General features: G+C 41.7%; 13 protein-coding genes, 5 long non-coding RNA genes, 1 other non-coding gene and 1 pseudogene across 53 annotated transcripts; 10 read left to right on the forward strand and 10 right to left on the reverse strand.

Annotated features, from left to right (window-relative positions):
* Positions 1–1257: 1257 nt before the first annotated feature.
* Positions 1258–58954, reverse strand: MOCOS (molybdenum cofactor sulfurase). Of its 3 annotated transcripts, none has more exons than XM_036095766.2 (15): positions 58631–58954; positions 52527–52616; positions 49490–49556; positions 47716–48357; positions 45450–45526; positions 42882–43081; positions 39586–39702; positions 38214–38672; positions 32265–32427; positions 27164–27242; positions 25900–26021; positions 20292–20397; positions 17405–17546; positions 12200–12304; positions 1258–1506 (listed from the first exon to the last, which is right to left on the reverse strand). In XM_036095766.2, exons 1-15 carry the CDS (start codon positions 58770–58772, stop codon positions 1438–1440), a joined length of 2580 nt encoding a protein of 859 aa, XP_035951659.1. In that variant the 5' UTR covers positions 58773–58954; the 3' UTR covers positions 1258–1437. The 3 variants fall into 3 exon arrangements, with proteins under 3 accessions (XP_035951659.1, XP_035951658.1, XP_035951657.1); XM_036095765.2 differs by lacking the exon at positions 1258–1506 and adding an exon at positions 9681–9872 and having other exon boundaries at positions 17405–17543; XM_036095764.2 differs by lacking the exon at positions 1258–1506 and adding an exon at positions 9681–9872.
* A 29-nt stretch (positions 58955–58983) lies between these two features.
* Positions 58984–67183, forward strand: LOC144379852 (uncharacterized). Its single transcript, XR_013443328.1, has 2 exons — positions 58984–59632; positions 66877–67183. It is a non-coding gene; the product is annotated as an uncharacterized LOC144379852 (long non-coding RNA).
* Positions 67184–70113: 2930 nt separating this feature from the next.
* ELP2 (elongator acetyltransferase complex subunit 2) lies at positions 70114–118915 on the reverse strand. Of its 2 annotated transcripts, XM_078060420.1 has the most exons (22): positions 118606–118915; positions 116406–116484; positions 112741–112811; positions 108698–108854; positions 108349–108426; positions 106091–106155; positions 105244–105310; positions 104626–104766; positions 103198–103293; positions 101837–101937; positions 101505–101636; positions 97835–97984; positions 95765–95953; positions 94564–94633; positions 93556–93651; positions 93352–93409; positions 92662–92734; positions 78447–78639; positions 76946–77067; positions 75366–75499; positions 74713–74826; positions 70114–70344 (listed from the first exon to the last, which is right to left on the reverse strand). In XM_078060420.1, exons 1-22 carry the CDS (start codon positions 118741–118743, stop codon positions 70188–70190), a joined length of 2481 nt encoding a protein of 826 aa, XP_077916546.1. In that variant the 5' UTR covers positions 118744–118915; the 3' UTR covers positions 70114–70187. The 2 variants fall into 2 exon arrangements, with proteins under 2 accessions (XP_077916546.1, XP_077916547.1); XM_078060421.1 differs by lacking the exon at positions 103198–103293.
* A 337-nt stretch (positions 118916–119252) lies between these two features.
* On the forward strand, positions 119253–138638 carry SLC39A6 (solute carrier family 39 member 6). The gene is made up of 10 exons (XM_036089376.2): positions 119253–119614; positions 121464–122198; positions 123684–123867; positions 124880–125049; positions 126288–126506; positions 130997–131102; positions 133372–133749; positions 134971–135051; positions 136146–136336; positions 137432–138638. The coding sequence occupies exons 2-10, from the start codon at positions 121473–121475 to the stop codon at positions 137582–137584; spliced, it is 2208 nt and encodes a 735-aa protein (XP_035945269.1). The 5' UTR covers positions 119253–119614; positions 121464–121472; the 3' UTR covers positions 137585–138638.
* Positions 138639–155855: 17217 nt separating this feature from the next.
* Positions 155856–161928, reverse strand: LOC144379776 (uncharacterized). Its single transcript, XR_013443154.1, has 3 exons — positions 161767–161928; positions 157452–157626; positions 155856–157066 (listed from the first exon to the last, which is right to left on the reverse strand). It is a non-coding gene; the product is annotated as an uncharacterized LOC144379776 (long non-coding RNA).
* A 293-nt stretch (positions 161929–162221) lies between these two features.
* On the forward strand, positions 162222–233295 carry RPRD1A (regulation of nuclear pre-mRNA domain containing 1A). Of its 5 annotated transcripts, XR_013443330.1 has the most exons (9): positions 162222–162528; positions 188446–188575; positions 191915–192021; positions 192101–192201; positions 195163–195289; positions 195400–195575; positions 229740–229937; positions 232459–232529; positions 233129–233295. XR_013443330.1 is itself a non-coding variant. In XM_036089365.2 (8 exons), the coding sequence occupies exons 1-7, from the start codon at positions 162378–162380 to the stop codon at positions 229887–229889; spliced, it is 942 nt and encodes a 313-aa protein (XP_035945258.1). In that variant the 5' UTR covers positions 162222–162377; the 3' UTR covers positions 229890–229937; positions 232459–233295. The 5 variants fall into 5 exon arrangements, 3 of the variants coding, with proteins under 3 accessions (XP_035945258.1, XP_035945257.1, XP_035945259.1); XR_013443329.1 differs by having other exon boundaries at positions 229740–232529; XM_036089365.2 differs by having other exon boundaries at positions 232459–233295.
* A 14682-nt stretch (positions 233296–247977) lies between these two features.
* On the reverse strand, positions 247978–253765 carry RMP24 (ribonuclease MRP subunit p24). 2 transcript variants are annotated; one of them, XM_036089367.2, is made up of 5 exons: positions 253501–253741; positions 253395–253417; positions 251227–251426; positions 250081–250277; positions 247978–248179 (listed from the first exon to the last, which is right to left on the reverse strand). In XM_036089367.2, exons 1-5 carry the CDS (start codon positions 253575–253577, stop codon positions 248026–248028), a joined length of 651 nt encoding a protein of 216 aa, XP_035945260.1. In that variant the 5' UTR covers positions 253578–253741; the 3' UTR covers positions 247978–248025. The 2 variants fall into 2 exon arrangements, with proteins under 2 accessions (XP_035945260.1, XP_035945261.1); XM_036089368.2 differs by lacking the exon at positions 250081–250277 and having other exon boundaries at positions 253501–253765.
* Positions 253766–256541: 2776 nt separating this feature from the next.
* Positions 256542–256650, forward strand: LOC118533893 (U6 spliceosomal RNA; annotated as a pseudogene).
* A 13914-nt stretch (positions 256651–270564) lies between these two features.
* On the forward strand, positions 270565–778747 carry LOC118533873 (zinc finger and SCAN domain-containing protein 30). Of its 12 annotated transcripts, none has more exons than XM_078060431.1 (7): positions 270565–270595; positions 759854–760014; positions 765290–765355; positions 767724–767833; positions 772880–773390; positions 773672–773810; positions 776010–778747. In XM_078060431.1, the coding sequence occupies exons 5-7, from the start codon at positions 772983–772985 to the stop codon at positions 776939–776941; spliced, it is 1479 nt and encodes a 492-aa protein (XP_077916557.1). In that variant the 5' UTR covers positions 270565–270595; positions 759854–760014; positions 765290–765355; positions 767724–767833; positions 772880–772982; the 3' UTR covers positions 776942–778747. The 12 variants fall into 12 exon arrangements, with proteins under 12 accessions (XP_077916557.1, XP_077916554.1, XP_077916555.1 ...); XM_036089346.2 differs by lacking the exon at positions 270565–270595 and adding an exon at positions 757193–757356; XM_036089345.2 differs by lacking the exon at positions 270565–270595 and adding an exon at positions 759588–759763.
* Positions 298155–380797, forward strand: LOC118533885 (uncharacterized). The gene is made up of 5 exons (XR_013443331.1): positions 298155–298391; positions 376770–376877; positions 377364–377586; positions 379643–379852; positions 380418–380797. It is a non-coding gene; the product is annotated as an uncharacterized LOC118533885 (long non-coding RNA).
* On the forward strand, positions 301678–303025 carry LOC118533887 (uncharacterized). Its single transcript, XR_004916416.2, has 2 exons — positions 301678–302569; positions 302888–303025. It is a non-coding gene; the product is annotated as an uncharacterized LOC118533887 (long non-coding RNA).
* Positions 421971–546700, reverse strand: GALNT1 (polypeptide N-acetylgalactosaminyltransferase 1). 4 transcript variants are annotated; one of them, XM_078060424.1, is made up of 13 exons: positions 545730–545879; positions 500385–500439; positions 488492–488732; positions 477498–477672; positions 453586–453752; positions 447785–447992; positions 441937–442107; positions 439705–439822; positions 437844–438024; positions 436615–436754; positions 430164–430262; positions 429554–429688; positions 421971–423936 (listed from the first exon to the last, which is right to left on the reverse strand). In XM_078060424.1, the coding sequence occupies exons 3-13, from the start codon at positions 488628–488630 to the stop codon at positions 423790–423792; spliced, it is 1680 nt and encodes a 559-aa protein (XP_077916550.1). In that variant the 5' UTR covers positions 488631–488732; positions 500385–500439; positions 545730–545879; the 3' UTR covers positions 421971–423789. The 4 variants fall into 4 exon arrangements, with proteins under 4 accessions (XP_077916550.1, XP_077916551.1, XP_077916553.1 ...); XM_078060425.1 differs by lacking the exon at positions 545730–545879 and adding an exon at positions 504232–504250; XM_078060427.1 differs by lacking the exons at positions 500385–500439; positions 545730–545879 and adding an exon at positions 546522–546700.
* On the reverse strand, positions 550045–696308 carry LOC118533882 (uncharacterized). 2 transcript variants are annotated; one of them, XR_004916409.2, is made up of 8 exons: positions 696177–696308; positions 692500–692611; positions 626724–626877; positions 619685–619776; positions 572759–572890; positions 570111–570243; positions 551097–551192; positions 550045–551007 (listed from the first exon to the last, which is right to left on the reverse strand). It is a non-coding gene; the product is annotated as an uncharacterized LOC118533882 (long non-coding RNA). The 2 variants fall into 2 exon arrangements; XR_013443337.1 differs by lacking the exons at positions 570111–570243; positions 572759–572890.
* On the forward strand, positions 605427–622297 carry INO80C (INO80 complex subunit C). Of its 5 annotated transcripts, none has more exons than XR_013443335.1 (6): positions 605427–605673; positions 615329–615439; positions 616478–616589; positions 616972–617130; positions 617494–617561; positions 621943–622013. XR_013443335.1 is itself a non-coding variant. In XM_036089370.2 (6 exons), exons 1-6 carry the CDS (start codon positions 605518–605520, stop codon positions 621954–621956), a joined length of 558 nt encoding a protein of 185 aa, XP_035945263.2. In that variant the 5' UTR covers positions 605428–605517; the 3' UTR covers positions 621957–622297. The 5 variants fall into 5 exon arrangements, 2 of the variants coding, with proteins under 2 accessions (XP_035945263.2, XP_035945262.1); XR_004916408.2 differs by having other exon boundaries at positions 605428–605673; positions 617046–617130; positions 621943–622083; XR_013443336.1 differs by lacking the exon at positions 621943–622013 and adding an exon at positions 620726–620806 and having other exon boundaries at positions 605428–605673; positions 617046–617130.
* On the reverse strand, positions 663885–663988 carry LOC118533892 (U6 spliceosomal RNA). The gene has a single exon (XR_004916418.1). It is a non-coding gene; the product is annotated as a U6 spliceosomal RNA (small nuclear RNA).
* On the forward strand, positions 695911–706953 carry ZNF396 (zinc finger protein 396). The gene is made up of 5 exons (XM_036089363.2): positions 695911–695989; positions 696779–696880; positions 698750–699171; positions 699663–699804; positions 704357–706953. Exons 3-5 carry the CDS (start codon positions 698755–698757, stop codon positions 704809–704811), a joined length of 1014 nt encoding a protein of 337 aa, XP_035945256.1. The 5' UTR covers positions 695911–695989; positions 696779–696880; positions 698750–698754; the 3' UTR covers positions 704812–706953.
* On the forward strand, positions 722592–740878 carry ZNF24 (zinc finger protein 24). 4 transcript variants are annotated; one of them, XM_078060436.1, is made up of 4 exons: positions 722592–722711; positions 724846–725348; positions 725600–725747; positions 739348–740878. In XM_078060436.1, the coding sequence occupies exons 2-4, from the start codon at positions 724929–724931 to the stop codon at positions 739353–739355; spliced, it is 576 nt and encodes a 191-aa protein (XP_077916562.1). In that variant the 5' UTR covers positions 722592–722711; positions 724846–724928; the 3' UTR covers positions 739356–740878. The 4 variants fall into 4 exon arrangements, with proteins under 4 accessions (XP_077916562.1, XP_035945252.1, XP_035945253.1 ...); XM_036089359.2 differs by lacking the exon at positions 739348–740878 and adding an exon at positions 728254–733741; XM_036089360.2 differs by lacking the exon at positions 739348–740878 and adding an exon at positions 728254–733741 and having other exon boundaries at positions 722603–722717.
* On the reverse strand, positions 743154–757157 carry LOC144379853 (uncharacterized). Of its 2 annotated transcripts, XM_078060422.1 has the most exons (3): positions 757032–757157; positions 756151–756381; positions 743154–746147 (listed from the first exon to the last, which is right to left on the reverse strand). In XM_078060422.1, exons 2-3 carry the CDS (start codon positions 756329–756331, stop codon positions 744136–744138), a joined length of 2193 nt encoding a protein of 730 aa, XP_077916548.1. In that variant the 5' UTR covers positions 756332–756381; positions 757032–757157; the 3' UTR covers positions 743154–744135. The 2 variants fall into 2 exon arrangements, with proteins under 2 accessions (XP_077916548.1, XP_077916549.1); XM_078060423.1 differs by lacking the exon at positions 757032–757157 and having other exon boundaries at positions 743154–746184; positions 756151–756316.
* Positions 778748–780248: 1501 nt separating the features above from the next.
* On the reverse strand, positions 780249–788313 carry LOC118533871 (zinc finger protein 397). Its single transcript, XM_036089339.2, has 4 exons — positions 788220–788313; positions 785845–786341; positions 785457–785580; positions 780249–783924 (listed from the first exon to the last, which is right to left on the reverse strand). Exons 2-4 carry the CDS (start codon positions 786259–786261, stop codon positions 782873–782875), a joined length of 1593 nt encoding a protein of 530 aa, XP_035945232.1. The 5' UTR covers positions 786262–786341; positions 788220–788313; the 3' UTR covers positions 780249–782872.
* Positions 788314–889448: 101135 nt separating this feature from the next.
* Positions 889449–1042329, reverse strand: MAPRE2 (microtubule associated protein RP/EB family member 2). 4 transcript variants are annotated; one of them, XM_078060434.1, is made up of 8 exons: positions 1042255–1042329; positions 1016532–1016593; positions 953846–953973; positions 927081–927226; positions 924023–924236; positions 899783–899922; positions 895126–895284; positions 889449–890878 (listed from the first exon to the last, which is right to left on the reverse strand). In XM_078060434.1, exons 3-8 carry the CDS (start codon positions 953964–953966, stop codon positions 890804–890806), a joined length of 855 nt encoding a protein of 284 aa, XP_077916560.1. In that variant the 5' UTR covers positions 953967–953973; positions 1016532–1016593; positions 1042255–1042329; the 3' UTR covers positions 889449–890803. The 4 variants fall into 4 exon arrangements, with proteins under 4 accessions (XP_077916560.1, XP_077916559.1, XP_077916561.1 ...); XM_078060433.1 differs by lacking the exon at positions 1042255–1042329 and adding an exon at positions 1040768–1040856; XM_078060435.1 differs by lacking the exon at positions 1042255–1042329.
* Positions 1042330–1106646: the final 64317 nt, after the last annotated feature.

The following is a 1106646-nucleotide window of genomic DNA, read 5'->3' on the forward strand; positions in this document are numbered from 1 at the left end:
TGTTGATCTGAGACTACCACATGAAGAAGCCAGGTCTAGCCTCAGAAAAGTGGTAAGAAAACTACTACTGAAGACTGGGAATATGGTTAGCAGTGTTATGTAGCAGTGAAACAATTGGCAAAATGTCTACCCAACTGCCTACAGTAATTTGGGAGATAAAAAATGTACCTAATGAACTAGGAGTCTTAGCTAAGGAGAGCTCTAGACATCATGTCAAAAGTGTCTGTTATGTGCTTCTAACTGTATATAGTAAGATATTCTGTTTGCAAGCAGAATTGAGAGGAAATAGAGAGGGCCTAAGACTTGCTGGGTTGTAAAATAAAATAATCTCTCACCCCCAGGGTACCCACCTAGTAACTGACTTTGGTAAAGATCAATTTTAAAATGTGGCTGTAAGACCGTTGGTTAAGATCTCAGAGAGATTTAAGGCAGTGCCTAGTAGATACTCTCATTTAAGCAAGGGGGCTTCTAAGAATCCTAAGGGTGTTATTCCATAGCAGCCTGACAGACCCAAATGAGAAAGAATTATGGATATAGTGTTTGGAACACAGAGTAAACCCTAATAAGATTCATAGAAAATCCACAAAGTGTTTAAGATAGCTGTGTTGATGAAATCACAGCAAATCTGGACTAAAAGGGAAATAAATTATTCAAAATAAAAAGAAAGCTCTGTGGAACTCCAACCTGCAGTGGGTAAGAAACAGGCTAAGAAAGCTATTCAGCTGTAAACATGGAGCCATTGTGTTTTGTTTGTTGGGTTTTTGTTTTGTTTGGGAAAGTAAGGATCTATCAGAAGGTGGAGCTAAGAACCTTGGAGTACAGCGAACTTGGGAACTATCTCAGGGAGCCCAACTGCGCCCTACTCCCCTAGAGCAAGAGGAACTGGCAGCATGCCCCTGTCTGGAGTTCAGAATTGCCATGGGTCAGTGACAGCTGTGTGTCTTTCTTTTTGAATGAGAGTGTCTATTCTGTCCCAGTCTCACTGTTGTAGATTAGGTGTTTTAAGGGACAGAAAACTTGTCTGTTTAGGTCACAGGTCTCTGGATCACAGATGTGGTATCTGAGGAGCTACCCATGCCTCATCTGCATGCCTATTCAAATAGCAGTTTCCTCCTCACCTTTCCAGCCACTGCCCCGGCCCAGTTCCCAAAACCAATACCACACATTTTGGGGGTTTCATTATGATAGCACTTCACTCCTTGGTACCGATTTCTCTTTTATTTAATCTTTGTTTCATAACAAACCACCCCCAAAAAGTAGTAGCTTAAAAGAGTAACTATTTTATTTGTTCTCGATTGCAATTTGGGCTGGGCTCAGCTGGGGTCACTCAGGCAGTTGCACTCATCTGGAAGCTTGACTGGGGCTGGTTGGACTAAAATAGCCTCTGTCTGAATCTGGTAATATGCGCTGGCCATCAGCTGGTCGGTCTAAGGGACTTCAGACGAGATGGTTCTTCTCTCCTCCATGTGGCTTCTCATCCAGTAAAGTAGACCTGGCTTCTTCCCCCTGGCCGTGACAGCATAGCATTCTAAGAGTTCAAGAGCAAAAGCCGCAGGGTCTCTTGAGCCTTAGACTCAGAGTTTATGCTGTGTCACTTACGAACACCAACATATAAGAAAGTGTTGTGGTCAACTTTGCAACAATCTGACACACATGATATATAATTCTAGATTGAAAATTATTTTCACTCAGAATTTTGAGGCATTGCTTCATTGTTGCCATTGAGAAAATGATCAATTTAGTATACATAACCTTTTCTTTTCCTTCTCTCTGGGATATTTGGAACCTTCTCACTATTCCCAATACACTGAAATTTCATAATGAGGCACCCCAGTATGAGTTCATTATATTGACATTCCCTTGGTATTTTCCACCTAGAAATGCTGTTTTTTGTTTTGTGGGAATGTTCTTGTTTCATGTTTTTGATCACTTTTTCTCCACAGTTTTCTCTGCTCTTTCTGGAACTCCTATTATTTGGATGTTGGACCACCAAATGGATCCTCTAATTTTCTCAACTTTTCCACCCTGTTAATCTCTGATTATTTTGCAACCTGTTAATCTCTGATTATTTTATTCCACATTTTGAGGGATTTCCTCAACTATATGTTCTTTCTCTTTCACTGAACTTTTAATTACAGCATTCATGTTTTTAATTTTCAGGAAATCTTTCTTGTTCTCTAATTTTCCCTTTTACAAGTATCTTATTCTTGTCTCCAGGATTTCCCTGATACTATTCATTACATTTTCTTTAAAGTTTTAATTTCATTGCACTGTTTATATGTTCTTTGAGGTGTTTTTTTTTTCTTCTTACTTTCAGTCTTTTTCTTTTATAACAGAGGTCATTCTAAAATTCTTGTGATCCTCACTTGCTCATTCATATTAAAAACTGTCTAGGTAGAGAAGAGACACTTTGCCTAGTAGGCTTCACTAGAGACCAAGCTGGTAGGCAAATGGCTTTTTCCTTGAGTATCTTTGGGCCTTCTCTGGGGTAGTTAACTGTATCCAGAAAAGTTCTTACCAGTACTGCCCTTAGCCCAGAGCAAGAGGAGCCCCTGCCTTAGGCTCCATGCTTTAGAGGGCCTCACTCTGCCCACCCCTCCCCAAAGGGCAAGGAGCCCATAGCACCAAAAGTCCATGCCCACCTGGCTCTTCTTTCTCTAGATTGTTTTCCAGGCACCTGGGATCACAGAATCCCCTGCCCAAATGACCCTGAACATATTTCCAAGGCCTGTGTGTGCTTTTTCCTTCGAGGTGCCCCAAGGCCTGAGAAGAGGTTAAGGAATGGCTGTTTAGAGTGGAGCATCGGCAGAGTTTAGCTGCACGGGATCAGGTGTCCACACATCTGGGGTTCGTGGCTCAGGGCTGAGAAGAAAACGGGTATAGGCTATGGCTGGCAACCAGGGGCTGGGCCAGCTCTCCTCACGTCCTCCTATTCCTGTGCAGAGTGCCAAGGAGTCAGAATACTAAATTCAGGGGCGCCTGGGTGGCTCAGTTGGTTAGGCTTCTGACTCTTGATTTTGGCTCAGGTCATGATCCCAGGGTCCTGGGATCGAGCCCCACATCGGGCTCCCTGCTCAGTGGGAAGCCTGCTTCTCCCTCCCCCACTCCCCCTGCTTGTGTTCCCTCTCTCGCTGTGTCTCTCTCTGTCAAAAAATAATAATACTAAATTCACATCTGTCCTTCTCAGTTGTTATAAAGGTATATTTGTCAGAGTTGGTAGAACATATCTTACTTAACATTTTGTTTGACTTATGAATTAAATATTTAGACATATGGTCTATGGACCCCCATTTGAACTTCGCCCAAGGTTCTATATATGTTGTAAATGGACCTGCATCTTTCTGCCTCCTCACCTCACTTTCTGGGGTGAGTTGGGGAAAGGGTGGTGTCACTTGTTCACTCTGCAGAGTCCCTTATTCTCCCCACTTCCCATTGCTGGACACACTGCTACTTTCTCTAAATCCTGAAGCTCCTCTGGCTCATTTTCTTCAAACGATTCCTGCTGCCTCCTTGGAACTAACAAGTTGCCATAAGCACAAGGGGCTACACCAAGGAAGAAATGGAGTATATTTTTCATGTGATACACCTGGGAGCCCAAGACTCAGGAAGCTGCAAAGGCTGGGCCAGCCTGCTATTGAAACACTACAGTTATAAATTGGTACAATTTTACTGGAAAATGTTATGACTATACCCAGCAATATCTTCATAGCTATTGTCCTGGAATCCCACTCAGGTTCCTAGAGAATAATTTAGCAGAAGCAAAAATAAATAAATAAGAAAATACATAAATAGCCATGTTTAGAAGCAGAGTATATTGCAGTCTTGCTTATAAAATTAAAAACTAGAAACATATCTTTCAATAGGGCTATATTTTAATTACTTATAACACATAAATGCAACTACACATCCATTTAACATTACGAAGACCATTTTGAAGTACGCCAAATGTTTAGAGTAAAACACAGAATGCAAAAAGTGTGCATTGACTTCAGCCACTGGGAAGCAATTGTGTAGGGGTAGAAGGGTCCTGAGTGTCCAATTTCCAATCCTTCTCCATAAACTGACTTCATCTTTTCTGCTTAAAAAGCTTTAACTAGTTATCTAGTTAGCTTTAAAAAGCCACAACAAACAAAAACCAAAAACCTCTATTTTACCAGACTGTGGATAAACATGACATAGTATTTCCTTGTCCCTCAATAGGAGATGACAGTAATACTTTTTGATTACTACACATGTGTCTTAGCCCGTTCAGGCTGCTATAACAAAATATCCCAGACCGGGTGGCAGATAAACAACAGAAATTTATTTCTTATAGTTCCGTAGGCTCGAAGTCAAAGATCAAGGTGCTGGCAGATTTGGTGTCTGGTGAGATCTTACTCCCTGGTTCATGATGGCCAAGTTCTCACTGTGTCCTCACCTGGCAGAAGGGGAGAGGAAGCTCTCTGAGGTCTCTTTTATAAGGGCACTAGTCCTGTTCATGAGGGCCCTGCTCTCATGCCTCCAAAAGGCCTCCCTTCCTAATGCCATCACACTGGGGGGTAAGCGTCAACACATGAATTTTGAGGGACACAAAAATATTCAGTCTATAGCAATAAACTTCCGGCAACAGTGAGCTTGGACCCCCACGTGGGAAGGAAATCCCAGGTCCTGGTCCCAACCGGAGTAGGCAGTGTCCAGGGCGAGTCACTATCTCAGAGTGATGATGACACAGTTAGGTTCCAGCCACAGGTGGGAGAGAAAAAAACCAGGACAGGTCTTCACGTGGCTGTTTATTTTAGAAAGTGAATAAACGGTGGTTTATTCTGTAAACTGCAAAAAGCAGGAACAATGTAGCCCTTGAGAGTTTGAGTGGTGCTCAGTTGCAGGGGGAAAGGAAAGCTGCAAGCAAACCAGGCAAAGGAGGATTGCTAGCAAAAGTCACAAAGCCTAAGCCTCTCACTTGCACAGCTGCCTTCCAAAGCCTTTTCCTTTCACATGCAAGTTAACATCCCTTTTTGTACCTAATTTTTATTTTACATTCTTTTCTTAAAGATGATTTTTAAACTGTGCAACAGTTTCACGCACACAAAACCTAGATCTGCTGTCGAGCCCAGTTTCTTGAGAGAGGGAGACAGCCAGACGGGCAGGCAGGTAGACAGAGCCAAAGACGGAGACAGAGATCTACTGGACAGAACGGCCAACCTCTTCTCCAGCCTTGGGGTGCCTCTAAGGAGAAAGCACACACAGGCCTTGGAAATATGTTCAGGGTCATTTGGGCAGGGGATTCTGTGATCCCAGGTGCCTGGAGAACAATCTAGAGAAAGAAGAATTTAGTGGTTTTTTGTTTTTTTTTTTGACAGGGTTTAGAGAAAGTAGCAGTGTGTCCAGCAATGGGAAGTGGGGAGAGTCAAAGTATTCAAAAGCATACTTTTTTTGAAAAATCCTAAGAAAATAGGAGACTCCAAAAGAATGGTTGATACCATGCCAGTGGAAAATTCATGTGACCCGGATGCCTGGGGGGCTCAGGTATTAAGCATCTGACTCTTGGTTTTGGCTCAGGTCATGATCTCAGGGTCATGGGATTGAGCCCCATAGGGCTCCATGCTCAGCGCAAGGGTCTGCTTGAGATTCTTTCCCCCTCCCTCTGCTCCTCCCCCAAGCCTCCCCCTCTTGTGTGTGCTCCCTCTTTAAAATAAATTTAAAAATAAAATCTTTTTTAAAAAAATTAATATGGCCAAGAAGTAATTCAGGAACAAACTTTTAAAGGATTCCAACATCAATAATGAAAAGTTTCTCAGAGCTTCCACTAAGGAAGCCAGGCCAGAGAAGTGCGCTAATGTTTGCCCTCCTTTGGGACTTGCCCACCCAATCTGAACTAGTTTTCAGCTTTCTTTACATAACAAAGTCTGCAATTACCGAATGTTGCCACTAGGTGGTAGACGTGGCTTACTTGGCATAATTATTTTGAGGCATTGTGCTAAACACAAATGTTTCGTTTAATTCTCAGTTCTCTAAAGTAAGTTTTGTGCTGTTCCTCACGTTTCAGATGAGGCTTAGATCTGTTCAATAGCTTGCTCATATAGAATGAGGTTTGCTATGACTTTAATTTGGGGGTTTGCAAGATGAGATATGTAGAAGTTAATTTTGTCAGCACAAAACAGGTGAATTGGAAAAGGACAGGCTAGAAAGTGCCTGCCAGCTTTCTTTCTGCTTCCCATTGTGCCCTGAACTCCCCCTGCAGCGCGAAGAGCCTTGGCCTTTCTCAGAGATGTCAGGTGCCCAGACCTCTGCCTGCCTGCTGAAGGTTTTACCCACTGCCAGGCTCCCCAGCAGGCCCCTTGCTCAGAACACTCGAGGGCCCACTAGCATGCAGTTCTAGTGGTGGGTCTCTGCGTGCACTGGGTCCCCGCAGCCTGTGTTCCCCTCGGCCACTCCTGCCTCCCCCCTGGATAAAGGACAGCTGAGAAAGATGGCGCACCCTTGGTCCAGCTGGAAGTTTGGGGCGTGTTCCAAAATGGTCTTTTCATCTCTTCCCTTGCCAAAGGCCCTGGAGGCCAGGGATATTTGTGAGTGGGAGTGGACATGGCTTTCTGTCACAGAGGAGATGGCCCAGTTCTGATGAGGTTTGCAGAGCATTCCCTTCCACCCTGCCCCCCTCGCCAGGCCAGTCCCCCCACTCCCAGATGTGCCTCTGACTCTTGGACCTCCATCAAAGCACCATGTCTGCTGATCCTCTGATATGAACTGCCAAGCTCACTGAGTATAGAACTGTGGCTTTTCCTTTGCTCATGATCACCATCCGGAGCAAGGGGAGGTACACAGTGGCCACCACAGATCAGCAGTGGTACTTTTTTTTTTTTAAATAATGTTTTTACTTGTATCAAATGCAAAGCAATTTGTTTAATATACAATATGGCCTTCCTAGCTTTACACCCCAAGAAGCTAGAAAAGAGCCAAAAAGCCCAAAGTTAGCAGAAGGAAGGAAATAAAACTAGAACAGAAATAAATGAAATAGAAATTAGAGAAACTGGGGCGCCTGGGTGGCTCAGTGGTTAAGCATCTGCCTTCAGCTCAGGTCATGATCCTGGGGTCCTGGGATCGAGCCCGAACCCAGGGTAGTGTTCCCTGCTGAGCAGGGAGTCTGCCTCTCCCTCTCCCTCTGCCCTTCACCCTCCGCTCATGCTCTCTCTAGTTCTCTCTCTCTCTCAAATAAAATCTTCAAAAACAAAAAGAAAATAGAGAAACACCAGAAAAATCAACAAAACTAAGAGTTGGGTTTTTAAAAAGGATAAACAAAATTGACAAACCCTTCGCTAGACTAGGGGGAAAAAAGAGGACTCAACTACAATCAGAAGGAAAGAAGAGCCATTACAACTAATGGCACAGAAATCAAAGGGGTCATAAGAGACTGCTCTGAACAATTATACTCCAACAAAATGGATAGCCTTGAAGACGTGGATAAATTCCTAGAAACATAGACCTTAATGAGAGTAAATCACGAAGAAATACAAAATCTGGACAGACCTGTAACAAATATACATATTTAATCAGTCATCAAAAAACTTCCCAACAGAGAAAAGCCCAGGACCATATGGCTTCACTGGTAAATCCTACAAGCATTTAAAAGAAGAATTAAAGCCGATCCTTGGCAAACTGCTCCCAAAAAATGAAGAAGAGGGGGCACTTCCAAACTCATTTTATAGATGCCAGCATTACCCTTACCCAAGATAGACAAAGACACCACAAGAAAACTATAGGACAATATCCCTAATGAATATAGATGGAAAACACCTCAACAAAAAACTGGCAAAATGAATCCATTAGCACATCAAAAGGATCATGCACCATGATCAAGTGGGATTTATCCCTCGAGTGCAAGCATGGTTCAACATACAAAAATCTGTTAATGCGATATATTAACAGAATAAAGGCTAAAAATCATATGATTATCTAAATAGATGCGTTAAAAGCATTTAACAAAATGCAACACCTTTTCATGATAAAAACTCTCAACAAACTAGGAATAGAAGGAACATATCTCAACATGGTAAAGGCCATGTATGAAAAGCCCACAGCTAAAATCATGCTCAATGGTGAAAAACTGAAAATTTTTCCTCCAAGTTCGGGAGCAAAGCAAGAATGCCCACTCTTGCCACTTCTATTCAACACAGTCCTAGAAGGCCTATCCAGAGCAATTAGGCAATAAATAGATATAAAAGACACCCAAATTGGAAAGGCAGAAGTAAAATTATCCCTGTTTAGAGATGACATGAAATTATATACAGAAAACCCTAAAGATTCCATTAATAATCTGTTAGAATAAATGAATCTAGTAAAGTTGCAGGATACAAAGTCAACATACAAAAATCAGCTGCTTTTCTATGCACTGAAAATAAATTATCTGAAAAGGAAGTAAGGAAAACAATTCCACCTACAATAGCACCAAAAAAGAATAAAATACTTGGGGGGGGGCGGCGCCTGGGTGGCTCAGTCAGTTAAGCATCTGCCGCTCAGGTCATGATCTCACCCTTGTCGAGTTCCCTGCTCAGGAGGGAGTCTGCTTCTCCCTCTCTCCCTCCCCCCTGCTCGTGCACTCTCTCTCTCTCTCTCAAATAAATAAATAAAATCCTTGAAGAAGAAGAGGAAGAGGAAAAAGAAGAAGAGCAGCACCTAGAGATTCTTCCTAAAGACAAAATAACCATGTGGGAAAATGGCAAAACAGAGGTTCAGCATTCCCACAGAGCCTCATTAAAGACCTCACAGAATTACTTCCAGTTATGGAAAGAGCTAAGTCACCGGGATAAAAGGTACAGCATAGGGAAAACAGTCAATGACACTGTAATAGCGTTGTGCGGTGACAGATGGGAGCTGCACGTGAGCACGGCGTAACATACAGAGTTGTTGACTCACTATGTTGTACGCCTGAAACTAACACTGTGTGTCAGCTACACTTAAATTAAAAAAAAAAAAAAGGTAGTGATAGAAAAAGGAGAGAGAATTATAATAGAAAAAAAAAGAAAAAAAAAAACCTCACCTGGGGCGCCTGAGTGGCTCAGTCGGTTAAGCAACTGACTTCAGCTCATGTCATGAACTCGGGGTCCTGAGGTGGAGCCCCCTGTCTGGCAGGGAGTCTGTTTCTCCCTCTCCCTCTGCCCCTCCCCGGGCTCATTCTCTCTCTCTCTTGCAAATAAATAAAAATCTTAAAAAAAAAGAAAAAAAGAAAGAAAGAAAAACCCTCATCAAATTAAAGTTATCCTACTCCGAACACCTAGGGGAACGTTGCTGGGTATGTCACAGCTCTTTTTTTTTTTTTTTTAAGATTTTATTTATTTGACAGAGAGAGACACAGCAAGAGAGGGAACACGAGCAGGGGGAGTGGGAGAGGGAGAAGCAGGCTTCCCACCGAGCAGGGAGCCCGATGCGGGACTCGATCCCAGGACCCTGGGATCATGACCTGAGCCGAAGGCAGACGCTTAACGACTGAGCCACCCAGGTGCCCCACGTCACAGCTCTTGAGCTGCATTTGTCTCATGGAAACACAGAGGCCTCAGAACTGGCCTCCTGAGCTCCGCAGTGCATGCGGGGAGACCAGGAGTTAGAGGAAGCCAACAAGAGCTCCCTCTACCTTCAAGAGAACTCTCCTTGTTCAAAAGATGGAGTTCTACTGAGCCATGTGACGATCTGAATAAAAGCAGACAGAGTTGTAAAAGAGGAATTTTAATTTATGCTGAGAAAACATTTTAGGAGGTAACATCCTGATGTTAGTCAGAAGCAGGTAAATCATGGCGCTCTGCATTTTCTTTCAACACAGGGAGCACCTGAGATCCTACAGACAGGAAACGTGGGGAAGATAAGTCCAGAGACGTATGCATCAGGTACACTCCAAAGTTCACCTGTGAACAGGACAGCAGCAACAAGCTAGATTATTTTAGCAGTTGACATAATTTTGTAAATAAGAATGTTCAACTAAAATCAAGTCAAATCTTTAAAGACACATCTTAGAATGTAGCAGAAAACGGGAATCCCACTTTCAGACACCAAAGATTTTCATTTAAAATGTCCCTTCCCAGGGCGCCTGGGTGGCTCAGTCAGTTAAGCGTCTGCCTTTCACTCAGGTCATGATCCCAGGGTCCTGGGATCGAGCCCCGCATCGGGCTCCCTGCTCAGCGGGGAGCCTGCTCCTCCTTCTCCCACTCCCCCTGCTTGTGCTCTCTCCCTCTCTGTGTCAAATAAATAAATAAAATCTTTAAAAATAATAATAAAATAAAATGTCCTTTCTCAGGGTGCCTGGGTGGCTCAGTCGGTTAAACGTCCAACTCTTGATTTCAGCTCAGGTCATGATGGTGAGATCAAGCTCTGTGCAGGGCTCCACGCTGAGTGTGGACCCTGCTTGGGATTCTCTCTCTCCCTCTCCTTCTGCCCCTCCCAATATCCCCCCCCCCCCGCCACTTTCGCAGGAACCCGCACACATGCTCTCTCTCTCTCTTAAAGATAAACAAATACACAAACACACACATACATACTATCCTTTCCCGACAGTCTCCCCACGCCTGTTAATGGCTGGACCCATTCTCTTTTCTCCTTCCTGTGTACCCTGAGCTTCCGGTAGTAGGGCCTACATCCTGCTCTCTGCTTCTGACCACGGCCAGGCCAATTTCTGCCCTGTTCTCTGATGTAAAACTATTTTGTGAAAATAATAGCAAAATCCTGCATTTCTTTGATGTGATTTTTTTTTTTTTTTAATGTGGTGTAGGTCACGTTCTCCAAACTCTCTAGAATAAAGATGGAAAGTCCAAAATAGGGTTGTGTGAGTCTACTCAAAGTTTGCCATCAATGCAAGTGAGCCAGTAAGAACCCTTTGGGAGCATGCGATGTGCTCCCAGACTGGCCACTGCTGTGATAACATCAGTGGACGCCCCCGTGTTCCAGGCCCCAGGCCAGGGGCGGAGGCCAAATTAATTCCTGAAGACTTGTGCACAGGTGGGTGAAGCGTACACAGGAACTCTCTGTACTCTCTTTACAATTTATCTGTAAATCTAAAATTATTCCAAAGATTATTTAAAAAAAAAAAATGTGTGCACATGAGAATTACAGTGATTCTAAGAAGTACTATTTCCGGGGCACCTGGGTGGCTCAGTCGTTAAGCGTCTGCCTTCGGCTCAGGTCATGATCCCAGGATCCTGGGATCGAGCCCCGCATCGGGCTCCCTGCTCCGCGGGAAGCCTGCTTCTCCCTCTCCCACTCCCCTCTGCTTGTGTTCCCTCTCTCGCTATCAATCTCTCTGTCAAATAAATAAATAAAATCTTTAAAAAAAAAAAAGTACTATTTCCTTGCATGCCCCATAGTATTTGTGCCCACCCATCCCCTCCCTGGGCACCCTGCATGGTGCAGGCTCAAGGTCCCCACGCCCCCCAGGGCCTCCGCTGAGCAGACAGACATGCCGGTCAAACACTCGCGTGCAGACCATATCCATCCCGTATCTGTAGGGAGACTGTGGCAATTCCATACTGTGAAACAAACCCCGGTTTTGGAGAGACACAGAAAACAATGCAGAACATTTTACCATGAGTTAGCCTTCTAATTTATTACTGGAGAGAGATTAGATATTTACGTTATTTCAGTTAATGTTCAAGAAATGCTCCATGCAGCCTGGCTGCTTACCTGGCTTCCTAGAATTCTTGGCAAAAAAAAACCCAGAAAGTACTAGCCTGGACATAGATCCTCCTAAAGAATCAGTCTGTTAGAAGTTCAGTTTCCATCATCTGGCATCCACGAAAACGACATTTGGTCATATGAACCCTCAAGAAGATGACTTACAGGCTTCTGAGAATGAAATTTACTGAATCTGTCTATGCAGCTACTCTACTCACCAGGGGACATTTTACTCTCATGAGACATCCGTGGTGAAGAAAATAATGTTCAAGACAATAAATTTACTTTGCTTATTTACTCATTTCTTATTTATACCTCTTATCTCTTCACTGAAATTTGAGAGTACCAAAAATACATATAATAAGACCCCAAAAAGTAAGGAAATGGAGGGAAAGGAAAAATAAGATGGCTCCGTGGATGAGGTCAGAACCTTAATGGTAGCCCCTCAGCCGTAGAATGTCTCCCTACTTCTAAAACGTACTCAGCACTATTACTCAGAACTACAGTTCTGGTCTGGATAATGAGCCAGGATCTTAAAAGTGGTGTCATAGTTTGCAGTCATGCTTACCTTTCTCTCGCGACTCTCAGAAAGCTTTTGGAAAACATTTTGGTTTCGCTGCCCGGTTTGCTGGTCAATGCAAATCATCTGGCATCTGTGACAAGGCCCTGAAACCTGGCAGGTGAGAAAGGAAAAGACAGCGTTGTCATGAACGTGACCGGACCCTCCTGCTGGGCAGGGAGGAAGCTGGGTCCGGGAGGATTGGTTGTAAGAGGCGGTCCCCAACCCCACTAACACGGGATGCTCAGTACTCTAACTTCAAGGAGCCAGAACGTGGCACCTCCTCACACGGTCCTGGGGAATCATCCATATTTGCTCATCAGCTGAAAGACGGCTGCTTCAGGGCTTCGTAGAGAAAGAAAAGAGTGGTTGTGGATCTCAGATGGTTATCTCGGGTTTCTTCTTGGATCCTCCCAGGAAGAAAAGAACTAACTGATTGGAGGGTAAACTGGGAGAAAATAAACACCCATGGCCTCAGCACTGAGTCATCATCGGTAAGAACCTTACTGTGTCCATGTCCTTTGACCCAGAAACTTCACTACTAGGAATTTCACCTGAGAAAAGAACCACAACTGGGGCACCTGGGTGGTGCAGTGAGTTAAGCATCCGACTCTTGGTTTCAGCTCAGGTCGTGATCTCAGGGTTGTGAGATCGAGCCCCGTGTGGGGCTCCATGCTCAGCTCCGAGTCTGCTTGAAACTGTCTCCCTCTCCCTCTGCCCCTCCTGCTCATGTGTGTGCTCTCTCTCAAATAAATAAATAAATTTATTTATTTGAGAGAGAGCGAGAGAGAGCATGAAAAGAGTGAGAGGCAGATGGAGAGGGAGAAGCAGACTTCCCTGCCAAGCAGGGAGCCCGACGTGGGGCTTGATCCCAGGACCCTGGGACCATGACCCAAGCCAAATGCAGACACTTAACCGACTGAGCTACTAAGGTGCCCCTAAATAAATCTTAGAGAAGAGAAGAGAAGGGAAGGGAAGGGAAGGGAAGGGAAGGGAAGGGAAGGGAAGGGAAGGGAAGGGAAAGAAGAGAAGAGAAGAGAAGAGAAGAGAAGAGAAGAGAAGAGAAGAGAAGAGAAGAGAAGAGAAGAGAAGAGAAGAGAAGAACCACAAGTACAAACACAGATTCATGTACAAGGATCTTTCTCACATTATTTGTAGTGGGGGAAATCTGGAAGTATCATAAACATCAAACAGTAGAGAAGAATGGCCACACTCCATTTATATATCATGCAGGTATTAAAATTAATCTATAAAGGGCTTTAAATAAAAGGGGTAATATTTATGTTTATAATTGAAATAAGCAGGAAACAAAATTACATGTGTATTCTTATGTATGTATATATGCATACACAGCATCTTAAGAGGGGTCATACCATGTGGTAGAACTTCTATTCTGGTAGGTCTGCCATGAGCGTGAATTGCTTTATAGTGAGAAAATCTCCCATAAATGTTAACACAAAAAAAGAAAGTATGCACTCAGCAGTGACAAGATGCTTCTTTTTTTGCGCATATAAAAAGGGCACAGGTGCTCCTCTGCTCACTCATGGGCAAACACAAAGTATGCACTGAAACCAGGAACAACTAAATGTGGATGTGTCTTGACCTGTTCGTATCACTCTCCTTCTGGCTGGCGGCCACTAAAGGGGAAATATAACCTCACTGTGGTACCAAAGTCAAGTTGCGCAGGCCTCCAGAAGCAGCTGGAGTGTGCTGTACGGGGCTCTGCTCAGCACTGGCCTCGATCCCAGGCAGACCTACCACCTCTCGAAGCCTCATTTCGTCATCCAGCCCCTTAGCTTGATTGGGTGAGGATTCCAGATACTATTTCTAGGATGCAAAGCCCAGACCTGGCACTGAGTCATGCTCAAAAGTGGAAGCTATCATGATTATACACGAGAATCCCCCAGATGGAACAAGACTTCCACAAGATCAGAACACTAAGCCCTCCAGGATCAAGTACAGAACATTCTACCTTCTCTGCCTAGAACATTATGATTCCCAGGCCGGGCTCCCTCTGAGCCTGAAGGGCCATGACCCTCAGAAGAGATGTCCCACAGAAGGGATGTCCCACCAGCCCCAGACCCGGGGGCCCCAGCTGCCATCCAACAGATAACACTTCAAGTAAAAATCCTGTCATTTTGGTGAAAAGACTCTCTTAAAACAGTTTCTCAAGCTGGCAGAAAGAAAGATATTTTCCAGGCACTTTTTTCAAACACCAAGACAAAGAAATCAATTTTCTTAAAACATTGTCATTTTTAAGTTTTTTCTAGTACTCTTATTCATTGGGATTTTTAAAAATTGTTTACAAGCATACATGTTCTTTAAAAAATAACTCAAACGATACAAAAGCTTTAAGAATTAAAAGAGGGGAGCCTGGGTGGCTCAGGGCATGATCTCAGGGTCCTGGGATCAAGCCCCGCATCGGGTTCCTTGCTCAGGGGGGAGCCTACTTCTCCCTCTCCCTCTGCTGCTCCCCCTGCTTGTGCTCTCTTTCAAATAAATAAATAAAATCTTAAAAAGAAAAAATAATTAAGAGAGAAAGCGCTCAGCAGGTGCCTCCCTCTCCGTCTTCAGAGGCAAGCGGGGCTAAGAGGCTGTAGGAGGCTCGGGACTGAAGCTCGCAGCAGGACACGATGAGCCATGCGCCTGTGCAGGACACTCCCTGGGTTCTCGGAGGCCACTGTGCTTCCTCCCGGTGGGCATTACTCCACAACACATATTGGATGCCCTTCCATGTCCATACTCAGAGACCACCCCATCCTTGGGCTTTGCAGTGTTCACGATGGCCTGGCATTCCTGGGGGCTGATGTTCTTCCCTGTTCTACGAAGCCATATAAACAGTTTCTAATTCTTTGCTGTTATCAATGATTTTGTAATAAAGGTCTTAATCCACATAACCCTCTTCGCCATTTAACATTTTTTAGCGTCGATCTCTGTAAAGGAGATTCTAAAGGCAACAGGTGTCAAAGTTTTTATGACTTGATGATTCCCAGTGAAAAAATCACTTTCCAAAAGAGATGTGCTGAATCTTTTTGCATTGCAACAGCCTCAGCCTGAGTACTGGCCTCAGCAAACGTCTTTGAAGCAGTTCGTTTTTGAAAGGCACAGTACTGACTACGGTTTATACTTCTTAGTGCCTGCACAGGACTACACTGTATGAATATAGCATAATTTATTGAACCAATCTCCCTTTTGTGGATATGTAGGATGTCCTCCAAGTTTTCATATTTATAAAAGCCCTACAGTAAGTTTTTTTAAAAAAGATTTTTATTTACTTGAGAGAGAGAGCACTAGCGGGGGGAGAGGGACAGAGGGAGAAAGAGAAGCAGACACCGCTGAGCAGAGAGCCCGACACGGGGCTCGATCCCAGGACCCCAGGACCATGACCTGGGCCAAAGGCAGACGTTGAACCAACTGAACCTTCCAGGCGTCCCGATAAGTTAAGTCTGTAATATAGCTCTGCACACTTGTGTGACTGTATTTTACGGAATAGATTTCTACCAGTGAAAGTATTGGGCCAAAGGGAAGGCATATTTTCACTTTTATTAGTGAATGTTTATTAAGAACAGTGACCTAAAGAAAGCAAAGCATCTCAGAAAAGTTTCTCAGAGACTCTTTCCTGTATTTATGCCCCCGGGTCCCTGAAGAGCTGCAGGTGCTAATGTTGCCAGGACTCATTCTGACTGTGACAATAAGCTAGTTCAAGTTCTTTCGCTTTCCTCTTTTCTCCCTTTAGTTCTCCCTCCTTCTCTGCGTTTATCAAACAACATAGATCAATGTCTGTTCGGTATCAGGCAGGATACGTCAGAGCAAGTGTTTTAAAGACATGGCAGGGACAGAGCAACAGGAAATAAGGAGGAGAAGAAGAGGTGAGGAGGCAGGGATGAGGGGGGCGGCGGGAAGGCTGGTGCCAGAGAGAGGTCTGTGGGAGTGAATGTCACAGAGAGAAGAGATTGCTTTCTTTAAGGGGAAGCAGCTGTCCGGATAAGAGGAAGTTTGGGGAGTTAAATGGATAAAAGAAATTCTTTAGGACTTTTTTGTGCCATGCAATTTAACTGCCCTCCAAAACTCAAACCTGTGACATTCTTCAATAAAGATTTCAATTCTTGTTGACTGCTTTTCTGGATATTACAGTGGTGCTCCTTCCAAGTGCAGAGCTGGGACACAAGGAAGCCCATTATAGTCAGTTATACCATCGATTAATAACACTACTCTCAAAATAGTTTCATCCCCCACTAAAGCACTGGGCACGTTCTGTGCAGATGACCCATCCTTCCCTTCCTAGCTATTCCTTAGCTTTCCTGTCTATTCATTCTCTCAACAGTTACTGAGCACTGACTCCGGACCAGGACTGTTCTGGACCCTAGAGGGACGGCAGGAACAAAACACACTTGGGCCCCACCCTGTGTGCTCTGAAGGCATAAGCAGGTGCTCTGCAGAGTCGGACCTTTCCAAGGAGGTGACATCGGAGTGGAGGCCCTGCAGTGGCCGCAGGAAGAGCATGCCAGGCAGAAGGGACAGCAGGGGCAGAGGCGCCGAGACAGGAAGCTTGGCATGTTTAGGGGATGGAGAGAAGGGTGGGATGGCAGGCAGGGGGAGGGCTGGTGAGCTCCCAGAGGCGGTCAGAGGCCTCAGGGCTCAGGGGCCCTGATGGGCTCCAATGAAGAATGCCGGTTTTAGCCTAAGACTTCCTCCCATCGTTCAGGCCTACCACATGATTTGGGGAGCTCAGAGGCTGGGGAGAGAGGGCAGCCTGGGGCTTTGCCTCTGATGACAAGCTCCTCTACAAGGGCCAGGGAGGCCAGAAGGCAGAGCAAGCAAAGAAGGTGGAGTGGCCATGGGCACCGAGGGACCGCTAGGCATCTGGGTCCTCCTCCACAAGCACCAGGAAAGTCCACTGGGTTCCAACAGGATGAAGTTCTCACAGACACAGCATTCTAAGGAAACAGTTTAAGCCTAAACATAATGATGAGGTGGAGGTGCACTAAGCCCGCGAGCACTGCCCCGTGGGAAACGGACTGCTCGTGGCGAATAAGCGATGGGTCCTTCCAGAGGGAGTCCCAGACTGCAGATGTCACAAACCCTCCTGCTGAGGTTTTGCGAGGCAGAGTCAAAGACAGAGAGGGATTCCCGCCTGCCACCCTCCTGGCCTCAAATAGAGGCCAGTTTCCATTTGCAACCCTTGAGGAAGGAACTGAACTTCCCCCAACTCACCTGGAAACGCAAGGAACCAACTGAAATCCCATCCCACTTCTCTTCTTCAAAAGCCCTTGTTCCATTGGTAATAATATTGGCACGGAACCGTGAGATGAGGTCTTTCATTGGGAACAATTCTTCCTTTCCATGCTCATCACTGCTTAAGACATACCAAAAAGGGGGGAAGTGGGGAGGGGTGGATAATGGCACCATTGTAATTGTTCAACATTTCTAGCACTCGATGCCTGACTTCACCAACTGTCCTCTGGTCAGAGACCTAGATGATTAGAACAAGCTTCTACCACGAGTGGAAGGCCAGCAGACACCCAGCTGTTAAACAGACCTCGATGGTGTCCCCTGGGAGATAGTCCCACCTCCTAGAAGCGGAGCAAAGGGTGAGCAGATCTTAGCTGGAGATGAATGACTCTGGAAACCAAGTGAACGGGGGTCAAGTGAACCAACTTCTACAAAAATACCAGTTCTACAAGGTGAGTCCAGATGAGGCATTTAAGGAGCATCAACAGGCTTACTTACCAAGGACCTAAAATGTTTCAAGAGCTCATACTCTTTTTGGATATTAGGACATCATAAAGCACCAATGAGTACATATGGGAGATTTTAGTATTTATTTCCCACAGAGGACAGACTGATGATTACCAGAGGCGGGGGTCGGAGCAGGCAAAATGGGTGAAGGGAGTCGAAAGGTACAAGCTTCCAGTTATAAAACACATACGTCACGGGGATGTAATGTACAGCATGATGGCTGTGGTTATTAACACTGTACTGCATATTTGAAAGTTGCTAAGAGAAAATCTTAAAAGCTCTCATCACAAGAAAAATAATTGTTAACTATGTATGGCGACAGATGTTAACCAAACTTATCGTGGTGATCGTTTCTCAATGTATACAAATATTGAATCATTATATTGTACATCTGAAACTAATATTTTATGTCATTTATATCTCAGTAAAAACAAATTTGCTTCCTAACTTCCAACCTGTTTGCAGTTTTAACTAACATATACCATTTTTATAATTCTTGTTTACGATTTTTGTTTACTGCCATGAGGCCTTATAAAATGACTCTCTGCACCTCCATCCACCCCCGTCCCCAAGGGAAAAAGCACTGAAATAAAGCGTCTGAAAACTTAAACAAAAGAACCCACTGTATGATCCCATTATACAGGGTTCAAGAACAGGTGAAACTATGTATGGTGAACGAAGCCAGGATAGTGGTGACCGTTCGGTAGGGCTGACTAAGAGGGGAAGGTTTCTGGTTTACTAGAAATGTTCTCTACTTGATCTGGGGGGTGGTTACATGGGCATATACATCTGTAAAAATTCACTGAGCTTTGGACTTATGATTTTTGTGCTTTGTTGTGCTTCAACAAGAAAAAATGTTTAAGTTGGCGGGGGGAGATTCTTAAGTATGATTGGAATTTTCCCTGGAAATAGACCTGTAAGGCTCTGGTGGAGGCTAAGGCTATATCCCCATCCCCTTCCAAGCAGGGAATGGTGTGTGAAAAGCCAGGAGCAGGGAGAACCATGTCTAGCTTTGCCACTAAGTGCAACTCCCATGACCGACAAGAATGACAATTTCCTCATCTGAAATGCGAGCTGGCACTTCCCAGTCCTAAAATCCTTTGATTCCGGATTACCTTCCAGGTTACAAACCCTTCTTTTGTGCTGTGTAAAAAGAAAAATTTTATGTTCAAAAGCTATCGTGGTCAGCATATGCATTATTGAGTCCATCAAATTTGAAAATAGAACAGAGACACACCAACCAGAGCCCCCAGCGACCCTTCCGGGTGCTAGGCCCAGGCTGGTCCTCTTACCTGTCCCACCTACTCCCTGCTCCCCAGCCCTGCATTCAACCAGCTGGTAGGAAATATGGTCCCCTCCTGGTAGGAACCAGGACTGCAGCAAGCCTGTCTCCACCTCCTAGTTTTGCACACCACGAATCCCAGACGACCTCTGCCCTACTCTCTCCAGGGCTCTGGGGACCTGAGGAGGAGTGTCACGGTGCCTGGACAGCTCAGTGAACACCCAGGGACCCTGCAGCTGCATCAAACTTATGTACCAAGGAGGGCGAGCTGGGCCATGGCCAGGGAACTCTGTTGCGTGGTTTTGCCAATGACTATAAACAGGAGTTACTACAAACAGTCCATCTTTGTCATTTTTATTAAGCTATATTTGTAGATGTTTGTGAGTATGCACACATACTCATACCCAGGACCACATGGCATGTGAAAGTCACAGGATCCCGGGCTCATGGTGACAGGCGCGTGCACCCCCTCCTGGCCTGTGGACTAGGGATGAGTAGCCGGTCCCAGCTCTCATGTAAAAACGGGGTGACTTTTTTTGCCCTAATGGTCTGATTACCTTTGTACTTCAATTTCCTCTAAAGAACAATGAAGGGGTTGAGCGAATCCTTTCTAAAGCTGACCCGCTAATACGTCAGGGCCCTTAGAAAACACTGGGTGGGAGGAGGCGGGCAGCGGTGCCAGTTCTGTCTGATGATACAAACAAATAATATCTGTAGCTACAACTCTAAAAGCCTTCATAACCACTCTTCTTTTCACTCAAAATTGACTGTGGAAGTAGGGCAAGGCTCCTAGGGGACAGGGGGTGGTGGAAGGGTGGGCAACAAAATTGGGTCAAGTTCAATTCAATTAAAGCAAACGTTAAAAATAGAATGATTAAAAAATGAGACTTGGGGTTGACTGAGCATCATGAAGGCATCAAGAGAGACGTGGGAACTGGACCTAAGGGCTTTGTAACTTCCCAGAGCCTCAGTCTCTCATCTGGACTCCATGACTCCCCGGTCCACTCCACGGACTCCGTGGCTCACCGCCAGAGTCACGTGGTTGCACCTGTCTGCTATTCCCAAGGCGAAGGCTCTTACCTGGCATTTAACTGCTGCTGCAGCTCCAAAACACTGCATCTGGTTATCAGCAGATACTGTGCTTCATTCACCAGAGAAAGGGTGGCTGTTGTACCCACAGACTGATCTGAAAGTGATGGAGTATTTTATTTTATTTTTTTTTATTTTACTTTTTTATTTTTTAAAGATTTTATTTATTTATTTGACAGAGAGAGACACAGCGAGAGAGGGAACACAAGCAGAGGGAGTAGGAGAGGGAGAAGCAGGCTTCCCTGAGGAGCAGGGAGCCTGATGCGGGGCTCGATCCCAGGACCCTGGGATCATGATCTGAGCCGAAGGCAGACGCTTAACGACTGAGCCACCCAGGCGCCCCGTGATGGAGTATTTTAAACAATCTAAGTATCCAGCAGTGGATGAATGGACAAAGAAGATGTGACAAACACATATACATATATATATGTATACATTCAGCCCTGAAAAAGAATGAAATCTTGGGGCGCTTGGGTGGCACAGTTGGTTAAGTGTCTGACTCTTGGTTTTGGCTCAGGTCATGATCTCAGTGTCGTGAGATGGAGCCCTGCATCTCTCTGCTAGAGATTCTCTCTCTCCCCCTCTGCTCCTCCCCCTGCATGCACTCTCTCTCTCTCTCTAAAATGAATGAATAAATAAAATAAATGAAATCTTGCCATTTGTGACAACATGGATGGACGCTGAGGGCATTATGCTAAATGAAATAAGTCAGACAGGGACGCCACAGGAGCTCACCTGTATGTGGAATCTGAAACAAACAAAAAACAAAACAAAAAACAAGCTCATAGATACAGAGAACAGATTGGTTGTTAACAGGCAGGGAGTGGGGGTAGGCAAGATGGGTTAAGAGAGTCAAAACATATAAGCTTCTAGTTATAAAATAAATACATCATAGGGATATAATGTACACCATGGTGACTGTAGGTAATAACACTATACTGCATATTTGAAAGTTGCTAAGAGAGTAAATCTTAAAAGTTCTCATCACAAGAAAAAAATGTGTAACTACATACAGTGACAGATGTTAACCAGACTTATTGTGGTGATTGTTTCTCAATATATACAAATATCAAGTCATTATGTTGTACATCTGAAACTAATATAATGTTATATGTCACTTACACTTCAATAAAAAGTTTAAATAAATTTAAAAAGAAGAGTTGCTTTCTCAGAATGCAAATGAATCATGCTTCCATTAGCTTGCATTTTTAAAAAGAAGAGACTATTTCTACAAGGGAAAAATGGTGTCCTGGAAACAATAAAAATGTTGTAAGCATGGCCCAAATCTCTCAGACACAGAAAGAAAAAGAGCTCCTAGAATACTCTGTTAATAATCTGGAAAAAAAAAATAATAATAAAATGGTGAAGTGAAATTAGTCCAGCAAAAAAGACCTGGAGACAACATTTAGAGGAGAGATGGGAGGGAGGTGGAGATGGGGGACTTCCCCAAAACAGTCGAAAGAGGGGCCTCGGGTCGTGAGATGGAGCCGGCTCTCAGCACGGAGTCAGCTTGAGATTCTCTCTCTCCCTCCGCCCCTCCCCCCAACCCAGGCACTCACTCGCTCTCTCAAATAAATAAATCTTTAAAAAAGAAAGAAAGGATACAAGTTTTAAAACTACTGGAAGGAAAACAAATTAAAAACTCATAAAAGAAAGCATCAAGTGTGCCCAGAACCGCTAGCAGCTTCTGTCAACCAGACAGACAGTTGTTGGCTGGCCGTCACTGTCTTTAACGAGATGTTGAGAAAAAAGGTCTGCTGGGCCAAGGCCAAGTTAGCTGTCTCCAAACCAAGTTCGTGGAACCCAGAGTACACAAGAATGGGTACTTTTAAGGGAAACTTTTACATCGACATGGATGGGACTGGAGGAGATTATGCTAAGTGAAATAAGTCAAGCAGAGAAAGTCAATTATCATATGGTTTCACTTATTTGTGGAACATAAGGAATAGCATGGAGGACATTAGGAGAAGGAAGGGAAAAATGAAGGGGGGGAATCGGAGGGGGAGATGAACCATGAGAGATGATGGACTCTGAAAAACAAACTGAGGGTTTTAGAGGGGAGGGGGAGAGGGATGGGTTAGCCAGGTGATGGGTATTAAAGAGGGCACGTACTGCATGGAGCACTGGGTGTTATACGCAATGAATCGTGGATCACCACATCAAAAACTAATGATGTATTGTATGGTGACTAACATAACATAATAAAATTAAATTAAATTTAAAAAAAGAAAGGTAATAAAATAAGAAATTTTATGCCAATAAATAAATAAATAAAAGAATGAAAAAAAGAGAGAGAGAATTGCTTTCCAGACCCTCTACTTCCATAGGTCCTCTTTGCTAAAATGGCTGCGTCAGGGAAGGGAGCTGGAATCCCAGCCCCCTCCACAAAGGCCCTTCTCGAACTTCACAGAGAAAGGCTCACTCACCTCTCCTAAGGCACATTGCCACTGGGGACTAAACCTCTCCAGGGTGGAAAACAAAAGCTCCATTCAAAGCCCTGGGGTCTGTGCTGAGAAAATAAAAGCCTCTAAAGCAGAGTGAGTGAATGAGCCTCCTGCAGGTCAGATGGGTTCCCATTCCTCGCTCTACACAGAACTGCCCAACCTAATTAAGTGGCCAAGAGACAGATGATTCGAGTCACCATAATGTGAGATCCCTGTGCTTTAATCATGTGCCTCAGAAGGAAGGTTTGAGTGACAGTGCGTTCACCAAATTCCTTTCATCCCCAGCTTTTTATTTGACTTAAATAAGGTTTTCCAGAGAAGAATCAGTGCTGAGCACAAGCTTTTCTGGCCACAGGTGACAGTCATTCAGGGACATGGGAATAAATGGTGGGGGGAGGGGGGAGGATCGCCCAGGCATCTCATTAAGAGATTCATTTTCAACAATGTTTTCCCTTTATGTTTATTAACTATTTTTCAAAATTTATAATACCTGTGTTGCTTTGATAAACTGTGTACTATTAAAGACTCAACCTAGAAAATATCTCCTAACACGTAGACTCTTATGATCACAGTAAACTTGAAAAATGTGTATACATTTCAATTTATATATAATTGTAGTTTCAGATAACTATGATAGAGTGATCAAGGAAAGAGTTTCTTTTTTTTTTTAAGATTTTATTTATTTATTTAACAGAGAGAGCAAGAGCGCACAAGCAGTGGGAGTGGGAGAGGGAGAAGCAGACTTCCCGCCCAGCAGGGAGCCCAATGAGGGGCTCAATCCCAGGACCCTGAGATCATGACCTGAGCCGAAGGCAGACACTTAACCATCTAAGCCACCCAGGTGCGCCAAGGAAAGATTTTCAAGCATGAAATATATAACACTAAAATAAAATGCTGTCAAGGAAGTGCAATGGAAATATAAGTTGAAGAGGAAAAAGAAAGAAATAAAATTTCTGATGATTAAAAGGCAGTTTGCCCATACATATATATATATTTTTTTTTTTTTTAATGAATACCCTTGAGAATCAAACCACTAAATATTGAGATTCCACTGGCCACTTTAGATGACAACCTAAAAATGTACAAGGAGGTAGTGTAACTCTAAAAAAGCTCCTCTCGGGTGTACCAACCTAAAAATGTTCAAAGACCAGTGGCCTAGCCCATCAGAGACCTCTCTACCATAAACGGCATCTGTGCGGTTTAATATTCTCAAGCTGACACTCCCCGGCACTGTACCATGCAGGGCCCAGACTTCCCCCGGCACCTCCCTTTGCCTCACCCAGGCCCCCATCTCCCACCAGGACAGCCGCTGCCACCTCCAGCCTCGCCCCCTGCCCTGTGCCCCCCACCTCCCTCTGTGACGCAGCCTCCACACGGCACCAAGAGTGTCTTTCTAACACATGTGGCATCACAAAACTCCTCAGCTTAGAGTTCTTCAGTGAGTGCCCCCAACCACAAGATGGTACTCACTGCCTCCTCAGCCAGACATTCATCTCTTCTCCCCAGCTCTGCCCCAGGGCGCCCCTACCCATATTCAACCCTTCCTAAGCCCTGCTCTGGGCCCATGAAATGCCAAGCGCTGCCATTCTGCTCCCGACTAACCTTCCTGCCTCTCTCTGCCCAGAAAACTCCTATCTTACGTTAAGATGCAGCTCCAAAATTACCTCCTCCCTGAAGCCCTCTGTGACTCACTCCAGGTGATGGATGCCACCCCCACACCCATGCCCTTTGCCCTTTATTGTGACCTTTATGTTGGCGTCAGTGTCTACTGATAAGCCATTGTCTCTAAACTTAGATCTCGAAGGACCACAACCATTGCTTCAAAATCTTAGCCAGCCTCCTGAAGACCCAGCTGAGCCCCAGGTAGACAGGAGGCGCTAGGAATGATCAGAGCTAATTCTATCAGCTCATTTCTATGGTGGCCCAGGTCTTGTCGAGCCCCACTCCTTGCATGTCCCTACTCATAGAATTGCCCATTTCTCTCTCCCCTTTCATCATGTCTCTAAGCTCACCCATGCCCAAACTCCACCAGTTCATCTCCTCAATTAGCTGAGCACATATTTATTCCCCTTCTCCATCACACAGCAACTCAAATTATTGAACAGATTCTGACATGACAAACTGCCAACACTTCTAAAAGTGCAAGTAGATTATTACATCCTTTGAATCCTCTCTCTACCATACATTTTCAGGGATTCATAGGTTCACCTGTGCAGGTGATCCCTCCATCCAGTCACTGGTCCCCATACTGTCAAAATGCTACTCTCGGATTTATAAGCCAGTCTCTCTGGGAGCTAATCACTAAGCCAGGTCATCCCTACACAGATCAATAATGTGGCAATGACTCATTCATCCATTCATTCACCTAGTATTTATTGAGCAACTATTATGTGCCCAGTGCTGTTCTGAGCACCGGGGATGCAGCACTGAACAAAGCATACAAAAATCCCTGTCCTCTCAGAGCTTACAATCTATCACAATCCCATAAACAGAATAACTGAGTAAAATGCATGGCCTCTCGGATGGGAAAAGTACCACACAGAAGAATAAAACAGGGAATGAACTGAAGAGGTTCTGCTTCTAAGGAGAGCTGTCAAGCAAGGCTTCCCTGAGAGGGTGACGCGTGAGCAGACACCCAAAACTGATCTCTTCTTCCCATGTGGTACTGTTAACTTTCAGGTACTTTCTTCTCTGCTGTCTCACTTCAGCTAACAACAGCTCTGGCAGGAAAAACTCTGAGCACTTTTACAAGTCGAAGGAGTTGAGGTCTACACCAGCCGAGGCACCACGAGGCTCAAGGTCTGCCAAGCTCTCACAGCCATGTGGCAGAGCCGAGACTGGAACCTGGGTTGTCTTGTTCCCGCATACAATCTGAGGACATGGCAAGTTACCGCTGTTTTTATGTAACCCAGTGAAACTGTGCTCTGAAACAGGGAGGACTGAGACCGAGTGCTTGTCCGAGGCGGGGCGGCTGGCTGGAAGCCCACCTCCACCTCCTCGGCGTCATTCTGGAGACCACACGTGGGTCCTGCAGACCACCCTGCTTTCTGCACATGAGCAAGTCGCCCTGTAAATCCATTCCATGGGCTGATTTGGGTGTACGCCAGGGTAAACCCAAGTTCCTGTCCCCTAAGAACCAACCCCAAATGTGATACCTTTGCCCCGTCTCTTTGCACTTCTTTGAAAGTCTGAACTTTGTTTTATCAGTTGACATGGACGGCCAAAAAACCTTGACAACCAGCTCGAAATTTTTTCTCCACAATTATAAGTATTGACCCTGAGGGAGAGAAAAAAAGGAGGGGAGTGAATGTTATTTAGTATTCCTTTAAATAATAATCTAAATAGCAAAAAACTTAGATTGCAAAATAATACAATGTAATAAATATAATGTAATATGATATTGCGTCCCAGGGAGAGAAGCCTACAGTGAAAACGTGCTCAGGAAGCTGCGGGGAGATGGCCAATGCAGGGGAGACCTGAGGGCTGGGGCTTGTGCAAAGCTTTCAGATCAGATAGAAAGCTTTGGAAGTTCATCTTGAAAATCCTTGTTTATATTATTTTTTGCCACTAATACCACAGAGCTTAGAATTTGAGAGCTTCCAGAGCGGTACTTTGCTTTAAGAAGCCCTTGAACCCAGACTTATGTTCAGGATTTTTACTATGGGCCTGACTAATATTTTCCCTCATGGCCAGACCACATGGAATAATGGGTTTGGTTTGTGAAAAGAACGCTATGCCTTCAAGTTACCAATAGAAGTACATTTATTGATCCAGCTCTTTTTTAACTCTGCAATCTTAGAGACTTTTTGAATATAATTTAAAGCATTTAAATTTTTAAAAAATTGTTCTAAAATCTACACATCACCAGAATTTATAATGCAAAATTGCTAATAACCTATATTGGGATTACAAGAGAGAATGGAAAACCTGTCATACCCTTAATTTTTACTGGATCAAATAGCTGCCTGTGTCTGGAAAGGGAAGTGTAGAATGAAACCTCATTTAGTTGCACTTTCTCTCCAATGCTTTGAGAGATTGAATGGAAGTCCATTCTCATCAATCGGAGCACTTATGGTTCTGAGTAGAAGATGCCTAACTACCTCTTTATGAGCCAGAAAATAGCATTTCTCTCAAATGCAGCTAAATGAAATGTAGAACCAGGAATGAGCCTCATAAAAAAAACAGCAGGTATCCCTAAATGGCTACATTTCTCTCTATGCTGGCATCCTGAGGAAGGAACATGTTTGGTAGGTTTGAAGAACAGCGGGGGGCAGTGTGACCAGAGTGGAGTTCATGAGGGGTAAGGAGCAGCTGACTGGATGGCGGGGGCAGCGGAGGCCCGATCTACGGGGCATTGCTCTCTTCCCCCTCTGCGCCACCTGCAGACGGACCTGAGATTTTCACCTGCCGCACTCTCACCTGTCCGCACAGACCTTGCTTTGGCAAATCTGAGCCTGTTCACCGTCTTCCTCAAGAGGCACCTCTATAGGCTCCATCCCTAATGAACAAAGGTTAGAGACAGATTTATCACCAGGCAAAAAGAACAACTATTTAAATGGAAGTCCATTATCATGAAATATACAAGAATTGTAATGACCCCGGAAATTGGTTGGATCAAATAATTGGCCAGATCTTCGAAATCTCTTTATAACACAGAGATTCTCTTTTGCATGCTCATGACCACCAACAGTATGAACATCAAAGAGCCCTCTCAAAGAAGGCTGCACTTGAGCAGTCACACCCCCAGTAGCTGGAACACTATAAATCCCTAAAAAGATTTCTCTACCTCTGAACAACTCCACATCCCAAGGTCATTGTTTTCTAAGCTGCCTTAAGTCCTTTAGAAATAGGCAGGCATGAAGGCTCATTCTGTAAAAATATCTGCGTAGAGTGTTAATTCTCAATAGCCCCTGGGAGGCAGCATCAAATTGGACTCCTGTGCTTATCATCATTATCTAGATAGATAGATAGATTGATTGATAGATAGATAGATAGGAATAAAACTGTTACTATGTCAGTGGGGTTGGGAAACTTTTTTTTCTTTAACTGTTATGCATAACATTAGTATGAAGGAGTATATAGCATATGTATGTAACAGTTTAAAGAAGAATAGTTAACGCTCATGTACCCATTACCCAGCTAAAGTGCTATTTTTCTTTAAATAAAATCAGAGTGAAATAACGTGGATGAAACAAGAGGAAACTGATCCAATGCCATGAAGGAGTGAAAGACCTTAGGTAACGGCTGGAACTGCTGAGGCAGTCTGCCACTCTGCAGTCCTTGTCCTCTATGAGTCCTTAAGAGGCCAGGGAAAGGCATGAAGCCAAGACACCTGAGTTGACTGTGTGGTGGCCCCTACTCTGTGGACACGAGAAGCAGGAGATCCTCCTGTGTGACCCACCTGTGCCCTCCGGCCCTCTCAGCACTGCTGCCAGTCACGCTGCTCACCTGCATGACCCAACCTGTGCCTCAGGCAAGCGCATGTCCTGCACACCTACATCCCTGCCCATCCCAGTCCTTCTTCAGCACACAGAGCATAACAAATGGGCATATCACCAGCTTTGGGTCATGCCTGCTGCTTACGCCCTGCCCATCACCACGGGGCTTTCACCACGACAAAGACAGAGATGCAACAACTTGAGTACTAAGTATTCCATGAACTGTGTTCCCTGCTCCTCTGCACCTTACACATGCACAGCCAGTTCCATACTCTTGTCCCTGTGTGGGGAAAGCCAGAAGAACTAATCCAGAATGTTCCCAAAGTTTGGAGAAGGAATGTGCTGTGCTGAGTAATCATAGACTGCCCTGTCAAAAGGGTGTGCATGGGGCGCCTGGGTGGCTCAGTCGTTAAGCGTCTGCCTTCGGCTCAGGTCATGATCCAGGGTCCTGGGATCGAGCCCCACATCGGGCTCCCTGCTCAGTGGAGAGCCTGCTTCTCCCTCTCCCACTCCCCCTGCTTGTGTTCCGTCTTTCTCTGTCAAATAAATTTTTTAAAAAAAGGGTGTGCATGGAAGAACGGCACAGTGCCAGGTATGCACCCACAGGGGAGAGCAGTAAAATGAGCTTAGAACACTGGTTATGAGGAAGTAACCAGAGCAGGGAGGACAGCATGTGGACAAGGGCACTCCCTGGGCAGCCAGTGGGGGGCCTGTACTCAGCCTCTTTCTCTCCTTACACAAGGCTCTAAATAAATCACTCAGGATCTTTGGTCTTCAGTGGCCTTCTGAAGGTCGTTGCAGGCCTCTGGTTAAGGCAACAAAATCTGGGATCTATGCATGAATTGAATTCAAGGGCCCCCAACAAAGTTCATGGGAAGTGAGTTCTTTCCATATGTACTAAGCCCTGTGCTCAGCTCAGAGATACAGAGAAATAAAAGAGCCTGACCTCTGGACTCAAAATGCCTAAAACCTTTGGGAGTGACAAGTCACATGCATGAAACCATTATAATGTCTTGTTTTATTGTTTATTATTCAATTTGTATTGTCATGCATTGCCAAAGGATGCCCTTACCCCACCCACAATGTGGGAGTCCCCTGCAAGTAGGCAGAATATCTGATCCATGGTGGGAGGGGACATCACACCACCTCACAAAATGCTGCTAATTTGGAGCGGAAGTTATTAGATATTTGTTTTCTTTCTCTCTCCCATTCTTTACATTCTGAGATAAACCCTACATAATCATGATACATATTTTTATGCTTCAGAGAATAGAAAGAAAGAGAAGCAATCTACTCAATTCTTTTTGTATGTTAATATCCTGGATACCTGAACTTAAATAAGAAAAGCACAGAAAAAGAAGGTGATGTATCAATCTCACTAATATATAGGTACAAAAATACTAAACAAAATATTAGCAAACCAAATCCATCAATGTATCAAAAAGTCATTGCCAAGTAGTGTTTCCCCCCAAGGTCCAAGGACAATTTAGTACTAAACAATCTACTACTATAAGACATCACACTAATAGACTATAGGAAAAAAATATGATAACCAAGAGATGCATAAAAAGCATTCAATAAGCATTGACTATTAGTCATCATTTGACTAAATAAGAAAAGAACTGTTTCAGCTTGGTAAAACAAATCTATCAAAAACCTACAGTAAGTGTCATTCTTATTTTTGAAACTTTAAAAGCATTCTATTCAGATCAGTAATAAAGAAGGATATCTTCCATCACTGCTTCACCATTATACAAGCAGGCTAAGACAATGCAGTAAGATAAGAAAAAGAAAGAAGAGTAATAAAAATTAGAAAGAAAGAAATGAAGCTATTATTATAAGATGATATGCCTATTCACACAGAATATGTGAGAAAATCTTCAGATCAACTAATAAAACTAACAGGAATTCAGAAAAAGTATAGGGGAAAACATTAATATACAAAAATCAATAGCATTTCTGTGTTCATTAATAACCAATTAAAATATTTAATAGAAAAAAGATAGTATTGGGGTGCCTGGGTGGCTCAGTAGGTTAAGCGTCTGCCTTCAGCTCATCCTGGGATGGAGCCCCGTGTCAGGCTCCCTGCTCAGTGGGGAGCCTGCTTCTTCCTCTCTCCCCTGCTCGTGCTCTATCTCTCGCTATCTCTCTCTCTCTCTCTCTCAAAAAAACAAATAAAATCTTTAAAAAAGAAAAAAGATAGTATTAAAAATATTCCAATAAACTATTACATAGTGGGGCACCTGGGCAGTTCAGTCGGTTAAGTGTCTGACTCTTGATTTTGGCTCAGGTCATGATCTCAGAGTTGTGAAATTGAGCCCCACGTCAGGCTCCGCACTGCTCTCTCTCTCTCTTTCTCCCTCTCAAAAATAAATTCATTCATTAATTTAAAAAAACTATTACATAGAAAAAAAGTGTAAAAGTTTCTGGAAAATATTAAAATTTGGAGCAATTGAAGAAGTCTTAAATGAGAGAGACACTATTATAAATAAAAGATTCAACATATGACATAAATTCTTTTGAAATTAATATATGATATTACAATCAAAATATGATTACAAATATATGACTACAAAATATGTGATTTTACAATCAAAATTCTAACAGGACACACCAATAAAAATACACAGATTGTCAAAGTAGATAAAAAAGCACGAGCCAACTCTATGCTGGATACAGGAAACTCACTTTAAATATTGTGATACAGGCAGACAGATTAAAAGTAAAATGGAGCCATCAAGAAGGTAAAAAGACAACCTACACAATGAGAGAAAATATTTGAAAATCATTGATCTGAAATGGGACTTGTATACAGAATACAGAAAGGACTCTTACAACTCAATAATTCAAAAATAAATAAGCAAAGAATTTGAATAGATATTTTTCTGAAGAAGATATACAGATGACCAATAAACCCAAGAAAAGATAGTCAACATCATTGGTCATTAAGGAAATATGAATCAAAGCCGCAGAGGTACTACTACACACCCACTACAATGACTACTGAAAAACAACAACAAAATAACAGGTGTTGAGGACGTGGAGAAATGAGAACCGCCGTGCATTGCTGGTGAGAATGTAAAATGGTGTTGCAGCCACCTTGGAAATGCTGAACATACAGTTCCAACATGACCCAGCAATTCTACTCCTAGGGTACATACCTAAGAGAATGGAAAACATATGGCCACATAAAACTTGTACACAAAAACTTGTACTTGTACACAAATGTTCACAGCAGCATGATTTCTAATAGCCAAAAAGTGGAAACAATCTAAATATCCATCAACTACTAAATAGATTTTTCAAAATGATATATCCATGCAATGGAATATTATCCAACACTATAGATGACCCTTGAAAACGTGGTGCTAAGCGAAAGAAGCCAGTCACATACCACGTGATTCCATTTACACAAAACATCCAGAATAGGCAAATCCATAGAAACAGAAATTCAATTAGTGGTTGCCAGGGGTCAGGGATGAGGCTGGCAATGGGGAGTGACTACTAATGGCTACGAAGTTTCTCTTTTATGGAGATGAAAATGTTCTGAAGTTGCTAGTGGTGATGGTTGCACAACCTCGTGAACATACAAAAACACTACTGACCTGTGCACTTCCCACTAGCTACATTTCGTGTGCTCAATAGCCACATGTAACCAGTGGCTACCAATGTGGACAATATAGATATTACACATTTCCATCAACACATAAAGTTCCATTGGACGGAGCTGATCTATACTTTTATATATGTTAGATAGTTCATAACAAAAAATCAACAAGGAAGAATTAAAGCTTGAGCATGTATTATGACAAGTGACTGAAATAAAGGGAACGTAAGTGAAAAGACATAATTTTAAATTTTATACTTCTTTATTTTCTGAGTGATTTGTCAGATCTTTACCTCGCTCCTGAGATTTCTCAAAACACAAGGAGCAAGAACTTTGTGTGGTCTCTTAGACAACATTTGACTTACTTTAGGATTATTTTAATATTTGGTAGAGGAAAACCTATTATTTTACCTTCATCGGAGTATAAAAGCTACTCTTGACAGTTGATTTGTGAAAATGAACCCAGTTTTCACACCTTTCGCTTTGATGAGCATGATCTTCTGCTGCAGGTCAATGAAGGGCTGGATCAGGCAGAGCCGGGGCTCCTGCTTCTGACTCAGACACACACCATTGTGGTTCACAACCATCCAGCTCCGGTCATACAGCAGCCCTTGCTTTCCTAGGGGCCACTTGGTCACCTAAACAAAAAGGTAAGTGTGTTTTAGGACAGAGCTCCTCAAAAATGGTCTCCACATTATTGCACTGTGGCTGCACAAATACAGACAGACTTAATGAATGCAGCACACACTCTTGAAGGAGGAAATGAAGAAAGAAAAGAAAGTAAAGCCAAGTAGACAATGCAAAGGAGACCATGTGAGCACTAGATTCTTTCCATTCACCCTCCAGAGCCACTTCCTACCCTTCTCCTCTTCAACCTGTCTTTTAAAGGGGTAATGTGTGTGCATGGAGCAGCACTCAGAGAAAACAAGGGTGTGCATGGAAAGTAAGTCTCCACTCCACCCCACCTCAAAGCTCCCCTCCCCACAGATTTCCATCACTCTCACTTTTTCTCTATCCTTCCACAGTGGTGAATGCTGCATAGGCCTACCCCCTTACTATAGACATATTTCTCGCACAAATTGTGGCTATCCTGGCCTGGTCACTGGAGAAATGGCTGATTCTAGGGCTGGGTCAGGAGCATCTGGTGGTGGTAGAAAAGTAAGGAAATACTCAAAAAACCAAATGATGGGAGTATGTCAAAGGGATGCAAGAGTCAGCTGAAAGCATGCCTGCTGGCCAAAACTGGAACAATTTGAGCAAAAATAAGAATAATGATGTAGTACTGTATTATAACCCAACATATAAAATACATATTCAGGAGTCAATACTGAAATAAATACCTGATTGAATAAATAATAAATAAATACCCAAATATATAAATAAGAAAAGTTAAATCTCCCATACAGAAGAACCTCAAATAATTGATGTAGATGCTCCCCCTCAAGAAAGAGGAGTATAACTCCCCACCCTTTACATGTAGGCTATACTTATTCACTTGCTTCCAAAGAGTTCAGTACAGAAAGGGGGTGGAGGAGAAACTTTATAGTGAAGAAACCTGATAAACACTCTCTCAACCAGAGATCAGGGTTAATTAACATCAATAGTGAGAAGTCACGTTGACAGTATGTACTATGATACGATATGATATGAAACAATACAATATGATATATGATATGATGAGAATAGTACTTTGCCTCTGTGGTCCTCCTCCCAAAAAAACCCGTAACCCCGTGAGAAAGACATCAGACAAACCCAAATTGAGGGACATGCTAAAAAATACCTGACCAGTACTCCTCAAACTGTCAAGGTCATCAAGAACAAAGAAAGTCTGAGAAACCGGTACAGCCCACAGAAGCCTAAGGAGACATGACCGCTAAATATAATATGACATCTGGGATGAGATCCTAGAACAGAAAAAGGGCATTAGAGAAAAACTAATGACATTTCAATGCCAGGTCTTCACAGGACTTTTGTCCACAGCTTAGTTGCTAACAGCACTGCAGGCAACAGCCCATGTCCAGTAGCCCCATCAGTGAGGGCTCTTCTGGAACCAGCTCTCCACTGAAGAAAAGCATAGGCAAAGGCGAAAAAAATACTTTTGAAATAGTTAAGAGACAATCATTCTCCAACTGTGAAGGAATCCATTTCATCCAATTGTTTTCCTCTGAGCACTCAATTCAGCTACCCAAAAGAACCTGAAAACTTCAACAGTGGGTGATGAAGAGTGGGAAGCAATTTTTAATCAAGGGGCATTTTGGGGTGGGTCTTCCAGTGAGGGACCTCAGGGAAGACTGAGGCACCACGGAAAGTAAAGGAGGGGAGTTACAGGGCACAGGGGGAGGGCACAGAACTCAAGGAGGAAGAAAGTCAAGGTAAGCTTCACCTCAAGCAGGGCGAGCCCTGTATTCAGGAAGTGGAAATGTCATGTAATGGGGGGTGCGGGCACTGTGGAGACTGACAGACCTGGGTTTAAATCCCACCTCAACCGTTATTAGCTTTGAACAACTTCCTAACCTTCCTGAGTCTTGGCTTTGTCACATGTAGGATGGACATTATTATCATTTCCTATAGTATTGGCTAAAAGCTAAAATGAAATATAAAATGTAAAGCAACTAAAATATATCAGATGATCCATAGGTGTTAATCTCTTTACCTCTCCCTTCAATTTTTCTCATGTATCCAATAGTCTCCCCCAGACTATAGCTGCTTCTGTTGGTCCAACACTCAAGCTCTGCAATATTATGGTCTATATGCCTTTACGGGTAAGCCCAGAAACCACCATTATTTCTTATTTATTTATCTATTATTAAATACTATTTCTATAGGAAAGCCCAGAAACCACCATCATTATTTCTTATTTATCTATTATTAAATATTATTTCTATAGGAAAGCCCAGAAACCACCATCATTATTTCTATAGGAAAATATGTTTTGAATTACAAATAACTTCTTAGAAGACAATGTGTTACTGGGAGACGATCTTCATGTCTCTTGTTTCTGTGTGTCTGTTGTCACGAGCAGAAGTACTAACTGCCCTTTCGTTCCAGACTACCTTTCTGAGTATGTTTGTATAGAGAATACAAGTAAATACAGTGAATACAAGCCTCTGGGTAGAAGAACAGGTTTGCTCACAGTCCAGTATTATAATGTCTTCCTCTGAGCAACGGCTCGGCACGTTTGCTCACATCCTATTATGAGTACAGTTCCCTGAGGGAGGGGTTCCTCAGCCATGTGCACACCATCCGCCTGGGCCCCTCTGTAACCCCTCTTGGGACTTGGGGGGCATAGGGAAGCAACACAAACATGAAGCTCATGCTGCCTGCTGTTCTGTGAGTAATAAAGCCCTTTGTCTCTGACCCAGGAGTCTCATGTTTTCTGCCAGCATCGAGAACACTGTGGCAGGCTAGCTGGTTAGCTTACAAGGAGGGCAAACCTCAGACTCTTCACAGTTCTTCACCTATTTGTGGAAATAGGTCTATAATTTTCTATCTTTTATTTTGTCATCTAAAAATGTAATGTGCTGGCTTCCCCTTTTCTCCTTTCTTCTTCCTGAGGGAGGGGGGCACTGGCATGTGTGGGGCTGAGCCTTCAGCTGCTGCAGCGGGGGTTTGGTTACAGAAGGAGGAGTTGAGCAAATAAGTATCTGGTGAAAGTATAGAAGCCAGGTTTCTGACAGGAGTTACAAGTATGGAGAGGGGCATAGATAGAATAAACAATGTGGTATTGGATTGAAAGTGGAGGTGTTAGTGGGAAATCGGGAGCATGGCTAGCTGGTAGAGATAGATGATAGATCGATAGTTAATAGATAGATAGATATAAAAATACAGATATGTATATGCACACATGTATGCAGAGTATCCCAAAAGTCTTAACACGTACATATATGTGGTGGACAGAATAATGGTCCTCCTAAACATGTCCACATCCTAATCCCTGGAATTAGGCAAAAGGGACTTGTAGGTGCGATTAAAGTTGAGGACCCTACAATGGGGAGATCTTCCCGGGTTATCCAGGTGGGCCCAATCTAATCAGATGAGTCCTGTTAAAAGTTTATGATAATCTGTCACAACAGCAAATATTTTTAAGCTCTGTACACTCAGAGGGCATAGGAGCAAGGTCAAGGATCAGACTTGGCAACCAAGTATTAGTTTCTCAAGGTCATTCTCTGATGTAAGAAGTGAAGTGCCTTTGATGAAATGACCCATCCCATTTCTCAGGCAGGGGACATACAGAATGAGCCTAGAACACATTATTGCACCAGAAAGTAAGGAAATGCTCAAGGAATAACAGGGACATATCAAAAGGACACAGGATCTGACTTGAAGGAGCGCCCGGTGGCCAAGTCTGCAGCAGTTTAAGCATCAAAATAAATACTGATAAAGATGGGTTGCAACCTTTAGAGCAAAATCAGCATCCATGAGTCCGTGAAGATACAAAAAGAGAGAGAGAAGAATTAATGACTAAATAAACATGGAAGAAGGAAAGCTCTATCCTACAATAGAATAGCAACTAATAAATCTAAAAAGAATGATGGAATTTCTTAAATTACCATTTTGCAATCATCATTCCAATCATTGATTTAGGCAAAAGTCATCAATAGATGCTAAATCTAGTGAATAAAAGTTTGACAAGGAACAGGATATTTACATATCCTCAAAATATCTCTCCACGAAATACTGATTAATTACTTATTAATGAATTTGACAGTAGAGAAACCTGGCAGACCCCATCTTAAGCAAATGATGATCGTTAATGTCACCAGCATTGGGACAAATGAACAGTGTGTGTCTCCTTCTGGGGTGCACTGAGAAAGCATAGTATCACTCTTAAGGAATTCCTGCCAAAACGACAGAAATCATAAGGAAACCTCAGATAATACCCTCACTTTGGGGGTTAGGAGGTCTTTGGAAGGTGAGTAGATCATGAGGGTGGAGCTGTCATGCATGTGATTAAAGATCTTAGAAAAGAGGCCCCAGAGAGCTCCCTCACCCCTTCGCCGGGTGAGGACACAGTGAGAAGACACTGTCTGTGAACCAGGAAGTGAACCCTCACTGGACATCGAATCTGCCAGCACCTTGATCTTGGACTTGCAGCCTCCAGAACCATGAGAAATAAATTTTTGTTGTTTATAAGCCACACAGTTGATGGCACTTTGCTATGGCAGCCGGAATGGACTAAGACATCCATCTGCCAGAATTCTATCTTCATGTCTTTGTGGGCCCTTATCACCAGTGTGATTCTATTCACTCGAGTGGTGCTTGGTCTTGTGTCTGTCCCTTCTGAGATACTGCACTCTCTAAGGGAAGGAACATTTTCCATTTTGCTCATCAGTGTATACCAGGTGTTGGCCCAAGGCCTGGCAGATAGCAGGTCCTTGGTATGCAGTTTTTGAATGAGAAGATGGATAGAAGACCTTTAGCAAACCTTACTGAGTCTCAGTGTCCTCATCTGTAAAATGGGATGCTAATTCCTCCCTGGGGTATCTGTGCTATGTGGCTATCCTATGGAACATGACCAGTCTGTGAAAAATACGAGTCCTGACACACACGGGAAACATGGACTTCTCACCTTCCTCCATTAGGAAGTGAAAGTGAACTTGCTTGTTACGGTCTCAGCCTGGAGGACAGGCTCCCATAGGACCACCCTGAAAGGCAGGCCACAAACAGCCCTGACCATGGTATGTCTGACCCGGAACCAAAGAGCCTGTTATTCCAGAGGCTCAGGAGTCTGGGACCTTTGCCTGGGACTTGGGACACACACAGGTCATAGAATGATAGCTTCAGTTTGGCCACCGCAGGGCTGTCAGGGCCGGGTGGCCAGCCAAGGTGGGCGCCCCATCCTCCCAGCTCAGGTAACCACCAGGCCGGCACATTCCAAGACATAACACAGCTCATATCCACAGGGAGGGCTGAGCAGAACAAGTCACATAAAAGCATTGACCCAAGGAGTCAGCAGACCCGGATTCAAATCTTTCCTCTCTCATCAATTACTGGGCAAAGTGCTTAACCTCAATAGCCCTCAGGCTATCTATAAAATGGGGATGATACTCCCATGCACCTCATATTGTTGTTTTAAAGATGGACTGAAACAAAGCATGTAAAATGCTTCAGCAGGGAACCAGCACATGCATTCAGTGAAAATTATATCTATAATTATTAAGAGTAAGTAGGTGTTCACCATTCAGAAACAGGATCATTTCCGGCATACCTCCAAGCGGAGCCATGTTCAAAAGTCAGCCCAAACCAAGAAAGGCAGAATGAGAACGACCCTTCATATGTCACGATACTCCAAATATGATTTTGATTTTCTGCATGCTTTGCTTTACCCTCTGTCCTTTTTTCTTCACTTTATCAAAAAAAAAGTCATGAAGTAAACAACAACAACAACAAAAAGCAGTCTGTGTGCCACCTTTAAAACCCTTACCTCAAATGCAGCACAGGATTTGATCGGGTAGAGGTAAAGGTTGGTGATGACATGTGGCCCAAGGCCCCCCTCCAGGACTCCTACAGCTTTCTCTGAAGGGGTCTGCTGGGTCCCGGTGGCCATCAGTGGAGGTGAGTGCGAACCCCCTGCATCCACAGTGCTGGGCAAGTCATTGCAAACCCTAGAGGCTGTGGGGGCCTCTTCCTGAGGTGAGGAACTACATCTGTCCGTGGTGGCCGGCACGGCGTCCTGAGCCTCGCTCTCTGACGGGGCTCCAGCCTCCCCAGCGGTGGTCTGAGGGAGGGGCTGTCCATCAGACCGGTGCAGTTGCATTGCTATGATGAACCTGAGAAAGGCCTGGGCATCCTCAAGTGTAGACATATATCCAAAGGAAATCCTCACAGACCCTGTAGGCTGCCCATCTATGAGGTCCACATTGTCTCCACAGACATGACCGGCCTAGGATAAAAGGGAAATAAGTCAGCCAGAGGGACTCATTCTGCATGGATAAACTGGAAATCGTTTTGGAGAAGAAACTTAACCCAGGACAAGAAACCGCAACAGTAACACGCACTGTGTGCCTGAACCATGCTCTCCTAAGCATAAGGACTCCCTTGTGAATCTCGCTTTGCTCAGGTGTAAATTGGGCTCAATACCAATCTCAATGGATCATTAAAAAGTTTAGAAGAAATACTGCATGGAAGGTATTTACCCAGAGCCGCACACCATGCCAACCCACAGACACGTCAAAAGACAGACCAAAGTTTCAGAAGCGTGATGGGTCAGCTTCTTGGTCTCCCCTGGGCTGAGGCAGGAAAAACACCTGCTGGTCGCTCCCTTGAGCCTCTCTCAGAACCAAAGGGAGGACTGCATCCCTGAGAGCTGCCCTTTGACAAGGCAAGACAGAGATGCTCCCTCTGTGAACGACCAGCCAAGGCCACTACAAAAGCCAAAGCAGGCTGGGTGCTCCTGCTGGGAGGTGCGGAAAGAAAGGCGAGGCATCCCCCATCCTCTCCAAGCGGGGCCGCCCAGTATTGGTCACGCAGGCTGGGTGCTCCTGCTGGGAGGTGCGGAAAGAAAGGCGAGGGGTCCCCCATCCTCTCCAAGCGGGGCCGCCTGGTATCGGTCGCTGCTCAGGGCACCTACCTGCCCCAGTGCTGAACCCAGGCCAGTCACCTAAAGAGTTGGGGTCACAACACTCCGCAGGATCAAATATTCTATCTAAAGCTGCATTTGTTTCTGTAGCAGGCCTTCCTCTCTCTTTTTAAGTAAAATCCAGTTCATGGTTGGTTGGGATCTCTGACCCCAGACACGAGACCAGCCTCCAGGGTGGTTGGAGAGGCCACCGTGGGAGATGACCAGCATTACCAACCTGAAGATGCTGCTTGACCATCTCGTCGCTTATCCCCAGGTGCCTCTGGCAGGCCCCTGTGTTGCAGAAGCAGCCAGTTCGCAAGTGGATGTTGTAAAGACTGGCCATTTTATCCACCTGTGGGTTCAATGTGACATGAAACCGGTGTTAAAGGATGTCACTACACAGTCAGCATGTGCTTCCAGCAGCTGTAACAGCAATGGCGCCTCCTACAGTGGTGAGACGAGGGCTGCCTCCCCTGGACTGTCAGAGTGAGAAGAAGCCATTCTCTGGGTTGAACCGAGGGGCCTCAGGAAAGCAACTCTGCTCCGTTAGCCTGGGCAAATAGTTCAGTGACGTGGAGACCTGCTAATGAAATTCAGGCATTCCCTGGTGCTCAGAGCTGAGACCTGGCAGCATCACTGGGTCAGGCCAACCCCATCTCCAGAGTCAGGTGGCCTCCTTTCAACGGGTAGCTGCTCGGGAGGCTCCCTCACTGCCCCACCCCAACCCCTGCCAACTGGAAACTGAAGTCTCCTGTGCCCACCCCCACACCCCACATTCACAGTGTGTTACCACTGCTGCGAAACAAGCCACCAAACTTGGTGGAACAAAGTAATAACCATTTTTTTGTGCTCACAGCTACAGTAGGTCAGGAATTTGGAAAGAGCGCAGAGGAGATGCTTGACTCTTTTCCATGATTTCCCGAGTCTCAGCAGAGAAGACGCCAAGGCTGGGAGTGACGTGGTGTCTGGGAGTTGGAATCATCTGGAGACTCACGTGTGTGTGTGTGTGTGTGTGTGTGTGTGTGTGTGTGTGTGTGTGTGTGTGTGTGTGTGTGTGTGTGTGTGTGTCTGGCCTCCCAGCCAGGAGGGCTCAAAACAGGACTGCCACCAGAGGGCCTGTGCTTGGCCTCTCCACACGGCTGGCTTCCTCAGAGCATGGCAGCCTCAGTGTAGACCTTCTTACATGGTAACTTGGGGCCCAGAAGTGGACGTCCCAAGGAATAATGCTGATGTGGCTGCCACGCAGCGTCCCTTCTGTGGCATTCTCCTGGTTATGAGCGAGTCACAAACCCACCAAGATTCAAGAAGAGAGAAGGCCCCCACCTACAAGAGGCTGTTTGGGCCACACTTAACCCTTTCTCCTAATTTCCCATCATGAGGCGGTACCCCCTCACTTTGGGCCCCGTGGGATCCCGGCCCGTGCCTGACCAGGTGAAGGATTTGGTTTCAGCAGCAGGATGAGCACAACATCTGGGGACATCGAGAAAGCAGCCTGACCAGAGTGCAGCATGGGAGCCTCCCCACCCAGGTGCCTTCATGCTCAGCGTTTACTGAGCACTTGCTTCCTACTGGGCCCCGTGCTCAGGCATTCAATAGCATATCTCATTCAGTCCTCAGAGCAACACTATCAGCAGGGTACTTTGTCATCCCCATTTCATGGACACTTGGAGTGTTTACACTAACTTGCCCAAGCTCACAGAGCCAACAAAAGGCAGTCAGAATCTGAGCCCCCATGCTTAACCACTGAGTAGAGTGACTTCCACAGAGGGAAGAATGGAATTAGGAGGCATGATATCAAAAACAAGAACCCCAAAGCTTCTTACGGAAAGCTAACTTTGAAAAGAATCACAGATTCTTTTGAAATCTCCTGAAAAGAGAGCCCAACCCAGCCATGAAACCATCTGATCTTTCTGAAGGCCACAAATATCCCTGTGGAATTCCCACACAGGGAAGGAGCCCGGGGAAACCAGGCTGGATTTCCAGGCCTCAGCCATAGAATCCACTGGTCCCTCATGTGACCAGCCGCTTCCACAGACACACAGACGGAGACTTGTCCTGGGTCCGGCCTTGTGGAATAAGAGACCTAGTGCAGTCAGCAGGACACCTAGACAGGTGTCTCCCCCTGCCCCCACCACAGGGCTCTTCTCTTCGAGGTTTCTCTGGCCAAATGAGGCGTTCCCTCCCTGCTCTGCCTGACACAGCATACTTCACGGTCACCTGTCTGTCGTCCTCCACACCGCGCAGGAAATACAAACTTATTTAGGTCCAAGAATGAGACTTACTTTACCAGTCACCCAGAATAGTGTATTTAAGAAGGCAAAACGTTTCCTCCTGATGCATTTTCCACCATCCTCCAAAAGCATTTAAAATCGCATGCTTCCTTGTGGCATCGGCCAGCCAGTGACTTACTGAGCGGGGGTCTGCACAGTAAACCTACCCAAGAGACAACCTGTGGTTGTAAAATGTCCCCTCCCAGATACCAGTAAGAATCGACATGTCCCCAGAAGCATAGTTCTCAACTTTGTTCCTCAGATAGTTTATGGCTATTGAGAAGAGGGGGTGGATATGCTTCCTTGAAAAATGGATTTTGTTTGAGAAATTCTGCATTTAACAAAGGTGAATGGGGATTATGGCTTTCAAGGGAAGATGAGCACTTTCTTCCAAACTTATCTGACCATTGAAACTGCTCCTCACAGAGCTGCTCTAGGAACCCATGCTCTGGGACGGGCCTCGGGCTCCCCATCCCTGCCAGCCCGTGACACCCCATCTGGGGACCATCTACCACCATGTCTGAGTGCTTCCTATGACTCTGGACATTTTAATGGACTGAACAGTGACCAGCTTACTCAGCTATGGCAAGGACCCCAGCAGTTCCCAACCTCCACTATTTGCCCCGTTTTCATGGGAAAATAGATGCAAGGGGCACTTTTGCACAAACTATTTTATAACCAAACTACTAAATCCTTTGAACTCATAATATGCATGAACTATGGCAGAAATAAGGGCTTTTGTGATACTTGTCATTAAGAAGGAGTTCTGAATTCCAAGCCACACGCAAATACATGGTGGTAACAGGCCCACGTTTTGGGTGATGCCGTGATCCGGTCACTGGGGCCGTCATGCTGAATAGACATGAAACGACCTGAGAAGTACTATTCTGTCTTACACCGCTTTTCTGTCTACACTCTTTTAGGGTGCCTTCCCTTGCTGGCAAGCTGTCAGCTGTCCCCTTCCACTGCGATCAACATTCTGCTTCCCTCTCCTTGCACTCAAAATTGACCATTTCTGGCTGAAAAAGGAGGGCTGGTAAACTAAACAGCCACGCCAGTTAGAACGGCGTGGAAACAAGAGTACGGAGCCTCTAAGGAAGGGCCGGGATCCCTGCACCCACGCCCGGGCTGCCCTTCACACACAGCTGCCGCAAGCACCCCGGGACCCGCACCACACATTTCAGGGCTCCAGAAGGCGGCAGAGTGCCAGAGGACCGCGTTTCTGCTGTGAATGAGGGTGCGAGGTGGCGAGGAGACCCACCTGGGAATAACCAATGATGTTCCCACTGGGGTCGAGCACGTTAAAATTGATGACCGGACCCTGCACCTCCGGGCTGCTGAATTCAGAGTCGCTGTAAATCCGCACCACAGGGGCTCCACTGGGGTACCGGAGGGCAGACAGGGCAGTGTAGGTGTACTGAGCCAAGGTGAAGGTGTGCTGCTTTATATTCTCCATTCCACCTCAAAAACGATTGTGAAACGTCAGAGAGAAACATGAACTTCACCTGTAATTCACTCACTCATTTTACTTATTTATTTATTTATTTATTTGAGAGTGAGAGAGCACAAGTAGGGGGAGAGGCAGAGGGAGAGGGAGAAGCAGACTCCCTGCTAAGCAGGGAGCCAGACACGGGGCTCGATCCCATGACCCTGAGATCATGACCCGAGCCAAAGGCAGACGCTTCACCGACTGAGCCACCCAGGCGCCCCTCACTCACTCATTTTTAAGAAAAACAAGATCATTCTAACCACCAAGCTGGAGCTCAGGTTAATGGTTGTAAATACTGGTAGATAGCGTGTGGTACTGTCCGTGTGGTTAATGTGTAGATGTGGGGCCCTCACTGTTGCTGTTCTGTGGAATCGTCAAAGGAATTCTTGTCATCCTTCACTTTTCTCTTTTTAATTTAGACCCTTGGGTTACAGATGGCAAAAATGCACAATTTTATTTTTATTAGTATTTTTTAAATTTTTTAAAATTTATTTTTAAGTAATCTCTACACCCAATGCAGGGCTTGAACTCATAACCCCAAGATCCAGTCACACACTCCACCAACTGACCCAGCCAGGTCACAATTTTATCTTTAAATGTATCTTTTTTTTTTTTGCTGTTTCTTTTAATGTTTAAATCATTAAACACTCTTCACATCAATTAAGGATACGTGTTACAACATGGATGAACCTTGAAAACATCATGTGAAAGAAGCCAGACACAAAAGGACAAATATTGTGTCTTCTATAAGTGCCTAGAATAGGCAAATTCATAGAGACAGAAAGGAGAATGGAGAATACTCGGGCTGGGGGAAGGGGCAAAGGGGAGTTACTGTCGAATAGGTACGGTTTCAGTTTGGGATGATGCAGAAGTCCTAGAGATGGTCAGTGCTGGATGGCTGCATAACAAGGTAAACGTACTTAATGCCACTGAAACGTACACTTAAATTGGCTAAAATGGTGCATTTTATGTTACAGATAGTTCACATTTTTTTCCAAAGGAGCAAATAAGTAGGAATAATCAGGGTTTGCTTTATTGGGGAACTGATATGGTCAGTCTGCTTTCAGTTCAGAGGTGCCCCGGCCCCCGTCAGACCTGTAGCTTGCGGTGTGGGTATCTATTAATATCTTCCCTTGGAAAAGTGTTCATCGCTCAGTGTTTGTCTTTATTATCTCCTCTTGTCCTGGATGATGTCCACTCACCTCCCTGTATTACCATCAGGGCTACCCACCCCTCCCCTCCCAAGAATCCTTTCTGCCTCCAGTATCAGGGTCAGGTTGAGAACCTGAAGGGTCTCATTATTGTGACCAGAGAGAAAGGAAGGACTACCTAATCATTAAGCCACATCCCTGGTTCACCACAACTCCATTTCCATATGGATGGTACAAACAGTACCACCCAGTTCTAGAAGCTCAGCCTCTGGAGGAGTGCCCAGGAGCACAACAGGATGGTGGCTGCCTGGCTCATGAGTCAGAGGCTCTTCTAGTCGTGTATACCTTTGTGTCAAGCTCCACATGATGGGAAGTGACATCTGTTGGCGTGTCAGCCTACAGTGAATGTCTCCCCCCTGCCTACACACCCCACTTACCAGGAAAGAAAACATGCATTATTGCAAAGGTCAACAGGAGAGACAGTGGTTGGGGCTCAGGGTTAGGCATTTTTTTTTAAGATTTTATTTATTTATTTGACAGAGAGAGAGACAAGCAAGAGAGGGAACACAAGCAGGGGGAGTGGGAGAGGGAGAAGCAGGCATCCTGCGGAGCAGGGAGCCCGATGCGGGGCTCGACCCCAGGGCCCCAGGATCATGACCTGAGCCGAAGGCAGAGGCTTCACCGACTGAGCCCCACCAGGCGCGCCAGGGTTAGGCATTGTTATGGTCTAGGCTGAAATCCCTGCCCTCTCAATTACTAGGTCCCTGACCCTGGGGAAGGCATTTAACCTGAGTATTAGCTCCTCATGGGCAAAGTGGGCTCAACATACAGCTCCCCCGTGTGACAGGAGGGAGGACCCAGCAAGGGAACGGCGGAATGAGGTCTCCGGATCTGTAACCATTCCCAGTCCAGGGACTATGAAGCTACTCATCTCCAATTTATAATATCTCTTACTCATTAAAATGTTCTTTTAACTGGCAAAACAACAACAACAACAACAACAACAACAACAAAGGCACCTCAGTCTCTTGCTCTTGCCTCAGAAGTCATTCTGAAGTTCTTGAGAATAAGCTTCAACTTCATCCAGGGTTCAGCAGCCAAGTGCCAGCCACTCACACAGACCCATGTCCTTACCTAAACCGTGCCCATTCCGGGAGCAAATCTGACACGGAGGAAAGGGTCCACTGACCTGTGAGGCGCTCTAGGGCATCAAATCCATGTTTTAGTGCTATCACATCAAGGAACGAGATGGTGCCATCTTCAAACCTGTAACAGTGTTGAGGGAAACAAGGTCAAGCCGTGGCCAACTTCTCTGTGTGCATTCTGTGGAGTGTAACAAGGTTCTGATTTTAGGCTTAGCCATAATCTCTGAATACCTTCTTTCTGCTGCCTTATAAACCACTGCTCGTTCTCCCCGTCAGGACAGAGGGCTTCGCACACCAAGACCCATGGGGCCACCTCTGGCCCTGACTTGCTCGGCAGCTTTCTTGGGAGAGGATGGCCACAGGGGTAAAGGGAGCTAAAAGACAGTCACCACCTTGAGAAATGCTATCCTGCCCCCATGAAGATTTTGACAAAACCTCAAGTGCTTCGGGCCCTTGAAATGCTGCCCTTGACCCCAAGAGAACACCACTGACAGGGCATCAGTTAAGCATGATCAATGTACTACATGTCAGTGATCCCAAACTCTATGGAACCACACATCATCTTGGAAACACTATCGTTCCAAACTCTATGGAACCCAAGTATCATCTTTTAAACAGCTGAGTTCACAGTTTCAGAGGGAAATGGCGTCCCAGGGAGAGACTGCAGCAAACACCCTGAGGAGGCCGAGGCAGGCACACTTCCCGAACGGTAAGAACATCAGTGCGGCCGGGAGTGAGTGTGCATGAGCTGGGAATGAGTTGGGAATGAGCTGGCAAGGTGGAGAGTGGTAGGAGATAAAGTCAGAGAACATCTACCTTGGGGAGATACCTTGTGTCTGAAGAGCTCTGAGCAGAGAGCAGGGACAGGATGGGACCCAGGCTTTGTCAAGCAGAGTCAGTCTTCAGACTACTGCAGGAGAGGGGGGAAGCTCGGTAACAGGAGGTTTCAGGGAGCATGGGGATGAAGGATGGTGACAAACGGCAGCCTCTGTGGGCCAGGCTGTGAGTTATCAAAGCAAGTTGAAGCTTTCAGTGGAAATATTATGCTTCATATTTTAATATGAAGCTTTAAGAATTAAAAGAGGGGCGCCTGGATGGCTCAGGTCATGATCTCAGTGTCCTCGGATCGAGCCCCTCATCGGGCTCCCTGCTCAACAGGAAGTCTGCTTCTCCCTCTCCCTCTGCTGTTACCCACCCCCGCACCCCACCCCGCTTGTGCTCTCTGTCTCTCTCTGTCAAATAAATAAATAAAATCATAAAAAAAATAAAAATAAAGAAGATTCTGTTTCTTTAAAAAAAAAAAAGAAAGAAAAACATGAGGTGCAGAGACCAAGTCACACGTCCATGTCCCCACAGCTAGTGTGCGGTAAAGCCAGGATTCCCCCGCCAGCAACCCAGCTCTGGGGCCTACACACTTGACCACTGACTGACTCTACTGCTGGGGACACGGCCCTATCTGCAGAACCCTGAGTCTGCCCCCGGATCTGTGGGGGATCTGACCCGCCTTCCCATCCAGGCCCGGGCCTTCTGATGCACCAGCAGGGTGACTAGCTCCCTGGCCCAATCCCATGGTGTTCCCCGATGTTGGCCCCAGCAGAACTCTGGGTCAACTGTCATTTTCACCCTCTCCCGCCTTCGACCTTACGGGCCCAGCCATCACCCCCTGGGAGAGCTCCTGGCTCCCCACGCCGCCTGCCCTGTAGCCTGAGGAAGAAACAGAAACCCACAAAGCCGGCTGAGGCCTATGCCATTTGCCGGCCAGTAGCTGCCTGCCCTCAAAGTCGCTTTGTCACTCACAGGGCTTACACACGCGGCTGTTAACAGCGCCCCACACGTCTGGTGGCTTCTGAATTAACGGAATCTTCTTGCCCACCAGCTGCCAGGCTGAGTGGACTCCGCAGCTGAATCACCAGCTGGGCCGTCCGTTCGCTAACTTGTTCCAAATGATGCCATCTTTTAAAGGACTGCTTGAATAAACTGCTGCACCTCTTGTCTGTGCTCTGGGAAAAGGCCTGGTGGCCCACCCTCCTTCCTCTCCTGAGAGCCCTTCACCTCTCCTGCCTGCAGCCCTCGTCCTCTCGTAGCTGTGGAGAAGCCCACAAATGGGGGCCCAGTTCACTGAGCCGCCTAGGGCACGCCCCAGCCAGCCTCCGCCTCCCAGATCTGAGCCCGGCCGCCAGCCTCCATCCCTGCCTCCGACTCCAAGCCCCCTGACCCCAGTGGCCAGTCTGGTCCCTTGCACAACCCTGTAGGTGACACAGGCCAGCCCCCTTGCTGAACTCCAGCCAGCCACTGCCCCGGTGAGGTTACCTTTCAGCCACCGAGCGTCTCGGGATATAGAAGTCTTCTCCTGCAAGGTACGCCGCGGCTGTGCCCCCTCCAAAGTAGGTTTTCCTCAGCAGAGGAGCCACACGATTATTCACCAGCAGAGCGCCCAGGCCGGTAGGGAATCCAAAGATCTTATAGAAGGAGAGGGGGACAAAGTCGGCCTGGTGAACCGACAGGTCCAAAGGGGAGGTGCTCACGTAGGAGGCTGCATCGAGCAGCACGAACCACTTCCCAGGCACGCTCACAGGGCACCTCCGCCCGGCCTTGACCTCTCGTATCCAGGACAGGGGGTATCGGGTTCCGGAAAAGTTACTCTGCGCGGGGTAACAAAACAGATGCGGAAGCTGGCAGTCGGGGTCACGGGCGGCCGCGCCCTGTGTCTCCACCGACCACATGTCCTCTGGCCTGACCGGGACGGAGGTGACGTTCATGGCCATGGTGACCTTCCTCATGCCCACCACGGAGGTGTGGCTGTCGGTGAGGTAACAGAAGCGGCTCCCACTGCTCTCCGGGCCCGGGGACACCCACGGGAAGGCCTCTGCCACCAGCTTAAGAGCAGCCGTGCTCCCTGCCGTGAAAATCACGCTGTAGTCCTCTGGGGAGGTGTGGAAGTGCGCCAGAATCCTGGAAGAAGCACAGCGTCATGCCAACTCCATGGTCTCCCTGGGTCCACATGCTCGGAGGCAGCTGTATCTCTACTACTTAGGACCTCTCTCTCTGCCTTCGTATTTAGGAAAAAACCCAGATCAGCTTTGCCACAATGGCCAAGTGAGGGCAGGTGCAGAGCAAGCTGCACGAGGAAATGACAAACAGGTTCTAATTGGCAAAAGCAGCTTCACCTCCCATGTCCCCACCCTCGATAGAGAAGATAAAAATCTACAGGGCACCTGGGTGGCGCAGTCGGTCGAGGCTCCAAGCCTCTGACTCTTGATTTCTGCTCAGGTCATGATCTCAGGGTCGTGAGATCGAGCCCAGCGTTGGGCTCCATGCTCAGCGGGGAATCTGTTTGGGATTCTCTCTCTCCCTCTTCCCCTCCTGCCCTGTGCTCTCGCACTCTGTCTCTCTCTTTCTCAGATAAATAAATGTTTTAAAAAAAGATAAAAATCCACAACAACCTTTCTCAATCCTAGAAAACACTCTCTCCTTGGTCTGCTCTCTGGCTCTATCACAGCGAGGCTTAAGTCACCAACTTGTTTCATGGTGCCTTTAATATTGGCAGCCCAGCATCCCTTGCAAATTGGAAATAACTTGAAATTATATCAACTCAAGTAACTTTAAGCACCACTTGGAAATTACTTACTAAAAACCAATTATTACATGTGGAAAAATATAAAGAGCTGTTTCAGGTGCACATATTAGTAAAAAGGTTGGGGAGGGAGGATGAACGGTGCCTAATGAAACATTAGAGGAAAGCCTAAAGGAAACGTTTTTCCTCTCTCTGAAAATGAGACTTAGGAAACTGGGTCCCTCCTGGTCACTCTGGCCCCCAGGCACTCTGGCGTCAGCCCCAAGCCCCATACAACAGCTGTGCACGCCTCTGGGCCGCCCGCCTGTGCTTCGGGGCTGCCCCGCTCCTACCTACTCACTCTCACCTGCCCGCCCTCTGGCCCTGATGGTTGTCACTGGGCACGTGACCATTTAGCTGAACGTGATCGTCCTCAAACCAACTCAGAACCTTGGTGGGATGTGGCGGGTGGTAGGAAAGAAGCCCATCGTCCCGGGAGCGCCCATGCAGACTGGCACCTGTGCCACTCACCTGTAGCGTACGCGCTCCACGGTATCGTGGGTGAGCCCGCTGCTGATACTCTGGCTGTGAGGATTACCTGGCAGGTTACAGAGACAAAGCCATCAAGTCACGACTTCGGTTTCTGCTCGTGTGTTCCTCTAAAACCCTCTCCAGTTTCTCAAAGAGTTAAGCACACAACTACTATATGACCCAGCAATACCACTCCTATATCCTAAAGGGAAATGAAAACACATGTCCACACAAAGATTCATGCACAGAAGTGTTTGTAGGCAGGTTTATTGGTAAAGCCAAATTCTGGGAACAACATGAATATCCATCAGCTGATGAACAGAGAGACAAGATGCCATATACCCACACAATGGGAAAATATTCACAACAGAAAAGAACAATCTACTGGCTATGTCATGAACGACCCGCAAAAACATGCTAAGAGGTCACATATTGTTTGATTCCATTTATATGAAATGTCCAGTAAAGGCAATGGTGTAGAAAGGGATTCAGAAAGTAGTGGATTAGTGGTTGCCTGGGACTGAGGGGGCAACAGGGATTAACTATAAATAGGCTTCAGAGATCTTATTGGGGGAATGAAAATGTTCTAAATGATTTATAGTGATAGCACCACTTGGTAACGTTACCAAAATCACTAAATTGTACATTTGAAATAGATGAATTTTATGATTTCTAAAATATAACTCAATTTTTCTAAACAATTTTTTAAAAAAATAAACCATTCCCTGTTGAACGAGGTGGGATCCAGGAAGAACATTCTGGAGCTGTAAGTCGGCTCACAGGCAACCAGGCCAATGTAAGAACCTTTTCTGCAAGTTCCCTGACAGGGGATTCTGATAATTCCAGGGAACCAAGTACACAACCTCAGGAGGCCGCCCTCTCCCCTAACCATGAGACAGAGCCATGAACGCCACTTAATCTAAATCCCCATCTGTTGCCCTGTGTTCACACCCCTGCAACTGGCATCATTCCTGCAGAAACACATCTAATTCCTCCAAAATGTGAAGGGGGCCATCACATCTCTCCTTACTAACGTCTCTCCTAATTTCACTTGTCAATTTCTAGTTTTTCTCCCCTCCTTGGATCCCCCCTGAGTGTATCCCATAGTATCATTACCTCCCTCAAAACACGGCCCCCAGACGGGGACACAGACCTCTCAAGGGGCGAGGCGTGCAGGGATCAGGCACAAGTATTTCTCGGGAGCAGGACCACAGGCGCGGGACCGGAGGTGCGCGTTAACGCAGTAGTGACCCTTTTTGTTTTAGGGTTTGTTCGTTTCTTTTCTCATACCATGCCATCTGGTCACACTGGATTTCTGGCCACTGAAGCTACCAGTGTTCCTTTTCCATATGCACGAGTAACCAGTGGGACTCGGTACTTACCCTTACTGACTCTCAGTGCCCTGGTTTTTAGCTCCACAACATTAGCACCACCTACAGTCTAGATGCTGTCACCTCTCAAAGTTCCCACAGTTATGATCTTGAAAGGTTCAAGACTTGTGGATCTCTTTGCAAATCACGGATTAAGATCAAAATGAAGTCCCTCACTGGCATCTCCCCTAGAAACTATTCCCCAGATTTAAAGATCTGCTGGCTGCCCAGGATCTTAGTGTGGCACGACAGAATTGCCCTGAACTGAGGGGGTCTGGTGCGGGCTAAGGGCTGGTGCTCTGGAGCCCAATGCGTGGAGATGCAGTTCCCCCAGCTTGGGTGCCTCCTGAGTGCGTGGCCATGGGTTAGCCACCTACTCTGTCTGGGGCCCGGTTTCCTCACCTGTGAGACAGGACAGAACCTATACCTTAGCTTGTCTGAGAGCAGCACCTGTTCCCTCGTTTGCGGGGAGAACGGAGGGGAGGGTGGAGCTCAAGCGTCTGGAGCAGTCCCTGAGGTGAGTGAGTGCTCAGGACACCGGGGCACTCACCGCTCTCATCCCTGCTGCATCTGCCTTTAGTTCAGGCTCCCTTTCCAGGCTGACCTCCTCATCACACGCTGCCGTGACTGCCCATGCTTTCTAGAATAAACATCGAACTCCGCAGGGCACGTACAATGCCCCTCCCTTCCTCTCCACTCAGACCTCCTCCACTCTCCGCCCCTTCTGTGCTCCGGGGCTACTTCCTGGAACCACTAAGGGTCTTGGTTCATGCTAGCACCTCTGTCTGGAATGCCCTTCTCCTCCTCTTTCCCGCGTGACTCCCTGCTCATCCTCCAGGACTCACCCCCCTCCCAAGGCAGCTTCTCCTGACACTCACACTGCCAATGCTGTGTCTCTGCAGCCACACCCCCCATGGGATCAGGGGCCTTTGGTTCATAGCCCTTCACAGGGCTGGTCATTTACATTTATTGGGAGCTCACTTGATTAAGGTCCTGTGTTGACTAGATCACAGCCCATGAAGGCAGGGACTGTGCTTCCTCTGTTTTCAAGATAGCACCGTGCTCCCCATAGCAAAGTGGCTCAACAGACATTTATGGAGTGGAAGAATGGGGGCGTCTGGGTGGCACAGTCGGTTAAGTGTCCGACTCTTGGTTTCAGCTCAGGTCCTGATCTCTCAGGGTCGTGAGATCTGGCCCCACATCGGGCTCTGCACTCAGTGCAGAGTCTGCTTGAGGTTCTCTCTCTCCCTCTCCCTCTGCCCCTCCCCCCTGCTTATGCTCTCTCTCAAATAAATAAATAAATCTTAAAAAAAAAAAATGCATGAATGTCCTTCCCACCACCCCACCCTCTGCACTGTACTATCCCACAGGGTCATCCTGCCATAAACATAGCACCTTTGTACCTCTGTGCCCTTCTGACACTGACCCCTCCTTCTGGAAGTAAACTGTGTGTCCCTGAGCTAATTTTTCCTATCCTGGCAGCGCTTGTGTTACAGGGACTGACCCGAGGGCTTGCTGAACCCCCTCTCCCATGGGGCCCATTCAGCTCTGTGTGCTCAGCACAGTCCTGGTCTATTAATCTGACATTTGGTAAGCAGAGATATGTCAGCTGAGTGTAGTTGGCTCCTATCAAGTACAAAAATCAGTTTTGGTGTGTTGTTCTTTACCATAAACATTTTCCATGAGATCATTAGTGAAGCTCGTGAGCTGACTCTGGGGGAACAGTGTGGCTCCTGCATGGTCAAGGTAGACAGTTCCTGAAAAAAAAACAGAATAAAGCTGTGGTTATTTTTCAGATGTGTTCCACTCATTTCACCTAGAGCTTGAGCAGGGGGCACCACCAGGCTCCTGACTTCTCCCAGCCTCTTGATAGGAGCTCCTTAATCCAAGTGGAGGCATGAGCAATGAAAGGTTGCACTTTCCATCTTGAATGACCTTTAGAGCCCGAGCAAGCCTTCCTGATTAGCCAGCTCTTTTGTGACCCTGGAACAACATCCCACACAGAGGAGGAACCCAACAGACATTTGTGATTCACGACAGTAAAGCAATTTCACATTATGACTCACTTCCTTCCTGGGATTTCTTTGCCGCTTCCCTGGCAGCCGAACCCTGATTCTGATTTCCCAGTGAATTCTATATCCCTCAACCCTAGGACAGCTCCGAGAGCTTCGGACACTACTAGGATTGTAAATGATCTTTCTAGCCTCTCTCATCAACAGAGACAGACAAATTCAGATGAGAATGAGATACCAAGGTTTTCCCATCAGACGGTGGAGACCAGAAGGTTGGGTGACTCACCGTGTGGGTGAGGGTGCTGGAAAACAGGCCCACTGGTACATGGCTGGTAGGGGGCTACAATGATACAACTTTTTTATGGGCAGCAATTTAGCAATATCGGTCACACTTTAAAAAGCAAACCCGTGGGGCACCTGGGTGGCACAGTTGGTTAAACATCCGACTCTTGGTTTCGGCTCAGGTAATGAGCTCAGGGTCATGGGATCGAGCCCCACATTGGGCTCCAAAATCAGCAGGGAGTCTGCTTAGGATTCTCTCTCTCCCTCTTCCATGGTTCCTCCCCCGTGTTCTCTCTCTCTCTCTCAAATAAATAAATAAATCTTTAAAAAGTAAAATAAAATAAAATAAAATAAAATGCAAACCCTCTTTGACCTAGCAATCCCTCTTCTAGGAATTCATTTATAAATACCCATGGTTTGTGAAATGGCCTGCATGTGAGGACATTTAGTGCATCATTGTCTGCAATAGCAGGAGATTGGAAATGACTTAAATATCCATGAACATGTGTTTAAAATAAAGAATTCTTGTACCTCCATGTAGTACTTTATAAGGACTGACATGGAGCAAACTCTGAGATACACTTCTGAGAACATACAATGTGAATAGATTCATTCCTTCTTTCATTCACTTAAATTTTTGTTTGTTTTGTGCAGAATGGATTTTTTTGTTTCTTTTTTAACAGCTTTTTGAGATATAATTCTCATATCATAAAATTCACCCTTTTAGTGGTATTTTTAGCAGATTCACAAAATTGTGCAACCATCACCACTGTCTAATTTTACAACATTTTCATTCATCCCAAAAAGAGAGCCCATACCCATTACCAATCACTCCCCAACCATCCAGCCCCAGTCCCTGGCAACCACTAATCAATCTACTTTCTGTCTCCACAGATTTGCCGATTCTGGGCATATCATATAAATGGAATCATACACTACATGGCCTTTTGTGTCTGACTTCTTTCACTTAGCATAGTATTTTTCAGGTGCATCCATATTTTCATGTCGTTCCTTTTTATGACTGAATAGCATTCCATTGTGTGGATGCACCACATTTTGTTTATCCATTCATCCAATGATAAACGTGGGTTGTTTCCATTTTTTGTCTATTATAAGTGATGCTGCCATGACTACTTATGTGCAAGTTTTTGTGGGGACATCTGTTTTCTCCCATTCGGCAGGTTGTCCTTTCTTGGTGGTGTCCATTGAAGCATAAAAGTTTTTAATTTTGATCAAGTCCAATTTGTCTATTTCTATTGTTACTATTGCTTGTAATTTTAGTGTCATAAGAAACCATTGCCTAATCGAAGGTCCTGGTGATTATTGCTTATGCTTTCTTCTAAGAGTTTTATATTTTTAGCTCTTATATTTAGGACTTTGATCCATTTTCAGTTAATTTTTGAATACAGTGTGAGGTAGGGGTCCAGTTTCATAAATCTTTTGCGTGTGGATACCAGCTGCCCCAACACTATTTGTTGGAGACTATTCTTTCCTCTATTGAATAGTCTTGGCCTTCTGTTAAAAAGCAATTGATCATAGACATATGTGTTTATTTCTAGATTTACAATTTTACTCCATTGTTCTATGCATCTGTTCTCATACCAATACAATGCTGTCTTGATTACTGTTACTTTATATAAATTTTACTTACGTTACTTTTATGGGAAATGTGAGTCCTTCAACTTGCTTCTTTTCCAAGGTTGCTTTGGCTATTCTGGGTCCCTTCCATTTCTATGAATTTTAGGATCAATTTGTCAGTTGCTGCAAAAAGGTACCTGGGATTTTGATTGTAATGACATTCAATCTGTAGGTCAGTTTGGGGAGTATTGCCATCTTTGCAATATTTAGTTTTCAAATTCACGAATACAGGATGTCTTTCTATTGATTTAGGTCTTCCTTTATGTCTTTCAATGACATTTTGTAGTTTTCGCTGTTTAAGTCTCGTACCTCCTTTGATAAATTTATTCCTATGTATTTTATTCTTTCTGATGCTTTCCTGTATTTCATTTGCATAGCTTTTCTTACTAGTGTATAGAAATCAGGTTGATGTTTGTATATTGAGCTTGTATCCTGTAACCTTGCTGAACTTGTTTTTTAGTTCTACCAGTTTTATATGTGGATTCTTTAAGGATTTTCTTTTTGTAAGATTGTGTTATCCACAAATAGAGATGGTTCACTTCTTCCTTTCCAATCTGGGCAACTTTTATTTCATTTTCTTGCCTAATTGTCCTGGTTAGAACCTCTAGTGCAATGCTGAATGGAAGTGGTGAGACCAGATATCCTTGTCTGCTTCCTGATCTTACGGGCAAAGCGGTCACTCTTTCACCAGTAAGTATGATATTAGCTGTGGGGTTTTTTGTAGATAGCCTTTACCAGGTCAATTAAGTTTCCTTTTATTTCCTAGCTTCTTATATTTTTACATTATTGAGTATTTACTGTGTGCCCGGCACTGTTCTAAGTAGCGGAGACATAAGAGTAGACAAAAGAGAAGCTAGTATGAGAGTGATAGAGAAAGACCATAAACAAAGAAATGTAAACTATGTCAGGTAACAGATGTTATGGCTCAACTGTGTAATTAAAAAAAAAAAAACTGTACACACTCATATAAATACAGACAACAACTCAAAAGGCACACAGGACCCAAGGGGCAGGAGCTGACTCGGGGGCAGCCACCATGGCTGTGGCTGGAGTAAGAGGGGTCTCCCTAGCCATTCCCTACCCTCCCTTGGCACATTTTGAGTGCTGTGTAAATGTACTACCTAGTCCAAAAAGTTAGTTCCTGGGGAACACCATATGCCTTGGCCACGGTCTTCTGCAGGGCCAGGAAGGCTTTTGGGAGAAGCCTGCTTTGGCCTTTGGTCCAGTAATTTTGCAAATCCAGGCAGCCATGTTAGATTAGCTAGAGATGTGATCTTGGGAGGAGTCAGTTAGCATCGTGGTTAACAGCGCGGAATCCCAGTCAACCAACTTGATTGAATCCTGCTCTACCACTAGCCATTCTGGGTCCCTGTTCCTTCATCTGCAGATGGGATGGGGGTTAAAAGAGTTGGTAAACAGAGCCCAGTTTAGTGCTTGGCACACAGTAACACTTCATGAGATTTGGCTATTATTAGAAGAATCAGGCAAATGATCCCCAAACCCACTGGCATTGGGTCTTCAAGAAGGAAATTCCAGGGTCTCTTCTAGATCATGCTTCTTCAGTTCTCAGTTCCACATAGGGTGAGTGGCCATCCACTGGCACCCTGAGGCTTCAAGAACCATTTGAACCACATCTGAAAATTCAATAGGCTCCCTTCACCAAGACAAGGGAATTCCCATCCCATTGGTTGGGCAAAATATTTCAGCATTTGAAGATTAAGCATGTAATTATCTAGAGCTACCCCTTAACCAGATAAACTCTCAAACCCGCACAAAAACTATGAGGGGAAGGAGGAAGGGGAAAGGAAGAGGAGGTGAAAGTTATGTTATTTTGTTTTGTTTGTTTTTCCCTGCCCCATGAGAGAGAAAAAAGTGGATATGTTCCAAGATTCCCAGCTGTGGGACGGGTGGATTTAATCCACAAAATGTCTATTTGAAGTCTTAATGTAGAGGAAATGCTAGGAACTTGCACTAGATAGATAGAGAGATAGACAGACAGACAGACAGAATACAATACAGTAGATGTTAAAGGGGCTCTGAAGGCCAGCCTCAGATCCTGGCTATCACATTTAAATTTTCCATTTAAGGGAAAAGGTGCTGCCCTCTGAGGGACACACGTGAAACAAGTAGGGGCCCAGAACATACCTCTACTTTCCCAGGGGAGTGTTGAGGGGAGAGGTCAGCCAGTGATGGGTGTGAGGGACCAGAGCTGGAGGATTAGGGGATTAAGCAGGTGTGGTGCAGAAATAATTATGGACTGCATGCTAACAGCCTCTGAGATTTGCTTCAAAAGAATGGGGAGCCTCCTTCCCTCCCTCCACACCTGTGGGTGTTCATTGTACCAGCCTACTTCTCGGGTGGAAATTTCCGAAATAATACCTGTCAGGGACGGCGGGCAGAATCGGGGGGGTGAGGTGCTCCTCCACGTGAATGTGCCACTGGGAAGAATGGGGAGGTAGTAGAGAGGCCCCAGAAGGTCCCCTGTCTCCCTCCTGAGATTCCCTACTGAAGTACAGACAGGAGACACACAGAGAGGAGGCCACAGCCCTGCGAGCCGCCAAAGGGACAAAACGGTCACTACCCCAAACACGAGGGAATGACCCAGAAGAGCTGAAATCAGCTACCTGATTAATGAACCGTGAGATCGCTATTGCTGTTTTGCCACAAGCTGGGGCGCAGTCACAGTTGTTCATCTCGACACAGTAAGTACCCCTCAAATCCCGGTGCCTGCTGCCGCCACCATGCCCACTTACCTTCTGTCCCTCCCTGCTCCACCCGCAGGCCGTTCTAAGGCTCCAGAAGACCCTCACATGAGGTCCGTGGCAAAAGAGTGAGACCCCACCGGTGTGGGAGCCCTCCTGCCCTGCAGCAATGGCTGGGCAAGGCCACGGGGCCAGGTGGAGCTCGATTTAAAATTTATTTATTTTTAAAGATTTTATTTATTTATTTGACAGAGAGAGAGAGAGACAGAACAAGCAAGGGGAGCGGCAGGCAGAGGGAGAAGCAGGCTCTCCTCAGAGAGCCCGATGCGGGGCTCGATCCCCTGACACTGAGATCATGACCTGAGCCGAAGGTAGACGCTTACCGACTGAGCCACCCAGGCGCCCTTCGATTTAAAATTAACCAGCCTGTTCTGCCTTGCGGAAATCAAAAGGACGTTGTGATCCCGGTCTTCGTGTCCAATTTACAGGCTCGTCCTGTACTTAAAGCTCACACTGCACGGTTTGCTAATGCGAGTGCCCCAGCGAGCTAGAGTTCGGAGGCATTGTTCTGACTGTACGAGGGAGAAAAATGAGGCTTCGAAAATAAAAGATGCTGCGAGCTCAGCCTCCAGACGCTGTACCTCTCGGTCCCAGCCGCGCGCGCCCCCCGAGGCGCGGTCCCAACCCGGCGCACGGGCCAGCCACGCACTGCACCCGTCCGCAGGCGAGCACCTGAACAGTCAGGGGCTCCGGACATTCCTGCATTCTGCAACCGTGGCTCCAGTCGGACCTTTAAGCCGGGGGTCTCGTGGCAACCGAGAGCAAAAGGAATCCCTAAGCCAGACCCGCGGACGGCGAGGACAGGTGAGTAAGGAGTAGGTTGGCGCTGCACGACGGGAAAGTCTAAGGAGCTAGAGGAGCAAGAAATCTTGGGCTGCAGGTGGGACCTCAGGGAGCCGGGTCCACGAAGCGGACGCGCGGACACGTCCGTTCAGGTCTTTCGATCCAAAATGTATCCCAAATAAGGTGAGCTGCTCCCACCTAGCGCCACAGCTCCTTCCACGTCAGTTCCAGAACACAAGCGCCCCCGCCACGTCCTCCCTGCCCACCCCACACAGGTGGCCCGGACGGCCTCACCTGCCAGGCGGCTGAATTCCCGCTGGCGCAGCTCCCGCAGGCTGCCCGGGCCATAGCCATAGGCGAGCGGCTGCTTGCTCGACTCCCGGAACCTCGCGAAGGCCAGCAGCTCGGCACCCCGGGGCGCCGCCCCGCCGGCCATGACCCAGGGCCGCCCGCCGCGCCGTCCAGGCCGCCGGGCCGGGGGGAAATGCCGAGGCCGGCGGGCGGCGACTCCGCCCCCGCCGCACCTCCCGGTCCTCCAAGGGCACCTGGTCCGCGGCCGAGGGCGGCGCCTCTCCGGGCGGCCCCGCTTGCCAGCCGCGCTGACTCACGGAGTTTCACTTCTTTGCGGCCCTTTGCCTGGGGGCGGGGCAAGGAAATGCCCGTTTTCGTGATCTTTTTAAACTTCCCAGTGGAGCCCACGGAGATGCCGCCAAAGACCCGTGGAACACGAAGCTCTCGTTTATCCATGGTCCCACGAAGAGGCTGGTGGCAGAAGTAACGCCCTGCTTTTTCCTGCGAGGCATCCTGAAACTTGGCGATCCTCCCCGCCCGGCTCTCCCTGTCCCCAGCCCCGCACAGCACCCAGGACTCTCTGTCGGCGGCGGGATGCTTGTGGGCGTGGCGTTGGCCGGGAGACTTCTTGCTGCTCCCCACTGGGGTGTGTGCTCGGCGTGTCTGAAAATGCGGCTGAGCAAAGTGTGGAAGAGGAAAAAGATTGGGGATCCGTGAGGTTGGTTAAAACGGTCTCCGTGGCTGCGCACCGTCGAAACGGTAGCGCGGATGCGACTCCTACGCCTTGGGCCTGCAACCTGGGTGCCGGAGTCAGAGCGGCTCTGTCCTGGGGCACCGGTGCCTCAGTACTGCGCGGCAGGCCAAGGCCGGGTGTCGGAAGCGCGGACCGGGCGCGGGAGCGAGTGGACAGGTGCACAACGCGGGGCTCAGGTACGAGGCAGGGAGAACTCAGCTGCGATCCCAGGGTCGGGGCCTGCTTCGGAGGATGGAGTGAAAGATGACCAGGTAATGGAGGCCCAGGCGAGGTGCCTGGTGTGGAACCAAGTTAGGGGGCTTAGGGTAGAACCTAGTGTGGAGGGGGACAAAGTGCCGGGAGCCAGGTGAAGTGCCTCAGATGTGGGCCCAGTGGGGCGACCGACCCAAGGGGGGGTGGACCACTGGCTTTAGAAGCATACCGTGGTGGGAGGAGGTGGGAGGAGGTGGGAAGGGCGCCCATGCCACAAGCTCACCCCCTGCGCCGCAGCCAAGCCTGCTGTAGCCCAGTGCGGGTGCTTCAGGCCCTCGGGATGCGTGATGATGTCCAGGCAGATCCCTGGGTCCAGACTCTGCCTGTATAAAAAGCATCCCGAGGGCTGCAGCTTGGCCCAGCTTGAGAGCCACCAGAGGGCCAGGCAGTGTTGCCCCTCCTGGCCCAGCCCCCCAATACCAGGTTGCAGTGGGGCGGGGCGCAGGGGGGGTCTATAACGCCCTGGCCAGAGGTTCCCCATCCTGGGGCTGCAGCTGTAAGAGCCAGTTCCCTGGGTGCCCCATGCTCAGGTGGTCTCTGCCTGCAGGCAGGTCCGGCTCATCCTCCTCACTGCCAGATTTCCAGGTCCTTACTGGACAAGCATTCATACTTGTTCTGGAAGGAAGGAATGTATTCATGAATGAATGCCTGAATTTGCTCATTGGCATCACTGACCACCCCCATCCTCTCCTGCATACCTTCTGCCTACACTTGGAGCTAGAACCTTGGGCACTGGTGACATCTTGACCCCTCTCCACTGCACTCTCTCCTGAAATGTGACTTTTGGCAACCATAACAAGAGCAGGTATGCCCTGGGCACCTGTTCACTGTTACCTGTATTCATTCTTCCACAGTTAAATAAGCAGATCTATAGGGTGGCTCTTACAGGCGGAGAAGCTAAGTCACAGAGACGTAGAGTAACTCCCTCAAGAGCACACAGCTAGAAGGTAGACAAGTCAGCTCCTGTGAAATCAACTTCCAGGTCGGTCCTCAGGGCCTCTGTGGTCCTCAGGGCCTCAGTTTCCCCATGTCTAAGTTGGGAGAGGGCTGAGAGTTGGTCCTCCCAGAGACTGTCCAGTGTGTATGCCACTCACCCCTCCTTCAGTGCTCTTCTTCCCAGGGATGATCTCCTCCAGGCGAGGTTTTCAGGCATTAACTTGCAGGAATCGCCTGGAAGTCTATTAAATACAGATTCCAATTCTTTAAGTTTGGGTTGGGGCCTGAGGTTCTGTGTTTCCATCAAGCCTGGGTGATGCTGTTACTCACTCAGGTCCTTGAACTACACCCTGAGGAATGAAAGCCTTCATTATTTCCCTAGGAATGTAAGGAGTATGTACCTCTCCTCAAGATGTTCTGTGGCCAAGTAATAAATCCCAGCTCCACCAGGGTGCTGCTTTGGGACAAGCTTGCCCATTGAATCATCTGAATGGGCCAGCTCAGTGCAGATCTCTTTTTTTTTTTAATTTTTTATTTTTAATCGTGTATAGTATACATAAAATTTGCCGATTTAGCCATTTTTTTTTAAGATTTTATTTATTCATCAGAGAGAGAGCACAAGCAGGGAGAGAGGCAGAGGGAAAGGGAGAAGCAGACTCCCCACCCAGCTGGGAGCCTGACATGGAGCTCGATCCCAGGACCCTGGGATCATGACCTGAGCCGAAGGCAGACGCTTAACCATCTGAGCCACCCAGGGACCCCTGACTTAGCCATTTTTAAGTGTACAGTTCAGTAGTGTTAAGTATATTCACATTGTGTACAACCAATCTCCAGAACTCTTCCCCTCTTGCAAAACTGGAACTTCCTGTCTTACAAAACTGAAACTGTTTCTGTCCACAAAACAACAACTCCCCACCCCACCCCACCCAGCAACCACCATTCTATTTTCTGTCTCTATAAATCTGGCTATATTCGTGGAATCATACAGTATTTGTCTTTTTGTGACTGACTTATTTCACTTAGCATAATGTCCTCAAGATTCACCCATGTTGTACATGTGTCAGGATTTCCTCCCTTTTTAAGATGGAATATTCCATTGTGTGAATACACCACATTTTATGTATCCATTCATCCACTGATGGACACTTGGCTATTGTGAATAGTGCTATGAACATGGGTGTGCAAATACCTCTTTTGAGACTCTACTTTCAGTTCTTTTGGATATTTAACCAGAAGTGGGATTGCTGATCATGGGGTGGTTCTATTTTTAATTTTCAAGGAACTGCCATACCGCTTTCCATTAGCAGCTGCACCATTTTTCATTCCAAAAGAGCACAAGGGTTCCAATTTCTCCTCATTCTCACCAATACTTATTTTGGTGTTTTTGGTTTTTTTTATAGTAGTCATTCCACTGGGTGTGAAGTGACATCTCATGGTGGTTTTAATGTGCACTTCCCTAATGATTAGTGATGTTGAGCATCTTTTCCTGTGCTTTTTGGACATTTGTATGTCTTCTTTGGAGAAATGTCTATTCAAGTCCTTTGCCCATTTTCTCAAATCAGTTGCTTTTTGGTTTTTTGTTTTTAATTGTTGAATTGTAGGAGTTCTTTATATATTCTGAATATTAACCCTTATCAGGTAATTTAGCAATGTTTTCTTCCATTCTATAGATGGCCTTTTCACTTTAATTGTATCCTTTTATGTACAGTGCAGAACTCTTGAAGATCATTAAAAATCACTGAACTACCATTCAGTCAAGAAATATCTTTGGGGTGCCTGGGTGGCTCAGTCGGTTAAGCGTCTGCCTTCGGCTCAGGTCATGATCCCAGGGTCCTGGGATCAAGCCCCGCATTGAGCTCCCTGCTCAGGAGAGAGCCTGCTTCTCCCTCTCCCTCTGCTGCTTTCCCTGCTTATGCTCTCTCTGTCAAATATATAAATCTTAAAATATATATATATATCTTTAAGTTCCTGGCTCTGCCCAGGGCACCACATGCTCAGGAGGATGGGAAGAAGGATTATGCTTACAGAGCCATGTAGGGAAATGAACATCCAGCCACAAGACCATGTGGCCCGAGTGCCCCACCACTGCTCCAGGATGCAGGTGTAGAATTGCAGGGGAAAGGAGCAGAGCTACTTCCAACTAGGGAGTTCAGGGAAGGCACCCTGAAGGAGCAAGCCTTTGACCTGAGCCAGAGCAATGAGCCTATGAAGAAGGGAGAGGGAGTAGTAGGGGACGCCCAGAGGCTCAGCCTCTAATTGACACCCTCAAGTTTATTTCGCCAAGATCCCCAGGCCTCTCCTGCCAGAAAGACTGTCAGAAATCAGACTGCGCATTCTTACCCTGCCTAATGCAGAACCTCCTGCCTCCATCAGTGAAATGTCTTACACAGGTTCATCACTCAGTGGGCTCCTGGGCCCTGTGCTGGGGGCCTGCCACTGCCTTGTCTGTGGCCTGTGGCCTTGGAGGAGCCTGAGCCAGGCCATGCAGAGGTCCCAAGAAGCTAGCTTCTGCACCCAACGTTTAGAGCTTCGTAGGGAAACAGCTCTTCAGCTCCTACTTACAGCCCTCTCTCACCTTGGGACCATGAAAAATATGTACCTACAGGCCAGATTGGGCAGACATGAGAGACAGCCCTGATTTTGCACTTAAAATCTCTCCCCCTGGGTGAGGCTTTGTCCCTGGTCCAGCCTACTGAGCTTGGATGAGATCTCCCCCAAACCCCTTGCTCCCATATTAACAGACTTCTATAGGACCCTACCTCCAGGGTCCTCTGGCAATGGACTCCATTGGCAAAAAATCTCCACTATACAGAAGGCATTCATTCACGTATTCTTCAGTCACTCAGCAAAAGTTCGATGGGTACCTGTCAGAATTGAAGTCTGTAGTGGTTGAAGAAGGCAAGGTTGATTTGGGGGTAGGTTTTGGAAGGTTGTAAGTCAGGCTAAGGGACTGGAATTTCATTCTGAAAATTTTTGAGCACAAAAGTGCTCCGAAGAGGTGATTTAGGTAGCTCTAATGGCCACGACCAGGCTGGATGGGGTGCTGAGAACTGGGGGTAGGAGACCAGCTACAACCTCCTGCGACCTCCAGGCTTGAGTCACTGAAGAGGAAAGTGGGCGCTGGCAGGGGCATCCCCCAGTGCTCACTGGTGAGCTGCTCCCTGCGAGCAACGTGCTCGGGCCTGGGAAGCCAGCAGGCAGTAAGACAGCCCGTGTGCCTGAGAGGCCCCCAGTGAAGGAGCTCGGCCAGCAGCTAGATCATCCCCTCCACCCTGCACAGTGCTGGAGATGGGGGCTGCCCTAGGAGGTTGAGGCTGTAAGGGAGAAAGCCTCCCCAACCCGGGACTCTAAAAGTCCTGAAGAGAAGGTGAGGTAGGGAGGGCAGCATTCCATGCGCAAATCAGAAAATTACAGAAGCACGACCTTCAGTGAGGCTGGGGCACCGGCTGTGGTTGTGCGGGGATAAGGGGTGGGGACAGGGAGTGACGAAAGGGAGGGGGCCCAACTCTGCAACCAGGAGGGACAGGAAGATACCAGGGAATCCCTATAGGAGAGTGGCTGTGTCAAAGGTGGGCCTGACATCCCAGCAACACTGAGGAGAGGCATGCAGGGAGGCTGGCCAGAAGTCCTGGCAAGGAGCAATGAGGGCCCAGATGGTACGGAAGTGATGGAATTCACTTGGGGACTGAGGGCGGACTGGCTCGGGTGACTCGGCACTGTCGGGAGTGGGTGCCTTGGTGGATGCAGGGCGGGGGCTCGGACAAACGCAGACAGGCCGGGTCAGGACATCTAAGTGGAGATTGGGGCTCAGGGCTCAGGAAGGACAGTGTCAGGGGTTGGAGACACAACTCATGGGAGAGGCTTGTGGAAAGGTCACTCCCTAGGCTCTGAAGTGTTCAGGGAGAGGCGGAGCCCCGGGCAGAGCAACATGTACGCGGTACCTGCCTCCGTGCCACTGACTGGTGGGAAGGTACAGGCGGAGAGGTGGGGGGCCAGCCAGAGGAGAGCACCTTGGGGTACTGGGGCTGACGGGCCGGTCAGGACAAGGGCCAATCCGATCAGTGAATGTGCTGGCTAGGTGGTGGTGCGGTGACCTTAGAGACAGTTTGGTTCGCTTGGTGGGGATGGAAGCTCCATTATAATGGTCAACTTTTTTTGTTTTAGATTTTATTTATTAGAGAGAGAGAGAGAGAACGAGCAGGGGGAGCATCAGGGGGGAGGCAGGCTCCCCACTGAGCAGGGAGCCCAACATGGGGCTCGATCCCAGGACCCTGGGATCATGACCTGAGCTGAAGGCAGACGCTTAACCGACTGAGCCACCCAGGCACCCCTATAACGGTCAAGTCTTAAACAGTGAGGAAGGGTAGAGGTTTTCCTACTGGCTAACCCCCGAGGCCTCTTGATCCTGGAGGTATTTGGGGACTGAAATTACGAGGGATCCAATTTCCTGCCAAGTAGTTGGGATGAAGGGAGGGTGTTCCAGAGGCTAAATTTGGTTTGGATGGTGAATTTATTACTTCCTGCTAGAGTGAAAAGCATCCTTCTGTAACAATGAGAACCTGCTAGCCGACACTCTGAAACCTGAGAAATGAGAAGAGAGTCTGCAGAGGAGAGAGACAGCATCGGAGCAGGTTTCTCTCCAGAGCCTGCCAGAGTAGAAGTTCTGGGAGAAACAACTTGAAAGCAGTGGAAAGGAGATCAGAAACCCCAGGAAGCTCCCTCCCCTACAGGGACAGGAGAGCTTTTCTGTGAATAGAAGCTAAAAGGGCAGTTTGGAATCATGAACAAGGCTCCATTATATCTAAACCCATAACGTTCAAAACAACAAAACCCCACCGGCCAGTACTAGGCAGACCACAGGAGTGACAGGGTGGGTGGACCCAGACGGCTTACTTTCCTGAGGCTCTTTTCCTGGGGTCTCAGCTTCTCCCTGTGTTCATTCAGGGGCAGGTCCGCTGGGCAAGCCCCTCCACCCCCGCCTTGGTCCCTTCTGCGTTGACACCTTCCCTCCTGCTCTTTGGCCCCTACCCCTTTATGCCACCAAGACAGGGAGAGGATCTGACACCAGTTATTCTATTTACTGACTAGTGGGTTACACTGAATCCTTCCTCCACCAGCCAGCCATCTGTGTTGTCAAATTTACTCATCCTTAAATGCAGCAAATATTTGACAATACACCACTAGACACACACGCTGTGCTAGATGCTGTGGAGAGCTAGAAAACCAATCTGATGCCCCATGTTTAGGCTTTAGTAGGCTTGTACAGTGGGAGTTCGTTGGTTGCCTACCCAGCACCCACTGCCCCTCTGACTTTGCTTTGGAAAACCACCCCACATAGAGCAGCCATGCGGTCCTAATGGGACGACCTGCCTCTAACTCCAGAGTAATCCATGGCTCTTGCCACATCAGATGGGCAGGCCTAAGCCACTCAGTGTGTGGGTCCCTCCCCCCACCGCCCATTGTGATTAGTTCAGGATGTTTGGGTCAGAGTAAAGCTAGGGACTTAATGTTTAATTTATTCCCTTTGATATGAGCAAGGAAATCTATAACTTCAACAGCTGCTTTCATCCATGGGGGAGGGCAGCCTTGGAAAAAAGCTGACCCCTGGAGAGGTCAGCTGAGAGTAGAGAAAGGGTCACAGTGCCTTGATGAAACCTTACGTGAATTCTGTCCTACCACTGGATTGTTTTCAGTTATGTGAGCTAGTAATTCCCTGTATCATTTTGAGGCAAACTTTCTTACCACAGAAAGAATCTAACTGACATAATGTAAGATAGATGTAAATAAAAGATAGGAAATGAGAAATGTGATTAAAAATGATAATACTGTGGAATTTAGAGAAAGGAAAGAATACTTGAAACAAGGGGATTAATAAAGGCTCTATGGAGGTGAGCTTTATTTAACCCTAACAGTTGGTGTCTTATTATATATATCCAGACCCTGAGCTAGCATTTTTCATATGCTAGCTCATTTAGTCCTCAAAACAACCCTACAAGGTAGTTGCTTTTTACAAAATGAGACTTTTCTTCCAGAATAAAGCACCTCAATTCCCAGCTGAACATGTGGCCCCTACAATAAAAAATTTTATTTCCTTGGGACACCTGGGTGGCTAAGTCGGTTAAGCGGCTGCCTTTGGCTCAGGGCGTGATCCCGGGGTCCTGGGATCGAGTCCCACATCGGACTCCTTGCTCAGTGGGGAGCCTGCTTCTCCCTCTGTCTGCTCTGCCTGCTGCTTCGCTCCCCCTGCTTGTACTCTCTCTGACAAATAAATAAAATCTTTAAAAAAAATTTTTTTTTTATTTCCTAGTTTCTCTTGCAGTATGGCCACAAGACTAAATTCTGGCCACAGAGATTAAGCAGAACTGTGTGGACTCCCAAGAAGTTTCCTTAAAGCTAGGGACAAGCCTTTCCTTTCTGTTGGGTGGAATGCAAAGATCATGGCAGGAGGCCAAGCAGCCATCCTGGATGGTGAGGAAGCCACACACTGAGGATTGCAGCCAACAAAGAAAAGGAGCCCAGGTCCCTGTTCATGTTGAGAAGTCTCCCTGCCCGTCCTGGTCTGCTTTCCTTGATTTCTTCTTTTTTTTTTTTTTTTTTTTTTTTTGAGAGAGCGAGAGAGAGAGAGCAAGGAGGGGCAGAGGGACGGGAAGAATCTTAAGCAGGCTCCACGCCCAGCGTGGAGCCCAACATGGGGCTTGATCTCACAACCCTGAGACCATGACCTGAGTGGAAATCAAAAGTCGGACACTTAACCGACTGGGCCACCCAGGCGCCCCTACCTCAATTCCTTTTGAGAGAAAACTTCTACCTTGAACAAGCCAGAGAGAAAACTTCTACCTTGAACAAGCCAGAAAGAACATTTGCCGTCTCCCCACACACAGCTGAATGGCAGTCAGGCTGATGCACTAGTGTTATCTCCACGTAGAGACGAGGGGAAACGCTTCCCCACACTTCCTGCCAGCGTGAGCTGGGGTCAAACATGCTTCGGATTTCTCAAGTCCAGGTTCCAACCCCCAACACCCCCAGGGGCCTTGAGAAACACACAGGGGTTTGTACAAAAGTAGTTCACAGAAGGCCTGGCATTCCTTAAACCACCCAGGATTTTCTGTGGTGGCCAGAACTTCTCATTTAAAAGAGAGAATGAGTCTGTCCTTGCACTTTATTCCTGAATTTGCAGTCTCCCTCCAATTCCCACAGTCCCCCTTTGGAATCCATAACCAACTCTGCTTCCCCTGAGGCTACTGGGAAGTGATCTGGCTCCGTGCTGTACAAGGTAAAAATGTACTCCGAACAATCCAATTACCTCTCCCCGCGTCTAGGAAGGTTGTACACGTCAGAAGACAGCAACTGCTTAGGCTGGCGCTCGGCATCAACCTGAGCTCTGATGCTGTGAATCAGGCAGAGAAGTGAGAGGTCGGGGAAGGGGGCAGGGCAGGGCAGGGCCTCAAATACTCCTCCACTCCCCTGGAGCAAAGTTCTAAGAGGTCCTTTTTGCTCCAGGTATGATGAACAATGTGGTTCATAGTACGATATGGCTCAAAGGGTACTCTTTTAGTAGATTAAGAGGCGTGTAAAAGTACAGTGTATGCGCATGAATTACAATGCAGACTGCCTCACTGTACAGCAAGTCCTCTGAATGCTTACTGAACTCAATACCCAGGTGGTTACCGAGGAAGATGCTTCAGGACAACTTATGAAAACTGTCTGATACAAACCCAACTGAAAAAACAATAACCACGAATTCAGTCTCTCGGAGACTAGGCTATTTTCAGGGAACCTCAGGGGGTTGAGCTCTGTGCATGAAAATGTTCTAAAACACCAAGTTAGTTCAATGAATCTGCTCTGGAATCCCCCATGCATGGGATCCAAACGAATCCCTGTGTGCCAATGGGGGTGAAGACTTAGATCCTTTAGCTGAAAAGCAAGGAGACCGTACTTCAGGGCGTCCTGGTTTCTGAGGTTGAGCACTCCGATCCTCACTGCTTCAGTGTACGCGTGCACACATGTGCCTGAGGGCATAAGACAAGTTTATACAGACTCAACAGTCTAGAACTGCACAGTCCAAATACGGATGGCCACGAGTGACATGTGGCTACTGAGCCCCTGAGATGTGGCTAGTCCAAACTGAGATGGGCTCTAAGTATAAAATACATTTCTTATTGTACAAGGACTTTATACAAAAAAAGTAATACCTCAACTATCTTTTATGTTGTGAAACGATACTATTTTGGATATACTGGGTTAAAAGACGTCACTAAAATAAATTTCATCTGTTTGTTTTTATTATGTAGCTACCAGAAAATTTTAAATTACTTATGTAGCTCAAATTATATTTCTATATTTCTAGAAATACTGGATAGTGCTGGTCTAGAAATCTCGATTTAGACAAAATATCACAACCCCTGTGGAAGCAAAATGTCACATTAGGTCATGGCAAACTCCAACCAAGAAAATCCTCACCTCCCCCCCTTTCAGCATATTTATTACGCACAGTATTCATTCCATTGCCAATTTCTCAGATGACTCTGGGTCAGGGAAAGCTTCCACTCTCATGCCAGTTTTCCCCCGAGCTTAACCTCCCTCCACCCAACTCCCAAAGCTCCCAACTCTCGTGGCCCACGTCCCAAACTTCTGGCACAGACAATATTCTGCTTCTAGCATCTTCTTTCCTTTGCTCCCACTACACACTCACCCTCAGGGGCATCCTTTCTCTCATGACTCATGTATGTGACTTCACATCAACTCATGATTCAGACACAACTCTCCTTTTCAGCGCCTACATCCATCAGGGTAAATGTCAGGATAGTCTGCTTTCAGTCAAATTGTGAAAGAAGAATCTACGTACTTCTAAAGAATACAAGAAAGAACTAACTGCAGTTCAAATTCACAACTGCCTGCCAAATTCCTAGAATGGTGGGTGTGTACTGGAAGAAAGGGCAAGACCACACAAAGTGTAGTCTGTTTATTTACAAAACTGTTAAAATCAAAATTGAGTAATCTGGGTTTTCTCTCTTTTTATTTTCTATGTCCTCTCTTTGAAGAGGGTAATAAATAATGAAATGTCCCAAAGAAGGGCATATGAAAAGAAAAGGCCCAAAATAACACAAAATTAGGTAAACTCATGCAAAAAGAAAGAATAAACAGAGGTTCAGACACCAGGGTGGCTCAGTTGGTTAAGCGTCTGCCTTCGGCTCAGGTCATGATCCCAGGATCCTGGGATTGAGTCCTGCATCAGGCTCCCTGCTCAGCGGGGAGCCTACTTCTCCCTCTGCCTGCGGCTCCCCCGCTTGTGCTCTCTCTGACAAATAAATAAAATCTTTAAAAAAAAAAAAAAAAAGAGAGGTTTTTTGTTTTTGTTTTTTTTTTCTCGAAGAGGTTCTTAATCTGGGGCACATGGATGCAGGTCTGAATCCCTGAAACTGTGGGCCAGGTTCTGAGGGTGTGTGCACATGTACATCTGTGAGGAAAGAGTCTGCAGCTTTCATCAGATTTCAAAGGGTCTCTGACCCAGTAAGTTCTAATGAAACTCGATGAAATTACAAGGTAAAGAAAGTCATCTATTTACAGGATAAATATCTTAAGACACCAATGACGACACGCCCACAGTTATTAAGCCCATCACAATGCACATCTGTTAACTTTGTATATCTTCACAGTGTGATCTTCACCACAACTTGCGAAGTGTAACCATTCGGCGCCTTCTGCTTCATTCTGTTCAGTTTTTCCATTACAATTCTTCCAGCATAATTTTTTGATAGCAAGTGTATGACTTTGGCTAAAACAAAGATAGAGAAATCATGAAAGGAATGTACACTAGGACTACAAAATATTTTACCTATGTATTAATTTAATTACCCTGCCCCTGCTATTAATGTTAACATGAATGGAAGTCAAAACCTGAAAATCAAACTGTATAGGTTTTACAGAAAACAGTATCAGACCTACAAGTACAGAGAACAAACTGATGGCTGCCGGAGCGGAGTAGGGTGAAGGGTTGGGCAGAGCGGATGAGAGGGAGATTCAGGCTTCCAGAAGTGGAACGGGTAAGTCATGGGAATGAAAGGCACAGCATGAGGAACACAGCCAATGACACTGTGATAGTGACACACCAGGGAGAGATGGCAGCTACACTTGGGGTGAATGTAGCATAACGTGTAAACTCGTCAAATCACTAAGCTGTACATCTGAAACCAATGTAATACTGTATTATCAACCATACTCATAAAAATAAAATTGTAAAAAGTACAGGTTTTTAGAATACCATCACTAATACTTTGGCAATTTTATTCTAAACTTGAAAACATCTTACTCTATTTACTTAAAACTGTCAGACTAAATATCTTACTCACTGACAAAGGATACCACCAGAAAGAGCAAGAAAAAGACAATGAATTCCTGCCAAATTTTGTTTTAATGATCAGTGGAATTCATGAAATGGCTATTAAAGTCAGATGACATTACTAAATGTGTTTCTTTTTAAAGAATTCTAACTTGCAACATATTCAAAATTATTTTACTCTTTTGACATCCCTGTGACACAGAGAGACTCTTAAGTTTTTACTGTTCGGTAAGGAAAGATAATGAAAGATTTAATAAACTGCCCAATGAAACAATCTTGGTTTCCAAGATTGCTGCATGACCTTGGGCAAGATGCTCTTATTAATGCCCCTTCAACCCCATGACAGGCCTAGAATGCTACCAAACATAATTAATAAATCCCTATGAAAATATAATACCCTCTAAAAATTTAACCTGCAAATTAAACCTCCAAACCGAAGAGGAATAAGGTTAAAAACTTAAGTAGGTTTTAAGGCAGTAAACCCTGAAAACAGCATCAGAGCACAGTATAATCTGAAATTATACTTTCAGATTCTGAGGATGAAAGGGAGGAATGAAATATAACCTTGAGGTAATGAAACACATTTTAAAAATCAGCATACCAGAACCTATGCAACCACACAACTGTGAGCCCTTGCAGGTGGTCATTTTGGAGGTTACACACACTTCAACAATGCTATTGTACATTAGTGTTTCCTGAAATTCTTCTCAAGGCAATGCTTCCATACTGTGCAGGCTGTGACTTGAACAGTATCTCAACTGATAGTGCATCTTTCGTGAGTTTGATTACTGAAGGCAGTCAAGAGTCATCAGGAGATGAGCTTAACAAATGAAATCAATGCTGAACTTAAAAAAAAAGTGATGAAGTGAGTACAATTAAAAAAGGTCAAGGTATTTAATTGGCTTTCTTGCATCACCAGTAAGCTAGTTCTGAACACGATTCCTAAAGAGAAGTTCCAAAAATATCTTAAATGACACCAACATGACTAGAATCTCGTTTGTTATTGATAATATTGAAGATCTCTCATTTCATGAGAGGAATGGTTTGAAGTAGTGACATTACTGAAAGAAGTATATATAGTACAGCTGACCCAATATGGGTTGGAACTGCATGGGTCCACTTACACATGGATTTTTTTCAATACATACACTATAGTACCATAAATGTAATTTCTCTCATGATTTGTTATTTTCTTTTCTCTAGCTTACTTTATTCTAAGATTATAGTACCAAATACATATACAAACTATGGGTTAATCCACTGCTTATGCTATCACTAAGGCTTCCAACCAGTCAACAGTAGGCTATTAGTAATTAAGCTTTTGTAGAGTCAAAAGGTATACACCGCTAACCCCACGTTGTTCAAGACCAATTATATATTGCTTCCCAGGGGAGCCACTTTGAGGAACAGTACTTATTTTGCTATATAAGCTTTAAGATGGTGGGTTTCATTTTTGGGGGTAATACTCCCTTTAAATCTAGCATGTTAATCACGTTTAGAAGACAGGGAGTTTAAGGGGAGCCAACCTAAAAGGCAGTGTTTGCTTGTATTACCTTTGCATCTCATTATTAGCAAAAACTTTCATTTGAAAGGTACCTGAAATTTGGTAACTCCAAATAATCCAAATAATACAATGCGGTTAAGTCAGGAATTAGTTCTTACAAATCTAACACCATCACAATGACTAAAAAAAAAATCTTAACATAAAAAATACAAATTCTGTACTTGTCCCGTTCTCATGCTTTCTAAGGGGCTTCCTGGCAGTATCCCACATTCAGGATCTGCGGAGGAGAGTGAGCACCATGGGCAGGGCAAGGTTAAAGGAAGGTGAAAAGAAGGGAGGGGAGCCCAGGAAGAGAGAACATTTCGAATGCCTGGAATATGGAATTTTCACTGGAATACTTCCCTCTTCAGTAAGCAACAGCATGAACTATTTCAATTGCTAAACCCACCATCAGAGGTGGGAGAGAAGCCAAAAGGGCAGCAGGAAAAAGGTTAATTTTAACCAATACAATTATTATAAGCACTAACATACTTTGCCAATAAGGAGACAAACTCCCCTGGATGAAATATCTTGTAAAACACATGTGCTCACAGGTCTCTCTCCACCAAGCTCATCACTTTCATCATGATACTGTCATTTGGAATTGTATTTGACATTCTATTTTGAACAGTTCAGATATATGAAGGTTGAAGAATCAAAAAAAAATGTAACAGAATGAGGTTAGTGATTTTTTGATAATTTGGACATTTTTAAGGAATAGTTTGGGTTAAAAATTAGATTAAAAAAAGATCCTGCTATCTAAGCAGGTGGGGTTGGGGAGAGGGTTGTAAATTACAGGTGCTCTAAGCCAGCTCTGGAGGCAAGAGCCCAGGCCTGAGGCATGAGGCTCAGGGAGCACTTACTGTGCGTGAAAGCAGGCATGTGACTTTGAGGGGCACCTGACAGTTTGCTCCGCCATGGGATCTGAGCTGAAGTGTTCAAACACAAGATGAGGCTACCAAAACACAATCTATAATGTTTCAAAAAATCACCAATATTTTTAATCCAATTTTATTACAAATCTACTGTAGTCACTTTCTAGATGACATCACTATGAACATCACTTTCATCTCAAATGTGTTGTCTATAAAGATATTATGCAAACAAGCAATCTGTTTAAGCAAACTTTTAAAAATCAAGTGCAATATAGTAACAAACATCAATCTCAAGAGACTACCACAGTACCACTTAGTGGTAAGCACCATGAATAGAGATTTATGTCCCTCTCCGTGTAAATATGACATAAATTTGCCACTAAAGACAAATACTACATGATCTCACATAGAGAATCTTTAAAAATTAAAAACAAAAATCCATAGGAAAAGAGATCAGATTTATGGTTACCAGGTGCAGAAGGTAGGGTGAGAGGGAGTCAGAGGAAGGTGGTCAAAAGGTACAAACTCCCAGATATAAAACAAGCACTAGACACGTAACCTAGACATGGTAACGACAGCTGACACTGCTGGATGATGTACAGGGAAGCTGTTAAGAGAGCAGATCCTAAGAGTTCTCATTACAAAGAGAGACTTTTTTCCTTTATTCTCTTTTTCTTTCCCTTTTTATTGTATCTGTATGACTAAATGGATGTAAACTGAACATACTGCGGTAACATTTCATAACGTATGTAAATCCTGCTATACGCCGTAAACTTACAGTCACCTATATGGCTTACTTCTCAATAAAACTGGAAAAAAACTGCCACTAAAACCTTGATGCTTGGGGCGCCTGGGTGGCTCAGTCGTGAAGTGTCTGCCTTCGGCTCAGGTCATGATCCCAGGGTCCTGGGATTGAGCCCCATATCGGGCTCCCTGCTCTGCGGCAAGCCTGCTTCTCCCTCTCCCACTCCCCCTGCTTGTGTTCCCTCTCTCGCTGTGTCCCTCTCTGTCAAATAAATAAATAAAATCTTTAAAAAACAAAACAACAACAACAAAAAAACCTCAATGCTTTGGGAGCCTGAGTGGCTCAGTCGGTTAAGTGGCCAACTCTTGATTTCGGCTCAGGTCAAAAATCTCAGAGTCCTGGAATCCAGCCGTGTCCGGCTCCCCTGCTCCGCAGAGAGTCCACTCCCTTTCCCTCTGCCCCCTCCCCCTGCTCGTGCATGCTCTCTCTCAAATAAATAAATCTTTAAAACAAGATCTACAAAAGAGCAATTTATTTTTTAAAAATTAATTAAGACTCGATGCTTTATAACAAATACAATTATAATTTGTATAATTATAACAAAATCTAATCTGATAAAAGTAAAAATAGTAAGAAAATACCTTTGACTTGTTTCTACACAGTGGGTCCAGTCATTTATTTCTGGAACTTGATCAGTCTTTTTCCAGGTGTATAAACAAACCTTTCCACACTCTAATCCTACTGCAACAACGTATCTGTTTTTAAGGTAGGAGGGGAAGACAGTGATCAATTAGCATGAATTTCTGTTATCTGTCTTCACTCTAACGGAGTTCTACCATGTTCCCAACTGTCCGTGGCTTACAGAAGGCTCTGGTTCAAAGTGCCAGCCCAGGAGAGAGTGCACTGCTCCCACCCCGCTCTCATGGAGCTGCCTCTCCATCAAGGGTGCACAGAGTTTTTCCTCTGTCCTTTGCTGGCAAAGTGCACAAGCCAGTGTTTCCCTGGCAGGCTGCAGGGGCCCTCATTCTACTGCAGACATTTGTTACCGAGAAAGCACCACAGTTCCAAATTTGGTGAAACAAGAACCTTTGAGCCACACTCCCAATCCCCATTTTCCCACTCTGCATATCATCGAGTTCTATCAATTTAACAATTCTTATAAGAAACTAAGCATTATGAAAAAAATAGCAACTCAGAAGCTAAGATCAACCACGAGTGAAAATATGAGAGGGCTACATATTAAGAAATCAGGTGTTCACAAAAATGTAAAACAAAGCCCCACTCGGACACTGACCGTTGGGAAAGGCTGAGCAGCGGGCAGACGCCAACGGCTGTCACTGCTCCACCCACGTCCAGGACCGAGGAGCAGGGCCCGATGCTGTGTTCCATGGAGTCATCACTGGAGTCGCACTCGCCCCACGCAACCACCTGACAGAGATGGATCAGACTCTAAAGCTTTCTCTCCGCAGGGCTTCCAGCAATGCATCCGAGTATCGATGGCGCAGATAATGCACACTATTCACTCTAGCGTTTAAAAAACGCCTCACTTATGTTTGCAGATGATGTTCCAGGATTTCAGAGTATTTCAGGCATCACAGAGAAGCCACGGTGTAGCAGACACAAGTCTGTGAGACCTCAGTTACCTAAGTGTGCTGGTCCAAACACGGACTGTCCCTGCCCAGAGACCAGGGATTGTCTAGCACGCTCAGGAAACCAGTTCTACTCCAGGGAGAGTCTATCAGTCACATCATCACAAGAGGCTCGTACACATCTCCAAGAAGTTACCACACAATGCATGGGGACCAATCAATCCCTGGCTCTTCCTCTATACCAACTGCTCAGGGAAACAACTGAGCAGTCAGGAGCACTTAACCTTGATGATACCCTGCATAAGAAATGACGCTTCCCTGGAAGTGTTAGGAGTTAGTTGGAAAGTTAGGCAGTCAGGGCCAGGGTCCCCAACAAGAAAATATGGAGTCAGGACAGCTAAAATAAAATAGCACTGACATTCTGGTTTTGCAGTCTTTGCAGAAATGACTTCTACAAAACATCCTACAATAAGACAATTAACCACAAAAGCATTTGTCAATGTCACGGGCAAGGGGCAGTTAAGACCTAAGCCCCCAGATGTCAGCAAAAAAAGGACCATGAGCATGTGGACATTAACCTAATAGGTAGACAGATACATGATCAAAGCCCTGATTGGCACAACTCAGCACACCCTGACCGCTTAAAAAAGTTCCGCAAAAGCAGAACTCATAAAAACCCCTAAACTTAGAAACTCCAAGGGCAACCCATTCCTAGGGGCGCCTGGGTGGCTCAGTCGTTAAGCGTCTGCCTTCAGCTCAGGTCATGATCCCAGGGTCCTGGGATCCAGCCCCGCATCGGGCTCCCTGCTCGGCGGGAAGCCTGCTTCTCCCTCTCCCGCTCCCCCTGCTTGTGTTCCCTCTCTCGCTGTGTCTCTCTCTGTCAAATAAATAAATAAAATCTATTGTAGAGAAAAATTTTAATTCATAAAAGTATGAAAAAGAAAAGAAGCCAACTGTTTTCCTCCTTACACGCCTCCACCCCCTCCTGCTCTCCTAGTTGGTTAGTCTTCAACCATTTCATTCACTACTTTCTTTCCCACTGGGGCCATCTGATAAATACCATGTGTCTGAAAGGTTTTCTTTTCATATTTGATATTTCAGAGAAACGTATTTATAGAATTTAACAAGAAAAGCCTTTTTATGCATGCATAAGAAAAAACACAGAAGAGAATACACAGATTGATTTTTTAATTGTATCAGAAAGTCAGGATTATGTGTTTTCTATCCAAACACACCTGTATTATTATTTTACATTTGAAATAATACTAAGTTAAAAAAAAATTACCTTTTTGTCCCGACTCCCAGTGAAGAAATATTTGCTATCGGGACTCCAATCACAAGACCAAATAATTCTACTGTGCACAGCAGTTACCTTGTTGGTGAAGGCGAAGAGGCTGAAAACTGGGTCTGAAAGAAACACCATATACACTACTCACAAGGCAGACAGAGCTGTTTTTATCTGGTAGAAATCTATGCTTATGTGCCATATACATCACACCCTTTAGCAATCAATTTATACATGTGGACTTTTGCAACAGACTAGGTTGCTGGCCCTCACCAGAAGGCTATGGACATACAGGTACTTTTCCAGTAGGGAATGCTTTTATGTTACTAGTCACTCTTCAGTGACTGGTGACAAACATCTTCCAGGCACTTAACTAAAAATTCAACTTTATGCCCATGAAAGAAGCCTGAGCAATTTAACTTTACTCAGGAAGTAGCCAGATTTACACACATGGAAAAAAGATTAATGTACTCTTAAATAATGAAAAAACCCCCAAATGAATGAAAACCTTAAAAAACCATTTTCCCTTGTAAGATTTAAGTGTAAGGTAACTTCTAGCCCTCATATGGACTACAGCTAAAAAATAAAATTACTTATGAAGAGGGAAGAGGAATGTATCTATTAATCTATAATCCATAAAGATATAATAGATTATGGAGGTCTCATTAGTATCCCAGTAACTTTTTAAAAAGTGAAGGTTGCATGTTAGGAAATCAGTAGTTGCAAAAGAAATCAGTCTGTTCTAACATGTACTGTTTAATATGTGTCAGTCTCTAAAATACAAGAAAACTAAGAGACTAGGAATACCACAAGATCAAACTGCATGCAAGTTATACCAATGGAATGATTATAACAGAATTAAACAACATGAAGATATTTTAAACACTCTCTAGATTTTACCCAAAGAAATGGGGGGAATAGAAACAGGCCATGCTCCAACAACACAAAGGTTCCACCCCTCTTTTGTTTTTAATTTATGCCAGGCTCAGAGGAGAATGCAGGTGGGTGTTAATATCCTGCCCTGAGGTCACGGTATTCACAGATGGATGCCTAAAATGTCCTTCCTCATTATCAAAGTGACAGGGGTTAAGCAAGAAAAAGGTAAAGATAATGGTCCTAATAAGTTTCATAATTTAACTGTATCTTCATTATTCCTGTCCCATAAAACCCTAGCTCAGAATATGGCACCTATTCAAGTTTTATGTTGGCATTCTGTAACAATCCACAAAATCTATATTTTTTAGATTTTTATGTTTCTTTTAACTGAGATGCCATCCTGACTATATAATCACAAGGAAGTTAACTCAAAGATCACTGCATTTAAATCTTACAAGGAAAGTTGAGTCTTCCTCAGAACACAACTTTGAAAGACTTCACAACAGTGAGACTCTGGCCTTCACCCTGTTATCACTTCTAGTCCTCTTCACCTAGTAGCTCCACAAGGTATATAAAATGGACATAAGTATTTCACTAATAACCTTCCAATTAGAAGCTGTTTTACCTAACTCAGGCGAGATTGTGTCCTGCCTTTTCCACAGTGACCAGGTTCGATCTCTGGAAACAGCTAGTAAGAACTTGTCGTTAGGTGAGAAGGCCATCTGCGTGACAGTCAAACTGTGAAAAACTAAATTCTGCACCTGTTTCCAAGATGTAGTGTTCCAAAGAATGATGGCTGCATGCTCTTTCTTAGCTGCCTGGAGGACAGAGATGAAACAGGCAATTTAAGTAGAAATAAACTGGAAAAAAAAAACTCACATTTTTTTAAAATAACATTGTTTCTATGGGTATATTTTATGTATCTGTATAAACGGGGAAAAATTTCTGAGGAGATACATACTACAAGCAGGTGTAATTTCCGGGAAGAGGAAGACTGGGATAAGACTAGGTGACTCATCAGAGACGGACACTGTCATCACAGTGTTTCAATGTTTTACAAGAATACGTTTGTCTATTAATTTGTAATTAAGAGTTTAGAGACTTTCATTTCTGATCAATATGATGGAGTAACAGGGACCAGACTGACTCTCTGTATGAAATAGCTAAAAAACCAAACATAATATCTGAAAATAATGGCACCCCAAAATATGAGGTATCTGGCAACAAAAAACACTGATCTCTGAGAGACAAAATGAATTTGAGTGGAAAAAAAAAGAAAAAGAACCTCACTAAACTCTGACAACTTCAAGCAGCCAAAGAGGTGTAACTCAAGCCCCCAAAAAGGATGAAAAGAAAAATACTTAAAAAGATAATGGCCAAAAAATTTCCAAATTTGATAAAAACAGTAAACATACAGATCCAAGAAGTTCAGTAAAACCGAAGCACAGCAAACATGAAGGAAATTATATAGACAATAATCAAATTGTTTAAAACCAGCAATAAACAAAATTGCAGTGGGAGGGGAAAAAACCCATCACCAAAAAAACAAAAAAATTATAGTAGACTCCCATCAGAAAAAATGCAAATAAAAAAAAATGGAGCTACATCTTTAATGTACTCAGAGGAAAATGAACAATTTCTTACCCACTATAAAAATCATTCGAAAATTAGGGAGAGATAGAGTCTGTCAGACAGGCAGAAGCCCAAAAAATTCATGATCAGCAGAAGTGCATTACTAGGAATGTTAAAGAATATCTTTTAGGCAAATGAAAATGGTATCTGCTGGAAAATTTATTTAAATCTCTTCAAAAGGTAACTGCTCAAAGGAAAAATGACAAGATCTTGTTGGATTTCTATGAAAAAGTAAAGTGTCCAACACTACCACAGAGTAGGGGGAAACAAAAGTATGCTTCTGTGAAGTTCTTAAATCATACATGAAATAGTGCAACATTACTTGGAGGCAGACTGTGGCAAATTATAGATGTATAGTATAAAATGAAAGACAACCAATAAAATAACACAGTGGTTATATCTACTAACCAAACAAAAGAAATAAAATGGACTCATAAAAAGCAATCGATCAATCCAAAATAAGTAAAATGAAACAAAGAAAGGATGGATGAAATAGAAAACAAATAGCAAGATGAAAGATTTAATCCAAGCATACTAATTATTATGTTAAATGTAAACAATCTAATAAATGCCCCTTTATGTTAAAATGGAAGATTATCAAGATAAGTGAAAAAGCAAGACCCAATTATGCTAAGCAAAATAAGTCAATCAGAGAAAGACAATTATCATATGACTTCACTAATATGTGGAATTTGAGAAAGAAGACAGAGGATCATAGGAGAAGGGAGGGAAAAATGAAACAAGACAAAACCAGAGAGGGAGACAAACCATAAGACATTCTTAATCTCAGGAAACAAACTGAGGGTTGCTGGAGTGGAAGGGGGTGGGAGGGATGGGGTGGCTGGGTGATGGACACTGGGGAGGGTATGTGCTATGGTGAGCGCTGTGAATTGCGTAAGACTGATGAATCACAGAACTGTACCCCTGAAACAAATAATACATTGTATGTTAATTTAAAAAAAAAAACTTAAAAAAATTAATTAAAAAAAAAAAAGCAAGACCCAACTGTCTGCTGCCTTTAAGAAACCCACTTGAAAATAAAAGGAAACAAATAGCATAAGGGTACAAGGATGGAAAAAGATACATATTTCAAGCACTTCTCTAAAGAAAGCTGGAGTAGCTATATTAGCATTGGACAATGTAGATCTGAGAGCACAACATACTGCCAGAAATAAAGAGGAATTCCATAATGATAAATTAGTCAATCAAGAGAACATAACAAATCATAAAGGTTTTAACAGCAGAGCTTCAAAATACATAAAGTAAAAACTGACTGAAATACAAAGATTAAAAGATAAGCCCACAGTTATAGTCAGAGATTTCAAAATGCTACTCTCAATAAAACTGAAAGGATAAAGAAGACATGAACACCATCAACCAATCTGACGTAATTCATATTTTCAGAACACTCCACCCAACAGAAACAGAATCCACATTCTTTTCAAGTGAACATGGAAATTTACCAAGATTAAATTTCAAAGGACTCAAATCATACTATGTTCTCTGACCACAATGAAATTAAATTAGAAATCAACAACAGAGGGGCGCGTGGGTGGCTCAGTCATTGTCTGCCTTAGGCTCGGGTAATGGTCCCGGGGTCCTGGGATCGAGCCCCGCATCCGGCTCCCTGCTCAGCGGGAGGCCTGCTTCTCCCTCTCCCACTCCCCCTGCTTGTGTTCCCTCTCTCGCTGTTTCTCTGTCAAAAATAAATACAATCTTAAAAAAAAAAAGAAAGAAATCAGTAACAAAGATATTTGGAAAACAGTATCTGGAAACTAAATAATAACTTATAGGTAAAAGACAAAATCAAAGGTAAATTAAACAATATTTTCAGTTAAGTGAAAATGAATAGAATGTACCAAAATTTACAGAATGCCTCAAAAATAATACTTAGAAATTTATAGCACTCAACACCTATATTAGAAAGATCTGAAATCAATGGTCTTGGATTTAACCTTATTAAACTAGAAACAGAAAAGGAAATGGAATCTAAGAAAAAAATAAATGGGTGCCTGGGTGGCTCAGTCAGTTAAGCGTCTGCCTTCAGCTTGGGTCATGATCCCAGGGTCCCTGGATCAAGTCCCATAATATAGGGCTCCCTGCTCAGTGGGAGTCTGCTTCTCCGTCTCCCTCTGCCCCTCCCCCTGTTCCTGCTCTCTCTCTCTCAAATAAAATCTTTAAAAAAAAAAAAAAAAAAAACAGCAAAAATCAATGAAATAGAAACAAGAACTCAGTAGCAGAGGAAAATCAACAAAATCAAAAAGTTGGTTATTTGAAAATATTAAAGAAATTTATTATTTTCCTGATTATCAGAATGCTTCCCTCACCAAAACAAAAAATGCCGGGGCAGGGGGTGCGGTATGAGAAAGAAGACACAAATTGCTGACAGCAGCTTTAAGAAAGGTGACATCACCAGAGATTCTACTGATATTAAAAGGATCATAAGAGGGGCGCCTGAGTGGCTCAGTCGGTTAAGTGTCTGCCTTCGGCTCAGGTCATTATCTCAAGAGTCCTGAGATAAGCCCCACATCGGACTCTCCAGGGACCTTGCTTCTCCCTCTGCCTGTCCCTTTGCCTGCTTGTACGCACTCTCTGTCAAATAAATAAAAATAAAAGGATCATAATAGAGTATTATAAATAACTTCATGTCAACAAATTTGACAACTCAGGTAAAAGGGACAAATTTTCTGAAAGATACAAACTACTAAGGTTCACTCAAGAAAAACTGGGTAACCTATACAATCCTGTATCTATTAAAGACATTATATTTGTAGTTAAAAACCCTCCCACGAAGAAAACTCTAGGATCAGTTTGCTTACTGGGGATTTCTCTCAAACATTTAAAAAAGAAATAATACAAATCCTACACAAACTCTTCCAGAAAATTGCAGAAGACGAAAATATTTCTAAGAGGCTAGCATTACTCTGAAACCAAAACCAGATGAAGCTATTATAAGGAAAGAAAACTATACTACAATATCATCATATATTATATATTAAAGTTTTGAACAAAATTTTAGAAAAATGAGTCCGATAGTACATAAAATGATAATGTATCACAAATAGGTGGGGTTTGGTTCCAAGAATGCAAAGTTGGTTTATTATTTTAAAAGTCAGTGTAATTCATCATATTAATAAACTAAAAAGGGAAAACTGTATGATCATGTCAGTAAATGAAGAAAAATATATTTACAAAATCTATCATCCATTCCTGATAAAAAACTTTCTGCAAACTAGAAATTGTAGGCAACTGATAAAGAATCACAAAAAATCTACAGCAAACATCACCAGTAATGGACAAAGAAGGAATATTCCTGAGGTGAGGAATAAAGCCAAGGATTTCTGCTATTACCACTTCTATCCAACATTAAGACATCCATATGGGAAAGGAAGAATAAAACTTCCTTTATTCATATGCAACATAAGCCTCTATCTGGAAAATGCTACAGTATCTATAATAAAGCTAACAAGAACTAATATAAGTTTAGGAGGCTCCCAGGATATAAGATCAATATACAAAAAGTAACTGTACTTCCATATGTAAGCAATGAACAGATATAAAATATACGAAATAAGGGTAAATTTGACAAAATTGTTTAAGACCTGACACTGAACACTACAAAAGATTCCTAATAATATTAAGATGTTAACACTGGGGGAAACTGAGTGAGAAATATTCTATGTACTATCTCTGCAACATTTTGTTAAATCTACCATCATTCTAAAATAAAATGTTTACTTAAAACAAAAAATCATTCCTAAGAAATTAAAGACCTAAATAAATGAAAGACATACTGAGTTTGTGTGTAAAAAGACCTATTATTGTTAAAATCCTCCCCAAATTGATCTATAGAATCAGTGCAATGCCCATCAAAAAATTCTAGTAGGTATTCTTGTAGAAACTGTCAAGCTGATTCTAAAATTTATATGGAAAAGTAAAGAACCTAGACTAGCCAAAATAACTTTGAAAAGTAAGAAGAGAGTTGGTTCCTGATTTCAAGACATATTACAAAAAGCTACAGCTATTAGGAGAATGTGGTATTGGCATCAACATAAGAAAAAAAGATGAATGGAAGAAAATAAAAGTCGAGAAATAGACGCACACATATATGGACAGCTGATTTTTGGCAAAGGTACAAAAGGCAGTCGGTAAAGGGATAGTCTTTTCAACATATAATGGAACAACTGAATACCACATGTGAGAAAACCAACTTTAACCTATATTCCAAATGCAAGAATTAATTAAAGATGTGTCATAGGTCTAAACATAAACCTTAAAATCTATAAAACTCCTAGAAAAAAATGTAGCAAATCTTTGTGATCTTGAGTTAGGCAAAGATTTCTTAGATATTACACAAAAAGCACAACCCAATACAGAAAAAAAATTGGTAAATTAGGCTTCACCAAAACATACAACTTCTGCTCTTTGAAAAACACTGTTAAGAAAATGAAGACAAGTCACTGGGAATAATTACTAAATAGCATTTATCTGATAGTTGTATCCAATGTATATGAAGAACTTTTCCAAATTCAGTAGTAAGAAAACAATGCAATAAAGAAATCGGCAAAAGACTTGAAGATACTTCATCAAAGAAGAGATACAGATGGAAAATTAACACATGAAAATATGCTCGACATCATTGGTCATTAGGAAAATGAAAATTACAACCACAATGAGATGTTACACACCAAATAGAATGGTTAAAAAGACTGACCATAACGTACAAAGTGTTGATGAGGGTATGGAGCAATGGGAACTCCCACTGCTAGTGGGGCTATAAAATGGTATAACCATTTTGGAAAATAGCTTGGCAGTTTCATAAAACTTTAAATATACATCTAGGGGCACCTAGGTGGCTCAGTCGGTTAAGCATCTCTTTTTATTTTTAACTTTATTATGTTATGTTAGTCACCATACAATACCTCGTTAGTTTTTGATGTGGTGATCCACAATCCATTGTTTTCGTATAACACCCAGTGCTCCATGCAGTACGTGCCCTCCTTAATATCCATCATCGGGCTAACTCATCCCCCCTCCCACCTCCCCTCTAAAACCCTGTTTGTTTCTCAGAGTTCACAGTCTCTCATGGTTCATCTCTCCCTACGATTTCCCCCCCTTCATTTTTCCCTTCCTTCTCCTAATGTCCTCCATGCTATTCCTTATGTTCCACAAATAAGTGAAACCATATGATAATTGACTTTCTCTGCTTGACTTATTTCACTTAGCATAATCTCCTCCGGTCCCATCCATGTTGATGTAAAAGTTGGGTATTCATTCTTTCTGATGGCTGAGTAATATTCCATTGTATATATGGACCACATCTTCTTTATCCATTCATCTGTTGAAGGGCATCTCGGCTCTTTCCAGTTTGGCTATTGCGGACATTGCCGCTATGAACATTGGGGTGCATATGGCCCTTCTTTTCATTATATCTGTGTCTTTGGGGTAAATACCCAGGAGTGCAATTGCTGGGTCATAGGGTAGCTCTATTTTTAATTTTTTGAGGAACCTCCACACTGTTTTCCAAAGTGGCTGTACCAACTTGCATTCCCACCAACAGTGTAAGAGGGTTCCCCTTTCTCCACAACCTCTCCAACATTTGTTTCTTTCCCTGTCCATTTTGGCCATTCTAACTGCTGTAAGGTGGTAACTCAATGTGATTTTGATTTGAATTTCCCTGATGGCTAACGATGATGAACATTTTTTCATGTGTCTGTTAGCCATTTGTACGTCTTCTTCAGAGAAGGGTCTCTTCATGTCTCCTGCCCATTTTTTGACTTATTTGTTTTTTGGATGTTGAGTTTGAGAAATTCTTTATATATCTTGGATACCAGCCCTTTATCTGTAGTGTCATTTGCAAATATCTTCTGCCATTCTGTGGGTTGCCTCTTTGTTTTGTTGACTGTTTCCTTTGCTGTGCAGAAACTTTTTATCTTGATGAAATCCCAAAAGTTCATTTTTGCTTTTGTTTCACTAGCTTTTGGAGATGTATCTTGAAAGAAGTCATTGTGGCCGATGTCAGAGAGGTTACTGCCTATGTTCTCCTCTAGGATTTTGATGGATTCCTGTCTCACATTGAGGTCTTTCATCCACTTTGAGTTTATCTTTGTGTATGGTGTTAGAGAATGGTCGAGTTTCATTCTTCTGCATGTGGCTGTCCAATTTTCCCAGCACCATTTATTGAAGAGACTGTCTTTTTTCCATTGCGTATTTTTTCCTGCTTTGTCGAAATTATTTGACCATAGAGTTGAGAGCCCATATGGGGGTTCTCTATTCTGTTCCATTGGTCTATATGTCTGTTTTTGTGCCAGTACCATGCTGTCTTGGCGATCACAGCTTTGTAATATAGCTTGAAATCGGCCAACGTGATGTCCCCAGCTTTGTTTTTCTTTTTCAACATTTCCTTGGCGATTCGGGGTCTTTTCTGATTCCATACAAATTTTAGGATTGTTTATTCCAGCACTTTGAAAAATGTCATTGGAATTTTGATCGGGATGGCGTTGAAGGTATAGATTGCTCTGGGTAGCATAGATATTTTAACAATGTTTATTCTTCTGATCCATGAGCATGGAATGTTGTTCCATCTTTTTGTGCCTTCTTCAATTTCTTTCATGAGTGTTCTGTAGTTCCTAGAGTATAGATCCTTTACCTCTTTGGTTAGGTTTATTCCGAAGTATCTTATGGTTTTTGGTGCTATTGTAAATGGAATCGTTTCTCTAATTTCTCTTTCTACAGTTGCATTGTTAGTGTATAAGAAAGCAACTGATTTCTGTGCATTGATTTTGTATCCTGCCACATTACTGAATTGCTGTATGAGTTCTAGTAATTTGGGGGTGGAGTCTTTTGGGTTTTCCATATAAAGTATCATGTCATCTGCGAAAAGAGTTTGACTTCTTCTTTGCCAATTTGAATACCTTTTATTTCTTTTTGTTGTCTGATTGCTGTTGCTAGGACTTCTAGTAATATGTTGAACAATAGTGGCGAGAGTGGGCATCCTTGACGTGTTCCTGATCTTAAGGGAAAGGCTCTCAGCTTTTCCCCATTGAGGATGATATTCGCTGTGGGTTTTTCATAGATGGATTTTATGAACTTGAGGAATGTTCCCTCTATCCCTATACTCTGAAGAGTTTTAATTAGGAAAGGATGCTGTATTTTGTCAAATGCTTTTTCTGCATCAATTGAGAGGACCATACGGTTCTTCTCCCTCCTCTTATTAATGTGTCCTATCATGTTGATTGATTTGTAAATGTTGAACCACCCTTGCATCCCGGGGATAAATCCCACTTGGTCATGGAGGATGATCCTTTTAATGTATTGTTGGATCCTATTAGCTAGGATTTCGTTAAGGATTTTGGAATCCATATTCATCAGGGATCTCGGTCTGAAATTCTCCTTTTTGATGGGGTTTTTGCCTGGTAAGGGGATTAAGGTAATGCTGGCCTCATAGAATCAGTTTGGAAGTTTTCCTTCTGTTTCTATTTTTTGAAACAGCTTCAGTAGAATAGATATTATTTCTTCTTTGAATGTTTGGTAGAATTCCCCAGGGAATCCATCAGGCCCTGGACTCTTGTTTTTTGGGAGGTTTTTGATCACTGCTTCAATCTTGTTACTGGGCATTGGCCTATTCAGGTTGTCAATTTCTTCCTGTTTCAGTCATGGCAGCTTACAGGTTTCCAGGAAGGCATCCATTTCATCCAGATTGCTCAGTTTATTGGCATATAGTTGTTGATAATAATTTCTAATAATTGTTTCATTTCCTTGGTGTTAGTCGTGATCTCTCCCCTTTCATTCATAATTTTATTAATTTGGGTCCTTTCTCTTTTCTTTTGGGTAAGTCTGGCCAGTGGTTTATCGATCTTATTAATTCTTTCAAAGAACCAGCTTCTAGTTTTGTTGATCTGATCTACTGTGTTTCTGGTTTCTAATTCATTCTGCTCTAATCTTTATTTCTCTTCTAATGTGTGGCTTAGGCATCGTTTGTTGCTTTTTCTCTAGTTCTTTAAGGTGTAGAGTTATTAGTGAATTCGGGATTTTTCTATTTTTTTGAGTGAGGCTTGGATGGCTATGTATTTCCCCCTTAGGACCGCCTTTGCAGTATCCCATTGGTTTTGGACCGATGTGTTTTCGTTCTCATTGGTTTGCATGAATTGTTTAAGTTCTTCTTTGACTTCCTGGTTGACCCTAACATTCTTGAGCAGAGTGGTCTTTAGCTTCCAAGTGTTTGAATTTCTTCCAAATTTTTTCTTGTGACTGAGTTCCAGGTTTAAAACGTTGTGGTCTGAGAATATGCAGTGAATAATCTCAGTCTTTTGGTATCGGTTGAGACCTGATTTGTGACCCAGTATGTGGTCTATTCTGGAGAAAGTTCCATGTGCGCTTGAGAAGAATGAGTATTCTGTTGTTTTAGGGTGGAATGTTCTGTATATATCTATGAGGTCCATCTGGTCCAGTGAGTCATTCAAAGCTCCTGTCTCTTTGTTGATCTTCTGCTTAGATGATCTATTACTGAGAGTGGAGTATTGAGGTCTACAATTAATGTATTGTTATCAATATGACCCTTTATTTTGGTTAACAATTGGCTTATGTAGATGGCTGCTCCCATGTTGGGGGCATAGATATTTACAATTGTTAGATCTTCTTGTTGGATAGACCCTTTAAGAATGATAATAGTGTCCTTCTGTGTCTCTAACTACAGACTTTAGTTTAAAATCTAATTTGTCTGATATAAGAATTGCTACCCCAGCTTTCTTTTGAGGTCCGCTGGCATGGAATATGGATCTCCATCCCTTCACTTTCAGTCTGGATGTATCTTTAGGTTCAAAATGAGTCTCCTGTAGACAGCATATGGATGGGTCCTGTCTTCTTATCCAATCTGCAACCCTGTGCCATTTTATGGGAGCATTTAGGCTGTTCACATTGACAGTGATTATTGAAAAGATATGAACTGTCATCATGTTGCCTGTGAAGACGTTGTTTTTATAGACTATCCCTGTAAATTTCTGTTGTATATCACTCTTGGGGTCTTTCTCCTTTTATAGAACCCCCCTTAATATTTCTTGCAGGGCTGGCTTAGTGGTCACATATTCTTTCAGTTTCTGCCAGTCTTGGAGCTCTGCATCTCTCCATCCATTCTAAAGGACAGCCTTGCCAGATAAAAGTATTCTTGGCTGCATGTTCTTCTCGTTTAGTACCCTGAATATGTCTTGCCAGGCCTTTCTGGCTTGCCAGGTCTCTGTGGATAGGTCTGACGTTATTCTGAAGTTCCTCCCTCTGTACGTAAGGAATCTCTTCCCCCAAATGCCCTTAAGATGGTTTCCTTGGTTCTAAGATTTGTGAGTTTTAATATTACATGCCGGGGTGGTTGGCCTGTTTTCCTTGATCTTGGGAGGGGTCCTCTCTGCCTCTAGGACACGAATGTTTGTTTCATTCCCCAGATTAGGAAAGTTCTCAGCTATGATTTGCTCAACTACATCTTCTAGTCCTCTCTCTCTCTCCACTCCCTCTGGTATTCCAATAATTCTGACATTGGAACGCTTCATGGTATCACTTATTTCTCTGATTCTATTTTCATGGATTCTGAGTTGTTTTTCCCTGGCCTCCTCTTTTCCCTTTTTATCTATTAAATTGTCTTCCAGATCACTAATTCGCTTTTCTGCCTCACTTACCCTAGCTGTTAGATTATCTAGATTAGATTGGATCTCATTGATAGCACTTTTAAGTTCTGCCAATTCAGCTTTCATTTCTGCCCTCAGAGACTCTATGTTGCCATTAATTGATTTCTCCATTCTAGCTGTTGTCTTCACAATTGCTAACCTGAATTCCACCTCCAACATCTTGGTTATATCTGCATCCATTTGTAAATCTGCGGCATAAGTCATAATCTCGGAGTCTTTCCTATTTTGGGGGTTCCTCCTCCTAGTCATTCTGTTGAGGGGCGGTTGAGGGAATGTATAGAGTCAATTATTGACCAGAACCCAAGTAAGATGCACCTGTTTTCTAGGGACCTTAGGGTTGCTGGTCTCTTGTTCTCCCAGCCTGTCTTCTGGGGGAGGGGCCTGCCACGCTGGTACTCAGGCAACCCTGTTTGGGCACAGTTGCCCTTCCCCCTTGTGGTGGGGTATGGGCTCAGTGGGAACCATTTTTGGGGGGCTTTTGTTCTCTGGCGGCTTTCCCTGGTGGCTTTCCGCGTCTCTTCCAAGAGTCAGAGCAGAAGAGACCGTTTCCAACCCTCTGCCTCAGAGCAGAGAGATCACAGTCTGTTCTTCAGTGAGCTCTCCAGGCCACACTGTCTCCGTTTCTGTCTGTGCTGCTATAAACTGCAGCGTCCTGGGTTGTGCGCCCCTCCGCAGTGCTCCCAGTCCTGCCTCCAGGTCGGGGCACGTCTCTGCCCTTTGTACTTCTAAAACCGCCAGCCACTCCCAGTTCGCACACGTGACCCCGCTGCTCCAGTTTCTGTCTGGGGAGCTGCCCTAAAGTCCTTGCCCCACCGCTACCGGTCTGCGAGTCTGCCCGTCCCCAGCGCAGGAGGCTATCGCTCACTGGCGGTGTAGGATCCCCACGGCCAGGCACCTTCCCACTGCCGTTTATCCTCCGATATCTGCCCGCGGAATCACAGCTCCCCACTTGGTACCTCGAAACCAACCGCCTGTGATATTGTTTGTAGAGATCCAGATCTTCTTACATCTCAGGCTGATTTCATAGGTGCTCAGAGTGGTCTGGTAGATATCCAGCTCAATTCTGGGGACCAGTTGGAATAGGGCCCCCTACTCCTCTGCCATCTTTTCCCCCTTCCTCCAAGCATCTGACTCTTGATTTCAGCTCAGGTCATGCCCTCAGGGTCTTGGGATCAAGCCCCACACTGGGCTCGGTGTTCAGTGCAGAGTGCACTTGTCCCTCTCCCTCTCCTCCTCGCCCTGCTTGTGCTGGCTACCCCCACCCTAAAATAAATAAACAATTTTTTTTAATAAATAAACATACATCTAGCAATTGTACTCAGAGGTATTTATTCAACAGAAATGAAAGCATGTATCTGTATGTAGACTTGTATACAAATATTCACAACTGCTTTATAGGTTAAAGCCAAACACTGGAAACAATTCAAATGTCCATTAGTAACTGAATATATCAGGGGCACCTGGGTGACTCCGTGGGTTAAACATGTGCCTTCGGTTCAGGTCATGATCTCAGGGTCTTGGGGACGAGCCCCACTTTGGACTCCCTACTCAGCAAGGAGTTTGCTTCTCCCTCTGGCCCTCCCCCAGCTTGTGTGCTCTCTCTCAAATAAATAAAATCTTAAAAAAATATATAAATGAACAGATCAACAAACTGTAATATATCTATAAAAGGGAAAACTCTTCAGCAATAAAAAAGAATAAACTGCTCATATATGCAACAACATGGGTGAATCTCAAATTCTTGTACTGAACAAAAGAAGGCGGACAAAAAAGAAAAAAAAAAGCATACTGTATGATTCCATCTATATAAATTTTAGAAGACGCCAAGTACTCTATCATGACAGAAAGCAGATTAGTGGTTTCCTAGGGATGGGACAGGACAGGGTAAGAAGGGACAGGAAAGAGGACTTACCAAGGGGCAGAGGAAATTTCTGGGGTTGATGGCTATGTTCATTATCTTAATTATAGTTGTGATTTCACAGGTATAAACAAACATGTTAAAACTTATCAAACTGTTCACCTTCAACATGCAACTTATAGTACGCTAACAACTTTAAATAAAGTTGTTAAAAACGTTAGTTTTGGGCACCTGGGTGGCTCAGTCGGTTAAGCGTCTACCTTCAGCTCAGGTCATGATCCCAGGGTCCTGGGATCAAGCCCCACGTAGGGCTCCTGCTAGGCAAAGAGTCTGCTTTCTCCCTCTCCCTCTGCCACTCCCCTTGCTTATTCTCGCTCTCTCTCTCAAATAAATAAATCTTAAAAAAAAAAAATGTTAGTTTCAAAGGAAGACACATCCAATCATTTGCCTTACCAATCAAAACCAAATGTGTGGCTGGCATCCTCCATTCAAGAAACCCGGCTACCTTCAGGTAAACCTTCAGATTTAAACTTTCCAAGCCACACCTCTTTTCTACTGTTTATTAAAATATAAAATACACAGAAAAAGTATACAAGTAACAATAAGAAAGTTGCACACACTTGGTACAAGCAAGCCCACTTGAAAAGGAAAAATAACCAATTATATGACTGACAGTTCCCAAAGCTAAAAACAAATTAGCTGCTCAGGAGAAGCATGGCTATTCCTGCTACTAAGCTCCATTTTTTCCACAGGCCCCTGTAACAAAAGGAAGTAGTCTCAGTACCATCCTCACAGAGGGGACAACAAGCAAAGGACATGAGGCAGGAGGGGCACAGCAATATTTCTTATGATGCCTCTCAATACAGGTAGTGGCAAGAAGCCACAGTAAAAGCAGAGACAGAGGGGACCCAACCAGATAGGCAGCTCGAGTCATCAGCTTAAAACGAGTAAATAAATTTTAGAAAATGTAGAGAAATATGTGGGTCTCAGACCTTTCAGACAATCCTCCATATATATTCACTCCACAGAATATGGATAAACACTGAATTCTGAGTTTGAGATCATTCCCCCAAGCAAAAGCTTGAAGAGCACTATTCCGCATGCTAGTAAGCCAGCCTCCACCCTGCCTCACCGTGGCACGGGCTGAGGGACTCCATTCACTCTGGTCAGTACCACATCTGTTCCTGGACAAACTGTCCGATGGAACGGAGCGCGCTCTGGGTTTCACCTTCTCATTCCCCTTGTCTTCAGGACTCCCAATTATTTCAATTTATCGCATTTTGAGGTCATTTTAAAATACCTGATTAAATAAATCAACTCAAACCAAGTATTTAAGAACAAAAGGATATGGCTGAAACAGATTTAAAATCCAACTGCAGGTTTTTTTTTTTTTAATTTTATCTATTTTTAAGTAAGCTCTACACCCAACATGGGGCTTGAACTCACAATCCTGAGATCAAGAGTCACATGCTCTACTGACTGAGCCAGCCAGGCGCCCCTCAGTTGCAGGCTTTTGAAGGGATAGAAGGGAAACGAGACTAAGAAAGCAAGATTCAGAAAAAAGCAGGCCCCAGTGGCCTTTCACGGAGTGTTCCGTCTCCATCACCACAACTTTTAAGAGTCTGACGACTCAAATAACATGTGAACAAATAGAATAAAAAAGTAAAATTCCCTACCTTACATGCTGAGGCAAGCAGGGCCTTTGAATTGCTACAAGCAACACAAAATATTTCATAACCATGTCCATATCTAAAATTTAAAAAGAAAAAAAAATGCATGACCCCTATATTAGTATAGGCACCTATTCTCAGGCTGCAGTTTTAAAATGTGAAAAGAACATCAATCTCTCTAACATACAATTCTTTTAGGGACATTACATTTCTGTCTAGGCATACATTTAGGGAAAAAAAAGAGACTGGGGAAAATGCCAGCTTCCTAAAAGTAATACAACTTATTCAAACAATTAGATTAAAATATGAGTTTTCACCCCCAGCCACCCAGTACAACAAACAATAAATCCAGAAAAGGTTTTGATGGAGAACCACAAAAGGGAAAAAAACAAAAACAACAGAATAATAAATCTTAGAAGTCCTTTTGAAAAAGTAAAAGAAATATAATGTTATGTCTCTACTTTAAATATGAAGACCAATAAACAAATCCAGTAATACATAGTAATACAGAGTAATATAAAAATCTATGTGAAGTTTTTCTTACCCCTTAGGAAGGCCACTAAAGATTTTTAGATGGGAAGGAACAATGTAGGTAAAAGGAAAGCAAAGGAGAAAATCAAATTGTGGTGAGAAAAAAAAAAAATCACAAGCTATGACAGAATCAGATCAAAGAGCTTAACTTTAAGTTTAACTTACAGTTTTTGAACTTCAGGCCATAAAGTATTCTGCAGAAGATGATCCTCAGTGGGAGGTTCTACAATAAATGTATAGCATTGCAATTATTTTTTCTATTTTCATGCAAATAAGTGAATTCCATAGCACTTATTTAGGTCAAGAGTAACAGGTACGATACTATGTGTACTAATGACTCTGTTAAACCACCTTTTTACCATTTCTTACCTGTAAGGATGGAGGGGTGAAAGGCCACTGGTTGATACTCAAAACTAGTACTAGTTAACAGTTCCTCTTCATCAGAAGGCTGAGAAGCTGTATCTCCTAGTTTAAAAGAAACACATCAACATCATCAATCAGTCCTCATATGTATATGTCCTATGCACATCCCAATATTAAGACCATCAGAAAGCAGTGGCACCTCAAACTACTGATTGTACTTCAAAGACACATCAACGTGATTCCAAAGCCAAGGCTATTTCCGCTACTCCAGTATTTACCAAATGTGCTCCTTGAAGCACCAGTCAATTCCATAAAGATTCCTTCCTTTTTCTTTGACCTAATGTTTCCCAAACTTAAAACAATCAGACAAATTCTTCAGGCTAGCCATATTCGCATGTGTGGTGGCAGTGCTCCATGAAACACACTCTGTGAAAGCTGCACCAATTTCAGGGTCTGCGTATGGACAGAGTACTTAGCATGAAATGTCTGATGGAGAATGCAGATGCATGTATTGTGATTTAAAAAAAAAAAATTGGAGGCATTTAGGTGGCACAGTCGATTAAGCGGCCGACTCTTGGTATTGACTTGGGCTGTAGGGATCGAGCCGTACTTGGGGCTCTGCACTCAGCAAGGAGTCTGCTTGAGATTCTCTCCTTCTCCCTCTGCCCCTCCCCCCTTCTCTAAAATAAATACATAAATCTTAAAAAAATTATTTTATTTATTTATTTGACAAAGAGAGACAGCGAGAGGGGGAACACAAGCAGGGGGAGTGAGAGAGGGAGAAGCAGGCTTCCCGCTGAGCAGGAAGCCCGATGCGGGGCTCGATCCCAGGACCCTGGGACCATGACCTGAGCTGAAGGCAGACGCTTAACGACTGAGCCACCCAGGAGCCCCAACCTTAAAAAAATTATTTAAAAAAATCAGTAATGAACATGAGGTACATGTTATCCAAGTGTGTAACTAGGTCTTAAAAACCACTATGGGTTCAAAACTTTTGGACGCTTAAAGCCTTACCCTGAAAGACAGCTTTATTTGATAACCCCAAAGCAGGGACAGTAGCTCCTTCTGGAAGATCACTGTCTTGCTGGAATAAAAAGTATGATACATGTTTTAAACACTAAAAGTTACTATTACCTCAGGCACACAAAAATATCATGCTCATAAATGCAGAGGAACAATTTAAAGACCACATTGTGTGGATATCTGCCTACACTTCCATTTTCTTTTAAACCAACAGATGGAATGCTAAGCAATCACTCTGCAAAGACAGGCTGCAGTTAACCCCCAACCCTCTACACCCAATCCATAAAGTCGGCTATCTTCTCATCCACGAGCTTGTCAAACCCTAACAGCTCTATGAGTTTCAAAGTCTGACAAAGAGAGCACTCATCTGGTTTCTAGCAAAAAGTGGGCTGAAAATGGCATGCCCAGGGCTCTACTTCCAAGAGTCTCCCAAGCACATGCCTAATGATGCCCATGCAAACACCACTGTTTCCTAAAAAGGCACACAGTATTTTCATTAAACATATTTAAATAACTCAATATTTAAAAAAATTTTTACAGAGTGCCATTTGAAGTGCCAGTAATCTGCTTATACCCTGCAATTTATACCAATCAAATTATCTTTAGCCACCAAATAAATCATTGGTCTCATCCAGTAATTCCAAGTACTTCAGTTCCACTGCTCCCTACCTCTAACCTACAGCTACATGGAAATCTCCTTGAAAATATGACCTATCTAGGGGTGCCTTAGTGGCTCAGGTAGCTAAATGTCTGCCTTCCGGCTCAGGTCATGATCCCAGGGTCCTGGGATCGACCCCCACATCAGCTCTCTGCTCAGCAGGTAGCATGCTTCTCCCTCTCCCTGCCGCTCCCATTTGTGTGTTCTCTCTCTAATAAATAAATGAAATCTTAAAAAAAAAAATGACCTATTATATATTGTTTTACTGTAGGCACCTAACACAGTGATGATACATGATATTCCTGCCTTGATTTAACATTGCTATTCTTTACAGTGTCTTAGGCTACTGTTTAAAAAAATTTCTGGTTTTAACATTTAAATTATTGCACGTCACAATGTGCACAAAAGTTTGTCAAACCAATAACAACATGATTTGACTTCCTTTTACCCATGAGCTCCGTTTACAGGCCTAAGCAAAAAAAATTTTTTAAATGAAGTACATGGATTTAGTTGAAACATTAGAGGAATACTCACATTACAAAGCACAAGATCCAGCGATTGGCCCGTAATGGCACAAAAATTTTCCACAAAATTCCGAGGTGCAGAAAATACTCGAAGAACTTTTTCATCTGCTCCAGATACAAACTGAAACCGACTAATCATTGCCAAACATTTCAGGTCATATCCATGTATCTGAGGCCTGGCAATTTCATGCCAAGTCACCTGGGTATTAAAATAGGATAAACAAAAAATGATCATACATTTCAAAAACCAAATTCTTTTCAACAAGCAAAATATCAGATGCAAAATCATTTATTATGCCATGGAAATATGACCACAGAGCATATTCATCTGTGTTGTGTTTAGTGATAATTCAATCCTTTTTGTTACTGAGTAGTATTCCCTTGTACAGCTATATATAGAGACATGTATATATACACATATACATAAGCTTGTTGATCCATTCACGTACTGATAGACATTTAGATTATTTCCACTTTTTGTCTTTTTCTGAAAAAGCAGTTGTGAACATTTCTGTACAAGTCTTTGCACAGACGTGGGCTTCTATTTTTCTTGGGTAAATACTACCTGTAAGTAAAATGGCTGCATGATATCAAAGATGCATATTTAAATTTTTAAGAAACTGCCGAACTATTTCCCAAAGAGGTTATACATTTCACAATCCCACCAGCAGGGTACAAGAGTGCCAGTGGCCTGCCCCTTCATCAACACTTGGTACACTCTTTTACTTTAGTCATTTTGATAGGTGTGTAATGGTATCTCACTGTAGCTTTACTTTGCATTTCCCTAATGACTAGTGGGGTTGAGAATCTTTTCCTGTCCTTATTTCCTTGTATCTTCTTTGGAGAAGTATCTGTTCAAATCTTTTGCCCATTTTTTTACAGGATTGTTTGTTTTCCTATTACTCAGTTCTGAGATGTTCTTTATATACTCTGGATATCAATCCCTTACTAGAGATGTGCTTGGTAAATACTTTCTCCCAGTTTGTGACCTGTCTTCTCATTTTCCTGACGGTGTCTTTCAAAAAGCAGAAATTTTACATTTTGGTGAAGTCCAATTTATCCATTTTTTTTTAATGAATGACTAATAAACAACAGCTGAGCTGTACAGGTAATAAATCACAAAGGGCCAAAGAAATGCACTGCAAATCATGTGCTTTGTTTTTTAATGGACTCCAGTGTTGCTCCCAATGTCCTCAACTCCATAATTTGAATCTACCACTGCTACTGAAGTAGTGGCAGATTTCACTCATTTTCAAGGACTGACCCACAGTCAGTTCCAAGAATTTTTGTCAGAAATTAAAGCTGAGTACACAGGCTTTCTCTACCACATAGCACAGTTCAATGGCTTGCCAGTGGTAAAGTTCGGTTGTAATTTTTTGGGCTCAGGTCCAAGACTGAAAAGTTTATTGCCCTCAATCACTATTACCTAATACTACATGACTTTAGAAATTTGCTTTTACTGCAGACTTGACAGTGTTTCCTAATGAATTAAACCTAAAATTACAAGGGATAAGTGAAATTTTATGTAGAACGCAAGTAAATACACTTTGAAAACAACTAACACTTAAATTGTCTGAACTGTAAAGAGTATATGTATGTCTAAGTTTTTAAGAAAATACCGAACCGGGGGCGCCTGGGTGGCTCAGGCGTTAAGCGTCTGCCTTCGGCTCAGGTTGTGGTCCCAGGGTCCTGGGATCGAGCCCCGCATCGGGCTCCCTGCTTCTCCCTCTCCCACTCCCCCTGCTTGTGTTCCCTCTCTCGCTGTTTCTGTCTGTCAAATAAATAAATAAAATCTTTAAAAAAAAAAAGAAAATACCGAACCGTTTTCCTAACTGCTGTATCATTTTGCACTCCTACCGGCAACATATGAAAGCCCGGCCGCTCAGCATCCTTAGCTCCGCTCCTTACTGTCAGTACTTCTTACTTCGGCCACTCTACAGTGTGCAGAGGCACCGTGTCATTGTTTTCACTTGCATTTTCATAGTGGTTAACAATGTTGCCCCACTTTTCACATGCTAAAGGATGTTTTTTAAAAAAAAGTACTTTAAAAAAATGTCAGTCAAGTAGGAAGACATTGTACCTGTAATTGGTCTTTTCTCTTCCACGGAGCAAAAAGTCGAGTTGTCTGGTCAGTACCAACAGTGATGATAAACTCTCCTTCTGGATCCCACATTAGGTCTTGGACACCATCAAAGTGTCCTGAAATAACAATCTCTGGAGTCCACTCTCTCTGCAATGAAAGTACTCATTACACATCAAAATAATCAGAGATGATTACTACTCAGAATTAAGTCTAATCATGATAATGCCTTCCGCCCTCAGGGCTAATGATGGAAAAGACTGATGCCCCCATCCCCCCAGCAAGGTAAAAAGCTAAAAAAAACAAAAAACAAAAAAAAACAAGATGGGATCTTAAAATAATAGGATCCTAAAATAAAAGGATAGGTTTTCCAATCAAGCATATTAGAACTTAAACATTCAAATATGTGTTGCGTCCTTTAAAGCAGTAACCCTGGGAAATTCCCCTCTGTTCAGCATTTACTGAATGCCTCCTAGAAGCCAAACACTATTTAACTCTTCTCTGCCTCAAAGAACTATTCTGTAAAAGAGTTACCAAGCTTATACGGTTGTTACGAGAATTGAATGAATTTTTATTTGTAAAGCACCCAGAACAATGCCATACTAGGCATTATGTATTTTTCTGTTAAACTACATAATAAAGAGTATTATGTAAAATGAGTCAGTAGATTCTAAGTATGTGCCTGATTGGTTTTTTTTTTTTTAAAGATTCATTTATTTTAGGGAGACAGAGAGGGAAAGAGAGTGCACCAGCGGGAGGGGCAAAGGGAGAGGGAGAAAGAATCTCAAGCAGACTCTACTCAGCACAGAGCCCAACGCGGGGCTTGATCTCACACCCTGATATCACAACCTGAGCCGAAACCAAGAGTCGGATGCTTCACCAATTGCGCCACCCAGGAGTCCTGATGGCTTTCTTTATCAAGTAAAAGGAGCTACAGGTATAGAGAACAGAGGATGAATCAAACCTAGCGTACCCACAACCTGAGGAAGCTTGTACCAGCAAGCATGCGAACAAAGAGACGATGAAATATAGAAAATGTCATGTGTCTCATCTACAAGCATCTTTTGAACAACCTAAGTAGTGGTAAAACAATCTTTAGAGTAAAAGTAAATTTGTATAAATAGCTAAAAGGTCACTCAAAGCCAAGTATGATGAATACAGTCAGTGATTAAACTAAGCTATATTATTTTCTAGTCAAAAAAATTAAAAGGTTGTGACTAAGAAGTGCTAATTTCTTCTGTGACATAAAAATTGATTCTGAAGTTAGCACTAATGGGAGTTCCCAAAAAGTTCTGAACAAAGAGCAGCACTTTTGGACTCTCAGTACAGTTTTCCACTGTAACAGTCCTAACATACAGTATTTGTTTTTAAAAGCAGCCCTAATTGTAACAAATGTGCCACTCTGGTGTGGGAGGCTGTGCATGTGTGGGGGCAGAGGGTAAATGGGACCTCTCTGTACTTTCTGCTCAATTTTTTTGTGACCCTAAAACTTCTTTAAAAAAATAAAATGTATAAAGTCACCTTAAATACCTGGTAAGCAGCTATTATAAATCTGAAGCCAAATTATAAGCACAAATAAAGTTCCTTGAATTCTATCTTCTGGTTTGAGTTTCTTTTTACTCATCTGATGCTTTTTTTCTATGAAGGCTCTCAAACACTAAAGCTAAAATATGGCTCAAAGGCACTCCGAGTTAAGAACAAAATTTATCCTAAAACATATCTTATCTAAAAGTTCCTTAGGGGCACCTGAGTGGCTCAGTCAGTTAAGCATCCCCCAACTCTTGATTTTGGTTCAGGTCATGATCTCAGGTCGTGGGACTGAGTCCCCACATCGGGTTTCATGCTCAGCAAGAAGTCTGCTGGGATTTTCTCCCTCTGCCCCTCCCCCACCCACATGCGCATACTCTCTCAAATTAAAAAATCTTAAAAAAAAAAAAAAAGTGCCTTAGCTGATGATTCCCTGGCTCATTTCATAGTAGAAATAATCCTTTTGTTTCTTGGTATGTTTGTACAGTTGACACACAATGTTACATTAGTTTCAGGTGTACAACAGTGATTCAACGTATCTATACATTATGCTATGCTCCCACCAGTGTAGTTACCACCTGTCCCCATAAACACTATTACAATACCATTGACTATATTCCTTATGCTGTATCTTTTCTTCCCACGACTTATTCATTCCGTAACTGGAAGTCTGTACCTCCCACTCCCCTTCAGCTACTTGGCCCAACCCTACATCCTCTTTCCTCTCCGGAAACCATCAGTTTGTTCTCTGTATGTATAGGTCTGATTCCATACTAATAGAAACAATCTTGAAGGTCAACACCAAATGGAAAATATAAGGGAAAAAGTAAATCATTCCATGCATTGAGAAGTCAAATCCTTATATATAACATAACTATTACAAAGCCCACCAACTAAAGGTTATGCAAAGCCGTGAATTTTTATTTTATACATGAAGCCATGAGATGCACATTCAGAATCTATTGACTCACATTTCACTCAATGCTCTTATTTCTTTCATTTATTTACTTGATTTAAAATATATGAATATACTATCCCATATGTACCAGGCCCAGTTTTTCATACCGTACAAATATGAACTCACTGAAGCGTCACAGAAACCCTTTGAGTAGGCGCTATTTCTATCCACATTTCACAGAGGAGGAACCTGAGACAGAGGTTAGGCAATGTCCTCGAGGTCACAGAGCTAGAAAATGCTGGGGCCAGGGTCTGAACCAGACGGCCTCACTCCAAGGCCTATGCTCTTAGCTGCTGTTCCTGCAATTTCATTTCCCCAAACCCAAAGAAACAGATCAAAAGCAAATTAGAAAGTAAGAGATGGAATAATGTTGAGAGGCAGCTACATGACTAGAGGAAGATAAGAGATTAACAACTACAAAAGAAGATGTAGAAGAACCCAGTATTTAGAGGACCATTTAAAATTACACTTATAAACAGCCCTGAGAGCATTAATATATTCCCTCACAAAATAACAGGTAGTCCTACTGCCCTTTTGTCAGTCATTCATCAGTAATTACCTATGGAGTACCCAACTGTCCAAGGAAAGACCAAATTACGTTATCTCCTTTAAGAAGACAGGGAAAGTAAACATTTTAGGAAACACTCCCATCAAAAAAATTTATAGAACTTAAAGGCAGAGCTTAAAATTTATACAGCTTAAAGTTCACTTATGTAGAAAGTTTACCTATGTGCAAATTTCAAAACCTCAACAATGCTGGACAAATGAATACTTTTAATCTAAGAAAAGCGTAAGTTTCTTACTCAGTATAACTACAGTATAATGTCTATAGTAAGAAGTGATGTCATTTGAACTTAAACACCTCTACTATGTTTCTGCAGAGTATTATAAGTATGTAACATAGTTTACCTAGGTGTCATTTCACTCTGATTACAAATGCTTTATTTATTTATTTTTCTAAAGATTTTATTTATTTATTTGACAGAGAGAGAGAGAGAGAGTACAAGTAGGCAGAGAGGCAGGCAGAGAGGCAGGCAGAGGGAGAGGGAGAAGCAGGCTCTCTGACGAGCAGAAAGCCCAATGTGGGGCCCGATGGGATCATGACCCGAGCCGAAGGCAGACGCTTAACCGACTGAGCCACCCAGGCGCCCCTACAAATGCTTTATTTAAAAACGCTTCTCTTACCGGGTTCGCCGCCTTCTGTTTCCAAAGATGCAATGCTCCATGGAAAGCATGAGCGATGATCATGGAACCATCTTCATTGAACTGGCAATCATAAAATCCCAGAGTATTTCCACCTACTTCACCTACTCGAACCTATGCAATAAAAGAAAATAATTTATAATCAATATTCCATGCTTTTCACAGTAGAAATCAGAGAGTCCATAGATTGTTACATTCCCTCTTATTTAGCATACATAAAGAGTTAACAGCTGCAGCTCCAGGAATATAAACCTGGGGGTTAAATATTGTTTATCAAACCCAATTTTCTGTTCCTTAAATATTCACATTTTTACCTGTTCTAGCCAAACTCCTGACTCTTCATCTGGAGCCCAGAGAATCATGGTTTTATCCATTGAGGCAGACAACAATCGCATCGGCTGCTGAAGAACACCATCTAAAGAATAAAAGCTAATGCCTTAAAGTGACCAACAAGCATTATGTTTTTAGATTGTACTAGAAAAACATGACATGGGTACCGCAAGAACATTCACTTGCAGCATTACAATAGCAAAATTTTTGGAAATACCACAGAGGTCTACCATTAGAAGACTAGATGAATGAGTTGTGGTATATTTAGACAATGGAATATTATTCTTCAATAAAAATAAATTAGAGCTACATGAATCAACATGGATACATCTCCAAAACATGTTAACTAAAAAGGCAAGTTGTAAGAGAATACATATTGATATCAAGTTTTAACAGCTGTAAAGCAATACTGTTTGTGGCTACATAAAGATGTAGCAGAAGTATAAAAAACACTCATGGGAATGACATGCAGTAAATTCAGTCCTGTAGTTGCCCTAAGGGAAGAATGGAGGGGAAAGAGTTCAGGAAAGAATACATAGAGGTCCCTCAATGCCAGTAATATCTTTTTTCTTTTTTAACTGCAACAAATATGGCATAATATCAATAATAGATGAATACTGATTACCTGAGTATTCATTATTGATATTTTCTATTCTTGCCCTGCGGAAGGGGCTAGAGGAAGAATGTGAGGTTTGTGCCTTGTTCAGCTCTATATTGCAGCACCAGCTTCAGCATGCAACCATCACTCCATAAATGAAGATTGAAGGCAAAAGAAAGAGGAAGAAAGTCTTGTTTTTTCATAAATGTTGTATCCCAGTATTACACCAACTTTCCATTTGCAGGGGGTAAAGGTTCCAGTGAAATTGAAGTTGGCTTAAAAGTCAATTTCTCTTAAATCCCATAATGATTAGATGAAACATTTTAAAGAGAGTTAAAAGGGGTGTGGTGGTTTCAGCATCACAGCATCAGTCACACTTTTCCCACTCAGGAGTGTAAGTTTCAATGGAATTGAGTGTCCAGCAGAACATGTCCAGCAGAATATGTCCAGCAGCTGCAGTATTATACTTTGCCAACTTAAAAATGTCTTATATTTGAAATTTTTATTTATATTTTTTAACTTTTTTTTAAGATTTTAAGTAATCTCTACACTCAACATGGGGCCCAAATTTACAACCCTGAGATCAAGAGTTGCATGCTCTACTGACTAAGCCAGCCAGATGTCCCTATTTGAGATTTTTAATCAAAAAAACCCTCCACTTCATTTGGTCAGCTATAATTATCACGTATAATTCTATACGTGAGATTTAAGTGAAATGAGGGATATGTGTATGTTTTTTTTTCCTACCTTTGTAGAATGAAGGCTGCCAATGAACTGCATTTACCCAGTTTTCATGACCAGCCAGCACAGTCTCCAGAGTAACTGCAAATGCTATTTTAATACCTATAACAAAAACAATGACATTTTCTTTTCTCAAAGCTCTTCTAAAAAGAATTTTCATAACCAAGTTGTACAATTACATACCCCCTTTCAAAAATCAGAACATGATTTAGATTTAACAAAAAAGAGCATTCAACAAAAAAATAAATTCCATTAATTTTATCCATTGTTCAAAATTATGGAGAAAAAAGTCCTAAAGATATATAAATTTTTCTCTCAATTTTTCTCTATCTAATCATAAACACATACTAAGGAATATGTTCGATTTTAAAAGTTTTCTGGAACAGCTACTGTTATATTCCAATTAAAAAGCAAAGCCAGACATGTCAGGCTCCTTGAAGCCTCCTATCCGCACTCATTATCAACATGCAATAGCCTAAATACCATTTTTTAAAAAAACAAGATAAATGTGGAAATAGGGGCGCCTGGGTGGCTCAGTCGTTAAGCATCTGCCTTCGGCTCAGGTCATGATCCCAAAGTCCTGGGATCGAGCCCCGCATCAGACTCCCTGCTCCACAGGAGGCCTGCTTCTCCCTCTCCCACTCCCCCTGCTTGTGTTCCCTCTCTCGCTGTGTCTCTCTCTGTCAAATAAATAAAATCTTTAAAAAAAAAAATGTAGAAATAGAGGAGATTAAATCAGTATCATAACCTTTCAAATAAAATAATAAAAATGTCACAAAAATTTCGTATTTGGGAATAACTAGCTACTCATAACATGCTGGTTAAAGATTTCCTGGTTCTCCCTATAAAACTATGTTACCAAAATCTCAACTCTAGTCGGCTTTAAAACCAATTAAAGTAATAAGAAAGAAGAGTATTCCTACGTGAACAATGCTCACTGAGGGCTAACTTTATAATTTAGATGAACACTCAAAAGTATTTCCTTCAAATACAACATTCCAGCAGGATCTACCATGCAGAGGTACTGTTCTGATTCCAGACAGTAAGAAAATCAGAATTACATATACCACTCAAGTGTAGTGCTTTGGTTTGTCTCTTATTCAGTAAAGGTATGGATAATTCTCTTTATTCCTTTAGATCTTCCTATGCTAAAACTGCAAATTTGGCATCATTTTATAAATTAATTTACTGAGAAAACATTAGACATTTTCAGTAATTTTTAAAAATCTTACTAATATGGTTAGAAAAAAATAAGTTTCATATATGAAAAATAACTTATCCTCAAATATAACCTTTATAAAAAAAATGCATAGTATCAGTTTCAGGTAGGCAACAGATACTTCTGAAAAACTAACCTTCACATAGGTGTACAGTGAAACAGATAAATGAATGAACTAGGAAGCTGCTACATCAAATATTTTCATTATTACTCACTTTCTTTTTCTATTGTAAAAGTATTTTCCTTCAGTTTTATATTATCATCGTCTTGAGTTTCTAAAGATGTTGATTTTATATATAGCCTCCATATTCGTATCAGGCAATCTTGTGAACAGCTTGCTAGGAAAAGATCTCTACCTAATAAAACAAAAAATGTTATTATTTTTTAAACATTATATTCTTAAATTTAGGTATAGGACTTTCTCCTCTACAATATGCTGATCTCTAGATTTCCTGGAAAAATGAGACTTTGTTTCCCTACCCTTCATTCATTTGACCTATATTCTTTCTTAGTAACACTGGCAAATATACATACAATGCTAATAAATGGTTACAATGTGCAGCATTCTTATACACAGTCCACAAAATTCTACAAAGAATTCAAGAATGTCTTCATGTGTAATAGCTAGTGTCCTCTTTAAAACATCAACTAGTTTCATCCTCTACCACCCCAATTAATAGTTAACAAAGGGGTAAGAATTCTCTTTTCTAATAGAAACAATAGAAAAATGTTACATACAAAGAAAACATTAAATGAACACATAAGAGGCTGCTTTCCTGGAAGTTCCACACACTTGCCCCATCATATGTACTTCAGCAAGATTTCATACTGACCAAAGGTTGCCCATTCCACGCCTCTTATCCAATCCTCGTGTCCACAGAGCAAAAGCACTTTCTGAAACTAGTAAGATAACAAAAATCACCGGGCTTGATGTAAGAATTTAATATTTTCATGTATATCAGCGATTTCATTTGGGGTTACAGGCAGTCCTAATACACTGTTTTTTGTTTGGTTTTAAATTGGGAACACTCTGGTCAGACATAAGATAGAGCTCTCATTTGGGAATAAAAATCTTATAATCATCTAACTCATGTGAGTAGGTAATATAGTATCTATAGACAAATACTCTAAATGTTTACAGGATAAAAATGACATGTGCTGTTCTATAGAGAAAAGTTGGGTGGTTGGACATTCACAACCATTTTAAACTTTCTTATAGAATGCAAAGAAACAAGCATCTCTATTATTAAATAAATAAACCTAAAGTTAAACTACATCTTTTCTGGAACGTCCCTCCTGTAATTTAACCACTCAACGTGTAGGTAAAGCTCAGAAGGACAAATAAACACTACCAGGGGAATTTCACCATAGATATACTTTATTTAAAATCTACAAAAAAAAAAAAAAAAAATCCACTACCACAACATTCCTCCTGTCCTTCCCCCATCCAACGACCTGTTTCCCACCTAACAACTCTGGACCAGGTGGCCAAGACAGCACTTACTTGGTGTTCAAACAAAGTGGAAAACTGTCTAAGAGAGGATGTCAAAAAAGATTCTCCTATTGGACTATTTTGGTTTAGATCAGAATATTGCTTAAAATTCTACCATCTGGAAATAGTATTATGATATGTAATTAAGCAGAACATAATTCTAGTATCTTAATGAAATCATTAATTACCTGGTCATCTCTTTGAACGAATAAGTGAATTTTGCAATCATCATCGCCACATGCTAATATTGGTACTAGAAGGATAAAAGAGGCCTTACTGTAAATATTCTATCACATGTTATGATTATCACCAATGCTGGATTCTAAGCACTGGGTAAAGAACCCAGGCTTCTACTTTCCACACCCTGAACAAATACATTCAAAGTGCTCAATAAATGTCTATAGGAATAAAATGAACACTCTAAAATGTTCTATTAAATGGTTACTTAGCAAAGAATGACTGAGAGTCCTTCCCTCCATCCTGTGTCATTTATGATAGAAGTAGTGGTGAAAAGAACAACATAAAAAACATTTCACCAAGTCAACCAGAAGATTAATCCAAAAAGTTGTTAACCCAACTGAGTAAGAAAATATAAGAGCTATGAGCCCAGCATCATGGCTACTGCACAAAGATTTAAGGGTATGTTTGTCACTTCAAGCATCTTACATTTTGTTTGAGAATTCAACAGTAAAACCAAATTCATGAAGCCAGTAGAGAACAAAGTAAAAGGGCATGTAATTATTGCATAATTGAAAGTTGCTAAGACAGTAGATCTTAAAAGTTCCCATCACAAGGAAAAAAAATTCTGTTAACTACATATGCTCAGGGACATTAATCAGACTTACTGTGGTGATCATTTCTCAATATATACAAATATCAAATCATGATGTTGTACACTTAAAACTAATATGTCACTTATACATCAATTTGTAAAAAAAAAAAAAAAAGGTCATTAAATACATAGTTAAAACGCTATGAAAGATGAGGCTATAAAAAATTCACATTACCAAAGGACAGCAGATAAAATAAGGACTCTTTTTCTAAGTAAATGTAAACATAAGTGTGTTTTTCAAAGATTTCCTCACTTTAAATCAAGTAAAAAATAAAACTCCAGTCACTTGGCCTCAATGTGGATGGGAAGAAACTAAATTCTCTGTTATAAAGCCAGGATGTGGGGCGCCTGGGTGGCTCAGTCGTTAAGCATCTGCCTTCGGCTCAGGTCATGATCCCGGGGTCCTGGGATCAAGTCCCGCATCGGGCTCCCTGCTCAGCAGGAAGCCTGCTTCTCCCTCTCCCATTCCCCCTGCTTGTGTTCCCTATCTCGCTATCTCTCTCTCTGTCAAATAAATAAATAAAATCTTTAAAAAAATTTTTAAAAATTTAAAAAAAATAAATAAATAAAGCCAGGATGTACGAGTTCCTCCTACTGGGGAGCCCTCACACAAAGTGGGAACATTACATGAAACGGTGGAGTCGCAGTTCCTGCTGTGGAGGGCATCGGAGGCTAGGGGCTTGCAGGCCTGCCTCTCTCCTCCAGGAATGTCCTCCAGGCAACTGAGGTGGCAGAGATGGACCAACTCCCACTGGCCATCAACTTTGTGGAAGATAATTAAAGGTATAGACAGGTGGGTTTCATAGCAAAGGGGAAAACTTTCTGTTGGGAAATTTTAAGTGGTCTTGGGCAAATGGTTATTATGCAGGATGTGAACAGGCTCTCATCCTCACAGAAATGTTCATAGGGGACATCTTCAGTATTTTTTCAACTTATCCTAGACCTTCACCTTCAAAGGGTTAATTTTCCCAAATTAGATCTACAGATGTTGATAATATATTTGATAAATAGCAGTATCAATCCCAAGTACATATTAAGTCACTTAAATTTTCAACAGCTATCAAAATTCTTAACACTTTCCCTTAATTTTTTTTTTTTAAAGATTTTATTTATTTTTATTTGACACAGAGAGAGAGAGAGTGAGAGAGAGAGCACAAGCAGGGGGAGAGGCAGGCAGAGGCAGAGGGAGAAGCAGGCTGCCTGCTGAGCAAGGAGCCCGATGCGGGGCTCGATCCCAGGACCCTGGGATCATGACCTGAGCCGAAGGCAGCCGCTTAACTGACTGAGCCACCCAGGCACCCCAACACTTTCCCTTAATTTTATGTTCTATACAAAAATCATTTGAATACTGAAAACAAAAAGTACACTTCTGGTGAGCATAGCATAAGGTACAGAGTAGTAGAATCACTATGTTGTACACCCTAAACTATTGTCTAATGTAACATTTTGTCAACCATACTTCAATTTTTTTAAAAAGCGTATTATCCATGTTTCAACTTGTTTCATGAAAACATTTAGATACGAAATTAAGACCTAATGTTTCTTTTAGGTTCTGGTTATATGGAGATATAAAAATATATTGCTGTTTTAATGTATACTTAGCAAGATACTCACCATCAGTATTAGGCAAATAAGATAAGCAGAGAGCCAGAGTGAATCCATTTTCAAAGTTCAAGGTCTGAAGGCACGTTACTAAGAAGTAATAAAAAACACCATGAACAACTAACTCTGAGCTTATCCACCCAGAAAGGCTGGGCAGCATCATCACAGCCCTGGGTGCAGGAGGGGATGAAAGAGGTGAATCCTGAGCCCCCAATGACCATGTGAATTTAAATTATCAACCTTTAACATTACAGAGAACAAAATGACTTAAAACACTGAAAAAAAAAATGGTTATGTATGTTCTCCTGTCACTCATTTGACAATTACTATTTCATATGGATTATAATGTCTCTAAACCTACCTTCTGAACCCTTTTTAGACCAGATTCGAACGGTAGAATCAGAAGCTGCAGAAACTATCAGTGTATGTAATTCAACATCCGATGCCCTCCTCTGGTAAAGAGCATGTACTGCATAAACAGGTCCTTCATGGCCTTGGAGATGGACTGCTTTTAAAAGCTACATCAGAAAGAGTTGACAAAAACATGGTGATAAAAAAGGAATTAACCGTTCATCTTTATCTAACTAAAATCACAGAATTAAAGGTACAGTTAAAATGCCTGACCCAGAATACATCCTTTCAAGTTGAAGAGAATGTAAACTTCAGAGAAGTTCGTCTGAACACAGTAAGGACACATGAACGTGAACAGCCTTTGACACAGCAATTTCCCATTTAAGAATCTACTCTGAGATGCTAACCGCACTAGTGTAACAATAAAAGGCAAATGCAGGGGCGCCTGGGTGGCTCAGTCGTTAAGCGTCTGCCTTCGGCTCAGGTCATGATCCCAGGGTCCTGGGATCGAGCCCCGCATCGGGCTCTCTGCTCGGCGGGAAGCCTGCTTCTCCCTCTCCCACTCCCCCTGCTTGTGTTCCCTCTCTTGCTGTCTCTCTCTCTGTCAAATAAATAAATAACACCTTTTTAAAAAAATAAAAAATAAAAAATAAAAATAAAAGGCAAATGCAAAAAGACATTCATCACACACTCTTTATAACAGTGAAAAATTGCAATTAACCTAAAATTCCTAATATGAAACTGATTAAATTATTGTAGACATACACTGTACCCAATAAAAAGATAACATAGAAAGACAACCACAACACTGACATTTTTGAAGACTACAGCCAGCTTTGTGGAATGTTCCTTCTTTTGGATTAGTGTGATATTTCCTCATGATTAGATTCTGGATATACATTTTAACATCATTACTATCTGCATGCATCATGTCAGGAAGCACATGATATCACTCAGTCCCAATTTTAGTGATGTTAACCTTGGTATCCTAGTAGAGGTAGTGTCTGCCAAGTTTTTTCACTGTGAAGTTAATTTTTTTTGGTGATACTATGTGCGACTATACATTGGAATTGGGTAAATATTCTATTCTCTATCAAACTTTTACCAAGTACTTTTAGCATACACGCATGATACTTGCCTGAATCAGGTACAGTTAGAGAATGAAAAAAATGGCAAACAGAACTAGGAAATCCCACTTGTTTACCAAGTCTACCTGCCTGCCATGCAAAATTATTCACTATGGTATCATTTCTGCTATTTTAGGTATACTTTTTGGAGTTCGAAATGTGTGAGATTCCACCATGTCCTTTGAGAAGTGTCTTCTATGATTTGCTGTCTACTGAAATAGAGGGGCCCCTTAAATGCCTGCTCAGTTGTTTTCACAATTAAGCAAAACTCTGCCACTCAAGATGATTAATAGTTATGTATTAGGATCTGTACACTAACTTCCTGTAATCATTGACCTTTGGCTTCTTTGAAAAATCATTTTTAAAAACTCAAATACAGTATAACCATTCATCTTTATCTAACTAAAATCACAGAATTAAAGGTACAGTTATGTATAATCAGACACACAAAATAGAGAGCTAGAACAACGTTCATTAGGATGTTAACTCTGTTTTGTACTTAATTTTCCTTCTGTACACTTTTCTGTATTTAAACTTTTTTCACATGAGTCTCTATCATTACTCCCTAAAAGATTAAATCTATTTAAAGTACTCACTTTACATTTTTAAGCAGGGTGATATATCAACCATCAGAGAATTTTAAAAACTCAAACAAAAGAAACCTCTCAAGTTCACCAGCTTGTTAAAAAACAATGCTCAAGGGGCGCCTGGGTGGCTCAGTTGGTTAACCGGCTGCCTTCAGCTCAGGTCATGATCCCAGGTCCTGGGATCGAGCCCTGCATCGGGCTCCCTGCTCGGCGGAGAGCCTGCTTCTCCCTCTCCCTCTGTCTGCCGCTCTGCCTACTTATGCTCTCTATCTCTGTTAAATAAATAAATAAAAAATCTTAAAAAAAAAAAATGCTCGATCGTCAGAGGCTCAAACCTCTCATTATACCAGCTTAGAATTATTTCCTTTTATCAGAAGTGTGTGTTGAGCTCCTGTGTACATGGGAATGCATATGGAAAGGAACCCGTAAGCCTCTAAGGTTTCCATGTGTGGACCCTTCCCCTAAATCCTCTTATTCCCTTCATCCCCTTTTACGCCTTTTACCCTCCTGCTGTCCTCCTCTCTGTCTGGCTTCACATTTTCTTCTGGCCTCTAAGTTTGCTGTCTGCCTTCAGATACTTGCTCAGTCTTCCCTACTGACAGAAGCATGAGGCAACACTGAGGAAAGAGTTTTGCAAGTATCACCTCAAAATCTCAAAAATGAGTGCTCAAATCATTCTCTGGATTTCTCTGCCAAGATCGGTCCAAACACGACTTAAGTTTGTTACACTCCTCTTTGCTCTTATTCAAGTCTAGGTACTTCCAAAATCCCCACCTCCACATCCGCCCTCTTTCTGAGGACAAGTCTGGACGTCTGGCCAGCAATTCAAATGACATGTCTATAAGTAAATTCCACATATTCCTTCCTACTTCCCTATTTTTCTTTGTAGAAGCACCTTTCTCTCAGAGCCTGAAAACAGAATCCCACTATTTTTAATTACTCACTCCCCTAACACCAGCTCCCATTCCTTTGATAACTAGTCAATGTCAAAATCATCTTCCCTTCAAAAACACACCCCACACTGCTTTCTTCATATTTTTTCCTACTCTAATTTGGCACACTGCTGTCAGATTAATCTTCTTTTGACACTCATATTCTTCTGCTTAGAAATTACCAATGACTTCCAAATGCCTGCTAATAAAGAACAAACTCTTAAAGCTGATATTCACATTGCCACACAATCTTCTCCTATTGTATGTACTTAGTATTACTGCCTACAATGAATTACCTAGGAACATTTCCAAAACTATGGTGTTCAGAGTTATAAGGAATGCTAAGCGATTTAAAAGGGAAAAAAAAAAAAATTCAAACTTGAAAGAAATTTGGAAAATGCTAGTTAAATGAAGATACTCAACGTTCGTCCATGTCAGAACTCTGCAGGGATTTCACTACACTCATGGTGCACTGGGACTCTCTAAAGAAGGTATAGGATATATACCTTAGATATATACACCAAAGTTATTTCCCAACCTTGATTGCCCATAGATTCCTTTTTTCACATAACTTCTTGAAAGATGAGTAATTCTCTGAACAAACTTTAGAAAACCCTGCCCTAAAGACATCTTAGGCTTCGGTTAAGACTGGATACTGCTGAGCAGGTGGTCTCCTTTACCACCTGACCTTTTTTATTCATGCCATTTTTTCTACCAGGAATTCTCACCCCTTAAATTCCTCCCAAGGAAACCATCCCACACTTTAAGACCCAACTCAAAGGCCACCTCTTAAAACTCTACTGAACTCACAGCACCATGGTTGTCGTACAGCAAGTCAGAGCACGCATCTACGGAGCTACCCTTGTACTTTAGCTATTCAACTACATTTTGCCATCAAAACCATGTACATGAATCATAAACAAGATTCTGCCTCCTCTTCATCTTCTGCATGACAGATGTTCAAATGTCTAACACGCTTTTAATCTTCGCTTACAACTAGAAACAACCTAGTGTCCATCAGTAGAGATCCATCCATAGTCAGCAGTGCATATTATAACATTATTTAGAATTATGTAAATCTATACCCACGTGGTAACAGCTGTCCTATGAACACGGGCATTGTTAATTTTTGCTATCACTGAAAAGAGAACAAATGGCCCCTGTAAGTGCAGTTTGAAAACTATTCCAAAGAGATGGGAAATTCACAGAAATGAATGACAGCATATGAATATGAGAACAAATATTAGAGGAAAGGGTACAGGGCATGTGAAGTACAGAACATACAGGATCTGGATTACTGATAAGAATGAAGCAACTTCATAAAAGAACACAGCTGATATGAAGAAAAGAGCTGAAAATAAAAGCAGATATAAGTTATTTCTTATAACTATAAACATGTCTACCCACCTGATTATTCTCTATTTCCCAGTGAATCACTTGATTATCAGATCCTCCAGAAACTAATTCGGTAGAAGAAGCTGGAAAAAATTTTATTTCCATAAATATTTTTATTTTTTCCCAGCTATTTTGAGAACTTTCAAAGCTATAGAAAAGATATAAGAAAACTCATATACCCCTTACCTAGACTCACCAACTGTTAACATTTTGCCACATTTGCTTAACATCTCACTTTCTCTATATATGTATATGCAGAGACCTCTTTGTTTATGGCAAACCATTTAAAAATAAGTTGCAGATATCAGGACCTCTGACTGTTAAAACACTTTTTCATGTATCTTCTAAGAATTGGAACATTCCCCAACATTACCACAATACGATTATTGTATTCAACAATTTTAATTGTTGACACAGCATCATTAATGTAACATACAGTCCATATTAAAATTGCCCCAAATTGTCCCAGTAATGTCTTTTATGCCTTTTTAAAATTCTGAATCTAAGGACCACACATCGCATATTTAGTTGTCATATCTTTTTAGTCTCCTTTAACCTAGAATAGTTTCCCAGTCCCCCTTTTTTGTGACAACGAGAGTCCCAGACAATTGTTTTGCAGAATGTTCCTAATCTGGATATATCTGGTTGTTTCCTCATGTAAGATTCAGGCTAAACACTTTTGGCAGGAATAACATATATGAGATATTACAGTCAGCTGCTGTTACCAAGTATACAACATATTTTTAAAATAAGACAAATAGGGGCGCCTGGGTGGCTCAGTTGGTTAAGCGACTGCCTTCGGCTCAGGTCATGATCCTGGAGTCCCGGGATCGAGTCCCGCATCAGGCTCCCTGCTCAGCAGGGAGTCTGCTTCTCCCTCTGACTCTCCTCCCTCTCATGCTCTCTGTCTCTCATTCTCTCTCTCTCAAATAAATAAATAAAATCTTTAAAAAAATAAATAAATAAATAAATAAAATAAAATAAGACAAATATTTCAAAGTAGTTTTTTTTAACCATTTACAACTTCTTGTTGATAACAAAAGGATTAACAACCAAAAGGGGGGTGAAAATAATCAAATATCATTTTGGTTTGGATTTTCCACTTGTTTGTTTCTTCTGGCCTATGTGCTAGATACTTAGGGGAAGTGGTGGGGAATTGTCTAAAGGACATTGGACTTGTAGTCAGAAGTCCCAGGTTCATGTCCTAACCCTAGTGCCAGCCAGCTGCGATACTGGGCTTTAATTTCTTCATACATCACAGAAATTAAGCCATTTAACTACATAACTTTGGAAATTACTATAAGGAACATAAAAGTAATGTGTTAAATTTTAAATATATGAAATAGGGGCGCCTGGGTGGCTCAGTTGGTTAAGCGACTGCCTTCGGCTCAGGTCATGATCCTGGAGTCCCAGGATCGAGTCCCGCATCGGGCTCCCTGCTCGGCAGGGAGTCTGCTTCTCTCTCTGACCCTCCCCCCTCTCATGCTCTCTCTCTCTCTCATTCTCTCTCTCAAATAAATAAACAAAATCTTTAAAAAAAAAATAAATAGGGCGCCTGGGTGGCTCAGTTGGTTAAGCGACTGCCTTCAGCTCAGGTCGTGATCCTGGAGTCCCGGGATCAAGTCCCACATCGGGCTCCCTGCTCAGCAGGGGGTCTGCTTCTCCCTCTGACCCTCTTCCCTCTCGTGCTCTCTGTCTCTCATTCTCTCTCAAATAAATAAATAAAAAATCTTTTAAAAATAAATAAATAAATAAATAATAAATAAATAAAAATATGAAATAGTATTTTTTTTTAATCTTTTTAAGTAGGCTCCACACCCAACATGGGGCTTGAACTCATGATCCTGAGATCAAGTCACATACTCTACTGACTGAGCCAGCCTGGCATCCCTGAAAATATGAAATGGTATTATTAAAATGTTACGTTCACTGATACCTGGGTTAAGAAAAAACATCTTAATTATCTGGTGATAGAGCCCTAATCTTAGAGGAAACCAAACATAATAGTTATAGATTACAGTGAAACACAAGCAATTCATTTTATGTAACCTCACTTTTAAAGGGAAGATAAAATATACTAGCCCAAATTAATATTTTATAATAAATCCCTATACAGAAATTCAAGTAGTCTTTGATGTCACTTGGTGGCAATTAATATAATTACAATTGTGCTTTAATATCTGCACCAACAGCCACTCTTTCTACTATTTAAAGATTTTTACTGACCTAACATGACTAATCCTGCATTATGAAATGAAATAAGTAGCTTATTAAACTTTTTTTTAATGTCACAGATAAAGTCATGGCAAAGTCTTACTCGTTCAGAAAATTTTGCATTTGCGCATGGCTCAGAAGGCTCTCAATAAATGTTTATGGAAAGGAAAATAAAATTAATTCAGAGTCCATAAGAATACCACAGTAAGTATATATAAGACATTTGAGGAAATTCCACAGGATTTCAGAAGCACTATCTAAAAGCAATATGTTAATTAAAAGTTCCTGAATCAGAGAATCTTAGCGATAAAAGAGACCTGGAGATAATCTAGTCCAGTAATCCTCAATTTTTTTGGTATCACGATTCCTTTACACTCTTAAAATTTTTTGAGAACCCCAAAAGCTTTTGTTTATATGGACTATATGTACCAATATCAACCACATTAGAAGTTAAACCAGAAATTTGAAAAATACTTTTTTATTAGTTTACTTAAAAATGATGACGAACCCCATCACGTTAACATAAATAACATTTGTGGGGGGCTGGGGGGGGAAATCCCTATATTTTCCAAAACAAAAAATTAATGAGAAGAGAGGCACTGTTTTACATTTCTGCCCATCTCTTTAACATCTGACTTTATTAGAATACAATTGGATTTTCGGGGCGCCTGGGTGGCTCAGTCGTTAAGCGTCTGCCTTCGGCTCAGGTCATGATCCCAGGGTCCTGGGATCGAGCCCCACATCGGGCTCCTGCTCCGCGGGAAGCCTGCTTCTCCCTCTCCTACTCCCCCTGCTTGTGTTCCCTCTCTCACTATGTCTCTCTCTGTCAAATAAATAAATAAAATCTTTAAAAAAAAAAAAAGAATACAACTGGATTTTCATATCTGCTTCTGTACTGAATCTGTTGCAGTATGCCACTGTGTACTTGAGACAGAATGAGAATGAAAACTATGAATAATTTCTTGTATTATTCTGAAAATAATTTTGACCTCACAGGTGTTGTGAACCTCTAAGGTCACCTGACCAAGTTCAAGCATTTACTTTTCAGGTGTTACTAAGGTGTAAACTGGGGTGAACAGAGATGTAACGTCCTGCCTAAAAACGCAATAGCTTGTCTGTGGCAGAAATAGATCTCAAGCCAAATCCTCTGAATCCCAGCCTGCACCCCAGCACAGGCCCTGCTTACAGGCTTTCAGTCAAAAACTGTGGACAATGGAGAGGGTCTAGCCAGAGTCAGGGGCTGTCTCTACCCTCATCCTAGGCACTGCTATGTTATCCATGGTTTAGTTCTATGAAGTACAGGTCAGATATTTCACTGGGCATACTGTTTTTCTTCTGTTTTCCAACTGCATAATATCAAATAAGCTAATGTTAAATTAACACAAGTGATAAAAGAAAAATGACTAATAATACTTTATCAGAAAACAACTGAGATCAGCTTTAACAACTAGATTAATACTTACAACCGTCTTGTTTACAAATCCACTGTACGCAATTGACTCGAGCAGTGTGACCATTCAGGTTGGTAATAACAACTCTTTTCTTTACAGAAGAAAACACCAGTTAGTAAATTATAATTTATCCTACAGAGAAATTAATAAATTAATAAAAGTCAGATATCAGTGGTTTTGATGCTAATAAAGTTCAGGATTACTTCAAACCAAATCACCTCTCTTAATTCATAAACTTTAAACCATCCATTCACTCTAATGTGTGTCTGCATTTTCCACCACTCCACATTTCCTATGTCCTGTGCTCTCAGCACACTGAGCTCTCCGATCTTCATCTGCTGGCTCCTACTAATCGCCTCCATCCTTCTCTACTGGAGAGCCTGTCTTGACAACCCAGGCTAGACAAGGTAACTCTTCCTTGTCTGCCCACAGGTCTCAGGGCCTACTTCCACCATGTTTACACCAATCTGAGGGCTTTATTGAGCAAAAATTCCTCAATAGAGGAATTTACGATTACTGGATTCAAATTCATGACTCAACTTTGCATACCATGGCTGATCAGGTGTTGGGTCCTTCAACCTTAATGATACAGTTACCAGGCCACAACCACTTCCTCCCTCAAATAGCAGATCCTTTCAGGTCGTATAGCCAACTCCCAGCAGCTTCTTAGACTGTTGCTTTCAGCAAAATCCCTCCACACTTGGGCTTTCTTTACTTCCCACACTGGTGAGGATATTAACTCTCTGACTACAGTGTCTGCCTCTTCAGAGCCCCTTTCTCTACCGCCAATAGCACCAACTTCCTATTTGCTTATATGCCAACTGAAATTCTCATGACGAGAAAAAAGTATGCAAAGTAAATGTGAAAAAACTAGTATATTTCACACATAAGTTATTTGAAGTTGTGGAACAACTTATCGTATTTCCCTGTCTCTCTCACTAGATTAAGAACTGCTTGATGGTCAAGAATTATTACCCTTTATCTCTGTGTCATCACCACCCAGTCCAGGGCTAGCCCATAGAGGGTCCTCAAAAATTTGGTGAATGAGTAGCACTCCAAAACTTTATTTTAGCATCTGACATGCTCTTATTCCTATATTTAATTAAGTGCCCAAACAGCAAATATTTAACAAAACAAAGTACTTATTAGGCCCAATATACTTTTCTGGTAAGCTAAAATCCCCTAACATGACCACCAAGTTATCATTAGAAGTAAAAATGTAATGGAAGACACAGGCACAAATACATTAAATGGCTGTAGAAAGATGGGCTTCTACAGCTGAGTCGGCCCTTGGCTGACTGACTCGGTAAAGTTTACAGTTGGTTTCGTGCTTTCGTGCTTTCTCTTGCCAGTTAAGAATGCACTTGTAAACAGAGATGGCACGCAAGCTCAAGACACGGAAAATGAGTACAACTATTTCATATATAAACTTGAATGTGAAAAGGTTATAAAAATAATGGGATTTTTAATCAAACTAATAAAGCAGTACAAGAAATACAGATAGCTATTTCCTGCACTGCATTTTCATTTCTAGCACTTCGTTTTTTTTATACTGAGACTCTTTTTGAGAAGCAACACTAATTGTATCGTCCAAAATTAGACAATGAGAACGGAGTCATAACAACTCTGGGAAGAATGCAAAAACTAGGCACTTGAAAAGTTAGGTAGGTAACGCACCAAGAGAATAATCAACTGGCTGGGTGAAGTTCAGGGAATGTGTTAAGTCCTGCTTTATAACTACTGCTTAGGATCCCTAATCCCTTTGACCTTTACCCCAACAGCGCCTTCAATGTCTATTCCCAAAGCCAAAATAAAAGTGATATTTCTTTGAAACTCAATACAAGCTTATTAAATAAGTCTGAAGGAAAATACAAAAATGAGCACCTGTGATTATGGCTTTCATCCATACCTAAATTGCAAATCCTTTAAAACCCAAACTAGTTAACAGTATGACAGTTCCCACGGAAGGCTTCAGAAAAGGTCTTTCAGGTGGGGTTACGTGGGGCTAACAGGCCACTGGCAGGACCTGGTGATCCCAGGCTGTCGCGGCGTGCGAGAGGACGAGGAGTGAGTCCCGCGCGCCCATGGGAGACTCCTCGCCCACACAGCCTTCCCGCCGCTCCGCAAGAGCGTCTACAGTCCGCCCCGAGCGCACGCAGAGGATTCGAACCCCCGGAGAACATGGAAACGGGCGTCCGGCCACTTCTCCTACCTGAGGGTCATAGAGCACCACGGAACAGGACGTGCCGAAGGCCAAAAGTCCTCCGGGCCCGGAGCTCCAGCTCAGAGCGCCCCGCACCCGGTTTGGGCAGCAAAACACGTGAGTTATCTCCAGCACCGGCGCATCCATGCTGCTGGCTGGGCCGCGGCCGAGACCTGGGCGCGCACTTCCGCCCTCGGAGCGGAACTACTCGCGCGGTCGCCTCTCCCGCTGGCGTTATCCGCACCGCGTTTCAGAGGCGGCCGAGGGCGGGGCGGAGGCGGGTACGCCCCCGCCTCGCCAGGCCCGCCCCCTCTCCTGCCGCGAGTGGTCCTCAGTGTCTGAGCGCAGCTACCAGCTCTCTTCTGGGCCGTGGCCCAGCGCAGAAGCACAGCCTCCGTCCCAGGAACGAAGGCCCTACTGGAGTGGCTCAGCACCTTCCACAAAGACCCGGGGCTCGTGTGCTTGTCAGGAACGTCCCGCTGCCCCTTATGGCCAGGGTCCCAGTAGCAGATGGGGCTGGCCGGGGGGCCTGGAGAGCGAGTCTCCGGCCTCAGAGAGGCGCAGGTCCGCGGAGGGGCTCCTAGAAAGGGCCCCCACCTAGCTGGTGTCGGCGCTCACAGCCCACTCTGACCGCGCCTCTGCCCCTCCCGCTCCTGCGAGCCCCGTGGCGCCGGTGAACAGGCGGACACGCGGATCCGCCTGACCGGGACGGGGTTCCGGGTCGCACTGCGCATGCCCTGAAGTCATGGCCGGCGGAGGCGGTGGTTCGCGGCGGCGCGCTGCGCGCGGCGGTAATTAGTAATTGTCCTCCTGCTCCCGGGAGGCGAGGCGCGTGGGGCGCGGCTTCCCGGTGGCTGCGCGGCGGTACCCCGGCCCGAGGGGCAGCCGGGCAGATGAGACCGCCGCTTCTCCGTGCCCTGTAGAGGTTTCTCAGAGAGAAGCACGGACCGGTTCCGAACCCTCCGGACCGCCCGCGGGGAGCTGAACCGGCGCGCGGGGACGGCGAGGCCGCGGAGAGGTGAGTCCCGCAGGTCCGGAAGGGGACAGCGGAGAGGGGGAGGCTCGCGGGCCGTGGAGGCCGGACTTTCCCAGTTTCGGGTGCATAGTTGGGCTTCGGGGTGCAGCGAAGGACTTTAGAAGGAAACGGTCTGTCCTGTTCATCTCATATTCGAAGAAGGTACTGTCGTGTTTAAAAATAAAAAGCTTTTGGAAGCAGTTTTGTGTCCTCTTTTCCCATTTTCTCCACTCGCCCCTTTTTTCCAGGCCCTTGTCCTTCGGCTTTCTTTTTTCTTGTACACATGCTGGTTTGCAGGGAAGATCCGCCGGCCGGTCCGCGAACGCCTTAAGCATCCTCCCTGGAGAAAGGCATGGAGCTGCCCACTGAGCCATCCGTCTGTGCGTGTCCCCACCCACCCCGCTCCTTGCCTCTCTCTCCTGCGAATGATTTCTTAATCTTTCTCTTTTGCGTATTAACTGAATTCCCAAAACTTCAGGCTCTGACGATTCTTCTTTCAGGAGTCTAGCCGTATGGTAGTTACATACTTCCATTTTCCACTGCAACAAATGACAGTTATGGAGCACCTGCACAGACATTCGTTCATATGGTTTCTTCAGTCATCCGTCAAGTTATGTATCATTACCAGCTTTTCCTGGTGCAGGAAACAGCTGAAAGTGGTAGAACTAGGTTGCCCCTCCTTGCTCTCTAGCTCCGGAACCCGACCCCTAGATTCTTTGGCTGATGGCAGATGAATTTGGTCACAATCACCATCCATCAGTGGTGGTGGACGTCTGCTGGGTCCTGAGATATCAATCCATCTGCTTCTCTGGACTATACCTTCTCTTCTTTAACTGAGTTCTGCTTTTCAAGGCTCAACTTGATTTATATATATAAAATGGTCTCTTTATTTTTATTTTTTACTTTTTTAAAGATTTTATTTTTAAGTAATCTCTTATGGAGCTCAAACCTACAACCGCTTGTTCAAGAGCCGCAAGCTCCACTGACTGAGCCAGCCAGGCGCCCCAAGGCTCAACTTCATTCTTCTCTTTGGAGTGTAGGCCTTTGGTTCCAAATACTATTGTGTGGATGAGTGATGATAGTCTGTGATAAAATTTTCACTGTTTTATAGCCACATAAGAACGATACATTTTTTTATGAAGTTTAATTTACTTGAAGAGGTGTTATTTTGCAGGCATTCAAGAGAATGAGATCAATCTATATGTACCAACACAGAAAGGTGTCATTTGTTGAGTAAGAAAAAGGACACATCTATTTGAGTATGCATAGAAACTATCCTAAGGGATAATACAAGAAACTGGCAAAACTAGGTACCTTTGAGGAGTGGGATTGGGGGAAAGAAGCCTTAAGTTGATTTGTATATATTTTAAAAAAGGTTTAAATGTGAATTATCCTGAGATTGCCATTTCTAGTTTTTTTTGTGTTAAAAGATTATTCTGTAAAATGATGATGATGGTGGGGGTAGTTGGGTTTTGTTTCAAATCATTGTTCTTACCTGGTGATCCCTTTTGAGGGTCCACAGAAGCAGTAATAAGTTGCCAAGTATGTCTGTGACCACATGAATCTCCAGTTTCTGAATTACTATTGCTTTTGCAGTGCTAATTATGGTCTCAGCACACAATTGTTCTCCAGTTGTTTCAAGTGTTTTAGCAATACAAGGGTAGAGCCTAGGATTCTTCATATTTTCTTTATGTAGTTCTTTATATTTTCACAGTGTGTAGCACTAAACCAGTCACACTAAATGATGCTCTGTAAACCTTGATTATTTGATAGCAATTTTCAGCATGAGATTTCTTAAGTTTTAAATTGTTTTAAAAGTGAAGGCAAGAATTTTTTTTTCTGTCTTCTCTAGGAAGGTGCAATGGCGAGGAATTTATCTGTAATCTTGATTCTGACCTTCACCCTGTCAGTCACAAATCCCCTTCATGAACTAGAACCGGCAACTGCTTTCGCTCAGACCACTGAGAAAATTATTACGAATTGGGAATCTGGCATTAACGTTGACTTGGCAGTTGCCACACGGCGACATCATCTACAGCAGCTTTTCCATCGCTATGGAGAAAATAATTCCTTGTCAGTTGAAGGGTTCAGAAAATTGCTTCAGAATATAGGCATAGATAAGGTTAAAAAAATCCATATACACCATGACCACGACCATCACTCTGACCATGATCACCACTCTCACCGTAATCGTGCTGCTTCCAGTAAAAATAATCGGAAAGCTCTTTGCCCAGACCATGAGTCTGATAGTTCGGGTAAAGATCCCAGAAACAGCCAGGGGAAAGGATCTCACCGATCAGAACGTGCCAATGGTAGAAGGAATGTTTTAATCAAGGATGGTGTTACTGCTAGTGAAGTGACCTCAGCTGTGTATAATGCTGTCTCTGAAGGAACTCACTTTCTAGAGACAATAGACACTCCAAAACCTGGAAGATTTTTCCCCAAAGACGTGAGCAGTTCCACTCCACCCAGTATCACAGAAAAAAGCCGGGTGAGCCGGCTGGCCAGTAGGAAAACAAATGAATCTGTGAGTGAGCCCAGAAAAGGCTTTATGTATTCCAGAAACCCAAATGAAAATACTCAGGAGGTAAGATGAATGTTTTTCATTATGCCTGCTTGTTTGTCCTGTCATTGCCATTCTATCTCTAGTTGCAAGGAGTATGAAGTAAAAATAAAATGATGTTATTGAAAAGGGAATTTCTACTTTCTCATCCAGGCACTTGGCCCAAAGGCCCTTGTCCCTACTGTGTTGTAAACATTAATGATAGAAAACTTGGGGGATAATTTTTTTGGTAAGAATGGTGCTGGCAGCTAAAACTATTTTCTAATATGGAATTTAAAATGAGTATGGAAAGCAGTAATCAAGGATATTTTTGGATAAAGTTTTAGAAGGTAAATATTGTTAATGAAAAGTAGAAAATGGGAGGTCGAAAAAGCAGGAGTTAGAATCCATGTTTTAGGGAAAGGTGTGGCTGAAGGCACAAAAGAAGGCATGGAGAACAATAGTGTTACCTTCTTGAAGGAGGGCTCTCAGTGACTTGGGGAGTGCTGAAACTGGAGCGGCTACCAAGAACCATGTGCTGGACAATTGAAAAGTCTGGGAAGTGAGGTTCTGAAGTCACATGTCTTCCTAGTCTAGACTTCCAGACTGTACGCAGTTCTTCTTGGCTGAGAGATGCCAAGAGCAAGAAATTAGTTAGTATGCATTAATAAGCAAAACTTAAAGAGTACTTCGTTCAAGTCATCCTATGACTGTACCAATTCCAGAATAATCCTAATGGTCATTCCCATAGCGACACCGGTAATAAAGTTCGGCCTGAGTCGTATTGGCCAAGAACTATGGGAATTTAAAGTAACTTCACAGAAGATGAGAAGCAGGTGCTACTGCCAATTTTTTTTGTGTGAGAAGGGGAGGTTAGATTACCTACAGGGGATTCTTTTCAAACTAAGCTTGTCATCTAATTAAGCTGTTGAAACAGCTGCCTGCTGGTACAAGTTTGTTTTATTAACCAGCCTTGCCCTCCGCAAGAGTAATTTACATAATTTAATATTCTCTCGTTGTAGAGCTTTTGCCAGGTGTATAGACAGAACTGAGCTAAGTTTTGCAAGTACAGTCATTGCTGGAAGAGTGACGTGTCTTGGGCTTGTTTAGGCCACGTAGGGTAGCGTTAGTACTAAAGCAACATATTTCTCAATCTCTAATGAACTCCATCTCAAAATTAAAGCTCATTTCCTTAATAGGTTTATACAATGAGTTAACAGGCTTGTGAATGTCCATTTATCCTCAAGGTTATTCCACTCGGGGCTTTTTCTCTAGATGACTAGTGATTTACCTACTTCTCCCAAGAAGAAGGAAGCAGAAGAGGTGGGATATCCCCATTGTGACATAGTATCTCCAGGGAGCTTGAGACAAGTTCCAAAGTACTCAAGACAAAAGTTGGTTTTAATGCATTAACTTGAAAAAATAAAGAAGGAGCTTCAGTATGGAAAGGGTGTTGTATCATCAGACAACTTTTTTGGATTATCTAACGGGAATGCTTTTTGGTGATTTTCACTGTTTTGTTTCCTGCAGTGTTTCAATGCGTCAAAGTTGCTTACATCTCATGGCATGGGCATCCAGGTTCTGCTGAATGCAACGGAGTTCAACTATCTCTGCCCAGCCATCATCAATCAAATTGACGCTAGATCATGTCTAATTCATACAACGAGTGAAAAGAAAGCTGAAATCCCTCCAAAGACCTATTCTTTACAAATAGGTAGAGTTGCCTTTCTTACATAAAAATAATTTCAAGTAGATACATTTATGTTGTACTTTTCCTTATATTTACATCAACCTATTCATTTTTCAGCGTAGTTCCAAATATCTTTTTTTTTTTTTAAGATTTTATTTATTTATTGACAGAGAGAAAGAGAGCACAAGTAGGCAGAATGGCAGGCAGAGGGAGAGGGAGAAGCAGGCTCTCCGCTGAGCAGGGAGCCCAATGCGGGGCTCGATCCCAGCACCCTGGGATCATGACCTGAGCCAAAGGCAGCCGCTTAACCAACTGAGCCACCCAGGCACCCCCCACATATCTTAATTGTTCTCTGCCTTGAATGTGAAGAAAGGAGGTTGGTTAGCCTTGCCTTAAGAAAAATAATAAATAAAAAAAATAAAACATTATAACTGAGGTCATCCAGCAGGAAATCAGGGCCATTTGAAATTTGGGCTTTTTATGTTGTCACACTGTTTCAGAAGGTCAGAGTTAATATCTGCTATATCGGGGCCTAATTCTGGTTCTTATTAATAAATGAAACCAAGATCAGTTCTGCCATAGTGTAGAGCTGCGTTGCTCAAAAACTATGGTAAATAAATAATTGCTTTGTTTACTGAAGAAATCATTGAATTCCTGGTTTCTTTCATTCTTTCCTTTTTTTTTTTTTTCCTTTTTTCTCTTTTTTTTAACTCCTCTCTTTCCTAATTTAGCTGTATATGGGAGTCTAAAAGCTCAGTTCCCAAATGATCTAGAATTCATTGTTGGTAACCATTTTCTCCCTTCCACCCCCATCTGAAGTACTTTTCACCAGACTTCTGCTCTTTCCCAGGAGGGTTCAGTCAGATTATTCATTTGTAACAGCAAATGGTTATTGCCCTATTTCCACAGTCCTCTTCCACTGAGTTAGTATTTCTTTAGCTTAAGAAAGGCAACTTGCTTTTACAAGTTGCTTTTTGCTACTCTTTTAAAGTTTATCGATTGTATAATTTTTCCTTTCCTGTGTTTTATTTGACAGCCTGGGTTGGTGGCTTTATAGCCATTTCCATCATCAGTTTTCTGTCTTTGCTCGGCGTTATCTTAGTGCCTCTCATGAATCGGGTGTTTTTCAAATTTCTCCTAAGTTTCCTTGTGGCACTGGCCGTTGGGACATTAAGTGGCGATGCTTTTTTACACCTCCTTCCACATGTAAGTACAGTCATTTGTCCTATCAGTATATTTTATTATTCAACAGTGAAAAAATTAATATATTTTTGGTTTGTACTAGAATTCTTTGTATTGATATACATAAAAGGTTAGAAATTTGGTTTAGAAGAGTTGATTTTAAAATATATTTGGTGACTGAAAGCTGCATTTTTGTACTAGATCTTAATATATGTTCGTGGTTTGTTTTTTGCTTTTCTCTTTAAGGGAATTTACTAAATACCAACTAATTTAACTTTTTGGGCCCAGTTAATGAAGGAGACAGCTTCTGCTCAGATATTATTACTGTGACAGATTGCAACAATGTGAATTATCTGCTTACATTAATGTAATTGCCGCAGAAATAGAAACTGATTCTCTATGTACTCAAGAAATGAGTTTCCTTTAGAGTTGAATTTATGTGTGTAATTAGAGATCCATACTCGCTGACACAAGTAAATTCTTAAATAAGTTGAGTAAAGTTTATTTAATAGCTCTGTTAAAAACTTAAGGTATTTGGATCGCATCTTTTAAGTTTCCCTTAAAGGCTTACAGGTCAGTGGGAAAAAGAAATCATTCCCAGAGCTCTCTACATAGTGCAAAACTGTTTTGCTGTGCTGCGCTCCCTCGGCCCCAGATGGCAGATGTTCAGGAATACTCGCTGCAGCACGCAGCCTGTGTGTAGGGTGTATCCTGGGACCACCCCCATCTCACCGCTCTTGCTGTGCTCCACACTGGGTTCCCTGACATGCCCTCACGTTAATGCCTGTGGCAGACTGCTGGGGCAGTGCACCTGATCTCGGGTACCTGCCAGGGCCCATGACACACACTAGGCTTCTTGTAAGCGCAGTGACAGGACTAGTATGGGCTTTTTCTGCCTGGAGTATAAACAGTAAACCCTGTGTGCCTGTTGAGTCTGGGAGTTCCCTGTCTTTTGTGGCCCTGGTAACTTGTCAAACATTGAAAATACCCGCTACCTGTATGAGAGTCGTTAGAGAAGGTATCTGTCATCACGCTAAACCAATGTACACCGTTAAGTGCCTTAGGACATTATACATTAAGCTGTAGATCGCTAGCAGCCTGTGGGTCATTTTAATGTATTAAACTTCCCCCCTTAGCTCTGACATATCCCGTTAATTGCCTAATTCTGAATGGTTTCATATTTGACCTTATTATCTTAGCCAATTTTTCTGACATGTGTGAAACTAATGAATTCATAAAATACATAACTGTTTTTCCTGTAGTCTCATGCAAGTCACCACCATAGTCACAGCCATGAAGAATCCACAATGGAAATGAAGAGAGGGCCACTTTTCAGTCATCTGTCTTCTCAAAACATAGAAGAAAGTACCTATTTTGATTCCACATGGAAGGGTCTGACAGCTCTGGGTGGCTTGTATTTCATGTTTCTTGTTGAACATGTACTCACATTGATCAAGCAATTTAAAGATAAGAAGAAAAAGGTAAGAAAAAGTACTGGGTATTTACTATGCATCAGACATTTATGTGAGTAGTATTCTAACTAGACTGTTAGCTGAGCTTGTCCAACGGGTATGATCTTCATTTGAGAGGGTTTCAGTACCCTGAGGTAATTTTTGTTTCCAGAGGCATTCATGGAAAGCTGTTCTCCATCTCGATAACCCTGGAGTTCTCTATTTTCAGTATTCCCTCCAAACTCCCAAGAGGGTAAGAATGGTGAAGGATGAACATTTGTGTAAAACCAAACAAGGCACAAACAAAGCCTTGAAGGTCCAAAGCATCATGATTACGGCCTTGATGGTGGTGATGGTTTCTTGGATATATATACCCAAATTCATTGATTTATATACATTAAATGTGTACACCTTTTTCATTGTCAGTCATACCTCAGTAAAGTGTTGTGGTTTTTTGTTTGTGTGGGGTTTTTTGCTCTGTTTTTTGTTTTTTCTTAAATAGGCTCCATCCCTATCATGGAGCCCAACGTGGGACTTGAACTCACGACCCGAAATTTAGACCTGAGCTGAGATCAAGAGTTGGACACTTAACCAACTGAGCCACCCAGGCGCTCTGTGTGTTTTGTTTTGTTTTGTTTTGTTTTTTAAAGAAGCATTATGGATACACTGTTGGTATTTATTGGTAGTTATGATTAACTGTTGTGATTCACTTTAATTATTCATCCAGTAGCTGAATATTCTGTTGTGTTTCAGGGGGTTTGTGACTTTCACAGTTTTGTCCTTTGCAAATTGCTGCCAGAAAATAGTATGAAGCCAATAGTATGAAGTATAGGCTCTTTATTTCTGGTAAAAACACCCCATGAGTCGCCTGGGGTTATCTGGCACCTCTTAAACTGATGTGACCAGGCAAGTCAGTCAAAAGATTGTCCTAATGGGAACTCTTAAAGAGGACATGTACACATCTTAGACATCTTAATTTAACTTAAAACATTTGTACATTCATATTCTGGTCATTTGATGTTGACCAAGATTTTCTTTGAGTCAGAGCTCTGTATGATCTTTTTTTTTTTTGTAGCCAGGCTACTTCATCTGCAGTCTCCAATTTTGGTTTCTCTCAAGTTGAGCAAGAGGTTACACACTTGGAAAGCTATTCAAGAGTAGAATCTAGGCTTTGTAAATTTTATGCAGTGGTTGCTTTACATAACTTGATAGTCTTTTTTTTTTTTAACAACTTGCCTTTGAATCTTTCAAAAGCATTCAGCTTAAGTTTTCATAGAAGTAACTATTCTCACCATCATTTCACAGTCTGAGTTATGTGTAATTAAATTGTGCAATTACAATAACAAGCCTAACTGGCATGAAGATGTTTGAAAACAAATGTAGTTGATTCTTGCTGAGCACAGAGCTCACTGTGGGAAACAAGTGTGTGTGTGAACAGGAGAGTTGCCTCCTCCTCCATCCTGTGAAGATTTGCCCTTAGAGATTTGACCTTCACTAAGACCTCAAGTTACAAATTGTGAACCTTCTCTTTACTGGACCTAAAGTTAGAGGAAAGAAGTGAAATGAGAATAGCTTATTCTTAATCCAGAGAGTCCTCTTCCATGTTCCCATCATCCCAGGTGCTTCACTTGGACTGATTGGAGAGTTATCCTACTTGTTTACATTCCCTGGAATTCTTTCCATAAAAAAAAAATAATCTTTTATTAGTTCTCTTTTGGTGGGGGTGAGGTTTGGAGGTTTGTTTGTTTTACTGTGGCTCTAGTTCACATGCCATCATTTCTTTGGCATGCTAATTTCAACTCAGTTTTCAAATTTTACCTATAGATAGCTTTTCTTTAATCTGGTACTCTTTAACATGGGACTCTTAAGAAGTAGGCTGTCTATGATTTAATACAGAACAATTTTTAACTCAGTTATGAAATTAACCTTCTGTCATGACCAATGTTTTTAAAGGCAGCAGTAATATTACAGTATATTACATGTTTTACTATGACTTATAGTCAAAGAAGTTTGATGATCTCTTTTCTAAAATAGTTTATACTGGAATAAAAGTTCTTAAGAGCTAGGACCTCTGCTACATCTCCAATGCCTAGAATAGCATCTGGCACATGATAGTTAACAAACATTTGTTGAACGTATAAGAAACATTAAATGGCAAGTAAGCATAATTTCTACACAGACTTCCCACAGGAGTTTTGTAAATGTTACTTGTTCTCTTCCTTTTTAGAATATATTGAGTTTATCTTTTATTAAAGGTGTCCAGATCTTAGCATTACTCATTTAACAGTTTTAAATTACATTTGTTCTCTCAAAACAAAACAGAAACTCTTCATTATATGGTGAGTTTTGAGAACTTTCTCAGCCTTAAGGATTTTCCTTAAGATATCAATTCTGCATCCCTGGGAGATTCCATATATCATACCATATATGTCAATCTGAAATCTATATTCAAATTAGGGTCACATCTCATACTTGATATAGATAGTTGGACCTTTATAATAAGTTCAGCCTCAAAACCTTTTTTCTACCAGTGAAGGTTATTGCTCACACTAAGAACATGCAAGTCATCTATGACATCACCCTTATCCTCATATCCAAGCTAGTTTTAGTGAATATATCTAGAGCCTTTCCATTTTCTCTCCCTCTTCCTTGCTATCATTCTAGTCTAAGCCATGTTTATCTCCCACCTGGGTGAGAGCAGCCACTTCCTAACTGGCCTGTCTGCAGTATTTTATTGTTTTCTTCTCCCAATCCAGAGCAGAGCAAAGTGATTTGTTTCAGTGGAAATCTGATGAAGTTGTACACCACCATTCAAAATCCTTCCTTCAGTGACTTCTCGATACTAGTAGGACAAAGTCCACACTTTTAACTTGGTTTGCATTGGCAGGGTCTCCTTCCACCACCCAGCCTCTAGCCCCCTCTGTCTCTGACCTACTAAGCCCCAACCACTTGCACTCCTTTCATTTCTGGGATGGAGTTGGCCCCTTCCTGTTTTAGGGCCCTCCCACATGCTGTTCTCCCTACCTGGAATCCACCTCTCCACCCCTATTCCCAGCCCACCCTTCCCCCACAAACTCCTGCTTATCTTTAGGTCTTGGTGTAAGGATCACCTTCTCAAGGAAGCCTGCCCTGGGACTTAGTTAGATCTTGTTATACACTCTCATAGCACTATGTGGTTTTCCTTTGTAAAACATATCAAAAATTGCCATCAATGAACTGTTTAATCATTATATCTGTAAAGCCTCCCTCCCTGTGGGTGATAAACTCCATGAAAACGGAGACCATGTGTATCTTTACGTTGTATTGCCAGAACTCAGCGTAGAGAACATTATAGGTCCCCAGTACTTATAGAGTGAAAGAATTGGTTAAGCTATGAGTTCTAGGTCGTTGCCCAATAAGAAAGAAAGCGTTAACTGATGTGACATAAAATATCCTGAATTCATTTATTGTCACAAATATTGAAGTACTTTCTCTGTTGAAGGCACTAAGCTAGGGGTAGGTATAAAGATGTGTCTGTGTGCTTGCCTTTAAGAACTCTAGATTTAATCTAAGAACATACGGATATTTTACATGTTATCAGAGCTAGAATGAAATCTCGGGTCCGGTGGTGATTGTTTAAGTCATATTCAAAAGTACTGCAAATAAAAAATCTATTATTTGTGTGACAATTTTCATCATTTTGAGTATTCTCTTCTACGTAAGAAAAGTAAGTAAGGCATTACTTCTACGTAAGTAAGTAATGTTTGATTTACATAAATCATACACAGGCACCAGTGTTCAAATGGTGATCTTTATGTTTGGGCTCAGAGACAAGGACAATAGCTCAAGCATGGTATTGAGGTAGTTGAAAACCTACTGATAAATTCGAGGCTAACTAACAGAGATATGTTTAAAAAGAGAAAGCTTGTTAATGGTGTTTTATTATAGGAAAAGTATTTTGGTTTTAATAGCAAACTCCTAATCAGTGTCACAGTATAGTTTTAGGTATGGGAAGTATGGGGTTTCGGTGTCCAAAAGAGGGATGGAGAAAACCAAGCAGCTGGTTAGCAGATCACTAAATGCTGGAGAATATGTCTCCAGTTGGTTCTAAATTGATAACCTGAAGCAGAGTTCAATTTTAATATGTGTATGAATCATCCAGGCATCTAGTTAAAATCCCTATGCTGATTCATTAGATCTGGGGTGTGGCCCAAGATTGTTCATTTCTAACAGGTTCCCAGAGCACACTTAAAGTAGATGACCTAGGGGACACTGAGAAAGATGAATATGTGATTTTGCAACATTTCATATTACTGAAGCCTTGATGCTTCACATTCCTGAGCAGTTGTTATGCCTAAAACACACGACTAGGTGCTGTGTAAGTTAACCACAGGCCCTGCCTGCCCTTGGAGGAATTTTATCCCAATAAAGGTCCTTTACTCTGTTGTCTTTCTCTGAGTCTTTTGCTTAACTGTTTGTTTATAATTGTACACATAAGCACATCAATGGTTTTAAAGTGTTGCTTTCCCTTGCCATTTTAGAATCAGAAAAAACCTGAAACTGATGATGATGTGGAGATTAAGAAGCAGCTGTCCAAGTATGAATCTCAACTTTCAACAAATGAGGAGAAAGTAGACGCAGATGATCGTAAGTCTTAACAAATCTGAGGGCTGGGGGGAGTTTATTATTCTGTGATTTGCAGGCAGTTTGGACTATCTGAGAGAGGGGGGACCATGTCCCTTTTTTTATTTTTAATTTTTTTAGTTTTGAAATATTTAATGCCTTTTTAATTGCCAGTGAGTAAGTTGTTTATATTATATTTACATTTTTTTCTAATTTTTTATTTTGAAGGAATTCAGAATACAGAAAAGTTTCAAGAGTAGTACAAAGAGGGGTACCTGGGTAGCTCAGATGTTTAAGCATCTGCTCTCAGCTCAGGTCATGATCCCAGGGTCCTGGGATCGAGCCCCACATCAGGCTCCCTGCTCGGCAGGAAGTCTGCTTCTCCCTCTCCCTCTACTGCTCCCCCTGCTTGTGTTCTCCCTCTCTCTCTCTCTGTCAAATAAATAAAATCTTAAAAAAAAAAAAGGAGTAAAACAAAGAATTTGTGTATCTTTCATACAACCCCCAGTTATTTTACTTACCCTTATCATTCTGTTTCTCTCTGAGTACACATACACACACTTTTTTGCTAAACCATTTGAAAGTAAGTTACAGATGAGATGTCTCTGTATCCCTAAATATTCAGTATATGTTTCCTAAGAAAAAAGACACTGTCTTATATAACCATGGTTCAGTTATTGAAATCAGGAAATTAATGCTGATACCATGTCATTATCTAGTCTCTAGACCTCACTCATGTTTTTCCAGTTGTCTTAATGATTCCTTTATATTTTCCCTCCAGCAAAAGAAAAAATTGGTCCAGAGCATAGCCCAGGATCAAATTGCCCCTCATTTGGGCTGTTTCTAATCTTTTTTTAGGACTAGATTGATCATTTGGGGCAGAAGTACCACAATGTGGTATTGTATCCTCTACAGTGACGTCGTGTGCCACCTGACGTGATGCTCCGCTGTAAAGTTACTATTTTTCCTGCAGCTTGACTATTAGCTTGGCATTTCTTATTGGACAGATTGAGTTAAGATTAAAATTTTAAATCAAACTCCTCACCATGACCTTCATGATCCGACCCTGCCCTCCACTCTCTCCCACTGTTCATTGTGTCCAGTCTCACTGGCCTTCTTTTCATTCTGTGAGCACACCAGGTTTATCCCCGAGCCTTGCATGTCTCTGCTTGGAAGCCTCCTATCAGATCTTCACACAGATTCCTGCTCCCATCATTTGGGCTCAGAGGCCTTCCCTGATCACCCAAAGACAAAGGTCTCCCAGTTACTGTCCTTCTTGTTACCCTTTTCTGGTTTTCCCCATGCTTTCCAGTACCTCACATGACCTTATTTACACTTGTGTTTCCTTATTACATGTGGCTGTCGCCCCACAAGAACATAACTTGCTTGAATTCAAGTTAGAGACTTTGTCATGCTCCCAGGGTACCTGGCCAGAGTAAGTGCTCACGAGATAGTTCCCAGCTAACCAGGGAGAAAAACTGCCTAGTTGCTACTGCCTACCTGTACGCTTTCCTGCCCACCTTTTGTTTTTATCCTGCTTTTTTCTCTAAAAAGTAAGTAAAATGTTCTTGCTCTTCTTGTGTCTATTCTTTCTTCAACCTTTCTAATGGAGTCCGGTGAAATACTTAACAGTGAGAGGGAACGGCTGCCCTGGGACTGGACCACAGTGTCGGGAATGTGCCCGAGAAAAGTGTGATCCGTGCACAGGACAAAGGGAAAAACAAAACTTTATTGTTGCAATTTACTTTTCTTTGCACAAGTAGATAATAAATTGTCCTTGGTGATCGCTGTATTTCAAATGCTTGTTTTTCCTTGAACTTTACCCTCAAAAAAGAAGTTGGACAACAGGATTATGCGTGTTTTTTGTTTTCAGTATTTTTCTTAAATGTTTTTCTAAAGTAAGCATGTGCTGCTTTTATAATCGGGGAAAAGTTATCTTTTAAAATGTAAGGAGGCAGATATTACACTGCATGTTAGCTAAATGGAACTTAAAAACTTGAAAAAGAAAAAAATGTAAGAAGGCAGAAGAAATCAAGGGAGACTGTGGGGGCTAACCTTATTGGAGGTTAAAGTTTAAAATCCATTCTTAATATGTGAGACCATTTAATTTCTAAAATTCATTAAAACCTGCTGATGTTTTGCATCAGCAATATTCTGTTTAGTTCTCTATGTGAGAGATTTGCCATGCTCTAAGATCTCTTTTGACTTTGTCAGTGGGAATGTTTGAAATGTATCCAAGCACATTAACAAAGCCTTCTGACTTTGACCCAGTGTCCTTTATGTTTACACCTAGGACCTGAAGGCTATTTACGAACAGACTCCCAGGAGCCCTCCCACTTTGATTCTCAACAGCCAGCAATCTTGGAAGAAGAAGAGGTTATGATAGCTCATGCTCATCCACAAGAAGTCTATAATGAATATGTCCCCCGAGGGTGCAAGAATAAATGCCATTCACATTTTCATGATACGCTTGGCCAGTCAGACGATCTCATTCACCACCATCATGACTACCATCATATTCTGCATCACCACCACCACCAAAACCACCACCCGCACAGTCACAGTCAGCGCTACTCTCGGGAGGAGCTGAAGGACGCGGGCATCGCCACGTTGGCCTGGATGGTGATCATGGGCGACGGCCTGCACAATTTCAGCGATGGCCTTGCAATTGGTACACATCTACGTGTTTGCTTCTTGTTGGCTGACTCTGAAAATGTCACGTTAAACCACCAGTCCCCTCTTAACGAAGAATAGGGTGATTTTGATAAAGCTAATAACTTCTAAGGTTATCAAAATGTTATTTCTTCCGTAGCTACCTTGACAATGAAGTACTTAATGAATGTTACATAAGATTAAGTGCTACAAACTGCCTACCCCATTACCTAAGTGGTAACTCTCAAAAGTTGTTTTAATTTGTAGAGTCTTAAAATCAAACTCTAACGTGTATGGAGCGTGTGTTTTTGTGGGGTTTTTTTTGTTTTTACATTAGAGTTCCCTTATCTGCCGTATAAACAATACTAAGGTACAAGACACTTTTTTTCATCATCTTTTATACTGAAGGAATCTTGGCATATCTGATAAGTTCAGTTACCAAAAAATTTAGAGAGTTTTTGCTATTAAATTGTTCTGTCACGATCGAGAGATAACAGAATACTTACAATTTATAGTAACTTGGTGCTGGAAGGAGCAGTGGAAATAATTACAGGTAAGGCAGCGGAGGCCTGGCAAGGCGAACCACTTGCCCAAGGAGGCAGTGTTGTTTTATAATCAGGCGGAGAAGAGCCCAGGCCTTGGCTCCCTGGAAGCCTGGTGCGCTTCCTCCTCTATGTACTGTGCACGGCAGAAGCAACAAAGGAGGACATGCACATGCTCAGTCACGCTTTATAAGCGATCCGTCGTATACAGTGTTAGCTTTTAAAATGGGGGGAGGTATTTGTCTTGGACTTTCCTTATTAGACAGTGAAAGAATGAATGTAAACAAATCTAATTACTTAGTGAATTCTTCTGAGGCCAGTGAAACATACGTTTTTGTATTCTTGGAATGCTGTATTTTCTTCTAAACCTTTTAAATCAGTTTATTTTTTACATAAATGTTTTATGTGATAACAATTACTTCTCAGGTCTGTGATAAGATCCTCTAATCACTCTGAAACATAGTGGAACTTTCCCTTCCCGGTTGTACCTGCTTATGCTCCACTGGGAAATTTAAACCTGATTGAATGTAATCTAAAATTACTTGTAAAGATTCAGAGTGCAGCTGGGAAAGTTCTGTTAATTCATGACCAGGGTATAGTTTACTTCTTTTACCTCATTTTGTATGCTGATAAGATTTTTTTTTAAAAGCGCCCACAAAATAATGTAGCCAAACTTTCTCTGATTGATTTTTACCCAGGCGCTGCTTTTACTGAAGGTTTGTCGAGTGGTTTAAGTACTTCTGTTGCTGTGTTTTGTCACGAGTTGCCTCATGAATTAGGTAAGAGAACCACATAAACAGTATTTTCCAGGGGGATGAAGTATCCTAGTGTCACTGGCATTTGCTATTGATAGTTCCAGCAAGCTTCCTCATAACTTTCCTGCCTTCTACTAACCTAGCTACCTTTCTTTTCTGGCTGAGTATAAGTTTGTTTCCAGCCAGAACTCTGACCCTGTGAGTATGATTACACAATTGCCTCTGTGGGATTGCCAGGGAGATACCTGGGCCGCCTCTCTTGTCCTCTTATCCTACCAAATGCCTTCTTATACCAGCATACTGGTGACATCAGTGATCATTATCTTCATACCTACAATATGAATAAGACCACGGGATTCAAAGAAATCATCTTCCATTAACAGAAAGAAATTGGCAAAGAGACTCTCATTGGAGCTAAAGAAAAGGGAAGTTGATGAATTGTGTTTTGAATATTTTTCTCCTCTGTCACCAGGATTTAAAACCTTCCTAGAGTTGTTCTGAATCCCAGTTCATGTCCTTGTTTTTCTTCTTATAGATTGATATTTGCAACATACCTGTGATGCCATTTTCAATTTTGTTCCTTGGCATGTGTTCTGCCATTCAAAAGGCCTCCCATCTGCCTGCTGGGTGCTTATAATCCTCAGCATCTGGTTTATGTTCCACATTCTAGATCCTTCATATTCCATGATGCCTCCCTTAGCTATTCCCATCTTAATTTCTCTTTTTATCCTTTTATAACTAGAACCTTAGACTCTTTAGCTCTTAATTATAAATTGCCTTTATCATTTGATGATCATTTTATGTGTGTTCTCCACCCTCTTCTTTGTGCCCAATTACAAGCTTGTTGAAGACCGTGCAAGAGCACAAATTTAAGTTCATGGCATTTATCATTCACTGACAGAGTGGAAGCCTTAAGAAAAACTTTGGATAAAAAACACCTTAATTTATAGAGCTGTTAGGGTGATTTACACTAACATTGTTACCCCTGGAAATTCTTTGCTGCTTTCTTTTTCCTTCAAAAAAATAAGAGAATTTCCTAAATTGAGAAGTTTCTTAGGTATATGTCTGAAAAGTGATTTCTTTCATTACTTTGTCCACTTTTTTGTTTTCTGTTAAAGGTGACTTTGCTGTTTTATTAAAAGCTGGCATGACTGTTAAGCAGGCTGTTCTTTATAATGCTTTGTCAGCCATGCTGGCTTATCTTGGAATGGCAACGGGAATCTTCATTGGTCATTATGCTGAAAATGTTTCTATGTGGATATTTGCACTTACTGCTGGCTTATTCATGTATGTTGCTCTGGTTGATATGGTAAGTTTTTAAGAAGTCAAATTATAGTGTTGACTGACAATAAAATAAAATGTTCAGTGAAACCTCTTAAAAAAAAAAAAAAAGATTTATTTATTTGAGAGAGAGAATCCCAGGGTGGGGGGAGGAGCAGGAGAGAGAGAATCTCAAACAGATTCCGAGCTGAGTGCTGAGCCAACACGGGGCTCGATCCCAGGACCCTGAGAACACAACCTTAGCCAAAACCAAGAGTCGGATGCTTAACCGACTGAGCCATCCCCAGGCACCCCCATGAAACCTCATTTTTAAAAAGGCTTTAGTTTAGGGGGTGCCTGGCTGGCTCAGTCAGTAGAGCATGTGACTATTGATCTCACAACCCCACGTTGGGCATAAAGCTTACTTTTTAAATAAATAAATTAATTAATTAATTTAATTAAATATTAAAAAGGCTTTAGAGTAATAAGTGAGTCTTTACTTGATAAGGTAGTATAGAAAATACAGGTTCTTTAGAGTTTATCTTTTTGGATTGTTGATCACAAGCACACCTTATCCTGCCTAATTACAGATACACAGAAATATCTACCCCTTTCTGATGTGTCTTTTTGAGAGTAGACGCTCAGTAATCAGGCATTCAACTGTGTATAGATTTGTTGGAAACCCAGCACAAGCCACATGTTGTTGGCATACTGTGTGTACTTCAGAATGCTCATAATATCCTTATTAATGGACAAAGGAGTTACTTATTTTTGTCACCAAAGTCCGCATTAACAATCCCAACCAGTCTGATTGCTAAAATTTTCTTTTATATGTGAATTTCCATATCTCCGAACTTAGGTAAGCCACATGTTATGTTCGGTTCAGCAACAGTAACTAAAGCAGAGTAATCAGTATAGCTCTTCATTTCATAGTGGAGCAAACCGAATAATCATTGTGAATTAAACTGCTGGGAAATGCTGTGTGACATTATTAGCTAGAGTCAGTGTGTATATGGTCCTGTTTTAAGGAGTTGGCTCAGTATATCCAGCTACATATAAAGCTAATATTACTGCCCTGTAAATTATTCTAAAAACTAATCTGTGGTTTTGAAAACTTAAACATTGCTCTTGTTTTTCCTTTAAGGTACCTGAGATGCTGCACAATGATGCTAGTGACCATGGATGTAGCCGCTGGGGATATTTCTTTTTACAGAATGCTGGGATACTTTTGGGTTTTGGAATTATGTTGCTTATTTCCATATTTGAACATAAAATTGTGTTTCGTATAAATTTCTAATTAGGGCGTAAATGCTAGAATAGCTTAAAAAAGTATTGCTGTCTGTAGTGATGAATAGGTCATAGGGAGATGAGAGTTCATATGCTGTGATATGCAGCCTTTACGGTTAGTGGATTTTGTGATTTTTTTTTTTATTGAATATTTCCATTTGTTATGCTTACAAGGTCAGTTATGGTGGTAACACAAAGGTACATTTTAATATTTAAGTTATTCTATTTTGGGAATATGAGCTATAGGTGCAGTTTACCAATTTTACCAGTTTATTGTATAAACAAGAGATTTGGCATGACATATTCTGTATATTTGAGGAAAAATGTCTTTAATGCTTTTTCTAGAACTAATTTAACACAGTAAGCCCCATGCTGGATGCCAGGCCTCTGAAGAACTGTTGGCATTTAGGAGTAGGGATACACACAAAGCCTGAGATACCAATAAAGCTCATACTGAAGTTTAGCTAAGAAATAAAGAGAAAAAAAGAAGAATCTGTAAGAATTAAGGCACAGATTTCTTACCAAAAAAAAGTCACAAAACTGGTTACAAAATAGAAGAAAAAATTTAAATTAAAAAGGCAGTATTAGTATAGAGTACATTCATAAAACATTTTTGTCAGAGTAAAACCACAGTGAGCACTTTTTACTAATTTAGTTGTACATTTAACTTTGTATAATAGAGAAGTCTAAGTATATTTAATGAATTCAAGCAATATATAGCTTAACCAAGAAATTGGAATGTTAAAATATTTGTGTGGAGTTTTACCAGATGAGTATGAGTAAGTCTATGTATGGCCGGAAAACTTGGGTGTTGAATGTTCTGGTTATCTGGTTTACCAAATGTCAGCATATTAGAGCTTTGAGATAGGCAAGGACATGAAAACCATACTGAGTAAAATTTGGCTCCTTGGATTCAGAAAATACTTTGGTATCTTTCAGTGCTTCAGTGTAGTCGTTATGAGCAATTATCATTTTTATATGTAGTACTTCAGACATACTAGGGCTGTCTGTGGCATTCTCTAGATGTTGCTTTTCTACAAAATAAATTCCCCATGTCAGCTTGATATCATATCCGATTTTCGTTTTTTTTTTTTACATAATTATTTAAGCATATAGCTCACTAGTTTTAAGTATATTCACATTGTTGTGCAGTGGGTCTCCAGAGCTTTTTCATCTTGCAGAACTGGATCTCTATACCCATTAAACAATGACTCCTCATTTCCTCCTCCCACAGCCCCTTGTAACCACCACTCTACTTTCTGTCTCTGAATTTGAGATGTCTGATTTTCTTGAGTACCATCCAGATTATAGTATACTTATCAATTCACTTATATTATTGGGTGGCCTTACTCAGTTTTAAATTCTTTACCACAAAGACACTTCAAAAAATATTAATCCACAGTTTGTTCCAAGCTGCCCCTAATTGTTCTTTAATAACAACCAGAGCCTTAAAACTTGAGAAGAAGCATTGATACCCTATATTCTAAAGAGAATTTAAAAAACAAAATAAAATGGACAAGACCCTAGACCCCACTGAGGGCCTACTGAGAGTCAACTGGACCAGCATTTCTATTCCCCAAGCCAAGTGAAAGGGATGGATATGGGTAACAAGAGAATGACTTGGATTGAGGGTGCCTCAAAGGATGACCTGACGCATCTCCTCCAGATGAAGAATTACTCTGCTTCAGAATTCTGCCCACAGACCTACCTTACTGCTGCTAGATCAGTGCAAGATGAGGAAGCTCTGGAAGAGCTGAAATGTTCCTTGAGTTTGGGGAGCACAGACTTGCCTTTTCACAGATTCTGAAGGTGGAAGATGTGCTGGACCAACCCACAAAACACAATGAACTGGAAAGATAGTTCCCACTCCAGGTTGAACTCCGTAGTGGACACATGGAAGATTTAAGTAGTTAGTTTATGTGGCTTCATATAGGGGGAGACTGGAGATTAGGAGAAAGTGCAGGAGCTGTAGAATATGAACCAAAAGCTGATCTCTAAGGGGAAAGAAAAAAGACTGATAGAAAAAATGCACAACTAACAACTTGAAAGAAAAAGGCCTATAGATAGAGGGACGCCTGGGTGGCTCAGTCAGTTAGGCGTCTGCCTTGGGCTCAGGTAATGATCCCAGAGTTCTGGGATGGAGACCCACGTCGGGCTCCCTGCTCGGTGGGGAATCTGCTTCCCCCACTTCCCCCCTCTGCCCTGCCCTCTCCCCCTGCTCGTGCTCTTTCTCAAATAAATAAAATCTTAAAAAGACCTACAGATAGAGTAGATTATGTATACTTGAGAACTTTATGGATTAATATTCTGAAAAATATATTTACTAAGAAAAAATAGAAAGTCAATTACTGTTAAAATAATCACATCAAAATTCTTCCATTCTCTTCCCAAACAAGGCACTGTTTGCTGTGTTTTACCAAAACTTCAAGCAGCACATAAATACCTAGCTTATTTAAATAGTTTCTGGGATTAGAAAAAAAGAATGTTCGTCATGTTAATTGAGGGTAGTGTAATCTTGAAACAAAACCATGCTGGGAAAGGCAATCTACCTCAGACCCTAAGACTCCCTATACATTCTTGCTAGCTATGTCAACAATGGAGGGCCCTGACCACTCTTTGCTCAGGCCATTTATTAGTGAACAACCTTGAAGGATGAGGTCTGTGACAAATATCAGGCCTTGTGTAAGAGGCGAATTCCCCAAGCTCAGCTGCTGCACAAATTCACAGCATGTGTAGCATCCACCTGAGACCTTTCACTTTGCTACCGTGGGATTAGGGTCCAGAGGTACTATGCAAATGCTTCTCATGCTCCTTGCTATAGCGTGAGCAATCAAGTCCATGTCCCAGGAGTCTCATGTCTACAGCCATTATCCATGAAACATAACAGGCTAACTTGCAGCTTCTAAATTGGGTAAAATTTCAGACCCTCCCAAAAACTTCACAGGATCATGTGGGAAAAGCAGAAGTGAATACAGATAGAAGAATCCTAAATAGCAAGTCAAACTCAGTATATAATATAATCAGGTAAGGCGATCCTAGGAATGCAAGCATGGTTTACCAGAAAACCGATTTCTATAATATACCACGTTAGCAGATTAAAGAGAAAAAACTTAAAGTCATGACTGAATCAAAAATTGAATAATTTGGGAATAAAGGAAAACATTTTAGCATATTAAAAGTACAACAAACTTTAGGGGCGCCTGGGTGGCTCAGTCGTTAAGCGTCTGCCTCCAGCTCAGGTCATGATCCCAGGGTTCTGGGATCGAGCCTCGCGTCGGGCTCCTGCTCAGCGGGAAGCCTGCTTCTCCCTCTCCCACTCCCTCTGCTTGTGTTCCCTCTCTCGCCGTGTCTCTCTCTGTCAAATAAATAAAATCTTTAAAAAAACAAAAAAAATTAAAAATAAAGTACAACTTTAGAATTCAGGAAGTCCTTTAAAAACTTATCTCCTTTGTGGTATCCCCACCCTATGAAGTCAAGGGCTTAAGAGAGCAGGAGAGGAGGGGAGGGGAGATGTGCAGAGAGGGAGGAACTAATGTAGTCCAGAAAGAGAGAAACTACATGTAGAACTTGAACTTCCCATATAAAGTGTGATGAAAATTAAAGGAGGTAGCAAATTACAATTTCATAGCCATCATCATAAGCACTATGTTACTGATAACTAGGTTTTTTCCTTTTAAGAAAGATTGTGGTAAAATATACATAACATAAAATGTACTATTTTAACCATTTTTAAAGGTACCATTCAGTGGCATTACATATGTTCGTACATTGTACAACCATCACCACCATCTGTCTTCAGAACTCTTTCATCGTCCCATACTGAATGTCTGTACTTTTTAAATGATAGTTCTCCATTCTCCCTCCAGCCCCTAGTACCAACTGGTCCAACTTTTTGTCTCTATGTATCTGACTATTCTAGGTATACCATATAAGTGAAATCATACAATTTGTCCTTTTGAGTCTAGCTTATTTCACTGAGTATGTCTTTAAGTTTCATTCATGTTGTAGCATGTGCCAGAATTTCCTTCCTTTATTTTAAGGCTATTACTTCATTGCATGTATATACCACATTTCATTAATTCATTTATCCATTCAATGGACATTTGAGTCGTTTCCACCTTTTGGCTGTTGCAAGTACATTGCTAGGAACAGGGGTACAAATATCTTTTTTCCTACTCTCAATTCTTTGGGAGTATATACCCAGAAGTGGAATTGCTTGATTGCGTGGGAATTCTAGGTTTAATTTTCTGAGGAATTGCTGTAACACTTTCCACAGCAACTGCACAATTTCACTATTCCAACTATCAAGGTACAAGAGTTCCACTTTCTCCACATCCTCACCAACGTTTGTCTTCTGTTTTGTTTGTTAGTTGTTGCTAATAGCCATCCTCATGGCTGTGAAGTGGTGTCTCACTGTGGTTTTGACTTGCACTTCTTCACTGACTAATCATGAGCATCTTTTCGTGGCTTTTGGCCATTTGTTTATCTTCTTTGGAGAATTGTCTGTTCAAGTTCTTTGCCCCTGTTTTAATCGGGTTGTTTGGTTTTTGTTCTTGTTGAGTTGTAGATATTGGATATTGACCTCTTATCAGATATGTAATTTCCAAATACTTTCCCCCATCCTATGAGTTTTTTACTCTTAATATTGTCCTACAATGCACAAAAATTTTCAATTTTAAGTCCAATTTGTCTATTTTTTCTTTTGTTGTCTGTACCTTTGGTGTCATATCTAGGAAATCATTGCCAAATCCAGTGTCACAAGGCTTTTCCTCTGTGCTTTCTTCTGAGAGTTTTATAGTTTTAGCTTTTATTTCTTTGATCCAGTTAATTTTTGTATATGGCATTAGGTAAGGGCACAACTTCATTCTTTCATTCTTTTGAATGTGGATGGATATCCAGTTTTGCTAGCACCGTTTGTTGAAAAGAGTGTCCTTTCCCCATTGAATAATCTTGAACCTTGTTGAAAATCATTTGACCATATACACAAGGGTTTGTGTCTGGGCTCTATTCCATTGGTCTATCCGTCTGTCTTTATGCAGTACCACACTGTTTTGACTACTGTAACTTTCTGGCTATATTTATTTGAATCTATTACTGAAGTTTCTATTCTGTCTTGATTACTGAGGGGTTTTTTTAAGTTTATTTATTTATGTAATCTCTACACCCAACGTGGGGCTTGAACGCACAAAATCAAGAGTCTTTTTCTCTTCTGACTGAACCAGAGACAGGCACCCCTGAATTTTTATAAGTTTGAAATTAGCAAGTCTTGAAATAATGAGATCTCCAATTTTGCTTACTCTTTTCAAAAATATTTAGGATTAAAAAAATGTTTAGGATATTCTAGTCCTTATTTTTCCATAAAGATTTTAGAATCACTTTATCAATATCCAAAAATGCTGTGCTTGGATTTTGATTAGGATCAGGTTAAAACTATAGATAAATTTAGGAAGAATTGACAGCTTAATATTGAGTCTTCTAATCAATGAACAGCAGTATTTATTTATCCACTTATTTAAGTCCTTAATATTTTCTTTCATCAGTGCATAGTGTTTAGCATGCATAATCCTCCACATGTTTTGTTAGATTTATACCTAAGTATTTCACATTTTTGGTGCCATTATAAATCATTCTGTTTTTTTATTTTAATTTCCAATTTATTTCCCAATATACAGAAATGAAATTGATTTCTGTGTGTTAACCTTATATCCTGCAACCTTGCTAAACTCATTTATTCTAAGAGGGCTTTTTTAAGATTTTTTTATTTTTCAGTAATCTCCACACCCAACATAGGGCTCAAACTCACAATCCTGAGACCAAGAGTTGCATGCTCCACCAACAAAGCCAGCCAGGCACCCCTATTCTAAGAAATCTTTGTAGATAGTTTGGGATTTTCTATATAGTAATGTCACCTATGAGAAGAGCTCATTTTATTCCTTTCTAATCTGTATGCCTTATATTTCTTTTCCTTTTATTATTACACTGGCTAGGACTTCCTGTATGGTGTTGAATAGAGTGGTGAAAATGGACATCGTTGCTTTGTTCTGATCTTAGTGGGAGAAGCATTCAGTATTTTACCATTAGATATAGTGTTAGTTGTAATTTTTTGTAGATTCCCTTTATCAGTTTGAGGAAATCCCTTCTAGTGTGCTAAGAATTTTTATGAATGAATGTTGAATTTTGTCAAATGCTTTTTTGGTATCAATTGATATGATCATGTGGTTTTAATATGGTAGATTACATTAATTAATTTTAAATGGTGAACCAGCCTTGCATCCTTAAAATAAATCTCATTGTACATGATATGTTATCTTTTTTGTGCATTGCTAGATTCAATGTGCAAATATTTTATTGAGTATTTTTGTTTCTGTATTTGTTCATGATAGATATTGGTCTATAGTTTTCTTGCACTGTCCTTGTCTGGTGTTAGAATAATGCTGGCTGCATAAAATGAGTAGGAAAGTGTTTTCTCCTCTTTTATTTTCTGGAAGTGATTGTTTTAGAAATGGTATTGGTATTTATCCTTAAATATTTGTTAGAATTCACTGCTGAAATAATCTGAGCCTGGAGTTTTTAATGTCTGTATTCAATTTCTTTAATAGATATAAGAATATTCAGATTATATATTTCATCTTGAGTGAGTTTTGGTACTTTGTGTCTTTCAAGGAATTAGTCCATTTCATCTAAGTTGCAAAATTTATAGGCATAGAGTTGTTCATAGTATTTGCTTATCCTCCTAATAACAGCAGTAGGTTATGTAGTAATACCATTTCTACTATTGGTAATGTGTCTTTTTTCTCCTTTTTTCTTGATCAGTCTGACTAAAGGTTTATCAATCTTAGTGATTTTCACAAAGAATACACTTTTTTGTTTCATTGAGTCCCTATTTATCTTTTCAATTGCATTAATTTCTGTACTTATTTTTATAAGTTTTGGGTTTATTTTGTTCTTTGTTTCCTAATTTATTTAAGTAGAAGCTTAGATTATTGATTTGAAATCTTCTCATCTTCATCTAATCCTACAACTTGCCCTCTAAATACTGCTCTAGCTGCATCCTACAAATTTTAATATGTTGCATTTTCATTTTCAGTTCAAAATAAAAGGATAAAAGAAAACTATATTCACAAAAATTCGGCAACTTAGAACAAATATTTGAACCAATTCCTCAAAAACCACAAATTACCAAAATTCACCCAAGATGAATAAGCAACCTATATAATACCATAACTATTAAAGATATTGAATTTGTAGTTAAAATCTTCTGAAGACAAATTTTTCAGGCTGAGATCACTTCATTGGTGAATTCTCCCAAATATTTAAAGAAGAATAATACCAACAGTAAATTATCTCTCTTAGAAAATAGGAGGGAGGGGCACTTGGGTGGCTCAGTCGTTGAGCGTCTGCCTTCGGTTCAGGTCATGATCCCAGGGTTCTGGGATCGAGCCCCGCATCGGGCTCCCTGCTCAGCGGGAGGCCTGCTTCTCCCTCTCCCACTCCCCCAGCTTGTGCTGCCTCTCTCGCTGTGTCTCTCTCTGTCAAATAAATAAATACAATCTTTAAAAAAAAAAAAAGAAAAGAAAATAGGAGGGAGCACTTGCCAACTCATTTTATAAGGCCAACATTACTGTTATCAAAACCAGACAAGAATAGTACAAGAAAACTATAAGAAAAAAAACATGATCATATCAATTGATACAGAAAAGATATTTGACAAAGGTTAACAAACAGTTACGATTAAGAAAAAGCAATAAAGCAAATTATAGATCATACCATACTTATTAATAAAGGAAAAAAATGCTTTCCCCCTAAAATTGGGTATTAGGCAAGGTGTCCACTCTCACCACCCATTTTCAACATCTTACTGGAAATCCTAGTCAGTACAATAAGGCAAGACAAAATAATTAAAATGCATATGGATTGGAAAAGATAAAATTGTTCCTAAGCACAGATGACATGATCCCAAGGAATCTACAAAAATACTTCCTGAACTAATAAGCAATTTCAGTAAGGTTACAGTACACAATGTCAACAACAAAAGTCACTCATATCTCTATTTTTGGCAATGAACAATTGGAAACTGAAATTTAAAAATAAAATTCAATTTAAAATAGCTCCTCTCAAAATGCAACTCTTAGTTATAAATCTAACAAAACATGCTGAAAACTACAAAATGCTGATAAAAAAGAAAACTAAGTGAAAGACACCATGTTCATTGATTGGAAAGTTCAACATAGAAATAATTTCCATTTCAGTCAAAATTCCAACAGGATCTTTTCAGGTAGACAAGCTGATTCTAAAACTTATATAGAAAGGCAAAGGAACTAGAATAACCAAAGAATTTTGAAAAAGAATAAAGTTGATGGAATTATACCAACTGACTTTACAACTTACTATAAACCTACTATAATCAAGACTCTGGTATTGGCCAAGGGATAAACACATAAATTAATGGAATAGAAAGAAGAGTCCAGAAATAGACCCACACAAAGATGGCCATTTATTTTTTAGAAAGGTGAAAAGACCATTCAATGGAAAATTCAGTAGTCTTTCCAACAAATGGTTTAGGAACAATTGAACATTTGGGGCAAGAAAATAAACATCTACCTAAACCTCACAACTTGTACAAAAATTTACCACAAATGGGTCATAGATAAAAATCTATGAAACTTTTAGAAGAAAATCTTCATGTCCTGAGGTTAGGCAATGTTCTTAGACATGACACCGAAGCACAATCTATAAAAGAATAAAGTGACAATTTGAGCTTCATCAAAATTGAAAAATTTTGTTTATGAGAATGCAAAAGAGAAACAGACTGGGAAAAAAATATTTGCAAATCACTTCTATCTAGAATATGTAAAGAACTCTCATAACACTAAGAAAAAAAATTTTTTTGAAAGTGGATAGAAGACTTGAACAGATATTTCACCAAAGAGGATGTGTGGTGGCAAATAAGGACATGAAAAGATGTTCAACATCATTAATCATTAGGAAAATACAAATTAAAACCATGATAAGTAAAAACCTGTAAAAGAGAAAATAGACTAACAATAGATAAAATGAACAAACCAAAAGCTGTTTCTTTGTGAAGATCAATAAAATTGATAAGCTCCCTAGCCAGACTGATCAAGGAAAAGAGATGACATAAATTTCCGATGTATAAATGAAAGAGAGGATAGATCCTATGGGTGTCAAAAAGGTAAGAATGTTATGAGCAAAATTATGGCAATAATTTAGATAATCTACATGAAATAAGGAAATGGTATAGAATAGTGGTTCTCCAATGGTGATGTGTCGTCACATATGTTGCTATTAGTTAAGAAGCTTTGCACAAGTGACATGTTTCCAATGATGGTTAAAATAATCTATGAGTAACTTTTCAAAAATAAATTGGGATGGATTCACAGTCAATCCTATAACATTATGAAATTACATTTAGTAATTTATGTACATACAGCACTGGGAAGGATGGGAAGCCGTAGTCTATCTTACTCATGTAACTGCTACTACTTGGGAGAGTGTCCCACACGTGAACATCCTTCTGTCATGGATGGTGGCAATATTTGAATATCTCCCAACTATGGAGGTATCATACACAAATTAGTAAATCATGTCAGGGATAGAACCGACTTTTGAAATGTTGTTGGTTGTTTTGGAGGAAGGTCTTACTGAGTTTTGAAAGGAGTAGCATATTTCTAATGGCAAAGCTTAAGGGTTCTTTTTTTATTATTATTATTATGTTACGTTAATCACCATACATTACATCATTAGTTTTTGATGTAGCGTTCCATGATTCATTGTTTGCATATAACACTCAGTGCTCCATGCAGAACGTGCCCTGCGCTCTTTAATATCCATCACCAGGCTAACCCATCCCCCCACACCCCTCCCCTCCAGAACCCTCAGTTTGTTTTTCAGAGTCCATAGTCTCTCATGGTTCGTCTCCCCCTCCAATTCCCCCCCCTTCATTCTTCCCCTCCTGCTATCTTCTTCTTCTTCTTCTTTTTTTTAACATATAATGTATTATTTGTTTCAGAGGTACAGGTCTGTGATTCAAAAAGTCTTACACAATTCACAGCGCTCACCACAGCACATACCCTCCCCAATGTCTATCACCCAGCAATCCCATCCCTCCCACCCCCCACCACTCCAGCAACCCTCAGTTTGTTTCCTGAGATTAAGAATTCCTCATATCAGTGAGATCATATGATACATGTCTTTTTCTGATTGACTTATTTCACTCAGCTTAATAACCTCCAGTTATATCTAGAAAAAAACTAGAAATAAAACCATAAATGCTGTATACTTAGTTGAAAGAAAGAAAATTGACTAAAAAACAGAAGTACATTGAGAGAAAGAAAAATTATTTCTTTTTTTTTTTAAGATTTTATTTATTTATTTGACAGAGACACAGCGAGAGAGGGAACACAAGCAGGGGGAGTGGGAGAGGGAGAAGCAGGCTTCCCGCTGAGCAGGGAGCCCGATGTGGGGCTCGATCCCAGGGCCCTGGGATCATGACCTGAGCCAAAGGCAGACGCTTAATGACTGAGCCACCCAGGTGCCCCAAGAAAAATTATTTCTTGTCAAAATATTCCCTTTGAAGATGCATGGCACACAACTTTTAAAAATGATTTAAAAACAAGCCATAATGAGAGGGGCACCTGGGTGGCTCAGTTGGTTGGGCATCTGATTTTGGCTCAGATCATGATCCCAGTCGGGCTCTGCACTCATCGGGGAGTCTGTTTCTCGTTCTGCCCCTACCCCTCCCCCGCTCATGCTCTATCTCTCTCTCTCTCTCAAATAAATAAATAAAATCTTAAAAAAAAAAAAAAAGCCATGATAAGATATCACTACTCATCTACTAGAATGGCTAAAACAAAAAATACTGGTGGGTTACCTGGCTGGCTCAGTCAATGGAGCATGTGACTCTTGATCGCAGGGCTGTGAATTTGAGCCCCACGTGTGGCATAGAGTTTACTTAAAATTTTATTTTATTCTTTTCTTAAAGATTTTATTTATTTGATGGGGGCCGGGGGGAGGGAGAGAGAGAGAACAAGCAGGGGGAGAGGGAGAAGCAGGCTTCCCGCGGAGCAGGGAGCCCCATGCGGGACTCAATCCCAGGACCCTGGGATCATGACCTGAGCCGAAGGCAGACGCTTAACGGACTGAGCCACCCCGACGCCCTAGTTTATTTAAAATTTTTAAAAATATTTTTAAAAAATACCGGCTCTCAAGTAAATAAAATATTTTTTAAAAATACTGGCAATAACAATTACTGGCAAAGATACAGAACAACTGGATCTTTGTACATCCATGTTCCTAGCAGCATTATTCACAGTGTCAAAATGTGGAAGCAACCCTCCTATATCAATGAATGAATGGATCAGTAGAATGTGGTATACACACACAATGGAATATTATTGCTGCTGGGTTATGCAAAATGGTACGGTCACCATGGAAAACCCTTTAGCAATTGCTTTGAAAGTAAACATGCACCTACGTTATGACCCAGCAATCCCTCTCCTGTGTATTTATCTTAGAGTAATTGAAACTTACATTTCACAAAAAGCTGTATAGCAGTTCTATTCATAACTGCAAGAAACTGAAAACCACCCTAATGTCCCTCAAGAGTTGAATGAATAAACAATACTGTGGTGTTCAATGCAATACTACTCAGTATTAAAAAGAATGAACAATTGATACAGGCAACCACTTCCATGACTATGAAAGGCATTATGCTAAGCAGAAAAAGAAAGATACAGAAGGTTACATATTGGATGTTACCATTTACATGACATTCTAGAAAAGGTAGTAAGATAAGGAGAAGAGATCAGAAGTTTCCCAAAGTTAGTGTTGGAGGGAGGATGGGACTCTGAGGTCGTAGCACAGAGTTTTTTGAAGGGACAGAACTGGTCTATAGTGTGATTCTTGTGGTAGTTATGCAAAACTATATATGTATTAAAATTCATAGAATTCTGAAATTTTTAAAAGTAAACTTTCCTGTATGCTAAACATTTTTTTGTAAAGATTTTATTTTTAAGTAATCTCTACACCCACGGTGGGGCTCGAGCCTACAACTCCGAGATCAAGAGTTGCACGCTCCACCGACTGAGCCACCCAGGTGCCCCCCAATTTTTTTTTCCAAAACAAGGAGGAGGTAGACTTGTCTCTCTTGATTTAGTTATACAATTTAAAATATCAAGTTATTTATTTACACAAGGTTGCAGATGTACACTTACGGATTTTGGAAGTACATACAGTAAAGTGGGAATTTTAGTATTCTTTATAAATTTCTCTATTTGAATTTAACTTTCTTTACCATGTCTTTTTTTAAGTTGTGGTAAAATATACATAACATAAATTGTACCACTTCAACCATTGTTATGTGGACGGTTCAGTGGCATTAAATACATTCCCACTGTTGTGCAGTCATCACCACTATCTGTCTCCAGAACTTTTTCATCATCCCAAACTGAATGTCTGTACTCACTAAACAGTAATTCCCCAGTCCCCCTCCCTGCAGCCCCTGGTAACCACTGTCCTACTTTCTGTCTCTACGTAGTTAACTATTTTAGATATACCATATGAAGGGAAATCATGTAATATTGGTCCTCTTGAGTCTGGCTTATTTCACTTAGTATAGTGTCTTTAAGGTTCATCCGTGTTGCAGAGTATGTCAGAATTCCCTTCCTTTTTAAGGCTGAATAATATTCCATTGTGTGTGTATACCACATTCTACTGATCCATTCATTCATTGATATAAGAGGGTTGCTTCCACATTTTGACACTGTGAATAATGCTGCTAGGAACATGGGTGTACAAATAACTGTTTGGGTCTCTGCCTCACTTCTTTTCACATATACCCAGAAGTGGAATTTTTGAATCATATCATTAGATGTTCAATATTTTGAAGAGCTGTCATACCTTTTTCTGCAACAACAGCACCATTTTAAATCCCCACTGCCATGGGTTTTTTTTTTTTTTAAGCCAAGAGTAAAGATATTTGCACTTGGGCAGAATTATGTAATTAAATAAATTATTTCTTATGTTTGGTTTAAATGTAAAATTTTATGATTCTGTTACACCTAATTTAATGGTAAGATTTGTGAACTGATTTATAAAATTAAGCATCATTTGTAAAGTTGTCTCTGGGAGAAAATACCTTCATAGATGCCCTATGTTGGCTTAAAAAGTTGTTTATATTATACGTGGGGATGCCAATACTGGGAATATCTAGAATGTATTTAAATCAGTGCAGTAAGCCCTGTTTAATGGAACCAGTCTGCCACCTTGTGGAATGTTAATGAAACTTACATTTTACAAATTGCGAGGACGACTATAATTTAGAAATGATGCTACCTATATTCAACTACTGGGTTTTTTTCCCCTGTGTCATTTGAAAGAACCAGTTTTATTTAACATATCTGTGCAAGATCTATGTGAAAATAACTTAAAATGCTGCTAATGGACACAAATATTTGAATAAACTTAAAGGAGGAAAGCACACACACGACATGAGTTGTGGGGTCACAGGAAAAGATTCAAATCATTCTTCATCATATAAAAAATTATATATTGCAAAATTTCTCACTCATGAGAAAAAATACAACTCAAAAATATAATTGTCTACAACATGATGAACCATAATGAAAACATTATGCAAACTGAAATGAGCCAGACACAAAAGGACACATATCCTTTTTTTTACTGTATGGTGTTACCATAAAAAAATAAGCTCTCTACTTCCACTTTATCATAGCTGAAAACACTTGGCAAATGGGAAGGGGTTATGAAGTAAAAATGATAGCATTTATCAAAGTCTGTTATAGGCTTATACATAATTCTCTGAATCCTTATGACAAGTCTGCAATATAGACCTGCTGAGTTACAAGTCACAGATGAAGAAGATGAAGTTCGGTTAAATTCATTGGTTTGATGAAAGTCTCAGTGCTACTTAATGCCACAGACTTAAACTCCTATTAGTCTCTAAAGCTGAAGAATTTGGGAGTTTCAGGATGGGCACCCCTATCTTAAAAGAGATTTCCCAATCTGATATCCAATGTGTTTTTTCTCCATTTCCTTTGAAACATGTGATTCCATTATTAGAGATGAGGCACACATCCTGAGCTCCATGAAGTTGGCTGGTTGTGGACTTTTTTTTTCTTCAGTTCAGTGGATGTACATGGTGCTGGATAGGGAGGAATGAAATAGCAAGGTAATTGCCTGCCAAACAGGCTGAGCTTGCTGGGCTGCACCATAAAATGCCAGGCTTTGAACAAAGGAGAACCAGCCTAGTATTTTAGGACTTGCCTAGAACATACTCTAATAGTTCTAGAGAAACATTGCCAAACAAGCATGTTCATAAATGTCAGACCAATGTAGCGATGGATCTGAAAACCATTCGTTCAACAAATATTTATTGAGCTCTTGCTATGACCAGATGATGTTCAACACAGTATTTTGTTAATTAGAAAAACAGATGAAAATCCCCACCCTAATAAAACTTTTATTCTAGTAAGAATAGACAGACAATAAGATAAATAGGCAATGTATATATAGTGTATTAGAAAGTGATATTTTGGGGCACCTGGCTGGCTCATTCAGTGGAGCATGTGACTCTTGATCTCAGGGTCGTGAGTTCAGGCCCCATGTTGGGTGTAGAGCTTACTTTATTTTTTTTTTTTTTAATTCTTTTTTTTTTTTTTTAAGATTTTGTTTATTTATTTGACAGAGAGAGACACAGCGAGAGAGGGAACACAAGCAGGGAGAGTGGGAGAGGGAGAAGCAGGCTTCCCGCTGGGCAGGGAGCCTGATGCGGGGCTTGATCCCAGGACCCTGGGATCATGACCTGAGCCGAAGGCAGACGCTTAACCGACTGAGCCACCCAGGTGCCCCTAGAGCTTACTTTAAAAAAAAAAAAAAGTGATATTTTACCCCCCAAAAAAGGGTGGGATAATGGAATCAGATATTCTCATGAAAAGAAAAGTCCCCAGGAAGATATTGCTAATCTAAGAGTCAATTCTCATCCTCATCTTGGTCTATTAGCAACATTTGACATTTGATCATTCCCTCTTTCAAATGCATTATTCAGGGTTTCTAGGATTCCACACTACCAGTTTCCTACTCTCTCAATGGCTATTCCTTTGGATATATTTAGCTTATTTCTTCTCCATTTCCCAACTTCTAAATACTGGTGTGCCCTGAGTTCGGTCTTCACCTTCTCTCACTGGGTTATAACAAGTGCGTGGTCTCCCTGCTTGCCCCCACCCCTCACCCAGCCTCTCCTCAACAACAGCAGGTAGAGTGGGGTGGTTTTTTCTTTTTTTTTTTTCATTAAAACGTAAGTAAGATCGTGTCATTTTTCTGCTCAACATTTTCCAGCAATTTTCCATCTCGGAGTAAAAGCCGAAGTCCCTGCAATGGTCTACAAGGCGCTGTATGCTCGTTCTTCCCTCCTTGGACCTCGGCTTACTCTCTGCCTCCTATTACGCTGCTCTCTGATCACTGCCTCCAGCCACAGGAGTTCTTGCTGTTTTTTGAGCCACACCAGGCACGCTCCTGTCCTAGGGCCTCTATATTTGCTATTCCCTCTGCTGGGAACACTCTGAGATAGCTGCCTGACTCATTCATGCTTCCTTTCCTTCAGATCTCAAAATATCATCTTATTAAGGCTTTCCCTGGCTGAGCAATTTAAAAATTCTAACATAAATAAATAAATAAACAATACAAATTTATATTTATATTTATTTAAATTTATTATTTATTGTGATATCTTTGTGTTTATTTGAATAATTAATGTATTAATTAATTAGTTAATTAATTAAAATTCTAACACACACTACCACCACCACCCCCAACCAATTACTTTTGCTCATGGCACTTACCCCAGCATGCCGTGTATTTACACTTACATACATGGTTCATTCTTTACCTCCATGTGAGCTCTATGAGGGGCAGAGGTTTTTCGTCTGTTTCATTCATTGCTGTATTCCCAATGCCTGGCTCATATTAGGTGTTCCGTCTGTCAATGTTCTGCAGTCAAAGACCAGGAGGAACACGCCAGTAGTTCAAGTTAGGTTTTTGGCTGTTGCAATGAGGGAGATTGTACACTAGGGGGAACCATGGAGCGGTTCAGTTAAGGGATGTTAAGAAGGACTTAACACATTCAGATTTTTATTAGGTGATTTTGGGGGATGGTTTCAAGGAAGTGAGGCTCTTCTCTTGTTCAAGTATGTGTACTTTTGAATGATTTAATGAATGAATATAATGGTGGTCTTCATATACCTGAAGGGCTGTCATTTGAAACTGACTGAAATTAGGCTCATTTTAAAAGATTTCAGAGGGCAGAGTTGGGACAATACATAAAGTAACAGAGTGAGCAAGGTTTCACTCACCATAAGAATTTTAACAAAATGAGCCCCTCTGCAGGAAGATGAATCCCAATAATTTGACTTCTCGACAGAGGCTGGAGGAATAATGGATTAGGATATTGTAGAAGTAACTAAGGCACTGAACAGAAGCCTGGACCTAATGGCCTCAGATTTTTGTGAGGTTCTGTGAAGATCTGCCAGAGCTCATGTGGCCTCGCAGCTTTCTTCCTATGACATTCCCAGGAAGAATCCAACACTGGCAGGGCGCCTGGGTGACACGGTCGGTTAAGTGTCTGAGTCTTGGTTTCGGCTTAGGTCATGATCTCAGTGTAGTGAGATTGAGCCCTGGTGATGGGCTCCGCGCTCAATGCACAGTCTGCTTGAAATTCTCTCTCTCCCTCTCCTTCTACCTCCCCCTCCACTCTCTCTCTCTCTCTAATATAAATAAATAAATCTTAAAAAAAAAAAAAGAATCAGACCCTGGCTACCCTAAGATGAAAAAGAAGCTCTCTATGTTCTTTAGGATTTCACAGTTTAGAAGTGAAGACATATATGAAAACAAACATAGGCAATGTAGTTCTTAAGGGCAGTTCTGAAGAAGTTGTTCTCACTGGGGGCAAAGTTGCCCCCATGGGACTTTTGGCCATGTATGGAAACATTTTTGGTTGTCACAAAGGGGAGGGGGTGCTACTTGTATCTAGAAGGAGAGGCCATGGATGCTGCTAAGCATCCTATAATGTACAGGACAGCCCCCACATCAAAAGATTATCTGTCTCAAAATATCCATAGTGCCAGCGTTGAGAAACCCTGTTGTAGAGGGAGGGGCAAAGAGTCATAGACACACAGGAGGGGGAATGGGTCTTGCTAGCTCTAGGAGACATGGAGAAAGGCTTTACAGAGGAGATAATATCTGAGCTGGGTTTTGAGGGAAGAATAGGAATTCCTTGGTAAAGAAATAAGTTATTTTAGAGGAACAGTCTAAAATATTTATTGATATATTATTATATCAATAAATATATTTATATATATTATTATGAAATAATCTAATGTCTGGAATTTGCTGCAAAATAATTCAGTGTATGTGTGGTGGGGGAAGGGTATGAGAAAGGGTAGAAGTTTGGCCAGGAGTTCATAATTGTTGAAACTGTTGATGGGTACATGGAGGTTCATTATATTTCTCTCTTAATTTTTGCATATTCCTGAAATTTTGTATAATAAAAATTCAAATCAAGTTTTTTTCTTTTCTTATGGTAAAATATACATTATATAAAATTCACCATTTTAAAAAATATTTTATTTATTTATTTAGAGAGAGAGTGCTTGTACAAGGGGGGGGTGCAGAGGGAGAGAGAGAATCTCAAGCTGACTCTGCACTGAGCATGGAGCCAGACTCAGGGGTAGGGGGCTCAATCCCATGACCCTGGGATCATGACCTGAGCCAAAATCAAGAGTCAGATGCTTAACTGACTGAGCCACCCAGGCGCCCCATAAAATTTACCATTTTAACCATTTCTTAGGGTATAATTCAGTGGCGTCATGTATATTTACAATATTATGCAACTATCACCACTATTTCCTGAGCTTTTTAATCATCCCAAACAGAAATTCTGTACCCATTAGACAGTAACTCCCCATTCCTTCCTCTGCCCAGCCCCTGGTAACTTCTATTCTTTTTGTCTCTATGGATTTGCCTACTCTAGGTGCCTACTATAAGTGGAATCAGACAGTATTTGTCCTTTTGCATCTGGCTTATTTCACTTAGCATAGGGTTTCCAAAGTTCACCTGTGTTGTAACATGTATCAGGATTTAATTTCTTTTTATTGGTGAACAATATCCCATTGTATGTATATACTGCCTTTTGTTTGTACATTCACCTGTTGATTCAATTTTTAAAAGGAAGTTCTTTATTGGGGAAAAGGCAGGCAGTTGCAGGAAGGATATTGTTTGCATGTTTAAATGGATAGTGGAAAATGGAATTGCATAGGGTTTGGGAAATAAATTTGGCACTGCTAGAGGCTCAAGAACATAGGGAAGCTGTGAGCAATGGAGCTTCTGGGAATAGTGGACTCAGTTAATCTGAACTTTGTACACGTACTAAGGATATGATCTTTTTCTTATTGGCAAGGGAAACCAGTGGAGGTCCTTCTCTGGCCCCAATCAAATATATTTCTTCTTTTTCTCGATCCATGCTTGTGGTCAAAAACTCAACCCATACTGAAATATACACATTGTAAAGAAGAAATTACCTGTTTTCTTACCCATAGAGCTAACCATTAATTCACAGTTTGATGTATATCCTATATTAGAGCTCACCAGCTGAAAGACCATAAGAACTACCTGAAGTTAAAGTTGGGGGGAGGGGGGTTGGTAACTTTTTCTTTTTCCTTTTTTTTTTTTTTAAAGTAATCTCTACACCCAACATGGGGCTCACGCTCAGGACCCCGAGATCAAGAGTGGTGTGCTCTCCCAACTAAGCCAGCCAGACACCCGCTAAATTTAGGTTTATTTAATTTGCTGCAGCAAGAAAGAACACTCATCAGAGAAACTGTGGGTGTGTCTTTAGGAAAGAATTGGGAAGGGCTTATTAGAAGGTTTGAGCTTGTGTTGGCTGATTCTGTGGTGGTTTTAGGGAAAGTGGGGGTGCTGTCAGGAAGCAGGGGCAATTTGGTGAGTGGGTAGATCTTTGGTAATTTTTATCTACAATACCAAAGGATTAAGGTGGGGTTAGAGCTATCAGTGGTAAAGGACCTGTAATCAGTTATGTTCGTTATAAGAGGAAGATGTTAGCAATTTCTGTGGTTTCAAAGTGGCCTCCACTCTGCTTTGTTCCACTAAAGTTACAGAATGGCTTTGTCTGATTATTATTTATATCCTGTGAGGGTAGCTGATGATTGGTTAGGAACACTACAGCCTAGCTATCCACTTGCAGGGTTATCTTTTTCCTTTCTCACTTCCCCATTTTAGCAGGGGGCAGATGAAGTCAGCCTGCAGGATATATTGTTCTCTGAAGTTCAGATCCATTGTCAAGATTCCATTCATTGGAAGGTTGTTTGGAGAACATCATCTGTTGTTGAACCCAAGTCAGTATTTCACGTTCCTTTTGTTGGAAGATGAGCTGTTGAATCATCTGAAGAGACAATGACTGTATGGCAGTATTTACACGTACAAGAAAATCAGCCAAAGTACCTGATCTCCTAATTTATTTGTTTCCTGGAATAGTTTAGTAATACTAAAGATTTCAGAGAAGTCTGTAGGGATCTAAGTATAGTAGACGCTGAACAAGGCGGGGCTTAAGGGTGCCAAACTCCCTGCACAGTCAAAAATCCACGTATAACTTTTGACTCCCCCAAAACTTAACTACTAATAGCTTACTATTGACTGAGCTTAACCAACAACATAAACATTTGATTAACACATATTTTGTATGTTATATGTATTATATATTGTATTCTTACAATAAAGTAAGCTAGAGAAAAGAAAATGTTATTACAAAAATCATAAGGAAGGGTCACCTGGGTGGTGCAGTCGGTTAAGTATCTGCCTTTGGCTCAGGTCATGATCCCAGAGTCCTGGGATCAAGCCCCACGGCTCCTTGCTCAGCGGAGAGCCTGCTTCTCCCTCTCCCTCTGCCTGCAGCTCCCCCTGCTTGTGCGCGCTCTCTCTCTCTGTTAAATGAATAAATAAAATCTTAAAAAAAAAAAAAGAAAATTGTAAGGAAGAGAAAATACATTTACAGTACTGTACTGTAAAAAATCCAAGCATAAGTGGACCGATGCAGTTCAAACCCATGTTGCTAAAGGGTCAGCCGTACATTTTTCTTTCTTTTTTTTTATTAACATAAAATGTATTATTTGTTTCAGGGGTACATTTTTCTTTTAAGATAGTACATATTGCACCTTGAGAGTCTAATATATCTGGAGCTGCTCTATTTTGATCATTGCCTATCCAAGTTTATGAACTTTTGAGAGGGGTTCTAAGACTTTAGTAGCTTACCATTACTTTTGCTGCTATTTCCTTACCTTACCATGTAAGATCCCCTCCCCCCCAACACACACACACACTTTTTGGTGGAGACAGGATTGTCCCTTCCTAGTATGACATGAAAGGGATTATAGACTTTTGAATATTTTGCCTGTTGTGGTGTAAGCTTGTTAGTGGGGCACCTGGCCGGCTTAGTCAGTAGAGCATGCTATTCTTGATCTTGGGGTCGTGAGTTCAAGCCCCATGTTGGGGGTAGAGATTACTTAAAAAAAAAAAAAAAAAAAAAAAGAATGTTAGTAATTGAAGCTAATTAACCAGGAAATCAACTGAATTTTTACAAGGAAAGACACTGGTGGGAACTCAAAGGTGGCCTTTGAGGTGGCCCTCAAAGGAAAGTGGATACAAACATAGCAGCTGGTTTTATTATATGTTTTAGCTAAATCATAAAAAATCACACTAGGTATTAGACTCAATACCAATGACTAGAGATGAAAAGAACTGGGGTGCCTGGGTGGCTCAGTCAGTTAAGTGTCCAATTCTTGATTTCAGTTCAGGTCATGATCTCAGGGTCATGAGATCCAGCCATGCATCAGGCTCTTTGCTGGCCATGGAGCCTCCTTAAGACTCTCTCTCTCCCTCTGCCTCTCCTCCCGTTCGTTTGTGTAATAATTGCCATATTAACAATGCAAGCCTTTCAATCCATGAACAAGGTATATCTATCCACTTATTTAGGTCTTCTTCGATTTCTTTCAATAATATTTTGTAGTTTTCAGTATATACTTGAAAATCTCCTTGGTTACATTTATTCCAAAGTATTTTATTATTTTTCATATTATTGTAAATGGGGTTGTTTTACTAATTTCATTTTCAAATTGTTCATTGCTAGTACGTAGAACTACAACTGATTTTTGTGTATTTATCTGGTATCCTGTTATTTTGCTGAATTAATTTATTAGCTCTAGTGCTTTTGTGAATTCCTTAGGATTTCTTTTTTGAGGATTTTTTAATGTATAAGATCATGTCTTCTGCAAATAGAGATAATTTTACCTCCTCCTTTCCAATTTGGATACCTTGTATTTCTTTTTATTACCTAATTTCTATGGCTAGAACTTCCAGTATAATGTTGAATAGAAGTGGCAAAAATATATATGCTTGTCTTGTTCCTGATCTTAGGAGGAAAGCTTTCAGTTTTAAATCATTGAATATAATGTTAGCTATGGGCCTTCCCATACACTTTTTTTAAAAAAATATTTTATTTATTTATTTGACAGAGAGAGCACAAGCAGGGGGAGTGGCAGGCAGAGGGACAAGGAGAAGCAGGCTTTCTGCCGAACAGGGAGCCCAATGTGGGGCTCGATCCCAGGACCCTGGGATCATGACCTGAGCTGAAGGCAGACACTTAACCAACCGAGCCACCCAGGCACCTTCCCATACACTTAATATGTTCAAAAAGTTTCCTTTTATTCCTACTTTGGTGAGTGGTGTTTTTTTTTATCATGAAATGGTGCTGGATTTTTTTTCATCATTTGAAATGATCATGTGTTTTTTCCTTCATTCTATTAATATGGCATATAATATTGATTGAATTTTGTGTTTGAACCACCCTTGCATTCTTGAGATAAATCCCACTTGGTCATGATGCATAATCCTCTTAATAGGATGCTGGATTGGGTTTGCTAGTATTTTGCTCAGGATTTTTGCATCCATATTCATAAACAATATTGGCCTATAGTCTCTTCTTGCAATAGGCTTTTTTTAAGTTGAAGGAGCACATCTCTTTGTTACTTAGTGGTTATTCCAGGAAAGCCAAAGATAGTTATGGAAAAAATGCATTATTCTGAATTTGAGACCTGTATTTGGAAAGACAAAATCAAGAAGTATAGTCAGAGGCTATTATGAAAATAAATCATAATTATCTAAGGGCAAGGGTGCCAGGGTGGCTCAGTGGGTTAAGCATCTACCTTCGACTCCAGCCATGATCTCAGGGTTCTGGGATTGAGTCCTGCCTTGGGCTCCCTGCTCAGCAGGGAGTCTGCTTCTCCCTCTCCCTCTACCCCTCCCCCTGGCTCATGCAATCTCTCTCTCTCTTTCTCAAATAAACAAATAAAATCTTTTTAAAAAATTATCTAAGGGCATATGCAGTTACAACCAATATTTTGAAAACACAGCAATAATTAACAATGTCAATAAATATAGATCTAACCGTTCCATGTGGAAAGCTGTGTTACACACAAGTACAGAATACTGTGTAAGTCCATAGCAGGAGCAGACAAATCAGACTGAGAACTAAAACAAACAGAAGCGTTGGTGCTTTGGCTGAGTCACTGAGAGCAAAATCTAGCTGGGGAGAGAATATATAAACTATATAATTATAAATAACACAGATTAGTAGTGTAAGGCATTCAAATCAGTAAATGATACAGGAAGAAACTTTTTACATACATTGGACTGGTTGGGAAAGAAAAGAAGGTGGAATTTATGGTGGTCTTTAAATTTCAGGTAGAATTGAGGTAGAGAAGAAGGGTGTGTGAAGAACTGGAATCTTAGGTGAAATTTAGCAATTTTGGTGGCTGCAGGGTTCACGGAAGGGAATAGTGTTGAAGATACATTGAGGTCTCAGAAGACAGATAAGTTAAACTCTAAGTTCAGGCTAAAAACTAGACTAAACAGTTTGGAAAAACAAAAGGATGTACAATAGGGAAAGAAGCATGAAGAGATAGGAATAGATATTGGAGTGAAAGGAAGAGAGAGGAGAGTTATTTCACCTCTTGAGATATCCTCTGAACCTCATAGTAACATTAAAAATTGGAATGATAAACTATAATTATAATCAAACAAAAAAACATATTTGCTGCCTACTTGGTGCAAAGTTCTTGAACAGTGCTTCTCAAAAGGTAAGAATTCCTGTGGTTTTTTATTTATCTTTCTTGAAGTTTATATTAATATTTGGAATGTGACAGTATCTACCTTTCTGCTTCCTTAGTGAACTCATAGTACTATGTTAAAATGTATGGATTTGTCATACATCATAAGTCATTTGTCACATGTCAAAATGTTGGATTTTTTTTAAAGATCATTTATTTATTTATTTATTAGAAAGAGAGAGAGAGAGAGGGAGCAGAATGGGGGGGTGGGGGGTGGGGCAGAGGGAGAAGCCGCCTCCCCAGCAAGCAGAGAGCCCTAGGCGGGGCTTGATCCCAGCACAGGATCATGACCTGAGCCAAAGGCAGACGCTTAACCAGATGAGCCAGGCACCCAAAATGCTGGATTAATTAGGAGATTTCTGAAATTAATTTTTAATTATATAAGAAATACATGAACCCATTCTTGTAAAAAATAAAAACAATATAAACACAGGTTAAGGGCTCCAATTCTGATCCTGTCTTTTGACACCACTATTAAAGTAGTGTGTATTCTTCCAAACTTTTTGCCATGCCATTTACATACTTATGAATTCATATACAATATATACTTTTATTTTTTTAAAGATTTTATTTATTTATTTAGAGAGAGAAAGAGAGAGCATGAGCAGGGGGAGGGGGAGAGGCAGAGGGAGAGGGAGAAAAAGAATCCCAAGCCGACTCCTCACTAAGCAGGGAGCCCAGTGGGGTGGCTCGATCCCACAACCCTGAGATCAGGACCTGAGCCGAAATTAAAAGTCTGAGGCTCAACCGACTGAGCCACCCAGGTGCCCCACAATATATACTTCCATAAAACGAATGTTATACTGTATTTTTCACTCTGAAACTTAAAAAAACCCTCCAATCCACCACTGGATTTATTAATCTTTTAAACTGCTACATATATTCTATAATATGCAGTATCACAATTAATCTTGCCATTTACCTTCTGTGAATGTCCCAACTCTTAGGGTTAGTGAGCCAGACCGAACAGCTAGCATACAGCTTCTTGTGCAAACATGCTGCTGCTTCCCTAGCACTGATGGCAATTAGCCAAATTGCAGGGTCATAGGGAAGGTGCAATTTTAAATGTAATATATCACGCCAAATAGTCTTCCAAATTGGCTGTACCAATTTACACGCCAATGTAGAGATTTTTTTTTTTTAGCCAGTGTAGAGATTTTTAATCACTCCTTTTTCAGCAGATAGTTTTACCCTAGAAGGCGTCCAGGCTGGGCAAACCGCACCCCTCCCCTGGCCAAAACCCCGGCGGCACGCCCCCGTGTGCCTCCCGTGCGCCAGTTTCGGCCCCGTCCTTTCGCTCCGAGGTCCTGCCGCTTGGCCTCGCCTCTTCCGAGGGCGGGGCGTGGATGGGCCCTGACGTCACTGCCGGCCAGACGCCATCTTGCTGGTTTGCGGCCGGTCTTGGATGTGGCGGCAGCGGTGGTGAAGGCGTGGGGAAGGGTGGGGTGAGGGGGCGAGGCCGCGGCGCGGGCGGCTAAACTCTCCTCCCCTTAGCCCCACCGCGTGGGACGGCGTGAACGCGGTATCGGAGGGATGTCAGCCTTCTCTGAGGCGGCGCTGGAGAAGAAGCTGTCGGAGTTGAGCAACTCGCAGCAGAGCGTGCAGACCTTGTCCCTGTGGCTCATCCACCACCGCAAGCACTCGCGGCCCATCGTCACCGTGTGGGAGCGGGAGCTGCGTAAAGGTGAGTCGCCCCGCCACCCGGCCTGTTCCCTGGTGCCGCCGGGCCCCCCTCCCTGCCAGCCCCATTCCCCCAGCGACCCCAGCTCCTTGCTGCCCGGCACCGCCCTGCCCGGCGCCCCCGGCTCCCTGGCGTCGGTGGTCCACGGGCTAGGAGGAGCGGCATCCACCGCGCTTCCCGCAGAATCTGCGCTTAGTAGGTATTATTGCATAGGGAATGAAGGATTAAAAACAACAACAAAAACAAAAATAAAAAACCCTTCCGATTTAACACAGAGGCAGTAGTCAGGGGCTCAGGACTCTGTCCCTGATTAGGGCCAGGAATTCAGGCAGTCAGGTATTTTTTTACATTCTGTAGATCATAATGGAGGATAGGGGTGGAAAAGGGAAGTGGAAAGGAAAAAAAAAAAAGATTGGTGTGGGCATGGGAGTTAATTCCATCATTTCTATAATACATCAACTCAATCTTGTAAAATTAATAGCGGAATCAGAGTTTTGGAATTGGGGAATCTAAAATTGCATCCATGCATGGTGCAGTGGAAGAACCCTGAATTTGTAGATTTTAGAGGACTAGGATTCGGCGAATTTATTAATGTCTGGATTGCAGTTGCCTCACCTCAAAATGAAGTTCGATTGAGTGATCTAAAGTCCTTTCTTGCTGAGTGATTATATGCTTCTAGGGCAGCGTGCTTGTTTTGCAAAACATTAGCGCTGCTGTAAATGAAGTTAACTTTTAAGAGCAGTATGTGCTCTCACTAAAATATTCAGAATCATTTCACTTCTGCAGAGCAACTGTATCTGTCAGAACTGATTGTATGTTAGTGTGACTAAAAATAAAAAAAATTTCATTTGCTTGGAGTCTGGGTTTGCACCTTAATTCTTCAATTCATTGGGGAGAGAGAATGGGCACTTGTAGTTATTGTTTCAGACATCCTGATGTATCGATATGATGGTTATTTATTAAGGGTTTTAACAACTGTTATTAATCAAAATAGATGCTTGTTTACTGACCCATATGAAATCTCTATGATGTATTAATATGAGAGCTAAAATGTGGCGTTGGCTATAGGGAATGGAGAGCTGTGCTGGTGTATTTGCTTGTGGTTAATCTTAGGAGAAATTGACTTAGAGTCCTGTTTTTCAGTTCATGTATAAAGTGTATGTGTATTGGCACTCAAGGAGGAATTCATCTTCTGTGAGTGGTCAGAAAGGTTTGAGAAACCTAGGTATAAAGGTCTGGAAAATAGCTGTGAACTTTGAAGAGGCAGAAATTGTCTTTGCTCCTCCTCTACTTTACTAGATTTCGAAATAAGCAAAAGGCTTATACTTTGGGGTGGAGGGAATTTTAGAAACACATAGAATCAATAAAGGATTGGTACCCAGACTATCTTAAGCACTACTACAAATCAATAGAAAAATAGCAATGCTGTTAAAGGTATTTCACATGAGAGAAAACCTGAAAGGCCAATAAATGATACTTAATAATCAGGAAAAAATAAACCAATGAGGTACCACTTTATACCCTTCAGTTTGCAAAAGTAAAAAAGTATGACAATACCAAGAATCAGTGAGGGTGAGGAGAAAAATGGAACACTCTTACTTAGTGACCTCTAATGAAGTTGAAGGTACATAGTCTTTGACCTAGCAGTTCTCCTTCTAGGAATGTATCCTAGAAACTAGTACCTGTGCTCAAGAAATTATATTTATTGCACCTTCTTAGCAACAAAATTAGAAACCGTTTAAACATCTCATTAGTTGGGAGTATGGACAAATATATTGTAATATTCATAGAATATAATACTGACCAACAGTTGTCATGAAACAACATGACTGAATTAAAAAACAACAAACAAGCAAAATGTTGAGCTAAGAAAGCAAGGTGCCATTTGGTAAAGTTTGAAAACAGGCAAAAACAATATTCTATTTTCACAGATACCTGTAGTTACAGTTAAAATATGCATAGTGATGATTAACATCATATTGCAAGATAGTGGTTACCATAAGGGAGAGAGGAAGTGAAAATGGATCTGTGTTATCTTATATTTCATACATTTTTGAAAAATTTGATACACGTGGGAAAATGATAAGATGTGCTATTTACTGGGTTTGGGGATATTTCCATACATTTAAGTGCTTCATAATTAGAAAAAATTAAAGGCATATAAATAGATGTTTTAGGAGGAGCGTGGTGTTGGGTGATGATGGTGATGGTGGAAGTAGTGGTGGTTATGATCATGCTGCTGCTGCTGCAGTTTTGTTTGGTCTTTGATTATCTGCCAAAAGTTTCTTTTCCTTGACATAACTGTACCTTTGTAGGGCACAGTCTTTGTGTCCCCCCATCCCCACCTCTGCAGTTTTGCTCCTCAACTTTAGGATCCTGTGTTACCTGTAGCATAATGATAATGAGAATAATTTACTGAATATCAGGGATTGTTTTAGCCATCTTATGTGATATCATGAATCCTCACATTATCTCTGCAAAATAAGTGTTTATAAAACAAATTGATCAAACTTGAAATAAGGAAGTAGATGAATAAAATCAGTTGAACATTTTATATTAAGCTTGGTATTCTTTAGTTTCTTGAAATGTTTAAAGAAGACAAAAATGTGACACTAGTAGGAAAAATTAGTGTTCGAAATATAAGAATGAGTAGGTAAAATGATAATGTCACACATGGTAACCATTCAGTTTTGAAGATTTCTTTCTTGTTCTGCCTTCCTTGTTTTTGCCTCCTTTAAAGAAAGAGAATTTCTGGAGTGGGGATAAGAAAAAGAGAATTTCTGTTTAGAGGGATATACCCCAAGGCCTTTATGAAGACTAAAGTAGCTATAATTTCCCTGAGAAATGCAATAGAGTGTAACCAAAAACGTGAGGATTTTGTTGTTTTGTAACAGCTTTAAAAAAAAAATTTTTTTTTTTTAAGATTTTATTTATTTGAGAGAGAGAGAGAGAGAGATCAGGAGCAGGGGGGAAAGGGTAGAGGGAGAAGCAGACTCCCGCTGAGCAGGGAGCCCTATGTGGGCCTCGATCCCAGGACCCTGGGATCATGACCTGACCTGAAGGCAGATGCTTAACCAGCTGCGCCACCTAGGCACCCTGTAACAGCTTTATTGAGATATAATTAACATATCACACAATCCACTTATTTAAAGTATACAGTTCATTGGTTTTTAGTGTTGTGAGTCTGCCACCACAATTTTAGAATGTTTTCATCACCCAAAAAGAAACTGCCTTTTAGCCATCATCCCACAACCCCATCCACCTTCCCCAGCCCTAGACAACCATTAATTTACTTTGTCTCTATAGATTTGCCTATTCTTAGCATTTCATTAAATGGAAGCATGCAGTATGACATCTTTTGTGATTGACTTCCTTTGGTTAGCATGTTTTCCAGGCTCATCCATGTTGTAGCATTTATCAGTACTTCATTCCTTTTTTTTTTTTTTTTTTTTTTAAGATTTATTTATTTTAGAGAGAGAGTGTGGTTGGGAGGGTCAGAGGGAGAGAGAGAGAGACAGTCTTAAGCAGACTCCCAGCTGAGTGTGGAGCCCGATACCGGGCTGGATCTCATGACCTTGAGATCACAACCTGAGCCAAGACCAGGAATCTGACGCTTACCAGACTGTGCTACTCAGGCGCCCCAGTACTTCATTCCTTTTTATGGCCAAACAATAATCCATTATATGAATTTTTTTATTCATCAGTTGATAGACATTTGGGTTGTTTCCATGTTTTGCTATTATGAATAGTAGTGCTATGAACATTTGTGTACAAGTTTTTGTGTGGCTGTGTTTTCATATTTTTTGGAAATATACCTATGGGTAGAATTGCTAGGTCATATAGGAACTCTGTGTTTAACCTTTTGAAGAACTGCCAGACTGTTTTCCACAGTGACTATCATACATTCCTACGAGCAGTGTATGAGGATCCAATTTTTCTACATCTCTGCCAAGACTTGTATTATCTGTCTTTTAGATTATAGCCACCCTATTGGGTATAAATTGGTGTATGATTGTGAATTTTATTTGCATTTCCCTGTTAGCTAAGAATGTTGAGCACATTTTCATGTGCTTATTGGCCATTTGTATGTTGTCTTTGGAGAAATGTATGTTCAGATCCCCCCCCCTTTTTTTTTATTTTTTTTATTTTTTTAAAGATTTTTTATTTATTTATTTGAGAGAGAGAGAATGAGAGAGAGCAAGCACATGAGGGGGGGAGGGTCAGAGGGAGAAGCAGACTCCCTGCCGAGCAGAGAGCCCGATGCGGGACTCGATCCAGGGACTCCAGGATCATGACCTGAGCCGAAGGCAGTCGCTTAACCAACTGAGCCACCCAGGCGCCCCCCCCCCCTTTTTTAAAGTAGGCTCCACACCCAGCCTGAAGCCCAGTGCAGAGCTTGAACTCACCATCCTGACATCAAGACCTGAGCTGGGATCAAGAGTTGGACACTTAACCGACTTAGCTACCTGGGCGCCCTGATCCTTACCCATTTTCAAATTGGGTTGTCTTTTTATTAATTGAGTTATAAGTGTTCTTTATTCTGGATATGAGTCCCTTATCAGATCCATAACTTGCAAATGTTTTCTCTCATTCAGTGGTTGTTTCTTCACTCTCTTACCTACTGTCTTTTGAATGCAGTTATTTTAATCTCTGACTCAAGTTTGGGGCTGAATTATAAAACTATTAACATACATCACTTATTAAGTTATATTTTACATTCATTGCTATGGAAATAATGACCATGAACATACCAGAATTTACAAAACAACACTGATATTTGGGCTCTTTTCTACACACAAACACAACAAAATTGGGCTCAGTTGGTTAAGCGTTTGACTCTTGGTTTTGGCTGAGGTCATGATCTTGCCATCATGGGATAGAACCCCACATTGGGCTCTGCCCTCAGTGCCGAGTCTGCTTCAGCTTCTCTCTCCCTCTTTTTTTTTTTTAAGATTTTATTTATTTATTTGACAGAGGGAGAGAAAGCACAAGGAGGCAGAGCAGCAGGCAGAGGGAGAGGGAGAAGCAGGCTCTCCACTGAGGAGGGAGCCAGACGTGGGGCTCGATCCCAGGCCCTGGGATCATGACCTGAGCTGAAGGCAGCTGCTTAACCAACTGAGCCACCCAGGCGCCCCTTCTCTCTCCCTCTTATTCTTGCTTACTCACTCACTCTCTTTCTAAAAATAAATAAAATCTTTTTTTTTTAAGATTTTATTTATTTGACAGGGAGACAGCACACAAACAGGGGGAGCAGCAGAGGGAGAGGGAGAAGTAGGCTCCCCGCTGAGCAGGGAGCCCGATGCGGGGCTCCATCCCAGGACCCTGGGATCATGACCTGAGCTCAAGGCAGCCACTTAATGGACTGAGCCACCCAGGTGCACCAAAACAAAAACATTTATTTTTTATTTATTTTTATTTATTTATTTGAGAGAGAGGATGAGAGAGAGAGAGCGCACATGAGAGGGGGGAGGGTCAGAGGGAGAAACAGACTTCCCACCGAGCAGGGAGCCTGATGCAGGACTCGATCCTGGGATTCCAGGATCATGACCCGAGCTGAAGGCAGCCGCCCAACCAACTGAGCCACCCAGGCGCCCCCCAAAATGAAAACATTTAAAGTATTTACTTAATAATTACTTATTTTAAAACTACAGTGCTAAATTGATTTCATGTTAATATAAAGTAACATAATGAAAGATAACTATTTCCTAAAAATATTAGGGAAAGGAGTGACTTACATTTTTGCAAATTTTCATGTCTGTCTTAATTGAAGCCAGCTAGATTCTCATGTCTGCCTTTGCATTTAGTCTTGCTGTATTTTATATCACACGACTTCTGGAATACACCACTCTACACCTGTGAGAGAACTAGAATGAAAAAGGCAAATAGTGTAAAAAAATAAAAGGCAAATCATGTCTTGGTATTATTGTGAAAATAGTTCTGACTTCATGGACTCTATGAAAATGTCTGGAGGACCCCCAGGGATCCACAAACCAGACACTGAGAACTAGACCATTTCCTCTAAATTGGTAGTTAGATCAAACGTCTAGGGGCGCCTGAGTGGCTCAGTTGGTTAAGCGTCTGCCTTCGGCTCAGGTCATGATTCCAGCGTCCTGGGATCAAGCCCCGCTTCCCGCTCAGTGGGGAGCCTGCTTCTCCCTCTCCCTCTGCCTACCTGTCTGCCTACCTGTGATCTCCCTATCTCTCTCTGTCAGATAGATAGATAGATGATAGATAGATAGATAGATAGATAGATAGATAGATAGATAGATAGAAAGAAGGAAAGAAGGAAAGAAAAAATAGAAAGAAAGAAAAGAAAAGAAAGAGAGAGTCTGGGATACATTGCATTACCTAAAGCAGACATTGCTTTGCCTTAAGCAGACATATTCTCTCCAAGATATTAATTCCTGTCCTACTCAATGTGAACTTTAACTTAATTTATGAAATTTCCCTTTGTCTTGTAATTTTTTTAGGTTCTCTTTCCTATGACATAAGCTTTTAAAAAAAATTGTTCATGGGCACCTGGGTGGCTCAGATGGTTAAGCGTCTGCCTTCGTCTCAGGTCATGATCCCAGGGTCCTGGGATTGAGTCCCACATCCGGCTCCCTGCTCAGCAGAGAGCCTGCTTCTCCCTCTCCCTCTGCACCTCCCCCTGCTCATGCTCTCTCTCTCTCTGTCTCAAATGAATTAAAAAAAAAAAAATTGTTCATGTGATATTTTTGCTGTCACAAAATTTTAAGCAAATTACCCTTAAATTTCTTTCTTTCTTTTTTTTTTTTTAATATTTATTCATGAGAGACAGAGAGGCAGAGGGAGAGGCAGGCTCCCCGAGGAGCAGGGAGCCTGATGCGGGACTCTGGGATCATCACCTGAGTTGAAGGCAGACGCTTAACCGCCTGAGCCACCCAGGAGCCCTACCCTTAAATTTCTAATAAAAATAAAAGTGTGCTTCTAGATTAAACAAACATAGTATGATAATCCATAATTTTAAAGGTGTGTTTTGGATAAAATGAATTTTTGAGTTGAAATGTATCAGTAAGTTAATTCTATTGGTTTCCTTTTTCCTCAAATACTTATTAAGGGATCTCCTTAATAAGTTGCTAGACCAAGGATGATTCAGCAGATAAGAGACACATAGCTGTCTTCATGGAACTTACATACCAGTCAGGGAAATGGACTGTACTAAATTAGTACCTGAACAGTGATACAAAGAAGAAATATAACTGGGAAGCTAGTCTAATTTAGGCAACCAGGGAAAGCTTCTTTGATTTGAGATTTAAGATATGAATAGAATTTGCCAGGAGTTTACAAAATATATAGACAATTTTTACTGTTGCTTTAGTCATTTAAATGTGGGTTTATGTAGAACAAATGTTACTTGACATTGTAACTATAACATTTCAATTCATGATTCCTTTTTGGAACTAGGCAGGATAATAAACATTTTAGATAAATTTTTAATGTTCTATGTCTACAAAGAACTTTAAGTGATTTAAGATATTTTAAATCTTTTTGTTTGTAAAATGCATTAAAAGGATTATAATGATTATTTAGTCACCTTGCTGTGATCTAGGTTTTTTGGGCATTTTTTGTTCTGTAGCATAACTTGACTGCTATCAGGCACCTATTAGTCTTACTCTTCTTTTTATAGCTTTTCCCTAGTCCCTTCTCTAATAACTGAGAAATTAAGTAAAAACTTTACTGCACTTATGTTAATTGCTTGGACTTCCCAGGTATATTAAAAAATACACAGCTGTATCTTAGTAATAAATGCCCATAAAGTAAAATTCAAAAGGGAAAAAAGTTATAAAGAGAGTAAGACTCCTTCCCATTATTCTTCCCTACCTTACCTACACATTTTCCCCACCTAGAATCAATTTGTTAATTTTTATATTCTTCCAGAATTTTCTATGTATAGTCATATATATGTTATAATTTCATTTCTCTTGCTTGGACAGATAGTAGAGTATTATATAGACTAACATATAGACTTCTCTGTGCTTTACTTTTTTCCCTTTTGATATATCTTTCAGATTGTTACGTATTTGTGTATATGGTGTTGCCTCATTTAAAAAAATTACAGCAATGGGGTTGCCTGGGTGGCTCTGTTGGTTATGTGTCCGACTCTTGATTTCATTTCAGGTCATAATATCAGGGTCAGAGTTGAGCCCTGCATGGCTCCACACTCTGTTTGAGGGTTCTCCCCCCACCATCTCTCAAATAAATAAATCTTTTTTTAAAAATTACTGCATGTATTCTGTTTTATGGGTGCACCAAAATTTATATAACCATTACTTTATTGATGAACATTTACAATGGATCTTTTAATCTTAAAATTTATAAATATTAATTTATGTTACTAAGTATTCTAGTTTTTTTTCTTAGTCGTTTCAGCTGACTTAAGAGACCATGATAGAAGTGATAGGCATTAGTGTATCACACCATTTTTTAAGTTCATTTTTATCCCCACATATTTGAAATGTCTCTTTTATCATAAATTAAGTTTCTATCTGTATTTGGTATATTTCTAGACTGTCATTCTGTTTCATTGGTGTGTCTGTTTATGTACCACTATCACATTCTTTGGTATGTTTTCATATCTGGTAGGACATCTCCCCACCCCCATCCTTTCTGCCCTGCTCCCTGCAAGTTGGTCTTCCCCCCCACCCCAGTTTTCCTGTGTATTCTTATAAGTTGTATGCCCATCAACAGACTTATAATTATTGTTTTATGCATTTGTCTTTTAAATCATGTAGGAAACAAAGAGTTACAAACCAAAACATAAGTTAATACTGGTTTTTATATTTACTTATGTAGTTACCTTTATTGATGATCTTTCTATGGCTTCTAGTTATTATCTAATGTCCTTTCATTTCAGCCTGCAGGAGTCCCTTTAGGATTTCTTGTAGGACAGGTCTACTAGTGACAAACTCCCTCAGCTTTTATTTAGCTTAAAATGTCTTAATTTCTTCAGTATTGAAGGACAGTTTTGCCAGGTTTCTTGCAGTTTTTTGTTTTGTTTTGTTTTAATATGGCATACCACTTCCTTTTGGCCTCTATAGTTTTTGATCAGAAGTTGGCTTTCAGTCTTATTGAGCTTTCTTTGTGCATGACAGTGAGTCGTTTCTTGCTGCTTTCAAAATTCTTTGTCTTCTGAAAGTTTTTTTATAATATGTCTCAGTGTGGGTCTCTTTGAGTTTATCCTAACTAGAGTTCATTGAGATGCTTGGATTTGTAGATTGATGTCTTTCCTAGATTTGGGGGCATTTTTGGCCATTGTTTCCTCAGATATTCTTTATGCACCTTCCTCTCTTCTGGGATTCCTATAATGTTTATGTTTGTTGTATTGGTGGTGTGCCACAGAGTCCTTTTCTTTATTCTTTTTCTTTCTGCTCTCCAGACTCCATTTCAGTGGTCTTATTTTTAAATTTGCTGAGTCTTCCAACTCTGACATAGTCTGTGGTGTCACCTCCCAAGTACTTTATATGGCTATTTTTATAGCACTTACTGTACAGTATTTTAATGGTTCTGTGTTGAGTTTCTTTCTACCGGAGGACTGAGCCTATTCCTTTGTTGCCTCAGAATCTAGCACAAGGTAGATACTCAGTAAATATGTGTTGAATGAGTTAATGAATGAATGTTGGAAAGTATGTAGCATCTGAGACTTTTAGAGCTGGAAGGAGTATTGCAGAATGTTTTGGTGTTTCTTTTAAAGACAGTGCCTGATTTAGGAACTTCTGACATCTTAAGGCAAATAATGAATTCCAGTTACAGACATTTCCCTTATTGAGAAAGACTTGGAAAATTTCTAGCTTTTTCAGTCTGTCATATTGTTCTGTTCTTCCTATATTTATCAATTCTTAGAGTAGTGTTCTTAAAGTATAGCTGGTGGATCACCAAGATTCTTTTAGGGAGTGTATGAGTCCACAGGGTAAAAATTATTTTCATAATACTTCTAAAACATTTTTCCCCTTTTAACTGTTGACATATGCTGTGATAGTGTAAAAGCCGATGTGAGTGAAAACTGGTAGTACCTAAATATTAATCAAGGCAGTTCCTAAATATTAATCAAGACCACTCTGTACTAAAATTCATTGTGTTTGTCACACCACATTCACAACTAAAAATATATCACATTCCTGACTGCTAATCAAAGCAGTTCACATTACTAATTTGTTATATCTTGATCCTTGAGTGCATATCTGTGTGTGTGTGTGCGTGCGTGTGTGTGTTCACAGTGCACCTTTCTTCATTGTGGTAAAGTATATGTAACATAAAATTTAACATTTTAACCTTTTTTCTTTGTCTTTTTTGTGGTAAGCTATACGTAATATAAATTTACCATTTTAATCATTTTTAAAATGTGCAGTTCAGTGGCATTATGTACTTTCACATTATTTTGCAACTGGGATCACCATCCATCTCCAGACCTCTTTTCATTTTCCCAAACTGAAACTCCATATCCATTAAAAAATAACTCCCCATTCTCTCCTCTCCTGGCCCCTGGCAACCACCCTTCTACCCTCTATGAATTTGACTACTGTAGGTACTTCATATAAGTGAAATAATGTAATTTATTGTGTGTGTGTGTGTGTGTGTGTATGTGTGTGTGTGTGTGACTGGCTTATTTAACTTCGTATGTCTGCAAGGTTCATTCATGTAGCATATGCCAAAATTTCTTATCTTTTTAAAGCTGAATAATATTCCATTTTATATATATACCGCATTTTATTTATTCATCTGTTGATGACATCTGTTGCTTCTGCCTTATGGCTATTGTGTATAATGGTGTTATGAACATGGTTGTGCAAATATCTGTTTGAATAGCTTCTTTATTTCTTTTTAATATGTATCCAGAAGTGGAATTGCTGGGTCATACAATAATTCTATGTTTAATTGTTTGAGGAACCACTATACTGTTTTCCGCAGCAACTGCACCATTTTACATTCCCACTTGCAGTGTACCATGGTTCCAGTTTCTTTTCCTTTTTTTTTTTTAAAGATTTTATTTATTTATTTGTCAGAGAGAGAGAGAGAGAGAGCACAAGCAGGGGAAGCCACAGGCAGAGGGAGAGACAGACTCCCTGCTGAGCAAGGAACCCAGTGCAGGACTTGATTCCAGGACCCCGGGATCATGACCTGAGCCGGAGGCAGACACTTAACGACTGAGCTACTCAGGCGCTCCTGCTTGGGGTTTTAATTTGTATTTCCATAATGACTAGTGATGATTCTGTGTGTGAGGGTTTATTTCTGGGCTATTTTGTTCCTTTGATCTATTTGCCTGTATTTATGCCTGTACAATACTATTCCAGTTAGTGTAGCTTTCTAGTAAGTTTTGCAGTCAGGATGTACAAGTCTTCCAACTTTAATTTCTTTTCTAAGATTCTTTTGGCCATTTGATATCACTTGAGAATCTATATGAGTTTTAGGATGGGTTTTTTTATTTCTGCAAAAATGCCGTGGAGAGTTTAATAGGGTTTCCATTTAATCTGTAGGTCACTTTGAGAGGTATTATCTTATCAGTAGTAAGTCTTCCAACCCGTGGACATGGGATCTATTTGAATTTATTTATGTCTTCTTTCATTTCCTTCAGCAGTGTTTTGTAGTTTTCAGTGTACAAGTCTTAACACCTCCTTGGTTAAATTATTTCTAAGTTACTGTTTTTATCTGATTTATAAATGGAATTGTCTTTAGTTTCCTTTTTGGGTTGTTTATTATAATTAATAGAAACTGAATTTTGAGTGCTGATTTTGATGCTGCAACTTTGCTAAATAGGTTTGTTTTTTGTGGAATCTTTAAGGTTTTCTACAAGTAAAATCATGTCATCTGTGAATAGATTTTTGGAAAACTTGCATGTGTCACCTTGAGCCCAACAACTTCCCAATATTTTTAAACACTTTTCCAGTGAAATCAATAAGGATATATACACATGTGACTTTTGATACTGCCTAATGAAATGTTTCAATAGTTGGAATGTCTGTATAACTGTGAACCAGTATTTTTCAGAAGACCAATGCATGATGTTACAAAATTATGCATGAGTAAAAGATCCATTCAAAGAGCCTGGTAGACAAGGATTTTAATGTCACAGTTTTTAAAGTTGATTGATATGTTTTAGGATTCCGTATTGCAATTTAGCATCTTTTTAAAAAATAGAATTTATTGGGTTTTGTTGTAGTTTCAAAAAGAATATCCACAATTATCTGTGATAGTTATTAAAATACTTGCACTGACTATATCAGGGTGAAGCCTGCTTTTTTTCATTGCTTCCACTGAAACAACATTATCATGGCTTATTTAATAGAGAGCAGATATGAAAATCCAGCTCTGTTCTGTTGAGCTGAAGATTTGCAAAAATGTAAAACACGACTCTTCATTTTTAAGTTTTGGAAATACTTTTTTTTTTTTAAAGATTTTATTTATTTGACAGAGAGAGAGAGACAAGCAGAGAGGGAACACAAGCAGGGGAGTGGGAGAGGGAGAAGCAGGCTTCCCGCAGAGCAGGGAGCCCGAAGAAGGGCTCGATCCCAGGACCCTGGGATCATGACCTGAGCCAAAGGCAGACGCTTAACGACTGAACCACCCAGGCGCCCCTGGAAGTACATTTTTTAAACGTTATGTTAACATCTAATTTTTATTACTACTTTAAAATGAACTAATACATATTTTAAAGTTCTTCTGTTTTAACTTTTAATAAGGTAAGCATTGGTAAATGTAAGCTATGTGAGTAAAATCTCTCTTGTGTTCTCAATAATTTGTAAGAGTATGAAGGGGTCCTGAGAGCAGAAAGTTTGAAAACTGCTCTCAGATTAGTGGAGACCATGAATGTTTTACATTAGTTTTATTTATAATCTTGCCTAATTTAACATAATGTTTTAATTTTTAAAGTTTTAGCTTTCAGATCCTTTTGGGGTGAAATCAAAGAAATTGCTATTAATGTCTGTAAATAAGTATGTAAATACCATATGAAGTTTCTTCCAGTTACCTTCTTATGGGCAGTGCTTGTGTAGTGATTCTTTAGCCCTGAAACTAGAGGTATTAATGTGAAATTATAAAGAATACTGTATATTTTTAGATAATTGTAGATTCACATTCATTTGTAAGAAATAATACATCCTGTTTAGCCTTTGCCAGCTTTCCCCAGTGGTAACATCATGCAGAACTAGTTTTTGTAATTTCCAAAAAAATAGATATTGAATAAAAAGCCCAGCACAGTTGTGATACTGACATTATTATAGTCAAGATAAAGAACATTTCCATCACCACAGGCAATTTTTTTGTTACCCTTTTATTGCTATATTCACTTCACTCCCAGCACACCCCCTACTTATCCTCGGTTTATCCAATTTTCTATTTTGAATTATGCTTTTTTTACAAAAAGATTATTTGAAAGAGAGAGAAAGTGTGCATGCATATGAGCCGGGGGGTGGGAGGTCAGAGGGAGAGGGAGAGAAACAGACTCCCTGCTAAGTGTGGAGCCCAGTGCTGGGCTCTATCCCATGACCCCGAGGTCACTACCTGAGCCGAAATCAAGAGTCTGGCACTTAACTGACTGAATTCCCAGGTGCCCCTGCATTATGCTTTTGATGTCATTTAAGAACCTTGCTTAACCCTGGATTTTGTGGGGTTTTTTTTCCCCTATGTTTTGTTCTAAAATGTTTATATAATTTGCCTAAGTCCATGATATGTTTCGAGTCAATTTTTGTATAAGGTATGAAATTTAGGTCAAGGTTTGGTTTTTGCATGTAGATGTTCAGAATCTCCAGCACTTTGTTCAAAGGCTGTCTTTCTTTCATTGAATTGCTTTTGCACTTTTGTTTAAATTTTTTTTTTTTAAGATTTTATTTATTTATTTGACAGAGAGAGACACAGCAAGAGAGGGAACATAAGCAGGGGGAGTGGGAGAGGGAGAAGCAGTCCTCCTGCCGAGCAGGGAGCCCGATGTGGGGCTCGATCCCAGAGTCCTGGGATCGTGACCTGAGCCGAAGGCAGACGCCTAATGACAAGCCACCCAGGCGCCCCTGCACTTTTGTTTAAATTGACTTGGACTTCTTTGTGTGACTCTATTTCTGGGTTCTCTATTCTGTTGATCCATGTGTCTTTCCTTCCACCAATGAATACCATACATAGTCTTTTTTTTTTTTTTTTAGATTTTATTTATTTATTTGACAGAGAGAGAGAGGGAGAGAGCACAAGCAAGGGGAGCAGCAGAGGGAGAGGGAGAAGCATGCTCCTGCTGAGCAGGGAGCCTGATGTGGGGCTCAATCCCAGGATCCTGAGATCATGACCGGAGCCGAAGGTAGATGCTTAACCAACTGAGCCACCCAGGCACCCCACCATACATAGTCTTGATTACTGCAACTGTGTATCTTGAAATTGAATAAACTGGTTCCTTTTATATTTTTTAAAATTGTTTTAGCTATTCTAGTTCCTTTGCTCTTCTATACAGACTTTAGAATAATCTCGTCTATATTAATAAAAGTTATTTGATGGGATTTTGATAAGGGTTCTTTAATGCTATATGTCAGTTTAGGGAGAATTGACATCTTTATTACTTTGAGTCTTCCAGTCCGTAAACATGGCACATCTTTCCATTTCCTTAGATCTTCTTTGATGTTTATAATCAACATTATGTAGTCCTATATGTGTTTTGTTTTTGCACTTGAGCAGTTTAGCTATTTTGAGCAATTTAAAATGGTATTGTATTTTTAATTTCACTGTCCACATGCTCATTGCTTATATATTCAAATACAAGTGATTTGTAAGTATTTATCTTGTTTTCTGTGACCTTGCTAAACATACTTATTAGTTGTAGGAGTTTTTTGGTAGGTTTCCTTGGGATTTTTCTGTGAAGACAGTCATGTCATCTGCAAATGGGTACACTTTTATTTCTTCATCTTTGACCTTTGTGTTTTTCTTTTTCTTACCTTATTGAACTTGCTGGCATTTCAAGCACTGTGTTGAATAAGAATGACGAGAGTGGACATCCTTGTCTTTTTCCTTATTGGGAAAGCAGTCAGTCTTTCACCGTTAGAATGTTAGCTGTAGTTTTATTTTTAGATTCTGTATGAAGTTGAGGAAGTTCGTCTCTCTTCCTGGTTTTTGAGAGATTTTAAAATAAAATGTCTGAATTTTGTCAAATTCTTTTTTGCATCAGTTGATCATGTGATTTTTCTCTTTAGCCTCTTAATATGCTGTATTATTGATCAGTTTTCAGATCTTGAGCCGGATGTACCTCCCTACCATAAACCCCACTTGTTTGTGATTGTGAATTCTTTTTACATATTGCTGAATTCTATTTGCTAATATTTTGTTAAGGATATTTACATCTGTATGTATGAGGACTTTTGCTCCACTTTGTGTGTGTTTGTGCATCTTATTTTGAAATTAGAGTAGCAGGGCGCCTGGGTGGCTCAGATGGTTAAGCGTCTGCCTTCGGCTCAGGTCATGATCCCAGGGTCCTAGGATCGAGTCCTGCATCGGGCTCCCTGCTAGGCGGGGAGCCTGCTTCTCCCTCTGCCTCTGCCTCTCTCTCTCTCTCTCTCTCTGACTCTCATGAATAAATAAATAAAACATTAAAAAAAAAAAAAAAAAAAAGAAATTAGAGTAGCACTGACTTCATAAGGTGAATTGGGGTGTGTTCCCCTATTTCCTGGAAGAACTTGTGTAGAATTTTTTTAAATTCTTTAAATGTTTGGTAGAATTATTTGGCAGAAACCATCTGGATCTGGAGATTTCTTTTTTGGGAACTTAAAAATTACATATTCAATTTTCTTAAATGTCACAGGACTATTTAGATTTTCTGTATCATACATTGGGTGAGTTGCTGCAGTTTGTATTTTTTTGAGGCAGTGTAGTCCATTTCACCTAAGTTGTCAAATTTATGTGTCCGGGGTTGTTCATTGTATGCTCTTTGTGTCCTTATTGTCCTTTTGATGTCTATACTGATATTTTTGATACTGAAAATATGTGTTTTCCCTTTTTTCCCTTGTCATTCTTGGTAGAAGTTCGTCAGTTCTATCTATATTTTCAAAGAAACAGCTCTTTGATGCTCAACATTACTAATCATTAGGAAAATGCAAATCAAAACCACAATGAGGTATCGCCTTCCACCTGTTAGGATGGCCATCATCAAAAAGATAAGAGGTAACAAATGCTGGAGAGGATGTAGAGGAAAGGGAACTCTTGTTGGTGGGATTATAAACTGATACAATTACTATGGAAAACAGTGTAGAGGATCCTCAAAAAATTAAAAATAGAGCTCACATATGATACAACAGTTCCACGTCTGGGATGTATCCAAAAGAAATGAAAATGCTAACTTGAGAAGGTATCTGCACCCCCATGTTAATATCAGTATTATTTACAGTCTCCAGGACATGGAAACTACCTAAGTATTCATTCTCAGATGAATGGGTAAAGAAATTACTGTACATATACACACTGGAATATTATTCAGCCATAAAAAATGAGGAAATGCTGTCATTTGTGACATGGGTGGACTGGAGGGCATTATACTAAGTGAAATAAGTCAGAGAAAGACAAGTACTGTATGATCTTATTTATATGCCAAATCTTAAAAAAAAAAAAAAAAAGCCCTAGAAGCAGAAACTCAGCAAAAAGACATCAAACGTGTGGTTACCAGAGGAGGGAGGGGGGTTTGGAAGAAGGGGTCAAAAGGTACAAACTTCCGTTTACAAGGTAAATAGGTACTAGGGCTGTAATGTACAACATGGTGACTAGTTTATCTTGCTATATTATATAAACGAAAGTCGTTAAGAGTAAATCCTAAGAGTTCTCATCATAAGGAGAAAAAAACTTTTTTTGCGTCTGTATGAGATGATGGATGTTAAACTTATTGCAGTAAGCATTTCAAAGTGTATGTAAGTCAGACCATTATGCTGCACACCTTAAACTTGATGTACAATGATGTATGTCAATTAAATCTCAGTAAAACTTGGGGAGAAAACAGCTTTTGTTTCACTGATTTTTTTTTTCCTCTACTTTTGTTTTAGTTTCATTAACTTCTGCTTTTATTATTTCCTCTTTCTGTTTTCTTTGGTTAATTTTGCTCTTATTCTAGGTTTTTGAGGTGGGAGTTTAGATTATTGATTTGGGACTTGTTCATCTTTTCTATTATATGCATTTAGTGCTGAAAGTTTCTCATCCCTGCTTCAGTTTTATTCCACAAATTTTGATAGGTTGTATTTTCAGTATATTTGCGTATGCTAGTTGAAGCATTCTTATGATGGCTGCCTTAAAATTTTTGTAAGAGAATTCTGATATCTCTGTCTCTGCAGTGTCAGCATCTATTTATAGTCTTTTTTCATTCAGTTTGAGATCCCTTTGGTTCTTGGTATAATGAGTGATATTTGCTTAATCCATATTTTGTGTGAGTGTTATGTTTGAGAATCTGGACTTTATTTAATACTGTTTTATCTGGATTTCTCTGATACTACCCCATCAGGGAAGGGAGGTACTCTTTGTTACTGTTGAGTGCAAATGGGAGTTTGGCAGACATCACAAAGTGGGGGTTAGGAATATGGTCTTAGGACCGCTGGGCCATTGTGGAAGTCCTAGCTCTCCACTAGGCCTTCTGTGACACCATCCCAGGGGGCAGTGCCTTCTTACTGCTGGGTGGGAATGGAAGTCCAGGCTTCCCTACCTTTGCCTTCTCTGACACCACTCTTGAGAGGTGTTGGGCTCCACATCACAGCCTGGCTTCTCATTTAGCCTTTGTTTAGTGTGGGTGTGGGTGGGGTACAGTTTTTTGTGCTGTTTTATCTTTTTTTTTTTTTCCCTGTGGTATTTGGCTGGAGTAGATTGGTTATTGTCTAAAAGTTTTCTATCTTTCTAGGTTTCCCTTTTCCTGGTCATTTGGCTAGAATGGAAAGGTTTGTGTTGGAACTTTTTATGTCGGCACCTGTTAGGATTTCTGGGTTGCTGACTTTTTCAACTCCCAATCTAAGATAAAGGCAAAAAGAAAACTCCAAGAACTCACCTTGTACTATTCTTTGGGTCCCAAGGTCCCTAGCCTGTCTGCCTTTGCTTCTTTTCTTATGTTTGTTTTATTTATAATGCCCAGGATTTGTAGTTGTACTTCGCAGGAGAAATAGGTAAAACGACATCTCCATCTTCCTGGAAACACAAGTTCCCTACAAACTGGTCTTTATATTGGAACTGGGACACATCATTTGGAACTCTGAGACTAGTATTTTTACTAGGGTTTTCTTGTCTTAGATATTATAAGATACTTTCTGATTTGCATGTTGTATTAGTATTTTAACAAACTTATTTTAATATAACTATGCTAAACACTTTTAGTTTTTATTGCTTTAAAATACACACTTGTTATAAAATTTAAAACAGCACAGTAATATGTTAAATTCCTAAGTAAAAATTCATTGCAAAAAGGCCAGTTATTCCCAGATTAATTTGTAAATTCAGGGCAGTCCAAAAGAAATTTGTTCTTTTACAGGAAATTTAAAGCTAAATCTAGAGGTCATTGGGAAAAGTAAATGTGGAGGAAGAGCAAGGCAATTTTTAATTTTTGTCTTGTAAATTTTGACAATTTTTTTAAAAGATTTTTATTTGACAGAGAGAGAGAACAAGCAAGGGTAGTGGCAGGGAGAGGGAGAGGGAGAAGTAGGCTCCCCGCTGAGCAGGGAGCCCAGTGTGGGGCTCCATCCCAGGACCCTGAGATCATGACCTGAGCCAAAGGCAGACGCTTAACCAACTGAGCCACCCAGGTGCCCCTATAGTCATTCTTTTTGATGCTCTTTTGCCAGTGGCAGCCTCTTAGAGGGTCACTCGTGTCCTTTGGATACAACCCCTGTAATTTTTAAAGAGCTTTCTTGCTTTCTATCATGACAAGTTATGCCAGGTTATGCCAGGCTCATTTTATACATTTCCTGCTTTTATTGGCAAAATGTGTAGGGACCACAGTATGGGTCCTGGGATTGCTGATTGATTTTAGTGCATTTCTTTGAATGCATTTTATTACTTTAATAATTATTTCATTGGTAAATGGAGATAATAACTTACCTTGTAGGGTTGTTTTGAAGATTAAATTAGATACACAATAAACTTTCAGAGCAGTGCCTAGTTATAAGAAAATAGTATGTATTTTTTTAATTCAAGTATAATTAGCATATAGTATTATTAGTTTTGGGTGTACAGTATAATTCAGCAATTCTACACAATTCTCAGTGCTCATTGTGGTAAGTGTACTTTTAAACCTCTTTATCTATTTCACCTACCCTCCCACCCACCTCTCCCCAGCAATCATCAGTTTGTTCTCTGTATTTAAGAGTCTGATTTTGTCTCTTTTTTCCCTTTATTTTGTTTCTTAAATTCCATATGAGTGAAATTATATGGTATTTGTCTTTGACTGACTAATTTAGGATTATACCCACTAGGTCCATCTGTGTTGTTGCAAATGGCAAGATTTATTCTTCTTTATGGCTGATTAATACTCCACAGTATATCCATCTTTATCCATCAGTGGACACTTGGGTTGCTCCCATATCTTGGCAATTATTTTTTTATTTTTTAAAGATTTTATTTATTTATTTGACAGAGACACAGCGAGAGAGGGAACACAAGCAAGGGGAATGGGAGAGGAAGGAGAAGCAGGTTTCCTGCGGAGCAGGGAGCCTGATGCAGGGCTTGATCCCAGGACCCTAGGATCATGACCTGAGCCGAAGGCAGATGCTTAACAACTGACTGAGCCACCCAGGTGCCCTGGCAATTATTTTTTTAAAAGATTTATGTATTTATTTATTTAGAGAGAGCGTGTGAGAGAGTGGGGGGAGGGGTAGAAGTAGAGGGAGAAAAATCTCAAGCAGTCTCCCCACTGAGCATGGACATGGGGCTCGATTTCATAACCCTGAGAGAATGACCTGAGCTGAAATCAAGAGTTGGATGCTCAACCTACTGAGCAACCCAGGTGCCCCCATATCTTGGCTATTGTAAATAATGCTGCAATAAACATAGGGGTGCATATATCTTTTCGAATGAGTGCTTTCGTTTTCTTTGGGTAAATACCCAGTAGTGGAATTACTAAATCATATCGTAATTCTATTTTTTATTTTTTGAGGGACCTCCATACTCTTTTCTACAGTGGCTGTGGAAATTCCACAATACTATTTTAAAAATACTATTCTTAAAAGAGCAAAAAAGTTTTAGTCTCAGTCCCACTCTAGAAGTATAATGTGAACAAACCGTATGATGTGTATTCTTCCAGAACTCTTCCAGTTGAGACACTTTACAGTGTCTTCTATAGTGGGCTGATGGTCCAGGATGAAGTTTGTTCTTTTCAAGATTTAAAAAATTCATTTGTGGGGCGCTTGGGTGGCTCTCATTATAAATGTCTGCCTTCGGCTCAGGTCATGATCCCAAGGTCCTGGGATCGAGTCCCACATCGGGCTCCCTGCTCAGCAGGGAGCCTGCTTCTCCCTCTCCCACTCCCCCTGCTTGTGTTCCCTCTCTCTCGCTGTGTCTCTCTCTGTCAAATAAATAAAATCTTTAAAAAAATTAAAATAAAAAATAAAAAATTCATTTGTTGTATATACTAAAATCAAAATTTTTTGAAATTATTTCAGGAACTTGAATTGACTTTGACCTATTAGACTGGGGAAGATGTCCATTTGCTTGGGTCTAGGTGGAGTTTTTTTTTTTCCCAAATATTGAAATAAGAGAGATCATGTACCTATAGGACAAAGTCAAATTGGAGCATCAAGTGAGCACTACTCAGAAGCCCTCTTCAGCATGTAGGCCCAAGTTATTTATTTAATATATAATTCATGTGTTTTCCCTTTATTTTATTTTTTTTAAAGATTTATCTATTTTAGAGAGAGAGTGCATGGGGGCAGGCCAGAAAGAGAGGGGGAGAAAGAATCCCAAACGGACTCCCTGCTGAGCTGGGAGCCTGATGTGGGGTTCAGTCCCCATGACCCTGAGACTGGGACCTGAGCCAAAATCAAGTCAGAACACTTAACCCACTGAGCCACCCAGGTGCCCCATGTGTTTTCCCTTTATTACTTAAATCTTTGTTGGCAACTCTTGACACACACCCCTCCCCGTATTATTTATTGATCTTCCCATGAAGTAGGTCTGTCTACTGTGTGTTTGTGTGAATATGTGTAACTTAACACTATGTCTGAGATACATGTCTGAGATATCTTTCCATATCAGTATATAAATTTCTCTTTTTTTTTGAGGGGTGGGAGGGGCAGAGGCAGAGGGAGAGAGAATCTCAAGCAGACTCCACACTGAGCGCAGAGCCTGACTCGGGGCTCGATCCCATGACCCGGAGATCATGACCTGAGCCAAAATCAAGTCGGACATTTAACTGACTGAGCCACCCAGGTGCCCCTCTGTCTCATTTTTGAACAGCTGTAGAGTATTGGATTGTATGGATATACTATGATTTATCTAGTGATATCTTGTTACCATGAGTATCCTTAGTGATTTCTTTGTGCAGTTATGATAATATATCCATAGGGTAAATTCCTGGACATGAAATTTGCAGGGTCAAGGGATTTGTGCATTTACATTTTTCATGGGTGTTGCTAAATTAATTTTCTAAGAGGTTTCACTAATATATATATTAACCACCAATGTCTGAAGGTATCTAAAGGTGATAATCCCACCATATTTTTGCCAACTTTAGTGTCCGATTTTCATCTCCATCACTCTGATAGGAAAATGATAATTGGTTTTAATTGCTTAATATTTGTGTTTCTTTCATCTTTCCATTCACACTAGCCCATTTTTCTATAGATTATTGATTTGTGAGAACTCTAGGATGGAGGAGGAGAAAAAATACTTGAATTCAGTACTTCGAAAATAAGATTAGCTAGATCTGTAAGAAAGTTTGTCTTTCATAATCTGAATTTGAAGTTGAGGTTTCTGAGAGCAGTGTAATTTTACATTTTTCCCCCTTCAGCTATGCTGGGTGAGGTTAAAACCAGAAGCCAACTTAGTAGAACAAATAATTAAAGGGAAAGTTTTAGGCTAAAAAAATTACTGATTTAGTAAATAACTAAGCAAATTGTGAATCAACTACTGGGCTTGATGCCATAGATGGGTAGATGAGAGTGACAGTTGTTGCTTTCGATGGAGCTTAGTTTAGTTGGGAAGCATTAGATTAAATAAAAGTAATTATAGTTGGAATAAGTGCTCCATAGGAAAGTATGGGGTGCTATGAGAGCCCATCAGCGTTGCCTAACCTGTGTACTGGGTGGTGAAGGAAAACCAGAGGAACCTGTTTAACTGAGGTCTAAAGGATGGGTAGGAGTTGGGGAAGTTAGAGGAGTAGTTGTATTGGGCATGAAGAGAGTATTATAGAGGGCAGAGACAGACATTTGTGGGCCTTTGGTTTCTATTAAGGATTTACAATGTTCCCTGGAGAACAGTAGAAAATCTTTGAAGGATTTTAAAGCAAGGGATGGGCTGCCAAAAGTCTGAGGCATTGTGGCAGTGGTACAGGAATACACTGGCTTTATCCACCTCATTTTTCACCCACCTCAGCTATTATGAAGCAGCCAGCTGTATTTGACTGAACTCTTGGTCCTGTCTGGGACAGATAGAATCTATTCATGAGTCACCTGTGGATTACGCACTTTCTGTGGCAAAGAGAGTTAAAGCAGTTTCTGCTCAACCGGCTGAGCTACCTAGGTGCCCCAATGCTCTCACTTTCTGATTATGATTAAGTAAAATTAGATTCTGAACTGATCATGAATTGGTGAAACTAGGTGGCATTTATGTAGTCCTTTGATTGGCAAAGTTTGTTTCATATTGTTTATGTAAGAGCCCAGGCTCTTCTTTTTGAACCTTGTAGTTGATACTTCTTTTATTTGAATTGTGAATTGTTATGTAACTGTCTCTTACTTATGTGATGAACTGAATTTGTATTGCCCTTTGGGGGATATGCTCAACATTTTAGGTAATACTATGTCCTCATATATTATCCAGCCAGGTTTTATTATTATTTATTATTTTTGATTTACCTGATACAAGGTCCAAGGAAAAGGGGCTATACTTAATACCCGCAGTAGCTTAAAATTTTTAGTTCAGAGAGGTGAGATATAAGAAAATGGTTCCTTACAATGTAAATATTGACTGGTCCTTATTTGCTTATACTTTATTAGCACAAAAATAGCAGTATACACATACAGATACACTTGGATATAATATTATATTTATGATTGCTTCCAGTGTTGGTGTGATACATTAGTGGAGAGTAGGAATAAAGAGAACTCACATTTTTAGTGATGTGACCTGTCATGTGCCAGTCTATATAGAGCTTGAAAATTCTTGATTGAACAGGAAAGGTTATTTTTGGTCAATGCCCGGCATGGTCCCTGGCACATAGCAAACATTAAATAAATGCTATTTAAATTGAATGGAAGATTTAGAAAATAGCCAGTTTTACAAGGAACCCTGTGACAATAGAAATAAAGGAAGAGATTAGGTCAGACCCAGTTTTAAGCGTTATATTTTATTCCCAACAGAGTTTTTTCTTTAAGGAATTATGAAATGGTTTGTTTGCTCTGTTAATTTTGTATGCTTTAATAACAATTTATGGCTCTGTTATTATCAAATTATCAAAATTCATTTGAAAATCATTTTTGTGATTTTCTTCTGGAATTGCTTGTTGTAATTAGTTCCATTAGTTTATTTTTGCTCTACATGAAGGTACACATAGTTTTAAATGGAAGTAAGTTTTTTTACTGAGAATTTGGAGAAGGATATACGTTATAGCGGTTTCTAAGTATTTCTCATATTTTAGCTTGGGTTCCACAAGGGGAAGAAAATGAAAATAATGTGTTGATATTTGGACCTCATACCAAATCCATGCTGTAGTTTTGGTTTGTTTTTTAGAATATGCTGGGAAATACATTTTGATATCTTGTAAATTTTTGCTTTAATGTACATTGTAGAAACCATTCTGAATTATTTTTAAGAGCTGGTAGCCCATGGATGAATGAACCTAGAGGATATTACGCTAAGTGAAACTAGCCAGTCACACACACAAAAAAATACTATATGGTTCTGCTTATATGAAATACCTAGAATAGTTAAATTCATAGAAACAGAAAGTAAATGGTGATTGCCAGGCGCTGGAGGGAGAAAGGCACAGAGAGTTATTGTTTAATAGGTATGAGTTTCAGTTTTAGAAGATGAAAAGAATTCTGGAAATGGATGGTGATGATGGTTGCGTAATAGTGTGAATGTATTCAATACCAATAAACTAACACTTAGAAATGGTTAAAATGGTAAATTCTGTTATGTACCACACAAATTAAAAAGTGTATTTTACCATATCTATAAATCCATGGGCTTGGATTAATTAATTAATATTAACCTTTTCTTTGGGTGGGATTTTCTTTGGGCAGGGATAGGTAAAAAAGAGACAGGTTTGAATATTGGGAAAGTTGCCATTATAATCATCTTCATGGGAAAGGGTCCTGGTATCTTAACCAGTTATACTGAATGGTTTATCTAACCAGACAAGAGCCAAAAGAATCAGAAGTTGGTCTTTGTTATTGCCATCTCTTCCATATCTTTATTCTATTCCAGGACTTTCAAAAGCATAGTGGTGAGCCACATCTTTTTAGACAGGCAAATGAGACTATGCAGTGGATGGCACAGATTTATAAAGTCTGGTCGTCTCTGACTCAGTATTTTAGTTTCTTGTAAGCAGGTTGTGTGTCACTAGTTTTTTCTCAAGAAAGACATGAACTCAGAAGTGGCTTTTAATGTGTTGAATGATTAAACTGAATACTCAAATCTAGAGGGCCCAAAGTAGCCTGCCTGTTTTTGTCTTAAATCCACTAAGCTGGCACACATATATGGTGCACTGGATTATCAGTCTTGACCATAAGTTTCCTGTGCCATTGAATGTGGATGCCACAGAGTACAGTGTTTCTGAATATAACTGTACTACTTTGAATAATTCATATTTAATTCTAGTAAAATTATATTATGAAAATAGTCAATATAAAAGATTATGTTCAACCTACTAAATTTTACTTGTATGTATGACTCTTGAGTTGTACTTAATACTGTACCACTTAACATTGTAATTAGTAAAAATGTATTCTGGCCCACAATTGTTGAAATCTTTTCCGTTCTTTTAGAAGAATGACTACACCCACTGAATATTATGAGAAGAGACATCTTTTTGTCTAGATGAATTCAGCTATTTAAGGCCATGTAATCCAAAGTGGGTGAAAATCTAAACTGCCCATTTGGTCTCCCTAACATTTACTCTGTCAGCTTGGGAAATATTTATTTCATAAGCAAAAAGTACATAATTAATTGAAGTGAGGTCTCTTTCAACATACTTTACATTTCGTACTCTTGTTTTACAATAACTTAATGATAACTTTAAAATCAATGTGGGTATTAAAACAGTCATAAATTCAAGCTTTAAGGTACCATCTTAACATGACCAGTTACCATCTTATTTTAAATAAGCTGTATTTCATGTAGTGTTTAATAGTTTTAACAAAATTTAGTACAGATTGAGTCACAGAGATGCATTTTTGTAGACCTGAGGATTTTGGTGTATAAAACTACTAATTTGGGAATAGTGATAAGACTAGTAATCAAAGGTAAGTAGTTTGGGCAACTTAGTAAAAGTGCAAGGAAACTAATTATTGACTAGTTCCTCCTCCTGAGTCCTTTTTTTCCTCACATGCTGCATCTCCAGAAACTATAGAAACCTAGAGAGTTAAAGAATAGTGACTTGATAAGTTCGGTAGTAGAATGAGAAGCTAGAGTTGAACATGATACATAAAGGTTAGTAGGTTTGTTGTAGTTCTCAAACTGCTTGAGTCATATATTGAGAAAGTTTGTCCAAGTTAAATGAGGATATTTTAAGTAGATTTTTAATTTTTTTTTTTTATTTTTCAGCCAAACCAAACAGGAAGCTTACTTTTCTCTACCTAGCCAATGATGTCATTCAGAACAGCAAAAGGAAGGGACCGGAGTTTACAAAAGATTTTGCACCAGTTATAGTGGAGGCTTTTAAACACGTTTCAAGGTATGGTAATTGAGTACTAGGTAATCTCTTAAATATGCATAATATGTCCTTTTGTTAAAATTTGCCGTAAGCCATTCAAACAAAAAACAGGGAATTTATTTCTTTGAAATTTTCATTTGAAAAGACTTAACTATAAATGGCATTTGTAAATGTGTTAAATACTTTGTGTGAATGGAAATTTTTGAACTGTTGCAATGGTGGGTATTTGGAGTACTTGAATTAACAGTTTTCCTTTAAGAGACCAAAAGCAACTGCCATTTTGGAATGAACTTCATTAAGAATAAATGAAGATATTGAATTGAAAATTTGTGTGCTTATAAAGTTATTTTTCCAACTAATATTTCTGGATAAACGTCATACCTTTTCCTTTCATATTGCTTATAATTTTAAGGTTTTTTTAGTGTTTGGGTACATATTATAACATTTTAAAATGCTTTGGAAGTATAGAATATTTATTTAGAATAATTATAAGCCTGTTGAAAAATTTTGCTACAGAAAAATTCTGAGGGTAAAGGTCAGGGCTTTAGCTTATGCCCCTTTTAAATGCTTATTTCCAACATATGTGAATATTTGGTAGATTACTGGGTAAACATTATTGGGGTAGACTACTAAATCAGTCTAAATTATAGAATCCAGGGGTAAATGAAGATCTGTGTTGAATGATTTAAGGATGAGAATATACTCCAGGCATGCCCTGCAACTTTAGTCATAGTGGATGCATTTTTCAAAAATTACAGTGCTGTATGTTACTTTCTTAAATGTATATTATTTATCTTTCCTTTTAGATATTGTCTTTTACCATCTTTTCAGATGTTGGCATTACTTAAGAGTTCAGTCCTAAGCCCTCTTTCTGTGGTCATATTCTTCACTTGACCTCTGGGCGATTTTATACATTGCATGTATTTATTTATTATCCACACCCTAATAACTCACAATCTTACACTCCAGTCCAGATGTGTTTTCTTTGTTTTAGACCTGTGTGTCCTGTTGCCTAATGAATTTCTAGTTGTATGCCTCCATACATCTCAAACGTACTAAGTCATGTTGAACTCATATTATGTCCTTGCTCCTGTCAGACTTGTTCCTCCTCTAGGTTTCACTCTCTCAGTAGATCCAACTCTATCTATCCAGATGCCCATATGAGAAATTAGGTGTCAGCTTTAACTTTCTCTGATACTGTGATATATAGTATATCACATTCTCCTCTCTCTTTCACTCCCTTTATCCCATGTAGTATATATAGTTCCCACAGTTCTTTAGATTTCTTTCCATTCCAGTTTCCATAATGTCATTTCTTTTTTTTTTTTAAGATTTTATTTATTTTTTTAGAGAGAGAGCGCACACGAAAGCATGAGCGGGGGTTGGGGGGAAGGAGGGACAGAAGGAGAGGGAGAAGCAGACTCCCAACTGAGCAGGGAGCCCAAGGCGCAGCTCTATCCCAGGACCCCAAGATATGACCTGAGCTAATGGCAGACACTTAACTGACTGAGCCACCCAGGTGCCCCCATAATGTCATTTTCTATATAATTGCAGGAGCCTCCAGTATTGTTTAATCCACTTACAAAACTAGCCACAGTGCAGAGCTGATCATAATGCTCCCTTGCCTTTGAGTTGTTCTCATTTGTCCCAGAGATTAAGTCTAAAGTCCTGAGCAAGACTTAAGGTGTTGCTTCATGGCCCTGTCCACATTTTCAGACTCCTGTCTCACATTTCTTCCACACACACAATTTATAGTCCAAGTTTAAGCTAACTGAACTCACTCTTTTAGTTCTTTCTACCTTAAGTTTTTTAAATATGTTGCCTCTTCTGAGAAATTCAATAAAGTATTTATTGACTGCCTTCTAAGTGCTGGGCCCTAAGGATACTTTAGCGAACAGGATAAAGTTCTGTCCTAGTGGAGCTTGCATTTCAGTGGATGACAAAGGTAAAAACTAGATGTGCAGGTGAATATATACTATGCTAGTAGGTAAGTATTGTGAAGAAATAAATTAAGGAAAGAACTAGAGGGTAGGAGAGCTTTACATCATGAGATAAAGAATGACTATTTTGGGGAGGTGGCATTTGAACAGAGACTGAAGGAAAAGATGAAATGAGCCACTTGAGCATTCTAGGAGAGGATTCTATGTAGAGGGAATACTTGCCAGAAATAGACAGCTGTGTGCTGGGCATGTTTGAGGATCAGCAAGGAGATTTGTATGGGAGAAGGTGTTTTGTTTTTTTTTAAAGATTTTATTTATTTATTTGACAGAGACCAGCGAGAGAGGGAACACAAGCAGGGGAAGTGGGCTCCCTGGGAGCCCAGTGTGGGGCACAATCCCAGGACCCTGGGACCATGACCTGAGCCAAAGGCAGACGCTTAATGACTGAGCCACTCAGGTGCCCCTGTATGGGAGAAAGTATTTAGAGAATGTAGACTGAGAAGTAGCCAGGAAGTAGAACATGTCCACCTGTGGTCCAGCATAAGGATTTTGGTTTTATTCTTGGTATGATTGATAGCTCTTAGGGGATTGAAGAGCCGTATGATTTGATTGACATTAGTAGAGCATAGTGAAGAGTAAGAGCCTAAGAGACCAATGAGAAGACTTAAGAAATCCAGGCAAGAGGTAATAGCAGCTCAGTCTACAGTGGTAGTGATGAAGGCAGTTCGGAGGTGGTTGGGAGTAGTCTGTTTGCCACTACCCTGTTATTCCAGTCATCAGATCTCAAATATCACTTCCTCAGATCCTTTTTTTAATCTCTTTTGAAGTGGGCCAGGCCTCTGCATTATGCTTGTCTTTAATAGCTTGTTCTTTTTTGTGGCCCTTATAAGCAACGGCTGCTATAAAGCTCCATTTGTATCTCCAGTGTCAAAGATAGTGCCTTGATCAATAAGTATTTGTTAAATAAATTTAAAAATCACCTATTTGAAATCTTCTTAGCCTCATATTCAGCCGCCATTCAGTTAGGGGCATCTTCTTTGTAAACCCCTAGTAGCCAGTGTGAGCACCTTTACATTTTTTTGTAATTTTTTGTTTAATAATGTGTCTAGGGGTACCTGGCTGGCTCAGTCAGTAGAGCGTGTGACTCTTGATCTCAGGATTCTAAGTCTGAACCCCATTTTGGGTGTAGAGATTACTTAAAAAAATAAAATCTTAAAAAAAATATATGTCTATAAGATTTTAAAGGAAGCAGGGAGTAAGTCTGTCTTGATCACTTCACCCCTGAACTTCTGGTCACATAGTGGTGCTCAGTAAACATTTGAACAGCTTTTTTCAGGGAATGAGTGTCTGACTGTATTGAAAATAACCATTACCTTCTTAGTAGCTCTATTAATTGTTATTATTTGTATTTTTTCTTTAGTGAAACTGATGAAAGTTGTAAGAAGCACCTTGGAAGGGTATTATCTATTTGGGAAGAAAGGTCTGTTTATGAGAATGATGTATTAGAACAACTTAAGCAAGCTCTGTGTAAGTGTGTAATCTTTTATCATGATCTCTTCGTTAAAATGTTTGCTTTCATTAAAACTTCAGTGTTCTTCCATTTCAGATGGTGATAAGAAGCCTAGGAAGCGAACTTATGAACAGATAAAAGTGGGGGATGAAAATGAAAACTGTTCCTCTTTGGGATCTCCAAGTGAACCTCCACAGGTAGAAGTTTTTCTGTGTTGAGGGAGTTTTGCTACTGTTACTTCATGTGGCCACGAAGCTTTATTAATTTTACTTAAGTTTTACTTAAGTTTTACTTCTATAAATTGATTTTTATTATAATTCTGAGTGCAAGAAAGAAGCTATGTGAATATCTCTTATTTTCTGATTAACAGATTGCTTATGTTTAATATATGTTGTATAATGTATATTAGGCAACCGTATTTTGCATAGAAAAAGAATATCTGATTGCTAAATATGAGGTCTGGTGAGATATCCACCATTTAAATAGTTTCCTTTTAAATAAATAAAACATTATGTGGTAAGACTATTTTGTTATATGATTTAAGTACACTGAAAATGCCAGTCCTAGAGATAAACACTGCCCTTTAGAGTATTTTTTCTTTTAAACATGTAAAAATGAGTGTTACAGTAACAAGCATGTATTCATACAGTTCTATGTAACTATAGAACCATATAGTTCCATGGTAAAATAAGATGGATTAGAGTCATTATCTTAATACCCCATGTCCTTCCAGGTTGGTACAGTATAGCATTCTTTAGCCATCAAATGATTCCAGAAAAACATTTTTAACTTTTAATTAATGTGGGCATTGAGTGTTAAAGCTTCCTCCTTCTATGTTTCAAACATATAGGAGGGACAGATAAAATTTAAAAGGAGAAAATGAAGACATAGCCATACTCATAAAACAAGGTAAATATCTTCGTGGGCTAGAAATGGTACAGAAGCACAATTCAGTATGTGAGCCAGAGCCTGGTTCTTGCTAAGCTTTGGTCCGGAAGTACATATGGCTTTCCAGAAATACTAGGGTAATAAGAACTCAAAGTGCTCCATGGGAGTTGGAGGACTGGACCTGAATTCACTGCATGAAACCAGAGGCTGGGTGAAACTCTTTCCCAATGAAAGGAACTTGAAAGAAAGATAAAACCAATCACTGCCTAAAACTGTTGGTGTGTTATGTCACTGTTAATACTGGGGAGGCAGAAAGAATCTCAGCTAGGTACTCAGCCAGGACCTGATCCAAACTACCTGTTCACTCATTGACAGGAGGTGCAGAAGCCCACATGATCACCAGGGACAGAAGCTTGAGGAAAAAATAATAACATAACATTTCAAATAACCAAACGCTAAGGTTTATATTTCTTTCTGTTTGGTAATAATTAAGACAAAGCACTTTGTGCTGAGAGCCTTATTATGATTCCATGAACAGTATTTTACCCAAGTTCTAGATACAGGGTCTGATCCTCTTGTGTTCTCCCTGATGAAAAGAGTAACCTCAGTTGTATATCGTAGGAGTATCTGTCTGACTCTAATCTAGTACTTAAATAAAATGCTGTTGCTTTTTATTTTATAATGACTATTTTCAGATCAGTTGTACTGCTTAATTCTCAGTGGTTCAGCTTTGTAGCTACCATTTTATTTTAGGAATGGCTAAAATTTCTCTTTGTAGGATCCAATTGAACTCATTTCATTCTCTTCTATTAGAAAGTTGTAGGCTAGTGTTGTTTTCAGACAACTTTGCTTTTTTATCTGATCCTTGACCCAGCGCTGGAAACTTAGAATTAACTCATGTGGGAATGTAAAGGCGAGATGAGAGCAGATTGTAGTTAAAGCATGCATATCAAGACCATAAAGCCAGATTACTTCTCAGAACTTCAGAAAATTTTAGAACTTTCTAAGACTAATTAAAAAATTGCTATATAAAAGTTAATTGGGGCACCATGAGAAACAAGCTTCCTGATAATCATCATTGCTCTTAAGCTCACTTTCATTTGTAAGGGGATATATCTTACATCAAAATTATTTTGTAAAATATTAGAATATTAAACACATAGTAATGAATTAAAAGCATATGTGGGGTAGTATATTTCATATTAGATTCCATTCATTCTTAATATTGTTTGATATTTACTTTGTGCTAGACCCCAGTGACAGCACTTTTTTGTAAGGGAATAGCTTAAAGAAAAACCAGTAACGATCTGTCAGTGTCATCTTTAATGTATACACAGAATTGATTATATCCTATATTTTTCAAGTGTGTGTAATTTCCTACTGTTCCAGGAACTAGTCTTAGAGATTAAAAAAAGAAAAAAAGAAGGAGGTGAGATGGAAATAGAGACCAGTAAAAAGAAAATGTATTTATTTTTCTCTGGAGTAAATTTATAGACATTATGAATTGTGAAGTTACCAGCAAAGGCTTGCTGTTCCCTCCTAATTATATCTGATATGAAAACAGTGCAAGTAAAATATTCTAATGATAAAATAATTTTTATATTGGCTAAGTGTTTATGTAAGTATTAGTCATCAGATATATGGAATTTTGTGATATTTTAATGATCTTATTAACAAACTGTAGAGTAGTTGAAGATACCATATTTAAACATATTCCAAAGCTACATTGCTCTTGTGCTTTAATTATGTCATATAGAAATACAATCGGTAAGACTCTTCTTTGTTGTAGTAGAACAATTTGTATCCCCCTACCCCAAATACGCAATTTAGTATTAAAAAAATTCTGCTCATGTATAATGATAATATAATGAATATGTCATATGTAAAACTTGTATTGTCTAGGTTGAAGTTATAGCCTGCTTTCCCTTTTGCCACTGTATGTATTTGGCATATAAATGAAGCATGTTACTTTCAGAGTCTGATAATTATTTTTACACTATCTGTCTCTACCACTGGAGTATGACTTCCTCAGGGCTGAGGGCCATGTCTTATTTTAGTTTTCAATTTATATATTTCCAAAATTGACATAGTATAGTTTCTTTTTCTTAATATTTCTTAAAAGAAATGGACTGCCTTCAAAAGTAGTTTATATTTAAAACTTCAAACAGATACATAGCCCATAAGGAGTAAGGAATATGAAATAAATTTTAAGTCTTTTGTATTTGTTTAAGCTTCATTTATTATGGTTCTAAAGTTGTATAACTTTTTAGACTCTAGATCTTGTTAGAGCATTACAAGATCTAGAGAATGCAGCCTCAGGTGATGCAGCAGTTCATCAGAGGATAGCGTCTTTGCCTGTTGAAGTCCAAGAAGTATCCCTACTAGATAAGATAACAGGTAAGAAAAGGAAAATGTGATCTGGAACTTTTTTGGAAGTCAGGGTGAGGGAATGGCATATGGCATTGTTTTTGTTGTGTAATAATGTTGTTATTCTGTGCTTTTCTTAGATAAAGAATCTGGAGAAAGGCTTTCTAAAATGGTAGAGGATGCTTGTATGTTGCTGGCAGATTACAATGGCAGATTGGCGGCTGAAATAGATGATAGGAAGCAACTCACTCGAATGTTAGCAGATTTTCTTCGTTGTCAAAAGGAAGCCCTTGCAGAGAAAGAGCATAAATTGGAAGTGCGTAACCTTTTCCTTCTTTAGTGCTTGTTTAATTTATTTCTTGGGTAGGTGTTTCAGAGTACTCTGTTTCCACACATTTTGCATTTTTTGACATAGACCTTTTTAGACAATGGCCCAGGTAAGCTACTCCTTGCAGGAATGGGTTTCTTTCTACTTGAACCAAGTCAGCAGCCTAAGTAAACTTAGAAATTTGGTATTATGAAAATTGGTTGCTTTATAAAATTATTCATGTGGAATTCCAGTAATAGTAATTCATCTGAAGAGCTTAAACTCTTATTTTCAAGAACAGATTTATGGGAAAATAGCAGTATAAAGTCTGGTGTCAGCTACAGTAAATTATGGTTGGATTTCTTGAATTCCTGTTCAGAGTACATGTATGCACTTTTAGGTATACAATCAAAAAATAAAGAGTTTTTTTGGCATAGAATTAATTGTGGGTATGCTAGTCCCCCTCTCCCTGTCCCTGTAAAGTTCATCAATTCCGTTCAAGAAGTTAGTCTTCAAGTTACTCTTTTGTTCCATCCCTGATTCTAATGTTTAACATATTCCCACCTCACTCCTGGCTTATACACAACCTTTGGTAAAAGAAAGTCATCACTCCTTTAAGTTAAGTGGTGACTGATACTGTTGATGAGTCTGGAGGTTCAGGGGTGAGAAACATTTTCCTACTTCCTTTGAGCAGAGTAGCTGTTGTCAGGGGTGGTTGGACCAGAATCTTTTTTGACTAGTTCTTGTTTAAATTGTTTATTGCTCTAGCAATTTCTTATTCTATATGTATATGTAGGAGAATTTCTAACTCGTCTGGATCCCTTTATTTAAGCAGTTCTCTGTAAATTTGTAGGTATGTTATGATACTGCCTCTACTAAGTTGCTTTTATTAGTGTCTAGTTCTTGTTTTAGCGGTCTCTGCCAAAGAGGATCGTCATTTCTACCTGTGAGACCAGCTGTTTGATCAAGAGCTCTCCCACCCCAAATTCTCAGCTTTTAATTTAGCATTACCCCTTTACAATTTGGAGCATAGTTATTGGCACCATGCTCTACCTTGGAGAGAGCACGTACAAAAGGTTTCCCAATTGTACATAGAAAGGAAAAGGTAAAAAATTTTATGAAGATACGTACGATATTTAACTTGGCTAGTTTTTGATCTTGTGATGCAACTTCAATCTTAAACATATTGTTACTTGTTTTATTGTTAGCAGAATTAAGGGTAAGTAATGTTATGCAATTTTTGTCCTTAGTCTTTTGGTATGGTTTCTTTAACTTCTATTGAGCTTCTGTTGCAGGTATTGGACATGGGCGTATCTTCTAACGATGTCATCATCATTAGCATATTCTTCCTGCTAAAAATAAATATCAAACTCCAAAGCCTGTATTGTCTCATGTTTTTGAAAACTGAAGACTGAAACTGTTATTCTACTGTATACTGCTTTTTCACTTAAGCTGGTTATTTATCACTGGTTACAAAAATAGAATTTATGTTTGAAATGTTAGGAAGTGTAGAAATCAGATGTCACCCTCCAGTTCCCTCTTTTCCCAGTTCCTTTCAGCTAGATTGCCTAGTTGATGGTTATAGGTGATGAGGCTGATGATAATAATAGCAATAACATTTACCATGTGTTAGGTACTATTGTAAGCACTTCACATCTGTCAACTCATTTAATCCTATATAGCAGGAAAAATGATCCCCATTTTACAGGTAAAGAAAACCGAGGCACAGGGAAATTAAATAACTTGCCCAAGGTCAGAAAGAGGTAGTGAGTTGTTAAGAACCCAGGAACTCTGCCTCCAAAGGGCACATTTGCTTCTAGGTTTTACTTAAAGAAATTTAAGTTCACAGCAAAAGCTAAAAACTCTCTCTCCAACTCTTTCTGCCTGCTCCCTCCTCAGAGGTAATCACTGTCTTAAAGTGTTCTAGGAACTTTTTTGATTTTCAACGTGACTGGATATTATCATATTAAAAAGAGACCACCTAAATTATGCTGAACATGTTTTTACAAGTAATAAAAATGTAGATTTCCAATAAATTAGGAAGTCATTCCACAAAACTCTTTGTAAGTTATTATTTATAACTAAGTGATTTCTTTGTCAGAAGATTATGGAAATGATTTGAGATATTTAGACATTTTTTGTATCAAGTAGGTGGCATCACTGAAGTTGAAACTGAGAGGTCAGGATTTATACTTACCATATATATAAGCTGTGATACCATCAGATAGTTTTCAGTTATCTGCATCTTTGAACATCAACTGTCATTGACCAGGTATTGATGAGTCGTTTTTTGTTTTTCTTTAAATCGAATATAAATTCAAAGTATTCATTCAGGGATTGTCTATTTCACATTTTTTAAGGAGGTTGCTATTTAAAGCATTTGTAATGAATGAAAACATGAAATTATTTTGGAAATTATGAATCATTTTTGGAACTTGTGACTAACTTTAGCAGGTTATTAAGCAGATAACTGTTAGACTATTAATCTAATTTATATTTATAAAATGCATGTCACAGATTGCTGTAGAAAATCATATTTCACCATTCAGAAGTTGACATTATTGAATAAACTCTTGTTCACCTAGTTTATTATTTTGGAAGGCATTCATGGATAGGGGACTTAAAGTAACATTTTGATTTTGATACTGTTGGGGAGGGGAAAGTATAGAGATCAGCAGTTCTTTCACATTTAATAAGATAATGTCTTTGATGCTCTGTTCAGCTGGTATAAGGAAATACGCTTTTATAAAATCCCTATTTTATGTCATAGTATCCAGATGTGTTTTAAATTCCTAGAATTCCATAGAAAATTGGAAATCACAATTTGATGGCTCTTAAGTCAAATTATAGTTCCAAGTTCTAGAAGTCAGGATGGGAAAACTGTCGGAGAGGACTGTTTATCTTTTGCAGTCCTACATCAGTATATTCAGATTTAGCTCATTTTTTAAATTGATGGCGTAGTATTCAGTGTATGAGTGTTATTTATTTATTTAAGTCTGTCCCTCTTCTCATGGTGTCAGATTGCAGCCACTGAGTTGCTTTTATTAATTTTGTGCATTTTGGTAGTGCAGCAGAGAACATCCTGGTGAGGCAGGCTTGTATAGTTGTGCAAGTATATCTGCAGGATTGACTACTTTTCTATTTGGTTCTAAGTTTGCTTGTTAATGTTTCTCTTTTCTTTTATAGATTCTGGGCTTTCTGGATATAGTTAAGATGGTGTTCTCAATTCATAACTTTAAAAATACTATGCTATTTTTCTAATAATTTTTTCCTAATAATTTTATCCATTAGGATTTTTTAATTCATGGTGTGACATAGGGTCTAATTGAAAGTGATGGTAAATGTCCTTTGTCATGTATTAATTAATGATTACTGAGTTAATGACTCAGTCTGTCTTTTATTATGTTGTGAAAAGCCGTTTCTGTTATACTTAATTCCTATATATGTATACATGGGAATGTAGTCTCTTTTTTATTCTAGTGGCCCATTTGTCTTACCCACCTTTAATTATGCAGTAGATTTTTGTTCGTATTATTTCTGGTATTGTTCATGTCTACAATTTTAACTAATAATGATCGTTGTGTATATGAATTTTTACTTCCTTTCCACTTACTTTATATGTATTTGCTTTCATACTTAATATTTCAAATGACATTTTCCTAAGTAGTTATTTCTTACTTTACTTGGCCTTCTCCCTGTTTCTGAACACATTGTTTACTTTTGTTGTCCATCCCCTCTGTCTGCTAGACAGCATTATCCAGGATTTTCAAGATTGTTACACTCATAAAACTTCGTTTTCCAGAAAGTTCAATTTTCATTTTTTAAATGCTTAAGATAAATTTTGTTTTGCCTGAGACATTTAATGATTAGAAATTCCAAATGTCTGCTCTCGCACTATAGGAAATAAGAATGTATTAAATAGCACTGAAAGTGCAGATTTCAAAATCTTCCTGAAGGTGTTACCTGCACATAGCTTTTTGATGGTTATTTATCAAATTTCAAATTTTATTAAGGGTATAGTGGTAAGGATATGGAGAACTGATTATGGAATCTTTCATCTGTAGTTCAGTTATTTCTTACGTTTTACTTTTTTTCACTGAATCATTGATTTAAATTTAGAAGTAATTTAATAAGATGGAGTTATATGGGTTTTTTTTTTTTAAAGCAGACATTACTAATTTCTTAATGGTTTCTTATTTTTTGAGATCTAAATATCATTAAGTGTAAAATTTTTATGGTTAATTTACTTTTCAAGAATCATAATCTTAGTATTTTTTATTATGCAGTTAATCTATGTTCATCAATAGGAAAAAAGCTCCTTTTTTTTTTTTTTTTTTTTTTTTTTTAAGATTTTATTTATTTGACAGACCGTGAGAGAGGGAGCACAAGCAGTGGGGGAATGGGAGAGGGAGAAGCAGGCCTCTCACTGAGCAGGGAGCCGGTTGTGGGGCTTGATCCCAGGACCCTGGGATCATGACCCAAGCCAAAGGCAGACGCTTAACAACTGAACCACCCAGGTGCCCCAGGAAAAAAGCTCCTTGAGCAAAAGGCTTAGCCCTGTGTTTTGGCTCCATGTATTTTGCATACTGTTCTTTTCATGTAATATATGTACAACTTACATCACTGTTTTCCGTTTAATGAATGGCTATATCATAATTTAACAACTCTGTGTTCTTTGACTAAGTGTTTCAGTTGTTTTGATATTATTATAAACAGTATTGCAGTGAACATCTCTTCTAGTATACTCTTGACTCATCTGTGTCTTCTTGTTTATGTATGTGATAAATTCCTAAAGATGAAATTGTTGATTCATGTTAAGGACTTGATACATGTTATCAGTCTAACTTTCAGTAAGATTGTACTAGATCATTGTCTTTGATGATTCCCAAATATTATTTATAGGTCTTCTCTTCTGGGCTATTAATTTTCTCCAAAAAAAAAAAAAAAATGCATCGCATTTGCTGGGTAGATAACATAGGCCATCTGTTTTCAGAATAGTGCCTTAGTTTTGTCTGTGATTTGGATCTTCAAATGCAAATCTTTGGCTTGGTTTCTCACTCCTGTCTTTTGGCTCTATATGATAAGAGTTTTAACAGACTGATGTAGAGATTCTCAGTTGATCTTAATTGTCAACCTTAAGGCTATTACATTTCAAGGAGCTTGGTACCTCAAAGTCCTGAGCCTCTCCAAAGTTGCTCAGGATGAATTATATCACTTTCGGTCGTTATTCCTTGTTCCACTTTTTCCATCTTCCAAAAGTTTCATGACAGCTGTGTAGTATGAGTCCCTTTTCTCCATTCCTTTCAGTTTCCACCTTTATAAATTGTTTTACTATTTTAGTGGCTTTTTGGGAGGGAGTGGAGAAAAATATGAGTTCGGTTTATTATAAAAATGGAAGACCATTGTGTCTTGTAAAATAGAACTATAGTATATGTGTTTTGTAACTTCAGCCAACTGCCCTTGTCTAAGTGGTTGTCATACATTGCCTAGATTGTTAACAACTCATCTTCCTGTTCTCTTAATGCCCTACGCAACTGCAGCCTGGTTTATCTTTTAAGAAGTCAGGGCTCATCATACCCCTGTTTAAAACTCTGCACTGCTTCCCTTTACACTTAGATCTTATTTAAAACTCCATGATAGCACTAGTCATGAGTCTCCATTTAACCTCATCTTGAACCATTTCAACAGTATCCATTTTACTCTTAAAGCAGGTGAAGCATTTCTCACATCAGATCAGGGTTTCTGCCTTGCTAACCGCTAACAGAGTAGCTGGATGCTCTCTCCACCAGATCTTTACTTAGCTGGTGCCTTTTTTCATTTAGATTTATGTTTCTGTGTTACCTCTTCAGCGTCCTTCACTGCCCTTTCATTTGGTTCCACCTGCCCTTTTCCCACCCACTGTATTACACTGTTGTTTTCTTTTTGGCTTTTTATTTATTTTTCCTTCACAGTACGTATCACTGTATATGTACTTAGTTATCATCTGTACCTGCCATTAGAATGTGAGCTCCGTGAGAGGAAGAACTTTGTTTTGTTTTTCATGTTTATTGCCATACCCTAAGCACTTGGAGTAGTACTTTTCTCCTGGTGTTTTTGTTGAATGAATAAATGATTCAAATGATGAATGAGTGAATACCAGTACAAATGTAATTTGCGAGAAGTATATAAATATTTATATTTTAAATTGGTGATTTATTTTGTAATTAAATCAGAAAAAGAATGTTGCCTTTAAAAATGATTAATGAGGTTTTTGAGGAAAATTATATCAAGCACAGTAGGTGAACTAATTTTTAAGTCATATTCGTCTAGTCCAATACCTTAAAAGTGGGCCTTGTGTTCAAGAACTGCAGCTTCTAGAACTGCGGCTGAGCATTTGAAATAAAGGAGTAAGTGGCCATTTAAAAATAAAAGTATTTTACCAGTTTGCCCTGTTTTTCCTTCAGTAGAATAACATGTTAACAATATGTTAGAAAACATGAGTAACAAATGAACAGTACTCATCAGTGAAGAAGCACTGAATGTATGAGTCACAGTGCTACCTGGTGGAAGAACCGGAGCCACAAATGGTATCAGTCTTTAAGCCAGTGTTCTTTCTTTTTACATAAAAAGAAAGGAATTTAATCTGTAATTGCCTTTTGCTTGCTCACTCATTTAAAGAATATAGCTGATAATAGTAATACCCTTCAAGAGGGGCATTGTGATTAAAGAATTTATGCTTACAAAGCAGTTAGCACTCTCCCTGAAGCCAAGTAAGTGCTCAATAACTGATAACTTCTACTACTGTTCCTGTAGCAGCTGAGAATTACTAGAAGTGAGGTGAGATTGGAAAGTAGTTAGAACCAAATTGTGGAGAGCACTGAAGGTCAGGTGGAGCTGATGGTTGTAGCAGTCCAAAGGTTGGAGAGGAATGGTGGCATTGGCAGTGTTTGCAAGCCTGGTTGAAGTTAACCGAGTGGATTACAATGGGGGAGAATTCGCTATAAGAAGACCAGATAGGATTTAATTAGAAAATTTTATATTATGGATAATGAAGGCCTGAACCATAGTTGATGATAGCAGTGAGAAAGGAATGGGCAGGTATGGGAAACCATTGAATCATAAGAATTTTATCAATTGGGTCTGAGGGTAGAGAGGTAGAAGGAATCCGTGATAAATGAAATTTTGAAAACCATGGGGCAAATGATTCTGACATTGGCTAAAAGGATATTAAATAGGGAACTGGTGGGGTGCCTGGGTGGCTCAGTCCTTAAGCGTCTGCCTTCGGCTCAGGTCATGATCCCAGGGTCCTAGGATCGAGCCCTGCATCGGGCTCCCTGCTCAGCGGGAAGCCTGCTTCTCCCTCTCCCTCTGCCGCTCCCCCTGCTTGTGTTCCCTCTCTCGCTGTGTCTCTCTCTGTCAAATAAATAAATAAAATCCTTAAAAAAAATAGGGAACTAGTTTTGGTGGGGAGGATGATTTTGGTTTTAGGAAATCAAATTAAACTTTTTCATTTTTATTTTTGTGCAGCGAAGCCTATTATTTTTTCCCAGGTTTATTGAGATAACTGACATAATGAGTGAACTATTTTAAAATTCTTTTTTTTTTTTTTTGCTTTCTTAAAAAATTGAATAGTTGGCACTAAAGTTTTTCTAACTGTAAAAGTAGTAAGTGATCCTCATAGTTTAGAAACCCTTCATAAGAACACACAGATACCATCTGTAGTCTCATTACCCTTTAAATGCAATTGACAAGATTTGGAAGATGGAATCATATAGTGCATGCTCTTTTACATACTTTTTTACACATTTATAGTAAACATTTTCTCATTATAAATATTCTAATTATCCAAAATGAAGTATTTCTTTAGCCAGCTGCCTACTGTTTAGCAGTTTTTTTTTCCAGTTTCTTGCTATTGAAAAAACACTGTTTTGAATCACCTTTTAGCTAAATCTTTGCTTATCTGTGATAATTTTTTTCATAAATTCCTAGATGTAGGGGGGAAAATAAAGGAGTGAAGTGAAGTGATTTTCATGCTCAGTCTGCTACAATTTAAGAAAACAAAATGATACCCTGTCTGGTGACAAGAGGAGGTGGAAGTGGAGATGCCTCTGTTGCATTTTACTGATGTAAATCCATAGGACACAATCTGCGTGAAGACAGTTGGTAATAAAATCAGAACCCGATTTTACATAATTATTTTTTCTGCTTTTATCCTTTTACCAGGTCATTTAAATTGCATAATGCTCTAAAAGTAGCTGGTTAGTAGGGGAAATTCTGGGAGCCATTAAAGTGATGGCATAGTTCTTGCTTTTATATTTTAAAATATTGTAAAAAACACATTACCTAAAATTGACCATCTTAAGCATTTTTAAATGGACATTTCAGTACTGTTAAATACATTCTCATTGCTGTGCAACCTATCTCCAGAACCCTTTCATCATTAATGGGTACAGACTTTCAATTGAAAGTCTGTGCCCATTAAACAACTCCCCATTCCCCACTGTCCCCAACCCTGACACCCACCATTCTTTCTGTCCCTGAATTTGACTAGGTATCCAATATAAGTGGAATCATACACTATTTGTCTTTTTGTTACTGGCTTGCTTCAGTCAGCGTCATGTACTCTTAAGTTTTATTAGTGTTGTAGCATGTACCAGAATTTCCTTTTTAAGGCTGAATAATATTCTGTGGTGTGTGTGTGTGTGTGTGTGTATACCACATTGTTTTCCAATGCATCTGTTGATGGGCACTTGGGTTGCTTCCACATTTTGGTTGTTGTGAATAATGTTGCTATGAGCATGGGTTCTTAGCAGATACTCTTTTGAGTCCTTGCTTTCAAGTCTTTTGGGTTTATACCCAGAAGTGGGATTGCTGGATCATATGGCAATCCTATTTTCAATGTTCTGAGAAATTGCTGTACCATAGCAGACCATCCATAACAGCTGCACCATTTTATGTTCTTACCAACAATGCACTGACTTCTAATGTCTTCACTTCCTCAACAACACTTGTTATTTCTGTTTTTGTTGATAGTAGCCATCCTAATTGATTGGCTATTTGTTTATCATCTTGAAGAAATGTCTGTTCATGTCCTTTGTCCATTTTAATTAGTCTGTTTGTTTTGTTGTTATAAAGGGATGATATATATATAGTCTAAGGTTGATGATAACTTGTTACCAGAAAGAGTTTTGGAGATCATGTAATCCACCAGTGCTGGATTGTGCTAGATGTTATTCTAGAACATCTCCCCCAAAATAGCCTCTGCTTGAATGTTTCTGATGTAAAGGGAGCACACTGTTTTGAGAGCAGTCTTCCATTTTCTGGAAAATTGCTAGAAACATGTACTTCTTATTTTAAAATTTTCACAAAAGTATTTACTCAAACATATATATTTATGTGTGTGTGTATCCACACACACAGATTATACATTGGGGAAAATGGAAAGTATCAGAAGTCTAGAATGGAAGATAAAAACCAGAATCTACTATTGATATTGAAAAACGCACAGTTTGAAATAAGAGCCCCTTAGTTTTCCCCTCTCTTTCCTCCTTATAGACCAGTTTTGTTTATAAGATCTTTGACCCTTTATTGATGTGTAAAGAATCATTTTTCTTATTTTTTTATTGTGTCATTACCATTTTTCATGTATTATTTGTCATTAAAAATTTTAAATGGATAGCTATTTCAGTCAACTATGTCAAAATAAAGGACAAGTATAGCAGTCATGAAGAGTGACAAAAATAGTGCAAGTCCTTGCATGTCTGAGAATGGCTTTCCTTTCTGTTCACCCATGAATGACTGCTTGGCTGAATATAGAATTCTTGGGTCACTTTTCTTTTCTTTTTCTCTTTGTCTTAGTTACTGTATTTTTCCTTTCTCTTGCACATTTAACACTTTGCCTAACATATGTAGGATATTGGTCTTTTGTTAATTTTGCTTGATATTTGGTGTTCCCTTTTATTGCGAAGATCTAAGTTGCCTTTTTTTTTTTCCGTTTCTCCTTAAATTCCTGTTATGTTGAATCTTCTGTATCTTCATGATGTTTACTTTTCTCATTATTTTTCCTCATTTTTGTAATTTTCCTTTAATATTTTCCTTGAGTTTTTTGTTGTTGCTGTTGTCTTTGTTGTATTTGTCCTTACAGTGTGCTTATCTGATGTTGGAAGTTGAGATTGTTTTCTCACGTTTTTATGGGATTCTGTTGAAAAAAGGGATTTATTATAGCTTTTAGTGGGGCAGTTCACAGATTCTACAATTCTGGGGCAAGTCAAAAGGAAATCAAAGTCACAGGAGATGATAGTGCCAAAGTTTTGTGAGTTTGCCATGTTTGCCCGCACCTGACCAGAACCTTGCCTCTGTTTTGCAAGCACACCAGCCACACCATCCAGTACCGGTTTGGTTATTGTGGTTCCTGAATCTTCATGTGGTTGGGAGTCCCGGCAAGCACAGGTTGCCTTGTGAAAGTGACCCACAGGAGAATCAGCAGTAAAAATGTCCGTAACTACTAGAATAGTCGTGCCTCCAAGAGCTTGATACCAAGAGTGTTTGGACCTATTTAATGTAAATGTAAAATACTGTTTAAGTAGTAATTTTTATAAAGCTTAATGTGGGTTTTTTTTGTTGGTTATTTTATTTATTGCAGCAATGCGTGCTTAAAGCATTTACTCTCCCTGCTTTTAGGTAACTTCCTAATCCATGGGTTTAGGAATTTTGCAATTAAATATTTAGAAGTGTATGTCTGATGCAAGTAATGGGCTCTGAGAAAGGATCTAAGGATCATTTCAGTAAACAAAGTATGTAACTATAGTAAGATCTGTAATGTGTCTATATTTTTTATTTTTTAAATAAAGAATATTTAAGTAAGGTCCAGTAAATAAAATTTTTACTATAGCATAAATAGTTTATGACATTTCTTTCTGTTGTGTATAAGCTTTACTTCTAGGCTCTGGAGTGTGCGTGTGGTTTTTTTTATGGAGTGTACATATTTTTGACAGTGGAGCATTGGCATTTTTTTGATCGTGTTAATTTTAGGACTACTTCAAACAAACCTCTTTTATTTTTTTAATATCAGCCATTCTGGGAGTTGCTCATCAGATTCTTACGTACTTAATTTTTAAAATATATGTATCTTTATTATCTTATTGAGTCAATGTTTCAGCCCATAGATTTTCTTGAAAACTTGACTTTTGTCATTTATTTTGGCTCTCTTGGCTTGCTTTCTTTTGCAGATTTCTTAAGGCTATATTCTGACTTATAGATAAGATGTTTTTATGTGTTGAAGAGATAAGGCCAGAACATAGGTCTGTCTGTGGTTAGAAATTTTTCTTAGTTGACTTTGGTCTTAGATCAGTGAACACTATGAGAAGCAGTTCAGCTTTGTGATGAAGAGTGGGAACTCGAACTGGATTATCTGAGTTTAAATTCTGGCTTTACCATTTACTAGCTCAGTGATACTAGGCAAAACATTTGACCTCTTTGTACATCAGTTTCCTTGTCTGTAAAATAGGAATAATAATTATACTTGCTTTATATGGTTATTATGGGATTTACATGGATTGGGTGTTTAAAACTGCCCGGTGTATAGTAACTACCTCAGAAAGTTCCAGCCCCACACAAGAAAACTTGGAGGTTTTCTGGCTAGCTTATGTCTGTCTTAGATCTATAGTCCTCTCAAAAAAGGAAGTTTTATATTGCTAGTTATATTCTTAGCATCTTAAGGATTGTGCCTGGATTCCTAAGTTCTTTTAAACAATATGTTTAGTCATTTTTTGAGATCCTGACTTACCTGTCTCAAGCTTACTTGTCTGTTGTTTATGGAATCTACCTCTTTAAATTAGGTACAGTATTTGCTCATGTTCACCTTTTTAGTTCTTCACGATTTCTTCAGTGATTGTCTCAGAAATCAAGTTGGTCTAAAGTTCACCCCAGTGTTCTGGAATGTAATTGATTATGTTGAGAGACTTGGATTCAAATAAAGTGTTACATTATTTCCTTGATGATTTAGATTTTCATTCTGTTCTGTAGAAAAAAAAAAAAGCAGGATAGTTGCTTTGACATTCTAATCTTGACTTCTGTTTTAAGATGTTAGAATAAATATATAAAACTTAGTACAGTCTGTCTTTATCATACAAGTAATAAAGATGTATATATAGATACCTTACATATTGTTACATATCTCTTATATAAATACAAAATAAAAAGATAGATATAATGAGAAGAGGATGAGGAGAAAAATAAGATGGAAAGCCAGATGAAATAGAGGGGTTGAGATGAAATGTATAGAGATATAGAGCTGCATGAATTGTTCAGTAGGTGGCCACTAGCCACCTGTGCTATTTAAGTTAATTAAAATTAAATAAAACATAAAATTTAAATCCTCAGCACTAGCCATATTTCAAATGCTCATTAGCCACATGTGACTTTTGGCCACTTTGTTGGATAGTGTGGATACACAGCATTTTCATTGTCACAGAAAGTTCTGTTCATAATGATTGGTCAAGATTGCTTAAAAGATAGGTATTGATACACAGAAAATGAAGAAATTATATTTACTATATATAATATATGACATAGCTCTGCTCTGATAAAAAGGAAATGATGGGTGCCTCCCAGTGGCAGTATTGTTAGAAGATAGATACTGACAGGAATCGAAGAGAGGAACCGCATCTTGGCATTTACTCTACTAAATGTGGGAGCGTTCACACAAATACTCTGTGCCCCACATGGAACACCTAGAAGCAGGAGGTTGGAACTAAGGGTACTGCAGAGTGGAAACAATCGGGAGGATCAACTCCAATTACATCTCCTTTCTTGGGCCAGATTGCAGTGGTGAGGAATCTGTGTCTGTATGGGAGCTTGGAGCAGAGGAAAAGAGCAGTGTCCCTTCTGGCTGGTGAGGCCCAGGAGTGATGGGGATCATATATATTCAAAAAACCAATCACTGCTCTAAGTCCATGTTGGATCTTGTCCACTTTACTGACAACCAAAGCAGGTTATATACAGTCTCTAGCTACATAAAAATAATAACATCACTGGAACCACAGGGCATTTTCAGAAAGACAATACATAAGATAGTTGGCACAGAGGGAAGAAATTTCCCCTAGGAAATAATAGAAAACTCAGCACAGTGATGTACTGAAAATGCCTAAACACCTGTAGATCCCAGCCCACCCGTATCCATCAGAAAAGAGTGTCTTCACAACCATGTTACGAAAAGCTCTGTACTTTTAAATTCTGATTGACAAAGATTCGAATGGTTGGGAATTCTAGGCAAGTAAAAAAACAATATAAGCAACAACATTATAGTCATAATGGCTGTAAAATGAGAGCGTAAGAGTGAAACAGTGGGACAAGTGAGCTACTTTGTGAGATTGTGGAAAAGTGAGGCTGCTGGTGAAGTTTAGACTTAGTGTTCCATCTTTGCACATAATGCATTCCTAAAAAATGTGAATAAAAATATAGGACATTTTAGCAACAAAATTATGTATTGTGAGGGACAGTGTTTTCCCCAGGCAGATTTCTTAAATTAAAAATTACTATCGTTAATATTTTTTTTAAGTTGTTTTGTTTTGTCTTTTTGAGAGCGTGAGCAGGGGATGGAGGTGCAGAGGGAGAGGAAGAGAGAATCCCAGGCAGGCTCCCTGCTCAGTGTGGAGCCCGACACAGTGCTTGATCTTACAACCCTGTGACCCTGAGTTCATGACCTGATTTGAATGCTTAACTGGCGGAGCCATCCAGGCGCCCTGTAGTTAATATTTTAAGCCCCTATATGTTATTTGAGATGTAAAATTAGTAAGGACATGGATTAATTATTAAAAAATGCAATTTTAAATAATACGTCATTCTCTTGACTAGATAGGAATAACATTTACTAGTCAGGAAGATCTAATCTTCAAGTTGAAAAGGATTTAGTTTTTAGAGCCTTGAACTAGAACTGGGATGTTGATTTTGACCATAGTTCCATCAACTTTCCTTCAATCTATAAAGCAAAAGTTGTGCAACAATTTGCCATCTTCTCTTGTCTTTTCATGAAATGCAAAGAAGCAATATCCTCCTCTTTGGATTCATGTAATTCCCTTTGCGTTTGGACCACTGGTATTTTTTTATGCTGAATCCCAATTCAGAATTAAAAAATTCTGTTCTCATTTTCCTTTAATATGGAACATACAGCCAACCAGCTGAAGTCCAGGGAGTATCTGAATGGACCTAAATATTTGCCACCTTTAGCATGTCTTTCTATCATTCTTATCACAAATATTAGTACCCACATAAGTCTCCAGACTGCTGTACAAATTGGAATGACTGTAGCATCCTTATGGGGTAGCTTTGACTTGTTTGCTATCTATAGTGTGAAACCTGAATTTGGTGTCAAAGCTGTTTAGAATTACCTGTATATTGTGTATATGCATAGTGTACATTAGGCGTACTGGTATATATACATTTCAAGCAAAATGAATTTTGTGTGAAAGTTGGGAGATGCCCTGAAAGTAATGTAGAACTGAAAATTTCACAGTACAGCTGTAAATGATGGCAGTGTTAAAGAGTTTCCTTTGACAGGATGAGGCAAGGGAACAAAAGCAAAAGAGAAAAAAGATGGACAGAAGGAAAACTGGGACAAAGAAGGAAGATAGGAACAAACAGTACAACTTTCTTTATGCCTGCCAGAATTTAGTGTTGTGTTCCCATCCAACACTTGGTATCATGTATACCAGGTGACCCTTTTTCCTCAACTCATTACCTGTCTTAGAAGTTATCATCTGGGGGCGCCTGGCTGGCTCAGTCATTTAAGTGTCTGCCTTCGGTTCAGGTCATGATCTCAGGGTCCTGGGATGGATGCCGTGATCTCAGGGTCCTGGGATGGATGCGGACTTCCTGCTCAATGGGGAGCCTGCTTTTCCCTCTTCCTCTGCACCTCTCTCCTGCTCTGCGTGCGCGCCACACGCTCTCTCTCTCTCTCTCTCTCAAAAAAAAAAAAAAAAAAAATACAGGGAGGAGTGGACCATCTGGATGGCTGGGGCTAGTGAGTTTGAGTTCTAGGTTGTCAGTTTGGGCTTTTCATGCTAGATTACACTCTGCAATCCCTTTCTGACTAATCAGCACCAGTGCCCTTCGTTAAAGCTTTGTAATGCAAAAAAAGAAAAAAATAAAACACATTTATTCAAGAAGCTCTGCTCTTGAAGCCTCTAGTAGCTTATTAGTTTTTGAATAGTCAGAATTATTCAGCCTCTTGAATGAATCTGCCAATAGTGCATAAAGGATATGTTTCCATGAATTCTTTGAGTGAAAAATTACTAGTGTCTTTGTACCTAACCTGAAACCCTACTGTTGCACTTAAACTTCACTGTAGGAGAGAGAATAATTTAAAATTGAAAATTTTATCATAAATAACTAATAGCATTTACTCTGTGCCAAGGTATTGATCCTATTTTTATTTGTAATTCTATGAAGTAGGTAACTTGTTAACATGTTTTATAACTGAGAACACTGAAGTCCAGAAATATTAATATATTACAAATTTGAAAAATCCACTAAGCTGAATACATTAAAGGCACTTAGCTCCTGATGATATATTTACAGATTTTGTTTATTTGACAGAGAGACAGCTAGAGAGGGAACACAAGCAGGGGGAGTGGGAGAGGGAGATGCAGGCTTCCCACTGAGCAGGAACCCCAATGCGGGGCTCAATCCCAGGACCCTGGGATCATGATCTGAGCCAAAGACACATGCTTAACCGACTGAGCCACCCACGTGCCCCTCCTGATGACATTTTGATATATTCCTTTTATCTTATAATAAAAATCATAGAAAATATCATTGTAAACAGTTATAAAATTTTTTTTTAAAAAACAGTTAATAGCCATACTGTATGTACAAATTTATGTTCTACTAGGATAACTTAGTCTTCAGGGAGTATAGAGTATGGACTTAGAATAATGACAGAACTTAGAGTTACAGGTTCTGGAACTTAACTATGTGAACTTGAAATTGTATAATACCAAGCCTGTTCCTTTCTCATCTTTAAAATGCAGATATCAAATCTAATGATTTGTAAGATCTGTTCAAGTTCTAAAATTGAGTGCTCTTGCCTTTTTTCCCCTATTCCTTATCTCATGCTTGGGAACTTCTAAGTATTTAAGCTTAATTCAACTTAAAAAAGCAATATGTAGAATTTAAAACTTTTTCCTTGCCTTTTTTCCCTAAAACACTCTCCCACCATAAAAACAATACATGCTTATTGTAAAAAATCTGGAAAATAGGGGCACCTGGCTGGCTCAGTAGGTAGAGCATTCAGCTCTTAATCTCAGGTTGTGAGTTAAAGCCCCACATTGGGTATGGAGCCCACTTAAAAGAAAAAAAATCTGGAAAATACTGAGAAAGAAATATAAAAAAGCACTCATGAGTTTACACCAACCATTGAAAACAATTATTAACATTTTGATATATTTTGTTCCACTTCTTTGTTTTTAAGTAGTTGCGTATATTCACTTTGATTTTTTAAAAAATGTATGTGCAACTGACTTTCTAAACTTACCATTTACAGCTGCTGACCAGCATTTATTTTTTGTTTCCTTCATTTCAGATAGGAGTGGAACTTTAAGGGGAAAAAAAAAGACCATTTATCTACATTGAGTTAAATAAGTTATACTTCTTGGACTTACTTAAAGAACTAGGTGTCTGTGACAAAATTGGGGAGAGATGTGTACCATCAAGAATATTTGTTTAATAAAAGTTATTGCCTAAGTCCAATTCCTTCAGTACACCGTTGTAATTTATTAGGGGAGTGGTATTACTGGTGACTAGGCCATCTAATTTATCCACTCCTTGCTTTTGAAGTAAGATTTGTGTTAGAAATAGAACTTAAGTCTTGATAATTTTAATATCATTGCATACATTGGATTTGTTTAAGTAAAATGTAAACCTCTCATGTAGTTCAGCCAATGAAAATTTTATGGAGAACTGTGCGTCATTCATACTAACCATCTCATAGAAAGAGTTCTGTCAGACTTTATTTTTTTTTTTTAAGATTTTATTTATTTATTTGATAGAGACATACCGAGAGAGGGAACACAAGCAGGGGGGAGAGGGAGAGGGAGAAGCAGGCTTCCCGCTGAGCAGGGAGCCTGATGTGGGGCTTGATCCCAGGACTCTGGGATCATGACCTGAGCCAAAGGCAGATGCTTAACGACTGAGCCACCGAGGTACCCCAGACTTGACTTCTTAAAGCAAGAATTCTTTGTAAAGCATCTCCTAAATCTGGTCATGTTTAGACCAATTTATGGAAAAATTTAATTGCTTCAGAGCAAAGCCTATTCTTCTTGGAACCTTTCTAAGATCCAGTTATCTGATTCCAATATGAAGTAGTATTCTTGGGAGGTTTTTAGGATTAATAAACAATACATTTTATTTTTCAACTATACATTTTAAAACAATTTACATAACAAAATGCACGGATAGTAAAGCAGCTCATTATCTGTAAACTTGGTAAGTTTGGCGTCCTATTTGATGCTAGACCTAACATTATGCCACAGTAATATGTTTTGTATTCTAATTCCTAATGAGATAGTAGTTATCATTTGACTTGTGGGAATATAACTAAGTGTGTTTAGGGATTTTTTAATTTAGAAAAAGTGTTCATGAAAATCAGAAAGATTATAGAATATCAGAACATGGACATTCTTAACCTATTTTGAGTTGCCAGCAGCTTTGAAAAATCCAGCATGCACACAGATTTGCTTACAACTTCAGTTTAGGGCCACCTCTGAGACTAATAATGGTTCACAGTTTAATGACCATTGTTCCATGACCAGTGCAAATTGAATGGGGATCTTTGGGAATCTTGCATTGCTTTCTCTGCTTAAAAACTTTCACCGTCAGTTCCTCCTAAGTTCACTGCATCAGTATGGTCAGGACTTGGCTTGGCATCACTTCATGAGAGGAAACACTAGTCATGGAGCAGGTAGCATGGTGACATAGCTGGCTTAAACAGTGTTAAGATACACTGAGTGTTCAGAATATGGCAAGTACATTCTCTTTCATTGGTTGCTGGTTCAGTCACTGATGGGTTTCTTACTCAACTCTGGATTCCACGTTAGCAAAAGGAATTAACTGCAGAGGCAGGGGCCAGGATGACAAAGGAAATAGAAACAATACCTTGGAGGACATTTGAAGGAAATGGGGATATCAAAGATCAGACTTGGGGACAGGCATAATTTATGTGCTGTCTCCACATGAAACTATCAGAAGATAGTTTGAAAACTACCAGAGGAGAGGAGTTGGGTTTAGATAAGAGGGTACAACTAGGACCAGTGGATATGTTACAGGTGACAAGACCCTTCTGCTAGTTAGAACTCACTAATGTGAAAGGACTGTTTAATAAAGAACTGAGTTTCAGCCTCTGTCATCCATATCTACAGCAAACACAGCCCATCTCCTGGCCAGATGAAGGTAAAACCTCACAATAAAGACCCATTTACCTCAGTTCCTATTACCTGATAATCATGTTCAGCTTTTGAAAAAATTACAAGGCATGCCAGAAGCCAAGAAACAGCCTGAAGAGACAAAACAGATTCATGTAGAGAACGACTTTTGGAACTATCAGACCAGGAATTTAACTGATTAATGTGTTAATAACTCTAATGGAAAAGTAGATACCATGCTAGAAATAAAAAACACAAAGGAGGAGTACCTTTGATGGACACTTCAATAGACTGGACACTGCTGAGGAAAGTATCAGTGAGCTTGATAATAGGTCAATAGAAAATTCGAAACTGAAAAGCAAAAAGAAAAGGGGAAAAATCCAACAGAACATTCGAGAATTGTGGGATAATTTGGAAAGATGCCACACACGTGCTTGGAACGCAAGGAGAACAATTGAAGCAGAAGAAATATTTGAAGACGTAATGACCAAGAGTTTTCAAAATTAATGACTGACATCAAACTACTGATCTAGGAAATTCCAAGAACAAATACTAGGCAGGATACCAAAAAAACCTACAGTCTACACTTAGGCATATCTTTTCCAAACTGCAGAAAGCCAAAGACAAAACTTTGGAAGAAACAGTAGGGGCAAGGGAGACAGGATGAGAATTACAGTGGGTTTCTCAGCAGAACCACTTGAGCAAGAAGGGAAGAGGGATGAAAAGTGTTGAAAGAAAAACCTCACCAACCTAGAATTCTATATCCAATGAAACTACTCTTCAAAAGTGAAGGATAAATAAAATAGTGAGTTTGCTGTTCGAAGTGGTGAAGAAGAGGTTGAATGACCAGGACAAGAGAAATGTTGGGTCTATTGTTTGTATTCTATATATAAACTATTAGCCCTGGGAGGTGGGTGGGATGTATTCAGCAAAAATGTATTTCAGTGATTTTGAGGAATGTTATAAATCAGATTTTGCTCTTGGAGCTTTGCTCTGAACGTGAGCATATTAAGGGTTGGAGGGATGTAGCAAAGAAACTTTTTGCTCCCAAAAAGCTCAGAATCTCTGACTTGTGATCTGAATGTTAAAACTTTGTGTAACAGTGTTTCATGAGACACCCAATTTGGTAAACACCAGATTAGCTGATTATTACTCTGAGATAGTGTGATTCTTTAGTAACTGGATAATATGTACTGAGGGAGTGAGGCTGAAAGGTCACACAGAAAATGAAAATAAAGATAGCATAATTAAGTCTACTTCCTCATTTAAATATCAGTAGAATAGAAAAATTAACTTGCTTGTTAAAGCTCACTGACTTAAATTACTGCTCCCAACTTGATAATTGTTTAATAAACAGAATTAGCTTATATGCTATTAGCTTCTGGACAACCTCTTCCCCACCAAGATCAAAACTGATAATTAACAGCAGGTTCTGCTTTCCTGGAATATTGGTCATCAGTCCTGAGTAGACTAGCTCCTTTTCTTGTGTCATTTCCCTTGTGTTTTCTCTGTGTTTTTGCTGCTTTTACTATTATTCGTCCTTTTTGTGTTTAAAAAAATTAGTGTTAAGGCCCATATGCTATTATTCATGAGAAAAGGACAACTCTCCACTACTGGGAATTCCAGAGATGTTTAAATGGCAGAATTAGACTACCTAATAAAAGTCACAATTTGATTGTAGGATTTTGTTTTACGGACAGGACTTAGTCCTGCCACTGTAGTGATCCTGTATTTGATGTAAAGTAACTTTTCAGTTGGATAACCTATTTCCTCAGAATACCTATCCCATTAATAATACCAAGATATGAAAGGGTAACATAATGGTTAAGCATGAGGATTCTGAACCCAGACTGTCTAGGTTTGAATTCCTTTTTGCTCCTTAATCTCTTGATTTTGGGAGAAGTTTCTTAATCAGTAGTTAATTGTGCTTTAGTTTCATTATATGTAATGCAGGGATAATAATGGTTTCTACCAGTGAAGATTAAATAGATCACTTAGAACAAGTGATTCTAATGGTTGGCATTTAGTAAGCACATCAAAATTTTAGTTAGGGTCACAATATGCTAGAGTGCATCTAGAAATGTATAAAGCTTATTTATAACAGTATCTACCCGTATTACAAGTTAGCATTGATTTTCCAAAACCTAGTTGATAACCAGGTGGGCATTGGGTTCCTTGCAGAGAAAATAGTCCCTGAGAAAACTGTCTTTTTTCCGCTTGTTAACAATTTAGAAGGCTAATGAACCTTTGTAACTTATTAACAGGTGGGAATTATTTATTTCAAGGATATTTTTAAAGTAAAATCTGCCTTTAGAAAACTTATTTAGGAGAATGAGAGTAAGCCTTCAAAGGATGTGAGAGGTTGTGTTAGAGGTTATTTACACTAAAGTATTTCCCACTAAATGGTAAAACTTGTGCACATAGTCAAGGAAAAATGGCTTCATCAGAGAGGAGTGTGATGTGAAAGGAAATAAAGGATTTGATAGCTGCATTTATATATTTTTTAAAATGATCAAAAGCAGGATTAGATCCCAAGCCAAATTTGGGTATTTATGGAAGACAAGTTAGAACAAACCACTGAGTATCTTTATCTGCTTTGCCCTTTCTCCTGGAGATAGCAATAGACTTGACTACTCAGTCTCAGAAAGTTCCTAACATCACGGAATTTTTTGGCCTTGTTAAAAAACAAAACCTTGTGCAATTTTTTTTTTAAGTCTTGATCAATACTTCAATTAACTTTTCCTATCCTAGCAAAGAGCCCCAACCCCAGGGTAACCAAAATGAAGTCAATTACAGTGATTCCCGAAAAGTAAGAATCAAAGCTTATAGTTATATTGAAGACAGAGGCTTAAGAAAGATGTGTATGTTAACATTTTAGGAGAGGCAAAGAACAATGAAATACACGTCAAAGAACAAAACCATTTAGGGGTCTGCAAGAGAACAAATAAAAGGAACCAAGATTGTAAAGATTGGGTTCTATAATATAAAAATTATGTCTCAATACTATTTTGAGTGAAGATAACTAACTTTTCCTTCAACACTAATTTGCTCTTTTCTAACCCAAGAATTTACTTATTTTAATTCTCAGATATTTAGTTACAATAAAGACTGGTAAGAATGATAAAACAGATAAATTTTAAATAGAACTGAATCAATCAGATTTCAGACTAAGGATACATATATTGAGATATACAGGGAGAAATTAAATTGCTTAGATATTTGCATAGCTATGCCCTCGGAAATACTTTGGAAATAAGGTGTCATGGAAATACTACACCACTATCTCCATCGTCAAGAAATACTGTAGGGGAAAGTCTTTAACCATCATCCTCAGATGTTCCCTGTTTCCTTTGCTGGGGAAAAAAAAAAAAAAAAATCCTAGCGTATCTTTTTATTGGGTGTTACCCAGTCCCACCACATTGTTCTTGAAAGGGACCATAAAGATTGGTTTTACAAATGAAAAGTGAGAGAATGACTTCTCAAAGCCCTGTTTTCAGAGCATTCTAAAACGGGCCATGCTCAGATTTGCATCCTGCAAACGCTACGCAGCTTGCTCAGTAGAATCGGGATTGGGCTTCCTGCTTGATGCATTCCTCCTGCTACAGCAGCTCTCAGAAAGTGGATAGGAGAAAGGGGCTGTACTGTGGTAGGCCTGAGGCTTGCAGTTGTTGCCCAGTTTTTAATGACCACATGTGGATGCAGTTGAAATTCTCCTAAGTCTTTCTTTTTTAAAAAGTCACTGTCAAGTATGACCCAAGAGTGGAATTATTAGTAGCATCTGCAAGAAAACAGCCATGTAAATACTTAAATTCAGAAATAGTTAAAACATTTATTTAAGGCAATTGGAATTTTAGAACAAAGGTATTTGGGTCAGCCTTAAAATGAATAAGAACTCCAAAGTTTGGAACATTTGTTTTCTTTGCTCTTAGTGCAAGATGGTTCTGGTACCATCCCAGAATGATAATCACAAATTATATAGCACTTCATAATTTGAAAACTTGTACATTAACTTATTTAATCCTTACATCCCTATAAAATAGGGATCCCTATTTTAATAGGGATCCCTATTTTATAAAGAAAACACCTGAGGCTTAGATAATCTTAGGGAGTCCTTACCTAAAATCACATAGGTAGTAAATTGAGGAGGCTTGCACCCAGATCTGACTTCATGCCCAGAAGTATTGACTAGGGACTTCATAGCCAGTGCTCTGCTGGACACAAAGTGTGTTTCACCCTAATTATGGATATGAAGACTAGGCAACAGTATAATAGTATTTAAGTTCAGAAATAACTAATAGTAGTGGCTCACAGGAAGTTAATGTGAGGCTAAAGTAGAAAAAGTTTCTGTGGCAGTGTCTGGTCTTAAGGTAGGTTTTTTAAAATGGAGAGGATAGACAATATACACTCAGTTGTAAAGAAAGGGTTTTCCAAAGGTAGTTCGTATTTCAAGCTTGCCTCTAATCCACTTTCAGTGTGCACAAGACATCACACCTAATTCATTAATGTTGAAGTACATGGTAATACAAAGTTTTCAGCCCTTGGGATGGAGACACAACGTGTGTATCTGTAAATGAAACCACATATAGTTTCAGCAAATAAAGGACAGAAATACAGGTCTTGTTAAATGAGGGAAATAGCGAAGGAGATGTAAAGTGACTCGTGAACAGTTGATGGGAGTGAGGTAAAGCTTTGGTTCCAAGTGTTACTCCTGCCACCGTGCTGCCTGAGAACATTTATTCTAGTAGTTATTTTAGTGTGTGAGTGAGATTCCAAGTAGCACAACGAAGCTGTCATTATATGGATGTTGTTTCTTAGAATGAAGCTCTTAAAAAGTGAGTTGATTTAACAGCATAGTAACTTGTGAAGAAATAAAAGGTGGCAGTTAGCTAATTGAAGTTTGGAAAATCGTGATTAAAAGTTGGGAGAGGTGGTTTGAGGAAGCCTGGGGTTCTGAAAAGCATATCTCTTGTTGTAGAGTTTTGGATATATAACACATACACTACTCAAAGTATAGCATGTACGTAATAGTTAACGGCCCTAGGGGGGCCCCTGGCTGGCTCAGTCAGTGGAGTGGGTGACTCTTGATCTTGGGGTCGTGAATTCGAACCCCACATTGGGTGTAAAAACTACTTTAAAAAAAATAGTTATGGATTTATGATGTGTCTCATTTAAAATATTGTAAATAGCTTTTGGCTAAACTGGTGGTGAAGACTGCAAAGAGAATTTGTAGAAGGAAAAGATGCAAAGTTGGTTCTCTAGTTAATTTAAATATCATTTGTTCCTAGTAGAAAAGCACTCGGGTAAATTTTTCATTTGATTTATATCCTTTTTTCAAAAATAATTTTTGGGGCTCCTGGGTGGCTCATTCAGTTGAGCAGCTGACTCTTGATTTTGGCTCCGGTCATGATCTCAGGCTTGTGAGATCAGGCTGCATCAGGCCTGGCCCTTGGCAGGCTCTGCCACTCAGTGGGGAGTCTGCTTAAGGATTCTCTCTCCCTCTGCCCTTCCCCCCACAAAATAAATTTTTTTTAAAAAGGTTGTAGCTAAACCATTAATGAAGAAAAGATCTGTATTTTCTTATGAATGTTGCATTTCTTAAGAAATATAAGTGTGTGTGAAAGGGCTTTAGCTATTCAGATGACTAGAATTGTTTTCTGTTATTTTTTTGTGTTCTCATTGTTCATCAACTTTCTAGTATATCCTATATGTGTAGTATGTGAATAGTCAATAGGATGTCAGAGCAGGATGTTGTTGAGTGATCAGGCAGTAGTGAAAGTTCAGTGTGGAAGTAATCAGGGAAAGTTCAGTTGGAGTGCTTGGGATTTAAGCTGGCACTTGCAGGATGGATAGAAATTGGATGCAGATCCTGGGCAGGTAAAAGGGGTAATTTGGACAAAGGATTCTGAAGAGAAATTTGTATCATTTAAAAAAAAAATTTTTTTTAGAAATTTGTATCATTTTTGGCTGCACAAAAATTTTGTGTACAGAGCAGGTTTAATACTACAGAATTCCTCATTATTTGTTAGTAAACTTAGTGTATTAATATGTTATTTGGAGTCTGAAATTGCAGATCATTCTACAATATTCTTAACAAATCTGCATCAGAATATGGATAATTTAATATAAATAGTATTCTACAAAACATCTTGAATAGTTTTTGATTGTATCATCTTTTTGAATGGTAATTGTTATAGCATTTGGCCAAGAATAACTAAGATCCATTAGTTTATTATTCATTAATTTTGACAAATGTTATTAAATAAAATGTGTTGTGTGACTGCCGTCAGGCATTTCTGACTTGAGCAATTTATGCTTAGTTTTCTAAATCTCAGTTTTCTCATCTGTAAAACAGGGATAGTGATACCTCTGTTGCAGGATTTTTGTGATGATTAAGATAAGAATGTATGCAAAGTGGCTTCAGTAATCTGGGAAAATGTTTAATTTTTCCATTAGATTTTTTTTAAATAAACTTTTTATTTTATTTTATTTTATTTTATTTATTTATTTTTTTTTTAAAGATTTTATTTATTTGAGGGAGAGAGAATGAGAGAGAGAGAGCACATGAGAGGGGGGAGGGTCAGAGGGAGAAGCAGACTCCCTGCGGAGCAGGGAGCCCGATGCGGGACTTGATCCCAGGACTCCAGGATCATGACCTGAGCCGAAGGCAGTCGCTTAACCAACTGAGCCACCCAGGCGCCCTAAATAAACTTTTTATTTTAGACAATTTTAAGTTCACAGAAAATCTATGAAGATAGTACATAGAGTTCCCATTATACCTCATATCCAGTTTCCCCTGTTAATCTTTTATGTTACTATGGTATGTGTGTCACAATTAGTAAGCCAATTTTTATTAGCTAAATTCCATACTTTATTCAGATCTTTCAAAGTTTTACCTAATGTCCTTTTTCTGTTCTAGGATCCCATCTGGGTTATCACATTACATTTATTTGTCATGTCTCCTTAGACTCTTGGCTGTGACACTTTTTTCGACCTTCCTTGTGTTTGATGATCTTGATGGTTTTGGGGAATATTGCTCAGGGATTTCGTGACATGTCCCTCAGTTGGGATTTGTCTGATGTTTTTCTCAAAATTAGAATGGAAGGGAGGAAGACAGGAAGACACAGAGGTCAAGTGCCATTTTCATCACATTTTATCAAGGTACTTACTATCAAATGACCTATCAGTGTTGATGTGCCCTTGATCGCCTTGCTGAGGCATTGTTTGTCAGGCTTCTCCACTGTAAAGTTAGTTGATTTTTTTCCCCTTTTTATACTCTACTCTTTGGAAATAAGTCACCATGTGCAGCCCACACTTAAGAAGTGGGAATCCGTTAAACTTTTCAAATATGAAATGCTTTAAGTGGACCTTTTTGAAATCTCAGATTATACCGATTTGTATTGAATTCTCTCATAAGAACTTGGAGAGCAGATACTGAGTTGGTTAAGGATGATTACTGAGTTCTTCAGATAATGGATGTGAATGGTATATTGTTCTTCTGAGGGTTGGATAGTCATAGTACCAAAGGAATCTGTTGGGAAAATCGGTATTTTCCTAAGAAAAAAAGTTCAAACCTTTCCACGTATAGGCCTTCCTGATTAGCTTTCACTGTTTTTTTTAGTCCTTTTTAATACTGGGAACATTTCTGCCTTCTGTCATTAGCCTACTTCTCTTTCTTGTATGTCTCTTTCCCAACCAGGAATGGGAGGGGACTTGCCATATTTTGGTGTACATTAGAATCATAAGGATGTGGTGTGCTATGATGGATAATTCAGTAAATCAGGTTCAGTATACATTTATTTTTTTCTGAAACCACGAAGAGCAAAGTTTGACAATATCTTGGCTGATGGTAGATATATAGAAGATAGAGTGGGGGAAGGGTGAAGCAAAATGGCTTAAGATGGCTCAGAAGCATTTCTGTATATGCATTCAAACAGGCCTAATGGGCTCCTGCACGTTTCATGGTTTATAGATAGATTTTTATTTGCTGCCTCTGAAGCCCAAATCTTACTTCCAGCTCAGAATGCTAGAACCACATTTCCAAGTGCCTTCTACTAGAAGTCCCAAGGATAACACACTTGACATGCTGAAAATTGAACTGTTTACTTCCGCAAAGGAGTTTCTACCCATCTTTGCTACCTCAGATAATAGCACCTCCTTCCAACCACTTATCAAGCCTAAAACCTCATCATTCTTCACATCAGAACTACAACCAGTCCTGCTGATTTTTCTTAATACAGATTCTTTTTGTCTTTTGAGTTAAGGTATTGCGTGCATACAGTGTAGTTTGTAAAGTGCGTTGCTGCTTGACGTACAGTGTAATTTGTGAAGTGCCCCTACTGCTGCTGGCTTGGTTCAGGCCCTACTCTGTCTTTCTTAGACATTTGCAGTAAACTAATTGGCTTTCTTCCTCAGGTTCATCCTCTTAAATGTGACTGTATTTGGTAATGGAATTAATTTCTTCACTTTGCACCATGCTCTGTGGTGGTAGTGAATTGGCTTGCTCATATCATGCTCTTTATCCTCCCTGCCCTTTTATCTTGCTGTTCCCATGTCCTATTATGTTCTACTCACCTCTCCTCAGTTCTGAAACCTTTCCCTGAACTCTGCAGTGTGGCAAAGTCCTCCATCCTCCAGTTCTGGTATGTCACAGAAAGTGGTTTTTGCCTCTAATGGAATACATCGTACTTTATTGTAATTACTCATTTGTTTGCATGCCGATTAAATTGTGTATTCTTCTAGGTAAGGATTATGGTTCATCTTTGTGTTCCCAGCACAGTGACTGGTACCTTCTATAGTAGATACTCAAGAAACATTTAACTGAAGTATGGAGTAGATCAGTTGAGACCTTCGAATTCAATATCAAATAGCAGAATGATGCATTATTTGAAAAATGAAAATGAAAATAATATGCAGTAAGAGCTAGAATCTCAAGTCGGAAGACTGTCAAACTGACATCTAAAATGTTGGTATGTAAATTAGTAGGTGTTATAAGTTACAGGTGATGTATAGAAAGTAGTTACTATAAGCAGTGCCTGTTTATTTTCTATGGCATTGCTTTTGTTTGACCCTTTTGACCATCACTCATGTTCATCACTGGTTTTTATATAATATCTGCATGAACAGAGTGGTCTTTCCAAGAAATCAGGTTGGAATTTGGTGGAGAGTATTTATATTATATGAGCTTGGCATTTACTGCACCTGGAATAACAGGCTCACCCTTATCCTTGAATGTTTTTCTTTTTTAAGTGAATTTCTTAGTAAAGTAGCAGAACTTGGAATCCATTTCCCATTAAAAACAATATTATTTGGGGGTGCCTTGGTGGCTCAGTCGGTTAAGCATCCGACCCTTGATTTCAGCTCAAGTCATGATCTCAGGGTCATGAGATCAAGCCCCACATCGGGCTCCGAGTTCAGCACAGAGTCTGCTTGTCTCTCTCCTTCTGCTTCTCCCCATTAGTGTGATCTCTCTTTCTCTCTCTCTCTAATAAGTAAAATCTTCTTAAAAAAAGAAACAGTACTGTTTGTGGCACTGAGGTTCTCAGACTCACAAAGCCTTTTTTTCCCTTCCTTTAATATTTTTATTGAGATGTAATTCACATGCCATGTAACAGGGTACAGGTTTGTTTTTTTTTAAGATTTTATTTTTAAGTAATCTCTACACCCGACAGGGAGCTCCAACTTAAAACCCCCAAATCAAGAGTCAGATGCTCTACTGACTGAGTCTACCAGGCACTCCTACGGTGTACAGTTTTTAAATATATTTACAGGATTTTGCAGCCATCACTACAATCTACAATTTTAGATCATTTTTATCCACCGTAAAGGAAAGCTCTTAACCATTTCCACTTCATCCCACCCCAAGCCCTAAGCTTGGCTCTATATTTGGCTCTTCTGCAGATTTCATATAAATGGAACCATACAGTATATAGTCTATTTAGCTAGCTTCTTTAACTTAGCATGTTTTCAAGGATCTTTCATGTTGTAGCATATATCAATACTTTGTTTATTTTTATGGCCAAATAATATTACATGGTAGAAATATATCATGTTTTGTTTCTCTATTCATCAACTGACGGATATTTGAGGTTTTTTCCTACTTTTTGGCTGTTATGAATTACTATGAACATTCATATTAAAATTTTTGTGTGGCCATACATTTTCATTTCTCTTGTATATTCCAAGGAGCAGAATTGCTGGGTTATATGGTAACTCTGTATGTTTTTTTTAGGAATTGCCAGACCACTTTACATTTTCACCAGCAGTGTGTGAGGGTTCTGGATTCTCCACATGTTTGTCAGCACCTGTTATAGTCTTGTCTTTTTGTTTGTTTGTTTGTTTGTTAAATATTTGAGAGAAAGAGAATGAGCGCATGTGCATGAGTGGGAGTGGGGGAGGGGCAGAGGGCGAGAGGAAAAGCATCTCCAGCAGACTCCGCACTTAGTGTGGAGCCCGATGTGCGGGCTTGATCTCAGAACCCTGAGATCATGACCTGAGCCAAAATCAAGAGTCGGATGTTTAACCAACTGAGCCACCCAGGCGCCCCTTGTCTGTCCTTTTTATTATAGCCATAATTGTAGGTGTGAAGTGGTATCTTTGTGGTTTTGATTTGCGTCAAGTTTTTCATACTGGCAGAATAAACAATACTATACATTTGCAGTAAAAGCAGTATATATCAGCTCAATATTTATTGCTAAGGGAAGGGGCTTAATTTCTTAATGGTTTTGCTCTGGGGGAATTTTTTATCTTAAATTTTAAAATTCAAGTTCTCTTTGGAGCTAGAACAGAATTAAATTCATTTAGGGAAAAAAGTTAAGTTGAAACACAAAATAAATTTTTTGAAAGCTATTTTTGCAAAATGCAGGTTTAGTTAGCAAAGAATGAGATTATGAAAGGGATTTAAAAAACCGGTATTGGCTTTACCTATTGACTGACTTATCAGGTTGAATTTCCCGATACAGTACATGTGTGCCACTGGACCCACAATTTTTGTTTTCTCTTTCATGCTTAGGGTTTTTTGGGGGGTGGGGGTGCAGTCAGTGTTGGTTTACTGATAGAATAAGGAGAGATTTGTTTTTCCCAGCTTTACTGAAGTAAAATGGACAGCTAAAATTGTATATATTTAAACTGTACAGTGTGATGATTTGACACATGTCTATTTTGTTGAAATGATCACCACAATCAGGGTAATTAACACATCCATCACGTCACATAGTTGTGTGTGTGTGGCGAGAACACTTAGGTCTCCTCTCAGCAAATGTCAAGTACACAACACGGTATTATTAAATATAGTCAACATGCTGTACATTAGATCTCCAGAGCTTATTCATCTTATAACTGAAGGCTGGTACCCTTTGACCAGCATCTCCCCATCCCCCCCTCCCATCCCAGCTTTTGGCAACCACCATTCTACTGTTTCTATTAAGTTCATCTTTTTTTTTTTTAAGATTCCACATGTAAGTGAGATTATACAATGTTCATCTTTCTCTGACTGATTTCACTTAGCATAATGTCCTCTAGGTTTATCCATTTGCAAATGCCAGAATTATCTTTTTTCTTACAGCTGAGTAATACTCCATTGTATATATGTATATACCACATCATCTTTATCCTTTCATCCGTTGACAGAAACTTAGTTGTTTCCATATCTTGGCTGCAGTGAACATGGAGTGCAGATATCTCTTTGAGATAACTGATTTTCTTTCTGAGGTCAGTGTTAGATATCTGTTCTGACACCAGGAAGTCACCTTCAGCTGTCTTCTACCCTATTTCTTTCCTGCAAATTAGTTGGCCTACAGTTTAGCTCCTATTACGAATCTTCTAATTGCTTTTCACCAGCCTCCACTGTTCTTGACAGTTCCCTTAGGCTTGAACTTCTCCTTGCTTTGTTGTTGTAACTAAAATGTGAAGAGATTAGGTTTTGTCTGTTTTATGGCCTGCTTCTTCTGTCAGGCAAAAATTTTTTGTGTTGGGGGTCTGTAACTAGGAGCAGGGACAATGGTAAACTTCTGTTTGAGTGTTACCTCTGCTGTAGATGCTGAGCTCTTAGTAAGAGGAGGAGGCAGCAGCCTGTGTTCGTCTCAGCTTTCCCTTTCTGATTAGACCATCACCTCCTGAGTCATGCGCAAGGCTTGTCAGTGCCCCAGTATTCTTGGCTTGCCACATGCAAGGTAGAGCCTCTGTTTCACCAGTGGGGGCTGAGTGAAGGGCCTCTGTGAGGCAGCCTTAGCAACAGGTAGCCGGGGATAGGATGACAAATGCTGATGCCTTGCCCTTCTCAGGAAGAAAGCACTCTGACTGGGAGCTGCCAGAGAGTGATCCTTGTGTTCTTGCAGTGGTCTGAGGGGTGTCTGCCTTGCTGAGCTGGGGGGGGGGGGGGGACATCTTGGTTTAGATACCACAGACGCCTGCCCTTCTTAATGGATTTTTCTGTAATAGATGTTTCTTCATACGTTCTTTGCCTTTAGGATCGTTTCCAGAAGCTTTAAATGGCTAGTATGGTTTTTAAAAATAGTTTTCACCAGGAAGTGGGTCAGTTGAACTCCTCACACTGTCATGCTGGAAGTGAGTCTCTAGGTCACTGGTTCCGAAAGAACGTTTTGAATCTTTAATCCCCTCTTAACTATCCGCCTACATTGCTCCATCTTATTCTCCTTTTGCCCAACTTTATTTTCTTCACTGTATTTATATCTGAAATAATATTTATATGTTTTTTATGTCTCCTTCCTCCTGAAATGTTAGCTTTGTGGAGGCAGGAGACCTCATCTGTTTTTTTTTTTTTTCAATGCTGTTTCTCCATTACTTAATAAATATATACTTGGCATATGCCAGGGACTGCTGCAATAGCATTTCTCTGAAAGTGCTGTGAGCATTCAAGGTGCTGTGATGATTTTGATTTGAGAGAAGTACTGTCGTTACTGTACATCAGAATCAAAGTAGTAATACCGCCTCTTATAAGCATTGTTGCCATAAGAAACCAACCTGGGGAATCTTGGAGCCTCTTTCTAGACCACCTAGTCAAGTAATTTAAGACTTTCAGGGCTATGACCTGGTTCACGTTATCAGGTAGTTATCAGGTTTCATCCAGTGTCTTCTTCAGGCTCACATCAGACAGCTTGCCACAGCTCCTTAAATCTTCTGGGTAGGAGATCCTGCCTGTGGTAGTAAGCAGAAAGCTTTTGACTACTACATACTTTTGTTTCTATTTGGGAAAGTATGACTTCACATGCTTATGAAAGATAGTAACTCTTCTCATGGGATTATTGAGAGGATTAAATGAGTTCATATTTTAATGCCTGGCATATAATGGACATTCAGTAAATGGCAGCTTTTGTTTATATTTGCCAATTTTTTGTTTGCAGTAGATACCAATTGGCTGAAGGCTTTTAGCTGCCAATATCATTTGAATCAAATCTTGATTGAAGAACAATTATCTGGATGCTAGAAACTAGAAATTAGGGTGAGCCGTAATGACCACTAAAGGCACATATGACATTTCTCAAACCGTTCTCTAGCAGAGAATAATTGTTTTTGAACATGTTTGAACAGCATCTGAATATATCATGCTGACCCCAGAGTGTTTTATGTATTATTTATTCAAGAATGATTCAGCTAAGAACAGTGGGACAGATGGAGATAAGTGTTTGCCCCCATACCAGTGTGTTTTAAGGAAGAAACGTGCTAAATGTGGACATGAGTAATGAGATCCTACTGAGAAGTATGCATCTAGAATGTGAAATATTCTGGTGTTAATCTTTTGTATGCCACTCAGAGCTATTATACTGAAACTTACTTGGTGTTCCAGTGTGTATCACTGGTGAAGGAGATAGGGGAAGGGGAAAATCATGCCTTGAGATTGTAGATTTCTATTAAACTCTCTTTTACTCCATGTTGATCTTCATGATAAATTAGAGATGCAGGGACATGTAGACATGGCAAGAATTAACACCTCTCTTGTGTGCCTGAGGCTGTCCTTGAACTTTCCCAGCCTTGCCTGCTTCGCCTGCTCCTGTGCCCAGTTCCCCGTGCTTCAGAATTCTCCTCTCCCCCATTCCCTTGGAGCAGTTGAGTTTTAGTAATTCTTACAAATTCCTTTCCCCACATGTGGTTATTCTTTAAAGGAGGAGGCTCAGTCATGCAAAGAAACCTCACAAGTTGATTTCATTTAGGCAGAAAAACTAAAGAAGTGGCTCACAACTCTGTATTATCATTCTTTTGGGAACTTCTACAAAATCCATGAACTCTGGACCCACTTCCAGAGATTATTCTTATTTAATTGATACGTAGTAGGACTGAAGTTCTCTTGAAAAAATCTGTTTATTCAAAAATTTCTTAGCTGATTCTGATGTACAGAGTTGAGAAACACTAAAGAAGAAGGATAGGCCTTCTACCCAAAATGAAAGCTTATCAGTCAACTTTTCTGTCTTGTTTGTGAGATCAGCCTTGGTTATTGGTTAGAGGGAGGGAGAAAGTTTCTAGTCTTTTCTAGAAGAAAGAATACCTATTTTCTAGATTCCCCCTTTCATATCCCACCTCCACTAGGTGATGGAGCATAGAAGGATCCTCTCTCTCCATGTGGAAATCTGGCTACTGCAGTTAAAAGGAGATATTCCCAGTGTAGAGAATGGGCTGTTTCCCTCTAAGCCAAATACGATCTTGATTGGTTTCCATTCTCTGGGTCTTTGGGCCACTGTTGGCAGGGTTTCCTAACCTTTTTGGGGCCGTTGGAACCCTTTAGTGGTCTGGTGAAGCTTTGGACCCCTCTCAAGTTCAGTATTTTAATGTAGAAAGTAAAATGCATAGCATTACAAAGGAAACAAATTATATATAAAATACAGTTGTTGACATAATAAAATTTGTATAATATATGCTTCTTTACTGACACATTATATAGCGTTTAGTTGGTCTAATAACTACCATAATTTCAAAGTCATGATAAATGTAAACAATATTGGGATGCCTGGGTGACTCAGTCAGTTAAGCATCTGCCTTTGGCTCAGGTCATGATCCCAGGGTCCTGGCATCAAGTCCCGCATCAGGCTCCCTGCTCAACGGGAGTCTCCTTCTCCCTCTGCCTGCCCCTCCCCCAGCTTGTTCTCTCTGTCTCTCTCTCTTTCTCTCTGGCAAATAAATAAATAAACAATATTTCAAGATAGCTTTAAAAAACTGTATTGTAGTAGTATAGCAACTTGTTTCTATTGGAGACAGACTCAAAGGTACTGATAATATTCCTGTGGTTTGTTGCCAACATTCACAATTGAAAATAATGCTAATGTTCAGTTTAGGTTTGTGAAAACAGATACGTAATTTTTCTTATCCAAGCTCAAGGATGCCTGAAAATCTTATTATGTTGAGGTTAAGTATATTAATCTGTTAGTCTTCTTTTCACAGATGTGTCACAACAGTGCCACAACACAGATGTGGGTGGCTCAGTCAGTTAAGCATCGGACTCTTGATTTCAGCTCAGGTCATGATCTCAGGGTTGTGAGATCGAGCCTCGCCCAGCATGGAGCCTGCTTAAGATTCTCTCTCTCCCTCTACCCCTCCCCCCCTCCTGCTTGTGCTCGCACTCTTTCAAAAAAAGAAAGATTGTGGTTTTTCATAATAATAGAGTTTACCAGTATATTTCCAAAGTCCCTCCTTTGATCCTAATGCTAACATTGTAATCATCCTTTTTTATTTAGCATTAACTGAGTGTAATACCAGATTTTATGCAGAGTATTAGCTAGATAGTGCTTCTCTCAACTCCAAGAATGCTAATGAAAGTGGTTTGATGTTACAGGAATACAAGCGCAAGTTAGCCAGAGTTTCCCTGGTGCGCAAAGAACTCAGGTCCCGGATCCAGAGCCTGCCAGACTTATCCCGATTGCCCAATGTCACTGGAAGCCACATGCACCTGCCCTTTGCGGGGGACATCTACAGTGAAGATTGATGACCAGTCTCTTTCCAGGGCCCAGGACTTTGCAAGAAATGGAGACAGGTTAGGTGGACAGTCCTGTAGCGTTATTTTTGTATATGGTTGAGAGAATGACTAACAAAAGAAGTGACAAGTAATTTATAGAATTGTTTAAAATGTTGGTTTGTTTACTATTTTATTGGTAAGTTAACATGACTTAGTTTAAACAAAGTGATGATCTCTGTGTATTAATAAGCTCACAAATAGTGATTATTTTCAAAAGATCTTTTTGTAAATTTTTTTGATCCAGGGCCTTGTGAGAAATTCCATGTTTCTATTTCTTCGTGTATTTTCAAATATTTTTCTTTATTTTCTTCAGTATCTAATCACTGTAAAGTATGTAATTCCTAAAGGGTGAGAACTAATCAAGAGTTGGTAGAGACTTTATTATGGTATAGTTAGGACTTGATTGTAGAAGTGACTAAATGTTCCAACTTAAGCTTCACCCTTCTCCCTGACCAAAATATCAGTTCTGTGCCTCTTTAATGCCTTTGATTCCTTATTCCCTAGAGGTCAGTAATTTAACACTAAAGGGTCAGATTAAAGCTTAGAGAACTTTTCCACAATAGTACTGTAGGGGTTCCATTCCAGCTGCCAGTGTAGAATAAAAGGAGTGTTAAATAGGGACCCCCTTGATCAAACTGTTTAGAATTATTTGAGTAGGTTAATATGAAAATGCTTTGGAAATGTTGTAAAATGTGACCTTCTACCAAGAGGACAACTTTGATTCTGAAACTGATTGCTATTTTCAAATCAGTCTCTTTTTAACATAATCGATCCCTTTAACATAAAGCCATCTAGGGGATTAAAAGAAACATAAAATAATGGTACTTTTATTATTCGCTTAGCCATTTAACTTCAAAAACAATAGTATTTTTAGCTCTAAAATCTCAACACAATATTCCTTGAATTTCGGTAAAGTAACCTGGAACATTTTTAATGTTTCCTTAAGGTTTTTGAATGACTGTATATTTGGAAATTAAGCAGTGCTACACTACAGGGTAGATCTGGCAAATGCTATATTTGTATATTTAGAATTACCAAAACAAATGTACTTTTACCTTTTATTTCTAACCCTGTGTGTTAGAGCAGTTGCATGCTCTTCTGCTTTCTTTTTAAATCACATTGTTAAGCTGTGGATTTGTACTCAATAATGACTTAGGATAAACATTATTTTCATTCATCACATATTAGACATTTTTCTTTTCCTTGTAAGCAGATTCAAACTAGATAGTCAATAAAACATCTTTAAATCCCACAAGCCAATTATGTCTCACTAGTCTGAATGGCTTCACTCTTTTGTTCTCAATATTAGAAATTATAGTTAAAATGAATTTATATGTGAAGGAGAAGGCAAGTATTTATTTTCAGTACCCAATAGTTCTGGAAGCAGTGCTTTTAACAGTTTGACCTCTCTCCAAAACATAGACACATATTAGTAGTCCCCATCCATCTATGGCTTATATTCCAAAGTCTTTTAGTCAACTTTTGGGCCTCTGGGCACATTGTCTCACAGAAACAATAGGAGTTAGGTTCCCTGTAAACACTACCACAGAAAGCTCACCTGGGAACCTAATCCACTTAACCATGAATGTACTTATTAACTTGTAATGTGGTTGACAAATTACTAATAGACCCTGACCAGCATTTGTAACATCAGTCTAACTAAGGAAATGGTGTGCAGCAGCCAGACTCACACACTGGGGTGTCTGTCTGTCTTGTGTACCTCTGTCCCTAGGTGTAGGATATGTAAGAAGACGACTCAGCATGGGGGGTGGTGGGGTAACCAATGCACAATTATAAAAACCTAGTTATACCTGTTATAAAAGTATACCATGTAAGTTAGTTTTTCTTGTTAAAGTGAAAGCAAAAACTTGTATATTAATTTATTTTCAGTGTCTTGATCTTATTTATGACCTGCTAAAGTGGTGATTTACCCATTCAAAATATATTTTTTCCATTTAAAACTAATTTATAAACTATGTACTCCTGGGAAGATTTGAATTATTAGAAGTTTGTTGAAATATTTTCACCACTTAAGACAGACTTCTGACTTAGATACTGATTTTAATGCCAGTATCTGTTCTAAATATTTATGATAAAAATGCATTATTTTTTTAAAGAGCTTGATGGGATTTGTGATAAGTGATAGTACTCAACCTGAATCCTACCCCCCCTTTGACCAATCCTCCACAAACCTTTAGCTGTTGGTTAATTCACTAACTGTAAACACAAATAATATGGTCTGGTTTAGAAGTTATCTTTTCAGCCTTATGATAGTTAACATGGTAAGCCTTAGCAGCGAACAGTCTTCCTTTCTAAAAGGTAGACTTAGATTTTCTCAAGAAATGGGGTAAGATGGGGTACTATAATACCAAATTCTAAATCATGAGCATTTTCTCCACTGTGTTGTATGTACATGAGGCAAATCATGCATCTTTGAGTGCAGTTTGGCCTGGCCCCTCAAGAGAAAAGCATGTCACCACACTTGCAGTAGGGGTACTGTGGTTTGAATGGATACCATCACTCTTTTCTCCACAAACAGTGCAGAGAGCTGTCTGGAGTGGCAATTTGAACAGATTCCCTGGCGTTCCCTCTGCTCCTTCCATCACTACAGTAAGTAAAAGAACCACCTGGGGGAACCCGGGAGTCCGAGAAAATCAGCTCTGCTCAATAGCCAAGCTCCCCCTCTAGGAAAACCAGTCCAGATGCAGCTATTTTAGGGGGTATAGCTCAGCGGTAGAGCATTTGACTGCAGATGCAGCTATTTTGGTACCTCTTCTCACATGCACTCTGAATCAGGGCTTTTCTGTAAGAATTCCTTCAGAATCAGCAAAAGCTGGGATGACCTGGTTATCTTGATTTGCAAAATTAAAAGAACAAAACTAGGTAGTCAGTTGTCACTGTAGATGAGCAGGTAGTCTATTACAGTATAGTTATTGAACTGGCTCTGAGAAATCTTTAGAAAGAAAAAACTCAAAAGTCCAAATTAATTGGGAAAGTTAGAATGCCCTTTCTGAATTTTCCATTCTAAAAATTTGTATTATATGAAATAACATAAAGCTACAAAACTGCTTTGTATTCTATTAAGAAATAGCTCCTAAAGAGTAGTCTTGTTTCATAGTTGTTGCACTATATCAAAGCTTTTTAAAGTGTAAACCCAGTTCTTCTCTGTATAGAAAGGGAGCATTGTGTTACTGAATTTCTTTATACAGAGCATTTGTTGCCGTCTGTAATTCCAGCCATCCGCACACAAGTCTGTTCTGAGGTGGCAATAGCACATGGGAAGATGAAGTTTCCCTGTTTATTTACCCCCTTTTCTTTGGCTGTATCTGATGACAATATAAGATGTTCTTAATAAAGTTTTATGTTGTTTTTGAAATGTGTAGATGATTTCTGTGAATCTGATTAATTAGATGTGGGATGGGAGGGGAGAGATTAATGGACTGAGAAGGAAGCAGAGTACTGGAAGTATTCAGTGACTTTATGGTGGAGAAACTGTTGAAGGAGACTCCTTTGGCTTGGCCAGTGGTTCCCGAACTTGAGCGAACATCAGAATCACCTGGAGGCGATTAAACTCCTGGGGGAAGGCCTGATGGTTTCGATTTTTAACAGTTTGATGCTGATGCCACTGAGTTGAGGGACCACATTTTTGACGACCACGACTCTAGATCAACTTTAAAGCCCATGATGTGTTTCACAATTTGTAATTCCAGGTAATGAGATAATAAAGTATGGGTTTTAAGCTCATTCTTCAGCAACTGCCTTACGGGGAGAGAACAAGATCCCCTCTTTTGTGACCTACCGCACAGCAGTGCCAAAGTGCTTTTGAGCGAACAGGTGCAGTTGGTAGCTTGCACTTCTGGAGCACAGACCCTCACCGCATCTTGAATCTAAAGCAGAACTGGGAGTACTAAAAATCTGTGAGAATCTCTAAGGCAGTGTTTGCCAAACTTCTTTGATAAGACTCACTTGGGACATTTTCAGAAAGGGCACCTACCTACTGAATCAGAATTTTGTGTGATTCTTATCGTCTAGAAAGTTGAGGAAATGTCTTCCTCTGACCACTGCTCCTGGTTCTCCGTTCCTCGAAGTCCTCTGGTCACTTCATCTGAATCCAGGTGCTCCCCACTCCCACCCCAGTTTTCCCCCTTTGCAGTAGCCGGTTTTATACAGTGGAGCCTATAACCAAAGATGCTCTTTAAGAAGATTTGGGATCCAGAAGCCTGCATTTTAAGCAAGGTACCCAGATGATTTTGATGCGCTTTGAGAAAGACTGCACTTTGAGAAATAGTGCCCTACAAAGCAAATTATAGTCTATACTAAACAATAGTGGTAGTTCACACGTATATGGTACTTAACTGTGCATTGGGAACTGTCCTAAGCACTTCATATATCGTTTGCAATAGATACTCTGGTTATCCACTTCTACATACTAGGAAACTAAGACACAGTGTAAATTCTTTGTGACCCTGAACAGGTCAAATGGTGAAGCTGGGATTCAGACCCAGCTGCAAGTTTGGCCCTGAGCCTGTGCTTCTTAACCACTACACAATGATGCCTGTTACACGGATACGTAGTGTAGCAGCTCCATGATTACCAAATCCACATTTTGCATCACACGTCAAGTTAATAGTGAAATTATAACATTATGCAAGTATGCAAGTTAAAAACCAGCACTACTGGAGGGGGCTTATCAAAGGATGTTACACCCAGGTTTGTTTTTATTGAGGTAAAATACATGTAACAAAAATAAAAAACACACGTAACAAGAAATATATCATTTTTTAGTGTACTCTGGCATTAAGTACATTGATGATTAACATTGTTGTGCAGCCATCACCACCATGAATCTTTAGATTTTTCATCTTCCCCAATGGAAACTTTACCCATTAAACAATAACTGCCTATTCCCCAGCCCCTTGCAAGCGCCATTCTACTTTCTGTCTCCGTGAATTTGACTTCCCTAGGTACCTCATATAAGTGGGATTAAAAATATTTGTCCTTTTGTGACTGGCTTATTTCACTTAGCATAGCGTCTTCTGGGTTCATCCATGTTGTAGCATGTGTCCTTTTTAAGACTGAATGATATTCCATTGTATGGATATGCCACATTTTTTTTATTCATTTGTCTGTTGATGGACACTTGGATTACTTCCACATTTTGTTGTGAATAATACTGCTATGAACATGGGTGTACAAATATCTGCGCAAGTTCCTGCTTTGATTTCCATTTGTTTTTCAAAGCAGTACTTATATTCACATCAACAAAGGAGAGTTAGAATGAACTATTGATAAGGATATTCTAGACAGTTGATGTCAAATCTTTTGAGATACACAGATATTATTCAACTGTATGTTTTCTCTCAAAGAGTTTACAGTCCAGTGGGAATGAAATACAGTGACAACTTTTAGAATTGCCCAAAGCTTACTTTCATTTTTAAACTAGCATATTTCTTCTAAGTTAGTGGTTCCGTAGGCCAGCAGTATTAGCCTTAGCTGAGAACTTAGCAGTGCAAATTCTTGGGCTCCAGATCTATTGAATCCGAAAAATCAGAGGATGGGTACCAGCGATATATCTTTTTAACAAGCCCTCTAGGTAATTCTGACCCAGACTCAGGTTCCAGGTTTGCTTTGTGCGTCACTGTTCCAGGCATCCAACACTTTACCTCAGAGAGATTTGTGAGAAACCGTTAGAGGGAGTGAGAGGATTTGCTCCAACAAAAGCAACTGTTAAAAAAAAAAGTGTGCTTTCTTGACAAGCCAAGAAATGCTTTTCATCTGTGTTCTTTCAAGTCTTAATGAGCCCCACTCTCTACCCTGGCAAATTCTTCCATATTTCCTTATTTCATTTCTCTGTCTAGTGCATGTCTTGCAATTCTTCAGAGGTACGTAGAGTGAAGGAGAAACTGAAATGCAGTCTGGGGTCTGGCCATCATCTACTGGATCTAAAAGACTCACTAGCCCTTGGTGTAGTTAAACCACCACAGGTTTAGCTATTTTTGCTGCTGAAATCCCTGTGATTTTATTTCCAACTGTTCAATGACATCAAAAATGGAAACTATTTTTAGTATCTTTGTGGTAAAGATAATTATCTTAATAATAATGGACTTAAAATGGAATGTGAAATGAGTTTTAGAATTATACATTTCACATTTGAATTCCATGTACCATGGAAAAGGTACAAAACAGAATATTTGAATTTAAGTGAAATTGTTATGCAGAGCCATTAGCTAATTAAGATAGTCTAGAAAAAGTCAGTTGTACTGGTATTGTTTGGTTAAATTTATCATCTTTTTAAAGCCCTGTTTCTTTGTTCAGGAAAAATTCCATTTTACTCATGGAAATACAAGCCAAATGAGAGATTTTAAGAGGTTTTAAATCATGCATTAATACAGTAGTATTTATGGTCTCCTTTTTCCAGCTCTTGATATTTAAATTAGACAATCTTGTACTTTTATGGGATCAAGTTAATAGCAGAGCGCTACTGATGGTGTTTGAATTCTTCTTAAAATCTCTTTGTGTATTAATAATAAAAATAAATGTGGGGGGGGAAAAAATCCTTGTGTAATCCAGTCATAACTGCCCTAAGGTGGGAAGTGGTGCCTTGGTTATATACTGCACCTGCAGTGTGCTTAGAGGAGGGAAATTAAACTGTTTTCATTCTTCTTTTTGAGCTGGTGTTTGAGCTATACGGGATCTCAGGTAAGCTTCATGCCCAGTTCCTTTTCCTGTCTAGCTGGTAGCACTAAATACTCTAGCCTGAACAAATGTCATTATTAGGGCTTGGCTTAACATTCTCTGCGTTTGAATTGCTAGTCTCCATGTCTTGGCTAGAATGATGAAGAAAGATCTAGTTCCTTTATCTTTGGTTTCTTGCTTTTATATCCATTGATGAACAGAACAGTTACAGTTGTGGTGAAATTTTACATCAATAGCATAAAGCTTTTTTCCAGTTGGGTGTAATTTTCCCCACCAGGAACCAATAAAAAGCTAACTGCTAGTGATTGAGCTTATTGACTGGTTAAAGCATAATTTTTTCTTACGGCATAGACTTTCTTTTTTTAAGGTTAATATCTTTCAAAGCATGTGACTTGAAAATAATATTTAAACAGAAAACCTATCTTTTTTTTAAAGATTTTATTTGAGAGAGAGAGAGAGAAAGCGAGAAACAGAGCACAAGCAGGGGGAGGAGGCAGAGGGAGAGGGAGAAGCAGGCTCCCCGCTGAGCAGGGAGCCCAATGCGGGGCTTGATCCCAGGACCCTGGGATCATGACCTGAGCCGAAGGCAAACACCCAACTGACTGAGCCACCCAGGTGCCCCAAACCTATCTTTTTTAATATAAAGTGTTTTCAGTGTGAATTTTTTAAAAGCTCTATGTTATTTAAATGAGTCTAAAAATCCTCGTAGTTATACAGTGAAACAACTGCTAATTAAAATAACCCAGAGCAGGGCGCCTGGGTGCCTTAGTCGATTAAGCGTAGGCCTTCAGTCAGTTAAGAGTCTTACTCTTGATTTCGGCTCAGGTCATGATCTCAGGGTTGTCGGATGGAGCCCTGCATTAGTCTCCACCCTCTCGGCACAGAGTCTGCTTAGATTCTCTCTCTCCCTCTCCTCTGCTCCTTCCCCTGCTCGTGCGCATGTGTGCGCTGTCTCTCTCTTAAATAAAATCTTTAAAATAATCCAGGGCAATAAGTATGCCATTTTATTATCAGATGTTACTTAGTCATATGTGAATATGAATATGTGAAATAAAATATTCACTAGATATATTTTTGGCCCCTTAATACCTTTGAATACTCTAATGAGGTTAGATACAATGAGGAGATTTACTAAGTGCCTGTTTGCTGTCATTTTACAAATTCTAAGTAGTTACTTCTATTATAAGAAGTTAGTGCCAGTAATAAGCATCATTTGGTTAAAATATTCCTGTTTCATGTTTACTTTCAACTTTGATTTGGTTTCTATTTTTGTTACATTAGTCAGTGCATCATATGGATGTGATAGCATTATGTAGGCATTTTAAAACTTCTTTACTGTGTTAGAAACCTCATTTGTTATTAAAATACAGTGTTAAGGATGTATGGACTTGTTTAATGAAATGGTAATTTGTATTTTATGTTCTCTAAGAATGCTTCTGTACAATATACTTTTGTTTCTTAAAAGATAAAACTGAATCCTGATTTCATCGATTGTTCCCAGAGGTCAGCAGTTTAAAAAAATTAGTCTTGGGGCGCCTGGGTGGCTCAGTCGTTGAGCGTCTGCCTTCGGCTCAGGTCATGATCCCAGGGTCCTGGGATCGAGCCCCGCATCGGGCTCTCTGCTCCGCGGGAAGCCTGCTTCTCCCTCTCCCACTCCCCCTGCTTGTGTTCCCTCTCTGGCTGTGTCTCTCTCTGTCAAATAAATAAAATCTTTAAAAAAAATAAAAAATTAAAATAAAAAAAATTAGTCTTACTCTCTAGAAAGATATACCATCTAAGGTAGTCAATAAGAGCCAATAAAATTTAGTTATAAACTCAAAATTTTATCATCAGGTGCTTCTGATCCTTGAAGATAGTTTATCGAAGAACTCTGCAAGTTTTCATTTTGTCTGAACCATGCCACCTTTTCTTTAGAGCAAGAATGACAAGTATATGTCATACATGCCCTTTTCCCCATAAGTTTCTCTGTCTCTTGCTTATGGCAGAGGTCTCTAATTCTGTGAAGCCTCATCAAAATCAGAGCTTTGTGCAGCCATCACCCATTGACTAGGGTTGGAACAGGAATTGAAATACATTTATTTGCTATGTGTCTAGGGGAAAAGTTGAATGTGTCTTCAGTTTTAAGAATGGTGCCACCATTCTGAACTTGAAATGTAGTAACCAGTAAGAGGAATATGTTCTCAGAGTTTGTAGTTTCCTAAGAATACCCAGTCCAGAACTCTTCCTCAGCTTTTCAAGATTTTATGGACCTAAGTTGTCAGAAGCCCAGTTAATAAATCTAAATAAATACCCCTTTTCCGTTTAATAAAGCAAATATAGTTTCTGTGGTTTTTGAATGAATGCATTAATATGCATTGTTTAATACTATACCAGAAGCTGAGATAATTGAAACATGAGAAAGATACAGCTTTGCCCTATAGAACTCAGAATCTAATGTGGGAGAGAGACACTGACTGTAATGTAAGTTCTACATGATGGTGTGAAAAAATGTTACAGAAAAGATGAATGGCATTTGAACTCATCTCTAAAGGTTGATCAACTGACCATGGATCGAAAAAATAATGAAAAAGATTTTTAAAAATATGTTCCTTACCTAATGTTTCAACAATACTGATGAATTAAATGAAAAACTAATGGGATAATATATATAAATATACTTTTTGCTCAGTGGAAATCGGAAGGCATTAATCTTACTCATGTTGAATAACATGGCTAAGTTTAGAGTACTTTTGGATAGAAAGGTTGGGTTTTCAAGAACAATGTAGTTGCCCGATTTCAAGTATATGCTGCTTGGGTCAAACAACAGAAGCGGTCTTTAAAATTGTTCCCTGTGCTCCCATCCCCCACCCCCAAGCCACAGCTGTGTATTTATTTTTCTCTGTGGCTAAAAGGCGGTAGTTTTATTCTGTTCATGTGGTATGAAATGCTGCAATGGCTAGAACATGGCTCCATGTCTGAAATCAATTATAACAATAGAGTATGGACCAGTAAAATAAAGACCCTCGCACACGAAAATGAAACATGATGGGCAAACTAACTTCTTTCGTTATACTTGTTGCCATGACTGGGACTGACTGTATTTGACAAGGGGACAGTGGGACAGACTGTCTGAACTGTAGACTAAGGGCCATGCCACTTGTTCTCACTGGTAAAAGGACTAGATTTACTCTCGGGCGGACACCACACCTACATTTGTCTGACCATGTAATTTGAGGAATGCCATTTCTGACTGTAAATATCTGAAGCAATAGCCAGAACTGCGTACTAGCTGAAGGAAAATATCTGAATTCTCCTTGGAGGAGCATCTCTCACCCAGCTTTGGCTGTGTCTCAGATTTGGACTTTATTATAAAGACTTGAAAGAGGGTTCTGTTTACAGTTTAACCTAAGGGCTGACTAGGTGGAATGTATTCTCCTGCTTTTATTGGAGTTAATAACTCCTATGTGAGCCTGAAGGCTCTCATATTAATTGAGGTTATTGAATTCCCCCAGGTAAAAAAAAAAAAATCTCAGTGTTTTTCTCTCATGAATTTAAGAACTGTAGTTTTCAGGGAAATGCTTGGAATATTAGCATATTTGGTGCATATATATATATATTTTTTTTAAGATTTTATTTATTTATTTGACAGAGAGAGATACAGCGAGAGAGGGAACACAAGCAGGGGGAGTGAGAGAGGGAGAAGCAGGCTTCCCGCTGAGCAGGGAGCCCGATGCAGGGCTCGATCCTAGGACCCTGGGATCATGACCTGAGCTGAAGGCAGACACTTAACGACTGAGCCACCCAGGCGCCCCAGGTGCATATATATTAAGACTGATGAGAAAGTTTATAAATTCTTTAGAACAGAATTGGTATGCCGGCAATATTTTAGATAAGCCATTCTCTCTAATGAGGACACTTTTCCTAGACAAGATAGTGCATCTTAGAGGTATCCTTGAAGTTCATGGGCATAGTGAAGTTCTTATTGAATTGATATGAGGAGACAACACAGCACTTAAGCAGAATCTTAGCAGAGGCGTATGCTCCCTGCAAAATCCAGAAGTCCACATTAGAGTTTTAAACAGAAGCTTGAAAAATAAAAAATAAAATAAATAAATAAATAAATAAATAATAAACAGAAGCTTGAAGGCAGCCATACTGCTACCCAACTACTCCTTTATATTCCAGTTGTCCAAAAGTCAAGTATTTGATCAACCCAAAGGCAGAAGTTTGAGTACATATTTAAAATTCAGAAACAGGGACACCTGGGTGGCTAAGTCGGTTAAGCGTCTGCCTACGGCTTGGGTCCTGGGATCAAGTCCGGCATCGGGCTCCCTGCTCAGCGGGGAGCCTGCTTCTCCCTCTCCCTCTACCTCCTCCCCCTGCTTGTGCTCGCTCTCTCTCTCTCACAAATAAATAAATTTAAAAAACTAAATCAATAAAATTCAGAAACATTGCTTGTATTGACTTGGGAATGCAACATAAAACTGATTTTAAAAAGATAAAAACTGTCACTAGGAAATAAATAAATTAGGCCTGCTTTTGGCCACAAAATTTAAAAAATTAAAAGATAATTTTAGACCTAACCTAAAAAACTTCTATTTATCTCTTCTTATTAGTCACATATAATTATATTTAAATACCAGATATCCCGCTTGGTGTTTTCCTGAGGGTATATGAAAAAAGTAGCTTGTATTATAGTTAGCTAATACAGGGAGAATTTAGATCTATATCCTGTAAATGTAATTCCAAGATACTGAAACAAAAGCCCAAACATAGATACTTAACACCACTATCTAATCTCTTACATGAGTTTTGTGTGATCTTTTCCTAAGTTCAAAATGAAACGATGAAATAAGTGATCTGAAACTAGTATGATTTAATGATAGGTCTGAAGATTTTATATTTCTAAAAGTTAAGGATTTAAAGGCATTCTTTAAATATTGTAAATTATGTGTACATTTGATGCGTGTGGGTGTGTGTAATTGCATACTAAAGTTAGTAAAATATTCTCTAAAAAGCTAATTGGTCTGAAAAGATAAATTTAAAATATTTCATATCAAAACAAAAGGGCCTAACAAGATTTAATTGAGTATAATAAAAACTGTATACTTTGAACACTTGTACTACTGCATTCTCTTTTGTCTATTAACTTTAATGACAATTGATAATTGTACCTAAGATTTAAAACTAACATTTTGGGATGCCCAATTTATAAAAGAATATGTTAATTCCAAAAGTGTTGCTACAGTTTCTGTCTTTGAGAAAAGTAAAAGGTGATTTGGAATTATTCCAGAGAAACTTGGGTATAAAAATCTTGTACTTACCAGTATGGGTTGAGCCACCTCAGGAAGACACAACTGAGGCTGGAAGGACCCCTTGTGCATAACTTTGGAGATTGAACCACTTGGGTTTTCTGCATTTCACAAAGTGAGTTCATAGAACAGGCTTCCCTTAATCTCCGGTACTTACAGGCCACCTCAAGGAATCAATTGCCAAAGTCTGTCACTTGTTAGAACACCAAACCGCCTTGAATTGAATATGAACTTAAACAATTAGACTGAAGATATATTAAGACAAGTGTTGATATCATTAAAGAAAAAAATTATTCTAACACTTGTCAAAAGGGTAAGAAAGACTTTTTATTCAGGACTTTTGTGATATGTATCAAAACTATCCCAATAGGGGAGAGAGATGGGGCTCAACTCTGAAGATGTCAAAGACAGTTTGGTATTTATAGCCAAGGAACAGAGTGAGGGGGTCAATGGGGTGGGTAATTACTAAGAGGAGACATCAAAAGTGAGGGGATTCTTGCTGAAGGCAGGCCAGGGTGATCAGATGTCAAGGGTGGGGGAATTCTTCCTAAACTGACCTAGCAAGATTCTTGCTAAATCTAGGCTAGGCAGGTGGAAGACAGAGCCCAAGGAGGACACCTAGTCAAAACTGGGGTTCAGAAAAGCCTGTGTAAAGTTTGGTCAAGAGGAGAGTCTTTGTCAATATAATTGCAACAATTTTTTTACAAATGAGTTCAAAGGACAGCCACCCTAGGGTAATGCTAGATCTTATTCTTCTGGTGGTTTTTTTTATTAGTGTTGGTATTCATATTTTATAGATCTTTTGGGATCAATTATGATAATAGGACAAATTGCTTGAGCACTTTCAGTATGCCATCTACTCTTCTGGGTATTTTTCCTGTACCATCTCCTTGAGTCCTCACGGCATCCTTATCAGGTAAGTACTATTATTATTGTCACTTTACATAGAAAGAAACAGACTCCCAGGAATTAAGAAAGCCAAAGATTATACAGTTAGTTAAATGTCATAGTCTACCGCAAAGACTACAGTCTTAACCAGCTGTACTGCCTCCCAAACAGGTCATTTTTGGTCAGAATTAAGAATTATAATTAAAGGAATAGTAGTATGGTTTATCACATTATAAAGAATACTGTCATTGGATTGAAGGGTTAGAACATTCAAGTGGACATTTGGTAATGTGAGAGGTAAATTTTAAATATGAGAACTCAGGATTTTTAAGAATTCATCTTTTCCAGATCTTACTCTGGAGGAGTCTGGTAGCAGTACCATTACTATCCGTCAGTAAAAATATCCCCAACATCCTGTCTCTGGCATCACTACTTTCTGCTTGAAACTAGCAGGGTTTCTTGGAGAGTGGAACCTTCCATGTCTTAGGCCTGAGAGAATGAAGATGGTCCTGGAACTTTCTTTGCAAGAAAGCAAGAAGGATGCTTTCAAAGTTCTCATGGGGTCGCAAGAATAAAGCCAACTTAAAAGGGGCTCTCACTGGCCAAGATATAACAATTTAATCATCCAAATAGAAAATAAAAATTGTTTGGGGTGCCCAGGTGGCTCTGTTGGTTAAGCAGCCAACTCTTGATTTAGGCTCTGGTCATGATCTCAGGGTCCTGGGACTGAGTCCCATGCCAGGCTCTGCCCTCAGTGGGGAGTCTGCTTGATGATTCTCTCTCTCCCTCTGCCTCTGTCCCTGTCTCTGCTCACGTTCTCTCTCTCTCTCTCTCTCAAATAAATCTTGAAAAGAAAAGAAAAGAAAAATTGTACTAATTAAAGCAAGTAGTCTCTGGAAAAATTGTCTCCATAATGTCTTTTAAAAGAAAAATTGGTATTTTCTTTTTTGTAAAGATTTTATTTATTTGACAGAGACACAGCGAGAGGGAACACAAGCAGGGGCAGTGGGAGAGGGAGAAGCAGGCTTCTTGCCGAGCAGGGAGCGCGATGTGGGGCTTGATCCCAGGACCCTGGGACCATGACCTGAGCCAAAGGCAGACGCTTAACGACTGAGCCACCCAGGCGCCCCAAAATTGGTATTTTCTTTCCAAATAACTAATATTATTATACAAATTTATTTTTATTCATAAAAATTCCTGTTTATATTTAATTGTAAGTTTAGTCCCAGGATAGATAGAAGCATATTGAACACTTTCTACCTGAATTATACCTGGGGTTGCAGCACCCCCAGAGTTCGGACTGACAAGTCTCTTAAGGCCTCTCTGTGAGAAGAGCTGTGTGCAGGCAGGAAGGGCACCTTACAAGTCCACCAGAGGCATCCGACCCAGGCTCGTGGTCAGAGCTTTGAGCATTTCTCTGTGGGTGTTACACTTCAATAAATGGTTTACTGAACGAAGAAAAAGTGGGGAAGGGAAGGATCCAGGAGAGGAAGAAGCTGAAGATGAAGGAAAAGGCAGGACTATTCCATTGACCTGAGTCAGAGCAGGGGTGGCATCCAGGCTAGATGGGCAGACTGGCCCATTGGGTAGGAGGAAGGCTGGCTCCTCTAGCGAGAGAAGCAAGAGAGAGAACTCAGCTTTGAAGCAGAGTGCTGTCTCAAATGTGCAATTGCATTTTGAGCCCAGTTAATTCACTGGCACTGTCCCTCTCAGGGGTGAGCCACCTGGGAATATTACTCAAGAGTTCTAAAATCTGAGTAGTGGTCACTATTAAAACTCACCATTGTGCTTTCTGCAAATAAGTCCAAGGGGCTGTGCTGAGGGAGAGAACAGTGGCCTACAGATTGTCATCAACTATGTGACACCAAAGTTCTTTGTGACACGAATGAGGCAATCATTAGATCTATGCTCTCTTGCCCCTTTCCCACCCATTCCTGATTAGGTTTTCTTCCTCAGCGTTCTGCCCACCCCGTCCCTCTCTGGATGGTGAGGGCCTCTTTTTCATCCTCATAACGGCTGCCTTTAGCGTAGGGTTGCTGCAGCCCCCAGGGTCAGTGGTGCTCTGGTCACGTGTCCCAGGCTCCATATCCCCTGACTGGACAAAGAGCCCAGAGCTAAGTGGAGCTGTTTTCAGGAAGCACCCCAGTAAGTACATCAGTGTATGAACAAGCCCTATGGCGATGGGATGGACGTCCAGGAGTTAGAGCTGTACAAATGCACGTTTGCTGCTTCTCTTTACGAGACTATCATTTTCATTTACTCCTGAGTATCTACACTGTAATCTGTTTAGGAAATGTTTCATTTTCATTTTTTAAGAACAGCTTTACTGAGATAAAATTCACGTACCACAAAATTCACCCTTTTAAAGTGTAGACTTTAGTGGTTTTTAGTATTCAGAGTTGTGTGGCCATTGCTAATTCCAGAACATTTTCATCACCCTAAAGAACTCCATACTCATTAGCAGTTATTCCCTATCCCCCCCCCCCCTCAGCCTCAGGCAGCCACTAATCTATTTCTGTGTCTTTTCCTATTCTGAGCATTCCTTATAAATTGAATCATACATTATGTGGCCTTTTGTGTCTACTTTCTTTCAATTAACATATTTTCAAGGTACATCCGTGTTCTAGCACGTATCACTAATTCACTTTTATGGCTGAATGATATTCCACTATATGGATATATCATATTTAGGTATCCATTCAGTAGTTAGGTTAACATTTGGGTTGTTTCCACTTTTTGGCTATTACAAATAATGTTGCTATGAATATTCATAAACAAGATTTTGTTTTCAGTACGGTTAGGTATATAACTAGGAGTGATACTGTGGGTCCTATGGTAATGCGATGCTCAACTTCTTGAGGAACTGGCAAATTCTTACAACATGGTTGCACAAATTTTACAATCCCAGAAGCAATGTGTCAGAGTTCCAGTTTCACCACATTCTCATCAACACTTGTTACTGTCTGTGATTTTAGCCATCCTAGTGGGTATGAAGTGGTAGCTCCTTGTTTTGATTTGCACTTCCCTAATGACTAATATTAGATGTAAGATGTTGAGCATCTTTTACGTGCTTATTGGCCATTTGTTTCTTTGGGGAATTGTCTGCTCAGACTCTTTGTCCGTGCTTTGTCTTTTTATTATTAAGTTTTTCCTACTCCTGGATATAGGCCTCTTAAGAGATACATGATTTGCAAACATTTTCTCCCACTCAGTGGGTTATCTCTTCATTTTCTTGATGCTGTCCCCATTTGAAACACACAAGTTTTTAATTTTGAAGTCCAATTTATCTATTTTTTCTTTTGTTGTTTGTGATTTTGGTGTCATAGGTAAGAAACCATTGCTTAATCCGAGGTTATGAAGACTTAGTTCTAGGTTTTCTTCTGAGTTTTATGTCCACAGTATTATTTTAGTATTCTCTTTAAAGATGCCCAAAGACCCTTCTGCCAAACAGAAAAGAAAGTAAAGAATCCATGGTATTTTTCATTTGCCACTGAGGTAATGTGAATAACTTCCTACCCAGAAGTTCTTGCTTTTACTACTTTTTATCCTTTTTCCAGTCAGGTGGCTGAAAGGACCTTAGTTCTAAATCTGGTATGTAACAAGTGGGCTAAGGAATTCAAATGTAAATGTAGTGGTTTAGGGATATTTGCAGAGCTTGTGCTCTGTGCTGGGCCACAGCAAATGAGATCATGTAGGCCTGCAAAGAGCTCACAGGCAGTTGGGGACAAAATCAGAAGCAGGAAACTACAGGGTCACCAGCACTTTGATAAAAGAGTGGCCCTTCATAATGCAGTAGGGTTGGAGTGGAGGGCAGTCTGCAAAACCATGCAGAGGCCCAAAACTGGCAAGAAAATGGTATGTCCTAAGAACTATAAAGAGCTCACTATGGGTGATAAGGGAGAGTGGTAAGCAAACAGAAGAGCAAGAAGAAAAACAGATATTCCAGTGAGAAGTTAGCCAGAAAGGTAAGGTACCATGACCAAAGTATTGTGCTAGATGCCCTGTACACAAAGGGAAGGCCCAGCTCCCTCACCTATGGCTCACAGGCTAAAGAAGTTCAGAATGATGACTCTTGCCATCCCTCTCTAATGCTGGCACTGTTAGTATTATTTCACTTCATAGAACTACAAGACCAACTCGTTAATAACCTTGGCCTTTCAGTTTGCCAAGCCCTAATGGGAGAAGTTTAAGTTTTAAATTTTTAAACAGCAGAGAGAGTTTGGAAACAGTTTATAAAGTATCTAAATTATTTAAGGAATTTTTAAAAGACAGGTTGAATACAACCCTAGCCTATCATTTTAGTGTATCTATGTTCCAGAGAAGATTTAACGTAGCTAAACTGTTCCTATGTTGTATTCTGCTCTAAATTTTAGACCTAGAAATAAGTCTTCACCAGAGCAAATAAAATGCCACTTGTGATAAAATATTACTAGGAACAATAGAAAGTTGTGAAAATGAAATCTGGGGTATCGGAATGATTTACAATTAAGAATGCTCCATATATTTACTTTTGCCTGCAAAACAGGAGTAATGTTCAGCTTTTATTTTTTAATGTTCAGCTTTTACTAATACAGTTATGCAGATGATTGTGGAAAAACAACGCATACGTGATCCTTTTTCTGAATTAGCAATAATGCAGAAGACGCCTAGAAAGGAGTGAGCAGGCCCTCTCATTAAGGTTTCAATTTCCTTATGAAAGAAAATGACATAATGCAAACTGCTCATTAAGGGAAGATAAAACAATATGACCACTCAATGTCCATAATAGCTTTGCTACTTACAAGGACCTCTCCTATATTTTTGATCCTCACAACCACCTGTGAGGTAGGCAGGTTTCAGTTATTCATTTTCATGAGGTATTCTCTCCATAAACACTGAAAAATGCCCAGAAAAGTTTGTTCGTGGACCCCAGGTTCCATGTACTTAAAGAATAAATAAATGGTTTTTTGGGGTTCTTTTTTAAGATTTTATTTATTTATTTGAGAGCGAGCAAGCAAGAGAGAGAGAGCACAAGCGTGGGGAGAGGTAGAAGCAGACTCCCCGCTGAGCAGGGAGCCCAAAATGGGGCTCCATCCTAGAACCCTGGGATCATGACCGGAGCCGAAGGCAGATGCTTATCTGACTGAGCCAACCCGGTGCCCCAGAATAAATAAAAGTTTTAAGAAAGATGTTTTTCTGACTAATTTTAGTTTCAGAAATTGCATTAAACATTTATTTTCACAGCCCATCCTTTACAAAGATAGTAAGAAATTTCTGAAGTCCACCTTTGAATTCTTCTGGGATTCACTCTGACTAAGCAACATTTTTAGTTGAGAGAAGTGTTTCTTTGTTTTGCTCACATTCTTTGAGGAGGAAGTGGGTGCTGACTGTCCAGATGTAGGTGTCCTGAAAACAAACATAAAACCACACTTAGGGATACTGGTAAGTTTAAAAAATGCTTTTCCTGCTTAGCCTAAATAATTGCTACTAGAATCCTTTTCTACTCTTGTGTATTATGGCCATAAATGAGCAGTGGCTGAACCCAGCATTCATTCCCATTTTGTTAAAAATCTCCTTACTACATAGGCTTTAGGCAACATTCAGGAGGTAACTGGGTGGTTCTGGAAGTTTCTATCACACCTGAAGAAGGTTAAAGGTAAAGTGTCATCAGGCCTGAGTTCCCTTTAAGTCTGACATCAAGATTCATGACAATTCTAAGGACTTTAAAAACCTATTTCTTCATGGCTCAAAACCACTTCCTCTCTCAAAAATGAAGAACTTCAACCCACACATGCAGGTGCCACTCCACTGTATCTCCCCACGTAGAACATGAACTCCATAGGGCAGACTTTATACTACTAATTGTATATTCCACTGCTTCTTAACAGTGCCAGGCACAGAAAAGGCCTTCTAAAAATATTCGCTGGATAAATGATTCCCCAGCTGCTATGTGTGTATTTCTGTTTCCTTCTATTTCATGCCCTCCAATTGTGTTCCACACCCACGAAACTTTATTAGGGTTTGTCAAGTCTGATCCCTCTTCTACTCCCCATCTGTATAATAAATATGAAATATCTCTCATTCCTGCATATATCTAAGCAGCAGTCTGGACTAAATGCAAGTGAATTATTTTAAATATGCCAAATTCTCTTTTACCTACATTTAATCCAATAAAGTAGAAACTTCTATGAATTCCTATCATGCCAAATATCAAAATAATTAAATCAAAATATAGAGAAAACTAGACTTGAAATTTTAGTTCTTATCCAATTTTATAAATGTCAACCCAATATAAAAAACTCAATGCAGTAAACAGATAATTCAGTCCTTGCTGAATTTTGCTGTTTATGTTCAAGAAACTACCAGACTCAGTTTCTCTTTTGGTATAAAATGTTCAAAAATTCATTTCCCAGTTTCTATGAAACTAAATTTACTATCACATTGAATGAAGTACTGTGAACTACAGTACAGTGCTCAGTCATATAGTTAACCTAGTAGCAGCTGACAAATCCCTATTCAGTGAGATTTCCACAGGAATTTCTGACAGAGGAAATACCAAGAACAAAGTAGAGCAGGAAAGTAAACTGAGTTTACTTCAGTTTTGCTAACACATAGGATGAATTAAGGCAAAGTAAGAAGGCAGACGCACTGGTGCCAGGTAGGAAGGGCTGGGAAGCCATGCGGGAACATTTGATCTACATGCTGTAGCGTGAGATGGTAAAGGCTTCTAATCAGAGCTGTGCTTTAGGGAAATTATCAGACTAGAAGAGTCTGAAACTAGAAGCAGAAAAGTACTGTAGTAGTCCCAGCAAAAGCTGAATACAGACTGAACACAGCAGGAGGACAAAAGGAGAACAGATGCAAACCCCATGGAGGAAGGACAGAGAGAAACTAGCGACTGACTGGACAAGGACCAAGGGAGTAGTTGTCTACTCTACCACCATTTCAGGTCAGACTGTCTACAAGGGCATGTTCACTGACGGAAGAAGGAACTTAGGAGGATGAACAGGTTTGAGTAGTCAGCTGTGGGGACATGTTGGGGGGATAAAGTGGATATATTTAGCAGCAGCTGGGAACAGGCAAAGGGAGAGGTTGGAAGTAGAGGAACAGAGCTGGAAGTTAGAAGCAGAGGTGAGAACAAAAGATATACGAGCATATGACATTAAAGAAAAGGGTATGAAGGGGAAAAAAAATGGGCACAAGGCCTGAACTGCGTGGCAAACTTAGGGAGTATATATTAAACAGAGGAAAGCAGAAGAAATAAGAGTTCACACCAGCAATGCAAATAGCTTAACGAATTAAGATACCTGAATATCAAGGCTGGGCTCTTGCCTTTGGAACCACACTTCTGATTTAAGTTTGCAGAACTCGGAGTCTTTCTCTCTGGTGTCTTCAGGCTGAGCTTACTCGTAGGAGTGGTAGGACTGCTCTTCAGTGCTGAGAGAAAGCTTCTACTTTTACCATGATGTTTAACTGTTCTGTTGCAAGTTTTACAAGTAGTCAACTACCGTAAAAAGAAGAAATATTGGGCCAGATTTCTCTTATAATTTAATCCAATAAATTACATGTTCATTAAATTCTTGTATGTAAGGGACTACACTAGGTACGAGCGGGTAAGACAGGCTGCCCTCAGGGAGTCTATAATCTAGCAGCAGCAATCAGACAAGATACAAATATACAATGAGAAAATCTACAATTAAAAGTTACTGGCTAAACATTTGTATTTAATTTAAAACACATTTTATTTTTATTTATTTTAAAGATTTTATTTTTAAGTAATCTGTACACCCAATGTGGGCTTGAACTCATGACCCCAAGATCAAGTCACATGCTCCACCAACTGAGCCAGCCAGGTGCCCCTAAAACACCTTTTTAAAAATAACAAAGTCTCTACTTTTTCAGTGTAAAACCATGTTTGGGGGGAATAAAGGAACTGTGACTGATACCCTTTAACATCTGGAAGAGTGTTCTTTATAACAGCAGTTGACATTTAACTTTTGTCTCAGAACTCCAAGCTGTTTTCCAATAAAACATGGCAAATTATCCCTGAAAATCTAAGTGACCCCTTCAAAACCTTAGAGATTCTATGTTCTATAAATATAGGTGTAAATCAATTTATAAAACCATCAAATGAATTCTCACACCTCTTTACTTCATTAATTCCAGAGGCTGACCTATTATGGTCGGAATTTCATAATGTATGTAATTGTCAAATCACTGTGTGTAAACTTGAAAATAACATATCAACTATACATCATCAAAAATTTTTTTAAAAATAAGTTTTACATTTGATGAAACATCAATCACTAAAAAAAAAATTTATGTATATATATTGACAATCTATGTATACTATCACATACCTCTGAGTTGTATGTAGCCTGATCCTTAATCAACCTCATTTTAAGTAAAAGAAAATTCTTGTTTATTTATACATACTGGAATTGAAATCTTACCAATACACTTTTGGAGTCTTTGTATTTTTTCACAATTTTTGCTTCTTTAAAACTGAGTGTATAATTTCTTGCCTCTCGGTTAAGAAGTTTTTGTATTTTGGGTGTCAGTTTGGACTTGGGTTTGAGGCGCACTCGAGAGTTATCCAAAACCAGCAACTGGAAACAGTATGGACATGTTCCTTCAAAAGTTATGTTATCATCTGAAATAATACAAATGAAACTCATGATTCAGCAAATCAGAAAATTTTGTTACCTCAAACAGCCAATATTCTGTGATAAAGTATACTATTTAATATGAACAGATATATATTCTCTTTAAGCAAACTCAAAATATGAGAACTTGCAAAAAAGACAAATTGGCATTAATTTATTTTGCAAAACACTGTAATTCTATCCATTCACTCCTTTTAGCAGCAGACAGGTTAAGTCCCCACTCTTTGCTATCTTACTCATTACTTGTTACTAAGTAAAAAAAGCTGTCTCACCAATTTTACAAACATATTTATCACAAATCAATAAATTACACTGTCATTTTCACAATTTTGTGATTTGTGGGCCAGGCTTTCTGCAGGTAGCTCTCAGTACAAGGTAACAGGAGAACAGACTTGCCCCAGATTGTCTATGCAATCAAGACAGCCATCTACCATGTTAGGCTGAGGAGTCATAAGTAAGGAGTAAAAGAGCTGCTATCTTTAAGTAACTCACATTCTAGGGGAGCCCTAAGCAGACAAAAATAAGACTGATGACAAATGTAACAGAATATGATTAAAATGCCCTGGAAACTATTAAACTCTGTATGGACCAGCCAGAAACACTCCGAAGAAGTGGCTTGACAAAGGTCAAATACTCCAAACATCTGTACTTGGAGATGGCATCCATTACTGGTAAAGGGCTTTCAGGTGGAAGTACAGTGAAAAAGAAAGCATAGCTATTAGGGAAAGGTGAGGGTGTGGGGGTGATGCAGCTGGAAAGGAAGGTAGGCACACCATGGATTTATTCAACAATTATTTGTTAGTGAGCACTCTGCTAAGTATACGACAACTAAGGACCATGCTTGTAACTCACTTCTGCCAAATGTTAAATTCATTCATATTTATTGAGTGACTGTCAAGTGCCAGGCACAGTTCTGGGTACAATAAGCAGAACAGTGAATAAAGGACAATTCATGCAGAGAGAAAGTAAATATAGCAACACCAAATGTGTAGCCGGGGAAGAAAAAAAGACAGGGATAAAGAGTAGCAATGAGCTGCCCTGGTCTTAGTTAAGGTAGCCAGCGAAGGCTTGTGGCGTGGCATCTGTAGAGAGCAGAAGGAAACAAGGAAGGAATCCACGCAGATATGTGAGGTAAGAGTTCCAGGCAGAGGAAGGGCAACTTCGAGGCTGTGAAAGAGCAAGGAGGCCTAACAGTGGTTGGAGTTGAGTAAGCAGGTCGGAGAGGTGATGTGGGCTTTTGATGTAGGGCCTCGTAGTCCTTTTCAAAGATTTTCACTTTTACTCTGACATGGGAAGTCATTTGAGAGTTTGTGGCAGAGAAGGAACATGATCAAGCTTAGGTTTCTCCTGCGCTCACATGGCTGCTCCACTGAGAATGGATGTAGAAGTGCATGAGCGCTGCTGGCAATAACCCAGCTGTTGACTCGGTCCAGGATGCTAAGACGAACTGGTGAGAAGCAGCTTAGGTTCAAATATGCCAAAAGGCATATTTGCTGGCCAGTGGCTTGGGGAGGAAGGCTATTAGGGAGTCACGAATGGCCCCGGGGTTTGGGGGGCTGAGTTCACTCTAAGGATGGAATTACCATTTACTGAATTGGGAAGAACTGGAGGAGGACTGTGTTGGGGGGTAAAGCTCGAGTTTTGGCCTGACAGACATTCAAAAGAAGGTGTCAAGAAGACATCTGGCTATGAGCCTAGAATGGGGCGAAGTCCTGGCTGGGGGTATAAATTTGGAAGCCATGAGACCGGATGAAAAGCCGTCACCAAGGAAGTGAGTGTAACTAGAAAAGACGTCCAGGGAATTTGGAGTTTTCACGAAACAGAAGCCACTGGGGGGTTTTATGAGAGCAGTGGGTCCGTGAGATTTCTCTTTCGCGTCATCCTGAGCGCTGCGCGGAATGCAGGGGAGCGGGGCGACGAGCGCCTGACCCACAAGCGTCGGACGTTCTCCCTACCGTGTGACGAACTGTAGGCCCAGCTGGAAAGGAGAAGGAGACCGGTGAGGGAGGAGGGAAGACCCCGCCGCCGCCGCCCGCCTCCCCTCTCCCGCCCCTCTCTTACAGGAGATAGCGGGCCTGGCCCGGGCAGCTCTCGTGCAGTTGCCGCGCCGCAGCCTCAAGGTAGTGCTTCTGCCTCATCGTTACCGCCACCCCCACGCCGATAAGACGAGCGACAAGAGGAGTCTCCGGAAGCCGGATTCGCAGGCTGCCGGACTTGGACCTCGGAATCCAAGCTCCTTCCGGAAACCGGCGCCCGCGGCTGAGGAGTTCCGGTTTCCCTCGCCGCCGGCCCCGCACGCAGGCCGACCCTCTCCCCGCCTCCGGCCCTGCCCCCTAGGCTCCGCCCCGTCCCCGCGGGCCCGAGCGGACCTGCCGCAGACCTGCGCCTGCGCGGAGCAGTGTGACCAAGCCGGGCTGGCGACGTCCGCTCGCGGCAGTTCGGCCAGCTTCTCTTTCTCGCTCCTGATAGCGTCTTCTGTGGTACCCCTGTTGTCATTTCCTCAGCCCACGTCGCCTTCTAGATTCTCCATCCGGGGTGTTGGTTGGGGCCGGGCAGGCGGTGTGCGGCCCGCAAGGAGGCCGCCGTTGGCGCGGCCGCGGGCCTGGGAGGGAAGAGCAGGGCTGTCAGTGCACGAGCCAGCTTACCTTCTTTCCCGGTTCTTCATGGAACACGGCGCAAAGTTAACAGTTCGGGGCTGCGCAAACAGCGCTGTTAGCGAGTTTGGAAGCATTTCTGTCATCCAGAAGGAAACCCCATCCCCATTTAGCAGTTGCTTCCCATTCTCCCCTCCCTCCCAGCCCCTGGCGACAACTAGTCAGCTTTCTGGCTCTATGGGCTTACTCTGGACATTTCTTGAAAATGGAATCATAGGTGTGATCTTTGTGTCTGGCTTCTTCCACTTAGTATCATGTTTTCTAGGTACAACCACCTTGTAGCTTATATCAAACTTAATTCCCTTTTATGACTGAATATTACATTGTATGCATACCAAGTATTGTTTATCCATTCATCCATGATGGACATTTGGATTGTTTCTACCTTTTGGCTGTTGTGAATATTGCTGCTAGGAACATGTCTGTTTTCTGGGGGGTTTTTTTGGATAAACACGTAGGAGTGAAAATGCTGGGTCATATGGTAATTCCATGTTTAACAAGGATTCCAGTTTCTCCACATCTGCCCAACCCTCATTTTCCACCTTTGTTTATTTTTTTAAATTTATTTTTTATTCTAACCATCCTAGTGAGTGTGACTATAGTTCTGATTTGCATTTCCTAGTGAATGAGTTGAGCATTCTTTCATGTGTTTGTTGACAACTTGTATATTTTCTTTGGAGAAATGTCTATTGAAGTCCTTTGCCCATTTTAAAATTGGGTTGTTTGCGGTTTGTTGTTGAATTGTTAGAGTTTCAAAAAATAAACTCTGGAGACTAGGCCCTTATTTAGCCTTCATTTTCAATATCCAAAAGGACTCAAATTGAGATAGGGAAACTGAAAAGGATTCCATTTTTAGAAAGACTCCATCTCTGCTGTTTTTCTGCAAGGCTCCATTTGCTCATTATATTTCACCTTGCTTCTGAATAAACCAAAGAAGCTATGTTCCCACTCCAAGGGGGAGGCAAGAAAGTTAATCATTCTTTGAGTTTTGTCCTAGGCTTCCAAATACCTGATAACATCTAAGAAGAACTGAATCTCAAACATGTTCCAGGACATTAGATTTGAACAAACCTCACCCAACACTGGCATCAATATCCCCACCTTCAATGACTTATGAAATAACACCTATTATTCACCTGTCACTCACCTTTGAATTCAACCCTACCCTGGATTCCTGAAGGAACATGTACCCTGGACCGCCTTCCAATATGAACCCCTCACCCCAAGTGATGAAGAGGCTCACTCTCCTTTCCTTTCTAAGTCTCCCAGACTCTCCATCTGCTATACTCTGTCACTTACACTATTCAATAAACTCTGCTTTCACTTCCCACTTCCTGATTGCTCTCCTGCACAAAGCCAAGGATCCTCTTAACCAAGAGGTATCCTTAGCCTCTGGGTCCTCAGACCTGGCCTGTCTACGTCAAAATGGTACAGAAGTTTGAAAAGAGAAAAATATATTTACATCTGTATAGACATATTTTAATTTTTCAAAAGAAAAGTTATTACATCTGCTCTTCTCCCCTTCCCATCCCACTTCTCTGACTGATCAGCATTTAGTAGTTGGGTATCTTCTCCTCTATGTCCACACGTAAGTAAATGGATGAGTGTGTATAAATCCCCTCTCACCACACACACACACACACACACACACACACACACACACACTAAAAAACCAAAACATACACAAAAAAAGCTAAACCAAAAATAGAAAGTCCCTTACTATATAACTTGCCTTTTTCCTTAACCACAGACCTTTCCGGGTCAGTACGTATATTTTTGCAACAGCAAAAAATCTTGTATATTCTGGTGCTTTTTATTTCTTTTGTCTGAATTCCTAAAAGAGAAATTATAGAGTGGAATGATGTGCACATTTTTATTTGCCAGCTCATCCAAAGTAGGTTGTAGCAATGTGCACTCCCAACATCAATATCTGAGAAAGCTGGGTCAGAAGATATGATGGCCACTGGGTCACCTAAATACTAGTCAGATAAAGTCTCTTTTCACATGGTCCTTGATGCTTTGCATTTTCTCCTGTGAAGAGAAATCTTCTGTTGGGTTTATCAGTTTCTAGGAGATCTTTGTGTCTTGGGAAAATTTATCCTCTTCTTGTCATATATAATGCAATACTTTCTTACCTCTTATCTTTGGCATGGTTTATAGCATTTTTGCCATATAGGACTTTGTATGTGGTCAAATGTTTTTCATTATTGGGTCTGGGTTTCCTGTATAGCTTTAAAGATTTTATTAATTTTTTTGACAGAGAGAGAGAAACCACAAGCAGGGGGAGGGGCAGAGTGAGAGGGAGAAGCAGACTCGCCACTGAGCGGGGAGCCCAATGTGGGACTCGATCCCAGGACCCTGGGATCATGACCTGACTTGAAGGCAACCACTTAACCAAGTGAGCCACCCAGGCGCCCCTCCTGGGTAGCTTTAAAAAAGCCTCATGTAGCGCTTGCTTTGGCAGCACATATACTAAAATTGGAAGGATCCAGAGCAGATTAGCATGGCCCCTGTGCCAGGATGACATGCAAATTTGTAAAGCTCTTAAAAAAAATTTAAAAAATAATAAAATAAAAAAGCCTCGTTTATGCCAAGACTAGACAACTAACTATTCATCCAAATCTTTTTCTCATACTTTTCTAGTTTAATTTCTTCCATGCACATCTTTAATCAATACGAAATGTATTTTTACTTAAGTATAGGGTAGAGATCTGACACATTTTTCTAGATGGTTAGCAAGTTATGTGGATATCTCTTAGTAGGTAAATTACTCTTTTGCTATTGGAATTGAAGTTTAAAAAAATGTAACGGACACTGAATATGTGGCAGGCACTTTTCTAAGCATCTTACTTGTAACTCATACAGTCTTCATAACCCCATGGCATAGGTGAAATGCCAGTTTATCACATAGAAGCTTTTTAACATCGCTGCATCTGTTTCTGGATTCTTCATCTGCTTCCGTAACCAATACAGCAGAAAAGAGGAGAGATGCACTGTATGTGCACGCACGCCTACTTCCCCTGCCCCCCAGCACACTTCCCTTCAGTTCTTCTCTCGCCTCATCACCACACTCCTATATCCAGATGCCTCCTCAGCATCTCTGCTTGCATTGCAACTTGTCTTCTCTGACGCAGGGCGGCCCAGACGGCACTTGTGATTTCCCCCACCAACCTGCCCAGCCACCCGGTCTTCCTCTGTCTCAGCCCCACCCAGTGCCATTGCCGCCTCCCCTTCCTACCCCTTGCAGCCAGTCTGCCCTGGGCTGCCACCTCCCCACCAGGAGCAGATCTGCTCACTTCTCTGCACACCTTGGCCATTCTTTCCTTTTGCCTGCACCCCTGCCATGGCCCCTGACATTTTCTCATCCTGCATCCTCTCTCGCCTGCTTCCTCTCTCCCAGTCCATTCTTCATGGAGCAAAGTGGCCTTCTTAAAATGTAAGTCATTTTTTGGGGATAGGGAGTATCCTTGCTCAGAGTCTCCGGGCTCCTCATTGCACCTGGAACACGATCACCTGGCTGTGTTCTGCAGGTTCCTGCATGGCTGGCTGCTGCCCCACTTCAGACCTCACCTTGTCTCACCTGCCCACCCTCACCCTGAGCCTTGCTACACTGGCCTTCTCTGTCACTCAACATGTCCTGTTCAGACCTACTGCAGGGCCTTTGCTGTTCTCTGCTTTGAGTGAGGATCCTTCCCATGGCTGCTTTTCCTCATCATTCCAAGATCACCTCAAATATCACCCCCTCAAGAGGCCTTCCTTCACTACTGGAATAAACTCTCGCCCAATACATACACCCTTGCCCATCAAGTCACTCTCTGCCATAATTGGTTTTTATTATTGTCATTGTAACCTCACTCTCTGAAATTATTATTCATTCACCATTTACCTGTTCCCCTCCTGAATGTGACCGCCTGGCAGCAGGACTTTTTGGCTGCTCTGTACATGGACCCCCAGCCCAGGGCCTGGCACAGAGCAGGGGCTCAATAAGGGTTTGCTGCAAAATCATACTGGAAGGAGAGGAAGTTGAAGGGGTCAAAAATAAAACTAGAGGGGCGCCTGGGTGGCTCAGTCGTTGAGCGTCTGCCTTTGGCTCAGGTCGTGATCTCAGGGTCCTGGGATCGAGCCCCGCATCGGGCTCCCTGCTCAGGGGGAAGCCTGCTTCTCTCTCTCCCACTCCCCCTGCTTGTGTTCCCACTCTCGCTGTGTCTCTCTCTGTTGAATAAATAAATAAAATCTTTAAAAAAAAAAAACTAGATTGACCATGAGTTAGCAATTGTTAGCAGTGAGCTTGGATGTTGAATTTTGTCAAATGCTTTTTTTTTTTCTTTTTTGAATCAATTGAGATATAGTTTTTTCCTTTATTACCTAAATATAGGGCATTATACTGATTGATCTTGTCATACCAACTCTGTATTCCTGGGATAAAATCCATTTTCTCATGATGCATTTGTGTATTGTTGGATTTGATTCATTTACATATATTTTTAAAAATTTTTTAAAGTTTTATTTATTTAAGTCATCTCTACACCCAACATGGGGCTCGAACCCATGACCTCAAGATCAAGAGTCTCATGCTCCTCTGACTGAGCCAGCCAGGCACCCCAATTCACTTATATTTTATGAATGTTTTTTGTATTTGTGTCATGTAAGGTTTAGTGTCAGAGATATGCCAGTCTCACAAAACAAGTTGAAAAGCATGCCTTTCTCCTTCGTATTCCAAAAGAGGGTTTTTAAAAAAGATTTATTTATTTACTTTCGAAAGAGAGAGAGTGTTCAAGGGAGAGGCAGAGAGAGATGGAGAGAGAGAATCCAAGCAGACTTCCTGCTGAGTTCGACCCTGAAATCATGACCTGAGCCAAAATCAAGAGTCGGACACTTAACCGACTGAGCCACCCAGGTGCCCCCTGAAAGAGTTTTTTGTAAGATTGTTATTATTTCTTCCCTAAATGTTTGATAGAATTCACTAGTGAAACCATTTTGGGCTGGGGTATTCTGGAAGGTTTTTTGATCACTAATTCAATTTCTTTAATAAATCTAAAGCTATTCTATTTCTTTTTGTGTTAGTTTCGGTAAATTGTATTCTTAAGCAATTTGTCTATGTCATCTAAACTGTCAAATTTATTGGCATAAAATTTGTAATATTCTCTATTGTCTTTTTCATGTCTGTAAGATCTGTAGTGATATCCCCTCTTTAATCTCTTATTGGGGTTCTTGTTCAGGGTAAGAATGGAGCAATCACACTCCATCCTGCCTCTCCCACTGACTGTAATCATTAAACCCAGACAGACTGCATAGTGCACCCATAGGAAGACTGAAAAGTAAATAGTAGCAGGTTGAATGAAAAGAGGACTTAAAATGCCCCTGAACTAGAGGTGAGTTTACCACTATTGTTCCTTTGATATCTGCTGGCCTGAATGCAATGCAGCCTGAAGCCCAGAAGTGGGAAGTGGGATGTGTATAGGGAGAGCTCCAAGAGAAGCCCTGGAGTTCTGGCTGAGTAGCTGGACACACCTAACCCTCAGAGAGAGGGTGTGGAATTCTCCGTTTTTTTGTTTTTTGTTTTTTTCTTCTCCCCATTTCTTGAGCCTTGGCCGCCAAGCCGTCCCTTGTTGGCCACAGCAAAGGCCACAACAGGAGCCAGCAGGAGCCGAATTCTGAGGAAGGGGAACATTCCTTTCCAGCCAACCAATCTCTCTTGCTTTTCCTCCCCCTCTCTTTCTGCATCCTACCACTTGGCCAAAAATAGGAGTAGTCACAGAGGAACACAATGATGGAGTAACTTTCTAGCCCCAGCTTTCTGGCCACAGAACCAGTACTGGAAAGTACTGGGGAGATTATGGAGAAAGAAGAGCTCTTTCTTAACTTTATAGGAAAATCCCATTAAGTTGTATGAGAACTTCCAAGCTCACTGAGCTGTGCACACATGGATCTGATCAGTTTAGCAGTGACTTTGAGAACAGAACTAACAGACCATTGATCAGGTTCCAGATGACCACTGGGTAGTACATATTTAGGACCTACCCTAATGGTTCTGCAAAAGCTTTAGAAACTGAACCTAAATTTGAACAACTCACAGAGAGCAGGTTGAACTTGTAGTATGAACCTAAGCAGGTCTATTGCCTAAAACAAAAATAAGTACATTCTCCATAGGATTTAAAAAAGACCTGGGGTCTCATTACATTATATTCAAAATTTCCAGGAGGCAATCCAAAATTACTTGTCATATGAAAAACCAAGAAAATCTCAACTCACATGGGAAAACAAACAATCAACAGACACGAACAGCAAAATTGACAGAGATGTTGGAATGATCTGACAAAGACTTCAAAGCAGCTATTGTACAATAGCCCTACCAGTCAGTCACACTCTTGAAATGAGTAGAGTTAGCAAACTTTCCCACAGAGGGCTTGGCAGTAAGTATTTGAGGCTTTGCAAGGCATGTGGTCTCTGTTGCATCTACTCAATTCTGTGAAAGAGCCACATACAGATAGCCATCCACAATATAAAAACAAATGAGTGTGGCTGTTTCCCAGTAAACCTTTATTCATGGGATTTGGCCCATAGACTACAGTTCACCAATCCCTGAACTATAGTGTTTTTTAGATATTTTATTGATTTTTCTGTCTAAATATTATCAAGAGCAGGGTCTTAAAATCTTTCACTGTGATTTTGGACTTGATTATTTCTCCCCTTAGTTCTGTTAGTTTTTTCTTAAGCTATTTTGAAGCTCTGATATTAGGTGCATAAATACTTTCATTGTTATGTTTTCTTGATGCATTGACCCCTTTATCATTTTGAAATTTCCCACTTTATCTCTAATAATGTTCTGCCTGAAAGTCTATTTTGTCAAATATTAATATAGTCACTTCTGATTCCTTTTTTAAAAACATTCTATTTATTTATTTATTTGAGAGAGAGAAAGCATGAGCAGGGGAGAGGCAGAGGGAGAAGCAGACCCCCCGCTAAACAGGAGGCCCCATGTGCAGCTTGATCTCAGGACCCTGGGATCATGACCTGAGCCGAAGGCAGACGCTTAACCAAATGAGCCACCCAGGCGCCCCAGATTTATTTTTCTTTTTCTTTCTTTCTTTCTTTCTTTCTTTCTTTCTTTCTTTCTTTCTTTCTTTCTTTCTTTCTTTCTTTCTTTCTAATTGAGGTAAAAAACACATAACATTAAATTCACCATCTTCCCCATTTTTAAGTGTCCAGTTTGGTAGTGTTATGTATCCCCACACTGTTGCGCTACAAATCTTTAGAACTGTTTCATATTGTTAAACTGAGATTCCTTACCCTTCAACACTAGTTTACCCTCCTTACTCTCCCCAGCCCTTGGAAACCACTTTCTACGTTCTATTTCTATCATTTTGACTACTTTAGATACTTCATATGAGTGGAATCATACTGATTTTGTCCTTTTGTGACTGGCTGATTTCAATTAGCATAACGTCCTTGAGGCTCATCATGTTGTAGCATGTGACAGGATTTCATTCGTTTTAAAGGCAGCATGATATTCCCTTGTGTGTATATACTAGATTTTCTTCATCCATTCACCTGTCAATGGACATTTGGGTTGCGTCCACTTCTTGGCTACTTTGAATACTGCTGCAATGGACATGGGTATGCAAAGTTCTTTTTGAGATCCTGCTTTAAATTCTTTTATTTATTTATTTTTAAAAGATTTTATTTATTTATTTGACAGAGACGGAGATAGCGAGAGCAGGAACACAAGCAGGGGGAGTGGGAGAGGGGGTAGCAGGCTCCGGGCTGAGCAGGGAGCCTGATGCGGGGCTCGATCCCAGGATGCTGGGATCATGACCTGAGCAGACGCTTAACGACTGAGCCACCCAGGCGCCCCTGCTTAAAATTCTTTTAGATAAATACCCAGGAGTGGGATCGCTGGATTGTATGGTAATTCTATTTTTAAATTTTTGAGGCACCTCCATACTGTTTTCCATAGTGGTTGTACCTTTTCATAGTCCTGCCACCAGCGCATGAGCATTCCGATTTCTGGATAATCTGGGTGGGCCCTCACCAACACTTGTTATTGCATGGCTTGCTTGTTTGTTCAGTAGTGACTATCTTCATGGATATGAGATGATATCTCACTGTGGTTTTGATTTGTGTTTCTCTTATGATTAGTGATGTTGAACATCTTTTCATGTTTGCTGGTTACTTCAGATTTTTTATTCTTCCTCTCTGCCTGGTGTAACTCTTTCTATCCTTTTACTTTCTTTTTTCTTTTTATTTATTACTATTTTTTAAATTATTTATTTATTTGAGAGAGAGAGCACATGCAAGAGCATGAGTGGGGGACAGAAGGAGAAGCAGGCTCCCCACTGAGCAGGGAGCTCAATCCCAGGACCTTGAGATCATGGCCTGAGCCAAAGTCAGACACTTAAAGACTGAGCCACCCAGGCGCCCCTGTCCTTTTACTTTCACCCTCTTCGTGTATTTGTATTCAAAGTGCATTTTATTTTTTATTTTTTTGGTATATAGCGTGCAGTTGGGTCTACCAGACTCTGGTAGGCTGCATAATGGCCCCCTGAAGTTGTCCGTGTCCTAATCACCAGAATGTGTGAATATGTTGTTGTACATGGCGAGAGGCATTTTGCACATGTGATGAAGGTTACTGACCTTAAAATGGGGAGGTTATTCTGGATAATCTGGGTGGGCCCAATTTACTCACATGATTCTTAAAAGCAGGAAACCTTTCTCAGGTGGGTCAGAGAGATGAGACAGAAAAAAAGGAGGACAGATTTGAAGCATGAAAGGGACTCAACCCAAAGTTGTGGCCTTTGGAGATGGAGGAAGGAAGCGTCAAGTCATGGAATGTGCCCGGTGGGAGCTGGGAATGATGCTCAGCTAACAGCCAGCAAGAAGGCAAGACACTCGGTCATAGATCTCAAGGAACTAAATTCTGTCAACAACCTGAGTGGGCAGAAAATGCATTCTCCGCTCCAGCCTCTGCAAAAGAACACAGGCTGTGAATACATTGACTTTGGCCTGGTGAGACCGGTACAGGACCTCTGACCTCCAGAAGTAAGATAATAAATCTGCGTTGTTTTAAGCCACTAAGCTTGTGGTAATTTGTTATGGCAGCAATGGAAAACCAATACAGCACATATTTAGGGGTTCATCCTCTGCACGGATTCCTCCCTGGATTACCCCTCTAACTTTCCAATTCTCCTACTGTCCCCTGCCAGCCAGTTAGGCTGTGGTTCTCTGCAGTAGGAGCAGCTCCTGGCTTGGGGGGCTGCCCTCGGGGGGAAAAAAGCCACCAACTCCCAAATCTCAACAATTTCTATTCATCTTTCAAGGTTGCTCTCCTATCCAGTTTCTGCCTTTGTTTGGTCATTTGCCAAGGCCTTCAAATACTGCTTTTAAATGTTTTGCTTAGTTTTTTTTTTTAAGATTTTATTTATTTATTTGACAGAGAGAGATAGTGAGAGAAGGAACACAAGCAGCAGGAGTGGGAGAGGGAGAAGCAGGCTTCCCACCGAGCAGGGAGCCCGATGCGGGGCTCGATCCCAGGACTCTGGGATCATGACCTGAGCGGAAGGCAGACGCCTAGCGACTGAGCCACCCAGGCGTCCCGCCTTTTGCTCAGCTTTTATAATCGTCATCTGCAGGAAGATTAGTCCATGGTTACCAAAAGCTGGGACCTCATTATACTCTTCTGCCTCATTATACTCTTTTACGTTTGCAATTTTCCTTGGAAATAAATTGTTAAAAATTAGTTTGTGCCATGTCTTAATTTTTCTCATTCTCATTAATCTGAAGGCTCAAACGGAGTTGCCTTGTCTTAGTATGGCACTTTAAAAAATGAATAAAAGGCAAGTTTTCTGACTTTTGATGGGAGTGGGAGGTGGAAAGGACCCCAACCTTAGCCCCCAGGAGGGAAGGAAGCTCGGTGCCGGGTTTGTCCCACCACATGCAGTTCCCCACAATCACCAGCAGGGGGAAAATTAGTTCTCTGTTTCCAACGGATCCCAGCGCCTCGCCGCTAATTCCCTAACGAAAGGAAAAGGGAAGAGCGCCGGGGAGGTCTCGGTCAGTGTTCGGAGGGAACTGGCTTCGAGGGGTGCCTGAGAACGCCAAGACCCCGCGAAAGAGGGTGTACCTATTCCCAGCAGCCGTATCTTTCGAGGCACACGGAGAAGTTGGCTGGACCTCCCTGCCGACCCCGCGGGCAGGGCTGCGGCGGCTCAGAGCCGCCTCCGGAGCGGCCGCAGCATCGCGGGCGGGACGCGAACCCAGGTGCGGCCGCGCGGCTCCGCGGCGACCAGGTGAGCCCGCGGTGACCAGGTGAGCCCGCGCCGGGGTCTGAGAGTGATCCAGGTGAGTCCGCGAGCGAGCAGGTGAGTCCGCGCCCGGCTCCGCGGCGGATCCAGGTGAGCCCGCGTCCACCACTCCAGCGTCTCGGTCGGAGTCCGGTGCTAGGACTCGAGCCGTCGGCGGGCAAAATGGGTTGAAGCGGCGAGCGCCGCGGGCTGGTGATTCAGGATCCGGGCCTGGGCACGGTTGCGGCTCCCGGGGCTAGGGTCACGAGATCTGAAAGGACCTTCCACTAAGTGGGTTCATAGTATTTTAGCCTCAAAAACAAATCATGCAAATGAGGTGATGTGTATGGGAGAGGCGACTGAGTGGTTCTTTTATTCGTGCTGAGCATTAATCATTCCCCTGAGGACCTTGGCTAAAGTGCTTCTTTTGTAACCGGTGGTACAGCCTGGGTCTGTGCCCCTGAGTTTTGAGTAACTGCGTGGGTAAATCACGAGCTGCAGACGGGAAGAAACAGCCACCACTTTAGGGGTGTTTTAAGATTGAAAGTCACTGGATGCTGAAGCAGTGAGAGATTGGAAGAGGAAAGCGAAGAACAGAAAGGTAAGAAGCAAACATACGGGAAGTAAAAGCAAAGCAAAACAAACAAAAAACCGCCTGGAAATAGCCTAGTGGATCCCATAGCTCGGTGGGGCGCGCAGGTGAGCAGCAGGAGAACTGTGTGGGTTGCCGTGGGGGGGCGAGGGGGGGAGACATGACCCTGAACAGGGAGTCAGAGGAGGTCTCTGGTGAAGAAAACGTTGGTTATCGCTGGGATTTTAAAGTTACCACGGGAGGTATAGAAACGGATGCAATATGTAGGCAACAAATTTGCACAAATTATCGAATGATAAGGTATAAACCTGTAATTGGATTAGTAGATAAATCGCAAGGTGCTGTGTTTTTCTATACCTTGATGAACATTCAAAGAGGAATCTCTAGAAAAGCATTTAGTGTAAATAGAGTTTAGGATCAAAGTGTTACAAAACAGCACAACAAATTATTATTTTAGGTCTCAATCGCCTATGGCAGCAGAACTTTATCTTTAAATGTATTTCAAGAATGTGTCCATTTGGGGCGCCTGGGAGACTTAGTCTTTAAGCGTCTGCCTTCGGCTCAGGTCATTGTCCCAGAGTCTTGGGATCGAGCCCCGCATCGAGCCCCGCATTGAGGAGGCCTGCTTCTCCCTCTCCCACTCCCCCTGCTTGTGTTCCCTCTCTCGCTGTGTCTCTCTCTGTCAAATAAATAAATAAAATCCTTAAAAAAGAGAGAAAAAGAATGTGTCCATTTGTTTTAGATAGCTAACTACTATTTAAAATAGATGAGAATATAAAATATTCCAGTACTTTGAAATATACACGAAAGTCAAATAAAACAGTTGCCAAATTCTACATGAAAATGAGTGAAATAATAAAATAGCCAAGTTCAGCTACTTTTCTTTCTTTCTTTCTTTCTTTCTTTCTTTCTTTTTTTTTTTTAAGCTATTTTTCAAAAGATAGGTATTATGCTTGGAAGCTGCCATTTCCTCTGCTCTCGTATTTGAGGGCCGAGGGGTGTTTGTCATTGCAGACTTACATCTGTGTGCCCCTCAGGCCTGTAATACCTAAATGGCCTTCCCACTTTTCAGTTTATCAGTCCTAGAGTCTTCCTAGGTACATCTTTTTTCTTTTTTTTTTTTTAATCCTATTCTTGTGTTTTAAAACTTGCCTATTTGTTTGATGTTTTAAAAAATTTGAAAGGGTAGAGAAAAGGCAGGTTACATATCCATGAATCAGAAATGAGGGGAGGGAGGATATGGTAATACTATTTGAACTTTGCATGCTATTTCTTCCTAAATGGTAAGGAGTTCAGAACAGGCATTCAGGCTTAGTTTGGGCTGAAAGATATTTAAAGTATTTTTCTTAGGCAGTGTTTATATGAGGAGTTTCTTAGCGCTTTCTCATAAGCTCCCAGGGACTGCCTCCTAGTATCTTAGAGGCAAGGTATTTGTCACTAAACTGTTACTTTAAATCTTGCATTAGTATATCTTTTTTGGCTCTTATGGAACTTAACAATCAGAATATGTACTATTAGTTATTTTTTTTAAAACAGGAAATGAGTGTGGGCTATTTGATTCCTTCTGTTAATTATTCACATTTGAGCCTGTGTCCACTGGAAAAAACAAATAACTGTTGCCTAAGTGAGATATGTATGTATGTATGTATGTATGTATGTATGTATGTATGTATTATTTTTTTAATGTGTAGACACTCTGGAAGGAGAGGCAGTCCTTGGCTGGTATAGCAGCTCCTCTGTCTCTCCTAGAACCTAATCTCCTTCTCTCTTTCTTTCTGCTGTCCTCAGTGTGTAGCTTCTATCTTCCAGGTAACCTCATGGTTGCAAGATGACTGTTCATCACACCCATATTCTAGACAGGAACACAGAGGAAAGGGAGAAGGGCAGAAGGGCACCTGGGAGCTGAGTAAGATTTAACAGCTTCCACTTATGTTTTGGGGTAGATTGCAGAGATAGCTGCCAGTAATTCTTTCTGATGTCACTTTTCCCATCAAGGAGTGGAATTTATTTCTTTTCTTCTTGAGTTGGGACTGGCCCTGTGCTTTGACCGATAGAATGCATTGGAAGGCCTTACTAGGTCTTGCTACTTCTGTTTTTGCCCTCTTGGGATCTAGCTGCCATGTAAAGAAGCTTGCCCGAGACTACTGAGTGATGAACAACCAGGTGAGGAGGGGTCTAGCCCTCTCCACCTGAGGGAGCAGGCATGTGCGTGAAGCCATCTTGGATGTGTCAGCCCCAGCTGAGCACCAGTAGGCACCACGTGGAACACAAGAACCCCCTGGGTGAGCCCTGCCGACTTACAGAATTGTCAAGGAGAATAAATCATTGCCGAATTGGGCTGAAACGTGACCAATTGGCCCCCTTTCTCCAAATACCAGGATGTCCAAGAAGTGAGGTTCATTAGTGGTGTGCTTGGCTGCACTGGACATGGTAGAAATTCGTACAACATCCCAGCAAGCCCCCTGGGATGGTTACCCATATGCTTGGCTTTGATGGCATTGGGTCACCCACCCAGGCTGTGCTCCCGGGTTCAGCTTCAGCCCTTCTTCTCTGCTCTGAAGTTTCTGCGCCTGCATCGCCTCAGGTGGCCCTGAGCCCCCTCTGGGCACACTGTGAGCTCTCAGCTCCCTGCTCCTGTCAGGCCGCCTAGCTCTTGTTCTCAGAGTGGAAGCCTGATCGGATCAGATCACTTTGCAACCGGCCCATGGCGAGGCCGTTGCTGTGCTCTGGATTCGCTGCCCATCCCTTACTTCTTATCCCTTTCCTAGTCAGCCCTGCCAGGAGAGGGACGTGGTCCTTGAGCTCTGAAGGCACTGGATCAAGTTCTGGCTACATGCCTTCCTGGCTATGGGACTTGCGCAGGCTTGATCATTTTTTGCCTCAGTTTTCTTATCTGTAAAGTGGGACTAAGGGTACCCACTTCATAGGGTTATTATTAAGATTAAGGCCAGAGTGCCTGTAAACACATGGTGTGTGGTCAGTAAATGGTGGCCATGACTATTCATGTTTTATTGTAACTTACACAGCAACTATGTGCTCCCTTTGTGGAATCCATGATCTTGAAAAGTCAGCTGTCTGTCAAGTGATACTTTCCCATAGATGTCTGTCATAAAATGAGAATTTTTTTCCCACTGAAAGGTTTAACAGCTTCTTTTAAAATACTGCAAAACTTTTTTCAAAATCATCAATTAAGAAGAACATTATCTAATAATATACTTAAAGATAATCAGAAGTCTTTGCCTATCATATACCCCTGGTTTTGCTCTGTCTGGGGTGAGTGGGGAGGTTGAAAACATGAGGTGTCCCTCCGAGTTCCGTGTTACACGGTTCCCCCCCTGCAGCTTTTGGGTGGGACTTACACTGCTCCCCTGGGACAGAGGCAACTGAAGAGGAAAACCAGGGACATCTAGGCGCTTTTGAAGACATACTTTCGATTTGTTCTAGGCTGTGCCTTAACCCAATGTACATATGAGCTTCCATGCAGGAAGAGTTTAAAAATTTTTGTAAAGTGGATTCTCTCATAATTGCTTATTTAATAGCTACGGCCAGAGATGATGCACTCTGTTGATGCATTTATTTGATTTTTTTTTTTTGTAGGTGTTTATAGTGAGGACAGGTTTGCCATTCTGTTTGTGATGCACCTTTAAAATTACTGCTTGCATTATATATTACTTCCGTAAAGACAAATCCTTCAAAGGGGACTTTTTGCCCTTCTTAGACTGTAAAGCACTATAAAAATGTAGGTATCCCTATAATTCTTTAAGCTGGACACACCCTAACTTGGTTGTGACATTTCTTTTTGTAACACTGGAGGACTATGGGGGTGCCCAATGTAGAAAATGATGATTGATTTTGTGAGCTTGAGCGTGGTGGGCTTTATAACCACTGGTCAGAGTATACACTCACATCTCAGTGCATCTGTCAATAGGAGGCAAGGAGGGGGGATGCTTTCCTAAAACAATGAGTTTTTACTTATTTATAAACTAATCTCCTCTTACAAAGTTCAGACAGGACAGGAGGGTGTGAGACGTCCCCCCTACCCTCAGAGGTAAGCAGCCACTGCTAAGAGTCTCTTATCCTTCTTATAGCAATTTTCTGTACATTAACAAACATGTACTCACATGGTTTTCTTCTATTTCAACACAAATGATGTCACACTGTATGTGTTGTTAATGTCATCTTTTCTTTACATATTTCTAGGGCTGGAATGTATTTTCACTGCAGCATCTATATTCCTTTTTATTCTTTTTAACTGCTCCAAAGCATCCCCTTAAATGGCAGGACCAAGATCAAACCAATCCCAAGTGATGATCATTTCCAAATAGGCTATATCTAAAACTAAACACTTTACTAGAATTTTTCAAAATTATTAAATCAATTTTTAATAGACTTTATTTTTTAGAGCAGTTTTAGATTTACAGCAAAACCAAGCAGAAAGTACAGAGATTTCCCATCTACCCCCTGCCTCCACACATGCCTAGCCTCCCTGCTATCAACATCCCCATCAGAGAGTGGGACATTTGTTATAAGCCATGAACCTACATTGACATATCATTATCATCAACAGTTTATAGTTTACATTAGAGTTCATCCTTGGTGTTATATGCTTTATGGGTTTGACAAGTATAATGATATGTATCCACCATTATAGTATCAGAGTAGTTTCACTGCCCTAAAAATCCTCTGTGCTCCACCTGTTCATTCCTGCTGCACCCCACCCTTGGCCATCACTGATCGTTTTACTCTCTTCATAGTTTTGCCTTTTCCAGAATGTTCTATAGCTAGAATCATGCAGTATGTCACCTTTTCAGTTTGGCTTCTTTCACTTAGTAATGTGCATATAAGTCTCCTCCAGGTCTCTTCCTGGTTTGATATCTCATTTCTCTTTTGTGCTGAATAATATTCCATTGTGGGGATATACCACAGTTTATGCATCCATTCACCTACTGAAGGACATCTTGGTTGCTTCCAAGTTTAAGCAATTATGAATAAAGCTGCTATAAACATCCCTGTGCAGATTTTTGTGTGGGCATAAGTTTTCAACTCATTTGGGAAAATACCAAGGAGTGTGATTGCTAGATCATATGGTAAGAGTATATTTAGTGTTGTAAGAAACTGCCAAACTGTCTTCCAAAGTAGCCGTATCATTTTGCATTCCCACCATCAGCGAATGAGAGTTCCTGTTGCTCTGCATCCTCACCAACATTTGGTGTTGTCAGTATTTTGGATTCTGGTCATTCTAATAAGGATGTAGCAGTGTCTCATTGTTGTTTTAATTTGCATTTCCCTAATGACATATGATGCTGAACATCTTTTCATATGCTTACTTGCCATTTTTATATCTTTTTTGGTGAGGTATCTGTTCAGATCTTTTGCTTATTTTTTTAATTAGGTTTTTAGTTTTCTTATTGTTGAGTTTTAAGAGTTCCTTTTTTTTTTTTTAAGATTTTATTTATTTGACAGACAGAGACACAGTGAAAGAGGGAACACAAGCAGGGGGAGTGGGAGAGGGAGAAGCAGGCTTCCCGCCGAGCAGGGAGCCTGATGCGGGACTCGATCCCAGGACCCTGGGATCATGACCTGAGCCGAAGACAGACGCTTAACGACTGAGCCACCCAGGCGCCCCAAGAGTTCCTTTTTTTTAAGATTTTATTTTTATTTATTTATTTGAGAGAGAGAGAGAGCATGAGTGGAGAGGAGGAGCAGAGGGAGAGGGAGAAGCTGACTTCCCGCTGAGCAGGGAGCCCAATGTGGGGCTCAATTCCAGGACCCCAGGATCATGACCTGAGCTGAAGGCAGATGCTTAACTGAGCCACCCAGACGCCCCTAAGAGTTCTTTTTAACACTCCTGTATCAGATATATATATCGAGCCCCGCATCAGTCTCCCTGTTCAGTGGGGATATATATATTGGCAAATATTTTCTCCCAGTTTGTGACTTGTCTTCTCGTTCTCTTGACTTGATTTTTTTCTAACTACTGAAAAAAAAATTATGCCCATTGTGGCAAGTCTAACAAAGCAAAGATGAATTAAGAAAAATACAATAATCTTCTCTTTCCCTCTGATTGTACCCTTTGAGGCAACTAATCTGAATAGTTTGATTTGTAACCTTCTGTATCTTTCTCTGCCCAAATGCTCATTTTTTTCTTTATCTTTTGTTTAAAAATAAGCTCCTTTATATATTTATCCATAACTTTCTTTTTTTTTAAAGTAAACCCAACGTGGGCCTCAAGCTCATGCCCTGAGATCAAGACTCACATGTTCTATTGACTGAGCCAGCCAGTCGCCCCCGTAATTTTCTTTTATACATTCCCTCTATCTAATACATCACTGGTATATTCCTAGGCAAATATGTATAAATGTAACTTATTCTTTTTCATGGCTGTGCAATATTTCTTGGTACAGATATCATAATCTAGTCAGTTGCTCCTTAATTGTGAATATTTAGGTTGTTTCCAAATTTATTTTCCTTTTCTATTTTAAACAATGATGGTGCTTTTATTCCTGTAGGAGAAATCTCCCAAAGTGGGACTCCTGGGTCCAAGGTGATATGTATTTCTAATTTTTAAAAATTTTATTATGTTATGTTAATCACCATACATTACATCATTAGTTTTTGATGTAGTGTTCCATGATTCATTGTTTGCATATAACACCCAGCGCTCCATCCGGTACCCATCACCAGGATAACCCATCCCCCACCCCCCCTTGTATTTCTAATTTTAATAGGTATTGCCAAATTATTTTCCAAGAGATTGTAATAATTCATACTCCCATCACTGTAAGAGGTGTGCATTTCCCCACGTTCTCATCAGTGCTGGCTGTTAGCAGTCTTTAAAATGTTTACCCATCTATTAGTATTGTTGTTTTTTTTTAAGATTTTATTTATTTATTTGAGAGAGAGAGAGAGCACGAGCCAGGGGGGAGGGGCAGAGGGAGAGGGAGAAGCAGGCTGCCCTCCAGGGAGCCCGATGGGCACTCGATCCTAGGACCCCAGGATCATGACCTGAGCCGAAGGCAGATGCTTAACCGACTGAGCCACCCAGGCCCCCTCTGTTACTATTTTTTTTTTTTTAAGGCTCCAGATTTTGTCCTTTTTTTTTTTAAATGTTTTATTTATTTATTCATGAGAGTCAGAGAGAGAGAGAGATGCAGAGGGAGAGGGAGAAGCAGGCTCCCCACTGAACAGGGAGCCTGATGCGGGGCTCGATCTCAGGACCCTGGGATCATGACCTGAGCTGAAGGCAGACACTTAACCATCTGAGCCACCCAGGCGCCCCTGTTAGTATTGTTTTAATTTGTATTGTTTTCACAACCAGTGGCACTGGGCATCTTTTTGTAGCCATGAGTGTTGGTGGTTTATATCTTTGCCCATGTGTCTGTTAGGTTTAAATGTGGTAGCCTTTTAAAGGCTAGAGTAGGACACAGCAGAACCAGGCACCAGGTTTGTGGTGGGCAGGGTGTCGGGTTCCGCCCTCTGGGCAGCTGCTGTCCTCACAATAGGATGGCGATGCTCACCAGTGAGGCCCCCCCCCCATCTGTGTGTCCACTTGCAGAGTTGCACGTAACCTCCGTGCCTGTCTGTTTGGCATCCTTTTAGACTCTGAACTTACTACATTTTGATCCTCAATGCCTAGTACGTGCTTGGTGCATAATTAGGCCTCCAAAGAGTTGGCTGATTGAATGAATAAAAGCGTCTGCAAGAGCTGACAGGCCTCAGGAGGTGGTGTGTATGCGTGTGCATGTGTGTGCACGTCTGTGCGCGTGTGTGTGCATGTGTGTGCGTGCGCAAAACGTCAGGCACTCAAGGGCAACCCAAGGCAGCCCTTGAGTAGGGGCTGCTGTCAGGAAGCTCAACCTGGGCACAGAGGAGGGGTGCTCAGCAGGTGGGAGCCCCTTGCTTTCTACTTTCCTCTACCTGCTTCGCTTGGCTTCGCTTGGCTTCTCTCTGCTGTCCCTCTCTCTGCAACTTGAAGTAGGAGTTGCTGTCCTTTCCTGAGAAATCCCTCCCACCCACAGCTTGAGGGGCCTTTCCACACCAGGGCAAGGAGATTGTGTTAGATGAAGCCAATTACTCCCCAGAATATTCCTCCCAGAGAAGGTGGATTCTACACACTAACCATTTGCCTTGTGTGTGGCTCGAAAGGAACTGGCTGAACCCCAAAGACAGAGCTCAGAAAAATCATGACCAGCTATTACTGATTAAAGGAACTAAGTGTAGGGGGTAGGAGTGTGTATGGGGGGGAGTCAGAGATCAAGGTGAATGGGCTGGGGATGGGGAAAGGAAATTGAATGGACAACAAAAGCCATTTTATTGATCAATTTTCTCCCATTCATTCATATAACAGATTTTAAACAGGTTCAGGATTCACAAACTTTTGAGGTCAACAAATTCTCCGAGTATCTGGAGAACACTATTGACATCTTCTCTCACAGAAGCATAGGTTATTTGCACAAAAGTCTTGCGTACAATTTGGGGGGACCTCGCCGATCGCCTGAGACCTCTAAGCTCCTTGGTTCTTTGTAGCCTCAGAGGAGGACAGATATTCTAGAGGTAGCTGACTTCTTAAAGGACTATTACCACATTATAATTACTTTTTTCCCCCAAAAGCTAATTAAAGCACCCACAAAGCATTAAAATTTTCTTAGTTGGATTGAGTCACAGTGGAACAGTAAGGAGACAGGATAGAAACGTCTGTTGCCAAAAGCACATGAATGCCAGGTGAAGATTAGAAAAGCCTCATAAGAAAGATAAAAGGCATAGTTTTCACTTTGAACTTGGGAAAAACATCCACTCTGCACAGAAGCAAGTAGCCAAAGTTGAACGTGACAAAAACAAACAACAGGGTTCAGAGCCGTAATCATAGGCATTTAGAGCTGTGGGAACTCTTTAGAAGGTGCATCATGCATTTACCCTCACGGCATTTTTATACATTTATTGCATAATTTTGTCATATTTTCCTGTTATAAACCTCAATGTCTTCTCTATCATCATTTAATAGGAAAAGGCCTTGCAGGGTAGGTAGCCTGGGCCAGGGGCCACGATGTCCTCATGTGACTGTGGACAAGGCAGGAGTGGTGCGGCCACAAGGCCTGGAAAGAAAGCCCGGAAGTGGAGGGGAGGCTTCCTCCTCCATGGAGGGGCCGAGATTTCCATCCTGAGGTCTTCGAAAGGTCCTCACCCTCTCAGGCATTGGCTGTGAGTGCAAATGTCACAGAGTCCTTTCCCTAGGATTTGCTGATCTCCCTTTCTCAATTGCCAGCAACACACTGACTATCCCGGGACTTGGGACATGAGTTATTCTGAATTAATAAATGCCAGCCCTTTACATCCACATGTCCTATACCTTTAACAGAAATCATTCCAAAAACATAACACATGGTTTGACTTTACTCAGCTGAATGGACCATTTTGTTTTGGAGGGATGGGGAGAGATTCCACCAGTGGTTAATGCCCCGGGGGGGGGGGGGGACTGCATGCGGGCTCACACAAGTTCCCAGTATTGGCCTGCTTTGCAGGTACTTTCCAGAAGTACAAAGGAGAATGTGGGGCTGCAGACCTGGAGGCAGTAGAATGAGGCTGCTTTCTTCAAAATTAATGAGTTCCAAGCAGAAGCAATCCTTTCCCACAACGCACAATGCTTTCTCAAATGCCAGAAAAACTCCACCTTTTCCCTTTGTGTCTGCCATCATCCTTGTCCTTTGATTTTCCAGTGGCATCCCAAGTGTTGTCTACTGCTTATGCATCTCTAGCCCAATGCGGCTCTTCAGCCAACCCTTCCACCTCACTGATGTTGAGGTTGCTTAAATATGCAGGAGATGCATCCCTCACTGTCTTCAGGTTTTATCCAAAGCCCACCTTCTGAGCTGAGTGCACTTTTGCCAACATAACAGGAGACTACAGTTCCTCTCTAGCTTCCTTGATATTTTACCTTTTCACTGAATTCCGAGCAGAGGAAATATTTGAAAATCACAGCTTTTGTGTTCTGAGGCTGAAAGTCTTGGTGAGTGCTGCACCACTCATTATGCTGTGGTCTCTTGGCTGCAAACCCATCGTTCTCTGCTCTGTGCGGCTGGGCTGGGACTTGGCAAACCTCATGTTTCCCCCCTGCCCACACCCAGTTAGGCTCTGCCCGTAGGGGGCGCTCGATGGAAACTGAGGCTGCAGGAGGAGGGGATTTTCTCTGGCCCCCTTCTCCCAGTTTGTGGGTTCCTGTGACCATCACTCCAATAATGGCTCACCACTTAGCAGTGACGGTTCCTCCCGGGGGGCAGCTGGATCCTATCTGATCCTGTTTGTAGTTCTCCCAACACTTGTGAAGCCAGATTCACCATACTCCTCTGAGCGACTGCAGCCCCAGCTACCCAATGCCTCCTCCTAGACATCTGAGTTCCAGGCACGGCAGGCTTCTGTCCAAGCTCAGACGCCTCAGCACCCACCAGCCAGTGCCCCCTCCTCACGTCTCTGGGTCCCAGGTCTGGACAGATGTCGTCTTTCTCTGAGCAGCTCAGAAACACCAGCGTCCAGAGAAGCAGCTTGCCCTCTTGTGTCTGAAGAAACGAGCCTTCCCTTGCTGGAGAACTTTCTTGTGAAATGTCTCATGAAATGAAATTCTTTAATAACATTTTATTTTCTGAATAATGTCTTGAATTGTTAAGGTAAGAGGGATGGTAGAAAAAAAACTAACCTTGGACTCTCCTTGCTCACCACCTTGTCTAGCAGTAGATTCATTTGCTGTCCTCAGGCAAACGCCTGGCTCTGTAGTGACCATTGGATACAGTTGCATAGATACAACGCAATCAGGAAGGGTCTCTTTCTCAGTGCACGGCTCGCAATTGGCAAGCAGCTGGGAAAAATCGAGAGCTTGAGGAAGATTAGATTTCTTCTTTCTTTCTTCCTTTCTTTCTTTTCTTTCTTTTTCTTCCTTCCTTCCTTCCTTCCTTCCTTCCTTCCTTCCTTCCTTCCTTCCTTTCTTTCTTTCTTTCTAATGGATGCCTGTAGTATTAGGATATGCAAAAGGAGTCAACATGTCCTTTTTTTTTACGCTTCAAATCAGGGGCATGGCTCCATTTATGCGGAAACTGGCAAGCACCATTACAAAACCCGTTTCATCAGCCTTGTACAACTGCCCAAGAAGAAGGAGTACCTTGTAGTGCATTTATCTGAGAATTCCACATGTTGTCCAACAACTCCATGGTCTGATCAGTCCTGTCATGAGTCACTTTGAAATGGGCAAGTCGACCTTCAGAAAATGTATCATTCAGTCAGACGCATTTGGTCATTGAAAGCTTTTGCCTTGGGCTGGCCACCAAGCCGAGCCTTCCCTAAACACCTCTTCCTCCTCCGCACCCTCTTTCTTCGGAGCTGGGCAGTGGTCAATGGCTTTAACAATAAAGGTCTGAATTTGATGAGCTGTCCCTTCTAAGCTCTGATGTCCTCTACGCTGATGCCTTTTCTTGGTTAAGTTTGCGTTTGAGCAGAGCCTGTGACAAGGGCTTTGCTGCAGGCAGTTTCTTGGGAGGTGATTCCAGGAGAGGGGAGAGTGAGGCAAGGAGGAGGACAGGCAAGTATGAGTGGAGGCTGTCTCTCGGTCAGGACCTGCTGGAAGCATATGGAAGCCTCCTACAGCCATCGTTGGGCCATCTGCTGCATTGCTCCTGGAACATTTTTCCTCTGGCTCCCTTGGCCCATTGATTGCAGGCTACCCAGGGCTCTTCACTGCCTTGGGTAGAGTGGGATAGCCTGGGAATGTGGAAGGGTGCAGCACAAGCTGGAGGGGCTGTCACGGTTCACAAGGAGCTGTCCCCTGCAGCTTGGCTCCCATTAGAGGGGATGGATGGGATGGACACGGGGACCACGTCAGATCAGACCTTAGCTCCCTCACTGATTAGCCATGAAATCTCGGTCAAAAAACCAAACATCACTTTCCTCATCAGATATTATCATCCTAATAGGGATAATAGTACTTTACCTCATGGAGTATTGTGCTCAGTAAAAATTAGCTGTGGTTGTCCGACCATAGTCTCCTAGTCCAAATTGTGTCCAGAGCTCCCTTTTCTCTTTCAAGGCAAGCGCAATTTCTCTGTGCTTCCATATTTCTCCAGGGAAATGTGCAGCCCTGTGTCAGCATCGGAAGTACACCTTCTCTCTCCCGCCACATACATCAGGGGCAGCTTAGCTGCCTCTCCGAGGACTCCCACATGGACTCCGTTCTCCGTTGTCATCCCTCTGCTTCTCCGCGTCCCTGACCTGTGTGTCCTCTGGGCGCAGAGGGGCTGCAGAGCATAAGCCCTCACTATGCCCTCCCATTTCTGGCTGGAGCCCTGGGGGCTGGTGTCACATTGTGTTTTCTTAAAAAAAAAAAAAGTCACTGCAGCTCACTGTATTTTCTTGTAAGTGCTGATATAAACATTGTAATCTTCCAGTACTTAGATTAATGTTGTCACTTTGACCCTTTAATATGGATAAGCTGAAGTGGTTTGGCTAATGTCAGTGTTCAGGGGCCTAAACTTTCCAAATTGACTACAACCATCGTAGAACTTACTTACTGCTGGGAAAAAATGTCATATCTTCTGGCAAAAAGGGATTTATGTAAAAATTTAGCTTTTTTTTTTTTTTTTTTTTTTTTTACCTTGGCTGCCAGGATGCTCTGAGCGAAATTGTGTGTTTCTGTATAATGATTATATTTCATTACTGTTTTCTGATATATCCATTTTTCCCCTCTGGATATTTAATTTGTCTTTTAATTATCCTAATATATAGGGTTTTTTAAATTGTAAGCTCACCCAAATCCTCTTAGGGCAGTGTATAAGTAGAAAACAGTGCATGAATTATTGGATGTGTCATTGTCCCATGAAAATATACAGTTATTGTTGGTTGGTCTTTTTGAGCATAATACTTTTTAAAGCCAGAATTGATTGATTGATTTTTTTTGAGAGAGAGAGCATGCGTGCATGCGAGCAGGGAGGGGCAGAAGGAGAGGGAGAGAGAGAATCAATATGCAGAGCTTGACACAGGGCTTGATCTCACAACCCTGAGATCATGACCCTGGTATCATGACCCTGAGATCATGACCCTGAGATCATGACTTGAGCCGAAATTAAGAGTTGGACACTTAACCACCTGAGCCACCCAGGTGCTCCATCAAAGCCCAAGATTTCTAAAGCCTGTTACACAAGATGTTGGTCGTTTCCATTTTATTAACTGTTTAGTAATTCAGAAGACGTGGTATTTTAGTTAGGATGTTTTTGGTTATAGGTTACTGAAAATCCCATTTAATGCACAGGCTTGAACATCAGAGGAGATTCACTGGGATTTGTCATCCAAGTGCTTGATGAGCCCCAGGAATGCTTTGATCAGTGTTGTGTTTCTGGCTCTATTTCTCTTAGTTTCTTCTAGCTTGGCTCTCCTCTGTGTTGGCTCTTTCTTGAGACTGGCTTCCCTTGGCGGGGGGGGGGGGTACCAGCTCCCTCCGATGAAGGCCCTGTGCTTTGCTCTGCTCGGGCCACGCTGGGAGAGCTCATCCCTGAACCAGACACCACAGCCAGGGGAACGGGAGTGCGTTGACTGGGCCAGACTCATCAGACCCTGCCTGTAGCTGCGGCCCCACAAAGTCCCCAGGTGCCACACAGTTGGCTGGGGGGGTGAGTTGAAGACAGAGAGGGAGGTTTATTGCCATCTCCATCCAACAGGGTGAATGAAAGAACATGGGAAGGATTTTGACCCACCACGAGGAGAGCTACTATAAAACCATGCATTTGCATTTATTTGCCATGGACAATGCCAGATTATGCCCTGATGGGCCTTGTAGGTTCTATCAAAACACTCACTTTTTTGTTGGCCTGAAGAAAGAATTTGCCTTGGGGCACCTGGGTGGCTCAGGTCATGACCCCAGGGTCCTGGGATCAAGCCCCACATCAGGCTCCCTGCTCAGCGGGGGTCCTGCTTCTCCCTCAGCCTGCCATTCCCCCTGCTTGTGCTCTCTCTCTCTCTCTGACAAATAAATACATAAAATCTTAAAAAAAAAATGCGCTCTAGACACTTTGTGCTTCTACTTAACCAAGGAATGTCCTAATTCTTTTAAGAAAATAACCCCTTTCTTTCCCAGTTGCTGCATTTTCCTGTATCTAGTTATAATTTACATCGCAGGAAGCATTTAGTAGAGGGCTCCCAGAATTTATGGGAAAGATGCCCAGGGAGCGCATGCGCACATATGCATGCGCACGCTTACATCCAGCCCCACAGCAACCGCGTGCTTTTCCTCGGGCATGTTTTTCATTGCTCGACTAATCGTAGGACAATGGCCTCTGTCAAATGCCTTTTCCTGGAAGAGTACTGTGGCTTTCACGTTCCTTTGCAGAGCTGTGGCTTGGCCATAGGCCGCAGCATAGACAGCGTTGGGTTTGTGAGTAAAATGATCCAGGGCGGAAGAATGAATATATTGGCTGCGTGAGGATGGAACGTGCCCCGGGAGACGACCTTTGCCATTTCTGTTCCCTGACTCAGATGTCCTGAGAGCCTGGCCTCTGCTGGGTGGGGCCAGGCTGCCTGTATCTCACCAGGGCTGGCAATGAACTACGAACCTTTGTGGCGTTGTCCTCAGTGAGGAAAACCAGGCCAACGTAGACTGAGATTCTCTTTGTAACAGGAAAGATGCTGTGTATTCCAGGGGTTGTGGCCATCTTTTTGGTAATTACTGTCAACTGCTTAACACCTCTCCCCACCTGTCTTCATTTCTACCTAAAAAAGCAAGAATGACGAAATCAAAAAGGCCATTTGTTGAATCCACTGTTTTGTTTTTTAAAGATTTTATTTATTTATTTGACAGAGAGAGAGAGACAAGCAGAGAGGGAACACAAGCAGGGGGAGTGGGAGAGGGAGAAGCAGGCTTCCTGCTGAACAGGGAGCCCAATGAGGGGCTCGATCCCAGGACCCCGAGATCATGACCTGAGCCGAAGGCAGTCGCTTAACCAACTGAGCCACCCAGGCGCCCCGAATCCACTGTGTTTTTGCTGATGGTATAAGACACCTGAGTCGCCAGGACTGGTTCTCGCTCTGGGAAACATTGCTATACACCCATGCCAAAAAATGCGAATCTGCACCCAAATGGAGTCAGTGGTGGAGATGTACGCAGGTGCTTCTGTGAGCGCGGCCGTAGGGGTGCTGAGGAGGACAAAGGAAGGGTCAGTCAGGGCTGGGGAACCAGACCAGCTAGAGGGCTCACCCTCAAAGAAGTGGTTAACCCTTCAAACTAAAGGTTCCAAGGATTGTGGGTAGCTCTGGATTGTTCTGACAGGGACGTGAAGCTCCGGTTCTTGGGGCCCAGCCTGCTGATCAGGGCCCTGATGCAGAAGCCCCATCATGTGAATGTTGTGAAGATTGGGATTTCTAGAAAGGCCCTCAGGTAGGCTCTGGGAGAACAATTTCCAACTTACCGCAGTCTGGTCTTTAGCAAAAGTCTCGAAGATTACTCAAAGGCTATGTCCCCAGCTCCACCTGCTGGGGATTAAACTGGGAATGCGGGAATGCTGGTCCCTGGTCTCTGGCTGGGCCCAGGGTCTGCAGAAATGCTCACTTAATTGCAGTCTCAAGGTGAAGCCATGACCCTGCTGTTGATGAGGACATTCACTGTGTGACACAGTCTTTGCTTCCCCGGGCACCCTCAGGAGAAATGTGACCTACTTGAAGAGGAGGAAACGGCACTTCTCAGCATGAGACTTATTTTTATCGTAAGGACACTGTGAACTAAGTAAGCGTCTCTCGGTGCTGGAAGTTTCTTAAAGCCAAATGGGAGTATTAAACCTGTTTATAGGGCTTTATTGTATGCATTTTTGTATTTACTAATTCCTGGCTCCATTTTATACCTTTAGCCTTGTTTCATTCCTTCTTTTTCACCTACTTTTTGCTTATGTTGCCCTCTTGCATTTTATGTATCCTTTTAGTCTGCCTTCCGGGGCTGTGCTAGAACCATTGCGGTTGTTAAATACCGTGTTCAGGAATTTTATGATCCCCTTGTTCAACAGTTGATGGCTTGAAATCAACCAGGGTGGGAGAATTTACACCATGGATATAGGCAGACGCTACAAAATAGATCTTTCTTTTTCTTCCAGAGAACTAGTTTACCAACATACTACTATCTCTATCTTATCTAGAAAAGACAGTCTTAGTAAATATGTTTTTAAAGTATTATTTTTAAAAAAAGTATTACAAAAATATCTATCTTACTTAAATATTATATGTGTTTTTTTTTTTTTTAATTTAAGTAAGTAAGTTGTACTCCCATTGTGGGCCTCGAGCTCACAACCCCAAGGTCAAGAGTTGAATGCTTTACTGACTGAGCCAGCCAGGCACCCCTTATTATGTGTTTTTAAGTCTTAAGAACAGTGGCCCTGTTTTGGGTCCAAAAATGTTTCAAGGGTAAATAAATTTATGAGATTGCTTTTTATTGATGACAAGGGAAAAATGGGATTCATCCAAAATATGCCTTCCGGTCAACTTGGCTATCATGCAGCTCTTCTATAAAGGAGCATATTTATGTATGTGGATGTGGTGAAAGCTGTTTACATTTCTGTTTATCACAGTTTAAGTTATACTCTGGAAGAGCTAAGTTTTTGGTAAATCTAGCAGTATTAGAAGCAAGTTGATATCCCATTCAATGTGTGATGGTTGCTAAGGGACCATTCAATGCAAATTAGAAGTAATAATAGCTCTGGTTTAAAAGGGCAGAGAATTAGGACAGGGAAGGGAACATGAGTCCCTACAGAAGACAAAGGTTTTGCAGTGACAAATGTGGATGTCTGCTACACAACTCTTCTTTCTGCGCTGTCCGGTGACAGAGAGCCAAGGAGGAACGGGGACAGCACAGGGACGAGGAAAGCCACAGTCACTCCTGGCAGGGGCCCAGGCTACTCTGGTCTTGGCTTACCTTGGAATAGGGGCAAATTACTACAGAAAGCATGTTTGTTACCCAGAGCTGGAAGCTCAGCAATTGCAAACTTCGGCAACAGCACGAAAGAGAAGAGAAAAAAATCTCTGGCAGTAAAATTGTAACTCCTGGGCCACAAACAACCAAACCAAAGGCAGCTGGAAAGTGCCCCAAACCTGAAGAGCCCCCAAAGGCATTGCAGTGGGGCGGTTCCTTGACTGGGGAAGAGCTAACAATGATTGCTCGTTTGCTGCAGGACTGCACTAATAAACACTTTCCTGGTATGAACCCATTTAATGCTCACAACAGACAAAGAAACTGAAGCATGGATGGGTAAAGTCCCTGCCCGAGGTGCTCAGTGAATAAGGGGAGCTAGGATTTGAGCCTCTGCTCAGATCAAGCAGAAAGAAGGACGCGTGTGGATGGTGGTGGTCTGAGCTGCAGTGATCAGGGCAGGGTGCAAGTGAGGATGTAAGGAGCCTGACAACAGTAAGAGAGAGAGGCTGATGCCAGATTGAGGGGTGGGGACGACACAGGGCCCAGCTCAGGAGGTCTACAGGCTGAACCAGAGGAAGACAAAACCTACCTCCAACACCTAGACAGTCTGCTATCTTCTGGCCAAATCTCACGATGTCCTGAGGCCATCGCAGAGCCCCCCCTACTGTTAAGGGCAGCTCCAGGTGGGGGACTTGAGGGGTTGGGGTGAAAGGGCCAGCCAAGGCTTGCTCTCTTCTCTTTGGTAGTTCAGCATTGAGAGAGAGGCTGGGCAGTTTCTAGAGGGGACTGTGCTGAGCTGCATGTCGGGAGTGGTGACCTATAATCCAAAGGGTGCATTATTATCACCTTATTGGGCTGGGGATTGGGACAGAGATTCAAGCTCCTGAGACGGTCAGGAGCAAACCCAAAACTGAGCTAAACCTTAGGGGAGAAAATGGGAATCTCCGTGTCTTTGGAATAGAGTGAGCACCACAAATTGGTTGGATGAACACAGCCTTGGTTCTTCCTTGTGAACTCCATCTATTTATCCCTGAAGCCCACTACGGCTTATCAAAGAGCACCAGGCACCATATTCTTCCTGATGCTGGCAGGAGTTCCATCAGGGGCTCACAGAACCAGCCAGGAGGGTCCTTGGCTTTGCAAAGGATGGAAGTCAAACATGAGACAGCAGTAAGTGAGAACAGAGTTTATTGAAGACATAGGTAGAGCAGATGCAGATGGAACACCAGGGAGACTCAGAAAAAGGAGCATGAGTCTTATCTTTGTTTGGGGCCTGGGGTTTTTACTGAGGACAGTGACCTGGTGTATGTGTCCTCTCAGGCATCCAGGGACCAGTTAGAACAAAGATAAGGGCCCAGGGGTTATTTCTTGGAGCCAGGGGTTCTTGGCACTGAGATGTCCAGCCCTGGTGTTCTGAAATACGTTTATGATAGATTCGTCTGGTCATTCTCACCAGGTCCTTCCTTAGATATAACCATTAACTCCTATCCCACTTACAAGGAGGACATACGCTATTTGCATTACAAGGCATGTGTAGAGTGGGGTGGGTGTGCAGGTCCTAGCAAGAAGAGAAGCAGGACAAGGAGCAAAAAGATTTTTATGGAGTCCTTCAGTTTCTCTGTCTCATTATTAGCTGATGAAAATCTTTTTGTGGATTACTGGTCAAGTAATTACAGATCAAAGCACCATACAAACACACCAGGGGCTAGGCCTTCTGTTTGAGGAGCTCCTCCTGCTCGTTTTTACAGACCCCTGATTTCTCAAGTGACTTTGGTGTTTCTGGGTACACCAGCACTGAAGACAAGCTCTGGCTTATGAGAGGTGAGCTGGAGGTCGGTTGCATCCTCTCCTAGCCACCCCCCGAAGGACCTGTGTCTTCACGGAACAGTTTTCTCTTTCCTTTTCTTTTTCTTTTTGAAGATTTTATTTTTAAGTAATCTCTTTAATTTTTTTAAAGTAATTAACCCAACGTGGCGCTCAAGCTTACAACCCGGAGTTCAAGAGTCCACCGACTGAGCCAGCCAGATGCTTCTCTCTCTTTTTAAAAAACAGTTTTAGGAGATACAATGTATATAGCATAAAATTCACCTGTTTAAAGTATACAATTCAATGGTTTTTAGTATATTTAAGGACATGTACATACATGACACAATCCAATTTTAGAACATTTCCATCACCCCAAAAAGAAATCTCTTGCCCATTTGTGTTCACACCCCATTCTTACCCCCAGGCCTAGGCAGCCACTAATCTACTTTCTGTCGGAGCAGTTTTGTATGCTGGTGACACAGTTTGTTGTGCAAACACAGCATCTGCCCTGCACCTGGGGTGAGGGAGAACACGGACACGTTGACTGCTTTTGTGTGAGCCAACGTGCAATCCCACAAACTGAAAAATTTGGTGACCAAGTTAATGTGTTAAAAAATACAATTACTATTGCTTGTCACCTTTGAATATATTCTGTGAAAGATCCGTTCAGAACGATTGGCTGACTTGAAGGTGCAAACTTTTAGATTGCCAGATGATTGTAGAGGGGCCCTTGAGAAAGTACGGGGAGGGTCTAGATTTTTGTTTTCTATTTTCTTTTCCTCTGAGATTCCATGTCACTGATGGAACGCGTACCCTTGGGTTCTCCTCAGAATATGAGCTGCTATTACCAGGCAGCCGTCATGAGGAAGTTGGTCCTACATTAGACTCCGAACATCATATGCATTTGGATCTTGCCTGTAGTATTTGATTCGTGGACGGCTCCCTGTCCTTTCTCCGGCTGACCCTTTCCTCCTGCGGTTTTCCTCCACTGGACATTCCGGATTCACCCTTGCTGCAATTTCTCCCATTTACGGAAACCCTCACTTTGACCTGGTTTCCCCTTTGGATACTGCCCATCATCCCTGATTCCCTTTTCAGAAACTTCTGTGATGGAATTGTCTAAGGTAGCCATCCCTACCTTGTCTTTGGTTCTCTCTAGAATTCGCTCTGGGCAGGGCTTTGTACCTGCCACTCCACCAAAATGGCCCACGGTGTTGTTGCCGGTGACCTCCGTGTCGCCAACCCAATAGTTGACCCTCAGCTTCTCGTAGCTTATCGGTTGCATTGACACATTGATGATTCTTACCTTCCTGAGACACTTTCTTCTCCTGGCCTCTCGAGCCCTACTGTCTCTTGCTCTTCCGTCTCACTGCCCTTCCTGTTCAGTCTGCCATGCTGGTTACTGCTTATCATCTCTCTAACACGTTTGAACATGTTGGGGAGCCCCAAGTCTTGCTTCTCTACCTCGTCTCTCTCCTGCCTGCGACACCCCCTGTGTGACCTCATACAGGCTACTGGGCACATTAGATCCTATCTCTTCTGACTTTCCAATTTGTACCTCCAACCCACCCCATCCTAAAGCTGTGGGACTCCAAGAGAACTGTTCATGGAGATGCTAGAAATTAGATGCACGGAGTGAGGGAGGGGATGTGACAACAGAAGCAGCGGTTAGAGTGATGCAGCTGTGAACCAAGGAGTGCAGGTAACTTCTAGAAACTGAAAAGGGCAAGGGAACGAATTTGCCCCTTACAACCTCCAGAGGGAACAGAGCTCTGCCAACACCTTGATTTTAGCCCCATGTGACTTATATTGAAATTCTGACTCCCAGAACTGAAAGATAGTAAATCTGTGTTGTTTTAAGTCATTAAGTTTGCGGTATTTTGTGAACGTCAGCAATAGGAAATTAATCCAGTGGTAAAGCCCATGTTAAGGTGCTCATCTCCCACCTCCTGTGCTGATGGCCTTCCTGTGACAACTCTGAGCGGGTGATGAAGCACAGTGATTCCTTGAGCAGCTTGAAGAGCCCCATGCCCTGGCACGAGCCCTGGGCTGCCACAGAGGCGTGGTAGGCGATGCGAGGTGGGAGCCTCTTTCCAAACAGTATGGCCGGGTGAGGCGTGATTCAGATAAGGACGGCTGCCGGAGTTTTGAGACCTAGAATCCAGGCTGGTCAGTGCTTGAGAGTTAGGGAGGCCACTTAGCACTCTCTGCCTAAGTGCTAACGGGACCTTAGACTTGGGATCAGGAGGCCGCGTGGAGTGGGACAGTGGGACCTCAGGCACTGAACAGTGCTCCCCGGTTAGAGCCAGAGCAGAAATGAGTGGGGTGCATGGGTGGGGAGGGCTGGACTGGCAGGCACGCATGAGAGCCCCGTGGCCGTGTTAAAGGCATCGGAGTGAATGAGATTTGGGGAATGCGGTGGTGAGCCTAGGCCCCTCAGCTTAGGGCTGGTGGGAAGGCTGGGTGACCTGAAATACTTCTTCTGATGGGACTGCTTTAAGAACGGAGGTGGGCTGCCAGGTTTGGAGGGAAAGGATGTCAATGAAGGCAGCTTGTGGAAGCTGAAGAAGATGGAACAGTTGAAATGATACGGAAGCTAATGTTTCCCACCATCCTCGTAGTCGATTTAATAGAGTCACAACAATTTACAGGTCATGCAAAGTCCTACTAGCGCTGGACTATGACTATAATATAAGGTCACATTTCCTTCTAAATGCCCAAATTCTAATAGCTCAGTGGCTCTCAACCTCGGCTGGATTACTGGAATGACCTGGGGAGCTTTGAAAAATCCTAGGGCCTGGTGCACCCCCAACAGGGGTCCTATCCGTGGCTTGGCGTGTCAGGAGGCAGCCTGGGCACTGGGATTTGAAGAAGCCACTGCTAGTGGAAGCCGCACCATCTTACCGTGTGTAGATTGGATCTCTCTATCCCACAGCTATGCCCACGGGTTCCCCAGGCACATGCTCACCTGGGCTTGGGGCGGCGCCCCCCATGGTCGCTGGCAGCCTCCTGGCCGTGCTGCTGGGCCACTGCCTCCCATTCTGGAAACCTCCGGCCTCAGGAGAGGCTGGTCCCCCTAAAGTTACAGGCTCCGGTATGAGACAGGCCCTCTTGTGAGTCCCCACAGGGCAGCTGTGTCCCAGGCCTTCCTGAGGTCCCGGGTCAGTGAAAGGGAAGCAAGCCAGAGAGCAGCTGACAAGCCCAAAAGATTAGGTGGCTTCTGGGGCCCGCAGAGCCAGGCCTGTCCTCAGGGACACTCACAGGACCACTCACTGCCAGGAAGAGCCAGCTTGTCCCCTGGCCAGGAGTGCTCTGGACATCACCGCCACTCAGAGAGCAGACCCCGCTGCCCCAGCTGGCTGCCTCCTTCTCTCACCCAGCCTCAAGGCCTTGCCTGAGCTCCATTTCCAGCCCCAGGATGATGGACAGTGGGAAGGTCCACTCTCTAAGGGGGTAAACTGGCCTCCCCCTTATGGCCTCCAAAGATATTAGAGTACAAGTGTGCAATGTGGGCACTTTCAGGGTAACTGTCTGAGCAGCCTGTGGCCTGTAGAACAGCCTCTTCCAGTGGTGGGGTGGAGGCCAGAATCTGAACCTTTGCTGTGGACCCCAGCAAACAACCACCCAAATAACCCAGACAAGAGTAGGTGGGAGTTCACAGCCAGCATCCATTCAGACAATGGCCATGTGTTTCCCAAAGAAACAGTCTTTAGAGGGGCTCAGCTTACAGAATTATAAATACAAATGAGTTACAAAAATAAATATTTATATAGAATGAGAAAAAAACAACACAACAAACTTCAAATTGCAAAAGGCTGAAAATGCCTTAAGTAGCACAAAATGCAGGAAAATAACCTAAGGTTTTAATTAATCAACAGCCTGACACACCTTTATGTTTTTCCCTATTCTTTTGACTGCATACTCCTTGATCACTTACCTTATTCTACAGAAAGAAGAGAAAGATCATACTTTCTATTTGGCATAATTTCAGATTAGCATAATTTCCTTTAGCATGACTGATGAAAATTTACTTCAGCTGGAACTCCAGATGTCATCAGGACAAGATGCGTCAGATTTATTAAAATGGAGTCTGACATGTTGTGATACATAAAACTCACAACTCCACAGAGATGTCATCAGTGCTGGGAGTATTTTATAGGTTTACGTCCCACAAACAGAGATTCTGGAAAAGCTCACCAAAAGAAGAGAGAAGAGTGTGGTATGTTTATAATTGTATAAGCTTCATTTATCGAGACTGTTCCTGACAAGAGAGAACATCCATTCTGGTTAGGCTTGATGAGAACTGAATCCACTGCTTACAATTTTATATGTCTGGTGATTCAAGGAATTTCCCACAGGCCAGCTCCTGGCTTGGGGCATTTCAAACTTTGTTTCTCCTCCTACCCACATCTTTCTGTTGCTGGAGGCCCCAAGATATGCTCAGCTGGCAGTATGGCCATGAGCTCTCAGCTTCCAGGGGAGGGGAGATAGCCCTGTCCCTGGAGGACATTCTTGCACCAGGGCAGTCAGCAATAACTTAATTCCACAGAGAAGTGACTGCAGGCCCCATAAATGGATTGGCTAAATCCAAACTCAATGGATGCCCAACCTCATTTCCCTTGTTGGAACCCCCAAATGTCATGACCATTCCACTGTCACCTGGCCTGAAGAAGAGTGTGACATAGGGAGTTTGGAGTAGACATGGGCAGTGGTCTCACTCGGTGGTTAAAATATCTTACTTTTAGAAATTTTACGGAAATAGATGATGATGTTTCCAGGGTCTGCAAAATGAGGTAGCAGAGAGAGGGGCCCTGAAGCTGGAGCTTCAGAGGTGAGGGTCAGCTGGAAGGCACCTTCCATGCACAGCGTGATACCCTCCTCTGGCTCTTGGTCTGCAGGTCTTCTAGGGGTAGGTGGACCTCCAGACCTGAGGAAGCAGGACTTGTTCAAATCTGAAGAGCCAAAAAGCCATTTAGAATGTTTTTCCAACAAGGGACACTGCCTCAAAACTCAAGCCTCCACCATTTGGGAGGGAAAAAAACTACTTGAAATTTTAATTTAAAGTTTTTCCAGCATCTCTTTAATCACAGCTTTTTTTTTTTTTCATCCAGAATTAGCCACTTCCTTTTTTATATCTTCAAGGACACCTTGCTGATGTTTTTAGTTAACTGGTGTCAGTCACTACATTAGTGTTTTGCAAACTGGAGTCCACAGGTTTTTGACGAGAATTTTTAAATGTTATATTGAGCAAAATGGTACAGGTGCTCTGGAAAAGTTTGGAAGATTTTTTAAAATAAAACTAAACATACCATTAGCGCACGACCCAACACACTCCCTCTTAGGCCTTCATCCCAGAGGAATGAAAATTTATGTTCACACAACAACCTGCACATGAATGTTCATAGCAACTTTATTTGTAATAGCCAAACACTTGCCACCACCGAGATGTCCTTCAATGGGTAGATGGTCAAACAAACTGCTGCACCCATACCGAGGAACATTACTCAGCAATAAAAAGGAACATCCTATCGAGACACACTACACTTTGGTTGGATCTTAAGGGCATTATACTGAGTACAGAAGCTAGGCCTGACACGTTGCATCCCGTATGATTCCATTTATATAACATTCTTGAAATGACCAAACAGAGGGCAGATTAGTGGTTGCCAGGGGCTTGGGGGTGGGTGCGGCACAGGAGGGAGATGTGTGTGGTTATAAAAGAGTAGCCCCAGGGGTCCTTGTGGTGACAGGACTGGTCCAGATCTTGACTGTGGTGATGGAGACCACGCATGCAGTAACATGGCATAGAACTAAATACACACAAAAATAAACACAAACGACTAAGTGCATGTTAACCTGGGGAATTCTGATGAAGACTGGTGCATTGTCATTGACATTGTCAGTGTCCTGGCTATGATAGGACTATAGTTTTACAAGATATTACCACTGGGGAAACTGGGTGACAGATACATGGATCTCTCTGTACTGTTTCTTAGAACTGCTGGTGAATCTACAATTATGTCAAAATAAGGAGTTTGTTTTTTTAAAAGATTGTGTTTATTTGAGAGCATGTGCACGAGTAGGGGGGAGGGGCAGAGTGAGAGAGAGAAGCAGACTCCCTGCTGTGCAGGGAGCCCGATGTGGGGCTCTATCCCAGGACCCCAAGGTCATGACTTGAGCCAAAGGCAGACTTTTAGCCAACTGACCCACCAAGGCACCTCTCAAAAAAAGAAGTTTAAATTTAAAAGAAGTTACATGGATATTTTCATGGTAATAAAGAGATGATTATTAGTATATTCTGGATGATCTGAGTGACTTCTTTATAGCCTTGTAACCTAGTTCCCCTGGGGGCCGTCAGTGCTTTCTTTGGCATGAATGTTTATTGCCAGTCACTTTGCCCCAGTAACAACCACGAGGCGAGAACAGAGTCAAAGACAAACCTCCCCAGTGAGCAGGCTGAGTGTCAGGCACGTGGTACAAACCAAGGAAGATTTTGTAAGGCAGGACTGAGCAAAATGCTGACGGATCCCCAGTGTTGGTTTTCATGGTTGGTTTTCATCCAGTGTTGGATCCCCAGTGTTGGTTTTCATGTTGTAATGCTACTTAAATACGTAGAAGCTCATCTACAGCTATAAAGCCAAAACAAATTCTAACTGAATATAATAAAAACTACAAAACCAATAAAATTCAAATTAGCGACATTAATTTAAAGCGATGAATGATGCCGATGTGCTGAAACTCATTTACTGATCACACGGAGATTATATTCACACTGCTACAGAGCTCACCTGCCATCTTCATCAGAGCTGAGATTTCGGTACATCTTGAACTTTCTAGGGTGCTAGGGAGCAAGTAGGAAAGGGCCTCAGACCTTCTGGAATAAGTGTAGCAAGGACTGCTAGTTCTCTACCTTAATCATACGCATCTTGCTCAGACACAGCCTCGCCCAGCCTGGTTAGCCAGTTCCCCGGCCTTCACAGGCAGGGCAGGGGCATTGCTTCTGCCGGCCGTCCTCATGAAATGACCACAGACAGTCTCACCATCATGGCGGGATTGGAAATTTATGAAAAGCAGGTATAGAAACGAAATATTTTAGCACTCGAGAAGAGAAGGCACGGAGCTTCTGAGAAAATCACTGTATGATTATATTGCACAATAAATAATGTTCATGACAATAACTGAGCAATAAATGAAAGGTTGAATTAGGTTGAGAATCTCATGGTTAGGAAGAGTGGGCAGTCCCATCTGGACCCGTAAGTGTTTTTGAGTTCTGGTCCTTGAATGAGTAGGCCTCAGTTATCTCCAGACCTGGGCATCTGTGGCGCTCCCTCCCGGTAGGGAGGAGGCGGCTGTGCGTGCGCAAATGTGTGTGTGTGTATGTGTGTGTGTGGGGTGTGTGTGTGTGTGTGTGTGGTGTGTGTGTGTGTGCATGTGTGGGGTGTGTGCATGTGTGATGTGTGTGTTTGGGCGTGGGATGGGAGAGGGGAGACTGAATCCTATGACCCGTGGAACAAATGTTCTCACACACGATTAACCGTGCCCCACCCCCACCCCACGCTCAAGGCTGATAATTGTCACCCCCCCCGCCCCGTTTCAGGAGTTTGAGGCAGCGTATCCGACCTCCTGAGCTTTCATCTTCACACCTCTTCATGCCTCTTGTGACAGATAATTATGGCTGAGTATGAGCATCAACAGGAAAGCAGACCTCTTATCTTCACATTGGGCACTTAAATGAGCATTTTAAGACAAATTATTAATAACTGTGCTTGAAAAAATGATATCAGCAAAAGCTTCTGAGATACTGGATTGTTGTATTGTGACTGTGGAAGAGAAAAGGCCATTTCCATGATAAATAGGGGCACTTTCATGAAGTAATTAAATATTAATTTATGCAACAAATATTTATTACATACCCTCGGTATTCAAGATACCTTATTAGGGGCCACAGGGCACACAAAGCCATACGTGATTGAGTTCCTGATCTACTGAAGTTTACAACCCAGACTCTAGAAAACATTTATCGTTTAGAAGTCCTACAGTATAAAGCAGTGTCCACAATGTGGTTCCGTCCTAGCGCTTGAGGAGGTGCGAAGCGGGGCTGTCTCCTGAGAAGGGCTGCCCAAGCTGCCCCTGGAAGCACGGGCCGCGCGGTGGTGGGCAGGGCGGGGGAAGGGCATGCCCGCGGGGGGACAGCGTGAGCAAAGTTGTAGCATCAAATACTGACGGAAGAGAAGCTGGAGATGGACAGAGATCCGGCTGGAAAGCCTTTCTAAATGCTAGGAGGCCATGGCCAGCTTCCAGGAAGAAGGCCTGGAGAGGGGAAGGAGGAATTTTTCAGTGGTTTCAGTGAAGTCTGGAGAAGGATGAGCCTCACTTTGGGTCGGAAGATTGCACCATGTCTGATAAGGCTGTATGGGGGACAGCAGGGAGGGGACCCAGCCTCTAAGGCACTCCTGCCCCCGACTTCAATGTCCTGAAATTAACCTAGCAAATCTGTCTTATCTGCGGGTTGACACTGTGCAGTTTTGAACTGATCCCAGTCATGTGGTCTCATGCGAGCTGCCTTGACTCTCCCAGAAGGTAACCCACACCCGGCAGTGAGTCCCAAACCTCTTGCTGGAGTTGGTCAGAGCCTCCTCCCTGCTGAGCATGCCCGGCACCCAGGGCGTGCACAGCATGTGCAGAACTCGTAACCGTGGTCTCTAGCAAAGGCCTCGCTCAAGTCAGACCTTCACCGATCAGTCGGTTCATTCAGCCGAGTATCCTGAGCCCTCCTGTGTGCTGGCAGCTGGGCCGGCCCGGTGGCTGGCAGCCACAGTGACCTTCCTCTGAAGTCCCACGCTAGGGAACAAGTGTGGTGCATCTGTGGATCTCACAGGCCAGTTCTTCGCTCTGGAGGTCCTGAGAGTGGAGGGTCACCTGCTGGGCGGGATCTAGACTAACCAGGAGAGGACTGAGGGTCACCTCTGTGGGGAGCCTGGGGAGGAAGCCCTCATGTCAGCTCTGCATGTGTCACCAGGTACTGCTGCTGGGACCTACCAGGCCCCGCGGGCCACGTTCTTTATGATGGCACAGCTGATCCCCTCAGGGCTGTTCTGGGAATGCAGCCCTGCCACCCCCAGTTTAAAGATGGAGAAGCAAACCTGTTTGAACAAGGATCATGTAACGTTTCCCAGGTTACACAGCTCATAAGTCAGATTTGAACCCAGAACATTCTGGCTCCAAAGCTTAGGCCCTGGCTCCCCCGACACACTAAGCGCCCCTACTGTCACTGTGGATCGAAGATCCGATTGCATTTGGCTGCAGGTAACAGTTGCTGGTCACTGTGGCCTCCACAGAGGTGCTTTCCCGGGCTTAGCACAGGGCCGGGCACACACTCGAGGCTCAGTGGTGTTTGTTAAATGAATGAAGAGTGAATGTTTTCCTTTGGTAATAACTCTACTCATATCTTCCACCCACATAACATTTTATTGTTCGTGCTCACTCCCATTTCAGGGGTCACAGGGAAGATCCTCTGCTGCTCTCCCTGTGAAAACAACTCTGGGCAGAGGCCAACGCAGGCTTTAATATCTCCATTTTGCAGAGGAAGAAACCGAGGCTTAGAAAGTTTAAGCGACATGTCTGAAGTTCCAGAGTAAGAGCATCACAGTGTGGAATTCAAAAGCCCTTTTATTTATTTTTATTATTATTATTTTTTTTTACGTTGAGGTCAGTATTCCTTCTCCATCACTTGCCTCTTCCTCTAAATAATGTGGTAGAAGCCAAGGTGCATAGACTTTCTTTTCTCATTAACATTCCCGCCAAACTAGGTGTAGAGATTTGGGGCCATTCTATTAAATGCCATAAACCAATGGGCCCATTCTATTAAATGCCATAAACCAGTAGCCCCCAGCTTGCCCTTCACCATGTGGGCTTCCGTCCTGCTTTGGGAAGCATCTGCGAGTCTCGTGTCCTGAAGCCAAGGGGAGAAAATGTATTAGGTTCTCTAATATGATAATATAAAAGAAATTTATGGTGTCCCAGAGGGAGCAAATTACAAATGGATGAAAGGTGATTATTTAATGTAGAGGCTTTTTTTTTTTAGGGTGTAAAAATAAATAGAAGAAAATAGAATATAGAACCCGCGGCCAATGGAAAGCAAATGGGCCTGTTCCATCGGCGCCCCTGCCGCAGTCCACCTCCCTGCACGGTGATGGCCATTTTTAACATGTCCTACTTTGTCATTTTGAGGTAGTTCTGCAGTCTCTCAGTTCTTTGCCAGTCTTCAGGATGTTTCTAGAGCTCCCAGTGAGTGAACGGTGCCTTTGACCCTGTCTTTCCTCCCCTTACTTCTGCAGGCCTTGCCCTCACCACCTCCCTCAGGGTTCTCTGGTTCTTCCTCGAAGTCGGACCCTGGGCCAAGCCCGGCAGGGATGGGTACTCCCCGGGGCCCGCTCCGCCCAGTCTGCCATACCAGCACGGTCAGTATGCCTGGCTCGGGGCCCTCTGTGGGCAGCCCCCAGGAGAGCCAGGGAGCCCGTCAACCAGGGAAGCCAGGCCTTGTCATGTGCGCTGGTCTCTGCCACAGCGTTTTCCCTCCCAAACTCCTGCGCACATTGTCATGAGCTTCCCCCCACACAGGGACACCCAGGGGTCCCCAGATGCACAGCCTGGGGTGGGGTTCTGCCCACTGCCTTCCAACTGCAGGCCTCAGTCTGCCCTGCTGGCACCATCTCAGCCCTGCCGAGTAGGGAAGCCGCCAGGACGCTCCGTGCAGACCGCTTCTGCCCTGAAATCCAACTGTGCTTCACCAAGGCCACTGGCCATTCAGGAAGTAAATTCTCATTTCCCCGAGTCTTACCCCATCACTGTTCTTGGGGAGGCCCCTGACCCTCCACGACAGTGGTCTCCCCCTGCTACAGATGCTCTTTGACTCACCCGAAGCGTCTTGTCTCCTTTGTCTCGGGCCGGCTGCCCTCCCTGGGCAGTTTCCTCATTCCGCCACCTGGCAGGTTGGGCTCTGTGAGCTAGGAGTTTTGCTCTAAGCTTTTCTTTTTCTTTTTCTTTCTTTCTTTCTTTTTTTTTTTTTTAAGATTTTATTTCTTTATTTGTCAGAGAGAGAGGGAGAGAGAGAGAGAGAGAGGTCACAAGCAGGGGGAGTGGCAGAAGGAGAAGCAGGCTCCCCGCTGAGCAGGGAGCCCGATGCAGGGCTCGATCCCAGGACCCTGGGATCATGACCTGAGACGGAGGCAGACGCTTAACCGACTGAGCCACCCAGGCGTCCCTAAGCTTTTCTTTTTGATTCCTACTCTTTCTTCACACTGCCCTCTCATTGACCCAAACAAGACACGCAGTTCCATCTCAGGATGGGCATGGAGGACCACTGGTTCCCTCTAGGACCAAGAGGGGTGGGGTGGGGGTGAAGGGCCCAGACATCGAGCGGGGACAGGAAGCTTGTCTTGTTCCCTTCTTCCCGCAACAATGCCCCCTTCCACTGTTCAGGTCTCCTCTGGTCCCAGCTGCCCTGGACTAACCTTCCAGCTTGCCTGGGCCCAGGATTTTCTGGCTGGGCCCCGCCTCCTCCTGGGCACACTGCTCCCCTGCGCTCAGGGTGGGGCAGACATCCCCTGGGTGCTGTGGGCCGTTCTTCTACCCCTGTCAGAGGCCTGGCCTGGATGAGGCTCAGCTGGAACGGCAGAGAGGCGAGGGCAGTCATGGGTGGTCTGCCAAAGGACTCTCAGGGACTGAGGCTCTGCCCCTGCATGGCCCACACTTCGGTTGCTGGTTCCTGGAGACCAGGTCTCCTAACATCGGGCGAACAGGCAGGGCCTGTGTTTGTGCATCGTGGATCTGTTTCTGGGATCTGCTCATCATGGCCTCAGCAACCCTCTGTTGCTGTCTGGCCAGGGCTGGGATTTGCATCTCCCTGCCATGCACACCACGGGGCTTTCTCCCTAGTTCTCCAACTGCCTCTGTGTCCCTTAGTTTCTCAAAACACACCATAGACTGCTACATATACGCTGATAAATATGGGAATGCCTTCATTTTCCTAAAACAGGACTCAATCACACAAACCCACTTCTGCTGCTTTTCAAAGGCAAGGTCATCATGTACAGAATTTGTTTCTTCTGAGTTTAATCAGTATGAGCCAGCCCCTGAGCCTGGCCGCCTGGGGACACGGATACCATCAGTGTCTGGACTTTCTAAGCAGAGGTCCTGGGGAGTGGGGAGCTTCTCCCAACAGCCAGCAGTGGGCCACTGCCTAGTGGCTCTGTGACAGGCTCTCCTTTCTCAGAGGTCCTGTCCTGGGCCCGAGAACACAACAAGTTCTTAAAAAGTGAGTGGTGTCCAAAAGAGACAAGACGGGAAAGCTCCAGGAGCTTGTGGAGGGCAAGTTTGGGGAGTTTCTTGGTGGAGGTGAGCAGAGGGAATGAGCCTTCTATAGCGGGCCTGGGTGTGAGGAAAGGAGCCCCTTGCCTGTTTAAGCCTTGGAGGTCACTTTTCTATGCCTTGCAGTGGAATGCAATTCTATTTAACATGCAAGGGGACAGAACAAGACACTAGCCCTTGCCATCTCAACTTCCATCCACTGATTTCTTCTTTCTCAAGCCTGTGATATTGGTGCAATCTGCTCTTTCTGCCCCCCTCCCTCCCTCCTTGTGGCACACGTCACGTGGCCTGTGCACTGTCTTCCTTCACACCTTCCCAGGTCCCCTTCTTGTCATGTTTCCTGCAGCACCTCTCCTGCCCTGCACTCCTAGCCCTCTGGTCCTGCTTTATTTTTCTCCCAAGCACTGCTCCCCTTCCATCGTGTATTTGCTTCTTTATTCGTATATTATTTGTCTGTCTCCCCTAGAATGTGACCTTGATGAGGATGGGGTCTTTGCTTTGTTCCTGCTCTATCCTCAGTATCTAGAAGAATGCCGACTATCAGAGCTACTGTAGTAATAGTCCTGGAATGAATGCACGGATGGAACAAGAAGCCTGGAGGTGGAGGATAGGGCTGGTGTGTGGCCCACTGAGGACGTGGGCTCTTTCTCCCTCATGCTCACAAGATGCCTTCTAGGCAGCACATCCATATTCTGGGCAGGAAGAAGATGAAATCCAAAGGCCAAAAAGCACATGCCTACTCGTGTGAACCCTCATGACAACAGAAAAAGAATAGCTTAAATTCCTCCTGATTAGAACTATGTCACAGGCCACCAGCTGCAATGGATGCTGGGACATGGCCACTGGGAACCTATCAGGTTGTGCTGGAGAGGAAGAAGCAGGGAAAGGAAGTGGGATGGCAGCCAGAACTGCCTGAACTCTGTCTTCTGCTGTCCTCTGTGCCCTCTAGTGCTTCCCCAGGACCTCGTGTGCTCTTTGGGAAGAATCGCCTGATTGGTGAAAGGAGTTTGGGGGAAAAATTACTTATTTGGGGAATGCGTCCCCCTCCCAGACACTGCACACACTTAGATACAATGGTGAGAATTTAGTCCTTGGGGAAGAACCCTTTTTACATCATTTAGGCGGGAGAAGGGATTATTTTCCTTCGAAACGGTTCATTTTTTAATCTGTTCAATTGTTCGGTCTATACAAATGTGGGCATGCTATGTTAGAGTCTCTGGAACTCTTCTTTTATTGGTGGAAAACCATGTGATGTTTAATTTCTACACTTTATTTAATGTCCAATCTGTGCTCAAAGTCCACTGCCCTTTTGAAAGATGGGTTGAATAAAACTGGTGTGTCTGCTTTACTGGAGACAAGTAAGGCGAGCATTGCTGTAGGTCTTCCATCAGTCCCCAAGCCCGTGACTCCAGCAGAGTTTGGCAGAAGGGGAGTCTGGAGGAGAAATTTCAATAGGTCACCTTTGGAGGAACTGAAGTTGAGCATTCTTTTGATTCTGGACCCACCTCATTTTATTTTGTAAGGAAAAACAAATGGCTCACTGAAAAGAATCCACATAAAAATGATATGGAGTTTTTGAATAAAAATAAGTAATAAATAAGTAATAAATCCTCCATAGGACCATTGGAAATGGATAGCAATAATGCTGTGTTTACCGCCTTACTCCCAAAGTGCAGATATTTATTATAATTCAGGGCAATTCATTGTACTAGTCGCACATTTATAAAATTCTAATCATAGTATTAGAATAAGAACCCATTTCCTAGGAAGTATTGTTGTAATAAACTGTAATTAGTGTCTTGGAAACAGCCGTAATTCATTTTTGGAAGGAAAAGACCTGTGGGCAGCTAAGTATCTGTGTGCACGTAGGCTCTCTGAGCGTTTCCAGCAGGCTCGGGGGCTCACCGGGAGCGCGCAGCGCCCACACTGCCCCGGGCGGGGCTCCGTGCTGGCGGCTCCAGGCTGCCCCGCACCGAGGCCGTGGCTTTCCCCCTGCTGCCGTGGGCCCAGCCCGGGTCCCGGCGCCCAGTCCCGATGCCAACCTCTGTTTTCCAGCTTGCTCGTCCCCGTGCACGGCACGTCGGATTGGCTGAGCGGAAGCCAGGCGGCCCACCTGGAAGAGGAAGCGGGGCAGGGGCCCGCAGGCCAGGCTCGCCACGACACGGTGTGAGACCTCGGGCTACAACACGGGACCCGGGCGCTGCTCCGACCCCTCGTGTCTTGTGTTGCAGCCGGAGGGACGCAGGTCCGCAGCAGAGCCGGCAACGGCCGCCCCGGGACTCGACGCCGCTGGTGGCACGGAGACGGCAGGACGCCCGGCCCGGGGGAAGGTAGGTGTGCGCGGCGGGGTGGCCCGCGGGCGGTCCGCTGTCGGACCCCTTCTTGGTGCGCGATCGTTCTCGGTGCAGGGCTTCGCCTCACCCCCGGCCGCTGCGGGGAGCTTGTGCCAGCGTCGGGGTGGCGGGCGCGCTCTGACCCGGGCTTTGTGGACGCTCCGCCGCTCAGCCCCAGCCCCCCGGCTCCACAGTGAGGCTTGAAGGTCAGCAAGGAAGCAGCAGCTCCCCCAGCAGCTCTCGGGTTGGTGGGAAAGCCCGCCATTAGCCCTGCGTTCCGGTCGGCACGCACTGGCCTTTTGAGTTGTCCATGGAAACGTGTTTTCTGCGAGGTGCTAGATTAAATGAGGCCGCTGTGGGCATCAGCTGGGTTTCATTTCAGTTGATTATACTACTTTCCAAAGTAACAGAGACTCCAGAGGGTAATGAAACCGGATGGTGAATTCCAATAGGGCGGAAGCTCCAACACAGGACCCCAGATCTGGAGGTGGGAGGCGTCAAGGGCAAGCTTCCTTACCCTTTGGGTCAGTGGCGTCACTGGGGCGGGGGCGGGGGACACAAGGTCCGCGGAGTGGCCCCTGATGTAGGAAAGACGTTATTAGGGTTCCAGGCGGAAGGCCAAGAAAGAATTCATGAGAGGTCTTTGGTACAAAAAGGTGATTTTATTAAAAGCGTGGGGACAGGACCCGTGGGCAGAAAGAACTGCATGGGGGTCATGAGGAGTGGCCCATTTTATCCTTTCAAGTGGTGGTGGGGGGGGGGTTAGGGATAGTAAGTCACTAAGGAATTTTGGAAGCAAGGTTTCTAGGACCTTGAGGGGCTAGCTGTTGTTGGGAAAAGGTCATTTATTACTGTCTAATAAAACTTTAGTCATGAGACCCTTCAGATGTATATCCGTGGGCCATATGCTTGGGGGATGATTGCCAACATGTATCTTGGGGGTTTTAGAGATAAAGGAAGTTTCCAAAGGAATTTTTATATGTTAAAGTAAACTTACAGGATCCTGAGGGGTGGGTGGGTGGGGGGAGACAGGGTCAGGCTAGGATTGCCTGTTGCCCTTAGCAAAGTATTAACATTGAGGCAGTTGAGTCCCTAGAGGACTGTCTCTCTGCCTGTTTCAGGGACTTCATCAGTGGGCTGTAAGTAGTAAGAAAATTTAATTTTTCTTCTGCCTTTGTTTCCCACATCAGCCTCTGCTTTCACAGCTGGGGTCTGTGGGTGGGATTTCTGCAAAGCAGAATTCCTTCGGCCAGATGGGGATCAACCGTCTGGCCCCACGACTGTCCGGGTGGAGGCTCCTCCATGCCTGCCCCCAGTCCTAAGTAGAAAGGACGTTTATTCCTGCACTTCTCACCAGCCTCATGGTGTTCACAGGGCCCCCCCTTTTGGCAGAAACTTACTAGTTTTTACATGTCATAGGTTCAGCTTTTTCCTTCTCTTGAAAGATTTGGAGGGGACTAGAATAAGATGAGAGACTGTCTTGCTGGCAACCAGCTTGTTGGGAGGCTGAGATGAAGCAATGGCTGCAGCTAAGCTTCGGCGGGAATGCGGCTTCGGCACTGGCTTTACATAGGAAACTACCTGGGCATGGGGAGCCCTTGGAGGTGCGGTCCCAAAGACATCGAGGTGCAGCAGAAACATCTAGATTGCTTTGTATTAGAAATGAAACATAATTGGGGGGGGTAGGGGAGAACAGAAAGGGAAGGGGAAGAGAAGAGAGAGGGTCAGAATGGTAGGGGTTTTATTGTGCAATTTGATGTCGTGAAAAGGAACCTGACCTGCCTCACTCGACATTCACTCATGTCACACCCACAAAGGCTTCGTGTGAAAGGGGTTCTGCTGGTTTGTTGGTTATGGTGGAACTTCGTGGAGGGGACTGAGTTTCACATTCACAGCCCATGTGAGGTGGCCTGATGATTCATTAACTGAACTAATTTAGGAGAAATACTCGTTTGGACACCATAGGAATGATCAACCTTCAAGAAATTTAAAAAATCATGGTGGGGAAATGTAATGGTTGATTTTATGCGTCAGTATTTGGTCAAACATTATTCTGGATGTTTCTGTGAAAGTGTTTTTTTTGGATGAGATTAGCATTTAAATGGGTAGATTTTGAGTAAAGCCTGTGAGTGGGACTCATATATTATTGGAAGGCCTTGAGAGAACAAAGACTGACCTCCCCTGAGTAAGAAAGAGTTCTGGCAGAAGATTGCCTTTGGTCTGGAATTGCATGTCTTCCCTGAGTCTTCAGGTTGGTGGCCTGCCCTACAGATTTTGGATTTATCAAGCCTCTACAGTCTCATAAGCCAATTCATTAAAATCTTTCTTTCTTTCTTTCTTCCTCTTTCCTTCCTTCCTTCCTTCTCTCTCTCCCTCCGCCCGTCCCTCTCTCTCTATACATATCCTGTGGGTTCTCTGGAGAACCCTGATAATACAGGAGGGGATATCAGATTTCCATAGAGTAAAGTATGAGGGTTTGCGACTATCTTATCTCTATCATTTGGGGCAGGGAGACTGCTGATATACAGGTGAAGACTTATTTTGTTTAAAAAAAAAAGATTTCTAATTTAATTCCATTGTGGTCAGAGAACATATTCTGTATGATTACAATTCTTGAAATTTATTGATTTGTTTAATGGCCCAATATATTCTATATTGGTGACTATTCTGTGTGCACTTGAGAAAAATGTGTGTTCTGCTGTTGTTGGATGGGGAGTTCTGTAAATGTCAACTAGGTTAAGTTGGTGGATAGTGTTGTTCAAATTTTCTGTGTCTTTACTAATATTTCTGTCTGCTCATTCTAGAAATTACTGCGAGAAGAGGGTTAAAATATCCAAGTAAGATCGAGGATTTCTTTGGTTCTGTCATTTTTGTTTCATGTATTTTTAATGTGAAGGCATGTTATTGGGTACATATATTTAGGACTGTCATGTCCTGTTGAATTAATCCTTTTATCATTATGAAATATTCCTCTTTTACTGGTAATAATTCTTGTCTTGAATCTGCTTTCTCTGTTATTAACATAGCCACACCAGCTTTGTTATGATTCATGTTAATGTAACATATATCTTCTGACCCTTTTACTTCCAACCTTTGTCCTATATTCAATGTGTACCTCTAATAAATAACATATAGTTAGATTTTAAAATTCCAAATGACAATCTGTATCTTTTATTGGAGTGTCTAGTCCATCTACATTTACCATAATTACTGATATGGTTGGGTGAAATCTGCTTTTTTTTTTTTAAATAAAATGTACCCTTTTTCTTTGTAAAGGATTTTATTTATTTACTTGAGAGAGGGAGAGAGATCACACGTGAGCAGGGGAAGGAGCAGAGGGAGAGGGAGATAATCTCCAGCAGACTCTGTGCTGAGCCCAGAGCCCGACATGGGGCTCAATCTTACAACCCTGAGACTATGACCTGAGCCGAAACCAAGAGTCAGAACCCTTAACTAACTGAGCCACCCGGGCACCTCTGCCATTTTTTTCTTATTTTCTATTTGTCCCATCTGTAATTTGTTTCATGCTTTCTTTTCTTTCTTTTTTTTTTTTTTTAATGTATTTATTTGAGAGAGAGAGACAGAGATAGCGACAGAGATAGCAAGAGAGAACATGAGCAGGGTGGAGAGTGAGCAACAGGCTCCCCGCTGAGCAGGGAGCCCGATGCAGGCCTTGATCCTGGGACCCTGGGATTATGATTTGAGTTGAAGGCAAATGCTTAACTGCCTGAGCCGCCCAGGCACCCTCATGCTTTCTTTTAGATTAATCAAGTACTTTTCAGTATTCTATTTTCTCTCTTCTATTTGTTTTTTAACTATGCAGACAGATAAGATAATTTAGTGGCTGCTTAAGAGGTTATAGTATGCATCCTCAAGTTACCACATTCAATCATGAATTAATATTCTACCGCTACAAAAAAAAAAAAAAAGAATCTTACAATAATATTTAACTCCATTTCTTGCGTTGTGCTATTTTTGTTGTATATTTTACTCCTATATTTGTTATAAAGCCCTCCACACATTGTTACTGCTTTTGCACTTTTAAACAGTCAACAGTTTTTCAAAATCTTTTGCTTTTGAAATAGTTACAGAGTCACAGGAAGTTGCAAAATTAGTACAGAGTGTGTATCTTTCACCCGTCTGCCATGGTACCTAACTGGAACACAGTAACAAAGGTAGGAAGTTGTGCCTTATTCACACGCCACCAGTTTTCACGGGGGAGTGTGTCTGTGTGCACAGGTGTAGTTCCATACAGATTTATATAACTGCCCCACCAACAAAATACGAACCTGTTCCGTCACTACTGAGAAATTCTCTTGTGCTACTTACTCCTTTCTAGTCACACCCCCCAATCCCACGCACAAATTCTTATTCTCTGGCAACCATTAATTTGTTCTCTATCTCTATAATTCTGCCATTTTGAGAATGTTATATGCATGGTGTTATTCAGGATGTAATCTTTTTAGACTCCTTTTTTTTTTTTTTCCACTCAGGATAATGCCTCTGAGATCCATGCAGTATGTGTCACGTATCAGGAGTTCGCTCCTTTTGAAGGACATTTGGGCTGTTTCCATATTTTGGCTATTGTGAATAAAGCTGTGGTGAACATTCATACATAGGTTTTTGTGTAAGCATAAGTTACCATTTCTCTGGGATAAATGCCCAAGCATGTAAGTGAGTGCTAGGCCAAATGGTAAGTATATATTTAGTTTTATAAGAAACTGCCAAACTGTTTCCCAATTCGGTTGTCCCGCTTAACATTTCCGTTAGCAGTGTATGAGAAATCCAGCTTCTCCATAGTCTCATCCACACTGATTATTAGCATCTTTATTTTACTCCTTCCAATTGATTTGTAATGATGTTTCGTTGTGTTCTTAATTTGTATCTCTCTAATGGCTAGCGATGTTGATGACTTTTCTTGTTTATTTGCCATCCATGTACCCTCTTTGGTGAAACATCTGTTAATGTCTTTTTGACCATTTTCTAATTGGATTGCTTACTCTTTTACCTGTTTTTTTTTTTTTTAAGATTTTATTTATTTATTTGAGACAGAGAGAATGAGAGAGAGAGAGCACATGAGAGGGGGGAGGGTCAGAGGGAGAAGCAGGCTCCTTGCTGAGCCGGGAGCCCGATGCGGGACTCGATCCAGGGACTCCAGGATCATGACCTGAGCCGAAGGCAGTCGCTTAACCAACTGAGCCACCCAGGCGCCCCCTCTTTTACCTGTTGAGTTTGTGAGTTCTTTATGTATCCTAGATACAAGTCCTTTGTGATATCTGCAGTTTGCAAATGTTTTTTCCCACTCGGTGGCTTGTCTTTTCCTTTTCTTACGGTCTTTCACAGAGCAAAAAGGTTTTTAATTTTTTTAAAAGATTTATTTATTTGAGAGAGAAAGAGCACAAGCAGGAGGGGCAGAGGGAGAGGGAGAGAGAACCTCAAGCTGACTCCATGCTGAGCGCAGAGCCCGACGTAGTGCTCAGTCTCAGGACCCTGAGATCTTGACCTGAGCTGAAACCAAGAGTTGGATGCTTAACTGACTGCACCACCCAGGTGCCCCAAAAAGGTTTTTAATTTTGATGAATTAATTTAATTTTGCAGTGTGTTCTTTTAGGAATCCTACTTGTGGGGCATGGCTAGCAACTGATTAATGATGCTGAGCTCAGCCCTAGGTTCCAAAGATTTTCTCCTATGTTTTCTTCTAAAATCTTACAGTTTTAAATTAAAGTCTGTGGCTCATTGTGAATAATTTTTTGTATGAGGTATGAGGTTTAGATAGAGGTGTTTTTGGTTTTGTTTTGTTTTGTTTCTACAATTGCTCCAGTACCATTTGCTGACTGGACTATTCTTCCTCCATTGAACTGTTTCTGTGCCTTTGTCAGGAACTGGTTGGGCATATTTGTGTGGGTCTATTTCTGGATTCTCCATTCTGTTTTGTTGAACTATGTGTCTATTCCTCCACTGATATCACACTGTCTTGATTTCTGTAGCTGTGTAATAAGTCTAAAAATTTCTCCGACTTCATGCTTTTCAAAGCTGTTCTGGCTATTCTAGGCCCTTTGCCTTTCAATATGCATCTTAGAATAAGCTTGCCTTCAATTGTTTTTTAAAAGAAAAGGTTTTGTTTTGTTTTTTAAAGGTGTTATTATTTATTTATTTGAGAGAGAGAGAGAGAGCACAAGCCAGGGGGAGAGGCAGAGGGAGAGGAAGAAGCAGACTCCTTGCTGAGCAGGGAGCCCCATGCGGGGCTCGATCCCAGGACCCTGGGGTCATGACCTGAGCTGAAGGCAGATGCTTAACTGACTGAGTCACCCAGGTGCCCCAAAAGAAAGTTTAAATAGTCTTTTATGTTTACCCACATCTTTACCAATTCCAGGACTCTTTGCTTCTTCCTACAGATCTAAGTCTTTATCTAAGATTATGTTCCTTTAGGATTTCTTTTTTTTGTAGTATGTTTCAGTAATAAATTCTATTTTTGTCTCAATATGTCTATACTTTGTCTTCATTTTTGAAGGATATTTTTACTGGGTATAGAATTCTAAGTCAACTAATATTTTCTTCCAGTGCTTTGAAAATGTCATTCTACTGTCTTGTGAATTCCATAGTTTCTGGTTAGAAATCAGACATTATTGTTATTGTTGTTCCTCTGAATGCAATGTATCTCCCTCCCTACATTGGCTGCCTTTTTTTTTTTTTAAGATTTATTTATTTATTTTTAGAGAGAAAGAGAGAAAGAGCACACATGTGTGAGGGGAGGAAGGGCAGAGGGAGAGAATCCTTCAAGCAGACCCCCCCCCCGACCCCGAGCAAGGAACTCCACACAGGGCTCCATCCCACAACCCATGAGATCACAACCTGAGCTGAAACCAAAAGCCAAAGCTCAACTGACTGAGCCACCCAGGTGCCGCACATTGGTGCTTTTAAGATTTTTCTCTTTCCCTTTGGTTTTCTGAATTTACTATGATGTGCCTTAGATGTGGTTTTCTTAGTATTCATTCTTCTGGAGTTATCTTTGATTCTTGGATCTGTAGACTGATGTATTTCATCAATCTTTGAAGAATTTCATCATTATCTCTAAAAATGTTTCTTCCCCATTCTGTTTTCTTCTTCTGGGACTCCATACATATATGTTAGGCTATTATTGTCCCACAAGTCTCAGATGCTCTTGATGATGATGATGATGATGATGATGATTATCTTCTCTATATGGTTTATTCAAATTTTTTCTAATTATAGTGGACATACAATATCCTATTAGTTTCAGGTGTATATCACAGTGATCCACTATTTTATACATTGTGAAATGATCCCCATAAGTCTAGTTACCATCTTAAGTGGTTCATTTTGGAAACTTTCTGTTGACCTAGCTTTGATTTCACTGATCATTTCCTCTTCTGTGTCCAGTCTTCAGTCAAGCCCTTCAATGAATTCTTTATTCAGATATTGCATTTTCAGTTTTATAAAGAACCATTTAGCTCTTTTTAAGAGTTTCTCTTTCTCTTTTGGAATTTCCCATCTATTCACCTATCCCACATCTTTTTCTCTAACTTTAAAAACATATATATAGTGGTTATTTTACAAATCCTTGTCTGTTAATACCAATATCTGACTCATCCGTGGGTCTGCTTAATTTTGTATTTTCCCTCTAGATTACAAATCACATTTTCTAGAAATTTTTTCTCAGTGCTAGACATTTTAGTGATAAATTGTATAGGCACTGGGCTATGTTGTCTTTATCTAAAGATTGTTTTGTTCTGTCAGGCAGTGAAATTACTGGCAAATACTCTTGATCATATAGTTGCTTGGTTTTAGGCCAGATATAAATATATTTATATAAACTTTTGGAAAAATGAATTATAATAAATCTCACTGGAAAACAGTAGGCTAAGTGCTTAGAACCAATGAAAACTACATATTTTAGGACCTAAGGGTGGGTATAATTGAAAAATTAATTTCAGGTTAACTACAGATACAGGTTTTTAGGAATTTATTGGGTGAGAATTTCTCCAGACTCTAGTCTAATTACAGTCATTTTAGATATCAAGAATCTTCTGAGTAGTGGGGCACCTGGGTGGTTCAGTTGTTTGGCATCTGCCTTCCGCTCAGGTCATGATCCCAGAGTCCTGGGATCGAGCCCCACATTGGGCTCCCTGCTCACCGGGAAGCCTGCTTCTCCCTCTCCCATTCCCCCTGTTTGTGTTCCCTCTCTCGCTGTGTCTCTCTCTCTGTCAAATAAATAAATAAATAATCTTAAAAAAAAAAAAAGAATCTTCTGAGTAGAGGTCTGAAAATAACCTGTTTCAACATATCTCATTAATCAAGTGATTGTCACCACAGTTCTTAAATCTTTTTATCACAAGTCCCAGTGTCACAAATACTGAGACAAATTTACAGCGAGGTTATCTACAAGGATGTTTATTGCAGCATTGTTTATAATACTGAGAGAGAGAGAAACAACCCAAATGTCTATCAGTAGATGACTGATTAAATAAATGTACCCATAAGTCCTCTACAACAGAATGCTATACAAGTAATATATCTATATTTAAGGGCATAGGAAAATGTATTCATTTGATATTAACTGAAAAAAGGTTACTAAACAGAGTATATATAATATGATCTATTTTCCATTAACAAAAAATGGAGTGTATAGAAAAAAGTGTGTGTGTGTTATGTGTGTTTTGTGTTTTTAAGATTTTATTTATTTATTTGACAGACACAGCGAGAGAGGGAACACAAGCAGGGGGAGTAGGAGAGGGAGAAGCAGGCTGCCCACAGAGCAGGGAGCCCAATGTGTGGGGCTCGAACCCAGGACCCTGGGATCATGACCTGAGCTGAAGGCAGGCGCTTAACAACTGAGCCACCCAGGCGCACCACGTGTGTGTGTTTTCAAAGAAAACATTATCTTTAGAAGTAGGACAACAATTTTTATTTTATTTTTTTATATTTGCATTGAGGATCCCAAGACCATCCATTATGCTCGATGATTCACTAGTAGGAGTCACAGGACTCAGAAAAGCTTTTATGCTTAAAATCAGCAAAGGGAAAAGGCACATAGGACAGAGTCTAGGATAAACCAGGACAAGCTTTCAGTTGTCCTCACCCTGCGGAGTCATACAGATAGTGCTCAGTTTGCTCAGCAAGGGCGTATGACAGCACATGCGAAGTGTGGCGGGCCAGGGAAGTTCATAACTAGGGAGGCTCCCTGAGCCTTGACGTCCAGGGCTCAGTCACATAGGCTTGCACACTCCACATTCCAGAGCTCAGAGATAAATACAGCAGGGTCCAAAGACTCAAGCATACAAAACAGTTGTTCACCATAAGTCACACTGTTAGCATAAACTATCGGGTGTGGCCCAAGGCCTCAGGTATAGAGAGACACTCTCATCAGGTAGGATACTCCAAACGCTGAGAGGTCCAAGGGCAGATCCTGACGACCTTGGGAAGGTGCAGGTTTGAACAGCCCATGCCTGCTGAGTTAACTCTTTACTGTACAATACTTTTCTTGTTTTTAATGTTTTGTAATAACTACATATTGCTTTTATCATCATAAACAGTAATTAAATTGGAAGAATTCTGCAAAGATGAAATGCATCAGAAATGTCTGTGTGTTGTCATTCTAATATTGTTAGATGTCACCAAATTCAAACCCTAAATGACAACTTTCTGAGCTGCCAGAAGTGACAGCTGCATAACTCTAGGTGAAATATATCATTATGAAGTAACTTTCCTGCCAGGAATTCTCTGAACTTTATAAGTAGTCTCATGAATTTGTACCAGAGATCAGGAATCAACTCTCTTACTGCATTTTGAAGAAGAAAATCTTAGTCCATGATGCCCACTGACCTTCCTGGGCAGTACTGTTATAATAAATTATAATTAGTGGTTTGAAGCAAATACTTTTTTCCTTTAAAAAAAAGTGTGTGTATCCGAGTAAAGAGCTTTGTTGGAGCTGTACTCTTTGAGTTAGAAAAGAGCTACAGTAGAAAATGGGTTATTCTTTTGGCAGCTGGGAGAAACTGTCTGTCACTCAAGAGCCCGAATATTATTCAAACAGGAGAGAATGAACCTTGTAGAACGTTCAGGTGTGGAGAGGCCCTTGGAGCCTTGGAAAATATTCTGCATTGCTTAATGCCGAATGCTAATTGATGGATCTCTGCTGATTGCTGTTAGTTTTAAAAGCTGCATTCAGATTAGGCTTTCTCTGCCTCAGAAAATGTGGCAATTAAAAAGCGCTTTAATATAAGAGACAACGGGCCTAGGAGCAACATGGATGGCTCCGTGAGCTCATCCAAAATAACGACAGATGTGGGGCTGTTGAAAGTGCTCAAGGTCGGTAAACAACTCGGTGCAGCCGATTTTTAAACACAGGCTCAGAGGTTAGCTTGTGATAGTTTGACAGCAGGGGGCTTTCTCCACTTTGTTCCTCTGTTACCTCCCAGCCCTGCCCTTTCTCCCTTTCAGTTGTCCTTCCCTGCCCCCCCCCTTTTCTCTTGGAGCTTCCTTCCTTTGCTCCCAGCACCCTGGGTTCTACTTACAGTGATGGAAACTTTCTGTGGCTGCCTTCCCTGCTAAGAGCTTCACCAAATCCAGTTATTTCTAGAACTACTGGAAATAGGAGTAAACCAGAGGTGGGTGATGTAGGAAAGCTGTTAGGGTTTGAAGCCAACAGCCAAGAAAGAATTGTTGAGACATCTTTGGTGCAAAAAGGTGGTTTTATTAAAGCACGGGGACAGGACCCATGGGTAGAAAGAGCCGCGGGGGTCATGAGGAGTGGCCCATTATATCCTTTCAAGTTGGGAGGGGGTTAAGGATAGCGTAAAATCTCTAAGGAATTTTGGAAGCAAGATTTCCAGGACCTTGAGGGGGCTAGCTGTTGTTGTTGGCAAAAGGTCATTTATTACTGTCTAATAAAGCCTTAGTCATGAGACCCTTCAGATGTATATCGGTGGGCCATAGGCTTGGGGGATGATTGTCTACACGTATCTTGGGGCGAGGGGAGAGATAAAGGAAGTTTCCAAAGAAATTTTTATGTGTTAAAGTAGACTTACAAGGATCCTGGGGGTCAGGCTAAAATTGCCTTTCGCCTTTAGCAAAGTATTAACATCGAGGCAGCTGAGCTCCTAGAGGAATGTCACTCTGCCTGTTTTAAGGACTTGTTAATGGGCTGGAAGTCGTAAGAAATGTAATTTTTCTTTTGTCTTTCTTTCCCACATCAGTGGGTAGTGGCTGGGAATTTTGTTTCCCCATCCTCTCCCATTCTGTGCCCCCAAAGACTGACTTCTGTGGGCTGCTGCAGCTGGGGGGGTTTGCCCTCTGGCTTCTGATGAGATGAGCCTGGGGGAGGCACCAGCAGCACACGGGAGGATGGGAGAGGAAAGAAGTGGTCCAGCCTGACTGCTCACCTCCCATCAAGCACACCCTCTCCTGTGGCAGTAGATTCCCCTGGATGCCAGTAACAGCTCCCTCTCCTTGTCCTTGGAGGCTTAGGGGTTTAATAGTTCCCTTTATATCCCTTGATGCTTCTCCATGCTTTTCAGTTCTCTTAACCCTACTCACCCCTCTGTAAATAATCTATTCTTTAAACTCTCCTTAGTATCCCTTTTGAACAGCTGTCTTTTAGCTTCTGGGACCCTAACTGATACATGCAGCAACTTAGGTCCTTTCTGCAGGAGTGGCTAAGGCGAGCATCAGGGACCGTTAATGTGCCAGGGAGTCACTTGTCACCTGTGCGGTCAGGTGACTGCCCTCTTTGCTGCCATGCTTAGGTTCCAGTTAGGGCAGCGAGCCCCCCACCACCCCCACCACCCCCAGTTAGGGGGAGGTGAAGCCATGGCAAGTTAAAGCAACGTGCAAGCCAGAGAGAGCTACAACCACAAAGGAGTGGGGGCGGTGATTAGTAATAAATGGAACAAGGAGGAGAGGCAGAGGCTAAGTAGCTCACGAGGGAGGGTTCCTCAGCTGCCTCAGAACCTGATGGCGCCCACCTCTGATTCCCGTGCCAGCCAGCCGCACCACACTGTTTGCTCCTCGGATCCCATATGATCACAGTTTTCTCTTCTGTGCCAACCCTCCCCTAACAGATCAGTATCAGTATAGGCTTCTGTTCTTCATGATAAATGCAAGCCTAGCTAAAATATGTGTGGGCCCTTAAAGTTGACAGCACACCTTATTTGGGACCTGGAGACCAACAGCAGGCATAAACGTCTGGAGAAATAATGGAAGAAGTGGAGGGGTTTAAGGGAAGACGTTCCCCAGCTCCTTCCCTACCCTTTTACATGCTCTTCTCTCTGGTTTCTGAAAGGAGACTTGTCTGTCCTCTGTCCCTTTTTCCCTTGAGTCTGGCAGTTCCAAAAAGTCTGATGCTTGGGGGATATGGTACCATGCATTAATGCAGAGTGATGGCTCTGGAGTCAGCCTGCCTGGGTCTGAATTCAAAATCTTTAAACTACTAGACGTGAAATCTTGGACAAGTTACTTAGCCTCTAGCTGAACTTCAATCTCCTCATTTGTAATTCGGTAAATTAATAGTATCTGTTCATAGTGCTGTTATGAGTGCTAAATAGACTAATCCATGTGAATGGTTCAGTGATCAGTGTAGTGGGTTAAATCATGTCCCCCAAAAAGAAATATAGTAAGTTCTAACCCCCCCCCCAGTACCTGCAACTGTGACCTTATTTAGAAATAAGGTCTTTGCAAATGTTACTAAGTTAAGGATCTTGATATGAGATCATTCTGAATTTAGGATGGACTCTGAATCCAATGAGCAGGGTTCTTGAAGAGAAAGGAAAGGGATACATTGAGATACAGTCATAGAGACATAGGGAAGAGAAGGTCATGAGGGGAACAAGGCTGAGACTGGACTGGTATGACCACAAGCCAGGGTCTGCCAGTAGCCATCAGGAGCTAGAAGAGACAAAGACGGATTCTCTCCTAGAGCCTAGGAGAGACCATGGCCCTGCTGGTACCTTGATTTTGGACTTATTTCCTGCAGAACTAGAAGAGAAGAAATTTCTGTTGTTTCACACCACCCAGTTTGTGGTAATTTGCTACAGCAGTCCTAGGAAAACATGCAATCAGTACGTTTTCTCTTGTTACTTTAAGAGGGATCCATGTCCACAGTGACAGGAAAGATAAGGGTAATGTTCAGATGCAGCTGGAAACAGTCTCTTGATTTTTTGATGATCTCTGTTCATTTACAAGAGAAGGGTGAGCAGACAGGAGAGATAAATTCATGAAAGTGGCCCCACTGTGATTTCTTTTTATTGTTAATATTTTTTTTCAGTTTTATTAAGATATAATTGACATACGACTGGTAGAAGTGTAAGATGTACAGCATAATGGTTTGACTTACATATATTGTGAAATAATGATCACCCTGAGTTTAGTTACCATCCATCATCTCATGTAGATACAATAAAAAGAGAAAAAAATTTTTTTTCCTTGTGGTAAGAACTTTTAAGATTTACTCTAACAACTTTCATATATATCATACAGTGGTATTAACTATAGTTATCATGCTGTATTTACATCCCTCACAATTTATCTTGTAACTGGAAGTTTGTCTTACTTTGATCCTTGAAAAAACAGGGAAAATGCCATGGAAAGTATTTTGGATAATGGCAGAGTAGGTTGATTGACCCAGCCCTTCCTATGGAGGCCAAATTACAAGAACTGGACAAAATAGAAAAATATTTATTTGGAGGCATCAGAGAACTAACAAGACAATGAGAAATTTCAGGACCAAGATCTGGGAGAGGAAAGACGCCCAGAGAAGTGAGTGTGGGGTCAGTTTATACTTGAAGTGTTTGCTGATTCTGAAAGTGTAGAGACTAAGAAGCTAAAGTTCAGTAGACTCCGTGACTTAAAGGAGTGAAAATGAGAGCTCAAGATTCTACTAGAAGGAGATCCTGCTGAACTCTAAGGCTTGGGCTTGGGCTGGGAGCAAGAATGAACCAGAAATAGTATATGAACTGAAGCCATTTCAAATTCTCTTAATCCTTATTGGATTAAGAGGGTCTGGGATTGAGAGTGCCTGTAGCTGCTTACCAGAAACAAAGTAAATCCTTTCTGGAGAAAGATACCAACATCCAGGACTCAAGTTTTATCTATAATTTTTCATGTGCCCTGTCTAGTACTTAAAAAAATAGTACCAGGATACAAGGAATCAAGACTATATGACCAAAAATAAGAGAAGCAATAGACAATAGAAGCAGGCCCACAAGAGATTCAGATACTTGAGATATCAGATATGGGATTTAAAAATAACAATGCCTAGAGGTGGCTGGCTGGCTCAGTCGGAAGAGCATGCAACACTTGATCTCAGGTCGTGAGTTCAAGCCCCATGTTTGGTATAGAGATTACTTAAACTTTAAAAAATAAAATAACAATACCTAATACATTCAAGGAGTTAAAAGATGATATTGAGAATTCCAGGTAGCCCAAGGAAAATGGCAGCTGCATAAATCCTGATCAGTCCAATATCCTCCAAAAAGTGTGTAGATCAATACAAAGAACAAATAAAACCACATAAAACAGATGCCTTTAGGATAACTAGAAGATAGAAAAACATGACAAGCTTCAAATAACCTGTTAGTATAAATACACTAAATCCCAGCAGCACTATCTCTCTAGCTTCTAATTCTTTGTGGAGAGTGGTTGGGGGAGAGGGAGACTTGGAAAAACTGTGTGGAAGAGCCATGAATCTAAGCTCATGCTGACATCACCCTCAGAAAGAGAAATTTCATCCTAAATACAAAAATACTGAAAATGAGTTCTGCTAAATCAAAGCACTGACTATACGGAAGGGACTTAAAAGTATGTGGAATTTGAAGTGGAATTCTGGGAAAGGCTTCTGAGGAAGAAGAGGGGTAAAAGTGATGTCCTTTGTAAACTGAGTGGTGAGGGGAAGAAAGAAGCAAGAGGAATTGTAGAATCCTGTGAGAAAAGAATAAAAACTCAAAGGAAAGCCCACTCCTCTCACTCCATTACAAAAAAGCAATCCATTAAAAAAATGCACTTCACTACACTGACAGAAGAAGGTGCTCTCAACATAGAAATCTAGAGAAACCTTCCCCTCCCCATGAATACATAAATGCAATCATCACCTATATAAAATTTTTTATTAGGAGGGGCGCTTGGGTGGCTCAGTCGTTAAGTGTCTGCCTTCAGCTCAGGTCATGATCCCAGGGTCCTGGGATCGAGCCCCATGTTGGGCTCCCTGCTCGGTGGGAAGCCTGCTTCTCCCTCTCCCACTCCCCCAGCTTGTGTTCCCTCTCTCGCTGTGTCTTTCTCTGTCAAATAAATAAATAAAATCTTTAAAAAAAAAATTTTTTTTTTTAATTAGGAGAACATAGAATATAAGAGTCAAAGTTTCTTCCTAAACCAACCATGAAGCAAAAAACAGACAAACACAGTACTTCAAATTGAATCAATATCCTAAACAAACATTTTAGGATATGAAAAACTACCTTTTCTTTAAAAAAAAAAAAAAGGAATGAAAATAGATAAAAGCAGAAAAAATGAAATAAAAGTTGATTAGACCCAGGGAAATGGAAGAAAAAGACAAAATCATCTCAGGAATGCAGACTAACTTACAAGATAACTAAGAGAGATCTAATGAATGTTTAATCATGGGTCATTGAAGAAAGGCAGAAAACAACCAAGAAAATGAAAATGAGATACAGAGGATATAAAAGGGATTGTGGGGAAAGTGGTTGAGATAGAAGATAGGCAAAGCAAATTCAACATAATTTCTGCTTCAGGAAATAGAGTAGAACTAATGTTTAAAACTATACAGTAGAACTAGGGACACCTAGGTGGCTCAGTTGGTTGAGCACCCAACTCTTGATTTCAGCTCAGGTCATGATCTCGGGGACCTGGGATCGGCCCCAAGTCAGGCTCCATGCTCAGCAGGAAGTCTGCTTGTCTCCCTTTCCTTCTGCCCCTCCCCCTGCTCTCTCTCTCTCAAATAAATAAATAAATAATAAAACTATAGAACTAATGTTTAAAACTATAATCCAAGAAAATACTTTGGAAATTAAAAAAAAAAACAAAAAACTTTGAATCTACATATTAGTAAGTCCCACACTGGGAACCCTGGAAAATTCAGCCAGAATGGTTGATTCCAAGAAATATCTTTTTTTTTTTTTTAAGATTTTATTTATTCACTTGACAGAGAGAAAGTGCACAAGCAGGGGGAGCAGCAGGCAGAGGGAGAGAGAGGGAGAAGTAGGCTCCCCATTGAGCAAGGAGCCTGACGCTTGATCCCAGGACCCCAGGCTCATGACCCGATGCCCAACTGACTGAGCCACCCAGGCTTCCCAATTCCAAGAAATATCTTAATGAAACTATTAGACTTCAAAGATTTAAAAAAAAAAAATCCTCAGAGCCTCCAGGCCAAAAGACTAAATGACTTTAAAAGGGCAAGAGAATTAGGCTACCATCAGACTGCTCAGAAGCAACATACAAAGCAAGGCAAAAATGGAAGTCATTACGAGAAACTCAAGGAAAGAAAAGTGTGAAACAAAAATTTTATATCCAGCCAAGCTGTCCTTTAAGTATCAAGGCTGTAGAATAACAGTTTAAAATATACAAGAACTCGGCAAAACCTGTGTTCAATGAACTCTCAAATAAGAATTGGCTACCCAAGAATAAGCTACAAAGAGATCAGAGATCTAAAGATAAAAACAAAATCATGCATTTCTTAGAAGAAAGTATAGGTGAATGCCTCTATAACCTGGATATAGGCAAAGTTTTCTAATTATCACTCAAAATATAGGGCAATAAAAGAAAATATTGATTAATTTAATATATTTTAAAAACCTTCATCTTTGCATGGCAAATACAAACAAAAAACCCATAAGCAAAGTTAAACAATGAATGAAAAAGTGGGAGAAAATATTTGAAACATATATTAGAGAAAAAGTTAATTGCAGGAAAGTAACCAAAGAACTCAGTAGAAAAATGGATAAAAATATATGAGAAGCCAGTTCATACGCACAGTGTTCAAAATCACTCAACATTAGAGAAATGCAAGTCAAAATTATTCTGAGATACTAATTCCTCACATAATGGGTTGGCAAAGATTTTATTTTAAATTTTTTGAGTGTAGTTGACACACAATGTTACATTAGTTTCAGGTGTGCAACATAGTGTTTAATATCTCTGTGCATTATGCCATGCTTACCACAGTGTAGCTACCATCTGTCACCATACAATGCTATTACAATATCATTGGCTATATTCCCTATGCTGTGCCTTTTATTTCCATTACTTATTCATTCCATAACTCCCACTCCCCTTCACCCATTTTGCCTATCAAAGGAAGCAGTGAAACTTAAAGTTAAGTTCAAATAAATGTTGATGAATAGCATTAATATAAGCTCTGCTATTAATTGTGTTACATTTGGCAGGTAACGTAACCTTATGTATATCTCACAGACATGTTGGTAAGATTTGATGAATTAATGCTTCTAAGTCATTTAAGACAAGTTGTGGAAAAGAGTATGCTGCTCTGTAAATATTAGTTGCTAATCCTATTGTTGTTACTAACAGTATTCTTATTATTGGAGTTGACATCCCAGATAAGTGTAGCATAGGAAGTAGCAGGGCTGAGTCAGGGGGAGAGAAAAGCTTGTTAAGTTTCTTAAATTAACAGAAATACATGTTTAAGTATGTTTTAAATATTTAAGGAAAACCACTAAAAGGAAATGAAGTAAACAAAATTCAGTCAATCTTTAAAAAGGCAGTAGAGGAAAAAAAATAACTAAAAAAACAGTAAATTTGAAAGCAAAAATTTAAAACTTTAATCACAATAAATATAAATGGGCTATATTCTATTAAAATTCATAGTGTTTATAATAAATAAGTAAATAAATCAGCTCTGTGTTATATATGAGGTTCTCTAAAACAAAATGATATAGGAAAATATATGCCAGGAAAGTGTTAACAAAAAATACATATAGCAATATTAATATCAGGCAAAATAGAATTTAAAGCAAAAAGCATGTTTGGGGATAGAGGTATTTTTTCATATTGATAAATGTTATATTCCAATAAGAAGATATAGTAATCATACAACATTGTATGTTTAAGAGTAATTTCAAAGTACAGAAAAAAAACCCAGTAGAGCAAGCAAATGCAAATGAAAACCACAGTGAACCACCACTTCACATCCGGTAGGATAGTTATAATCCAAAAGACAATTACAAGTGTTGGTATAGAGAAAAATGTAGAGAAATTGGAACCCTCATACACTGGTGGGAGAATGTAAAATAGTGCAGCTGCTTTGGAAAACAGTCTGGTGGTTAAACATCATAGGTGATCATATGACCAAGACTATTTACTCCTGAGTATATAGCCAAGAGAAATGAAAACATCTGCATAAACATTTTACATGAATGTTCATAGTAGCATTATTCGTAATAATCAAGAAGTGGAAACAACCCAAGTATCCATCAAATGATGCAAATATAAAAAATGGTGTAACTATGTAATCAAATATTATTTAGCAGTGAAGAGGAATGAAATACTGATCCATGCTACAACATGGATAAAACTTGAAAACATACTAAGTGAAAGAAAGCCAGTCACAAAAGACCATATATTGTATGATTCCTTTTATATGAAATATCCAAAATGGGCAAATCCATAGAGACAGAAAAGTAAATTAGTGGTTGCCTAGGGCTAGAGGGGTTGAAGGCAAATGGAGAATGACTGATAATGGATATGGGATTTGGGATGATAAGAATATTCAAAAATGATTGTGGTAATGGTCGCACAACTCTATGAATATATTAAAGCCAATGAAATGTATGCTTCAAATGAGTGAATTGAGGCATGTGAATTATATTTTAATGAAGCTGTTATAAAAATAAATACAAAAGAAATATAAGAGAAATAGACAAATACAGATTAAAAAAAGCAATTGTACTGTAATTGTTGAATCATATATGCACAGTAAATTATTCTTGGAGCATTAAAAATGTCTATAAATGTTTGCTAATGCTGGGGTGGGACCTGGCCCCCACAGATTTAATATAGCTCCCCCGATGTAGCGTGAAGGCCATGATTCTAGTCCCAGATTCTGATACTAACTTATTCTGGGCCCTGAGTAGAGTCCCTCTACCTCTCTTGGCTTCAGTTTCTTCCCCTATAAAATAAGAGGGAAAGAGACTGTGTGATCACTAAGAACTTTCTACTCTCACAACCCTTAAAGACTTAGAACTTTTCCATGGTGTGCTGTCCCTGGTGAGCTCTGTGACATTGGCAGAAGTCCTGGCATCTCCCGCCAAGTGGGAAGTAGAGCCCCATCCAGTCAGCAGCAGGCACCTGAAAGATACCTGTGCAAAGAGAAAAGACAGAGTGTATGTTCATTTCACTCTTAGCAGAGGCAATTGTTAATCTGGACCTATGTTCATTTCAGTTTTTAAGGAATATATTTTGTCTTCTACTTAAGGTATAGTCTGTACTTATATTCAGGAATTTAATGGATATTTGTTTATTTGCGTTTTCCTTTCCAGGGATCCTAGGAGTTCTTTCAAAAAAACTTAAGCAACTTAAAAAAAAAAAAAGATTTATTTATTTGAGAGAGAGAGAGAGAGAGGGAGTGGGGAGAGGGGCCGAGGGAGAGGGAGAAAAGCAGGCTCGCGACTGAGCGCGGAGCCCAAAACGGGGCTTGATTCCATGACCCTGAGATCATGACCTGCGCCAAAATCAAGAGTCGGACACTCAACTGACTGAGCCACCGAGGCACCCCCAAACTTAAGCAACTTTGATCTGAGGTAGATAAAGCAGTGAGGGAATTTGCTACTCTGCATTTAATTTTGACCAATCAGGTAGAAATAGGCCGGACAGGTAGGAACGGGAAAAAATAAACTGGAAGGTCAGCATTAGGGTGTAATGGAACGAACATACAGTTTAGAATCAGATCTGGATTTGAATCTTGGTTCATCTAATTACTAGATGTATGACCTTGGGCCTGCTAAATTACCACTTTGAGCCTCAGTTGTCCCAACTGTAAAATGAAGACAATAGGCCTTCCCCTATAGAGTTGTTATAAGAATTAGAGATAATAACAGTAACTGTTATTTCCAGCTATTAAATGCTGGAACCATTTTATAATAGCTAGTTACTGCTCAAACATACAGGGCTGAGAAACTCCCTATGCAGCATGGAAAACCATGTCTCTTGTAAGCATCTGTGATTGCTAAAATTTCATCTTTATATTGAGGTGAAATAGTCATCCCTTTAATTTCCATCTATTGTCCTGGTTTTATTGGTTGAGTTATTGTCATCCTCATGATAGACTTTCAATACTACATCATATCCTACCCCTGGCACTAAGTATTCTCCTGCCTAAGTACTCCCCATTGCCTTAGTTTTTCCTTCTGGGACCAGGTTTCCAGATTCTCCACTGTCCTGGATATCAGCTTGGTGACAGCCACTGTGATTTGCAGCTGGGACCAATGGCTTAACATGGTCTGATTAACTCAAAAAATTGAGGCTATTTCCTCTCTTGATAATTGTAATGGAGCCTGGAGTGTTATTAGCTTGTTAAGCTGCCTGGTCAAATCCTTAGTTCCTGTTGAACTCGCATTCAGCTGAGACTTGCAGCATTTTTCAAATGGACTTTTTTCTGAGTCAGGTACTTTTTTTATCCTATAGTTGTATATGTATTTTGAAACTGTACATGTGTGTGTATATATATATACACACACACATACAGACACACTGTTTACCCCATTTTCAGATGAGGAAACAAGTAAATTGCTTGTGCAAATATATATATGTGCATGCAAATAATATCTAACATTTATCGAAAACTCGCTGTGAGCCATCACTGATTTTTTACCCCATTTTCAAATGAGGAAACAGAAAGGTTTAATCGCTGGTGCAAAATATCACAGCGTGTGATTGTCAGAACTTGTACTGAAAGCTTGTGTTCTTAACCCCTGCTCTATACTGACTCCTGACATGGCACCAAATGTGTGTGCATATACCAGCATCACTTCCGTTAGGGTTGGGAGGGCACTGAACTGCAGGTCTTAGTTAGGTGGTAGTCTCTCAGGGCCCGTGTTCTTAACTGTATGGTGACTCGCTGAGCTAGATAATTTCTTATGTTTTGCTCAGCCCCAGGAATCTGCATAAATCCACTAAGACTTTAATCAAAGCGTAGAAAAGAAGTTGAACTTTTGATTTTCTTTCACATGGATTCTGCTTACACTTGAGCTCACACATAGAACCGCACATCTGTCCCTATTGAATTGTGGCTTATCAGATTTGTTGGCGCGAGGAGAGCTTCTAGGGTTAGTGTTTCCGCATGCAGCCACATCACCTGCCGTCCTACTCAGCAGCAGCACATGTGGGCCAATGCTCTGTTCCTTTTAGCCTTCTTCCAAGTCGCTGGTCACAAGCTGCAGCCCACACTGACTAGCAGGGTCCTTACATGGCCACTGGAAATACTTCTAGAACATGGGGACAGTTTTGTATACTTCTGTCTCCACAGCTATTTTAAAGATGGGTCACATAATGTTCTTTCCTGGAATAACCATCCGTGGTGTCAACCAAGATGAACATGACCACAATCTCTGGGTCAGAGATTGACCCTGAGCAAGTCCCCTAACTGGCTGGCTGTGACCAGGGGGGTCAGCTTCGAGCAGACCCTGTGAGCTCTTGGGCAGAGGTGGGATGATACTGACGGGATGCTGAGGAGCTTGCTTATATCTCCATCACCCTGTCCCCAGCAGGCTCTGTGGGCCACTTTTGCTGCTTTGGTAAGATCAAAAGCTCACTTCTGTTAAGAAGAAAATTTTGGATCTTTTATTCCTAGCCTTCTTTCCTCTCACCCCCAAACCTAAGCAAGAACTTTGTCTTTTCTCAGTCAACACACATGCCCTGTCTGCAAGAAATAGAATTCTTTTAATCACAAGGATATATTTTTGCCAGCCATGCCCCTCTCTGGAATGCAAACACAGACCAAGCTGGTGTAACATTTGACTGGTAGAGAAACTCTAGTACTATTTCGGGAAATCTTGGGGGAAAATCTCCTTTTTGGTGCTGGAGATTTTTCTTTCTCATTGGCAGCAGATAAAATGAATAGAAAAAGTATCTTTTTCTTAAGCAACTGTGCAATGATTGATACATTCCTTTCCAGGACAAGTACTGGGTATCTGCAACCAGGAAAAGTACATGCAATTTTGCAGATTTCTTGTAAATTTTCCTTCCTTGTTTAAAATTATGCTTGCTTGTTGAAAAACGTGTAGTCAAGATGGGGGGGGGGAAGGGTGTCTCACTGGGACCCACATGAGGGAAGAGTTTGTGGTTAGATAATCACCTTCAACCCAGAATTTCTGTCCTGAAGAAAGAGACAGAGATAAGTCAGGATCCCTTGCCCCTTGCAAAGATACAGCCTCAGTGGTAGCCGTCTATGTTCTTTTGCTCTCAAAGACGGGTAAACCAAACCAGATGCCAGGGCATTTGGTCATGTGTAGAATCTCACGCTCAGAGGAAGTTACATGCAGGTAATATGTGGATTTTATAGAACTTGCCTTTTGAGAAGGCAGAGGAATAGACATAAGGGAATAAGAGATGGAAATCCTTTGTCTGCTCTCTGTCCCTCAGAGTCCTGGCTTTCTATCACATTGTGATAAAAAAGAATGTGAACACGACCTGACTCAGATGGGGCCAGCATCCCTAATTTTGACAGGTGCTAAAATCAACACCGAGAGTTTAAGTGCCTGTGCCAGGGTCACTCCATACCCAGGTCAACTCCTGATTCTAAACCCAAAGTTCTTTCCACTGAGTCTCAAGGGCCGGGTTTCCTTCCAGTAAAGAGCTGACAGGTGCCACCCAGGGTAGGGGTGCTGGAAGGAGCCTCCACTGACCTCACACTTCCGCTCGAGCTGGGGCACCCAGCTCTGGGGAATAAGGTCAACAACAAGATATTTCTCCCAAGCATGCCAACTTTGAGCGCGATGAAAGCAATAGGGTCTCTCAGCTTGGAGAAAAGAGTAAGACCGGACCCGAGGCTCCTCTTGGGCAGTCTGCCCCTCTGGACAGCTGTGACCGCCACAGCCGAGGGCACTTCCTCCCTTCGCTGTCATGTTGCTCTGTGCAGCCTGAGCCAGGCACAAAAATGGATTCCGTTCCAACTTAGTGAACTGTGGTGACATCAGTTATTCTGGTTTTCTAGCTCTCCATGGTTCACTTCTCCTGCTGATTGATCTGTCCTTCATCGCTGGACCTTGCTCCAGCTCTGGCTCCCTCTTGGCGAGGTCAGCGGACCATCCAGAGGAGGGCGGCTTTCAGACCGCTGTGGGTGCCCACCCCTGGTCCCCGGCCCACCCCCCGCAGGCATCTTGCCCATTCCTGGCTCTGACCACAGCGCAGGCATTCCCTCCTTACTTGAGTAAGAGGCCCCCACATGAAGCATTCGGAAGCCAGTTGATATAGAAGCACTGGAGAGGCGCCGTGGCAGCCGTGCACCCTCAGACCCTTGGACTGCATCGTGTGACAACCCAGCCCGGCTCAGTGCCACTGACAGCCAGCCTGAGGAGCCCATTCTGGTGACAGTGGGACTGGGAGACCAGGGTTCCTTCGAGTGCTGTTTCTGGTGCATTAATAGGCCTTCCTAAACTGGTTGCCATTTGTGCCCCCCATTGGCAGGAGCTCTTACCTTGACCCAAGAACGTGTCAATTCCTCTGCCTGATCTTAGTTCTTATGATAAATATAACCCTGGTGAGAGACTGAATGTACAGACAGACAATGGCCAGACCATACATGACAAGGCGACTCTGACTCACAACCTCTGCAGCAGCCGGTCCCAGAAGGGCCAGCACTTGAGCAGTGACTGTAGCTTCCCTTTCTTTATCAACCCCCCCCCCAACTCAGGAGCAACCAGAGAAAGCCAGATGAGCTCCCCAAGCCAATCCCATGGGATGCCCCACTTCTAGTTAGCCCTCCCTCCTCCAGCTTCCCCATGCCAGCAACCTCCAATTAGAGCATTCCTGAAGCCTTCCGCTATTTTCCACTATAAGCTTTCCCACTCCCTTCCCTGCTGTTGAGTCTCCGCCAAGCACCAGGGATGGTGGTTGACTCCCTTGCCATTGCAAGCTCTGAGTAAATAGCCTCTGCCTGTTCTCATTCAGCAAGTCTTTGTTTATTTCCACACTGGGTAAGTCTCAACAGCTCTTGAGCTCCAGCCCCCTCCTACCCTCAACTGCTCAAAGGGAAAATATCCTCAGTAATGGGAAGAGAGTGATGTTATGGTGATGGCTCTATTTCCTTTAAAAAAAAAAAATTACAATAAAGTGACAGCAGAGGAACAGAAAAGCATCTTTTTTTCTTAGTGTTTAGCATTGTCTCTGCCTTTACTAACATGGATGTTAAAGGAAAAGTGGCTACCCTGGGGCCGAAGCTCCACTAAATGAAAAACTCTAGAAGTTCTGCCAGAGAAGCAAGCTGTTAAGGATTCCAAAATCCCCGCCCCCTCCAAATAAGTGCCGTTTGTACTTCTAGCTGAAGCCCCACCCTATCCCCCCATCTCACCCCACCCCACCCCCATTTTTCTCTTTGGAGACCTTTCTTTCTGCAGGATAGCTCCCTGGTCCCTCTAGAACCTCCTATTAGTAGCAATTAAAAAAAAGTCTTCCAGCAACTTGACACTTTTTGAAATGCTAATTGATGCTAAGCAGAGCCATCAGGCTGTCTTTCACACCTACTCAGTCCCTGCCCCAGGCTCTTTTGCATATTTGAATCAATAGGTTTCTAAACTGAGGAAGTGTGAGATATGCAAATAGAGTGCTCCCACTGCCCTTGCTGAGACTGTTACCTGTGGGGACCCAGAGAATCCCCACAGCACCCCACAGGTTGACAGTGTCTTAACCCTTCTGCAGGTGGACTGCTCAGATCATTTTGGAAGGGACCGTTGTTAGAGCTTTGCCCGATGATTTGCATAAGCACTGTTGACAAACACTTGGTCAAGCCTCTTGTCTAAGTGGTGAGCATGGTAAAATGAAACCAGCGTGCACCACCAGTGAAAGAAAGAATGCGGAGATGAGATTGCTGAACTAGGCACAGAACTGGCTGATGTCCACCAAGCAAGAAAACCACCACCACCGGGCAAAACCCATTTACAAAGTATTGATCTCTGCAAGTCAATATCTAATGTCACAGACTGATCCGTAGTTGACAGTATGTAAATAGTATGTCAAACTGGCTCCCAAACCAGGCTCCAGTTTCTCTAGAGCAGCAGATGACCCTTCAGCTTGTCCGGCAATGATCTCCTGTGTGTTTAAAGGGGCATGCGGTAATCTTTTGCCTTTGTTTTAAATATTTCATACTTTCAGAGGTTGTCCCTGAGGGGTAGTAGAATATGCCACTCCAAAATATGCCTCTTCGGCATAAGGATTGTTTTGAACTGATTATTTTTGAAAGAAAGCTGGAGAAGCTCTAAAAACAGAGTAGAATTTACTCTTTTGTAAGGGAAATTTGCATTTATAAGGAAATCTCCATTTGTAACACTGGCTCCCTCTTTGTACCAAAAAGAGAAGGATGACTAAATCACAAGAAACCCCTGATTTAGGAAAGATGTTAGGGTTTGAAGCCAACAGCCAAGGAAGAATTCTTGAGACGTCAGAACAAAAAGGTGATTTTATTAAAGCACAGGGACAGGACCCATGGCCAGAAAGCGCTGCACGGGGTCATGAGGAGTGGTCCATTATATACTTTCAAGTAGAGAGGGGGTTAGGGCTAGCACAAACCTCCAGGCATTTTGGAAAGAAGGTTTCCAGGACCTTGAGGGGCTAGCTATTGTTGGGAAAAGGTCATTTATATACTGTCTAATAAAACCTTGGTCATGAAACCCTTCAGATGTATATCGCTGGGTCATATGCTTGGAGGATGATTGCTAACATATATCTTGGCTGGGAGTAGAGATAAAGGAAGTTTCCAGAGGAATTTTTTATATGTTAAAGTAGACTCACAGGATCCTGGGGGTCAGGCTAAAATTGCCTTTTGCCCTTAGCGAAGTATTAACATGGAGGCAGCTGAGTTCCTAGAGGAATGTCACTCTGCCTATTTCAAGGACTTGTCAATGGGCTGGAAGTAGCAAGGAAATTTCATTTTTCTTTTGCCTTTGTTTCCCACATGAACCCCTGTCACAACACCTGACTTAAAAGCTGCACTACAGCCTTGTCCGTGTTTACTGGATTTTTCCTGCTAACCTCCCATAACTTGCCTCCCTTCCTACCAACATCCTTCTTTTGTCTTTTGGTGAAGATGGTATTTAAAGTGATGGTGTGGGCATTTCAGGGAGTTTTACTCAGTTTTCCTGGGTATCCCCGTGTATGCATGAGGTATATGTTATGAAACTTCCATTTGTTTTTCCACGGATGATCTGTCTTTTAGTACAGGGGGGTCTCCCACACAACCTAGAAAGGTAGAGGGATATTATTTTTCCTCCCCTATATCCATCTCCACATCCGCAAGTCTGCCCCAAGACTTCCCTATGGGTGGTCTCATCCAGGAACATTTCTTGGCAGTTTATGACTGCAGCAATATTGACCAAAAGCTCCTCTCTGGTGGGCCTTCCTATCCCTAAGCCTCAGTTTGGGCAGCTTTTCTGACAAATACTCTCTCCTCTACCAAACATTAGTTAGGCCCCTGTGAGCCCTCTTCTTGACTAGGCCTTGACCGTGGACTTCTGTGTCCATCCTTGCTGAGTCCCCACTAAGTCAGTTTAGAGAGAATACCCACCCTTGATATCTGATCAAGTTCTTCATCTTTCGCCTTTGATGTCCAAGTGCTTGGCCTGCCTATAGCAAGAATTTTATTAGATCAGTTTAGCAAGAATCCCTTACCCTTCATGTCCCCTCTTAGTAATTTTCCATCCACTGACCCTTCACCCTGCTCCTTGCCTATAAATCCCCACTGTTTTTGCTGGATTTGGAGTGGAGCCCAATCTCTCTCCCTCATTGCAATAGTCTTGAGTGAAGACTTCCTTACTGCTTTAACAAGTGTCAGAGTAACTTTTGCTTTAACACCATTCTTTCTGCCAGGCTTAGTATTGCCGAGGTCTGGGACTTGTAGCAACACTGCCCAGCACTCACACTGGGATGGAGAATGATGGCGCCACTGCTTTGGCCAGCACAGTCTCCCCTTCATCTCCTTTTGGTAGTGCCAACCCCTCTCTTTGGCCACACGTGGGCACAGTATTCGGGCCTAGGCCATCCCCTGGAGATAGGCTGGTCCACATGCACTGGGCCTGACACAGACAGTGGTAGAAATAAGGTCTCTTCTGTTGAGGTTGCCAAGCTTGGAAGATGTTAAATTGGGACTCTGCCCCTGCCCCGCAATAGGGGAATCCCTCTTAAATTTGGCCAGAATGAAGCTAAGATGCAGAGAGCAGTAGGACGTAAGGGGGAAGGGTCCTGAGGATATCCCAGACATTCCAGCTGGCCCCAGTCACTCTCAAAGCCAGGACATTCCCTTTGGATCTGGAGTTGAGATTTTTGTCAATAGCAGCTGAGAGCCCCGAGTATTGCAGGGCAGTGATTCAATTGCCCCCTTATACATTCTCAGAACAACCATCCCTCACCCGACCCACAGTCCCCCAGGAGCACCTTCCCTGTCAGTTCCCAGGCCCTCTCTCTGAGGGGACACTACTCTGAGCATGTCTGAGCTGGGTATGGCTTTCCTTTTTTTTTTTTTCCCAGTGCTCATCACGATAAGTGTATTCTTAAATCCCCTTCACCTATTTCGCCCATCACCCCCCACCCCCCCACCCCCGCCACCTGCCCTCTGACAACCACCAGTTTGGTCTCTGTATTTAAGAATCTGGGTGGGTTTTTTTTGTTTTGTTTTTCCCCTTTTTTTCTTTCTTTGTTTTGTTTCTTCAGTTCCACATATGAGTGAAATCATGTGGTACTTGTCTTTTTCTGACTTACTTAGCATTATATTCTCTAGATCCATTCATGTTGTTGCAAATGGTAAGATTTCATTATTTTTTATGGCTGAGTAATATTCCATTATATATATATATATATATATATATATATATATATATATATATAATATATTTTATATATATATACCACCTCTTCTTTATCCATTTATCTCTTGATGGAACTTGGGTTGCTCACATATGTTGGCTATTATAAATAATGCTATAGTAAACAAGAGGGTGCATATATATTTTCAAATTAGTGCCTTTGTTTTTGGCCAGTAAATACCCAAAGGTGGAATTACTGGATGATATGGTAATTCTCTTTTTAATTTTTTAAAAGATTTTTATTTATTTGACAGAGAGAGACAGCACAAGCAGGGGGAGTGGCAGGCAGAGGGAGAGAGAAAAGCAGACTCTCAGCTGAGCAAGGAGCTTGATGTGGGGCTTGATCCCAGGACCCTGGGATCATGACCTGAGCCGAAGGCAGATGCTTAACCAACTGAGCCAGCCAGGCGCCCCTCTATTTTTAATTTTTTGAGGAAACTCCATACTGTTTTCCACAGTTGCTGCACCAATTTGCATTCCTACTAATAATATACAAGGGTTCCTTTTTCACTACATCCTTGCCAACACTTGTTGTTTCTTGTGTTTTTTATTTTAGCCATTCTGACAGGTGTGAAGTGATATTTCATTGTGGTTTTGTTTGAATTTCCCTGATGGCTAATGATGATGAACATCTTTTCATGTGTCTGTTGGCCATCTGTATGTCTTCTTTGGAGAAGTGTCTTCATGTCTTCTGCCCATTTGTAATTGGATTATTTGTGTTTTTTTGATGTTGAGTTGTATAAGTTGAAGTTTCGTATCAGGAATGGATGAATGGATGTTGTACTTTGTCAGATACTTTTTCTGCATCTATTGAGATGATCATATGGTTTTTATCCTTTCTTTTATTAATGTGGTGTATCACATTGATTGATATGTGAATATGGAATAACACTTGCATCCCTGAAATAAATTCCACTTGATTGTAGTGAATAATTTTTTCAATGTATTGCATTCAGTTTGCTAAATATGTTAAGGATCAGGGTGCCTGGGTGGCTCAGTTGGTTAAGCGACTGCCTTCGGCTCAGGTCATGATCCCAGAGTCCTGGGATCGAGTCCCACATTGGGCTCCTGGCTCAGCAGGGAGTCTGCTTCTCCCTCTGACCCTCTCCCCTCTCATGCTGTTTCTCACTCTCTCTCTCTCTCAAATAAATAAATAAATAAAATCTTAAAAAAAAAAATATGTTAAGGATCTTCGCATCTATGTTCATCACAGATATTGGCCTGTAGTTTTTTCTCTCTTTTTATAGTGTCTTCATCTGGTTTTGGTATCAGGGTAATGCTGGCCTCATAGAATGAATTTGAAAGCTTTCCTTCCTCTTTTATTTTTTGGAATATTTTGAAAAGAATAGGTATTAACTCTTCTTTAAATGTTTGGTAAAATCCACCTGTGAAGCCATCTGGTCATGGACTTCTGTTTGTTGGGGGCTTTTGATTCCTGATTTAGTTTCATTGCTAGTAATTAGTCTGTTCAGATTTTCTATTTCTTCCTGATCCAGTTTTGGGAAGCTGTATCTAGGAATTTATCCATTTCTTCTAAACTGTCCAAATTGTTGGCATATAATTTTTCATAATATTCTTTTATAACCCTTTGTATTTCTGTGGTGTCAATTTTATTTCTCCTCTTTCATTTCTGATTTTACTTGAGTCCTCCCTTTTTTTTAAATTTAAGTTCAATTAATTAACATATAGTGTATTATTAGTTTCAGAGGTAAAGTTCAGTGATTCATCAGTCTTATGTAATATCCAGTGCTCCTTATATCACATCCCTCCTTAACTTGGGTGTGGCTTTCCTTTTCTCTTTATACTGCTCTACAAAGTCTGTCATGACAATACATTAAGGCAGTGTTTTTCAAATTTGAGCAAAGAACAGACCCCTTTCAAAGAAATAATTAGCCTACCCCCTGTGTGAATTTAAATTATTTTTATACTAAGTGCAAACATGTAACATATGCCCATGGCTATATGAAACCAAAATAAATTTTCAACTGTAAAACCAACAAAACTCAAATTAAAAGCAATAATTTAATGATATATTATATTTTCCTAAAGCCACATTGCCGACATTGAGTTTATTTTTAGAAAATCTTCTCTATTTAGGGCGCCTGGGTGGCTCAGTTGGTTGGGCAACTGCCTTGGACTCAAGTCATGATCCTGGAGTCCTGGGATCTAGTCCCACATCAGGCTCCCTGCTCAATGGGGAGCCTGCTTTTCCCTCTGACCCTACCCCCTCTTGTGCTCTCTCTCTCTCAATAAAAAAATAAATAAAATCTTTTTTTTTTTTTTTTTTAAAGAAAATCTTCTCTATTTAATTAGTTATAAATTTTGGTGGAGAATAAATGGTAGGAGAAACCCTTGGGCCAATTACTGTTTCCAAACATCCTAACATTTTTGTTTCATAATGATCTCCCAAAAGGAGGCAAGCACTTTGGGGTCTGGGAGGGGGGATGACCTCCAGGTTTCCCTTTGATGTTCTGAGAGGCTAGTTTGGAAACCCTGGGTTTTGAGATGCCCAGGTGCTCTTGGTGTCCTTGTTCAGGTCCCTTGTCTTAAGAATGGAGGAGACCTGTCCATGAGGCACGTGGCCCTGAGCTCTTAAAACACCTGCTTCTCTGGGTTTTGGTGCTAGGCAGGCAGGTGTAAATGCCCCCTTCACAGGGAAGGCTGCCGCAATCACATCTGTGATAGTTAAATTCTCAGAATTTGGAATGGATAATGGTAGAATAGGAATATATGGAAAAAATAATGTGGAATAATAGCAAAACAGAACAATGTCTATTTCCCAGAAATATATATATTTAAAGATATATTGAGAAGAAACTGAGGCCTGAGGTTCTGGGTAGGGAAGCAGGGTGCACAGAGAGGTTACTCTAAGACCCAAGGTCCCCAGCCTTGACTCTCTGCCTCCTGCCTGTAGCCTCCAGCACCAAACACCAGCTATTCCATTCTATTTTCCCAATAACTTTATTCTATTATAGAATACCTAAGTTTTATTAATCACCAAACATACTTCTTTGTACTAAAGAATATGTATGATAATTGAAATGAAAAACATGAAGAATTTTCCTTTGACCGTAATGCTTTCTTCAATTTTTTTGAAAGCAAATGATGGAAAGTAACATTTTAGAAGTGCATTTCTTTTTTTCTCTTTTTTTTAATTTTTAAAAAATATTTTATTTTTAGGTAATCTCCACACCCAACATGGGGCTTGAACTCAAAACCCTGAGATCAAGAGTCACATGCTCTACCAATGAGCCAGCCAGGAGCCCCTAGAAGTGCATTTCTTAATTTTTCTGTGTCTAATAATTGCTTATCAAAATGTGTAATATATAAAATGATGTGTCATTTTGTTTTTTTAAAGGCTTCCAGTTCTCCTTTTTTTAAGTTTATATATTTATTTACTTATATTTATTTATTTATTTATTTATTTATTTATTTATTTATTTATTTATAAAGATTTTTTATTTATTTATCTGAGAGAGAGAATGGGAGACAGAGAGCATGAGAGGGGGAGGATCAGAGGGAGAAGCAGACTCCCCGCTGAGCAGGGAGCCCGATGCGGGACTTGATCCCGGGACTCCAGGATCATGACCTGAGCCGAAGGCAGTCGCTCAACCAACTGAGCCACCCAGGCGCCCCTACTTATTTATTTTTAAATAATTTCTACATCTAATGTAGGACTTGAACTCACAACCCCAAGATCAAGAGTCACATGCTCTTCCAACTGAGCCAACCAGGTGCCTCTGATGTATCATTTTTGATAAAATATATACTACTAATAATTATAATCTTTTTTTTTCCAAAGGTTTTATTTATTTATTTGACAGAGAGAGAGATAGTGAGAGCAGGAACGCAAGCAGGGGGAATGGGAGAGGGAGAAACAGGCTTCTTGCCTAGCAGGGATCCCGATGTGGGACTCGATCCCAGGACCCTGGGATCATGACCTGAGCCACCCAGGCGCCCTAATAATTATAATCTTTATTCAATCCAGAAAAATTGCAGATTCAGAAATATTTTAGGGGCACCTGGGTGGCTCAGTTAAGCATCCGACTCTTGATTTCAGCTCAGATCATGATCTTGGGGTTGTCAGATTGAGCCCGACATCAGGCTCTGTGCTCAGCAGGGAATCTGCTGAGATTCTTTCCCTCTCCCTTTGCCACCCCTCCTGATCACACTCTCTCTCTCTCAAATAAATTAATTTTAAAAATATATTTTAATACCATGAAGGGATTCAGAATGAGCGTTCCCAAAATATGCCACTTTGGCATGTGGATTACCTTTAGCTGAAGTCAGTCAAGGCCCAAAAGACTCAGGAAGAGCTTTTATCTTCCTGTTAACTGCCTAAAAATTTCAGATAGAGAGCCTGGCCCAGGAAGAGAACTATCTCCGGAGATAACAAAGAATATGGGCTAGGTGTGGTGAGCTGGGGGAAGCTCAGCAGGACTTGGAGATCAAATTCCTCTCTATGTCCCATTGTCTCTGCACTGACATGGCAAACATTTGTTTACTAGACATTTTCTCTTACCATTTTCCTGTAAATTGTCTTCCTTTCCTTTGAAGTCCCAGACCCCTACCCTTCTCCTTAGCTCAAAATGGCGTATCAGCCCCAGTTGCCTGAATGCCTGCAGGTCTCATAGTCTTAAGGGGCTCCCGTGTGTATGTAATTAAATTTGTTTTCTCCTGTTAATCTGTTTTATATTGATAACCAGTCAAGGAATCTAGAAGTGTAAGGAAAAAATTTTCCTCCCCAACAACTGTCACAGGAAATCTTTTAAAGTTTTAAATTTCAGTTATTTGGTGATATAGTCCTTGTGAGTTTTGGTATAAAATTGGAAGGAGTTCCAAGAACTGGATGAATTGCTTTGACAAAACTCCCCCCCACCCACCATTCCCATCTACTTATTTATATGCATAAGAGTATTCAGTTCTTACATCAATGAAAATGAAAAATAGAGACAGAATCTTTGTTGAACTTTGTCTCAATCTAGTAATAAGTACTATCCATGTGTGAATACGTGAACTAATTAAACACACACACACACACACACACACGGACTGGAAAGCTGGTTGGAGCTGACTCTGGTGAGCATTCCTAGCAGGGGTAAGATCAGACTTTCCTTGAAGCCTGTTCCCATTTTCCCCTCCTCTCAACAGAGTTATATTACCCTTTAAGATGAAATCAATATTCGGCGTTTGCATTATTCTGACTGAGTAATGGGTGAACTAGCAATGGATTATACTTTCATTTCCTTTCCTATACAATTATATTTTTTTCTATTTCTTAGTCTTCTACATTGTTATTACCAGTCAGTCCTAAACTCTGCTATAGAATTGAAAATCTGCTCTCAACATGATTAAACACATTAGGTATAACAACAATTTCAGTTTTTTCTTGGAGATGTTCTCCATGGAGCTTTCACTGTTCTCCTGCTCCAATCTGGACTTTGCTCCCTGGATCAGCTACACAGCTGTCATCCAAGACTCATCCCCACATCCTCTGGGAGAGCGTCCTTGCCACTCTCCTGCGCTGGACTACAGGTCTTAATGGAACACATCCTCATTAACTTCCTGAGAAAGTGTGCCAAAGGAAGTCCTTGTTCTCCTCTAACTCCAAATACTAATATTCAGGAAATAGAACAAAGGAAAATATTGACATCATGGGGACACAGTCAGCAAAATAATCTAGAACAGGGGCAACATTATAGGTCATACAAGGCCAGTTTCTTCAATAAGTCTCAGGGGAAAAAAAGCACTTGGAAGAAAATAATTTGCAAGGAAAACAGATGGAGGAGAAAACTATAGATTAAAAGATTTAGAAAGTAAACTGTTTACAATGTGTGGACCTTAGATGGATCCTGATTTAAATAAATGATATATCTATATCAATTTTAAAGATTTTAAGTAATCTCTACATCCAATGTCGGCCTCCCACTTATAACCCCAAGATCAAGAGTTGTATGCTTTACTGACTGAGCCAGCCAGGTGTCCCAACAAACTATATTTTTTAAAAGTATGTGGCATTTATGAAATAATTGAAATTTTGAACATGGGGATCTGATGATGTTCAATTCTATTTTAGACATAATAGTGGCATTATTTTTTTTTTAAGATTGATTGATTGATTTTAGAGAGAGCACAAGCTGGAGGGGCAGAGGGAAAGGGAGAGAATCTCAAGCAGGCTCTGCACTCAACGTGGGGCTCGATCTCACGACCATGAGATCATGACCTGAGCTGAAACTAGGAGTCAGATGCTTAACCAACTATACTACCCAGGTGCCCCGTGGCATTATTCTTATATTTTTTTAAGTTCTTATCTTTTAAAGAGACACACTGAAGGACAGGAGGGGGAAATATGGTTAGAATATAGATGAAGCAGTATTGGCCATAACCTGATTATTGTTGATCTGATCATGGTTGAACCTAGTACATGGTAGTTTGTTATATTATTGTCTACTTTTCAACACGTTGGGACTTTTCCATCATAAATAGCTTTTTTTTTTTTTAAGAAAATAAAACAATAATAGAAAGTCACTGTTTCATCCCCATACTTAGTACTTAGGTGATACCTCAGCTGGATGTGAATTACTGTTTTTAAGTAGGCTCCACACCCAGTTTGGAGCTAGAACTAACAACCCTGAGATCAAGAGTCACATGCTCTACTGACTGAGCCAACCAGGCGTCCCTTTTATTATTTTTATTTTAAATCTTTTTTTTATGGAATTATAAGAGAGAAGTTGTTGTTGTTGTTGTTTTTTGAGATTTTATTTATTTATTTGAGAGAGAGAGACAGCATGAGCAGAGTAGAGGGGCAGAGGGAGAGGGAGAAGCAGGCTCCCCATTGAGCAGCAAGCCCAACATGGGGCCCCATCCCAGGACCCTGGGATCATGACCTGGGCCGAAGGCAGACACTGACTAAGCCACCAGGTGCCCCAAGAGAGAAGTTCTTTATCCTCTGTTTTAAAGGGGTTTCTTCACTGATGTCTTCTAATTCACAGTAAAGTTAATCGTTGGTAATAGATAGCCTAGTTTTCTCCCTTCCTATAAGTTTCTAAGAGTTCCTTTTGATTATTTAGTTTTGTATTTTCTTTTTCTTTCTTTCTTTCTGTTCTGTAATTTCTTTTTTTTTTTTTATAATTTTTTTTTTTTTTTTTTTTTTTTTTGACAGAGAGAGACACAGCGAGAGAGGGAATACAAGCAGGGGGAGTGGGAGAGGGAGAAGCAGGCTTCCCGCCGAGCAGGGAGCCTGATGCGGGGCTCGATCCCAGGACCCTGGGATCATGACCTGAGCCGAAGGCAGACGCTTAACGACTGAGCCACCCAGGCGCCCCTGTTCTGTAATTTCTTAATCAAATTCTTTGGCATAGGTCTTTTTTCTCCTCTTCATTTATTGTACTGGGAATTTAAAGGGCCATTTGAATGTAGACTGTTTTGCTTGAGAAATCATATTTTTCTTTGATAATTTTTCCTACCATTTTCTTTTTTCTTGCTGAAATTCCTATTATTTGGATATTGAACTGATGCTGTTTTTACTGGTATCGCATTAAGTTTGTAGATAATGTTAGGAAGAATTGACACTTCTTATCTGGTAGATTTTCTTACCTTGAACATGTTATGTCTTTCCATTTATTCAATTGTCCTTTCAGTTTTGTTCAGAGTTTAGAATTTTTTATAATATTTGACATTTTTAATCATCTTATTCCTACTTTGTTTTTGTGTCATTTTAAAATGAAATCTTTTATTGTGATGTTTGCTAGCTGGTTATTGTTGCATGTAGGAAAGCTACTGATTTTGTTTATTGATATTTTTAAGCAAGTTTGCTAAATTCTCTTATTTCTAATAATTTTCCATTGATCATCTTGGGTTTTGTTCCAGGTATACATCCATATCATCTGCAAATGAAGTTAATGTCACCTTTTCTTTTCTGAATTTTTTTTTTTTAAGATTTTATTTATTTGTTTGACAGAGAGAGACACAGTGAGAGAGGGAACACAAGCAGGGGGAGTGGGAGAGGGAGAAGCAGGCCTCCCATGGAGCAGGGAGCCCGATGTGGGACTCGACCCCAGGACCCTGGGATCGTGACCTGAGCTGAAGGCAGACGCTTAATGACTGAGCCACCCAGGCGCCCCTCTTTTCTGAATTTTTAACCTTTCTTTCTTTCTTTCTTTCTTTCTTTCTTTTCTTTCTTTCTATTCTTTATTTTTTTATTTTTATTTATTTATTTATTTATTTATTTATTTATTTATTTAAAAGATTTTATTTATTTATTTATTTTTAAAAAAGATTTTATTTATTTATTTGACAGAGAGAGACAGTGAGAGAGGGAACACAAGCAGGGGGAATGGGAGAGGGAGAAGCTGCCTTCCCACCGAGCAGGGAGCCCAATGTGGGGCTCAATCCCAGGACCCTGGGATCATGACCTGAGCCGAAGGCAGACGCTTAACGACTGAGCCACCCAGGCGCCCCCTCTTTCTTTCTATTCTTTAAAAATGAGTAGTGGGGTATTAATTTTTTGAGTGTGTTGCCACATTCTCTTTCCTAGTTTTTCATTTTCTTTTACTATTGGTGGGTGATATTGGGTTCTGTTGGTGATGGTGCAGAAAAAAGTGCGTCTCTGGCTTCTGTGTTCCCTGCAAGTTGGCAGCTGAAGCCCCAAACTGGACCAGACTCAAGTTTAATCCCTTTGGCAAGACTACAGGAGGCACATAATGTCTGGTTGTTTCTCTTTTTGTAATCATAGCAGTCACTGATGCTTACTATCATATTAATTCACTGGGGGATTGCAAAATGGTGATATTCTGACATTTCTTTTTAAAATATTAAGTGAACTTTTTATTTTAGTAAAGTTGTAGATTTACAAAATATTTGCAAAGATAGTACAGAGAATTCAGTGAACCCTGTTTTCCCTACAGTTAACATCTTATACTGCTGTGATACATTTGTCACAACTAATGAACCAATATCAATACTTTATTATTAATTAAACTACATACTTTATTCAGATACCTTTAGTTTGTGCCTAATTTTTTTTTTTCTGTTCTAAGGTTCCACCCAGAATACTACAATACATGTAATTATCATGTCTCTTTCATTGCTAATAGGAATGCAGAATGGTGCAGCTACCTTGGAAGATAGCTTGGAAGTTTCTTAATAGAGTTAAACATAGGCTTCCCATATGATCCAGAAAGTGTGCTCCTTGGTATTTACTCAAATGAGCTAAAAATTTATATCCACACAAAAATCTGCACATAAATGTTTATAGCAACTTTATTCATAATTGCCAAAAATTGGAAGCGACCAAAATATCCTTGAATAAGTGAATGGATAAACTAGTACATCCATACAATGGAGTATTACTTGGCAATAAAAAGAAATGAGATATTAAGCCATGAAAAGACATCGAGCAAACTTAAACACATATTGCCAAGTGAAAGAAGGCAGTCTGAAAAGGCTACGTACTGTATGATTGCAGCTTTATGATGTCGTGGAAAAGGCAAAACTAGGTACTCAATGAAAAGACTAGTGGTTGCCAGGGCCAGAGGGAGGGAAGAAGGCATGGGTGGGTGTTTTTATGGTAGTAAAACTATTCTGTACAGTAGTACAATGGTGGATACATGTTATTGTACACTAGTCAAAACCCATAGAACGTACAACACAAAAAGTGAACCCTCCTATAATCTATAGACTTTAGTTAATAATAATGTGTCAATGTTACCTCATAAGTTGTAAGAAATGTACTACACTGAGACAAGATGTTAATAATGGGGAAAACTGTGTGCATGCATGCGTGTGTGTGGTGGGGGTGGGGGAAATATACGGACACTGTGTATCATTTTTCTATAACCCTAAAACTGCTCTAAAACATAAAGTCTATTAATTTCTAAAAATCTCGCTTCTCATCATTATCCCAATTTCGTTAATTAATTAATTACTTCTGTAAGGATTCATAGATTCTGATTTTGTCCCATGGGCGCTAATCCATTATTATGAGAAAGACAAAGGCAGGCCCTGAGACATGGGAGCCGGCCTGATGCTCACAGCCAGGTGGCAGTGTTGAAGCTAGCCTGGTGTGGGCAGCCAGGCTGTGTATATTCTTCTGTCGGACACAAATCAGCTCACGGAGCACCAGCGTCAGACAAGGTCACTCTGAGACCATGGTAAATTGAGACAAAACAAGGCCACTTCATAAGTTTGTCTAGGCACAACAAAAACAAGATGCAACCCACAAAATGCCAGAGATCCCTCTCTTTACTTCTTCTTTTTTTTTTTTTTTTAAAGATTTTATTTATTTATTTGAGAGAGAGGATGAGAGGAGAGAGAGAGCACATGAGAGGGGGGAGGGTCAGAGGGAGAAGCAGACTCCCTGCTGAGCAGGGAGCCTGATGTGGGACTCGATCCCGGGACTCCAGGATCATGACCTGAGCTGAAGGCAGTTGCTCAACCAACTGAGCCACCCAGGCGCCCTCTTTACTTCTTCTTTACCATTACAGCTTTATCCCTAATCTAGTCTGCCTTCCTTATACATACAATTTATTGAGGTGCCCAGTCACAGAAATGTCTCCACTTTCGGACAGTGTGCAATCCAGAGTGAGCCCCACATTCTTGGACTCTCCTCAAACCCTTCCAAACTACAACCCAATCCTGTAATAGGTTTTTCTGACACCCTCTTATGAGACACTCCGTGGTTCCCTATGGTGTGTGTTTGCTGTCACTGTAATGAGTAATGAACCCAACTGGTTCAACTATAGGCATTGACTCTATCATCGATTTTGATAATAAAATTGTCTCAGATTTGGCCTTTTGACATATTCCCATTGTTCTTTGAGCGCTTTCTGGAACAACAAGATGTCCCAGGCTCATTTTGTAGGTTCCCTGCCCCAACCCTGGAATCAGCCATTTTTCTAAGGAGTCCTGGTTTCTTTTAGTTGAGAGTGATAATTAAAAGTTCTGGGAGGGGTGCCTGGGTGGCTCAGTTGGTTAAGCGTCCGACTCTTGGTTTCTGTTCAGGTCATGGTCTCAGGGTTGTGAGATCGAGCCCCGCATCAGGCTCTGTGCTGGGTGTGGAGCCTTCTTAAGAGTCTCTCTCTCCCTCTCCCTCTGCCCCTTAAAAAAATGTTCTGGGAGCTAAGCTCATTGCTTTGGGGTGCCATTGCTTCCAGGTGTGGCCAGAACTAGGGAATATATATACATACTTTTATATGCACACTTAGAAACACTTGCAGCTGCATCTCTCTCTGTCTTTATTCATATGAATAAAGATATATATATACATGTATTTACATCTATATGAATATGAGCTCACCCTGATACTGCCATTCCAAACCAGCACCACAGGTTCATTCTGGTTTTCTCTTTCCTTATTTGTAACTGTCTTTTCTGTCACCTCTCCCCACCCAGCCCTTTCCATGCTGGGGCCTTCCTCACCTCCCCTGCGCTCAGAAATCCTGTGCTGGGCCGTCCCCTAAGCACCATAGCTGGGCTCTGAAACACTGCCTGGAGCCACCCCGGCTTCCCCCCACCTTGCTCTGTGCCACCTGATGGATGTAAGACTGAATTGGAGAGTAAGGGAATGAAGAAGAGGGAGAAGAGCATTTCTGTAGTTCCTTTAAACTTAAAAAAAAAAAAAAAGAATGGTGTCAGCCAGGTTGGTCTAGGCAAAAACTCTGCCTAAGGGAATACTCATGGCAGCTTGTATATTAAACGTTTAATTTTACTTAACACATGTCTGTTAAAGCATATGCTCGTGTTTTATTTTAATGTACTCTTGTGACCAATTTAGTATAAATAGAATGTATTTCAGAGACGGAGCAGTCTGCAGCCTTGCACCTGTGGAGATGGGCTCGCTAGCCGTACCGGGACCGCTCTCGGGAGCCAGGGACAGAGGTGGAGAAGGGCCTGCTGCTGCGCTGGGCCCGTCGGTGTGGCCCCACTGTCGGCGGCATGGGCGGGAAAGGAGGGAAGTGAGTCTGGGGCTGGTGGCAGGTGGGGCAGGAGTGGGGAGGCTGGTGGTCCTGGGAGAGAAAACATTATTTATGATACTTGTTAAAGATGGTCAGGCAGCCTTTAGTCAGGACCCTCACAGTAGGTGTAGGGACCACTGAGAGGAGATTTTGCAGCAGGGCAGAGACACTGCCCTGAACTCCCAGTACAGCATGGACAAGTGGGAATATAGCGCCAGGGGGCAGAGTAGGGGTCAGTGCGTGGACTGTCACTAAGAGAGAGCATCAGAGGGAAGAGGGGTTCCGGCTAACCCAACCCGACAGGATTCTTGCTGAACGCAGTGAATGGGATCAGACATCACCTGGGGGAAGGGGAAGGGGGATCAGGAGCCTGATCAGATCTGAGGGGAGGGTTCTTACTAAAACTGGATTTTATAAGCATGTGCAGAGATGGGCCTAGGAGAAGGCTTGGGAGGCTGACTAAAGTTTGATCGAGCAAAGAGTCTTTGTTAGTCCTCACAGAATCAGACTGGCCCATGAGGCCTGTCACCCACTCTGAGCCTGTCATAAGGGACTGTCCTCCAGGGACCCCATGCTGAGTTCCCATGGTTCCACCTCACCGCGAATGCCTAGAGTCACTCACCATTTAACTGTTGATTCAGTCAGATGAGGCTTGGGTTCTTCCCCCCGGGCCCCCCAGATACACTAAAATGACTCCTGATAAAGCATGGGTTGCCTCTGTTACATGTTAACATTAAACTAATAGATACCCGCTGAGAGAAAATACCTCCCCGACACATGACTGCAGACACATAGAAGACTTACCGTCACCAGAGCATGCTTTATGGTGAAGCTCCGTCCCTCCCTGGAATGTCTCCACCCAGCCTTCCATCTCCACCCACCATGTCCACCCTGAGACTTCACTCAAACCCCTCCCTGACCCAGACGCTCGCCAGAATGACCCTCTTCATCCTTACCTGAATTACCCAGGCACAAAGGCACACCCTCCTTTCTACCTCCACGAGAGCACACATCCCATCTTGCTCTCCCCCAGTTCCTGTCTCTGCAGCTCCACACAGTGTGGGGCAGAACTCAGCAGCCTTGCCCAGAGCCCCCCACCTGGTGGTGCCCAAGGAAAGTTTGTAAATAGATACTGCCCTTTGCATCAGGGACGTCAGAGATCGTGACCCTCCTAAGAGTTTCCAGAGCCTTCTCTCCTCTGTCTTCTCTTTCTCCATCCCCCCAAGAACTGTAGTGTTGTTTTTTTTTTTTAGATGATCCATTATCTTGACATTAGAATTGCAGAGGTACTGTGATTTCACCCTGACAATGGTGGGGGTGGGGTGGGGGGGTGGGGGGGGTAGGAGTGGTGATCATCAGCTCTAAGGAAATAAAACTATCCTCAAGACAAAGCTGACCAAGTTCCTCAAGGAGTGATTCATGTTTTCAGGAAGCTTCCAGGAAGTTGTGTATTTTACTCGCTGCCTGGGCATCCACTCTGGTGAGTTAAGTGTTGACCCACATCTGTTACTCCCGTGGTTATTTGCTTGACTCATCCGCTGGCTCTCACTGTGGAGCTCTGTTTCCCCTCGCCAGGCTCCATCCGGCCCCCTGCCTCCTTCATCTGTGTGCTGGTTCCCCCGTGCCCTTGACAATGAGTAGTTAACCCACTCCTTCAGCTGCTTCAGCTCCCCCTGTGGTCCCAGCCCTCCTGACTCCTTTACTGCCTACAGAGGGTAGGTGGGGGGTCCGTGATGTTCGGGGATGTCTGTCCATTTTCACAGGCCCACTGACTGCTCCTTCCCCCAACCCAGTGGTTACCCATCCTCCAGAGTGCCCAACCCCTGAACCACAGCCAGCTTTCTAGACAGTAGGTGGGTGCATCATCAGGTTTTTCTGTCTCTACAAGGGTCTTTCACTTTCTCTTTTTCAATATGTTTGGACTTCCACGGGCATCCGATGGCTATATATTTTGCCAGCAAATGTATATTCTTCTGATCTGGTTTACTTCTGGGACTGTCTCAACAGGCTGAGATTTGTTGTTGGGTGTGTGTGTGTGTGTGTGTGTGTGTGTGTGTGTGTGTGTGTAACTAAGGAGCCACAGGCCGGGAAAGCAATTTGCTGCCTCCAATTCTTTATCCTGTAAAGATACGTGGCAAGGAAGCTATTCTTTTTTAATTGAAGTATAATTGACATAGAATATCCTATTAGTTTCGGGTGATTTGATATTTTTATACATTGCAAAATGACCCCCACAATAAGTCTAGTTAGCACCTGTCACCGTACGAAGTTATTATAATATTATTGACTGTATTCCCTATGCGGTACATCTCCATGCCTCAATATTTTATAACTAAAGGTTGTACCTCTTCATCCCCTTCACCTGTTTTGTTCCCAGCCCCCAACTCTCCCCACTCTGATAACCAACAGTTTGTTTCTTGTTTCTATGACTCTGTTTGTTTTGTTTGTTCATTTGTTTTGTTTTTTAGATTCCACATAGAAGTGAAATCACATGATATTTGTGTTTCTATGTCTGACTTATTTCACTTAGCATAATACTCTCTGGGGCCATCCATGTTGTCACAAATGGCCAGATTTCATTCTTTTTTATGGAAGTAATATTCCTTTATGTATATATGTATATATACCACAACTTTTTTTAAATTAACGTATGCTGTATTATTAGTTTCAGAGGTAGAATTTAGTGATTCATCAGTTGTATACAACACCCAATGCTCATTATTCAAATGCCCTCCTTAATGTCCAGCACCCAGTTTACCCCATCTCCCACCCACTTACCCTCCATATGCCATAGCTTCTTTATCCATGTGTCTATGGATGGACACTTGGGCTGCTTCCCATATCTGGACTATTGCAAATAATGCAGTGAACATGGGGTTGCATATATCTCTTCAAATTGGTGTTTTCATTTTCTGTGGAGCAATTCCCCAGAAGTGAAATTACTGGATCACACAGTAGTGCTATTTTAATTTTTTGAGGCAAGAAAGCCATTCTTGGCTGTGTGTTCTCACTGGCGTGGCCTGGGATTGGAGCATCCAGGGGTCTTGGCCGGTGGGTGGTCCCAAGCAAGGCTGTGAAAGCATTCTCTCACCTGCAGACCAGTCCTGCCATTATCTGAGGCTTTTCTGGAAGCCAGGCTCTCTGTGCTCCATGCTTCATTGCTAGTTTATCATCCCATGTGATCCTCACCACAGCTCTGTGAGGTAGGTGTTGGCAATCCCATCTTCCAGAAAAGGAAACTGAAAGGGTAGATACAGTGTCTCCGGCCATGACAGGGGGTTGCAGCCCAGGTCTGCTGGCCCCAGCCCGCCCAGACTCGATACCAGTCAGCTGTCTCACCTCCCAGCAGCACACCGACAGCCTTACCGTGTGAGGCCGGTTTTACTATAGTGCAGAGCACTAGTGTTTCAAATAACAAATAGGTTGTCCAATGCAAGCACATGATATGGTTACAAAATCATCTTTATGTAGCTGCAAGCCCCGATCTAATTTCTCTCCCTCAGGTAACACGAACCCGCTCTACCCTCTGTCCCCTAATAGAACTTGAGGGTTTAGATTTCTGCTTTTGTCCAACATACCCCAACCCTCAGACCCCAGAGCCCACCCATCCTTAGGAACTCAGACTGAGCCAGCTCTCATGATGGTCCTCTTGGCCTCCCCCTCAGGTCTCCCAAAGTCTTTCTGGGATCGTCTCTTATCCACCCCCATCGGAGCACATTCTTGCTCCTTCTTCCAAGGGTGTGATGGTGCCAGAGAGTTAAGCTGGCTGCAAATCCTCCCTGGTGAGGTCATGGCTCAAAGCTTCTGTTCACCAAGCAGGAGCTGAACCTGGAAACACATGGACGCATTCAATCAGGCCCTGACAACAGTTGTTGTGAGTGTGAGAGGGATCCTGCGTGAAAACTTCAAATGCCATTTGCTGGGATGGGAATTTTGTCTGACAGGGTCTCCAGGGAGCCCAGGAGGGGCTGGGGTGGTGGGGAAAAGAGCAGGAGTCTGATGCACATCAGCCTTGTAACCCTGGAGACCCATGGGGTTGGTATATTCAGCAAACACAGAAGCCTTCTTTCCTCTGTTACATTTATTTCTTCTAATGTGTTACTATTTGACACCATAGTTATTATACTTTGAAAAAAAAAGGAGTATTACATTTGAAAGGGGAATTCAGCAGTTCTGTAGTGGAAGGGGAATGGAAAATGATGTTGGCAGAAGAAAATCTCCACTTAAAATTTGGCAGGTGCCGTTGAAGATGGCTGTCCTGATATTGCCACGATGCTTCTTTCCTGATGCTCTGATAGAGGGAATTGAGATGGTCCAGTTCTTTTATTCTTTGTGTCAGAGGAGTGGGAGCTAATTATAAAATATCATTCAATATACTCTGTTGAAGGATGACAGCCACTATGTTTTCCCCTTCTCAAAATGCAGAAGCGACTGATCCATTTCATCGTCTGGCCTGGCTGTGTAAAGTCTATCACGTTCGGAATGCTAACTGTTATGTTTCTTAGAGCAACTTCCCTTTGATAAAGTTTTTCCAAATAGTGGATGATGCATCCTATGCTTTTAACGATGTGACATGCAGCAGAAAGAGATAAACTGGGCCAGAAAGAGTCTACTTCCTGCCCTCCCGACCCTGAGACTAAATGCTCCGGGGTAATTCTGTTTCGGAGTCCTTGAGGGGAGGGGGCACCACTTTCCCCAAAACTCCAGGCTGGCCCCAGAGTTTGTAAACTAATGCTCGCAGCTATTTGATAAGGGGTGAGAAAGAACCCCTTCCTTTGTACCCTGGGCATGGTGTGGGAAGAGGAAGATGGACCTAAGGGTCAGCTAGTACCTGACATGGTAATGAAAAGGCCCACAGAAAACATTTATTCCCTTCTCATGTTACACTGTTTTGTTTCTGGAAATTATCATTAATCATTGGGAAGTGTGTGTGTGTGTGTGTGTGTGTGTGTGTGTGTGTGTGTGTTGAGTGTATGGGCATTACTGCCCAAAGACTGTCGCAGGGAACTGAGGGAAAATGGAGCAGGGGGCTTCCCTGGCAAAGCCATGCGTGGTGGCCCGGGTGTAGGTGGAGAGCAGGAGGGGAGGAGCTGAAGGCCATGGGGAGCCGAGAAGCGCACAACAAGGCATCCGCCATGTGGCTGGATGGAGCAGGGCCTGTGTGAGACCAACACCGCCTCTCTCAAAACAGGATGAACAGTGAGCTCTGGTTGGTGGGGCCAATATACAGTTGTCACAGATTCTAACAAGGTTTAATGAAGGATTGATTGTTCTAGATGTACCCGTTGGTTGTGATTTTGTGATTGGTCAGCAGGCATTTTCCCCCAAAACCCATGCTATTAAAAAAGTGAGTTAATCTAATAAGTAACTACTTAAGGGAGAAGTCCCACCCCACCTGTGGCAGATCATCATTTGGAAATGTTGGAGTGTGGTGAGGTAAAGCCTTAAAAGACTTCAAGTTATGATGGAATATTGTGAGGGAGTTTTTATGCTTTGAACTAGGAAACACTGACAACAAATTTAAATCTCATTCATAGGATTTATTAAGAACTTTATTCTAGGGCTAGTAGTCCAGTAATGGAATGGTCACCCATTCACACGAGATAGACATTCCAAATATTTCACAGTTGAGTGGGACACGAGCAGCAACCACTTAGCCAGCCAGTCAGCACGGAGTGCTTTGCCATATGACCACTCTCAGTTGCCAACTGTGGGAGGACTGATGGCTTTGTGGGAGGAGAATGCAAAGCCTCCGGGACAACAGGACGCACTTGAGGAGCTCAGGGAAAGAGCTTTTTTCCCCAATATGTATGGAAGTATTTTAATATTTTGGTGATCTGAATGCCCATACTATTGCATACCATCTTGGCCCAGCTTCCTTTCCTTCTTTCCTTCCTACCTTCCTTCCTTCCTTCCTTCCTTCCTTCCATCCATCCATCCATCCATCCGTCTACCTACCCACCCATTCATTCACCCATACACTCAGTATTCCATCCAGCTATTCAACAAGCATATCGTGGGACGTTTCCTTGGGGGATATGTGTCAGAGTGGATCTACCGATGAGTTGGAATGACTCCTATCCCTGGGGAGCTCACAAGTTATTCTTGTTACTTGTGGGAAGGACGTGTTTTAGCTGCTGCATTGTGGTGATAGTGAGATGTCATAGAATAACAGATTAAATAAATTTACAAAATTTCACAGAGACTATGTTTATCATTTTGTATTTTTGAAAGAAAGTTTGTATCTTCTTGCTCGTTCTACAAACAAAGACACTGAGATACAAAACACTTATGTGACAGCCACGGGGGGCAGAGCCAGGAATCTGGCCAGTGGATTTTTCTTCAAGGGTGGAAACACTTTGTTAAGTGATTGTGGTTTCAAAGTATGGATTCTATTCCTATCTTAGCATTGACATTGTCTGACAAACTGGACAGCCAGGAATGGATGATCTGGTTTATTGTGGTTGAGGTGATACTCTGACTCTGCGATTAGCCAGTGTTTGGCTTTCTGCTGGTTTGATAGAGTAAGAAGGAAGGAGGAGTCTATTGAAATTCAGGAGTCCCCGTAGTTGGAATAATAAATTTTCATATAAAATACAATTAATTCGTCACCCTCAAATGAATCAAGTGCTTCCTCATTTTCTTTCAAGAACCTATTGAATCAAGACAAATGTCCCATTGTTCCCACTGGAGTTTACTATCTTCCTTTTCATGAAACCAGTATGAGTGCTTACTTTTCAGTCATGTAGATCTTTCTGTACCTGACTCTGACAAACTCTGATAAAGGGACTGCCTTTGGCTTTGAGGGTGAATGGAGAAACATATTGTTGTTGTTGAATGAAAGAATACCTCCCAGAGGTTGGTTAAGTTTGAGTCAATTTTTAAGCTGTCGTAAGGAACAGCCTATAGGGTATTTGTAAGAGGAAAGTAAGATTTACTGTCCTTCTCTCTTCCCTGAACATCACTGAAGGTTTTGGCTAGAGGAGAAGTAACTGCAAGATGCATGACCTATCCTCAGGAGATTTATGACCAGGGTCTGCCCGGCAGTGATTTAAGCTAAAAGCACCTGGTTGAAAAGCATGAGAGTTCACCACTCTTGGGTTATTGGTCATTCAAAGGGTGAAACAATAACCAAGAATTATTACCCCCCAATCACATCTGCTTGAAATGGGTCAGCACCTCCTGCACCCAGAGCAAGGGCAGGTATATCCTTCTACCAAAAATCAAATAGGCTCGTCTATTGTTTATGATGGCTAAAACCGCAGGAGGCTCTGTGAACAGAATAGATTGTTCATGCACAAATGATCAGAGGTTTTCATATGCCTGTCAGAGATGTTAACTGAGAAGGGGTCCTGGGGAGCCTGCCCTTGACCCTGCAGGCCAAGAGTGGACCCTGGGTAGGGAGGGGCTGGGAAAGGGAGCTAGAGCATCATGGTCTGGTCCTGGAAAGCAGCATCTGAAAGAGGCAGAGCCAGACTTAAGAAGGGGATGATTAGACAGGCCCTGTCTGCTGCATGTATGTGGCCTCCTGGCCACCTCAGGCCTCTCTGGTCCCTACCTGTCCCTTGTTCTCAGGAGGTCCTGGTCAACTCCCCACATTCTGCTGACCTCCTCCACGCAGAGTCCCATAAAGTTGGGGCTTCCTACATTTATAACCCTAGAAGGAATCAGAAAGCCTGCACAGCACTTTAGCTATTACAAAGAGCTCGTATCAGCTGTCTATTGCTGAATTAAAAACCACCCCAAAATTTAGAGGCTTAAAACAACCATGTTACTTGCCAATGATTCTGTGTTTAAGAAAGTGAAAAGTGGCACCAAGAGCCAACAGCTGGTAGTTGTTTGAGTTGAGAAACCCTCCAGGGAGGCAGAACCACATCATTTCTACTGGAAGCAATTTTCATGGCATAGAAACATAAGCAGATTTCAAAAGCCATTCTTTGACCGTGATGGAGTAAGACAGAGATAAGACTATTTTGTGACCATGCCTGAAACGATACAGAGACGAGGACATCCTGCAACTCAAAAATAATGAAACATCTCCCTCTTCCAGCTAATACAAATTACCACTGATAACTTTCATCCCACTTTAATCCTCCTGCTTTGTAGATAAAAATTACCAAGAGATCCAGTCACCAACTTGCCCCTACTTTCTGACAGCACCTGATCAAAAACTCTGCCTCTGCTTCTCTAACCCCTTCATGAAATCACCCAGCCCAGAAGACATCCAAATCCTATAATAAGGTCCACCCAACTTTCCCTTCCTGGTTCCTCTGGTGTACACTCTCCCTTTCTGCCGCACGTTTAAATAAAGCTAACTTTGTTTGACTACAAGTGTGTTTCTAGTGGTCTTTGATATGTGGGTCAGTAATTTGGGCTGGGCTCAGCTGGCTGGTTCTTCTGCACCTGGAGCCTCTTATTATATGGCTACAATAACCTGGCAGCTCAATGAGGATGGGATGGTCTAGGATGGCCTCACTCACATGGCTGGTGGTTGGGCTGGCTGACCACTAAGCCACACATCTCCAGCAGGCTAATTCTGGTAAACTTAAGTGGTACTAGAAGGCAGCCCCAATGCAAAATATGTTTTAAGCCTCTGCTCAAAGTATGTTTGCTAATGCGCCATCAAAGCAAGTCACACGGCTAATCCCAGAATTAGTGTGGGAGGGGACCACCAAGGGTATAGATACAAGAAGGGATTGGAGGCCCACTTCTCTAGTGCTGAACACATGGTTTCATTCAATTCTCACAAACGAAGACACTGTTATCCTAGTTTTACTGATGAGAAAATTCATATTTAGAGATGTTTGAGCCTTGACTAAGGCCATGAAGCTAATAAATATCAGGGCCAAAGCCAACACCAGATCACTGAGTCATACTTCAGAGTTTCTCTCCCCAGACCCTCACTGTGGATTTGCCATTTGGATACAGATGTATTGTCACTTTGGTTACACAGGGCCCTTCAGGTACGTTTTGTGACTGATTTCTTTCATTTAGCATAATGTTTTCAGGTTCATCCGTTCCTTCTTATGGCCAAGTAATATTTCATTGTATGAATATACCACTTTTTTGCTTATTCATTCATTAGGTGATGGGCATTTGGGTTGAAGTTTCTTCCCCCAGAAGGAAAAAGGTCAGGGAGTTAAATTATGAACTTGATATAAGAAATTCATGCCAACCCATTTATGCATTTTACTGGGGCAATTGGATAGTGAGGCTTAAACATCTCAATCACAAACTGCCTTCTCTCCTCTGTGTTGAGGAAGAAAAGACGCATGTCCCAGGTTGCAAGGATAGAGTGGGAGAGTCATGAAGGGCCCCAGTGCACTGAGCCTCTCCCAGAACCGTCTGAGCGGTCTTGCTACCATGTTGAGAGGTTCCCCCACAGGACCCTGTCTGAGGCCAGGGCTCTTATGTAGGGCACAAATTTATTGCTGAAGCATCTGGACACAGCTTATTTTATCAATCAGGAATTTCTTATGTCACCAGATCATCAACTACTGCCCTAACACAGCTGGGAAAAGGATCCCTAAAAATACAGATTTGACCAATTTCTGATTTTTTTAGTTAAACAGAAAAGGCCTAGGGTGAGGGTTGAAAAGGAGGAGAGGAAATTATCTTTCTCCACAGCTACTCTACGGCAGACAGCAGGATGTGTGGGGTGCCTGGGACAACTAGAAGGGCTACAGAAAGTAGATTTGGTTCTTAGAAGAAGGCCACGCAAAACAAAACAATGGTGCATTTAGAAACATGTTGCCGGAACTGATTGTAAAAGGCAGCAATGAAAATGGTTGTCAGGATGTGTTCTGTGACCTGCCCCAGCTGCACAGGGGGTTGGGGGGGGTGGGTGGGATGGGCACGGGAGTCTGCCTGCCCCCCACAGAGTTCCCCAGGGGCATCTGAGGGCGCCCAGAAATCCACCCTCTTCACAGAGCCCTGGGTGGTCTGAGCACCCCAGAACAGAAACACTATCCTAGAAGCCACCTTTATTCTCTCCTGATGACAATGTTCATTTCTTAAGGTGGACGTCACAGGAGAAAGGAGACTGCTCTGGAGTCTTTGGGAGACGAATGGATTAGTTCTCCCCTAACTGGAAAATTTAATTGACCAGCACATTCTACATCACACCCATGCCCATTTAGGTCAATGAAAGGAATACTGTAGTATCAGTTCAACTTGTTTGAGTTGAGAGACCCTCCAGGGAGGCAGAACCGCATCATTTCTACTGGAAACCAGTGGATATTCACAGGTTGCCGACGTTACGTTGTATTAGTCAGGGTTCCTCTATAGAGCCGATAGGATATATATATAAAGAGATTTTATTATAAGGAATTGGCTAATGTGATTATGGAGGCTGCATCTAAGTCTGAAGTAGGAGACAGGATGGTGGACCATGCAGCTTCCAGGCCAAGTCTGAATCCAAAGGCAGAAGTCCCCCAGCTCAGACAGGTAGAGAGAGAGAGTGAGTGTGAATTCTCCATTACTCAGCCTTTTAGCTCTATTCAGGCCTTAATGGGATTAGATGAGGCCCACCCAAATTGGGGAGGCAGTTGGGGTTACTCAAGCCTCCTGATTCAAATGCTAATCTCATCCAGAAACACCCTTAGCCACACACACAGAAGAATTTTTAACTGAACCTCTAGGCATCCCATAACCCAGTTAAATTGACACATAAAATGAACCAGTCCATATGCTTTTTCACATTTTAAAATAAAAAGGGACCTAAATGTATTCTATTACTCTTAATTAAACTTGGTGAAGGACCCCTAAGTCAAAAGGTCTTTAAAAAGATACCTCATTACCCAGTATTTTCTTGGGTTTGCTAGCTTCGTGCCCTTCCTCTGTCCCACCATCACTACCCTGTATTGTAACACTGAGGCTTCTTGACATGCTTTGGTTATCAGACTGTGACTACCCAAAGCCGGAAATCTGGTCTATGTTGTTTATCCAGTACTGTCAGCCTGAGATGGTGCCTGCCACATGGAAGGTGCACAATAAATTTTTTTTTTTAATTGAACTTGGTATGTGGCCCATGATCCTGGTATGTTGAGTTGGCTTCCCCAGCCCCCACCAAATCTCTGACAGAACAGCCTTATGGCATTGTGTAAACTTGGTTTGACAAATTAATACGAAATACTAAGAGAAATTATTGACATTTTTATGACAGGGAAAGCATTAGAATGAAGGGAGACTATAAAAATTGTAGCAAATGACTAATAGAAGGGGCTCCAGTTAATAAACAATCTTTCATTTGTTTTATTCTGGTGAATTGTGGTAGCAGCTGCTGATTTACAACAGGCTGGTTCTGACCAAATCTAGCTCAGCTTGTGATAAAGAAAAAGAACTCAACATTAGACACAAAATACGGATCTTTTTTTCTTTTTTTTCCCCCCACCAAATGTCATTGAGGCATTTAGAACAATGTTAAAATACCTTTCATGGATGATTTTTCTCCAGTAAATTTTTAATCACACCAAATATGCCATAAACAAAATGCAGTTATTTCCTCTATAATTAAATTGACTAAACTCACAAGTTCATCACATTAATTAAAAGAGCAATCACCCAGTTGTAAAATTGCAAATAGCTGGCTTCCTCTTGGGCTTCAGATGGTAGCTTTTATTAGTTCACATATTTAAACATACAGGCTATTGTCTGCCTTGAACTGTTTCGGATTTGTTAATTTTGCAACAAATCCTTTGTTAGAAAAAAGTGGAAATTTAAGTAAAATCTGGCCTTTGTCTGAAGCCCACGGTCAGACCTGGTATAGCAGTTTTTTTTTTGTCAAATGCCAGCTATGTCCCTATAAATAAAGCTAGTTACCAACTTCAAAGTAATAGATAACCTTGAGCTTTCAGAGAAAAAAGTATGTTGATTCTAATCCGTTTTAAGCCTGGATATAAATGATTTCAAGACATCATGGTGCAAAAACCCAATATTCCCAAATACTGATTATATTTGACTCTATAGACCCAGTGATAATACAACATAATTAAACACGTGGGGCACAAGTGTCTTTGAAATACATTATCTGCAGGGTGGATAAAGAGAAAAGAAATGGGATTCCTTTTTTTTTTTTTAATGGGATTTTTAAAAATGTAAATCTGGCTTGAAAATGTTTGGCTAAATCATTCTCTTATCACTCTCTCAAATCCCACATGAAGTCCGTTTTCATAGACTCAGATTTGGAAGCCGTTGAGTCTAATTCCCGACTCAGTTCTGGAATCTGCTCTGTGTTGCTCTAAGCTCAGGCAACCTCTCCAGACAGCCCTTCCCTCTGCGTGAAGGGCGGAGTGCTGGAAGCGGCGTCCTTGGCGTTATTAGAGATGTAAACCATGTCCCTGTAGTTTTCCAGAATCATCAGTCCTTGTTCGACCCGGTTTCTGGAATACAGAAAAAGCCCTCTCCTCCTGGAAATAACCCGCATTCTGCAACTGTGGCTCATATTACTCATTTCTTAGACTTCTCTCCATTCTGGATACCATAACCCTGGCTGACTCAAACTTGTCAATACTAGTTTGTTTGTTTTATTTATTTATTTATTTATTTATTTATTTATTTATTTAGGTCAATACTAGTTTTAAAATGCAAATCACAAATTCAGCTCTACAAAATTTATTGAGTACCATGTACCAGGTATCTGCTAGGACTTGGACATTATAAATAATTTATTCATCGGGGCGCCTGGGTGGCTCAGTTGGTTAAGCAGCTGCCTTCGGCTCAGGTCATGATCTCAGGGTCCTGAGATTGAGCCCCGCATAGGGCTCCTTGCTCAGCTGGGAGCCTGCTTCTCCCTCTCCCTCTACCTGCTACTCCACCTGCTTGTGCTCTCTCTCTCTCTCTCTCTCTCTGTCAAATAAATAAATAAATAATCTTTAAAAATAAATAAATAAATAATTTATTCACGTATCCAACAATAACCCTGTTCTCCAGTGGTTTCTAGTTGGGAATAGAATAATCCTGTACCTCTCTGCACACGTCTCTTTCTGCCCCACCCCATCTCCCTCTCTAGGGGAAGTTGCACCTGTGGTTGGGTAGGTCCCAGAGTAGTCAATGGGCCATATTTTAGTGGAGAACTAGCTGGCTGAGCCTTAAAATATCACCACCCTTTGCGGTACCCTCTCCACCTTCCTGTTTTATAACCACGGTGAGACTTGGGGCCTAGTGACTGGCTAGCTACCTGTTGTTTCCACGTGCAGTGTCTACTCTGGTGAGTGGACTCTGCCCACTTGGGTTCTCTCCATCTCCCTCTGTCTCTCTGCCTCTCTCTGTCTCTACCCTGGAGGTGGAGGTGGCAGAAGTAAGAGTCTCACTTTGACTTCAAGCCAAAACTGCCCCTTCCAACTTAATTATCCTAGTGGGTTCTACTTTGTGGATCAAGGCATTGGTTCAGATTTAATCATGACACTTTATCCTCATTCTGCTAGTGTTCTTTACACACAGATTCCTCAGTTCAGGCCCCATGAAGAGAAGGCAGGAGGAGAAGCATGATACAGGCATTTCTGGGGCCCTCCCTCTGCCTAATTCCACCAGATGAACATCGGAACTTCACCCAGAAATCCCAACACTCACAAATCAGACCAGACGTGATTTTATATGTGTGTGTGTGTGTGTGTGTGTGTGTGTGTGTATAACATCTCCATAAGAGCAGAACAAAAACATGGAGTTTTGTGGGTGGGAAATTGGAGGTAGAGGTGGGGGTGGTAAGGCAAGGGGCAGGAAGGACTGGAACTTTCCGCAGGTGCGGCCGGAAGACTATGGAGAGAGATGCAGCCTAAGAGGGGATGGGAGAAGTACAGAGAATGCAGAGATCTCCTGTTTGGTTGACACTGCAGGAGAGAGTAGGGAGGTGAATGCTGGAAGGAGGGCCTAGCCAAGATACGGAGAGCTCTGTCAGGCAAGGTTTTGCACGTGATTTGGTAGGCAGTCCGGAGCTACCGGAGGTTGGGGTGTACAGATATGGAAGTGGCCCCTGCACATACAGGGACAGAGCTGCCTAAAGGGGCCGGGGAGGGCTGGGCACCGCGAGGCCAAGGAGGCGGCGCTCAAGCATTGCACCGTCATGGCCGCCCATGGGGCGGGCGGTGCAGCCTCAGCGGCCTGCTCTCTGGAGAGCTTGCTACAAACCCGGCTTGGACTCATCTTGTTCAGCTGCCACATCAAACTCTTCGTTGACATGGGGCCTGGCACTGACTGAGATCACCAGGTCCTTTTTTCACAGCAATTCTTTCAAGTCTCCCCACACTCACAATTTATGAGTGATTTGGAGAATGTCTGTGTAAAACCTGACCTTCCTCCTTTTGAAAATTAATCTTTTTTAGTGTTCACTTGACTCCCAAGATAATTCTAAATCTTCCCTCTGTTGTCTAGCACTCTCTCTCTTCTTCCCAGCTCTGTTTTGTTGGAAAATTGAAGAACCATCAAAGTTTTGTTGAAAATGTTGACAAGGTAAGAGCAAAGACAGGCCCCTGCGGCTCTCACTGAAAGCCCCACGAATAGCACTGAAGGCACGGACCACCTGAGCGCAGGAACAGTGCTTCCCGGGAGGCACAGCCAGCCGTCAGCCCTCACGCGCCCCTCACATGCCCCTCGGCATTAATCATTTCATTCCATAAAGACCTCACCGTCATCGAAGACTGTGTATTCCCCTGGCCGGAGGACTTCCTAGTGCCGGTGTGATGTGACACAGTCATTCTGCTGCTGCTTATTTTTATTTTAAAGATATTTTCTTTTTTTTAATTTTTAAAAGATTTTTTTAAAAGTAATCTCTACAACCAATGCAGGGCTCGAACTGAGAACTCTGAGATCAAGAGTCGCACGCTCCACCGACTGAGCCAGCCAGGTACCCCTATTTTAAAGATATTTTCATTTTTCCTATACAAATGCTAGAGGTAGGATTGCTGGGCCATAGTTTCCCACAGTGGCTGGAACAAATGAGTGTTCCCACCAACGGTGCCCAAGAGTTCCCTTCTCTCCACATCCTCATCAACACTGGTTGTCTCTGGTCTTTTTGATAACAGCCACTCTAGCAGGTGTGAGGTGATATTTCATTTGGTTTTGATTAGCACTTCCCTGCTGATGAGTGATGGTGAGCACTTTTTCATGAACCTGATGGCCATTGTTTGTCTTTTTTGGAAAACTGTCTATTCAGTTCCTTTGCCCATTTTTTAATCAGATTGTTTTGTTTTGTTTTATTGCTATTGAGTCATGTGAGTTCTTTATTTATTTATTTATTTGTTTTTTTTTTTAAGATTTTATGTATTTATTTGACAGAGAGAGAGACAGGAGAGAGGGAACACAAGTAGGGGGAGTGGGAGAGGAAGAAGCAGGCTCCCCGCCAAGCAAGGAGCCTGACGCGGGACTCGATCCCAGGACCCTGGGATCATGACCCAAGCCGAAGGCAGCCACTTAACCGACTGAGCCACTCAGGCGTCCCAGTTCTTTATATATTTTAGATGTTAACGTTTTATCAGATACATGATTTGCAAGTGTTTTCTGCCATTCTGTAGGCTGCCTTTTTTTTTTGTTGACGGTTTCCTTTGCTGTGCAGAAGCTTTTTAGTGTGATGTGGTCCCACTTGTTAATTTTTACTTTTGTTCCTTTGGTTTGGTGTCAAGTCCAAAAAATCATCACCAAGACCAGTGTCAAGGAGCTTACCCCCTATATTTTCTTCTAAGAGTTTTATGGTTCCAGGTATTATGTTCAAGTCTTTAGACCATTTTTGAGTTGATTTTTGTGTATGGTATAAGATAATGGTCCAGTTACATTTTTTTGCATGTAGCTGCCCAATTTCACAACACCATTTATTTAAGAGACTGTCCCTTCTCCACTCTATATTCTTGGCTCCTATGTTGTAAATTAATTGGCCATACATACCTGGGTTTATCTCTGGACTCTATTCTGTTCCATTGAACTATGTGTTGATTTTTCCCAATGTCATACTGTTTTGATTACTATAGCTTTGTAATAGAGTTTGAAATTAGGAAGTGTGATGCTTTAACCTTATTCTTAAGATTGTCTTGGCTATTTGGGGTCTTTTGTGATTCCATACAAATTTTAGGATGTTCTATTTCTGTGAAAAATGCCATTGGAATTTTGATAGGGCTTATAGTGAGTTTGTAGATTGCTTTAGTATGGACATTTTAACATTAATTCTTCTAATCAGTGAGCATATAATATCTTTTCGTTTATTTGTGTCTTCTTCAATTTCTTTCATCAATGTCTTACAGTTTTCATCAATGTCTTATAGTATACAGGTCTTTCACCTCCTTGGTTAAATTTATTTCTAGGTATTTTATTCTTTTTGATGCAATTATAAATGGGATTGTTTTCTCAATTTCTCTTTCTGATGATTTGTTATTAGTGTATAGAAATTTAAATGATTTTTATAAATTGATTTTGTATCCCTCAACTTTACTGACTTCATTGATCAGTTTTAATAGATTTTTGGTTTTCTATATATAATTTATTATATATTCTCTCTATATTATATATCCTTTATATAATTTATTTTATATTATTATTATTTTTTAAAAGATTTTATTTATTTGTTTTGTCAGAGAGAGAGAGCACAAGCAGGGGGAGCAGCAGAGGGAGAGGGAAAAGCAGGCTCCCTGCTGAGCAAGGAGCCCAATGTGGGACTCGATCCCAGGACTCTGAGATCATGACCTGAGCCAAAGGCAGACACTTAACCGACTGAGCCACCCAGGCATCCCTATTTTATTATTATTAAAGAAATTTTAAAGCATACCCTGTAGGCAGAATTCTAAGGTAGTTCCATGCTCACCACTTCCTAATGTTATGGCCATGGTTAGGTTTCATTATATGGCAAAGGTGAAGGGATTTTGCAAATGTAGTTCAAGTCCCTAATGAATTGACCTTGAGTTAATGAAAAGAAAGATTTATCAGAATGGCATGACCTAATCAGGCAAGCTCAAAGCAAAAGAAACTCGAAGCAATAGACCTTTCTCCTCCTGGCCCCCAAAAAGTCAACAGTCATGCTGGAACTGCCTAAGGAGAGTGGCAGCCCCTAGGAGCACAGACCTCAGTCCTAAAACTGCAAGGAACTGAATTTGCCCGCAACCTGAGTGAGCTGGGAAGCACATCCTTCCCAAGCTGAGCCACTAGATGGGAGCCCCGCCCAGCTGATACTTCACTGTTGCCTTGTTAGCTACTGAGCAGCGGACCCAGCTAAGCATTCCTGGACTCACAGCCCATGGAAACTGTGAGATAATAAATGTGTGTTGTTTTAAGCCACTGAGCTTGTGGTGATTTGTTATGCAGTGATAGAAAATGGATAAACACACAAAAATAGAGAGACTAGTACAATGAAGTGCTATTCAAACTGTAGTCCATGGACCTTGGTGTCCACAATCTGTTTCTGATTCATGAGAAATTAAGTACAGAAGTTGAGAGTAAACACTGAGAAACTTTCATAGCAGTATGACATTGCCATGACCTCAAAGTGTATCTCACTGGACTCATCCCAAGGAGCAGGATGTAGACCAGTTTGGGTTTGTTAAGCTAACATGATAAATTGTGTATGGTGTGACCTGTGTACCAGAAACACATTACAACATGCATAATTTTAAGTTTAGTTTGGCAACTAAAATCTGAAAGTGTACAAAAATATGAGAAATGTAAGCATTTATTTGTATAACTTTTAAAAAATCAAGTTTGTTTTTAATTTACCAAATTATTAGCTCAACTAGGAAAATAACAATGCAGTGGTTTATTTTTTATTTTTATTTATTTTTTTTAAGTAAGCTCTAGGCCCAACATGGGGCTTAAACTCACGACCCTGAGATCAAGAGTCACATTCTCTATCAACTGAGCCAGCCAGGTGGCACTCTAGTGATTTATTTTTAACCCTGTTATTTTGATCCCATGTTTCAACAACCATAGCTTGACATAGTCAAGAACTGCCGAGTAATACAGAAATCCAACCATAGAGCAAATACACCAGTGAACAATTTTTCAGTGTAGCTTAAAGAATATTAATGTGGCAATTCTAGTACGTCTGCAGCTTGAACACAATGGTGATATGAACAGTTCTTTTTAACTTCATTGCCAATTAGTACAACTCTCTCTGAACTAAATATAAAACTGTGAAAGACTACATTGTCAACAAATGTAGTTTGGAGCTAAAGTTTTGTGTAGGAGAGTGTGTTCTGCTAGCACAACTGAATGCACAGGAGAATGTTCCAGAGCAGTCATCTGGATTAAGGAGCTCATGAACCAATGCCCTGCTTCCTTCATTGAGAAAGTCTTTTTTATTTTTATTTTTTATTTATTTTTAATTATTATTAACATATAATGTATTATTTGTTTCAGGGTACAGGTCTGTGATTCATCAGTCTTACACAATACACAGTGCTCACCACAACACATACCCTCCCCAATGTCCATCACCCAGCCACCCCAACCCCTTGCCTTCCAGCAACCCTCAGTTTGTTTCCTGAGATTAAGAGTCTCTCACGGTTTGTCTCCCTCTCTGGTTTCGTTTAGTTTCATTTTTTCCTCTATTACCCTATGATCCTTTGCCTTGTACCCTATGATCCTTTGCCTTGTTTCTTAAATTCCACGTATCAGTGAGATCATATGATAATTGTCTTTCTCTGATTGACTTATTTCGCTTAGCATAATACCCTCTAGTTTCAGCCACGTCGTTGCAAATGGCAAGATTTCATTTTTTGATGGTTGTGTAATATTCCATTGTATATATAGACCACATCTTCTTTATCCATTCATCAGTCGATGGACATCTGGGCTCTTTCCATTGTTTAGCTATTGTGGACATCGCTGCTATAAACACTGGGGTGCAGGTGCCCCTTTGGATCACTATATTTCTATCTTTGGGATAAATACCCAGTAGTGCAATTGCTGGGTCATAGGGTAGCTCTATTTTCAACTTTTTTTTTTTCAAGAAATTTTTTTTTTAAAGATTTTATTTATTTATTTGACAGAGAGAGACACAGCAAGAGAGGGAACACAAGCAGGGGGAGTGGGAAAGGGAGAAGCAGGCTTCCTGCGGAGCAAGGAGCCCAATGCAGGGCTTGATCCCAGGACCCTGGGATCATGACCTGAGCCGAAGGCAGACGCTTAATGACTGAGCCACCCAGGCGCCCCTATTTTCAACTTTTTGAGGAACCTCCATACTGTTTTCCAGAGTGGCTGCACCAGCTTGCATTCCCACCAACAGTGTAAGAGGGTTCCCTTTTCTCTGCATCCTCGCCAGCATCTGTCGTTTCCTGACTTGTTAATTTTAGCCATTCTGACTAGTGTAGAGTGGTATCTCATCGTGGTTTTGATCTGTATTTCCCTGATGCCGAATGATGTTGAGCACTTTTTCATGTGTCTGTTGGCCATTTGGATGTCTTCTTTGCAGAAATGTCTGTTCCTGTCTTCTGCCCATTTCTTGATTGGATTATTTGTTCTTTGGGTGTTGAGTTTGATAAGTTCTTTATAGATTTTAGATACTAGCCCTTTATCTGATATGTCGTTTGCATATATCTTCTTCCATTCTGTCGGTTGTCTGTTGGTTTTGTTGACGGTTTCCTTTGCTGTGCAAAAGCTTTTTATCTTAATGAAGTCCCAATAGTTCATTTTTGCCTTTGTTTCCCTTGCCTTTGGTAATGTGTCTAGGAAGAAGTTGCTGCAGCTGAGGTTGAAGAGGTTGCTGCCTGTGTTGGATTTTGATGGATTCCTGTCTCACATTTAGGTCTTTCATCCATTTTGAGTCTATTTTTGTGTGTGGTGTAAGGAAATGGTCCAGTTTCATTCTTCTGCATGTGGCTGTCCAATTTTCCCAACACCATTTGTTGAAGAGACTGTCTTTTTCCCATTGGGTATTCTTTCCTGCTTTGTTGAAGATTAGTTGACCATAGAATTGAGGGTCCATTTCTGAGTTCTCTACTCTGTTCCATTGACCTATGTGTCTATTTTTGTGCCAGTACCATACTGTCTTGGTGATTACAGCTTTGTAATAGAGCTTGAAGTCCAGAATTGTGATGCTACCAGCTTTGGTGTTTTTTGTTGTTTTTTTTTTTCCCAACATTCCTCTGGCTATTCGGGGTCTTTTCTGGTTCCATACAAATTTTAGGATTATTTGTTCCATTTCTGTGAAAAAAGTTGATGGTATTTTGATAGGGATTGCACTGAATATGTAGATTGCTCTAGGTAGCTTAGACATTTTCACAATATTTGTTCTTCCAATCCATGAGCTTGGAACGTTTTTCCATTTCTTTGTGTCTTCCTCAATTTCTTTCATGAGTATTCTATACTTTTCTGAGTACAGATCCTTTGCCTCTTTGGTTAGGTTTATTCCTAGGTATCTTATGGTTTGGGGTGCAATTGTAAATGGGACCAACTCCTTAATTTCTCTTTCTTCTGTCTTGTTGTTGGTGTATAGAAATGCAACTGATTTCTATGCATTGATTACTGAATTCCTGTATGAGTTCTAGCAGTTTTGGGGTGGAGTCTTTTGGGTTTTCCACATAAAGTACCATATCATCTGCAAAGAGTGAGAGTTTGACTTCTCTTTGCTGATTCAGTTGCCTTTTATTTCTTTTTGTTGTCTGATTGCTGAGGCTAGGACTTCTAGTGATATGTTGAACAGAAATGGTGATAGTGGACATCCCTGCCATGTTCCTGACCTTAGGGGAAAAGCTCTCAGTTTTTCACTGAGAAAGTCTTGCTACCAAAAAAAACCAAAACCAAAACCAAAAAATCAGGTGAACTAAATAGTGTACTTAGTGATTAATTAAGAATCTGTGAATTACACAAAGGCAAATGTATTAAATTAAAGATCATCCTGCTTTGATGTGATAGATGGAAGTGGAGCCCAATTTCTTACTGCATGCTGAGGTACAATGTTTATTGTGGAGAGAATTCTGTCAGAATAAAATGCAGAACAAATTTATTATGTTTCTGTGAGATAAGAAATCAGTTTGATTCAGTGTTTAAAGATGTGACTTGGACATCCAGACTTGCTGATTTGTCTGATAGCTTAGATATTTTTTAAAATTTTATTTTATTATGTTATATTAATCACCATACACTACATCATTAGTTTTTGATGTAGTGTTCCATGATTCATTGTTTGCGTATAACACCCAGTGCTCCATGCAGTATGTGCCCTCTTTAATACCCATCACCAGGCTAACCATCCCCCCACCCCCTTCCCTCTAAAACCCTCAGTTTGTTTCTTGGAGTCCATAGTCTCTCACAGTTCGTCTGCCGCTCTGATTTCCCCCCTTTCATTTTTCCCTTCCTACTATCTTTTTTTTTTTTTTTTAACATATAATGTACTATTTGTTTCAGAGGTGCAGGTCTGTGATTCATCAGTCTTACACAATTCACAGCGCTCACCATAGCACATACCCTCCCCAATGTCTATCACTCAGCCACCCCATCCCTCCCACCCCCCACCACTCCAGCAACCCTCAGTTTGTTTCCTGAGATTAAGAATTCCTCATATCGGTGAGATCATATGATACATGTCTTTCTCTGATTGACTTATTTTGCTTAGCATAATACCCTCTAGTCCTATCGATGTTGTTGCAAATGGCAAGATTTCGTTCCTTTTGATGGCTGCATAATATTCCATTGTATATATATACCACATCTTCTTTATCCATTCATCTGTCGATGGACATCTTGGGTCTTTCCACAGTTTGGCTGTTGTGGACATTGCTGCTGTAAACATTGGGGTGCACATACTCCTTTGGATCACTACATTTGTATCCTTGGGGTAAATACCCAGTAATGCAATTGCTGGATCATACGGTTGATAGCTTATATATTTTTAATGACCTCACAACTTCCTTAAAAATAGCAAGGAAGGGGTGTCTGGGTGGCTCAGTCAGTTAAGTGTCTGCCTTCGGCCCAGGTCATGATATCAGGGTCCTGGGATCGAGCCCCGCATCGGGCTCTCCGCTCAGCAGAGAGTCTGCTTCTCCCTCTCACTCTCCCTCTATGCTCTCTCTCTCTCTCTCAAATAAATAAATAAAATCTTAAAAAAGAAAACCAAAGGAATGCAACAAAAGATCAAAAGTAAAAACAAAAGTTAGAACTTCTATAGATTTTTATGACATATTTCAACAATCAGAAATGTAGATGGTAGCATATTACTGTACACTTGTACATCTATGAATTTGAATTTTATTTTCCATCAAAAGATAATGCACATGTAAGGAAATTATGGCTCTGGAATCTATTTTTTTAAATCAAAAGATCTGGGTAATTTAAATTGAACTACAACTTTACAGGATAAATTGATGGCATTGGCTACTGATCATAGACTGGAGATGAATTCTTAAAAAATAGCATTGTTTGTTTCATTTTTGATAGAAATTAAAAGGATACCCTGAGCTTGCTGAAATTAATGTAAACTCTCTTCTGCCATTCCAATCAACATACCTCTTGAGGCTGATTTCTCTGCTAGAAGTGTCATGACAACAAAACATAGAAAAGTTGAGATGTACATTATCCCGTGAGTAGTATTGTCAGCTATCCAAGCTAGGTTAGATAAATTAACAAGCTAGAAGTAAGCTCACTTGTCACATTAAAAACTTTAAATATTGACATACGCGATTTTTGTTCAAATTGTGTGCAGAGACATTTAATATGGGGAATCTCTATCTTACTCATAACTCTGAGCTATGCTTGGGGAATTGCAAAAAGTTATGAATGTAAGATAGCAGTTCTCCAAATTCATCACTTACATACACACATCCAATGGAAAACATATAAAGAATTCTTTTCTCTTTCCATATGGTATGTTTGTTCTGATTACATTTATTGAAATATAATTTTATGTGCGTTGAACCCAATGAAAAATTTAGATTTATATGTTGAATGTCTTTTTTTAAATCATTTAGCTCTTTTGGCAGTTTGCTTTTATTGTACTTTATAAAAGTGTTGGTCTACAATAAATTAGAAATTTTTTAAAAAAGGAGACCAGTCCTCTCTCCCAGATGGATGAGACACTACATGGGTATAAAACTGCAGGGGCCAACAGCTACACCTACAAAGACCCACCCTCCTTTCAGCATTCTTGTCTCAGCTATTCTCCCACTTATATATTTTGCCAGAGTATTTTAAAGCAAATCTCAAATAATATATAATTTTACATGCAAATACTTCAGTATGTATCTCCAAAAGTAAACTTAAAAACTCTAACCACAACATTATCATATTCAACCAAATAAGTAATTTCTAATAGTACCTAATATCTGGCTTATGTTCACTTTCCCCTGATTATCTCAAAAATGTATTCTTGTAGTTGTTTTGTTCAAATCAGAATATTTGGTTGTGACAGCTCAAGTCTCCTTTGATCTAACAACACTGTCCTCCCTTTTTTTAAACTAGATGTTTATTGAAAAACCTGAGTTATTTGTCTAGTAGGATTTCTAACATTTCTGGATTTGGCTTATTGCTTCCTGGGGCTGTCTGTTATTCTATCCTTGATAGCTCCTCCTCCTGGGAGTTAGAGTCAAAGCCTTGATTAGGTTCAGACCTTAGTTTCCTTTTCCCAAAATGACTTCCTCGGTGGTGCTTTGCGCTTCCTACTGCATCACCCCTACAGACACATGAAGTCTGGTTACCCACTCCTGGAGATGCTAACTAACATTGATCGGTGGGTTTAATTTTTCACCCTGATCCATTCATTGTAATATCCTCCATTGACTTTTAGTGAATGGTTTGCAGTCATCAATTATTACTACCTGGATCTGTTTTTCATTAGGAATTCACAAAATGGTGATTTTCAAATTATCTCATTGCTTCTTCATTTATTAGCTTGAATGGCTTTCTAGAGAAAGAAACATTCCTTCTTAATTTGATTATCTTGAACTATAGTCTGTAGAGGAAAGCAGGATAAATGTTCAGTTCTTTCTTCTCTGTTATTGATTTTCAGAATAAGAAATTTGTGCCTTAGCAACTTCCCAAGATGATCAATTAATTTGGGTTTTTTTTTTAATATCAATATGAACTCTTCGATTTTCATTTAGTTGATGTGTTTCAAAATGTTGTTATTATTATTCAAATGGTCTCATGTTTGGGCAGTGGGAGACCCTGCAAGCTGGCTCTTGGGTTGTGTTCGTCATCACCCTGGTGGTAATTGAGAGCTCCTTGTTTTCAGGCGTGACAAGATGCACCAGGCTTATGTTATATACTTTTGGCCCCACATCTGGAATCAGCCATTTCTCTAAGGGATCCTGGTTCCTTTTAGTGGGAGTTTTAGCCTTTAGGGGGCACAGGCTGTGTTCTGCATGTCTAATTTCTTTAAATTCTTTTTCTTAGGGACTGGAAGAACTCACCAGGGACTGAATACATTGGAGTTTGGGGCTAAGGCCATGACTTCATTTTAAGAGCCTAGTGTATGTGTCATCCTCAGGGGGCCAGTGGGGAGGGGACCTGGGTCTCCTGACCCGGTGCCAGAAAATGGCACTTGTCCCACCCCCTGAAACATCTAACTGATTTCATGCATGCATTCGTTAATTTATTCCTTCCTTCATTCATTCAACAAATACTTAATGAGTACCTATTAATATGTATTGTTTCAGGCCCCAGGGGTGTAGCAATGAACAAATGGTATCATCCCTGCTACCATGGAGATGACTTTCCAGGGAGGGGAAGAAGACAACAGACACACCTGTGATAGGGTGTGGAGGTGCTTTTCTATTTGGGGGTGGTCTGATCGATATTGGAGCAGAGACCTGGAGGAAGTGAGGAAGGATGCCAGGCGGAAGTCTGGGGGAAAGTGCTGGGGCAGATGAAATGGCCAGTGTAAGAGCCCGGAGTCAGGAGTGTGCTCACTGATTCGTAATACTGCAGACACTGACAAATTCTTTGCTATCCAAGGTTTCGACATTTCTTATCAGTTGCAAACTACTTTTTTCACGGTAAAAATTTTAAAGTTTACAGCTTGTCTTTCAAGAGTGATCTTTTATACGGTGACTTTTATGTCATCACTCATGAGGTCTTACAAAATACACCATCTTCTCCCTACCCCATGCTCATATTCTTAAAAATGACTTTTCTAATTCCAGAAGTCATAGGTGTTTATTGCAGAACACATGGAAAGCACAAAAAAATAACACAGAACAATATAAAAGGAAAACAAATCAGAAGCCATCTGTTGTCCCCTCCACTTAGAATAACCTCTGTAATATGGCTGTTGGTGTCCTTCCATTCTTTTACAAAAATGCTGTCCAGCTGTGAGTTCTGCATTCTGCCTCCCCACTTTCAGACATGGTCTTCGGCAGCTGTAGAGAGTTCTAGCTTTTATTTGCTCAGTACTTCCTTGTCAGAGCCAGAGTTCCTTGTTGGCACGAATTGTCCCTTCAGACCCAGAGTGTGACATGGACCCCATCCTTCCTTGTCTCCAGGGGACATGCCACTGGGTCCTGCCATTTCCACATCACCAACCAGTTCTTGCTTCTTGGTCAGACAGAGGTGAGAAGGAGAATGTTTCCTCCCCCATCATTTCTCCTTCCTACCGAGGGAGGTCATGGTGGAGGGGGATGAGGGACAGAGGAGAAGGGCAAGCAATATTTCAAAGGTAACATTGGAGCCAGAATGTAATCAATTCTTCTTAAAAGGAAAGAATTTATTTTAGGGTAAAATAGAATTTTCATTTGCTGGGTTTGCTTTCATCACCCGAGGCCATGTGTGATATTATCACAGAGGACCTGTTCATTTGGTGAATCCCATCAACAGTTACCTGAGCACTTGTCTATGGGAAATATTTGGACACATGTGTAGGGGGGAAGTCCACCCAAATGAGAACAAACAGATACCAGGTGTTAGGATTTCAATAGATCTTTCTTGGGAAAACAGTTCAATTCAACCTACAACAGGTACCTTGATACTAACAATAAAGTATTTTTGAGACACAGAATAGCACAGTGGTTAGAAGAAGGATTCTGGTACCAGAATATCCAGATCGAACCCCTGGCTTTGCTGCTGCTTCACTGTGTGATCTCGGGAAAGAGAGTAGGTAACCTAAACTTTCATTTCTGCATCTGTAAGATGGGGATGATGCTAATACAAGTACCGGCCCTCCTGGGCGTTCTCAGGGACCGTGTGACTTAGCCCACGCATGGCACTCACCACAGCACTGACATTCAGCAGGTGCCCAGCCCACGCTGGCCATGTTGACTGACTGGAGCGCCTTGCAAGTGTCAATCTTCTTAATCTTCAGAGCAACCCAGTTAAATGCATATAAGCATCATCCCCATTTCACAGAGGGTTTAACTGGGGCAGCCAGGTTAACAGCTAGTCCAAGATCTGACACACTGGAAAGTGGCCCAGCAGCATTCAGATGCGGACAGTCTCGGCTCAGAGCCCCGAACTTCACTGTAGCATCTGATATAATGACCCACTGTGTGGTCTCCCTGGCATTCCCCTCCAGACCCACGGAGTCTGTTTCTGTTGAATGCTTTTTCGTCCTCAAATAGGGATATGAATATGGATCTGAGTTTAAAATGAGGCTTTCTGTGCCTCCTCAGTCCTCGAGCTGTGGCCCCTTGTCCTGGGCTGTCCCCACTTCTCCAACTGCACAGACTTTTGACCTTCACAGTGGACTCCCCAGACCCTTCCTGCCTTGGCTTCCTTGGAGGGAGCTGCCAGCAAGACTTCAGTTACATTGTGTCTCTCTGCAGACGGTTGTCCTCACGGTCTGCTGGCCATCTCTCGACATTTGCCCCTTCTCCCTTGTTGTGTTCCTTTTTTAGAAAAGACTCATTCCCAAGGCTCATTACTTCATGCTTTATTTCTATCTGTAAGAGATGGCCCCTTTCGCAGAGTTCACACCCCAGGTGCCCGTGAGCGTGACTCAAGAGGACCACACAGGGACAGAGAGGTGGCAAAGCCTGGCCACAAAGGAAGGAGGGGCATGACTTGACATAGGGTTCATTTTGGAGGAATTTATTCAGAGGCTGCTTTGGGCCAGGGCTGGGAATAAGTGAGGAAGAAGTTCCCAGGCTGGTCTTATAGTCTAGCATGGGGGGGCAGACACATAGGAGGTCCCAGGGTATGATGCAGGTGCTACATAGAGGGTATGTGGAGGTCAGGGAAGGCTTCCTGGAAGAGGAGACCCTGAGCTGAGTCAGACCCAGGTTTGACCAGCGCATCATCACTTCCTAACTATGTAACCTCACCAGCCTCTTTGGCTTTCGTTCCTCACTGGCTAAACGGAGCTGTGGGAACAATGAGATGTGCGTCGTATGTGGCACCCGAGGATTGCCCTATAAATGACAGCAGGCAGTGCTGTTGTTAATATTGTGCCCACCATTAATGACCGTGGATGCTTTCTAATGACATGCCTGCCTCATGTCATGTTCAGAGATTACATTCACTTCCAGTAGCAAATCCCAGCCTACATACAAATACAGCTCTTTAAAAATAAAAATATAGAGAGGAACAAGCTTTTTATTTTTATTTTTTTAAGATTTTACTTATTTATTTGACAGAGAGAGAGAGACAGCGAGAGAGGGAACACAAGCAGGGGGAGTGGGAGAGGGAGAAGCAGGCTTCCCGCCGAGCAGGGAGCCCGATGCGGGGCTCGATCCCAGGACCCTGGGATCGTGACCTGAGCCGAAGGCAGATGCTTAACGACTAAGCCACCCAGGCGCCCCACGGAACAAGCTTTTTAGAAAGGGGTTATAGATTGATTTCGTCTCAGACCATTTTGTGCAGCTCTGGCCCTGGCTATCTCCTGCTTTCTTCTCAATGCGCGTGCCATGAGCCCCATTAAACATTTGGGGATTTGCAGAACTCGAATCAGACTTTCCATCCCCAGTGCTGACTTGCTTCTTGAGTGACGTTTCCTGCGCCTTTAACACATTACCAGGGATGTGTAATTATGACAGTGGTGGGACATTCTTGGCTCCCTGGGATCACATCCTAGTGATAATTCTTTTATAATATTGCCATTATTTCTCCACAGAGTACAACTGAGCAAAGCCAAGTTACTGAGACATAAATGGTGTAAGCACGTCATTGCATTAAATGGATGTTTTCCTTCCCGTGGCCTTTAATAATTTATACCTTAAAGAAGACAAGTAGCTGTCCAGCTAGCTAATTAAAAATACTGGATCTCACAGATGAGAAGTATGGTTCTTACTAAAGTGTCCATTTGCTACCTTGACAGTTTCTAACAAGCAAATATTTCTACCGCTCCAGATAGAAAGAAACAAAGTTACTCAGCCATGGGAATCCACTTTGGAAAACAAATGAATCCAGAGACTCCCCTGTGAGGACACAGCCCTCGGTGCAAAATCAGATGATGAAGTGGAGTTCTGGCAAAAAAAAAAAATGCAGTTCTCATTAAATAAGGGAACTGGAAACTTCTGAATTCCGATATCAACCTCTGGTCCACCCATTTCCGTCGTTTCACAAGGAGGGGATTTATTGGGTTTAAATAAATAAGGATTTATTGGATTTATTGGACTTAAATATTTAAATAAATATTGGATTTATTGGATTTATTGGACTTAAATAAATAAGGGCAGGCCTCACAGAGGCACGGTTCTCCGGCCGGGCGGGCCCAGACAAAAACTCTAGGGGCTGGGCTGCCATCACGCATGCTGGGGGATCACCTGCTTCCGCTCCCTCCCCAGAGCCCTCTAACTGATGGTCAGGGGACAAAACAATTGTTTTAAAAAAGCATAAGCTCCCAAAGGTGAAGGGACTAGGCCAAGAGAGCACCGCAGAGGGAGAAGGCCACGAACTTGGGCAAGCAGATCTGGGCGCCGCCCCTGGCCTAGCGCCCTCGCGGGGCCTGAGCAGGGACAGACACCGGAACACTTCCCCCACCTGCAGGAGGGCCCAGAGACCGCCCCCCTTCCTGACAAAGGCAAATGACGGAGGCTTCTTCACCAATGACAGCGTTAGTCCACTTAATGCCCTGCGACTCCTGGATGAAATGCGATTATTCCTCGTCGCCAGACTGCCCCCACTCCAGAGGGAACGGCTCGCTCCCTGAGCTCTCTCCCACATCACCCCCCCTCAAGCCCACATCAGACCCTAAGTCCTTCCTAACCCTCGCTGAGACACCCACATTTCTCCGGGTTCGGCCTCTCTCAGTGCCACAAGACCGTAAACCTGACTTTGACCAGGTGTGCTCCCAGTGGTCTCTGATGGACACAGACAGGCCCCCGGACCCCACCGGCTGCCCCACCCCAGTGCAGGCAGGAAGGGTGCCAGGGTGCCCCAGAGAGACTGGACCCCAGGGGCCTGAGGCCGCCGGAATGCCGGGCCCTGCTGAGGAAGGGGTGTATTCTCTGAAACGGGCGTGAAATGACTGATGGCATCACAGCTAGACCCCCAGCCCCCTCCCCCGCCTGGTTCTCAGGAAAGATAAAGAAGAACCGAGACTTTTCACAGGAAGCAGAGGCAAGGGCAAGAGACGAAGAGAATGTCTCCAGCTGAAGCATATTCTTTAACAGATACATTACAACAGCAAAATAAGTTGGAAGGGAAGTTATACATTAAAAGAGATTTATGAGTTTTATCAACCAATAACCAAGTGTGGACCTTACTTGGATTCTGATTTAAACGCACCACAAAAATAAAACCATTTATGACACAACCAGGGAAAGATGAATATTGATTGCATCTTTGATGCTATGAGGAAATTGTCAAAAATTTTTAGATGTGATTCTTGGGATTGTATTTACATAAAAGATTCCTTATCTTTCAGAGGTACTATATATGTGCAGGTGAAATGTTTTGAATTCTGGAATTTGCTTCAAAATAATCCTCTGGAGGGTGAGGTAAAGATGAACCAGGAGTGGCGCAAAGGGAGATGTATAGAGATTTATCATTCAATTAGCTCTACCTTTGTATATGTTTGAAATTTTCCACAATAGGAAGTGAACAAAAACAAGAAAAACAAAACAAAAACAGAAGAAACTCCTAAAGCTTAACTTTCTTCCTTTTTCTTTTCTTTTCTTTTTTTTTTAAGATTTTATTTTTAAGTAATGTCTACATCCCACGTGGGGCTTGAACTCACAATTCCAAGATCAAGAGTCACATGCTCTACCGACTGAGCCATCCAAGTGCTCCAGGCTATCTGTCTTTAACCTCACAAAAATGCCTCTGTTTATCCAGACCCACACTAGACCTCAAGCCAGGAAGATGTCCAACACAGAAAACAAGGCTTTAGGAAGCTCTTTGAAAATGGCATAAACCTTATCAAGGAGATTAAGCAGGGAGGTAAGAGGACAGCCCCAAGCCCAGTTGTACATGGCTGTCTCTCCTCTTCCCCACTTCTCTGCCCCCACTATTCGGTGAGCCTGTGGTGTCTGCAGACAAGGCCCCTTCCATAACCCAGAAGCCACCTCGCTGGGCAACTTGGCTGGGGGGCTTCTGGAGGCTACTAGGTCAGATTTGGCCCTGGGTGGGGAGAGGGAGGTGGCTTGCTAGGAAGGGGATGGGAAACGCCCTCCACTGATGGGATAAGTGGAAGGTGGGCCTTGGGAAGGAGAGGATAACCCATCAGGGGCACCTGAATTGTTGGCAGAATGAAGGGTGGGGTGGGATTGGACTCCTGGAGACAAGGAGCTAGAGCTCAGGGTTTTCCTAGCTCGGTGTCCAGCACCTAGGACAGCTCTCCGTACCGCCACTGGATCCTTGTAGGGATGCATGAGAAGTAAGCAAAATACAACACGCTGTAAAGAAAACCAAATGCTGGGATGGTGCCTAAAGGGTGGGGGCAGAGGGAAGAAATCTCTGTGAAGGCAGTGGGGAGACCAAGGAAGGTGTCCCCAGGGAGGAGAGATTTAAGCTGAGTCCTGAAGAATGAGAACTGGGGAAGAGCATTTCAGATGGGAAGACCAGCATGTGCATAAACCCCAAGTCAGGAGAGGTGTGCCGTGGGGAGGGCAGAGGAGGACAGGGTCCCTGGGGCCTTGGGAGGGCATGTGATGAACCTGGAGCATGGAAAGGACCCAGACACAGGGCCCTCTAGGCCAGAGGAGAGCTGCAGCTTTAATTCTGGGTGCTATGGGAAGCAACTGGAAGATTTAAGCCATGGAGTAATATGGTTTGACTTACATTTTCAGAAAAATCACTCTGGCTACTGTGTAAAGCATAAACCATGGGGAGTAGAGGTTCAGGGGGCAGCTGGAGGCCAGGTGTCTGGGTAAGAGGTGATGGTGGCTGTTGGGATAGAGAGGATGCATTGGAGTTGGCGAGAAATGGCTGGACTCAGGTGACCATTGGAGAGGCGGGTGACCAGGTGATACATTTTATGTGGACAGAGGAAACCCCTGACTTCTGGCTGGAAGGATGATGTTGTAAGCCAGAGATGAGGAAAACAGAACAGGTTTGGAGGGGAAAATTACGAGTTCAGAGTTGGATGTATTGTGTTTGAAAAGTTGATCGGAGATGTGGAGTGGAGATGTGAAGGAGGAGGAGCCCAGAGGCGGCGTTTGAACTGGCAGCTGTCACAGCACAGGGGGGATTAAAATCTAGAGAGATTAGGGGACACGGAGAGACGAGTGGCCCTGGGGGATGCTGGCACAGGAGACCGAGCGGGAGGGAGGGTGGCCGAGGAGGCAGGGCGCTGACCTGGCCCTGGGCACCTTCTCCAGGGCCTCTCACTCTTGCTGGCAAAACCCTCTGCTCTTCAGCCATCTGCGGGGGCCCCTGGGGCTGGAACATACCCCTTCTACTAGAGCCTCTGCACTTGTGGTCTGCTCCTCCTGCCTACGATGCCCTCCCTAATCTCCTAGGCTTGTCTCAATTCTGGCCATCCTTTAAAACTCAGCTCACTCTGCCTTGATGTCACCCTGGGGGCAAGCCTGCCTCTCACTTGCTCACTTTCCAGGCAGGCACTGCACATGCATGCATGGTGCCCCCCAAACCACACAGAATGCTAATCAAGCTCTTCAAGTGCTCTGCTAAAGCCCCTCTCTGTACTTGAGGTGAAGGGGAACCCCTCCATCCCAACTTTTAGGCCTTTTAGGCCCTAGATGAGGGTGTGGACTTTTGGACAAGTCCTGCATCATGGGGCTTGCATCCCACCCTGGAACATGGTAGCGATACGGTGCCTCTTCTCTAACTGCCTTTTAAATATCACATTTCTCATCCTGTGTTTCAAGGGGAGAAGGATTGGGAGGCAGTGGTGGCCTTCATGTGGGCCCTGGAGCAGGGGTAGGATTTAGTAAGGTAGGGAGGAGGAGAGGAGAGCAATAGTGGAGGAGAGGAGGGTAGAAAAGACTGGCAATTGACATCTGGGACCATTCCACTGATTTTCTAATGGGCAAGTGTTCCTTTTTTAACCAACTAAGATATACAAAGGTGTTCTTCATGCTCCCTCTCTTGAAGTCCCTCATTCTAAGCGTCGTGACTGGACTTCAGGGTAGGGTGCGTCCCTGAGAGCCAGAGAGGAGAGTTGTCTAGGGTTGGGGCAGGTAGCAGGGAACCAGTGTGGGTCCTGGAGGAGAGGAGGGGCATCATAAGATGAAGACCTGAGAAGGGGCTGGAGGCTGAGAAATCGGTGAGATGCTGCTCCTGCCATCCAGGTGGGAGTCCAGAACCTTGGGATGTCCTCCAGATCAGAGCACCTGCTGGGCCTGAGGTCCCAGATCTCTCCTAGGAGAGGTGGGTCCAAGGCTGAAGGAGAGGAGTGGGTAGAGATCCCTATGGGGAGTTTTCTCAGAGTCCAGAGAGCAAGAGAGTGTGCAGGGAACAGGACAGACCCCCTTAGCAGTCTCATTCAGCTGCTTTTATTTGCTGCTTAGAGCTACATCAAGAGAAATCACGTAGGCCTTTGGCACTGGCCAAGCCACCCCTGGAATCCTGAGAGCCACCTGGGGCTGTCCGGCCCAGGGCTGACAAACAAGACAGAAAGAAGACCCACAGTTACTCAGGGCTGGGCCAGTTGCTCTCAGTGGTTCGCTGGTACATGGTTAGCAACTGCCTCTTTGAAAAAAAGGGGGACTGGTTTATAAATGCTCCCACTGGGGCCAATTTTAAGCCACCAGCATAACCTTACCGAATACCATTATATCGTCCTTCCACCATGTGAATGAGCTCAAGGACATAGGTAGTAATAAAACCATAATGAAGTAATGAGTTTTGAGTATATTTTACCTTCATTTTTAATATATTTTGTTTACTTAGAAGCTTACATATTTTAATTTTTAATAATGATTGCTGAGGAACTGGCTTGCAAATTTCCTAAAAACGTAATCCTCAGCTCTTGAGAGGTGGGACGAGCCAGCCTGAGCACACCACTGGCTGAGGCCAAGGACAGGTTTGGCTCTCGGCTTGGGGAGCCCTTCCTGGCAGAGCTCCCCTGCACAACGCTGCAGCTTGCCGAGATCGGGAGGTGGGAGACACGACCGGCTGACTTCTAAGAAGAGCTCAGACCTGGGACAGCTGGACCAGCCGACAAGATGAGCACCTTTTCTGTAATGCAGGTCCAGGATCTGTCTGATTCTTAACCAAAAAGAACAGAAAAAAAATTTAAAACTTGGATTTGCAAGTGTCATTTGAGCCGGAATGGCGACGATAAGATAATGTATCAATGTTAAAATTGAAGTGAAAATTAAGCACACGCCACCCTATTAGTCAGCATTTTAAGGCCGTATTATTGTGAAGTTCAGAAAAAGAGTTAAAGAATCTATTTAAATGCAAATGTGCCATAAAACCGACTAACAGCAATGCATCTCCAAAATGTTCTCAGCGCATCTTTCAACAGACTTTGCTCATAATAGCATTGGGGTTTTTTTTTCAACTTAGGGAATAATATCTCTGAGAAATCCTGTGTTGGTGTGCAGCTGTGTGATTACCTGGGACGGGAAAGGTATTGGGGGGCTGGGGCTCCCACTGGGGCGGAATCCACACTTGTGCCCCTGTGCCCTCCCTGGACTGGCCGAGCCTTGCAGCTCAGCCTGGCAGCCATCAGGCAGGGCTTAGGACTGAGAGGGTTCTTCTGCCTGGAGTTGTGTCCCCCCAACGCCCCCCCTAACCCCCCAGCCCTGCTGCTCACGATGCTCCAGAGCAGCGGAAGGGCCTTGCTCACAGAGCAGGGCACAGAGTGGTGCCTCCACTTACCTACTGAATGAGATGCTCCTCCAAAGGAGGCAAGCACAGCACCTGACTCAGAGGAAGTGAACTGCCCGTGTGGACCACTAAAGCTTCCACCGCATGCAGGAGGGAGGCAGGGAGGGGACAGACCCTCGCTGAGCCCCTGCCCTGTGCCCGGTGCCAGCCTCATGCTCACAGTGGCCCTGCAGAGGAGGCCTTGTAGAGGACCACTGCAGAGGAAGTGGGGGTAGGAAGAGGGGAATAGCACCTAACAAGGGAGCATGAGACAAGCTGTCACCTGGGAGAGCTCTCTATTTACCAGACGCATGCACTGTTTCCTGTGATCGTTCCTCCAACTATCTGTGTGCAGACAACGTAGTCGTGAATTGGCAAAATCTTCAGGAATGCACTAAAAATAAAAACTAACTGGGGCGCCTGGGTGGTTCAGTCGGTTAAGCATCTGCCTTTGGCTTAGGTCATGATCCCAGCGTCCTGGGATGGAGCCCTGCATCAGGCTCCTTGCTTCTCCCTCTGCCTGCCGATCCCCCTGCTTGTGCGCTCTCTGACAAATAAATAAATAAAATCTTAAAAAAAAAAGGAAAACTAATTAATGAAATCAGCAAAATTACAAAATACAAGATCAATACACCAAAAATATAAACTGTACATGCAAGGTACAAAAAAATAATTTTACTTGTATACACTCGCAGTAAATAATCCAAAAGTGAAATTAAGAAAAGAATTACATTTATAATAGCATCAAAAAATAAAACAGGAATAAATTTAACTAAAGAAATATAAGCCTTGAACATCAAAAACTTTAAGACATTATCAAAAGAAATTAAAGAAAACCTAAATAAATAAGGAAGACAATATTTTTTAAACTATTTTATTTATTTATTTGAGAAAGAGAGAGCCCGAGCAGGGCAAGGGGCAAAGGAGAGAGGGAGAGGGAGAGAGAATCTGAAGCAGACTCTGCATTGAGCACAGAGCTCGACGCAGGGCTCAATCTTAGGACCACGAGATGACCTGAGCTGAAACCAGCTTGGACCCTTAACTGACTGAGCCACCCAGGTGCCCCAAAGACTTAATATTCTTAAGATGGCAGTACTCCCTATCTAGCCTACAGACTCAATACGATCTCTATACAATCCCAAGTGCCTTTTTGGTTGAAATCGATAAGCTGATCTTGAAATTCATATGAAAATGCCAGGGACCAACAATAGTCAAAACAAAGAAGAACAAAGTGGGGGACTTGCGCATTTCGAATTTACTCCAAGGCTACAGTATCAAAGTGTGGTGTTGGTGTGAGGATAGACATACAGACCAATGAGAGAGAATTGAGAGTCCAAAAATAAACTCTTCTTCATATTTGTAGTCCATAGATTTTCAACAAGCCTGCCAAGACAATTTAATGGGGAAAGAATAGTCTTTTTAGCAACTGGATATTCATATACAAAAGGTCCCTTCCTCAAACCATACACATGTCAAAATTAACTCAAATGGATCCTAGACCTAAATGTTAGAACTCAAATCTCAGAAAGCTCTCTTTTCCTGCCTGGCTGCTTGAAGTTTGGCCACCATCATGAATGACACAATAACTATCCAGACCAGGAAGTTCATGACCAACCAACTACTTCAGTGGAAACAGATGGTCATTGATGTTCTTCACCCCAGAAAGGCAACAGTACCTAAGACAGATTTTCGGGAAAAACTAGCGGAAATGTACAAGACCACACCAGATGTCATCTTTGGATTCAGAACCATTTTGGGGGTGGCAAGACAACTGGCTTTGGCATGATTTAGGATTCCTTGGATTATGCAAAGAAAAATGAACCTAAACATAGGCTTGCAAGACATGGCCTGCATGAGAAGAAAAATACCTCAAGAAAACAGGGAAAGGAATGCAAGAACGGAATGAAGAAAGTCAGGGAGACTGCAAAAGCCAGTGTTGGCGCTGGCAACGAGTGAGCTGGAGATTGGACAACAAAAGGAGTAAAGATTCTGCAGTGACTTTATCTGTGGTGACTGAGATTTTTCATGAGAGGGTTAAAAAACAAAGAACTTTTGGGGCGCCTGGGTGGCTTGGTTAACCAGCCGACTCTTGGTTTCGGCTCAGGTCATGATCTCAGGATCATGAGTTCAAGCCCCATGTCTGGCTTAGAGCTCAGCATGGACTCTGCTTGTCCCTCCCCCTCCCCCTGCTCATGCTTTCTCTCTCTAAAATAAATAAAATCTTTAAAAAAAACCCCACCAAACAAAAACTAAGAGCTTTTATGTGGAAAAAAAAAAAAACTCTTAGGAAAAAAATATAGATATAAACATTTATGATCTTGGATTAGAACAGGCATTCTTAGGGGCACCTGGGTGGCTCAGTCAGTTAAGCATCTGCCTTCGGCTCAGATCATGATCCCAGGGTCCTGGGATTGAGCCCTGCATCGGGCTCCCTGTTTAGCAGGGAGTCTGCTTCTCCCTCTGCCCCTCTCCCCGACTTGTGCTCACGCTCTCTCTCTCTCTCTCAAAAATAAATAAAAATCTTAAAAAAAAAAAAACAAGCATTCTTAGATATGACACCAAAAGCACAAGCAACAAAAGAAAAAAAGATAAAACAAACTTCATCAAAATTAAAAAGTTTTGTGCCTCAAAAGATACCACCAAGGAAGTAAAAAGATAACTTACAGAGGAGAAGAAAATATTTACAAATCATATATCAGATAAGGGACTTGTATCTAGAATATATAACGAACACTTACAATTCAATAATAAAAAGACAACCTAATTTTAAAATAGGCAAAGGATCTCAAATAGACACTTCTCCAAAGATTACAGATGGCCAATAAACAGATGAAAAGAGGCCTTAACATCATTAGTCATCAGGGGACTGCAAATTTAAATCACAATGAGATGCTACTTCACATTCACTAGGATGACTAGAATTTTTAAAAAGATAAGAAATAAGTGTTGTAAGGAACCCCTGATATACTGTTGGTGGGACTCTAAATGGTACAGCTACTTTGGAAAAGTCTGGAAGTTCCTCAAAAAGATAAACATACAGTTACCATATGACCGAGCAATTTCACTCCTAATATACCCAAGAGAAATGAAAATATATGTCCACATAAAAACTTACATACAAATGTTTGTAGGTATATTATTCATAATAGCCAAAAAGTGGAAATAACCCAAATGTCTATCAACTAATCAATCAAATGTGGTATATCCATATGATGGACCATTATTTAACCATAAAAGGAACTGAAGGACTTACACAGGCTACAAATGGACTAACCTTGATTATGGTAAAAGAAAGAAACCAGTCACAAAGACTACATGTTATATGATTCCATTCATACGAAATGTCCAGAATAGGCAAATCCATAGAATAGGCAAATCCATAGAGGCAGGAAGTAAATTAATGGTGCCCTAGGGCTGGAGGTTTAGGGGGGCAAAGGAGAGTGATTCCTAATGGGCACAGGGTTTCTTTTTTGGGTGATGAGAATGTTTTAAAATTGAGTTACCTATTTTATGACGGGTGAGTTTTGGTAGTTTGTGGGTTTTGACAATTCGGTCCATTTCATGTAGTTTGCCAAATTCATTTGCACAGAGATGTTATTATTGCTTTAATGTCTATGAGATCTGTAGTTACATTTCCTTTTTCATTCCTGATTTGGTCATTTCTGTCTTCTCTCTTTTTCTGTTAGTCTGACTAGAGAAAATCAATTTTATTGGTCTTTCAAAGAACCACTTCTTGGTTTCATTGATTTTCTGTTTCCAATTTTATTAATAACTGCTCTTCATTATTTCCTTCCTCCTACTTACTTTGGGTTTATTTTGCCCCCCTCCCCACCCAGTTTCTTACGTGCAAGCTTGGATGGTTGCTTTGAGACATTCCTTGTTTTGTAATACAAGCATTTAACGTGGTAAACTCCTCTTCCACTTTAGTTGTATCCTACAAACCGTGATATGTTATATATTAATTTTCTTTCAGTTTAATATATTTTCTAATTTCCTTTGAGATTTCCTTTGAAAAAGTGTATCATTTCTTTCCTAGTGTTTGGAGAATTTTCAGTTATCTTCCTGTTATTGATTTATAGTTTAATTCCATTATAGTCAGAAAGTATATTTTGTATGATTTAAATCCTTTTAAATTTGTTAAGGTTTGATTTATGACTCACAGTATGGTCTACCTCCGTAAACATTCCATGTGCACTTGAAAAGAATGTGTAGTCTGCCATTGTTGTGTGGAATGTTCTATAAATATCAGTTAATTCAAGTTAGTTGGTGGTGGTGTTCAGTTCTATCTTTGCTAATTTTCTGTCTTTTATTTCTAGATAATGACATAGAGGATGGTTGCAGTTTCCAAGTATACCAGTGGATGTATCTACTCCTTTTCTGCTCTGACAAGTTTTGCTTCTTATATTTTGAAGTGCTATTCTTGGGTATTAGACATTTAGAATTGTGATTATGCCTTCTTAGTGAATTGATTCTTCTGTCTGTATGTAATGTCTCTCTTTAACTTGTAATTTCTTTTGCTCTGAAGTTTACTTTGCTATTCATATGGTCACCGTTGCTTTGTTTTGGTTGGGGTTTCCATGTTATAGTTTTTTTCATACTTTTTCTTTTACCCTACCTTTGTCATAATATTTGAAGAGTTTCTTTAGACAGTATGTACTTGGGTCATTTTTTAAAAATCTGTGCTCTCAACCTCTCTTTTAATTGGTGTGTTTACTTCATTTACATTTAATGTAATAATTGATATATTTGGATCTAGGCCTCCCATTTTATTATTTATTTTTTCCCTCTATTTTTCACTTTTGTTTCTCCGTTTCTACCTTTGGGCTAAACTTTGTTGGTTTGTATTTAGTATTCCATTTTAAGTTATCTAATATATTTTTGACATTATCTTATTGTATAATTTTTTTCAGTGTTGGGGAAGACAGTCTTTGAGCATCTGCTCTCCTACATCTCCTACTGTGTGCACCAAGATGGCAAACCCTGACCGCTCTTACCTGGGCCATTTCTCAGCACTGGGCATGGAGGTGCCCAAAGCACCGAGGACCACAAGTTGGAATGTGGTGGCCACTGTAGGGGGAAGAAGCCCCAGGGCTCAGGCACCGGAAACTGGGAGGAAGAAGTGCCCATGCTCAGGTATAGACCCTGGAGGAAGGGAGAAAAGAAGCTGACCTTGTTTGCCTCCTTTTGCTTCCACTGTTCTCCCTGGGCTAGCCTCCACCACTCCGTGTGCTCCCAGCCGGGGGATAGCCTGGGCTCCTGGTTTTAAGGACTCATGTCACTGCAGTCCCTGACTTGTGTGCATGTTAGACTCTGATCCATGTTCTCACAGAGAAAAAAGTCTCCTAAATTCAACTGATGGGGTTTTGGTAAAGGAAAGGTAGGGAGGGAAAGCCTAAGTGGTCTTGAGGGTGGGCCCTGTGGATCATTCACTGTAGTGTTGTGGCTTCCCACTGCTGAAGGATCGTAAATATCCTTGAGTTTTGTGTCTGCACTTTCCCTCCGGTAAGTGTCAGAGGGGATTCTCCCATCCGGAGTTGCTGCATGTACATAAATGCTAGTGGTTCATGTAGACTGCACCCTCCCCACTTTCCTCCCTAACCATCCTGGTGGTCCCGGAGAAACAATACAGAATTCCAGCAATAAAAAGAGAAATCGTTTTCTATCAAAGATTTAATGGCTGCAGGGTTACTTAGGGACATTTCCTAGTGTAACAGCGCCACCTGCTGGACAAGCCACCAAATGCACTATTTGTGTTTTTTATTTGAGGACGTTATTAGCATGCTCTTGTTGAAACGGCATGCTTGACCCATGGATGCCTTGGAACTCTTTGGCCTGACATCCCCATATTTGGGGGCAGATCAACTCAGACTCAATGACTAGCAAGGTGAAAAGAGCCCGGCAGGCCTCTCTGTTCCATGGGAATGGCATTTTCAAGAGCCGACTGGCCTGGCCTTACCAAATGTCTGTTTTCTGTCAAGTGGCAGCACTCCCCCTAAAGCAAAGCCACTGACTTAATGGGGTCCTCAATTCAGGAAGACCCCCCTGAATGCCAGGGCCTGGCTCATGGCCTCCCCAGCACCATTGCCGTTGCTCCGTGTCACCGCCGTAAAACAGTGACCATGATTGATCCCTCGGGGCAGAACCCGCTCCAGTCCTGTCTCCCTGGCCAGTACTCCCCTTGATGAACTTTGCCACGTGTCTGCTGACTCTGAGCTGTTGCCGGTGGCCTGGCCATCAGGCCTGCTGCGGGGAAGACTCTGGGTTGGCACGTCACAGGCACCCCTCCATGGGGCAGCAAACGGTGGGAGCAGGTCCCTGGTGCTGGCGGGACAGTGGTGTCACAGATGCGGATGTGCTCAGTAAGGATTCTCTGGTGAGACCTGCGAGAGCCAAACTGCTGATGAGGCTTTCAGGACCCTGGTCCACGAGCAGGTTTCCGGCTGCCTCCAGCCCAGGCAGGGGAGGCTGTCGGCAGCGAGCTCACCGCTGGGGCTTGGAGCTCCAGACGCCACCTCCCACCCCAATCCACTGCCACTGTGTACTTGTCAGGGTCCCCGGCTGCTCTGGGCGGCTGGCCGGGGGTATAGCTGCCTTCAGCGGGACACGCAGGGTGGACTGTGCCTTTTCCGTCACGCCCAGAACTGGAGCTGTGGAGGGATTTGAACTGGTGGAGATGGGAGGAAAGGGCAGTCCCTGGGGGCCTCAGCAGCTCCGCAAAGGCACAGAGCTGGGAACACAGGGTAGGCGCTGAGGACAAGAGTAGCCCATCTGGCGGGGTCCTGAGCTCTGCAGGAGAGCAGGAGGAGAGAAGTTTGACAGAAGGGCTTGGCCTGAGCTTGGGGGGCCCACATGAGGAGTGTGGGCTTTGCGGGGCTGCAGTCATGGGGATTACTGAGGGGAACCAAGCCAAGAGAGGGCTGTGACCGGAGCCGTGCTTCAGGGCCCCATTCATGCTATTCCTTCCACCTGGAATGTTCTTTCTTCTGCTCTTCACCCAGCCGACTTTCTCATCCTTTAAGTCTCAGCTTAAATCTCACTTCCTCCAGGAAGCCTGCCTGACTGCTCACTACCCGTCCAGCTCAGACGGTGGCCTCCACAGAATTTTGTATTTTGCCCTCCTGGTGCTTAAAATGTAATTGTTCACTTAATCATTTGCAACTGTTTAACTCGTACCGATTTCCCCTGCTAGACCATGAGAAGACGAGGGCAGCATCCACACACGTCTTGCTCATCGCTAAGGTCGGTCAGTCAACGAACTTGTAAGGAGAACCTGCTCTGTGCCCACCATTGCGTTGGGCTCCACCATTCCTAAGGACGAGATGTGGACCTTGCCCACTGCTCTTTGCCTATTGTCTGCCCAAATGCTGGAGCTCAGCGTTAACTGCCTGCCTGCCAGAAGGTGGGTCTGGCTGTCGGGTGGGGGGGGGGGGGTGGCAACAAGCAGAGAGAAGGGACAAGAAAGGCCAGGCCAGGATCTGCTGCAGTAGCTCAGAGGAGGTCACGACCAGGCTGTAGCTGGACTCGAAGTGGAAGCAGACACTGCCTGGATCCTTTTGAGACCCTAAGGATTAGGGAGTCCCAGCATGGAACCTTCTGGTGTTTGCCAGCCACATGCAGGCGGTCGGGAGCTAGGCTGTCCAGTGCTCCTCGCAGTCTCGGAGCACCAGCAGGGCTGGGGGGAGGCAGGCGGCCCAGAGCTAAGGCTCTACGTCATTATCTCCAGCACTCGTGGCAGATAAGGCCAGAGCCCGGAGAGCCTGGAGACTCACGCTGGGGCCACTGACTTGGGGCAGTGACAGGGCCAGCCTGTTTGCTTGGAAGCCCCCCGAGCTCTGGGAGACCCCTGTGCTGCTCTGGGACCACCTCGCGGAAGAGGGGTCTGGATGGGGAGGCTGCTTTGGCCAGCTCCTTCATCGCCCTCTCTTTTCCACGCTCTGATTCCGCTTGCCTTTTGGCCTCCCTAGAGGCTCCGGGTCCTTGTATTTTGAGGAGGAAGTCGGCCTGGAGCAGCCGGCCCCGTCGCATCCATCAGGATTTCCCCCAGAGCGCACACTGCTCACAGACTCGGCCCCCTTCCTCTTGCACCCCTGGCCCAAGTCACCTCTGGTGAGAACACAGGGAAACAGTAGAGACTCGTCGAAATTGGTCTAACCCAGAGTTTCACGCACCTGTGTCATCAGTATCCGTTTCCCACCGAACACCTTTTAAGATTCCAGGCAACCCCGACTGGGAAACTCCTGGATGAACTGTTTCCATTTCAGCCTCATATGTAGTAAGTGCTCACTATATGTTTACTAAACAAATGAATAATTAAAGGGGTTGTGCCCCCTTCCCCTTCACCATCTTGACTTCTCCGGTGCACTGTCTTTTCTGCCCATCCTCCTCTGCACCCCACATCTGGCCCTGAATGCATGCTCCCATAGGACCTGCGCACAAGGTATGCCGAGCCTGATCCATCGAGACCTCCCCAGGAGCCTAGATCAGCTGCTTATTTTTAAGCCAAGGCTAAACCTCCTCCCCCAGGAAAAAAAGGGGGGGTGAGGAGTCCAATTTCCACATAAAGCAGCATAGTAAATGCCACTGGGATTGGTTAAACGCATTTTTTTAGAAGATTCATTTATTTATTTTAGAGTGAGAGAGAGCAGAGGAGGGGCGGGGTGGGAGGAGAGAATCTCAAGCACACTCCCCACTGAGCATGGAGCCCAATGCAGGGCTCGATCTCACGACCGAGATCATGACCTGAGCCGAAATCAAGAGTCAGATGCTCAGCGGACGGAGCCACCCAGGCGCCCCAGGATTGGTTAAACACATTTCTTGAGGAATTACTGTGTACCAGGCACTGCATGGTTGCTTTTGGATGTGTTTTCTGCTCTGAGAAGTTCTCGCTGCTCTTGGGGGTACATTATTTGATCCAGGAATGAACTGGCCCCCGTCTGCTTGCCCTACTCTGGCTCACAGAGTACCGTTTCTGGACATAGACCACACCTGAGCCCTCATTCCCCAGCACCCTCCCACCTCAGTCAGTGCAGAGGGGAATCTGGGTCCAATGGAGAAAAGGCGAGCGGAGAACACACAGCGCGGCTGGAGCTTGGGCCCGGAGGTGACAGGCGGCTGCAGGTCCTGTGGTCGGCTCAGCTGCTCCAGCGGCTCCAGCAGCTTGGACTCTCGCTTTCCACGGCTAAAAAAGAGGCAGAGACCTGTAAAACCCCACATCTTGACATTTTAGAGGCAATTCTAGTCATTTTGGTAGATGTAAGCTCTAAAGAAATGACTAGAATGCAAGGTCTGGCAATGTCTGTCTATAATTAAAGCTCGTATTCCCTGGCAAATTCATTCCTTTTAGAAGCAAATTATTTCAGACTCCCATCAAGTCAATTGCTCATTCCCGGTGGGTTCAGAGGCATTCACAGGTGGGTTACTGATGAGTCATAATGATCCTCACCATAGAAATCCAGGGTCCTTGTCAAAGTAACAAGCAACATGCAGCACTCCGGGGGCTGCCTGAGCCTCTCCCAATCCTCGGGAAGGGTGATGGGGCTAGGGCTTCCAGGGTTAACTAAGAGCCTATGCCTTGCTGAGGGGGTGTCCCCCAGTAAGCCAGGCTGTGGTGTGACCAAAGTGTATTGGGTCCTTTCAGCTGGGGGGTTCTCAAATGTAGGGGAAAGTGTATGATTTCATGGAAACTATGAATTGTTTAGATCACACGCTTTGGGATTATCTGATTCTGGCCTTTTATTGCCAAAGTGCTATTTTATTTTTTATTTTTATTTTTTTTCCTTTTTAAGTAGGCTCCATACCCAACGTGGGACTTGAACTCATGACCCTGAGATTAAGTCGCATGCTCCACCAACTGAGCCAGCCAGGTTCCCCCCAAAGTGCCGTTTTATAACTATAAATTGTAGATGACCGATAGCAATGCAAAATACTTTTTTTTTTTAAGATTTTATTTATCTATTTGACAGAGAGATACAGTGAGAGAGGGAACACAAGCAGGGGGAGTGGGAGAGGGAGAAGCAGGCTTCCCGCGGAGCGGGGAGCCCGATGCGGGGCTCAATCCCAGGACCCTGGGATCATGACCTGAGCCGAAGGCAGATGCTTAAGGACTGAGCCACCCAGGCGCCCCAATGCAAAATACTTCTTGTCTACAGGCATGCAAATGAATTCTCTCTGCTGGAAAGACAACCCCCCCTCCCATGTGGAAAAGCCAGTTTGGGATCCATGTGCAAGTTCATCAAGTACTCCCGATGTGTAAATGTGTCTGTGCTTTGGATTTTCCTTTGAATTGATTGTCACATCCTTCAGGTTTCTTCACTAATGAGTTAAATACAACCTTTAACACAGGTTTATTTTCTATCTATTAGAGTCCTTTTTCTTTTTTGCTGAAAATGATCCTTTAACACAACTTTAGTGCACCAGAGCCGACCCCGTTACATTAGGTCTGGGGGTAGAGCCTGAGAGTGTGACTTCTGGCAAGTCCATGGGTCACACTTCGGGAGGCCTGCTTTATGGTTCCTCCAAGGGCATCGCTGTGGTGACAAGGGCCCCATTGCAAGGGGCAATTCTCTGGGGTTAATAGGGTGCCTCCCAGATTCTCACGGAGACCAACCGAGGGGAACCTAAATGAAGCGAAGTGGGATCATGAAGCCAAGACTCTTTCCCCAGGGCCCGAGACACAACCTGCCCAGGGCTGTGGACTCTCATCCGTGTGCAGCCACCACTTGTGCTCCTAAAGCTGGCATGTTCTGAGGTGGACATGGGACCCAGAAAGTGTGGGAGTTGGAGCTGCCCCCCCCCGGATGCCCTCGCTCTTATTCAGCACAGAGCCAGCCTCCATGCATCCCTGCTTCGAGCAAGGGGAAACATGATGTACTGGGCTAGTCTCTAGGACCTGGGACCCTGAACAGGGAGGGAGGGGTCACTGTGGTACCCCATCCTACTACTATCCCTCACCGGTACCACCTTCTTTCCCCAGACCAGGGCCCAGAGGAAAGGGAGACCTGAGGCTGTGACTAGCTGTGACCTGTCTGAGGCAGGGCTAGACTGTCCCCACAGGCTCCAGAAGGCAGGGGTCTTTTTGATTTTTCATGGCCACACTTGAATCCAGCCCGATCTGGCTCTGAAAATGGGCTTTTCTGGCACAGAAGGGGCTGTCCACACAGGCGGAGCTCCTCTGGCCGGAAGGATGCCTGCTTTTGACGTCTGACCCTGCAGTGTCGATCCTGCTTTAGGATACCGCACAGCAGTAGTCTTGTGACCCAGGACAAAATACCTAGTCTTGCCAGACCTCCATTTTTCTACCCGTAAAGGGAAACAACACTGATGAGACCTGCCTTCCGGAGCTCTTGTGGGGAGTTCTTGTTCTTCTCCCCGGAAGCGGTAATCCTGGGGTCAGGGCCACCGTCTACCAGCTGTGCCGGCATGGAGTGAGATGGTATGGGAGGCAGCATCATGGCCCTCGAAGATGTCCATGTGCTAAGCCTCAGAGCCTAGGAGTACGTGAGGTTTCCTGGTCGGTGGGAATTAAGCTGGTTGCAGTTGGAATCCGCTGACATTCACATAGGGAGCGTATCCCATATGATCCAGGTGAGCCCACTGCAATCACAAGGGTCCTCAAGTAAAAGGGAGGCAGAAGAGGAGGTCAGAGTCACGGACTCTGAGAAGCTGACCGGCTGTGGCTTGTAAGGCAGAGGAAGGGGGCTATGAGCCCAGGAATGTGGGCAGCCTCTAGAAGCTGGAAAAGCGCAGGGCAGATTCTCCCCAAGATGCTACAGAAAGGAACACGGCCCCTCCGGCACATTGACTGTAGTCCCTGTCCGACTGCTCGCCCACGGAACCGCAGGACGAGACGTTGGTGTTTGAAACCACCAAGTTTTCAGTAATCTGTTATAGTGGCCACAGAAACCCAGTACAGAGGTAAAGGTGAAGGCCCTTGGTAAACCACGTGCAGAAGCAAGTGTGCTGTCCTTCATAGGTGGAGACTCCCCATTTCGTGTGCACACGTCCCACCTTCAGGAACAGCAAAAGGTTTAAAAATAGTCAACAAAAATGGGGATTTCAGTTCCCTAGAAGACAGAATAAACACACGTCTCCCTCTTTGGCCTGCTAAGTAGCACTGAGAACTTTGGGCATTACAGAGAACACAAAGATCAGAAAGCACTAAAAGGTGGAGAGAAGGTGGCCGACCAGCTAGAGACTCGGGACCTGGGGCAGGGGGGTGATGTTGAATTCTGTCTTTTGTTTTTGTTAGTGTTGTGCTTTATATACGTAGAACGAGTGCTAGAGAAGCATAAAAGCTGCAGACACCGGTGCGTGCAGACAAGAAAAGCCTCCAGAAAAGCCTGCCCCCTCTAGCTGAAGGACCAGGAAGAGGCTACTAAGCACGAGAAAGAGCAGCTCTGCTCCAGCCAGGAAAACTGGCTCCAACCGGCCCCATCTCCAAATGGAGAGTCCAGGCTTTTTTTTTTTTTTTTTTTTTTTTTAAGGTTTATTTATTTATTTGAGAGAGTGAGAGCAGGGAGGGGGTGCGCAGAGGGAGAGAATCTCAAACAAACTCCCGGCTGAGCGCGGAGCCCCACGCAGGGATCGATTCCACAGCCCTGAGATCATGACCTGAGCTACAACCAATAGGAGGAAACTCAACCAACGAGCCACTGAGGCGCCCCTGGAGAGCCTAGACTTCTGTCGTTGCCCCACTGCAACAAGGGGCCCCAAGCCCCCGCCAGGGTGGTGGTAAAGAAACCCAAGGCGGGAGTCTGGACGCCCCCCCCGCCCGATACCGCGCCCGCGGAGGCGGGGTGAGGAAACGTCTATACTTACCTTGCTGCAGCAGGGGGCGCTCGCTCCCCTCCCCAGCGCTCGCGCACGGGCAGAGGACGCGTGTTCAACGGAAAATTTAATTAAGATCCAGAGTCTCATAACCCAAAATGTCTGAGAGGAAAATCACTATACCTTGAATGAGAAAAGATAATTAACAGCTAGCAACGCTTCCACGACACACTTTGGGATGATCCGACAAGAATGTTAGAACAGCTGTTACTCATTAAAAAAAAGTTTCAATGAGCAGTGATGAACAAGCTTGAAACAAATGAAAAGACAAAAATTCTCAGCAAATAATAGAAAGTCTCACCAAAGAAATTGAAGATTTAAAGAAGACCCAAATGGGAACTTTAAAATATCACCATAGGTGCAATGGAAAACTCACTTGATGGACTCAACAGTAGAAAGGAAGGACAGAGTGGGGGAACGTCAGTGAGCTTGGAAATTTCAGAGTGGAAAGGCGCCTTTGGGTAGTTGTGGCCTTGGACCTTGGCACACATCAGATTGGGGCCCCAGGATTCCGAAACAGGAGCTGGAGTTGCAGCCCTGGGGCCATAAGCCTCTCTCCAGGGCAGGCTCTGCATCTGCTCCCGGTTCGCTCCCCTGTCCTGGACCCCGGCATCCTGCCTCTGCAGAGTCTCTGGGCCCAAGTTCCGGGTACTGCTGGGCCCTTGGGCCCAGGTGCTGCTGACTCGAGGTGGGGGACGCAGGGGGAAGGGGGCATGAGGCATTGACAATAATTGGAGTTTGGTTGATAAGTGGCTTGAGCCAGACGCTTTAAGAAGGAGTTTGAGATGGGGAAGCCTCTGGCACCTGGGGCACCCAGGTGTTTCTCATCCCAGGACTCACCTGCCACGCCGGTGGATCGCCTGAGATCCTAGATTGGGCTTCCTTTAAAGGAGGGGTCATGGCAACAGCACCTTAGGCTTAATCCCATCGTTCCCTGAGTTTCCCCGTAAGGCTCAGTGCATTCCAGCCCATTCTCTGTCTGCCCCCTCCAACCTGGACCTGCACTTACCCCCCAACACATCCTAAACCTCATGATGCACCCTGTTTGCCCTCCTGGGATGCCCCACACTCCACCCCCACTTCTCCCCACCAGGCCCCAACCCTGGCACTCAGCTGTCCCTCCTGGGGTTCAAAAGAGGAGAACGTTTTCTGATGGTGGAGCTGGGGTGAAGCAGCCAGCACCCCATCACAGGGTCAAACGAGAGCAACATGCTAAAGCTGTTCTTCAGAAAGAAGGCTGGAGGAACAGGCAGGATGGTCTCCAGGGACGAATTTCAGACACTTTGCAGCTACCAGGAGGACCAACTGGCCTGAGGATGTGCGTGAGTACCTGAGTGGTGTGGTATGTGTGTTTCTTTTTTTCTAAAACCTGTGTGAAGTGCATGAAAGTGACTAAGCCCTAGCTCTTTCTGGATAGCCGTGCTCAGGATGGGTAGCCCAAAGTGCCTGAGGACCAGCTGTAGCCTGTGTATTCATTAGCATGGCTTGGGTTCCGGGAGTAAGGGCTGTTTTTTCCCTTGGGATCAGCTTGCGCTGTGAAGGAAGAGGAGATTGGCTATGGTCAGGTGGTGGAAGGTGGCCAAGGCTGACCGCACTGAATATTATCAAGCAGACTCCCATTTAGTTCCTCTGCTGGCCAGACCCACCTTATTTTCTGATTTGAGAATGTAACTGTGTGTTCTGGGGTGCTGCAGCCTTTGACCTTGCCAGATGTAAGCCTGGAGCCCCTGGAGCCCCTGGGACTTTGGCCCCCAGGGCTCCGGGCATCCTGGAAGGCGAGAGATTCCCAGGACTCGCAAGTGAGTTTCTCTCCCCAAGTGGGCTTCGGATGTTCCCGCCCTTGCCCTTCTGTTGGGGCAGAATCTGCCCCTCAGTCCTGCTGGGTCCGTGGGACAGCTGTGGTCACAGTAGGACTCTGTTGGGTCAGGAGCAGTTTTGAAGATTTGTGTTTGCTTGATGGGTGGCCTGAGCCATACTCCATACTGAAGAGTTTGGGTAGAGGCTCCTAAATGGCTGGCTGGCCAGCTGCCCATTGGTTCTGTCCTGTACTTAGCTTCTTGCTTTCAGATGCCAGACTGAGAGGTCATCTCATCAATGTGTTTGTGGCAAAATTGCTTTGCTGTGGTCTCTCGAGATTGAGCAGATGTGGGAGAACGAGGGAAGGTGAGGGCAGGAGGGTACTGGAACCTGTTGAGAGGTGACAAAAGTGGCCCGAATGGGCAAGTGGGTGTCTTAGGCTGACATTCATTATTTGAGGGTGATGGAGGGGGTCCTGAGGTTTATAGGCAAATAACAATTACTATTATAAATATCTATACATATAAATTATATAATCCTAAATATAAAACCTGGACTGTCATAAAGTATATGCATCTGTATAAAAAAAGTAAACATGTAAGCAATAAAAAAGTAGAAAATTACCTAATCTAAATAGAGAAAAACAGTTTAAAAAAAAACAAAACAGAGCCACAGGGAGCAGTGAGATTTACTATTTGTATTATTGGAGTCTCAGAAGGAGATGAGAAAACAGTGTGGTGCTGAGAAAGTGTTCAAAGAAATAATAGCTGAAAATGTCCCTAATTTGACAAAAGATAAAAGCTAGCATATTCAAGAAGCTGAACAAATCCGCAACAAGATAAGCCCAAGAAAGCCACACTGAGATATATGACAAAAATTCTTTAAAGGAAAGACAAAAAATTCTTTAGCAATGAGAAAAATGACACCTTACCTATTAAAGGAAAAATAATCCAAATGACAGAAAGCATAGAAGCCAGAGGAAATAGCACATTTTTCAAGCACTGAAAGAAAAGATCTGTCAACCCACAGTTTTATATTCTATGAAAATGTCCTTTAGGAATGAAGGGTAAATCAAGACCTTCTGAAATGAAGAAAAACTAAGAAAATTAGTCAGTTGCCAGTAGAACTACTTTAAAAGAATGGCTAAAGGAAATTCTTAACACAGAAAGGAAAAGAAAAAAGAAGGCAACTTACCCACTAACATACCCTATACAAACATTAACTCAAGAAAGATCAAAGACCTAAATTTAAGAGCTAAAACAATAAAACTCTTAGAAGGGGGAGCCTGGGTGGCTCATTCAGTTGGGTGTCCAACTGTTGATTTTTGGCTTGGGTTGTGATCTCTAGGTTGTGGGATCGAGCCCCATGTCCAGCTCCACACTGAGCATGGAGCCTGCTTGGGATTCTTGCTCTCACTCTGTCCCTCCCCCACCCCTTCTTTCTCTCTCTAAAAAAAAATAAAAATAAAAAAATAATAAGTAAAACTCTTAGAAGAAAATATAGGAGCACATGTTTGTGACCTTGGATTTGTCAGTGCTTCCTTAAATAGGACACCCTAAGGATAAGAACCAGAGAAAAAATAGATAGTTTGGATTTCATAAAAATTTTAAACTTTTGTCCTTCAAAAAATACCATCAAGAAAGTGAAAAGACTTGGGGTGCCTGGGTGGCTCAGTCAGTTAAGCAACCAACTCTTGGTTTCCACTCAGGTTGTGATCTAGCCCTGCATCGGGCTCTTGCTGGGTGTGGAGTTGGCCTGAGGCTCACTCTGCCCCTCCCTGCCTCTCTAAAATAAATCTTTTTTTTTTTTTTTTTTTTTTTTTAGTGAAAAGGCAGCCCACATAATGGAAAAATTTTTTCAAATCATATATCTGATAGGGGTCTTGTATTTATAATATATAAAGAACTCTAGCAATTCAGTCATTAAAAAAAAAAGTTTAAAATGGGCAAAGTATCTGAATAGACATTTTTCCAAAGAAGATGAACCAGTGGCCAATAATCAGATATAAAGAGTGTCCACACCATTAGTCACCAGAAAAATGTGAAGCAAAGCCACAGTGAGATACACTCCTCACTCAGTAGGATGGCTACTATGAAAAAGACAGTAACAGGTGCTGGTGAGGATGTGGGGAAATGGGAGCCCTCAGACATTGCTGGTGGGAATGTAGAATGGTGCAGCTGCTTTGGAAAACCATATGGCACTTCCTCAAAGTTTGAAACCTAGAGTTACCACTTGACCCAGCAGTTTCACTCCTAGGTAGGTACCCAAGAAAAATGAAAGTATATGTCCCACAGAAATTTGTACATTAACATTCATGGCAGCATTACTCATAATAGCCAAAAAGTGGAAACAACCCAGATGTCTATCAACTGATGAATAGATGAATCAAATATGGTGTATCCACAAAATGGGATATTATTATTATTCGGTAATACAAAGGGATGAGGTACTGATCCATGCTACAACAGGGATGAACCTAGAAAATGTTATGCTAAGTGAAAGAAGCCAGTCAGAAAACATTACTATTTCAAGATTCCATTTATATGAAATCTCCAGAATAGGCAATTCTGCACAGAGAGAAAGTAGATTAGTGGCTGCCTAGGACTTGGAGGGTGATAGCTAAAGAGTATGAGGTTTCTTTTGGGGGAGATGAAAATGTTATAAAATTGATTATTGTGATGGTTGCACAACTCTGTAAATATACTAAAAACTATTGAATTGTACACTTGAAATCAGTGAATTGTATGTAGGTGAGCTAGATCTCAATAAAGCATAGTACCAAAAAAATGCAAGAATCTTAGAACACCAGTAAGGAAGACAGAAAAACAAAGACTAAAAATACAAGTAAATATAATTTTCCTTTTTCTCTTGACTTTTCTAAATTACGTTTGGTTGAAACAAAAAATTATTGCATTTTCTGCTGTGGTTCTCATTGTATGTAGAGAAAATAGTTAAGACAATTTAAATGGGGGAAGGGTTAAAGGAATGAAAGGTAAGGTGTTTTGTTTTGTTTTGAAAATACATCTCCCCTGGATTTCTCAGTGTTCCTATTAAAGCCTCAGACTCCAGAGACGCAGAAATTAATATTCAATAGAGAATTTTTTCACTTCCCCCTGAGAGACATGTTACTTTGCACCTATTAGGATTAGATCTGCAATCATTTGTTTCCCTGAAGGCAGAGCTAACTACTTCCACCCAGCAGCTTTGTCTTATCGCTCCAAGAGCCAAAAAAAAAAAAAAAAAATTCTAGGATGGATGCCTCGGTTGGAGCATTATCTTCCTAAGTTATGGCTTTCGAAATTTCAAAAGGGATGAAACCCAGACACACAGACATTTGTACATTTTAAAAAGCTGACATGCTGAGCTTATTTGGGCCCTGGAGATACTTATTTATTCCAAAGGGTTAGAGTAAGAGGTTTCCAAGGAGACTCTCTCAAAGGGGAGGGAGGGAGGGCTCTTTTTCTTGTACATAAGTGGCCAAATTTCTGTGTTCCTCCCTTACAGTACAGACTGTGTCTTTGCATGTGACCCTGCTGTCATCATTTCAGGGACACAGAAGCCCATGCTTGTCATTTTCTGCACAGTAAATACAGTAGGCCCTTGAACAACATAGGTTTGAACTGCGTGGGTCCACTTACAGGTGGATTTCTTTCTTCCTTTTCCTTTTCCCTTTCCTTTCCTTTGACAGTAAAAGCCATATGGCATTTATTTACAACTGCCCTGCCAGTCTCCACAGGACCTAATCTAAGGCGACTGGCACAGAGGTCTCACCTGCTGCCCTCTGAGTATCTGCGGAGGCCCACTGAGACCATCCGCAGTCCCCAGGACTGGCGGGCAGAAGGCAGGGCTGAAGTGTAGGAACACACCCAGAGGGCAAGGACGGCTGGTGGCCCCAGTGCCCAGGCCCCCCAGTCCTCTGCTCTGGCCCTGGGGCTGTGCAGGGGCAGCTGAGGGCCTGAGAGCCTCCGGGCCAGGCAGAGACTCCCCGTGATGGGACTCCCTGTGGTCGCCTCCTGGAGGCTGGCAGGCTCCCATGTGGCCACAGCCGCTGATGACCTTGGGCTGGTGGCACCCCACCAGGCAGATGGGGCCGCTGTGCTGCACTTCCGGCTGCTATTGCTACCCACAGGTCTCCCAGGCAGCTAGTGCTGAGGAGCTGAGGCCACCAGGCTGCTGCACATCACCACCTGTGGGCCAGGCCCGCCGCCCCTGTCCCTGCCACCTAAACACCGTTTCTTTCTATAAATATACGTACAGTGCTATAAATCTATTTTCTCTTCCATATGATTTTCTTTTCTTAAAAAGATTTTTTTAAGAGCAAGAGAGCAGGAGTGGGGGAGGGTCAGAGAGAGGCAGAAGCCGACTCCCTGCTGAGCAGGGAGCCCAACGTGGGGCTCGATTCCAGGACCCCGGGATCATGACCTGGGCCAAAGGCAGACCCCCTAACCAACTGAGCCACCCAGGTGTCCCTTCCATATGATTTTCTTAATAACCTTCTCTTCTCTCTAGTATACTTTATTGTAAGAATGCATGTAACATACAAAATATGTGTTAATTGACTCTTTATTTTGTCAGTAAAGCTTCTGGTCATTGGTAAGGTTTCCAGTCAGCAGTAGGCTATTAGTAATTCAGTTTTGGGGGAGTCAAAAGTTTTATGTGGATTTTTCAACTGCATGGGGGGTCAGTGCCCCTAACCCTTGCATTGTTCAAAGGTCAACTGTAATATGAAATCTGTTTCTGATCTAAAAATCTCATGTATACATTCAGGACATTCATGGAAGTCTAAAATCTACAAGAAAGACTTTTGGTTTCCAGTTCCACATGTAAGGAGCTTGGAAGTTGCTACTTTATCCTAACAAGTAAAAAGCTGAACAGACAAAACAAAAAAAAAGCCTACAGTTCTTCTTGAATCCATAAGAAAGGGGAGGACAGAAGGCAAACTACTGCCCCAAGACTGGAGAGTCAGGCATGTAGATACAGGGAGTCACAGCTCAATAGAGGAGCAGAGATTCATGATTAGAATCTACTATGGAAACCAGTGCCAGGGTAAGAAAAGCTGTAATTGCTAGAGACTCAGTGTGGGCAAGTCTGAGAGAAAAACTTAAGGGAGACCCTGCTATCTGGGGGCCCCCACAATATGGTGAGATTTACCTCCAGGAGCTCAACCAGATCCTCACAATTAAATATCAGGGAAAAAACACCACAGGGCATCTGGCAAAAGGTGGGGAAAAGGAACCATTTTAAAATATGCCAGAGCACGCTGTTCTTCTTAACAAGACTTACCCTTGAGGTATATTAGCAAGTTACTTTATGGATAACAACAAACTGACTCTAAAGTTTATATGGAGACCAAGAATAGTCAACACAGCATTGAAGAAAACAAGGTTGGAGGACTGATGGCATCCGACTTGAAGTCTTGCTATAAAACTACAGAAATAAAGACAGTGTGGTATTGGTGAAAAGACAAATATAGATCAATAGAACAGAATTGAAAGCCCAAAAAAGACCCCATAAATATAGTCTTTGACACAGGAGCAAAGACAATACAGTGGAGCAAAGACTGTCTCTTTAACAAATGGTGCTGGAACAACTGGGTATCCACATACAAAAAATGAACCTAGACACAGACCTTACTCCCCTCACAAAAATTAACTCAAAGTGGATGGTAGACCTAAGTGTAAAATGCAAAGCTATATATCCTAGACAATTACATAGGAGAAAACCTAGATGACCTTGGGTATAGTGATGCCTTTTTAGATAGAACAAAGGCTCAATCCATGAAAGAAATAATTGATATGCTGGACTTCATTAAAGTTAAAAAACTTCTGCTTTGTGAAAGACTATATCGAGAGAATGAGAAGACACAGACTGGGAGAAAATATTTGCAAAAGACACATCTGATAAAGGACTGTTTACCCAAAATATACAAAGAACTCCTAAAGCTCAACAATAAGAAAACAACCAATGAAAAAATGGACCAAAGATTTTGACATCTCACCAAAGAAGATGAACAGAGGGCAAATAAGCATAAGAAAAGATGTTCCACATCGTATGTCACCATGGAAATGCAAATTAAAGCAACAAGATACCACTACATACCTATTAGAATGGCCAAAATCTAGAACACGAACACCACCAAAAGTTGACAATGTGGAGCAACAAGCGTTCTCATACATTGCTGGTGGGAATGCAAAATGGTATAGTTACTTTGGAAGACATTTGGCAGTTTCTTACAAAATTAAACCTCCTCTTACCACAGCATTCAGCAATTGTACTCCGTGGCATTTACACAAAAGAGTAGAAAACTTATGTCCACACAAAAACCCACACGTGGATGTTTATAGCAGCTTTATTCATAATTGCCTAGACTTAGAAGAAACTAAGCAATTAAGATGTCCTTATGAATGGATACATAAACTATGGTACACACAGACAATGGAATATTGTTCAGCACTAAAATGAAATGCATTATCAAGCTATGAAAAGACATGGAGTAACTCTAAATGTGTATTACTAAGTGGAAAAAAAAAAAAGCCAATTTGGAAGGAGTACATACTGTGTGATTTTAACTATATGATATTCTGGAAACAGTAAAAAGATCAGTAGTTGCCAGGAGTTGGAGGAGGGGATAAATAGAGCTTGGAGGATTTTTAAGGCAATGAAAATACTCTGTGTGATATTATAATGATGGATACATGTCATTATACATATTTCAAGCCCATAGAATTTACAACACCAAGAGTGAACCCTAAGGTAAACTATGCACATTGAGTGACTGTGATGTGTCGGTGTAGTTTCATCCTTGGTACCCAATGTACCACTTTGGTGAGTGTTGTTAATGGGGGAGGCTATGCATGTGTGGGTGTAGAAAGTATATGGGAATCTCTGTACTTTATATATTTTGCTGTGAACCTAAAATTGCTCTAAAGACTTGTCTTAAAATAATATCTACAGGAAAGTAAGAAAGTGAGAACTAAGAAACTAAAAGCAAAACAAACATTTAAAGAAACGGGAGACTTAATCCTTACATCAATAATCACATTAAATGTATGTGGTCTAAATATACCAATTAAAAGACAGAGATTAGCAAGTTGAATTTTAAAATGTCCCAACTGTACACTGTCTATAAGAAACTCCCAATATTGGGGCGCCTGGGTGGCTCAGTCGTTAAGCGACTGCCTTCGGCTCAGGTCATGATCCCAGGGTCCTGGGATCGAGCCCTGCATTGGGCTCCCTGCTCGCCGGAAAGCCTGCTTCTCCCTCTCCCACTCCCCCTGCTTGTGTTCCTGCTCTCGCTGTCTCTCTCTCTGTCAAATAAATAAATAAAAAAAAAAAAAAAAGAAACTCCCAATATTGCAAATGATAGGTTGAAAATTAAAAGATGGGGAAAGATACACAAACATTAATAAAAACAAAGCAGGTGTGGTTATATTGTCAGACAAAGTAGACCTTGGGTCAAAGAAAATGATCAGGGATGGAAAGGAACATTATTGATAGAAGGGTCAATCCCTTAAGAAGACATAGCAGTTGTACATGTGTGTGCATGCTCCAGACAACAGCACTGTAAAATATGATGAAAAGACTGCTAGAACTGAAAGGAGAAATAGATCCACAAAAATATATTTCAAGATTTCAACATCCCTCTCTCAAAATTTGATAGAACAATTAGAAAATTAACAAGGATATAGAAGAATTCATCATCAACCAACAGAACCTAATTGATATTTATAAAACATTCTACTCAACAACAGCAGATTACACATATTTTTTCAAGTGCCCGTGGAACATTTACCAAGATGGGGCATATCTTGTGCCATAAAGTAAATCTCAACAAATTTTTACAAATTGAAATCCTACAGATTGTGTTCTTTAACCATAATAAATTTGAACCAGGAATAAATAACAACAAAAAAATCTCCAAACACTTGGAAACTGAACAACACACTTCTAAATAATACACAGGTCAAAGAAGAAGTGTCAAGGGCAATTAAAAAAAAAAAGGAACATGAATGACAATGGAATGAACTGAATGACAGTGAAAATACAACATATCAAAATGCAAGACAGCTGAGGTGGTGCGTAGAGGCGAAGTGTATAGCACTAAATGCTTTCATAAGAAAGGAACAATGTTTTAAATCAATAGCATAAGCTCCCATCTTGAGAAACTGGACCAAAATAAGCACAAAGCAAGCAGAACAAATAATTGGGCAGAACTAATAAATGATGAGGGCAGAAATCAAAGGAATTGAAAGCAGGAAAATAATAGAAAAGAATCAACAAAACCAAAACAGATTCTTTGAAAAGATCAATAATACCGACAGACTTCTAGCAAGATCGACAAATTTTAAAAATGGAGAAGACAAATTATCAATATCAGGAGTGAAACAAGGTATTACTACAGACCCTGCAAACATCAAAAGGACAACAAAAGAGTACTACACACAACTCTATACACAACAGTTCAGCAACTTAAATGAAGTGAACCAAGTTTTCGAAAAGTACAAATTACTAAATTCACCTAATATAAAATATTTAAGTAAGTTTGTAACTTTAGAGATACTGAAGCTACAGTTTAAAAACCTATAAAGTTCCAGGTCCAAGTGGCTTAACTGGAAAATTCTACCAAGCATCTGTAGAATTCTACTCTAATTCTAGAAATCTCTCCCAGGAAACACTTCCCAGTCCTTTATATGAAATCAGCATTAACCTATCAGATGGCACAGTGATAGCACAAAAAGACATCTACAGACCAATAGCCCTCATCAACATAGATGTGAAAATTCTTAACAAAACATTAGGAAGCAGAATTTATCAATCTATAAAAGAATTATACACCAATACTGAATGGGTTTATTCCAGGGATGCAGTGGTGGTTCATTATTTGAAAATAAATCAATGTAATCCGCCATTGTATTAGTTCCTTATTGTTGCTGTTACAAATGAACACAAACTAGTGGCTTAAAAACACACATTTATTATCGGACAGTTCTGGAGATCAGAAGTCCAAGATGGGTTTCATTGGCCTAAGATCAAGGTAATCAAAAATAGGGCTATGTTCCTTTCTGGAGAATTTAGGAGATAATCTGTGTTTTCACACTTTCTAATGTCGAGGGGCTGCTTTCATTCCTTGGCTCGTGGCCCCCTCCAGTCTTCAAAGCCAGCCGTGGCCAGTTGAGTCTCCGTTACATCACACAGCACTCTGACACTGGCTCTTCCTCCCTCTTTTACATTTAGGGACACTTATGATTGCACTGGGACCACCCAGATAATCCAGAATCATTTCCCCATCTCAAGGTCAGATGATGAGCAGGAACCTTACTTCCATCTGCAAACTTGATTCTCCTTTGTCACGTAACCTAACATAATCACAAGTTCCAAGCGTTAGGACATGGCCGTCTTTGGGCGCCATTACTCTGCCTACGACAATGAGCCCTCTGGTTGCCTGCTTCTTGGCCCTGTCCTGGGCCCTTTCTCTTCCCCTAGTTATTCCTTGGGCACATTGCTCTGCTCATCTTCCAGTTTGCTAACCTTGTCGCTATCCCAGAGCCTTGCCCTCTCTACTCCCCAATTGCCCCACAGTTTGCTCTGTGGTACCTTCCAGGCTGTGGTCAAATAGCCCTTCCTCAGGTAGGCTGACCTGATACACAATGGCTCCCACCCTTCTGTGGCTTCGCTGGCCGCTTGAGCTTTCTTCAAGGCACATTCTTTCTTTTGTTTCACTTGTTTTTTTCTGTCTCTCCACCCTCCCTCCTCATGTCAGCTCTGTGAGGACAGTTAGTTCTGTGTTCTGAGCCCCTGAATGGAGTGGGATGTGGAGGAGGCTCTTAGTGTATATTTGGTGAATTAATGAACAAATAAATGGCAATCATCTGCAAATAATGAGGACAAATTGTTGTTCTTGATGGTATTTTTTGCCTCCTTTCTGTTTCATGTCCTAATGTATTACCCAGAACTTCCGGAACACTGGTAAGTGGTAATGGTGATACCAGGCATCCTTGTTTTGTTTGATTTAAATAACAAAGTCGCTAGGGTTTTCCCACGAAATATAATTTTGGCTTTGGGTTTAAAATAACATGTTGAAGTACAAGAGGACTTAAAAAGCAACATGTTCAACACCTGCTTTTGCAACAAGCTCTTACTAGTAGTGTTTTATCAGACATTTACTGATACAATATGCACATAGATATTTTGTTGTTTTAAGACAATTCCAACTTGGTTTAAGTGAATTGTCCTTTTAATCTAATGTTGAATTCTCCCTGTTAATAGTGTGTCTAGAAGTGTTGAGTCTGCAATCATGAGAAAGACTGGCTGAGAATTTTCTCTCTTTCAGTTCTCTGTTTCAAGTTCTCTTTTTATCCCTGAAGCTGCCTGTAGACCAGCCTTCCCTGGCAGGCTGCACACTGAGGCGCAGAATGGGGGGGGGGGGGCGAGGTGCGGCGCTGAGCTGAGTAAGAATGGAAGTGCTGAAGAGTAAATAGTCTCCTCGTTTTTTGTTTTTTTGTTTTTGGTCACTTTTTGCATTTTTAAATGTTTCTTGGCTAGAGTTGAATCAAGCCATGCATTGGCTTAGAGGACCAGATTTACTGTTTTCTGAACCAAATCGTCTTCTGGCTGTCCGGTGGGGGGGTGGTCCTTGGTCCCTTCTGGCACGCGGCCCCTGCCCCAGCAGCAGCAAATGATAACGGAGGAAGGAAAGGTCCCTGGTTAATGCCCTCAAGGTGTTGTAACTCCCCAATGAGGAAGGTATTTTAGAGATGACAGACCGAAGCCCGGACAGGTTACTTGCTAAAGATCCCCCACTTTGGGTTTGAACCTGTGACTGACTTGAAGCCTGTGCTCTTCCCACCGTGCCCCCGCCCCCTTTCACAGCCGGCACCCTCGCTTTGGCCATTCAGATGCCACAATTAGGAACCAAGACCATGTACCCTCCCCTCTCCCATCCTCCCATAGGACATGCAGTGCAGTGTCGCCTGCAGTCCTGAAACGTGGCAAAGGCCCAGAGCTGAGGACAAGAAAGCAAAGATTCTTCCCAGCGTAGGGGGCAGGAGCTGAAGTAGGGCAGCCCCTCAACACAGGCTACAGGGAGGGGCCAGTTTGTGACGCAGCCCGTCTGCCTTCAGACCTGTACCGTGCTCCGCTGAGGGTCCTGCCCTGCGGCTGGAGGGAGATCACAGAGGAAGTTGCAGTCTTCCTAGCAGCCAGAATAGGGGGGACATCACTGTTCCCACAGTGTCACAGAGCGAGCACATGCCAGATTTTCCAGGTAGAGTCTGGAGGGAGGTACGAGTGCAGACCCTGGTGACAAGGGCGAGGGGTGACATGATGAGCATGCCCTGGAGGTGATATCGGGGGACTCTCTCATCACCCCCTTTACCCTAAAGGATTATCTAAACAGCTCCGTGCATTCTCATCCCCCACATCAGTGACTGCTGGGTAGGGGACAGTGTCCCAAGCCAGGCGATGGGCTGTGAGAGGTGTGCTGGAGAAATGAGGTTCTATGAAAGGCTTTCTTGCCCCTGAGGAGAGATGGCCTTCTCCCTCTGAATGTGGTCTCCAGGCACGGTGCCTAAAATTGCTGCAGCCGTCTTGGCCCTGGCTGGGGGATAAGGCTTCTGAGGAGAGGAGGGGGTGGGATGGGGCCAGACAATTGAAGTGGAGCTTCCCTCTGAACCTCCGTTATGTGATAATAAGTGTCCTCGTTTTTAATGTCTTTGAAAGTTGGGTTGACATTACTTGGAGCTGGAAGCTTGGAATCTCCCAATTAATAAGCCTGGTTTATCTCTATTTTCCAGGTTTTATTTACTTTCGTTGTGCTTTGTTTTTTTGTTTTTGGGGTTTTTTTTTTTTTTAGAGAGAGAAAGACTGCTAGCATGTGCACACATGCAGAAAACCTATCTTTTTTTTTTTTTTTTTTAAGATTTTATTCATTTATTTGAGAGACAGAGAGAGGGAGAGAGCATGAGCTGGGGGAGGGGCAAAGGGAGACGCATACTCCTGGCTGAGCAAGGAGCCCGATGAGGAGCTCGATCCCAACCCTGGGATCATGACCTGAGCCGAAGGCAGACGCTTAACCGACTGAACCACCCAGGTGCCCCTGAAGGATATCTTGGTTGTCCCAAATTTAGGCAGTTATGAAAAGCCTGCTATAAACATCCCTGTGCAGGTTTTGTGTGGACATGTTTTCAGCTCCTTTGGCCCAATACAAAGAAGTGTGAACAGTGGATCGTATGGTAAGAGTATATTTAGTTTTGTAAAAAAAAAAAAAAAAAAAAACAAAAAACCCCAAACTGTCCCAAGTGGCTGTACCATTTTGTATTCCTACCAGCAATGTATGAGAGTTCCTGTGGCTCCGCATCCTCTACAGCATCTGTGATTTGTTTCTTTCTTTCTTTTTTTTTTTTTTCTTGTGGTAAAAACCATAACATAAAATTTACCATCTTAACTATTTTAACTGTACAGTATGGTCATGTTAAATGTATTTCCATTGCTGTGAAATGACCCCATTAAACAGTAACTCCCTTCCCAGCCCTGGGTAACCACGATTCTACTTTCTATTTCAGTGAGTTTGACTACTTTAGGTACCTAATGTAAGTGGAAACATACAGTATTTGTATTTTGTGACTGGCCTATTTCACTTAGCATCGTGTCCTCAAGGTTCATTCATGTAGCATGTAACAGGATTTCCTTCCTTTTTAAGGCTGAGTAATCCATTTTGTGTGTGTATACACACACACACACACACACACACCCACACACACCACATTTTGTTTATCCATTCATATGGCAGTGGACATTTGGATTGTTCTATCTCTTGGCTATTGTGAATAATGCTGCAATGAACATGGGTGTGCAAATATCTCTTTGAGACCCTATTTTCAATTCTTTTTTATTTATATCCATAAATGGGATTGTTGGATCACATGGTAGGTCCAGGTTTAATTTTCTGATGAACCTCCATACTGTTTTCAGTAGTGGTTATATAATTTTACAATAGTGCACAAGTTCCAACTTCTCCACATCCCTGAGAACACTTGTTATTTTCTGTGTTGTTGTTTTTTTTTTATATTGCCCATCCTAATGGGTGTGAAGTGATATCTAATTGTGGTTTTGATTTGTATTTTTCTGATGATTCATATACTTGTCCATTTGTGTACTATCTTTGGAAAAATATCTGTTCAAGTCTTGTGCCCATTTTTTAATCAGGTTAATTGTTGAGTTGTAGGATTTCCTTTGTATATTCTAGGTATTAAGCCCTTGTTAGATCCATGATTTGCAAATACTTTCTCCCATTCCATAGGTTGGCTTTCACACTGTTGATTGTGGCCTTTGCTGCACAAGATTCTAAGTTTGATGTAGTCCCATTTGTCTTTGTTTCCTTTGTTGTTTTTGGTGTCATATCAGAGAAATCATTGCTAAGTCCAAAGTCATGAAGCTTTTCCATTGTTTTCCTCTGGAAGTTTTATAGTTTTCTTTAAATTCCAGTATAGTTAACATACAGTGTAATATTAGTTTCAGGTGTACAATATAGTGATTCAACACTTCCATATATCTCCCTGTGCTCATCGTGACAAGTGCCCTCCTTAATCCCCATCACCTATTTAACCCATCCCCCTACCCACTTCCCTTCCAGTAAACATCAGTTCTCTATAGCTAAGGCTCTATTTCTTGGTTTGTCTCTCTCTCTTTTTTTATTTCCTTTGCTTGTTTTAGTTTGTTTGTTTCTTAAATTCCACATATGAGTGAGATCATATGGTATTTGTCTTTCTCTGACTGACTTATTTCACTTAGCGTTATACTCTCTAGCTCCATCCATGTTATTGCAAATGGCATTTGCAAAAGAGTTCATTCTTTTTTATGGCTAAGCAATACTCCATTGTGTATATATACTACACTTTCTTTATCCTTTCATCAATCCATGGACACTTGGGCTGTTTCCATAGTTTGGCTATTGTAAATAATGCTGCTATAAACATGGGGGTGCATGTATCCCTTTGAATTAGTATTTTTTGTCTGTTTGGGGGAGAGAGAGGGAAAGTTGGGGAGGAGGGGCAGAGGGAGCGGAAGAGGGAGAATCTTATCAGGCTCCACGCCAGAACAGAGCCCAACATGGGGCCCAATCTCACAACCCTGAGATCAAGACCTAAGCCAAAGTCAAGACACTTAACTGACTGAGCTACCCAGGGACCCCATGTTCTTTTTGATGCTATTGTTATAAATGGAATTGGTTTCTTAATTTCTTTTTCAGATTGCTCATCATTAGTATATAAAAATACTACTGTTTTTCCGTGTTGATTTTATATCCAGCAACTTTGCTGAATTTATTAGTTCTAACATTTTGTGTGTGTGTATATGTGTGGAATCTTTAGGAGTTTCTACATATAAAATCATGTCATTTGCAAACAGAAAACTTCTTCCTTTCTTATTTGGATATCTTCTATTTCTTTTTCTTGTCAAATTGTTCTGGCTAGGACTTCCAATATTGTGTTGAACCAAAGTGGCAAGAGCAGGCATCCTTGCCTTGTTCCTGATGTTAGAGGAAAAATTTTCAATCTTTCACTATTTAGCATGGTGATAGCTGTGGGCTTTTCATATATGGTCTTTATTGTGTTGAAATAGTTTCTATTTTCAGCTAGTTAATTGTTTTCATCAGAAATCTTGTCATATGCTTTTCTGCATCAATTGAGATGATTGTGTGGGGTGTTTTACTTCACCTGTTAATGTGGTGTATTATATTGATTTTCTTATGTGGGATCAACCTTGCATTTTAGGAATAAATCCTACTTGGTCATGGTATATAATCCTTTTAATTTGCTACTGAATTACATTTGCTAGTATTTTGTTAAGGATTTCTGCATCAATATTTATCAGGGATATTGGTGTGTAGTTTTCTTACATGTCTTCGTCTGGCTTTGGTATCAGGTTAATTCTGGTCTCACAGAAAGAGCTTAGAAGTGTACCTTCCTCTTAAATTTTTGGGGAGATTTTCAGGAGGATTAGTGTTAAATCTTCTTTAAGTGTTTGTTAGAATTCTCTGGTGAAGCCATCTGGTCCTAGGCTTTTCTTTGTTGGGAGGTTTTGATAACTGATTCACTCTTCTTACTCATTACTAGTTTGTTCAGATTTTCTATTACCTCATGATTCACTTTTGGCAGATTAATGTTTCTAGGAATTTATCCATTTCTTCTAGGTTATTCAATTTGTTGGTGTACATTTTCTATAGTGTTTTCTATAATGCCTTTTATTTCTGTGGTATTAGTTTTGTAATCCCCCCCTCATAGTGTTTTCTATAATGCCTTTTATTTCTGTGGTATTAGTTGTAATCCCCCCTCTTTCATTTATGATCTCAGTTATTTGAGTCTTCTCTTTTTTAATAATTAATCTAGATAAGGATCTGTCATTTATGTTGCTCTTTTTAAAAATCTCTTAGTTTCATTGTATTTTAAAATTGTTTTTCTAAAATTGTTTTTCTATTCTTTATTTAGTTTACCTCTGCTCTATTACTATTTCCTTCCTTCTATTTTTGGGTTTAGTTCTTCTTTTTCTATTTTCTTGAGGTATTCATTTTGGTTGAGATCTTTTTGATTTCTTATAGTGCTCATTTTACAGTGACATACTCCCCTATCAGCACTACTTTCACTGCATCCCATATGTTTTGGTATGTTGTGTTTTATTTTTCATTTGTCTTAAGGTATTCTCTATTTTTTTGTTTTGTAAATTCTTTGATCCACTTGTTTAAGAGTGTATTGCTTAATTTCCACATATGGATCTTGTAGTTTTGTGCTGTTGATTTCTAGTTTCATTCCATTGTGATAGGAGAAGCTACTTCGTATGATTTCAGTTGTCTTGACTTAAAGAGTTGTTTTATGACCTAACATGTGGTCTATGATGGAGAATGCACCATGTGCACTTGAGAAGAATGTACATTCTGCTCTTGTTGGGTGGAGTGTTCTGTGTACCCTTGGTAGGTCCATTTGTTCAATAGTGTTGTTCAGTTCCTCCATTTGCTTATTGCTCTTTTGTCTGGTTGTTCTATGCATTATTGGAAGTATGAAATTGAAGTCTTTAACCACAATAAGTCTTTAACTTATTGTGTTGCTATTTATTTCTCCCTCCTATACTTTAAAATTCCAGTATAATTAACGCACAGTGTTATATTAGCTTCAGTTGTACAATATCGTAATGCAACAATTACTCAGTGCTCATCACAAGTGTACTTTTAATCACATTCACCTATTTCACCCATTGCCCCACTCACCTCCCCTCTGGCAACCACCAGTTTGTTATCTATATTTAACAGTCTGTTTTCTTGTCTTTTTTCTGGTTCATTTGTCTTCTTTCTTAAATTCCACATATGAGTGAAATCGTATGGTATTTGTCTTTATCTGACTTATTGCACTTAGCATTATATCCTCTAGTTCCATCCATGTCACTACAAATGGCAAGATTTCAATTTTTTGTTGGCTGAGTAATATTCCACTGTATATATATACCACATCTTCTTTATCCATTCATCTGTCAATGGACATCTGGGCTCTTTCCATAGTTTGGCTATTGTGGACATTGCTGCTATAAATATTAGGGTTCATGTACCCCTTCAAATCACTATGTTTGTATCCTTTGTTTTTTTAAAAGATTTTGTTTAGTTATTTGAGAGAGAATGAGAGCACAAGTGTGTGTGGGGGGAAGGGGCAGAGAGAGAGGTACAAGAAGACTCCCCGCTGAGCAGGGAGCCTGATGTGGGGCTCAATCCCAGGACCCTGGATCATGACCTGAGCTGAAGGCAGACACCCAACCAACTGAGCCATCGAGGTGCCCTGTTTGTATCCTTTGATAAATACCTAGTAGTGCAATTGCTGGGTCATAAGATAGTTCTATTTTTAACTTTTTGAGAGGCCTCCATACTGTTTTCCAGAGTGGGTGCCCCAGTTTGCATTCCCACCAACAGTGTAAGAGGGTTCCCCTTTCTCTGCATCCTTGCCAACATCTGTTGTTTCCTGACTTGTTAGTTTTAGCCATTCTGACTGGTGTGGGGTGGTATCTCATTGTGGTTTTGCTTTGTAGTATATCTTGAAATCATTGATTGTGATACCTCCAGTTTTGTTCTTCTTTCTCAAGATTGCTTTGGCTTTTTGTGGTTCCATACAAATTTTAGGATTATATCTTCTAATTCTGTGAAAAATGCTTTTGGTATTTTGATAGGGATTGCATTAAATCTGTAGGCTGCTTTGGATAGTAAAGACATTTTAACAATATTTGTTCTTCCAATCCATGAGCATGGAATATCTTTCCATCTGTTTGTGTCATCTTCAGTTTCTTTCATCAGTGTCTTACAGTTTTCAGAGTACAGGTCTTTCACCTCCTTGGTTAAGTTTATTCCTAGGTATTTTAATATTTTTGGTGCAGTTGTAAATGGGATTGTTTTCTTAATTTCTCTTTTTACTACTTTATTATTAGTGTATAGAAATGCAACAGATTTCTGTATATTAATTTTATATCCTGTGACTCTACTGAATTCATTTATCAGTTCTAGTAGTTTCTTGAGTCTTCAGGGTTTTCGATATATAGTATCATGAGTCATCTGCAAATAGTGAAATTTTCACCTCTTCTTTACCAATTTGGATGCCTTTTATTTCTCTTTGTTGTCTGATTGCTGAAGTTAGGATTTCCAGTACTATGTTGAATAAAAGTGGTGAAAGTGGACATCTTTGTCTTGTTCCTGATCTTTGGGGAAAAGCTCTCCATTTTCCACCATTGAGTATGATGTTAGCTGTGGATTTTTCATATATGGCCTTTATTATATTGAGGTATGTTCCCTCTAAACCTACTTTGTTGAGAGTTTTTTTCATGAATAGATGTTGTATTTTGTTAAATAATTTTTCTGCATCTACTGAAATGATCTTTTGGTTTTTATCCTCTCTCTTGTTGATGTGCTATATCACATTGATTTGCAAATATTAAACCACCCTTGTATCCGAGAATAAATGCCACTTGATCATGGTGAATGATTTTCTTTAATGTATTTTTGGATTCAGTTTGCTAATATTTTGATGAGGATTTTTGCATCTGTGTTCATCAGAGATGTTGGTTTGTAGTTTTCTTGTTTTGTAGTGTTGTTACCTGGTTTTGGTATCAGGGTAATGCTGGCCTCAGAGAATGAATTTGAAATCTTTCCTTCCTCTTCTATTTTTTGGGATAGTTTGAAAAGAATGGGTATTAACTCTTCTTTAAATGTTTGGTAGAATTCACTTGTGAAGCCATCTAGTCCTGGACTTCTGTTTGGGAAGTTTTTTGATTACTGATTCAATTCCATTGCTGATAATCAGTCTGTTCAAATTCTCTATTTATTCCTGATTCAGTTTTGGGAGGTTACATGTTTCTAGGAATTTATCCATTTGTTTCTAGATTATACAATTCATTGGCATATAATTTTTCATAATATTATAATCATTGTATTTCTGTGGCATTGGTTATTTCAACCTCTTTCATTTCTAATTTTATGTGAGTCCTCTCTCTTTCTCTCTCTCTCTCTCTCTCTCTCTCTCTCTCTCTCTTTTGGTGGGGGGGGGGATGAGTCTGGCTAATGGCTTATCAATTTTGTTGATCTTTTCCAAGAAAGCAGCTCCTGGTGTCATGGACCTGTTTCATTGTTTTTTTTTTAAATTTCTATTTCGTTTATTTCTGCTCTAATCTTTATTATTTCTTTCTTTCCGGTGAGTTTTGGGTTTTTTTGTTCTTTTGGTAGCTCTTTTAGGTGTAAGGTTAGGTTGTTTACTTGAGATTTTCTTGCTTCTTGAGGTATATAATCTAACCTCTTAGAACAGCTTTTGCTGCATCCCAAAGATTTTGGACTGTTGTGTTTTCATTTTCATTTTTCTTTGTTTTTTTATTTCCTCTTTGATTTCTTGGTCGATCCATTCATTGTTTAGTAGCATGTTATTTAATCTCCATGTATTTGTGTTCTTTCCAGATTTTTGCTTGAAGTTGATTTCTAGTTTCCTAGTGTTATGGTCAGAAAAGATGCATGGTATGACTTCAGTATTTCTGAATTTGTTGAGACTTGTTTTGTGGACTAACATCTATTCTGGAAAATGTTCCATGTCTCTTGAAAAAAATGTGTATTCTGCTGTTTTTAGATGGAATGTTCTGAATATATCTGTTAGATCCATCTGGTCCAATGTCACTCAAAGCCACTGTTTCCTTATTTTTTTTTTTTTTTAAGATTTTATTTATTTGAGAGAGAGAGTGAGAGAGAGCACAAGAGGGGGGAGCGGGAGAGGGAGAAGCAGACTCCCTGCTGAGCAGGGAGCCCGATGTGGGACTCGATCCTGGGACTCCAGGATCATGACCTGAGCTGAAGGCAGTCGCTTAACCAACTGAGCCACCCAGGCACCCGCCACTGTTTCCTTATTAATTTTCTGTTTGGATGACCTATCCATTGATGTAAGTGGGGTGTTAAAATCCCCTACTATCATCATATTACTATTGATTTCTTCTGCTTTATGTGTTTGGGTGCTCTCATGTTAGGCGCATAAATATTTACAACTGCTATATCTTCTTGTTGAAATGTTTGCTTTATGATCATGCAGGGTCCTTCTTTGTCTCTTGTTTTATAATCTTTGTTTTAAAGTCTATTTTGTTTTATATAAATATAGCTACCCTAGCTTTCTTTTTACTTCTACTTGCATGATAAGTGTTTTTCCATCCCTTCACTTTCAATCTACATGTGTCTTTAGGTCTGAAATGTGTCTCTTGTACACAGCATATAGATGGTTCTTGATTTTCTATCCATTCAATTACCCAATGTCTTTTGACTGTAGTGTTTAGTCCATTAATTTCAAAGTAATTATTGATAGATATGTATTTCTTGCCATTTTGTTACTTGTTTTACAGTTGTTTTTATAGTTCTTCTCTGTTCCATTCTTGTCTTGCCCTCTTGTGGTTTGATAGCTTTCTTTAGTGATATGCTTGGATTCCTTTTTTTTTTTCTTTTTTTTGCATAACTATTACCAGTTTTTGATTTGTGGTTACCATTAGTTTTACATATAACATCTTATGCATATAGCAGTCTATATTAAGCTGATGGTCACTTAAGTTTGAATCCATTCTAAAAATACTAAATTTTTACTCCTCTGCTACCCCCATATTTCAGGTATATGGTGTCATACTTTACATCCTTTTATTTTGTGAATCACTTGATTGATTTTTATGTTATACTTGATTTTACTACTTTTATGCTTTAATCTCTATAGTGGTTTTATAAGTGATTAATCTACTTTTATTAAGTTTATATGCAACTGTGAAATTTTTCCTTGCCTACCTTTCTGACTCCTGACTATGGTCTTTCCTTTCTACTCAAAGAATCCCTTTAACATTTCTTGTAAGCCTGGTTTAGTGGTGATGAATTCCTTTAACTTTTGTTTGGGAAATTCTTTATCACTCCTTCTATTCTGAGTGATAGCTTTGCTGGGTAGAGTATTCTTGGTTGCAGGTTTTTTCCTTTCAGCACATTGAATATATTATGCCACTCTCTTTCGGCCTGCAAAGTTTCTGCTGAAACATCAGCTTATAGCTTTATGGGGTTTCCTTTTTGTGTAACTCGTTTCTTTTCTCTTGCTACTTTTAAAATTCTCTCTTTATCACTACTTTTTTGCCATTTTAATTACTATGTGTCTTGGTGTGGACTTTTTGTGGGGGCTCTTTGTACCTCCTAGATCTGGATTTCTGTTTCCTTCCCAAGACTCAGAAAGTTTTCAGCTATTATTTCTTCAAATAAAATTTCTGACTTACCCTTTCTCTTTCTTCTCCTTCTTGGGCCCTTATAATGAAAATGTTATTATGGTTGATGGTGTCACTGAGTTCCCTAAGTCTTTACATTTTATTACAATTTTTTTCTCTTTCTCCTGTTCAGCTTGATTGCTTTCCATTACTCTGTCCTCAAGGCCATTGATCTACTCTTCTGCTTTCTCTAATCTATTACTTATTCCATCTAGTGTATGTTTAATTTTGGTTATTGACTTCTTCATCTTTTATTGGTTCTTTTTTTGTTTTCAATCTCATTGTTGAGGGTCTTACTGAGATCCTCCACTCTTTTCTCAAGTCCAGTGAGTATCTTTATGACTATTACTTTAAATTCTTTAAATTTGGGGCACCTGGGTGGCTCAGTTGGTTAAGCATCTGCCTTCGGCTCAGGTCATGATCCCAGGGTCCTGGGATTGAGCCCCACATCGGGCTCCCTGCTCAGCGGGAAGCCTGCTTCTCCCTCTCCCACTCCCCTTGCTTGTGTTCCCTCTCTCGCTGTCTCTCTCTCTGTCAAATAAATAAATATTTTTTAAAATTATTTAAATTTAATTTAAATGTAATTTAATTATTTAAAGAATTTAAAGAATTCTTTAAATTTAATTTAAATTTAATTCTTAAAATTAAATTTATATACTTTAAGTTGCTTATCCCCATTTCATTTAGCTCTCTTGCTATGATTTTGACCTGTTCTTTCATTTAGGAAATACTCCTCTGTCTCATTTTGTCTAGCCTTCTGTGTCTGTTTCTATGTGTTAGGAAAGTCAGCTGCATCTCTTGCTTTTGAAAGTAGTGGCCTTATGAAGAGTTCCTGTAGTGCCCTGCACTGTAGTGTCCCCACTTCACCAGAACCTGGCACTTCAGGAGTGTCTCCTATATGTGTTGAATGTACCCTACTGTTGTGGCTAAGCCACTTTTGCCTTCAGTCTAGTCATCTGCAATGGCTCTGTTTGCCTGTTGTGGGCAGGGATTGGTCCCTGTGTTAAGCGGTCAGTCTGGTGCCACCTTGGGCTTGAGTTGGGTCAGACCAAGTGTTTGCCAGAGCTGTGGTCACTCCAAACTGCAGCGTGTTCTCCCAGCATTGTCTCCTGAGAGGCTTTTCTTGATACAGGGTGGGGGGCCTGCAGTCAGACCAGCCGTCTGCCCCCAGCCCACTGCTGGGGCTGCGCTTGAACTGCTGTGTGTGATTATCTTCCCCTCTGCCCAGAGCAGGAGTCATTTTGGAATGGTGCTGGCCACTATCGGGATTGCTTTTACAAGGCCATGCTTATGGTACTGCTTTGGATGGACTCGTGCTGAGGGCGGGTTGGATGGGGCAAGTCCCCGGGAGAATGTGGGGGCATGGTACACTGTTAACAAGCTAGGTGGAGAGTGTTCATGCTCATTCCCACAGGTGTCTATATATCTAGACTGGGGCGTGGGAGGTGCAGGGGAAAGAAATGGCACCAGCCAGCTCTTTTGTTCTTGGAGAAATCTAAAGATCCCTGCACCTCTTCGGCATGCTCTGAGATGAGTAAATAAATCTCCCTTTGTATGCCCCAAATGTTTTCCAAAGTGCTGCTCCTATGCTGTATCTCAGTGGGGCTGTTTGCTGTGCTCTTTAACGGTGGGGACTTAGTTTCCTGTCACCCTACTGGCGCTCTCCAAGTGAAGCTGCCGATTTTTAAGGTTACAGGTGTTAATCCCCAGTGATTGTAAAAACTCATGTAATTAAGCCACTCTGCTTTCAAAGGGAAATATTGTTAGGGATTCCTCTTCCTGGCATGGGGTCTGCTCCTCTCCCTTCTCAATGCCTGTGGTGTCCCTCCCTCCCATGGGCAGTCTCACAGATCATTTTGGTTCCCAAACACGTTTCTGCCCTTCCTACCCTCCTCGATGAGGTCTCTTCTCTACATTTAGCTGTGGAGAGTCTGTTCTGTCAGTCTTTGGGTTGTTTTCGGAATTATTTACACTGTTGTGGGTGTTATCTAGGTGTATCTGTGGGAAGAAGTGAGCCTAGGGTCTCCTACTCCGCCATCTTCCCTGGAACCTTCTCCCTCCTAGTTTATCAAAGTTTGCCTCATATATTTAGGAGCTCTGAGGTATGGTGCATAGATATTTAAAACTGATAAAGCTTCTTGGTGAAATTGATCCTTTTTTTCATTAAAGCATATCCTTCTTTGTCTTTTATAACAGTTTTTTATTTAAAGGTTGTCTGACTTTAGTATAGCCACTCTTGTTCTATTCTTGGTTAATTTATGTGGAATATCTTTTTCCACCGTTACACTTCTGGCCTGTGTGTGTCCTTGGGTCTAAAGTCTCCTATAGATAGCATATACATGGATCATATATTTTTAAAATCCATTCAGCCAATCTATGTGTTTTGTTTGAGAAATTTAATATATTTATATTTAAATTAATTACTGATAGGGAAGGACTTACTTTTGCCACTTTGTTTTCTGAATGTCTTGTAGCTTTATTGTCCCTCTTCTCTTACTGCCTTCTTTTGTTTCATTGATTTTTTTTTTTTTTTTTGGTAATGGTATGCTTTGATTCCTTTCTCCTTTCCTTTTAAATATATATGCTATAGGTATTTTCTTTGTGGTTATCATTGCAATTAAATATCTTAAAGTTGCAGCATTCTGTTTTAAACTAATAACTTCAATTGCATATAAAAACTCTGCTCCTTTGCAGCTCCACCCCATCACTTTGTTATTGGTGTCACCATTGCATCTTTAAACACTGTATACCTATTGACATAGATTTATAGTTATTTTTATTTTTCTCATTTAAATTTATGCATCAAAGGGCACCTGGCTACCTCAGTTGATGGAGCATGTGACTCTTGATCTCAGGGTCATGAGTTTGAGCCCCATGTTGGGTGTAGAGATTACTTAAAAACAAAATCTTTAAAAAAAAAATAAACGTATGCACCAAAATTACAATAGTAGAAGTTATCATATTTTTTCATTTATTTTCCTTTATTGTATAGCCTTATCTTTTCATACGGCTTTGTGTTGTTCTTTACCATCCTTTTATTTCAACTTGAAGGACTCCTTGTAGCATTTCTTATAAAGCAGGTCTAATGGTAGTGAACTCCCTCAGCAGTTTATCTTGGAATTTCTTATCTCTCCTCATTTTTTCGGGATAATATTACCAGATAAAGTATTCTTGGTTGAGTTTTTTTCCCCTCAGCACTTTGAATGTATCATCCCACTTCTTGCTTTCAAAGTTTCTGCTGAGAAATCTGCTGATAATCTTATGGAAGTTCCTTTGTATATGACAAATTGCTTTTCTCTAGCTGCTTTCAAGATTCTGCCTTTGTCTTTGACTTTAGACAATCTTATTATAATGTGTCCTGGTGTGGTTTTCTTTAAATTTTTCTAGTTGGAGTTCTTTGAGCTTCTGGAATCTATATGCCTATTTTTTTCCTCAGCTTTAGGAAGTTTTTGTCTATAATTCCTCCAAATAAATTCTCTGCCCCTTTTTCTCTCTTTTCTCCTTCTGGGATTCCTGTAATGTGAACATTGGTCCCTCCAATAGTGTCCCTTAAGTCCCTTAGGTTCTCTTCACTTTTCTTCATTTTTTTTTTCTTTTTGCTCTTTGACTTGATAATTTCAAATGACCTGTCTATGAGTTTGCTTGCCTGATCAAGTCCACTGTTGAATCCCTCTATTGAATTTTTTAGTTCAGTATTTGTATTTTTCAGCTCCAGAATTTGCTTCTTTTTTATAGTTTGATACAAGATAGCATGATACCTCTAGCTTTGTTCTTCTTTCTCAAAATTGCTTTAGCTCTTCAGGGTCTTTTTGTGGTTCCATACAAATTTTAGGAATATTCTATTTCTGAGAAAAATGGCATTGGAATTTCGATAGGGGTTACATTGAATATTGTGGCATTTTAATATAGGCATTTTAATAATATTAATTCTTCCAATCCATGAGCATATATCTTTCCATGTGTGGGTCTTCAATTTCTTTCATCCCTGTCTCACAGTTTTCAGTATACAAGTCTTTCACCTCCTTATTTAAATTTATTCCTAGGTATTTTTTCTTGTTCCTAATCTTAGAGGAAAAGCTTTCAGCTTTTCACCATTGAGTGTGGTGTCAGCTTTTTGTTGAAGTACATTCCCTCTATACCCACTTTGTTGAGATTTTGATATGATTTTTATCATAAATGTTGAAGAGTGACACATGCTTTTTCTGCCTCTATTCAGGTGATCATATGTTTTTTTATCCTTCATTTTGTTAATTTGGGGTGTTACATTGATTTGTAGATGCTGAACCATCCTTGCATCCCTGGGATAAATCCCACTTGATCATGGTGTGATCTTCCATTCTTGCCCTGAGTTCAGTGAACATCTTTAGGACCATTACTTTGGACTCTTGATTGGGTAGATTTCTTATCTTCATTCATTTAGTACTTTCTCTGAGGTTTTGTCTTGTTCTTTGGAACATATTCCTCTGTCTCCTCACTTTGTTTGACTTTCTTTGTTGATTTCTATGAGTTAAGTGGAATAGCCACCTCTCCTGATTTTGGAGGCTTGGCCTTGTGCAGGAAATGAAACTTATCATTCATCCATATTTTGCTCTTGGTTGTCTGTCAAACCTTTGCATGTAGATATCCAATAGCCCCACAACCATTTATTGGTATTCTGATAAATTTTCTTCACAGGAAGAAAATTCCTGTCTAGGAAGCCTATTTTAAATTGCTCCCAGTTTTCAAGAGTCTACTAAGATCTGTTAGCGTCCCAAATGGGAGGATGTCCGTCATTATCCAGATTGAGGCTGACTGGAAGCCGGACCCCTCAGCAGCAGCTTTTAAAGAATGAAAATATATATAATCCTGTAGGACTGCAAGCATAATCCCCACTGGCCACCAGAGCCAGGATATTAGGAGATGTCCTACAAAAATCAGGGCTTCAGATGAGTGTATCATCTCCTTTCTGGAAGCTAACAGTCAACAGTAGTGAGGCAGAGAGAGAACTCAAAGATGGTATCCCCCAGTCTGTGTTTTCCATCACCTATGTATCTCCTAGATCTGTGCCAAAGCAGGAGCCTGCCCCTCAAGTCTAAGCTTCAGGACAAGCACATAGGCCTCTTTTACAGAAACACTCAGGGTGTGTTTCAGTCTGCTGTCTGTGTAGTGCCCTCAGGATGGTAGCTTGCCAAGAACTGTCTGTCCAATTGTTATAGTCCTGTGGGACCCAGGAACACAAGCTCCCCTGACCACCAGCTAAGGAATCAAGGGACATTCCGTGGGTGGGAGCTGCAAAAACCAGGTCACCAGACATAAAAACTGGGGTACCAGATGCATGTAGAAGCGCCCCTCTGGGGGATACTGATGCTCTGGAGTGCAGCAGGTGGAGAGCATGAAGATGGTACCTGCTGTCTAAAGCAAGGTGGAGGGCGAGTGCAAAGTTAGCATCCACTTGAAAAAAAAAAAAGATGGAGCACACCAGCTTTAACAAGGCAGAGGGAGAGTGAGGGAGAGATGGCACCTACCAGCTTCTTTCCCCAGAGAGTATCCTAGCAGGCCCCTGCCCCTCAGACTGATGCTTTACATTTAGCAAAGAGACTTTCACATAAAATCTGGGTGCCTTTCAAAGGGCTGCTTCTGTTCTAGGCTGTGGGGTGAGTCCACATGCAAGCATTTTAAGACCTATTTCTCAGTTCACCACAGCCCCATGGGTCTCATCGGCATGAGCCCCATTGGTTTCCAAAGCTAGATGTTTTGGGGCTGTATCTCTGGTGCCAGCCTTAAAAATAGGGGTTCTCAATGTGGGGTACAAAGCCTTTGTTCTTCAGGGAGAAGCTCTGAGTTTTGTGTTCCCTCCCACTTGTGGGTCACAAAGCTGGGCATGGTGTTTATGGCAAGAGTGTGTCTCAGCCTTTCCTACCCTCTTCAATGTGTGTGTGTGTGTGTGTGTGTGTGTGTGTGTGTGTGTGTGTGTTATTTGCCTGATGTGAAGGCATTTCTCCACTAGTTTTTAGGAATTTTTTTTTTTTTTTCCCAGAAGAAATGGTTACATATGGAGCTGTAGATTTGGTGTGTCCATGGGAGATGCTGAGTTCAGGATCTTCCTACATTACTATCTTGAACTAGACTCCAAAAGCTTTTAGTTTTGATAAACTAAAATTTATATATTTGCTTTCTACCTTTGCTGCTGCTTTTGGTTTTACATCTAAGAGATTATTGCCCAGTGGTCAGGTCATGGAGATTATGGATATATTTTCTTCTAAGGGTGTTATAATTTTAGCTCTTAAATTTAGGTCTTTTACACATTTTGAGTTAATTTTTGTATATGGTGATATAGGGGGTCTAACTTCTCTTCTTTTGCATGTAGATATCCAATTGCCCCACAATCATTTATTGGTATTCTGATAAATTTTCTTCACACCCTTGTTGAATATCTATTGAGCATAAGTGTAAGGGTTATTTCTGGACTCTCAGTTCTATTCCATTGATCTGTATGTCAATCCTTATTCCATTACCACACTGTCTTGATTACTGTAGCTTTGTAGTAAGACTGGAAATTGGAAAGTCCAATATTTCTTATTTTTCAAGATTGTTTTGGCTATCCTAGGCACCTTGAATTTCCATATAAATTTTAGGATCAGCTTGTATCTGCAAAAAAAGGCATTTGGGATTTTGATAGGAATTTCATTGAAACTGTAGCTCAATTTGGGAAATATTACTATCTTAACAATATTCTTTTGATTCATGAACATGTGATTTTTTTAGATCTTTAATTTCTTTCATTGATTTTTCAAAGTGTAAGTCTTGTGCTTTTTTATTAAATTTATTTCTAAGTATTCTTTTTGACACTATTTTTGAATTATTTATTGGTAGTGTACAGAAATACAACTGATTTTTCTATATTGATATTATATCCCACAACCTTGCTGAACTCATTTATTAGTTCTAATAATTTTAATGGAATCCTTAGGATTTTTAAACATATGAAATGATGTCATCTGCAAAGAGAGATAGTTTCATTTCTTCTTTCTCAATGTAGATGCTTTTTCTTGCCTCAAAATTACCCTGGCCAAAACCTCCAGTACAGTGCTGAATATACATAGCAAGACTGGACATTTTTGCTCTGTTCCTGATATTAGGGGAAAAGCATCAAGTCTTTCACCATTAAATATGATGGTAGTTGTGGATTTTTCATAGAGGCCCTTTATTAAATTGAGGAAGTTCCCTTCTATTTCCAGTTTGTTGAATATTTTTATCATGAAAGGGTGTTTGATATTGTCAAATGACTTTACTGTATCTATTGAAATGATCATGTGGTTTTCTTCATTCAAATAATATGATGTATTACACGGGTTTTCATATATTGAACCAACCTTGCATTCCTAGATAAATGCAACTTTATCATGGTTTGTAATTTTATTTTTTATTTTTATAAAGATTTTATTTGTTTGACAGAGAGAGAGAGAGCACAAGCAGGGGGAAGGCAGCAAAGAGAGATAGAGGGAGAAGCAGCCTCCCCGCTGAGCAGGGATCCTAGCACAGGGCTCAATCCCTGGGATCATGACCTGAGCCAAAGGCAGATGATTAACCAAATAAGCTACCCAGGTGCCTCTGTAATTATTTTAATATACTGCTGGATTTGGTTTACTAGTATTTTGTTAAAGATATTTGCATCTGTAATAATCAGGGATAGTAATCTTTAGTTTTTTTTTCTTGTGATATCTTTGGCTTTGGTATCAGTGTAATGCTGGCATCACAGAACGAATTGAGGTGTTCCTCTTCTTTTTTGGAAGAGTTTGTAAAGGATTGGTGTTAATTCTTCTATAAATGGTTAGTAGATGTGTTTCCCTAAAATTCATGTCTACTTGGAACTTCAAAATGAGAGCTTATTTGAAATACAGTCTCTATTATTTTCCTAAGGCTGCCATAACAAAGTGCCACACATTGAGTTGCTTAAACAACAGAACTTTATTGTTCTTGTATTCTGGAGGCTGAAAGTCCAAAATCAAGGTTTTGGCAGGGTGGATTGCTTCTAAGGGCTGAGGGATGACCTGATAATCTGTTCTATGCTTCTCTCCTAGCTTCTGGTCACCTCAGGCATTCCTTGGCTTGTAGATGTTGTTCTACCCATGTTTTCTCATCATTTTTTCTGTGTCCAAACTTCCCCTTTTTATAAGGACCTCAGTCATATTGGATTAGGGTTCACCCTTATGATTTCCTGGTAACTTGATAGCTTCTGTAAAGACCCTATTTCTAAAAAAGGTCACATTCTGAGGTACTCAGGGTTAGGGCTTTAACATATCTTAAGATATGTGACATAATTCAACCCATAACAGTGTGATAACAGTGTCTTTGCAGGTGTAGTTAGAGCAGTTCATACGGAATTAGGATAAGTCCCTAAGTCCAATACAACTGGTGACCATATAAAAGAGAAACAGAAGCACAGAAAGTATAATGCCATGTGTAGACAAAGGCAGAATTTGGAGCAATGCATCTGCAAGGCAAAGACTGCCAGTAATTATGGAAGTGATGAGAGAGACATGAAACAACTTCTCCCTCAGAGCTCCCATTCTCTGTGTTCTCTCCTTTTGGGTCTCAAATGCATGTATTTTGTCCTCAAGGCTGTTTTTCCATCCCTCAGTCTTTTTCTCCATCTGTGGTTCAGTTTGGAAATTCTTTATTGACTTGTGTTCAAGTTCATGGATCCTTTTTTCTATTGTATCACATTCAATTGATTTAAAAATACATTTTTTTTAATATTAGGATTCTTATTTTTCTCTTTTCCAGTTTCTAGATGTCTTCTGAAATTTTCCACCTTTTGATTATATCCATTTTTTTCCTGTATCTTAAACCAACCAAACCATTGATATTGAGGAACTTGTCTGCTAATTCCATCATCTAGGTCATCAGTGAGTCTGCTTTTTGACTATTTCAAAAAATAAGGATACTTTCTTGTTTCTTCATTACTTTTTAATTCTGTACTGGACTACTCAACATTGTGATTGATGCACCCAAGAGTTGTGTATTATGTTATCTTCCTCTGAAGACTGTTGAGTTTTGTCCAAGAAAGCAGATTATTGGCAGACCAACTTGATGTTGCAGGGGCTTGGTTTTATACTTTGTTAGGTTTGGTCTTTCCTCCGCTTTGTCCTTGGCCCTAGGAATGGCCCCAAGTCCTTAAGAAATGGTCTTTATTCCCACACATAGCCTTGGGTTTCAATATAGAGGCATACTTTATTTTATTGCACTTCATTGTGGTTCACAGATACTGTTTTTAACCCTGCATTGAGCAAGTCTGTTGGCACCATTTTCTCAGTGGCATTTGCTCACTTCATGTCTGTGTGTTAAGTTTTAGTAATTGTTACAGTATTACAAACGTTTTCATTTTTATTATATTTGTTATGGTGATCTGTGATCAGTGATTACAACTCACTGAAAGCTCAGATGATGGTTTGCATTTTTTAGCAATGAAGTATTTTTTTAAAAATTTTTTTAAAGATTTATTTATTTGCGAGAGAGAGAATGAGAGACAGCATGAGAGGGAGGAGGGTCAGAGGGAGAAGCAGACTCCCTGCTGAGCAGGGAGCCTGATGTGGGACTCGATCCCAGGACTCCAGGATCATGACCTGAGCCGAAGGCTGTCGCTTAACCAACTGAGCCACCCAGGCGCCCAGCAATGAAGTATTTTTAAGGGCACCTGAGTGGCTCAGTTGTTCAATTTTGGCTCAGGTCATGGTCTCATGGTTGTGGGATCGAGCCCCATGTGCTTTGTGCTCATCAGAGTCTGCTTGAGATTCTCTCTCTCTGCCCCTCCACCCACTGCTCGTGCTCTCTCTCTCTCTCAAAAAGAATATTTTCAAATTATATACATTGGACATGGTGTTTTTAGACATAATGCCATCACACACTTAATAGATTACAGTATAGTGTACACATAACTTTTATATGTACTGGGAAACCAAAAAATAAATTTGACTTGTTTTATTGCAATATTTGCTTTATTGCAGTGGTCTGGAATTGAGCCTGTAATATCTCCAACGGTATGCCTATAAAGTCTAAAGTGTTTATCAAGCCCCTCCAAATGGGAAGAATTTGAACTTCAAACTCTGTTCTTGGTACTGGGAAACAGCTAAGATCTCCGCTCAATTCTGTCTTGTAGTTTTTTTCTCTGGACTTCTTGGAGTCTCATCCTGTGCACACTTAGATCAGTGAAGCATTTGAAGAAATTAAAATGCGGACTTGGGGGCTCCTCTAGGACTCCCTCCTGTTACAGATATTCTCCAATTTCCAGCCACTCTGCTCATAAATAAGATCTCTGACTCCTCAGCTTAAGACAACAGTCACTCTCTGTATGACCACTACTTCTAGTGTGTTGTGTGCACTGGAATGCTCTTTGGGGAAAAGCTGTATGTATGTCATCTTACCCAGAAGGTCCTTTTTAATAAGGGTTGAATCTCCTACATTTTGTCTTTTGTTCATTCTCCAGGGCATTAAAACATTGTTTAAAAAATGTTCAGGTTTATTAATTTATTGGCAGGCTTAGTCCGACACAAGCTATTGTCACTTTGCCAGAACTTTTTTTTTTTTTTTTTGGTAACACACTGGTGGCTCATTTTCTCTTTCTGATAGTGATTTCATTATTTAATTTGTGGGCATATAGGGGTCTGGGTTATGTGTTTTTTTCCTCCAAAAAACATTGTATTCTAATGGTTTCCAGCAAGTGCCATAAATCTAGATTCACTTTTTCTTCATCTGCAGACTTCATAATGTGGTTTTAAACTCTTGATCTAGGGGCACCTGAGTGGCTCAGTTGGTTAAGTGCCTGCCTTGGGCTCAGGTCATGATCTTGGGTCCTGGGATCCAGCCCCGCATCGTGCTCCATGCTCAGCAGGGAGCCTGCTTCTCCCTCTGCCCCGCCCCCCACTGGTACTCTCACTCTTGTCTCTCTCAAATAAATAAAATCTTAGCAAACAAACAAACAAAAAAACTCGATCTATTTAAAAGAAGACCTTGGGACACGTGGCTGCCTTGGTTGGTGGAGCATGTGACGCTTGATCTTGGGGTGGTGAGTTCAAGACCCACACCACATTGGGTGATTACATAAAAATAAAATCTTAAAACAGAAGCAGGTCTTACGATCACAGTGGTGGCATCCTCATCACCACTTGCTACCTAGAAAAAGGGCCGTCAGTCAGATTACCCTTTGGTTTCCTTTACACAGCAGGAGACTACTTTATGTACCCTTTTACTTGTAGGTGTAACTGAAATTTCCAATTTTACGTAGGGATCTTCAGTTCAATTCCCCAACTTTGTTCAGGCCCAAGGCCTAGAAGCTACCATTCCCCAAACTCTGGTTATTCCCTTTTGCTCTTAGGAGAGGAAAGGCTTGATTCATATTTAACAATTACTTCTGTGGCTCATATGTAGATTTAAAATTTTTTTTTCCTGGACCTTACGAATTTTTCCATATTTTCTTGTGAGTTCAATATCTCACTTAATAGTATGTTTACTGCAACTGAGCCAGGCTTGGGTGTTTTGTAGCAGTGGAAGACTTTTTAGAAAACCTTGATGACAGCAAGGTAAATATCTTATTCCCCCCCCACACACACACCCTGCACTTTACTGAGGTATAACTTCCATATGATAAAAGGCACATATCCTAAGTATATAGCTCAGTAAAACTTTAAATTACATGCATGTTGCCGAAAGTTTTCTCATGCCACTTTCAAGTCTATACTCACCCAGAGGTAAGCACCTTAGGTTGGTTTTGCCTGTTCTTGAGCATATAAATGTCATATGTCTAGCATTCTTCATTCAGTATTTTTATATATATCTGTATTGTTCTACCAGTAATTCATTTTTAAAAATTGTAGACTAGTATTCAATAACCATGATGTGATTATCCATTATGTTGTTGACAAATATTTGAGTAGTTTCCAGGGTGGGGGTTCTTTTAAATCTGCTTTGAACATCCTAATGTGGGCAATATATCCCTATTTCTCTTGGGTTTTATTCCTAGAATTGGAATCACAGAGTAGGCATATATTTACATTTATAAGAAACTGGCAAGCTATTTCCCAAGGTGATTATACTAACTTAACACTTCTGGCAGTTGCTGCACTTCCACTATTCAGGCAGGTGTGCAAGAATATTTCCTGGTGGTTTCATTCTGCCTTCCCTGGTGGCTGATGTTGAACACCCCTTTCTATGCTGATTGTGCATCTGGATAGCTTCTGTGAAGTGTGTGTTCAAGTCACTTAGTAACTTTCATATTGTGTTGCTTTTGCAGTGGCTTTTAAATCCTCCAGAGTCCCTACTGCAACTTTTTTTTTTTTAAGATTTTGTTTATTTGACAGAGAGACACAGCGAGAGCAGGAACACAAGCAGGGGGAGTGGGAGAGGGAGAAGCAGGCTTCCCATGGAGCAGGGAGCCCGATGCGGGGCTCGATTCCGGGACCCTGGGATCATGACCTGAGCCGAAGGCAGACATTTGACAACTGAGCCACCCAGGCGCCCCTTACTGCAACTGTTTTGTCCTTGGCTGCAGCATGGTTTTTCACTTTACTCTCTTTCTGATAAGAAGAGTGTAATTGTGAAATCATCAGTTTTTTTTTTTTTTCCTTATATGAAGTTTATGTCCTAAGGTATCTTTGAGTATCCCAGGAGTCAGGAAGATACATTTAGGTGCTGTGATCCATGCTGAATACATTGTGCACTGTGCGAAAGCATCAACGTTCAGACTTTCCCTGTGGAGTTGCTTGTGTTTTTGTTGAAAAGCCAGTGACCATATGTATGGGTCTGCTTCTGGACTCTCTATTCTATCCACTGATCTATTTGTCCTAACTCTAATCACACTTTTAATTACTGTAATTTTGAAGCAATTCATGAAATTGAGTAGTGTCAAGTCTTCCAATCCCCTCCTCCCACACACACACACATCTTAAGATTGTATCGGCTGTTCTGAGTCTGCTGCAAATTTTTACAAGAAAGCCTCACAGGATTTTTATTTCATTGAAATTTGATTTCTAGAGATCAATTTGTGGGAAACAGATCTTGACAGTATGCAGCCTTTCAATTCATGAATATGTTTATTACAGCGTTCTATAGTTTCAGCAACATTTTGTAGTTTTGTAGGGTAGAAGTCTTACATATTTCTTGTTAACATTCTAGGTATTTGATTTATTTGATGTGATTACAGATGGTAAGATTTTTATCTTACAGATGGTAAGATGGTAAATAATTTTTAATTGTTGCTAGTATATAGACAGTACGGCTGAGTTTTGCCTCATTTCCTGCAAAATTATTATTTCTGGTAGATCAAGCAAATTCTTGTTAAACTTCAGGAAGTCAGAGAATGGGAAAAGTGTTCTATAATTGAGAACACATCTAATTTTCCAGAGTAAAAAGTGATTCATTCTTTGCATACCTCTGCTCATGGTTATTGCCTCAGAAACACTGCCTTCTGATTTTCTTTCTTCTTTAAAAAACATGTAATTCTGGAGTTCAATTTGCTCTTGGTGTACTTCTTGAAAGATGGGGAGAGCACCAGACCTTTAGAGAAGAACTTCTGTTTTTCAGCTAAATGTAGAATAGGGAAATGAGGACATGGCCTATGTGCTGTCCTTAATTTTACTATTTTTTTCAGAATGCCAATTAGAAGAGAAAGACATTAAAATGGATTGGGATTGGAATAAGGTGAATACATTTGAGAGATTCGGATTCTCCTTGTCACATTTTATGAATTCTTCACTGATCCAGTAATAATCCCTCTTTTCATCCTTGACTCTTTCTGATTCATTCTTTTCTTCCCAGGTTGACTTATAACAGAGTGGTTAGCACACTGCCTGATCTACAAATGGATATAATGACTAGGGATCCATTTTAACTTCAAATAAAATCAATGTAAGGCACAACTATTGAGGAATATTTTATATTTTCAAAGTATTTAGGAATTCTTTAATTAGAAAAATAAAGGCAATGGGATTATCCATCAGGTTCTAAAAGTACCCATGAATTAAATCACTCACATCCCCCTCTTAAAAAAACAAAAAAAACCCAACAAAACCTTAAATCGCATTTCTATTAAGCTTTCTTACAGTAAGAAATAAGACCAAGCTATACTAGAGTACAAAAACCTTAAATTCTGAGCATGAAAATAATTTATTAGACATCTGATTTATTCAAACATTAGGTCTACTGAAGACAGAATTAACAGAGCTCATGGAGTAGGGGGGAAAAAAAAATCCAGCACCTGCTTCACTGCAAATTTCCTGGGGACAAAATTTATGCATTCTGTACTACCATCTCACCCTAAAGCATCCACATGTGCTTGATATTCTTGATACTGATTAATTTGAATAGAAGATGAGAAACTTTCCATACACTCAACTTCGCAAGTAGCATTAGTGATACAACTTTCAGAAACATTCTTAGGCACAAGAAATAGCACTGCCTGCAGTGAGAGTCTTTGATAATCAAAGAAAAGAACGTCACTAAATATAATCTTACAAACAAGGAAAATACACTTTTGCCAATGAACTGCTTTACATATCAGGAGAAATGGCACAATGAGATCTTCTATGAAATTAAAAAACTGTTTACTCAACTTTTGATTCTGAAGTTATTTTGTGGTATTAAAAATCAGAAAAAAAAGGAGAATTGATTTAACCTAAATGGAATTTAGGGAAGAAATGCAGGACTAAGATGGAATAGTAGCTGCACTTCTTTGGTTAACTCATTAAAATAATGTCAAACATTTTCAGTCAAATTTTATTAAAAAAAAAAAACAGATCACCATTACAATTCAAGAACCTAATCTAAGTATGCACTTGACAATAAAGCACATCTGAGTATGGAGTGAAAAAAGTTTTCCAAAAAACCATCCAATGTATCCTCTCCAAATATCCAAATAATCACTTTTGCAGGACTTTTGTTGAGTGGAATCATAAAGAACTGAAGCTTTATTGCTGTGAAAATAAATCTGTAGTACAGTAGTATGAATCTTGGGTATTAAGCATAATCAGCTGAATCAAGTTAAGAAGTTTAAAATCTAATAAATTTGTGTGTGTGAAAGTCTATAAGCCAGTTGACCCAAGAGCAACTGAGAGATTTAACGTGTTCAGTGAGACCAGACATTATTTTAAATCTTCATTCTTTGAAGGCAATTAAAAATTACAATTCCAACAACCCATAAACCAAATAAAAAAAACTGAAGAAAGCAATTAAAACTACGTTCAAAGAGCCATTTTTTTTCAGCTCAATTTCAGCACCCCAAGGAAAAAAAAAAGCATCCATGACTATCACAGATGAAAATGAATGTCATTGGAATCAGTTATTTTTCCCCACTGAGGTATAAAATCTATATAGAAATTTGATACTATACTATAACAAATTGTACTTCTCATAGTTCTGTTTTAATTTCCTTTAAACCCTGTTTAATATAGTTTCTTCTTAAATTGTAAAAATGTTTTCATGATTCTGAAACTGGTTCCAGTTCTTTTTCACTTATTTTTATAACAATATTTAATATACTGGTTACCAGTTCCAATCAGAAAAAAAATCCTGGAAATCTCTTCATTATGACAGCACATTCAGCAGCAGTTACTGATGTGCAAGCAAACCGTACAAGGTGCAGCTCTGGAAAGCACATTTTGTTGACTGCTTCATTGTCTGAATATTCTTTACCATGATTCTTGATGAGACTCTTTCAATCTTGTAAACATCAGTGTGCACAGTCTCGCTACTATGTAGTTTCACGTCCTTAGACAAGAAGGCTGGTTCACAGCTAGTGAAAAGCGAGAGGAGTCTAAGTTTTAATGGCTGATAAACCTTACATCCCCGCAGGAGGAAAGCACTTTTCCTTTTTTGCTACTTAAGAATGTGGCAGAAATGTATGCTGAGGTAGCCCAGTCAATCCTTATTTTTTTTTCTTTTCTTTTTTTTTTTTTTGTAAATTTGGTCTCAGAATATTTCTGGAAGGGTGACATTTCGAAGAAGCCACTGCTGGGACCGGCTTCCATTGCAGTCTCTTATGCTGGGCACCTGGCTATCCTCTTCTGTGGCTTTATCCAGGCACTGATTACTGTTCACATGCTGCAGGGTTAATTTCTGAAAGTGACAGAAAAGAAATCTTAACATGAAAGTGAAAAAACTCACACATCTCAACCATCATTTTCGGTGAGCATTAAATTGCTCTGTAGAAAAAGTGTCTACATAAAGACCGCCCTAAGAGCTATGTGGGAGGGAGAAAGGCACTGGGCTACGGTGGGTTACACTGAACTTGAAGTAAGATGACCAATGCTAAGTCCCAATTCTGCACAAGCTCTAGAACACTGTGAGAAATTTCACTTTTTGTGCTTCAGCTTCCTAAAAAAAAAAAACAGATTAGTGGTTCCTAATTTAGGATCCTCAACCTATTTTCAAAAAGCTATTTCAAAATTGCTTCATTTCCCTGTGATAAGGCTGTTCAAATTAATTCTGTGATTTCAAACCTCAAGTCCTTAGAAACTCAGGTCCTTTAGAAGACTCAAAATCTTATGAGATTGTAAGATTGATAAAGCAGCCCTTAATAAATGGCTGAGAGATGTAGCTATATAATTTTCTATGTACTTGTCTGCGCTATGGACTTGATTTTTAGAGTAATTTCAAAATGTCAGGACAGAAGAGTGTTATAAGTGATTAACGTAGGTCAATTCATGTGTCTGTTACTCAAAGCAGCCGTGTAGGAATGTGAATCAAGCATTATCCTATAAACATACACAACTATAAGGAAATGTGAAATATGTTTACTAACACACATTTATCTGACTTACTCATCCCTCTATTTTAATGTAATTCTTTTATCTGGAGCATGGCATTTTCATGGGGACTGTTGTCACTGGACTCAGAAGAGGACCCAGTCAGCACTGACTAGTCTCCATACAGAAAAAGCCTGATGAAGGCAACTGGATAAACAAGTGACAGATAGCTAGCTGTAACCTCTGAAGGAGAGGATAAATGCTATAATTATCATTGCCTAAAGTCTATTTGTAACCTAGAAAAGATAATTTGCTGGCTCTTGCCCCTAATCTCTAGATATAAATGGGTCAAAATCTGCATTTTACTCTAGAAAGGACAGCTATCCCAAGCGTCAAAGCTCAAGAACCTGGTGTCATAAACTGGCCTATGGCCCTAGCAGCCTGATGGCAGCGCATCTCGTCTGCTCTCAGAAGCTAAGCAGGGTCGGGCCCGGTCAGGACTTGGATGGTGTCATAAACTGTAGGCAATAGAGAATATAAATAAGACAGATTTAAGAAAATACAAATTTAATCAAAGATAGTATGGTATTGTGCAAAGAATCCTGGATCTAGACTTCTAGGTTTGTCTGAGACATGCTTACATCATTTTATCTGCTCTGTGACGCTGGGTTCTATTTCTAGGGTTCCTTTGGAACCTACAATGTCACGATTTTAGGTTTATAAAGGGGACCTGGCTGGCTCAGGAGAGCTTGTGACTCTTGATCTCAGGGTTGTGAATTGGAGCCCCATGCTGGGTGTAGAGATCACTTAAGTAAAACTTAAAATATTTATTATTATTATTTTTTTAATTTCTCCAGATTGCTGTCTCTGACCTACGGAGGCAGGACAATGCTGACAGGCTGTCCCTGAGCTCCCTATGCAGCAGCTGGCTGAGTCTGGGGGAGCCGCATTGTGGTGTGACTCCTACCTCTGCCCAACTCTGTCTTCTCTCTCCTTTTCACAGGTGTTGGTCCAAAGGCTGCTGCTCCCTAATAAACACTGTGAAAACTAAGCTTTATCTCCGAGTCTGCTTGTGGTAGAACCCAGCCTGCAAACTAAAATTTTATCTCAGAGAAGACTCCAGGCCAAGGGCTCCAGAAGTTTTAAAACTTTACACTCAAGCCGCAGCAACTTCTTCCTAGAAACATCGCCAAAGGCAAGGGAAGCAAGGGCAAAAATGAACTACTGGGACTTCATCAAGATAAAAAGCTTCTGCACAGCAAAACAGTCAACAAAACCAAAAGACAACCAACAGAATGGGAGAAGATATTTGCAAATGACATATCAGATAAAGGGCTAGTATCCAAAATCTATAAAGAACTTCTTAAACTCAACACCCAAAGAACAAATGGGCAGAAGACATGAACAGACATTTTTCCAAAGAAGACATCCAAATGGCCAACAGACACATGAAAAAGTGCTGAACATCGCTTGCCATCAGGGAAATCCAAATCAAAACCTCAATGAGCTATCACCTCACACCAGTCAGAATGGCTAAAATTAACAAGTAAGGAAACGACAGATGTTGGTGGGGATGCAGAGAAAGGGGAACCCTCCTACACTGTTGGTGGGAATGCAAGCTGGTGCAGCCACTCTGGAAAACAGTATGGAGGTTCCTCAAAAAGTTGAAAATAGAGCTACCATACGATCCAGCAATTGCACTACTGGGTATTTACCCCAAAGATATAAATGTAGGGATCTGAAGGGGTACGTGCACCCCGATGTTTATAGCAGCAATGTCCACAATAGCCAAACTGTGGAAAGAGCCAAGATGTCCATCAACAGATGAATGGCTAAAGAAGGTGTGGTGTACATATATATACATATACACATATACATATATATATACACACACACATATACATACAATGGAATATTATGCAGCCATCAAAAGGAATGAGATCGGGCGCCTGGGTGGCTCAGTTGGTTAAGCGACTGCCTTTGGCTCAGGTCATGATCCCAGGGTCCTGGGATCGAGTCCCACATCGGGCTCCCGGCTCAGCGGGGAGCCTGCTTCTCCCTCTGACCCTCTCCCCTCTCATGCTGGTTCTCTCTCGCTCGCTAATAAATAAATGAATAAAATCTTTTTTTAAAAAAAAAAGAGATCATGCCATTTGCAACGACGTGGATTGTTATGCTGAGCGAAATAAGTCAATCAGAGAAAGACATGTATCATATGACCTCACTGATATGAGGAATTCTTAATCTCAGGAAACAAACTGAGGGTTGCTGGAGTGGGTGGGGGGGTGGGGGGGTGGGAGGGATGGGGTGGCTGGGTGATAGACATTGGGGAGGGTATGTGCTATGGTGAATTGTGTAAGACTGTTGAATCACAGATCTGTACCTCTGAAACAAATATACAATATATGTTAAAAAAAAGAGGAAGAAGATGATAGCAGGAGGGTAAGAATGAAGGGGGGGAAATCGGAGGGGAGACGAACCATGAGAGAGGATGGACTCTGAAAAACAAACCGTGGGTTCTAGAGGGGAGGGGGGTGGGAGGATGGGTTAGCCTGGTGATGGGTATTAAAGGGGGCACGTATTGAATGGAGCACTGGGTGTTCTACACAAACAATGAATCCTGGAACACTACATCAAAAACTAATGATGTATGGTGATTAACATAATAAAAAAAGACTGGGGAAAAAAAAAACCTACACTCATAACTGGTTCTTTCTAAATCCCCTAAAGCCACTTGAGCGCCTTAACTTCCTAACCACACATCTACTTTTGGAATAACAGATGCGGCGGACCGTGTAGCTCAGACAGAGGCTACCACTAGCCATTCCCACCTCCTGCCTCCAACACACTGCCTGTTTAACCAGCCTCCCTTTCAGCCGGCAGAGGGGGCGTCACGATGGGATGAAGTTCTGGCCCATAAGACATAGCGGAGTCTGCAGAGGGGGGGTCCAGGAAAAGCTCCGGCTTTCCTGATAAAGAGCAAAACGTGGTGGGGGGGTGCAATGTCCCCTCTTCCCTTCCTCCCCCCTGCTGTTGGGATGTGGCGGTGAGGGTGAGAGCTGCAGCAGCCATTGTGGCCACAAGAAAAGGCCGGGAACATGCAGCAGACTGCCCGACACCACTGTGCCACTGAATCTCTACACCAGCAGCCACTTACCTCCAGGCTTAGTAAGAAGAGTAAGCCCCTATTTGTTCATGCTACTATAAACAGGTTTTACCTTTCCTAAGTAATATACTGTCACTTTTCAGTGAACATACAATTGGGAGGCTTGTTAAAGATTTATTTTAGAGAGAGTATGAGCCGGGGGGGAGGGGCAGAGGGAGAGAATCGCAAGCAGACTCCCCACTGAGTGCAGAGCCCCCCCCCCCCCCCCGCGGGGCTCAATCCCACAGCCCTGAGATCATGACCTGAGCTGCAATCAAGAGTCAGACACTTAACTGACTGAACCACCCAGGTGCCCCTCATTTTTAAAATAACCGTGGGGTGCTGCTGGCATTTAGAGTCTGAAGTCAGAGATGCTACACACCCTGCAGTGCTTGGGGCAGCTACACCCGAGACGGCAGTAGCGTGTGCCCAGGAAAAACCCCAGAACAGGTGATTCAGGTCGTTTCTAATAGTCTAATATTATACTGAACTACTGTTATATTTAATATTACTTTTACCATAGTTTGACAGTGTGGAGGGAGACCCAGGATTTATAAAGCACAGTCTCTGCCCTCTAGAAGCTAACAGTCTAACAGTGGAGAAAAGATTGGAAGAGAAACAAGGACAAAGCAGCTCAGCATGACTGAGGTCAGAGAGGATTATAACTAGAAGAGAGGGAGCTGATTTCTGGCTGGGATTCAGGGAAGTGATGTCAAAGCTGGGCCATCAAGGAATAGGATTTGTCAGAGGCAGAGGGAACTGTATGATCTTCAGTGTAGGTGCGAAAGTACAGGGTATGTTCCAGGAACAGCAGGGTTGATGGATTAAAGTAGACCAGGGTTTGCATATCATACAGTACAGGGAGAAAAGACAGCCAAATCAGAACTTTGCACATCTCCATGGAAGGGGCAGAATGAAGAAGCAGAGTGATCCAAGCAGACAGAAGGAAGAAGGAAAGCTAAGAGAAGAAACTAAGCAGTAGCGCATCTAAAGCCAACGGATTAAAGAATTCTTAAAATCTCATCTGTTTCGCAACAGTAAATGCTAATAAAGAAGTTAGGGGAAAAGAGACAGGAATGGTCCTGGCTTTGCATCCAGGAGCTGTTTTGGTAATGTCAGGCTGAGGCAGGACCTAAGGCTGGAGAACCAGAATGAATGAATGAATGTCGGCCACTCACTTGCTGTCGTATAACACACGATGAAATGCAGAAAGTAGGAAGAGAAGTCTTTCCTAACGTGAAAGAGAAAATAATGCATGTGCAGAGCAAAAGGAACCAGAGAAAGACCTACTGAAGATTCTGGAGCCAGTTCCAGAACTATAAAGCAAAAGCACAGTTGGGAGGTAGGCCAGATACAAGGCACAGGAGAGAGACTTACTGGGGATGCTTTGACTTTTATGCACCTCTGTGTGAGTACAACATACAGTGCATGGTGAGTGGGAGATGTTCCAAAGGAAAGCAAAGATAAATATAAAAAGTTTTGTTATATGTCACAGAAAAATCATCATGAGCCAGAGAATTTCATTATTTAAAGCTCACCTTTTACTTAAGTGTTTCAGTAATTTAAACAGCCTACTCCTGGCTCCATTTCTCCCACACTAGATGACAGAGCTTGAGGACAGACAGACGGAAGAGTGGCTACAGTGGTAGCAAGGACCAGGGACTGGAGGCAAGGTCAATTATTGGGGAGATTAAAACATGTTTATTTTATTAGGTTGTTTTTCCCATCTGTCCATTTTTAGAGTGTAAGAACGATTTGATCCATATTCAAACTCTACAAGAATTCATTCTTCTAGCTACAAAACACACCTAATTTCATTCCTATATGCAACTGAATAACTTACCACTGGGTCATATTCCCAAAGTTGGTTGCCTTTTAGGTGGTGGCATTTGAGCATTGTGACTGGGCCATTAAGTTTGGAGACATCCAAGCAAAGGTCATCTGTTCTAATTTCTTTGTTGGCAGTATAAGAGAAAACCTGAAAGAGGCACACATATTAAGCTTTAACACTAAAAGAAAGCAGCCAATAATCTGGCAGAAAAAAAAAACCCAGTATCTCGAGATATGTGATTTTTGAACTTTATTAATGTAGTAGTAGGAGAATAAACGACTCAGAAAAGCTACCACTAATTTTGCACAGAGGAAAGAAAAAATGACCTTGAGTTCTCTGTATACACTGAGTGTATTATCAAGGGCTGTCATCTGTTTGACTAAAAAGGGCAAAGTAAATCTCATGCACAGCAATGTAAATACAGTTCTCACAAAGGAGCCTTTTACAAATGTTTCACTTAAAAATAACTATTAGATTGAAAGCTCCCTTCTCCTAAAAGATCTCTATTATTGTCTCTTCATAGGTAGGAAAATATTTCCTGAATGACATAATGAGATAAAAGGGGCAGAACATAAAACAAATCCAAAAATTATTCCTTTTAAAGCTTTACTAAAATACTCACCTGGTTACCTCCCATACCATGACAGTTAAAAATTCCAACTTTTTCATTCTCTTTTCTAGCCATGTTATCTAGACACTGATTTGTTTCCACATTTCTTATCTATGGGGCAATAATGAAAATAGAAGTTAGAGGTAAACTAGACAAGCATACAGATATGTATGCACATTAAAGTCGACCTAAACTTTCTACTACAAACATACACACAGTGTAGACTGACAGCAGAATGCTCTGTGGCCTCACTGCGCTATCAATTCCTTCTAGTTTCCCCACATTCCAAGTTCCATCTTGATGACTGTCTTGGAAAGAGAAATAAGAGATGTCCTCTTGTTGGGTAAGATATTTGGTAATCGTCAGGATGTGTAATGACAACTGAGGTTCAACATTATCAGGGACCCTTAAACTAAAAGACGTGATGAAGGAGAAGAATGGAGCTCTTCATCATTGGAGTAGATACTCCTCAACATAAATAGGATCCCAATGTTCTCCTTAATATAGCAGGAAAATAACTACTGATGGGATGGTTTGGAAATCTGATCTAGTACCTCCCTATGAAAGTTGTTTTAGAATGCACCTAAATTATTTGAGAGTAATGATGATTACAGAGGGCATCCAGTAGTTTTAAGTTTTTAAAACAGTGGGTTTGACAAGCAAATGTGGATACCTCAACTTAGGGCCTGGGCAGGGAGACATGTGTGGAATGACAGCAAGGCAGACAACCTCCTGTGTTGGCTGTTTGTGTTAATGTCTCCAGCGCTGTCTGGCAGAACTTTCGTGACAATGGAAGTGTTCTGTACTTGCGCCATCCAATACTGTAGCTACTAGCCATGTGTGGCTATTGAGTATTATATTTTTTTCTTTTACTTCTTGCTATTGAGCACTACATATGTGGCTAGTGTGACTGAGGAACTGACTTTCAAATTTTTAGTTCATTTAAATATAGCCACGTGTGGCAAGCAGCTACCACACTGGATGTGCAGGACTAGATGCTGACACATAGGATAAAGTCTTCCACAGTTTGAGAGGGACTACTTGTCAATGATGGGAAACAATATACACACATGTTAACGAAGCCGAGTTTTCATATCTTTAGCCCTCTGTGAAAGACTCATGGAAGTGCCCATGTCTGGTTCATACTTTCTGGAATTAGGGGATCTAATCTTAAGGGATCTAAATTATTTCAAGGAGGAAAGTTAGCAGGCTAATGGTCTTTTTTATAGGATTTATTTATGTCTGAATAACACACCTTTCCTTACAGAGCCAGACCAAAACGGTCACAGGCACCATGTACAAATGTGAGAATGCCAATGGGTGAGGAAATAGGAAATAGGAAGCTTTCTACTTGGATCATAGCAACATCTGAACTGTGGTGGTCGGCGGGGAAAGGGCTGCACTTCTGAGGTATGTGGAGGCAGGTGGGCAGGAGTGAAAGCTTAGGGTAAGGGGACACGCAGACGTGGGCTTCTCTCCTTACTCTAGCATTACTAGCTACAAGACTGTGACCGGTTAAGCACTCTAAGACAGTGATTTCCAGAACCACGATCTGAACAAAATTTTCCAGCCAAGTGTTGACACATGCGCCACTATACAGGGGTTTTGTGATCGAATGTGTCTAAAAATTACCAGATTAAACAGATTTAAATAGGTTTCTTTGCTGAAGGACTTCTCAAAGCCGTTTACTATACTGTGACTCTTGGTAGGGGTGGGGATTGGTGGTAGAGAAGGATGTAAGATATAAAAAGCAGCATTTCCCAAACATTTCTGGCCCCAAAATCTACTCCCTCCTCCCCCATCCCCTGCCTTTCTAACCAAGCACCTTGGGAGGCATTCTTTAGAGCACAGTAACTGGGAAAGCTGGCTCTAAGAACCTCAGTTTCTCATCTGTGTACCAGGAGTTACCAGTCTCTCTCAGGTTTGCTGAGAGCTCTCAATGAGGTAACACATGCAGAAGACTAACAGAAACCGACACATAGTAGGCCCAGGAGGACGGTCAGGTTTTCTTCCTTATCCACACATTGCACAACTCTTCAACTGCTTTCTGAAGTAACAACTTAGACGTATGTGGCTATCACTACAATATTATTTTTCACCTTGGAAGGTGAAAATAACTGTGAACACACTCATTCCTGGGAAACAAGCAGGAACCCAGAGGTTTCTTAGTTTTTGCTCAGTCTCCCCCAGAACCTTGGTACCTCCACCAGGTGGAACAACGTGGGCAATTAAAGGATTTTTGGAATCTAGTATAATGGAATCTGGATTCATTTTCCCCCCTCTCTGCCATAGGAGAAATATTGGTTGGATGTGAGAAAGAGTATGGGTATTAATGGTTAAGAGCATAAGCTCTCAAGCCATACTGCCTATGTTCAAATTCTCTCTCTTCCATTTGGTGGCTGTGACCTGATGATGTGGCCTCAATGGACTTACTGTCAAGTGCGGATAACAGCACCTGTATCTCAGTGTTGACGTGAGAATAAAATGAGTCAATGTTTGTAAGGCGCTCAGACCAGCACCTGACACAGAGAGTTCATGCTCACTAAACCTTAGGGTTATTAGATCTGCCTAGAGAAGCCATCGGTTAGTCCATAAGACTGGCAAAGCTGTCAAAAGGTCTGACTTATTTGCTTTCTGTGGTTGTTTTTTAGAGTATTTATCTCCTTGACTAACAGTTATTAAATATCACAATGAAACACATTTACTCAGTTCCAGGTCCTATAGAAGCTATGAGAGTCAGACTTAGTGAAGGCAGAGACTAAATTCATACCTCTCATTCCCCTTTCTACTCTAAAATCCTGTGATTTCAGGCTTCTCTAGACCCTTTGAAGTATGACAAAAGATCCCCAAAAGGCTGAATTCCAATTTTTAGCACAGTAAAGCTCACACAAGTGGAGCTATGATCCCAGCACGAGATCCCCAGCTGCACTAGGGTGGGCGCTTAAGAAGGACCCCAGACCCAGAAGTTAGAGCTTTAATCTGCATAGGGTGGCCTGATACTAAGGGCAAACAAGCTTAAGACCATCTGCTTTGTTAAAAAGGCAGTGACAAGCAGGCCACGGACGGTAAAATCTGCTCCTTTCATAGAAAACCAGCTGGCAAGAGGCAGGTAAAGAACAAACTTGCCTTGGCAATCACCTACTGTGGGTTAGACAAGTGGCTCTTTGAAAAACACCTGTATTCTGGCCCAGCGAACAATGCCTAGGTGTTATCCAAAATTGGGTCAGTTCAAGGGAAAAAAACAACTCATTCTCTATTCTATAGGCAACTTATACTCACAACTATATGGTCAACTAATCTTCGATAGAGCAGGAAAGAATATCCAATGGAAAAAAGTCTCTTCAAAAAATGGTGTTGGGAAAACCGGACCACTTTCTTACACCACACACAAAAATAAATTCAAAATGGATGAAAGACCTAAATGTGAGGCAGGAAACCATCAAAATCCTAGAGGAGAACACAGGCAGAAACTTCTCTGACTTTGGTTGTAGCAACTTCTTACTAGACATGTTGCCAGGGGCAAGGGAGACAAAAGCAAAAATGAACTACTGGGACTTCATCAAGATAAAAAGCTTCTGCACGGCGAAGGAAACAATCAACACAACTAAAAGGTAGCCTATGGAATCAGAGAAGGTACTTGCAAATGACATATCTGAAAAAGGGTTAGTATCCAAAAATCTATAAAGAACTAATCATACTCAACACCCAAAAAATAATCTAGTTAAGAAATGGGCAGAAGACATGAATAGACACTTTTCCAAAGAAGACATCCAGATGGCTAACAGACACATGAAAAGATGCTCAACATCACTCATCATCAGAGAAATAAAAATCAAAACCACGATGAGATACCACCTCGCACCTGTCAGAATGGCTAAAATTAACACAAGAAATGGGTGTTGGCGAGGATGTGGAGAAAGTGGAACCCTCTTACAACGCTGGTGGAAATGCAAACTGGTGTAGCCACTCTGGAGAACAGTATGGAGGTTCCTCAAAAAGTTAAAAATAGAACTATCTTATGATCCAGCAATTGCACTACCAGGTTATTTACCCAAAGGATACAATGGTCAAACGGTAGCCTGTGCTCATGGGCTGAATGGTTTCACTCCCGACTCACCACTATCTGTCACCAGGCTCCCCTCTGTGACGTACTTGCTCTCCGACACCCTATTCTACTTTACATCTCTTCCTCATTCCCCAGACATCCCCAACATCAATACCCTCTCTTGACTTTCAACTGATGATCTTCTGTTCAATAAGGAAACAGAAGAATCTGAGAAGAGCTTCCTCATACTTCCACTACAAACTACCTACTTCTACCCTCAAATCAACAACTGACCTTAACACTTGCCTTCCTATTTCAATGGATGCCATGTCTTCTCATCCCGTCCCCCACCATGACCATCTACTAAACAGGACTCCTACAATCAACGGCTCTTTTTTAGCAAACAAAAACAACCCTTCCTTTACCTCCATATTCCCCTTCAGCTACCAACCATTTCTCTGCTCTCCTTTAAACAAAATTTCTTCCAAGACTTGCCACGCTCATGATCTCTCCACTTCCTCTTCTTCCTTGAAGCCATCAGGGATTTTGTCCCTACCAATCTCCATGGGAACCCTTTTGACACAGTGAGATGGAGCCTACTGACTTCTCCCTTGCCAGTCCTTAGCCAGTTCTCTGTACTAGTCTTTTCTCAATAGCCAACCACTTCTTTCCTGAAACACATCTTTCACTTAGTCTCTGGGACACCATTCTCTTGGTTCTCCTATTTCAGTGGTCACTCTTTCTAAATCTTTCTGGCTAATTCCCTCTCATTTCATAAATTCTAAATTGTTAAGTTTTCTATGGCTTGGTCCTCAGTCCTCCCCCTTCTTCTCCATCTACACTTGCTCTTCCCAAGGTGATCTCATGCAGTTTTGTTTTCTATATTGATAATCCCTAACTTTAGATCTCCATCCCCAATCTCTCATCCAGACAGCACATTTGTAAATGCAACGACCTACCCTGTATCTTTACCTGGATCCAATTTAATATGTCCCAAACTGCACCAGTGAGTGCCCCTGCACCTCTTCTACAAGCCTTCCCATCTGTCAACTTCCCTGTCTCAGCTTCTCAGGTGAAAATCTTAACACAGTCCTTCACTACCCTTTCCTTTCACCAACACTCCAGCTCTACTCCTGTCCTCACATAGCAATCTGATCCTTTCCCAATGAAGGTTTGTCTCTCTCTGGCTTCCCATCCTACTCAGAATAAAACCCAATGTGCTTACTGTGGCCTACCAGCTCTATGTTATTTGACCCTCGGTATGTCTCGACCTCATCTTCTACTACCCCCCCCACCCCTGTTCACCCCATTCCAGACAACTGGCCTCTGCTGTTTCTGGAACGTGCTAAGTACACTCTTGTCTTAGGGCCTTTGTACTTGTTCTTCCCTGTGCCCGGAATGCTCTTTCCCCAGGAATTCATATGGCTTGCTCATTCACTTCTTTAAATCTCTGCTCAAAAATCAAAACTCCGGGACGCCTGGGTGGCTCAGTCGTTAAGCGTCTGCCTTCGGCTCAGGTCATGATCCCAGGGTCCTGGGATCGAGTCCCACATCGGGCTCCCTGCTCAGTGAGGAGCCTGCTTCTCCCTCTCCCTCTGCTGCTCCCCCTGCTTATGCTCTCTCTCTCTGACAAATAAATTAAAAAAATCTTAAAAAAATAAAAAATCAAAACTCCTACAAGGGCCCTTTTTCAACTGCCCCAACACAAACAGCACCAAGACTCAAGCCCGCCAGCCATTCTCATTCTCCTTTGCCTTTCGCACTGCCTGCTATACTGTGTACTTTCAGAACCTGGCTTCCTCCACAGACTGTAAGGCTTGCGAGAGCAGAGACTTTATTCACTGCTGTATTCCTTGTATGTAAAATAGTATCTATCACATAGTAGATACTCTAATATTTGTTGAATGCATGGAAAGACTGTACAAGTGACAGCCTCCTATGGAGTGGAGGGTTACTTTTCCTGAGCATCAGGAAGATTCCATCCTGGGATAGGGCCTGGGTGTGGCCTTGTCCACACATATCATTTGCTGCTATGACTTATATTATATATGGTTTTTCAACTTTCCTTGTCAGTTCTTTACAATTTATCTTTACTTCTTTCAATCAGGTTAATTAACACCAGGACATTATCTTTAGGAATATATGCTTTCAACTAAATGGGTCAGTTTGTTAAGAAGTCTGCTGAAGACACTAAAATATTGAAACAAGAGTCCAACTCTGAAAGGTTAGGGGTGGAGCATTCTTATTTTAATAAACTATAACATGATGAAAAATTAACAAGATGTTAACTGATAAGAACTTCCTCACACTTGAGGTTATATAATTTTAGTATGAAGGGATTCCCTTGTTGGATGTTTAACCTCTACTGTTTTTGATGAATGAGAACATAAATAACCACACAGAATATATATATTTTACCTCTCCCAAAGAGAAATAGTGACGTGGAATCTGGGAATCAGGATAAATATTCTCTAGGTACCAAGAGAAAGGTTTGCATTGTAGTTTATGTCTTAGACCAAGTCTTGATGATATATCTCCATAATCTACCTTTGTAACACCTGTTGAAAGAAATAATTGACTCTGAATTATTCGTGTTCTATTAGGTAACATTTCTATTTAAATACTGCATTTAATAAGCCAGGCAAATGGGAAAAGTGGTACCATTTTGGTGATGTGTGACTACGTAAGTGATATGCCATGAATCCATTGTGCAAATAAAAACCAAGGAAATATATTTATATGTGTTTTATTCTTTCAAAGAAAAATTAAATTTTTTTTTTACAGATTTTATTTATTTATTTGTCAGAGAGAGAGAGAGAGAGAGAGAACACGTGAGCACAAGCAGGGGAAGCAGCAGAGGGAGAGGGAGAAGAAGACTGCCCGCTGAACAGGGAGCCCGATGCGGGGCTCGATCCCAGGATGCTGGGATCATGACCTGAGCTGCAGGCAGATGCTCAACCGATTGAGCCACCCAGGTGCCCCGAAAAATTAAATTTATGTGAGAATGAAATACAACACTAGCAATATTACACACAAACGTTAAGTTTTCATAGGATCAGAAAAGTTTCACATATGTGAAGGCAAAAACCAGAATCATGATCTCTTTTGCCCAAATATTAAGCAGAGCAACTGTTTCCAGTCAGTTTCTCTCACACAAGTCACTGGTGTGTGAACTGCAACTTGACGGTATTGTAATGAAAAACGAGGCTGGAATGCTAACAATGTCAGGAAGACTTCTAGCTGATGGAACAAATGTTCCCACAAAACCCTGAATGGCAGAGAAGTTCCTGGACTGAAGTCCCTTGAGGCCTGCTACAGTGCTCTGCACTGGCCCTGAGGGACTCGAATTTTCATGTGAATGTTACACATTACAATTAGGTTAAAAATAAAACAGAACACTGGTAACACCTGGGCTGACAGTAATGTCTGCAATACTGGCCTGGACAACTTATTGTTAATAACATAGCAGCACAGTGCTAAGCACTCTGTACACTGTGTGTGATTTCATTTCTTCCTTACGACAACCCTGTGAAGTTGGTGCTTTGCCTCTTCTCAAAGCTCTTCTACCCCCTTCTTACCTCTTCTCAGATGCATCAGATCAGGGACAAGAAAGTTCTAGTCTTGTATTTCTAATGCAAAATGCTAACCTGGAGAAATAATATAGAAGAAATTCTTGAACTCATCCATCCACACTTCTGCAAGTCGTCTGTTATTTTTATTGATAATCTGTCCTGTGCCTCCTGGAAACGTGTAAGGTGTGGCTTTCCGAAACACATGTCCAACATGTGAGCAGGTGACAATCTCTAAAGTTCCTCCACATTGCCAAATCTGAAAACAATAGCAAAGAAGACCATATTAAGACCCTGATGGTTTAAAAAAAAAAACAAAAAAACTGTTCACATCTATGGATGTTCATAGTTAAAATTTCACAGAATCATGACCATACATACAGTGGAGCTCCTGCTATACGATCACAAAACCGGCACTTCCTCAGAAGCATACTTTTCTGTAATTTTTGGTTCTGATCAAACCAGAAGTTGAAGGTTAAATTCAGCAAAGATAGGTTAAAGGCTAAATGCAGAAAAGATAGGAGGTCCGGAACAGTATTTTTCTAACTACAGGCCAGGACTCATAAAAAGATCGTAAGTTCAAATTTGAATTAAGTTTAAATTTTAATTGTTTTTAAAGGTTTTATTTGTTTGAGAGTGAGAGCACGAGCTGGGGGAAGGGCAGAGGGACAGGGAGAAGCAGACTCCATGCTGAGCATCAGGGAGCCCGACATGGGGCTCGATCCCAGGACCCTGGAATCATGAGTTGAGCCGAAGGCAGACACACTTAACCGACTGAGCCACCCAGGTGCCCCAAAGTTTAATTTTAAATTCAAGTTTAAATTTTGTGTGTAGTATATGCATGGTTCATAGTCAAAAAACTTTCGGCATGGAGTATTCAGCCAGAGTCCTATCTGTTCCTCCTTTTCCAAACTTGTCATAGACTGTACATTAAACAGACCCTAGAAATCTAAACTGGATCTCTCATGAGTTATTCACTGGGACAGTGACAGCATACTCTGTCATCTTCATAAGAATAAAAACCAAAAAAAGGGTAAAAGAGGGATCATCAAGTTCGGGTTCACATTCTTAGTTTAATAAAATTATCCTTCTGCTCCTTTCAAAATGCATGTTTCTGTAAGATAAAAATCTGTTATTTACAATTAAAACAGATTTTGAGAAGTTTTGATTTTGTTAAATATTCAGTGTCTCTACTTTAAAGTTCTCCCAGGATCACAAAGTGATACAGCTGGAGAGGATTTCCAAGTGAGCTAGAGTCCAAACCTCTCCTCTTATAAGAGAGCAAAGTGATCCACTAGGAACAAAGTGAGCTGGTTTAGATTACAATGCAGTTCAATGTGGTTTCCACTATAAGCTATGTGTCTCAGGTTGATTATTTTCAGAAATACGCAGTGTCACTTAACATGTTGATTTTAGTGCATGTGAAATGCTTAAGAGTTTTATATTAAGGTTGATTGGGTTAAATTAAGTTAGAGCAATTCCGGAATTCTTTTGCCTTTTTCTATTAAAAAATGTAAAGCCAGTAAAGTGACCAGGTTTTATATAAGAGAGAATAATTTTCACAACAGAAGGACAAAGCATATTACAGAAAGTGAAATTAGGTTTTTGGCAGTTGAGTACCATAGTAGCATATAGAAACTACATATTGTTTTTTATTTTTAGAGCATGAATTACTTCCTTGAAAACAACAGAAATTCAAAACAACTAGGGAATCTTGTGTAAGTTTTATAGTTTAACTATTAAGATCACTGATTTGTTTAAAATATAGTTTATAAGGAACCCTTAATAGTAACATGAAATTTTTTAGGAACTGAGGTTCTGAAGTCTGACGAAACTCATACTAAATTCAATTTTTATTTAGAGATACAGAATATGAATAATTAAAGCATATCTATATTTAAGGTTAAATAAAAGATTATTTTTTTCAAAGGGAACTTACCCTAAAGGAAATTTCTAGGTTTTCTCCTCCCCAAATATCCATTCCAGCATCATATGTTCCAATTTCCTGAAAGTAATCTCTGTCTATTGAAAAAAGGCCTCCTGCCATTGTAGGTGTTCTGAAATTCAATCATAATACTATACTGTTAATTTTAAGAATTTAAAATTTACAATCAGTTTTTGTTTTTAAAAGTAGTCTCATTAACTGTTCATAACTAGAGAATAAATGCTTATCCTCACACTCTTCAGAAACTCTTACAGGGACCTAAGGACTTTCTGTTTTTCTGTTACACTATTTGGTCTTCAGACATGCTGACTGTTGGACCTACCACCCTCTGTCACAGCTTGTGCCCGAGAGCCTTCTCTGCCCCATCCCAAGGCCTCTTCTGTTTTCAGTACCTTTCTTGGTCCTCAGGTCCTGACTAAGCTTCCATCTGAAACTCCTTAAATTGAAGCTGGTTGTCATATATCTCTCCATCTGACTGGGTATCTTCCCATAATTCCTGGCAACTACACTGACTATATTAACCAACTATATTGACTATATAACCAACTAGATTCACGTTAGCAACTCTAACATACCAGGTTCTAAAGTCAGGCAAATATTGCAAAGAGGTAGATTACATGGGATGAAAACCATGAGGTCCTTTTCCTATACCTAACAGAACCTTTCAGGAAAGGAGAGGAAGTAGAGAATACACTCAGTCACTCTTAAAGGGACTGTCAGCCTGACCAAGAATGGTACGTTCTCTGCAGAAGAAGGGCCCAATTCATCAGAACATGGCCAGGAATGTAGAGTGGGTGCAAAGAGGTGGAATTAAGCAGAGAAATGATAATGGAGGATGACTGAAATAAATGAATACCAGTCAACCATTTGATTTCCATGAAGGATGAATATGGAGAAAAATGGACTCCAACTAGAAGAAAATAATTAAGTTCCAGGGACAGAGGAGACTATGGTGATCACATTTTAGGATGAACTGTCACCTCTGATCCCATGCCCTAAGAACACACGGATTCCATGCTTTTGGAGTATGGCACATTTGCCTTTCCAGTACAGTCGTATCCAAATAAAAGTTAGGACGTACTTTGATTTTAGAAGAGAAAAAAAATGGAAGTCTACTATGTTAGAAGTCAGAGGAAACAGGCCAACACCCAGAATGACCATTTAGTACCAGGGTTTCTTGACCTAGGTTTTGAGAAATCTCTACATTTCCTAGAAGTGTATGCTCAATCCTCTGTTTGCACATGTGTGTTTTCCCCCTATTAGAGAAGACTCCTAGCTTTTATCAGATTTTTCAAAGAAGCCCACCGTCTACGAAATGTTTAGGAACTCCTGATTTAGATGGTTGTTTGAACTGTCAGCAGAAGAGTGGAAAAGTACCTTTGCTATAGGAAAGGACTCAGCATAGAATTAATGAAATTCTCCTCAGCTTTGCCAGAATGGGACCCGAGTGCAAGGGAAAGCAGGCCTGAGAAGCCCGGGAGGGGAGGAAGCTGAGGCCTGGCTCTGAAGGGCTCTCTGTCACTACAGAGGCAGCAAGCTGAGGCTGCCCCAACAAATCCCCGGATGGCGCTGAGACTCACGGTCTCAATTTCAAGGTTCTGAACAGCATCAAGATTCTTATCCCTTTCTGAAAAAAAAATCTATAGATGACCAAGTATAAAACAGAGGAAAAATCAGAATGTGTTCACGGAAATCTTTTTTTATACTTCTGTCAATTCTGGTTATTTTTATATCTGAGACAAGCTTTTCTAACCTCATCAGTCAGTAACTACCATCCAGATGGTACAAGTCTGAATTTACAAGCTTGTATTTTGGTGCTACGACCCACTTTTAGGTAATATTTTCACATTACACTTACACTTACAATTAATTAAGGGATAGTTGAATTTAAAGTTAAATATTATTATCCTTAACAACTGAAAGCACAAATCTGACAGATTTGCAAAATGTTGTTCATACAGGAATGAAAGAACATATGCACGTTACCATCACTTTTCAGGTGCACTAGATTTATATAAATGAAAAATCCCAATTTTATTAATGGATCAGAAGAGAAAACCCCCTTTAAAATAATAATATATGTGTGGCTTTTAACTACATATATGTACGGTACACAAATACCTCATGTCTCTCAAAATACACTTAGAATCCTTTTGATATAATTCCCAAAGCTCCACTGTTCCCTGTCGATAACATTTTAGGGAAAATGTATGACAAAGTAGTTACCTGACCGGAAGAGTCCGATCACCTTTCCTTCGGTCCATCTCTCTTTGGGGAACTGGATACCAGCGGAAATTGAGCTTCCAGTTAAAGCCACCATAGGTCATATCAGAGCCTGCCATGTACTCAAAAGTATCATCGCTGATCACATCAATGATAGGACAGACCACTGTTTTCCTAAAATTATAAAAGCAAATGAAAAAATCTTCACTTTCCTTTTTGAGGCATAGCATAACAACTAGATTATAACTATATGCTAAGTGCTTTTTAAATAAAAATACATTCTATAATATTAAAAGCAATGGTGGAAAAATTTCCTGCTATATCCTACTAAGTTAGCATAATTTTTTTTTTTAAAGATTTATTTATTTGAGAGAGAGAGGGAGAGGGACCACGGGAGAGGGAGAGAGAGCCTTAAGCGGACTCTGAGCTGAGCACGATGCCAGGCTCATTCTCACAGCCCAAGCTGAACCCAACAGTCGGATGCTTAACCGACTGGGACACCCAGGCGCCCTCAAGTTAGCATAATTATTTATCACACTCGCAACTGTTGATAACCTTCCATCCCTTTTTCATTCATACTTTTACGTATTTGCCACATGTAAAAACACTCCAAATATTTCTAGCTTTCAAAAATAATACTTTTAAATGATTACATATTTAATCATTTTAAGGTAATAGTTCTCTTAATAAACTCTTAGATATTTGTATTCCTTACAGTTTTTTGCTACTAAAACTATGAGCACTGGGTGTTATACGCAACTAATGAATCATTGAATACTACATCAAAAGCTAATGATGTGCTGTATGCTGGCTAATGGAACATAATAATAAAAAAAAATCTTTTTATTCAAAAAAATAAAAGATAAAATAACATACTAAGTGAAAAGTTCACATAACCAGTATTGTGCTTTTAAGATAGGAATGGGTTTACTGCATTAATGGAAAGAACTTTTTCTGTAACACTAATCTTTACCACTTTCCATATACATATGTATAAGTATGTATTTCTCCCTGCAGCTTCTATATTATAATGCTACCAACTTTGGACGCTATTTTCTTGTATTTTTTGCCAATATGATAATGTTAAATAGTATCTTACAATTAAAAAATTTTTATTTTCTAGTTATTAGAAAGGATATTTTCCAGGGTGCCTGGGTGGCTCAGTCCTTAAGCATCTGCCTTCAGCTCAGGTCATGATCCCAGGGTCCTGGGATCCAGCCCCGCATCGGGCTCCCTGCTCAGCGGGAAGCCTGCTTCTCTCTCTTCCACTCCCCCTGCTTGTGTTCCCTCTCTCGCTTGTCTCTGTCAAATAAATAAATAAAATCTTTAAAAAAAAGAAAAAAGGATATTTTCCCTGCAGGTTTGTATGTGTTCATACAAATTGTCTGATTTCCCCAGATATTTAAAATTTTTTTCAATTGGGGGGGCACCTGGGTGGCTCAGTCGGTTAAGTGTCTGCCTTTGGCTCAGGTCATGATCCCAGGGTCCTGGGATCGGGTCCCACATCGGGCTCCTTGCTCAGCAGAGAGCTTGCTTCTCCCTCTCCCTGCCGCTCTGCCTACTTGTGCTAACTCTCTGTCAAATAAATAAATAAAATCTTAAAAAAATTTTTTTTCAATTGGTATTGTGATATTTTTTATAAACCTGAAAAAACGTCCACATGACTACAGCTCCTTCCCAGGAAAGGTGCACTACTTACAGTGCCTGGCAGCCACATTCTAGAGCATGTAACAGCCGCACCATCCCCATCTTTCCTGTCTTATTTAAGAAATCTTTCCCTACTCCAAAATCACAAAGACAGTCTCCGATGCTGTCTTAAAAAGAATTATATTTTTGCTTTTCATATTTAAGTCTTTAATCCTTATGGAATTGATTTTGGTATGATATACAGTAAGTGTCCAACTTCATTTATTTTCCTTATAGATAACTAATTATTCCAGCACTACTTGATGGTCTTGTCTTTTTTTTTTTTTTTTAAAGATTTTATTTATTTATTTGACAGAGAGAGACACAGCAAGAGAGGGAACACGAGCAGGGGGAGTGGGAGAGGGTGAAGCAGGCTTCCCACCGAGCAGGGAGGCCAATGCGGGGCTCGATCCCAGGACCCTGGGATCATGACCTGAGCTGAAGGCAGCCGCTTAACGACTGAGCCACCCAGGTGCCCCATCTTTTTTTCCTCTGCTGTAATTATCAATGCCTTCTCTGTCATAAGTCAAGTTTCCATATAAACATGGGATGGTTTCTAGCATTATTGTTTCACTAGTCTATCTGTGAATTCCTGCATCAATAGATCACTGCCACAATTAAGATAGCCTCAAAATAAATCTTGGTATCTGATAGTGCCAGCCCTGTTGTACGTGACTCTTCTTCAAGGGTATCTTAGCTATTTTTTAAAAAAAATATGCATTTCTACATAACAGAATCAGCCAGTTTCTCCAAGAACATTCTGTTGAGATTCCAACTGGAAATGCACTGAATTTATAGATCAATGTGGGGAGAACTGTTATTTTTACTTTTCTGTCCATGAATATTATCCTCCTCTCTCCTTAGATTATCTTCTAGTAAATTTCAAAAGTGTTCTATTTTATACATTTTTAAAAATATTTATTTATTTGAGAGAGCCTGTGAGCACAGGGGTGGGAAGGCAGAGGGAGAGGGACAAGCAGACTCCCCACTGAGCATAGAGCCCGATGTGGGAATCGATCCCCGAACTCTGAGATCATGACCTGAGCCAAAGTCAGACACCCAACCGACTTAGCCACCCAGGCGCCCCTATGCATATTTTGTTAAAATTATAGCTTTTGATTTCCATTGCTATTATAAATGGGATCACTTCTTTTTTTCTTTTTAATTATATTTTCTAACTATTCCTTGCTGGTGTGGAGAAGGTTTTTCTATAAAGATCTTATATCTGGCAACACTGCTAAATTATTATCTCTACTATTTTGTGTAAGATTCTTTTTTTCCATTAAGAACTCATTCTGCAATTGACAGCACTTTTTTTCCTTTCTAATCCTTATACCCTTTATTTCTTGTATTACTGTAAAACTTAAGGTTTCTAATAATACTAACAGTAGTAATTCAGGGCATCATAAGGATGTTCTATATCTTTTAGAAAATATTTCCGGGTGGGGCTGGGTGGCTTAGTCAGTTAAGCGTTTGACTCTTGATTTCAGCTCAGGTCATGATCTCAGGGTTATGAGATCGAGCCCTGTATCAGGCTCTGCGCATGGAGCCTGCTTAAGATTCTCTCTCCCTCTCACCTACATGTACTTTCTCTCTCTCTCAAAAAAAAAAAAAAAAAAAAAAAAATCAACCTTTCTCTATTAATATGATGTTTGCTAGCTAAGGCTTTTTTATTTTTCTTTTTTAAGATTTTATTTATTTGACAGAGACACAGCGAGAGAGGGAACACAAGCAGGGGGGAGTGGGAGAGGGAGAAGCAGGCTTCCCGCGGAGCAGGGAGCCTGATGCGGGGCTCGATCCCAGGACCCTGGGACCATGACCTGAGCCGAAGGCAGATGCTTAACGACTGAGCCACCCAGGCGCCCCATAGCTAAGTCTTTTTAAAAAAGCCATCCTTATTCAGATTAGTAAATTTCCATTCTGTAATAGTTCACTAAGTATTTTTTTTCTTTTTTTTTAAATTTTATTATGTTATGTTAATCACCATACATTACATCATTAGTTTTTGATGTAGTGTTCCATGATTCATTGTTTGCGTATAACATTAAGTACTTTTAATCATAAATGGATGTTCATTTTAATCACAAGTGAACACGTTTTTTATCTATTGAAGTGATGACTGATTTTTAATGATAGGGTTTTAATCATAGTTTTAGAAATGTTAATGAGGATGTATTATGTGAACAGGTGTTGTATTATTAAACTAAACCAATTAGTCATATGTTCTTTTACATATTTTTCACATAAAAATAAAAATATATTGGGGCACCTGGGTGGCTTCAGTCAGTTAAGCATCTGCCTTCGGCTCAGGTCATGATCCCAGGGTCCTGGGATCGAGCCCCGCATCGAGCCCCGCATCGGGCATCGGGCCCCTGCTCAGTCGGGAGTCTGCTTCTCCCTCTCCTTCTGCTGCTTCCCCCGCTAGTGCTCACGTTTGCTCTCTTGCTTGCTCTCTCTCACCCTCTCTCTCAAATAAATACATAACATCTTAAAATATATATATATACAATATGTAAAGTATATATATTATATAATTATTTTCTCCTCCCAGTGGACTCAATTTTCTGGTATTATGAAATTTTTTGTGTTAGTGTTCATGAGTGGGTTTGGGTAATTTTCCATGTATTTCTTTTCTGGCTTTGATATCAAAGTTATATTAGTCTCATAAAGAGCTGAGTTGGCTTCCCTCCTTTTCTATATTGTTTACAAATTCTTAGGAGAGATTTGTTTCCCTATTACCACCCCATTGCAAGGCTGAAACAGGCAAGTTTTCTTTGGTGTGGTAGGATTTATTTCTCATTCTCACACAGAGGTACAAGATCCTAGCTTTACACAGGTGTTTGCTATTAATTTTCCAGCCTCAGGCAGGGCCTAGACCCGGTCTCCTATCTTCCCGTCCATTTGTCTATCAAGGCAGAGAGGCTCTGTGTCCTCTAAGTTTGGCAGAAACTCTCCAAGTGAGAGCTGGTTTTAGTGTTTGAACCACTCACTTGTCCCACTTTGTTTTGACGTTTGCAAAACTTTGGACTTCAGTGCCAGCTCAGTGATGCATTTAAAAATGTGTTATACAATTTATCCAGCATTTAAGCTCTTTCAGTTGGAAACGTTACTCAGGACACCTAATCTACCATACAGCCCAAACTGGAAATTGAGGTTGTCATTTTAGTCAATCCCCCCTTTCATTTCTGCCATTTCCTCACACTGCTGCTTTCTCTCCCTGGGTCCAGACTCCTGCTTATTAGTGGTCTTATGCAAGCCAGGATTTCCCAAATCAGTCATGTACTACTCATAGAAAACAATTTACAGAGATATTCTCTTCCGTCTTCAGGCAGTGTTCTCCTTCCTAAAGCTGCTGTACCTTCTCATTGCCCCAATGCTTGTTTTCCCTACTCATTCATCTTTCAAAGGGCGAGATGTAGTCCCAGTATTTGCTAGAAAACAGAACAGATGCAGTGGCTTTTGCCATGCTTCACTTGACTAGCACAAGTTTACCTTGCTAAAATCTAAACCTGAATGTTAAGTTGACACAGACAGCCTCTAGTTCAAACTGCAATGACAAGAAGAAATTCAACTAATGTTAAGTCTAGCAGATGGACGTTAGCTTCTCTCCAGATACTCAAGAACTATACCAGAGACCAGCAGCAGGTAATTCTCTGAAAAATGCATGCATTGCTCCCACTGCTCTTCCTGTATCATCAGAGATTAGAGTGCTTTTCCATATACAATGAAGCACTTTAAGATGCACTGTGTATCTCCCCACTTCCTTCTTCTTGCCATGCAACAAGCTGAGGGCTAGTGTCCCAGTAAGGAAAGAGACAGGGATGAGATGACTTGCCTGCCCCAGTCTTAGCCTTAGACAGCAGGGACAATAAAGGGTTTTATCCTACCTTTCCTGAGGTCATTGTCTTCTGTTCTGCTCCCATTTAGTAAACAGACCATAAGGTATACATCTGAACAACATACTTCCTAATCCAGCATCACCAACAAGACTACAAACATTTCTTCACGGTTGTCTTCCCTTTTAGTTTAGAGAGTTCTTTGTGGGTATTTTAAAGGAAACTTCAGAGGAAATTATTTTTGCATTTATATATTCAGAATTTTTCAGCTTATCACACAATTTACAACAAACATACTGAAAACAAATTTATAGACTTCAGAAAATTACCTGTCATGTTTGATCCTTGCTAAGAGAGGCTCCAGCCATCCCACTGTACATTCACAGTGAGCATCTAAGAAGGTGATCACTTGGCCTTTAGACACAGCAGCTCCTTTTAATCTAGCTCTGATCAATCCAGAACGTTGTTCCATTCGAATTACATGAACTGGTACTTTTAATTTTTTCACGTAACTCTCTAGTGGTCTTTTTAAAAAGTCTGAAAAATTCACAACACAAAGCAAAAAATAACATGAAAAGACTGACCTGGTGCTTCCCAGATGTAAAGCAATTTTTTTTCTGACGTGCAATATTCATTCACCACCTATTTACTGAGCACTTTTAGTGAAGCTCCCTGACTCACAAACCCATTTCACTACAGGGAGCCTTTTTATTTCCTGAGAGCATGTCCTAGAGTTGCCTCTACCTTATTACATGAAGAATTAGGAGGAAGCCTTTGGGCTCAGGCTCAATCAAAGACAGACATGTCACCATGGTTCCCTAAGCAACTCTGTCAGCTCACTTCTTTTTCTAATCATGCTTAAGGATCAGGAGTAGAAAGAAAGTAGTTCAAGAGCATTAAATCCAGACCTCAATAGACAGAAGAAACAGAATATGCAACAGCTGTTAGAATTCAGACAATTGTGGGATTTCTTCAAAATCCAACCCTAAACCAACTGTCTTATTGACTACCACAGTCTCTGACCATGTATTTCTTCTATCAGGAGGCAGGGAGTGAGGTCAAGCTCAGAAGGTAAATGCTGGACCAAAGAGAGTTCCTTAGCAGACAAGTAGGTCTAAGTCACAAAAGTCTCAAGAGGGAAGCGCAACTGAAGGAAAAGGGGGAAAAAGGAAAGGGAGAGGAAGTGGTTGTGTGAAACCAGTGGTTGCGTGAAATCCTGGAGTGTTCAGATAGAGGTTATGTCTCTAAGCCAAGGAAGTCTTGCCTCCAAAGTACATATCTGATTTTAAAAACCAGGAAAGGGGGCACCTGGGTGGCTCAGTCGTTAAGTGTCTGCCTTTGGCTCAGGTCATGATCCCAGGGTCCTGGGATCGAGCCCCACATCGCAGCTCTCTGCTCCGCAGGAAGCCTGCTTCTCCCTCTCCCACTCCCCCTGCTTGTGTTCCCTCTCTCACTGTGTCTCTCTGTCAAATAAATAAACAAAATCTTAAAAAAAAAAAAAAAATTCTTTAAAAAGCAGGAAAGGCTCAGCTTCCTCAAAGCAAAGAGAAAGAATTTTTCAGCTCAGATTAGTTTGTGGAATTTCTGCTAGAGAAGCTATTGAGGGTGGTATGGTCAAATGTCCTTCCAACTAGTCCCAACAGGATAGATTTTCCTCCTCTCTAGGGGAGGAAAAACTTGACAACTGCTGGGACTCCTAAGACTGTCCCATAGAACTCTCATAAGGGGAAGGTCCCAGAGAGCACGGTGTTATGTATTAAGGGGCTCCTTAAATACTAACCATGGGAATCCAAATGGCTTCCTATGTAGTGCAGAGAGAAAGACAAATAGGAGTGACATGGTTCTTGCCCGCTTGAACTGGTGAGACCAGAATGACTTAATAATGAAATAATCAGGATATGAAAATTTGAAAGAGAAAGGTCTATGGACCCCACCATACCAGAATACTGATTGTTTCCAGTTCTGCTAATGTATTTCCTAATTAATTTGGGCTAAAAACAGTATCTGTAAAATATCTGGAGTAGAACTCCTACTGGGTCACCACTGTGATTTTATGAACCAAATCTCAGGGTCAGAGAGATAGAACTCCATTCTGAATAAAAAGGTGAGGGGAATGCCAATCCTGGAGAAGAGCAAGATTTTACATAGTAGCTATCATTTTCTGTCTGTTTAGCACAATGCCAGGCTCTTTACCTACTCTATATCATTTAATCCTGACAACGGCAATGCTAGGAGACTGTCATTACACATATTTTAGACACAGAAATCCAAGGCTCAGAATCTAAAATGAACTGATCAAAGTGACACAGCTTGTTAAGGGGTGGATCCAAGATTCAAACCCAGGTCTGCCTGACTTCAAAGCTCATCTTTTCATCCACAATAAGAAATCCTAGAAGGGAACTAGAGAGAGAACAATTCAGGAGCATGGAATCACCTGAGCTGACACAAATTTAAATTACTTTACGTCCAGAGTTTGATGGACTCCCACGTGACAGGGTGTGGGATATATTCTAGTGCTTCAGACCGGTTGAGGTTGGGTGTGTCATATGCAAGATGTCTCCCAATAAGCTTTCCCAAAAATATCAGACAGCTTAAAGTCTTCTTAAGAATCAAAGCAATCTAATTCCCAAGTCCCACGTCTTTGAAAGTTAAAATACTCTGTCCTGTCTATAAATAAAATGAAAAATGCATGATTCTCTGGTCTGGCAGCTCAAAAAAGTTGCCATTCCACAAATTTTCTTGGCATCTTTGTTCCACATCTTCGTGGCCTTCATGCAATAAGGCTAAGAAATAGGTGTCTTCCTAACAGAGGATATAGAATTATGACCCAGGGCTAATTCTATAAAAATGAAGCCACGGGGGGTTAAGTGATTATGGGTAGAAGCTACTATGTCATCTAAAAATAAGGGAGAATCTTGTTTATCAGAGTATCTTTATAGCTATTAGCCTATAAATGGATCCCTAGGCATCTCTCCATCAGGGAATGTGAGGCTGCCAGAGAGTGTGTCAGGGAAAATTTCACTGCTTACAGCAACATCTGAGAAACCTTAGCCAGAAGTCTAAAGAGCAGTCGAAAGAACAAGTAATTTAGAGTCTAAAAAATCTGACTCCTAATCCCTACTAAATAAGAATCTCTGCTTCCTTTTGTGACAAAGATGAGAAAAACAACAGTCATCTCAGATTAGGACCATTGAATCAGTTCTAAGTCTTAAGATAACCTTCTGAGATGACAATTACATAACTTCTGACACGAAGTAGGGATTCATCCAGACTGTCTTCACTTTAGACCCTGTAACAATGAAGTTATGAGACGTGACGTACGTAGAAGTTAAGAGGTCAAGCGCTAGGTTTACGCTAAGCCTCATCAGTAAAACAGGGATAATTACAGCACCTACTTCATACGTAATTAATGGAGCTGCTGACAATTCAGCAGTCAACTGGGAAATTGGGTAGCCTGAGGCCATAAGCAAACCAGGCATGCTAATGCGACCGAATTAGAAGTCTGCACAGACAAGAAGTAAAGGCAAGAATTAACTGACTGGTAGATTACTCTTTCATTCACTCATTAAATTCTGAACTGTTTATGCAGTTAAGTGCTGTGGGCACTGAAGAAAGAGTGGTGACCACACAGCCCTGATGGAGTGTACAGTCTAGCAGGGGAGATGGTCATTAAACAGACAGAGAAACAGTTAAAACTCTGATGAGAGCCATGGAGTGTAGTGTTCCAAAACATGTTCAGAGGGACATGACCTGGTCTCGGGAGTTCAAGGAAGGCCTCTCTAAATATATCTTGATTCTGAGTAAATATGTGAGGTGAACTGTGGGGATGAGGTGGGCAGGGGATGGTTTGGGATGTGAGGAGAGATGCAGGCGGAGGCCGGGTTATACAGGCCTCCGAGGAACAGGGTTAGACAGAAGTGCCAAGATCAGAGTGGCGTGTTTAAAAGCTCCCGGTGCATGCAGCGTGGGAAACAGAGGGGGAGGGTGAGGAGACCAGGGCAGGGAGACCAGACCAGTAGTCTGTTTCAGTAGCCTCGGTGAGAAGTGAGGGTGCCTTGCTTGTGTCTCACGAGTAAGAAAGGCAAACTTAAAGAGTTACATAAAAACAGAGCTTGCTCTGGGTTCCGGGGCCCAAGAGTGACCAGCCAAACAGAGCCAAAGAAAATTACACTAGAGAATTCTCAGTCTGGTTAGAAGTACTACAGTTATAACCACAACAACACAATACCTAGTGGTTCCCAACTATCTGAAATCGTGAACCACACACCTGAGGCTTTCCAGGCAGGAAGATGAAGGAGAACCAGACTCCTGACCGGGGGCTCTGGGGTAGGACTCCAGGGCCCTGCTTAGTGACCGAGAGCCGCAAGTGGAGCCGTGAAATAGACCTCTGCCCACGTTTCTCTTATAGATTTGTACAGGCAGAGTGATTAAGAAGGGCCCACATGAGGAAGGGAAAATATAATTGGTATATGTGACTTTGTCACGTTAGAGCTGTGGGCACATGTGTCTTTGATTAGGTCATGTCCTACAAAAACGTGCTCTTACACACAGCCCTCCCAGGCACACAACAGAATATCAGAGAACACAAAGGAGGAAATGGAAAAATAATTCATTTCATTTGAGGAAAGACAGCTCTCCTTAAGTAATATTTAATTTAGCAAATATCAACATATAAATAGAACAAACACTAGTCACTTGCAGACTCAATGTTTGTATATATTTCTAATTATGAACTTAAGCTAATTTTCTTAAAGAGGGATTAATTAACTCCTAGCAAACAATTATCCACATGAGGGTTTACACTTCTATTGTCAACAGTAACTCTTTTAGTGTGCTATTCTTAACTTCTAACAGCTCACTCATTTTGACATTAATTACATTATATACTATTATTTAAATGCTTTGTGTGTTTATAAATGGTCATCTTAATCACATTAAGGAGGTAAGCTATATTATTTTTTGTTTGTACTTCTACAATCTGGCACAGTGGTGAGACTTAAACTATTATTAATGTGAAATTACTCCCCATAATTAAGACACGAAGTGATTAACTGTGATTAAATTTACTACTTAATATAGTCATGGAAGGAGAAGGTAAAATACTTAAACCATCTTAGTAAATGCAGGGAGAGATTAGGCAAGAAAGCTGAAGTAGCAAAAGAGCTTGAAATGATGGTCAGGAAGTCTAAGGCTGGTCAAGGAAGGAAGGAAGAGCCATTTTCTGTAATTCTTCCAAATTTCTCTCATGGGAGCAGAGGAATATTGGGGGAACGACACCAATGATCCTCACCAGCGCTGTGAAAAAAAAAAGCCTGCAAAATGCGAGGTATGTCTGAGTTTAACAGGTCTCTCTACAGATGGGACCTGACAGAGCCTTTTCTCCATTACCCCGTGGTGTAAAATCTCCATGAAGGATTCAGAATAAATAATGTTAGCTAAAGGTACTTTTAATTAATATAACTTTCCCAGAAGAGTGTTTCATGAGATAGTCAGAGAGATTCTAAGCTTGTGAAAAATTCTGAGATTCCTAGAAGAGTAAGAGTCATTGTAGAAATTTATTATGAGGTTGGAGTCATATTACCTACCACTCTGTCCTAAGTTCCTCCCTCATCCCTTTACGTAACTAGCTACAGATCATTCCTGAACCTAGGAATGGAGAAAATGGGAAAACCTAAGAAGAATCTGGAGAAGGAAGGCTCGCCCAGCTAAGGCTCCATTTTCCTGTCAGAGGTACTTGGCACTGCATATGGACTCAGTTTCTCCATCCTGGCTCTAAGGAGGATCCAGTCTCTCTCCATTAGCTCACGGCTGCAGCTTCCCACAAGGAAGATTCCAACAAAATCATGTGGGTTTTTTTCACTGTTCTGCATAAATGTTTATATTATATAGCATTATTTCTTTTTAAAACAAGATTAAGCGGTGACACAAATGCTAATTAAGGTAATATTTTAAGTTGCACAAGGGCGTAAATTTTTTGCATATGTGAATGAGTCCAAATGCCACCAATATTTTCAGGATACGCTAGAAGTCTGTATAAAATCACTGGGTCAAAAGTAATGCCGACGTTCCATAACTGCTAGTGATAAGGGCCGCCGCACAGGACCGGCAGTGAGCGCAGCTTACAGCTCACCTCTTTCACTGGCGTCATCTACCAGGACAATTTCTTGTAGCACGTGTCTTGGTGAGCGGCTAACGACACTGTGGACGGTTCGCAGAAGTGTGCTCCAAGCCTCGTTGTGGAAAACAATCACCACACTTGTTGTAGGGAGACTATCTGGATACACCTTTGTCTTACACCTGGAGACAAAGCAAATGCCTTTATCAGAAGTGGCTGTTAGCACAGCAAAGTCGATGCATCTGGAGTAGAAGGGGCAAGAGAACAACAAAAACAGTTGGCTCTACTGGTGGAACTCTTGGTAACTGTTCATTTACTGAAGTTTTGGTTAATGTTGCAGGTTTAATAAATAGTACCTATTTAAAGTTGTATGTTTAGATTTAGACACGTTTACATTTAAATTATCTTAAAGATGTCAACTGTATTCTTAAAATTAGGCACCTCTTCCTGATCAATGTTTTCTGTTGATTCACTTTAATGGACAATATACTAAGACTACATCATCAACCTGAAACTGAATGTGTTTCAAGAATCCAATTGGACAAAAAAAATCAGAACCACTAAAAGTCTATGCAGTTTAATAAACAAAAAAAAATACCTTCCGCAAAAGAAGAGAACTAATATTTACTGAGTATCTATTTTGTATTAGGCACAGAAGCTTCCTAATAATTCTGTGAGGTACCTGGAGCCACATTTCACAGAGAAGCTGAGGACAGACACACGAGGGAGTGGCAGAGCCTGGCTGGGGACTCCACAGTCCATGCTCTGTTGAACAAACGCTTGATGCTGCTTCCTCCAGTGAAATACCAACATGCATCTTGTGTAGTAAAAACTACATCTGAAATGCAACCATCAAAAAGACCAAACACACCCAAAATATATGCACACAAAATCAATGTATTAGTTGTATGTTTCCAGCGCTTTGTGAGGCAACACGGTCTCTCTTCCTCCAGTCTCGTTAGTGGATGAACTACCACAGAGCTGAGGACAGTAACGGGGTAAGCAACCAGACATCAGGGGATGCGGTTCAGAACATGCCTCCTAAAACAGGTACATGAAATTCTTTCGTAGGTATCTTTTAACTGCAACCGTTGGCTCCAGCCCTCTCTTTCCACCTTATTTCCAGCTCTCACAAGCTCCTCAAACCTTGTGGTCTCTCCAATGTCATGTGCTATACCTGCCAGTGGGAGTGAAGACAGGAAAGAAGGGAAAAAAAACAAGAAAAATGCCCACGAACCCCTCTTCAGAAGCGGCCATGACGACCTAGCTACGGAGTGCCGCCCTAGGGCTGCTGGCTGGCAGCTGGAAGAAAAGGGAAATGGGAGGGAAAAGACATGACAAGGGACAGGGGCTGAAAGGAGGAGAAACAGAAGGTGAAGGAGAGTTCACTGTGGGCCCATCAACACCAGTCCCACCTCTCTCCAAGGAGGAAAGGAGAAACAAATAGCTTCCACTGTCCTTCATTATATCCCTCTTCAGCCCCTACCATCGTCTTGACCATCCCCAGGCCCCTTCCCAGTGTGCTCTGCAGCTCCGACTACTAACAACCCCACTCCTATTCACTGGTCCACAGCCTCCTTTCCACACCCCAGTCCATGCCCCTCACCCTGGGTTCACTCCAAGCCCCAACAGGAGGCCACCACACAGCCTGCCGCCCTGTCTACAGCTCCCTTCCTCCAAGTCTGGGCCGCAGAGGTGAGGCCCAGAAGACCAGGTGCTTAGGCTCTGGGAAGGATAATGTGCCCTTAGCATTCCAAGTAATACTTCTGAGAACAGCTTCCCATCAAAACTGTTGTGTTATAAACAGTGGCTAGATTATACATTTATACTCAGTACTATGCTTCAGGTACATCATAGGTTTCATGTTTTCATCCTGAATGCCTGACTCACAGACTACGGGCACAGGACTGTCAAATCAGGAATGGGCCTGTATATGGGTAAAGGGGTTCAGAAAAAACAGTATTGGTAGCCATGTGCACGGCTAGCAAGTGGACAGGAAGAAGAGAAAATTCTGAGAACAGATTCTGTAGAAGAAAAGTAATAAGCCAGATTTATTTCTTGGAAGGTACAGGAAAGAATTCAATTCCGAAACTATATGGAAAAGAAGACCATAAAGACAGTAAGAACACTAGAAATAGAGACTAAAATGGGAGTCATTCACAGGAGGATGGAAGAATCACAAAGCAAAGCACATATTAGGATCCAGACAAAAAGGAAATAATTTCCTAAATCAAAGAGTTAAATTTAATCATTCAGAGAACACAGCAAATTCATAAATATTCTCTCAAAATAACATAGGAAATATAGAGAAAGTATGAAAAAGTCAACATAACTGATCTCAGAACAGGTAAACCCCACCCCAACCTGGGAAATACATAAGGCACTCAAGGAGAACCTTCTAGTTAAGCTACTCCCATGGAGGGACCACCTGTCCCCACGGAGGTGGAAGTGGGGGATCCTTCTGGGGGTGGGGGACACAGAGCTGAGGGTTAGCAGGAAGGCCATGTTAACAGCTGTGTTACCAAGCAGCTTTTTTCCACCCTGTCCCAACTGAGTCTTTCATCCTGAGAAATGAAAATTAGCCAGTGTAGGGTTGTGCTACTTTAAAAAAAAGTTACATGCAGGTTTAACAACAGGGTGTGGGTTGGGGAAAGAGGGAAAAGAAGAGGCTTAACTTTTTACTGAAATTATAATACACATACAAAAAAGCGGACAGATCGTTAAGTATGCAACTGAATGAATTTCCACCAAATGAATGCATCAAGTAGTCAGCACCCAGATGAAGAAAGAGACTGTGACCTACACCCCAGAGGTTTCTTTTGTGCCCCCTCCCAAAGTAACCAGTATGCTGGACCTTTAGCATTACAGATGAGTTCTGCCCTTTTTTATTTTTTTTGAACTTTATTTAAAGGGAATAATATAGAGCAGTATATTGCTCTCAAACTTTGTGACTCATAACCCCTTCATGTGTTTAAAAACTGATGACCCCAAAGTGCTTTTATATAGAGTATAGCTGTTGGTATTTACATTATAAATGTTTTAAAACAGAAAATTTTATTTGATTTTTAAAAAAATTTTTTAAGATTATTTATTTATTTGATTTTTTTTTTTTTTTAAGATTTTATTTATTTATTTGAGAGAGAGAGAGAAACAGCATGAGAGGGGAGAGGGTCAGAAGGAGAAGCAGGCTCCCCGCTGAGCTGGAAGCCTGATGTGGGACTCAATCCCAGGACTCTGGGATCATGACCTGAGCCGAAGGCAGTCGCTTAACCAACTGAGCCACCCAGGCGCCCTATTTATTTATTTGAGAGAGAGTGAATGAGAGAGAGAGAGCGCACACATGAGAGGGGGAAGGGTCAGAGGGAGAAGCAGGCTCCCCGCTGAGCAGGGAGCCCAATGTGGGACTCAATCCTGGGACTCCAGGATCATGACCTGAGCCGAAGGCAGTCGCCCAACCAACTGAACCACCCAGGCACCCTAAAACAGAAAATTTTAAAACCTAAGAATCTACAAACACATATTATGCTCTTAGAGAGCTGATCCATCACTATCACAGAGTGTGCCCATCATGGATTTATTGCGTCTTAGCTCCAAATACACCCTCCACTGCCTGCTCTGTGGTGATGGAACTGGCTCCTGTAAGCATTTCTTCTCGCGGCTGGCAAGAAGCATACATAAGCTTTGTCAGGCACGCACACAGAGGGTGTTGGAGGGGCACTGTGGGAAGTAGGAACTTCCCTTCCTGGTTCCAGCACGCTTCCACTTTTCTTCTCCTTCCTACTTTGGTGCTGCCAGCAGAGTGTGTGGTGGACACCCAGATGCATTACCCCACTGAGTTTCAGCAGCACCCACACTCTCAGGCAGATTCTAAGTCTCCCAGGTCCCTCAGCAGCTGGCTTCCCAGTTTTGGCTTTCTGCACCGCAGAAGGGTGGTTCCTATTTGCCAGTTCTGGCTCTGATTTCCTGCCCAAATGCATTTCAAGTATATTTCCTGCTTATTAGGCCTGCCTACCAGCCCTCACTCTGGAGGGTACTGTGTGCCAGGTCCCGCCAAGGGCAACCACCATCCGGTGAGCAGCAATCACAACTTCTCCAATGAGGTCTGAACTCCAGCATTAGGAAGCAGGCTCCCTTTCAACGTTTTTCATTCCTTTGTACTCTCAACCCTAGGATATACTATATGACTGTCTTTATCTCCTTACAGTTAACCCCATTATAGTTAATAATTATATTAAGCTTTTTCTGTTCAAATTATTGTGTGATTTCTGTTTCCCTGCTAGACCCTGATCCATACAGCTTCTCAAACTCCATGGTGCGCTAGTTGAAGAATAAGAGCAAAAGGGGCAAATAAATGTCTTGGTATCATTATGAAAACTTTTTGACCTTGCAGGCTCCCTGAAAGGATCTGAAGGACCTCCAAAAGTCCCAGGACCACACTTTAAGAACTACTGATATAGAACATATTCTTTTGTGTCTCAATTCTTTCCTTCAACATTGCTTGAGTATCATCCATGTTGTATGGGCAAGTTTATTTTTACTGCTGCATAGTATTCCTTTAAAGGAAGATATGTGTGTGTGTGTGTGTGTGTGTGTATATATATATATATACACACACACACACACATACATACACACATACCTACATCATAGTTTCTTTTCTGTTCGAATATTTATGGACATTAGGATACTTTCCAGTCTAGGCTACTTATAAACAATGCTGTGAAAACCACTCATGTATACGTCTTTTGGTGACTACATGTATGCATTTTTGTATTATTGGGCAATAGGGTATATATAGGCTCAGCTTTAGTAGATACCAAGAAATGGTTTTCCAAAGAGGATGTAGTAATTTCCACTCTCACCTGCAGTGTGTCATAGTTTCAGTTGTTCCACATGCCTACCAACAGCGTCATTTTTTTGAAGGGGGTAATAAGTTCTCTGAGTTCTAACAAATGCATACCTTCATAAAACCACCACCACTTTCAGGAAACAGAACCATTCCACCTCCAAAGAATCCCTTTTGTTATCCTTTTATAGTCTCACCCTCCCCTACATGTAACCCCAGCAATAGTTCTCCATTACTATAGTTTTGTCTTTTCACAAATATCCTATAAATGGAATTATATAGCATGTAATCTTGGAGACTGATTTCTATCACTCAGCATGTCTTTGAGATTCATTGATGTCCTATGTATCAAAAGTTTGTTATTTTTTATGAAGAGTAAATCAGAAATCCATTCTGATCTATCAGTGTTTTTCATTCACCAGCTGTTTCCAGTTTGGGGCTATTATGAAGAGAGTTGCTATACACATTCAGGTACTGATTTTTATGTGAACATGTTTTCATTTCTTTAGAGTAAATATCCAGGGATGGGCTGCTGGGTTACATGGTAAGTATAAGTTTGTAAGTGTAATTTTTAAGCTGCCAAATTGTTTTTCAGAGACTATCATTTTGCATACCTACCAGAAATGTATGAGAGTTCCAAATGCCCCCGATCTTCATCAGCACTTGATACTATATTTTTTTGCAGCCATTTAAAGAGGCATAGAGTGGTACCTCGTTGTGGTTTTAACTGGCATTTCCTCAATGGCTAATGTCTTTTCATGTGCTCATTTGCCATCCATATAGTATCTTGGGTAAGTGTCAAGTCATTTGACAACATTTTATTGCTTTCGTTCTTCTTAATTGGGTTATGTTTGAGAGTTCTTCATATATATATATATATATATATTTTAAAGATTTTATTTTTATTTATTTGACAGAGAGAGACACAGCGAGAGAGGGAACACAAGCAGGGGGAGTGGGGGAGGGAGAAGCAGGCTTCCCACGGAGCAGGGAGCCTGACGCGGGGCTCGATCTCAGGACCCTGGGATCATGACCTGAGCTGAAGGCAGACGCTTAACGACTGAACCACCCAGGCGCCCCCTTCATATATTTTTGATACAAGTCGTTTTTTGGAGGTATGGTTTGCAAATATTTTCTTCCAGCCTGTAACTCATCATTTCATTCTCTTAACAGTGTTTCTATCAGAGTGAAAGTTTTAAAATTTGAAGTTCAACTTACCAATTTTTTATTTTATGAAATGATGCTTTTGGTGTCATGTCTAAATACTGTCTGCCTAAAACCAGTCCTGAATATTTTCCCTACAGTTATAAACTTTTAGAGTTTAGATTTATGATCCAATTTGAGTTAATTTTCAAAAAATACCCGAGATTAAGGTTGAGATTCATATTTTTGCATATGGAGGTCTAATTGTACCAACACCATTTGTTGAAAAGATAATCTTTACTGAATGGCTTTTACGCTTTGTCAAAAACCAAGTAGCCATATCCACGTGGGTCTATTTCTAAACTCTCTCTTCTGTTCCACTGGTCTATGTGTCCGTCTCTTTGCCAAAAGCACACTGTCTTGAGTACTGTAGCATGACAGTACATCTTTAAATTGGGTACTGTTATTTCGTCTAACTTTATTCTTCTTGTAAAAAATTACTTTTGCTATTTCCTTTGCCTTTCCAAATATATTTTTAAATCTGTTGCTGAGATTTTGAATGGAACTGCATTAAATCTATACACCTACTGGGGGAGAACGGGCCTCTTTTACGCTGATGTTCCAACACAGCTAGAGAGTGGAGGCTCTAGTTCTCTCAGTCCGCTGTACACTGCTTGTGCCCGTGTCTGTGCTCTAGGCCGAGCAGCAGTGTCAGCTGCCTGCCCGGCACCACTCCCAGGGCTGTGCTGCCGTGGCAATACTGCCTAGGGATGGGGTAGCAGAGAAGGGGAAAAAGAAGAGACAGAAATGGGGGGGGGGGGCGTTTCCTCCACTAACCCTTAAGAGAGCCCATTCTCATCCCTCAGAATAGAAAGAGTGGGTTTCTCTCGGGGGCTCTCCTGCTCCCGGTACATACTTCTGAGTTCTGGACTGCCTTCAAGTACAATGTTGAATACAAGTGGTGAGCAGACATCTTTTCCTTGCTTCTGACCTTAGGGGAAAACTTTTAGTCTTGTCCTATTAAGCATGATACGCTACTAAAATCATAATACAAACTAATACATTTGACTTCATCAAAATTAAAAATGTTTGCGCTTCAAAAGGTACCACTAAGGAAATGAAAAGACAAGCCACAAACTGGGAGAAAATATTTAGAAATTATTTATCTGATAAAGGATCTGTATCTAGAACATATATTTAACTCTTATAACTCTGCAATAGGAAGACAATCTGATAAAACATGGGCAAAAAATCCAGAGAAACTTCATTGAAAATATAAGAATGGCCAATAAGTACATGAAAACATCCCCAATATCGTTAGTCATAGGTAATGCAAATTAAGATCACAATGAGATACTACTTCACATGCAGTAGAATGGCTCTAAGAATAAAGACAGGCACAAAGAAACGTTGGTGAGGTTGTGGAGAAACTGGACCGCTCGTACATTTCGCTGGTGGGAATGTTCATAGTGCAGCCACTTTGGGAAAGGGTTTGGCAATTTCTTGGTTAAAAACAAAGTTACCGTAAGACCTAGCAATTAGGAATCTACAAGAAAAATGAAAACATAAAGAATAAACAACAGTGCAAAGCTTGTTTTAAAAAGCTGTTCTCTCCCCTCTCTACCATTACTCTCCCTTCCTATAAAGGAAACCATATGCAATTCTTTGACCTCTTTCTCTTAATATTTACCTCCATAATTCTAAATATTACATATTAACTTACTGTAGAATAAGGATTTATTTCCCTCCTATCCCCATTCTAACACATATACTTGCTACTCCCTCAGTCTCCCAATGTAGTTATATTAGAAATGTGGTTCATTGTTATTTAATGTTTGTATAAGGACTATGTAAAATGCTATTTATAGGTGATTTGTATATTGTGAATACTTTTCCTTTTCTCCACATTGCCTTCCACTTTACCCTAGGTTATTTTTGCCCCTTTTCTTCATTTTCTATGTATTTGTCACTAATTCAAACCCAAACTCTCTACAATTCGTTTAAATAGTCTCTTAAGATGTTCAGAAGCACGGGCTATAATATGAATGAAATCTTCTTAAAGCAACACCTCCTGAAGTTTTCTGTGTGGGTTGCCTCTGTGCCCGCACCACTGGGGTCCAGGGCTCTCCCTCTGCCATCCCCAGGGGGATTCTATTAGCTGTCCTGCACACTGAATCTCCTGTCTTTCAGATCCCGGGCCTTTCTCTTCCCTGGTTTACTCCTTTGTTTGGCAGAGAGCACAGACTGAGAAAGGATGAAGGGAGATGGGCAGGTTTTTGAAACTGTACCATCACTACCACAGTGGACTGATGCTTTTAGTGGAGTGAGTTATATACTGGAGTGGAGCTGGAGTTGACTGAAAAATCCCTGGTTTTTACACAATGAGTGAAAACACAAGTAGTTTCATCTATGTCTCCATGTACAGCAGTAATTAAAAGATGGCCTACATAACAAGCACTCTTGTTATAAGTGAGTGAAAGAATTACTGAATTAACTCTAATGCATGAAATTCACTATGTGGACTGAGTTAGTCTGAGTGCCTGAGTGATTCAGCAGTGTTTTGGGAAATAGATTATTAAATTTGCTTAGGATAGTGATCATCTCAGCAAGACCGGGCTTACCAGAGAATCAATCCACACAAACACCTAACAATTCAGGAATGTAGAACAACAGAAGTCCTGTGATAATTACTATTTATATTATTTTGCAACTGTTAAAGTCTCATTGTACTTATTTTAGCCCTCTTAGGGCCTGAAATAGCATTAAGAGTTTTTACGCATTACCTCACTTTATCCTCACAACAACCGAAAGACAGAGGCGCTGCTCTCCCAGTTTTACAGATAAGGAAACTGGCCTTGGGAAAGGAAGCAGCTTTTTGCTAAGTCAAGGTGAGTATGCATATATAAGCCAATTCTCTTCTCTAGGTCCCTTTCAGCTATGATTTTTAAAGTATTTGTCATCCACTAAAGTTAGCCTCTTAGTGACCACTTACCAATGACAAGTCAATATTTCTTAAGACGGCTGGCCACCTGTCTAGCAACGTCTGGCAATGTTACATAATTTCCCCTCTGTGTACTGTCATTCAGATAAGATCGATGAAGATCCACCACACAAGTGATGGCAGAGCACAGTGATTAAGATTACAAGTTTTGTCAATGATAGATTTCACTTGGATCACTTAACTGCACTTTGCACAAATCATTTAAAGTCTGAGTTTCCCCATCTGTCAACGGGGCATACTACTACTTTACTCAACTGCTTAAAAATGATAGTGTGTGTAGTGCCTGGTACATACTAAGCACTCACTAATTGGTATTATTATTACTTTTTAAATATCTGAGACTAATTATATAGGATAGAATTGCCACATTAGATGACTTGGAATTTGCCTCAAAGCTCCTTCCCTAAGATCACACATTACAAAAGTTATTCTTTGTTTTTTACTCTTCTTGACACTTGAACAGTGTTATTCTTTTCCCCAGTTTCCTGCAGGAAATGTGTCCTTGGAGATCCTAGAAGACAGTAAAGGTTCCTGGCAGGCACAGGATGGTCTGGACACCGCCAGCTACACTACCAGATAAGCCCATGACTTAGATCAAGCAGGGCTTTTCTGGATTCAAAAAAGGGGGTAAAAAAGCTGCACTCTAGGGGCTGTCCACACTACTTATTCTTTCACCTCTGTGAAATGGTCTGAAAAGTACCTGCTGGCCAGCTTTGTCTATCTTATTGCAGAGATAGTTAAATATACATCTGATGTTTCTCATTGCACATTTCATTGTAAATACACTTCAGAAGCCAGACAGTGATTAGTAAATTAGAGTGGCGATGGAAAAGCATGCTTGTAGTTGGCTTTTCATGAGACTTGCACTGGGACCTAGAGCTTACTTCCTGAACACAGGTCTTCTCTATATCCTAGGTGCCAGGAAGTATTCGAAGCACTACAAATCCTCACAACAGCCCTTGTTATTTTTCTTACTGTACAGATAAGGATCCTGAAGTATAGAAAGGTCACTACCTCTTCCAAAGCCACAAAGCCAGTAAATGGCAGAGTGAGACCTGGACTTTCCGCTATTGAGATATTAATGAGAAATTCATTATATATAATTCAAAAAGGGACAAAGGGGAAAAAATATAGATTGAGAACCTCTAGTCTATGCATATGAGTAATTCCAGAAGAACAGGTTGAGGGAATGGTAACACAGCAATATTTGAGATTATAGCCAGAAATGTCCTAGAATTGAAGAATATGAATGCCCTGATCAAAAGTACACTATGTGCACTGAACATGTAGATAAAGATAAGTCCACATGTTGACAATTACAATATACTCAGGTCTTACTACTAAAGAATAAAATGTGCAGCTTCCAAACCAAGAGACAGAAAAACATGAATACTAAAAATTTTATCAAATGAAACTGTATCAATTAGCAAAGCAGGAAATGAGGAAAAAATAAAAAGGATGGTAAACAAAACAAGATTAGGTTGAACTTTATGAAACTCATTTTCACAGGTCAAAAATGGTTGAATATCAATTTCATATGGTTCAACCTAAAAGAAGTCCAAATTTAACAATAGTCACAATAAATGTAGATGCATCAAACTCACCTATTAAAAACTGATTAGAGTGAAATGAAAATATAAATCCAGCCATTTAGTAGAGATACACATAAAATAAAATCATACAGATGGCTGAAAGAAATAGAAAAAAATAACAGATACACCAGGAAAATGTTAAACATACTAAAAGTAGTATAGCGATGTCAAAACCAGGGTAAAAAAATTAATACAGATACAGTGAATACTGGGTTTAAAAACAAGAATATACTGTCAATTACTGTAGATACATCCAATGATGCAGCCTTGAAAAATAAAAGAATGAATTGAGAAACTGTCAAGTCCATAATCATATGGGAGGTTTTTATAAAATACAAATTAATCAGAATCTAATACAGCATGTACTATGAAACAGAAAAAAATCCAGAAGTAACAGGCAACCAAACAGTTATTTTCAACTGCAGAGGAAACATTTTTTAAGAACTGAACACTTTCTAGGTCAAGAAGCAGGTTTCAACACATTTGAAATAGATCATGTTCATATACAGGTCATGTTCTCTGACCATGATGAAATTAATCTAGAAATCACTAATAAAAATGAGTAAATTAAAAGGCAAAAAGAAATGTACCTAGAAATATTTAATGTATTTCTAGGTCATCCTGAGTTAAGCAGAAATCAAATGGAAATTACCAACTACTTAGGAATAAATAAGGATGAAAATACATAAAACAATAGGCTGCACTGAGGTGTTCATAGAGTCTTTAATGACTATTAGAAAACAAAAATATTTTTAAATAATAGGTTAAGCATTTAACTAAAGAAGGGAGGGAACAGATTAAACACAAAACAGAAGAAGAGATAATTACAGAGAAAATAAACAAAAAAAAATCAGATACAAGAAAAGCTACTTCTTTTTTGAAAATTAAAAACTGCAAATCACTAGCAAGATTATTTAAAGAAAAAGGGGAAAAGCAATAAAAATATGAGAAATGAGAATAACTACATAATTATATACTTAATGAAAATGTTCTAAAACTATAAGATAATGCTGTGAACACCCAGGCCTTCCAGTTATTGTGAATTACCCAAATCTGAATTGCTATTGGGCTAACTAAAGCTCCTGACCTGTGTGAAAATTAATGGAGAGAAACCTCATGAAAACGGTCAGGAGGCCAGGAGGGGAGGCCAGGAAGGGAGAGCCATACCACCCAACTTCAGTTACAAGAATGTCAATTACAAACCCCAACAGAAGAAGGGTCAACAGGAAAGAATCACTAACTACAGGTCCCAACAGGAAAAGATGTACATGCATCTTCTACAAGAAACTGAGTACCTGCCTGCACCTCAGCGAATGAGAAACCATCATCACCCTGAACTCTTGCTTTTCTCTAATAAGCTTTCATTCAAAACAGCTTCTCCGGGGGCACCTGGGTGGCTCAGTCTCTCGGTGGAGAGTCTGCTTGAGATTCTCTCTCCTCTCTCTCGCTCTCTCGCCTTCAAAACAAACAAACCAACAAACCCTCTTCCCAATTTCTTCCTCCATAAAAGAAGTCTTCCCCTTTGATTATTGGATTTGCTATGGTTTTGCGTAGTTTGTCCTGAATTGCAATTCTCTGCTATTCTCAAATAAATCCATTTTGCAAGTAAAGTAACTGGCTGTTTTATTTTTTTAGGTTAACACCTGCAAACCTTTCCACTTTGCAGCCGGGAATTCATGGTTTTGTCACCAGTAAAATCAGCTGTATTCATAATCCCTCTTCTGAATATTCCCTTCATCTTCTAGCACTAATTAAAATATTGCCAAGAAGACCACGTCGTAAGTAGTCTCTTTTTTCTAAAGTTTATTTGAGGAAGAGCAAATGAGGGGGGGGGCAGAGGGACAGGGAAAGAATCTCAAGCAGACTCCTTGCTGAGGGTGGAGCCCAACACAGGGCCTGATCTCATAACCCATGAGATCATGACCTGAGCCAAAATCAAGAGTCGGATGGTGCTTAACTGACTGAGCTATCCAGGCAGCCTCTGAGTAGTCTTCTTTCAAGAGGAGGCTGCTTTTCTTCCCTGTCTCATGTACCACTGAATCTGGAGGGGGTGGTAGATACCTTCCTTGTTCCTTACTGCTGACTCAAGACCATTGCTTTTCCCTCTTCCTTAAGAAGCCCCAAGTCTTTTAAAGAATGTGCCAGTCCATCCTTGTCACTGTCATCTATCGCCTCCCCTATCAGTTCCACCACAGTCTTGTCATCAGATTTTCGGTCATTTTAGCATGTATGTAGTCCATTTTTCAATACCCTGGACTGTCAGATCTTTGCTCTGCCCTCCTCCAATGAAACTGTCCTCCACCACATCTCACCCATGTACTTTCATTCTATATCCCTAGACCACGCCATTACCGATCACCTCCATTTTAAGCATCACCATCTTTGGTCACCATCCCCCGACCCCCATCCTTGCTCTTCCAACTCAATTATTCCAATAATCCCAGATCTTTAGCTTCCTTCACGGGGGTCTCCACTCCAGACCCTCCCTCTTCTTACTTTCTGTTGCCCTCTTCATGTTATCCAGGTCATCTACTCTGCTTAGATCCATGGCTATTTATCATTATTGCCACCCTGGAGCTCCCTATTCTTTTATCTCACTTGCTGGAATAGCCCAATCCTAGCTAAATCCAACTTTCTGCTGACTTTGCATCTCATTTGAGCTGCTGAATATATGGCTAAAGAAAACATGCGAGCATGCTGAATGGCCTCATTTTCAATTTATAACCACAAATCTCAAGCAGGCTCTCAGCGCTGTGCAGAGTTCTGCCTGAATTTCCTATTCACCTCCTTCAACGTGCTTGTTTCACATGTCCACGGATTTCCAGTACCTTTCCCACCCTCCTCACTCACAGGTGGCAATTTCACTGAAAACAGAGAAGCTGTCAGAGGATTTCCATACTCCCATGAACACATTTACCATCCGGTAGGCATGTGTGATTGTGAACATTGTGCCTTTTTCCCACGACACAAGGCCCGAATTATCCCTGTTCCTGTCTGAAGCCAACTACATTCCTTCTCACCCACTCAAGTTAAATGCTCTTGCTGTAATACTCCCCTCTCAAAGTTACCCTCAGTGGGATCATTCTCATAAACATGTAGACTGCAGTATATACCATCTTTGAAAAAAGAAAGATAATGTCTCCCTTAATCGCACAATCCCCCCAGCTAACACCTCCACTTCCCTTTCTCCGATGACACCTCAAAAGCACTGCTATACCTGCTGCCCCTTCCACTTTGTCTCCCCCACTCTCTTCTCGAGTTGATTTTATATGAAGTAAAGTAGAGTGCACAAAACATAAATTTAGAGCTGAATGAGTTATCACACAGCAAATGCCCATGTAACCATGACTCAGGGGAAGAGAGAAAACGTGACCAGCACCTCACAAGTCCCCCTTGCTCCCATTACCTTTTCCTTTCTCCCCAGTGGGGATCAATCACTGTCCTAACCCTTAACATCACTGTTTTGTGTTGCCAGTTTGTGGCCTTCCTAGAGATAGCCTAATTCCGTGTATGTTCTTCTGTGACTCTAGCTTGGTATAAATGGTGAGATTCATTCATATTGCGGCTTTTGTTCATTTCCACTGCTGTAAAGTATTCAATCGTATGAATCTACCACATTCCACTGCTGATACACACTTAAGATTATTTTCAGTTTGGAGCCAATACAAAAGTACTACCATTAACATTTTTGTCCTTGTCTCCTGATGTGTATGTGCATGCATCTGTTAGATACATCTACATGTGGATCTGCTGGGTCATGAAGTATGTTAGTGTTCATTTTACTAGATACTGACATGTTTTTCAATGTGGGTGTAACAATTTACACTGCTACCAACACTAGTCACTATGAAGAGTATGAAGTGGTATTTCATGAGTTTTGTGTTTTATTGATTACTAATAAGGTTGAGCATCTTGCCCTATGTTTACTGTTCATTTGGATTATCTCTTCAAGTCTTTTACCCGTTTTCCTTTTCCTTTTTGATGTGTAGGAGTTATTTATATATTCTGGATCTGAGCATTTTGCTGGTTATAGGTATCATAAATTTCTTTTTGCCTTTTCAATGTATTTTTTTCACTTTTTTTTTAATGAACAGGAAGTCTTTAATGCAGTCCCATTTATCAAACTTTCCCTGCATTTTTGAGTATTTCTATGTCCTGTTTAAGAAATCGTCCCCTCGGGCGCCTGGGTGGCTCAGATGGTTAAGCGTCTGCCTTCGGCTCAGGTCGTGATCCCAGGGTCCTGGGATTGAGTCCCGCATCAGGCTCCCTGCTCCTTGGGAGCCTGCTTCTCCCTCTGCCTCTCTCTCTCTGTCTCTCATGAATAAATAAATAAATAAATAATCTTAAAAAAAAAGAAATCGTCCCCTCTCTCAAGATCATAATAAATTCTATGTGATCTCCTAGGAGCTTTATTGCTTTGCCTTCATATTTATATCAGTAAATACACATGAAAATGATTTTCTATATTGTGTGAGAAAAAGTTAGTTTCAGTTTTGTCCTTAAATTATTATCAGGATGACCCAGTATTGTTTACTTTTTTTTTTTTTTTTTTTAGATTTTATTTATTTGACAGAGAGACAGCGAGACAGGGAACACAAGCAGGGGGAATGGGAGAGGGAGAAGGAGGCTTCCCACCGAGCAAGGAGCCCGGTGCGGGGCTCCATCCCAGAACCCCGGGACCATGACCCAAGCCAAAGGAAGACGCTTAACGAATGAGCCACCCAGGCGCCCCTACTTTTTTCTTTAGAAGAACATCCTTCTACTACTATGCAGTTCCATCTTTGTCCTAAACTAAGTGTTCAAGTAGAATGGGACTAGTTATAGACTCCCTATTTTGTTTCACCAATCTGTTTATCCTTGCAAAAATACCACACTATCTTAATTACTATACTTTCTTGATAAATTTTGATAACTGTTATTACAAATCCTCCAACCTTACTTATTCTTCTACAAAAATGTCTGGCTATTCTGGGTCTTTGCACTTCCAGTTACATTAAGAACCAATCTGTCAATTTATATACACACACACACAAATGTGACTGGAAATTCACTGAATCTATAAATCAATTTGGAGAAAACCAACATTTTATAATATTGAACTGTCCACCCATAAAGATGGGCATATAAAAAACTTATATGCATTTAAACTATCTATTTTCATCTAGGCATGGAATTAGTTGTACCTCACAAGTTCTGATAGGCAATATTTGCACTGTTAACTAGGATAAAATATTTTTTTTCTTAAAGCACTTAATGCTTTTTGCCTTGAAGTTTACTTTATTTACCGGACAGTAATATCGGTCAGGTATGTTGTTTTGTTCTATTCTAGTATTCCTAGTCCCTCTTTTTTTTATGTTTGCTTCATAATAATATACAGTTGTCATTTTTTCTTACTCAATCTAACAATCTTTGTCTTTTAAGCAAAACCTTTAATAGATTTAATGATATACTTGAGTTTCAACCTAGCATCTTACACAGAAATATTTGCCCTTTTTTCTTTCTTTCCTTCTTTATATATATAAAAGTGGACTCTATACCCAATGTGGGGCTTGACTGAACTCATGACTGAGTCACATGCTCTACCAACTGAGCCAGCCAGGTGCCTCTGAATTTATATTTTTTTAATTTCTACTTTCTCCACTCTACTAACATTTATCTTCTTCTGGTGGTAACCTTAAAAATTGTCACACACAACCTTGATTTATTAAAGTCTAATACTAACTGCGATCTTTACCCATGACTTGACAATACATAAACACCCCCAAAAAACCTTACAAATATAAGGTTTAGCTCCATTTATCACTACCCAAAGAAAATGCTCTGTTCTCTATTTTAATTTTATTGATATTTTGTATGTCATATTGTTTACAAAGTTGACATTAATTTATCTACATATTTACCAATTCCATTGTTCTTCCTTCATTTCTGTACCTGATCATTTCAGTGGGATCATTTTCTTTCTGCTTAAGAGAACACCCTTTAGTGTTTTTTAGGGTGGGTAATGAATTATCTCAGTTTTGTTTCTCTTAAAGGTTTTTATTTTTGAAAGATACCTGTGCTGGGTATAAAATTTTAGGCTTATTTAAAGTTATCTCAGACTTTAAAAGACACCATGTTATTATCTTTTGGCTTCCTTGTTTTTTCTGTTGAGAAATCCGCTGAGAAGTCAGCTGTCAGAATTACTGTTGCACCTTTGAAGGTAATCTTTATCTTTCCCCTCCATCCCTTTGCTTATTTTTACAATTCTTTTCTCTAGCTCTGGCTTCCAACAGTTTTATTACGATATGCCCAAGTATGATGTGGCAGGTATCCTGCTGCAGGTTCATCAAACTTACTGATTCTGTGCCTTAATGTTTTTAACATTAGTTTTAGAAAATTCTTGGCTATTATACTTTCAAATATTGCTACTGCTCAATTCTCTTTCTTATTTTAATTATAATTTGTTAACAATCCTAGATCTCTTTATCTCCTGTATCTCTTACTATCTGTTATTTTCCATCCTCCATGCTTCATTCTGGATATTTACTTCTGATCTATAATTCAGCTCACTAATTTTCTCTTTAGCTATGTCTAGTCTGCTGCTAAGCCTATCCATTAGGTCTTTACTTTTTATCACTGTACTTTTCCAGTTCTAGAATTTCTACTTGGTTATTTTCTAACAGATTCTAGTTCTCTGCTGAAATTCTCAATCTTGTTTTTAAATCTCCTTGAACACATTAATATTATATACAATCATTTTATTTATTTATTTTTTTTAAATGTTTTATTTATTTATTCATGAGAGTCAGAGAGAGAGAGAGAGAGAGAGGCAGAGGCAGAGGGAGAAGCAGGCTCCCCACCTAGCAGGGAGCCCCATGCGGGACTCGATCCCAGGACTCTGGGATCACGACCTGAGCCGAAGGCAGACGCTTAACCATCTGAGCCACCCAGGCGCCCTACAATCATTTTAAAGTCTATGTCTGATAACTCCATTACCTGGAGTCCTTCTGGGTCTATTTCCATGGTCTATTGTTTTGTTTTCTTTCATGTGCCTTTGTTTCCTCTGCGTATGAAATACCATTTAAAAATTTACTGGCCCCAAAACTAATGATGTAATGTATGGGGATTAACATAACAATAAATAAAATAAAATAAAATAAAAATTTACTGGCCTAATAGCTTTCTTCAGAGAGGATTTACATTTGAATCTAGGGGAAGCCAGGGGCACCAGTAAATTCAATTTTCTGGATTAAGATGGTTTAAACTTGGGCTTCAGTCACCACCAGGGCTGATCTACTTCAATTTCATCATTATTTCTAGGAACCTAAAACTAAAGCATGTAGGAAGGGCTATCTGACTCTCCCACCACACACACACACACACACACACACACACACACACACACACACGATAGGCTCTGGACTCCAGGTTTTATGCCCCAGCACCATAAGGCTATCGAAAGTACTATTTATGAACACTACATCTGAAACTAATGATGTACTATATGTTGGCTAATTGAATTTAAATAAAAAAAATAATAAATTCATATGCAATGTCAAAAAAAAAAAAATGTACTATTTAGGTATACACCTTTTGGAATGCATCAAGGTAAAAGTTCCAGGCTTGTTTCTCTGAGTTTTCATCTTCTCCCACAGATGGCTCCATAATTCTTCACTGCCTTCTAAGCTCTGCCTTCTGACCTCTCTATGTTTTTAAGCAAATAATTTTTATATCTATTTTTTACCTAACTTTCTAATTGTCCTCAACTGAAGAGTTGATCTAAATCACCAAGGCTGCCATCACAGAAACTAGAAGTCTTCCTCAGTCTTTCAAATCAGAGTTTCATTCCTATCACTCCACAGAAATAATTTTATCTAAATTCCAAGAGCCTCCATACACTGAAATCCACAGGTCAATTTAGAGACTTCATCATTCATCTCAGCAGAATTTAACAGAGTTGACCACTTACTCCTTAAACATTTGCTTGACTTCCACGTACTTTCCCCCTCATACCTCATGTTTTCTTACCCTTTTGCTAGATCTTCCTCCTCTTCTCACTCTTCAAAAGATGAAATGTCAATCATCTAACCTAACCTCTTTTTCATCTCCTCCACCTGTAAGGCTATCTCAACCAACCCCATGCCTTTAAATTTACTTGTCCAAATTCATAGCTCCAGCTTCAACATCTCTCCTAACCCCAGGCTTTTATAAATACATGCTAATTGATTTATTTCCCCATATTTCTATTTTCTTCTTCTTTCTATCTTGGCAAGTATCACTGTAACTGAGATGGCTGCTCAGGCCTAAATTCTTACTCCCCCTTTTCTCTTTTACTCCATATCCAACCCATCAGCATTCTGATAGGTTCCATCATAAAAAATGCAATCAGAATTTTAAAACTTCTTCATCCGTGCTTGCCTAGTCCATGCCACTACTATCCTCTGCATGAATTCTCTGTAGCTGGAAAATGTAAATTGGTAAAACCAGTGAGGGAGCAGTTTTTTTTTTTTAACTGAGTGAAATAAAAAAGTGCCTACCTCTCAGCACAATAATCTCACTTCTACTGTCACTTTTGGCCATAACCCTTGGTAACAAATACATTTTATGTTAATCTAATACACACATCCTGAAATAATGATTAATTAAAAAATACTTTTACTACATAAAACACTCTGCTATCTTCTATTTCACTAATTAAAATGCTAAGGTATTCACTAAACTGATTTTACGATCCATTAGTGAGTAAAGGGTCCTGAACTGTAATTTGAAAAGCATTGTTCTACAGAAAAGTGTTAACATTTGTAGAAGAGAATACATGTAAAAGGATGTTTACAGAGACACTGTAACCATAAAGTATATACACATAAAGTAAAAGAAAAATAGATAAACTATGGCGTATTCATACAATGGACTTCTACAAAGCAGTTAAAATGAATGATCCAGAACTATGTGCACTGACATGGATAAATCTCAAAATCAATGCTTGAGCAAAAACAATTTTTAAAAAGTTGCAGAAGGATATGTGCATATGCTGTACTACCATTTACATTAAAAATATAAAACAGCTAAGCTATATTATTTATATATAGACATGAAGAAGTACTTTTAAAACATGAACAGTAATGATAAATGGAAAAACCAGAACGATGGTTACAGCAAAGTGGGATGGAACTGGGGAGGAGTATACAAAGGGATTCAACTGTAGCCATAAGGTTTTATTGCTAAAAGCAAAATATAAAGAAAATATGGCAAGTTAAGATTCAATAAGGCTGGTGGTTGGTACAAAGGTTTATTATCTCCTATACTGCTGTGATCGTATAGTGGTTAGTACTCTGCATTGTGTTATCTCCTACAGCTTCCTGAATGTTTATACCATTTTATTTTTAAAAAATAACAGTTAAAGAAACAGAAGGCTAGTTTTTCCAAAAAAATAAAATTTCCAAGAGATCCCTAGTAAAAAATGGAAAATACATGATAAAAAATACTTTAAGACAAATATTTTGAAGCATAATTTTTATTTCTTTAAATATTTTATTTATTCGAGAGAGACAGAGACAGAGAGAGCACAAACAGGAGGGGTAGGGGGAGAGGGACAAGCAGACTCCCTACAGAGCATGGAGCCAGACTCGAGGGGCTCAATCCCAGGACCCTGCGATCATGACCTGAGCCAAAACCAAGAGTCAGACGCTTAACCAACTGAGCCACCCAGGCACCCCAGAACTGATTATTTTTTAAACGAAAGTTAAATTTACTTTAAAAACTAGAAAGATTAAAATGCTATTGTTATACTAAATATCTCACAAATATTTATATGTATAAAAATGGTTAAGTGTAGGGTTTTGTGTCTACATTTTTTAAATGTCAGACAACAATGATAAAAACTTAGCAATAAAAAACTTAACAAATAAAAAATTCAAGAGAATAGCTCAAAGATAGTCTAGAATTTTTCCCTGGAAGAAGAAAAAGGATAAGAAAAGACAAAAATATGAGAGAGTAAAGAGAATCAATTCAAGTAGTCCAAAGCCTGGCTAATGGGAGTTCTAAAAAGGAAAAACAGACGGATGGGACATACAAGAGACCTGTTCAACAGGGATGCACATGACTAACCAGACTGCACACCTTTATTACCACAAGCACACAATTTAGCTGACTTGAAGGATACTGGTACAAAATGCCTTTAACCTACCAATCCACAGCAAAGAGAGGAAACAGAGGAATAGTCGATGATGCCGTAGTCATGCAGTCCACAAAATGCAGGCTGAGGAAAGATACAAGATACTCTGCCTGGTCCTCAGGGGAAAAAAATAGAGAGAGAACCTACAGAGACTGAGAGAGGCTTAAGAGATATGTGCACCATTTGCAATGTGTGGACCTTATTTGGATCCTGATAATAACACTACAAAAAAAGAAAAGTATTACATAACTAGGGAAATCTGAATACTAACTAGGTATTTCACGTTATTACGGAGTTACTGTTAAATAATTTTTTTAGGTATAAATGGTATCATAATCTTCCTTCCTATACGAGTCTGTATCTTTCGGAGACACATACTGAAATATTTACAAATGGTACACCTTTGCCTGGAACTGGGGAATCTGCTTCTAATCGCACTTAGCTGGTTTTTCACAAAAGGCCACAAACCACAGGGACTTTAGTCAGTTGGCGAATTCCGGAGCTAATGACCCAAGTAAGAGTAAAAAAACAAATTTAGAAACCAGTGTATTTTATAACCTAATCCTGCAAGCGACACTCCATTACTTGTACTGTGTTCTACTGGTCATACAGACCAACCCTAGTACAGTAGGAAGAAGATACATAGAGGTGTAAAGACCAGGAGACAGAGACTGTGGGGGGACATAGAAAAGAGCATAAGTAAGAGACAAGACAATGAGGAATTACTGAAGCGAGGTGAGGAACACATGAGGGTTCCGTATACTACTGTCTCTTTTTGTACACATTTGAAACTCCCCACAATCAAAGTCAAACAAACAAAAAACTTTGAAAGATACCTGCACAGAGATGGAGCAAGAAGGTGTAAAAAGGCTACTCAGTGACAGTAGCAACTTGGTGCCAACTCCCTAAGTGGCCCACTCCCACAGAGACCAAACGGTTGGCAAGAAGGACTGCATATCAGCAGCTTGTGTGAAGTAAGACTTTCAAATCTAGGCAGTCCTCATCAAGCCCGAAATTCAGTGCACAAGCATGTGTATCACACCATTTAAACACTGTCCAAAACATAAATGCTTAATAAAATGTGTTAAGAACAGTAATGTACATAGGGGAATACTCTACCTGGAACAGTAACAATCAAGGCTCTTTTTAGCACAGACATCATTAACATTTCAACTGCAGACTTCCCTGAAGAGTGTAGCTTTCTTTAGTAATTCTCTTTTTTTTTCTTCTTTAGTAATTCTTGTATCGTTCAGGAGAGTTAACAGCTTGGGAAAACTTAAGATTATAACGAAGCTTCTTTTGACTGGTCGCCACTTAGCCAATCTGCTGGATGAACACACTGATACACTCCATCCCCCACAGTTTAATTTTTATATGCACAGTATTAAACGGTGGCCTCTTAGGACTCATTCACAGCTGTGCCATGTACTAAACTATAACTGCTTTTGCTTTCTCTGAACAACTTTTTAAAGTTTTCCCTGGAATTATACTGTTTCCCTGCTATGGTTTTCTATGCACTTACTAACTGCATCCCAAACTCCCCATCATCTAAATTGTTTCCAGAGGCATTCAGCTGTACATCATCCATCTTCTTGAAGCCTCTCCTGGCGTGCGTGTCTTGCTTGCTTCCATCTGGGTGGCTGCCTCTTGGCCTAACAACTCTCATCCAGGGCTCTCCCTTCACCATCCTCGAGGGATTCCCACCACATTTGTTTTATGCCAAATCCCCTGTCTTCCACATCCTGTGTCCATCTTTTCTCCTGAGTTTAGGTCCTCATTTGGTGGAGCATAATCTCCAGTAACTTTCCAAGACAGGGTCTGTGGCAGCTCAATGTTATGAGACTTTGCATTTCCAAAAATGTCCTTTTTTAAACTATGCATTTGATGGCAAGTATGGACAGATACAGAATTCTAGGTTGGCAATTCTTTCCTCTGGAATTTTGCTCCTTTGTTTCCAGGATTGCTGCTGAGTTGCACTAAGTTTTGCCCTTTTCTTTCTTCCTTTTTAAATTCCAAACACTCTTTGGTTCTCCTAGTGTATCTTCTGAATAGTATCCTATTCTTGTTTTATGGTTGTAATATGTTTTATTATTTCACTGGGATTAATTCTTTCTAAGTTTTCTTCTCCCTGAAGAGTTTTTGCTTCCTCCAACTTGCGTATTTCTCTTTCGGGGACTATTCATGTTTGAGGGTTTTTTGTGATTGTCTAGTATTCCTTGGTTACATATTTGTTATAAAAATAGGGAACCAAAAAGCTGAATATTAGCTTGGAGTGATGATTACTATGAGTTTTTTTTTCCCCCACTCTGTGCCTAGTCCTACTCTGTCAAGAATGATCCTCAATCTCTTGCCTGGAGAAACATGGCCTGGCTGTTGGCATTAATGAGAGCCACAGAGGGCAAGGTGGCTAGGGTCTCAGGAGCCAAATATGTATGTTCACTTGCTCCATGTGTTTTCTGTATAGTTCCTTTGCTTTTAATGGGTGGGGCCTGCTGTCCTCTACCCCAGATGCCTTATGTTCCCTTCTTCATATGGAGCAACTGGGCTTCTTACATTGGTGGTGGGAGTGTAAATTGGTATAATCATCCTGGGAAAATGTTTGGCAGCACATACTAATGCTATATAAATGTATAACCTATTCCTTTCCCCTGTACATACCAAACAGAAACAAGAGCCTAAGTCCTCCAAAAGACACTCACAAGAATGTCACAACTGCTTTATTCATAACAGTCAAAAGGTGGAAACAACCCCAAGGTCTATCAATGTGTAAATAAGTTATGGAATATTCATTCACATAACACATTTATCTTGATGTGGATGATCATCAGATAGGGATATACGTATATGTAAAAATTCAGTAATCTGTATGCCTATGACTGTATACATTACGGTTTTAAGTCACATACATCTTAAAAGAATCTTTTTTAAAAAGCTGATTATAGGAATGTTTTGAGAAGTTTAATATCCCCTACTAATCTATTAAGATAAATCATTATTTTCCAAAGCCTAAAATTTATAGCCTAATGATCAGTAGTATTTTTATCAGTATTTAATTATTTAAGTGGGTAAGTAGTAACTTAGTGATACAACATTCACTTAAAGAACAGTCAACACTAAAGTGTAATTTATTGGGAATTCAGAACACACTTTTCATTCAAATTCAATGCTGTCAGGATCACACTAGGTACTTACCCTTCTAACCTGACATCTGGTAAAGATCTGTTGAGTGCGATCATCTCACTCGCCATTAAATTGAACTGATTGATTTTAAACATCTCTTTCATCTTTTCTTGATCCTCTTTAGGAATGACGACTGGTTTCCCCATTTCTCCAGGACCTTCATGAGGCTTTTGTACTGGCTCTAGAACTAAGAATATGGAAGAAACTTAACTAACATCAATAGCAATTGATAAACGTTTCTGTTTAATAACATGAGTTTAAATTGGACCCTCAACAACCAGAGCCATTTCTGAGCCCATCCTCTCCCAGTCTGTAAAACCTCCTAGGGGCTGCCCTGTGCTTTTCTTCCACACCAGTGTCCTCACTCAACACCTCCTCACCCTGCACTATTCACCTGCAACATGCACAGCCTTGGCATTCCCATCTCAAAAATCGTTACCACATTAACCTCACTAAAGCACGACCTTCATTGTGGTATTCCTACGATCTCCTAAAGTCTAACTCTTTAATACGGAAATTTAACCTAACTTTCCAAACCTACCACCTGGCTCGGCCCTCTACCATGCCACTCCCCACCCCCACTTCAGTACTTAATCCTTCAGTCAAATAGCAACTCACTACTTTCCTTCCGATGTGCATCATGTTTTCCTGCTTTGGTGCCTTTGCTCACAGAAGGCCCCTCCCACAGCACCTCCCCAGTCTTATTTCTGTAATACCAACCATCTACTTGTCTTTTAAGGCCCAGCTAAAACAGCTTCTCTTGTCTGCAGCTTTTCCAAATCTCTCTCTAGTGATCATCTACTACTCTTGAGTGCCACGTCATTTCATCAAGGGCTCTTAGGTCTCTATCAATTGCTCCCTCCTATAATGATTGCCAACCTGTCTTGTGGGCCCTCCACTAGATTACATCTCCTTTTAGCTCAGGTTTGATTCATTCGTGTACCTTTTGTGGAATTCAGCATAATGTCCTATAGGAGTTTTATAACTATACGCTGAATTAATATGTGAGCAAAAGTGTTATTCAAAATAAGTCAAAATGAAATCCTAGAATCGATAACAGGCATTATAATAAGCATTAAGCGAGGTGGAGCATCATGAAAGATAATTCTAATCAGAAGTAATGTTATCACTTGATATATACATAAAAAGAATAATATTCAGGGACACCTGGGTGGCTGAGTCAGTTAAGCATCTGCTTTCAGCTCAGGTCATGATTCTCGGGGTCCTGGGATCAAGCCCCACGTTGGGCTCCCTATTCAGCGGGGAGTCTGCTTCTCCCACTCCCTTTGCCCCTGCCCCACTCATGCACGTGAGCACTCTCTCTCTCAGATAAATAAAATCTTTTTTAAAATCTAAATTTAAAAAGAGTAATTAATATTCAGCAATTTCCAAATACTGTTTCTTGTTTTACACTTTAGAGATGTTCAAAAGTGTTCCAAGAAAAACAAGTTCTCAGATATATTAAACTTGGAAAAAAGTATATTAAACTTCTCATCTAAAAGGCATGGGGAAAGAATGAGGTAAGGTCAAGAATGGGATAAAAATACTTGTTTTGTACATTACTTGTTTATTTTTAAAGCTGAAATTTTTATTCTCCCGTTGTTCACTTTTTTAGGCACCTCCAAAAAGTCTCTACACAAAAATAGACATCAAGGCAGTAGACAAACCATCTCTCTTCAGCCAGGTTTCATCTGCCCAAGAATAGCACTAGCTGGTAAAGCTGACCTGTAAGATGGTTGTTTCAGATGGTGGTACAAAGCAACCTACAAACACCAGGGCTGTAGAATACAAAATTACTGTGTCTTCAACAACTCTGTCTAGAATATAAAAACCTGTCTTAAGACTACCATCAAGAAAAAAATGGTATAAAATAATTTTGCCCCTGTTCTCAGAATGAACTGTGATTTTAGGAGGGCATTAAAATATTAGGAAATAACTTTAAAATTATAGAAAACTCATGTAAAACCATTTTTAAAAACAAATCCTGCCTAATGTTTGCCAAATAACTAAGCTCTTTATTTTTTTAATCATGTTTTTTTTTAAAAGATTTTATTTATTTATTTATTTATTTGACAGAGAGAGACACAACAAGAGCAGGAACACAAGCAAGGGGAGTGGGAGAGGGAGAAGCAGGCTTCCCGCAGAGCAGGGAGCCCGACGCGGGGCTCGATCCCAGGACCCCGGGATCATGACCTGAGCCGAAGGCAGATGCTTAACGACTGAGCCACCCAGGCACCCCTTATCATGTGTTTTTGACAGAGCGTGCATGTGTGCAAGTGGGCGGTGGATGGGGGGGGTAGAGGGAGAGAGAATCCTAAGTAGGCTCCACACCCAGCCCAGACTCGAGGTGGGGCTCGATCTCATGACCCAGAGATTATGACCTGAGTCGAAATCAAGAATCGGATGCTTAACCGACTGAGCCACCCAGGCTCCCGAGAGAGAGAGAATCTTAAGCAAGCTCCACACTCAGCATGGAGCCTGATGCAGGGCTCGATCTCACAATCTCGTGATCATGACCTGAACCACAATCAAGAGTCTGGCACTTAAGTAACTGAGGCACCAAGGTGCCCCAAAGCTCTTTAAATATTAGGGTTGATAGATTTCAAAAACTGTCAGTGACAAGCGTAATAAAACCTATAATACAAGTACAGATGTATAACCCCCATATACAATTTTAAATGTTGAAAAATCATAAATTATAAAACTCTTAGAATCAATTCTACTTACTTACTGTCTCAGGAAAAAAAAAAAAAAAGAGCAACCAACAGATTTGGGAATTGGGATGTTCAGGGGTCAGCAGAAAGCAGCAGAGTTCTGGAGGTGGCAATTATCCTGTGTGCATGGCAGAGTTAACACAAAGAGCAGGTAGGAGATATCTAGTGGACCTGATTATAAATATCATTCAGTTACCTGAGCCCTATTTTAGTATAAGATGATGCTTTAAAGAAAAGTTAAAATGGGAAAAAATTTTTTTCATGCTGTTTAGTTTTTAAATTAAGAATATTAAGTTATACAGAACACCATCTATAACATATTTTTGCTGGGGTGAGGTGGTAGGGGCAGGGGGAAGATCCTGAACTTGATCAAGCCTCCAGACCTACCTACCAATTCAAAGAAAATATAGGGCACTGAAGGACATGACAAAAAGTGTTAAAGGGATGCAAATACTGACTGCGGGAAACTGGGAAAAAGAAACCACCAATTTCTTCGTCAACAACAACAAAAAGATTAAAAGGGAGGACAGAGAAAAAGAGGTATCCATGTACCCATGTATCCATGCCACAAGACTAGTCTTGAATTGACAACTGCTGAAGCCAGACGGCGGGTATATGGGAGTTTTATTTTCTCTACTTTGGTTTATGTTTGACATTTTCCATAGGGGTTGGGGGAGCATGAAGGAGGACTCCAGAAATTACTACTGTGAGGACTAGTAAGTATAAACTTGATTGCTTACAGAATAAGAGACTACATGGCCAGAATGTTAAAATCTTGCCCCATCATTATGAAGTAAAACTCTGGCTTTAAGATCTTAAAGAAACACGGGGCGCCTGGGTGGCTCAGTTGTTAAGCGTCTGCCTTCGGCTCAGGTGATGATCCCAGGGTCCTGGGATCGAGCCCCGCATCAGGCTCCCTGCTCCGCCTACTTCTCCCTCTCTCACTCCCCCTGCTTGTGTTCCCTCTCTTGCGGGGTCTATCTCTCTCTGTCAAATAAATAAATAAAATCTTTAAAAAAAAAGATCTTAAAGAAGCAGACAAAACTGTACAACATATACAATCCTGATGTTGCAACATTTTACTGATTTGACCACTTGGTACTTACTAATAATCTGAATATCTAGTATAATGCCCACATTATATCATTTAACCTACTGGTACACATGAGATTTCCAAGCTACAGTGGAAATTACCAAGAATTATATAACTATTACATGACTTACAGAATCCACCACAGTACTCTAATTGAGAGATTATAATATCCTAAAGAATTAAATGGACTAGTCAATTAGGTTTCTTTGGCAAAGAACTCAGGATAAAATGCACGTGGATAATGAATAGATTTTCACTACTAATGTGCTTGCAGATTAAATGGTTAAGCATTAACTTCCCATGCATTCTACTTACCAGTCTTTTATGTAAATTAAAAGTGAGTTCAGTGAAATTTTTGTTTGAGAACAACCAAAATGGGCTTTGGATATCATTTCCTGAACTGAAAGAAAATTTTTCTTGGCATAAAATTTTACATGCAGTTCATTTCTAACAATCAAATCAACTTTGACAAGGGAGAGACCAAAATGTTAATCCAAAGTATTATGTGAGAACAAATGGTTTTTATATTTCAGGTAAACGCCATTTATAAAACAATAAAGTATCATATCTTTAGAACTTAATTACCAAGAAAACTACAGATTCACTCTAAATGCCACCAGATCATATCAATATACACAAACCACATGATATACCTTTGAGCGTACTTTAATAAATCTTAGAAATTTTTAATTTGTGTTTTCCTCATGTAAGTAGAATAAAGAAGTATAAAGTTATAATACCCTTGGGGGGAAAATACTAATAAAAGGCTAAAATCATTTCTCCCAAATGATTTTATCTTATTACACAATTATCACCTTTACTGTTTTTAGGCATTACATTTTATCTATCCCAAAATATTTTTTCCACATTTTAACAATCTTGGAAAATAGGATGTGGCTTACAATGGTAACTGGAATGTTTCTGCTTTCTTAGTAGTATATAAAATATTAAGTATTCTATAAACAAAAGTATGTAAGATGATGACGAAATACAACAAATTACCTGATTTTTTAACATCAAGATTATAGGGGCGCCTGGGTGGCTCAGTGGATTAAGCGTCCGACTCTGATTTCAACTTAGGTCATGATCTCAGGGTTATGAGATAGAGCTTGGCATCAGGCTCCGCGCTGAACGTGGAGCCTGCTTAAGATTCTCTCTCTCCCTCTGCCCCCCGACTCCCCCCTCATGCGCACGTGTGCTCTCTCTCCCTCTCTCTCAAAAAAAAAAGACATATCAGAATTATATAGCAAAATTCACTGATAACTCTCTGCTACCTCAAATCCTTATCTGTTTCAAACCTCGTTCCAATTTTGTTTGATTTATTTGTAATGTGTTCAGTATATAAAACTCTATACATGCAAAAAAAATTATAAATTTCTGAAAGCCTTTACTAATATTTTTAAGTTTTTAATCACCAAAAGGCTTCCTGATGTTTGATAGTTGAAATAATTCTAGCATACACATATGAAAACTTGAATCATCAACATCTTAATGATCTGAAAATTAAGTATAGTGTTGGCACAAAAGATCAATTCCTACTTGAAACTGCATCTGTAAAAATACTGAATATTCTATACAACATCCAAATCCATAAATTGAGCGAATGAGCTAATTTGGAAGGCAGAAGGGCAAAAAAATATTCCCAGGACACAACCCACACTAACCCCAGTTTCTCAAGGGGAGCCTCTCTAATTCTCCAGCAAGAGAAGAATTTTGCTGTTCTCACCTGGGGTATAAAATGCCAAGTATAAAACTATGAGACAGAACTGCTCAGGAAAACAAAACAAACCAAAACCAACCCCTCTGTAATCACAAAGACTGGCCCACTGTTACCTGAAGTAGGGCAAGTAACAAGTAAATCCTAGAAAATGGATTATCAATGATAATCTTTTAAGAGATTCAACATTATGATAAAGTTAATCGGCCATTCCACTTAAAAATAGGACCCCTTTATTCACAACATAAAGATGAGAATTTGATAAATTTCACCAAATAGGCACTGTAAAGCAGTTCAAACAATGTTCAGAAATGAGATCTTTATGGGCGCCTGGGTGGCTTAGTCATTAGGCGTCTGCCTTCGGCTCAGGTCATGATCTCATGGTCCTGAGCCCGCATCGGGCTCCCTGCTCCATGGGAGGCCTGCTTCTCCCTCTCCCACTCCCCCTGCTTGTGTTCCCTCTCTCGCTGTGTCTCTGTCAAATAAATAAATAAAATCTTTAAAAAAAAAAAAAAAAAGAAATGAGATCTTTATAATACTGAAACGGTAATTCTGGAGTGTCCTATCTGTTCATTGTTTTTTGCCTTTTGCTTTTTTGGTTTTTCAAATGCCATAAAAACCGAAGATCCTGGAGACTTCATGGTACTATCAAGAGACCTCCACTCTTCGGATGACTGGGTACACCTGCTTCTCCACGTCCTCGGTGCCCTCAGCTATGTGTCCTCTCCCAGCCACTTCAGTGCCAGCTCCTCAGGGGCCGCTGCGAGCCCTTCCCAGCCTTATGCTGAGAACCCGCGGACTTCAGGGCACTGGCACCACCCACGAGCTCCCAGCTCCTACTGCACTGAAACTTCACAGGGAGGTTTTTCAAGCCGTTCTTTCTTAGCGTCGACTGTCCCCCTTCCTCAAATCATCTTCCCCCTTTCCCTTTAACTCCTTAAGCTACAAGGAACAAAGTTGCAAAGGGAGGCCTTAAAGCCCCATCTGGAACTGCCAGCCTTCCACTCCATCTCCCTCCATACTGTCTCCTCACCTTTGGGCGTACTGCTCAGTCCTTCTCCCTTGTGCTTCTCTCCTTCTCAGTGGTCCCACCAAACACCCAGATCCCCGCCCTGGCCATTGTAAAGCTTCTTCATTGCCTTTCTCCACAACACACAGGCCCCTTCACGGAACTTAAATCTGCCCTCCCCCAGAGCCTGCTAGCCTCACAAACCTCTTTTGGGAGAACTGGTCATTCTTTCTCAGAAGGTCCCGATGAGGGCTCACAGCTCCATGCTGTTACTCCCAGACCATTTCTACTTTAGGTAGTACTTTTGTACTTTGTATAAAAGCCACTTCTTGTCTTTGATGCTCATGCCACAGTGGCTTTCAGAACTGTATTAACCTTGGCAATTTCTTCAAATACAATCCTTTTCTTATGGCTCTGATACCATACTGTCTCATCTGCTAAGAATGTGCTCCTTCAGGTATTACATTTGTCCCTTGTATTCTAAACCTTCCCCTCGCAGTACATAAAAAATACACGCATACATATGACTTTGCCTCCATTCCTTTAACTACTGCACTACACCTTTTCTTCTTTGTTTTTTTCTTTTTGTTAAGATTTTATTTTTAAGTAATCTCTTTACCCAATGTGGGGCTCAAACTCACAACCACGAGATCAGGAGTTGCATGCTCCACTGACTGAACCAGCCAGGCACGCCAACAACCCCTTTCCTCTGTGTCCAATCTTCCTAAAAGAATAAGCTACACTGTGTCTCTACTCCTTCATGGGTACATCAAATCCACTGCCACTGAAACAGCACCTGCCAGGGTCAAAAAAAAACCCCATTACCAAACATAAAGAAACACCTTATCTTTATTTCAGGTAAAATCTCTGACAAACAACACTCCTGGGTTTTCATGACCGCCCTCCCTCTGGTGTCTCCTTCCACCTCTCACTTCCTGAGAAGCCTCTCTTCCTTTACTGACCTCCATGATGCTCTCCAACACTGGGTCTGTCTCTTCTAAGTCTACACATGCTCCTGGCGCAGTCTTCTGCACAGACAAGGCTTACACTACCACCTACATTCTGCACCTTGAACATCCCTACCAGCACTTCCAAGTCAAATACTCCCAACCCAGCTCTTCCTGCTACCTTCCATCAAAGCTGCTCTACCTCTGGGGGCCTACCTCCTGTCAACTCACCAAACAGGGAAACCTGAGAGGGATCTTAAACTCCCCCTTTATTACTACCTACATTCAGTGGCTCCCCACGTATAGAAATTCCACCACTTACATACTTCTCATATATACTGTTTTCCTTTCTATTTCAGTATCACTTAGTGTAGTCCCCAAGAACTTCTCTGAACTGTCACAACAGCCACGCAGCTAGTCTCTTCCACTATGTCAGCCACATGACCACCAAAAGCTTTCTTCTCAAAGTCTGGATCCCATCAGGTTACTTACTTGTTTAAAATCCTTCAATGGCATGCCAAAACCCTCAGCATGCTATAAAAGGCCTTCTGTGATATGGCCTTTGCCAACCTCCCAAGCTTCATCTGTGCTCCTTCCTCACGTTCTCTATCCATCAACTCTGTTCTCTCACTTCCTTATCTTGCACATGCTTCTTTCCCTTGCTTATTCATCAAACCTAACAAAAACCTGCTCACCCTGACGCTGCTCAACATGAGCGTTATTTCCTTACTGCACCCTCTCAGACACGTGTTCCTTCCGTTCTGCTCTTAGACACATCTCTACAACGCTATTTATTCTATCAGTATTTTACTATTATTCCTTCTCTCCCGTTGGACTGTGAGTTCCCTGAAGGGAGGAATTTTCTCTTATTTTTTTTTGGTGTTGAGCTGCGTATCACTAGCTCTTAATACACTGCCTAGCACATATCAGAGTTTTAAAAACATTCACCAATGGGGCACATGGGTGGCTCAGTTGGTTGAGTGTCCGACTCTTGACTTCGGCTCGGGTCGTGATCTTGGGGTTGTGGGATCGAGCCCCATGTGTCAGGCTCTGCGTTCAGTGGGGAGTCTGCTTTTCTACCTCTCCTTCTGCCCCTCTCCCCACTCCCACTCTCTCTATCAAATAAATAAGTAAATCTTTTTTTTGAAAAACTGCCTAGGATCCCTAGAAAGGAAAATGCAAATAAACAAATATCCATTAAATTCCTGAATATAAGTACAGACTATACCTTAAATAGAAAACAAAATATATTCCTTAAAAACCAAAATAAACATAGGTCCAGATTAGCAATAGCCTCCACTAAGAGTGAAATGAACATACACTCTGTCTTTTCCGGGTCAGGCTCTGCACTCAGCGGGGAGTCTGCTTCTCTCCTTCTCTCTCCCTCTAACCCTCCTGCTGCTCATACTCTCTCTCTCTTAAATAAGTAAATAAATCTTTTTTAATATATATTTTATTTCTTTATTTGACAGAGAGAGACACAGCGAGAGAGGGAACACAAGCAGGGGGAGTCGGAGAGGGAGAAGCAGGTTTCCCGCTGAGCAGAGAGCCCGATGCGGGGCTCGATCCCAGGACCCTGGGAAGGCAGACACTTAACGACTGAGCCGCCCAGGCACCCCTAAATAAATAAATCTTAAAAAAAGAAAAAAAAAATTCACCAAGTGGATCTTCACACACTAAAAGTCCTATTCTTTCTTACTTTTGTGTCTTTGCATTTAAAATAGAACACCATGAGCTCCCACTATAAATGGCAATGAATTAAAGTGGAGGGGAAAGCTACTCTGTTCTATTTGGGAAAAGAGTATCTGAGCTACTGGTGACGGTAATACCCGCCCTTTGAGTAAAATGTAGACAGAGTTATAGTTCTAACAAAAGTTAAGGAGGCGCATTCTGTCACCCAACAAAGTTACTAAACAGCAGAGCCACAGAGTAAAGCAGGAAAGTCAGCAAATTAATAGGCTGACTTTGAATTAAAGTATATTTTATTAAAACTTAAGGGGAGGGGCGCCTGGGTGGCTCAGTCGTTAAGCATCTTCCTTTGGCTCAGGTCATGATCCCAGGGTCCTGGGATCGAGCCCCGCATCAGGCTCCCTGCTCAGCGGGAAGCCTGCTTCTCCCTCTCCCACTCCCCCTGCTTGTGTTCCCTCTCTCGTTGTGTCTCTGTCAAATAAATAAATAAAATCTTAAAAAAAAAAAAAAACTTAAGGGGAAAGTGAAAATTAAAAAGTCAGCGGTTAGCCTAACTAGAGCCCAGTGTTAGCCAATGAGCCTAATTTTAGGCAAATTTCCCAAGAAGAAACAAACAGGACTGGTTAAACAATCTCATCTATAAAAATTACAGTAAGTAGGCACAGTTAACCAATACAAACAAATACTTCTAGATTATAAACTTTAGGGGACCAGGTGCTCTCACTATAAAAATACAAAAAATTTAAATAATGATCACATACTCAAAGCTTACATTAAAACAGTAGTCATTCACATGTAATTCCTAAAAATAGAATCACTATACAGTCAGATTTTCTATAACTAATCATACAGAGTTCAGAGCTCTGAAGAGCTGAATTATTGACTCATAATGCAAAGTCATTTTCATTATGTTTAAAAAAATAAAAAGCAGGGGCACCTGGGTGGCTTAATTGGTTAAGCGTCCAACTCTTGATTTCGGCTCAGGTCCTGATCTCAGGGTCATGAGATCCAGCTTCGAGACAGGCTCCGCACTCAGCGGGGAGTCTGCTTCCCCTCTCCCTCTCCCTGTGCCCGCCCCAGCCCACACACATGCACTCTCTCTCAAATGAATAAATCTTTAAAAAAATAAAAATAAAAATAATTTAAAAATAAAAAGCAACATTTGTTGGTTTGAACACAAGGGGTTCAAAACTGAAATTTCCAAGTGTCCACTGCCAAATATGTTAGTTCTTCCAACCCAGGCCTTCATATTTGTGTTTCCTTTCTTTTCCATACTAAATACTGCAATCTCACTGCAGCCTCTATTATACAGCCTCATCTTTACAAAAGCCCTCCCTAAAAGTGCTAACTGGAGCCATCTACAGCATTAACAAAAAGAACTTTCCAGATCACATCCATCTAAAAGGATCTCCCTCAAAACTGAGATGGGAAGGCAAGGAACAAACATCTTTTGATACCAGATATTGTAATTTTAACACTCAGCATTTCTGGCATTACACTAATGCCATACAATTTTGTTGGTTCCAACTACTAGTCATTATTAGTTTAATAATAGTTGATATTAGTTTTTCCACATTACTTGGTAACACAACTTGCAGAAAATTAACGTGTAACACTGAACACAAATAATGAATTTAGTAATTCTATACATGATACTTTAATATTTTATCTGTTGGAAGAACCCACTGGAAAACTGTTGGTAATATGATCATCGTCTTCTAGGAAGCCAGGGATTACTATTAATCTAAAAAAATTAAAATTTTATAGTATCCAAATTAGTGAACAAACCAGTAATATACTTATTAAAACAGATGTATTATTATAAAATATCACTCACCATCCCCAGCAGGAAGTCCTCGCTCCTTTTTTTCATCACATTTGTTGCATTCACTGAAGTAAAGCAGCAGGAACATATCCAAGAGTACCCAAATCAAGGAGGTGGCTAGGACCACCTTGCAATATGCAAATTTTCTCATGGCACTTAAGTCAAATGCAAAATTTTAAAATATATATATATAAATATACAAAGATCATGAAAATTATTCCAATCCAGTTTCATCAGAAATCACGTTCATAACCTATAGAGACAAAAAGAAAAAAAGATTAACTTAAAAATATCAGAACCTTAAAAATGAACTGTAAGATTAATTTAACATGCATATGAAATTTTACTATTCAGAATAAGTTTAAAAATCAGACTTAAAAAATACTTGTAAAATACATAAAAATTAATAGTATCAAGAACGTATACAAATAACTCCTACAAATAAACATACAACAATCCAAAAGAAAAATGGGTAAAGGATATAAACAAGCACTTTGCAGAAAGGAAACCTGAATAGCCAATAAATGTGAAAAAGCACTAAATTAAGTATAATTGGGAAAATGCAAATTAAAACAATAGTGAGCTACTACTGTATCATACCCATCAAACATAAAGGGTTTAACTCCCTTCTATTCAACTGCTATATTAAAAATGCTAAGCCATTAATTGCCACAGGAGTTTAAGAAACCAGCGATTCCCAGTCCCATTTCGACCACTCACATTCAGTTCCCAGGTCCCAAGGAGCAATAGGAGTTCTCCTAGTTTTGTACCACAGCAGTTTATTGGGCTAATTCTTATCTCTCACCCATTGAATCCCATTCTAAAAACACCAAATGGTCACCAGCCATTCAGAAACACTCAGGGAAAGTATAATGGAGAAGAAAAGAGGATCATAAGATCTGAGACCTAATCCTGGCTCTGACAGTAATTTTACAGACTTCCTGATCTTTAGTTTCTGTTCCCCCACCCGTGCCCCTCAATCTGTTCAAATATCATGAGAAAATGACTGGAAAACTGTCACCAAATTTGGCAAGTCATCTGGGACGGTCTGACTAGTAACAGTTCTGCTACATAAGGAGCTCATCTTGGGGAGCTCTAGAGCAGACTGAGGGACCTCAGAGAGGTCGGGAGTCATTCTGATGAACAGCAGATACGGAAGCTCAAAGGCCTGTGTCATTGCTGACCAGGAGGGACACAAGCCAAGTGCATTTAGATCAAGTGGACTGAGGAAACACACACTTTGCACGTGTGCCTCACAATGAAAGCCAAATGAGCAGATGCTCTGAGAGACTGCGTTGATGGGCAACACAGCAGCTTCTCAAAGGGCACCTTCAGGTTCCATGGTGGGCAGCAGAGGTATTTACCCGAACAGTTCAGGCCAGGCCAGAGAGTTTATCTTTGAAAAAGATATAATACTTCTTGCCTGCTTCTCGAGGTTGCTAGACAGCAACCTGAAAAGCAACCCCCAAAAATCCTAAATGATACTTATAAAGTATTATTTGTGCTCTGTTCTCTGTGACTTTTGCTCTCTTGCCTATATTCCTCTTTTCATCAAACCAACATTTCCTGACTCCACAGTGAACAGGGATGTCTGTTACTGTTGTGTTCTTGCCTCAAAATTGTACTTAACTCAATATTTGATATCGTGTCACATGCAGTGAGCAACTACTGATGACTATGGTAACCACGGTGAGGGGAGGACCAAAAACATTACAGTGCACAGCCTCATGAAGCAGTAGTTCTCTCCAGAAAAGCTAGATAGATATAAATTTATATTTTGAGCTAATTTCCATGAAAAGCTACCTCTTTTGGTCCCTGGCAAAGGAAACAATCTGACCGCTTAGTACAGTATCTGAAATCCAAAAGTAACTTTATGTTCTTGAAAACCTGATTTTTTTTTTTTAATGCTTACAGCCCAGATTACTTCTATGCAAATCTCCATTACTTTGTATTCATTCCTATTTAATTTTTCCAAGGCAGCACAATTAGATTCAAAAGTTGAAGATGAAGTTCAGTGGGTATGTATGTGTTTGGAAGAAGGAATATGGAGGAAGCAGGAGGTGTAGGCAGAAAGGAAGATAAAGGAGAGGCAAAAAGTCTTCCAGACCTTGGGTTAGGCAACGTTTCCTTAGATAGAACAAAACAAAACAAAAAGCACAAATCGTAAGACTGATTAAATGGACTTCACAATTATAATCTTCTTCAAAAGACAGTTAAGAAAATAAAAAAACAAGTCACAGATTGGGAAAAAATACTTAAAAATTACATATCTGATAAATGACTTGTATCCAGAATATATAAAGAACTCTCAAAATACAATTTAAAAAAACCCAATCCAATAAAAGAGGCAAAAAGTTTGAATGGTCTTGTCACCAAAAAAGCGATACAGATGGCAAATGAACACATGAAAAGTTGCTCAACATCATTAGCTTTTAGGGAACTGCTATTTGAGACCACAACGAAACACCACTATGTGCCAATCTATACGGCTAAAGGGAAAAAGAAAAATACCAAGTGCTAGCTAGGATTTGTGGCAACTGGAACTGTAATATGTTGCCAGTGGAAATGCAAAATGGTACAGTCCCTCTGGAAAACAAGTTTGGCAGTTTCTTTCTACAAGAATCTGCAATTCCATTCTTAGCTATTTACTTAAGAGAAAGGAAAACATATGTCTACACAAAGATCTGTACACAAATCTTTATAGGAGCTTAATCATAACCATTAAAATCTGGAATCCAAATGTCCATCACCTCGTGAATGGATAAACAAACTGTAGTACACTAAACAGTGAAATACGAATCCAGCAACAAAAAAGAACTCTTGATATATATGCAATAATATGGATGAATATAAAAAGCATTAGGCTAAGTGAAAGTAGCCACAAAAATGCTGTGTACCGTACACTGCATGATTCCACTTATGGGGCAATCTGGCAAAGGCAAAACTATGGGGACAGAAATCAATGAGTGGTTACCAGGGGCTGTGGAGGAAGGAGAGAACTGCCCAGAAAGGAGAGTGAAGGAACCTGTGATCATGAAAACATTCCATATCTTGCTTGTGATGGTGGTCAGACGACTATGTCCGTTTGTCCAAACTTATAAAACTATAGCTAAAAGGGTGAGTTTCTGTGAATTCAACCTCAATCCCCTTAAAAATAGATAAATATGGGGAAATACTTCAAAGAAACAATGTCGATTTTAGAAGGTGACAAATGGTGTACATTTCCTCAAATGAAACATACCAGAATTTATCTTGGAAGTCACTTAAAGCTCAGAGTTTTTGTCCCAACAATAGGTTAAAACCTTCCATTTGAAATGCATTTGACTGCCTTATTTTATTTTATTTTTTTAAAGATTTTATTTATTTATTTGACAGAGAGAGAGAGAGACAGCGAGAGAGGGAACACAAGCAGGGGGGATCGGAAGAGGGAGAAGCAGGCTTCCCGCAGAGCAGGGAGCCCGATGCGGGGCTCGATCCCAGGACTCTGGGATCATGACCTGAGCCGAAGGCAGACACTTAACGACTGAGCCACCCAGGTGCCCCACTGCCTTATTTTAAAAGTTATAAAATCAGAATTTATGTGAAATTATAGTGATCAATTCTATCAGTAAACTTTTGATCCTACCCTACATATCATACTGTCAAGTTCCTCCCAAGACTGATCAGCATCTTCTAGGGCTAAATAATTATTTTCTCCTACCCCTCATACTTCTAACCAAGGCTCTCCGGAAATTTCAAGCCTAAGAAGACAGCTCAACAGTCAGTACCTTTAGGAGAAAATGGAAGCTTCATTACCTTGGACCTAAAGCTTTAGACTTCTGGGTACATTACAGTGCTTATCTCCCCTCTCACAAGAACACGGTACCCTTGGCTCCTAGGATCACTTAACTCTGCATCGTATGACACAACAGAGGTAGGAGAGACAGGACGTTTCTATAGATCTATTCATTTATTTAATTTTTTTTAATTTTTTTATTGTTATGTTAATCCCCATACATTACATCATTAGTTTTAGATATAGTGTTCCATGATTCATTGTTTGTGCATAACACCCAGTGCTCCATGCAGAACGTGCCCTCCTCAATACCATCACCAGGCTAACCCATCCTCCCAACCCCCTCCCCTCTAGAACCCTCAGTTTGTTTTTCAGAGTCCATTGTCTCTCATGGTTCTTCTCCCCCTCCGATTTCCCCCCCTTCATTCTTCCCCTCCTGCTACATTCTTCTTCTTCTTTTTTTCTTTCTTAACATATATTGCATTATTTGTTTCAGAGGTACATAGATCTATTCATTTAATCTGTAGCTGGAACTTCTGCCAAAAAAACTAAAAGACTTAAAAATACGATAATCCTCCTCTAACACAGTAAGGAGAGGCTAAATTATTTATTATATTTTCTGTTTACTCTATTTCTCAATCAGAACCATAATCAGTCATATTCATTCACTTATTAATTTGTTCAATGCACACAAACTCAGTAAATACAGGGAATGTGTCAAATGCACGGAATAAAAAAATGAACAGAATGCACACCCCTTGCCCTTATGAAATTTAGAGTTGGCTCCAGGAAAGCAGGGATTAGTCAAACAGTCACATATACATAAAATTTCACTGGTGATAATTGTTTGGAAGGGAGGTACACAGCAATATAAACATCTGTATTACAAAGATCGAACTTTGTCAAAAAGGCTTCCCTGAGGAAACCATGATTTGAGGGGAAAATAAGCATCGGGGGCAGTGAGTAGCAAGGGCTCTGTAGCAGGAAGGAGCCCAACACTGAAAGGTCAGGGGATCCAAGACAAAAGAAGAGGAAACTGTGACGTGAGATAAAACTGGAGCTAGATAAGAGTGGGCAGATTCAAGAGGTATTCAGGGACAAACTCAACGGGATGCAAGGACAAATTAGATGGGGGAAAGAGGAGGAAATCCTAGCTTATACCCCTGGGTGCAGAGTGGTGCCAGTCATAGAAACAGGGACCAATAAAAGAGGACAAATTTTTGGAAGGAAGAAGCAAGATGGGAAGAAACTTAAGTTTGACTTTGGACATGTTAAGTATCAGGTAACCCTGACACCTTCAAGAAGAGATACTAACCACAGCTAAGGATACAAAAGTTTGGGGCCCAAAGGAGGGGTCTAAGGTAAAGATATACGAACAGAAGCCCTTGCTCCTATGCAATGTTGCTGGGGCAGACAGACTTTAAAAAATCAATATACAAAACAATTTTTGTGGAGTGTAATTTCCCTCCTAGCATGGAGCTGGATTTGGTGACTTGCTTCTAATCAACAGAATATGGTGGAAGTAATGGTGTGCGATTTCAAGGCCAGTCATAAAACACACGTCCTCCTAGCTTTCTCTCAGCTCACACTCTGGGGAAAGCCAGCACCAATGTCAGAAGGATACTTAAGCATCCTTATAAAAAGGTCCACATGGTAAGAAACTGAAGCCTCCTACCAACAAGCAGTACTATCATGCCAGGTATGGAAATGAACCCCTTTGGAAGCAGTCCCAATCAACCCTTCAGATGGCTGAAGCTCCTGCTGACATTTTGACTGCAATATCCAGAAAGATCCTGAATCAACACCGCCCTGCTAAAGGGCTCCTGCATTCCTGACCCAAAGAAAATACAAGATAAAAAATGTCTATTGTTTGAAGCCATTAACTTTGGAGGTAATTCATCAATATTCATCAATATAAGATTTCAACAACAAAAAAGGCCTAGAAAGAAAATTCTTTAACCTACAGTAAAGATATTTAATGATAGGACTTGTTGACTTGTCATGCATTTCTGTAACATAAGATGACTTATGCATCCTTCAATTTGACATCATACTAGAGTCTAAGCAATAAGATAAGAAAAGGAATAAGGATGACGGGGAGAAAAAGAGACAAAATTATCTGCAGACAGCATGATTTCTAAACAGAAACTCTAAAAGAAATCAATAGATAAACTATTAGAGCTAATTCATGACTTCATCAAGGTTGCTGAATACAAGGGGCGCCTGGGTGGCTCAGTCGGTTAAGCATCTGCCTTTGGCTCAGGTCATGATCTCAGGGTCCCGGGATCAAGCCCCACATTGGGCTCCCTGCTCAGCAGGAAGCCTGCTTCTCCCTCTCCCACTCCCCCTGCTTGTGTTCCCTCTCTCGCTGTGTCTCTGTCAAATAAATAAAATCTAACAACAACAAAAAAAGTAAACAGTACTGGGTCATCCTGATAATAATTTAAGGACAAAACTTTCCCAGCTCCTCAAAGGCAACTTCTATTCCAAACTTACCATTCTCTCTTTTCCTGACAGTTTTACCTTGCTGGTATCCTTAGCAATGCCTTCTTTACATTTGTCTGTTTCTAAACTACTTATAAATGGAAAAATCTGTCTTGCTTCTTTTCTTTAATACCGAGTTCCTGAGACCCATCCATATGTTGCATGCAGTTACAGTCAATTAGTTTTCACTACTGAATAGTATTCCACTGGCTTAGCATACCACAGTTTATCCATTTTACGCTTAATAGACATGTGGTTCTTTCTAGGTTTCTATCATTACAAACAGTACTGTTATGAACATTCCTAAACATGTTTCCTGGCACACACGTGTAGGAGTAGTGGGTGCAGGGCAGGGGTGGTAAACCTCTGCAAAGGGCAAGATGGTAAATATTTTAGGTTTTGCAAGACAGAAGATCTGCAGTGTAAGCATTCAACCCTGGTACTATACCACCAAACAGCCATAAATGACACACAAACAAGTAAGTGTGACAGTATTCCAACAGAACTTTATTTATGGACACTGAAATTTGAATTTCATGTAATTTCCACATTACAAATTACACAATTTTTTTTTATTTCACAATTTAAATATGTTAAAAACCTTTTTTAACTCATGAATTTTCACACCAACCCCTGATCTAGAGTACACACATAAGGGTATTAGGTCATAGGGTATGCATATTTTCAATATGACTAAACACGACCAATTTGTTTTCCCAGGTGGTTGAAGCAAAACAGTAAGCAAAATGAGAGCTCTGGGTGTGTTATATCCCTGGCAACACTTATTGATGTCAGACTTTCTTATTTTTTGACAATCTGGTGAGTGTGTAGTTGGCATCTTAACGTAGTTTTAATCTGCATTTCCCCACTGTCTCTGACATTACTGGTCATTCCATTTCCTCTTCTCTAATGTGCCTATGAAGTCTAGCCCATTATTCTATTCAGTGGGTTGTTCTGTCTTTTTCCAATTAGTTTGTAAAGATTTTTGTGCAGTCTGGACTCTAATCTTGTGTTGGCTACATGAACTCCAAGAATTTTTTCCCAGTTTATAGCTTGTCTTCTTAATAAGAGGTATCTTTTGTGGTTTACATTTTCTATGTCTTAAGAAATTCTCTAGGGGCGCCTGGGTGGCTCAGTCGTTAAGCCTTCAGCTCAGGTCATGATCTCAGGGTCCTGGGATCGAGCCCGGCATCAGGCTCCCTGCTCAGCGGGACGCCTGCTTCTCCCTCTCCCACTCCCCCTGCTTGTGTTCCCTCTCTCACTGTCTCTCTGTCAAATAAACAAATAAAAATCTTTAAAAAAAAAAAAAAATTCTCTATCTAGAGATCATTAAAAATAATGTTCTGGGGCGCCTGGGTGGCTCAGTCGTTAAGCGTCTGCCTTCGGCTCGGGTCATGGTCCCAGGGTCCTGGGATCGAGCCCCGCATCAGGCTCCCTGCTCCGCGGGAAGCCTGCTTCTCCCTCTCCCACTCCCCCTGCTTGTGTTCCCGCTCTCTCTGTGTCTCTCTCTGTCAAATAAATAAAATCTTTAAAAAAAAAAAAAAATAATAATGTTCTAATGTCTAAAAATTCTTAAGTTTTACCTTTCAAGTTTAAGTAGAGATTCAATGTCACTTTCTTCTACGTGGATAACCAATTGTCCTGCCACAATGTGTAGAAAGTTCCTCTTACTAAAGATGTGCATGCAATGCAAACTTTGTCATAAACCAGGTTTCCAGCGTTCTATGTTCTGTTCCACTGGTCCATCTACCCTTACACCACATTGCTGTCTCACTTAGAGCTTTATAATAATTCTTGATATACACTAAAGAAGTCTTCTCACCTTGCACTACTTCTTGAGGAGGGTCTTGGCTACTTTTGACCAACTGATCTTCCTTAGGTATAACAACCATAATTACTAAAACTGATATTCCACCTACTGAAACAAGAAATCTAGTAGTTAAAAGTTTACATGTCTATGGTGGAACAATTCTACTGTTAGGATTAAATTAAATTAAAAAATGACACAAGTCATAGAAAAGAAGTTGGTGATGAGGAGTTCAAGTCAAGAGCCATTTAAAAGAAAAATTCCAGGGGCACCTGGGTGGCTCAGTCGGTTAAACATCCGCCCCTTGGTTTCAGCTCAGGTCATGATCTCAGTACCTGAGCCTGGCGTGGGGCTCTGCGTTCACCAGGGAGTCTGCTTGTCCCTTTCCCTCCCCTGACTTGCGCGCATTCTCTCTCCCTCCCTCTCTAAAATATATTTTTTTAAATGCTTAAAAAAATAAAGGAAAAATTCTGAAAATGTCTTACAAAATGACATCATTATTAAAGTTAATGTACAGCACCTTTTATGTCTACTATATTGTTAAAAAAAAAAAAGTTTCAGTATTTTAGAGTCACAGTTCATTCCATTCTATCTGGATATGTACTGAGTCTTGACCAACTACATTCCTGATACCAGGTCAGGTACCATAGATGGTACAAGCCTGAAGGCAATGATCCACACCATGGAAGCCCTTATCACACAGTTAAACACCAATCTAAGAGACACACCATTCACATTACAAAAAGAAACATCAACTCAAGAAACCTGGCAGGAAAAAGACATACAGATAGGGAAGTTTCTATATAGTTTTTATCAGAAGGCAGTATAAGATATTGAACTTTTCCGCAACAAGGTTTTCTTTTTTTTTTTAAGATTTTATTTATTTGACAGAGAGAGAGCACAAGCAGGGGGAGTGGCAGGCAGAGGGAGAAGCAGACTCCCCACGGAGCAGGGAGCCCGATGCGGGGCTCAATGCAGGGCTCCATCAGAGGACCCTGGGATCATGACCGAGCTGAAGGCAGTCGCTTAACCAACTGAGCCATCCAGGCGCCCCTGTCATTCTATTTTGTTCTAAAGAACCCTGTAACTGCAGGACCCATACCTGTGGGTTCTTACTAAAAAGAAACTCCATGGTCAAGTAAGTTAGGGAAATGTTATAGACTCTATATGCCCTGGGAGATTCATACTGCATATTACTGCCCTATAGGTTCTGTGAAGTTCTGCAATAAAGAAACATATCTAACTTCATTAACTCAGAACTTCTCATTTTCCAGCATGGAACTTTCCCCATCTACTTTGTCTTTTTTGCATAACACAATACAGGTTTCAAATAGCAATAGATAAAGTAATAAAGATTGGTTTCAAATCCTGGAATCAACCAATTTTTAAACAATGGGTTATTCTTTTTCTGCAGAACTGGTGTTTCTACGCATCTGCAAATTCCATAAAAAAGAAATCCTATTGGGGCGCCTGGGTGGCTCAGTTGGTTGAGCGACTGCCTTCGGCTCAGGTCATGATCCTGGAGTCCCGGGATCGAGTCCCGCATCGGGCTCCCTGCTCGGCAGGGAGTCTGCTTCTCCCTCTGACCCTCCCCCGTCTCATGTGCTCTCTCTCATTCTCTCTCTCTCAAATAAATAAAATCTTTAAAAAAAAAATAAAAAAAAAAAAAGAAATCCTATTGTGTTCACAAGGAAGATCTTCATAAAGTGGAGGTTAATTTTGTAATATCTTAACTGTTTATAGTTCATATTTCTGCACTATTCTTTAACATATATAACACACATAGTTGTGGACAAAAATGGTAAATTCAGAAATCACCACTATACAAATTCTTAAAAGAAAATAATCTAAAAGTGAAAAGAATTCTAAAAGAAGTGAAATTTAGCAACTATATTTACTATTTTTTTTCTAAGTTTAGAATGTCATATTCTAAAAAATGTATCAGCATTAAATGTTACATTCAACAACACAATAGGATGCTGTAAGGAAAGAGTTAACACAGCAGGTCTGTTTTACTCAGGCCTTGCTAATCTGTGGGGGATGCCTAGAGCCATGGTAATGACCCCTGGCCAAACTCTGAGAACTAAACTCCTGGAATGTTCACAGTCACTGGGTAAGGATTTTAGAGGCAGTGGGTCAGGATGTATCAGGCTGTCAGCATTGTTTAAAGTAAGCATCAAGATTTATGATGTGCACCTGGTATCTGGTCAGGGTCCTAAGTTTTAGTCACCAGGGCTGGCCACAGAAAATCACGTCCATGTGATCCGCATAGAGGAAAGACATGGAACGTTTGTGTCTTATCTTCCTAGCATTCGCCTGTACGTAGCTTTTCCCTGCTGTTCCTGTACTGCACCCTTTGCTGTAATAAACCCTAGCCATGAGTACAACATTATGTTAAGTTGGGGGAGTCCAGCAAATCAAAACTAATCGGCAGTCATGGGACCCCCTCCCCCCCAAAACAAACACCATTAAAGCATTTGGTTTGCCATAATACCTACTTCTAAATGCTAAATGATCATAATCACAATCTGCTTAAATGAATAAACCAATGTACAGGATAAAAGTTAACACAGCAGGCACAAGATTACTATCCCTAGAAAGGCCTGTTTGTAAGGTGGCCCTTGACTGGCATCTGATAACTTAAATGATAAACAATTCCCTACACTAATACAAAACTTACCTTAAAGGATAAGTGTGCCTAACTGTGCCTAATCTATTTGTACAAATAATATGGTTTGTGCAAAACACCAGATTTCTTTCTGGGAGACTGAATTTTGGTACATGCTAGGCAGAGGGTGCCATCATGATCAGCCCCAATAAAAACACTGGCACTGAGTCTAATGAGTGTCCCCAGCTGGTAACACTTCACATGTGTTATCACAATTCATTGCTAGAGTACATCGTGTGTGACTCCACTGGGAGAGGTTCTTGGAAGCTTGTGCCTGGTTTCTTCCAGACTTCACCCCATGCACTTTTCCCTTTGCCAACTGCTTTGTATCCTTTCACTGTAAGAAGTCTTAGCTGTTGTTATGACTATATGCTGAATCCTGTGAGTCCTCCTAGCCAAACACTAAACCTGGGGTGGCTGTGGGAACCCCCAAAACAATCAGCATATTAAAAGAGAAGTGAGTATCTATTAAGCCAAATGCTGAAATTCAAATCTGGGTTCAAATTTCAATTCCAACACTTGCTAAGCAATCCTAGCAATGTTACTCTTTATTTGCACAAACCTGGGGCTCTTCATTCCTTTGAGGATAACATGTCCACCGTACAGTCCCATTTCACTAAATTAAATGAGGTAATGCACATCACTTATATGTCATAGCACACAGTAAATATTAAGTAGTATTTCTAGAGGTACTTTCTTAGACAAAACAAAAAATCAGGAACTTTTATATTTGTACTGATGCAATGATTATTCAAATGGCCATGCAGAGTACTGCAAAAAGAAGCTCAGAGGTAAACTTGAACTCTGAATCTTCAACACTGATTCTCTGAGTGATTTCCAGCCCACATGACAGGATTACTGGGTGAGCTCAACCAGGTTAAACCCCATACAATAAGAGCCTTTTTATTCCTAAACTTGATATTCATCTAGTCTTCAAACTGACCACCTTAAGGAAATATGAATGCACTAATTAATTAGTACTGGGACTATGCTAGATGGTTACATTTCTCAAATAACTGAATCTGCATTTTAGTATAAGCCATTCACTTATGTATATATGAGGCATAAAGTCCAATCAACATAAGTGTGAAACCTCCATAGCTGTAGGAGCAAGCCCCAGGGAAAAGAGAAGTGCAAACCTGAAGTCATTCACTCCCAGCTATCAACTTACCCCAAAGTGGTTTTTCAAATGAATTCATATCCCAAATCCACATGTCCCACATTTCCTGTTGAAAAATAAATTTCCTAAAATCAGATTATTACAGAATAACTCTATCCTCCCCCCTTACTACTTCAGCCACCTTATTCCACTGGACTTTAAGTCAGCCATACCAGAGGGCAAAACCCATGTCTTATTTAGCTCCAATGCTGAGCATGGGCACATAATAGGTATTTCCCCAAACCTTGCACATAATAGGTGTTCAGTTAATGTCTAGTACATGAATAAAATGTTACTGAGCTCCAATATCAAGCTCAGTGGAAATACTATAAAAGTATCATTCCTCCTCTTAGAAATCTATCAGAATATTAACTTTCCAGGTGGGAAGGCTGAAGACACAGAGATAGCACCTGCAGCAGGTACTGTTTATTATTTATTCTTTTTTAAAGATTTTACTTATTTATTTGAGAGAGAGAGATAGCAAGAGAGAGCACGAGTGGGGAGAAGGAATGGGAAGCAGTCTACCTGCTAACCGAATGAGCCACCCAGGTGCCCCGGTACTGCTTATTTCTTATCCCCCCCACACCCTGTTTTACTCCATTAGAACCCCAACTGAATTCAACTGATCATTCTCTGCTAGACTACCTATTCTTTATTCATTCAAGCTAGCCATGGCTGTTCTATTCCTCTTCCTGGTGCAAGTGACCAAATCTCAACCAACAGGACCTGAGGGGAAAACTGTTGGGTGCATTTAGGAAAAGTTATGTTCTCTCAGAGGTGCTGAAGGAGAAATTATATTTATAATGGCGGAACTATTTATGTCTGGGGGCAGAAGGCATATGGGAAATATCTACACCTTCCTCTCAAATTTTACTGTAAATCTAAAATTGCTCTAAAAAAAAAAGTCTTTTAAAAAAAATTAAAGCATGAAAGACTTACACACAGAAAGGTGAAACAGCTTATACTGGAGTAACCCTCCCACAGACAATAATTATAAACTCTGGCCAAAATGTAAAAACCACTACTGAAAAGTACTGGATAGGTGAGATAGGTGATGGTGATTACGGAGGGCCCTTGTGATGAGCACCAGGTGTTGTATGGAAGTGCTGAATCACTGTACTGTACACCAGAAACTAATATTACACTATATGTCAAGTAAATGGAATTCAAATAAAAACTTAAAAAAAAAAATTAGAGAATCACTGGATAGCAACCAAAAGACAGAAAAGAGAAGGCAACCCTTGAAACAGGGGAACTATATTAGGTGAGATTTGCTTTTTAATGGCTGCTTGCCTGAGGGCAGAGACCACCTCGCATTGTGTAGAGCAGGTGAAACTCAAGAAGTCACACTCTCCTTAGCTTGTGGCATCAAAGGATGAAGGCTGGGGCTAGCAGAGCAACTGGAAAGTAAGGAAGAAAATCCTACATATATTTATATATGTAAACTCCACCACAATCCTTAGCTGAGCCTGGAGCACACAACACAGGAGACTCCAGAGGCCCCAAAGAAAAGCAACAGCTAAAATGGCTGAAAGAACTGAGCAAGCGATCAGGTGTTGCCCAGTGCAGGAGAAACAGTTTGGAATTTAAGTCCAGCCAGTTAACTGCCTGCTAGAACAACAAAGAATCAACACTCTTTCGGAGAAAACAGAATTATGAGGCACAAAAACATATTTACAACATTCAGTATACAATAAAAAAATTACTAGACATGAAAATAAACAAGAAAATGTGACTATGGTTAAAAAAAAAAAAAAAAAAAGGCAGTCAATATACTCTGGACACAAGATTATCCAGATGCTGGCATTAGTTGACAAGGGCTATAAAGCAGCTACTATCAATGTGTTCAAGAACTTAATAAAGGAAGAAAAGTAACTCATCAGATAAATACTAAGTATAAAAAGGAACAATACAGGACCATGCAGAACACAAAAATACAAAGTCTGAAATGTAGAATTCACTTGACAGGCTCAACAGCACATTAGAGGGCAAGAGAATACAGGCGTATCTTGAAGATACTGTGGTTTCAGTTCCAGACCACCATAATAAAGTAAATATTGTAATAAAGTGACTAATTTTTTGTTTCACAGTACATATAAAAGTTGTTTACATTATAGTTTATTAAGATGTGATAGCATTGTGTCTAAAAAAACTAACATACATACCTTAAAAAAATACTTCATTGCTAAAAAAATGCTAACCATTATCTGAGCTTTCAGAGCCATAACCATTTTGCTGATGAAAGGTCTTGCCTCTACATTGATGGCTATTGACTGATCAGGGTGGTGGATGCTGAAGGTTGGGGTGGCTGTGGCAATTTTTTTTTTTTTAAGATTTATTTATTTATTTATTTGACAGAGAGACAGCGAGAGCAGGAACACATGTGGGGGAATGGGAGAGGGAGAAGCAGGCTTCCCACCGAGCAGGGAGCCAGATGTGAGGCTCGATCCCAGGACCCTGAGATCATGACCTGAGCCGAAGGCAGACGCTTAATGACTGAGCCACCCAGGCGCCCTGGCAATTTCTTAAAATAAGACAATGAAATTTGCTACATCAACTGACTCTTCCTTTCATGAACAACTTCTCTGTAGCATGCTAGGCTGTTTGACAGCATTTTACCCACAGCAGAACTTCTTTCAAAATTAGAGTCAATTGGGGCACGCCTGGGTGGCTCAGTCGGTTAGGTGCCTGCCTTCGGCTTGGATCATGATCTTGGGGTCCTGGGATTGAGCCCCGTGTCAGGCTCCCTGCTCAGCAGGGAGTCAGCTTCTCCCTCTCCCTCTGCCCCTCTAACCCCCTTCCCTACTTGTGCTCTCTGCTCTCTCTCAAATAAATAAAATCTTGAAGAAAAAAAAAAACAAAATTAGAGTCAATTTTCTCAAATTCTACCGCTGCTTGATCAACTAAATTTATATGATACTGTAAATCTTCTGTTGTCATTTCAACAATTTTCACCAGGAGTAGATGCCATCTCACGAAACCACTTTTCTTTGCTCATCACAAGAAACAACTCCTCATCTGTGCAAATTTTATGAGTGTGCAGCAATTCAGTCACTTCCTCAGGCTCTACTAATTCTAGTTCTCTTGCTATTTCCACCACATCTGCAGTTACTTCCTCCACTGATGTCTTGAACCCCTCAAAGTCATCCATGAGGGCTGGAATCAACTTCTTCCAGAGTCCCGTTAATGTTGGTATTTCAACCTCTTCCTAGGAATCACGTATGTTCTTCATAGCATCTAGAATCCTTTCCAGAAGGTATTCAACTGACTTTGCCCAGATCCATCAGAGGAATCATTATCTACAGCAGCTATAGCCTTACAAAACATATTTCTTAAATAACAAGACTTAAAAGTTAAAAATACTCCTTGACCCATGAGCTGAAGAATGGATACTGTTAGCAGACATGGAAACAAGGTTAATCTCATTGTGGTATCTCCATCAGAGCTCTGGGGTGACCAGGTCCATTGTCAATGAGCAGTAATATATTCAAAGGCATTTTTTTTTTTCCCTGAGCTGTAGGTCTCAACAATGGGCTTAAAATATTCAGTAAACCATGTTGTAAACAGATGTGCTGTCATTCAAGCTTTGTTGTTCCATTTCTAGAGAAAAGGCACAGCATTTAGCATAACTCTTGAGACCTCGGATTTTCAGAATGGTCAATGAGCACTGGTTTCAACCTAAAGTCACCAGGGGCATTAGCCCCTAACAAGAGAGTCAGCCTGTCCTCTGAAGCTTTGGAACCAGGCATTGACCTCTCCTGTCTAGCTATGAAAGTCCTAGATGGCATTTTCATCCAACAGAAGGCATTTTGTCTATACTGAAAATCTGTTATTTAGTGTAGCCACCTTCATTAATTACCTTGGCTGGATCCTCTGGCTAAGTTGTTGCAGCTTCTACATGAGCACTTGCTGCTTCACCTTGCACTTTTATGTTACAGAGATGGCTTCCTTCCTCAAACCTCGTGAACCACCTTCTGCTAGCTTCAGACTTCAGACTTTTCTTCTGCAGCTTCCTCACCTCTCTCAACCTTCCTGGAATTGAAGAGAGTTAGGGGCTTGCTCTGGATTAGGCTTTGACTTAAGGGAATGCTGTGGCTGGTTTGATCTTCTATTCATACCACTAAAACTTCCTGCATTATCAGTAATAAGGCTGTTTGACTTTCTTATCATTCTTCACTGGAGTAGCACTTTTAATTTCCTTCAAGCACTTTTCTTTTACATTCGTAACTTGGCTGGCAGATTACACCTAGCTTTCAGCCTATCTCAGTTTCAACATGCCTTCCTCATTCAGCTTAAATCATTTCTAGCTTTTGATTTAAAGTAAGAGACATGCAACTCCTCCTTTTACTTGAACAATGAGAGGCCACTGTAGGGTTAGAATTGGCCTAATTTCAATATTTTTGTGTCTCGGTGATTAGGGACGCCCGAGGAGAGGGGGAGGAGAAGGGGAATGGTCGGTAGTTGAAGCAGTCAGAACACATATAACATTTACCAATTAAGTTCACCATCTTACATGAACACAGTTTGTGGCACCCCAAAACAACTGCAATAGTAACATCAAAGCTCACTGATCAAAGGTCACCATCACAAACATAATAATGAAAAAGTTTGAAATATTACAAGAATTACCAAAATATGACACAGGGACACAAAGTGAGTAAACACCATCGGAAAATGATGTCAACAGACTTGCTCAACGCAGGGTTGCCACAAACCTTCAATTTGTAAAAAACACGGTATCTGCAAAGTGCAATAAAATGAGGTATGGCTGTAAAGGGTCAGTCAATTTAAAGATACACCAAAAGCAAGTATCCAATCTGAAGATCTGAAAGAAAAATTTTTTAATGAACAGAAAGCCTCAGTGAGTTAGGGTACAGTATCATAAAGTTTAACATATGTGAACTCAAAGTCCCAAAAGGAGAAAATTATACAAAAATTATATTATTATACAGAAAGGTATATGCAAAAATAACAGCTGAAAACGTCCACGATTTGGAGAAAACGTAAGATCGTAAATCTAAGTCCAGTGAACCCTAAGCAAGATAAATACAAAGAAAATCCCAACTAGAGTGCATCATATACAAAGTGCTAAACACTAAAGATACCAAGAATAACCTGAAAGCAGCCAGAGGAAAAAAGACATACTATATACAGAGAAAAAGAAGTGGTTGACTTCTCATTACATGAAACAATTTTCAGGTCAAGAGAAGCCAAAACAACTCATCTCTTTGCAGACCTGCACTACAAGCCATGCTAAAGAAAGTTCTCCAGGCAGAGGGAAATGACACCAGATCTGTAAGGAGAAATGAAGAACAGAAGCAATGGTAAATGTAGGAGTAAACATAAAAGCCTGATTTTTCCCTCTTTTTTTTTTTTTTCCCAATTTTATTTAGGGACACCTGCGTGGCTCAGTCGGTTAAGCGGCTGCCTTCGGCTCAGGTCATGATCTCGGGGGGTCCTGGTATCGAGTCCCACATCAGGCTCCCTGCTCCGCAGGAAGCCTGCTTCTCCCTCTGCCTGCCCCTCCCCCTGCTTGTGTGTTCACACTCTCTCACTGACAAATAAACAAAATCTTAAAAAAAAAAGATTTTATTTATTTGACAGAGAGAGTACACTAGGTACAGAGCACAACGCTTAACCACTTAACTGACTGAGCCACCCAGGCGCTTTTCCCTCCTGCTTTCTTAAAAGACATATGGCTGATTAAATTAAAAATTCTAACTTTGTACTGCATTAATTTCTTAATATGAAGACGTAATATATGAAAAAATTAGAGCAAAAAATAGAGGTGGGAGTTAAGTGGAACTACATAGTTGCCAGGGACTTATATTTTATGTGAAATAGTACAACCTAGCACCCACTCATGATACTTACAACAAAAAGAAAAGAAATCCCAGGAGACTGAAATTACTGAAATTAAGAATAAACTTTGTTAGCCTGATAAGGATATCTCCCCCAAATTTACAGTAAACAAAACAGTTTCTGGTAAAGTGTTGGAAGCATTCTCTTTAAAGTTAATAAAAAGATAAAAATATATTTTATTACTTCTTCCTGTCAACAATGTACTAGAAATCCTACCCAGAAGAGTAAAACAAGAAAATGAAACAAAAGATTTAAGAATTGGAAAGAAGAAAAACAAAAAAAGAAAATGGTAGAAAAATCCAAAACAATAAAGACAATGAGAACTAATGAGAACTTTTAGCAAGGTTGCTGGATACAAGTTCAACATGCAAAATTTGATAAATTCTTATTGCCAATAACTAGAAAATTGCTTTAAAAGATCTTTAAAAAATAAATAGCATGCTCAAATATGGATGGTTTATCAAAGAAATAAATTCTCTCAATATTAATCTATATACTTAATACAGTTCCAATCAAAATCTCAATATAATTTTTTTTTAATTTATTTATTTGACAGAAAGACAGCGAGAGAGGGAACACAAGCAAGGGTAGTGGGAGAGGGAGAAGCAGGCTTCCCGCTGAGCAAGGAGCCCGATGTGGGAATCGATCCCAGGACCCCGGGATCATGACCTGAGCCGAAGGCAGTTGCTTAACCAACTGAGCCACCCAAGTACCCCCTCAATATAATTTTTTTTTATAGAACTTTAAAACCAGGCTAAAATCACATGGAAGAACAAAGCCATGAAAGCCAATAAAATCTTGAACAGGGTCAAAGAACTCTGTCTACCACATATCAAGCTACAGTAATTAAGTCAGTGTGATACATGGGCAGAGATAGATTAAAGAACCAATAAAACAGAATGGAGAGTCCAGAATCGGACCACATGAATATGCAAACCTGATATACAACAGAGGTGGCACTACAAATCAGTGTGAAAAAGACGGGCTGTTTAATAAATGTTCATCCACATGTAAAAATGAAATAGAACTCCTACCTCACACCATACAAAAGAACAATTCCAGGTGAATTAAAGATTTAAGGATATATGTTCTAAAACTTTAAAATAAAATATAGGCAAATATCTTCATATCTTTGGGTAAGGAAGAATTTCTTAATACTCAAAAAGCACAAACCATAAAAGGAAAAAGTAATTTCCACTACATGAAAATTAATTTTTTTAAAAAAGATTTTATTTATTTATTTGACACACAGAGAGACAGCACAAGCAGGGGGAGCAGCAGAGGGAGAGGGAGAAGCAAGCTCCCCACTGAGCAGGGAACCCAACGTGGGGCTCCATCCCAGGGCCCCTGGGATCATGACCTGAGCCACTCAGGTGTCCCGAAAATCAATTTTTTAAATATAACCAAAGATGTCATCATGGACAGTCAAATGATAAACCAACATCTAGGGGGAAATAATCCAGAAAAGATTAATATCAGACTGTATTAAAAACTTTTCCAACTCAAACAACACTCAAGTGAAAAATGGCATGGTAATGGACAAATCAGAGGCAAGGAAACGTATATAGCCAATGAATATATGAAAATACGCTCAACTTCAATAGTATGCAGGAAAATGAATTTGACCTCATCAAACTGGCAAAACACAAGTGTTAGGAATAAAGAAATGTGACACTCATACAATGTTGTTCCAAGTGTAATAATTTGGCACATCCACTTTGGAGAGCAATCCAGCAATATCTAGAATAGCTGAAGAAAACACTACCCCATTATTCAGTAATTCCACTTCAGGTACATACCCTGGAAAAACTCTCACACATGTGTATAAGGAGACATGCATAAAGACGACAGCATTGTTTATAATGGGGGAGAAAAAAAGGTAACAACCTAGATGTACAGCAAGAGGAAAATGGATAAATAAACCATGTAACAGAATAATATACAGGCAGTTAAAATTAAACTAGAACTACATGCATCAATATGGGTAAACGCTGCTGAATGTAAAAAAGCAATATATGCAGGATATGTGTAGTATGTTCCATTTATATACAGTTTTAAAGCATATTAAAATAAGACATTATTCACAGACACAAACATATATTGTAAAGACCGAATAATGTGCAGGAATATAATATACCAAATTCACATTATGGATATTTCTGAGAAGGGAGGGAAGGGCTTCAATAATACTGGAATTTTTTTTATATAAAAGATCTAAATTGTGGCAGGCTGCTACAATTTAGTTTCTCACCAAATTCCTATTTTCCTCTTTGGTCTTACAAATCAAACTGCTCTATTTCTAAGAGTGGCAATTTACACATCTTGGCCTGCACAGCAGATTAAGGTAGCCAATAAGATAAATCAGAAATCACTGGGTTGGGCCATGGGAAACATACTGAAAGGGTAAGGACTTCACGGGGACATAGGCCCTTTGCCCTTACTCCTTCCTTTTTCCTCCTGTCTGGGATAAGAACACGACGGATGGAGCTGCAAGGACCTTCTCAGCAACCATGAGATGACCTTGAGAAAGAGAGCCAGAAGCTAAGCACTGCAAAGCAGAAAGATAGAAGATGGCCAGTCTTGATGACCACACAGCTGCCATGTCCCGAGAGGAAGAAAGTCCTCTTTAAAGCACCTTTTCGGGGGGTGGGGGAAGAAGAGGTGTAGAGATCTTTTAAATATAGCCAAACCTAATGCTAACTGACACAGAAGAAAATAGGGGGAAAAATGTTAACATAAGACATAGGAAAAAGGCAGACTCTGCTACTGTACTTTTCTGTTATGTTTTTAATTTTTTATTAAAAAAATCTTTCACTTCCCAGATTTGAAACAGAGATTCTCAAATGTTAACCACAGACAACTGCTGGCCCACAGATCAAGAAAAAATACACAGGCAACACATATACTTTGTGAGGTGGCCAACCAGAGTGGATAAAGAATTCACTAGAACAGGCCAAGCACACTTGGAGAGCGCAGACAGCTACTACAGCACTGCCACCAGCACAGCTACGGCCCCGTCTGGACGACAAACAATCCCACAGTCTCCTGGCTCCCGGCTGGGGATGAGAAAAACCAAAAACAATTTGCAGACTAAATGGAAATCTCTGTTGTCATTCCCTTTCCCTATTTTTCCTTCTCCATGCATTCCCCAGAGCTCAGTGCCATAGTTTTCTGCCTCCACAACTGGATCATCTGAGCAAAAATATCACAAGACAACAGTACCTTCAGATGAAATGTAGTTGTCTTTTACAATTGTAAACAGGAAGGTTCCTCTGAGAACTACTTCACCTAAAACACTATCTGATGTTACTTGGATATTAACTCAAGTGACCTTCTGGGATCTAAAAGGTTTTAAAATTTGCTCAACAGACCAGATGAAAACACAAGTTTGAAATGAAGGTAGGTTTTAGATTTGGGCCCAAGATAATGGTCTAAAATAGTAAGCTACCATGTGAAAAAGAACAAAAGAAACAACAAAAACTCTTGCTTACTTACTGGCCTGTTACAGAAAGATAATGATCTCGTCAGTCATGATTTATCACAGGTACCACGCAGTGCAAAACATACTCTTCATCTTTCTTTCGGTAGTCAGCAATATGGTGGTACATTCGTTTTTGTGGATTTTTTTTTCCTAATTTGATTTCTCACTTATTTGGTTTCTCCCTAATGCCACTTAATTTCGTTTCTTAGCTTATAACGTTAGTGGTTGTTCTGCATTCTCTCCTGCTGATTTTACTCACTTTCTGGCCCCTTGCCTTTTGTTTCTGTGAATAGCTATTCTCTGCCTCACTCCCTCAATTTGGTTTTCCTCTAGTCTCAGATGGCTTCTGCACTGATACTGAGATCCACACTAGGCCCTATCATCCCAAGAGCCTTTTCCTGGAATTTTTTTTAGCCCTTTGCGGACAGATGATAGGATTTGCTTCCTGATCTCAGAACCAAAACAAAACAAAACAAAAAAACAAAAAACCACTGTGATCGGGATGTTTACATTTAAGAATGTAATAGAAAGCTAACAGGAAAATTACTGAAAAAAAAAATCCCTGAAAGAATCCTGCTATATTCACATCAATAACTCAAAACATTTCTTCTGCATTTTTTTTCAATTCCACTGAATTCTCAAAATTGTATTCTGCTAAACCTCTGAATACTTGGGTTCTCTCTCCTTCCTACTTACACTAAACAGTTGCACATGTTTTTCTTTATTACTAATAAAAATGTAACTAAAAGATAATTTTTTCTGCAGATGACCTTTTTCCACTTCAGATTTAGAGAATTTAAGATTGGGTTCACACACGAGCAGATTTTTTTCAAACACACATACTACGTTACAACCTGGATTTAGCTTCCTTCTTATCACTATAAACTCAAGAGGAATAACTAAAACGGTTAAGATACATTTAAACATTATCAAAGAGCATATACTTTTTAATGAATATAAAAGAATTTTACAGCTTTAATGAGAAGCACTAACAGCACCGCGGAACAGTTAAATTTAACTGTAACTCAGTTTTGCATTTTGCTGCGCTGTTAAGTGTAGTACTGCCTTATATACACGAAGTGTCTGTTACCAAAAAAAGAACAGCAAAGCAGTCTTAAAGGAGAAGATGAAAGCTTTACCTGATACAGCAAAGTTTATGGTTTCATGATAAACTTATCTTGAGGGAGAGTTATTTTAAAAGGAACAAAGGAGAAAGGGAGAGAAATAATAAAAACTAGGTATTGTTCTATTTCTTCATAGATGAGTTGCTTTTGTTTCATAAAAACCAAATGTAACGTGTGGATTTGACTTTTTTTTTTTTTTAAAGATTTTTATTTATTTATTTGACAGAGAGATAGAGCCAGAGAGCACAGATGGAGAGAATGGCAGAGGGAGAGGGAGAAGCAGGCTCCCCACTTGAGCAGGGAGCCTGATGCGGGGCTCGATCCCAGGACCGCGGGATCATGACCTGAGCTGAAGGCAGACCCTTAACCATCTGAGCCACCCAGGCGCCCCTGGATTTGACTTTTGAATCTATAAACCAACTCGGACATTTTAGGGACCATCGGGGGAAATCTGACTACACACTGGGTATTAGATGATACTAAGGAATTATTGTTAATTTTATTGGGAATAACAACAGCATTATGGCTAGATGTGAAAAAAATGTTCTCATTTTTGAAAGATCCACACTAAAGAATGTTAGAGGTAAAATGACATGATGTCTTGTGTTACTTTAAAATACTTGGGGCTTGGGGGTCAGGGGTGGAGGGGATGGAGAGGTGAAGCATGTGTTGCAAATCTTAACCTTTGCTGAATATCGAAGATGGAGACAGGTTTAAGGGGGTTCGTTTTACTATTTCTTCTACTTTTATATATGTTAGAATTTTTTCAAATACAAAGAAATAACTTTTAAGTTTGCTCCAGATAGCTAAAAGCTAAGTTGGGATTATGAATGGATTTAACATCCTACTCTGGCAGGCCAAATAATTGCAAACATTAGTGTTTTGTGATTCACTTAACTTCAATTTAATAACACCACTTACCATATGCCAAGCATTTCACCAGACCCGGGAGAGCAAAGAAGAATTAGACAGTGTCCCTGTCCTTAGGGACACAACAGTCACCATGAATACCTGTGACAAAGGATTCCAGGTGGCCTGGAGGGCATGGAGAACAGGAGCCACAGACAGAAGACCGAGAGGAAAAATGTCAGACCACTTGCAATGTCCCATACACATTACATACAGGTATCACTGCTGCCCAAATGGGAGAGGAACCACTCATGAAGCTCTGTTTGTCTTCACACAAGACTCCACCCCAAGCATAAATGAATCCGAGTCTGTGGGTATAGGGTTCCTCTACAGATGACTGTGTACGAGAAAATGTTAGCCTAACAACAAACCTTTCAAGTGGGTTTTATATTCATGTTTCAGCTGAGGAAGCTGAAGAGTCATAGGTTTTAGGAGTGAGCAGAACATGCACATTTGAAGAACAGAAAGGTCTAAGAGGTAGGAGAAGAATCTGGAGAGTGGCACATAAAACCAAAAAAGAATCAAGTTCTCAGAAAGGCGTTCTCCAGAAGGCTAACTGCTACAGAGGAAAGTTAAGTGACACTGGAAGCTGTATTTGTCAATATTTAGCAAGCTTCAGTGAGTTGGGTGATTTAAACATGACACTAAAAAACATCAGAGGCGGCACCCGGATGGTGGCTCAGTCGGTTAAGCATCTGCCTTTGGCTCAGGTCATGATCCTGGGGTCCCGAGATCACCCCTAGATAGGCTCCCTGCTCAGAGGGGAGCCTGCTTCCCCCTCTCCGTCTGCCCCTCCCCTCTGCTCATGTGCTCTCTCTCTCAAATAAAGAAATCTTTATTTAAAAAAAATTATAAAAATAAAAAACATCAGAGGGGGCACCTGGGTGGCTCACTCTGTTAAGCAGCCAACTCTTGGTTTCAGCTCATGATCTTGGGCTTGTGCTCCTGCTCAGCAAGGAGTCTGAAGATTCCCTCCCTCTGCCCCTTCCCCCATTCATGTACGCTCTCTCTCTAAAATAAATAAATAAATATTTAAAAAAAAATAAAAAACAAAAAACATCAGAGGGTCTCATAAACTGTGCTAGGTAAAGAAATCAAACATTACTCAAGACTTCAGGATATTTCAAGCTTTACTACTAGGCCCCTTAGCCATATGCTATGGAAGGCTGGATAAAAAAATATCTAGAGTTCCTAAAGCTAGAAAGGCTATTCTTTCCTTTCATGAGGACAGAAGTTAAAGAAGGAGAGGGAAAGCACAACAATGGTTACTTCGCACTTACTGAGTGCTGGGCGTGTTCAGAGGCACTCTGGAACATAACCCTCCCAGCAAGCGGTGAGCTAGGTACTGTTACCTAGTGAGCTCATCACCTCACAAGTAAGAAAACTGACACTTTACAAGGTTTGGTAATTTGGCCAAAGTCACACAGACTTTGTCAAGACCAGAATTCAAAATTAGTCAAATCCCAGTAATCGTGGTAAAACCCATAAATCTGCACCCTTTATAGTCTACCTCCAGACTTACATAAATGGAATCACACTACAATGTATTCTTTTGCTACCTTTTTACTCCAACATGTTTTTAAGATTTGTCCACACTGCTGTATCAATAGTTCATTAACTTTTGTTAATAGTTCACCAACTCTTCTTTGGTGCCACAGAGCAGGAGTTGGAAGACTGCTATTTTTATAAACAAAATTTTATGGGAACACAACCACACCCATTCTATTTCTTTACGAATGGTTTATGGCTGCTTTGGCACCACCATGGCAAAGCTAAGTACCGCACCAACTGACTATATGGCCTGCAAAGCCTACAATATTCACTGCGTGGAACTTCACACAGTTTGCTGACTTCTGCCACAGAGTGTATTACAGTGGTGTACTTGATATTGTCCGAGTTTTACAATCAATGTCGTTTTCATTTGCATTTCCTTGTTGACAAATATTTAATGGCTGTTCATTTTTCTTCTATGAAATGGCTTTTCTATAGCCCATTTATCTTTTTCACATTGGCATAGACATGTGTGACATATAGACGTGTGTATATAGACTGTGTGTACAGACATACAGACATGGGTGTACATTACTGTGATAAAAATTTTTTTGTCAATTGTATGTGAGAAATTCTTCTATTTTTGTACTTGTGACTAGTCTCTGCACTCTGTTGGAAAGAAGAAATAAAATATCTTAATTTTAATATAGCCACATTTATTAACCTTTTCCTACAAAAATGTTGCTTTTAGCATCTGGTTAAGAAAGCCTGAGGTTATAAAATACTCTAATATTTTATTTTGAAAGCTTATGTTTTTCATCTCATAATTAACTTTTTAATCCATCTGGAATTAGTTTTTTTAATATGGTGTGAGGTAAGAAATCTTTTTTTCCCCAATGTGGCTAAATAACAATACCAACATCATTTATAGAGTATTCCATTCCGTGTTCGATTTGTAACACTAGCTCTGTTATATATCAGATTTCCAAGTATGTAGAGTTCTGTTTTTCACCTCAATTTTCTTCCATTACCTATTTGTCTATCCTTGCCCTATTATCACACAATCTCAATTACTAAAGTTTCACATTAAGTCTTAAAATCTAGTAGGACAAGTGGTCTTCAGAAATATCTTGGCTATTCTTGGCCAAATTTTAGAATTAACTTGTCAAGTTCCACAAGAACAAAGAAATAAAAACCATACCCTGAAGGGTTTTTATTGAAATAGCAATGAATTTATATATTAATGACAGATTAATTGATAAATTTACAAGATACAGTCTTTCTCCCTATGAACATGATTGGCCCCCAAATACATTTGGGTCTTCTTTAATGTCTTCCAATATAACTTTTGCCACCTCTTTTTATATTTATTCCTAGGTAGCTTTTTTTTTTTTTTTTTTTTTTTTACCTGTTGTGAAATATCACTTTTTTTACTGTGAGCTGTTAGGTTAGAGTAATAGAATTGATTTTACTAAATTGATCTTATATTCAATAACTATTTTAAACCTGTGGATTTGAATTTCCTATGACAATATTCATATTGACTTTAAGGAAGACCATTTTGTTCATTCCTTATAGCCTTGTAACTTTTTTTTTTTTCCGATCAGTGTAATGCTGGAGAGATGAGGTAGCTGATTTTTAAAGGAATGTTTTAAGAAGGTTATGGAGAATTTCTTTCCCACTCCTTAGTTTTTTGTATCCTAAAAGAATACTGTATTTTAATAAATGTTTTTCCTGCATCATTTCCAATGACACTTTTTTTTAAATTAAGAAATTTAGAAATTAACAGATTTTTCTAATGCATGACCCAGCTTGCCTTCTTGGAATAAACCCTTTGTTCAATATGCAGTATTTCCTTCATACATTGCTGAATTCGGCTTCCCTAATTACTTTTGATAGCCTCTTGCTCCTTAGCCATATCTTTATACTCTCTGAACCTATTAAACATTTATTTTCTATTCTGTACCTAACAACTAGACTATCGGCAGTTTCTGAATGCCTGACTATACGGTTTCCTAGTTCAGCTGATTAACTCATGGTGACTTATCTGAAGTGTTTTTGATTTTTTTAATTGTGAGCTCATGTTCCTAGAAACTTTATCTGTGTCAACTCCCTGAGGTCTGTGTTCCCCATATTCCTTCACAGACAATTTGCTTCTCAGGCCTAACAACCTGAGACCACTTTCACAAAATTCTTGGCTTGGGTTTGTTTGCTCCATTCAAGTAGTATGAGCTCCAACCCCAAATCCAGTGAAAGAGAACTTGTCGTTACCATTTCTCAAGAAGACTTACCTCTCCAATGAAAGACAGACTGAGACAGGGAACCCTCCTTAACCCACTCAACATTTCTCCCCACAACGTGGGATAAATGTTTCATTTTTTCCCTTAGTTTACCCACCAACACCTTTCAAGGAGTTTCAGCTTTACACACGGTCTCTGCATCTTCTCACCTTGCTTGGTCCCTAGACAATACCTAGTACCCCATAGTCACCCTGCAAAATCCAAAGCTCTAGGCTTCCGGGGATCTACATATACCAGAACCCCCAGCATAGCAGCCAGGATCACCATTAGTTTATCTCCCTGGATTCAAGATTTCTTGTTTTTGATCCCTGAGGAGTTCCTTGTCAGCTCAACTATGCATTTTTAAAAATATTTTGAATATTTAGTCCAGTATTTTTACTGTTTCATAAAGGGAAACTTTAAAAAAAAAATCTGTAATGTGCCACATTTCCAGAAACTGAAGCCTCTAAACATTTTGAATAGTCTGCTAGCTGAGCATTTTTCCCCAGAAGAAATTTCTCTCTACTCCTAAAAGCCAAAGGAAAAATAATTCATGTTCAATTAACAAATATCTGCCAAACACTGTTTACGCACTTGCATAAATCAATAAATTGAATAGAGATTAACACATTCAAAAAAGTCTATGACGGAGGAGAGGTGCAGACAGCAAACAAAAAACCTAAGTAAACTGAATTATATCATAGAAGGCAGTAAGAGCAATTGGAAAGAAAGAAGAAATCGAGGGGTCAGGTAGAAGGATCAGGAATGAGGGGCTGGGGGGCACTGCTATCTTCAACAAGGCACCTATTACTATATATTTCCCCACAACGTTATAACAATTATTTTTTATTAAACATAAAATTACAAGAAACTATGAGTATTTTTCTCTTATTTGTTTGTTTATTTGACAGAGAGAGACCCAGGCTTCCCGCTGAGCAGGGAGCCCGATGTGGAACTCAATCCCAGGACCCTGGGACCATGACCTGAGCCAAAGGCAGATGCTTAACAACCGAACCACCCAGCTGCCCCTACTTTTCTCTTCTCTTGATGTGAAGTACGATGGCAAGCAACCTACAGACTTGTTAATACTACAGGACTCCACCCACTTCAAAGAAATTGCAGCACATTTTAATATCAATAATTGGAGGTGATGCTCAAAAAGTTATGCTACTATTCAAAAAATAAAACTGAAATAAATGGAATTTAAAAATAAACTTATGGGGGCACCTGGCTAGCTCAGCTGGAAAAGCACATCACTCTGGATCCTAGGGTTCAAGCCCCACACTGGGTGTAGAGATTAAATAAACTTTCATAAAATGTATAAAAAAAATAAACTTATGATGGGATCAAAGCAGGCACTTAAATATTGACTGAAAAAAAACAGTCAAATGAGTATTATCTTTCATATTTCTAAAGATACTTAGAATTTAATTATAGCCATTAGGCAGTTCTTATAAATGTTAAATTTACCTAATCCAGAAGGCAATTAGTCCAATTATATCTCATGCTATCTTTTATGGAGATGTACCCTATTTATAACTCTTTAAAACAGGCTTTTCTCTTTCCATAAGAAGAATCATGTCTGAAATTGACTTATTAAATCATGCCTTAAAATATTTAACTGCAAGTCCAAGATAGTACTTTTCAGTCTTGTAATTATTTTATTTATTTATTTGACAGAGAGAGAGAGCAAAAGCGAGCACAAGCAGGGGAGCAGGAGAGGGAGAAGCAGGCTCCCCACTGAGCAGGAAGCCCAATGTGGGGCTTGATCCCAGGTCCCTGGGATCATGACCTGAGCCGAAGGCAGACGCTTAACCTACTGAGCCACCCAGGCACCCCAGTCCTATAATTATTTTCACTGCTTTTCTCCGGATCATTCAATTTTTCTTTCCATGTCTTATAAGGCAGACAATAAAGCTGGAGCTTTATAAACACTGTGTTAAAATTATATACAACAGATGATCATCTCTCTTTTAATGATACAGGTAATAAATAATAACGGTAATGAATGAATGTTCCAGCAGAGTCACTTTTGTCTGTCAAATAAAACATCCTTAGGACAGGACCAACAAAACTTAAAGATTTACTTGCAACAGAAGCTTTACAGGAAACTTACGACCCTCTTTTGCAAGACAAAAAAAAAAAAAAAGAAATGGTTCCATGTAACAAAATAAACTAACTTGAGTATGCTGCCCGAGGCCGGCAAATAACAGCAGTGTAACACAGTACCATGCAAAAATCAGCTGGTGGTAACAATGCTTAAAGCTCTGTCCAAGCTCCAGTCTCACTCCTGCTAGCTGCCAGCCATTCTCTTCCCCTCTCCAGATCATGAGAACTCTTCCTGTATTTGGCAACTAGAATTAGACTTCCTCCAGCTCCTTACTTTCATCTTGATTGGGCCTTGACCAAATTTTATTTTATATACTCTCAAACATGCAAATTATCCAAAAAACCTGAGTTATATGATGTCTAACGACGTAAATACTTTTATAAAGTTGCTGCAAATTTTAGTTTTAGTTTTTTTTTTTTTTAAGATTTTATTTATTTGACAGAGAGAGACACAGCGAGAGAGGGAATACAAGCAGGGGGAGTGGGAGAGGGAGAAGCAGGCTTCCCGCTGAGCAGGGAGCCCAATGCGGGCTCAATCCCTGGACCCTGGGATCATGACCCGAGCCAAAGGCAGACGCTTAACGACTAAGCCACCCAGGCGCCCCTCAGTTACGTTTTCTTACTTAAACAAAATTGAAAAAGTAAACCTCAGAAACAAAACTAGGCCTCTGGTTGCAATTAAATCTTTTTATGAAAGCAAACCTATGATACTGTACTTAAAGGAAACGACTTGACAAAATATTAATACAAGTATTCCAATGCTTAAAATGATATAAAACTTGGTATAAAGAGCCACAAAAGGAACTACTGAAAGGTAAGCTATGGTAAAGTGGAAAATCTCCAAGTATGCTCACCTGCTTCACTCTCTCACACACAATATTCCCATGCCGGAGGTATCGAACACTTGGTTCAATTTAGCAGCTTAGCCAAGGAAATGAGAAAGTAAAAGCAGGGCCCCAGGGTCCTCCCCTTTCCTCCGTAACTTCCAACACATAAGCACCTTTATCTGTCCCATACATTGAAGCTTGGTAGAAGATATCTGAAAATGTACTCCTGCTACCAAAAAGTTTCAAAACCATCTACCTACTGCAGCAGATCTTAAAATGGTAATACAGAGACCACCTCCAGGGGTCCTCAATATCCTTTTAAGGAGTCTTCAAGGTCAAAACTATTTGTAAAATAATACCAAGTTATTATTTGCCTTTTTACTCTCATTCTATCTTAAGTAGCTGAGTTCCAGAGCTACATGACATGTGATATCACAACAGAATGAATGCAGAAGAAGATACAAGAATCCAGCTCTGAGAAGCCAGACATTAATGAGATTTATACAAATGTAAAACAAGGACGCATTTCTCACTAATTTTGTTTTGAAAGCAGTTATTTTCAGGGACGCCTGGGTGGCTCAGTTGGTTAAGGTTTGCCTTTGGCTCAGGTCATGATCTCGGGGTCCTGGGATGGAGCCCCGTGTCTGGGTCCCTGCTGGGCGGGGAGTCTGCTTCTCCCTCTCCCTCTGCTCCTCCCCCCAAACTTGTGTTCTCACTCACTCTGCTCTCTTTTAAATAAATAAAAATTTTAAAAAATCTTAAAAAAGCAGTTATTTTCATTAAAATATATTTATATTAACATGTAATGGGTTTATTTTAAATGAATTAATGTTTTTTAAAATGCCTAGGTTTTTATCCTTAAATATCATAAATATTAATAGACATAACCCACAATGCAGTAACTATTTGAGGTCTTCAATAATTTTTAAGTATAGAGGGGTCTAGGAAACAATAATATTGAGAACCACTGGTCCACACAATAAAATCCAAAATTCATAGTAAAAAAAACCCATACCTACATTTGCTCCACAAACATTTGTTAAATGCCAGCTTTATGCTAGGTTCTAGGCGCTAGGGGTACAGCAATCAACAGTACAGACCAGGTTCATGCTCACGGAATGGAGTCATGTGTGGGAATATAAACAATAAACAAAAAGTGTCAGTTAGTAAGGAACACTTTATAAATAAACAAAAAGGGAGGCGACGTGCTGGTAGGTGACTGGGCAATTCCTTTACACGAGGTGATCAGGAGAGGCTTCTCAGAGACAGCGTCACTGAGGAGGAGACTGGAAGAAGGGCCAAGAGCCAGCAGGAAGAGCGTCCCAAACAGAGCCTCTGGGACTCTGCCTAACACACCCGACCACACTTCAGTTCCACTCTGCATCTCCTTCAGGTGCCCTGCCCTCTGTCGCATCCAACCATTCCTAGTTCCCCAAATATGCCATGCTGTCTCCTGCTTCCATGTCTCCACACGTGTTGTTTCCTCTGTCTCACACGGCCTCTGCTTGTCCATCTGCCCAACTCACACAAGATTCGGGCCAAAGGTCCGTAAAGGAAGAGCTCTTGTATTCCCAGGACCTGGTGCTGTGCCTGCTGACACACTGCTAGGACTCAAGGAACGGGTCCTCACCTCTTCAAACCTCCCCCTCTACACCACCTCTACTGATGTCATCACACGGCTGTATTTTTGTATGCCACGATCACCCATCTGACTGTGAGTCCGTGAAGGCACTTCTGAATGCAGCGTCGAGCACAGTGTCTGATTCATAGTGGTAGGTGCTTAATAACTATCAAACCATGACTAAATCACTGAATCACATTTGTTATTCTAACTACAGCTATTTTTATGTCTAATCTCTTAAAGGTGGGCATTATGTCTTATCTTTCTATCACCCACTCAGTCTACCACTGGGCCTTATACATCATACATATTTCAAAAATGTTTGTCACATTACTGCATTTCATCTGTAAAGCACTTAATAAATTTCAAAGCCTTTTTTGTAAAGGGCAACATTCTCAAACAGGAATATCTCCTGTTCGGTTTTTACCCTAATGGTGTAAGAGGTGGCCAGTATCCACATCACAGGTCTCAGCTCCCAAAGAAGCAAAGGCTCCTTGTTAGATAGACACCGGACCGTAATAAAAGTCAGGCAAAAACTGTAAGTTAGGTAAAGTGGATTCCACTTTCTAGCAGGCAACTGCACACAGCAAGCAACACAGTACAAGATGACCCCAAACCATTTCATTTAGAAGGGTGTCTGTTCTTACCGCTGCTCATCAGCTAAACTGATTTCTGTGATGTGAGAGGCAGCTCTACCACACAGTAACTATTTACATTACAAACTCCCTTAACCTCATTGTATTCTCAATTCTCATGTGCTATGAACAATATGTTTTACTCATAAACTTTTCTGAAGTTCTCTTCAGTTGGCTATCTGGTGTATTCACCTGAGCCTGAAATGCTAGAGGACCAGGTCTTATTTGTATTTTATTGTCTGTGAGTTAAAACATCATACAAAACTGTGTAAGCTAATGAACAAGATACAAAAACGCCCCCCAAAAGTAGCTATCATAGGGTCAATATTCAAATTTTAAAGTGATTTAACCATGAATCACGCTTAAGTAGCAGGTTGCTTCCATCTATTTCTATTAGCAGTCACAATTAAAGTGCTTCTGCAGAAACTGTGATTAATAGCTAAAACTATAGCAACAAGGGTGTATACAGCAGGTTTTCCATAACAAATACATGCTGCCTATTCTTCCACATGTCCTATGAGCAACAGGACATCTGCCACAGGGATACAGGCACCACTCTCAGTTGTAAAGAGTCTGTTCGTCTACATTGTAGCTTATAAAGGTCCTTTGCTTCTCTTCATTCCCCTTCCTGTGGGGCCTTTCAAGGCCCATTAGAGCTCTCAGAGAATTTACAAGAAAATAAAGAAGTTTAAATATAAGCCAATAAAGTTTGCAGCAGGACAAAAACTATGATCGATTAAAAAACAAAAGACCCTGTTGGATGGAGAATTAGTAAATAATTCAGGATACAATTCTTTGGGATTATTTATTTCAACTACCCACACCATTATTTTTATGACCACTGAGGAAAAACTGATAGTAATTTTAAATTACACTAATTTTGGCTGCAGATTTAAAGGTAGCAAAAAATTAAAACCTTCACAAGCATCAATTTTTTAATGCTGTTTTGATCCTGCTATACAGTAATAATTTACCAGCATTTGGTTGCATATAAAGGTTACACATCCTTATCTATAAATGGACGGACCTGCGCTAAAAGAATTCTAAAAGTTCCTTGCAGGGGCACCGGGGTGGCTCAGTCGGTTAAGCGTCTGCCTTCGGCTCAGGTCATGGTCCCAGGGTCCTGGGATCGAGCCCCGCATCGGGCTCTCTGCTCAGCAGGGAGCCTGCTTCTCCCTCTCCCACTCCCCCGGCTTGTGTTCCCTCTCTCGCTGTGTCTGTCAAATAAATAAAATAAAATCTTTAAAAAATAAAAAATAAATAAAAAGTCCCTTGCAGCACAGTTTCATGGACCCTGTGACCTGTGCCGTCACACAGGCACCAAACTCAGAAGGGCCCTGCACTGAGTTAACGCTCTGCTATCACTGTCTTCAAGTTCTCAACAGTTTTTTTTAATAAAAAGTGGCCCCATGTCTTCCATTTTACACTGGACTCATATTATATAGCTGGTCTATTCCCTGAAATTCTAAGACTGTCACTCTGTGAAAGCACCCCTACACGGTTCCAGGCACAAGGAAGATAAAAAACACAAAACTGAAGTGACCCGTGTTCCATTTGTTTCAGAATAATGACTCAGAACTATTTTCTACCTCTGTCAAAAAGAAACAAGTGTAGGGAAGACAATTCAAATCCTAGGGATTGGGGCCAAAAAGAAACAAATGAAGGGAAGACAACTCAAATTCTAGGGATTGGTTAAACGTCTGCCTTCAGCTCAAGTCATGATTTCCAGGTCCTGGGATTCAGCCCCACGTCAGGCTCCCAGCTCAGCAGGGAGTCTGCTTCTCCCTCTCCCTCAGCCTCTCCCCCTAATTGTGCTCTCTCCCTCTCAAATGAACGAATAAAATCTTTAAAAAAAAAAAAAAGCCTAGGGATTAATTTCATTTTTAAACATGAAAAATATTAAATATTATTTGGAATGCCATTATTAAAACATGTCATTCAAAGCAGAGAATCTAAAGGGATAAATACTAAGCACAGAGCTGAGCATAATCAATACAAAAAAATAATTCCCTTTGTCTCCTACTAGTCACTGCTTTCTCCAAAATGCTTCTGATGATGTCTTTCTTACCTTTCACTTTTAAAAAAAAAAGAGATTTTATTTATTTATTTATTTGAGAGAGAGACAGAATGAGAGAGAGAGAGAGAATACGAGTGGAGTGAAGGGCAGAGGGAGAAGCAGACTCCCCGCTGAGCAGGGAGCCCGATGTGGGGCTCAATCCTGGGACTCCAGGATCATGACCTGAGCAGAAGGCAGATGCTTAATCTACTGAGCCACTCAGGCGCCCCTCCTACCTTCCACTTTTGAAAATACAGTTGACCCTTGAATAGTATGGGAATTAGAGGTGCCAACCTCATGCAGTATCAGTGTATAAATTTTGATTCTTACTGATAAGAGAAACACTCGATTAACACATATTTTATATATGTATTATATACTGTATTCTTACAATAAAATAAGCTAGAGAAAAGAAAATGTTAAAATCTTAAGGAAGAAAAAACACATTCACAGTACTGGACTGTATTTATTGAAAAATAATTTGCATGTAAGTGGACCCCCACAGTTCAAATCCATGTTATTCAAGGGTCAACTATAATTCTCTTATAGGAAAACTTCTTGGGGGGACAGTCCCAATAGTATCTATGATTATCAAGACAGTAAAGAATTAAAATTTAGAGCTATAATTAATCCAAATAACCTACTATGGAAAATAGTGCTTTCAACGCATACAATGAACACAATTTGACAGAGCACAGAGAAGAGGCTTAATGGTAGTAATGGGCTCCAGGTAAAATAATCAAGGAGAAAACACCTTTTTAAGGAAGAGGTCTGAAAAACAAAGCTATTCCCACATACCAGGAGATGGGCTGCAGAAACAATGCTGTATTAATCTCATTTTATTCCATATATTCTGCATGAGCTGACAGCATTTTAACTGACCTGAACTTTTTTGTAAAAAAATTTCATTTCAATCTAAGCTTTTGTGTAGATATCCCCTAAAGCACTACTAATACCAAAGATCAACTTTTTAAAGCCATAAAAAAGAAAAGTACATGAGAACGAGATTTAAAGTAAAACAAAACACCACTGGTAAGTCAATGAAAAGACTGTCATACAAAGAAATGTTCAAAAGAAAACTTGGTTTTGATAAAACTTGGTAATTGGATTATGTGGAAAACTGGGATTTGTAATGAGAAGAATTTTCCATGACATAAAGCACTGTACATACAGTGTTACATATATTGCTCTTTTACTGTGTGGTAGGCTTAGGGATTTGTTTTTAAAAAGCTTTTATTCTGGGAGGGCCTGGGTGGCTCAGTTGATCAGCTCTTGATTTTGGCTCAGGTCCCGGTGTCCAGCTCCTGACTCACTGGGGAGTCTGCTTGAGGATTTTTCTCCCTCTGCCCCTTCCCCCACTTGCATGCACACACTCTCTCTAAAATAAATCTTTACAAATAAAAAATAAATAAAAAGCTTTCATTCTGTTCACTGATAGGGAAGAATTGGCAAATTCTTGTAAGAAAGAATATCTGAGTTTGGACTGACACCGCCCCTATCATGGCTAATGCTTAGTTAGAGCCAAGGTGTGGGTCTTCAAGTCACGAGACTTAGAGAAAAGAGATAAAAGATACAGCCAGCATTCTCTGTCAGTCTAGTAGGCATACTTTACACCTTTAACAAGAACCTTCGTTATTGCATTTATCATACTATATTGTTATTACTTACTTATACATCTGTTTCTCTGCCAAACTGTGAGCTCCTTGAGGGCAGAAATTACACACTATTTCATTTTTTTGTCTTTTCAAAACCTAGGACCATACCTGAAGTAACATAGACATCAATATAATGTTTAATAAATGAACATACGAGTAAATCTTTGTTTCGTTTGGCTGAACCAATTAATGGAGCAGGAACTCAAGTACAAAAGGGTATAAAATGAAAGAAGGAAATGCTAAGAGGTAATTTACTCTCTTCATACCAAAGCACAGAGACCGCCTCAAGCAACAGAGTTTACTTTCAAGACACATAAAGCAGACTAAGAGGCGTCACTCAATACTCATGCCCAACTTTTCTGCAGTTACAGACCCCCAATTTTTACCAGACACATAGATGGCTGGAATAAAGACACATTTCCCAGTATCCCTTGCATTGAAGTTCTAGTTGGTAAAATAGGAGAGAAGTCTTGTATGCAACTTCTAGAGGTGTCTACAAGGACCGGAGAATACCTTCTTCCGCTCTTCCTACAACAATTACTCTGCCCCTTCCCTGGTACACTGTATCACCCAAGAGAACTGAAAAGTCTATCTTCCAGAAAGAACCAGGAATCCAATTCTAGAAACTGGCATTTTCTCTCTTGAGGATGTTTTCTAATTATCTGATCTATAAGTGGCTTTAAAATAAGCAAGAGTTGGAGTGCCTGGGTAACTCAAGCATCCAACTGGATTTTGGCTCAGGTCATGATCTCAGGGTCGTGAGATCTAGGCCTGCACTGGGCGTGGAGCCTGCTTAATAAGATTCTCTCCTTCCCTCTCCCTCTGTCCATCCCCCCTCCCCAAACCCCGCACGCACGTGCATTCTTTCTCAAATAAATAAATAAGCAAGAGTTAAGGAAACAGTGAGGTTAATTTTTATAACCCTGCCAATACTTAGTCTTGAAAGGTAAACAGGTCTTGAAGCCTGAGCTGTTAACGTATGAAGTTCATATAAAGATGAGATGTTGTATTTATCACAATGCTGTGATAGTTATTAGTTCTATCCACCAAATTTTTCAGGTTCTCTTCACAAACACATGGCAGTTTTGCACTCTTCTTGTAATATGTTTAGCCACATGACTTTCTTTGACCTGTGACATATGACTAGAAATGACACGTCTTAATTCCACAAAGAAGCTTAACGAAGACAGTGCCGCTCTCTATCCTTCTGTGAAAATGCTGCCAACATACAAGACAGTAACTGCTCCCTCAGCGTGGGTCCCTGAGAGGGATGAGGCAGAGCAGAGTCCCCAGCCAACCGGTAACAAAGCCAACAATTTCAGTTGTTCTAAGACACTGAGATTTGGGGGTTGTATGTTAGTACCGCGTAACTCATCCTACCTTGACATGTACAAATATGAATGTCTAAAAAAAAAAAGAATAAAACAACTGTTTGCCCACAATTGCTAATATAAAGTTTTCACAGTGTTGTAACTTCTTTTGATGCCAAAAAGAACAATATTAAATAAACATATGCAGGCAACTGAAACCTTAAAATCAAGGGAGACCTAATTTAGCTCCAAAGTTTACTTGGAGAAAAGTCTCTGTCTAGAAAAGCCAAATGTAAGCACTTAAAAGCTACTGGTTTTAAGACTGTCAAAATGTTGGTAACTCCCAAGGTGAGAAGATGAATATATGGGAAGTTCATTATACCATTCTACTTCTACATATATGCCAAAATAAAATGTTAAACACAGAGACAGAGAAAGAGAGAATATGAACAATTGGAAGAATCTTAAAGAAACCGAAAGGAAAAAAAAGTACTACTGATTTTAAGCCCTCAGAAAGAAAAAAGTTTCAATAACACTATTAAAAGACTTTACCAGTGCTACTTACAGACAAGTTGTAGAAATCGAGTGCCTTGGCACTACTAGATTATAGTAAAAATCTGAGATGGCTCACTGCTTTTCAGAAAACATCTTAATTCCTAATTAAGTTTAACTAGATATTTTTCATGCATTCCAAAATTAGAGAATATCTGAGATGTAAAGTATAATACAGCATACCCAGGGCAACCTCCTTGTTATTACTGATAAGGAAATTTAAATTGGGTGACATAGGTAGTTAATGGCAAAGTAGAAACTAAAACCCAGGTCCCTTTCGACTGATTCATGCAGTTACTACCCTGCCAGGTTAGGGTACTAGTCTATTTAACAGTATCTTGATCATTTTACTTTGAGCATCCAGCAGAAAAAATCTTGTTATCTCTTCTCATGCAATTCTGCATAACGACATCAGTTGGGATACAATTAGCTGTTAAGTGAACAGTAATCACACCTCAAACTGCTTAAATGTGAAGACGGAACTGGTAGGCCATGGGTAGGATGAAATTCAGGGTTGGCTTAACCTAGCGGCTTTAGCTCCATCCCTCTACAATTCTCTCAGTTCTGCCATCTTCTTGAGCTAGTTTCCTCCTTCGGTTTGATAACAAGATTGCTATCGCAGCAGCTCAGAGCTCACATTCACATATGGCAATGTCCACCTGGAGAGGTGGCCTCTTCCCATGCAAAAGTCAAGGAAAAAAGTTTTTCTTAGAAGCTTCTGCCTAGGGGCGCCTGGGTGGCTCAGTCATTAAGCGTCCACCTTCGGCTCAGGTCATGGTCCCAGGGTCCTGGGATCGAGCCCCGCGTCGGGCTCCCTGCTTGGTGGGAAGCCTGCTTCTCCCTCTCCCACTCCCCCTGCTTGTGTTCCCTTTCTCACTGTGTCTCTCTGTCAAATAAATAAATAAAATCTTAAAAAAAAAAAAAAAAGAAGCTTCTGCCTAGAATAGTAACACGCTTATTTCTGAATCAATCCCTAGCAGAGGGAATAAGACTTCCATGATTGCCTTAGATTACTGGGTCCACCACTGACTGCCCCACAGGAGGGAATAATAGGGGCCATGGCGGGGAGAGAACTACCGTGATTCCTAATCTACAGCCGAAGAGCCTTGGGAAGTTGGAGAACTGCCTAACTCTTTCTGAGTAAATTATATAACATGCTTGTGTATGTGAAACAGAGAGAGAGAGAGAAACATGGTTTCAAACCGATTAAAAGTATGCACAGATACTCTAAAATTAATAAAATCCAAATTCAATTAAAAGTATTAACGAATTCAGGGCACCTGGGTGGCTCAGTCGGTTAAGCGTCTGCCTTCCACTCAGGTCATGATCCCAGGGTCCTGGGATCGAGCCCCATGTCGGGCTCCCTGCTGAGGAAGGAGCCTGCTTCTCCCTCTCCCACTCCCCTCTGCTTGTTCTCTTTCTCAAATGAATAAAATCTTAAAAAAAAAAAAAGTATTAACTAATTCATGGTAATTTTTTAAATAGCATAGAGGCAATGCAGCGCCAGACTACCCAGGTTTGCAGCCGGCTCTGACACCTGCTAGCAAGTTCTCACAGGTGATGACCCACATCACAAGATTACTGTGACTATTAAAGGTGCAACATGTAAAGGGCTGGGATCAGGCAGAGTATAAATCATATCTAGCAAAGTACTAAATACATTCCTGCTATTATTTGTCTCATACATGTAAACTACTATGACGTGAAAAAAAAACATGATTTTTTTTTTTAATGTTGAAAATGGGCCTGTAAAAGAGATTTCTTTTTAGATGCCCAGCATTCATCTGCTTCCCCTTCCCAATTTCCTTTTGGAGAATTACCTCTTCCCTGCCTTGTATAGTCTTGCCAAGACTGTAAACCCATGCGTCTACCTTCCCACTATGGAGACCATGGGGATTCCAGGTAGTTCCTGCAACTAAATCCCTCCCTAGGCTCAGCCAATCAGATGTGCTCTCCAGGGGTCTGAAATCTTGAGCAAATTACTTGCAAAGATGAAAGAAACAAGTGGAGTTCATCATCCCAGTGGTGACATCCCAACCAGGTCATTCCTGTAATTTTGTTTTTCAACCCCCCACCCAGCCTCTGAGCTTCTGCTTGTTTCCAACCCTGGTTCTCTGGTAGTCCTATCAGTTAAGTTTCTAATTCTTTTCCAATAAATTTCCTCTTGCTTAAGTTAGGTAGAGCTGAATTCTACTGCCTGCAGCTAAAGAACCCAACTGAGAAGCGGACTGAGATCAGGCACTGGAGTATATACAGCATGAAGGTACTGTGCTGAGACTCAAGAGTGTGGAACCGGGACTCTGAGGATGAAAAAGGCAAGTTTCAGAAAAATGTTTCTGGAAGTACTGGGAGAGGCCAGAAGGCTAAGTTGTGAAGCAATGGGATAAAGTTTATTCCAGTGCAGGGATGTGAAGGACTGCTCCAGAGATCTGGTCAACAACCCACCATGTGAGAGGTAAGTTACACGGGAAGAAGAGAGCCCAACTACTTGCCCAATGAAAATTTCTGCCTAGTGAAATACCAGGGCAAGTATTTTTATGAGACCTCTTTCAAGGAGTCACATGATAAAAAGCATAACCTCAGGTACACTGGTACCATCTATACAAGAACACAAAGGGGGAGACCTTCCCCCTCTTACTTTCACTGGTGGAAATTCTTTTTCCCTAGGTCAGCACACTTTGGCATATAGAAGGTTCAAGTCCATAAATGAAACTCTATTACAGCTCAATAGTATTTAAGAGCAGAGAATATTCAGAGGTAAGAGAACAGTATAAAAGTTATCCAGTGGGCCTGGTTCAGGTTTAAAGTCCTCAACATTTTCCAGAAATTCTATTTTTACTACCCTAGTCTAAATCACTAAATCCCAGTCTGCTTTGACTTGACTACCTATTTCCACCTTCCCGCCCAATCTGAATCAAGCTATTGTTTTTAGCTTCCCTGTTGCGTCTCTGAAGAAAAGAAGTTCAGCCCAGCTCAGATAAACTCATGTTAAGTGACTTTGCACTTCTCTCCACTCTGACATAATCTACCCTAACCTCTATATCCAACACTCAGTGTCCTAAGTTCTCCCTAAATTCCCCCAATTTCCCTGGTCTCCACAACATCTTCTCTTTCCAAAATACACATTCCCTAATTTCTACCATTTCTCAAAATGCACCCCAAATTTAACTTCTAAAAAATGTCACCAGCAAATCACATCCAATTGGAGGGTTTCCTTCCCCTCTGTCTTAATTATCACATCCCTTCATAATATTCTAATTCACAAAAAAAAATTTTGAGTCAACTCTCATCTGGTCCAGAAATATGTGTCTTTCATTAACAATGTTTAAAAAAAAAAAAAAAAAGATGGAAGAATTACTTTTCACTGTATATCTTTTGGTACGGTCAGGATATTTTACCACACAAACATGTTATTGTTTTTCTATTAAGAAAATTCCAATTAGATTTAATAATGCAAAAAAAAAATGTCTTTTACTTTATTCTTCTTACTTTCCCAGTAGTATTTTTATACAGGGGGCGCCTGGGTGGCTCAGTTGGTTAAGCCGCTGCCTTCAGCTCAGGTCATGATCCCAGGGTCTTGGGATTGAGCCCCGCATCGGGCTCCTTGCTCTGCGGGAAGCCTGCTTCTCCCTCTCCCTCTGCCTGCCGCTTCCCCCGCTTGTGCTCGCTCTGTGTCAAATACATAAATAAAATCTTTAAAAAAAAAAAGAAATTTTTATACAGACATACAGGAGGAAAAGAAAGCATCCCTAAACTCATTATTTCTTTAAAGTTTTGTTTTTGTTTGGATGGTGATGAGTGGACAGGCAAAAGCTAGTTATCACTGATTCAAGGGCTGGTTATTAAACAAACTGATGGTCTTGCATTGCTGAAAGTTTAAGAGAAATGTGAAGACCTTTTTCAAGCCCCTGACCATTCAGAAAGTGATACTGCAAGTACTTTAAGGTTCTCAGGTGATGGCATGACTATGTTAGTCAATCCCACTTCTCACAAGTCTGGGAGTTGCTGGTAAATGAGAACAGAACAGGTCAGGGCCAGCAATCAAGCATCTCTGTGGGTGTAAGTAAAATGAATCCCTGGTAGGCTCCACCTTGCCTGCCCTAAGCAAAACGGCTCAGTCCAAATCTTTTTATATATCATTTTATTATTTTTTTGTTATATAGAAGAGTATTTTACATAGAATATTTCACATAATGTTACAACAGCATATTGTGATAGTTAAATTTGAATTGTAGACCAGTCAAATCTGCTACTTAATTTAGCTCCCCTGCCCCCTAAAAAAGATGTACCCTTATATTAGGAGACTGATCTTCAAGGCAGCATCCAACTTCCTCAGTGAGTTGATGTTGGCACTGAATCCACCATCTTCCTCTCCACCTCCAACCTCCCTCAATCTTGTTGCTCCAACGATCAAGGCAACTTCTAACACTGTCGTCCTCAGTAGCCTCAATCCTGGTGATCTGTCCTCTGGCTCAGGGCCCAACACCAAGCTGCCTGTCAACACTGTAAACTGACACCTCAGCCAAAACCAAATCCAGATGCAAACTATCACCCAACCGCCATCTTCTGACCATCTCATGCTTAGATTCCCTTACCCTGCCAAACTTGCTCTTCTCCATCTGCTTCCAGGTCCCATCCTGTTCTACCTAACTAGGTTTCTAGTTTCACATGCTTAGCTACAAACCTAGAAGTCACAAAACTTTTGTGATTACACCCTTTTGGACGCACACACACAAAATTTGTCACCTTTTGGACATCTTCAGCTTTTCAATCCCTAACCCTAGACAAGTGCCCTGTCCACTCTTTCTCCTTCAGCTTCCAGAATGTTAACATCACAAAGTTCTAAAACAAGGCTAGCTGAGTCAACTGCACAGCCATGCTAAATAGACAGCCAGAGCCCTCATGCTCTTTACAATTCCTCTCCTGCAGTCCCCTCACCACCCCCTTCCCGTGTGTGCATCCTCAGACACAGCCCGCCACAGTCCTGACCACTGACTCTACCATCTCACCTCCTGGGACTCAAGTCCCCTCCACTTCACTTTCACCTCACGTTCCCTCTGCTCCTCTCTCAGAGTCCTTCCTCCTTTCCAAGGATCATGCTCCTCACTTGTACACTTACCTGCACCCTCTTCCACAGCCTTGGAAACCTTGTTGCACAATACCCCTCTCCTCTTTCACACTCACCAAACGACTTCACTAGCCCTCTCTCCTGAGGTAACTTTCAGGCGAACTGTGCCCAGAGAAGAGCATTTTGTCTCTCCCCTCTCCACAAAAAAATACTCTTAAAATCTGAATTGTCCAGGGGCGCCTGGGTGGCTCAGTCGTTAAGCGTCTGCCTTCGGCTCGGGTCATGATCCCGGGGTCCTGGAACTGAGCCCCACATCGAGCTCCCTGCTCCGCGGGAAGTCTGCTTCTCCCTCTCCCACTCCCCCTGCTGTGTTCCCTCTCTCGCTGTGTCTCTCTGTCAAATAAATAAAACCTTAAAAAAAAAAAAAAAAAACTGAATTGTCCATATTTACAAATGAGGACACTTTGCTTGAAAAATCAGGATTCCTGGCTTCTCTGGTAAACTAGGATCCTCTGCCACCACTGAGGATGGCATTTGAGCACACCCAAATGGCAAAATCCTAGGAGCTGATTACTGGCCACCCTCTTTCAATGGGTATTTATCATCTCCCATGCACCACGCTACCCTTTCGTTGTCCCAGGTCAAACCCCTCTCATGCATCTACCTCATGGGCCACCTCCCACTGCTTACAAAGAACAGGCTCTGCTCATTCCTGTCCTGAGACATTTCCCTCAACTACCCCAATTCAAGCTACACTCTCCCCCTTTCTCCTCCCCATAATACTTTCTTCAAGGAATGGTTCACACTTGCTGTCCCCACTTGGCACCATGCACTCACTCCTACCCCCTTGTGATGTGATTTCTGCTGTTAACCTGTCTGCTGAAACTGTAGAGAGCAGAGAAAGCAAGAAAGAGTACGAAAGCTTTTCACATTCCTGCCTGCTCAACAGGACTGGACATCCGTACCTGTCATTCTTCATAAGGTCTCCTCCCTTGGCTTTCTGGACTTTGCCCACTTCCAATTCTCCTGCTATGGATATCGCACAGACGTTCCTGCAGTTAGAGACCTAGAAACACCTCCGAATGACACACAGGCCCCAGTCTGCACACACTCTCCCTGCAACACTGCCACGAGCCAACCCAGGTCTCAGAGTTTCTCTCAGGCAGAAAAACAACAGAAAAAAGACTCAGTCTAAAACCTGACCATAGTTTTACACCTCTGAAGATAAGCACACTGATTTTCTCAACCCTTACTGATCACTTCTCAGTGGTCAGGACTGGTGCTTAAGGGACCAGTAAAACAAGCTCCCTACCCCTGCCTAAGGAATTCAGTCTAGAAGAGACACAGATAAACAGACAGTGTCGACCTGATACACGATATGATTTGGGGGGGGGGGGGTGCGGGAAGGAGGCACAAAGGGGAAGGCCAGGGAGGGCCAGAGCAGCTTGCTGAGAGAAACACTAGTGCCGCCCTCAGCCTCAGACAGATCACTGTCACCATTTTAGGTCAGGCCCCCTGCAATTCTCCCAACTGCTCTCCATGTCTCCCTTTTAGTCATCCTACCCTCTTGCCCAAATCCATTCTCCACATTGCAGCAGGGGTGGTCTGCTTAAAATTCAAAACAGAGCTCTCTCCTGCTCAAAACCTTTCAACAGCACTGAGACTACAGTCCTGCATCATCTGCCCTGCATCATCTGTCTCATGCCCATTTTTCTCCCTTCAGCTCACCCCCTTTCCCTTGCACGAGTGGCCCTTCAACCACATTGATCTCACAGTTCCTTAAACAGAGTGAGTTCTCTCCCGCTACAAGGTCTCTGCACACACCATTCTTTTTACCTGGAATCCTCTTGCTACCACTCTCTGTATTAAAAACATTTTGAACTCCGAGTTTCAGCTAAAATGTCATTTCCCCTATTTACTTAATTGTTTCTATTTCTGTCCACCCCATTAGAGTGTATGGCCAAAACAAAACCATGTCTGTTTTAGTCACTTTGTATTCACAGTACCTGGCATGCAGCCCTCAATAAATATTTGCTCGGTGAGGATGTAAAAGACTCTTTCCTCCTCTAGAGTTCTAACTGTAAGCATCCCCTCAGGTTCATTTCTTAGTCCTCTCTGCCACTCCCTATGTTCACCACCACAATGCTGATCATGCTCCTCTGTGCCTCCAGACCTGATCTCTCCTCCCAAGATCAAGTTCTGCAACTTTGATGCCTGCAGGATAAATCTACCTGGAGTCCCTTTCTGATACCTGCAACTGGACACGTCTCAAGACACACTCATTAACTATCCTCAAACAGTTTATTTTTCCGTTGCTGTTAATGGTGGCATCCTCGTACAGGTGGAGTGACTGACCTCTCTTTCCTTATAACCCAGTGACGAGAACAACTGCTTTCATCTCGAAAAACACACCTTTATTTTCTTAACCGACACAACTGACCTACTGCATTAGTCTCATTTCCTACCTCTAACCTTTTAAAATGTGTACATTGAAGCTTAATTCTGATGTCGACCAATACTCCCATCAAAATCCTTCAATGGCTCCCTACTGCCTTCCAAATGATATCCACGCTCTTCTGCTTGGTATTCAAAACCCCTATCAATCTTGTCCATACTATTCTAACAAGGCAGTCTAGTTTGGTGGTTAGGACCAAAAATTGTGAAGCCAGACTGCCATGCTAAATGCACAGGAACAAGGACAGACGCAGATCCCAGATATGCCACTTAATCTCTGTGCTACAGTTACTTCATCTGTACAATGGGGATAATGATAAACGTATTTACCTCCAAGGGTTGTTATAAAGAATTAAGTGACTAATATAAGCAGAACCCTTAGAATAGCACTTGGCACAGGTCAGTGCTATCCACATTGTGTTTTATTGGCCCATCTCCAATTAGTAATAGCCTACATCCCAGTCTATCTGAATGAAATCATTCTTCCCCTAATGCTCTTCACACTTTCCCTTCTGAGCGAAGAGCCCACCAGCTGATAAGCACCAGCTTGTTAGGTTACCAGTATTACACCCCCCTCCTCAAGGGCATTTGCAGTCAAAAGCTTCCACCACAAAGCTCCTTTCTCTCCAGGAGTGTCCTTATAGCTCATGCACTGAAAATTCCCCAACGGTTGCTCATCAAAGCATTTCCAGCCCTGTTCAAAGACCGTCGGTCTACAATTAGCCATCCTCTTCTTCCCTCTACTTTCTCAATCTCCTCCCAAGTTTCAGATCAAAGACCATCCTAACGCCATTTTCCATGCCCAGCGGCAAAGGTGTTTTAGTTCTCTTATGTCCCTAATTTCGGTAAAAGTTGAAACTCTCATGACTACTCTCCCTACAACGGTTTTATTATATCAGATAGTGCTCCCTTTGCATGAGAACACTTAAAATAATTAAGTTCTGTGAGGCGCCTGGGTGGCTCAGTCAGTTAAGCATCTGACTCTTGGTTTTGGCTCAGGTCATGATCTCAAGGGCGTTGGGCCACACTCAGCATGGAGTATGCTTGTCTGTCTTCCACCCCTTCTGCCCCTCCCAGCACTCGCTCACTCTCAAATAAATAAATATTTTTTAAAAATAAAAAATAAATAAAATTAAGTTTTGTAATCTTATTATGAGCAGAATATGGATGGACTTCAATCTCTGAAGCAGCCAGCACTGACCACCATGACAGTGCTGCCCTCTCACCCTCTGAAATCCCTGGGATGCACAGGAACTTGGGAATAATAATAAAGTGTGTATTAATAACCCACTTATTCCTAGGGATGGAAAAATGAGAGTTACAACATTACCAAAAATTTTAACCTTAAGGAAAACAATAAATTATAAAATGTAATGTATAGCTTTCAAAGAACAACCCAGTAACTGAACATGTGGCTCTCCCAATGCAATGTAAAATCAGCTCCTTTTAATAACTGAACTATTACTTCAAATAAGCTTTTTTTCATGAGAAGGAAATCGTAACTACCAAAGACACAAAAATGTAGCGAAAATCATGACATCTTAACCTGAGGAACAGTCTTTAAATCACCTCCTGGCTCCCCAGAAGGCTTCGCCTAGTGCCCCTTAGTGTCTGTCCTGCAGCTGAGGTTGTCAGCAACAACAAAAACATTCTGAAGCCTATACTTAGACATCTTTACAGAACCAAAAACAATCATACATTCTCTACGTAGCCTCAGAAGTCATAAATTGCAACGACTGCAAAAGATTCTTATAAGCACTTATATGAACTTACTTTATAATTTATAACAAATTTGAAGAATTATGAAAATTAAAGGAGAAATGGGTCCCATAAAACCAGAGATGCACTCTCAACACTCATCACCACTGCTACAGCTGCCCTAAACAATCCCGAACATTCCTTCTCCTTAAGGACTAAAAAAGGTTTCACACTGAGGACATATCTATAAAAATACAAGGAAAACAGCAGAGCAGAAATTAAGTTGAATTGGTAATCACTGATTTATAACTTCAGGAAGAATCAAGTAGTAATACCCAAGGCAATGCTAGTCAAAGTGTAGTTCCTAGAGAGCAAACTGCTTGTGCCTACTCCATGAAAAGGTATGTGCAGAGATTGAGAGTAAGCATTTATAAACTCATAGCAATCTGACAAAAATTTTAGATCTACAAAATCTAATGATTTAAAAAATTTGAGAGTTATATATCATAAGTTTTTTATTTCACTTATGTAATTCATTTTTTAAATATGTTAGAAAAGAATCAGCCTATGACAAAAGGGGATTGTTAAAAACTGGTCTTTCAGGGATGTTTGCTTCTGGGAAGATGAAGTAGATGTACTTTTCCCTATTCCTCCCATTAAGTATGACTAAAAATTCTGAGTATTACATATAAAACAAACATAAGACTCTTAAGTGTGCAGAGGAGAAGGTAGGCTGGCTAGGGACCTCAGGACCTGAGGAACAACACAATGGTGAGTTTCCTGGGTTTTATTTTTGCCTCATATATCCCAGACTTGGAGCCAAATAAGCTGGCAACCTGGAAATGCCAAGAAGCGCAGACAAAAAAAGCCCCAACAAAAGCCTGCTCCTTCTAGCCAAAGGACTAGAAATGGGACTTCCTAGCAAGACAGAAAACTCTTACAGAAAAAAATCACTCTACCTCAGACAAACACCACCGAAAAAACTGTGGTCCCACCTAGGCCAGGTGGGCAGCTTAGCCTTCCATATTCTCACCAAGGTTTAACAAGGCACCTCAACCCCCTCCACATTAGGATGATGCTGAGAAGGCCAAGTAGAGAGCCCAGGCTTTCATCAATGTCAGCTGGTATCAAGGCACCCTTCCACACCATCACCCCAGAAATCCTGGACCTCTACCCCCACCTGGCAAACAAAACACTCCACTTCTGGGTCAAGAAAGGTTAAGTGGGGAGCCTGCAAACCTAATTCCTCTAAGCAATAACAATGGAGCACCACATGCTGTCTGTCCCTTTCCCCTACTGGAGTGGTGTCAAAAAAAGCCAGTTATAAAACAGAGGCTTAACTAAGATCCAAAATTTAGGAGAATATGAAAATTTCCAGGTTTTAATTAAAAAAAAAAAAACAACACCCATCATACCAAAACTTAGAATAAAATCAAATTCAATGAAAAAGACATCAGTGGACACCAAAACCATAATAACAGACTTGTTGGAAATTCTGCCAATGATTATAAGGCAGCTATGGCAGAAATGCTTCAACAAACAATTTCAAAAATGCTTGAAACAAATTAAAAATAAATAACCTTAGAAAAGAAATAGAAGTGGATGGGCTCAACAGCAGAATGGAAGAACAGAGACATTAAACTAGAAGATAGAACAACAGCAAAAATAAAGGTAAACAGACTTTCCTTCTCCCCTTGAGTTTTCTTATTTATGTTTGACTGTGGAAGAAAAAATGGACAGACTTAGGGACCTGTAGGATCATAATAAAAATCTACCATTCAAGTCATCAGTCTTGAAAAGAGAGTAGAAGGAGAGAGGACTGAAAATGTACTCAAATAATGGTGAAAATTTTTCCACATCTGGCAAAAGACATAAACCTACAGATTCAGGAACCTGAGTGACCCCCAAACAGGATAAACTCAAAGAGATCCATACCAAGATGTAGCATAATTAAACTTTTGAAAACTAAAGTTAAAAAAAGAACACCAAGGGGCACCTGGGTGGCTCAGGTCTTAAGCATCTGCCTTCGGCTCAGGACATGATCCCAGGGTCCTGGGATCGAGCCCCGCATCGGGCTCCTTGCTCTGTGGGAAGCCTGCTTCTCCCTCTCCCACTCCCCCTGCTTGTGTTCCCTCTCTTGCTGTCTCTCTGTCAAATAAATAAATAAAATCTTAAAAAAAAAAAAAAACACACCAAAATCCTGACAACAGTGACCCCTTAACCACAGAGGGATAAGTGAGGGACAATGAATTTCTCATTAGAAACTACAGAGGCCAAAAGAAGTGGTACCACATTTTTCAAGTGCTGAAAGAAAAGAACAAGATAGAATCCTACATCCAGCGAAAGTATCCTTCAGGAATGAAGAAGAAATCAAGACATTCTCAAACAAAGAAAAACTAAGAATCTGTCACTGGCACTGTCACCCTAAAGAATGGCCAAGGAAAGTTCTTAAAACGAAAAAGAAATGACAAAATAATGAACCTTGAGAAATCAAGAGAAAACCCAGTAAGCAAAAATAAAAGTAAATAGACTTTCCTTCTCCCCTTGTTTTCTTATTTATGTTTGACTGTGGAAGCAAAATCCATAACACTGTCTAATGTACTTCCAATTGTATGTATAAGAAATATTCCCAATTGTATTAAAATTGGGGAGGGTAGGGCGCCTGGGTGGCTCAGGTGGTTAAGCGACTGCCTTCGGCTCAGGTCATGATCCTGGAGTTCCAGCATCGAGTCCCACATCGGGCTCCCTGCTCAGCAGGGAGTTTGCTTCTCCCTCTGACCCTCCTCCCTCTCATGCTCTCTGTCTCTCATTCTCTCTCACAAATAAATAAAATCTTATCAAAAAAAAAATTTTTTTTTTAAATTGGGGAGGGTAAAGGGATGTAAGAGGAAGTAAGATTCCTATACTTCACTTGAACAAGTAAAATGATGACACCAGAACACAATAAGTTGTGTATATATATGATATAATATCAAGAACCATTTAAAAAAATTTAATTAAAGAAGCATACAAAGAAATATATTCAAAAACAGTATAAATAAATCAAAATGGATTTTCAAAAAAATGTTCAAGTAATCCACAGTAAGTCAAGGAAAAAAAATACCCAGAGAAACAAAAAACAGAAGGCACAAACAAAAAAATGGCAGACTTAAGTCCTAACAGAAAAATAATTACATTAAATGTAAATGGCCTAAATGTATCAATGAAAAGACAAATTGGCAGAATGGATTAAAAGACATTGACCCAGGGACGCCTGGGTGGCTCAGTTGGTTAAGCCACTGCCTTCGGCTCAGGTCATGATCCTGGAGTCCCTGGATCGAGTCCCGCATCGGGCTCCCTGCTCAGCAGGGAGTCTGCTTCTCCCTCTGACCCTCCCCCTTCTCATGCTCTCTCTCTCTATCTCATTCTCTCTCTCAAATAAATAAACAAAAATCTTTTAAAAAAATTTAAAAAAAAATAGAAAAAAAAAAAAAAGACATTGACCCAGGTGCCTGGATGGCTCAGTCAGTTAAGCGTCTGCCTTCAGCTCAGGTCATGATTCCAGGGTCCTGGAATTGAGTCCCCAGTTGGGCTTCCTGCTCAGCAGGGAGTCTGCTTCTCCCTCTCCCCCCGCTCATGTGCGTTTGCTAATAAATAATAAAAACTTTTTAAAAAATTTTAAAAAGACATGACCCAACAATATGCTGTCTACAAAAAACTTACTTCAAATATAACAGTACAGGTGAGTTAAAAGTAAAAGGATAGAAAAATATCTATTTCCCAAAGAGTTAAAGAAAATCAAAAGAAAAAGAAAACTAGTGGTAATATTATTATCAGATAAAATAGCATTCAGAGCAAAGAAAATCACTAGTAAGACAAAGAAGAACATTATATAATGATAGAAAGGGTCAATCCACCAAGAAAACAAAGCAACCCTAGACATATATGACCAGAGAGCTGCAAAATATATAAAACTAAAAACTGATATAACGTAAAAGGAGAGATAGACAAATTACAAATATAGGAGACTTCAACACCACTCTCTCAAAAGCTGACAGACTATCCAGACAGAAAACCAACAAGGGTATAGAAGAGATCAACAACACAACCAACAGGATCTAACTGAACAATCCACTCAACAATAGCAGAAAACATATTCTATTCAAATATCCACAGAACATATACAGCAAGACAGACCATATTTTGAGTCACAAAAGGAGCCTCAACAAATTTAAAACTGAAATCACATGATTCAGTGTGTTCTCCAATCACAATGGCATCAAACTAGAAATCAACACAAAGATAACAATAAAATCTCCAAAACTTGGAAACTAAACAACACACTTCTAAATAACCATGGGTGAAAGAAGAAATCTCAAGATAAATTAAAAAAAAAAAAACCACATTAAAAAAACACAATGTATCACAATTTGTGGGACAAATTCAGCTGAAACAATGTTGAGATGGAAATTTATAGTGCTAAATGCCCTCATGAATTTAAATGCAAAAAATCCTTAACAGAATATTAGTAAATAGAACTCAGCAATATATAGAATTATATGCCATGACCAAGTGGGGTTTATTCCAGGGATGCAATGTTGGATCAACTCAAAAATCAATCAAAATAATCCATCGCATTCATGGCTAAAGAAGGAAAATCACATACCATATTAATGTACAAAAAGCACTTGGCAAAATTCAACACCCACTCATGATAAAAACTCTCAAGACAGAATAGTGGGCAACTTCCCCAACTTGATAGAGCATCTACAAAAAAACCTACAGTTAATACTATACTCAATAGTGTGTAGTGTAGGTGCCTGATAATTAGCTTTTTTGATAGTATAAATGCTTGACATTAAGCTTTTGATTGTCCAGGCACCCACCTGAAAGACGTCCATCTTGAATAAACACAATGCCAGCTACACAATTAGATAAAGAGCCAGGCTGCCCCACCCATGAAGTCTTGCGATCATAATGAGAACCACAAGAGCCAGTACAGCCACAACTCTGGCTCCACAAGGGGAAATCTCTGTGGGGGCTCACCAGGTGAGTGCTCCCAGGCATTTCTAGCCAACAGTGTCACTGCAGATAAGCTGAGACTGGCCCAAAACAAGGTGAAAAGCTAAATACTTTCCCCCTAAGATCAGGAACAAAGCAAAGATGTCCTCTTCACTATCTTTATTCAACACAGTACTGGAAGTTTTAGCCAGTGCAAGAAGGCAAGAAGAGGAAATTAAAGGCATGCTGAAAAGAAATAAAACTACCGCTATGTATACATGACATAGTTATCTACTTAGAAAATCACAAGGAATCTACAGAAAAACTCCTAGAATAAATGGGTTCAGCAAGACTGCAGAATACACGATTGACATATGAAAGTTAATGTTTCTCTACATTAGCAATCAACCCACGGACACCAAAATTTAAAATACAGTATCATTTTCAATTGTTTGAAATAAAAATGTAAATCTAACATAACAAATCCAAAAAAATTTAACAAAACAGACTTGTATGATAAAACTACACAATGCTACTCAAAAAAAATCAAAGAAGATATAAATGGAAAGACATACCATGCTTATAGATTGGAAGACGCAATATACTAAAATGTCGATCCTCCCCAGATTGATATACAGGTCTACTGCAATTCCTATCAAAATCCCAGCAAGATTTTTTTGTAAATATAGACAAGATCATTCTACAAATTACATGGATAGGCAAAGAAACAAAAACAGTTACAACAATTCTGAAAAAGATGTGGAAGGAATCAGTCTACACCAACTTACGACTTATTGTACAGCACAATAACCAAGACTGTGTGATAGTGGTGGAGGGACAGACACACAGATCAATGGAACAGGACAGAGAACCCAGGAATAGACTCATACATATACACCCAACTGATTTTTTACAAAGATACAACCAATTCAATGGAGGAAAGATGTTGCCTTTTCAACAAAGGGTGCTGCAATAGCAAAAACTAGAAACCACCAGATGTCCTTCAAAAGATAAATGGTTGAAAGAACCATAAAAGTACATCCATACTGTAAAGTACTACTCAGCAATACATAAGAATCAACTATCAATACACGCAACCACCTGAATGAAACTCTAGACAATTATGCTGAGTGAAAAAAGCCAATTCCAAAAGGTACTTACTGTATGATTCCATTTACAAAACATTTTTGGAATGACATAATTATAGAAATGGAGACAGATTAGTGATTGTCAGGGCTTAAGGAGCAGGTAGCAGTAGGAAGCAAGTGGGTGTGGGTATAGAACAACATGCAGAAACCTTGTAATGGAAATGTTCCGTATCTTGACTGTATCAGTGATACTGTCATGGGTCTGATATTGTACCATAGTTTTACAAAATGATACCACTGGGAGCAACTGGGTAAAGGGTACACAGGATCTTTCTGAATTCTTATAACTGCATGTGGATCTACAATTATGCCACAAAAAGTTTAATTAAAAAAAATTGTGGATGCCTGGGTGGCCCAGTTGGTAAAGCATCTGCCTTCAGCTCGGGTGATCCTGGGGCCCCAGGATCGAGTCCCTGCTCAGCAGGGAGCCTGCTTCTCCCTCTGCCTGCACCTCCCCCTGCTTGTGTTCTCTCTCTCTCTGCCAAATAAATAAATAAAATCTTTAAATTAAAAAAAAAAAATTGGACCTTCACTCACTTGCTCTACGGTTTATCACCCAAATATTAACACTCTGGAATGGATCTAGCCTCTTAACAACCCTTTATTAATCTTGGCTTTGTGCTGGACTAAGTGAAGACATACAGATATAAGTGTAAAATATTATCCCTACCCTCAAACACCATACACTTAAGTAGAATGACAGAGGCATAAATCAACAGTGCAAGACTTCATAAAGGAGATGGGATTTGAGCAAATCCTTCAACAAGAGATAGTACTTCCACAAGCGGAGGAAAGAGGGGCATCTTGGGAAGAAATCATATATAAAGACACAGAGCTAGAAATAAGCACAGTTCCTATGGAGAACGAGGCATGTTTGTGTTGTGAAATAAGAGAACTATGGAACAAGCAGTGTGGAGTAATTATGGAAGGTCCCAAAAGTCACAGAGAGGAGTTCAAATGTCGCTTACTCAAAGAAGCCTTCCTCACCAACCCAGCCGACCAAAAACAGCAGTTCCCCCCACCCACATTCTCTCCAACATCCTTTACTTTTTCTTTACAGCACTCATCTAAATGGCAATCATTATATACTTATCCGCAGGCTTATTTGCTTAATGCTGCCCCACTTTCAGATATCTTGACTATCTAGCTGGGGCTGGCACACAATAAGCACTCAATAAATATTAACTGAATAAGTGAGCAAACAGTAAGTACTCACTCCTGGTTCTCTTCTGCGCAGCTGCTCACTCGTCTTCCTCCATTATCTGTCACTCCATCCGCCTTGGTCCCTCTCTCACCTACTGTTTTCCCTTGCTCCTCCACCTCAGCCCAGCTCTTACCCCATCACAAAAAAACTCAGTGTATTCTAAAATAGTGGATCACAGTGCTGTAATACTCTTCTGAATCTCAACCAATGAGGAACTGTATCCCAAGAAATCTGTTACTGAAAAAAAGTACTAAAGTTGTATGTTGTTACATAAGCATAATAGATGTACATATTACATAAACAAACAAAAGCAGAAAGAGTCATTCCTTTCACAGCCTTATTTTCCTGAATACGACAGCCTTTTCCCAGAACTGGATGATCCTATCTGGTCTACAGAAAGCTGCCCATCAGAGAGCTAGTACTCCTCAACACAACCGAAGTTATGAAAAACAAGAAAGAAACTGCCACAGACTAAAGACTAAGGAGACATAACTACTAAATGCAATGTGGTACCTTGGACTGGATTCTGGAACATAAAGAGAGTATTAATGGAAAAACTGGTAAAATCCAAATAAAGTCTGGAATTTGGTTTAAAAAAATACATTTACATACATATGTGTGTATACATACATACACACACACACACACACATATATATACGGGATTAACATATGATTGAGATTTAAATATGTTAATATTATCTTATTAAAAAAGAGAAAGAGACAGGGCACTTGCAAGTGAGCCAAGAGTGAAACTCAGGCCACAGCAGTTGGAGCTTGGAGTTGAAAAGCCACAAAGAGCTTCGTTTTTGACTCTGGTCCCATGCTCTTACCTGATGCCATGACAACTAACTTGATTGCAATTGCTTGAGTTTAACAACCAGTTCTGGCTTCCTAGCAAGCTCTTTCATAAAATCAGCAAGCATTTACTGAGTGCCTACTTCTTGCCGGGCACTGTGAAATCTTTGGGGATACATGGCTAGAAAAGGAAGACACAATCTCTGCTCTCATAAAGCTTATATTCTATTGGAGAAGCCAGGCATTTAATAAATATTTGCATAAATGGTGAGTGTTCCCAAGAGTTTTAGAACCTGCTTCTTAAAAGCCCTACCAAGGGAAGGGGAGCCTGGGTGGCTCAGTCAGTTAAGCGTCTGCCTTTGGCTCAGGTCATGATCCCAGGGTCCTCGGATCGAGCCCCACATCGGGCTCCCTACTCAGTGGGGAGTCTGCTTCTCCCTCTGCCCCTCACCCCACTCATGCTCGCAGGCACTCATTCTCTCTGTAATAAATAAATAAAATCTTTAAAAAAATAAAATAAAGCCCTACCAAACAATCCATCCTGACAACTATTCACTGGTGTTCTGATTAAGGCCTTCAATGTGAACAAATCACCTGAGATAGATCTGTAAGCTATCACCTGTGATCTGATGAATCACTTTAACAGGTACTCATTCAGTTGATGTGGTTTGGGACCTGAGATTTTGCATTTCTTCCAAACTTCCAGAAGACAGGGATGCTGCTGCTGGTTCACAGACCAGTTTGAATTAGCAAGGCTCTCAAGTACCATGGAAACATCACTCAAACTATCATGTAAAAAGCAAGCTCCAAAAGGACGAGGACATTCTGTCTCTCTCATTCACCACAGTACACACAAGACTTAAACTATGCCTCACAGATAGCACTCAATACTTATTTTCGTAATAAATGAATGGATGCAAGGTCCTGATAAGCACTGTTCAATAGTAGTCACCAGCTACATCTGGCTACTGAACACTTGACATGAGGCTAGTGCAACTGAGGAGCCAAATGATTTTTAAATTAACTTTAATAGCCACATGTGGTTAGTAGCTACCACAATGGACAACCCAGGTCTAGACAAAGATAAGATAAAGAGTATCGAATTAATAAAGCCTAGGTTTGAATCCCAGCTCTGCTGCTTAGCTTGTGACCTGTAAAGTTACAACTTCTTAAGGCCTCAACTTCTTCCTCTGTGAAATGAGGACAAGACCCCCTGCCCCCCCCACACCCCTTCTCAGGGTTCCTGACAGTTATTATTATAAATTAATGTACGAAGCAAAAGGTATGATTTAAGGTAAGATTCTCTGCCCTCCAGAAACAGTTCACAATCCCAAAGACTACCTTGCCTATTGCCCATACTTGCCAGAAAATGCCAAGCGCTTTTGGTTGAAGGGCTGGTTAGCTCAGTGGCTTTGAGAATGAGGCCAAGGTCATAAGTTTGGAGGAGGGAGGACCCTCACTTAACCAGGGTGATCAGGCAATGACAATGCACATCATGATTCCCGGCAAATCTTTAAATGGGCACTGTGTTGACTGTGGATGAGTAAATAACATTTCATTCATTCATTCTTCCAGGAAGAACTGCCACATTACCTAAAGCCCGTTACTTCCCATCCACAGATCTTTGCTAAACCAGGGCCGGGTCCCCAGCGCGGGCAGTGCGCCGGGAAGCCCCCGCCCCGGGCCGCCCGCGTGTCCTCCCCTCCCCCGTCGCGCCGGCCGGGCGAGGGTCAGCCTGGCACCACCGCTCCAAGTACCACACGGCCGGGCCGGACCCAGGAGCCATATTTAGCTGTATTTCTCGTCAATAAAACAAACTTCCGTCTTCTAAAGAAAAACGGTTCTAACTCAATGACAAACTAGGACGGAAACTCGCTGCTCGCCGCAGTTGCCAACCAGAGGCGCCGCGTGTCCGGCAGCCCCGGAGTCCCCGACTCGGACCCCGCGCCGAGCGCGCCCGCGCCCCGGCCCCGGCAGCGCCGGCCACAAAGGACGGGAGACGCGGACGCGGACGCGGCCGGGCCTCCTCCTCCTCCCCCCCGGCCCCGCGCTAGCGGCCCGGGCTCCGGGACGGCCCGGGCGCGGGCGGACACTCACCTCGGTCCGCACGCGGCGGCGGCGGCGGCGGCGGGCGCTCCTCGGGGCCGGCCCGGGCGGTCGCGGCGCGGTCCCGCGGGCCGCAGCGCGGGCGCTACTCTCGGGCCGCCGTCCGCCGCGCCGCCTCCTCGGCCACTGCCGGCGGCTCCCCCGGCGGGCGGGCGGGCCCGCCGCGGGCCCCGCCTCCGCCGCGCCCGCCCCCGCCTCCGCGCCGGGCCTCGTAGGCTCGGCGCGCTACTCCGGGCCGCCCCGCATGCCGCCGCCGCTGGCGCTCGCTCGGGGCCGCCTCACGCGGCGGGCCGGGGCCGCAAGGCCGCCCGCGCAGGCCGCTCGGGCGCAATGCTCGCAGCGCTCGGCGTGCTCAGCGGCGGCAGCGGCGGCGGCCCGTGCGGCTGCGCGGGGGAGGCGGGGGCGCCGCGCGTTCACCCGGATGCGCCGTCCCCCGCCCCTGCGGCGAGCCCACTTCGGGGCCGCAGCGCTTCCCTCGGGGCCGATGGCGGGGGGGGGGGGGGTTCCGTCATTTCGGCGCCTCCGCCCCTGCTTGCCTGACCCGCGGGGAGGCGGGGAGCCGAGGCGCCGCGCTGCCGCGGCGGGGGGCTCCGGGCCGCGCGGCCGGCCTTGTACCCGGGCGGGAAGCTCCGTCTGTGAGCGGCTCGGCGGTGCTGTCCCGGCCGGTGGCCTCCACCTAAACCTGTGTACGGACAAAGAGGCTACCGCAGCAAGTAAAATAAAATTCGGGCCGTTTCACGTCGAGCAGATCACCGGGTGGGAGGAAATGAAGGTGCCCCTCACCTCGCCGAGGAGGTTCTGGATCGACCCCGGGCCGAGCACAAGGTCTGCTCCGGACCCGGGTGGGGCCGAAGAGCACTTGGAGCTGGAGGACTGTCGGCGGCACCTTCGTGCGGCCCTTCTGAGCCCCGCGCCAGGCGGCGGGGATGCAGGAGTTCCAGGACCAGGGTGGGCGGCGAGAGGCGAGGCCGCCGACCGGCACCGCCGGAAGAGGCAGCCAGGCCTTGGGGGGGACACAAAACGCCCCGGCCCCCTGCGGAATGGGGATTGTTTGGGGAAGATTCTCCTTCGTCGTGCTCTGAGAGGGGCCCTTCCACGGTACCTCCTTGGGAAACACTCCGCTCTAGCACTAGTTCCATTAACCCAGCGGTAACCTTCCTCTGAAGAGAAGACCCAACCCTCGTCCTCTATCACTCACACGAGGCATAACCAAGAGTTATTTTAATAAATTAATGTTTTACTTTAAAATCATCCAGAGGTCTTCATGTCTTGCTTGCCATCCAAGAGCTGGAATGATTGAGACTAATGTTGATACTATTATTTAAATGGTCCCATTTTTATTTTTTTTAAATAAATGCTGTATATGTCACAGAAAGAAGCAAAAGGCTGTAAGCAAAAGATGTTACCGAGGATTATCTCTGGAACTCCCTTGTTTTGTGCTTATCCACATTTTCCAAATATTCCAAAATAAAAGAAGTTGCTTTTTAAAGGTACTTCTATAATTATTTTGAAACAAGGTGAATCATGGTTGGCCTGGTAAGGGTACCTAAAGGAAACTTCACTTTGAAGTTTGTATCTCTTAAAAATATTATAACAAAAAAATAAAATACTGTATCTAGGTGGAAAAGACTTGCAAATCATGTATCTGATAAGGACTTTATTTTTTATTTTTTTTAAAGGTTTTATTTATTTATTTGACAGAGACACGAGAGAAGGAACACAAGCAGGGGGAGTGGGAGAGGGAGAAGCAGGCTTCCCACCGAGCAGGGAGCCCGATGTGGGGCTTGATCCCAGGACCCTGGGATCATGACCCAAGCCGAAGGCAGACACTTAACGACTGAGCCACCCAGGCGCCCCAAGGACTTGTATTTAGAATATATAAAGAACCCTTACAACTCAATAAAACTAATAATCCAATTTAAAACGGGCAAAAGAGTTGAATAGACATTTTAACCAAAGAAAATATTTCAATGGTCAACAATAGCATGAAAAGATGCAAAACATAGTCAGTCTCTATAGAAAAAGGCAAATCAGAACCACCGTGAGAAAGCTCTTCACACCTTCATCAATGGCTGTAATAAAAAGGACTGACAATGACAAGTGTTGATAAGGAGAAAGAGAAATTAGATCCCTCATACACTGCAGATGGGAATGTGAAATGGTGCAGTCACTTTGGAAAAGTTTGTTTCTTAAAAAAAGTTATTTGTAGAAGTACCGTATGATCCAACAATCCCATTTCCTAGGTACGTACCCAAGAAAATTGAAAACATGCCCATATGGCAAGTTGTACAGAAGTATTCACCAGCAGCATTATTCATAACACCCAAAAAGTGGAAACAATCCAAATGTCCAGCAACAGGTGAATGGGTAAACAAAAGGTGATATATCCATACAATGGAATGCTATTCAGCAATAAAATGGAATGAAATATTCATGGAAGATACAACATAGGGGCACCTGGGTGGCTCAGTCAGTTAAGTGCCTGCCTTTGGCTCAGGTCATGATCCCAGGGTCCTGGGATCAAATCCGTTGAAGGGCTCCCTCTCCCTGTGCCCCTCCTCCTCCACTTGTGTTCTCTCTCTCTCAAATAAAATCTTTAAAAAATTGTATTAAAAAAGATACAATATATAGGAAACTCAGAAACATTAAGCTAAGTGAAGGCAGATGCAAAAGAGCACCTATTGTATGATTCCATTTCTGTGAAACATCTAGAAAAGACAAATCTATGCAGACAGTTTACTGGTTGCCCAGGTCTAGGGCTGGGGATGGGAAGTCAATGCAAAAGGGAACAAGGGATCATTTTGGAGTGATGGAAATGTTCTAAAATCAGATTGTGGTAATGGCTGCACAACTCTAGATTTACTAAAAATCATTGAATTGTGCTTTTGAAACTAATGAATTTTATGATATATAAATGTTATCTCAATAAAACATACGTGAAAAAAATCTGTGTGCCACAAAGTAGCCCAGGAAAATATTACCTTATCTACTTGTAACAAGTTCTTCACAAAAGCAAATGGAAAATGGTATGCTGTTTGCACTGTAAAACGTAATAAAATGCACTTTTTGCAACTGGTTGTATAACCAAGCACAATAACCCTTCCACACCCTCAATCTACCCACTCTTATTCATTCAAAATGTGTCTTCACTTTACCCACTAGAAGAACTGGAAATGAGGTAGAAAACGGTAAACATCCTTGAGAGCAAGAAAGAACTGGGTATCTTACAACAAGGAGAGGGGTGTAAAGACTCAGACTGGGAATCCAAAGTTAGGACATTGACATAATCTTTCTCAATTTTATTCTTGTCTCCCCGTCAGTCCTGTGCCCCAGACTCACCGGCTTCTTCCGGCTGTGATGTATTGCTCCGGGGGGAGCACTACCTTTGGGCCAGATAATGGTATGATTTAGGATTTTTTCATGATTTTATGGGTTTTTCATGAGTTCTATGATTCTACCATGGAAGAAATTAACCTTTAGAAGATTAGTGGAGACATAAAGTGGACTAACCTACATGAACTAGTCTACCTGCCCTGACTTTTTCTCACCAAGGCCCCTGAGAAGCGCACCAGGGGCGCTGCTCCATTGAGTGAATGATTAATTCAGTGCCTTGTTTCTACCAGATCCTCCCTATTATTTGAATAATGCTAATATTCTTTTAACTTGTGAATGAGGACTAGTTGTTTGTTCCCAATTAGCTAGAAAGAGGGAGAATAGGATTCATTGTAATGGGGACATGTGGGAGATTGCCTAAAGCAGGGTAAACGGCCCAAGAATAATTGAGCCCACGTGGTGGGCGGGAGCGGGGGGAGGGGATCTGTTACACAGAATTGTGTGTCAAACATCCTGACAGGATGGGGAAGAACAGAAGAAGGTGACATTGAAAGAGGGATAGGCAAACACAAGCCCACACAGGAGTCAAATGACATGAAGTAGGTGGTAATTACGCAGAATGTGTAAACGCTATCATTTTATGATTTTTCACTTCTTGTTTTGCTTTTCCCACCAAAGGCCTGGCTGCCTTCTTGGGCTTGAAGCCTCAGGAACGTGGGTGCCCTTTCCCCTCTCTACATGTGCTGGATTTTGAACGGTCTCTACACTTTCCTCCCCAAGTGTCTCTTTTATGCATGCATTTCAATGACCAAATCAAACCCCATGCCACATCCAGCTTCCAAAGGAGCAGAAAATGCAATCAATTCCAACATTGTCCCCAGAAGGCAGAGAGCTTCGAAAATTTGGATTGTAACATTAACGACTATCAGAAGTATGAAAATTGGAGGATAACACTTTCTTTAAACTTTTTATTTTGAAATAATTATAGATTCATAGGAAGTTGTAAAAATTGTACAGAGAGGTCCTTTGTACCTTTTGTCCATTTCCCCCCTTTGCTTACATTTTTTTTTTTTTTTAAGTAAGCTCTACTCCCAACCTGGGGCTCCAACTCTCTACCCTGAGATCAAGGGTGGTATGCTCTACCGACTGAGCCAGCCAGGCATCCCCTTTGGTTACATCTATAACATAAAAAGAACTACATAGCATAAAATCAAAACCAGGAAATTGACATTGGTATAATGGGTGTGTATAGGTCTGTGCCATTTTATCAATTTTATCACATTTTATCACTGTAACAACTATCAGAATCAAGATACAGAACTAGTCCAAAAAGATCTTCCTCCCGCTACCCCCTCATAGTCACACCCACCCCTCCCCAGCCCAGTCTCTCTGACCCCTGGCAAACTCTGTTCTCCATTTCTATACTTTTGTCATTTCAAGAATGTTATATAAACGGAATCATACAGGATGTGGCCTTTGGAGACTGGCTTTTTTTTTTTTTTCACTCAGCATAATGCCCTTGCTTGTACGTGGGTCATTTTGTTTTGTTTTGTGCTAATCACTCTGTCAACTGGACCAGGATGAAAGTCCTGGCTCCCCACTTGGTCTTCTCTGCCGCCACCCCAGCCGGGGGGTTGGGAGTAACTAGGGGTGCCTTGTCGCAACAGGGGAAAGGGGGAAGGTGCAGGCTCTCTATTCAGCCTTTGCTGACTGGGATGGGGTGAGGTTGCATTTTTTTCTGCAGAGGTCGGCTGGAATTGGGTAGTTGCTGTGTAAAAGTTTTCTAGGTTGCCCCTTCCCTGGTTCTTTAGTTAGCAAGAGCAGGCATTTCTTGGGTTTTGTTTTGTATTTTGTTTTTTGTTGTTGTTATTGTTTTTAAAAGCCTGTTCCCATGGTGTTTCCAGGTTCCCAGCTTCTGCAGCACTCAGACCAGGGTCTATAAAACAAAAGAAAATTCAGAGAGCGCACTGCCCTGTCATCCCTCAGATCCCAGGGGCCCATAGTAAATGGTTTTCTTCTCCCTACCTTTCAGAGTCTTCTCATGTTGGTTTTACATAAAATGTCCAGGGCTTTTAGCTGTTCTTAGTGGGAAATGCACTCCGTTCACTATTCCATCTTTTTCTGGAATCAGAAGTTGAAAATAAAGCTTTAAAACATAAATTAGAGCGGACTGCAGATTATTCCTATAAAAATGTCACCCCCAGTTTCTTGTGTTCCAATAGGCTTTCTTGAGTCAGAGAGGAAAGGGAAGATTTACTGCAGGTTTACTGGGAATTCCACAGATATACTAGGGACATTTCTATGGGAGACAATGTTTATATGGAAACAAATGGGAGAAATGCTGGGAACTGGTAGATCAGGGACTCAGTGGAGTCTGAGGTCAGTAAGTGTGGAGGAATGAAAAGGTTGAGACAGCGAGAGCCCAAGGCACTGCAGGTGGAATCGGCCTTGCCCCGATATGGCTCAGGAGACACCATTTGGACATATGGCCAATGATGGCAAAGAAGGAACTAAGAAGTTGAAAATGAAAATGAACCTAAGAAACTGAAGATAAGAAAGTCAGGGGCGCCTGGCTGGTTGGGTTGGAAGAGCATGTGACTCTTGGGTCATGAGTTCAAGCCCCATGTTGGGTGTAGAGATTACTTAAATAAATAAAATAATATAAATAAATAAATAAATAAATAAATTTTAAAAAGTTAGAAGTTATATTTAAGTTATATTTATTTATATTTAAGTTATATTTAAAAAATATAAATTTTTTAAATTTTTAAGAAAAGCAGGAGTCAAGATAGAAGGAAAACCTAAGTTGGGGACAAAAATCATCAAGGACAATAGAAGCAAGTCTTAGTTGGCATAGATTTGGGCAGTCATTACTTAAAAGCAAATCAAATGGCATGAACCTGAAATGAAGAGGAATGGAAGAGATATTGGGTTTGGGGCTCAAAGAGGTGCTATGGAGTAAGATGACACAATTTTAACTATGAATGCATAGGAATTCATGGTATGGTTAGATGGCATTTAGGAAGAACCAAAGAAAGAAAACATGTTAAATAGCACGGGGTTGGGGAGAAGACTGCAGAATTTTTCCAGTCAAGACTGAGTTTTAGAGATTTATAAAATACATTTTCTTGTCCTCTTCCATTCTCTGGCTACACACATCAGCCAGGGATTCCAGGCCCTAAACGGTCTGGTTCCATTTCCACCTGCCCCAGCCCTCTTGCCCACAGTTCACCCATAAGCCTCTGCTCCAGTCACACCACCCACCTCTCTGTTCCCTCCTCCCCACATTCGTTCTGCTATTTGCTTCCTTGCCTTCTTTCCTCCACCTATTTAATCCCTAAGGATGCCGCTCCAGTGCAATTTTCCATACCTTCTACAACTTCTTCAATCAGATTGATTTTTTCTTTTTTCTGAATTCCTATAACTTCATTATCTGTAGCATTTTCCCCCCAACACAAATAAGCTGCCTCATCCCATTGTTGCTATAATGTTTTATGTGTTTAAAGCTCCTATCACCTCCTGGATGGTTTGCACTGTACTTTGCACATTTTGAATATAGAAGTAATACATACATAGGATACAAAATTCAAATAGGACAGGAAGATATGAAGCAAAAACTTATAATCTCTCCCCCAACAGCATTTCCAGAGGTAACTACCTTTAATTTGTTTGGTGGTTGCCATCCTTACCTCTCCTGATGAATAACTCTCCTAACTCTAAATAGTATACTTATAGTTCCAATTCTTGATTTATCAACTTCAGACTGTGTTTGTTAGTTTTTGCTGTCATACAAACAATCCCCAAATTGTAGCTTATAATAAACACTTATTGCAAGCTCACAAACCATTGGCTGCCACTATGCTGGACTTGGCAAGGCTTGGCTCTATGTGTCTTCTAATTTGGGGACTTGGGCTAAAGGAGTGTCTATCACTTGGGGTATGCTCTTTCCATGGCAAAGGGCCATAGTTAAAGAGAAGCAACCAAAACACATTTCTTTGTTCAAAATCATTCATATGGCTAAGGCCAGAGTCAATGGAGTAGGGATGACACTATTTATGCCCCACCAGAAGGCACAACAAAATCATATGGACAAAGAGTATGGATGTATAATCTATTACAAAGAGGGAGCAGAAAGTTGGGAACAATGATCCAATCTATCCCACACAAGTTTCTATTGATTCCCACTTAGCAAAGATAAGGAATTGTGATGGTGGGTGGCTCAGTAGGTTAAGTGTCTGCCTTTGGCTCAGGTCATGTTTCCAGGGTCCTGGGATCAGGCCCTGCATCAGGGTCCTTCCTCAGCGGGGAGCCTGTTTCTCCCTCTCCCCCGCCTGCCTCTCTGCCTACTTGTGCTCTCTCTCTCTCTGTCAAATAAATAAATAATTTTAAGCAAAAAGATAAGGAATTGAGCTCATTCACACTACCTCTGATTCCCTCCTTTTCTCAAAATTTTTTTAGTTGTATTATAAGTAGTTCTACTTTATAACTTTACAGAGAGAAAATACTTTCTCATTCAACTTTGGATAGTGCCTAAAGTATTCAAATTTAGCTAGTATCTTCAAGTCCTCATTATAAAAAATACACTTTCATACCCCTTCATACCCTCTCTTCCCCTTCTATCTCATAACTCATACATTGTGAAGTTTCATAACATTTCCCTTCTGTTTTGGAACTATAATTAAGTCTTCTATGTGTTGTATACAAGTTGATTCAAAAAAACTAAAATCCAGTAAGGAACACTTAAAATACTCTAATCGTTGTTAAGTATTATTTTCTGCAGAATCAAGAAATGTAGTTGGACTTGTAGAGAAGGAAATGGGGTTGCCTGGGTGGCTCAGTTGTTTGGGCATCTGACTCTTGATCTCAACTTGGGTCTTGATCTCAGGGTCATGAGTTTAAGCCCCGCGCTGGGCTCCACAAGCCTACTTAAAATAATAATAATAATAATAATAATAATAAAAACAATAATAATAGTAATTTTTAAAAAAAGAAATGAAAGTCTTTTCCTAAATATGTATAGGTCCAAAATGAATATTTCCAATACCAAGATCAAACGGTTTATCACTCTTGAAACTCTATATGCTATTCAGAATCATGCTACATGTGATTTGTTTTACAGAGGCCATGATTTTGTTGTAGAGGTTTTCATTTTTCAGGGAGTTTCTGTTTGCCTTAGTCTTTTCTCATTGACAGAGGAAACAATCACTTTCACTCTATCACTAAGTTCATGCAACTCTTAAGTCATATTATTTGTTGAAGCAAACCCATTTTCTTTTTTTCTTTTTTTAAAAATTTATTTATTTGACAGAGAAAGACACAGTGAGAGAGGGAACACAAGCAGGGGGAGCGGGAGAGGGATCATGACCTGAGCCGAAGGCAGACGCTTAACAACTGAGCCACCCAGGCGCCCCAGCAAACCCATTTTCTTATCAAATACATTCATCTTCAAGTCTTCTATGTATTTTACTTTTAACCAGTTGCTTTTATACTTGCTGCCCAGCCAACAGCCTAAGGATTCTTTTTATTGCTATTCTGAGTTGTGGCCATTATTTCTTGGATTCCATATCTTCATCTTTTTTTATTTCTATTTTCATTTTCTTAGAGCATATACTCAAGTGATTTTTTTTTTTCCCAGAAAGGGAGGTAAATATTGAGTTCGTTCAGGCTGACTTGCAGACTGATAAATTGGCTAGGTTTAGAATTCTATGTTCCAAGCCACTTTCTGTTCACATTTTGAAGGCATTGTTCCATTGTATTCCCGCCTAAGGCTGGAGAATCTGAAAGCCAATATGATTCCCTTCTCTGCAAATGAGTTGTTTTTGCTCTCAGGAAGCTTTTAAGAGTTTTCTCTTTAACTTAGTGCACTGAAATTTCATTAGGATGTGTGAGTTCACAGTGAATGCTTTTTGAAAAGCATTCAATTATTTAACCAACAGGCATTTTTGATATCCTATTACATGGTCAGCAGTGCTCAAGACATGTGTGGTACATATAAGAGGAACACAATTATTTCTCAGAGAACTTTAATCTATAGGAGAACACTTGCAGTCTAGCTGAAGAATGAATTCTTAAATGGCTCTTAAATGGCTCATTCATAATGAGCCAAACTGGATTCAGACATTTATTTTGTGTCTGATGAGATTGTGTTTAGTAAAGTCTATTTTTGCACCTTCTGGTAAAAATATTAAATTTTGTGACTTTGTGACCAGGGAACAAAGTTAGCCATTCCTTTGTTCTGTTGCCTCTTTTTGCTAAAACTTAGTTACCTTTTCTACTAATCCTTCCCTATTACTGTCGTGAAAAAATAATTTAAAATAAACATTTCAAATCGTATTATGACAGGCCACTTATTTAGCAAACGACTATAGAAGTTGATTTTTTTTTTTTTCATTTCCTCTTTTTGGCTTGTCCTGCAGCGTGGTCACATCTACAATGAGCTTTTTGCTAGTTCGGTCTGTCCTCTTGAGACTATTATTATACTTTCTTTTAGGGTCATAGAACCCACATTCCCTTACCTAGGTATCTATACTAGCAAAGAAAATAAAACCGTGAGCATTTTTGTCTTTTTCTTGTGGGTATATGCCTAGATCACTTAGACCATGAAGGCCAGATTCCTGCCATCACAGTGAATAATGACATGATCTCCTTTCAAAGTAGATAAGAATAAATGAAATCTGACTGAAAACAAAGACCTGAGATGGTTTCCCCCCACAGAAATGAATAAAAGTGAGGATACTACCTCCGAATGTCTTTATAATCTCTGTGTCTCCAATAAAAGAAAACGATCAAGGAATATTCTAGAGAAATTGGTATTTAAAAGCCTGGGAAAAGAGCTTACTTCTTTTATGAAAAGGCCTTGAGATACCTTAAATTCATGTTTCTCAATCCTAGTGTGATTCAGAATCCTCTGGAGATGCTTGGGAAAAATACAACTCTCTAGGTCCCACCCTTGGAATATCTTGAAGCAGGTAGAGCTGGCTTTCTCCACTCCCAACCCCGGAGACCTTCCAAAAACTTCCTTGAGATTTTTTTTTTTTTTTTTTTGGATAGATGTTGATCTGGCAGTTAAAAACCTGAGGATCTGTATTGCAAAAGAACAGCTGACTGCTGTTGCCAAGTAGTTGCCACCCACCCCACCCTGGAAAGATATTGCTCTGTTCTGAAGGCATTGCAGTGTTTATCTTTCTTTGCTTGTCTGTTAGTAACTCTGACTACTAACTGTTGTTGACTTAATTAGATGATATATAACATTAAAATTTCCCTTTGGGAGGTTTTCTCAGACAAATAGTCAGAAGACAAATCTTAAAGCAGAGGAAACTGAAGTCCTAACAGTGGACATGTGAGTACATATACATTCCAACACACACAGAAATCACCCTCTTACGTATACACACAGGTGCACAAGACTTGTTACTTTAAAGAAGAGGCTTCGAAATGAAATGGGAACATCAAAATTTCCTTCTGATGCATGACTAATCAGAAAATCAGCTAGCCATGAGAGGATGAAACAATTTGAAAGATCATGGGAAAATGAGATAAAATATTAGGATTTCAGGATAGAGAGGAACTATATGGTTATTAATTCCCAACCTTTCTGTGGTGGCTTAACGTCCCCCACGGACCCACTGATCAAGTGGTCATCACCTCAGATTTGAATTTTTCCAGGGATGGGGAATTCAGTGACTCCACAAGTCTCTCATTCCACTTTTGTTTGACTCCCTTAGAAATTTCTTCTTCACATTGACAGGAAAATCTGTGTCCTTTAGTTTCACCTTAACATCTATTTTTTCTGAGGTTAATATAGTTACACTACCTATTTTTCTGTTTTTGGCATTTTTTCCTATCTTTCCATTTTCAACTGTTTTAGTTATATCTTTTGAAAATGACACATAACTAGATTTTTAAAATCTGTGCAACTAAATTTGTCTTTAAAACTGAGTATATTCTATTTAGAATTCTATTTGAACTTGTTTCTGCTGTTTATTTCATACTTTCTTTTTTTTATTATTTTATAGTTCCTATCTGTCCTATCTTTCTGTTTTTGTTTCTTGTGTCCTTTTTTGCCTTTTAAAAAATTCATTCTGCTTTTTCTCCCTTCATTTTATTTTTACCTGTCTGGTAGTTTGGACATTATATACACTACTTTTATTTGTTCTAGAAAGGTTAACAATATTTAGATTCACTGGTAATTTTATTGATGTATTTCCCCCTGAAGACATCTCTAGTCAAATCCCTTGTACATTTTTTTCTCCTTGTCCATTTTTAAAAATTGGGTTATCTGCCTTGTTATTACTGAGTTGTAAGAGATTTTATATATTCTGGATACAAGACCCTTTTTTTTTCTAAAGATTTTATTTTTAAGCAATCTCTACATCCAAAGTGGGGCTCAAACTCACAACCCTGAGATCAAGAGTTGCATGTGCTACCAACTGAGCTCGCCAGGTGCCCCTGGATATAAGACCCTTTTCAGATATAATATTTACAAATATTTTCTCCCATTCTGTGGGTTATCTTTTAACTTTCTTGATGGTGTCCACCGAAGCACATTTTTTAGTTTTGATGAAGTCTAATTTATCTACTTTTTCTGTTGTCACTTGTGATTTTCATGCCATATCCAAGAAACGATTGCTTAATCCAAGGTCATAAAGACTTGCTCCTATGTTTCCTTTTAGAATTTTATATAACTTTTACATTTAGGTCTCAGATCCATTCTGCGTTCTTTTTTTTCTTTTTTAAGATTTTATTTATTTATTTATTTATTTGAGAGAGAGAGAGCGCACATGAGCGGGAGGATGGGCAGAGGGAGAAGAAGAGAGAAAATCCCAAGCAGACTCAAATATCATCATCAAAATACTAGCAAACTGAATTAAGCAGCATATAAAAGAATTGTACACCAAGACCAAGGGGGATTTATCACAGGAATGCAAGGTTGGCTTAACATACAAAAACCACACAATGTAATAGACTATGTTAACAGAATAAGGGACAAAAACCACATGATCATCTCAATAGAAATACTATATACTCCAGAAAGAAAGAAACTAGGAAATGTAAGATTCTGAGGAAGTATATAGAAATAAAACTTGGATCAAAATATCGTTGACTAGGGGCATTGACTAGGTAGAACATGCAACTCTTGATCTCGGGGTTGTGAGTTCAAGCCCCATGTTGGGTGTTGAGATTACTTAAAAATAAAATCTTAAAAAAAAACTATTGTTGACTAGAACAAAAAGCTTTTGAAAACCAACCAAGCAGAAGTATGTTCTTGGCTACGTATTTTTTATAGATGGCCTTTAACAAATTGAGGATTTTTTCTTGTATCTCTAGTTTGTTGAGTGTTTTTCCATGAAATAATATTGGATTTTGTCAAATGCCTTTCTGCCTCTATTGAGATGATCATGTGGTTTGAGTCTGTATTCATAAGGGATTTTGATCTGTAGTTTTCTTATGATATCTTTGTCTAATGGTATGAGGGTAATACTGGCCTCATAGAATGAGTTGGGAAGTAGACCCATCTGTTCTATTTTTGGGGAAGAGTTTGTAAAGGACTGGTGTTAATTCTTCCTTAAAGTTTAGTATAATTCACTAGTGAAGCCATATGGGTTTGAGTTTTGCTTCATGGAAGGAAGTTTTTTATTATTGCTCATGCAATATCCTTACTTCTTATAGATCTATTCAGATTTTCTTTTTTTTTTTTTTTTTGAGTCACTTTTGGTAATTTGTGTCTTTCTAGTAATTTGTTCTTCATTTAGAGTATGTGATTTGTTGGTATACATAGTATTTCCCCATAGTGCTTTTTATTTCTGAGAGATTAGAAGTGATATCCCCTCTTTCATTCTTTTTTTTTTTTTAATTAAGTAATCTCTATAGCCAACATGGGGCTCTAATTCATGACCCCAAGATCAAGAGTTGCATGCTCTACTGACTGAGCTAGCCAGGCACCCTTCTTTCTTCTTTCTTTTTCTTTCTTTCTTTTTCTTTCTTTCTTTCTTTCTTTCTTTCTTTCTTCTTCTCTTTTCTTTTCTTTCTTTCTTTCTAGAGTGTGTGAGCAGGTGGGGAGGAGCAGAGGGAAAGGGAGAGAGAGAATCTTAAGCAGGCTCCACACCCAGCATGATGCCTGACATGGGGCTCGAACTCACAACCCTGAGATGATGACCTGAGCGGAAATCAAGAGTCAGATGCTTAACCGACTGAGCCACCCAGGCGTCCCAATTTCATTCTTGATTTTAGCAATTTGAATCTCTCTTTTTTTCTTTGTCAGTCTAGCTGAAGTTGTGTCAATCTTTTATATCTTTTCAAACAGTGAAACTTTCAGTTTCATTAATTTTATCTATTGGGGTTTTTTTCCCTCTATTTTATTTATTTCCTTGCTAGTCTTTATGATTTTGTTCCTTTGCTTGCTTTGTGTTTAATGTGCTCTCTTTTTTTTTTCCCCTAGTTTCTTAAAGTAGAAGTTTAGGCTCTTGATTTGGGATTTTTCTTCTTTTTAAAATATAGGTATTTGTAGGTATAAATTTCCCTCTAAGCCCTGCTCTTGCTGCATCCCATGAGCCTTGGTATGTTGTGTTTCATTTTGATTCATGTCAAAGTATTTTTTAATTTCCCTTGTGATTTCTTTTTTGATCCTTTGGTTATTTAGGAGTATATTATTTAATTTCCATACATTTGTGAATATTCTAAATTTCTTCTGTTATTGATTTCTAATTTTGTTCCATAGTGGTCAGATATATATATACACACAATGATTTTAATACTGACTTCTAAATTTACTGGGACTTGTTTTATGCCCTAGCATATGTTCTATTTGGAGAATGTCCCATGTACACTCGAGAAGAATGTATATTCTGTTGTTATTGGATGGAATGTTCTGTATATATCTATCAGGTCTAGTTGATTAATAGTGTCATTTACTTTTTTGGTCCTTTAAAATTATGCTTGGTTCTTTTCTTTTTTTTTTTTTTAAGATTTTTTATTTTTAAGTAATCTCCATACCCAGTGTGGGGCTTGAACTTACAACCCCGAGATCCAGAGTCAAATGCTCCACCGACTGAGCCAGTCAGGCACCCCCATATGCTTGGTTATTTTCAATTAGCTCTTTCTCTCTAAGCATAGTTTGCCTCCCTTTTTTATTTCTATATACAAATTAAGCAAATTTATTTTATATTTAGTATCTTATAATTCCAATTAATGTAATTTTTATAGAGTGAGTCTGCTGTCTGTTCTCACTCGTGTTGCCTTGTTTTCTTGTATATTATGTAATACTTGCCGGAGAACTCCTGTTCTTTGGAACTTAATCTGTGGAAATTCTTTAAGGCCTGACTTTCAGGTATGTTCTTTCATAAGAGATTTGGCATGCTTCTCTGCGTGCCCATGGTTACTTTAACCTTTTAGACTGAGGTTTTTAAAACCTGGTAGGTAGTTGGAATTGAGGCCAAAACTTATAGGAGGCCTCCTGAGGATGTGACATGTTACCGGGGCAGATTTTCCCCGCTCCATCTAATGCTGAAGTCACTATAGCAAGTTTCCTTGTTGTCATTTTCTTTTTTTAATATTTTATTCACTTATTTGACAGAGAGAGACACAGCGAGAGAGGGAAAACAAGCAGGGGGAGTGGGAGAGGGAGAAGCAGGCCTCCCATGGAGCAGGGACCCTGATGTGGGGCTCGATCCCAGGATCCTGGGACCATGACCTGAGCCGAAGGCAGACACTTAACGACTGAGCCACCCAGGCGCCCCCTTGTTGTCATTTTCATCAGAGCAAATTGATTTGTCATTTGTCATTACATTGGTACTATAGTCCTTGGGGTTCCCAGCTTTATACAGGGTATCATTCTAGATTCTGCACTTTGGGCTGGCCTTGGACGTTAGCTTCTGATTTTTGTACCCTGAAGGACTAACGAAGGAAAGCTCAAGGTCACTAGGGTTGGGCAGATGGCCGCAAGGTGAAAGCCAAACTCAGGGTTATTTTTCCTATCTGGATTTCAACTTTCATTTCCTTTTTGGCTTGTGAGGCTTTTTTTTTTTCCCTAAAGATTTTATTTATTTATTTGACAGAGAGAGACACAGAGAGAGAGGAAACAGAAGCAGGGGGAGTAGGACAGGGAGAAGCAGGCTTCCTGCGGAGCCTGGGCTTGATCCCAGGACCCTGGAATCATTACCTGAGCCGAAGGCAGATGCTTAACGACTGAGCCACCCAGGCACCCTGTGGTGAGGCTTTTTTACTGCAATTTCAGTGATGCATTTATGAATACGTGTTTTTAAAATTTTTATTCAGCAGTTTTAGTTGTTTCTTTGGGAGAGCTATTTAAGGTATATAGTTCATCATAGTGCCCTATAATACCCATTAGTCCTCAGACACACAGCAACTTCTACAATTCAGAGAAAAGAACCTATTAAAAAGTTGCTACTTTTGACTATCTTTTTGATGCAGCTCACAATCTAAAAAGACACCTCCTTCAGAGGAAGTGCTTGGGACATAATCATTCCCACTGCTCACCTTAGCTCCTCCACCCTGTGTCCATTCAACCTCCTTGAGGTCAAGGTCTTGGGTCAGAAAGAGAGCTTTCCCAAGGCAGAGAGCCCCAGGAAGAATGAATACGTGAAGATATGGGGCGTCTGGGTGGCACAGTCAGTTGAGCGTCCGACTCTCAGGTCATGATCTCAGGCTTGTGAGCTCGAGCCCCCAATCGGGCTCAGTGCTCAGTGTGGTGTCTGCTTTGCAGTCTCTCTCCCTCTCCATTTGCCCCTCCTTCCTCTCTAAAATAAATAAATGAAAGTTTTTAAAAATATATGTGAAGAGAAGCAGCAGGAACAGAGTGCCAAGCTGAAGGTCAGAAGCAGGTGGATAGTCAGATAAAACAGAGGAGGAAAATGTGAGCATCAGAGTGAGAGACTAGAGTTAGAGTGCCCCCAGGAGAGCCCTCCAATATTTGAGGTCAGTTTCATGTCTCCCCCACTTCCTTAAGCTGTGCCTCTCTATCTTTCACATTGTAGTATGAGAACTGTCACTTAGAATGCTGCTAGCGGAGCCATGCCCACCCACCTACTCTCCATGGCAGACCCTGTCACTCCATTAATGCAGTCAGTCAGAACTGCTCCAGCTTTGCCCATCGACTCATTTTGAGCCATCATCTAAAACATTCCAATTCTTTTCCACAAATAACACTCATTCACATGTCTCCCATTTCTTATCTTATTAGATGTGCTTAAAAAAAAAATCTGAGTGCATGAACACACATTTATCACCTCACTTTATTAGTTTAATCCTGCCACTCAAGCCAACAACAAGAATTTTTAGTCCTGATTCTGTCTTCATCAGTATTTATTCTTTTCCTTGGCATTTGCAAATTTGATGAGTACTTTGCTATCTATCACTCCAAATCACCGATAAAATATTGAGCTAGATCAAGGCTTCTGTCTTAAAATTTCCTTCCAAGTTGATGTGGATGCATTACTCAATACCCTTTGGGTATGATTGTTCAACCAGTTATTAATCTACCTTCGTTGTATTTGTACTCAGAACAAATCTGCATGGATGACATGTATGTTCTTGTCAGTAACCTTGTCACAAGTACATGCTCTGCCTACCTACTGGTATAGCAACCATCTCAAAAGAGTGAAACCAAGACAAGTTCAACAAGACTTGTTCTTGGTGCAACCATTTCAGAGCCTAGCAATCTCTGCTACCTTTCGAAGTGACTCACCAACATCCTTTTATTAATTCACTCCAGAAAATGACCCAAGACTGTCATCAAACTCACCAGTTTAGGGTCTTTGGACCATGCTTTCTTCCCTCTTTTGAAGATCAAAAACCCATTTAAACCCATTGAAATTATTTAGCTTACCCAGTTGAACTCTTATATTAGGTAGGCAGCTATAAAAGGAGGCCTAAAGCACAGGGGCTTAAGCAAAAAATAGTTTATTTCTCTCTCACATAAAAGCTGGGTAGGTATCTCTGGTTATGATGGCAGCTTCACATCATCAGGGACTCTGCATCCTCCTCTCCTGTTGTTCTGGCATTCTTAACAGGTGACTTTGACCTCACAGTTTAAGATGGCTTTACCTGCTCCTTCTCTCTTCTTCATTTGAGCCAGTGGGAAGACAAAATGGAAGGAAGGGAAGGGCATGCTCTTTCTTTTAACGTGAACAAATCAGAAAGTGCAGATTATCACCTTTGTTTTTATTTCACTGGTCATAACTTAATCACAGAGCCACATCTAGCTGAAAAAGAGGCTGGAAAACGATCATTTTCATCTCAAATAGCCGAGGACCTACCTCGGGTGACCAACTCATCGCAACTTACCTGGGTCTTTTCCAGTTTTAGCACTGAATGTACTGCATCCTGGGAACCTTCTTAGTTTGAAGCAAACAGGAAAGTTTGTCACCCTACATCTAGCTAAAACTTGGGGGTTCTCAAGAAAGAAGAGGAAAATAGTTATTGGTGGACCACTAGGTCTCTTCCTTACTCCCCAGTTTGTCTATGGACCCACTATTTCTTCCTATATGTGGAGCTGCCTTTCCTCCTTTTAGCTTCAACATTCTTCTCCGTGAAATAGAAGACTGGGGCACCTGGGTGGCTCAGTCAGTTAAGTGTCTGACTTTGGCTCAGGTTGTGATCTCAGGGTCCTGGGGTTGAGCCCTGTGTTAGGCTCCACGCTCAGCCGGGCGTCTGTTTCTCCCCCTCCCTCTGCCCATCCCCCCCCCCCGCTTGTGCTCTCTGCTCTCTCTCAAATAAATAAATAAAATCTTAAAAAAAAATAAATAAATGGAGGGGGTGCCTGGGTGGCTCAGTCATTAAGCGTCTGCCTTCTGCTCGGGTCATGATCCCAGGGTCTTGGGATCGAACCCCACATCCAGGGTTCCCTGCTCCGCTCCCTGCTCCGCTCTGCTTCTCCCTCTCCCACTCCCCCTGCTTGTGTTCCCTCTCTCATGGTGTCTCTCTCTGTCAAATAAATAAAATCTTTAAAAAAAAAAAAGAATGGAGGACTAAAACAAAATAGGTGTTAAGGAATCTGCTTATCCTCATTATCTGTCACACTGCATCTACTGTCCATTCTCCCTTCTTTTGCCTCTCCCTGAACAGTTACTTACAGTACCTTTTGCTGATCTTGGCATTGAAAAAAAAAAAGTCCCTCAGACAATTCACAAAAGAATATATAAAAATAGCCAAGAAGCAGATGAATAGGTGCTTAATGTCAGTGGTAATCAGGAAAACTATCTATCTATGATCTATTCATTCATCCATCCTATGTTGCTTTTCCAGAAGGTTTTATAGATTCTCATTCAGTTGGGTTTCTCTAGCATTACACTGGTTGCTCACTTTTTCTTTCTTCTCCACTACCTTTTTCTTCTAGTCAACCATAGTTTTTTTTAAGATTTTATTTTTAAATAATCTCTGCACCCAACATGGGGCTTGAACTCACAACCCAGAGATCAAGAGTTGCATGCTCTACTGACTGAGTCATCCAGGCACTCCTAGTCAACGATATTTTGATTCAAGTTTTATTTCTATACACTTCCCTCAGAATCTTACATTTCCTAGTTTCTGTCTTTCTGGAGTGTATATTATTTCTTTCAATGGATCTAGGAAATTTACCTCTTCTCTCAAGTGGCGTCAGAATAATATTAAATCGTTCTTTTGGCAGGGAAAATATGAATGCAGAAACATGAGTATCCCTTTAAGAAGGGAATCAGCTTTTGATGAAGGGGAAGTGAGGAAGCGATCTCATGACTCTTTGTTTATTCAGGTGCAGTACAGTAAATCGCCTCTGTTCCAGAATATTTCCAAGTCTCGTGAGTTACACAGCTCATTTCCAAGCTTGCCTGGGCAGACTAAGATCAAAGGTCCCGGCAGACAGTGTTCAGCTCTACTCTGGCTTTCCCTTCTGAAGTCATTTGCTTTTTGCTTATTGTCACTCAAAGCCCAAGGAGGTGAGAACTCTCAGATGTGTTACAGAGTCAGCCTTTATCTTTTAAAATGAAACACTATCCTTCATGCACTTATATACTTCTAGGTTTGTCAACCATGTCTTAGATAACCCCCCAGAACATATGCAGTTGTGCGAGAGAATGAGAGCCACATGCAGGCAGAAGCCGACATATGAATGGAAAGAGAACACAGCTGCTGCTGTCTCTGAGGCCTGCTCCAGCCTGCCTCGTCATAGATTATTTACTGTAGCCCAGACTTTCTTGCTTAATCTTATAGGATCTGGGCTTCTGTTACTGGTACCCAAAAAAGCCTCGGGCAGTAAGTGTGTCCCTCCTGCCAGTGGGGTCCCAGTCAATGACAGCCCTTGGCAGTATCTGGATGTTGAGAAGGCGAAATCAGATCTGGACCCTCCAGACCTGCAGGCTGGGACTTGGAAACCCAGATGACAGAGAGGATAGGAAAGAAGGCAACTCAACCAACAGTTCAGATGTAAACAGTGGCTTATTCCTCCAGACTCTGGGCCAAGGTCAACCTGGTAAACCAAGTGATCATCATCTATGGAAGGCAAAATAAGAACAGTTCCCAAGATTCTTCGGTTGGGTCCATCACCATAACTCCTCCTTCATTGATGGAGTCTCTTCTGGAGAGTTGGAACACCCCCTCCCCCAGCGCTTCTAGAAACTTCTAGAAACCTTTGAGAGTAACTCACAGAAAGGCCCCTATCACTCTATAATAAAGCCTATCATTCCATGCATTCTGAAGCTTCAGTTAATTTTTGAATATAAGTAGTCCCTTCCAATCAAGACTATCAGATATTTAAGGAAGGCCCCAAAATGAGTCAGGTTGCAAAACAAATAGGAGGGAAGAAAAGAAACCTGGAGAAAGAGACAGTGAAGAAAGCAATAGAAAATTTAAACGAAAAAAAACCTGAAAATACCATCCTCAAAAAGATAAAAGAGGACATTTCACTCTGCAATAAAAACAGGAGTTTCTGAAAAAGAATAATTAGAGAAAAAGAAAGAGTATTTGGAAATGTACAATATGGTATAACTCTAATATATGAATATAATAGAACACATAGAAGTTGATGTTGAAAAAAATCTCCAAGAAGGTAGGTTTAAAAGGCAAAGATGGAGAAATCAGGAAGGTGGGAGGGATAAGATGAGAAAATTGGAGGTCTATTCTAAGAATCCAACATCTGCTAATAGGAATTCCAGAAAACAGAACAAGGAAACAGAAGGGAAAAATCTGTATCTCTAGATTACATGGGCCAACCAAATAAATGCCCAGCGAAACAGACGAAAAAGACTCACACGGAGGACCATTATCATGACATCTCAGAACCTGAGAGAGAAAGAGATCCTACATGCTTCCAGATTGGGATGGGGATAGAAGGGAATCACACAGAAAGAATGAGAAAAAGAAGAATTGGATTTTAGAAATGTAACAATGGAGGCTGAGGAAAAATGATGTGGTCAATTGTGTTGTTCAGGTCTTGTTTACCTTTATGGATCTTCTGTCTATTTGTTCTGTCAAGTACCGGAAAAGAAGAAAGTTGAACTTTCCACTACAATCAGGAATGTGACTGTTCGTTCTTTCAGCTCTAACAGTTTTTGGTTCATGGAGGTTGGACGTCTGTTGTTAGGTGCATCGCCGTTGAGGATTGCTACATATTCTTGGAGAATCTACCCCTTCTCATGATGTAATACCTTTCTGAGTCCCTAATAACAGTCCTCGCTCTACAGTCCAGTTTATCTGTGTTAATAGGGCTATGGCTATGGTGCCTTCCTTTTACTTCCTGTTTACATGTTTTATCTTTGTCCATCTAAGACATTTAATGTGATTATTGATATGATATGATTGGGTTAAATCCTACCACCTCGCTAGCTGATCTTTTCCACCTGTTCTTTATTTCCTTTTTCCTCTTTTTCTGCCTTCTCTCCAGAACACTCTTTGTGATTCCATTTTATCTCCGCTATAATTATTATGTGTACCTCCTTAAAAATTTTTTTTAGTGATTGCCCTCGGATTTACAATATATTTTTTTAAATTAATCAGAATCATCTCGAACTATCTATAGCACTTCACGTTTAGGATAATGGCCTTACCACCATATATTCTCAATTTCTTCCTCCCATTCTTTGTGCTATTGTTGTCATACTTCTTTACTTTTACATTTACTTAAAACATGTAATACTTGACCACTGTTTTGCTTTAGGCAGTAGGTTATGTCTCAGAGTAATGAAAAATAAGGAAAAAAAGAATTTTATTTTACTTGATTCAATTTCTAGTTCTCCTCATTTGTGGGTGTAGATCTAGTTTTCAGTCTGATATATATATATATATTTTGGCCTAAGAACTTCCCTTTACTATTTCTTGTAGACTAGATCTGCTGGCAGTGAGTTTCCTCAGTGTGTGTTTCTCTGAGAAAGTATTTATTTCTCCTTTTTTTTTCCCCAAAGATATTCTTGCTGAGTATAGGATATTCTGGGTTGAAAGCTTTCTCTTTCAGCCCTTTAAAAATGTCACGCCATTGTCCTCCTATTTTCTTATGAGGAATCTGCTGTCAGCTCTTACCTTTGTTCCTTTGTATGTAATGTTTCTCTCCAGCTGCCTTCAAGATTTTCTCTTTGTTTTTGTTTTCAGTAATTTGAATATGATATGCCTGTGTGTGTGTGTGTGTGTCACTTTGGTTTCGATCCATTTGGGTGTTCTCTGAGCTTCTTGAATCTGTGATTTAGTGTTAGTCATTAATTTTGGAAATTCTCAGGTAATATTTATTTATTGATATATTTCTTCTGCCCCATTCTCTCTACCTCTCTCTTTTCATTCTGGAATTCCAATTATGCATGTGTCAGAGTGTTTGATAGTGTCCCACTGTTCCTTGAATGTTCTGGTCCCTTCTCCCCTCCAGCCCCCAATACATATACTCTTCTTTTTTATTTTTTTTTTAAGGTTTTATTTATTTATTTGAGAGAGAGAGACCATGAGCAGGGGGAGGGGCAAAGGGACAAGCAGACGCCCTGCTGAGTGTGGAGCCCAAGTGGGGCTTGATCCCAGGGCCCTGACATCATGACCTGAGCCAAAGTCAGACACCCAACAGATTGAGCCACCCAGGCACCCCTCTTCTTTTCTATTTGTATTTCAGTTTGGGGAATTTCTATTAACCTATCTTCAATCATACTCATTATTTTCTCAGTGGTGTTGAGTCTACTGATAAGCCAGTTACTACTGTGCTTTTCCTTTCCAGGATTTCTGTCTGATTTTTTCTTATAGTTTATTATAGTTTTCATCTCTTTGCTGAAATTAGTCATCCCATCTTGCATGTTGTCAACCTTTTCCATTAATCACATATTAATCAGAGTTATTTTAAATGTCCTGTCGGTTCCAACTTCTGTGTCATCTCTGAGTCTGGTTATGATTTGTCTCTTGGGAGTATGTTTCTTCTACTTCTTTGTATGCCTCATAATATCTTATTGGAAACTAGACATCTTGGGTAGGACAAAAAAACTGATGTCATCATTTTTATGCCTGGCAATTGGCATGTCTTTCCTTCAGGGAGACCTTTAGTATGGGGGTTTGGAGTGATGTCGACAGACATGGGACTGGGCTGGAGATAAGCCGTGGCTGTGGTTACCTTCTGTGCGCCACAAGCTGCAAATTCCCGTGGGGACACTTCGTGTTTAGGAGGAGGGTCGCTTTATCAGAGCAATGCCTGTTCCGGCCTGAGCTTTAGGTCTTCCCTTTGTGCCACACATCTCAGAGGGTCTGTTGGAACACTCTGTTGCTATCCTGTCTCTCTCACAGTATTCTGCTGTTACTTATTATTTAAAACGTGCTAATTTAGCAGTGGCAGGGGCATAGAGGGAGTGTATTCTCTATTTTCTATGTTGGTCTGACTGAACCTCAGATGTAGATGTGCACCATGCCCCTGAAATTAGGGGTGGAGGAGTGGCTTTCTCAGTTCTCCTGCCCACCTTTCAGCGGTGGCTGTGCGCCCTGCACCATCCTGCCTCTCCCACAGTATGCTTTTCTTTTTTCCTTGTTCCCAGCTACAGTGAGTTTTCACCAATGGCGGGGGGAAGCATGGCTTGTTGCCCTCCCCCCCCCCGCCCACCTCCTGCGCACACACACACACACACACACACACCCTGCACACAGATCAAGGCTTGTATTCTGTCTAAAAGATTGAGGCGGCAGCGCCTGGGTGGCTCAGTTGGTTAAGATCTGACACTTGATTTCAGCTCAGGTCGTGATCTCAAGGTTGTGAGATCCAGCCCTGCAATGGAGACCCCCATCTGGCCCCACAGTGAGCCTGGGGCAAGCCCTGTGTCGGGCTTGTGCTGGGCTGGAGACTGCTTAAGATTCTTTCCCTCTCCCTCTCCCTCTGCCTCTCCCCTGCCCCCACCTCTCTAAAAAAAAACAAAGAAAGAAAGAGAGAGAGAGAGAGGAAGGAAGGAAGGAAGGAAGGAAGGAAGGAAGGAAGGAAGGAAGGAAGGAAGGATGGATCCAGGAAGAAAGAAAAGAAAGATTGAGGGGGAGAGAATCTAGGGCAAGTTTTTTGCCTCTCCCACAAGGGCTGTTGTAAAGGACGTTACTGAGTTAATGGAGAGAGTGGTGGTATGTACTATAGATGAGATAAAAGTGCCAATGTGAAATATCCTGAAGTTGATGACGGTAGCAGAGTTTCGTAAGAAAATAACCTTATTCTTAGGAAATCTATGCCAAAGTATTAGTAGGTAAAGGGGCATGGGGCATGAAGCCTACTCTCAAATGACTCAGGATAGATAGAGAATAATCAAGCAGATGTGGCAACATGTTAAAAATGGGTGAATTCAAGTATAAAAGAGTTTTCTGCATCATAAAACTGCAACTTTTCTGAAAATTTGAAGGCATGGCAAAATTAAAAGTTTTTTAGAAGAATCAGTTTGTTCCACTCAGGATGTAGAGAGAGCTCATCCTTAACACACACACACACAAAGGCCGACTAACTTCAAACTCACAATGTTTTTGAAGCCATCGGAAAGCTGCAGTTGCACAACCACCCAGTAGCCCAACATCTAAGGAGCCTCAAGCACCTTCAGGGCGAGGGAGGCTCAGCCACTCCCTTACCTGGGGTGCATGTAACACCTGTAGGAAGAACTTGGCTGCAACCATTGATGGACTGATGAAGGGCCAAGTGTGAGTTGATGGGACAATGTTGAAGCTTGCTGGCTGGCATTCAGCTGATCCTTTCATTCAGGCTCTCAAGAAGGAAAAAACAGAGTTAAACCCCAACGAATTTTCTAGAACTCTGGGGTTAGAAATAGCAGATGCAGTCCCTCCACTGCAGGGAAGGAGGGCACTGTCACTAGAACCAGGAGATGGAAGGGGTGCAGTGTGGAGAGAGCTCCTGATGGGAAATGAGATTTTCTGTCTGGGGATGGAGGCAGAGGAGGTGACCCATAGAAAGGGAGCTTGGGGGGCAGGGTGGGGGAATGCCCAGAATTCATTCTCTTCCTTCCTCCCACTAATCTCCTGCTGGCCTCTCCCCAGTGGCTGAACCCAGAGAGCCAGGGAGCCGGTTGACATAGGCTGCCTCCTGGGGCGTGCAGGACGCGGCGGGGAGGGGGTGTGCAGTCTGGGAGCAGGAGCCGACAGAAGCTGTCTATTGTACCTGCCAAGCTGGCAGGTGGTAGCCGAAAAGCACAGAAATTAGATGTTTGGAGTCCTCAGTGCTTCTTATTAATCACATGCCTTTGGGCAAACTCCTTTCTCTCTCTGATCCTGTTTGTGCATTTATAAATACTAAGAGCCCTGCCTTCCTGCAGGATGGTTGTGGGTTTTAAATAAGATAAAGTGTGTATGTGAAGTGCTTGGCCCCCAGTTAGTTTTCAATAACTTAAAACTTAAAAAAAATTTTTATAGTGATCATTGTTCTAATTGTTAGCATATGAAAATCTTAGTCTCTCCCTGTGGAGATGTCCAAGAGATCGGGAAATCCTACAATGTCAATGAATGAAGAAGTTAAAATGGGAGAGACTGGTGGAGCGTTATCAGGAATATTCACATGCCCCTACCTTTCAACCCGGTAAATTCCACTCAGGTATTTATCATGACGAAATATCATTTGAAAAGTAAATCCTGAGATGGTCCATAATCTTGGCTCTCCAGGCAGAGAGATCTAGACGGGAATTCCAGTTCTGTCACTAGTCATATGACTTCGGGTAAGTTACCAGCTTCTCTCAGCCTTTCCTTATCCTTCTATAAAAGGGGCATGAAAATAGTACCTGCTGGATAATTCTTGTAAGAATGTATGTAAAAACTTAAGACAGAGCCTGGCCCGCGTAAAACAATAAGCATTAGCACTTTTACTTACAGTAGTGGAAAATAGGATGCCCTAAGTATTTCAAAATAGGAAAATGGTCAATTTATGGAATGAAATAGTATGCAACCATTAAAAATGACGTTTTAGGAAAATTATCTTCACGGCCTGTTGTAGGCAAAGATATTTATTTATTTATTTGAGAGAGAGAGAGAAAACTCGAGGGGGGTGGGGCAGAGAGAAAATCTCAAGTAGGCTCCATGCCCAGTGCAGAGCCCAACATGGGGCTCGATCTCACAACCCTGAGATCTTGACCTGAGCCGAAATCAAGAGTTGGAGGCTTAACTGACTGAGTCACCCAGGCGCCTGTAGGCAAAGATTTTTTTAAACGGGATACAAAGAGCTCTCAATATCTAAATGGAGAGGGTACTCCATGTCTTTACCAGGGAAGTGCAAATTAAAATCACAATGAGAAACCGTGACATACTCAGGAGAATGACTAAAATTAGAAAGACTGACAATGTGAAAGAAGAAAAAATTGACTGACAATGTCAAGTGTTGGTGAGAATGGGAATAATGAACTTTCGTCTGGTGCTGGTGGAACCGTAATCAGTATATCACTTTACAAAATGGTTTGGTGATCTCTACCAAAGCTAAACGCACATTTATCATATGACATAGCAATTCTACTTCTGGATGTATGCCCAAGAGAAATGGGCACTTTCTGTCCACAAAGAGACAGGTACAAGAATGTATAATACAGGTACTCTTAATAGCCCTATATTGGAAGAAAATGCTGATGTGCATTCATAATAAAATAAACAAGGAATGTTGATATCTTCATACAGTGGGATCAAGTGCAGCAGTAAAAAAGAATAGACTACCAGAACACTCAAAAACACAGGTAAATCTAGAGCAAATATTTCATGAAGAAGTCAGCTACAAAAGATTACTTGCAATGTGGCTCCACTTAAATCAAGCTCAAAAATAGGCAAGATTGGAGGGGGCAAAAGTAGTGGAAGTGTTTTCTGTACACCTGTGGATGATGGTTATGCAGGTATACACATAAGTCAAAGTTCATCAATCTGTACACTTAAGATCTGTGTATTCGTTGAGCGTAAGAAATATCGCAATAAACAAGTAAATGAAAAGGGAAAAAATGATGTTTACAAGGAATTCTAATGGCATGGGGAAAAGATCTGGTATAATGCCAAGTCAGAATCAAAATATTGGGGCGCCTAGGTGGCTCAGTCGGTTAAGCGTCTGCCTTCCACTCAGGTCATGATCTCAGGGTCCTGGGATAGAGCCCCGCATTGGGCTCCCTGCTTATCAGGGATCCTGCTTCTCCCTCTCCCTCTGCCCCTCCCCGTTTGTTCTCTCTCTCTCTCTCAAATAAATAAAATCTTAAAAAAAAAAAAGAATCAAAATATTGTATAGAGAATAAACACAACATTACCTTAAATATTACAATGAACCACTGGAGGGAAATACACCGAAGGCTAACAGTGGGTCTCTCTGAGGGTGGGATTAAATGTTTTCTTTATGCTTTTCGCTGTCTTCAGAATGTTCTTCAATAAGTATTTGTTACCTTTATAATTAGGAAAAAAAAATCTTAAGAAGTTAAAATGCCTTTTTAAAATTAAAAATTTTTAAATTTTAAAATTAAAAGGAAAGAAAAGAAATAGCCTGGCAAAACAGCATTTATCTGAAATGCTTTAAATATTGCTGTAATTGCCTGATTTTGAAGCTTTAAACATAATCTTAAAATAGGTCATATGTTCAATAACTTTGAATTGCTTCATTTGCTCTTATTCTTTTATATCATAGGCAAGAATCAAAGTAATAAATGGTTCTACAGTTAAGTAGTCACATGTATTCAAGACTGAAAGGATCTCATTTTGCATTTTTTGTTAGAGATATGCTCCTGTTTCATTTTGGTAATTAATGTGCAAAGCTGAATTAAAGACGCCCCGTTGGCTTTTAAACATTTCGATGGAACTCCCATCTCTTAATGATACCTCGTGTCTCCTCACCTTTGAGGGGGTAGGTTCTGAGTACTCAGTCATCAGAGATGAAGTGGGCGATTGTGGTTGGAGAAAGCCAAGTCTAGGGGATGCAGGAGCCTGTCACGCCTTCTTGAACCCTGCCTGGGGCGATGCACTCAGTCTTCTCGGATTGTCTGGTTTCTTACCAAAATGTTCCCAGTAAATCAGAGCATGTGGCAGAGCCCGTCAGACCTGTGGTGGCCTTAAAATCCAACCCCATGCTGGTCACCTTGTTGCTCTCCTGCTAACTATCCCCCAAATGGCGACAAACTCAGGCCCACCAGCTGGAGGAAAGGACCCCTGTCGTTAAAACTACGGCAAGAAGACAGGAAGGACTGCTGTCTTCTAACAGTCACTGATTCACTCGACAAACAATTACAGAGCCCATTTTCCAGGCTCAAGGTGCTGGGGATAGGTCAGATCATGGGCTGCACTGTGTCCCCCCAAAATTCACATGTTGAAACCCTAACTCCCAGTTCCCCAGAATGTGACAGTGTTTAGAGTCAAAATTACTTTGAAGCAGTAATTGAGTTAAAAGAGGTCGTTAGGGTGGGCTCTATTCCAGTAGGACTGGTGTCCCTCTAAGAAAGGAAGATTTGGATACAGACACCAACAGAGGCACTTAGTGTGAAGACCTGGGAGAAGACAACCATCTCCAAACCAAGGAGAGGCCTGGAACAGACTCTTCCCTCGTGGCCCTTACAAGAAACCGACCCTGCTGACACGTTGATCTCAGACTGTCAGCCTCCTGAGCTGAGAAAATCAACTTCTGCTGCCTAAGCCTCCAGTCTGTGGTACTTTGTTATGCCAGCCCTAGGGAAATTAATACGGAAGGAGGAAGATACAAGGTCCCTACCCTCCTGGAATTTGCTTAAAAAAAAAAAAAAGAGAGAGAGAGAAAACAAAAAACTTTTTTTTTTTTTTAAAGATTTCCACATTTTATTTTATTTTTTTTTAAAGATTTTATTTATCTGACAGAGAGAGACACAGTGAGAGAGGGAACACAAGCAGGGGGAGTGGGAGAGGGAGAAGCAGGCTTCCCGCAGAGCAGGGAGCCTGATGCGGGGCTCGATCCCAGGACCCTGGGATCATGACCTGAGCCAAAGGCAGACACCCAACAACTGAGCCACCCAGGCGCCCCAAACAAAAAACTTATTATGGTTGTGTTCATCACACATTAAAGAGAACGGCATAGTGAAGCCCAAGGTGCACATGACCTAGCTTTCACAATTAGCAACCAATGGCCAATCTCTTTCTTATAGAAGTATAGAAATACTTCTCCATTCCCTCTGCATCTCCACTCATTATTTTAAAACAAATCCCAACGATCATCTTATTTCATCTGTAAATTGTTCCAAATGTATATCTAAGAGAGAAAATCTCTTTTAAAAACAGAACAATTATACCATGATCATATATTTAAAGCTAATGATAATTCATTAATCTCTAATATCCAGTGTTCAAATTTCTGATTGTTCATCAATAGTTTTTTTTTTTTTTTTACTTGATATGTTGGAATCATGATCCAAACAAATTCTACCTACACCAATTGGTTGCTAGATCTTTTAAGTCTTTTTTAATTTCTGAATATCCCCCCCCCCTTTTTTTTTTTTTTGCTACTTACACGTGTTGTTGAAACCAAGTCATTTATCCTGTAGAATTTCCCAGATTCTGGTTTTGGCTGATTGCATCCCTGTGGCATCATCTACCATATTCTTCTATTCCTTCTTTCTTATAAACTGGTAGTTGGGTCTAGAGGCTTGATAAGATTTAGCTTCCTTATTTGACAAGAACACTTCAAAGGAGGTACTGTGAGTTTCCTATTATATCACATCATGAAGCATGTAATGTTTGGTTATCTGGTTTTTTGATGATATAAGATTGATCAGTGGCTTCAGGCATATTGTCCTGATCCATTATTATAAAGTTTTTATGAGATTGTAGAGGAAAATATGTTTCTGCACCGTTGGGGCTTTCTTTTTTCCTGACCCGAGAGCCAGTTTAGAAGGCAATTTGTGGCTGATCAGATAGTGAGAGCATTCCTAAGAGATCTTCCTAACTCTGGTGGTAGGAGGCCCAGGGCCTTGGAGAGATCTCTGAGTTGTAAAACTAGACACACTGGCCTTATCTTTCCCCTCAGAAATTTATTCTCATACCAAAAGGTTAGGGCGAGGATCTCTTCCATCTGATCCCCAAGGACCCTTGGAGAGATCTCTGAGTTGTAAAACTAGACACACTGGCCTTATCTTTCCCCTCAGAAATTTATTCTCATACCAAAAGGTTAGGGCGAGGATCTCTTCCATCTGATCCCCAAGGACACTTTCAGGAGGTGATGAGCGGAAAGTGATGTGTTTGCCCTTCAGAAACAGAAGAAATACATATTTCTCTATATCTCACCTCTGGGGTGAACCTCCTAGTGGTGTGGGGCATTTTTTTTTCCAGCGGGCTCTCGCCAGACACTCTGTGGGGGTTGCTGAGCATGAGAGAATAGTGCTACAGTATTCCTCTGGCTGATGATCTTGCTGTGAGTATAAAAAGAAATCTGCCTCTGAACCAAAAACCTCATGTGCACATCCAGGACAAAATTAATAAAAATGAATATTTAAAACCTAGCAGTTCCCTGCTGGCCTTTTACCCTAATGCTTTTTTTAGCAGTTACTGTTGACCACTGCCTAGACACATTATTTCATTAAGGGTTGCAAAATGGCAATCTTCTAGTTGTACCATTTATTTTACATTTAAGAGCGTAAATCTTATAAAGGAGAAATTTCTCTAACTATAGGGTTACTTTGAAATACATTTCATACAGGAAAAGCAGGGAAAATGATTCCTTCCAATTATTTACCAATTTCTAGCATCCTCCCAAGGTGATCAGTGGGGTTTTCCAAAAGTATAATTACAAGCACATGGATTTAATAATTTTATGTATTTCAACCTACTGCAGGCATTTTTTTTAAAGATTTTTTAAAAAAAGATTTTGCTCATTTATTTGACAGAGAGACACAGCGAGAGAGGGAACACAGCAGGGGGAGTGGGAGAAGGAGAAGCAGGCTTCCTGCTAAGCAGAGAACCTGATGTGGGGCTCGATCCCAGGACCCTGAGATCATGATCTGAGCCAAAGGCAGACGCTTAACTGACTGAGCCACCCAGGGTCCCCTACAGCAGGTGTTACTAAGTGCAAATTACTCATCTTTGCCCAGTGAAATCCTTTAAGGTGGCTCCTGAGAACTTTGACAAGACTCTAGCAGCCCTTGTTTTCTGTTATGAAAGATGTTTCTGGTTCATCCTGTATATGTCATATCCCAGACCTGAAATCACCTATTTCTTCATAGAGACCTAGTTCCTTTTAGTGAGAAATGGTCTTTAAAGACTCCAGTCTGAGTGTTAGAGGTGTTTATTGCTACTGAGTTGCTTATTGCTTTTTATACCTTTTAGCGGACAGAATTGAGGAATATGTTTTTAAGAGTGAATCATGATTTCATGTTGCTATTTCCAAACTTAAGATCACAGAAATTTTACTCAACTTCTTTGACTTTATATTTTTTTTTTTCGTGTGTGCCGAAAATCTAAATTCTTAATAATATTAACACATTTGCTTATTTGCTCGGATAATAGCTTACAAAATACACTAATAATATTATTAAAAGTATGATTATTGAGTTCTGTGTAATTTTGTGTGTGTGCACAATTCTTTGATGTTAGAATCTACCTTTCCAGTGAGATACAAATTACTGTGTTTTATCTATTTTATTTCTTTTGAAGTTTTCATTTTAACTCTAGTTAGTTAGCATACAGTGTTGTATTAGTTTCAGGTGTACACTATAGTGATTCAATAATCCCATACATCACTTGGTACTCATCATGACAAGTGCACTCCTTAATCTCCATTACCTATTTCACCCATCCCCTTATCCCTCTCCCCCAAATTACTGTGTTTTAAAGTCACATTACTACCTGTTAGATTATATGGTTAAACCATCAATCAGATGTATCGTTAGATTTGTTTCATTTTTCTTTTTTCTTTTTATTGATTTTTTCATTTTGTGTTACAGTTGCACATTTATATAGTTCCAAAGTCAAAACCTTAAAACAAGATACACTCAGCCAAATATAGTTTTCATGTCTCTTTATTTCCTCCCTCCCCTGTAAGTAATAATTTTCAATAGATTTTCATTTATTATTTATTTTAAAAATTTTATGCAAAAATGTGTAAGCTGAAATGGGCCTCAAAGATATCCATATCCTAAGGAACCTGTGAATGTTACCTGACAGGGTGAAAATAAACATTGCAGATGTGATTAAGTTAAGGCTTTTGAGATGGGGAGATTAGCCTGCATTATCACCCAGGTGGGCCCGAAGTATAATCACAAGGATCCTTATAACAGGAAGGCAGAGGGATACTTGATATACACAGAAGGTGGTGTGAGGATGAAAGCAGAGACGGGAGACACGTGCTCTGAAGATGAAAGAAGGGGTCACAAGCCACGGCAGCGACTAGGAGGTGAAAAAGGCAAGGAACTGAATTCTCCCCTCCGGAAGGAACCAGTCATACCAGCACCTTGATTTTAGCCCCACAAGACTCCTTTCAGAACTGTGGCTTCTAGAACAAATTTATGTTGTTTTCAGCCACTAAATCTGTGGCGATTTATTATAGCAGTAAGAAGAAATTAAGTATGTGTGCATAGCCAATTCAATATATACGTGTACTATTGCTGTGATCACTTATGGGCACAGGAGGGAACGGGATGGAGAGGGGCAGGGATGGGAAGCTAGACTTGACTGAAGATGTCTTGTCTTATGGTTTTGATTTTGGAACCATGCACAAACACACACTGTTCTGCACCTTGACTTTGTTCACTCAGTGCCATATCCTGGTGATCCCTCTAGAACAGTTTATAAAGATCCTCCTCATACCTTTGTATGGCTGTATTGTGCTCCACAGCATGGACGTACTATACGTTCTTCATTCCAGTTCCCTCTTTATACAAAACTGGGCTGTTTCCAGGCTCTTGCTACTTATTACAAACAGTGCTGTAATTCACAGCTTTATGCTTGTGATATGGCGTATTTTTGTCGGTATATCTGTGTGAACGTTTCTTAGAAGAGGGATTGCTGGGTCAAAGGTCACAGCGCACGCACTTTTGTTGGATATTCCAGATTCTCCATCCCTTTCTTGGTGGTTATACCTTCTCTTGCATTCCAACCAGAAAGCGTGAATATGTTAGCTCTTCCATTGCCTCCTCAAGAAAATACCTTTTCCAATTTTTGGATTTTTTTTGTCAGTCTGGCCAGGAGAAAAGGTATCATGGTTCTAATGAATAATTCTGTTATTGTGAGAAAGACTGAACATCTTCCCAAATGTTGAAGGACCATGCATTTCTCTTTTTGGGAAATGCCTTCTTATCTAGCCCATCTTTCCCGCAGGGTCATTGGTCTTCTTTCCCTTAGTATTTTAGAATGAACTTATTTTGAAGAGGGAGGACAAACAAGTAAACATGATAGGTGAGTAAGAGGCATTTGACTCATGATAAATTGAAGAAGAGAATGAATAGGCTGACAGAACAGAGGTGACAGGGTAAGGTAACTTCTTTAGCTGGAGAAGTCAAGGAAAGTCTCTTGGAAGAAATGACTTTTTAGGGGGAAATTTTAAGAGAAGCAGGCAGGTAAAGAGTGGGTGAGTAATTATGTATTAATGTGGTAATGCATATGTTCTTCTTCTAGACATTCCAGCTTCCCAATCCCTTCCATGGGGGTTATACTTTTTGCATTCCAACCAGCAATGCCTGAATTGTGACTCTATAATCGGTTCTGTCTTGGGGAGTTCAGGGCTGACTCATGAGACCCCCATGCCTCTGCCTCTGGAAGTACAGCTGGCTCCCCTTCTTCTGCTGCCATCAGGAGAAGCTTTAACTGCAATTTCTCACTTAGATTTTTCTAAAACATTAGCCCACCACCTTCCAACAGACATGTACCAAATTCTCCATCCTGCTCCCTGCTCCCTGCTCCCTCCACCGGGGAAACAACTTCCAAAGAAGAACCCACCACTAGTTTTACCTGATCTTTTCCCAGCCCTGCTTCTATATCCTAGAAGGGGGTCTTGGGCCAGTGGTTGCTTTTTTAGGTATAGTCTCAGTATGTACAGCCGTGCTGATCTGGCCCCTGTTGTTCTTGACATCAGGAAATGTCTCACTTACCATCCTGTTCTGTACTCAATTTAAGATTCTTCTGCATGCCATATTTTTCAAATTGAAGGTTCAAGCCTGGGAACCAAACCCAGTTCATGCCCAGGTCAACAGACCCCTTCTGTGTGTGCTCAGCCTTCTTTTCTGGGCCTGAGCAGGGACCTGGCTCCAGGGAGAAGTGGGAAGGACCTTGAAAGCAGTCAGTATATGATTCCTTTGCTGGGTCAACTTCCTCCTCCTGACAACTCTAGGATGTTGCTCTTGCAACAGTACTTGAGGAGACTCTGTGGCTTAGCTTCTCAGGACAGCTCATATCCTGAACATCAGTGTGCTCAGACCATGATCTCTGGTTTGATTACCAGGTATGAAGTTAGCCTGATTATTCAGTAACCTTGGTATTGGCTTCTTGTGCTCCCGCTCTGGCTAAGTGTCTCGATGCTGCCTTGGGGGACTCTGCTCAGGACAGTAACCATCATAATGGCTACAGTTGGTCTTTACCGAGTGTGCCACGAACTACTCTAGGTCCTTTTACATACTTAGTCCATTTATTTCTCCCAATAACTGCGAAAGATGGACTACTGAGATGATGCAGAGAGGGTAAGGAACCTGCCCAAGCTCACACAGCACAGATAGTTCAATATCAAAGTTGAGAATAACACTCAGTTCTACTTGATTGCGAAGGACATATTCTTTCCTCTGCAACAGATTCATGACCTTCTGCTCAACAAGAGCTTGGAGGGGATGCTGAGTTCTGGGTGTTTTGGGGACTGTTTTCACAAGCTCTTGCCTGCTCCAGGTGGGCTGGACAATTGCCTGGGGGCAAGTTTTCCAGTTTGTTCCCGCCTTCCCTGGGAGGCATCAGTAGTTCCATCAGTGTGCACAATTCAGCTCCTGTCAATGCCTCTGCATAAGGACAGATTCAACTTGTCCACCCTCACTCAGTAAGCCAGGTACACTCCACGGAGAAAAGTGGACTGATGTATTTGGAATTAACTAAACTGATGACATTATATCTAAAGTCATTCAAAAGTACAACAAAAATAACGTAAAAGAGATATGGCTGTTTAAAAACATTTAAAGACGTTAGAGAATCTGGGGCTGGAGTTTTGCTCCAACTGGCAGTGGCAAGTGGGGAAGGACAAGATGTAGCATGCAGATTTTCTATTTAAAATATAGGGGAGGGACGCCTGGGTGGCTCAGTCGGTTAAGCGGCTGCCTTTGGCCCAGGTCATGATCCCAGGGTCCTGGGATTGAGTCCCACATCAGGCTCCTTGCCCAGCAGGGAGCCTGCTTCTCCCTCTCTCTCCTTCTGCTTGTGCTCTCTCTGTCAAATAAATAAAATCTTTAAAAAAAATAAAATATAGGGGAGAAGTGACTGCTGAAAAGCCTTCTAGCAGCAGGTTGCCATGGTAACACAGGAACACCGATCTGAATTAGACACAGTTACTACAGGTTGGGCTTTACCAGAAGGAAAGGTAATCTTGCGTGTGAAGCGGGAGAGGGAGAGGGGGGAGAGAGTGTAGGGCTGAGAAGGAGGGAAGGAGGGAAGGCAGGGGAAGCGCTGAGGAAAAGGAAGAGGTGGAGGGAAGGGGGCGGGGAGAGGGGTTGGGGACCATATCCAGGAGGGAGGAGAGGGAGGGATTGCTCCAGACTTTTCTTCTTTTTAAAAAATTCCTGTAACTCCAAGTATTAAAGACTGGTCCTGGACCGACAGGTGAGGCCGTTCCCTGCATCTTGGATGGGGTAACTCACTCACTCCACCGGTGGCCACGGCTGGGGCACGCCTGACCTGCTGCCTGGCCTCCGGGACGGGAGCGCCAGCGAGCCTCTTGGATTTTGCTCTAAGTCACCTGCAGCCTGGAGCTGGGCGGGTGTTGGCTAAATGCTGGCTGACACTTCTGGAAGGCTCTCATCCAGAAGCTGCCTGGAGGGAACGGGTCATGCTCTCTCCTGTTTGTTTTGAGCTTTAGAAAAGATAAAGCAAACAAGAAATAAAGAGATGGGTAAGAAGCACTTCCAATCCTCGAAGAGCTAAAATAGCATGAAACCAGTTACCGCCCAAGGGACCGCCAAGCGGCAGGATCCCTGAAGCTCTGGAGGAGGAGGAGGAAAGGAAAGGAGGCAGAACAGTCTCTTAACAGCTATTAACAGGCCAGGTCTAAACGGGGCGCAGGCTTTGGAAAGACAAAAACAAAAACACTTGGGTTCAAGCCACAGAACTACTCGCTATCTATGCCACTGTGGGCCAGTTACTTAACTTCTTAGTCCTTTGCTCTTCTGATCTGCAAAGAACTAAGAGTTGTTCCAGTCTCAGGGGGCTGCTGAGAGGCTTAAAAAGGATAAAGTGTTTAAAACTATTAGCCCTTAAATTATAAGCACTCCATACCAGATAAGTCATGATTGGGTATGTTATTATTACAGTCTATCTGGGGAACCATAATCAGGCCCATGGTGACAAGCAGAATGTCACCGAACCTATGGAGGGCTCCGGGCACACGGCCTTCTGTTTCTCGACTACACAGTTTGAGGTGTTGATGTTTTCTGCATAACAAACCATCCCAAAATGTACTGGCATACAAAAATAAGCATTTATTATTATTATTTTTTAAAGATTTTGTTTATTTGAGAGAGACTGAGAAGGAGCGGGGGAGGGGCAGAGGGAGAGGGAGAAGCAGGCTCCCCGCTGAGCAGGGAGCCCGATGTGGGGCTCAATCCCAGGACCCTGGGATCATGACCTGAGCCGAAGGCAGATGCTTAACGACTGAGCCACCCAGGCCCCTCGTGACTGCTGCGTCTTTACCAAGCTTTATCCCTGCTCTAGTGAGCCCTTCCTCTAGATAAGTTTTGTCGAGATACTCAGTCACAGAATTGTCTCACCTTCTGTCCTCACCTTTTTGTGCAATCCAGGATCCTCTTCAAATAACCCCAAAACCCAAGCTCTACCATAGTTTTTTCTAATACCTTCTTTAGCAGATGCCCCACAGTTCCCCATGGTGAACATTCTCTCCAGTGTGATGAGTAGTAAACCCACTAGGTCAACCACAGGGGTGTGGCTGGTGGCCTTTGGCCACTTGCTTGTCAGTATGAGCACTTTCAGCCCTAACTGCACTTTTTGGACGACTGGGTCTATAAGTCAGAGGTCTCCAGAGAAATGGAACCAATAGAATATATATATATATGTATGTATATATATATATAGACATATAAAAACAAACATATAAAACTATTGACATATAAAAACAAACATTTATTTTATAGATATGATAGCTAGCTATTTATTATAAGGAACTGGCTCACATGATTACAGAAGCTGACAAGTCCCAAGCTCTGTAGTCAACAAGCTGAAGACCCAGGAGATCTGATGGTGGAAGTCCCAGTCCAGAAGCCAGCAGGCTGGATACCCAAGAGGAGCCAATGTTTCAGTTTGAGTCTGAAGGCAGAAGACTGATGTCCCAGCTCAAGGCAATCAGGCAGGAGATGTTTTTTTCCCTTAGTCACGAGAGGGTCAGCCTTTTTGTTCTATTCAGGCCTTCAACTGATTGGATGATGCCCACTCCCATAGAGGGAGAGCCATCTGCTGAGTCAAATGTTAATCTCGTTCAAAAACACCCTCATAGAATAATGTTTGACCAAACATCTGGGCATCCCGATGGCCTGGTCAAGCTGACACATAAAATTAACAATCACACTGGGGTTTAATGTTGGCTGAAGGCCTGAAGAAAGACCTAGATAGAGCCAGCATGCTGAAGGTGTAGACTGGTGAACAAACAGGTGCTGAAACAGGAAGGACCCAGTGCGGCCACTGCGGCCATATATGCCTGTTGCCCTTGCCCCAGAGCACTGTGTTCCAATTTTTGAAAGCTCGTATTAGGGGAAGTTTGGTACAGGGCTCCAGTGAGAGATTGAACGAAGGAAGGAAGGAACGTGCTGGGTTAGAGCACTACCTGCTCAGCCAGATAGACTGGGGGCCTTGGAGGCAAAGGGAGTCTCTAAGGCCAGGAGCCAGAGGTGCCTTTCTTAGGGGTTCTTTGCATAAATAGTCCACACAATGGAAGGAGGCTAAAGAAAGTCAGCTGGGAAATCTGGACAGGACATGGTCATGACCCAGGAGAGTCAAGATTGTCCAACAGGTTGGGGCCACACTCAGGCGTGTGCAGCCTGTACACTAACACGCCGCAGGTGCCCTGTGACTGAATTGAGTGCTCTGCTGGTCATGGTCTTGAAATTCTTAACAGCTTTTAAACAAGCAGCCCCACATTTTTATTTTGTACTGGGTCCCACAAATGATGTAGCCTGTCCTGACCACGTGGTCTGCAGCCCTAAATGGGGAAACCCACGCTAGACGCAGAGAGAGACTGATTTAGGATGGACCTGTGAGTCCCCTCGGTCCAGACATGGTGCCACCAAAGCACCTCTGGCCACTTCGGATCAGGCTGGGATTGAAACTGGCAATTGAAGACCTGCGGCTTTCTTTTTTTTGCAGTTAAATTAGCTCAGTAAATGGAAAAATAGAAATGACAGCCTCTCTCCCCTGAAACTTTAACACCTTGTGCATGGCCGTCCTTCATGCTAAAGGTGGAGGAGGAAGAGGAGACACCTATTGAGGGTGGGGTGGAGCCAGGAAGTGGTCAGTGGATAGAGACGGTCGGGGAGGCTGGCTCCGGGAAGTCCAGGAGGGGAAATGTGTGGGTTGCTGACTTGCCAGGAATTCCATCACAGTTTTCCACATCTCCCCTTGTTACGTCTTTATACCCAGCGTGCGTCTTCAAGATGCAGGAAACAGCAACATTCAAGCGTTCATGGAGACATTTTTAAGTACCTGGATTTAAGGTAGTCAGTGTACTATTACTTGGTCATCTTGAATAGGCATGTTTTTTTCTGCTTGGCTTCATTACCGGATCGCAACAGTATTGCTTTGTACCAGTTTGACGGCACGTGCTATCACGGATTGGTTTTCCCAAGGTTTCCGAGTGAAACTGAATTCTGAGAGCCGACAAACCAACCTGCATGTCTACTTTTGGAACACAACTTGTTTGTAAGCTGGGACTGCGCATGTTTAAAATTAGCAGAATACTGTATTATTACAAGGTCCCAAAGAGAGTCACAAAGCAAGCATGCCCTAAATATATCTTTAGGAGAATTACAGAGGTAACCAGTCTCCATCAGGGCCTCAGTAATTGGCAATGATGACGACAGGGGAAATTTTGGGTACAGGGTGGCTTTATGCAGTTTTCAGAGTGTTTTTATCATTTAAGGCCACGAAACTGTATTTGACTCCATGCCATTCGTGTGAGGTCGCTGGAACCAGCTCTGGTGTCTATTTTGATGGTAGGGAAAACCGAACCCCAGAGAGATTCCCTGGATGGTCTAAAGGCCAAGGGCGTGTGCGAGTGGAAGGAGCCATGGTGTCCCCTGTCACTTTGGGAAGCCAAGGATGCCTCCTTGCTTGGGCAGCCCTCTTCTTTACCATTCTCATCTCTGTTTTCTTTTTTTCTTTCTTTTTTTTTTTAAAGATTTTATTTATTTATTTGAGAGAGAGGGAATGAGAGACAGAGAGCACGAGAGGGAAGAGGGCAGAGGGAGAAGCAGACCCCCTGCCGAGCAGGGAGCCCGATGTGGGACTCGATCCCGGGACTCCAGGATCATGACCTGAGCTGAAGGCAGTCGCTTAACCAACTGAGCCACCCAGGCGCCCTCTTTCTGTCTTTCTTTCTTTCTTTCTTTCTTGGTTTCGTTTTCTTGCTTTCTTTCTTTTTAGGATTTTATTTGTTTATTTGACAGAGAGAGAGTACAGCAGGGGGAGTGGCAGGCAGAGGGAGAGGGAGAAGCAGGCTCCCCATTGAGCAAGGAGCCCGATGCGGGGCTCGATCCCAGGGCCCTGTGATCATGACCCAAGCTGAAGGCAGACACTTAACTGACTGAGCCACCCAGGTGCCCCTGATCTCTGTTTTCATTTGCTTATTTTGTTTTTACTGGTGTGTCCAGACTGAGGGTTTCTGAAAGTAATCTCTACCCACTTTTTCCTTCTTACATTTTCCCTTTGCCCAGTTTCTTGTCTGATCTGGGGTCGGCCCTGTCCTCACTTTCCCTTGCAAGGCAGGCAGCGGGCAGCTGAGTAGCGAGGCCTCCAAGTCAGATCAACTCTTATCTTCCTGAAGTCTATGCTCCTAAGTCAGATCCAGAGAGTCGGGAACAAACTGAAAGCAAGAAGGATTTCCCTGAGGAGGACAGAGTCTCCTGGGCCTGGAGAAAGTTGACCTATTTAGGCTGAACCTGCAGGGGCACAGACAAGAAATGGCTTTATTTTGCCTTCCGTCTTTAAACACACTCAGTTGAATTTCCATTCCTGACTCCTTGCCATCTCAGACTTACTTTTACTTTGAGGGTTGGAAGCATCTAGTGCCATTTAATTTAAAATGTCAACCCCGGGACACCTGGGTGACTCAGTCAGTTGAGTGTCCAACTCTTGATTTCCGCTCGGGTGGTGATCCCGGGGTCCTGGGGTCAAGCCCCACATGGGGCTCCATGCTGGGCATGGAGCTTACTTGGGATTCTCTCCCTCTCCCTCTGCCTCTCCCATTCATGCTCTCTCTCAAATGAATAAATAAATCTTTAAAAAAAATGTGCCCCCCCCCAAGATTTCATCCTAAATCTCTCCCCTCCTCTCAGATGGAAGCGTGGCAAGGAGGAAGTGGTGTGGCCAGTTTCTTTGCTCTGCCCCCGTGGCCCCTACACCTGTCTGCCTCGGCAGCAAGGAAAGGCCACCTCCCTCTTGAGTCACGGACAAGACTTCTCAGTGACCTCTCCCATTGAACGTCTGTCCTCCTCTTTCACCTGGATGTGGACTGAAGGCGTAGGGCTGGTTTAGCCCTCTCTTAGTTGGATGCCCTTGAGGACGAGTGTGTGGAAGGGAAGGCAGGAGATATGGAGAGAGATGCCCACACACAGGGTGCTCCGTGGGGGCCTGAAAGCAGAGAGACTTGCTTCAAACTGCTTGGCATCCTGCATCCTCTGGAGATGGGGCTGTGCCCTAAATCTATCCTTAGGAGAATTCCCAAGGTAACCAATCTGTTCGGAATTTGAGCCCTTTCCCAGAGAGGCAAGGCTGGCAACTGGAGGCCATAAGCCAGACCCAGTGGCAGGGACAACGTCTTGTTTAGCATGGTGCTGTAAGCAATCTGAATGTCATTCCAGTTTGCTGTCACCCTGGTGCTCTTTAGAGTCTGGCCCTAGAGGGCCCCACTCATGTCTACTCACATCTGGATCCTGGATGCCCGGAGCCTGTGACTCCGCTTGGGAACCTGGACCACAGGCTATGTTGACCCACATGCCTGCTCCCCGATGCTGCAGAGAGACCCAGTCCCGAAGAGGCCATTTGGGGGCAGAGGACAGGAGCTAGTTCGCCCCACCACATGTACACCCTGGTGCTTTGTAACCTGGGAAGGAGGAGGGCATGCCAGGAGGGAGAGCTCATGTTCTTCACCAGCCAGGAAGATTTGGGGATGGGAACCATCAATTAATTTATTGCTTAAAAAAAAAAAAATCAAGCGACTTTTCTTTCCGTACTTGAGTTGCTCAGAGAAAAAAACAAAAAGGTAGAAGTAACAATTTATCAAGTTATCTTATTTCTCATATCATCTTTCATCCATCCTTTCAAACATCTATTTTTGTGATCATCTTCACTATTACTGACAGTCACTGCTTTTAATGAATGGATTTGTTTATCCATTCATTAAAGCCAGGCACCCGCCACCTGCCTGTGATTGGGACTTAGGACAAAACCAAACAAACCATCAAAAAATAAAAATAATGGGGCGCCTGCGTGGCTCATCAGTTGAGCATCCGGCTCTTGATTTCAGCTCAGGTCATGATCTCAGGGTTGTGAGATCGAGGCTCGTGTCAGGCTCTGCACTGGGCATGGACCCTGCTTGAGATTCTCTCTCTCCCTCTCCCTCTGCCCCTCTCTCCACCCCTTTCTTCCTCTCTAAAAAAAAAAAAAAGCTTCTCTGTCCTAGATGCATCCAAAGCCAGAGGAAGGAAAACATATGATTCTCAGAAACACACCTTGGCCACAAGCAGACACATCCTAAATCCCAGCCAATCTGCTTCTTGAACTGGAGGTTGTTCATTGAATAGCACCTCAATGTGATAGGGATGAACTGGCCCAATGGCCACTCTCCCTGCACCCCCAGCTTCCCGTCAGAGGGAGATGGGGGACAGAAAGCATTGAATCAGAACTAGTACCACCCTGCCTGGGCAACAGAGAGAGCCCCTGTAAACGCTGGTTGCGTGTGTATACGTGTATGTATGCGTGTATGAGAGTATATGTGTCTGTGTCTGTGTTATGGATACACAGGTGCATGAGTAAGTATGTGCATATAATGTGTAATGTGTGTGTATATGTGTATGAATGCATGTGTGATATGTGGGTATAGGTAGGCATGTATTTTGTGCATGGATGTGTATGTGTGCATGCATTTTGTGTGTGTGTGTGTGTGTGTGTGTGTATGAAAGATTTGACGCCAAGCCTTGGGAAGAAGTGGGTGGTGGAGAGCAAAATGCTTCTCAGTCCTGAGTCACAAAAATGCAGACTGGGGCAGGGCTGTGGGGGCATTATGGCCATTAGCGAAGACTGGGTCTACACCAATAGGAGCAGCATTGTCTCTTTTTCTGTGGGATTAGACCTGGTGGCCTCTGAGAAGATGATACTTCTTTCTACGCACTGAGCATCCTTGAGGGGCCAATGTCCAGCTCTCAGCACTTCCGGAGGGCCTTGCTGGGCACTCTGCCGGCAGTAAAGCACAGAAGGGAACCTGGGTGGGAACCCTGGCTGAGAAGGGTTGCCTGCTCAAGAGGCCTGATGGAGGATCTCGTGTGCAAGGGGTCATGAACCCAGGGCGGGGAGAGAGGGATCAGAAATCATTTGCAGGCTTCAAAAGGCTGCCATCCAATGGGGCAAAGGAACACTGGGGCTGCTGGAACCTTCAGCTTTGCTCCTCATTCATCGGGATACTGTCTGAAACTGCCTGACTCATAGGGAATGTTAACACAATAACACCGACCATAATGCTATTGGGGGGTGGGCAGGGCTCTCCAAAATTTAGTGTCGTAGAACACAGGGTCAAGTCACAAGGAAATAACCAAGTGGTCGGAGCGGCCTGTACAGCCAACTGACAGCTACTGACCCTGGCTGAGATTCATGCAGGGTGCATTCCTGGCTTGGGGGAGGGGTTAACGTGTCCTCAGACACCCTGGCCTGGCAGAGGCTGGGGTGGGCGGGGTGGGCAGGGAATCTGGGAGGGGCAAGGAGCTCAGTTCCTCACAGGCACTTCTGTGGGATAACCATGATTTTCTGTGCGAGCCCCAGAGCTACCCCAAAGCCTGTGTCCATGACAGACAATAAGATTCTACTTCCTGTTTGCTCCCTGAACTGTCACACGTCACTCTGTGGGAAGGGAGAAAGGAACACACGTCTTTTCCCTGTTTTCCCTCCATGAGACAAAAAAATGCAGCATCTGATTTCTGCAAGGCATATCACAGCATGGGGAGGAAGTGAGTCACACCACTATCATGGGGCAGTCTTCGTTCATAATTTGGTGACCTTGGTCAGGTGAGGTGACCTGTAGGAAGGCCCGTGTGAGTTATTAATGGCATCCCCTGCATGTCTTCTTCCAAGTGAGAGGTTGTCTCTTTGCCTTTGTAGCCTGCAGGGACATCATGAAATTAAGGAGCCCAAAGCATAGCAGGTCCAGGGACAAGGGAGGGGGAGAGACCCAGTGGATACATGGGGCTACAAGTCCCCTCCAAAAGACTGAGCAGAGGATGGATGAAAATGCATGTGACATGTTGCGCACAGGTCCTGGCCTGCAGGATATGCCCAGGACATTGAATGCCTGAGGACTTTTGCAGGCTTGGTTCTCAGGCTGAACCTTGCCCTCCCCTACACACCAACTGGCTGAGCAGAGTGGAATGGAGTTGTTTATACTGGTGGCATAAAATCACAACTCGACTTCCCTTTACCCTTCATGGAGAAAGAGGGAAAGAGTTTAGATTCCAATTTTTAAGATTCCCATTCCAAACTTCAGGTGCCATTTAAAACACATTTCAAAACAACTCTGACAGTATTTACTCCTTTTATAGTAATTTTACAATCTTAAGACTTTAATTAAAAGACACTGAACAGGTGAAGCAATCTTGAGAAAGAAAAAGCCGGAGGCATCACACTTCCTAATTTCAAACTATATTATAAAGCTTCAGTAATCAAAACTGTATGGTATTGGCATAAAAACAGATACATAGATCAATGAAACAAAACAGACAGCCCAGAAATAAACCCACGCATATATAGCCAATTAATTTATGACAAAGGAGGCAAGAATCTACAATGGGGAAAGGGCAGTCTCTTCAATAAATGGGGCTGGGAAAACTGGACAGCCACATGCGAAAGAATGAAACTGGACCACTTTCTTACACCGTACACAAAAATAAACTCAAAATGAATGAAAGACTTGAGCATAAGACCTGAAACCATAAAACTCCTAGAAGAAAATATGGGCAATATGCTCCTTGACATTGTTCTTGGCAATGATTTTTTGGATTTGACAGCAAAAGCAAAGGCAATAAAAGCAAAAATGAACAAGTGGGACCACATCAAAGGAAACCATCAACAAAATGGACCTTGTGGGCTTGTTTGGAGGTTGTAACAGAGGATTGCCACTACTTTTATACCCCTGACCCAAGAATGACCCTCCTCGGGGCGCCTGGGTGGCTCAGTTGGTTAAGTGACTGCCTTCGGCTCAGGTCATGATCCTGGAGTCCCGGGATCGAGTCCCGCGTCGGGCTCCTTGCTCAGCGAGGAGTCTGCTTCTCCCTCTGACCCTCCCCACCTCATGCTCTCTCTCTCTCTCATTCTCTCTCTCTCTCTCAAATAAATAAATAAAATCTTTAAAAAAAAAAGAATGACCCTCCTCTCTTCAGGAGGGACACATGGAGGGGTGAGGGAGGAAGGGCACACCTGCCCAGCCAGCCAGATCAGCCGAATCAACCCTGGTGACCACTGGGGTGACAGATGTCCCAGCCAGATTGCCCTTGCATCCACATCAACAAAATGAAAAGGCAACTTATGGAATGGAAGAAAATGTTTGTAAATCATATATATCTGATAAGGAGTTAATATGCAAAATATATAAAGAACTCACATAGCATATAATCCAATTAAAAAAGGGTAGAGGATCTCAATAGACACATAGCATATAATCCAATTAAAAAATGGGTAGAGGGGGCACCTGGGTGGCTCAGTCAGTAAGCGTCTGCCTTCTGCTTGGGTCATGATCCCAGGCTCCTGGGATCGAGCCCCGCATCGGGCTCCCTGCTCTGCGGGAGGCCTGCTTCTCCCTCTCCCACTCCCCCTGCTTGTGCTCCTGCTCTCGCTTTGTCTCTCTCTGTCAAATAAATAAATAAAATCTTTAAAAAAAAAAAAAATGGGTAGAGGATCTCAATAGACAGTTTTCCAAAGAAGACATACAGATGGCAAACAGGTACATGAAAAGGTGCTCAGCATGACTCAGCATCAGGGAAATGCAAATCAAAACCACAACAAGTCCTCACTGTACACCTGTCAGAATGGCTATTACCAAAGAGATGAGAAAAACAAGTGTTGGTGAGGATGTGGAGAGACCGGAACCTCGTGCACTGTTGGTGGGAACGTAAACTGGTGTAGCCACTGTGGAAAACTGTCTGGAGGTTCCTTAAAAAATGAACAATAGAACTACCCTACGATCCAGCAATTCTACTTCTGGATGTTTATCTGAAGAAAATAAAAATACTATCTTGAAAAGATACATACATCCCCACGTTTATTATAGCATTATTTACAATAGCCAAGATATGGAAATAATCCATCCATCAGTGGATGAATGGGAAAAGAAAATGTGGTGTGTTCACACACACACACACACACACACACACACAAGAATATCATTCAGCCACAAAAAGAAGGAAATGTTGCCATTTTCGATAATATGGATGGACCTTGAAGGTAGTATGCTAAGTGAAATAAGTCAGACAGAGAAAAGCAAGTACCAAATGATATCACTTGTTGAATCTAAAACCAAACCAAACCAAAACAAACCCCCAAAAACCACAAACCCCAAAATTGAACTTGTAGATCCAGAGAACAGATGGGTGGTTGCAGAAAGCAGAGGGTGAGATTTAGGCAAAATGGGTAAAGGGAGTCAAAAGGTATAAAGTTCCAGTTATAAAATAAATAAGTCACGGGGATGTAAAGTACAGCATGATGATTATAGTTAATAATACTGTATAGCATGTTTGAAAGTTGCTAAGAGAGTAGATCTTAAAAGTTCTCATCATGAGAAAAAAGGTTTTATAACTACAGATGGTGACAGATGTTAACTAGACTTACTGAAGTGATCATTTCATAATACATTCAAATATCGAGTCATTATGTCATATGCTTAAAACTAATGTGATGTTATATGCAATTATACCTCCATAAAAAAATAAAATAGGAAAGAGAAAAAAATACTTTAATCAATCCCAATACAGGATTTGTAGTTACAGGACATGGAGTTACGATCATTATGGGACTGCTGCATTAAATAAGTGATATATTTGAGATGCAACTGCCTTGAGTAAAATCAAAGCATTTTTCAACTGTGCTCCCATTTGAGTTGGTTGCTTTCCTTTGTTATGAGATTACTTCAAGGCACGTACATCCAAATGTGGTGTGACATTTTTTCAATCTGTCATTATTTCTAAATGGGGATTTCAAACACTTTTCAAAGTCTATCAGCAGGAAATTGATGCAGGAACAGTTTAGAAAGGTGGGTTGGGTGTCAGGAAACCACAGAGAAGAGTGTGGCTCCTCAGAACTGTTATGGAAACCTGGAAGGAGAAGAGAAGAGTCATAGAGATGGCTTCCCTGAGAGGAACTGGATCCTCTGGTTGAGAGATACAGCTTACTCAAAGTGACCTTGCCCAGAGGGGGCTAGGGAAATAAATACCCTTAGCCCACTCTTCCCAGCCCATCTCCTGCCAAGGCTTCCCATTGGCTGAACTCACATGAGCACCAGAGAATGAGAGAGAACTTGGTATGTCCCTCTGAGGCAGCCCTCGGGTAAAAAGCAGGAGGAAGAGCAGAAGATAGATCTGGAAGATCATTTGTCAGAGGAAGATTTTCCAATTTTAGAGAGATATATCTGGAGTTGAGAATTGAGTGACCTCTCTTCAGGTGTATAAAATATAAAGGAAATGACATCTAAAGAGAAATTAAAACCTGAATGTATGGTAACCTGAAGAGTTGTAAAAACGCAACATTGGACTTTTGAGGCTAAAGTATTATTTTATCCCCCAAATCATTTGTAATGTAATAGAAACAAAAATATAATCGCATAAAATCCACATGATCATAACGTCAGTTAACGGGCCCTGTGATCTGGGTACCCACCAGAGCTGGGGGTGTGTATGAGCTAAGTGCCTCTGACATTCAGGATAAAGGGGTTCAAGACACTTGCTGTCTGTTACTCAGTCCTAGGCTAACAGTTAATCTGCAGATATTAGATAAGAAGGGGAAACTTTAAAGGCACATGACTGATCCAGCTTTCTCTAGAGCAAGAAGTGAAAACATGGAGTCTTCCCCAATACCTCACTAGGGCTGGGCTCTGTGGCCAGGAAGTTTTCTAAGACTTGCTCTCCTTTTTGACTCCTGATGGTCAAGATGTGGTATGACCTAATGCTGAGCCAGCCCAAGTTATGACAACAGCCAAAGGGCGAGGAAGGCAACAGGGAAAGGCAGGATAAGGGAAGAGAAACCAAACAGCCAGGAGATCTGGGCCAAGGCAGGACCATGAGCAGATTAAAAAAGACATTAAGATTATCTACAGAGAGAAGCAGGGGCCAGAAAAATGGAGAACTAGAAAACGGGGAGATGATATTTTGAGACTGTGGGTTTGGGTGGTAAACGTGTTTTATTTAACAACGGCTGATAGGTTGGTTTTGGGCCATCAGAACAAATGCTCACTGCGCCTTGAAATACTGACCAACTGTCCAACGATGGAAATGACTTTCAACTCCCTCTTTATTTTTGAAATGAAGGCATACTTTATTAATGAGTTATAAAGATTTTTTAAAAATAATATGTGATGAAGCAAAGAAAAGTGTGGTTTTAGAAACAACCCTCAAGCATTTAATTCTGCTTGGGAGTGGAAGTGCATAGCATTCACTTGAAAATATATCTGAATTGGACCCTGGCGGACTTCCAGGCCAAGGTCATGGGGGCCCAAGGAATGAGTGGTAAGACCAAGCACCGAGGAAGTATGACAGTGTCAGGGCTGGAAAAATGGGCCCAGGGTCAGGTGAACATGAGACTTGCTCCCTCCACTTCATGGTGAGTGTGATGAAATGCAGGCAAAAATGCTTCAGGTTTGGGAGGTACTATCTTTTCTCATACATGTGCCGAGAGTTTTTATTAAAAAATCAGGTCAGTTAATTTGCCAAGAGGAAAACCAAGCAAAATGTTTAGAAGGTATGCAGATCTGAGATACAACACAGGCCATCATTTACGAGAGAAAATTGTATTTGAGAAGATATTATCCCTGATGTTTGTTTTTTAGGGGAGTGGTTGCTGAATGTGCAGGTAATTGTGAAATTAGAAATTCTTATGCCATATGCTACAATGTCTAGGCTTAAATCAGTCAACCTCTTCTCAGGTGTTCTGAGGCAATATAAGACAAGTAGTTTATAATCTAGTTAGAGAGCAACATGGAGGGATGAGAAAATAACACAAGGCAGAATTTAATAAAAGACTTAATGCATTGTTCTGGCTGTCAGCGTGACAAGAATTCGGAGAAAGGCCAGTGTGGTGTTGACAGGTTCTCAAGAAGTTGGGAAAGATGCCAGTTGGGCCTGGAAGGATGGAGAGAATGTGAACAGTGCAAGAGAAAGAATATGCCATTGGAGGGGTGGGGGCAGTGGGACCACGGACTCACAGGAAGGAATGCAAACCAAGTACACTGAGCACAGGCCTGGCTGAGGGGTCAGGATCTGTGGGATCTGGAAACATCACTAAGCCATCTGGAATAGTTAGTACTAACTCTCAGAAGCCATTGGTTTCTGAAATATTTGGGTCACACGAGAAAGACACTTTTTGTGAATTCAGCCCCACGAGGTACCACCTGAGCATCATTCAGAGGCCAGCCCCATTCTTCCCAGAAGCTAGTGGGGATGATTAACAATAATGACACTACCTGTTGCCAGTGAGGATGCTGATGCTAACAATAGCAACTGGGATTGTCAGTCATTGAAATTTCTTGGATTATAATTAAAAAAAAATCACAACTAAGGAGCCTTAAAACAGCCACAGATAGCTTCCTCACTGGTGAATTCAACAAAATATTTGTGGAAGAAACAATACACAGGTCTTCCAGAAAATTGAAGTGAAGGGAATATTCCAAACCCAATCGATGAGGCCAGCATTACCCTAATACTGAAACCAGGCAAGGACACAACAAGAAAAGAAACTACAGATGAATATCCCTCATGAGCATAGATGTAAAAATTCTTAACAACATTTAGCAAATTGAATCCAACAATATACTGAAAGGATATTGCCTCGTAACTAAGTGGAATGTAACCCAAGAATTCAGGGTTGATCAAACATTCAAAAACCACTCAATCTAATTATCCATATTAAAGACTAAAAAATACTGTATGATGTCCTTAACAGATGTAGAACAAGCATTTGATAGAAACCTTACTTCCATTCCTGACTAAAAACTCTCAGCAAACTAGGAATAGAAGGGAACTTCCTTAACTGGATAAATGGCATCTATGAGAAAACCACATTTGATATCCCACTCAAACGGCTGAAGATGAATGCTCTCCCGCTATGATCAGGAATAAGACAGGCTATCTGCTCTCAGGCCTCCCATTCAGCTCTGCCCTGGAGACAATGGGAAGTGGTTTCCAGGGTTTGTTCCAAGCGTCCCTTGGTTTGGCCAGTTCTCCTACATACCTTGCATGGTTTTGAGCTGTGTCACTTCTAAACAGGTGACAGTTGTGTCCTTTGAGGCCACGTGGAGTTGGTCTAAGGTGTGGATCTTGGGAGCTTTAACTACAAAAATAGTGAAGAATAAAAGAGCGTTTTGATATTCTTTAGTTGTGATAAAAAAAAATCCAAAAAGAGTGCACAATTGGAAATTGCCTTAGCTCCTCAGGAACCATAGCCCTAGTGGCCCCGTATCTGAACCCCATCCCTCTACAAAAGCTGAAAGTGCCAGATCCTCGTTCTCCAAGTCTCCCCTGCTGCTAGGGCCTGAGCCTAGGTCACAGGCTTCATCCACCCAATGGCCCAGCCCAGATCCTGATGCAGGGGGCATTGCAAGCAGGAGGCTGGTGGAGGTGGCGGTAGCCACCTGCCCTGCCCAGCCATACAGGACATGGGGGTGTGTGTGCTGAGCAGTGAGAGGGCTGGCCCACAGTGACCCGAGCACTGCCTTGCCCGTGGTTCCTTCTGGACTGACTGTTCTGCCAGCTCAGCCCTGCTGCCTGAGTGAAGTAACACCACTCTGGGGCAAGAACTCCTCTTGCCAATTTCTCCCGGTCATTTCCCACCTGCCCTTCCTAAGCCTTCAGCTGGTCAGTGTCCTTGCTCCAATTCAAGCCCTGCATTTGAAGCCGTGTGTCCATGGCACACACGTCTGAGTCTGTGGTTTAGTGTCCATCCAGAGCTGGTCTTGGGCCTGGCCCAGGAAGATGCCAGAAAGAATGTGAACAAAGCACTTTTCCTCAAATAGCAATGTGGATATGGGCATATGAACATCATGAAATATTATATACACATTTTTAAATGGCATAAGTCCAACCTCAATTCATGGAATTTCATAAAATGGCCAAGACGTTTATAGATGAAAGTGGTCTTAAATCAGTACTGCTTCAAAATGAGGACATCACGGACCAGAACGCCTGCATGCTTCACCTGAGGTCTCACTTGGGTGTGATTGTTGCCATGCTCCACTGCTCCTCCCCTTGCTAAGGATGTTTATTTGACAAACATAGTTATATTATCAAGTTCAATAAAAAAAATTTCTCGATCATTTGAAATACTTAGAACTCTCATTTGCTGCTGGTGGGAGAATAAATTGGTACCATCACTTACCAAAACTATTTGGCAGTATCTAAGCCATACCCTAGGACCCAGCAATTCCATTCCGGGTATAATCCAAAAGAAATGTGTACATATGTGCACCAAAAGATATGTACAATATTCATAGCAGCTTCCAAGGGGCCTGGAGACAAGCTGAAGATCCAGCAGCAGAATGAATACGGGTGGTATGTTCTCACCACGGAAAACCATACAGCAATGAGAACAGAGCACTGCTACAGGGCACAAAGATGAATGTCACCGAAGAAGAGAGACCCAACAGAAATACAGTGTGCATGATTGCATTTACAAGAACTTCGGGGTGAATCTCTGGTGTTAGAAGCCAGGACAGTGGTAACCACTGGGGAGGAGAAGAGATTGGCAATGGGCATAAAACAGGGGCTTTTGGGACGTCTGGGGGGCTCAGTCGTTAAGCGTCTGCCTTCGGCTCAGGTCAGGATCCCTGGGTTCTGGGATCGAGCCTCACATCGGGCTCCCTGCTCAGTGGGGAGCCTGCTTCTCCCTCTCCCTCTGCCCCTCCCCCAGCTCATGCTTGCTCTCTCTCTCTCTCTCTGTCAAATAAATAAATAAAAATCTTTTAAAAAATCCAAAAACAAACAAACAAAAACAGGGGCTTTTAAGGTGCCAATGATGTTCTGTCTCTTGTCCTGGATTACCAATGCACTTACCTTGTAAAAATTCATCTGACTGGACACTTATGATTCTTATACTTTTTGTGTGTGAGTTATGCTTTAATATTTTTTAAATGTCTGAAAACTTAGGTAAACAAGATCAGTGAATTTATTTTACAGATAAGGAAACTGAGGCCTTAAAGCTACAAGACTTAAAGTCCTTAATCAGTCAGACTGAATCTTCCAAAGTCTACACTTGGAAGCACATGCCCTGGATGCCCACTCTGGCCCCACCAGGGTCTCATTCACAGACAACTGTAATGATTTTAGACATACTTCTAATACCTTTGCGGATCCTTTGCATCACTTTAGTCCACAGCATATTAGAAACAGAAAATATTCTAAGTATATGGATGTGCCGAGAGATGTCTGAAGCCAACTCTTTAATGGCAGAAATGAAAATCAGAAGGCAAGAACTCAAATTGCACATTGGTGCAGGGCCATTTAGTATAGGGAAAATGCATCATATACCAGTTTGGGGTTTTTGTTAAAGATTTATTTATTTGAGAGAGAGAGAGAGAGAAAGAGTGTGGTGGGTGAAGGGGAAGAAGGAGAGAGAGAATCTTAAGCAGGCTCCACACCCAGAGTGGAGCCCGATACTGGGCTCGACCTCACAACCCTGAGATCATGACCTCAGCTGAAATCAAGAGGCAGATGCCTAACCGACTGGGCCACCCAGGCGCCCCACCTCACACACCAGTTATAACTCATGAGAACTTGCTTGTATTAGAGCAGAGTACAAATGTTCAGATGCTTAATTCACTGATGATTCCTGGTCCTTATGAAAAGTTCAGATTCTTAGGGCACGTAGGTGGAACCAAATAGAACATTTCAGAAAGAGCTCCACAAGAGTCGGGGAGTTGCTAAGGCAAGAGGCCAGAAGCCACTTCTGCACACAGGTCCAGGGATTGGGCTTAAAGGAGCCACGCAGGAATGAAGCCAGGGTGGTGGCGGCGGGGGGGGGGGGGGGGGGGATGGCCCTCCAAGAGCCCTGAGAGATGCGGGATGGAGGACAGGGCAGCTGGGCTTGGTCAGAACCCATCCAAATGCCCCAGTGACAGCTAAAGGAAAGACGGAGATCAGTCATAGTGCATCAGAAGTATTTGGAGACTTTTTAAAAAAAGACTATTATTTACTTGAGAGAGAGAAGAGAGAGAACCAGTGGAGGGAAGGGCAGAGGGAGGGACAAGCAGACTCTCCACTGAGCAAGGAGCCCAATGCGGGGCTGGGCTCCATCCCAGGACCCCAAGATCATGACCCGAGCCGAAGACAGACGCTTAACCAACTAAGCCACCCAGGCGCCCCATAAGTAGTTTGAGACTTTATAGAATGAATGGTTTTCTAAGAAACTGAGAGCACAATCACAGGTTCCATTTCTTGCTCTTTGACACAAGCCTGGCTTCCCTGGACAAGGCGTGGGGATGGGAGGTGGAGGGGATGGAGGATGGGGAGGGGGCTCCCGCGCCCACAGGCCTCCGGTCCTCTCCACTGTACTACCAGGGAATAAGGTGGCTGACACTATCCTTTTGCTCAGAATAGGTGGCCCTCCCTTGGCTGGCCAGGCCCTCTTCTGGCCCTGCCCCCTGTCCCCAGGGCTGAGGCACACTCTGGGAGCCGGACTGGTTGGTTCACCTGCCTGGGGGCAGGAGCAACGTCTTGTGAGGACGTGGAGTGAAGGGCACCGTGAAGGAAGTCTCAGCTTCTCAGAGTATTTGCAGGATTTTTTTTGAGCTTAGAAAATGAACATCTCTGAGCCTCCATGCCATCTCTGTCTTATTCCACAAGGCAACTGTCCCCAGGGCTTTTTGGACTGACTTTTTCCAGTACTTTCTCAAAGTGCAAGTACAGCTGGTAGAAACACAGTGTCACGGGTGAACAAAAACAAACACAAATCAACAACATGGCAGCAGAGTTAGGAACCATGGTACAGGGAGGAAAAATCGAAGCAGGCTGACAATTTAAGCAGGCAGCTGTTGTCATAGCGTGGGGATTAGCAAATTTGAGGTTTAGGGAGAGCAAAATAGGGAGGGAATCTCAGAGATGGGAGAATTATAGTAATTACAATTGTTTTCTTTCTCTATGGTATGCACAGAGTGTTAAAATAATAATTCATTTTAAGTAATGGGTAGGACCTCTGTTGAGAGAGGAGGGAAGGACCAATGCTCAGAGGCAGCGATGTTCACCAGGGTGGGTTACAAGGACAAGGAAAATACTATCCTGGGAGCGTGATCCTGGGACTCAGAATTAAAGGTCAGCACCCCACTATTTAAGAAAACCTTAGTCAGCCTTTGGGGCCATATTTGTAATGTTAAATTAGTGTTTACATAACAGGCCTGGCCTTAAGAAGTAATTCCAGCAACCATAGGGGCCCTTGAAACTACCTTCCCTCATTCAGAATTTGCAAAGCGATATTAACTGCTGAGGTCCCACTCCGGAGAGGATACTGTGTGAGCCTCAGTCTGCTACGTGTGGCTGTGCAGGAGGCACAAAACCTGAGTCAGAGGGTTGCCCTTACACGGCGGTGATGTTAAAGGTGCATCCTGGGCGGGGGGGGGGGGGGGGGGGGGGGGGGGGGGGGGGGGCGGCTGTGGCCGACCTGCTCCTGTGGACGCAGGCAGCCATGGCCGGCCCTCGGCACTGCCAGCAAGTTTCTCACGAAACTGGTAGACACTGGCTTCTCCAAAGTCTCCTATGACTCCTCCCAAGCCTCTGCCCCTGTCCTGTCACCTAGAAGGTGACACTACCTCCCCTTCACTGAGAAAACCCGGGCTGAGAGATGGAAATCACAGTAACTTCCTGTCACCATCTCCAGAAATGGGTCTCTACCTCATCGGCCTTTTCCTGTCCCAGCTCTCTTCTCGTCACTCGAGCTCCTTCTCTGATGCCTTCTCAGGACTGGGACCTCAGGAAGGGTGAGTCCCTGGAACGCGCTTGTGCCCTGAGCAAGGAATCTATGCAGACAGGGATATGTGCCCACCTGGGTCCACGCCGCCCCTCTTGTAGGACATGCTCTGGGTGCTGGGGACCCCATTATCTCCTGTCCAAATGGCCCTGTGGGCCTTTCCCTGGGCCCAATGTGTATACCCCCAGGCCCAAGGTATGATAAAGAGGAAGCTGTTTATGAGGGTGGGGGAAAAGATGGATGACGTTGAATGTCTGGGTTGGGGTTTCCACATGGGTGCACACGATGCCTCAGGGTGCCCAGGGGAGCAAGGGCTGAAAGGGGCAGGTCAGCCACTGGGAAGGGCCCTCCCCATGTGACCACATCTGGAGCAGAACTGCCAGCACTCTGAGAATACTACATCCAGCTCTGGCCTTCTGAGTTAGGAAGGTATGCTTGCCAAGACGGAAGGGTTGAGTGCATTCTGTTTTACAGTCCAGTAGCTTGATTTGTACATTGCAATCTCAAGATATACGGTATGTAGGCCTCCATGTGTATTCTTGCCCGGGACCCTGCAAAGGTTAGCGTCAGGCCTCTTCTCAATTACTCATTTTTTCCTGCTTTGAAATATTTCCATGCAACTGTCAGGGGGAAAATAAGCAAATAACTATGTGAACAGAGCTCCCTCCCTCCCAGCCCTCACTGCCCTGGCTCTCTCCTTCTAGACTATGATTGTTTAAATAATGAGGCACTCGGCAGATCATCCCCGAGGGCCTAATGCTTAAAATACAGTGACGAAGAAGAAACTGTGCCCAAATGTGCCTACAACCCACAGGCACTTACCACACCATGTCGGCCGATCTGCGCTGGAGGAAACGCGGCCCCACCGTTGAGAAAATGCACTGCACACGCTGCCGCGTCTTGCGGAGGCTGTGAGGTGGGGAGCTTGAGGGTCTTGACTAGCTTCAGGGTTTCTTCACATCGCCAGGGAGGCCCGCGTGGACTGGGCCAGCCACGGTTTACACAGTGAGCAGGGACGAATCACACTTGACACAAGTTACCAAGGGAAGGTGTGCAGTGTGTCTTCCATCCAGTAGCGTGATCCCAGGTATCCGCCTTGATGCCTGACATTTTCGAGATGGAAACATTTGTGTCTCAAACGACAGGGGAGAGCTTAACAAGTATATTATTCATTTTTAATCATTAAGTCGTTAACAGGGAGCAAGACTCCGGCTGAGGCTGCTTAAGTGGCGGGCCCCAGGGAGGCCATCAGCCGTCCGGGGGAGGCTCCAGCAGCCCTTGCCAGAGGAAGCGTGGCACGGGAAAGGGACACCGGAGCCGCAGGTGCCAGCAAGGAGGCCGGACAGGGAGCACAGGAGACGTGTCACACCGCAGCGGAGGTGAGCGGCGCCCCGCAAGGTCTCAGGAATAGCCGGGGAGGGGGCTCGGGGAAGGCCCTGCCTCAAGGCGCAGGCCAGCGGAACGTGGCTCGCCGGTGCTCATCTGTGTCCAGCAACAGGCACGCGCGCGCGAGCTCCCGACGCCGCCGATGCGCGGAGTCCCGCACGTGCGCTGGCGGCCCAGCCCGCGGGGGTGGGGGTGGGGGTGGGGTGGGGGCGCTGCCGAGGCGGGAGGCGGACGCGGCCGAGGATTGTCCCCAGCCCACGGCTTCCGCCCCCTCCGGCGGCCATCCTCCCACCTTCCGCTCACTGTCCCTGCCGTCACCCTCTGTCGGTGCTCTGCCACCCAGTCCTCCAGGCCCCTGGCGACTGCCCACAGGGGTTTATGCTCAGCCGGGAAGACCGGTCGAACGTCTCGCTTCCTGCGTATGTCCTTGTCTCCGCCCTCAGCGCCCGGCGTGGATCGCGCAGTCAACGCGTCCTAGACCGACGCTGAGAGGAACGCCAACAAGTGGTTTTAACCAGAACCGAGGGGTAGGGGAGGCTGAAAGAAAAATCGCCTGTCAGCCAAGACAGGAAGGGTGGGTGGGAGTAAATGAGACAGAGGTGGGCCGCCGGGGGAGAAAATGGCTTCCAGGCCCGAGCAGGAGCGATCTGTGTCAAGGCCCTGAGGGGGGAGGGAGCCCAGTGGGCCTGTGGAAGGGACCGTAGTGAAAACTCAACTGGAGGGCGCCTGGGGGGCTCAGCTGGTTAGGTGTCTGCCTTCAGCTCGGGTCATGATCCCAGGGTCCTGGGATCGAGCCCCACATCGGGTTCCCTGCTCAGCGGGAAGCCTGCTTCTCCCTCTGACCCTCTCCCCTCTCATGCTGTTTCTCTCTCTCTCTCTCTCAAATAAATAAATAAATAAAATCTTAAAAAAAAAAGAAAACCGAACTGGAATGTGGAGAGCTGAGCAAGAGGCAAGGCTGGAGAGATGGATGGGCAGGTCTCCGAAGATCTTTGGAACCATGTTATGGACACCGAACTTCACTCTAGGAGACACGAGAAGCCCTGAAGGGGTTCAAGCAGAGGGCATGCTCTAAATATGGATATCTGCGTTGTCAAATAGGCCGCCGGGCACCGCCAATGGTGACTGGGTTGGAGGGACTGGAGGTGGAAGCAGGGAGACAAGTAAGGTGATGTGGGAACCTGAGAGACAGAGGAAGGCTGCCGTGGGTTACGGCCTGGAGGTGGATGAAGGAGGGGAGGCAAGGGTGACTCCCAGATTGCTGGTTTGCACAACTGGTGTATAATGGTGGCATTTGCTGATAGGAAAGACAGAGGAGGAACACCTTTTAGAGGATCAGGGAGGATGATGAATTGTTTTTGCCATGCTGGGTGTGAGATCCTGTAAGCATCCTGAGTTTATATCTGGGCAGGGGATTTTATATCTGGGTGTGCATCTTTGGAGGAAGACCCAAGTAACAGAAGCCAATCCGAAAGCGGTCTGCATTTGGATGGTACCTGAGGCTCGATGAGTTGGAGAAACAGCTGGGGAAAGTGCAGACGGAGGAGGGCAGAGAGACTTTGACCAAGCACCAAGAACTGTCAGTGTCTATGGAGCCAGCAGGGAGACCTTGGCTCATCATTAGAATCACCTGGGAAACTTTAGTAATAGGTATCTGCTGGGGGAATAGGACCATATAACCTGTATTTTGAAAAACCTGTAGTAGGACTAGAACCCACGTGGTAGGAGATGACGACTGTAAAAGGGGACAGGTGCTTAGGAGAGAGGAGAATAAAAGGATGGTGGCCTTCCAGATCCCAAGGGAAGGGTTTCAGGAAGAAGGGCTCAGACAAGATCAGGCCTGAATTTACCAACCAGAAGCCAGATGGTGGTGCATCCACCTGCCTGACTCCTTAAAAGTAGGGAATTGGTGTTTGAACTCCACAAACATTGACAAGGGATTACAGGGAGAAGCCCAGCAGAGCTTCTGGGGCTCAAAGTTCTCAGAGAAGGATGCAAAGGGTGGGGGCAGGGGAGGAAGAGGAGAGGGGGGTGCACTAGATGGCAGAAAGCTTTGCTCTGGAAGTACCATTTGAATGGAGGCAAAGGAGCTAAGAAGTCCTAGGAGAGGAAATAATGAAAGTGGAAGTATGATGAGTTAAACCACCTCCAGTTTAGGAAATAGAGTTAGTCCCTGGCTGGAGCACAGGGGATTAAGCTGTTGGGAATGAAACAAGGGAAGGGCGGGGGGCGGGAGAGGGGGTGCAGTGCTCAGTTATATGCCAAGGTAAAAATTCTTTGCATTTCAAGGTAAAAGGGCCTTGAAGAATACAAGAAAACAATAGCATGATTAGATTTGTGATTCAGATAGACCATTGTGGCAGCCAGTGTGAAGGATGGTTTGGGGTCAGGGAGGATTAGGAAAAGATGGAAGCCCAAACTTCCATCAGGAAGTTGTTGCAAGGAATCCAGATGAAGGGGGATGGAATCATCAGGGTAGGAGTAAAGAAGTGAGCTGAGGGGGTGGGGTACTAGAGAGGGGTGCCTTGGGTCAACACCTGCTTTCTGGCTTAGGTGACCGACTGGTTGGAGGTGTCAGTCACTGAGATAAAGAATAAGGAAGACTAGATTTAGATGAAGATAGGGTGGCTACTGGGGTGTGGGAGACGACATTTCCACACTGGTAGGTCATTCCTTTCTCCAAAGGAGAAAAGATGTAACATTATTGCTAGTTTCCCTAACTCTTCTCTCTCACCTCTTAAGTCTTCCTGCAGCCTGTTTCCTTCAAATCTCCAGATTCATATAGCTTCAACTAGTTACTGCAGGGGATTTGTTCATTTATGAATTACTTAAGAACAAAAAAATTGTTCCAAAGACTTGCAAGGTAGTATCACCCAGAAAAATGTAAATGAACAAAACATAACTGGCCTTTACCTCATAGAATTTACATTCTAGCAGGAGCCAAAAAAAGACATTAACCAACTTATTACAATCCATGTAGTACGTGGCAAGTAAGGGGCGGGGGGAGAGGGTGTCCCATCGAAGTTCATAATTAGGTTTTAGCAGGTCTGTGAATTCCCTGAAATCCACATGTAAGATTTTGTCTACACTTCCATACATTTGGTGGGGGCGGGAGAGGGGCTTACATGCTCCATGGGGTCTGGGGCTCCTAAAAGGTAAAGTCCATTTGGACTCCCAGCCAATATACACAAACTTGTTCCGCAGGCCAAAGCAGAGACCACGGGGAAAGCCAGCAGCTTGGCAGTCTGTTCAATCCACTCAGAACAACCCTAACTTTACTTAGACATTAAAAGTGATCCGTCTTTGGGCGCCTGGCTGGCTCAGTCGTTAGGCATCTGCCTTAGGCTCGGGTCATGATCCCAGGATCCTGAGCTCGAGCCCCATATCGGGCTCTCTGCCCAGGCGGGAAGCCTGCTTCTCCCTCTCCCACTCCCCCTGCTTGTGTTCCTGCTCTCATTCTCTGTTAAATAAATAAAATCTTAAAAAAAAAAAGTGATCAGTCTTCTGACTTAACGTTAGAAAAGACAACACGGTTATTAATTTTTAAAAGAATCCAGTGTTTGAAAAAGATCACGAGATGTTCTGTTCCTCAATCACGGCGAATTTCCTAGCACGTGCCCAGGTTCAGACAGCCTGAGGAGCAGGACACCGCCTGGCTGACACCTTCCGGCCTCCACGGATTGGACTGCTCCGACCTCCGCCTTTTAGAGTTGGCCGAAGAAACCCGCGCACGCGCTGAGAGTCCAGGCCGGATTTTCGCGCCCGAAGGCGGAAGTAAGGGCGAGGCGGAAGTTCCTAAGCCTGCAACCGAGAAAGTGGGGGCGGGGGAGGAGGAAGACTTAACGTAGGAATGGCGGCTCAAATTCCAATTGTGGCCACCACTTCCACTCCGGGGATAGCCCGGAACAGCAAGAAGAGGCCAGCCAGTCCTTCCCACAACGGCAGCAGCGCTGGGGGTTACAGCGCTAGTAAGAAGAAAAAAGTGTCCTCCTCTAGCTTTACGCAGGTATGCGGCGGCTTGTCTGGCCTGCGCGTGCGCGGGCCGTGCGGGGCGGGGCGAGGGCGCGTGCACAGGGCAGGGCGGGGCATGGCGGAGGTGCTGGACCTTGAGGTCTCGGCTCCGGTGGGTGTGGATCGCTGGTGCAAATGAAACATTTTTTCCCTAATGTGGACAAGTGGGCTTTGGTTCAAGCACCACCCGCGTCGCATTGTCCTTGAGAGCAGGCGAGGTGGGGATGTTATTACGGACTTAGTGGAATGATCGTCCCTATCCGTTGCGTTCAGGTTGAGGCGCAGGACTTTTCTGTGAGTTTCAGTCAAGCACAAAATCGCGTGTCTCACCTTGGTCCTTTCTACAGATGTGTACTGAGTGTCCGTGAGGTGCAGGGCGCCCTAATGTGCTAAATGGAGGAATACCAAGAGGTACTGATACTGATGGCTTCCCTCATTCTCAGAAACGTACTTTGTTGACACTCAGTTTCCCGTCCCAAAGTGGTTTGGTCTTACTCCATGGAGTTGGTAAAAAGATTCCCTGAGATCATGGTCGGAAAGCCCTGAGCACAGTGCCTGGCACAGACCTCATGGCTCTGGGTAGTCTAGGCTCCACGATAACAACAAAGATTTTCTGGAGAGGAGTGGTTTGGTTAGGTTATTGTTTTTTTCAGCTCCTGCATTTTATTTCAAGCAATAAAAGAAAGCACTGTCCAGGCACTGTTCTAAGCACTTTCTAAGTACTATCTCATTTAATTCTTTTTTTTTTAAGATTTTATTTTTTAATCTCTACACCCAACATGGGGCTCGAACCCCAAAATCAAGAGTCGCAAGCTCCCAACAAAGGAGCCAACCAGGTACCCCCATCTTATTTATTTATTTGTTTTTTTAAAGATTTATTTATTTATTTATTTGACAGAGAGAGAGACAGCGAGAGAAGAAACACAAGCACGGGGAGTGGGAGAGGGAGAAGCAGGCTTCCCCCCCAAGCCGGGAGCCCGATGCGGGGCTTGATCCCAGAACGCTGGGATCATGACCTGAGCCGAAGGCAGACGCTTAAGGACTGAGCCACCCAGACGCCCCATGTATTTTTTTTATTTAATTTAATTTATTCATTTGAGAGAGAGTGAGCATGAGGGGGGAGGGACAGAAGGAGAAGCAGGCTCGCCGCCGCTGAGCAAGGAGCCTCATCCTAGGACCCTGGGATCATGACCCCAGCCGAAGGCAGACGCTTAATTGACTGAGCTACCCAGGCGCCCCACCCGTCTCATTTATTTATTTATTTATTTATTTTTTCCTTTCTCATTTAATTCTTAAAATAAACCTCTGTGTTTTGTTTTGTTTCTAACGATTTGATTTATGATTTATGTATTTTAGAGTGCACACGCACACACACACCCACACACACACAAGTGGGTGGTGGGGCAGAAGAAGCGAGAGAGAATCCCAAGTAGACTCTGAGCTGAGTGTGGAGCCTGACACAGGGCTCCACACCAGGACTCTGAAATCATGACCTGAGCCAAAATCAAGGGTCGGATCCTTAACTGCTACCCAGGTGCCCCTACCCCAGCTTTAAAAAAAAATCATGATAATGTTAGTTTTAGAAGTTCCTTTTTTCTATTTTTTTAAAAAAATTACTGATTTTGAGAGAGAGAGCATGCGCATGCACACAAGTGAGGGGAGGGGCAGAGGGAAAGAATCTCAAGTAGACTCCCCTCTGAGCACGGAGCCGATGGGGGGCTTGATGGGGGTTTTTTCTCACAACCCTGAGATCATGACCTGAGCTGAAATCAAGAGTCCGATTCAACCGACTGAGCCACCCAGGCACCCCCCACTTTTTTCTGTTTTTAAAGTGGACATAAGAAGTCACCGACTTCTTCCCTGACAACTATTATAATTTGTGTTTTCTACGTGGAGATAGTTTTTCATTATTGTCCTCGATGTATAACATTGTGAGCCCTACTTTTCACTCAGCGTTTTTTCACGAATCTCCCTACGTTGACAGGCTTCTCAAGGAATTGGGTGCTCTTATTTGACTTTATCGAATATTTAGGTTGCTTCTCACAATTCTATTTTAAGTCACCCTACTACAACATTGCATTTCTAGATTAGGCTCAGTGATTTTATTCTAGAATACTGTTAGATCGATGTAATTGGGCATTTGACTTCCCAGTGACAAGACAAAGGCCATTTGTCTCCCTTCTTTGTGACCACGCTGTCCTCACGTCTGAGTCAGTTATGCAGGTTGCTGTCTGGAGAAACGAAGCTGTTTATTTGGCGAGCGGAGGCCTTGCTGACTGTAGTCTCTGTTAGAGGCAGGCAGGTGCTGCTTTGATAGGGCCAGGTTTCTCCTCCCTGGGACTTGCATCATCTCTTCTCAAGCTGCGAAGAGGGGACAGCCCTGAATGCTAAGCATTACTTCTCTCCTCTTCATAGGGTGTTCGTGTCTCAGGGATGGGAGGGTTCATCTCATAAAGTCCCTTAGTGTTAACAGTGGCTTAATAATGTGGAAACTACATCATTTAAAATTTTATTTTCTTGTGCTCCAGCCTCACAGACTTGATCCTCCCTTTGACTGAAGGCCGCTCCCTTTCATTCCTCGGTAATAGGCACCAGAGTCGAAGCACGGCTGAAGTCCAGGGTGGGGAAGAAGGAGGGTGCGGTATCATGCAGGGTGGGGTTAAGGAGGAAGGAATGGCACAACACCCAGTTCTGGGCCCAGAGGGGGGTGTTCTTTTAGATCCTGATCTGAGAGGGAAGAGAGTCCTATTTCACAGGCGGGATGCAGCTCTGGAATGATGCGGCTCAGTTCTTGTTGGGATGGCTTCCTTTCTCTGCCCCTTCCGCGTGGCTCCTCACCAGCCCTACTGACAAGGGGGGGATGGAGGGACCAAATGAGCAGGAGGGGTCCTCTTTGAAACTCAGTGCTCACACACATCGCTCCATGCCCTTGCTGCCTCTTCTCCAGCCTGCTGCCCAGAATGGCGATGCAGACTTCTGGCACTCTCTCCCACACCTTCCCCTTCTTCCCAGCAGATGCACCTGTCTGAGGGTGCATCCTCTCCCCTGGCAGAGCTCCCAGACCTCCCAGCCCACACACACTTGCTGAGGTACCTGCTTCTCTCGGTGGCCTTAGGGGCAGCACTCCCTCCCCAGTCTCAACGAGGCCTTTCTGCCTACCAGCATTCTCCTGTCTGTTCCTGGGGCCTGGGAACGGCCTACATCAAAGAGCGCCCTGATTCCTTCCCGGGATGTCACTGTGCACACAGCACTTGGAGTTTACCCACTAGGAATCAGGGACGGGGCCTCTAGAGAAGGGGAGAGATGCAGTCTCTGTGCCCTTCCTGCACAGGAGGAAAAGCTAAGGCCATTGCTTGAGGATGGTGGCCGCCAGCGGGGTGCATTCCGTAATCACTGTTGGGGGCCCAGGGGCCTGCTTCCCCATTCCCCCCTGGGATCGGCCCCTGGCTTCGTTAGCAGTTCCGTTTGGGTATTTTCTCCCAGATGGAAGCATTACATAAGCAGTCATATTTTCTTTATGAAAAACTGCAACAGTAAGGTTGCAACTTAAATGTATCTGGCCCCAGGAAACCTCTCACTTTCTGCCTGTTTCCCCTGAGTTGTCCCTAGTGGTCTGGCTTTTCTGTTCTTTTTTTTTCTTCAAAGATTTTATTCATTTATTTGACAGAGAGAGAGAGACAGTGAGAGAGGGAACACAAGAAGGGGAAATGTGAGAGGGAGAAGCAGGCTTCCCGCAGAGCAGGGAGCCCGATGTGGGGCTCGATCCCAGGACCCTGGGACCATGACCTGAGCTGAAGGCAGACGCTTAACGCTTAACGAGCCACCCAGGCGCCCCAGGCTTTTCTGTTCTGACGAGATGCTCCCTGTGAAGTTCTTAGGGCTGTCTTTCTCTCTCTCATGTACTTGAGGCCACCTGTAGGCCAGCCTCCTCATGGTCCCTGCCCATCGGCCTGCTCCTCACAGAGTAGCGCCGTGGCTACCCTTATGAATCACTCGATTCCTTGGAGAGGAGACCACTTTGCTGCTTCTGACACTGGCCGGTTTCCTGAGACCTGCTCATCTCATGTGCTGTCCAGCCAGTGAGCAAGGCTTCCTCCTCCGCCCCTGCACCACAGCCTCAGTAGAGCAGGTGACAGTCACTCTTCCTGACCCACTTGCCAGCCGTAGCTTCCTCTTGAGGTCCGTGGAACCCTTGGCTCATTCGCTGTCAGGTTAGCAGTAGGGCGTACCCCAGGGGAGAGGTTTCTCTTGGCCACTGTATTTTTTTTTTTTAATGCTCTAAATATTTTAGTGTGGATTTCCTAAAACCAAAGGCGTGCTCCTACATAACAATAGTACAGCCATCAAATTTAGGCAATTAACACTGAAGCAACACTGACCCCTAATCCATAGACTGTGTTCTTGTCTCTGGTCGGGTCCAGGATCCAGTTTAGGATCACGAGTTGTGTTTAGTTATCATGTGTCTTTAGCTTCCTTTTGTGTAGAACAGTTCTCTGGTCTTTATCTTTCACGACCTGACACTTGAGTACTGGTCACTTATTTTATAGAATGTTCCTCAGTTTGGGCTTGTCTGACATTTCCTCATGATCAGATATGGTTAATACATTCTTGGCAAGAGTACAGAAGTGACGCTGTCCCCTTCTCAGTGCATCATGTCATGGCACATGATGGCCTATGTTCTATTATTGACAACATTAGCTTTGAGCACTTTAGTAAGGTGCTGTCTGCCAGGTCTCTCCACTGTGAAGTTACTGTTTTCCTGTTTGCAGTAAAGTATCCTGTGGGGAGATACTTTGAGACTAGCTTTATTCATTCATCCATAAATTTGTTTATTTGTAACTGCTTTATTGAGTTCTAATTCACATACCATAAAATTCACCCTCTTAAAATGTGCACTTATGTGGTTTGTAGTATATTCCGAGTTATGTAACCATCTGATTTTATAATATTTCGACGACCCCCAAAAAGAAACCCTCTACCTATTAGCAGTCACTCCCATTCCGCCTTCCTCTGAGCCTCTGACCACCTCTGATCTTTGACTACTGTAGCCTCAGGCTAGTGGAATCATATAATATGTGGCCTTTTGTGGCTGCTTTCAATTACCATAATATTTTCTTTCCTTTTTTTTTTTTTTTTAAGATTTATTTATTTGAGAGAGAGTGTGTGAGGGGGAGGAACAGGAGGAGAGAAAAACTCAAGTTAGACTCCGCTCTGAGCATGGAGTCCAATGCAGGGGCTTGATCTCATGACCCTGAGATCATGACCTGAGCTGAAATCAAGAGCCAGGTGCTTAACCGACTGAGCCACCCAGGCACCCATCAGTTACCATACTATTTTCAAGGCTTATCCGTGTTGTTGCATGGATCAGTACTTTATTCCTTTCTATGGTTGAGTAATATTCCATTGTGCAGATATACCACACTTTGTATATTCATCAGTTGATGGACATGTAGGTTGTTTGCACGTCTTAGCTATTATGGGAAATACTTCTATGAATATGCATATGTTTTTGCATAGACTTATTTTTTAAATTCTCTTGGGTATATACCTAGGAGTTGAATTATTAGGTCATTTGATAATTCTGTTTAACATTTTGAGGAAACACCAAACTGTTTTTCAAAGTGACCACACTCTTTTACTTTCTCACAAGCAATGTGTGAGGGTTGCAGTTTCTCCACGTCCTTGCTGATATGTTATTAAGTGTCTTTGATTGTGGCCATCCCAGTGGGTGTGAAGTGGTATCTCACTGTGGTTTTGATGATGTGGAACATCTTTTATGCTGGCCATAAAAGAAGAAATGTTGATTGAAATCCTTGGCCCTTTTTAAAATAGAATTGTTGTCATTGTTGAGTGATAACAATTCTTTATATATTCTGGATCAGCGTTATTTATTTTGTTGCTCAAATTGTCCTTCACTAGTGGGAACCTCTTCAAACTGGTTTCTTTGTGCTTTAATAGACCCCCATCATTTTTTTAGTGCTGTTATGAACTGTTATGAACTGAATTGTGTCCTTTCGAGATTCATATGAAGTCCTAGCCCCCAGTATACCTCAGAACATTACTGTATTTGGAGATAGGGCTGTTAGAGGCAATTAAGGTTAAATGAGGTCATAAAGGTGGAGCCCTAATACAATACGACTGTTGTCCATATAAGAGGAAGAAACACCAAGGAGGGGAGTGTACAGAGGAAAGGCCATGTGAGGACACAGCAAGAAGACAGACGTCTACAAGCCCCAAGGACCCAGGCCTCAGGAGAAACCAACCCCGCCGAACGACACCTTGATCTGGACTTGTCGTTTCCAGAGCTGTGAGAAAATACATGTCTGTTGTTTAACCCACCCAGTCTGTGGTATTTTGTCAGGGCAGCCCTAGCCGACTGATACAGCTATTTTCTTACTTTCTTGAACCACAAGGTTCATCCTGTACTTTCCTGCCCCAGCCCTAGAACCAGCTACTTTTTAAAGGATCAGTGGTTCCTGGAGAATCACATTTAGAAACCAGGATCTGAGCACAGGTGTGCCTGTTGTTTGCAGCCGTCTCGGGGGAGAGAGCTAGGAAGAATAGGGATGTGTGTACCGCCCCATACTCTGTGTCTGTTTCTCAGTTTCTCTGCCTGAGCTGTGTTAAAGCCTGAGTGCACGCTGCGAACCTCTGATTTCAGTTCAGTAGCACAGGCGTTCTAGCCTCCCCTTGTTCCTTCTGTGCTCCTCCTCAGGATACACATACAGCAGAGTCTGATCCAGTTAGGTGTGGGGGGCGGAAGAGCGAGCCACACCGTGACGCAGGGTGTGCAACCGCCCTGAGGCTCTCTCTTCCCCTGTCTGCTCACCTCTCTCTTTGGTCTCTCCTTCTGGTTGTTGTGCCCTGCTGTTTTTTCCTTGACTAAGACATAAATACAAACTATCCATCATATATCTAATTTATGATAGATAGTAGTCTTAGAACTAGTCAACCCAAAATAACATTGACAGCTGGCTAAAACTATACGAGGTAATGTGGGTTATTGATTAAATGTGATGGGAAAGGGGCACCTGGGTGGCTCAGTCATTAAGCGTCTGCCTTCTGCTCAGGTCATGATCCCAGGGTCCTGGGATCGAGCCCCACATTGGGCTCCCTGCTCAGCGGGAAGCCTGCTTCTCCCTCTCCCCCTCCCCCTGCTTGTGTTCCCTTTCTCGCTGTGTCTCTCTCAGTCAAATAAATAAAGTCTTTAAAAAAATAAAAAAAAATGTGATGGGAAAATCAAATTTTCCTCATCAGATTGGGCCTCCCAGGATACGTGTACCTGGCAGAAATGCCAGGACCACAAAGGAAAAATTACAAGGGCAATAAAAGCTAGTTATGTACAAAATGCTAGATCTAATCTTTTTTTTTTTTTTTAAAGATTTTATTTATTTATTTGACAGAGAGATGGAGAGAGAGAACAAGTAGGCAGAGAGGCAGGCAGAGGGAGAGGGAGAAGCAGGCTCCCCGCCGAGCAGATCCCGGGGACCCTGGGATCATGACCTGAGCCGAAGGCAGCTGCTTAACCAACTGAGCCACCCAGGCGCCCCTAGATCTAATCTTGTTATAAAATTACAACTGACATGGACTAATCCTGATGAAAATAATCTTAGTAAAGCATAAATGAAAACGGGAAAATGGGAAACTCTTTGTGCCACGTAGAAAATGACTCAGTGGATTTTGTACCAGAAAATACAAACTGCAGGAAGGAGGTGTAGTGGAAGGTAAGGCTGGAGAGGAGGCCAGGATGTTTCTCATGTCAGGGTCCGTGGGGCCCGCCGGCCCGCTGTGAGGGAGGGGAGCCCCATCAGGCTTGCATTTAAGAGTGCCGCACTGTGCACTACAGAGCCCCTCCTACGAGACAGCCAGCTGAAGAAGGTGTCAGATAAGGGCTGGGGACTGTGGGAAAGAGGCTGGGAGAGGGAGGGAGGGAGTGCGGCAGGAGAGAGACACACACAGGAACACTTGTGGCTGTGGACGGTGGGAAAGGTTGAGAAATTGGAGGCCTTTTACTTCTTACAGGGTTGACGTTGCGCTGGGCTTTGGAAAGATCACAAAGGGTAGGGGGGATAAGTTGAGGGGCATGCCAGACAAAAGAGGTGGACCGAGGAGGCGCACAGCCTGTGTGCAGAGACCCTGGCAAAGCGTCTGGGAAGGGGTTGGCGAGGAGACCATTCAGAGAACTACGTAGCAGAGTGAGTGCCCCCATGTGCCCCCATGGATGTCACTGCAGGGGTGGGAGTGGGGTGATGGACCACACACACACACACACACACACACACACACACCCAGCACTCTCATACACTGCTGCTAGGAGTGTCAATGAGGGCCACCGTTTAGGAAGAGGAGTTGGCAGTTTCTTATAATGTTAAACATACACTTACCCTATCACGCACTCATTCCGCTCCACCCCAGAGAAGTGCAAACAGGTCCACACAAAGCCTGGTACGGAGTGTTCACTGCAGCGTTATTTATAATAGCTGAAGACTGAAACTGCCCCACATGTTCATCAACAGCAAATGGATAAACAAATTGTACATCCATACAGTGGAATACCACTCTGCTCAATGCACACAAATACAGTGAAACAAATTACTGACCTCTGCAACAACATGGAGAAACCTTAAAAACTCTATGCTGAACTAAAGAAGCCAAACACGAGTACATGCTGTCAGATTCCCTTTATATGAAGCTGTAAAAGGGACAAAAGTGGCGTGGTAGAAATCACAACAGCAACAGCGGTTGCCCCTGAGGTGGAAGGTACTGACTAGGACGGGGCATGAGGGAACTTTCTGGGATGACGGAAATGTTCTGTATCTCCATAGAGACACGGATTAAACAAGTGTAACGATCTGTGCATTTCACTGTATGTAAATTACATATCAATTAAAAATAATTTATCGCAGTCTGGGAAGACTGGAAATTGCATTAAAAATCAGAAGCAGTTTCTTACTTTGGCTTGTTTTTTCTTGGTGATGGTGAACTTGGAAGGTTTTTTGTTTTAAGGCATTAGCCTGCTTGTTGGGGCGCTCTGGCTGCAGCCAGCTGACCCGGGGCCGTGCAGCCCCCCTCCCTCTCCTCCCCTCCTCCGTGTCTGCGTCCCGTTGCTCGCTTGGAGCAGAAGAGCTGTAGCCTGGGTTCTCTGGCTGATGGCACCCTTCCAGGGGCTGGACCTTTTTTGGTCTCGGTGTTTTAAGGCACAGTTTGACAAGATCAGCAGGAGTAGGGACGATGTGGTGTTGTGGAGATGGTGAGGGCTTTGGAATTGGCCCCATCTGGGTTTGAATCCAGAGGTAATCACTGTGTGGCCTTGAACCTATATCCTTGAGCCTCAGTTTTCTCTTCTGGAAACTGGGGGTAACAGCGGTTGTCAACAACGAACCTGCTCGGGGAAGACAGCCATTCCTACTGCTTGGCGCATGGGGGAACCAGCAAGCGTGGCAGCTGGGGTCCTGGCTGTCTCTCCCGTGGCTTCCACACAACAGGTGCTGCTCCCAGTCTGGCCTGCCCTTCTGTGGTGCAGGCCACCTGCCAGGGCTCTGGGGCACTGTCTTCCTTCACATGTCCCGTGGTATCATCTTAGGTCTTGTTGGGAGCTGAGTTAGGGACCTCACCTAGAAGAAACTGACTCACTATCATTATATTTTAAGGGTATCAGCATGGAAGCCATGAGTGAGAATAAGATGGTGCCCTCTGATTTCAGCACAGGACCTATGGAAAAAGCTGCCAAGCCATTGCCATTTAAGGATCCAAACTTTGTGGTAAGCTTCTAAGGTATTTTATAAATGAAAAAACCAAACAGCCACACCCCAGCCTCTGATCCTGCTGGGCCTGCAGCCCGGGTGGCACTGGTGTCCCTTTCTCTGTCAGTCCAAGTCGCCACCTTCTCTGCCGGGGGATGTTAGGAGAGGGTGGGGGCAGGAGGGGGGCCCTTCTCGTTGCTCACCCAGTGGGCCGGTTCCCCAGGATTTTGGTGCTCCTCGTGGAACTGGTTAGAAGATACTATTTTGAGGGTGGGTCATTTCCACGATTGTTCACCATCCCTTTTCATTGGGCTTATGTAAGTTTTAGATGAGGCTTAAAACAACTAAAAGAGGAGTTCTCCTCATTAGTTTAAGTAAATCTAACTTGTGTTGCTGTAAAGTAAAAATAGGCTACTCTTCCTTTCATTCTTGAGAGCTATGATAATTCAGAGATTCATATTGTATCATTAGAAGTTTGTTTTTCATTAGTTTTAAAAATACAGTATTACCGGCACCTGCAACAGATTTTGATATTCTTTTCCATTTTATTTTATCATATTTACAGAACAGAACTCCCCAAATTTCCAGGGGGCTTGCCATGCCATGGTTGAGGCTTACTTGGGTTTTCCAGCATCCCCAGTAATTTGCCAGGCGGGGACCAGCCCTCAGAAGGGAGTTAAGAGACGTGGTCATGAGTTTAAATCTAACTTTGTAATAAATTTATTTTAAAGCAATGGGGAATTCATGAGTGAATTCTCTAAAGTTAGTTCCAGTAAAGGATGTGATCTTCTATGAGCATATAAAAAAGGACAACATGCACACAAAAAAACCCTTTTATTTCTACTCCATGACAGGCTACCTACCAAAAGCTTTGTGTTTTTATAAGCAAGATTAAAGTGTACAGTGTAATACTTAAAAAAAAAACCCAACCCTTCGGGGTACAAATGAGCTGACAGAATGAGGGGTGTGTTACCATTAGGAATAAGCGTGATTCAGATCCTGAAGTGATAGCCTCCCCTGATTTCTGTTTCTTCTGCTCCACGTCTTTCATTCCAGCACTCTGGCCATGGTGGTGCGGTCGCTGGCAAGAAGAACAGAACCTGGAAGAATCTGAAACAGATCCTCGCTTCTGAAAGGGCATTGCCGTGGCAACTGAACGATCCTAACTGTGAGCTGTCTAGAGCCTTCTGTGTGTTTATCGTGTTCAGAGTAGGAACCGTAACAAAGCTCCGTGACTTGCCTGTGTTTGCATTAACGTAGGGAACAACTTGTAGCTCGGGGATCGGAGGGGTGCATCAGCACAGGAGACCGTGTGCACGTAACTGTGCTGAACCTGTTTGTGTTGTCACGGACGTGTGGTTATTAGCGGCGCTGTTCACATTTCAGTCTGGAGCAATCGGTCCTGATATGGTAACACTGGTGTTTCTGTCAGACAGACTTCTGATTCAGGAGTCTACTCTTAAAATGTATTTCCAGGAAGAGGATTGCCCAAGATTTAGGAGGGTTTCTAACAACCATCTTCAAGGCTAACTCTGTTGTACTCTGTGCAGTCGCTGTCAGAGTAAATGCTTTACGCTGCAGTATTTTCACGTCCATGGAAAGCACTATGGTGTGTTCTGTTCAGCCTCACTGGAAAGAACAGGTCAAAGTTCCCTCCATCTCCGGTCCCACAGCACATCTTTCATGGGGGTGACTCAGACGGGTGACAGGTGAGCTAGTCAGGGTCTGGGTGTGATCATTCCGGTGTCCGGATGCTCAGATCCGATCAGTGGGTTGTTTGGCACCGCCCACAGCCTGTGTAGCCTGCCGCAGTGGGAGTGGCCTGTGGGCAGATGAGCTTTCCGGTGTTGGGCCGGAGTGGAGGGGCCCCAGGGACAGGGCAGAGCTCGATCCAGAGCCTGCGCTTGGTCTGTGACCTACTGTATTACTTCCCCAGAGAATTCTGTGAGGACTTACTCACAGAATAAAAATTTCAGAAATATCATCCAACAGCATTTTCAGAGAAAAAAAGGAAAGGGATCTGAATATTTTAAAGCCAGCTTAGTTATCTTCTTTCTTTTTTCTCCCCCCAGACTTCAGTATTGACGCTCCTCCCTCCTTTAAACCAGCTAAGAAGTATTCCGATGTTTCAGGTCTTCTTGTGAGTATAATTCCATCTCTAGGTCTCATAGCATTGAGTTGGAAAGGAGATTTCACAATACCATTTAGAAAGTGTTGACAGGGGCCGCCCCTGACCCTGCCTGGAGCCTGGGTACTGGGTTTGTGCTGAAGAGCTCACATGCTTATCTTAGAGTGGCCGCAACCTGGGGCCTCCGTGTGAGCAGCCCGGAGGGAAGATTGCTCCAGAAAGTGCAAGACCTGGCTTTCACCTCCCCTTCCTCTGCTTGTTAACACATGAGATAACATGAAAGAAACAATTTCTTTTTTTACTGCTGAAATTTAAAAAATTTCTCCTATTTTAGAGATGATTGTACTTTTAAAAATATAGTTAAGCTAAAATGGGGCATTTCACTTTTGAAAACTCATTCATATCATTTAAATGCTTTACATTTTTATGAAAATGTATGACCTCCAAACTTCTGTAACAAACTGACTAAATCAATGATACACGTTTTATGCTGGGAAAGATTTGAATTTTTCTTATATTTTTGAAAATAATGTTATTTTCTCCGAATCAGTTGTATGTTGTAGCTTCTCCTCCACAGAGCACACACTCCTCCGTGTACTACAAATTTTTTTTTAAAGTAGTCTCCACGCCCAGTGTGGAGCCCGATGTGGGGCTTGAACCCACAACCCTGAGATCAAGGCCTGAGCTGAGATCAAGAGTCGGACACCTAGCCGACTGAGCCGCCCAGGCGCCCCTGTACTATAAACTTTTTAACATAGACCCTTAAATACAGTGATCATAAAAAACAACAGGCAGAGTAGAGGTACTGTAACATGGCGTGTGTGCATGTGCGTGTGCGTGTGGTGGGTTCTTCTGCCATCCGTTCAGGGCGCGTATCTTCTTCTAACCTCAGAGGGGACTTCACCCTTACGAGCAGTGTTGTGGCCTTACACGATCTCTTTTCTCCTGCCGGAAAATAGTCACCTCATCGATCTGACCCATTTTAATAATTGTTTATAGCAGGAGAACTACTGTGGGAGCAGCTGTTCTGTTCCAGCCCCAGATGGACATTTCTCCTTGGAGAAGCCATGGTTTAAGGGCAGACTTAGAGGTTCCCTGAGAAGGTAGCTTTATCCTCACCTTGAGACAGCTCATCTGCTAGCGCAGTGGCTTGCACATGTTAGGAGGCATGAGAATCACTTTGAGAAGCATTGTTGCAGGCCCTTTATGCTACAGGCAAGGACTTGTCATGTCATACGTAACCTAAAACCTCTGGCCCCACTGTATGTAAGAATTAAGGAATCTTGAATATACAAAGAACTCTACCAAATCATTGAAAGGCAATCCCATAGAAGGACTGACTAAAAGGGTATGAGGACAGTTACAAGGAGGACATACAGATGATCAGTAAGTAGATATTCAGTCTCACTGATAATTAGGAAAAAGGCTCCTCAGCAGATAAGAAATGAGGATGTTTGATTATAAACATCATCAGCATAGAGAAATGGATATCCTCAATACACGGCCCTGTTGAGGTGGGACTACATGAGTCCGGGTTCTTTGGAGGATGTTTGGCAGCACCTGTCAGGACAGAGACGCGAAAGCCTATGCCCAGCAATTTGCCTGCTAGGCGCCCCCTAGAGAAATAGCGTGTACAAGGGGCTTTGTGCAGAAATGATTATGAGAAAATAGGATTATGAGCAAAATACTGGGAACACAATAAAGGTCAGTCAACCGGGGCGCGGGGTGGGGATGTTTTCATCCTATTCTGTGAGCCTGATGTGTAGGTAACAACAGGGATAAACTTCCAAGATGTGTCGTTTACTGAAAGGTGCAAAGGAGCATAAGCAGCATGCTACCAGTTAAGCAAAAACCAACACACACTCGCAAAAAAATAGTGGGGTGATTTCCCTGGCGTGTTTATATACGTGTGTAAGAGCATATACAAACAAGGTCTGGAAGGGTGCCCACGTACAGTGGTTTCCTCAGGGAAAGGCAAGGACTTTTGGATGGCAGATGGTTGGAAAAGGGGCCTGGAGTCTTATTCATAATGTTTTCTCTCTCTTTCTTTCTTAGAATAGGTCCATTTGTTACTTGTGCAAGTTCAAGTTGCATGATTACAAAATAAAGCCCCGCTCCCGGGTACCCGGACGCACCTGGGCCGGCCGACGTGCGTGGCCGTGGCAGGGAGGCGGGCGGGGTCCACCTGTGTGCAGTCGTTGTTCCAAAGCCATGGGAAGGACCGCGGCTGTGGGTGAGCTGGGGAGAGCAGTGAGCGCCGCCTGTCACCTTGCGGCAGGGGAGGCCTTTGAGCCGTTTACTGCCGCCCTCCGGGAAGGCTGCCTTTGTTCGGCTCAGGCTCCGGGGATGGAAGCCAGAGGAAGGCAGACTGGAGGAGTGCAGTTCTTTACTCGTTCAACGCTGGGGTGTCACTTGGCATCCTCCCTTCTGTTCAGAATACTAGGTCAGGTCCGGTCTGTGCAAGCTTTCGTTGGTGACCTTTCTGTGGGTGCCAGGGTATCTGTGTATTGTGCCTTATTTAAAGCAGCCTTCTTGGCAGTGAGGTCTGAACTTGGGCGGGCCGGCTCAGCACAGTTTGGTGGTAGGAGTGAGGCCGCCACAGAAATGGAGCCAGGCGGAGGCTGGTTCCTCTCTGGAGGCCAGATGATCAAAGCCAGCTGCACAGGCCTGCCCCCCTGCTTGTAGCTGCAGGGGGGCCTCTCCTGCCCCAGTCCGCGCACCTCACTGCCTCGTGGCCAGTTCTCCAGAGGGGCTTGTGGCTGTTGTTCTGGTTAAGCCTTCCTTAATATTACTGTCATTAAAGGGGACAGTAAGGCAAGATCTAGACAAAGCCAAAGGATCAAGGTTTTATTTAATGGAGAGCTTTAATTAATCTTGAGGAATAATCTCCTTTTCCTGCCATGCAGATGTTAACTACCTTAGGGAGATCCCCTGAGGCAGAATTGAGGACTTTGTAGGGTGTGAGAACCCTGTGACTAAGTTCCCCTCAGCTGTTGCTTCTTCGGCCTCCCCTCCCTTCTTCGGTGACACAGCACTGCCGCCCGGCGGGGCCCACACAGACGGTCTGCACTGCAGTAACTGGACGTTATCTGTCTAGACTTTAATGGCATCTTTTATAATTTTTTAAAGGAGTTCCAAGTGACTCACCCTCATGTTTTCTGTTTCAAAATCTGTAGAAGCCATTTGACTTGAGGTATACCGTAAGGGAATTTATTTCCTCCATTTGGCATGTGAGGAACACAGACCAGAAGAGAATTTTGATGTCAGTGAGAAGTGAGTTCTCTTTTCTGTGATTGTCCCGATCATCCATTTGTTCGTTCGTTCGTTCGTTCATTCATCACTCATTGTACAGACACTACCTGAAGGCCCACTGTGCGCTCTGCATTCCACTAGGAGCAGGGATGCCGTGATAAGCAAACCACAGGGTTCCTGCCCCATGGAGCCTCTCAGCCTAGACCTTGCTTAGAGTCATGCAGATAATAAACGTGAAAGCAAGAGACAGAAGCATTCTATAGGAGACAGATGTGGGGAGAGTGGGGGAGCAGAAAAGGCTTCCCTGATGAGATGACTGGGGGCTGAGCCCTGAAGGATGAGCAGGCCATTAGGGAGCAGAGCGGCCCCTCCCCAGGGAAGGGCGAGTGGGGTATGAATGCAGGGAGGGACTGAGAGCCAGGGCAGTTGGAACCAGAGTGGGGACGTGTGGCTGAGGAAGAGGCTTGGGAAGGAAGAGGGCCCAGGCCAGCTTGCGGGGTCTGAGGAGCCATGCTGAGGACTTGAGCCACTGAGAGATTTCCCACCAAGGAATGACACGATCAGAAGTGCAAGTTGTGGAGATGACCTTGGTTGCAGCTGTGGGGTGGCAGTCCCTTCCAGTGGGAGGGTGGGGGTAGGTGGCCCATCAGCACTGCGGTGTAGCCTGGGGAGCCATGGGAGTGGCGTGGGGAGGGCGTGGAGCAGGAGAGGCTCCAAAGCGGGGTGTAACAGGGAGGGGCGGGTGTGCCTGGCAAGCCTCCGGTCCTGCCTTGGGGGATGGAGCTGGAAGCTCTGTCGGAAGCAGGTGGGAGTTTGAAGGCAGGGGCCAGGGAGGGACGATCATCAGGAATTCCGTTTGGGCCTGTTGCCTGGAGCTGTTGCGGCACCCACAGCCCACAGCCCTAGTGTCTGACGTGGTTCCTCCTCTTCCTCCCGACTGTACCCTGAAGTATTTCTCAAGTCTGGGAAGATTAACAAGTCTTTGCCAAAATGAGCAATTTAGTGTTCTTGGTGACAGAGTAAGACAAAATGAAGATACTTCACTTGAAGTAAAATAGAAAAAAATTTTTTAAACTTGAACTTCAAATATTCACCACGACCACCAACATTCTGCCTTTCTCTGTGCCCGTTTCCCACCCAGGCCAACTACACTGACCCCCAGAGCAAACTGCGGTTCAGCACCATCGAAGAGTTTTCCTACATCCGGAGGCTGCCCTCCGACGTCGTCACTGGCTACCTGGCCCTGAGGAAGGCCACAAGCATCGTTCCCTGAGCCTTGAGAAATGGGGATGAGGTGGAAGACTGTTTCAAAGGCAGACTTTGGACTCATGATTTTGTTTCATGGAAACAAACTCATTCTGCTGTCAATCTGGAAATGTCAGTGCTGTGCCTTGGAAAGAATGTTTGGCTTTAATTTCAGTTTTTTTTTTTTTCTTTTCTATGTTTTCCCTCCAAGTGTGATATTTCCTGTTGAATTAAATTATACTTCAGTTGTTGCCTCAAGTAAAGTTGTTTGACAAGAAAATATAAAATTGTGCTTTTAACTTAACCCACATACCTCCCCAAGTTTTTGCTTCAACGTTGTGAACTCTCCTATTACACATTTAAAGACTCTACAGTGAATCCTGACATCAGGGCTGGATTATTCCTGGTCCTGGTGACTCCCACTTTAGAGCAGATTAGGTTTTGGGTTTTTTTTTTTGTTTTGTGTGTTTGTTTTTTTTTATCAGAATGCTTGGAGGAGGTCCAAGATTGGGACTGGCGAAGAAAGAGCTGAGTACTCCCCCCGCTGCATGGGGCCAGCCTCTCTCCAGCCTCCAGAACCGAGAGAGATACGTGTCTGTTATGTAAGCCACCCAGTCTGGCATTTTGTGTGGCTGCTTTAGCTGGCTAAAACACCAGCCCTAGCCCCACTTCTGGAGTGTGGGGTGCGAACACCCACACCTCTTCCGAGAAGGACTCTTGTCCTGGTACAGGGTGCTGCCCCTTTGACTGAAGCCTGCTCTGGAACAGCAGTGTTGGCTTCCCCCTCTCGTAGGGGGAGAGCGGGGCAGAGCGTGGAGACATGGCCTGGGCCTCTCTGAGCCCACTCCCATGTTTCTCTAGGGAGGACAGTGAACTAGAGCCTGAGGCTTCAGGGCCTGAGCTGCCTCTGCCTTGGGGGATCAGGAGGCCAGGTGCCAAATGCCCTTCTGCAACCTCTCCTGGCTTAGAGAAAAGAAAAACAAAGCCGGGAGAGTGGCCTGCTGGCTGGGCTTCCTTTCCTTCCGGTACAGCAGCCCCTGGGTCATCCCAGTAACCAGGGGTGAGAGTGGGAGGAGTGCAGGGTGGCTCCCCTCCCACGGAAAGGGAGTAAGGGAGGACCAGGAGCGGTGGGAACCTTTCTGAAGCCCATGCACACTGAACATTTGAGCCTCTGGTGCAGGAATCCTCAAACCGGAAACGGAAGTTCTCTGAGAGACCAGAGGTGCTTCTTGGGCTCCCCCTCTCGCTCCTGCACTTGCTGCCAGGAGGCAGCCTCGGAAAATCCCCCAGTTTCCCTTTTGGTGGAAATAGGGAGTAAGTGAGCCAAGGGCCCTTCCTGTTTCACTTCCACCTTCTATTATACAAAGAAAACTTGGGGCAGGTCCGCTTCTTTTCCATAAAGGCCCCCAGTTGGATAGTGCCCCACTATCCAATTTTAACCATTTCTAGAGATGGAAGTTCTAATCATTTCTAACACTTAACTGCTGGGCGCTACCTCAGTTTTAACTATTCAGACTCCTGGGCCAGGGTCCAGGATGAAAGGGATTCCCTGCCCCGTATGTGTCCCTCATGGGGGCCCACAGACCATTGCTCCTGCAGGCCTCTCGGGGCTTCTGGGCTGTGTGCACGCGTGCGCATGTGTGCTGAGAGCCCTCTGTCAGGGTCACCTGGGACCCGTTAAAAAGCAGATTCCTGGGCCGCAGCCTAGCCTTCTGACCGTAGGAGGAAGTGGGACCCAGGCATCTGCATTTGACAAACATCCCCTCGTGAATGGGACACGTAGAAGTGTGAAAAGCACCACCTCCCACGGGCAGAGGGAAGCACGTGTGCGGACACCTGGCTCCCTTCTTTCCTGTTCCCCCGCCAGGCTATCCTTGCCGGTCTCTGCACAGAGGGCTGAGTTCCAAAGGTCAGGTCAGTTCACCCCAAGCAACAGGGGTCCAAGCTGAGCCAAGCTAAGCTTCAAGCTGTGAGCACTTCCAACCAGGAGTCCAGGCAGGTGATTTGTGCTGAAAGAGCCCTTGCTGTCCATGCCTAGCCCGGAGGTTCTCAGCCCTGGCTGCACATTAGCATCCCCTCGGTCGCTAATGTGGGGGATGGTGGGGAGAGGTGTAAAAAGACCCAGGGATTCTGATTCAACTGGCTGGAGCTGGGGCCTGGGCACAGTATTTTCAAACTCCCCAGGTGATTTAATGTGCAGCCAGTGTCGAGAACCCTTGTTGCTCTAACTACAAAGTGGATATTTCACATGGGGTATGTTTTCTAATCCATAGATCAGCCAGCTCTTTCCATTGCAAGGCCATGGACAATTTGGAAGGAGGTTCCGTGTGTGTGTGTGTGTGTGTGTGTGTGTGCGCGTGTGTGCGTGCACGTGGGCGATTCCTCCCTCTTCCTCTTTACTCCCCACTCCCATATCCCCTCTTCTCTCGTACTGACCATTCCCCTTCTGTCCGGTCCTGTTCCTACCTGACTTGAGGAGCACATCACCTCCTTCCTGGACATTTTCAGTGTCCTCCTAACTGCCCTTTCCAAGGGTCTGATCCCTACCCCTCCGCTTTCCCCTCTGCCGGAAGAGGATCCTTCCTCAGCTTTGGATGAGAACTTGACTTTGCCCATCACGGCACGTCCACAGGTGATTTGTCTCAGATACCTTATCAATTCTGGCATTAGCCTATAGTATCCAAAGGATACACTCAGCCCCTTAAAAAAGAAAACATTAGCTGAGAAATCAGATTGTTTTCATAAGACCAAACAGGTCCAATCTGATCTAAGTAGAGTTTGACTCTTTCCCAATATCTGTCTGATACTTGTCTTCACTTTAAGAGGAGAAGAATCTATTATTGCACATAGATTAGAACCTCTTGCAATGTTGGACAAATGCCCTCCAGGGCCCAGGTGGATGAGAGGGACCCATTTTGCTCCTGTCTCCCAAGTTAAAGCATACTTCCATCTGGATTTTGAATTTTGTTTTATAATTGGGCCAAAAGTGTTTTCAGTGAGAAATTTCTCATTTCTGAATCCATGGCCATTGTAAAGAGACATCAGACTCTGGATGCTGCTTCCAGTGACCTATAACTGAGTTGGAAGTGCTTAACTTAGTAAAAATAAAGAGTAACGAAAGAAACGGATGGAGTAGGGAGTAAAGAACCTAACCAAATAGGACAGGTACCTGGGGAAGAGATTGAGAATGATGTCCTCTTCCAAATGCGTGAAATGATAACTGTTATTTAAAGTAATGTTCTCTCTGATAGGAATGTGTAGGTCTTATTTGGATACTGATTCAAACAAAAAAGACAAAACATTTTTGAGACAACTGGACATTTGATATTTGATGATATTTAGGAACTCTTAGGAATACTGTTAGTTGTGATAATGGTCTTGTAATGTTAAAAGGATTGGTATCTTTTAGAGACACTGAAATATTTATGGATGGAATGATATGATCTCTGGGATTTGCTGCAGGACAATATGGGAGAGAGGAAGTGGATGGGAGTAGTGTTGAAACAAGATTGGCCACGAGTCAATAATTGTCGAAGCTGAGTGATGGGTATGTGGAGGTTCATTATATTATTCTGCTTTCATATGTGTTTGAATTTCTCCATAGTAAAGTGCTTTTTATTTTTTTTCTAAAGATTTTATTTATTTGACAGTGAGAGAGAGAAAGAGAAAGAGCGCACAAGCAGGGGGAGTGGGAGAGGGAGAAGCAGACTTCCCACTGAGCAGGGAGCCCGATGCGGGGCTCGATCCCAGGACCCCGGGATCATGACCTGAGCCGAAGGCAGACGCTTAACCAACTGAGCCACCCAGGCGCCCCATAAAGTGCTTTTTAAAAGAATATGATGTTTTGGGGCACCTGGGTGGCTCAGTCGATTAAGTGTCTGACTCTTGACCTCAGCTCAGGTCTTGATCTCAGGGTTGTGAGTTCAAGCCTCCTATTGGGCTCCATGTTGGGCATGGAGCCTACTTAAAAAAAAAAAGATTATGATGTTTTTAATACTAAAAATTTAAATACAGTTTTACCTAAAATTGGTGGTCTGCATTAGCTTGACGTTGTGTGCTGGCAGTTTGAGAACTGCTGCCTGAAGAGCATGAGGTCTTGAATAGAGGGAATATCCAATTCCTGAAGCATTGCACAAAGGACACGTTGGAAGCAAAGAACCACAAGGCAGGTGAAGTTGTCCTTTAGCGTGTTCTGTGATCCCAGAGCACTGTAAGAGTAGTTCCTGACATAGGCATGGGAGTGGAGAGACCAAAGACTTCAGCTTCAAGTTTCTCCTGGTGTTTAAATAATTTGTACTAGAGCAGGTTTGGGATGCATTAGAATGACTGACTGTGGTTTGAGAAAATACCGGTTGATCTACTGCTGGAGACACAGGCCTACAAAACTTGCTACTGCGTCTGATGCAGATACCCCGTGCAGGGGGAGCTTCCTGGTGGGGCACCCGCACATGGAGCCTGATGGCCTGGCTTTGAATCTCCTTTCTGTAACTGACTAACTCTCTGGTCTTGGCCAAATTACTAACTTACTCTCAAACTGTCAGTTTTCTGAACTGTAAAATGAGCATCATCATAGTATCTACCCCACCAGATTGCCAGGATCAAATGAGAAAACGTCAGAAGAGCATTTAACTCGGAGTGTGGCCCATGTGCCAGCAAGCGTGAACTGTGCTCACTCACCTCCCTCTGGACTCTGCTTTAGAAAGGCAGGTCTTCTTCTAACTCACCAATGTACTCCTTCTGCCGGATTCTTTTTTCTCTGTTGTTTTTTAAATTTTTTTTAAATTTGGCTTCTGCGACTCTTAGATCCATATTTGCCGCCCACCTGTAGTAACTGAACAACATCACATGACAGATGTTTCCGTGTGCTGATCTTACTGCTGGCTCTATCAACTATTTTCCTTGTCTTCTTCATGGCTTATCTTGGTCATCTATTCCATCTTCTGTGTATTTTTATAAGCCGGTTCATTTTTTTTTTTTTAATGGCATAAGGGAAGGAGTAAATAACTAGCTAAATAAATAAGCCATTTGTGACTTAGGCCAGGGGAAGAGAGGAGTCATGGGGGTGGACAGGAGAGGACTTTGATAAATGAACTTCATCGGAGTAACAGGGAGAGGAGGGGCCAACAGAAACAACCCACTGGGCCTCTTCAAAATCGTTGTTGTTTGGGACACCTGGGTGGCTCAGTCGGTTAAGCGTCTGCCTTCGGCTCAGGTCATGATCCCAGGGTCCTGGGATCGAGCCCCACATCGGGCTCCTTGCTCGGCGGGGAGCCTGCTTCTCCCTCTGCCTGCCGCTCCCCCTGCTTGTGTTCTCTCTCTCTCTCTGACAAATAAATAAAATCTTTAAAAAAAAAAAATCACTGCTGCTTTATGCCTTCCTTGGTATTCATCACGTATGCTACCATTGTTTGTTTCCCTGTAATAACGGGCCATCGAATCCTTAAAAACAGAAAAGGGGCAAGTTGTCTACTTGTTTTGGTGGCAGGGCTGGGTGTGAAAATGGGGCAGCTTTCCCCCCACTGCAAACACAGAAGCCCAGGATTCAGCCAGGTTTTCTTCTATGACTCAGTGGCTCTGTGCACTGGGGCTTCTGTCTCTGCAGCAGACAAAGGCTTTCCTGGGAAGAGGTTGCACTTTCCTGGCCAACAGGATGCTGACTGCTGACAGGCGCACCGTGTGCACCAAACACACCACTCTCTTCCACTCAGGGTCAGAGAGATGAGTCACCTCCACCAGCCCGGGGGACTCAGAGCCTTGGATCTTTCCAGCATGAATGCAGAAGGGCATGGCCTGCGGCTTTGTGATAGGGAACACAGCAAGGGCTTTTTTCAGAGATCTAACCAAGGCCTTGGTGACTGATATCTCCCCTCATAACAACTGGGGAGGAAGCTGCTAACTAGAGATAAAGATGGCAGAGTTTCTGGTCTTTTCAAAGAAAAAGTCCCTTTAGAGACAATATCAGACCTTGAAAACGAGGTGTCCCAAAAGTACACATTAGCTCTCTTCCCCCCAAACTCCTTGCTTGCCTGTCTGGAAGGTTTTGCAAAGATACAATAACCTAAGTATTTGTGCCACTCATTACCATTTTCCCACAAATTCGACGCTACTGTCCCTGCTTGTGGAGTGGCAGGGGCCTTCGGCTTTGCTCAGAGGCAAACATGGCTATGGGAACAGAGGGAGAGAGGGGCAAGGAATGGAGCGTGTGCACAGGAGTGCCGGGCGCACGCTGGTTCTGGGAAGGCAAGCCCTCCTAGTCGCACTGCCTGGGCCAGGGCCCTCCTCAGACGAAGCTTTCAGATTTCTCTCTCTCAGAAGCTTTCTGATTTCCTAGGCCTCCGGCAAGGTTCATCTTTAATTATAAGGAGCTTCTTATTTATTTATTTTCCTTCTTTATCTGTTTTCTCTAATTTAATAGAAAAAAAAGTCCATGGCTGTATCACCCTGAATGCGCCCGATCTCATCTGATCTTGGAAGCCAAGCAGGGTCTGGCCTGGTTAGTACTTGGATGGGAGAAAAAAAAACATGATATACGAAAAGTCAGAGTTAGACATGAAAACCATGAATGGCATATTGCTAAGTGCATGAAAAAAATCACAAAATCATAGGTGAACCCTATTTTTGTAGTAACAAAAACATCAGTAATAAAGGATGTGAAAGGATTCATGCCAAGAAGTGAATAGTCTTCTTTGGAGAAGGGAGTAGATTTGGGGTAGGAGTTATGAAGAAGGGGAACTTACACTTTTTACTCTGAAATTCTGGAATTTGGGGGGAGAGAGAGCACATAGTCTTTTTAAAAAGAGTAAAAAAGTCAATTTAGGTGCTCTGGGTTGGGAGTATTCACCTTCCCATGGAATGCAGGCTTGTCCTTGAGGTGGGACCCTCCCTCCCAGGCTTCCTGGGTCCATAAGGAAAGCCCCTCACCGCCCGCCCTGCCCACCAAGACACGAGACCCTCTGTCCCGCCACATGTCAGGGCCGCTAACACTCCCCGACAGCGCAATGCTGCACCTCAGGGAATACACAGCACACCCCGCTGTTGTCCTCACGTGATGCTCACGGCGATCCTGCGACGCCGGGATAGCAGTGTGTCCACTGTACACCCGAGGGAGCTGAAGCTCAAGGCGTGAAGCCACACCGCTGCTGGGAGGCAGGGAGGGCAGTGAGGCAGGCCCCCTGCACCCACACTCAGGCTTCCTTCTGGCCCCTGCTGCCTCTGGCAGAAGACGGTTGGTGTGGCGCTACCTGACGACGGCAAGAAGGAGCACAGGCACTCTGCCTGGCTGGAACATGAGGACACCATGTAAGTGCACATGCCCCTGGAATTAAATGTCCTGGGGTGGTTAACTTTATGTGCAACTTGGCCAGGCCATGGTGCCCAGTATTGAGTCAAACACCAGTCTAGATTTGCTTTTTTAGATGACATTAATATTTAAACCAGTAGACTTTGAATAAATCATTAGTCTTCATAATGTGGGTGGGTCTCATCTAATCAGTTGAAGGCCTCAAGAGAAAAAGACTGAGGACCACCCAAGAGGAGGGAATTCTGCCTCCAGGCTGCCTTTGGACTCAATAGCAACCCTACCCTGGATCTCTTGCCTGCTGGTCTGCCATTAAAATTTCAGACTTGCCAGCCCCATGTTCCTGTGAGCCAATTCCTTAAAATAAATCTCTTTCTCTTCATATATATGCACATTCTACTAGCTCTTTCTCTAGAGAACCCTGACCAATACACTTTCCCTGAAGGGTGGACACATTTAATTTAGACTACCTTTTCTTGGTATTGTCATACCTAGCAGTGAGGCTTGCCCATCTTATATGCTTCATAAACATTTGAGTGAAAACCAACAGCCAGACTAAAAACGCTCAATGGCTTTGCCAGGTGTGATTTTTTTTTTTTTTTAAAGATTTTATTTATTTATTTGACAGAGAGAGAGACGAGGAGAGAGGGAACACAAGCAGGGGGAGTGGGAGAGGGAGAAGCAGGCTTCCCGCTGAGCAGGGAGCCCGATGCAGGGCTCAATCCCAGGACCCTGGGATCATGACCCGAGCCGAAGGCAGACGCTTAACGACTGAGCCACCCAGGCGCCCTGCCAGGTGTGATTTTTATTTAAACTATTATTTCGTTCCCTTATGAATCACTCTAAAGGAAAGGAACAAAAATTGTCTTGATTAAATTAGAGGAGGGAGGGTGGGAGCAATGAGTGGTAAGATGCCTTCCATTTCTGAAGATTCTATGACCCATCATCATTCCAAAAACTATAGTTTTTGTTTTGTCTTTTACATCAGAGTAAATGTGGACTGGCAGGACCAGAAGAAGAGCTCAGAAGTGCATCTCACCTTCTCCTCAGGGGCCCTGGACCATCCTTTCTGTAAGGAGGTGCCCATTCTGTCCACGCACCCCCCACCACCACAGGCAAACACTCTCTTGCTACCATGGGCATGATGCTGAGGCCAGCATGAACTCATTTATGTGTTTTGCCCAGCAGTATTTGCACTTTACAAGAGCTGGGAGAAGAACCCAAAGAAACAGCTTCCAATAGGGCAGCTTCAATGCTCCCACTTTAACCAGGAAGGAAACTGAGGCCCAGGGATGTTGGGCAGTGTGCCCAAAGGCTACATAGGAGTCATGGTCCAAGCTGGTCAGGAGGTGGCTGGGAAGGAGAAAGGTGTCTGGGAGGATGTGCCTCACTTCTCCGGAATCCCCATTCACCAAGCCTCACCACTTCCTGGAGAGCAGATCCTAATGAAGGGCCTGAGGCCTCACATCTGCCCCCACCGTCCCCAGGGCCACATCCTGGGTATAGAGGAGTGCTTCTTCATTCCCAGTTACATTTTGGCCTCATGTCTTCTTTCATATAAGTTGTGTTCAAAGCAACGTTCATTTCCCACAATGTGGCAAGCTCATTCCCTGCCCACTATCACTTGGAGAGGTCCCTTATCCCTCAGCACTTAGCTTAGCAGTCACCTCCTCCAGAAAGCTTCCCTGTGTCTTCCCTGCCCCAGAATTCCAAGTCCACAGTGCACAGGCTCCATGTTTGTTGCCTGGCACAGTCACCAGGCTGAGATCCTTGAGGTCAGCGAGCCTGACACTGAGCAGGGTCTGGCCCACGGTAGAGCCAATAAAAGTGAGTAAACCAGGGACTATTTCCTTTTCACAGGGGAAAATGACTAGAAATTACTAGTACCCTTGCCTGATACATAATGGGCATTCCATATTTATAGAATAGTTCTTAAGAGTGAATAAATAACCCCTGACCTAAGTTATGCGGTGGAGACTCAAGGCAGTATTACCATCATATCTGGGTAAAATGTCAATGGCCACGAAGAAATTTTTTTATAGTACATGCAATGCTTTAATTTTTTTTATTTTTGAGAATGTTTTTAATTTTAAGTTTTCCTCCCATAAATTTTCTAAAACCATTGGCATGTTTTTCCTTCTCCAGAATCTAGTAATTGGCATAAAATGTAGCCTCAAATTATGTATTATAAGTATTTTAAACTTGAAATGCCATATGATACAATTCCAGGGGCCTGCCAATTATTTAAGATAAATAAGATCCATCTGGTCTCAAAATTTCTGGTCAATTCAACAAATTAAAAATCACTTGGTTTAGACATTTGGCATCATCGTGCTTGTTCATTTTTCATTCATCCATCCATTCATATGGGGAATGGAAGCCTCCTGCCACAAGAGGGGTAGTAAGGTGGTCAAGGACAGAAGACATTGATACGCAAGAAGGAGAAGATCAGAAGTGTGCTGACTGGTGGTTGGGGAGTACATGGATCCGCCAACCCCCACCCTCAAAGGACAGGCTAGCCTTTTGACCAAAATGGTGTTGTAACTGTCAAGGAAAACTAGGGAAAAAGAAGTACACAAATAATGTTGTAATTAGGAGTGGGGCCCAGCAGGGATGGGATAGGCTAGATCTTAAGCAGGAAGTAGGAAAGGAAAGGGGATAACTTAAGTATGGAAAATTTTCCTTGGATAATAAATCGCCGTTTCATGTAGGCAGTAAAAATCAACATGTAGCAGTTTTGAAGAAGAAAGGGACCCGCCGCAGGATGGAATGGGACAGCGGCTGGTCCCTAGGCCCCGCTGGAGGGAAGGCAGCATGTGGCCTGGGCGGTGACTCAGGCAGGAGGGATGTGGCGCAGGTCGCCTGCAGCTGCGATCGGCAGGACAGGATGGGACCCTGCAGAGGACATCCTGGGGCAGCCTGGGGACTTTCCATGCAGGAACATATGTGGAAAGCCATGGCCCGAGAGAATTCTGGCCTGCGTGCCAGGCAGAGTCCTTGCGCGTGAGCAAGGAGAGATGAGGGGAAATGCTAACCCTGCGCCACCACAGCACAGCGGAGATCGGGAAGGAAGCAGGGCTGACGGCCAGTGCGCTCTACAGACAGCTTCGTTACAGGCCTGGCGGCCTCCTGCCTTCCAGAGCCCTGCCTTCCATGAGCTGTGTGGAACCCTTTTCAGGGTAGCCTGGGTGCCCCACGCTCTGTGGCTTCCAGCCCATGGACTCAAACCTCAGACATGCTTCTCCTACCAGACTGGTTTGTGCCATATCTGTGTCATGCTTGTGCCTTGATTGACCCAGAATATTCCTTTAAATGGGCTTGCATTTTAAACATAGCCTCTGCCTGCTAAGTAAATATCCACATTCATAAATTACTCCCACCTGAACCACCCCTCACCCCCACCCCTGCCCCATCCCACAACACCCCCACCCCCAGTCACTGGGCTTCCTTGCAGTCAAAACCCTTCCTGGGCATCCAGGTGGTACTAGGGCACAGGACACCTTCTCCCACCTTGGAAGCAATCTTGTCACTCGGCAGAGTAGATCAGTGGGGCCTCTTGGGAGGGATAGGCACCTGCCTCATCAGGTTTCTCCACTTTTTAAATCTGTCGTGGAGTTTGGAGCTCAGGCCCCTCTCCCTACAACCTCTCCTACACACACCTGGGGGCTAGGGTTCTGGCCTAGCCTTCAGGGAGCTCCCTGCTTCCTCGGTGAGGTAAAACATCACCCTATTAACGGCCACGGTGGTAAGTCATGTTGATAGCAGCACCCACTCTTGATGAGACATAATGAGAATAGCACTTCACCTCTGTGCTCTTCCCTCCAAAATCCAGTAAGCTCAGTCCAGTTATGAGGAAAACCTCAGACAAATCCCAATTGAGTGATATTCTACAAAAGAACTCACCAGCACTCCTCAAAATTGTCCGGGTCATCAAAAACAAGGAAAGCCTATGGAACCATCACAGCCAAGAGGAGCCTAAGGAAACATGATGACTACATGTAATATGGCATCCTAAATGGGATCCCAGAACAGAAAAGGGACATTAAACAGAAACTAAGGAAATGTGAAGAAGGTATGAGCTTTAGTTAATAATAATGTATCAGTATTGCTTCATTAATTCTAGGAAATATGCTGTACTAATATAAGAAGTTAATAATCAAGGAAACTGCATTCTTGTGGGGTTATGTGGCAATTCTTTATCTTTGCAACTTTCCTGTAAATCTAAAACTGTTCTAGAATTAAAAGTTTATTTAAAAAATAAAAGCTTTTTAAAAATGTCATCCTAGAGGCACCTGGGTGGCTCAGTCAGTTGAGTGTCCAACTTGATTTTGGCTCAGGTCATGATCTCTGGGTTGTGAGAGGGAGCCCTATGTGGGGCTCCATGCTCAGCAGGGAGTCTGTGTCTTTCCCTCTGCCCCTCCCCTGCTCTCTCACTCTCTCTTACATAAGTAAATCTTTTTTTTAATTTTATTTTATTTGAGAGAGAGAGTGAGAGAAAGTGAGAGAGAGAGAACACAAGCGGGGTGAGGGGCAGAGGGAGAAGCAGACTCCCTGAACAAGGAGCCCAATGTGGGGCTCGATCCCAGGACCCTGGGATCATGACCTGAGCCGAAGGCAGACTATTAACCGACTGAGCCACCCAGGCCCCTGATAAATAAATCTTTAAAAAAAAAGTCATCCTAAAACCCCCAATGGGACAGCAACTGCTGGATCACATGTCATCGAAGAAAATTTTATCATGGATCCTAAATGCTGCCTTTCAAACCACAGGCATAATAGAGTATCAGCTACTTACTAAGTGAAACTTATCCACTTTAGCCTCCTTTACTGTTTTTTAAATATCTATTATACACTCCACAGTCCATTCACTTTAAAAATTCTGGTTTGGGGGCGCCTGGGTGGCACAGTCAGTTAAGCGTCCCACTCTTGGCTCAGGTCGTGATCTCAGGGTTGTGAGATCATGCCCTGAGATGGGCTCTGCACTCAGCTCTGAGTCTGCTTAAAAGACTCTCTCTCCCTCTGCCCCTCCCTCCCACGCTCTCTCTCTCTTTCTCAAATAAAGAATTAAATCTAAAAAAAAAAAAAAAAAATTCTGGTTCGATTTGTTTCTAATTCAAAAAGTAATCTGTTACTTGGTGCCACTTGAAAAAAGGAAATTGTTGTCAAAATTGTTTCTCCCTTAAGAAATAGTATTATTTGCAGAACTTCCATTAAGAGCATTTTTGGAAATGACTCAGAATGCTCACCGGCTCTACCACATTCTACCTTGTAGGAACTGTGATAATGAAGCAGTAATCTCCAGTAACAGCTAGATGTGACAAAACCCAGATAAACAGATTCCTCATCTTATTGTGCATATGCAAAGTCTGGCCCATTGTCTCCTGGAGTAATTTGTGAGGCTGTAAATATATGTTACTCTGGTTGTATCCACCATGAGTTTCCTGTGCTGTTGTTTAATGGGGATGGTAGGATTTGAGAAGGGGAGAGAGATTATCAAGGGCAAGTGGGGAGAAGCTTTTCTTGTTAGTAGGAATATCTCAAACAGTAGTGCCTTGATGTACCTATTTGGCATGTGACACATCATTCTAGCATCATGGAATCAAGTTATGGAAGACTTTCGGTTGAAAGGAAAATAACGGGCTGGCCAATGCCTTTGATACCCTGAAATATGCCCTGTGCCCCGGCACGCATACCTGCCCCATCGCGGCAAGGCTAACATCTCACTGTTTTGTTTTGCCAGCAGTCGTTCCAGCTCGCTTGCCTCTTGGGCTTCTTCCCACCTCAGTCCTGTCCCCCTACGCTTTACCCCTTACCAGCTTCTTCCTGGCTTCCTGTTCTTCCCTGTCTCGCGCACATCCTTCACCTGTGTAGGAGTCAGGGCAGAAACCAGGGGGCTGTCAGCAGGACTTCTAACGAGTCCTCTGGATGCCCAATCCCTTGTCAAACGCTCCTCACAGTTTGTCTCATTTAGTTAGCAATGGCTTCGGCATTTCAAAATGAAACAATCAGCCAATCAAAAAGCTGCAGAGCAACGGACTGTCGTCCACATCTTAAAGGCCCACACCCAGAGGGATGGCCTGATGAGATTCTCTCTTTAGGCGGTTTGCTCACTTCTCCTCTGCTGGTGACCAGTGATCCCCCGTTGAAGCAAACCTGGCTGGTCTGCTCCTGTCTGGGGGTCCAGGTGCTGCTTACTTCCATAAAACAACAGCCGAGGTTTCTTAGAGCCTGTGGCGGCCCAGTGTTGGCAGCTGCTCACTCCGCGCATGGTCATGTTGGGATGGGCAAAGCGTCCGACTGTTTTCCCCACTATTCTGTAAATTCTGCTAAATGCTGTTTGCAAATGGATTCGTCCCCTTGCTGACAAAGCAGAATTAGTGACTGATAATATTTTCACCATCATTTCACAGCCAGGCCTGACAATGAGGTGGGAAGTGCTGGATTTGGAGGCCAAGGATCTGGGTTTAAGCTCCAGGCCTTCACTTAGGAGGGTAGGTTACAAGAATGCTTAGAAATCTTAATGTGAAATGAAAATGAAGGTAATAATCCTGCATGTTGTGCAGCTTATGTGAAATTTCATGTAAAAGAATTTTGTGAGGTGCCGTAGTATTCATGGTATACAATTTACAGAAGATGCTTCTTGAGCAAGCTGAGGTGTGATGCAGGCAGTTTCAGAACTGTCAATTTCATTATGATATTCAAAATGTGGTTCTTAAGGCCTTCTGCACCTGGAACTTGACTACCAATTGAATATTAAAAAGGTTGAGAATGGCTAGAATCAAAAAGACAAGAAAGGTAACAAGTGTGGGTGAGTATGTGGAGAAAAAGGAACCTTCATATACTGTCAGTGGGAATGTAAATTGGTGCAGCCACAGCGGAAAACAGTATGGAGGTTCCTCAAAAAATGAAAAATAGAAATATCATATGATCTAGTAATTCCACTACTGGGTACTTACCTAAAGAAAACAAAAACACTAATATGAAAAAAATATTTGCACTCTTACGTTTATTGCAACATTATTTATAATAGCCAAGATATGGAAGCAACCCAAGTGTCCACCTATAGATGAATGGATAAAGAAGATGTGTATATATACACAATGGACTGTATTACTCAATCATGAATAAGGATGAGATTTTATCCTTTGCGACAATATGGATGAACCTAGAGTATGATGTTAAGTGAAATAAGTCAGAGAGAGACAAATACCATATGGTTTCACTTATATGTGGAATCTAAAAAACAAAACAAACAGCAGAAACAGACCCATAAATACAGAGAACAAATTGATGGTTGCCAGAGGGGAGGGTGGTGGGGGGATGGACAAAATGGGTGAAGGGGAGTGGGGGATACAGGCTTCCAGTTATGGAATGCATAAGTCATGGGGTTAAAGGTACAGCATAGGGAATGTAGTTAATGGAATTGTTAATAGTGTTGTATGGTGACAGGTGGTAGCTACACTTGTGAGCACGGCGTGTTGTAGAGAGATACTGGATCACTATGTTGTACTCCTGAAACTAATGTTAGACAGGAAAGCTCTTGAACTGGTCGGGGCCAGACATTTGCTTTACAAACTGTCAATCTGTCACTCTAAGTGAGAAAAGATGGGTAGGAGCTGACACGGTCTTTTACATGGTTCAAGCCTTTGGAAGAGGAGATTGAGATGCCGGTAAAGGTTGCTGGAACCTGCGGCTGTAGTGGGTCATCCGGGCTCTGCATTTTTTTCATTCTCTGAATGCTATCTTCTGATGAGCTGAGTTTTAATTTTGATGCCCTTTTTTTGATCACTATTTTTCTTGTGCAGTTAGTGTTTTTTGTATTCTAAGAAATATTTGCCGACCTCAAGGTCATGAAGGTATTTTCCTATGCTCTCTTTTAGAACCATTAGTTTCCCTTTTCTATTTAGATTTGTTATCCATCTTGAACTAATTACTTTGAGTATGACGTTAGGGCTTGTGTAAATGTATAATGACATGTGTCCATCACGGTGGTATTGTACAGGGTATTTTCAGTGCCATAAAAATCCTCTGTGCTCTGTTTATTCATCCCTTTCTCCCCCCCGACCCCTGGCAACCACTGGTCTTTTTACTGTCTCCAGAGTTTTGCATTTTCTAGAATGTCATATAGCTGGAATTATACACAGCCTTTTCAGATTGGCTTCTTTCACTTAGTAATATGCATTTAAGTTTCCTCCATTTCTTTCCATGGCTTGATCACTCTTTTTTCCCCTGCTCATTTCTTTCTAGTAATAAATAATACTGCATTGGCTAGATACAGCACAGTTTATTTATCTGTTCACCTACTGAAGGTCATCTTGGTTGCTTCCAAGTTTTGGCAATTGTGAACAAAGCCACTATAAACATGCCTGTGAAGGTTTTTGTGTGGACATAAGTTTTCAGCTGCTTTGGGTAAATACCAGAGAGCATGACTGCTGGATCACGTAGCAGGTTTAGTTTTGTATGAAATGTCAAACTGTCTTCCAAAGTAACTGTACCATTTTGCATTCACACCAGCAATGAATGATAGTTCCTTTAGCTCCTCATCCTTTTCCACATTTGGTATTGTCAGTGTTCTGGATTTTGGCCATTCTAATAGGTGGACAGAGGTAGTATTCACTTTTTTGGTGTGCAGTTCTATTTCACATAGAATTTTAAAAATTGAGATATAATTTACATACAATAAAAACCTTTTAAAGGTGTACATACAGTTCAGTGGTTTCTAGTATACTCACAATGGTGTGCAACCATCACCTCTATCTAATTTTAGAACATTTCCATAATGCCCCACCCAAAACCGCATCCATCAGCAGTATCTATTTCTTCTTCTCCCCAGTCCCTGGCAACAACAAACCTACTTTCTGTATCTATGGATTTACCGATTCTGGACATTTTCTATCAATGGAATCATGTAATATGTGACCTTTTGCATCTGGCTTCTTTCACTTTGCATCATGTTTTTAAGGTTCATCCATGTTGTAGCAGGTGTCGGTACTTCAGTCCTTTTTATGGCTGAATAATATTCCATTATATGTATGGATAAACCACATTTTGTTTATCCCTCCATCAGTTGATGGACATTTGGGTTGTTTCACCTTTACGCTATCATGAATAGTGCTTCTATGAACACTCATGTACAAGTTTTTGCTTGAATACTTTTTCCCAATTCTATTTGGTATATACCTAGTAGTAGAATTGCTGAATCGTTTGGTAATTCTATGTTTAACTTTTTCAGGAACCATCAAACTCTTTCCCACGGTGGCTACCCAATTTATATTCCCACCAGCAATGCATGACAATTCCAATTTTTCCATATCCCCTCCAACAGAGTTTATTTTCTATTGCTGTTTTTTATAATTATTATAGCTATCTTAGTGAGTATGAAGGCATATCTTATTATGATTTTGATTTTCATTTCTCTGGTGACTAATGATGTTGAGCATCTTTTTATGTGCTTTTTGGGCCATTTGTATATCTTTGTTGGAGAAATGTCTGTTCACTTGAAATCAAGAAGTGTGAGTCCTTCAATTTTGTTCTTTTTTTTTTTTAATCGGGAGAACTTAACTTTTTTTTTTTTTTTAAGATTTTATTTATTTGACAGAGAGAGACACAGCGAGAGAGGGAACACAAGCAGGGGGAGTGGGAGAGGGAGAAGCAGGCTTCCCGTGGAGCAGGGAGCCCGATGCGGGGCTTGATCCCAGGACCATGGGACCATGACCTGAGCTGAAGGCAGACGCTTAACGACTGAGCCATCCAGGCGCCCCTTCAATTTTGTTCTTTGCAAATTTATTTTGGCAATTGGAATCTCTTAAGATTCCATTTAAATTTTAGGCTTTTCTATTTCTGTAAAAAAAAAAAAAATGCCATTGGGATTTGGATAGGGATTGCATTGACTCTACATATTGCCTTTGGGTACTACTGTCAGCATAGCAATATTAAGTCTTCCAATACATGAAAATGGGATGTCTTTCTACTTAGGTCTACTTTAATTTCTTTCAGCAATGTTTTGTAGTTTTCAGGATACACAAGTCTTTTGCCTCCTTATTCCTATGTATGTTATTCCTTTCGTGCTTTTCTAATAGAATTGCTTTCTCTATTTTCAGACTGTGCATTACCACCATCATAAACAAGATTTCAATACCCCAAAGTGTTCCCTCTGGCCCTTTTTGTGAAATGGTATTTTTAAATTTAATTTTTACTTGTTTGCTACAAGTGCATAGAAATACAATTTACATTTGAATATTGATTTTGTATTCTGGGACCTTGCTGAATGCAAGACTAGTTCTAGACAATTTTAATTCTTTCTTCCCAATCTTTATGCCTATTTTTTTTGCCCTATTGTCCCAGTGAATAGTGATGTCCAGTACAATGTTGAATAGAAGTGGTGAGAGTAGGCAGCCTTACCTTGCTCTTCATTTTAAGGTGAAACTTTCAATATTTCATCATTATGTATGCTGTTAGTTGTAGGTTTTTTGAAGTTCGCTCTATCAGGTTGAGGAAGTTTTTTTTTTTTTTTAAGGAAGTTTCTTTGTTACTCCTCGTGTGCTGAGAGTTTTTATCCTGAAGAACCATTGAATTTTGTAAAATGCTTTTCCTGTATCTATTGAGATGCTCATATGATTTTTCTTTTATTCTGACAATGTGATGAATTATATTGATTGCTATTAAAAAACTTAAACAACCTTACATTCCTGGGGAAATTTCCCTGTTTTTGGTCATGTTGTATTATCCTTTTTAAAAAGAATACTGGGCTAAATTTGCTAATATTTTGTTAAGGATGTTTATGTCTGTGTTCATGAGAGATATTGGTCTGTGGTTTTCTCTTCTGGTAATGTCTTTGTATGCTTTTGGTATTAGGGTTGGGCTGGCCAAAAAATTTAAAAATTGGGAAATGGTTTCCTCCTCTATTCTCTGAAACAGTCTGTGTACAGTTGGTATAATTGCTTCCTTGCAAGTTTGATAGAATTTACCAGTGAAACCATCTGTGACTGGAAAAGGTTTCAATCACAAAAGGGTTTTAGGTGCACACTCAATTTTAAAAATCAACATGGAGATCTTCAGATTTTCTATTTCTTCCTGTGTCAGTTTTGATAAATATTGTTTTTCAAGGAATTTATTTTATCTAACTTGTTAGTACTTTTTAGCATAAAATTATTCAAAAACTATTAACCTTTATTAATCTTTTATGTCTGCATGACTGCTAGTGAAACCCCCTCTTAATACTGATGTTTGAAATTTGTGTTTTCTCTCACTGACTTAATGATATCATTTTCTATCAACCTACATTTCTTGTAGTGTGAATTTGATAAAGATGATTCTCAGCCTTTGTTTATCTAAAAATGCCTTATTTTGCCTTAATTTTTAAAAGCTATTTTTGGTAGTTATAGTTTACTGACCCTAAGTTGCAGGTGTTTTTCTTATAGGACTTAAAAGGTTTTGTTCCATTGTCTTCTGGCCTTCACTGTTTCTGATGAGATGTCAGCTTTAATTTTGTATGTATATAATGTGTCTTTTTCCTTTTGCTTCTTTTAACATTTTTCTTTAACTTTATTGCAGCACTTTGACTACAAAGTGCCTGAGTGTGTTTTTCTTTGTATTTACTTTGCCTTTGACTTGCTCAGCTTCTTGGGTTTGTGGGTTTATATTTGTTTTCTCTTGTTTAATCATAACCTAACTGTCATTTAAAGCTTGGCTGCCTCCCAGCCACAGTGTCTTCTTCTATAGCAGGCCTGTTCTTCTACCTACCTGCACCCAGGCTAGGTTGGCTTAATGATGAGGGGCTCATCTCCACCTAAAATTCAGTTAGTCAGGCTTCCCTGTATCTACAACTCATTCACCAAATAGAAATGTATGGTTCTTAGTTCATCTAGATTTATTTTTGTTGCTGTCATGGTCCTGAAGGCCTTTTGCATTCTTCTTCATTCCTAATCCTGAAGAAGAACTGAAGGTGTTTCTTCTTATTCTCTTCATTCTCTATATATGAGAGATTGTACTTCCTGCCTCATAAAAGTTAGGTATGGCCATGTGACTTGGTTGACCAAAGAAATGTGTAAAGTGTGAATGCTTCAAGGCAAATATCCTTGTGTATGATTGGACACTGTCACTCTGTGTGGTAAGCTGAATAATGGTCCCCGAAAATGTGCACATCTTAATCCCTGGAACCCGTGAATATGTTACTTCACTGGACAGAGAGCATACTGCAAATGTGATAATGCTGGGAGTCTTGACATAAAGAGATTACCCTTGATTCTCTAGGTAGGCCCAGTGTAATCACAAGGACCCTCATAAGAGGTAGGCAGAAGAGTCAGAGTGAGAGATGGTAGCAGAAGTAACAGAGAGAAAGAGAAAGAGATTTGAAAATGCTACACTGCTTGCTCTGATGGAAGATGGATAAAGGGCCATGAGCCAAGGAATGCAGGTGGCCTCTAGAAGATGGAGAAGGAAGGAAACAGATTCTCCCCTAGACCTCCAGAAGAAAAGCAGCCCTGCCAACACCTTGATTTTAGTGCATTTTGGACTTGGACTTCCCTAACTAAGTCAATAACTTTGTGTTGTTTTAAGCTACTTAAGTTTGTGATAATTGGTTATAGGAGCAATAGAAAACTAATACACTCCATCACAACAACAGCGATGCTCCCCACTGGGGAGACTGTCAGCCTGAATTCTTCAGTGAGCAACACAGAGCAAAGCAGAGTCACCAGCTGCCCATGGCGGACTTGGAGTATGAGTAAGGAATAAAACATTATCCTTTTAAGCCTTAGAGATTTTGCAGATGTTTGCTTTTATAGCATAGCTACCTGTGGGTACAAATCCCACATAAATAACTGTACTCTGTACAACTTTGCTGTGGGGCATGAAGACATTTCTCTGTCGAGCCTGAGAGTTCAGGCCCCTAGAAGTGATGAGACATTTGGGCTGTTCTGACAGGAACCTCAGAAGCGGTTTAGAGCTACTTCAGTAGGTCTGTTGAAGGCCTGCCATGTTACGGCTCCTCAGTGGCCAAGACAATACCTACAGAGGTTTACGGTGTTCTGCTCCTTCCCTCAGGGAGAGTACAGTCTAATCAGTGGGAGAGCCTGTGCAGGCAGGAAGCCCGGATGAGAAGATAAGGTGTAGACTGATGCGTACCTCAGAGGGTTTGGTAGTGCTGAACAAGAGTTATTGTGAGGAGGAAATTTGCTGAGAGAAACAGCATCTCTCAGTCAGAAAGGAATTTTTCTAGATGTTGCTGCTCAGGAGGGGCAGAGCTGAGATCTCCATTTTACTTTAGTGAGAACAAGTCAAATAACAAAAGCACAAATGAAAAAACAAGCTGAAAGCATATGCTTCTACAAGCAGGTACACTTCAGTATCTTCCCTGGGGTCTCCATCTCCTTTGTGTCTCTGAAGAAGAGCGCGATGAATGTTCCCAAAGACCTATCCAAATGTGTTAAGATTCTGCTGCCTTCGCCTCAGGTCATGATCCTGGAGTCCCAGGATCGAGTCCCCCATCGGGCTCCCTGCTCAGCAAGGAGTCTGCTTCTCCTTCTGACCCTCCCCTCTCTCATGTGCTCTCTCTCTCTCATTCTCTCTCTCAAATTAAATAAAATCTTAAAAAAAAAAAAAGATTCTATAGTATTGTAATCGTGATTGCATTTTGCAAGAAGGGTAAAAGGTGTCCATTGCCTTGGCTTCTAAGGCAGTGAGGAATGTATTACATTTTTCAAGATTTCTCTTGGGATCCAGGAAAGATGTAATGAATCATTTCATCTAATGCTCTGTGAGGGCTAACTGGTCCTGACCCCGACTCTGGGTCCAGGAAAACCTGGGAGTGGGAGTGTGTTTTCTAGATTCTGAAGTAAAAGCTTCCAGCAGCTGGACTGAGTCAGGAGACCCTTCTGAGGGTGGGGTTGGAGGGAGCCAAGCAGAGTGTACCTAGAGGAGTGTGAACCATGATCAGGGGAGTGAAAGGTAAAGCAGACATAAGAAAAGCTCACCCACCACAGGGGAAGGTGAGGCAAGGAGCTGCTGGGAAACAGAGTCGTAATGACTGAAATTAGCAATCTGGAATCAAGTCCAGAGACTGAGTGGGATGTGCTCAGTGAGATAAAGTCTTTCTTCATGAGGTGCTGGCCTCACGGCCTGGGAAGGCCTGTGGCTCAGATAATCAGGTGAGGGGACTTTTTGAACTTCACACGGAGGAGGGCCCTGATTTATGTGGATACCATTCTCTTTCCACTCTTCCATATTGGCCCATGTAAACCTTACCCATGAACTCTCCCTTATCTTATTTGCCTCAGGGCCTTTGTACTGGCTCTTCTTTCTGATTGGAAGGCTCTTCCTCCACATATCCACTTGGCTCACTCCTGTTCCGTCTTTTCTCAAATGTCACCTTCCCCGGAGGCCTTTCTCTGACCACAATTGTAACCTGTTCCACCCGCCCTATCACTGCCCACCTCTCTTCTTTTTATTTTTCTGGCTTTTCTTTTTCTGTGGCACCGATCTGACTTCTGGTACACAGTGAAATTTACTGATTTACTCTGTTAGTGGCTCATTGTCTGTCTCCTCCCGCTTTAAGTGCAAGCTCCATGGGATGGGACTCTGTCTGGTTTGCTGTATCTCTAGGGCTTTACTGGCCTAGCATACCTCGGAGACTCTAGAAACCTGTTGCATAGGTGTCTTGTTGAGGCTAGCATATTCCATGACCAACTCAGGTAACTGAGGGGCTAGCATACATCATATAACTCAGATTAGGGCTGGCTGTCCACACCATATTGGAGAATCCTGACACCTCTTTGTGGCTGCCAGTTAAGTAATTTTACTCTTCTTTTAAAATATCGTTACCTTTTCTAAAAGCTTGAGTCCTCTTGCCTCTTTTCTGCTAAGGGTAGAAGCAGGTATCTACCTCCCCAGCTACCCAGCTAGGAGTGCTGGCTGCAGAAGGGCCTAGTTGCCTTCCCCACCCCATGTGAGGATCACAAGTCTCTGCTTCAGCTTCTTCTTGGGTTCTCTCTTCTCAAGGGGACAGGAGAGAGTGGGGATCAGTGTTACACACTAACTAACCCCTCCCCCACACATACTCACATACACACTTCTACAAAGGGCCTTGGTTTCTGGGGACACACTGCTCAGACATCTGCCATAATGCATGTCTCCCCCACTTGGCTCCCCAGTCTCTTCGGGGCCTTGTCCTAGGCCAGGACTACAGGCTTTTGGGAACAGTGGGACCCAAGGTGCTGAATTGTACTGTCAGCTTGGGCCATGTTTCCGGCCTCCCAGAGTCACAGCTAATTGCTAGGACTCAGAGCAACGACCCTCACTGCCAACATACATGTGCATGCGCACACATACACGCACGCACGTGCGTGCACACAGACACACACACACCCTCTTTCCTGAGGCAGGCAGCTCTCTTGCTGGTCCATGCAGCTGCTAGGTCCACCAAGCTGCCCTGCACCGCAGGCCACATTCTAGGTTGCTCTGCATTCAACAGCCGCAAGGGCAGTAGGTCCCTAATTTTCGTCCACAGACACATGGTGGCTCTTTCAGAGTCTAGGTTTAGAAACAGATAGTGGGGAGGCATAAGGCCAGAGAGAGATGGCAGCTAGGCCTGTTCCCTGGGGCACCATGAAAAAGTGAGATTAATCTCCTCCTGCCTCTGCCTCCTGAGTGCTTCTCCCTCTACTGCTCAAGGCTCCACATACATGAGCTCCTGCAAGTGCTGCACAACCGCACAGGGCACAGCATTCATGGTATTCTCCCCACCGCATGGGGAGGGAAGTGGGGAGAGGATGCCTGGCCTTCTCATATGCAGGCTAGTTGGCTACATATGATGCATCATGGCCTGTTCCTTCTTCCTGTCCAGCTCTCTCTAACCCCCCATGTGACTGTATGTGGAGATGGGGCCTGTGAGGAGGTGAGCAAGGGTACATGAGGTCATAAGGGTGGGGCTCTGATTCCATAGGGCTAATGCCCTTATATGAAGAGGCACCAGAGGGATGCCTGGGTGGCTCTGTCAGTTGAGCATCCAACTCTTGATTTTGTCTCGGATTGTGGTCTTGGTGTCGTGGGATCGAGTCCTGCATGGGGCTCTGCACTGAGCCTGGAGCCTGCTTGAGATTCTCCCTCTCCTTCTGACCCTATCCCACTCACATGTGCTCTCTCAGTCAATCAATCAATAGACACCAGAGAGTTCTCTCTCTCTCTGAGAATACACATGGAGGAAAAGCTGTGTGAAGACATAGTGAGGAGAGCTGTCTGGAAGCCAGGAAGAAAGTCCTCACCAGAAACTAGCCCTGTCAGTCCTTGATCTTGGACTTCTAACCTCCAGAACTGTGAGAAAATAAATTTCTGTCCTTCAGCTCCCCAGTCTATAGTCCTCTGTTATGGGAGCTTGAGCAGAATAATACAGGAGCCACCATGAGATCAGCCCAATATAGCCTGGCCTATGGATCCAGGCTCTGGGGCCTCTGATTCTGAGGACAATGGTCCCTACTGTGGTTCCTTGACCCAGGATGCAGGCCTGGGCAGGGTCCTGCCTGTCCTGGCCTGCAGTGCTCACTCAGCATTTATAGTTTAGTCATCGAGGACTCTAGAAATGGATTTTCCTTTCCCCCACAAGTTGAAAATAATCTTCCCCAGATATCATGTTGAAGCCTGCAATGAAACCTCCCTCTTCAGACCCCACCCTCCACCCCACAACACTGTGAAGAGACCACAGTGATTATCTCCTATGCTTCCTCTGGTTCTCTGGGGGTACTGAGGAAGCGCACGTGGCCGGGACAAGGTCCACATGGGGCTTGTACAGGGTGGATCTGCTTGGGCAGGAACACTGAGAACTGCCCCCTGGCACGGGTTACTCCCTGGGCCTGGCTACTCTCTCCTCCTGCCAGCTGTCCAGGGCTGAGGGGGGGAGCTGTGGTTCCTGGGTGAGGGTGGCAGCTTGTGGCACCGCGGCTACAGCTCTATCTCCATAGGAACGCTCATGCTTTAGGGTTGAGGTCTAGATGGGCTACTTGGTTAGTTTAGTTGGTTTAGCTTAGGGTGGGGGAGAAGAGGGAAGAAAAGGGGGGGCAGGAGTCCCAGGAATCCAAGCCCAGAGATGTCCGACCCCGCAGAGCCAGGCTGGGCGGGGACACAGGCGGCACCTGACACAGTCATCTCTCTGGATGGCACTTCAGAGGACGAGACGTGTGAATCCCCAATTCAGAGCCACTGTGCTCCCAACATCCTCGTGGGTTTTGCTGCTAGGGCCAAATCACAGAGGAGGGTGTTTATGGAGAAAAGTCTTTTTAGAGCCTTGACTCATTTTGGATTGTTTGGGAAGGCTTTTTTCAGCCCCGTGTGTTTTTGAAAAAGCAGCACAATAGTCAGGCTGACATCATCTGGTGTTAATGGGAACACTATAAACATTTCCACTTTGAATCAAGCCAAAGCATTATTTTACAAAATTATTTAATCACTTGTTCCAGCATTCACCTAATCAGTGCAAATGTCAAGCAAAATGAAAGAAACCAATGTATTAAGAAATAGATTAATTTGTGGTAATGATAATAATGACAACAAGCCCCTAGTTAGGCTAAGTACACAAGGTTCTGGATTTCTTCCAGGGGCTTCCACAGAGCAGAGGAATGTTTTTGCTATTCACTTACACAGCTGAGCTGGCCGGCTGCCACGACAGGCAGCTTTGTTTATTTGGTTTTCACTTTTCAGCATGAAATACAGTCCTGTCTTGATTCTCCTGCCTCTGGAACTCTCTGACTTCTTTAACTAGAATCCTTTCTGCTCATTTGCAGAATGAGTCCCTCCCCTGGGACTGGTGGGTGCCTCGAAGCAGGGCTGGGGGTAGGGGGTCTGCACGGACTGCAGCTCTGCTTGGCCAGGTCATAAATCACAGTTTCTGAGTTAAACCTTTCCTGAGCAGTAAGCTTTATTTGGGGATAGCACTGATTTGGCTTTTGAGCTCAGTGTGACTTGGTTGTAAGCCTAGCAGACTGCTTTATCTGGGGAATCCATGCATGGGCTCTGTCTTGTCGTCACAACCCCATGACGCCGCTCATGGGCACGGCGGCGTTTATGTGCCCTCATAAGCCCAGCAAACAGTCCCCTGAGGCAGGGGACATCAGGTCTGGTGCCAGCATAGCACTTCTTACCATGCTCTAGCCCTGAATAACAGCAGGGGTGCATGAGGAAGACACCTCATAAATAAGTAAGCTCTTCATAGAGTATATGAAAAGGTGAAAGCCGTGGAAAATAGGAAAGTAGATCAGGGTGAAAGATGTTGGGTGTTTCCGGGAATGTGTGGGGAGTTTACAGTTCAAGATAGAATGGCCTGGCAACCTGGCGATTGTACTCTTGGCTGTTTATCTTAGAGAAATGAAAACTTGTGTTCACCCAAAATCCTAAACATGAATTTCCAGAGCAGCTGTATTTGTAATAGCCCCAAACCCCAAACTGGAAACAACCCAGCTGTCCTTCATAGGGGGAATGATCAAACAAACTGGCATCTCCTTACTGTGGGATACTTACTACTCAGCAATGGAAAGGAATGAACTATTGATACACCCACAACCTGGGGGAATCTCCAGAGAATTATTCTCAGTTAAAAAAAAAAAAAAGTCTCTCCCTCAGGGTAGACTTATACCATACTATATGTCCAGAGGGGCACTTACACCATTTATGGTGTAAGTGCCCTTATACTATATGATTCTATTTATACGACATTCTTGAAATGACAAAATTATAGAAATGGAGCACAGCTGAATGGTCGCCAGGGCTATAGAGGGGGCGGGGCCAAGGGAAGGGGCGGGGCTATAAACGAGCAGTATGAGTGATCCTTGCTGGGAGGGAGATATTTTGTATCTTGACTGTATCAACTGTAAACGATATCATATTTTGTATCTTGACCGCAATGTCCTGGTTGTGCTACTGTACTATAGGTTTGCAAGATGTTAACACTGCAGGAAACTGCGGGAGGGGCCCAGCCAATCTGCCTGTATTATTTCTCGTAACTACATGTGAATCTACAACTGCCTCACAAAAAAAAGTTTAATGACTCCCAAAATAGGGTGGCCCAGGTGGGTCCACTGAGAAAGTGACATTTGAACTAAGACTTGAAGGAAGTGGAGGAGACAGACATGCATTTATCTGGGTAGGCATGGGAGATGAATCACAGGGGCAGCTGGGGCCAGACCCCAGAGGCCGTGGCAGGCACAGTGAGGCCCTGGGCTTTCACTCCTTTTTTTTTTTTTTTTTTTAAAGATTTTATTTATTTATTTGACACAGAGAGAGAGACAGCCAGAGAGGGAACACAAGCAGGGGGAGTGGGAGAGGGAGGCTTCCCGCTGAGCAGGGAGCCCGATGCAGGGCTCGATTCCAGGAGCCTGGGATCATGACCTGAGCCGAAGGCAGACGTTTAACGACTGAGCCACCCAGGCGCCCCTGGACTTTCACTCTTGGTGGTCAGGGGAGCCATGGGTCATTCTGCGCAGCACAGTGACATGGGCCAACTTTCATTTTAATAGACACCCCCCCGCCCCTGGCTGCTGAGAGGAAAATAGACTGTTGGGGCCAGGGCAGAAGCAGGAAGACAGTAAGGAGGCCACAACAGGCACCCTGGATGATCCTAAGTGTCTCCCCTGCCCTGGCGGGCCCTGTCTATATCTTTCCTGAGTGCGCATGCACTTAGATGTTTGGGAATGCTTGCAGGAGCCTCCTGAAGAAGCACTGGTCCCCAAAGCCCGAGTCTACATTGGTGACCCATGGAGAGCATACAGCGTGGTTGAGGGTGAGGGTCAGAAAGGCGAAGATGAGGAACCACCAAAGAACAGGAACCTTAGGCTACAACTTATCATTAAGCCTGGGGGCCCATGGGAGGCAGGTCTGGGAGTCTAGTGGTTTAGAACAATAGAAAGAAGAATGCCCTGGATGATGTCCAGCGTGTTCACAGGCACGTCACTGAGTCTTTCAAGTAGGAATGCCTTCCTCAGGAGGTTTTGAGCACTTGCTATGTGTTGGGGACCGGTGCCCAGTACAGAGATAGAGTGGGAGTAAACCTGGAATAGCTCTTATACTCAGAGAGCTCACTATGGCCATAAACAAGTGGGCAAATAAACAAATAGTGACAAATCATAATAAAGGTTAGGAAGCAAACAAAGAATGGGCTGGGAAGGATGTGAATAGCAAGGGGGACAATAGAACTCCCTTAGGTGGAAGGTGACACTTGGGTTGAGCCATTCAGTGGGACAAAGAGCCAGCTTGGACAGTCCCCAGCAGAGGGAGCAGCCTGTATGAGCAAGGAGGAGGTGGGACAGTGTCCAGAGAGGCAGCCACATGCCACTGTCACACTGCTCAGTCCACTTCCTGCTTGGCTTCTGCCCAGGACAGCGCTTCATATCCAGGGCACCAGCCTCATACTCCTGCCATTTCTGTTACAGAGTCACAGAGTCAGGCCCAGCTAGTTCTTCAACAGTGCCTAAGAAACAGCTGTATTTGCACAGTGAGCACGAAAGATACTTTCCTCTCTAACATATGAGATGCTGATAAGTGTAAGAAATTGTGGGCGAAACCAAAAGGCTGTCTTGTAAAAATCTAAGTCTATAAAATGTGCCTGCTTCCTAAAGCCACTGGCCCCCCTGGCATGACCATGCAGGGAACCAGGAGGATGGAGTGAAGCATGACAAAACATGCACACCATGCTTCTCCGTTCCCTAGGGCTACCAGAACAAAGAACCACAAACTGGGTGGCTTAAACCAACAGAAATGTATTCTCTCACAGTTCTGGAGGTTGGAAGCCCAGAATCAAGCCATCAGCTGGGGCATCTTCTCTCTGAAGTCTCCAGGGGTGGATCCTTCCTTGGTTCTCTCAGATTCTGGTAACCCAGGCACCCGTGGCTTGTGGCAGTGTCACTCGAATCTCTACTTCCATCTTCCCATGGCTGTCTTCCCTCTGTGTCTCTGTGTTCCTGCGTCTTCACATGGTGTTCTCCCTGCGTGTCTGTCTTCATATCATCTTCCCTCTTCTTATAAGGACACCAGTCATGGTGGATGAGGGCCCACCCGAATGACCTCATCCTAACTACTGACATCTGCAACCCTATTTCCAAATAAGATCACATTCTGAGGTACTTGGGGTTAGGACTTCAACATATCTTTTGGGAGGACACACACAACCCACGAAGCAATACTGTGCCAGGAAAGGAGAGTGGTTAGAAAGTACTGGGCAGCTGTTGGATGGAGTCACAGATCTCACACCAGAGAAGCTGTTCTGAGCTCACATCCACACCCTGGATCTGCTTATTCTGAATCATCCCCACTAATGCCTTTAAAAACATGCTTTACCCTAAGCGTTTCTGTTATTGATTTTATGTAAAAAGTATTTTTCTGGTGCTGACACTAGGGAATTTTTGTTAGTGGCACAGTCACTTACACTTGTGCCAGCCCAATCCCTGGCCTTCTCCCTGTCCTGCACCCCGTGGCCATCACACTGTCCAGCTGGGAAGTAAGCAGGAGTAGGTAAGGCCAGGCCAGGCTAGATCACAGAAGACCCAGCAAGTCAGCAGGACCTAGACTAGCCTGACTAGGCAGTAGGGAGCCATCCAGTCCCTAGCAGGGGAATGATGTGGGAAACACGGGGTCTCTCAGGCCTGGGCAAGGCAGGATGAAGGGGACAAATCAGGAGGCATTTGGAATTAAAGTAGAGGTGAAAGGGTCAAGAACTGGGAACCATCCATATGAAGGTACAGATTACATAAAGCTCCCAGTTTGGGGGAGATAAAGATGAACCTTAGAGGTTCTCCTTAGGAGAGAGTGGTTCTTAAGGAGAGATGGGTTGGTCAGTGATGAAACAAGAGCTCGCAGAAAGGAGAGCTTCAAGTAGAAGGAGAAGGTCAATGGCTTCAAACTTCACCAGAGACAAGTATGTAGTGGTTCAGGTGGGAAGGCCTTCCTTTCCACATGTCCTCTTATCCTCCTCAGGCAGGGGTGGATCTTTGCCCTGCTTCCAGGGTCCTAGGATGTCTCAGTCTCCCCTGGTGGCCATGTGGCCTCTGAGACCAGGGCAAGATGTCCTTCAGGTCCTGCAGCCCCTCTTCCCATGTCCTCATCAGAGCTGCAGCAAAAGGACTGGACTGAAAAGGAGGAGTGAACTTCAGGACCAGGGGAGGTGGTCTGGCTGAGTGCCTGAAATGGCCACAGTCCTGGTCCATGTGTAGACTTCTACTTTCTCCTGGTGCCACAGACATTACAGCTGAATCCATTTAAAAGAGGATGGCAAATCATGACCCCTAGATTCCTTCAACCCCTTGTAGTATACCAGGGAAATATTTATATTATGCCTCAATAACAACCATGGTGAGAAATAAATTCAGGGTTCTTTAATTTAGACTCTTAGTTCATTCATATGCTTGTTGCTAAGTTAAAAGCTTGAAAAAATTTTCTGCTGTAAAAATACAAGACTCTTGCTATTCAGATAAATAGATTTTTCAAATCAAAGACTTGAAATCTTAGAAATGATTTCAAAATGCCTTTTGGAAAGCTTTTCTGTTTCTGACCATAAAATGTCAAAGTCACATTACAGTTTTTCTATGCTTTATCTTAGCCAAAAAGCAAAGAAGCAATCCAGTTTTTCTAAATATAGTTTTACTTATTAGTATTCATTCACAGCTAAAATGATAACATGTCATGCCTAAAAATAATAAAACACATTTTTTTAGAAATGTATTGTATGGGGTGCCTGGGTGGCTCAGTCAGTTAAGCATCTGCCTTCAGCTCAGGTCATTGATCCCAGGGTCCTGGGATCGAGCCCCACATCGGGCTCCCTGCTCGGCGGGGAGCCTGCTTCTCCCTCTGCCTCTGCCGCCCCCCCTGCTTGTTCTCTCTCTCTGTCAAATAAATAAATAAAATCTTTTTTAAAAAAGAAATGTATGTAGGTGGGATTTCCAGCTATAAAGGAATTAAGAGATCAACAAATCCTCCCCCCCTAGAAACAACTATAAAACTGGACATCATTGTAAAAAAACAATCATTGCAGGGGCTCTGAAAACTGACCACAGGTAAACAACAAATTGAGAAACATATAATCGTAAAAATATAAAGATTCAGGTGAAAACAGTGGAGACAGGTGGGTTCTTGCCTGAGACTGCTTCCACCCTTCATCCCAGTCCAGTCACCCTTCATCCCAGCCCAATCACCCTGGTTGTTCTGCCAGGACAGGACTGGCCTTCACTTGGTCTGGAGTAGAGAGCAGAAACTCACAGCCAGCAGCAAATGGGAAAAGCCTGCAGATCTCCTAACCTGAAGCTGCTATCCTGGTTGGGATGAGCAATATAAGACTTTAAGACTATAAGAAATCGAATAGGAAATATTGGAGATGAGATAGCCATTGAGGTCTTGGTAAACATTCCACATAACCCTGCCTGTCTAGGAGCCTGTGCATATGCACAGAAGAGACCCAAGAGGGCCTGGAGTTAAAGTAACACCAGAGGCAGAGTTGAAATTGCCAGATTTAAATATGTCCCCCAATTCAAACATAGATTCATAGTGTTTATGCACAACCTTTGACCAATTACTGAGTAACTACTAAGCTATGCAAACACAAAGGTGACCCAAAAGAAGCTAGGCCCCCAAAAGAAAAAATACAAATAAGAATTAAAAAAAAAAAACAACAACTGAGCAGAATCATCAGTAGATGCACACTGGGGTGTGTGTGTGTGTGTGTGTGTGTGTGTGTGTGTGTGAGAGACAGATTCTACAGACAAAATCCAGGCAAGTTAAAAACAACAAAAATCAGTAACAACTAAGAATCTCAGAGGATAAAAAGAATCTAGATTAGTTACATGATCTAAAATATTCAATTTTCAACAAAAATGTGTGAGTCATGCAAAAAAAAAAAAAAAGAATTACCCATAGTTGGAGGAAAAAGCCAATGGAAACTGTCTTTGAGTAGCCCAAATACTGGATTTAATAGACAAAGACTTCAAAGCTGCTATTTTAAGTATGTTAAAAAAAAAAAAACCCAAAGGAAACCATGTTTAAAGAATTTGAAGAAAATATTATTAAGTGACTCGAAAAGTAGGAATATCAATAAAAATAAAATAATTTTTTAAAGGACCAAATGGAAATCCTAGGGTTGAAAAATACAGTAACAAAATGAAAATTTTATTATATGAGATCAGCAAATTTGAGATATTAGAAGAAGGAATCAGTGAATTTGAAGATGGGTCAATAGAAATTCTCCAGTCTGAAAAACAAAGAGAAAAACAATTGAAAAAAGAAATGATCAAATTCTCAGAGACCTGTGGAACAACATCAAGCATGCCAACTGCATAATGGGAACCCCAGAATAAGAGGAGAGAGAAAAAGGGCAGGAAAAAAATTTAAAAGAAATAATGGTTGAAAACCTCTCAAATTTTATGAAAGCTTTAATCTATAGATCCAAGAAACCTAATGAACACCAATTAGGAAAAACAAAGAGATCTTCACTTAGTCATATCCAACTCTTGAAAGCAAAAAACAAAGAGGAAATCTTGAAAGTAGCAAGAGAAAAACTAATCATATGTAGGGAATCAAAACTACAAAGGATGACTAAACCTCATCAGAAAAAATGGAGGCCAGAAAGCATTAGAATGACAAATTCAAAGTGCTGAAAGAAACAATTGTCAGCCAAGAATTCTATATCCAGCAAAACTATTCTTCAAAATCGAAAGTGAAATAAAGATAGTCTTAGATAAACAAAGACTGAGATAATGTGAGACTAAGATACATGCCTTACAAAAAATACTAAACCAAGTCCTTCAGGATTAAAGAAAATTACTTCACTTGGTAACTTGAATCCACAAAAAGAAATGAAGAAATTAATGCCAGAAATGGTAAAAAATGTATGTAATTATAAAAGACTTATAGAATATACATCTTTTACTATTTCTTTAGGTGGCATAAAATTATATAGAGCAAGTATATTTTGGGGTTTACAACATATATAGATGTGTTAATATATATGACACTAACAGCACAAAAGTGAAGGTGGGGTAGGGAGAAAAGGAAGCTATATTGGAACAAGGCTGCTATAATTTACTGGATTAAGTTAGTATTAACCTGAGGTAGATTGTAATATGTTAAAATGTACACTGTAATTCCTAGAGCAAATACTAAGACAATAACTGAAAAATATAGTTTAAAAATCAACCAAGGAGGGGGTGCCTGGGTGGCTCAGATGTTTGTTAAGCATCTGCCTTTGGCTCAGGTCATGATCCCAGGGTCCTGGGATCAAGCCCCACATCAGGCTCCCTGTTCAGTGGGGAGCCTGCTTCTCCCTCTCTTTCTGCCTGCCACTCCCCCTGCTTGTGTGCTCTATCTCTCTCTCTCTCTGTCAAATAATAGAAAAAAAATCTTTAAAAAAATAAAATTTTAAAAAATTTAAAAAATCAACCAAGGAATTAAAGTTCTTTTGTTTAACACACACACACACACACACAAAAGAAGGAGAAACAGAGAAACAAAAAAGACATGAAGCATATAGAAAATAGCAAAATGACACATAAATCCAATCATATTAGTAACTAGATTAAATGTGAATAGAATAAATATCCCAGTCAAAAGACACAAATTGTCAGAGTAGATAAAAAAGCAAATCCAGCTATATGTTGCCTATAAGACACACACTTTCAATTCAAAGACACAAATAGGTTGAAAGCAAAATGGTATCTGCTCTCACCACTCTTATTCAGCTCAATACTGGGGGTTCTGGCCTGTACAATGAAACAAGAAAGATTAACCAGATGTAATACATGCAAACTGGAAAAGAAAAAGAAAAACTGGTTTTATTCACAGTATAATCCAGTATGTAGAAAATCTCAGGATAAAAGATCAATATACAAAATACCAATTTTTCCGATGTACTCACAATGAACAGTCCAAAAACAAAATTAAGAAAATCTTGTTTACAATAGCATTCAAAGGAATACTTAGAGGAGTAAATTTAACTTAAGAAGTTCAAGACTTGTATGCTAAAAAGTACCAAACAGGGCGCCTGGGTGGCTCAGTTGGTTAAGCGACTGCCTTCGGCTCAGGTCATGATCCTGGAGTCCCAGGATCGAGTCCCGCATCGGGCTCCCTGCTCAGCGGGGAGTCTGCTTCTCCCTCTGACCCTCCCCCCTCTCATGCTTTATCTCATTCTCTCTCTCTCAAATAAATAAATAAAATCTTTAAAAAAATGAAAAATAAAAAAAAATAAAAAGTACCAAACATTACAAGAGAAATTAAAGATCTATATAAATTTAGATATATTCCATCTTCAAAATGGATGGAAAGAAACAATATTATTAAGACGGCAGTTTTCCCCAAATTGACTGATAGAATCCCCATCAATATCCTGGTAGAATTGCTTGTAGAAATTGACAAGCCAATCCTAAAATGTATATGAAAATGCAGAAGACATGGCAGTAGCCAAAACAATTTTTTTAAAAGAACAACAAAGTTGGAGGACTCATACTACCTGATTTCAAAACTTACTACAAAATCACAGTAATCAAGACAATGTGGTATTGGCACAAAGACAGACATGTAGATCAATGGAACAGAATTAAGAGTTCAGAAATAAACCTTTATATTTAGTCAACTGATTTTCATCAAGGGTGCCATGGTAGTTCAGTTGAGTAAAAAATGGTCTTCCGTGAATGTTACTGGAACAGTTGGATATCCATATGCAGAAACATGAACTAGGAACCTCACCTCACAAAACATATAAAATTTAACCCAAAATGAATTATAGGCTTAAAAATAAAAGTGACTTCTAGAAAACATTACAGAAAATCTTTATGACCTTGGGTTAGGTAAAGAGTCCTAAAATATTATACAAAAAAAGCACTGTATGATACCAAAGAAGTAATACACTGGACTTCATCAAAATTAAAGACTTTTGCTCTTAAAAAGATACCATTAAGAAAATAAAAAGACAAACCACAGTCTATAAGAAAATATTTGCTAATCCATGTCTGAGAAAAGATCTGTATCTCAAATATACGAATAAGAAGTCAAACAACAGAATTTAAAAATGGACAAAAGATTTTAATAGCTATTTCACCAAAGAAGATATTCAAATGATTAATAAGCATGCAAAAAACATATGTCTATACAAAGACTTATATGTGAACGTTTACAACAGCTGGGCACTTGGGGATGACTCTGTCCCTGTTGTTGCTTCTAGGGCTTCCTGGAAGGAGGAGAGTGTTGGGCTGCCCTGCTGTGCTTGAATGGATCTGCAGTACACAAATCAAATCGATCATGAGTTGTAGTAACGATAAGAACAATACTATTATATAATCGGTTTATTCCTGGCAACCACGGCATTCTGCTCCAGTCCAGGCTCTGCCAGTTTCAAGGCACAGTGACGACCATCGTGTTATCTAAACCTCACGCACCCAGTGGGTAAAATTCTCCCTAAGACCTCCCTTGGCCACCTAGTAAGCTCCTCACTATCCCCGGGTCACCTAGCCATCTCCTCACAGCCTCACAATATCCCAGGTGGCAATGGCCTAAGCCACCCAGTCTGTTATTCACAATAGGGTGCATCTTGGCTGGTTAAGATAGATCCTACTCTCCTTATCATTGTCTCTTTGAAACAAAAAGATATGTCATATTACCCTGGTCTGTCTGATAAAGAGAACAAAGGAGACAGAAATGAGAGCATTTACTATGACTGAGCTCCATTTGCTGGGATTTTAAGAAATTGGTGCAAAACCACAGTAGCCAAGGAGGAGGGAGAAATGTGGTTTACTGAGCTTTGCTGAAAAGAAGGAATTTCTCTCAGGGGACAACTTGCTTGGAAATAGAAGGAGATGAAGTTTAGACATGTGATTCTCATTACCAGCTACATCCTTTCAGACAGAAGGCAGATATAATTGGATCCATTTCTATTTTAATTATAATTCTTTGGCTTTGAAGAAATCACCAATGGAAATTTGCAAGCCACCACAAACGCCGCCATTTCAAATTCCCTGGATTTTAATGTGGCCTGGATTTCCTTCGGCAAGGCTGAGGCTACCCACCACAACTGATGTTTGTTGTTGTTACGGACCTAAAGTTTTCCCCAAACAAAGATGAACTTCTCCTTCTCTTCTTTCCTCTTTCCCTCCCTCATTCAAGAGAGAGAGCTTCTAAATTTTGCCAACCCTTTCCCCTACAAAAAACAGGAGAGAGAAAGAAGCCTTTTGTAATGAATGACAGCAGAGTGCAGACACATAGGGCTTCCTTTTGTTTCCCCCCTAGCCAGCCAGAGGGGTTCCCCAACCTCTCTAGATCTCAGATTTAGGAGTAGTCACAAGTCCTGAGACATGCCTGAAACTTGGAGGGCAGGCTCCTTATAAAGTCAAACAGTATAACCAGCACTGTGAAACTCCAGAGTTAAACCTCATTTTAGCTCTTTCCTACTCACTTTCTTTCCATCAGTCTCTGTCTCAAAGACATTCTTGGCAGAGTTGGAAGAGAACCTGGCACGATCTAATCCTGAGGATAAGTGCTGAGGGCAGTGCTGAGGTGCCCATGCAGCCACCAAGAGGGTCCCTGCTCGCAAGTCCACGAGAGAGGAGCCTGGCAACTATCTGAGGCTCAATGTCTGTCCTCCGACACTGGCCGCACAGATGGCTGGGGGCTCATTGCACATGGCCTGCGTGGGACAAAGGCAAGACCAGTCTTGCTTTTGAAGTTAAGCAAATAAATATAAGAAGCATGATCCATGTTGTAGCCATAGTCTTGGTTCAAACTAAAAGTCAGATAAAAGAGTTAGGAGTGTGCTCCAATGTTTTGCTTGCTCCAATCTGCCCTGCACTCAAATGTTTTACTCCAATTCACTATAATTCAACAAGTCTTAATAAGTTATGTTAGTGTGGAAGTAGAACAGTATTTCTTTGTTTATTTGCCTAGTTGGTTCCTTTATGCACATATGCAAGTAAAATAATTGTGACTACATCAAACTGAAAGGCTTCTGCACAGCAAAGGAAACCAGGAAACAAAAAGGCAACCTACTGAATAGAAGAAGGTATTTGCAAATGATATATCCAATAAGGGATTAATATCTGGAATATATAAATTACTAATACAACTCAACACTAAAAAAACAAACAATATGATTAAAAAATGGGAAGGGGACCTGAATAGACATTTTTCCAAAAAAAGATACATAAATGGCCAACGGACAATTCAATTAGTTCAACACAACTAATCATCAAGGAAATGCAAATCAAGACCACAATGAGATATCACCTTCACCTGCTGTAATGGCTAAAATAAAAAAACACAAGAAACAAGTGTTGGCAAGGATGTGGAGAAAGGGGAACCCTCCTACACTGTTGGTGGAAATGCAAACTGGTGTAGCCACCATGGAAAACAGTATGGAGGGTCCTCAAAAAGTCAAAAATAGAATTACCATACAATTCAGTAATTCCACTTCCTGGGTATTTATTCAAAGAAAATGAAAACACTAATTTGAGAAGACATATGCACTCCTATGTTTATTGTAGCATTATTTACAATAGCCAAGATATGGAGGCAACCCAAGTATCTTTCGATAGATGAATGGATAAAGAAGATGTGACACACACACACACACACAGAGGACTATTACCCAGCCATAAAAAAGGAAGAAATCTGACTATCTGAGACAACATGGATGGACCTACAGGGTATTATGCTAAGTGAAGTAAGTCAGACAAAGACAAATACTACATTATTTCACTTATATGTGGAATCTAAAAAACAAGACAAAGGAACAAACAAACAGCAGAAACAGACCCATACATATAGAGAACTGATGGTTGCCAGGGGGTAGAGGATAGGCAAAATGAGTGAAGGGGAATGGGAGATACAGGCTTCCAGTTATGGAATGAATAAGTTGCAGGGAGAAAAGGTACAGCATAGAGAACATAATCAATGGTATTGTAATAGTTCTGTATGGTGATAGATGGTAGTAGTTACACTGGTGGTGGGTGTAGCATAACACAGACTTATCAAATCACTATATTGTACACCTGAAACTAATGTAACATTGTATATCAACTATAAAAATAAAAACTACAATGAGGTATCATCTTACATCAGTTATAATAGCTAGTACCAAAAAGATAAGAAATAATGACAATAATGTGGAGAGCACCCTTGTGCACTGTTGATGGGAATGTAAATTGGTACAGCCACTATGGAAAACAGTAGGGAGGTTCCTTAAAAAATAAAAAATAGAAATATAATCAAGCAATTCCACTTACATGTATTTTTTTAAAGATTTATTTATTTATTTAAGTAATCTATTCTACACCCAACGTGGGGCTTGAACTCAAGATCCCAAGATCAAGAGTCACATACTCTACCAACTGAGCCAGCCAGGCATTCTCACTCATGGGTATTTATCCAAAGGAAACAAAAACACCAATTCAAAGAGATATATGCACCCCTATGCTCACTGCAGCATTATCTACAATGGCCAAGATATGGAAGCAAACTATATGCTAAGTGAAATAAGTCAAATAGAGAAAGACAATTAACATGATTTCACTTATATGTGGAATCTAAAAAGCAAAACAAACGAACAGAAACAGACTCAAACAGAGAACAAACTGGCAGGGGTGGAGTGTGGGTAAAATAGGTGAAGGGGGTTAAGAGGTACAAAATAAAATAAAGTTATAAAATAAATAAGTCATGGGAATAAAAAATAGCATAGGGAATAAAGTCAATAATACTATAATAACTTTGTATGGTGACAGATGGTAACTACACTGATCATGGTGAGCATTTTGTAATGTATATAACTGTCAAATCCCTATGTTGTATACCTGAAACTAAAAATAATATTGTATGTTAGCTACACTTCAATTTTAAAAAAAAGCATTATTATTAGGGGTTAGGGAAATTAGGGGTTAGTCCAGAAGATTTAACATCCAAATGACAAATTTCAGAGAGAACAGAGTAAACAGAAGGAAGAAAACTGTCAAAGAAGTAATCCAAGGGGCACCTGCATGGCTCAGTGGGTTAAGTGTCTGACTCTTGATATCAGCTCAGGTCTTTATCTCAGGGTCGTGGGTTCAAGCCCCGAGTTGGGCTCCATGCTGGGCATGGAGCCTACTTTAAAAAAAAAAAAAGAAAGAAAAAATTCAAGAATGCACATAATATTTATGGAAACTAATTAAAATCTCAAATTGAGAAAATCAAGGAAAGGACATTTGCTTCCACTCAAGATGGATTAACAAGAGCATAAAACAGGATTTTATATCCCTGCCTCAAATAAACAAACAAACCAAGACACAATATATGAAACAACAGGTTTAAAGATATTGGACATTGGGCAATAATAAACATTAACCTGATAGACAAGAACAGAATAACGTGAGCTCTTTTGTCCAGCTTACTGCCTTAAGAGCTTAGGGAGAGGGTACCCAGGCAGAGACTAGCAGTCTCCCTGAGTTGAAGAGTCACAGGGAGAGCAAGGTGGCTAAAGTGCTTAGGACAGAGAGAGAATCCCAGAGATCTGAGAGGGTCACCCTTGAGTATTTAGCAGAGAAGTATTTACCAGCACAGGAGGAGAGGAACTGCCTAAGACTAAGGAACAGAACTATCTGACAGGATTGGAGAACAGTGGCTGGTACTGACACCGAGCTGGGAACAGTGCCTATTCCCACCAGCCAGACTGGAAAAACTCATAATTCACAGAGCATTGAGTAGAATACTCAGAAAAGCCTTGCCTCAGTAACGGGAAATAATTAGACCCAGACTAAGCACTACTCTGGACCCACTAGAATCATAAAAATAAGACTTGAAAGGATCAGACTTTTTCTAAGAAATTTAACTACATCCCAGAATAAACCTTAAAAATATTAACAGTACAACAACAAAAAAATACCTGGCACTCAACAAGGTAAAATTAAATGTCTGGTATTAAAACAAAGGTCGCCAGGCAATGAAGTAGGAAAGTACAATTCACAATAAGAAAAATAATCAATAAATTGAAACCAACCAACCAACAGCTGTCACAGATGTTAGAATAAGCAAAGCTATTAAAACAATTATTATAACTGTCTTCTCTATGTTCAAAATTTTAAATAGAAATGTAAGATATATATTTTTAAAAAGTACCTAAATTAAATTTCTAGAAATGAAAACTACAATGTCCAGGGCGCCTGGGTGGCTCATTCGGTTAAGCGTCTGCCTTCGGCTCAGGTCATGATCCCAAGGTCCTGGGATTGAGTCCTGCATCGGGCTCCCTGCTCTGCAGGGAGCCTGCCTCTCTCTCTCTCTCTCTTTATGTCTCATGAATAAATAAATAAAATCTTTTTTTTTTAAAAAAAGAAAACTACAATGTCTGAAATGAAAATGCGCTGGATGGTATTAATGGCAGAGAAGAAGGAGGAGGAGGAGGAGGGGGAGGAGGAAGAAGAAGGTAGAAGGGAACCTTTGTGAACTGCAGGACAATTTCAATCAGCCTAACATATATATAAATGTAGTCTTCATAGGAGAGAAGAGAATGGGAGGTCAAAAATATTTTATTCCATGGCTGAAATTTTCCCTAGTTTTTTGCAAACAAAACTCCAAAGATCCAAGGAATTCAATGAATCCCAAGCCTAAGAAACATGGAGAAAACTACACCAAGTCACAAAACAATTTTTTTCAAAGATTTTATTTATTTATTTGACAGAGAGAGACACAAAGAGAGAGAGAGAGAGCACAAGCAGGGGAGTGGGAGAGGGAGAAGCAGGCTTCTTGCTGAGCAGGGAGCCCGATGCGGGGCTCGATCCCAGGACCCTTGGACCATGACCTGAGCCAAAGGCAGACGCTTAACGACTGAGCCACCCAGGCGCCCCAAAAACAATTTTTAAAAACGGTGACCAGAAACTCTTAAAGGCAGCTGGGGAAGGAGGTCAGGGGAGTTATGTACAGAGAGACCAAGGTAAGAACAACAGACTTCTTGCTGGAAACAATGTAAGCAAGAAGATATGGAGCAATATCCTTAAAGTACTGAAAGAAGAAACTGCACTTTAAATCCTATAGCCACTGAAAATATCTTTTAAAAAATGTAGGCAAAATAAAGATGTTTTCAGACACAAAAGCTGAAAGAATTCATCAGCATCAGAACTGCACTACAAAAAAATATTAGAGGATATCCTTCCAGCAAAAGGGAAATGATGTCAGAAGTAAATCTGGATCTACACAAAGAAATGAAAGGCACCAGAAATGGTAACTAACTACATGGGTAAATATATATATTTTTCTTATTATTTAAGTCCCTTTAAAAATAATTGACAACTTGGGGGCGCTTGGGTGGCTCAGTCGTTAAGCATCTGCCTTTGGCTCAGGTCATGATCCCAGGGTCCTGGGATCGAGCCCCACATCGGGCTCCCTGCTCAGCGGAAGGCCTGCTTCTCCCTCTCCCACTCCCCCTGCTTGCGTTCCTGCTCTCGCTATCTTTCTCTGTCTGTCAAATAAATAAATAAAATCTTTAAAAAAAATAAAAATAAATAAATAAAAATAATTGACAGCTTAACAAAAGTAATAATATTTCATTGTAGAGTTTTTAACAAATGTATAAAATGGATGATAAATTCTAGGAGGGGAGAAATGTAAGTAAAGTGTTATAAGTTTCTAATACTATAAGTGAAGTGATACATCACTTGAAGGTAGATTGTAATAAGTTAAAGATGTATAATATAAACCCTAAAGTTAACTACCAGATATTAGAGAAGAAAAAGATTTACGAAGTTGAAGATACTTGTTTGTGGCCTAATAGTGATCTGTTCTGGAAAATGTTCCATGTGCACTTGAGAAGAATGTGTATTCTGCTGTTTTTGGAAGGAATGTTCTGACTATATCTGTTAGATCCATCTGGTCCAATGTGTCACTAAAGGCCACTATTCCCTTATTTATTTTCTGTTTGGATGATCTATCCATTGGTGTAAGTGGGGTGTTAAAGTCCTCTATTATTACTGTTTTACTACTGATTTTTTCCTTTGTTTGTTAATAGCTGCTCTATATGTATTTGGGTGTTCCCATGTTGGAAGCATAAACATTTACAATTGTTACATCTTCTTGTTGAATTTTCCCCTTTATGGTTATGGAGTGTCCTTCTTTGTCTCTTGTTACAGTCTGTTTTAAAGTCTATTTTGTCCAATATTAAGTATTGCTACCCTGGCTTTCTTTTCATTCCATTTGCATGATAAATGTTTTCCCATCCCTTCACTTTCAACCTGTATGCGTCTTTAGGTCTGAAATGAGTCTCTTGTAGATAGCACATAGATGGGTCTTGCTTTTTATCCATTCTGCCACCCTTTTGATTGGAGCATTTAGTCCATTCGCATTCAAAGTAATTATTTATAGGAGCATTCCTATTGCCATTTTGTTACTTGTTTTATGATTGCTTTGTAGTTCTTCTCTGTTCCTTTCTTCTCTTGCTTTCTTCTCTCATGGTTTGCGGGCTTTCTTTAGTGATATACTTGGATTCCTTTCTCTTTATTCTTTGCATATCTGACTAGTTTTTTTAATATTTGAAAATATCTAAATAAATTATACTTTTATTCGTTTATTTTTATTTTTAAAATATGGAACCCTTCACGAATTTGCATGTCATCCTTGAGCAGGGGTCATGCTAATCTCTGTATCATTCTAATTTTAGTAGATGTGCTGCCAAAGTAAGCACTATTTTTTATTTTTTTAAGTTTTAATTTAAATTCCAGATAAGACTGGAATTTAGTTAACTGGAATTTAAATTAATCCCCTTCACCTATTTAACCCATTCCCCACCCCCACCTTTCTCTGGTAATCATAAGTCTATGACTGGTTTTTGATTTGTGGTTGCCATTAGGTTTGTATATAACATCTTATGCACACAGCAATCCGTATTAAGTTGATGGTTGCTCACATTTGAACCCATTCTTCACTCCTCTCCCCTCCATGTTTTGGATATTTGGTGTCATACTTAACATCCTTTTGGGAATCCCTTGACTGATTTTTATAGAAATACTTAATTTTACTTCTTTTCTGCTTTTTACTTTTCTTACTCCTACTTATGATCTTTCCTTTTCACTCAGGATCCCCTTTAACATTTCCTGTAGGGATGGTTTAGTGGTCATGAATTCCTTGAACTTTTGTTTGTCTGGGTAACCTTTTATCTCCTTCTATTCTGAATGATATCCTTGCTAGATAGAGTATTCTTGGTTGCAGGTTTGTTGGTTTTTTTTTTTCTTTCAGGATTTTGAATATATCATGCCACTTTCATCTGGTCTGCAAAGTTTGTGCTGAAACATCAGCTGATAGCCTTTTGGGGTTTCCCTCGTATGTAACTGATTTCTCTTGCTGCTTTTAAAATTCTCTATCACTGTTTTTGCCATTTAAATTACTATGTGTCTTGGTCTGGACCTCCTTGGGTTGACCTCTGTGCCTCCTGGATCTGGATTTCTGTTTCCTTCCCCAGATTCGGGAAGTTGTCAGCTATTATTTCTTCAAATAATTTTTCTGCCCCCTTTCCCTCTCTTCTCCTGGGATCCCTGCAATGCAAATGTTATGCTTGATGGTGTCACTGAGTTTCCTTAACCCTCATTTATTATTATTTTTTATCTCCTGTTCAACTTGATTGCTTTCCATTACTCTGTCCTCTAGGTCACTGATTTTTTTTCTTCTGCTTCCTCTAGTCTACTGTATTTTTAATTTCAGGTATAGAGTTTTTTTTTTTTTTATCTCTGATTGGTTCTTTTTTATGTTTTCTATCTCTTTGTTAAGAGTCTCACTGAGGTCCTCCACTCTTTTCTTAAGTCCAGTGAGTATCTTTATGACCGATAATTTAAATTCTCCATCAAGCATATTACTTATCTGTTTCATTTAGGTCTCTTGCTGTGATATTTTTAGATCTCTTGTGCTTTTGTCCTGTTCTTTCATTTGGGACATATTCTTCCTCCTCCTCATTTTGTCTAACTCTTTGTGTCTGTTTCTATGTGTTAGGAAAATCAGCTATTTCTCCTGCTCTTGAAAATAGTGGTGTTATGAAGATGAGGTCCTGTAGTGCCCTGCAGTACAATGTTCCCTGTTCTCCAAAACCTGTCACTTCAGAAGTGTTCCCCATGTGTGTCGGGTGCACCCTGCTGTTGTGGCTGAGCTGCAACTGCCTTCAGTCCAGTCATCTGCAATAGCTCTCTTTGCCTGTTGTGGGCATGCTTGGCATGCTTGGTCCCTGTGTTGTTAAGGGGCCAGTCTGGGACTGACCTGGGCTTGAGCTGAGTCAGACCAGGCATTTGCCAGAGATGCAGCAGTACAGAACTGCAGGGTGCTTTCCCTGTGTTGTCCCCTGAAAAGCTTTCATTAGTGAATGGGGCCGACAGTCAGACCAAATGCCTGCTCCCAGCTCACAGATGGCAGTGCAGTCAGACTGGTATGTGTGGTTATCTTCCCCTCTCCCCAGGGAAGAATCCCTTTGGAGTGGAGTTGGCCCCTGTCAGGGCTGCTTGTATACTGCCAGGCTTGTGGCATCACTTTAGATGGGGTCTAGCCAATGCATATTGGAGGGTGCAGGTCAGCAGGAGAATGTGGAGGCAGGGTACCCAGTGTCAGCAAGGTCTACACAGGTCCACTGTCTCAGGTGGACTCACAGAAGCAGGTGGGGTGGGGCCCCTGGGTGGCTCAGTCATTAAGCATCTGCCTTTGGCTCAGGTCATGATCCCAGGGTCCTGGGATTGAGCCCCACGTTGGGCTCCCTGCTGAGCAGGGAGCCTGATTCTCTCTCTCCTACTTCCCCTGCTTGTGTTCCCTTTCTTGCTATCTCTCTGTCAAATAAATATTAAAAAAAAAAAAAAAGAAGCAGCAGCATGTGGGGCTGGGGTTGCAGTGTTAGCAAGGTTTAGGTGGGTCTGCTGTGGGAGGGGACGTGGAACCAGGCCTAGCTGCAGGGTGGTGTGTGTCCACAAGAGAACAAGGGGGTGGGGAGCACTGTTAGCACATTAGGTAGCCATGTTGGTGCAGCACTGGTTCCCACTGGTGTCCCTAGGCTAGGGGGTGGGGGGAGGGCAATGGCACCCGCCAGCTCATTTGTTCTTGGAGAAGTCCCAACAATCCCTGCCCCTCTAGCATATACTCTGAGATTAGTAAGCAAATCTCCCTCCCGTATACGCCAGGCATTTTTCAAACTGCTGCTTCTGTGCTGTATCTCCGTGGATGTTTTTTGTGCCATCTCTTTAAGGGTGAGGACTCAGTTTCCTCTCACCAACCCCCCACTGCTCTCCGAGAGCTGAGCCCACCGATTTTTAAAGTTCCAAGTGTTAAGCCCTACTGATTATAAGAATTCATGAAATTATGCCCTTCTGGTTCTCAAAGCCAAATGTTATGTGGATTCATCTTCCCCATGTGGGCTCCCTAGTGTGAGCGTCTGTTTCTCTCCCTTCTCCACACCGGCAGCATCCCTCCGCCCCACCACCCATGGACAGCCCCATGGACAGCTGTGGTCCATTTAGCTCCCAAAGCACCCTGCCCTTCCTACCCTGCTCACTGTCACTTTTTCTCTCCATTTAACTGTGGAGAACCTGTTCTGCCAGTCTCCGGGTCATTTTCTGCATTATTTACACTGACGCAGGTGTTACCTAGTTGTATCCCTGGGATGAGGTGAGCTTAAGGTCCTCCTACTCCACCATCTTCCCCAAAGTCCCCCAAATTTGTGTTGTTTTAAGTCACTACATTTGAGGTAATTTTGTTATGCAGCAATACTAAACACAGACCTAAATGTAAAACCTGAGATGACAGAACTTCTGTGAAAAATTCTTTATAAATGAGTTAGGCAAAGGTTTCATCTATGCAACACTTCTTACATGTAATTTCTTTATACACAACCATAACCTATAAAACAATTTGACAAATTAGACCTATTCAGTAAAACTTCTGCTTTCAGAAGACTCTGTTATGACAATGAAAAGACAAGCAAGAGACTGAGAGAAAATATTTGCAAATTACATATCTGATAAAGGACTACTACATGGAACATATAAAGAACTCTCAAAGCACTATAAAAAATACAACCCATTTTTTAAAATAGGCAAAGGATTTGAATACAGCTCACTGAAGAGGATGTATGGATAGTAAATAAGCAGATTAAAAGATGCCCAATACCTTTGGCAAATTAATAAGGGAAATGCAAATTAAAACCACAAGGTACCTCTACACACCTATCAGGATGGCTAAAATTACAAAGAGTGACCATGCCAACTGTTGGGAAGGATGCAGAGGAACTAGAACCCTTATATACTGCTCATGGGAATGTAAAAAGGTACAAACACTTGGAAACACAGCTTGGTAGTTTTTAAAAAGTTAAACTTACATCTACCATATGACCCAACCATTTCACATCTAAATATTTACCCAGGGTAAAGAAAATATATCTGCATGCAAAAACTTTTACACAAATGGTCATAGCAGTTTTATTTGTAATATCTCCAAACTAGAAACAACCCAAATGTCCACCAATGGGTGAATGGATAAACAAATTTGTGGTATATCCATACAGTAGAATACTCTTCAGCAATAAAAAGGAATGAACTACTGATTCATGCTACAGTATTGATGAATCTCAAAACTTTTATACTGAGTGGAAGAAGCCAGATAATGTGTGATTCCATATATTAAAAACTTTCGAAAATGCAAAGGACTCTTTCTACCTATAGTGATAGAAAGCAATCACTGGTTGCATGATGTGGGGTGTGGGGAGGGATAGGAGAAAAGGATTACAAAGGGGCACAAGGAATTTGGGGTGGGTGAATTTGTTCACTATCACTATCTTGATATTGGTGATGGTTTCATGGCCTCATTCAAATGTCAAAGCCTGCCAATTTGCACATTTCAAATATGTGCAGGATTTTGTATGATGATTTTATTTTTATAAAGCTGTTAAACATGATGGGGCACCTGGCTGGCTCAGTTGGTGGAGTGTGCGGCTCTTGATCTCAGGGTTGTGAGTTTGAGTCCCATGTCGGGTATACAGATTACTTAAAAATAAAGCCTTAAAAAAAAGGTGTGGGGAGGGGCACCTGGGTGGCTCAGTCGGTTAAGCCGCTGCCTTCGGCTCAGGTCATGATCCCAGGGTCCTGGGATCAAGCCCTGCATCGGGCTCCCTGCTCAGCGGGGAGTCTGCTTCTCCAGCTCCCTCTGCCTGCCTCTCTGCCTACTTGTTCTCTCTCCCTGTCAAATAAATAAATAAAATCTTAAAAAAAAAAAAAAAAGGTGTGGGGGAAAAAAAGCTGTTAAACATGAAAAAAAACCCTGAATGATTTACATAAATGTACATGGATATAACAACAACACGTTAAGAATTTGGTTCTTCCAAAATTAAACTATAAATTAAATGCAATCCCTATTAAAATTCACCAAGAGTTTTGAAAAAAATGATAAACTTATTCTAAAATTTAACAGAAGAATAAGGCTTCTCAAATACTCAATTTGATCATGAAAAGCAAAGAAAAACAAATTGTCCTACCAATTAATTATGAAGATATACTATAAAGCTAAAGTTTTAAAACAGTGGATTCTCACATGGGAACAGGCAAATGGACCGCTGTACAGAACAAAGGGCTAACAAACAGATCTAGGTATTATTGGACCTGGTATATAATCTTTTAAAAAATGCTTCCACACTCTGCCAGAAAAAGAAAGCACCATTTAATGAATTGAGTTGGGAAAATTGATTCATTATGTGCAGAAAAACAAAGCACGTTCTTTACACTATTTACAAATAAGAGCCTCTGTTGGATTAAAGAACTAAATGTTAAAGGGAAAGCTTAAAGGTACCAGTGGAAAATTCCAGAGATTATATTTGTGATACTGAAGTTTATAGAGAATTCTTCCCTAAAAAAGACCCTTTAAAAAAGCCAAACCATAAAGCAAAAGGATGTATGGATTTAAACACATCAAAATTAAGAACTTCTTTTAAGCTATTAAACAGCTGACAAATCAGGAAAAGATATTTGCAATGCCAAAAACTGACAAGGTATTAATACCTGGATCCCACGTTGTCCAATGTAGTAGTCACTAGTCACATCTGGCTAGTTACATTTAAGTTAAAATTAATTAAAATTAAATAAAATTTAAAATCCAGTTTCTTGGTTGCACTAGTCACATTTCAAGTACTCAACAGCCACTCATGGCTAGTGCCTACCATATTGGGAGGGCACAAACAGAACACATTTCCAGGGGCGCCCTGTGGCTCAATCATTAAGCATTTGACTTCGGCTCAGGTTATGATTTCAGGGTCCTGGGATCAAGCCCCACATAAGGCTCCCCACTAAGCAGGGAGTCTGCTTCCTCTCTCCCTCTCCCTCTGCCCTCCCCCTGCACACACACACACTCTCTCTCTCAGGTAAATAAATAAAGTCTTTTTTTTTTTTTTTTTTTTTAAAGAACACATTCCCATCATCTCATAAAGTTCTACTGGACAGTACTGCTCTAAAATATATATGGAAATCTTGCAGAACACAAAAAAAGATAGGGCACCTAATTAGAAAATTGGCAAAGGATATAAATAAGGCAAACCCAAATGGCTAATAAGTATGTGAAGAAAAGCTCAACCTCAGTAATGAGAGAATGAAGCATCACTTTATACTCATTTGATGGGCTAAAATTTGAAAGTTGGATAATACCAAATGTTTGCAAACTTGTAGGAAACGGAACTTTCATACTTTGGTGGTGAGAGAAAGACTTGTGCAACTATTCTCAAGAGCAACCTGACACCACCTAATGAAATTAAATGTGTACATATATCCGTGACCCTGAAAGCCCCTTGTGTGCACCCTGCTTGGAAAGTTATACATCGCACACAGCAGTTGGAAGTAGAGCACTATACCAAATGTATAGTGGAAATTTAAAATCAGCAAAAGGGCTATAAATTAAACTTGAGAAATCTTTTTTTTCCCTCCAGCTTTCTTGAGGTCAACTGACACTTAATATTGTGTAAGTTTAAGGTGTACAAAGTGTTGATTTGATACATTTACATATCACACAGTGATTACCACCATAAGTGTTAGCTACCACCTTCATCCATCACATAGTTAGCATTTTTTTTGTGTGAACACATTGAAGATCCACTCTCTTAGCAACATTCAAGTATATGATACAGTATTAATAGCTATAATCACCACACAGTTCATGAGATCCCCAAATTTGTTAATCTTGTAACTGGAAGTTTGTACCTTTTATCCAGTATCTCCCCACTTCCTCCACCCTCCAACCACCACAGGTAACTAACACTCTACTCTGTTTCTCTGAGTTTGACATTTTTAGATTCTACATATGTGATATCATACAGAACTTGTCTTTCTCTGATTTATTTCACTTCGCATAATGTTCTCAAGATTGATCTAAGTTGCCACAAATGGCAGAATTTCCTTCTTTCTCATGGCTGAATAGCATTCCATCGTGTGTATATCCGTATATATTCCTATACCTGTACCTATCCCTTCCTTGTCCATTCACGTGGTGAAGGACACTTAGGTTGTTCCCATATCTTGGCTATTGTGAACAATGCTGCAATGAACACGGGAGTGCAGATATCTCTACAAGATTGTAATTTTAATTCCTTTGGATAAACACCCAGAAGTGAGATTGCTGGATCATATGGTATCATATCAGAGTTGGTCTCTAGAGGAGGGGGACAAATGGGAGTGGCACTCAGAGGTGAGGAAAACACAATTACAGCAAAATGGGGCTCACGTTGACTGATTAAGACAGTATGGGTATATAAGGAGTATTCCTGCCCTAATGGAGACAGAAAGGCAAAGGTTAGGACTGAAAGTATGGTGCTTAGAAAGAGAGAGAGTCATTTAAAGGTCAGCCATATGGAAACAACTCTGAAGGGGAACTTCTTTATTTTCCCTTCATTCCCTAATTTACTGTCTCACTCTAGCTCCAGAGGAACAAGTCAAAGAGGAAATAAGATTCTTTGCAATTGGATTCTTTAAAAGTGGTAATCAGTAATATTTCCTCTCAAGGGAATGAAAGTACAGCGCAGACTGAAGCTGGTACTTATCTAAATTTAATTTCACTCATTGTAAAGTACCAAGAGACAGTATGATTTATACCTATTGGGTAGTAGCAGGAAAATGTGAGAAAGACTTTTAGTAGTTGTATCCTACCAAGAAGCAAGCAGGATGCCACAAAAACACCTTCAGTATTTCCCATCACTTGTAGAATGAGATCATTCACCATCCTGCTCCTACTGACCCTTTCCAGACTCAATTTTCATCCCACCCCTAGTAATGGGAGCTCAGCTTCACCCAAACAGACCAACTCACTATTCTACTAGTAGTCCTTGAGATTTCCTAACCACCTGCCTGGAAAACATCCCTTGCTAATGCCTCTTTAGTGGACTGTACAATCTTTACCCATCTCTTGTGATTCTCTTATCCTAAGTTAATGTCCCACTTATAAACTGCTAGAGCACTTGCGGGCTACGCAATTTATTGGCTGATATTTTCTTTAAGCATTTTGAAGATACCATTCTATTGTCTTCCAGATTCCATTGTTTCTGCTTGGAAGTCAGATATAAATTTATGGCTTAATATCTTTAATCCATTTTTTTAAATTCCCAACTATTAACACTTTAAATACTGCTTCTGTCCCACCTATCCTCTCTTCTCCTTACAGGATTCCTTTCTATAACTTCTTTGTCTCTAATCTTTACCTTTGTGTTTTTAATCTTTTCATCTCTCAATACTATATTCTGGATATTGTCTTCTAATCCATCAAAAATTTATTAATTTTCTCTTCACCTATCTATTCTGCTATTAAACCCATCCACTGAGTTACTAATATTGATTGTTCTACATGCAGTTCTAGAATTTCCCTTTGGTTTCTTTTTTTTATAGTTTACATTTCTCTGTCAAAATACTGTCATATCTTTCATCTCTCAATGAATGCAGCAAGCACAATTATCTTAAAGTCTGAGTTTTATAACTGCATTCTCTAGATCTCCTGTGGGTCTCTGGTTTCTGCTGGTTGTCATTTACATTGTTTTGTTCCCTTGTGTGCCTGGTCAGTTTTTTTTTCCTGGTAAAATCCACATAACATCAAAATAACCATTTAATGGCAATTCCATGGCATTCAGTACCTTCACAATGTTGTGTTAACACTACCTCTATTTAGTTCCCAAATATTTTCATCACCCCAAAAGAAAACCCTATACCCATTAAGCAGTCACTTCCTGTTTTCCCTCTTTCCACTCCTGGAAACTACCAATTTGCTTTCTGCCTCTATTTATGTCTTTATATTACGTGGATTTCATGTAGGCAACATGTAGTTGGGTCTTACTTTGCTTGGGTCCCCTTCCCTGTACTGTTGCCTGAAAACTCTCAAATAAGCTGGGACACTCATTCGTTTCCCTGATCTCAGGGATCATGGTCTTTTTTGCCTGAGGTTCAGTCTCTTCAAAACCACTGTTTCATATATTTTGTTCATTTTTCTTTCTTTGGTTGTTTCAGGTAGGAGGGCAAATGCAGTCTCTTGCTACTCTACCTTGGCAAGGAGCAGAATTCTACCCTTTTATTTTATTAAAGATTTTATTTATTTGAGAGAGAGAAAGAGAGAGAGCATGAGTGGGGGGAGAGGCAGAGGGAGAAGCAGTCTCCCTGCTGAGCAGGAAGGCCGATGCAGGGCTCAATCCCAGGACCATGGGAGCCCAAGACAGATGCTTAGCCGACTGAGCCACCCAGGTGCCCTGAATTCTGCCCTTTTAAAAGACAATTTGTGGGGTGCCTGGGTGGCTCAGTCGTTCAGCATCTGCCTTCGGCTCAGGTCATGATCTTAGGGTCCTGGGATCAAGCCCCACATCGGGCTCCCTGCTCCGCAGGAAGCCTGCTTCTCCCTCTCCCACTCCCCCTGCTTGTGTTCCCTCTCTTGCTGTGTGTCTCTCTCTGTCAAATAAATAAATAAAATCTTTAAAAAAATAAAAATAAATAAATAAAAGACAATTTATGTGCTTTAGTTTATCAGTTACACTCATCCTATTCAATTTAAAATTTATTCAATTTTAATTTTAGTTTTTTTGAGGTATGATGTCATTTGATCATGTTTTTACCAAGACATTCACCACTCTGAAATCATTCTGTTAACTTATATTGTAATAAAATATGCCCATTTCTCCCAAGTTAACCTCCTTTGCTTATAACCAGCAAGTGCCAGACTCCACACTCTCTTTTTCCCCATGAGCTGGTGCAAACTGCATGTGTTTATGACGAGGTGTCTCTAGTTATCAGATACTCTCTGACTATAGCTTGACTGTCTCCTAAAATTGGGATCATTGCCCTAGAATATCCATAGAACACTTGGGCTCTAGGCAAGCCTCTTCAGAGCTCTGGGTGGGCGGGTGGGGGGGTGATATTTGTTTTTAAATCCAACATAGCTTTTAGGTGTTGGTAGATTTTTAGAAGTAATTTTCAATTACATGAAGATTTTTCTGAGTTATTTTCTCTTTTCTTGTTCTTCAATAAATAATCTATTTTTATTATTTATTTATTTTTTGCCAACCACCTGTAGTGCTTCCAAATAATCCCGGCACTGTGCACCGCCCTCCCCAGCCCAGACTGTCCTAGAGTGGAACTTCGGCTAAGAACCACGGGTGCTGTGATATACACGTGATCAGGTGCCACCACAGTCTCATCAGAGGTGTCAAAGCTCGTCATACTGTCCCTACCTACGACTGACTACGTACCGCCTTGGCCTTGTAGAACCAAGGAGCATTTAAACATAAAGTGGGCTTTTTGTTGATGCTCAAACCTCACCCATCATAAAAACACCTTCCCTGCAGTTATTGCCCCATTTCTCCCCTGCCCTTTCTCAGCCAGACTTGTTCAAAGAACTGTCTGCACTTGTCTCTCCCATTTCCTCACACCTAGCCCGATTGCAATCTGGCTGCCATACCCCACCCCCAGGCTTCACGAGCATCTCTCAACATCTCTCTTGTCCTGCTTGCATGGGTAGTGTCCCACACTGCAGACCCACACCCTTCTCTTCCCCTGCTTCTCCTTCACCCCTCCACTCTCCTTCTGCCCCTCTTTGTGTTCCCTCCCTGTTCTGCTGAAGCCCCTTCACTTCTTCCAGGAAAACCCATAGGCTCCTGTGGCTTTGAGGACCTCAACCGTGATGGAGGGTTGGGGGTGAAGAATGAAGACTCTGCAGACCAGGGGCGTGTGTCAGGCCTCGGACTAGATCCCGAGCCGATTGCTGGAGTCACCTGGAGGAGAGTGGGATGCTAACGACACGGCTGCTGTTTCAGGCGTGGCACCTGAACACTGACAAGTCAGTGTCACTGAGGATCCAGAACAGGGCGTTCCCACGGACGAGTGATTGTAACATCTGATATTTCATGCAAGCACAGAGCAGTATATCAACCTAGGATGCTGAATAAGCCTTCATTGTCTCAAAGTGCTAAGAGAAGTATGATTTACATGTTGAAACTCCCCTCCCTGGGGGGAAAGAGCCATTCAGATGTGTTGTTCCAGTTTACTTTACCCGTGTATATGTGGTACAGAGAAATGACAGAGGTCACTACCCTTCTATAGCTGCTGGTTCAAACACCAGGACCTATCAAACATGATTGCGTCTAACTGCCGGCCTCAGCCACCCGTCAGCCATGAAGACACTTGGAGAGCACTAATGTGGCGCCTTGCTAGCCCCTGCACCAGACAAATAATTCTCTGCCCCAAATGAAGGAGTGAAGGCAGAAGGGCTGAAGGAAAACATGCCAGGCCTTCCCAGCCTCACTCCTCCTGCAGCACATCCTGTCCTAAGGGCCCTCTGGAGGGTGTCGGTGATGGTGAGCGGGGTAAGGTCCGTTTGTCCTCGATTGAGACTGCATAATGGTCCAGGCCTGGTCAGCTCAGGCCGTGTGGGGGGGCGGGGGGGAAGGTCTAGAGCTTAATAACTGAATATTGTACTGCAGCATTCCAGTCACTGCAACCATCCAGATCCATTTCCAATCTATTTCTCCTCCCTTGAAGTGGAGCTCCCTGAAAGTTCAGGCTCAGAAGACTTTATCACACCTGACTCTCCTTCTGGCTGATTTCTACTCACCTCCTCATTCTGAGGCGACTTTAGCACCTGACTGACTGAACCAGTCCTCTCCACCCTTCTGCTGTCAATTCCATACCAGGGATGAGCCACCACACTCTGGCTTCTCAGTCCTTCATTATCTCCACAACCATCTCTCCCACTCCCTCCATAATAGCTCAGCTATCGATGCCTACATCCTAACCCCAGATCTTTATTCTCACAAGTGAATGTACTGCTTTCAGAAGCCTGCTTGGAAGACTGCTGTCCTGGTACCACCATTTCCTGTGGTTCCCACTCTCTGCAGAATCCCAGCTCCAGCACTTGGACCCATAGGGCATGGTCTGCAGGGCCAATTTTCATTTTCTTCCTCGTTTAGCTTAGACAATCCGTGGTCCAGCACATCACCCCTTGCCTTCTGATACCCTTAATCACCTTGCAACTGTTCTCTACCCCAGTGCTGGTTAACCAGAACCATTCAGCCACCAAACCTGAGGAGCAGGTACCAGAGACAGGGATGTCATAGCCAGGAAGATTCTTTCACAAATCTCAACTGAGCACCAGCCCTGCCAGCCAGGCTCACCACACTCCTTAGACAAGTTCACATCCCCTTCCTCTGAACAGTCTATTTCACACCTTCCCCTTTCTCTCTACTCCCCCCATCCCATCTCAAGCTTTGCTGAGATCTACTGTTTCTGGGAGAAATGAAAGCCCTCTGCTCCTAGGAGTGGGGCAAGAACACTCTTGGGCTCAGGATCCTGCACCAGAATAAAGCCCAGAGCCACTGCCACTCCTTATGGCCACTCTATGGACTCGTAACTCTGGCACAGAATACCAGCCTGGCCTTTCTATGGAGCAAACAAGCTTCATGGAGATGGGGACCAGAGAGCATCACTCTTTTCCCCTGTTGTGGGGTTAGTTCTTCCCTGCCCTGTGGAGAAACACTTGGGCAGCTCCTAAGACTTTTTGGTTCCTTACGAGTAACAAAAGGTCCTCTAGTCACTGTCAAGCCAGTAATTCAAGTGTGGTGTCCAGAATAATAATAATAATTAACTTTATTTTTTTATTAGTTTCAGGAGTAGAATTTAGTGATTCATCAGTTGCATATAACACCCAGTGCTCATTACATCAAGTGCCCTCCTTAATGCCCATCACCCAGTTACCCCATTCCCCCACTCATCACCTCCACTCTAGCAACCCTATTTGTTTCCTAGAGTTAAGAGTCTTATAGTTTGGGGTGCCTGGGTGGCTCAGTTGTTAAGCATCTGCCTCCGGCTCAGGTCATGATCCCAGGGTCCTGGGATCGAGCCCCGCATTGGGCTCCCTGCTCCGTGGGAAGCCTGCTTCTCCCTGTCCTACTCCTCCTGCTTGTGTTCCCTCTCTCACTGTGTCTCTCTCTGTCAAATAAATAAATAAAATCTTTTTAAAAAAAAGTCTTATGGTTTGCCTCCCTCTCTGTTTTCACCTTATTGTATTTTTCCTTTCCCTTCCCCTATGTTCATGTTTTGTTTCTTAAATTCCACATATCACTGAAATCATATATTTGCCTTTCTCTGACTTATTTCGCTTAGTATAATACCCTCTAGTTCTGTCCACATGGTTGCAAATAATAATAATTAACTTTAAACTTCATGTTTGGGCTGGGTTTTTCCTCCTCTGCCAGTTGGCAGGGGGAAAAGTCCTGATAGATTTCTCTTCTCTCTGACCTGTTTCATGATTTTCACTCCACCCTTTGCCATGGTTTCTGACCCCACCCAGGGTGGAGGTGAAAGTGGGGCAGGAAAGTTCTCACACAACTTGGAATTCTATGATGATCTGGCATCAGCCCCTCCCCATGAAGCAAGCGCTTTCCTTCCTGAGGTAATTTAGTGGGGTTTTCAGAGATTCCATGGAGTGTGTGGATCTTTTTCTAGCCAGTCACTCAAGACCCCTTCCTCAATGTTTATGTGTCTGATGGAGCCTCAGACCTTACTCTGCTGTGGGGTTCTGCTCATCAGGCAGCCTTCTAGGTTGGGACAGAAAACAACCCCATGCCGGCTTTCTCACTGGAGGGCCCAAGTCTGGTCCTTGGAAAACACTCACACATTCCCTCTGCCCCTACAAACTGTGGGAGCACAGGCCCCTCCCACACAGGCCCTCTGGTTTCTCCCTCCACTGCACAGGCTAGGACCAGCACCACCAGCAGCTCTTTCCAAAATCCCTTCTCATATCCAGCCTTTTCTAGTCTTTTAAACCTCTTTTCTAGGCCAGAGATAGGAAGTTAGCTGGGATCACAGAACCAGTTTTTGGAAACCTCCTTTGTAAGTAGTCTTGGCCATACCCGGGAAACGAGCACCTATCATTCAGCCCAAACTGGGGCAATTCTAGCTCCATTTTCAAATTCTGCCATGCTAGCCTACACATGCGATGAACAACGGGTTGACTCACGGCTACTGTTCTAAAGCAGGAAGGCAGCAAAAAGCCAAAAAACAGAAATGTCCTAAGGGGGGCTGGGCAACCTGATCAGTTCAGCACATCAGTGAAGGTTCAGCCCTCCCTCAGGCCCAGAAAAACTGCCCCATTGCAGGCTGTATGAGATTTCGCTCCAGAATAGAAATAAAAACATGTGTATACAACCGGTGGTTTGTCATGGCAACCAATATGGCATCTTTTGGCCCATTTTCATACCTAGAAACCCAAATGTGAGCAGAAGTGGCAGTGACTCCTCTGGTTTGGTCTGTGTGCCCCAGGTGTCTGGGGCTGACTCCCCAGATGGTAAAGCCACTCTGCACCCAGAAACTGAAACAACTCACTCTTTCAAGCAGAGAGGAATTTAGTGCAAAGAGCTGTTTATGGAGGTGTTCCAAGGGCTGCGGTGACGTGGAAGTTGTCAGAGAAGAAAAGGAGAGAGCATGACCAGCAAATATGGCAAATTGTATTTGACAAACTCAGAAGACAGAGCCTGAAGGAGCCTCTTGGAGATCATTCAGTCTTCCCTTGGCAATCTCACTTGAATTTTACAGATTAAGAAATAATAGTAATAATAATAGCTACATTTTTTAGTGTAGACACTTAGCAAATACTCCTTCATTTATTACCTCATTTATTTTTCAAGACATTCCTATGAGGTAATTACTACCATTGCCTTCATTTTACAGACGAGGAAATTGAAACTCCAAGAGGTAAATTCACTTGCCCGAGGTGCCCTGGCCAGGAAGGGCAGCAACAGGAGACCAGCCTGTGCATTAGGACCCCTGGTTTGGTGTGATTTCCATGACACCATTATATGGCACAGTGGACAAGCTCAATTAAAAATCCTCTCCTAGGGGTGCCTGGGTGGCTCGATTGTTAAGCATCTGCCTTCGGCTCAGGTCATGATCCCAGGGTCCTGGGATGGAGCCCCACATGGGGCTCCCTGCTCAGCGGGAAGCCTGCTTCTCCCTCTCCCACTCCTCCTGCTTGTGTTCCCTCTCTCGCTTGTCTCTCTCTGTCAAATAAATAAACAAAATCTTAAAAAAAAAAATCCTCTCCTAGTAACATTTGAAAGGTAGTGCATACCTTTCTACTTCTCAAGTTCAGTCCAAAGCAGAGCCATGGCTTTGAAAATACTTGTATTCAGTTGAAATGCCAAGAGTAGAGCTTGAAGAAGCCATAAAAGGAGGAATGGAAGTGTGTAAACAGTGCCAGCCATATTCATGAGAACACCATGGGTCCTGGGAGTCAGTCCGTTTCCGGGCCTTCAGAGAGGTTAGCTGACTGGGTGACAGATGTGACACCATGGGAAAGAAGGATGACAATGTCGGTGGTGGGAGAGGAGAAGAGGCCTAGAGACCAGGGAAGCTCAAGAAAGGAAACAGGCTAAAAGAAGGGGAATAGGGGCGCCTGGGTGGCTCAGTTGGTTAAGCGACTACTTTCGGCTCAGGTCATGGTCCTAGAGTCCCGGGATCGAGTCCCACATCGGGCTCCCTGCTCAGCGGGGAGTCTGCTTCTTCCTCTGACCCTCCCCCTCTCATGTGCTCTCTCTCTCTCTCAAATAAATAAATAAAATCTTTAAAAAAAATAAAATAAAATAAAAAAACAAAAGAAGGGGAATAGTTGGTCAGAGGAGCTTAGAGGTCCTGCACAAGAAGGTAGCCTAGGCTTGATATGTGAGAGCAAACCTTCAGATAAGTGGGGAGAGGCCTGAAGGAAAACACCAGTCTCGATGAGAAAAGAGCCCTGGACCAGGAAATGGCCTCTGTGAGGAGAGGGTGAAGTACACCAGAAGACGGCCATGGGGTGTGGTGGGCAGGGCAGGGTGGGTGTGTGTGGAGGTCATGGAGCCTTGAGTGAACATGGAACATAGCAGGCCGCAAGGAGCAAAGAAGGGAGAACAGACCTGGCTCTGCCCAGTGTTTGCAGGCAGAGTCTTGGTGGCGAAACCTTTCCTCCCCACGCACAAGTCTTCTAGAGTACAATCTCCTGCATTCCCAGGGCCATCCTGGGCCCTCAGTGCTCTCACAGTTGATACCACCACGTGCAGTCTATCCCATCCCCACTGCCTCGTCCAAATGCATCACTGACATTGCTGCCGGCTGTGCCCCACCCTCCCCCCACCCCACCACTCCAACCTCTCCAAAGGAACACCCCCAGCTCGTGACCTGCAGGACTCCTTGGGCCCTTAGCATGTCCTCCAAATGGATTGTTCTTTTCCCCTCTGTGATCCCATTAGATTCTGAGTGCTTTGAATCATGCCTTTTTGTCTGGACATCCCTTTCACAGTGCCCTGAACTCAAAGATGGTTGTTTAGATGTTAACAATAGCAGTTTGTCAACAATACCAAAATGGAAGTACGCGGTGGTTGGCTGGTAACAACCAAAAGCCAGCAATGAAACAATGGAATTGAAAATCTTATTCATCTTGTGCCCTCTTGTGGAGAAGAGGGTAAAGAACACTATATCACCGCCTGGGAAGCTAGGGATTTACTTCTTTCCCTATCACCTCCTTCTTCTCTAAATGTAGTTATAACAGTGTTAATGAATAAAAATATATTTAAATATAAATATTCTATGTTTAATTTTAATGTTATATTATTCTATATTTAAACATATACAGTATATCTAAATATAGTTATAATATTAACGAATCATGTTTACCATATTATGATTTATGAGCTCATAAATACTGTTCAGAGATGAACCAAAAAGTACTGTATAATTATATGTTCTTTCTGGTAACATCCTTGTATATTTTTGCTCCTGTAAAATCATTACATGGCTTCATTTTTTTATTTGCTTAGTCTTCTAGGTACTTATCAAAGTTAAAGCCCAAACTCTTTACTGAAGCTGTAAGGTCCTTTAATTTTTTTTTTAAACAAATCTGGAACCTCCAACAATACTACTTTTAAAAGTTATTGGAGGGTGCCTGGGTGGCTCAGTCATTGGGCGTCTGCTTTCGGCTCAGGTCATGATCCCAGGGTCCTGGGATCGAGTCCTACATCGAGCAGGGGGCCTGCTTCTCCCTCTCCCACTCCCCCTGCTTGTGTTCCTGCTCTCACTCTCTGTCAAATAAATAAATAAAATCTTTAAAAAAAAAAAAGTTAGTGGAGCTCTCTTCAGTGCTGCCACTCAAATAAGACTAATTACTTACCCCCTCATTGTTGCACGGCAATAATCATCCTGGGATTCCACACTTGCTTGCCTTTTCAGTCTTTTGAGGGATAGAAGTTCAGAATTTTAATAAGTCAAATTCATAATTTTTCCCTTTGTGACTAGTGCTTTTAGTGTTTTATTTTTGTTTTATTGTTTTAAGATTTATTTATTTGAGAGAGAGAGAGGACACACAAGTGAGGGGAGGGGCAGAGGGAGAGGGACAGAATTTCAAGCAGATTCCCCACTGAGCCTGAGATCATCACCTGAGCCAAAATCAAGAGTCAGAAGCACAACCAACTAAGCCACCCAGGCGCCCCTAGTATCCTATTTTTAAAATCACTCCCTATCCCAATACCTTGAAGACATTTTCCTACGTTATATTACAAAATCTTTATTGTTTTGATTTTCACATTTAGGTCTACCACTGACTTGGAAATGATTTTTGTGTATGGTGTGAGGTAAGAATAAAATTTTATTTTACTTTTTCTATATAGATATTTAACTGAGCCACATTATTTACTGAAAAGACCATCTTTCACCTACTATTCTGCAGTGCTATTCATGTCAATCATCAAATAACCATGTATGTGTGCATCTATTCCTGGAATCTTTAATCTCTTCCACTGATATGTTTATTATCCTTACATTAATACTACACTGTTCTAGTTACTGCAGACTTTTTGGTTTTTTTAAAGATTTTATTTATTTGACAGAGATAGACACAGCAAGAGAGGGAACACAAGCAGGGGGAGTGGGAGAGGGAGAAGCAGGCTTCCTGCCAAGCAGGGAGCCCTATGCAGGGCTCGATCCCAGGACCCCGGGACCATGACCTGAGCCGAAGGCAGACGTTTAACCAACTGAGCCACCCAGGTGCCCCACTGCAGACTTTTAATACATCTTGACAGGCAATAGGGTACCACCTCATTCTTCTCCTTTAAGAGTGTCTTGGCTCTTCTAAACTCTGCGTTTCTATATAAATGTTAGTACCAGGCCTTTTTAATTTCCAGAAAAAGTATTGACATTTTTATTGGGATTGCAATAAATCTACAGATAAATCTACAAATAATTTTAGAATGAATTGTCATTTCACAATATCAGGTCTTCTAATCCTTCTAATCACTCCATTTATTTTGGTCCTCTTTAATTTTTCTCAATATTTTTTTACTGGTTCCTGAATAATCTTCTCTATAAATTTCATTTTATAGACTCTGTTGGATTTCTTAAAATTGTGATGGAATATACACAACATAAAATTTACCATCTTAACCATTCAGGGTACAGTTCAGTAGTGTTAAGCATATTCATGTTGTGCAACCAATCTCCAGAATACTTTCCACCTTGCAAAACTGAAACTGTACCCATTAAACACCAACTCCCCTCTCCCTCCCCCCGCAGTCCTTGGCAACCTCCATTCTATTTTCTTTCTCTATGAATTTCACTGCTCTATTGATTCCATTCATGTAAGTGGAATTACATAGTATTTGTCTTTTTGTGACTGGCCTATTTCACTTAGTATAATATCCTCAATATTCATTCATGTTGTAGCACGTGTCAGAATTTCCTTCCTTTCTAAGGCTGAATAATTTTACATTGCATGTATAATACCACATTTTGTTTATCTATTCATCTCTCGGTGAACACTTGTTTGACTTTCATCTTCTGGCTATTGTAGATAATGCTGCTATGAACAATACCTCTTCAAGACTGTTTTCAGGGGCGCCTGGGTGGCTCAGTCGTTAAGCATCTGCCTTCAGCTCAGGTCATGATCCCAGGGTCCTGAGATCAAGCCCCACATCGGGCTCCCTGCTCAGCGGAGAGCCTGCTTCTCCCTCTCCCACTCCCCCTGCTTGTGTTCCCTCTCTCACTGTGTCTCTCTCTGTCAAATAAATAAAATCTTTAAAAAAAAAAAAAAGACTGTTTTCAGTTCTTCTAAGTTTGTACCCAGAAGTGGAGTTACTGGATCATATTTTTAATTTTTTGAGGAACTACAGTATGTCCTTTTAATTCTTCTTACATAATTATTTTTAAGAAATGGGAAAAGTCATATTAACCAACGTTATAGAGTATATTTTTAAAAGAATTTTATGATATGTTAATCCAAAATAAAATATTTTATATAAGTCACTACTATATACAAAGCAAAAAACTGATGAGATTTTTTTAAATTCCCAAGTGGTTTTGAGACATTGTATATTAATGTCAAAAGTACTCTCTAGTCAAATTAGGTTGGGAAACACTGTATTAGCTGAAAGTGAATTTGGAGCAAGAAGCAGATTAACCAGTGCAGCAAGTGAGTGAGGACAGCTATTTAATTAAGACGTATTCATTGAGTGTGTATTCATATGTGTGTTTTTGATGGATAATGAAAAGAAAGAAAAAGAGCCATAGTCCTAAAGAGCTTTGGATCTGGTGGACTGGGGCTGGTGGAAAGGCAGTATAACACATCAAATAATTAGAGGAAAATTACATTCAGAGTATAATTAGGTGCTAAACGTGTGATGTAGTCAAGTTCTTCAGGGACATGAGGGGAGGAAATCACTATAGGGTAAAGTAATTGGTTCACTTCATGGTGAAACAAGCTGGGCCTCAAATTTGAGAGAATAAGAAGAGCCATTTAAGACTCAAAGAATAGCTTAAGCAAAAGCACAGCAATACAAATGAGGGTAGCTCTGTGGCTATTCAGCTTCCATGTGCACTCTTCTATACATTTTTGAACTTCTGTACATCAATAAAACAACTCCAGTTTTTCTTGTAACAAAATACAACTATCTGTCTTTAAGCTAAAGTTCTCACCTTTTCCTCAAAATACGGAGAGACACAGTGCCAAAAGTCATTGTATCCATCACTGGTGATCTTAACTACTCCTCAAATTCAGGCAAAGTCCCACTAAATATTCTGTTACCTAACGAATACATTGTGAAGTTAACTTTCAACTCTAGGTACATAAAATAACAATGGGAAGGAGATGGAAGAAACTGTTTAGCATATAAAATAAACACGTATGTATAACAGAGAATACACAAAGCTCCTGCTGTCATGGTTTCTGCGATTTGCTGTGAGGCTGTCAATGATATCTACATCTTCCTTCTTCCACTCCCCAGTCCACATTTCCCCCATCCTCAGCCTGAAATTCACCTGGAGTGACCAAAACCTTCACTCCTAGGCACCTCCAAGTAACTCCCTGGGTTTCATAGTCCTTCTTGTCTGCATTTATAGCAGCAACTCGAGTTCACCTCACCTAGAGTGACTTTTTTTTTTTTTGGCCAGTTGGTTCAATGATATAAGAAGTCCAGAATGTCCAGGAGGCATTCTCACTTTCCAATTCAATTGAACCACTGTGTCTGCTAATGGAAGCATTCCTCCCTTGGAGACTATGACTTTCATAACAGCATTGCTCAAAGTTTCTGGGGCAGGAAAAATAATCCTGCAAATGGGTTATTGAGTTTAAGAGTGAGAAGGGCCACTCCCACTTCTACCCCTTGATGCTCAGATCCATGTGTTCTGGCTATGGGAGCGAGAACACCCTATAACAGTTGCTGATTCGAAGCTTACACTGTATCCTGTGAGACAGAATCACATTGTTTTGGGGTATTGTCTCCCAAATGGCACCACAAATGAGTCTTCAATAAGCCACTCCAACTCTCAATTAGCCATCTGCTCCTAGGTGATGGAATATGAGGGTTAAGGCCAGCTGATTCCATAAGCATAAGCCCCATGCTGTACTTCTTTAGCTGTGAAATGGGCTCCCGGCTGAGAAGTAGTGCCGTGCAGGATACCACGATGATGGATAAAGCATTCCGTAAGTACACAGATGTACAGCTGGCTGAAGTGTTATCTTGAGAGAAGGCAACTCCACACTCAGAAAACATGCATATTCCAGGGAGGATGAATCTCTGCCTCCTCTGTGAAGAAACAGGTCCAGTGTAATCAATCTGCCACCAGGTGGCTGCTTGGTCCCCATGGAGAGTGGTGCCATATAAGGGGCCTAGTGTTGACCTCTTCTGTTGACAGATTCGCTACTCAGCAGTAATGTTACACAAATCAACACTGAGTAGGGGAAGTCCATGTTTCTGAACCCCATGCATAGCCTCCATCCCTACCACTGTGGCCACTTTGTTTATGGCTCACTGAGCAAGCACTGGGGTGACTAGGGTAAGAGACTGAATTATATCCATGGAGTGTCCACCTGATTATGAGCAGCCTCCTTGACAGTGCACAGCCATGGCTCACTGCACAGCAGAGAAGTCTCTATTGTGCCACGGTAATGGAACTTGCTGGAAGCCTTTTCTCCAGAGTGCAAGGGAAAGTCATTCACTCTGAAGTATCTCACTAGTGGCACTCTGCTCTGAACCTGCCCAAGAGGGTGCAGAAAGAAACTGCTGCCAGGGAGATCTGCTGCTGCCTCCTGGAGAGCTGCATGCTAAGCTTGTCGAGCCAGCACACCAGAACCAGGACGGGAAGCCCCTTTCTCTTGTAATGTCTTCCAGAGCCTCCTACTTGACAAATCATAACATCATGCTTGTTGGTAAAGGAAAAATATTTAAGAGGCCCATTTCATGTTTACAGACCAGGTAAAGGGTGAATTTCAATGAACTGCTAGCTGGCAAAAGCACTGTAATGGGTTGACAGTATCCTTCCAAAATTCATGTCCACCTGGAAACTTGGAACGTGACCTTATTTAGAAATGTACCTTTTTTTTGCAGATGTAATTAGTTAAGATGAGGTCATACAGGATGAGGGTGGGCCCTAAATCCAATGACTGGTGTCCTTTTAAAGGGAAATGAGACATGGAGCCGCACTTAGACCAGAGAGAAGAAAGCCATGTGATGACAGAGGCAGAGATTGCCAGCAACCATGAGAAGTTGGAAAGAGGTAAAGAAGGACTCTTCTCTAGAGCTTTCTGAGGGAGCATGGGCCTGCCAACACCTTGATTTCAAACTTCTAGCCTCCAGAACAATGAGATAATAAATTCTTGTTGTCCTAAGCCACCAAGTTCGTGGCAATTTGTTATGGCAGTCCTAGGGAGCTAATACAGCACCAAACCCAGTTATTACCAAATGCTCAGTTCCAGTTTGGGGAGAACCAACTCATGAATGAATAGCTGAAGCCCTATGCTTTGGGAGAAAGGCGAGAAGCAAGATTCTGTATGGACAATGTGCTGAACACCCAAGATTATAGCAGACTCTGAAATTCTACCATACATCTCTCCTCTCATTAGGCTTTACTGTCTTATCAGACGTGGATTTTCGGTATTGTGGGAAATTTCAGATGTCCGTCTCTTCACGTGAAAATGTCATGAAGCCATCATGCTTTATTCCAACATATCCTCCTGCAGCAGCTCTCTGACCAGTGGGCTCTCCTTGCGGGTTGTCTGTCTTCTGTGCCTTGAAATCTATCTGAACAGTCTGTTAAATTTCAGAAACTGTCCTTTTATCAGTTTGATCCTCGTTTTATTCACATATTTATGGAGCAAGAATTAACTAGAGATCACTGTGCCAGCTACCTTCAAGGGAACAAATGACACAGAGAACACAAGGATGAATGGGACACAGACCCCGTCTGACATGCACACGAGCGACGGAGACACATCTTGGAAGATCCCAGATTTCTACTGGGGGGATGGTGGTGTTCATCCAGGAGATAAGGAAGAAAAAGAGGCGAGTGGAGAGGAAGTGAGGAAGAACGCAGGTTTGGTTTACGGTGCCTGTGAAACAAACAAGTAGTGATGTTTCTTCAAGTCACCTCTATGCGGAGGAGGCTCAAGAAAAGGCTCAGGCTCAGGATATAAACTGGAACTCACTGGTTTAGAGATGGTAGTTGAAGGCTTATATGTAGAAATAGATGAGCTAGCCCAAAGAGAGCCTAGAGCATGAAAAGTGCAGGAACCAAAGGCAGAACAATGAAGAACACGAATAATATGTGGGAATGCCGAACAAGAGGAACCACTGTAAGGAGTGTTCAGAAGAAGGAAGAGAACCCGAAGACAGAGGAGTAAGGGAGGACAGAATTCAAAGTGGAAGAAGTACTGTAGGTAATAATGGGAAATGCTGAGAAGATAAGGACTAAAATAAGTGAATTATATTTGACAATAGGGAAGACAAGGGAAGGGCTAAGGGTAGAAGCTCCTTACAGAAGGCTTAAAGGGAATGGGAGGTGCAATTGTAGTTTATTCTCTATAACTGATGTTATGATACTCATAATGGAAAAGTCAAATTGGTCTATAAGACCTGGAATGGACAAGGGCAGTCCCTTCCCCCCCATCCCACCACTAAGTCCTGCTCTGCAGAACTGCATCCAAATTCCTATTTGTATAGCTGTTTCTATGGGGATTTATTTACACGTTCTAAATAACTTAAGACAGCCATCTCTTTTGATATTTGACTTTTACATGTTATTAAGTTCATTTTAGGGAATATAAGGATTTAGCTCTCTTACACAGCCACATTACCTTCATATACAGAATTGTCATTCACCCCTTCCCTCAAACCTCCCAATATACTTCTAACTTATTTTGGTTAGATCAGATTTCAGTGTTCACATTATAATGACGATGTATGTATTATTCATAGCTAAGCCTTCTAATGTACTATAATTAAATTTCTTGCACACCATTTTGCCTGGATTTAATGATAAATGAGTATGGTTTCCCCCCTTTGCTTAGTCTTCTATGTACCCATCACTAATCCTGCCAGAATTGCAAACTTTCACCCCAAAGTATACATCTGCTCTCAGCAATGGAACATAACAAACACACCGAGTACTCTGTCTGCAGTACTTTTCCCCTTGGAGGCATGTGCCTTGAACTCTCCATCTTCTTAGCTCCAAAACTTTCAACTTCGATCTCCTTTATCACCCTCTCGAGAATTTCTTCCATTACCTACTATGTTGAATCCCCTATGCTTGTTACTTGGATTACTCTCTCTTTTAGGTAGACCTCCAGTAACCTCCTGAGAAAGGGTGCATGGGAGGTAACGTTTTTTTTAATGCTTTGCATATCTGAAAATTATTCCTACTTTGAATATCATTCATCAGAGTTTAAGTGGGAAATTAATTTTCCTCAAGATTTTGAAGGCATTGTTCATCATCTTCTAGACTGAGAAGTCTAATATCATCCCGTTTTTCAATTTTTAGTTTGCAGCTAGTTAGATTCCGGAAGCTCTTAGGATCTCAAATTTGTCCTATATTTTGAGAAATTCCAGAATGATATAGGTCTTCATCCTTCATGTTGTGCATGCAAAGCGTTGGCCCTTTTAATCTGTGAATTCCCATATTTCAGTTTTGGGACATTCTCTTGAAAAACCTTTACTTAAAACTCAACCCTTATTCAGCACTGCATCATCCACACTGGGGAATGGGGAGTCAGAATTCAGCCCTTATTGGTCATTCAAGAAATCCACACTAGGAAGATATGTATCATCTTTAGGTTGTTTGATCATCTTCAGAATGTTTGGTAAAATGGTTTCTGCTAAGAATCTGAGGCAAACTTCAACTCAGAGACATTTGCTGAGTGGGCAATTAAAAACAACTCCACCCATATCTGTGCAATAATTAAACTAGTTTTAGTGGGAGAAGGAATGGGTGAAATAGGTGATGGGTATGAAGGAGAGCACTTGTTGTGATGAGCAATAGGCGCCGTATGGAAATGCTGACTCACTATGTTATACACCTGGAACTAATATTGTACCTGGAACTAATATTACTATTTAACTAATGGGTATTTAAATAATAATGCTCTGAAAATGAGTGTGACGACAGAGATAAAAATAGAAGGAACAACTGAGTATCTGTTTAAAGATTAGTTAGAGTACCCAATCCCTTCCATGCCTCAGCTCAGTGGATGGCTACCACGTCTATTCTCACCTATGCAGAAGTCTAGGATTTTCTTCTCTGGAAAGGTCTCCGAACTGTAAGACACCTTGCACATACAGTAGCCCTCACCCTCACCCTAACCATCACCCTAACACAAACCCTAGTCCTACCACTAACCTGTAACTGGAACACCTAAGCGTAACTCTTTCCCTAACCCTAACCATAAACCTAATCCTCTGGCAAGGTCTCTGAACTATAGGATACCAGGCACATAACCTTCCCCTAAACTTAACCCTTACTGTAACTCTAACCCTAACACTAGAATTGAGAAAGTGGGTTCCTGAACACAAAATAAGAAAAGCTGAGAGCAGCCGAGTTATTCTGGGGAAGATCCCAAACCTTTAAGAATTGGTAATATTTCTGAAAATGGGTGTGAAGGTGGAGATAAAAACAGAAGTAACAATTGAACATCTAATTAAAGAGTATTTAGGGGCACCTGGGTGACTCAGTGGGTTAAACATCCAACTCCTGGTTTCAGCTCAGGTCATGATCTCAGGGTTGTGAGGTGGAGGCCTGCTTTGGGCTCCCCTACTCAGCAGGGAGTCTGCTTCCTGCCCCCCGCTGCTTCCCCTGCTAGTGTACACACACACATACTCTCTCTCTCTAAAATAAATAAATCTTTTTTTAAATAATTTATTTGACACAGAGAGAGAGAGAGAGAGAGAGCACAAGCAGCGGGAGAGTGAGAGGGAGAAGCAGACTCCCCGCTGAGCAGAGAGCCCGATGTGGCACCCAATCCCAGGACCCTGGGATCATGACCTGAGCCGAAGGCAGACGCTTAACTGACTGAGCCACCCAGGAGCCCCTAAATAAATAAACCTTTTTTTAAAAAAAGAGTATTTAGAGCTCTAAGTCACTCCCTTGCCTCAGCTTGGTGGATGGATGCCATGTCTAATCACACCCAAGCAGAAGTCTGGAGAGGTCTCTGAACTGCAGGATACCAGGCTCATACCAAAACCCTAACCTGAACCATAACATTACCCCTAACCCCTAACCCTAACCAACATCCTATGGAGTGGTCTCCGAACAGCAGTATACAAGGCCCATACCCTCACCCTGGCCCTAATCCTAACCCTCACCCTTTCCCCAGTCCTATCCTGAACCCTAACCCTAGATGTGAGGGGGAAAAGAAAAAGGGAGAAGTGGCATATATATACAATGGAATATTACTCAGCCATAAAAAAGTATGAAATCTTGGCATTTGCAACGACCTGGATAGGGCTAGAGAGTATGATGCTAAGTGAAATAAGCCATTCAGAGAAGCACAAATACCATATGATTTCACTTATATATGGAATTTAAGAAGAAATACAAGTGAGCAAAGGGATAAAAAAAAGAGAAAGAGGCAAACCATATAACAGCCTCTTAACTACAGAAAACAAATGGATGGTTACCAGAGGGGAGGTAGGTGGGTGGGGGGATGGCGGAAATAGGGGATGGGGATTAAGGAATGTACTTATGTGATGAGCACTGGATGTTGTATGGAAGTGTTGAATTACTATATTATACAAATGAAACTAATAGTACTGTATGATAAGTGGAGTAAAAATAAAACCTTCCAAAAAATAAAAAATAAATTAAGTTCTAATTGGTACAAATTCACTCTCAAATACCAAACAAGCCACTTTAAAGATGGGGAAAGAAATTTCACTAACCAATTGTACAGTACCGCTCCTAGTGCTGTAACCTGTCTGATATTTGGACCAGCTTTCTAGCAGCTTGAATTTGGCTCTTCATTAAGTTAGTCTAGGAAATAGACATTGCCTTTGTTTCTTTGTTGCTAGATATCATGAACCAGCTCCCAGATTCAATCAGAGCCTTGCTACTCAAAGTATTATTATTACCTAGGAATGTGTCAGAAATGTAGAAACTTGGGCCCCACCTCAACCTTACTGAATCAGAATTTGCATTTTAACAAGATCCTCAAGTGATTCCTATGCACATTCAACTTGGAGAAGCAGTGATATGGGTCGTGGACATCTTTGAGAATCAGACAGAAGATGAAGACCAGAAATCTCAGACTAGAAGCTACGCAGGTGATGGAACTGGAAAGGGGCAGGTGGGGACTTTTAGCAACTGGGGAAAGCAGGCTCTAAGTGTCCACAGGGAGCAGCTACTTCGCTCCAAGAAATATTTGTCCAGAGGGAATGCAGGATCAGTATTCTTAGATTTTTCAGTTTTCCAAAAGAAGTGAGTAGTGTGGATTTTCTTTAATGTATTGAATCAAAATTTACATTTTGGAAACCAATTCAATTTCAAAATTATGGGGCAAATAAATCACATCACAGGCTAGTCTTTGTCAAGGTTGATAACTTGTGTCTTCTGTTAGACCCTGTCCCCAGAGAAGTACACATACGCACCTAGAAACACACAGTTCAGTGGTGTCCATTAGAGCTCTGTACCGTGATGCTTGTGCGTCAGTGTGACAGCCATTGGTCATATGAGGCTACTGAGGACTTGAAATTGGCAAAAGTGACTCAGGAATTGAATTCCTAATTTTATTTAATTTTAATAAGTTTATACTTAAGTAGCCACATGTATTTAGCGGTTACCACATCAGGCACCGCTAAATCAGGTTGGGTGTAGAGATCTACAGATAGAGAGCCCACAGACCATGGGTTAAAACTCTTCTCAGGGGACGCCTGGGTGGCTCAGTCGGTTAAGTGGCTGCCTTTAGCTCAGGTCATGATCCCAGGATCCTGGGATCGAGTCCCACATCGGGCTCCTTGCTCAGCAGGGAGCCTGCTTCTCCCTCTCTCTCCCTCTGCTTGTGCTCTGTCAAATAAAAAAAAAAAAAATCTTTAAAAAAAAAAAAAAAAAAAGAAAACTCTTCTCAGGGTGGCAGGAGGGGTGAAATAAAGGGGATTAAGAGTGCACTTATCATGATGAGCACTGAGTGATGTATACAATTGTTAAATCACTATATTGTACACCTGAAACTAACGTAACACTGTATGTTAACTATACTTCAATAAAAAACAAACAAACCAAAAAACCTAAATGCCTATCAGATGTTTATTTTCCCAAACAAGCTTTCCTTTTGAGTCAGTTCTTTATTTAGTTAATATGGAGGTTCTCAACCTCAGCTGCTGTGGGAGACCAATAAAATGGCCCCAAAGACAGTAGGTCCTATTCCTGGAACCTGTAAATATTACCTTATTTGGAGAAAAGGTCTCTGCAGGAGTGAACAAAATAGGGATCCTGAGATGGGGCGGGGGCGGGGATTATCCTTGATTTTTTGGGTAGGCCTTAAAAGCAATTACATGTAGCCTTACCAGAGGGAGAAAAGGAAAGACTTGAGGATGCTGGCCTTAAAGACTGGGGTGAGGCAGCCATAAGCCACAGACTGCTGGCAGCCACCAGAAGCCGTAAGAGGAAAGGACTGGATTCTTCCCTAGAGCCTCCAGAGGGAGTGCGGCTCAGCTGACATCTTGATTTTGGCCAGTGCCACTGATTTCAGACTTTGGGCCTCCAGAACTGTTGTTTTAAGGCACCAATTTTGTGGTTGTTATAGCAGCCCTAAGAAACTAATATAGCTGCCCACTGGAATTGCCTGGGGAGCTTTACCTACCTACATTAGTTTTTTTAATCTTCTTCCAACGAGATGACTATTGTGATCCCTATTTTGTAATGAGACAAGGATTAGCAAATTTTAGGAACTTACCCACAGCTGGCTTGTGGCAGAGTTGAGGAGTGAACCCAGGTCTGTCTGCTCACTTCTGGAAACAGTGAACAAGGAAGAGGGAAATATCCAAGATGACTTCTAAGACTTCTGCCTGGAATACGGAGCCAACAGGAGTTTCACTATCAAAGAAGGAATCTGAGAAGAATGGCAGTTGAGGGTGTAAGTATGGGAAGATAAACTCAGTCTGGGATGCTTCCTTAGTTGTTTTCCTAACTTGATACTTCATTCTTGTCTTCCACAAAGGGACACATGGCTCACTCATCCAAACTCTCACAGCTATTCAGTATGTACGCACACTTGGACTTCCTACACACACTCTCCACCACCCTCTTGGAAACCATAGCTCCATTGTAGGCAAATTGCCTTTTATTTCTAAACCTAACTCTCTAACTCAGGATCCTTGTAGAAACATGGCAGCTTGTCTCTAACATACCTCTTCATGCTTCTTTAGGCAAGGAAAAAAATGAGTGTGTGTACAGATGGATACAGATGCACACCTGTAAAAGTTTCTAACCAGATGGAGAGTAAATATGTTGGGATAAAGAAATACAGTGATTGGGACGCCTAATTGGCTTAGTCCATGGAGCATGCAACCCTTGATCTTGGGGTTGTGAGTTTGAGCCCCATGTTGGGTGTAGAGATTACTTAAAAATAAAATCTTAAAAAAAAAAAGAAATACAGTGATGAAGAAGAAAAGTAGAAGAGTGAATATAATATTATAGAGTGACTGCCCTCTTCACTGCATTAATAAGTGGTTTATGAAATTCATAGGGAGTTTAATATGCTTATATAAGGGAAGCATTCAGGTATATGGCATGTTTGATATTTATTTTTACATAATCTCATAAAATGTCCAATTATGTAGAGGGTATTGATTATCACCTATTATTCAGCCTCAGATTCAATCTACTGAAAATTCTCCTCAAATGTCCACATAACCCACTGTCAAACCTGCTCATACCATCTTTTAAAAAATTTACCTAAATGATACACTATCCAATCATCTGTCAGTCTGCCCACCAAGCAAGCATTAGCATCCTAATGTTTCCTGATCTGCCTCCATCCTCACTCCCTCTGCACTAGTTCAGATCTCCAACAGCTGCCGTCCAGATCTTCACAATAGTTTCAGAGCTGGTCACCCTGCCTTGAGTTTTGTCTCCTCCCAAATCCAACCTTCACATTGCCATCACAGAGTTCTAGCTGAACTGCAGATAGGCTTGTGCCACTTACTCCAGATCCTACTTCAAATTTTAGTTCATAGCCTTTTACCTGGCCTGCCACATCTTTTAAAGCAAGCTACTTCTTTCTTCATCCTCACCCTGAGCCTCTCATGGCTTGCCATCCATCGATCTCAGCAAATACAAAATTTCTGCACTGGCTCCTCAGTTTGGACTACATGGCACTCAGCTTTCCCCCATCAATCCCAGTCTCACTCTCTCCACCTCTCCCCCCTGCCCCAGCACCTTCTTTCTTTGTGCTTTTATAGCATCCTGTAGATAGCTCCATCAGAACATCTGCCACGTTGTTCACAACCGTCAGTTTATACACCCTTCTTCTTAGTCTATCGGTTCCTAAAAAGCAAGAATCTCGGGGCGCCTGGGTGGCTCAGATGGTTAAGACTCTGCCTTCAGCTCAGGTCATGATCCCAGGGTCCTGGGATCGAGTCCCACATCGGACTCCTTGCTCAGCGGAGAGCCTGCTTCTTCCTCTCCCTCTGGACCTCCCCCTGCTCATGCTCTGTATCTCTCTGTCTCAATGAATAAATGAAAAAATCTTTAAAAAAAAAAAAAAGAGCAAGAATCTGTATATTACATTTGAATTCTCAGTTAGTACCATGCATCTGGTATATAGTAGATGTGCTCTCTACTAGGACCTTGTTCCTGCTAATTTTTCACTCTGCCCCCAAAAGTAAAAAAATAAAAGGCAAACAAAACCTGTGCTTTATCAAACATACTGTGAAACTTTCATAAGTAGTCTTTTAGATGTTTTTTTAACTTCAGCTTTGGGAATGATCTGCATATCTAGTGGAATCCAAATCCATCAATTCACTCCTGACCTCTTGCCAAATCCTATTGCTTTTCACAGTTCCTTACTCTCTTTGCAGCTTTCAACTGTTGTCCATGTTCTCCTTCAACTACCTTCTATGACTTCACACCATTGTCAGGCATTGACCGCTCTTGTTTCAGATGCCTCGTTGCCTTGATTAAATTAACCTACCTACCATCAGAGTAAACACATTCTTGTCTGCACTTTTGGGCTATCTTGCTATTTGTGTTAGCAGCTGCCTCAACAAAAAATCTTATTCTGTGAAAGTCCCCTATTGATGCAAGAATTTCTTCAAATTTAAAGTCCTGGTAGATTAATTAAGATACAGGTTTCTCCCCTAACCCTCTAGGTCTGGGGGCACCTGGGTGGCTCAGTTGTTAAGCATCTGCCTTCGGCTCAGGTCATGATCCCAGGGTCCTGGGATCCAGCCGGGCATCAGGCTCCCTGCTCCGCAGGAAGCCTGCTTCTCCCTCTCCCACTCCCCCTACTTGTGTTCCCGCTCTGTCAAATAAATAAATAAAATCTTTAAAAAAAAAAAACAAAACCCTCTAGGTCTGGTATAGACAGAATAAAGCAGCCTCTTCTCCCTTTATTTCAGACTCCAGTATTGGCATACTTTTTGCGGGGAGAGATCATGCCCAGGGTTTTTTTCCTGTTACTGTTGTTTATTAATTAGCAAGTTGTTTTTAAGCATCCTCCGTTCTCTTCCTAATTCCCTACTTCCCTCCACAAGTACATTTTCCAAGAGTCCCTATGGAAAGTGTTTGGAAGAGGAAGCCAATACGTGGCCTTGTAGCTCATTTAGCCCCAAATTTATTCTTAAATTTACTTAAGATTATCTGAGGAAAAAAAAATATATGCCAAAATACGTGTGCAGGTGGGTTCTCACCTTTTTAAGGGCCATTAGGTTCTCCTGTGAAAGCATGGGGCAGGGGTGAGGGGGTCAAACCTGTTCCTTAAAACAGCACTATTTGGAACAAAACCCCAGTGGCGCGGATATTAGAGGCAAGTTGTACTTAAAGGTAGAAAGTGCAGGAGTCTTCCCTCTCTGTGATCGTGGGCAAGTCACGAAACTTTGGGGCTTATTTCTTGTAAACTGGGAATAACCTTACGGGGTTATTGAGAGAGTAAATGGAATAACATAAGTAGAAGCACTATGAGAAACAACAACGCCGGTTTATGTGAACAGGGACGCCGAGCAGCCGGATTCCCACCCGTCGGGGTTATCCCCTTCCCCTAACTCTGGGGCCGCGTCACACTGAAAGCCCGCGGCGGCGGCGGTGGCGGCGGCTCGTCTCCATGGCAACCGCTGCTCCATCCCGGGCCGGCCCCCAACCCGGCCACGGGGACCGGAAGCAGCTTCCAATCCGGCGCTTCCCCGGCGTCTTCCGGATAACGCGGGGTCGCTCTTCCCGGTCGGGAGGTGAGAATCGAGGCCTCTTCTGAGCCCCTAGGCCGCGGGGAGAAGCGTCCCCACCCGGGGGTGGGAGGAGGCGGCCACGCACTCCGCCACCACCGCGAAGCAGCCTTCCCCGCTCCTCCCTCCGCGCCCGCCCTCTTTATACCCGCCCCGACTCCTGTCGCCCCCTGGCGCTTCCCGCGGCTCCTACCTGGTCTCGCACCTCCTTGCCCCTCACCGCGCGTCCGCGCGCCCCTCCCTTCGTCCTCCCCGCGCAGCCCCGCGGCGCCTGCCGCCGCAGCCGAACCCGCTCGGCTCCCAGCCGGCGCGCGCTCACCTGCGCTCGGCGCAGCGTCCCCAGCGCCCGCGCGCCGCCCGCAGTCTCGCGGAGCCGGGACCCGCGCGGGAGGGGCGCTGGCGGGGCGGGGCGGGGCGGGGCAGGTGGGCGACGCGTCCGAGGGCCCTCGGGCGCCAGCCCTCCGCGAGCCGGCCCGCTGGAGGAGGGATTTTGGAGTGAGACTCGGTCCTCTGCGGAAGGACCCGGATTCGGGGCTCTCCGCGAAGCCTCCGCTCCACGGAGCCGGTTCGTTATCAGCTGGCGTGCGGTGTTGGGGGTTCGGGCTCCCCGTCTCCTGTGTAGCGCCGAGAGCTGTTGTGCGGGCGGCACGTGTCGGCGGCTGGTGCTGAAGAGGCAGAGTCCGCCCCGGCCGCCCCTCTCTCTCCGTGACTTCCAGAGGCTTAATTTAGGGTCCCTCAATGTAACGCCGCCAAACGGCTTCCAAACTCATGGCCTCAACCCTTCCCGCCGCTCAGGTCTCGACCCTAGAGTCTGTCCCGGCCCAATATCGTCCGGTCTGCTGCTCCTTCTCTGCCCTGGGACCCGGCCTCCGGCCTCTTGACCACGCAGCACCGTGGGTAAGTGGATGGCCTGGATTCAGACCCCAGCCCTGCCCCTCCGTGGTCACGCTACCTGAGCTTGCCTTGTTAGGTTCCTCATCTACAACGCGGGCATGAAAATAACCATACAGGGCTTTTGAGAGGTTTTAAATAAGTTTATATTTAAGGTGCTGATAACAGTGCGTGGTAAATTATCTGTGTGTCATTTGTTATCACTTGCTACATTGCAATCACTTTTGTATCATTTATTTGGTAACATTGTTGTCTCTCTCTTAATATAAGCTTTAAGGAGCCACAGGCTTTGTTCAGGTCACTCTGTATCTTTGGTGCCTAAGACAGCGCTTGATGAAGTGGGGGGGGGGGGGGATGGTAGATTGCCTAAAGAGGAAAAACAGGGGCACATTTAAGATTTTTTAATTATTCATCAGTTACCAGTGATGCATATACTAAAATGGTGCTAAAAGTATCTTTCTAACCTCTTTCTGCTATGACACTTGGGGAAATTGCTGCCCTCATACATCACTCTGTTGCTGTTGACATTGTGGATTGATAAACAATCTTTTCTGTAATTCATTTCATAATACATAGCAATCCATTTGCCACTCTCCTTTGAGCCCAATTAAGCCAAGTCCTTGGGATATCCTTGAATAACTTGGGGAAAAAGAATATATTCCTGAAAATGTGCATTCCAGCATTATTTATGATAGTAAAAATTAGGAACAACCTAAATATTCTATGATAAAGGTAAATAATAAAGATGTTATGGATCAGAAGCGGAAGTGAATATGAATTAATGGAAGCACATTAAGATGGAGGAATATGCAATTACTTTTTCTTTTGAATGGTTCCTTTACTGTCAAAATAGTATTGTTTTAATACTACTTGATAGTATTAAACCTAATGTTATATTTAATACTGTTTAATAGTAAACGTTGAAAAAATCCACACGAAACTACTTCTCTCATGAGACTATTTCTTAGCACTCTTTGCAGCAGGCTAGAAAAAAAATTAATTGGCTCTTTGAGCCTGCCCCAGAGTCATAATTTTTCTCGAGCTTCCCTTATTTCTGCTCTCCAGGAGTTCCTGCACAATCCTGGCTGATCCCTTATTGTGATACTTAGTCAGCCTCGTGTGCATGATGTGCAGAATAGTGTGCATGATTTGCAGAATAAATTGGGAATTACTCATGCATATGAATTAATGCATCTTAGCTCTTAGATTCTCTTAAGGAAGTATTCTTTGAAAGTGTGGTTTATTTATTTTTTGTTTTGTTTTGTTTTAAAGATTTTATTTATTCATTTGACAGAGATAGATACAGTGAGAGAGGGAACACAAGCATGGGGAGCAGGAGAGGGAGAAGCAGGCTTCCCGCAGAGCAGGACGCCCGATGCGGGGCTCGATCCCAGAACCCTGGGATCATGACCTGAGCCGAAGTCAGACACTTAACGACTAAGCCACCCAGGCGCCCCGAAAGCATGGTTTATACTAAGATTAAGGGCAATACTTGCCGTATAGTCTGTTTCTAATCTTAGATGTATTGTTCTAAGAAACATTTGTCCATGTCATGTTCCCACTTGTTTGTTTTTCTTTTTTTTTTTTAAGATTTTATTTATTTATTTGACAGAGAGAGAGAGACAGTGAGAGAGGGAACACAAGAAGGGGCAGTGTGACAGGGAGAAGCAGGCTTCCCGCTGAGCAGGAATCCCGATGCGGGGCTCAATCCCAGGACCCTGGGATCATGACCTGAGGCGAAGGCAGAGGCTTAAGGACTGAGCCACCCAGGCGGCCCCCCCCTCCCGCCGACTTGTTTCTTTAATCATATTTAAGGAGTGTCCTTAAGGAAAACTTCACCTTCTTGAAGATTAAAGCCTACCTCTCTGTTCCCAGTCCAAATGTCTGCAAAGCTGAGCAAGTCATCACTCCTTCCACAAACTGCAGAGGAGTCTGACAGCATTCTGATAGTGAAGATGGAAGAGGAAGAGCAGGCCTGTGATCTGGACTCCAGCCTCCCCTGGAGCCACTCCTGCAGCCCAGAGACCTTCCGCCAGCGTTTCAGGCGGTTTGGCTGCTCTGATTCCGCGGGGCCCCGGGAGGCCCTGAGCCGGCTCTGGGAGCTTTGCCATCAGTGGCTGAGGCCGGCGGTGAACTCCAAGGAGCAGATCCTGGAGCTGCTGGTGCTGGAGCAGTTTCTGAGCATCCTGCCTGAGGAGCTGCAGATTTGGGTTCAGCAACATAGTCCAAAAAGCGGCGAGGAAGCTGTGACCCTGTTGGAAGAGCTGGAGAAAGAACTTGATGAGCCAACTGAGCAGGTAAAAAGGCATCTGGTGGGGGTGAGTGACCAGGTTGAGTTCGGAGCTCTGGGGCATCGCTGGGAGTAGAGCTCTCAAACTGTACTCCTACTCAGCATACTAAACACGTAGGGTAGTGAATGTCCTCCCGCCTGTGCCGGAAAACAGAGTGTGGCTCTGCTTTCTTCCTCCCTTTTCCTGAATCCCAGGATATTTTTCTGTGTAGTTTCTTCTCTATTATTTTTTTTATTTTATATTTTTTTAAGATTTTATTTATTTGTTAGAGAGAGAGCCCAAGCAGGGGGAGTGACCGAGGGAGAGGGAGAAGCAGACTCTCTGCCGAGCAGGGAGCCCAATGCAGGGCTCGATCCCAGGACCCCGGGCTCATGACCTGAGCCGAAGGCAGACGCTTAAGCCAGAGCCACCCAGGCGCCCCTTCTTCTCTATTATTTTATCCCAAAGTCCCAACAAGATTCCCTTCTTCAGCCTCAGTTATACCTAACTGCCTCCAGGTCTTTTTTGGACAAAGTGAGGACATGCCTGCAGAGAAGCTGACAGCCGGGGAGATCACTCAGGAGCCCCCACGTAGCCGGATCAAGCCCGGAAAGCAGCCGCTGCCATGGGCATCCCCGGAGTTTCGCTCAAGACAAAAAGGTGAGGGGCGGGATTCAGTTCATGGTGGGGACAAAGGTGGCCTCTCAGCCCACCACACACGTCTCAGCTGCTTTCGGCAAGCGGTCTCAAATCTCCCCTCCTGCCTCCTCGTCACCGTGGGGACTTCCACCATTAGATGTTGTGCTAATGATCATTCTCAGTGTTTTGTTCTTGTTTTTTTCCCAGAGAGTCTTACGATATCTTTCAGATTTTTAAATCCTTGACATCATCTCCATGGGGATTTTCAAACCTTTTTTGAAGAAGCATGACCCTTGGGGCGCTTGGGTGGCTCAGTCAGTTAAACGTCTGCCTTCGGCTCAGGTCCTGCTCCTTGTGTCCTGGGATCGAGCCCCACATTGGGCTCCCTGCTCAGTGGGGAGTCTGCTTCTCCCACTTCCTCTGCCCCTCTCTCTGTGTGTGCTCATGCTCTCTCTCTCTCTCAAATAAATAAATAAAATCTTTTTTAAATTTTTTAAAATTTATTTATTTGAGAGAGAGAGAAATAGCATGAGAGGGGAGAGGGTCAGAGGGAGAAGTAGGATCCCCGCTGAGCCTGGAGCCCGATGCGGGGCTGGATCCCAGGACTCCGGGATCATGACCTGAGCCGAAGGCAGTCACTTAACCGACTGAGCCACCCAGGTGCCCAATAAGTAAATAAAATCTTTAAAAAAAAATAAGAAAGCATGGCCCTTTTCTGAAATGAAATGTTGCCTGGAGTCCCAGTATAAAACAGATGAAAGCACAGCTACTGACGCAGGAACAAGCAGCGTCCATCCACAAGGGCTCCAACTTGGCCTGTCCCCCCTGAGGGACCCCAGAGGCACAGTCTAAAGACCACTAGTCTACCTCATCATTTTCTGTCTAGCTTCTTGCTTGGTTACTGGTGGCATCCAGTGTTAAAATCACCATACTGCTGCTAAGATGACTTTACCCTCACACCCTAAACTGATCTCTGTTGCTGCCTGCATCACTTTTTACAAAAGTGCTCCAAAATGGCTGCATGGCAACCTGTTCTTCTGTTGCAGATACTCAGAAGGTAAGTGCTGTGGGACAAAAGCAAAGCAGAATAAGGGGAATAGGTTTTACTAAACAAAGTAGGGACAGAGTCTTATTTAATAAAGTGGCGGAGAAAGCCTCTTTGATGAGCGACATTTGAGCAGAGACCTTCCTTCTAGATGATCATGCTGGATAAAATGGGAGTCAGAAATGAAGAGGGAAACCCCACTTGGGAGGATCTCCCCTTCTCCCCCCAGCACGGCTTCCATATTCCACAGGGCAGGGTTAGAGTTTTTCCAAGGTACTTTTTTTTTTTAATTAATTTTATTTTATTATGTTATGTTAGTCACCATACATTACATCATTAGTTTTTGATGTAAGGTACTTTTGATAAGAAAATATAGGAAAAACAAAATACAAAAATTTAGAGACTTAGAAAGTATTTCTCTTAATTGACAAGTACCTGCTCCCAAGAGGCTTGTACCAGGCACTTAACACCTCCAGTCTAGCAGTTGTCTTGGCTTAACTAAGAGAGCAATGAAAGTCTTTTCACACTGCATCAGGATCAGGAGGGAACCACCCCTACCTCAGCAGCTTTTTCTGGTAGTGACAGCAAAAGTAATCAGCCTCAAAGCCAGGTCTTGGGACCCCAGGGTTGACAAGAACTACGTTCTACCTCTGAATGTCCTCACAGAGGCCTTTCTTACATTTTTTATTTTGTTTTATTTTTTACATTTTATGTTTTTCACCATGATGACTGTACTCTTTAATCCCCATCCCCTATTTCCCCTATCCCCCCACTTCCCTACCTGGTAACTGATGGTCTGGTAACCATCAGTTTGTTCTCTGTAGTTAAGAGTCTGTTTCTTGGTTTGTCTCTCTCTCTTTTTTTTCCCTTTATTCATTTGTTTTGTTTCTTAAATTCCACATGTGAGTGAAATCATATGGTATTTGTCTTTCTCGGACTGACTTATTTCACTTCCCATAATACTCTCTAGCTTCATCCATGTCATTGCAAATGGCAAGATTTCATTCTTTTTTATGGCTGAGTAATATTCCAGTGTGTGTGTGTGTGTGTGTGTGTGTGTGTGTGTGTGTGTGTGTGTACACATCACATCTTCTTCCTCCATTCATCTATAGATGGACACTTGGGCTGTTTCCATAGTTTGGCTACTGTAAATAATGGTGCTATAAAATAGGGAGTGCGTGTATCCCTTTGAATTAGTGTTTTTGTATTTGTTGGGTAGATAACCAGTAGTGCAATTCCTGGATTATAGAGTAATTCTATTTTTAGTTTTTCGAGGAACCCTCATACTGTTTTCCACAGTGGCTGCAGCAGTTTGCATTCCCACCAACAGTGCAAGAGACTTCCTTTGTCTCCACATCTTCACTAACACTTTTTCTTGTGTTTTTGATTTTAGCCATTCTTACAAGTGTGAGGTTGTATCTCACTGTAGTTTTGATTTGTATTTCCCTGATGATGGGTAATGTTAAGCATCTTTTCATATGTGTTGGCCGTCTATATGTCTTCTTTGGAGAAATGTCTGTTCTTGTCTTCTGCTCATTTTTAAATTGGATTATTTGTTTTTTGGGTGTTGAGTTGTGTAAGTTCTTAATATATTTTGGATACTAACCTTTTATCAGGTATGTAATTTGCAAATATCTTCTGCCATTCAGTAGGTTGCCGTTTAGTTTTGTGGATTGTTTCCTTTGCAGTGCAGAAACTTTTTATTTGATGTACTTCCAGTAGTTTATTTTTGGTTTTGTTTCCCTTGCCTCAGGAGACATATCTAGAAAAATGTTGCCTATGGCTGATGTCAGAGAGATTACTGCCTTTGTTCTCTTCAAGGATTTTTATGTTTTCAGGTCTCACATGTAGGTCTTTAATACATTTTTGAGTTTATTTTTGTGTATGATGTAAGAAACTGGTCCAGTATCATTCTTTTGCATGTAGCTGTCCAGTTTTCCCAACACTTTGTTGAAGAGGCTGTCCTTTTCCCATTGTATATTCATTCCTCCTTTGTGGAAGATTAATTTACCATAAAAGTATAGGTTTATTTCTGGGTTTTCTGTCCTCTCTCATTGATATATGTGTTTATTTTTGTGCTAGTACCATACTGTTTTAATTACTGTCACTTTGTAATATAACTTGAAATCTGGAATTGTGATACCTCGAGTTTTGTTTTTCTTTTTCAAGATTGCTTTGGCTATTTAAGGTCTTTCATGGTTCCATACAAATTTTAGGATTGTTCTAGTTCTGTGAAAATTGCTGTTAGTATTTTGATAGGGATTGCATTAAGTCTGTAAATTGCTTTGGGTAGTATAGACATTTTAACAATGTTTGTTCTTCCAACCCACGAGCATGGACTGTCTTTCCATTTCTTTGCATTGTCTTGAATTTCTTTCATCAGTGTTTTATAGTTTTCAGAGTACAGGTCTTCCACATCTTTGGTTAAATTTATTCCTAGATCTTTTATTGTTTTTGGTTCAGTTGTAAATGAGATTGCTTTCTTAATTTCACTTTCTGCTGCTTCATTATTAGTGTATAGGAATGCAGCAGATTTCTGTACATTGATTTGTATCCTGCGACTTTACTGAACTCATGTATCAGTTCTAATAGTTTTTTGGTGGAGTCTTTAGAGTTTTCTAGATAAAGTATCAGTCATATGCAAATAATGAGAGTTTTACTTCTTCCTTACCAACTTGGAGCCTTTTATTTCTTTATGTTGTCTGACTGCTCTGGCTAAGACTTCAGTACTTTGTTGAATAAAAGTGGCGAGAGTGGACATCCTTGGATTTTGATGGTAGGGACCAGACATTGAAGTCACTTTGGAATTTGAGCTATCAAAAATGAATTTGAGACAGAATCCTTACCATTTACAAAATGATTTCTGTTTACACCAGTAACAATGCCATTCAGCTAGTACTATAAAATACATATAAGAGTAGAGGTTTTTTGTAAATGGGTACTCTGCTACCCTTGATTTATTTGAGATGTCAGTTATCCTAATCTATAATCTTCCCCCTTTCCCCCCTAATTTGTATTTCTGACCATATTTCCATATTCATTCTTGACCCCTTGGCTTTCTTCATTTCATTTATCATTATTAAACTTTTATTTATTGACCTTCATACTGAGTCTTGTTTATTACTACCCACTGCCACATCTGGCTCCTCTCCATCGGTTGCTTCTCTGCTTCTCCCATAATTCCTCATCCTCTAGTCCCTTTTCTTCCAGATATTTTTTTCAGTCTCTGATATAGCTTTTTACTCTACTCACCATTCTACCTTTTGCATGGAGCTTTTCGTCTTTATAGTTGACTATCTCCTCAATATATAAATCTTTCCTTTTTGCCTTATGATCTTCTCAATGTTTTGTGACTTCCTGTCTCCATCTTCCACATCGTGGTGCTATTTTATAAACATGCTAGCCAATAAATAATCCATATATATTTCCTTTGGATCATTCTATTTGCCTTTCTTTCTTTCTGAACAGAAAAGAAAGAGAGTTCTGTCAACAGAACTGGTGACATTGCTTTTCTGTGTATTATTTCAGTTAAAGACCCGAAAACTATAAATGTGAATTCAGCTTTGACGCAAAAGACTTCTCCAGGCATGGAGCTGCATTACACCGTTTCTAACACCCTTCCTGTGGATGCTCCCCAGAGTTGCACGTATAGAAGAGGCAGTGAACAAGATGGCAAGTTTGAAAGAAGACAGAGAAACCCTTTTGGAAAAAAACAACACAAGTGTGATGAATGTGGCAAAGTGTTCAGTCAGAGCTCAGCCCTTATCCTCCATCAGAGAATCCACAGTGGGGAGAAACCTTACGCATGTGGCGTGTGCGCAAAGGCTTTCAGCCGGAGTGCCGTCCTGATTCAGCATCGAAGAACGCACACTGGGGAAAAACCCTACAAGTGTCATGAATGTGGCAAAGCCTTTAGTCAGAGCTCAAATCTTCTCAGACATAGGAAAAGACACACGAAAGAAAAAGTCCCATCAGTGTTGTAAGGGAATCAAAGCATTTGCTCAGACCTTTTTCAGCAGGAAAAGACACAAAGCACAAACACTCCTTTAGTATTTCAGTGGGCACTAGTTTGCTTTCAAAAGTCATAAAAGCTACAGGAGAGAATGTAAAATATCTTCTGTCAACGTTGTTTGCTCTTCTGCTTATCAATACAGTGTCAATTCAGATGTTTGAGATTTTCGTGAAAGCTTAATTTGGATTTCCATCCCTAGGGCAGCTCTTGAACAGACATTCTCAAACATGTTCTATTTCCATTACTAACACAAATAATGAACTAGTACATTTCTTTTTAGACAAATTTTCCCTGTTGAGAAGGAATGTGTGAGTTACTCAGGATTAAAATAAGTATTTTCCCCCATTCCATAACTTGAGCATTGGAGTTCCCAGACCAAAGATTAGAGCATTTAAAAAATTTTTACCATTTGTTTTTTGTTACCAGACTCAAAATATGAGAATAGGATTGAGGAGGCCCAAAAGAATGTGTACCTTCAGACCAAGGCTGAAATGTCCAGAGTCATTGTTGGGGGGTAGATGAGTAAAGGCATTTAATCTCTTATGAAAATTCACAAAAGCCTACACTATTGATGATACTAAGTAGGCTTTTTTTTTTTTTAAGACTTATTTTGAGAGAGAGAGAGAGAGTATGTGAGTGGGGAGAGGGGCAGAGGGAGAGAGATTCTCAAGCTGACTCCCCTGCTGAGCGAGGAGCCCACAACCCTGAGATCATGACCTGAGCCAAAATCCAGAGTCACATGCCTAACCAAATGAGCCACCCAGGCGCCCGCTAAGTAGTTTTCTATGTAGGAAAAAAAAATCTCCTTTACAATGTAATTTGGAAATAATTCAGTGAAAACAGCAAGATGGCTCTACACGCCTTAGGTAAGGGCATAAACATAAGGAATGTTATAATAAACAGGGCTATCTATGGGTGCTTGTATAAAGTTCATGATCATGTTAAAATGAAAAGAGGGGCGCCTGGGTGGCTCAGTCGTTAAGCATCTGCCTTCAGCTCAGGTCATGATCCCAGGGTCCTGGGATCAAGTCCCTCATCGGACTCCTTGCAAAGCGGGGAGTCTGGTTCTCCCTCTCCCACTCCCCCTGCTTGTGTTCCCTCTCTCGCTGTGTCTGTCAAATAAATAAAATCTTAAAAAAAAAAAATGAAAAAAGGGAGGTAAAGAAAGACTGTCCAAATAAGACTGATAGAACACGAATATGAGCAAGTGTGGTCTATAATGGAGAAGTGTGCCACAGCTCACGTGGAGAAGGAAACCCTTAACCAGCTGACAGCTCTCCTTCAGTGTTCTTCAAGGCCCCTTTTCTGGCATAAATCAGCTGTGAGCATATTTCAGGCATCTCAAGACAACCATTTTCAGGGTCTTATGCATTCTCAGTAAGGTTTGTTTCTAGACAAGCTGTCAAGACACCAGCCCCTGTGTTTTGACACTCTTGTACAAAATTTCTAAAGTTTAGTTTGAAGAGTCCGCTGAGTTTTGCCCATACTTAAGTTAGTCAGATTTCCTGTTTAAAATGACTGACTTATATGTTATTGCAATTATTCTGACAGTATACAACATGATGTTCTTTTCTAGGGATTCTTGATAAAACTGTGTTACAAGAATACATGCATTAAAATGTGTTCTGTGGTGCCACAGTTACCCAATATGAAAGCAAACATTAGAAATGAAAGTCCTTGGGAGAAGGGAAGAGGGGGCTTATAGTGAACTTTGGGATCCTTGTGAAGTATAAACATTGTATTATCAGAAAACCTAACTACATCTAGTGCTTAGAGTAACTGCAGAAACAATTATGGGATTACTGTGCTCTACTTAGAATATTGATAATGTAAGAATGGTAAGGGGAGAAGTGAGTGTAAATTGTAATTACAGAGTTTTCTGATAGCGATTATACTTTGTAGCTCTAGTGAATATTAATATATAGAGGGTTTTGTATATTTTCAGTTATTAAAAGTATAGGTATCTTTGGGTTCATTCTCTTTGTAATTAAAGGAACAAGCCATCTATGAAAGCAGCAAATGCCTCAGATATGTGTATTGTGAATTATTGCTTAATTATGGAAAGACAGAGTTTCTTGTTACTATGAATAAAATGACAGAATCTCAAATCAGGCATTCTGAGGGAAGTTGTCTTCACTTGGTGCTGCCATAAACCTTAAGAGATTGCATTCTTTGCATTGTGAATAATCTGAATTTCTCCTGCAGAAGGTGGTGTGAGTCATATCATCTAAGTACATGACAAAATCTTTAAAGGGTATTGCTGTGTCCTGGGAGTTAATCATGAACTTACATAGGTCTCCTAATGCTAGTTCATTCAAATGGAGATTTACCAGGACTTGGGCTAACCTTGATTTTAAAAATTAGTAGGATGTTAGCACCCGCATTAGATTAATTTCCATAGATAGTAAATACTCCCAAATGAAATTGATATTTTTATGAATTTCACTTCATCTTGGCCTTTAGTATTAGCTATAATCCTATGTTCCCTCTTTACCTCTGTCTCATTCTCTTCAGAGACCAGATCACATGTTGGTCACTGCCCTTAAACCTTCCTGTATTGGGAATGCTTCTGGATGCAAAATCCACCTGTGGTGGTTTAAACAAGTAAGGCTTTGTAACCAGAGATCTGGAGGTGAGTTGCTGCTGACTGTCAGTCAGCAGGTGGACAACGACTGATCTGGATGTGGTCTCTGCCCTTCTTTTGGCCTTTCCCTCATGTTTATTTTCTCAGACAGGCAAGAGAGCTTCCCAGCTCCAGGAATGACATCCAGGGCCAAGTCAGGAAGAAAGAGGAATTGGAGCTCCAGCCATGGCCATCTCCTTTGCTAGGAAAAGTAAAAGCTTTCCACGAAACTCCAACAAAATTCTGCTTATGTTTCCTTGTTGCAAATGTGTTTGGTAAAGCATGAGTTTTCAACCTCTAGAGGGAAAACAGCAGGGCAGGTGGGTTTTGGCAATGACATTGGGTCAACCAACAGTGTTTGCCACACTCTTTGGCCACCGTCCTTTTCATGGGCAGATGGCTGATTTTGCCTCCTGAATTACGGGAAAGAAACGAGATAACTTACAACCTCCTGTCATCAAATTTGCCAACCTATCTACACCTCACCCATCATTTCCCCTCTGAATAGAAGAGGTGTCTCTCTGGTCCCTCACCATTCCTTCCCACTTCTGAAGGACCTTGGCTGCCATTATCCCTCTCCTATTTCTTCATCCTTTGCCCTCCTTGAGGATGCATCTCTGAACATTTAAATATGGTGATGTCACTGGCCTTCTGACTCTATAGTTTTCTAGCGTATCTTTACAAAATTTGAGCTGGTAGCTGATCCCCCAAGTGAGGGGGAACAAAATGGCCCTAGCTTTGACTTCTTCATATGCCTCCATTTCTTTCAACCAGAATGATCTTTCAAAAACATACATTTGATCATGTCCCTTCCTTGCTCAAAACATAGGCTTTCCATTGCTTTTAATATAAAGTTAACACTTACACAAAGTTTTGAGGCTTTTTGTGATCTGACCACAGCTTACCACTTCAGCTTTATCTCTTGCCATTGCATCCTTCATACTCTATGCCAAAGCCATTCTGGATTATCAGAAGTTCTCCTGCCTCCAGGCCTTTGCATGGGTTCCTTTGGAACTCTTACCAGCTTCTGCACTTAACTCCTATGTATTTTAGCTTAGATGCCACTTCTTCCAGGAAGCCCTCTACCCTAACACGCCAAGAGTAGGTTGGGGACCACTACCACACCCTTCTATTCATTACATAGCAGTCTGTTCTTACTGGTACTACATTTATCACACAAATTATCAAGCTGCAAATATGGCCCCAAGGAAGAGGAGGATGAATGATACTTCGGGATACTTTGGGAAGTCATGAGATAGCAAAAGAAAAAAGTGAAAGACCTCCTGCCCCCTGGGAATAATGGTGAGGCAAAGAGAAGGTCAGACACAGGTGTCCCTTTACCTCTGCACCCAACCCCTGCAGAAATGCCAGAGGGGATTGGGAGAGAACTTGAAAGGGGAAAGTGCTCGGCCCACTTTCTCTTGAGTGCATTGGGAGGGCAATTGCTCAACAGACTTCCTGTTTTCCAACACTGGACTATTCTAAAAATGGCAATGCAGTGTTAGGCAAAGGGCCTCTACCAGCTAACATATGACTTAGAAGATCTATAGCAGTTCTCCATGCTCAGTGGGGACCCTGGAAAAGAACTGATTGCACCAGCTGGAGAGTCGGGACCATTGCACAAAGTAACTTTGTGGATCTTACAGCTAACAGCTGCAGGACCCAGCAGGCCCAGGATCAGCTAGGAGTCTCAGTCACACCTTAGAGGGTGGCTAGAACCGATGTAGAGATGACAAATGAAGGAAAAGATACTGGCCTCCAGCCTAGCCAAAAAAACAAATCACTGATTGCCATAGGTGTGGTGAGCAAGCACCCCGGCTGACCACCTGTGAAGACTAGAGACCAGAACAGAAGGACAGCAAGCCCATCTGAGACCCAGTCCATAGCACCACCTCACCTAGGCAAATGTAAGCCCCCTCCCCAGATATCCAGATGGCAGAAAAAGGGCAGAGCAGGAAATAGCCATGTTAGGGAGTTGAACTGAAAATGGACTGAATAATTACATTCTTTCACCACCCACCCAACGGGGTGGGAATTCAAGAAGCAAAAATATCAGTTATTAAGAAATTAGCACCATTTTCCTTTGCATGTTTGAGAAGAATTGTGATAACTTTTTACCCCACCAAACGGGCACTTATATCTGCTTCTGTGTTGACGCCGCTATTTTATATTTCTTGAGAGTATGAACTGACCCATTTACTGGTGTTTCTGAAGCATCTGGCACAGTTCCTGACCCATAATAGGCACTTAAATACTTGTGGAATAAGGGGCGCCTGGGTGGCTCAGTCAGGTAAGCGTCTGCCTTCAGTTCAGATCATGATGCCAGGGTCCTAGGATTGAGCCCCGCATTGGGATCCCTACTCATTGGGAGTCAGCTTCTCCCTCTTCATCTGCCTCTCTCCATGCTCATGCTCTCTCTCTCTCTCAAATAAATAAAATCTTTAAAAAAATAGAAAAATAACAAATGTTGGCAAGGATGTGGAGAAATCGAAACACTTGTGCATTGCTGATGGGAATGTAAAATGGTGTAGCCACTGTGGAAACCAATTTGATGGCTCCTCAAAAAGCTGAACATAGAACTACCAAATGATCCAGCAATTCCACTCCTAGATATATTATCCAAAAGAACTGAAATCAGGGACTCAGACAGATACTTGTACACCCCTGTTCATAGCAGTATTATTCACCATAGCCAAAAGGTGGAAATAACCAAGTTTTCATTAATAGATCAACAGATAAGCAAAATGAGATATATGCATACAATGGATGTCATTTGGCCTTAAAAAGCAATGAAATTCTGATAATTCTACGACGTGGATGAAAGTTGAAAACATTATGCTAAGTAAAATAAGTGAAACACAAAAAGAGAAATATTGTATGATTCCATTTATATAAGGTGCCTAGAATGGCAAATTACAGAAACAAGATAGACTAGCGGTTACCAGGGCTGGGGGAAGAGAGGAATAAGGAGTTAATGAGTACAGAGTTTCTTTGTTACAGAAACAGTTCTGGAAATGTGTAGTGTGATGGTTGCACAACATCATGAATGTATTTAATAATACTGAATTATACATTTAAAAATGGTTAAAATGGGGGCACCTGGGTGGCTCAGTCGTTAAGCATCTGCCTTCGGCTCAGGTCATGGTCCCAGGGTCCTGGGATCGAGCCCCGCATTGGGCTCCCTGCTCAGCAGGAAGCCTGCTTCTCCCTCTCCCACTCCCCTGCTTGTGTTCCCTCTCTCGCTCTCTCTCTGTCAAATAAATAAATAAAATCTTAAAAAAAAAAAAAATGGTTAAAATGGTATGGGGCGCCTGGGTGGCTCAGTTGGTTAAGCATCGGACTCTTGATTTTGGCTTGGGTCATGATCTCGGGGTCGTGAGATCAAGCCCTGCGTTGGGCTCTGCGCTCAGCGTGGGGTCTGCTTGAGATGCTCCCCTCTCCTTCTGCCCTTCCCCCTACTCATGCTCTCTCTAAATGAATAAATATTTTTGAAAATGGTTAAAATGGTAAATTTTATGTATATTTTGCCTCAATTAAAAACAAAAGCATTGAGGGCGCCTGGGTGGCTCAGTTGATTAAGCGACCGCCTTCGGCTCAGGTCATGATCCTGGAGTCCCGGGATCGAGTCCCACATTGGGCTCCCTGCTCAGCGGGGAGTCTGCTTCTCCCTCTGACCCTCCCCACTCTCATGTGCTCTCTCTCTCTCTCTCATTCTCTCTCTTTCAAATAAATAAATAAACAAAATCTTTAAAAACAAAAAACAAGGGGCACCTGGGTGGCTCAGCAGTTAAGCGTCTGCCTTCGGCTCAGGTCATGATCCCAGGGTCCTGGGATTGAGCCCCGCATTGGGCTCCCTGCTCGGCGGAGAGCCTGCTTCTCCCTCTCCCTCTGCTGCTCCCCCTGCTTGTGCTCTGTCTGTCTCTCTCTGTCAAATAAATAAATAAAATCTTTAAAAAAATAAAAAATAAAAATAAATAAAAACAAAAAACAAAAGCATTGAAGGAAACAAGAAGGAAATTACTTTTATATAATCCCTGCCCTAATAAGGTCTAGCAAAAGTAGAAGCAAAAACCCTATGGAATGAATGTTGTAAAAGGCAGAGGGTCTGGAAGATAAAATCCAGACAAGTGTTCGGTGAAAGCACCGACTGAATGTGAGCCCAAATATGTTCTCTTTGCCACTAACATTGAGGGTGGGCAGTGATGAGACTATACCAGCAGCCCTAGATTTGGATGGACTATATGTGTAACAGATCCTGGACAGCTAGTAAATAATATTAAAATTAGTTGTAATTTCCATCTTGAATACAAAGTATTTCCTTGTGGGGCCCCTGGGTGGCTCAGTCGGCTAAGCCACTGACTACTGATCTCAGCTCAGGTCTTGATCTCAGGATTGTGAATTCAAGCCCCATGTTGGTCTCCACACTGTGTGTGGAGCCTACTTTTTTTAAAAAAAAGGTATTTCCTTGTATAACACTATATGCTAAATTAATTATTGATTCCTGAAATTTTACCTAAAGGACGTATCTTCTTATTTGGGTTTCTTAATCTTACTTGAATTTGAATTTAGCTCAGATTAACTAGCTTGTCTTCAGCTGAAGGATTATTTTTATTCAGAGGCTAGAATGACATTGGCTGGCAATGTGTGGGAACTTCAGTGTCCGAGCTCATGATCAGCCGGGTAGACATCTGTTATCTTTTCCTGCCTCTTGCTGCCCCCAGTGTACTGCAGTTGTCAGGACGCCAGGTGGAACATCACCACTTGGACGGGTCATGGGGCTGCATCAGAACGGGATTAATCCATTAGACTTTGCTTTTATTCATTGCCTATTAGCAGTCTTGTCACCTAAGTGGTTTTACAGTTTGACCTCTCAATATCCATTCGACTCCAAATGATTAACCTAAGCCAGTTATGGTAATCCTCTTCCACCTGCAAGTGATTTTGATTTAGGAATGGGCATATCGGGGTGCTTGGCTCAGTCGGTTCAGCGTCTTCCTTTGGCTCAGGTCATGATCCCAGGGTCCTGGGATCGAGGCCCGCATCGGGATCCCTGCTCAACGGGAGTCAGCTTCTCCCTCTTCATCTGCCTCTCTCCGTGCTCATGCTCTCTCTCTCTGTCTCTCAAATAAATAAAATCTTAAAAAAAAAAAAAAAAGAGGAACGAGCATATCACCTAATCTGGGTCAATGAGACATGAGCGGAAACCTGTTTTATGGTTTCCAGGAAAAGTCTGCTTCCTCTAAAAAGGAGACATGGAAGAGATGATACGTTTCTATGTCCAGATGTTGCCGTGACTGGCTATGGTGGCAGGGAATGCTGCAACAGCTGACAGATGAAGCTGACCCATGGAGGAAGGAGCTAAGAAACCTACAGAGAAGCGGGACTCAAGTCCTGATGTTCCGTTCCTTGAAATACTTACACTAGAAAAGAAGAAAGGTTTAAAATCAGTGACCTAATTATCCACCTTAAGAATCTGGGGCAAAAAAAAAAAAAGAAAGAATCTGGGGGAAAAAGTTAAAGAGGAGTTTAAAACCAAAGTAAGTAGAAGGGACACAATGATAAAAATAAAACAGAAGCTCTGGTTCCAGGAAGGTAGAGTAAGCACATTCCACTCTGTCTCTCTCCACAGAGAGATTCCCACAGAATGCTGGACAGAGTGAATGAAGCAGCTCCCTGAGGGCTCCTCAAAGTAAATAATAACCAGCAGATTGGGGAAGACAACTAGAATTTGAAGTTCCACTGAACTGCTTTGAATTTACCCTTTTTTCCTTCTTGGTATCTCCTAGCCTAGACTCCGCCTTCTAGCGGGAAACCCAGAAGTGCACACAGAGCGAGAACAGGAAGAACTCCAAGAGAAATATTCTGTGTCTGGCTTAAGCTATAGGAAAAGGGCTCCTAAGGGTCAGAAAGAATGGGGGAAATCCCCCCCCCTTTTTTTTTTAAGAGAGAGTGAGGTGGGAGAGGGGGAGAGGGAGAGGGAGCTAGAGAATCTTAAGCAGGTTCCATGCCCAGTGTGGAGTCCAACACGGAGCTTGATCTCACAACCCTGAGATCACCACCCAAGCCGAAATCAGGAGTCAGACACTTAACTGACTGAGCCCCCCAGGACTCAACCTCACAACCCTGAGATCTCCACCCAAGCTGAAATGAAGAGTCAGACACTTAACTGACTGAGCCCCCTAGGACTCAATCTCACAACCCTGAGATCTCCACCCAAGCTGAAATGAAGAGTCAGACGCTTAACTGACTGAGCCACCCAGGCACTCCAATCCCAGATCGTTTTTTCTTCATTCGACTTCTCTCCTACCACAACCTCCAGGCAACACTACGGCCATGGCAGCAGCAGCAACACAGCAATGGCAGGGGTCCCAGGGAAGTCACCTTAAACTCAGAGGGAGGGGAACCCTTAGCTCTGATAAGAGGAGCTGTGATTCCAAGAGCATGGTGCCAATCCCCGTGGCTTTTATTCTGTGTCCTATCACTGATTGAGCAGGGTGCAAATGTAGTTGAGAGAAGTCAACAGCAGAGCAAGGAAACGAAAGCCCGAGCTTTCTAGCTGGAAGACTACTAGCGGAGGCCTCAGGGAGCCAGAAAATGTTGAGTTTATTGCAAAGAGTAGAAAGATCAAGTGTAATCCCTAAAAGTAATGTCTGAACACCTCTGCTCACCTCTAAAGTGCACATACATGGATCTGACCCTAAAGAGCAGGGCACAGGCATTGAGAACTGAGCTCCAGGGTAGACTTCCCCAGATCCAGACTGGCCACCAGGTGGCATGCACAAAGGACTGGAAATGTTAGAAAATTGAACTGACTTTGGAACCACAGCCCACCCAGAACTTGTGGCCGGACCCTACCTGGAGCAACTGCCTGCTAAAACAAATCAACTTTCTGTTTAGGGTTTAAAAGGATACCCAGAATCTGATAACATAGTATCAAAATGTGCGAGATACAATGCAGAAGTATTAGGCATAGGAAGAACCAGGAACATCTCAATTTGCAAGGAAAAAGAAAATCAAATTATGTCACTGCCTAAATGACACACATGTTAAAACTGTCAGAAAAAGGGCGCCTGGGTGGCTCAGTTGGTTAAGTGACTGCCTTCGGCTCAGGTCATGATCCTGGAGTCCCTGGATCGAGTCCCGCATCGGGCTCCCTGCTCGGCAGGGAGTCTGCTTCTCCCTCTGACCCTCCCCCCTCTCCTGTGCTTGCTCTCTCTCATTCTCTCTCTCTCAAATAAAAAAAAAAAAAAAAAAAAAAAAAACTGTCAGAAAAAGACTTTAAATCAGGTATTATAACCATGCTTAAGAAGTAAGGGTGAATGAATGGAAAGAGGAAACATCAGGAAAGAAATCAAAGATATAAAGAAGACACAAATGGAAATTTTATAGCTGAAAAAGAAAACAACCAAAGTAAAATATTCCCTGGATGAGCTCGGTAGAAGAAATCAAATGACAGAGGAAATAGTCACTTATATAGATCAACGGAAATTACCCAATTTAAACAACACTGGGACTAACAGATTGAAAAACAAAATTCTTAATGAACGTAGGCACAAAAGTCCCCAACAAATACTACCAAATTGAATTCAGCAATGTATAAAAAGAATAAAACACCTGGACCAAGTGGGGTTTATCCCAGGACTATAAGGTTGGCCCAGTATTCAAAAATCAAAGTAATCTACCAGATGAGCAGTTTCAAAAGGAAAAACCCTGTGGTCGTATCAATTGATGCAGAAAAAGTACTTGACAAAATTCATCATCCATTTTTGTTACAAATAGAAGGTAACTTCCCCATACTGATGAAGTGCATCTGTTAAAAACCTAGAGTTCACTACACACCAATTAGAAAGGCCAAAATGTGAAACACTAACAACACCGAATGCTGCCAAAGATATGGAGAACAGGAACTCAGTCGTTGGTGGTGGGAATGCAAAATGGTCGGGCACTTTGGGAGACATTTTGGCAGTTTCTTACAAAACCAAACACACACTCACCCTATGATTCGGCAATCATGCCCTTAGTATTTACGCAAAGGAGCTGAAAATGTACATTCACGCAAAAACTTGTACACAGATGTTTATAGCAGCTTTATTCATAATTGCCAAAACTTGCAAGCAGCCAAGATGTCCTTCAGGAGGTTTTGAAAGGATGCATCAACTGTGGTACATACAGACAATGGAATATTATTCAGTGCTAAAAAGAAATGAGCTATCAAGCCATGAAGAGACATGGAGAAACCTTAAGTGCATGTTACTAAGTGAAAGAAGTCAATCTGGAAAGACTGCGTACTGTATGATTCCGCTATATAGGGGACTTCCTGGAAAAGGCAAAACTATGAAGACAAAAAGATCAGTAGTTGCCTGGGGACGGGGGAGATGAAATAGGCAAAGCACAGAGGATTTTTAGAGCAGTTAAAATACTCTGTATGAGGGTGCCTGGGTGGCTCTGTCAGTTAAGTGTCTGTCTTCGATTCAGGTCATGATCTCGGGGTTCTGGTATTGAGTCCCACATCTGGCTCTCTGCTCAGCGGAGAGTCTGCTTCTCCCTTTCACTCTCCCTCTGTGCTCTCCCTCTCTCTGAAATAAATAAATATTTTTTAAAAACTCTGTATGATATCATAATAATGGATGTATGTCATTAATCACTTGTCCAAACCCATAGAATGTATAATACAAAGAGTGAACTCTAAGGTAGAACACGGACTTTGGGTGATTATGATGTGTCAATATAGGTTCATCCTTGGTAAAATATGTACCATTCTGATGAGTGATGTTGATAATGGGGAAGGCTATGCATGTATGCGGGCTGAAGGTATATGGGAAATCTCTCCAACCTCCGTCTCAATGTTGTAAACCTAAAACTGCTCTAAAAAAAATAAAGTCTTATACAAAACAAAACAAAAACCCTAGAGTCAATATCATACTCAGTTATGAAAGACTGAATCCCTTCCCCCTCTATGACTGGGAACAAAGAAAGTATGTCCAGTCTTTCCATTCCTACTCAACATTGTATTGGAAGTCCTAACCAGTGCAATAAAGCAAGAAAAGGAAAGGTAATATAGTTTGGAAATTAAGAAATAAACTTTCCCTTTTTGTAGATAACATGATTATCCACATAGAAAATTCCACTGAATCTATAAAAAAGCTTCTAATGGAGTTGTGATGGTTAATTTATGTGTCAACTTGACTGGGTTAAGGGATGCCCAGAGAGCTGATAAAACATTATTTCTGGGTATGTCTGTAAAGGTATCTCCAGAAGAGATTAGCATTTAAATCAGTAGACTGAAGAAAGAAGTTCATCCTCACCAATACAGGTGGGTATCATCCAATCCCTTAAGAGCCTAAACAGAACTAAAAGGCAAAGGAAGGGCAATTTTGCTCTCTTTGCTTTACCTGAGACATCCATATTCTCCTGCCTCTGGGACAGCAAGAGGTTCTGGTTCTCCAGTTTGCAGACAGCAGACTGTGGGACTTCTCAGCCTCCATAACTGCATGAGCCCATTCCTCTAATAAATCTCTTTATATATATGTTATATACCCTTTGCTTCTGTTTCTCTGGAGAACCCTGATTAATACAGGAGTTTGTCAAGGTTGTAGGATAAAAGTCAATACACAAAAATCAATTGCAGTTGACCCTTGGACAATGTGGGGCTTGGGGCACCAAACCTTCTGCATAGTCAAAAATCCATATATAATTTTTGACTCTCCCAAAACTTAACTACTAATATCCTACTTTTTTTTTTTTAAGATTTTATTTATTTATTTATTTATTAGAGAGCGAGTGAGAGAGAAACACCATGAGAAGGGAGAGGGTCAGAGGGAGAAGCAGGCTCCCCGCTGAGCCGGGAGCCCGATGCGGGACTCAATCCCAGATCTCCGGGATCATGACCTGAGCCTACTTTTGACCAGAAGCATTACCTATAATATAGTCAATTAACACATATTTTGTACATATATTATATACTGTATTCTTACAATAAAGTAAACTAGAGAAAAAATGGTATTAAGAAAATCATAGGGAAGAGAAAATACATTTGCAGTACTGTGCTGTATTTATACATATAAAAAATCCCCATAAAAGGAGATCCACACAGTTCGAACACGTGTTCAAGGGTCAGCTGTATATTTTAAATACTGGCAGTGTACAACTAGGTATTTTAATATATCATTTTAAATAGCTCCAAAAACCAGTTACACTCAGGAATAAGTTGAACAAAACACGGGCAGGATTTGTACATTGAATTCTACAAAGTGCTAATGAATAAAATCAAAGAAAATCAAGCACTGGAAATATAGTCAATACTATCATAATAACTTTGTATGATACCAGCTGGTAACTACACTTATCAAAGTGAACATTTCATAATGTTGTTTTTTTTTTAAGGTTTTATTTATTTATTTGACAGAGAGAGAGAGATAGCGACAGCAGGAACACAAGCAGAGGGAGTGTGAGAGGGAGAAGCAGGCTTCCCGCTGAGCAGGGAGCCCGATGCGGGGCGATCCCAGGACCCTGGGATCATGACCTGAGCCGAAGGCAGATGCCTAACGACTGAGCCACCCAGGCGCCCCTGAGCATTTCATAATGTATATAATTGTTGAATCACTATGTTATACACCTGAAACTGATATAGTATTGTATGTCAACTATACTTCAATTAAAAATAAAAAATTTTTAAAAATTTAAAAAATCAAAGAAGATCAAAATGAATGGCAAGATATAGTGTATTAGGGATTGATGGATTCAATATAATTAACATGCCAATTGTCCATAAATTGATCAATAGATTTAATGCAATTCTGATAGAAATTCCAGTACGATATTTTTGTAGATATAGGCAACTAATTCTAAAAGTTGTATGGAGTGCTAAATGAACTAAATCTTTGAAATAATTTTGAAAAAGAAAAACAAAGTTGGAGGATTCACACTACCAGATTTTTAACTGTTATAAAGCTATAGTAATCAACGGTATGGTATTATCAAAGAGATAGACACATAGATCAGAATAATAGGCTAGAGAGTTTGGAAATAGACCCACAGAAATATGGCCAATTAATTTTTTTAAAAGATGAAAAGGCAGGGGGCCTGGGTGGCTCAGTCAGTTAAGCGTCTGCCTTTGGCTCAGGTCATGATCCCGGAGTCCCGGGATTGAGTCCTGGGATCGAGCTCCACATTGGGCTCCCTGCTCAGTGGGGAGTCTGCTTCTCCCTCCCCCTCTGCTCATGCACTATCTCTCTCATTCACTCCCTCTCTCAAATAAATACACAAACTCTTAAAAAAAAAAAAGATGATGAAAAGGCAATTTAATGGAAACAAACTATGATAGCTGCAGAAAAATACTACTCAGCAATAAAATGAAATGAACAATGGAGACATGCAATAACATGGATGAATCTCAAAGGCATTATGCTGAATGAAAGGTATGTAAAAGTTTATATACTTTATGATTCCATTTATATTACACTCTGGAAAAGTCAACACTATTTTGATGGATAATAAATTAGTTGTTGCTACGGGTTAGGGATGTAGAAAAGTTGTGAGTACAGCCTGAGGAAGTTTTATAGAATGATGGAACTATTCTGCATTATGATTTTGGTGGTAGTTTCACAAATCTATACATGTATTAAAATTCATAAAGCTATATGCCAAAACAAGAGTCAATTTTACTGTATATTGTTTTAAAAAAGGAGAACTCCATGAAATAGACAACAAATAATTGAGCAAATAAACAAAGCCAAAAGTTGATTCTTTGAAAAATTAGTAAAATTGATGAATTAGAAGCAAACTGATAAAGAAAAGCAAACCAAAAATTACCAATTTTAGGAATGAAAGAGGGGACAACACTACTAATCCAATAGACACTAAAAGGATATTAAGGAAGTAGTATGAACAACTTTATGCCAATAAATTTGACAACTTACATGAAATAGAGAAATTTCTTGAGGGACACAAACAACTTCCTCTTACATCTCATTGACTAGAACTGAATCACATGGCCATTCCTAGCGGCCAGGGAGGCAAAGTGAGTATCTGGCAAAGAGAAACAAAATGGTCATGGAGGGCTTAGTTCAATCACAGCTTACTCTCTGTGGCTGAGCACAGGGTTGCCCCCTCCAATCAAAAATCGGGAATATATTAGAAGTAATGGGGAGTACTTTTTTTTTAAAGATGTATTTGAGAAAGAACAAATGAATGTGCACACCAGCAAGTAGGGGGAGGGGTAACGGGAGAGGGAGACAAGCCGACTTCCTGCTGAGCGGGCAGCCAGAGAAGGGCTCCATCCCAGGACCCTGAGATCAAGACCTGAGCTGAAATCAAGGGTCAATGCTTAGCTGACTGAGCCACCCAGGTGCCTGGAGAGTGTTTTATATAGGGAGTAAACAAAGCCTGCCACAGGCTTTTAGCTACTTGCAATCAAAAGACTCCTAGTTCAGTGCACTTATTGGCTAAAACAGAATCTTTAACCAATGTATTTTAAATGCCCAGACAGAAATACTTCTGAACCAAGGGGAAGGACTGAGAGCTTCAAAATAATTGTTACAGAAAAGCTAGAAAAGATTATGATTATTCTTGGATGAAATCTGATTAAAACCAGGTCTGAGAGCTGTGCTTTCCCTTCCAATGTGAAAATTTTTTTTACTTTGCTTCCTCCATCTTTGGGTGCCTCTCTTCCCCTTCAGCACACTTCCTCATGGCATTCTGTTTTTCTTTTACCGGAGTACTTCTCTACTGCCTTATAAACACTTGGGTTTTTTTGTTCATCTCCTAAACAAGACAGTAATGTTAAAAGAAGGAATCATGACTTCATTATAGTCATGTCTAGGTCTCTGGAACCCAGGTAGTATCTACCTGGTTTTTGTTTTTTACCATTATTTAATGAATGAGATGCTTTCAAAGCAAGGTCAAAAGATTTAGCTGGTAAAGAAACAATGAGCCTTTTTTAGATTTAGACAGATCAGTACCTACATAGTGAAACCAAGAGTAGCCAAAAGGTGCCAGCTATTGTCTCACACCAAAAGGATAACACCAAAACAAAAGGAGTCAGATGACTTCAACTTGAGATGTGGAATGGCTTGTTGCTAAGGGGCTAATGCTCTGTTGTATCAGGTGAGGCAGACACCCTCATCACAACCCAGGAAGAAATGAAGAACAGCCAGCCTCCTTGGAAGACAGGGACATGAGTGGCAAATGGCCTTACTGCAGCTCCTCACAAGCCTCTCATGCTCTCACATTCTGGGAGGATCACAAGGTGTTCCGCCAAGACCCAAATCAGCTGAGTTCGAACCTCTCCTATATGACCTATGTAGGTATGGGCAAGGTTGTCCAGCGCTGGTATGGAGCTATTCCTTACACTCAGGTTGCTCAGAGGAACATGATGCCCTATCTTGACTGTAATTTTAAGAAGGCAACAGGGGCCACCATTCAGGAAAGAGCCCACATAATGGGGCTCAGAAGGATGGTGTTTCAAAGTGGGTGCTGTGGGTCCCTGCCCTCAAAAGAATAAATTAGGGAAACCTCATTGTGGCTTCCATTTACTCTCTTAGAATTAAGAATAATAAAACGAATCCCAAGCAGAGAGTTTTATAAAATTTTGCAACTTTCAATGTCCCCAACTATTTGTTTGATATTATTTATCTTTTTTGTTTTCTAACATTAGATGTAAAACCTCAAAGCAAACAAAATAAAACAAAAATGCCTTGAGCTAGCCTTTAGGGTCACAAAAGAGGGAAAAGTTGGGAAGAGCAGCCAAGCAGCTTGGTGGCAGTAGCCAAGCAGGAGTGTGAAATGGCTGGATTTTGTAGCCTCCTAAACGAGGAAAGAGAGAAGAGGCACCAGAGTTGGCAGGAGTTCTGGGGAGCCAAAGTTCTGGTCAGATGGTAAATTAGTGCTATACCATCAGCAGCTTGCTCACTAGCTCTCTCATTCACGAATCCAGCAGAGGCTGGGGGCACTTTATGAAGGCCTGAATGAAGCGGAAAGCTGAAGCCTGAGGATCTTGAAATGCTTCTGGAAGGCTGGACCTGCACTTCTAACATAGACCTTAAACAACAGGGCTCTTTTGTGTGGTTTCTGATGCCTGACATGTGACCTAGCAAAAGGGGCAGTGTGACAAGCCCACCATTCATTCATTTACTCAACAAATATTTATTGAGTTCTCTATGTACCAGTCAGCATCCTAGGACTAGGTGGGGATACTGTGGGGTACAAGACAAACAAGGTCCTTGACCTTATGGGACTTACAGACAAAAAAAAAAAAAAAGCACAGAACAGGGAAATGAATAAATGAGATCACTCTCCTCTGCTATGAAGGGTGCAGAGACTTCCAGTGAGGCTAAGAATCCAGAGTCACACTGAGCCTAAGAGCTGAGGTCAGAGTGGGGAGGCAGGGAACAGACCACAGGGGGCTTTGCAGGCCAGTGTAAGGAGTTTTTACATCATACTTAAGGCAGTGGGGATCCTTTGAAGGCCTTTAAATAGGGGAATGAAGTGGGCTGATTTACTTTTCCAATGATAACTTCAGCAGCTGTTTTGTGGTATAAAATGTCAACTCTGAAGTCAGAAGATGACCATGCACTTTGCGAATTCACTGAGATCACTGCCAAAGCTCTTAAGAGTCTCATCTTGTTTCCCTGACAGATAATTTGGTCAAAATAAAGCTGCGTAACATGTGTGGGAGCCAAAAGTGGGAGTCATGCTTTGGTTTCAAATCTTTTCTCCCCCTTACTAGCTATGAGCTCTAGGCAAGTTATTTACTTGTGCCTCAGTTATCTATCTCGGCTGAGAAATGGGGATAATAATAAAAGTTCTTACCATCATAGACCTGTTGTGAAAATGACAATACGGGTGGCTGGTACAATGCAGTAAGCACTCATAAATACTCGCTTTTATTATTTCTTTCAGAGGGTTACCGTGAGCTTCGTATGAGATAATGCCTGTCAGTTGGCTTGTGAAACCGTAGAGACTACCTTAATGGCAGAATTCTCTTTCTTTTCCCTGTCTCTTAAGCGGAACGCAGAACTCTGGGCTATCCAGAGTGGCGCGAGGCCAAGCGCAGCCTCAAAGCGGTCATTGTCGTCGTGCCGCCCCTCCCCCTCCCGGAGTGCATCTCCATGGCAACGCGGGGCTTCGCCTCTCCCCGCCTCCTGGGACCCGCAGACCGGAAGCAGTCCGCGCCGGGGGCTTCTGGGAAACGGTTTGTGAGCGGCGTTTCTGCGTCTGCTTTGGACAGCGAAGCTGCTGCGGATCCTGAGGTGGAGGTTTGCGCGAGAATGGGGGGAAGGGCGTGAGGGGGACGCTGGGCTAAGAGGCTGCGGACCTCTTGGCAGGAATCAGCGAAGAAGCCTGGCGGGGACCTTGGCTTCCCGGGAGGCGCGGAGGACAGGCCGCGGTCTCCGCGTCCAGTAGTTGGGGGGCGGATAGGTGTAGAAGGAAGGCCAGATCGGGCTTTCCGCACTATCGGAGAGTCCTCCATCTCCTGTGTCCTCCGCGACCCTCGTCTTTCCCCATCCCCCATCGGCCGGTTTTGTTCTATTTCGAGGCCTGGCGTCTCGCGGAGGGTTCTGGGACTCGTTTTGGGCGGAGGTGGGAGAGGGCGGGCCTTGCGCAGGGGCTGCCGGGGCTTGTAGTTCCGCCGGACGCGGGCGGAAGTGCCGTAGCCCCGACGCTGTTGGGGCAGTGTGGCCTTTGGTCATCTGAAATCAGCCGGCGGGAGTGCAGGGAAGGGGGGTGGAGGACGCCGGGGCGGGGCTTGCAGGGGAACTCCGCGGGAGTGAGACGAGATCACCTGGGACGCGGCTCCCCGCCCAAACGCTGTAGCGACCACGGGCCTGCCCTCCTTGCACCTGCTTGACGGCCCACGAGCAGGCTGCTGTAAGAGAACATAAAAGGAAGAAAGATTTCTTTTCTGTAGAATGATTGAGCCTTTGATAAGGTAGGGTCCTGGAATAGGAACTAACGAATCTGTTGGCTAAACCCTATTTAAAAGGTCGCCACACTCCAGAGTAATTAAACCTGTCTGCATTACTTGTCTGATAAGGTGTCTTCTGATAATTAGTCTTGTTAGGGTTTCAGGAAGTTGTGTGAAATCTTTGGTTTTCAGATTCTGGTCCCTAAATAGATACACTGTATAGCTGCATGGCTCATTCCTAGTATGTGTTGTAAACAATGGCATGGGCATGACTGTGCAAATACAAGGAAAGGATCAGAAATAGCACAAAGTTTCCCTGAAGGTAGAAGCTGGGAAAACTGTGAGTCATCCAGTGTGAGATGATGACTCTGGGCCTCTGCAAGAAGTTAAGGTGTTATGCTAGTGCCTTTTCTTCATTGAATTTGCCGTGATTAATGCCGGTCATTATAGATTTAAATGCAGTTATGGTGTAGTGGGTGACTGAATAGTGTTTGCATTGCATGGCACCTAGTGGTTAGGTTTTTTTCAGTATTAATCTGTTACTGAGCAAGTGGATATTTTTTCACATATATTTTAAGTCCAGGCAGTTCTTTTTTTTTTTTTTTTTAAGATTTTATTTATTTATTTCACAGAGAGGACCGTGGGAGAGAGGGACACAAGCAGGAGGAGTGGGGGAGGGAGAAGCAGGCTTCCTGCTGAGCAGAGAGCCCAATGTGGAGCTGGATCCCAGGACCCTGGGATCATGACCTGAGCCAAAGGCAGACGCTTAACGACTGAGCCACCCAGGTGCCCCAAGTCCAGGGAGTTCTTAAACATTTAAAAGATCGTTCTTAACTCCTAAAAAACATAACTCCTAAAAAGCATTTTGTTAAAAAATTTTTAAACAGATAACAGAAAAGCAGTCCCTACTTTTAAGACCTACGTGGGTCAAGGACCAGCAGTCCTGAGTTGCAAATAATGTGTTCCAGGGTCAAATGCATTTAGAAAACATTGAGTTAGACAGGTTCTTATTTGGACTCTTTTAATTATTGAAATAAGATTTGTTGACCTAGTAGGTCATATATTGGCCAGCTTTTTTTCCAAAGGGCCAGATAGTAAATATTAGGTTTTTCAGATCATATTGTGTCTGTTGAAACGACTCAACTCTGCCATTGTAGCATGAACCGTGAACAAATAAAATTATTTATGGACTCAGACATTTTTAAATTCTTACCATTTTCACATGTCATGAAGTATTCTTGTGATTTTTGCAACCATGTAAAAGTGAAAACTATTCTTAGTACAGCATTGTACAGAAATGGGCAGCAAGCCAGATTTGGCTGTGAGCTGTAGTTTGCCAACTTCTGCTGTAGGTTATTGATTGGAATTTTTAATCCGGTAAAAAAACAAGTATCTTTTACTTCCTTTATCAGTATATATTCAAATTCTTAGGATATTTGGTTACTTATGTTTGTTTGTTTTAATTTCTTGTCCCTCAGGAGTGCCTGTGAAGAAAACAGAGTATTTCCCTGAGGCCTGTATCCTGCCTTGATTGACTTTTCTTGAAGTATTATAAATCAGGATGTCTGCACAGTCCGTGGAAGAAGATTCAATACTAATAATCCCAACTCCAGATGAAGAGGAAAAAATTCTGAGAGTGAAGTTGGAGGAGGATCCTGATGGTGAAGAGGGATCAAGCATCCCTTGGAACCATCTTCCTGATCCAGAGGTTTTCCGACAGCGATTCAGGCAGTTTGGATACCAGGATTCACCTGGGCCCCGTGAAGCTGTGAGTCAGCTTCGAGAACTTTGCCGTCTATGGCTCAGGCCAGAGACACACACAAAAGAACAAATTTTGGAGCTGGTAGTGCTGGAGCAGTTTGTTGCCATCCTACCCAAGGAATTGCAGACTTGGGTTCGAGAGCATCATCCAGAGAATGGAGAGGAGGCAGTGACAGTGCTGGAGGATTTAGAGAGTGAGCTCGATGATCCTGGACAGCCGGTGAGTCCGCTCGTGTCACTCTCCTGGGTCAGAAGCACTGGCATAGCAGTAGGCAAAGCTGCTGAGTTAATTCTGCTCAACTAAATTAGAATTATGTTTATCCCCGCCCCTCCCCCCACTGTTCCCCTCTAGCTATGCTTCGTCATACAGGCCCTTGCAGTATGTGTGTTGTTACGGTTTCTCTTGTGTGTTTTTAGTTCTGAATCTTACCAAATTTCTTCTCACCTGAATCAAACTCCATTTTTTTCCAGGTTTCTCTCCGTCGACGAAAACGGGAAGTTCTGGTAGAGGAGATAGTTTCTCAAGAAGAAGCTCAGGGATTACCAAATTCTGAGCTTGATGCTGTGGAGAACCAGCTCAAGTGGGCATCCTGGGAGCTCCATTCCCTAAGGCACTGTGGTGAGGACCAAAACTCCAAGTGGGCTAGAGGGTGAAAGAGAGTATGGGCCATTTGTCCAGAACTCCTTGCTTGTTCCCACTAGGGGGTAGGGAATAATCACCTTAACCTGATTTTGTAGACATAGACACACTGTAGGATCTTGATTCTTTTCTTGTAACAGTTGGTTTGCAGACCTCAGGTCTTTTATTCTTAGATATTAACATCATTAGCCTTTTCTTCCCTTTACCTCTTGAAGACCTGCCCATTTCAGACTGGCATTTGACTTATTTTGAGCCAGCACCCGCTTGTCGATTAGGTCCCTTATTATTATTATTTTTTTAATTTAAGATTTTATTTATTTATTAGAGCACGACAGCGGGGAGGAGAGGGAGAAGGAGGCTCCCTACTGAGCAGTGAGTCAGTTGCAGGGCTTGATTCCAGGACTCTGGGATCATGACATGAGCCCAAGGCAGACACTTAACCAACTGAGCCACCCAGTTGCCCCTAGGTCCCTTATTTTGCATGCAGTATTCTCTGTCATCTGTTTCATATCCTTTCAGTCTCCTGCCTAATCCTCTTGGCACAATAAGCTTACCTGAAGCCTCTTCAGATTCATTCTTTTTGTTGCTGAGCACTGAAGTCTTTCTAAATTTTTGGTTATTTTTGTTTTTTCTTCAACCTAAAGTCTTTTTTTGCTAAGAAGTGTCTTTTGTAGAAATGATATTTGCATAAAACTCTTCACATTTTCCAAGTATTTACACAGAAATAGGTCCTGTAGCTAAAATATGCTTTAAGTACAGAAAAATAAAAAGCTCACGATTATAGTAAGTCGTTTAAACTAGTCTTTCCCAGTATATTGGCAGTTGACACCATATACTTAGTATACTTTGATACAAGCCAGTATATTCCTCAACCTGCTGGGTTCTTGTTCATATTTGTTCGAGACTGCTTTGGGAATCTTTCCTTGAGGTAATTGTAGATAATGCTGGTATGTGCCACAGATGGGGTCTCCTCAGGTTTTCTTCCCATTTGAGGGGACAGTGTAGGGAACCAGAACTGGTGGGGTGGGGCTGAGGTCTTCTGAGAGCCTGTAGTTTTACGTGTTTCATGGGACATTCTCTGAAATGAAGTTCGAGAACCACTATCCTTGGTCATTGGAGGTGACGTTTTCTTGGGTAGAAGATTTCTCACCTCCCTGAATTTTAGAATAATTTTCCCTTATTTGTAAATAGCCTTATTTCAGGGGTCAAGTCTTTACCACACTGGGGAACTTCTTTCTTTCTGTGCCGTTTGTCCCCACATAACTTTAACACTTGCTTCTCTTTTGTTCATGTCTCCAGGCCTCACTGATCCCCTGCACCCTTCAGTCTCTTGTTGTTAGTCTTCTCTCTTGACTTTATCCCTTTGGTAATCATTATAGACTTGCCCACTGTTTACCACTTTTCTAATTGCTGCTGCTCACCCTCTAGTAACTGTGCTCTTCAAGGCTTGAAGTTTCAGGAAAGTCTTAGTGAGACTTGTTCATACTGCTTCCTGCAGGTGGGTAATGTACCTCATGTTGGTAATTAATTCAGGCTTTTGTTTCACTGGACTCATTTAACTGAGGCTTAGAAATAATAACTCCTCTAAGTACCATGGCAAATACCTAGTAGTGCAACCTTCATATACAGGAAAACTTTTCATTTACCAAGAGCCTGTTGAATATATGTGTCATGTCCTGAGTTAACAGAGAATACCCTCAGTTTATCTTCATTTTCTTTTTTTTTTAAGATTTTATTTATTTATTTGACAGAGAGAGACACAGCGAGAGAGGGAACACAAGCAGGGGGCGTGGGGGAGGGAGAAGCAGACTTCCTGCTGAGCAGGGAGCCCAATGTGGGGCTCAATCCCAGGACCCTGGGACCATGACCTGAGCCGAAGGCAGACGCTTAACGACTGAGCCACCCAGGCACCCCTATCTTCAGTTTCTTATTAGGACATCTTCCGGGTTCTGCTTTTAATGTAGTGTTGGCCGTGATCTGCCTGCTCTTGCTCATTTCAGAAATAGTCATTTTTCTGACAGACTGCTTGTTATTTACACCATTATATTTTGATGTGATTTCTTTCTTTCTCAGAGCAAAAGAATATTATAATGATTTCCTAATGGCCACTTTTATATTTCTTAAGAAGTTTCAGCCAGACCTAGCTTGCATCACTTTGTCTAACAGTCTTAGACTCTGCCATCATTCTGCCCTTTGTTTTCTGACTAGTATTGTATAGCCCACTTGCTTATGTTACCACTTTTATTCAGATATAACCTTTTAATTCCTCATTATGTTAGCATGCCATTACCTCCCTTAGCCTCATAATCAGTCATTTCAGTTTTTTCTTTTTTGGAGTAGGCAACCTTAACACCGTTTTTCAGAGTGCTGTTTGTACATGTATGCAAGCTGTTTACTTTTAGTTCACTTTTACTAAATTTTTCTTCAGGTCTCTTTCCTTCCAGAATAGGAAACGAGTGATATTTACATTTTTTCTTTATTTCAGACGATGATGGTAGGACTGAAAATGGAGCACTAGCTCCAAAGCAGGAGATTCCTTCAGCAGTAGAATCTCATGAAGTTCCTGGCACTCTCAATATAGGTGTTCCTCAAATTTTTAAGTACGGAGAAGCCTGTTTCCCCAAGGGCAGATTTGAAAGAAAGAGAAATCCCTCTCGAAAGAAACAACATATATGTGATGAATGTGGAAAACACTTCAGTCAGGGCTCAGCCCTCATTCTTCATCAAAGAATCCACAGTGGGGAGAAACCCTATGGATGTGTTGAATGTGGGAAAGCATTCAGCAGAAGTTCTATCCTTGTGCAACATCAGAGAGTCCATACTGGAGAAAAACCTTACAAATGTCTTGAATGTGGAAAAGCCTTTAGCCAGAATTCTGGGCTCATTAATCATCAGAGAATCCATACTGGGGAGAAACCTTATGAATGCGTTCAGTGTGGGAAATCTTATAGTCAGAGCTCAAATCTTTTTAGACATCAGCGAAGACACAATGCAGAGAAACTTCTGAATGTTGTGAAAGTTTAAGAAATTACAAAAAAAAATCAGCACTCAGGTCTTTTTCTTCAGAAATGAAGACAAAATTAAAAACATGAAATGATACATAATAGTTTTATTTCCCTATATAGACTGTTAAGAAAATCCACTGGGAAATGTAGAAAATCTTCACCCACTATTACTTTATCTTGAAAGAAACAATGTCATACCTGCCTAGAAACTGAAATTTTAAACTTAATTCAGGTGTTAATTCCTAAATCTTCCATGTGATGTTTATATTCTTATTATTTTTCCAAATAATGAACTACCTGATTCTTTGTCCCTTAAAAGTTTCCTTTTTAGACAGACATTATTTCTGTGTTGATCATTAAAATGTTCTTTGCAAGGATACATTCCCTTCTACATTAAAAGGCTACATAAGAATTATAAAATTTGAAAACTGAAACCATTTTTTAAAAAATTTACCCTTCTGCTTCCTTTTACCTATTTTGAATATGCGTTTCAGAAAATAGAAGATAAAGGATGACCAAAAGCCTCAAAGTAAAATGAGCCTTAAAACTCAGATAAGTGATGGTGATAAAACATCAAAAAGTGAATGGGACATCTAGATTGGGCAAGATAAACAAATACTTTGATCCAAGAATTGAAGTATATCAAGAATTTATCTCAGTGTAATTATCTGCCTGCAGGGAAGCTCAAAACACCGCTTATCCTGTCTAATTTGAAGGCATCCCGCTAATGAGATTACTGTTCTGTGTTACCAGTAGAAAATGGACAGTGTGAACAAGAAACACTTCTAAAACTATGAGAGTAAACGTTCTAACGCTAGGGAAGAATTTGTAGTGAATGGCAGTGTTGAAGGGCAAATGTAAACATGAGGGTAATGGGCTGTCTTGGCTTTTAGAAAACAAAAAGAGACTTGAAGATCTAATTTATTATTTTGCCTTTCTTTTTGTTAAGGACATAAAAATCCATGACAGGTGGGCAACAAGTATCAGGTTTGCTGTTTTATTCTTTTGGTACAAAAGGGTTGCACACCAGGCTAACAAAACAGCCATGCATTTATTATTAAACATTTTCTACCGACAAGGCACTGTGCTAGGTACTGTAACCCTACCGTAGGTAGGTAGCTATTTCTTCCACTGTAAATCATTGGGGATTTGGTCTAAAGCTGTTTCATGTGAGTTAGCTTCTTCCCTCTGTTTGAGCAGTCCTGGGGGAGGTCACCTCTGAGATTCCCAGAGCCATAGTTCTCTTACCAGGGTGTTGTGTTTGGGGGAAAGGAAGACTCAGCTCAAAGAGCTAGCCAGCTCTCCAGCAATCTTCAGAGGTGAGTCCAAGATACTCTTATCACAGTTTGGAGGTTTGTGGGTCTTTTAAAAAAACTAATCAATCTCTAGTAGCATCGAGGTTGTACTTACATGTTAAGTTGAATGGATTGTTCTATTTAAAAATAAACAATAGGCTATTAACAACTAGTTTATTAACTATCAGAATTGATTGAACTATTTTTTTTTTAAATTTTAAGTCTTAACACATTTTTAAAAATGTATAAAAGTAATACATTGTAGTAGTAGGATTATATACTCCTTGGCTGAGAATCCCAAGTACTGTGGTTTTACTGTTTAGTGGAAAACTCTGGAAGTTAAAATAGAGAATACGGAAAAGGCTTTTTTATAGTGGGCATTAATTGTGTGGAAAATGACCCATGTGAATAAAAAGATTTCATAGTTCCAGAGATTTTGGTTACATCTGGTGCTTGGATCAAATTTAAAAATGGAAGGTGAGATTTGCATGAGCCTGTTAAAAAGCATAGTAATAAATGCAAGGCCAGCTGGTGGAAAAGTGAGGCAGAATGGAGCTTGTTTATAGATTTTTCTGATAACAATTAATTATAAGAAATGTGCTTTATAGATTAAGATTTATTGAAGTATAAATATGTAGTAATGATATAATGTATTTTAAGTTATACAAGAAAATGTAGGGACTTTTGTTTGGGTCTTTTTCTCTTTGTGGCTGAGAGGAAACAAGTCAATGTCCAATAAAGCTATAAACTCCTCCGCTCTAAGATAAAACGATCTTGAGTTGATTTATTTATTTATAACTGGCTTCTTTCCAAGTAGGTTTTGAGGTGGCATATTTTTAATTCTTCTGCTGAGATGACAGAATTCTTGTATCAGAGTAGGTAAGAAGGGAGGCACCTCTCAGTTGCTAGAATTTCACTCTCTTTTTTAGATCTTGTATCTTTCCTGTATACAAAGAAGCTTCCCTGTGGTACAGTTGTCACAAATGCCAAAGATGTTTGGTATAATGTCAGAGCTTAGAGAAAGTGATGGTAGACTTGGCAAATGTGAGTTTGTCTTGTCAGCTCTGATACCTGTGCATTGTTTAGAAAGGATTCTGAGGCCAAGGCAAGGCTCTGTGGGGAAAATGGGCTGGACCCAAAAAGACTGGATTAGGGTACATGGGAAAAGAAATGGCAGTCTGTGTACTCACCATCTCTGGGTAGGCTAAGTCCCCACTAGACAAACTGATTTAAAATAACTCTTCAGTGATTTATTATTTCATCCAGATGTTAATTGATACCCACACAGATCATCGTAGTTAGCAATTTTGGGGGCTGCGCGGCCTCTGATGAGGTGCTGATCTGTCAGTTGCCAAGCAGTGCCATCTGTTTGGTTAGTAAAAGAGCAGTCATTGTTACTGGCATGCAGACTGCTGATGACTGCCCGATAGCTACTGAGCATTTGCTCCTTACTGCTGAATTTTCTTCTGGTTTTCTTGGAGGTTAAACTCCCAAAATTTAATTTAGCAATATGTGGATCACATTTATGTAAATTGAAGGGAGGGGTGTATGTATTGACATAATCTGCACGCCAGGCATTGGATTAGTCACTCTACCTATCTCACTTAGATTTGTAGGCAAGGAAAGAACGATTCCGAGATTGTGTGACTTGCATGTGGCCAATTAGAGCTAAAACTCAAATCTAGTTCTGGAACTTAACAGGGATATCTATTTTTTCACAGTGCAGTGAGTGATGGCTGTTAAACCTTGATTGATAAATTTTATGCTTTTTCTGGTTAACAAATTTAAAAACTTATTAAACCCGTTCATTTGAATTTTCTACAATACAGAAATGTTAAATGGCAAAAGAACATTCCTTTTCACACTATTACTTAGAAGTAATAATTACTTGGTTTGCTATTTTTCCAGACTTAGGCATATACATATTTAAGCAAAGTGTGTTAATAGTTGACACTGTGGTTGCTGCACACGGGCAGTGTTGGAAGTGCTTTACCGTGGATTAACTCTTAATCCTCACAGCAACCATATGAGGTAGGTACATATCCCCATTTTCCGTGTACTGCGCTGAAACTTGCCTCCCCTCCCCCTCGCCTTGAGGAAGACACTGTTCTTTATAGCTGCTCACTACTCCATTGCATGAATATACTGTAATTTATTTAACCCCTTATTGACGGAAAAGTTCTTTCCAATTTCTTATTATAGATAAAGGTATTGTTACCATTCTTACCCATCTATTTTGCTGCCTGTGTGGATATTTCTGTAGGATAAATAGCAAGAAATAGATTTATCGGGTCAGAGAATGTGCACATTTAACATTTTGAGAACTATCACCAAAAAGATGGTACCGATTTACAACTCCCATCAGTAGAGTGCCTGATTGCCTCCACCCCCACCAACCCTGAATCCTGAAATATTTTTACCAATCTGGTAGGCAAAACATGTCTTTCTTTTTATTAATAAGAAGGAACATCTTTTTTATGTTTATTGGCCATTTGCATTTAATTATGAAAGTATAAATGACTACCATCTCGTTACACAAAACTTAAATGATACACAAGTATAAGAGCAAAGAGACCCTTTTCTCCAGCACTTGTCACATTCCACTGTCCGCAGTTTGACATCCATCCATTGAGTTGCCTTTCCGTACATTTCCATATGAATATACATACACTAAATAAATGCTATTTTTACATAAATAAGATCATAGATGTGTATTGTTCAGCTTGCTTTTTTTTTTTTCCTTTAGTCTCAAAAATCCTGTGGTCTTTAAATTTCTTTAATGGTTGATTAGGATGCACTACTATGAAAATCCCATTATTCAACTTTTCCCTTATTTTTTCTCTTGCTATTACACTGCCAAAGTAAACATCTTTTTCATGTATTTCTGTAAACGTGTGAATTTCTTTAGGATGGAGTTGTATGAGGTGGATGGTTGGGTCCAAGGATGTGCTTTCTGATAGACCCATCTTAGCCTTCCCAAAGGTCTTCATAACTGTTTTTACCCTATGTATGGAAAATGCTCATTTCCCCACATAGCCTTACCTACGCTTGTTAATTTTTATCTGATGGGCAATAAAGAAAAAAAATCATCTTGTATTTCCCTGATTGATGGTGAGGTTGAGGTTATTTTCATATGTTTATTGGCGACTTTTATCATGGATTGTTTGTTCATGTCCTTTACCTATAATAGCTTTTCTGTTGGGTTATGTGTGGATCTATGTTGTTGGGTGTTTTTTTTGTTGTTGTTCAGCATCTCTTTCCCCATCCTCTGGTAACAGAATCCTTATTTATTGTGGGGAACCCATTCCCTGTGGCTTAGATGAGTAGGTGACCAGGTCTGGCCTTCCTGAGTCCTGCAGCTTCTTAGCCACAGTGATTAAAGAATGGGCATGTGACTCGAGCCAGGCTAAAGAGAGCTCTCGACAGAACTTCTGCTGGAACTATTGGAAAGAAGGCTGTACAGAGATCCCACGAACTAAGGACTGTGTAAGCCTGAATTTACATCATGTGGAGAGAGTCTGAGGAGAAACTCAGAGGCTAGCAGAAAGGAATGAGAACTCAGTTCTGATGTCATTTTTCTGGAGGCCCTAGATCCAGCTGTGCCTAAAGCCTGCCCTACCTCCGAACTTTAAAGTTTTGTGAGCCAATAAAGTCCCTTTCTTGTTTAAAATAACTGAATTGGGTTTCTGTCCTGATTAATATAGGTTCTTTGTATTTTCTTATTTGTAGAAAAGCTTTGTAATTCTAAACTCTAGAATTAACACTTTATGCACTATAGGTTAATAAAATTAGCATGGCCTTCCATGACTTGGCCTCTGTCAACTTCTGCCATTTGTTACTCCACTCTGCACCACACACATAACATTTTACATTCCAACAATAACTAAACATTGGTGTTGGGAACATCTGTGGATGAAAAGCTTTTTGCACAATCGTGCCTGGCGTTTCTCTTCCATCCTTCATACAGATTCATTAATCTAGAGCTCAAGACTGGGGATTACACTGCCAAGTCTATGCTGTACCCACCTCCAAACATTACTCTTGGAGCATTCCCCTCAAGAACCCCCTGTATGTGACCCTTGAAGCCCCTCCCCAAACATGGTTCTCTGGGGCCCTAATTTTATTATCAGACCCGTGGATTTGAAGTTGCTAATGTTCAAAACTTTATTAGAGTTTACGTCTGTGGCTTTTGTGTGTGGAAACTACACACGGCAGCAGAGAAAGGAAAAGCATATTGTATGTCATATGAGTGGTAAGGAGAAAATAAATTGGAAAAAATGTGGAATTTGAGGAAAGATGGGAATAAGTATAAGAAAGCAAGCCATGAAACTGGAGGAAAGACATTCCATGCATGGGAATAGCAAGTGCAAATAGCTTGATGTGGGAGCAATGATTTGTTCAAGAAACAGAAGGCAGAGTCACTGAAGCAGAATAAACATGAGGTAAAGTAGTGGGTGAAGCCAGGGAATAAATGGGGTAAGGGGGGAGGGTGGGGCCAGATCGTGGAAGACCTGGTTAGCCATTGTTAGGACTATGACTTACACTTTGAATGAGAGGGGAAACCATTTTTGGGCAAAGAAGTAGCATGACTAGGTGCTGAGAATAGAACAAAGTGTCCAGCTCCCTATGTAAATTCTTAAAAATGTTTCTTTGCCTGTTTTCTTTATGAAGTAATAATAGAGTTTAGAAATAAAAATCACCCAAAAAGTGACCCATAAGTTCACAATCCTAGTAACATCCCATTAACATTTTAATTTTCTCTATCCACCTATATAAATGTTCTCTCCATCCCTATCCCCGTCTATACCTATTACACTGATATTTACAACTGGGGAAAAAAAAGTTAGAAAAGAGTAAAGTGTCCATATCTTGGTGTGCTAATGCCTTCTTCCCTCTTAACTTTGGATCATCTGTTCTGCCTGAATCCTCCACTGGCCCTAACCTGTCCTCTCACACTTACTCAAAGGCATGTTCCCAACACTCTCCATCTTGCATTATCAATTTTCCTCTCCTGGATTTTTCTGATTATGATGGAAATTTGTTTTGTTTTTAAATCATGAACACACAAAATCCATTGGGCCAAGATGACCAGATCTAACCTGCCTGAACAAACGTTGCAAAATACATACAGCAAAGGATCAGAGAGATGGGATTCCTGAGAGATGGGAAACAAGTGAAGCAAATTTGAGTGGTCTCAGTTTACTACCTGGAGAGAGTTTCTAGCACACAGCACAGGAAAGAAGAACTCAAGCAGAGCCTGGCAGGCTCCCTGAATTGAGAAGATGGAGCCAGGGGTCCTCGGAGGCCACGGTGGCTAGCTTTTGCAGGGCAATGTACCAGATAGAGAACTAGACAGAGAACACTGGAGATCTGCAAAGGGCCCCCCTCGAGTCCAGTACTGATGAGCACCTGTGTATAGGGAAACTACCTGAGGCGGGGAAAGAATGATCCAAAAGGATTAGAGAGAGAAATCACTGGAGCTCACCAAGGGTATCTGAGTAGAAAACCTCATAATTCACAGGGCGTCAGAACATTGGTTCTCAAGTGCAATTTTGCCTACCACTACTGCCCTCCCCCCTCCCTGACATTTGGCAACATCTGGAGACCTTTTCTTGGGTTGTTACACCGGAGAAGATGGTTCTACTGGCATCTAGTCGGTAGAGGCCAGAGATGCTGCTAAACATCCTACAATGCATAACAAATTACCCAGCCCTAAATATCAACCTTGCTGAGGCTGAGAAACTCTGGGTTTGGATAATAGGAAGGGTCCTGCCTCCTTAGTGGAGAAAAATGTACCCTAGACTCATATTCCCTAAAAGACACTTAAGAGCAAGACCTGAGAGGATAAAACTGTATCCAAATAATTTAAATACATCCCATAACAAAACTCAAGAATATATAAAAAATATCTAGCACCTGCTAAGGCACAATGCATAATGTCTGGCATCCAATCAAAAACTATAAATCATGGGGCGCCTGGGTGGCTCAGATGGTTAAGCGTCTGCCTTCGGCTCAGGTCATGATCCCAGGGTCCTGGGATCAAGCCCCACATCGGGCTCCTGGCTCAGCGGGGAGTCTACTTCTCCCTCTCCCTCTGCCTCTCCCACTGTTCATGCTCTCTCTCTCTCTGTATCTGTGTGTCTCAAATGAATAAATAAAATATTTTAAAAAATTATAAAATCATGTGGGGCGCCTGGGTGGTTCGGTCGTTAAGTGTCTGCCTTCGGCTCAGGTCATGATCCCAGGGTCCTGGGATGGAGCCCCGCACTGGGCTCCCTGCTCAGCAGGAAGCCTGCTTCTCCTTCTCCCACTCCCCCTGCTTGTGTTCCCTCTCTAGCTGTGTCTATCTCTGTCAAATAAATAAAATCTTTAAAAAAAAAAAACTATAAATCATGCAAAGAAGCAGGAAAATACAACCCATAATAAGAAAAACCACTCAACTAAATTGGCCCAGAAATGACAAAGAATTAATAGACAAGCCCATAAAGATAATTATAACTACATTCCATATGATCAAGAAGCTACTGGAAACACGGCATGTTTGGTGGAGACATGAAAGTTACAAAAAGCAACCAAACTAAACTTCTAGAGACAAAAACTACAATGTCTGAGATTTAAAACAAAAACAAAAACAACAAAAAACACACAGATGGGATTAATTGTAGTTAAAGTGTAATAGAAGAAAGGAAGAAAAAAAATTATAGTATATAAGACATAGTAATAGAAACTCTGCAAAATGAAAAGCAGAGGAAAAGAAAACACTGAGAAAAAATGAGTAGAGCATCGACAGCTGTGGTACAATTTCAAGCGTCTTAGAGGGTTAGCGGGAACACCCACCCTGCAAATAGGAAGCGGCTTGTAAACTGGGTTTGGAACAATGACTAATTAGGCACCTTAAAACGAACATGCCCCAACGTCAAACCTTTAATTTCTCCCCACACCTGTTCTTTTCATAGTCTCCTTTATCTTGGAAAGTGGCAATTTTGTCCTTCCAGTTGCTCAGGCCAATAGCCTCCCTGCTTCCCTGCTTGCTGTACTCTGCTCAGTTCTCAACACAGCAGCTAGCTCATGGAAGTCAGACCACGTCACTTTGGCTTAAAATCCTGTTCCTTTTTGCTCCATTTAAATGTCAAAGGGGCACTGCATCTGCCATTTACTCTTAAACTATTCAGAAAAAAACCCTACATATAGATAGAATAGATAGATAGATAGATAGATAGATAGATAGATAGATAGATAGATACAGATCTATCTGGTTAAACAAAGCAGGTAGATAGAAAATTATAAAGAAATTGTAATAAAATGCCAACACTTGGGGAATCTGGATTAAGGGTGTCTGGGAATTCTTTGTACTATTCTTGCAATTTTCTATACATGTGAAATTATGTCAGAAGTCAAAGTTAAAGAAAACATAATGGCCCAGTAAGGGTGAATTACTAAAGGAAAATCAGGGTAGGTGCTATTATTGAGAAAGCTTGGGGTGGGGATGGGGGTGGGGTGGGAGGGAATACTGAGAAAGCAATTATAAATATCCACTCTGGCCATGATTTAATGTGATGATGTAGAGCTGTGCTTATGGACATGTAAAATGTTAATAACAATGGGGAAAATTTAGTTTACCATTACTAGTATTGTTTTTGGAAAAATAGTACACATATATATGTAGAATGGCACACACCAAAATTCTAGGTTCTCAAAATAGGCTTCTGGAGACAGTGATTTTTATCTTTATTCTTTTACATATTACCAATTTATTTTCTTTTTACAATAAGCTAGCAGCATATTTATAATCAGCAAAAAAAAAATCAGTAAAAGTTATAAAGAAAATTCTCATTTAGGTCAGGAGTCAGCAACTGTTTTCTGTAAAGGGCCAGATAATGACTATCTTCAGCTTTGCAGGCCCTACAGTTTCTGCTGCAACTCTGAAACTCTGCCATTGTAGCCGAAAGCAGCCGTAGAAACACACGAACAAATGGGCATGGCTGGGTTCCATTAAAACACTATTTACAAAAACAAGTGGCAGCCTGGGCTTCCTGGTACTTTGCTGACCCGTAATTTAGATGGATACTTTTTTCCCTAAAGAATGGTTTACAGGTGGGGCGCCTGGGTGGCTCAGGTCATGATCCCAGGGTCCTTGGATTGAGCACTGCGTCAGGCTCCCTGCTCTGCGGAGAGCCTGCTTCTCGCTCTCCCTTCCCCCCCGTTTGTGCTCTCTAGCTCTTTCTCTCTGTCTCTCAAGTAGATAAATAAAATCTTTTTTTTTTTTTTTTTTTTTTTTTAAAGGCAAGAAATGTTCCCATTCCTATAGAACTTCGTATGGGCCCCCTGGACCAACTGATGGTCTAGAATTCCACTGGTTCCATGCAATTAGCTATATCATTGAGTAAGTAGGCTAAAATCCAATGAAAATGTCTAACCCAGACCACGTTTATAAACAAATAACAAACGCTTTGTCTAGAGAAGTGTAATGTGATAAAATATGCATTGTAGATATTGTAGATGGATTTGGTCTGTCCGAAAAAAGATTCCTTTTAATATGCCCTGGAGGCTCAGCTGACAGCTGGAGTGATCAAAGGCCTAAAGGATATCCTAGGGAGATGTGGCGAGATGGGTGTGCCAAAGTCCTGGAGAAAGCCAGGCTCCTCCTGGCCTTGTTCCAGGAATGAGATCTTCCCCTGTAAGGAGCATAATCTACAGCTTCCATAAAATTAGTTGGGTAATGTACCATCTTTTCCTATTACCCTGAAGAGATTGTGTAAGATTGGTTTATTTCTTCCTTTAACATCTGGAAGTATTCCCCACTGTGATATCTGGCCTGGAATATTCTTTATAGGAAAAATTTTAAACTACAGATAGATTTCCTTAATAGACCCCAAATTATTTAGATTTCATATTTCTTCTTGTGTTAATTTGGGATAAAATTTCAAAATTTTTGATAAAATTATTAATCATATCCTTCATATTATATCTGTAATGGCTGTAGATCTGCATTGATGGCCACTTTTGTACTCCTTACACTGAGAGACGGTCCTTCTCTCTTTTTTTTTCTTGATCAGTTTTGCTAGGGCATTATCAATTTTATTCTTTTCAAAAGCTGAACTGAAATGTTTGTTTTCTATTTCATTAATTCATGCTCTACAATTTCTTTCCTTTCGTTCTTTTTCCTTTCATTTTTTAAAAGAAACCGTTTATTGTCTGTCGACTGTATTTCCATTTTCTGTTGAAGTGTCTGTGGAAGAACAGCTTAAAACCACTCAGTAGTCATTCCTATCCATTCAGTGGCCTGAGCAGTGGGAACTGCAGACCAGTTTCCAGGAGGGATCTGCTGAATAGGCACCGAGGGCACCTGCACGCTTCAGAGCAGTCTGCAACCCCAGGCTGAGTAGCAGTGAACTCAGGAGCTGGAGCTGTCCCTTCACCCTGAAATTCCTCCTTGGTCACAACCTTCTCAGCAGCGGCCTGCTCTTCCCCGGCCATCTCTTCAGGATCTCTGTAGAAGCAGAGATCAGGCAATGACCTCCTCTAGCTGTTCACGGGAAATGGTGCCACGCATGCGCAGACCTCCTTGGGCCAGCATCCACATCAGACCCAGTGAGTGAGCTCCCTTGCTGCACGCGATGGCTGTGTCCACACACAGCAGGTGAGTTGCTCTACCATTGCTGTGGTAGGCAGGTCAACACGAGACACCCCTGTGACAGGCCGGTGGTCAGCCCCGGCATCGGTAACCGCCAGAAGTCTCGGCTCCTGGAAGGCTGCCTGGATCTGGTTAGTGAAGGCTCCGGGAGCGAAGTGGCCAGCAATAAGGGGTGACTCCAGTGCCAGCAGCGAAGTACGGCACAACTCACTGGCCCAGTATTCCTGGAGGTCATGATACTGACATCAGTTGGGTTTCAACAGCAACAATGGCATGAGCTGCCAACAGAGGCTTCTCCTAGGTTCTCTCCAAATTTATGATAAAGATGCCATCACTTTTCCTTTTGTAGATGTACTTGGTACCACCTGCGTGGGTTCCTGCTGCAAGGAATTTGACAACACCCTCTTCCTTCATTTGCAGGACATCAAATATTCTGGACATTGTGAAAATTGCCCTTTAAGCTACGACAGGAACCCAGAACACCACTGTATGAACCTCTCTCTACATTCTTTCTTTACATTTACTTACTGTTCCTTTTCTAACTTCTTGCAGTGGGTATTTAAATCAGTGAATTGTAGCCCTTTCTTTCCTAATATACGCACTGAATGCTATAAATTTCTCTTTAATCAGGGCTTTAGTTCTTTCCCATAATTTTCACTGTTATCCAGACAAAAATACCTCTCAAATTTCCACTATGCTTGCTTCTTTTACCTACAGGTGATTTAAATTGTCTTAATTTCTAAACATTTGGGAATTTTTTTTTTTTTTTTAGTGTGTGTTACTGATTTCTAGCTAATTTTACGGTTGTCTGAAAACATATGCTAAGTCTTGCTGTCCAATGTGGTAGCCACTAACCAGATGTGGCTATTTAAATAAAATATTGTTCATCAGTCACATTAGCCACATTTTAAGGGCTCAGTAGCCACATGTGGCTAGTGACTACTGTATTAGCTGTGTGATTACTGTATTGAACAATACTGACAAGAACATACTAAGTTCTATTGGACAGCACTACGCTAAATTATTTCAATCTGATGAGATTTGTTGACGCTTGCTTTACAAACCAGCACACAGTCAGCTTTGGTAAATGCTCTTTGTACACCCAAAAGGAGTTTTCTGCCAGTGTTGGTTGTACTGTTACCTATATGTCAATTAGGTCATTTTGCTAAAATATCCTGTAAGTCCACATGTACTCTATTCTTAAACATTTTTTTCCGCTTGTTTACTGAGAGCTGTGTGAAAGTCTTCTACTAGGATTGTAGATTTATCTTTCTCATTTTAGTTTTGTCGATTTCAGCTCTATATACTTTGAAGCAAAATTATTAGATGTATACACTTCAGGATATTTATATTTTCTTGGTAAATTGACTCTTTTATCAATAGAAGTATCCCCTTTCATCTCTAGTAAGCCTTTGGCTTTAAAGTCTACTTCTTGTCTAATATTGGTACAGCTATTAACAGCTTTCTTTTGGTTAGTGTTTTAATGGAGTATCTTTTTCCATACTTTAATTTCAAATTCCCCGGATCCTTGCCGTTACAGTGTGTCTTGCTCGAGTAAGTACCATATAAACTTTAAAAAATGCAAGAATTTTTGTCTTATAGTCCATTTACATGTAATATAATTACTGATGTAATACAATTACTGATCAACCATGTTCCTTCTCAACACTTGTTATTGTCAGACTTTTTTTTTTTTTTTTTAAGATTTTATTTATTTATTTGACAGAGAGAGACACAGCGAGAGAGGGAACACAAGCAGGGGGAGTGGGAGAGGGAGAAACAGGCCTCCCGCCGAGCAGGGAGCCTGATGCGGGGCTCGATCCCAGGACCCTGGGATCATGACCTGAGCCGAAGGCAGACGCTTAACGACTGAGCCACCCAGGCGCCCCATATTGTCAGACTTTTAAAAATTATGTAAGTAGTGTTACTTTTGTAACTCATTTCTAAAACCTAATGAGCAAGTGGATTTAGAAAACTGGGGAAAGTGGGGAGTGCAGGACGGCTACCAGTGATTTCATCTGTATGGCAAGGTGTTTAGCAGCACAATTCACCAGGATAGGGAATTCAGGAGGAGGATATCATGGGGGTGTGTGTTAAGTTCATGACACTAGGTAGAAGTGTGTAGTAAGCAACTGGCTCTTAAAATTTATCCTCAGGGGCGCCTGGGTGGCTCAGTCATTAAGCGTCTGCCTTCGGCTCAGGTCATGATCCCAAGGTCCTGGGATCGAGCCCCGCATCGGGCTCCCTGCTCCGCGGGAAGCCTGCTTCTCCCTCTCCCACTCCCCCTGCTTGTGTTCCCTCTCTCGCTGTGTCTCTCTCTGTCAAATAAATAAATAAAATCTTTAAAAATAAATAAATAAAATTTATCCTCAGGAGAGAGGGGTAAACTTCAGATATAAATTTCATCATCCTATTTCTTCACTTTTAAAATTCCCCAAAGAACAGATGCTAATTAATTATACTTTTTTCCTACTCCCTTCTCAAATTATTGTCATGTCAATGCCTTTTAGCTCTTCGACTTGTGACCCTCATGCTTTTATTTCCAGACTTCCAAAATAGTTTTTCTTTCTTTTCCTTCCCCTCTTAATTTTATTCTCCTGAAGGCAGTGAGATGATCACGCCATTCCTTGGTTCAAAGACCTCAGTGGTCTTCATTACCTTGAGAACAAAATGCAGAAATATGAAACTCAATCCTATCATAACTACTACTTTTCTATTTTACATGATACTAAATGCCAGAAAGTTGAAGTGCCTGCTTGTTTAGCATCATACTCCTTAACAGTCTTTTCTCCTACTTCATTTTTATTTCCACCTTATTCTTACTCTTTTAAGTACATTTTAGTCATTATTTGCGGAAACACTGGAGCGTAAGGGCAGGAACCCTTTCTCTCCCCCGAGCAGTGCTCAGTAGTGCCTGACACCGAAGGTGTCCTGAATGAATTAAAGACTAAGCACATACTCCACATCATTTCTTACACTTCCTTGCTTCTGTGCCTTTGTTGACTACTCCCTTCCTGCCCTTATGTCTCTAATCCCATCCTTCAAAACTCAAGTCTCAGGAGCTCCCCAAACTTTTTCTTTCCAATCAGAATGAACCCTACTTCCCCTGAGCTCTTACAAGCATCTTGTCTACCTCTATGCTTGTACATGTGTTTTCTGTATACATCAGGCTTTATCACATATGCTTTGTATATTCTCTGTGTATACTACAAAACCTAAAATAATGCCTTGCACATAGTAAATAACAGTAATTGTGTTAAAGTGATATATTAACTGGATGATTATGGAGAATATTCAAAGTATAGTAGTGGAATCTTACCAAATGGTTAATATTAGAAAAACAATTTGGATTTTTTATTTTTAAAAAAGTTTCCATTTTTCAGCTGAAAACTTTGCATATAGTAGCCTATTATCATATGTATATCAGAAATCAACAAACCAAAGTCTGATAAATGTTGCCACTTGAAAAATTCAGTAAGTCTTTTTATTTTTAGACAGAATATGGTATACAAATTAGTCATGTGGGAATTACTTTGGCTCTCATTTTTGTTCAATCTATAGATGACAAGATAAACAGTGCTAGAGAAATCTTCACACTCTGACATATGGAATTTTTTTTTAAAAATTCTGTTTCACATATTTAGGAACTGTGATTAAATGGTAATATTGAAGAAGTGATTTCAAACCACTAGTCTATGGACTGCATTACCAAAAGCAAAATAAGTCCATATTTGCTGTGACTATTGCAGGAACCTGAAAACTCAAGCTCATTAGGAAAACCAAAACTAGGCCAAAGAAAAAAAATTTTTTTCTGGGAAAACTGGGCACTGGAGTTATGTAGTTAGTAAGTATTAATACCAGAATAGCATAGCACGTTCACACACAGGGAATTTAATGACAGATAACTAATGTGAGCATCAGGTAGGACTCTTCCGTTGTCAGGAGGTCGGTGGTATGCCGATTATGAGTGAATGCCAATTAAGATATGGGATTTACGTTTTCCCTACAATCTCTAAAGTAACTTCTCTGATATGCAATAGATAATTAGGGCTCACTAAAGGTTTGAGATAACACTAACACATTTCCTTCTGAGCTGATTGCACACCCCATCACATGATCTTTACAATATCTGATAAGGTTCTGCATTGTTACTCGTTTCTTATAATGATAAAACTCTCCCCTTGTGGATTATATCGGAATAAAAAACCAGAGGCTTGTTTTCCCTTATAGCAGACAGAAATTTCTTTCCACTGTTGCTGACATTCAGTAATACTTTTATTCATATTGAAAGTTTTCCCAATTACTCACAGGATCCTCTTCAGAATTATTCTTAAGTTTAGTAATGTCTGAACTCTCAGTTAAATATTCATTGTAGAACTTAATGTTTTCTGTCCAGTGTGTGTGTGTGTGTGTGTGTGTGTGTGTGTGTGTTTTTAATGTAGCAGAAGAGTTGAGCACTGATTAAAACCTTTTTCATAATCCTCAATAGCATTCCTAAGATTTTTTTCTGGTATAGTGTCTCTGGTACGAAATAAAGTCGGTGTATACTCTAAAGGTTTTCCCACATTCATCACACTTAGCCTGTCTTCTGCAGAATGGACTTTCTCATGATTAATAAGATCAGAGAGCTGGCTAAAACTTCTGCTGCACTGAACACATGTGTGTGGTCTCTCCCCAGTGTGGATTCTCTGGTGTTCAGTAAGTTCAGTGCATGTGCCGAAGGCTTTCCCACATGCATCACATTTATATGGCTTTTCACCAGCGTGGATTCTTTGATGGTTAATGAGATCAGAGCGCCGACTAAAGCTTTTGCCACACTGATTACATGAATATGGTTTTTCCCCAGTGTGGATCCTCTGATGTAGGATAAGAGCTGAGCACTGACTAAAAGCCTTTCCACACTCAGGACATTTATATGGTTTTTCCCCAGTGTGGATTCTCTGGTGTTTGATAAGGTCTGAGTTCTGGCTGAAACTTTTGCTGCACTGTGTGCAGGGGTATGGTTTTTCTCCAGTGTGAATTCTCTGATGAAGAATAAGGTCAGAACTCTGACTGAAGGCTTTCTCACAGTGATCACAATGATAGGGCTTTTCCCCAGAGTGCACTCTCTGATGTTTAGTGAGGTCTGAGCTTTGACTGAAACTTTTACTGCACTGGTTACATGCATACGGCTTCTCTCCAGTGTGTATTCTTTGATGTTTAACGAGGTCTGAACGACGACTAAAACTTTTAGTACAATCACTACATGGATAGGGTTTCTCTCCAGTGTGGATTCTCTGATGGAGAATAAGATTTGAGCTCTGACTAAAGGTTTTCCCACACTCATCACATTCATAGGGCTTCTCACCTGTATGAATTCTATGATGTTTAACAAGGTCTGATCTTCGACTAAACATTTTACTGCACTGGCTACATGGGTAAGGTTTCTCTCCAGTGTGAATTCTTTGATGATTCATGAGATCTGAAAGTCTACTGAAGGTTTTGCTACACTGATTACATGGATAGGGTTTCTCTCCAGTGTGAATTCTCTGATGCAGAATAAGGACCGAGCTCTGATTAAAAGCTTTACCACATTCATTACATTTATAGGGTTTCTCTCCAGTGTGGATCCTTCGATGTTTAATAAGGTCTGAGTTCTGACTGAAACTTTTGCTACACTGATTACATGGATATGGTTTCTCCCCAGTGTGAATTCTCTGATGCAGAATAAGATCTGAGCTCTGACTGAAGGCTTTTCCACACACATCACATTTATATGGTTTCTCCCCAGTGTGGATTCTTTGATGTTTTATAACATCAGAACTCTGACTAAAATGCTTGTTACACTGGTTACATGTATAAGGCTTTTCTCCAGTATGGATTCTCTGATGCTTAACCAGGTCTGAGCGCTGGCTAAAGCTTTTACTACAATGACTGCATTGATAGGGTTTTTCTCCTGTATGGATTCTCTGATGGATAATGAGATCAGAACTCTGACTGAAGGCTTTCCCACATTCATCACATTTATAAGGTTTTTCACCAGTGTGGACTCTTTGATGTTTAATAAGGTCTGAGCTCCGACTGAAACTTTTAATGCACCAAGTACAAGGATAGGGTTTCTCCCCTGTATGAATTCTCTGATGCAGAACCAGAGCTGAGCTCACACTAAAGGCCTTTCCACACTTATCACATTCATAGGGTTTCTCCCAATGGGTTCTTCGGTGCCTAATTAGGGCTGTACTCCAAGCAAAGCTTTGCCCACATTCATCACAGTTATTCTGTCTTCTTTTAAGGAGGTTTTGATTCTTTTCATTTAATTTATCCCCCAATTCATAGAATCCTCTGCATTCAGAATCCTGGAGAACATCATCTCTGGGGTTGCCAGACTCTTCAGGCAATGGTTCAATTTTTGTTGCAATTTCCTCCTCTGAAGTCACCTCTCCAATCTTGGTCTTAGTCTCACCATCTAGAACAATAAAAAATCCAAATGGAATGTATTCTCCCTACCATAAGAAAGTTTGAGGTGAAAGAGATCAGTATTTACTTATAAAATGCTGTCACAGGGGCGCCTGGGTGGCTCAGTCGTTAAGCGTCTGCCTTCGGCTCAGGTCGTGATCCCAGGGTCCTGGGATCGAGTCCCACATCGGGCTCCCTGCTCGGCAGGAAGCCTGCTTCTCCCTCTCCCACTCCCCCTGCTTGTGGTCCTGCTCTCGCTCTCTCTCTCTCTGTCAAATAAATAAATAAAATCTTTAAAAAAATAAAAAATAAAAAAAAATAAAATGCTGTCACGATATGAGAGTGCTCCAAAACACTGAAAATTATCCTCTGAAAGAGCAATTAGGAAGACTCAGTAAGTAATGGGTCATAATAATCATTTATTGAAGCAGTTTACCAGGTATGTTTTGTATATGTTTGTCACAGGAGATCTGGGAATACTGAAACCTACTCACAGTAATTATGAAAGTCTGACTAAATTAAAGCCAATCCACAAGCAACTTATTAATGTAAGTAAGGTAAGCAATATGAAAGAGTACTTGAGGGACAGGGGAGAAGGAGGGGGAGAAGGAGGAGGCAGCGGGGCCCTGGCTGTCACTGGGAGGACCACCAACCAGGCTGATCAGAGGCTACTTTAGGGGAAAGAAAGAAAGAAGTATCAATGTCAAGGAATGGTAAGGACAGAAACCTGAATTTTCAAAAATAGGTCTATATAATCCCCCAACTCTTTTGTCCTGATTATTACAAGGAAGTGGTTAAGAAAATATGATCCCATTTTAGGAAGAGCCATATTCAGTAACCAGACTTCCCTAGCAAAGTGTATGAACTAGGAAAAGGTTAGGGAGGTGAGATCAGAAATCTCTTCTGAGTTGAGTTTTGAGGAGGCCATTCCAATGCTTAATAATACCAGATGCCTGTGATGGTAGGGAATATGGGGGCTCTGCTGAAATTCTTGACTATCTGCCCACTATTAAATGGTATTTACCATAAAAGGCATACTACGGTCAGACTGCAAATGGTCTAGAGAGCTGAAAACATGACACATTAATTTCAAAGGCAAAAGGAAAAAAATCTCATGCCTCCAACTGGAGGCTTCTTCCCTTTGCCAGAAGCAAAGGCACTGCAAAAAGTAAAGTATATGGTAAATCTACATGTGTACTGACTGACTTAAGCAATATCAGTGTCTTATGGAATTTATAATATAGAGAGAATTAAAGTACATGGCAAAGATAGCACAAGAGGACGGAGGTAAATAGAACCAAAACATTGTAAGATCTTTGAATTTTCCTAGAAATAACAAATTAAGATAAACTGTAATGAATCAAACGTATATGCCGTAATTTCTTAGGCAGCCTTTTTCAACCAGGGTTCCATAAGGGAATAAAACAAAATGATCTGAATAACCATTTTCTTAATTCTCCCCAAAGATGGTACACAGCTAGTGCTACAATAGATGTACAGGAGAAAAATTAATACATTCATTATAAGTAATACCTTAGAACATTGGGGCTTAATTTCTCACAGAATCACATCTGAAAAAGGCTGCTATGAGGTACCGATTAAATAATAAAAGGGTGTATAAAAAATAAGCTAATAGAGAAAAAAATAGAAAAACAAAAGAAACTGATAATGTAAAATTATGGATTAAAGGAGAAAGAAAAGAAACAAAAGATGGGATTAATAAAAAGAAATACAAAGATAGTACATTTAAATCCAAATAACTATGTTATATGAAATTTTTTTTTAAAGATTTTATTTATTTATTTGTCAGAGAAAGAGAGAGAGCGCACAAGCAAGGGGAATGGCAGGCAGAGGGAGAAGGAGACTCCTTGCTGAATAAGGAGCCCAATGCGGGACTTGGGATCATGACTTGAGCTGAAGGCAGACACTTAACCTACTGAGCCACCCAGGCGTCCCTGTTATATGTAAATTAACTACTCCTATAAAAAGCAAAAGCTAACATCATACTTAATGGTTAAACACTGAATGCTTTTCTCCTAGGAACAAGGGAGCAAAACAAGGATGCCCTCTCTTACTACTTCTATTCAACACTATACAAACTCTATTCAGTATTACTAGCCAATGCAACAAGACATGAAAAATAAATGAGAGATACAAATAAAAAAAAGTCAAACTGTCTTCACTTATAGACTACACAATCATGTATATAGAAAATTCTAAAGTATCTCAAAAAAGTTATTAGACCTTGTACATGAGTTTATTAGAACAATATACAAAACCCAACTGTATTTCAGTATACTAGCCATTAAAAATTAGAGCCTAAATTGTTTTTTTTTAATTTGTCAGAGAGAGAGACAGAGAAAGAGCACAAGTAGGGGGAGAAGCAGGCTCCCCGCTGAGCAAGGAGCCCGACACGGGACTTGATTCCAGGACCCTGGGATCATGACCTGAGCCGAAGGCAGCAGCTTAACCACTCAGCCACCCAGGCACCCCTAGAGCCTAAAATTAAAAATATTTTTTAATTACACCAAAAATGAAATATTTAAAAACGAATTCAACAAAATATGTGTAATATGTTTATAATGAAAACTACAAAACACTGCTAAGAGAAGTTAAAGAAGAACTAATAAACAGAAATATATGCCATCACTTATGGAGAAGAAGATTTAATATTGTTAAGATGATGGAATTCATTCTCTATAGGTTCAATGCAACCCCAATCAAAACCTCAGCAGGCTTTTTCATAGAAATTGACAAATTGATTCTAAACTTTATGTAGAAAGGCACAGAAGAGTCTAAACAATTTTGGAAAAGAAGAACAAAATTGGAGAAGTTACACTACCAGATTTTAAGCTTTATTATAAGGCTACAGTAATCAAAGTAGTGTGGGATTGCATAAGGACAGGCTATATATTAATGAAATATGACTGAGTCCATAAATAGATCAAACATATACGTAAAACTGACCGTCAGCAAAGTTGCCAAGATAATCAATGGTGAAAGGACAGTCTTTTTTCAACAAAGTGTTAGAACTGGATATAACAATAACACAAATTAAGCCTCTTTCCTTATGCTATACCCAAAAATTAACTAGAAATGTAATATATACCTAACCATAAAAACTAGAACTATAAAATTTCTAGAAGAAAGCAAAGCACAGATGACAAAAGTTAATGCACAGAACTGTGAGAAAATAAATTTGTGTTGTTTAAGCCACCCAATCTGTGATACTTTGTTATGGCAGCCCTAGCAGACAAATAGAGCATGTTTTTGAACTATATACATTTATGGAATTATATCACATGTATTCTATGATCTGCTTTTTTTTTTGCTCAACATTATGTTTGGAAGATTCATCTATATTCATGTGTGTAACTGCAGTCTATTCATGTTCACCACTATAGTGTGACATATAACACAATTTATGTACCCATTCTCCTTCAATGGACAATAACATTTTATTTCAAATAATGCTGATATGAATCTGCTAGTACATTTATCTTTATGCACATATGCAAGTGTTTCTCCAGGTTCCATAAACTTAGGACCAGAATTGTTGGGTCTTACTGTTGAGTGTATGAGTTCACACTGCTCTATATGCTAACCAATGTTAAGTCTATTCTCTTTTTAACCCACTGCAATCAGGCTTTTATTTCCTTAACTCCATCAAATCTGCACTTATCAGAATCTCTAATAAGCTCTACCTTGAGAAATCCAATGGTCAATTCTCAATCTTCTTCTGTATTTATCTGACATAGTTGATTACTCTCTTCTTAAAACATTTGTTTTCTTCTCGCTAACTAACCTTTCTCCTATTCTCCATAAAACAGAGTGATCTTTTTTTTTAAATATTTTATTTACTCATTTGTCAGAGACAGAGAGAGAAAGGGAGAGAGCGTGAGCACGCACAAGCAGGGGAGTGGCAGGCAGAGGGAGAAGCAGGCTCCCTGCTGAGCCAGGAGCCCATTGCAGGACTCAATCCCAGGACCCTGGAATCATGACCTGAGCCAAAGGCAGATACTTAACCCGATTGAGCCACCCAGGCATCCCCAGAGCGATCTTTATATGTTATTATCATGCATAAAATGCTCCAGTGATTTCCTATTACACTGGGAATAAATTCCATGTTCTAACTATGGCTTAGAAGGTTCCATCTGGTCCTTTCTCTCTCTGCTCTCATTTCATTCCACCACCAGCCCTATTTCCTGTCTATCCCTGACGGACTCTGCTCCTGCTACATTAAAGGGCCTCTGGCATTTGCTATTCCCTCTGCCTGAAACACTCTTCTCTCAGATAGTCATATGGTTTGTTGTCTCACTTCCCTTATATCTCTAACCAACTGTTACTACCTCAGAAAGGCACAATACTTGGTGAGCACTGCATTTTTGAGACAACAGATACCACAGTCAAATGTGCTGAAATGACCAATATTAGTAACTTGTAAGGTTGTTATCTTTGAGTGAGACTCAAAATTTAAAAAAGGCTTTGCAGTGGTCCAGGTTGCAATGCAAGCTGTCCTGTCACATGACTTTATTAACCAGGATAACCAATGGTAAGAAGTGTCTGCAGGAGTCAGGGATGCTGTATTAAGCCTCTGGCAAGCCTCCAGAAGAGAACGTCAGTGGAGTAAGGCCATACTCTCTTCTGCCAACAATTTTCTAAGTGAAAAACAGACATTGGCTTGCTCTTGGGCACTAATAGAGACTTAATGCTTGACCACAGAGCACCAAATGACTATTACAAGCTGACCATTGTGAACTAGCTATTTGATCCATCAAATCATAAAACTGGACATACAAACCAGCATTCCATTATAAAAGCAAGTGTGGAAGACAAATAAATTCTATGTGCTAGTGATGTGGGTTGCCATAATACCTTTTCCTATTGCTCCACTAATCCCTTCCCCATTAGCTGATATTCATGGCCTAATGGGAATTCCCTCTCACCAGTTAACAGAGGAGGAAAAAGTACAGAACTGATTTATAGATGGGTCTGCTCAGTGTGTGGACACTAGCAGAAAATGAATCTTTTACTTATACCCTGACTCTGAGGTGACCTGAAACATACTGGTAAAGGCAAATCTTCCCAGCAGGCAGAATTTCAGGTATACACCTGGCTGTCCACTTTCATGGAAGGCAGCAGGGCCTAAGATGCACATCTATATTGATTCATGGATAATGACTAATGGGTTATCTGATTAATTAGGTACCTCAAAGAACAAATTTGGAAGACTAGAAATAAGGATTCTAGAAGAAAATTATGATAGACCTCCTAGGATGGGCAAAGAATGAATATATTTGCGTCCTATGTGAATACTCAGCAAAGGGAATCCACTGTAAAGAAGCCTCTCAATCAGATGGACATGGTGATCCATGTTATGAATGTCAATCAGCCTTTTTACTAATGCTTGCCCAATGGACTCACGTACAAAGTGGTCATGGCAACAGGAATGGAGGCTATGCATGGGGTCAACAAAATAGGTATCTGCTTATCAAGGCTGATATGCCTATCATCACAGCTATGTACACATGCAGCCAACTGCTGGGACCAACACTGAGCCCCTAATTTGGTACCGTTCTCTGGAGAGGTACCAGCCCGCAAGTAGGGGGCAGATTCATTATACCTGGCCCCTTCTATCATGAAGAGGGCAACAATCTGTTTTCAAAGGACTAAATATACAGTCCAAATACAAATGCGCATTGACCACCATGGTAATTCTATACAATAATGCCTCCAAGGGAGTAGTTTTACAGGGAAGGAAGTACAGCAATAAGCTCACACACATGTAATTCACGGGTCTTATCACATGTCCCATCATCCAGAAGTAAGTGGATTTCAATAATAGTGGAATGATTTACCGAAGGCCCAGTTACAGTACCAGCCAGGCAACAACACCCTAAGTTTGGGGTGCTGTCCTACAAGATGCAATATATGCCTTAAACCAGAGGACAATAAACAGTGTTGTCTTCTCTATGGCCAGAATACATGAGTATAGGAGTCAAGGGTAGAGGAGTAGTAATAATGTCTCTTTTTACTATATAACTCATAATCCATTTATATTATGGATTATGTTATATTATATTCTTAAAGATTTATTTATTTGAGAGAGAGAGCACATGAGCGTGTGTGCACACGTGGGTGGCGGCAGAGGGAGAGGGAAAGAATCTCAAGTGGACTCTCCACTGAGCAGGGATTCTGACCTGGGGCTCAACCCCACGACCCTGAGATCATAACCTGAGCTGAAATCAAGAGTCGGATGCTTAACCAACTGAGCCACCCAGGTGCCCCTATATTATTTTTAATTCCTATCCCCATAATCTTGGGCTTAGTGGGTTTGGGGTTGTGGTTCTCAAAGAAGAAATACTTCTACCAAAGTCATGATTTTGTCAAATCTGAAGCTGAGACTGTCTCCTGGCCATTTTGGGTTCCTCAAGCTGCTGCACCAACAGGCAGAGAAAGGGTTGCTCTACTGGCTAGGATGACTGATACCAACTGCTACTGGGGAATTGGCCGCTGCTACATAATAAAGGCAAAGAACAGTAGGTGTAGAACTCAGACGATTCAATGCAGGTGCTTCCTAGTTCTCTGTCTAAAGGCCCAGTCAATGGTACGCTGAAATAACATGGAAGAGACAAGATCATCAAGGACTCAGATCGTCCAGGAAAAAAGGTTTATGTTACTAAACTAAGTAAAGAACTCTGCCACTGAGATTCTGGCAGAGGGTAGAGGCAATATGGAACGGGTGATGGAAGAAGATAGTTATGATTATCAGTTTTGGCTTTGTGAATAGCAAAAACTGTAGCAGTGATTTTAAGTTAATTATGCCTTTCCCCCCTTTACCTCACTACCTTATATAAAGAGCACCAGTGGCAGTGAAGTTTCATGTTTCAGGTGGGAGTAGAATTTAATTACAAGTCAACCTGCAAAGATATGGTAGCTTAAGAGCTTAAGAAGGGGCGCCTGGGTGGCTCAGTTGGTTGAGCGACTGCCTTCAGCTCAGGTCATGATCCTGGAGTCCCTGGATCGAGTCCCGCATCGGGCTCCCTGCTCGGTGAGGAGCCTGCTTCTCCCTCTAACCCTCCCCCCTCTCATGTATTCTCGCTCTCTCAAATAAATAAATAAATTAAAAAAAAAAAAAAAGAGCTTAAGAAAAAGATATGTGTTGGGAACATGATAAACCAAACAAAGGACAAAAGTAAATATTATAGGTTAAAAGAGGCGGACTGTAATGGGATATTCTCCTTTTGCCCCTCTAGATCTACTGTTCATGTTGCTCTGTGCTCCAAGAGGTTGATACTAGTTTTTGGACTGCAGCACTTGGGACTCTCTGTCCTCTGGCTTGCAATTAGATTTGGCCCAAAGAAGGAGGAGAACTGTAGAGTGACCAACTATCCTGGTTTGTCCAAAACAGACGGGGTTCTTGGGATATGGGACTTTCAGTGCTAAATCCCAGGGAAACCGGGATGAGTTCTTCACTCTACATCCTGACTCCTTTCCTGCTGGGCCAGGAGTTGGAAGTAATTGTTTCTTTTAGCAAAGGCCATGGCTCCAACTGGGCAGCTCTACCCTACAGCTATACTCTCCATGATCTGGTAATCAGTCTCTCCCTTTGTAACATTAGGCCTAAAGGTAATAACTGCTTATCATTTTTTTTGTCCCAAAGCTGTACTCTATCCCTTATTAATTTCTGTAACCCTGCCCATCTTCTTCATGGAACCTTGAATTACCCAATTTGAATGAACCATCTGTTTCCTGCTAGAGTCCTGACTGATACATCCTGGTTTATTTTCTTCGTAAGGATTATCACTATCTGATACTCTACCATATATTTACTTATTTCCTGTTTCCCCCACCAGAATGTAAGCTCCTTAAGGGCAAAGGCTTATCTGTTCAGTTCACTGCTATATGCCCAGCACTTAGAACAGTGCCTAGCACAGAGCAACCCTTCAATAACTAACCATATTATATGGTCAGCAATAATTAATAAGCTATAATCTGATTAATAAACATGTATCAACAATAAGCATTGAATAGTTGATTAAATTATTTGAAGGATACATTAATGTTAGTGACTATCTCTAGATGGTGGAGTTGTAGGTTATTTAAATTCCCATTTTGTGTCTTTCTATATTTTATAAATGTACTTTAGTATAATTAGATTACAGTAACAAAATGTTCTTTTACACACACTCTAAGAGACACAAACACATGCAATATGTATATTAATTTATATAAAACTGCAAGAAGGAGACCCAATTCTACAGTAATTCTCAGGAAAAATGAGAGCTAGATGCCTTAGAATAGGTTCTTAAGCAAAGACAAGTTCTAAATACAGAAGAGAGAAACAAAATGAAATAAAGATACTTCAAAGCTATAAAGAGGCAGAAGATCTAGAGTAAAAGAAAATGACAATAGAAGGTGAATTTCACAGGCAAAATAGCAGCAAATGAGAGGACCAAAATCAGAAAACAGCAAAATATGATGTGGAAATGAGACCCTGCGGAACACCTGAACAAGGGTGGGATTAAAATTATCTTACTAGGGGCACCTGGGTGGCTCAGTCATTAGGCGTCTGCCTTCAGCTCAGGTCATGATCCCAGGGTCCTGGGATCCAGCCCCGCATCGGGCTCCCTGTTCAGCAGGAAGCCTGCTTCTCCCTCTCCCACTCCCCCTGCTTGTGTTCCCTCTCTCGCTCTCTCTCTGTCAAATAAATAAATAAAATCTCAAAAAAATAAAAGTATCTTACTAAAAATAACAGTGGCTACCATTTATAAAGAACCTACTAACAGCCTAGTCTGTGTGCAGAGTTTTATATACCGGAATATCATTAGTACTCGTGGTGTTGTTATAGTAGTAATGGACCCCAATGAATCCTATCTCCTAATACCTATATCCTTGTGTAGTTCTCTTCCACAATGACTCTGGAACTGGTCATGTTGATTTGGTTTGGTCAATATAACACAAACATAGGTCAGAAAAGTGCTTATGCTTCCCAAGGCTTGCCCTCTTTCTGTATGGGAAACTGGCTGCCCTGTGAATAAGTCTGGGCTGGACTGCTGCAGATGGGTGACCCAAGCCATAACCAGCACCAACAGCCAGACATATATGACTGATACTGAGACCCTGGCCCTGGTTGAGCCACTAGATGACTGCATGAGTGATCCCAGATAAAACCAAGAGAAAAACTGCCAGCAGAACCCAGTCCAAATTGAGGACCTACAGAACCATAAGAAAATAACGTGGTTTAAAAATGTCTGATGTTGGGCGCCTGGGTGGCTCAGTCGTTAAGCGCCTGGCTTCGGCTCAGGTCATGATTCCAGGGTCCTGGGATCTGAGCCCCACATCGGGCTCCCTGCTCAGCAGGAAGCCTGCTTCTCCCTCTCCCTCTGCTTATGTTCCCTCTCTCGCTGTGTCTCTCTCTGTCAAATAAATAAATAAAATCTTAAAAAAAAAAAAAAAAAAATGTCTGATGTTTTATGTCACTAAATTTTGGGGTCCTTTATTATGGAGTAATAGACACAATCCTCAAAATAACCTCCAAGGTATGAGTTATTATATACTTATACAATAAGGTCACAGAATCGTTAAAAACAAAACAAAACGCAAGTAATTTACTGAAGCTAGTACATGACAAAGCTAGTATTTGAATCCACAGTGTCAGACTCCAAAACTTTTAACTATGCCTCTACAGTACTTGAAAAAAGATGACTTGAAAAGATTTTAAAGGGAAAATATCAAATACTGACAGACTGGTGATAAGGTGATTATAATGAGAAAAAATGGATAAGTGGGTCCTTAAGGAGAGGAGGGAACTCCATGAGATTTTGATTGCCAGAATTCACAATAAAGCTATGTGACTCTGCCTGCAGCACTCAAGAGATGGTATTGTCTAACACAGTGAGGGGTAGGCAACGAAGAATACCAATAGCACTCGAAGACACTAACAGAGCACCAGGAACAACCCTCCCCACCACTTGTACCCCCTAAGAAAGATACAATACACTGCTTCTCACCTGACAGAAGGTGGTGTTCTTGAGATTCATAATTGAAGTGGATCTCCATGGGCTGTAACTGGACACTTGGCACCTCGGGGAGCAACTGGAGAATTACCATTTCCTTAGTAAGCTTTTCCTGTCCACATAGGAGTGTGGGGCGGGAGGCAACGGGGCACCACTGGGCTTGGAAGGGAATCATTGTGGAGACTGGAGATATAATTTCTGAGACTAGACCACCAGAAACATCCTCTAGATAATAAAAGAAGTGGAGGAGAAAACAAAATCTCATTTAATTTCCAAGTGGTTTTCTCACAGAATTTATTAAGCTTCCTCCCTCGTGATGAGGATCAGACATTAACCCTTTTGGGCATGTATTCTCCATTCCAAGGCTAGAGACCTTCAAACGTAATTGGGGGTAAATGCTACCGAAATAAGGACGTAACTGGGACGATAAGGCAGGGAAGGGCATTATAAGATTTTGTTTCAGCGGTTAACGCTGTATTCGCTGCCTTTCCTACACCAAACCGACACTACTGGTCACCATCATTATCTTTCTTTCCCTCCTTCCCTTCTTCCAGCCTCGCACATTCAGGCTGCTCTTTGCCGGCACGCTCTGCTGATCTGCGTGGATGCATCCCCCTTCCTGATTCCACATGCCCCCAAAGTTTTTGGTTTTCATTCAGTCGAAACCGAGGCCGCGCAGGCGCCGACCGGGTACCCAAAGCACGCTAGGCCAAGGACCCACCGTCCCCAGGAGCAGCGCCTGGGGGCGAGCCCGGCGGCCGGGACTCTCCATGGACTCAAGAAACCCCACAGGGTTCTCTGGCGGCGCCGCAAGGCAGCTCAGAAGGCGAGATCACCCGAGTTCCCGGGCTCCCGTGACCTGATATCACCCATACCTCGACGTGTCCTCCAGGTCGCTGTCAAGCCTCACAAGCTGCGGAACCGCCATCACCGCGTCCGCTCTAGGAAGCTGGGAGAATTGCTCAGCTCTATGGCGGGGGGCGGGGGGGCGGGGCCGCCCGGGCGCAGGCGCGAGGGGGCGGTGGCGGCGGCGGGCTGGGGAGAGGGTTGCGGAGATTTAACCCCTGAACCTCCGCCTAGCTGTCCCAGCCCAGCTGTAGCGAGCGACCTGGTCAGCCAGCGACAGGTCCCCTGCTGCCCTATTTGCCGGTTCTTGACGTGAATGTCGAAACATCTTTCGGGAAAGCCCTTTGGGGCAGGGTAGGTTTTCTGACTACGTAATGAGTTCTTTATTATCTCTCTCTCTTTAAATCCCCACTCCACCTCCTCTTCATATTCGCTGGTGTGCTTCCGTTCTAACTTTCTTCCTGTCCTCTCGCTGGTTTTTTTCCCCAGAACAGTGGTGTGCCTCCAAATCACCTGGGCGCCTTGTTAAAATACTTTTTTGGGGGCCCCACCCCTAGAGTTTACCACTCAGCAGGTCTGGGGTGGGAGCTCAGGTTCACAGGTACTGCTGCTGTTGGTTCTGGGACCACACTTTGAGAACCATTGCCCTACAATGCCCTACAAATAAATAATCCTCAGCGATTAATTCCTGAGTTGCTGGGAAGCTGGATTTTGATGTACTTTGCCATCAAGGAAGGCCACAGGGGATCTGTTTCTCAACAGCTTGCTTAAGAGGAAATTTAAAAATATATATATATGGAGACAAATGAAAATGAAAACACAACAGCCCCCAAATCTTTGGGATGCAGCAAAAGCTGTTCTAAGAGGGAGGTTTATAGCAATACAGGCCTACTTCAAGAAGCAAGAATCTCAGATAAACCAACTTACACCTAAAGGAACTAGAAAAAGAACAAACAAAACTCAAAACCAGTAGAAGGAAGGAAATTAATAAAGACAAGATCAGAAATAAACAAAATAGAAACTAAACAGTTTGAGGGGGCGCCTGGATGGCTCAGTCGTTAAGCGTCTGCCTTCGGCTCAGGTCATGATCCCAGGGTCCTGGGATCGAGCCCCGCATCGGGCTCCCTGCTCCGCGGGAAGCCTGCTTCTCCCTCTCCCACTCCCCCTGCTTGTGTTCCCTCTCTCGCTGTGTCTCTCTCTGTCAAATAAATAAAATCTTTTAAAAAAAAAAAAAAGAAACTAAACAGTTTGCTTGCCAGTACATTCCTCATGTGGCTAAAAGATCAGGATGAGAAGGACCTGAAATTTGGGGCAGCAGGGCGCACATTGGAATAGGAAAGGATATTGTTATGTCCTTGGAAATTTCTTAGGAAGTACAGGGGGAGTTAGGAGAATGATTGAGACATATGAGATGTTGGGAAGAGGTACAGGTTTAAAAAAGTGGTGATTGGCTGAAATGATGGTTGAGGTAGAAGTAGAGGGCTTTCTGTCCCAGCCCAAGACCCTCTTCTGATGTATGAAATCTTAGGGATGTATGAGTGAGACTCTGATATTCCTGTAAAGAACTTGTTTGGGTCCAGCCTCCCAAGAATGGGGTGCAGATACTTTAGAACAAAAACAAAAACAAAACAGCTTCACTGTGATATAAGAGACATTCAATAATAAGCAAATATTTAGAGTATATAATTTAGTAAGTTTTGTCATATGTATATAGTTGTGAAACCATCACCACAATCAAAATAATGAACGTATCAGCAAACTCAGAAGTTTTCTTCTACCTTTTGTATCTCCTCCCTCTCTTCCCACAGCTCCCAACCACTGTTCTGCTTTGTGTTACTATAGATTAGTTTGCATGTTTTAGAGATTTATTTAAATAGAATCATAGAGAATGCACTCTTTTTTTGGTCAGACTTCTTTCACTGAGTATTATTATTTTGAGATTTATCTGTATCACTGTTGTATATCAGTAGTCCATTGCTTTTTTTGCTGAATAATATTCCATTAGCTATATATGTATCACAATTTGTTTATCCACTCACGAGTTGATGGGAATTTGGGTTATTTCCAGTTTTTTACTATTACAAATAAAGCTGCTATGAACATTGTTGTCCAAGACTTTATACGGACATGTACTTTTTTCTCTTTCATGGTAGTTGTATGTTTAACATTTTGAGAAACTGCTACACTGTTAGAATGGCTGAAACATTTTGCATCCCCACCAGCAATGTATGAGAATGCCATAGTTGATATACTACTTTATTTTTTTTTTTAAGATTTTATTTATTTATTTGACACAGAGAGAGAGAGTGAGAGAGAGCACAAGCAGGGGAAGCGGCAGGCAGGCAGAGGGAGAGGGAGAAGCAGGCTCCCCGCTGAGCAAGGAGCCCGATGTGGGGCTCGATCCCAGAACCCTGGGATCATGACCTGAGCCGAAGGCAGCCGCTTAACCGACTGAGCCACCCAGGCGCCCCAATATACTACTTTAAACAGGTGTTCAGTAAAAGAGAATGAGAAATTTAGTCAAAGGTTAATACTTACGTACAAAGGTGAGGGTTTTTTTTTTTTTTTAAAGATTTTATTTATTTATTTGGCAGAGAGAGACACAGCGAGAGAGGGAACACAAGCAGGGGGAGTGGGAGAGGGAGAAGCAGGCTTCCCGCAGAGCAGGGAGCCCGATGCGGGGCTCGATCCCAGGACCCTGGGATCAGGACCTGAGCCGAAGGCAGATGCTTAACGACTGAGCCACCCAGGCACCCCAAAGGTGAGGGTTTTGTTAACTTTTTACCTGGAAGTGTTGATGTGAATATAGATTTTCTGAGTATTTAACCAAGGAAATCAAACTTTTTTTCAGATTGTGCTAGATTTGTTGCTTTGTGGAGTCTTACCAAAGATATTGCATTCGGAGGCTGAGAAGCCAGCTTGGAATCTAACAGTTTGATCAATCGACCAAAACAACCCTAGACCTAACTGTGGTTCACACCAGCTGACACTGGAGAAGTTCCTCTCAGTAAGGTAAAAGGAATTCAAAGGTTTCCAGAGAGATCAGGAGTGATAATACAGGCATGGGAAATGATATGAGAGTCTCAAGAATGAAACTGATAGGTCACCCACCAATATTCTACCTGATTTCCATTTCCTATTCCATTTCCTCTTGGGGGAAACTAGGCCAAACTAACATATGTCTGATTTAGGCATATTCTACAGCAGTGGTTCTTAATCTTTTTTGGGTAATATAACTACTTTGAGAATATGATAAAAACTACAGACCTCTTCCTCAGAAAGTTGGACATAAAGACCGACTGCTTATCCTGTATTGCTTATCATGTATTATATTGTATTAGAAATTAATTTCCCTTGATAGTTAGACTATATAATCAGTCTTCACAAAGAATGAATTTCAATCTAAAAATCAATCCCCAGGTCCAGGTGAAAAAGGGAAATAAATCCAAATTGTGAAGCCAAATGAAAAATTTAACATTCCTTTTTGATCAAAGAAATATTAACACGTAGGCTGCTGCTGTTTGATTTTGAATGGTACATCTAAATTATGGACAATCCAACATCTTTGATATATTAATATGCATGTCCAATTGACTGTGACTTTTTAAAAACAGAACAAGTGCTGGGGCTCCTGGGTGGCTCAGTCCATTAAGCTGCTGCCTTCATCTTAGGTCATGGTCCTGGAGTCCTGGGATCTGCTCAGCAGGGAGTCTGCCTTTCCCTCTGCCCCTCCTCCCCGCTTGTGTTCTCTCTCTCTCTAGCTCATGCTCATTCTTTCTCTCTCTCAAATAAATAAATAAATAAAATCTTAAAACAAAACAAAACAGAACAAGTGCTGAAAACTGAGATTCAGAAGGCGAAATAATGGCCAACATTATTATTTCCTAAGGTTCACTTTGACAGAGATGAATAGGCTTGTATCCCAAACACCAGAATTCTCCAAGACCTCTAGAGTTGAATTCAAGTCAGATCATTTATTTTCAGTCAGTGAGGTCATTGGCATCATTTTGAAAGGTCTTCAACTTCAAAACCAAGTCACAGCAGTTTAAACAACTCTTGGTCTGTACTTAACACATTGTTGTGGGTTGAATTGTGTTCCTCCCAAAAGATATGTTCAAGTCCTAACCTGTGGTACCTGTGAATGTGACTTTATTTGGAAATAGGATCTTTGCAGATGTAATCAAGTTAAAATGAGATCATGCTGGATTAAGGTGTCTTAAGGTGTCATATGGTGTCTTTATAAGAAGAGGTCAATAATTACTGGAAGTTAGGAGACAGGCATGAACCTCAGAGCCTTCAGAAAGCACGGTATTGCCAGCACCTTGATTTTGGATTTGTAACCTCCAAACTGTGAGAGAATACATTTCTGTTGTATTAAGCCACTCTGTGGTACCAGAAGTGAGGTGCTACTTTAACAAATACCTAAAAATGCTGATGTGGCTTTGGAGTTGAGTAACGACTAGAATTTGGAAGGGTTTTGAGGCTCATGATAGAAAATACCTAGGTTGCCTTGAAGAGATTGTTGGTAGAAATATGGATGTTAAAGTTGACTCTGGCAAGGGCTTGGAAGGAAGCGAAAAGGACAGTAGAAACCTTTTCTGTCATCTTAAAGAATACATATATTGTCATGAACAGAATTTTGCTAGGAATAATGAGCATTAAATATACTGGTGAGGTATCAGACGGAAATGAAGAAAACATTATTGGAAGCTGGAGAAAAGGCGATACTTGTAAAGTAGCAGAAACTTGGCTGAATCATGTTCTGCTATTGGGTGGAAAAAGAATTTGTAAGTGATGAAGTTGGATATTTAGCTGAGGAGCTTTCCAAGCAAAGTTTGAAAAATGTGGCCTGGTTTTTCCTTGCTGACTATAGTAAAATATGAGAGGAAAGAGAGAAATTGAGGAAGGAACTGTTAAGCGAAAAGGAATCAGTACTTGATAATTTGGAAAATTTCTCAGCCTATCCTTGCTCTGGAGACAAGGCCATGAATGTAGCTGGACAACCTTTTGGTGAAGAGATTGGGTGTGTGATTCATGCATCCAACCAACTGTCTCAACAGAAACCAGAAGTAGAAATGGGTGATCCAGGAAGGATCTGAGAAGAACCCCTGCATATAACTGTGTGGATCCCCTTGATATCCACAGACAACCAACATGGTTGTTATATCACCAGAAACACTACCAGCTTGGACTGAATTGGACAGAGGCAGGACAAAATGGGACAAAATGAAGGAAGTTTGCCAGATTTCTAGGGTTCTGCATGCAGAAAATGGGGAGCCCAGTAGGCGGGTCCACTTAAGGGCTGAGAGACCAGGGCCACCTTAGCTGAGAGGGGCTGATGGAGCTTCCATTGGCCCAAGGGACATACTGAGCCACAGAGTAATAATTTGGGAACTCTACAAATATTTGGAAGTTAAACAGCCCATATCTAAATAACTTTTGGTTCAAAGAAGAAATCACAAAGGAAATTAGAAAATATTTTATTTTATTTTATTTTATTTTTTTAAAGATTTTATTTATTTATTTGAGAGAGAGAGAATGAGAGAGAGCACATGAGAGGGGGGAGGGTCAGAGGGAGAAGCAGGCTCCCCGCCGAGCAGGGAGCCCGACGCGGGACTCCATCCAGGGACTCCAGGATCATGACCTGAGCCGAAGGCAGTCGCTCAACCAACTGAGCCACCCAGGCGCCCTAGAAAATATTTTAAACTGAATGAAAACGAAATGCAACATACACAATTTTATGGGATGCAACCAAAGCAGTGCTTAGAGGAAATTTTATAGCTTCAAAATGTCTATCTAAGAAGAAAATCTCTTATCAATAACCTAAGTTTCCACCTTAAGAAGCCTGAAAATGGGCAGCAAACTTAACAACAAAAAAGCAGAAGGAAAGGAGTAATAATGATTAGAATAGTAATGAATGAAATAGAAAACAGGTAAACAATAAAGAAATATCAATGAAACCAAAATTTTGTTCTTTGAAAATATGAACAAAAATCGACAAACCTTTAATACGCTGACCAAGAAAAAAAGAGATTAACAAAAGCAGAGAAGAGGGGACATCACTACCAACGCTATAATAATTTAAAAGAATATAAGGGAATCCTATGAATAACTTCATGCCAACATATTATACAACATAAGTGTCATAGACAAATTACTTGAAATATACAAATTACTAAAAGTGACTGAGGGATGCCTGGGTGGCTCAGCTGGTTAACTATCTGCCTCCGGCTCAGGTCATGATCCCAGGGTCCTGGGATCCAGTCCCGCCTTGGGCTCCTTGCTCAGTGGGGAGCCTGCTTCTCCCTCTGCCCGCCGCTCCCCCTGCTCGTGCTCTCTCTCTATCCCTGACTGATAAATAAATAAATAAATAAATAAATACAATCTTTAAAAAAAAAAGGGACTGAAAAAAATAGAAAATGTGAATAAATGTGTGAAAAGTAAAGAAGTTGAATTAGTAACTAAAAATTTTCTAACAAAGAAAAGCACAGGCCCAGATGGCTTCACTAGTAAATTCTTTCGAACAGTTAAAGAATACCAGTCTTTCACAATCTCTCCCAGAAAATAGAAGGGCCAGTAATTACTTTGATACCAAAGCAGACAAGGGCGCCTGGGTGGCTCAGATGGCTGAGCGTCTGTCTTCGGCTCAGGTCATGATCCCAGAGTCCTGGGATCGAGCCCCACATCTGGCTCCTGGCTCGGCTGGGAGCCTGCTTCTCCCTCTCCCTCTGCCTCTCCTCTGCTCATGCTCTTTCTCTCTCTCTCCCTCTGTATCTCTCTGTCTCAAATGAATAAATAAAATCTTAAAAAAAAAAACAAAACAAAGCAGACAAAGACATCACAGGAAAAGAAAGCTACAGACCAATATCTCTAACAATACAGACACAAAAGTCCTCAATAAAATATTAGCAAATTAACTTCATTAATATAGGGGCGCCTGGGTGGCTCAGTCGGTTAAGCGTCTGCTTTTGGCTCAGGTCAGGATCTCAGGGTCCTGGGAGCAAGCCGGCTTCTCCTTCTCCCTTTGCCCCTCCCCACTGCTTGTGCACAGGCTCTCTCTATCTCAAATAAATAAATAAATAATATTTTTTAAAGATTTTATTTATTTATTTGAGAGAGAGAATGAGAGAGAGAGAGCATGGGGGGGGCGGTTAGAGGGAGAAGCAGACTCCCCACTGAGCAGGGAGCCCGATGTGGGACTCGATCCTGGGACTCCAGGATCATGACCTGAGCCGAAGGCAGTTGCCTAACCAACTGAGCCACCCAGGCGCCCAATAAATAAAATATTTTTAAAAATTAACTTGATATATAAAAAAGGATTATATACCACGACTCAGTAGGATTTATCCTAGTAAGTTGGTTTAATATCCAAAAATAAATTAATGTGGTTAGAGATTCAAATATCTTTCAATAATGTTTATCAATAATTGAATGAATATTGGTATAATCATACAATGTAACATTATTAGAAATGAAAATGTAGGGGTGCCTGGGTGGCTCAGTCGTTAAGCGTCTGCCTTCAGCTCAGGTCATGATCCCAGGCTCCTGGGATCGAGCCCCGCATCGGGCTCCCTGCTCCGCAGGAAGCCTTCTTCTCCCTCTCCGACTCCCCCTGCTTGTGTTCCTGCTCTCACTATCTCTCTCTGTCAAATAAATAAATAAAATCTTAAAAAAAAAAATGAAAATGTACATTGTATGAACAGATTTCACAATGTTGAATTCAGCCTGACTTAAAAGAGTACCTATTGAATTCCATTTATATACAGTACAAAAAGAGGCAAGACCAACCTATCATGTTCAAAGTTCAGTGTAGTGGCTATCTTTCAGGGCTAGAGGAGGGTGGTGACTTGAAGAGAGCACAAGGGGGACTTCTGAAGAGGGATAATGTTCTGTTTCTTCATCTGGGTGCTAGTAACATGAGTATGTTCAGTTTGTGAAAATTCAAAAAATAGTATGTGCATTTGTTTACTTGTAAAATCAGCATTGCTAACCAATACTATTTGGCTGTTCTGCATTCACAGCATCAAAACACAGACCAAAATGCACCGTTTTTTATTATAATGCTTCGTTTTATTTTCTGAGACAACTCCACCTGCCTATCTGGTCTCATTCTCTCCCCATCAGCTATGTATTCCTCTTTCCTTCTATCTTCAGTTTTTCTTCCTACTCACATTTTACCTTTTTTTCCTACAAATATAATTAGGTGTCTAGTATCTTTAAAAAAACAAACACCTTTCAATCCCGTTGCCTAGTCCAACCAAGTGTTCTTTCTTTTTCCTTCTTGTAGGATCGCATTTCTCAGAAGGAATTATCACCTGTTTTAAGTGTCTTATCTTACAAGTACATTCCACAGGTAACATCTCTCAAGCTCTTCGTCTACCCCTCCCCTTAATTCCAGCATCACCTTAGCTCTTGCCTCTTCCAGTTCTCTGCCCCATCTGCTGGTCACCTGTTCTCTCTCCTGATACACTCTTGACTTTCATGATGTTTGAACCATCTGGGCTTTCCTCCTCCAAGAAGCTTCTCTTCTCTATCTGTTCTTGCTCTTCCCACCCACAAACATTGGTATTTTATAATCTCCTGTTTATTTTCCATAAGATCTCCCTTGGTGATGTCATGCCCTTCTCCATCTTCAATCATATTTTCAGATACGACCAAATCCTGCTAAGTTCACGTTTCTAAACGTCTGTCCTCTTTTCGTTATCTGTTTTGCCCTTTAATCCACTCTACACAGTATGCCAGACACCGCCCCGAAGTACAGTTCTTGCCATGTCACATGTAAATGGCCTGCACTGATTACTAAAGGCATTTCTAATTCCCGGAGCCTGGCATTTGAAACTCCAAACCTGACCCCATCGCATCCCTCAGCCTAGGTTCCAGCCAACGAAGATGCTGGGCTAATTCCTCAGCATTCCCTGAACTTCCCATTGCTGTGCTCTCCCTCAGGCCACTCCTCTAAGTCATCATTTTAGTCGTTGGGCAAGACTCAGCTTGAGTAGCGCCTTCTACGAGAGAAAATTTTTCTGAGTCTGTCCCGCTTGGTTTCGGCCCTCCTTGCCCTTGCCCACGACGGCAGGGTCGATCCTCCGCCTTGCACCCTGGCCGAGCCTGGGCTGGGCCCTTCCCTCAACCTCCACGCACTCCTCGCGTTAGCTTCTAGAACTGTTACTGAAGACAGCGTGTTTGTGGTGTACGAATGTGGTCTTGACCTCCTCTTCCCCAAATTTACAGAGGGAGGGTTCTATTTTTATCTCCTTGGGGTTACACCAGACGCGCGCTCTCTCTATATTTCTTTTCTGCTCTTTCCGTCGCCTGTCAACCATTTTGAATCGGGGCTGTCCCCACCAACTCCCACCCGGAGACACACTGCCCCCAGCTTCGCACCCCTCCTTCCAAGCCCCTGCGCCCCGCGCGGGCCACAGAGCTGCAGTCCTCCGGGCTTCCTAGAGGGGCGCGCCCGCCCGCACTTCCGGCGCGCGCGGCCGGAGGCCGTTCTGCTCCCTCCCTGGGGTCGGTGCGGCAGCCAGCCGAGCGAAGGGTGAGTGAGGCGATCCGGCAGCGCCGCCCCGGTGCTTCCCAAACCGCCCCCGTCGGGCCTCAGCCCTCCCCGCCGCTTTGCCTCAGCCTGTCCCTGCCAGAGGCAGAGCCTGCGGCTGTACCAGGTGGCCGCCCCTCCTCGACGCTTCCGTCCGGCAGTCGGTCCATTTCTTCCTGCATCTGTCTGTTTGCCTGCTCATCCGCCGCCCTAGCGTCCTTTGACTTCGCAAGCACTTACCGGGCGCCTCCTGTGTGCCAGGCCGCAGGCTGAGGAGTCGGCGATGAACTGAGGCGATCTTTCCTCCCACTTCTTATGCGGCCAGAGCTCGCTCTTGAGTCAGGTCTCAGCTGTTCGTCTTGACTTCCCCGGTTTAGGTTCGACCCTCATAGCCCTTTCTACTTTCCCCTTTGTAGTTCTTACCAAGACTAAGTTAGGTAATCCTGTGGCCTTTCTGTTTAACCTCTGCCTCCCTACTAAAATTTTAAGTTACGTAATGGCAAGGACACTGTCTTGTTTATAACTCTCTGCTCAGTGCCTAGCGCAGTGCCTGCATAAAGTAGGCATTCTGTAAATATTAAGGAAATGTGTGGAAAAACACAGGACCTCCTCGAAAGGGCCGTTGGTTTGGTGGGGAAGGCATTTCAGCAGAGTACATATCTAAGAGCATGGACTCTGGAGTCAGACCATTTTGTTTGAAAACAGTCCAGACTACATCACTTCCAAACCATGGGACCTGAGACAAATTATGTAACTTCTCAGTTTCTGTTCAGTAAAACAGTAGAACCTAGACCATAAAGTGCTGCGAAGATGAAATGAACAGGTAGACCATGCTCATTGTACAATAAAAGCTCAATTAGAGTTTTCTGTTACAATTAAGTAAGCAAACAATGCAGATACATTATAATAACAGCTATACTGAAGGAAGCAGTTTTGTCCAAAAGTGCCCTGGAGGTTCTTGGGTTGCTTGGACTAAGAGCTAGCTGGGACCAGGCTCTCACCTCCCAGAGGGAAGGGCCATATCTAAGCTCAGTTCTTCCAGCCCCCCCCCCCCCCCCCCCCCCCCCCGCCATGGGTTCCCTAGACAACTCTGTAAACACTGACACTTGCAAACACAATTCTGGTCCCAAGCAGTCGACCTATGGCCCCCACTGACAAGGCTGTTTTCTCACATTTATGCTCTAAGAAGGTAGATGGAGCTCTTCCCTGAAACAGCAGCACTTCTCTCCAGAATTCCCTTTTGTGGGATAATGGAAGAATCGCAGGACCTGTGCTCATGTTACTGATCCCTAGCTGGTAAGTTTCCCCAATAAAGCCTATTCTATAATCCATGCCTTGTGATGTGGAATTTGCCTTTCCCTTGCGCCATTGTCTACCATGCATTGAGAACCTGTTCTGGGCCAAGTGTTTTAAAATACGAGGTTTATTATTAGTTAGGTTTGGTGAGGCCAACAGATAGGAGATGATCGCCATTCAAAAGATAGTTTGTTATTCATAGTTTCCAAGAGGAGCAGGCATGCCATGCCCCACGTGGTCACATGGCAAAATCACAGGATCAGTCAGGAGGCCAGGTGAGGGGAAAGTGGGCAGGAGTCTTTATTGTGGTTTCTGTGGGAAGGACTGGGTGAGGCAGGGTCAACAGGCTTAGGATTGGCTAGTTTAAATAGTTTCAGTGGGCTCTGAGGCATAGATAAGCTCTCTGTCTTGTCCCTAATTTTCTGGCATCTGGCCCTGGGTGATTAGGACAGGGGAATGGTGGCCCTGGATGTGAAAGTCCAGGGCAGGAGGTGGTGCGGTGTGGGCTCTGGGTTGGGTAGTTTGCATATGAAAAGCACACTTGTAGGTGAGTTTATTATCTCTAGGAATCTGCTAGCCCTGGGAAGGACAGTTCCTCCAGTGTAAGCAAGGCCCAGACGTCAAAACACCAGGATAAAAAGATATGCTTAACATACTAAGCACTACTCCAGATGTCTTATTACTTCCAATTCCTTTAATAACAGTGCAATGAAAGTGTTATTAACTCCATTTTTAGGAGAGGAAATGGAATCTTGGGTTTGGTCGGTGACTACCGTCACACAGCTATTAAGATAGTAAGAAGCTGCACTATGATTCCAAACTGTTGGGGCACTTGACTCCAAAGCTGGTGTTCCTCCTGTGAGCTAAGTCATCTTTCTGCTGTATGAGAAGTGCCATGGAAACATCTTTCAGTCCTTATTAGGCATTTGATAGTGTTGACCACTGCCTCTTTGAAACTCTTTCCCCCCCCCCACTATAGTGGTATTCATTCATGTATATATGGCACCTACTCTGTGCTGTGCATTGGATTGGGTGATAGAAAATGGTGAGCAAAAATGTTGATGTAACTTACAGTTGAATCATGGAGAAGATAGGTATTAACCCAATAGTCCCACCAAAGTATATAAACTGACAATGAGCGCGGTGCTCTGAGAGAAAGGAACATAATTCTCTTACAACTCCTTGACCGACCCAACCCTGCCTGCACATCAGAATCACTTGCAGAATGTTTTACAAATATAAAACCGAGGTTCTGACTCAGGCTGGGGCGCAGCTCAGGCATCTGTAAAACGAGATAAGTACGACCAAAGAGATTAGCTAAGGACTTTTGATTTTTTTTCCCTGCATTTGCTTTTTAAAAACTGGTCAGAGGGGGCGCCTGGGTGGCTCGGTTGTTAAGCGTCTGCCTTCGGCTCAGGTCATGATCCCAGGCTCCTGGGATCGAGCCCCATATTGGGCTCCCTGCTCAGCGGGAAGCCTGCTTCTCCCTCTCCCTCTGCCGCTCCCCCTGCTTGTGTTCCCTCTCTCGCTGTGTCTTTCTCTGTCAAATAAATAAAATCTTAAAAAAAAAAAAACTGGTCAGAGGAACAGGGTCAGATTTGCAATTTGAAAAGGTCTCTCTGGTTACAGTATGAGCAGACTGTTAATGTATAGTGTGACAGGACAGTTACTGGGATGAAGATGGTGGTGGCAGAGATGGGGAGGGGCAGATTCTGGAGACAGGCAATAAAATCAATAGGACTTAATTTGCATTAAATACAGAAAGGAGGTGTTAGGGATGCTTCCAGGTTTCTAGAAGTGCAGCCAGATGGATGTTCCTCCTTCCCGAGAGGGGACCACTGGGAGAGGAGCAGAATTGGAGTGGGAGGAATCATCAGTTGGTCATGCATGTGCTGTTTGAGGTCCTTTTGAGAAATTCAAGAGGCGTTATGGGGATAAGGAACAGTGGGTAAATAGGGCTGGTGCTCAGATGAGAGGTCCAGAGTAGAGAGGCCTGGAAGACAGTGAAGACAGTGCCAGACTTAAGGGCTAACCTATGGAACTCTGATGTAGAAGAGGGTGGGCCTGTGAAGGAGATGGAAGAAGGGAGAGAGACAATGCTTTATGATGAAACACTTCCCTTCAGCCACATACCCATGGAAGATAAGTTGGTGAGGCATAATATTTATAATAAAAATTTAGTATCACAAACATATTGAAATTAAAGGGCAAGATCCATGACATAGACCCGTGATCACTAAGTAAAGCACACATACCTATGTGATATGTGATCCATGTGATGCTTGGTAAATGCTATATACACAGTAATGCATAGATCCGATGATGTTTTGTTACGGGATTTCTTAAATGCCAATTGTCATAAATAAGAACTAACGAAATTTATTCATTATTTTTCAAATACTAAAAAATTAAGAGGAAAATATCCCCAAGTTTCTCAGTGTTTAGGTGTGTATGGCAAAAACACAGTTTAGGAAATGCTGCTTTGTAGATAGCTCAGATCTAACTTTATCATAAATCACTCAGGAAATGATTCCACCATCCTTTCAGTCACCAGCACCGGGCAAAAACCAGTCCTTGACTCCTCTTCCAAATCCTTATCCAGTGTGTCCCTAAGTCCTGTCAGATCTCCCATCTTGATCTTTGGCTCCCATAGCTCAGGCCCTCCTCGCCCAAATGGTTGCCACAGACCCCTTCCTGACCGGGCAGACAGACCGTCCAGCCATTCCTGTGGCTGTGGGGCTCAAGTCCAAACTCTGCAGTACAATCTTTCAGACCCTTGGCCTACTATCCCTCTGTAAGTGCCTCCTTTCTCACTATTCCTGAACTGTGCCGCAGGCTCTGGCCCGTTTCTGTTGTTTTGTTTTGTTTTTAAACATGGCTTCATATCAGAAGCATTTGGCGCACTTATTAAAGTCTCCCCCACAGAGATTCTGACTCAGGAAGTCTGTTGTGGGGTCCATGCTCCATGGCTGATTCTGAGGCAGAGGTGACAACCACTAGTCTGGCCTCCCTAACCCACCTGCAGCTCCCCCAATGGGCCACATATTCTCCTACCCACTGTTGTCTTTGCCTGAATGACCTGACTTGGCATCTTCACCTGGCTCATTCTTTTTTTTTTTAAGATTTTATTTATTTGACAGAGAGAGACACAGCGAGAGAGGGAACACAAGCAGGGGGAGTGGGAGAGGGAGAAGCAGGCCTCCCGCAGAGCAGGGAGCCCGATGCGGGGCTCGATCCCAGGATCCTGAGATCATGACCTGAGCCGAAGGCAGATGCTTAACGGCTGAGCCACCCAGGCGCCCCTTCACCTGGCTCATTCTTATCAGACTCTGCTGACATGTCTCCCCCTGGCAGGCAGCTCTCCCTGGTCTTAGTTGTCCTTCTCTGTGCTACCTTGCCTGCTTCCCTCTATCCTTGGGTTTATCACACTGCCTTTGCCGGTTTACCTGTTACTTTCCCATTGTAGGGAGTCTTTGAGGACAGAGCTTTTAATCCTGAGAATCCTGTTCAGTAAACTGCCTAGCATATAACTCAAGTATTTTTTGAAATAATGGGTGAAGGAATTCATTCCTCTTTTCTTGGTACTGTCTTAGAACCTGTGACTTAGGGCGCCTGGGTGGCTCAGTTGGTTAAGCGACTGCCTTCGGCTCAGGTCATGATCCTGGAGTCCCTGGATCGAGTCCTGCATCGGGCTCCCTGCTCGGCGGGGAGTCTGCTTCTCCCTCTGACCCTCCCCCCTCTCATGTGCTCTCTCTCATTCTCTCTCTCTCAAATAAATAAATAAAATCTTTAAAAAAAAAAAAAACCTGTGACTTAAAGTCAAGAATTCTTTGTACATTGACTCTGGCCATTCTCCATGACACTTTCCTAACATTTTCACCATCATTTAAAATATGTAGTATCAACCAAGATGGTCCTGGGTTAACCCATTCTGTAATAAAAAACAAGTGCTTTAGAATTGGGCAACCCTAGGTTCATGTCTTGAGTTTGCTATTTACCAGGTTGGGGCCATGGGTAAAATAACTTTTATTTATTTATTTAATTTTATTTTTTTAAAAGATTTTATTTATTTATTTGACAGAGAGAGACACAACTAGAGAGGGAACACAAGCAGGGGGAGTGGCAGAGGGAGAACTGAGCCACCCAGGCGCCCCGGTAAATTAACTTTTAAAAATCTCCATTTCCTCATCAGTAAAATGGGGATAATACTTACCTCATAGTATTATTGTCAAGCCCCAATAAAATAGTATTTGTAAAGTGCCCGGCACATAGTAGGTGTTTTTTAATTAACATATAATGTATTATTTGTTTCAGGGGTACAGGTCTGTGATTCATCAGTCTTAGACAATTCACAGTGCTCACCATAGCACATACCCTCCCCAATGTCCATCACCCAGCCACCCTATCCCTCCGACCCCCCTCCACTCCAGCAACCCTCAGTTTGTTTCCTGAGATTAAGAGTCTTTTATGGTTTGTCTCCCTCTCTGGTTTCATTCATAGTAGGTGTTTATTAAGTGCAAATTCCCTTTGAGGGAGACCCCATGACATTATAGAGCTCAATACTCTTGTTGCAGAGTCTGGTTCTGCTGCTTACAGGCTGTGTATCTTTGGTCAACTTATACATCTCAGTAGCCTCATTTGGAAATAGGTATAATTATGATTGTCCTTTGGAATTATTAGGGAAATTATAAATATCCAGCTACTGTTGGCATCTAGTAGGTACTCACTAAAATGTGATGATTATTCTGAGAAGTAATAACATACTATAGTGTCTTTCCTGCTTTCCATGATCCAGAAGCACTATTTATTATCCCTGATGTTGACCCTAATATTATTTCTAAAGGTTGAGTTGATTTTCGTGATTCTTAAATTTTCTATTTCCTATCTTGAAAAAATCCTGAATCATCTATTAATATATTGTTTATATGGAAGCTCCCTTTTAGTCACTTTACAGTGCTACAGTCTCTGGCAATTGGTCTTTGAAAACCTGCCTTTTTGTTCTAAGCACATTTTTCCCCTGTGTAACATTAGCATTGTCCATCTCAGGAGTCCCCTGAAGAATCAGAATTCAGAAGGAATCTCTTAGACACAGACTTCATTCCCTCCCTGACTCAACTGGGGCAGCATTTTCGGACAGTCTCTGCCCAGAATGTCAGGAAAAGCTGCAGGCCTGGCCTACCATGCTCCAAAAGAACAAGAAGGACTTATAATTGTGAAGGTTGAAGAAGAGAATTATGTTTGGGGGCGGGACCTTGGCCTTCAGGGAGACCCCTGCAGCCCAGAGACCTTCCGCCAGCGTTTCAGGCGGTTTGGCTGCTCTGATTCCGCGGGGCCCCGGGAAGCCCTGAGCCGGCTCCGGGAGCTTTGCCATCAGTGGCTGAGGCCGGAGGTGAACTCCAAGGAGCAGATCCTGGAGCTGCTGGTGCTGGAGCAGTTTCTGAGCATCCTGCCTGAGGAGCTGCAGGCCTGGCTGCGAGAGCACCAGCCCGAGAACGGAGAGGAAGCCGTGACCCTGTTGGAAGAGCTGGAGAAAGAGCTTGATGAGCCAAGGAAACAGGTAAGAAGTAGGTGATGTGTTTGCTTGTTTTACCAATTATAAGTTAATGGGGAAGCCATTATGAGTCACCTTGACGTCGCAGCTATCAGAGAGTTATAAAATTTTTGTCTTTTGGGCTATTATTTGTCCACTGGGATCAAGGCACTAGGGCTTTTAGGCCTGTTGTTTTCTACCTAATCATCTGAATGAGTTTCTGGCTCTAGCTGTCTTGCCCCGTTGTTCTAGGGTTTTTTTTCTTCTGTATCCTCAGAATCATAGTGCTGGTACTTGATTACTCCTAGGACACAGCTCATGGCCAAGGAATGATCTGGAAGGAAATGACATCCATAGGAGCACTGAAGGCTCTGAGTATACAGCTCCAGCCCTTGGAGAACCAGGGCAAGAGTGAGACTCAGGAGTCCCAGACTTCCCATGAGAGAGGTGAGGAGTTGCAGCCCATTCGGGGTTGAGTATGATGGTAGGGCTATCAGCTGTGGCATAGCACATTTTCTTAATGACGGTCACTTGTGGCCGTCATTAAGCAGAGTGGAAAGGCCCCCTTCTTGCCTTGAAATATCCTTCCATTGGCTATTCCTAGAATCTGAAATTCCAATATAATTTCTAACTTTGGGTTAAGGATTAAGGTCTTTAATAAAATTCTCTAATACCCATAATATTCAAAGACCAATATACTGTTGTTGGTTTTTTTTTTTAATATTATGGTCCACTGGCAAGGCAGTCCCTAAGATGGAGATGAATAATGTATCAGTAACAGAAACTGCATAGTAACTTGAACAGGGAAGTTCAATATTAAGAATTACTGACTATAATGGGGTTGATTACTAAGTGGTAAAGAAAGAAACAACACTAAAGAATATAGGAATAACACATGTAGGGAATCTTTAGGGCTGAGGCAGAGCATCCAAGGAAGACACAAATCTGTAAGAGTACCACATCTTCCTGGACTAAGCATCTCACTGCCTCTGATTCCATCTGCATCCCATCTCTCTGGTCATCTTAGCACATTTCTCTGGACATCTTCAGTTTCTCCACATTCATTTGAAGTACAGGGATCAAAAAAAACACCTCTAATGAGGATCTGATTAATTTAAAATATACGATAGATTCATTTCGCAACTCTTGCGGGTTGTCATCCATGTTTTTGTTCCCTCCCAGTGGCACATTACTGTTGTGAACTGATAAATCTCATTGTGCTCATTTCTTTTTAGTCTTAGGGGTCTTGGTTAGACCTGCCTCTGAAGAATTAATGTAGAGCATTTCACACCCCAGGAAGGGAAGAGATGAAGCCATGATGTGGTCTTGGGTAAAACCTAGCCTTGGCTTAATCTCTTAACCCCTGCCCCTCCCCCTTGAGCACTGCTGAGTTGTCCCTTCTTAAAGCGGTGGGGGGTGAGGCAGTGAGGGTGTAAATAACATCCTGGGCCAGATGGTTCTCTTCAGCCAGGGCAACTCTCCAGAGGAGGGGCCGCTGTGGCTTTAGGAGCCAACACTCACAGCAGCTGAGGGAAGGAGGCACCATATTCATAAAGCAGGTCTGGATGGGCAGTGCAGCAGCATCCACATAACATCAAGGCTAAAAGCATGTTTGTTAATGTGCGGTTAAAGCCACGTCCCTAGTTAAAAGGCTTTTAGGTAGGGGACCTAGGGGAAAACTGCAGGCCTTGATGTTGGGCATCTTTGAATCCTGGCTCTTCCAATTATGAAGTCTATGGCCTTACATAGGTAATGTTGCCTCTCTGAGCCTTCGTTTCTTGATCTGTAAAATACATTCAAGTTTAGAGGACTTCTAGGAGGATGAAAGTACATGAACAGTTTTTCAGATTTCCCCCCTCAAAATAATTCAGGTTTCCCCAGCCATCATCTAGTAGTCTCCTTCTGAGTTACTAAAAATCTAGAAACTAGAGGGGCTGGTTGTGAGAGCTCAAAGTTTGGCTCCAGGTGGTCACATCTGCCTCTTGTTTCCATCTGCCTTTGACCATTTGCACATAAAATAGTGAACATATAAGACTTCACCTGATCCCAGAATGAGTCAGGAAACCACAATATTCCTTTTCTTATGCTCTGTGTGTCTTATTCTATTTGCTTATAATTGTTTGATCTACTTAGAACCTACCAGAACCTGCAATTGCCATAATGCATTCTAGTTCTGCTTCTGTACCTCTACTCAGTTCTAATCCTGAAAGCATTTCCTAGTCATATATTCTGCTCTCCTTCTTTTCTAGGAGCACCACTTATTCAGGTTTCTTAGACCTCTTTCAACACTCCCTATCATCTCTTTTCCTTTCCCTCATTATCAAAAATCCTCTAACCCAGGATTGTCTCCTAGCTTCCTGGTCTCTCACTGCTCCTCCTATTTATCACCATCTCCTCTAACTGATGTCTTTCCCTGCTCACCATCTCTCCTCTCCAGTGCTGCGTCTCCCTTACTCTCTGAGGATGCCACCTCACCACTCCAGGCCACTTCTCTAAATTCGAGATTGGGAAGCTAGTTCTTAAGAGTTTTCCTCCTAATAGGTGAATATCTATTTCATTTGGGTTACTCTCAATTCCTGTTATAATAGATTCCTTCCTTCCAACATGGGGATCGAATGACACCAGTATTTCTATTCACATTTTTAGATCGCAAGCTGGCGGCTGAGAAAGTATTAACAACAAAGCAAGAAATTATGGAATGTGTAGCATCAGCGGCCATGATATCCCCAGGAAGACTCCCTGAGGAAACTCCTTCAGGACAGATGGTTGAAGAAGCTTTGGGAGGTCTGGACAACTTTGAGAAGCCAAAAGGAACTGCTGCAAGGAGCAAAATGAGTCCACTCCCTTCCCAGGAAAGACATCTTAGTCTGGCTACCTTCAACAAGAAAATCTCCACTGAAGAGTGTGTCCTTGAGTGTAACAAGAGTGAAAGGAATCTCAGTGTGAATTCAAAGGTCTTGACACGACAGAGAGTTCATGCTGGAGGAAAGGTCTACGAGTGCTTGGACTGTGGGAAAGCCTTTTGCCAGAGCTCAAAGCTGATTAGACATCAGAGAATTCACACTGGAGAGAGGCCTTATGCGTGTAAAGAGTGTGGCAAAGCTTTTAGTTTGAGCTCGGACCTTGTTAGACATCAGAGGATTCATAGTGGTGAAAAACCCTATGAATGTTGTGAATGTGGAAAAGCTTTCCGGGGCAGCTCAGAGCTCATTAGACATCGGAGAATTCACACCGGAGAGAAACCCTATGAATGTGGCGAATGTGGGAAAGCCTTCAGCCGAAGCTCAGCCCTCATTCAGCACAAGAAAATTCACACTGGAGACAAAGGCTATGAGTGTACTGAATGTGGTAAGGCTTTTGGTAGAAGCTCTGTCCTTATTGAACATCAAAGAATTCACACTGGAGAAAAACCTTATGAGTGTAACGAATGTGGAAAATCCTTCAATCAGAGCTCAGCCCTCACGCAGCACCAGAGAATCCACACTGGGGAGAAGCCTTATGAGTGTAGCGAATGTAGGAAAACGTTTAGGCACAGGTCAGGCCTTATGCAGCACCAGAGAACTCACACCAGAGTTTAACTCTTGGGTAAGGATTGTACAATTGTGTAATACCAGGGATTCACTTCGGTGGTGAGATTCCCACCAAAGTGAGAAGTTTCCCGAGAGCAGGGTTTCTGTCCTTCCAGTCTAAGTCAGTACTTCCTGTACAAGGAGATCCACACAAAGGTGGTTGTTGATGTGTTGAATGGGCGCCTTCACAGTAAAGCCAGGTTTGGGGCAAAGATCCTGAAAGAACGCCTTATAAGATGCACTGCGAGGTGGTGCCTCCCAGGGCAAGGATCTCTGTCCAGCAAGAACAGCATGCATGTGGCTGTTGGAGGCATATGCTGAGAGTTACTTGGTTCTCTGAAGTGTTCAATTATGAGGTTGTGAAATGTTGAATTACGCTCTGGATCCGTTTATAGTTCACTCTGCCCCCTTGCCAGTTCTCTTCTCAGCCCTGAGCTTCCTGAGGTCAGTTGAGGTCTGTCTATTGTGCATCTGCTATATGCCAGTCATCAGGGGCAGACATAGCCATTGCCCTCCCAGAGTTAAGGGCTAATGGGATACATATATATTTATTAAGCAGGTAATTACAGTAAAGTGTGATAAGTAGAATAATCTAGGATTCTGTCAAAATACGTGGCAGGGCCACCTAACCTGGTCTACAAGACACTAAAGGCTTCTTGGATGTGATGAAATCTCTTGGGGGATAAAGGGTGGGTATAAGCCAGGTCAAGGCAAGAGGGAAGAGAACATTATAGACAGAGATTGTTACAGCACATACAAAGGCATGGAGAGAGGATCTACAGATGTCTCTTCATCAGGACTCCTCCAGCAGGAATTTGTTCATGTAGACTGGTTCAGAAGCCAGGACTTGTGTTGGTTCCTCACTTCCTGTTTATAATCAGTGAGTTGGATAGCCTATCCCAGATCCAGAGTTACTTAAGAGACCTTGAGGGACTCAGGACAATTATTGTGATGGTAGACTTTGGTGCATCGTATGGAAAAAAGCATGTAGGTACACCAAGGAAGGAAAACATATTGGAGGCTAGAGGGACAGTGTTGGTGTCCCATAACCCTAGGGCTCAGGAAATGGGAAGCTGACAGGAGCATAGGAGTGGGAGGTCTGCCTTCCCAGGATCCACTATTCCTCATTTCCTGTCTCCTCCCCTTATCATCAGGCTCAAAGATACTAAGCTACTTGAAGGCAATGAATACTTATTGAATTACCCCCTTAGATTACTCAAAACTCTACTTCTAATTAACCCACCATTAATTGCTGAAGGCAATTCATATGTAAGAGAAGGTTTGATTTCCCTTCCGAATACTGTCTCTTTTGAATCAAAGCTGTTGTGGGTTGTCTGTTGGTGATCAAAGCTGTTGTGGGTAATAGGGGAGGTGAAGTTGGGCGTGGCAGGGGGGGCAGTCTCTGTATCCATAGGTTGGAGGATTTTCATTGAGTGAGGTCAGTCGGAATTCTGGAGAGACCCTTCAAATGGATGAAGTTGCCTTTTCCTCTAGGTGACAATCGGATGATTTCATGTTTTTAATTTTATTCAATAGTTTTTTTTTTTCCAGGTTGTGAATTAATTGTAAATGTTGGTAATACAGAAAATGAGAAAGTACAAGTCATCCTCAATCCCACCACCCACAAAAACATTGTTAATATTTTGCAGTTCTATTATTTTTTTCTTTCCCCAACGCAGGTATTTTTTGGCAAAAATCATGTTTGGTAAATCATTTTTAGTAACTGATTTTAACATTTATACTTTGACTATATACTTAAACTGTTTAGTATTAGAATGTAATACAAGATGTATTATAATAAAATTTGAATCTTAAGCTTTGCTTTGAAATGATTTTTCAGGAATAGGGAGCCTAGTAACACAAGTGGAGGTGTACTGGGAGAAAGCGGGAGGGAATTGTGGCAAGAAATCAGGGAGTGGGTGTGCTTGACTTTTATTTCCTGGTTCAGGTGTCTGGAAACATAGCTAGTCCCTTGGGCTACAGTTCACCAGGTGAAGTCACAGAATTTAGGGGCAGCTGGTTGAGAAATCATGGGAAGAACAAATAGCCTCTTTAAACACATACACATTGTGTCCGTGTCCCCGCCCCCCGCCCCAGGAGCAAGAGCCTCAGAGACTGCCATGGACTTGGACTTCCCCTCCTCTCTCAGCGGGTCCTCAATGGAAACATGTGCAGAAAAACCCTAAGACCCTTTAGATTTGTGATCATTAGCACCAGCTAAGAAGACAGCTGCAGATGATAAAGTTACTGAGTAGCAATGTCTGGTTCTGACCCACCAGAAAGCAGGGTCTGCCCACAGGGCTCACCCTTCTTTGCAGAAATGCTCTCCAGGTCAGTTTCTTGTACATGGGAAATAGTCTAATTGGCAATCCCTCTTACTTGGAGGATTCACTTAATGGGGCAAGAGAAGCAAAGGAATTCACAAGGGGAGCTTGGAGACACCAAGGTCAGCTTTGCTTAAATTTCCAATCTCCATCTGGACAGTTAATTGCAGTCTATGGAAATGAGGAGGGAGAAGGCAAGAGGTAGGAAAGTGATAGTAAATCACCCTGCCTAAATTGCACATCTTATTTAAAATCACCTTTGAGGGGCACCTGGGTGATTCGGTCGTTAAGCGTCTGCCTTCGGCTCAGGTCATGATCCCAGGATCCTGGGATCAAGCCCCGCATCCGGCTCCCTGCTCGGCGGGAAGCCTGCTTCTCCCTCTCCCACTCCCCCTGCTTGTGTTCCCTCTCTCGCTGTGTCTCTCTCTGTCAAATAAATAAGTAAAATCTTTTAAAAAAATTAAAAAATAAATAAAATCACCTTTGACATCTACCTTATATTGGTGCCTGTTCTTTCATAAACACAAAGAACGTTGAAGCTTCAACTATAAAACGTCATCTACTTCAGCTCCTTTAAGCTGAGGGTGGAGTTGTAAGGGGACTTGCTTATGGCTGCAGAATTCATGGAAAAGCACTAACACGAACAAAGGGCTCTACTTCAAGGTTATTGCTTTCCTCAACTACAGAAATCCTTCATGCAAATAACTTGTATTTGCACAGAGATAATTTGCAGGACTTTTCTGTACACTAGTGTGAGATGGTTGTGTCTGTCACTGTCACTTAACAATGAGGAAGTCATGGGTCAGACGGTCAGAATTAACAAGTTAGATAACCTCCTAGGACTTGGGAGGGACAGAGATGCTACAGAAAGCATGTGCTTTTCTTAGTATTTCTTGACTATCCTGGGCGCTCACTCCTTTTACCCTTTTTTCCTCTAAGGTTACAAGTATTTATTGTAGGAAAGTTTGGAAGACAAAAATCACAAGAAAAAATTAAATCACCTATAATTTTATCACCCAGAGATAGCCAGTGTAGCACTGAGATTACATTATTTCCAGGATTTTTAATGCATAAATATATTTTTACATGGAGTCATACTGTACATGTTCTATTTTTACTTATGATATGCTGTCATTTCTTTTGACATCAACATCACTTTTTTAACAGCGTTTTAAGACTTTGTATACATTCATGATGTTTTCTGAAGCATACATTTCCAGGTAGAATTTTAAAGTCAAAAGGCAATGCTTAAGGCTTCTGGTATTGATTGCCAGAGATCCGACCTATTCACAGCTCACCAGCAGCATTGGAGTCCCAATGTCCCTGAATCTTCGTTTTATGAGGGGGAAAAAAAGTGCTGTCTCAACTCTCGCTTTAATACACATTTTTAATTCTAGCAAGGCTGACTGTCTGTCACCCATTGGCATTTGTTCTTTTGTGATTTGCTTACTTAGGTACAATTTTTTCTACTGGGACTTTTTCATGGGGAGATACTATCGAGAAGTGGCTCCACAGAAGGGTTTTGTTTTCCTATTGCCTGGGTTCGAAGTCTGGCCTGACCACTTTTTAGCTATATGATATTGACTAAGCCATGATCCTAAGCCTTCATTTCCTCATCTGCAAAATATGCGCTGTCAGAGAAACAACAAATATATACAAAGCCCTCAGCAAAGTACCTAGTATGTTTCTTATGGATTTGTTAAGAACGCTCTATAAAGAATCTCCCCTTTTGTAATATATGTTGTATCAATTCCTACTTAACAACTGTCCTACCCTTTTCAGTTTGAGTCTTTATCTTGGGAAATAGAAGAGCTGAATATGAATAGCTCTTACCATGTTACTTTGTTATCCTATCCCTTTCTTCACATTCTCTCCCCAAGCATAGGGATTCAGCCTACCAGCCATTCTTAAGGTTAGTATCTGCTTATCTATGTATGTCCCAACAAGCACATTCTCTACTTATCCTCATGAAAACTCTTCTTTTCCTAAGCTCAGGATTCTAGATTCCCATAGATTTCTATTTTTGGCAAGGTGTTAGAACTCTGACCTGTCAGGTATTTTTGAATAACAGGTTTTTCTGTTGCTGACTAACCTATATCCCTTCCTGCATTGCACTGAGAAGCACCAGTCTAGAGATACTTTTCCTGCTGGGTCTCTCAGAAGAGGGTAGTCTCTGATGGACCAGGACTGTTACTTTTTGTTGCCACTTCCCTTTAGCAAGGTCTTTAAAATTCACATGACTGTGAAATACTGCTGATAAAAGGCAAAACTGAACACATGTGAGGTGCCTGGAGAATAAGTCACAGACCCAGCAACTGAAATTACTTTTTAGCACCTGAGCCCAAGGGAGTGCACTAGAACTGTGGGGGTACAGCCCCAGAAACAAATGTGGAAGCCAGAGCAGCTTCTGACCCAGAGCCTTGTGAGTGAGCAGGAAGCGGACAACAGCTCTGATAGTCTCAAGAACCAAAGGAGTCCTTCTGTTTAGGAAAAGGAAGATTCAGAACTCTAACAGGTGCTTAACCCGCTAGGCTGGGCTCTTTCTAACCACCCCGCCTCCCTCCCCCCCAACCAGGTCTAGCTGAGCCTAGGCAAGGAAACTAGTTATTAACCCTTTCCCCCAGCTCACACCAGACCAAGACAAAGCTCTGCTCTACCCTGTAGTCCAAGAACTCCAGGTTTTGTCTAATAACAGAAGCTTCTCCACCGGCTCTTTCTTTGCTACATCCATGCTTCTCTTACAGACAGGACTCCACTTCAAAAGCAACTCAACAGGAATACTCCACACAAAATGGCCTTTTCTCAGACATGCCAGACATTCTTCCTGACCTTTGTCTGTTCCCTCTACTGGGAATATTGTTCCCCGGCCTGTCTGCCTACTTACCTGGCTAACTCCTGTTCACCCTTCAGTTCATTTTTCTCAGAAACTTTCCCTGATCCAAGGTTGGGTCAGGTACTCCTTAATGTCACAGAGCCCTGATATGCCATAATGGCGGTTTGCCTTGCCCATTCAACTGCAGAGACGGTCTTATTTCCCATCGTATTCCTAGTGCCTGACACAACACAGGCCCTCAAAAAATAATTGTTGGATAAATTAATTTGTATTCTTTCCACTACCTCATTTCTGGACCGCCCTGGGCTCAACACATTATCGATGAACTGTCTCCCCATCTGTCTTGCTGCCCTGTCACTGTTCTTAATTGGCCAGTAAAATTTTGTATTCCTGAGACAAAATGTCCCTCATACTGTCCACACCATACCCCAAACCTGGCATGTGGACAATCAGATGCAGGGACAGCCCGGGTTGCTGTACCCCCTTCATGACATTCTCATGGAAAATGAGGTTTCAATGTTATATTCCCATTTTTCTTATTTCCTGAGTATTCCTAATGGTAAGAGAAAAGCTGGAAGCAGTGATTCTTCCATCTGCTGTTCTGATTAGTCCTAGGAAAAGCTTTCAAGGGACAATTTGCATTAGCATTGGGAAGTGCTGCTTAGTTAAGTCAGAATGACTCCAGACCTGGTAGTTTACCAGCCTGGAGTCTTGTTCCAAAGTAAACCCTTTCAACTAACAAAGATAAAAATCTGACCGAAATATTTACAACATTCACTGTATTCACAAATTTACAGTGTGGACCCTCTGGTGGCGCATGAGGACTGATCTGTGCCTGAAAGCCTTCCCACATTCGTTACATACGTAAGCTTCATCCCCAGAATGGATTCTCTGATGCTGAACAAGGGCTGAGCTCCTTTTGAAGGTTTTGCCACATTCATTACACTGATAAGGTTCCTCTCCGCTATGAATTCTCTGATGTCTGATGAGGTTTGAGCTCAAACTGAAAGCTTTTCCACACTCATTACATTCATAGGGCTTCTCTCCACTATGTATTCTCTGATGGGTTATCAGCTCTGAACTCTGCCTGAAAGCTTTTCCACATTCATTACACTCATAAGGTCTCTCTCCTGTATGAATTCGCTGGTGTCTAATAAGCTTTGAGCTTTGGCTAAAGGTTTTCCCACACTCATTACACTCATAGGGTTTCTCGCCAGTGTGAATTCTTTGATGTATAATGAGATACGAACTTTGACTGAATGCTTTGCCACATTCATTACACTTACAAGCTTTCTCCCCAGTATGAATTTTGCGATGTCTAATGAGGGCTGAGCTCTGATTGAAGGCTTTCCCACATTCACTACATTCATATGCTTTCTCACCACTGTGAATTCTCTGATGAATGATCAGGTAGGACCTCAAACTAAAAGCCTTCCCACACTGGTTACACTTATAGGGCTTTTCTCCAGTATGGATTCTCTGATGTTGTGTTAGAGAGGAATGCTGTTTGAAGCTGTGGCCACATACATCACATCTATAAGGTCTCTCTTCTGTAGGAACTTTCTGGTAAGTTATAGAGTTTGTACTTAGAATCAAGCTGCTTTGAGGCTCATGATGGTCTCTCTTTCCCAGAGATTTGTGTGTGAAGATTACTTGACTAAAATTGCCCTCTTGGGAAGGGGATCTTCTTAATTTCTCCCCTGTAGCACTTTCTTGTTGCCACTCTAAATCGCTGCTGTGTTCACTAACTCCTCCAGGTGAAGGTTTCTGGGGACGTCCTTGTGATTTTTCTCCTGAAATGTCCTTCTTGGTCGCTGATTCACTGTTCTCACAATCTGAAATGATAACAGCAAAAACAGACGGTTTTATTTTGCTAGTCACTCTCGGTACCCACCATGTGAGAGAAAACACAGGCTTCTACCCACAAAAGAGGTCACGGTCCACACACATCTTTCTTTAATTGCCCATACTGGTCCCTCCGACTTTCTAATATGAAGGCCTACATCTACAGTTTGAGGTTTATTCTTTCCTGCTTCCTCTGAAACTTCGCTTGATCAATTAGCTACTATTCCTTTCCTATTATTTTCACCCTCTTTCTCTGCTGACTCATGTTCACCAGCATTTAAATAAGACCAAATTTCTCATCTGTTTCACATCAAGCTCCTTTCCTCCACTTCTCCTTTACACAACCTCACTTCCATTCAAAACTTTTTTTTTTTTTAGATTTTATTTATTTATTTGTCAGAGAGAGACATAGCGAGAGAGGGAACACAAGCAGGGGGAGTGGGAGAGGGAGAAGCAGGCCTCCTGCATAGCAGAGAGCCTGATGTGGGGCTCAATCCCAGAACCCAAAGGGGTTCAGAGAGCTTCCACGATGGTGAATGCATCCAAGGGCCACAACAGTGGTGAACCTCTAACCTCACGGGAACAGAAGCTCCTGTGCTTGGGACCCTTCTGGATCTTGCTCTATGTACCTCTTCATCTGGCTGTTCACTTGTGTCCTTTACAAACTGGTAAGAATAAGCAAGGTGCTTCCCGGAGTTCTGTGAGCTATTACAGCAAACTATGAAATCTAAGGAGGTGGTCACGGAATGTCAGATTTGCAGCCAAATCGGACAGAAGTGTGGGTGACCTGGGGATTCATTACATGCGACTGGCATCTGAAGTGGGGGGTGGGGAGGGAGGCACTCTTGTGGGACCAAAACTTTAACCTGTGGGATCTTCGCTAATTCTGGGCAATTAGGCTCAAAATTAGTGTTACTTAAGGTGAGGGAAAATCCCACACATCCAGTGTCAGAAGTGCTGTGAGTAGAAAAAACAGTTTTTCCCTTTAGGATGGGACACTCTTCCTCCCACCTATTTACCTGGTTTTCTCTTCACTCACAGTTCAAATCTTAGTTTAGGTGTCTTAGTTTGGGTGTCTCCTCCTCCAAGAAGTACTCCTTGAACCTCTAAGGTTGGGTTAGGTGTGTTCATGTGTCCCCATAGTACCTAGGGCCTACTTTTTTTCTGTAATTTATTATACTATATTGCCATTGCCCTTTTGCTTGTCCACCACCCCATCTAGATGTCAAAGTTCCTTGAAGGTAGAGACCCAGTGCCTACCACAGTACCAGACACGTGTTAGCACCCTATTAAGTTATACAATCAAGGAGTAAGTGAAGAGATGACAGGGAAACTGAAACACGAAGGGCTGACTGCACTTCCTGAGGGTTGCTGAATACAAAGCTGCTAAAGTGGGTACCTCTGGTCTAGAGTAAGACAAGTGAGAGGCTCAGGTGTGGCATGTTTGTAAAATGTAATTAATTCTGTATCCTCAAAACCAGAGGCCTGATAACAGTTCCCAGATGAGTTTCTACTTTCTTACCATTCTGGGGGGAAAGGCAAGGTTCCCAGGGTTTCAGCTGTGTCTTTAAAGGCTGGAGTTGGATGTTTGTTAACTCTTGGGATGTTCCAAGACCTGTCAAATCCTTCCATGGTACTGCTGGTCCCTGAAATCAGTAAAAGATGGTTAGCTTTGTGAAAAACTCCCCAGGGAAAATGCCTAGTAAAAATTTCAAAGAGGGAAACGACATCTCCAGGATGAGCGACAGGGAAAAAAAGAACTATTTAAGGACAGAGACAGGTACGGCCATAGTAGTCACTGCAGGGTGTGGTGCCGTAGAGACATTTTTCCATTCCACTGCTGTGAGGATGCACAGGCTCCCGTCGGTACATTTCTCTTCCCACAACATATCACATCTCCCTGTTCCCACCTGCTGCTGCCCTGGATCATCAAATTCCCTCTCCAAATCCTCCAACAGGGTCACAGCTTCCTCGCCGCTTTTTGGACTATGTTGCTGAACCCAAATCTGCAGCTCCTCAGGCAGGATGCTCAGAAACTGCTCGAGCACCAGCAGCTCCAGGATCTGCTCCTTGGTGTGCAACTCTGGCCTCAGCCACTGATGGCAAAGCTCCTGGAGTCGGCCCAGAGCTTCCCGGGGCCCAGGTGTCTCCTGGTAGCAAAACTTTCTGAATTGCTGGCGGAACAATTCTTGGCAGGATCTGATGCTCCCACTCTGCTTACATTTCTGACCCCAGGAGAGGCTTTCTTCTACTTTCACTAGTATTAGTTCTTGATCCTGAGGACTCTGAGGTACCGAGGTTGAAACTGCTCTGGATTCCACAGCCATTCTGGCCTAAACAGTGGAGCAAAAAGCTCACTATGACTGGGTACAGTATTTCAGAGTTTCTTTGAGTACGCTCTTCTTTCCTGAAAGATAGAAAAGCACTGTTAACTTATAGCAGTGAAAAAAAAATCTTTTAAGAACTTATAATAAAGGTCATCCAGTAATGTGTTGAAAGGAAACAAGTTTGAGACTCTAACTAAAATAATAATCAAGTGACAAACTAAAGATCATTCACCCCATTTATCACCCATTTAGAATTTCTGCCACTAATGCATAAATTATTTTAGAAGCAAAAGAATGCAATATTACCATGAATTACATAATGAGAAATTTCCTTTTCAATTCTTTCAATCCTGATGGTATCAAGGAGAAAAAAATGTCTTTAACTTATCTGTAAAACTTGCAGAACTCCCTTTTCAATAAAGTATAAGCCTCAGACTTCTTAAGGGTAACAGTATCTAGCTAGGATTTAGTAATGCTGACTTTTAAAAATTTATTTTTAGGGGCGCCTGGGTGGCTCAGTTGGTTAAGCATCTGCCTTCGGCTCAGGTCATGATCCCAGAGTCCTGGGATCGAGCCCGGTATCGGGCTCCCTGCTCAGCAGAGAGCCTGCTTCTCCCTCTCCCTCTGCTTGTGCTCTCTCTACCAAATAAATAAATAATGTCTTTAAAAATTAAATAAATAGGGGCGCCTGGGTGGCTCAGTGGGTTAAGCACCTGCCTTCGGCTCAGATCATGATCCCAGGGTCCTGGGATCAAGCCCTGCATCGGGCTCCCTGCTCAGCGGAAGCCTGCTTCTCCCTCTCACACTCCCCCTGCTTGTGTTCCCTCTCTCGCTGTCTCTCTCGCTGTCAAATAAATAAAATCTTAAAAAAATAAAAAAATAAAATAAAATATAAAAATTAAATAAATAATAAAAATATATTTGTAGTTACCTTCCATCTATGGCAAATGATGTTGATTTTCATTTGCGGGAGTAACATTTTAAAAACTTCATGTTAAATGAGTTGATTTAAATAAAAACACTTTTCTTATAATTGCCATTTGATCAAATTTAGTTTTCAATGCATTTCTTCAACAAGCACTGAGGCACTTACCATGGGCTCTGTCGTGAGCCAGGCATAAGACAAAGGTTTTTTGTTTGTGAGTAAATTAAACTACAGAGGAATTAACCAAGAAGTGTTTGTTAAATGCTTACTGTGTGCTGAAAAACATGTCCGTTATCATAGAAACACGAAAACAGCAAAAAGGTTAATCTCAGTTCTCAAGCTTAGAATATAGGGGAGTGAACAGTATTTTTTTTCTTGTAAAGATTTTATTTAACAGAGAGAGCGCGAGCAGGAGCACAAGCAGGGGGAGTGGGAGAGGGAGAAGCAGGCTTCCCGCCCAGCAGGGAGCCCAATGTGGGGCTCGATCCCAAGACCCTGCGATCATGACCTGAGCCGAACGCAGACGCTTAACGACTGAGCCACCCAGGCGCCTCAGTAAACATTTTTTAGAGTGAAATATGGCAACAAATAATTATGTGTTAAATTGTGTGGCAGAGCTCACACATGACCTGATTGTAGGATGGGTGATTATCGACAGGAGGGTATGCCCTTGAAAACAGCAGGACAGATCAATACAATTTGATCCTAACACTAAACTTTAGAGATTAGAATATTTAGGCTAATATTTAGGTTTATTAAGCCAGCCCGGCCGCATTAGCCTATTTTTATAGCCCGGTTAAACTACAGCATTTGCGAAGTCACAGAGTGGGGGAGCAACTGTCCTTTCCGCTGGAAAGCACGGGCTTGAGCTGGCCTCCTCTGGCTCCCCAGGACGCTCGGAACCGCCGCCCGGACAAGGGGCCGCGACCCGGCGATGGGCAGGCCCGGGAAGCAGGGCTCCTTCACCTCGCGCCCGCCGCCCGGGCCGCGCGCCCTCCCCGCCCTCCCTCCGCTCGGGGCCCGCGTCCCTCACCGCGAAGCCCAGCAGCGCCCAGGGCGCAAGCCGCCGACTCGGAGCGGCGAGCCACAAAGACCGGAAGTGCGCTCCCGCGGCCTTCCGCTCGCGCGTCCTCGGGAGCCTCCGTGCGCCCCGCCCCGTGCTCACAGGCAGCCAATCGGCGCCGCGGATCCTTCGTTCCCACCGCCTTCCCTCTCTGGCGTCCAGCCCCGCCGAGCGCCGAGGCCCCGGCGAGGGTGAGCTGGGAGGCGGGCGCCCTTGGGAGAGGTCGTCCCACCCTGGAGGGCGGCGCCCCCCGCCTTGGCTGCCTCCTAGCGTGGCCGCCTCCTAGCGTGGCCGCCTCCTAGCGTGGCCGCCTCCGCTGGCACCCGCCTCCCGCACACCACTCCCTATCATCTCACCTGCAGTTTCCCAGGAAAGTATTAAGATTTTCCTGTAATTGTAGTGAGTTTCCAGTACCTCCGGCAAAAGTAAACGCGTCTTCTGTTGCTCTTCCGTGTGCATACCGTTTCAGCCTTACAAGAGCTCTGTGCTAGCTCTGTTACGCCACTGTCCGGCCGTAGACACCACTGCCCGAAGTCAAGCCCCCGTCGTTCAAGGAAACTCTGGTGTCCCAGGCTGCGACTCTAACGAGGGGTGTTCCCATTTTTCACCGGAACCTAGAAGACTTAGTGATTTTTTCTTTGGCCATCTAGTAGGTGAAAAATGGTGCTTTATGTTTTAACTTGCATTTCATTTAGATTAGGGACCTTGAGGATAAGATATTTTTTTTACGTTTATTGACCATTTATGATTTTTCAAGGAAATGGCCTTTCCCATTTTTTAACTTGAAATGTTACTATTTTCCTTTTATATTTGCGATAGGTTTTTTTACTTGCAAGGTCATCAACTCATTTGTTGCAAATACTTCCCTTTTATTTAATTATTTAAAAAATGTTAGTACAGAGGCGCCTGGGTGGCTCAGTCGATAGGCGTCTGCCTTCCGCTGTGGTCATGATCCCAGGGTCTTGGGATCGAGCCTTGCATCGGGCTCCCTGCTCCGTAGGTGGCCTGCTTCTCCCTCTCGCACTCCCCCTTCTTGTGTTCCCTGTCTCTCTCTCTCTCAAATAAATAAAATCTTTTTTAAAAAGTGTTAGTACAAGGTGATGTGTATACATGGAAACAGCTTTTTTTTTTTAATGTTTTATTTATTCATTCATGAGAGTCAGAGAGAGAGATAGAGAGAGGCAGCGGCAGAGGGAGAAGCAGGCTCCCCGCTTAGCAGGGAGCCCGATGCGGGACTCGATCCCAGGATCCTGGGATCGTGACCTGAGCCGAAGGCAGATGCTTAACCATCTGAGCCACCCAGGTGCCCCTGAAAACATCTTTTGTAAGCTAAGGCCATTAAGACACACATATTTGGGAAAAAATAATTAGCTTTCAGAGTGATTAACGAAATCTTGATCATTGTGAACCAGCTATGGTAATTTTACAAATCAAGAGAATAATATTACCGTATGTTTCAGTTATCCGTTGCTGCATAAATAAAACAGCAGGTGTTTTATTGTTCACAATTCTGTGGTCAGGAATTCAGGCAGGGCTTAGCAGAGATGACTAGCTCATGCTCTCTGAGGTGTCAGCTGCATGGCTTAACTGGGACTAGAAGGTCCAAGAAGGCTTCACTCATATTGCTGTCCTCTTGGGTGCTGCCTGTTGGCTGGAGTTACTTGATTCTCCTCTATAAAGCTTCTTTTCGTGTAGTCTCCGTCATTCAGGAGGTTAGCCTAAGCTTTCTTATATGGTGCAGGGCTTCCAATAGAGTGAAGGAGAAAGGGAACAGGCTAGTTCTCTTAAGGCCTAGGTTTGGAATTGGCATTATATTAGTTCTGCTGTATTCTATCGGCAGAAAGGCAGGACTCATGGGAAGGGGAAATAGACTCCACCTTTTGATAGGAAGAACAGCTTGAACGTAGAAAGAAATTTAGGCAGTTATCCTTGCATCCAATTTACCTCAACTTATGGTCCTAAAATGACTGAGTTTCAGATTACAGATGATATCCACAAGCAGAAGTAGGGAACACCCTTATGTTCTGCCCCTTTTTAAGACTAAGAAAAACCTCTCCCCTCAGCAGATTTCCTCTCATATCTTATTAATTAAAATTACTTCAACTGTCGATGCCTGTCACCAACAAGGGTGGTGAAGCGTCCATGATGGGCTCAGGCCAATTGAGGGTTCATATCCCAGGTGTGAGGAGGGGCAAGCCTCTCCTGAAAGACAATCTGGGGAAGGTAAACAAAATTAGGATTATGTTAAAAAGGCAGAAATGTTAAGGGCAGGGTAGGAGTGCTGACAACATTGATTCCATCTTTGGCCCTCCATCTCGTTCATGCCCTCGCAATGACCTCCCCTCGAGGCCACATGTTTCAGGCCCCGTGGAGGTTAATGCATCCCCTGACCTGAATGCAGGAAGGCTTGTTCTGATCCTCCCTAAAGTGACACACAGAGGGCACCACTTTAGATAACTAGTAAGGATGGCTGGCACACAGAGGGCACCACTTTAGTTAACTAGTAAAGATGGCTGACGGACGCACAGAAGGCACCACTTTAGATAACTAGTAAAGATGGCTGGCACACAGAAGGTTCCACTTTCACTAACTAGTAAAGATGGCTGGCGCACAGAGGGCACCACTTTAGATAACTAGTAAAGATGGCTGACGCACAGAGGGCACCACTTTAGATAACTAGTAAAGATGGCTGGCGCACAGAGGGCACCACTTTAGATAACTAGTAAAGATGGCTGGCGCACAGAGGGCACCACTTTAGATAACTAGTAAAGATGGCTGGCGCACAGAAGGCACCACTTTAGATAACTAGTAAAGATGGCTGGCGCACAGAGGGCACCACTTTCGCTAACTAGTAAAGATGGCTGGCGCACAGAGGGCACCACTTTAGATAACTAGTAAAGATGGCTGGCGCACAGAGGGCACCACTTTAGATAACTAGTAAAGATGGCTGGCGCACAGAGGGCACCATTTTAGATAACTAGTAAAGATGGCTGGCGCACAGAGGGCACCACTTTAGATAACTAGTAAAGATGGCTGGCGCACAGAGGGCACCATTTTAGATAACTAGTAAAGATGGCTGGCGCACAGAGGGCACCACTTTAGATAACTAGTAAAGATGGCTGGCGCACAGAGGGCACCATTTTAGATAACTAGTAAAGATGGCTGGCGCACAGAGGGCACCACTTTAGATAACTAGTAAAGATGGCTGGCGCACAGAAGGCACCACTTTAGATAACTAGTAAAGATGGCTGGCACACAGAAGGCACCACTTTCGCTAACTAGTAGAGCCAGAGCTGTTGCGCAGGTGGCACCACCACCTGAGACAACCACCCTGTGACCTCACCACCACGCTGCTCGCCCTCCAGAAGGTGGGGATGAAGGCCTGGATTTGGCGGAGAGTGGCTGTATCGTGCTCAGCATCTTCTGTCTGCCGGATTCTCCCTGTAAGTTACCGCGAGTAAGACTCTAAGGAGTTATGGTGTAGCTTGTGTTGTTTTCTGGTCTCTAAGTGCCTTTGGGGGCGCCTGGGTGGTGCAGTTGGTTAAGTATTCGACTCTTGGTTTCAGCTTCGGTCGTGATCTCAGGGTCCTGAGTTGGAGCTCTGTGTCAGGCTCCCTGCACTCAGCGCAGTCGGTTTTGAGATTCTCTTTTCTTTCTCTCTCAACTAAATAAATATTAAAAAAATATATTTCTGGGGCGCCTGGGTGGCTCGGATGGTTAAGCGTCTGCCTTTGGCTCAGGTCATGGTCCCAGAGTCCTGGGATCGAGCCCCATGTCTGGCTCCTGGCTCAGCAGGGAACCTGCTTCTCCCTCTCCCTCTCCCCCTGCTCATGCTCTCTTTCTCTCTGTATCTGTGTGTCTCGAATGAATAAATTTAAAAATCTTAAAAATATATATATATTTCTCAAAGTGCCTTCTCAGTTTGGAGGATACTTTACTGACCCTCTGCCTTCTAACAGGCAGAAAAAGGGGATAGGCTGATGAATGCGGAGTGTGTAATGGTAGCATCTACTTCATATAGGTAACCTGATTTACCTTATATAGGTAAGAAAGTGAGGCACTAGGAAAAAAGATTCCTGTCACTCCTTGTAAGAGGGTGTGTATATTTATTTTTATTTTTAAAATATTTTATTTGACAGAGACACAGCGAGAGAGGGAACACAAGCAGGGGGGAGTGGGAGAGGGAGAAGCAGGCTTCCCGCGGAGCAGGGAGCCCGATGCGGGGCTCGATCCCAAAACCCTGGGATCATGACCCGAGCCGAAGGCAGACACTTAACAATTGAGCCACCCAGGCGCCCCGAGAGGGTGTGTATATTTAAAATATAAACCAGTTTCTTAGTTGCAAGAGATGTAAACTGGAGATTTATGGGTAGGACTTGGTTAAAATTTCTGGTGGAAGAGTAATTCATTACTCTTAAGAGCCTTAGCCAACATTTTCCACTTACATAATGTCTTAGTCTGTTCGGGCTGCTATAACAAAAATACCATAGACTTGATGGCTTGTAAACAACAGAAATTTATTTCTCACAGTTCCACAGGGTGGGAAGTCCATGATCAAGGTGTGTAGATTCAGCCCCTGGTGAGGACCCACTTCATGAGCTTCATAAAGTCGTGATTGGTGAGTAAGGCTATTTATTCAGTGAAGTTTGTTTGAATTACTGTATCACATTCAACAGTGCTCTCTTTCAACTTCATCAGGCGAGATAAGCTCGTTGGAAGTCTCTTCACTGTAAACCACTGTTCAGTCATAAATGATAGAGAAAATGGCTTCTGATGCTTCAGGGAACTGGATCATTCCCTCGTTCTGCATATATCATTGAACACCAGTGTATGTGAAACACTGGTAAGAAAAGTGAGGGATTCAAATGAAATACCAGAAAGGCTTTCTCACTTCACTTACCACTATGAATCCTAGAGCATCAACTCCCTGAGGTTTTGGGTTTCCACATAGTCTCTCCAGGATGGCCTAGCGCCCCGGGGCTGGTCAAGTAATTAGACAAGGGACTACTGAGCTGGCTGTAATGTCTTAGCAGCCTAGGTAAGCAAACCTAAACCTAAGCTAGTGTGGATGCCTTTAAAAGCCTCAAAATTAAGAACTAGGAATTTAAGAATAGCTAATCACAAACAGCCAACTAAGCCTTCTCAAATAAGGCAACAAGTTGTAGCCAATCAAGGAATTTCTTTGAGTTGCTTCTCCATCTGTGTTGTAAGCCTCTCCCTTAGCTCCTGCTGGTGCGGTGCCCCTAGCCGTTGTTAGCCTGGTGCTGCCTCATGTGCATTGACGTTTGCTCAAAAAAACCTCCAAATGGGGCGTCTGGGTGGCTTAGTTGGTTAAGAGTCCGACTCTTGGTTTCGGCTCAGGTCATGATCCCAGGGTCATGGGATCGAGCCCCACATCAGGGTCCGTGCTCAGCGGGGAGTCTGCTTGGAGATTCTCTCCTTTTCCTCTGCCCCTCCTCCTGTTTGTGGCTGCACCCCCTCCTTTCAAATCTTAAAAAACAGAAACAACAAAAAACTTAATTTTCGGATGTGAGGGCAATCTAGCTGCAACATCTGTCTCCCCAATATTCAAGAGGGTTGAATCGGCTGATCTGGCTGGCTAGGCAGGTGTGCGCGTTCTCCCTCACCCCTCCATCTGCGTCCCTCCTGAAGCTGTGCACTTGGTCGAGGGGGATGATCTTCCCTGATAGAGGAGGACTGTTCTTGGGTCAAGGGTATATGAATAGCTGTGCTCCCCGGCTGGAACCTCCAAACAAGTTCTCAAGGTCCATCTGTAGGAGAATGTAGGGTAGTCAAGCTTCCAAGATTCCAGACCCCTCCAAATGAGGGGCTGCACGTGGCAGTCTGCCTTTAAAAACAAAACAAAGAACCCCACAAAACGTCAAAATCTTCATGTACCTCCATTTACTTTTAAATAGTTCTAAAACTAGTGATTGTAGGTATTTGAAGGGTTCAAAGATGGCAAGTGTTCAGAAAGAAAAATTTTGAATAATAGACTTTTTTAACCCAGGATTTATTTTAATTGGGTATAGTAAGAGGACAGACATGGTGGTAAGTGTCTTTAGGGGGGAAAAAAAAAGTTTGTTACAATTCCCTAGAGGATGGGAGCACTGCATGCCACACAGGGCCACGTGGGGTTACAAGAAGAATCAGACAGAGAACTGGAACGAAATTTTTTTTTTTTTTAAGTGCTGGGAAGTAGCTGGGTGGGGATGGTCCCTATTGAGCAGCAGGCGAAACGCATGGATGAGGCTTGTGGTTGGAGGGTTTGTAATAGATTTCCCAAATGCCTGATGGTGGAGGTGTTTGTAAAACAAAACAAAATAAAACCTTGGACCGTTAGTATGACTTTGTGACTCCCAAATGCCAAATCATCAGCTACAGAATGTCAGAAATACTTAGTACACCAGTATATTCTATTACTGTTAACACTGATGTCACCAGTTTAGCTTTGTATTTTTTTAGAGACAGATAATAGATGTAGTAATGGAATGAGACAGTGCTTATTTGAAGTACCTAAAACGGTAAACAAAGGCCTTATTTACCAAGTTGTTTCTCTTTGCCTCAGTGTCAAGGAAAGCCCTTGAAGTTGCTCAGGAGGTGCGTTCCTTTATCATGCCTAGCACAGAGTTAAAGCAAAGGTGGACTTTTCCTGTTTTACTTTTTTTCCCCTTCCTTTTCAGCCTAACCACAATGACCAGTCTCGTCCTAGCTCTTAATCCTGTCAGCCACTTCAGAAAGATCTTCCCTTAGGATTCTGTTCTGCTTTAGGGGTGACTCAATGAAGATATATCCTAAGATTAAGGAGGGAGGGAGAGGTGATGGCTTTCTAAATGGATGGAGTAGGAGTAATAAAATCAACAACTCAGCTAAAAGCCGAATGAAACATTTTCTAATGGTTTTGAGGGTAGGAAACGAGTCTGGAGAGAAAGCTTTTTTTATTTTTTAATATTTTAAATTTTTTTATTTTTAAGTTGTAGGACTTGGGTACTAAAAGACATTCACCTCATTTCATTATAACTGTTACTGGAATAAAGTGGACATGTTTAAAAATCTGATCTGGTTGCCTTGAGCTTATAGTATTTGCCTAAATTCTTTTGTTGTAGCAATCATTTAGAAGGAAATACAGGTTTTACTTGAATTTTTCTACAGAACAGTGAACTTACTGAATACCCATTGGGTTTTTTTTTTTTTAAAGATTTTATTTATTTATTTGAGAGACAGAGAGCACAAAGCAGGGGGAGAGGGAGAAGCAGGCCCCCGACTGAGCAGGGAGCCTGATGCGGGGCTCAATCCCAGGACCCTGGGATCTTGACCTGAGCCGAAGGCAGACGCTTAACTGACTGAGCCACCCAGGCACCCCCCCACGTTGGGTTTCTCTGACAGCACCTAATGATAAATTAAAATATTTTTTTAAGATTTATTTGAGAGAGCACGTGTGTACACACACACACAGCACCCCCCCCGCCATGGGCAGTGGGGTGGGGAAGTAGAGGGAGAGGAAGAGAAGCCGACTCCCCGCTGAGCAGGAAGCCCACCATGGGGCTCAATCCCAGGACCCCAGGATCATGACCTGAGAAGGCAGGTTGCTCAACCAACTGAGCCACCCAGGTGCCCCAAGAAATTAATCTTGTCAGGCAGCATGGTGGTAAATGACTAGTTTATATACTGCCCAATATTTAGGCCTCCTGAAGGCCAAATACATTATTTTAAAATATTTTTCAGAAGGTGCAACCTAATTTGCTTACTTTTTCTGGATTTATTTTGCTTTTAAAAATTTATATTTTGGTGATTAGGATTATACTGCTTCAGGTAATAACACTTCCCTTATAAATGGCGACTTCTTTTGGTGATATTATAAAGATCCAAGTGAATATCTATTTATGGAACTTTCTTTATGTAATCTACCAGTTAGAAATTTATGATCATGTATACAGAGGCTACAAGGTGACTTTCATCCCCCGGGAGTGGAAATGGGTACCCAAAGGGACATGTGGGGCCAGCACTTTCGGGAGGATGGGACCAGTGGGTATAGGCAGGATAACATAATGGTTAGGAGTTCAGTTTTTGGAGCAACATGGGGTCTGAATCCCTGCTCTCTCCATTATTAGCTCTGTGACCTTGTGCAAGTTTCTTATATGTTCTATTCCCCACTCGTAAAAAAAAAAATGGGGAAAGTGATAGTACCTACCTACCTCATAAAGTTATAAGTGAGTAAGTAGACTTAGAACAGCGCTTGATGAATGTGTACTGTTATTAGGGGAGGAGGGATTGTGTCAGTGACAAGAATGAGGAGGCTGGAAGAAAGAACAGTGCTGTAGGTCTGGATTTGCAGGATGGTAAGAATTATTTAGGGTCTTTGTTAAGGATATATTTCTAGGCCTTCAATTAGAACCCACCTAGGGAGGGTTCTCAGAATTTGTTTTTGACAAATACCCCAGATGATTCTTATTATCAGAATCAGGGAAACTGATGTGGTAGATAGTGTAGACTTAAGAATCAGACTGATGTGGGTTCTGATCCATTCTTGAAACAATTATGTCCAGACGTCCACATGTACCAGAGTCTTCTTCACGTGCTGGGCATACAGCAGGGACTAGAACCTACCAAAATCCCTCTTATTTTCGTCCTTCTTTATAGTCCATCTGGATTCCTATCCTAAGATGCCAACCAGGGCCTGTCGGGAGTGACTTGAATGAACTATTTAAACAATAAAAGCTCCCCCCCCACCACAAAAGCATTATGAGTTCATTAAAGAAAAAAAAAACTATACACCATTGGGAGCCTGGGTGTCTCAGTCGCCTTCAGATCAGGTCATGATCCCAGGGTCCTGGGATTGAACCCTGCACGTTGGGCCCCCTGCTCAGTGGGGAGTCTGCTTCTCCCTCTTCTTCCCCCTCCCACTCGTGGGCGCCCCCCCTCCTCTCTCTGTCTCAAATAAACCTTTTTTTTTTTTTTTTTTTTAAAGATTTTATTAGAGAGAGCAAGAGAGAAAGAGTGCGCACAAGTGGGGAGGAGAGGGAGAAGCAGGCTCCCTGACAGCAGGGAGCCCGATGTGGGACTCCATCCCAGGACCCTGGGATCATGACCTGAGCCGAAGGCAGATGCTTAACCGACTGAGCCACCCAGGCGCCCCTGTCTAAAATCTTAAAAAACAAAAACAGTATACACCGTAGCCCAGTGAGCTCATGTTGGAGAGGGAAATCCTCAGCTGCCCGGAAGGCTGTTGTTAAATTAACATTGAGTGAAAACATTTAGGGGGGAAAGTGGTTGGGGGGTGGTTTGGTGAAGATGTCCCAGTAGTTTTACCTTTAAATCGGAAATTGAGCCACTTGACAACAGAAAAGCCATTGTGACCAGGTATAGTTTGCTTGGTTTTAGGGTTTTTTGTATTTACTGTCTGATTGGTTGGTTGGTTAATAGGGTATGTCTGATGAATAGGGTGTTTTGACAAATCCCTTCAAAATTGCCCTTTGAAAGGAAAATTAGGGCAGCTGAATGTTAGTTTGCTCTTCCTCCAGAAAGACAGGATCAAACTCAGGAGAAAATGTTTTGATTGATGGCTTCTTTACATACTTACCTTTAGGGCGTACTTACCTTCGAAAATGGTTTTGTTGATCTCTTGTCAGGGGAAACCAAGAAGTACTTGACGGAGGTTTGATTGGAATTCAGTGTCACATAACCAGTGTCCTATCTGCTTGTAGGGTCCAAGCTAGAGCAGCAACTCTATTTTCAGTTTTTTTTTAAACTTTTATTTATTTAATTAATTTATTTTTTAAGATTTTATTTATTTGAGAGAGAATGGAAGAGAGAGAGCACGAGAGGGGGGAGGGTCAGAGGGAGAAGCAGACTCCCCGCCGAGCAGGGAGCCCGATGCAGGACTCGATCCTGGGACTCCAGGATCATGACCTGAGCCGAAGGCAGTCGCCTAACCAACTGAGCCACCCAGGCGCCCATTTATTTTATATTTTTAAAGATTTTATTTATTTATTTGACAGAGAGAGACAGTGAGAGAGGGAACACAAGCAGGGGGAGTGGGAGAGGGAGAAGCAGGCTTCCCACTGAGCAGGGAGCCCGATGCCGGGCTCTATCCCAGGACCCTGGGATCATGACCTGAGCCAAAGGCAGATGCTTAATGACTGAGCCACCGAGGCGCCCCTATTTATTTTTTAAAAGATTTTAAAGTAATCTCTACTTGAGTGGGGCTCACACTCACAACCCTGAGATCAAGAGTCACACACTCCACCAACTGAGCCAGCCGGGTGCCCCTTAGCTTGTTTTTTAGTAAACAAATTAAGGACCACTAGGTTTAATATTGATGTAAGAACGCTATTTAATTCTGTAAACACCAGATTGAGGATAAAATACTGTTTTCTTTGCCTGTCTTGAGTATCTGTTTTTATCTTTTGATTTGCATTTTCTGGATTTATTTCATACTAGGCATGGAGGTTTATTACTCTCTCTACTTTTGGTGCTTATGCTTTAAGTACAGTATAGAAATCATTGAAAACAAAAATATATCTTGGACATGGCTACTGGGGAAATGGAGGTGTTCTTTTCAGTGACATTTGAGACTGCTAATACTTTGCTCCTTAAGAACCAAAGATACCGGGGTGCCTGGGTGGCTCAGTCGTTAAACGTCTGCCTTCAGCTCAGGTCATGATCCCAGAGTCCTGGGCTTCAGCCCTGCATTGGGCTCTCTGCTCGACGGGAAGCCTGCTTCTCCCTCTCCCACTCCCCTTGCTTGTGTTCCTGCTCTCGCTATCTCTGTCTCTGTCAAATAAATAAATTAAAAACAAAACAAAAAGATACCATATTTTTGCACTTTCTAAGTGTACATTACCATCCCCTTTGAAAAAGAGTGTATTGAAAAATTTCAAAGCTATAATTTACTTTTACACTAATGTATGACTTTTGGGAATTATGGGACTAATAGAGATAAAGGAGATAGATACTTAATCACTACTCAACCTGACACAATTGTTTCTTTATACCATCCCTCTAAAGCTGAACTTTTGGAGGTAGTGACTTTGTAATTGCCAGAACCTTGCAATGGCCTCTTGTCAATCTTTGTGCCCTTATGCATTCTCAACAATAGCATTTGTCACTGTTGACAGCCTATCCTTTTTTCCCCCCATCTACCACTCCATCCACACTTGGCCTAGCTAGCTCCTCTTTACTACCTACTTCTTCTTCTTTTTCTTCTTCTTCTTTTTTTTTTTTTTTTAAAGATTTTATGTATTTGAGATAGAGCACGTGCACATGAGGGTGGGGGGCACAGTGGGAGAGGGAGAAGCAGACTCCCTGTTGAGCAGGGAGCCCGACGTGGGGCTCCATCCCAGAACCCTGGGATCATGACCTGAGCTGAAAGCAGATGCTTAACCGACTGAGCCACCCAGGCGCCCCCACTACTTACTCCCTTTGTACCTAGTTCTTCATACCACTGCCAAGCTCATGTTCAACACTCTTCTCTTCATAAATATTCCTTCTCTAGGAGAATGATTTCACTCTGTTTGTGTGTAAATGATGCCCAGATCTGTTTTTCCATCCCTGACTTGTCTACTGAAGGAAAACTGTCTCATCACCCTTCTGATACCTAGTGTGTGGGTTTTCCACATCAAGCGGTTGTCCAGTCCCACACCTGGGTGTGCCACAGTTAATTCAGTTCTGCCGCCAGCTGACTCTGGCTCAGTCCCATGACTGTCTCCTCACTTCAGACACCAGTCACAAGGCGCAGGTTCCCAGCTTACCCGCACCTCTGTCCAACCTGGCCACAAATTGGAGGTTCCCGTAGCCCCGCTAAGGCTCGGTCATTTGTTAGGACAGCTCACAGAAATCGGGGGAACACTTGACTCACTATTGTTTGGTTTATTACAAAGGATACAAATGAACAGCCAGATGAAGAGTTAGGGTGAAGTCAGGAAGAGTCCGAGTGCAGGAGCTCCTGTCCCCACACAACTGGGGTTGTGCCACCAACCTGGAAGCTCTCTTCATTTGTGTAGGGTTCCTTCGGAGGTCCCTTTCCTAGTTACAATTGACTAAATCAATGACCACTAATGATTAACTCAATCTCTATTTCCCTCTCTCCTTCCTGGAGGTTAGAAGTAGGGTGTGGGACTGACAATTCCAATTTTCTCATGTGGTTGGTTCCTCTGGCAACCAGCCCTCCTGCTCTATTAGTTAGCCCGAACTCAGGTGTATTTGACAGGGGCTTATTGTGAATGACAAAAGACTCTTCTCTCACGCCTACTGCTCAGAAAATCCCAACGGTTTTAGGAGCTCTGTGCCAGGAACCACGAATGAATACCAGATAGTGATTTCTTGTTACATCACAGTATTCCTTCTACCAAGCCCCAGATCTTAATTTCTGGTTTGTGTGACCATCTATTCGAGCATTGGTGAACAGTCCAACAATGCTTCAGTGTTCATACAGCCAAATCCCATTCAATTACCTTCCTTTATTTTGAATCCTGATAATGAATTGTTGTGGAATTATTATAATAGAGTAATTGTCTTTATTATTATTATTATGTTTTTGCCTCCCGATGTCCTGACTAAGCAGAAACTTAGGGTCAGTGTAAGGGAAAATTAGTCATTTTTAAACTCTGGTCCTATTGAATTATCATCCGAAATAGCTCAAATTTGTTGTTTTTACGTTTCCACTATTTGAATTCAGGCCTTTATGGTCTGTCTTGTAATAGGTTCTTAATCTCCTTGATTCCTATCTGCCCTCTTATTCCAATGCATCTTTCAGATTGCTGCGAGAATCTTAACATGAATCTGATTAATCATCCTGTCTGTAAATCTTTGCTGCCTTGCTATACCCTCTACTGTAAGGCACACCCCCTTACCATTTCATTTAACCTCTTCCTCCTTCTGACCCATATTAACTGATAATAGGAAAAACGTTAAGGTTCGAAGCCTATGGCCAAGACCTTAATGTCTTTGGTGCAAAAAGGTGGTTTTATTAAAGCACAGGGACAGGACCTGTGGGCAGAACTGTACTAGGGTCACGAGGAGTGGCCCATTACGCACTTTCAAGTTGGGAGGGGTTTAGGGATAGAGTAAGCCTCCGAGGTATTTTGGAAACAAGGTTTCCAGGATCCTAAGGGGGCTAGTTATTGTTAGGAAAAGGTCATTTATTACTGTTGAGTAAAAACTCAGTCCTGAGACTCTTCAGTTGTATACCAATGGGTCATGTGCTTGGGGATGATTGTCAACATGGGTCCTGGGGGGAGAGATGAAGTTTCCAAAGGAATTTTTATATGTTAAAGTAGACTTACAGGATTGGGGTGGGGTCAGGCTAGGATTGCCTTAAGCCTTTAGCAAAGTATTAACATGGAGGCAGTTGAGTCCCTAGAAGAATGTCACTCTGACTGTTTCAGGGACTTGTCAATGGGCTGTAGGTAGTAAGGAAATTTAATAATTTTTCTTCTGCTCTTGTTGCCCATATCATTACCCACCTATGTACTTGGGCACCAAAGCTGATGTTCCATTTCTCTCCTGCTACTGTTTAATTTCTTTGCCTTTGTCCTGACTTTAATAACATTTTGCTTTTGGTTGAAATCTTCAGCATCCTTCAAGGACAGTGTATGTTATTTTCCCTGTGAAGTCTTGCTTAGCCCTTAGGAAGGGCTCTGTTATGATTTGCTCCTCTTGACTTAGAATAGTATGCCTTAGATCTGAAAAGCACTTGAACGTGTTTTTTTTTTTTTTTTAACTTTGTTTTATTGTTATGTTAGTCACCATACATTACATCATTAGTTTTTGATGTAGTGTTTCATGATTCATTGTTTGTGCATAACACCCAGTGCTCCATGCAGAATGTGCCCTCTTTAATACCCATCACCAGGCTATCCCATCCTCCCACCCCCCTCCCCTCTAGAACCCTCAGTTTGTTTTTCAGAGTCCATAGTCTCTCATGGTTCATCTCCCTCTCCGATTTCCCCCACTTCATTTTTCCCTTCCTACTATCTTTTTCTTTCTTTTTTTTTTTAACATATAATGTATTATTTGTTTCAGTGGTACAGGTCTGTGATTCATCAGTCTTACAAATTCACAGTGCTCACCATAGCACATACCCTCCCCAATGTCCATCATCAGCCACCCCATCCCTCCCACCCCCCACCACTCCAGCAACCCTCAGTTTGTTTCCTGAGATTAAGAGTCTCTTATGGTTTGTCTCCCTCTCTGGTTTCATTTTGTTTCATTTCTTCCTCCCTTCCCCTATGATCCTCTGTCTTGTTTCTCAAATTCCTCATATCAGTGAGATTATATGATACTTGTCTTTATCGGATTGACTTATTTTGCTTAGCATAATACCCTCTAGTTCCATCCACGTTGTTGCAACTGGCAAGATTTCGGTTTTTTTTTTTTTTTTTTTTTGATGGCTGCATAATATTCCAGTGTGTGTGTGTGTGTGTGTGTGTGTGTGTGTGTACACACATCTTCTTTATCCATTCATCTGTTGATGGACATCTTGGCTCTTTCCATAGTTTGGCTATTGTGGACATTGCTGCTATAAACATTGGGGTGCACATACCCCTTCGGATCACTGCATTTGTATCTTTGGGGTAAATACCCAGTAGTGCAATTGCTGGATCGTATGGTAGCTCTATTTTCAACTTTTTGAAGAACCTCCATACTGTTTTCCAGAGTGGTTGCACCAGCTTGCATTCCCACCAACAGTGTGGGAGGGTTCCCCTTTCTCTGCATCCCAGCCAACATCTGTCATTTCCTGACTTGTTAATTTTAGCCATTCTGACTGGTGTGAGGTGGTATCTCATTGAGGTTTTGATTTATATTTCCCTGATGCCAAGTGATGTTGAGCACTTTTTCATGTGTCTGTTGGCCATTTGGATGTCTTCTTTGCAGAAATGTCTGTTCATGTCTTCTGATCCCATTTCTTGATTGGATTCTTTGTTCTTTGGGTGTTGAGTTTGATAAGTTCTTTATAGATTTTGGATACTAGCCCTTTATCTGATATGTCATTTGCAAATATCTTCTCCCATTCTGTCAGTTGTCTTTCGGTTTTGTTGACTGTTTCTTTTGCTGTGCAGAAGCTTTTTATCTTGACGAAGTCCCAGTAGTTCATTTTTTGCCCTTGCTTCCCTTGCCTTTGGCGATGTTTCTAGGAGGAAGTTGCTGTGGCTGAGGTTGAAGAGGTTGCTGCCTGTGGCACTTGAACATGTTAGTAAAAGTATTTATTTTTTAAAATTTATCCTTAAAATGTTTTTATTACCATTTATTTTTTTGTTTTGCCAAGAAATGGAACAAAGGAAATTTACTAAACTACTGTCCTCATCATTGTCCTCCTCACTTTGACACACAATTAACAAATGTCTGGACTGCTTGCATACAATTGGGGTAGATTGGGGCAGAAAGCCCTAACAATTGGTCCTGCACTTAGCAACTCCATGAAGTCTACAGTAGACCTGGAATGATGGTGACTGGGCTTCTCCCAGTGAGAAGATGATCTGCTACAAGTTTCCACGTTTCCTTTGAAATTCAAGGTCATAAACAGAATCATACTCAACATATTTATTTTTTTAAGATTTTATTTATTTGAGAGAGCAAGCAAGCAAGAGACGGTGTGCATGAGCAGGGCAGGGGGAGAGGGAGAAGCAGAAGCAGGCTCCCCGCTGACCAGGTACCGCCCCCCCCAGTGCGACTGGACTCAGGGCTCAGTCCTAGGACACTGAGATCATGACCTGAGCTGAAGGCAGATGATTAACTGAGCCATGCATGTGCACCCCCGTACCCAACACATTTCTAAGCATAGTGGCTACTCCTTTACATAATTTTAAACAAGTCTTGAATAAATTGTGTGCAGTTAAACAAGTCTAGCCAGTTTAGTCTTGTGTTTAAATAGCAACTGATTTCTCAGTCACCTAGGAAACTGCATGGAAACCAGGGACTCAAGTAATAACCCTCTAAATAGAGAACATGTCAGGATCTCTTAAAGCTTTCAAATCAAGGATAGTATTAGCAGTTTGTGTAAGTGTGACAACATGGCAGAATGAAATAAAATTATGAAAGCACACAAGTGAATGCATTCTGCTAATGACTGACTCTAACCAAACCAACCCAAAATAAATTCAAACAATTGTTAATTTAAAAAATATACCTTGCCCAACATTTTACTATGATTTTATTAGTCTATGGAAGGATCACATGCTAGTCACATCCTACAGGTATAATAAAATACATGAAGGTGTTGAATGTCAGTCTAAATAGACGTATCTATGCCATGGGATAGATACCTCTATTTTTACCTAAGTGTTGACTTGTACAAAGAAGGAATAAATTAATCAACCTTAAAGTCCTCACTAGTTTTTGTAGTTGATTGTATTGTTACTATCTGTTAATAATGTAATTATATATAAAGGGTTAATAGTATAAGCAGTAAAATACATCACTTATTAATTGCTTATTAGACTAAAAGGTCATCAAATGTGCATATTACAGGTATTCCAGAATATTCAAACAGTTTTCAATTTCTTCCTTCCCAAGTTCCCTTTGTTCCTTTACCTCTTCGGCTTTGCAAGAATCTTCCTAGTTTGTGTTGTGTTACACCTGTTGTGAATTAAAAAGCAGGCGCTAACTAGCAATAGCGGTGACCCTGGCTCAAGTTGTAAAATGGATGAAACTTTCAATTACCTTTACAGCTTTGGAAATACATCTTGGCTGGAGCCAGTTCAGTAAATAGATTTTTGTTTATCCACCGTTGAGTACTTCTGTCAGTTTTGAATGAAAAACTCTGTTTTGAAGGGAAAAGTCTGTCTTGTGGGGGGAAGGAGAGAGTCTGTCTTGGGGGGGAAGGAGAGAGTCTGTCTTGGGGGGAAGGAGAAAGTGTGTCTTGGGGGGAGAGAGAGTCTGCATGGAGGGGGGGTTGAAGGAAAAAGTCTGCGTGGAGGGGGGGTTGAAGGAAAAAGTCTGCGTGGGGGGGTTGGAAGGAAAAAGTCTTCGTGGGGGGGGTTGGAAGGAAAAAGTCTGCATGGGGGGGTTGGAAGGAAAAAGTCTGGAAGGAAAAAGTCTGCAGGGGGGGGTTGGAAGGAAAAAGTCTACATGGGGGGTTGGAAGGAAAAAGTCTGCATGGGGGGGTTGGAAGGAAAAAGTCTGCGTGGGGGGGTTGGAAGGAAAAAGTCTGCGTGGAGGGGGTTGGAAGGAAAAAGTCTGGAGGGGGGTGGAAGGAAAAAGTCTGGAAGGGGGGTGGAAGGAAAAAGTCTGGGGGGGGTGGAAGGAAAAAGTCTGGGGGGGGTGGAAGGAAAAAGTCTGGGGGGTGGAAGGAAAAAGTCTGGAGGGGGGTGGAAGGAAAAAGTCTGGAGGGGGGGTTGGAAGGAAAAAGTCTGTTGGGGGGGTGGAAGGAAAAAGTCTGGAAGGAAAAAGTCTGGAGGGGGGTAGAAGGAAGAAGTCTGTGGGGGGGAGTGGGAGAGGGGGTATGGAAAGAAAAAGTCTGGAAGGAAAAAGTCTGCGTGGAGGGGTTAGAAGGAAAAAGTCTGTGGGGGGGGTGGAAGGAAAAAGTCTGGAAGGAAAAAAATCTGTGGGGGGGTGGAAGGAAAAAGTCTGGAAGGAAAAAAATCTGTGGGGGAGCGGTGGAAGGAAAAAGTCTGTCTGGAAGGGAGGAAAGGAAAAAGTCTGTGGAGGGCGTTGGGGAAAGTTGTCAGGATTCTTGAGATATTTCCCTGGAGCATGCTGCCACCTGTTGGCCAGATAATGCAGGGCAGCTGCAGTGGGATCCAGGGGGAGACTGTAGTATCCTTTCTCATTCCCATTAACATTTTTTTTAATTTTTATTTTTTTTAAAGATTTTGTTTATTTATTTGACAGAGAGAGACAGAGTGAGAGAGGGAACACAAGCAGGGGGAGGGGAGAGGGAGAAGCAGGCTTCCCGCTGAGCAGGGAGCCCGATGCGGGGCTCGATCCCAGGACCCTGGGATCATGACCTGAGCCGAAGGCAGACGCTTAACGACTGAGCCACCCAGGCGCCCCTCCCATTAACATTTAACACCTAGGGAACTTAGGGGCGTCTGGGTGGTTCAGTAGGTTGAGCGTCTGCCTTCGGCTCATGTCATGATCCCAGGGTCCTGGGATCGACCCCACATCGGACTCCCTGATCACCGGGGAGCCTGCTTCTCCTCTCCTCCCCACTTGTGCTCTCTCTCATCTCTGTGTCTGTCTGAAATAAATAAAATCTTAAAACAAACAAACAACACTTTGGGAACTTAGAAAATTTGCATTTTCAACATCTAAGGGATTCATCAAGTATTGGAATTATAAAGAAAAAGAATGTAACAGTCTAAGGAACCAAATAATCTGAAATACTTTGCCTAGAGTTATGTGAATACAAAGATGCTGTAATAAAACTCTAATATACCTAATTCTGAGTTGTATAAAGAAGAAAAAAAATCAGCCTTAGAAAGTGTTATAGTGAATAAGTTTCAATTTATCTCATGTTTACTCAGTCTTGTAAATCATCACTTTTTGAAAGTGATGGCATATATGAAAACTAACTTCAGCCTAAATGAAAAAGTTGTATATTAAAAATGTGATTAATAAAATCTGGAAACCTGTCTAGAAGGTGATACATAAGCATCAACAGAATTCTAGAAAAACGGAATGAGGAACAGTATATGCAGAGTGCTTTGGGAGCATGGAGGAGAAACTTTAAACCCCAACTTGGATTATGGAAAATAATAAGCAGACGAGAGCAAATATTCTTTAATATTTGTACTAGTTTATAGCTGATATATGCAGACTTAAATTTATGTCCCCATAATAAAAACTTTAACTCCAATTTTGTCAGATATCTATCTAAAGTGTCTATTATTCATTGTAAATATTCCTTCTTTTTCTTCTCCCAAGGAAAAGTACAATTTAAGAGGAAAATTGTGTATTATTTCCATAGTTAAGACGTAAACAATTTAATAACTGAAGCTTAGAAATGACTAGAGGCTGTGCAGGTGTGCGTATTTATAATTTCTTTGGGTTTAATATTTGGTGTCTTAGGAATGATCACCTTTGCTTTTCATGATCCCTTACCAGTACTGTAAATGTGTTGTTTCCTGACTTGTAATTTAGATTAATGTTCTATAAACGACTGCTTCTTTAAATTGATTTTCATTTCTTTAGATATGTAAGTTTTGAGAATATAATTCCCTTCTACCTGTTTTTTTTTTTAAATAGGCTCCACACCCAGTGCGGAGCCCAATATGGGGCCTGAATGCTTGACCCTGAGATCAAGATCTGAGCTGAGATCAAGAGTCGGTGTTTAATCAACTGAGCCACCCAGGCGCCCCAGTTCCCTTCTACTTTTACATTTATTTTGTTTAAAATGAAAGGGCAAGTTGCTAGCCTGAAATGAATGAATGAGTAAAATAAATGAACGAATGAGTAAGTCAATAAACACACAGTGTACACACAGTATGCAAACACACACAGACAACAAACTGTTGGCGTCTCTCAAGCTTTAGGTCACTGCTGTAGGAAACTGTAGCTCTTCAGTATTTTCTGGGAGTCCCCTTCCTACCGCAGAAGCCACGTTCTCTGCTCTGCCAGTGGCCCGCTTTCATTGTTGTCTTTTTCTTAGATTTTTATGTCACTTAAAAATAGCATGGCATTTCCAGCTCTGAGAATTTGATAAGAATCTGTTGTTCAGGGTGCCTGGGTGGCTCAGTTGGTTAGGCGACTGCCTTCGGCTCAGGTCATGATCCTGGAGTCCCTGGATCGAGTCCCGCATCAGGCTCCCTGCTCGGCGGGGAGTCTGCTTCTCCCTCTGACCCTAACCCCTCTCATGTGCTCTCTCTCTCAAATAAATAAATAAAATCTTTAAAAAAAAAAAAATCTGTTGTTCATGTGCTATGGTGAGTGCTGTGAATTGTGTAAGACTGATGAATCATAGACCTGTGCCCCTGAAACAAATAATACATTATATGTTAATTAAAAAATAAAGTAAAAATTAGCTAAAATCATAGATCATTTTTCCTATGTTGAAGTAAGTTTTAACTAATTTTTTTTAGACCGTTGAATGGGAAGTCATATTTCAGCATTTTGACCCAGGGACTCTTTGTAGCATCTTAAAACTTTTAGTCTCTGATTAGAAGGTGTAACCAGAATATTCTCCATCTAAACAAATTGCATAGGATGTCTTTTCATCATTTTAAAAAAATTTAAATGCGGGGCGCCTGGGTGCCTCAGTCATTAAGCGTCTGCCTTCGGCTCAGATCATGATCCTGGGTCCTGGGATCGAGCCCCACATGGGGCTCCCTGCTCCGCAGGAAGCCTGCTTCTCCCTCTCCCACTCCCCCTGCTTGTGTTCCCTCTCTTGCTGTGTCTCTCTTTGTCAAATAAATAAATAAAATCTTTTAAAAAAATTAAATGCAATTAACATAATGTGTTATTAGTTTCAGAGGTAGAGTTCAGCAATTCATCAGTCCAACATAACACCCAGTGTTCATTGCATCACGTGCCCTCTTTAATGTCCATACCCAGTTACCCCATCCCCCAACCGCCCTTCCCTCCAGGAACCCTCAGTTTGTTTCCTGAGATTAAGAGTCTCTTATGGTTTGCCTCCGTCTCTGATTTTGTCTTGTTTCATTTTTCCCTCCCTTTTACTATGATCCTCTGTTTTGTTTTTAAATTCCACATATCCGATCATATGATAATTGACTTATTTTGCTTAGCATAACACCCTCTAGTTCCATCCACATCATTGCAAATGGCAAGATTTCTTTTTTTTTTTTGATGGCTGAGTAGTATTCCATTGTTTATATATACCACATCTTCTTTATCCATTCATCCGTTGATGGACATCCCTTTCCATAGTTTGGCTATTGTGGACATTGCAGCTATAAACATTGGGGTGCAGGTGCCCCTTTGGGTCACTACATTTGTATCTTTGGGTAAATACCCAGTAGTGCAGTTGCTGGATCATATGGTAGCTCTATCTCAACTTTTTGAGGAACCGCCATACTGTTTTCCACAGTGGCTGCATCAGCTTGCATTCCCACCAACAGTGTAGGAGGGTTCCCCTTTGTCCACATCCTTGCCAACATCTGTCATTTCATGACTTGTTAATTTTAGCCATTCTGACTGGTGTGAAGTGGTATCTCATTGTGGTTTTGATTTGTATTTCCCTGATGCCAAGTGATGTTGAGCATTTTTTTCATGTGTCTGTTGGGCATTTGGATGTCTTCTTTGTAGAAATGTCTGTTCATGTCTTCTGCCCATTTCTTGATTGGATTATTTGTTCTTTGGGTGTTGAGTTTGATAAGTTCTTTATAGATTTTGGATACTAGCCCTTTATCTTTTTTTTTTTTTAAAGATTTTATTTATTTGTGTGACAGAGACACAGAGAGGGAACACAAGTGGGGGAGTGGGAGAGGGGGAAGCAGGCTTCCCGTTAAGCAGGGAGCCCAATGTGGAGCTCAATCCCAGGACCCAGGACCTGAGCCGAAGGCAGATGCTTAACGACTGAACCACCCAGGTGCCCCTAGCCCTTTATTTGGTATGTCATTTGTAAATATCTTCTCCCATTCTGTCAGTTGTCTTTTGGTTTTGTCGACTGTTTCCTTTGCTGTGCAAAAGCTTTTTATCTTGATAAAATCCCAATAGTTCATTTTTGCCCTTGCTTCCCTTGCCTTTGGAGATGTTTCTAGCAAGAAGTTGCTGCGGCTGAAGTCGAAGAGGTTGCTGCCTGTGTTCTCCTCAAGGATTTTGATGGATTCCTTTCTCACATCTAGGTCTTTCATCCATTTTTGAGTTTATCTTTGTGTATGTTGTAAAGAAATGGTCCAGTTTCATTCTTCTGCGTGTGGCTGTCCAATTTTCCCAACACCATTTGTTGGAGAGACTGTGTTTTTTTCCATTGAATATTTTTTCCTGCTTTGTTGAAGATTAGTTGACCACAGAGTTGAGGGTACCTCTCTGGATTTTCTATTCTGTTCCATTGATCTATGTGTCTGTTTTTCTGCTAGTACCATACTGTCTTGATGACTACAGCTTTGTAATAGAGCTTGAAGTCTGGAATTGTAATGCCTCCAGCTTTGGTTTTCTTTATCAACATGACTTGGGTATTTGGGTTTTTTTCTGGTTCCATACAGATTTTAGGATTATTTGTTCCATTTCTTTGAAAGAAGTTGCCGGTATTTTGATAGGGATTGCATTGAATGGGTAGACTGCTCTAGGTAGCGTAGATATTTTAACAACATTTGTTCTTCCATGAGCATGGAATGTTTTTCCATTTCTTTGTGTCTTCCTCAGTTTCTTTCAGGAGTGTTCTATAGTTTTCTGAGTACAGACCCTTACCTCTTTAGTTTTATTCCTAGGTGTCTTACGGTTTTCGGTGCAATTGTAAATGGGATCGACTCCTTAATTTCTCTTTCTTCTGTCTCATTAGTGTATAGAAATGCAAACTGATTTCTGTGCATTGATTTTATATCCTGCCACTTTGCTGAATTCCTCTATGAGTTCTAGCAATTTTGGGGTGGAGTCTTTTGGGTTTTCCACATAGAATATCATGTCATCTGCAAAGAGTGAGAGTTTGACTTCTTCTTTGCTGATTCAGATGCCTTTTATTTCTTCTTCTTGTCTGATTGCTGAGGCTAGCCCTGTGATAGGCTCTGTGCTGGGTGTGGAGCCTGTTGGAGATTCTCCCTTTCCCTCTGCCCCTCTCCCCTTAAAAAAACTGCTTAAAAGTTGTCTGACCTCTAGTCTGAAACCAATAATATGTTAATTATTATAACATTTATATGTTATAATATATTGTAACAATTATGTTAATAGAATTTAAGTTAAAAAATAACAAGAACTTGTTTTTAATGCAAGTTTAACAGATACACTTTGAAAGATTCCAAATATAGTTATAAAATGAAACCTTTTTGTTAGCTACTCAGTCTCACCTGTCTACCTTCTGGATAGCCAGCATAAATGTTTGTTACATACCATTCCAGAATTTCTTTGTGCATATATAAGGAAATAAAAAATATTTTACCTCTTTTACTCAAAAGGTAGCATACAATATACTGTTTTCACTTTGCTTTTTTTTTTTTTTTTTTTTTTAAGATTTTACTTATTTGTCAGAGAGAGAGAGCACAAGCAGGGGGAAAGCAAAGGGAGAGGAAGAAGCAGGCTTCCCACTGAGCAGGGAGCCTGATGCGGGGCTCGATCCCAGCACCCTGGGATCATGACCTGAGCTGAAGGCAGACGCTTAACCGACTGAGCCACCCAGTCATCCCTTCACTTTGCTTTAAAAAAAAAAATAATAACCTACCTAGAGATCTTTCTATATCATTAAAGAGCTTTCTATCTTTTTTTTTTTACAACTACATAGCACTCTAGCCTGTACAATTTATTTTTTATTTTTTTAAGGTTTTTTTTTTTTTTTTTTTTTTTTTTTGACAGAGACACAGTGAGAGAGAGGGAACACAAGCAGGGGGAGTGAGAGAGGGAGAAGCAGGCTTCCTACTGAGCAGGGACCCCGAAGCAGGGCTTGATCCCAGGATCCTGGGATCATGACCTGAGCCGAAGGCAGACGCTTAACGACTGAGCCACCCAGGCACCCATAGCCTGTAACATTTATTAAACCATTATATTCAATCAATCAGCCTCCTACTGATGGACATTTAGGTTGTTTTTTATCTTTTGCTATTATAAACAATGCTACCAAGAATAACCATAAACATTTAAAAATAGAAAACCTTTTCTCGTTTTGTTTTTTCCTCACGTATTCTGTGTGTGTGTGTGTGTCTTTTTTTCATGAAGAACTCTTTTGATTTTTATATAGTCAACTTTGTCCATTCTTTCTTCTTTGATTTCCCCATTTGTATCATGGTTAGAAAAGCTGTCCTTACTTCAAGGTTCTCAAAGAAATGTCTACTTTCTTTAAATACTTCTATTGTTTTATTTTCACATCTAAGTCACTGATCCATTTAGAAACTCTCCTGATGTGGAGTGTGGGTCTAACATCCTTTTTTCTAAGTGGCTACTCAATTGTTACAACACAATTTATTGAATAACCCATATTTCCCTAATTTCAGATGATACCCTTTTCATATACTAAATCCCTATATGTATTTGATTTATTTCTTGGCTTCCTGTTCTGTCTTTTGGGTTTATCTGGCCATACATCTGTCATTTTCCTAAATGACTTTTTATTAAACATTAATATGATTTTTATTTTTGTTCAGTGAATAACAGGGGGTTGTAAACATCCTGTACTTTTTGGGAGGCATATTTTAATTTCAAGGTAAGGTATGAATACAGTCAGATGATAGAGCTGCCTGTGCAGCACCTTGATAGGCTCAGTGTCCAGTCCTTTTGTGTTCATCCTGAAGGCCAACGTTTTCTGAGTTGTTAGAGGGATGCTTCAAACATTTTATTAGCCATGTAGGCTCCCAGATATTAGCTATATGGTCTGGACATGAACTGGATGATGTAAATAATAAAAAATTAAAGGGCTTGATCTTGTCCAGGTCTACAACACAAGAAAATCAAAGCTTTTTTTTAAAAAAATTATTTATTTCTTACCATAACTTGGTAGATAATGTTATTTCATTTTTATGGATGACGAAACCAAGAACAGATTGGTTAAATGAAGCCAAGTTCACCCAAGGAGTGGTGGAACCTGGATTTGAACTTTAGGGTTTTGCTTGTTTTGTCTTCGAGGTCATTACAGATTCACAGGAAGCTGCAAACGTACTACGGGAGAGGTCCTGTGTACCCTTTATCCAGTTTTCCCCAGTGGTTACATAAGATGTCACAAAACCCCTGGGGAAACTAGGCAAAGGGTTACATCTTAGGTAACCATGATACGGTATTAAACTAGAGCGTGGAGTCTGTGCAGTGTGTGTGTGTGTGTATCTATGTCCTTCTGTAACCCGTACATTGGTATAACCTCTACAGCAGCTAAGATCCAGAACTATTCCTTCACCACAGAGATCTCCCTCATGCTATGCATTTATAGTCACTGCTCTCCTCATTATCCCTAACCCCTGGCAACCACTACTCTCTTCTCCACATTTATAATTTCATCATTTTGGGAATGTGACCTAATGGAATAATTCAAGATGTGACCTTCTGAGACATGTTTTTTTTTTCACCCAGCATAATGCCTTTGATTGCCATCCAGGTTCTTGTATGCAGTTTGTTGTAAACAGCATATAGTTGAGTTATGATTTTTATCTATTCTGCCAGTCTGTTTGGTGAATTTAGACTGTTTTCATTTAATGTAATTATTAATGTTAGGGCTTAAGTATTCTATTTTTCATTTTGTTCCTTTTCTCCATTTTGCCTTTTGTGGATTACTAAAACATTGTTTAGAATTCCGTTTTGATTTATCAGTGGTGTTTTGAATGTATGTCTTCATATTGCTTTCTTGTGATTGCTCTAGGCATTATAGTACATATACATAACTCATCACAGTCTACTGGTATTGACATTCACCAGTTTGAATAAAGTATAGAAAACTTACCTCCTTTTAAGTTCCTCTACCTCCTACATTTATAATGTAATTGTCTTAAACATTTTCTCTACAAACATTGAGAACCACATCAAGTAATTTTTTTTTTTTTGCCTCAACCATCAAACACAACTTAGAAAACTCAAGAGGTGAAGGAATGTCTATTGTATTTACCTAATTTTTTACTCTTTTTATTCTTCCTGATGTTCCAAGTTTCCTCCTTCTGTTGTTTCTGATTCAAGAATTTCTTTTAGCCATTCTTGTAGGGCAGGTCTGCTGACAACAAATTCTCTTACTTGTCTTTCATCTGAGAATGTCTGATTTCTCCTTCATTCTTGAAGAATATAGAGTTCTTTTCTTTCAGTACTTGAAAAATATTCAGTCTTCTTATATTTGTTTTGTAATATCCAGGTATTTTAGCTGTACTTAGTAGGAAGAATAGGGAGAAGAACATTAGCACCATCTTGTCCTGGAACCAGAAACTCATGGAACAGTTTTTAATATTTAATATTATTTGTATTCAAATTTAGAAAATGGGTACTCCAAGAGTTCCCTAACATGTAGTTGATTTTTTTTTTCAAGTATTCTAGAATTATAACCAGTGGTATTAGAATCTTATGTCCTAAAGTGACCAGAAAGTGATGTCAAGAACAAAGCTTAAGATACTGGATGCAGGGGCACCCAGCTAGCTTGGTCATAAAGCATGCAACTCTTGATCTTGGGGTTGTAAGTTTGAGCTCCACAGTGAGTGTAGAGATTACTTAAAATCTTTTTTTTTTTTTTTTTAAAGATTTTTTACTTATTTATCTGAGAGAGAGAATGGGAGACAGAGAGCATGAGAGGGGGAGGATCAGAGGGAGAAGCAGACTCCCCGCTGAGCAGGGAGTCCGATGCGGGACTCGATCCTGGGACTCCAGGAACATGACCTGAGCCGAAGGCAGTCGCTTAACCAACTGAGCCACCCAGGCGCCCGAGATTACTTAAAATCTTAAGTACCTGGGTGGTCCAATTGATTAAGCATCTGACTCTTGATTTTCGTTGGGGTCATGATCTCAGGGTTTTGGGATGGAGCCCAGAGTCAGGCTCAGTGCTCAGTGGGGAGTCTGCTTGGAGATTCTCTCTCTCCTTCTGCCCCTCCCCCTGCTCATGCTCCCTCTCTAAAATAAATAAAATCTTAAAAAAAAAAATCCTAAAAACATATTGGATGCAAAATCTAGATGCATTTCTAGGGAGTGTAAAAACGACTTATTTACCAAAAGAAAAAGACATTAGAGTACAAATAAAAATGCCAGCTGAATGTATCCAGTGTTTGCCACCCCTTCTCTTTTGGACTGATTAATTCTGGGAGCTTAATGAAATAGTCCTTTGTGAAAGGAAAGGACCTTAGAATCATTGAGGACTCCTTTCCAAAATTACACGTGCAGGACTTTAGTGAGACACATTCATTAGTGTTGATTGCAGTTATGTGATTCTTATTACTCACGGTATTATAGCTCCCTTTGTTAGTGTCCAGTCTAGTGCTAGACTCCCAAAAGGCCCTGAATTTGGCAAGGGCACAGTAGGATGAAATGCATAGTTTCTTTAAAAAAAAAAAGGGGGGGGGGAGTCCAAGTTGTTCTCTTTAAGTTTTAAGCTTGGATTTAATCAAGTCCAGCCCAAATTATTCCACCCAGGAGCTATTATCACATTCCTCCTTTTGAAAGCAGCTCAAACCACGGAATTGTTGGCAGTCACATCCAATCCTTTAGGAACAAAACATTCTTGGAGCCTCCCAATCCCTAGCTCTTACTTCCTTTTCCTGTTTAAATGTTGGTGAAGTTATTTGGGAAACAAACAAACAAAAGATTGGAGTTTTAATTTGCAAATCTGCAATTTAATGCAAGATAACTTCATGCTAATAAAACCGATACTGAATCTGGAAAATTGGTTTATAAGGGGACTGATAGAAGTATGTATCAATATAAATATTTCCGTTTTAATCTTATTAACCAGCTTTGTGTATGTCTGTATATATATATGTAAATATTAACTAGAAAAGCAAAACCTAAAACCCAAGAGATAATGGCAATAACCTCAGACATTAAAAATTACCAGTTTTTATTCACTTAAAATTTTTTTTAAGTAGGTGCCACTCCCAGCATGGAGCCCAACTCAGGGACTGAACTCATGACCCTGAGATCAAGACCTGAGCTGAGATCAAGAGTTGGACGCTTAGCCAACTGAGCCACCCAGGCGCCCCTTAAATATTTTTTGAGCTGCAATTTTTGGCATAATCCCTTCTGTCCACATCTACTTCTGCTTCTTCACCTTGTTTTTATAGATGTTTATGTGAGAAAGAAAATATTTAGAGATACATGTATGCTACCCGTACCTTGTCAGAAGTATCTATGGTTTTGTTTGGGATCTCTTTGTTATATACGATGGCTGAATGACCACTTGCAGTTTAATGAACAGATACTTTTTGATTGTATTGGACAAGTTCACACTAGGGAAGGCCTTATAGAGCTGACCATGAACGGTACGGGATGTGTTCATCCTGAGTAAAATTGAGAAATACGTGGAGGCGTGCTTTTGGCTCCTTCTTAAATCTGTACCCTGTTTTTCTTTCCTGAATTCACACATTTCCACCCATGGGCCCTGTCCTGAGGCCTGATTCTACTTTCACATGGCTGTCAAAAATTTTTTTACTAACATTGACTTAAGGTGTGTATAAAAAACGATTTAAGTAAGCTATCCTTCTTTACAATCTTCTGCTTTTTAAATGAGATCTTTGGAAGATAAAAAAAAAAGTCCTTTTTCTCTTCTGCTCTGCCTGCCTGCAGCTGGAAGGAAAGAGTTCGCATACGATCTTGAAGAGAGGAACCCTGGTCTGTGCTTGTTTGATATAAACAGTTGGCTTTTTATGAATTATAGAAGCCACTTCTGGGAGGAGAAGGCTGTAACCTGAAAAAAAATCACTGGAGTCCAGCCATCCAGGACTCTCAAGGGACGAGCTTAAGCTAAAGACCTTCCCTAGTTGGGCCATCAATCCAAATCAAAAAAGTACCTGTTCATTAAATTGCAAGTGGCCATCTGCTTGCTTAATCCTGTCCTTTTTTTCGTTTGGGCTGGTTATTATTTTCTGGTCTGGCCCCTTTTACTAATTAGCCTAAGCTTGAGCTCTAGGTGAACCTCTTCCATTTGGTTAAGCCATTTGAAGGGAAAAAAATTGTTGTTATTCTAAAGTTTACATGGACTGGTTATTCAGAATCTGGGTTGACATGTGGTTTTTGCTGAGTATATTTGAATACTCCCAAATGAATTGTTTTGTTTTATTATTTTTCTCAGCTTGGCAGTGTAGATCATGTTTACATTTACTGTGTTTTAGAGCTAGACAGTATTCTTTGTTTCTTTATTAAGACATGTATTGTAAAAGATTCAGTTTTAAAGTTTAGATAACCAGTGCTAACCATTTGGTCTGCATTCTTTTGCTATGTTTGTACACATACACGTGTGTGGGATGGACTAAATATCTGAATGTAGCAAATAAAGCTGTAGGAGAATATTTCTATAATGTGCTGGGGTAGAATGTGGAAGTGAAGGAGGGAAGCTTCTTAAGCAAGATGGAAAACCCAGAAGCTTGGAGTCAGATTTGAATTAAATTAAAGGTTTAAACTATCTGAAGATGATACCCAGTTGGGGAAATTGTTGATAATTCCCAAACAATTGAATGCTTCTTTCACTAAGCATAATGTTGTCAAGGTCCATCCATGTTGTTGCATATATCATGCCATTTAGGCAAGGAATTCCAGGGTTATGGGGACTCAGGGCATGTTCTAGAAGGGGAAAACCTTTATGTGGAAGAGGAGTGGAGTGAGAGGAAGATTGGAGCAGAGGCCCAGGGCACAAGAGAGCACATGAGGATGGACATTGCGTTATTTATTGAAGTAAGTAATTAGAAGTATCAAACTGCTTAATAGTAGAGGAAAGGTTAGGTATCTTCCCTTCATAAGCCACTAAACTGTAAGCCACCAAAATCCTTAATCCTGGAGGCTATATAGTAACATGGAAAATGTTTACCGTGTATAATAGCCATTGTGAAATATCCAGGCTGCAAAATTGAATGGACACTAGGACTTTACATGAAACATCAACTAAAGATTCACTTCTAGGAATTTTTCCCACCAATATACTTGCATATCTGCATAAAGATAAAAGTACTAGAATGCTGGTTGTGGCCTTGTTTGTAATAACAAAAAATAGCAAATGAGTGATTTGGTATTCTATTGAGACTAGGTAAATAAATTATGCTACATTCATACATTGAAATAATATACAGCCATTAAAAAGTAATGAGACAGCTCTAAATATATACATACATATATAAATTTTTTTTAAACAAGAATACATCCTCTAATCTTCTATCTCCCTCTCATACTATCACACTGTTGGTTAAAAATTTGTTTTTTAGGGGTGCCTGGGTGGCTCAGTCGGTTAAGCATCTGCCTTCGGCTCAGGTCATGATCCCAGAGTCCTGGGATGGAGCCCTGAGTCAGGCTTCCTGCTCGGCAGGGAGCCTGCTTCTCCCTCTCCCCTGCTTGTGCTTTCTTTCTCTCTCTCTCTCTCTCAAATAAATAAATAAAATCTTAAAAAAAAAACCAAAACCATTGTTTTTTAAAGCCCAGTATAATAAACATACAGTGTCATATTAGTTTCAGGTGTACAATATAGTGATCAACAACTCTATACATTACTCAGTGCTTATCAAAAATGTACTCTTAATCCCCATCACCTATTTCACCCATCCCCCCACCCACCTCCCCTCTGGTAACTGTCAGTACGTCCTTTATAGTTAAGAGTCTGTTTGTCTCTTTTTTCCTTTGTTCATTTATTTTGTTTCTTAAATTCTACATAGGAATGAAATCAAATGATATTTGTCTTTGACTTATTTCAGTTACTATTATACTCTCTAGATGCATCCATGTTGTTGCAAAAGGCAAGATTTCATTCTTTTTGATGGCTGAGTAGTGTTCCATTATATATATTGAAATGGAATACTATATATAGGCCACTTCATTCTTTTCGATGGCTGAGTAATATTCCATTATACATATATATGGAAATGGAATGCTATACATAGCCACTTCATTTTTATCCATTCATCTATTGATGGACACTTGGGTTGATTCCATAATTTGGCTATTATAAATAATGCTGCAAAAAACATTGGGGTACATGTATCTCTTTGAATTAGTGTTTTCATATTCTTTGGGCAAATACTCAGTAGTGGAATTACTGGATCATATGGTAATTCTATCTTTAACTTTTGGAGGAACCTCCATACTGTTTTCCACAGCAGCTACACCAGTTTGCATTCCTATCAACAAAGCATAAGGGTTCCTTTTTCTCCACATCCTCACCTTTGTTTCTTGTGTTTTGATTTTAGCCATTCTGACAGGTGTGAGGTGTTAGCTCATTGTGGTTTTGATTTGCATTTACCTGATGATGAGTGATGTTGAGCATCTTTTCATGTGTCTGCTGGCCATCTGTATGTCGTCTTGGGAGAAATGTGTGTTCATGTCTTCTGCCTGTTTTTTAATTGGATTACTTGTTGTTTTGATGTTGAGTTGTGTAAATTCTTTATTTCGAGTATGAACCCTTTATCAGGTATGTCATTTACAAATATCTTCTCCTATTCAATAGGTTTTCTTTTAGTTTTTTTGTTTGTTTCCTTTGTTGCACAGAAGCTTTTTATTTTGATGTAGTCTCAATAGTTTATTTTTGCTTTTGTTTCTTTTGCCTCAGGAGACATAGCCAGAAAAATATTGCTATGGCCAATGTTAGAGAAAGTACTGCTTGTATTCTCTTCCAGGATTTTTATGGTTTTAGGTCTCACACTGAGGTCTTTAATCTGTTTTGAGTTTATTTTTATGTATGGTATAAGAAAGCTGTCCGGTTTCATTCTTTTGAATATAGTTCTCCAGTTTTCTCAACACTATTTGTTGAAGAGACCATCTTTTTTGCATATTCTTGCCTCTTTTGTTGAAGATTATTTGACCACATAATAGTGAGTTTATTTCTGGGCTTTCTGTTTTGTTCTATTGATATTTTTTGTGCCAGTATTATACTGTTTTGATTATTACAGTTTTGTAGTACATCTTGAAATCTGGGGATTGTGATACTTGCAGATTTGTTCCTCTTTTTCAAGATTGCTTTGTCTATTTGGGTTTTTTTTTTGTGGTTCCATACAAGTTTGAGGATTTTTTGTTCAAGTTTTGTGAAAAACGCTGTTGGTATTTTGATAGGGATTGCATATTTAATTCTGTAGATTGCTTTGGGTAGTATGGACATTTTGACAGTATTCTTTCAATCTGTGAGTGTGGAATGTCTTTCCATTTTTTCATGTCGTCTTCCAATTTTTTTCATCAATATTTTATAGTTTTCATAGTACAGGTCTTTTACCTCCTTGGTTAAGTTTATTCCTAGGTAGTAGTATTTTTGATATTATTGTAAATGGGAATGTTTTCTTAATTTCTCTTTCTGCTGCTTCATTATTAGTGTATGGAAATGCAATGGATGTCCATATTTTGGTTTTGTATCCTGTGACATTTCTGAATTCATTTATCAGTTCTAGTAGTTTCTTGGTGGAGTCTTTAGTCTATATATGGTATGTCATCTGCAAATAGTGAAAGTTTTATTTCTTCCTTAGCAATTGGATGGCTTTTATTCCCTTTTCTTGTCTGGTTGCTGCGGATAGGACTTCCAGCACTATGTTGAATAAAAGTGGTGAGAGAGGACATCCTTGTCTTGTTCCTTAGGGGAAAGGCTTTCCGTTTTTTTTTTTACACCACTGAATATGATGTTAGCTGTGGGTTTTTCATATAAGGCTTTATTATGTTGAGGTCTGTCCCCTCTAAACTACTTTGTTGAGGGTTTTTATCGTGAATGGATGTTATACCTTGTCAAATGCTTTTTTTCTGCATCTATTGAAATGATCATATGGTTTTTATCCTTTCTCTTGTTGATGTGATGTATCTATCATGTTGATTGATTGACAAATACTGAACCATCCTTGCATTCTGGGAATAAATCCCATTTGATCATGGTGAATGCTTTTTTAAAATGTATTGTTGGATTTAATTTGCTAATATTTTGTTGAGGACTTTTCATTTATGTTCATCAAAAAGATGTTCATCTTTTTTTTTTTTTGTAGTGTCTATCTGGCTTTGGTATCAGGGTAATTCTGGCCTTGTACAGTGAATTTGGAAGCTTTACTTCCTCCTCCTTTTTTTTTTTTTTTTTTAAGATTTTATTTATTTATTTGACAGAGACAGACACAGCGAGAGAAGGAACACAAGCAGGGGGAGTGGGAGAGGGAGAAGCCCGCTTCCCGAGGAGCAGGGAGCCCGATGTGGGGCTTGATCCCAGGACCCTGGGATCATGACCTGAGCCGAAGGCAGACGCTTAACCGACTGAGCCACCCAGGCGCGCCCCCCCCCCTTTTTTTGAAATAGTTTGAGAAGAATAGATATTAACTCTTTAAATGTTTGGTAGAATTCAGCTGTGAAGGCATATGGTCCTGGACTTTTGCTTATCAGGAGTTTTTTGGTTACTGATTCATTTTCATTGCTGGTAATTGGTCTGTTCAAATTTTCTGTTTCTTCCTGAGTGTGTTTCAGAGGTTATGTTTCTAGGAATTTATCCATTTCTTCTAGGTTGTTGAATTTGTTGGCATATAATTTCTCATAATACTCTTATAATCCTTTGTATTTCTGAGGTGTTGGTTGTTTCTCCTTTCATTTCTGAATTTGTTTATATAAGTCCTCTTGTGTGTGTGTGTGTGTGTGCGCGGGTGCATGCACGCGCCTGTGTGTGTGTATGCAGCTAGCTAACAGTTGATCAATTTTGTTGATCTTTTCATAGAACTAGCTACTGGTTTCATGGATTTGTTCTTATGCTTTTTTTAGTTCATAATGTTTATTTCTGCTCTAATCTTTATTATTTCCTTCCTTCTACTGCTTGTGGGTTTTGTTTGTTCTTCCTTTAGGTGTAAAGTTAGGTTGTTTGAGATTTGTCTTCTTATGGTAGACCTGAATTGCTATAAGTTGCCCTCTTAGAAGAGCTTGTGCTGCATCCCAAAGATTTTGGACCATTGTGTTTTCATTTTCATTTGTCTCAGTGTGTTTTCTGGTTTCCTCTTTGATTTTATTTTTTGGTTGACCCATTCATTGTTTAGTAACATATTATTTAACTTCCATATATTTGTTCCCTATTCAGATTTTTTTTCTTGTGGTTGATTTCTAGTTTCATAGCGTTGTGATCAGAAAAGATGCATGGTATGACTACAGTCTTTTTGAATTTGTTGAGACTTGTTTTGTGGCCTAATATGTGATTATACTGGAGAATGTTCTTTGTGCACTTGAAAAGAATGTGTATTCTGCTGTATTAGAAGGAAATGTTCTGAATATTTCCGTTAGATCCCTCTGGTCCAATGTGTCATTCAAAGCCACTGTTTCCTTGTTAACTTTTGTTTGGATGATCTGTCCATTTATATAAATGGACATTTACATTTATTGTATCACTACCAATTCCTGTTTGTTATTCACTGCTTCATGTGTTTGGATGTTCCCATGTTGGGTTCATAAATACTTAAAATTGTTACATCTTGGATGTTCCCTTTATGATTATGCAGTGTCCTTTTTTTTGTCTCTTGTTATAGTCTTGTTTTAAAATCTATTTTGTCTGATATAAGTATTGATACCCTGTCTTTTCACTTCCATTTGCATCATAAATGCTTTTCCATTTCTTCACTTTCAATCTGCATATGTCTTTAAGTCTGAAATTAGTCTTGCAGGCAGCATATAAATGCATCTTGTTTTTTATCTATTTTGTCACCCTAGGTCTTTTGACTGGAATATTTAGTCCATTTACATTCAAAGTGATTATTATTATTTTTAAAAGATTTTATTTATTTGAGAGAGAGAGTGCATGAGTGAGAGGGGGGAGGAGGTAGACGGAGAAGGAGAAGCAGACTCTCTGATAAACAGGGAACCTGATGTGGGGCTTGATCCCGGGACCCTGAGATCATGACCTGAGCTGAAGGCAGACGCTTAACTGACTGAGCCACCCAGGTGCCCCTCACAGTGATTATTGATAGATATGTACTTATTGTCATTTTGTTATTTGTTTTATGGTTGTTTTGTAGTTCTTTCTGTTCCTTCTCTTGCTCTCTTCTTTAATGGTTTGCTGTCTTTTTTCAGTGATAAACTTGGATTACTGTTCTTTTTGCATATCTATTACCAATTTTTTTTAATTTGTGGTTACCATTTGGTTTATATATAACCTCCTCTGCATATAGCAGGCTATATTGATGGTTGCTTAAGTTTGAACCCATTCTAAAAGCATTAAATTTTTACTCCTCTTACCAGTGTTTTAGGTATACAGTGTCCAACGTCACATCCCTTCATTTTGTGAGTTCCTTGACTGGTTTTTGTAGATATAGTTAATTTTACTGCTCTTGTGCTCCCTACTTTTCCTATTCCTGCTTATGGTCTTTCCTTTCTGCTGAAAAAAATCCCCTTTAACCTTTTTTTGTAAGGCTGTTTTCATGGTAATTAATTCTTTTAACTTCTGTTTGTCTGGGAAACTATCTCCCCTTCTATTCTGAATGATAGACTTGCTGGATATTCTTGGTTGCAGTTGTTTTCTTTCAGCACTTTGAATATATCATGCCATTCCCTCTGGCTTGGAAAAAAAAAGGTAATTGCCTTATGGAGTTTCCCTTATATGTAACTTTTTTTTCTCTTGCTGCTTTTTAAAAATTCTCTATCACTATTTTTTGCCATTTTAATTACTATGTGTCTTGGTGTGGACCTTGTGTTGATTTTTGTTGGGGGATGTCCATGCCTGCTGGATCTAGATTTGTTTCCTTCCCCAGATTCAGGAAGTTATCAGTTATTATTTCTTCACATAAATTTTCTACCCCCTTTACTCTCTGTTCTCCTTCCGAGATCCCTATCATGTGAACATTATTGTGCTTGATGGTGTCACTGAGTTCCCTTAATGTATTCTCAGTCTTCTTTTATTCTCCTTAATATTTTTTCTTGTAAAACTCGATTGCTTTCCATTATTCTCTCCTCTGGGTCACTGATTTTTTTTTTTCCTTCTGCTTCCTCTAGTCTGCCATTTATTCCATCTAGTGTATTTTTTATTTCAGGTATTTAGTTCTTCATCTGATTGGTTCCTTTTTAAGGTTTCTGTCTCTCCGATGTCCTCCACTCTTTTCTCAAGTCCAATGAGTATCTTTATGACCATTATTTTACATTCTCTATCAGGTATTTTACTTAAATCTATTTCATTTCTCTCTTTTGCTGTGTTTTTGTCCTATTCTTTAATTTGGGGCATATTCCTCCGTCTCCTCATTTTGTCTCTCTGTGTCTTTCTTTTTTTTTTTTTAATTAATTTTATTTTATTATGTTAGTCACCATATATTACATCATTAGTTTTTGATGTAGTGTTCCATGATTCATTGTTTGCATATAACACCCAGTGCTCCATGCAATGTGTGCCCTCTTTAATACCCATCACTGGGCTAACCCATCCTCCCACCCCTCTCCCCTCTAAAACCTTCAGTTTGTTTCTCAGCATCCATAGTCTCTCATGGTTTGTCTCCCCCTCTGATTCCCCCCCTTCATTTTTCCCTTCCTACTATCTTCTTCTTCTTCTTCTTTTTTTTTTTAACATATAATGTATTATTTGTTTCAGAGGTACAGGTCTGTGATTCATCAGTCTTACACAATTCACAGCACTCACCATAGCACATACCCTCTCCAGTGTCCATCACCCAGCCACACCATCCTTCCCACCCCCCACCACTCTAGCAATCCTCAGTTTGTTTCCTGAGATTAAGAATTCCTCATATCAGTGAGATCATATGGTACTTGTCTTTCTCTGATTGACTTATTTCGCTCAGCATAATACCCTCCAGTTCCATCCACATTGTTGCAAATGGCAAGGTTTCGTTTTTTGTTTTTTTGTTTTTTTTTTTTGATGGCTGCATAATATTCCATTGTATGTATATATACCACATCTTCTTTATCCATTCATCTGTTGATGGACATTTTGGCTCTTTCCATAGTTTGGCTATTGTGTGCTGCTATAAACATTGGGGTGCACATACCGCTTCGGATCACTACATTTGTATCTTTGGGGTAAATACCCAGTAGTGCAATTGCTGGGTCATAGGGTAGTACTATTTTCAACTTTTTGAGGAACCTCCATACTGTTTTCCCAGAGTGGCTGCACCAGCTTGCATTCCCACCAACAGTGTAGGAGGGTTCCCCTTTCTCTGCATCCTCACCAACATCTGTCATTTCCTACTTGTTAATTTTAGCCATTTTGACTGGTGTAAGGTGGTATCTCATTGAGGTTTTGATTTGTATTTCCCTGATGCCAAGTGATGTTGAGCACTTTTAAATGTGTCTGCTGGCCATTTGGATGTCTTCTTTGGAAAAATGTCTGTTCATGTCTTCTGCCCATTTCTTGATTGGATCATTTGTTCTTTGGGTGTTGAGTTTGATAAGTTCTTTATAGATTTTGGATACTAGCCCTTTATCTGATATGTCATTTGCAAATATCTTCTCCCATTCTGTCAGTTGTCTTTTGGTTTTGTTGACTGTTTCCTTTGCTGTGCAAAAGCTTTTTATCTTGATGAAGTCCCAATAGTTTATTTTTGCCCTTGCTTCCCTTGCCTTTGGCAATGTGTCTAGGAAGAAGTTGCTGTGGCTGAGGTCGAAGAGGTTGCTGCCTGTGTTCTCTTCTAGGATTTTGATGGATTCCTGTCTCACATTCAGGTCTTTCATCCATTTTGAGTCTATTTTTGTGTGTGGTTTAAGGAAATGGTCCAGTTTCATTCTTCTGCATGTGGCCATCCAATTTTCCCAGCACCATTTGTTGAAGAGACTGTCTTTTTTCCATTGCATGTTTTTTCCTGCTTTGTCGAAGATTAGTTGACCATATAGTTGAGGGTCCATTTCTGGGCTCTCTATTCTGTTCCATTGATCTATGTGTCTGTTTTTGTGCCAGTACCATACCGTCTTGATGATGACAGCTTTGTAATAGAGCTGGAAGTCCGGAATTGTGATGCCACCAGCTTTGCTTTTCTTTTTTAACATTCCTCTGGCTATTCGAGGTCTTTTCTGGTTCCATTACAAATTTTAGGATTATTTGTTCCATTTCTTTGAAAAAAAGTGGATGGTATTTTGATAGGGATTGCATTAAATGTGTAGATTGCTCTAGGTAGCATTGACCTTTTCACAGTATTTGTTCTTCCAATCCATGAGCATGGAATGTTTTTCCATTTCTTTGCGTCTTCCTCAATTTCTTTCATGAGTATTCTATACTTCTCTGAGTACAGATTCTTCGCATCTTTGGTTAGATTTATTCCTAGGTATCTTACGGTTTTGGGTGCAATTGTAAATGGGATCGACTCCTTAATTTCTCTTTCTTCTGTCTTGTTGTTGGTGTATAGAAATGCAGCTGATTTCTGTGCATTGATTTTATATCCTGCCACTTTACTGAATTCCTGTATGAGTTCTAGCAATTTTGGGGTGGAGTATTTTGGGTTTTCCACATAAAGTATCATATCATCTGCAAAGAGTGAGAGTTTGACTTCTTCTTTGCCAATTTGGATGCCTTTTATTTCTTTTTGTTGTCTGACTGCTGTGGCTACGACTTCTAGTACTAAGTTGAATAGCAGTGGTGATAGTGGACATGCCTGCCGTGTTCCTGACCTTAGGGGAAAAGCTCTCAGTTTTTCCCCATTGAGAATGATATTTGCTGTGGGTTTTTCATAGATGGCCTTTATGATATTGAGGTATGTACCCTCTATCCCTACACTCTGAAGAGTTTTAACCAAGAAAGGATGCTGTACTTTGTCAAATGCTTTTTCTGCATCTATTGAGAGGATCATATGGTTCTTGTTCTTTCTTTTATTAATGTATTGTATCACGTTGATTGATTTGCGGATGTTGAACCAACCTTGCAGCCCAGGAATAAATCCCACTTGGTCGTGGTGAATAATCCTTTTAATGTACTGTTGGATCCTATTGGCTAGTATTTTGGTGAGAATTTTTGCATCCATGTTCATCAGGGATATTGGTCTATAATTCTTTTTGATGGGGTCTTTGTCTGGTTTTGGGATCAAGGTAATGCTGGCCTCATAAAATGAGTTTGGAAGTTTTCCTTCCATTTCTATTTTTTGGAACAGTTTCAGAAGAATAGGTATTAATTCTTCTTTAAATGTTTGGTAGAATTCCCCTGGGAAGCCATCTGGCTCTGGGCTCTTGTTTGTTGGGAGACTTTTGATTACTGCTTCAATTTTCTTACTGGTTTTGGGTCTGATCGGGTTTTCTATTTCTTCCTGGTTCAGTTTTGGTAGTTTATACATCCTAGGAATGCATCCATTTCTTCCAGATTATCTAATTTGCTGGCATATAGTTGCTTCTAATATGTTCTTATAATTGTTTGTATTTCTTTGGTGTTGGTTGTGATCTCTCCTCTTTCATTCATGATTTTATTTACTTGGGTCATTTCTCTTTTCTTTTGGATAAGTCTGGCCAGGGGTTTATCAATCTTATTTTTTTTTTTAAAGATTTTATTTATTTATTTGACAGAGAGAGACACAGCGAGAGAGGGAACACAAGCAGGGGGAGTGGGAGAGGGAGAAGCAGGCTTCCCGCGGAGCAGGGAGCCCAATGCGGGGCTGGATCCCAGGACCCTGGGATCATGACCTGAGCTGAAGGCAGACACTTAACGATTGAGCCACCCAGGGGCCCCGAGACCTGATTTGTGACCTAGGATGTGATCTATTCTGGAGAATGTTCTATGCGCACTAGAGAAGAATGTGTATTCTGTTGCTTTGGAATGGAATGTTCTGAATATATCTGTGAAGTCCATTTGGTCCAGTGTGTCATTTAAAGCCTTTATTTCCTTATTGATCTTTTGCTTAGAGGATCTGTCCATTTCAGTGAGGGGGGGGTGTTAAAGTCCCCTACTATTATTGTATTGTTGTTGATGTATTTCTTTGATTTTGTTATTAATTGGCTTATATAATTGGCTGCTCCCATGATAGGGGCATAGATACTTACAATTGTTAGATCTTCTTGTTGGATAGACCCTTTAAGTAGGATATAGTGTCCTTCCTCATCTCTTATTATAATAGTCTTTGGTTTAAAATCTAATTTGTCTGATATAAGGATTGCCACCCACCTTTCTTTTGATGTCCATTAGCATGGTAAATGGTTTTCCACCCCCTCGCTTTCAATCCCCCACACCTCCAGATTGATTGGGTCTAAAATGAGTCTTTTGCAGGCAGCATATCGATGGGTCTTGTTTTTTTTATCCAGTCTGATACCCTGTGTGTTTTGATTGGGGCATTTAGCCCATTTATATTCAGAGTAACTATTGAAAGATATGAATTTAGCGCCATTGTATTGCCTGTAAGGTGACTGTTAACTGTATTTGGTCTCTATTCCTTTCTGGTCTATGTTACTTTTAGGCTCTCTCTTTGCTTAGAGGACCCCTTTCAATATTTCTTGTAGGGCTGGTTTGGTGTTTGCAAATTCTTTTAGTTTTTGTTTGTCCTGGAAGCTTTTTATCTCTCCTTCTCTTTTCAATGACAGCTGAACTGATTTAGTATTCTTGGCTGCATATTTTTCTCATTTGGTGCTCTGAATATATCATGCCAGTTCTTCTGGCCTGTCAGGTCTGTATGGATAGGTCTGCTGCCAATCTAATGTTTCTACCATTGTAGGTTACCAACCTCTTGTCCCGAGCTGCTTTCAGGATTTTCCCTTTGTCTCTGAGACTTGTAAGTTTTACTATTAGATGTCGGGGTGTTGACCTATTTTTATTGATTTTGAGGGGGTTTCTCTGTGCCTCTTGGATTTTGTTGCCTGTTTCCTTCCCCAAATTAGGGAGGTTCTCTGGTATAATTTGCTCCAATATACCTTCTGCCCCGCTCTCTCTCTTTCTTCTTCTTCTGGGATCCCAATTATTCTAATATTGTTTCATCTTATGGTATCACTTATCTCTCGAATTCTGCCCTCATGATCCAGTAGTTGTTTATCTCTCTTTTTCTCAGCTTCTTTATTCTCCATTGTTTGGTCTTCTATATCACTAATTCTCTCTTCTGCCTCATTTATCCTAGCAGTTAGAGCCTCCATTTTCAAGTGCACCTCATTAATAGCCTTTTTGATTTCGACTTGGTTAGATTTTAGTTCTTTTATTTCTCCAGAAAGGGATTCTCTAGTATCTTCCATGCTTTTTTCAAGCTCAGCTTGTATCTTTATAATTGTCATTCTGAAGTCTAGTTCCAACATCTTACTAATGTCCGTATTGATTAGGTCCCTGGCAGTTGGTACTGCCTCTTGTTCTTTTTTTTGAGGTGAGTTTTTCCATCTTGTCATTTTGTCCAGAGGAGAATATATGAATGAATGAACAAAAATGCTAACAGGGTAATAACGACCCCAGAAAAATATACACTAAACAAATCAGAGGAGACCCGAAACCGGGGGGAAAAGAAAGGGAAAGAAAGAAAGAAAAAAAATAGAATATGATCATATATGATCAGGCTGGTGAATAGATCAGTGCCACACACTAGATTTTGGGTGTATTTTGGTCTGTTAGAAGAAAGTGCCTCCCAAAATTTTAAAGAAAAGCTTATATATGTACAAAAATAAGGGTAAATACAATGAAGGGATGGAATATGACTGTAAAGATGAAAGATTTTATAAAATGAATTGATAAGTTGGCTGAGAAAAGAAAGAAATTAAAAAAGAACAAAAAAAAAAAAAAAGACAAAAAAAAGGGAGAGAATGTGATCAGGCAGGAGACTAGAAGAAAGCCATACGCTAGAAATTTAGGGTATATTTTGGTCTGTTAGAAGACACTGTATCCCAAAATTTTAAAGAGAGAACAACTAATATATATACAAAAAATAAGGTTAACTACAATGAAGGGATAGAATATGACTCTAAAAATGAAAAGTAAAAAAGATTTTTTTTAAAAAAAGAGATTGATAAGATGTTGGTTGAAAAGGGGAAAAAGAAAAATTCAAAAAAAAAATAGAAAAAGAAAAAAGAAAATTAAAAAAATTAACTTTAAGACTAAAGAATCATGGTAAAGAAGCCATGGATTCTATGTGCAGTATTCCCCTAGTGCTGGAGTTCTGCCGTTCTCATTGATCGGTAAACTTGGTCTTGGCTGGCTGTTCTCGCTGATCTTCTGGGGGAGGGGCCTGTTGCTGTGGTTCCTAAATGTCTTTGCCGGAGGCGGAATTGCCCCACCCTTGCCGGTTCCGGGCTAAGTAATCTGCTCCGGTTTGCTCTCGGGAGCTTTTGTTCCCTGCAAGCTTTCCGTACAGCTTTGGAGGCCGAGAGTGAAAATGGCGGCCTCCCAATCTCCGCCCCGGAGGAGCCGAGAACTCGGGGCCCCGCTCCTCAGTGAGCCCCCAGAGAAAAGCAGTCAGTCACTCCCGTCTCCCCGGTCTCCGGCCGCACTCCGTGCTCACCTGGCCTGTGACCGAGCGTTTCTATCTCTGGCACCCGACCCCGGGTGGAGTCTCCAAACCCAGCAGATCCCTGCTGTGAGCTCCTGCGCCGCTCCTCCCGGGGGAGGAAGGGGAGTCTCCCCGGATCTGCTGCTTGTTGGGTCCCTGCTGGAGGAGCAGTGGCCCGACTGTGCCGCGGATCACGGTTTATGGCAACCCCGAGCTGAGAGCCCGCGCCTCGGTTCCGTCTCTGTAGCCGGCTTCCCCGCTCCGATACCTGGGAGCTCTGCTGCACTCAGGCACCCCCGGTCTTTCTGTGACCCCGAGGGTCCTGAGACCACACTGTCCCGCGAGGGTTCCACCCCCCGCTTAGCCACCGGAGTGACGTCCCTCAACAGAGCAGACTTTTAAAAGTTCCGATTTTGTGCTCCGTGGCTCTATCACTTGCCAGAAGTGGCCGACGGAGGCCCCTCCACCGCTGTCTATCCTCCGAATATCGCCTCGGATTCACTTCTCTGCACATCCTGCCTTCCAGAAAGTGGTCGCTTTTCTGTTCAGAGAGTTGTTGCAATTCTTTTCTTTGATCTCCTGTTGAGTTTGTAGGTGTTCAGAATGGTTTGATCCCTACCCAGCTGAATTCCTGAGACCAGACGAAATCCAGGTCTCCTACTCCTCCGCCATCTTGCTCCTCACAGCTCTGTGTCTGTTTCTATGTGTCAGGAAAATCAGCTACATCTCCTATTCTGGCAAGTAGTAGCCTTAAAAAGAATTCCTGTAGTGCCCTGTAGTACAGCATCCCCTATTCTCCAGAATCTGGTGCTTCAGGGCTGTCTCCAGTGCGTGTTGGGTGTGCCCTACTGTTGTGGCTGAGCTGCATTTGCCTCAGTCTAGTGTTCTGCAATGGCTCTCTTTTCCCGTGGTGACCGGTGCTTGGGCCCGGTGGTGTTAATAGTCCCGTAAGAGTCGCCTTATGCTTGAGTCGAGTCAGACCAGGTGTTTGCCAGAGTTGTGGTCACTCAGAACTGCAGGATGCTCTCCTTGTGCTCTCCTCCTCTGGGAGGTTTTCACTGGCGGCTAGAGCCTGCATTCAGTTCAGAGTCCACTTATGGGGCTGCAGTTGAACTGGTGGTATGTATGGTTATCTTTCCCTCTCCTCAGGGGCAGGAGTCACTTTGGAGTGGTGCTGGCCTCTGTTGGGGGTGCTTGCACAATGCCAGGCTTGTTCCCCCACTTCGGATGTATTCCTGCCTCTCTGGGTTAGACGGGGTGCACCTGCAGAGGAATGCAGGGGCAGGTGGTGCTTTTGGCAAGCTAGGTAGAGAGTGTACTGTACTGGTTCCTGTAGGTGTCCTTCTATGTAGGCTGGCAGGGGCGGGGGGAGAGGGGGAATGCAGAGAGGGAAATGCCTCCATCAGTTCTTTGTTCTTGGAGTAGTTGCCCAATGATACCTGCCCCTCCAGCACATACTCTGAGGTTATTAAAGAAATTTTCCTTCCCGGGCACCTGGCTGGCTCAATAGGAAGAGCATGTGATTCTTGATTTCAGGGTTGTGGGTTTGAGACCCACGTTGGGTGTAGAGATTACTGGGGGAAAAAAAAATTCCTTCCTGTATACCCTGGGCATTTTTCAACTGCTGCTTCTATGCTGTATTTCAGTAGGGCTCTTTGTTGTGCTGTCTCTTTAAGGGTGTGGACTCAGGCTCTCTGAGCTGAGCTACTGATTTTTAAAGTTCCGGGTGTGAAGGCCCAATGATTGTAAGAATTTAGAAGTTAAGTTTCTCTGGTTTTCCTAGCCAAATGTTATGGGGATTTGTCTTCCCAGTGGGGGTTTCCTGTGCCTGGCGTGCCTGGTTTAGGGTCAGTTCCTCTCCTTCTCCATGCTTGTGGTGTTCTTCCCTCCCATGGACAGTCCTGCAGGTCAGTTTGGCCCCCTACTGCATCTCTGCCCTTCCTACCCTCTCAATGTGGCCTCTTCTCTACATTTAGCTGTGGAGATCTGTTCCGACGGTCCTTGGGTTATTTACACTGATGTGGGTGTTATCTAGTTGTATCTGTGGGAGGAGATGAATTTAGGATCCTCCTACCCCCTCGTCTTCCTATCACGCTCTAAATACCAAGATGAAAGCACTTCCAACAAATATTTTGGTGGAGGAAAAAAAAGCGAGGTACATATAATGTCTTCCTGCAGGTGTAAAGTAAAGGCTTTGTATACGTGAAAAAGTAAGACTAGACAGGAATATTACAAATGATAGTAGTTTTAAGGTGGCAGGGATGTGAATAATGATTTCTTATTTTCCAAACATTCTTTAGTGCTTTTGTAACTTAAAAAGTAAGATCAAGGAAAAGTAAATGCCTAAGCAGCCATGGGAGGTAAGTTTCTTAAGCTCTGATGACCTCTCCCTATGCTGTTGACTTCTGGTGCTACTTAATTTAAGCACACTGTCCATTTCACAAGTCTTCATTGCCCTGTTATGTTCAGAGGCAGGGTGCTAGGACTTGGTTTCAGTTAACACAGTCATTTTAGCATCAAGCATGTCTGTGCATTATAAAGTGAGAGTTTCATGATATAGCTACACTTAGGAGAAAAGACTGAAGTTGAGAGAGATTTTTGGCTTTGGTTGAGATTTCCTAACTGACTTATTTCCGTTAGCGATAACTTACACAGTGCCATAAATCAAGGCATTTGGATGCTTGTCTTGGCTTTTATAACTGAACTTGACTTGCATTATTTTACCTTTAGACATTATATTTCCTTTTATTCCTATATATTCCTTTTATACTTGTGACTCTTGATAGGTCCTAATAGAAAAATTAAGGCAGATAACCTCTATAGCAAAATGATCTGGTACTATTTTGAGAAACCTGGGGGTATTGAGATGATAAAATCAATTAAATCCACTGAATTTTCTCAGTCTCTGTGTTCTATGAGATGTCGCAAACTCATAAATCTCTATCTTTCATTGACCTGCTTGGATATAGAGGTGCCCTTTCAAGGGCTGAGCTGGTAACTATTTCCTCTTAGCAGCACCTGTGAAAGTGCCTGAACTAATAGTCCATGTTAGATTGCCAGCTGATGCTGAATTTCTACTCTAGTCCTTGAATTCCAGTACTTTTAAATTTTTTCCAAAGTCTTGGTAACAATTACATAAAAAGTTACTTTTTTTTTTTTTTTTTTGCACAGATGAAAAGGAAATGATCCTAGATTGATTAAATTTTATTCTAGACACAGGCTAATTGCTTATGATTATAGCTTCCTTAACTGGCACGTAAACTAACTTTCAACTGTGGCTTATCTCCTAAAAGATATGATTCATTAAAATTGGAGAAATTTTCTTTCTTTTTCTTTTTTTTTTTTTTTTAAAGATTTTATTTATGACAGAGAGAGAGACAGCGAGAGAGGGAACACAAGCAGGGGGAGTGGGAGAGGGAGAAGCAGGCTTCCTGCTGAGCAGAGAGCCCGATGTGGGGCTCGATCCCAGGACCCTGGGATCATGACCTGAGCTGAAGGCAGACACTTAATGACTGAGCCACCCAGGCGCCCCTGGAGAAATTTTCTTGATTTTATATAGTTTTCACGTGTCCTTTGCAGTGTTTCATTCAAATTAGTAATCAAATTGCCAAGTTATGCTTGCAACTGGTCTTCTAATTATTTTGGGATGGCAGCTCATTCATATGAACCCACTTAATAAGCCAGAGAAAGGGTGTAACATATTTTAATTGTGGTCTCAGATCAGAGTTTCATTTATTATTTTTATTTTCTATTTTTTGAAGTTGAAATCTCTCTGTATATTCAAGAGATACTACATTCTTTATATTTATTTCTTCAACTTGGCCACCTTCCCCCCACCCCTCCAGGAGGTTATCAGATTGATAATGGAGAGGGTAATACATTTTATAAGCAGAGTTCCTGACTGGTTTGAAAATTATATATATTTAATTATAAAATTTGGCAGGCAGCAGACTATGGTAAAAACAACATGGGTTTTGAAGTTAGGCCAAAGTTGGAATACTGATGTTCTAATTACTACTTTACAAACTAGTGTGTACATTGGCAAGTTGAGCTTTCTACTCAGTTGCTTCAAACATAAAGTTGGCATATAATCTTTGTCCTGCTAGGGAGTTGTGAGACATAATAAAAGAATACACATAAGTCTGGTTTTCAGTTTGACCTTCAATTCAATAAGCATTCACTGAGTACCCACTATTTTCTTAATCTTTTAAAAATACATCTTCCATATGACTTCTTAATAAAAGGATATATCACAGAATATTGTACTGTAGTAAAAGAGTAGTTGGTATTTTATCATCTGGAAACCTCTCTTGCTGTTTATTTCTACATATCTATTATATAATGATGATTAATATTTATTATAGTAACCCTGAGCCCAGAGGATCCATCCAAATGATTAAAGATAAGATAAGTCCTATGCTTTCATCTTTAAGCATTTTTGGTTCTAATTCCTTAAAAATCAGTAATCTGATTGGGTTTCCTTTTAGGCACAAGCAAAAAATCCATAATTTAATCCTACACATTAATTTTAACATGATAAATATGGAAACTGTCTATTGACCAGAATGTTTTTTATAATCATGCCAGATAACCAGTCCATTGAAAATTAAGAATAACATAATAAGAGCACCCATTATCCAGTGCTTACTATATACCAAGCTCTGTGTGTTTCTCCTCTAGTTTTAACATTAACTTGAACCATGCAGAATGTGTGTTATTATCCCCATTCATAGATAAAGGAGCTCAGAGGTTAAGTAAAGTGCTCAAGGTCCTATAGGAGGTAAATGGCAGAACCCATGTTTGAACCTTTGGCCATCTTTTCCAGCCACCTTATTTCAAAGCTTGAGTTCTTAACCACCATGCAATTCTAGATAGCCTTTTGTATATAGCTACTTTTAAATATTTTTCATATGCCCTGTGGTCAAACTCTCTCTCTCTGAATGGGTCTATGCTGGGAAAATGTACCTTATTATATATGCTGTAATAAATAAGTCAAGACTCTTTCAACAGGAGGGAAAATGTACTGGCCGTAGCAAAACATTGTATCTCTGAGGTTGATGGGGTAGAAAGGTGACACCATCTTTAACATCACTCTTGAAGACATGGGGATTTAGCAGTGTGAAAAGTCCGTTGTGAGTCATTCCCCCCCACATCATGAACAGAATGCAGTAATAGAAATGCTACATTTCCCTTCAGTAGAAAATCAAAGCGAAGAATTACCATCTCTGCTGGTAATACTTGCAGAGATGACCTGGCGACATTAGCCTGTGACTGAGAGGGATTCTAATGTCAGTAAAGGCGTCCTTAAAGTTGGCAGCCACCTGGACTGTTGTATGTGTGGGGTGTGCTTTTTGTCTGGGTGGAGTGTGCACAGCATTGTCAAAATCTCTTTGGATCCACAACCAAAATAATGTTAAGAACCAGCCCATCTAAATTTAGCCTTACAAAAATGATTTTAAAAAAGGTAAAGTTTAAAGATAGAGTTGAAGGTAATTTCTGAGGATATAATTGTGTGTGTTTTTATGTTAACCACTCCGATGAAGACAACTCTGGGCAGTATGGCCTCATGGTTAAGGGCAGTAGGTTTCAGAAGTCACTAATTAGTTTTGTATCATTATCACTGTCCTGCCCATTTCTAACTTCTGAGGCTCAACTTCCTCTTCTATAAAACAGGAATACAAATCTATTCCTCACTGGGTTGTTATAGAGAATATATGGGGAGATTTGAATGATCTGTGCAAAATATATATATATATATATATATAAATTATCTAAACAGAGCAAATAGTATGGCACTTGGGTTCATAGGTACTCAGTAAATGATTGCAGTCAGAGCCCCATAGCCTTTATTTTAAGACTTAAAATGGGCACCTGGGTGGCATAGTTGGTTAAGTGTCCGACTCTTGGTTTCGGCTCAGCCCCTGATTTCAGGGTCTTGAGATCAAGCCCTGGGTCAGGCTCAGGGCAGAGTCTGCTTAAGACTCTCTCTCCCTCTTCCTCTGCCCCTCCCTCCTGCTCTCTCTCTCTCTCAAATAAATAAATAAATCTTAAAAAAAAGACTTAAAACAGCCAAGTGAATGCAGCCAATATCTACGACACACGGAAAACATAACAAAATGACTAAATTAGTTGAAATCAAGGAAAGTGAGTTTTCAGCAAAATTGGGGCAGGAAGTATGAGGGAAGGCAGCTAGTTTGCTGGGTCTGAAGCAGCTCTCCAGGTTTCCCTGAGGGGGCTTGGTGGGGGAATGAGGATTTGGGAAGGATCTGATGGCACAGTTGCAAGAAGTGTATGATGCTTTGGAGTACATCTGATGCAAGAGTGGGTCCCACCCGGTACTGTGTTCAGACGCTCTAGTGTTTCATCATGTAAATGACTTATTGGGGTTGTTCCAGCTGCTTGCAAAGTCATGCCTCATTTATTATAGTCACAAGAGCCCTCATAGTGAGAAATATATTAGTTCATAATGGGGGGTGGGAGATGGTAAGGAAGGGATGGATAAGTAAAAATGCTCCAGAGTTTCCGTGGCTCTTTTGACAGTTGTAAAATGGGTACCTCCAGCAACGGGGAGACTTCTTCACCAGTTAGGTCTTCTGGGGCTGCTTTAAGTAAAGGCGTTCATGTAAAAGAAAGCAGTGCTTTCACAGTGAAATTTAAATTTTCCAAACAGCAACTGAAACAAGAGAAAATATTTTCTATTTTTGTATGGAGATGTAATTGACCTATAACATTATATTAACTTCAGGTGTACAGCATAATGAGTCAATGTTTGTGTATATTGTGAAATGATCACAATAAAGCTAGTTAACATTCCTCACCACACATGGTTACAGATAAGAGAAAATATTTTAAATAATAATCATCAATCTTTAAAAGTTGAAGACAGAAACTAACATTTAACATTAGCTATTTCCTTAATGTAACTATATTAAATTTCCTAGAATGGAGCCTGGCACAGAGTAGATTTTACCTATTTTTTCTTCCCCTGCCCTTTTATATGTTTGCTGGCCAATGAAAATTTCAAGCTTATTAGGGACCCCCTCCTCCCACAATACTACAGTGGTATTTTCTAATGAATGACAAAACACATTTACATGATAAAGTATCTTTCTCTTTTTAACTTACATACAAGAATATCCTGCCCCTTCAGGGTCAAACATTCTCTGTTCTCCCAGGATATGAAAGCTGAACTCTTTTAACAAATAGAAACAGTGGATTTTCTTTTCTCTGCAATAAAGGCCATAGAAAAGTTGATGGATTCGTCCTTGGGTTTTATGAATGGGACATGAAAACACCCACTTAGCTTTCCCAGAGGCTGTTTTAGAGAATAACCTCTTTTCTCATTCTTCTTACATTCTAAATCCCTGCACAAAGCTACTAATTTATAATTGCTGATTTGACTGAATGTATAATCTTAATCTTAAAGCATTTCAAGTTCTTTTTGGCAACCACAGGGAATTTCTATGTTCTAAAAGAGAATGTTCAGTTTACTCTTCTTCTTTAATTAGATGAGATGGTGGTTTTAACCCTATCAAGTGAGATAAATTTTGATTGAAAGAAAAATCTACATAGTATGATAGGATACTGAGGGCAGAACAAATTGAGAAGAGCGTTAGGCAAGTAGCACCTTCAAATTGAACTCATGTCCTTAGTACTGAGACTACCAATAGTCAGGGTTTGTTTACTCTATTCAGACTTACAAGAGAGAAAGCCCAAACCTCATGATAGTATCCTCTTATTTGCAGTGACAAACATCATCTCTTTTTATCCGGATGACTCATAATTTTGTGTTATAGGAGAACTTTGGGCTACATTTTTATTTCTATAGTCATTAATTTTACTTGCAGTATGGCAATTTTTTGGTATCTACTCTTGTTTTCATTATTTAAAAATTTTTTTATTTTTAAAAGATTTTATTTATTTATTTGACAGAGAGCTGGAGAGGGAATACAAGCAGGGGGAGCGGGAGAGGGAGAAGCAGGCTCCTGGCTGAGCAGGGAGCCCGATGCGGGGCTCAATCACGGGATCCTGGGATCATGACCTGAGCCGAAGGCAGACATTCAACAACTGAGCCACCCAGGCGCCCCTACTCTTGTTTTTTTTAAGATAGCATATTTTGGTAGCACAGTCTTGTCTCAAATTATTTCTTAGGGGACACAGTAAATTCTTGGCTTATAGCAAACTGGGAAAAGATGCTGGATGAAGCTCTAGAAGCCTTAACAAGGCATTTGAGAGCCTCCAAATGACAGGGTGGATTTGGGACCCTCAGAATCTCCTTGTTGTTTCTCTTGCTAGAAGTCTAATGTGGAATTGAAATTAACCTGGGAATCTATGTGGATGAATAGCAGAGCTAATCTGCTCTGGGTATAAGCCAGACTTAGAGTTTCAGGAGTGCCTGGAAAGGTAGACACATTTTTGAGCACTCTTAGCACATTTAAAACCTCCCAAGAATAGGTGGCAAGCTGTGGTCTCTCTGGTCAGATTGCCTGAGTTCGTGTTCTAGCTCTGCCACTTCCTGGTTGTACAACTTTGGGAGAATTGCTCGACCTCTTTGTGCCTTAGTTTTCTCATCTATGAAATGGGAAGCTAATAATAGTAGAGCTGTTTTGAGGATTAAATAAGTTAATTTTTTTTTAAAAAACCAAATATAGTAGCTATATATGTTTAAGAAGGAAATTACCAGAGAAGAGGAACATCAATGTAGGCTAGAGAGAGGGTTGGTAAACTATGGCCCATAGGCCAAATCTGGCCTACTGTCTGTTTCTTGTAAATAAAGTTTTATTGGAACATGGCTACACTTATTCATTATATACTGTCTACGGCTGTTTCTGTGATACAACAGCAGAGTTTAGTGGTTGTGACAGAGACCCAGTGGCCTGCAAAACCTAAAATATTTACCATTAGGTCCTTCACAGAAAGAGTTTGTAAGCTCTGAACTGTAGCCTTCATTCTTTTGCATTGGTATATTTCCTTGATTCAATAGTAAATGCTTTTGCCACAGATCCAGCAAAAGTGCTTCCAGCTTTTCTTTCTTTCTTTAAATGCGTGAGAGTCTGTAGGTCATCAGACTCCCACGAAGTAGCACATTGTACCAAGCCAAGAGGCCGCCCATGTCACAGAATGAATTGTGACTGGATCTTTTGTGGTGGTACTGTGGACCATTGAGATGAATATGAAAATTACCTTCTGAGTATTTATGTGAGATAATTTAATTTTAGAGCTCATAAACAAGATCAGAGTTATGTGGTTTAACAAAAGGTCTCCTTATGTGTACACGCTCTTGCCAAAAATATGATGAAATCCTGAAACATGGCAAACTTCATGTGCACTTCCCGATTTCCATGTGGCAGACAGAATTGACTACCGTATCCTCTTCATAAATATTCTGTTGCTTTTGGAAGGTCCTTGGGAAACCTGGGTAATTCTATAAAATAGGAAAATGATTTTCTCCTTCCCTATGGGGCCTCCATCCTAATGAATACACTTGTACCAAAGTCCTGCAGGCAATTTTTCTTTTTAAAATATTCTGTTCCATAGCAAACATGCTCATCTTTTCCCAGCATCTTGCCTATTCATTTAAACCTGTCCTTGTTCAGGCTGCCTACCCATTCTGGTCTGAAGGCCTATCTTGAGGCTGCCCCGGAATCTTATCTTTCAGAGGCTCCCAAAGCCTCTGTACGGCAGTGTATAAGAAAAGCTAACTCTACCCTAGTCCTAGGTTAAAAATTAGATTTGATTTGGGCGTCTGGGTGGCTCAGTTAAGTGTCTGCCTTTGGCTCAGGTCATGATCTCAGGGTCCTGGGATTGAGGGCCGCACATCAGGCTCTCCACTCAGTGGCGAGTCTGCTTCCTCTCCCTCTGTGATCTCTCTCGTTTTCACTCTCTCTCAAATAAATAAAAAATAAATATAATCTTAAAAAAAATTAGATTTGATTTATTTACCCAATTCTTCCAGGTAACTCTAAAATTGAAAGCAACCTACTTTCTTTCAACCCAATTTGAAAACACTAGGCTAAGTCATGCCTGCATGTCAACGGGAAAAGAAATGGTAGAGGAAAAAGTCTTCAAATTAACTCAAAGTTATTGAGAGATACATAACCACTCAGCAATGTGCTGATAATTAGGGGCTGGCTTTTACCATTGTTGATGGACAGCAAATACCATCAGTGATCGGTTTCATTCACAACAGACTGTGTTCTGTGTGGCTGTGGGTGGCCATACTTCTTCAAATTGGATTGGATCTATTGGAACCAATAGAGGTTTCAATTACCTGACTCTAGATTCAAATGGAGACATTCCAGCAGTTTTGATTCCCTAAAATAATATAATGTAAGTACTTAATCACTGTCAGTATAATAGCTGTATGAAAGGGAACAAGAATCCGCTTATTATAAAAATGCACACTGTATAAAACCTCACGATTAAAAGAAGGAGACCAAAATAAGCTATCAGTTTTTACTTAAAGGCTGACAAAGATGAAGTTTCATAATTGCCAGTTTGTTGGGTATGAGGGGAAATGACTACCCTCATACATTATTGGTGGAAGTTTAAATTTGACAAAACTTTTTGGAGGTTTGCAATTTGGCAGTATATGCAAATTTATTCCTTTGATTCAGCAATTCTACTTCTTGGAGTTTATTCTATGGATATACTCACGTATGAAGATTTCTGTACAGTGATGTTCATTATACCATTGTTATAATAGTAAAAAGCTGGAAACAATAAAATCTATAATGCTTCTGTTATAGACTGAATTGTGTTCCTCCCCCAAATCCATAGTTGAGGCCCCCTAACCTCCCAGTATCTTAGAATGTGACTATATTTGGGGGCACCTGGGTGGCTCAGTCAGTTGAGCATCTGACTCTTGATTTCAGCTCAGGTCATGATCTCGGAATCATAGGATCAAGCCCCGAGTCCCACATTGGGCTCCGTGCTCGGGGGGTGGGGGTGTGTTGGGGGGAGTCTGCTTGCAGATTCTCTCCCTCCCCCTGCTCACGAGCACGCACTCACTCTCTCTCAAATCTTAAAGAATCTGCCCATATTAGGAGACATGGCCTTGAAAGAGGTGATTAACTTTAAAATCATTAAGGATGGGGCCCTAATTCCACGTGACTGGTGTCCATTTAAGAAGAGACAGCACAAGGGGGCACACAGATAGGGAAAGGCCATGTGAGGACACAGCAAGTAGGTGGCCGCCTGCCAGCCAAGGGGAGAGGCCTCAGGAGAAACCAAACTTGCTGACATGCTGATCTTGGACTTCCAGCCTCCAGAACTGTGAGAAAGTAAGTTTCTGTCCCTTAGGCCACCAGTCTGTGGTATTCTGTTATGGCAGCTCAAGCAAACTAATCCATCCATCCAATGAGGTACTGGGCAGTTTCAACATCAGGTATAGTATACTCCTATTTGCTAGATTAAAAAAAACTTTTAAAAAAGATATGCCATGCTTGTATATACTCAAAAACATTTTGTGGCCGCTTTTGGGGAATGGCCTGGTAGTGGGGCTTGAGAGTAGGTGAAGGAGACTCTCATTTTTCATTATATACCATTTTGTCTTGTTGGCATGTTTTTATAAGAATGTATAGGTATAATAAAGCATTTAGTTAAAAGCAAAAGAACATTCTGCTTACAATATAAATATTATTTGACAGGCGTGGGATAGAACATAACCCCCACCAATGTATCTACTTATAGAACAGTGTTTGTTTTTGTTGTTTTTTTTTTTCCCCATTTAAGTTCAGCATTGAGGAATTTATCCTAAGAAAGTGACCAGAGGTAGGTAAGATGATAGATGTTCAAAGGTGCCCATGGTGGCTGTGTTTGAGAATGAAATATCAGGAATTTCAACAACCAGGTATGGTGTAAGACCTAAAATGAAGGTTTAGTATTATGTGCTGCCTTGACATCTGAAATTGGGTGTGGGTGGGGGGGCTTGAATGGCCTAAATGCAAGTTCCCCTCCCCATTCTGTTGCTGTAGGTAAGCTAACCCTTGCCAAAACACCCTCTTTATCATGGGAACCGAGCACATGCTGCTTAACCCTGACTGACAGTCTTCATTTTCCTACTAGTGTGCAAAATTATTCAAACAAGCCAAATTCAGATCCCATCCTTCAGGAACCGGGGTCACCTCACCCTCTTGTTATTACAATGCCTGCCTCCCCTAGACCCTGCTTGTGCATTCTGTCCCCAGGTGTGACCCCCGTGTGGTCCTGTGAGGCACGCACGGTCCTCCCCTGGACTGGGAGTGTGTATGACTCATAAACTGCTATTGGTCTCATCTGTCCTATGTCAGATGTTTGGCCATTCCCATAACCCTAGGGTGGGAATCCTTCTCTTAGCAACGGGGTGAAGAGGAGGTGAATAAAATACAAGGGATTGATGAATTAAACTGCGGTACATCCAAAAACCAACAGGCTATGCAGTCATTAAAAATCCTGTGAAAATATTTAATAATGTGTAAAACTACTCATAATAGATTAGGCTGCATGAGTAACCGCTTTCAGCCATCGTGTCATCTGTCAGTCTCTGGGTGTTTTGAAGACTCAGTGGAATAGTAGGTAATGGACACAGGAGGGAGTACCTGGGGGAACAGCAGAAAGCTCCCCACCCCCCACCCCGACTCTGATTAATGATATCAGACTCTGGGATTGGGAATCAGGAGAGGTTACTTTTTGCCCTTATGTTCTGACTCATCTGAAAAATGAAGGGGTTGGGGTGCCTGGGTGGCTCAGTGGGTTGAGCTTCTGACTCTTGATTTCGGCTCAGGTCATGATCTCAGGTTCATGAGATCGAGCCCCTTGGGCTCCATGCTCAGTGGGGAGTCTGCTTGAGATTCCCTTTCTCCCTCTCTGTCTGTCCCTCCCCCACCCCCGCACACTTGCAGGCGTGCTCTCTCAAATAAATCTTAAAAAAAAAAAATGAAGGGGTTGAACATCTGTGTTCTATCTCTAAGTTCTCTCCTAGCTATGACGTTGTGCTTCTATAAGATTATTTTCAAGGGGAGTTGCATTCCAGGCTACAGTGTTGGAATCACATTACAGTCCCTGAGTACAGGGACAGTACTTCCTGCAGAGACACAGGGACTGGGGCCTCTTTCAGGACTGCTTGTGTGTGTAAATACACACATACGTGTACACATAAGCATGTAGCATGCATGCACACACACAGATATATGTAGAGGTTCTTTCCTACTCTCCTTGTCCAGTGGTAGGTAATGACCTGCATGCTAATATGCCTAGACCAAAATGGGTTGTTAGGTCTCATGAAATCCAGGACTATCATTATGATGTATCAGAGCATTCCAAAGTATTGTTTAGGAAATGGTACTCTAAGTATGGTGGCTTCAGAAACCAAGTTGGTATTTCCCCCCCAGCATTTTTACCTTTCAGTATCCTAAAGAACTTGAACAGAAATATTTATAGCAGTCTTTATTTTACTGCTTAGATTCTCATAAAAGAAAGACTAAGTCCTAGATAGTTGAGACCTAGAAAGAAAAAGCATAGTTTCTTGAGATCAAAATTTCATTGGAAAGGATTTCATATGTATTAATATTTAAACTGATAATTCCTTATCACAGTCTAACTGTAATATGATATAGAAGGGAATAAAGTAGTAAAGGGAAGGTGTAAGAAAACTATTTAATGGATGGGGGGCTGGGTAGCTCAGTCGGTTAAGCATCTGCCTTCGGCTCAGGTCATGACTGAGCCCCACTTTGGGCTCTCTGCTCAGCAGGGAGTCGGCTTCTTCCCCTCACTCTCCCTCTGTGTGAGTGCTCATTCTCGCCCTCCCTCTCTCAAATAAATAAAATCTTTAAAAAAAAATATTTAAGAGAGACTTTGATTTCAAGAGGTCTCACAGAGTTCAGAAGTATTCTAAGGTAATACTGGAGTCCAGATACATTTATCCTAGATGATGAAAACCTGAAATCCTAATTTAGGAGATAGTTTAACGTGATGGTTGAAAGCATAATTTTTGGTGTTAGACCATAATAAAGTCCCAGTAGATATAAAATGATCTAATACATTCAAATTAAGTTAATTTGGGGAGTTTTAATTCAGGGACAATTTACAAGGAGAGAACTTTCATCAGAGTACATGCTTCAGAATTTATAACAGTGGGATGAAAGGGTGGTAGAGTCTGGTTTCTGGAACCCTGAGAGACGGAGTTGTACAGAGAGCACCATCTTGAAAACAGTGGTGATCTTCACTTGAGGGACACAGAAGCTTGAAGGTGACACTACAGGGAGGGATCCCAGGAATATGTACCCCACTCAGACTTAGTCTCCTTCCTCCCTCTGACGTCCTCCTTGGCTCCCATCAACTGAAACAACTGTAGTCCAGAAGCCCATTGATACAATTCCTAGAGATCAACCACCTGGCTATAAAGTTGGCACAATTTATAAAATTGGTGCAGAGATTAGGGTGGAAAGTAGATCTGGTAAATGAAGAGGTCCTGCACAAAGACTGTTGAATCTCAGATCTGTACCTCTGAAACAAATAATGCAATATATGTTAAGAAAGAAAAAAAGAAGAAGAAGAATGTAGCAGGAGGGGAAGAATGAAGGGGGGGAAATGGGAGGGGGAGAAGAACCATGAGAGACGATGGACTCTGAAAAACAAACTGAGGGTTCTAGAGGGGAGGGGGGTGGGAGGATGGGTTAGTCTGGTGATGGGTATTGAGGAGGGCACGTTCTGCATGGAGCACTGGGTGTTATGCACAAACAATGAATCATGGAACACTATATCTAAAACTAATGATGTAATGTATGGGGATTAACATAACAATAAAAAAAATTAAAAAAAAAAATGAAGAGGTCCTGCACACAAACCCAGCTGAATTTGAGTCACAGCCTTGGGATTTCTCAGCCATATAACTTTGGGCAAATTATTCAGTCATCCTAAGCTTATGTAAAATGGGGTTGATAATACAATCCCAGAGAGTTGTTGCAAGAATTCAATGAGCTAATTTATAGGAAGCCTTTGGTATGATGTCTCACCTGTGGAAAAGAACAATAAATGCTAGCTATTTCATTATCATCATATCCTCCCCTGCCCCTCTATCTCCTCCTCCTCCTCTAAAGAGTATGTTTTTAATGCATCCCTGCTCTGGGCTTGATCTTGCAAGGATCTATAAACTAACACAAGGATCCCTAAGGGCTGTTTTGATCCCATGCAGAGGGGAAGCAGTGTCTTGTGCGGTCAGTTGGCCCAACATTGTCCCAGTCAGCTAGCTCTATGGGACCCCCAATCTGATTCCTATCAGGCATCTGACAATCATAATGATCCTATCACAAAATGATTATCTTTTATCTTCTTTTTTAATTTAAAAATTTACATGAATATGTTATGTTGTCAGAGCATAATAATGTTCATGTTTACTGTCTGGTAATAATCCTGGAAAGTTCATGAAACACAAAACGCCACCATCGTTGGGAGAAGGGCAATTACTTTGATACATTAACTTTGATAAATTAACTGCCAGGATCCTTGGAATAGTTTCTGAAAAACTGTGTGTGAACTTTTTCTGGCACCTAACTGTGGGCAGTTCATTCTATTTTTGTTTAGAAGTGTGGTATTTTAAAAATGTCTTTGGAAAAAGCATTTGTGCTTCTCATGATAAAAACACAAAGTGAGTGGAAAGTGAAATTTTATCAAATGGGAAAACATTACCCTCCTGATGGTATATACAGCTTAATTCATCATAGGAGGAAGAAGTGTGAGAGAATTTCTTAGAGTAACATATCTTCATAATTATGATTTCTTGGACTGTGGTTGTTTTTATAATAACCGTATACCAAAACCTCAATCTTGGAACATGTGAGCTCAGCCAGTGAACTCACTATGTGGGGTTTTATTTATTTATTTATTATTTATTTATTAAAGATTTTATTTATTTATTTGTCGGAGAGAGAGCACAAGCAGGGGGAGTGGCAGGCAGAGGGAGAAGCAGGCTCCCCGCTGAGCAAGGAGCCCTATATGTGGGGCTCGATCCCAGGACCCTGGGATCATGACCTGAGCCGAAGGCAGACGCTTAACAACTGAGCCACCCAGGCGCCCCACTATGTGGGGTTTTAAAGTTAGGTCTCTGGGTCTGTTGGCTCTGCCTCCATCTGAGCTGTCCCCCATTCAGAGGTTGGCAAGTAAAGTTCTTATTATATAACCCCCGCACTTCTATGGCAACAAAATCCCATGATCTCTCCATATTCCCTTATACCATTACCAGGTTACTCTAACAAGCTGCACTCAGGGACTGTAGGGTTAATGTATCCATAACTTCTTTGTTCTGGGAAGGGCAGTTGAAGGGGAGGTCTTCTCATTTTATTTTTTAACTTTGAGAGTGTTAGTTGTCCCATTGTCTTTATTAGAACTGCTTAAGGGTTACACTGTCCACTTTCTTTTTTCACTTTATTTATTTATGCGAGAGAGTGCACACACACACGAGCAGGGGAGGATGGTGGAAGGGAGAGGGAGAGAGAGAATCTTAAGCAGCGTGGAGCCTGATGTGGGGCTCGATCTCATGACCCTGAGATCATAACCTGAGCCGAAATCAATAGTCAGATGCTTAACCAACTGAGCCACCTAGGCGCCCCTCCTTTTTCACTTTAAACAGTTAATATCAGAATGGTGTAAGGAAGAAAATAAAAGTTAAAATTGAAAGTCTGTGTCAATACTGCAAACTCCTTTTTCTAAGAGTTCAAAACACTTTTCATAATATGTAATAATTATCACATTTTGAATAAAACGTATGTCAATCCCCTCCCCTCACCCATCTCACATGCACACATGTGCACACACTCACAGCATGTGCCAAAGGGGAAATCAGTCCTTTTCCATAGAAATGGTGATGCCTTGGTTAACTAAAAACCCAAGTACACCCCAGATCTTATCTGGTGCCAAAGCACAAATGTGGAAAATCAACTCCAGAAGAGCATGGGAGATATTTCTCAACTTCACCAAAGATTTTTTTTTTCCTAATGGAAATCTAGCCTAGTGATTCAAAAGTCTCCAAATTGTGAATTGATTTTGTTCCACAAGTCCACTTGTCAGCCAGTTGTCATTGCTCAGAATTCATTTTTCCACACAAGTGATGTTACGATGTTCCGTTCCCAAGCTGGCTTCTAAAAGCTGATTGAACACATGTGCAACCGAACAGTGCTACTCTTGACTTGCAGATGGTTCATACCCCAAGGATCTTCAGAGACCTTCAAGTACAGTGGAAACATTAAATCCTACAAAGGATCCGAGACGGGACTTGTTATCTAGTCGAGCCCTGGACTGGGTCTACATCTCCTGACTCTCAGGCCATGACCTTTCCGCTCTATTATGATTTCTAAAATGGCACCACTGTTTACCACCTTCTCTGAAATTCACTTCTGAATAACCATATATCATTGTGGCACTTAGAAAATACTTTCCCATCTATTAGGCTCACAAAAGCACCACACTCCTATTATGAAGATGGTAGAGCCGATCCTGTCCCCATTTTAAGGGTAAAGACATGGAAGCTCCAGGAGGTTAATTAAGTTGTCCATAGCCACACAATTAGTAAGTGGAAGACTTGGGTCTCAAACATGATCTTCTGAGTCTGAGGCCAGTTTAGGCATCTCTACTGCCTTGTAGCAGGAATGCAGCCCTTGGGGCTTGCGCACAGGGTGTCCCAAGCAGGGGCCAGTGGGCAGATGTTGTGTGGGTGGGAGGCTTGGTCAGTCCTGGAGATGGGGGTGGTGGTGACTGCAGAGCCTATGTTGGGGCAACAGAAACCAGGAAAGGGGGTGGGGAGGAGGGATCTAGGGCTCTGGTGATAGCACAGCTTAGAGTAATTCCCAGGGTCATGGTGGGTGGTTGGCAATTGGTCCTCAGTGGTAGGAGGTTGAAATAATGGCAGAGTGGGTGAGTTGTGCTTGTTGTTATGTTCAGGTCACTTTTCCCTCGGAACTGCCTCCATGTAAATGTGACCTATAATTTAATAGATCATCTGGCATATGGTCGGTATTTTAATTATAACCTATGGATTGGGCTTTAGTGCCTTGATATAAATAGGCACTCATTAAGGATTTAACCTGAGCCCTTATTTCATTAACCGAGCTGGAAATAACCTAAAACTTCACCATAAACAGATCAAATGGCTAAAAAATACCTTTCAAAAACGAATCTCCATTTGAAGAAGAACAGGTGTTTAACTGGGCAATATAGGTTATTGCTTTTACTAAATCTCCCTCTATGGTGTTATGGATTTTACCCCCTACCTCTTTTTAGAAATGTTTACCTACCAAAAAAAAAAAAAACAAAAAAAAAACAAAAAACCTCCTGAATCTGGAAGGAAAAGAGATTACAGCTGCAAGTTTAAAAGGGCTCTGACAGGGGCGCCTGGGTGGCTCAGGCGTTAAGCGGCTGCCTTCAGCTCAGGTCCTGGTCCTGGGATCGAGCCCCACATCAGGCTCCCTGCTCCGCGGCAAGCCTGCTTCTCCCTCTCCCACTCCCCCCGCTTGTGTTCCCTCTCTAGCTGTCTCTCTCTCTCTCTGTCAAATAAATAAATAAAATCTTAAAAAAAAAAAAAAAAGGCTCTGACATTGTTTGCACAATGTGAATGTGATTTTTGAAACTCCCCGGAAGGGGGAGAGAGGAGAGAAGCATTCAGAAGCAGGCACCTCTTCCCTGGTAGGTGTCACCACTGCTTGGTGCTCAGCCCGTCGTCGTGCTGGCTAATGGTGTTGGCAGGCAGACGTGTGGGTTCGGGAGCATGTTCCTGAAGTTTCCTCCTGCTCATTCGGTAGTGAGGATGGAGTCGGATTCCGGTCTACAACTCGGTGGACTAAGCAGGGAAGAAATAAAATCCGTAACAGCAGCCTGCGGTCTGGAGGCTTGCTGCAGGATTGAAAGTGGTTCCAGAACAACATCATGTTTCGGTGCCACGTGCCACGTTTATAAGTATTATGTCATGTCGGAATTTCATTTGCATTCCTCAGTGCTTAATTTTCCTTGTGAGGGGTCTGTTTGCTCACTGATGCTTTCAATTTATTACCCCTGCGATTGCAAAATGTATCACTCAAAGTCGTGGAGGCGGTTCATGTCAGGAAAGGGAGGGAAACCCTGCCTGGCAGGACAGGGAGCTGATTTATGGAATGACTGGAAGGCTACAGCTGCCTTCTCCTGTCGGTGGCTCATCTGACCCCATGATTTCTTTGTCCCTCTCTTCGCTCTCCTTTTTCATCTTTTCTTGCTCTGTACTCCTTTTACTTTCTCTAACTCTTGGCTTTCTCCACCTCCAGGTTTCACGTCAATTCCTGCCTCTTTTTATGCCTCCGTTCTTTGTAGAACTCCTTTCTGTCCTGACCTCTCTCCTCTTAGGATCCTCTCGCCTCCCCACGCAGGGCTTGCTGTATTACCTCCCACCCACCTACTCTCTTCGGTTTCTTCCCTTTTCTGTCTTTGTCCATATTTCCTGAGTTTCATGCTCCTTATTTTTAATTACATCTTGGAGTGTAAGAATGAGAGGGTGGTTCTAAGGCTGTGGGCTATATTCTAAGATGGTGTTTGGGAATAAAGGATCGTTTTCCCCCATCTCAGGGTCTAGGGTTACTGAACCAACTTAAAAACATTTGGGGAAAAAGGGAGTATATAAACCCAAAATATATGTCACATTTGCATTATTATTGCTTACAATAAATAACTCTACTTAATGACGAGTTACACCTACCTTACAGGTCTTCTAGCTTGGGTTAAAGACTAGTTCAAGCAAATGTAATAGTTTCCATTTTGGAGAGGCAGCACAGTGTTGTGGGGGAAAAAAAAACATGAACTTTTGAGACAAACAGATGTGAATTTGAATTGGAGCTCTGCCCTTAATTAGCACCGTAATATGGGTAAATTATTGCCATCATTTATGGATTTATTTTTTATTATGAAATATCTCAAGCTCACAAAGAAGATATACAATAACATCTGTTTACCCAACATATAACTTTGTCAAATCTCATTTTGCCATATTAATTTCAGATCTTTTTGTTAAGGAATTAAAATGTTATAGCAATTAATTGCTCTGATCTGGAGTTTCTTCTACACTGAAATGGGTCTAATCATATCTATATCCTGGAGTTATGAGGATTAAATATCATGATGTATAAAGGGTCTGCCATATGGTAAATGCTTAAAAACATTAGCATTCTTATGTAAACAGTAATGAGAAAATCGCTTTAGTGGCCTGTTAAAAACTCCATATGATTTTTAGAAAATAAAAGAAATAATAACAAATTTTGCTGGTTATAGGTAGCCCCTAACCTTGACTTTGTTATTATAAAAAAAAAAAAGATGATTTTCTCTATCACTGCTTAGAAATGACCCCCAAGTTAATATTTTCCAAAACTAATTTGTTAAACATGTTAAATTTTCACAAGCATTTGAATGTTGAAGCACCAACTGGCTCCTCATTAAATACATTTTGAAAAGAGTATTTCATAGTCACTTGGCTACTTTGTAAAAAGTAAAAAAGTTACTTTTCCTGGCACAGGAGGGTTGAAACCCTTTCTAAGTGTGTCTTCCAGATGGTAGGATGAGAAGTGTTTTGGCAGCTGGTGCTTCTGCAGTAGCAGCCGCCCTAAAATAAGCTGCTGTCCGGGCAAGTGGGGTAAGTGTGTCCTCGGTGGGGGGCGGGTGGCAAATCAGGGAGGCGTGGTTGCCAGGGAACCCAGGAGGATCACTGCCTAGAAAATGCCATGGCCATCTGACAAGCTAAGCAGTGGAGGCTTGTCATTCCTTTGTATTAAGTGCCTACTGAATGCTTGGCACTACTCTATCCACTTGGGATATAGGAGTAAACCAGCAGTCCGAAATCCCTTTTGTCATGGAGCTTACGTTTGGAGGGGATGTTGAGGATGAAGAGATAATAAATAAAAGAAAGAAGCAAATTTATAGACTGTTAGAGGCAATAAGTGCTATAGAGGAAGAGAAGGAGGGGAAGGGGTTACGAAACACTGGGTGTGGGGCACTGTTTACAGTGGCTGTAGGTTTATTCATTCAACAAACTTTTATTGAATAACCACGCCATTTGCACAGTGGAGGGACATGGTGCAGGATCTGAAATTACTTATCTAGTGGGACAGCATGTGTTTGGTGGGGTCTGGTCGAGGTGTGCCATAGGAAGATAGGAGAGGGGCGTTTCAACCCTTTAGGATCAGGGAAGGGTTTCTTGGAAGAGGAAACGACGTTGAGTGATACTAAAGACTTGGAATCGACAGGATATGACTGCAAGTTGGAGGTGAAGGAGGGGAGGCATCTAGAACAAGCAGGGCCAGCTGGGTGGCGGTGGTTCTGTTGTCCAGAGTTAGGGGTGCAGGAGAAACGTGGGGGTCTGGGGAGGTGATGAGCTCTGTCTGATGCCTGTGAGCAGAATTGATTAGAAGCAGAAAGAGGTCTCACGGACTGACTGGGGCTCTCCTTTACATGGGACAGCCATGGATCTTTCTGTCCCTGCTACTTGTTTCCTTCTTGAGGGCCCACATGCTAGGCTTTAAGATTAATCTTTGTGATAAAATAAGGAACTTGTGGCCAGTCATACTCAGAACCTCAGCCCTGATCATCTGCCTAGGACCTAGACCACCACAAAATTTAATAATTGGGTCTTTATTTCCCTGGATTCTAAATCCTTTCCTGACACCCTGTTCTCAACTCTTCCTCCCTGAAGACTGGTTTCCTGCTTCATAGTTTAGCCCCCCTTATTCATGAGCACTTGGTCCTGGGCACCAAAGGCACCACGTGAGGTGCTGCAAATTGAACCTGTTCCCTATCCTTATGGGGCATATTAGTTTTGTAGCAGAGCTGGTCATACAGGCATGTAATAATGGTTCTAGATGATTTGATGCAATAGTAGCAGAACGGGGGCACCAAAACCCAACTTTGGCCTCCAAGCCACCTGCTACCTGCTGCAAGATTTCCCTGTGGGTGGTTGCTGGTCTGCCTCCCACTATTCTCTACTCTGCTTCCACGGGACTGACCTCTCAGTGGCTTTAAGCATTCTTTTTGGAGTCTAGTATGGGTGACTTCACTGCCTTCCTCTGCTAAATACTTTAACTGTATAGCCTCTTCCCCTTTCTATCTTCTCCTGTCTCACTTTGACCTCATCTGTACACTAGTTCCTAGTCCCTGTTTTTAACATGGAAAATTAACATCTGTATAAGAGTTTCAAAGCATGTATCAGAATTTGAATCTAGTTTCCCTGAGTCCCATTGTAGTGCTCCTTCCATGAAAGCTCCTGGCCATGTATCTGAGAGGAACAGCAAGGAATCTGCATTTTCAGTAAGCACAGTATGGTGGTTTTAAAATCCATCTGCAAATTCTTTGACATTCCTCCCATCAAAAGGTGGAATCTAATCCCCCGTCTTTGAATATGGACTGCCCTCTATGATTTGATTTGAGAGAACAGAATGTGGAGGAATGACACTGTATGACTGAAAAAGGCTAGGGTAAGAGGTGACACAGCTTCGGGCTGGCTCTCTTTTGGGATGTTAGCATGCGGGACCCAGCCACCTGTTGTGGGGAAGCCCCGGCCACAGGGAGGGGCTTTGTGTTGTGACTCTAGCCCCAGCTAAGGTCCCAGCCAACCAGCTGCAACCACCAGACCTGGGAGTCAGTGAGCCTTCATTCAGATGCTTGCAGGTCCCCACCTTTGCGCCCTTGGAGATGGCTCTGAGCGCAGCAGAGGTGAACTCTTCCTGCTGAGTTCTGCCCAAACCGCATTTAAGACACAAACTTTTGGAGTGGTTTTTGATGTAGTAATAGATCATCAGAGCAAGTATTAAACAAAGTTACTGATTGTGTTAAAAGCTGTTGGTGAGATATTTGAACCTTGATTTTCAATAAGGAGGCAAAGAAAGATAGCAAAAACGGTTCCTTCTTGGATTAGAATTGGTTGATGGCCTCTGAATCAGACCCATTAACAACATTCTTTTAAGAAATGAAATCCTCAGCTTTTGTACAGGACTGACTTGCTTCTCTGCAGTTATGTCTCTCTGTAAAAGTGAGATCAGTAAATCTGAGCAGAAGGTCAATCTCTAGTTGCTTACACATTATTATTTAACAAATAGCTTTACTGAAGTATAATTGAAGTACGAGGAACTGCGCATGTGTAGAGGATGTGCGGATAGTACATTTTGAGATATGTACACACTGATGAAACCTCTCACTGCAATCAAGATAATGGACATATATCCGTCACCCCCCCTTAATAATCTCTCCCTCCTGACCCTCCCACATCTGCCATCCCACTCGAGGCAACCATGATCTGCTTTTTGATTAATCTGCATTTTCTAATGTTTGATATAATGGGAATCATACAGTATGTATTCTTTTTTGTCTTTTTTTCATTCAGCGTAAGGATATTCAGATTCATCTTTGTTGTTATGGGTACCATCACTTTATTCCTTTTTATTTCTCAGGAATATTCCATCCTATGGATATATCATAATTTTTTTTTTTAAAGATTTATTTATTTGAGAGAGAGAGCATGAGCAGGGGGAGGGGCAGAGGGAGAGGGAGAAGCAGACTCCCTGCTGAGCAGGGAGCCCCATGTGGGGCTGGGATCATGACTCGAGCAGAAGGCAGACGATTAACTGAGCCACCCAAGCACCCCTATATCATAATTTGTTTAACCATTCATCCATTAATGGGCATCTGGGTTGTTTCCATTTTTTTGATTACTACAAATAAAACTGAGAACATTTGTGTACAAGTCTTTATGTGGAATGGCCTGATCATATGGTAGGTGTGTATTTTGCTTTTTAGGAAACTAACAGTTTTCAAAAGTGGGCACACATTTTACTTTCTCACCGAGAGTGTATGAGAGTTACAGTTGCTTAATCCCATCACCAACATTTGCTACTGTGTGAATCTTTGTAATTTTAGCCATTCTAATAGGTGAGTAGTCGTATTTCATTGTTACTTTACTTTGTAGTTCCCCAATTGCTAATGATAGCATCTTTCATGCACTTATTTGCCACTTATTTGCCTTCTTTAGTAGTAGTTATCCACGTTTTGCCCATATATTTGTTGGATTTTGTCTTCATTTTAGAAATTGAGAATTCTTTGTATCTCCTTGATAAAATCTTCTATAAGATATACAATTCTCAGATACTTCCTCCCAGTCTGTGCCTTGTCTGTTCATCTCTTAACAGTTTTTAGTTTTCATAAAGTCCAGTTTATCAATTTGTTATTTTATGGATCATGCTTTTGATGCTGTAACTAAGAGATCTTTGTCTAATTCAAGGTTATAATGATTCTCATCTATATTTTCTAGAAGTTTTATAGTTTTAGGTCTTACATTTAGGTCTATGAAACATTTTAAATTAGTCCTTATTGATGACGTGAGGGATTGCTCTAAGTTCACTTTTTGTGTATATTCCAGCACTATTTGTTGAAAAGATTATTCTTTCTCCACTGAATTGTCTTGCGTTTTTTGGGAAAATCCATTGTTTAAATACGTGTGGGTCCATTAATAAACTCTTTAGTCAATTCCATTGATGCATTTGTCTATCTTCATGGCAGTAGCACTCCATCTTGAGTATTGTAACTTCATAGCATGCTTTGGAATCAGGTAGTGTTAGTCCTTTAACATTGTTCTTCTAAAAACTTTTTTCTCTTTTGCTACTCTAGGTCTTTTGCCATTTCTCTGAATTTTAGAATCACCTTGTCATTGTCTACAGAAAGTCATCTGGGATTTGGATAGCATTCTGGGACATCCCCACTTGGTCATGATGTATTACCCTTTTAATATATTGTTGGAATGATTTGCTAAATTTTCTTAAAAGAACTTTTTGCATCTCTGTTTAGGAGGGATATTCATTCTGTATTTTTCTTCTATTGTCTCCATCTGGTTTTTATATCAGGATAATGGTGGCCTCATATAATGAGCTGGAAAGTATTCCTTCCTCTTCAATTTTCTGAAAGAGTTTGCATGGAATTGCATATTATTTCTCCCTTAAATATCTTATAGAAACCATCAGTGAGGCCATCTGAGCTTGGATGGTGTTTTTTTTCCCCCAATGGTTTTAAACTACAAATTCAATTTCTTTAGTCATTATAGGGCTATTCAGATTATATATCTATATTTATGTCTATATCTTTATAGTTGAGTGAATGTTGGTAGTTTGTATTGTTCAAGCAGTATGTCTATTTCATCTAAGTTGTTGCATTTATTGGCCCAAAGTTGTTCATAATATACCTTTATTATCCTAGAAATAAACATAAACTCTAGTGATGTCCTCTCTCTCATTCCTGATGTTGGTAATTTGATTCTTTTCCCTCTTTTTTTTTCCCCCTGATCAGCCTGGCTAGAGATTTACCAATTTTGTTGATCTTACTCAAAGAACCAGGTTTTGGTTTCATTGATTTTTTTTTTCTTTGTTATTGTTCCATTTTCTGTTTTAGTAATTTCAGTTCTGATATTTATTTCCTTTATTCATCTTGCTTTGGGGTTAATTTGCTCTTTCCTTTTTAGTTTATTAAGGTGGAAGCTGAGGCGATTAATGTGAGAACTTACTCCTTTTCCGTTGTAGGCACTTAGAGCCATACATTTTCCTTAAGGATTGATTTAGGAACATCCCATGAATGAGTTCTCTTTCAGTTACCCCTTCCTGCACCAAGACTTGGACTTTCTCTCAAGTCAGTAAACTAAGTAAATCACAGGGCTCACCTCATTTGGTTCCTGTTTTTCAGGAATTGCTGTCCTCCATTGTCTGATATCCATTACCTTGAAAACCAATGTTTCAGGGGCGCCTGGGTGGCTCAGTCGTTAAGCATCTGCCTTTGGCTCAGGTCCTGGTCCCAGGGTCCTGGGATCGAGCCCCGCATCGGGCTCCCTGCTTGACTGGAGGCCTGCTTCTCCCTCTCCCATTCCGCCTGCTTGTGTTCCCTCTCTTGCTGTGTCTCTGTCAAATAAATAAATAAAATCTTAAAAAAAAACCAACAAAACCAAAAAACATTGTTTCATATATTTTGTCTGTTTTTTGGTTTTTATTTTTGGCCTTTTCAGGTAGAAGTGTAAATCTAATCCTTTTTTTTTTTTTTTTTTAAAGAAAGTGTTCTTTTTTTTTTTTTTTAAAGATTTTATTTATTTATTTGACAGAGACATAGAGCAGGAACACAAGCAGGGGGAGTGGGAGAGGGAGAAGCAGGCTTCCCGCAGAGCAGGGAGCCTGATGTGGGACTCGATCCCAGGACCCTGGGATCATGACCTGAGCCAAAGGCAGATGCTTAACGACTGAGCCACCCAGGTGCCCTGTAAATCTAATCCTTGTTATTCCATGACGCTTGGAAGTGGAAGTTCTTATGTATTCTTAAAGATATATATTAAATCATCTTTTTAAAAAAATGATTTAAGTAATTTCTACACCCAATGTGGGGTTCAAACTCATGACCCCAAGATCAAGAGTCATATGCTCATCTGACTGAGCCAGCCAGGTGCCCCTAAAAGATATGTATTAACTTATAAGCGTCATTTTGATTGTGGAGTGCACTGTTTAGTTTACTTATCCTGAAATTACTCTTATTTCTCTTCTTTTACCCTTCAGACACCAGATCTGGCTTTCCTTTCCCTGAGAGACCGTATAGTGTAGTAATCAGGAGCTCAGATTTTGTTTCTTTTCACAGGCTATATCAACACTCTGATATGCTATATAGTTATTTATTTTATTTTATTTACCTTCTGTTGGTTAAGTGTCTGCCTCCAGCTCAAGTCATGATCTCAGGGTCCTGGGATTGAGCCCCACGTTGGGCTCTCTGCTCAGGGAGTCTGCTTCTCCCTCTCCCTCTGTGCTCTCTCTCAAGTAAATAAATAAAATCTTTAAAAAAAAAGAAAAGCATTTTTGTTTGGTTTCTGCTGAGATTCAGATCCTGGCTCTGTCACTTTTACTGACCAGACCATAGACTTCTCTGTTTCAGATCCATCATCTGTAAAGTGAGAATAGTAATGACCATCTCAGTGTGGGGTTGTAATAATTAAATGTATAACATAAAGCACTTAGAACAGTGCTTGGTACATAGTAAATCACTGTTCTTAAAGATGTTACTGAATTTTCCTCACTAGCAACTGGACAGGGTAACAAAAGATAGTAAACACGAGCTTAGCTCTCTCAGATCGGCCACAAGCCGGTAGCACTTAACGCAGTTTGGTTAGGGCTGTACATTGAAATGATCCACTTAAATATGACTATTAGATTATTTGCAGATAAAATAGCTTTACTTACAAAATAAAAAAAATGAGCATTAACTATTAAAAGGCATCCCAGTGCCCCCCAAATCCAACACATTACCCCATTTTGCAGTGAAATGTATAAATGTTCATACTAAGTAGATAAATACAGACTATAAAAAAACCCAGTGTTGGTTCAGATTCGCTTCTGCCACCGAAAGACTTTGCTGTATACTTCAGAAAAAACATTTGGGGGCACCTGGGTGCCTCAGTCAGTTAAGCGTCTGACTCTTGATTTCCACTCAGGTCATGACCTCGGGGTCCTGGGATTGAGCCCCTTGTAGGCGCCACGCTCAGCAGGGAGTCGGCTTCAGGATTCTCTCTCTCCCTCCCTCTGCCCCTCCCCCACTCTTTCTCTCTCTCAAATCTTTTTTTAAAAAAAAACATTTGGATTTTCAGAACTTTTTGTATTTTGAAATTATGGGTAACAATTGGGGGCCTTTTATCCTAAGGCTATAGAGAGGATTAACTATGTAAACAGCTGACATGTAATAGGAACTCAGTTATTATTGTTACTCATTGCCTCAGCATTATTGCTAGTATAACGTGGTAGTGGTAGTGGAGGAGAAGTGGTAGGAGAAGTGGTAGGAGAAGTGGTAGGAGAAGTAGGATAGTGGTGACTGCAACACTGTATAAGTTAAAGGCCTGTTAGAAATGTTCCTCAGTTTCCCTGATCATCCAGGCTTGGTTTAAACCATGGGGTGATTTTTAGAGAGAGTTTAGATAGGAAAAAGGACTGGGAGCCTCATCCTTTGAGGTCTGTCCTGTGTTCACTGAGGGATGAAATGGAGAGGCTGGTGGTACGTGTACCTGGTGGTGGTGGATGGAGCCCCAGGTCACTGGCTCTCAAAATATTGAGAACTGCCTTTTTCCTCCTTCCCTTCCCTCTTCCCTCCCCTGCCCTTTCCTTTCCCCTTTTCCTCCTCCTCTTTTTTTTGGTACTGGATCTTACGGATGCCATCTCATGAGAAACAGGAAATCACTTCAACTTTGGGCTAGAGGTTGGGGTTCAGAGGTGGGTGGTGGAAGCCGACAAAGAGGTTTTGATTCTGTGAGATGTTCACAGCACATTCTCACCTGCACTGTGGCCTGTGAGGCTCAGACTGCTTCTGCATGTTCGTGCTAACATGGCGGTCGGTCATGCCCTTGTTGAGCAGCACCTCCTGGTGTGCTCACCTCTCCTGTGTTCAGGTGAAGAACGGCTGGTTGGGTTGGGGTAGGTTCCTAAGGAAGCCAGGGGACCTGGGATTGTTCTAGCAGCGCTCCTGTCTTAACTGGAGAGTGAGACATTCTACAGAGTCTTTCCCCTGATGCTTAGTTCCTTGGAAATACCATAGACTTTGGGGTATTGTGAATCCTGGCTCCTCATGTGTAGGTGTGGGCAAATCACTTAGCCTCTCTGAGTCTCACTTCCATAAGCTAGAAAAATAAAGATAATATCTTCCTTAGAATTGTGAGAGTTAAACGTCAAAAACCATGCAAACACCTGGAACATTCTTCAGTGCATTGCATGCGCCCCATAAAAGGTAGCTACATTATCTGTGTATCATGGTAGCTTTTATCTAGTAAGAACATGCTAATAGGATTATCATTTGAAGCTCTCTATAGTTAAAAGAGGATGATGAGTTGTAATGAATGTATTGCCCTGGTGGGGCATGTTGGTAATGGGGGAGACTGTGCATGTGTGTGCATAGAGGGTACATGGAAATCTCTACACTTTTTGCATAATCCACTGTGAGCTTAAAACTGCTCTAAAAAATAAAGTGTATCAAAAATAATTTAAAAAATTATGGTGTGGTAGCTGTGAGAGCAGCTGTATGGATATTCAGCATGGTACAGTAAAATAAATCGTTCTAAAGTAATTTAGAACATGATGGGGCTGTGCAAGGAGCTTGAGATTTAGTAACAGAATACTTGGCTTCCAGCCTGGGTTTTACTGGCTGTAGGATCTTGAACAAGTCACTTAACTGGATTTTAGTTTTATTTTCAATAAAATGAGGATCATGATGTGGACTTTGCCTACCTCCTAGGTCTGATGTGAAGATCAAATGAGAGAATATACATGGAGGCATTTTTGAAACACTAATATGTCATATAATGGGTATGGTTTTGTAAACTTACTCTTTTCTTTGCCATTTTGGCAAAGGGACCCCTGGTTCGGATCCAGGGTTGAAGAGTTAATCCTCGCGTAATCGTCTAAATTCGAAAGGAAACTTCTCATTTCCTGCCAAGCCAACATTTCAGTTAGAGACAGGGGAATACTGTCACTGAAAGCAGTGGGGAGAATATACATAGGGATGAGCCCTGAAAAATGAAGTAAAATGAATAAAACATACAGAAATTCTCCGTTTTGGCCTTTCTCATTTGATACCTAGCTCATTCTTGGCAATGTATACTTCCCCCCTCCTTGTTGGGGGTTTCCATTTATATGAACTTACTTATTTCCCTTCATATAAATAAAATTAAGAGTGTAATTATTTGGAAAATAGAGAATGAGTGCTTGCGGCTCTGTGCATTTGTGAGAACTTGGCTGTGGGAACCCCAGATCCTAATTGTTCCCCTGTTTCTGTGTTGTCAAGTTGTTTCACTTTAATCCTTCATGCTATCTCAGGTGCTCTCCTTTGCTATCATAGGCCCTTGAAAATTAGCCTAGAGTTTCAGTGACACTGGCTTCATTACTAGAAGGACCTGGGAGAAGCAGCCTGGCACTCGGGCAAGGGGCATGGGCTTGGAGACCTCAGACCTGCCTTCGGGTCCCAGCTCTGCCACCTGAGAGCTTGGTGACATGAAAAGTCAAATCACTTCTCTGAACCTCAGCTTCCTCTCTAACTTTTGGGATGGTTTAGAATGGCTATTCATAACTTAGGACCATGCTCAATACAGGGTATTTATTTTTTTATTATTAGGAAGAAAGGCTTTGGAATTTGAATCTAGTTCCACAGCCTTTGACTGTAGCCAGCGGGCAAATCGCTTACCTTTCCTGAGCTCCAGTGTTCTGCGATGTGACGTGGGGATCACAGCGCTACTGGTCTCTGAGGATTATTCTGAAAATTAAAGGTCATACAAGTGAAATTCTGGAAAGTAGTGGGAACTGGCTCTTTCTAATGCTACTTGTTTCGTGGCTGAGTTTGCAGCCATTGTGGATCTGGGTTTAAGCCCTGATTGGACCACTTAGCCCTTATGAACTCCAATGTTCCCTTCAGTAAAATAGAGGATAACCTCTTTCTTGCAGTTTGACGATTTATTTTTGGCACTTATGTAAAACTGCTCAGTAGATGCTAGGATGATTATTGTTAATTTGCAGTATTAGTAAGTCATTTGTGTGTTTCACTGGATAAATGTGATTGTTCATTTCCTGGAAAATAGCCAGTAACTAATAGGAATGTTTAAACTTTAATTATTTTCTTCCCAGACCTGTAAACATTGGCAACATTGAGAAAAAAAAAATGAGTTGTTTTTTTTTTTTAAAGATTTTATTTATTTGACACAGAGAGACACAGTAAGAGAAGGAACACAGCAGGGGCAGTGGGAGAGGGAGAAGCAGGCCCCCCCCGCCCCCGTGGAGGAGGAAGCCTGATGTGGGGCTCGATCCCAGAACCCTAGGATCATGACCTGAGCCGAAGGCAGACGCTTAACCGACTAAGCCACCCAGGCGCCCCAAAAAATGAGTTTTTGATATTTAGCTCTAGCAAGAAATGAGGCTGGGCAGATGTCACCTGATCTGAAGGCACAGTAGGGGAAACATTTCAAAGACTTTCGTGCTCAGATGTGACAGTGGGTGCAGTCCTCGCCTTCCCATTTGGGAAAGGTCCAATAACCTGACTCTCTTGCAGTACGGGAACTGCGTTTATACCTGAAATATGAACTTGAAAACAGTGGCTCTTATTTTTTCCCCTGTTAGAATATGGTTTAGAACCTGCTGGCCAGAGCTAAGAGGTTAATTGTATGTGGAGCCAGGAAACAAGGCCCTGGAGACAGTTGGTCCAGGTAACTCAATCCAGACATTTTTCTAAAGTCTGAACCACTGAGATTGAATTTAATCATTTAATTTAAACAGTTTTCCAAACTGTTTCTCCCCATGTAGATCCGATCAAACATATAATTGTCAGTAGTACAGAATGTTTTCTGGCTGTCAGCTTTGTAGGCCAGCTTGCCCGTAGAAGTGACAAGGGCACTGAATGATCCTTACCTGTATTCACAAGAGAGGCTCTTTCTAAAGATTTATTTATTTATTTGAGAGAGAGAGAGAGAGAGGGAGAGGGAGAGAGAGAAAGAGAGAGAGTAGGGGGAGGGGCAGAGGGAGAGAATCTTTCAGATTCCCTGCTGAGCACAGAGACCGATGCGGGGCTCGATCTTACGACCTTGAGATCATGGCCTGAGCCGAAATCAGGAGCCGGACGCTTAACTGCCTGAGCCACCCAGGCTCCCCAGGAGAGGATCTTTTTGATACTAGAGTAGAAAGATAATTCCTTTATCCCCAGTTAAGTATTTTTTATCAGTGGAATGATTATAAAACAACAATTACAAAGTGACTCTGGAATCAAGACACACAGTTGAAAAACCTCAGTTTCAGGTCCCGTGTTATAACCTGAATACTTTGAAAATTTGTGTTTTTTTTTTTTTTTTTAAAGATTTTATTTATTTATTTGACAGACACAGCGAGAGAGGGAACACAAGCAGGGGGAGTGGGAGAGGGAGAAGCAGGCTTCTGGCTGAGCAGGGAGCCCGATTCGGGGCTTGATCCCAGGACCTGGGATCATGAGCTGAGCCAAAGACAGACGCTTAACGGCCGAGCCACCCAGGTGCCCCGAAAATATGTGTATTTAGCTGGCTTTCAGCTCAATCTGTTGGATCCAAATATTGGGTGTATTAGTTTCTCAGGGCTGCCATAAGAATGTACCACAAACTGGGTGGCTTAAAACAACAGAAATTGATTGCCTCCTGGTTCTGGAGGCCAGATGTCCGGTCTGTCCAAGTCTCAGCAGGCCCCGGTGTTCTCTGAAGGTGCTAGGGAAGGATCTGTTCCACGTGTGTCTCCTCGTAGCCTCAGGCATTCCTGGGCTCCCAGATGCATCAGTCTAATCCTCTGTCTTCATGTGGCGTTTTCCCCGTGTGTCTTCACATCCGTTTCCCTCTGTGTGTGTCTGTTTCTGGGTCCAAATGTCCCTTTTTTAATAAGAATAGCAGTCACATTAGATTGGGCCCACTCTGATGACTCATTTTAACTTGACTACCTCTGGAAAGACCCTATTTCCAAAAAAGGTTACATTCTGAGGTACTGGGCTTTAAGACTTTAGTGTCTCTTTCTTGGGGGACACAATTGAACCCATAACAACGGGTTTAGGTTTCTTACTAAGGAAGGCTCATGAACTCTTCAGTCAATTGACCCTTGGACAATGAGGGGGTTAGGGGCAGCAACCCCCACACAGTCAAAGTCCCTGTACAACTTTTGACTCCCCCAAAAGTTTACTAATAGCCCAGTTTTGACTGGAAAACTTACCTATAACATAATCAATTAACACATATTTTGTATATGCATTATATGCTGTATTCTTACAATAAAGTAAGCTAGAGAAAATAAAATGTTAAGAAAATCATAAGGAAGAGAAATTACATTTACAGGACTGTATTTACTGAATAAATCCACATATAAGAGAAACCACATAGTTCAAACCCATGTTGTTCAAGGGTCAGTTGTATTTACTCTGACAAGGAACTCTGATAATCTTTCTCTTTGTCATACTCTTAGAGACACATGTCTTTTTTTTTTTTTTTTTTTTTAATATTCACAGCAACCCTTTAAAAAAAAAATTTAGGGGCACCTGGGTGGTTCACTGGTTAAGCATCTGCCTTCGGCTCAGGTCATGATCCCAGGGTCCTGGGATCGAGCCCTGCATCAGGATCCCTGCTCAGCGGGAGGCCTGCCTCTCCCTCTCCCACTCCCCCTGCTTGTGTTCCCTCTCTCGCTGTCTCTCTCTCTGTCAAATAAATAAATAAAATCTTTAAAAAAATTTAATTCCAGGATAGTTAACATACAATGTTATGTTTCAGGTGTACAATGTAGTGATTCAATAATTCTGTTCATTACTCAGCACTCATCATACGGGTACTCTTAATCCCCTTCACCTACTTCACCCATCCTCATGCCTACCTCCCCTCTGGTAACTATCTGTTTGTTTTCTATAGGTAAGATTCTGTTTTTTGGTTTGTCTCTTTTTTTCTTCTGTTTGTTTTGCTTCTTAAATTCCACATATGAGTGAGATCATATGGTATTTGTCTTTCTCTGACTGACTTATTTCACTTAGCATTATACCCTCTAGATGCATCCATGTTGTTGCAGATGGTAAGATTTCATTCTTTTTTATGGCTGAGTAATATTCCTGTGTGTGTGTGTGTGTAACTGCTTTTTCCATTCATCTATTTTTTTTCCCATTCATCTATTGATGGACAGTTGGGCTGCTTCCATAATTAGGCTATTATAAATAATGCCTCAGTAAACATAGAGGTGCATGTATCATTTCCCTGATGATGAGTGATATTGAGCATCCTTTCATGTATCTGTTGCTTATATATATATGTCTTCTTTGGAGAAATGTCTGTTCATGTCTTCTGCCTATATTTAATCAGGTTATTTGTTTTTTTGGTGTTGAGTTGTGTAAGTTCTCTATACATTTTGGATACTAACCCTTTATTGGATATATCATTTGCAAATATCTTCTTCCATTCAGTAGGTTGTCTTTTAGTTTTGTTGGTTGTTTCCTTTGCTGTGCAGAAGCTTTTTATTTTGACGTAGACCCAATAGTTTATTTTTGCTTTTGTTTCCCTTGCCTCAGGAGACATAGCTAAAAAAATGTTGCTATGGCCAATGTAAGAGAAATTACTGCCTGTGCTCTCTTCTAGGATTTTTAAGGTTTCAGGTCTCATTGAGGCCTTTAATTCATTTTGAGTTTATTTTTGTGTGTGGTGTAAGAAAGTGGTTCGGTTTCATTCTTTTGCATGTGGCTCTCCAGTTTTCCCAACACCATTTGTTGAAGAGACTGACTTTTTCCCCTTGTGTATTCTTGTCTCCTTTGTTGTAGATTAATTGACCATATAAGCATGGGTTTACTTCTGGGCTCTCTATCTGTTCCATTGATCTCTGTGTCTGTTTTTGTGCCAGTACCATACTGTCTTAATTACTATAGTTTGGTAGTATGACTTGAAATCTGGAATTGTGATACCTCCAGTTTTGTTCTTGCTCAAGATTTCTTTGGCTATTCGGGGTCTTTTGTGGTTCCTTACAAATCTTAGGGTTGTTTGTTCTAGTTCTATGAAAAATGCTGTTGGTATGTTGATAGGGATTACATTAAGTCTGTAGATTGGTTTGGGTAGTATGGGACATTTTAACATTATTTTTTCAATCTGTGAACATGGAAAGTCTCCATTTGTGTCATCTTCAATTTCTTTCATCAGTGTTTTATAGTTTTCAGAGTACAGGACTTTCACCTCTTTGGTTACCTTTATTCCTAGGTATTATTTTTGCTACAATTGTAAATGGGACTGTTTTCTTAATTTGTCTTTCTGCTGCTTCATTATTAGTGTATAGAAATGCAATGGATTTCTGTATATTGATTTTGTATCCTGTGAACTTTCTGAATTCATTTATCAGTTCTAGTAGTTTCTTGGAGTCTTTAGGGATTTCTATATATAATACCATGTCATCTGCAAGTAATGAAAATTTTACTTCTTCCTTACCAGTTGGGATACCTTTTATTTCTCTTTCCTTCCTTCCTTCCTTCCTTCCTTCCTTCCTTCCTTCCTTCCTCCCTCCCTCCCTCCCTCCCTCCCTCCCTCTTTGTCTAAATGCTGTGGCTGGACTTCCAGTACTATATTGGATAAAGTGATGAGAGAGGACATCCTTGTTTTGTTCCTGATGTTAGGGGAAAAGCTTTCAGTTTTTCCACCATTGAGTATGATGTTAGCTGTGGGTTTTTCATATATGGTCTTTTTTTTTTTTTTAAAGATTTTAAAGAAATTTATTTGAGAGAGAGAGTGCACATGAGTGGGCAGAGGGAGAGGGAGAAGCAGGTTCCCTGCTGAGCAGGGAGCCCGATGTGGGGCTTGATCCGAGGACCCTGGGACCATGACCTGAGCTGAAGGCAGATGGTTAACGACTGAGCCACCCAGGTGCCCCTCACATATGGTCTTTATTAAGTTGGTGTATATTCCCTCTAAACTTCCTTTGTTGAGGTTTTTTTTTTTTTAATTTTTTTTTATCATGAATGGATGTTGTACTTTGTCAAATGCTGTTTTGGCATCTGCTGAAATGGTCATATAGTTTTTATCCTTTCTCTTGATGTGATGTATCATGTTGATCGATTTGGGAATACTGAACCACCCTTGGAGATGCCTGTCTTACAGGCACGAAACATTTGCAAACTCCAATGGCTATAGTTCCTTCAGGTCTGAGGATGTCCTTGATGTTTGTACTTACTTTGTTTTATACTCTGTAGAGAGGAATAACTGAATATTTACCCTGTATCCATTATTTAAATGATAATGTGTTTAAAGGCATCAAATCAGTAGTTAAAAAACAAAGTTTATTGTAAGATAAAGAACTGAGAGTTTAGTTGTAGGTATGCATGACTTAAGATTTTCAGAGTTGGCAAACAAAAATGCTAATGCAAATTTTTTTGTTGTTGTTGACTAAGTGCATAAAAATCCAGAGTCAGTAGAGCAGAGCTAATGTAGAAAAGATTTCAGAGGCTTTAAATTGGACCTTAAAAGGTGGGAAAGAAATATTTCCACTGCTAAAGAATTTGAAGAAAGTTAGTTTAAAAAGGGAAACATGACACAAATAAAACTTCAGAGAGTAGAATGGGCAAATTGGCAGGGTGGTGGGTTTTAGTCAACAGATCCTTACTGAGTACTAACTGTGTGCTTACATTCTAGGCGCTTGGAATATCTCAGTGACTAAAAACATAAAAATCACTGCCCTGTGGAGCTTACAGTCTAGGGGTGTTTGTGTATATGTATGGTGGGAGGAAACAGACAATAAATGAGTAAGTAAATATTAGAAACTGGTTAGTATTTTAGAGAAAGGAAAAAGTAGGTGGTAGGGGAAAGAGGATTGGAGTACAAGGGAGAGGTGGTTGCAATTTTAAACAAGTGTTCAGGGCTGGCCTCAGTAAGAAGGGAACACTTGAAGGAAGTAAGGGAACTCCGTGGCTGTTGGAGGGAAGTGCATTCTTCAAAGCGAGAAGCACCAGGGCAAAGGAGCCCATTGGGGCAACCCAGGTAAGAAACGACAGAGCCTGAATCAGGGTAGTAGCTTTGAAAAGGGATGACGTAATGGACTGTATTCTGATTATACTGTTTTCTTGATGACTTTTCTTGTAGACAGTAGGATTTTCTGATGGATTTAATGTAGAGAGTGAGAGTCAAGTGAGACACTAGGACCTGTCTTGAGCAACTGGAAGAATGGAGTTATCAGCTGAAAATAGGAAGCCTGTAGGGGCTGTATGTTGTGGGGTGGGGTAGGGAGAATTTGGGTGTTCGATTTAGGATATGTAAGTTTGAGATGTCTGTTAGACATCCAAATGGAGAGATTAAATAGGCAGTTGTGCATATAAGTCTGGAGCTCAGCGGAGGGTTTGAGCTGAAAATAGAGATTTGAGTCACTGGCATATAGAGACTGGGTGAACTCTCCAAGGGTGGGAGTATTGATAGAAAAGAAAACCAAAGACTAAGCCGTGGGACCTTTCAATATTAAGAGGAGAAACCAGAGAAAGGGACTGGGAGGGAGGAAGCACTGAGGTACAAGGAACAGCAATAGGATTTGTTTGGCTGTAGCGGAGGGTTACCTTCTTTTGAGACAGGGACAAAGGATACATTGGTAAAAGGTCTTGAAGACCAAGCATAGAATCTAGATTTCTTGGATGCTGCAAGTGAAGTATAAATTGATATAAGATTTGTCTAAAATGATTCATGGCAAATCTGTCCTTCTAATGCCAGTTCCCCAATTTAGAATCTTTGTGTTTGAGAAATTTTTTTTGATATGCAATGTTTAGAGATAGGCACCTCACTCTATTGTGGAATTTGGTATAACAGGCTGTTTCGTTCTGAGTTGTTCAGAATAACAAATTCTTCATCTGCTTGTATGTGTGTATGTGCACATAGGCTCACACTTCTGATCAGTGGCATTTTGGAGAAGCTTCCACAGAGCCACCAAAGCCAGCAGGTCAGCATTACTTTCTGAAAACTTAGTTTTCCTCACGAGTTGATAAAGGAGTGGTTTCAGGCTTGAAAGCCAGACTTGAGGATGGAGTTTACTGAATCCTGGTTCTGGCCTCATGCTCTTTAGTTTTTTCTTTTTAAAAAGATCTTACTTATTTATTTGAGAGAGAGAGACAGACAGCATGCACAAGCAGGGGAGAGGGAGAAGCAGGCTCCCTGCCGAGCAAGAAGCCTGACTCAGGGCTCGATCCCAGGACCCTGGGATCATGACCTGAGCTGAAGGCAGATGCTTAACTGACTGAGCCACCCTGGTGCCCTTTTTTAGTTTTTTTCTGAGACAATCAGTCTTGCTTGTTGACCTCTGACTTGGGAGCTTGGGTTTTCTTTTTGCAATGTAGGTTCTGAAATTAAAGACTAGTAGATTCCCAAGGAGACCGAAAGAATATCTTTGGAACCTCAAGTGTGATGTAAAAATATACTAGAGAGAAAGATGTGGAAATTCAACAGCATTCCACAAGAGAGATGAAGAATCAGAGGTGGTGGTTCGGCACCTCCAATGACCTACAGATCCCAGGTGTGTCATCCCTAACTTGGGGAAAAAACTTGAGCATTGTGCAGAATTTTCACTGAATTTTGTTTGTGACTGTTGGGTAATTGCTGACTAAATTGGTGCTTCAAAGAAATAACTGTTCGCATTTCATAGCCTTCGAAACTCGCTTTAAGACATTTTTTGGGGGGGGGCATCAAGGTGGCTCAGTTGGTTAAGCATCTAACTCTTGATTTTGGCTCAGGTCATGATCTCAGCGTCGTGAGATTGAGCCCTGTGTTGGGTTCCGTGCTCAGTGGGGTATCTGCTTGAGATACTCTCTGCCCCTCTCCCTCTGTCCCTACCCCCTCTTCAATCACACCCATGCGAATGCATGCGTGCACTCTCTCTCTCTTTCTCTTAAAACAAACCAAAACAAAACCAAAAAAAAAAAACCCAAACTTTTTTTTTTTTGTTCCATTTTCTGTGTTGCCTTTTTGATCTAAACTCTCAAACTCTTTGGGAACTGTAGCAGGAAATTTAGATTTAACCTCAAGAGTCAATGTTTTGTCTTGTGTCTCCTCTAATATAATACAGATGTTGGGATGGCTATATTTTACTTGAACACTTATTGAATTTCTTCCTTACTCCTCTCTCTTTTTAATGGGAAACAGTCTGACTCTAGTCCTCATTAAACTCAGAGAATCCGAATTGTAATCTTGAGAATGTACATGGAGAGAAGATATATTCTGTCTATTTACTTAGGTTACAAACCCTTAAATTGCTCCACTCTTTGAGGGGAAAAAACCTTCCATCCAAGAAAAAGACACTGAAAAACAAACAAAAAATATTAAAGATTAGAAAAATATTAATTTAAGGACTGAAAAAGTGGATCTCTAAAATGCTCTGTTTTGACCAGAATGAGTATCAGTTCATTACCTGGGCAGTCTGTAATATGAGGGAGATGTCATTTTTTTTTTTTTTAACACTCTGTATTCTAAGTTTATAATGCCTAGATTTTCTGTCTAGAAAGCTAGTTCTCTAATTCGCACTATTTCAGAGAATTGTACAAACCATCTGAATATTTCAGCAGTTTTGAGATCGCTGTTCCAGCCCTGTGCTGTGCGTACTCTCTCCAGGTCAGTTGGTCAGAGAAGGACCCAGTGTATTCAGTGACTGATACAAACAACAGAATTTGACTCTTTTGGCCAAAGTGCCACATTTATCTACCGGTGCTCAACCAACAATCTGATTTTTTTTTTTTTTTCAGGTCAGTGGCAAATTTATTTAAGAGTTAAAACCACTGCATAATGTAGATGGGTAAAACGAGCTTTTCATATGGTTTAGGTACCATTTCTTCATTGGCTCAGTGACCTGATCTGCTTCAACTAGTCTAAACATATGTGTCACAATTTTTGTATCCTCTTTTGATTTGCTCAATTACAGGCTTTCTTGTTGACTTGTGTTACAGAGGAAAATAAACATGTATCCACGTCCTCAGGCCAGTCACTGATTTGTTTACACTGACAGTTACAACGAATCATGAAATAGTCAGAGCTGTCTAAAATAGAATGGTGGCCTCTCCTGGGGTTTAATGAGCTCTTGGTCAATGTAGCCAGGGGGACAGGCATGACTCTGGCATGTAGCCAGATGGCTATATGGCGGGGATCTTATATAGAGACTTATGTTATGAATGAGCAGTAGGTCTAGATGACTTCCATATCCCTTCTCACTCTTAGATGTTTTGATCAATTCATTTGATTCAGTGCTGTCAGGACTGAGTGTCAGGGTGGGGGGTGGGGAGCTTGGTTAAAAAATAGCAATTTGGAGTCATGTTCACATCTGGTCCATCTTGTGCCAGTGAACCTGCTAATAATTACATGTGTGCACTTGGCCATGGTATGTAGAATCAGCATTCTGTGGGAGGAACATTTAAAATAATTTATTGTTTTGGCATTGACATTTGCTTTAAAATTTAAATTTCTATCATGTGCTCATTAGGAATGCTGGGCATCTGGTTTAAAAACACGCAGACAACCTGTGTTAGCTGGTACTTCTCCAATAACATACATATAAGACTGTAATAACAGCACCAGTTATCATGTCAGTGATAACTGCAATTTTGTGTATCTGGTCAAGAACTGTATTATTTTCTAAAAAGATAGTAAAATATGTGTGTTGTTATCACTATGGTACACCTTATCATTGTGAATTATAACAAATATTCATTTATGAATGCCTGTTCCTGTCTCTCCATCCTGCCCTGTGTTTCTTGCTTTTCTGCAGACTTTGAATAACATTTACATGTCCGTTTAAGCCCAAAAGGTAAATTAGAAAGCACCAGAGAAAGACGAAGGAGCTGTTAGTATGGATTGACATGGGTTTGAAACTCAGCTGTGAAACTCATTTGCTGTGTTTCATTGTTTCCAACCTCTTTTTAGATTCTTTAGGAAAAAACCCTGGGCCTCATGAAATCTGCTGATGCACGTCCTGTGTGCAGAGAGGGACATCTTTCCCGGGAGGGACCATGGTTCCCAGCCGGACCTGGGGCATTAGTGGGAGCAATGTTAGATCTTCTCTAGTCCTCTTCTATTGTATTGGCTTGTACCTGGTTCAGTAGTCAGTAGATGAAAGGTGGAAGGGGGAGAGAGCAGCAAGTCCCCGAAGCCAGAGTGTGCTCAACAACGAGAATCTTGATGTTCTTGAAAGCCAGTATTTGGTTTAAACCATTCTGCGTGGCAAAGATGAAAGCATATTCAACTTCTGAGAGTTATGGGATGACTGGAAAGTCTTCTAATAGGTACTTTTGTGTTGTAGGGCAGATCTGAAGAAAACCCTGGGAAAAAAGTTAGTTTTCAGGAAGTTTTGCTCCCCATGGTATCTCCTGCCCTCTTGTTTCCCCCTCCTTACTCTATGGATGGTCTTACTCCATGTGACATGTTGAGCAGGCAACCAGCCTGTTTATATTCATGTCTTCTGTTGCCTTCTCCAGTGTGACTCTCAGGATCTCAAGTCCTCACTAGTGTCATTTAGCTGGCACAGACTCTTCCATAGTAGAGGTGTGAACCCTTGAACCAAGCTTGCTTTGACAAATTCAGCCAGTGTATACATTGCACATTTACTAGCCATCTACCTTTTGAAAGAGCTTCAGGTCTTTGGGTGCTGGGGATAGCTAAAGTGATTTCAGGATGCCCTTCCCAGCTTTGATGATCCTGTATAAAGACCTGGAGTTTATGTGGGTTTGTATATAGAAGAGTCTTAAAAACTAAAGTTCTCGGATGCAAAGAACTTGAATTTAGATCATGCAACTTGTGTGTTCTGACATTTGTACCTGCTAACAATTACAAATTGTTACATAAGTTTACTTACGGAGGATCTAGCAAAATATACTCCAGATCTGGTGACATTGATGTTCTAATTTATAATTAATTTATCACAGTATGACTGACAGATTTTAATTTCTTTGGTTAATACAAGGGGGTGAGAAGCCTTAGAGTTCCACAGCAGCCTCAAAAGGACTCTCATGTACGTGATTGTTTTTGCCAGGTGCAATGAATAGTGAATCGCTTTCCTTCTCTTTGGAGAGGTGTTGAACTTGGGTGACACGGGAGGAAGCTCAGTGCCACTGGAGAACGCCTGCGATTAGAACTGATTCCTGTCCAAACCATTCCACTTGACAGGCGTGGAGTGGTAACAGATTAGGTTCCTGGAGCTGGAGATGGGTTTAGAGGACGGGCAGGCTGGCCTGGCCCCTGGGCCGGAGAGCAGAGCCATAGGAGATTGAATGACGGCATCCAGGCCAAAGCTCAAGTGTGGCAGCAGGCTAGCCGAGGGAGCAAGCAGGAGCAGAGAGAGAGAAACTGGGCATGTGGCAGTGGCAAGGAAACTGAGGGCACTAGACCTAGGGATGAGGACACAAGGGCAGGCAGGAGGACAGGACAGGTCCCTGGGCAGGGTCTGGCAGCCCAGCTCATTGGAGAGCTGTCTGTAACCAGCTTGCTTGCTTCACAGTGAAAATGTCTGCAGGCAAATGCACTGTGCAAAAGATCAGATCACTGGGTCCCCTAACCTTGAATCCTCAGGATCCCTGGGCTTGTAGATCTGATTGCTCTGGCTTCAGGGGAGAGAGCTCAAGAAAACAACTGGGTTATCCTAAGAGAAGCTGGGGATATCCGACTCTGCACTGTTCTGCCTTCTGTCACCAATCAAATAAATAGCAAACCTCATGGCAGTCTCGGGAACTGTCATGGTTAAAGGAAAATGCTGGAGAAGAGGTAGGAAACTTTGGTCCTTTACAACTGGTTTGAAGCTTTACATGCTGGCAGCTAAAGAGGTATTGATTCTACGTTCCCTGTTACCTGCTTTTACTATTTGGCCTGCAATATAATGCATTTAATGTACGTCTACTCTTTAATTTTGGTGTGGTCCTTTGAATATTAGAAGTTAACAGTGAAGAGGACAGGGGCATCTTAGTGGAGTAAATCATTCCATGGTCTTGGTTTCCAGTTTCATTTCATTAAATGATGGTTTGCTCATTTTAATTTGGAATACAAAGAAGCCATTGAAATGGGGGAATATATTCATGTTCTCCTATCAGAGCCAAATGAGCAAAACATTAAAGAACAGGAGTTGAAATGGTTTCCAAATCAGAAAAGCCACATTTCTCTAGAATTTTCTCATTCTGGTTCCTATTTATATTTTCTGTGGAGGCTGAGTGGTGGTTGTCATAGCAATTCCTTTTTATATATGAAACTCTGATACTTGGGTTTTTATTATTTGTATCTCTTTTCAAGATCTATTCGAGTCTAAATACTTCCTTTTAAATAATATCTGACTAGACCAGGTCTTTTAACCTTCATCTCATGACCCTAATATTTTTTGACCTTTGAATTATAGGATTTCTGAGGATTGTATTTTGGGTGGACCAGGAAATGGTCCTTTGAACAGGGTGGTTTGATGAAATCCTGTGAGTCCTGGTGCCCGCCATCCTTCCCTTTGCCTTTAATGCCTTCAGTGGTTCTGAGGCCATTGGGTATTTTCCATGGCAGCTGTACCCAGGTGGTCCTGACTTACATACCAAAAGCCTTTGCAGGATTTGTTCCCTTTTCTTTCTCCCACCCCCTTTATTTCCTTTCTTCTGCATTTAGATTTTTTCCACACAGTTTTCATGTATTGTTTTGACGCCACTACTTTATAAAAATTTTTGTCTGAAGCAATGACCCGATTCTTGTCAAATCCATTAGTGTCTCAGGATTTAGCGTTTGTGTCTTTCCTGGGCTTTGGTATTATTGACCAGCCAGTCCTCCTTGAAGCTGTCCCTGGGGTGGTTCTTTTCTTTCTTTCTTTTTTTTCTTTTTTGGTCCTTCCTTCCATCTTCCCACCCATCCATTGGCTATGCCATGCCAAGATACTATTCAGGACCCTGCATTGTTCTGGTCTCTGAGCCTTTCCGAGCATCTCCTGGACTCTTCTTTAATTCCTATTCCAAGAGGAGCCCCTCACCTCCAGTTCTGCCTTGAACAGCTCCATGTTCCACATTCACTTCCTCGATGGGCTTACTCACTCTCTAGATGCCACCTGTCACTAGAGAGGGCTGAACCTCAAACCCTTATCACTGGCCTGGCTCCTCACGTCCACAGTTCTCTGTATCCAGGTAGAGATCAAGAGAGTGCAGGGCATCTTTCAGGATCTGCTGGCTAACACTGGGTTCATACCTTCTCCCTCAGTTCCAGTCTGGCTAATTTCAACTACCAGAGGCTCTACTCTTCTGCCAGTTGTCTAGCCTGAGAACCTTTGAATCTTTGGCTCTCATTTCTTTTTCATTTCCTATACCTAGCTTCTTATGAATGATCACTGCTAATTCACAGTATTTTTTTGATCCCAGCCCTCTCTTTTTACCCTGATCTTCTAATTTTATAGGCGAGGCCAGAGAGCTTAGAGAGCTTCTTTGCCCTTTTTATTAGTTACCACACAGAAAAGCCAGCACCGGATTCGCTGACTTGAATGCAGATCCCTGGTTAAAAACCATGGGTCTGGCTCAGTGGTTCTTAGGCTTTATGGTCTCAGACCCTATTTAGACTTATAAAAATAATGAAGACTCCAAAGAGCTTTTGTTTATATGGGTTATAGTTATTAATATTTATCATAATAGAAACTAAAAATGTTCTTTTTAAAAAGCAATGAGTTCATTATATATGAACATAGCATATTTTTATGAAAAATAACTTTTTCAAAACAAAAACTCTCAGAAGAGTGATACTATTTTACATTTCTGTAAATTTTCTTAAGGAGTGGCTAAATAGAAGTCAGTTGGACTGTTAAATCTGCTTCTGCATTTGTCTGCTGTGATATCATACATCATGTAACCTGTGGAAAGATCCACTGTTCACTGGTGCAAGAACGAGAGTGAAAAAGAATAATGCCTTAGTGTCATTAGGAAAATGACTTTGATTTTGAGGACTCCCTGAAAGGGTCTTGGGGTCTCCAAAGTCCCATGATCACAATGAGAATCATTGGTCTAGAAGGTTGCTAAGTCTTTCTCTAACTCAACATTTTATTCTTTTTTTTTTTTTTTTAATTTTTTTATTGTTATGTTAATCCCCATACATTACATCATTAGTTTTAGATATAGTGTTCCATGATTCATTGTTTATGCATAACACCCAGTGCTCCATGCAGAACGTGCCCTCCTCAATACCCATCACCAGGCTAACCCATCCTCCCAACCCCCTCCCCTCTAGAACCCTCAGTTTGTTTTTCAGAGTCCATCGTCTCTCATGGTTCTTCTCCCCCTCCGATTTCCCCCCCTTCATTCTTCCCCTCCTGCTACATTCTTCTTCTTCTTTTTTTCTTTCTTAACATATATTGCATTATTTGTTTCAGAGGTACAGATCTGAGATTCAACAGTCCTGCACAATTCACAGCGCTTACCAGAACACATACCCTCCCCAGTGTCCATCACCCAGTCACCCCATCCCTCCCACCCCACCCCCCACTCCAGCAACCCTCAGTTTGTTTCCTGAGATTAAGAATTCCTCATATCAGTGAGGTCATATGATACATGTCTTTCTCTGTTTGACTTATTTCGCTCAGCATAATACCCTCCAGTTCCATCCACGTCGTTGCAAATGGCAAGATCTTATTCCTTTTGATGGCTGCATAATATTCCATTGTATATATATACCACATCTTCTTTATCCATTCATCTGTTGATGGACATCTTGGCTCTTTCCACAGTTTGGCTATTGTGGACATTGCTGCTATAAACATCGGGGTGCACGTAGCCTTTCGGGTCCCTACTTTTGTATCTTTGGGGTAAATACCCAGTAGTGCAATTGCTGGATCATATGGTAGCTCTATTTTCAACTTTTTGAGGAACCTCCATACTGTTTTCCAGAGTGGCTGCACCAGCTTGCATTCCCACCAACAGTGTAGGAGGGTTCCCCTTTCTCCGCATCCCCGCCAACATCTGTCATTTCCTGACTTGTTAATTTTAGCCATTCTGACTGGTGTGAGGTGGTATCTCATTGAGGTTTTGATTTGGATTTCCCTGATGCCGAGCGATCAACATTTTATTCTTGTTCATGATCTTTCAATTTTGGTTTTGAAGTTTATATTAGGAAAGTTCAAAATTAAACACAATTATGTAGTCAGAATCTAATATTTATCAGTGACATTCAATCTCCAAGGCTTGAAAATACATCCTATGATAAAGTGGTAGCTTTTTGAAAATCATGATGTCAAAAAAATGAAATAAAAAACATGATGCTAAACTTCCATGCTCATGAGAATCAGGCCACGTTTCATCGTTCTCTCCAGTTCTGTGTTCTCATCTCTTTAGTTCTTTTGGTTACATGGACTGTAATTTTCTTTAATAGAAAGTTAAATTACTTGTGTTACTGGAGAGCAAGATGGATATATAGGAAATAACTCTAAACTCTATCATTGCACCTTTCCCTTCCTTTATTTGGTAAACATACTGAGTTTTTATTTTTTTTTTTTAAAGATTTTTTATTCATTTGAGACACAGAGATACAGAGAGAGAGAGCACGAGCAGGGCGAGTGGGAGAGGGAGAAGCAGACTCCCACTGAGCCAGGAGCCCGATGCGGGGCTCGATCCCAGGACCCTGGGATCATGACCTGAGCCGAAGGCAAGACGCTTAACGACCGAGTGTTACATACTGAATTTTTCTATATGCTCAAAATCCTAGATGCTGGGGATATTAAATTCGTAGACAAAATGGCCCCACCCCTGAAATCATACCATAGTATGAATAGCAGCTTAAATGCCAGTAATCACAATATAATGTTAACACATAACATAACACAGAAGAGAACTCCTTTAAGAGAAACCTGCGGTGATGCAACGCAAGGTGACCAATGACCTCCAGTCCCCTTTCTGTCCAAAGAGACCGTTGAGAACATGTAGATCCAGAGATTTCCAGCACTTAATATTGAGCAGAAAGCTTTTCATTTTCCAGGTAACTATGGAAATTTTTATTCTTCTTGGGACTTAACATAAACCAGAAGAGTTGGGTGCATAGTGGTGAGTGGACTGTGGGGGGAAGAGGTGGGCATTTAGAGCTAGAAAGGAGAACAGCGGTGATGGGGATGTGAAGATGAGCAGGGGTGTATGTCCTGGCTCTGGATAACAGCCTCTCTGGAGAGCAGAGAGTATCCTCTTTTCACACCACACTTGAGTTCAGGCATGGATTGAGAGAAATAATACCATCACTACCACCACTCTTACTACTCCCGTTAATTGTAGCAGCCAACAAATGTACCGAGTACTTATTGTGTCCCAGGCACAATGCTAAGCTGTTTGCATGCATGCCTGTAACTATTATTTATTGAGTGCCTTTGATGTGCTAGACCGTGGGCATCCAACAGGGCTACTGTTACTATCCCTGTTCCAGATAAGCAAACCGAGTTAAGTTTCAGCAAATTGCCTAGTAACATGTGAGACTGCCAGGATGGGTCCTTATGCATCGTGCGGGTGATGAGTCACTGAGCGCCCCTGGGCACGTCAGAGGATGGACCATCTGCGGGGTCACCGTCTTTGCTGTGGTTTTCTTCATCAGAGGTGGCTAAAGCAGAATGTGCGGTTTGGTCTCATCAGGCCCCTGGGAGCTAATGTCCTGGTGAACACGGCAGTGGCTAGGGTTCTTCCCTGGATATTCGGAAGTTGGGAATACAGAGAAAGGTAGCTAGTGTGATTTCTATGTTGAAAATGAAGGGCATGTCCAGTAAAATATGTTTTTAAAATTATCCCTGAGCTGTTTTTTAAATCACAATCAATAAAGAAATCTATCCAAAGGAAGCATTTCCCATAAACTACACTTTGGAAATAGCCCAGGTTTTTTTTTTGTCCTCAGGAGAAGGAAGTTTGGGGGAGAGAGCAGGGCAGGAGGAAGAGGGACATTTTTATAGGTAACAGCGACTTGTGATGGGCTTCCTTTCCCCAGCGCCGGCTCCCTGGTTCCCAGCCATGTGTGTGTGTTCCTGCACGGGGCAGCCACTGGCCTTCTGGAAAGCCTGGAGGCTTTGACACTCGTCCTGTTCACGGTGTCAAAAACTTGGGGCGCCTGGGTGGCTCAGATGGTTAAGCGTCTGCCTTCGGCTCAGGTCATGATCCCAGGGTCCTGGGATCGAGTCCCACATCGGGCTCCTGGTTCAGCAGGGAGCCTACTTCTCCCTCTCCCTCTGCCTCTCTCCCTGCTCGTGCTCTCTCTCTCTCTGCATCTCTGTGTCTCAAATGAATAAATAAAATCTTTAAAAAAAACAAAACAAAACTGTGCCTTGTTCACTGCAGAGGGTGCGGTAAATACATGATCTTTTCTTCCTTCTTAGGAGTGAAAAAAAACGTGCCAGAAAGAGGGTGGAGGCGGGTGAGGCCATGTCCCTGTTGCCGAGGGGGGCTTCTGTGAAGGCTGGGTGTCTGTCGTACGTAAAGGGTGACTTGCTTGTATTTTCCACCTGCTCGGCTGCCCCGGGGAGGAATAACCTAAGGGGCAGGAGGTTGGGTAGACATGCCCATTGGTTGGAAAACGTTGGGAACCTTGATACAAGCCTCCAGAGGAGAGTGAAAGAATTTTCAAAACGGAAATGATTACTTAACTGGTCCGTGTTGACAATTCACTTTGGACCTGTCTGTGTTTCCTCTTACTTCACTGGCTTAGGAAGTGACCTCAGATCAAGTAAGTGAGTGAGAAAAAACAGTTGAAATTAAGTCAAAGTACCCATGAAAGTGATATTTCAATTCAAAAAAATTGTAAGCACCAACTGTGCCTCTAAAAGCAGTTTTATTTCCCGTTCGACTTTTCCTTCCCCTCCACAGTTTGTAAGGCAGGAAGGCTGCTGAGCCTGGGGAACCAGCCCTGCAGGCCGTGTTTGGATTGTGTCATTTGTTGGCAATCAGAATTTTAAAGAACCCAAAAGGGAATCTCAAAGATCATGTAGTCTAATGCTCTCATTTTATGTTTTTGTTTTATGAAACTCAATGAAGCGATGTGCCAAATGATTTTAGAGCAGTGATAGCAGACATGGGATGGAAATCATATTCTCTCTGCATGATGCGTGCACAAAGCAACAACATAAAACTTGTCCCTCACTAGTAACTGCATTGTAAGTTATCTGTTGCTGTGTCATGAACCACCCTGTTCTCAGTGACTTATACCAGTTTGTTATTTCGGTGGTTCTATGGGATGGCTGGGCAGTTCTTGCTCGGGGTCTCTCCATGCTTGTGTGGATGCTCAGAGGTATCTGAAGGCTCAGGGGGCTGGACATCCAGGACACTTTTTTACACACAGCCACCGGGTGGGGCTGGCTGTTGGCTTGAAGCTCAGCTGGGCTTGGGAGCAGCTTGTCTTGAAGGTCCCTTCTGTTCTGTAAACTTGGGCAAGTTATTCCCTTTCAAGAGACTCACTTCATGAGAATGTGTTAGGTTGCAAGGAAGACATTCATTTAAGTTGCTTCTCTGACTTTAGGATTACACCTACACATCACATCAATAAAACTGATGAACTGGATTTCAAGAATAAAACAACTGGTGGGTGTTCAGGGTTCAAGGAAGCAACCGATGTTTATGGAGCTTAGTTAAAATGTCGTTCCCTGGTTCTTGCTTGAGGGTCTGTTTTCTTTTCCTTTTGCTTTTTCCATCTTCTGTTTCTGCTTTATGTAGAACATCTGCTTACCATGATCCTTCCTCGGTGCTCCCTTCATTCTGCATCTCAGTCTAGTTTCCATGGCTCGGTCCTTAATCCTTAGTACAAATGAGAGAGAGAGGCGGGCAGAGGACTCTGTGATGGGCCCTGCTCGTAGAGTCAGGCTATGTGGTTACTGGCCACCCCAGATTGATTGCCCCTAGGTTGGTGTCTGCTCTAGACCATCAGCTGTGGCTGGCGGGGGGGGGGGGGGGGGGGGCGGCTGGCAGGATCTTGACCTGAGCTGAAATCAAGAGTCAGACGCTTCAACCGACTGAGCTACCCAGGCATCCCTGTTGGGAATTTTTTGATTACTGATTCAATTTCATTGCTGATAATTGGTCTGTTCAACTTTTCTATTTCTTCCAGATTCAGTTTTGGGAGGTTATATGTTTCCAGGAATTTGTCTATTTCTTCTAGCTTGTCGAATTTGTTGGCATATAATTTCTTATAATATTCTCTTACAATCCTTTGTATTTCTGGGGTGTTGATTATTTCTCCTCTTTCATTTTTGATTTTATTTATTTGGGTCCCCCCTCCCCCCCCCCCGCCGAAGAGTCTGGCTAAAGGTTCATCAATTTTGTTGATCTTTTCAAAGAACCAGCTTCTGGTTTCATGGATCTGTTCTTTTTTTTTTGGTTTCTATTTTATTTCTGCTCTAATTTTTATTATTTCTTTTCTTCTACTGGTTTTGGGTTTTGTTCGTTCTTTTTCTAGCTCCCTTAGGTGTAAGGTTAGATTGAGATTTATCTTCTTAAGGTAGGCTTGTATTGCTATAAACTTCCCTCTTAGAAGAGATTTTGCTGTATCCCAAATATTTTGGATCATTGTGTTTTCATTTTCATTTGTCTCCATGTATTTTTTAATTTCCTCTTTGATTTCTTGATCCATTCATTGTTTAGTAGCATATTACTTAACCTCTGTGTATTTGTGTCCTTTCTAGATTTTTTTCTTGTGGTTGATCTCTAGTTTCATAGCGTTGTGGTCAGAAAAGATGCATGGTATGACTTCCATCTTTTTGAATTTGTTGAGCCTTGTTTTGTAGCCTAATATGTGATCTATTCTGGAGTATCTTCCATGTGAACTTGAGAAGAATGTGTATTCTGCTGTTTTAGGCTAGAATGTTCTGTATATATCTCTTAAATCCATTTGGTCCGATGTGTCATTCAAAGCTATTGTTTCCTAGTCAATTTTGTTTGGATGATCTGTCCATAGATGTAAGTGGGGTGTTGAAGTCCTCTGCTATTACTGTATTACTATTGATTACTTCCTTTATGTTTGTTACTGCCTTATGTGTCTAGGTGCTCCCATGTTTGGTGCATAAATATTTACAATGGTTACATCTTGTTGAATTGTTCTCTTTATGGTTATATAATGTCCTTCTTTGTTTCTTGTTAGTCTGTTTTTAGTCTATTTTTTCCGTTATAAGTATTGCTACCCTGGTTTTCTTTTCACTTCCATTTGCATGATAAATGCTTCTCCATTCCTTTACTTTGAATCTGCATGTATCTTTAGGTCTGAAATGAGTCTCTTGTAGGCAGCATATAGATGGGTCTTATTTTTTTATTTGTCACCCTATGTCTTTTGTTTAGAGCATGAGTCCATTTACATTCAAAATAATTATTGATAGGTATGCATTTATTGCCATTTTGTTACTTGTTTTATGGTTGTTTTGTAGTTCTTTGTTCCTTTCTTCCCTTGCTCTCTTCTCTCATGATTAGCTGGCTTTCTTTAATGATATACTTGGATTCCTTTCTCTTTATTTTTTGCATAGCTATTACTTTTGTGTGTGTGTGTGGTTATCACTAGGTTTGTATAGAACATCTTCTGCATATAGTAGTCTATATTAAGTTGATGGTTGTTTAAGTTTGAACCCATTTTTTACTCCTCCCCCCCATATTTTAGGTATATGGTGTCATAATTTACATCCTTTTGTGAGTCCCTTGACTGATTTTTTTATAGTTATACTTATTTTTACTGCTTTTGTACTTCCTACTTTCTTACTTTTACTTATGGTCTTTCCACTCAAGGAGTCTTCTTTAACATTTCTTGTAGGGCTAGTTAGTGGTCACGAATTCTTTTATCTTTTGTTTGTTTGGGAAACCTACTCTGCCATCTTCCCAGCAATCTCTACTACATGGTTATTTGTGCAACCATTTTATAACCTGTAAAGTGTTTTATATGGTGTCATACTTTATATCCTTTTATTTTGTGAATCCCTTGACTGATTTTTATAGATACTTAATTTTTACACCTTTGTGCTTCCTATTTTCCTTACTCCTGCTTGGGGTCTTTCCTTTCCACTCAAAGAACCCCCTTTAACATTTCTTGTAAGGCTGGTTTAGGGGTGATGGATTCCTTTACCTTCTGTTTGGGAAACTCTCTCACCTTCTATTCTGAATGACGGCCTTGCTGGATAGAGTATCCAGCTCTAGCAGATCCACCCCCTCCAGTCAGGCCTGCCTTAGTCCTGGTGGTGGCAAGTCCCCTTTCACAGGGGACCCTGCTAACACTGTGCATCCTGCCCACACGCACGCTGTGGATCTGCCCCCCCAATACACTGTTGGCTGGAGACCATCCAAAGCGGTGCCACGAGCCTGGCAGTGTGCAGGCAGCCCCAACAGGGGCCAGCACCACTCCAAAGTGACTATTGTCTTGGGAAGAGGGAAAGATAACCACACATACCAGTCAGATGGCAGCCCCAGCAGTGGGCTGGGGGCAGACAGCTGGTCTGATTGCAGGCCCTGCCACCAATAAAAGCTTCTCAGAGGACAACACAGAGAAAGCACCCTGCAGTTGGATGCTAATGCATCTCTGGCAAACGCCTGGTCTCACTCAACTCAAGCCCAAGGCAGCCCCAGATTGGACAACTAACACCAGAGGGTCTAAACCCTGCCCACAACAGGCCAAGAGAGCCACAGTAGACGACTGGATGAAGGAAAAAGTGGCTCAGTCACAACCACTGGGCGCATCCAACACATGTAGAAGACAGCCCTGAAGCACCAGTTTCCGGAGAACAGGGGACGTTGTACTGCAGGGCACTACGGGACCCCTTCATAAGGCTACCACTTTCAAGCGCAGGAGATGTAGTTTACTTTCCCTTTTTCTTTTTTAACTTTTTTTTTTTTTAAATGATTTTATCTATTTATTTGACATAGAGGTGTGAGTGAGCACAAGCAGGGGGAGCGGCAGACTTCCCGCTGAGCAGGGAGCCCGATCTGGGACTCTATCCCAGGATCACGACCCGAGCCGAAGGCTGACACTTAACTGACTGAGCCACCCAGGCGCCCCTATGGCTGACTTTCCTAACACACAGAAACAGACACAAAGAATGAGACAAAATGAGGAGACAGAGAAATATGCCCCAAATGAAAGAATAGGATGAAATCACAGCAAGAGACCTAGGTGAAATGGAGAGAAGTAATATGCCCAACAGAGAATTTAAAGTATAATGGTCATAAAGATACTCAGTGGACTTGAGAAAAGAGTGGAAGGCATCAGTGAGACCCTTAACAATGACCCCAAGACTGGCAGAACAAATTCCACAGCTAAATGTAGAGAAGAGGCCACATGGAAGAGGGTAAGAAAGGGTGGGGATGTGGCGGGGAGCTAAATGGACCTGCAGGGCTGTCCCCTGGGGGGGGGGGAGGGCCTGTGGGCACAGAGAGGGGAGGGAAATAGTCACACTGGGGAGCTTGCACGGGGAAGATGAATCCCTGTAACCTTTGGCTTTGAAAACCAGAGGGGCCAAATTTCATGAGCTCTTACAACCAGTGGGATTAAACCTTGGAATTTTAAAAATTAGTGGGCTCCGCTCTGAGAGGAAAATGAATCCCTGCCCTTAGAGACAGCACAACAAACAGCCCATGGAAATATAGCACAAGAGCAGCAGTTTGAAAAATGCCTGGGGCTTACAGGTGGGAGGGTGATTTACTCATCTCAGAGCTTAACTGGAGGGACAGTGACCACTGGGAGAGCCCCCCAGGAACAAAGGAGCGGGCCTAGGCCATTTCCCTCCCCTGCCCCCAGCACAGACACATGAGTACCTGTGGGAACCAGTGGGGTGCTCACAAGCCCCCCACCCCTGTTTTATCCTAGGATGAAGCCTGACACTCCAGAGTTATTTCTGTGCATACACAGTTTAGGTCCCTGGTAGATTGGTTTTTCCTGAATTGCATCTTGGCATTATGTCATCAGGGGTAGTCCTGAGGACTGCTAGAAAGATACTGTATTAGCTATGAGATGCTGTCACGGTCAGGCTCCCTCCGTCACTTAATTTCTTCTTAGGAGCCAGAGAAATTTCTCTTAGATCTAAGTATCTGCACTCTTAAGTAACTGTTTTCAGCTTATGGACTCTTTAAATTGAGTAATGATTACTTACCTCTTGACGTTGGCAACTAGGAAGCTCGGTGGTAATTTTCCCCCTTCATCCTAGTAAAGTCTAGAAGACCTCAGGGCACGTGTGAGGCTACTGACCTTACTTCTGCCTTCATCTTTCCCTTCATTTCCCCTTGCTCTGATTTCCTCACTCAGATATGTAGTATACGCTTTTAAAAAAGGAACTGCTTTACGTATTTTTGGACTGAGGCAGGTATGGATGCAGAATGCTCTTCTTTTAGAGTTCCATTAGAGTAACTGAGGGATAGTGATGTGATATTAGGAGTAAAAAGTCACTGTTGACTTGTGCTTCACCGTGGTTCGTGCTCAAGCTTTTGAAAACCATTAAATTAGAGGAGAAAATAAAAACACTCTCCCCTTCCCCCTTTCTTTAGCTTACAAAATTCTTTTGGGTCTTTCTGAGGTAGTATTACAGCTTTCCTGGATATATGTTTTAAATTTAAAGAGTGTCTACGTTTGGTAATTTTTCCCTCTTATTTCTTCTTGGGAGCACAGTTGAGTCAACACTTAAACACAGGAATTTTGTCCGTAAAGAAATGTGACCAGGAATAGACACTCTTTCTGTGAAGCAGCAGCTGGTTCCTTCTCTGGTTCCCAGGGCATGGTTTCTCCAGAGGAGCAATGGTGATGGAACCCAGGACCGAAGAGCTTCCGTGGACAAGATACGTGGAGCCGTGGGCTTCTCTTCTGCCAAAGCTGCAGCCCTGGTGGAATCCTCTTGCCGGTCCTTTGCCTCCTGCCCACCTCAGCTGGCCTTGGGCTGCCGGTCCTCCCATTCCCAGGGCCTGGGTTCTTACCTTGCCTGTCCTTTGAAGTGAGCGCACAGCTCCTGCCTCAAGCTAATCTGTTCTTGGTGAGCCGCACCTGGGTTGAGGACAGGATCAAGTTTGCCTCCCAACCCCCATGCTATTTTCCAAAACAGGGACAAGTGACTTGAAGGATACTGGATTATTCTTAAAGTATCTTAGAAAGGAAGAGGGATCACCTCTTATATCACTGTCCCCTTTGCAGTCTTTCCTTCTCTTTCCTTTGGTAGGAAAATCATGACTGCCCCTGAGCTAGAAAAGTAGGGAGTGACGAGGGAGCTGAAAGCTCTTGTAGGCTCAGCTCCGACAGGCACCAGCGGTCCAGAGTCCTCCTTCTAGGTCTTCAAAAGCCTCTGTAAGTTCAGCCCCAAAGCACACCCGTATCGGGTTTGGGGGCACTTCTCCCTAGAAACGCACCACTGTTTTCTCTGTGGAAGGTAGCATACATAGTCCCATCAGAAAATGGCAGAGGCCTTTCACGGCCTGCAAACCGGTGCGGGTGACAGAGTACCACAGCACAGGATGCTCGAGCGTGGCCATCGTTCTCCTCAGTTAGGATAGTAAGGAGTTACATGAGGCTTTTTCATCATGTCATGGGTTGAGTCTATGGCTGCGTGGTCCGGCAGACGGTTTTTAGATTGCATGTAAACTGGCTATCAGGAGTGTTTTCAAACAAATGTTGGGGGCCTCTTTTTAATACTCAGAGGCTAACAAAACTGTGTTCTAACAAGGGAGTATCTACACTGTCAAGTCTTTGCTTAGGAAAGACGGTGGAGATACAACCACCTGTCTGCAATTTCCCACATTACGTTCTCAGAAGAGAAAAATTAGTACATTTGAGCCTTTTTAGATCTGTAGGTATGACGAATACAAATGTTCATTCTGTGCCTATTAAATCTTTAAAAGGAGTGTGTTTTTTATCCCCGAGGAAATGTTACCAAAATTTAAAAAAGAAAGGAAAGCTAGATGCCCTTGGATGTTGTATTGATAATATCTTAGCTGTGACTGGTCAGCGTTCTGTGACATTAATTTCAAAACCACTCTCAAGAAAAATTGAAAATGTTCTGAGGTAAAATTCACATTTTCCTTCTTGGCCCCCTCTCCCATATTTTGCTCACGTGATGGGACAGTGTGTCTGCAGGACAGGATGATCTCCGAACCTATCTTTGAGAGAGCTTAGCCTCTGAGAGGCTGACATTTAAGGTGATTTTCTATAGTCTCTCTCTCTCTGGAAAAACTTTGAAGCTGGTAAAAAAAAAAAAAATGATTTCCCTGGGAGAAGGTCACATTTCATCTGTATCATAAATATGTCAGATTAGAAGAGAGTGTCCTGGTGGTAGGCTGTGAATTTAGATCAGATAAAAATTGTGAGCGCATTTATGGGAACTCTTTGTTACTTCTCTAATTTCTAAAGGTTAGAAATTAACGTGTGAGAGCAGTCAGATTTAACCAAAACATTTTAGTAAGATAAACACACCTAAAAAATTATACGGATAACCTTCAAGACCTAGGGAAATAGTATAATGTGAAAATGAGGGATGTTTGCTACATAGAAGGAAATATGTACTTTTTTCTTGAAAAAGACCCATTTAGGTACTGGGCTAGTTCCTACTGAGTATCCTAAATTCAGAGGTACGTTGAGATGCTATTACCCTTTAAAAACACTTCATTTATACTCAGTCTTAAGAAAATGGTTACAAAATACCACAGGCAACTGGTTTAAGAAGTTAAGCTTGACAAGCTAAAAAGAGTCAACATTTTCAGTGAAAAAGAAAAATGCATTCAACAAATAAGCTTCGGCTGGGCCTTCCACAATCCTCATGGCAACGCGGGAGGTGGGACCCCTCAGCGAACACACCTTGTGTGTGAGCCCTACCTGTACAAGGTGTGGGGGCTGGGGACGGGGGGTCCTGCCCTCGGGCAGTCCTGTGATCTGAAGTCCCGGTGCCATGTGAGGGCTCCTCCAGGGCTCAAGGGATTTTAAGGTTTGCCTTCCATTAGGCAACAAAGCCAGAACTCTTCCAGTGAGCGGTGCACGTCTGAGTTCCCAGCTCTCCGGAACCGGAGCGGCCCTGCTGTCACACTTGCGCGGTCTGGCGACAGGGCGTTAGGGCCGAGAGGGCGGGTCAGTGATGTGTGCGAGTGACGGGGCTGGAAGGATCACAGGAGCTGTGTCTGGCGGTGAAGACGAAGACTAAGAAAGGCCAGAAATGAAGTTACTGGTTTCATTTTAGAGAACTGGCATTGTATAACTTGAATTTAGTGGAATTACATGAACCCCTTTCTGCCCCCCCCCCACCATGGGCCTACCCATAATCCCATAGTCCCAGTAGGAACATGTTCAGTTTTTAGAGATGATCTCAGATTTAATACGTGAAACAAACCTGTTATCCTCCCCCCTTTTGTACCACTAGTGATGTGCTTCCTAGAGTCCACCGGTGTGTCTTTCAGGTAAGATGGAGCACACGTATTCTGGACAATTTGTGTGCAGATGTCTAAGTGGGAGGGCTAGTGTTTAAAATCCCAGGGCTGGCGGAATGAAATGGAAACTCATGTGTGTTTTAAGCATGAACTTTCCCAACCCAGGTAACGGCTCAGCCTTCTGTCACACACTTACCCGGTGCAGACATGAGTGTAGATGGAGAAGTGGTAGTATCTTTGTCTTCGGTCCTTTTCCCACTTCTCTGCTTAAAAGGGCCTAAAGGCAAGTGGATGGGAAATAATCGCCAAAGGAGAGTATAGGAACCAAACTGGCCTCTAGGTGGTGCTTGAAAGCAGTTTAGGGCAGGCTTGCATCCCGCAGGGTGGGGAGCCCATGGGTTGAGCCTCCGTGACCTGCCATCTCCTGGGCCAAGTCTCCCACGCGCTGCCGTCCCCTGTTCTCCAGCCTCGCCACTTCTCAGGCATTTCTTTTTTTCACCTATTCCTGTGCCTATAAGTTGGTATTCTACTGGTGTGTAGAAATCATCACTGTTGGTCCAAGTCGTCAAACTAGAGGGGGAGAATGCACTGAACCCGAGAGCTTTTGCTCATCCTAGGTCATTTTGCCACGAAGCTTGGAAACATCTGCTTGCTGCTCCCGCAGTTTCCTATCTGCCCAGCCCTGTCTGGTCCAGATGGAGCAGGCTGGAGCTGCAGGAGCGAGGCTTCTGTGTGCCTGCAAGTGCAATCTTTCCTAAGGGAATGGCTTACCTTTTTTTTTTTTGGTAAAGTTTTTAAAAAGGTATCACAGCTGCTACATTTGATATCAGATACTAATCTTTAATTCCTGTTAAAACATTTGCCATCCATTGACACCCCCCTTGTCAATCATAATAAAATGTGGGTAGATGCAGGATTCCACATAAATAGCCTATTCACACACACATGCTCACTCGGAAGGAAACCTTAGCATAAAAATGTAAGAATCTGTAAATCCAGTCCTTTTAACATATACTTTTTTTTATTAAATATGTAAAAAGATAAACGCAAGTCAAGTTATTCACATATTCAGAGACAAAAAAACTATTCTACCATGCGACAATAGGGTAATGTAAAATGAATGTGATACATCTGAATAAGACTTTTTCATCTATGATGTCATTACTTATCTCTATTTATAATTAACAATACATATGTTTACATTCCTTTCAGTTTACATTGAATATATAACAAAAGCTTTATGGTGTACTATTTAGTAAAAGTAATCTGAATGCATATCAAACCTTAACAGAATACTGGAAATACTCACCAGGGAAGGGAGGAGTTCTTGGTTCCCTTCTGGAGTTTACTTCTCTCTGCTCAACAAGCTGTTTGTCATTGTCTTTCCTTTTTATGCTTTTCTGCTTAGAAAGAAGACGGGCCCTCTCTGTGCCCCCTGCTTCAATCACTTCCTATCTGACCCGAGCAGGGGAGGTGCTGTCACCAGCCATGGCCGCGGGGCTAACAATGAAGTCTGGCTTTAGAGGGCGGGTGAGCCCACAACAGGACGCTTCTCCGCCCAGATGGGAGGACGACAGGGTACAGCCCTCGGGGAGAAAGGAGCAGCCCCGGGAAAGGAGGTGGTCTGCACCGAAGCTGGGGTGCAGCCGAAGATGACGGAGAACCCTAGCTGTTCAGGATTCCCCAAAGCATCGATGTCACATGCGACCCGGCACGACGGAAGAGGGCTCAGATGCGGACAGGAGGAGGAACGTGGAGCTCTTCGCTAGATCCGTGAATAGCTGGCGCTAAGACGGGGATGGAGAATCAGGTATGACCACCAGGGCAAGAGGTTTTCATAGCTGACAAGGCTGGGGCTTTGGGGGAGAGACAGAGCGGCTGGTGCCGGTGAGGCTTAGGCAACTTGCGCCGCCATCCCCCCCCCCCCCCAGGCCGCCCTCCACCTGGCACTGGGTGTTCCTGAGCGGGCCCTGCCGAGGAACCCCCCAAGGATCATCCGCGTGGAATTATTCATTGTGCCTCTTTACGAGAGCTGTTTTTCCAAAAGGAAGGTCCGTACAGACGGCTGGGAGGGCGCCCACCGCTGAGCACGAGGCCGAGCACAGCACAACCACTACCCGTGCGCAGGTGCGGGAGGATGTCACCGCCAGGAGCCCGAGAGAGAGGGGTCGCCGCCGCGCAGAGCAGGCGCGAGAGAGAAGAAAGGGAAACCGAACACCACAGCACGTCTGTCCAGTTACGCAGAGCGTGTTGGAATAACCTCAAAAATACAAGCCATCTTGTTCACCTGTAACTCAAATGCCACTTTGCTGCAAAAGATTTTGAGAAGACTTCTTTTGGTGGAAAGCTCCGATGCTAGAATTGAGAATTAGTATTTCATCAATTAATAAAGAAATGTCAAAGCTTTAGGATACATATTTCAGAAATTTATTTGAAGCTTTTCAGTTAAGAGGCAAGTGGGGCGGGCACACTTGTTGGTTGTTGTTGCTGCACCTGCTAAGTTAGGTAACCAAGTGAAATGAATGATCCAGGAAGGGATACCATCTGTCAAAGGAATAAGAGGCAAAGATTTGGAAAGATACTAAGAAAATGTGCAAATATTAGTTAAAAAAATAAGGAATGCTTTTAATTCATTAATGTTTCCTCTATTTATGAATTGCCACGGTTATCGAAGGTCAATGACAAGGAGGGCCATAGTATTAACAAGGGGAAATTCCTTATTCCAGAAGGTACGGGGAGTCAGGGATTTTTTTCTGTGCTGTCATTCCAGTGTCAACACCAGACTTCAGAATCAGGAGTCTCCCTTGGAATGATGCTCCTAGTAAGAAGGTCTTCACTTCCAGCGAGCGTGCAGCACGACGCAGAGCCCTGCCCCTCAGGGCCGCACACCCTGAAGTCATTCTGGAGGAGGAGTCCCCTAGTGTGGAGGACAGGCTTTGGGCTGAAAGCCAGAGAGAGGCAGGAGGACCTGCACCGATGCAGACCCCCTCTGGACTGTAGGTAACTGATGACAGCTTTTGGGGAGAGTGGCTGCCCACCAAAGAGGACCCTGAGAAAGAAAAGAGCATGAGAACCTGGGTGTGGGAGGGGAGGGACAAGCAGTCGGAGGGCGAAGTGGAGATGGTGTTGTCCTTGACTGATAATGTCTTTCAAAACTAACTGTGTAGCTGTCTACTATGCTCAGGGAGAAATACTGCTGGGCCCTGAAGTCCTAGTTTTGATTCCATTTTTTTTTTTTTTTCCCTATAAAACAAGTCACTGTCCTTATGGCTTTCATATCAAGTATCTCTTTCCCTTTGTTCCAATTTATTTGACCAAATTTACCTTCAGAGGTTAGACTTGCAAACATCAAAGCACCACGAATGTGTGACATCTAGTGACACTGGTTGAGAAATGCCAATATAAATACCATATATCAAATTACCATTGTTTCACACCAGGATAAAAAGGGGGGGTGGTGTCGGGAAGGGGGGAGTTGTTCTGGAAAGAAATGAAAAGAGCAGAATCAATCTCAAGCAGCCAAGTGGTGAAGTAGAAGGGACGTGACCCTGTGATCTCTCAGGTAGGCCGCCCGACGGCCGGCTGCTAATGGGTCTTGGCAAAGGAAATGGGAACCGAGCGCAGTGGCTGGCGGATGCAACAGTGCGTTGATGTTAACGGCAGACTGGGAACGACTGGTTTCGGCTGAGCTTGAGGCCACACGTCTCTCCAGAAGAAAAGTTCCCACGCACAGCTGACGGCGCGAGCGGCCAGGACGCTTCAGTACTCTTCCGGCTGCTGGGGCTGCCGGTCGTGGACTTGCTCCTCGGCCTCGGGCTCCTCTGGGTGGCCCTCCTGCAGGACGGGCGGAGAGGTTTCAGCTGGAGCTAGGTACTGGTGGGGAGGCCCCGCAGCATCCCGCACGGGCCAGGGCGTCCCCACTCCCACGAGCCCATGCATGGACCCATCTATTAGATGGAGCACCCATCTAACAGTTTTCAATGAGTTTCACTGAGGAGTCAAGGAATTCAAGAAGGTAAGGTGCCTAGAATATTGCTCGGTTCATAATACCTATTGTGAGCTGCAATTATTATTTCTTGGTGGGAGAGCTCTTTGAAATATATTCTAGAAGTAACCTTTTCTGTGACAACAGTCGAAAGGAACATCACACTGAAGACCCTAGTTCAAATCTAGTGCTGTCCCTTACCGGCTCGGTGTCCAGAGGCGTATTTAGTAACAGCTCTCCCCATGCCCAGGACCACCCCCCTGCTGATGTGCCAAGGCCCAATATCCTCCCCTCTGCCCACACTATGCTGTCCTTGGGGGGCCCCCCCCACTCCTTCATGACTTAACCACACTGGATTTTGGCCTCAGAATGTACCCCCGGCTCCCCCTCTGCCAACTCATCCCCGGGCCCTCACTGCAGCATCCTACTGCTTTGTGTGCAGGATGAGGGTAGTCCTCGGTGCCCAAAAGTTAGTGCCTCAACTGAGAGTGGCCTTCCTGTGGGAGGAGGGGAGTATTTCTTGTGGGGATAGTATGAGACAGGGAAAGTCACGGGCCTCTTCCAGTAAGTGTTCTCCTTCTTGTCTAGGGGCAAAAAAAGAAATCGAGTGGTCCTGGGAACTCCCCGGCGTCTGTTCTGCCCCGCGTTCCCTCCTGCTGCCGCTCTCCCTGCCTGCACCCCAGCATCCACTACTCCGCTCAGCTTCACGTCCTGGTTCGGCTTCCGTCAGGTTATGCGCCGCAGTCCTGAGTGGACGCAGGCATGAGTGTGTGCGCACACGAGCCCACTGGCTGGCTACCCAGCTGCCCCTCGAGCCAGGATCCCACCCCCTCCAAGGGTCAGGGATGCTATTTTATCCATCATCCTAACTCTTTACTGCTAGCAGGGTGCCTTCCTTTCCTACTGCTAGGACTCTGGCAGGTCACAAGTGTGCTTTCCTTACTTGGTTAGTGCATGTTAGGGTGCATGGGAGATCTCAGAACTGAGGGTCTGTTTTGACATTTTACAGAAACTCGTGTTTGCTCACAGCACAGTTGGGAGTTAACTGTGGGATAATGGGGTTAACCCAGGACTGAAAGTCAAACCCATGGACTCAAACACCCGTGGGCCTGTAACAAGCTCTGGGACCAGGAACCCATGAGATCAGACCTCACCACCAGTCTCCCTTTCCTCCTTGTCGAGCTAGGGGGCTCTGTGACGTCATCCCCCTGCAGGAACTGTGGACCCCAGACCACTCTTACGAGGCTAAAGAGCAAACCTCCCAGCTCACACCATGTTGTGTAAGCTCACAAGAAGAAAAATTTTCTTATGCCCCATATAAGAACTTAAACTTACACATGTAAGTAGGAGGCCAGGCAGAACCTATGCCAGACAAGGCCCTGGAGTACTGAATTCTAGTATTTGCATATCAATCCATCACATCTTTCTGAAGGTTTAGCTGGGAAGCAAGCCTGTTAAGAGTTCCTCATTCTCATGATAATCATTTGAAAGAGAAGCAAGCTGGAAGCCCGTATGAAGAAGGCTCTTGCCTACCACAGGAGGAAAATGGGGGCAAAGGAAGGGTCACCGAGGAGCTCCCATGGCTCCCGACTTCCTAGAAGGAGGTGGCACTCAATAGGCTCATCTGCCCCCGCTCACACCGTCCCCGTCGGGCTCTTCTTTCCTCAGGGCTGTGCTCACCCGGTTTCCTCGGCCTGAACAGTCCTCTCCCTGCCTGAGCCCTGTCACTGCTGTTCGTCCCGGTCATTCTTCAACTCCAACCCAAATGTCCTTTTCTCGGTGAAGTTTTTGCTTGTCACTCCTGGCTGTCTTTCTGTGCTCACCACATGTGTCATACCTGACCTGGTCCAGGTCGTGGTCCCTCGCTGAGGCAGTGGCTCTGTCCCCTTTCTGTACACCCAGGGTTCGTCCAATGACAGAAACACAGGCTCGTCCCCAGGGCTCTTGGTTGAGCAGGGAAGAATCTTTAGGTCACTCAACAGTGACTTTTGTGACAGTACCTCAAGAATTAAGTGCCTGTTTATACAAGCAGGCGCACCTCAGCTGACAGATGGACAAGGCAGCAGCTAAGCAATGACTAAGTCCAGATACCTGTGGCCCCGAAGGGAAAAGATCCCGAGAATGATAAAGAGGGGCACAAGACAGCGGTCTGGTGATCTGCTTTGGAAACTTCCATTAGGTTTCTACAACCGTGAACTGAACTGCCCCTGTTTACTTCTGTACGCAAACTCCCATCTGGATTTCTACATCTTCCAAACATTCTATTCTAGGATTGTTTGACTCCAAGGATCAAAGACCAGCCAGCACCAAATAAAGCCTTAGACAAGAAGCCTCTCCAGCAAATACCTGCCCCTGAAATGGCAACGTAGGGCGCATCTGTGTTTAACCCAAAACAGGCACCAGGCGGAATCCCCCAAAGTCACACCCAGGGCCGGCCCTGCCTACCGTGAGCCAGAACTCAGGGGCCTGTGTGAACCCTGAACTTGGAGGTCACCTGAGCGGGCCCCTGCCCAAGGACTCCCTCTCGGGACAAGACCTGGCTTGAGGTGGCTGTCGGAAGGGTTCTCCTCCCGCCGACAGCACAGGGCTGGGACGCTCTGCTGCTGCTCACTGCCTTCCTCCTGTCAGTGGGCCCGGTCCTTCAGACTCGTGGCACCGTGGACACCACGCTGGGTTTAGCCTCCAACAAGCTTGTGAGGAGAATAACCGTAACTCACGTAGTACTTGACAGAGTACCAAGCACTCGGGCTGGTGCAGGCACACTAGAAATCAGTCCGTTTCTGCCATCAGATCTGAAAACACTGAGAACTGTATTTGGTGAAGCCATCACTGCCTCTGGGACCCGGACAGCACTTCAAGATCTACAGTCTGAGCCCATGATTAACTGAGAAAGAAGCTTAAAAAAAAAAAAAAAAAACTGTGCTGGGGAGGGGGAATGAAAAATGTGGTGGAGAGTCCTCAAACCATGGGCTGTTTTAGAAAATCTCATCCCTAGGATTTCAAATCTTACATGGAGTAAACATTTGTCTGGTATTGGGCTGGAATAAGTCATAAAGTAAACTTGCCGGTGACTTGTTCCCGTTCCGTCAAAGTATGAACACACGCAACTCCCCCCCCAGAGCCCTGGGAGTGGTCCCAGGCCTCCGGTCCAACAGACTCAGACCTTCTACCAGCTTCAGCCTGGACTAGGGCAGAGCTTGAAACCCCAGCCCCTCTTTCCCACCTTCCCCAGGCGGGGCTCTCTGGCAGGCTCCCACTCCTGCCTTGCTGCTGGGGCCCGCACTCCCTGCACAGGCAGATTTGGGGGTACCTGGCTTCGTCTCTACCATTTATCCCCCCCTTCCCTTCCTGTCCTTGATTCCCTGCTTTCCTTCACCAGGACAGAATCCACATCCTGGGGTCCCCCCTCCCACCCCCTCTCCCTTACACTCCGGACGAGCAAGCCCTGATAGCCAGGTCCTGCCCGTAGAGGCCGCTGCCTTTTTTTTTTTAATTTTTATTTTTTAAGATTTAAGTAATCTCTATATCCAACATGGGACTTGAACTCATGACCCTGAGATCAAGAGTTGCATGCTCTTCCGACTGAGCCAGCCAGACAGCCCCAGAGGAGCCCTTGTAAAAATGTTTTCCAGCTAAGGGCTGTTGCACAGTGGTCTGCACGGGCAAGGAGGAACCAAGACAGCCAGCGGTGAAATAAAAACAGGCGGGGGCGGGGCTTCTGGGGAGGGGGAAACACCTAGGCGAATTCTTCCTCTAACCATACTCTGATCTGCCATGAAGAATCCTTATACACATTCTTGTTGCTCAGCTGCTCAGAGCTGAAAACCACTTGATAGCTGGCTGCATCAGCCTGTTTTTCTCAATCAGCCTTCCTACTCTCCCCCCACCCCCATCCACTCATCTCTTCCCAGATTACTTCATGAACGCCCAGCCCACAAGCATGGGTCAGCGAACTGGATGATAATGATACTTACTCCTCTGGGAATAACAAATGCACTGGCTGAGTCCTAATTCTCAGCAGTTGAAGGCACACTGATCACTGCACCCTGGCCAAGAGCACTGCTTCAGAACGCAGGAGTCAAGGGCTCTCACTTACGTGTTCTTCCGAAGCATAGAGGACTTCCATTAGTCGCTGCACGAGGTCATCATTTTCCTGCCCGTGTTCTTGGCAGAGTAGCTCAATCTCTCTCAACTTGCCAAAGTAGAAATCTCTCTCCTTTTCCACACCTTCGAGGGCAAGTTTTAATGAATGTACCTGCAAGGGAGTGAGGGTAGAAGGGAAAAAAAACCCCAAAAAACAGTATAAGAAACATGACCAACTACGCCTGCCTCTAAAGACCCAAAACATGAAACGAGATGTGCAATGGAGCTCGCGCCTGGGCCACACGTCCGACTTCAACAGCACGCCGGTCATCCCCTCTGCCAGCTGAGTGTTCATAACCACTGTGGGACGGATCGTTCTGCCCGACGCGGTTGCATCCGGGCTCCGAGCGAGCTTTCCTCCTCTCCTGCTAACACGGGCCAGAGCACATCCTTCTACCCTGTTCATCCTCTGCAGGGAGGGGGGAGCAGACGAGAGAGGCTGCCACTGTGGTTACTCTAGATGTATTTTGAGGACCCTCCTTTCTTCAGGGAACCTGCAGGAAGAGCCACCCTTCGTTCTGGATCCCTTCCTAAATGTCCCAAAGCCACCATAGACAAACGCTTTCTACTGAGAAACTGGGTCTCAGCTACAAGGACAACTGGGTGAGACGGAGAGCCCGGCTGAGTGGATTGGTCTTAACTCGTCTAGTTCTGGCTCTGGGGACACTGTCGGGAGTGCAGGGGGAAGAGCACGATAAGGAAGCCCCATTCCCTCAGCAAAACAGCCCTTCATTCCCCTTTTCTCCCCTGGAGGCTGGTTCCACAACCTTCGAGGGCTGTGCGGCCTCTCACACTGATGACAGAGATGGTGTGGGGAAGGGGGAAGCACTACCACCTGGGCTGAAGGGACACTGACCGTGGCGTCAATAGACTGGGTCTCAAATCCCAAATGGGCACAGCAGCTACACACAGGCCCAAACCTTCACCCTGTTCCTGCTGAGAATCCTCCCCCTCCCTTTTTTTTTCTAACCCCTGTGCATTTAGATTTATGCAGACAATATACTTTAGGAGGTGAATTAAATCTTTCGTGGTCCTCCTCAGGTCAAATCTCTCATTCAGTGTACTGAAATCACCCTAACAGAATTTCCAAAAATTACCTTTGGAAAGGGAAATTTTCTTCTCTAATAATCCTGGGCCTTTGTACATGCTATTTATCTGCCTGGAATTACTGATCCATTCGAACACACACCGAGCACATGCAGTGTCCATCCCCTTCCTGCATACCTGGCCTAAGACTCAGGGATAGGGCCCCAGAGAGTTCACCTCGCGGACCCCCTCACATGCTGCTCACAAGGCAGCTGAGCCTCATTCACTAGTTTTCACTCTCATTTCTGATGATATGATGGTTGGGTTATTTATTAAAAAAAAAAAAAATGAAGGCAACCAGCAGCCTTAAGTACAGGAAAAAGAAAACTTCCCTTATTCTAGAAATCCTTCCTTGTTTTAAAACCAACCCACCCCCTCCCGAGGCTTGGCCACAGAGCTCCTCAGAAGCCTGTGTTGGAGCCTGCAGACAGATCTGTGGCACTTGAGGTGTCTGGGCCTGCGAGCTCTCCCTGGACGAGGCAAGAAGGGTCTCTGGAAGCATTCAACCCATGGAAACTAGGTTTGCTGCCTCTCAAGAGCGTTCTGGTCTGTACAACATACAAAGGGCTGAGGCTTCTGTAGAATATCCAGCCCAGGTTGGCCCCTGGTGGTATTCCAGATGCACCAGGTAATGGATGCGCAGCTAAAAACCGTCAGGGGCTGAAGCGTATGAGGATAGATCAACTGGCACAGGAAAATCCCCTTTCACAGGCCCACTCACGAAGACCGACGCCACGCTGCACCCTCAGGTATCGCTACAGAAGCCAGAGTGGCGGAGGGGACACTGGGGATGGACCTTCGAGTAAGTCAAGAGGAAGAGACAAGGGCAAGTTCTCCTCTCTCAATGATCCCCCCTCCCTCTCAGCATCTGCATACCATGGGTCCTCACAGCCCTGCTGCCCAAGCCAACCAATGCCCACTCTCCAGCCCCCAGAGGCCCCTGGGCACAGCGCTGACCCCCCCACTGCCTGCTTGCTAACCCACTCTCCACATACAGCCCTCAGGATTTTAGTTATGTTGCCTTCTCCCGTTAAGATAGAGCAGGGGTGGGGGGAGAGGGAGAGAGAATCTTAAGCAGGCTCCACGCCCAGAAGGAAGCCCAATGCAGGGCTCTATCTAACAACCCTGAGATCATGACCTGAGCTGAAATCAAGAGTCGGATGCTTAACTGACCGAGCCACCCAGGAGCCCCTCCCCTCTGTCTTTTGATGCATTTCTATCACTGGAATTGCCTAGCAGAGTGGTACTTTTATAGTATGTCATGGGAGACCGCCTGAATAGAGGCAGGAGGCCAAGTAAATGAGAATTCTTCAAGTTCATGGCACTCATCGCTTCCTCTATTATGACTAATTCACTCTTCAGCCTAGGCATTTCCCCCCAGCCCTTCCTCGTCCCGGAGTCCTCCGCCCCAGCACAGTCATGCCTCTGTGGCTGCCCACCAGCGTCAGCCGGCCACCCCGCAGGCTGCCAGGACAGAAAACGGAGGGAGCGAGAACACAGAAGCACGGCTATGGATCTGGGGTAAGTGCTCAGGGAACAGCTGAATGAACACTCACAATTTAGGGTGTGTGACCTTCCCTCTGAGGGACCAGGTCGGGGGGAGGGAGGCGAACAGACACACCCCTCCTTGATGTGCATGGGGGCAGGCGGGGGAGTGAAGCCCTTTGGAAGTAATAAAGGAATTGTAAGACCATTGGAAAGCTCTTCTCGCTCTTCTCCCTCTCCCCTCTAGAGTGACATTTTTGGATGGCAGGACGTGGGCTGGGTTCCCTGGGGATGGGAGGCTCTTTGCGTAACTAGACAGCTAATGGGAGCACGGAGCCAGCCCCAAGGAGAGGAAGGGGGTCTGGCTGGCTAAGGCGAATGGGAGAGGGGCAGGAAGGATCTTAAGGTTTCTGTGTGGTTACACTTTGGGTTGGAAGGTTGGAAACTTGGGTGTGGTAGAGGGAGACCACGGGGAGGAGAGAGATCGTTACAGAACAAGAGATAATAAATATATCGAAAGAACTTGGGCTCCTAAGGAGAAAGGGTTATAAGTCTAAAGTGTCACAGACCCACGCCTGATTCTCTCTAAGTCTACTCGGATTTGCTCAGAGCCTTGGGCATGTGGCCCACAGCTCATTATGGCTGTCCCACCGACCTTCTGAGAAGAACCTGTTACTGGAAATTCCATATGGGCTCAAACTGAGAATCGGCAGGTAGTTGGAACATTCCACAGTTTCTAAATCAAAGTCCTACCCACCGGATGACTTCAGGTTTCACCATTTTCATTAAAGTGATCAGAATTGTAAAGAAACACCCTAGCTAAGCAACTGCCTGCTTTTAAACTTGACTCCTGATTGCAAATATACAATTATCTCAAAAACTGTTTCCAGACTCTTGCGGGCTCATCAGGAATCAGATAATGGCCCGGCCACTTGGCTGGGAAGAGCCTAAGAACGGTGAATGAAAGCCCCTCTCCCAGTGGTGGGAGCAGCTGGGACAAAGGGCTCTTCTCAACTCAGGGTCGGGGGGTGGCTTCTGCAGAGGGCCTCATGCTACCAATCATTTTATTACCTTTAAACTACATATAATCTTAGGCAAAAATACCTATTGTTAGGTAGACAGCATACCTAGTTTTATACTGAAAATTTCAATGAGAGAAGAGCTATATTTAGACAAAAAAGAACATTTTTCAAACACAAGTGTGGCCTTTCTGACGCCCCAGGATTGGGTTCGGTGCTCCTGTGACATGAAACTTCTGTGGTGGGAAGTGTTAGGTGTTCACTTTGCTGGCATAATCGTCTACCCCGGGTACCTGCTCTAAGTCCTCCAAGGGAAGGTCTGAGGTCTCTCTCTCACTACCATTATGTTTTTAGCACCGAGCATGGGGCCTGTCCCATGGAATAGGCTTGACAAATAGCTGCTGACGTAAAGGAAGGAGGAAGAGAGACTAACCCTAACTCCAGTGTTGAATGGTATCTAGACTGGCCAGAAGTGGGCACGGAGGCCGTGGTCTAGCCTGGAGCTTGTGATCGGCCCTGCAGTGTGGGCGGTAGGGTGGGGGTGGGGAGTGAGACGTTGGCCTACGAAGCTGCATTTACCTGGGGCTGAGTCCTCTGTCCTTCTGTCTTAATGTATAGCTGTGATTTCTGACTAACATCTTTTTTTTTTATTTTTTAAAGATTTTATTTATTTATTTGACAGAGAGAGACCCAGCGAGAGAGGGAACACAAGCAGGGGGAGTGGGAGAGGGAGAAGCCTCAGGCTTCCGGCTGAGCAGGGAGCCCGATGCGGGGCTCGATCCCAGGACCCTGGGATCATGACCTGCACCGAAGGCAGTCGCTTAACCAACTGAGCCACCCAGGCGCCCCCCGACTAACACCTTTTATTCCTAGTGGGCCACTGATTTTATCTGCCTGAACAATTTCTTTAATCCCTACTTGCTTGAAACCACTGCCCCACTCCAACCTTACCTCAGGCCTATAGACGTTTTCTCCCTCCCCCCACCCCCCTCAGAGACCGGGCCAGGGCTGATGAGTTACCTGTTCATTAAGCTGTATGACCTGTGTTTCTAGATCTTTATCAGATTTGGATGCTGAGCTGCTGGACGAAGCCCTTTTGGCTGATGAGGGACGAGAAGGTGTGGATCCTGGCTTAGACGCTGGACTTGATTTAGCCGCACCTGAAAGTAACCAGAATAGATTATAAATATTGGCAACATTAAGGATGCTTTTTAGATCTATTGCAAATGTATGATATAAAAGGGATTTACTAAAAAGTATACAGAAGGCACCTCCAGTGGCCTCCTCCGATCACAGAACTAGCACACAGACACTTAGAAAGGGTGCACACGGGGGCGCCTGGTGGCTCGGTCGGCTAAGCGTCTGCCTTCTGCTCACGTCATGATCCCAGGGTGCTGGGATGAGCCCCGCGTCGGGCTCCCAGCTCAGTGGGGAGCCTGCTTCTCCCTCTGCCTCTCCCCGCCCCGCCCATCTCTCTCTCTCACTAATAAATAAAATCTTAAAAAAAAAAAGAAAAAGAAAAAGTGCACATAGTACAATGACAGGGTCCACTTGGGCAACTTATTTAATCTTTCTGAGCACTTTTTTCTCTCAGTATCGATTAAGTTGTCCTTTCTCCCTCTGGAGAGATAAGAACAACACATAGAGATTTTAAGATTATTATTATTATTTTTTTTTTTTAGAGGAAAGGTTCTTAGATAACCTCGAAGCATCACCATAATTGAGTTTCTAATTAACAAGAAGAGAGAGATTATAAATTAATACTTTAGAAAAAAAACATCAATACAAGGGCATATTTTTTTCCTCTCCAGAGCAGTGCGTGCTCCTATTAGCCACGTCCTGGTTTTGAATTTTCCTCGGCACTGAGAGAGCTTCTTGAGAGGTGACGGATTCCAAGGGAGGGGCAGGGAAGGTACAGGGCGAAACGCCTTGCGTCAAGAAGCAAGGATGCGCTCACGGTCTAATGTGAACAGCATGGACCAGTGTGAAGGTGCCTCCGACTCAGCCACACTTGGGGCAGTTTTATGTATCAAAAGAATAATGGCTCTAATGGACTGTAATGCATTGAATAAATAAAAATCTAGTCGATAATGATGAAGGGAGGGAGGGAGGATATGAAGATCTTTATAGAACACGGACTGCTAGCAAATGCCTAAGAAATGTTAGTACTGGAAAAATCACAATTTTGTAACAAAGGTAACTGATCCAGGAAAGGCTCACTGACTCTGAAACATTAAGTGAGAAGTTTTGGGGGAACAAGCCATTCACGCATGTCAAGATACTGGCCTAAAATTTACTTACTGTCATGGAAAAAAAGATATGCCTTTACAATGGGGAGGTCTGGGATCAGCACCTTCCTTAATCAAGTGATTCAACAGCACCACTAATAATGATAGAAACTGGGGGTGGGGGGAAGGTCACTGATGTCAGGTCAGATCTTGCCCACCAGAAGCTCGGCTCCTAATAGGCACTCACAATCTAGAACACGACACAGACACGGGAAGTGGCCTCTGCAGCCCGAACTATGCAATGACAGTTACACACTTCGTGGATTAAGAAACGCAGGGTCATTACTGGGGGGCCAGCCAGTCTCCACCACGTGGCAGCTCAGCCTGGTGGAGGTGCTCCACCCAGTCCCCCCCACCATGCTCCCGCACCCTCTGCTCCTCCAGAAGGCCCTCGGAGCACAAGGAACCAGCGTCCCTCACCTTGGTGTAACTCCAGTACTTAGCCCCAGGCCTGGCTGAGTGTACATTTAGTGAAGGTACAAATATTGAAATAAACACATGAACAAGTAAATACAACTTGGTTCTGTGGTTTCCAGTTTCACAGTTTATCAGTACCAATGGCTCAGAAAGAGGCAGGGGCTAATGAAGCCAAGCGTGCTGACAGTAGTTACAAGTTTCAACCGATCTCCTAATTATAAAGTAGCCAACAGGAAGAGTTCAGGTGCCTGGAGTCCTTGGTTATAAATGCAAAATCATACACCCCCTCAAGAAGCACTGGCAATATCATACCCTTTAAAATCTGTTACAAGGGAAAAAAGAGAATTTTCTTCTAAAAATTTCTAGGAAAAGGCCTACTATATTTTAAAATGGAAATCAAATTGGGAATTGACTTAAAACAGTTCGAGTACCCGAAGGTAAATCTTCAGTGAGCTGGAAACCTCGCCTATGCAGAAGACCTTCCCAAGGATTCTAGGGAGCTGATGCTTTGCCTCACTCGTGATTCCCATACGGTTGCAAGGATCCTTTATCTCCGCAGAAGCACACAGAAAACACTCCTGGAGCATCACTTCTCTGTCCCACTGGCCAGGCTCTCTAAAGGCCATGCCAACAGGGTAGAGAAAACAACATGGGTAAGAGCAGAGGAGGCAGGGGGAGGACATGCTGACTTGGCAAGGACCAGCCAGCCTTGCTGGGGAAAAAGCTTCTGGAAAATCAAGTTACTTCAGGCCTTTTTATAAGCAGTGTATCATATTTTAATACCAGTAAAGTCTAACAGAAAGCAGCTTCAAGACGATGTTCAACACCTCTTATTTACTAAATACATGCTTATCCAGGACCTACCATGAACCATGTCACACAGGAGACCCCTGCTCTTTGGGAGCTCATGGGGTCTCATGGAGTGACAGGGGTGTCAGAACGCCCAGGCCTGGCCACACTCAACTTTCTCAGGGACGAGGCAGTGTTCCTGATTACATGACCACAGAGCAGGATTCGGGCTGGAACCCCTCTGCCGGAAGCACTCCTCTTCCCCTCCTTTGAGTGACTAAGCCCCACCCTGCAGGTCTCAGCTTGGACGCTGACGCTCTGGGAGGCCACAGCACCCGTCCACGGCAACGGTATGGCCCTCTCGTTATGCCTCTTCTCCCATGAGACTTAGACGCGGCAAGGTAGGGGTTGCATCTGTTTTGTTTACCATTTTATGTTCCCAAGCCCAATCTCCATGACTGACTGAGAGGCGACACTCAATATAAGTTTTTTTTTTTTTATTTAAATTTTTTATTGTTATGTTAATCCCCATACATTACATCATTAGTTTTAGATATAGTGTTCCATGATTCATTGTTTGTGCATAACACCCAGTGCTCCATGCAGAACATGCCCTCCTCAATACCCATCACCAGGCTAACCCATCCTCCCAACCCCCTCCCCTCTAGAACCCTCAGTTTGTTTTTCCAAGTCCATTGTCTCTCATGGTTCTTCTCCCCCTCCGATTTCCCCCCCTTCATTCTTCCCCTCCTGCTACATTCTTCTTCTTCTTTTTTTCTTTCTTAACATATATTGCATTATTTGTTTCAGAGGTACAGATCTGAGATTCAACAGTCTTGCACAATTCACAGCGTTTACCATATAAGTTTTTATAATACATTAAAACAACTCCTAGGAGAGGTAGCCATCCAAGGTAAACCTACCAGGCAAAGCTCGAGGAGCTGATGCCAATGTCAAAGTCGCTGACAGCAAGCGCCGGCCACACATGAAGGAAACCAAACAAAAACATCACCGGCCTCCCACAAGGCGAGCTCTTACTTGGTTTCAAGATTACCTTCGGTTATCGCTGGGGATCAGGACAAAGTAGGGACATGCAGTCAGTAAGCGTTTAGCTCTGAGCAGGGAGGCGCAAGCTAGTTTGTGCCGGGCCAAGTGTCCGCCACGTTTGCCGTCTCTCCTGGAGGAACAGCCCTGCCAGACAGTGCCCGACCCACGCTGCCGGAGGGGCTCCCCCGGACACTGCCCGACCCACGCTGCCGGAGGGGCTCCCCAGGACACTGCCCGACCCACGCTGCCGGAGGGGCTCCCCCGGACACTGCCCGACCCACGCTGCCGGAGGGGCTCCCCCGGACACTGCCCGACCCACGCTGCCGGAGGGGCTCCCCCGGACACTGCCCGACCCACGCTGCCGGAGGGGCTCCCCCGGACACTGCCCGACCCACGCTGCCGGAGGGGCTCCCCCGGACACTGCCCGACCCACGCTGCCGGAGGGGCTCCCCCGGGCAGTGCCCGACCCACGCTGCCGGAGGGGCTCCCCCGGGCAGTGCCCGACCCACGCTGCCGGAGGGGCTCCCCCGGACACTGCCCGACCCACGCTGCCGGAGGGGCTCCCCGGACACTGCCCGACCCACGCTGCCGGAGGGGCTCCCCCGGACACTGCCCGACCCACGCTGCCGGAGGGGCTCCCCCGGGCAGTGCCCGACCCACGCTGCCGGAGGGGCTCCCCGGACACTGCCCGACCCACGCTGCCGGAGGGGCTCCCCGGACACTGCCCGACCCACGCTGCCGGAGGGGCTCCCCCGGACACTGCCCGACCCACGCTGCCGGAGGGGCTCCCCCGGGCAGTGCCCGACCCACGCTGCCGGAGGGGCTCCCCCGGGCAGTGCCCGACCCACGCTGCCGGAGGGGCTCCCCCGGACACTGCCCGACCCACGCTGCCGGAGGGGCTCCCCCGGACACTGCCCGACCCACGCTGCCGGAGGGGCTCCCCGGACACTGCCCGACCCACGCTGCCGGAGGGGCTCCCCCGGACACTGCCCGACCCACGCTGCCGGAGGGGCTCCCCCGGGCAGTGCCCGACCCACGCTGCCGGAGGGGCTCCCCCGGACACTGCCTGACCCACGCTGCCGGAGGGGCTCCCCCGGACAGTGCCCGACCCACGCTGAGTCCTTCTCCCCAAGCACATCAGCAGCCACGATGGGGCTGGTGCAGGAGCTGACAGATGTTCATCACTCATTCCCGTACCCTGCCTTACCCAGTCTCATGCAAATTTTAAAAGAAAAACATGGAAGGAACAGAAGCTGAATGCTTGTAAAACAAAGCTATTAAGGATTGTTATTTCTAGGACATCATCAAAGGCAGCTTGAAGAAAACCTGAAATGTTGGATATGAAGTCAAAGAGGAAGGGTCACGGGCAAGCCAAAGCCTCCCGCAAGACCACGTTACCAAGGCAGAGAACTATAAATAAGCAGGGAAGGCTGGCGGGCAGAGGAACGGGGGTGGGGGGGGCCAGGAGACACCACAACGCTCCCCGGGGGACAGGCCTCCCGGGGGACAGGCCAGGGCGGCTGCAGTGACAGATGCTGTCCCAGGTGCAGCTTCTTCCTGAGGAACCACATCGGTTGCTCTAGCCAGAGCTACCTTCAACTTGGATCAGGGTCTTGGCCTTAAAAGGCCACCTGTGTTTCATGGATCCTGTCTAGGTCGTTTGGGGCACGGAGTCCCCGTCTTTCACCTGGTACATGCGCAGGCCGCTGGTGGATCTCTTGGAGAGAACGATGAAAACAATGAGAATCAGACTTGGCATCCTGTGTACTGCAGGGCAGGGGCAGGGAGGGTGGAGAAGCAGGTGTGGGGTCCACACTCCAGCACCCGTACTTGCTACATACGGGATGGAAGAATCATTTCCACCCCGCCCTGCATGGTCACTCACAGGCTGGAAAAAGGCACGGAAAATGAATTTGAACAATTTAATTACAGATGAAGTAATTAGTATTTGAAATTTAAAATCAGGGGTTTTGAAGTTCTCACTTAGTTGTTTGGAAAGAAAGTGATCACAGAGGGAATGAAATGTCTGCTGACGGAGGGCGTGAGCAGCAGGGCCAGCCACCTGGGCATTCACAGACCACCGAAGGCATGACGAAATTAAAGAACAGGAAAGACGCGCGGAAGATCTAGTGTCTTCAGAAGTTTCAAGTTTTAAAAAAAACCCACACAATTAAAGGGTTAAAGTAAAAGCTCATTTTTCAAAAGAATGTCAAGTGAGCTCTTCAAATCCTCACAAGCTGCCATTTGATATGGAAGTAATTTACCCCTCACGGCTATCACAGTGAGAAATACCAAATAGTGAAACTTACAAAAATGAAAATGACATCCTTCATTCATTCTGTTTTAAGGATTTCATGGTTTACGTTTTAGAAGAGTAAACAGTATCCTAAAGTAGATCCCACTCATTAGACTGCTGAGAACTGTGTTTTTGTTTATTCACTTTAAAAGTCTCGCTGCCTCTTTTCAAACAACCGTACTCTGAAGTGTACCCAGCTTCTGGGGTGCTGGGCCTTCTTCCGTTTACCTGGGCCACTAGAATAAGGATGTGCTGAGAAAATTATAATTATCAATGTCAGCAAATTTAACATTGATGTATCACTTTTATGTAAGCTACCATTTATATTCTAGTTTTGTGAAATGACCCAATAATGTCTTTGGTAGCATCTAATCCTGGCTTGAGAGATTAGGGTCCTCAGTGACTGCTTTCCTGCTGCCCGGAATGCATCCAAGTTCACGGGGACTTCGCTTCTGTGCCTTCCCATGCCTCTTTGCTCAATGATGCTTCCATGAAACACATTTACATAATGGCTTTTAAAGGGAGGGCAGCACTTCAGCTATAATGCAGATACAGACTTTTTTTTCCTTGCAGCTATCAACCATTCCAAAAATTTTTTGCAAGCTGCATTTGATGTCCTGAAAACATAATTAGTGGTAGCCCTGTTTTACAAGAATTGTTTTTCCCTCAAGCTTTTCTCTCTCTCCCTAATTTCCCCCTTCAAAATAAAAAGGAGTTTCAGAAGCAGAGGAAAATAGATGTAAATTCTGTACAAGTCCCTGTAATTCTCTGACTTTACTCAGTGGATATGGACATGATTTACAATGCTAGTCTTTGAGCAGTTGTGTCTTAATTAATGCCTTTAGGATTTGGTGTATAAATATGATTCTAAGACATTTTAACCATAGTTGTAAAAAAAAAAACACAAAGAGTGGCCTTATTCATTGCCTTAGTGAAGCCACAGTATCATTGTGTCTAATGTCAATAATTAGTAGCTTAATGTTTATGGAAAATGCTATATTTTGGGCATATGAGGCCCAATGAATTCATAACGCTAAAGCAAAGTACTTTACTTTTATAGCTTTATCTCTCATGGCCGGAGCTCTGATGGAATTTAAAAATTCTTCTCACTTAATCTGCTGTATTCCTTCTGCCAAAGTCATAAACAGAGGAGCTAAAAATATGACATTAATACTGTTGACAAGAACCACAGAGACATTAAAAACATGTGCACACGCACGTGCACGGGCACACAATACACACTCAGGAAGCAGCCAGCCTTCTGGTCATCCCCAGCTTCTTCTCTACTTTGAGAGCATATTCCACCCCCGGGTCCTTCTCACTCAATTAAAAACCCCAGAGGTGAGGGCTGGGGAGTGGGTGAAACGGGTGAAGGTGGTCAAAAGGTAGAGACTTCCAGTTATAAAATAAGTCAGTCTGGGGACATCATGTACAGCAAGGTGGTTATATGTCACGACACTGTATGTTTGAGAGATGCTAAAAGAGTAGCTCTTCAAAGTTCTTACCACAAGAAAAAGATTGTAATCATGTGTGGTGATAGATGTTAACTAGACTTACTGCGGTGATCATTTTGCAGTCTATACAAATATTCAATCATGTTGTATACCTGAAACTGTTGTATTCTATGTCAGTTATAGCTCAAAAACAAAACCCCGGGCACCTGGGCGGCTCAGTCGGTTAAGCGTCTGCCTTCAGCTCAGGTCATGATCCCAGGGTCCTGGAATCTAGTCCCACTTTGGGTTCTCTCCTCAGCGGGGAGTCTGCCCCTTCCCCCATTCCTTCTCTCAATCTCTCTCTTGCTCTCAAATAAACAAAACCTTTAAAAAACAAAACCAAACCCCCAGAGACCTGAAACTTGACAGAAGATACATTGTACCTACATTGATCAGTTATTTGTGGATGATCTGACCTCACTTCCTTATCCTCTTTACCTTGGTGAATAGATTTTAATTTTTAACTGAGATAATAAACTTGGTTAAAATAAAAGTAAATAAAGCCACTGCTGGGGATAGAGTACGGGGCTGGACTGAGGAGAAGAGTGAACTCCCACAGGAAGAGGGTGTCCTCAGTGACAAAACGGACACCGGAGTGGTCACACTGCAGTATGACCGAGCACGCCGCCACAATTACGATTACTGCAAATGCGAGAGCTGAGCTTTTCCTTCAAAAATGGCTCCGTACCTTCCCTTCGTAGGTTCTGTCATCGGTTCTCTGAGGGCCAAAAAAGAAAAGCACCTCCGTGGGCAGAGTTCAGTCCAAATGGAACATCGGCAGGGGCTCGGGGATGCTCCGACTCATGAGATTACCGAGAGGCTGGTTCTTTTATTCGGAAATCACTAGTCATGGGCCTTCAGGCCTCTGTCACCAGTGCAGCCAGGGGCCAAGGTGGGTTCTTCCTTTCTGCTACTTCAGTGTCAGCTTGTAGAAGTGGGCAGCTGCTTTTCTGAGCACCTTGGAGCCTAGCACGAAGCACATCAACCGTGTGGGAATGAAGATCTGGTCTTGAAATGGTCATCCCTCATCTTGCCCTTAGGGAGGCAGTGGTTAAGCCGGGGCAGGGGGCCTACAGCCACGAGTCCTGGCTCTGCTACTGGCTGAGTGGTGTGGCTTGGGCCGCCGCCGGGCCTTATGTTGAAGACCCAATAGCACTGCCTGTTTCCCAGAGTTGGGAACAATACATAAGTTCATACATGGAAAGTTCTTACACAAGAGCCTGGCACATAGTAGGTGCTCATTAAATGTTAGCTCAGGTTATTATTACTCAGCAGATGAGAGGTGATTCAACTCATGATGAAGTACACAGGTTTCCCATTTCTTGGTACTAGCAAAATTAAAACTAACCTGCTAAAGTAATAAGAAAATCCAACTCGTTTTCAAGAAAATCTCTATAAAAAATTTTAAGCCATAAACCACCAGTGGGCACCAAGGCATAGGCTCTCCCGCTCCATTTACTCTCTATCTTGACAATCAGCAGGCTGCAGCCCAAGTCTCTGTGTTCCTTCTTAAATTACTTTGACTCATTCATTCACGCAGCGCATGTTTGCTGAACCCCTACTGTGTACCTGGCAAGCTATAGGCAGCTGGGATAAATCAATGAACGAAACAGAAGATGCCGGTCTTGGTGGAATTTAGATTCTAAAAGGGGGAATTAGATAATGAATAACATAATAAAATAGCAAGTAAATGCTATGGAAAAGAGAAAGGTAGGGCAGGGCAGGGGTGAGCAGTGCTGGGCGGGGGCTGGGGTGGGTGAGCAGCCGTTTGCAGGACCAACTCCAGGGAACCTGAGTGTCCACCACTCGTCTCTCTCCAGTCTCAACTCCTCACTCAGACCCTCAAGCCTTCCATGGGCCTCACTAGACCCAGGCCCCCTCAGAAGGACCGTTAAGGTTCGCTGCTGGTGGGAGTCCTGCAGCAGCCCAGCAGAGACTGAGGCACGTGTGGGGGGTTGGCCTGGTTCCAGAGTCCCAGTCCTCAAAGAAGCCTCCGTCTCTTGTGACAACTCCACAGTCGCAACTTCCGGGATCCCTGAAAGCGACGTGCCGGTTGCAGGAGTAACCCTTCCTTCAGGGCCTCGTGGAGAAAGTGAGATTTGAACAGAGACCTGAGAGAGGGGAAGCCAGGAGCAGAGCATTCCAGGCAAAGGCCCTGCCTCATCTGTTCAGGAGCCAGGTGGGATGCTGGAGCACAGCAAGCCTGGGGGCAGGGGGTGGGGGTGGGGGCAGATCACTAGGGCCTGGGCTGGGCTTAGGACATGGGCTTTCCTTCCGAGGGAAGAGGGAAGCCGCTGCAGGCTCCTGAGCGGAGGGGTGCCATGGTCCCCGGCGGTGTGGAGGGCAGATGCAGAGTGGCCTCATTCTCCTGGGTGGGAGCAGCGAGCACTCAAGACAAGTTTTCTTTCTGGTACATCATTCACGGTGCTCCAGTGGCGATGACCCTATCGTGTACCCTCTTAAACAGGCACCAAATGCCTGGCCATCGTATACAACTTACACTTTGCCATATTAACAGTAACAAGAAGACATTCTGTGATCAATAGCAGCTGCTATGGATTCCAGGGGGAGGGCTGAAGAAAAGGAGGCAGTGATAGGAGCTACGAGTCAGCCTGTGTCCCTCCCAGTTCACTGCTCGAGGGTCATTACACAGTCTGATAACTGACCCTGCCCCGAGAGGGCATGCCAGCGAGCTACACCGAAAGTCAGGAGCCTGGGGAGGGTGTGGCTGGCCCTGCACCGAGAGCTCCGGGGTCTGGGGGCTCCCCTTCCCCAGCCAGCGGTCACAAAGCCTGCCCCTGTGATGGGCAGGAGGGCCCAAGTGCGTCCAGCAGTGTGAGCATTCACAAAACCAAGTTACTTCTGCCCTGCTTACTGTCCCTGCTGGAGATGATGTGCTTATTTTTAGCCATCATGTGATTCTCCAGTATTTTCCAGGCTCTGCTTGAGTCACTATGGTTTCAGAGAATTTTTCATAGTGGGAAAAAATGCACGAAAGAACTCCTCCTCCTCAAATGGCTCAAGTATTAAAAAATCTAACCTCTGAATAGTTATTTGAATGTGGTGTATTTCTTGTGATAAACTAACTTTTCACACCTCTCATATCTTGGTAACAATGAAGTGTGCTTTGAAACACATGAGGTGCTAACCAATCACTTAGTTCAAATTGTCCTCAGAGCAGTTTCTCTCTAGAAATGGCGAGAATCCCTCACTCCCATGAAAACAATCACATCAGAATCCCAACAATTTAGGGGAGCCCCCTTCCCCCCCACCTGTTTACTGCAGCAATAAGAAAAGCTGGTGGCTGAAGCAGCCTAACAAACGTACCCAGACCGCTAAGAATGAAAACACAAAGGCATCACCGTGACCTCACGGTGTCCCTGCGCTCCTGGCACACAGCAGTCCTTTAAGCAAAAGCCTTACAAATTAAGATGGCTATTTGGGGGGGACACAATGACTTCATCATGTACAGATACAGTCCTACTGACTCCATTGTCAAGACCAGTGCTTTAGGTTGTTTTTCTGATGGCGGCCAGTCAGCTGTGCTCTTAAAACTATCTTACCCAGACTCCCTTGCAGAGAGAGAGACATGGTCTGAGGCCACAGAGCAGTTGGAGCTCAGGGAGGTGAGAACCAGGGCTGAGCCCCACAGGAGTCCTCTCCTCTCTTCTTCTGTAACTGGCTCCTGTCCCAGGCTCTCTGCTTCCACCAAGCAACCATTAAGCCAGAAACGTGGGCATCACTTATCCTTGGCTTCCCTTCTCTTTTACTTCTCATATCCAATTGTCAAGTTTTATTGACTCCATCTCCTTAAAAAGTCTTCATAACCCACATGGCCCATGACCTTTGTTTAGGCCAACCTCCTCCCCTAAATGGTCCGTTGTAACAGCTTCTTAGCTGTTCTTCTGGATTGTAACTCTACATCCTCCATGTATTTTCTGTACGAAAGAGCAAACTTGTACTTAAAACTTTTTAAATGACTCCCAACGGCCCCCTTTGAAGTGTAAACCTCTGTGACCAACAGAACCTAAGGTGACCCACTCCCCCCAGTGAGCTTCACCTCATGGTAATCCCACCTTCGTACAGTCCCTTCCCCTAGAGTATGGGTGGGACCTGCGTCTTGCTTCTGAGAGAATACGGCAAAGGTGATGGGAGGTCACTCTCATGATGACGGTACTCTACAGAACTGTTTGGCTAGCGTACATGCTAGAGAGAATCCCCCTACTGGCCTTGAAGAAGCTTCCATGCAGTAAGCACGCGTGCTGGAAAAGCCCACGTGGCGAGGGACTGCAGGTGGCCTTTGGGAACTGAGAGCTGCTGCTGGCAAGAAACCGAAGCCTCAGCTCTGCAGCCTCAAAGAAACAGTCACAGCCCAAGGGAGCTCTCCCCAGTTAAGCCTCTGATTAGACCAGAGCCCCAGCAAATACCTAGACCGCTGCCTGTGGAACCTTCAAGCAGAGAACACAGCTAAGCTGGGCCCGGACTTCAGAAGGCAGAAGACAATACGTGTGTGTTGTTTTAAGCTGCTAAGTTTGTAGCAGCTGTTTTGCAGCACCACGACATGGAGACCACCTCTCAACTCCTACGAGGGCGCCCCGCTCACCTCTGCAGCCTTACAATCTCAACATTCACGCGCAACAATGTGCATTTCACTCAATATGGCATATTCTCTGTTGACGTCAACATTCTACTCTTTCTGAAAGCTTGCAGTGCTCCTGTTCATACTCCTGACCTGGCTAACTTCTACTCATTCAGCAAGTCTTAGTCAAATCTCACTCTTCCCCAGGAAGCCTTTCTAGAACATGCAAGACCAGCTCAGGTGGTCTTTCCATACACCCTGATAGCATACACCTCACTTTACTGCTACTGTCTATTTATTGCCATGTTTTGTCACAAGGCTGTAACTTCCTTGAATCACAGTGTATCTCCAGAACCTCTTACAGTGCCTTAAATACATGTTGAGAGACTGAATGAATGAGAATTCAAGTAAAGCTTTCATAAAAAGAACAACACGTCCAGTAAATAGGAACTGCTCCTTAAGACATTTTTTTCTGAGCTACTGTGCAGGGCACCATGCTATTTCCTAAGCTATAACACAAGGGGCTCCTCATGTGATGGAGATGACTGCAGAGAACATCAAAAGTAGCCATATATCAGCTTAAGGACTGCATCTTCCTGGATCCAAATGGACATGCAGTGATTCAATTTAAATCAATTCAACAAATTCTAAATGAGAACCTTCTATGAGTGTGGCAAATGGAGAAAAAATTATTGAACAAGACAGAACTGGCTGATAGTTTAGTTCACCCAATTCAAAGGGAGTCTAGAAAATTCTTCAAAGTCAAAACTATTTTCTATTCCTGCCCAACACACCAAGTGACAAAGGAAAGAAAAATAGGTACATGGGTGACCGGTGATATTTTGTTTATGGAAACTGAGAATAAATGCTAAGTCATTGCCTTTTGAGGCCACACAAGTTTTATTGTGAGGTTAAGAAGCCAAACACCAAGTTATTATTCCTTTGGAGAGAAAAGGGATGATCAGAGTAACCTGTGGAATTTAGTGCAAAACCAATTAATATTTCAACATACCCAGTAAGCAGTAAAAATGACCTGATGCTGGTTATGAAAGGACTCAGTGCTGTTTACGGAAGGACTAGGAGGGTTTGCTTCCCAGCTGCAGGTGGGACAACAAAGGAGGCCATGGGTCCTCTGCAGAGTCCCGTGGGAGGGAACAGAGGCTGGCCTGCCAAAACAGATGCCAGTTTTGTCTGAGGGGCGTATTATATTCTTCCTCTGAAATTACCCAGACCATCTACTCAGAGAAGGATTTGAATCAAAGGATTAAGAAATCCGAGATTAGTAATCCCACTCATCTGGGGCTCAGTATGCCAGGCTTCATACATATTTCTGCTCCGAGGTCAACGTTTCCTGCATTGATGGGTTTATAGAAGGTAGGGTAACGCTCACCAAGAACCTGTTGCAAGGATGCATGAGACTGTTTTTAAACTTGAAAAATTATTGCTATTTTAAAAAACGAATGCCATTCAAATTGAACAGCATGTGCTCTGTTTCAAGCCTATAGGACACTGCAGAGTCTTTTAGGTCCTCCAGAGGCTATGCAATTTGAATGTGGTTTGTGAAAATTTACTGTGGTTCAGAATAGTGTGAGGAGGAGATAAGAACATAAAACAAGACCACATCCATGATATTTCAGAGGCATTATAATGGTTTAAGAGTGCAGGCTCTGGAATCACAGGGTCAAACTTTAAACTTTGGGTCCCCTTTTCTAGAGTGTGACCCTGGCAAGTTACTGAACCTCTCTATGCCGCAGCTTCCCCACCTCAAAAACAGGGGGGTGATGGTTGTAGGTTTTGATCTCTAAGCTTTCAAAAATTCTAGTTTTATGGAAAATTAGGTCCTATTTTGATTTCAAAAAGCCAAACTAAAAGTTGTACACTGAATTAGTAAATCACCTGTCAAAGATGCTGTCTCAGTAAGCAAACACATTGAGATGCAATAAAAAATGCATGGCTGTTCCTAGGAAGAAGGTTCTTGGCCTCATCCTCAGATACCACCAGAAGATTCCTATCGGAAGCTCCTGAATTCTTCATGTCTCTGTTCCTGTCTGTGATCTCAATATTCCAAACTCACAGATAGTCAGTATCCTGGCAAGGCAGAGCCCTGTGCATATTGTATGCTGTGGTTTTATCCTTACAGGTTGAGAAATGCAGTTTCAATGGTTCTTTGAGGAGAAAACTATCCCGATGCCCAGTGGTGCATCTTATATATCTTACATAAGATAGATGTGTAACCGGAGGAACAAAACCACCAATACCCTTCTTCCCATGAACAGCCCTCACGTGGAATGCAGCTTAGCAATGGGATGGTTTCTTACTAGCAGGAGACCAAGGGGGTGCAACACTGACACAGGGCAGGGATGGAGTGAAAGAGACAGTGTTCATGTAGTAGGACATGCTAGCATCTACTGGAAAACAATTCTCACTATTTACGAGATTAGTAAAAAGGCACCTCTTACTTGTTTTGAGTTGATATTACATGAGCTCTTAAAACGAACATTTGATCCTTGAAGAAGTGAGCAGGTATGTGGGTGGTACAGTATATGGTTAGATGATGGGGGACTGAGAGGGCAGTTAATAGCAGGAGCATGAATAAACAGACATGGCAGTTAATAGCAGGAGCATGAATAAACAGCATGAATAAACAGGAGCATGAATAAACAACATCTCTAAAGTGCATAAAGAAAGGATGATCAGCTGGAATTCTTTATCTATGGAAATTTTCAATAATGAAGGTGAAATAAAGACATTTACAGGGAAAGGAAACTAAACTTATCTTGATGGGGAGACCATGAAGGGACAAGAAGGCTGCCTGGGCCTCCCCTACAGCTCTGAGACGTCAAGTGCCATCATGGACTGGTCTGGTCTAAAGAGCAGAATGGGAAAATGCATTTCTTGGAATAAATAATGGCTTTGGGGTGAGAGCAACATTTGTGTTTAAAGGGCAGACTTCTCTCAAAAGGTAAGTGAAGACAAAGGTTTTGTCAGTAACGAGGAAACGGAAGTCCTGCATGAAGGCACAGGCCTTCTGGACCCTCTCAGTGAAATTTAACTTCTTGACTACTTTTTACTTGGGCTCTAATTAAGTCCCTGTTAAACCAAAAACATCAACACTCTTTGGAGCAAAACACCAAAAGCTGCAATGTCCCCAGCAAAACACCACAATGTCTATGATACAATCCAAAATTACTCAACCTATGAAGAGCTAGGAAAATGTGACAGGTTCTCAAATAAAATCAACAGATGCCAATCGTGAGGTGGTCAGAATGGTGGAATTAGCAGACACGAACTTCAAAGCAGCTATCTCATAACCACGCTCAGTGAAATATGGTCATAGTAAATGAAAGGTAGGCAATATCAATAGAGAAAGAAAGAAAGTGAATTACCACCGGAAAACATGCAATAGTTGAAATTTTAAAAATGCTCAACTGAAGAGAGATGACAGAGGAAAAAGAGGGTAAGCCTGAAGATGTATTAATAGAAACCATCTAATCTAAAGAAGAGGAAGAATGCTGGGAAAAAAGTGAACAGCACCTCAGGAAGCTGTGGGGGTAATTTCAAAAGCTCTAAAATATGGATAAACGGAGTCCCAGAAGGAGAGGACAGAGAGAATGGAGTTGAAAAATATTTGAAATAATGGCTGAAAACCTCCCAAATATGGTAAAACACATAAACTTAGAGATTTAAGTAGCTTAATGAACTCCAAAACAAGATAAATTCAAAGAGAATCATGGTTAGGTACATCCCAGTTGTACTACTGAAATCCAAAACAAAGAGACTCTGAACGCACCCAGAGAGAAACAACGTATTGCACACAGGGGAAGAATATTAGAATGAGCAAGCGCTTCTCATCTCTGGAGGCCACAGACACTGAAACAACATCTCTAAAGTGCATAAAGAAAGGATGATCAGCTGGAATTCTTTATCTACGGAAATTTTCAATAATGCAGGTGAAATAAAGACATTTACAGGGAAAGGAAACTAAAAGAATTTGTTGCCACTGGACCTGCTCTACAAGGAATGCTAAAGCAAGTTCTTCAGTCTGAAGAGAAATGAAATCAGTAGGGAACGCAGATCTTTAGGAATGACTGAAGAAGAGTGGAAATGGTAGAAAGTTGGGGGGAAAAGCCCTCTATTTTTTCTTTTAATTTCTTTATTGCTTAAAACAGTACTGCCTCATAGAAATGTAATGTTAATCATGTAATTAAAAAATTAAGGACATTAATTTTTATGTGCAAAATACATACAATATATACAGATTATGGTTCCTATATGTAATCAATAAAATTATTAGAGGCTTTATATTCATTTTCTTCACACTAAGTTTTCCAAATCCAGCATGCATTTTATACATACAGCACATTTCAATGTAGAATAAGCACATCTGCTCAAGAGCCACTTATTGAACAATGCCGGCTTAAAGCCTAACTTGTAACACTGCCTTACGGGATTTATGATGTATGTGGATGTAATACAGATGACGACTGTAACAAAGGACAGTGGGAGGAAGGGCTGCCAGGGTTCCACATTTTACATGAAGAGATAAAATATGCATTTTAAGTACACTGTGAAAAGATAAATATATATATATATATATATATATATATTGTAATTCTTAGAGCAACCACTAAAAAATTAATGCAAAGAGATATAGTTAGGAAGGCAATAAATTAAGATTGAATGTACAGTATTTTTAAATTCCAGAATATGGATATAGCACCTAAAGCACAAGCAACAACAACAAATAAACAAGTGGGACTACATCAAACTAAAACGCTTCTGCTTTAGCAAAAGAAACCATCAACAAAGGGGAAAGGCAACCCACAGAATGGGAAAAGTATTTGTAAACCATGTATCTGGCAAGAGATTAATATCCAAAATACATAAAGAACTCATACAACTCAGCAGCAAAAAAAAGCAAATAACTCACCTTGATTAAAAAAAAATGGACAGAGGACCTGACCAGACATTTCTTCAAAGATATATGAAAGACCAACAGGTATATGAGAAGATGCTGAACATCAGCATTCATTAGGGAGATGTAAGTTAAAACCGCTATGAGCTATCACTTTACGCTGCTCAGAGTGGCTATCACCGAAAAGATAAGGAAGAACAAATGCTGGGGAGGATGTGGAGAAAGGGGCACCCTTGTGCTCTGCTGGTAGGGATGGAAATTGGTGCACTACTACAGAAGACCGTAAGGAGGATCCTCAAAAAATTAAAAACAGAACTACCATATGATCCATCAATTCTACTTCTGGTTATTTATCCAAAGGAAATGAAGACACTAACTCAGAAAGATATCTGCACCCTCATGTCAGTAGCTGAGACATGGAAACAATCTAAATGTCCATCAATGGATAAATTGTTGGACAGACACACAGAGAAGTATTTTTCAGCCATAAAAAAACAACAACAAAATCCTACCATTTGCAATAACATGAGTGGACCTTGAAGGCATTATGCTAAGTGAAATAGATCAGACAGAGAGACAAAGACTGTATGATCTCACGTGTGGACTCTCTAAAACAACCAACCAACCAAACTCAAAAAGAGCTTGCACTTGTGGTTACCAGAAGCAGAGAGCAGGGGGAGGTGAATTGCAAGAAGGTGGCCCAAAGGTACAAACTTCCAGTCGTAAGTACTAGGGATGTAATATACAACATGACGACTACAGCTAACAATGATGGATATCTACAGAAAAGTTGTTAAGAGAGTAGATCCTAAGAGTTCTCAGCACAAGGAGAGATTTTTATTTTCTTATTGTATCTATATGAGAAGATGGATGTTGGCTGAACCTACTGTGGTAATCATTTCACAATAAATGTAAATCAAACCATCATGCTGTATTCCTTAAAATCATACAGTGATATATGTCAATTATTTCACAATAAAACTGGAAAAAAAATAATAATCATAAGAAAACCCAGAAGACAACAGGAAAAGAGAAACAGGGGCAGCTGGGTGGCTCAGTCGGTTAAGCATCCAATTCTTGATCTCAGCTCAGGTCTTAATCTTGGGGTCGTGAGTTCAAGGCCTGTGTTGGGCTCCATGCTGGGTGTGAAGCCTGCTTTAAAAAAGGGCAGGGGGAAGAGAAACAGAAAAAACAGAGGGGGGCACCTGGGTGGCTCAGTTGATTAAGTGACTGCCTTAAGCTCAGGTCATGATCCTGGAGTCCTGGGATCGAGTTCCGTATCAGCCTCCCTGCTCAGCGGGGAGTCTGCTTCTCCCTCTGACCCTCTCCCCTCTCATGCTCTCTCTCAAATAAATAAATAAAAAATCTTAAAAAAGAAAAAAGAAAAAAGAAAAAACGGCTGCTCCGGGGCCGTTTGATCTTCTTGATATTTTTCAGGATCATGTCATGTAGAGTGACATATTGATTCCTTAGGTCTGATATGATGAGCCGAAGGCTGATATATTCTTTCTCATCAATCTCTGTCATGGTGCGGCGATAGTCCTCCACATGGGGATATTTAGCTATTTTAGAAACCAATTTGGCTCTTGTAATATAATATCTAGAAATCTGGTCCAGATAAGATGCAGCTTCACTCTCAACAGTTCTTAGTTCTGCAACTGTCTCCTCCTGAATGGAGACCCCGAAGTTGTTCCCATCTTCTATCCTGGGAATCAGGAGCTGTACCCACATTTTGACTATATTGCATTTCTCAATCAGCAGCCAGATCTCAGGTTTCACTTTCTCAATAATGTCCACTAGCTGCTGGTTGCTTTTTAGCATCCCATTGGCTCAGTTGATTAAGTGACTGCCTTAAGCTCAGGTCATGATCCTGGAGTCCTGGGATCGAGTCCCGTATCGGCCTCCCTGTTCAGCGGGGAGTTTGCTTCTCCCTCTGACCCTCTCCCCTCTCATACTCTCTCTCAAATAAATAAATAAAAATCTTAAAAAAAAAAAAAAAAGAAAAAGCGGAGGGGACAAGCAGAAAACAAATGATAATATTGGTAGACCTAAATGCAGCCAAATCAATAATTACATTAAATTGTAATGGACTGGATATTGCAATGTCCAGAGATTATGAGGATGAATAAAATTGCAAGACCCAATTATATGCTAAACAAGAGGCACACTTCAAATATAAGGTCAAAGACAGGCAGAAATTTAACTTATCATGGGGAAAGATACACCATGCAAACAGTAAGCATAAGAAAGGTAGAGTGGCTGTTTAGTATCAGATAAAATAGACTTCAAGACTAAGAGTTTTAACAAAGATCAAGAGGGACACCTCATAAAATATAACGGTCAACTCACTGGAATGACTTAATCATAAATACGTATGCACCTAATAACAGAGCCCTACATACAGGAGACAAAAATTGAGAGAACTGAAGGGAGAAAAGACAATTCCACAATCAATGTAACACCTTCTTCACAGCAATTGTTAGAACTAGACAAAAACAAAAATCAGTAAAAACATAGAGGATCTGAGTAACATTATCTACTAACTTGATCTAACTGATAGTTCTAAAACACTCTACAACCAACAACTGCAGAATACATATTCTTTTCAAGTGCATGTGGTACTAAGAGATACCATATTTTGGGCCATAAAATCAAGATCAGAACAAGGACAAAATCACTATAACGTGCTACATTTCACTGCCTCTCCTAAAAACACAAAACAGAACAAACTTCTTGGGAAAGTAAAAGTAACTCTTCTTTCCCCAAAGAAGGTGACAGGCAATGTTTACTTAGATCACAGGTAGTCAACAAATAAACCTATGAACAGCCTTAGAGAACCCAAATTAAAGACAACTGAGAGTATTTACATATTCATAGTTTTGGAAAAATACCGTTAGGATTTATTTACATCTACATTGAGGGATTTAAGTATGATTGTTCAAATCCTTTATTCTATTATACTTCTCAGGCTGCTTCCTTTTTGAAACCATCTAATATTTCTATTGATCTCATTTTAAGGCTGGAACACTCAAGTCCCTGAGGAAAAGAGAAAGCACAGACTCAATTTCCACAGCAACTCTAAATGCATCACACGGCATCTGTATATGAGAATTTGGTTTAAATACATTAATATATGTGAACTTGCAATGTGTCCAAGCTGTGGTTGCTATAGGAACCGCAACTTCAAATTTCCTTTTAAGTTTAGTAAGTGCTCATACTTAACAACTGAACCGCCCCCACCCCCCGCCGGCTATCTTGAGTTGCAGATAAGGCTCACTGCAATAAACTTATAAACATCATGACTCACAATGATATATGCACTTAACAGAGCTCTATCATTATGAAAATGTATATTTTAACACAGGCTCCTCGTTGGTAGATCAAAAGCAATTCAAGATGCGATTCTTCAAAATGTAGATAGAACAACTTGTCAGGCAGCCATTCACCCTCATGTGGTAGCCTCTGCTTTTGCGAAAGCTTACTGCAGTGCAGGTAAGTCACCCAACTACACACAGACACCAACGGGCTCTACGGCTTCTCTGAAGCTGCAGAAGGATATTTTGTGTCTCTACTGAAATGGCAGAAAAACCTAGCATATTCTCACAACAGCAGAATGCACCGAGTATTTGGAGTGCATCTATTTCATACAAAAGCAAACAACCCATGGAGCATGGCTATAGAAGTAGTCTGTATGATGAAAAAACTTTTGTTTTTTTGTCAATTTAGACCGTACTTAATTATCAACATGTGGAGGATCCATTCCATGATCATATTTCCACTCTAATATGGGCCCTTTACCACAAGATGCTCTGGAGCTTCTCCTTACTGCTCTTAATGTATTATAGTCAGGACATGCAAGTTACTTTTAATATTAGCCTAAGGAAATAACTGGGGAGAAAGATGCACTGCAAAATCCATCAAGTATCCCAAAGCAAAACGAAAAAATAAAGATGATCTCCTGCTTTCGATTATACCAGCCAGTGCTTATTTCCACTAATGCAGATGGTTGAGAAGTGACAAGGCTTAGAGGCAGGACAGAAATTACTGAATGTTACTGACACGGCATGACTGTCCGTTAACTGTGATCTAGATCTGAGAATTCCCAGAGAGCGTCATGACCCTCATACCTCAGCATCAAGCATGTTGCCTTCCATTTTGGGTGGACAAAATCGGACCTGTATATAAAGAAGATGGCGCTGAATGGGGTTTCACTTTAGAGACTGTAAGTCGTTCATGGGGGAGATGATTCTAAACAGAATCTTAAGAATTAGAGGGGAACTCTGAGTTTATCAGTTAGTACACGCTGGTGTCCCACCAATTCTGAGGGATATGGAGAGGCATGGAGCTATTTGATTCTATGATAAAACATTCAGGCTGCTGGGCTGTTTAGTAAGCTTTCTGAAGTTTTTTGGCTCCTCCTTTATACTGATGCTTATACTTTCTATTGCTGTCAGTGTAGTCCTTGCCCTAATAAGTTATGTGCTGAGACACCATATCCCCATGTTTGTTATACATTTTATATTATAGATTTTACAACACCTATTCTGACTCTTGGACGACATTTTGGTTTACCTTTTCTTGGCTGTATTCCCAAGAGCTGGATACATGACCTCAAGAAAAATGAGGTCTTACTGTATTTATAGGAGCCTTTCACCTATTATAGCTTTTAAAACAGTGTTCTATATGTGATGTATACCTTGCTATAATTTTTTCCACAGTATAGTTTTTCCATCCCACAATGTCCAAGAGACAGAACCTATTTCATTAAAAAGGGTATGACTGGCCTGACTTTTGAAAATAATCCTTTCTCCCTGATTAAGACCAATGCGGTGCACATGGTCAAGGTATTAGGAACACGAGTCTTAAGAACTACTACCTTCTGGAACATGAAAAACCCTATTTATTACCTGTTGACTTCAATGTGTTTCCTGAGCTGTGTCACCTGAGAGGTTAAGCTCTGGAAGAAATATATTTGTTTCAGGTTCATGGACATTCTATCAAAATAGCATGCGTTTCTCTGTGGCTTCCGTGACAGACCAATGGGGGACGTGCTAGAAAACAAGGCCAAGGCAGCACCACGAGCCGTGGTCTTGGGGGAGCAGGAGCAGTGGTGCCAATCCAAGGACACGCTGTGACTGTGGAAGAAAAACAAACTTCTGAGGCCTGTCCAATTTCACTACTAAAAAAACTTGGGGGGGGGGGGAGTGGCAGCTGAGTTTTAAGATGAATCTGTACATCATTAAGAGCTCTAGAAAAAGACCCTAAGATGAGAAATGCCAGGTGCCCTGAGTCTCCCCTCCCACCCATGTCCTCTTCCTCCATCTGCCCACCAAGTTCCCCACACTGGACAAAACACACCACTCTTCTTCTTTACCCCCATCTACCGCACTGATCAAAGTTTCTGACAAACTTAAAGGCCAATTTGAACTGCCGTAAATTTTTGTTCCCCAAAACTCCTTGTGGCTTTCTACCCAACCTCTCTCTAGCACTTGTTAAACTAAAAATAAAAATAAAATTCCCCTTCCTCTTTAAGTTTGTATCAACACCCTTGACCTCATTTTCTCCCTCCAGCTTAAGGGTCCTACTCCACAAATTTCCCCTCCTTTTTCCAACCATCAACTATTTCTTCTCCATGGACCTTTCTCTCATCTTACAAACTTGCCCATTGTGCCTTGTCCTAAAAGCAGATGAAAACAGATCAAGGACAACACCATGCTTCTTCCAATCTCACTTCTTGAGGCTGTCAGCTTTTCCCCACAACTCAACGTTTTTCCTCAACTTTTTCCCTAATGAATTTGGTGAAGGTGGAATGTACTCTTACTGTATGACTTTACCATTTGTGAGGTCATGCCCTCGTCCAGTCTCTGGAATCTAGGTTTATGCACTCAGCATCTTAACAGACCCGTTCTCTCAAGGATTATTCCTTACCTCCTGGGAGCCCGGTATCTTTGGCCTCTTTTTGGCCTTCATCCTATTTGATCTCTCCACAATTAATATTCGGCACTGCTGGTGATCCCTCTTTCTAGAGATTTCCTACTGTTCATTCTCTGATGCTCAGTTTTCCTAGTTTTTTCCCCTGATGTTCATGTCTTTTTTCTCAGCTTCCTCTTTTTCCTCTTGCTCCTTAAATGTACGTATTTCCAGAGATCTGTGCTTAGCTTAGTTTATTTTATATAAACTCATTCAATCTGTGGTTTCAAAGTTGGATTTTTATGCTATCCTTATCTCCTTCCTCCAATTCCTCCACCCACTCTGGGTCCCATCATTCCACTGAATGACCCTAAGTTGAGAAATCCAATGGGCTCTTCCAGTCCTCGTTTTACTTGACTCCTCCACAGATTGAGAAATGTCTCAGTTGGCCATTCTGTTCCCTACCTTCTGCTTCCTTGACGTGTCGTTCCCTCATTTCCTTTAATCTTTCTGGCATCTTCCCTGCTCTTGTGCAAACCCTTCCTTTTCTGCCCACTCAGTGTTAGAGTTCTTCAAGCCAGTCTCTCCCCTTCCCAGAGGGCTCACTTCCAGCTGCAATGACATGGATATCTGGAAGCCCCACAGATGGACCCCTCTAGCCTCTACAACATGCCTGTGTTATTCAGTATTAGTATTCTTCTAGCCACCTCTTATCCATTCTCATTGGAGGTGGGGCATAAATAAGGAATTTGTATTATTTACCAAATTAATGTGACTGATTTAACAAGCATGAGCACTGGTTTTTACGATGGAACAAGAGTTTCTGAGCATTTCATCATTTAACTGTCCAGTACCCCAATTTGTGTAATAATGACCACAACTGTACAAGAACACACTCCTGCTTGATAAAGTCTGTTTTTTATGGAAGGATGTTTATATCTTTGAAAGGTTTGATCCACAAAGGTTTAAAAGATTTTGAAGTTCTAGGTATTCATCCCCAATGACTTCACTTTTGGACCAAGTTGGATAAAATGAGGTCTTGCTGAATATTATCACATAAAAATTGGCACTGACTATATAGGAGATAGGATGCATATTTCATAACTTTCTTTTGAAAGATTATAGATTATTCATATTTAAAAGCATAAATTGGTTCATACCCTGATTTGTACTGACAGCAATTAAGCAGTAAAAATATTTCAGTTGAAATCTAAACAGACTTGGTATTTTTCAGAAAAACATACCAAGAAAATGAAATCGATCCCTGGAGTATGATCTTAACACACAGCTTGAATGATAAAAAGTGAGTAACTCTGCCTTTTTAGTAGTTTAAATCATGATCATTAGACTTACTATAGATAAGGCATGCTGGGAAGATAAGATGGTCAAATAGACAACAATAAAAATCATCCAGAGGCATAAAGAGACTGGCTGCTGGGAAGAATCAACCCAACACAGGAGAGCACAGATCAACCGGAGCCATTGCCCCGAAGGAAAGCAACTGTCAGCTTTCACTGTTCCCATACCTGCGGTGGGGGAGTTTGCGTGGTGAGACTTTTTCGGCAGGTTGAAGATCTGTTCGCCAGGGTCGGGGGGAGGAATTGCATCTTGCCCTTGCCGTGCTTCCACAGGGTCATATTCCTTCCCATCGTAGTTAGCATCATAGAATTTCTTAAACCACTGAATGAAATCCAGGTTGTCCTGGAAACGCCCTTTCACCAGCTTCTCCACTGGGATCACCTGCAATATAAAATCGCTGTGAGTCATGACCCTGTGTGTACTTAACACAACCAAAGGGTTCCCTGTAACTATTTCCTACGCGTCCATGATTACGGACTACTGGTCGCCCCACAGCTTCTTGGCCAGCTATGTTCTAAAAGTCACCTTTCTCCCCCCATCATATTAAAGAAAAGTTAAACTAAAATGCTGTAGGTGGTTCTTCTGAATTATTTCATACTTCTGAACAAATGAGATGAAACAAGGAATACCCTTAGCTGTCAAGAGGGGCTGATCCTCTTCATAATGGATTTAACTACTCAAGCATCTCCTTGCAAAAATGGGCCTGGGATGTGGTGCTCTTTCAAGATTGATGGATTTTCCCTCTTTCTTTCTAACCTTGCTCCAGTGGTGCTGGACTGAACTCCTGTTTATAGCTACCAGACAGTGTGAATGAGACTCAGATTGATGCAAACGTACACTTATCTAATGCTTCGTATGAAGCAGAAGAAACTTTCCTGTTTGTTGTTGTTGTTTTGTATTTACACACTACAGAGAGACAAGCATTAAGAACAACGGCCTGCAGGGCGCCTGGGGGGTGGGGGTGGGGCTCAGTCCGTTAGGCTGCCGACTCTTGATTTTGGCTCTGGTCCTGATCTCAGGGTCATGAGATCAGCTACACAGGAGCACCGCTAACGTGCCATGGGAGAGGAGAGGGACAGAAATGGGGGCTGCTTAAGGGAGTCCCTGAAGGCATTCTGCACTATATTCACCTCAACTTCTGAGACAGAGCTCGGCTTTTCATGGAGTAACTCTTTCTACGGCAACCTAGACAGCCAATAGATATTCCCTTTAGAGGAACTTTCAGAATCATGACAGGAAGAAATGTGGGGTGACTGATTAGCTTTACTTCAGTGGGCAGTTATTTTTGAAGGAAAATGGAAAAAAAAGGACTTAGTTATGCAAATTGTGCCGTTACCAGGTTCTGGCTTCCTCATTTTTGAGTGGGAATGCTAGCTGAATGTAAGCCATGAGAGCTACAAAGCTGGGGAGTGAGTCTGATCACTGGTACACAATTCAGACACAAACCCAGCATTCAAAGCACACAACTTCACTGTGTAATAATATGAACGGAAGCCATATAAATTAAATTTTCAGCAAGGCTTTTGCCACCTCAGGAGCTGGATACCACTGATATCCTAAAATGGATCATCAAGACCACTTAAAAAACAGAGAAAGACCTTAAGTATCAACAACCACTTGAAGGAAAAAAACAACTGAAGCATTTTAGGCCAGACATTAAACAAAATCATTAGCAATGGATTTTTCAAAAATGTTTTTGATGAAGCTAAAACTGAAAAGAACTCAAGTACGGAGCAAAATAAAGAGAAACTTTGGGAGGGGACCACATTTTTCGTGAAGACTCTTCCAGTCAGGGAGACTTGGATGCGGATCTCGCTCTCCTCCCAGACTTAGTGAAGTCTGCCCACACCGAAGAATTCCTTCCACACATGCACTTAATAGTTGACTTTTTATTGTGCCAAATATTTTCATGTTTTCTGATTTATAACTTTTGTTTATGCTGATACTGATTTTTAAGTGCCTTCTTAGGGAATAAGGCCCTTTAATTAACATGGTACTAGATTTTGTTTTCTGCCAAATGTTAACACTTAGAACCAGTTTTAGATGATGGTACTGCCTTAACTGTTCCAAGTAGGCACTTACTTCTATTGACTTAATTTCACACTCCCTATCAAAATGGAAGTTCTGGGGGCATAAGTTCAAAATCTGGGGTGGCAAGCAAATCTGCACACAGACACCTCCCACCTGTGTTACGCTCTGCCAAGCATGCACAGGGACCATTGCCTCTCCAAGGACCCTTGGGTGAAATCAGAGCATATTAAGCTAGAGAGGCCAAGAAAGATGATGAAGGCCAATCTCCCTGCACCAGAATTTTATATTCAACATTCTTAACAATGGCTCATCCACTCTCTCTGTATATGCTTCCACAGAAATATAGAGCTCCCTAATTTGTTACATAGCTACTTATGAGTGTTTTTCTTTTTGATCTAGAAGCATGTATAGAGAAATAAACCTATGAGTGGGTGTTTTACTTTTTGATCTAGAAGCATGTATAGAGAAAGGATACAAAAATGTATAGAGAAGTAATACTGTTAATTAGTAAGGAGAACCTATGTAGCTCTGGTTTCCAATACATATGGAAGGAGCTAATTGGAAATTAACCACAGCAAAGGACAAAGTTGAAAAGACTCTAAAAGGTTGAGCTGTTAGAGGTAGGTCTCTTGAAATAAAAATTCTGAGAAAACAAGCAGCAAAGATTTTAACATTTGGTAAGAATGCTTTGATTTAGGAAGATATTAATTACTTTAAAAATATGTACAGTTTAGCAAACTTTTCTCTTTTCCTTTAACCTAACAGTATTCACGTTTTTCATTTCCATGGCCTAGTTACTGCTACTATTGATGCCAAGAAAAGTTTCCTGTTTTTCCCATTTTTTTCTCTTCCCCTTATTCAAAATTCCTTTCTTCCCAAAGCTATTCCCTCTAAGAAATATATCCTAGATAATGACTATGGATTATATATATATTTGCATAACAGGAAGCGTGCAGAGACTGAGTGGACTTTAGCGATAGTCCTTTAGCTGTCAGTTGAGAGATTTCCTTAAATGAAAGCCTCCTACAAATATGGGAAGTGAGCGTTGATACTTTATGCTAGGAACAGACCCCAGACTACTTTGACAATATCAAGATATATACCATTGATACGTCTGGATTTTTTGCATTTTGGCACAAAAACAATTTTAAGGAAAGGCACTGCATTTTACGGAGGTGTAAGTTAGTTTCCTACCTTATCAACATTCATTCGCTTAAATGATGCTTGCAGAAGTTTAAAATTGTGAATATACTCATGCTCCAACTTTGCTTGAAATTTTACTTTCTTCAAACTAATGCAGCCTGGAAAGAGCATGTCCATGAACTGGCAATAGGCGGCTCCTGGAAAGAGAGGAGAAAAATGCTGAGGTAAGTCTGACTGTAGCCCTGTGTGACTGAGGACTTCGAGGCAGGGAAGAAGCCCCCAGCTGTGTGCTCCTCTCTCCTCCCTCATTCACTCAGGCTGGGAGCCGGAGGGGAAGGGACCAGGCCTCCGGGCAGCTCCGGCCACTCTCCCCATTCCTGGTCACTGCGGTACTGACGCTGTGTTCTCCAGAGCATCCCCACATTCCATGAACAGTGAACAGAAATACATTAACACCAAGGGAATCAGGGTAAGAATAACTCTTCTTAGCTTCGATCAGAAAAGAAGAAACATTTTTTCCTTCCGTCTAGATGCTACCTGCTCCAAGTCATCAAAATATATAGATGTAAGAGAAAAACAAAGTTTAAACACAAGAAAACTGCAAAACTTCTCATGAAGTGTGTAGCTCAAAAAAATATGCATGAAAATACAAATATGCTCAAGCTGTTTTATATCCACCTTGCAAAATGACTTAGGTGAAACTGGATAACTAAACCATCTAATGCCAAAAACATTGTATACCAATTTAATTCCAGGTCAGAGCAATGGGGTCCTATATTAACATGAAGGATGAAGACATGGAGACTCTGAAACTTACAGAAGTTGAGAGTCATGCTGTTTATGACTGAGGAATCAAAATAACAGAAATGTTCAATGAGTCCCCCGAGGAAATGGTTCTAGAAAAAAGGATTAGTAAATCTTTCATATATATATATATATATATATAAAAATATATATTTTTATTATTTTATGAAGAACTCTTACATCATGACAATTTCCACTAGAAAATCCCAGCGAGATGTTTACTGATTCATATCTTCTTAACAGTTAAGGCTACAGGCATTTAGAAAAGACATTCAAAGCCAGAATGATTATTTTTCTTTTACAAGGAGGAAAAGCAATTGAGCAGCAAGAATGAGAACAAGATGCCATTTCTGTGTTCTCTTTCCTTCTCCAGATCTCTTGGTCTGTTTCTATAATGTGCCAATGATGGCCTTTCTGGGACATGAAAGGCTCCCCTCATCCTCTGATATCAAGGTTTCTGTGAGAAGCTCTTTATTCCATTCGGGAGATTCACCTTTACATTGGAAGAAGCCAACTCACCTCTTAGGCCATAGATACTGAGCATCCTTTACTGAGATAGGAATCCAAGATCGAACACGGTGCCAGGGATCTAAGGGCTGCCTCAACAGGAAATGGTGAGGCAGCTCATGGTTCGTAGATAAGAGTATAAAGTAATGAACAATAGACCACAGTAAATATCACCTCCAGAATCTTTGCATCTGTGAGGTTTCCCCTTAGACACCAATACCCTGAGCACAAACTAGTTTATTCCTACTCAAGCAGATGGGCTCTCTTAAAAACAAAATAAGACAAAAAACACTGGAGGAGGTAAGAGAAACATCATGATCTTGGGGGGGCATTCTTACAGTCATAATTCAATTATTCAGGTCTTCCTTTTGAAGTGCCCCCACATGGAGCAAATTCCAAGAGCCATTTGAACAGTATTTTTACAAGAGATGGGGTTGTCTAAACATAACTGTCTCGTTACCCACTTTCTGAAGAGTTATTCTTAATTCTGTAGTGTTTAGCATAAATGTACTTATATAAGATCCAGATACCTATGTATTCTTACAAACTAACCAACCAATTCACTCACTTCCCAAATTTAAAAAGTAGTAACAGCTTTTGGAAAGAAAAGCAAACTTGAAATAGGGAGGAAAAAAGGAAAAACCATATCTAGTTCACCTAAAGAGAACCACTGTTAATGTTCTGGTATATACCATTTTTTTTTTTTTTTTTTTTAAATCTAACAGATTGATTCCCTTCTGGGTCATTAATGGTCTCTACTGACATTTTTAATGGGTGTCTGATTTTTATATCAGGCTAAGCAACTTTCCCAAACCAAGATTAGATAAATATTCACATATATTTTCTTCAAGTATTTTATGGTCTCGATTCACATTTACATTCTGAATTCATGTAGAATTTATTTTGGTCCATGACATAAAGGATGGCTCTAATTTTAGTGACTCCAAATGTTAGTGGGAATCTGTCATTTTTGGCACGCCCACATTTGGGCAACTTCCTGTCTGGGTTGATGCTCCCGTGCCTTGCCTCCCAGCACAGCACTGATGGTGAGCAGACATCCTTTTCCCCATCCCCAGCAGTAAAGATGCAGGCCTGTGTTCTGGGCTCTGCCTGGATCTCAGTCTTAATAATGACAGAAATACACAGGGACTATTAGAATTTAGTCATGGTGGCACTGGTGGGATCTAGAGTCCTGTGACAACAACACAGTGGCATCCTAGGCCAGCGGCACAAGGGAGGCTCTGTTCCCAGCTTCTGGCTTGATTTCCTATTGACTGAGCTACCAAATATTCTTCCTGTAAATGTGTCTCTGCTTAAGCTTGCCAGGATTATTTTTTGCTATTTTCATTGGCAAATGCCAACTGTTAAAGTCAGCTAGGCGTTGAACGTCATCATTTCATGAATAATCTGTATTTTTCCCACTGAGGAAAAGCATTAGCTTTACTATATATTGCTTTCCTAATACATGCATTTAGGTCTCTTTCTAGACTTAAATTTACTTTGGTCTGTGTCAGTGGTCATCAAATACTCTAATATATATTATTAACCGTAGAATAATTTCCCTTCTTCCTCAAAATTTAATTGTCTTAAATTTTATCATGCATTCTTTCCTTTCTATTTTTATATTTGTCATTCATGGCATATAGAAAACAGATTTTCTTTAAAAAAATTAGTCATTTACTAAATAACAGCTCTATTGAGATATAACTCACATATCAAAGTTCAATTTAAAGTACAGTTGACCCCTGAATAACATGGGTGCTAGGGGTGCTGACCCTCCCACACAGTTGAAAATCTGCATGTAACTTCTGACTCCCAAAAAAACTAAACTACTAATAGCCTACTGTTGACTAGAAGCCTTACCAAAAGCCTTACCAGTAACAGTCAACATGTTTTGTATGTTTATATGTATTCTATCCAAATACTGTTTTCTTACAATAAAGCAAGCTAGAGAAAATGTTAAGAAAATCACTAAACTACACTTATGACACTGTACTGTACTTATCTTTAAAAAAAATCCATATATAAATGGAAACACGCAGTTCAAACCCATGTTGTTCAAGGGTCAATTGTATACAATTCTGTGGCGTTGAAGGTATTCACAGAATCGTGCATCCATCACTACTATCTAATTCCAGAAGGTTTTCATTATCACCAAAATAAACTTCATACCTATTAGCAGCCACTCTCTCCCCACCCCCTTCCCCCGATCCTGGTAACCAACTGCTGATCTATTTTCTGTTTTTATGGATCTGCCTATTCTGGACATTTCATATAAATGAATCATAAATTATGTGGCCTTTGTGTCTGGTTTAACTTAGCAAAATCTTTTCAAGGTTCATCCATGTTGTGGTGTGCATCAGAACTTTGTATTCCTTTCTATGGCTTAATAATATTCTATTGTGTGCATATACCACATTTTATTGATTTACTCATCAGCTAACGAAAGTTTGGGTTTTCACTTTTGGCCTGTTATGAGCAATGCTACTATGAACTCTCGTGTACAAGATTTTGTGTGGACTTAAGTTTTCAGTTCTCTTGGGATATGGTACACCTCTATGTTTAACATTTGAGGAACTGCCAAACTGTTTTCTATTTTACATTCCCACCAGAAATGTATGACGGTTCCAGTTTCTCCACATCTTCACCAATCGTAATTGTCTTTTTGATTCTAGTCATCCTAGTCAGCGTGAATTTTGATTTGATTTCCCTAAAGACTAAGAATGTTAAACATCTTTTTCATGTTTTTGGCCATTTATAGATCTTCTTTGGAGAAATGTTTATGCAAATGCTTTGCCCATTTTTAAAGTGAGTTATTTTTCCTTTAATTGGTGAAAGTTTTTTCTACATTTTAGGGACAAGTCTCTTATCAGGTATCTAATTTGCAAATACTTCCTCCTGTTCTGTGGATTGTCTTTTTACTTTCTTGATAGCATCTTTTGAAGCACACATGGTTTTGCTTTTTTTTTAAAAATTTTATTTATTAGAGAGAGAGAGTGTGTGCAAGCGGGGGGTAGAACAGGTAGAGAGAGAATCCCAAGCAGACTCCTCACTGAGCACGGAGCCCTACCTGGGACTCAATCCCACAGCCCTGAGATCAAGACCCAAGCCGAAATCAAGAGCTGGATGCCTGACCAACTGAGTGGCCCACGCACGCAATACACATTTTTACTTTTGATGAAGCACAATTTTTTTTTTTGTCACTTGGGCTTTTGTCATTTCTAATAAACCCCTGCTTAATCCAAGATCATAATGATTTACACCTACATTTTCTTCTAAAAGTTATATAGTTTTAGTTCATACATTTAGGTCAGTGATACATTTTGAATTATTTCTTATATATATAGGTGTAATGGTGGGTCTAATTTCGTAATTTTGCATGCAACTATCCAGTTGTCCTGGCACCATTTGTTGAAAAGATTATTACTTTCCATTCAATTGTCTTAGCACTCTTGTTGAAAATCAATTAGTTCTCAATGTATGGGTCTATTTTTGGGCTCTCAATTCTACTTATATACCTATCCTTATGCAGTAATAGTCTTGATTACTGTAGCTTTGTAGTCAGTTTTGAAATCAAAAGCAGAAGTCCTCCAACTTTGCTTTTCCTTTCCAAACAGGTATTCTGGTTTCCTTGCATTTCCATATTAGTTTTAGGATCAGCTCAACAATTTCTGTAAAAAGGCAGCTAAGATTTTGATAGGGATTGGACTGAATCTAGAGATTTGGAAAACATTGTCATCTTAACAATAGTTAGTCTTCCAATCCATGAACATGGATGTCTTTCTACTTAATTTCTTTCAATGATGTTTTCTAGTTTTCAGTATATAAAGCCTTCCACTTTTAAATTTTTATTTTTTTAAATGCTATTGTAAATGGACTTGTATTCTTAATTCTGTATTTGGATTGTTCATTGTTAATATACAGAAATACAACTGATTTTTGGGTATTGATCTTGTATACCCTGCAACCTTGCTTAACTCATTTTTCAGTTAATAGTTTCTTATTGGTGCTTAGGATTTTTTTTCACATACAAGATCATGACACATAAACAGGGAAAATTCTTTCTTTCTAAACTGAATGCTTATTTTTCTTGCCCAATTACCATGGCTTAAACCTTAAACATTTAACAATGCTGAAAAAAGTGCGGACAGTGAACATCCTTGTCTGGTCTTGGGGGGGAAGCATCCAGCTCTTCACCACTAAGTATAATGTTAGCTCCAAGTTTCTCAGATAGCATTATCAGATTGAGGAAGTTCCCTTCTATTTCCTTTAGTATTTTTTAAAATAAAAGGGTGTTGAATTTTGTCAAATGATTTTTCGGCATCTGTTAAGATTATCACATGGCTTTTGTCCTTTACTCTATTAAATGATGTTTTACATTGGTTTCTTTAATCCCATTTGATCCAACCTTGCATTAATCTCATTTGATCATGGCACATAATCCTCTTTATATGTTGCCAGATTCATTTTGCTAGTACTTTGAGAAATTGTGCTATTCATAAGAGATACTGGTCTGTAGTATCTTTGGTTGGGTTGATACTGGCCCTCACAGAGTAAGTTGGAAAGTGTTTCTTCCTCTCATGTTTTGAAAGGATTTGAGAAGGACTGGTGTTAATTTTTTTTTTTTTTTTTAGACACTTGGTAGAATTCACAATTGAAGTCATCTGGGCTCTGGCTTTTCTTTCTGGGATTCTTTAAAAATTACTAATTCCATCTCCTATTTATAGGTCTATTAAGAATTTCTATTTTAAGTTTCAGTAGTTATGTCTTTCTAGGTGTTTATCCATTTTATCTAGGCTATTTGGTTTTTAAACATTCATTTTCTAACTCATGAGTTCTTTTTTTTTTTTTTAAAGATTTAATTTATTTGACAGAGAGAGACACAGTGAGAGAGGGAACACAAGCAGGGGGAGTGGGAGAGGGAGAAGCAGGCTTCCCGCTGAGCAGGGAGCCTGATGCGGGGCTCGATCCCAGGACCCTGGGATCATGACCTGAGCCGAAGGCAGACCTAACTCATGAGTTCTAATAAATTCACAGTTGTTTCTCTTCAGTTTCCTAGAGACAAATAATACATAAAATGATACTTTTTTGTAATATATTTTTATGTATGTATATATGCTTATATATATATACTTTTTTTCTTTAGTGAGACTATCTCCTGTTCTTCCTTTAAGTCTGTTATTGGCCACTGATTTCTGATATTGTGGAAATATTTTTTCTGAGTTTTACCAACAGCGATACCTGCCTTTTCAGCAACCATGAAAATAAAAATGTTTTCTCCTTTGATCTATTAACTGATCAATCACATTCCAGATTTCCTAAAGTTGAATCACCTTTGCATTCCTGGTTGAAGTCCCAAGTGGGGATGTTTACTAAGTTTTTATTACAGTACTGGTTTAGATTCACAGATGCTTTATGATTTTTGCACCTATACTCATGAGACTGACTGCAACTTTGTGTGCTTTTGTTCTGTTTATGATTCTTTTAAGTTTAAAAAATATGTTGGGAACATTTTCCTATTTCTGAGGGTCTAAAAGCTTGTGCAGTAAAGTTAAAAAAAAAAAATTTTATTAGATTGCCAATGGCACAGTTTACTCTCTCTATACCGTCAGCTTTTCCCACCTCTATGCTTTCAGAACCACATGAGCAAACAAGCAGAGTCATTTTTATCCAATAGGCAATGTAGAAAGAGTAGATCATATTAGCATCTCCAGTAAATGGTACACTATATGATCACTTCAGGTATTCTATCATAGGTCATATTTTCTAGAGTCAAAGGAACCCCTGAAAATTTTAAAGAAATAGCTTATTGACTTTGGGAACTATGCTTAAGATTAGTTGTGACTGCCCCTGGGTATGTCCGTCTAGGTATTTTCAACTTCCAGTTCCCCAAATCTCTAGTGCCCAAGAGACATCATGAAAAGAATACTTTAAAGTTAATTGTTGCTACTAAGAACATGGTCAAGAGTTCCTGTTGGGGCAGGAAACTATAACCACGGCATAACTTGAATAAGGCTGTTGTATTCCAGTATCTATCAAAGGTGAACCCTCCAGCTGTGCTCTACATCACATCTCCTCTCACCTTCTCACTGAAGTCGTGGCTCCAACTACCCTCAGTCTCTCTTGCAGTGTCAATTTCTCTATGCTCTAGTACCATCTGACTTTATCCGAAGTGACTCTCCATCATGTCATCCTGTTTTAGGTCTATTTTATTAATTCTTATATTGGTCTGTGGTTTCTCTTCCCCTCACTGCAATGTAAATTTTAAGAGCGTTTACACTTCATCTGTCTAGCTTCCTTCTGTAAGGAAGCCTTTAATACAGTACGTGGCATAGGGTGTCCTTTAATATCTGGTCAACAAATCAAGGTTTACAGGTTGTAGCAGTCGAGTCCCAACAAAGGCTGGTTGATAGTAAAATTCTAGTGTTACCAAAGTCCCAAACAAGAGTACAGGAAGAGTTGTTATATATTTTAAGAATTGATAGGGTAAAAATTAACAAGCAATCTAAACTAAGAACCACCCTGGAAACTAAGTTTGCAGAAAGGTGAAAGATAAGCCTCAAAAGGCTAAATATAATACACTCTGGTAAGAGCAATCCAAATTGTAGGATGTTGTGCTAATATTAACAAGATTATGATGGGCCACGCTCTGAGCCCATGAACTCAAGGTATTCTGCAGTCATGAAGGTCAACAAGTTTTGAAAATGATCAGGAAATAGAAAAAGGAAAATATTCTTTGTAGAGTGCCATGCTATGCCTGCACCTACAGCCATAAGAATGGCTGCAGTTGTTATACATCAGAAGTGACGTAATGGAGCTAAAAAGTTTGGGGACAGGATCCAAAATGACTAGGTGAGGCACTGTATGAAGGCAGAATTAAAAAAATGAATTCTTATACTCCAAAGATTCAAGGATATAGGATTTTAGTCTATGGAATCATGAAAAGCATGAGAAGACAATCTCATTTCTACCAGATTCCAGGATTTGACATTACATTAATATCAGGATAAACTGACATTTTTAAAGGGAAATGTCCAGATAACAAAAAAGGAAATATTAATTTATAGATTATGCCAAGAAGTAAGAAATGAAAATACCCATGTTTATGTAAAATCTGTTAAAGCTTTCATGTCTATTTTTAACATTCGGAACCTCACCAGGATACTTTCATCACCACCACCCTATTTTACAGATTTGGGAACAAAGTTCAGAAAGTCATCCAGCTAATAAAAATAACAGAAGTGGAATTTATACTCTGACCTGAACTTCAATTTCCTAAATATGCTCATATGTTCATATGCTGCTTCTAGGAAATTACAACTGAAAATTCAAAGTTTAGAAATTTTTCTAGATTATAATTTCGTAAGAAGTCACAAAATAAACTGCAAGAGAACATATGAACTTTTCAGACTGAGGTCGGGGTGGAGAACCAGCTATACATTTCCTCTTCACAGGACAATCCTGGGCTGGGGAGATAGTTCATTTGTCTGTTCCTGTGTCATGATTTCAAATTTCAGTATATATACATGTGTAAGAATTTAGTTTTACATATTTATGTAATGTATATAATACATATATAATATTATTGTCAGAATCCAAAATCTCCTAGCACTTTCCCAGAAATGTGACATCTGTGGAGAAGACATTAAGCTATATTGGGTTTTGCCACAGAGAGCTACTCAAATTGCCCATCTGATGTTCTCACAGGCCAAGGAACTATTACACAGAAATGTCTGTATCACTGGATTCATTTACAACTTTCTACCATCTTAGGTGGTATTGATGAAGGGTCAGAAGAATGACAACCGTAATTTGCCGGACACATCCACACAATTGTATCTTTCTTTACAGGTAAATGATTTGTGACAAAGCTGCTTCTCTCAAGCTAGTACCAAACAGGACCAGGAAGTGGGCAGAGGAGGATAGAGAACTGAACTTTTGGTCCTTGGATCTAAGCCTTAATCATCCCGAACGGACTGTGACAGGTCATCATACTTTTCTAAGACAGCAGTATTCCTATCTGCAAAACGTCAGGTTTGGATACATCTCTAAACTCTAAAATTAGATGATTCTCTAATTCTCTACCACCAACTTCTCTTTTAAGGGATACTTGATATTTCTGCTAATCAGGATACAATAATGCTTCATTCTCATATGACTGAGACTTTGGCCAGCGTGCTTACTTCTAGCTGTCACCATCTCTTGTCGTAGTTGCTGGAAGAGACACTAGGGACACAGCTGTGTCCGGAGTACTACTCCCGGGGGCACACACGCCCCTTCTGGATTACAGCCCTTCCATGCATTCCTCCTTGAGCTGCTGACATTTACACACTCAGCAACAGAACTCTGTGTTCTGTCACCTTCAACATTTGAATTAATAAAGATCCTTCCTACTGGAATATTGTTTTTACAGAATAATCAGGATCATTCCAGCTCTATTTTTGCATTTAGCCCTGTCATTCCTTGATCTGGTATGACTGCAGAACCATGTCTGTAACTAAAGCTCTCTCCTCCAGTTGAAGGCAGTATTCTATTCCCCTTTGGGAAATCAGGGCTTCTTAACAAGGGAAGTGAGGCTGCAGAATACAGGGTCACAGATTTCCAGGACATCAGCAGAAATCTCCCTACCTACACAAACGCAAGGCTTGAAGAGCTTAATGGCAACTGTGAAATAATGTTTTGAAACATTAACATCTTAAAGGAATTCAAAATCCTCAAGTTCAGCTGCATCTTCCTAGTCCAACAAAAATACGATGAAGTTAGTAGTAGCTCTGTTTTTGTTTTTATAGGCATCTCCCATATTCCTGGCACGAACAGCAGCTTGATAGCTTCGGTTACCACGGTATTATTTAATGTCGTTAGAGTGAACTTAGGACACTGTCTCTTTCACCTGCCCCGAGTCACACACACAAAAATAAAGATCCAGAGCGCAGAAATCTAGCTTCGACTGAGCTTGTGCCCTGGAATTCCCACGGTTCTCAACTGAGCTTCCTGCTCCTTCCCACTGTTTGGAGTTATGTCAAACTTCCTATTCATATTTTAAACAAGTCCCAAAGACAAGTAACTTTCAAACTGATTTCATAAAGAGGACAAGGAGTAATAACCAGCAGGAAGATTTCAACCCCCGCAGACATAGACAGAGCAGGCTTATATGAATTGTGCAGCGTGCTGAAAAGCACCCCATCCTTTCCCTTCTCCATATACAGAGTAAGCTGTCAAAGGACATTTTCATCTCTTCCTTTACAGAGAAAGAAATGTACCAGCATTCACTGTTCAGGCAGACGGATTTCTAAGAGCATCAGCGGATATATTACAAGGCCTTGCCAAACTATGTGGTTTCGGGTCTCATCTGATAGGTACACTCAGGTTTTTACCAATTCAGAGGATACAAAACCTTTTGAAGCATCTTACAAGTTCCAATTATGAAATAAGTAATAGAAATGACAAGTGCAGCACAAGAAATATCATCAGTAATATTTGTATGGGCAACAGATGAACTATACTTACCATGGTGATCATTTCATAATGTATATAACTGTTGATCACTGTGTTGTATGCCTGAAACTAATATTGTAGAATTTCAGTAAAAAAATAAAAAATTAAAATTTTGTAAGGCTGCAGCAAATTGCAGTTAAAGGCACTAACGTTCTGTGCTTATAACCTGCCTTTAAGAAGCAAGAATACTTTTCATTTTTATTTTTATTAAAGATTTATTTTAGAAAGACAGAGAGTACGTGTGAGCAGGGGAGGGGCAGAGGGAGAGGGGGAGAGAGAGTCTCAAGCCGACTTCCCGCTGAGCGCAGAGCCTGACACAGGGCTCCATCTCATGACCTGAGCCGAAATCAAGAGTGAAACGCTTAATCGACTGAGCCCCTCAGGCACCCCATGAAGCATGAATACTTTTAAAAAGGTAATGTTAACTTTAAATTGGATTTTTACTAAGAAAATTGCAGAGCAGTGTTAAAAGTGAGATATGTCATTAAGAAAAAACTGATCAGATATTAAGATTAGTATACTGAGTTGATTTAAAAGTGCTTCCAAAAAATCATGGAAGTACCTCTGAAACAAATAATGCAATATATGTTAAGAAAGAAAAAAAGAAGAAGAATGTAGCAGGAAGGGAAGAATGAAGGGGGGGAAATCGGAGGGGGAGAAGAACCATGAGAGACAATGGACTCTGAAAAACAAACTGAGGGTTCTAGAGGGGAGGGGGTTGGGAGGATGGGTTAGCCTGGTGATGGGTATTGAGGAGGGCACGTTCTGCATGGAGCACTGGGTGTTATGCACAAACAATGAATCATGGAACACTATATCTAAAACTAATGATGTAATGTATGGGGATTAACATAACAATAAAAAAATTTATTTAAAAAAAAATCATGGAAGAATAAAGAATATTTTTCAAAAGGAATGTCAGTGGGGCAAAAATCTACATATGAAATAGCCCTTAAGATTTAGGTATCAGTATTTTTAGACAAAAGGTAAATTTTAGAGCAATAATTAGAGATTATAATGGATAGAAATCTACAATACACAGAAGAGAGCTGATATCTTACCAGTGATATTTGGAAAATTTTTGTAGAAACTTTTGTAACTCTCAGTTGAAAACAAGAATATAAAGACACTGAAATATAACTGGACTATTTCTAGTTGGGTTTTTTTTTTTTTTTTTTCAACTAAATGGCAATTACCCTATAACTTGTCATCTTATATTTTAATGCTTTTAGGAAAAAATACGAAACTTCAAATATGCCTGTTGATAGAAAAAGATTCAGCCAATTAAAAGAAGTGGGAGGTGAAGAATTATCTTGTTGGTCTGAAATACTTCTCTTTAGGGGCCCCTGGGTGGCTCGGTCTGTTAAGCATCCGACTCCTGATTTCGGCTCAGGTCATGATCTCAGGGTCATGAGTTCGAGCCCAGTGATGGGCTCTGTGCTCGGCGTGGAGTCTGAGGATTCTCTCCCTCTCCCCTGCCTCTGCTCTCCCCATCTCGCACACGCCCGTGTGTGCGCTCGCTCTCTAAAATAAATAAATCTTAGAAAACAAACAAACTTCTTTTCATCTGCTAATTGACAAACCAGTGCTGGCAGCCTGGTTTCACTTCTAGCTTCTAACCCCAGTGATTTCCTTTAGGGTAATGGGCTCAAATGTTACCACAACAAGCTGTCTGACCCATCCAGCTTTGTACTGAGAGATGTGGCTTCTGCACCGGCATCAGGAATGAAGGAAGTAGAAGCACCTGGAGCACAGGCAGGCATGGTGTACAGGACAAAAGGTCACTGGCTTCCGGAGAGTCTGATACTGAAACTGGCAGCGAGATGTCCCAACGGCTTGACTCCCGGAATAGAACCAAAGTTAGAATTTGGCATTCCAGACAGAGGAGAAAAGGAAGCACAAAACGCCTTTCTTACAAATGAAACAAGTTAGAGAGGTACCTATGAAGCCCATTCTGAAGGAGTCAGTTTTCTTATTAGGGTCATCAAAACAAACTTCTATAAAGCTGTGACCTCAGGGGACAAAGTCTCTCTACATGTGCACTTGGTGTTTTCACACTGTTTTGTGTTACCTCCTCTACTTTGGTGGACAATTTTTTTTAAAGTGTTGAAATTACATGACTAGGTAAAAAGGGAAGATTTTAATTATGAAAAGCTTGAGGAGGTGGCCAGATCCTGGAAAAAATGGATTTTGTTTCTAATTTTTTGGTTATGCTAAAGAAATGCCTGTCTGTAGGTGACATACAGGGATGTCCCTTTATTAATCAATGAAAAGCCAATAAACCAACAATACTTATTGAGGACTTGGATTTTACTTAAAGAAGTAACTTAGTTTTGAGAGATCAGAGAAATAGGAAAACCTGCAAACACACAAAACTAGAAGTGCTCAAGGATATGGCAGAGACATGTAAATCTAAAGGCATTAGTTCAAAACGTTGCCTGAGAAAAAGCCAAGAAAGAGTAATCAATATTCTCAAACAGATTAAGTCAAGTTCAACTTGCATGGTCATTTCTGCTCCTCAAGGAGCTTAATACATCTAATGTTGAGGTTTTAAGCACTCAATGACCTTAAGACTTTGTAGAACTCTGAACACTGAAAACAGGGAGAGCTCATGTCTGGAAGAAAAGGAGGAAGGTGGCATTGGAGATGGCCCACTAAGAAGGCATTCCAAGCCAAGAGGGAATTAGGACATTTGGTGAAAGATGATTTAGGGCAAATGTAGGGTAAGGGCAGGGGGCCATGGGGGTAGATGCTGGAAAGACTGGTTGTAGCAACTGCTCAAAGCTTTAAAAGACAAGAAGAGAAGCAACTTAATTTGGTAGATAGTGGAGAGCCAATGCTTATTTCTGGGCACAAGTGTCTTTATAGAAAAATGCCTCAAGTATGCCATTTTTTAAAAAGATTTTTTCTTTTGAGAGACAGAATGTGAGCACGTGAGTGGGGGGGGCAGAGGGAGAGGATCTCAAGCAGACTCCCTGCTGAGCACAGAACCCAATGTGGGGACTCGATCCCATGATCCTGAGATCATTACCTGAACTGAAATCACGAGTCGGAAGCTTAACCAACTGAGCCACCCAGGTGCCCCTAAAGTACACCATTTTTAAGCTCCAATTTTTAGGACATATCTATTTTAAGGGAAAATGAGATTAATGGCGAGAGACCTAAAGCCTATGTATTCCTCCCAATTTTTTTTTTTTTTAAAGATTTTATTTATTTATTTGAGAGAGAGAGAATGAGAGAGAGCACATGAGAGGGGGGAGGGTCAGAGGGAGAAGCAGACTCCCTGCCAAGCAGGGAGCCCGATGTGGGACTCGATCCAGGGACTCCAGGATCATGACCTGAGCCGAAGGCAGTCGCTTAACCAACTGAGCCACCCAGGCGCCCATCATTCCTCCCAATTTCTCATGGAATATCTACTGAACCATTGCCTGTATCACTCTACCAACAGTTCATGCTAGGCCACCATGTGAACTCTCGGTCTCATAGCTGACGAAGCAGCTTTTTGTATAGTGTAAGATGCAGTGGTGTGAATTGACCAGAACAAACCCACAGTCCACTTCTACGCAATGGACCACTCTCTACAGTTGCTCTTTTTGTGGCTGAGGTCACTGTCCCTGGGACTGGGGGCTCTTCTTAGATCTACGTTACTTCACCTGTTCTCCAAGGCTTACAGGTGACAGCTCCTTACCACTGCCCCCCATCAAGTGCAGTCCACCAGCCCTCACCAAAGCCAGTAACACCCTCTACTTGCCACAAGTAGAGCATTCCATTCCCCCCAGCTCCCAGAGAAGAGAGCTGGGGGCCAGAGAAAGCCCAGAGGGCCAGGGGTCGTATCAAAAGAAGCCCCCAACACTTCTAGAAGAACCACCATTTAACATGCATGCAGATGGTGAGACATGAGAGAATATTCTTCTATAATGAATTGTTTTCTTTATATTTCACAGGGGTATCCCACAACACGTTGCTTTTCTAAGCACGATTCTAGTATTATGAGAAATCTAAATCAGTATGAGGAATGCATGAGTATTTACTTCAGGGATTCAATTATACGACCACAGGGGAAATTAAAAAAAAAAAAAAGGAATTAAAAAAAAAAGCAGGAAAGGAGTTTTTTTTTAAACATCAGATTTAAACACAATTACATATAATTTTAGAGTTGACATACACATTTTCATTAGAATGTGGCTCCTTATTCAGTTTCCTCAAGTTCTTCTGTGAATTGTCATACAAAGTAATCTAGAAGAAATCAAAGTGGAGAACAATCTTCTTATGGAGAAGAGAAACTGCAGGAAATCGTGTTGGCATGAGTTTCCTATGTACATGCTTCTTACTGTCAAATAATTTGGTCATAAAAGCTGATGAGTGTTAATACTTGGGCAAGACCAAACCTCTGGAAGGGAGGGAATAAATGCAGAGAGGTAATTTGCAATCTGTCCGAATTACGTAATGGTTACAGGGTGGAAAAAACCCAATCTGCAGAGCTGCGGTGTAGAGTTGCCAAGCAATTCAATTGTTTTTCCAGGTATGCAATTCTAACATGCCCAAGCATTTGACAGCGACTCTTGACACTCCTTTTGTATAGTGTCTACATGGCTGATAAACTGTACATTTAAGAACATAATTCAGAAAAAAATAGGTTAGAAAAAGTACTTTTCTTTGAAGAACAGGAAAACTTAAGCTACTTGGCTTGATTTTTTTTTTTTTAAATAACCTTTTTTTTTTTTTAAAGTAGGAGCTCAACATGCGGCTTAAACTCATGACCCTGAGATCAAGACCTGAGCTGAGACCAAGAGTTGGAGCTTAACTGTCCCAGCCACCCAGGCACCCCACTGGCCTGATCATCTTAATTGTGTGAAAACTCGACGGCCTGCTAATGTTTCAGATGTTCCCATACACAAAGTGCCCCTTAGTGTTAGAGGCCATCTGAATGGGGAGATCGGCTGGATGTCTACTTTCGTCTAGGGATTGGTTCCACCCTTGCTTTGTATTCAGGGAAGCTGGAAGAAAAGGAATCTGAAAGATCTGGATCCAAGTATGAAGGAGAAATGAACAGGTTTCCACTGGGTATGATCTGTATTGTTTTTATGTAACTGTATTCCCAGATCCTAGCCCATCCCTGGACACAGTAGGAATTCAATAATTATCTGCTGACTTCAGGGACACAAAGCTGTATGTTACAACATCAAAAGGACATCTAAACGGTACCTTTACTCAAAATCTCCATCTTCCTCTTCTTGGCCTGAATCTTAACCACATTAAAAAACCTAGTTTGAATAGCAGTTCAATTAAATTATGCTTCATAAATATTTATTCACCATCCACTAAATTTGCATGGCTGTTTGGCCAAAGACCCAAATAAGGCTAAGACAAGAACCTTTTCTAGACTAAAATAATCTTTGAATACTACAGCATTTATTACTTGAAACATTGCTGTCCCTCTTCTGCTGCCTTGAATCTTTATGTCCCAGTCTTATGCACACATGTACATGCATAAAACACTGCATCTTTTCTCTGCCTTCAGCAAACATTTTCTGCCTAAAATGTCCTTTTGATACTTTTTACACTTGTATAGAAAATTCTCATTCTTTAAAGGTTAGTCTAAATAGCACTTCCTCTATGAAGTTTTCCTATTCTTTGCACAGAATGAACTATTTCACTATAATGGGTATGGCAGCCCCGAAGTGGGTTGACTTATATTTTAATTAGCTGTCTCTCTCCTAATTGACTGGTAACTCATTAAGACTGGAGGTGGTATCCAACCCACCTTTCTACTGTGTTAGCACAGTGTCTACTACAACTATAAAACTGACAGCTCCAGAATTTCTATCTGCCTGGAGCTGGGAAACAGGTATGGGAATAAGGGGACAGAACTGGATGGGAAATGGGGGAATACTCTTTAATACTGCATTAGCATGTCCCTTCATAGAAGGCTAAGAAAATCAGCTTTTCATGCTGAAGGGGTTGGAGAAGTACCGACAGAGGTCTTAGCAGAGCTCCTGCCACCGGGTTTACTGAACTGAAAGAAATACTGGGAAAACAGTGATACCTTGATGCATCCGGCCTTTGGGGGGACCAGGCTTGTAAAAACATTATTCTAGAAGATGTTCTTTTTCTTCAAGAGCACAGAAAGGAGGAAATGAGGATATGAAGTCCTCTTGGACACAAGCTTGTTAAAGCCAGCCTGGATTCAACGTGAGGAAAGGGCTATATTCTTGAGATTTAGATTTAAAGGGTGGACCAGGCACCCACGTGCTTAAGTCTGTCTCTAGAGGAGGCATTATGCTGGCTACGGCTTCACTGGCCAGGAATCATTCTGAGACAGCCGAACAGCTCTCTTCCAAGGAGGGGGATGAAATCTCAGAGCCCACCCTGTCTTGCTTGGAGAGGAAGAATTCAGAGCAGGAGAGGGAACAAAAGGCAGAGAGGAAAGGCTCTTTCTCTACGCCATCCTCAGTAAGTAGGGCAGGGAAAAATCATCCTGAGACTGGGAGCAAGCGCCTGTGTGTTTCTCCTAATGTCTCACTTCCTTTGGTAAGAGAGGCCTTGAGACCACTGGGTCACACCCTTGTCATCAAAAGAATGACCAGATACGTCTCCTGTCTTCAAGCGGCAATGTAAAGGATGAGGATACAGACTTCTAACTCCTCCTCTAACATCCTAGAGATGTTCAATGGGCTCCTGATTAACAGATATGGAAAAAAATCAAACACATACGTCTGCACACAGTGAACTGTCCACCATACCCACAGCTGTCATACATACAGCAACGAGGGCAGAAGGCTGGATCCAAGGAGACCCCAGTTCTAGTGTCGGCCGTGAACATTTAGCTTCCCTGAGCTTTTATCCTCTTATATAAAATACAAATTAAAAATTCCTATTCTTCCATGCAGGGCTGTTATAAGAATTAAAGTAAATACACATAAAAGCACGAAAATGGTAAAGAGCAATATATAAAAGCCGAGGTCTTCTGACATCATTTTTATGCCCCTTAAGTATAAAACTATGTATTATGTGCCTGGTTAAAATAATCAGAGCTGTAAGAATGAATAGGATTGAACTGGATTGTTTCAGATATGAAATATGAATTTCCAAAAGGCATGTTTTAGATTCAAAGGGCAAAGAACCAAAGAACAAAAGGAGGTCCTTGGTCTCCCACTAGCAAAGAAAGGCTATGAACACATTCCTGAGATCCTCCAGTTTATCTACTGAAAAACATCCAAGGGCTTTTCCAGGCCTGAAGTCTTTCCCCAGATAAACATATGAGGTGCTTAAGTAATCACAAGTTCATTTACGAAAGGAAATGGCTATTTTCCCCCAATTTTATACTCTTCCTGTTAAAGTCTTTGGATGATTTAAACTGAAAAGGGAAAGAAAAAGCAATAGGAATACAAAGTAATGTTTTATATAAAGGAATAAATCCATCATGTAAAGTAAACGACATCTTTAGAAAAATCAAAACAACTCAATATATTGGAATACACTCTTTTTTTTCCCCTTAAAATACTTGTTTTTATAGATCTTGGTGAATAATTTCAAAATAAACATATATGCTTTAAAAGAAGCATCTTATAAAAGGGACAAAATGAGAGGAGAAGGGGCTCTAAAAGTTTCTGAAATTAGAATTATAAATTACAAATGAGTCTTAAAATCCACCATGTCCTTGGGCTCCGGCCTGATGTTTCCCAAACTCTTCACCAAGATTCCTGGGACCATGGAGTCATGCCTCCAGGCAGTAGAGCTGGTGGAGTCAATGTTGGGGCTTCTCAAGTGCTTTCCTAGTCTCGGCCCTCCCTATACTTCCAGCCGTCTGAGCCTCATCACCTGGACCCACCACAGTGCAACAGTGCTCATCTCTGGACTCATAACCATGGACCCATTCATGGTTTTTGAGCCGGTAAAACTCAGCAGAGTCTTGCTATCGATTAGAAGAAAAAAGAACCTGAATCCAAAAAATTGTGTGATAATGGGTTTCTGAATTAGCGATATACTTAGAACCCTGAAGATGGCATTCATCTAGGACATCTGTGAATTTTCCCAAATAAGGGAAAATAACTAAAGTCTAGAATTTAAGGGATTGCTTTGTACAAATTCATACAATTATTAACAGTTTTTGTGATTTTATTGAGAATTCTCAAAGGTATTAATTTGAGTTTCTAATAAGATGTCATTAATTAGCTTTGTTTCTGTTAAGGTATTATATTTAGTTCATTGTGATTACATGTTCCTTGATTTTTTGTGAAGTATAAATACTGCCAGTCTTCAAGAAAATAATCACATTCTAGGTGATATATTTTCCTAACCTATTTCCCCTATTTTATGGTGTTCACGATTACCTATGAGGGACTCCGGTCGAAATGAGTAAGAACAGAAAGGACGCATCTGTAGATTTGTACCTGTGAAAAAATATTAATGGAGTCACATGACACTTACCTAGTTAGAGACCTGAGCAGTTATCACTGAGGACTGGCTCTATGGAATTTAAAATGTTTGTTGTGAGATGCCTGCCTGGCTCAGTTGGAAGGGCATGCAACTCTTGATTTCGGGGTCATGAGTTCGAGATTACTTAAATATATAAAACTTGAAAAAATATTTGTTGCATTTCTCACAAAGAAATGAGCAATTCTATGGTTTCCTGAGAATATCCCATGCATGCATAGTTGCTTCAAATGGAGTAAAATCAATCTTCACCTACTCATACGATGAGATGAGGAAAAACTGTATTTCTCTTATAGAAGACAACATGCTTCATGTATTTCAGGGCTGTACCCAATAAAACACATATTATCTTACATACTGGTCACCCCATCCAACTCAAGAGGGCGGATTTCTGAGGTCTTTCCCAAACTATGGTCATTCTAAGTCATCCAGGCAGCACCCACCCAACTCCCAAGGAACCCGAAGGAAGGTCCTTCTTTACAGACTCCCCATGACCCCACCCCCTCCCTCCTTTGTATATCCAAAGCTCTTCCAAAGCAGCACTTACCACAGCGTGGTCTCTAGTCTTTTGCAAGGACAGAACCATGCTGTACTGAGCTCCTAGAGGACAATGACCACGTCTTTTTTTTTTAATTTAAATTCAATTAACATATGGTATATTATTAGTTTCAGAGGTAGAGTTCAGTGATTCATCAGTTGTATATAACACCCAGTGTTCATTACATCATGTGTCCTCCTTAATGCCCATCACCCAGTTACCCACTCTCCTCCAGCAACCCTCGGTTTGTCTCCTACAGTTAAGAGTCTCTTATGGTTTGTCTCCCTCTCAGATTTCATCTTATTTTTCCCTCCCTTCCCCTATGATTCTGTTTTGTTTCTTAAATTCCACATACGAGTGAAATCATACAATAATTGTTTTTCTCTGATTGACTTATGTTTTATTTATTTGGGTTTCCAGGGCCCAACCCAAGGAAAGGCTCAAAACATGTGTGCCAAATAAAACTAAATTGATTATCAGAACTGAATATAGTAATGAGCTAGAGGAAGATGTGGCCGATTGCTTTCAAAGATGTATTACCCATATACATAAAAAACAAAATTTACAGGGGCAGTTTGATCAATGAAGTGAATACATACACACTTTTTTCCCACAAGGGTATTTAGCATTACAAAAGGCAGTAAAGAAAAAACCCAACAGAAACAAAAGCACCAACTTATGTTTACTTTCACTATTGCACAACAAAGGAACAGTCAACAAAACTAAAAGGCAACCTACCCAATGGGAGAAGATATTTGTAAATGTCTTATCAGATAAAGGGCTAGTATCCAAAATCTGTAAAGAACTTATCAAACTCAACACCCCAAAACCAAATAATCCAGTCAAGAAATGGACAGAAAACATGAACAGACATTTCTCCAAAGAAGACATACAAATGGCTCAACAGATACATGAAAAAATGCTCAAAATCACTTGGCATCAGAGGAATACAAATCTAAACCACAATGAGATTACCACCCCCCTCACACCAGTCTGAATGGCTAAGATTAACAAATCAGGAAATGACAGATGTTGGCGAGGATGTGGAGAAAGGGGAAGCCTCCTACACTGTTGATGGGAATGCAAGCTGGTGCAGCCACTATGGAAAACAGTATGGAGGTTCCTCAGAAAGTTGAAAATAGAACTACCCTACGACCCAGCAATTGCATTACTAGGTATTTATCCAAAGGATACAAAAACATAGTGATTTAAAGGGGCACCTGCACCCCACTGTTTATAGCAGCAATGTGCACAATAAAACTATGCAAAGAGCCCAGATGTCCATCAACAGATGAATGGATAAAGATGTGGTGTATATATATATACATAATGGAATATTACTCAGCTACCAAAAAGAATGAATCTTGCCATTTGCAACGACGTGGATGGAACTAGAGGGTATTATGCTAAGCGAAGTAAGTCAGAGAAAGATAAATACCATATAATTTCACTCATGTGGAATTTAAAAAACAAAACACATGGGAAGGAAACACAGATGAACACAGGAAGGAAAGGAAAAATAAAATAAGATGAAAACAGAGAGCAAGGCAAACCATAAGAGACGTTGAACTCTAGGAAACAAACTGAGGGTTGTTGGAGGGGAGGTGGCTGGGGGGATGGGGTAACTGGGTGATGGGCATTAAGAAGGGCACTTGATGTAATGAGTACTGGGTGTTATATGAAACTGATGAATCACTAAATTCTACTCCTGAAACTAATAATACAGTATATGTCAATTACATTGAATTTAAATAAAGAATTAAAAAAAAGATATATGTAAATAAACAAATTTAAAAGGAAAAAAAGACTACTGTATTCTATATTCTGCTCAAAAAAGAAACTCCCTTTCATCCTGTGCATTACTTGGGACACAGAAATATACTGCCCACTGCAGTGATTGAATCTGAGGCTGGACCACTCCCTCCATTACTCAACTTACTTTTTGCCCTCTTCCTCTTCAATTAGTCGGTATACTAAGACCAAGTAAATGGATTTTAAAATAAAACTGGAGGGAAAAAAAATGTCACCAAAGAAAACCCCAAACAAAAAAAACCCTTACTTCTCTACATAATAGGTCGCAAACATGAATAATATTCCATTATAATACAATTGCATCTATAACCATAGCAACACAATCCAAGAGGACTTAACTTTCTTATAGCAAATAACAGTCTGATTTTATAAAGCTAAGTAAGCTCTTGCGCTGACAGACACAGATGAAACATCCTTACTTGGTTTCAGTTCAAGAGAGCCAACAGGAGAAGGTCTACTAAATTTAGACTCTGAGCTGATTTCATCACTAACCTGTCCTGAAAGAGGTCTCTGCGGAGAGAAGAAAAAAGGCCAGGGGACAACACACTAGGATGGGATTAACCTATTTAAGAGGCACAGACTGCAGTCAGAAATGGTCACAAAGAATATTTTGCTAGGCTCACAGCACCTGTCCAGGCCCCGGGGCATGGCAGATAGCCACACCTTTGTGAACCGAGTGTTTCTGGGAAGCCTTGTCCTTCCAGAGAGCCATCAAGGACCCAGAATTGTATATGTGACTACAGTGACTGCAATATGACCAGCTCAATCTAGAAGCTTTCCCGGAAGAAAAAAAAAATACAAGAAACTTGATCCAAGACAGAGCTTGAAACAATTTGGAGAAGCACAAATTGAAACGGAATCAAATACTGATCATGTTTCTCTCTTTTTAAGCTAGTGAAGAAAACACCTATATTTTTCCATCTGAAAAATAGTTTAATTCCAATTAAATTTTACTAAAATACTAAAATGCTCAGGAAGATAAGTGAGCTGTTAGCCAGCATGGTGACCGTCCAGGCAGTGCCCGCCTGACACGCGGTTTGTATCTCTGAAGGTGTACAAAGTCAGCAGCTGGCTTGTCTGCGGAGTGGGTGGGAAGGAGGAAGGGAAGGTCGCACAGAGAGGACAGGCAGTCTGTGCTAGGCTCTGGAGGAATGGGAGAGCCACTGGTCGCGAGGGGGCTGGCCACACCCCAGCAGTGACTCAGCAGCAGACCCAATGGCTTTGCAGCTTAGATCCCCGTAGGCAGGAGAGGATGCGGACACAGAAAAATGGAGGCCAAAAGTTTCAAAGGTTTGGTGTATGAGAACAGGGGAAGCAGGGTGCAGAGGAAAAGGAAAAGGAAAAGGGACATCTCTTCCACCCCCATCAAATTCCTCTTCCCATTTCTTCCCGTTCCTCTCCATATAGTCTGCTACCTTTTCTGTCAGCTCCAACATGGTGTCTCAAGTTGTTAAAGCTGTTTTTTGTTTTTTTTTTCTTTCTGGATTTTCTTTCTGGATGCTGTCCATCCTTCCTCTTGAGTACCTTATAGAATATTCACTGGTTTGAGCTGCTACTGAAGCAAAAACGAAGTATCTCACCCCACAAAAAGCTGTGGGAATTTTATAAAGCAATTGAACTACAACCTAGTATTTTGAAGCTGAATCAATCTTGTGTTTCATGGGGTTCAATCCCCTAATTCAACTGTGGGAAATCCACAAATACTGTTCATTTTTACAACAGATTTAGGTGATTACAGGTATATGTGCACATCCACTGTTATACTGCTTTCCACTTACACAGCCTCATCTTTCACCTGAAAGGTAAAGGCTGCTTTTCACAAGAAATGAATGCACACTAAATATGCATATGATTCTGGGACTCAGATTTCCTCTTCAAAGGAAATTTTCATAAGGTTACATCCGTAGAATAAAATAACAGGAGATAAGAGTGAGTCATTTCATTGTTTTGCAACTCACTGCCATCTATCTCCAAGTGTTAGGCCTCCTCACACCACCTCTCTTTTAAGATGCTTATATACAAATCAATGTCATATAAAGGCAGAGAATTCTGAAGAAAAAGGAACACAAATGTGAAGCAGTAGGTTACTTCTCTATGAGCTATAAAGAAAAGCTGACATCAGGTTTAGTATTAGCTGGAGGGAGATCTCTTAGCTGGAAATAAAAAAGAAAATGCAAATGGGAAAAAAAAAATGCCAAAGGGGAACTGCCAGAATTAGAACATAAGTCTTTCGCAAAAAGAAATAATTTTATTGAATAAGGAAAAAATCAGTTTAAATATGTGAAGTTATTTTGTGTGTTTTCCCACAGCATACTAAAATACAACCACACACAGTAAACTGAAGTCACTAAAATAAAAGTTGAAGAAAAAATTATTAGCCAAGAATTTGACTACTTGTAAGTACGATGAGGAGAAATCACTTAGTGATTTGTTCTTATCCTAACAGCACTGTCCTAGCTGCCTTAAAGGTCTTCTAGAACAATGAAGGGTATAAATAAATAAACTCATAAATAAATAAATAGATCGCTTCTTCCTGCTAAATGCCACTGAAGAAGAGAAGAGTCACAGACTAAATTATGAATGAGGAAACTGTGCCCGATAGGTTTTGGATATTTTAACTTCATTTCTAGTGGTTTGGGGTTTCTCTAACATGCACTGTAAGCTCTTGGCTACAGCACAAAAGTACCTGGGGTGCTTGTTAAAATACAGATTTTAGGCTTCACATCCAGAGAAACTGAGAAGGTCAAGGATCCTAAGAATCTGCATTTTAAGGAGCCCCATAGGAGATTATAAATGCATATGGTCTACAGTTTGAGGAAAGTACTACCTAAAATTGAAGACCTGTCTTTGTACTACACGGATTAACATGATTTAGGCAAAAAACATGTTAACCTCTATCCTACAGTTTTTTGAGCCAAAAACTGTTTCAGAGCAGAAAGGAACCTTTAAATCTACTTTATTCTTTGGAATCATCAACCTTGTAGCCTTAGGGAGCCAGTGAGTTATCTTAATGAAAATTATCTGTTCAGGAGTGACCAAAATGGTTTCTAGCAGGTTTCATCAAGCTGCAAGTGGCTGTCAAATGCATACCAATGCTTTAAGAGAACTCTACAAGAATCTTTCACAAAGGCTGCTGAAAATTTTGTGGCATTTGCTTTATTAGAAATGTGAAAGATGAGCAAAGAAATTAATTACATCTATTACTACTCTAAAAATTCTAATTGCCTTCTCATTGCATTTGCTAGCAAAAACTCTCCATGCTTATTACAGAGAAAATGCTGTTCACGGGCTCATCTACCACTGAACTCCTTCCTTCCCATCTCTTTTCTTGATAACCAACCCCATTCCCCTTATTCACATGTGCATATGCCCACTTTGAGAGTAAGATACACCTTTCTGTCTTTGCCCCTAGCAGTTGCAAACGGATTTTCATGCACCCTGCAACAAGCACTTCTGAGTGAACAGTATGTGTCAGTCACTGTGGAGAAATGGAACTAGTAACAATGACGATACTGAAGGGGTATGCACTGTTAACAAGGGGATTGCTAACAACAGAAAACTCTGGGGTTCCCCACCCCCCCCCCCAGCAAATTAAAAGTAAAATGCTGGAGCACTCTAGAATGCATAGCAAGAACAGTACCATAAAATGTGACTGCATAGAGATCTGCACTTGAGTGAGATGCAACAGGGGCTGTTGCCGACAGTGACTATTGGGAGTCATTTCAACAGGCCAATGATACAGACCTCGCACATCATCATGGTCTATGCCAGCTTTTCTTCAGCTTGTACTCAAGGGCAAAGAACTGGTTGGTGAGCATCCATTATTGATCTCACAAATCACAGGACTTAGGTTTGAGGCCTGGGCGCAGGGAGGGTGAGTGAGGTTAATGCCTCAGCTCTAGCCAACCTCAATGTGTTCCCTGGGAGACAAACGATCATGGGAGAAGACCTGTCAATACTAGTGAAAGTGTGTCCTCTAGAGTCTGTTCTCAAATCTTGACCTGGACAAAGGAGAATATAGTCACTGGTGGGTGGTGGACTCAGGCTTATCTGTGGGGGACCCTGGGGGCTTTCCAAGTTCTGACTACACTTCATGAAATCTCTTTACACAGGCCCCCCTGGGAAAGACAGAAGAGGGTCTTCCCCGTGCCAGCTGAACCTGCTAACTCCTCTGTATCTGTTATGTCTTGTGGAATTTCATGAGAACACACTTCAGGAATATTTCCCAATACCATTTTCATGTCAGAGCCAGAGAGGAAATCTCTTACCTATAAGTTCACAAGAAGAAAATACTTCCTATATCCAAAGGAAGACTTTCTCTGATAAATACTCTAAAAATGAATTACTTTACCAGGGGCACGTTTTTATAACATGCTCCTACTTTATCACTGAAGTCAAATCTTCATTTTTTTTTTTTTTAAACTCAACGTGCATTCCCTGCAGACCTACTTTATACCAGGCGTGGTGCATGTACCTGACGATACATGCATCTGACGAAGAATAAAACTCAGTCTTGTCCTCAAGGACTTCTGGTGCCTTCAGGGGAGCAGGAGTTGGACCTTCTAACACAGCGTGGTCAAGTCTTACTCTGGAAGAGTGGGCACAGTGTTTTGGTAGATCTGGGGAACTCTTCAGAGGGGTGACAACGGAGTCGGTTTTTAAGTGTGAATGAGATTTTAACACAAATGAAAAGAAGAAAGACCTTTTCAGCAAGAAAAAAAGTTATGGGATGCAAAAGGCAGTCCGAAGGGAACACAAGAGTATTTTGTAGGACTGAGGTACAGGGGGTATGGAGAAAGACGCAGAAATTGAGGAGCCAGGATGCAGCAAAAACAGAAAAACCTTTATCAGCCATGAAAAACAATGAATTTTATCCTGTAGGATGGACAAGGTGGAGCCTGGGAGATTTTTTAAGAAGGGGTTGCAAGACCCAATCTGTGTTTTAGGAACAGAAGTGTGGTGGCTGATGCGATGACCGAGAAGAGCCCAGAAGACCAATAAGAAGGCATTATAGAGACCGTAATAGGTGTTGGGACTGCTCTATGCTCTTAGATGCCCACGATCATTTCCCTCTGCACGTTCTTTGGTTATATCTGAGTTTTTCCCCTTTAATTATATATCAATACTGATATTTTTTTCTACCCAAGATGCATCATCTGTGGTTCATAAAATTTCACATGAGTAAACACTTAGGTAAATACATTCTTAAAAAAGAATCCCTTACCTGAACAAAGCTGTTCCACTTTTGTGTAGTTTAAAGATACTATGTCATTAACCCATGCGATGATGTCATGTCTGCTCATAGTCTCTTGGGTTATCGAGGTAGAATACACATTGACCGCCATTCCCCAACTAGAAAAAGACAAATAAGGAAAAAATTAACTCCGAAACATAAAAGGTCAGGATCCCTGGCAGAACTCTAAGGGATGGAAAAGGCCTGCTTCAGCTGAGCCTTTTCTCTTCTCTCTCTCTTCCACATATTTGCTGAGAGACAGCTAAAGTTCACATACTGTTCATGCAGTACCACTCCACATTGCCCACCGCCGCTGGACTCCAAGGTTTTTTAGGTTCTGAGATATCTATTTTCTCATGTAACTTGATCTCACCGTCACCCTTCAATCTATGTGTGGTATTAAAAAGTTATCAGGTCTGTAACAGCGTGCACTGGAGTCACCGTTCATCTTCCTACGTAACTTCATCACACTTTCATTACTTGCCAACAGTGCCCCCTCGCACACTCCTTGGAGATGTAATGGGAGCTCCGTTGTATTCAGTTGCTCAGGCTAAAAACACCATGCCCATTCTTGCCTCCTCTGTTTCCCTCACCACCACATCCAATCCATCAGCAAATTCTACTGGCTCTACCTTCAAAGTAGAACCAGTCTTTCCCACTTTGGTCAATGCTCACCTGATGCTTTGCAGTAGTCTTTTCCTGGGTCTCCCACCATGCACCCTTGCCACACCCCCCCCCCCCCCCCACGTATTCTCAACACAGCAGCCAGAGTGATCCTAGTTGCAAAATCAGATGCTCTCTCTCCTTAGTTTAAAACCCTCCAATGGTTGCTCATCCCACAGTACAATTCAAATTCTTACCAAGCTTTAGCCGGCCTGATATATTCTGACACCTTTCCTTACTACCCTCTCCCCCTCACTCCATTCCATCAAGACAACCTCCTGGTTTTCTTTAACTCCTCAAGCTCACTTCCTCTTCAAGCCTTTGTACTGCTGTGGCTTCAGCTAGGTCCATTCCCCAGTTTTGAGGTGCATTCCCTCATTTCCATCTCCTATTCTTTTTCTCTTCATAGACCTAGGAGAGAAGCTCCACTGGGGCAGAGATTTTGTCCATTTTATTCTTTGTGTATCCCTGGTGTCTAGTTCAGTTCCAGACACAGAGTAGGCTTTCAATACAAATGCTGAAAGCAGGAATGTGCTCCCCCACCCCCCTCCCATGTAAAGTAAGCAGGGCAGTAGATAAGCTAGGTAAGCTATGTACTTTTTCTTTAATCAGCTTTGGAGAAATTCATTTTAGAAATGGGCTTCATATAGGGCGCCTGGGTGGCTCAGTTGGTTAAGTGACTGCCTTTGGCTCAGGTCATGATCCTGGAGTCCCTGGATCGAGTCCCGCATCGGGCTCCCTGCTCAGCAAGGAGCCTGCTTCTCCCTCTGACCCTCCCCCCTCTCATGTGCTCTCCCTCTCTCATTCTCTCTGTCTCAAATAAATAAATAAAATCTTTAAAAAAAAAAAAAAAAAAAGAAATGGGCTTCATATAAGTTTCATTCGAAAAAAAGAAATCCTCAACCTGGTATTCTCTATTTCTAAAAGCTTTGGACAAAGCTTTTATAAAAATATATAAAAACATGTGAATAATTTGAAAGACATGTACTGTCTAATTACATGAGTCTTCCCTTTAATTTACTCCTTCTGTTTCATGACACCTATTTCCCCAACTTTTCATCAGAGTGATATACATAGAAGAAGGTTTGCTTAAAATATTTTATCTATAGTTCTGTGTAATTGGTTTCCTTTTTTGAAATTAATAAACTTTGTTTTAGAGTTCTTCATAGCAAAATTGAATGGAAGTAGAGTGTTACCATATACCCCACTGTCCCCACATACATACAACCTCCGTCTATCCATATCCCATACCAGCCGCTACATTTGTTACAATCAATGAACCTACTACACTCATGCACTATCATCACCCAAAGTCTGTGGTTTACAGTAGGGTTCACTCTTGGTGTCGTACATTCTACGAGTTGTCACAAATACACAATGGCATGTATCCACTATTTTAGTGCCATACGGAGTAGTTTCATTGCTCTAAAAATCCTCTCTGCTCCGCTGATTTATACCTTCCCCCCAGCAATCCCTGGCAACCACGGATCTTTTTACTGTTCCATAGTTCTGCCTTTCCCAGAATACCATGCAGCTGGAATCATACAGCATGTAGCCTTTTCAGATTGGCTTCTTTCTGAGTAATGTGCAGTGAAGGTTCCTCCATGTTGTTTCATGGCTTGATACCTCATTTCTTTTTAGCACTGAGTATTCCACTGTCTGAATGCACCACTCAGCTGATGAAGGACATCTTGGTTGCTTCCAAGCTTTGGCAATTCTGAATAAAGCTGCTAAAAACATCCATGTGCAGGTTTTTGTGTGGACGTAAGTTTTCGATTCATTTGGTAAATACCAAAGAGCACTACTGATAGATTGTATAAGAGTATGTTTAATTTTATAAGAAGTTACTAAACTGTCTTAAGTGTCTATCCAAAGTGGCTGTACCCATTTTGACTTCCTTCCAGCAATGCATGAGAGTTTCTGTTGCTCCACATCCTCACCAGCATTTGGTATTGTCAGTGTTTTGGATTTTGGCCATTCTAATAGGTGTACACTAGTAAAAAAAATTTTTTTAACATTTAAACCTGGTTGAAACTTTGCAATTTTACTAATTCTGTGCAACATATAATACTTAAATCTTTAAAAAATTATGTATTTATAAATACATAAGAAAGAGAGAGTGTGCATCAGGGAGGGGGCAGAAGGAGAGAGAGAGAGAAGTTCAAGCAGATTCCCCACTGAGCATAGAGCCAGACGTGGGGCTCAATCTCATGAAGCTGAGATTATGACATGAGCCAAAATCAAGACTCAGACGCTCAACCAACTGAGCCACTCACAGGCCCCTACTTACATAATTTTATGTAAAATGTGTGTATCTTTTATTTTGAAAAATTTTACTTTAAATATTTTATTTATTTGACACAGAGCGAGCACAAGCAGGGGGATCGGCAGGCAGAGGGAGAGGGAGAAACAGGCTCCCCACTGAGCAGGGAGCCCGACGCAGGGCTCAATCCCAGGACCCTGGGATCATGACCTGAGCCAAAGGCAGACGCCTAACCAACTGAGCTACCCAGGCATCCCCCCAAATTTTATATATATAAAACTTATTTTGAAAGGTTTTTGATACATCAAAAAACCAGCTGTGTTTACTTCTTGGCTTCAAAAGTTATCAATATTGGTCAATCCTGTTCCATTTATACTAGTCAGTACTTTGTCCCAAATCCTACCCTCCGTGCCCCAAGCCAGTTTGTTTTGAAGTGCCAAGCATCTTATTGTTTTGCTTCAAGTATTTCAATATGTTTCTCTGAAAGATAAGGACATTAAAAAAAACTCAAATAGCATGATCACATCTGAAAATAAAAATAATTTCTTAATATCAAATATGCATTATAATGTCTTATAATTTTTTTCAGTTTGTTTGAATCTGGACAAATAAGTTTTAGACATGATGATTCATTGATATGTACTTTAAATTTCTTTTATCTGTAGATTTCCTCTCCATTTCTAATATTTTCTTTTAATTGTTGAAGGAACTGGGTTGTTTCTTGTACAGTTTCTACAATCTGGATTTTGCTCACTGTATCCCATTGGTGTAGTTTGACATATTCCTCTATCCCTTGGGTTCCTATAGATGGGTCATTTGATCTACAGGCCAGAGAGGATTCAAGTTCTAATTGGGGGTTTGGAGGCAGGACTACCTTGCAGTGTTTGAACTCCCATCAGGAGACACATAATGACTGACTCCCTTTAGGACATCGTTAGCTATTAATATTTGTTTAGATCCACCAATTCTTTAGAGACTTCAGAGTCATAGTCTATTATTCATTTTTGATTTATTACATAGAATAGTTCTATAAAGAGAAATTTCCCAAGTACTGGTCACATAACAAAGACAGGACAGATGCCTGATTTGTTTTATTTACCATTTTTCAAAATAATGAGGTAGTTCTCTACTATTCTCCAAACATGACTAATGAGGTTTTTATTTTTGAAGTGGAATTATGAACTCAACAAGTATGTTTCAATCCACGTCTCAACCGACCACAGTTTATATCTTTACTAGTGTGAGCTTGCAAGAACTTATTCAAGCTGGTTTTTGAGTTCTTCTAACAAGGTCCCAGTAGTCTTTGATCATTTCCTTGCTTTCTGGTATGACAAAATGTTCCAGGCCCAACTTGGACCTTTCCTGCCTTAGACGTAAAACCAGTTATTTCTCTTAAGGGTTCCTTATTTCTATAATCACAAATGGTATTGAGAAATAAATATTTTTAAGCATGGCTATATAAGAGAAAAATCTTGTTTTACACAAAAATCTGTGTATCTGTAAAAGAGTTGTGTTTGGAGTGCTTATTATGTCTATTGCAATAAAAATCTGCTTTCTACCTACTGCGCTAAATGAAGACTTTTTTTAAAGATTTTATTTATCTGAGAGAGAGACAGAGAGAGCACGAGGAGGGGAGGGGCAGAGGCAGAGGCAGAAGCAGACTCCCCGCTCAGCAGGGAGCCCAGTGTGGGCTCGATCCCAGGACCCTGAGATCATGACCTGAGCTGAAATCATATGCTTGACTGAGCTACCAGGTACCCCAAAAATTTTTTTTAATAAATATAAAATATCCATCTATCCCCAAAAGCACCCTCATCTCTAAATTCTCTTCCCCTGAGGACCTAAAAAAAAGAAAAAAAAAACCTTCTAGTATTGGCATTTTAGATAATGGGACCATAGTCACTGCTTTTCTACAACACTATTAAAGGTTTTTGAGTATCTGGTTAATAATATGCACTGTTTTCTTTAGTCTATCATTATTAAAGCTGTTTGCTTTTAATACCTAATTAAAGAGTTGTCTGCATGACTACGTAAATGATATAAAACCTTGGTAAACATAATTCGAAATTTAGAACATTTTGAACTGGTTGGAGTAATTTTCGTTTGCTGGCCTAACTTTTGGCAGGTGATGTACTCTTCTGATGGTTTCTTCCTCAGGCAATACTGGAAAGCTTTGCTCTACCATGTAATATATCATTGCAGGATGAGGCCGCAAGGCCCAGAGTTGTGCTACACGAAGTCCAGCCAAATTGGAATGAAATATTTTGTCCAGATGATTTAAAAACAACTAACCACAAAGCAGGAGAGATCCAATCAGGTCTGTGATTTAGAAAGATAATCCCTATACAAGTGAGTAGAGATGTTCTGTGGTTTCCTAATTGAAAAAATGTGCAACCAAGGAACAGGTGGGAGAGTTACAACTGCTTTTAAGAAATCCATGAGAACAGGGAAGCAAGTCATTCCTTTGCTCGTGGTTCTGCCAATGAATCACACTCTCCTCCAGGTCTTTATTGATAACATTCACCTTTGTGAATGGTCAACCATCTTTCCATGTCCAAATAGTCATTCAGCTCACAAAGGCAGATAAAGCACTATGTGCCTTTAAGGAGCTCATTAGGAAGACCAGGGGAACAATGAAATAGCATCTGATTTTTGCTTTAGAAAAACTCCAGCTAATTAGTTACTAGACTCACCACTCTTACCTCTACCACATCCCCTCTCTAACCAACATAGCTGCAGTCCCCAGAAACCCCAGCAATAAGAGCAACCTGCTTTAGGGGACCTGTGGGAAAACCAGAATGGAGGGCAGACCAAGATGAGGGTGAGTGAATGAAGGTTAGGAATATTTTAAATTTTCTTTTCTTTTTTTTTTTTTAAAGTAAGCTCTACACCCAACGTGGGGTTTGCACTCATGACCCCAAATCATATTCTACTGACTGAGCCAGCTGGGTGCCCCTATTTTCTTATGTTTTCTAAAATAAAACAACAACAACAAAACAACACATTAAATAGATTTCCATACCTACTTCACACTAATAGCAATGGAACCAGTATAGTTAATTTCTAATTATAATTCATGCTGATTAGAATATTCTTTTCAACCTTCCTCTAAATTTCACCAAGATACTCGCAAGTCATTTCACATTGTGGTTGTCTTTTGCTTCCTTTATTAGTTTCCCATCCAAATGCACAATGCCTTTTTTTTTTATTATTATTATGTTATGTTACTCACCATACATTACATCAGTTTTTTTTTTTGTTTTTTTTTTTTTACATCATTAGTTTTTGATGTAATGTTCCATGATTCATTGCGTATAACACCCAGTGCTCCATGCAGAATGTGCCCTCTTTAATACCCATCACCAGGCTAACCCATCTCCCCACCCCCCTCCCCTCTAGAACCCTCAGTTTGTTTCTCAGAGTCCATAGTCTCTCATGGTTCATCTCCCCCTCCAATTCCCCCCCCCCCCATTCATTCTTCCCTTCCTGTTATTTATTTATTTTTAACATATAATGTATTATTTGTTTCAGAGGTACAGGTCTATGATTCAACAGTCTTACACAATTCACAGCGCTCACCATAGCACATACCCTCCCCAATGTCTATCACCCAGCCACCCCATCCCTCCCATCCCCCACCACTCCAGCAACCCTCAGTTTGTTTCCTGAGATTAAGAATTCCTCATATCAGTGAGGTCATATGATACATGTCTTTCTCTGATTGACTTATTTCGCTCAGCATAATACCCTCCAGTTCCATCCACGTCGTTGCAAATGGCAAGATTTCATTCCTTCTGATGGCCGCATAATATTCCATTGTATATATATACACCACATCTTCTTTATCCATTCATCTGTTGATGGACATCTTGGCTCTTTCCATAGTTTGGCTATTGTGGACATTGCTGCCATGAACATCGGGGTGCACGTACCCCTTTGGATCCCTACATTTGTATCTTTGGGGTAAATACCCAGTATGCACAATGCCTTCTGATTTTAGATGGAGAGCGTTGGGTCCAGGGCCCTTCTCTGCAGAGGGCTGGTGCTCTTCCTCACCTCTAGGAAGTCAGGTGGTGCCAAAGCAAAAGAAGAATCCTATTCCTGCTCTGCCATCCATACTTTTCTCTTCCCAAATTCTTCAACTCCCACTTTTTCTACAGGGGCAACTTTAGTATATTCAAGCCTAAAGCATTCAGGTGACTTTATGGTTCACAGAAGAAAACTGACCTATTCCCAAATGTTAAACTCAGGGCTGGTAAAAGCATATTTAATAATCTTAGTTCTTCTGTGGACACACTCTAAAATCCTAAAATTTCATTAAAATTTCTTGGCTGTCAATCTAGATGACAATATAAAAGTAAAAGTACCAGCCCTCACTTATTCAGCAATGTCTGGATAACACAAGGAATTTTTCTATTATTTTAAAGTGATTTCATGCTTCCATTTTGATCCTTGAAAGAATCTTGTGAGGAAAGCGCGGGAGAAACTATAGCCTTCCGTGACAAATGTGGATTCCTCATCCTTCTGAAGGTAGGAATTAAAATAATTCATACAAGACATCGATGAAAGAAATTGAAAAAGACACAAATAAATGGAGAGATATTCTGTGATTATGGATTGGAAGAATGTTGTTAAGATGTCCATACTACCCAAAGCAATCTACAAATTCAATGCAATTCCAATGGCATTTTTTACAGAACTAGAGTATATAATTTGTATGGATCCACAGCAGACCCCAAATAGCCAAAGCAATCTTGACAAAGAAGAATAATGCCAGAGGTCTCATGTCCCCTGATTTCAAACTATATTACAAAGCTATAGTAATCACAATAGTATGGTACTGGCATAAAAACAGACACATAAATCAATGGAACAGAATAGAGAGCCCAGAAATAAACCCACACATATATGTACGATCAATTAAGACAAAGGAGGCAAGAATATACAATGGGGGAAAAAAATCTCTTCTATAAATAGTGATGGGAAAACTGGACAGCAACTTGCAAAAGAATGAAACTAGACCACTATCTTATCCATATACAAAAATTACCTTAAAATGGATTACAGACTTAAATTTAAGATGTGAAACCATAAAACTCCTAGAACATAGGTTGTAAGCTCCTCAACGTTGGTCTGAATGTTTTTTCAGAGCGGACTCCGAAGGCAAGCGTCACAAAAGCAAAGATAACTAAGTGTAACTACATAAGATTCAAAAGCTTCTGAACAACAAAGCAAACCATCAACAAAATGAGAACTGGGAGAAGACATTTGCAAATCATATTTCCAATAAGGGGTTAATATCCAAAATATATCAAGAGCTCATACAACTCAGTCACAAAACTAATCCAATTAAAAAATGGACAGAGGATCTTATTTTTCCCCAAGACATAGAGATGACCAACAGGCACATGAAAAGGTGCTCAACATCATGAATCAGAGAAATGCAAATCAAAACCACAATGAGGTATCACTGCACACCTGTTGGAATGGCCAGCATCCAAAAGACAAGAAATAACAAGTGCTGGTGAGGATATGGAGAAAAGGGATCCTCATGCACTGCTGGTGGGAATGGAAATTGGCGCAGCCACCATGGAAAATATGGAGTTCCTCAAAAAATTAAAAATAGAACTTCCATATGATCCAGCAATTCCACTTCTGGACATTTATCCAAAGAATACAAAAACACTAATTTGAAAAGATGCATGCACCCCTATGTTCACTGCATTATTTATAATAGCCAAGATATGGAGCAACCTAAGTGTGCATGAATGATGAAAGGATAAAGATGATGTGATACACACACACACACACCAGAGTTACTCAGCCATAAAAAGGAAATCTTGTAATTTGTGACATGTGACAACATGGAGGGACTATGAGAGTTTTGCACTAAGTGAAGTCAGAGAAAGACAAGTAGCACATGATTTCACTTACAAGTGGAATCTAAAAAAATAAAACCCAGGCTCCTAAATAGAGAGAACACAGTGGCAATTGCTAGAGGGGAAAGGGGGAGGTGTCTGTGAAGTGAATGAAGGGGGGTCAGGGGATACAAATTTCCAGTTATAAAATAAGTGTGGGCAATGTAATTAATGTACAGCATGGGGAATACAGTCAATAACACTGTATTAACTCCGTACGTATGGTGACATAGTAACTAGACTTACTGTGATCAGTTCACAACGTATGTCAAATCACCATGTTGTACACATGAAACCAGGAGAATACTGCATGTCAATTATGCTTCAATTATGAAAAATTCAAAATACTAATTTTTTAAAGATTTTATTTTTAGGGTAGCCTGGGTGGCTCAGTTGTTAAGCGTCTGCCTTCGGCTCAGGTCATGATCCCAGGCTCCTGGGATCGAGCCCCGCATCAGGCTCCCTGTTCAGCAGGAAGCCTGCTTCTCCGTCTCCCACTCCCCCTGCTTGTGTTCCCTCTCTCGCTGTCTCTCTCTCTGTCAAATAAATAAATAAAATCTTAAAAAAAAAAAAAAAATTTATTTTTAAGTACTCTCTACACCCAATATAGGTCTTGAACCCACAACCCAGAGTTCAAGAGTCACACATTCCACCCACTGAGCCAACCAGGCGCCCCTCAAAATACTAATTTTTAAGTTTACTAATTTCCAAAGACTCAGTCAAGAAAAATAAATGGCTAAGAAAGGTAAGTAATACTAAGTTCTACAGAATAAAAAGACAATGCACTGTGCAAGGTTTACTCTGTTTGGATCTTCACCACGTCTTTTTTTTTTTTTTTTTTTTTAAGATTTTATTTGAGAGAGAGAGAGAGAGAGAGATCACAAACAGGGGGAGGGGTAGAGGGAAAAGCAGACTCTCCACTAAGCAGGGAGCCCAATGCAGGACTTGATTCCAGGACCCTGGGGTCATGACCTGAGCTGAAGGCAGACGCTTAACCAACTGAGCCACCCAGGTGCCCTTCAGCATGTCTTTTACATGGAAACAACAGTTTATTCTGATATAACCTGCAATCTGGTTTCTGGGCCATAAACACTTCTCTCTGTGCCATCCTTGCAGAAGAGAAAGTCAAAGCATTGTCCTCTAATTTGCAGCTTTCAGTCAGATTTTTAACCAGATCCCTAGGTGTTTAAAACCTGGTAAGTACAGCAACACTGAAAGTAGATAAAGGACAATTCCCTAGCATGACAGTCTCTGGGCCACCATATTTTGACACAGCATTTAAATTTTTTAAAAAGATTTATTTATTTTAGAGAGAGCGCGTGAGCAAGTGAGCAGGGGGGAGGGACAGAGGAAGAGGGAGAGAATCCCCAAGAAGACTCCATGCTGAGCGCAGAGCCTGAGGTGGGGCTCGATCCTAGGACCCTGAGATCATGACCTGAGCCGAAACCAGGAGTCAGACGCTTAACTGGCTGAGCCATCCAGGTGCCCCTTAAATTTTATTTTCAAATGAATTTGCATTCGTTGTTCCTACTTAAAAATAAACCACTAACAACAATATATTTATACACTGTTTTCATGATTGTTTGAATGTCTTTCTGAAAAGTTGGCTATATAGATATTCTGCAAATAGGAGAAAGAACAACATACAGAAAAACAAAAATCCCTTTATACCTCCAGCAGGCAAAGTCACGATTCTGACCTGTCCATGGATAGTGACTTCAGAAAAAGGACAGCCTCAGGCTGGGGGCCCATGTGTTGATTTTGTCTCTAAATTCAAAATGTGGTGGTGGGAAGGGGAGAGGTTCAGCCGGTTTATGCTCTGCAGTTACTCAGCCATATAAATTAGAAAGTGCATTTCTGCTTACTGAAACAAAAGGAATTTTATGCGACCGACAGACTTGAGTTCGCCTACTGAGCAAAGCCTGGATAAAGACTTGGCAAGCCCCAAACCATGGAAACCAAAGTATGAATTCTATCACCTTCCAAGTCACGGGCCCCTCAACCAATTACAAAATATTCTACAATTGTGTTGTCCAAGAGCAAATTTGGCAAAGTTTGTGAATTATTCCAGAGGAGTATCTCTCCAAAATTTGACAAATATATAAGATGTCCTAGCTAGCTAGCATCATGTGTGGCCCTTAACTGAAATTATTTCTTACGTAACTCATTTTGTCTCTCTGCTCCACCCTAACCCTTACAAATAAATCACAGCCATACATGGGGTCTGGGGAGGCAGCTCCTTTTCCTCATTTCCTCCCTTCACACTTTGATCACTCCTTTTGAAAGAAAACGGTTTCTTTCAGTAAGGCTCACGATAGGCCAGGTGTCCCAGGATCCTGGCTCCGGTCCTGTTTAGGGTGTGTGGCTATAAGGAGAGGAGTCTGAGAAATTAATTTTGGGAATGAGGCATGTGGAACTTATTTTGATTTTGATTTCTTCCCCCTACAACTAACGTCTGAGTTTGCCAGGCTTCCCGAGTTTAGACACGACCATCTGCTTGACTACTGTCTGCTCCTCTGTACGGAGGCCCCATTTGGCTTAGATTTACCCCAAGCCCATTCTGAAGCTGAACTGTTACAACACCTTCCTGACATAAGCTACCGTCTTTATGCCACTCGCTGCAGGAGCCTGGGTGCAACTGGAAAGGTAACCTTCAACATAAAACGTTCTGAAAATTCAACCCGCCCTACGCCAATCCATGCCAATCACACATTTTACACTGACATCTGACAATTATACCCATATCTGGGGCTCTCTGTCTTCGCGCTCATTAACAGGTCTCTCTTCTCCACATGTTCCCCCATCACTGCGAGAGTATCCCTCTACCAGTCTAAGATAAATACATGCAATCCACCCTTCACCCAATTTCTCATAAATGAGAACAAAGAGCAGCCTGGAAAAGACGTACAAAGAATAATGCGATTTCTCTTTCACCTGAGAAAATGACTTGAGTTGAGGCACCTAAGGATTTCTGAAGCCCTTATAATAATCAATAACCCAAGTGGCTTCTTCAGGAATATTTAAAGATAACAGTGCTTTGTAGGAAGCTATGCCCTGCTGGCCAGGTGTTAGCGTTCCTTTCAAAATGTCTCAGAAGTTGTCTGTACCACGTGTCCATACTTGCCAAGGTGGGAAAAGCACCTGTGAGCCGTAAGAACACCTTTCCTTTACCAGTCATTGCACTTACACTTGGTCCAGGTCAAGGCCTCACTTTCAGTTCCTATCTCACATGGTGTTGTTTGCCTTAAGTTTTTTAGGAGTGTCAAGGTTGGCCTGTTCCTATCTACCAGATAAAGTGGGGGTGGGGAGGTGCACTATTTCACACAGACTTGCAAACATAGCTTTTTCCCTAGAAATAATTTTTTGTCATTTTAACAGAAATGGCCATTTTGCAAATACTTCTAAGCAGTCACAATTCTAAGATTTTAAAAAGAGATTTAGCCCATCATGGGTATAACATTGAATATTTCCTTCTCTTACAAGTGGCATCTTTCTAAAATAACCTGTAAATATTTGGAAGCAGATCAAATACTGAGCCAAAGGAAGAAACCCCCAAAGTTGTTCTCCAAGACCACTTCTGCATTAGAATCTAGGTTATCCACTCCATCTGTGGGGGACAGAAGAGATTCGGTCACACAGCAGACAGTCACTTAAATGAGTGAGTTTTCCTTTGTAAAGCCTTGTAACACCACAACTAGATTCTGCCTGACTGCCTCCTTCCTGGCTCCCTCCCTAACAAAAGGCGGATGTGAAATCTCCTGGGGCTGTCCCTCATAATGAACTGGGCATCAGCAGGGAGTGACGCGTAAATGTGTCCCCTGAACCAGAAACTTCCCTGCTTTTCAGCTGTGCATAATCCATTCTCTAGATTCAATACCGTGAGGGGTAGGATTTAAACATTTCACCAAGGAAAGACTATCTCCAGATAATTCTCAATTCATCAATTTCTCTTTACTTGTGACCTGAAACTGGGGGGGGGGGGGGCAGGGAGACAATATTTGAGGAAGGAGATCAGGACCCAGTGAAGCCAGAGTTAAAGAGGGTATCTCTGAAAGACAAACCTTGACACGATGAAATCTCCCTGTCCCTGAGACATCACAGAAACTATATTGAGTTTCATTTAAAATCGGGTTTGAAGGCTTCCATTTAACGTGTGGAATAATTGATGTATGCATGGATTGTAGGGCTGGGATGAGAATTTAAGAGGTCATTTATTGTCTTCAGGTAATAACAACACACATAAGCCGCCATGGGCGGAAGTGCATGCATGTTTTTACAGGGCTCTGTGACTCTGTTATGGGATCAGACAGACAATGCAAGACGCACTCCTCCAGAGCTCCACCAGCCAGTGGAAGGGCCTTCTAGGGTAGCAGAGCTGAATACAGGACTGACCTCAGACAGGGCCGGCAGAGAAACAGCCGGACATGGCCACGATGACAAAACACGTCTATTTTGTTAAAATGGATGTTGTGATATATTTTCTCGAGATGAGGATATTATTCACAATGTGGAGCTAGTGAAGAAAACCAATGTAAGGAACTTTAATATGAAGCTGCTTGGAGAAACGCTGGATCAAACATGAGTTTTATCAGAGGCTGGAGTTGCCTGCTCGTTATTCCAGGTTTTTCTAGACAGGCTAACCACTGCAGTTATTAATGTGCTCTTTGGTATCAGTCACTGCTTAATGATAATGCTTTTAATGTGTGCTCGAGGTTTCACTTGGTGTGACAATCCAAAGTCCTAACTCCAGCTAATAACTGCCATGTCTCAGAGAGAATCAACAGAAAATACTTCTTCAAGGTGCTCATCTCTTTTATCGTTAACTGTTCCTTTTAAAAACAGATTAAATTTGGGGCACCTGGGTAGCTCAGTCAGTTAAATGTCTGCCTTCGGCTCAGGTCATGATCCCAGGGTCCTGGGATCGAGCCCCACATCGGGCTCCCTGCTCAGAGAGCCTGCTTCTCTCTCTCTCCCTCTGCTGTTCCCCCTGCTTGTGTGCTCTTTCTCTGTCAAATAAATAAAATCTATTAAAAAAAAAAAAAAAAGATTAAATGTGCTCTTGCCATATCACCATGTATTCCAAGTACTATTTTTAAAAAAAGAGAAGATGAAAACACAGATTTCTCCAACCACCTGCAAAATGAGATTCTAGAGCTAGCCCTGAAGATCTGCCTCCATTTTAACAGGCTCGTCATTATCTGTGTCAATCCCGTTGGGTACTATTCCGGAGGTGCTTCCTTAGCTGGACTGCCCACAGTACTGTAAGGAGATGAAACAAATGCAACTTTCAAAACAGCATATATAGTTTTTGATTTTTTCAAACTTGGAATTAATGAGTCAATAGTGATGGCCCTGAAATGACTTGGAAACTTGGCTTTTATCCCAAGAATGAAGAAATTTTTGAATTCTAAAACAGTTCTTGGTGGCATTTGTGATGTTCACTGATATGAAACTCAGCTGCATATAACGGAAGAGTAAAAGGCTAAGGCCATAAACACACACACAGACACACACACACACACACACACACACACACACCCCGGAAGAGTAAAAGGCTAAGGCCATAAACACACACACACACACACACACACACACAGGCATACATTTCTTCTTATGGTCAGAAATGCAGCTGATTATAGCTGATTATATTTGCTTAAATGTCCATCTGTTTCAAACAGTGGGTGGCTCGGTCCATGCTCTGAAAATAATTTCAATGACCCAGAGCTCATTCCCATGCCACAAGGCTTGGCTGGTCTCCTCAGGGCACCAACTTTTGCTCAGTGCCACCCCCCCCCCGCCCCCAACTTGGCTCCCAGTATATCCACTCGTTCTTGACCATATGCCTTCTGTTTATTTTCCCAGCCCTAGTTGGCTCTGTTCCCGCTCACCCTGACCTTAGCTCTCTCCCATGATCCAAGTCATTTCCAGTCAGGTCCCAAGCCTCCCCACCCCCCAACATGACCCCAGGTCAACCATTTAAGGGCATGGGTGTTACACCCACCATGGTGGACAATCATTCTCAGTAATTAATCCATCATGCATAAAAGTAGTTGCATAAGGTAAAGCAGAAGAGTATGTGATGGCTGAATGAACATGGCAACACTAGGCAAAGTTGTGTGGTAGGTGAATTTTTTTGGAAGTGCCCACCTCCACCCCCCATCCTGATTCTGAGCTACTGGGTGCTCTTGGTAGTGCTGATTCCTCACCAGGTACTTAGCATCTTTAGCTGTCTGCCTTCTCGAAACCTTTTCATAACAAAAAAACAAATGAGGGATGATAGCTTCAAGGTTAATCCTGCAAGGCCGTAGGTGAAGAGGTCTCTCCCAGCACTTGTTACCACTGGCTGCCTCTCATGCTTCAGGTGCAGCGCAAATGTTAATCCTCAGCAAGCCCTCCCTGTCCACTCTCTAAAGAGGCCTCCTCCGTTATTCCCACATCACACCGTTCTTCCCTTTGTGCTCCTAACACAGTCCGTTATTGTCTCATCTGTTTGTTGTCTGTCCACTACCTGCTGCCCCCAGAACGTAAGCTCTATGAAGGCCGATACTTTACTGAATATATTTCGTTAACTGCTGTCTCTCCTTTGTCTAAAGCAGTGCCTGGCATGAAGTGGGTGCACAACAAAAAGTGCCCAACGAATGTATGTGTGGGAGAGTTTCGTGAGGAGGGGAAATTCACAAGGTGCCTGAACTCATACCATGTAAGCAACAGTCTATGTAGGTCTCTAGCGCAACATGTGATAGTTCTGAGGGAATACACTAGGATTGAGTGGATTCAAGGCCTCTGTCTTTTAGGTCTAAAAAAGAATCATGTAGAAAAATGTGCCATTTTTTAGGTCTCCAACATGGACACGAAAAGCTCAGTAGCTGTATTGCAGCTTCATGAGAGCACTGATCTAGAAATCAGAGCAACTATCAGCTGGATTCGTAAACTTGGACACATGTGCCTCACCTCTTTGGATGTCTTTTTCTTCATGGAAGTAGGTAACACGCATTTTCTCAGTTCGTCTTCACAACAATGCTATGTGATAGCTACTGCTTTTGTGCCATTATGTGGGAAAAGACACACAGACTCAGGTCTAGTGACTGACTTGCACCCAGTCACAACTGAGTGGAAGAACTGGGATTTGGAGCTACAGCTGATTCTAGGATTCTTGATTTGCTCAACAAAGCCCCTTTCTACTCTATTATGTCATTAGAGTAAGTGGGAAGAAAAAAGAACTCCAAATAGGACACAATTGTGCTCTTCAATAAAACCATTTTTCCTTTTTATAGTTCTACCAAGGTCTCATTGTACATTTTCACTTCAACCCAATGAGTTTTCCTGAAGAAGAGCTTGAAATGTAGACATCTGGGTGACTACTTAGTTTATTGCTGGGAATGATTTTTGGCTCAGAAACCCACCAGCTCTAACAGATAAGCCATGCTAATATTTTAGGAATCACCATATTTTACATTTCTAGTTACTACTTATTTCGGACTCCAGTCTCTCAATATACTTTCGTATTAGTTTAGTCAAAATGGACAGAGACCACATACGTTACTGCTTGTAATTTTTTTAACCCTAATAAAAGACATTAAATTGGAATCTTGACTATATGTTTAGAGAAATCTATTTAAAAAATTAATCTCTTGCTATCTCACTCTTAGAGGTTAGCGCCTATCCAAAGGCTGTATTACAGTAAAAATCATTTTTATTTTTTTAAAGATTTTTATTTATCTGACAGAGAGAGAGAGAGTGCAAGCGAGCACAGCAGGGGAGAGTGGCAGGCGAGGGAGAGGGAGAAACAGGCTCCCCATTGAGCAGGGAGCCCCATGTGGGGCTCAATCCCAGGACCCTGAGATCATGACCTGAGCCGAAGGCAGACACTTAACCAACTGAGCCACCTAGGGGCCCCTAAAATTCATTTTTAAGCTCATGAGAATGTTTTGAAATGGAAAGTGAAATACCAACAAAATTAAGCCTAAAAGGAAGAAGGATGTGCAGGCCAGTGTTAAAACAGATTCTGGTGAATCTGATTCCAAAATGGATAATGTACATCCATATCCCTCCAGCTCTGTTCATGCTATTTCCTTTTAATTCTTTTCATAGTAGACTGACACAGAACCAAAATAGCCAACTGGGGAAATAGTATAATATTAAACTTCATAAATATTACATAAAAATGACAAGGTACTGATGAGCTTCTACATTGAACCCACTCCCCACCCTAGAGAACATCCTGTGAATTATATAGAAGATGGCTGCACATTAGAACAGGAAATGTAAATTTCAGTCTTTTTAACCTAAAATTAGTAATGTTCAGCCAAATTGGTGTTGCAATAGGGAAATGTTATCAAAACCAGGCACACTATTTTGTCACCAGTTCTTCAGGCCATCGTCCCCAAAACCTTTCCCAGATAAAAGGATTCATTTTGGTCAGAATGGATTTCCCCCATCTTCCTGCAATTCCACCCCAGAGTCACAGTGCGTCCTTCTCTCCTTCTCCCTAATTACTCTTTGGGCAACTGGATACCAATCCTATCTTCCTTGTATACTGGAGTAGAAGAGGTGCATGTTATTTTGTTTTGCTTTTATTTTTTTAAAAATATTTATTTATTTGAGAGACAGCGTGCGAACATGAGCAGGGGGGATGGGAAGGGCAGCGGGAGAAGCAGACTCCCCACTGAGCAGGGAGCCCCAGATGGGGCTCCATCCCAGGACCTGATCATGACCTGAGCCGAAGGCAGCCACTTAACTGACTGAGCCACCCAGGCGCCCCTTGTTTTGCTTTTAATGAACTCATCTACCATTTATTTACTGTAATGAAGAGACCAACAGACTTTCATTTTTATGAGGTATCCAACAAAAATCAGTTTACACACACACCTTGCAATACCCCTCCACTTCCCTGTCTACTGCTACGTAACAGGTCAAAAGTCAAAACATTTCTTGCACCAGTGTGTTGACACTATGATTCTCCAAGGGAAGTGCAGATATTGAGCATTTGAGTCAAGCGTGGATAAAAACTGCACCATGTCCAAACTGAATCAGATACAGAAATAACAGGATCAGATACATGGTAAAACCCTTGGGTTTGGTAAAGAGTGGAAGCGAGGAAGTTTCTTGAATTGAAGCCTCCCATTCTGATTCTGCAGTTCTATGGTATGAGAGGACTTATAGGAGCAAGTGACAAAATTTAATATACTGTTGTCATCTAACACATGTGGGGGATCGTGGTCTCTACTGAATTTAGAATGTTTTGTTAAACTTGAGATACTCAAAGACAGAAAAATAGTAAGTGATTAATGAGCATTCAGCACTAATTAAGGGAAAGGAAATTACTTAAGAGAAGCCCTTATGAACCATTTGGCTAAGTAACTAGAGCTACTACTATAGATAAAAAAGTCTAAAGAATAAGAAGGGTGGATGAAGTTAGTTCTAGAGTGGATGTATGTGTTAGGAGGTACCCAGTATTTAAGCCAATCTGAACAAATGAAATTTGGTAAAATGCCTCCCCATCCCTTCCCCATGCCTAGTTCCTAGGTTTAGTTTCTAGGATTAATTTGATTTAGAGACTTTAAAACATTTAAGAAATTAGATTTGAATTCAACAATTGAGTATAACTTTTTTTTCTTGCTTCCCCATACTTAAATCAGACACCAAGTATTACACTGGTTTACTCAAATCATTACATTATTTCAATTTTAGCTATTGTTATAGTATAATAAGCATAATAAACCCAATACCATATAATACTGACTCATATACATATTTATGTGTATATATGTTACAAAAGATTATTTTAAGATTAAGTGTCTCTTAGTTTGATGAGGCAAAGAAAACAAACTCAAAGTAGGTTAGTAAAAAAAAAAAAACCTTTTTTTAAAGGTAGATGTCAAAGTGCTATTTTAAAAAATACTTTTATATTAAATCAGCACTTTTCACATAGAAAAAGTAGAAAGAAATAAAATTAAAGACCTCTTTTATAAAGGAGTGTGTGGGGTAGGTGCATGAATTTTCTACACACTTATAAAAATGGGCATATATGTATGCACACATATATATACACAAGTACATACATGTAATAGGTTGCATAGTGACCCCCCACCCCCAGAATTCACGTCCCCTTGAAACCTTAGTATATGATCTTATTGGGAAACAGTCTTATTGAGAAACAGATGTAATTAGTTGCAAGTTATACTGGATTAGGGCCCTAAATCCAATGGCTAGTGTCCTTCTAAGAAGGCCCCGTGGAAACAGACACACACAGACACACAGGGAAGGAGGTCATGTGGTAACAGAGGCAGAGATTGGAGTAAGGTAGCTACAGGGAACACACAGGGCCACTAGACAGGAAGAGGCAAAGAATGATTCCCCTCCAGAGCCTTGAGAGGAGCATAGCCCTTCCAACACCTTCATTTAGGACTTCTAGTCTTCTCAACTTTGAGGGAATAAATTTCAAGCTGCCTAGTTTCTGGTAATAGTGTTTTAGCAGCCTTGGAAAACCAATACAATACATATATACTTTGGTACTAGTCAGCTTGTTTTTCTTAACATATTGTGAACTTTTTTTCTTTTTTTAAAGATTTTATTTACTTGAGAGACAGTGAGAGAGAGGGATGCGAGAAGCAGATTCCCTGCTGAGCAGGGAGCCCGACGTGGGGCTCGACCCCAGGACCCTGAGATCATGACCGGAGCCGAAGGCAGCCGCTTAACCAACTGAGCCACCCAGGCACCCCTGTGAACATTTTTCTATCTTCTTCATGTGTAATATTTGCATTATGTTTTATTGTGGAGGTAGGTGTACCACAATGTACCTGATTCCACAATTTTTATAGTAGTATGTTTAATTCCAAGAACTTCTGGTGTGGTCATTTCCTCTTTTTCAGTTAATTATTATTTCAAGACAACAGAACTGGGGGTCACTTAAATGCTAATAATGACCAAATCATTGTTGGCTCACATAAAAAGACATGGACATTTTTTCACGTTCTAGAACTCTTCAAGTGATTTTTGGCGGAGGTTCAGTTGTTTTTAGACTTCTTACAGCCAATTGGACATCATTGGTTCTGGGCTCCCATTTTAACAGGAAAGGAAACAAGAAATCGTCTTATATTAAAAAAAAAAGTCCTGTCCTTGGCCATCGTAAACTAAGGGAATCACAGGATGTCCTGTCTAATGGTATTTGGCTTCCTTTCAAGGAACAACCTCAATTAAAGCAAAAGAACACACTCAACTCACAAGTGATATCTGAGTGGCTGTGACCCCCAGTCCCAAAGAGAACACAGAAAATCATCATCTGTAACCTAGACTGCAAGACATTACTGCCATCGTGGAAGCAGCAACTCATCTGGAATTTGGCCTGACGGTTTTGCAATAAGATGAATAAATGACAGATGAAATAAGTTAAACTCACAAAATCTACTAGTAGACCTAGGGCATCTGTGAAATCATAAATGACCTTATATTTTAGAGTCTCTTTGGATTTTGAAACATACATGGTTAAGAAGTTTGGCTTTCGGCTGCCAAGATTCTGGAAGCTAAGCATCCCCACTCTCTCAAGAATCACAAGGTCCCTCAGTTGATCCTTTCAGGTAAACTGAAGACCTTACTAGGCATTAGCTTCCCAGTTTCTCAGTTCTACTTAAGGCAATTATTCCTTAGGGGTTTCCAGAAGTTAGGAGTCAAACTGGCAACACAAAACTGCCAAATTAGAATGAGAATGCATCGAGGAAGAGCTGGGGGATGTTTGCCTCTGAAATTCTCTCTCCCTGTCTCTCTCTCTCACACACACACACACACACACACACACACACACACACACACACGCTTTAACTACCCTGGGCAAAAATTTTTAAGTATTGTTCCTTGCTACCTTTAAAGAAGAAAACATTTCTACACACATTTTCCTCAAACATAGGAATGAAAAATTTGATCCAGCGTTAAGGGGACATGCAATACAAAGAAAAAAGTATCTATGTAATTATTGAGTTCTTCTCCACAGAATTAAAAAAGTGTCCCCTAGCTATCAAGATGCCAAAGAAAACCTAGCTCTTAAATTTAACTCATTCATATGCAACTTTTAAAGTGCATATAGTAGTTGTTTTTTCCCCTAAACTGGAAGAATGATCCTGTTATTTTACTTTTTAACAATCCATTTTAATAGAATCATTGAATATGTACTCACGGGGAGCTGAACCTAACTGCTAGAAAACGCACTGTAGACAAAGACCAGGTAGATCAATTCTTCTTTTTCTTGAAGGGTTTGTATGGAGGTTAAGAAGAACACAAGACCCATATCCATTAAAATCTAAGACAAGACTATATTACAGTATCCAGAATTTTTTTTATAGTCCTCTTAATAACAACAGGATAAAACATTTAATTTTAAAAAACAGGCAACTGATTGCAGACACTTCACTCAAGATACATAAAAGGCCAATAAGCACCTAATTTACTTAACATCATTCATCACCAGGAAAATATGAATTAAAATCTCAATGTGATACTTCTATACATCTGTAAGGATGGCCAAACTTTAGAACACTGACAATACCAAGTGTTGCCAAGAATGTGAAGCAACTTTCACACACAGCTCGCAGGACGTGAAATGGCACAACCACTCTGGACATTTTTAGTTTCTTAAGTATGACTCTAGGACTCCATCATTCCCCTTCCAGGTATTTACCCCAGAGAAATGAAAACATGTATTCCCACAAAGACTAGTATGTGAAAGTTCACAGAAGTTTTATTCATAATTGCTAAGAACTGGAAACAACCCAAATGTTCATCAACTGGTGAATGGTACACAAAATACGGTGTAGCCATACAATGGCTGACTACTTAGCAACAAAGAGTGACGAACTGCTGATAAACCCAGTCTGGATGAATCTCAAAATGATGCTGAGTAAAAGAAGTCAGACCCAGAAGAGTACCATGTGGATGGTTCCATTTGTACCCAATGTGACCTACTGTACGATGACCATGTATGTAAGCAATTACCACCATGCGTGACGAAGTAAAGCAGTGGTTGTCTAGGGCAACAAAGAGTACCGGGCCTCTTCTGGGAGTGATGGCTTCAAGGGCACATACATTGCCAAACCTCACTGCTTCATACACTCCAAATGGATGCAGTTGACTCTATGTAAGCTAATTCTTCATCAAGCTGATAAAGGGGGAAAGGCTATAGTATAATCTGTCTGAAGTTTTTCCAGATTCCATTTGGACTTTTAACTAACATCCGCTGCATGCCAGGTATTGTGCCCGGGACTGAGGCCACAAAGATCATAGAGGATTATAGACAAAGGGTGACAGAGTAGACTGGAACTCCAAATACTAGCTGGTGTGATAAAAGGCCTTTACTTTGCACCAATCACCACTTGGTATGCTTTATATTCCACCGTTCATTTAAATCCTCATTAAGAACTGTGAGGTTGGTGCTATTTTTTTTTTTTTTTTAAAGATTTTGAGAGAGAGAGAGTGTGCCCGCACACACAAGCAGGACCCTGATGAGATCATGACCTGAGCCAAAGGCAGACGGCAGACGCTTAACCGACTGAGCCACCCAGGCGCCCCAGGTTGGTGCTATTATTATTTCCATTTGCACAAAAGGAAAATGAGGCTTAAGAGGCTAAAAAATTTGCCCTAGATCAGATAGAAAGAAGGGGTGGAGTGGGCATGGAGAGTCTGTCTCTCGCCAGAACCAAGCTTTGGCCTGCTACACCTCCCTGCTTCTCCAAGCAGATCCCCCACTGGTCTTTTTTTTTTTTTTAAAGATTTTATTTATTTGACAGAGAGAGACACAGCGAAAGAAGGAACACAAGCAAGGGGAGTGGGAGAGGGAGAAGCAGGCTTCCCGCGGAGCAGGGAGCCCGATGCGGGGCTCGATCCCAGGACCCTGGGATCATGACCTGAGCCGAAGGCAGATGCTTAACGACTGAGCCACCCAGGCGCCCCTCCCCCACTGGTCTTAATGTGAAGCAGGAATGGAGGCGCTGGATGGTGCAGGCCACCTTCTCAGTCCCGTCCACATTCTGAACCAGAGCTGAGGTAGCAGGGACACCCTCGCCACACAGGCTGGAATAGGTTCGTGGTTCTCCATGCTGACACCTGTTTCAGTCAGTGTTACCATGATGCTACCTGCCTGTCAGAAATCCTACAGAGAGAAGATCTGGCTTCTCAAATACCAAACCTGCTTTTCAACTAACTGTGCATTTTGCTAGCCCCACTACTGGGGGTTTTGTAAAGACTTACAGGTCTCCATTCCCTCTGCCGTCAGCCCCCTGCCTGATGGCTCTCATCTCTTTCTCCTTCCCCTTGGAGAACTAGTGTTAGAGGGGCCGATTTACTTTGCTCCCAGACACGGGACAAGAGGGAGCAAGGAGGAACAACAGGGAGGTTGGCACACCCACCTGGGAAGCCCTCACCCTGCGCCTGCTTTGCACCCCTCCCCGCTGCACCCACCAAGCACCCCCTCTTCCGTATCCTCCTTTGCTAGCAAGACATTCAGCCCACAAGCTGCACAAGCTTTCTATTTCACGGTTATTGATGGTGAGCAGGTCCCTATAGCTGGGATAATGCATTCAGAGCTCCCCTTTTGTTTATTCTTAATTGGCCAGTCTCCATGGGGATTCACTCAGCCTTCACCCAGACTGGTGGGTGAGGGGGCTGGAGCAGGGAGGGACTTGAATGCAGATGGCTGTTTCCTGCCTGCGTGGCACTATGGCAGGGGTCACATGAAGGCCAGATATTGCTCAATAACTTCCAGAAGGTGGGAGGCTGGACTAAGAGCCGGGGAGGCCAGAGGACCACAGCAGAGGGGATACAAAAATGGCCCGGACCTTTAACTTCCAGCTTTAGGGCCCGCACAGCACCTGATGCGCAGGGCAGGTGCTCCAACGAGGAGAAGGAAACAAAAATTCAAAGAGGGTATCGAGAAGGAAATCGCACGGAGGATTATTTTGCAGGTAGTGCGATATTCACGGAGCATACTAACCAGGCTGGACACATCACAGACCAACACAGGTGGCGGTTCCAGTGCACCCAGGAGAAAATAAAACAAAACCCGGACTATGGCTTCCTGTGTGTGCAACCTCTTGGGGCAGATGCTGGAGGGGCACATTTCATTTGTGACCCGTGATGCTGTTTTACTCTAAGAGTGGTACCCGCAGTAGGGCAATCTTTAGCATCACCCACGTGACTTCAGTAAGTCCGTGGGTACATGAAGACGCTTCCCAACGTACCTGAACATGTAAGCCTCGTGGCTAAACTTAAAACTCATTTAACTTTTTAAATTCATGCTATTAAAGTGTTAAATAAACCACCACTGACGAGGCAATCCATTTACATAATGCCAGTTTAAAAAAAAAAAAAAAAAAGGTACACACGGACTTATCCATCTAGTTCCCACCATTATTAGTTTATATCCTTAGTTTCTCTGTGCACATCAAGTAAATGGGAATATACATTCTCATTTTCCTTTTTGTGTAATAGCGTACTGTACTATTTTTAACCTAGTGATGGTCAATGCAACTATCGTAAAAATCTGGGGATCATAAGAGATAATAAGCCTTTTACTCTTCTCAACGGCCTTCCTGTCAGGGCGACGGAACTTGACCATGCGGGCCACTCAGCAGTGCTCAGACGTGTGCCTCGTGGCTGCATGAAAACTTACATTCAGAGGACACACACGTTCAGTTTTCATGTACATGCTCCATTTCCGAAAGCTTCTGAAAATTACAGGACTAATAACTGCACCCCTGCTGACAATTAGGACAATGATCACAAAATTACTTTATCAGGGTCAGGTGTGGGTCTCCCCCTTCTCAGATGCCTCCCACCGAGTACTGTCCCCAATAACCCAGGGGCTTTTCCAGGAGGGGCTGTGCATTATTTATCTCTGCACTCTGGGGGCCCAGCAATGGGGCCTGGCATATAGAAGGGACTCAGTAAGGTTGCTGAAAGAATAGAAATCTTAAGCGACTGTGGGAATTTGGGCTTAAATCTCCATTATTGTGTAAAATCCAGAAGTGGGAATTTTTTTTTTTTTTAATATTTTATTTATTTATTTGAGAGACAGAGATAGCGAGAGCAGGAACACAAGCAGGGGGAGTGGGAGAGGGAGAAGCAGGCTTCGTGCAGAGTAGAGAGCCTGATGCGGGGCTCGATCCCAGGACGCTGGGATCATGCCCTGAGCTGAAGGCAGACGCTTAACAACTGAGCCACCCAGGCGCCCCCAGAAGTGGGAAATTTAAAAAGCAACAACTTGAAAACATGTTTTGGTATTTCAAAACAACAAAAAGGAAATAGATGTGGTAGGGGGTGGGGCCCACTTTAGTAGCTTCCCTTTCTCCTGATTTGTTGACCACCAAATGCAAACCCTGCAAGGAATCAAGGGAGTGGGGGCTCTTAAATAAAGGGATACCCGTATTTATAATCAAAGTAAAACTGTGACCCTGAGAAAACCTCTCTGACATGTTCATGCCTCTGGCAATTTTGACAAGTTACCTCTCAGTGTTTTTCCAGGATAGGCTGACACGAAATAAAAAATTAATGTCTTTAAAGCAAAGCAAAACAAAAACAAATAGTAGTTTTAAGAAAAAAAAAGGGGGGGGATCACAGAAATCTAAGGAAGAGCACTGGAAGAGAATTCCAGGCTTATGCAACAACAAACACTGGCCATAAACTCCAGGACCAATTCTCTACAACAGATCACAAATTTTATAGATTTCTATCAACGCACACTATGTATTTTTAACTCCTACTTCTCTCTCCCAAATCTCTTGCCCTTTTCCTTTTCTGTTCCAACTTATAGCCAAAATCTAATTCTTCTGACATACTTTCCCTCCTGAACCAAGTCAGGATATAACAAAGACTGAGCTCTAGCTGTCATTTTTTTTACTGGATAAACTTCACAAAGGACAGCATCACTAACAGGAACCATCAACTTCACTATCCTATGTATACATCACCACCTTCTGCTCTTTTAGAAACAAAAAAATCATGCCTGAAGAAGAAAGTTTGTCCTGGTTCGAGTGAGCAAAATTCTAATTAGCCAGGGGAGATCTGACACTGAAAACGTACAAGTATTTTTTTTTAGTAACCTACTAAGAAATTATTTCTTGGTGGCCTATAAAACTCTGTTTAACCTTTACCCCACTATTTATTCTCATTAAAATAAACTATCACCTTTGGGGTTGCTTTTTAACAAAAACATATTTAGGAGAAATTTCTTTGATTACGCTATAGGGTAAAAAGATGTGTAATTTGTTTTTGCCTATGTGAATTATAGGTTTCCAGTTTTAAAGAATTCTCTCAACAAAATATAAAGTCCAAGGGGCCCAAATACTGAGATAACCAATCAGAATTTTAAAATGAACTAAGAAACAAGGTTCAGGGCCCCTGGGTGGTTCAGTCAGTTAAGCGTCTGCCTTCAGCTCAGGTCATGATCCCGGGGTCCTGGGATCGAGCCCCACATCAGGCTCCCTGCTCAGCGGGGAGTCTGCTTCTCCCTCTGCTGCTGCTCTTTTTCTGTCAAATAAAAAAATAAAATCTTAAAAAAAGAAACAAGGTTCACAGGATACTGACAGGGATGTGTGCGGAGTGTTACAAGAAGGGCTACTGAATAGTGCGTAAGATACTAGAGGAGCAGGACACAGCCAATTTAGTATCACAGAGGCTGATAGCTGAATGACAGCCTAAAGTCAGGAAGAATGAAACTCTCCTAACTATATATATATATAATATATGTATTATATATATATATATATATATATTCTAACATATTTCATTATGAAAAAAGGTAGTTTTCAAAGGAGAGGAACAAGCCAATTTTTCCTCTGAAGTGAAATGGACAAAATTTCAAAGTAAACAAATCTACTCAATCCAGATTCAACTCTCAGTCTTCTCCAGAACCTGCCATCGAGGGGATCACCTTCTTGCTGCATAAAGAATTGGCACCACAGCCATATGGAGCGCTCCAGGAAGCTTCATCAGAGTTACGTCCGTACATTTTAGGCATTAAAGGACTCAGAAGGATCCTTCACAAGAATCATACACCCTGCTTCTGAGTTTGGAAGGACTGGAAGACTGTAAGCTCTACTCACTAGCCACCTCCTGAAGTTCTATAGCTAACTATGAAGTGGGCTGCTGCAAATAAATACAAAAGCCATCGGCTGACCTTCATCCCTATGGGGTGAAGCTGCATTGATTGCTTCCACTCAGGGAGAGAAGACTCAAGCCAGGAACATATGCCTAAATCTCTATGGTCAGGCTGGAGAATTCTCTCAAGGCAAATCAAGTATTCTCTAGTAATTCTGGCCCTCTAGGGCGGGGCACTGGAGGACTCTCATTTTCCTATCAATTCCCATTTTGAAACAGGAGATAAATTCCAGCATATGCTTCTGTTTTCATTATGCTGTTTTTCAATTAATGAGCTTTCAGTGGCCTTCAATTTTCAAGTTCTGACCACCCTGCTTGCCTTTCGATGTCCCTGCTTTATTTTCCACTGCTGCCCAACGTGCACCTTGCCAGGCCAGTGAAAATTCTGATTCTAAAGCCTATACTCTGTTCACCAAAATTTTTGGTCTTCCACATTATTTAGCTTCCTATAGCATACTGGCTTTGAGGGCATCTTTTTCTTCTTTGAGCCACTGTGGACTGAGGAAATGCAAACTGCTTTTGCTAGTAGACCAAGCCAAATACTCACAACAAGGTAAATCTGTTATAAAAGGAGTTGCTTATACATCTGACCTTGCTGGAACTCAAGGTCCTTATGGGGCATCTAGGACAGACCTTGGCTAGAGCATGCTTTCAAAAATTTGTCGAATTCTCTAAACCAAATGGAATATTTTAGATTAGCCCCAATATTTCCCCCTCCATTAATCTACGGGATTACTCACTGCAAGCTTCAAGGAGTCCCTATCAATACAGAAACGATAGGGCATATGGAAATCAGCCTCCTAAATTCAGAGGACCATCTCAAGCCACTGTTCTGCTAAGATAACCCACTGTAAAGACACAATCAGTGACAACCACTGCTGAGTAGGGGTGAGCATCTCAGCACATGTGCCCAGAAGACCAACCCTTTAACAGAAGTTCTGACAAATGACCCTGAGAAGAAGTTAAAAATTAGACACCTAATAAGCATCAGGTAATCCTTTGATTTTTACAAATACAAAGAAAAATATTAAGGACAAAAATCACTATTCCTGGAAACTTCCTATGACAGCAGCAAACCTAGATGATACTAATATGTACGTAACAGACAAGTGAAGCTAGACTCCCGCTGTCTGCAGCTGTTGAACTGGGGGGCAAGGATCTGAAATCTACATTCTGGTCAAAGTGAGCCACCTTACAACAGCCTCTGTTAAATGGAACATGCGTTCACAACTGTCTTTTATACACACACAATATTTCTTTTTGTTTTTCTTAAGAGTTCATTTTTCAAAACCGGTCAAGTTGGATGGGAGAGCCAATGTCTTAGGCTTAAGTTTTAGTTTTGCCTTTCTTTACAGTCCATTTCCTGGGGCCAAGTTGGTTAGGGGTTTTGTTTTGGGTTTTTGTTTGTTTGTTTGTTTGTTAGTATTCAGAAACATATGCTACTGTAGTTGCATGTTCAAACACCCATGCGGAAATAGTCTCCTGGACTTATACATTCATTCTTAAAAGACTGGAGTATGCAAACAAAGATGCAGTGGGCAGAGGGCCAGTTAATAAATCTCATTTCCTACTAGCATCTGCATGAAACACAGCTATAGGGAGTAGCCTCTTCAGAGACTGCCAGAGCCCGGCTCATTCGCTCTGTGAATTAAACACTATCACCTCAGATGGCCCACACCACATTTATTTTTTAAGCAGCTCTTAAAATATATGGAGTTCTAGTGCTCATAAATGCAATGAGGAAGCTGGGTCCAAGAAGGCAATCTCACAGTAGTGGACATGAACAGCAGAAACATCCACACGGCTCTACTGAGCCATTTTTGCACTGGCTCCTTTCGACTGAAATTACTACTGGAGGGATAATTTCCTAAAGGTAACTTGCTTTTCTAATCAAACTGTGCATGGGTTTCAATAACGGTGCATCACCCTCTCTGGTCCAGGCTATAAAAATGGGCTCAGTTTACACAAAGAGATACCTGGAGTTAAGATATCTGGGTCATGAACCATATTTGACCCTTATCTATAGACAATCTAGTGCAAATGTCATGACAAGAAGGCCCTTTGCTGGGAAGAGTGGCCACCTGACACACAACAGTGCTGTTCCCTAGGTGTCCTCTCCTCTCCTCACCTGAGCTACCTCTTGGCCTGGAGCTCCTGGAAGAGTCCGCTTTCAGTAATAACCGCATTCTTCTTGTATCTATGTAGATCTTTTAAGAAAGTCTTTGTTTTAAATGTTTGAAGTTAACCTCACAGTGACTTTGTAAGACTGCAATGAGATAATCTTACTTGTCATGAGCAACTGTAGAAAATAAGGTCAAAGGTAAAGGACCTGCTGGAAGCGGACCTGCAAGTCAGCAAAGGAATCAGGAAGAGAGTTCCCTCTGATCATCCCAGGGCTCTGGGCTGACCCAGATGCTCCACGGGATTCAAACTGAACTCTTCAGCACATGTCATTTTTGAGGGTTATAATGGACCCACCACCAAAGCAAAATTTATTTGGTTAAATCTCTCTATTTGGGCTTTCACAGTACCTTCCAAGTTTCCTCAGCAATTAAATGGCAATATTATTCCAGCCTGGAACACTTCCTGGATAGAAACACGTCTCACATTTTTCCTTCCCCTAATGCCCCTCCAAAAAAATAAGTGGTAGTTACACCACGCTGGCCATCCACTTTGAAAGCAAAGCAGACCAAAGAAAACCTAAGGTGCGTCTGTCTCAGCATACACCCTTTGTATAATATAATACCAATACAACTTTGGAGGATTCCTTCTTCATTTAACCTATGACACCTCTCACTATGGTGTCCAGTAATCCTATTACGTAAAATACAAATGCAATAATGCTCTTACTGACTTAAGAATTTCTCCAGTCCTTTTATTTAAATTCAGTTTTTTTCCTTTCGTATAATTTCAGGGCCTCAGAAAACAAACTGGAAATAATTTAGGAAATGAAAATAGATTGAACTGAAAAGGTAACTAAGCTTTTACTTTAAAGCAATATTTTATCACCAAAAGGTAGCATTTAACCTTACCAACCAAGTCATTTTCCACTGCCATTTCACGTTTGTTCATATGACTAATAAAACCCAACTAGGCAACTTCCTTTGGCCTATGTGGTAAAATTCGAACCCCGTCTTAAAAGCAACTGCTACTTACGTGGCAGAGATTAAATCACTGAAGAGACAAGGTCTTCAAATTTATTACCTATACGAACAGTGTAAATAAGTGAGGTTTAAAAAAAATTCCGGGGTTTTGGTTTTTGTTTTTAAATTCTATTTCAGGCTTTGGAATGTTCACAGAGAAAGGTGGATGAGTAAGGGATAGAAGGGACCTAGTGTTCCAATCACAAGGATCTCCAAAAGAAGAGTCCCAGACGTTGTGCACCAATTTTGGTTTATATTAAGAGAATAACAAGCGCTTGGACTCTGTAAGGATGCCATGTCAACGTATTAGTTGGAATCATAAGGCATGAGATTTTGGTGACCTCATGGGCACAGCCAAAATTAACTCCAAGTATTTATATAACTGCCAGAGACGACAGGGCAAAGGTTGCTTATAAATTTTTCTTTTTGAGTCAGCAAATAGGGTTTCTTTGGTCGAAGAGAGAGGAAGTGGGGTACTTTGGGTCCTGTTTTACAAATATATCATATTTACACACACTGAATATTCTACCCACAATACCAGCTGAACGTTTAGATGAAGACATTAAAAAAAAAAAAGAGTTATTTCCTGTTGCTCACTAGCTGAGAGGATGCGCTTTAGAGGTATGTGTGCTCTGCCTGGAAGCAAAAGCATTGTTAGTGGTTATCAAGGTAACATTTAAAAATAACTACCCCAGTACAAAAGAACTTCAGAGGAAATATGAGGGAAGCTATCAGTCTCCCTTCAAGTCTGGCCTTGAGCTGCATTAGAATCTAGCTGCATTCTCCATTACATTGTTATCCTTATCAAACAATGCAAACAATTTTAATGAGCTTATCTACTAGAACATATTGCCAGATATGCTAATGTAAAAATGATGCCAACCATACAGACCGACTCATTAATCAAAAAGCTCACAATACAATGACCAAGATCAGTCCCATCCTCAAATCAGACCTCGGCAAAATAGCAGGAATTACCTTCCTACTGTTTAAAGAAGGGCGGGCTCCCCCACCCATGCGGAGGCTATAAACTGCTAAGAAAATGCATAACGGCACCGGGTTTTCCTCAGGGCCACTGCAGTCCAGTCTCTTTCTAATAAACCATGGGTTCTATGGAGAAAATTTTGGTGAATGTCTGACACTGTGACCTCTGCTGTCAATCCTTGCACCAATCAGCGAGCAGAATTCTTACAAAGCTCCATCAATCTGGCGGTTTAACATCACAGACTGCAGCTTAATCTAGAGGATTCCATCTTTCCTGCACACACACCAGGGCGAGCGCAAACATTTTTCTCGCCATCCTCCTGTTCCCTGCCTTTAGGCACAGCCTATCCAATGGGTCCTTTAAAATCTAAAGGAAAGGAGGAAAGGAAGTGCTACTGCCTGTCTCCCTTTGGAGAGGGGAAAAAATTGCTTGCATTTTTATCAGTGTGGAAGGAAGGAGATGGAAGGAGACCCCTCGCAGGCAGCAAACCTATTCACAAAATGCTCTCCATCTGCATTCGTGAAGCCTCAATGCATAGCCAACATGACACATGGAAAGAGACAGCAAATGATCACAAGCGCCCTGGCGAACGCACGTCTGCAGCCGGGTCCGGGCGCAGTGTCCGCTCCATTATATAACGGGCCGGATTTCCGCGCGCCCCCGCCGAGCTCCCCCGCCCGGCGCCGCTCCCGGTGCCAGCCCCATTACCTGTAGGAACGCTCCCCGCGCACTGTGTGCTTCCGGAAAGGAATGATGGTCCCGTTATCCTGGATGATGTCGTTGTTGTTCTCGCCATTTGGGGACAGGGTTTGGGTCGGACCAGGCATTGGCGCACTCCCGAGGAAGGGAACAAACCGCGGCGGGCTGGCTGGTGAGGAAGGTGGCTGCGTCTCGTCTTCCCGCTCGCCTGCTCCTCGCGCAGACCGTGCCTGCCTGCCTCCTGCTCGCTGGCTCCCTTCTCCCCGCTCGGCTCCCGCCCCGCCCTCCTGCGTCCCGCCCTCCCGGCTGCTGACGTCAAAGCGCCGGCAGCAGCACCGGGTCACGTGGCCGGGCCCGTCACCATAGCAACGCGCTAACTCATCACCTCTCCTCAATTCGCACAGGGCCGAGGCGTGACCACGCGAGCAGCTCCAGGCAGGCACCGGGGCAGGCCTACATCTGGCATGTAAAACCCCAGGCCACCCCCAGCCCCCCTCACAGACTCGCCTCGTCTGAAAACCAGCTCTTCCTCTAACCATTTCCTTTCCGACCCGCGCTCCGACTGCAGCTGTGTACACAAAAGAACGATTCAGGCTGAGGGGTGTGGGAGACCCTTTAACTCCTTCAACACCAAGTTCTTAGAGCATTCAAATTAAACTCGGTCTGGTCGCAAAAAAATATACAAAGATCTGGTGGCCTGCTCCAGAAAATGTACCAGACTAAGGGGATTCAGACACCCAACCTCCTCCCCGAAAGTAGCCCCAAACCTGAAAACCTAAGAGGAAGCTATATTTCCTTCTAATCAATGCAGCCTTTACCTTAATAATGTGAAGATTAAAGATTGCAAATGAAGAGATTTTTCTGCAGAAAAGAATCCTCAAAGGGTTTTTTTATTAAAAAAAAAAAATAGCCACCATTTTAGAACATGATGGTTACCCAAGGCTCCCCAATTCAAATTCTTAAACTGCCTCTTGATACAGATAATTAACTCGTCATTTATTTTATTTTCATTTGAATTAAACGAGTCAACACTCAATTTAGTATTTGGAAGCTCTCAACATTCTAGCTGTTCTATATCATTGCAGTGTAGTTTTCAAATACACTGGCCATGAGACAGGTACGATTAGCATCATCCCTGTTTTAAAATGAGTAAACTGGTGAGATTAAGTAACTTGCTCAAGGTCACAGAGCTAGGAAGTGGTGAACTGGAACATCAAAATGACACGTTTTCAATGTGATTGGACAGTACTGATCTATATTTAATGTGAGCTCATAAATATAGATCAAAAATCAAGTACTTTATGTACACTCTCAACATGACCACTGTGAAAAGAGCTGTGAACAGAATTGCTAGTACTAGGCAAAGTCGATGGATTAGATTATAAACTCTCAACAGACCCCAGATGCATCCATTACTTTCCTCCAGAGAGAAGAGAGTTTAAAGCATTCTCTGCTTATCAAAAGTGGTCTCCGACCTCTTGTGGGGTGAGAAAGGAAGAACTGGGGTATAAAGGACAGCATTCATATATGTAGCAGAAAGTACAAGGCTCATCCCTTCACATCACTGTGTGGTTTATCAGCTTTATCATTTTGTGGTATAGATATTAAAAACAAACAAACAAAAGCAACCCTGTCATTCCTGACAATTCTCCAGCCTATCTCCCTGGTAATAAGTTATTTCTGGCATCAAGCTTCTAGAATTAGAATCAAATAGTTCACAGCCCAGATGGTAATGATAATCTCAAACAAGGGGGCCTTTTTTCCCATTTTATATTCTTTTTTTAGGCATCTTAATAATTTTATTTTTCTGCCTTTCCAGTGGACTTACAGTGGACAAGTTGATTTTTTTATCCATATCTCAGCTTACATGAGATTTTTTTTCCCCCTCATACAGTAAGGATCTACTTCGGACCTAAGACTTGCAAGACACACAGATAAATATAAGTAAAAGATACACTGCACACTGAACTAAAGAGGCTTGAGATGTAGTCATCACTATGAAGATCTACAGTTCCTCTTACTATTTCTGTTACTGGCCCCCATGGTTGTCAATTTCCTTACTAATTTGTTTCCTTTCACAAAAGCTTCCCCTTTCTTTGGGGATAGTCTGAAGGTAAAAAGCGCAGTCTACAAATCAAGTATTTGTTTTCAAAGTACATCCTCTCATTTTGGGTTCTTTAGTACCACTTACTTCTCCATGATCTCATATTTAAGTAATATATATGACATAACCGGTGTTATCATGGGGACTAAATTTGTGAAAATTTGAATGTATAGCTCATTGGCTATATCAGCTTATTTTGTGGAGATAATACTCCCACTGTTTCTACACTGCTCATGAAGGAGAGGACTATGGCCAACAATTTGGGTTGAGGGGAGGGGTGGTGAGTCAGGTGAAAGAGGTATCTAAGAGTCCCTGTAAATCTTCCTCTAAGACTGCTGTGAGTCATGTTACTATCAAGGGACCCAGAGAGCTCCAGAGACCGGTGATTACCCTCTGAGACACTGGGGTAACCGGGGTAATAATTTGAAAATGCTAAACAGATGTGTTTTCATTCCTTTCCCCATAAATCAAGTAGGCTGGCAACCATTCTCCTGTTTAGCCCTAGGGAAAAGGAGAGGGCAAATTTCACTTTGGGAAGGAGGATGTAGGACACAGGGAAAGTGCAGAAAAGGCAGGAAGGTGGAGGAAAGAGTACTCCTTCCAAATCCGATTGAGTATAGGAAGGAGATGAAAGGTGGAAAAAGCAGGTCCCCAAAGAGAGATATTAGAGAGGTTTGGCTTTGGTCTCAGCCTTAGGGCCTTACTTTGACCCTTTCCCATTTGAGACTCTGAGAAATAACCACCTCAAGGAGTATCTCCCCACCACCTCCCTCCCCAGTTGGGCAAGGTAAGCCCCAGCACAATAAAGACTAAAATCAGTGGCTTGGTATGGCTAGGCAGAAGGGTTAGGGAGAGGGAAGGATGTCTAAAAAATTGAACAATCACCCAAGAACTGGAGCTATTCAAAGACAGTTGAAATTGCAAGAGGCTATAATTCTAAGAATTGGCAAGTTTAAAACCATTTGTTTCCCCACCTCTCAGCAGGGTGAGGACAGTCACATAGATCAATTATAGAAAAAATAACTATGCTAAAGCAGCTACGAACATGATTCTGGATTAAGGTTTTGTCTTATGTACATAGGTGTTTCTAAAATAAATTACATGCAGACCATACATCTCCAACTGCCCTGTGGAGAAATGGCTCCTCTCATCAAGCATCATGATTAAAATTGGGGCTCTGGAGCCAGGCAGACCGGGGTCCCCTGCTTGGTTTCACTACATGCCGGCTGTGTGAGCTTAGCAAGTTGCTTTGCATCTTCAAGATTTGGTTTCTTCATTTTCCTCACCTAGAAAGTAGGTGTAATGGTACTGGTTTCATACGGTTGCTGTGGAGATTAATTTACAGAATATATTGAAGGCAGTTAACATAGTGTCTGGCATATGACAAATGCTCTGTAGTAGTAAATGTTATTTTAAAACAACATGTAAGGCATACTCTTGTGTATTAGGAGCTGGTACGATAAGAAGAGAAGTCCCAGGCTCGGTCCTCGAAGAACTCATAGGGTTGTAGTGAGCAAGATAAAAATACCAGCAATTATGATACAACGTAATGCTGTAATAATAGCACCATATAGGGTGATATAGGCCTATAGAAGATGAGCACCTAATTCAGAAAGGAAATTAGGAAGTGCGTCTGAAAAGTTCCCCCGAGGAAATATCACCTAAGCCTAATGAGTAATAATTATAACCTTTTTTGTTCACTTCCTGTGTGCAAGATAGAATATAAGATCCTTTAGGGTAGGAGCTCCAACTGTTTTGTTCACTGCTATCTCCGCAGCTCCTAGAATGGAGCCCGGCAGCCAGTAGGCACTAAATGAATACATAATTCATTCAGTTCTTCAATAAATACCTAATTTGATTCTCACAAAAACCCTAATGACAAAATTGAGGCAAAAAGAAGAAAAGCAACTTGTCCAGTATTGGACATCAGGTTTTCTTGGCCCCAAAGTTCTGATGCTCATCCATTAGGCTGTGCGGCATTTAAAATAGAAATGGTAGTGTAGGGGGAAGATAAAGGATTTCTCAAGCAGATATACTTACGTACAGAGATAGGAAAGGATGTGAGGTCTCTGGGAAACAGCAATTTGTTTAGTATGGACCAAGAGCAGGTTACACAGGAGATAGGGCAAGGACCAGGTACAGAACAGTGCCACGGCCCCGCTAAGGAGCTTGACCTTAATTCTGAAGGTGTTTCAGAACCATGAAGTGTGGGGCGCCTGGGTGGCTCAGTGCTTAAACGTCTGCCTTCGGCTCAGGTCATGATCCCAGGGTCCTGAGATCGAGCCCCACATCAGGCTCCCTGCTCCGCGGGAAGCCTGCTTCTCCCGCTCCCACTCCCCCTGCTTGTGTTCTCTCACTGTCAAAAAAATAAATATTAAAAAAAAAAAGAACCATGAAGTGCTTTAGGGAGAGAAATTAATGGTGAAATTTGCACATCACAAAGGTCTGATGCCAGTAGGGTGAAGAATGTATCAGAGAAGACTAAAATGAGTCAGTGATGAAGGCCTAAATTCAAACAGTGGCCAAGGGGCTGTAGAAGAAAGCAGATCTAAGCTCTTCAGAGTATCTCTAATGGTTAGAATTTTTTGACTAACTGGATGTGGGCACCATCACTGATGGAGGTTATGGGTGGGTAGTGAAGGAGAAAGACATTTCAGATGAATCCCAAGTTTACGGCTTGGGTGACCAAGTGGATAATGGTATCATTTATCAAGCTAGGAAATACAGATTGAATTGCCCTTCTGGAAGAAAGGTTCTCAATGTGTTTGGACATACAGAAGTACTTCTAGGACATCTGAGTGGTGAGAATGAGCAGTTACTGGGCTTCACATAGCAGGTGTTCATTAAATATTTGTTGACTAAGGGAATATACGGGTCCTTGAGTTTATTTGGTATTTTTGACTTGGAGATACATTGGATTTGGAGGAAATTATCTCATAGGTGATAATTGAAGCAGTGGATGTTGGTTTCCTCAGAGAGAAAGAGAAGGCTTGGCATGGAACTCTTTAGAAGCCCAGGGATACAAGATAAGCCTGCAAAGGAAGACTGAGGAGGATTTTTGCCTGGTGGGGCAAATCAAAGAGGGAATGGTTTTGCTCTGCCCAAGAGAGAAACAAATTTTAGAGAGAGGTCTCTCAGGCCAAACGTCATAAAGTTTGAATCCTATAAGGGCAGAGGAGGGTTTCCTGGATTTGGTGAGGTGTTCTCAAAGATATTTTTTAAGAGGTTGTCTTAAGTCTGAAGAAAATAAATATTCAAGTAGGGAGAACTGGAATTCTCTGCAAAATCACTCATATTCTGACTAATCCAAGATCTTCAAAGGAGGAGGAGATATTGAACCAAGGTTCATACATACTATTGGAAACTAACTAGAATCAATGAGTATTTGCACTAAAAAAAAAGTTCCCAGCAATATCCCTTCAGTATGTTCATTAATGAGTACCTTTTAGGCACCAGATGAATGGACCCTTCTTCTGAGCTCCCATTCTAGTGGGGCCATGACCCCCCCCCCCCCATTGCTAAAACAAATATTTAAAATGCACGCTTACAGAGCAGGATCACTAAGGCAGACCCGGAGGACACAGAGCCATGAGAACAAACAAAAAAGGGAAACCATCAGATGTCTCAAAACACAGGTCACTCAAGGCAGATGGAACTGGGCACCAACACAGATTTTAATTTTCAGAGTTCCTAGGCTATAGCACAATCACGTTTCTCTGGAGACTTCAGCCAGTGAGCACCGCCAAAGTCACTGTCTCTCGGTGGCTCCGACATGCGAACAGGGATTTTGCATCTTGGATTTGAGAAATCCAAGAGACGATAGCAGAGAAGATATGAAATCATTAGCCAGGAATGGATGTTCATCTTGATTCCATCCCAGAAGCCCCTACTCCTCACAAATGCCTTTCCAGGTGAAAACGTGTTCACTGAAGTTGATAATAGCTGCTGTCAAAGGCATTCACAGCTGTCACAGCACTTTAGATGGGGGCTTCCTTAGATTGTTATCACCTCCGATTGCAGACAGGATTCCACTTAGCAGTCACATCGCTGCCCTGGGACAAGTAATTTCTCCCATGTGTATGTTCCAGGACATTTTCCAGTAGAGAATGGCAGGGACAGGTTATCAATCAAGGGCTTAAAATATGTTCCACATCCAAAATGATAGCAATGGAATAAATATACAATTAACCAGCCAGTGGTGCTGGCCCTGACATTGCATGGGTGGCATAGAAATGTATTTGGGCTTGGTTCTGGTCTTGTTCACTGCTTTTAACCCCAAGGCTAGCATATTTTATTAGTTCTTTCTTTAGATCTGATGAGAATTTTAGGGTATGTAGATGCCTCCTGGTTTTTAGTAATAGCATTTTACTTAAAATTGGTGGATTTCCCCCCACATGAAGCCCCCTTCAAGGACAACCTAAAAGGTGTGCTCATCCATGACTGACTTTTGAGACTGTAGATTACTTATCAGCCATATTTTTATAGCTATGCTGATATGTTCATGCAGAATTTTGCAAATGTCCTCCCTATCTGCTAGTAAAATAGCAAGGTTTCTGTAATGTCAAGACACAGAACAGGCCACTGCCTAAGATGTCTCTGTGTGCTGGAGTTTTCTAATTTGCTTTTCCTTGGATTTTTCTCAAGCTTGGACTTAATTTTGTGGAATAATTCATAGAACATGATGGGAATGTAATTTAAAAACACTCAGAGCATTATGATTTCTGTAATCATTCAATCAAACCTGTGCAATGTGAGGTTTCAGTCTATTAAATAAAAATGTGCTTTTGAATTATACCAGCTGGTTGAATTTAAGAGCCTTAAATATGTTTTCCATAAAAACACAATGTTATAAATGTTAATTGGAGAATGTATTAAGTATCACAGAAATATAGAAAATAGAGTAACCATGCCTGGGGAAACAGGAAAAGCTTCACCAAGGTAGTGATATTTGTATCAGTGCTCAATCATTCAATAAATAGAGCACCTACTATGTGCCAGAAACAATTCTAAGCACTGGAAATACAGAAATTGACAAAACAGACAAGATTCCCTGCCCTCATGGAACTTACACTTGAGTGAATGTGTATGTCATGGGATAGAGGAGTAGTAAGAGAGGAGTTCAGAGAGGTAACAGAGGGACCAGAATGTACAGGGCTCTGAATGGCCATTGTAAAGAGTTTGACTTAAAACCAAAGTTAGAAACCATTTATTTGTAGAAGTGTTAGCAGCATCTGCTGACAGAGATGTGGAATTTTAACAATGACAACAATAGCAATAGCAACACCTAACATTTATTCAATCCTTTTTAATGGGCCAAGTGCTATGCTTTAATTGTGCAGGTATTTTAGTCCTCAGAAACTTATAAGGAGCGATTTTAAATCTCCCTTGTCAGAGGAGGTAACTAGTTAAAAATAACTTAGCCTGATCACCAGCCAGGAAGTGGCAAAGCCGGGCAGGAACATACCTGCCAGGTGTCAGTCGTCATTCTTATTCACTAACAACAACCTGCCTTCTAAAACCTGGGTGTAAGAATGCAGAATCTAAGGTTAGGGAATAGCAGGGATGAGACATCAAACATCAGAAGGACGTGGAGGCAAGAGACTGCTGCCCTGAAGGCAATTAACTCGGTCTAGAGGGTAGGGAGGTAAAGCGGTACAGAAGAGCACCATCCATGGGACTAAGGGATTGGAAGAAGTAGAAGGATAGGAATTGAAAGTTATGGGTCAGGAAAAGACTGGGGGGGAGGGGTAGGGAGGAAGAGATACCAGGTTAGTAGTATATATGATTAATAGAGAAAAATAATTTTCTTACCCTTATTGATAGTAATTAACTTTTTTTCCTGAACAAACCTCAACTATCAATGCCCATTTCTTTGATGTCTTCTGGAGGGGAAAGAAGACTACAGGCATTTTTTTTTTTTTTTTTGGGTACTTGTTTCCAAAGTTAAATCTGCTTTCATTTTCACTATGCCAAGATTGTTGTAATTCAACCATCCAGCTACAGACATGCCTGTTTGAGTGCTCTTACGGAAATGTGTCTGAGCCCAAGTTCATGAAATTCCTTAATTTCCTTCCCCTATTTTATTTCCATGTTTAAACTGAGCACATCTTGTTGAACTGACTGGGTAGGACAAAAGGCATCTTGGGCTCAACTGGGTGGCAAGAGAAACGAAGAGACTGTGGGTACCATTAACAAATAATCTTCCAGAAGGCTCAGAAGCTCTCAAGAGAGGATTTCCTTAGGGCTCCCCAAAGTCAACTAACCCATTTGGTTTTATTTCTGACTTTGATATTAAAAAGTTCAAACTGAGTCAAGGGACTAACTAATATAAATGTGAAGCCAGGAGCCAGGGTACACGGGTGGTGAAGAATAGTAGTTCCAACAGATATCAGTGGCCTTCAGAGTTTCAGAGGCGCCCAGAACTCAGGCTACCAATGGCAACCAGGGACACTGGGAGGGTGGGTCTTCCGGAGCCTGGGGCTTCTCTGTCAAGTCTGGTGTACACGGCAGAACTGTGGCTCACTGATGTCTCCTCTACAGTGGAGAACATGAGGCCAGCAGCTGCGAAGCAGTGTGAGTAATGGAAGAGAAATTCCCTAATTTCTGACCTCATCCAAATAAAATTTTTAAGAAGAAAATTAAAGAAGCTAGTTCATTAAAAAAAAAATGCAACTGGAAATCACAGAGACTAAGTTTCTATCAGAAATGGTTTAATTAGAGCCTATACTTTGTTTATTCAAGGGCTTATAAGGCCAAGTACCTTCATGTCAATTCACATTTACTGAACATCTACAGAACATGAAGGGTCCAACTACAGAGTATAGCACATGAAGACAAAAGACCTTCAACTAGCTTCCATTTAATTTCTCTATGAAGTTATCAGATTCTTAGGAAATACAAAAGGATCTTAGTCTTAACAACATATGGAAAGCCACAATGAGTTAATAGTCAGCTGACAGAACTACAGTCAATTCTTGGGACTAGCTCTCCTACACCGCCTGCCTCTCATACCCTCCCCCAAACCCCTAAGTCCAGTCTTCGGTTGGGGGGGGGATCCTATCAGCCTTCAAGGATGCAATGGGATCATTATAAACAAGAAGCAATGGCATGTCTAGTGAGTTTTTATTAGTCTTGTCTTTCCATCCTTCTGGGAACTATTCCTTCAAACCTTATGATTCTAGTAGAGTTTGACAATTATAATATTCCATCTTCTTGGCCCTAAATATTGGTTGAGTTAGGCCTATGATCAAGCTATTTAGGATATTTCCCTAGCATTTAAAAAACATTAAAGCTGTAGTGTGTGTGTGTGTGTGTGTGTGTGTGTGTCTGTGTGCTGGGGGCGGGTGGGGGGAGAGATAATACCCTCCTTACTGAAGATATCACTTTAGAATTGAGAAAATACAGTATCAATTGTGGGGCAGAAATAAAAGGCATCCAAATCAGAAAGAAGTAAAACTGTCACTATTTGCAGATGACATGTTACACAGAAAACCCCTGAAGACTCCATGAAAAACCTTAGAACTAATACATGAATTCAGTAAAGTTGCAGGGTAAAAAATTAATATACAGAGCTGGTTGCATTTCTATACACTGATCAACTATAAGAAAGAGAAATTAACAATCTCATTTAAATGGCATCACAAAGAATAAAATACCTAGGAGTAAATTTAACCAAGGAGGTGAAAGACTATACACTGAAAACTCTAAGACCCTGATGAAAGAAATTGAAGACACAAATAGGTATTCCATGCTCATGGATAATATTGTTAAAATGTTCATACTACCCAAAACAATCTATAGATGTGATGAAATCCCTAATCAAAGCTTCAATGGCATTTTTCAAACAAATAAAAACAAACAATCCTAAGATTTGTATGGAATCACAAAAGACCCAGAATAGACAAAGCAATCTTAAGGACAAAGCTGGAGACATCATACTTCCTGAGGTCAAACTGTATTATAAAATAGTACTAATCAAAACAGTATGGTGCTGGCACAAAAACAGACATACAGATCAATGGAACGAATAAGAGAGCCCAGAAATAAACCTATATATATAGGTTTTTTAAAAGATTCACTTATTTTAGAAAGTGTGCATGGTGGGGGTGTGTGTGTGAAGGGGGCAGAGAGGCAGAGGGAAAGAAACTCAAGCTGACTTCCTGCCTAGCACAGAGCCCCATGTGGGGCTCCATCCCACAACCCCAAGATCATGACCCGAGCCTAAATCAAGAGTAGGCCACTCAACCGACTGAGCCACCCATGCTCCCCATAAGATTAATTTATGACAAATGAGGCAAGAATATACAATGGGGAAAGGACAGTCTCTTCAATAAATGGTGTTGGGAAAACTGGACAGCTACATACATTAGAATGAAACTGGACCCCTACCTTATACCATACAGAAAAATGCATAATAGATTCCAGACTTAAACATAAGACATGAAACCTTAAAACTCCTGAAGGAAACATAGGGGTTAAGCTCCTTGATGTCAGTCTGGCAATTATTTGTTGGATTTGACACCAAAGCAAAGGCAACAAAAGCAAAAACAAAGAAGTGGGACTACATCAAACTAAAAACCTCCTGTATAGCAAAAGGAAACCATCAACAAAACGAAAAGGCAACCCATAAATAGGAGAAAATATTTGCAAGTCATATAAATACAGGGTTATATATAAAATATATCTATATATTTATATATAAAATAAATAAGGGGTTAATATCCAAAAAATATAAAGAACTCATATAACTAAATAGCAAAAAATAATCTGATTTAAAAAATGGAGAGGAACTAAAGAGACCTTTTGCCAAAAATGACATACAAATGGCCAATAGGTACCTGTAAAGGTGCTCAGCATCACTAATTATGAAGGAAATGCAAATCAAAACCATGATGAGGAATCACCTCACACCTGTTAGAATGGCTGGTATCAAGAAGAGGAGAAATAAGTGTTGGCGAGGATGTGGAGCAAAGGGAATCCTTGTCCACTATTGGTGAGAATGTAGATTAGTACAGCCACTCTGGAAAACAGTATGGAGTTCCCTCAAAACGTGAAAAATAGAACTACTCTATAATCCAGCGATTCTACTTCTGGGTTGTTTATGGGAAGAAAATGAAAACACTAACTGAATAAATATCAGCACCCTATATTCATAGCAGCATTGTTTACAATGGTTAAGACATGGAAGCAACGTATAATGTCCACAGACAGGTGACTGGATAAAGAAAACATGGTATATTCTCCCCCCAAAGTGGAATATTATTCAGCCATAAAAAATTGAGATATATTGCCATTTAGGACAACGTGGACGGACCTTGAGGGCATTATACAAAGCAAAGTAAGTCAGACAGAGAAAGACAAATACCATATGATCTTACTTGTCTGTGGAATCTAAAAAAACCAACCAACCACAAATCCGAGATAGAGAGCAGTAGGAGGTAGGTAAAATGTGTGAAGGGAGCCCAAAGGTACGAAGTTCCAGCTATAAAATAAACAAGTCCTGAGGATGTAATGTACAACATATTGACAATAGTAATATTGTATTGTGCATTTGAAGTTGAGGGAGTACACCTTAAAAGTCCTCATTTTCAAAAAGAAAAAAAAAACCAGTTGTAACTATGGTGATAGATACGAACTAGACTTATTGTGATCATTTCCAATATATACAAATATCAAATCACTGTGTTGTACACCCAAAACTAGTACAATGTTATATGTCAATTATATCTCAATTTTAAAAAAGAAAATATAGTATAAATTGTATATTTACTGTATTTTGCAAGGAGAAGTAGAAAGAAGTCATAGTTTGGATTAACAGACTCAAATTTGAATCCAGATGCTGGTCCTTAAAAGTTGGTAAACTTGGCAAATTACTTCTCTTAGCCTCAGCTTCATCCATAAAATGGGGTATACTAAGATTCACAAGGTAACACTTTGAGATATAAAGCTAGTTTTTGCTTTATCTACTGAGGCCATAATTGTTTACCCTTTTCCCTTCAGAGGTTTGCTCTATTTCTCCTCCCCTTGAATCTAGGCAGGCCCTGTGGCAGCTTTGAGGAATAGATTTTGAGCAATAGATTTTATTGGCATTAAAATGATGCCAGCTAGTTCCTAGCCTAGACTTTACAATGACTAGCAGGTTTTGCCTTGTCTCTTGGAAGCCAGCTGCCCTATAACAAGTTTAACTCTCCTCTATCACCATGCTGTGGGAAGTACAAGCCATGTGGAGAGGCCCCAGAGGAAGAGATCATGGGGAGGAGGAGGGAAGGAGAAGGAGTGATAGGGAGGGGTGGTGAATCCACAGAATTCCAAGGCCCGTGACTGAAGAAGCATCCTCTGGCCCCAGCCACCACAGCTCATGGTGACCCACTATGTGGATCAGGGATAAATTGCCTAGCCAAGACCTTCCTGAATTCCCAATCCACAAAACCTTGAGCTGTAACAAAATCGTTAAGTTTGGGCATCATCTGTTATGCAGTAATGTAGATAACACCAACGCCCTGTTGGTTCTCTATTGCTGTGTAAGGAATGACTTAGTGGGTTAAAACAACAGTCATTTATTATCTTTTATTCTGCAAGCTGACTAGACACACTAGGTGGTTGTCACTTATGATCTTTTGTGCATTTGTAATTAGAAGGATGGCTGACCACCGAAGTCATCTTAATGGCTTCCTCAGCCTCACAACTGGTGGTCGATATTGCCTTTTGGTTGGGACCTCAGCTGGGGCTCTGGTAGAACATCTACAAACACCTCTCCCCATGGCTTGGGCTCCCTCACAGCATGGTGGCTGGATTCCAAGCATGATCATCCCTAAAGAACAGGCAAAAGAGCATCGGGTTTCAGAATCTACTCTTGGAAGTCCCAAAGCATAACTTCTATCATACTTTGCTGGTCCAGGGAACCCAGATTCAAGAAGGGATATTGACTCCAACAGAATCATAAATGGGAGGAATGTCAATATCACACTACAGGAGAAACATGTGGGGGGGGGGAGCTATTGTGGTAGCCATCTACGAAAAATACATTCTGCCACACTCACCCTGTTCTACCTCCTTAACTCCCCATGTCCTCCACACAGGGTTGTTAAAGAATTTAAGGGCTGGGGGGGGGGGGGCGGGGAAACAGTGCTCAAGTACTGAGTTTCAAAATACACTTTAATGCCCATGGCATGGAGAAAAACCTGAAGAAAAATTTGTGAGCCTCAAAAGTCTGATTTTCAAGTATCAAAGGCTTAAGATTCTCGAAAGATTCAGAACTTAAAGTTCATGCTATAAATCACAAGACCACATTACTAGTTGGAGACTGTTGAGGTAGGAGGCTGGTGAGTGTCCCTGAGAAGGGATCCTGCCCTCTCTCCTATTCCCAGGCATGACTCAAGTCAATTTGGGGATTTGCAAGTAGAGGGAACCTGTCTTTTGCCTTGTGTCTGGAACCCTCAGGGAGGGGCAAAGCCACACAGAGCTTTCCAACCCACAACACAGGAACAAGAGGGGACAGATGTCAGTGAATGGCTTAGCAGGATACGGATTTTTCTGCAGAGGCCAAATATTTCTGGAGAGGGAGAACATACCTGGCCCCAAGTGGTAGTGACAGAAACATCAGCAGAAAATAGACATCGTCTGCTGACCAAGCACGTTTCCCTGAGGGAAAGTTGCCATGAGTGCAACTCAAAAAATCAGATCTCCATTCAGGTTTCCAGAAGCACCTTGTAAAAATGTGGTGTGGTGTCTAGTCATCACCGCACTCCCTCACTTACTGAATAAGCAGACCAGAGGCAGAAGCAGAAATTAGGCTGGCGCCCTTGCTTTGGATGATGCACAGTGCATTTAATGAGGAAGCTTCTCCTTTACTTGGCTCCCCACCCCTTGTCACCTCTCCTGCTTGAACTGGACCCAAATCCAGCACTCAGTTGTGACGCCTCAGCATCTTTGCCCCACCCCCACCCCGTCTCTCTGATTTGGTCACCATCTCTGTTCATTTCAGTGAGACATGAACCATGGAGACACACAGGTCCCTCCCTTTTCTTCTGCCACTCCTCACATCCCACTGCCCACCTACTACTTCATGCCTAGATTATGAGACTCTTGAGAGGTTTCCTCGCTTCCTTACATACTTATTTCTCAAGGCTTCTGATCTATCACCCCAAGAGCTATCTTTTGTCCCTTCTTTTTCAAAGGTCTTCACTGGTTTCCTCTCACTTTCAGGATAAACATTCAAAGTTTTACTTTGGATACTGAAGTGCCCCAATACAATCTAACTACCCTGAGAAACCTATCCCTCACCATATATAGGAAGTGTGGGATTTAATTTGGTTACCTCTTAACCTGGCATGCTAGTTCTGCCTCCTGGTATCAGCATGAGAAAAGACTTCCCTGTGTGTAATAAGCAGAGAAGAGCCTGTAAATATTTCTATTTTGAATCCTTCACATACACTCTTGTAGAGATAGATTCTTCCCTGTGATTATTGCACTGGGCTAAGTTCAGTGGGACTGCTAGACCTCTCAGCTACCGTTTGAAAATAACTTCAGCTTGCCTCACGATAAAGCGAGGAAGAGGATAGCAGCAACTCAGATCAAATGAATTATGATGTAAATGTAATAGTATCTGAGTTGTCCTCTCTTTAGAGTCCCTGTCCATCCAGAACATTCAGGACGAGGAGAAAAGCCAGGAACATTCATCTACCATCTCATCTTCACAACAGCACTGACTAATCAGATTACATCATGAAAGTCGGAATCCCTGTTTTCAGCAAATTAAAATATCGGCTTAAAAAATTCATAGGCAATTCTTGCTTGGAAGAAATAAGGAAGCATAGTGTTGCTATTTCCTACGTTCAAAGCTATGCAGAGGGGAAGCTCTGAGGCTGGGTGACAAGTCCAAGAAATGTTTCTCTGGCCGGTCACTTACATTGGGACACAACCTGTTGAGCAGCAGTCTCGCATTCTGCATGCAAAACACTCGACTCTGGGTAAAGTAAATCTTCCCACAAGTGGTCTCCTCCCACGTTCACATTACTTGAGAAGAGTTCCTGAAGATTGGACAAAGCTCTGTGGAGCTGAGCCAATAAACTTCACAGCAGTTATGAAACAGATGCAAATCCACGCTTAGGTCATGCCTTGTGCAAATACTATATAAAGGACACATTCACATCGAGAAAAGCAACGTGGCTTTGCTAATGCCGGTCAAGATGAGCAGCTTGATTTGGCTAAGATGACTGAAGAAACTCTTTGTGGGGGCGGCGGGGGAGTGGGGGGTTGTTTCCTAATTAGGCGATTCTGGGATGTATAGTTAACCTGGACTACTTTCCAGATTTTATTTTCTCCAATCCCCCTCCCTCCAAGCAAAAAAATAATTTACTTCCCTCTTCTAAATCTATCGCTTTAGCCATTCACAACATGGAAGGCAAGAACCCAACCACAAACCAAAACAAACAATCTGACCTTTCAGAGCTTTTTCACACTGATTTTTACCTGGCAAAACACAATGCCCTCCAGCAAGGGAAGATGTTGCCATCCGAAATATTACATTTACTGAAAAGATCTTTTTCTGATTCCCCTTGAATATCAGTCAGGCAAATGTGAGAGCCAAGTTTTCTGTGTGATTTTACACATAATTATCCATCTCTGCAAAATGGGAAATGGAAGCTCAGTGAACTTTTGGATTCTGTTCGAGAGATCTTGAGAAATTTTATTAATCTCGAGATTGTTTCCATTACTAAAGAAAAGTTATACAGTTCTAGGAATTGAAGTAGATTTGTGTAAAATGCTTTGTTCTATTGCAGTTGGAAAAAGGTGGCATTTTAGTCGGAAGGCCTTCAGCAAATAATTGGAACAGATAATCCGTGAGTGAGGAAGGGTGTCAGGCTGCGAACGAGGAGGAGGAGGACCTGCAGAGTGCATAGTTTACGAAAGGGTTTGGAAAAGAACTCTAGTCTTCCCAGCTTTGACTTAGGTGTTTAAAAAACTTGTCGTAAATAGGATAAAGTAAATAGGATCAAGCCCAGAAGTTGCTAAAATCCCAGCTCGGGGTAGCAGAGCAGGATTAGCAGCTCTCTGAAAACTCAACTATTCAGAGCCCTGGAGTTTTGAGAGCTTCTAATGCAGTAAAACCTGGCCTCCTCCCCTCCAGCCACAAATCCAATCACTGCCAAGACAGGACAGAGCCCGTATCCACTGTTAACCTGAAGCATCCGATTCTTTGTTGATCTGAAAGTTTTGACCAAACAAGTGCTATTTGGCTTATTCTTTCCTGTGGTCCACTGTGGTTGTGTGATGTATTTGACACTTATGATTAAATGAAAAAAAATTTGGGTTATCCCATTATGACAAATAGTTGACCGTATGACAAGTATCACTTAATAATATGGCCACATTTTCATTTCTTGGCCAGCCTAGAGAAATACTACTACTGGATAAGGAACAGCAAAGCAGCAGGAAGTGTAACAAGTATATTATCCTGGGTGTCATTTTGTCCATAGCTTCAGTTCAGATTACTCTCATCAAGGAGTCTGAAAATATTATACATCTTTGCTTTATTCCCTTAAAACAAAAACAAAAACAAAAAACCCCATCCTGTTCAATTATCTACCAACCATCAAATCCTATCCATTCTTCTCCAATTGCCTTTCAATTTTTCTTTGTTTCCATAATCATGTCACCCGAGATACAGGCAAATGTGAAAACTTCCAAGAATCCATCTGTGCTGTCCTTTCAATCCTCTTAACATAGGGGACTATTTGTAATTTGTGGAATATGCAGAAGAATTGGAGGACACACAGAATGCCTAGTATTAAAAGCAAACATCTCTTACTACTTTCCCTTACCCCTAGTCCCATTTTAAGTAATGAATCTTTTGGAACTACTGTTTTTAATTCTTCTGGGGTTACAATTGTAGTTCTAAAAATTCAGGTATGTTCTATTCTTAATGTATCAACACAGTATTTTCTACTATGAAAGAAATTCAACACTTCTATTGCTTCTTGCCTCTTTCAATTATTGGTAATATTTTGAATTATTCCAGTGGTTACCATTACGACTTTAAGCTACGTTCTTAAAATCCTATTTCTTGACTCATTCCAAGGAGCATGACCTAGCGACTCTCCATTTTAGGTCTCTTTGTGAACTTTTCTGCTTTTAATTTGCATGACTCTACCATTAGGTCTCCTTTATCCTTAATATTTACATTATGTTCTATGACTGTATTTAAGGCTTCCTTGTTTTGACTATAGATTGCTTCTAAACTTGAAGTCTAGTAAATGGCACTTATGATTAGGTCATTTCTTCTTCTTTCCAAAAATCAAGTGGTGTCACCTTTCATAGAGAAAGAAATATAATCTCATTACATCTTGCAATCAGAAGAATATTCTTACAAAACCATCGAGGTCAAATGGATTATCTTTCCACAGGCCATTAATTGTTCAAAAGCATGCCTCATTTTAAGATTAAAGTTGAATCTTACTTTATGTATTTGACCTATCTGTATCTACATAGTTTTCCTAGAGATTTTAACTATTTTTTCTGAGAGAAAAAACCTATAACTATCATTGTATGATAAAGAACACTCAGATTTGAACTCTATAGTAGAATCTGACTTTTTTCTGCAAGACCTTCCTCATGGAACCCACTAATTTAGGCCAGTTGCTTTGCTGTTATTGCTGGGCATCTTGGTGTTTCTTATATTTGGACTCCTTTAGTAGTTCCATAGTTTTTGGATGTTATATTAACATTTATCTTTTTCCTCTCCTCTTTTCCTAGACTGTATCTTCAAGTTGTTTGAGAAGAGGAGTAACATTTTCAAGGCTTCAGGTCAGAAAATGTCTACTTGCTCTCATACTTTATTGATAGTTGGGCTGGGTACAGAATTATAGTTCCAAAATCCATTCCCTCCAAGCTTTGAAAGCCTGGTTCTATGGTCTCCCAGCTTCCAACACTATGTACCAAAGTTTATGCCATTCAGGTGATCACTCACTCGTGTTGGTAATCTTCTCCTCGTCTAACTTTCCACCCCAGAAGCTCTAAGACGTTCTGTCTGCTGAAATTTCACTGAGATGGGTAAAGGGTTGCCCTCTTTTAATCTGAATTTTTAGGCCTTTCTTTCCAATTTGTTTTTTCCTTTAAAGACTCCAAACTACGTTGGAATCCAGATCATCCTTTCAGATCTCTCAATATTTTTCACTTTTTTTTTTTTTTTTGCTTTATGCTCTGGAATACTGTGTCAACATTCAAAGCCTTTCCCTTGATTTTTAATTTGCAAGAACTCATGTTTTCTAATCTCATCTTATCCATAGCAACTTTTTTTTTAAGCAAATGGGTAGTGGAGTTTGATGAATGCAATACTTTTCATTCAAAGGATAAATTTTTTGTTTTCTTCTATTCTCAGAATTATTTCATCTGGATTACAGTAATTCTTTGAATTATTTCAACTGTTCTTTTCCCATATTTTTGTCTTAAAAATTTTTTTTAGTTAGCAATATAATCCTATCTCCTTTCCATGTTCTAGAAGTTTGTCAATTTCTGATCCTTACTCCTGTTTCCAGAATTGCCATAATTTTTTTTCTTTTTAAATTATTTCAATTGATGATCTGGAGAGAAGGGAAGCAAAACTAGGTTTTTAGACTACCATCTTAGAATTCAATGTTTCTAGGAACACCTGGGTGGCTCAGTCGGTGAAGCATCTACCTTGGCTCAGGTCATGACCCCAGGGTCCTGGGATTGAGTCCCGCATCGGGCTCCCTGCTCAACTGGGAGCCTGCTTCTCCCTCTGCCTGCCACTTTCCCTACCTCCCTGCCTCTCTCTTTCATGCTCTCTCTGACAAATAAAATCTTTAAAAAAGAATTCAATGTTTCTAGATTATTTGCATTGTGTACAGTATTTCCCACTATCTAAAATACAAAGTTTAAATACAAAGCTTAGACAACTTATCTGCTTTTGGGACTCAGAACTATTTGACCCTCGTTTATCTTTCTCCCTTAATCCTCCAGTAATCACGTTAAAGAATCCGTCATCCCCTCCTACCCTCCTTGAAATGGTTTATGGTGTTCCTTATACGTTATGACTGGTAACTGGGATGGCCTTTTTCCTCCTCCTTAATCCATATTTTACAAAGTAGGCTCAGCTCAAAGTCCACCTCTTCTGAAGCTTTTATGACAATCCCAGGATAGCCAAAATTCTGTAATATTTAAAACCATTTATTGAGTTCCATCCAAGTGAATTGTTCTTTGTGTCAGCAATATCACTTTTTTCGACCAGAATTCTCTACCATTTTTACCCTGAAATCTAAAATAACTTTACTTAAATGGAATTACATTGAAAAGCAAATGCTTCATGTTTCGGTATCTTCCCATACAATAAGATATTGAAGTTTTGATGAGATGCAGCTTTGGGCAGAAGACACGAACAGACATTTTACCAAAGAGGACATACAGATGGCCAACAGACACACGAAAAGATGCTCAACATCACTGATCATCAGGGAAATGCAAATCAAAACTACAATGAGATATCACCTCACACCTGTCAGAATGGCTGAAATCAACAACACGAAGAACAGATGTTGGCAAGAATGTGGAGAAAGGGGAACCTTCTTTCACTGCTGGTGGGAATGCAAGCTGGTGTAGCTACTCTGGAAAACAGGATGGAAGTTCCTCAAAAAGTTAAAAATTAAATTACCCTATGATCCAGCAATTGCACTACTAGGTACTTACCCAAAGAATACAAAAATACTGAAGGGATACATGCACCTCGATGTTTACAGCAGCATTATCTACAATAGCCAAATTATGAAAAGAGCGCAATGTCCACTGACTGATGGATAAAGATGATGTGATATATACACAATGGAATATTACTCAGCCATAAAAATGAAATCTTGCCATTTGCAACGACATGGATGGAGCTAGAAAGTATTATGTGGAACAAAATAAGTCAAATACCATATGATTTCACTCATACTTGGAATTTAAAGAACAAAACAAATGATTATGGGGGTGGGGGGGGAGAAGCAAACCAAGAAACAGACTCTTAACTATAGAGAACTGAAGGTTACCAGAAGTGGGGAGGGGTTGGAGGATGGACAAAATAGGTGATGGGGATTAAGGAGGGTACTTGTTGCGATGAGCACCGGGTGTACATCAGAAACTAATATTACACTGTGTTAACTGGAATTTAAATAATTTAAAGAAACAAACAAACAAAAGAAACAAATTTAATGGTGTGCCTGAGTTAGGCAATTTCTTAAATTCTGTTTTGAGCAGGAGGCAAGAGTGATAAGATATTCTTATTTCAAGACACCTTTCTAAAAGAATGGTTTTCCTGGTTAGGGGCAATAACATCCTTACACAACATTCCAAGCACTCAATTCTTATTTTTTGCAAAGTTTTTCTCTAAGGCGGGCACTGGAAAAGGGTGTGAATGGTTCAGTCCAGCTTGTAAGCCAAAGCAATGTGTGAGTGGCATTACCTCACACAAGTCTGAAATGTAGCACTCCGCAAGAGCAAAAATAAAGTTGGAAGCACAAGAATCTCATGAGAGAAACTCTATCAAGTAGATATTATGTAGCCTAGTCATTGCCTTGAAAAATCATAACAGAACACATTAGCATTTTGAATCATCATGGTCCAGTAAAGGACTAACACCATATTGCAAAGCAAGAGTATGAAGTATTGGAAAATAAAAAAATCCTCATAACCAAGAATTTAGTTCTCTAGGGAGGCACTGAGACTTATCTTGACCTTTACTGTTCATGTTCCCTAACGTAGTTTGATATTAACCTGATAATCTGTGATGCATTTGAATTGCTTTTTGAAGAATGAAACAGGACTAACTTTAGAACAGAGGCAAACACGTCAGTGCATGCATCTTAAGCAGAATGATATCTGAGGTAAGCAAGGCTGAAAATCTGTCATCCACAGTACAAGTCGCTGAGCAACCTCATGTCAAGGCGGTTTTATAGATTATGCAGAATTCAAGAAGCATAAATTAAGTGCCTAATGTCTGGGAGGGGAATGATAATTAAAATAGAATGTATCATCTACTTTTCTTTAGAAGATCATGTTTTGGAAAAATTACATGTGAAAAAACTTAAAATCCAAGGTAATACCCACTCTGGAATTCTATAGTATAGTAATTATTCTCAGGGAATGTGGGAACACACAGGTATGAGACTTCCAGTCAGGGGTATTTAACCAGTTAAGATCTGTAAGTTTAAAACCTACCAAACTTCGCTTTGAAACAGACTCCGTAAGTCAAACAATAGCAGGTTGGAATAATAATAGGATGTCAATTTTATAGAGTGTCCTAGAGACCTTAACACTATAATCATGAATATGTGTGGCAGCATGGAAAACCTGTGACACAAAATGACATGAAAAGACAGTACACTGACGTATGCACAAGGTATTGTTCCAACTATGTGAAATTATGTGAATGAGGACTAGAAGGAAAAGAAAAATAAATTGCTAGGGTAGACTTACAGGTGATTTGCTTTTCATGATTTCTACTATTATTTTAAATAACGGAAAACTTGGAAATACTACAGAAATAGAACATCAGAGGTTAAGACATTTGAGAAGAAAGGCAGGCAGCACCAGAACTCTGGGAGATGTTAGATTCATCTACCATACTTCTCATGAGATACATCAGAAGTATACATAATTACCAAGTAGTTTGACTTTCGCCTAGATGGTAACTAAGATGATGGTATAGCTCTGTTTCTTGAGTCATTTTAATTCAAACGATCGATTGTACATCTTCCATGGCACTAGTAATTGTATTTCCACGAAGGGGTAACCTATGATCAACATAACTGAAACGGGGGGAGGGTGAGGAGGGCAGGCAAGCAGGCAGAGGAGGAATACAGGTACAACTTCTGAGATATCAGAATTAAACAGATGCACAGAGAATCTGTCTTTTGCCTCCTATAACCTCTATTTCACCTCCAATCCTACCCTGAAGGTTTTCTGCTTCTCTGGTAGTTCCCAACACTGGTATCTAGCTGTGAGTACTGCTTGTGGAAATAGCTTTGGATTCACACCTGCTTGGGTACTAATCTTGCCGCTACTACTTACTAGCTAGGGGCCCTGAACAAGTTTGTGAGCTCTCAAACGCATTTATGACAAGCATAAACAAATTTCACAGAGGACATATAAAGACAAACCAATTTCCCGTAAGACATCCTATGTGAAGTTGCTCTTAGAGTACTTATGCTCTGTAGTCATGAAGGAAAGTTTGTTCTCTCCCTATCTTTTTCTTCTCTGTCGACAGGACTCTGGTATTCGGGTGTTAGACTGTTGAGGTAAACTGAAGGTGAATCCTCCTCGGCTGTAGGCGGCTTTCAGATCTTACTCCCTCCCCCATACTCACCCTCACACAGACCAGAATCCCTAGGCTGTAACCAACTTGATGGCAGAATGAGGCCAGGCCAGACTTGTTTGGACATCAAAGACCAGAGGAGTTTCCTGGGTTGGCTCTATTTGCAAGCTGTGTTTAAAATTTCAGTTCTATCTAATCTGGCTTCTAGAGCTGGCTGCCCAATACAGTAGCCACCGACCACATGTGGCTGTTCACATTAAGATTAAAGACTTAAAATGCATAGGAACCGTTCATAGTCCCATTTCAAACGCTCAGTGGGTACATGGCTAATGGCTATCAAATTAGGTGGCATAGATATAGAACATTATCACTGCAGGACACTTAGAAATCTGCTCTAAAGTTCTGAGGGTATCAGTGGGAATAAGAAGTATCCTAGGCTTGGTGCCCATCATATTCATTATTTTTCATCTCTCAGACTGGAAAAACAAACTCCCATGGTGACGGGGGTCGAAGAAACACTTGATTAGGGGCCTCAACATACACAAGCATTCCAGGCACGGCCTAGGGGACATCAATAGCATTCTTTTCCACATACCACAGCCCACTTGTAAAGTGATAAGGTAGGTCAACCTCAGAGTAAACTTAGTGACATTTTGCTAGCAAAATCAATAGTACTTAACCAAATCCTGGCACTCTATGCAAAAAGGCTGAATTCTCTCTAGATCCATCCATATTGTTGCAAAGAGAATTGCTGAATCACTATATTGTACACCTGAAACTAATCTAACACTGTATAGTTAACTATACTAGGATTTAAAAAAAAAAGCAGAAATCTCCTATTGATATACAACATTGAAGGTTTGTTAAGCAACTGGCAGTTTTATTTCTATGCAACAGAGTAGTTGGCAATCCAAGTTTGTGAATGGAAGGAGAGAAGACACCAAACTACTCAAACTGTTCAGTTTCCCTTTGAATTCAACCAATCAATCGTTCATTAAGGCTGGTCCCTAATAATCTACTTTGTCGACAGGGGGCCCTCACGAGTTACCATCCTCGCAGTAATCGCAAACAAGTCCTAAACCAAACATTTGCACCCACTCATTTGGCACCTACAACCTTTCCAACAAAGCATTAGCCCATTTTAAATGTATCATCCTCGTGATCAATTTTCAGGTTTCTCCCAAAAAGGAGCTCTTTAGGAAGTTTTCATCTGCTCAGGTGCATGTGCCTCATTTGGACTGCTTGCTGAGCCATGCTGGGGGACAAGGGGCTCTACCTAGAAGATCAGCACAACTATAAATCCAGCCTCGTCCCCGCCCCCCCAACCCAAGTGGGTGCTTCCAGATCATCCCTCTGCTTCCCTAGTCAGCACTCGGTCATTCTTCATACATCAGACATTTTAATACTCTTTGTTTCTTTAGATCTCTGACCCTTCCACCTTCCCCTCCCTCAGCAGATGGTCTTGCCTCTCACTTCAGAGGGTATTGAAGCCATTAGACAAGAATTTAAGTTTCCTGCTCCCAAACCTATACATTTGCCTACAAGGTAGCCATCTTACTCCTTCTTGCTTGCTGCCACAAGGAGGTGGATCCTGGCCAGTTGCCTCCTGCCTTTTTGAAGCCTTGCTCTGTCACTTTCTAGCAGACCTTTCATGCCCCTTCGCTTGACTCCTTCCCCAGCATCATTGAACTGTGCAAGTCCTTCTTCCCCACAGGTTCCTCTTTCTCTCCTCTTCTCTATGGTCAAATATCTTAAGGCTTAACTAAACCTACCCTCTCTGCTTGCCCTGGACTCCAGTTTGGATTCCAGTTTGACCAGGCCATTGAAATTAGCTTCACCAAGATCACCAACTACCTCTTCATTGCTGAAAATCAATAGGCACTTTTTAGTCATCATCTTACTTAACCTTTGCTGAGCATTTAGACTTATCAACCCTTTGCTCTTTCTTGAAACGCTCTTTTCCTTAGGCTTCCGTGATAGCATACGCAAGTGGTCTTTCTCCTGTGTATTTGGCTAATCATGAGTCTCTCTCATTGTAGTAAACACACAGAACATACACTTTACCATTTCCACCATTTAAACGTACAGTTCAGTGGTACTAACATTGACATTGCTGCACAACCAGCTCCAGAATGGTTTTCATCTTACAAAACTAAAACTCTATACCTACTGAGAACTCACCAGATCTCCCTCTCCCCAGCCCCTGCAAACCACCATCCTACTTTCTCCTTTCATGAATTTTATTCTGGGTGCCTCATAAGCGGAACCATACAGTATTGCTTTCTGTGACTGACATTTCCTTTAACATGAGGTCTTCAAGTTTCATCCATGTTGTAGCATGTACCTGAATTTTCGTTAAGGCACAAGAATATTTCGTTGTATGTACATACTATGTTTTGTTTATCCCATCTGTTGATGGGCACTTGGGTTGCTTCTACCTTTTGGCTATTGTCAATATTGCTGCTATGAAAATGGGTGTATTCTTTTCCTTAATCCACCTCTTAAATATTGGTGATCTTTAAGGTTCTACTCTATTTGGGCAATTTTAGCTATACTCGCGGCTAATTGCTTACATGTTAGTGACTCCCAAGGCTGTATTTGTGGCTTATTTTCTCTTTTGGGGTTCAGATCCCAAATCCCCACATCCATCCTTTTAGAGATCACAGGCACCCTAAACTCAACACATTCAATACGATGCTTTGGGTTCTTGCCATGTTCTTGCAATGTTCTGTTACCCTGGATTTCCTACCTCAGCAAGCAATACCATCAACCCCCCCACCTACACCAGGCATGTGGGCATCCTCCTCTGGCAACCACAACACTGCCACTCAACCTCCAGGGAGCCCACTCAATTCCATGGCCCCCAGGTGACTATTTCTCACTGTGGCATCCCAGATGGGGGTCCCTGAGGGTCCGTCTGTGCTCCTGCCAAGACCCCTCTTCATTTATCTCCTCTATACAAAACAGCAACGCCTCCCTCTGTATTCCCTAGAGCTTACCTTATTTTTCTTCTCAGCACTGCAGCGGTGCTTACCACATAGCCAGCACTCCATGCACATGGCCAGTGAGTTAACCCCTGACCTCTCCCTTAGCCAGTCCTGTCTGTCTCACCCTCCAACTGGTGTTCAAGTCCACGCACCTCCCTACCCCAGCTGTCACCACCTCAGCCAGACGCTCAGCGTCTTTCACTTTCTCTTCTCTTCTCATCCCCTCCCCACCACTGTCCATACAGCTGCCAGGAGAACCATTTTAAGCCACGAAACTGGAGGTTTCACTTCTCCACTTACAACACTCCAACCAGCACTTTCAGACTACGACCCAAAGGCCTTCACTGGTCTGCCAAGGCCCTTCCTCCTCGGTCTCTCCCGCCTCCCTGGATGCTGCAGCTCGTTACTGAGCCGCTTCCAATTTAGCCAATATGCTAGATGCTTCTCTTATTTCCTTTCCAGGTCTTTGAAGAAGCTGCTACTCTTTCCGCATCAACAACCCTCCCTTTTCTCCAGTCCCCTTCTCCACATCTGTTGGCTCCTCCTTTTCCTTCAGGTCTTAGAGGAGAGGTCCCTGCCTCTCGGAAGCCTCCTCTGACCTCCCTGAACCTGTTGGGGCTTTGCTCTCGCTGCTAGGGGCTCCCGTGGTATCCTGTACTTCTCCCACCATGGTGCTCAGCCAGGACTACCCATCCCGTGAGTGTTCGCTACAGTGCACCCTAGCTCCATCAGGGTGGACACTCCGACTTTCTTGCCCAAAAGGTACCGTCTGCCCCTTGCACAGTGATGGGGCCATGGTCGAGGCTTAATATTTAATACGGGGTTTTTAAAAGTTGGCCTAAGACATTTCAAACATCCAGATAAGTAGAAAAAACCTGTACAATAGTATAACATACACTCATACCCACCAGCTAGATTTTTAAATTGTTAATATTTAGCTATATTTTCTTCATTGAGTCATCTCTGTATTTGACATATTTTCGAGTAAATACCAGAAAATTCCTAAGTCTTACCAACACATCCATAGACCATATGAAATAAGCTCCTGAAGGATAAAGACCCATGAACAAAAGCCTCTAAAATGCTACTTAAGCATTGTTAAGTGAAATTCAGAAATGAGATTAGGTTCTATACCAGATAATTTTATAAATGTATTCTCATTCCATCATTTAATTCCCAGGAGTTTTACAGGGTAACCTCCTTAACAAAAGGAACCTTGTAAAGAACCTGTAGCTCTAGGAGAGAAGGAGAAAGAAAAACACTTGCTGAGTGCCCATGATATAGCCAACACTTATGTTACCTCCAGTTATTCTTACAACAAACTCAACACGTAAAAACTTACTGTGGCCAAGTTATTTGCCCAGATCCCAAAGGAGGAAAATGGCAGATGTAGGAATTTGTTTCCCATTTCCCTCTCTTTCTACTACTAATCTATTCATTACTATTGAACTTTTTAATTTAAAAATTAAAATTTGAAGTTTGTAGTGGTGTGAGCTGGGTAAAAATACATGTTGCTTCTACATGCACACACACAAAAATGTATAGGTTAAATTCTCTTTTTAGTTCTTATTACAGGGCAAATTACAGCAGTGAGCACAGACCAAGCAGGAAGGGAGTCCAAGGCCAGGGTCTGGTGCCATGGCTTGTTTACCAAACAGCCGGCGGTTGGCTAGTCATGCAACTCTCCTCACCCAACAATGTTCATCTTTATAATGGGTCAGTTGTCTTAGACTGAGGTTCCTTCCAGCTATTTGAAAAACATACAAATGAAACCCTATAATTCTTGGTGATTTGCTTCAGTCATCAGGGGGTCAGGGCTAGGATGTAAGTCTTACTGATTCCAGGCCTAGCTCTGTACCTGCTCAATGAATATATCATTTGGGGCGGGGGGGGGGGGGGCTGTAAATATAGGCCAATTTTAATTGGAATATTGGTCAGCCAACTAGAATAACCTTCAAATTTATAGAAACAGATCTCCCACAGATTCGGACAGGACAACTAATGAGCGAGATTTTATCAAAAGAAGAGCCATGAAAAAGCTCCCTCTTCAAAAGAGGACCCTGGCTTCATCCCTACCCCCATGTATCCTCCGCTAGACAAGCTATCCTAACTTAGCAGACTTTTTTTGTTTTTAAAGCAGTCAATTCCATTAGATGCTAAGCTTTTTTTTTTTTTTTTTTTAAGATTTTTTATTTTTTATGAGAGAGAGAGAGAGTACAAGCAGGGGGAGTGGCAGGTAGAGGGAGAGGGAGAAGCAGACTCCCCGCTCAGCAGGGAGCCCGACATGGGGCTCGATCTCAGGACCCTGGAATCATGACCTGGGCTGAAGGCAGACGCTTAACCGACTGAGCCACCCAGGCGCCCCTAGATGCTAAGCTTTAAGAGCTCTGTCTTGTTTGCCTTTAAAACCCTAGCTTTTAGCATAGCACCCGGTACAGAGTTAACTATCAATACATGTTTATGGAATGAACGGCAAATCTCACCACCTTCATGTTCCAATCCAACTCACCTCCAAGGTTCAGCCCAGATGCCATCTCTAACTGCTGCCCCCCAACCCCCTCCCAGACTCCCAGTGCATTTTTCTGTATCTCTCCTATGGTGTATCTCATTTTGTATACAGTTATAGATATTATATATACCTAGGTTAGCTTCCCAGTAAGGTCAAACTCAGAAGCTATCTTCTGGCTCAGCATGGAAACCCTACAATACATAGTCCAGAGCAGGCACTCACTCAGGTTTGTGGGAAAAACCTACCCTTTATATATATACAAACACACGCACCCCAAAGCAATTAGCACAGTTCTTTACATGTAGGAGACACTCAGTAAATATTACTGAACTAAATGCTATTTCTGATTAAGTTGTGGTGAGGCTAGTCCTCTCAAATTGCAAATGTTTGTGAAAGACTCCAAACCATTTGGGAAGAAATATGGTAAACTAGATTAAAAGTTATAAGAATGGTCATATCTTTGAATAATCCACTTCTGGGATTTTGTACTAAGGAAATAGACAAAAAAAAAAAAAATACAAATTAGACTGAACCAAACCAACAACAACAAAACTGGAGGATACTATGACACACTGATATAACATAATACTATTCTACTCTAACAATAATTCTGAAGATTCCTGAAAGAGGTTTGTGACTAATGCTAAGTAAAACACAAAGTTCACATCCAGTAGAGAAAAATGGGAATACTTGTGAGAAAAGCAAATATACAAAAAACCAGTTATTTTGGGATGGCGTTATGCGTCATTTTTTTCCTTTCCAAACTTTCCTTTAAATGTACCATTTTTATAATAAAAATTTGCTACTGTCAATGTTCATCTTTCCTTCATGTGGCTGTATTTTCCATGGGCAGTTATTTAGTGAGGACCAAAGCATAAAATTAAATTGTCTACTACATAGCTATTGCTTCAGGATTTAACTTTAGGATTCAAGCGATCTCTCAAAAGGAAGGCTGTTCTAGGTCATGAGGCATAAGGTATAGGCGTAGTGTGCAGAGTGCAGAAACCAATCTGGATACGAAGCAAGCAGCTAGACTCAGTCAAGGATGCTCAGGAACCACACAACTGAGGAGATTAGTCGCTCAAGCAACTATCAACCGTCTCAGAAACTGGTATTAAGTAAGAAAGCTACAACCTAGAAGAGATAGGGAGACAAAGGAGAGGATTTAAGGAATGGCTGTCTCTTGGTAAGGGGATAGGAAATGGTGGAGAATTAGCTCACGAGGGTCTGTAAACTATGGCCTGCCAGCAAAATGCTACCTACTGCCCGTTTCTGTAAATAAAGCTTCATTGGAACACAGCCAAGCCCATTCATTTATGTATTGTTTACGGTGACTGTCACACTACAGTGAGATGAATAGTCGTGACGGACACTCTATGGCCTGCAAAGCGGAAAATATTTATGACGTGGCTCTTTACAGAAAAGGGAGCATTTGTCCTGCAGTCCTAGATATAAGGAGGTTTATAAACAGACACCGTATTTAGGTGTTGGGCCACCTTTTTCTATTACTTTTTCTTCTAACGCACCGGCCTAGAACGTAGGCAACCCTAGAATTTATCATCCAAATGAAGATACTTTTGAGGGTGAAAGGGGGTACTAATGAGACTATATTCCAAGACCATGGAAGTAAACCAGGACCGTCCCAGACACGTGGGTCCCCCACCAGAAGGGCTAGTAGCACAAGAGCAGGTTTCAAAGGGCGCTCAAGGTCAGCTTTTAGGTGTATGAAGCAAGCTTGGGGGACTCTCTTTGGTGCTTTCTATTTTAATTGCCCTTAGATGCTTTTCTGCATCCCTCTGTCCCAGCTCTGGTCCTCGAAAAGTCCGGCTGTTTGGACACCACTCAGGGGTCAGGCTCTCCCCTTTCATTAGAGCAAAAGGAGAGAAGTTTCTCATCCCATTTAAATAACTTATTCCAAATCAGTACAAGTATTTTATACCTGCAAATTTCACTTGGTTTAATATCAAGACAACTCCTTAAAATGCTTTTTTTTTTTTTTTTTAGAATTTTAGCTTTCTCCTATCAATTTAAAAATGACCATTAATCATTGTATTTATCACCATGAAATCCAAACCAAATATACTATCCATTAATTTGAGCTTTTAATATGGACACCGTGAAGAATTAAGAATGACGTTTCTAATGAAAAACAAAAGAAAATACCAGATATACTCCCTAACATACTTTTTTTTTTTTTTTTTTTTTTTGTAAAAACTTTCAATGTTGTGGGGAAAGAAGTAAAACTAAAGATGTTTAGAATACCTTTGGTGAAGTCTAGGATGTTTTACATTGAGACTTCTCTGAACAATAGTAGCTCTCAGCTTTGAAACCTTGGTGGATGGCTTTCCAAATATTGCCATCTGGTGGAATTTCAGTTAATTGTTCCTTTGTTCTAGGGAGCTACTGGAGGTGAATGAACCTTGAAGGCATTAGAGAGAAAGAGACTCAGAATACCAGTGGGAAATAAGTGAAGGTCAAAGGATTGTGTCTCAAACACAAACCCCAAACGGGGCGGGGGGGGGGGGGGGGGAGGGAGGGGCTTCTGAGTCTTTGTCTCCTTCCCAAATATGCTCCACCCTCTTGTAAAGTCTGAGCAGTTGCCTTGACTATAAATGAAATAAAAAAATCATTCGGTCACAAATACCATGAGATGTCCTGAGGTTACTTGGCTACATCTTAATATTCTCTCCTTCCACTTATCACTAATAATATCTCCAAAATTAAACTTCAATTGGCTTGACGGATTTTTAGAGGAATTGCTGATAGCAGTTAATTAGCCCTTCATACCTATGGGAAATGGAATAGTTTGAAAAGTAATGTTTTAATGGAGCATGTTTACCGGAATACTTGCTTTAATTGTAGAATGGAATTTTGAAAATAAACTGTCACAATGGCATTAATACTTCAATTTAATCTGTAGATAAGGAATTCTACACCATTTTAGATTTAAGCCTTACCTTGAGCATCCAGGCTCTCTCCCCGGCTGACGAGATGAACTGTACCGCTGAGGAGTGGGATACTGGGATAGTGAAAAAAAGAAAAAGAATACTTAATAGGATGAAAACATAGGAGCAAAGGGTTATAATGGAGTTCGTTAGGTGTAGTTAGCAATGGAAAGGGAAATCAAAGCACACACTATATCAAAATTCAGTTGGTTTTACCATAGGAGAGAGATTAAGTTAGCCAAGCCATTGAGTTCTCAGTCTATATTTTAGATCAGTTTTGAGGTTGGTTATGGTTTGTGAATATTTAGTATAATGTCAGTTTTATGAAAATAATTTTCTTTTTACCTTTCTCCCTGATAGTCTGATGTGATGAGGATTCATGTACTAGCAGATAACCCTAGGAAGCAGTGCCTCTAAGTGCGATGTCAAAGGCCAACATTAAAGTACCAATTTCCTTAAACTTAGGTTTATTTGCAGGTTTTATATCTGGTATCAACACAGGCTTATTCTTCTAGTCAGAAGAGTTTTTTTTTTTTTTTCAATTAAATCAAGTTTTAAGAGAATAGGCATTCTAAACAATGCCAGGATCAAATTTCAAACTCTACACACCAACATAATTTACTTTATGTGAATTGGCTCTTGCTCTTCAAAACATGCTCTAAGTGATAAGTACACTGATGAAGGACAGATCCAATTCTCAAGGCTAAGAAACGTATCTGAGCTCCAGGTTTTGAGGGTCCAGTGTTAGGGTGGGAAGTGGATGGTTCCTGGGGAGGCTGCTTATGGCTCAAGCAGATGCTGCTAAAAAAAAGCCAAGATGCCTATGTGCATGAGCCTTAATTGGTCTTCCTGCCACTCCAAGAAACAAATTAGAAATGACTGCTGCCTTCCACCTAGGGCCTTACCCTGCCCATTATTCTTCTAAAATGGTCCTAGAACAGAAAACACAAATGCCTTTGGTGCTTACTTTTTTTTTTTTTTAAAGTCAATTGCATAAAAATATTTGTGGCAGACACAATGCAAGATGATCTCCAGAACTATGTCTGGTGTTGTTGCTGGGTGAAAATTTTTTTTTTTTTTAAAGAAAGGAGGGAGGCATTTTATATCTTTCATAAGGGGAAGAGGAGATGGTGAAAAAAATGGGAACAGCAAAATGGTAGGTATGGAGAGAATAAAAGTAAAGGTAGGAGCTGATTTTTCAATGTTTTACTGCTCAGTAAGAGAGCTCAAATGTCATTTGTAAAGTTGGCTTGTTTAAAAAAAAAAATCAGAAAATTTAGTACAGATGTTCTTAAGTACTGAACTCGGTAAGCTAACAACTTTTTCTTCTGATAGAATTTCTTCACATAGTTTAGAGAAGTTAATTTCATAGGTATTTCACATCTTTCCATAATTTAATTATAGTTGATAAAAAAAATCAGATAAAAAAGTCTGTTCCTACCCATGTATTTTCCTAAGTCCTTCAGTCTTCTAGCAATTAACTGAATTACAGTAAAATTTTCATTTGCCATCTTTATGGAAGATACTATACTCAGTAGCTATGTTACTGGGGAAAGTACTGGCCAACCCAGCTAGGAAGAGTTCAGGTTCCTAGTTTACCTATCAACTAGATAATTCCCCCTTAGAACTCAGGATTGGCTATATACAATTGGCCTTTTTCTGTTGTCTGACAATGGCCCATTGCTCATTTTTCAACAGCTGTAATGGATCAATTTGAAGAATGGGACCATTTACTGAAAACCCAGTCATTTCACATATTGTATCTAATTTAATCTCCTAAATTTTAATACAAATGAAGAAACTGAGGCTCAGAGTAGTGGAGCAAGTGGCCCACGTCGTGCATCGAGAAAGTGACAGTTTCTAGGAGTCGGATGGACTCTAGTGTCTACTCCATCTTTCATCCACACCATCCCGCTGTAAAAGCCAGGTCTTCACTATAGATCTGAAACCCCCGGGAAGTCTTTGCTCTGCTCCTGGCATCTAAGTGCTTGATAAGGCACAGCCTTGCAAGGGCGGAAGCACGGCTCCCTACCGGTGGGGGGTGGGGGGTGGGGGGGCGCGGCAGGTAAGGTAGTTTTGTCTGTGATGTTGGACAGTGGCAAAGCAGTTCTTCTCTGCAAGTCTCACACTTTATATGAAAATTAAAAATGGAGCATGGGGGACGCCTGGGTGGCACAGTCAGTTAAGTGGCCAACTCCTGGTTTCTGCTCAGGTCATGATCCTCAGGGTGGTGAGACTGAGCCTGCCTCTGGCTCCATGCTCAGCTCAGAGTCTGCTTGAGATTCCCTCTCGGGCTCCCTACTCCTCTCCTCCCCCCCCAGCTCCCCACCCCGGGCTCCCCACCCCCAGGTTCCCCCCCAAGCTCCCTCCCTCCCTCCCCCCATGCTCTCTCTCCCCGCCTCCCTTCCCTTCCCTTCGTGGTCTCTCTCTCAAATAACTCTTTAAATAAAAAATGGAACATGGTATAAATATAAAATATAAAACTATGAAAAACACAGAAAATCTTTGAGACCTAGGGCCTGGCAAAGAGTTCTTAGCTTTGACACCAAAAACACAATCCATAAAAGGAATAAGTAAATTGGACTTTATCAAAATTAAGAACTTTTGTCCCTGTGAAGTAGATGCAAATATGAGGAATAAATTAGGAGAAAATATTTGCAAACCACATATCTGACAGATGACTAGTTTCTAGAATATATAAAGAGCTCTGAAAACTCAACAATAAAAAAAATGAATTGGAAAGTGGGCAAAAGACATGAACAGACATTTAGCTGAAGAGGATATATAAATAATTAGCACATGAAATTATATTTAACATCATTAGCCATTATGTAGGTGAAAATTAAAAACCATAATGAGATATCATTATACACTTAGCAGAATGGCTAAAATAGAGACAACATGAAACACCCATGAGGAACTAGAGCACTCACACTACTTGTGAGGATGTAAGATGGTTCTGCTACTCTGGCAAACTTTTTTTTTTTTTTTAACATGCAACTACCATACAACCCACCAATTGTACATCTTGGCATTTTTCCAGACAAATGGAAATTTGTTTATGTTTTTGTTTTTTGTTTTTAGCAGTAGCCAAAAATCAGAGACAACCCAGATGTCCTTCAACAGGCTAATGGTTAAGCCAACTGTGGCGTATCCTACCACGGAATGCTCCTTAGCAATAAAAAAGAACTATTGAAACACACAACAACCTGGATTAACCTCCAGAGAATTATCCTGAGTGACAAAAGCCAGGCCCCAAAGATCATATATCACATGATTACATTTATCTAACAGTCTTGAAATGAGAAAACTGTAGAAATGGAGCACAGATTAATGGTTGCAGGAGTAGGGGGGAGCAAGGGAGGAGTGGTGGGAGGAGGGGGTGATCATAAAAGGGCAACACTGGGCTTGAACATGTATCCATGTCAATATCCTGGTTGTGACAAATTCGTAAGATATTACCATTGAGGGGGGGGGAGAAGGGACTCAAGGGCACATGAGAAAGCTCCATATGGTTTCTTACAACTACATGTTCACGTACAATGATCTAAAAACATAGTTTAATTTAAAAAAAGACTGGACAGCAATTACAACTGAGCAAGAATCTCTTATTTTCTTACTTTTCCAGAGAGCAACAAAAGCCCCGAGACAGTGGGCAAGATGGGGTTGGGAATTTGCCCAACAAATTTGTACAGATCCAAGAAAAAATATTTCACCCGGTCTTGCCTATCTGAGAATTCTCTGCTGCTATCCCCCCTTTCTTCCACATCAACCTTTCTAAACTTTTACTAAAAGCCAAAATAGATACAAATACACTGAAAACTAGAAGTAATTTCTAAGTAGCAGTTTGATAGGGATCCCTGGTACCTTCGAGTTGATGCTATGCAAGAATTTCCCCAAATTCTCACCCTTATTGGTCCAGGACTAGCATTTCATCCCGCGTGGCTCTTGTGGATGACAAGGGAGGTGTTCTGTATTCTGAACTGGGTCACACTAAAGAAGAGCATAACTGTCCCCACCCCCACACAAAGAGGAGCGTGCAGAGTCTTCTTTCACTTTAGGAAAAACCATGTTGACTTTTACTCTTCCTGTTTTGAGCACTGTGCAGTTCCTCAGAAAGCCAGCCCCTTTCTCTGGTTTGCTGGCTTTAACTGAGAAGACCAAGTATCTTTGTTAGCCAAAGAGTCATGACATGGCCACACTCTTTAACAAAGCACATTCCCTGTCGCTACAAAAGTCCATTTCCCCCTCGTCCTCTAGACATTTCAAATCCTCTTTCTTTGGACAGACTCAGAATTCTGGCATCCCACGTGTGGCGCATAGAACATCTGTCCTAGCTTGAGAGTTCCCCTCCTGAAGAGGCTGCTTCCATGTCTGGCCATAAAGCCACAGGCACATAAGAGATATCAGAATGAAGAAAGGGTTGTAGAGATTGTCCATTCATGCCCACCATTGAAAAAAGATCTGGCTCTTTCTTCAGTGCTGTGTATTTAGCCAGCAACATTTCTGACTAATGCAAGGTGAAAGCGTCCTCCTCACAAAGAGACCGGAACCCTTTTCTCCAGTTGCTCCCGGCTTTTCCAAGAAGGGAACCCCGCTGGGATGTGAACGGAGGTTTTCCCCTCAGGAGATGACTGAGCTCTCTTTGGACCTTCAAAATGAGCTGTATCCTGAATTCCAAACTCCCTGTGGGTGCTTTCAGATACTGAATCACTCCAGTTACAGATCACATTCTTTAGTATGGGAATGCCACAGCTTTCTAGGAAGAAAGCAGCTTATCAGCATTAACATAAAGTCACAGGCTATTAATCCTTAGGCTGATCCTACTCCATAGTAGTCTTCTGGAGAGCCCCCCTCCGCCGAGCACCACCTCAATTAGTGGCCTCGGTTGAGTGGGTTGGGCTCAGAGCCCTCCCCAGGGCAGCAGAGGGAGGCCAACAGTCTGCCCAGTTCAACTGCCCCAGGGGACTAGAGGCTCGATTGCCGGGAAGCACAGAGCTGAGCACACACCAGGGAAACCAAGACCAAATGAGATTATCTGGCAAGTAAAGGAGGTCAAATTACACTGAATCTTGGGCATTGAGCGTGGTACAATGCATTCCACTCCTTAAGCAAGCCAGACTACAAAATGACCCATACTGTATATTTAAGGGCTTTGAAAAATTATAGCCAGCTGATAAAGGGATTTTGATGGCGTACATTAAGAATGGTAATGATGTTATAAACTTCTTTTGGTCGTGTGATTTAAGCTTCTATAAAAATAAAGTATAATCCCCCCAATTGTCTAAAGTCATAGCTATAATAGAAATTCAGTTATTTTCATACAAACTGAGCCTCATCCCCCTCTTAGAATCCTCCTTTATCCATCTGTTACTTCCCATGCGAACCAGGATTAAAATAATTTGAGATTGCCCTTTCTATTCTAGAATATCCGCCGTGCGAAAGGCACAAAAGTAAAATTAAAAAGACAGACATGAGACAAGCTACATGAGAAATACCATATGCATTAAGTCTGTGAATGTTTTTAATGATTACTTATCCTTGTATTGGTTTTTAATCAGAGATCCCTGAAAATAGTTGGAATAGAAGAACGGCTTTCCTCACAAGTACGACTGACAATGAAATGTAGCAGAATGTTCATGAAGCAGGAAAGTAGCACAGTAAATGGGATCAGATTCCCTTTAAGAGCCCAGTGTCCAAATTTAGCGTTCAGGTTATAGTGGAAATGAAATCCTTGCTTTACACGTGGCCTACCTTTATCGTCTTATTCCTTTGACCGTCCAAAGAAGAAACGCAGGAATAGACTTTTTGAAAGGGTAATGGGAGATTTCAATAAGACTTTGGCTGTGGCAGGAGGATTCTTAGGACGCTGGGTAACCAGGGTTGCTAAGACCTCCCTCAAAAGATGGATAACCACTGTCCAAGTGTAGTGGTGTGTGGGAAGCTTTTCAGACTCACATTTTCAGTAGTCTGTTAAAAGTGTTAAGTGGATGGAATTTATTGAGATATTCAGGATTATCTACATAGCTTCTACCCCTAAGTTTTGTTGGGGCTAGTGTGCATCCTAAAATGCTCATGTGATAACCACCCACATTATTTTTGGGGGGCCTGCTGTGGGGTCTTACAGAAGAGTCCCACTTACAAAATGTTTGGGGGCTGGATCAGTAATTATTTGATGGGGAAATTTATGCTGAATCCCACTCACCTGGGAAATAATCTAGTGCTGCTCCAGAGTAGAAGCATCAATTCTATTGTCATGGATAAAACTTGGGTGGGAGGTGGGAACAGAACACCAATCTATTATGGGAAATAAATCCAGGCAAAATACCCAACTTGAAATGTTTTTTTTTTTTAAGATTTCATTTATTTGACAGAGCACAAGCAGGGGGAGCGGCAAGCAGAGGGAGAAGCAGACTCCCCGTGGAGCAGGGAGCCTGATGTGGGGCTCGATCCCAGAACCCAGAGATCATGACCTGAGCCAAAGACAGCCGCTTAACTGACTGAGACACCCAGGCGCCCCTCCAACTTGAAATGTTTCTTAAAACCTTCTCTTCCCAGGGCGCCTGGGTGGCTCAGTCGGTTAAGTGTCTACTTTTGGATCAGGTCATGATCCCAGGGTCCTCCTGCTGAGCAGGGAGCCTGCTTCTCCCTCTCCTTCTGCCCCTCCACCCCGCTCATGCTTACTCGCACTCTCCCTAAGTAAAATCTTAAAAAAAAAAAAAGACAAAACACCCTTCTCTTTCCATAATTATACAGGTCTATAGTTTTCTTTGTAGTTTTATGGGTTATTAATATGACATGCACATACACCGTCTATTCATTTTCTTCACTGCACAGCCTGGCATTGGGATCGGCAACTGATGACCAGCTGGGCTGATCTTTCCACACTGGCTTTGTGCTTCTTGGGGGAGACATTGTGAGCAATCTCTGCACGGTAAGATTTCTTGCAGATCAGCAGCACTCCAAGCTCCTTCGTGTTGTGGACTAGAAACTTCCAGAAGCCACTGGGCAGGATGTGCTTTGTTTTCTTGTTGCTCCCATAACCAACGTTGGATGTCATTGGATCTTCTGTGTACCCTATTATCAGTACCTCTGAGTTTCCCCCCAGTTGTGCTCAGTATTTACATATTGGTCTGACTGGTGCCAGATGCAATTCTTGGTCTTCTTTTTAATGATGTTGGGCTTCACCAGAGATCCGAGGGCAGCCATGATGCTGAAGAGGAGATGGAGGCCACCTCTACAGGCAGCTCCAAGGTGGAGTATAGCACTTCATTTTGTAAAATTGTTTCACATAGATCATCTCACCCCAATCTTGAAATCTTAATTCTTTCTCCATGGGTTCACTGTGCTTGCCTTTTGGCTAGTTGCCTTTTGCTCCTTTATTTCTCTTCTTTAGGAACTCTCATCTGACACAGAGTTAGAGCCATCTAATTTTTTCCCAGATGATCCCTCTCATTCTCTGCCTCCCAAGGAGCCCTTTTAGACATTGCCTCCTGGTCAGCTCACTCCCCACTGCAAAGAAATTAAATAATAATGGGATGCCTGGGTGGCTCAGTTGGTTAAGTGTCTGCCTTCGGCTTGCGTCATGATTCCCGGGGTCCTGGGATGGAGCCCCACATCAGGCTCCCCGCTCAGCAGGTAGTCTGCTTCTCCCTCTGCCCCTCCCCCCACTGGCGCTCTTGTGCTCACTCGCATGCTCTCTCTCTCAAATGAATAAAATTTTTTAAAAAAATTAAATACTAAGGGATAGATTTTGTCTGTTAGGGTTGACATTTAGAGGGCCACAAACCAATACAATTTCTAAGTTTTGTCCCCATTGAGAGTGCATGCTCCAATCAATTGAACAACACATCACAGGGCATCTCTGGACTGAGATGTAAGAATACAATAATGAGCAAGGTGGGCCTTACCCTCCTACTTGGTCAGTTACAAATCCTTTTTTTGCATAACCCCAGGAAATAAAGAGTAATCATGGGAGCTTGTTCATTGTAGGAGATCACATAGCTGATAAAGGACAGAGCTGGGATCCAAACTGTGGTCTTCTGAGTCCAAATCACATGCTTTTCCTAAGGGTTCATTTTGACCCATTTTCCCTTTTTCTTCCCTTATGTCAGGCTTTCTTTGCATATTAAAATTTCATATTTTTGAAGCAACAGAACACCAAATTTCGATCTTCATAAAGTGTTTATGTGAAGTTCCTATCCATTCATTTGTTCAGCATTGGCGGAGCACCTAAGAACAATTTACCACTTTGGTGCAGCTAGTACGTGTCAGGTGCTGTCTTAAGTATGTTCCCTGGATCAGCTCATTTCCTTCCCCCAGTAACCCTCTGATGGAGGAGAGTTCTTATTCTTAGCTTACAGATACATGAGCAGAGGCTTGTGGCAGGGCTGGGAATTTGGACTTCAGAGCTGGAGCTCATGAACATCATGCTATGCATCTAGTATATCCCAGATGCCCTAAGTGCTGGGTGTCTAAAGTGTGAGCAATATGCAGCGCCCCAGCGAGGAGCTCAGACACACACTAATAACTATACCATGAGGCTGTGAAGGCAAACACATGGACAGGGAAGTGAAGAACAAAAGGGAAAAACTTAGGATTGCTGTTCCTTTGGAAGATATGTAGGATTTGAGAGCCATTTGTTTTCTCCTCTTTCTGAAAATTAGAGGAAAAGGAGTATTTTCTCTCTCAGGTTCCTTCAGGCAGTGCTTTTCAGATTTTGAGTCAGCAGAGAATCTTAAAATTCAGATTATTATTCAATAAGCCAGGGTGGGGTTGGAGATTCTGCCTTTCTAGAAACTTCTAGATGCTGCTGGTCTGGGGACCACACCGAGTTGCAAGGCACACGATTGGTTTTCAGAGCTCTTCCCACAGTCTGCTATGTGGTAATCGGGCCTGCACTAAGTCAGATGTGCCACTCACTCAGATGATCCCAAATGAAGTAAACTCATTTATAGCTCAGACCCTCCTACCAAGGACGGACCAAAGCAAAATTAAGGAGCTAAAGTCCATTTTTGGAGCACATTTTCCCTTGCTTCTCCTCTCTACCCCACATCCCTAGCCCGCCAGTGATCATGTACTCATCCAGAGTTTCAGGTCCTTAGGGAAAGTTCTCTGCTTTCCAAGATGTTATGTACTTAATTAACTCACCTGCACAAATGTGTTAGGGAGTGCTCATCACCAACATTTGTTATTTCTTCTCTGCTGACCTAAATGGCTGGCTCTGGATCTTGTTACTCTGGCACCCTCAATGAAGCCCCTTACTTTCCCTTGTGTAGAGAACAGACTCAGCTGAGTTTACCACACATACATCCAGGGTGTTTGAGAGATAGGAGGATGCTCAGATGAACTACCAAGTAGTCCCTCTAAAGCAAAAAATGAGCAAAAAAACTTAAGAAATTTGCAAAAGCGGGGCACCCGGGTGGCTCAGTCAGTTAAGTGTCTGCCTTCGGCTCAGGTCATGATCCCAGGGTCCTGGGATCGAGTCCTGCACTGGGCTCCCTGCTCAGCAGGGAGCCTGCAGCTCCCCCTGCTTGTGCTCTGACAAAAAAAAAAAAAAAAAAAAGTTTGCAAAAGCTAAATATTTCAGTAAACCCTAGTATACCTGAACTATCATTCTGCCTCCAAGTAGCAGGTTAGGCTTCTGAGATTGCCAGTGCTTTCTAACATCACTCCCGGACAAGTCTTGAGGACTTCTCAAGGTGCACTTGCATTTTCAAACTGGGGGAAACCAAGGGACCATCAATGCCAGAATATTAAGAGTCCTCATCTGTGGTGGGATGTGTACCCAAAATGGATTTAATCAACCAATTTTTTGAAACCCCATACATCTTTCCACGGGAAATAGGAGGTTGTTACAATTCAAAAGCTTTAGGAGTTAAAGGGACCTTGGAGGGCTGGTTGGGGGAATCCAACTATCATTTATAAACCTGCCTGCTGTAAAGAGCATTGCACCTGGAGTAAAATTCCCTGGGGCTGAGGTTTTCCCCCGAAGTTTTCTGTCAAGTGCAGTTATTTAGACTGTTGCTGCTGTGTATAAGAATTCTTTAGCTATTGCAGATGTCTGTGTAAATGGAAAATACTTTATGTTCATCATCACTATTGGAACACATCTTGTCAATTGGATCGGAGTATTAGTTATGGGATGAGGAAACGTCAAAGTAGAATCAACCCTAGGGAAAACCAATGGCTCAGAAAGAATGGGAGAGAATGCCCGTCTGAAGGGATCTTGTGGATGTGGCCTTGAGCATGACTCTCACTGGCCCTTGTGAAGCCTATTTGTTGCCTCTTCCGTAGTCTGTGACCTCAGCAAACCCCATGGTTTGACCACATTCTCTAAAGGTTGGCAGTGGAAGGGATGGGGGGCAGAGAAGAAAAGGATAAAACTATCTTTTGATGACAAGTAGAAACTTTCCTGTTAGCTTTAAGGTTGAATGCTAGCTAGCTCAGATTTTTGCAGGGATTTCATGCTTTATAGACATTGTACATAATGCAGGGTTTTAAGATTCTTTTTTAAAAAAGGTTTTATTTATTTGACAGAGCGAGAGACACAGCGAGAGAGGGAACACAAGCAGGGGGAGTGGGAGAGGGAGGAGCAGGCTTCCCGCCGAGCGGGGAGCCTGATGCGGGGCTCGATCCCAGGACCCCGGGGTTAATGACCTGAGCCGAAGGCAGACGTTTAATGACTGAGCCACCCAGGTGCCCCGGGTTTTAAGATTCTTATTTCTTTCAAATCTTTTGGGTCCTCCCTAGAGAAGCGAGTTTTTGTGCCTTCTTGTTCCTCCCCATCCCACAAGGTGCTTCCTTTTTTGCTCCCCATGGGGAGCCCTAATGCATCCCCTAGCCTTCCCATGAGCACCATGTGCTTGAGTGTCAGGATGATGCAGTGCTCGTTTCTGCCTGTATTTGGGGGCAGCTCAATACAACGCACTGCTGGACTGGGTCAGTAGGCCTGCTTTTTCCACGTCTTCCCTTCTAACAGGGTAAGATATGGGATCGCTCTACAGCCCAGGCCGATGGATGGGGAGAGGACGGAATGCTAACAACCACATGCATGGGGAAAAGTAAACTCAGCAGCGTATCCGAGTGGATGCTCTTTAAAATGTGCCTGCTCTGCCAAAAATCACACTTTCATATTTTGAGCTACAATGGCATTATGTTAAACGGAAGTTTGAATCTTACTGCTACTTCTGCCTACTGCAATTCAAATAATTCAATGTGCTAATGTACTATCAAAATGATGTATTTTCCTCATGTGTGGAGAACCTTATGGATTCTCTCAAGAAAAAGCCCAGTTCCCATTACATTTTCTATTAGATTTTATTCTAAGAAAGATGGATTAACAACTGCCTTTTGGAGTGCTGAGATTTCTCGTGGGGAAATCTTAGGTAAAAGGTAAGATACCCTCCTGGTTGAGGCAGCTAGAGGTCACAGGTGGATTGACCGGTTTGGACTGCACTTTAAGCAGAGCTGGGACAGACCCAGGTCCTCCCTACAACCGATTCAAGTTGGCTTAATAAGAATAGTGGGAATGGTGGTTTGCCTAACTTGCGAAGATTTTAAAAGATCATTGTTTAAGGGGGTAGTTTAAAGACAAACATCCTTTGTCTTAACTCCTAAATCATGCTTTTTTTCCTTTTGAATGTTTTGGTAGATGTTGCTGCCTCCTCTTGGTTTGACCAGCATTTCTCTAATACTTTAAATCTTTGCAAATGGAATTTTAATTTCCTCTTCGTTTTTTTAATCTCTAGAGCCTCTATTCATGATCGTTATTAGATAATTTGCAGTTTTTTCAGATAGGGAGATCAAAGTATAGAAGTCTCCCAAAGGCACATGGAATTAATAAAAAGTTATTAACTACTTAACATTTAAAAACAAACTCCCCCAAATGTGAAAAACCAAAAAATGCCCATGGCTTTCAGATTCCAAGAGCTCGCAAGGCTTACCACACTAAACTTCACAAGAATAGGGTGTTAAAAATCTCGTTCTTTGGGATGGGCCACAAACCCTGTGGGAAAATATGACTCAAATGGACTTAGGCTTGAGGTCACAGTGTATAGAACACAATTGTTCTTCCCATTCCGCATGGCTCACCTGCGTCAGATTGCTCAACTAGGTACACTCTGAAGGTGTCAAAGGACTCCTAAAAACCCCACCCAAAGTCCCTGTCTGGGCAAATTACTGTGAATAGCATCATCACCGACACTCTCATAAGCAGCTTAGGAGAGAAAAACAACTTAATACACTCTTCCGCAAGAGAAACCCAACTCAGATTCACAACTCAACTCAAGCTGGTGTCCATGGTGAGGGATCGGCACAGCGACAGGCTCCCAAAGGGGAAAAGCAGCCACACATTCTCGAATGTAGTTACACTCTTCGTGCTCTAGGAGGCTGATTGTGAGAGCCATTGGTAAGCAGTACCAGGAGCCTCTTGTTCCTTTCACATAAGACAAACAATAGCCCTGCAGGACAGACATGTCTTGTTTCTGGGTACAACTTGATTCCAAAGCCTTAATCAGTCTTCTGCTAATTCAAAACAGTAGCCTCCTGGGCTGAGCCTCCCTCTATCAGATTGTCCATCCTCAAGCTCACAGAACGTTCCTTCCACGCTGAAAGGACAAAGCGGTTGCTAAACACAGAGAAAGCTCCCCATAGTTCAGCTGTTTAATTTTAGTAGGAGTTCAGAAACCTCATTGTAGAAGGACCTGCACTTTGTCTACAGTTAAAACCAGTATCTGGGGAGAAACAAACAAACAAACAAAACAACCCAGGGTATCAGTGGTTCGCTTGAAAGGAGGACTAGATGAAAGGCAGGATGGGGGGGTGGGAAATGTCCTATCCTGAGATTTTTATAGAGAACACATTTTTTGTTTTAATGGAAAAGCAATCTATGATAGGATTCAAGATAAAACCTATTGTAACATCTGTCAGGATTAGAAGTTGTTTCGCAGCATTCAACCATTTAACTTCCCTCACATCTACTAGAATGCCCTATCTTCTTGGGTCAGAGAATCATTATCTCTAGGTCTTATCAAATGCTTACAAAATCTGCTAGCTGCTCACCGGAGAGGTTGAGTGTAAAGTGCAGGTTCTCCCAGAGATACTGGTAACAGATATTAAATACCTTAAGCAAAAAGGGTCAAGTTCCAATAGTGGACTTTCAGAAATTATTTGCAGAGAAGCATTTCTTTCCCCCCAACCCCCAGTATGTTTTCCACAGTAAAGACTACAATTATAGGGGACTCTCAAACTGCGGACCAGTGACCCAGAGAGTCCTACCTGACTCCCCACTTTCCCAGCATGAAAGAAATTTTCACCTGTATTTTTTCATCTACAAAGCCGCGGTGTCAGAAAGTGATAAAACAACTCCAAAAATTGAAGCTTACGTGCCAAGCGCCGTGCTCGAACTTGGGGATGTGAAGAGCAAAACGAGTCCATCCCCATCTCCAACCAATTTATGTGCTGGGGAGGCCCATGTGTGGGGAATTAAAGGCAAACCGCAATGAGTCACCTGACCTATCCTGGATGGGTGGGCGGGCCTGTGGGAGGGGGGGAAGTCATGGTTAGGTGGTTCGGAAAGGCTTTCCAGGACAACCTTTCTCAAATGTTAATCCATAACACCTGAGAATCTTAACTACAGTACGGATTCTGATTGGGAACGTCTGGGATGGAAGCGTAGCTTCAGCATTTATAGGATGCTCCCGGGTGATGCAGATGCCACTGGTCCGTGGAGCGCACTCTGTGCGGCAAGGACCTCCAGGAACTCACACCTGAGCTAAGACAAAGGCTGAGCCTGACTTCACTAGGGAAAGACATCCCAGGCAGAAAAACGTGCAAAGACACTGAAGCTAGAAACATTATGCTGGATGTGGGAAATAACCTTCAACATGCTAAGGAAAATGTTTATATGAAATATTGTTGAATGTGAATACAGTCAATAGGAGCTTTACACAAAAAGGGAAATTCTTTTTTTTGTAATAGTTGCACAGAGGTGGAAAGATTAGAAGTGGCTCCCCTCATGCCCCTCCCTCATCTTTTTCAAACTCTCGCTAATGTGTCTTATGTTGTATTTTTAAAATTTAGCTTTATTAAGATATGTTTTATTTTATTTTATTCATTTATTTTTTAGAGAGAGAGAGTATGCACCAGTGCAAGGTGGGGCAGAAAGGGAGAGAAAGAATCTTAAGCAGGCTCCATGCCCAGTGCAGAACCCAACACAGGGCTCCTTTTCACAACCCTGAGATCATGACCTGAGCCTAAATCAAGAGTTGGACGCTCAAGCAACTGAGCCACCCAGGCACCCCTTATGTTGTATTTATTAAAACAACAGCAAAAAGATAAATTAGTTTCTCCTCCATTTGCTGGTGGGGGGAATTCTGTACTGGGGTGTCTTTTGACTAAATGACCACGTGACTTCCTCCAATTTGGGATTTCGTGATTGGAGACAGAGCTACTTAGTAACTGATTGCAACAATTATGTAGTGACTCGGTTATGATCACTACATAAAGATGTGTGTTTTTGAAGGAGTAATATTTTAGAAAAAGAGGTGAGTAATTAAAAATATCAAAGCATGTTTTTGTAATCTATTAATAAATTTTGCCTAGAAAAAGATGGAGGAATTATATGGAATTATATGGAATTCTGACAGAAGAAAAAACACCAAACGTTGTGTCTTTTGACTTCACAGAGTGAAGAGTAGCACCCTGATGAGGAATTCATTGCTTGGTGTCCCAGAACATGTCACTGTCCCAGGCAAGGGGGAGAACTTTACGTTTCTGAGGAGCAGAAGGGAAGGTTGCGGTTGCTGAGGACATAGAGCCATAAGCTGTAAGTCTATAAGATATATGCTCTGTGGTTCCCTTCCCGGTGCATAAATGGAACTCTTAAAATTAAGATCACCTTTCTTCCAAATTAGGTGTGTTGCAGGAAAATACACGTATAATATTTAGTCCACTGCCAGCCCTAACTGAAAACCATTAAACAAATCTTATGACTGTGTGACTATACATAATACAGTCCTCATAAAGACTCACACGTTATCTGAGTTTTACAAGAATCCTATGAGACAATGCCAGACTCCACTGTCTCTATTTGACAGATGAGAAAACTTAGTTTGAGGGATGTTGATTAAAGATGTTAAGTAACATCTCCAAAGACACCCAGTCACTTAGCAGTGGAACTAGTTTTAAGCATCAGGCTTTTCTGATGTTCTTGCTCCAGTTCCAGATTTTTTTTCTGTGATACAACACTAACTTCTTTTTTTTTTTTTTTTTTTTTTTTAAGATTTATGTGTTTATTTGGGGGGGAGGGGCAGAGAGAGAGGGAGAGAGAGTCTTAAGCAGACACTGCGCTGAGTGAGGGGCCTGGCTCAGGGCTCCATCTCACAACCCTGAGATCACGACCCGGAGATTACGATCCGAGATCACGACCTGAGCTGAAACCAAGAGTCGGTTTGCTTAACTGAGTGCCACCCCAGTGCCCCACAAGACTGTAACTTCTAAAATACAGGTGGGCAGGCATAAGGAAGTGAGGATTTCAAACTCAAAAGGAATGAAAATCTATGGAAACCTTTCTATGACTTTTTTAAAACTCAGAATTTCACAAGAGCAGTTTGGAATTTGCCATAGGCTCAAACTACATGCCCTCCGTTCAGTTTTAAAGGAACCTAGATACAAATAGGTACAGCTGTGGTGTTGGCATAGAAATATTCTTATGAAACTTACAATACCCGAAATGAAGAAACACAAGAGATTTACTGGTGATTTGAGGGCCAGGAAGTATGTGCCACCTAATTTATGGGTTATTAATGAAGGACAAACCAGAATGTTATTTATGATAGGCTGTCCAGTTAGTCCTTATGAGAGTCTTTTTCGAACTTACATTTGTCTTATCTTGTTAAATATGTTCATTATAAAACAATATTAGAAATTGTCATTTAGGATCCTCATAAGAAGAAAATAGAAAGAGTTGCCTATCAAAGATATTTGGTCAAAAGAAATGATTTCTTCTTAGGTGTTAAAGAGAGTTTTGTTAAGGATTATTTCAAATGGTATTAAACCAAAAGGTCAATTTATGTGTGATCATGTCAATCCTCTGCTTCAGGGTTTCTCCAACTTCCCTGTGCATGTGAATCACCTACAGATGTTGTTGAAGTGAGGACTGATCCAGAGGGTCTGGGGTGGAGCCTGAATTCTGCATTTTAAGATGTTCCTAGAGGATGCTGAGCTGCAGGTTCTGGGAGCTCACACAACTAGACTAGTGAGGCATCACTGGAATCCCTTGAGAATGAACTTCCTTGGAATCACTCGAGATCATGGGACTTTGATTAGTAATGTCATGTGGACATGGCTGATGCTTTCTCAAGTACTCCACTTGCTAATAATTTACCCATCGATGTATCTATTCTATTAGAAGGTCTATGAAAGAATAGGAAGTACCTTACAATATCTTACAAAATAAGATTGCTAATTTTCTAGCTCTGGGTTTACTTTTCATGATCTCTTAATTAGGTAAGTTGTGCAGAAAATTTCAGATAATGGCTTGATTTTTTCTTTAGTGGGTGAAGGCAGCTCAGACATTCTACTTTATTATCTTGGACATATAGTCTCAGATCAGATATTTTACAGACCGGGAAAGTGAGGCATTTTGAGATTTATTGTGGGATAAAAGTAGGGTTGCAAATTAAGCAAAAACAAAAAAGAGAAAAGAAAAATAAAACCAAACTTCAAACAACCAAAATGATGAGACACCCAGTTAAGTTTTTATGTTAAATAAAAGATTCATTTTTTTAGTATAAGTGTACTCCCATGTAACACATATATGTAATATATACTTATACTAAAAAAATCATTGTTGATCTAAAATTCAGATTTAACTGGTCATCCTGTATTTCACCTTGCAACCCGAGGTAAACGCACACCCTTCCAGATCCTAACTAACGCTGAAGGGCCGAGAGAACAGACGCTGACGTGGAGAATGAACAGACCCACTAACAGGGTTGTTTAAACATTCCAACTGCACAGAGAACGGCTTTCTGGATTTGCCAATAACACATACAGCACGCGGTTACTACTGCTGTTGATGTGTGGAAACTCCTTTTAGAATATTTGTGCCCAGAAGACCACACTTAAGAAAAAAAATTACGGTAGAAGTCAAGCCGGAAGTGAAACTAGTAAGTCTTCTATCAACAGTTTCCTTTGGGCAGGGGCGGGGTGGGGGGGGGGAGAGGAAGGACCAGGGGGAACAAAGCAGAAAGGTTTTCTGTCTAGCTCCCTCTTTTTCTTTTCCACTTTCCAAGACTGAAGAAGATCAGTGGGAAAATGGAGATAGTGGTTTCTTGGTTAGAATCAAGAAAGGTGCTTCTTAATAGATCCAATTTTGACAGGCTGATTGGATTGAAGATCATCTTTGAAAGAAGGAAGGAAAGTGTAAGGTGGTTGCAGGCACGCTCTCTCCTCTTGCTTATCAGTTGTTGAAAACAGCCTTTACTTAAAGAGGGTAATCTGGTCCTCTGGTTTTACTTTTATGTATGACATTGAATAAAAAGCTTCAGATACTTTAGCAAAACTAAAAGAAATTGCCTCATTTTCTACCTGCCTTTTCTGGCTTATTTTCCTTTCTCTTACTAACTCCAAATACTAATAGTCATTCTTGCCATGTTGTTTATAATTAATTCTAAGTTAATACGAAGGTTGATCTGTTAGCAAAATGCTTGAGTGTTCTGTCCCTGTTTAATCAGTTAAAAATTATGAATTTCTTCCTCCGTAAAAATATAGTAAAATCCAATTAGTTTAAGAAGGTTCTTAATTTTGGAACTGCTTTTTAAAATTCAAGTTCTTATTTTAATTCCAGTTAGTTATGGGGCACGTGGGTGGCTCAGTTAGTTGAGCATCTGACTCTTGATTTCTGCTCAGGTCACGATCTCACGGTCATGACATCGAACCCCATGTAGGGGTCGGCCCTGGGTGTGGAGCCTGCTTAGGATTCTCTCTCTCCCTCTCCTCCTGTCCCTTTTCCACCCCCAACCTCCCCCCTCACATGCTTGCTCTCTCTCCCTTAAATAAATAAATAAATTCCAGTTAGTTAACATATAGCATTATAATAGTTTCAGGTGTACAATATAGTGATTCAACACTTCTATACATCACCCTGTGCTCATTGCAACAAGTACTTGCCTTAATCCCCATCATATATTTAATCCATTCATCTACCCACCTCCCCTCTGGTAACCATCAGATTATTCTCTATAATAAAGAGTTTGTCCCTCTCTCTCTTATTTTTTTCCCTTTGCTTGTTTGTTCTGTTCTTAAATTCCCATATGAGTGAAATCATACGGTATTTGTCTTTCTCTGACTTATTTTGCTTAGCATTATACTTTCTAGAGCCATCCATGTCACTGCAAATGACAAGATTTCATTCTTTTTCACAACTGAATAGTATTTCTGTGTGTATGTGTGTGTGTTTGTGTGTGTGTGTGTGTATCACATCTTCTTTATCCATTCATCAATCCATGGACACTTGGGCTGCTTCCATATCTTGACTATTATAAATAATGTTGCTATAAACTTAGGGGTGCACATATCCCTTTGACTTAGTGTTCTTAGATTCTTCAGGTAAATACTCAGTAGTGTGATTGCCGGATCATAAGGTAGTTCTATTTTTAACTTTTTGAGGACCCTCCATACTGTTTAATTTTGGAACTACTTTGGAGAGAGATACACGTGATATATATATATATATGGCACAAGCTATATTAAATGAAATGTAGTTAATAAAATATGAAATCTAATTTATGGTAAGGGAGGAAAGTTACTTTTCACTTGAACTGGTTCTACAATCTGTCTTCAGTTGTCTCCCTTCATCCTTCTTCCCCATTACTCCATCAGGAGCAGGAGGGGGTTAAGTCACCTTGGGAGTTAGATATCTACATGCCATTGCTACCAATGGTCCCAGGATGGGGTTAGATACCCTTATTATTTTTTTTTTTTGGTTTTGTTTTTAGAAATTATTTAGCTGATCTCAGGTACCTCAAACTTTACATTATTTATAATGCCTTGTTTGATCTAGTGAAAAAGGAACCCCAACCACCATTTTTGGTTTCTAAATTGTAGGTTTCTAAATTGTACTGATTTTGGAAGGGATGAAGAGGACCAGTTATATATAACCCTGAAAATTGCTCTATTAATCTAAGTGAAACTCATTTGCAGTCGGTGGCATTAACAAGTCATCAAAAAGAGGAAATTCTCTTAACTGAAGGAAACTTTATGAGGCCACACTTAAAAAAGTAAGACAAGTTCCTATCAATGTAATTATTGTTCTTTCAAATATTCTTTCTAGAATCTTAATAGTAATCTGTCCAGCCTTGGGCAGAAGGCAAATAATTTGAATTTCTGGATCATAATCTGATCTGCTTTTGAATTTGGAAATTGCAGACTAAATTGTCCATGGCATATTGCCAGCCTCTAGTCATGTAAGTGACTATATGAAAATCTGCTTATTATTTAATGAGCACTCCCTTTATTAAGTAGTGAGCAATTGATCTTAAATGTATACTTTAGAAGAGTAGTGCTATTTTCAAAAACAGCAAGTTTCCACATCATGTTTTAAGTGTATAAAGTGACAGTCAATGAAAAATCTCAAATCTGGGGCGCCTGGGTGGCTCAGTCGGTTAAGCATCTGCCTTTGGCTCAGGTCATGACCCCAGGGGGCCAGGGATGGAGCCCCCTCCCTCCAGCTCCCTGCTCAGCAGGGAGTCTGCTTTCCCCTCTCCCTCTGACCCTTGTGCTTGCTTGTGCTCTCGCCCTGTTGCTCTCAAATAAATCATCTTAAAAAAAATCTCAAATCTGAATAAATCCTCAAATTACATATTCATATACTAAATCAAATAAGCAACAACCAACAAAACAACAAACCTGCCCTCACAGGTTAGGAAAGAGAAAAAGGAAGTTCCTACTGCTAAAGAGTTAAGGCAAGTGTCCCTCTGGGCTTGCTGTCAAGGCTGGGTTTTTGCATTTTCTGGGGCACTGGAAACGGTGACATAGCTTGATGTAAGTTAGCACTGCACTGTTTGGGCCTGTTAAGGTTCAGAAGTTTTACAGTTTACCGTATCACAAAAATTCATATATTATTTAGAAAAGTACTGCTTTTGCAAAGTACATACATACCCAAGGGAAATATGAAACTAAATTATCTTGAGCGATTAGTTTACCTATGTTTGGAAACAAATTATTTTCCCTTTTCTTAAGGGAAAAAAACAAAAAAAGACGAGGGCTTTAAGTGAGCAAATTCTCATTTATAACTGAAGTATATTGAATGGGAACAAATCAAGGGTGTGCAAACATCGTATGTAAATATTTAGTAAGTATTTTAGGCTTTGTGGAGCACACAAGTAGCCATAGACAAGAGGCAAGTAAATAAGTACGGGTGCAGTGCCATTATACCATTGTGAACGCTGCAGTTGGCATTTTGTACAATTTTTAAGGATCCCAAAATATTGTTCTTCTTTGGATATGTTTTCAACCATTAAAAAAAGACAAAAACCAGTTTTAGTTCACAGGACAGACAGCAACAGGCAGGGGGCCATAGTTTGCTGATCTCCAAAACAGATGGATCCATGGGCTCCAACTCAACACAAGCCTAGTGTCAGTAGTCATTTTTGAAGTATGTAGATGATGAGATTTGCTGGGAGGAAATTGACCAATAGTCATATTCTAGAACTCTGGTATAACAAATCACAATTTTGAAGACTTCTCTTGAAATTTAGGGTTGCAAATTTGGAGCAAAAAAATTTGTGCGATGAATAGATTTGAAATACCAGAGCCAGATTTTCCTGATTCAGGAGAATAAATTCACTTTAAGTGTTTAAGAGGGTTGCAGGTAAATATATAAGAGCGTAGGATTTTATCTCTGTGGTCTTCAGTGGTGAAGGCTGCAGAGAATGCTCTGTGGATGGAATGTGAGGGAGGTGAGGGAGACCCCGAAGCAGAAACTGAAGGACTATTTAGTAAAGATGCTGTACAGGGCATTTACGTTTTTGCTGGATGGTGGGATGAACCTGTGAAGGCCCTTCAAACAAGAGAGTTTATGCTTCTATGAGTTGGGCAAAGATTCTGAAACTTCCTACTTTGGTTATCTGGATAACCAGCTAATGATGGCTAGATTCTTGGACGTTGGCCAAATCCAAAGGTTGATTACTATGTGAGAGCATGATGTATGTAAATGGTTTCTCCTATTTGAAGGAGGGAGCAGAGAATTAGAACTGAACTTGTCTAGCCAAAACCTCCAAGCAAGATTATATCCAACCCTGTTCAAGAAACAGCTGCATGACATAATGGACACTGGACAAGGAGTCAGCACCCGGTTTCTCGCCACTTTGGAGTGTCATTTAATTTTTGGACTTGTGCTTTTTGGCACATGGGAATTCTATCTACCTAGTTCTGTTTAGGCCCTGATATGTTACTAAGACCAAAGGGCAGGGGTACCCTTGGTGGCGCAGTCATTTAAGTTTCCAACTCTTGGTTTCAGCTCAGGTCATGATCTCAGGGTCGTGAGATCGAGATGGAGCTCCACCTCGAGGTCTGCCCTCAGTACAGAGTCTCAGATTCTCTCTCCCTCTCCCTCTGCCCCTCCCACTCATGCTCTCTCTCTCAAATAAATAAATAAATCTTAAAAAAAAAAAAGACCAAAGGGCTGTATAAATTTAAGGTAAAAAAAAAGCTAGATGATTCTCATCTGTTCTGAAAAACTTAAAAGAGTTTCTAAAATCAAGATGGCACGCCTTCTTTCTACCTCACTCCTCTTGGCCTACTTGTAAATACTACAGAACTAGGTTTACACCATCCTCTGATGAACAGCTTCTGATTAATCTGGATTAGACCCCGTCTTCTAGACTACATTTCAGCCTTCAGTATCTTACACCTCCCAAAAAAGGGATGGGAATTTCAGAAGGGCATCCCCAGTGCCTCTTCGAAGCTACACAGAACTGAGAATGGGTTCATTTACATCATTTTGGCCTTTGGAAATTCTTATTAACATTTATTTTTGGTGGCATCTGTCAAAGACACAACCAACTTCTCATTTTTAAATATTCTGGCTATTTAAATATACTTGTGCTATTTTTAATGAAGGCCAATGACAATAAAAGCTATTTAACTATTAACGTGTTGTTTGTCCTGTGCTCTGAAATAACTCTCCTAGCTTCATGAATTCCTTTAGGCATCCACATAGGTGGATATTTGTTTTTTTTCCATAATAATTGGCAGAGAACAAACTTGTGAAGTGAATCCTCGATCCATGAGAGTGCAGTTATGTATAACAATTACTAGTTAAATTGATTTAACTGAATTATTTTATGCTAAAAACAATGCTAAACTGTTACATGTAAAACTGTAAATGAACAAACAATGAACTACCGTTTTATAGCACTTAAGAACTGAACCAGACCTTCGGCTCCTCCATATCCAGAATGTCTGTCTTGGAAAATAACAAAACTGAATGTACTCAGGATGCTTTGCTTACAAATGTTCTCCCCACCTTTTCATAATGTTCAGTATAAACAAGTAGCATCCACACCATGGAAGGTCTTACGCTCTGTGCTGTGGGAGCTGCAGACACAAAGGCCCCTAGGAGAGAAGACCAAGCAGGGTACCAGGGGCTCCGAGAGATTCAAACCAAGTTCTAGAGCTGCCAACATTGAAGGCTTGCTGTGTGCCAGGCACTGCTGTTCCCCCTTAAAGAAACAGAATGGGGAAGGAAGCATGCAGGCAATGATGGAGAGAGTCGTGGTAATATCGAGAATACTGAAGAGAGGAGAGGTATAAAAATTGAAGTTAATAGTAATAAAAATAAGAAAAATAAGTTTATTTAATAATCTGTATTCATTTTAAAACAGATTCTCTTATTAGGGTCATGTACACCTTAGGAAATATTTTTTAAAGCAAGAAATTGTGGGTTAGTAGCAAACAAAATTGCTTGCAAAATGTTAGGTATAATCATTTCTATTTAAATGGATCCTTTAATCCACTACTGACTGTGTAATCAAGCAGTATTTGACTTTTCTGTATTCAAAATTTATGTACTACACATTCATCCTCTCTACTTCACATAATTGAAATAACCCAAACCAGCCCACAGCACTCTCCAGCTTTTTTTTTCTTTTTAATATGCCTCCCACCAAGGAAATTACACGATGTCTAGTTGGCTTTGTGTTTCCCCTCCCAACAGGAGAGAGCATTATAATGCAGCTGGTAGAATAGGGTGCTGGAAAAGGGATCGGCTTCTACAAGCAAACATATCCTGATCAGATATTCAAATATGCTGTCAAAGGAGTGGAATAGTGCGCGTCAATAAGCTACTGGATGTAATTACTTCCTATTCCCGGGGCTCCGCCTTGGAGTGCAGCCTGCTGACTCACCAGGCTGCTCCCAGTTAGTTTCTGCTGGGTTTCCCCACTGCCTGTGCACGTGAGTCATCATGGGAATGAAAGTTTCTACCCGTCTCCTTAACAACCGTGCAGAAACCATGCATGACAGTGAACTTCGATCTCTCCAATAAGAACTGGACCTAAGGCAAGCGAGGGTGAAAGATGATGTGGCAGGTGTCACGGCCAGCCAAGCTGCCGCACGACAATCCCCCGCCCTAGGGCGTCAGCAACACTCCAGTTTCAGCGTCTTTTTCCCCACCCGCCCAAGTAGTTAAACTGGCATCTTGTCTAGCATCTCTTGCAGCTGCTGGCCACTGAACTTTTTTTCTTTTCTTTCTTTCTTTCTTTTTTTTTTTTGCGTCAGTGGTGCTCAAACTTTGCTGCACAACAAAATTACCTGCAGATTCATAAAACAAATAACAAACCCGATGCTTGGCTCTCATCTCCAAACAGTCCGATTCAAATGAGTTAGGATGACATGTGGACATCAGGATTTTCCAAAGCTCGCCAGGTAATTCTAATAGGCAGCAGAGTTTGGGAAGGTTCGCATTGGAGAAGCGTCACTCTTCTCATGCAAGTGAAACCTACTAGTTAAGCCTAACTAATGACTACCTGGTGGCCTCCCAACCTGTCTTGGAGATCTACTGACACATGGTCCCTGATAACTTAGTTTGGCAGCCACAAAGAAGGCTAGCGAAGCAAAGCAAGGGGACATTTTTAGAAGGGACACTGTCTAGGCAAGGACCTAGCTCCCCTTAGCTTACTAAAAACTTAGCTAAATTTAGTGCTCAAGAGAAGCATCTCAAATGTTGCTATTCTTTCTGTTACCTTTTGATCTCTGTTCTGTTTCATTCCAGAGTCTTGATCGGCAAAGCTGCAAGCCGCGGGTCCTCTCAGATTAGAAGCAGGTGCTGCGTCAAAGCACAGTCAAGACGCGACTGCACGCTTCACCTCTGCTGGGACCGAACCGCCGCCTCGCAGCGCGGCCTCAGGGTAGATACTATGCTAATCAAGAAAGTTCTTCCGTCTCCTCGCGGGAGGGAGGGTGCAGGTTTGAACACTTAACCCTTGATTTTACGTGACTGCATTATAGTGCGTTTAGTGACCTCCTCTTGCTTAGCGGGTCTGGACCACGTTCCACGATTTTGGAAGAGGGGACGTGAGCAAGTGATGGAGAAACCCGCAGGGAGGGGACAGCAGTGTTGGCTGGTGCCGAGGTGAAGGGACGGCTAATGTTCGGAATATTAATTACTCCACGCGCTACTGACCCGGCGAAGACTAGCAGAAAGGGACTGGGGGTTAAGACAAAGGCTCCTCCTGATCAAATGGCTACAGCGCCCCTTCCTCCGAGGTGATAGCTCTGCCTTCTGCGCTGGGCGGCACTTGGCACGGGACTCGCAGAGTGACTCAAGGGGTGACCAAATCCACTCGCCCTTTCGGGATTTGAAAGTCTGCATTACGGAGCGCTCCAGATTCAGAGGGAAGGTCTTTCTGTGCCCACCCCTCCGTCCAGCCCTTTGTGGGATTTCTAGGCTTTGGCGCAGCCCTTCTAAGGGTGGACTGAAGAATTTCCTACCGAAGCAGAGTGGGGAGTCACTGAGTAGCCCTCGCCCTGCGCCCAGGGAGCTTTCTGCAGAAGAGCCCCTTGGGTTCAGAATCACAACCCGCTCTCTTTTCCCCAGACCTGGATCCCAGGTCCCGGGAGTCAGAAGCACCAGCGGGAGCCGGAGTCGGAATGGGGAGCAGTGGGCTTCGTCTCCGCCGGAGGGCGAGCACCCGGGGGGTCCAGGCTTTGATCCCCTGCCCGCAAGCGCCAGCGCGCAGCACTTCCTGGTCTGCCCGAATCGCGCGGCCCCTGCCAGAGCTCTCGGTTCTCAGTCCCAGCGCCCCAACTCCGGCGTCTCCAGGTCTGCGCTCGTCGGGCGCGCACCCCCAAGCCCCCTCTGCACCAGCGCCAAGCGTCCCCGTCCTGGAGAGCCCCGGCCCTCACCCCCGAGCTAGTCCACTTTGCTTCTGCCAGCGTGGCAGTCCGACTCCCTCCCCTCTCCCCCAGTGCGCAGCGCTGGGACTACGAAGGAGAGGTGCGGCCCGCGGGAACGCGGCGGGTGCAGACCCCGGAGCCGCGGCGCCGACCCCTGCACAACTTCTTGCCGGGCACGGAGACCCGGGGTCCCGCCGGCTCCGCGACCCGCACACTGCAGCCCCCCCGGCTGCGGGAGGAGGCGCGGCCAGTGCTCGGCCTGGGAGGGACTGCGCCAGGGCGGGAGGTGTCGGGGTGCGCCAGGGCGGTACCGCTTTAAATGCACTTGACTCACCTGCTCCGGCGCTGTCGCCTCCTTCCTCTTACTGACAGCTGGGGGCTTTGTTTTCTCCACCCACCCGGCCGGCTGCGCTCCGCCCCCACTGCCCCACGTGACTCGCCGTCTGCCACCGCCGCGGCTCCGCTAGTCCACCCGGGAGAGCCGGGCCAGCATCACCCTTTCCCCAGGGTGCGGAGGGCAGGTGGAGACCCCAGCCCAGGACACGTCCGGGCTGGTCCGAGGGGACCTGTCGGCGGGGTGGTCGGAAGGTGGCACGCGGGTTAGGGCCCTTGGAAGCCAGAGTGAGTTGGTGACATGGAATCAAGTGCCAGCCAAAAGGAGCTGGGCTGTTGGGCCCCACCCAAGAGAGAGGAGGCCGGCGCCGCTCAGAAGAGGGGTCTTGAAAAGGCGACGTCACACCCTGAATTAAGTACCTGTAGCTGGAGGCCTGCTCACCAACCCGCGTGCTTCCGCTTTTCAGACCAGTGTTTGTACTCATACCTGGGGAACAACTGATAATAAGCAGCAAACTGATTTTGTCATGAACATTATTAATCAAACCAGGCAGTTCCAAACCGAATAATATGGTTAATAATGCAATCATAGCAAGTTTTATTGAGGTTTCAAATCTGCTTTTTGGTGCTGTTGATATTTGGATTCTATTTGGAAAACGGAATCCAGGCTGGAGAAGCTAAGTCCAGATTATTGATGTGGGCACTGGTCCATTTGGAACAGTACCTATTTTTAATGAAATGACTTGAGAAAATGTTCTGGCTTCAAGACCCAGCTCAGTATCTGCTGCTTTTGGAAGTGTTCCTGACCCTTGCTGATCTCCAGTGTTTGAAACTGAAAGAACCTGTTGTCTGAATCCTTCCTTTTGCCTTTGGAGAACACAAGCATTTCCTCCTCCCCCTGCGCCCCCCCCCCCCGCCGCCAATTGCAATTCAGGGGAAAGATTACCTCCATCCCCCCGAGCATCCTTTAAAGTGAAGTCTCTGCAGAGTGAAGTGACTTGGCAGTTTGCTTCCCAAACTTTCATGTGCAGAGGGATCACCTGGGGGCCTTGTTTAAACCAAATTCTGATTGAATAGGTCTGGAATTGGGACTGATTTTCTGCATTTCTGGCAAACTCCCAGGTAAGGTTAATGCTGCTGGCTTGAGGATCACACTTTGAAGTAGCAAGGCTTAGAGCACCCACTCTGGCACTGGCCAGCCTATTTTGAGTCCTGAAGCATCCCTTAATAGCTCTGTGACCTTAGGCAAGTTTCTCAACATTTAAGCTCCCCAAGTGGTAACATGGAAATACTACTGATGTCCACCTCATAGGGTTGTCTTGAAGATTAAATGAGAGAACCTGTAAAAAGCACCTTATGTCTGGCACAAATACTTAGGGTTCAGAAAATGTTAGCTAATGAACTCTTGGGGTCTTCCTGGCAGGACCAAAGCTGGTACAAAGCCGAACATTCAGGGGGAAAAGTTTGTGGAATGGGGGGTTGAGGCAGACAGTGCTAGAAGGACGACCGCACCCCCATAGTGCCAAGCACCGGCCACATGTATAGAACAATTCTGTTGAATAAATATAAGACTATAATGCAGAGCAAATCATACATGTTTAAAAGTTCTGTTTCTTCTGCAAAACTTTAAATCTTGATAAATTAGTTCTGGGACATTGAATTAAAAAATCATTTGCTTTTTATTACAGATAATGTCCAGCTGCCTGTCACATGGGTAATCTATTTTAATATCTGAGAGAGTAAATGGATTGTTAAGGAGTAGTACATTTTTTATCCTCATTAAAAACCTTGAAATTTAAATTTAAATGAATTTATTAATGAAGATATGGTATTCTTAGCTCTCAAAATGAATGGGTATTGTCATCATCATTCTCATATCTCCCTTCCTTGCTCCTTCTCTCTCTAGCCCTAAATATGAGTGCTTCCTAAGAGTTGTTTTCTCGCTTTTTATTTTTCTCACTTTTCTGCCATTTCTTTTGGAAATTTTATTCATGTTTTATGTTCAACTTTCAAGTGTATGGAGATTACTTCTGAATATATACCCACATTCTTCGCCTATTTCCAAGCCCCATTTCTGCATTACCAATTACTAACTAGGCACTTCCAACTGAATTTCCCACTCGCCTAGAAGTTTCAGTGTGTTCTAAATTAAACTCCTCCTTCTTCTCATAAAACTGATTCCTCCTTGGTAATAAATCCAGATGGCAATTTGCACTGGGAAGCCCTCAGTACTAATTCAGGGACCTGGTGAGGGTGTGGGAGACACAGCATAATCATCCCAGTACTTTCCCGTTGCTCCCAGCTATTTCTCTGAGACTTCGCCTTGGACAGTGACTGAGGCTGATTCATGTATAAACACAACTTACTGGTATAACAGCCACATAAACAGCTATGGGCTTCTGCATAAATGGTGATCAATGTAAATTGAGCTGGTGAGAAACTGCATCAGTCAGGGTAGGCTACATTATGTTGCTGTAACAAACACCACCAAAATCTCAATGGCTTAATACCATAGAAGTTAATTTCCCGCTCATGCAAAATCTCCAGGCAGCTCTCAGGATGACTCATCATTCTAGCCTGCTTCGTTCCTGTGGCCTCTCCGTCAGCACCAGGGCAGGGGACGAGAGTATGGAAAACTGTGCACCAAACTTTAAATGTTTTTACCCAGAAGAGACGTCACTTCTCACATGACACTGGTCAAAGGAAGCCACATGGTCATTACCCAATATTAAGGGGGTATATACTCAGAAATAGATGGAAAAGTAGAAATCTTGGTGAGCAGGAGTATGTCTACCATAGGGATCCATTTAATACAGAGGGGTCGGGGATAAAATTACACTGCAAATTGTGTAGTTGTAGTAGAGGATGAGCATAGATTACCAGTTCGAGGAAGGTACCCAGTTGTGTGTGGAGTATTTGGAGAAGCATTATTGTTGTTTTTATTATTATATAATATAATTATGTAGGGAGACACTTAAAAGTAAAAAATTCTGTGTCTCTGCCTGTCAGGGTCCCCTTATGATTTAGCCAAGGTCAGTCTACTCCAGGCATTGATCATTCAAAATCTTCTGTGACCCAGGGGCCAGGAAATATCTTCCATCTTGATTATATCCTGGGCAACACACCAGCCATTAAGTAAGTAAGGTTACATCAACACAAGCACATTTGCTAATTTTGCTGACGTTGGTGGTCACCCTCTACTTGAGGATTGAGTATGTGTGTATGAAGAATGGACTATTTCAGCAGGATCAAATTGTCCCATGTTCCTCTTATGATTGCCTGAATTATGCCTTTGACATCTTCAAAGTAATGTTGAAATGTAGCCTTGTGAGTAAAAATCAGTCCATAAAAAAAAATCCATAGGAAAAAAATCACTCATATCAGTGCGAGAAGAATAAAATCATGGTTTTCCACAACCTTTGGAGCTTCTTTCTCTAAAGAGCAGAGATTCTGTCAGCTAAACTTGCTTCCTTCATCTCCCCACACTTCATATGCTTATAAGAAATGAAGCATTGATAAACGAATGCTATAAGCTCTAAAATGCTCTACAGCTATAGATTATTTTAACGTGTAGCTGGGCACTGAATAGTGCTTTGGATCTCAACAGTTCTATGTTTTTGCCCATCTGTCAGTGGCACCCTTTTTAAAAACACTTGCCTCTCATAAAACTGTTCCCAAATATTCTTACATAACATCAACATTTCCTAAAGCTAAGATTCTGAGAGCTTCCATCACATGTTTCCACAAATATTGGAAACAAGGGATGAGAAAGGGACAGAGTCTATCAGTTAATATTTTAAACTGTTTGCTCAAATCTTTTTCATCTTATCTGATTGAGTTTTAGCTCCGAGTTCTTGCTGAGCTGCCTCTTGAAGTATAAATCATCACCTCGAGAGATATGCTCCAGGGAGCCACTTATAAATGTAACTGTGAGACCATGGAAGACTGAGATGGAGGCGTTCATTACCGAGCTATGATTGCATTTATCAAGAGGGGTAGTGAAGGTGGCCCAAGATGACGGCTTCACAGGGATCACTGCCTTGTGATGACTCTAGGGTCTAGTTCCAGAGTAAATGTTGAAATAAGAAACAATGCCACCTTCAAAGCAGCCTATGAACTCGTATGAGTAAATATTCGTGAGTTAGCCAAAAAGTATCATTCTATAGATGAAGTTAAGGAGAGAGCTTAAATGACTCACCCAAGTCCCAATTTCTAGTTATGTCCACTAGCAAAAACTGTGTCTCCATAACATAATATAAAATACCAGAGGGAAAAATGTGCTCATTATATAATATATACTGGTGTATACATCACAGGCTATTTTAATGTACGTCGGAAGGAGCAAAATGTTACCTTGACTCGTACAAAGCCACTGTGTGATAGAGGTGTCTATGATTTATATGACATTGAAAAAACCCCTTGTGTACAATGAAATAAGTTGGACATGAATATTTATATATGCTGTTTAGTACAGATGTAGACCAGTTGTAGAAGAATCAACTCTTTCCATAGTTGGTTTTTTTAACACAGGACATTTTGAAAGCAGCAGATATAATTAATTTGTTGATTAGTAACTATCTCTTAAAGGGTGAGGTTATCTTCAAACTTACCTGCTTGGTCTCAGAGCCCAAGAGATGAAATCTGTTAAAGTTCTCTGTTGCAGCTCCATGAAGCCCAAATGACTTTCTAGAGACTAGTGGGATCACCACCAACTCACCTTGGGACCCCCTGGGACACAATGCTGCCAATTTTTGCTAAATTCCTGGTTTATTAAACATTACCTTGTCAATTGCATTTTCTTTGCCATTTCCCAATATCCTGTCCACACTGGTCAACCAGTGTGAGAATAACAGGAAATTGATTCCTTGTGTTTCCTTAGAATCTTTTTTCTAATGGTCTTTGATTCTTCAGCAGAGATTTGCTCATCTCTGGCTTTCCTAATTTTAAAATTACTTCAACCTTTCTAAGTTGTAATATTCAACAAACAGTTTTGTGAGGTCTTCTACTGGGCAGTCACTCTGTTACGTGTTGTGTTTACCTAAACGGTCTTTGGTCTTAAGGGACTTCGAGTATAGGGAAGGATGGATGAGTGCGTGGTGTGGCTTGAGGTCTTATAAATGAATAAAATGCTAAGAGAACACTGGACAGTCAGGAAGAAAGTCAGAGAAGGGCTCCCATTTGTGTTGGGTCTTGAAGGATGGAGAAGAGTGTACCAGATGAGTGTGGTTTGCGGGTAGGCAGAGTATGTGGGCAGATATTTCAGAGAAGGAATGGGAAAGCAAATATGATCAGAAATTCGCAAATGATGAGAAGTTTAATGTGGCTGAAGGATAGGTTGTGTGGAATGGAGAGGTCGGTGGGATAGACAAGAAAGGCCTGGTGTGTCCAGCTGAGATGTTTGGATGTACGACATTGGCCAGTGGCCTCCAGGTGGGGTAAGAACACTCCGGGGGTGTGTGAAATGATATGCTGGGGTGTAGGAAGAAAGGGTGAAAACTTGGATATCTATCTGAAATACGAGAAAGGACTTAGTAGCATATGGATTGCTGTTTGGTGCTCTTGCTTGGTCTGCATGTCAGACAGACAGAGGGACTTATCAGGTGCAAGAAATTGTGAGGGAAGAGTTGGGATCCACCACATTGAGAGGGATGTCCCTAACCTCCTTACTCATTCTTTTTTTTAAAGATTTTATTTATTTATTTGTCAGAGAGAGAGAAAGAGAGCACAAGCAGGGGGAGCGGCAGGCAGGGGGAGAAGCAGGCTCCCCGCTGAGCAAGAAGCCCAATGCAGGACTCGATCCCAGGACCCTGGATCATGACCTGAGCCGAAGGCAGACGCCTAACTGGCTGAGCCACCCAGGTGTCCCCCTCCTTACTCATTCTTAAAGCAAACTGCAATTTATTAGCATTTCCTGTGTGCTTGCTTAAGTGGATTTATGTATATTATCTAGTTTGACTAATCTAAGACTCAAAAAATGAATAAATGACTTAAAAAGATGAAAGAAAACATGAGTGATACAAGCATTAGTGAATTTTCACAAAAGCCCTTGCAAAAATTGTAGATGATTTTGAAAAATGAGTAACATAATTTCATAAGCTCATCCAGTGATCTATTTCCTGTGTTTGTATCTGTGGTTTTCCGTGAGGTGCATCTGCGTGCTGACGGCCATCAAACCAAACATCGAAATCAAGTGCACTTGGGACCAGGTTTCAAGTTGCTTTATTATAGGGCGATCAAACTTTCCAAAAATTATGAAGCATATTCAACCACATTACTCTCACTAAATAACATTTTAGTGAGAACAAAATATTTTACCTATCATTAATGGAATATACAATATTTCATCTTTATCTTGCTCTTTAAAATGTCAATTTTTATGTTTTGTTTTTTTATTTTAAATTAATTAATTAATTAATTAATTTTGAGAGAGAGAGAGAGAGAGCATGAGCAGGGGGAGGGGCAGAGGGACAGGGAGAGAGAATCTCAAGCAGGCTCCATGCCCAGTGCGGAGCCCTACATGGGGCCCAATCTCATGACCTGAGCCCAAATCAGGAGCCGTTGCTTAACCGACTGTGCCACCCAGGCTCCCCTTTATGTTTTCTTTTGTGTACAATATATTAATGCAGTAGTTGTATATGCATATTATTTACAAATGTATAGGCATGTGTGAAATAAGAAATGTATTTATAGGAGTACGAAGGCAGAAGCAGGCCAACAAAGGTATTAGAGCAAAGGTATCTATGATCAGGTTTGTTGGCACGAGCGTGGAATGGAGGATGTTCTGGAAGTTCACTCAGAAGGCTGGTATCCTGATTCAGAGGAAAGCTAATGAGGACCTGGTGATGAAGAGGAGAGAGATCACCAAAGCCTGTGGTCTTCAGTAGGAAGGGATTGGGGGTGGGGCGGGAGAAGGGGTGGAGAGAGAGAGAGAGAGAGAGGGAGGGAGGGAAGAAGAGAGAGAGACCCTCAAGTTTGCAGCTTGCCAGTCTGAGTAGAAGGAGAAACTGTTACTTGAGATGAAGAAATGGGATATTGAACAAGATACAGAGTTCAGTTTAGGACATTAAGTCAGAAGTGCCCAAGGGATTCCAGGGAGATGACTAGTGGGTGTTTTAAATATAATTCTGAAGCTCAGGAGAGCTTGGAGATACAAATTTTATAGTAGCTTTAATTTCTTGATATGCAACCCCTCCCACAACTGCTGGTCTTAAAATATATCCCTTCATCTAAGACAAATTAACACAACAGCTTAACATTTATAATTATTCATAATAAAATGAAAATGATTAAGAACCAGCTTACCACTGAATAATGGTAAGGCATCACTAAGCAGACAATCTCAGGATTTTAATTGGACATTTAGGCTAGTTTTGCATTCTGCTGGACCTCTCTCAAAGTATATTGTCCTCTGCTGGTTTTCTATATGTACTGTTTTGGTCAGTTCTCAAATGTTACCTAGAATACAGCTTATTATAAGATAGGCACTCTCTTGTACTACATTCCATCTTTTCACACCAAAAACCTTGTTGTTCTAGCCAGACATCTGTTTTCTTTTAGTGTACCATAACAAGTGGGAATGTTTTCTTTCTTTTTCTTTCTTTCTTCCTCCCTCCCTCCCTCCCTCCCTCCCTCCCTCCCTCCCTCCCTCCCTTTCTTCCTTCCTTCCTTCCTTCCTTCCTTCCTTCCTTCCTTCCTTCCTTCCTTCCTTCCTTTTAGAGGCAGGGAGGGGCAGAGGGAGAGGGAGAGAGAGAATCTTAAGTAGGCTCCATGGCCAGTGTGGAACCTGACATGGGGTTGGATCTCACAACCCTAGGATCATGACTTGAGCTGAAATCAAGAATCTGACACTTAATAGGCTGAGCTACCCAGGCGCCCCTAATTGGGAATGTTTTCTCATTCTGTTGTACACATGTCCCTTCTTTAGGATTCATAAACATTGTGAAACCATGGCCACCACCCTCGCCATGCTGTTTATTGCCAACCTGTCAAAGCATGTTCTTGCTAAGTTATGAGGATGCCTTTAATACCATGCCATTTCCCCCAATTCCTTACCTAGCACTTGCTAAGAATCTAGAGATAATTTGCCAGTTTAATTTTCGGGTTCCATGCAATTCTATTTCTAACCATTTATCTCATAAATAAGATTTTGTAATTAAAGAATACCAAATAGATATTTGTTTAAAATTTGAAATTTCTTATTTAATGGTTTTGTGGCAGTTCATTATTTAATATCTCAAGCACTTAAGCTTTGTCTCCTTTATTAAAGTGGAATTAATTTTAGTGCAAAGACATGTCTTTCCCCACTTGCATGCAAGCCCCATGAGGGCAAGAATTTTTGTCCATTTTGTTTAGTTTTCTATCTTTAGCATATAGAACTGTGTCTGGGACATGATGGATGAAATTTTTTTTTTTTAAGATTTTATTTATTTATTTGACAGAGAGAGATGGCGAGAGAGGGAACACAAGCAGGGGGAGTGGGAGAGGGAGAAGCAGGCTTCCCGCTGAGCAGGGAGCCCGATGCGGGGCTCGATCCCAGGACCCTAGGATCATGACCTGAGCCGAAGGCAGACCCTTAATGACTGAGCCACCCAGGTGCCCCAAAAAGTTTTTTTTGAATGATTTCATGAATACATAAATAAGCAGAATAGACTCATAAATATCTTGATTTTAATTACCTTTCCATTTTTTTTAAATCCAAATCTTCTTTACCATATTATATTATTTCTCTGTAATTTAGCAACTCCATTAATTTTATTAAAATTTCAGCTTAACATAAGTTTATTGTGAGATAGTTACTTTCATATATGCAACAAATTTTAATCTTTCAGTATCTAGGAGAAAAAAATCCTTTTACTCTTCTTTTAGCTTATAGGTTTACTAGAGACTGCAAATATGTCTTACTGAGTGCCCCAGCAATATTTAGGTAGGAAGGTTTAAGTTTAGTTTTAAAAATATAAGCTAGCATTCATAAGGAACGATTATTTCTAGAATATGGCAAAAAGCAAATAAGTAAAAAGGAAATCTAGAAAATATATTAAAATAATAGAACATGAGACCCAGAAATCAATTTCCTAAAGACAGTAGCTGTCTGTACCAGGGAAGTGCCCAGCATATGGTGCATTTCAAGGCATTGCTAAAATTGCATTTAACCACATCCACAAATTAATTCTTGCCATTACCATCACTGTTTCACAAAACGTATTTTCTCCCGTCTAAAGTCTGAGAAGAGTAATTGGGAAAAAATGCCACTTAAATGTCTCCGACAATCCAGCTGCTGGGAGCTGTCATTGGCTCTGGGGACTCGGACCAGGCCCTCTGTCAGTGAGGATAATGGATGAGGGGAGAGATCTGCAGCGGGAGGAGAGTCAGGCCCTGAAACTCCCCAGTCAGTTGTGCTTCGAGAAACGCTAATGTGGTTTGCCATGCTACCATGTGTCTCTTTGTTCTCCAAGAACATCCATTCTGTTCACCACTCATGAGTGCACATTTAGTTCTATCTCATAATTCGTAGTGTGAAGGAGTAGGCAGAGTGCAGAATGCGCTCCTCTTGAGATGCCAGACAAGCCTGTTCACAACTCCTCTTCCTCCTTTCATTTTCTTTTTTATTTTCATTCTTTTGAGGAACTTACAGGATTAAGCAAATTTTGGACAAGTTGAAAACATTGCTATGTTAATTGCAAACAGATGCATGCTCTTCATAGTGATGATGACATAGAACCGGGGACCAGGAGCCCACAGCACTGCCACAAAGACCTTTATGGTGGGTAGAGATTTTTGTGGCTATCTCCAAAATCATGGTATTTTTTGATGCCAGGTCAGACTCACTCTGGCTAAGGCTGAATTGGCAACAAGCTCTTTATTCATAATGAACTCCAGCCTGCACCAAGTGGAACGAAGTGCAACAGTTTTTTTTTTTTTTGACACACAAAAAACCGTACATATTTGATGTATACAACTTGATGAGTTTGGAAATAAGTGTACATCTGCCAAATGCAACACGTCTGACCCTGACTTCTAGAGACTTTAGATCCCAGAGGCAGCACCTAGTTGGCTTTACATGCGGGGAGAAAGTGCTGTGTATTTAAAGACTATGATGAAATCATCAAAAAGCCTAGATATAGTAAAATAGCTAACATATTATATAACATATTGTAGCTCAGTTATGTGATGGATTATTTGCTAACTGCTAAAAAATGTTCAAATATTTAAGAGCATGGAAAAATGATACTTAATATATTAAGGGGCAGAAACAAGATTCAAAAGTTCTGAATCGTGTAGAGCCAGTATGGTGTCATTTGAGTAAAACGTTGCCATATGTTTCTATACATAGGAAAGTAAATACATAAATAAAGTCGGAGAAAATATTTTAGTGGTGGTATTTCTGGATTACAGAGAATTTCTAGTCTCTTTTATACTTTTCAGTTTGATCTAGATCTTTATATAGACATAGAGAGAGAGAGACAGAGAGGAGACAGAGGGAGAGAAAGAGAGAGAGAGGTTTTAAGGAATTGGCTTCCACAATTGCAGGATGATCGAGGAGGCTGCCAAGTCCGAAATCTAGATGGTGAGCCAGCAGGCTGAAGACTCAGGTAAGAGTTGATGTTGCAGTCTTGAGGGGAATTCCTTCTTCTCTGGGAAACCTCAGTCATTTCTCTTGAAGCCTTCAACTCATTGGATGAGGTCTCCCAACATAATGGGGGGGTTAGTCTACTTTAATCCCATCTAAAAAGTACTCTCACAGCCACATCTAGACTAGTGTTTGGCCAAACAACTGAGCCTCATAGCCCAGACAAAAGGACACATCAAATTAACCACCACAACTTTCAAGCAGTTCCCACCCCTCTTTCTTCCTGGCAATAGGCAGATTTTCTGGTTGGGTGTTGCTCTTTTCCCCAGGCAGTCCATGAGCTTTTCATGAACACTTTCAGTTTTCTACCAACAACCACAGTTCAGGGGGGTGAGGTGACCCCAATGCCCCAGCAGTGCAGGTGAATTTTGGAATTCTTGCCTGGAATGCTAGGGCAGCAACCCTATCTCCAGGGTGGAGTGGGGGTACAGCCGGGAAGCTGCAAGATGCACCCCATGGAAGGCAGAACAGAGAAATGGAAAAAATTTGCTCTTGAGTAGCCTTCAGTCCCTGAATTAAACCAACCCTAACTTCTGTCCTTCCTCTGGGTTTTCAGTTACACCAGCTCTGTTTCTTTCATCTAGCTCTTCTGTTTCCTATAGCTACGTTTCTGTGAATACGTTGTCTTTTCCAGTTTTTCAACAAGTATGGATTACTTTTATAATAAGGAAGAATTACTATCTTCATTGATTCTAAGACAAACTTTTTGCATTTTAGAATCACTGAAATTGGGATGTGTCATGGCATGTCATAACTTAATAGAGCTTTCTTTTGTAGTGTATATAAAAAATAATGTCTTATATTCAGTAATGTTTTAGACTTAAAACACTACAATGTTTTAGACTTGATAAAAGTTATTTTTAAGAGAGATGGAATGCAAATGCCAAGGACAGTTGGAGGGATGCACCATATATTCCTGGGGTCATATGGGGACCTGGATGCCTCTACATTTCTGGAATGGTCCAAGAAGGGATCAGTAACCTAGAACTTGGCTTTGCTGTACTAAATTATTTAAGACTGATGGAAACTTGACTGATAGAGAACACTTGGTTCTCCATATTGGAAACGGGGGCTAATCTCTTCCTTTCAAAGAATCTGATCAGTTTTCAATGTCTATTTTCTTTCTCTTAGACTCCGTTGTTTTGTTTGACTTTTACTTTCAACTGGTTTCAAAATCAACTCCCTCAATCATGCTATTTCAGGCTCTTATACATATGACTATTACATTAATAATAATATCATATGTTGCCTATATATAGTATTTTTAAAACTTTCAAAACATTTTACATCTATTATGTGATTTGATTTCCATAATATTTCCATGAGTTAGGCAGGTTCTTACGATCTTTTTAGTATTCAGGAGACTTGCTTGGTGTCACGGAGTAGTTGGTAGAGGTGGGACTTCCAGTGGACTAGAAAGGAAAGGCTGATAAATGAAGTTTTATTGCCTGAAGTTATGATCTGTGTCATTAGCAAAGACAGAATACAATTTTAGAGTTTTTTTTTAAACTCTGGTTCAAGGTTAAGGTCATCAATTCGTGACCATCTTTCTGTTCCCATATATTCCTGTCACTAAAAATGGTCATTGCTGAACTGAGGCCACTGTGATTCTCTTGTCTTGAAAAGGCCCTATTTATTTTGTGCTAACTCACACTGTACTGTAAATAAGTCAACAGTGAACCATCATCCCAAGAACTAAGGTCTTAAGCACTATTGTAACTCATTAGATTAATTTGAATTTTGAAGATGGTTTAGAATGTATATTGCATTTACATTTTCCTAAACAGAATCAGCGAGAAGTCCTAGACAAAGGACAGGGAAATAATAATAAATTAGAATATAGGAAGTAGAATGAATTCAGGGAAAAATCCCAGGTAACTATATCTCTTACTTCCACTTGCTTTTTTTAATAAAAGCTCTGCTCGTTATGAATCATGATCCCATCTTCTTCAGCTACACTTACTATATTTTGTTTTAGTTATTTTTTCCCACGTCCTCCTCTTCACTAGACGACGCATTTCTGGAAGGCAGGGACTACAGCTTATTTTTCTCTCAGGCATATTTTTTCTAGCATACCGCCTGGCATATAGCAGATGCTCAAGACACGTTAGCTGCATGGCTGTGCAGGAGAAGAGAAGGGATGGTCTTTATTTTCTTGGAGAAGTAGGTGGGCTCATCTGTTGAAAATGAAGGAGTAGGATCTGGTTTGGGGACCTGTAAGCACGAAAGGGACATTTCTAAGTTTAAGTCATAGGATTTCCAAGGAACCGAGATTGCAGGTGAGGATGTCAGCCCCAGGATTTGGGCTTAGGTTTGGGATGGGGCAGATGGGGGATTCCCAACAGCTTGCTGCTTCCGTTTTATGTACAAGAATGGCAGTGACTTAGATAGATGGAATGTTTGGGTCTTTTGATCTCAGTTTCGAACTGATTTATGGCAGTAAACCGTAGCCAACATTTTTAAAGCCTAAACATTTTACTTACTTTCTTTGAGAAGACCATTTATGTAAAGTAAATTCAACCATTGCTACTTAGTACGACCTAGAAAAATAGGGCAATGCCCTATCTTGTTTTATTTACCTGGAATATGCCCTGTAACTTTCTAGGAAACTCACCAAAAGATTCCATTTAATAAGGTAAGAAAATGTTTTAGGGAAGTCATTAAAGTAAAACAAAGAAAAAAAACAAGAAAAAAGTCTTTACCTACACCCCAAGCCCTGAACTTAAAGCCGTTCTATTTATTTAAAGACATTGATACTTGTACCTCATATAACTGAGTATTCAGTTAATCAGGATAATAGAGAGATAGACCAAGGACATGATTCTGATTCTTTTAAGGGGGGGAGATGAAAGAAGCAATGGAGATACAAAGTTCTCCATTCTCTTGACCTTGTGAACGGTTGAGGTGTAGAGGTTAACAGCATGGCTATGTATTGTGGCTACGGATCACACAGCTGCAAAATCCAACTGAAAGTCATTTTAATATCTCCGACAGTTCTGGCTCTGACAGGAATAAGAAAATAATTTCAAAAGGAATCAGGCAGTAAATAGATGCAATTCAGACAAGAGGGTGAAAGGGTTGAAGACACAAATCATTGAGAAGAGCTGGTGATTTATGGGGTTTCTGGCTGCTAGACTGCCCCCTTTTAGGATCCGAAGTAATACAGCGGGTTTTAAACACAGGCTCCCTGCGTTCTAACCTTTTAAAGGGTGCATCTTTTGGTTGTCCTGGAAAACAGCTTTTGTTCATTGAAAAGACTTAGTACTTGCTTTGATTTTTAAAAATTAATATTTAATTTATTAAAGTTGCAAATCCAAATCTAGTTTTTAAACTTACAAGTCTAATGATTCTATTTACAAATCTACTCTTTTGAAAATTAATTTCAAGGAGTATATAGAAAGTTAATATAGGGACACCTGGGTGGCTCAGTCAATTAAGCGTCTGCCTTCAGCTCAGGTCATGATCCCAGGGCCCTGGGATAGAGCCCCACATAGGGCTCTCTGCTCAGCGGGGAGCCTGCTTCTCCCTCTCCCTCTGCCACTCCCCCTGCTTGTGGTCTCTCTCCCTCTTTGTCATATAAATAAATAAAATCTTTAAAAAAAAATAAAGTTAGTATATTTGATTTTTAAAAAGCAGTTAAGGGGCACCTGGGTGACTCAGTTGGTTAAGTGTCCAACTCTTGATTTCAGCTCAGGTCATGATCTCAGGGTTGTGAGATCGAGCCCCGCGTTGGGCTCCATGCTGGGCATGGAGCCTGCTTAAGACTCTCTCTCTTCCTCTCCCTCTGCCCCTCTCCCACCTAAGAAAATAAAATAAAATAATAAAAAGCAGTTAAGGTATCAGAACAAATGTCTTTCCAGGCATTCAACTTATTTTTAAAATTATTAAATTATATTTATAAACATGAAGAATCTATACATATTAATTATTCTAAATGTCTCAGTATTGCTTATAAGCTCATAATTCTTTTGTATTTCCATTTGAAATTACAAGCATAAGTGGATTACTTAAGTGTACATTTCAAATAGGAATCACAAGATTCATCAGACTGATCTTTTTTTAATTTATTTTTTAAATTTTTTAAAAATTGAGATAATTGATATGTAACCTTATATTAGCTTTAGGGGTACAACATAATGGCTCAATATTTGTATACATTATAAAACAATCACCACTATAAGTATAGTAATGATTCATCACCATATGAAGTTATACATTTTTTTCTGGTGATGAGAACTTTTACAATTTACCCTCTTAGAGACTTTCAAATATGCAATGCAATATTATTATTTTTAAAGATTTTATTTATTTGAGAGAGTGAGAGAGAGGGACAGCAATAGAGAGAGCACAAGCAGGCTCCCCGCTGAGCAGGGAGCCGATGTGGGGCTCGATCCCAGGACCCTGAGATCATGACCTGAGCCGAAGGCAGACGCTTAACAACTGAGCCACCCAGGTGCCCTGCAATGCAATATTGACTGTAGTTATCATGCTGTACATTACATCCCCGTGACTTGTTTATTTTATAACTGAACATTTGTACCTCTTGACCCCTTCCACCCATTTCACCCACCCCACACCCCCTTCCTCTCTGGCAATCACCAATCTATTCTTGGTATCTATGAGTTTTGGTTTTTGTGTGTGTGTGTTTTAGATTCCACATAGGCCATATTCATTTTTAAAAATTCCTTTCTTCTTTTGGCTGCTCTGATTGGGCGAGTTCCACTGCCCTATCCTCTAGATTGCTGATCCTTTCTTCTGCTTCATTTAGTCTGCTGTTGAACCCTTCCACGGTATTTTTCAGTTCTGTTATTGTATTCTTCAGCTCTGTGACTTGTTTGTTACTTATATTTTCTATCTTTATTGAAATTCCCACTGTGTTCATCCATTCTCCTCCCAAGTTTGGTAAGCATCATTATGACCATTATTTTGAATTCTTTTCAGGTAAATTATTTAACCTCTATTTCATTAAGATTTTTTTTATTGTTGTTGAGTTTTTTAATCCTGTTCTTTCATTTGGAACATATTCATCTGTATCTTCATTTTGCTCAACTCTTTATTTGTTTCTGTGTATTAGGTAAAATAGCCACCTTTTCCATTCTTGAGGGAGTGGCCTCGTATAGGAGATGAAACTTATCATTCAACCTTGCCCTAGCTCTTGGTTGTTGCTTGAACCTTTGTGGTTGTCTAAGCAGCCTGATTTATTCTTGCTAGCTCCCAGTTGTTGAGGAAGACCTTTCAGTGTTCCAAAGGGAAGGGATCTCAGTCAGCACCTAGATTCAGGCTGAAGCTCCAGCACAAGTAAATAGGCCTTTCTCATAGGAAGGCTGGGGTGTGTTTAAGTCTGCTATCTCTTTGGTTCCCAGGGGGTGGTAACCTGCCAAGAACTGTTTCAATCCTGTGAGGCCTAGAAACACAAGCCCTCCAGGCCACTAGAGCCAGGCAATCAAGGGGCATCCCCTGTGTGTACCGCACATGCCTTCCAGCTTTAGGGAGGCAGTAGGAGAATGCAGGACTGAGGCATGCTGGCTGGTTTTAGCAGGGCAGTAAGGGAGTGCAGGGATGGGGCATGCCCCAAGGATGGGTCTTGGGGCAAGTGAGTCTGTGTGTGAGCCCTTGAAGAGCAGGATCTCAGTTCCCTACATCCCTTTGGTTCTTACAGAGGTAAGCCAGACATTTTGAGGGCTTGTGTCTCTGGTTCAGGGCCCAAGAGTTGGGGTGCCTGATGTGGGACACAAACCCCTTGTTCCTCAGGGAGAAGCTCTCTATTTGTGAGATTCCTCCCAATTGTGAGTAGCCATGCCAGGGGGATGGGTTTTTTGGTGAGACTATGTCTCTGTCTCTCCTACTAGCCTTGATGTGACCCATTTAACCTTTGCTGTGGAGGAGCTGTTCAGCTAGTCTTCAGGTCTTTTTCAGGGGGAACTGTTCCATATGTAGCTATAGATTTGCTGTGTCCACGAGAGGAGGTGAGTTCAGGATCTTCCTATACCACCATTTTTAACCTCATTGATCTTCTATTCTCTTAATTATTATACTCTTTTTTTTTTTTTTTTTTAAAGATTTTTTTTAATTTATTTGAGAGAGAGAATGAGACAGAGAGAGAGAGAGCATGAGAGGGGGGAGGATCAGAGGGAGAAGCAGACTCCCTGATTCTCTTAATTATTATACTCTTAATGCCAATTATGCATATGCTTTTCTAACATTTAATATAAGAATATTATATATTTGATCTTCTTTTTCATCTCTCTCCTTTAATCTAAATTTTCCCTTAGCGGGGAGGGGAGAACAAAGTGGAAAATTTTTACCCAGTAAATTGGGGTTACTCTCCTAAGACCTTCCCAGATGGATAAGGTTGCCTATCTGCTGGTATTTTTGTTTGGATCGTAGGTTTATTGTCCTAAGACACTGCCAAGGCCCTGCGGCATCATGAGTTCTCTGTATGGTGGCTCTAATGGGTCCTGACAAGAGGAGTAGGCTCTCAGCCCACTCAAGTCCCTACAAAATCCAATTCTTCTTCCTTGTAATTGCTTTACCAGTTGATAGGATTCAACTAATCTCTTTATCTCTTGATCCTATTTTGAATTCATTTAATATTTTTCTAACCTAATCCATTTAATATTTTTCTAACCTGAAAATTTTCTAAATTTTCATTTAATATTTTCTAACCCAAACTCTTACAAATATTTAAGTGCTATCTGATTGGATTCTGCACCTTCCACATGGCTTTGCCTGGTTCTTTAGCTGCAACACCAGAGAAGTCATATTAATGATGGATAAAACCATTTGATTTAGTTCGGGTGTCTCCCAAAGCAGACTTTGAGACAAGAACAGGAATTTAGGACATAAAACAAACACTGGGAAGTGAGAGAGGGATGGAGGCCAACCAATAAGATGTGTATTATCAAGCCAGTCATCACTGTGGGCTACTGGAGCTTAAGGTGAATAAGGAAAAACTGGCAGCCAGCATGAAACATGTGTCTCAGAGTCATCCAAGAGGTGAGAGAGCTGGGGTATTTATATACCAGTTCCTGTGGATCATGGGTTGAATGCTGTTCCTGGAGGTAATTAATTCCCAGCACTTTCAGCCTACTACACAGAAGGGCAAATTGGCTTTAGTGGTGAGAGAATGCCCTCAGGCAAAGGAATTGAGGTGGTGAATTTGTAAGAGCATGAGTGTGCTTGTCACTTTCTTCCTTCTGAGCTTCAATTGTACTAAACACTAACAAGCCGATTTCATCATACTAGTTATGATTACCTTCAAGTCTCCCAAACAATGGAGATACTGCATAAGCCAAGGCACCCTCTTTCACGACTGTATTATGCTCCAGTTTATCACAGGTGAAAGTCTTAATAATGGGGCTGCCACAGCATGCCTGGGGTTGTCACCACTCTATTTACCACCGGTAATGGAGCCTTTGGTGTCTGTTGGCTGGTCTCATTCAATTCTGGAGCCCCAGCCTGAGGATCTGCTTCCTAGGACTTCTTATCTCACTGAGTGTCTTAATTTGGCTTCTCACAGAAGTAGACCCCAAGAAACAGACTGGAGTGCAAAAAATGTATTTGGGAAGGTGAAGCAAATCAGGAGAATTGGGCAGTAAGACGGGGTGGGGGGGCGGAGACAGCCAATAAAAAGTACGTTGTTTGGCTAAGCATCACTCTGGGCTACTGGGCTTAATCCTACTGGGGGATCTCTGGGAGCCTATGCAGAACACACATTTCAGTGTTATCTGCACCCGCCCCCACCCTGGCTAAGGGATCTGGGATTTTATTTACTTTTCCCTTCCACATTGGTGGACAGCTCCTGTGGAAGCCTGCTAGTTCCCCGGCATTTATTGAGCTGCTGCAAAGTGGCTAGAAAAAACCCCCAGGTGAGATAATTCAGGTGCTGGGAGTTGGAAGTCTGGCCTGCATGCCCCAAGGTGGTAAGATCAAGGGGATATTAACAGGGCACTGGTGGTTTCCCTTACACCATTGTTTCCCATTTCTTAAGGTTTTTGTTCTAATTTGATGTTGGGTGTTTATAAAAAATGAGAATATTTAAAGATTTTTGAACAAATGAGAATGCCCCAAATTGCCAAAGCTTTTAAAACTACAATGAGGCATTTTCGGAGTGCTCGAGAGTGAGTGTGAAGTTGCAAGGGAAGACAGATTTGTTAAGCTGCGCTATTTGAGCTAAATTATTTATTTTTCACTTCTGCTAATAAGACTCCCAGATGTAGATGTGAGGGAATAGAATAAACATGTTTCTTGGATCACTAGAAGAAGGAAAGAATATGAGTCATGTGTATATAGCCAGACAGGGATTTGTTTAGAGAAGAATTAGCAGTGCTGGGCATTAATATACCTATTTTAGAAGAAGTAAATGAACTAGCTTTGAAGGCTGGGATCCTTCTGGCCTGATGAGGCAGTAACAATGGAAATAGAAAAGTATTATTTTAATGTTTAGCATGATTAAGTTTTCTTATGAAATGAGATGAGTCTCTGCTAGATCCTTGGTTTGCATGAAGCCAATTTATATGAACCATTAGCTGTGATTACAGTTGACTGTTCTGGCCCAGTTGCATGGTGGTAAGTGAACAGATCTGCTTCATTATTCACTTTCTCAGATCAGAAAGATCACTGGGGAGTCAGTAGTCCTGCCAGGCCTCTGTGTCATGACAGCAAGCCGGGAGGAACTTTTCCATACTGTCACCACAGCCTCCTCCAAACTGTCTCCTGAACAGAATCCAGGTCTGAGGCTCATCCTCTCTGTTATCCCCTTAGAACAGCTTAGAAAGCAGAGAACAAATGAGTCATGTTTAATATGCTTTCAAAAGAACAATAAAAAAAAGTGCAACCTAATTCTAAGGCAAAGCTAACATTTCTTTCAGTTACCTTTCTGGGTATGAATTTTTTTTTAAGAGGCAAAAACAAAACCCAGACCATAGTCTGTATTTATGCCTTGACTAATGATCAGATGAAAATGGGCCAATTAGCACATTCGGGGCAAATGGAGACTGCCAAACTATTAAATTGAGGAATCTGTTATTCAGACTAGAGTAGTTTGGTTGGCATGAAAAAGAGTACCACTATATTTTAATTTTCACTTGGAATCAAACCCTGGGCCCTATTTACATCTTCAAATCAACTGATGTGGGTACATCACCCCACAGTTTGAGATGGGTGGCCTCCAAATACTCTTATGCTTCCTATTGCATTGACATCATTGATGTGCATTTGCCTCAAGCTGGTACATATTGGGCTAAACAGATACCTTGTGGTCTATCATCATTGACAAATGCAAGGATTTGGCTTCAGCAGGAGGTTAGGCTCTCTGGTCCACCTTGATAGAGGGTGGGAATAAAGGACCCCCAACTACATACTATAAGAAGGGAGTCTAGCAATGACTCTGGGAACTGAGGCTAGAGTTATCATTCATTCAAAGGAGATGCCATGTCCAACTAGGACCACTACAGGTTGTGGTCTTTGTCCAGAATGGTGGAACATTGGATTAGAAAGGATGTGGGGCTGAAACTCAGCTTTGGAAGTAAAGAGATGAAATAGGGAGAGAGGTCAGATCTGGGTCTATGCCAAGGATCTCGCTTGAAGCAAGGTGGCAGTGAATGAGAGCAGAGCTCAGCCCTTGTAAAATGGGGTGAGCTGGAGCCAGGTAGGAATTAGCTCCCCTGTCAGTCATAAGAGAGACAGAGCAAAACTGGAGACAATGGACATGGTAGCAAGTATGGGTCTGGTGATCCAACACTGGAATCAGATCTAGCAAGACTCTCTTCCAGGTTTGGTGGTGGAAGTGTAGGAAAAGATCTAGAGAGAAGGAGGATTGTAGGTAGGCTGATCACCTTAACAAATATATTTGGGATGAGAATACACAAGGGGCTTTGCTTCTCATGTGAGGAACTAATAGCAATTTCTAAACCTGGCTGACAGGTTAATTGATTCATTTCCTCATTCCACACACATTTATTTATTTATTTATTTTAAAGATTTTATTTATTTGACAGAGAGAGAGAGACAGTGAGAGAGGGAACACAAGCAGGGGGAGTGGGAGAGGGAGAAGCAGGCTTCCCGCTGAGCAGGGAGCCCGATGCGGGGCTCGATCCCAGGACCCTGGGATCATGACCTGAGCCAAAGGCAGCCGCTTAACGACTGAGCCACCCAGGTGCCCCTCCACACACATTTATTGAATGACTGTGATACATACACACACAAACACATATACTGGTCCTGGGGCTACAAGCACTTTCTTCTAAGAGGTAAATGAACAGTTAGTGATAGTAAGGTGGTAACGCAACCATAGGAATATATACTTTGAGGGTGAGAAAAGGTGACACCTGTTTAGCAAGGACCAGAAGCCTGTGAGGAAATCTTCTTAGAGAAGCTGCCATGGTACAAGCAGAGGGGACAGAAGAACAGACACAGTGGAGAGAGAGGTTTGGTTCACAGGGGGAAATAGGAGCAGTTCGGCATTGTTGGCCAGATGGTGAGATCCAGAGTCGGAGATGTGACTAGACAAGGAAGCTGGTTGTTTTCACGGCTTCAGGGAAGAGAGGGAGTCCATATGTGCCATTAACTTATTGCTCATAAAGAGCTACTACAACAATAATAGTATTTAACCTTTATTGAATGCTTATGATATTCCAGGCACTATGCTAAGCATTTCATGAATCTTAATTTATTTCATTTTCACAATCACGTCAGGACCAATAGTGTCTGTCTATCATGGATGAGAAAGTTGAAGCTTATAATGGAAGTTTGCACCTAAGGGCAGGGGTGGGATGCCAACACAGGTCTGTTTGCCTAGAAAGTTCATGTACTTTACAACCCCCATGACTGTCCAACAGAGCCACCTGGGAACAAACAGATAGGGAGATGTAACTCATGCAGGCCGGAGACTTCAGGCTTGGGTTTGAGGACAAGGACCATAGTGGACAGTCAGTCAGGACACCAAATCCTGAGTCCTACCTCATTTTCTATCTTCCAGTCTTGGCCCATCTATACTGTGAGCTTTCCCAGGGCACAGATTACACACATTAATTCCATCAGTTTAAACTCTATCTGTTCGTGATTCTCAAAATGTGGTCTACTAACCACAGTGGGTCCCTGAGACCCTTTCAGTCTGTGAGACCAAAACCATTTTGGAAATTGAGGTATAACTGCCATATAACATTGTATTAGTTTCAGATGTACAACATAACAATATGATAAGACCATTTTCAGAATAATACGAAGGCATTCTTTTCCTGTTTATCAACGTGTAGGCATTTTGCTCTGATGGTACAAAAAACACCTGCAGTTAAAAAATGGTCAATTTCACTTAATGTTTTTAATGAAGTAAAAGGATTAATTTTACTAAATCTTGACCATTGAGAACACATTTGTGTGGTGAACTGGGAAACACATAACACATTTCTGTTGCATATTGAAGGATTTTGTCTTGAGGAAAAGCATTCCTGTGATGGAGCTGTGATCTGAACTAGCCTTTTCTTTGGTGGTACACCCTCTTACTTTAAAGAATGACTATCAGACAAATGTAGTTATTTAGATTTGGGTATTTGGTATACATCTTCCTCAAAAATGAATGAATGAATCTCTCACCTTAAGGAAAACAGTGGGCATTTGTCATTGTTGATAATACTAAAACCCAATCTTTAAAATGCAAATTAGAGTTTTGGGAAACAGAATCTGCTACTATGAGCACGACAGCTTTCTAATACTTTTCTGATGAGATCCGTGGTGATATTAACAAATGTGATTTTAATAAATGTTATATAATAAAATGTGTCAATATTTGGAAGATCTGCATAATTCAGCGAATAGTATTTTCCAAATGACCAGTGCATGATGTTACAAAATTATATCACATATTCAAAGGGCAAGATAGACCAATGGATTTTAATCTAATAGGGCAGAAGAGTTCATTGATATGGTTTTATATTCCACACGGCAACTAATATATAAGAAACTAGCACTTATTGAATTTTGGTGTAATATCAGAGAAAAATATCCAAAATTAATCTGAAAAGATTTTGAAAATAATCCTCCAAACTGCATATCTGCGAGATGCAGAATTTTCTTTTATACTTCGACCAAAACAAAATATTGCAAAAGATAGAATGCAGAAGCAGTTATGAGAATCCAGATGTTTTCTATTAAGTCAAGCCCTAAGGAGGTTTGCAAAATTATGAAACAATGCTACTCTTCTCTCTAAATATTTTTTGTCTTGGAAAATACAGTTATTTTTCATTAAAAATGTTATTTATGTTAACATGTAATGTATTGACTATTGTTATTTTAAATAAATACTTAAGAACATTTCTGTTTTAAATTCTAGTACGGTAAATATGGATAGATATAACACACATAAATGAAGTGTGAGGTGTCCCTGCTAGATGATACATTTCTTTTCAGATTCTCCTTGATAAAGTATTTCCCCCCATGTGTTGCATTCAGTGTAAACTGTATTTAATGCTTACGTGTTTGGGGCACTTGGGTGGCTCAGTCAGGTTAAGCATCTGACTCTTGATTTTGGCTCAGGTCATGATCTCAGAATCATGAGAATGAGTCCAACATTGGACTCTGTGCTCCACGTGGAGTCCGCTCGAGATTTTCTCTCTCTCTCTCTCTGCCTCTGACCCTCCCCCTGCTCATGCTCTCTCTCTCTCTCAAAATGAATAAATAAAATCTTTAAAAAATACTTATGTGTTTATCTGTCTCTCTCTAAATAAATAAATCTTTAAAAAATATGTTTATGTGTACCTTGAGAATTCATTCATAATTTATTTTTTTATAAAAATTTATTTCTAAAGCAGAGTTCACGTCTATAAATTGTGCTAGTGATGCTATGAAATTTTCACAGAAATTTACTGTTAGTCAGCAATAGAATTAATAAAGCCAGTACACTCTCCTTTCTATGAACAAGAGGAAAATCTGTCAGAAGCAAATATCACTTCTAACATCTTTTTGTTTCAAGTAAACTAGGCAAATGTGTGTACTCATGGTGTTTCTTATTGAAATTCTTCCCTGCCTTAAAAAGACCTAATCAATCATTACCTTTTTGTAGCTCGACGAAGAGTAAAAGAATCCCACTGATATTAACCTTCATCTCTGCTTTAACTTAGTCTTAAACAAATAGGTACATTTGCCATGTAAAAGGTTTATCTAGTCAATAAGTATCATACAGACACATTTACTGCTAAAAAGTGAAAAATTCCACCGCTTCTTTTTTTATAGAATTGATTGACTTGTTTCCATAGCACATGTCAAATGTTAGTTCTGAAGGTGTTGGGTCTGAAGGCTAAGGAAATTGCTAGGAGAAAATGACGGTGTGTTAACTGTTTGGGGAAACACTCTAATGCACAGATTGCTACTTTATTTTCCCTATTAATGATCAGCTTTCAGGGGTATAGGAGGACAAAGCTTTGATGTTCACAGCGTGGTCCTGGGACCAGCAGCATAGGCCCCAGCTGGGAGCTAGCTGGACACACAGGATCTCAGGGCCCACCCTAGGCCTATAGTATCAAATCTGAATTTTAAAAAGATCCCCCGTTGATGTATAAACACACAAAAGTTTCAGAAGCACTGCTGTAAGAAATACAAGTTATATTTTCTCCACACTTTCTGGGTATATGCCTAGTTAATATTAAACTACACGTTTACTACTATTTTAAGAAAGATAATCCGTATGCTCAGACCTATTCCTGGATTATTAAAATATTTACTCCTAATGTCAGTGAGCCCTCTTGCTCAACTATAGACCCCAACAGGTATTTTTTACCCCACTTTCTTGAGGCATCGATAAAGATGTTTTGCAATGACCAGAGTATTCCAACCATCAAACCAGAAAAGTCCTGATAGCAACAGAATGCCTGGAAGACCACACCCCACTTGTCAACCTTCCCTGCCCAAGATCATGGGCTGAACACATACTGCTCCCAACCCCTGACCAGGCGCTCTGTGCCTGCTCTCTCTCATGCACCTCCCTGAACCTCTCCTATAAAACTCTGGGAGTCCATCTTGCAGACGGACAGGTGAGTTGTTAAGGCTTGAGCCTGCCACCTCCCCAGCTGCCGGCACCTGAAATAAATCTCTTTTCCAAACCCTCATGCGAGTTATTGGCTTCTCCTGTGACAAGCTTATCTGAGCTTGTTAGGCAATAACATTGGCAAATCCAGCCCGGAGCTGTGCTCTCCACTTGTCCGGGTTCCCTGGGGCGCAGCAGTGGGCTGCGGCCGCAGGCGGGGCTCACTGTTCCTTTCCTGAGTTAGCAGCTGTGATTGATCCATTGGTCACACCAACAATCTTTTAAAAAGAAAATAAAGGTACTTACACTCTGTCTTCTAAAATGGCATATCATTGGGGCGCCTGGGGGGCTCATTCGGTTAAGCAGCTGCCTTCAGCTCAGGTCATGATCTCAGGGTTCTGGGATTGAGCCCCACCTGGGGCTCCCTGCTCAGTGGGGAGTCTGCTTCTCCGTCTCCCATTCCCCGCCCCTCATGCTCGTGCACGCGCATGTGCACGTGCTCTCTCGCAAATAAAATCTTTTTTTTTTTAAAGCAAGGTTTACTGAGTGATAGCAAAGTGATAGTACAAAGCTCCCAAGGAGGGAGGAGACCCGAGAGGGTTGCCCTCAAATAAATAAAATCTATAAAAATAAAATAAAATAAAATAAAATACCATGGAAAAGGCAAAACAACCCAAGAACCACCTAAATAAAAATTTAAATGTAGGGATTTTTAGGGCAGTGAAAATACTCTATACGATATAATGATGGGTATATATCATTATCCTTTTATCCTAAATCATAGAATGTACAACACTAAGAGTGAACCCTAAGGTGAACTATGTACTTTGGGTGATTATGATATGTCAAAGTAGGTTCATCCTTGGTTAAAAAAAAAAAAAGTGTCATTCTGGTGAGTGATGTTGCTAATGGGGAGGCTGTGCGTTTGGGGGGTAGGGGAAGGTAGGGAGTATTATGAGAAATCTCTGTATCTTCCTTTCAATTTTGCTTTATCTTCCTAAGACTGCTCTAAAAAAATAGTCTTAAAAAATTCTAAATGTAGGACAACAGTCACTGATAAAGAGAATAAATATATTTTAAAAGTATTTTGTTAAATGAATTTTTCTTTAAGGAAAAACTATGAGGCTCTACCAGCTAGCCCGTTATTGCTCAATACCACATTTTTAGATGGGGAAAGGAACTGATTTGCGAGGTAACCTGATAGTTAGATAATCTTTAGCATACTGTACTCGCTTGCCAGACACAGGAGCAGCCCCTTGACTTACCCAAACGCCCCAAGCCTCAAAGTGCAGTGAATTCACCTAAGGAAAGAAAAGGCTTTATCCAAATATCTTTCAATATTCCCTGGAGTTGCTCTGCTTGAGCTGTTGGCCCCCATGATTGGTAGCTCTGTTACCAGCCTGCTTTAGGTCAGTTGAAATCATGGGCAATCTTCCTTGAAGTCGTGAAAGATCACTTTATAAAACCAGCCCATGTTTTGGAACAGCTAGTTATTTTTGCTTCGAAGAAGTTAGCAATGGAGAAATTCTACAAAGTGTGAGGAAAAGGACAACACGATTACATACTGCTGTCTTTTCATGTTCTATGCATATTTCAGTGTATCTGTCCTTCAGAATGGGGTCAAAGATCAAAAAGTTTAAATATGTGTGACCCAGCAACTTAGGCTTTTAATGTTGATTTAACAAACACTCAGCTGGAGTTTATACGATATAAGGCATATGTGTCAGACTTTTCTGGGTGTAGAGCATTATATTAATTAAAGGTCACAACCACATCAGTCCATACTTCAGGAATTTAGATAATGAGTCTCCTCTCGTTTCTTGTCTGCTACCTTTTTAAATGTAGTCTAGTGATAAATGTTTAAGAATATGTGCTTTCAGTGTTCTGATAAAAATGACTGTCAAAATGTGAACACACTCCACATTTCCTACATATTCCATTAGTCATTATTGGAGGAAAAAATATGAATAATTTATTGGTGAAAGTTCGAATTAATCTGCTGACAACTTAAATCATGCTTAAGGGCTCCTAAGGGTATGGGGCCTTGGAGGAAAAAAAGGCATGCTTTCTGCTAATGAGAAGAGTAACTCCTTGAAGGACCAAGAAAATAATTTCACCTCCTACAGAAAAGGTCGACACACAATCATTTAATCTAGTTTCTTATAGTGCAATCATCTTGGGTAAACATTTTTTTCTTTCATTGTATTTATAACTGCTGTTTTTAATTATACCAATTTGGTATGTATTCACCCACAGACATGTAATAATGTAATATAATTGGTTTAAAATTAGATTTTAAAATGCAATTATTTTTAAAAGATCAGTTTTAGATCATTACATTTGAAAAAATCAATGCACTTAAATTTAGAATAAAAAACTTGAAAATCACTAAAAAGTATAAATTATATAGAACTGCAGCAGTCTTCATCGTGAAGGCAAGTGGGAACAGAGCTTGTGACGTAATGAGAGAGGGTTTGAAAATGGGGAGTAGAGAAGACAAAAATAAATGATGAGATTCTTTGGGAGTTACCAATTCTAGGCAAAATCTAGGTGAATTATAATAATAAAAATTACAAAGTTAAAATGATGGAACATTTATAATGTTATGTGTGCAATGTTTTCTATTTAACCTTCAAAATGACTCTCCACATGGGTGCTGTGGTTTTTCCTGTTTTCAGATGAGGCACGGATTTGTTTCTTAAGGTCATACAACTTTTTAAGTGTTTGAATCAGCATCATGATTGAGAAGTTGGCCGCAGACTTCATACCCTTTAGCACTCTGCTAGGCTGACCTGGGGATTTGCCTGCCCCGGCAAACTCCACTGTTCAGGGCTATATTCTGTGAAGGTCATTAGTCGGACGATTTCCCAGAATGATCTTCACTCCTGGACTCCACTTCCTCAACTCCCTTTCTCTGATCAATTCTACAATCAGGCTTTTGCTCTCACCACTTTTTATAAAATATTTTTTTAATTTTGAAATAATTTAAGACTCACAAGAAGTAGCAAAAATAGTACAGAGTTGTCTGTATCCCCCGGTCCCCAGCACTTGGTATTATTTTAGCTGTTCTAATGGGTGTGCAGTGTATCTCTTTGTAGCTTTCATTTGCATTTCTATTGAGGATCTTTTCACGTGATTGCTTGCCATGCATATACTGTCTGAAAAAAATCTGTGTTCAAGTCTTTGGTCTGTTTTCCCATTGGATTGTTTGCTTATTTACTGCCAAGTTTAGAGACTTTGTTATACATTTTATTTATTTTTTTATTAAGATTTTATTTATTTATTTGACAGAGAGAGAGAGAGAGAGCACAAGCAGGGGGAGCAGCAAGCAGAGGGAGAGGGAGAAGCAGGCTCCCCCGCTGAGCAGGGAGCCCCAAGCGAAGCTCGATCCCAGGACCCTGAGATCATGACCTGAGCCGAAGGCAGACGCTTAACCAACTGAGCCACCCAGGCGCCCCTTTATTACACATTTTAGATATAAGTCTTTTGTCAGGGCATATGATCTGCAAGTACTTTCTCCCAGGCTGTGGCTTGTCTTTTCATCCTCTTAACAGGGTCTTTCTCAGAGCAAACATTTTTAATTTTGATAAGGTCCAATTTAATGATTTTTTAAAATTTTCGGGATCACGTCTCTGGCATTATGTCAAAACCCTCTTTGTCTACCTTCAGGTCATGAAGTTTTTCTCCTATGTTTTCATGTAAACATTTTATGGTTTTACATTTTATGCTTAGATCCATAATCTATTTTGAGTTAATTTTTATAAGGTGTGAAGTTTTGGTTAAGGTCTTTTTTTTTTTTTTTTGGCCTGTGATTGTCCAATTATTCCAGTACCCTTTGTTGAAAGGATTACTTTTCCTTCTCATCAATTTTTATTTATTATTTTTTATTTTTTTTAAGATTTTATTTATTTGACAGAGAGAGAGAGACAGCGAGAGAGGGAACACAAGCAGGGGGAGTGGGAGAGGGAGAAGCAGGTTTCCCGCGGAGCAGGGAGCCCGATGCGAGGCTGAACCCAGGACCCTGGGATCACGATCAGAGCCGAAGGCAGACGCTTAAGGACTGAGCCACCCAGGCGCCCCCTTCTCATCAATTTTTAAAAACTGCTCTCACCAAAGTTGTCAATGGCCTACTTTCCTAATCAAAAGAACAACGGCCCATGGGCGTTTAGGCTGTGTAGTGTTGATGCCGAGTGTGTGCCCCCTACCAGCTGTTGGGAGGCCGGGGGAGGCCGCCCCCCCTCGCCCCCACCCCCGCCCCCCGAGGAGTGAAGCGTGGTCAGGGACCCTGCGAGCAGCTCTGACTCCACACTCTCCCCGCTCAGGCAGCGCGAACGCAGTCTGTCTGCACATACTTTTCCAAGCTGTGATGGAAAACAATTTTTTCAAGAACGCTTTCCATCTGTACTCCTTGAAATGGGAAGATAATATTGTCGTTTTAATTTTTATTTTACAAATGATCTTGCCCTATTACAAAAGTAATATATGCTCATTATAATCATTCTGGAAAATACAAAAACATCCCTCGTCTTCCCCCTCCTTCTCCTCCTCGTCTCCTGCCTTCTCACGTATGGGAATGTGAACTTTAAAATGATGGCCTACTTGTGTGGAAGAGGGTATATGAGAGGGGCTCAGGCAGATGGATGAATAGATAATAGAGGTTGAAGCAAATATGGTAAAAAGTTAACATGTTTAATTGTGGTGGTAGGGACATGGGATTCTATATTTTTCTACTCTGGTCAGTCGTCTTGAGATGCTTCAGAAATGAAATGAATAAAAGCCCTCAAGATGTTTACTTTCTGATGAAGACACGCTACACATTCACGATCTTTATTATTAGATGATACCGAATTGCGAGGTCAGAGACGGGATGTCTCCATCATCCCAGAGATGGTTGAGTGATGCTCTTTACTGTTGGAGATGCACCAGTGCTTTTATGAAATGACATTAAAAATTGGAGAGAGTAGAATCTGCCCTGGATGTTTGGGGAGGTGATGGATGGGAGATGGACGAGGTATTTTCTCTCCGTCTTTTTTTTTTTTTTTTTAATTCTTATTTATTTATTTATTTGACACAGAGAGAGAGAGAGAGAGAGAGACAGCAAGAGAGGGAACACAAGCAGGGGGAGTGGGAGAGGGAAAGGCAGGCTCCTGGCTGAGCAGGGAGCCCGATGCGGGTCTCGATCCCAGGACGCTAGGATCATGACCTGAGCCGAAGGCAGCCGCTTAAAGACTGAGCCACCCAGGCGCCCCTCTCTCCGTCTTTTTATAGGCATGCTAGCCCTTGCTACAGGTGACATAATGAAAAGTGATTGTATGGCAATTTTAGAAAATCTCCACATGTGTTAAGATAATAGGAGCGGGCGAGTGAACTGACAGCTATTCGCTCGGCAGGTCAGAATTGCCCTTCAGCGTCAACTCACAAATTGTAGAGAAAGTTCTCTAGGTTTGGTTTGCTGACGGGTCGGTGATATTTTAATATGTTCCTTTTACAGACATGGCCCCCATCTGCCACCTAATTAGACTCTGGAGATTTAATATCGAAGTATAAATATTAATAGGTTCTAAAGAAGGACATTTCTGTGTAAAAGGTATAGGATTTTAAATTTGTACTCTATAGGGGTGTCCATGTATTAAAGCGAAGCAGAGAATTGGGGCAATCATCTCGATGATTCAAGAAAAAAAATTACAAGACTTTAATTACCCAGACAGTTTAGGCCAAATCTATTTTTGGTACAAACTATTTAGTTACTACTTCATTTTGTATAAGACGCGTGCGTGTATAGACATGTACACACCGGACTTTTTGTCTGTACCCCGACACACACTTTCATACATACGCTTTTGACCCCTTTTGGGAAAACCAGAGCAATACTTTGGCTTAGAAAGTTTTACCAGTGTTAGAATCTTGTCTCACCTTTGACACGTCTCTATTCTCCCTGCATCTCCCTCTCCTTGGCTATAGAATGTAGGGTTTGGACTTTATGAACTTTAAGCTACCTTTTATCTCCACGTTTTTAAATAAAAACCCTTATGAGTCCCCCTCCTTTATTTATTTATAGAGAGAGAAAGAGCACAAACAGTGGTGGGGGACAGAGGGAGAGGGAGAGAGAGAATCTCAAGCAGTCTTCACACCCAGTGGGGAGCCCGATTCGGGGCTCCATCTCACAGCCCTGAGATCATGACCCTGATTTCAGGACCCTGAGATCATGAGCTGAAATCAAGAGTCGGAGGCTTAACCGACTGAGCCACCCAGGCACACCTCCCCCTCCCTTTAAAAAAATAGATTTTTTTTTTAGAGCAGTTTCAGATTCATAGCAAAATTAAGTAGAATGTAAAGAGATTTCCCATATAGCCCCACATATGCATAGCTGCCCTGTTTATCAACATCCCCCACCAGAGTGGGACATTTATTACAATCGATCAAACTACATTGACATATCATAATCACCCGAAGTCCTTAGCTTACATTAGGGTTCACTCTTGGTGTTATACATTCTGTGGGTTTCGACAAATGTATAATGACATGCATACATCATTAGAGTATCATACAGAATATTTTCATTGCTCTAAAAATCATCTGTGCTCTGCTTCTTTATTCTGCTCTCTCCCCCCAACTCAACCTATGACGACCACAGATCTTTTCACTGTCTCCGGAGGTTTGCTTTTCCATTATGTCATATAATTGGAATCATACACTATGTAGCCTTTTCAGATTGGCTTCTTTCACTTGGCAATACACATTTAAGTATTTTTTTTTCAATGCCTTTAAGTTTCCTTCATAACTTTTCATGGCTTGATAGCCCCCCCCCCTTTTTTTTAAGAGCTAAATAATAGTCCATTGTCTGGATGTACCAGTTTATTTATCCATTCACCTACTGACAGACATCTTGGTGTCTTCCAAGTTTTGGCAAGTATAAATGAAGCTGCTGTAAATATCTGTGTGCAGGTTTTTGTGTGGGCATAGTTTTTAACTTCTTTGAGTAAATACCAAGGAGCGCAATTGCTAGATTGTATGTTCAGAGTATGTTTAGTTTTGTAAGAAACCACCAATCTGTCTTCCAGAGTGGCTGTACTATTTTGCATTCCCACCAGCAATGAATGGGAGTTCTTGATGTCTATAATCTCTCCAGGATTTGGTATTACCACTGTTCCAGATTTTGGCCATTTGAATAGGTATCTCATTGTTTTAATTTGCATTTCTCTGATGATATATGATGTAGAGCATCTTTTCATATGCTTATCTGCCATCTGTGCATGTTCTTGGGTGAGGTATCTGTTAAGTTCTTTGGCCCATGTTTTAATTAGGTTGTTTGTTTTCTTATTGTTGAGTTTAAGAGTATTTTGGATATTAGTCCTTTACAGATATGTCTTTTGCAAATATTTTTTTCCCAGTCTGTGGCTTGTCTTGTCATTCTCTTCACATTGTCTTTCACAGAGGAGAAGTTTTTAATTTTAATGCAGTCCAGCTTATCAGTTATTTCTTTCATGGATTGTGCCATTGGTGTCATATCTAAAAAGTCATCACCATACCCAAGGTCATCAAGGTTTTCTCCTGCATTATCTTTCTAGGAGTTTCATGGCTTTGCATTTTACATTTAGGTCTATAATGTATTTTGAGTTAATTATTGTGAGGAATGTAAGGACTGTGTCTAGATTCTTTTCCTTTCCTTCTCCTTCTTTTTTTTTGTGTGGGTGTCCAGTTGTTTTAGCCCCATTTGTTGAAGACTATCTGTTCTCCACTGTATTGACTTTGCTTCTTTGTCCATGATCTGTTGACTCTATGTGGTCCTATTTCTGGGCTCTCAATTCTGTTCCATTCATCTATTTGTCTATTCTTTCACCAACACCACACTGTCTTGATTATTGTAGCTTCATAGTAAGTCTTAAAGTCAGGTAGTGTTGATCCTCCAACTTTGTTCTTGTCCTTCAATGTTGTATTGTCTATTCTGAGTCTTTTGCTTCTCCATATAAACTTTAGAATCACTTTGTCAGTATCCACAAAATAACTGGCTGGGAATTTGATTGAGGTTGCACTGAATCTCTACATCGAGTTGGGAAGAACTCACAGCTTGACAATATTTAGCCTTCCTGTCCATGAACTTGGAATATCTACCTATTTAGTTCTTCTTTGACTTTGTTCCTCAGAGTTTTGTAATTTTCCTCATATAGATCTTGTATATGTGTTGTTAGATATATACCTAAGTATTTCATTTTGGGGGTGCTAATATAAATGGTAACTTGTTATTGATTTCAAATTCCACTTATTCATTGCTGGTATATAGGAAATCAATTGATTTTTGTATATTAACCTCATATCCTGAGGCAAATACAGGAGGTGGGATGCCTTTCCATCTCAGACTAGAGGAAAAGAGATAAAGGAGTAATCAGATGAAGAAAATTTGAGGGGAGGATTGGGATAGGCAGAGTGGAAGAAGGGAATATCCCAGGAGTTGGGGTCATCTACTAAAGATGATGTAGGGTTTAGTAGAGGACTCAAGAAGAATGATGGAGTTTTAGAATAGCCACTGAGAGGAACTCAGGCTGAAAAACAAAATGGTATTTACAGTGGAAAAATAGGCACCATAACTTTAGTTTATGACTATTTTCAACTAAGCCAACATAGAAAAGGGGGTTTATAAGCAGGTTTCATGGGAACTATTATATAGCTTGTTTAAAAAGGCAAAATATTCTCAAAGTCATGTTTCCCCCAAGCCCTTAGCCGAGCATCTAAATTGGATGTGTGGTGGCAGACGTATCATTTTTAGGTGAAGAGTATGTGTTGTTGATACTGAAACATTGTTTTTGTGATTTTCAAGTACTACTCCTTATTTTGTATTTTGGGGCTCATCCATTTAGCAGTAATTGACAATTATTTACTGAGCATCTCTTAGGTGATAGGAACATGAAATAACATGATAAATGAAACAAGGCCACCGCCATGAAGAGTCTTTCAGCCAGGGGAATGTATTAACAAGTGAAGAGGAAATTGTGGTTCGGTGTGATGAGTACTGTGGTGGGATAAGCAGAGAGGGCCTGGGAACCTTCAGGAAGCTTCACACCCAATCCTGGATGCTTCAGGAATAAAAGAGCTTGGCTGAGGCAACCTGGCTAGGAATAGCTGGCTGGGGGGGTAATTCCACGTGGTGCAAAGGCCCCGAGACGCAAACTACATTAAATTCCTTGCCAAAACCAATACCAAAATATTTATTCTATTCTATGTTGCCTTGCATTTTTAAGACCAGCAGTTGGGATGATTGCTTTTGTATTTGTCCTCTGTGTCAAGTTTTATGTCATAACTAGCATAATTGTCAGTAAAATTGTAATATCAATATTTCTAGGAGTTGAATTTGTTATTCATTCCCTTAAATTATTACACATTCCCCTACTTTTGATTATAATTAGAATCTATTTAAATTTTGAATGGTCATAAAACATAGTAAGTTGTTATAATTTATGAATGTGTTAGGCAGAAAAAAGGAGACATCTATCTATTATTAAAATATTTTAGAAATCTCACAAAGATCACTGAAGAAGATATTTTGTCAGAGGGAAAGGATTTGGGGTGAATTTTTAATTTTTTTTTAAAGATTTTATTTATCTATTTAATTGACAGAGAGAGAGAGAGACAGCAAGAAAGGGAACACAAGCAAGGGGAGCGGGAGAGGGAGAAGCAGGCTTCCCGCTGAGCAAGGAGCCCGATGTGGGAATCGATCCCAGGACCCCGGGATCATGACCTGAGCCGAAGGCAGTTGCTTAACCAACTGAGCCACCCAGGTGCCCCAATTTTTAACATTCTTATTTATTAGCTTTTCCAAAGTGTGTGTGTGTGTGTGTGTGTGTGTGTTTTTCCTAATCCTTGGGCATTTTTTATAAGCCAGTATTCTTCTCCCAAGCAAAGTTGTTAGAAAACTTTCATGTGATAGCCTTAAACTTAAGGATTCTGGCAACGCTTGACATTATAAACACATATATTTTTTTGAGGAGTAGAACTTTTCTATAAATATTCACTCTAGATGAATACTCTTGGGAGTGTTCTTTATTTCAACTCAAATAAATTTGACATTGGTTTATCTGTCTTTCGTTTATGAAATAGGAGATATAAGTGGTTTCAGATGTGTGGGGAATTCTTTTTATTTTTCAACTTTTATTTAAACACCATCTAGAGAATATTTGTAACTAGAGACTTTTTTGCTTTAAGACAGTTTAAATTGCCTAAATGTGTGTTGTTTTTTCCACATAGACTCATTGTTTGGAAGCGATTTGGGGCTCTTTAGAGAAATGCATATGAGTTACATGGTCATGTATTTCACATTAAATTAGCCATTTTCTCTGACTTGTGGCCTGGATGTGTGTTGCTGTGAACAAATGGAGAACGGTATTTTAAATATATGGTCAAACTACATTTGCCAGTTACAGGAGCTTGCTAAGGGATCTTGCACAATAGTAGATGCCAGAGTTTATTATTGGTTTAAGGAATACCGTCATGAGCTTTTTTGTTTATTTGTTTGTTTTTAGAGGAATTCTGAATTTGTAGAATCTCTGCATACGAGTGTTATACTTCATAAGAAATGTGGTATTTATGTCCGCATATTTTCACAATGCCCCTCTGGTTTCAGTTTGATGATGTAACAGGCATAAATGAGCATTTGGGATAATACTGCTTGAAGTCATTCCATTGATCTATTTGAACTGAAATCCCGTCTCTTTTTCTGTTTGCTATTTGAAGTGGATGCAAATGTTTGAGTTGTTGGTGGAGGGCATTGAATTGCTTGGTTTCAAGGGGCTGAATGGGATGTACTGTTAGTAAAAGAAATTATTTTACAAAAATGGTTTCAGTACAGAAGAGAGAAAAGCTACCAAGTTATTAACTTGGTGTTTTAGACGTGAATTATTAAGTGGCCAAATATGGAAAGTTCATACTACAGAATTACAGCCAAGAGAAAAACTCTATTTGCTTTAGACCAAACGTGGCCGAAAAGGAGTTTCAGGAACATTCGCCAAGGCTTACCGGAAGCGATGATGCCAAACCTTTTCTCTGCTGTGATGTCCATGACATTCACCTGTGTGATAGATTCCCATGGACATGCCCAGATATTGAAGAAATTCTCAGTATTTTTTCACACGACTAATTGCCTCAATTATTAGTATTTACTGGCATCGTGGCAAACTGGATTGCGATTCAGGGTAGGCTGTGGTTAGACACAGTTCTTGCATATCCAAGTAAATGACTAAGAAAGACACAGGACATGCTTGAGTTCACTCTGTGTCATATCTACAAACAGAAAATAATTTTAAAATGTTGATACTTTATTTTTTGCCACGAATATACTTGCCTCATGCTTGATCATTCTACACCAGTCTGTTCTGATAGCATGTCTGAAGCCTGCTGTCCTACAGGACCCTGGCTAGGGACAACATCCAGACATCAGGAGCTATCCAGATTTCGTTATTACTGTGGGGAAGTGGAATTCAAGGCCTCAATTAATTGCAACATACAGATTTTATTGAAGTGAGCTGTTCATTGAAAGCACTATTGATTATGTTTCTAAGAGAAATGCTTTGATGGAATTTAGAAATCAATACATCTATTTCCATTAGGACTTTAAATCACTTGTCATTTTTATGGAGGTGATGGTGACCCATCTGGGCATATAATTTGATAAATTATGGATAAGAATAATGGAATGTACTTCGTTTACATCAATCAGGAGTTTTCAGAGTCTCTGGGTATCATTACTGGAGAGTCTGGAGAATTAGAACTTGGACATATTTGAATAAATACTATATACTAGGACTCATGCTTGGGCAGGCTTTACATCTTTGTTAGAACTAAGAGAAGGATTGTTTTTCTTTGTCAACTAAGATGTTGGGTAAAGGTTGTAAAGGCATGTTCACATGCAATGACATGAATCCCAAGATCAGCAAAATGGAGAAGGTGAAGACATGGAGAAGGGCTTTCTCAAGTTTTTCTTCAGCAGAGAAATAATCAAACAACAACAAAAAATATTTGAAGAATATTTTGACAAAGAAAATATTTAAAGTGTAAGAGTGTTAGTTTTGTCTTAAGAATAGCTGAGTTAAATCTTTTCCTTTAAGGTGAATTCAAATTTTACAGAAGCAGGGGGCAATAAATCAAGGTAATAATATATAAAGAAATAATGTAAGCTTTATTTCTTTTTTCCTTATGAAACATCTCTTAGGGCAAAAATAAGACTTTTAATGAGACACAGTGAAAGACAAAAGGAAACACTTGTGTAGATAAAATGGTAAGTGATGTTGTTTGGTAGTTTAATGCACAGTCTAGAGACATGTAGTACTGACTCGTTTTGTAAAGAATGAAAGAATTGAGTCAATTTGATTACTGTTCCCTCAGGTAATTCCCCAAGTAATAAAATCAATTTGCTTACCTATCTAATAATGAAATCAATTTCATCACCAAAATAAAGTTCTGGTAGCAGACTTCTGGGTTGTCTTGCAGCAACATGAGTAATGTGTACCGGCTCTACCTAGTGGGTCCATCCATACGTTGGTGTATTTAGTCAGCACATAAGTACTAAGTTTTAGGGAGCATGATTAAAAAAAAAAAAAATCAATGACTTTTCAGCTTACTGAGAAGAGTGATTCTAATGGAAATCATTTATAAGGGAAAAAACAGCAACATTCTCCCCAATCTCCACTTCTGCAAAAAAAGTTTAAAAATAAAAAATAAATAAAAAATTATAATATAGCTGAGTCATTGTGCAGAGTTGCTGCTCTCTAAATACCCATGTATTCCCACGAATTCCCTAATACCTCTTACTAGTTAAATGGGGTCATAAGACTAGTTATGGTCAATGAGTTGTGAGTCGAAGTAGAATTGATGTGGGCACGTTGACTTTGTTCGCCTCCATTCTTCAGTTCTTTCGCTTTTACCTTAAACACAGGGTTTCCATCTCGATCTCTTCTAAATAAACTTCTCCCTTACTACAGAGTGTTTACTTATGGCCCAATATTTTAGCTGGACAAAGAAAGCGTGCTAGACTGCAGTAGGTCATATTTATTAAATACGACCTTTGAAACTTTAGATGATCCTGTTGAGGGCAACATGACGTCAGCAGAGGTAGTCACCAGCTAACATAAGTGACAAGCACTCCGATGACCCCTATTGTCTAGATGATGATGGTGGGGATGGTAATACTTAGTATCAGCTAACATTTCTATGGCACTTACTGTGTACCAGTCAGTGGTCTAAATCCTTTCTAGATGTTAACTCATGTAATTATTTCATTTCTAATTAGCGATTTTCTGCCTAATTTCTACCTATCTGACTTCTACTCATTGTAAATACCCACCTCATTTCACTACTTTGTGATACCCCTTCCCAACTCCTCCAGAAAAAAATCATCACTCCTTCTTCTGAGCTTCCTTACCACTTGGTACATATCCTTATTAAAGAACTTAGAAAGGGCACCTGGGTAGCTTAGTCGGTTAAGTGTCTGACTCTTGCTTTGGGCTCAGGTCACCATCTCAGGGTGGTGGGATAGAGACACCCCCACCCTACTGGGCTCTGCTCATTCAGAAGGGAGTCTGCTTCTCCTCTCCCTCTGCTCCTCCCCCTGCTCACACTCCAGTGCCCTCACTCTCTCAAATAAATAAAAGGAAGAAAGAAAGAAAGAAAGAAAACTTATAACACGATACTGTAATTATTTGTTGTATCCGGATCATCACATACATTACAAGGGCTGGCTCCTGTATAATTTTATATTCCCAAAGCTTATACATTGTCTGAAACATCAATAAATGTATGATGAATGGTTGAATAGATAAATGAACAAATGAGTAAATAAATGATTAAAATTATTTGAGATTTTTTTGTTTCTTATGATCAAGAGAGAACTGCTAAATAAGAAACCAGAAAAATGTATTTACGGTAAAAACAAAAGATTTTTACATCTTGAGAATAACTCTGAAAATGTATTTAAAATTTCTAGGCTTCATCTTCAAAGCAAGTTTTAATCAGATGTCTTCTTTGGTCTGGATACTCAGATGTGACCCAAGGGGGAAAGTGACACAAGAGCATTAAAAGGATTTATTTTCAAGGAAAATGCCTAGAAAATTCTATTTCAGACCACTGGGGACAGGGCAGAAATGGCCTAGGATCCTAGCAAGGGTCCAAGGAGCTAATTTTTTCATTATCAGGAGACATTAGACCTCTTTATGTAACTTAAATGCAATGCTGTAGAAGCTTAAAACCTAATAGCAAAACAAAAGTGCTCATTGGTGCTTCTCTAGGGATTAATAGTTTACATTAGGATTATTTACTATTTAATCAGAGAGAAATAAATAATGCAACTGAACATTTTCTTTGTAAGTTAGAGCCTTCGGATAATTGAATCCATTGAAACTTTGACATACTTTTTATTGCAACAGGTTAAATTCAGGGTCATTGATGGGTCCTTTCAAGTGAAAGGGTTATCTCAGGAAATAACTTCCCAAATTTTCTTTTATTTTTTTATTTAAAGATTTTATTTATCTATTTATTTGTCAGAGAGAGAGAGCACAAGCAGGGGAAGAGGCAGAGAGAGAGGGAGAAGCAGGCTCCCAGCTGAGCAGGGAGCCCGATGCTGGCTCAATCCCAGGACCCTGGAATCATGACCTGAGCCAAAGGCAGATGCTTAACCCACTGAGCCACCCAGCCATCCCCTTCCCAATGTTTCTTACTGTAATGTCAACTTGAGCAGCATTAAAGCTCTGTGACCTTGAAGTCTAAGAGGGAAATAAAAACCACATTTTTATTGCTCCATTTGGTAATATTAGTAGTAACAGGCATTTACTGAGCCCTTGCTGTGCGCCAGGTACACTGCTAACTCCGTACACATTTTACCTTATTAATTCCTCTCAGTGTCCTTTTGAGAATTATTCTATTATCTCCATTTTACCAATGAGGAAACTAAGGCACAGAGAGGTTAAGTCAATTGCCCATGTCACAATGTTGCACAGTTATTAGGTGACCCCAAAGTCCTGTACTTAACCTGTCCAGCACACAGTCTTCTCATGAACAGGGATGTGGTCCTCTACTCTTTTCACTGTTTCTGAGGTTAAGGGGACAAGTGGGGCTAGTGCAGGGCTCATTCCTCTGAGCACTTTTCCATCAGAAACTCTTTTCCTCCTTGGTCTACCATGACTGGTCGGGAGGCTGGAGGGCACATCTTTTTCCCAGAATCCTTTGCTACCCACAACTCCAATTTGGGTTGTAGACTATGGTTGAGAAATGAGGACTTTATGTAAACGGTATACCTCCTCTCCCTACTATTCAAAGGGGGAGCGTGGACTGCATTGTCCAGATATTTCATATATCAATTTTTTCATGAGTCTCTGTGTGATAACATTTTTAAAGGGACCACACATGTTTTGAAGCAAACATTAAACAAAAAGAAGAAGAAAAGAAAGCAAGCCAGAATCTGGATTTCTGTTTAGGTTTAGTGAATATCTGGAACTCTTTTCCAAAAGTGCTTTCAGCACAAGTGATTGGATCATATATATTTTTTTTCAAAAGCTCTTAGGGGTCTATTAAGAACAATATAATTATATAAATTTCATCTTTGTGGTGAATGTAAGTAATTAAAATCTGAAACTACCAGAGTGCAGATTTGTGTCAGTAACAATGAAAATAACAAATAATCTAATTAAAAATGGGCAGAAGACATGAATGCATTTATCCAAAGAAGACATCCAGATAGCCAACAGACACATGAAAAGATGTTCAATATCACTCATCACCAGAGAAATGCAAATCAAAACTACCGTGAGGTATCACCTCACACCTGTCAGAATAGCTAAAATAAAAAAGACAAGAAACAACAAGTGTTGGCGAAGATGTAGAGAAAAAGGAACCTTTGTCCACTGTTGGTGGGAAGGCAAACTGGTACAGCCACTGTGGAAAACAGAATGGAGTTTCCTCAAGAAGTTAAAAATAGAGCTACCCCATGATCCAGTAATCACACTACTGGGTATCTACCCCAAAAATACAAATACACTAATTCAAAGGGATACATGCACTCTTATGTTTATTGCAGCATTATGTGCAATAACCAAGATATGGAAGCAGCCCAAGTGTCCATCGATAGATGAATGGATAAAGAAGATGTGTTATATATATATTTTAAAGATTTTATTTATTTACTTATTTTATTTCTTTACAGAGAGAGACACAGTGAGAGAGGGAACACAAGCAGGGGGAGTGGGAGAGGGAGAAGCAGGCCTCCTGCAGAGCAGGGAGCCGGATGTGGGGCTCAATCCCAGGACCCTGGGATCATGGCCTGAGCCAAAGGCAGACGCTTAATGACTGAGACACACAGGCACCCCAAGAAGATATATATATGTATATATATGCTATATAATATAATATATATAATGGAATATATTTTATATATACATATATAATGGAATATTATTTAGCCATAAAAAAAGAATGAAATCTTGCTAATTTGCAACAACATGGCTGGAGGTAGAGAGTATAATGCTAAGATAAATAAGTCAATCAGAGAAAGACAAATACCATATAATTTCACGCATATGTGGAATTTAAGAAACAAAACAAACGAGCCAAGGGAAAAAGAGAGAGAGACACACAAACCAAGAAAGAGACTCTTAATAATAGAGAACAAACTGATGGTTACCAGAGGGGAGGTGGGTGGGGGGATGGGTAAAATAGGTGATGGGCATTAAGGAGGGCACTTGTTGTGATGAGCACCAGGTGTTGTATGAAAGCGTCAAATCACGATACTGTATACCTGAAACTAATATTACACTGTATGTTAACTATACTGCAATTAAAATAAAAACTTAATAAAAGAATAATAAAAAAATAACAGATTATGTTTAGCAACTGGATTTTGATAATATTTATACAGTTTACAAAGTACTTTTATTAGGATGTTGTAGAAACAGTTTGTGAGGCATGCAGTGAGTGTTCTTATTAATTCCTATTTTATAAATGAGGAAACAGATGAGGAAATCTCGTGAGATTGCAGAACTTGACAAAGACAGTTGGGCACTCACCTTTTACACCCTGACTTAAATCTCATAGTTGCAGCATTCGTGCCCTTGACTTTCCTACCCCCCTGAGACCCAGCTCTGTGGCTGGCCTCCTGCGGAGGTGGAGGAGAATCAGAGGGTAAGAGGGCCAGGTAACACCTTCATGAATCATCGAAAATTGACTTACGCAACCTGGAAACTTCAAGTGTGGGAAGTGTAATGGACTTCACAGCTCTGGGTTTGGTTGCTGACAGGGTCTACTTATCTGGCTCACTGACAGAAGGTTTCTGATTTTCTGTCTCTGTCTCTTCCTTTCTGGAATTTGTTTACTACAGCAACTTATGATTCATTCAATAAATATTTACTGCCCTCTAACCCACTTGCCTGGGGAATGTTCTTCCCCTGGTGCCAACCTGGCCTCACTGGATTCTCACAGTAAATTCTGAAAGGAGGAATGATAGCTTTATGTATAGTATTGTCAGTTCAGTACTGCCTGGCTCCTTTGCCAACTTAATTGGCATTATAATTGGGAGAAAAAATTTACATTATTGTACACATGCTATAAGGGAGGCATTATGCAACGTATTTGGGATGAGCAGAAAATGAAAATGCAATAAAACATTCCTTAAGGACTTTTTAATCTAGTAAAGTCATTTCTAGGCCGAAAAATCATGAGCTGACTCATATTTTTTCCTCCCTGAAGCAATAAAGATTATTCAGGTCTCAAAGACACAAGGCAAGTATTCATTTATTTAATAAATAGTGGGTGTCTATGTGATCAGGCCACACCCCACGTCCTGTGGGGGCAATGGAACCCGAGACCCCTTATCCCCTGCCTTCTTGCAAATGGGCAAAATGATTTTAAAAGAAGTCAACATAAAAATAAATGAAATGGTACAAGTTATGTTATGCGTGAGGAGGCAATAAAGAAAAACCCCAAGCCTATCCCCCCCACACACATAAAAACCCAACAAGGGGCTAAGAAATGGAAAAGCAGATTTGAAGAGGAGATCTTTAAGCAGGTTGTTCAGGAAAAGTGTCTCAGAAGAGGTGACATTTAAATTGAGACATAGTGTGGACAGGATTTGGTCTTGGGAAAAGGCGGGGGGGAGGGCATCCTGGGGACTAGCACTATCTAACCCTAACTCAAACTAGCAAAAGCAGAAGATTAGTTTGGCTGTGTGAGCAGGAAGTCCAGGGATAGACCACATTTCAGACATGGCCCGAGTCAAAGCCTCAAATGATGCAGGCCACGTTTGGTCCTGCTCTCCACCTCATACCTCTGCTTTCCTGTGTACGTTTGTTTTAAAGATTTTATTTATTTATTTGACAGATAGATAGAGAGCACGAGTAGGCAGAGTGGCAGGCAGAGGGAGAAGCAGGCTCTCCGCTGAGCAGGGAGCCGGACGTGGGGCTCGATCCCAAGACCCCAGGATCATGACCTGAGCCAAAGGCGGTCACTTAACCGACTGAGCCACCCAGGCACCCCCTGTGTATGTATGTTTTAAAAAGATTACTCTTGCTGCTCTGGGGAGAATGGGTTGTAAGGTGTAAGTATGGAATTACTTAAACTTAAGTAATTACTTAAGAAACTTCTGTAGCAATCTGGGTGGGATAAGATAGTGGCTAGTATTAGGGAGACAGCAGATAGATAGAAGTGGACAGAGAGAAGACATTTCATTTTGGGGGAGGGTGTGGTAAAGTCAGTAGGATTTACCAACAGGAAGTGAGAGAAAGGAAGGAGTAAAACATGATTCTGAGTTTTGGGATTTGAGAAGTTGAAGCCATTTGCTGAGATGGAGGATTATCTATGTGAAGATTAGCAAAGGAATGGTTTGGGGAGCGAAAGTCAAGAGTTCTGTTTTGGCCATGTGACGTTTGAGCTGTCTGTGAAGCTTTCAGACGGAGCTGTCAAGGAGACTGTGGTTGGTGGGAATCTGAAGCTCAGAAGAGCAGCTTGGAGCCAAGGTGCACTTTGAGGGTCCTCAGCATGCAGCCCCTGGACAGGACACAACTGTCTAGGGAATGAGTGCGGTGAGAGATAAGGTCCAGGGCAGAGTCCTGAGAAACGTTTGGGTGAACGTGAGGAACTCAGCAGAGTGGACCGAGAAGGGGCGGTGAGGAAGTGGGGAGACCAGGAGAATGCCAGGTTGTGGATGCCAAGAAAATACATTGTCTTGTGGAGTCAGGGACGGACTTTGTCAAAAGCTGCCAGAGGGGAAGGGCAATGGACATGGAGACAAGAGTTTGTGCTTTGACAACTCTAGCAGTTGAACGTGGACTCGAATCTTGAAATGATGAAAGGTGCAAGCAAGTTTGTAGCTAGTAGGGAGAATAATCTCATGTGGGGCTGTGATTCTCTGGAACCGTTTTCAAAACACATTAACATTTATTACTGCTTTTCCCACAATGTCTCTGTGAGGGGTGGCAGGGCAGAAACTGTTACTACCATTTCACAGATGAAGAAGTAGAGGTTTGGTGTGGCAAAATTTTATAGCTGTGTACCCCAAAATCATGCTCTCCTGGGCTGGACCGTATTTCTCAGTCCCTGGTTCCTGTCCTTGCAGTCTGCATGGCCATATGACTGGTTCTTGACATTGAATAAGAGTGGAAGTGAGGATGTGTCCCTTTTAGGCCAGGCTATTACAAAGTGGGTGGCACTTTTCCATATTCTCTTTCCCTTTCCATGAGCAAGAAGCAGAGGACTTTGATGCCCTCATGGATGGAGGAGTTTGAAAACAGGAAGAGACGGACTCTCTGAATCACCATGGGAGGGAAGCCTGCCTGCTCACTAGGAATACCTACACTGAGCTATCATGAGCAAGTAGCAATATTTTATTACCAATGAAATTTTGGTGTTTGTTACACAGCTAGTGTTATCTTAACTAATGTATCTGGGAATATTAAGTGTCTTGCAGAGCATCCCATTGTAAGTTATGATAGTGTGGTGGGTGACCAGACCTGTTATTAGTGTGCTGATGGTCCCCACCGCACAAGTACCACAGGATCTAGGAACAGAGGATGCACTCTATAGGAAACTCTAAAACTAGGTAAGTGGATAGTTGCACCAAAAGCTCATTTAAAAAATAATGTTTCAGATTTTTGAAATAGGTAAAACGAACACACCCATCCTGGGATCCTTCTCCATCTGTGATTTAATACAAAATAGCCTCTATTAGCTGCATAATAATCATGTTTTTTTTTTGTGGTATGAAACTGAAATGCACTTCTAAAAGTGAGCCCCCAACAATGTGCATAACATTTTCTCCCAGATGGCTCTCTCCTTTGCCAATTTTATGTGGAAGTCAACAGCTTGTCTGGGAGAATGCCTAAATACCCTTCCCAGGTCAAAGTTCTCCTCCCATAACAACACACTCATGTGTTTTGCTCTAAGAAGAGAGCAGCACTGTGAGGAGAGAATCATTCTAAAGTATTAGTCTTTTCTATAAAAAAAGAAAAAAAAATCCCCATTCTACCAAAGTATTAGATTTCATTATCCAGGGGCTGATGATCCATTCATGATCAATGATCAAGAGTTTGTTACCAGGTTTGGGGGTAGTAATATTTCTGATGTTTTCTTCTTAAATAAGTACCAGTCCTTGGAGGAAATGATACCAAAACTTCCACAAGTGGCTTGTCATTTTAAAAAACCGTTTCCCCGTTGGCACCCCCAAGTCTGTCTGTCCGTGACAGCAGTTTGCACCTCTCTGTCGCACACAGCAGCAAACTTGAACCAGATACAAGGAAATGAAGTTGGAGATTTTCCTTTTAACTTGAACTACCTTGCAGTGGGTTTTCCGTGGTAGATTTGGTGACTTGGGGGCATCCTAACAGCACAGGGAATGGGGGGATCCACAGAGGGCAGCAGAAAAGCAAACGTGGTGCCCTGCGGCAACTTCGAGAAATGCCCTGTCCAGTCCCATACAGACACATGCTCGTAGTTACTCCTCAACGCCTCATTCCTCTGCAGTTATAGCTTCTTTTGGGTGCAAAGCCACCTCTTCTCTTTGTCGTATGAGGCAGTTTTCCCTTTGCATCCAGAAGGGTCATGGGTGATGAGCAGTCTGTAAACCACTCCCCCCTCCCAAGGGATGGGGCAGACTGAGCCAGAGCCTATTGGGACTTGGTGTGTGTGGGGTATCTCTGAGGTTAGAAATGGAAGCATGGAGTGCGGGGAGTTTGTTGGGACAGAAGTACCCACATCAGAGAGGGTCTAGGCAAGTCTAGGTCCAAAAACCTGAAAAGAGTCAGAATGAAGCTGAGATCAAAGGTGGGCACTGAAGTGAACTGTATGGAGTCGAGTGCTCATGAAACGGGGTTGCCTCCATTTTGACCTTGAACTTTCTAGTTGGATTCTTCTTTCCAGCTTGTCTCTTGGCTCAGGAGGAAGACCCTGAGGGCAAAGCATGGCCTGGTGGGCACGGAAACTGCCCCCTCAGCGGTAAGGGCTGCCCGGAGCCAGCAAGACCCCGCCCGTGCTGGAGTCCAAGACCGGGATGGAGTCGACCTTCACTGCCCACCTGCGTGGACCCATCCTCCTTTGCCCCAGCTCTTCCTTATAGAAACCTGGAAGCATTTTTGGCCCCTTGGAGTTAAGTCGTTGAGACGCTAGTCCGCTAGTCCTCTGTCTTCCCGGTGTTCTCCCTGGAAGAAGTTCCTTTCTTGTTTCACCGAAGTCTCTCTGCCCTTGGATTCTGTCAGTGGGGAGTGGCCAGCTGAGCCTGGTCTGTCTGGGACCCCTGCAACCCGGCTACACTCAGAAGGAAGATTCAGTATAAACAGAGTAGGACCCAGATCTAAGCCACTGCTTAATTACCAAAGTTTGCTCTTATTATTTTTTTTTTTGAATGATAGTTCCTTAAAATAATTCCTTAGAGTTCCTAATTCTCTTTAAACCTTTCTAGTCGTGTTACTTTTAGTGTGTGTGTGTGTGTGTGTGTGTGTGTGTGGTGGTGTAGATACATCTCTCTATGGGGAGATCTTTCAGGGTTCCAGTATGAGATTCCAAAAAGCACTCTCTCTGCTGCAAATGGGGCCAGGATTTGCTCTGACATCCTTGCTTCCTTCTCTGGGCCGTGGGCTCACTCTAGGCAGCCGGAAAGCAAAACACTGGGGCGTTGGGAATGTGCGTCCAGCTGGTAGCTGAACCAAAATTCTAATCAACTAAGTCATGCTTGCTATAGTTGAAGAAGCCCCAGGAAACGGGTGGAGAAAGCTCTGCGACAGAGAGATTACGAAGCCCTAGGTGAGGTAGCGCTAGAGATTTTGAGACTAAGATTTGAGATTCTTTTGCTGGGGGTGGTATTCAGGAAAGGAAATGCAATGAAAAGATCATAGCTTTTTTTTTTTTTTCTTTAATCAGTTTAATTCTATCTCTATATGGCTACCAGGAGGGAAAAAAAATTGTTTTATTTAACTTTTAGGAAAAAAACCCCAACAAAACCTCTAGCAGTTTCTTCCAATAGTTTGCCTAAAAAACTCATTAACCAATTGTACTTGAAAGAGCAGCCCCGAACACAAGCAGAGGCTGACTTCAAAGTGACAGGTTGGGCTCACAGGCAAATGGGGGGTGGGGGAAAGGGAGGGGACTTGAAGGGATTTCTGAAGAGAATTTCTAAGAAAAGAAAGATAATAGGAAACTGCTGGAGGCACAGGATCAAATCCAAGTGCCCAGTAGGGAAGCTTGGAAAGTTTGTCTCCTAGCCAACCACCTGCCCCTCCCTTGGTTTTTGAAACTATTTACAGTCAAGTTTAATTCAATTTTACTAGGATTTAGGTTTTTGTGGGGGGGAAAAGAGGTTAGCTGTATAGGCTCTAATTTTACTTTTTGGAGTGAACATTATTTATACAAAAAACACAAATAGCCTGCATTTACATATGAGGTCTGTGAGAACAATTTTGGAAAAGACACAAGTTGACTCTCTAGGGTATTTTTTTCTCCTCAAAAAGATACTTAAGTGATATTCCTAGCTTCTCCCAAGTGAATGCTTTCTCCTTTGCTCATTATCCTTTATTCGTTGCTTGCACGTTTACATTTTCTTTAGTAAATACAACACTTACAGTAACAGAAGTGAACAAAATCTGGCTGAGTCTGAAAGAACAGGTTTAGGAAAAGAAGAATTCTTTTTTTTTTTCTTAAGATTTTATTTATTTGAAAGAAAGAGGGTGTGCGCATTGGGGGGAGGGGCAGACTCCCCACTGAGCAGGGAGCTCTAAGTGGGGCTTGATCCCAGGACCCTGAGATCACGACCTGAGCCAAAGGCAGACACTTAACTGACTGAGCCACCCAGGCGCCCCAGAAAAGAATTCTAATAAAAAAGAAAGTAACGGTCTCATTACTTCTTCAGATTATTGATGTAACTGCTTGAGTCGTGCATTGTCACCCTGTTAATTAGAGGCCACACCTGAGGAACATGGTGTTGACTTATTAAAGTTTTCTAGTCCCAAAGATGCATTCAGTCTATATCACCGATGATGACAAGTCTAGCAAACACTCAAGATTTCTTTCTCTCATCTTCTCCTGGTATTTTGTTCTGAAAATTGGAGTTTTATCCAATGGGAAGTTTATCTACAGGTGATTACTTACCACTGCTCAGGCCTTTGAACAAATTAAACCTGAGGAATCCTCATGGCTGTGGTTTGGGGCTTGCTGTTTTCTTTTGTTCAGAAAATCCTGTCTAAGGAACAACAGAGTACTTTTTAAAGGTACACAGAAGAAGAATTTGGTTTTCAATGAAGCTTCTGGTCTATAGTTCATTGGATTCATGTAGAAACTTCAGCTTTTATTTAATTCTACCAGATGCAGAGTTTAGTTTGAGTGCACACACAAAAGTAGAGAATGTATTGGCCAAGAATCTTCTAATAATATCAGCTTCTGTTTCCTGTTGGTCTTCACGCTTCATGTATGAATATTCAGAACTTCTGATAGTAAAGGATTTCCATAATGAAATCCTTCATTTAAGGATGTGGTAAACTGGCTTTTAGTTTGCAGAGTACTATTTTCTTTTAATTTCAATGTAATTTTGATGCATATGATTCTTTGCATTTGTGAAGTGAATTATTATGATTCTACCACAAACGCTGAATGAGGTAGTAGAATTATAAACAATGCCTTCTTTATTTTTTTTTAAAGATTTTATTTATTTATTTGAGAGAGAGAGAAAGCACAAGAGAGGGGAGGATCAGAGGGAGAAGCAGGCTCCCCACTGAGCAAGGAGCCCCCGCTGTGGGATGCGGGACTCGATCCTGGGACTCCGGGAAGGCGCTTAACCAACTGAGCCACCCAGGCGCCCAAACAATCCCTTCTTTAGGGTGCATTTAGCTTCTTTAGAGCTAGTGCAATTTGAGTTGGAAGTTGGTTAATACGAAAAGGGACACATAAATAGATTTCATTGAAACTAGCTATGGATGTCTGTAAAATTGCTTAGAACAGTATGGTAAGCATCATATTAATTTTTGTTAGTTATCCTTCACAACATATGTGAGAAGTGGCCTGAAATTAGTGTTTCTTATACTTTACAAGTTAGACTATTTTATCAAGTTTGCTGAGGCTGATTAGTGCAAGTAAGAGAGAAAGCAACATTTTCCCAATATAAATAAGTAGGTGAAGAAATAAGCAAATATGTAAAAAAGTGAGTGAGTGGGGGCGCCTGGGTGGCTCAGTCAGTTGAGTGTTTGCCTTCGGCTCAGGTTATGAACCCAGGGTCCTGGGATTCAGCCCTGGTCTAGCTCCCTGCTCAGCGGGGAGCCTCCTTCTCCCTCTCTCCGCCCCCTGCTCGTGTTCTCTCGCACGCTCTCTCTCTCTCAAATAAATAAATAAAATCTTTAAAAAAAAGTGAGTGAATAAATGAATGAATAAATAAATAGAAGTTATACTGAGAATGACCTCTTCGGATAATTCTTGGAGTGATTCAACTCTCATACCCTGAATGGTTAGGGAGCCCTAGTTTGGCACAACATAGCTGTTTGAACTTGAAGAAGAAATGTGTTCTTTCCTAAGCCTCAATAAGCAGTATATAATATATACAGCTCCACTAGGTGGTTTACAAATGTTGTATTATTTCTCTTTCCTGTTATTCATATAGCCCGCACCGCCTAAGGGATCATTAAACCCGTAACAAGGAGACGTGGGTTTGGATCACAATTCTGCCACATGGCTAGATAGCATAGCCGTTAGTAAATGTCCTCGTTTTTCCAAGACTCAGTTTTCTCATCTGTAAAATGGAGACGATGACAAACCCCTCATAAGGTTGGTTCTGATGATTAAGCCTGATAATGGTGATTCAGGGGGGCCGTGAAAGGCAAAGAGCTGTAGAGATAGGAGGCACCCTCAGGGGTTGTAACCATCCCTTTTTCACAAAAACAACATGTGCAAGTGCCACCTTTGGCTTAAGTCCACTAGGTTACCTTTGTTACAGGTTTGGAGGTGAAGGAAACCTGGTAGCGAATGCCACTGTATTTATGCTTAAATCATTTCTCTCAACAACTTACTAAGCTTATCAAAGCAAATGATTAGAGAATTATGTTATAGAAATAACAATTAAGATATTAGTGTACCACTTTGAATCCAATTCTCCTCCTTGGGGTTAAAAATCAGCAAAAACTGAAACAAAACATAGAAAACCCTTTGTGACATGATAGGGAAGAGTAGGAAATATGTACCCCAGCATTTAAATGCTTCTACAACAGAACTTTGAAACCCTGGTGTGGATTGTCAACAAAGGCAATGTGTGGTGGGGAGGTGACGTCCACGACCAGACGGGTGGCCCTTACGTCTGCACTTAAGTACTTACCTGGGTAAACATCTGAGATATTTACTCAGCCCTGGAAGAGAACTTGAGGACTGTTTTAACTGCTAGATGGGAAGGAGAGCAGAAAGCCCACTGGTTCCATCCACTTAAGTCAATTATTGTTCACCCTATGTGATATAGAGATAAATGATAAACACCAATTAAAACTCACCCTACGATGAACTAATGAAATGGGTAAATCCTCCGCTTCCTCCAGCGGCTCCCTTGGAGGACTCACATCGCAGAGTGCCCAATTTGAGCTACTGTCTCCCAACCGGTAGAAATCCCGAGCACGCCCCTCATCAGGCTACCCTGGGCTTGGCCTGCCCATTCCCAGGTTCATATACCACTCCTCTGTAGTTCAATAAACAAGTCCTTCCAGAGCAGCTGGTCGGGAGGGGACAGATGGCTTGTTTTCAAACCCAAAGAGGACACTCGCCCTGCTTGTGGAGCGAACTGGGTTGGGGTGCGGCAAGGGAGGCTATGCTCAGAGGCCCGGGATCTGGCTCAGAAACACTGTGACCATTGTCTTTAGAGGCAACAAAAGGGGTTGTTGAAAAACCAAGCTTTAATATAAAGCCAAAAATCTGTGCTTGTCATTTTGTGTTTATTTGGCATTCAAGTACGGCAGTCATTCTCAGCTCTTGCCGCTGTTTATGTTTAAAGGAAGGCCCATAGCCCCGGAATGGGAGCCAGCTTCCAATATCTCACGCTTAAAAAACCACCACCAAAAAGCCCACTATCGTTTCTACTCCTGTGTCCTGTGAGTTCCTGTCTGAACCTTCGGGGCTGGTGAGTGACAGGTCAGCGGGCTCCTCAACACCAGAGCCTGCTAAGCCTCCTGGACAGTTCTTTGATAACTATATACACATTTGTATTTACTTGGAGGAGGGGGACAACATTCCTTTGCCATTGGGTCAGATTTTCCTGTGTGAGCTTTCTCTCTCTCTCTGTGGTTCTAGTTGGGCAGTTCTTGTCAATTAGCAGGAGGAGGGAGCGTATAAATCATTGTGTAGTTTGTTTCAGCTTCTTGGTTAACAGTTATATTGGGCCGCTGGCTTATGGGAAACAAAGTTAACCTAATCTTGAACATCAGAGGAACCCAGAGGAATTAAGGTTACGTAACTGCTGGACAGAATGGGAACTGGAAGGCAGGGTGATGGAGTGGTGCTGGTAACTTGCCAACAGGCAACGGTCACTTCCCTGTTAATTGGTGCTTGCAGAGCAGACCCATTTTTCTATGGTCATCAATTTAAGAATAGACATGAACAGAAATTTCTGCAAAGAAGGTATCCAAATGGACAACAGACACGTGAAAAGGTGCTCAACATCACTCGGCATCAGGGAAATCCAAATCAAAACCTCAATGAGATTCCACCTCACCCCAGTCAGAATGGCTAAAATTAACAAGTCAGTTAACGACAGATGTTGGCGAGGATGCGGAGAAAGGGGAACCCTCCTACACTGTTGATGGGAATGCAAGCTGGTGCAGCCACTCTGGAAAACAGTATGGAGGTTCCTCAAAAAGTTGAAAATAGAGCTACCCTATGACCCAGCAATTGCACTACTGGGTATTTACCCCAAAGACACAAATGTAGTGATCCAAAGGGGCATGTGCACCCCAGTGTTTATAGCAGCAATGTCCACAATAGCCAAACTATGGAAAGAGCCTAGATGTCCATCAACAGATGAATGGATAAAGAAGATGTGGTATATATATACAATGGAATATTATGCAGCCATCAAAAAAATGAGATCTTGCCATTTGCAACCACGTGGATGGAACTAGAGGGTATTATGCTAAGCGAAATAAGTCAATCAGAGAAAGACATGTATCATATGACCTCACTGATATGAGGGATTCTTGTTTCTCAGCCTACCGACCAGATCTTCTGATTACGAAAGCCGCATTCTTTTTCAACATATCAGCTGACTTCATGAAATGTTGACCGATAGCCAAAACATAATGATTCAAGAATTGAAATACAATAAAATGATAACATGTCATCCTCTGAAAAATCTTTAAGGTACATTCTGGTTCCGCAACTCACCCAAATTCTGACTGGAAAAAGAACAAATGCCGGGGAGAGTCATTGCTGCTTCCTGTGGGCCTGACAAGGTGCATCCTGCCCTCACCTTCCCCCCCGCCCCGGTCCAGACCCCTTATTTTGGTTGTTAAAACCTGATTTTCACTTGAATTCAGTGGAGCCCTTCACTTAATTCTGTCTTGAATTAATTTAGGCTGTCTTATCCATCAAACCTTACATTCAAAGATGACCCAAATGATATCTCCTTTCATCCATGTTAAAAATGTTCACAATAATGGATCATCTCAGGCAAAGTGCTGTTGGAGTTCCTGGCCTAGGGAGCCTACTCAAAATACTTTCTTTTCTTTTTTTTTTTTTTTAAAGATTTTATTTATTTATTTGTCAGAGAGAGAGAGAACACAAGCAGGGGGAACTTCCGGCAGGCAGAGGGAGAAGCTGAGCAAGGAGCTCGATGTGGGGCTCTATCCCAGAACCCTGGGATCATGACCTGAGCTGAAGGCAGCCGCTTAACTGACTGAACCACCCAGGTGCCCGTCAAAATCCTTTCTTAACCAAATTTCGGAAGACCCCATGAAAGCTGAAGAAAGTATCTATAGGATCTTATGAAATCCCACTCAGCCAACTAGCTGGCTAAAGTATAGCTGTTCTGTGAGTAACAGCCTTGGTCTATGAAGGAAGAGCCTGGTGACTCTTTATGTCTTGAAGAAATTAGTTATTCAATAAGTATTCATTGATGGTGAACAACATGACTGGAAATATTCCTTTGGGGTTTTATTTTCCCAAACACCTTTACAAATTGATATTTGTGTAGAATATTGAATATCAATATTTAAGAGACTCAGTAAAACTCTGGTTCTGAGCACTTCCTGTTTCCAAACTTTTGTTTGTTTTCCAGTGAGAATGTATAGTCATCCATTTTTAAACTCTGGTTTTCGTGCATTTAAACAAGGCTCCCCTGGAGGTAGGAATGCCAGGGCAAGAATTAACCAGATTGTAATCTTTGTGCCTGGCAGTCTGACATCACTTGGGAACTCTGCCAAAATTCCTTTGGAAGCAGATGTTCCTAGAGGGGGAACGGTAATCATTTATCCTCTTACATTTGTTGGGTAAAAGCTGATTCATGGGAAATACAAAGACTTAGATTACAGTTACAAACAATTCACTAGAGATGTACCTTTTCAGAGAGAATAAACACGATTATTTTTTTAAAACATTATTTCCCCCCTCTGTCCCACAATTTCTCATGTTTTAATTCCTACTTTCCCACCTACTTATTATCAAGGAGGAGTTGTCATGCATTCGCCCCCTCCCCATTGCAATAGCTCCCATGTCAATATGTAGGTCATTTACAGATCCTAGTAATTTTCCAACTGCTAGTCTAGCATCCAAATATACACTTCAAGGGGTGCCTGGGTGGCTCATTCGGTGAAGCGACTGACTCTTGATTTTGGCTCAGGTCATGATCTCAAGGTTGTGGGACTGAGCCCCGTGTGGGACTCCACACTCAGCGTGGAGCCCACTTAAGATTCTCTCTCTCCCTCTCCTTCTGCTCCTCCTCGCCCACTCACATTCGCACAAACGGGTGCACGCTCTCTCTCTCAAAGAAAACAAAAACAAAATATAAACTTCAAGCCCTCTTTCTTGTATTTGTATATTGCCTCTTTCAGGCAAAAAAAGTGGAATTAAAACATAAAACTCCAAAAGGGCCAAGTTTGTTGATAATTTATAAACAAGGAATAAAGTGGGGTCCATGTCAACACTGATTATAATGGCCTTTGGTTACTACAATGAGTGAATGTGTATTGACGTATGTACCAGGTGAATATTGCCTCTCATAAAAAAAAAAAAAAAATCAAGATTTTTAATGTATTTTTTTGCTTTCAAGGAATACATGAAATTTGGAACATAAAGCTGAGTGAAACTGATGTAAGACTCATTTGTACTTGTCTAAATCTCTAGCCAGTTACTATTTATTTTTTGGCAGTTACCATTTCTTCCTTGGCAGTTACTATTAAACTGAATGAGTAATCAACTACTGGTAGAGATGCAAGTTCATCCAGAGGTGAACTCTTTAGGCAACTGCTGAAGCATCTTACCCAGGAAGTCTTGGGGACCTTTTGTGTAATTTGTGGTGTGTTTTGTAGTTTTTCTGCATCATTAGAATTTGCTTGTTATGTATTTCAAAACATGAAGTATTTAGAGAACTAAAAAGAAAATATATTAGAACAAGTTTCCTCCAGAAATTGAAGGATAGGGGAATTCTATAATGCCATATATAAATCCCACTAAATGTTAGTAGCTATTCCAGAAATATCAAGCTGGTACTTTTTTTTTTTTTTACTTAATTGAGAAAACAAGGCTTTCTAGCCTGTATCTGATTTAATAAATGGAAAGATCTCTATAGATGCTCCCTCTTTAGAGTCCAAGCTTATATGTTTATTTCCAGAGTCTGTTCCAACACCCCATTGGCATTACGGTGGAGAGAATGAGCACTGGGTAGAAGACCAAAATGGAGAAAACAAGGCTGAGCTTTAGCTCCTCTCTCTGAGTTCATGTCTGAAAAAATTGATTTGCTGTTAGATGAACTAAATAATGCCCTGTCTTCAAAGAAGTGGGAGAGCAAGTTAGTGGCCTGCTCAAAATTTCTGAGGTAGCCTCAAGAATAAATTGACTAATATAGTCAATCACTGTTATGTTTTTAAAGCTCAGTATCAGTTATGCCAAAAAATTCATGATTGCATGCTCTTGATTTTTGCAAACTCTCTTTAGCATCAAGATGTTTAAATGATTCTTATCTATAGGTTATCTCATTTTAGAAACCCGAAAGTGAGCCCACAGATCATTTCAGATACCCCAAGGGAATTCTGCAGCTAATCCCACCCTGGCAAAACATCAGAATTAAACTTTTGATTACAAAGATACGTTCATGGTAGAATAAGCATTTTCTGTTCTCCAAATGTCCCGCTCTAGAGTATTATCTTATTTGCTTTACGATGCAGAACTTGCCTGAGATTTGTTACCTGCCTGAGTGCTTGAGTGTCTCCTTACTTGCTTTCTGGGCGACCAGTTGCTCTGATTTGACTGGGACTGAGGAATTTCTCAGACCTCCGGGCTTTTTGTGCTAAAACTGGGTCAGTCTCAGGCAAACTGCTAAATCACTTTCTGAGCCAAGTCCTGGCTGTGTTATCAGGTACTTCTGCAGCCTGGAGGTCAGCGTACAAATCAGCATCTCCACGTCGGAGAACAAGCCACAGTCCTACCTAGCTCTGTAGCACACGGGTGGTCTCCTCAACCTCCCCATTCCAGTGCTTACCACAGTCCACTCCAGATAGATTTTCATCTCTTCCAAAGCGTCCATTCAAAATTCTGGCTATGACTACTGATATTTCCAAGAGTAGCCCGAGGAACGGTGCATCCTCCTCATTTTCTTTATTTCTTCTATATTTATTGCTCAATCACTTTGCACCAGGCGTCGGGTTAAGCGATGTTGTAAATGAGGGCAGACCCTGCTCACCACAGGCATAGAGTCTGGGAAGGCAAATACGTGAGCCAGCAATTATTTACAAAGCTTTGTCCCTTTGTCAGGCCTGGCCAGGACAAAGCTATCATCTTGGAATAAATTCTGTTAGCTTCACACTCCCCATCATCACAGACTTGCCATTTAGCATTATGCTAATTGGTCATATGAAGAATGACTTTGTGCTTTTTTAGGACAAAAGGTGAAGACTGTCCCTTACACCACTCAGTGTTCATAATACAGAGACCTTCACAGTGGCTGGAAAAACATGTCTCTGCTCTTGAACAAGTATGCTTGTTTGTGGTGGACAGTGGGAGTTGGAAACTAAGTTTCATATGCAGTTTGAAACTTACCTCTTCTTAGCCTTGGTTTAAGTTTTCTGGTAAAATTATACTGTTCCTATTATCTGGTTAAAATATTTGGATCTCTCTTTATCAAGGAGGTTTCTTGACTCTCTTTGCAATGGAAGGGAAATACTTCTCTTTTCTCATATAGTAACCTTCCCAAGGTAGCATTTTTAAAAAGACTATAAAGGATTTTGTTTTTCAGAGGACCATTGTTCCCAAATTGGCTGTGAACCAGGGAAAAGATTCTTGCCCTAAGCTTCTTCAGTGTCCTACAACCAGACCTGCCCCATTTCTCCTGACTTTTGCTGATGAAGTCTTAGGGAAGTGTTTGGGGGGCACGGAGGGGGTGTTGGTTTTGGTCTATTTCACAGCCTTACCTCAGAGTCTGATGTCTTAGAAAAGTTTGGCACTAAAAATCTCTTTTTACCTTTCCCTACCCTTCCAGTTCTGCTTTACTACCTTAAATAATGTGTAAAACAAAAAAGTCTCCAGGTTTAACATGCGTTGCTAGGGCAACCAGAGAGAGCCACAGGAATGAAACCAAAGCCAAGGAGCTGAGCACAACTCCTTGGGTGAATCTTAGTCTTGGCTGACGCCAGATCTAGCAGGGGTGAATTGAAGTCTGCGTAGCCGTGGATGGAGGGAGAAGCCTGCTTTCTGAAACTCCTCTGGGAAGCACACCATCTTGTCATAGTGGGAAATTGCTTGTGTGTCCCTTCTGTTTCTTGTTTGAAGGAATGCCCTGTCTTTTTCCCATATTGGCCTCCTCTGCAGACATTTTCACAACAAAGACAACTCTCTAGGTCATACTTCTGGATGACTAAGCACTCCCAAAATGGGTATCGTGAGGATTAAATGTAGATAAGACAGGTTTTTTGAGTTATAAAGGATTATGCAAGTGTTAGTTATTTTTTCCCAATATCTGGAATTTGGGAAGAAAGAAGGGTAAGAGGAGGGGAAGAAAGGAGAGAAGGTGTATGCATTTTTAACCTTGAATTTCTTATAAAATTGTGGCAGAGAGGCAAAACAAATGACCTAAGGTGGAACTGGAAGGAGAGAAAAGTCACAAAGGCAGTTAAGCGTGGCCCTACTGGGTATTCTTTTTTTTTTTTTTTTTTTAAAGATTTTATTTATTTATTTGAGAGAGAGAATGAGAGACAGCACGAGAGGGAAGAGGGTCAGAGGGAGAAGCAGACCCCCTGCTGAGCAGGGAGCCCGATGTAGGACTCGATCCCGGGACTCCAGGATCATGACCTGAGCCGAAGGCAGTCGCTTAACCAACTGAGCCACCCAGGCGCCCTCCTACTGGGTATTCTAACTACTCATCGAGTTTGCCTTGAGATGGTCCTAAAAACTGCAATTCTTCCTAGAGAGACATTTATTTTGTTGTTGTTAAGAAAATAAAAAAGGGGGCACTTGGGTGGCTCAGTCGGTTAAGCAATCTCAGCTCAGGTCTTGATCTCAGGGTTGTGAGTTCAAACCCCATGTTAGGTTCCATGCTGGGTGTGGAGCCTACTTTAAAAAAAAAAAGAGAAACACATTAAAAAAAACAACAACAAGATAGTTAAGAAAATAAATGGAGGAGGGCCAAATCCGGTATGTTTTATAAAAGGGCCAAATGTATACAAGTTTTCCATCAATTAGAAGAGCAATTTAACCTCATGAAAACTCATTTGAGATAGAAAGACACGTTACTTTTAAACTTTATCTAATATTTCAATCATAAAAGTAAGCCATGTTTATTCTAGATTATGCAGAAAATACAGGTGGAAGGAGGATATTTTAAAAATTTGTTCAAAAATCCATCATCCCAGGGCAATCACTGTTAACACCTTAAAGTATTGGCTACCATTTTTCTTTTTAAAAATCAAAATTATGCTCACTTGGTCTAAAAAGTTTGTCACTCTTCCTAAATTCCCTTTATTGGAAATAACTAATTTCATACTTTTTAAATTCTTTTGGTATAATATATATATATATTATGTTTGTATGTGTTTTTTTTTTTTTTAAGATTTTATTTATTTGACAAGGAGAGACACAGCGAGAGAGGGAACACAGCAGGGGGAGTGGGAGAGGGAGAAGCAGGCTTCCTGCTGAGCAGGGAGCCCGATGCAGGGCTCGATCCCAGAACCCTGGGATCATGACCTGAGCTGAAGGCAGACACTTAATGACTGAGCCACCCAGGTGCCCCTGTTTGTATGTATTCTTAAGTTTCAGACATATCTACGTCCTCTCCCCTCTACAATATACATGTACACATCTTCCCAAAATTGTTATGTGCGATTTTGGTTGATTGTTATTCTGTATTTACATTGTTACTATATGTAGGCTATTTAAAGTTGAGATTCAAAATTGAACTATAAGGTATGCTATGATTACTTTTCCTTTTTTTGAACAACTTGGCAATTAATTATTTTTATTTTCTTATTTATTTTCTAGGTATAAATGGGTAGATCCAGGTTTTGTCAGCATGGACATTATATAATATTGAAAACCCACTACAAAAGAGAATACAAATCACAAATTTTCAAAAGCTGGAAGGAGCTAGGATTCCTAAATCAGTGTTTAGAGGAAAGCCGTCTACATATCAGGTACTTTCCTTTTGGGCTTTATGCTATACACAATCATTATTCTATATGGGTTTGATTGTTTTAGCAGCTAGCATGGTATTATTTAATTTCCTCATCATAGTCCATCTTTAATCTAAGGTGTTATTTTTTCCTCTTTGTTTTGGTCCCTATCGCTCATGGTAAAGGCTTTTCTCAAGTGTCGGGTTATACTTGGTTGTCTGCTCATTTGTGAGAGTCAGGGTCTAAAGAGCTAATTGGTAGTTTTAGCATATGACCTTTCCTGTAGGGTACTCTGGTTGGCCCATGTCAGTATTTTTAGGGATTTTTTTTTGGCGGGGGGCGAAGGGGGGTGGTTAGATTTCCCAGTGAGGGCTCTTTCATCTTTTATCTGAAGAGTGAATTCCTGGCTGCCAGTGTTCTGCGTGTTGAGTGGAGAAAGCCAGCTGGAGAGTCTCAGAATTTGCTGTTTATGGGATCACTGAATCCCTCTAGTATAAAAATAGTTTAATTTCTAGTCTTTTCATTCCTAATGAGGTTGAATAGATTTCCTTATATTTGTTAAGTTAAATATATTTTTGTGTGAGTGTTCTGAAAACTAAAAGTATTGCCCCCATTTTAAGAACGAGGATTATAAAATTCACAAGGGAAAAAGGGAAAAGAACTGACACAAGCTGAGCTTCCAGCATGTTCTGGAACCTTGCTGGGTACTTTACATGTATTGTTTCCTTAAATTTAGCTCTCAAAATCACCCATATAGAGTGTCAAACAAATACACATTGCCACAAAATGGGAGAGCCACTTTTTAAATTTTATTTTTACACATCCAGAGAGCAGAAGAGTTTTATAATATAGCCTTTCTTCCTCAGAAATATTACTAAGGCAGATGAATTTCCAAAATCATTAGACAAAATAGTCCTCTTCCAAAAATAATGATTAAAAAAAAGCCATTTTGAAGGGTCAATAAGGATATACTTTCTATCTTAACTTGGTTGTTATCAAGTGCCTGTCACAGTATGTAAGTTGTCAGGGCTGTCTTTGTGGATTGATTTCCCCAAGTGGGAAGGAAGGTAGGGAGCTGGCCCATGAGGGAGTGTAGAGATGGAAATCAGGGTCAACCTGTGAATTTATTATGCCACACAACCAAATCCCCTAAGGCCCTGAGAGGATAAACAAGCATGAGTTTCCACTCAGTGTTTCTCAAGATTGCATTGAGAACACAGGAGATGAGAAACAGCAAAGAGATTCTCTGAATATGGTTAAGTTAATTCAATCCAACACATGTGCGATGAGCCAATTGCTGGTGCTTATCTTACCTGACCTATCAGCTGCATTCAACATATTTGATGATGCCTTCCGCCTTGAAACACTTTCATCATTGGGCATCCAGGATACCACAGCTTCTGATATTCTTCTACCTCTCTGACCACCCCTTCTCAGTCTCCTTTATCATTTCTATTCCGACAACTCCAAGATGTATAGCTTTGATCTAGAATTCTCTCCTGCATCCTAGAGATACAGTATAATAAAACGGGTGAAACCCAAAGACTAAGAGAGAATCTTGAAAGCGGCAAGAGAGAAGTGACCGTCATGTACAAGGGTGCTTTAATAAGATTAACAATTTCTCATCAGAAACCATGGAAGCCAGAGGGCAGTGCAGTGACATATTTAAAGTGCTGAAAGAAAAAAAAAACAAAAACCCTGTCAATCAAGAATTTGTTATCGGATAAAATTTTTTTTTTTTCAAAAATGAGGAAGAAATTAAGACATTAAGACAAGATAAACAAAAGATGAGGGAGTTCATTACCAGTAGACCTGCCCTGCAAGAAATGCTAAAGGGAGTCCTAAGTTTAAGTGAAAGGACATCAGATGGTACTCAGTGCAGTTTGAAGAAATAAAGATCTCCAGTAAGATTAACTAAAGAAAAGATATTTTCAGGGAATATCTGTTCTCAAGGAAGAACACCCACAAAGAGACTTCCGGAAAAATGGAATGCCAGAGAAAACGTTTACCTACTGCCATTTGTGTTCCAACACATGTTCTTGCCTAAGACTTATCCTTAGTGGCCCTCCTCCTTAGGAAAAGCCATTTACACATGAGACAGCAGAAGCAGAGATGGAGAATATGCACGGCCTGCATTCCTGGTTCACGTGCTATTACCGAACCAATTAACATTGTGAGGAGGATGAAGTATTGTCATTACTTAACCTGACTCAGAAGCCCCTGATATTTTTATTAGGTTTTCTTTAAAATAAAGCAAGCATACACATATTTTCCAATGCTCTGTGGCACACTAATGTTATTGAGCATCTCTTCAGGCAAAAAGAGAATCCTCCGTTTACTGAAGGCACAGAAAGTTCACATTGTTAGACGTGCCCTTCAAAGATGTTGGCCAACTCAAGTAGCCTCATTACAGCATCAAAGAAACTGTCCCACCCTGGTGTTTCTTATCCATCTACCCATTCTCCCATTTACTCTATTTATGTCACAAAACCTGGCAAAGTTGGAATAACATGACGAAAGAAATAAAAACATCATCCACAATTCCATGATTTACATCATCACCATTTTGGTGTATATTTTTCTATACACAAGCACTCAAATATTCATCAAACTGGGATCACTCTTACACTCTTTTATAATCTCATTTTTTGCTTGACTCATGCAGATATCTTCCATGATGAGAAATACATTTCGTTATCATCATTTTTTATGGCTTCTTAGTATTCCAGCCTAGCATATCATGCCATAAGTAGTTTAAGTGTTCCTTTATTGGTGTCCATGTGTGCTCTTTCTAGTACTATAGACAAGGCTGCATGAACATCCTTGTTTATGTATCTTTGGACTCTCAAAAGTGGGGGTGACTCTATCACAACATAGTGTCCCAGCGTAGTCCATGGCATCAGAGTCCCAGATGGCAGAATTCTAGGTTTCCAAGGTGCCCAGAGAACCTTTTCCTGGGGGTCGGGTGTCTCAGGAGCTAATGTGCTCTGTTGGGATGATGAATCTGAAATGTTGCCAGTTTCTTCTCACCACGCTTGGCCTTATCCCAACTTTGCAAATATGCCCTTTTGGGGCCAGTAGGACCACCGAGTCCTACTCCCGGGTGATTCTTTGTATTTCCATCCTTGGAGTGAAAGATTATTCTTTGACAGAATCCTTAAATTCAGCTGCGTCCACAGTATAGTTTAACTGCTGTGGTGTTACCTGAGCGGCTCCAACCAACTGAGCTGCCGTTATGTTCAAGCCCTTAAACTTGAGTATCTTTCCTGCTATGTATAGAAATCCACAAATCTGACTTACCAGTAACAAGTTCCCTAGAATTAACCTTATTTAAAAGAATTCCATAGCCTTGCACCTCAAAGTGTAGTCCTCAGATCAGTATTAGCATCATCAACTTACTAAATCAAAACTCTGTAAGTTCGAGAAGCACTGCACTAGCTTAGTTTAAGGAGGACCCAACTGAACCTCATCCTGGAAGGCTAGGATTAAAGCTGGACTTCAGGTCAGCACCTCCTGAATTTTAAGGTGCACACAGATTCCCTGGAAAACGATGAAATGCTAACTCTTAATTCAGTAGGTCCGGTTGGGAGCCCAAGATTTTGCATTTGTAACTAGCTCCCAGGTGATGCCAATGCTGTTGGTCCTTGGACCACATTTTGAGTAGCAAGAGGATAGCAGTTCTTAAAATCTGTCGGACTGTATTACCTGAGGCACTTGTTAAAAGTACAGATTCCCTGGCTCCACTCTGGACTTGCTAATTCAGATTAATCAATTCTTCAGGTGACTTTGGCAATTAGATACATTTAGGAAATACTGAGGTGGAGATCAGAGTTAAATGTGGTCCCTAGGAGATGAGGGGATGAGGCACTGAGAGGCAGCTGAGAGAGACTTGGGACAGACACCCATAGACATGCCTTTGTTGCTCACCTCCAAACGGGGCGGGGGTGGACGGGGGTGTCCAAGCTCCCACTAGTGGTCATATCAGGTCAGGATTTGCCCCTGCGTTGATGTATAGCAGAGTCTCTTGGTTTCTTTCTGTAGTGCCTCTTGAGTGTTTATAGCATTTTCATGAACTGTAAATCAACCCCAGACTCTGTGAGCACAGACTTTCAGCACCATTCCAAGTCGGAGTTCCCAAAAATGCCATTCATGAAGTGTTGGAGCCAGACTCACAGATTCTGCTATTGGTTCCGCCAAGGAATTGGCTCCTTGAGCAAACAAAACACATCCCAACATCGCATGGGAATCCAGAGGTTCTTGGAAGAGAAATGAGAATGTAGGGAGTGATTGCCTCTGTGGACTCTGAGTTTTTGTCCACTCTTTGGAACTCATAATTTGATTCCTGTTGCTATCAACACATCGACCTCCAGGGTGTGCTGATTCTCCTTTCTCACTAGCTCTAGTGCAAACAAAACAAAAGCTACTAATTCATTTATTCATTCATTTGACACATAATTGTGGAGCTCATAATTGCCAAGTACCTGGCTAGATGCTGCGATTCAAAGGATCAAGTCAAGTGACATAAAGTGCTTATAACAGTGTCAGATATAAAGCAAGCATTAAATATGTGAACTCTTCCAAAGGCAGGGAAAAGTGAGATATTTTGCTCCAGTTGTTTAAGACCCAACCGACGGGTCCTGCTTCTTGCTGCAAGTGCTGACTTGTCTTTCTCCTTTGAACAGATTAACTCCATGTGGCATCAAGAAAGATTCATTGAAAGAAAGGAATAAAATACACAGATATAGTGTTTTTAAAAACATTTTTTAATGAAGAAATAATTCCATTCCAAAATATAGACACACAATTAAATAGTTTAATCACTTCAAAATATAACATGTCCCCAGGAGGTTCCAGCACACACACACACACACACACAAAACAATACTTAACAGCAATACAAAAAAAAAAAAAAACCCATACAATAGTAGTTTTGTTACAATACCAATGAATATTGTGAAATCTTTAGTGTCTCTGAATTGGTTATTTCAATTGGTGTCAAATGACAGTAGTCATAATTAAAAACGTCTTATAGTTAATTAGCCTCAAGATGGAACATTTCTGATTTTTTTTCTCTTTTTGGTTCAAAAGTAAAAAGGCCCTTTCTTCTGAGGACACAGTGGAGTTCTTGTTTGTGGCTCCTTGCGTGGACTCAAACCAAGGTGATTGCAGCAACCAAAGGTGCCGTATTTACAAGGTCTCTCTACAGTTAACAGCAAAGAACTAATAAGGGTGGACAAAGATGATCAAAATAAAAGCAGACATCAGTGCTAAATTATGATGCGACAGTTTGGCTCATGCATATAAGAAAATACATAGTATATCACAACAAAGGCCACACTCTTATGCAATTCAGTTCACATTACTACTTACAAATGAACCTTCCCTGCCTTATAGAGATCACTCGAGAATCCATTTTTCACAATCTCCAGCACATCTCCCTCTGACCAACCGAACTTACCCCGA

This window comes from Halichoerus grypus, chromosome 13 (genome assembly GCF_964656455.1).
Source record: "Halichoerus grypus chromosome 13, mHalGry1.hap1.1, whole genome shotgun sequence".
Taxonomy (NCBI): domain Eukaryota; kingdom Metazoa; phylum Chordata; class Mammalia; order Carnivora; family Phocidae; genus Halichoerus; species Halichoerus grypus.

Bases quoted from the DNA above. Each gene is read 5' to 3' on its own strand.
- MOCOS (XM_036095764.2), bottom strand. From the start codon at position 58,772: ATGGCCGGCGGGGCGGCGCCCCGGGGTGCCGAGCTGCTGGCCTTCGCG. The intron at 39,703-42,881 runs GTGGGTCTCCTC...TTGAACCCACAG, and splicing joins ACATCATTGGTTATTCCCAG to GTGGATAAAATGGCCAGTCT. The intron at 38,673-39,585 runs GTTGGTAATGCT...CTTTTATCCTAG, and splicing joins TGGTCAAGCAGCATCTTCAG to GCCGGTCATGTCTGTGGAGA.
- LOC118533873 (XM_078060431.1), top strand. From the start codon at position 772,983: ATGTCAGGAAAAGCTGCAGGCCTGGCCTACCATGCTCCAAAAGAACAA. The intron at 773,391-773,671 runs GTAAGAAGTAGG...GATTACTCCTAG, and splicing joins TTGATGAGCCAAGGAAACAG to GACACAGCTCATGGCCAAGG. The intron at 773,811-776,009 runs GTGAGGAGTTGC...TCACATTTTTAG, and splicing joins CCAGACTTCCCATGAGAGAG to ATCGCAAGCTGGCGGCTGAG.
- INO80C (XM_036089369.2), top strand. From the start codon at position 605,518: ATGGCGGCTCAAATTCCAATTGTGGCCACCACTTCCACTCCGGGGATA. The intron at 616,590-617,493 runs GTGAGCTGTCTA...TTCTCCCCCCAG, and splicing joins GCAACTGAACGATCCTAACT to ACTTCAGTATTGACGCTCCT. The intron at 617,562-621,942 runs GTGAGTATAATT...TTTCCCACCCAG, and splicing joins CCGATGTTTCAGGTCTTCTT to GCCAACTACACTGACCCCCA.
- RPRD1A (XM_036089364.2), top strand. From the start codon at position 162,378: ATGTCAGCCTTCTCTGAGGCGGCGCTGGAGAAGAAGCTGTCGGAGTTG. The intron at 188,576-191,914 runs GTATGGTAATTG...TTTTTTCTTTAG, and splicing joins GCTTTTAAACACGTTTCAAG to TGAAACTGATGAAAGTTGTA. The intron at 192,202-195,162 runs GTAGAAGTTTTT...ATAACTTTTTAG, and splicing joins CTCCAAGTGAACCTCCACAG to ACTCTAGATCTTGTTAGAGC.
- ELP2 (XM_078060420.1), bottom strand. From the start codon at position 118,743: ATGGATGCGCCGGTGCTGGAGATAACTCACGTGTTTTGCTGCCCAAAC. The intron at 101,938-103,197 runs GTAGGAAAAAAA...TTTATTCTTTAG, and splicing joins GCAGCCTTCATTCTACAAAG to ATGGTGTTCTTCAGCAGCCG. The intron at 97,985-101,504 runs GTAAGAGAAGCG...CTTTCATTGCAG, and splicing joins AACAGAAGGCGGCGAACCCG to AGAGAGTGGACTCCAGAGAT.
- GALNT1 (XM_078060427.1), bottom strand. From the start codon at position 488,630: ATGAGAAAATTTGCATATTGCAAGGTGGTCCTAGCCACCTCCTTGATT. The intron at 453,753-477,497 runs GTAAGTACCTAG...CTTTGTCTCCAG, and splicing joins CCAGATGTCAGGTTAGAAGG to GTGTAAGACAAAGGTGTATC. The intron at 430,263-436,614 runs GTAAAATATATA...ATTGCCCCATAG, and splicing joins ACTATTTCTCTTTGGGAGAG to ATAAGAAATGTGGAAACAAA.
- ZNF396 (XM_036089363.2), top strand. From the start codon at position 698,755: ATGTCTGCAAAGCTGAGCAAGTCATCACTCCTTCCACAAACTGCAGAG. The intron at 699,172-699,662 runs GTAAAAAGGCAT...AACTGCCTCCAG, and splicing joins TTGATGAGCCAACTGAGCAG to GTCTTTTTTGGACAAAGTGA. The intron at 699,805-704,356 runs GTGAGGGGCGGG...GTATTATTTCAG, and splicing joins GTTTCGCTCAAGACAAAAAG to TTAAAGACCCGAAAACTATA.
- LOC144379853 (XM_078060422.1), bottom strand. From the start codon at position 756,331: ATGATTCCCTTCCAAGCCCAGTGGTGCCCCGTTGCCTCCCGCCCCACA. The intron at 746,148-756,150 runs GTGAGAAGCAGT...TTATTGTTCTAG, and splicing joins AGAACACCACCTTCTGTCAG to ATGGTGAGACTAAGACCAAG.
- SLC39A6 (XM_036089376.2), top strand. From the start codon at position 121,473: ATGGCGAGGAATTTATCTGTAATCTTGATTCTGACCTTCACCCTGTCA. The intron at 131,103-133,371 runs GTAAGTCTTAAC...GTTTACACCTAG, and splicing joins GAAAGTAGACGCAGATGATC to GACCTGAAGGCTATTTACGA. The intron at 135,052-136,145 runs GTAAGAGAACCA...TTTCTGTTAAAG, and splicing joins CGAGTTGCCTCATGAATTAG to GTGACTTTGCTGTTTTATTA.
- RMP24 (XM_036089367.2), bottom strand. From the start codon at position 253,577: ATGAGGCAGAAGCACTACCTTGAGGCTGCGGCGCGGCAACTGCACGAG. The intron at 250,278-251,226 runs GTAAGATTTCAA...TTTTTACGGTAG, and splicing joins AAGACTCCAAAAGTGTATTG to TTGACTACTTGTAAAACTTG. The intron at 248,180-250,080 runs GTATCTTAATTC...GTTTGTTTTCAG, and splicing joins AGCCCAGCCTTGATATTCAG to GACACCTACATCTGGACAGT.
- MAPRE2 (XM_078060432.1), bottom strand. From the start codon at position 985,794: ATGCCTGGTCCGACCCAAACCCTGTCCCCAAATGGCGAGAACAACAAC. The intron at 924,237-927,080 runs GTAGGAAACTAA...TTTATATTGCAG, and splicing joins AGCGAATGAATGTTGATAAG to GTGATCCCAGTGGAGAAGCT. The intron at 895,285-899,782 runs GTAACTCATCAG...ACTCCCTTGCAG, and splicing joins TCATACAGCTTAATGAACAG to GTACATTCATTAAAACTTGC.
- ZNF24 (XM_036089359.2), top strand. From the start codon at position 724,929: ATGTCTGCACAGTCCGTGGAAGAAGATTCAATACTAATAATCCCAACT. The intron at 725,349-725,599 runs GTGAGTCCGCTC...ATTTTTTTCCAG, and splicing joins TCGATGATCCTGGACAGCCG to GTTTCTCTCCGTCGACGAAA. The intron at 725,748-728,253 runs GTGAGGACCAAA...TCTTTATTTCAG, and splicing joins CCATTCCCTAAGGCACTGTG to ACGATGATGGTAGGACTGAA.
- LOC118533871 (XM_036089339.2), bottom strand. From the start codon at position 786,261: ATGGCTGTGGAATCCAGAGCAGTTTCAACCTCGGTACCTCAGAGTCCT. The intron at 785,581-785,844 runs GTGGGAACAGGG...TACTGATTTCAG, and splicing joins ATGATCCAGGGCAGCAGCAG to GGACCAGCAGTACCATGGAA. The intron at 783,925-785,456 runs GTAAGAAAGTAG...TTATCATTTCAG, and splicing joins TTGCCTTTCCCCCCAGAATG to ATTGTGAGAACAGTGAATCA.